Source organism: Lepidochelys olivacea (assembly GCF_965140295.1).
Source record: "Lepidochelys olivacea isolate rLepOli2 genome assembly, chromosome: 1".
In the NCBI taxonomy this organism is placed as follows: domain Eukaryota; kingdom Metazoa; phylum Chordata; order Testudines; family Cheloniidae; genus Lepidochelys; species Lepidochelys olivacea.
In genome coordinates, this window is record NC_140411.1 from 107,140,536 (window position 1) to 108,293,968 (window position 1,153,433).

General features: G+C 41.0%; 1 protein-coding gene and 1 pseudogene across 2 annotated transcripts; one reads left to right on the forward strand and one right to left on the reverse strand.

Moving 5' to 3' along the window:
• Positions 1-174,467: 174,467 nt before the first annotated feature.
• Positions 174,468-962,757, reverse strand: NALF1 (NALCN channel auxiliary factor 1). Its single transcript, XM_084625314.1, has 3 exons — positions 961,363-962,757; positions 186,859-187,030; positions 174,468-174,960 (listed from the first exon to the last, which is right to left on the reverse strand). Exons 1-3 carry the CDS (start codon positions 962,173-962,175, stop codon positions 174,665-174,667), a joined length of 1,281 nt encoding a protein of 426 aa, XP_084481440.1. The 5' UTR covers positions 962,176-962,757; the 3' UTR covers positions 174,468-174,664.
• On the forward strand, positions 352,908-398,238 carry LOC311514358 (pescadillo homolog pseudogene; annotated as a pseudogene). The gene is made up of 3 exons: positions 352,908-352,994; positions 396,114-396,587; positions 397,461-398,238. The product of its transcript is annotated as a pescadillo homolog pseudogene (transcript).
• Positions 962,758-1,153,433: the final 190,676 nt, after the last annotated feature.

The window sequence follows — 1,153,433 nt, forward strand, 5'->3', positions numbered from 1 at the left end:
ATGGGCCAGAGATAACCTAGTCTTAAATGATGTGAGCCACATTGTGATTGTAAACTTGGTCTGGATTCAATATTTTTTTAAAAAAACCACATTATATTAATGGATGAGAAGTCCTTCTGCCTGTATGAGCTCTTGATGAAAAAAGCCAGGCATCAGCAGAAAGACTGCACAGCTGCCAGCTAGAAGGGGGCTCTGCAAGTATGTTTGTGAGAAGGAAGTCTGTGAACATTTAACACTGGCTGGGAGGCTTCATTGCTGTAAATGTACTTATACAGTAGGGTCTTTTTATGAATCATTATGAACATGCTAGGAGCAAAGTAGAACCTCTGTTACACTCTGTTACAAAGTAGAACCTCTGTTAATTTCACTCTGTGTTTAGTTTCATGTCAACCACAAATGTCCAATCAGACAATTTGCCCATCTGCCTCAACTTTTTTGCTTTTCACTGACACTCTGTTCATCTTGTCTTTGCACCCCACAGATCTCATCTGAGTGGAATTCCAGTGAAGGGACTGTGGAGTTGCATGGAGATTAGCTGCAAAATTTTGCCGCAGGGATTTGCCTCGCAGGAATAATATCAGAGCACTTTCTCTCATAATCAAGTGCTTGGGAGATACCAAGTTAGACTGGGTATTTTATTGTTGTCCCAGCTCCATCTATAATTCCCCATCCTTCACCAAAGTTCTTAGCTGCTGCAGAAACTAGAAATGGGACATGGGAAGATAAAAAGTTATTTTTAAAGTTTTATCTTTGTGAAGGAAAGATCACAATATGACAGGTCACAAATAATGTAACTGACAATGGGTATAACCTGGAACCTTGGACAAAAGCCAGAGGATGTTTAAAAGCAACAAGTACCCTGTTTTGGGGTATTTGTATTAAGTACACTGATACCTGTCTAACTATTTACAAAAATGTCAGATTCTCTGCAAAGAATTTCTGGCCACACACGATTAGTGTTATGTTGTTTAGTATGTGCCACTGAGGAGGAGAGAGGAAATTATTCATCTAGGCAAAAAAGAAAAAAAAAAAAAAAGGAAAAGAGAGGGCAGAAGGCAACGGGCTGCGAAGAAGAGTGCATCAAGCTTTGCATTTATAGGTGGGGGTTGTCCAGCCACTGGCCACATCCCAGTGGTGGGTGAGTGTTGAGGGTGGGGGATGGAGATGACAGTAGACCAGAGAGGGACCTACAAAATTAGGATCTTGAAGCAACAGTGAGGAGATGGACATTTTGAACGCCTCACTCAGTAACTGGCCATAAGGTGACATTAATACACTTTGTTTTACTGCTACAATATCATGTAGGACTGGGTTTGAAGAATGTGGACAGGTGGGTTGGGAGGATGTCTTGGTGAGGGAGACAAGGCACAGTGCATGCCAAGAGTAGAGGACATATTTTTAAAATTTCAGGACTGCCCATATTAGGCTTTGAAAATTCCTCTTCTATACAGAGGGTATAAAATGGAGTGTTCAAATTCCCTGCAGAGTGCTCAAATCTCCCCTTTAAAAATTCCTCTGCCAGATGCTTGGGAGTCTTTGGAAGAGCCAGGAATTGAATCTAGGTTTCCTATGTGCCTTAACTAGAGCACCACACTTTCTTCTCCCCACACTCTCTTCTCCCAACATGTTTATCAAGTTTAAAAATTGATGGAACCTCTTTCTGTCCTTTGAGAGTTTATTCTCCATTTGGAAAAGATTGCTTGTTTGCTTCCCCATTCTAGCCACTCTGAGTTCATCCTTCATCTGTTTAATAGATTCTTAAGAAGTTCAAGTAGCAAATTTATACCTATTTAGGAATGGCTATTAGTTTTAATTTACTTTAAATTTCCTCCTTGTAAATCTAGTCTGGAAAAACAAAAACATAACTTCACCATGTGGCCTTAAATCCTGTCCAGCTGAAAAAATACAGTTAACCAGCATGGGGTTAATGGGTTGATGTGCAAACTGATGATCCACATCAGTTTTCTCATCCCTAAAAAAATTGTGTATGGCCTGTACACACAGCAACTGATTTCACCACGTATGTTCTCTTTTTCTGCATTTCTGTTCTCTTACTATAAACTCTCATTTTGATTCTGCCACTATCAGTTTGTCACCTAATAATACAGGATCAAATTCCCTTGTCTGTGGGTCAAGTTTTTCTTTCTATGTGGCCAATCCTGCTCACACTGACTTCGTTATAAATTTCAGTTATTTTTCAAATTATAGATTGTTTTTCCTTACTAGTGTGTTTCTCCATGCACATCATTAAAACTAGACAAATAATCGTATGGTATATAATTTTGTATGTGTGTGTGTAGACCCATGAAACAAAACCATAGACCTTCCGTTCCAAATACATTTGGAGTTTCCTAGCTTTTATTATTGTAAAGTCTTTACACTAGAAATGTTGATCAGAATCAGTTTATAGACAGTTATTTTTACTATAGAAATTAATCTGACATGGTCAAATCTTCCTTTGCTATTGTTCCTTTATGTACTTTTGTTTGTTTTGTTTTTGTTTTTGTTTTTTTCCCCTCTATTGTTTCTCATATTTGGACCTCAGGAAGTTTGGTTAAAAAGAAAAAAAAATGTTTTGAAAGCCGTAAAAATACTGACGTTTTTTCAGCTTGCTTTTGTGACAATGATAAGATGTTGCCATATTTTCAAAGAGGGAGGGGCTGAGGAGAGTACAAAAAAAACAAAGGTTTCAGGGTAGCAGCCGTGTTAGTCTGTATTCGCAAAAAGAAAAGGAGGACTTGTGGCACCTTAGAGACTAACAAATTTATTTGAGCATAAGCTTTCGTGAGCTACAGCTCACTTCGTCGGATGCATTCAGTGGGAAATATTTGTTAGTCTCTAAGGTGCCACAAGTACTCCTTTTTTAAAAAAAACAAAGGCATTCCTGGGAATTTAGATACAGTTTTAAGATGAAGTAAATTAATGTTGAAATAGACAGACCATCAATTCTGTGCACATCTTAGGGTGCTGAACATGGAGGATCAGAAAATTAACCTGTTTCATAACAGTTAACATGATGAATTTAGCTTTCCCCATAAAAAGTGGGGGGAGGGGATTTTTTTTTTAAATGCTACACTCACCCCAGAATAGCCAATAGCTTGGTGGTTAGGGCACTCATCTGGGATGTACAAAAGCCACATTCAAACCCCTGTTCTGTTATTCTCCTACATTCTAGAGGAGTGCACTAAACACCTGGCTGTTCTGTGCTCTTTCTACTTTTGTCATGAAAAACTTTGAAAAGTTTCAATTTTGTCCCAGAGCAGAAGAGGGATATTTTTTAAATACCCAAAAGTTTCACAGAATGGGAAAATCATTTCTCACTCAGCTCTAGAGAAAAATCAACCATTTTGAAAAGTACAGGCTTTTAAATTATATTTACAAAATGTGTCAGGTTAAAATTTCACTGATCAACTTTTTGGTAGACAGACAATGCTGCTGTGAATATTTCAATATGTTATATTTGTCAGTCAGATGCTAATATATTCACAAGTAGTGGAATTTAAGAATTCTGCATATCTCTGTTCCATCTGTTATTGCCAGCTCCCTATGTTTAAATGCTGTGTAGCCAGTGCTAGCATTGTTATTAAGAATGAACCCATTTATGGCATATGTTGAACTGGTAGTGTCCAATGAATATTTTAATTAGGGCTGGTAGGAACTTTTTAACATAACATTTTTATAAGAAAATACCAGTTCATTGAAACCAGATCCTCACATAAATTTATCAGTTTTGACTCAGGTCCAGGATGGAATTTTGATTTTCTGGTTAGCAATCTGAGTATAGCCAGTAGCCCAATAACTAGGTACTGAGTGACCCAGGTTCAAGACCCTGCTCTGCTTGATTCAGAACAGAGCCCAGAATCTGGGTCCAAGGTGAGTGACTATTGGGATATTGGCTATTCTGGGGCAGGTGTCTCATGTTTTGTCATGCAAAATTTAAAAAGGTTTCAGTTTCATTCTGATGAACAAAACAAAATGGAACAAAATGCTGATATCTTGACATTTTTCATGATATAGAATTCTTGATTTCCAGACAACCCTAATTTTAAAGTTTTTTTTAGAGCTACTGCAACCATGTGTTTTCCTCAGAAAATGTTTAGACTGTTTGGTAAACCATTGTTATTGTTTATTATACAGAACTTCAAAACTCTTATTTATCTTAGATGTCTTTGTGTTTTTCTCCTGACGGTAGAAAAGTCCAAAAGTTTTGAATACCCCCCCAAGACCTTCATAAAATTGGGGTTCACTTGTACATGAAATCCAGAGACTGTGCTGTGAATACCTTTATTAATGAGTATGAAAACGTGTTTCCTTCTCTAAATTTTTTTTAGTCTAAATTGCCAATGTACAGATTAAGGACAGGGGAAGAGTAGCCAGCAGAATAAAGTAGTCTGAACACACAAAACATTTTGTCTGTTCCATGACTTTTGTTGCTGGTTGTTTTCTTTTTCCCTTAATTGACTATTTGGTTTTGATGTCTTTCTCTCTTTCAGTGAATATAAGAAGTGTTCTTTCCCTCACGACAGATGCCGTAATTGGAAATTGCAATTGGAAATGTGATGCTAATTTTTGAAAAAATTGGGACTCTCTCTAATCGTTTATGTGAAAGGTTGTTGAAAAGGTGGATGCAGGGAACACCATAGATCTGTAGACATTTACTGTGGATGTTTGTTTGGGTTTCTTTTCTTTCTCTCTCTACCAAGACTATCCATATGTTGTCTGTGCTGACTACATGCAGCAGGGTTATTGCTGTATTTACCTGTTACTGTTGAACCTGTATGTGGCATTTGACTCTTTTGACCATACGCTGTAATTGCACTCTTTTCTTATTTTATACAATTTATTGCTTTGAGTTTTTGTGTCTCCCATGTCATCTGGTGTCCCTCAGGGACATATTCTGAGGCCTATACTGTTCCTCGGTTAGATGTAGGTATGTTAGAATTACTTGTGTTCATCATCTAAACTGTCAGACAAATGGCACCGGGCTATATTTATCACTCCATGTAGACCTTGCAATGGCTTCTACTGCGCTGCATGTTTCTTTCCATTATCAAGGTTTAGATTATGCTAATTTTCTTACATACAATGCTGAAAGGGTGGTGTGCTATTGGAACAGTCTCAGTCAGGAATGAGGTCTCTTAGTCTCTTCCACCCACTCTGGTTTCAAGATTTTTTTTCTGTTTTCAGACTTTTGTAATCTTGTATTCATGAGACACACTCAGCTTTGGGTCAGATTCTCAGCCCTGCTCTGACTGTCTTGCACTGTTCTAGCAGCACAAGGGAGGTGAAGAGCTTGCTTAATAGCCATCTGGGAAATTCCTCTTTTTAGGGGACCCAGTAGTAGTGTAAAACTGTCTTAGCCAATGCTGCACCATTCACTCCTGTACACCAAACGCCTTTCCATTGTGGGGGCACATCAACAATGTTCTGGGGCTACAGAGCCAGGGGAATAGCACCTGGAGGGTTACCATGCAACGAAACTCAGAGCAACCCTAGATTTGGGGAGTAAGGAGGCAGAAAGATTACGTAACGCCACATTTGCACCCTTCCTTTGGGTTCAGTGTCAAGTGTAGCTTGACTACACACAAGGGTCTGTCCCTTTGTTTTGACACATATTAACTACACTGTGAACCTTTCATACTATCTTCTTAGGAACCTCCCCGGATTATGGAGCCCCGACTATGTCACTCATGTGGTGACAGATGAATGGACTAGCTTTGTCATTACTGGCAGGTCACCTTCTCTTTTTAATTGGGACCCAGTACTTGCTTTTAAAGCATGTAAGCCAAAATTCTTCCCCATTTCACAGTCTGCCTGAGCAGCTGTACTGTGCTCTGGAGAGTTTCTCAGGGATTGAGGAGCAAGGAATCCAGCCCATCCATGATGGGAAATGGAGCTGGTCCATAGTAGTTAGCTCAGTGTCAGGATATGAGGTGCCTCTGTGTCGCCTGTGCCGCTCTCCGTATAGTGGTGGTTCCACATGGTCACCCTGACCTTCCCCTGGCATGTCCCTACCGGAGTCCCAAATTCCTTCTGCGTGGAGGTGTGCCAGACCTTCCACAGACTTCAGCTCTAAAGCAAGGGGGTGTGCACACCCATGAAGGCATCTTGTGAGTTTTCACACACATGCAGCAGAAGATCCCTGCTTCTGTTGGAGGCAGGGCTCTGTGCCACCAAGAAGAAGAAGGCTGGGTTTGCTTCTGTTTTGTGTAGCAGACATCTAGTAACATTCTGTTTTCAAATGGGCTTTTTTCCCCAGTATTTATCAATGGATAATATATGGCACATCCTTGTTTTAAATTTGGCTATAGGCACTCTCTTGTGTCCACATCTTGAATTCCCTCTTCAAGGAGCAAGTATCTGCAGCTGCTTTTGAAATGGGGAAATACTCATATATGTTTTTGCCAGGGAAATTTGAAGTTTCAATGTGCCTGGAGCCTCAGTCCTCAGAAGAAAGAAAAATTCAAGATGGTGGCTATGAGCCATTGAGTTGAAACTATTAAAAGTTACAGTTCTGAATATTTTATATGTGGCTGCTAATTAAGTTCATAAATATGCAAAGGTCTGCTCAGTCAGTGCAGGATAACTAGGCTCTACTTAAGTGTAATTGATTGATACCATAACTATTTGGTACAGTACTACCATATAGATTCCTAGCTGTGCCACTTGGTAAATGCATTTCTGTAGTAAAATTTGGTGTTCATCCTTTTCATTTATTTTCGATATATCCAGATACAATGATGATGGAGGAAAGAGAGAAACCTAAACAGAATAAAGTCAGTATTCTTATGTACCAGAGCCAGCAATAGTTCCTTCTATAACTCTCTTCTTTCAGTCATCTCTACAGCAGATTGAAATTCTTATTATCATCATTTTCCTTACAGGGAAGCAGTGTGGTCTAGAGGATAGGAGGAGAAGAGAGCTGGTTTCTAATCATGGAGCCTGTTACTAACCTGCTGTTTGACTGGACTAATCGGTGGACATGTCTGGTTTCTCTTCCAGTCTTTGTCTATTTAGGACTGCCTATCCTTAAAACACTACAGCAAAGGATTAAAACACTATCCTTAAAACACAGCTGCAACTCTGTAGCATTTCAGTGTAGACACTACTTATGCCAACAGGAGCTAGTCTCCTAGGTAATCCACCTCCTGGAGAGGTGGTAGCTAGATTGATGGAAGAATTGTTCCTTCATCCTAGTACTGTCTACACAGAGACTTAGATTGGTTTAACGATGCCACTCAGGGGTGTGGATTTTTCGTACCCCTGACTGATGTGGTTAAACGAACCTAATTTTCTAGTGTAGACTGGACGTTAGATTGCAAGCTGTTCAGGGCAGGGATTGTGTTTTATTATGGGCTTGTACCATGATCTCCTCTTGGTTGGAGTCTCAAATAATATTACTCTGTCTGCTCATTCCAATGGTATTTAAACAGCCAAATTCACAGAAGCAAACAGGCTGAGACTGGAGCCTTCTCCTTTCCTCATGTAGCCCTAAGAAAAATGTGCCTGGCCTGTGAAAGGGGACTTTGTGGGGACTATGTGATTGCACATGCATGTAATGTAACAAAAAGATCACTTAGCATTTATGCCATGCTTTGCACCCCCTTCAAAGGACTGCAGAGGCTTTTTTTGTGTGTGTGTGTTCCCCCCCCAGGAAAGTCCACGCCTAACATCTTGGTGATTTTATGAAGAAAGAAAAAAAAGGAAAAGAAAAATTTTGTAAAGATGGAACAGTAAGAGACCTAAACTGCTAGACAGACGGAGTGCGATGAGACAGGTTGAAGGCCATGGGACAATAGATTTGAAATCTCAGCACTAGTGAGAATATGAACTCTACGCTATCTTAAAACAAAAGAAGGGAGAGAATCAGACCTGGCTAGGGAAAGGCTAAAACAGAAGAGGAGACAGCAAGAGGAGGCAACCACAGCAGGTAGGATCCTAGTCCAGCTCAAGGAGAAGCTTTCCACTCTAATATCTTTAGTCTCTGAACAGATTTGAAGAAATAGAAGAAGCAAAGCAGAGAGGATGAAATAGCAACACATCCCTTCACCTGGGAAACGAGATTTTCATTCAATCCCCGTTCATCTGCTTTTCTGCCCCAGTAAATCCAAGTTCAGATATTGACACATGGATCCTAGGAGATGGGATGGAAGGAGGAAGTGAGGGCATAGGATGTGCACCAGTTTCCAGCGCAAATATAAGTTGTGAAACCAGGTGAGGTCACCTTGTGAAAGAACCTGGGGTCGGGTAGCCATTAGAGAGATTAGGGATTCTCTTTGAGGAAGGGCAGGTGACAACTTCCTGTGGTTTCATATATTGTGGTGCATCACAGGTAACAAATCTACATGCACTTTAACTTGAAGACCCCCTAAACTCTTGCACGTTATTTTCTGGAAAAAGTTGTTCCAGAGCTTGTGCTGGTATACGCTGCCCTCTTCTGATCAATTTTACAGCTGCAGTGGTAGCCTTAAAAACCTTTCCAGTTTTGCTTTTGCATTACAGTACATGGTGTTGGTATGGTGATTCCTGTACTTAATATAGGAAATATTTAGGGATATATAGGAATACTGTGAACACTGAGATAGTATGGCAAAAGAGCGACCACAGAACTAGAAACATATTTCTTCTATCACAAAGGTATGTTTATAGCTATTCAAGGACAGGAGTTGATTAGGCTAAATGGAAACATTTCTCAGAACTGTGCAAACCAATTAAAACACATAAAGTTACTGCCTTTCCAAATAAGAAAAAACTACAAAAGAATTTGGTTTAATTTAAAATGCAATTGCACTTGAGGAAGTTAGAAAGTACGGATCAAGTCATTCAGTCCATCCTCCTGGTAGTGGAGAACAACTCCCTAAAATACTTTACTAGTGTTTTGTCTAGTCTAATTCTAAATGTGCCAAATGACTGGGATTCTATCCCTTCCCTTAGGAAACTATTCCATCAGTTCATGGATCTTGCCGTGAGAAAGTTTGCAGGAATTTTCTCTTTACTCCCTTTTTGTTGTGTTAAGTAAGTTCTCTCCTTCTTTGGTATTCAAATATTTAGAGGCTTTTATCATGTTACCCACCCTCTGTTGTTGCTTATCCAACCTTATACATATTTAAATCCCCTTATCCTATTTTTGTAAGTCAGTCCCTGCAGCTTCTTAACCGTTAGTATCGCTTATTTGGAACTCCCTGCAGTTTGTCAGTATATTTCTGGCAATGAGATGCCTGGAGCTGAACACAACATTTAAAGTGAGGTAGCAAAGTCACAAAGAGAGTGCTGTTATTTTCCTTTTCCATTGCATGAAGCCTCTGTGTATTCAGGCTAACATTTCTTTGTCCTTTTTTGCTGTCATATTTATTGCAGCCTCACATCTGATTTGCTCTCTGAGATCATCCTAAATCTCTTTCAGCCTAACAGGTTTCACTTAATTGATAACAGTATGTCTGATTATTTTCTCTACCATGCATCAGCCTCTGTTTTCCAAGCTGAGCCTTTTCCCATTGTTTTCTACCATGGTACTAATATCCCTGGGTCCCTTTGTATGATTTCAGTGTCCAGGGGTGGCAGGTGAAGCTTCTAGCCCTCTACTCACCTCTTCCATCTGAGGCCTGGCCTCTACCCTCTGCTCTCAACCCTCTGTGGTCCTCACTGAGGGGAGGGGCTCAAAGCTCGGCTTCTCCTGCCCATGGCTCTGGCTGGGACGGGCAGGCTGAGAGCTTGATCAGGGCCACAGAGTGGAGCTGAGAGCATTTGGCCCTGGCTCAGCGCCCCTCTCCCCTTCTGCCCTTTCTGCCCTTGGTCCTGCCCCTGTTCCAGCTCCACTCCACCTCTTCCCCCTGAGGCTCCTCCTCCCCCTGCCGTCCTGAGATCTGAAAAGCTCCATGTCCCCATCGCAGTCATGGAACCATGGTGGGGAGCAAGAGCTCCTTCAGCCCTGGAGCTGTGGTGGGGGGAGATTTTTCAGGGATCCCAAATCTGCCGCTGCTCCCCCACCTCCCCAGCAGCACGAGGTTTTGGGAGGTTTACCTGTACATGCTGCCTATGTCAGTGTCTGTAATTTAATCTCTTCTGAATTTCAACATGTTACTCCCTCTTCCAAATCATCAGTGAAGATGGATGTAACATTGATGCTAGGAGTAGCCCACCAGACACTTCCCCACAGCTCAGCACAGTGCCATTTATCATTACTTGTTGTTTACAGTTCTTTAGCCAGTTTCCAGTCCACATGACTGTGTTCCTTGCCAAGCCAATTTGAATTAATTTTTTATGTACGACTTAAATCACAGCATCAAATACAGTATTCAAATCCAAATATATCACATCTGCTGCATTCGCTTTAACCTCTAATTCTGAATTTCCAGCAGGAAAGCAGTCCATTTTGACTGGCAACAAATATTCTTTATAAATATATGTTGCATATGGCTCACGATTCCACTATCCTCTAGGATAAAAATCTTAGACTCCATCCTTCAGGCTTTAGAATAGTGTGTCCGGCCCTCATTCCATTTGAGTAGAGAGAAAAATCCAGTTTTGAATGAGAGCCATTGTGATGCTGGTTCCCCTCCCTCCGAGTCTGCAGATGCCTCTCCATGCCCATGGAACCCAAGTATGGGCCTCATTGGAGGAATGTCAGGCAGCAGGAGGGTGGAATCTTTGAGGAGTTATTGAACCCAGCCCATGTTATGGTGTTTTTAGAAGAAATTGAAGTGGGAAATAAATTATGCTGCTTCTCAGAAATGAATGCCAATAGAGCCTTTGTGGCACACAACATTATGCATTCTCTACAAACCACATGTTTAATAAATTATTTTTATAGATTAGATTTATTGAGATTAAGATGCACACAAATGGTATGTTCTATAAATGGTGCTATCTTTCTTCTGTGATGTGTGTGTGTGTATGTATATATGCATATAAAGTTCATGAAGATATAGCTTGTGGATATTCATGAACAGTGAAACATGTCTAATGTCACTAACCCAAACGACTAGCAAAGAAAACCAGTCGCATAGGAGTGTTGATCACAAATTGAAGGTTGAGTGAAATTAAACTGCAAAGATAAGGATCTGCTGAAGCTTGAATAAAAAGTAATGTATTGTAATATTTTACTATTAAAAATGCAGCAAAACCAGTTTGGACTTTTTTTTTACACAGTTTTCCAAAATGTAAAGTTTAACAATTATGTATAAAGTAGAACTCCAGAGTTATGAACACCAGCTTTATGAACACCTCATTTGGAACCAGAAGTATTCAATCAGGCAGCAGCAGAGACAAAAAGAAAAGAAAAAAAAAAAGAAAAAAGAAGAAGCAAATACAGTACAGTAATGTGTTAAATGTAAACTACTAAAAAAAAGGAAAATTTAAAAGAAAGTTTTGAGAAGGTAAAGAAACTGTTTCTGTACTTGTTTCATTTAAATTAAGATGGTTAAAAGCAGCATTTTTCTTCTGCATTGTAAAGTTTCAAAGCTGCATTAAGCCAATGTTCAGTTGTAAACTTTTGAAAGAACAACCATAACATCCTCATAACTCTGAGTTTCTACTATATAAAAAGCTCTTTATGCATCTAAAATTGAATGTATATTAAATTAGTTCAGGATTTTGGAGAGATTCCACTGCATTGTTTTTTGGCACAATTGCATTAAAATCAATAATTGATTATAATATTTCAGTATTATATATATATAATATACAGGGTCTGCTTCTGAGCCTATTCAAACCAGTAGCAAAACTCCCATGGGCCCTTCACTGCTGAAGAGAAAACTTCTCCATCATGGGCCAAATCTTGCTTATCTAACTCATATAGGTATTCCCAGGTTTGAGAGCTCAATCCTACAAGGTGCTGCATTCTGGCTGTGATCCAGGAAGCACTTAAACTGTGCTTCAGAAGGACTACTCACCCAGCTCAGAGTTAAGCATGTTCTTATATGCTTTGTTGGGTTGAGCTAGATAGCAAAGTTACTGAGGCAGGCTTAGTGCTTTCAAATCCCTCCATGCTGCAAGGTGCTAACCATCTTCTGTGAAGCTGAGTGCTCTCAAACTCTCACTGATTTCATCACAGTGTTTGTGCCTTTGAATTTGATGACACTGCGCCTGTGCATAAAGTGAGTGCTATTTGACCATTAGAGTATTTAATTGCATCTTGGAAGAGCAAGTGATTGCTGCTAGCAGGTTTCTGTAACCAAAACCAAAACAGCAAAACAGACTAGTTTGAGAGCCTCCACTCCTGTTCAAGATATGACCAGTTCTTATCCACTGAATAGCAATCATGGATGCACAATGCAATGGATTGCTGAAGGTGAGTGTTCACAGATAGTGAAATCTGAACATAGTGCAAGCAATATAGGTTGAGATTTACAAAGCCAAGTAAGAGATTTAGGCCTTGTCTGCACTGCCATTTAATTTTTGTCATATGTCAAACGCACCCGAGTGACAAGTTTTTCTGGAATAAGCGCTTGTGTGCACAGCGCTATGTCGGCAGGAGAGCTTCTCCTGCCGACATAGCTACTGCTGCTCATTTAGGTGGTTTTATTATGTTGAGAGGAGGGGTCTCTCCCGTTGGCATAGAGCTGCTACACGAGCCCTCTTACAGTGGTGCAGCTGCCTTGGCACACCTGTGTGGCTGTAACTTCACTAGTATAGACATGGGAATTGTGTCCTTTAAAATCACCTATTCAGCTTTGAAAATCTCAATCTTAGCCATTTAGTGGATCTGATGTTTCTATTTTGCACACATTTAGTTAACAGGAGCATTAATTTCAGACTGAAAAGGAGCCTTTCAGTGTAGATAAAATAACCTATTCTTTTAAAAGCCAAATGGTTTTTTGTTTTATTTATTCATTTATCAATGCTGTGAATGCTTCATGAGCTCCAGCCATTGATTTCAGGAGCCCATGCAATTTTTCCTGTTTATCATAATTTATTGTCTCATTGTTGCTTGCAGTTTGCACTTGCTCAGATTTCCCACACAATATACAGGAAACAGCTCTATGGCATCAGGCTTCCTTAGATTGATTCTCACAGGGGCCGGGAGGGTTCAACCCACTCCTGTGTGCTTTGTGATGTGACTGCATGAGAGTCATGGTAAATCGACCATTTGGAGACTTCCTTCCTAGCACCTACTGCGACACAGACAGTACCCAAATCACGTCTGCTCCCACTCCACACTCTCCCACGTAACCCCTGGGAAAATCTTACCTTATCAGTGTTTGGAGATGTGTCACTCTCTTTGCATTCATTTACTGTATTTACTCCTGTCTCTGCTGAGGAAGTACTTCCCCAATGGCAGCTATTAGTAACCACAGAACAAAAATTCAGCAATTGTGCAGTTAGGGTGTTTCATTCTTTTCAATGTTTCCTCACAATTTTGGGGGACACTGCGAGAGGGGGAAATGATTAAATGACTTGAAATGTTCCTGAAGTACTAAGTGATCTTATTAACACCTTGCAGGATAACTGAAGCTATTTCAGCAACCGCACTGACAGATTTAAAACTAAACTGGAGAAAGCAATGGGAAGTGCACAGCACTACATTACAGGATAAATAATCTTGACTGATAGGTCACACCTGTACCATTCCCCTGTCTGGGTGTCTTTATTTCTAGTGCACCAATCATTGTGGCATATAGGTACTAATAGAACAGGTATGTTCCATCTCTAACTTCTATGGTCCTAGTTCTAGCTCGGATTGAAACATCAATTGGCTTTTTGCTGATCCGGCAGGATGAACACTTCAGTGGTGTTCAAGCTGTGGCTTTCGAGGGTGGCTGTGTTAAGGAGAAAATGTGTATCTGATTATGAAATGAATGTGTGCTCCCTGAGCCATGTCCTGTGATTCTTAAACTGAAGTGTGTAAATCAGACATGTCATTGTAGTGAGGAGGGGGCACTGCTTCCTCTGCTGCCCTCCACACCTTTCCTAGCAGCCCAGGGGGCCGGTCTGTGTGAGCCAGGAGCACTCTGAGCAATTGTTTCCCTGCTGCATTGCTGGGGAGGGAGAAATGTAGCTCAAGTCCTCCATTACCTGCATCTCTATGGGTGCTGCAGGGAGAGCAACACAGGAACTTGAATAGCTCTGCCTGAGAGTAGAAGAGCTGCTAGCAAAAAGTTCCACATAACCAGTGAAAGGGGACAGTAGCCGGGAAACAACCACTATGACTCTGATTCTCTGTGCCAGCCTGGGGGCTGCTCTGATTCGCTCCCTATGGTCTCCAAGAAACCCTGCACCTGCTACCTGGGGTTAGCCAGAGTGCAGTGCACTCTATCCCAGGAATGGGAAAACTTTTTGGCCCAAGGGCCACATCAGGGTTGCAAAACAGTATGGAGGGCCGGGTAGGGAAGGCTGTGCCTCTGCAAATAGCCTGCCCCCTATCCGCCCCCTCCCACTTCCTGCCCCCTGACTGCCCCCCTCAGAACCCCTGACCCATCCAACCCCCCCCTGCACCTTGTTCCCTGACCGCCCCAACCCCTATTGACACCCCCGCCCCCTGACAGGCCCCCCGGAACCTCCGACCCATCCAACCCCCCCTCACTCCTTGTTCCCTGCCCGCCCACTCCTGGGACCCCACCCCCTATCCAGTCCCCCCTGCTCCCTGTACCCCCCCAGGACCCCCTAACCCCCTCTGGACCCCACCCCCCATCCAACAGCCCCCTGCTCCCTGTCAGCCCCCCCCGAACCTCTGCCCCATCCAACCTCCCCCTGTCCCCTGACTGCCCCCCAGGACCTCCTGCCCCTTATCCAACCCCCACCCCCACCCCCTTACCATGCCAGCAGCAGGACAGGCTTATTGGAAAGCCTGGGAGGTGGGCAGGCTCAAGCTGTGGGGGAGGAGAGACAGCAGGGGCGGGGCCAGGGACTAGCTTCCCCGGCTGGGAGCTCATGGGCCGAGCAGGACAGTCCCACAGGCTGGATGTGGCCTGTGGGCCATAGTTTGCCCACCTCTGCTCTATCCGCTCTCTCGCTGCATCCTTCATATACCCTCTGTGCCAGGAGGGGTTGCAGATTGGGAGGCAAAGGATGGAGCTGGCTGAGCTTGTTCTATGCTTTCTGGGGACTCGCAGCTGACACTGTGGGAATCTGCAGAAGGAGACTTGTGGGATGTTTCTTCTACTTTCATGTTGCCTGAATGACACACAGGGAATGGAACAGAACAGGAAAAACTTGCCAAAGTAATGATTGTGGCCTGTCCATCTTTTCTGAAACACCTTCAGCCAGAAGGCTGAAAAGGCTGGACTTCACTGCCTTATTCATTTCAGGTACAATTTTCAAGAGTGATTTTCAATAAGACTTAGTCTCCTAAATCACAGAGGTGCTTTTGAATATTTCATTGTTCAGACTTAATCATGCATTCATTGAAGTCAATGGGAAGTTTTATCACTTTAATTGGAACAGGATAGGGCCTTTTTAACATCCAGAAAGACTTTGTATATATTAGCACAGTGTGTCTTGAACTCTGCCAAACTACAACTCCGTGACAGGGTGCTCTACTCACTCCAGGATGGCACCTCCTCCTGGCTGTTTTGGGGATTAGCTCTGTGCGGCCAGTGCCCCTTCCTGCACTTGCGTGACATTTCTTTCTTCTCCTGTGGCCCCTCTCTCGTTCCCGGAACTGAAGCCTCTTCTTCGTTACTTGGCCCTCCAGTCAGGTCACTACACAGGTGTGAATCAAAGTCCCTCTCAGCAGTGATCTCAGGCAGTCTTCCCTTTCACTGCCCCAGGGTGCCCTATATCCCACCTCTCAGTGGCTGGTAGGGGAATCTGGACCCTGCATTCTACTCTGGGTTCCAGCTTGGGACCCTCTAATCAGCTGTGCAGTTCTGTCCCCCCTGAACGCTGCTGTCTTTCCCCGAGCTCTCTCCTACCTTCTTCTGGGTCAGCCAGCCCAAACTCTCTCCTCGCAGCGAGTGATTGTAGGCTACCTCAGCTCTGTAGTCCCCAAACTCTCCTCCCAGGAAATGACTGAAGACTACCTCCCTGCAGCTCCCAGTTGCTCTCAGCTCCCAGACTTTATACAGGCCCCTCCTGTTCCTTCACAGGTGAGCTACCTCCCAATTAGCTCCCTCCACACACAGCTTATATCTCCCTCATTTGCTGCTTAATTGGCTGATTGAGCCCACATGGCTTAATTCAGCCCTCTCAGAACCAGCCCTCACTATCACAAGCCCCCTTTTCCATATTGGCCCCCTTAGGACCCTTCTCTCATCTTGCCAGGATCTATCTGGGGTCCCCTTCCTAATAAGCAATATTGTCAAGGCAGGTGGTCACAACCCACCTAGCCATTGTGATACCCAAGCTGAATGAGAACCCATGCTTTAGCACTGCTGAAATGTCTTCTCATCCATAGAAGAATGGGTCCTTGGGATCTCAATGATGGGTCTGAAGTGATAATTATAAAATAACAAACATTTATTCCATTTGAATCAAGAAATCGCCAAAGGAAAACAAGGTGACCCCTTTTTAAAGCATCCAGCAAACGTGAATGTTTTGAGACCTACAGCACTAAAGTGTCTGACACAGGTACTGAAAGAGTTAATTGAAATGGCTAGAAGAGATCAGATGGGGACCATTAACTTCGAAGCTTATAGTTGTTCAATATAAATTCTTTCTAAACTAGTATAATCTAGATTCTCGAATTGTGATAACAGAACCCAAGCTGTGAAGAAGTACACACATAAATCTCCATCTTATTTGTGTTTCCTTAGGAATTGGGTCGTCTTTTGCCATAGCTATGACTTTCATGACAAAAACGCCATGATACTTCGGGCTTCCTCAACACGAGGTTGTGGCTTTTGTTAGCCCATGTTGAGTCTATGCTACTGAGCCTCACTTGAAAGCACAGAGAAATGCCATCTGGCTTCAAACTTGCCAGTGAGCTACATAATGCCAGAATTAATTTACTGTAATTAATTAACAAAACATATCGGAGAAAGAAAACTGGTTGGCAGGCAATTTTTTTTACCAGAGCTTTTAAAAAATCAAACCTGAATCATTCATTACTTTTCTGCCAGTCCTTAGGATGGATGTATTTCTGCCTCTGTTGGGAGCCTCAGCAAAAACACTTATCATGGAGAAGACCACCCAACAAACAATAACCTGGAGGAGTTTCTTTCCTCTGGGGCATTTGTGCAAGTTTATAAATACACCTACCAACATGTAACTCCATCATCTCTCCATCTCTCTCTCTCTCTCCATCCAAATTGCTCTGCTTAGCCTGATTTTCAGAGGTGCTGCTAAGTACCTTTGAAAATAAAGACACTTCCTCTTTTCTGTCCTCTTTTTATGTCTTCCTCTGCTCCTCTTTCTTTGTCACCTTTTTCTTTTCTTTTTTGTGCTCACTCCTTGTACCTTTTGATACCCAACAGTTGAGTGGATGGGGCACTGGACTGGGAGTCAGGAGACCTGTGTTCTATTCCTGGCTCAGCCACTGACCTGCTATAGTGACTATCTCTTTGCTTCTGTTTTCTCCCCCACCTTTTACCTTCCTTATATATTTAGGGTATGTCTGTACTTTGAACTGGAGTTGTAAATTGCAGTTTGAGAAGAAATACCTGCCCTGGTTCTGATCAAGCTAGTGTACTATAAATAGAGTGTAGCTGTGTCAGTGCAAATGGTGGGTGGGGTTAGCTGTCCCACGTAAATGCCCCTCCGAAATGTGAGGCATGTACTCAGAATGGCTAGAACCTTCCGCTGCTCATGCTGCTGGTACTACACTCTATTTTTAGTGTGCTAGCTCGGTCAGAGCTAGTACATGTGTCTCTCCTTGAGTGCGGAGGGACACCTCCAACTCCAAGCTTAGACATAGATTATAAGCTTCTTGGCGTAGTTACTGTCTGTGACTATGTGGACAGTGCCTACCACAGTTGGACAATGATCTGAACTGGGGTCTTTATGCGCTGCTGTAATACAGCTAATAATAATACTTAGTCCAACAACAACAGTAACGTACTCCTAGATTTCAGTGTTTCATCCAAATTTTTTTCAATTAATTCATTTTATAGAGTTTAGATTCACATAGTTTAAGGCCAAAAGAGACCATTAGATCATCTAGTCTGACCTCTTGTATACCACAGGCCATTAAATTTCACCTTTCACTCAGTTATTGAGTTAATGCCAGTAATCTCTTGCTTTTGTACATGGCAGTCTTTTTGCTGAGTTCATTATTTTATCCAATATATTCAGAGTATGGTGTCTGCTTTCAATCTTCTCTTGTTGTTGTACCTGTTTTAATTTCTTCTAGCTGCCTGCCCTGAAGAATATACAATCTTCGACTTTGACTGCACTGGGGATTTGTACTGGTTACAGCACTGATGTAGCTGCACGAGGGCAGCCCTGTAATGTAGACAGTTTCAAGAAGAGGGAAGCTCCACCATCAGTGCAAATGGAGGCTGTTCCTGTCTACAAGAGGAATTTGCACTAGTGGCTAGCCACTGATGGCCAAAATCTTCACTGTAGAAAGGTGTAAAATCTGACAATATACAAAGGAGAAGATAAAGGAAGTGACTTTTTTTTTTACAGCCCCCTCCCTTTAAAATTCTTAACCTTTTACTTTGTATTTTATTCATCATCATCTCTTCTCTATCTGTCATTACTCACTGTTTTGGCCCTACTGACAATCATTTTTTATTTTTTTTTTTGCAGCTTACTCTTTCCCCCCTCCATTTTCGCTGCACCCCATTCTTCTCATTACATCCTATCCTGCCTTTTAAAACAGTAAGCCCTGCCTCCTTCCCAGCTTATTTTCCTATGCCTCCCATCTACCAGATCCCCCTTCCAATGCAGCAAAAGAAAGTTGAATAGTGTTCAGAATACTGGATCTGCTGACCTTTGGGCCTCAGCTATGAAGATACCCAACCCACTTTTCCCCCTCCCCCCACGGCACTGCTTTGCCTTGTGTTACTTTACACTATCCTTTGGTTAGTCCTACCCCTCAAGCATCCTGAGAGGAAATAATAGAGGGGAGACAGGAGGAAAAGATTTCTGCTGCTAGAGAAACAGCAGTGGGTCATGGTTGAGGGTAAACTAAACTGGGAGCTCTGGGACACCAGTGTGAGTAGATCTGATAGAATTCAAGATCTTCTGGAAAGGAGGGCATAAGAACAGCAAAACAAGGACATGGGACTTCAGAAATGCAGATTTCAACTACCTCCGAGAAATAATAGGCAAGGTCATCCAATGGAAAGACCAGTTAGGAAGTAAAAGGAGTTGAACGGGGCTGGCAATTCCTAAGAGACGTAATACTAGAAATTCAACATCAAGCTATGTTGATGCAGAGGAAAGATAAGAAGAGCCACAGGAGGCTGACGTGGCTGCACAAGGAGATTTTTTTAGCCATCTAAAAACCAAAAGGGACACATACAGGAAATGGAAGGAGGGGCATGTCACCAAGAAAGTATACATGGGAATAGTGCGAGCATGTAGGGACAAAATCAGAAAAGCCAAGGCAAAGAATGATTACAGTTGGCAAGGAATGTTAGAGACAACAAGAAGGGGTTTTTCAAATATGTCAGACAAAAAAGAAAGATTAAGAATGGAGTGGGTCTACTGTTCAGTGGAGAAGGTGAGTTGGTATTGGAAGATGATAGGAAGTCAAAGTTGCTCAATGCCTACTTTGCTTCACTCTCCTCACAAAAATAATATGATGTGACCAGACGACTAGTGGAGTTACCATAGACAATAAAGGGGAAGGGATGCAGATGGGGATAAGTAAAGAACATGTCATAGATCTTCTGACCAATTTGAATCAATTCAAATCAGGGGGGCCTGATGCTATTCCCCAAGGGTACTGAAGGAGTTAGCTGAAGAAATCTTGGCATCACTGGCAATAACGCTGTCAACACTCATGAATGACAGCAGAGGTCCCTGAAGACTGGAGAAGGGCTAACATAGTATCCATCTTTAAAAAGGGGAAAAAGGAGGAGCTGGGGAACTATAGACCAGTCAGCCTGACTGAAATACCTGTGAACCTATGAGATAAATATATAAAACATTCAATTTGCGAATACCCAGAGGATGAAGGGGTGATCACTAGCAGCCAGCATGGATTTACTAAGAACAAATCATGCCAAACCAGCTTGATTTCCTTCTTTGAGACGGTAACTGGTTTGGTGGAAAGGGGGAATGAGGTGTACATAATATGCCTGAACTTTAACAAGGCTTTTGACACAGTTCCACATGACATTCTGATAAGCAAGCTGGAGAAATGCAGGCTTGCAGGAACTACCATTAAGCGGATACATAATTGGCTAAACAACCGCAAACAAAGAGTAACAATTAAGGAATGATGTCAGATTGGAGGGAGGTTTCAAGTTGGGTTCCACAGGGACCTGTTCTGCGTCTGGTGTTTAACATCTTTATTAATGACCTGGATGTAAGAATATAAAGCATATTGATCAATTTTGGAGAATACACTAAGCTAGGGGGGGTTGCCAATACTTTGGAGGATAAAGCTAAAATTCAGAGGGATCTTGATAAATTGAGAACTGGGAAGAAAAACCAAATGCACAAATACAGAATGGGGGAAAACTGGCTTGGCAGCAGCACTGCTGAAAAGGATCTGGGAATTGTGGTGGATCACCACCTCACCATAAGTCAGCAATGCGATGCTGTTGCAAAAAAACCAAATGTAATTTTAGGTTGCATTAGCAGAGGCACAGCGTGCAAGTCATGGGAGGTGATAGTACCACTCTACTCAGAACTGTTTAGGCCTCAGCTGGAGTACTGAGTCCAATTTTGGTCACCAATATATGGAAAGGATGTGGAGAAACTGGAAAGGATCCAGAGGCAAGTGACAAAGATGATGATCAAAGGGAGGGAATGCAAGCTATATGAGCAAAGGCTGAAGAAACTGGGTATATTTAGTTTGGAAAAGAGGAGATTAAAGGGGGACATGACAACGGTCTTCAAATATTTGAAAGGCTGCCGTAAAAAAAAAAATGAAGAAAAGTTGTTCTCTCTTGCCAGGAGTTTTCAACCTTTTTCTCTCTGAGCCCCCCCACCCTCCCAATATACTGTAAAATCTCCATGACCCACCTGTGCTACAACAACTGTTTTTCTGCATATAAAAGCCAGGGCCAGCATCGGGGATAGCAAGTGGGGCAATTGCCTGCGGCTCCACGCCACACAGGGCCCAGTGAAACTAAGTTGTTCAGGCTTTAGCTTCAGCCCCAGGTGGTGAGGCTTGGGGTGGTGGGGCTTTGGCTTTCTGCCCTGGACCCCAGTGACTCTAATGCTCGCCCTGCTTGGTGGATCCCCTGAAATCTGCTCACGGCCCCTCAGTGAGCCTCGGACCCCTGGTTGAGAACCGCTGCCATAGAGGACAGGACAAGAGGCTGTAGGTTCAAACTACAGCATAGCAGGTTTAGATTAAAATTCAAGAAAAAACTTCCTAACTGTAAGAACAGTAGGAACAGGCTGTCTAGGGAGGTCATGGAAGCTCTTTCACTGGAGGTTTTCAAAAGGAGGTTGGATAGCCATCTGTCTTGGATGGTTTAGACCTAACACATCCTGCATCTTGGTAGGGGGTTAGCCTAGGTGACCCTTGTGGTCCCGTCTGATCCTATGGTTCTAGGCTCCCTAGGACTGAAGGTCCAGTGACTTGGAAGTGTGTTGAACAGGAGTCCCAGAGAGCCATAGGGTCTGGGACTCTCCCTTCTCTACCTCCAAGTGCGATGATCAGGGGTTATGCAGGTTAGCTCTCTCCACTGTTGTCCCTACTATACTTGTTGTGTGCTCTGTTTAATCTTGTTCTCTCAGGAAAACTTCCTAAAATAAAGCTTTAAACAAAAAGGCAGAGCAAATAAATGAGGTTTGCATTAAAAATCACAGACAGGCTTTCAAATCAATAAACTAAATTTAAAGCATCTAGACACAACATTTCCTAAGAGGGCTGGGTCAGGAATAGCTTAGACTGAGGTTTAAAAGAAATGTCACAAGCTTTCATTTGGAATAAATATAAATCATCAACCAGCTCCCTTGGCCAGGGTAGGGCAGCATTGCATATTTATTGATATATATGTAAAACTCCAGCACTTGTAGAATTTTGGTGACACCCCGTTAACTCTGTTGCTCTGGGAATGCAGTGACATAGTAAACTATACACACACACACACACACACACACACACACACACACACACTTAAATGGTGCAGGACAAACTGAGGCAGAGAGACACAGTTGGAACATCCCTTTGTGACAATCCCCATTGAAACGAAGTGCTGATTGCATTATGGGTCTGAGCAAAAACCCATGAAGAATCATTGGAAAGAAAGTAATTGATTTCAGTGGGCTTTGGATATGGTCTTAAAGTTTTTCCATGAATTTAATATTATTCAAAGCAGTTTGAGGGATGCATGTTCAGTGTATTTCCATTGGAAATATAAGGTAACCTTTTTGCATATTAAATAATGTTCAGCTACTTAAGTTTTCCCATTCCATGATCCACCTGATGACCCAGACATAGGTTCCATGAGGAAAGGCTTTTGGGTCCTTCTGATTCAGATGCTGGATGGAACCTGGAAATATATCAGCAAGAAAGAAGAATAATGGGGGAAAAGATAATCATATTAATCTGAGTATCTGAAAAGTTTGGCTGAAGTTTTGAAGTGAAGACTCAGGTTGGTTCTTGTCTTACCAAACTAGCTCACCTGTTCCTAATCTGAACATATAAGTGAGAACAGTTTCACTATAGCAGTCTGTGCCTAATTGTATTTGTGGAGGTAGTGTGATTAAAGCTGACTGTACAAATATGCATATTACACCAAGCTCCTTGTCTTTTGAATTAGGTGTTTTGTTATATGTGAATCTATGAAGAGCTACTGAGCCTCTAGACCCAATCATTTTCTGGAGGAGATTCTTTTAAGAATTAAAATAGTTTAAGCAGGTGTTTCAAATGCTTAACCTAAATAATTACTTTCTGGAATATGAAAAATATTAATAAAGAAATAAAGATGGTCTTTATTTATAAACCATCTTAGCTTAATTATCTCTGCAGTGCTATACCCATCTGCTTGATGTCACACTAATATACTGCAGTACTTCTGTAGGGCCCAACCCCATGACTTGCTGACACCCCAGCCGGTTCTGAATACCCTCAGTTCCCTTTGACTTCCCTTTGCTCAGCACCTCCCAGACTGGGGCCCTTATTTTGCATAGAACCCGTATACAAACTATCCCCAAATACATTAAAGAATTTAATGTATTTACAAAGATAAAACAAGAAACACATGCAGGATGGAGAAATAAATAGATACTCAAAGGCAAGAGAGACCTTTTTTTTTTTTTTTTTTTGAGGTATGGAGAAGGAAATTTGAGTCAATGAAGTAGAGGGACACAGAAATTCTATACTGCACCAGCTATAATGGCCTGATTCTTCAAGGTGGTAATTGTGTATTGGGTGTGTACCTGCAGAAACCTGAAGACAGTGGGAGTTGGAGGTGGTCACCAGCTCACAGGACTGAGCCCTACAGTTGCATGGCAGTGTAGTGTTATATCAAACACATGGGTATAAGCACTGAAATAAGATTTAAATAGAGATGAGGTAACTATCTAAAGTTACTGAAGTGTGTAAGAAAATATTGCCTCTGTGTGTGCATGTGTATGTGTGTAAAATGCTTAAAAAAATAAATCCTGTTATGTCTTCGTCAATATGTGTACATTTGAGAGAGACCATGGGAAAGGTTAGGATGAATAACTCTGAAATCTGTTTACTGCTAATTGTTTCCTCAATAAAAACATAGGCTACGCCTACACTGAGTGCTAGGGGTGTGATTCCTCTGCTCGGGTAAACATAAGCTAGCTCTCACTGAGCTAGCATGAGTATAAACAGCTGTGTAGCCATGGACACCTGGTTAGTGGCAGTGGGGGAGGCTTAACCTCCAGGGACTACAGTTCCATGCACACAGCACAGCCATCGTTGTAGTTCTGGCTGCAAGATGCATGAGATGTACCAGATAATTCATCAAGATTGATGTGAAATATTTGAAACATACCAGCTACCTGTTGAAAACTCAGCTCCATGAGGAGCAGATGGTGGTATGACAGAATTTGTGTTAGTGCCAGGAGAATTGTTGCAAACTCCCACATCGCGAAGGTCACTAACTGCAGAATTAGCACAGACACCCGCATCATGAATGCTGCCAAGTCCAAGTTGCACCTGGCTGAAGCTGAAACATAATCATCTTGGAGTGAGTCATGTTTAGTGCCTGTATCCTGAGGAAACCAGCTGGATACTCATAAGACTGAAATAAAATATAACTGACCAATTAAGTGACTTTAAAAAAGTAAATCAACATCTCTTGACCAATAGCTCAACAAAAGAATATATATCAAGTCACTGGGATGGGAGTGTGCATGCCAGTAAGCTGTCACAATGTGAATATGGGAGTGACTGTACTAATAACCATGTTAAGCCTCTGAACACGTCCAGTGTGAAGTAGAAGTTTCAAGAAAAACGTTGTGCCTTCTCTCCAACCTACCTTCCACCTATGTGCTTGCTGGGAAGCTCATTGGAATGCCCCTTTCACCTTCGAAGAATGATAACTTAACCTTGTTATTTTGCTATAAGAAGAGACTCTTTTGCCTTCTGGGGAAAAGAACTAATATTTAATACATATATGTCTAGCTTCAGTCTACTGCAAAAGGGGACAACTAGGGAAGGTGTTCTGGGCCAAAAAGCTTATATTCCCTGCCCCAAAGAGCTTGCAATCTAAAAGGGAACCGGCCACCACAGTATCAACTGTAGTTCTGACTGTAGTATTGCTGAGTAAATTGCTGTAGTTCTTCCCTTGCAAAACTCTCTGGCAGCAGCCTTGATCCGTTTCTTCATCAGCAGTGCTTACTGGGCTTTTTTCACCTGCTGCTTCTCAGTCTCCTCTCCCCTCCTGATTATTCCCATCACAGCTCTAGAAATACACCCTGCAGTCCCCCAGTCTGCTCTCACTGGCTCCCAGTATTCCCCTCTTACTCCATACCTGTTCCTCACCAACCCCATTACTTTTTTTCTCCCCATTCCCAAACTACGCCCCTACTTACCAGTTTCCCTTGTTCCCATTCCTCACTCCATGCTTCTGTACCTACTTGCCCCCGCTCCAATTCCCAGCCAATTCAGCTTTTCCCATCCTACTTGTACCATCAAGTGCAGTTCTCTTACAGGTGTGTGTTGAACCTTGTTCCCTGGCATTGCCAAAATCGTCCAAGTGGGAGGCAGCCTACAGAGACAACTCTCCACCTCCTGTCCAAATGGGGTTCTCTTCTGGACCAGTGGAGCATTTAGTCCTTAATTTAAAGCTAATTCAGAAAATGTTGGGCCCATCTCCGTGTCCTACTGGAAATGTTATTTTTTTTCTTCTGAATGAGACCAACTGTCGCTAACTGATTAACAGCCTGAAAAAAGGGCAGTTAGCTACCTTGTAACCCAGAAAGGAGGTTTGCTCCTTTATTAAATTGCTAGCTATTAGTAAACAGCCAGAGAGAATCTGAAGTATCTGTGGTAAGTGGACTAGAAATCATGGCTCCCAAATCCCAGGAATCTGGTGTCCCCTACTTAGGAAGCCATTAAAGAAATACAGAAGGAAACTCAGGTTTAGAGAGTTCCTGAAAGTCCTGGCCTCCATAGTCCTCAACGGTAGTGGGAGATATGTATTTTCTAGCATTCTTTCCCACAGCCATTCTGATTCACAGGGCCTTCAGCGTGCTGTCCTTATAACTTTCCCCTTCTCTGCTAAAGGATGGCCTGATCCTGCATAGTGCTTAGACCCTCCTGGGTGATGCTGAGTATCCCCAACTCCCATTTGAAAACAATGGGAGATGAGGGTGCTCAGTGGGCAACATTCGTGAGCCAAATGAACCAGGTTAAATCTCTTCCTGTGTTAGAGCAGCCAAAGGTCCGCAATATTGGTCTTTCAGAAGATTGAATGCCATCCTCATAAAATTGCAATTCAGGCTTTCTTGACCTTGGTCTGATGTTGTTGACCTCATTTAACATCTTAACTTTTAAAAAAAGTCAACGCTGACTCTTCAGAGTATCATGTCAACCTAAAATAGTGTAAATTGGGGTATGTGAATATACTTGTGCTTCATTTAGCCACATCAAATGTCTTCCCTTCAGTGATCATTTTGGAGAGGATTCTAATATATTATCTTTTGCTCAGCTCTCTGAATTGCCAGAGTTAGTTATTTTCTATTTGAGTGAAAGCCTCAGGCAAGGAAATCCTTGGGGATATGAGGTATGATTGCTACTATTATACTGGGTCTCAACCCTTCCCCTTGTTTCTTTGAAACTCTTCCATTTATCACAAGGCAGCCTCAATAAAGTTTTTAAAGGCCAGTCTTGAGCTAAAGTGAAGAGCAAGGTTTTAAGGTGAAATGTAAAAAGAAAGGACTGCAATGGTTCAATAAAATGGGGAAGAGAGTTTCAGGGACAAAGGGCAGCACAGAGAAAAAATAAATACCCAGAGGTTCTGTTAGTCACAAGGAAAAGACAGTGAGGTGGAGAAATGGACTGAGTGGGTGAGGAGGTAAGTGTTAAAGAGACAGTAAAAGAAAGGTGTAGTCTCTCCACGGGGAAACTTAAAAGTTAAGAGGACAATTTGAACTGTGTCGGAGTTGGAGAGGAAGGCAAGGAATGTTACAGAGGTGGATAGAAATATGGTTTCACTTCCTGGAGTGAGATAATCTGGGTTCAGCATTCTGCAGCACCATACAAGATGGAGAGTATTGAATTGGGAAGACTATGAACAAGGGAATGTCAGTAGATAAAGTGGGTGGTAGCTAAGACCTGAATAGAGATCTCAAGAGTACCAGAATTACAGTAAAGACAAATCATTGGAAGGGTTTACAGGTTGTACTAAACGGCAGACCTGCAGACAAGGACAATTTGGGGTGGAAGGAAGAGTCTGTGATCAAAGATGACTCCCAGATTTGGGGCCATAGCAAAACCACAGATGAGAGGAGTGATAGTCTGGGATTTAGAGAGGCACTTTACCCAGAAGGAAGATTTCAGATCTTGAAATATTTAGTATCCAGTTTGGCTGAAGCCATCATCTAACAGCATCAAGAAAAGGCAGGGAGATAGTTGGGGGTTGAGGGAACTTGCTGAGGAATGGGAGAATGCAGATGGGACAGTAGCTGCAAATGAGGGTTTTTCTCAAGAGAGGAGATTAGATTTTGACAGTGAAACCTCCAGTGGAGAGGGATGTGGCCAAAGGCAACAGCCAAACATTCAGTGAGGAGGTGCTTTTGTTTTGGGCAATAATTAATATTCAAGATACAGTATAGAACTGAAGTTAGAAACAAAAAATTAATTTCAGAAAGAATAATTTTAAAACTTGAAATAACAGATCCAGAATGGTGACTGACTAATTGCAGTACTGAGATGCCAAGCTATGAATATTTTTATTTTTATTTGGCAGAGAAATGTGGCTGTTTGGCTGACTCCAAAGACAGCTGTGCTGGCAAAATCAGAGATGCTTCTGGGTCAGTCACATGGGTGTATGTATAGCTTATTTCAGTTTAAACATTCTCTCAACTCCGTATTCATCTCCTACAGTTTTTTCCCCCTTGACTATTCTTTGATTCTGATGGATATAACAACTTAATATATTTAATGAAACTTCCACATGAATACTTCATGAGAACATTTTGCAAGCCATTTTTGTGGTTAAAATACAGTCTACCTTAATCCTACGTGTGTTTCATGTAAAAATGGATTCTGATGTTTGAGGTAGACATTCCCTTTGTCGATTTAATTCACTTGTAGCTAAATTTTGGGGAGGCTTTGCCTAAGAAATGCACCAGAAGAAACATTTCTTTTTTATTATTATTTTATGTATTCTTTTCTGTGTTATATGAGCACACCAATATGGTTCAGAAATTATTCTACCGAAGAGCTCTGTATTGTCTTTAGGGTGACCATATGTCCAGTTTTGGCCAGGACAGTCCCTTTTTTAAGCCTTGTCCTAGCTATCCTGACATTTTTGGCAAAAGTGGGCATTTGTCTCATTTGCTCTTGCCAACTGATGATCAGTTGCCAAGAACGAACAGGACAAATGCCCACTTTTTCCAAAAATGTGGGGCCTGTACCCCTAGCAGGGCACAGAGGAACGGGGGGAGGAATAGCTCAGTGGTTTGAGCATTGGCCTGCTAAACCCAGGGTTGTGAGTTCAATCCTTAAGGGGGCCATTTAGGGAAATGGAGCAAAAATTGGGGATTGGTCCCCCTTTGAGCAGGGGGTTGGACTAGATGACCTCCTGAGGTCCCTTCCAACTCTGATATTCTATGAATCTTCTATGAATCTATGAGGGGGGGAAACGGCAAGACCAGCCCTGTGGCGCGGGGGGGGGAGAGATGGGCTCCGATGAGCAGCAACACTCAGCCGCATCGGGGTTGGGAGGGGGGGGCACGCAGAGCTCAGCATCAGCAGTGACACCAGACCCATGCAGGGAGCAGGCTGGGCTTGATGGTCCAGCCCTGTGACGTGTCCTGTTTTCCCTTTGGGAAATATGGTCACCCTAGTTATCTTGAATTATATGATACCATTTCAGAAAAATGGAGAATGGTAAGGGAGGTTAATTGTACTTCAATGGTTAACTGTACTGCTGTCCAAAATGAATGATATCTGCTAAAGCAATATGTTGGATTTATCTGTCTATGAATTTTAAGTTTCCAAACTGTATTCACCCAGGACTCAGAGAACTCTTTGGGGAAAACATTCATTGAGGGCCTGTACTCGTGTGTGAAGATGTAAGGAGTCTCCACATAAGGGATAGAGCTCTGCATATAATAATATTTGTTGGTTCACTGGCTGTACCAATAAGTAAAAAGCAAAACAAAAAACTTGTTTGGGTCATTTAATTTTTGAGCTTTTAAAACTTTTTTTGCTTTTAAATAAAATTGAAGTAAATTTCGAAATGAAAAGTTGTTTCAAATCAGAAATCAAAGTGTTTCATTTAGAAAATGTTGAAATGAATTTTTTTTTTCTGATTTCATTCAGGTTTTTCTTTTTAACTGAAATAATGTAGCAAATTTGACATGAATTCATGAAAATTTTTGTTAACCTGACTCTGCTTTTTTTGGCGAAAAAAGTTTCAGATGAAAAATTTTGCTTACCCTACTATTAATTATTATTTGTACTACTATAGCTTCTAGAGCCCGTAGTCATAGACCAGGACCCCATTGTGTTAGGTGCTGAACAAAAAGATTTAGATGCCTAACTGTAGAAAATTGTTAAGGGTCCAATTCAGTTGCAGCCATTAGCAATTTATAAGATTAGGCCCTTAAATGAGCACTCAAATAAAAGCCTATTAGTTTATCAGGACCAACAACCATACTCACTGGCACGTAGATGGAAGAGTAAAACTTGTAGTACTAAAAAATATTGTCTGTATAATTGCCAACATATCTTTGCATTTTTTGCAATTTCCTTGGTAGAGTTAATGCATCTAACAGGTAATAAGTGTATTTTAATTTAAGAGTCTTTAGATACAATTAATGTTATAATTATTGACACTATTTTTCATGTACTGCCATCTGCGTGATTTTAAACTCCAGCTAAAAGTTAAAAAGAAACATAACTAATTCTGTATTCATCTACAGCAAAACTCTGAGAACTGAATATCTGACACAACTTGAACTGAGTGTGACCTGGCAGTGCCAATCTGTAGACAGTATTTAGTTATATAATTTAATGGCCTTCACATTTTTCTATATAGGTGTCTGAGGCAGGTTTCCTCTTTCATACAAATCTTGTGGTAACCTTTGCTCCCTAATGGTTTTAATCACATTCTTAAAGGATTAAACTGTTATGACAAAGAGGAATGTTTAGATATTATGCTTTGCAGCTAAAAATTTGTCAGATTAGAAATTGTGTATTTTATAATCTTAAGATCAAAGAAGCTTTCCATCAAAGCTTTATGTCCGCTATAATATTTTCCCAACCTTTGTTGAACCAGAATTGTTTTGGATTATCTCACATTGGGTTCACTGAGTAAGCCGAGCCAAATGTGGGAAAAAGCTTCCTGCCAAACATTTTAAACATTTCACATGTTTAGGGCACAGGAGGTAAGCCACAGGTATTGGTTGAGTTGACTGGTGGAGCTTGCCTTCAACAATCTTTTCAACTCTAGTTTTATATGAGATACTTTTTGAGATTTGTATGACAGATAAAACCCTACAGGGCAACCATTTATCTTCCATTAAGAATACTATTCACTTTCTTTAACCTGGTGACCTAAGTGCTTCTGTAAGGAGTCCTTTTTATAAAGATTTTACATTACAGTGGATTAAGTATCATTTCTCCGCTGGGGGGGGGGGGAAAGATTCAATTTGCTCAGAAGAATGGTTTGTCAGAGTAGAATAGTTTTTTTTTCTTTATCCATCTTTAAATCGAGCAATCATGTTCCCCAAACAGTCACAAATCAGTGATCTTTTAAAGTTCAAATTGCCAGTTAATTTAAAATCTGCTTAGTGAGTTCTTTTGTTATAGTATCACTGTGAATTCAGCAAAGCCAATAGGATACCAAGAGGATGGTGGATTGGTGGTGGAATCTATTCTCTTATCTTCTAAAGTTCCTTAGTAGTGGAAGATTGTTTTCTTTGTATATGCTGGTATACTTTTCCCAAAAATGTATATATAGTTTTGCCGTACGTATATTTATCTGCTAAAAATATAGGATAACCATAAGAACTAATGAGGGGCATATACACAGAAAATCAAAGGCACTCATGAAATGACTTTTTGTAAAGTAAAAAATTACACCATTTTTGAAGTGTTGTTGTAGCCATGTTGGTCTCAGGGCATGAGGGACACAAGGTGAGTGAGGTAATATCTTTCACTTTCTGTCGGTGAGAGAGAGAAGCTGTTAAGCTTGACAGAGCTTTTCTTCAAGTGTGTGGTATGCCAAAGCTTGTCTCTTCTGTAACCATTTCTGAAGTGAATTCAGAAAAGTAAATTGGAATATATAGTATATTGATAATGACTTAGAATTTGGCTTTGAACCAGTATATATTTGTTAATGGTTGGTAGGTTGATTTTCACTATTCATGTCTGAAAATAATACTCCTGAACATAATAAGCTAATTTTCAATAGTGCTGGTACACTTTTTGCTGTGTTTGATTTATAAATAAGTGCACCCTGGGTTTGATCCTACAAGCTGTTCAGTGCACTCAGCTACTGTTGCATTGAATAGGAGTTAAAGGCATTGAGCATTTTGCAAGAAGTGCTCCACATATTCAAAGATCAAGCCCCATGTGTTCATACACCATACTTAGAATGTTTTACAATGACTTTCAGGAACTTTTCTTTTAGGCACTCACATGAAATTTACCCTTTCTCCCCACCCTCCACCTCATGTTAAAATCCTTGGTTTACATTATTTTCCATTGATTGCAACAGCACGATTCTTATCTACCTACGGCACAGAGTAAAATAGTTTTCTTGATGTTCTTCAGTATGAAGTTCTTTGCTTACAGTGATCTGTTTTTTTGCTTGAGGTACTGTGGGTTCCCTTTCTGAGGGAGGTTAGAAATTGTTTTAAATTTACTCCTCCTCCCACCCCATCTTAGGCGCCGTTCTTCAAGTTACTTCCCTGTGCAGAGCCCCAATGGCTTCACTGGGTGCACATTATAATGTGAAGGATTGGGCCCTAAATCTTTATTCTACCCTTGTTCAGAGTGTGCATCTTCCATTGACTGGATTGGGAGTTCCATAAAAATACAGAGTATAGCTTATATCCCAAACCAAAGTCTGCAGCTTTTTAACTGTTTTTAATATTAAATAGTTTTCTGTAAGATATCATATGACATAAATTATATAGGGTGCTACTGTATGTTACTCGTGACGGAATTCTGTACCAAAAAAAAATTATGAACACAAAATTCAAAATTCTGCAAATTTTATTTGTCAATATATAAATGTGGCTGCAGCATGGCAGTGGGGAGCACAGGCCACTGGCTTCATTGAGGTGGGAGATCAGCCTGAAGCCCCCACCTCCCCTCAGTACAGGGACTCGGTAGTGAGGCTGCACCTGACCCTGACACAGTGCAAGGGCCGGGCCTGTCCCAGAAACACTCCTCGGCCCTGCCCCTCTGTGCCAGGTGCACCAGGTGTGGGTGGACAGGCTCAGCTCAGCAGGATCCAAGTGTGGAAGGGCTTAGTGTGGGGGGATCCATGTGTGGGGTGAGAAGTTTCTGTGTGGCACAATCTGGGTGTGGGCAGCTCAGTGGGAGATCTGGATGCACAGGGGCTCATTGGGGGGTTCCCGGTGAAGGGACAAGGGGGCACTGCAGGGGATCCAGGTGAAAGTGGTTGGGGCTCACAGGGGGAGTCTGGGTGTGGGGAGATGGGCTCAGTGGGGGGTATGGGTGCTTAACGGGGGAGTCCCAGCTGCTGCTGAGGGGATGCCCCATGCTGGGCTCCCACTTCCCCCTGCGATTCCTCTCTCCCCTTTTCTTCCCCATCTCTGCCCCCCCACTTCCACATTCCTCTCCCCCTACCCTATTCCACTCCCCCATCATTCCTCACTGCCTCTTCCCTCCACACCCACACGCCCATCCCTCATTTTCCCCCACCGCCCCTTACCCAGACCCACCACGGGCACTCCCTGTTGCACAGAACACAGGAAGGCTCCCAGCACACACATCGTGAGCGGAACTGACAGTAGGACCCAGGAGGCGGTGTTCAGAGGCAGAATCAGTGGAGGCGAGATGCAGCCGCCTTCAGCTGGGCAGCTCTGTGCTTGCAGAAATGAGGGGGAGGCAACGGCAGTAACCCCATTCCTGACCTCTGTTTGGGGGCGCAACCCCCCTCCCCCAAACTGTGCCCATGGTCATTCCCTCCACCCCCCGCATGTGGAGAAAACATTAGTGAAACTACAGTACTTAGGTAAATGAATTTGTTTTTCAAACTATACGGTGGCACCATTTTTTTTTAAAGTAATATCAACTGTCCGATGCTATTTGAGTTTACAGTGATACTTCCTAAGTATAAAAGTTATTGCATATTCTGTGTTAAAGACAAGGAGCATAAGTTTCTCCTTTTTTATTTATGTTAAATGATGTTTGAAAAGGAAGGTTCTATTCAAATAGGCATAGTTTTTTGAAGAAAACACTTAATTTTATCACAGTGTAGCAGAATCCTACATTTCCTTTTTTAAAATATCCAAATTCTTCCCCCCATTCCCTCAGGATGCTGATTTCCCCTCCTTGTCTGCAGTTCTAATATTAGATGAGGGTTAAGCTCCTGGAAGTTTGAGGCCCAAATCCAAGAAATTGTGCCTGTAAAGCTGAGAGCAAAACTGAGCTCGTCAGCTTTGGATATGACTTTGTATCAATCCGTATAGCAGAGGTGGGCAAACGACAGCCCATGGGCCATAGCCGGCCCGTGGGACTGTCCTGCCCAGCCCTTGAGCTCCCTGCAGGGGAGGCTAACCCCCTCCCCCTCCCTCTCCCCCCGCAGCCTCAGCTCACCGTGCCACCAGTGCTCTGGCCCGTCGCTCATGCCGGGCAGCGTGGCAGTGTGGCTGGCTCCGGCTGGGCAGCGGGGCTGTGAGCTCCTGCTGCTCTGAGCGGTATGGTAAGGGGGCTGGGGAGCACGGTTGGATAACGGGCAGAGGGTCCCGGGAGCAGTTAGGAGACGGGGAGAAGGGGGCGGTTGGATGGGGTGGAAGTTTGGGGGCTGAGAGGCGGTCAAGGGATGGGGGGGGTTGGATATGGGGTAGCGGGTCCCGGGGGCAGTCAGAGGACAGGGAGCAGGGGGCGGTTAGATAAGCGTGGGAGTCCTGAGGGACCTGTCGGGGGTGTGGATAGGAGTCAGGGCAGTCAGGGAGCTGGGGGGGGGGGCGTTGGATAGGGGGTGGGGTCCTGGGGGGGCAGTTGGGGTGGGGGGTCCTGGGAGGGGGCAGTCAGGGGACAAGGAGCAGGGGGGGTTGGATGGGTCAGGGGTTCTGAGGGGGGCAGTCAGGGGATGGGAAGTGGGAGGGGGCAGATAGAGGGCCAGGGCCAGGCTGTTTGGGGAGGCACAGTCTTCCCTATCTCGCCCTTCATACAGTTATGCAACCCCGATGTGGCCCTCAGGCCAAAAAGTTTGCCCACTTCCGCTGTATAGCATAGAACACATACACTACAGAGGATTTGAAACCACATGATACATATGAACACAACCTTCCACCTGACTCTGCTATTCTTTGCTCCCCTGCTTGCAGATTCAGAGTGAAGTATTTGGCCCTTTAACAATACCATTTTAGTATGTGCCTACTCTTCTTACAGGAACACTCTTAATTATGTGACAGAATGGTAACGTTACCCAGCTAATTGATTTCAAAGTGTCTGTACCTAGTGATTTTTGTGATAAATGAGTGAACTGGCAAAGCTTTTGATGGTAGCTGGGAAGAGTACAGTAAGAGGCTCAGAGCTTATCGCTCTGCAGAAGCATTGGCATTAGTCCGAGAAAGGTACCTTATGCCAAAACACTTCCATTATCATTGCAGGGTTTTATTATGTGTGTTTAACCACAGTAGTTCTGGACATTTTGATCTGCTTTATGCAGTTGTGGTTTGCACAGAATTAAAGCAGGCATTTTAAGATGTAAGTAATTACATGAATGAATGTCTTGTTGAACTGCTATAATATTAATGGATTTGTGATTTGGTACACAGATGGAAAATATGAAATCTTGCAGACATGAAAAAAATTACTTTGCAGAGGCAAACAAAACTTCTGCCTTCTGGGATACTTCATCAAACTGTGTTTTTAGGGGACTGAGAAATGAGATTATAGTTGTCCGTGATCAGGGGATTTCTGAGACAGAACAGTAGAGGTTAGTTAGAATTAGGTTTCAAACAATGCTGGGCATTTCATGCTTGAACGACACAAAGACAATTATTTGCTGTGTCTTTGCTGCCTGTGGGCATGATTAAATTATGGAGCTGTATTCCTCAAAAAGATGTGGATTATTACTTTTAACAGCTTTCAAACTGAAGTCTTTATAAATAAAGAGAGATGTAATTTAAAAAGGTAAAAACCGTGTGCCATATCATTCTCCCCAACAGAAAAACCTGTAGGAGAGGAAAAGTTATGCAGAATCTCTGCAAGCTTTCACTTGCGAGTTTCCCAAGGTACATAGTCTCTAGGGAAGGGACTCAGGAACATGCAGAAGGGACCACTGATTCTGACCATATGTTCTTCCATTAATTAATACTTCTAGCAGCTTTTATTAGAACACACCTTTGAGATTAGACCCACATAAATATTTCCTGGATTTCTATGGGCGGTAGAGGTGAACCAATCATTTGTAAATAAATAAAAATAAAAGCAATTTAATAACTAATTTAACACATTTTTGTGTTGAATTCTCCACCAACAAACCACAATTTTCTCAAATGTATTCATTATTCAGCACTATTTACACACTAATTTCTATGAATAATGCTTGGTCTCATAGGCACCAGCTTCCTCATTTCTCCGGTGGTGCTTGATCCCTGCTCTGCCTCTTCCCGCCCTGTTCTGCCCCCTCCCACAGAGCACCTCCTGCAAGTCTCAGAGCAGCTGATTGCAGTGGGCAGGAGGGGCTAGGAAGGAGGGGAAGGAACTGATCGGCAGGGCCGCTGGGGATGGGAGGCGCTAGGGGGGAGGGGGCGGAGATGATCTGCTGGGCTTCTGGTGGGCGCTGAGCACCCTCTATTTTTTTTCTGCGGGTGCTCCAGCCCCGGAACTCCAACCCATGGAGTCGGCACCTATACTTGATCTCTAGGTTGCTTGAAAGCAATTCATTGTGAATATTTCAGAGTAGCAGCCGTGTTAGTCTGTATTCACAAAAAGAAAAGGAGTACTAGTGGCACCTTATAGTACTCCTTTTCTCATTGTGAATATTGAAATTCAAGCTTTTCTGATTGTATAGACAGGTCATATGATGTTTCTGTTCCCTGACTGTGAAAGCCTAACTTAGAATAAAATTTCCAGTGTGAAAATATGCAGCTACACTTCCAAAATTATTTTTTTGTGAATCCTCTATAATATTTGCTACAAATTCTTACCTCAGTAAACATTCCTGTTGGTAAACTCATCTGCTATAGTATTCACCAAAAGCAGACACAAAAAAAATGTGTGAACAAAACTGAAGCAAATTAGTTAAATTCAAAAGAATGTTTGTGATTTTGTTGTTTTTTATGATAACCTTCACCCAGCTATTACCTGGGCTTAGATAGCCATTTATTTGGAGACCTATACACCATTGGAACTCACTTCTCATCATTGTAGAAAGACCTTTTAGACTACCAGGAAGAGAAGTTTGCTCAAATAATTTAAAACAACTTAATTTTGAATTAATTTAGCTACAGATTTTTTTGTTTCTGTAAATGTGACACATTTTACTGCTTCTTCCTATTTTAATGAGGTGATGGAGTTCCCTAATCAAAAAACATCTTATATACTATTATACCATTATAGCTGCTGGGTTGTAGGTGTATTCAGAACATCAGATGACTTCTGCTGATGGAAATTACTATAGATTATTTCTTTTATCCTGCACTCACAAGGTAAGTACCACAGCAGAGGGCAGATCAGATATTAAACTGTTTCTCCATTAGATCATAGTCAAAACATGAAGAAGTAATATGATTCAATTTGGTATTATATTATGGTCTCTTAAGGAGTTTACTGTGTTTTATTTTTCTCCTACTCTCTTCTTGAAGGTTTCATATCTTCATCACCGGGTCATAACCTCTAATTCAAAGAACATTCGCAAAAAGAAAAGGAGTACTTGTGGCACCTTAGAGACTAACCAATTTATTTGAGCATAAGCTTTCGTGAGCTACAGCTCACTTCATCGGATGCATACTGTGGAAACTGCAGAAGACATTATATACACAGAGACCATGAAACAATACCTCCTCCCACCCCACTCTCCTGCTGGTAATAGCTTATCTAAAGTGACCACTCTCCTTACAATGTGTATGATAATCAAGTTGGGCCATTTCCAGCACAAATCCAGGTTTTCTCACCCTCCGCCCCCCGCACACACAAACTCACTCTCCTGCTGGTAATAGCTTATCCAAAGTGACCACTCTCCCTACAATGTGCATGATAATCAAGGTGGGCCATTTCCAGCACAAATCCAGGTTTTCTCACACACCCCCCCCCACAGACTCACTCTCCTGCTGGTAATAGCTCATCCAAACTGACCACTCTCCTTACAATGTGTATGATAATCAAGGTGGGCCATTTCCAGCATAAATCCAAGTTTAACCAGAATGTCGGGGGGGGGGGGGTAAGAAAAAACAAGGGGAAATAGGCTACCTTGCATAATGACTTAGCCACTCCCAGTCTCTATTTAAGCCTAAATTAATAGTATCCAATTTGCAAATGAATTCCAATTCAGCAGTTTCTCGCTGGAGTCTGGATTTGAAGTTTTTTTTGTTTTAAGATAGCAACCTTCATGTCTGTAATTGCGTGACCAGAGAGATTGAAGTGTTCTCCGACTGGTTTATGAATGTTATAATTCTTGACATCTGATTTGTGTCCATTTATTCTTTTATGTAGCGACTGTCCAGTTTGACCAATGTACATGGCAGAGGGGCATTGCTGGCACAGGATGGTATATATCACATTGGTGGATGTGCAGGTGAACGAGCCTCTGACAGTGTGGCTGATGTTATTAGGTCCTGTGATGGTGTCCCCTGAATAGATATGTGGACACAGTTGGCAACGGGCTTTGTTGCAAGGATAGGTTCCTGGGTTAGTGGTTCTGTTGTGTGGTATGTGGTTGTTGGTGAGTATTTGCTTCAGGTTGGGGGGCTGTCTGTAGGCAAGGACTGGCCTGTCTCCCAAGATTTGTGAGAGTGTTGGGCCATCCTTCAGGATAGGTTGTAGATCCTTAATAATACGTTGGAGGGGTTTTAGTTGGGGGCTGAAGGTGACAGCTAGTGGTGTTCTGTTATTTTCTTTGTTAGGCCTGTCCTGTAGTAGGTGACTTCTGGGAACTCTTCTGGCTCTATCAATCTGTTTCTTCACTTCCGCAGGTTGATTATCATACACATTGTAAGGAGAGTGGTCAGTTTGGATGAGCTATTACCAGCAGGAGAGTGAGTTTGTGTGTGTGGTTTTTGGAAAAAAGAGGGTGTGTGTGAGAAAACCTGGATTTGTGCTGGAAATGGCCCACCTTGATTTTCATACACATTGTAAAGAGAGTATTCACTTTGGATGGGCTATTACCAGCAGGAGAGTGATTTTGTGTGGGGGGGGGCGGAGGGTGAGAAAACCTGGATTTGTGCTGGAAATGGCCCAACTTGATTATCATACACATTGTAAAGAGAGTGATCACTTTAGATAAGCTATTACCAGCAGGAGAGTGGGGTGGGAGGAGGTATTGTTTCATGGTCTCTGTGTATATATTGTCTTCTGCAGTTTCCACAGTTTGCATCCAATGAAGTGAGCTGTAGCTCACGAAAGCTTATGCTCAAATAAATTGGTTAGTCTCTAAGGTGCCACAAGTACTCCTTTTCTTTTTGCGAATACAGACTAACACGGCTGTTACTCTGAAACCTGTCAAAGAACATTATCTCTCATTCCATTAGGGAACAGAAAGCTTTATGACAGCAGTTCCAAAAGTAATACTTCTGGGTCTACTTTACATATTCATCAGGGCAGTCTTAATCACTATCCTGTGATGTGTCAAAGCCCTCTTCTTTGTATCACTTTGCAGAATTGTCCCATTTGTACATCTATCCAAAGTAAATAAATAATCCTGACAATACGAGGTGCAAATGCAATTGAATTGTTTCACCTCACATGAAGGAGAAAAACATGTCAAAGAACTTGTCCAACAAAACCAAGGTGCCAGAATCCCAAGATCTAGCTCTGGCATATGGTATTGAATAGAAGTACTGGATATGAAAAATCACAGCTGCCAGCCAAGTTGATAGCTACCTAAGAATGAGTCAGTGAAATGCTAATTTGCTATTGCTAGGATAGATAAGATCTATGTGGTGTGTCTGTCAGTTACTAAATCTCTGTTTACGCTAGGATGATAAGAGTGGATACCATCCAGAGTGTCTCAGGAAGGATGTATGCATTTGTAACTGCAGTCTCCATGGCAGCTAATTATTTAAAATTCACTTTACAATTTGTGTACCAGAAACTTCAATATATAAAAGCAGCATAAGTGGTGTCTTCCAAAATTCACTGCATTGTTTTTCCTAGCATAATATTCTCCAGAAACTGAGCTGGGTAAGTGACTTTTAAAGTGGGTTAAACCTCTCAGTGTTAAGGGACCTCTTGCTGTAAATGAAAATCAGGCTCATTGTGTTTAGACTAGTAAGGCAAATTCATCTCTGATGTACCTCTATTGACTAAATACTTTCCTCATTTACTCACATGCTTCTTTCAATGAGGTTTCAATTGAAGGTAGAATTTGTCCCATTTACCAAACTACATAAAATATTGTCCCTATATTGAAATGATGCCAGCTGACATACATTTCATTGTGGCAAAGAATATTCTTCCTGCTTGCACCTTCAAATTAGATTAGTGCTGGCTGAATAGTTGCAAACAAAATCAAATCTGCCAACCTTGAAACCTTACAGTTTGGGTTCAGCAGGGTGGATTTTTCCTCGGTGGCCCTGCTGTAGGCACTTATAAGGTTTCCATTTCCCCCTTGCATATACTGCGTATAAATAAAGCAGTATTTCCCAGCTGACTTGGAGAGAGGTAGACAAAGTTAGTCTGTCAAATCCACTGCTTCTTTTTAAAAGATATGTTCTCTCTAAAATGTGCATTAATTAAATAAATGCACTTTTAATTGAAACACATGAAGCTTTAAAGTCAAACTGAGTTCATGTCCGCAGGCTTCCTATTAATGGAATTTCAGAGTGACAGTGTGTACCAACCAGCTGGGTCAGTGTCGTGTTAATGCATCATCAAAAGTTTTTGCTCTGATGGCACAGACCATCCGGGTTTCATTCTGCGATGTAAAACTCTCAGAGAAAACCCTTCATAGCTCTCAGAAAAATAGTATCTGACAAGAAGTCTGGAGCAGATTCTGCATGCAGCCAATAGGATCTGTGAGCCTTTTCAATGTTTTTTGTATTTGAAAGGCAGCCAAATTTCTACAGCAGTTAATAGCACACACTGATCATCTTTCTTTTCCTCGCCAAAGGCAAAGGATAAACTCTGATCCCTGAGCACCTCTCTTACATTTCAAAAGAGACACATCCCAGCCACCCATGAGGTCTACGTGCAGCAACTTCTGGATCTCCTGATGCTATTTTCAGAGAGACTGATGGTTCCCTATTTTTACTCAGGAGAACGAAGAGGGTGCAAGCATATTTCTCCTATGACCTTGATCAGGCGTAAGGTAAAAGTGCAGTTACAGCTGGATAAGTGCAGAGACTTAACAAAGCTAGAACCATTATCAGCCTTAGGCACTCCAAAAGGTTGGCCATGACCCTGAATCCTTCTGCTCCAGCCAAGCTACAAGGGGACCTGCACTTCCTCTGTGTGCCAGGTCAGTCTTGGATCATTAATCACCTTCGGAGGGGCACAATAGATTCCAGGCTATTCTCTAGGATGGCACAGCTCTGCATAGCCACAATTCTGCCCTTAATCAGCTACCATAGATATCATTGTTAGAGAGTGAAATAGAGTAATACTTTACTTCAGGGAAAAGGCCTCAATTCACAAAGATACTTAGGTGTGGTGATGCAGAGCATTGCAATGCCTAACTTTTAGGTGTCTAGAACATCACAGGAACACACTGTGATTCACAAAGCCCGAGTTAGGTGCATAGGCTCGTCTACAATGAATGGGGAGAGACAGGTACCTTAGAATCCAATTCACAAATGCCAGAACTCTTTGCAGGGAGCCACCTAAGCTACCCAATGGGAGATGCCAATGAGAGGTGTGTGTCCTAAGCACCACCCCCTCAGGGAGATAGGCACCCAAGTCTGAGCTTCAGGGAGGTGCTATCTCTGCTAATGATTCATAAATGAGACCCCTCTTCAGGAATCAGGGGCCTAAGTTGGTGCATGTGAAAATTACTTAGGCAGGTGCCTAGCTCCACACGTGACAGGCTGAGGAAGAGAAGATGGTGTCCACCTTATAATTTTTAGCCCAGTGGTTAGAGCACTCATCTGGGATATGGGAAATCCAGGTTCAATTCCACCTACTTCTTGATGGGGAGCATGGGCAGTGAATATTATAGGTCAGGAGAGGCTGTGTGTGTGTTGTACTTCCCACTCTTCCCTAGCCCAGGCTGGCTGGGGTAGGGGTGGGCCGGTATGCTGCCAGGACTCAGAATGGCTGGCTCTGGGGCTGCGCCACCCACCCAGTGCTTGGGGTGCTGGGGTTGGGGGCTCACCCAGAGCTCTGGGGCAGGGGGCGCCTGCCTGGAACTCTGGGGCAGGGGGACCAGGGACCACGGAGTGTGTGTACTCTGAGCTGGGCTCCTGTGGGGGATGGGAGGCAGAAGGGGAGGGGCCAGGGACTAACCTTCCCCCAGTGGCTGGTTCACCAGCTGCCCATGATGGGGGGGAAAGGATTTGAACAGGGGCCTTTCATCTCTTAGGTGACTGCTCTAACAACCACTGGGCTAAAATGTACAAGGTGGGCACCACTACCACCTCCTTCTCCTCTGGTGGCCAGACTTTAAATGGGACCCAATCTGATCGCTGCAGTCTGAGCACACCTCCTGGATCAGGCCTGCTATGCAAGTTAGGCAGATGAACACGTATTTTCCCTGATTCATGAATCAATGTCGGGCTTAAGCAGGAGATAGGCATCCAGACGCCTAAAGGGAGGCAACTGTGCATGTGCCCAAAGGCAGAAACTTAAGTGCTTAGGGAAATTATACCAAAAAAATGTAAGCAGTGAGTGAGTTTAAGTGCCTACAGGATTTGGCAGGAGTTTGAGAATTGCAGTAAAGCCTAAAACTGAGATTTAGGTGCTTAAACACAGACTTTGTGAACTGCGGCCAAAGTGCCTATCCCACAGTGCTGCAGACCCTTCTAGCCTGGAAATTAAGGAATCAGGCTCAAGAACCCAACCTCTATTGCTAATATATTGCGCAGTCTAGTTATATGTAAGCAGGGGAATAGTCCCGCTCTTATGGGGAACTTTCCTGGCTTCTAAACTACCCCGGTGAAGTGGGCTAGCGAAAGGATCTGAGTCCTCGCTCCCACTTCCTTTACCCAGTGGCCTCCCTGCCCTTGAGGACTCCCCTTCCATTCTCCTGTCTGGCAGAGTCTTCGTAACCCCAACAAGGCTGGGCCCAGGATTCCTGGGGGGCTCAACCCCCAACCCTGCTGTGGTCACCTAGGACAGGGGCTAGGGTGTCCCCACTCCGGGATACTCTCTCTGCACTGGGCACTTCTCTGGTCCACTGACCATTACATACAAGTTAAAGCAAATGCAAGTTATTTAATCAACAATTAATTTTAAAAAGAATAAGGAATGATGGGAAAGGTTAAAGGAAACACATCACCCCGCTCTGTGGCAGGGAACATCACAAACAGTGTTTCTGGAATGTCAGGGCAGTTCACAGTCTGTTCCTTGTAAATCCCAGGCCTCTTTCTCAGGCCCTGGCTGTGCTGCAGGGATGCTGTGGGTTGGATACTTGCTCTGGTGGTGGCCACATGCTCTCAGGCTCTAAGTGGTAGGACCCTTCTTCCCAGTGTCGCCCCCGCCCTGTTGGGGTTACGATCCAAGCCTGGCCTGCAGAGCCTCTTGGCTGAGGTGTCTCCCTGTGCTGGGCCTGCTGCCCAGGGTCCCCCTCGGTCTCCCCAGCTGCTCACCGCACCCAGCTCCGGACTGCTCCAGCCCCAGCTCCACCCCTCTGTCTCTGCTGCTCTGCCTCCAGCTCCCTGGGCTGCTTTTCTGGCCCCTCTGGCTCTGGTTGCTGCAGCTCTGCTCCCAGGGCAAGTCTGCTCTCCCTGGGCTGTGCCTCTAGCTTTGGGGCTGCAGCTCTGCTCCCAGGACAGGCAGGGCCTGCTCTCTCTGAGCTGCTTTTCTGGTCCCTCTGGATCAGACACAACTCTGCTCCCCAGCTTAGCTTGGGCCCCTGCTTTCTCCTTAGCTCGGCCCCACTCTGTCCGACCCAGGCAAATCCAGCTCACCCGGAGGTCGGGACCTCCCTGGCCTCCTGACTCCCTGATTAGCCTGCCCGCCCTGTCATTCAGGCTGACCTGGAGCACTGGCCTCTCCCCATTGTTCCTGGGGGCTGTCAGTCTCAGGGTCCTGATTCCCGATCGACCCTTCCCCCTTTTTAGTACTGGGAGCTAGCAACTAAAACACCCCCACTGAATGTTAGTAAGGGGGCAACAGTCCCCTTACATTTCCCCTTGCTAAAATTCTGCCACAGCCACAATATTCATACCAGTACATCCGGGCCCCATAGTAACAACATATACCCACATCATATCGTATCAAAAACCCATTAACAATTATTAAAAGAACATTTAACATGTTGAACATTCCACATCTACTTCTTTATACTATGCATAACAATATTAATTAAAACACTACAAAGAACCAAAATAACATAATTATCTCTAAGTCTAACAGGAAGTACACCCTTATTAGCCCTTTGGGATCTTCTTAAAACTGGTGGTTCGTTACTCTTATTTTCTACTTCCTGTTCTCAGGTAATACTGGGTCAGCTTGAGGGATTTGGCCATTTTCATTAGGGTTTGCGTTTGCCCCACTCTGTTCCTCTCTGTATTCGGTTTGTGGGACTAGAACCATCCCCCAATTGGTTTCTGTCTCCTCAGGGCGTGCTGATCTATGCCTCCTATGGTCCCTGACTGGACTAAGAGTGCATTGTTTTAGCTGGTCCCTATGTACTACTCTCTCAGGATCTCCTTGTTCAGGTCGGATGGTGTAAACTGGTAGCTCGGGATTGTTGTGAGCGACTACAATGTGGGAGTTTGACTCCCACTTATTCTGTATTTTATTACGCCCCCGGTGTCTATGGTTACGAACTAGCACACGGTCACCAGAGAGCCCCACTGGACTTGCGATCGTAAGTCCTTTTCCAATTTTGGGCTGTGTCTATAGTTGTATTGAGAGCAATTTCACAGGCTGTTTTCAGCCTGTCATGGTGACCTTTGACCCAGTCATCCAAATTGGTCACCTCATCCTCCTCAGGGCCCTCTCTGTCCAGAATATCCAATGGCAACCTGGGATCCCTCCCAAACATGAGATAAAAAGGAGCGTAACCTGTCGACGAATGGATATGGCTGTTATAGGCCAACACCAGCTCAGGGAGAAGTTCCTGCCAGGCTTGCTTCTTTTCAGGTGGGAGTGTTCTTAGCATGTCATGCATTGTCCGGTTAAACCTTTCACACTGAGCGTTTCCCTGTGGGTGATAGGGTGTTGTTCGGCTTTTGGCTATGCCATACAGCTAACACAATTCAGATATCACCTCCGATTCGAAATTCCTCCCCTGATCCGAGTGTAACTGTGCTGGACAACCATAGTACACAAACCAGTGTTTTATGAGGGCTTCAGCCGTTGTCCGCGCCATCTGGTTTCTAGTTGGAATTGTGACAGTGAATCGGGTGAACATGTCCGTGAGAACCAGTACATTCTTATACCCCTCTGAAGATCTCTCTAACCATGTGTAGCCCTTCGCTAGGACCTCCATTGGGGCAGTTCTACGTTAGTACAGGTCAAAGGGGCACGGTTGGGAGGAAACACATCCTTGGCTAGGGCACACCGTTTGCACTGATGGACCCATGCTTGCACGTCACTACCCATTGTGGGCAAGTAATAGTTTCTCCTCATCACCTCAAGAGTGCTCCTGTCTCCAAAATGCCCCCCATGATCATGCCTGGCTTCATAAACTTGACGGCGTAGTGACACAGGCACCACTAACTGCCACACTTCTTCGCCATCTCGGGGATGATGTGTTACCCGGAACAGCACTCCACGGTGTAATGTAAGTCATTCCCACTGTCTGGCTAGCTTCTTAGACTGGGGGTATCTGGCCCCAAATCTCTGGTCTGGCCTCCTTCGGCTCGTGACTGACACTAAGACAGGTCCAACATCACCTTCTCGTTGCAGAGTCTGAATCTCCTCCCATGAGTATCCTGAGATCATTGCACTCTCCCCTTTTACCAGGTTTTGTACTGCATCCTCTACCATCACTTTGTCCTCGGGCGTTGGATTCTTTAGCCACAAACACGTCCGCACAACATCTGCAGGAATGACTAGGAAGTCTTTCTCCAGATCCTCGCCCTCTTCTGATTCCTCCTCCAGAGGCAATGTAGACAGGGTGTCAGCATTGATGTTCTACCTTCCAGGTTCATACTGTACTTCAAAAGTGAACTCAGCGAGTTGGGTCACCCACCGGTGTTCAGTTGCGCCTAAATTAGCTGTTGCCAGGTATCGGAGTGGATTGTGGTCTGAGATTACCGTGAATTTAGAGTGCACTAAGTAATCCTTAAATTTTTCAGTGATAGCCCACTTCAAGGCCAGCAGTTCTAATTTAAAAGCACTGTAGTTCTTATCATTTCTTTCTGACCTCCTCAGCCCTCGGCTCACATATGCGATCACACGCTCGGCCCTCTCTTGCCTCTGGCTAAGCACTGCACCTAGGCCATGCAGGCTTCCATCAGCTGTCACTATAAATGGCAGACTAAAGTCGGGATATACAAGGACAGGTGGTGACATCAGCCGATGTCTTAATTCGTCAAAAGCTGTCTGACAGGTATCATCCCACACAAAGCATTGGTCCTTTTCCTTCTTTTGGGCTTGTTGGCCCACTAGTCCATATAGGGGTGCAGCAATGTGTGCAAACTTTGGAACAAATTGTCTATAATAGCTCATGAAACCTAGAGCCTGCCGCACTTGCTTGGCATTCCTGGGGACGGGCCAATTTTCCAGTGCTCTGGTCTTCTCTTCATCTACCTGGATTCCATCCTTTGAAATTACATGGCCCAAGAATTTGACTTTTTCACATAGGAGGCAGCACTTGCTTGGCTTCAGTTTCAATCCGTGTTCCTTCAATCATGTGAAAAACAAGTCGAGTTTTTCCATATGACTCTCGAAATCCTTGGAAAACACAATAACATCGTCCAGGTATATCAGCAAAGCGTCTAGGATATAGTCTCCCAACACCCGCTCCATTAGTCTCTGGAATGTAGCAGGTGCATTACACAAGGCAAATGGCATATGTGTCCATTCAAACAGCCCAAGCGGAGTCGTCACTGCTGTCTTTTCCTGGTCTTGTTCTTCCACTGCAACTGGAGATAACCAGAAGTTAAATTGAGAGTTGAAAACACTCTTGCACTTCCTACTGCATCTGGTGACTCTTCCACCCGGGGTAGTGGGTAAACATCCTTGTGCGTTACCTCTTTCAGTTTCCTGTAGTCACAGCAAAATCACACCCCACCATCTTTTTTTATTACAATCACCGCCAACAGTAATTCTTTCAGTTCTCTTAAAATATTCATCCCAAGAATTCCCAGTACTGTGTTCTCCATTAAAGATTTTTCTGAAGCTGTGTCCTCTAGGATAAAGATGCATTTCCCGGGGATCGTTCGACCCATGTACCCTACATCGGCTTCAAGGCACCCCACAACAGGGATAGCAAGTCCATTAGCTGCTGTTAGCTGTACAAATCAGGTATTATGCATGGTCAGATCTCTCTCTTTTAAGTAGTTTCGGAAATATGATTCAGAAATAGTGGTGACTTCTGAGCCAGTGTCTATCAAACAGCGGGTTCTCACCCCTGCTATGGTTATTTCTACTGTCAAGCAATCCCCAAAAGCTCGGCCGCAGAAGTCATCAAATACACTAATATCATCAGGGCCCTCTTCCTCACTGCAGACATGAGGCCCTTTTCTTAGGGACAGCCGTAGAAACCCTTCTGTCCCCACTTGACCTTCCCCTGATGGTGGGCTACTCGCTCCTGGTGCCCCATTTGTTTTCAGTGTCTGGGACTCTATTCTCCTTCTCAGTGGGCATTCCTGGCTAGTATAGCCTGGCTTTTCACAAGTGTAACAGATGTACCTTCCCAGCTCATCCTTTAGTGGGGCTCTTTGGGATCCCAGTGCCCTTGGATACTTTGACATACTAATGGGATTTTTTTCTTTCATTAACTCAGTCATCACTTTTGTCATCTCCTCCTGTTGGACCGCCAGTTTTTGGACAGCCTCACTTAAACTTTCCAGTGTTAACTGTGTTTGGGGCAGGGCCTTTTCCCCAGCAGCTGCATTCACTAGGCCCCCACTTTGTGTACGGGGGTTAGACTTGGCTGTCTCTATCACAGGAACTTCCTCTTCTTCCGACCACAAATGGCAGCATGCATGAGTTCATGGAACTTCTTACTGGGCTCTTCCTTTTCATTTTGCGGCAGAGGGAATCATCCTGGAGCCCCAGCACTAACTGCTCTTTCAGAACCATATCTGGGTCTGGAACTCATTGAGGGTCTCGCCGCTCCACTTTGCTCATTCTCTCCTGGAGGTCATACGCATATGCCTGGATAGTTTCACCAGGCTCCTGCTTTTGCTCAAAGAACTCCTTTAGTCGGGTTCCAATAGGTACCTTATCTCCGTACACTTCCAGAAGGAGTTCAAACACCTTTTCCACATCTTTCTTGTCTGCCACTGCCATGAACTTTACTGTGGCCTTGGCCTGGCCCTTGAGGTGCTCCTCTATGAAATTCACATGATCTTCTTCAGGTACTCTTATCACATGCAGAGCCGCCTTCACAGACTTGACCCACTCCTCTACCGTAATGTCTCCTGGTCTAGTCGAGAAGCCACCAAACTCAGTGACCTTCCGCTCCCGAAATAGTAGGGGGTTTCTTAGCTTCTGCTGCCTGTTGGTCTATTACTGCTTTAGCCAGTAATAAGGCTTCTCTCTGTTCTGTCCTAGCTTGTTGTAATGCCTCCGCTTGGTCTGATAATCTGTGCTGAAGTTCAGCAAACTGGGTTTGTAGTTCTTTAATTCCAGCCATGGTAGGGTGCTCGACCAGGCTCGGACAGTGCTACTAGAACTCAACTAGTAAACCAATGGGGTGGACCCTATGGATAGGATCCTGTTTGTGATGCCAATTATGTAAGTGGGGGAATAGTACCGCTCTTGTGGGGAACTTTCCTGGCTTCTGCACTACCCAAGTGAAGTGGGCTAGCGAAAGGATCTGAGTCCTTGCTCCCACTTCCTTTACCCAGTGGCCTCCCTGCCCTTGAGGACTCCCCTTCCACTCTCCTGTCTGGTAGAGTCCTTGTAACCCCAATAAGGCTGGGCCCAGGATTCCTGGGGGGCTTGACCCCCAACCCTGCTGTGGTCACCTAGGACAGGGGCTAGGGTGTCCCCACTCTGGGGTACTCTCTCTGCACTGAGCATTTCTCTGACCCACTGACCATTACATACAAGTTAAAGCAAATGCAAGTTATTTAATCAACAATTAATTTTAAAAAGAATAAGGAATAATGGGAAAAGTTAAAGGAAACACATCACCCCACTCTGTGGCAGGGAACATCACAAATAGTGTTTCTGGAATGTCAGGGCAGTTCACAGTCTGTTCCTTGTAAGTCCCAGGCCTTCTTCTCAGGCCCTGGCTGTGCTGTAGGGATGCTGTGGGTTGGACACTTGCTCTGGTGGTGGCCACACGCTCTCAGGCTCTAAGTGGTAGGACCCTTCTGCCCAGTATCGCCCCCGCCCTGTTGGGGTTACGATCCAAGCCTGGCCTGCAGAGCCTCTTGGCTGAGGCGTCTCCCTGTGCTGGGCCTGTTGCCCAGGGTCCCCCTCGCTGTCCCCAGCTGCTCACCGCACCCAGCTCCGGACTGCTCCAGTCCCAGCTCCACCCCTCTGTCTCTGCTGCTCTGCCTCCAGCTCCCTGGGCTGCTTCTCTGGCCCCTCTGGCTCTGGTTGCTACAGCTCTGCTCCCAGGACAGGTCTGCTCTGCAGGCTGCTTCTGTGACTCTGCTCCCACACTGACCTGCTTCGTGGGCTACTTTTCTGGCCCCTCTGGCTCTGGTTGCTGCAGCTCTGCTCCCAGGGCAAGTCTGCTCTCTCTGGGCTGTGCCTCTGGCTTTCAGGTTGCAGCTCTGCTCCCAGGACAGGGTCTGCTCTCTCTGGATCTGACATGGCTCTGTTCCCCAGCTCAGCTCGGGCCCCTGCTTTCTCCTTAGCTTGGCCCCGCTCTGTCTGATCCAGGCAAATCCAGCTCACCCGGAGGTCGGGACCTCCCTGGCCTCCTGACTCCCTGATTAGCTTGCCCGCCCTGTCATTCAGGCTGACCTGGAGCATTGGCCTCTCCCCATTGTTCCTGGGGGCTGTCAGTCTCAGGGTCCTGATTCCCCATCGACCCTTCCCCCTTTTTAGTATTGGGAGGTAGCCAACCAAAACACCCTCACTGAATGTTAGTAAGGGGGCAACAGTCCCCTTACATATATACATAAAATTGTCAGAAACAATGTATATAAAGAACGTTGTGTCCTACAAACAAAGAACCTCTCTGTCTTCTCATGGTTTGTTTTCTGCTATAAGAGGATCCGAGCCCAGACCTGAGACATGGAGACAGGCAAGTTTACCCTGTTTAGCATAGACCGCTGCAAGCAACAGTGGCCCAACTGGGAACAGAGCAGCTGCCAGCATCCCTGAGGTAAGTGTCCAGTTAGAGCTTTGAGTCTAGCAATCCTGACTGGAGATAAGTCCTTCCTGTATTTGGTGGGGATGGGTTCCTATGGAAAAGTTCTTGACTAGCTATGGGTGGTAGGGTCTGAAGGAGTTAGCAGCTCACAGAATGGGGAAGTTATTATCCAGGGAAGGGTGTAATGTGTACTCCACAGAAGGAGGCTGCATCCAGATGGGTGACTAGAGGAGATCAGCTCCTATCTTCTTTACTCTTGTCCATCCTAAAGTGTTGCCCATTCTCTCCTTTCGTGTGATGTAGGTGCCTGGCACAGGTGTGGGAGTCTGAGAATGCACATGTAGGTGTGTCAGTATTCTCCTCTGCGTGTGTAGGGGAAATCATGTGACGGACTCAGAGTTCCCATACTGGGGGGTAGAAGGTCAAATGACCCAATTTCTTTAGATGGTTTGATCGAGATCTGAGGGAAGAGGTAGGGTGGGATGTCCTGCACCGACTGTGACCTTGACGGTGACTAGTTGTTCGTCGGTTATTACTTGTGCTTGAAGAAGAGTCCTCCAGGCCACTGCAGGAACTCAAATGCCTCAGGAGTCCCAGTTTGAAAAAAGCTGAAGAAACATATGGACATGAGTATTTATAGAGTCCTGCTTGGAGACAACACTGAAGGAGCAGCAGCTTTCCAGAGGGGTCATCCTCTTCTCCCAGACTGAATGTGAAGGAGGGAGACCTGCTTGAAATTAGAGATTTTCTTCCTCCCCGTCTGTCCTTCCACATCACTGGGTGTGAGTCACTGTTCACCATACTGTTGTTGTTTGCATTGGTTTGTATTGGTAAGTACCTTTCAAAAGTGCTTAAGTCCCATTATCAAAAAATTACATAGGCACTTAATAGCCTAAATCCCATTGACTGTCAATGAGACTTAAGCTTCAAATTGCATAAGTCACTTTTGAAAATTGGACTTGGGCTCTTATGTGCCCAAGAAAATTTTACCCCTTTTACCTCTATCCTATATGAAGTTTTTAGGCAAAATATTAGGATAGCATGCTGGTTTTAAGAATAATCTCCCAACTCTACAGAGAACATGAAAAATGTTTAACAGGTGGCACAATTTGAAAATATCTCTCCTGCAGGCTAATAAAATGAAGAGTAGCTGACATTTGAAAGTTAGCATTTCCCTCCTCCTCTGAGTAAAAGTTTGTCATCCAGTCAGGGAGCAGAAACAATACCAGGTGACTTAGGTGACCAACCTCTCTTCACAAAGCAGAAATAACAAAAAACAGTTGAAAATTTTCAATTTCACATAACTAAGTAATTCATTATTAAAAAGTTTGTTTTCAAATAATTTGCTATTACATTTGTCCATTTCTGGTTATCCATGCTATTAAAATAGATCACCAATACACAATACTTTACTATGTGGTTCTGGAAAAGTCTGTATGTAATTTTTAGCCTTTGCACCATGACCAACCAGCATCTTTTCCTGGAAGTTACCGAGACAAACTCACGATTAGCAGTCCTAGTCACAATGAATCACTGGGTTTTTACAGCCAAAACACATTTATAAAATGAAGTCTCTTAGAGGTGTGCAGAGGCCCTTAACTTAGGTTAACTTTGGTTCCAAATACAGAGGCCTTTACTATACTACTAATTTAAAAATCTCTTGAGAGTAAAAATGGCTTTCAGAAGTCGGCTTGCTTGTTGAGACATCAGCATATGCTGGTCTGAATGAGTTTTCCTGGCTGTTTCTCTCTGTGGGCTCAATAAAAGGGGTCTGGGGAGGAGCATTACAAAAAGCTGTATCACATACTCCCTGTGCACCAGGCTTGGATCACTCATTTCATATATTTTTCACAACTCGATGCAGTGAGTGATTCCACAGTCACCTAACCTTATCCAAACCTAACCTTCACATTAACACATCATTTAAATGAAGGGTTTGTACACTAAGAACGTTGCTGTCTGGGAAGCTGTTGTTCCCTGTGTTGGGATCAATCTCTATCTGTTATAGGTGAGGATTAGTTGATTATATCCCCCGCTCCTCCTCCCGCTGACCTCTTGCTTTGTACGACAGCTGTGGGGAATCAAATCATCCTGCAAACCTGGCTGCTTCTGGCCAGCTGGCAACATAAAGCTGGACCAAGTGTACAAGAGACATACAGCTGTATGTGTATCATTGCCTAGCCATCTGTAGCATATGCCATATGCCAGTCTCTAAAGTATGTTGAGAGGGGGAACCATTTTAAATGAAACTTCTCCAGCAGACTTTAAAAGTTTTTATTTGTGGTGTCCTACAGCACTTGTTTGATCTCCTCTCTTCTTACATCACACTTTTACCCCTTGTTCCATGCTATAGCAGGGATCCAGAGAGTTGATGGGGTAAAATACTTGGTCAATCCAAAGAATCATTTGCAGGTAATTAGTTCAAATGCTTGCCCTTGCCTAGTTTGGTTAGATGATCCATAGGTAATTTTGAAGGAAGTATAGGAAGTGTTTAAAGTACAGCTTCTCGCACTAGTAAATATTGCAGATGTAGAATTTACTGCTCAGCCAGTTCAGACAAGTTTGTTCAAGCAGTTCACAGCTGATTTGATTTGCCTTGCCTAAGAGGTCAGTGCAGGCCATAAGAGTTGAATATATGGAACACCAGGTTAATTTAACCAGCTCAAAGATGCAGTACAATTTGTTTGATTAAAATCAGTATAGCCTTTTAAGTATATATACATTTTACAGTCTAAATAGTTTAAATAGTCACTCTGATTTTTTTTTTCCCTTAAAAAGAAGAGGCAGATATTTCCCCAGTCCCCAGTGCCTGTGTACAGCTTAAAATAGAGATGGCAAAATGCCAGCAGGCACGGGAACGTGCAGTGGTACTCAGAAGACAAATATGAAAATAGAAAATATACTTTGCCTGATTGGGCTGGTCACATATCTGATTGGAATGTGGGGTATATTATTGGCTGAGGCCCAAATCCTCAAAGGTATTTCAGCATTTAACTCCCATTGAAATCCATGGGAGGTAGGTGGTGAAATACCTTTGAGGAACTGGGCCTAAACAATGATTCGTCTGTCATTCCACATGCACAGCTCTCATCACAGTCAGCAGGAGTTTGTGGACAAAAGGACTGCAGGACAGAGGTTGTACTAAATGTTTCCCTTTTCATTTATTTATTTTATTTATTTTGAAAAGCAGCTATATGACAGCTGAGAAGAGGATTTGTGACTGCATACAGTTGTTTTTCTTAGTAGTCTCTCTGTCACTTAGGCCTATATATCCCTTTATTTGTTTATGTAGAAAAAAAATAATAATAAGATTTTTTAATTCAGAGAAATCCAATTTTAATTATTCACTACTAGTACAGGTCAACTCTCTAAACAGAATCAAAGTTACTTTCCAAAACCAATGCCTGGTGGTAGTAATGTGTTTACCCCATGCTTTTTCTGGCTATTTTCCTTCACTGGTCCAGCAGTGCCAATGTAAACAATGGTGCAATGGGCAGTTCTATAATTTTATAATTTATAATTCTAGAAATTAAGTTGAAGTTGTAATGCAGACTGAGATCACTCATATCTGGTTACAAATAAGGTAAATTTGTGAAACACAAAAGACTTTTCCTGAGTCAAGAGAATCAAATTTGACCATCCAGTAACACTTCTGGAGAATTTCTCCCTCTGCCCCTCCCCCATTTCTTTCAAATATTTGTATTGATCAAACCAATTTGTTTGCATATCTCACTGAAAAGCTACCATGTGGAAATTTGTTCTATTGATTTATGGCATAGTTATTGTTTCTGCCAATTTCATGCCTTCGTTTTGAAATCTATCCTGAAAATAGTCCAATGCTACTTCTATTGACGTCAATGCGAAAACTCCCACTAATTTCAGTGGGAGAAGGATCGGACCCTAAGTATTGTGGACAATAAATTTTTAAATTCTCAAAGTATGACTGAAGAATCGCACATCTAATTCTATTTGTTACTGCTTTGAAAATTGAAGGGTATGTTTTTGCATATAGCAGCAGAGAGCCTGAGGCCATATGAAACCAATGGAATTAACTACTGTATTTCTCAGCAAGGCCTGCATTTTTTTTAGAATAAATCCCCATGGGAAAATGAAAAACACATTTTAAACAGTGCGTAGCGTAACTGAGCCAGCTTTTCTTTGCTGAAAGCTAAATGAACAAGATAAACAACTCAGTAAATAGAGGGTTTCAGAGTAGATTAAATTACAGCATGTGAGATAAAAGCCATACCACCTCAGGCTGTGATCCTGTCAGATCTCATAAACTAAAAAGAGGTGGGTTTGATCACTGGGAAAATGTGAAGGAAAAACAAAGGGTGTAATAGACAGTGGGGTTGGTGATTTGCTATGATCTAACTCCTATTTAAAGCAATGGAAAGATTCCCATTGACTTTAATGGGAGTTGGATCAGGTCTTCTTAATGCACTCCTTTGATTCAATACTGAACCATTGCCCCACCAACCTGCCGCTAGATATACTCTGTCTTTCAAATGAGACACAAAGCTGAAGACTTGGCCACTCATGCTTATTAAAGATCCCAAGTCACTTTTTTTTTTGCAAGTGTACAGCTATCAGTCCCAACGTTCTGGCCAATTACCAAGTTAATTGTATTCTGCACCCCTAGAATTTCCCTGTAATTTCAACTGTGTATAAATGTGTGTTTCATTTCCTCTTCTGTAAACTGTTGTGTAGTATAAAATGGCTGTGGTATTCCAATCTGAGGTAGCTGCATGTCGTTAGTACATAAAGTGATCCTTGCTGAGGTCTCTGGAGATGTAGATAGTTGTTGTTGTTTGTTGTTGTTATTATTACTACTCCGTATTCCAAATTGCTATTTTCAGTTCAACCCAGATGATAGGAAAAAGAGACACACATAAGTAAAGAAAAACAAATTCAGAGCAAATGCCAGGAAGAATTTTTGCTATACCACGACAAAATAGATTCATATAGCATCATAACAAGAAAGTTTACTGAGTCAAAAATCAATAGGGTCTTGTTAAAAACTAATAAATAAATAAAGGGACATACTGAGATGAGACTGGGGAAAGTAACCTGCCCCAGCCTGAACATAAACCTAGAGGAGTATAGTATGTGTATTTAGGTACGACCTACATCACCTACACTTCTCTAGATGTTTCTTGCTGTGTTCTACTTTTACTGTTGGCCTTGCTCTGTGCCCTGGTCTCCACTAAGACTTTAGGTCGAATTTAGCAGCATTAAATCGATGTAAACCTGCACCCATCCACACGATGAAGCCCTTTATTTCGACTTAAAGGGCTCTTAAAATCGATTTCCTTACTCCACCCCTGACAAGTGGATTAGCGCTGAAATCGGCCTTGCCAGGTCGAATTTGGGGTACTGTGGACACAATTCGATGGTATTGGCCTCCGGGAGCTATCCCAGAGTGCTCCATTGTGACCGCTCTGGACAGCACTCTCAACTCAGATGCACTGGCCAGGTAGACAGGAAAAGAACCGTGAACTTTTGAATCTCATTTCCTGTTTGGCCAGCGTGGCAAGCTGCAGGTGACCATCCAGAGCTCATCAGCAGAGGTGACCATGCAGAGCTCATCAGCAGAGGTGACCATGATGGAGTCCCAGAATTGCAAAAGAGCTCCAGCATGGACAGAACGGGAGGTACGGGATCTGATCGCTGTATGGGGAGAGGAATCCATGCTATCAGAACTCCGTTCCAGTTTTCGAAATGCCAAAACCTTTGTCAAAATCTCCCAGGGCATGAAGGACAGAGGCCATAACAGGGACCCGAAGCAGTGCCGCATGAAACTGAAGGAGCTGAGGCAAGCCTACCAGAAAACCAGAGAGGTGAACAGCCACTCCGGGTCAGAGCCCCAAACATGCCGCTTCTATGATGAGCTGCATGCCATTTTAGGGGGTTCAGCCACCACTACCCCAGCCATGTTGTTTGACTCCTTCAACGGAGATGGAGGCAATACGGAAGCAGGTTTTGGGGACGAAGAAGATGATGATGATGTTGATGAGGTTGTAGATAGCTCACAGCAAGCAAGCGGAGAAACCGGTTTTCCGGACAGCCAGGAACTGTTTCTCACCCTGGACCTGGAGCCAGTACCCCCCGAACCCACCCAAGGCTGCCTCCTGGACCCAGCAGGCGGAGAAGGGACCTCCGGTGAGTGTACCTTTTAAAATACTATACATGGTTTAAAAGCAAGCATGTGAAAGGATTACTTTGCCCTGGCATTTGCGGCTCTCCTGGATGTACTCCCAAAGCCTTTGCAAAAGGTTTCTGGGGAGGGCAGCCTTATTGCGTCCTTCATGGTAGGACACTTTACTACTCCAGGCCAGTAACACGTACTCGGGAATCATTGTACAACAAAGCATTGCAGTGTATGTTTGCTGGCGTTCAAACAACATCCGTTCTTTATCTCTCTGTGTTATCCTCAGGAGAGTGAGATATAATTCATGGTCACCTGGTTGAAATAGAGTGCTTTTCTTCAGGGGACACTCAGAGGAGCCCATTCCTGCTGGGCTGTTTGCCTGTGGCTAAACAGAAATGTTTCCCGCTGTTAGCCACAGAGAGGGGTGAGGGTTGAGGGGGTAGCCATGCGGTGGGGGGGAGGCAAAATGCGACCTTGTAACGAAAGCACATGTGCTATGTATGTAATGTTAACAGCAAGGTTTACCCTGGAAGAGTGTAGCCACTGTTTTATAAAATGTGTCTTTTTAAATACCGCTGTCCCTTTTTTTTTCTCCACCAGCTGCATGTGTTTCAATGATCACAGGATCTTCTCCTTCCCAGAGGCTAGTGAAGCTTAGAAAGAAAAAAAAACGCACTCGAGATGAAATGTTCTCCGAGCTCATGTTGTCCTCCCACACTGACAAAGCACAGACGAATGCGTGGAGGCAAATAATGTCAGAGTGCAGGAAAGCACAAAATGACCGGGAGGAGAGGTGGCGGGCTGAAGAGAGTAAGTGGTGGGCTGAAGACAGGGCTGAAGCTCAAATGTGGCGGCAGCGTGATGAGAGGAGGCAGGATTTAATGCTGAGGCTGCTGGAGGACCAAACCAGTATGCTCCAGTGTATGGTTGAGCTGCAGCAAAGGCAGCTGGAGCACAGACTGCCACTACAGCCCCTGTGTAACCAACCGCCCTCCTCCCCAAGTTCCATAGCCTCCACACCCAGACGCCCAAGAACGCAGTGGGGGGGCCACCGGCCAACCAGCCACTCCGCCACAGAGGATTGCCCCAAAAAAAGAAGGCTGGCATTCAATAAATTTTAAAGTTGTAAACTTTTAAAGTGCTGTGTGGCATTTTCCTTCCCTCCTCCACCACCCCTCCTGGGCTACCTTGGTAGTCATCCCCCTATTTGTGTGATGAATGAATAAAGAATGCATGAATGTGAAGCAACAATGACTTTATTGCCTATGCAAGCGGTGATCGAAGGGAGGAGGGGAGGGTGGTTAGCTTACAGGGAAGTAGAGTGAACCAAGGGGCGGGGGGTTTCATCAAGGAGAAACAAACAGAACTTTCACACCGTAGCCTGGCCAGTCATGAAACTGGTTTTCAAAGCTTCTCTGATGCGTACCACGCCCTCCTGTGCTCTTCTAAATTTCCTGGTGTCTGGCTGTGCGTAACCAGCAGCCAGGCGATTTGCCTCAACCTCCCACCCTGCCATAAATGTCTCCCCCTTACTCTCACAGATATTGTGGAGCACACAGCAAGCAGTAATAACAGTGGGAATATTGGTTTCACTGAGGTCTAAGCGAGTCAGTAAACTGCGCCAGCGCGCCTTTAAACGTCCAAATGCACATTCTACCACCATTCTGCACTTGGTCAGCCTGTAGTTGAACAGCTCCTGACTACTGTCCAGGCTGCCTGTGTACAGCTTCATGAGCCATGACATTAAGGGGTAGGCTGGGTCCCCAAGGATAATTATAGGCATTTCAACATCCCCAACAGTTATTTTCTGGTCTGGGAATAAATTTCCTTCCTGCATCTTTTGAAACAGACCAGAGTTCCTGAAGATGCGAGCGTCATGTACCTTTCCCGGCCATCCCACGTTGATGTTGGTGAAATGTCCCTTGTGATCCACCAGTGCTTGCAGCACTATTGAAAAATACCCCTGGCGGTTTATGTACTCGGCGGCTTGGTGCTCCCGTGCCAAGATAGGGTTATGGGTTCCGTCTATGGCCCCACCACAGTTAGGGAATCCCATTGCAGCAAAGCCATCCATTATGACCTGCACATTTCCCATGGTCACTACCCTTGATATCAGCAGATCTTTGATTGCATGGGCTACTTGCATCACAGCAGCCCCAACAGTAGATTTGCCCACTCCAAATTGATTCCCAACTGACCGGTAGCTGTCTGCGTTGCAAGCTTCCACAGGGCTATCGCAACTCGCTTCTCAACTGTGAGGGCTGCTCTCATCTTGGTATTCATGCGCCTCAGGGCAGGGGAAAGCAAGTCACAAAGTTCCATGAAAGTGCCCTTACCCATGTGAAAGTTTCGCAGCCACTGGGAATCGTCCCAGACCTGCAACACTATGCAGTCCCACCAGTCTGTGCTTGTTTCCCGAGCCCAGAATCGGCGTTCCACAGCATGAACCTGCCCCATTAGCACCATGATGCATGCATTGGCAGGGCCCATGGTTTCAGAGAAATCTGTGTCCATGTCCTGATCACTCACGTGACCGCGCTGACGTCGCCTCCTCTCCTGGTATCGCTTTGCCAGGTTCTGGTGCTGCATATACGGCTGGATAATGCGTGTGGTGTTTAATGTGCTCCTAATTGCCAAAGTGAGCTGAGCGGCCTCCATGCTTGCCTTGGTATGGCGTCCGCACAGAAAAAAGGCGCGGAACGATTGTCTGCCATTGCTCTGATGGAGGGAGGGGTGACTGACGACACGGCTTACAGGGTTGGCTTCAGGGAGCTAAAATCAACAAAGGGGGTGGCTTTACATCAAGGAGTATTTCAGGCAGGACTTCACGGAGGGTTCCAATAAGAAATGGTGCACCTAAGTTATTGTTCTTATTGGAACAAGGAGGTTGGTCTGGCCTCTGATTGATACATGTCTAGATTTGCCTCGCTGCACCTTCTCTGTGAGTGACTGCAGTGTGACCTACAGGAATGAGTCCCCTAGACGGGGGAGGAGGCAAATGAGTACAAAACAAATCTGGTCTATTTCTTGTTTTGATCCACTCCATCTATCTTTTACATCTTTGGCTGGCAGCAGACGGTGCAGAAGGACTGCATGCCATCCACATCTCATGGCTGCTCAGCAGAAGATGGTGCAGTAGGACTGCTAGCCATCTTCATCTCTTGCCTGCCCGGCAGAAGATGATGCAATAGGACTGCTAGCAATCCGTATCGCCTGCCTGCTCACCATAAGACGGTTCAATAGGACTGACTGCAGGACTAAAGAGAATGACCTGGTCAAGTCACTCCAAATTTAGTCCCTGCGCCCATGTCTGCCCAGGCGCTCCCAGCCGACGTGGCCAGGAGCACCTCGGACACAACGAGGACGGCTACCAGTCGTACTGCACCGTCTGCTGCCAGAAAGCAATGGGTTGCTGCTACTGTGTAGCAATGCCGTACCATGTCTGCCAGCACCTAGGAGACATACGGTGACGGTTATCTGAGTGGGCTCCATGCTTGCCGTGGTATGGCGTCTGCACAGGTAACTCAGGAAAAAAGGCGCGAAACGATTTTCTGCCCTTGCTTTCACAGAGGGAGGGAGGGAAGGGGGGCCTGACGATATGTACCCAGAACCACCCGCGACAATGTTTTAGCCCCATCAGGCATTGGGATCTCAACCCAGAATTCCAATGGGCAGCGGAGACTGCGGAAACTGTGGGATAGCTACCCACAGTGCAATGCTCCGGAAGTCGACTCTAGCCTCGGTACTGTGGAAGCACTCCGCCGAGTTAATGCACTTAGAGCATTTTCTGTGGGGACACACACACTCGAATATATAAAACTGATTTCTAAAAAACCGACTTCTAGAAATTCGACCTTATTCCGTAGTGTAGACATACCCTTAATATAGATAATGGAATGTGAATTGACAATGGCTGCACACAAATGGATATGAGGGAAGGCATTTTAGGAACAACTTTCAATTCCAGCTGTGACTCCAAAGCAATTGACAATACAAGAAAGAAAACTTTAGATACCAGCCTGAGAAGAGCTGAGTTTTTGAAATGAACAGCTATTAATGATCCAAATTAAATTTTAATCATGCTTATCCTGCTCTCCCTCCTTGCCACACATACGCAACCAAATTATGTGAGTGCTTATTTAAAAGATTTGTAAAGAGGTATTTTACTCCAGGGTCTGCTCTAAATTAAAAACATAACATTGATGCATCCCATGTAGTGTCGTCTTATGAGTCAAGAGGGGAAAAAGAAAATTAGGCTCGTAGACATTAGATGAGATGACTCGGTACCAGAGCAGGTACTCAGATGGCACTTATTCCTTTATAGATCCTGCCATTTTCTTTGTGTCAATTTAGTATTCTCTGCTGATTTTGTTTTGTTTTGTTTGTCTTAAGGTTTTGTGAAAGAGGAAGTATTCATCTTTAATAGCATTATCATCCATTACTTACACAATGCTATAAATATGCCTGGCGCTTTGCAGACAAAAAATAATGGGCCTGATTCTGGTCTCACTTACACTGTTGTAAATCGGATATAATTCCACTGAAATCTGTAAAACCAGCAGAAGTGAAAGCAGAGTTAGTATCCCTGGCCTGAAGAACTTTCATAGCAAGGGCCTGATCTTGTTATGAGTCATAAGTTAAGGCTTGACATGTGAGATAGTCATGGTCAAAACATCATGCCCCCCCTGCAAGAAAATTTAACCCTGTCAGAATTTTCCATTTTGCTGGGCGCTCCCTGAAAGCTAAAGTGAGACTTTTAACCAGTGTGGAGTGGATCAAAACTAGAGATGCTCTGAAACCACAAAGTTAGTTTTTGGCTGAAGTTGGAAGTGTTTGGATCTGAGCTTGTAGTTAGTCCCATTTCTTCAGAATTTCATAGTGTACTTCAAGCTGATTGGAAGCAATGCCATCTCTACACTGAACTATTTGTTCCTGCCTTACTCTAATTTTAAAACAATGTAAGTGCAAACTTTCATTTCACAGGGGACTATGAAATCTATACCTTCACTGGGCACCAATACTCAGACTTATTCAAGGGAGACATTGTGCTCCAGTGGTTACAGCAGGGAGATTGAAAGGTCCTGCCCTGGGTTCAAAATCATTCTGTTGGCCATTCATTCATTGTGTGACCTCAGGTGAATCACTTGACCTCAATCTAGCCAGCTGCAAAACTGCAAAGTAGATACTACATCTAAACTGAGCCTCCTTAGGGAAATAAATACATTATTTTAAACAGTCAGCTTTCAAGTGATGTAAAAAAGTGTCAGAAGGTAAATAATTTCTAGTATCTGAGTATTAAGCAGAGGCAATATAGCCTCCTTCATGGATGATTTCAAAGTACACATGGCAGTATTGGCCGATGTGTCCTTCATGTGTGTGAACTTAAGCTGTTTAAATGATGATGAGTTAGGTAACAAAGATAACACATGTTTAAGGAAGATAAATTCTCTTTTAGCTGGTCAATAAATATATTGCTGACAACATTTCAGCACAGCTTTACTTAAGCCACAAGACGTGACACACCATGTGTAGTGATGGATCAGCGTGCCTCAGGTGCACAAGGTGAAGTGAACTAACTGCATCCTCCCACCTGAAAAGAGACTAGATCCATCAGAGTGTGTGCTCAGGAGTGTCTTATGGCAATTACAGTCCAAAGTCACCGCTGGCATAAACGGGCATAACTATTTTGAAGCTAATGCTGATGTGCTTGCTTAGTCCAGGGGTTAATTTGGCCAGTCATTTGGTTTTATGTAGTAAAATATTTAGATGTAGTGTAAGGTATAAATATTGATCCATCATTTAATGATTACATATTCTCCAATCCATAGTGCTACATTAGAAAGAAATCTGCACCCGTTTTCGAAGCAGCACAACCTGATATTGCAGAGACTAAGAAGTGGGTGAAATATTTCTACTGAATCTCAATTTGATCTGGATGGAGCCTTAGATTAGATACTGTGACAATCCTCTTCTCAGCTGTCCTCTTCAGCTGTCATATAGTGTTTTTAGGAAATTATTTAGTACAACATCTCTCCAGTCCTTTCACACACAAACTCCCACTGACTGCAAAGGGATGTCCATTGGTATAGGTCAGATATTCCAATTACAGAGGAAAAATGTCAGTGCTCAATAACAGCACATTTCTTAGCTCATCCACAGTGAGACTAGAGCTTTGAGAGATTTAGCACTTTCTTTTTTGGGGGGGAGGTATATGTGCAAGTCTTTATTCTATTTTTTGTTCACACTGGTTTGCTTATTCTGGGCCAGATTCCAATCCAAGTTAATTGACGTTTACTCAGGTGAAACTGAGATCATAATCTGGGTAACTGATTTTCACTTTGAGTTTCTGGTTTGAATGACTCCCCGAAAATCAAATTGAAACCCAGCTGAAACCACCAATTTGGGTTGAATTTGCAGGAATGGAATTTATGGGGAAATGCTTTGCCTGATCTATGATCTTCTTAAACATTGCCCGCTTATGGGCCTGAGATGTTGAGCCCCCTCAGCTACTATTAAGGAAGTTGAGGTATGAGAGGCTTAGAACTGATGCAGGATCAGGCCTAATGGCACAGTGCTGCTGGTATACAATGGACATACATTAATAAACTGGGTTTATTTTAATCCTACCCATTTCTAAGTTTTCATTGTCTATATAATTTCTTCTTTAAAATTAACCTTACAACACAATCAGGTTGACTTCTCAGATTTTTAGATGAGAAAAATCCACAGCTGATATATTTCCTCCCTTTGGCTGTTAATTTAATTTATTTACTTTGACTGTTTGCCCATTTGATCATTACCTTCTTTATAGAAATAAACTTGAAGCTCTTTTCTTGGCAGCAAAGGATAAGCTGATTGATGGAATTTACCTTCTGTGAAGTGAAATGGTGGTATAATCCGGGAGGGAAAACCTAGGATATTTCATTACATGGTTTCATTCTTACCACTTATTTATCAGAAATTTTAAGATTTACAGAGTGTATATTATATTTTATATATTATTATCTCAGGATAGTGCAGCAACATAAAAATATCGAGGAATGTGAACTGCAACATCAGTACAGCTTTTTAGCATAAAGGGTCACTGGAGAAACAGTGTCTGCGGTACTGTACTAAAAGTATTTGATTTAGTAGGTTTTAGAGAGTAGTTTATATATTATTTGCTTAAATAACATACATTGGTACCCTTTGGCATAAATCACAGTCTATGTTCGAGAGGGTCCCAAGACTAGGACAGCAAGGGTGCTGAAAATCAGAATTGAGGTGTACTGTGTGGAAGATTGTACTGCACTTGCCTGAGCTGTCTCGTTCAAGTTAGTTCTGTCAGTCTCTGACTGTCATGGCAGGCACAGAAGGAAGAATTCTTCTTTTTCTTGGGTCTTGGGACCAGCCGTTTGGTGAAAGTGCGTACACTCTGGATCTCATACAAACTGAATCTCCTTTTGTATGCTTTTGCCTTCTCTAGAATTTATTTAGAAGTGGGGGAAGAGTGATTGTGTTTTTTCATGCACAAAGACCAAACTCATGTATTCAGTCTGAATAACTTTTCAGATTAGGGAAAACTAAAAAAAACAGATGGTAAATTGTAACCTCTTTGGGGCAAGGACTGACTCGTGTATGACTTTATACAGCACTTTAAAAAGATGGGGCCCTGATCCTCATTGTGGCCTTTGGATGCTACTGAAGTTCAAATAAGTAATTATAACATAGGAACAGATCACAGCAAGTGTAGATAAGTGTAGTTCCAGTGGATCTAGTCCATGCTGTCCATGTGAAAGACCCAATGAGTGTCTCTTCTGTAGCATATTGTATCAACTTGTCCTAAATGAGCAGCTGTCATTTTGTGAGGCAATATCTACCCAGCAATTAGATACCTGTGGCTGGCCCATGCCAGCTGACTTGGGCTCACTGGGCTCAGGATAAGGGGCTGTTTAATTGTTGTGTAGATGTTTGGGCTCAGGCTAGAGCCTGAGCTCTGGGCCTCGCCCATCTTGCAGGGTCCTAGAGCCCAGACTTCAGCCCAAGTCAGCTGACATGAGCCAGCCGCAGGTTTTAATTGCAGTATAGACATATCCACAGACTCCTTAGCAATGTGAAGATGCAGGACAGAGGCAAAAATCATAATAGCTTTGTACATGATACTCCTCTTCTAATTTTAATTTTTAAATGTTTACCTAGTGTAAGGTCTGCATTTATGTTTTGTCTGAAGATTTGTTTGAGGAAGGACAATTGATATTTGCTCTCCTCCAGACCACTTCCACACAGCATATGAGATTCCCCTTGTATAGAAACATTTTCGTTTATGTTCTCTTCAGGTCAATAAGAAGGAAAATAATTTTCTTTTCTGGTAATTATATGGTCCTCACTGTCCACTTCTATGTAAATATTTCTGAGAGGGGATTCTGGAAAGAAGGGGAAATGTGGAAGGGTCCCATAAAGGAGTTTCCTTCTGTCTGTAGAGGACGCATATCCCAAGAGACTCACCAGTCCTACCCTCCCATTCCCTGTTCCCAAGCAATGGAGCTTTAATACAGTTATATGATATGTACAGTAGGACCAGAATTTGGCCTATGGTCTTCAGTGGCATTGCTTTTTTTTTATACCATGCCTACAATTGGCCTGTGGAACCAAAGATTAGGAACTGTCATTGTACAATAAAACAACATTAAAATGTTTTTGCACTTATACAGTTTGTTTAATGCTTTTTCCTTTTCCTTAACTTTTTATAACTTGTTCTATCCATTAATACATAATTGTCAATGTGGATCTTTTTATTGCATTGATTTTCCATTTGATTAATTTGTTTTAACATAACGGCACAAATTTCCATTAAAAAATGCACACTTATTATGTATAGTCTCCCACGCAAAGTGTAGGTTCAAATGCTTTAGGAAAATGATTGAACTAAATGATAACAGCTTTCCACAATAAAAAGCAGAGGAACAGAGAAATTAAAAGGCACTGGGAACACAGACGTGTTTTCAGATGAGATCTAAAAAGAGATTGTGAGTCAATAAAGCAAAGAAATACAAGAAGTCTGTTTCAGATGGCAGGAGCTGCAGAGTTGAAGCCTCTCAAACAGAAATTGGTACATACAGATCAGGGACAGGTCAGCCCATCCATATTTGCCCTGATTTAAGCTAGAAAATATATATATAATTTGCATCTCCTCAAAGGAAGACATTCTGAAATATATTTTGCTGCTATAGTGAGAATTATTCTGCTTCCTGAACCGAAAATGTATTGTTGTAGTGTTACATTTTTCTCCGGCTATTTATCAGGTTACGTATTAAGATAATTAAATTTACTAATTTCTTTCAAACTTAAATCTAAACTACTACATTCTCACCTAGAAAGAGAGGTCACCATTAATATACACCACATTTAAAACTGGGTGAAATATGAGTTTTGCTTTGCAAAATATGATGACAAAACAGAATACATTTTAAAATTTACAGTAAAAAGTCACTAACTTTGACAAATTTTGTGAATTTGCAATTTTTATGCAAATGCAAATGCAAAACTTCCCAGGAATGTATTACAACTTTTCTAGCAAAAAATGCGATTCGTTTATGGCAAGCCTTATGAAACTGACATAATAAAAGTGATTTAATTGTTTGCCTTTTGTGGGGATTGACATAATTGGACAGTAAATTAAGATCCCAATTCAGCAAAACATTTCAATATGTGCTTTACTTTAAGCACATAAGGAGTCCTGTAGACTTCAGCTGGACAATTCACATGCTTAAAACTAAGAATTAGTTGAAATATTTCAACCAAATAATTTTCCGTCTGAAAAACAGTGTTTTGTCAAAAACATTTTTTTTTTTAGAAAATGTCATTTTCCACAAGATGGTTGGAATTTTTTTAAATGGGAAATTTCAAATCAAAACTAAATAAAGATTTTCTTTTAGTTTAAAAATTTCCCATGATTTAAAAAAAAATCTTTTGCATGGAAAATATCCACCAAACCACCATGTCTGTTAAGAGCTTTGCTGGGATTAGGGCCTAATATCACTTTATATGCAATTTTTTTGGGTAGTTCTACTTACAGTATAACACATGATGTGTGAAAGAGGATGTGAAGGGTCCCCAGCAGTACCTAATCTAAAGTAAATATTTTTTCACTGCCCACAAGCAGAGAGGTCATAGTCTTGAAAGCATTCTCAGGGCTAGATAAAGATCAGCAAAAATAACCCAAACAAGAAGGAAACCAGATATGGGTATCAGATAATAATCACAGAGATTGTTAAGTAATAATGATAAACCTATGAGGGTAATGTTTTGTAAATAAATGATCCATAAAAGAATCCAGGTTGAATCTGGGTTTCACAGAAACAGTGTATTGATTAAGTAAGTAAGGAATGTACACACTGAGGAATTTCAAACACACAGTAAACATCACATGATTGACTGAATGTGTAACCTTTTTCTTCCTCTGAAGCAAAGATATTGGTGTTTCAATGTAGTAAGTACTTTTGAGTAGGCTACATGGTTCATGGCTCTGGTTCAGTGCAATGGACATAGCAGTTATACAAGCCAATAGTCCAGGGGTCAACAATCTTCGGCACGCGGCCCGTCAGGGTAATCTGCTGGCAGGCCGCGAGACATTTTGTTTATGTTGATTGTCCGCAGGCACGGCCCACCCGCAGCTCCCAGTTGCCACAGTTCGCCGTTTCCAGCCAATGAGAAGCAGCTGCTGGAAGCAGCGATCAACATAAAGAAAATATCTCACGGCCCGCCAGTGGATTACCCTGATGGGCCGCGTGCTGAAGGTTGCCGACCACTGCAATAGTTCATATCAGCTTAATGTTCAATCTGATTCAAAGGACATGTGTTTATCACCTAAAAAAAGTGTCTCAGAATTTACAGGCAGCCTCTGCTCATGAGAGACTTAAGACAGCAAATGCTTAGAACTCGATTCCTTTCTACTCCTCCTATGGGGATAGTTCCTAGACAAGATTTGGTGAGAAAAATGAATTGCAAACTGCAGCTGCCTGCACTCCACCTCATAGATCATCTCATGTGTCATGTCTTTAAAATGAGAACCTTGGTTTTCAGTTCTTTCATTTGATAACAAATGTGAAAACAGTGAAAATAGAAGTACTCATATCTCCAAAAGCTATTCTCCTGTGAACAAATCACTGAGAGGGTAAGCCATGTGCCTCAAACTTCACAAGTTAATACATACAGTGTTAAAGGCACATCCACTGGATATAATGCTGAATCTGTATAGAACTGCACTTTTTCTAGGCTAGCCGCCCTTTGGAACCAATAGCTTTGTCCCCATGCCTGTGCCATAACTGTGCCTCAGGGGAAGTACACATGTGGCTGACAGTTGCATCAACTGTCACTCCCAAGTGGTCAAGCTATGCTGCACAAAGAAGCATGCTGCATACAGCAGCTGTTTGCTGGCTCATCTGCTGGACTACATTTTCTAGGCCCATGAAGCTTCAATCTTGTGTGTTTCTTATCTAAGGTAGTCTTACATTTCCTTTCTTCCCCTATGTGATCCCCTCCACAATGTGCAGCAGAAGGGAACACATGTACCCCAAAGATCTAGTTTTCACTCTGGTAAGATAGTTACTTTATCAAGGTAGTTCACCATCCATGGTATTTTTAAAAGCTACAGCATTAAAGTTTAATTAAATTAATTCTGAAAGAGGTTTTTCAGCATTAGTTTGTTAAAAAATATGGAAATATTTTTGAAAAGAAATTTGAAGTAAGAAATCCCCGATGATATTCTGCTTTGCATCCCTTACAGTCAGTCCCATGCTATTCTACAGCATTTCTAGGATATTTTCTATTTGGAATCCATGAAAAACTGACTCTCAAAAGTCTCTCTCTCATACTCACACAAACTCAAATTGAAAACTCAGAGGACTTCATTCATCATCCTGATCTTTTTTTAACAGTATAGTCACTAGTTAGTACTGGTTTAAACTTAAAACCAGAAACCCTAACTATACATCTCAAATCCTCAATAACAATATTTATACACTATTTAACTTGAGGAGCAGCTCTTGTAGAAGTTAGGGAAAACACATACATATTTAGGGATTAGCAGCATAGACAGCAGATGCTTTAGATTAGAGTTCAATGGATCTTTTAGGATAAAATTAGAACCCACTCCAAACCGTCAACCAAATTTGAACAGAACGATGCCCAGATATTACTGGAAGTTTGAAGAAGTTTAGGAAGAAGCCCTTTCTTTAAAATTTCCATTAGTCTCTGCAGTTCTTTTGGTTTCAGCTGTAAACAGAAATAGCAGGAGAGTCTGTTTTCATGTGTTTTCATCTTGACCAAAACCAAAGAGTATTGGTGTTTCTAGAATCTAGACTTAATCGGAGCTGAAACACCAAACTCTTGCCTAAAATTGTGTGAAGGATGATCTTCTCAAATGATGGATTTCTGAGAGTACTTGCCAACCCATACTGATAAAGTTAGATCTACCAACTGCTTTTACCGCTAATGACCAGGAGATAACACTGACCTGAATGTATGGATTTGGTGGGGAAAATAGGACTCTTCTTGAGTAGTTTGTTTCATTCCTTTCCAGCAAGCTCCAGTCAATGGTTTTGGCTGGCCCCAAGTCAAGGGTGGTGGGGGGAGTCGATGGGGGGGAAACAGGGAATTGGTACACTTTACTAGAGTCCAATTCAAAGGGCAGGCCAGAGGGTCACAAGCTCATCACCACGAGAAAAAGATTTAGGCTAAATTGCGGACATTTGAGATTAACTAAATGTTATTTATATAATCTCAGTGAATATGTTTGTACCTATGTATCGATGCGGCATCCAAGATCTCGCAAGACTTACCTGAGCCAATCAGAAGCAGTGTCAGAATAGAAGCAACATTCTGAACAATTTTCAGAGTGGTAGCCATGTTAGTCTGTATCAGCAAAAAGAACGAGGAGTACTTGTGGCACCTTAGAGACTAACAAATTTATTTGGGCATAAGCTTTCGTGGGCTAAAACCAATGAAGTGGGTTTTAGCCCATGAAAGCTTGTGCCCAAATAAATGTGTTAGTTTCTAAGGTGCCACAAGTACTCCTCATTCTGAACAATGTACTAATCCTCCAGGATGCATAGAAGGGCTGAGACAAAATCCCAAGGAGAGGGAACACTACCTCTGGGGTATCTAGAGGGAATTTGTCACTTGTGTATCACAGCCATATTGCCATGTCTAGCTAAAAATACAAATTGGGCAGCCAGAACTGGCAGAAGCTGAAAGAAAAGAAGACACCAGTCAATCCTTCCATTTTTTCCTGACAGATGATACCTCTCAACTGTCTGGTTCAAGCAATGCACAAACAGGGGAAGTGGATGAATGAAAACAGCAAGGTGAAGGTGATTTCAATATAGACACCATGGCAATTGATGAAGAAAAGCAGCCAGATATATTATGTGATTCCAGTCTAATCACTTCCAAAGATAGTTGAGTAATACCACCACCAGACTCAGAAGAAGGTTTGCAAGAAGCAGGAGAGAGTAGTGGTGCACTACTTACTGATTCATGTTTTTTAAAAGATTCAGGTTTGTGGCCTAACCACATTAGAGTCTGTTAATCAAAATTTTGTTCTACCTGATGTACCAAATTTTGAAGAAATGTGGAAGCTATTGAAGTCAATGCCAAAAGATTTTGGTGGCCGTAATTTTCCTGAATTTCTCCTCAAATGTAAGATTTCCAATAATAAAGAATGGATTCCAAGAGACTGGCTTGTTTGGAGTGCTACAAACCAAGCACTGTACTTCTTTCCATGTTGGTCACTTTCCAAAAGGGGAAACAACTGTGAACAATGCAGTATACTGCCAAAAAGGGAAGGGTATTTGCCAATTGTGAAAAATGGCAGAAACTATAGTACATTTCCTGAACGTGAAAAGTGCATAGAACCTGCAACTGCCAGTGGAAGGAGTTAGAGCAGTCGCTTTCAGGTGGAGAGGGAGTAGACAGTGAGATTCAAAACCAAATATTAACAGAAACTGCAAAATGGAGAGCAATACTGGAAACAATGTTGGATGTTACCTTACGTCTTGCTTCGAGGTTTAGCATTCCAAGGAGCTAATCTGACTGGTGAATCACACAATGGCAACTTCCTTTGAATTCTTAAGTTATTAGCTCATTATAACATAACTGGTGACGATTTGGCTAACGTCTCACAAAAGCAGATAGAGAGTAGAACAGTGCAAGGACAAGCACATTACTTCTGATGGGAAAGTCAGAACAAGTTTATTGAATTATGTGGTAAAAGAAGGTACATTTAATATTGAAGAAAGATTTCTTGTGTTCATCAATTTAGACAAAAAACATGGAGAACAACATTCCACTTGATGACTGTAGAGGTCAAGGATTTGATAATGGATCTACTATGTCAGGAAAGCTAAAAGGCGTTCAGGCCTGTATTATGTCCAAATAAATTTGCCATGTATTCTCTTTGTGCATCCTATTCACTTAACCTCATAGAAGTTAATGCTGCAGCTTCATATACTCAAATAGAAATAATTTTTGGTTGTATGTGGTGATTTTTCATGTTTTTCAGTGTCAGTCCTGTGAGGTGGAATACACCGTTCATTCCATACTCAGTTGGAGTGCACATGCTGATGATGTTCATCCAATGACAAAGCATCTCCCAGGTATTCTAGAAGCATTGGAATGTGCTCTTCAGTTAAATTTGGCACCCAAAGCTCAGGCAGAAGTGGAAGCCATGGAACAGCACTTCAGCTCATTTTCATGCACTTTGTTGGCTAGCTTCTGGTATAAATTTCTTTCAAGTACTGAGGAGAAAAACAAGATTTTTGAAGCCAAAGGAATCTGTTTTGATTCAAAGTCAACTCTCATTGCTGATATAATTGAAGATCGGTTGCCCAAAAATTCTATTTGAAGTTTGCCTTGTGGCAGAAGGAATAGGAATTTTTCCACAAATACTGCAAAAGAGAAGTAGCAAATGGAAAAAGATTTCATGATGAGACACCCAATGAATCATGTTCTATAACCTTTGAAGATAAAACAAAGTCTTTATTCAGAAGGAACGTGTTCTATTCAACTTTAGGCAATGTTGTCTGAGAGTTGTAGTGGCGAATCAAAGCAACCAATGACATGTGTTGTACATTCCATTCAATCCTAAAATATGTCACATTGGATCCTAACAAACTGGAAGAAAACATCCAAATGTCAAGGTCTCAACTATTTTCAATGGCTCTTTTGGAGAAATTTCCATGTGAAATATTGCAGCTGAAAAAAATCTTCAAGTCTACTTTTGGGAAAGAACTTAAACTGCCATAACTAATCTTACTTAATAACATTTACAACAAAAACCTTCAACTAATTTACGGTGAAGCGTGCACAGCCCTATGAATTTTTTGCACATTGCCACTGGCAGTGGCAGAAGCTGAAAGAAATTCCAGCCAGCTGACGCTCATTAAAAACTGCAGACAGTCTGCTGTGGCACAGGAATGCTTAAGTCATCTTGCTGTAGTGGTCTGTTGAGTGTGAACTCATGATAAAAATGGACTTTCGTGAGGTCATTCATGATTTTGCAATGAAAAAGGCCAGAAAAGAAAGTTGTAAAGCGATAAGGCCTATCTACGCCATTTCAGAAATATATATATATAATATATATATTTTTTTCTTTCATTAGTTACAGTGTGTGTGTGGGATGGGATGGGGGCCCATGTTATGAGTTTGTCTTGGGCTCAGGGAAATGTTGCTTGGGGCCTGGGTTGTGTATAACTACTCATTGATAAAGAAGGGCCTCCAAAACAGAGTCCTGGGAAGGGCCTTCCTAAAAAGAGTTCAACTTACTGCTATGTTGCTGTTCTACGTGTAAGTGAAATCACTTGAAGATCTGTCAAAAGTCTCATCATTGTGATGAGAATACTCAGATCAATGTTACTTTCTTATTTGATCAAGATCATTTCATTTTGCTGCAGCCATGTTGTCTGATTCAGGCTGTGGACTGTGGAGACTGCTTATTATTTTGACTGAGATACATATGATGGGGGTTCTCCTGGAAAAGCTCTAAAATACTAAACTTCTTCTAGTTTTGCTATTTCTCATCGTTGACAAAAGAAGGTGGTAGAATATGAATAGATGACCTTCCTGATAGAGATCTTATAACAATACTGTTATATATCCCATGTGAAACATGGTATATGTGTAACAACTATATAGAAATCTAATGTTAGGAAAGCACTTGTGTATTTTTGAGCTGTCTCTATCAGTGAAGCTGGTTGGAATTTTTTTGTCAAAACATTTTAAGTGAAACAGGGCTTTTTGATAAAACAGAAATTTTCACACATCACACACAAACAAATCTGTTTTTATTAAAAATGTCATGGGGAAAAAGCAAGTGTCTTGATCAGCACCAGTAATATTTGTTTTAAAGTTTAATCACACTATTTATTAATTTGTATTGCTGTAACACATAAGAGCCCTAGTCATGGACCATAATCTATGCCAGTGGTTCCCAAACTTGTTCCGCCGCTTGTGCAGGGAAAGCCCCTGGTGGGCCAGGCCAGTTTGTTTACCTGCTGTGTCCGCAGGTTCGGCAGAAGCGGTGGCCAGTACGTCCCTTGGACTGCACCACTTCCAGCAGCTCCCATTGGCCTGGAGCGGGGAACTGTGGCCATTGGGAGCTGTGATTGGCTGAACCTGCGGGCGCAGCAGGTAAACAAACCGGCCTGGCCCTGCCCGCCAGGGGCGTTCCCTGCACAAGCAGCGGAACAACTTTGGGAGCCACTGATCTATGCTATGTAAACTCAGAACAAAAAGACAGTCCCTGCCTGAAAAAGGTAATAATTTATGTATAAGAAAAGAGACAACAGATGGATTCAGACAGATGCAGTTGAACAAGGAAACAATGAGACAATCTTGGTGACTGGCATTGGTCACCACACACCAGGAGCCCTAACCATTGTCAAGTTTTTGGTTGGCATCATTGTGACATTAAGACCAGCCCCAGGGCAGAGGTCCAGGGTTACCCACATATCTGGTAATTAACTGCAGTTGGCTTAACCAGTTCAAGTATATCCCAATGCTTTAATGTCATGAAATGTATCTGATAAGTGTCATGCAAGGTGTCATTGAAAGCTCATGACTCACTGGTTACTAATATAATCTCATAATGTAGGTGTAAGCAACCAATGCAAAGTTATGGGCATAAACTGGAATTATAATTCTTAAAATGTGTTTGGCAGCCAAGCAGGAGATACTCCATACTAGACAAAGGCATGTAGTTTTTCCACCTGGGAGTTACTACCAAAGTACTTTGAAAGACAATGAGAATGTATTTACATAGCATATAAACAGACCCGTCAAACTAAAGAGGTGGAGGCAAATCTCAGATTATTATGGTGGGAGAGGAGATTGACAATCAGATGTTTAATGTTCATGCAATTAAAGGGGAGAGGGCAGGAATGAAATAATTTGTATTTAGCAGACAACACCAGCAGGAAACTTCCTTCAACAGGAGACTCCGTGTTGCTTTCCTCAAAGTTTGAATGAACTTTATCTAGGAGTAACCCTCAGAAGAATCCATTTCAAAGGTTCATTGGACTATAAAAGGGCAAAGAAACCCCAGTTATCTGTCTTTCACCTAAGAAGACAAAAGGTACCAACCCCGGTTCAGGAGTTCGGGCAGCCATCTTGATGGAAATATGTGATGAGGATTTTACCTTGAACTAAGTCTAGCTTGTTAAGTTTTACTTACTAGAAAGTGTTTTATTTTTATTTCTCTTATAGCCATTTCTGACTTTAATCCTTATACCTGTACTCACTTAAAATCTCTCTCTGTGGAATTCAATCAACTTGTTTTATTTTTACTCTAAACTAATCCAGTGCTGTGTTTGAATGAAACTGTTTGGTAAGTGCAGTTAAAGTAATAAACTGTTGCATATTAAATCTTTAAAGGAGAAATGAGCCTTAAGATCCCTCTGATTGTTCCAGGGCAGAGCTGGACATTTCAGAACACAAGTTTTTGGGGACATTTGGTCCTAGCGAGACTGCGGATTACCTTACCAGTTGTTAACCAAGGCTGATGTAGCCCACTGGAAGTCTGTGGTATTGCAGGCAGGCATTGGACCTGGGCTGCCCAATACATAGACCTAAAGTGCATGCTTGCTACTGACCATGGACATCCCAGGCAGAGAGTTTCAGTAGCAAAGCTTTCAGGCACTTAATGGTTATAGGATAAGAGGTGACAAAACTCTTTACTGGTTGAACATAACCCAGAACATAAATCATGACAAAGAAGAGTTTGGAGTTGTGGTGTGACTGGGATGGACCACACTGAGCATGCCACACTCAGAGTAGACTGCACAAAGCAGACTCAGGGCAGACAATCCCCCAAAACTGGTGGTTTATTCTATAGTTAGATTCACCAGATCAGTAACAAAAGAGATTGTGCAACAGCACATTGGTTAACCAAAAACTAAACAGTCCTCTTCAGGCATTCTAGCCCATGGCTCCCACCACACAAACAGGTCTAATACAGTCAGAAATTACTGAAAACCCAATTCACCTAATGTGAAGGATCAGAGACTGACCCCCAAAGGATCAGAGACTGACCCCCAGGTCTATATCCATCTCAGATCTTACCCAAATATTCTATGTATATATACACACACACATACACACAAATGATTGTAAAGTCCTTATATCAGGTTTGTAGCAGTGACAGAATAGACTGCTGTCTTGCAAAAGTCTCTCTGATGTCTTCCAAAAGATTGGAAGGTCTTCAGTCCATAGTTCAAAATACTCCTTTTATTTGTAAATCCACAGTTCAGAGAATTTGAGCGGGAAAGAGGCAAAAATGGAGATTTCAGAGTAAAAGCCGTGTTAGTCTGTATTCGCAAAAAGAAAAGGAGTACTTGTGGCACCTTAGAGACTAACCAATTTATTTGAGCATAAGCTCACAAAAGCTTATGCTCAAATAAATTGGTTAGTCTCAAAAATGGAGATGTCTGCTCAGATGTCTGTTATATTCTCTGCCATGTGCATGGAAATTTACTGTCCTGAACAAAGCCCACAGCCCCTGTGTATGGAAAGTTACTGACAAAGATGGAGTCCAAGGTCACATGTCCCCATCACATGCCCTTAAATATTTTGTTGAATCACAGAGATGGCCATTGACTCCTGGGTGTCTGAGGCATCCATAGGAAAAGCCTACTGGGCGAAATGAGTTTCTCAATGGCCCATTGTCAGAGTGGAGTGTCTATTCCTGATATAAATCTGTCTGGGGTGTCACCCAGGAATACAACATGTTTGAGATACAAGTACATTGCTAATATTCATAACTTCAGATACAAAGATGATATATGCACATAAACAGGATAATTAAACATGACATATTGTAACTTTTCCATTGACACCTTACATAACATACTTTGTATAACATTTGTTGCAATTGTATGACAGCGGTAGGAAGAATTATACGAATGGTCATCTTCAATCATGCAGTATCACAGGTGGAAAATGAAATAGCTTTGCAGATGTTTACATCCCATGTATGAGCTGCAATTTGGGAGAAAGCATGAAGGTGCTTGTCTGAATACTTTAAAAGTGGGCAGTATGATCGGAGGTGAATATTCACAGCTGGATAGCAAATAAGACATAATAGGCTGTGAAGGGCCTTGAAAGTGAAGACAACTTTTGTTTGATGTAGTAGACAATGGAGAGCCAGTGGAGCTCTTCATTTTATTTCTCCTCCTCCTTATGCCCCTCAATTCTGTTTTTCTCAAATGGAAACGAGAAAGAGAGCCAACACCATGTGACAAGTCAGTCTCCCCACAGATGGGAATCCATGGACTAAATAGATTTTAGGAGGAAGAAAAATGCGTGGCTTTGTGTAACTTTGATTGAACAACACCAAACAAGAAATTGATGTTAGGTCTTGTGAAGATTTCCAGTGTCAAGAAACAAGAATGTTACAGTTCACTGCCAGGCAGAATTTTCAAAAATACATGTTTCTACTGGGTCCATAAAGAATGGAACCTCACATCTAAATGAGTACATAGTTGCATTTCCATCTTCTGTCAATCTTCATGAAATAAAATCTGACCAAGAAATTGCGAGGAAACCACTATGCACCTAAATGATAGACTAGAGCTACCTCTGTAGACTGCAGGGAATGGTTAGCTACTTAGGCAGACAATTGCATCTCTGACATAATTACTAATTTAATTGCTTGTCCAAATTTAGCTGATCCACTTGCATGCTTGATGGTGATTATTTTAAATCACACCATTGGTGATACTTTCTTCTCCAGTTCCTACGTATCAAATCACTAAGGGACAGATTTGATTTTGAAAAGTGTGAAAATACTTTCATCATATGCGGGGGGGGGGGGGAGAATGAGAAAAGTGTTTATGTTGTGCAAGTAGAACTGGCAAAATCATTTCAGTGGAAGAAGTATTTTAGAGATACAAGTTTGGTAATCAAGCTATTTTCAATAATTAACTAGCTAGGTTAACAAGTAATTGAAATGCCTGGTTTACAATCAGTGTAAAAAAAAAGGGTTTTATCCATCTACTAATTTTAATCTTGGTTTCAGAGGCAGTTTGTTTTACAGGGTAAGAAGATCTTTAGCTAGTCTACATTAGCATAGATGTATATGAACATGTGTAGGAAAGCAAATGAACATGTTCTGGTGGCTGAAGCACAGAAGCTGTAATCTTGTCTCTGACATTTAATTTAATCTATGATCTTGGGCAAATCACTTCATCTCTTTGCCTCAGTTTCTGCATCTGCAAAACAAGGATAATACTTACCTACTAGTGTGAGCGTGAATTAGATAATATTTGCAAAGCACTTTCAGCTGTGCTGTAAACTGTAAGCATCAATGCTATAATCGTTGATGGTGTGCATGTGATAGGGCAAAAGGCTTTTGAGTTGTGTGCAACTTTGAGCACACAAACTTTCTCTGACATTTGTAATTTTGAAAATCTATTCATTTGAGCATGCAACTGAGCTGCTTTCAAATGCTGACAGGGCACAACTGCATTTTCAGTTAGATGTCAACAGTTGGGCAAAGGAACTTTGCAACCAACTGTAGCAAAACTTGCTGAGAGACAAAGAGGAATCAGCATGGGCATATGCTCCCTTAGTACTTGTGCAATAAAGCACTATACATTAATCTTGCTACAATTTATATTCTGAAGGCTTTCAACCAGGAGGACTGGAAACTGTCTTTTAAATGGAACCTTCAAATCTTTTTCAAGCACAGGGGGAAATAAATAAATAAATAAAAACAATATAATCAGCAGGACCCTTCTAAATCCTTGAAATGTGTAAATTTTGTAGCTCCATGGATTTCCAGCTGGAAGGCCCCTGCTAATAACTAATACCCCCTTAAAGCACTGTCTTAATTTCCTTGCTGGGAACTAGGAAGAGTACTAGAAACACCTGCCTCTGCTGTTGCAGCTGGGACCTCATAAAAGTCACCTTTTCCTTTCAGGATCTCTTTCTCAGAATTGAACAATGGTGAAAGTTTCACTTCCCCTTTATCTACTTTGATTAATGAGATGATGGCAGGTTGGTGTCTAAATGTACTGTACAGGTAATAAAACATTCTATTTACAGGATCTGTTCTCTCTCGACTATTAATATGTGTGTAATGCGCTGGTTCCATTTCCAATTGTTTTGTCCCAATTCTGCTACATAACCAGACTCTACATTTGAATCGGGACTCACTTTAATTATTGAATTAACACAATTTCATGGTTGAAATGTTGCTTTCTCACCTCTGGGCTTTATATTTATAGGTCTGCTGTGCTCTTTTTTCTGAACTGGTGTAAGAAGAAATTAATGCACTTGCTTGTTGCTCATGCATTACTATCCGTAACTAACCAAAATTAAATTATACCTAAAGCAACATTCTTGCAGCAAAACTTTACCATACAATTCTTCAGTCATTTTAAAATGACTGAAACCTTTATTTTAACAGTTAAAGACAGACATTTCAGTCACAGCATGCTCATTGCTATCCAAGCTACATATCATAGACAAGTCGTGCCTCCTGATATGGGAGGAGCACAAGCTGAAGGGGAGGACACATAACCACCGCCATGTATCTCTTCTGCCCAGTGACCCCCCCCAGCCTGGGGCTACCACACTCTCCCCGCCCCACCAGAGTTACCTGTGGAGGGGAGGGGTGGTGGGACTCTGTCCTTCTCCCAGTGTGCTTCCCCACCCCCAGCATATTCGGATGCTTTCCCTGGCAGCTGGGCCTGGGTGGGGTGCAGGATGGTACTGCTTTTCATACAGGTAAAGCTGGCCACTCTGAGTCACTGACTGTGCAGTGCAGCAGCTACATGAGAGAGCCTGGCTGGGGAAGTGGCAGAACATCATCCATCCCCCCACTCCCCAGGCCCGGCTGCTGGGGATAGGGCAGAGCGAGCTGGAAATGTACCAGTAGGGAAGAGGGGACTCCAGCTCGCTCGGCCCTTATTCCTGGCAGCTGGACCTGGGCGGGGACAGCACGCCACCACCTTCCCAGCCAGGCTCTCTCTGTTAGCCGTTGCACTTCACAGACGAGTGACCCAGAGCAGCCAGCATGAGAAGTGGCTGGTCCTGCCCCTTCTGCTCCCCGCCTTGGCCAGGCTGCCAGGGACAGGGGCTGAGCATGATGGGGGGGCAGGCACAGCAGGAGAAGGACAGAGCTCCTCTCCCTCTCCTCCTGGCAGGCCAAGCAGAAATGGGGGGGGGGAGGGGGGAAGAGGGCACTTGCCCCTCATGGCTCCCCTACGCACTGCCTATGCTACATACTATATAACGTTGTGTTCTTATGCTAGTTTGTTTTAAAACTGAGATTTTCAAAACTACAATGGATCCTCTCTAAAGAGCTCATGTAGGAGCTGGAGACATGAACCAGAACCCCATTGTGCTAGGTATTGTACCAACACAGTGCATGCCTAAAGTTAGACTCCCCATCTTGCAAGTGTCTCTGCATGGGCAGGCCCTTAAGGAACTCAATTGAATTAAAACTGGGCTGCTCTAAAAACTGGACACTTATTACCTGCAGTAGTTAAATTTACCACAATATGGGTAATATCTCATAACCTAACCGAGGTTTGCAGAATACTGCAGTAAAGTGATCTACTTGTGATTACATGTCCTTTAAAAAATGCCCGCTGCATTCCGACTGTTTCTTTACAGTGGGACGCTGTTATGCTAAGTGTATAGAAATTGGTGCTGCATTTGTGACCATCAATCTATATCATCTCTTTTCAGCTCAATGCCAACCGAAAACCTCTTCAACAAATCTCCTGACTATCACATTGATGAGTGTCATAAATATTAAGGGAAGGGTAACCACCTTTCTGTATACAGTGCTATAAAATCCCTCCTGGCCAGAGGCAAAACCCTTTCACCTGTAAAGGGTTAAGAAGTTACGGTAACCTCGCTGGCACCTGACCCAAAATGACCAATGAAGAGACAAGATACTTTCAAATCTGAAGGGGGGAAAAAAGGCTTTTGTTTGTCTGTGTGATACCTTTGCCGGGAACAGATCAAGGATACAAGTCCTCCAACTCCTGTAAAGTTAGTAAGTAATCTAGCTAGAAAATGCATTAGGTTTTCTTTGTTTTGTCTTGTAAATTCGCTGTGCTGGAGGGAATGTTTTTGTGTCTTTTTGTAACTTAAGGTTTTGCCTAGAGGGATTCTCTATGTTTTGAATCTGACTGCCTGTGAGATTATCTTCCATTCTAATCTTACAGTGTTTCTTTTATCTTTGTTTTATTCTTCTAATAAAGTTCTGATTTTTAAGAATCTGATTGGGTTTTTTGGGTCTTAAAAATCCAAGGCTGGTTTGTGCTCATCTTGTTTATTCTCAAGCCTCCCCAGGAAAGGGGGTGTAAGGGCTTGGGGGGATATTTTGGGGAAATAGGAACTCCAAGTGGTCCTTTCCCTGTTCTTTGTCTAAATCACTTGGTGGTGGTAGCATACTGTTCAAGGACAAGGCAAAGTTTGTGGATTGGGAAAGTTTTTAACCTGAGCTGGTAAAAATAAGTTTAGGGGGTCTTTCATGTGGGTCCCCACATCTGTACCCCAGAGTTCAGAGTGGGGAAGGAACCTTGACAATGGGGTTGGCCAGGAAGCCAATAAATTGCAGGAAAGATTGTATCATACATATGGTAAACAACAACTGTGTGAATATAAGAGCATACAACTTACTTATATTAGAAAATATAGCACTGGCTCAATATATTTTCCTTATCTGCTTTGCTTTCCTTTTTTCTTGGTGCTCAAGTTCTCTTTCTCTAACCACTTTCTTTTATTAAACTATTTTTTCCCTTCATCAGTGTTTTTTTGGGTTTAACTTCAGGTTCCTACTCACAGTGCTGCTGACAAACACAGCTATTGATATTCTGTAGTGCTATTTTTTAAATAAGAATATAATGCAATACTAAGTGAAAAGCCTTAGAAAAGTCTGAGTATATTACATCTGTGCAGTTACCTTTATCAATCAAACATGTAATCGCCTCAATGGTTGAAATCAGGTTTGCCTAACAAGACCTATTTCTGATAAGACCATGTTGACTGGCATTAAGTATATTCCTATCCTTCAGTTTTTTTATCAGTTGAATCCAATATCGGGTTTTCCATCATTTTGCCTGTGATAAAATTCATGCTCATTGGCATATAGTTAGCCAGGTCATCCTGCTAGCTCTTTTTGATTATTAGCACAACATTAATCCTCTTCCAGTCTCCTAGAATTTCCTTGGTATTTCAAAGTTTATTTAAAATTAACATCTGCAATCTCTTTATTTAACTCTTGGATGCAAGTTATCCAGGCCTTTGGATTGAAAAATGTTTATTCCTAGAGGATGTTGTCTTTCATCCTTCTCACTTACTAATGGACCTTCACATGATAAATGCACATGACTATGCTTCTTCCTGAATATAGAACAGAAATATTTATTGAACACTTCTAGCTTTTCTGTGTCTTTCAGAATTTTACCATCTCTTTTTAATAATGGGTCTACACGTTTGCTAATATACTTTAAATGCCTTTTTATTGTCCTTAGCCCTTGCAGCCATGGATTTTTCCTGATGTCTTTAGCTTCTCTATCAATTTTCTGCATTTCATAACTTATAATTTATATGGATTTGCTGTTTGTTTCCCCCATTTTCCTTTTGCTAGTGATCAGGGGAATTAGAAGGGAGTTATTCTTATAGTTGGCATACTGTCTGTGCCTAGCCATTGCATGGTGGGGAAAAAGAGGCAATGAGATTTCTTGTAGTCACACTCACCTCCCCTGGCATCTGTGCAAAAGGTAGGCAAAATCTGGCTCTTTATTGACAATAGGTAACAAATGCAAACTGCAATGGCAAACCTGATTATTCATCCTTTTATACACCATATATGCTTGGATGTTTTATTAAAATGTATATATAAGGAGGTAACACACAAGAACATCAGTCGGTAGATGCTCCAAGCCAGATCCTTAGCTGGTGTAAACTGTCATAGCTCCTTTGATGTCAGCATGTGCAACAGAAAGCAAAAATGTTTAGGGTTTCATTTATATTTATCTACACATTTATTTTTAAGCTAGTTACTATCTGTTACAAACTCTTGAAAATCACCATGAACTGAAGAAAAAAGAAGGTTTATTTATTACAAGATGGTCTTTTGCTTACAGGTATGTTCATCGTTTTAAAAATCAAAAACTACCCCAAGCAATTCCAAATTCACACAGTTTCTGTTATGATATTATGACAGTCTGTATCCCTATAAAAAGAACAGGAGTACTTGTGGCACCTTAGAGACTAACACATTTATTAGAGCATACGCTTTCGTGGGCTACAGCCCACTTCATCAGATGCATAGAATGGAACATATAATAATAAGATATATATACATATATACATTCAGATAAGTTGGAAGTTACTATACAAACTGTGAGAGGTTAATTAGTTAAGATGAGCTATTATCAGCAGGAGAAAAAAACTTTTGTAGTGATAATCAAGATGGCCCATTTAGACAGTTGACAAGAAGGTGTGAGGATACTTAACATGGGGAAATAGATTCAATATGTGTAATGACCCAGCCACTCCCAGTCTCTATTCAAACCCAAGTTAATGGTATCTAGTTTGCATATTAATTCAAGCTCAGCAGTTTCTTGTTGGAGTCTGTTTTTGAAGCTTTTCTATTGCAAAATTCCCATCCTTAAATCTTTTACTGAGTGGCCAGAGAGGTTGAAGTGTTCTCCTACCAGTTTTTGAATGTTATGATTCCTGATGTCCGATTTGTGTCCATTTATTCTTTTGCATAGAGACTGTCCACTCTATCAAGCATTCTTAAAACTACAATACCCACCTGCTGAAGTGAAAAAACAGATTGACAAAGCCAGAAGAGTACCCAGAAGTCACCTACTACAGGACAGGCCCAACAAAGAAAATAACAGAACGCCACTAGCCATCACCTTCAGCCCCCAACTAAAACCTCTCCAACGCATCATCAAAGATTTACAACCTATCATGAAAAATGATCCCTCCCTCTCACAGATCTTGGGAGACAGACCAGTCCTCACTTGCAGACTGCCCCCCAACCTGAAGGAAATACTCACCAGCAACCACATACCACATAACAAAGACACTAACCCAGGAACCTATCCTTGCAACAAAGCCCAATGCCAACTTTGTGCACATATTTATTCAAGTGACACATCATAGGACCTAATCACATGAGCCGTGCCATCAGGGGCTCATTCACCTGCACATCTACCAATGTGATATATGCCATCATTTGCCAGCAATGCCCCTCTGCCATGTACATTGGCCAAACCGGACAGTCTCTATGCAAAAGAATAAATGGACACAAATCTGTAGCCCACAAAACTTATGCTCTAATAAATGTGCTAGTCTCTAAGGTGCCACAAGTACTCCTGTTCTTTTTGCAGATACAGACTAACACGGCTGCTACTCTGAAACCTGTATCCCTATGTTCACCCTTTTTACAAGACAATGATACATTTTGTACAAATTATGCCTTGTGAGGTATCATTTGAAAACTCATATTCCACTGAACATTATTGTCCGGGTAGAATGTGTGGCAACATTGTATGTAAAGTTATAAAATTCTACTGTACAGTACAAGACATATTCCAAGTCTGGGAAAACAGCTTCAAACTAGTTCCCCAGAGACAAAAGGCTAGCCAACACCTCAGCCAGGTATCAACAACACCAAATGGACTATCACCTGGTTAAGCAACCATTCTTTGGCAGGAAAGAGTGTGAGTGAGAAATTTACATCTTGGCAAAGGAACAGTTGGAAGTTCCCATCCCCACAGACATCCTGTCGCCTGAATCCCAGCTGCAGATGATTTTCAAAAGAAAAGGAGGACTATAAGAAAAGGGGAACAGAGGCCCCCAAATCATGTCTTCCTTCCTTTCTTTCTGCTCATGGTATCAGCAACACCTGAATAAAACAGACAGCTTTGAACTGGGAGATGGAGTCATGCCTGAAATGTATCCAGCCAGTAACACTGAAAAAACATATGGTGAGAAAGACATTTTGCTTTGAATTCACTTAGCTTGTTAAGTTGTGTATTAGTTTGCATTTTATTATTGTGTATTATTTTCCTTTCTTTTGTAACTAATTCTGACTTTTATGCCTCAGTACTTGTATTTACTTAAAATCTATCTTTCTGTAGTTAATAAACTTGTTTTCTTGTTTTTCCAAAGCCAGTATGTTTGGGAACTTCCGTTAAGATAACAGGATTTGTGCATATAATTTTCTGTTAAGAAAATGACGGCCTTTCTATGAGCTTGTATTGTCCAGAAGGAAAGAGCTGGGCAGTACAAGACACACATTTCCGAGGACAAGTCTGGGACTAGGAATTTACAGGTATGACTCTGCAATATAATTCAGGAGTGGCCGGCTAAGAGCACTCCGATAACTCAGCTAGGAGTAATTTACATGCTAGAAGCTGTGTAAGAGTAGGCCAGGAGTGATTTTTCTCACAGCAAAGCAGTGTAAAAGACACTCCAGGCTGGAGAATTGAGGACACACAGCTGTTCAACAGTCCAGATTGTAATGCAATAAGTATACTCACTCATTTTATAAAAGCCATGTACTTCTTGTACTATTTTGCAGATGAAAATGGTGAGGATTACATGCCCTATCATGCCCTATTTCCCTGTTCTTACTCATAGGAATAAGGTTTACATATAGGAGTAAAGGCTGCCAGATTGGGACCTACATCTGACTGGAGGCTGGTGAACTGTAGATAAGGAAGCGCTGCATTGTGTCAGTACACCTGAACTTTGGGCTTCTTTGTTTTAGCAGGAAATCCAAACTTTGAAAAAGAGAACATACAAAGTACATATTCAAAATGTATTTTTATAAACTGACATCATCCAGTGGGGGCTGCTTTCAGAGCTGCCAGAGACCTTGGGGAAGTTAATGTTTTGCTATTATTAACTCATCAAGAAACTGTACTCCCAACTCATTTTTTCTATGCAGTGAACCATAATTCTTTTGTTGTGAAGTAACCTTTAATTTTTTATGGAACATTAACTGATGGTGAATTAAAAGGAATTTTGATAGGAGATCATATGGCATCTGCAAACATAGAACTGCGAGGTATTCATTAATAAAAATACTTATCAGCTCCTAGCCACTGCCTAAAAACTTTACTTATCATAAAAGAGCATGAATTCTGATGATAGCCAGAAAAATCCCCGGTTTTTTTAACCCTATAATATGACAGCGAGAGTCTTAAAAGTGATTGCATTTTCCACTTTACTGTGAAACAAAGGAGCTACCTGTGTCAACAAGTAGTAAATGAGAACAGGGTTCAGTTCACAGCAAGGGAGTGCTACCTCATCCCACTCTTTCTTGCTATCTCTTCTGATACCCTCAGAGCTCTCCTTTCACAATCTCTGCTGATGCCTCTTCTCCATACACTTAAGAGAAGGGAGAAAGGCTATACTCAATAGGTAGATTTTCTGTGCAGTGAATGGAAAAGGCAATTACCAATAACAGTAATTGGTTGGGAGTATAGTTTCTTGTGCATCATGCTACAAATTTATTCATGGATCTTCACTTACAAATATGGGGAAAATCAGCCTTATTTCCAAACAGGCAGAACTACTTGTGCAGAATGTTTTTTTAAAGCCCAAACTCTAGTTCTGTGGCACTGGCATTTGCAGGTGATCAAAAACAGAACTAAATCAGACATTGGCACATATTGGCCCATTGCCATCCTTTAAAGTAAAAGATATTTGCGTCTTTTTCAATAGGTTTCACCTTCTTCCTTCCCCTTTTCAACTTCTGTCCTCCTGTCTGTGCATAGATGAAGCCCTTATCTGGAGCTGCTAAATATATGTTGATGAATACCAATTGGCAATTGTTACACAGGAAAGACACATTACAATGTAAACATAGCACAAGCCACAAACCAGGAGTTCACCCCAGGAATTTATCAGTGATAGGGTGGTTATGTGGTTGAACGTTATCACATTTTAAATATTTGATATTTCACATTTTGACTTTTTGGGGGGCTTTACAAAAATCACGATTCCTCATCCCACCCCAAATTTTGATCACTCTAGCATTGGTGTATATATAGTGGTTTCTTTTTCACTTGGTGAAGTAATGATCCTGCTCCTGCTCAAGGCATGTGTGCAGACAGAGACTCAGCACTGGTTTACACTACACACGTATGTCACTATAACTACGTCACTCAGGGGTGTAGAAAATCTTCCAACAACATAGCTACTGCCTCTCGGGGAGGTGAAGTACTTATGCCAATCAGAGACGCACTCCTGTTGGCACAGGCAGAGTCTTCACTAAGTGCTATAGTGGTGCAGCTGTACCGCTGCCTGTGTAGACAAACAAAATCCCATTGAAGTAAGGCCATAGGACAAAGTATGTATACTCTCACTCTTCAGGAATTGGGCCCTAGAGTCTAGCTGTAGTTAGGTTAATTTAACTTCCACTGAATGCATCCGATGAAGTGAGCTGTAGCTCACGAAAGCTTATGCTCAGATAAATTGGTTCATCTCTCAGGTGCCACAAGTCCTCCTGCTCTTTTTGCAGATACAGACTAACATGGCTGCTACTCTGAAACCTTTCATTAAGATAGATACTTTTTAAATAGAGACCACTGCGTATAAACTTATTTGAAATCAAATTGTTGTAACAATTTTTCATCCTTTAATAATAATAGGGAACATTGACTTTCTATGTCTCCTTTTGTTTTTACTCGTCTTTCTACCATATTTTAGGTATCTTTGCCCCCTCACTCACTTAGTTTATTTTTTCTATAATATCTTTGATACTTTTAAAAGATATTTTAGTAAAGATTTCTAGATTTTCCATTTTTTGGTACAAAAAGATAGTAGACTTAATTAGGATGCCAGGGCACACATGAATATTTTAATACTTCCACCATTTTGTTTTCAGAGCCAAAAATCTTTCCTTGATAACCTTAAGGATCATTATTTCCATGTGATTATTAATCTGGACAATTTTATTAGTCACAGTATCCAATTTAGAACCATAGGACTCAAGTTGCCCCTCAATAGCACAGATAGCTGTAAACACTGATTCACTGGAAGCAGTAGATGTGGTAACAGGTTCAGAGCAAACAGATTTTCTATGTCCAAGCCTAACTCCCTCTAATTCAGTACTATTCTTGTGCTCTAATTTTTCTAAGGAATCTCCATCCCTGTTTTTCCATTTGAGCTTTGATGGTATTGTAACAACACACACACACATACAATAATACACCAGGGACAGAGATATTGTCTCCTTCAGCCATGAACAGCAACAATTGAACTTATTAAATAAAAAAGAAAACATAACACCAAGATGGACTGCCGGCTTTGGGTGCATCAGCTAAAGGAAATATATGGTCAATTAGGCAACTTCTAAAACCTCTGTTTTTCCAGTTTACACATAAGTGAAGGAAAAGGATGAAAAAACTGCAGAAAAATCTTTCTCTGCACCCTATTAACCCCTCCCCCCAAAATCCCCATATCTGTAAGAGTCTAAAAGATTGCAACAGAAACTGGAGGGAGTAAAAATTTCACCCTGCTCTTAGAAGTCACTTAAAGTGGCAGGAGGGAGATGAAAGGGCTTAATGGAAGGGCTTCATTTCCCTAACAGCAACAGAAGCAAAAGGGAGGAGGATTTTTCACTCTGAACTCCTTGTTATCATTAGTGGTGGTAACGGACAGGAGTGATGATGATGTAGGGAACCTGGTGACCCTAGCAACAATAGGGGCAGAAGGGAGAGGATTTGAGCATCCGCTATGTTAGTAAATATTGATTTTTATGACTCTTTTCTATATTAATTACACTTTCATGATTTCCCAGCCAAACATCCCAGAATCCTTTCTGTGTTAGCTATAAGTGCTGTCTAAACTTTGTTAGAGTGTTTTGCTTTGGGCTAATGAAAGTCCGTAATCATAATAAGCCTATACTTAATTATCTACTCTGTTTTTCCCTGAACTTTAGCTGACCTTAATGTGTTATCAATAAGCTGAATTTTAGCTGGACTGTAGCATGTTATTGAGTAATGGATTGTGAGCCCTTTTAAAAAATAACTCTTGATGCTCAGGGAAATGTGTCAGGTGGCCAGAATGGGATCACTTGTAATTGATGAAGCCAGGTGTTTTCGGTGATTAATAAAATAATATATCAAGATGCTTTTAGCTTATCAGAAACGATTCTAACAGATGTTTGTTGTCATAAGTGTACTATAATTGATATATTAGTCATTGACAAAATGAACTATGGCAACACCTAGATGTTACTCAGATGAGCAGCATTTGAAAACTGTGACCCGTTTGTACAGGCTGGATATGTTTGTCTATACTATCTTGTCATGCTCTCTAGAGTGGCTCATGACTATGAGTGTCTACCTCAAGACAACTGTCAAAAACAGGGAATATACTCCAAAGTAGTGGTGTGTTCTATAATTAGATTTCACCAAGCAGTAACAAATGTGAACTCCTAGGTTACTATAGGGGGAATTCTTTGCCACTGCACAAGCACAGAACTAATGTCCCCCGCAGATTTCACTCTTTCCCCACAGAAAAATGTATTCACACGTCCTTCTGGGGCAGCAGATGGCAGCAAGGGGGTGAATCTCGCTTGAGTGCCAGGAGCAGCTGGGGGAAATGTAAATCACCACCTTGGGGGACATGGCTAGGCCTCTCTGTCCCCCATGCTTACAATCATGGTGTGCCCAGAGCCGGGCAAGGGCAGGGCTGGGGACATCCCAGCCCATGGCTCCTACTGTGTGCAAGGTCCAAGCTGCAAGTCCTGGATGAGCTGGCAGGAGGGAAACGGGGAAGGGGACTTCCTCTTCCCCTGCATGGGCTGCTCTTGGGGCAAGGGTTGGTAAGATCCACCTCTGTGAATCTCCCCCAGCTGCAGGAAGCTCTGCACCCCCAACCCCCACTTCCTGCCTCCATCACTTATCAGCTGTTGGTAGGGGTCACTGTACAGGGAGCTTCCCATGTAAAGTGTCTGCCTAACTGCATACATCAGAACCTGCCCCCCCATGAGCCTGACCCCCTGTATCTGGACAACCACCATCCCTCCTGAGCCCCCTGCACTTGAATCCCCACCCCACTAAACCTGCCTCCCCCCTGCACCCAGACCATCCCACCGAGCCTCCCACACCTCACTGAGACCCAACAAGCTGCACCCTTGTAGAACTCTCCTTGTAGAAAGTTGAGAGAAGCTTTGAGGCAACAGACAGTGCAGAGAGGTGGTGGCAGCTTTCAGGCAATGGAGCACAGGGCAGTGGCGGCGGCTAGGAAGCAATGGATGGGGCAGAGCAGTGGACACCAGAGTAGAGCTGAGGCAGCTTGGGCTGAAGCCACACAGAGGGTGACAGCCTAGCGAAAGTATTTTGGTGTGGGCATCACTAACCAGTAATTAACGTTGAAATTTTAGCTTGATCAGGTGGTAGAGTGCTGATAGCAGCCCAGGTACCACTGGCCTGCTAGCATGCTTGGACTTCCCCAACCCAGGACAGCTAACTGTGCGTGGGGAGCTAGGGAGGAGGGAGAACTATTTAGAATGCACCAGCCATTCACAATTGCCTAGAGGACTCAGGATGGGACTATGGTTAAGGTACCTTGTGGAGTGAGAATCTTACCTGATGGAATTTAATTAATTTCGCAAATTCATTCTGCTCTACTTCTCACCTTCCCACCCCCATTATCACCTAACGAAGTTTGTGTTTTAACCTCTAGATGCAGTGACTGCAAGTGGGGAACTATTGCTCATCAAGGGCAATTTGCAGATAATAGAAAACTACTCAAGACAGTTAAGTCCAAAGCAGACTACGAAGAGCTACAAAGGGATCTCACAAAACTGTGTGACTGGGCAACAAAATGACAGATGAAATTTAATGTTGATAAATGCAAAGTAATGCACATTGGAAAACATAATTCCAACTATACATATGAAATGATGGGGTCTAATTGTTACCATTCAAGAAAGAGGTCTTGAAGTCATTGTGGATATTTCTCTGAAAACACCCACTCAATGTGCAGCGGCAGTCAAAAAAGCGAACAGAATGTTGGGAATCATTAAGAAAGGGATAGATAATAAGAGAGAAAATATCATATTGCCTCTATATAAACCCATGGTATGCCCACATCTTGAATACTGTGTGCAGATGTGGTCATCTCATCTCAAAAAAGGTATACTGGAATTGGAAAAGGTATAGAAAAGGGCAACAAAAATTATTAGGGGTATGGAATAGCTTCCATATGAGGAGAGATTAATAAGATTAACCAATTTATTTGAGCATAAACTTTCGTGAGCTACAGCTCACTTCATCGGATGCATACACTTTCCACAGTATGCATCCGATGAAGTGAGCTGTAGCTCACAAAAGCTTATGTTCAAATAAATTGGTTAGTCTCTAAGGTGCCACAAGTACTCCTTTTCTTTTTGCGAATACAGACTAACACGGCTGTTACTCTGAAACCTGTCATTAATAAGATTGGGACTTTTCATCTTAGAAAAGAGATGACTAAGGGGGGATATGATAGAGGTCTGTAAAATCATGACTGGTGTTGAGAAAGTAAATGAATAAGTGTTATTTACTCCTTCTCATAACACATGAACTAGGGGGTCAAGAAATGAAATTAATAGGCAGCAAGTATAAAACAAACAAAAGGAAGTATTTCTCCACACAACGCACAGTCAAGCTGTGGAATCTTTGCCAGAGGATGTTTTGAAGGCCAAGACTATAACAGGGCTCAATAAAGAACTAGATACATTAATGGAGGATAGGTCCATCAATGGCTATTATCCAGGATGGGCAGGGATAGTGTCCCTAGCCTCTGTTTGCCAGAAGCTGAGAATGGGTGAAAGGGGATGGATCACTTGATGATTACCTGTTTTGTTTATTCCCTCTGAAGCAGCTGGCATTGGCCACTGTCAGAAGACAGCATACTGGGCTAGACAGACCTTTGGTCTGACTCAGTATGGCTGTTCTCATGCTCTTATGTAAGGGCACCCAGGGTGGCATATATAATTTCCCAGGTTTCTGGGTGGGGCCTTAAACTGGTGTTCGCTGTTTAAGCAAACCCCTGGAAAATTTAACCTGGCATCTTCTGCTTCCATCAACTAACGGCAGAAGGATTACATGTCTGTACAATACCCCATCTCATATAATAGGGGCCCAAGCCTTTTGGCATCTAGGCAGTAGCACAGTAGAGATATTAATACAGAGGGTGAAAATGGAGCAGAGATGTAGGTTAAATAGTTCTGAGGAGACACTGGGATAAGTATTCTACTAATCATACTGAGGAGACACTTAGCTACTCGTTTTCATCTGAGACTTTTGCTAAACAGCAGAAGTAACTTGGTGGCTACCCAGCTGTTCTTGTCAATGCAGGATCTAGTTACCTTGAGCTCTCTGTCCTGTTTATCACTTTTTAACTTGCACTTGGAATGTATCTCGCTCAAGTGTGTGCAGGCACAATTCCTGAATGTTGAAGGAAACTTCATCTTAGTAGTAGTAACCTTTACAATCAATATATTTTCCCAGAGTAGTTGAACTTTCAGCTGTTCTGATGTTTTCGATATCAATTAGGTTTCCCTGAAAAGAGACTATCTGGACAAAAAGTAAGTTTCCTTGCTTGTAAAAGTATTCTTCATTGTGTTTGATACTGCTGAAGATATGTGTCTTAATAGGTCTGTTCTCCCTCATTACCCAGCATTTCAGACTGATTGTGCAGTGAATTCACAATTCTGTATTTATGACTTCATAGCTTTTGCCATGGAAACAACTATAATATTACATGTTTAATGTTGTGATTTTACTTCAGGATCACTTTGGCAAATAGGATGGGCAATGAAGGAAAATTATTCCAACACAAATAGCTTTGATGGAGAGAACTGCTAAGGACATACCAAAGGTGAAGAGAATACCTTTTTAAATATGCTCTATTGGAAACCTTTTACCTCTAAGACATTCCTTAATTAATTCTGAATTTCTTAGCTTTTGCATATTAAGTCACAATTTGAATGATATTTTATGATGATGTAATTTTTTTTTTAAAAAAACATTGTTTATTTTTAAATGGGTGGGGGAGGGGGAAGGACAATAATTTCATGATCTTATATGAGGCACAGTTATTGGGCCAAATGCTAAAGCCAGGGAACAGCCAAATATGGATGGATTATCTGCTAAGGAGTCCACCACAGCTGGGAATGGATACATGATCCTCCTTTTACCTTCACTCCTGACTGTGGAGCAATGGTGAGTTGCTTTGCAGCTACCATTACAACCTTCAGCTTGAGCCAAAATCCACTGCAGACAATGGACAGCCTTCCATCAATTCTGATGTTTTTAAAATTAGGACCATAAAGCTCCTGAAGGGCTATAGTGGTGGATCAGCTAAGTCATATAGACCCTGATCCTACACATCTCTTGATCTGCCCCTAAACTTTCTTGTACATTGGGATGAAGTGAATCCCCTATAAGTCAAGATAGCTCAGCTTGATGAAGATGCCCTGCATAGGTTCCCACCACTGTTCCTACCACTGCCCCCACTATGCTCAGGAAGGCACATGGTTCTTGTAATGTTACTCATGCTGCTTAGCACATTACTCCATGAGTGGCCCTATTAACTGCAGAGGAATCGCTCAGGGATTTAGTTACTATTCAACATGAGGAAGAATGTCAGAATCTAGTGCCAGGCGAGGAGGGGGAAGAAAGCATTATTTGCTCCTTAAAGCTATATTTGTTCCTTTGGCCTTAGTATGATTTCAATATTATATTTTCTCCACGTGTAAATAAAAGTGCATAAGGTACTGCCTGAGGTACATAAACATTTACTAAGCTTTAGCCGATTTTGCTGCAGCCTTAAAGCACTGCAGCGTGGACAAATGATACTCCTCAAACAACTCCCATTATTCATGGATCAGTGACATGATAGACCCTAATGTCTCCCTCAAACCCATTACAGTGTACTATATAAATGTGAGCCCTCAATCCATGGATCATTGACATGATAGAATGCAAGGCACTTTCAAAGCCCTTGCAGTCTATCAAGTCAGTGCATACCATTAAGGACCTTTAATTTGTGGATTATTGCCGCAATTGATCATTATGCTTCCTTTGGGGCTGCTATGGTCTATCACGTTAGAGTATATACAGTGAGCTTTAATCAGTAGATTATTGATACAAGCTTTTATGGTCTATTTTGTCAATGGGAAGATGCACATTTAAAGGGCCAATTGTTAAAGGGTTCTCAATCCAGTCGCTTTTTTATTTTTCCAACTGAAATAACTTACATTTTCATTTATCTCTTTAGATGCATTACCAGTTGCACATTCAAATGGTCAAATTTTTATGTGCAAATCCCATCTTATGTTCAGTTCCTCCTGGTAGAATGGGCTTTCACCTGTTATTTCTATAACATGGGAGTGCAAGTGATTATATACACAAAATCACACATGCAAAAATGTTTTGAAAATTTGGGCCCCAAAGTCACTCACTGTATTAATCACCTGTTATTATATTTTTGTAGTAAGAATAGGAAAAATGTGTATGAAAAAAACATGGCATTCATTTTATCCATATGAGCAGTGATTTTTAAAAAATTTACGTTAGCTACCCTAATTTCCTCTATTAAAATTCCTACAGGTGTCCAATCATGGATTTGTAGCCCCCAAATTACCATTTTAATTTTTAGCTGTAACAAATGCCTATATGCTAGTCCAATGCTTCTCAACCACTATTGGGACAGGACCCACAAAAATTATTGAAAAATCATTCCTGAACCATCGTATCCTACAATCTTGTCTAAGGCTGGTGTGGTCTGTCAGACTGGTAAGTGGCTGGGGCTGGAAGAGGAAACTAGGGTTTCTAAGGTTCAAAAGGCCAGTGGAACTAGGGCTTCTCCCTCCTTTTCTTCTCCCCACTCACAGCAGAGCTCAACTATGAGGATTGAAGAGCATTGTTTTAAGAAACTATGCAGACAAATCCTTGAAGTTCTGCTTCCCTGTCTCTCAGAGCCAGGACTCAAAATGGAAAATAGTGGTGTTCATTTCTCCCAAGCTTTGTCCGTATGCTGTATTCTGCCCACTTGAGTTGCGAAAATGTGATGCCACTCTGTAGATGGTATCAATATTCAAAAAATGATCGTACACAGCCTCCTGTGCTCGTCTATCTAAGATACTTACGTGGCCACAATTACTTCAGAATCTTTAAAAATATTGTCCCTCATAATACAGCTGTGAGAGGGAAGACCTATTATTCTCATTTTGGAGATGGGGAACTGAGACAGATACACAAAGGGCCAGATTTTTGAGGTGCCTAAATACCTTTAAGAATCTGGCTCTAAGTGACTTGCCCAAAGTCACACAGGAAGTTTGTGACAGAGTTGGGAATTGAACACAATCCCAGGCTAGGACCATTATTTCCTCATAGAATCATAGAATATCAGGGTTGGAAGGGACCTCAGGAGGTCATCTAGTCCAACCCCCTGCTCAAAGCAGGACCAATCCCCAATTTTTGCCCCATGTTTGGTCCCTGGTTGATAGGGTTTGGATACAGTCTTGGCCAGGACCAGATTATATCATGGGTGCAATAGATCTGTGCCCAGGGCCCGAGCTGCCAGAATTATGCAATAATGTCTGAATCTCAGCTTTCATTAAAAAAAATTAAAAAGTTAATAAAGCCCTTTTGGTTGCCATGGCAATGCCTATACTACAGAGCTATATCGACATATGTATGTTGCACAGGGGTATGAAAAATCCACACCCCTGAGCAACGCAGTTATACCGACATAACCCCCTTGTGGAAAGCACTAAGTTGGCGGGAGAACTTCTCCTGTCACCATAGCTACCACCTCTTCGTCCTTCCCACAACTCTTAGCGGCAGAAGAGGAAGAGATGCTCTGAGGGATAGCTGCCCAGAGTGCACCGCTTCGAATACTGCTGCAAGTGTGAACAGGCTATTGCACAGGCAGCTGACAGTGTGAATACGCAACAGCGGTTTCCCTTTAGTGCTCCTTGAGTGGCTCTGTAACTGTTGGCACTGTAATTCTGCCAGTGTAGACATACCCTTAGCCTTTACAGTAGTAGAAACAAATATGGAAATAACTTGACATGAAAGAGCAAAATCTGTTCTGAAAATCATTCTTTGAAAAGCTTTGAGGCATTTCTGTCAGTGGAAATATAAACAAAACCTGAATTTTAAAAATATCTAGACATTTCCCTTTAACTGTGACAGTGTTGCTACATTGCTCTTGTGAGGTTGCTTAACGATATCTTGTTAGCAATGCAAGATAATGAGCTGATAAGGGGAAGTTTCATTGACCTTTCAAAAGCTTTTGATTCACTAACTGACACTGCTAGATAAGCTAATTACATTTTGCTTTTCTGCTGGAATGATGGCTTAATTCTGATCTTATTTAATTAGGAGGAAGAATCAGTGACTGTTTTAGGTTATCGATCTGATTTATTACTGTTACTATCTGAGGGTGCCTTAGGGCTCAATAACTGATTTACTTCATTTTATTTAGTCCCAAATTATCTCTCTTGATATTTGAGATAAGACCCAAATTCACTTACAAGGTATATAGTATCAGAAGGGTAGCCATGTTAGTCTGGACCTGTAAAAGCGGCCAATAGTCCTGTGGCACCTTTTGTATGACACTTCTCTTAATATCTCTGACTTAATATGCTTGCTTTGGAAATGACTGTAATAGAAAGATTCTGAAAGGTAGGCTTTTATTGTTATCTCAAGTTTAACTTTATAGTCCTTTCCCAAGAGAGATGTCAAGGGAAAAGAGATATGCAGCTAACAGCAAAGTTGTAACAAATTGTTGGGAAATAACATGATTAGCCATAAATTTTATAAAATGGAATGAATATAAAAATGTATACAGATAGGTCCCAATCTAGCAAAGCTCTTTTTAACCATGCAGTTAGCTTTAAGCATCTGAGAAGTCTCTTGTGATTTCAGGCTTCTTTTAGCCCTTCATTGGGACTAGAATTGGGTTTAATGGGACTACTCATGTGCTTCACATTAAGTATATACCGTAGTGCTTTGCTGAATCAGAGCCATAGTTTACAAGATGAAAACTGTATGGGGGACAATGGATGGGAGGTGAAGCAGGAGGTGCCTGCCTAGGATTGAGAATGGATGAATATTTTTGCTGTGTGTTGCAGAAGGGTAGTGGGCTACGAAGCATAACTAGGGAAACTGGGAACCAGGTGAACCAATCAGATTAAAAAGGGTAAATGGGATGACCTGGATTATTATAGGTTTGTCAATCTGACACTGATCCCTGGCAAGATAATTGAGCAGATGATACAGGAATCTTTTAATAAAGAATTAAAGGAGGTTATGTAATGAATGCAAATGAATACGGGTTTATGGAAAATAGAGCCTGTCAAAATAACTTGATATCTTTTTATATAAGATTACAAGTTTGGTTGATACATATAATAGTGTTAATATAATACACTTAGACTTCTGTAAGATGTTTGACTGGTACCATATGACATTATATTTAAAAAACCAGAATGATATAAAATTAACCTGGCTTACATTAAATGAATTAAAAACTGGCTAACTGATAGGTCTCAAAATGTAATTGTAAATGAGGAATCGTCATTGAGCAGGTGTGTTTCCAGTGCAGTTCCACGAGCATCAGTTCTTGGTCTTATGCAATTTAACATTTTTATTAATGACCTGGAAGAAAACATTAAATCATCACTGATAAAGTTGGCGGAGTGTTCCATCCCACTGTGCTTTTGGAAATCTGATCCCGGGTTGTGAACACCATTAGCAGCCTGATGCTGCCATTCAGAGATTTCTTCCCCTTTCATAGATTCATCGTTTAAGGCCAGAAGGAACTACTAGATCATCTAGTTTGACATCCTGTATATCACCAGCCATTAAATTTCATCCAGTCATGGATGTATTGAGGCCAATAATTTGTGTTTGGCTAAAATCATACCATCTAAAAAGATATCCAGTGTTGATCTGAAGATATCAAGTGATGGAATAGCTACCACTTCCCTTTGTGGAGTTTTACAAAATGTGCCTTATTTCTACTTTGAATTTGTCTGGCTTCAGCATCCAACCTCTGGTTCTTGATATGCCTTTCTCCAGTAGATTAAAGAGTCCTTTAAAACCTGGTACACAAACTTTTACACTGTAATCAAGTCACTTCTCAATCTTCTTTTTAATCATCTAAACAGGCTGAGTTCTTGAAGTCTCTCACTGTAAGACAATAACTTTATGGCTGTTTTTGGCATCATCTCCAGTTTTTCAACATCCTTCTTAAAATATTGACACCACAACTGGATGCACTATTCCAGTACTAGTCTCACCAATACCATGTACAAAGTAAAGTCACTGCTCCATTCCCACTCACTACTCCCCTATTTATACATCCAAGGAATACATTACCCCTTTTTGCCAACAGCATCATATTAAGAGCTCAGGGTCAGTTGCTTGTTCACTATGACCCTTAAGTCCTTTTCAGAGTGACTGCTTTTCAGGATACAGTCCCCTCTTCTGTAGGTATGGATTGCATAAAGTACACTTCTATCATTTAATTCTTTATTACCTGAATCCCATATCAGCTTTTCCAATACTTTGCCAGGGAATACTTTGCCAGGGATTGACATTAGACTATGTGACTGTGGAATCTGACTAATGTTATGAAGTTGTTATTATGAAATTGCTGGATAATGAATATTTTATCTCTATATCTATAGCACCTACTTTGAGGTGTGTCACAAGCTGCCAGCCTGGTGCTTGCTACTTGGAGTGGCTTCTCTCCTCTCTCCACATGGGTTGGGTCCTGGGTTCTTTTTCTGATACATGGTGCCTGCACCCCATGTGACTCCTCTCTATACCTGAGACAAAAGGTATGCTATTCCTTGGGGAAATAAACAACACTATTAATGGGCAAGAAGAATAAAACCCAGTATGCAAGTGTCATAAAAATAAAGGGAAGGGTAAACCCCTTTAAAATCCCTCCTGGCCAGAGGAAAAATCCTCTCATCTGTAAAGGGTTAAGAAGCTAAAGGTAACCTCGCTGGCACCTGACCAAAATGACCAATGAGGAGACAAGATACTTTCTAAAACTGGGAGGAGGGAGAAAAACAAAGGGTTTGTGTCTGTCTGTGTGGTGCTTTTGCCGGGGATAGAACAGGAATGGAGTCTTAGAACTTAGTAAGTAATCTAGCTAGGTATGTGTTAGATTATGATTTCTTTAAATGGCTGAGAAAATAGCTGTGCTGAATAGAATGAATATTCCTGTCTGTGTGTCTTTTTTGTAACTTAAGGTTTTGCCTAGAGGGATTCTCTATGTTTTGAATCTAATTACCCTGTAAGGTATTCACCATCCTGATTTTACAGAGGTGATTCTTTTTTACTTCTGTTAAAAGTTTCTTGTACGGAAACTGAATGTTTTTTCATTGTTCTAAGATCCAAGGGTTTGGGTCTGTGGTCACCTATGCAAATTGGTGAGGATTTTCCCCAGGAAGTGGGGTGCAAGGGTTGGGAGGATCTTGGGGGGAGAAAGATGTTTCCAACGGTTTCTCAGGAACCCAGATAAAGTTTGGTGGTGGCAGTGGAAGTTGAAAGGGCAAAGGGTAAAATAGTTTGTACCTTGGGGAAGTTTTAACCTAAGCTGGTAAAAGTAAGCTTAGGAGGTTTTCATGCAGGTCCCCACATCTGTACCCTAGAGTTCAGAGTGGGGAAGGAACCTTGACAGCAAGTAACAATAAAGTACATCAATACAAACTCCACCAAAAGAATGACAAACCCCCAAAATAACAATATAACAAAGGGGGACTTTACTGGGAGCTGGAAAATAGGACCTGTGAAAGGAAGGGTTTAAGGTTAATTAATAAATACTAAAACATCAACAGATTCCCCACCTCCAACCCTCACAACTCTTCCCAACCCCCAGCTCCCTCCCTGTTATACCAATAAAATAAAAACCAGCAGGATCTTATTAAAGGGGAAAAGACAAAATGCCACATTTATTGTGAATACAGAAAGAATCATAATAAGCAGTTAGTTATAGCTATAACATTCCATTCAATTTCATATTTATTCACACACACACACACACACAGGTTCTGCAGGGTTGTTATCATAGTTACCAGCCTTAGAGTTGCTCATGCCAAGCCACTGGCCAGGTGGCCTGGACATGAGGAGGGAGCAGGGCCTTGTCAGATGCTCATCTGATGCTCTTGGAAGTTGGTTTGCAGAATCAGACCCCAAAGTTCTCAGTTTCTAGAGTCCATTCTATGGGAATTGCTTCATCATGCTGTTGCTGAATCAATCAGTAGATGGCACATTCCTGACGGCTCCAGTGCTGCCAGATGTTATCTTGTTCTTCGGTTCTCCCATCCTTGAGGCTGTTGGGTGGATTCCAGTCTGCCCTCCAGGGGTCCTCTGGTTGTTTTCACTTGACACCTTCTTCAGCGGACGCTGGATTCTTAGGCTGGCACCTCTCTGATCATTCATTTATTATCACACCAAGCATCCATCCACATACATCCTATTATAATCACAATTGTTAACAAAGTGAGATAAATACAACAAAAGGGTGGGGAGTCTTTGTGTGCTGTTTCTGTTGTTACAAAGCATTGCTTTGAGTCTCTCTCTCTCTGTGAGTAGTTGTTATTACAAAGTATTGCTTTGAGAACAGACTCTGTCTTAGGATGTACTAACACAATTGGCAGCTTGCAAGTTTCACCCAGAGAGGGAGAGAAACAGTACCAAAAACCAAGAGACCCTTAATTAGTGATACCCTGGAATTTAAACTATGGGGAATCAAACTCATTTGTAATTTTAATACAGAACTTCTTTAATATGATCCAACATCCCTGGCATCTTCCCAGGCAGTGGACATTCTGGGATAAGTCCAGAGAGGAATGCTCTAGCGCTGTGAAGCTGGCCAGCTTACACAAAGGGTCCCCTGACTGTGTCTTCACCCCTGGGTGAGGCAAGGTCCTCTCCTGGCTTCCCAATCTGGAGCTTGTGTTCTGAAATATGGAACCTTCTCTCGCCCTCCTCATCCAACTCTTTTAGGACTCTTGGGTGCAAAGTTCTCCAGCCTGCTGATTTCAATATTTTTATCCATAGAAGATGTTGTTTAACATCCTCCTTGGCTACTAATGGACTGGAAAGTACTTCATCATCTTCTTGTGTGAGGAGTACATCATCCTTCTTTGTAAATACAGAACAGAAATATGTATTGAACACTTCTGCCTTTTCTGCACCACGATTAACAATTATACCATCTCCATCTAGTAATGAGTCTATACCATATGCCTATTCTTCCTCAGCAACTGCATCCTCTGTCCAATGTGCATGTCCCCTGAATAAAATCTTGGAAAGGCTAATGCTGGCTGCAGAAGCTTGCCTCATCAGACTGAAAAAGACAGTGTACCCTGTTATACAAATATTAAGATTGTTATTTTAAGGTTATATTTGTTGTCATTAAATAATGTAATGGTGGAAGGGAGAAGTAAGGATGTGCCATGTGATTTTTAGTTCTTTTTATGCACTGAGCATGATGACTTTGTTGAATTGGAAATGTGTATGCTAGAGTAACAATTAGCATTGGGGTGCTTGTTTGAGTATGGTAATGAATTAATGGCTGGAGAATGGTGTTGTGCTGGGTGTGCCTCAAATTGTTATTTTATTGGGGTTTGTTTTGTTTGGATGAGGGTTCTGGGTTGTATTTGTGGTGCTATGTGCGGATATTTGAGCAATCTTAACTCTATGTTAGTTAGTTGACTTTTGTCTTTGGGAATTTTAATAGATACAAGTAAACCTGTCTACCAATTAGCATGTCATTTGCTACAGAGTCTGTACTTGCCATGGACACAGGAAAGTGTGCTATTTCTGTCAGGGCATGCTGTTTTGTGCTGAAGTTCATGTGATTCATTAAAATTATATCAGACGAGAAAATCCACACTAAATAACTAGAGTACAAAAGGTTAAAAAAAGAGAGACTACATTCTTTCTATTGCATACTGTACACAAGTTGATGTGGCACTCTACAAACATTTTAATTCTGCTTTGAAAAGTTGCAGTTAAAATATGGAGTATGTCACAGCCAGTGCTTTTAAGAATTTAACAGTTGTGACAGACCCAGACCAGTTGGGTGCAGGAGTCTGGTAGAAGGCAAATATACTGGCCACTGGATGAATAGTTTTCTGTACCCTGAGTGACCAGAGCAGGGGCTGCCCTAGAGCAATCAGGAACCTGCTAGAACCAATTAAGACACCTGGAGACAATTAAGAACTTACTAGAATCAATTATGGCAGGCAGGCTAATCAGTAAACCTGGTTTAAAAAGGACCTCCCATCAGTTAGTGGGTGGCGTACAAGGAGCAGGGAGTGAGAAAGCATGCTGCTGGAGGACTGAGGAGTATACGTGTTATCAGGTTTCAGGAGGAAGGTCCTGCAGTGAGGATACAGAAGGGGAGGCCATGGAGAAGTAGCTCAGGGACTTGTAGCTGTCACACAGCTGATACAGGAGACATTGTAGACAACTGCTATCCACAGGGCCCTGGGCTGGAACCTGACGTAGAGGGTGGGCCTGGATTCCCTCCATCCCCAAACTCCGTATCTGACACAGGAGGAGTTGACCTGGTCTGTGAGGCACACCAGAGGGGAAGGTCTAATTTGGAAAGGGATCTGGCCTGTCGCCAACCCACTAGGTGGGATAATAGAGACTGCGGAGCTTGTTCTCCATCTCCCCCAAGATGGCCAATGATAAGGTTAGCTGAGTGAACGGCAGGTGTGAGCCTCTAGCAAAAGTGGCCAAACTGAGGGCTGCCGTGAAGCTCTGAGGCAAGCAAATCCAGCAGAAAATGCAGGACTCACCAAGGCAGAGGAGGAACTTTGTCACACAGTCCAGACTAATTTCTGTTTAACCTTTGAAAACACATAGTTATAAATGTAGTCCTTCACAAAGTTCATGTGAAACTTGTATGAAAATAGATCATATTTCACAGCCAGAGTATATACAAGGAATGAGATACTGATCTCTAGGCATGTGTGATAGCTTATATCATGCAACAAACTATTACCAAGATAGTTAGGAAAATAATCATTTTCTTACTGTACTTTTTAAGGGGATTTATTTTGAATTATGCTTTCTGTAAGTGACTTAGGCCAAAGTGTTAAAACTTGAGTACCTAAAGTTAGCCATCTTCATCCATATGTAGCCATCACAGTAAGTAGCCTCAATTTCAGAAGATACTCAGCATTGTTTTGGGACAATACCACATAAATCCAGTGTCCCTACCATGTGGGATACAGGGCTGTAATGATAATACCTACTTAACTGTGGTCTCATAAAGCTTAATTTAGTGTAGTATTTGCAAAGCCCTTTAAGTGCCTTGGATGAAAAATGTTACAGAAGTGGTAGAAAAAAAAAAAAAAGAGAGAGAGCAGTGGTATTATTTTGCAATTTTACATGATTGCTTACACAAAGAACAATGACTCTGAAGGATTTTTGCAAACTTAGGACCTGATCCTGTAAATATTTCTATACAAAAACCTCCCATTGACTTCAAAGCTGTGTGCGGGCTCCTTACAGGATTGTGCCAATTGGTAGGAAAATTTGTGAAACGTGCATTTTTGTATAAAGTCATGTCTGCTACTATTCTCTGAACCTTCCTTTCCCCATGTCCAATTTCATTTCCCAGTCATGCAGAACAATCTGGTGTAACCCAAAAAGGAGTCAGAGTTAAATGAAAAAGGGCAGGCCATGCTGTGACATGCAAAATATAGTATGCCAGTGGTGCTGAATGCTAATAAGCAAATATTTGGTCTAACCCCAATCAGTCATAATCAAATAATTAATTCAGGTACTGACCATATGACCTGAGTTTCTGAAGGCAATGGGCGTTAATTTTTTTTTTTTTGCAGTATGAGAATGGTAGTTCACCAAATGCACTCATTTTTTTTGCAAAATAAATTCACTTCATCTCAGTTTCCCAAAAGCTTCACAGAGTAATGTGCACTTACAAAAATTCATACAGGGAAGGTTAATAATATTTTGGCCCCCAAACAGACTCTCTTCAAGATCAATGTCCATACAGCAATCTGTTTCATTAGCCTTTAAGTACAGTGGAAGTACCAAAGGGCTGTTCAGTAACTCCCCTTCATCTTCAGCCCCACGACCAAGCATGTATTTATTAAATAAAATGCTACTCAAACAGGAATTTAGAGTGGGTGCTCACAGTGAATATCTCGCTGCAATTAAACACTTTCTACGTGCAAAATTGTAAACTGGTATTTGACCCAGCAATGATAGCTCAGTTGTTTCATTCTTCTTGCTTTTGTTTTGGTTCCCATGAGATACCAAGGGGAAGGGTTGATTGTGTCTGTTGATTGTGTCTGTACTTTGCACAATACTTTCATCCTGCAAATTTAGGATTAGTCCTCGGGATGTATGCATGGGGCCTAATGTTGAATCTGTTGGCCATATCCTCAACTGATGGAACTGGGCATAGCTCTGCTGAAATCAGTGGAGCTACATCAGTTTACACCAATTGAGCGTTTTTTCATGTCTGTGTGGCCTTGAAGAACCTGGGAGCTGCTAAAGGTGATAGGTTGTGTTAGCTATTATAACGTGCACTTTCAGAATCTAAAATCCAGGTTAGTTAAATCTGGGTGTGACTGCTTGAGATTTGCCTCCGGAATCTAGTTTTAGTTACTAAAGAGAGAACAAGACAGAGCTGCTAGACAAGGTTATCTGGTAGCAGAAGTTGACTGGAGTGCTATTTGTGATCTTCAAACTCCTTGGAAATACCCCTTTTCTGTATAACAAAACTGAAACAATGTGTTCAGGAAATCCAAGTGGATGTTCTGTGAATCTTGGAAACAAAAGAAATCCCCCTCTAGTTTTATGCTTATTCCTTAGCTGTATTATTTTGTTATACATGGGTCATTTTTCTATTTATTTTTTTCCATTCTGTAAATACAACCATTTCTATGAAAGGGGGAGAAGGCTGTGACAGGTTCTGTCTCAGGAGGAAGGCAGAGGTGGCTGAGTGCAGAGAAGAAGTGGAGTGGATCATTCAGTATCTCTCTTCTGTGCTAGCAACGTGCTACTTTATTTCTGGGGATGCTGCTCTGCTACTTCACTGCACAGGTAACCAGATAAGTGTAGCAAGTAATACAACAGTTTTCATCTCAAAGATGATGATGCCTACAATTGACTTCCTTATAGATGTTGCGATGGCTCTTCGGGGACCCAGCACTGTGAGTCACCTTGTTACCATCTGCTTCTGTGAGAGGGAATCCTCCTTGTGGGAGCTGCATTTTAGCTAACCAGTCTTTCAGCCACCCAAGCATGCTCCTCTGGGCTATACCAGCCATAACTTCATCTTGCAGGTTAACAAAAGGTGAACCCCAATCCCTGAACCTCTTTGACTCATCCCCCTGTGATATCCAGCCCCTAACACTAGATACTCACAAACACTCCTGATCCTTTGCTGTCAAAGAAGCAGTGTACCCCAATTTACCAGTTTTACTTTAAACCACCTCTCCTGTAAACCACACAGCACTTGTGGGTACTTATAATAAAACAGAAGTGGGTTTATTTGAGGAAGAATAAACATTTAACTGGAAGTGAGAGAAAGTGAGGGAAACAAATAGTTACAACATAAAACAAAATGCTAAAATATGAACCTGGGTCTAGATACCTTTCTAGTTACCTCTTCTATGTAATGAAGTAGCAATGTTCAGTCTCTTGCAGAGCTGGCTGGTTTCACAAGAACCAGAATCCAAGTGTTCATGAAAGCAGGGTTACCATTCATCCGGGTTTCCCCAGACATTGCCTCTTTTTTGATCCTCTGCTCTCTGTCCACCAGGGTTTTTCAAATAAGAGGCAATGTCCAGGTTTTTTGTGGAACAGACATTGCAGATCAGAAAGAGCCCTCATTGGTCTGCTCCCCAACTGGCCTCTCCCCTGCATCCACATCTGATTGGTCCCTCAGCTCCTGGATCCTGCCCACCTAGGCCCTAGCTCCCAGCCCTAGAGAATGGGGCCTGCAGGGAGGCGCTGTCTGTCTGTGTCATGGGTCTGTGCCAGCCACTGTAATGGGGAGCAACACTGAGTCCCCAGATACCCCCTCCAGCACCCACCAGTTAACCCCCCAGTACACACACACACCCCTCCATTCCCCCCCCCAACTGTATCCCCCTTCCAGCTCCCCCCTCCCCTCCTCCAGCAGTGTCTTCTTTTTGGGAACCTGAAACATGTCAACCCTACATGAAAGCCTCCTATTATGGGGACTCCAGGAGTGTCTTACCCTGTCGCTTGTGCCCCCTCTCAGCTGTGCTGTGGTGAACTAGGACCTGGGGAAGGGGAGGAGTTACATGTGAGGGTGCAGGAGAATATGGAGGTGGGTTTCATCCTGTCTCTTGCATGCTCTCTCTGCCATGCTGTGACAGTGTAGGGGGTGGGGGTCAGGGTGTAGGGTGCTGCAGTGGAATGGCAGGGTGGAACATCAATAGGTGGGGAGTGTAGATAGGTGCAGTGCCCTGGTGGGGGAATCATTGGAAGGGTGGGAGTTTGGGTGGGTAGATTGATGGGGGTGTAGAGCAGAGGGTCTGGATGCGGGGGTGGTCAGTGGATGGGTAGCAGTGTGGTGGGAGAGGAGAGGGGATCTGTAGTGAGGCTGATAGGTGGGGAGGACTGTAGGTGGGGGGTGACACATTGTGGAGGGTATAGAAGGCGTGAAGGTTTTTTAAGGGAGAAACTGACTGCAAAGGCTAAGAATAACTGGCTCAGTGACAGTGGAGATCGATGTGGCTATACATTACTAGAGCAGCTAGGCTGTGCAGGGCTGAGTTGTGAAGGACCTTAAAGGTAAAGGTCTTAATAATGGTAAAATTTGTGTTTGATTTGATGGGGGAGAGGGTGGGGGGTAAAGCCGGGGGAGAGGCTTGATATGGCCAGCACAATGAGCCGGAGAAGTGTCTTTGGCAGCATTTTGGATGGACGTGAGTAGTTGAGACTGGTGAGGAGGTTGCAGGAGTCAAGACATGGAATGATGAGAGCCCGACAAGAGCTTTGGTGGTGTGGACAGAAAGGAAAGGCAGAGGTTTGGCAGGAAGGAGTGGCAAGACTGAGATGCTATATGTGTGGAACTAAAGAGAGTCACGTCAAAGATGACATTAAGGGCTTGTGCACACTAGTGCTTACTTCGATATAACGTAAGTCGCTCAGAGGTATGGAAAACCCACCCCCCTGAGCAACATAAATGACACCAAGCTAAGTGCCAGCGTGGACAGTGCTATGTCAGAAACTCTTCTGCTGACATAGCTACGGCTGCTTGAGGAGGTGGAGTAATTATACTGACGGGAAGAGCTCTCTCCCGTCGGCATAGAGCGCCTGCAGTAGCTGCGCTTCAGTGGCGCAGCTATATCGGTACAGTGTAGCTAGTGTAGACTGGCCCTAATAGAGATACAGTGTAGTCACTTGGAGACTTGTGAAGTTTGAATTATCACTAGCCACCTGCCCAGGAACACCTACTCTCCCAATGTTTTTATTCTTCGTTTCAGATTATTGCTTTATTAAGTTTTTATTTAAGACTCTTCAGAAAGGACCAATTCATACAAGTTTGTTACATATATATATATTTATATTTAAATATATATATATTTAAGGAAACCAGCTTTACAATACCAACTACTACAAATGGATTTTATTTAACCGTACCTGAGCATTTAATTCAATTTTCTAAATAAAACATACAGACAAACATTTTAAAGTATCAGTACCTAAATGGAAGTGCTTAGCACTTTTGAAAGTCAGGCCACTTTGATGCAGGTGCCTGATATGGACATAGGTGCCTCACTTTAGCAATAACATTTGCAAATTCTTGCCATTGAAGCTTTGAAGATGCTTGCCCATCTGTGTATTTCACAGAATTGATAGATTTAGAATGCTAGAATTATTTTAGAAGAGAGCCAGGAATCTAACTATTTACAATCTGTAAATTGTCTCCCTATTACTGGGCTGTATTGAATGTATAAGATTATTTTGGAAAAGATTATTTTGAAATAGTAATGTTAATATCTATTCCAACATGAAATCTCCTTTGTTATCCTCAAATTATCAAACCCTCAGTCAGAGTTTTTCCAAAATAGCCTGCACAGACCTACAGCAGGGCTTTTTTTAATTCAAAAAATTAATATGAGCCAAGATAATTTCCCAGAAATATTAGTAATAAGGATTTTAGCAGGCTAGACTGTCTGGGTCTCAGGTCAGGAAGGCTGTTCTGCTAGTACAAGATGCATTAGGCACGATAGACTATAATTTGAAGAATGTGATTTTAGGTGTGGTGACTAATGCACCTCCAAAGCTAAAAAGAAAACACATAACTGGAAATCTGGAATCTTGACTTACATGTCAAACAGTTATTTTAGAATTGAAAAGTCATTTGATGGAGTTGTTCAGATAGCAATTACGGGTCAGCAAACAAATAGAACCTGTTATTTGTATGTTAGGTGCATAAAAGGAAAGATCAGAACTACACAATTTCCACTGGTTCCCCAAAGTCCCATCAATTCAAACCTCCATATTTCATTATGGAAGTGCTGGCTGTGACAGCATAGCTTAGAGAGGGTTCTGAAACTGGCTTAAAATGGAATAAATGCTTGCTTTTCCTTATGTATTAATGGTGGGACAGTTTGGGAACCTGTCCACGTGAACTTATGAATTCCAGTTTGATTTTATGAACACTCTATACTGGGGTGATGGATTATTCCTAAAAAAGGGGAGGGGGAGATGAGGCCCTGCCCCCTCTGTGTCCCCCACCAGCCGCACCAGAAGCCGGAACTGGGCTGGGATCAGGTCACTCCACCTGCCTGGGGTGGGGGGACTGAGAGCAGTCCCCAGCCCATATCCCTGCCCCCCTGGGCCCCTCACTCAGGGCAGGTGGAGGGTCGGTGGCTTCCCACAGCTGCCCACATGGCTCTTACCCCTGCCTGGCTCCAGCGCCTGGCCTGGCCTGGGGGTGAGGTCTCAGGGGGCAGGGATGGGGCAGGGGGCCCGGCCCATGGCAAAAAGTGGACTTTGGGGCAGGGGTTGAAATGGGGGTGGGATGCGGTGGGGGGGGGGGGCAGGGTAGGGCCGGTGGCGGGGCCTGGGCAGGTGTCGAGCACCCACCGGCACCGGGAAAAGTTGGTGCCTATGACCAGATATCCCGATTTTATAGGGACAGTCCCAATTTTGGGGGCTTTTTCTTATATAGGCATCTATTACCCCCCATTACCTATCCCATCTGGTCACCCTAGGCAAAGATGACTGCAACTTTATTAAAAACACTGGCTTCAGCAAGAGACCAACGGCTTCAGGCCATGACCAGAAGCAGATAAGGTGTAGTAGGAGGAGATAAGGAATTCTGGACCCCTGAAAAAGACACTTACGGAATGCTAAAAGTGTCATGGAGTGGTGAGAAAACAAGCCAGGATTTGCATGCAGGTTTTGTTTTTCTATAGATTGGTATGTCTCATGTGCTGTCTCAGAGCAAATTGCATATGTGTTTAGAAATTCCTTTGCCGACTCTGTGTGTTACTTGCCTACACTGTCATGTAATCCCCAAAGAAGGAAGCAGTAAGCTAGAGTGTCCACAGCTTAGGTGGAAATCTGAGAGCGTGCTGTAGCTAGTGGGGAGATGGCACCAGGCTTAGGTAATTTGACTATACGGTACACACTGAGAAAAGAGGTGTCACACAACGAGTCTGCACCTGAAAACTCTGTCAGTCCCATCAAGCCAAGAGCAAGTGGAAAACAAAAGTTTGGGTCCAGAACAGCAGCCTGGTAAGTGTCCACAAAAGGAAGCTTCTCCAGAGTTGTAAAAGATGGTCTTTCAGTGTGAAACTTAACATATGCCTTTTGAATTTTACATGCCATTTTTGATTGGCTTCACATATCATTTAACAGAAAGTATTTGAAATTGGTCTTTGGCTGAAAGTATTCTGGCTTTCTAATATCTTATTGTCAATATTTTTCTTTAAAAGAAAAGAAATAGGGTAATTTGTTTCCATCATTCTTTCTAACTGAACATTCTTCTTTCACCAGAAGCTGAAAAATAATCTCCAAAATAACTCACTCAAAATGTCATTATTTCATTATGTCGACCATCACCCATTAGTCTCTTTATGATTAAGGACACAGGCAGCCTACTTAAGATGGTCACTGTTTCCCTATGACCTCTGCAAGATGAAGTTCAGGCTGCCCTTTGCAAAATGGTCACCGCCTCCCATTTTCCCCAATGGGAGTGAAGCCAAGCTACAGTCCGGAGGCAGAAAAGGCGAAAGAGGAATAGCTGGGTGTGTATGCAAGGAAATATGGATGGGGGTGTTCTTGTGAGCCTTGTAGGACAAGAAGTAATGGGCTTAATCTGCAGCAAGGGAGATTTAGGTTAGATATTAGGCATAACTTTCTAATGATAAGGTAGTTAAGCTCTGCAATAGGTTTCTAAGGGAGGTACTGGAATTCTGTCCCTGGAGGTTTTTAAGAACCGATTGGGCGAACACCTCTCGGGGATGGTCTAGGTTTACTTGGTCCTGCCTGTGCAGGGGGCTGGACTTGATGAACTCTCAAGGTCTCTTCCAGCCCTACATTTAGATGATTCTATAAGCTCACCTGTCTCTTCATATCACAAAATACAACAACAAAAACTTACACAGAGCAGACCAACTTCCCAGCTGAAAATAGCAGATAGGGATTTAATGAACATGCCATCCAAAGCCTATTGAAGTTAATAGTTTTTAAGACAGGACAGTACCATTCTGATCAGCTTGTATAACAGTGGCCATAGAGTTTCACCCAGTGATTCCTGTATAGCCCATGTTTGCTCAGTGTGGTTCTCTGTCCCGCTCTACTATCTGGATGACGTATAGAGATTTATGAATCTGCTACAGACATTTGGTAGCAGAGGTAGGTTTCACCCCAGGTGTTAGAGGCTCATACATTTAGATACAGAGGTCCCAGGTTTCTATTCCTGTTGCCAACAGCCTATCCAGGGATGCTGTGTTACTTCTGCATCAAACTCAATAATGTGAGGTAGACATAGAACATATCTTTCAGAAAGAGATTAGTTTTCATTTAAAGACATCAAGTAATGGAGAATCTATCACATTGCTTGCTAAGCTGTCCCAGTGGTTAATGACCCTCACTGTTACAATTTGCTCTTTACTTCTAGTTTCAATTTTTCTAGCTTCAGCTTTCTCCCTGTAAATCTTGGAAAGACTCTCATCTACTTCAACAGGCTGTAGATCAGGCCATAAATGAGCAAAGTGCAGTACCATCTGTCCTATGTTGTCTCTTTTATGCGAATTGCACAATTACATTTGCTTGTGAAACGCTAATGGAAAGGAATAATTTATCTGATATTACAAACTTCTAAGAGAAGAAAAGCTCTGATCTATTGTTATTAATATAATATTAAAAAAATACCAGTGCAATTAGTAGGATCACAGACTTTGGAGATAAAAGCCATACAATGTTTTAACCATTCAAACAGCATACTCCAAAAAGAAGGCCGAATAAACGACTATAGCATTTCTTAGATGCATGCATTGAGGTTTTTTTTGCTTGCTGGAGTCTTTATCGTTTCCCTGACTGAACTGTTTTTAAGATGATTCAAATGTATTTTACAAATATGTTGAGCCTTGTTCACATTATTTTTAATTTTGATATATGTTCCAGCTTCATTAGCAGCTCTAATAAGTTATTCATCGATCATAGAGTTAAGCACATGGCCTGATCCTGCTCTCCATATACTGAAATAATATAGAACCCCACAGATAGTCTAATGAACAAGTTTAAAAAGCTTAAAAAATGCCAAACAAAACAAAACATTGACATGTGTGGTTCTTAAGCTAGCATAACTGGCCTTGGGAGCATCATTCCATTGTCGGCGAAATCCTACATACAGCCACTATAGCAGCTGCTATGCCAACCCCACACTTCTGTGCAGAATCAGGGGTATGACAAGGTGAAAGGTGGTGCTGTCAAGGCTCACCTGCCCCATAGAAATCCCCAACTGCCAAATAGCCTTTTTTGGGCCATTGACAGCTGATGAACTACAGAGCAACCCCCAGGCAGTTCTAGTTTACACTAGGTAGTTAGCCAATCTGGGATTGAAAGAGTACAAAGGTGGCTTCAACAAACCTTAGTTTCCTTGAAAAATGCTAATTTGCTGGACCAAAATGTTATGCCAAAGCTATTGCAGATGTGAAAAACTTCCACCAAAATCCAATGGAAACCTGCTTGTCTTTCAAGGTCAACGGACAGACAGCAGGGAGTTGGCCAGCACCCTGAGTCCCAGCTGGAGCTTCCAGGGTCTGTAGCAGATCCACCATGCAATCTGTCCCAGGACTGGGGACCATGGAGATTCTAGGACCCAGACTGGAGACAAGTTTCTCATGGGTTTCAGGCTCAATTGCCATGCAGCTGAGAATTGAAAGCCTTGGGTTACTGGGCAGCAAAATGGCAGATGAAATTCAATGCTGATAAATTCAAATAATGGACGTTAGAAAACATAATCCCAACTATACGTATACAATGATGGAGTCTAAATTAGCTGTTACTACACGAGAAAGAGATCTTGGAATCATTATGGATAGTTCTTTGAAAACATCCACTCAATGTTCAGCGGCAGTCAAAAATGCTAACAGAATGTTGGGAATCATCACAATAGATAATAAAACAGAGAATATCATATTGCCTCTATATAAATCCATGGCACACCCACATCTTGAATACTGCATGTAGATGAGGTCCCATCTCAAAAATATATACATTGGAATTGGAAAAGGTTCAGAAAAGGGCAACAAAAATTATTAGGGGTATGAAACAGCTTCCATATGAGGAGTGATTAATAAGACTGGGACTTTTCAGCTTGGAAAAGAGACGACAAAGGCAGGATATGATAGAGGTCTATAAAGTCATGACTGGTGTGGAGAAAGTAAATAAGGTAGTATTTCTTCATACAGCACACAGTCAACCTGTGGAATTCCTTGCCAGAGGATGTTGTGAAGGCCAAGACTATAATAGGGTTCAAAAAAGAACTAGATAAATTCATGGAGGATAGCTCCATCAATGACTATTAGCCAGGATAGGCAGGGATGGAGACTGTAGCCTCTGTTTGCCAGAAGCTGGGAATGTGTGGCAGGGGATGGATCACTTGATGTTTACCTGTTCTATTCATTCCCTCAGAAGCACCTGCCATTGGCCACTGTCGGAAGACAGGATACTGGGCTAGATGGACCTTTGGTCTGATTCTGTATGGCCATTCTTACGTTCTTATGTTCTCAGATTCCACTCCCAGCTGTGGAGCCGGGAGCCTGGTAGTCCTGGAAGCCCCAATGCTAACTGGGACTTGGCTCCTGGCTCTGCACGAGGGAGACTGGATACCCTGAGAGCCCCAACTGGAGTTCCTGGAATAGGCTTCCAGGGTCCATGTGGACTGCCCTGGGGCTGCTTCAGAGCCTCAGATCCTGGAAGCCCCTTCAAATTCTCACTGAAATTGACATTCTTCACAGTTTCACAACTGCTATTGCATGTCAGTTTCATTCAGTACATACCAGTCATATTTCATGTTTCTGAAACAATTTTTTTTTTGGGGGGAAGGGTCTTATTTTGGTGAGAAACACACAAAAATGTCAGTTTCAGTTGAGTCTTAACCAATTATTATTTTTTAATTCTCAATGTGCCTCCCCCAAACCAAAATATCAATTATTCACTCAACCCTGTACACTATATACTCTTCAGATTAAGTAAACAATCAGCTTGTGATGTGTTTTATTTTGTTTGTTTTGGGTTGGTTTTGTTTCATTTGTTTTCCTAATTTTCAGAGTTAAATTTAGGGAAATTACAGCTCATTGTTTAAGAGCAAAAATAACTTCTATTTTTTTTCTTTAAATTGTTTCCCTTGAATTTTGTGTGTGTATGTGTGTCACAAACTAAGCTAAAAGAATATTATTTCAGTTGCAAAGTCAGGCATTCAAAAGTTAGGAAATACCAGATTTATGGTTGTTTGTACAAATTCTTTCTCCTTGATGCTTGAAAGGCAAACATTTATATAAAGCTTTAGCCAGGAAGGGTATCTGAGAAAGTACTATGGTATTTTCTGAAACTGTTAAAATGAAATGTACAAACTTTAAACAATGTCACAATATCATACCAGAGGGATTGAGAAATGTTTTTAGATATGTCTTAGATGTTGGCTGGATGTAGCTAAGAAATTGGCATACTGCCATACAGCATGGAAGTGCCCATTAATCTCACCAACATGGAAAATGTTGTTTAACTGTTTCTAAAAATGACTGAACCATGTCGGGCAACTGAATTGCAGTGTCAAGGGCCCCGCAATGAGAATGCTCTGCCAGCAGATCCCCCTACGTAGGTACTTCAGCTTGAGTACTTGAGTACTTGTTGCAACTATGGCATATGGCATGGAGAGAAAAGCTGCCTCTTAAGTAGGCAGATCCCAAACGATTTAGGGTTTTATAGTGCAAAGCCAATAGATGTGAAGAATATGTGTTGAGATGTATATGTGAGTATATAATCATTAGCAAGCAGCGTAGTTATTGGTTGAAGATTTTATTTTTAAATAGCTGCACATCTCTAGTGTGTTGTATATCATAATAAATGTTTGTTGTGAGGACAGCATTGAATCATTTTGACACATTGCATTATGCATCTTAACAATGTGACATGCCTAAATGACAAAATACCAACTCCCTGTTGCAAATGTGAAGCATTTGCCATTACTTCTCATTCATAAAGGACCTATCATTTTAGAGGAGGACTCCTCAAACAGAAATAGCATGATGGAAGCTAAGACAAGTACCTGTGAAGGTCACAGATTGTCAATGTCAAGAAATTCAGACACAATCATTAGATGTAGGAGGGTTTTCTTCAATGTATATTCTCGATTGTTCTCATAAATCTATTGTCTAGGTAGGGTCTTGAGGAAACTGTGTAGAGACTCGTTTGCAGCACTGTAATATGTCACTGAAGTATACGTCAGTCAAATTGCGATGGCACATGATCTGAAACAATTAAAACAGTAAAGTACCAACTGGCAAGCCACAAACTAATGCATCAGCCACCCAGAAAAGAATCCTGTTTCTTATACATGACTCCACTACTAACTGGAGAGTACAAAACAATAGAAAATGTGTTTGAAAAAAATTCACATTTACATTTTCCCTGAATTTAGTATTTTCATGAAATTTTCACAAAAGTAGTAATTTGGCTGCAAAATCATGTGAAAATCATTATATTTAATTGTTTGCATAATGAAAACAAGTTCTCTCAAAAAGGAATCTATTTTGTCTGAAATGATTCACGTTTAGCTTTATAATTTATCTAAAAATTTTCACAAAGATTTCACAAACACAATGAAAAGCAGAAGACACACTCTGATTTCATTGAAACTATTTGCACAACTCCGTTGGATCGATTGTATAGCCTTGGCTCATGTTGAGTAACACCATACTCTGTGAACAGTCCCATTTAAATTGATGGCCTAAATCACATCCCCCAGTGCACAGATTTCTATCCATACTCAGAAGTGGTCTTGTTTACCTTCTCCTCCTCCAAACCATGTGGAGCACTCTGTGAAGGTCTGGTATCTGCACTGAGAGAAGGGGAGCCAGGGTCTATCCCTAGGGGAGTGCGGGGCCTGGGACAAATCAGCCCCCACTGGCTTGGGGCCCTGCTCTGCATTGGCGGCTGGGCCAGCAGGACAGATCCTGCCTGATGCTGGGTCACTTGCTGCTGCTGGCAATTGCAGTAGCCAGGACTCCAGGTGCGTGGGGCGGCAGCAGAACCCTGGGTGTGTGGTTGTGAGTTCAATCCTTGAGGGGGCCATTTAGGGGTCTGCGGCAAAAATTGGGGATTGGTCCTGCTTCAAGCAGGGGGTTGGACTAGATGACTTCCTGAGGTCCCTTTCAACCCTAACCTTCTATGATTCTATGACTGGCAGCTGGGAGCCTGGGTGCGGTGCTGTCATCCAGGAGCCCAGGCGTGCTGCAGCACCCCCTCCACCCCTAGTTCCCACACCTATGTCTTCCAGGACCAACCACGCCAGCCAGTCGCACCAGCCCACGGGGCCCCCCAAAGTGCAGGGCCCAGAGCGTTCACTCTGATTCGCCCTACCCAAGGGACAGCTCTGAGGGGAGTAGACTGGTTGGTCAGGAGGAGGAGTCAGTGGGCCAGGTTCAAGGTTCTGTTTAGTTTGGTCAGAAAAGATAATACAGATGAAGGCGATGCTATTTGTTCCAAGCAGTAACTTGTGAGGATTCTGCAGGCATCAATAGCCAGGGGTTAGTCCCTGGCAGTGTAGTTGCAATGGATCCGTGCAGCCAAGGAGTTGAAGGTGTGGGGAGTATCAGAGCCCGTGAGAAAGCACCAGACCTCAGAACAGGTGGCCTGCACCTCCTGCAGATCATTCAGGCTTCACTACTGCAATCCCCATCGCCTGTGCCGATTGTTGAATAGGGAACATGCTAAGAGCACATGACACAGTTGCTGTGCACACTCCATTGCCTTTCTATTGATTACCAAATACAATTCAAGATCCCGTTGAGGGTTCTTATCTTCAAAACTTTTAATGGATTAGAACCAGGCTTCATCTGTGACCCTCCACAACAACTTGCTCCTTAGGAATCGAAAGTGGAGAGAAAGTAGGTTCAAATGTTCAAGATCATGAGCCAGGAAGTTCTCTACAATGAGGTCCCAACTGTGGAACTCCTTTTCACAGGCGATCAGATACATGGCTGTTTTCTGAACACAATTCAAAATGTACTTTTTCCAATAAAACAACAAAACCTTTAGAACAAAGAAAAGGGGCATATGAAGCAGAAAAATAATAGGAAACAAGATAATATACATATTACCAAAAAGTGAGAGCACCTAAGCTTAGGAAGCGTAAGGAGTAGGTGTGACCCAGTGGCCTAGGGTAGCCCTCACTGGAAATGCCAAGGTCAGGGCAGGCTGCAAAAGGGAGAGCAGATACTCCCAAAGCTGGTGCGTAACACTGAAGTTAAACTCCCCAACCAGTCACAAACTGTGCCTCTGATCCCCCACACTGGTTATCAAGAAGCAAAAAAGAAATCACACAGCCTCCTTTATTGCATTCCAGTTCTTTGGCTCCCAATCAACACTTAGGTCCAGGATAGTGAGAAGTTATTTAAAAAACTCTACTCACATATGCAAAATGTTCTTCTGACCCCAAAGGGTCAGCCACGTTACCAGGTCAGTAAAGGTTTGGATCTTATCCAAAATACCATGCTGCCAGCCAGTCCTTTAGCATGTAAACTAAAGGTTTATTAAAAAGAAAAAAGAACGAATAAGAAGAGAGATTCTAAATGGTAAAATAGTCACATACATACAAAGGCTTCAAAGTCCATATATCAGGTTCCTAGCAGTATTGGTGAGTTTGCTGTCTTGAAAGTCCCTCTGGAACATGTCCACAGCTTGGATGGGTCATTCAGTCCTTTGTTTGTAGAAGGGTTACTCCAGAGGTAAGAAGCAGGAATGAAAACAAAATGAAGATGCAGTTGCCTTTTATAGTCTTTTGCCATGTGGCCTATGCTTCCTTTGTTTCCAGCACAAGCTGCCCAGCACATGGCTTGGAAGCCTTTTCTGTCCATAGGCATGCCCATGCATGCCTTGCTGAGTCATAAGGTGTATCCCTTGCCTTCTCTCAATGGGTCAGTTGTATAGCTAATGGTCCTTAATGGGCCATCAAGCAGGCTGGGCAGTGCTGATCCCAAACTGTCTGAGGGTGTCACCCAGAAGCATAACCCAAGTTTTGTAATACTGACATATCTATAACCCAAAATACAAAGGTGATACAAACACCTAAATGAGATTATCATATCTGGCAAATTGTAACATTTTTGCAGACATCTTACATGGCATATCTCATCGCAATTTTACAATATTGATGTTCATAATATGCTATAGTATCCCCCAGATGCCATACAGCGTCACAGTAGGGTCCTCTTGAATATACCTAATGCCACCTGGATATTAAAGTTATGGGAACATCAGGAATATGATAGCGAGAAAGAGATGAAATTGAGCGTACATTCAATTGGAAACAGTTAGATGTAGCGTTTAGATGGGCTTTCTGTCCATGCATCCCTTCTACCTAAAAATAGAGCTGGGACCTGGTATTTACTAAAGCAATCCTGAATCTGCTTTTCTGGTCTGTTTACATTATGCCTCTGACTGAAGGATATTACCTTTGATTAAAGAACCAAATCTCTGCCAGACTCTCCAACCTATCCTCCTAAATGAGTCATATCATCATGCTATTGTATTTGCCAAAAGAGTAGCTAGGAAATAAAGCACTGGCTCCTAATCAGAGTCTTAGAATTCACCTTCAAGGTGACTATGCTAGAGTAGCTTTAAGGTCACTGCAAGTGGAGGGAAAAAAGAATTGCTAGATGAGAAATAATAAAGCAGTCACTCTTTAGTTTCAAATATCAGAATAACTCAAAATGTCCACACTTTAATTACTTTAGTCAAAACACATATTTTAGATGCAATTCGTTCACACAAGTATTGTGAAATGTCATAAAAAACTGAAAACACGATTTCCCCCCCCTAAATGATAAAGCAGCATTACATTTTCCAATACTATACTGTTGGCTGGTTGCTTAAAATTTATGTTTGCAGGTGCCCCAGACAAACTTAGCTCTAGTTTGCTTCATTAAATATTTATTTTCTGTCCAGGAAAAAATTAGGAAAGTGGGATTTAGTAAAAAAAATAATTTGTGAAATGGAACTAAAATGGTAGTGCTAAAAATATCACTAGAATTAAAAAGCTCATCTCCCGTATAGCTCAAGAACAATATTAATTTTTTAAACGTTAACTATCAAATCACATATTTATTGTGTAATATTTGAAATATTACAAATATCCAATACAGTTTAATTCAATATGAATGTATTGTACACAATCATCTGGGAGATGGGCTAAAATATGACAGTAATAAATTAAATAGTCTGTCAGTTCAGCACAATGCAGCCAAACTGCAAAAAATAAGCATCGGGCAAGAAAACCTTTGAATAAAAATAGCTGTCTAAATGATCACATTGATAATGACTTCTCAGCATATTCTCTGGAAAGAGGTGTTTCAGAGCTCTCTGAATGGGTTAGGTGCTGCTCACAAAATGCCACTCTTGACACTGATTTTAGTTAGATATTACCTCAAAGTTATACCCAGTATTACTAAAAAGTAATGATGTCCCTGTGAATTGACTACATCATTGTTGACTTTTGAAGTGGGCTGTCCTCTAACTCAGTCAGACAGGTAACACCAAACTTCTACCAGGATGTTTCTTGATGCTTCTAGAAGTTATAAAACTCATTCCTCCAAAAAGCTGCCCTAAAACTTCAAACTCCTAAGAAATGTTATGAAGGAAACTATTTTAAGAGAAAATTAAGGATGCAAGTTAAAGCATACAAAAATCAGGAGATGAAAAAAATAAGGTCCCAATCCAGCCGCGAGATTCACTTGGGTGAACTTCTGTACCTACCCAAACTCACTAAGTGTTTGGGACCCAAGGTCATGTATATGACATCTTAACTCCACTGGCCTTGTGTATGTACTTTACATAATCATAGTCTACTTCTGAAATAGTAATATAGCATCAGTATCCCAGAGCACTAGGTGCAGTATAAAATCATTAGAAGAAGTGGGGTAAAATCCTGACTCCATTGATATCAGTGGCAAAACGCCCATTAACTCCCGGTCTGAAGATTTTCACTGCAGTCACTGCCCCTAATTGCTTTCTATTTAAGACTTCAATCCTGCAAGCACTTATGCATGTATATGTTGCTTGGCCACTACATAGTAACAATGTTGTATAAGTAAAATTATATCTTAGTTTAAATGATTAATCAGACCTAGATGAACTGTTTTACTTCTAATTTTTTTTTTAATGTAGGCATCTATATGACTTTCTTACTTTTAGACTAAATTATTTGTTTTTAGTCTGCAGTATCAGTCTCACTTTTCTGGGTAAAGCAAACAGAATATTAATTGGTAAATATATGTCCAGTTTTCCTCTGAGGAGGAGGAACAAATGCACATTTGAGACTCAGTTTCATTGAGGTGGCATTTGTTAATACTAGCTTTAAAAGGATTTAGGGCAGAAAACAAGCAGTAATAACTAATGTATTGCAGAACATGTGACAACAGAATATCTGTCCCTTGTAGAAATGAGGTTTTCATTATTTATGTCCCTTTCTGTATATAATGCATATAGTAGATTGCATATATGAATAATTAATTTTCCATCACAGATAATAAGTACTTTAGATTTTGTTTTACTTCAGTTTCAGAAATGAAGTCAAACATTCCAAGATCTGACTTCAGAAAGTTCAAGGACCCATATCATTCCCTATGCAAAAATAACCCATCTAGGGTGCAGTTGGCGTGAAGGAGGGAGTGAGGGCTGGGACTAAGGGGTTTGGAGTGCAGGAGTTGGCTGGGGTGGGGCTGGGGATGAGGAACCAGAGGACAAACTGCTGCTCCTTCATGTCTTAATGGGATCATGTGGGGAGATCAACATCAGTGGAAAATCATGGAGACTCCACCCCTGCAATCCCATCCTGTGGGCTCTACCATGGAAGGGGAAGATCTGAGCCAAAGGTATGAATGGCAGATTAAATTCACAGCTGACAGTGCAAGGAAATTCACACTGGAAGAAATAATTTGAACTGCTCACACCCATTGCTGATTCAAAATTAACTTAAATTAATTTAGGAAAAAGAATCCAGGAATCATTTTGTAAAGCTCAATGGAAACTTCTGTTCAGTGTCAGAACAATGTCAGATGGTCAAAATATTAGTATATATAAAGAACGATAGAGAAAATAATGCTAAAAATATTAAAAGGCTGTTCTAAAATTGATGTTACGCCCTCATCCAGAACACTGTGTTCCGTTCTGGTCAATCTTTCTAAAAAAAGATACAGCAGAAAGAGATTAGCAAGCTATGAGTCTGAAATAAATGATTCAGTCATAAATTATTAGAAACAGAAAAAAAAATGTATGAAGAGAGATTGAAAAGACAGGGGTTATTTTGCTTAGAGAGGAGACAAATAAGAAGGCATACTACAGTGGTATACAAATGAAGGAAGGGTAAAGACAAGGCAAATTGGATGCTGCGATTTACCTTTTCTCCTCATACAAGAAGCAAAACTGAAAACACTGCCTATCATGCTGACCAATATTCTCATTGTTTCCTTGTGGTCTTCTGTTTGTCCGTCTAGATCCACCTGTTGTTTCTTGTCTTGTACTTAGGTTATAAGCTTTTTGGGACAGGGACCATCTTTTTGTTTTGTGACTGTACAGCATCTAGCACATGGACCAACACCTGGTCCATGACTGGGATAACGAGGTACGACCACAAGAATAATACATTTAAAAATAATTAAAAGGATTTTTTTCCAACAAGGCACAAGTAATTAGAGTAGCTCATTTAAAAAAAAATACATTTTTAAACAAAATTTTTCGTTGACAAGTAGAATTTCAACCAAAATATATTTGAAACATTTTGAAAAATTGACATTGTTTTATGAACAGGTTTATAGATTGTCTAATTTTATTTTATCTTAGAAGCATTTTATTGAAATATCATATTTTCAAAACACATTTTTGAAAAACCACTTAAACCTCAAAACATTAACCTGTGGAACTCACTGCCACATGATATAATTGAGCCAACACTTGGTAGCTTTAAAAATTATTAGATATTTATATGGATAATGAGAATATCCATATTTACTTTGGATCGGAGAAAATAATTCTACACATGATATATATATCCTCTATCTTTAGGGGATAAACCAATCACTAACTGACAGGATGAAGAAGAAATTTCACCTATAGCTATAATGTTACATTACAGGCTTTTTTGTGCCTTCCGCTGAAGCTTGTGGCACTGTTTATCAATCACAAAATACTGTTGTTGATGGACCACTGGTGTGACCTGGTATGGGAGTTCTTATGTTCCCTTCTTTTATGACAGGGATGGGCAACCTTTGGCATGTGGCCCATCAGAGAAATCTGCCGGCAGGCCGGGAAGGTTTGTTTATCTGCAGCATGCACAGGTTCGGCCGATCGCAGCTCCCACTGGCCGCAGTCACTGTTCCAGGTCAATGGGGGCTGCGGGAAGTGGCATAGGCAGAGGGATGTACAGGCTGCCGCTTCCCACAGCCCCCATTGGCCTGGAACAGTGAACTGCGGCCAGTGGGAGCTGCGATTGGCCGAACCTGTGGACGCTGCAGGTAAACAAACCTTCCTGGCCTGCCGGGGGCTTACCCTGGTGTGCCGTGTGCCAAAGGTTGCCGATCCCTGCTTTATGACAATGAAGTATGTTGCTTTCAACTAAAAAAACCACCACCAACAACAAAAACCAAACACCACCAACAAGAGCAGCAGCACTAACATAACATAAGGGAAGGAAATATGTCTGATCAGGGCACAGTTATTGATTAACACCTGAAAGCCATCTTCATGTATATCTGGTAGTAGATAAGAAAGAGAATGAAAGAGAGAACAGAAGGTGGGGTGGGGGGTGGGGGTGGGGAGGTGAAGTGTGAGTGGAACATTAGTCAAGCAGCTACTGATAGACCACCCACAGTAGATAGTGAAAAGGTTGCTTCCAACTTTATAGACAAATTGATTAGCACGATTTGTGTGTGTGTCTGTGTGTGTGTGTGTTTAATAAAAGGAGGCATTATGAAGAACTGAACTGGAAATCTGCTTATATGAATATAATAGCATTAATCTGTGAGGAGTGAAGAGTGGATCGGCGAGTTCAGACATAGTTATACTATTGAGATGTATGACTGTGTTATACTGCTGAGCAGGATCCAGCCCTACCCTTGAGACTAGTGTTAAAAATCCCTTCAAGGACTCATATATTAGATTTTCATTGTGGCATCCCTGGTAGCATTTTTTCAATATGGGAAAGAAATGTAATTTCCATTGTGATAAAATGATAGAAATTTGAAATATTTATTCACATTCAGTTAAAAACACACCAACTTTATCAATAAAATTCCTCTTTATAAAATGAAACCATCCACAAATACTGCATGTTTAAATACTGATGCTTACAGAGTGGAATCTATTATTCCACCCCTTCTTCCTTGTCTGTCACTTTCTTTTCACAGCCTTTTGTAAACGTTTTTAAAGTGTTTTATATAAAGGAGGCTGATCCTGGGGGACATACAGTTTTCACTCATCCTGTCATTCTGATGTACCAAAAGTGTAAAAGAGAGATGGAACTGATTTTTTGACCCCACTTAAGAGAAGGTCACCTCCACAAACGCTTCACCTCAGCCCATTTTAAAAGTATCTAAATTCATAAGTTCTTTTTCTAAACTTGGGTCTTTTTATTTGTGCCATTTTTAATTTTGAAATATTTTTTGAAGAAGGGACAATATTTTAAATGACAGTGGTTGTGAGGAAAAAGTCCTCAGACTATATCAGGCTAGTCTCATTTTTTCTGGGAGATTTTTTTGAGATATTTGTACTACATCATTTTAAAGCCAGCAATCGCTGACAGCTAAACCATTAAATTAAATATGTTGTGGATTCTTATTATTGGAGTGTTAAAGTGCAGTTGTACTCTGAAGAGTGACTGTAAAAATGACATTGTGTGGACTCCAAAATATAGTTTCACTCAGGGACTTCCAGATGAAAGCTCCTAAACTTACTAGTAAAAAGATGTTATTTCTACCTTCTAGCCTCAGAAAAGTCAACCTAGGATCTGAAATTCAAATTGTATTAATTTGTGCTATACTGTTTGTGCCTCGACATGGGGGAGGATATCTGTCAAATAAAAATCTGCCATTTTTAACACAGTAATGTTTCAGTGTAGAATTTCCCTTTAAAGGGTTTCTAAACATACAATAAATAGTTACACCAATGCAATTTCATAATTGGGAATCATTTGATCTCTTCTGAGTTGCTGAAATATTCTGTTAATTGATTGCATTTATTAAAATGTCTGTAGTGAAGAATACTGTATTTCCATCCAATAAACCAGATTCATTAGTGTGTTGTTAAACACTGTGGCTCTGAAGGATGGATAGGAAGCTGAAAGAACAAAGTCCTTTCCCAGTTCTTTGCTTCATTAAACAGTCTGAAGGACTTCTCCAAAGGGCACAGCCTTGAATGGTTAGGTTATCTCAACTAAAACCTCAGCACTGAAGAAACTACTTCAGTGAGAGAGACCCCTCCGTGCCTGTGTGTGAATGATTTAAAAAAAAAAAAAGAAGATGAACAAAAGAGTCAGCTCATTCAAATACAAGGCATTCACTGAAAGAGGATTCTGTGTGGAAGTAGAGTTTAGGGTGCTTGAAACACAACAGAACTGTGAGGAAATGTACTCTAGTGTTAGAAACTTGGAGAGTAAAATCTCTCCCAACTGTGGGAGGCTTGCTTTGAAAACAGATGAATCAAGTTAATTAGTAGTTTATATATCACAGATCATGAAGTAGGCCTACAGGATTTGACAGTATGAACCTTAAAAATCTATAAACATGCAAAATGTAGTTTATGTTTCTCCATTACAGGACTTTCTAATGAAATGAAACAGTAATGTGATCAAATGACAGTGTAATAACCTGTATGAGTAAATCCCCCTAGGGAAACATTTTATTTTAATAAGGTATTATTACTAGGGTTTTTCAAAATGATGTCATGTTCTCTGTAAGCCACAAAAGCAAGATAAGAAGAAAATTACATGATCAGACTTTACAAATAAAATAGTTGACAAGTTCATCAGCAGGCCGAGTAATGTGGCTCATAGAGGCTTTTGATCTTTCATCATCACTGGAAGAGAGTGAACTACAAACACTGTTAGATTTTGAAAGCAGTTTTGTGTGTTCCAAATGTTATTAGAGCTACAGGCTTTCAAAGGAAGAAAATGACATCACAGCAGGGTCTTAGTTATAATGAATGGAAATATATATAGATCTGGTTTTTACTCTTCAGCAGAAGACCAAAATATTTAGGACAAAGCCCTAACATTTTCTGCCGAAAACGGAAAATCATGATTTGGAAATGCTGCCATGGCTGAACTGCTACCTCATGGACTTGTAGTTCAAGTGCTTCATGTGTCACTTCTCTTCTATAGGCTGGGTTTCCAAACTGGACTACATCACATGAGTCTGTGTTCACTTACACCAGAGCAGATTTGGTCCTGCTCCATCCTCTTTTCAAACAGAAGCTCCTGTTTATATTTTTGTGAAATATACCTATTATTAGGAATGTCTTTATTTTGAAATCTTATTATTATTAACTAAGGCTAGATCTTACACTTTTTATTATGTCTCCACTGGACATTGTACCAGAGCAAGGAGTGCAGGAATGGACCTTTAACCTTTTATGCTATTTCCAGTGGCTAGAATCAAGGTGTGCCAGTTATTAAGATGCTGTCCAAGAATGAACAGTATTCTTATACTTTCAGGGGCATATCTGCAGCTGGATTAAATTATCATAGTTCCACTGTAGTCAGGGGATTTATGGCAGTTTACAGTAGCTGAGGCTCTGCCCCCAAATGGCTACATTATCATTTTGTCAACAGAATTAAATTCTCTCTCGGTTTGTCACACTGATAGAATTTTACCCTCTCTCCTTCTGTGGACACATCCACTAAAAAAGGTAAAGTAGTCATGCAATGCAGACCAGACTGTACACATATAAGCGGAAAGATTCAGTCAATTTAAATGTGCTTATTTGGTTGACAAAAATGACATGATTTTGGTTAAGGAACTGATTAGGCAGTTATGAGAATTCATGTCAAGGGTCTGATTGAAAACATTTTGTTCATATAATGAACTAAGGTGTTTGACAAAATTCTTCCCATGATATATGATGTTTAGATTCACCAATGAACATTTCATCCAGCCCCAAAACATGATTTATGCTGTGCTCTTCAGAACTATTTGTTAGAATAACATTTACCATCTCTTTAAGGTCTTTCACCTTCTGAATGATCTTTCACAGGTGAATAAAATCACTAATATAACTTACTGTGTCGAGAAAATAAAACTGTAATAAATTATAGACCTTACAGCATGTTCTGTGAGGAAAAGATAAGGTTATAGATGGGTAGTATTGAAATACTCAACCTGAGGGAGGGATCCTGAGATGGATATGGTTCTCTTCCAGTAACTCTATTTGAATCTGACCCAAGTTAGGAATGACTCAAAGCTGTTTCCCCATAAACAGCCTGTGTGAAATGAGCTAGTGGACTCAATACATTTTCTACTGAAGAGTTTCTGCATGACAAAACCATATTATCAAAAGAATCAACACTAATTGGCACACTTGTTGGCAACCTTGTTGGGCCAAATTTGTCCCTAAGCTGTTTAAGAGGTAAAAAGGACTTCGTAAGGTTTTACAAAATATTTGGCCAAATTGTCTGCTCACGTAAATGTGTGCAACTGCATTGATATGAGTGGGTTTCACCCATTTTCAACTCATAAATTCCATGCCATGCCCTCAGGAATTTGTCTTGGTATCTCTTCTCTCCCTGTGGCACACAGTCTCCTGAGGACTGAAATACTTTAGTTTAGCTAAAATCTTTGGGCTTAATAGAGGAGTATCTTAGTGAAAAGTAATATGTAGGAGGTCAGCTAGATGCTCTTTCCCCCCCCCCCCTTAAATTCTATGAAACTATTTACATCAGCAGAAAATTTGGCCCATTATGTTATCAGTATTCAGTACTCCTCCCAAGGCAGGGTCACACGCACATACCCGTGTATATTGAAGGCAATTGTAGTAACAGCAAAATTCCTTCTACATTGGGATTTCTCTGGGGCAGACACTCTGTGTTTTTGTTTGTAGAGTCCCTAGCACAAGAGGGTCTAACTGGGGTCTTTAGGTGCTGTTCTTATAGAAATAATAATATATGATGGAAACAAGAGAGAGCAGTTGGAGGCAGAAAGGAACAATAACTACCATAAACTTTACCTCTTTATTTTATCCTCTGTCAACCAATAGTCAAACTGATAAATTGTACATGTGGTATATATTGCAGAGGATTCCACACTGAGGACTGTATTGCAGTTCTTACAGAAGATGTGTTGTAGCTTGTGTTTGCCAGCCATCTAGCAGGCAGATTTTGGGAGTGAGGGAAGGAGAAATGAAGATAAATAATAATAGTAATTAACAACTACATTACAATACAATCCTGGAGCCTTAGGGTCCACTACATGGACATAAAAGCCCTGCAGCATGGCCATGGCTGTCCTGGATCATCTGAGCTGGGCTTGCGAGGCTTGGGGTGCAGGCCTAAAATTTGCTGTGTAGACATTCAGGCTCACATTAGAGCCTGAGCTCTGGAACCCTTTGAGGAATCCAGCCCATGCCAAAATGTCTACACTGCAATTTTTCAGCCCTGGAGCCCGAGTCAGCCGATCCTGGGCCAGCCACTGTTTTTTTATCCCCATGTAACCATACCCTTAGACATCCCTCTATTTCACAGAATGGGGATTTTTTTTCATGCTGGGAACTCCTCTGAATGTAACTTACTACACCAGGCAAGAAATCCCTTGCAAAACAGGTGGGATTTAAAGGACTGTATGTAGCTTCCTTGCATCCCCACAGATTTACAAACATAACAAACTGTTGTACAGATTATCACTCCAGCATTTTAATTATGTTGGTCTCTCATAGACCATACTTCAACATGCACTGTGACATCAGGGTCAGACGAAGAGTTTACACAATGCTTAGTTTGAAAACATAGCAATATATACATAAAAGTACATTAATAAACAATTCTGTGTAATCTAGGGTTTCTAAGATTTAGGCTTTTAAAGTGGAGATATGCAACATTAGCTGCACTTGGTAGACTTCTGACTATAACATTGCCTACAACATTAATGCTAACCATGGAGTCTGAAGTTCTGAGAATGCTGGAGGTGAGCATCTCAGGTAAAGAACAATAATCTTTGCTAGATCTGCCCACTTCAGTCCCCAACACACTACAGATATATTTGTTTTGATGATGTAAATCTTCTTCCACTGTCAAAGGGGAAATGCATATAACTGGATAGCTCTACGCCCAGTCTAGGAAGATGACAAAAGACGCATATTACCCACTGGCTCTCATTCCAGTATCTATCTTTCTAATCTTGTATATGTGCTGTTCCCATGCGTCTCAAGTATTTAAAATGTAGAGATTCAAATAGCTGAATCACCTGCTTGAGACAGAAGAGAATGACCAGGACATGAAAACAAACAACAGAGAATGTTGTTTCTGGAAGTGATGCTTTCTGTTCTGTATTAATCATAGAATATCAGGGTTGGAAGGGACCTCAGGAGGTCATCTAGTCCAACCCCCTGCTCAAGGCAGGACCAATGCCCAATTTTTGCTCCAGACCCCTAAATGGCCCCCTCAAGGATTGAACTCACAACCCTGGGTTTAGCAGGCCAATGCTCAAATCACTGAGCTCTCTCTCCCCCCACAAATTGAAATTAAAATGTATCACTTTAAGAGTGTATATAATCAGAGTGTTCGGACCTGCTTGCTCGCTAGAAGTTTCTATAGTGAAGCATAAGAAGATCAGAGTCAGAGTCTGCAGACAGCCAGTTTAGAATAAGATGGGGTGGGTTGTGCCCCTCTTTTAGGAGCAGCCTGCCTTCTCTTTCTCTTTTTTTGATTTTGTGTGTTATTTGAATTCTATGAAATAAAGTGGTGTTATGTAGCAACCTACCAGAAAAGGTATGTTATGTTTTTATCTAACTTCTCGGTGTATATGCTGTGAAACAACACTTTCAACCCCATGTATGGTGGCCTGTAGTGACCATGTTTTATAGGATGTTTTGTTCTAAAGTGGAACTAGTTCCACCTTTCCTGGGCTGGAGGAGGAGCACTGATGACAATTGTGTGACTTTGGGATGAACTCTGAGTAAATAAGTCCATCCTTTCCAATAAAGATCTTCCTGCCGAAAGCACTGTGATCTTTGTGAGCATTGCCTTGCTATTTGCTATGTAGGCACATTCTGACCTTGGAAATACATGCACAAGTCTCATTGCAAACAATGGGACTGATGCATACCTCAGGGGGAAGAATTCAATCCATAAATTTGATTTTAGCTTCCAATGTAGCCATAAATCTCCAGCAAGCCAAGAAGTATGAAGTTCAGAAATACCCAAACTTAATCTAAATTAAACCATTTTTTAATTTGTCAGTTTTCTTTTTTAGGTCTCTTTCTCACTCACTTTCTTAAGCCTTTGGAAAGTGAAGCTTTTCTGTATACACTTCCTACACACAACACCCCCGCACCTCCCCAAATTATATTTATAGTATTTTTACCCTAATTCATACATATTTTGAAACTTTTTTCAACTTTTTGTTTTTTCTTCTAACTTATTTAATAGATTAGTTGCTTCCTTGTTCATTATCAAGAACAAAAACCTGAAATGGCTGCTGGTAGTGCCAACAAGTTATTGAGAGAGTATATGAGATGGGAAGTAGCTTCTGAATGTTTGGTGTCCCTCTGGAGATGATTCAGTACAGTAATACAAATTGACTGCTCATCTTAAACTAATATACCCATGTTACCGATATTAGCCCAACACTATATAAGATACTATTTCACTTTAGGAAGCTATATGATGGGCCAGCTGAGAAAATACTATAGAGAGCCAGAAATTCTACTTTCATAAAGACATCTATAAGGGTAATTGCTGCATTTTTACTAGCAGGAGCTATAGCTAAGGGTCACTAAAAATCCTGGGCGGGATAAAATGGAAGATTTCATGAATTTCAGATCAATCCATAATTTTCTGTCACCTGGCAATAATATTGTCAATTTAGAAGCCTCTGTGGAGAATGGGCAGCAGCTTGCAAGCACGCTAGAATAAGGAAGATATGAGGAGGCACAGACAAGAAAAAGAAAAAAAAGGAAGGGTTCACAGGGAAGAAAGAGAAGCTGGAAAATGGAGGCTAAGGATTTTTTAAAATGAGGAGGAAGAAGAAAGAGAAATGAAAAGTGAAAATGGAGATGGCAAATGAGAAGAGGACATGGGGGAGGAAGAATGGGAAAGGTAGAATATGGAACGGTGGAACAAAAGCATACAATAATCCTTTCTCCCATTTCCCAAGGGGAGGTGATCACTTTTAAGGAAACTTTATACCTTGTGACTGGTGGACCTCTTAAAGTTCAGAAATTCAGTTCAGATAAGTATGCAAAGTTTGGCTGTCTATGGTTATGTGGACTGTTTTGAATCTTTAAGACCTGTAAAATTGACCTAAAAAACTCATAAGAAAATGCATCCTTTCAAGATTCTGATACATTCTGCTTCTGGTTGGCCTGAAAATACTAAGTTCCTATGAAAATTTGAGCAAATTTATTTTTGTTTTATAAATTATTTTGCATTAATAGTATTTAACCAATTTATCCAATCATCTTAAAGCTGTCTACCAACAGGGTTAAGCCTCAAAACACACTGTGGAGTAAGGTAAGTATTATACCATCCAGTTTACACCCTTAGAATGTGTCTGCACAAGGCAATTTGCACTGGAGCAGCTACAATCAAACAAGTTATAAACTGAAAGTCCTACTTCCCCCTTGTCCTAGCAACCCTGGCTTGGAAGAAACTCTCTTCAGAATCTTTAGTGGTGAAGATAATTGTGGAGACATAGTGACACTGAATGGTAGCCCTGGTGGGTTGTTTACTTTGGCTGCAGGGTTAATGATATACATGGCTAAACAACTGGAGGGGAATTGAACTTCTGTATATTGCAGAGATTCTCTCTGAGACCAAGAAAGTGATCACCCCGTTATGCTTTCATTTTCTATCCTCCAAATGTTCTTTTTCCTGAAAACCACCCACAACCTTAAATACACAGGCATTTAAAATAGTACATCTCTTTCCCCCTAATATTTATGGGCTATTTTAATCTCAAAATTTTTCTGATTTATGGTATAGTATTTCTTTTTCTATTATCAAAGCTTGTTCCCCAGCTTCTCTTAACATATTAGAGGAAACTTTGTAATGGGGGAAGGATGTCTAAAACAGAAGAAAAGACAAAATCTAAACCTTTAACAGGCTGACATAGTCCCTTCTGATTGACTTTTACTCTGGCTTCCTAAATCAACATAGGAATATCAACCTACCCAGTTGTATAGGAAGAGTTTTCAGTCTGGGATAATATAAAGAAAAAACAACCGTGAGGATTCACACAAGGTGCTTTCCTCCTTATTGGCACTCCTAACTCCCTATTATATCACATAGATTTGAGGAGTACTTGTGGTACCTTAGAGACTAACCAATTTATCTGAGCATAGGCTTTCGTGAGCTACTGCTCACTTCATCGGATGCATCCTGTGGAAAGTGTCCGATGAAGTGAGCTGTAGTTCATGAAAGCTTATGCTCAAATAAATTGGTTAGTCTCTAAGGTGCCACAAGTACTCCTTTTCTTTTTGCGAATACAGACTAACACGGCTGTTACTCTGAAACCTGTCATAGATTTGAGGATATCGTAGACCAGATAAAGGAGGGGGGATTATTACGCTATACCCAATTAATCCCAGAGATGATATACTCATTGGTGCCCTCAGGGGAAAATTTACATAGTTTGGTTTCCATTATCCAATATCTATCTATTACTAGATCAGGAACTTAGTTCTGTATGACCATGTTTCAAAGAACTCCACACCTCCCTTCAAAACTGAGGAGAGGACAGATTTCAGAAGTGGATTTTAAAAGCATTTTCCACTTCTTGTAACAGTAAGGAGTTAAATATCCTTTGTAAGTCTGAATCAATGAACAGGTCTATCAGGTAGACTATACAAGTTGCTTGGCAACCTAACAAATAGTGCAGACAAGATTCCTGACTAAACAGGAACAGATAACATGTGGGTGGGAGACTGGGCAGACATATTTCAATATTATCAGAAAAATGAGTGACCACTACCAACCTTCGTGGAACCCAATATAAAATCCTGGATGATTACAACTTGACCTTATTTAATTTTTTAAAAATATATGATTTAATTCAGGCAAGTGCTGGAGGGAACGCAATATGGCAGGGACACTGATCCGCATCCAATAGTTGTGCTCTATAATTAAATCTTCTGAGAAGTAATCAGTCACTATGAAAAGAAGAAATCAAACATTCAGGTCATGTTCACACCAGGACTAACGACATGGAGTACCTAACACAATTGACTCTCAATCTCCAAACTTGCTCTGGATACAACTACTGTCTAGGAAACATGCCATAGTCTGAGGAATATATTCCACCAAAGAATCACAGAGTGGCAGAAATAAATCTGGTGTAGCTGAATTAGAAAAGTTAACCTTAACATTTCAGAGTAAATAAACAATTATTTTTTGAGACACTTTCTCCATTTTTGCCACATGAAAAAACAGATATATAAAATTCACCCAAGTTTGTAGTCTGAATTATGACAAGCTGTTTTATCTGTGGGTGCTAACCTGAGTGGACTTTCCCCTATTCAGCCAACCAGTAAATGAGGCAGAAGTTTTCCCTTGATGAGAGGAATGGTTCAGTTATTTTGGGGTGGTTTTTGCTTTTCTGTTGTGTTTTTTCTTCATTGATTATGTGTAACTATTTATTGTAGTTCATATTGCTCTGTCCCATTTGATACAGTGTCATGTGGGTTATATGAACAATGGATGTTGAGCTCAAACTTCATACTTAAAGACACTTGTCTGTTCAGAGGCTGAGATTTTCAAACATCTCTAATGATTTGGGATGCTTTGATGGTTGAGTGTCCAACTTGAGACAACTTAAAGAAACAAGATTTCCAAAGAATAGTGAGCACTTGTTAGTCGAAAATCAGGCCCCTTTAAGATGTATTATTTTGGACACCCAGCCAATTGAGGCAGTGGTCACCTTCGAAAATCTTGGCTTCGGGGGCTATGGACTCAGTCCTGAAAACTTACTCAGACGAGTAGCCCCATTGAATTCAGTATAACTACTTATATGAGAAAGTGTTGCAAGCTCTGATGTTACATATGTAGTTATCAGCTTGCATAAGAAAAACATATATCTGGGTTGTGTATATGATATAGCTGTTTGTCTTTTTTCAACATAAATGTATACGTGTGCCCAGGGAGGAGTGGTCAAAACCATTTGGAGTGGGTTAGCATCCTCAAAAAGATGACAGCACTCTTGGCACAATAATAAAGTGTGGAAGAGATGACCCACTCTCTCACGCCAGGGCCCCACTACCAAACCTGTCACCCCCGAAACTACTACACGTATCATATTATCACACGTCTTTAACAACATTTTTATAAGGAGTGGGAACTTAATTCTGTAAAGTGCAGCTGCCTGAATTCTTTGCCTCTGAAAATAGTTTGCTGAAGTTTCTCAAAGGTAGCAGACACATAGAAAAGTGGATGCATCACCTTATGCAGGCTGCTTAATGCAGGCAATATTGTAAACAGCACTCTAGGGAAAGCTTTCCGAAGTGCATTTAATTGCATTTTCCACTTCTCGTAACAGCAAGGGATTAAACTGAGAGGGAATGTAATGGAACCAGCTCCTTCCTATCTGTTTAAAGAAAGACGAGAAACTAACTGAAAATTGTGTTTATTCACTTTCTAGAAAAAACATGAGCCTATCTAGAATTAATGAATATATGAGCCTATGACTTTTCATGATTAATGGTGACTTCTTAAGCTAAAATCTGAGTGGGTATTATAAGAAGTTAAGAAATGAGAAGTGGGATGCACTGTACTTACTTACAAGTGTTAAATTTTCATACCCTGATTGAGCTAACCGTGAGTTTTGTGGTATTTGTTTGCACCTATACAAACAACAATCAATTCCATACTGCACATCAATCAAGGCAATAACCAGTGGTATATGTTACTTGTACCCATATCTGTCCATAGCCAAACAAGAAATATTTCTATTTCTAGTGTGCCCCGATACATTTAATTTAAACAGTCTGTTTTGGTATGTTGCCCATTCTCTCTGTACTTGCCTGCCTGCACATGTCCTTTTGGAAGTTCCAATTCTGCAAAATTATAGCACCAGAACATTGAAATTTCTGATGCTGTAATATTTGTCCTGGAAGTACAATTCCCTGGGAATGACAGCAGAGCTATAAAATATTTTTCTCTTCAGACAAGCAAAAGTGACATGCACCATATACCTATCCTACTTGTAGGTCAGCAGGTATTCACCTTTGGAGATAATTACAAATTTTCTGGACACTGACACCTTCCAAAACAGAAGAGAAGGCAAGAAAAGGGCTATTTAAGGAGGTCTTTTGACACAGACATTGTAAAATACAAAGAGCCATGTAGACATCCTTAGCATAACTCCACTATGGATTTACACTAGGAATGGTTTGGACTTACATGCAGCACTTCAAGAAAATGCAAAGCTTATCTGACAGGTTTCAGAGTAACAGCCGTGTTAGTCCGTATTCACAAAAAGAAAAGGAGTACTTGTGGCACCTTAGAGACTAACCAATTTATTTGAGCATAAGCTTTCGTGATGAAGGCATAGTGATGAAGTGAGCTGTAGCTCACGAAAGCTTATGCTCAAATAAATTGGTCAGTCTCTAAGGTGCCACAAGTCCTCCTTTTCTTTTTGCGAAAGCTTATCTGGGTCCTGATCCAGCAAAACACTTACACATGTGTGTAACATTACGCCCATGAGTAGTCCCATATGTATGAAATTAATGGGACTGTCCTGATGCTGAAAGTTGCATCGGTGCTTAAGAGTTTGGCTTTGGCATATGCTGCAAATTCAACCCTTGCTGCTGTACAGAGTTCAAAGACAATGGAATGTCTTTGATGGCAATAAGATGGGATCCTGAGCAGATTGAAGAAGAACATCTCTCTCTCCCACCAGTGGCCATTGAGCACTCTGTGTCTTGTGTGGGGAAGATTCCTTCTCCCTGGATCCCCTGCACATCCAAGTAACTGGGCTGAACACTGAGCTCTGTATTTCCCCTTAAGACACAATGGATCATGTGTTAGTGCTGATTAGTGTGCACCCCTTCCTGCCCCATGCTTCTATGCAGTAATCAATGCCACCGTGTAACGTGTTAGTGTCTGAGCCTACATTGTGTCCTCTTCATTGTACAGGTCCTAACACGATGGGGCCTAAATATTGACATAAATTAATAACAGAAATGGTGATCATTTAAAAATAATCTTACACCATGAATTCTAGGGAGTTTTGTACAAACTATGTCTAGAAACAAACCAAAAAAAGAAAAACGAAACCTTTCCCCCCCTGTATTTTTATATAATATTTTTGATTTTAGATCAATTTTTTTCTTGTTTTTTCCCCCCATTTTACCAATTCTGCCTCTAATGACTCTGTGCCTCCTGCATCTTATTCCTCCCACCCTACCATCCTGTCAGTTTCATTTTGTCTTGACAAATACAGCCAGGAGCTGCTTAGTGCTTGAAGTGGAAGGGGGAAAAAAACAGCTTTTAAACTTTTGCATTCTGTTGGCTCTTCGGTCTCTTCCCACAGCCTCTTCAGTGGGTTAGTTTCATTTTGCGATGAAAAATACAATCAGGAGCACAAAGCAGCACCCAATTGGATTTTTTCAGTACTAAATTAAATTAACCAGTTGATCAGATGAGAAGAGGAGGACTGTGGAAATTCAGGGCAGTGATTGAAAGAAGATGAAAACCCTGCCTGTTTAAAATGTAATAGTATTGAAGTGAGCTGCCCCCATTTAGTATGTTATTCTGATTATATATTGAAATAAACATATGGGAGCACAGCAGCACTTAATTATATCGTTTAATATAAATACACTGAATACCTGGGTGGTGGAGAAGAGGGTTTCTTGAGAGTTTCCACTGCAGGAAGAGAAGCGACCTGGACAAGAGAGGTTGAGTTGTTCCTCAGCATCTGTAGCAGATGGTGGATGGAAATGGCAGAAAGAGGAAGGGATATACAGATTTATAGGAAAAAGGAAACCCTGAGGCAAGAAGGAACTCCATATTTATTCACATTTGTTTCGCATAGTGATCTATATTTTTCTTCATGATTATGATAATGTCAGCTAGTGCAAAAGAAATTCTGAACAGCAGTGGGATTATGCTTATTAACCACAATTATGTGACTGCTTGGCCCATCACAATTAAGGGATCGGACATCTCTATCATACGGTCATTTCTACTCTGCTTTCTTCCTGGTTTTAAGAAAGCTTCTCTTTCTCTCTATTAATCTCAGACATGTACTTATCATAATAAATGGTTTTCCCATTCAGTGAAAATTGTCAAGATTTTGAACATATTTGCTATCCGCAAAAAGTCAAAAATCTTGAAAATGTTTGCAAGCAGAAAAATCTGAAAAAAGTTTCAGGCTATGTCAATCAAAATGTTTTGTTTCCATTTCCACCATTTTAAAATTTGTTTTACTTTAATTAGCTCAAATTTCAAAACAAAAAGTTGTTTTGAACTAGAAAAGAGGAATTTTTCATTTTAAGAATTTTGAAACTTTTGAGTTGAGAAATTAGTAAAAATCAACTCTTTCCCATGTTAAAAGTTCTTCCTTGTAATAGGGTGCTCACCACATCACGCTGGGTTCAGCCTCCTGGTCCCGCTCCCCTGTGAGTCAGGACCACTCCAAGATGGTGCAACACCCATGCTCTTTATTCCTGTGTCCGGTCCCCAATATCAAGCTCCGACTATGTACAGATTATATACAGGCTTGGCCTAGCACAGACGTCAGCAGCTCCTAGCTCCTTCCGAGCCTACGCTCCCCTCCTGGTCTCCGTCTCATCTCGTTTTGGCCTTGTTTTGAAATGGGATTAACTTGATTTTAGGCTTACCGTGAAAGTTGGGGTGCTTATTTATCATGTGAAAGTTGGCAACTGTGCCTGTCACATTCCTGGTTCATATTTTCCCCTGCTTTTTTCATTAATCTATCCATCTATGGTCTAAGCAAGTGTTTAACAATAGAAATAACAATAACAATCTCACTCTCTCTATCCATTTTATGTAAGAAATAACTTGATCAGTTTATGGTTGTTTTAAATTTGTTTATGTGTGGGGCTGAAGGGGCATTTTGTGACTCTGTTTTTGGATGTGTAATCTTATCAAGAGAAAATGACATTAAAGGAATGAGTTTTGCATTTTTAACTGGTTAGTTTTGTGCTTACTCTTGCCCTGTGCTGGGATGAAAGCTTTTTTTCATGTTCACAAACCTACTCTTACTGGCTGACAGTTTCAGTAAAGTGTAGCTGTGGTCGATATCTCAGGTAACTCAAGCCACTACCATGGAGGGCTTTGAATATCAGGACAGAGAGTTTGAACTGAAGCCTGTTTCTAAGGGAAGACAAGATTACTGGAATGATGTATTCATGGCAACCTGTGTCACAGGTTGTTATAGAGGAGGTAAGTTGTTCCTGCCAGCAATATCTCAGCCTTGCCTGGGTTCAGTGACAGCCAACTGCTCTTCATCTGTGCTAAGCATTGAAAAAGCTGGGAGGTGGAGCTGTCTATGTTTTAGAAAAAGGGAAGCTTGTGATAGTTATCATCAGCACACTGCTGGCACTTCAGCCTATGTTATGCCTCCTGTTTTCCTAACAGCTTCATGTATGGGGAAGAGGACTAAACAATATAGGGAAGAGGTCTGAGCCTCCAGGTCTCCACAGGGGAGGTCCCATGTATCCAATCCAAAATATGACTGGCAGTGTGTGCATTGGTCCAGTAACTGATTAGGAGAAACGGAAGGTGGAGAACTGAAGAAATATTGGAGATTTGGGGCTATCATGTGCATGGTTGCAGAAATCTCCCAAGAACATGTCTCCCAACACCACGGTAGATGGCATCTCGATCAGCTCTTCTGGAAAATCTTACATATCTGGAAGTGTATCGATTAGCAGGATGCCGAAGTTTGTCTTGCCTCCGGACTGAAAATAAGTGATTTTGTTTCAAATGAGCTTTTGAGGTATTAAAGCCAAGATGGGAATAGAATGGTTACTTGGCCTTCAGACTTGTTCTCCCTTGGTCTGAGTTTATGATGAACAGAGAGAGTGTCCTGGGAGATGAAATGATCTATCTGTAATGCTGCCTACTGTGACTCAAGAGTGTGAGTACCAACCTCAGGGCAGACTGTGAGGAACCAGGGCACAAACCCCAAGTTGGCTGTGAGGTCCATACTTATATTCCACCAACCAATAGGTTTATCATGGAGTCACAGACAGTCCCCTGGGGTACTCTGGTCTGTCTTGCCACCAGGTAAGCATACCTCTGTGATAGTTTGTTCCTTATGCCAAGAATGATAGCAATAGTCAGGTTACTTCCGTCCCAAAGAACCAATCACTTACCCCAGGTCAGTTGCATCTTAGATCTCAGACCAAAAGACAATGTGTGTAGCCAATACTATAATAAATTATATAAAGATTTATTAACTAGAAAAGGGAAACCAGAGAGTTATTTACAAGGTTAAAGCAGGTAAACATGGAGACACAAGTGAGTTACAATCTTAAGTATCAAAAAGTAATAGAAGCTGCTATAATCAACAAGTTCTATATGACCTTTAGGGCTCACCCAGGCTAAGCAGCTGGGGATCTCTTTTTTTATGCCTAGAAACACCCTGCCTCCAGAGTCCAAGCAGCATAGAAATACCAAGTTCCATTTTTTGTGGGTTTTTATCCCCCTCCTGCTATGTGCTCTGAGCTGCAAACTCAACTGACAGGAAGAGGCCACTTGCTTGACTCATATTCGTGGGGAGAAGAGCAGCACAACAAAAGTCTTTTGCCCTTTTGTTGATGGTACATAGGGAAATACCAGTTGCAATGTCCTACAATAGTCTGTCTGGTATCGATGAACTTTTCCTTTTGGGAAGGGTGTAACTCCTTCTGTTGAAGATGAGCCCTTCACATTAATTAACGTCTCTCTCCTGTCTAGTGTTTTACACAGTCGCAGAGCTTCACAATACAATGGCTCAAATATTACCTTGCAGTATGAGATACAGATGTTATATGTAAGATTCAGGGCTGGATTAACCTTTTGTGGGCCCAGCACAAAATGTATTTGTAGGCCCCCATTGGGGCAATGGAGCATGTTGTGGGGAGGTCGGTACCCAGAGTGGTATGGTAGGGGTGGCCCTGCTTCGCCCAACCCCGTGCGAGGGGCATTGTTTACAAACCGACAGCTGCCAGACTCACACTGGCCCACCTGGCTTTGTGCTGCCAGTGTGCCCTTTCCCCTCAGGGGCAGGTCTGTGCCACGCCGCACAGCCCCCGCCCGCCAAACAGCCCCCAACTCCCTATGCCCAATGCCCCCTGCCCAGAGACATTGTACAGACCCCTATGCCCAGCTCTCCTCCACCCAGTGACCCCTCACACATCCTGAAGCCCAGTGCCCCCTGGACTTGCTATGCCCAGAGCCTCCATGCCCAGAGACCCCCTGAGACCCTCCACCACAAATACACAATCCCCTGCATACCACCACCCCTGCCCAGCTTCAACTGCCCACAGCCCCACAATCACAACTACATAGTGCCCCACACAGACTCCCCCACTGCCCAGTGTCCCTCAACAAACCCCCAACTGGCTAGCACCCCAAAACACATAAACCTCTCCCACTGCCCAGCACCCCCCACCTCCCGGGCCCCCACTCCCCCACACTCGGCCCCCCGGCCACACTCATCGGCCTTGCTGGGAGGTTACTGTCTGCCATGCTGAGCTGGTAGGGAATCGTCCCAGTCTGTTCCCTTCGGTGTAGCACAATCAATCAGGCCAGAGGAGGAGCAGGGCCTGCCTGGGCCAGGCTCCCTCAGGACCCACTTGCCTGGAGGGGCCCAGCTAAGCTTCCCTCCCTATCTTTTCCATCCATTGGCTGAGACTGGCCCGGCTTCTGCACCGGTCCCAGGTGGCTCGGCTCTGGGGAGGCAGGCGGGGCCCCACAGGTGGCGGGTAGCACAGACTGCTCAGAGCTGGAGCTGCACTGGGGTCTGGCCAGGGGGTAGAGAGGAGCCCTCAGCCGGCCCCAGCAGGTGGTCGAGAGGACCGAGGAGTGGGCAGGGGCTATGGGTTAGGGAGGTGGAGAGAAACCAACAGTCAGGCAGGGGTTTTTCTGCTTTCCTTTTCTTTTAAATTGCCCACCCACACTGCTGATTGGTTGTCATAGAATCATAGAAGCATAGAAGATTAGGGTTGGAAGAGACCTCAGGAGGTCATCTAGTCCAACTCCCTGATCAAAGCAGGACCAATCCCCGACTAAACCCCAACTTGTCCTGTCTCACTCTGTGCATGTGCAGCGAGGAGGATGCCCCGCCTGCCTAAGGGTATGGGCAGCGGAGTCAGAGCACAGCACAAGTGATGCAGGCTGGGCCCCTTCTGAGCATGGCCCCAACACCATGGGGCCACAGGCGCCATTGTAAACCTGGGACTGGTGAGATTAATGGAGCAATTCACAAGCATTCAATAAAGTGTAAACACTAAACACTGCCTTATAATTCTAATACCAATTTTAACAATATTAACACACAGGTAAGCCAGACTGATTTCACCTATATATTTCTCAATGTTCAGTTGACCTATGGGAACCTTGGCATGAGCTGGCCCCTGGTCTGCCAGCATCACACTATCATTTCTCCTACTGTATCAGTCAGCCAGATTTCCTGATGCAGATGAGGTTGGGCAGCAGATCAGCAATAAGAGCATGGATAGTGAAAAGTCTTATTACCCACAGATCTTGTACTGATCAGCAGAAGGTTGAGGTAGTTTTTTGTCTGTTTGGCACCTGTGTGAGAGAGCTTTTTACTGACTGTACCATAGGAAATGGTAGTTATTTGGGGACCTTCTTTGTGAGCAATGGAGGGTATTTTCTTTGCTTATTTCTCCCTGTTATAAGGGGGGTTTTGGGAGAGCAATGGGCAGGATGCATGTGAAGGTTGATCTAATTGGCAGAGATGGTGATCTAGTTATATGCCACATAACGAGACAGAAACAAGATATGCCAACTCTTCAGGGGACTGAGCTAAGGTAAGATATTGGTGAATATCTGGGGCTGATGGTTGTTGGGTTTTTTTTGTTTGTTTGTCCCTGCTCCCCCATTTCTTCTTTTCAGGTTCCCGAGCTGACTCCTTTTCCTACAAAGGAAACCAAAACCCTCTTTGTTGTCTGATACAATTAAGAACTACAAGAGAGGATGAGTGTAAATGTACAGAGTTGAAAATAAATCAGCTTTCATTTGTTAGGCCGAATTTAGAAGTGTTGTAAATTGTAGGGAAAAGCTCATGTCAGTTACTAGGTGTAAATGTCTGTTTCTGTAGCTTCTATATGTAGCAGCAAGTGGAAATGGGAGACAGAAGGCAGAGTAACAGGATGATGTCAGGTGTATGTGGTGAAGGTAAGGGGCTTGCTTTACTGTACTACTTACTTACATCCTCCTGCCTGTGAAACCAGTTCTGACCTTACAATTCTGACTACACTTGAAAATTCCATCTGTCAATTAGGGGTGTGATTGTTTCACCGATATAGTTATACCAGTACAAGCCTTAGTGTGGACACAGTTATTCTAGTAGAAAGGTGCCTTGAAACTGGTATACCAATATTACCAAATTTCTGATATAACATATTTCCCTTCCTGTACAGGAATAAGCTACACCGGTATAATCACATTTATACCAGTATAACTGTGTCCACACACGGGTGGTTGTACCTGCTTTAACTCTCCGGATATAGTTAAGGTAGCACAACTTTATGTGTAGACTAATCAGCATTTTCCTAAGGAACAGGCATTATGTATTACATATATTTTATAATTGCTTGCCTTAAATTTATCACGTGAGCCTGAGTTGGAAATGAAGAAATATATCTGAAAGCAAATTGAATGTAAAGTAATACTTCTTTATAGATTAATGAAAACACATGAATTAAAATGGGATTTCATTTACTGCTTTCTCCTATTTTTCTTTTCTCCTTTATGAGACATGTGTAGAATACTAAAACATAGTAATTGAATTTGAAGAGTATTCAGATTATTGGGCCGTAATTCACAGATTGATTGGTGCCCAGTGTTTATACTACAAAGGAATTTTATCACTGTGCTTTTTGTTCTATTACTTTATTATCTCTTATATAATGACGCACAAGAAACCAAGACAACACCAGCACTGCTGAAAGATACAATATGGGTGTCTAATATAATTTGAGGATGATGGCATTGCTCAGGAGAAGGGAAGCATTAGCTGGTAATTATGCTTTGACTTTCTAGTGTTGAATTGAAACGATGATTTTTTGACAAATCCAGAAAGTAAAGGATAGTAGCTTTGAACAATGAAACAGCACTGCCATCTACCTGTTCCTCCGCAGAATCACATGCTGTCAGAAAATACAGTGTGTTATTTCAACAGCAAATCAGGTAAAGAACAATATCTTATAGTCATGAAAAAGACATTTGTATTCATGGAAGCCCAGATCTTCAAAGGTATGTAGGTGCTTAACTCCCATTGAAAACAATGGGTTTTAGGTGCCCAAATATTTTTGAGGATGTGGGCCTGACTCCCTTTCTTTTTTATGATGCACAAGTTGAGCGGAGATGGGCCATGTTTTGTTTTCATCAAAAACCCCTCAACTGTCTGCTTTGGTTTTGCAAGGAGAAATCCCAAACCACTTCAATTTTCTTTTGAATGTGATTGGAAGCAGTGAAATATGCCAAATCTTTTAAGGGAGAAACTATGAGGAAGTGCATTTGACTTCAAAGTCTACACGGCACTACATACAGGAATACAAGAAAGCATGTAGGATCTAGAGTGTGAATTAACTGCAGCCAGAAAAATAAACTGGGGGAGGGGGGCAGAAGTGGAGAAAGAACAAAAGGAAGCTCTGTGCAGAAGTGCTGACTTTTAATTTTCCCCGGGATTGTTCCACCCCTGCTCCGCCCTGAGGCTCCTCCTCCATTCCACCCCTTCCCCAGAGGTCCCGCCCTTGCACCACCTCTTCCCACCCCCACTCTGCCCCTCCCCCGAGGCCCCTGCCCACTGCTCGCTGCTTTTTGCCCTCCTCCAACCGCCTCCTGCCAGCCGCCAAACAGTTGATTGGCGCTGCTGCCAAACAGCTGTGGCCGGTGAGTGCTGAGCACTCACTATTTTTTTTCCCATGGGTGCTTGAACCCTGGAGCACCCACGGAGTCAGCACCAAAGGCTCCGTGGACAAGAATGAGGTAAAGGCCAGTACAGCTGAGAGCTGTGGGAAAAGCATCAGTATTTGGATAGCTCATCTGCCAAAGATTTCTGAGAGGTACTGTTTGAAGCTAGAGATCCCATCTCCTCTCTATGAAACATGTAGCCACAGCACTGACCACATGTATATCATTTCTTCAATACGCTGGACAGGTAAGTTCAATGCACTGTTGTTGTCCCCCTCTCGCTCACCCCCGACAGTTCATCCCCCAAGAGACCAGAAAAGAGTGAATTGCCCTAGATAAAATGTCCATGACAGAGGAAAGAGACAATCTTGAAAGCAGCAGCACAAACTGAGGCCTGGTCTACAGTACGCGGTTATTTCGGAATTAGCTGAGTTACTTCGAAATAAAACGGATTCCGTCCACACGACCAAACCAGTTTTTCCAATTTAAAGGGCTCTTTAATCTGATTTCTGTATTCCACCTTGGCAAGTGGAGTAGCGCTAAAATTGAGATCGCAGTTCCGGGTTACAGGTACTGTGGACGCAATTTGACGATATTGGCCTCCGGGAGCTATCCCAGAATGCTCCCTTGTGACTGCTCTGGACAACACTCTCAACTCCGATGCACTAGCCAGGTAGGCAGTAAAAGCCCCAGGAACTTTTGAATTTCCTGTTTGGTGACCATCAACACAGGTGACCATCAGCACAGTCCACCATCACAGGCAACCATGCAGAGTCCACCATCACAAGAGACCACACAGTTCCAGATTCGCAGACGAGCTCCAGCATGGTCCGAACGGGAGGTACTGGATCTCATTGCATGTTGGGGAGATGAATCTGTTATGGCAGAACTACATTCCAAAAAAAGAAATGCAAATACGTACACTAAAGTCTCCAGGGCCGAGATGGAAAGAGACTACTCCAGGGACACAGAGCAGTGTCGTACAAAAATCAAGGAGCTCAGGCAAGCATACCAAAAAGCCAGGGAGGCGAACGGGCACTCTGGGTCACAGTCCCATACATGCTGCTTCTACAGTGAGCTGCATGCAATTATGGGAGGGTGACGCCACCACTACCCCACCACTGTCCTTGGACACCTGCAAGGAGTGACTAGCACGGAGCGAGGAGGATGAGTTTTTGGAGGATGAAGAGGAGGAGGAGGAGGAGGAGGAGGACAGTGCACAGGCAGCAAGTGAGGAATCTGTTTTCCCCTCTAACCAGGAACTATTCTTAACAGAGGAGCCAATAGCCTCCCCCCACTTCCAAGGCATGCTCCCGGACCATGACCCTGGAGAAGGCACTTCTGGTGAGTGAAAGCTTGATTGGAGCCACACTGGACTGTTTGCGTTCAGTTTAAAGGGCACATCCCTGCTCAGAGCCTCATCGGAGCCATGCGGTGTGTGTGTGTGTGTGGGGGGGGGGAGGGTGTTGTGTGAAGCGATCATCCCAGGGAGCCCGCAGGCCCTCCTTTTATATGGCAAACCCACCAGGCATTGCTTGCTATGGGAAAGGGGGCCCGTCAGTTTGAAAGCATTGAAATGAATGTGGAAGAAGCAGAACCCCGCATGCCCCTACGGCTTACCATGGCTGCCTGCAAGCTGAATTCTGTTGCCTGGCTGCATGTGATGGCTTACTCACACCAAAGTGGCAGGCACTTCAGTATAAGAGGCAAAATGAGACCTTGTACAGAAAGAACATGTGCTGTGTACTGTGAATTGCCTATTTCACTGAGAAACAGCGTCCCCTTTGTTCTCTAAAATGTATCTTTTAAAATACTACCCTCCCTTTTTCTCCTCCTGCAGCAGGTGCAAATGTTTCAATACGGCCCCTGTCTACTCATTCCAGAGGCTGGTCCAGATTAGAAGGCAGAAAAAACAAACTCGGGACGACATGTTTGCCGAGCTCATGCAGTCCTCCCACACTGATAGGGCCCAGTTGAATGCGTGGAGGCAAACAATTGCGGAGTCATATAAAGCGTTATATGAATACAAAGAGAGGAGGGACATGCGCGATAAGAGCAGGCAGGATGCTATGGTCACGCTCATGGGGGAGCAAACTGACATGCTCTGCTGTATGATGGATCTAATGCAGGAAAGGCAGCAAGACCACAGACTGCTGCTGTAGCCCCTTAATAACCACCCTCCCTCCTCCCCAAGTTCCATAGCCTCCTCACCCAGAGGCCCAAGAAAACGTGGTGGGAGGGAGGCTATGGGGACTCACACAATCAACCCCCAAGGATTGCACAAGTTACAGAAAGCTGGCATATCCAAAATTTTGATTTGGTTTCTGGACTTGTCCTTCCCTCCTCCTCCACCCCCCAACCCAATACCCCTCCACCCCCGTCTAGCTTCTGATTTCTCTCAATGTTTTGTGCAACAAATAATAAAGAATGTTTTTTAAACAATTGTGACTTTATTTCCTTTCATATATATAGGGGGCAGGTAACTTTAAGAGAAACAAACACAACTGTCACACCGTACCCTGGCTAGTCATGAAACTGGCTTTCAAAGCTTCTCTGATGTGCAGCGCACCCTGCTGCACTCTTCTAATCGCCCTGTTGTTTGGCTGTGTGAAACTGGTCACCAGATGAGTTGCCTCAACCTCCCACCCTGCCATAAATGTCTCCCCCTTACTCTCACAGATATTGTGGCGCACACAACAAGCAGCAATTACAATTGGAATATTGGTTGTGCTGAGATCTAACCAAGTCAGTAAACTGCGCCAGCGCACTTACAAACATCCAAAGGCACATTCTACCACCATTCTGCACTTGCTCAGCCTATAGTTGAACTGCTCCTTACTACTGTCCAGGGTGCCTGTGTACGGCTTCATGAGCCATGGCATTAAGAGGTAGGCTGGGTCCCCGAGGATAACTATAGGCATTTCAACATCCCCAACAGTAATTTTCTGGTCTGGGAAGTAAGTTCCTTCCTGCAGCTGTTCAAACAGACCAGAGTTCCTGAAGATGTGAGCATCATAGACCTTTCCCGGCCATCCCATGTTGATGTCAGAGAAATGTTCCTTGTGATCCACCAGTGCTTGCAGCACCATGAAAAAGTACCCCTTGCAGTTTATGTCCTGGCCGCCCCAGTGTTACAGGGCCAAGATAGGGATATGCGTTCCGTCTATCGCCCTGCCGCAGTTAGGGAACCCCAGCACATTAAAGCCATCCACAATGGTCTGCACATTTCCCAAAGTCACTACCCTTGATAGCAGCTGGTCAATGATTGCATTGGCTACTTGCAGCACAGCAGCCCCCACAGTAGATTTCCTCACTCCAAACTGATTCCCAACTGACTGGTAGCTGTCGGGCATTGCAAGCTTCCACAGGACTATGGCCACTCACTTCTTAACTGTGAGGGCTGTTCTCATTTTGGTGTCTTTCCACTTCAGGCAGGTGACAGCAAGTCACAAAGTTCCATGAAAGTGGCCCTACACATACGAAAGTTTCTCAGCCACTGGGAATCATCCCATACCTGCAACACTATGCAGTCTCACCAGTCTGTGCTTGTTTGCCGGGCCCAGAATTGGCATTCCACGGCATGAACCTGGCCCAACACCACCATGATCTCCCAATCGCCACATGCCGTGCTTCTAGGAACGTCTGTATCCAGGTCCTCATCCTATCATAATCGCGTTGTCATTGCTTCCTTGCCTGGTTTTGCAGGTACTGCACATACTGCTGGATAATGTGCGAGGTATTTAAAATGGTCAAAACTGCAGCGATCTGATCGGACTCCATGGCTATGGCACCTGCATGGGTAATCCTGGAAAAAGGGTGCAAAACGTAGAAGAGTGGCAGCAGAAGAGGTGCTGTTTGGTTCACGGTAGCCGAAAAGAGGCGGTAAATGGTTGTCTTCTGGAGCTTTCATGGAGGTGGGAGCCCAGGACAGACAACTTGGAGAAGCTCGGAAGCATGGGAATAGTGGGAGAGCAGAGTTGGCGGCAGAAGCTGTGCTGCTTGGTTCATGATGGCCGAGCAGAGTTCGATGAGGAAGCGTTCGATGAGGAAGAGAAGGATTAGATAGTAGAGATTACATAGGAAGATGAGGAGAAATGAGAGGTGGATTCATAGTAGTAGGAGAGCAGCGGTGCACTGTCTGCTGAAAGTAGTATGGCGTCTGCATGCCAAAAAGGTGCGAAACGATTGTCTGCCGTAGCTTTCACGAACGGAGGAGCGACTGACTACACACACCCAGAAACACCCATGAGAATGTTTTTGCCCCATCATGCACTGGGAGCTTAACCCAGAATTCCAATGGGCAGTGGGGACTGCGGGAACTGTGGGATAGCTACCCACAGTGCACCACTCCGACATTCGATGCTAGCCTTGGTACTGTGGACGCACTCCACCGAATTCACATGCTTTAGTGGGGACACAGAAGACCGAATGTATAAAATAGCTTCAGAAAATTTGGATAGAATAATTTCAAAATAATTTCATACTATAGACATACCCTGAGAAAGATTTATAACCCATCCTGTTCCCCACTAGATTCCCTAAAATCCAATCTTTAAAATGTGTTTCAATGAGACGACAGCAATGAGAGGTGGGAGCAGCACAAACAACCTTGGCACATTTTCTGTAACTGTTACCTGGTCTCCTTGCTGGGGCGAAAAGGTTGAAGCGGTAGTTGCCTGATGCCTTTTCCCTGGCTCCCACTGTCCTACCTGCCTGGCCTGGTGGCTGCTTCCTGACACAACAAATGTTCAGAATTGCTGAGCATAGAGCAGTGATGCTGAACACACCTGGATCAGCAGCATTGGTTGATGACAAAGGCGAACTGGACCTCAAAGGCTATCAACCCATGCTCTCAACAGAAACTTCTCATGGCTCAGCAAAAATCCTCAATTGAGAACATCTTCACATTAGCCCAGCACTTTAAAATACTGCAAAATGCTGAGACATATAATACATTTATGAGAATGGACAGGCCTGCATTTGTACCCCAGAAATTTTACTTTAAGGTTTCAGCAACAAACATTCCTTTAACAGCAGCCCAGAATATTTACTGCTATTTAATATTTGTCCAACTCTGGTACCCAGCAACTCCATTTAGAGTCAGAGGCATTTTACATACAAACACAAAATACAGCCACAAAAGCCCAGCTTTTTAAAGGTATTTAGGCATTGATTTGCTCAGCATTGCAAAGTCTCATTTTCAACCTAGGCACTTAGGAGCCTAAATCTCATTGTCATAGTTTGGTGTGCAGACAAGGTTTATGATCGCCATCTAGTGGCTACTCAGGAAATTCGAATTAGCTGTTGGAAAGCGTCGTACTGTGTGGTCTGGAGTGGTGAACATGCTTCAAGGACCAGAATTTCATAAAGCGTGTAGGTGGCACTCAGGGGAAAGGTTGTTACAATTTGGGAATATGGCTGTACCATTTAGGAATTCTGTGCGAAATTATGAACGCTGTGTATCTGTGTCAGGCTGCAGACGGCATTCTGAATGTGCAGCCTTTTGCCTTCTCTGTGATCTGTTTGCCTTCTTGGTGGGCCCCCAAAAATAACAAAAGAGAGTCATGGAAATTAGGTGCTCTTCCACTAAAATGTAATTGCTTTAGACAACACAGTAGAAACCAGGAGAACTGGTTTGTCAGGGGACAGATTGCCTTGGCAATGATATAACTTAGTAGGGGTTAGTGGTCATGTGAGGAAGCTGGCAAGGATGTCATCTGACAAAGGCTTGGTCTACACTACAGTTAGATTGATGCAAGGCAGCTTATGTTGACCTAACCATGTTAATGTCTATCTACAACGTTGCTCCCACCAATATAATTCACCTGCTATGCTGACTTAATAACTTCACCTCCACGAGTGGTACAGCGCTTAGTTCAATCTAGTTAGGTGGAGGCAGTGTCAGTGTAGACACTGTGTTACTTACGTTGACTTTAGTGGCCTCCAGGAGGTGTCCCACAATGCCCCCCATGACTGCTCTGGTTACTGTTTTGAACTCTGCTGCCCAGTAGCTAGGTACACAGGAACATACTCCTCCCCTTTAAAGCCCTGCAAATCTTAAATTCCATTTCCTCTTTGCTCAGTGTGGAGAGATCAGATAGCAACTGCCCACCTGACCATGGTGGCTTCATGCTGCAAACAACTACAAGCACGAGCAGATCTCTTATGGTATGGGGGGAGAAGGGCTACGGCAGAGACATGAAGCAGTGCCATGTGAAAATCAAGGAGCTGTGACAGACATAGCAGAAGGCTAGAGAGGTAAAAAGTTGCTCTGGTGCAGCGCTACAGACATGCCACTTCTACAAGGAGCTGCATGCCATCTTCAGCGACAGCCCCACGCCCACCCCTAAGGACGCTGTGGATACTTCAGGGGAGCTCTAGTCACAAGCCACCATAATGAACCCTGAGGACGAGGTGTTGTATGAGGAGGAGGAGGAGGAGCAGAATTGGGGAAAGGTGACTGGGGGATCCAGCAGCACTGCAAGCCAGGAGCTCTTTTTGACTCCTGAGCAGTTGAGGCACTCCCAGCAGTCCAGCCTGGGTGAGCCTGATGCAGGGGAAGGAACATCTCATAAGTAGGCAGATTGCTTTGATGTTTCAGGGACACATATGTTCATTTGCTCTTCTTTAATCATTCTCCAAGAGGTAATGAAATAATCAATAGAGGTAGAATTGCTATCTGCTTCTCAATAGTTAGGCAGAGGGGGCTCTCAAGAACAGTTTGTTTATGTGCACCGGGCTGGCCTGTGAATCTTCCATAAGAGATCTCGAGGAAGATGCCTTATTTTTTCTGCTGTGGTAGGACACTTTTTTACGGCACTCAGCAATGACTTCATCAGGTGTCATTACAGCACATAGGATAGCAGCATATGGACCCAGTCTGCAGCCAGATGTGTACAAAAGCTGTTCTCTTTCAGCATCTGTTACCCTCAAGAGTAACATATCAGCTAAAGCAATGACTCTCATTCTTTCCAGACTACTTTACCCCTTTCAGGAGTCTGATTTGTCTTGTGAACCTCAAAATTTCACTTCACTTAAAAAGTACTTGCTTACAAAATCAGACATAAAAATACAAATGTATCACAGCCACACTATAACTGAAAAAGTGCTTAGTTTCTCATTTTTACAATATAATTATAAAATAAATCAATTGGAATATAAATATTGCCCTTACATTTCAGTGTATAGTATATAGAGCAGTATAAACAAGTCATTGTCTATATGAAATTTTAGTTTGGACTGATTTTGCCATTAATTTTTATATAGCCTGTTGTAAAGCTAGACAGATATCTAGATGAGTTGATGGAAAACCCCTGGAAGATCTCTGTGTACCCCCAGGGTATTCGTACCCCTGGTTGAGATTCTCTGAGCCAAAGTCATCTCTGCCTGTGGAAAACAGTACCAGTATTTAGTTCAATTCCCCTATCTTCATATACTCATGCCTGCCTGTTACCCTTCCCCCACTTATTGCCTCAGCTAGGCCCCCTGCCACTCGCGGGCCATATTCACCATGACTGGGAAAGCTGCTGTGCTCTGTGAATCCCAAGAAGAAGTGAAAAGGTAGTGCTTTTAACTTGTGTGGATTAAGGGGAGTGAATGCACTCACAATAATAACTTTGTCCATTGTTTCTTTTGCCTCTACAGATGTTGCCTTGAGGGTCTCTCCATTCACACCGGTGGAGCGGTTCAAGCCAGGGGCACCATTTTGGAAGGGGAGGCAACTGTAACCATGATTCCAGGTTACAAGGGCTACTTAGGCACCTGAAAAATCTAGTTTTTTTGCAGATAATAACTGAGAAATTAGAGGACAGGAGCACTGTACCTAATTCCTATATAAAAAAAGAGAATTAAATAAATATTAGACCCACTCAGATCTAATAGTAACGTGTTCTCACATCTTGCATCAAGTCACTTAAGGGACACTGGTTAGGTTTAAAATGTTAATGTATATTCTGACTTTTTTACTAACTCTTGAATACAACAATTAAAACAACTGTGGAAAAATCTAGATTACTTGCTATCACTTTTTTGCAGTTCACCAGGCTTGGAATAGATCATTTATCATTTGGAAACATCCTACTAGGGCAAGGCCCAATAAGTTTATACTGCATCTGCCTGGGGCTGTAGGGGTGTTACCTCACTACAAATAATAGACTAGAAACTGACTTTAAATAGGAGTGAAACTGACAATTTCAAGTTTCAGAGTAGCATCCGTATTAGTCTGTATTCGCAAAAAGAAAAGGAGGACTTGTGGCACCTTAGAGACTAACCAATTTATTTGAGCATAAGCTTTCATGAGCTACCACTCACTTCATCAGATGCATTCAGTGGAAAATACAGTGGGAAGATTTATACATATAGAGAACATTAAACAATAGGTGTTACCATACACACTGTATGAGAGTGATCACTTAAGGTGAGATATTACCAGCAGGAGAGCGGGGGTGGGGGGTGGGGGGGAACCTTTTGTAGTGATAATCAAGGTGGGCCATTTCCAGCAGTTAACAAGAATGTCTGAGGAATGGTGGTAGGGGGAATAAATATGGGGAAATAGTTTTACTTTGTGTAATGACCCATCCACTCCCAGTCTCTATTCCAGCCTAAGTTAATTGTACCCAGTTTGCAAATTAATTCCAATTCAGCAGTCTCTCATTGGAGTCTGTTTTTGAAGTTTTTTTGTTGAAGAATTGCAACTTTTAGGATTGTAACTGAGTGACCAAAGAGATTGAAGTGTTCTCCGACTGTTTTTTGAATGTTATAATTCTTGACATCTGATTTGTGTCCATTTATTCTTTTACGTAGAGACTGTCCAGTTTGGCCAATGTACATGGCAGAGGGGCATTGCTGGCACATGATGGCATATATCACATTGGCAGATGTGCAGGTGAACGAGCCTCTGATAGTGTGGCTGATGTTATTAGGCCCTGTGATGGTGTCCCCTGAAGAGATATGTAGACACAATTGGCAACGGGCTTTGTTTCAAGGATAGGTTCCTGGGTGAGTGTTTTTGTTGTGTGGTGTGTGGTTGCTGGTGAGTATTTGCTTCAGGCTGGGGGGCTGTCTGTAAGCAAGGACTGGCCTGTCTCCCAAGATCTGTGAGAGTGATGGGTCAAGTCACTTTCACAATATTGCCAACCCCAAAAATTAAAAAATGATGAGATTGGCTATAAAATCATGAGATTATGTAACAACAATAGATGTGGTGTTCTTTTCATTTGCCTTTGACTTTTTGAGCCTTTAGGGTGCACTGTGGTTTAATTTTGAAGCTTTCTCCACAGCCATGAGGGCTAGAAACTTCATTTTTTAACAATGCAGGCTGAAATAATCACATATCCACGTGACTCCAGGAGCTGGAGGCTTTAAGGAAAACAATAATTATCATGAGACTCACGACAACATCATGAGACTTGGCAACACTGCTTTCACTTCTGTTTAAAGGCTACTTACTTTCCAGAAGTCTCTTAAACACAACACTACAGTGACTGAGTGGCAGTTCTCATAGGAGAATATTTAAAACCAAACACCAAGAAAATTCCAGATTTTAAAGTTCAGAAAAAAGTTGAAACTTCTAAGGTATCTCAGGGCCACTGCAGGCAGGAAAGGAAAATAAATAGGCACAGGAGCTCTGAGTATTTTTTCCTCTTTGAAAGAAAGGTGGAGGGTCAAATCATCTAGTCCTTAATCAAGTAAAACTTGTATTGCCATCAGCACCTCCACTCATAGATATTGATGTGTGCTTAATAACTATACACTTCAGACTTAAATATCTGAGCCATCTTATCTAGGGTTACACATATACATTGGCACAGGGACTACATTGGCATATTCTGAATAGTGCTGAGTGCACAGATGGTGCCCAGTGAATAAATACAAATCATGACAATAATCGTCGACTTCATGAATTCTGTAGATGAAATTTCTGTTCTGTGTTCTCAAGTTGGCCTGGATACAGCTGAAACCCTAAGAATTTGAGGTATAAACACATCTGATACTCATACAACACTTCCTCATTCCTTCTGTGACGTTGCACTCCATATGTTTATGGAAATATGTTTATAAGTGTAAATAGTACGTAACTGGAATATGCTTTATGCAAAAGGTCTCTTGTAAGGTATCATTACATAGCATATGATCTACTGAGTGTGTTCCATCCTATTTGTATGAATGTATCATTCTTGTATCTGAAATTAGGAATATGAAATATAATTCCGAGGTCCTATTGTAGTTATGCAAAGTGTGGGCCATTAATAGTGGTTTGGAATCTTGATGGTGGCGCGCCCACCCGCCGGCAGGAGCCTGCAGTGCGGGTGGCTCCCTCCTACCCAATCAGAGCTGTGGTGGTGGGGCTTGCAGGTGCCCCCCCCGACCCGACCCAACCCGATCCGATCAGATCCGACCCTAAGAGCCAGAGGGACCTGCTGGCTCTTAGGGTCTCTGCGTGCTGCCGGCGCCTGCAAGCCCTGCTCCGTGGCTCCAGCAGCTCCCATTGGCGCTTTTCCCAGCCGATGGGAGCCACAGAGCTCACACTTGTGGCGGGCACAGCACATGAAGAGTGGAGACCCCCCCCCCCGCCGCTCTTACCCTAGGAGCCAGAGACCTCTCAGTGTCATTGTGTCAAATGTGGGAGGTTGTGGGGGGGCTCTGGGCATAGTGGGTTCAGGGGGTGCAGGCCAGGAGAGCTGTGTGTCTCTCTTCTCCCCCCCACACCCTGCTCACCCAGTGTGTCCTGATATTTCACTCTTGCGATGTGGTCACCCTATTTACGGGTGACTTTTGACATTGTTCGCCCGCCATCTATCAACACAGCCAGATTCTACTAGCTGGCAAGGGGGGGAAAGAGAAAGAAGGGCAGTGAATTGTACCCCTCCCCACCAGCATTTCAAACATGGAATGTTGATCACGTCAGGATGGTCGGGAGGGGGGACCCACATATCTCCTTGTAGTCTGTTCATTTGTCTGTGTACAAACTCAAGTATGTGCGAATAAGTCAAAATGCCTGGCCGTAGTTGCTAAGGAACTGCAAAGATTTCCCAGAAATGAACAAGTAAGTGGTAAGTGTTGTTTTCATGTGTCATAAATATAAAGGGAAGGGTAAACCCCTTTAAAATCCCTCCTGGCCAGAGGAAAAATCCTCTCACCTGTAAAGGGTTAAGAAGCTAAAGGTAACCTAGCTGGCACCTGACCAAAATGACCAATGAGGAGACAAGATACTTTCTAAAACTGGGAGGAGGGAGAAAAACAAAGGGTTTGTGTCTGTCTGTGTGGTGCTTTTGCCGGGGATAGAACAGGAATGGAGTCTTAGAACTTTTAGTAAGTAATCTAGCTAGGTATGCGTTAGATTATGATTTCTTTAAATGGCTGAGAAAAGAATTGTGCTGAATAGAATGACTATTTCTGTCTGTGTGTCCTTTTTGTAACTTAAGGTTTTGCCTAGAGGGATTCTTTATGTTTTGAATCTAATTACCCTGTAAGGTATCTACCATCCTGATTTTACAGAGGTGATTCCTTTACTTCTATTTACTTCTATTTCTATTAAAAGTCTTCTTGTAAGAAAACTGAATGCTTTTTCATTGTTCTCAGATCCAAGGGTTTGGGTCTGTGGTCACCTATGCAAATTGGTGAGGATTTTTACCAAACCTTTCCCAGGAAGTGGGGTGCAAGGGTTGGGAGGATTTTGGGGGGAAAGACGTCTCCAAACTACATTTCCCAGTAAACCCAGTTAGAGTTTGGTGGTGGCAGTGGATATTCCAAGGACAAAGGATAAAATTAATTTGTACCTTAGGGAAGTTTTAACCTAAGCTGGTAAAAGTAACCTTAGGAGGTTTTCATGCAGGTCCCCACATCTGTACCCTAGCGTTCAGAGTGGGGGAGGAACCTTGACATCATGATTGAAATCTTTCAAAGGCATTAGACTTCATACATTTACTCGTGATGTTTTACCATTTTCCCGCATGTTTTTTGCCGCAGATACATGGATGTAATCAGAGCTATGCATAAACTTCAGGTATCCTGATCTGAATGATCTCCTGTTTGCCCTTTTGTCGAGTCATGCTGTTTAGTGCATTCAAATAGTAGCCATAAAATAAAAGTATTAATTTTAAATAAACCAATCTGCTAAAAAATCAATCCCAAAATGTCACTGTCTAGAGGTCTAAAGAGTAAAAAAACAGTGACTTCATTTAAATCTGGATGGCTGGATGAGACTATAGAGACGGTTACACCTAAGTATTCTAGTGTAATGCCTGTTAAACTTCATGAAATATTCACATATGATGAGGACAATGGAGTGGTTTGTGTATATTGTTGAGATGCCAGAGCTCCGGGAGAATTTTCAACAGGAAGAATGTGGAACGATGTATGGAAGTTGGATTTCTTAAAGTGCCATCTGTCAAATAAGTCTCATATAGACAGTGTAACAAGACCTAGAAACAAAACCCCTTCCTTATGGAGCGGATTGCTTAGCATGATTCTTGAAAGTCCAGCTGAAAAGCAGAGGAGGCAAATTAACCTTGAACGCAAGTGCTCAAACCCCGAAGAAATCAAGGTACTTATTGACAATGCGTTGTTGGCTATTAAAATGAACAGCTCAATGCTTTCTGTTCAGGATAGTAAACACCATATGGAAAAGAATGTGCACATACCAGCGAGCTGAAGAAGTAAAAATTATGCTTTTGAATTTCTTGAAATTATCAACTGCATTGTCCAAAATGACCTCATGCATGAAATAGCATCGGCAATGTTTCATACTCTAGCTGTAGATGAAAGCACTGATATATGCATTAACAGATACTCGATACTCTACTTTAAATATAGATCCATAAATTCTGCAGACTATAAAACTTTGGTGGACTATTACAATTGCAAGAATGTGATGCTGTTTCAATAGTGTTTGCAATCAAAGAGTTTTATAAAAAAACATCAACTTGAGCTAATGAAAATGGTGATGTTCACATCTTATGGTGCCTCTGTGATGTTGGGCAAACTCAATGGCGTGGCGGCTCAGCTGAAACGTGATATTTCACACTTAGTCCAGCAACACTGAGTTGCACACTGAGAAGACTTGGGGATTTCCGATGCATGGAAAGAGGTCAAGCTGATAAGAGACATCGAAATCTTAATGAAAACTGTCTACATGGTGTTCTGTCAGTCATCCAGGAGAAAATGCAAATTTCAGGAAATAGTGGATGCTTCTGAATGCGAGTCAGTGACTTTCAAGCCCCTCAATGAAGTGTGCTGGTTATCTAGGCACTTTGCACTTCGAGCAATTATTCGCAACTATAATCCTCTTCTGGAATATTTTGAGCAAGACAAAGATACTGATCCAGTTTCTAAATACTGCCACAAAAGCTGAATACCATGGAATACCGAATAACATTAGAAGTTTTGAATGATGTTTTGTCGGAGCTGGCTTCACTATCCACGCTGCTCCAGAAATGGGGCCTTACACCTCTTGAAGCATTTCACCTTGCCTGAGGTAAACTGAACAAGATCACAGATCAAGATCAAGATCACAAGAAGACAGTACCTTGGAGATTCAGTCTTATGGAGTGACAAAATTAAGGCTGTCTTAGATATGAGTTCTCAAGAAAATAATGAAATTGATACCAGTTCCATAATAACTTTCATAAACATCTTGTGTGCACATTTGGCAGACAGGTTTCCAGAGAATGAAGTCCAGGAGTGGTCCACTTTTGATTGTGTAGTAATAGTTAAGTGTGACTTCAATTTTGGAATTCATCAAGTCAAATCCCTATGTTCAAAATACAAAGACTTTTTTGCTGAAGAGATTGTTATAGTCACTTGGTACAATGACTTCAAGTTTGCAGTAGCCGAAAGATTCAAAAGCCAATTGGTTTTAAGTTTCAGGATATGGTGACATTTGCTGACCAGAACGAACAGTTCCAGGATCCTGCAAAGTTGATGGATATTGGAGGAACATTCCTAGCATCAAGTGCAGACTGTGAGCATGGCTTTAACTTAATGAACACTCTAAAAAACAAACTACGGAATCGTTTACAAGTAGATCATTTGGACATGCTGATGTGTATTAAGAGTTACCAGCTGGATGGAGGACTAACAGATCTGGACAGAGTTTATATTGAATGGGCAAATGAAAAAGATCGCAGGGAAAAACAGTAAGATTAGTTTAGCAGTCTTTGACATTTCGACCAATAAGGAAATTAAAATGCATTTGTAATTACATATCTTATTCTTGGCTGATAATCATTTATTGATAATTTTTTAGCACAATTTTAATTTAAAACACAAACTTTTGTTTTTCTTTTTTTACTTATGATGTCTCTACCTGAAAACCCATATAAATTGACACAAATTGCAAATTAAAACTTTTTAAATGTATAAGCATTTTACTTGCTTGGGTGCATTTGCCTCATGGTGCACAAATTTGAACTCTGCTTCAAAAATTTGCACAGAAGAAATGTTTTGTGTACATGGCCTGTCAAAAATTACAGGGAACATTGAACAGTGGCCTAGCCCGTGTCGCTTCCTGCAGCTCCCTTTGGCCGGGAACAGTGAACCGCGGCTGTTGGAAACTGCAAGCGGCCGTACCTGTGAACGCTCAGGTAAACAAAGCGTCTTGCGGCCTGCCAGGGGCTTACCCTGAACAAGCTGTGAACCAAGTCTGGGAATCCCTGCTCCATCATAACAGAGGGGCAGCTGGGCCAAATTAGAGTAATGTGGAAGCGCGATACACTGAAGTGTTGTCTTGAGTGGAAGATTGTTTAAAGCTGTAAGATTTAAACAGCTAGGGGATCTAAGGATACAAAGGCTTGGATTCTGCTCACAGCAATCCGGTGGGTGGCTGGAAGAGAGTACCTGTTTGGATCTGTGGCAAAGGGCATGTAGGCTTAACCAAAGGAGTGTGGACAGACCCTCACTTGTTCTCAGAGTCTCAGCTTTCCTCCCCTTCCCCCCTAAAGTAAGGCTTTAACTGTTATGGTTGTAAAGAAAACCTTGCAAATGTGACCTGAGATCATCAGTAATGTTTTTCTGGAGGCTTGCCTTCATTGCAGTTAACTCAGGATCCTACACAGGTGTTGTCCCAATCCAGTTCCTGTCCACACACAGAAACACTTCACTCAAGTGAGGTGGTGCTTTACATCCAAGCTAGCTAACCTGACCTGGGGTGTAGGTTAAAGCCCATGTGCTACTTATGCTTGGGCTTTTAGTTCATCAACTTTGGAGTATGGATGTAGGCTAAACCATTTAAGTGCTGATACTCCTTCAGTGCCTTCCCACAATTCTCCCTTGTTCCTAGAAGGGCAGACTAGTTCTCCCACAATTCAATGGGCAAGAATCATTGGACAGCCAAGCTTACTACAGCACAAAGAACCATGAGATAGGCCTAGGGTGACCAGACATCCCATATTTTCGGGACCATCCCAATATTAGGGGCTTTGTCTTATATAGACAACTATTATCCCTCCATGCCCAAAATAGAATGGCCCAATTTTTCACACTTGCTATCTGGTCACCCTAGATGGACCCCCAGAAGTTCTAGCAAAACACACAGGTTAGTACAACACCAGTGTGGATGAAGTCAAGTGGACACACTCAGGCATGTTTTTGCAGTGTGGCCATTTATACCCAAGCTAGGCCAACATGGATGCTTATGCCCAAGTGCCAGTCACCCAAGTTAACTCTGGAGAGAACCTACCTAACTTGAGGTAAAACCTTAGTTGTAGTTTTCACACGAGTTAGCAGGTTGAGTTAAACCCTAATCTCCCCTGTGCTACAAGCAGCCTTGTCTTCACTAGGTTTTTATAGTTACCTAACTCAAGTTAAAAACACACTTTTTTTTTTGACTGAAGACAAGGCTTGAGTGACTGCTTAATTTGGGTAGGCCTTTAACAACACATTGTGGGATAAAGGTGGACAGGATTGACTTTATTTTTCTGAAGTAGGGCTCAGCTTTAAAATTTTTTGAAAACACTGATCTAGCTACCTTACTTTGCCACTAATCACTGCTGTCCATGCTGAGTTTCAGCAACGCCTGAAGATTTCTGACTCAGACGTGACACAAGTTGGTAGTTACCAAAGGTATTGTATGATGGGGGGTTTCAGTTGCAATGAGATGATCGTTTCAATCCCTTTTCTGGTATTCACATCACAAAACCACCACCAGTGGATGAGATTACAGATGGTCAAAAACAGAAAAATTCCAGGGGAAATCTCAGCATTTCAAAATAAGGTTTTGTTCCAATTCAGAACCAAAAGTAGAAATAGAAAAGGAAATTCCAAAAGGTGTCTAGCTGATTTTTTTCAAGATGAAATGGAACCACTGGTTGCCCAGCTCCCCAGGAGGCTTCACGCTGCCCAAACTCCATGGGTTGCTTCTGAGGAGTCAAGGACACGATGGGGTGTCTCCCAGAGTGGGGGGCAGCCTGAGGAGTCCCCTGTCACTAAGCAGAGAGCCTAGAATTCCTGAGATTCCCAGTTCATACTGGGGTTCCTACTCTAGGGATGCCATGTTCTCTGCCATGGATGGGAAGCCTAGAAGACCTCCAGGAGTGCCAGGCTCTCAGCTGCCTCCAGGTGGGCTGCCAGGGAGACAGGCAGATTTCTGCCTGGTTTCCACAAAAGTTTAATAAAAGTCGTTCCATTCCTGTGGATTGTTTCAATTTCAGTGAATCTGCATTTTCCAATACTCTGGGCACATGGCTGCAGGAAAGTAATGACTTCTGAAGCAAAAATGTGGAATTCCATGGTATCTTAGGAAAATGCCAAATTCCACAGCTGCAGAATCATGGGACTCTGACTGAGATGACTGGGGCAATTCACAATTCTCAGAACTTTTGTTTCAGGCTCTTTGTAGTCTAGAGCTGTCAAAAAAAGTTAATTTTTTGTGTGGAAAATATTTGCAATTTGAAATATTTTGACCAGCTGTATTGCAGACTGGTTGTTTATTCCCAGGTCACAGGTTTGACGTGATCCTTGCAACCATAAGGACTATAATTTTTTTTTTAAAATAAAAACTGAGATTCTAGAGCCTTGGACCTCATGAGAGTTATACAGCCACCCTTAAAGCCCTAAAGAGCAGCTATGCAATTTCCCATCAATCGCCCTCTGAACCAGATGACTTCACTACCATAGCTTGAAACAGGTCACGCTTGGAAATAATACATTGTAAAGTCTGCACTTCCGGAAGAAATACAGAACAATGGCAGTTCCCTATCCCTCTAAAACCATAGTTTTGTATACTAGTAGGTTAAATACTGTTCTGGGAAACACCAGGGAGTAGCCAAATCATAGAATCATAGAAGATTAGAGTTGGAAGAGACCTCAGGAGGTCATCTAGTCCATGTCCCCTGCTCAAAGCAAGGGCCAACCCCAGCTAAATCATCCCAGCCAGGGCTTTGTGAAGCTGGGCCTTAAAACCTTTAAGGATGGAGATTCCACCACCTCCCTAGGTAACCCATTCCAATGCTTCACCACCCTCCTAGTGACATACTTTTTCCTAATATTCAACCTAGACCTCCCCAACTGCAACTTGAGACCATTGCTCCTTGTTCTGTCATCTGCTACCATTGAGAACAGCCTAGCTCCATCCTCTTTGGAACCCCCTTCAGGGTTCAGGGTTCAGGGTTCAATCTTCTCTTCCGCAGACTAAATAAGCCCAGTTCCCTCAGCCTCTTCTCATAAGTCATGTGCCCCAGCCCCCTAATCATTTTTGTTGTTCTCCGCTGGACTCTCTCCAATTTGTCCACATGCTTTCTGTAGTGGGGGACCCAAAACTGGACACAGTACTCCAGATGTAGCTTCACCAGTGCCGAATAGAGGGGAATAATCACTTCCCTCGATCTGCTAGCAATGCTCCTACTAATGCAGGCCAGTATGCCATTAGCCTTCTTGGCAACAAGGGCACATTGTTGTCTCATATCCAGCTTCTCGTCCTTTGTAATCCCCAGGTCCAGAACTGCTGCTTAGCCAGTCAATTCCCAACCTGTAGCAGTGCCTGGGATCTTCTGTCCTAAGTGCAGGACTCTGCATTTGTCCTTGCTGAACCTCATCAGATTCCTTTTGGCCCAATCCTCCATTTCTCTAGGTCACTCTGGACCCTATCCCTACCCTCCAGCGTATCTACCTTTCCCCACAGCTTAGTGTCATCTGTGAACTTGATAAGGGTGCAATCCATCCCATCATCCAGATCATTAATGAAGATGTTGAACAAAACCGGTCCAAGAACCAACCCCTGAGGCAGTCTGCTTGATACCGGCTGCCAACTAGACATTAAGTCGTTGATCACTACCCATTGAGCCCGATGATCTAGCCAGCTTTCTAGCCACTTTATAATCCATTCATCCAATCCATACTTATTTAACTTGCTGGCAAGAATACTGTGGGAGACTGTATCAAAAACTTTTCTAAAGGCAAGGTATATCACGTTGACCGCTTTCCCCATATCCACAAAGCCAGTTAGCTCATCATAGAAGGAATGAGACTGATCAGGCATGACTTGCCCTTGGTGAATCCATGTTGAGTGTTCCTGATCACCTTCCTCTCCTCCAAGTGCTTCAAAATGGATTCTTTGAGGACCTGCTCCATGATTTTTGTGGGGACTGAAGTGAGGTTGACCGATCTGTAGTTCCCCAGGTTCCAAATGGATCAGGTATTTCAATCCCGGTCCAACTCTAGTCAGTAGTAACGTATGAAGTCTGTAGTATGTTTCATATGTAACTATCACCTAACAATTTACACAGAACAAGGTAGTATATGCATTGCGCCACTAGATGTCCTATAATCATCATTTTCATGTGGGAAATACTGTAACAATGAAAGTAGCGAGCAATAATTTGCATTTCAGTTATTGTATTTTGATAAGAATGTTTTGTTTCTAAAATTATTTTGCTACATTTAGACATCATCAGTTTATCTTTTCATTGTCTTGTGTTGTTTATTTTTATATGCATTCTTCTCTTGATTATGTTTTTACAAGCTAGGCTTTAATTTTCTTATTTGTTAACGCCGGTACCTATGGATGAAACTATTGAGAGAGTTAAAAGAAACTTATTTATGAAGTGAAAGAGCCCCTTCATTTGATAATGGTTTGTCTCAGAGGACAGATTGGATATAATTTTACAATTCAAATTTCTTCAGTTTGTGGCATATGAAGTGAAGATTACTGGTAAATGCAGGTAATATACAGAAAAAAAACAGTTTCAAATTTTATTTCCTGCTGTTAATCCAGTATGTACTCTTAGATACTAGGGAAACTTCTATTAGTGATATAAAAAACAGAGACTCAATGAGCAAGAATTCATCAGGAAGTCAAACTATAGGAGGGAAATAAATCCCTTTCCCACATACGATAAATTCAATACCATCTGCCTGTTAAACTTACTATAATTGAAAGTGAAATGAAATTTCATTATTAAGCCACCAGCAAATGCCTAATTGTTTCAAATGATAGGGATGATGGAGCATGAGCTATCAGAAGATTAAATTCCTGAATGTGAAATCACTGTGCTATTTTACATTTTAAGCTAGAGCTGGTCAGAAAATGTGGTTTTATTCCATAGAAAATTTTGATTTTTTTTGGTGAAAATTTGAATACGGAATATTTTTGGCTGAAAATTAAAATATTTTAATTAATAAATGCTTCATCATGGGAGTTGTAATTGAGCTGCTTCATGTTCACATTCTCCTCTACAAGTTGAGCTCATTGGTTGGGGTACATCTCCCATCATTCACCACCATCTCCCCTGATGGAGAGAGGAAGCATTGCATCTTGGAGTCACTGGCCATGGTGAGATGTAGTCTGGGCAGGGAGCTGAGCCCATAGAGGGGAATGGGGACTTGAGGAAAACAAACTACACTTCCAATGAGGCACTGTGGCAACATTTCCAAATCAAAATATTTAGGATTTTGAGCAAAATATGTCAGTTATTGGGTGTTCATTTTTTCAACAAAATATCAAAAATTTCCATGGAAAACAGAAACTATTTTAGTTGAAAACCCAATTTCCCACTGAAAAACAGTTTCATCAGAAAATTTTCATTAGATCTTTGAGGAAGAGTGGTCTTTTATGTGTTTGTACAACACCTAACACACGAGGACATTAACTCTCAATGAGACTTTGTTCTCTGCTTGTGACTGCAATCACCACATGCTTATTAAAGTAAAAACCTTTCCCCTTTCAAGAGTGAGTTATGTGGCTATTTTAACAAAGAAATGGGATTCTGATGGGGGCAGGGATTACTGCGGAAAGGCTCAACTATGAGTGCATTACAGTTTGCCCTGAAGTTGATGAGGCTTGTTGCATCTTTGATCTCTTCTAAGAGGGTTCCACACTTGTGAGCCAGTCACGAAAGCTCTGTCTCTCCCACACACAACCTCAGGAATGAAAGTGGAACCAGTGGAATACAGTTGTCATGAGAGGTTAGGGTCATGCAGGATGTGGTGGCCTCTCAGATAACAGACCAGACCCAATGGAAAGCTTAGAACATGAGGACTGTAGCCTTGAATTTGACCTAGTGAAAGAACAGAGTCAAGGAGTGAGCAGCACACTGGCATGATCTTTATTGAATAAAAATATATAAAGGACTGTAACTTAAAATGAAAAAAAAATAGAATGTACTTATAGAACTCCCTCCCCTCCGCCTAAATTTTACTGAATGAATAAAATATATACTTAAATTAGCTAAAATGCCTTATTTTGGTCCTTTTTTCAGTGGTAAATGAGTATTTGACAGTCAATGAGCCTAAATGAAGACCTCTTTAATAGCACTGGGGAAGCACTATATACTATATACTTTAAGGTACAGCTCCCTATGTTTCAAAAAGGCTATGGGTGTGAGGAGTAAGATTCCAGAGATGGTGTAAGACCAGGCAGATTGAACTAATGCATTATTAGCTCAAAACATCATAATGTACGTGCAAAAATGAGTTCTACTTAAGCAGGCAGTTTTCCTCTCATTGCAAATATCTAACTTCTGTGAACCTCATTAGGAGCTGGTGGCATGAAATAAAAGGAGAATAAAACTCAATATTTAATAATTGCATACCAACTCTAAATGTATTAGAAAATATTGAAAAATGTTCACTAGGTCCTAAGCAAGAACCACTCAGAGCTTGTCATGATGGGACATTAGTGTGCAGCAAGCCGGGGTGCAAACTGACAGTGCACTAACATGCCCTATACTAGCTGAGATGCATGGTTCCTGCTATGGTGCACTAAAAGTTCCTTAATGCACTTTGAGCTACTCCTGTTTGGTCAGCATGCACGAGGGAATTATTTGCGTGTGGTGGGGTGCCGACATGACCAGTTAGTGCATGGCAGGTTAGTGCACTGTAGATTTATGCTACAACTTGCTGCACACTAAATTGCCATCTAGCAAAGCCCTCAGTGTCCCATAGCTATTATGGTAAGTTATAAATAGCGTGTTGTCTCTTAAAGGACTGGACAAGGAATCAGGCCTCCTGGGTCATATTTCTGGCTCACACTATCTAGCTTTGTGTCGGTGGGGAAGTCACATCTCTGTGCCTGTTTTCCTTTCTGTAAAGTAGGGATAAATAATAATTTCACACTTCCCTGTGATGTTGGGAGGCTTAATTAATTAATATTTGTAAAGGACTAGGATATCCCGAGATGAACGATGCTATATGGTGCAAAGTACCATTTTTTATATCTGACCCATAATATAGTATCCTTGATTTCTAAGTATCTGATTGAGACAGTGGTTAAGTTGAGAGCGAGCTGGCTGAGGCTTAACAGACAAGATGGCAGCGATACTGGTAAAACAATTTTTCAGTCCAGAAGGATACATTGCATAACCCCAGCTCTAATGAAATAGAAAAATAAGAAGACTTGCTCTCGCAGCCATAAGCCAAGTCCAGGGCATTGGAGCAGCTGTCTGAAGATTCCAGGCACCCAAATTTGGCGCCAATAGTCGATCAACACCCTCTCTGCTACAGCTGTGGCTGTTCTACAGTTCATTTTGATTTATTACATTTTAAAATTACCAGACGCAACCTACAAGAGGGAAAAAGGGATTTGAATTCATGATGGGCCTGAGACGCAACATTTGGATTTGAATTTTGAACCCCCAAAGATAAGAGGAGATGGTGTGTTCAGATCTAGGGTTTTGACTTAGCCCATAACTGACATAAAGTATATCTACAAAGCAGTTAAACATCCATAACAGGCCTGGGTCAGCTGACTTGGGCTCACGGGGCTCGGGCTGCAGGGCTAAAAAATGCTATGTCAACACTTGGGCTTGGGCTGGACGTCTACACTGCAATTTGTTTAGCTCCCCAGCCTGAGCCCCAGTCAACTGACCCAGGCCAGCTGTGGCCATGCTGCAGGTCTTTCATTGCAGTGTAGATGTAGCAATAGGGGCCAGCTGTCAAGTTCAGCTCCAGCTTCGTAATGCCAAGCCATATTAAGATCAAGATTTTACTGAGCTAAAATCACGTGGCTTGGCATTCTGAACAACCCTAGCTCTGAATACATCATCTACTCTGAGCTATGGGTCTTCAAAATTTAGATCAAATTTTGCAGCTCAGACCCCTCTTTAATTCAGATCCCCTTTTCCCCTTCTTGGGTTGCATCTGGTCATTTCAAAATTGATGGATTCATCCTGTTAGGCTATGTCTACACTAGCACTTTTGTCGGTCAGGGGTGTGAAAAAACAAACTCCTGGCCAACAAAAGTTTCACTGACAAAAACATTGGTGTGGACAATGCAATGATGGGGGGAGAGCATCTCCTGCTGACATAGCTATTGCCTCTTGTTGGGGATGGTTATATGCTGGCAGGAGAGCTCTAGTCATAGACTATGACCCCAGTGTGCCAGTCACTGTACAAACAGAACAAAAGGATGGTCCCTGCCCCCACATTTCCCTTGTCCTTTCCTTAACAAAATCTAATATCTTGATTGCTGCTTTGCCCACTGCTGCAAATTGAACATATGTTTTCATTGAGCAGAGCTGTCCATATACATAGAATGTTTGCACACACCTGAATTGCAGCTAATTACAACAGTGAAGGAACACAATCAATCAAACAAACAAACAAACAAAAATCTTTCATCTCTAGACTATTTTGGTATCAAATAGAGCACGCTGAAGGACATTTCAGACTTTTTTTATAGGCGATAATCAAACATGAAAAGTATTTTCCACATCTATACTCAACCACTTGTTGCCTCTTCTTGTGCTATTAACTGGATGCTTCATATACAAGTTGTTACTGTTAGTCTGATGTATTTCGAAGAAAAATAACTGCTTCATGTTTAAATATTTGATGTATTTCAGAGAGTAAGTGCTCAGGAAGTATTAAATTAAAAACACTAAGAGAATGAGGAGGACCAGCCAGGGATTGGCAACCTTTGGCACACAGCCCAGCAGGGAAAGATGCTGACGGGATGGGATGGTTTGTTTACCTGCAACATCCACAGGTTCAGCAGATCGCAGTTCCCGCGGTTCGCCGTCCCAGGCCAATGGGGGCTGCGAGAAGCGGTGCGGGCTGAGGGATGTGCCGGCCGCCGCTTCCCATAGCCCCTATTGGCCTGAGACGGCGACCTGCGACCAGTGGGAGCTGCGATCGACCAAACCAGTGTACAGTGCAGGTAAACAAACTGTCCCGGCCCGTCAGCGGCTTTTCCTGACAGGCCATGTGCCAAAGGTTGCAGATCCCTGAGCTATGCTGACGTGGATACATATTTTAAAGAATGTTTGTTTCTTTCACAGAAGGTGACAAACACACCAGGTCTGCATATGAGATGATAAGTGTTTATGTTACTTATGTTGAATGTAGTCCATCACTTTCAGCCTATTATATATTAGTGAGAAATGAGGAACTACTGAACGTTAAATTAAGAAAGATGTGAAATATGCTTATGTAGAAAAACAGAAAGGTCGTGTTTTTCTAACATTATGTAAAGGGAATTTTTTTTTCATAGTGGGCTTGATCCAAAGTTCACTGAAATTAATGGAAAGCCTCCTACTGGCTTATATGGGCTTTGGATCAGACCTTTAGGAACATGCATAAAGTTAAGCACATGCTTAAGTGCCTTGCTAAATGAGGTGCTTAATGAGTTTTATTTTGCCTTATGCATATTGTTTACCACACATGAATAAAAATCCAATCACAAAAACATTCTATTCCGTGTTCTGATTGCTTTTCTATTTAAGAACATGAACTATATAATTGGCATTCACTACAATATCTATTGCAGTTTGAATATTTAAGGTGAAATCCTGGCTCCATAGAGATCAATGAGAATTTTGCCTTTGGCTTCAATGCTGCCAGGATTTCCCCCCTACAGTTTAAAAACAGGGGCCTGATCATGATCTTACATCACTTTACATTTGTGTAAGTCCACTGACTTCAATGGAATTACTCCTGATTTATGAGTATCAGTGAGATTCCTTGCCTTACCTATACATGGCATGCAAAAAGTAGATTCATACTATACTAAATTACAAAATGAGACAGGTAATAAAACTGTTTTTGAAATAAACCACTCATATTGTGTTTCATTTTTAAATAATGTGATTATAACTTGCATTTATATGTTTAAGATGAGGAAGCTTAAAGATTTTGAAACTATGGATGGGCACTGCAAATGAAATGTGGGTTCAAGATAACTATAATTTTAATTATCAGAGATAACACAGACAAAAGTATAGATAACAACGAACCGTGGATTAAACATGAGGATTTTCTTCTTTCTTCACCCCAGATTTTTTTCCATATGGTCTTGCTGTCCTAGCAGTAGCAGTTAAACTTCATTTTCCTGCCCGCTCTTCAACATAATCAAACCATCAAGGCTATCAGGTTCCAGGTTACCTTGCAGAACACACATTTCTCCATATATCTCATTATTATAAAAGACTGTAGACTTTCATCTGTTGTCTGCAGGAACATCTGATGCTGACCTACAATTGCAACTGACAGATTTCCCTTTTATAAAACTCATTTTGGACCTTTGGCTGCTCTCACTTGGAGTTTTGTCATTGACTTCAGTGGACGCAGGATCAGGATTTTAATATTACCCTGCATAGAGTTCCTAATATGTTCACAGATTCCAAGGCCAGAATGGACCATTGTTATCATCTCATCTGACCTCCTTTATAACACAGGTCATGGATCATCCCCTAAATAATTCCTAGAGTGTATCTTTTAGAAGAACATCCTCTCTTGATTTAAAAGTTGTAAGTGATGGAGAATCTATCATGATCTTGGTAAATTGTTCCAGTGGTTAATTACTCTTATCGTTAAAAATTTACACTTTATTTCCAGTCTGAATTTGTCTAGCTTCAACTTCCAGTCATTGGATCATGTTATACCTTTCTCTGCTAGATTGAAGTACCCATTATTAAATATTTGTTCCCCATGTAGGTATTTACAAACTGTAATCCCCGTAACCTGAGCCACTTAACCTTCTCTTTGTTAAAATAAATAGATTGAGCTCGTTGAGTCTATCACTATAAGGCATGTTTTCCAATCCGTTAATCATTCTTGTGGCTCTATTCTGAACCCTCTCCAATTTATCAACATGTTCTAAGTTATAAGCATTTATGTACCTACCTCTGGGAGTAGCTATTTTCTTGTCAACCCCTTTTGAGTAATACAAAGATTAAGAAAACCAGGAGACCACCAGACAGACAAAGAATCAAATGCCACTTATAAATTCACTCTTTGTTATGAAATATTGAATGACCAGTATGTAGAAAAATCACTGTATTTTTGTTGTTGGAGATTTCATACAACTTAAATTTTACAGATACATAACCTAAAAATATAAGATTTTTTTTTCTGCATTTGTTCTAGTTTTCTTTCTTTTCTAAACATTTTCAAGTGGTCAGCCACAACAGAGCTCCTGCTATGTCTGCACAATGTAATCTGGGAAGCTAGAAAAACAGGAGGAAATAACCTTAGTCCTCATACTTGTATTGTAAGCATTTTACTAAATAGGTAGTTGTTGATCTGCAGTTCAGGTAGAAAAGGTAAGAGATTTCATATTTATTTATGGGAGAAAAGAGGGGAGTTGTTTAGGTTTTCTTTTTTATGAATATTTTTAAAAATAATTATCCCCATCTGTTTAAAAAGGAGTTAATGACATTCCCGAATCCCTAGCCTCCAAAAAGTCAGACTCACTGTTTGCATCTTTACATTTATTCTTGATAGAGCATCGCTTTAGTATTTTTTCACAATCTTCAACAATTTCCCCTGTCATTTTGAAAACATGATTTTTTGTGAGCCATTGTAATAAATTATTTCATCAAAGTTCTCTGTAAAAAATTAAAGATAGTATTAGTTGCTTAACTAAACTTGCTATAATAATACAATATTTAATATATTATTACAATTTACATCTTTTAAATATTTTTTTTCTGACTGGAACACGTAGCCCTCTTTTAATGCTAAGAATCATAAGACATTCCATATAGTTAAAACCACTGTCGCCATTTTAGCCCATTTCAAACAAAACCCAGTCCTTAACTTTGACAAAAAAAGAAAAAGAAAGAAAAGAAAAAAGGAAACAAGAATAAACACACTGCTTTTAATATGAGCTTTCAGTTTCACACAACTTGGGAATAACAGAAGAGTAGAATATTTTTAATTGCAAATCTTTTAACATTAGCATGTAATTTGTAGCTGCATAGTTCAATATGACTCTTGAAAAGACTAAAAAGCTGGGTTAAAAAAAAATCCCTAAAAACAAAAAAGCAGCTCTGCAAAACTACATAAAGGGTGTCTTTAACAGGTTAAAAAAATTGCAATTAAAAAAAAAATCCTAAATTTTTATTTTCACTTGTACCAGTGAAAATATTTTAGAATCTTTTCAATATTTTTTCTTTTGTATTTATAATCCTGTGTAAGTTTTTGCATATTCAAACCCTGAATGAAGCTTGTTAGATTTCAGAAAAAAAAGGTGTATCAAATCAAGCTCAAAGCTTTGGCTCAATGTAACCTTTGCATAGAGCTGCAGCTAATTATTAGACCCACCACTTGGACAAACCTTTGAAATATTGTATTCTTTCTGTTGTGCACCTGCTTACTTATCTTCTTATCATGCAAGTGCTCAGAAGGTGTTTGGGCCTGATCCAGAGGTCCTTGAAATCAATGGGAAAATTTACATTGAATTCAGTGGGCTTTGGACCATGCCATTAATCCTGGCCCTATTGAAGTCAAACGCAAGAGTCCCATTGACTTCAATGGGACTTGGATTACAGAGGGAGAGGAAAAAATGAAAAGACAAAATCATAAAATTTTTAAACTTCAAAAAGTTCAAAATCTTTTTTGCAAGCACAGCAGCCATGATGGTTGCTGAAATATAAAGTAGAAGAACATTACTTTTTTTAAAATTACTTTATTTTTCAGAGGGCTATTAAGGCTAAAGCATGTTCCAGACCAGGCAGCTGACTCTGTCAGAGACAGAAAAAGAAAAGAAAAGAAGACAGGAGAAAGGAAAAAAACAGTCTAGTTTAATTATTTTTAACCACCTTCTTCTCCAAAGTATCATTATTTCAGTATGGGCTTGCCCCTGTGGGGTGCTATGTACTCTCAACACTCAATTAAGTAATGATAGTTAAAAGTAGTCAGCACCACACAGGACTGAGCCCTATTTGCAGTATTCCCAATATAATATATAGAGAATACTGTAACATTGAGATAATGCTATCTAATTATGGAACATGTGACCATATTACATGCGGCGAACTCCCTGTTGGAAGAGTTTGGTGTTTGAGGAAAGCAGAAGACTCTTAAGATAGGAACTGTTAGTGACATTCCCACCCACATGCTGAGGACCTGTACAAGGCCTACGTGCCACCTAAATCCCATTTAAGACTTATAGTGCGGTCTTAGGTCCCAAATCAGCAAAATACTTAAAATATGTCTAACTTTAAGCATGAGAATCCCAATGATATCTTAAGTGGGGCCTTAAACGAGACTTAAGATGCGCAGAGGCCTAGTACTGGTCCTCTGCACAAGGAGGAAGTTCACCCTGTGTGAGTCATAGAGAGGGGGTTAGTTTTGGGAGAGTGAGAGAGACTGGGAACTCAGACTGATGCACAAAACAGCACTTTGAATCCTCTCACTTCTGGTTCTTCATTAACACTCTCTGGGCTGCTGACATTCTCATAAACTGAATGGAATATTAGGCCAATGTTCAGCAAAAGTCAAGGTTTAAAGTGAAAGACTTGAAAAAATTTGAAAGAAGCTAAGATGAGAGAGGAGCATGGAATGAGCATCAAAGTGTTCATTAAGAAAACCCTGCAAACTCACATTTTATTTTCAAATTATAAAATAGTTATATGTCCCCAAAATTCTCCTTTTCAATACACATTCCATAGTGTGACTATGAATCAGAGAGAAGAATGTCACCCTATATGTTACCTTTTTACCCCCTGGCTTTTTTTTAACATACAGTATGCCTGTATGCTGAACACTCTTGGAAACCTTATATTTATATCTATATATAGATATTTATATTCATATACAGATCCATATCAATATATGCATCTATCCGCCTATTGACGTACTGTATATTTTTAAAGAAACCTAGTTTGCTTGCCAGATGGGTTTCCCCAGGTTGTCCCTGCTCTGTATTTGTTTTTTATACCATCATACACTATAGGTTTTTTCACATATACAGACCAGTCTTAATAATTAACAACGATGCTGGAAAATTCAGAAGTGTCTAATTCAAGCCTTTGCTCAGGGTTTTGTTGTTGTTTTTTGAAAATTCTTGCAAGTAAAAACCACAAATTGTATTTATTTAGGCTTTATCCCAAGGCTACTAATATTAACCACCATATCACCATTACCAAATATCCAACTGATACATCCCACTCACATTCACTTTCCAAACTTCCAAAATCTCTTGCTACCTCAGAACTGCTGTTTAATTTCCTCTCAGTAACAGAGAGATTTCTGTTAGTCTGTGCTCCATGCAGTGGATTTAGTTTTGAAATGATCTTGCTACCAAACTAATAAAGAAAATGGAACCATTCACAGTATACCATTTATCGATATATAATTAAGTGTTAGTCCATTAGGGACCAATCCTGCAGTCTTTATTTAGGCACATTGCTGGAGTAAAGACTACATGATCAGAAATTTAGACCCAGACTCTGCAATGAGCTCTCAGTGGATAGACCCTGTGCCCTCATGGATTTCCAGTGAAGTCAATGGGGCTCCAAGAAGAGCCAGAGTTCCATCTACAAAGAGTTCACTGAAGGGCTGGGCATTTTTAAGATATACAGTGAAACCTGCAGTGAGGAACACCTCCAGTGAGACCCTCCCCAGCCATTTCAATTTCTCTCTAAGGTTTCTAGTATAATTTTGTTTGACCTTTTAATTAACTACCTCTGCTAGGCAAATTATTTTTGCTTGCGCTTTGGGTAGTCACTTAAGACAGGTTTCACTGTGTACATGCACGCGTGTGTGGTGTCTTCAGTTACAATGATAAGCAGATGTTCTTTCTGCTTCAATGCAATACTTAGGGCAAGGCCATTCACAATATATAGATACATAGAAAGCAGGAAGACAAAGTCCTTATCCCTCCACTTTGTAATAACAAATATAATTATATTGATTAGGTGTTGAGACCAACACCAGATACCCAATGAAACCTGCCATCTCTACTATTTGGTATATAGCTCTTTGTTCCCCTGTTTTATTAGATGAAAACTACTGTTTGACCACTCATGATGGAATTTCTTGAAAACCCATTTTTGGTGTATCTTTATTGTTCCACAGATTCATTGGCAGTCAATGGCTCTGTTTCATCAATTATGGAGCCAATCCTTTATTCTACATTTGTTTTTGTCGTTAAGTTATGGCGTGCAGAAGGACAGCCTTCACCTGCTATATTTGCAAAAAATGGATGCTGGCTCTTTAATGAAAGAAAAAGTCAGTATAACATATTACCAAATGTAAATGCAATAAGGAATAACATATAGCTCTGGTTATGTTATATGACATTTGGTTGAGCAGTATTAACATATTGCACAAACTGTGGATTTTCCCTATTGCAGAAAATAAGACAATAAAAGACATGGGGAAAATCTGTTCCATATGACTGCAAAATAAATATTATTCTAGTCTTTCTTTCTTCTTTTTTTTTGTCACTTGCTTGAAGAATTATTTTAGTGTTATCTTTTCTTTTTTAAGCCAGTTCTTTATCATGTATGTAATAGGCATACAGTACAAGGAGAAATGGAACAAGATGGCAGTTACAGCAGTGGCAAGATGCAAATTTATTCTGGCAAAAAAAGTAAGATGTGCACAATATCAAGCATGCTTAAGCTTGTGCCAGGAAAACTATTACGAAGGAGGAGTGGACGAAATGAAATTTTGCATCATACATGATTACGTGTTGCTTAACTTCATAAAAGAGTCTTTGTCTACTTGTGATTTCCTAGTTGTCACCAAGAGAAGCTTCAGACCACACTGCTGGAGTGGAAATACCTTGTTGGAATGGTAACAAATATCACAGCAGTAGTCACCCCAAGAACATGATGATTTTTTTTTAAACAAAAGAAATAGAAAAGAAGAAAAAAGACAGAGAGAATTCACAGACCATTTAACTGCAGGCACTAACTCGGGGTGGGGATAAGGGGAGTATTTTATTACATTTTATACTTAATGATTAAGACTCTGTAATTGCTTCCTGCTCTGTTTTACCCAACTTTAATTTGGCTGTTTTATGCATATGATGATGTCACCACTGTTTTTTCTCAGCTGTCTTTCTCCCCATATTGTATGACATATGTTACTGAGTGTAGCCAAGCAGTGGAGGAGTCATCTTTCTCACTGACACCAGTTGAAAACACCTTTAAAGAAAAACTAAAGGGGAGAGAGAGACAGAGAGGGAGGAAATAATATTTCTTAGAGATAATTTGTCACATTAGGTTACCATGAGGAAAAATAGGGTTCAGTGAGTAGAAATGGTAACTCTTCTTTATATGCCAGTTTACTGGGGATGAACAGGACTTGCTACTGTACTGGTGCAGTGTAAAAATAGATGAAAGTGAACTATGGTGTGAACAAAAATATGAAGAACATCACAGAAATAGATGTTGAATGGCCTTTGCACAGCAGAGGTAGATAAAGGTTATAACAAACTGTTTACTGACCATGTACACTTAATATAATTAAGAGGTCGGTTGAACAAGAGCTCACCTAGTAAGTGCCTTCTCAGTAATGTGACTCATAAGCTATCATACAGTACCACAGCACTGTCCAGTTATTGCTCCACTACTTTTCAGGAATATTCCCATCCTCTTCGTAATCTACATTCTACCATTAGTTAAGGCTTTTTCATTTTCATTTCTACACTTTTTTCCACAGTTTGCATCTGTTCAATGCAATTAACACATGTGCCCCTAGCAAAAAAAAGCACCATGTTTTACTGAATGGAATATATTGTGTAGGGGGAACGGAACAGGTTATGGAAACACAAATGAGCTGAAGAATTTTGCATTTTTTGGTGCTTTTTTGTATTTGCACAGATCATTTTAGGATCCTCAGTCCCAGTAATAGTAAAACACTATCAAACGAAATACTCTTGCAAAATATTTGAGCTTTTACATCTTAACAAATGCATTTTAAGCTGCTTAAGCAGTAGGGTTTCCTTCGCCCCCCTCCCCCGCAGAATTTCACAAACCATAAAATGTGAATTAAAAAATATTCCATACTTAAGTAGCAGTGATTAAATGCTCTTATAATGGAAAAAATTATCAAGGGATATTTCAAAGCTAGAAAGTAGGTAACTAAACTTTATTTGCTAAGAGAACATTTCCTATAGTTTTCCTTCATTTCCCAGCTACACAGCAAACATCTCTAAAGTGCACTTCCCAAGTGTAGTTAGAGAATAGGAAGGAATGTAAAATGTTTAAAAACAGCCCTTATTAACTTTTCCTTCCATTGATTCTATTGTAAACTCTAAAAAGCCTTTTTATAAAGCAAATACTCATACACTCAGCGGGTAAAATGTTCACACACACACAAAAAAAAAGCAATGGAAAAGGCAATCAGATTACTCTTCTTTCCCTTGATTACTGATAGCCTGGTGTGTTCTTTGCTGTTTCATCGCATACTTATGAAAATGGTTGACCTATTTATTAAAAAACCCATGTTCTTCAGCTGTGCTAACACATCACGTGGCATCCTTAATAACTCTAATACCTTTCAGCAACACGCAGCTTGTTAGAAAAGCAATGGATTCAAGACTGAACACACGGCAGGTACTGTTGGTGCTCAAATGCTCCTACTGGAGCTGTGTCAGAACAAAAAGGCTTCTTTTTTTCCTGAATCCCTTCGCTCCTGGACACTCTGAACCTTTGCTGGGTATGTGACTGCCGTGGAACTGAAAACGTAATTCACAACGAATGCCGATCCTTTACCTCCAGTAGGAGGAAGGCCTCCCAACTATTCAACTCGCTGAGCTTAACTGGTCTCCCATACGCTATCTAGAAAGGCTGCTCCTGTTCAACTGACCAGCGAGCAAAGGACTGGACTTCTTCTTTCAAACGGGAAGTGGAGCAACAGTTTGTTATGGATTCCCATACCTAAACATTTGTTACCCGTCCGATCCCGCCTTGTAAGGAGAGCACTTGTTTGTTCAGCTAAAAGGAACCCCCCTCATGCTCCGGGTGGGCTTGCTCAGTCAGCTGGTTTGTGCAACAGTGGCAGAGGGACACCAGAATAATGTGTACCCCGTTCATTGTGATTACACAGACAGAAGCAAGTGGATGTTGTCTGCTTAAGGGAGATGGGAGAGGGGGAAGGAAGAATGTTTTCCATGGTGGAAAGGACAGTTAGGTTGGTGGTGGGGGTATGTGTGTGGTTTTTTTTGTAATTTTTTGTGTGTTTTTTGTTGTTGTTTTTTTTTAATTTGTTTTTGTTGGTTTTTTTTTTTTTTTGTTATGCCATGGAATCACAGCAGTCATTCCTCTAGTAGAAACTGACAGGACATAAAAGACAGAACTATCAGATGAACATACACAATGAATAGAAATATATCGACAGTGAAAAGACTTAAGTTTAGCTTTGAGAAACCGTCCCAAAAATAAAATCCTGTATTAACAAGTGCAAAAAACAAACAAAAAAAGAAACTCCAAACATTAAAACACAGTGTATAAAATGGTGTGAGAAATTTAAGTCACCATATAGCCTTTTAGTCAATAAAAAGCTTGTGTTCATGTGTCCTTGTTTGGATTGTTGCCCATCCTTTTAATTTTACCCAGAAGGCCTTTCAAGAAGTGAATTGAGGGTAAAAGCACCCAGTCTCTGTTATATTTGACTGTAGTACACATGGGCCTGTTGTGTGTCTATCGTTTGACATGTATCCTTTCTTTTATTCCTCGTTAGTTGAATTATCTTCCAAAGTTGTTATGCCTCCAAAGCCCAGTCCTGTTGAGTTCTGTGCTGCTGAGACTGTAAGTACTGTATGCAAGAGAATTAATACAAGAACACACAGTTTAAGTCTGCTGTTACACAGTCTTGATGCTGATGAAACTGTGAGCGATGTCCTGTGACACATCGATGAGTCACTTGTTTTTATAGTCCCTTTGGATTGATTATCTGGTAATAGTCCCCATCTGACATCACAGCATTCTGGTTCTGCATTGGTTGGATAATTTTCATAGAGCCCTGTAGGATAAATACAACAGAAAATTAATTTCATTAAAACAGACTGAATGGCAGAAGTTGGTAGTTCTCAGAAATGAACTTCTCTAGATGAAGCTGTCCCAGGTCTGAGCGTAAGTTCGGGGCTCATGTAGTTCTTGCCTTCCTGGGTCATTAGAGTTGTTGAGGTAATACTTTTAGTCTATCAAAGGGGAGAATCAAAGAACTAGCAGCCAAACAATATTTTCATAAAAGTATGGAATTGAGTGTCATTCTGGAAAAATGTGGGTTACAGTGAAAAAGCAATAACTCAAGTATACCAGTCAGAATAACCTAACATTTAAAGTCCCTTCCTTGGGGTACTGATAAATCTATTCCTAAGGATGGGTTTGTGTTAATGAGGGAGTTCTCAAACTTTGGACCCCCTTTCCACAAAACATTAATTCTATAAACCATTTTGAAAGTTCTTATTGAACAATGAACGTGTCCTAATAATATCACGGTGAGTGGGAAGGTAGACATTAAAGGCCAAATCTTCAGCTGGTGTAAACTGGTGAGTAACACTTCACCACAAAACTTTCTAAACCCATCAGCTTTCAATTGTTCCCCATCCACTTTCAGATCCTACCCCAACAAGATCCTCTGATTCGGTTCTTCTTTTCTTAACACTGCCGAAAGGGAAACAAAAAAAGAACATAGTCACTGGATCTCCTGAAATTTCTTGCTAGATAACTAGGCCTTCACTTTGAACTGGTCTGGACTAATCAATTTGACATAATTTGTGTATTTTGGAATAATTATTTCTAACATTATTATAGATTAGATCAGAAATGTCATAGTGTGCTATTTACTTCCCACAAATCTGCTTTACCGAAGAGTCAAGAGAACACAGTTCAGAGTTGGCATTACAAGTCCAAGAATGTCTAATGAATGATCAGAGATCTTTTCTTGATTTAAAATCATGTTGTAATAAAACATTTCGTTCAGCATTATATCAGCAATTCACACACATGACAGCTTGAGGTATTGCTAGAAATTAACTTACCAGTAATGAAGTATTAGGATCAGGCCCTTCTGAAGGGCTAAACAACTGTTATTGTTTATAGATTAAACTATCTTCTAGAAAAATGTTTGTTTTATCTAAAAAATACTGCCAATTACACAGCGTCCCTCGGAAACTAGCAGATAGACGTGTAGGCGTATCTTAATGTGCTCAGGCCCAAACTTTATACTGTTGGCATTTCATTAACTCCTTGTACAGAAGAAATTAGCACAGCATAACATAAGATAAAACCTAGCCCTTTCAGCCAATATTTCTATGGTATAGATATGCTACTAAACAGAAGAGTTTACTCAATGCACTGGTAAATATAAATTAAATCTGAGGTGGCATATTTTATATTCACATCCAAGTAAACAGTGCGATAGTGTGTTATGTTAAAAAGCGGGTCTGCATTTATCTGTGTTTTTAAAGCTTCTTTGAACTCTTTGGAAACTAGAATAGGCTCTTGGCTTTCCTGTAGTGCTCCCACTCAGGATTTGCTCCATAAGTGTTCAGCAGTCCACTTCTCTAGTTGCCTAAAATGTGGAGTCAGGTGCTTACCTATGGTTACCCGGATTTGAAAATTTTGCATTCTTACCTTTATCAGCACCACTCATGTTTAATGTTTTCTTAAGATACTCTGCTGTGGAAACACGTCAGTATTTTTTCTTGCCTATACTAAGAAACAGTCTCATTTTTAACTTTAGGTATTCTGTGATCATTCTATGGCATACATAAGTTAACATTGATAAAAAATCTTTGGTAACTGTACTTCTATAAAGAAAATACCTTAAAATGGAGGAAATTATGAAAACAGCTCTGTACCTGCAGTAGCTCAAACTATTAGCTGTAATTGAAGAGACACAGAATATTGTTCATGCTTTGATCCCACTGCTGCTTGTTTACCGTTCCAACTATATTTCCTGACTTTCTTGTTTTTGGAAAACACAGACTTCCTTTGAAACCAAAGGCCATTTATACAAGTTAGCCATCAAAAAGATATTTAAATACTTCATGAACACTACAAGTACATTGGTAGAAGCAACTCCATAAGTGGCATTGGTTTTTTTTCCCTAACAATTAAAATTCTTCTCTTCCTCAATTCAGCAATTTAACTTAGTCTCTGCATGTACAGTGACATATTTAATAATTTATTAATTCCAGAATTACATCTAAATTGAATAACAATTAAATTTTCTATACTATTTAGATAATCTAGCCACCAACTTTCCCAGCGAAAACAATGAAAGATCACTACAGATTTTTTGACCCTAAGTATCACTTTTGGTTTCGTGTAGCTAAATTACCATAGCCATACTCTCTACAAATTCTAAAGTTTATACACATTTGAATCACCATGACACCTGTCAGACTGGCCGCATTTGAAACTGTAAAACTGAACAGAAAAAAGATATTTCCCTTATTCATCACTGCATTTTATATCTGTACCAAGAGAAGCCTTATGGAATCCAATATGTGCTTCCATTTTTTGACACAACCTCCCTGGGTGCACAGCTTCCTCTCTGCCTTTGTCACTTACATACATAGTTCCTTACCCCATCCCTCGCTCTATCTGCCTTTGGAGTTTTGCCCCCATTCCCACTTTCAGGGGCCTCCCAAAGTTCACCAGCAGGAGTTTTAGTCTGAGGAAACTGCTACGGTTCACTAATTTTCAACATAATACCGGCCTCTCCGCACCTGCAATTCCTGAAAAGGTACATCTGAAAGCAAACTCTTAGCTATAACCACATCATTTTCCACAAACAAATGGCACATGATAGACTTCAGCATTGCACATATATCTGTAGGGAATATAACTAACTATAGCTGAGGTCAGCATTAAGGATGGATATTTTAATGTGATTAGGTTAATGGAGATTTTAGTGTGATTAAATTAAATGTGTTCAGTTTTAACTGAGTCAAGTTAAAAAGGAATTATAAGCTACTACACTTTACAAAGAAAGAGCTACGGGGAGACAAACAAGAGGTATAAAATGCGTTCACATACAGAATTTGAAGTCATTTGGGACAATGTTCCCTCAATTCCTTTCAGTAGGAGTTGTGGGTGCAGATCATCTCTCATGATTTGGTCCTCACAATTTTACTTGTATATATTTTTGAAAGCCAAAGGTTTTGAAAATCAGATTTTTTTTCAATAAAGTTTTTTCTGTCTAACCACAAACTGTGTTTTCTTCAGAACTTCTAATCCCAATCTGAGGGACAGACAAAACCTGCTCTGCCTAAAGAAGGTACGCCCAAAAATAAGAGGTAACTGCAGGACCAGGTGGAGTAAGTCAGGAATGTAGCCTGAGCAATTTTGCTGTGAAGCACAGGGCAAATAATGGCTCCAGGAGTGAAACATCCAAAGGTGACATCACTGCATCAGACAATGCCAGCACTCAGAGTAACATTTCCCCTTTCAGAGCAATTAATTCTGGTAAATATAGGTAGGTAAAGTAGAGAACTAGACATACCTCTTTCTTTACAATGCACTTGGACATCTTTATAGAGAAAGGTCTGAACTAAAACACCAAAACTTTTGATCTAAACTTTGTGACCTTCGGCCCTAATTCCATGTCTTAAGCAAACAAACTAATTATTCTCAGAAAATGAGATGTTTATTGCCTGCAGCTTTGTTAAGCACATATAAGGCCTGATTCTTCTACATTTATGCCAGTGAACATCCACTCACGCAAGTATTCTGACCGCAGGAGGACTACTCACAGAAATGCTCACTGCTGTGAGAAAGGGTTGCACAATCTGAGTTCTTAGTGAAAAAGTAACAGATTCAAGAATATATGGAAAGGATTCAGGAAAACATTAAAAAACAGCATCTAATAAACTACAGCAACAGTTTGGACTTTAAGAGTCCCCTGTCACACTGCACCTAAATAAACTTCCACCATACAGTGTCACTGCAGGATGATACATGAACTGGTATTTAAATTAAATTTCTGTGGATAGTATTTGTACTATCAAGCATGTCCACTGGCCCAAATGGACAGAAAAGAATAATCTGCAATCTGTGGCTCAGATAACCCGTCACAATGGGTAGAATTAGATATCTAGAATGTACGCCTCTATCTTTTTAGCCTGGTGATGGCTATACTAGCATTTTCTTAAAATGGAATGAGAGAGAATGGAAAAGATTTTAAGCGCTTGCTTAAATTCGGTCTGGAAGTCAGCTTTCCTTGATCTTATCCAGATGGTCTTCTACATTTCCCGATTGCTGTGTCTGCGATACACTAATGCTTCTGTCTGGATATACATTTTATAATCTGAACTATACAAAATGTAATAAAATGAAATGTAAACCAAATCTTTTTTTAAAACAAAGTTAGTCTTCCTTCAGACAGATTATTTTTAAACCAATGAAGAAGTTGTTTTCCTGTTTTAAGAACTAATTTGCCTTTCAAGATTCCATTCAAACTACAAGCTTGATGAAGTTTTGTTTGTTTGTTTTTTAATTTGCCAATGGATCGAGGAGTCTGGCAGGCTGTTTCAGGCAGTTGTCCCTGGGACATTTTTCCTTTGTGTGTGTGTGCTGGGAGAAGGGAATGAACACACTGTTATTCTATGCAATACTTACACCATTTTTATAAAAAAACATATCAGGCCAGATTCTTTGATGGGGTAAATCAGTGTGGCACTACAGTCATGGAGCTTCAGTGATTCATAACAGCTAAAGGTCTGTCCCCAAAAGCTATGTCATAAACTAATTTTTACTTTCCTTTTTGGTGCGCCTTGTGCTGAGAAAAGAGGAGGAGGAATACATAGCCTGCTTCTAACCCAAATCAGGCTAGAACACAATCATTGGTAAAAGGTATTTAGCATTGGGGAGTGTATTGTAGAAAGGGTAAATGTGATACACATTTGAAAAAACAACTTACATACTGTAATATTGCTGTGCAGTTTCTGGACATCACAGAAGCCCACATCCTAACTTACTATGATTCGAGAAAAGTGAGTTTACAACCAGAAATGATATTCTTAAGAAAGGGAAAATGCCAGATGGATGGTGTAAAAGCTTTATGATACCTATTTTGTAACATAAAGGAAACATTACTCCCTGTGCTAATTATTGTCCAGTGAAGCTGACATCACATGCTATGAAAGTATGGGAGAAGATTACTGAAAAGTATCTGTGTTGAACGGTTGAAATTTGGAAGTGTCAGTATGGATTCAGGACAAGACGAAGCATGAACGATGACATGTTTGCATTATGAATGCTCATGGATAAGTTCAGAGAAAGGAGATGGCAACTGGGCATGGTCTTTGAGGACCTTGAGAAAGTGTACGATCATGTACCAAGAGAACAAGTTTGATGGAGTTTGTGACTGAGAGATGTGCCAGAAGGCTGTATCCATCTTATCCAGGATATATATGATGGAGTGACTACTTTAGTCAAAACTAAATGGGGCTACACTACAGAATTTTCAGTACATGTTGGCCTGATTAGGGGGTCAGAATTCAGCCCCTTTTAATTTGCAGTTGTTTTGGGTGCGATAAGTGAAAATATATGAAGGGAGCTGCCTAGGAACATGCTGTTTGCTGATGACTTAGTAATATGCATAGAAGATTTTGAGACCCTGCAAGCCAGTTTTGAACAACGGTAACACAGTTTTGAGTGGGCTGGACTTAGAGTGAACATTGGTAAGTCTGAGGCTATGATAACTGAGGGAGGAGGACTCACCCTAAAGGATATCACAGGCAGAGAACTTAAAAGAGTGAAAGAATTTAAATACCTAGGATTAATGGTTGCTGATGATGCTGCCCTCCTGGCATCATACTAAAGCTGTTTGGTGCAAATGGTGCGAGCTGCCCCCAGTTCTCTCTGACAAAAAGATGCCAGTAAAGGTAAAAGGTAGAATGTATGTATAAAGCTGTAATTTGACCCATCTTACTGTATAGAACAGAAACTTGACCAGCCACAAGAAAGGAAATCAGTGGCAATGAAGTTGTTGAGATAGTCAAATGGTTGGACACGCCATGATGGGAAACAACATGAGGTTGTAAGGGGCCTAATTTGGGTTGCTTCAGTTGAAGACAAGTTGAGAGAGGCTAGGCTAGGCTACATGGGTATAGACCTAGCTATTGGAGACTGGAGAGCTATACTGGTAGGATGGCTCTTGCAATTACTATGGATGGAAGACAACCAGAGGGGAGGCCAAAGACTTGATACATAGATCAGATATCAGCAGACTTTAGAGCAATTGGATGAGGCTGCCTGTGATGGGGTGCACTCAGGATGGGGAAGGGTTAACTCCTCACTGTGGGCTGAGGACACCAGGCCCCCATGTCCCTTCTGGGCATTCTCGAGATGTAGCACCAGTATAAGTGGGAGCAGCCAGCTCAGTTGGGGCTAGTTGCTGGAGAGGAAGGATGCATGGTGCAGGCTCCAGCTCAGGAGCTGGAGACACTAAGACTCAAGCAGGTACCCAGGAACCTGAGGAGGCCACTCGGAGGTCGCCACTATCAGGGTCCTGAGCTGAGAACTGGTGGAACAAGGAGGGGCCAAGTCTCCCTACCATGGCTGCCCCCCTCTGGGAGGCGGCCCAACCCGATTAACTCCAGCCCCTAAGCCTAACTGCCCTGCAGACAAGAGCAAACCTATTAATTCTGGCCACTAGGCCTGACTGCCCTGTGTGGCAGAGTGTTACTATTGACTCTGGAAGCTAGGCCTTACTACCCTGTGAGGCAGAGTGTTGGTATTGGATCTGGCCATTAGGCATCACTGCCCTGGGCACCCAGGTATTGTTATTGACTTTGGCTACTAGGCCCCATTGCCCTGGGAGTCAGGGTGTTGCTAGTGGTAGGCCTTACTGCCCGGGGAGCCAGACTACTGGACCACTTTCTGGAGTGTGATTTGTCTTGTGTACCCGAAGTTTCACCTCCCTTAAAAACTACTTGCTTACAAAAATCAGACATAGAAATATAAAAGTGTCACAGCCACACTGTTACTGACAAATTGCTGACTTTCTCATTTTGTCTGTATGAAATTTTAATTTGTACTAAATTCGCTAGTGCTTTTTATGTATCTGTTGTAAAATTAGGCAAATATCTAGATGAGTTGATGTACCCCCTGCAAGACCTCTGTTTACCCCCAGAGGTACATGTACCCCTGGTTGAGAACCAATGCTTTGGGGGACACAGAAGTATGTGTCATTGGCAGTCCATGTAATTTAAAGAAAGCTTTAAATTGCTCTAAATGATGCTGGAGGACTAGCACAATATTCAGCCAGGGTAGGGCCGAAAGAGTACAAAGGGCGCCTTGCACCTCCACCGCTGAACTTTTCTGTATGATTCTCAGTCACAAGTGAAGATCTAACCCATTAGATTTTAGAACTCAAAATGCGACCACTTTTTTAAGAACACGGAGAAGCAGTTTAAATACGTACAGCCAGATATTCTAGCAATAGAATGATTCGGAAAGTGTTACGGGTAAGAGTTGCTAGTGCCTCTTTTCTTCCCATCTGACCCTTCCAAGGAAATACCTGTCCTTAATTCCCTGCAGTGCTTTGCTCACTGGAACATTATACTCTGGAAAAGTAAGGGGAATCCCTATATTATAGATAACGCACAAAGTTGCTTTTCAGGCAGGTTTAGATACATAATATTTATTCCTTCCTGTTTAAAACCAGTAAACCACCGGGCTTGTCTTACAGTGTGGAGATGTCTCCTTTTCCCCACTAGGTGTCTCCCCTACTCTATCAAAAGTCACAGTTTATGGATAGTGTCAGAGGGGTAGCCGTGTTAGTCTGGATCTGTAAAAGCGGCAGAGTCCTGTGGCACCTTATAGACTAACAGACGTATTGGAGCATAAGCTTTCATGGGTGAATACCCACTTCGTCGGATGGATGTAGTGGAAATTTCCAGAGGCAGGTATAAATATGCAAGCAAGAATCAGGCTAGGGATAATGAGGTTAGTTCAATCAGGGAGGATGAGGCCCTCTTCTAGCAGTTGAGGAGGATACTAATGGTTAAAACCTTGTATAGCAATCACAGTTCACAGTATTTTGAGTAAAAAAAGCCCTCTGTATCCTCTTATCTAGGCACAGTTACAAAGCAGCATGTAACATTAATATTTTTATCTCGGGCTATGTGCTGCATTCAATATCAGATAAAAACAGTAACCACCAATACACCTTTTCAGCTTTGTTGGCTTCTGCAATAATACAATGAAACATCTTTCTGCAGGAGTCAATCAGTCCATCTTTCCATTTGCCCTAAATCTCTAATGGAACCTGGAGAAAACAACCTGTTACCATGGAAAGGAAGAAGAGAAACCTTGATTGTGAAACTATTGCTCCTGAAACCTCATTAAAGAAAAACAGGGGCTCTGGAGGGCTGTCATTTCTCATAGAGAAGGTCACCCCATAAACACAGGGATTCCTTTCTTCTCCAGACAAGCTTTGGTGTAATTCAATCAGCTCCATAGCCAGTCAAAGTCCTGCCCCACCCGAGGGCAAGCAAATCTCCAAAAATCTCCCATTAGCAAAATTAGATTCAGTTTCAGCTGGATCTCGATAAAAGTAAAAGTCAAAATCTTGCAAAAGAACCTGCCGACTCTCTCCCTGCAGGATATTGTCATAGTTAGGCACAGCAGAGTTACTCAAGCTAACGGTGCCTTGGTTTGAGAGAGTGAAGGCTTGTTGCAGAGCACTGTCCTTAAGAAATTCTTGATTATGAAACTTGCTCCCTTCCTTACTTTAGTGTGTCAGAGCCCATTTGCCTGGATCTTAAGAAAGCTTTGTGGTGGCCATGTATTTTGGGCTGGCTTGGGAAGGGGTCAGACCAAGGGATGTGATGGACAAATGAGGAGATGGAAATTTGTCTCTAAAGTGATTTTGTGGGGTGGATTGGCAGGATGCGGCACGTCTTTGTATACCGGAGTTTTATCTTTGTGCATATCTGAACTTTTTGTAAGGAGAGTTCCATGTTATGCATAAACACTTTTAAAATATGAATAAATAGTGTAAATAAAGTCTCTTTCTGCAGCCCCTAGCTTCCCCCATCTCGAGAAAATAATTCTTATTTAACTACCTCATACACACATTGGAAGTGTTCCTATTTGTAAACTGCGTTGAAGGTAAGAGAGTATTATTATCCTCCTTCATTGATGGCTACGAATCTGCAGTTCAACTTACATTCCATTCTGTCATCTCTCCCATGTGGGATAGGAATTTCTGGATTCTGTGGGGTAAAACTAGTCATTTTGCCAGAGGTTAGCAAACGACTTAGTATCAACATCCACAAAATAATAAGATATACCAGGGGAGTCCTCATGAACACTATGATCTGCCTCTCTGATTTTACAAATCAACTCAATGGTGGAAAAGCAGTGTGTCCTAGTAACATTCTAGGAGTCAGGACTCTCAGATTCTATTCTCAACTATACCACTGAGTCATCATGTGGCCCAAGGCCAGTCATATAGGACTAAATTCTCAAGGGCAGCTTCTAATTTAGGGTGCGTCAAAATTTGAGGGCCCAATGTTAAACACCTAGAACCTGATATTTATAGGTCATGAGCACCTGCATCTTCCACTGACTTTAAATTACAATTTGGGTGCTCAGTGCCTTCGGAAATCAGGCTGTGGGCTTCTAAAGTTAGCAGCCAATGAAGTGAGGTACCCAAAAGAGAAGTGGCTTTTGAGAAGTGGCTTGAGCCATTATATTTTTAAAATTCATCTCCCATGATGGAAATCCAAATACAACAGTATTTTGCCACTGTCCTACCACATTACAGTATGAAATTAAGTCTACAGCGAACAGAACTGTTTTAAGTAACTGAATCCCAGTTGTCCAAAACATCTGGTTAATCAAACATTGTTTAATGTAACCCAAGGATTGGGTATGTCTTCCCCAAGGCCAAATGGCACATTTTCATTGCAATCCAGGTTCCCAAAAGCTGGGACAAAGCCAGTGATGTTGCATCAATTGGCTTCCCCAGGGCACAACAACAGATATTCAGAGTGCTAAGCTCGGAGGATCCAGAGCACATACTATTCCCATAGAGCTGTCTGGCATGGAGAAAGCTGTCTGATGGAATATTTTAAACTATGATCCAAACTTGGAGAACCCAGAGTACAGTCTTTGAGTGGCAGCTGACGGGGCACCATCCTGGCTAACAATCAAGAATGCAGGGGAGCAACTTGGAGGTCTGCACTCCGGGCCTGAAGAACCTAGCTTCCTTTGAGGTTTCAACTCACTGATTATCTGAAGGTTTGGGACATTCTGTGTCAGTAATTGAGTTTCATTGTGAAAAATGAGTGAAGAACAAGAAGTACACTATTTTAACCCTCAAGGTGCGTTCCTAAAGAAATAGTGCCATGGGTAATATTTTATCATTAAAAATATTGGGGGAACAGTACTTGCTAAAGTAACAGAAGCCTAGGAGAGCCAGACTGGGGAGATCTGCATAGGGAGTAGCAGCTCTATGACACGCTCTCCACCAGTGCCCACTGAAGCCCCTTTATTCCAAATCCATGAGTGTTGGGGTTCTGAAGGTGAGACCAGGGTACAGCCAGAGCAGGAGCATCTGTACTCTGTGGAGTGCTCCTCTCCAGACTTCCTGAACATACTCAGAGACAGTTAGCGGTATTCTGAACAACATTAGTTCCCACAGCTACCTCACTCACCGGATGCCCGAAACATCTGCCTGGGGAGGCAATACATCTGCCAGAGGCAGTTCAGCCAACACTGGGGAAGAAGACCCATAGATCATTGCGGATAATCCTGGATCCATGGAGTCGGGAGAAGAGTTCAGCTATGAATCCTAAACTTCTGCAAATTTAGGTCCTCATATCCTCTTCTGAATCCTCCACATTCCTCCACTGTGTAGAGTTTTCTGGGCTCTCTGTCCCATGGCCAACAGGAGTATATGAAATTACCCTTGATTTTATCTTGACAGTGTCCCTTTAAAAGTTAGGAGGAGGACATGACTAGCAAATTAGCTTAATCATATTACTGTAAATGTGTGGTAGACATAAGATGTGAGAGTGCTGGGAAAGGCAGGTGTGGCAGACATTAGCCTCACAGCTCAAGTCACTATTCTGTCTGCAATGTCTTAGAATTACATAACACAGAAGTTACCTCTTCTCACTTAAATTATTAAGCATACAAATGATTAGAATAGTTTTCTGTTGGAAATGTGCTTTTGTAAAGTTAATTACTTTGGTCACAGGTAAACTATAGAAAATGTGGCATAGAAAGTATTGATTCAATGCCTAAAACCTTTCAAAAAGAAAAGGAGTACTTGTGGCACCTTAGAGACTAACCAATTTATTAGAGCATAAGCTTTCGTGAGCTACAGCTCACTTCCTCAGATGCATATCGTGGAAACTGCAGCAGGCTTTATATATACACAGAGGATATGAAACAATACCTCCTCCCACCCCACTGTCCTGCTGGTAATAGCTTATCTAAAGTGATCATCAGGTGGGCCATTTCCAGCACCAATCCAGGTTTTCTCACCCTCCACCCCTGGATTGGTGCTGGAAATGGCCCACCTGATGATCACTTTAGATAAGCTATTACCAGCAGGACAGTGGGGTGGGAGGAGGTATTGTTTCATATCCTCTGTGTATATATAAAGCCTGCTGCAGTTTCCACGATATGCATCTGAGGAAGTGAGCTGTAGCTCACGAAAGCTTATGATCTAATAAATTGGTTAGTCTCTAAGGTGCCACAAGTACTCCTTTTCTTTTTGTGAATACAGACTAACATGGCTGTTACTCTAAAACCTTTCAGAAACTCTTTGATGAAGAATTCCTTCAGGCTCTCATACTTAAAACTATTAGGAAACAAAACATGGTTAGCCACACTCTTCAAAGTTAAGTTTGGAATGAAAACTAGTGAGACATGCTGATCTGCACTGTACCTGTACAGATGAAACTTGATAGTCCTCCATAGATGACATCATCATTGTCTGGTAATATAAATGGACACCTTGTCTGAACCTCCAAACAGTATTGCTTGCAAGGAATTCTGTTGCTGCAGTGAAACTGTGTGACTTCAAAATACTGGGAACAGAGCCAGGCTTTGTAGACAGTCTGGAAAAAGAGAAGAATCAGAAGTATAGATGGCTGACAATAGCACTGTCATTATCAGAAGCACATAGTGTACTGCACACCTACGCTGATGCTGGTTCTTAAAGCAAATTTTAAGAGAATATCACCTGAGTAAAACAAACCCATAACATATCACTACCTTCCCACTTCTGTAAAGAAATCCCCAACCAAGCCATCTAAAATGACTGATTTAAAAACATAAAACATTACTCAATCATGATTGGATTAATATTATTCTGTAATCATATTTGTGTAGAGATGTACCAGTCTCTGATGCACCTTTAAATTATACACATGTCCTGTACTTTACAGATAAACTGTGGTTCTAAAAAATTTAGAAATAATTTGAAAAAAGGCACAGGAACTAAACACCAGAAGGAATTTCAAAGAGATTTATTTAATACACTCTGGCCTATTTGCTCTTCGTAATTTTACCGAATAGAGAAAAGGTCACAGTAGATGGTGCTGTTTCCCCTCAATTAAACTCCAATGCAGTCTGCAGGATTAAGGAGCACATTAGAGTGCCTGAACATCAACAGCCACAGACTAGGGGATAAAGTCAGGGAGAACATTTACATGTGATCCAGATCCAACCCATTAAAGGGTCCATCACCTGAAGCAGTAAAGCAACCCAGCCGAATAATTTATTTTAAAGCAAATTGATTTTGTTTGGTTTAGTCTTGTGAAAGGTATTTTCTTAAGACACACTATCATTCATAATGGTAACTTGAGCCTATTAGCTATACAACTGCTTCATACATGTGACCGTTCAGGAAATGCAAGAGTTGCATTTGCTGACTATCAAGTAGCCATTGTAGGGAAACACCTACGGACTGAGTCCTAAAACAATTTCCTGGTTTCCCAATACATAATTTATGTTTATTTTAAACACATTATTTACTGGCTAAGATTATTATCTAGTTTGCTGGATAATGAAAATTTCCATTCTGTCTTCACTCAAAAATATCTGAAAGATTTAGTAACTACATTTCTTCTATCAGAGGCTGAAAAGCAATATAGTTTAACTGATTATTTCTCCTCTTTCTATACCTGTTTTTAATAAAAAAAGGAAAACTGAGATTATAAAGTTTAAACACTGAAAATTCAATAGCTGATCCTTCAAAGGACTAATTTGCTAGAGGGTTTGGTTCAATGTAGGCATGTTTCATCTTATCAGTTATAGTTTTTATTAGTGTCAGTAAAATTTTAAGTTCTATAATTATTTCCAAGGTGGTAGTTCCAGGACCACAAAGCTATTATTTTAGAATATTTGCAATGGCAGCAGATATGGCAAGGTTTTTACGTGACAACTGAAAATAGCGTCACTAATCTGTGGTTTATGTTAACCCCTTTGTAGTAGCTTTTAGCTATTATATTGTCAAGAAAAACTATTTTCATTACAAATTCACTTGTAACTGCTTACATGGAGTATATTCACAATAAATGATTATCATGCCAGCAGTCCAGATGATATATGTATTCTTTGTTCTCAAATAAAATTTGAAATTACAACTGATTCTGTATGCAGTGTTGTTGTAGCCATGTTGGTCCCAGGATATTAGAGAACAAGGTGGGTGAGGTAATATCTTATACTAGACCAAATTCTGTTGGTGAGAGAGACAAGCTTTCGAGTTTATACAGAGCTGTTCAGTCCTGAAGAGCAGCTCTGTGTAAACTTGAAACGTGTCTCTGTCACCAACAGAAGTTGGTCCAATAATTTTGACCAGTCAAGCACCTCCCTGTGCCACAGTTTACCTATCTGTAATGTACGCTGTATTTCACAGAGTCTGACACTTACTATTTATAAAGTGCAAACAATCCAAAAATGAAAGATGCTATGTGAATTATCTACAAAAATCGATATTGGTTTATGAATGTCAATTATAGAGTATAGAAAAAAACAGATAAATGGGTGTATACATTTGAGTGGGACAGGATGTGAACATTATTCAGGAGTAGGATTGGTTGGGAACATTTTGATGAAATGTTTTTTCCATTGGAAAAATGTTGATTCATCGAAACTGAAATTTGGTTTCAATGAAAATTTAATCGGGAAGGTTTCTGACATCCAAGATGGAATTTCTCATGAAAACCAACTAATCAGAATAGCCAGTAGACTAGTGGGTCTAGGTTACTCCCTAGGGTGTGGAACACCCAAGTTCAATTCGCTACTCTGAATTAGATAGAGCAAAAACATGAACCTGAGTCTCCTATATCCCAGGTGAGTGGTTTAACCACTTGGCTTTGGAGTCAGTCTCTCCTTGTCTTTCTCAAGGAACATTTAATTATATGTACAAAGTGGAACAGCTCTAACAGGAGAGATTGACAGACAGTGCCTCTGTAGCTCAGTGTTTACGGCACTCAACTGAGATGTGGGATTTATTTGAAATACTATATTTTTATACTGTGTAAACTCTATTAGTAGGTGCTTGGTATATGTAAACAGAGCCAATTGTTGTCACACTGATATCACATAATACCAGTTTAGATACTTACCAAACTGGACTATCTGCCTTTGGTTCTGTAGAACCAGGTTCTATAGACAACCTGCATGAGCCTGCACATGTTCACTAATCATGTTATCTGAATCCAACAACTTTTACCTTAAAATTTATGGACATTAGCAAACTTGTGAATGCTCACAAGAAGTATCCTCTACTTGCATAATCAAAACTTGCTATGTAATATAATTTATTTTGCATAACAGCTTTCATAAAGAATCATCAGAGGTGACTTTCCCAGCTGATTATAGTCTGTAAAACAGGCTACAAATAGAAGTCATTCCAGGCCAAAGGGGGCTGCAGGAAGTGGCACCCAGCACATCTCTTGGCCCACACTGCTTCCCGCAGCCCCCATTGGCCTGGAATGGCGAACCGCGGCCAGTGGGAGCTGCGATAGGCTGAACCTGCAGACGCTGCAGGTAAACAAATCCTCCCAGCCCGTCAGCAGATTTCCCTGACAGGCCGTGCGCCAAAGGTTGCCAATCCCTGGACTAGGAAGTTTGGGGCACATGTGCAGGCCAAATGGATAGTGCTTCCAAAAATCTCCAATCAAAGGTGCATGGGGTTCATGTGCACCTGAAGTGAAGCACCCCTACAGACACTACTCAAAAAAGAACCTGTGTTTTTGGAGCTGAGGTATGTGTGGTATTTATGCAACACACAGGTTTGTTAGAACTTGCCCTCAGCCAGTACAGTTCCACATCCCTGTCAGCGTGCCTCCAAGAAGTCCACATTCTGTCTGGCTTTCAGATGGTTAGGAATCCTGTCCTATCTGCTGAGATGCCCCAAATCCTTGGAGTTCACAGATTGTTCCCATAGGTTTCTGCTGTTATATAAGAAGTTACATGTAAACCCATCAATGATAATGCATACCCAGCATGTAAGTCAACATACATGTTGCAACTATTAGTCTTTTTTTTAGCACTTCAGTGGCTAAGCCAAAGATTTATAGTCACAGTAGATGTTCCCCTTAGTTTTATTGCATACAATAAAAGGTATTTAAAATTATAAATGTTATTACTAACATTTTTCCACAGAATTTTCATGAGATATGGGATGAATACTGTATGTGTGGGGCTGTAATTGTGTTAAACAAGTATAAGCTTGCTGTAGAAAATGCACCAGGCTCCTACATTTTCATGTATAGTAAATGAAACACCAGTTTTGTTCATTCATAGCACAAAGATAAATTATTCATGACCATCATTTTGGGGAGGATTTTCTTTTTCATTCTCTCTCACTCTTTCTCTCTGCCTCACTCCCTGCCCCCCAACACACAAGTGGGCATTGCTTCCACCTTTACATTACCCTGTTTTTTCCCATCTTCCAATTTAACATCTATTCAAACTGCCTGGTATTACTTGCTATGGTGAATTGGTCTTCAGCTGTCTGTGAGAAAGTAAAAGGGGGGATTCCATATTTTCCTGGGAAAAAAAGCATATTGCCTTTTTCTAAAAAAATACTTCTATTTCTATATTCTCTCCATTGTTTTTCAAGTCGATACTTTGTTAATTTACTTACAACCAAGGGAAAAAATACAGAATATGAATAACTCAAGTATCCAACAAACACACATGTGCACAAACATGCCTGCACAAACATGCCTGCATACACACACACACACATACTCAATAGACATGTTAAAACAACTAAGCAACCCCACTTGTAAGATAAAAGAGGAGCTTAACTGGAATCTTGGGGAGGGTGAGCCCTTACAGTGCCTTCATCAAATTATCACGTCATTGACAAAGGGCATGGGAGTTCTTGTTCATGGACATCAGATAAGACAGAAAGCTCTTTCTCGGCATATGCTGGCTCAGTCACTGTCAAAAAAAGGACACTGCTATTTCTTCCCAAGTAGATATTTTTGCTCCAAAGCAAAACAAAGTCAAAAGAAAACAGCATCTAAAATGATGGCTCTTTATACAAGCTGTCCCATATCTGCCACTGTCTCTCTGTATGATACTGGGCAAACACTAGGGACCCAAACCAGCAAAGCAGTTCAGGTGGGTTTTTCAAAAGCACCTAAAGGAATTAGATGCATCGCTCCAATTGACATGTTTGTACAGCCCACCTTTAAGCACTCACTTAACAAGTGGGACTACTGTTCAATTATGCTTATACATATACATTATATACATATACATATATGTGTGTGTGTGTGTGTGTGTGTAGATGTCTGCATTCCTCTGAACTCAACTTGGGATAAATAATTTAGCATTATGAATGACAGCTGGTATCTGGAACTCTACACATATACATAGCTGTCAGAATATAAGAGCCAGTGAAAAAGTTCAATTCTGTGAAAAACACTTCTTTCGGAATCTCTTCATTCTTCTCTGGCATATTTTCCTTTTCTCTCCTCCACCATTCCTCTTCTTTTCTTTGTTTAAACAGAATGACACTGCTGTTTTTGGACAGGCTCCAATACATACAAGTGATTTCTGATTTACTAGTGAGCTAGCCCATTACTAAGGCCCTACTTGAATTGCGGGATGATTGTCAAAAAACTGCAACTGAGTTGTGGACAAGCCATGGAAAATTGCAGAAAAGTAATAACGGACCAAATTATTTGTGGTAACAAAGTCCATTATTACTCTTCTGAGATTTTCCGCTGTCGGTCTCCCAGAGCTGAAAGTGTGGGCTCCCATGGTTGGCATCCCAGGACTGAGAGTAGGGACCCGGGGCTGACAGTGGGAACACGGGTCTGGGGCTGATAGTGGCCTCCAAGGGCTGACAGTGGGGGCTCCCACTCTCAGCTCCTGGGTGACTGGGGCTCCCGCTGTCAACCGCACACACGGGGAAGAAGGGGTCTCCTGCTGTCAAAATTTCAATGGAAGCCTAATATTGAGGAATTTGCTATTTCCACAATATCGCAAGTTAAGTAGGGCCTTACCTATTACCATACTGCACAATGCAAGGGCAAATGTACATTCACTCAGATTCTAAACATACTGACACATTCTAGCTTTCCCATTCTTCATTACAGTCCCTGATCTCTTAGCTGCTTCTCTTCTGAAATGCCAATGTAAGAAAAGGGTTTGTATGTCAAAGTGTCAGAGCCAGAGAGAATCCTCAAGATTTCACATTGAGTATAGGTCTCTAGTGAAAAATTGTTGGCTCTGCAAAATCTGACATACTCTCTAAGGGTTCAATTCAATAAAACTTATGTTTCATGGAAACCAAGGTAAGGCTGTGGAAGCTGTAGAAAATCCATTTTTATGGCTTTCATAGTACAGAAGCCTGACATTTCTTTTTTAAATGAAGTGGACCTTTAAACAAGGAAAGGATCTATAAACTATACTGAATGTTATAAGAACACGTTAACTATGAAGACACTCTAGTAAAACCAGGCATGCAAAACTTACTGATTTGTACATTAAACCAAAACCTCATGAGATAAAAACACAGTGTTTATAATATGTAGTCTGTGTATATTTTATGAGTTAAGCACAGTAATTAAATATAGTCTTTTGGACATTTTTGCTATTATGCTATTGCTGTGAACTATGTTTTTTTGTTTGTTTGGGTTGCGAGTTTTGTAACTTTGTTGTGTGTGTGTACACATGTGAGTCGTATATATTATATACACACACACACACACACCACAGAGACACAGAAAATATACCAAGATATACAGGCACAAATGAAAATATGTGCTATACACCCGTATGGAACAGAATCAGTGCATTTGTCAGATTGACTTTACTAAAAATTTTAACCTACATGTTCCAATTTAGGTAATTACATTCCTTATTGAAAAGTGATCATAATAATCTTTACTAGTGCTCCTTGCAAATAACAAATATTTGTATGGTATAAATATATTATCTGTTAGGCAGATGATAAAGCTGTTTATCATTTGTTATTCATTATATTCCTGTTAAAAAAGGTTCAGTCAGAGGTCAGGAAGTGGAAAAAATACTTTGCGACGTTGGTGACTAATCACATGTCACAAGTAGCTAATGATAATGATTAAAGAAATTATTAATTGACAAACCAGAGGCTGCTATTTGTTTGCTTGTCAAATCATTACAAATAGCAAGTGGATTTGGAAAAAAAAAACAAAGCCTGTTTGTGAACAATCTGTGAACAGCAAAAGGAGCCTAACTTCTCAACTCATATTATTGACAAGGAATAATTCAAACAGCTATATTCAGGATATAAAACCAGCCCCACTAAATGAGAGGCAGAGAGCTCACAGGCAGCTCCTCTTCCAAGCTGTAGAACTGGGTGGGCACTCATCTCCTTCTCCTGGGGGAGGGTCTGGCCAGCTGACTGACTCCTCTTAGGCAATTCTATGACGTGTGTTGTGCAGGAGGTGCTCATAATGGTTCCCTCTGACCTTACCATATGTGCATCTAAGAGACATCGGGGATGCTGGCTGGATTATCTACCCAAAGCAACACACCTGGAAGCTTACTAATTCCTATCCACAGTGGGTGCAAAGGAACCAGGTGACTTTTGAAAGTCATCAGGCAGAGGAGGTCACCATGTTGGATGGTCATAGAGTTGCTCTTCACATTGGCTGTCTTCTGGAAGGTGTCCACATTAAATGTCAGTGATGTTGTCCATTGCCCAACAGCATATGGTATAGTATGACTAGTAGGATAGTGGCATAAAACTAATTTTGCGCCATGTGACCAATATTCAACCAGATTGTCAAAATTATAAGTGGCAAATGGTTAAATTATACATTCATATATACCCACCATATCTCTCTCTCTTTCACACACACTCTAAATAATCTGCCTTCTGTCAAAACAGATTTAGCATGTAGACTGAATCATCTGAATCACACTGAAATGCATCAGCAGAGTAGAATGGAAAAGCCCTAGAGTGTCTAATCAGTTTTATTCTCTACTGCTGTCAATTCTTCATCATCGTTTTCAAGATATGAATCTTTTCTTCCTACTTCCCCCTCCACCGTTGCTCACACCACAACACTAGAGATTCTGTGGAATATTTCAAAAGAAAGTGATTAAGTGCTCAAATATTTTGCCTTTCTTCATTATCAATATTCTGATGTTAGCAGCTGGATTATCAAAATAACAATCAAAACTCAGTTCCTGAAGCCTTCTAAAGGGTTTATACTGCAGCTGTGAAAAAAACCTCCCTGTAAACCATCACTCATGTCAGCAAACTTTCAGAGTTGACACACTCCTGCCCACTGAACTTCCCGCACGCCGATTCCTCAGAATGGAGTCTAACACTCAGACAAAGCACATTATAATGTATTTTCATCAACTGATAGAGTGGTGAGAGACCTGTGTTGGCTTTACAGATGCCGTGTCCATGGACATTATACACCATTTCAGATAAGTATATCCTACTAACTGAGATAAGTGGGGAACAGTGTGTTATGATTCCAGGGTCACCAATAACAAAGATGGCAATTATTTAGGGCTTGATTCTGCCACCTTAGTTAACATTGAGCAATACCTTAATTTGTGACTAGTCCCAATGGTTTCACTGAGACTACTGGTGGAACAAGTTACTGCTCAAATTGAGTATGGGTGGCAGAATTAGACCCATAGAAAACACAGGACACCAAAAATACTTTTAAAAATTCCTTTTTATTGCAAACTGATAGTATCACAGTGCAAATATGTATGCACTGAGCTACCTCTTTATTATGGCCCCGATGCAGCAAGATATCTCAGTAGTGTTCAATGGGTTCATTAATGTACTTAAAATTAGGCACATAATTAATTAAGTACCTTGCTAATTTGCTGGCTGGCCTTTCCTGAATGGGGGGGGGGCTACATGCATTATTCTGGTACATTAATAGAGGAAAATGCACCATGAGAGTAGACATACTTAAATATTAACAAAACCTGTCCATTCTAAACAGATTCTAATGCTCATTTTATACTGTACGAACTTCTGCTATCTTGATATTTGTTTTTAGTACAGCAAATACAAAAACATTCATGAAGGGCAATAGAATGTGAGTTGCATTTATCATCTGAAATGTCCAAAATATAGATATTTTTTGTTAGTTTGTAAGTGTTTTATTAGACGATCTAGCTAACAGGCATTTGTTCAGGCATGTGTGCCTCAGTTAATAGTATTTGCTGGAGTATTGACCCAAACTTATATTTAAACCATTTTCTAAATATCTACTTTGGCTGAATTTCCTTTCCCTAATTTTTAGCAGTCTGCGTCAGTTATAATCATTCCAAACATTTGGACTGAGTTACCAGTCTCCTAACTGGTATTTGAGATTGTAGTTCTCCAACGTAAGATGTTGCTGAATATGCCAATGATTGACTCAGCCTTGATGAACGCCAGCAAATTACTTTTTGTGAGAGCTTTTTAAGCATTTATTTGCCAGATAAATCCTAAAGCCCAAACCTGAAGTCCTTGTTCATGAAAAACACTCATTGATTTCAGGACTGGGCCCAATGTTGGCATCATGAGGATACACAGTTGAAAGAAAAATCTCTGACCGCATGTGACTGGATCTTAATATAATTATTGATTTCAAGGCAAAGCTGCAGTAGCTCAAGCGTCCTCTTTGTTTAGCATCTAATAAAGGCCCAAAAGACTATGATCATATGGGAGGCATGGTGTGTGAGTTTTTCTTTTAAAATATGCATAACATTTTATTTCAATTTGATTTGAAAATAGATTAAATATTAAGAGAAGGCTGAGATTTGTTTTATAATATATTCTCTACTTTAGTTTCAACTCGGGTGTTACGTAATTAGCCTTCTCTTAACAAGACACAAATACAAAGAATAAAAAGCTGCCATGCTCATCTCTTTGTTGTTGGTCTGAGAAAGACACCTACAAAATGTAGAAGTGACAGTTACTCTTACAAATATATTTCTTTGAAGATAAGCAAATTACCACAGTAGAGATTGCATCAGTGTCTTCCTGTTACTTTAGCAATCTTTAAGTAACATTAAAAACAATCACAGAAAAATCTGAAGTGTTCATTGCATGGAATCCTAACTGCCCAATTAAATTAAGTTTCTTAAGAGCTCCTAAGTTCCCCAGGAGAGAGGCTCCACACCCTCGAGGCAGAGCTTTTGTGGTGTGCATAAGAACTGCTTTGCCAGAGCCGTCTATGATTTAAAACGGAAAGTAGGTAAGTGGTGTTGTCAAGGGCTATATACATGTATATATTAAGGATGGCGTCTGGTTTATAGTGCTTTGAGGTTCTTGTTTCTTTTGGAACTGTCACTCCTTATCAGAAGAGCTTTTCAACTTGTACGGAATTTTCAGCTTGCTCACTCAGACTTGAGAATTCTCTGTTTAAATCCAAGCTAATGATGAAAATTCATTAAATAAGCTGACGGAAATTCAAGATAAAGAGTTGAAGCACTCTGGAGGAAATATATGGTATTGAAGACAAGTCAAACCCTTCACAACATGAAAATTACTCAGACAAGGAAAGACTCACAATAATGGCAAGAGTCTGGGATAGTTTACATACTATGCAAGCTGCCAGTTGTGTTACCTGACTGATTTAAAATGCTTTTATTTTAGCCACGGTCACAAATGTGTTCTAACCAGAATTTGTCAGTTGTACTGCAAACTGTCCTGAGAACTATTAGACAAACCTCACTTTTTTATCCTCACTCAAACCTGAGCCCAGTGAACAAGGCTTGAAGGGTCACTGCACTAAACTACACTACCAGCCAACATGTCTCCTGGAGTTATACTATTTTTTATTTTGAAACACGTTCTTCATAAGGGACTTGATTAATGTAGGCCAGGAGGGGCCAATTAATCTTAGATGCTGCACCTGGAAGGGAACCAGGCATTGATAAGGCCTAATGGCAGATGAAGCCCAGCTGGGGGAGGAGCTGGGCTAGCATTATAAAGCCAAGAGGTGAGAGCAGGAAGGGGCTGTGGAGAGGAATTCTGCAGTTGTTCCCCAGAGGGAAAGGGAGTTGGCTAGGGATAAGGAGGAGAGTAAGTCCTGGGCTCTTGCCCTGAACTGGGAAGTCTGACAAGAGGCCAAGAAGGGTGAAGTGGCCATGGAGAGCAGAAGAATCTAAGGAGATAGAGAGGTGGGGTAGAAAGAAGCCCAGGGAAACTGTAATGGGTCTGGAGACTGAGCAGACCTACATTGCTCATCACAGAGTTTCTGGGCTGGAACCTGGAGTAGCAGGCAGGCCTGGGTTCCCCTACCAGCTTCTGGGAAAGTGGAACTGGACCTAGAATTAGAACAGAAGACTGCCTGAGACAACATTTGAACAGCTTGTCCAGTAGCACTTTGTTATCCCAGAAGTTGGGATGGGGGGCAGCATGGGGGAGGGATAGCTCAGTGGTTTGAGCATTGGCCTGCTAAACCCGGGGTTGTAAGTTCAATCTTTGAGGGGGCCATTTAGGGATCTGGAGCAAAAATTGGGGATTGGCCCTGCTTTGAGCAGGGGGTTGGACTAGATGACCTCCTGAGGTCTCTTCCAACCCTGATATTCTATGACTATATAGTGACATGGCCGGGGGCTGAGTCAAGAAGAGGGAGCACCCTGAGTCACAGAGAGAGAGGCCATAGCATGAGCAACTGGTGGAAGAGGGTAACCAATGGTGCAAGAGCTAATTCCCTGGAGTGGAACCCTTTTCCAGGCCTGCACATACACACGTAGCTACCCCAACTCCAATGGGAGATATGTATGCACCATCAAGGGTAATATTTGATTCTAAACCATTATTCACCATATATTTTTTTCATAGACGCAATTAAAAACAATACTTTAATTCTGATCACTTTTGCAAAATGTCTAGTGCAGTTCTTCTGGGATCACTAGCTTACATTATTTCAGGCAGAGCACCATAAAGTCAGATCCTATGTGCCAGATCATCACCTCAGGTCAAAGGGCTCTGAGCACAGCTGAGAAGGAAGCATACAAAGGTGCCCCCTGAGCTCCATTCATCCTGTGGCTGTTCTATGCTGGGCCAATTTCTCTGAGACAAGATAGAACATCCTGAAGGAGCTGTAACAGCAGCTGGGGATGACTACCAACCCACAGGGGAGCCCTAGCTATGCCCCTTTCCTGCATCCATATCTTAAGTTGGTAGCTACTTGTGTAGAAATTGCTGCATTAGTATCCCTTAGAAGCTTGAGCTGCGAAGTTTAGGGCTGTTTTGACCAGAGAAGCAGTGTGAAGTGACTGCAGTATGGTCCAGGGAGAGAGACTATATGTTTGAAACTCTGCTCATTATTCAAAAGAGATCCATCTGAGCCCATGATGTACAGTGCAGTATTCACAAAACATCATCCTCCCAGACACTTTAGAAAGTCCATGTTGGGTTTTTTAGTGTTCTGTTTCCTTTTATTAATCTCACCCCAATATCCTTTGAGAAATCCCATGAAAGCTAATGTATTCAATATAACCAGGCTTATGAAAAACATTCTGCCTGTGAAGCTTATACCTCAGCAGTAAGCTCTTAGTTCTTACGCTATCTTTGAACTTTTTCTTTCCTATGTTACCTCCCCCAATCCTTGGTTTTCCTCAGGGAGAATTTAAGATGTATTTGTGTTTTATCATTTTCACATTGTATTTTGCTCCTGTGTAAGGGTAATAATATAATTTTAACCATGAAATTCAAAATCCTATCATATTATTCAATCAACTAGCAAGAACTATACCATACACTCAGAAAGAGAATTAATGTGAATATAGAATACAGTCTTTATCAAGTAGATTCTCAAACCAAAAAAGGCCGTGTCTGGAGTAGGGAATATTGTCAGGTCTTGTAGTTGATGCCCCAAATTTAGGGTTTATTTTAAGTTTTGCAAAACCTATAGAAATGTTCCAGTTTTGGGAGTATTTTTAAATTTCCAGTTAAAAACATGTTTTTATTTAAGCATTCCCTTAGTAGTGTTTGCAACCCAAACATAGTGCCAGTTCTTAAGAACCAGGAAGTGCAATAGTCCATAATCAGATCCATCTAATTTCCATCTTCAAGTTGAGGGAAGTGCAAACAAACAGCATAAATAGAGACAAATTAAATGAGATAGCTACACTTCTAAGTTTTAGCTACCTAAGGTCTGATCGTGTACCCCCATGCATCTGAAACTCCTTCTGATCTTTATACCACTAATCTCCTTCTATGGGAGTAATGAGCATATGAAGATAAAGGCAAAAATCCCATTGATTTAAATGGGGCCATAATTTCACCCAAGGAATAAGACCGGTAGACTCAAGATCATTTCTTGAAGGTGTAACCATAACTAAATATTTTTAAAATGGGATTCTTAAACTGAGAATATCCCATTAAGATGTCCGCATAAACAAGCAGACTTTGAATAATTAAGAGAGAACTCGGACGTGAAGTCAGACTAGTTCAGGTAGATTCCATTTTTATCTTTTTGTAATTGGAAGCGTACATCTACATTTACTTCAGATGCAGTATACTGAAGGCTGTTTTTGCAGGAGTGGCCTCTAATTTATTCCCACCCTATGTTTTCAGTGGGCCAAATTCAATCCTGGTGTAATTCCACTGAAGTCTGGGGAGTTCCTCCCAGGAAGAATTTGGTCCTTGATTTTATTACAGCTACATAAGTGTGCAGTTAAGAAAATAGCTACTAAGCAGTTAAATACAGGGAGCCTGCTTCTCCATTTCCCTGCCCCTTGTGTATTCCTTTATCATAATGCAAAGTGTGCAGGAAATTCTACTGTTCTGATTTGGCAGCATTCACACCAACTTCAGACTCTTTTTGCACACAAGTCAATGATTACACAGAGTGCTGGGTAGAAGAGAACCAAACCCAGGAAGATTTTAGATGACAAGATTGGCACCAGGACCCAGTTCTGCATCTGAGAGAGTGCAGATGAATTTGAATTGGTTTCTGCACTGGTGAAGCAGTCGATCTGCAAGCTCGGAATGGGAGGATCAGAGCCAAGGTAGTGTGCTGTGCAAATCAACAAACAATTGAAAACATTAACTTTCAGGGTCTCTTTGAAATTAATTACTTTGGTAGTGTAGCTCTGATATGCCATATAAAAGCTTCTCTTTTACATACATGGGTGTTTGTTTTGTCCTTTTCTGTTTTGTGTTGGTCTTTGCAGTCGTCTAAGATGTTTGCATGTCTGGATGCACAGTAATATGGAGAAGGGGGAAAAATAAGTCAACAAGCCTTTGACCATTTTCATCATTACTGTAGGTCTATTGGAGCAGTCATACAGGAGCTGAGCATCTGACAGAGACTCCATTTGAAGACATGCCTATTTTCGGAGTTACTGAACACACTTTGCGAATGAAATAACTCCTTTCAATACATTGCGTTTGAGACTTTTCATCTTCAAAGTGCTTAAAAAATATTGGGGCCAATCCGGCACTCCTCACTTCAGCAAAACCTCTGCTGATTTTCATGATCCTCTGGAGGCTAGTTGCGGTGGATACTAAAAACAATACGAGGCAGGTGACGAAAGGCACCATTTTCTTCTATTAAGATATTCTCTTTTATTCTGTTCTATGCTTAGTCTTGCATTTCTGTGTGAGCAGCCTCATTGGTTGCCCTGGGTCTACTCCTGTAGTAAGTCTGTAATTGACATAAGTCTAAAAGACAGAAGTAGCCCTTGTTTTTCCTTTTGATAGTTACATCACCTATATTAAAATACGAATAATAATATGTTGCTCTATGGTTTACACTGTTAGCTATAATATCTGCTTTTTGGGAAATGGACTAACTAGAGAATAAGGCGACATAATGTAGAACAGGATCCTCAAAGGTATTTAGGCACCTAACTCCCACTAACTTCAATGGCAATAAGGAGTCTAAATACCTTTGAAGCTCAGGGCCATAATGTACAGTGCTTGCCACTAAAACCCTTCTTGTTTTGTTTTATCTAATTGTATAACTTTTCCTCATTATCTGCAGTATTCGTTATACTTCCATATACACATGTGAAAGCAGCAGACACTGGGGTCACTTTTTTCGGGCTAAAATATGGTATTTAGGCACATTCCATAATAAGAAGCAGAGCACAGCCATGCCACCCTAGGGATAGCTTTAGGAGACGCGTGGCCCTAATGCCTCCCACAGCTCCCTGATTGTCCAGGAGCAGGGTTCAATCATAATTCTACATTGGCTGGAGTGTAGCTAGGAGGGGTCCATGGCTGTGCCGGTTCCTCAGCCCAATTCAGAGAACAGAGAGGCAACTTCTATTGTTCTGCAATTCTTACCCAAGAGCCATATATAGTGATGGGAGTCTCCTTACTCCCTCCCCTCCACAGTATCAGGTTAGCCCATATACAATCAATCTAGTCCAAAGTTAGGACAGGTTGTAATAAAAACAAACAATCCACATTTTAAAAGTGGTTACTAATTGTAAATAACATTACTAACAATGTTTTTCATATGTTAAACCAGAGCTTCACTAAAATGCACATTACTGTTAATGATTTGTATTATGGTAATACCTATACTTCCCAACTGCGATCAGGGCCTCATTGTACTAAGCACTGTGCAAACACATTGTAAGAGGTAGTCGATTCCCTGATGAGTTCACAGCCTAAATAGATAAGGGGTGGGAGGAGAAACAAAGGTACAGTGACTTGGCCACGGTCATACAGCAAGTCAGTGCCGGAATAAGAAATAGAACTCAGGTCTAATGAGGCTTTGCCCAATGCCTTACCCACTAGAGCACACATTATATAATTAGGGCCAAGCTATGATCACCTTACTCCCATGAATAACCCTACTCAAATTAGTATACTACATGCACAAATGCACAATTACGAAATGGAGAATAACTATCCAGGTCAGGGATTGGCAACCTTTGACAAGTGGCCCATCAGGGTAATCTGCTGGTGGCTTAGAGCGGTTTGTTTACCTGCAGCATCCTCAGGTTCAGCCGATTTCAGCTCCCACCGGCTGCAGTTTGCAGAGCCAGGCCCATGGGGGCTGTGGGAAGAGGCGTGGGCCGAGGGATGTGCTAGCTGCTGCAGACCCCATTGGCCTGAAACGGCGAACTGCAGTCAGTGGGAGCTGCGATTGGCTGAACCTGCGGAGGCTGCAGGTAAACAAACTGTCCTGGCCCACCAGCGGATTTCCCTGACAGGCCGCATGCCAAAAGTTGCCAATCCCTGATCTAGGTGATTGTACTACTGAAAAGGATCTGGGATTTATAGCGACAGAAACTGAATGAGTCATCAGTGTGATGCAGCTGCAATAAAGGCTAATATTCCGGGGTGTACGGACAGGAGTGTTTTGTATGTAAGACAAAAGAGATAACTGTCCCATTCTACTCTGCATTAGTGAGGTCCCAGTTGGAGTACTGTGTCTAATTCTGGGCACCATAATTTAGGAAAGATGTGGACAAATTGGAAAGTGTGGAGGAGAGCAAAAAAAAAGGTTTAGAAACCTGAAATATGAGGAAAGGTTAAAAAATAGACCTGTTTAGTCTTGAGAAAAGACGACTTTGGGGGGACCCGATAATAGTCTTCCAATGTGTTAATGGTTGCTAGAGAGAGAGGACAATAATCAGTTCTTCTACAGGTCCACTGAAGATAGGACAAGAAGTTATATGCTTAATCTGCAGCAAGGCTGATCTAGATTAGACATTAGGAAAAACTTTCTAACTGTAAGGGGAGTTACATCATTGGAAACTTTTAAAAAGAAATTGGACAAACACCTGTCAGGGATAGTCTAGGTTTACTTGTTTCTGTCACAGCGCACGGGGCTGAACTTGCTGACTTCTCAGGCTCTACATTTCTGTGATTCTATGTGTGAGAATGGTTTCAGAGGAGCAGCCGTGTTAGTCTGTATCCGCAAAAAGAAAAGGAGGACTTGTGGCACCTTAGAGACTAACCAATTTATTTGAGCATAAGCTTTCGTGAGCTACAGCTCACTTCATCGGATGCATGCAGTGGAAAATACAGTGGGGAGATTTATATACATAGAGAACATGAAACAATGAGCGTTACCATACAGACTGTAACAAGAGTGATCAGGTGAGCTATTACCAAGCAGGGGAGGTGGGATGGGGGGGGGGAGAAATCTTTTGTAGTGATAATCAAGTTAATTGTATCCAGTTTGTAAATTAATTCCAATTCAGCAGTCTCTCGTTGGAGTCTGTTTTTGAAGTTTTTTTTGTTGAAGAATGTTTTTTTTGTTGCCACTTTTAGGTCTGTAATCAAGTGACCAAAGAGATTGAAGTGTTCTCCGACTTCAAAAACAGACTCCAACGAGAGACTGCTGAATTGGAATTAATTTGCAAACTGGTACAATTAACTTAGGCTTAAATAAAGACTGGGAGTGGATGTGTCATTACAGAAAGTAAAACTATTTCCCATGTTTATTTCCTGCCCCACCCTTACTGTTCCTTACACATTCTTGTCAACTGCTGGAAATGGCCCACCTTGATTATCACTACAAAAGATTCCCCCCCCTGCCCCCCTGCTGGTAATAGCTCACCTTACCTGATCGCTCTTGTTACAGTCTGTATGGTAACACCCATTGTTTCATGTTCTCTGTGTACATAAAATCTCCCCACTGTATTTTCCACTACATGCATCTGATGAAGTGAGCTGTAGCTCACAAAAGCTTATGCTCAGATAAATCTGTTAGTCTCTAAGGTGCCACAAGTACGCCTTTGCCTTATGTGTGAGAATGGTGATTATAATGTGGTCCTTAAAATATAGTTGTAGTTATATTTTAGCAAATATATTTTTTGCTGTAGTTAACTTTTACATGGTGTGGCAGAGCTCCGATCTTGTCTCAGGGGGTCCCGTGCTTTCTGGCGGATTACGCTAGCCTCAGAGGCTCACTGTGACCCTCTACATCACCCTTTTCCCTCTAGAGGCAAGGGTCACAGCCTTCTGAGGCCATTTTCATCATAAGCCAGCAAGGAGGTTGGGGAAAGAACTCCCACAGTCTCTGTTGTCCCTACGGGCTTATTCCAGAACAGGTTAGCCTTCTGTCCTGACAGGGACCTGTCTTCCCTTCCCAGGATGTGTTTCTGTAGTGGTGAGTTGGGGAGAACCCATGCCCGCCCTCTACTTTGGGTTCCGGCCCAGGGACCCTAATAGCAGCAGCTGTTGGCAGCCGACCTTTCACTGCCAGAGTTGCTACATTTCCCTGGGCTACTTCCCCCACAACTCTCCCACTTCTCTCTCTTAATGCCTTCTTCACCCTTACCTTAGGGCTCCCTTTCTAGTGGCTTGAGGGTGTCTTGATTACCCAGCCCTTCAGCTGCACTTCCTCTCCTCTGGCTCCCTGGCTTTCTTCAGCCTGACTCCGGAGTGAGCCTTTTTATAGTATCAGAGGGGCCTTAATTAGAGTCAGGTGTTCATATTAGCTTAACGGCTTCAACTGACTCTTTGCAGGCTAACTGGAGTCATGTGTCCATCCTAGCCTGGAGCAGCCTCTGCTCTGGTCAGTCAGGGAACAGAAAACTGCTTATCCAGTGATCAGTATATCTGCCTTCTACTACTCTACTGTACTCAACTGGCCTGGGTCTATCACAATGGCTAACTGTCAAGTCTAGCAATGAGCCAGCTACAAGAGTTTCAAACATTTCTTAAGTCATTATTATGATTTATATTGCTCCAGTAGCTTGCCAAGCACCTTATAGACAGGAGCCTGTTTAAAACTTTTACAAGCTCAGAGCTGGAGTAAAAAAACAAAACAAAACTGAAAGCTTTCAATATTTATACTATGAAAGTGAGGCTAATATCTGACTGTCTCCCGACACAGAACCAAAGATAGAACATTTCAGCACTTGATTGGGTTTTGTAGAGGGAGGTTTCTCAATTAATTTGAATTATGGTCTCTCTGTGGACAGTTTGCTTGTCAGGCGGGATATTCCATCCCCTTGTAAATCGTTTTAGCACTACATTAGCAAAACTAAACACGCGCGTGTGCACACACACACATACTTAGAAATCAATCTTGCCAAGTGCTGGGAAGGAGTAATGAATGCCCTATTAATAACATCATGCTATTGTTATAGAAGCATGGCAACATTAGCAAAAATTCATTTCCTTACATGATTTTGTCCTGAAGGACTAAGGTAATTGTGAGTATATTGAATAATTTGTTAGGTGCAGCTGACTGCCTCCAGCTATGTTTCCATACAAAATATAAAAGATTGTAATTAGGGAGCAAGAGAAGCTTGGCTTTTAATCATTTTATAATATGGGATTTTGTACATACATTTTGTGAGTGGCAAATTTTGCCACCACTTCACAGCTATGGAAGGCTTAATGGGCAGTAGAACTGCTAAGGTTCTGGAGTGGGTGGGGCTGATGTGCCCAGATTGAACAATGACGCACAACTCCTGCATGCTGTGAAGCTCTGCTGCATAAAGTCTCTCTACACCTTTCCATGTGTAGTATGGGGTAAGTTTAGAAAAAGATGGATGTGGCTTGTGTACCTCCAATAAGTTGATCCACTAGGCATTGCCCAAATACGAGGCTTCATTAAGATTTTATATGAACAGAAAAGTCTTTGGCCGTGATCTAGCAAAAAACTTAAGCACAATGAATTCATTTGGGACTACTCATTTCATATGCTTAAAGTTAAACATGTGTGTTAGCGATGGTTTGTGGACTAGGTGAGAGGTTTTAGACGTTTCTTCCAGCTGCTGCACTAACTTCCAGAGGTTTCCTCATCCTTTAATACCAAGTGATTTTTCTAGCGTTAAACTTGACTCCAACTCTCTTGCACTAATTCCAAACCAGTATCCTAATGGAACCAAGGTCGGCTAGGAAGTCATTCATTTCCAATAAGGATATGTATACTGGTTCATGTAAAAAAACCACAACCTCATCCAAGTGACCCAAACTTTCACCAAAAATTCAATCTGGACATTTTTGGAACTTCCAAAAATTTGGACAACTTAAAAAAGTAATCCTCTTTATGTTCCTCTTCCCTCCTCCACTTTCTGGTTCTGATTGAGAAAGGATGTGGAAGAATAGAAACATCATAAAAGCCTTTTGTAAAGTTGTCTGGAGTCAAGAAGTAAAAAACTGCATGAAATAACCTGCAAATAACCTCACAAGATTTTCAACCTATGGACCCGATCTAAATCCCACTGATTTGGAAGAGAATCAGAGCACACACTTATTTTGCAGACCTCAGATTGTTAGGTTCAGATTTCTTGGTCAAACTCAGACTTTTAGATTTATATGTTTACCAAACAGAAACTTCAAAGCTTTGAGGCTCACCCACTGTCAGCAACCAGGACTTTTTTTTTTTAAGAGGTAATAAAAACTACCCAGGCATAGATGCATAACCGACCTTTTGACTTAAAAATGGCTGGATACAGAACTTCAGTGTAATGCTGAATAATTAGACTCCTGATAATGCTACATTTAAACAATGAGCACATTTTAAAATATACATTTGTTTTCTCAGGGAAAGAACAATTGTATCTAGGAACAAACAAGATGATGTTTAAACTTAGTTTGCACAGTCTGAAAACAGAATACCAAGGAGTATATATATAACTCGTTTATATAACTGAAGTGAAAGAAACATCGTTGGTACATTATACTTGATCTCCTTGCCCTAAAACGCAGCCCCAATGAAAACAAAGCCACCATGAGCAATTTCCTACACCACACTACAGTCATCCAATTACAGTACTACCTGCTATCTGCTGCAAGCAGTCTTCTAAAAAAGGATGTTCAAATCTTGGAGGGGGAGAGGAGGATTTAAGAATTGTAAGCACTAAAACCATCTGCAATCTGATGTCACTTACAAGTCTCTTACAATTTTATTAGCATTTTAAAACAAATCCTTCATTAGATTTCCATTAGAAACATGGGTCAATATTGTTTAAATGTGTGCCTATAGTTGCTTTTGCAAATCTGGGGTATGGAACTTAGCGAGAGAGTTTGGATGTTTGATTTAAGGCACATCAAAGGGCTCTGATTATTGAACAACTCAGGAAGCCAATAGTCCAGTCCTGATCCCACTAAAGTAGGATCAGGACCAAAAACATCTAGCATAGAAAGATGCTTTATATTGTGACATACATAAAGAAGGAGGATGAACTCCCATTGACTTCAGTGTGTCTAGGATTTTCACTCCAGACAGAAAAGATATTGGCTCTGAATTCTCTATTCTTTCAGTATTTCAACATGAGTCCAGGAATAGTTCTAAACACATCAATGTTAAGATTGCTAGCCAAATGGACTAATCTATAGCATTTAAGATTGTATTCATGGCTCATAATCTGATGGGGAAACCTTTAGTAGACTATTTATTGCTTTCAAATATATAACTATAAGGAATATGCAATCTAGGTCCCAATTCAGCAAGGGAGAAGAGTGTGACCAGTCGTGGCCCCGCCATCCGTGCCCATATGGAGCCTGACTGACTTGAATGGGGCTGATTTTGTGTGATTCAGCTTGCAGGATGGAGGCTATAGTGAGCTATGGCAGTTACAGTACATAAAGTGTGGGACTGATATGAAAGAAGCTTAATATTATTAGATATTTAAAAAACCCAAAAGAATGCACACAACAAAAGCAAACAAAAACTGGGAGAACAGACATCACTAAGACAGAGACAAGACATAACATGTGAAAAGTTCTGATTTTCAACAAAAGGACATTTTTCATGTGGAAAATTTTTGACCTGCTCTAACTGTAATTAAAACTGACACCGTGAAACTGTGTGCAGTAATTTTTCTAAAGCTACACCTGTCTTGTCATTTTCCTTCTTTTATTACTCAGCCATAGAATTTCCTCCCCCCCCCCCCATGATCCTTATACAGTGGCCAATCTGCTTGTGAACAAGCAAGCTGCTTTCTTTCTGGGTGAAATTAGAGCATGTGAGGAGAAATCTTGTATGGCAGTATACTGCTCAGAGAAGTGGCCCAACATATGGAGATGAGGAACCGGTCAGTCTAACTTCAGTACCTGAAAGATACTGGAACAAATTATTAAACAGGATAATAGAGTAATAAGGAATAGCCAGCGTGGATTTGTCAAGAACAAATCATGCCATACCAACCTAACTTCATTCTTTGATTAGGTTACTGACCTACTGTGTAGAGGGGGCGGGGAAGCAGTAGACATGATATATCTTGATTTTGGTAAAGCTTTTGACCCAGTCCCACATGTCAATTGGTCTCCATGTCCACTGAAGGTAAGACAAGAAGTTTGGTTTTCTACTGAACTGTTGCTGAACTAAAAGTAAAAGTGAAATCTAAATTGGTGTATAAACAAGGGAAGAAAAAATCATATTTTTATAGATAGTGTGGTAGGAAAATTGATAAACTGTTTCATAATGCAGGGATGAACAAACCCATTTAGTAATGTTCCTCACATGAATTCACATGTCCAATGCAATGTTTACAGTAAGTAATAACTTCCACTAAATACAGCAGCATTTCATTTCTCTAAAAGTGCAGAAAATATGTGCTGCTAGCATCATCAGCTCACTCCTTTTTCTTTTAATTTCCTTTCCCGTTAAAAGGAGCTAAGACCGGAAATAAACTTATCACCATACTGTACTGTCCACATAACAGGTAAAGAAGATGGAAATAATTATTATTACTTTTTATTTGTGGTGGCATCAGCTGTATACTAGGTCCTTCCCAATCACTTAAGGAGGACAGCATCTGCTCCGAGAAACTCAAGTATCTAATGATAAGCAAGTATACAGAGGTCAGGAGAAGGATAAACAGAACAGGAGAGAGAGAGAGAGAGAGAGAGAGAGAACTTGATTTGCTACAGGCAGCCTGGCTATATATTATTCTTCCATAGCAATCCAAATGGGGTAAGATATGTGGAAAGCTAAACTATTAAATGAAACGAGAAGAAAATAATAGATATGTACACGAGTTAGCAATTCTGTATTAAAGAAAAATAAATCAGCTAATGTAATGCCAGATGCTCTGTCTTGTACTACAAAACAGAGGGCCAGGTCCTCAGCTGGTAGGCAAATGGGCACTGAAGTCAGGTGTACGTTGGTGGTTTATTTCTATTAGTTGTACAGGAATTATGCGCCAGAACTAAATCTATGCAAGTCTTGCAGGTCTTGTTTTGTGAAGGGATAAACTAAATTCTGCAATTTTGTTTATATAGTTTGGAAGTGAAGCAACCCTGGCCTGTTTGCTTGGAGATTTGAGTTCAATTAGTCAAACCTCCCAGGGGAATACTCTAGTAGAGTGACCCTCTTTAGCTAATCCCTTCCTGCAGAAAAGTTCAACCTCCCCAGCTCCCCCTTTCCTCAACAACGTCTGGGACCTTTTTTGTAGTGTTCAGTAATCACCTTTATAATCTTGCTATGTAAGGCCCCAATTCCATAGAGCATGTAAATACATGCTTAATTTTAAGCACACACTTATAGATCCTGTTGACTTCAGAAGGACAGAAATGGGATTATTCTTGTGCTTAAAGTTAAGTGATGTGCTGAACTGTGGCCTATTGCCCCATAGGGTAAACCACAACCAGCTCACATAGTTTTAAACATGATTGTCTTTGTCTACACTAGGTGCTAAGTGATGTTTGAAAATGTGTTAATTAAAATGTGTTCATTGACACTTTTTTTTTTAATGCTACTCATTTTCCCAGCATAGACAAACCTTAAGCGTAGCTCTAGATGAGGAAAACAGGTCATGTTTTAAAATGTATTAGCTAAGGGGAGACTGCGGTTGCTAATTTATTTTAAAATATGATTTATCCTCTATATAATAATAGTTGCAAAATTCTATTTAAAAATGCACCCATGGTTCCTTAACCCTTTTTCATGAAGACGTTTTCTTCCCCTTGGGCATCCAACCTGGGCTCTTCCTCCCACTCCCCCCCCACATTTTCTCAATGGTGTTAGTAACAGAAGAATAATCCCTGAAGCCGAAGTCACAAGCTAAGCACGGGAGTAAGAGTATGTCTACACTAAGGGGATACAGACGTGCAGCTATGGCGCTGCAGCTGTGCCACTCTAGTGTAGACATTTCCCGCGTTGATAGAAAGGGGGTTTCCATTGCTGTAGTAAAGCTACCTCTCAGGGGTGACAGCTAGGTCTATAGAAGAATCCTTTGGTTGGCCTAGCTGCATCTACAGTGGAGGATATGTTGATCTAACTATGGCACACAGGGCGTGAAATTTTTCACAGCCCAGAGTGATGTAGCTAAGGGCATGTCTACACTGCGGGGGAAAGTCGAGCTAAGCTATGCAATTTGAGTTACATTAGTAGCGTAACTCAAGTCGATGTAGCTTAGATCTACTTACAGCGTGGTTTACATTACTCTATGTCGACGGGAGATGCTCTCCCATCAACTCCCCTTCCTCTTCTCATTCCGGTGGAGTACTGGAGTCAACGGGAGAGCGATCTGCAGTCAATTTAGCGGGTCTTCATTAGACTTGCTAAAGTGACCCCTGGTGGATCGATCACTGCAGCATCGATCCACCGGTAAGTGGAGACAAGCCCTAAGTCAACCCAAGTTTTAGTGTACAGCAGGCCTAAGACAGGCACTAGTCCCCTTTACTTGCCTGTATGACTGAATAAGGGCTGTGATAGTCTAGTCTAACCCATAATAAATCTGATTCTGAGGATATGTCTAGACTGCAGCCGAAGCAAGGGGGGATGGTCTCAAAGCCTGGGCTTCAGGGAATGTCTACACTGCTATTTTTAGCCCTGTAGCACAAGCCCCCAAGCCTGAATCAGTTGACATGGGCTCTGAGACTCGCTGCTGTGGGTTGTTTTTTTTGTAGTATGCTAAAATTTCAGGTGGACCATGAGCAGCAGGAGTGGGTACATCTCTTTAGAAATAAAGATTGTGTTTTCTGTGCAAATTCTTAGTAACAAAGAACAAGGAAACAGAAATGCAGAAAAAACATATGAAATGAAATCAACATTGTTTAATATTAAAATGCTTTATCTGAGGTATTAGCAGCTCCTTTAAGAGTAGTTTTATTTAGTTAAAAGTAGGACAGAGATTAATTTTGATCTCTAGTCTGTGCTATTTAGACTTCCGTGCTGTTAAAGTTTTGAGTAAGCTGCTACTTCTGTGTTTCCACTGTACTTTTGTGACCATCTTCGTTTGCTAAGGGAGCTCTGCTTCTTTTGGTTGCATTAAAATGCAGCCGTCTTTCTAAATGCTGTACAAGAAAATATGATAACCACAGATCATTTTTGCCAATCTGTGACCTAGTTAATTATCTTTTTACAAAGTACTTCTTGTGTTGGCACATATTTTTGTGGGCTTTTTTTTTTTTTTTTTATGAGGATACCATCTTCATGAACATCAAAGCCAGCATGGAAAGAGAGCTTCAACTCAGCAATAGTCTGCCAACCTGCTCTGTGAAGAGCAGCATATTGTGCTCTGCGAGGGGAAAGAACAAACAGAGCAGAGAACCAAGTTCCTTTTTTCTAAGATCAGCTGTTCTCCTTCAAGTGTCAGAGTCTCACCCTTACTAATAACAATCTTTACAATGGCAAGCTGGTGTGTCTTCTTAAGAAACTCCTCTCTCTAGATATAAGCAAAGCAGGAAAATAATACATTAAGCCCCTGTGCTCCTTTGCCTTTAAAGTTCTAAATTCCTTCGAACTTGGTTAATCTTGGAAACAAGTCTGGAACATCTCTATTTTGGGTGATTACAGTTACGCTGACTGACATACAGAATCCCTTCGTCTAGGCTGCAAGCTAACTGTGACATGATAATTCCTTATAATCAGCTCTCATGAATGCTAAAGAGCGGCTAAGAAATTCAGCAGCTCCCTCCTTCCTAATTTTTACCTCTTATTTATATTAAATCAATTCCCCACTGGTGCTGCTTCAGTTTCAAACCCCATGTTCTTTTTTTTTTTTACTTTCCTATTTTGCTTTATTTTTTAACTTCCTCGTTATTATAATTTTTATTTTGCATTACAGTCACTCCTGGAGACAACAACTCCTACCCCATCTACATTTCTGCTGCTGGACATGCACATAGCTGCCTAGATTCTGCCACTAGTGCGAAGCTCAGCATTTAACTCATGCCCGTTCTACTGTGTACAATTACTTAAATAATCTTTGGCCCAGAGAAAGATTGAATCACCTGGGAGTTGGGAGACCTGGATCCAACTCTTTGCTCCACATTCTGCAGGCTTAAATCTGGACCTCCCACATCCTGGGTGAGTGCTCTAACCACTGGACTATTGGGTAAAAAGAGGGGAAGCAGCACCTCCTCCATTTTTTGAGACAGAACTGACCTGGTTTAGGCACCAAATTCCAAGGGAGGGTTCATTGCTATGAATCCCAAGTGGAGGGAGGTGTCTCCTTCTGGCCTAATTCCCTTTGAGGAGCAAACCCCTCTCATTGGAATTTCCTGTTGGCTTCCTCAGGTAGCTCCCCAGTCAGCTTTTGTAAATCCCACTTTTTAGGCACTAATGCTCTCGTCCAGGGTACAGGGGGCTTGGGCACCTAACCTCAGTGCTATGATTTCCACTTGTCTGCAGGGCGCCTAGATGCTGAAAGCTGCAATACTCATTTTAAATGCCCCATGTGAATCTAGCTTTAATGTTCACTGCTATCAATCTGATTACTTTTATGAACAATACAATTCACTTCATAAGTAAATTAAAACTAAACCAATATACAGGATTTCTAATAAATCCTGAATGTTTTTTGGTATTTTTTTCTTGGATGTTGTAAATACGTAGTCAATGTAATACTAAATAGAAATTGTCTTCACATTTGCTTTTACAACAGTTATCCTGTAAACAATCAAACAATCGCATGAGCTTTAGCCACATAATGTCCATTATTAAAGTTATTTGGGGTACTGTATGGAATTGAAATGGGCATTGATGACTAAATTTCATGCATGTTTTTGTGGCGGGCAGTAGGATCTGTTCTTAGAAGATTTTTCTTTTGTAGACTACCGCAGCAAGGACAGTGTAGCTTGCTGGGTATCCTTGTTGGCCCCATTGCTAGGACTGGATTAAAGGAATCTATGCATGGCTCCATGTCTGCAGCCCCATCCCACACCATGAACTTGTCCGTACATGAAGTGTCAGTGGCAGGGGAGGATCCCTCCCTAGAGAGGCAGTCTATGCCTTAATCCACTCCTCACTAATTGCAACCTTGTGTGTGGAAAGCACAGGGCTAGAATAGAAGGGAGCTGGGGGTTGAGACTGAGGAGTTGATACTATGTATATAGGGGGAGCACAGGGCTGGAGTAGCAGGATGGAGATAGGGCAGGAGAAAGTTCTGGATCAAGATGCGGCAGGCATCAGCATAGAAGTACTGGAATAGTTGGGGAAGGGTGGGGCTGGGGACTTGGCCAGAAGATGATGGACATGGTTCAGGTTACCGATATAGACTTGGGCTGACACCCAGAGCAGATCCTAAGTGGCTAGGAGTGCTTTCCTTCACATTAAATCAAAATCTCTAAAATTTATCTCTGGAACAATAGCTCAGGGGTAAGTTAAAGTCCCACGATGCACTTCAAAAAGAATAGTTAACCCCAGTGTTCTGACCAATATTTTCTCTGTCAATAACACAGTCTCTAATGACATGACTATGTGTGATTTATTGCAGAGTGAATAATAACTAGGACTTTGCAAGTCCTGCAGGAGTTGGTTTGTGACAGGGTCTGTGAACTGAATCCTAACATTTAGGTAACAGGGGATAGAGTGAAGCAGCCCCTCTAGGTTTGTTTACATGATCAGTTGGCAGTGCCTGACAGAAGGTCACCTGATTTGGGTTGAAACTTCCCAGAGAAAGGAGGGAGGATGAGGGGATCTTGAGTGTAGAAATAAGGTAGAATATATAATAGGCTCTCTCTTTCTCCCTCAGATGCCAATTTCCATATTCTCCCTTTTACCTCATTTTCAGGGTCACTCATCTTAGTCCCAGTGTTACCTATATTCCACTCAGTTTTGTGTCCCCTCATTTCTTTTGTTGAAAACTACTTAGGTCAGAAATAAAGAAACAGGGAGTTGGGTTTATAAGAAATGTTATTTAGATTAAAGAAGTGACCCCCCCAATTTAGGTTTCCTGCATGAATACTTTTGCTGGCCTACATTTTGGATCTGTAGCTGAGTCCCCACTGCATTAGTATTTTAAGCTTCAGAGGCACTCAACCTTTCTCTCCCCCTCCATTGCCAGGACAGCTAAATAGAATTTAAAGCTCCAGTTACCTCAAGCTAGAGATTTTTGTGCGTGCACAGGAGTTTCTTTAAGGGTAACACTTGAGTTTTACATCAAGCTAACAATGCTATGAAGACACACTTTTTGTCATACATTTTGGCTTTGGCAGGTTAAAAGACATGTCATGCTCTCTTGCAGCACCAGTGTCTACATGAAATGTCAGAGAAAATTGACTTTAATCAGTATATCTGTACCTATCCTTTGTAACTAAGTTTTCTACCTCTGTTACCAACACATTACCTTTCATTCATTTGTTTTCAATCACTTTTATTTTCATGTTTTGCCTATGGCATTGTGGCCTCTCTAAATAAACAAAACTACTGGACAACCCCTTGACTACAAGTGTTGCATCCTCATAACCGAGGACAGAAATTGACTCCCTATGTATAATACTCTTTGACTCCCCTTTGTTTAAAGGGCATTCACTCCTGACATAGCTCTTGAAGGACTGTTACCAAAAACCACTCATCAGAGTCAGATCTGCTAGTCTTCAGACTACGTGGGACAGCCTGAGAGGGGAACTGCATGCTTTCTGCTCCTAAGGAATACTCTCATTTTAAGTCAAAACAAAGCTGCAACACTGTGGCATAGCTCAGGACGTTCTTAATACTTCCAGGACGTGAGATAAGGATGAACATTGTAAGGATGAGGCTTTGATACTGCAGCATCATTTAGGGAAACTTACGATATATTTATTAAATACAAATCCTATGAGACAGGTGAGAATCATAAAATATCAGGATTGGATGGGACCTTGAGAGATCATCTAGTCCAACCCCGTGCTCACAGCAGGACCAATCCCCAATTTTTGCCCCAGATCCATAAATGGCCCCCTACAAGGATTGAACTCACAACCCTGGGTTTAGCAGGCCTATGCTCAAACCACTGAGCTATCCCTCCCTTCTGTTTGGTGACACACAGAGCAATTAAAAGGAGGTTGATAACATTGTTTTAGCTATGAAACCTTGTCTTATTTCCACAGAACACAGAATGAAAGAACAGATAAGCATTAACCGTACTGACATAAACATAAAGCATACAAATAAATAAAATGAAGAATGAGAAGATAAAGAAATAAGCATAAAGGAAACAGTCCACTCCTATAATAGTACAAACATGGTAATCTATCACATTCTGTCATCTAACAAGAACACTGTATGTATGAAAAGATACTGCAAACTGTTCAAGTAGTCATCTTTATACTAAAAATTATTGATGAAATCACCCAAATATCTGTGCTTAGGAAATAAGGCATTTATTCTTTATATGGCTAAAACAGAGCTCTCCAACCAGATCTACAATAGGAAAAATAACACAAAAAGAGTTTGGTTTTACCAAAAATGTCAATATTCTGATTAGCAATAGGCATCTATATAAACATACAGTTCCTTCTGTTGAGATATATATGGTGGATCTAAATTTAGATCCTTTTATACATAAATTACACAATAGGCAAAATTGCTCTGGATTATTCAAAACAAAAATAAAACCTGTCAAACTGGTCAGCACAATACCAGGACAATGCTATTGGCAAAAATTGCTGTCACCAGAAAAATATGGATCAACTATTTGCGCACTATAATCTCCTTTGAAATTGATCCAAGCCCTGTTAAAAGACAGGCCAAGGACTTATCAACAAGCTGTGCAAAGTAATTTCTTGTCAAAATGTTGCCATATAATTTCCCCCACCAGGAAACCCTCTCTGTGTGCTGCAAAAATAATTCCACTGTCCATATTGATTCTGTGCAATGAAATGCCTGAGCTAGACCAAAGTGGTAGTTTTTTAAAATGAAAGATTAATTGATTTATGCGCAGAAAGAACGCCTGGTGTAATGTGCTCAGACTGTATCAGCCAATGACACACATCACAGCATACAGTATGCTGTCACATTCAAGTGTTGTATAGAAATGTCAACCTTGCTATTTATTTTCAAATTAAAATATTAGCTCTATCATGCTGACAAAGTTCATAATAAAGAGAGTTGATTCATCTCCCCCCTTGAAGAACGGGCAAAGGCAAGCAAGAATTTCAATTGCACATGATGAATAGGTCTTTTCTTTCTACTGGGAGACTCATTCATTCATCTTAAACTTCCAATTCCCATTCACAGTGCAATGGGTATGGTCCATAAGCAAAGCAGTAGGAGATGGGAGCTAATTACATAATACAAATTGCCTAGGCCAATACAGAGTTTGTTCTTCTAAAAAAAGAAGAAGAAAAGCTAAGACAATGACTTTGGCATATTTTGAGACCCTCTGATTTATTGATTTTAATTTTCACTTGTTGCTCATCTCCATTATGTTTTTTTTTAAATATTACACTAATATTTACAAAATATTTAATGACTGGATAAATGACTGCAGGAATTGGCAAGACTGGGACTGACATATGTGTCATTTCAAGCAGTGCTTTTGTTAGGGTCTGTTTGACCCACATAAACCTTCCCAGAAGTAGTTTCTGTCCAATTAACTGGGGGCGGGCGGGGAAGAGAGAAAGAGAGGTGTATCAATCTTATCAAGTTAGAGAGAGAAAGTAGCAGCAACAATCCAAAGAGGGTAGAGGAAGGAACTAACAGTAATGAGAGCTATTGTGCTGTTTTTTAAAATAGACCTCCCCCACTGACATTAATGGGGAGCTCTGTTCAAAAATTGAGGGCACAATATGTCTCATTACATATACTTTACATTTGTGTAACCTCTTCAATCCATGGATCTCAAAGCAGTTTACAGACTCTGCTTAAGCCTCACAACATCATTGTGAGGTAAGGAAAATATTTGGCAAATAAGTAAATAGTCAGAGAGGGTATAAAGTCAAAAACTACAAACGTAGATGTCTAAAATTAGGCATCAAAATGATACTTAGGCACCTAAATAAATGGCCTGATTTTTGAGAGGCTGTTTTTCCACAGCTCCTATTGACTTCAGTTGGAAATTGTGGTTGCTCAGCACCGCAAACCAAGCTATTACAATGTGTAAATATGGATTTATGTGCTTAACTTTTGGCCCCAAGTTAAAAAATATTAGCCTAAGGACTGAATATTCAAAAGGAGATAGGCACCTAACTCCAGTGGTGCAGGCACAATTTTTATAGTGGGGGTGCTGAAGGCAGAAACCATGTATTTGGGTTGTTATAACTACTTCAAACAAGGGGATGAGCAGCACCCCCAGCACCTTTAGTTCCAGCACCTATGCCTAAGTCTCAGTTTTGGTGTCACTCTGATGCACAAAACTCTTGCCAAACCCTGTAGGTGTTTAAACTCACGTATCACCTAAGTTTTTGCAGCAAAATTTCCTGGCACAATTCACAAACCTGGGGAAGGCAGGCGTTCCTCTGCAGCCTACTTCACACGTGGAGCGTGATCCTGTAGGTATGTTCAGAGCGTGCCTACTGGATTGGGCCCCTCAGGCATATTCACATAAAACAGCTGGAGGTGGGGAGAAAAAGACAACTTCCCTCATAACTTTTACCCAAGTGTGTAGGGTACACACCTGAGATGCGGGAGATCCCTATTCACGAACTCCTTCAAGAACCCCTTAGGAAGAGATGGGATTTGACTAGGGCTCTGCCACTGCTCAGCTGAGTACTTTAACCATTTGGCTAGGGGATACTCTGATGTGGGGGCTCCCTCAGTCTTCCCTGTTGAAGCTACTGAACTATTGATAAATGGTTAAGTCATTGGAACAGGGAGACTGGATCATGGATCTTCACCAGGCTACAGAGTTGTGCTTGTGCTCACTCTTTCACTCATTTGGATGAAAGAGAGAGCGAGAATGCACAAACAGGAGAATGACTCTATGGCCTGGTGGTTAGAGCACTGAGGTGGGAGACCCAGCATCCAGTCCTCCTGCTCCAGTGACTCTGATTATTTACCCAGAGAGCAGCAACCTCAACAGAGGAGTTTGAGGAAGTCCCACTTCAGAATATCCCATAACCCCCTGGTTAGGGCACTCCCCTGAGAGATGACAGAGTTCATTTAAATCCTTTCTCTCCTTCAGATGGAGGGGGGGCCTGAACCAGGTGTCTCCCACATCCCAGGTGAAATTTAGCGACTGGGCTAAAAATTATGAGGGATGGCCTTTTACCTCAGCTTCTTGCTAACACTGTATATGCCTACCACCGAGAGAGAGTTTGCAGCTGAGAAGCAGAGGGAGGCATGTCGCTGCAGCCCACATGTAGGTGCCTATCTCCCAGACAGGGGCAGGCCTTAGCACACTCCTCTCTCATTGGCATCTCTCATAGGCTAGTTTAGGTAGCTCCCTGTCTATTATGGGAATCTTTGGTGGCTTTTGTGAATCACAGTCTATGGTGCCTTTCTCTCCCCATTCATTGCATAGGGGCTTAGACGCCTAACTCCAGCTTTGTGAATTACACCTAACCCCTTTCGTGCATTCAGGCCTAAGTAACTTACCCGAGTTCACATAGATAGACAATAAGGAATGGAACCTTAGACTTTGAGTCCCATTCCTTGCTTCAAGCTCTGAATCCCAACTACTTAGCCCCATGAAATGTGACAAGTCACAAGTTTTAATTCTCCCAGACTTGCACAACAGCTGCTCATGACAACTGTTGTCATAAATGAAGTTAATGAACACAAAGCAAACTTTTAAAGAACAGTCTCTTCTGCTTGTATTCTAATTAGTGAGAAGAGTACTGAGGTCAGAAGAATGTAATTAATTAAATGAGCACAAGGTGATTCAAAGCAAATTTAGATAAATTCACTGCAGTTTAGATCAATAACTTATGTTGAATTAATGCTTATTTGCAATTTACTGTTGTGGCAAAACATGGTATGCTTTAAAAAAGGAATAAGACTTGCCAAGGCATAAATAGCATTGTATTGTTTCACTTTCAGGATCATACAGATTGCTGGCCTCAGACCATGTGTGGAATCTTACTGCAGATCAAGGACAAGCAGATGACCAATACCCTGTTGTTAGGCAGACACAGAGGGCCTGATTCTCATTTACTCTGTGGATCCTTTACACCTCTCAGGCAGTGTATATAAATGCTTATTATATATTATATTCAACCTCACTTCTAGGTCCTTTACACTGTCAGAGATGTGTAAAGGAGCCCTAGTGTAAATAAGATTCAGGCCTAGAGATTTTTACAAAGCTTAATCAATACTATTTTCATGTTCAGAGGGAACTCTGGATGTGTTTGGATAACCTGGGGGATTTGTTTATTTCAAAAGTTATTGCTTTACATAGTCCTTATGTATTCTGCACCTACTCCCAACTCCATGATTCCTTGCTAAGGAGAGGATTTTAGTCAATATTTACCAAGAACCCTGTATCTCCTACCGATATATTCTAAAAAGGTGGATCTGTGCCATTTCCATTGTTGGTTAGGGAAAGTTGTACTTTAAATGTTGATGCCTTTAGAGGACCTAATAATTTCTGTCCCTCTTTTCTTAGCTAACTCTATCTGTCACTCTCCCCCACTGGAATCCCCTGTCAATCACTTTTTTCCTTCTCCTTTCTCTCTCTTCATGTTCTCCTACCTTTCCTCACAGGCCCTCTGCCCACTCCTTCCCCATACAGTGTCTCCTTTTCTATTTTCTCTCATAGCAATTTTCTCTCTCCCTTTGAATCCCACCAGTGTCACTCCTTCTTTCCCTCCCAGCATGTGCTTGCTCTCTTTAAAGATGTCCCCTCACATTGTTTTTCTGAGGCTCTCTCCTGCCCCATTAGGTGGTAGTTCAGGTAGGGAATACCAGCAAAGCATGGACTTTCAGAGCCTTCTCTGTTATTGAGATGCCTCTACATTCTGAAAGCTTCATTTCCCCTAAATGGAAATGGTTCAGTCCCTAAATGTTTCTCCTTTTGTCCCCTACCCCCTCTTTTCTCTGCAGCAGAATATGTTCCCTTTCTCTTTGAGAGAGGGCCTGGACTTTGGCTCTTGGGGTTAAAATGAGCCAATGGTAAGGTAGGTGATTCAGTCTCCTTGCCCTCTGCAGGACAAAGAGATGAAGTGCTACAGCACAGCTTCAAATCAAAGAGCCTGCAATGTTCAGGGAGACAAAAGTATGCTGTATCCCATCCCACCCCAAATCAATTTGAGCTCTAGTTTCTACACTGATCTCAATGGAGTCCCCCTCTGTTCACACTGCTGTTTGATCTCTAGAGTTGATAAAAACACTCCAACACATACACCCACACATTACCCGTTTTTTTTCTTTGGAGATTTTTTTGATGAAACTTTCCAATCAACTCTAGTGGTCTCTGTTCAGGGTTGATTAAAGCACATCCAAGATACCTGCTGAGCCACTCAACTGGGGTTCCCTCCCTCATAGTCTTTTATCTCACTCCCCTGTGCTTACAGTTGAAACTGTATGCTTTCTAATAAAAAATAAAGATAAACACAATGGGTACACAGAAACGTCTCTACTGGAGAGAAGAGGAGAGTAGGGCACTTGGGAAAGGCACTTGGAGGAGTGAGGAGCATGAACAGATATTGTTCTATATTTATACATTTCCCTTTCAGGGGAGGAAAGTGCCCTGCGACCCCAGGTTCTGTCAGGTGGATTTTTTTTCTGCACTTCAGTATGCAAGCGCATCTGCCAATACCCCTTTTGTTAAATCCAGAGAGTTTAGGAACTTTGCCTTCCCTTAGGTGTCTAACATGTCATCAATTCTGGGCATAGGGTATGCATTAGGAACTGTGTCAGCATTAAGCTTTCTATAATCAACACAACGTTATGGTCTCATCCTCTTTGGGAACCATAGCAACTGGAGAAGCCCAGGGATTCATACTCGAATTATTCCCATTTCCAGGATGTTTGCTATCTCTTTACAAATGTACTTCTGCATTTTGGCAGTATTCAAGTATGCTCTGCCGGGTGCAGGCTGTGGTCCTTCAGGGTTAATTGTATGGGCCATTCTATGAGTCAAGTCAGGCCTCCTGGAAAATACCTGCTGGTGACTTTGCAGTACAGCCATAATCTCTCTTTTCAGTCAGGGTTAACCCTTTATAAAGGTCAGTGCTCTCTAATGGGGTGTCACTACAACATTCAGTCATCAAATCAATCAGAGGGAATGTCTTAGAGTCCTCCTCTATCTATATCACGTTCATAATGACTTCATGGTTGTGATACACTTTTAACCTGTCTAAATGCACAGTTTGAAGGGCGGTGCTGTGAGGCCTTTGTACATTGTAGGTAACACCGTTAACCCTTTCTACCACGTCAAAAGGTCCCTCCCCTGAGTTCTTCATTTTATACTTGTTTTTGCAGGGAGTAACACCAGTATTAAAACCCCCACATGAAGTGATTGAGTAAAGGTATTGTGAGCATATGTGATTTCTGAACTGCCAGGCTTTTTGTGAGGTTTTTCTGCAGCAGTCCTGTCAAGACTTTAAATCCTTCCTAAACTTTGGCACAGTTCAGCCCACTTGTTCCCCTTCTGCTTCAATGCCACCTTTCCAGAAGTCTCTAATGAGAGGCAGGGGGACTCTGAGCTTTCTCCCATACAGGAGATCAAACAGAGTGAGCCCCATAGATTCTTTGTGTACGTCCTAATAAGAAAACAACAGATGGGATAACATATCCCAGTGACTTGCTCTCTTATTTACATACATTTTTCAGCATAGATATTAGGCTCCTGTTGAACCTCTCCCCTAAACTATTTGTCTCTGGGTTATATGGGGCAGATTTCGATTGCTTTACCCCATACATCCTCCACAACTCATCAAATAGCTGGGATATGAAATTGGACCCCCCCCGCTATGATAAGGTCTCAAACCTACCCTGATGAATACTGAGAAGAGTGCCTTAGCAACTGTTTCAGCTTCCACATTTGACAGAACTGCTTCTAGATACATGGTGGTGAAATCCACTACTATTACTAATATAAATCTTTTTTCCTGGCTGGGTCAGTCTGGCTAAGGGCCCTATGATATCCTTGGCACCCCTGAAAAATGCTCTTGTGATTACTGGCCAAGGAGCCTTGTGGAAACCTACAGGTTTTTCCCTGTTTTGACGTAAATCACAAGCCTTGCAGTATTCCTTTACCTCATTTTGAATATTGGGCCAAAGAATTCTTCAGTCTTTCATACGTCCAGCAAAAGGACAATTTGTGGGCTAGTAGCATTAACTCCATATGATGCTTTTCAGGCACAATCATTAGGGCTCCTAAGACTTCTATTTTTCCCCAGCCAGGGCTTTCCTAGACATTCTTCCTTTTTCTCTCTTTGTTCTTTTTGAGGCATTCTTGAGGCTGGCCTTCCTTGTGCTCTCCAGGGAGGTGTCTGTATTTTGTTCTGCAGCAAATTCCATTTGGCTTTGGCTTGCCCTCAGAGCTGTCTCAGGTAAGGGTCAACTCCTTCCTCCCGTGGAGGTACCTTGCTTCTGTTTCTGATAAGACTGCAGAGCGCACCTCTCCCCTCTCAGCCACCTCTTCTTCCTCAGAGCTTACCCCTGGGGAATTATGGGCATATTCCCTCTTATTAGAGGTCACAATGTTAACAGCTTTGAGCAGTGATAGAGTGTCATTTCCCACCAATACATCTGGTAAATTCTTAAGACCTCTACAGAATACCCCTTAAACCTGCCCACTGTAATTCAATGTGAGCTAAAGGCACCATGGTTCTAAATTGCTCCAAGGCAAGGAGTTTTTACCTCCTCCCCTAGGAGCATGTCAACCTCCTTAATCACATCCCTCCGGGCTACAGAGAACTGGACACTAGCGTCTCTCCATCCTGGCACACTTTACCATTTACCTCAGCTTCTTTAATAAACTCCGTTTACCTCCAGGAGGTTAGACTTGATGAAATGAATTAGTAGTCTCTCTGCCACTACTGAAGTCTCTGACTCAAGAGTAGCTAGATTAGCAATGGTATTTTGGCCATGGTGTAGGACATTGTTTCTTTAAATGTTCAAGAAACCACACAAGAAGCACTTGCTTGAAATGTCCCCTTAAGCTGGGGTCTTATAATTAGGGTTACTAGAAAGGAACCTGTACTAGAGTGATGTGCACTTAATCCCTTCCCCTTCATCCTTTTTCCTTGGAACAGATGGGAACCCATTTACACCAGGCTTTTGCCTTTCCCTTTAGGACCTGCACTCTATGCATGGTCTCACTTGTATGTATAAATCAGCTGCCTCTTCCACAGTTCTTGGGGATCCCCCCACCACACACACACACTTCGACCCTTGCCTCATTAGAGTAGACATCAAAGAACTGCTCCAAAGCAAATACATCTACCAACTTATAAGTTTCTGCCCCTTTACTCTTTATCAATTTTCTTAATTAATCCCCCATTTTATGAATGTATTCCCTGTAATTTATTAAGTTTAGGAGGTTTCTAAACTTTGGGTGATTTGCCTCTGGAATAATTTGAAACCTTTTAAAGAGACCCCTTAAACAGATTTTGCAACATAACATCATTAACAGCCGTACCATTAAACATCTGTATAGCTTTACCAGACAATTTCAAGTGTAAGACAATCATTCTCTGGTTATCAGGGATTTTGTGTGCCCTCATATCCTTTCAAAGTGGTTAAATATACTTCAATGCAATTTGTGTTCCTGTAACTTGGGCAAAGGCTGGGCCAGCTATGTGATCCCTGGGGAGGGGTATCTATGAGCTAAGGGTTCTAGCCTTGAATTTCCAGCTTTTTAAGTTCATACTGCCTTTTACGTCTTCCTTTCTTGGGCTGCTGCTACCTGCTTTCACTTGTCTTCCTCCTGCTCTGCCAGCTTCTCCTCTGCTTCTTGCTCTTTGGTTTTCCCTACTATTTCCAGTTTTCTGGTCATCTGCTATTTCCAGCTTTTGGAGCTCTATTTTGGCCAGCTCTAACTGTCGCACTGTCTCACTAGGAATTAGGCCAGGCTGGTCACACCCACCCACCCACCCACCCCATGGCCTTAAATTCTATGAGTGGAGATTTCATGCCTTCCATAATTTTGCCTGTGGTAATCAAGCCATGGCCTGTGCAATTTTTCCAGCTGGGATCTGGTATGTTTAGCACCTGTCTCTGGCTTACTTATCCTGTCTTTTCTTTTATTCCCCTTAGCCAAAAAAACAAGAAGAAAATAAACCACACCTTTTTCTTTACCTGCTTCCACCTTCTCACTTTTGAATCTCTCCATATCTATTTTAATTGGTAAACAAGTGCCTGGAACTTGAACCTTAGTTAACCAGTAAATGGGGTATGAGATCCTGCTGACTGTGCCACTGTGGTGCTTCGTGGGACTACCCAGGGTTGTGAGGAACCTCACTACCTGCTCTTAGCATAAGGAAGCCTTGTCCATGCTTGTCATGGATTAGCTGCCCTACTTGACTGACCATGGTCAAAACAAGCGCTCCACTCTAGGGCTGCACAGGCCATGCTCTCTTTACAGAAATACAGGAGGGTCCAGCCCCTGTTCCAATGAACACTCTCACAATATTCACAGATCCACTGCTTCCAAAAGGAGCAATACACCCCAGCTTACCAGTTATACCTCATGTAACTGCTCTGCTTAACACAGTTACATTTATAGTGAAAACTACAAGTTTATTTAACAGTATAGAGATTGAATTGATAGCAAGCAGAACAAGTGGAAACAAATGGTTCTGTAGCAAATAAAAATCATAACATGCATTCTGGAATCTAGTTTTACACCTTAGAGCAGTGTCCACCCCATGTCCTTCCAGCATTTTCTCAGCTTGGCTAAGACCCCTCTGTACATAAAACATGCTATTAATCTACTTCCTTGGTGAAGGATCCAGGGGGTACTTCAGCACCCCTAGGTATGCCACAACAATCCATTGTCTTTATGTGTAAACAGAATTCCTTCTTGCTGTTTATTTCTTCCTGTAAATTTCCTCTCTTGAAGATTTCACAATCTCTTGATTAGCCTTTGGTTCAGTATGCAAACCAGCATGCATTGAGAGACATACCATGAGACCAGACAGTGAGATAAGCATCTGGTACCTCCTACTTGAGAGGAACTTACCCCAAAACTTACATCCCCTCCTGGTTACCTCCCTTAGGGCACAATTTTCAGCATAGACACGTAATTCTTTAAATATTATCTATACATACATTTTACAATGATGACGACCACTAGCCAGTGGGCTCTTGGTACAGACTTCACATGCCTCCCTTTAGTGAATTATTATGCATATATCTGACCCAAGGGATCCTTGTAAAACTTTATGAAACCCTGTGCCAGTTAGCACCACGAGGTTCCTGGGTCAGGCAGCCATATGCCTAGTAAGTTCATTTTCATATGTCCTAAAAGGTGCAAAGATATGTTCCTAGGCTATGCTGAGCCTTCCTTGGCTTTAGAACAGCAACACTTCAGGAACAGCACTGAGATTCTTTTTTAAAGAAAAAGAAATAAGAAAAAAAAATCATAATACCAGAGGAGAAGTTGCTTTGTTATTTATAACTTACAATGCTTTTCCAGTTCTAGGGATTTGAAATATGATCTATTTCACTGTAGTGCACAGCACTACACATGAGAACTCAGCCAGGAGAAACTTAAAAGAAAATATTGAGCGACTCTGCGTCTTTATTTTTAAAAGCACTCTAACCGCTTAATAAGAATTGGAAGGTGCTACCAGGTTTGCTCTGATTTCCACCTCCTTTTTAGGAAGTACAGTGCTGTGGATATAGATTCATTTTATGGGTTAATTGTTTCACCTTCCTTTAAATGGAATTGCAAGCCCTTTGATAAATAGATTAAAAGATTATCTAATTTCACTGTTGCGCCTATAAGTATCTTTGTTTTCTCTGCTGACATGTTCTGTCATAACTTCCTAGAGCAATAACCTCCATGAACCACAATAAATGTCCTTACTTCTTCCACAGCAAAAATATACCAGGGGGAATAGTTTCCCTCTTTCTCCAACAGATTAAGACTGTCAAAACGGTGTTAAATCACAGTATTGTCCTTTCTATTCTGATACTAATGGGTCCTGCCATTAAAGTTATAATACCAAATTAATCCCTAGTTTCTTTATTGGAGTTACATCAGAGATGATCATGCCTGTTATAATAATGATAATGAATAATTTACTTATACAGCATGAGAGATATGCATGGCATGAAGGAACATATTTTATATATAAGGCCCCAGCATCCCTAAAATGTATTCAAACAAATACATCTGAAGTGAAATCTGGGCAGAAGAGTGGGAAAATTCAGCCCTATAATATAGTGGGTTCAAAATTTTTTTAAGTGTTGGATGTGAAAACTGAATGAGCATTTAGAATTGTCCAGTGCTCATTGTGAATGATTTTTTTAAAAAATACAGTTTGAATATCTTCTAATGCTACTGTAGAAACACTGTAGAAAAGGAGACTTAAGATGTGGATACAGGCCCAAAATTGAACAAAACATTTAAGCATGTGATTAATCTTAAATATTGACTTGAATGGGACTAAAGCATGTGCTTAACTTTAAGTGCTTTGCTGAATCAGGGCTTAACATATGCTTGTAAAGAGAAAGATGTTGGAATCTTCAAATTGACTGTATTAACATCCCCACTGAGTTTTGCAGATTGGCAACTCTATCTTTTGCCAGAAAAGAACGTCTAAACAGATCTTCCTTTAACTAGAAATCAACCCAAAAGAAAGTAATTGTGGACTTATAGTTTTCATTCTTAGCCACCATTCATAGCACAGGAGCCAATCTGGGGTAGCTTTCTATGGCATGACCAACATTAGCACTCTAATGTTCATACACAGAAATCTTACTCATGGAGCTGGCTGACGTGTTAGTCAGTTACACTCTGAATTCAGGCTCCAGGCACAAAGTACATGTTCATGAGTACATATTAGTCCTGGGCTGTTGCTGCACCTACTAGAATAATGAAAGACCACAGAGGATGATGAGCGAAAGCAAGGAGACAGAAACGCACCATTTGTTGGTACGAACTCTGCAGGAGTTCAGTTCAACGGCTGCAACAAATCCAAATAGCAGAACACTTAAATCTTGTGCTTTCTTTTAACCTTTCTCCCCCCCCCGCCCATTTATACATAACGACTTTAACAAATCAAGTCCTTAAAAGAATAATACTACAGCGAGGAGAAGAAAACTGTTGATATAAATTCAGGGACATTTCAGAGACCACCACTTGCTTATGTCACGGATCCAATCAAAGCCCAATTATCACGTCAAAGGATTTGCACAAGAGACTATCACATTACTGTTTTTTATACAATGCATAAGCAGACCCATGTGAGTTCATAAACTAAAAATAAATCCCCCGGCGCCATGAAGACAAAAACAACGGCAATGGAGTATATTGTTCTGGCTGTGAGTCTTCAGCTAATGTGATTTCCTGACATAGATATAGCATTGCCTCAACTGTGCTCATTGATTTTTGAGGTCTCTTAATTCAGTGAGATACAGTGGTTGTACTTTAAACATTTATTTCATTCTGGAAGATTCTATTGGCTTGATAGAGATTCTCCATTAACAAAATGGGGAATAATGTTGGAGTCAGAAGCTGAGTAACTGGCTTTGAGTTCCTCAGTTGTGGTGCTGGTGGCAGAAGCACCCCATGAGCATGAGGAGAGTCTCTGGGGGAGGCCAAAGGCAGGCATGACAATGCCTCCAGAGGTACACACAGCCCATGCATCCTCTGTGGAAATGGTATACAGAGGGGAACATAGAGAGGGAGAAGGACAAATGCTTTTTTGCATTGTGATAGTTATGCCAGCCAAACCAATTGCAAATTGAAACTATTTTTAAAAGTTTTGTAACAAATAGAATTACTAACCCAATCAGCACTCTTTCAATGAGAAAAAGCTGTTGAATAATTCAGGGAAAAGTAATGGAGTTCTAATGGCCTAAGATGATTTTAGGGGCTATAGTTTTGGGGACTTCCAACATTTATTTATTTTTAAGAAGCACTACTGTGGGACATCAAAGTATGGACCAGATCTGCAGCTGAAGTTAATGAGTTACACCAGCTGAGGCTCCCACCGTATGAGCAGAAATTTTAGAAGTGAGGTTAGGAGCATAAGTCTCATTGAGATTCATTGTTTTAGAATAGTGGTTCCTAAACTTGTTCTGCCGCTTGTGCGGGGAAAGCCCCTGGTGGGCTATACTGGTTTGTTTACCTTCTTCAGAGTTTTCCTCTCCCAAACCTGAAAGCCCAATAGAAATCTCATTCAAGTCAATGTGAGTTTTATATACAGGGAGCTTGTGGAATCAGATGTGAGTTTCCAATGGCTTTCATATTGACTGAGAGCTTTTTGAACCCCTCTTGGATTCTCAAGTCCTCCCAAGCAGGGTATTCTTCCATCTTTGCCTCCTCTTTTCCATGCCTTACAGGTCTTTCACGGAACAAAATGATCCAATTTTGAAAATCTGGCCCTACATCCCCTTCTCACTGAAGTGTGTTTTTTAACTATAGCTGAGCTGAACAAAACCTCTACTATAAAGTCTACTCCATCCTTTTTGCTAATAACTAGATCAACTATCATCTATCAAGGTCTCACAAATGAAGCCTGTGTCAATGTGTCTCAGCCCTCTACTTAAAAGGGACAATAATGCTCGTGTCCTATATGGAGACAGAAAGGTATTATGAAAATGAAGGTTCTCATGAAAAGGAGAAATGTTCCTCAAATCCAGTCTCCAAATGTTCTTGTTCTTCAGATTCTTGCTTCTTTACAGTAATCTGCTGATTTACTCAGAGCAAAATTTGAAATGAACAGTTTGTCAAGAAATACACAAACAGGGATGTCTCATATTGAAAGAAACTCTAAATACACAACATGCTACCTGCTTTGTAGCTTTAACACTCTGCTGGGAATACCCAGAGCTATGCACCACCCCGCTACCTCTCTGCCTCAGCAAAAGTCAGTTTTGCTGGAGATTGGACTGTGCATCAGCTCCCTGCCACACCAGTCTGTCTTCCTCACCAGCAAACTCCTCAAGGCTCTCCCAACACAAACCTCACCTAGCAGGTAACAATGAGTGAACTCCAGCCCTTGTGTTCCTCAGAGATGTTTCTCTGCAATGCATAGCCTTTATCACCGTGCATTCACAGAAGACATTATGTTTCTTTCTCTGTTAAAGAGACAATATATCAGTGTATTAATTTAACTGGGGTAAATACACCTTTCTTCAAGCATAGCACTGAATACATAGTAAAAGTAAAATAAGTTTATTAAAACAAGAGAGTCATAGGTTTAAGCGGTATGAAGGAGGATTAAAGTAAAAATATGCTTCTAAGACTAAAATAAAACGTAAACTGTTTGTTGTTCAAAGATGTTTACTCACCATAGTCTTTCTTCCAGCATGGCTGGCAAGATATTAGTCAGAATCACCAGAGTCCGAAGAGCTGGTTTTCCTGGTCTTGTGGGGCGAGGGATAACTTAGGGGTTCACTCCCCCTCTCTGCAATAGTGTGTGGGGTATGAATACAGGCATGCCTAGGGTCAGTGTTTTAAATGTTCTTTTCCTGTGTGCAAAGAGCCATTTAGATTTTTGATATACTAAACTGTGCCACACCATTTATGTCTAACAAATGCCATGCATGTGGCTATAATTGGTGATCCCAGTCTGTGAAGGCTTTCTGACTTCAGATCTGAAGCTTCATCTATGCCCTATGTTAAATATAGATATAGGATAGGATTTTCTAAGGCAGTGGTTCCCAAACTTGTTCGCCGCTTGTGCGGGGAAAGCCTCTGGTGGGCCAGGCCAGTTTGTTTACTTGCCGCGTCCGCAGGTTTGGTTGATTGCAGCTCCCAGTAGCTGTGGTTCACTGCTCCAGGCCCATGGGAGCTGTTGGAAGCGGCATGGGCCGAGGGACGTATTGGCTGCTGCTTCCAGCGGCTCCCATTGGCCTGGGGCAGCGAACCGCGGCCACTAGGAGCGGCAATCGGCCAAACCTGCGGATGCGGCAAGTAAACAAACTGGCCTGGCCCACCAGAGGCTTTCCCTGCACAAGCAGCGAACAAGTTTGGGAACCACTGCTTTAGGGTATGATCTAAAGTATAAAGGTTTCTATATGCTTTGTAAGTTTTAAACTAATTAAATCAGCAATAAGAGACAAGTTCTTAAATGAAAACAAATCAAGACTTGATGTGCTTTGAAACTTGTCAACTGTAACAAAAGCTCCGATCAGCATATAACATATCGGAAGAAAAACAGAGTAAATAATTTATGCTCTTAAAAAATAGACACTGATCTGATGCTACACCAAAACTAAGATGACACAAATTGGATTTAACCAGGAAATTTCAGTAAATTGGTATTGATCAAAATTGTAAGACTTAGACAAACCAATTACATTCATATTAAATGAAAAAAAACACAAACTGAGCCATGCAACAATTAGTGTACAGAGAAACAGCGAGAGTGAACTCCAACAGAGATTTCCCGCTTGAGCCTGCCAGGTGCAATCCTAATGTCCAAAATATCTGAATGGTTTTCAATGTAATAAGTTACAAACAAATGTAACATTGAAAGTTGCTCATGTAACATTCTTTTGGTGGTTTTAATAAATAAAACTGACTATTTTAGTACAAAGCACTGATTGTCACAGGAATTTATTTGTGTAATTTTCTGTTCTGAATAGAGTCCCTTTCACAGAAACAGTCTAAAATCTCTTATGATGAATGGCTTGAGATAACCTACAGTACATGATCTGGTGAACAAGTTATTTTTCTTAAAGATTTAAGCTGGAAATGTGTATAGCATACTTAAGTAAAATCAATGAGGTGAAATTATGATGGGGAAGGAGGCGAGGGGCAGAGGGGAGAGCACTGAAAGATGTATAGGTCCCAAAGTCATCAGTATTTTGTGAATGAGGCCAGCTAAGCCTTCAAACACTCCCAGGCTTCTAGAAGAATCTGAAAAGTTTTGGGCTGGATCAAACAAGTTCGGATCCACTGAAGAAACATTTGGCTGTGCACCTGGCTGTGAAGTTTAACAACTTTCTCCTTTCCCCTGCTCCCAAAATCCTGCATCATAGGTGTTTTGGAGGCTGGAAATGTTGCTGAGGGTAGAAGGCAGTTCCATGTTTGAGACAGGGGAAGGATAGGGTTATTGGTGGGTTAGCCCAAGGTCTGTGTGCAGAAGGATTTGTGCACATGAATCTCCCTTCCTGTGTATTTGTATGTGGAGGGTCAGCTGTCTCCATAACCCTCTGCCCCACTCTAGACAACATAAGAAGCTCTCTGTCGGTCAATGGAAGAACTTGTGGGGAAGACTAAGGGTGTGGCAGGTCTGAGAAAGAAATGCAGAATCCTCTGTCCAAAACGCCTTCAAGGAATCCTCCAATCAGCTAACTCAACCTGAGGGGGCAGCTGTGAATGGAGAAGGGGGTTGGCTTGAATAGAACAGTGCTTTCAAAATCTGGAGATAGTGGGGAGCATGCCCTGGAGCCATTGGAGAGGTAAAGGGTTTATGCATAGATGGTGCTGGACCTATTTCAGATGGGTTTGTACTTGGCACAGCTAAGCTGTGCCTCCGTGGCTGCTTCGAATGCTACTGTGGGCTATGCTGCTATTTATATTTGTGCTAGTGTGATACGATCAAGAATGAATGTGTGTGCATGAGCAGGGGCAATCTCACTCCTAGCTCATAGTGTAGGCATAACCTAATGGATCTTCTTGGACCCACATGTCCTCTGGGTAGAATCCCCTGTTTCTTCTTCAGGAGCTGGTGGGCTGCCTTGCAACCTGAAATGCAACCAATTTGGCAGGGGTAGGGGAGGGGAGAGAAGGGGGAGAAATAACTTGCCTAGGATGATGCACCACTTCAGCAAATTTTTGTACAGGAGTGGCTGTGACCTTCCCTTCTGACCATCTTCATCCTCTCTATTTCACTTCTTAGTAGTACCATACTTTTGGGAGATAGGATCATAGAGAGCTACAGCTCAATAATTAGTTTAGTGTAAAGAGTAAGAGGCATAGAAGTACAAAGTACATCAACCTTATTTTAAATCACCCACTTATAGTAATTGTAAATTATTCCAATACCCTTTTTCCTAGGGTGTCCTGCATAGAGGAGGGCAGGAAGGGGAGGTATGATGCCTGAAGGAGAAATGTTGGCTCTAATTTTTAACTGTGGCTAAATTATGGATAGTCAGAGAAGTTGGACAACTTAGAACAAAGTGCCATAACTGCTTTGGAGTTAAATAGTATACTCATGTAAAGTGAAATATACACAGATCACTCAGTGTCTCCAGTGCTGTTACACTTATGAATTATGTAATTTTATGTTTCTTTCCTATTAGGTTTTAGGTTTCTTAAGGTCAAATGTAAAATTACAGTTTCTTCAAGCAGAACTTAAGTTACTGTAATGGAGTATGTAAATTCATGGAAATGACATAATAAAGCACTTAGTAATGTTCAGCCAATCAGATAACTTGAATGCCCCCACTTACAACCTCAGTATTTCGGACACAGGTGACTTACAGGCTGGCTGGCTGAACACTCCTGGAGATGACTAAGGAGTTTGGCTAAGGAGAAAACAGACGTTCTGTATTAATTCTAAATTCAGTAAAACTATTCCATTTTATGCTTCATAATGAATTTATAGGCTGCCTCAAGAGCAACTTTTTATATGCTAGGACATCGTGTTTGCAGTTTGGGCAAGCTCAAATGCTTCTGCTTCATTTTACAGACTTCATCCAAATAGCTAACCCGTCCTCCTGTACTCCCCCACACACCCCCAGAAAATCCACCAGTACATAAAAAGGTATGGCACCCTATACAGTCTTTACTGGAATTATTTCACAGCTTTTTGAAAAAAAGTAGGGTCAATATAACTGGGTTTGTTGATGTGTCTACTAATAAAAAGTTTTTAATATTTCCATAAAAGCCATTATTTTAAGTAGCCTGTAATACTGCACCCACACATTTTCTGCACATAAATTATGTTCAAACAAACCCCCACATATATTGTGCAGATATTTTGCCATATAAAACTGTTTCTTGCATAAGCCAATGTCAAAATCCACCTAGGTTTCAAATTTCATAGTAATGTGATTTCACTAAGGAACCCATAAAGGAATCCAAACATTATGTTCTGTAAAACATAGAATCATAGAATACCAGGGTTGGAAGGGACCTCAGGAGGTTATCTAGTCCAACCCTCTGCTCAAAGCAGGACCAATCCCAAATGGCCCCCTCAAGGATTGAACTCACAATCCTGGGTTTAGCAGGCCAAAGCTCAAACCACTGAGCTATCCCAAAAAGCCTTTTTAGGGCTAGATTCACAAGGAGGACTTCAGCATTGCCATGCCTAACTTTTAGATGCCATGCTACCTGGTGGAATTCAGAACTCTAAGTTAGGCACCCAGACTTCCATACAAAGCAGCAGGAGAATTAGGAACCTAAGAACAGCATTCACAGAAGCCAGCACTGCGTGGGTAGCTATCTAAGCTAGGAATAGGAAATGAGGAGGAAAGGGATGGGGTGTAGGTCCCTCCTCTCAAAGAAAGCTAGGTGCTTAAGTCCTTTGCAGAGGGAGATGCCTATCTCTGCTTAGGATTCACAGCCGTGACCCCACACCTGAATTTAAACCAGGTTAGTGCTTTATCATGAAATAACGAGGAAGAAGAGGTGGCGGATTTAAGTGCCTAAACCAAGTTAATCCTTTTCAGGTAATGCACCCCTCCCCCCACATGAGTACCCTAACCACCAGGCCATAGAGTCACTCATGCTCTCTGAGCCAATTAATATTTAATTATATATTCAGTGGAGCATCTTCCACAGGAAAGAGAGAGAGAACTCCACTGACCCCAGAATACCTAATAGTCCAGGGGGTAGGGCACTCACCTAGGAAATGGAAGACTTGGCTTAAATCCATGCTCCACCTCAGGTGGCGTTTTCCTAAGTTTCAACCAGTCAACAGAGGACACCATGCTCACACAAATGTCTAATGACTGCTCCTGCTCCCACCAAAGGCAACTGCAAAACAACCTATATTAATGAGAGCAGGTCTGGTTCTTTTAACTGCCATTGAAATCAGTGGAAGCAGGATGAAGCCCTGAACTATAAAGAAGAAAAAATACTGATAACTTTGTTTAAATATAACCTTATTTATAAATATATGTATTTTCTCCAGATACAGCTACTTTGAGAGATTTAACTTTCTGGAAATTTTGAAGGGACAGAGAAACTACTTTTGAAGAAGAGGGAGACAAGGAAATGTGAGACCAGACATTTCAAATCACTGTAATCTTTGAAGACCTGTTATTCAAGATAAATACCTTTCAAACTGCAGAAATATTCTATGTCTATATACAGACTATGACAAATTTAAGGACAAACCAATTTGCAAAACCAAAAAGTTAGAGAGGTTAAAATAATGGAAGCTGGTGGCAATCATCAGTACAGGAAGCTCACTGCTTCTAGAATATTCTGGTGCAGATTCATTCCTGGTAATACTCCAGTGAAGTCAGTATAAATTAGTAACACCATAGATAAATTAGATCCCTTTCTCTTATAAAATTTTATACATATATAAATTGCAACAAATATCGTTCAGTACAGCCAAAACCCAAATGTAAATCAATTAAAATGAATTGAATATTTACAGTACTTTTCTCCTGTTATTTAAACACCACATCTTGTCTTCCTTCAGCTTTCATATTTTCAATTTCTTTCCAGATCCCTCCTGCAAACACATGTTTTTGGTTTAAATTAGATTTCCCCCCTATTGTTTAGTTGGGAGACCAAGATATTTATTTGGAGCTGGATATTAATTTGTTGTTACTGTACCATTTTGCCATTGCAGAAATGCATTTTGCAGTACAGTGGAATAAAAATTCCATGTAGAGGATGTTGACTTGTATTATTGTTAAGATGTTTTTAATGTTCTTTTTCCCACACAAGGTTAGCTGTTCAGTCAGCTTGGGTATACATCTGAAAGCCACAAGGCTATATATTACCATGAATGCACAAGCTGAGAGGGGAAGACAGATTGGAAATTACTGTGTTCAACAATTCTCAACAAAGTCAATAGTATCCTTTTGTTTATGACAGACATGACTTTTAATGTGAATTCTCAAAATGGCCTTTTAAAGTGGAGTACATTTTATGAATATTCTTGAAATTTCTCATATATATTCTTTAATGTCAGTTCAAGCAGTAATAACTTTCAGCAAGCAGATGTGACAGGGATGTTGGCCTGACATTTTATTTTCTATGAGCTGGCTTTTTAATTCTTTCTGTGAGGAGGGGGAAAAAGACAAAATCTCTGTCTTTATCAATTCTGACATATTTACATGGGGTAATTCCCTTTGACAACTTCTAAGAAAAATCAATAATCTTCCATGTATACCAAGAACACTATTTTCAACAGATTTTTAGTGGAATTGGGAGGGAACATGATTTTTTAAACGTTCATGTCATTCATTTTGTTTTAATTTGCAGACAAGCACAATATGCTCAAGACACGTATCATACAAACAGGATTGGACTGCAACTTGGAGTATATTCTTTTCCAGTGGGATACTATAGGCAAGATACTGAATAAACCATTAACTGCTTTCTCCTCTCTGGAGCAGACGGATGGAGCAAGAGGAAGGTTGGCTCCAGCTCCCCAACATACAGCTGAGACGGCACAGGAACTGTCATAATGTAATGCTGGTGTACGCAAGCAGCAAATTGCCATCCCAGCGCAGTGTGTGTGGGGAGTATGGAGAGAACTGTGCCTTGGAGAGGCCTCCTAGGGCTACTCCTGGGGTCGTGCAGCTTCACTGCCACCCGCCTACAGATACACTAACCCTGAGTAGGAGCAATCCCATACACTGAATGATTCTATTGGCCTGGGCTAAGGTGAATCATGAAATGTAACAGCACAACTGGGGAGATTCACAGACAAATAGGAGTCACAAATGGAAGGCATCTAGATTCTAGATGTCATACCAATTGCAGGCTGTGTTATTTATGTGACTGCAAGATTGTTCACTACCAAAAAACCCCAACCAAACCAAAAAAAAAAACAAATCTAGTTTTATACCTTAAGTTTAAAAGGGTGCTACCACCACTTCTCTTGGAAAATTATTTCCCTGTCCAACAGATCTCCAATTGTCATCTGATAATTCATAAGGTAATAAACACTTTTCCATGTGAGTAAAGTGAAATGTATCTAAAAATACAGATTCTAATTGCATTGGCATATTAAAGCAGCCATTTTGAAAAAAACCCAACATTTGTAGTCCTGAGCATATGGAAAAGACAGTAAACAAGTCCCAACTCTGCTTTAACAATTAACATATAGTCCTTTAAGGGTCTTAATCTAAGCAGTCCATAGGTTGTTTGAGTTCACATTTGGGCAGAGGGCAGAGGCTAGGGACCTTCACGTGCCTCTCTTCTGGGTATATTCTCTTCTGCATCCAGTTTTGATGCAGGAGAGAATCTGATACTATGTTTTGTTTTGTATTTTTAAGAGGACATTAGGAGCATACTAGTGGCAAAAAGATAGAGAATAAAACCATTATATATTAGAATTGTGTTATCAGAGGTTGAGGGCCTGATTCCCATTCTGTTACAGCCTAATCCCTAACATGGTTTTAAAATTCTGTGGGCCAGAGTCTTATTTATAGATATTTTTAAACTGCCAGAACAGTATAAGAGAGACTTCTATTTTTCACTCCAATTTTGCTTCATCTCCAACACCTCCTCTCCCCCATCCAACCCTGATGCACAATATTTGCTTCCCTGAGAAGAGGAGAAAGGCAATATGTACCAAATTATGCAGTAACTATGTGTGTTTCCAATACCTGCAGTTTTTTCCCTAAATAATGTGGCAACTTCAGCTGGTGTTTCCTGGATTGTCTTAACCATGGGGTGGCCCAGAAGACCTCAGTCAGCTAGACTACATTTGGTAAGCTCAGGCTGTAGGAAACTGAAAACATATGTATCTTTCAAAGATGCTTCGTAGGAATTTCCATCCTTTATAGAAGTTAAATTTTAGGGCCTAGAAAACTTGACAGTGTTCCTTGAATTAACAAGAGAGCAATAAGAATTTCAGAATGTTTGTTTTTTCCAAAATATGCCCAAACTAAACAAAGAAAAATCTTAATGATGATTCAACAGCAGAAAATTATAGGTTTTGTGAAGAGAGCACTGGGGTTAATTAATAAAAAAAAAAAGAGTGTAATGTATGGCCAGGCTGATTGAAATCATGCCAAAAAAGCCATTATGATAAAATATCCTCCTCATCTGTAGTCTTGGGCATGGCAAAGATTGTAAACAAACCCAAGCCCTGCTTTAATAATAAACAAATTTTAATAATAGTAAGTAATAAAAAGAACACAGCTTTTGTATTCATCTCAATGCATGTGTTGGGCTGAGGCTAAGTGAGGAGCAGAAAGAAAGCAATCAGTTTTCCCCTAAAATGGATTTTTTTTAATATAATCAGACAGATCACATACTGTGTGGGCACAGTGGCATGAAGGTTAACTGTTCCTAGAAACTATTTCCACATAGTTTAGCTATAACTAATGCTGGAATTACTTTCCTCACAAATATAAGAGAATAGTTTATATCAGTAAGGCAGTATTGTGACATTCTGTATCTCAGGGGAGCACCCTGCACCCTCAATTTCATCCTTATAATATGATTGTGTGGTATCCAATACAAAGTTTGTCATGTCAGCTGTCTTCTGATGCACTGAGGAGTGTTATAGTAATGTTATAGGCTGTAATTTCATGTATATATTATGAAGCTGAAAATGTGTCCTCATGGCTTAAAACAAGCCCAGGCAAAAACTCTCCAGAAGCAGAGGGGCAGTTCACACCACATCAGGGCATGTATGGGATAAACCCAGCCCAGCCTCATGGGAACAAAGGACACTGGCCTAGGCAGCAACAAAGGATCTGTTGGACTCTAGAGTGAGTCACCCCCCCTTCCCTTGGTCAGTTTGGGACTACGATGAGGTAATGCTCACCTGACTCTGAAGGGGGGTGGGTGGGCAAAGCAAAGAGGGAAAAAAAGACATGATACAAGGGAGAGATGTTTGTCATGCTCACTCTCTCTTCTACCTTTATCTACAGACACCACCAAACGACTGAAGCACTGATCAAAGGGGGAGAGCCTGGCTGAAGAGCAACCAGCCAGCCTGTGGTGAGAAGTATCTAAGTTTGTAAGGGCACTGAAAGTGTTAAGATCAGCTTAGAATGCATTTTGCTTTTTCTAAGCACAACAAATCAGATTTAGTCAAATGAGACTTATAATAACTTAAAAATCTTTTGTACTTAATACATTTGTTTATTCTACCTGACGCAGTGCATTTGGCGTTAGAGACTCCCCTTGGGATAACAAGCCTGGTACATATCAAGGTCTTTGTTAAATTGACTAACTCATATAAGCTTGCAGTGGCCAGCAGGCATAACCAGACACTGCAAGACAGAGGTTCCTAGGGTTGTGTCTGGGACCGGAGATACTGATTAGTGTCATTCGGTTGCACAATCCAAGTAGCAGCTGGCCCAAAGTGCTCACTCATGTAGCTGGGAGCAGCTTACATGCTAGAGGCTGTGCATGAACAGTCCAGGAGTCGGGGTTCTCACAGCAGAGCAGGGTAAGGCTGGCTCCCAGAGTCAAGGATTGGAGTGACTAGCAGATCACTGGTCCAGGTAACACCAGGTTAACTGTTGCTAGAAACAATTTCCACATAGTTTAGCTGTAACAAATGCTGGAATTACTTTCCTCACAAATATATTGCCTTACTGAGCTAAACTTTGCTTTATATTATATTGAAACATCACAGGGAATAGTTCCCAGAAGGAGGTACAGAAAGGGACCAGCAGTGTGTAGTTGTTTCTGTAAACATGGAAGAAAAGTAGATTCAGATCTGATGATTAACACTAAGGTTTACTTAGACAAAATTATATGGAATTTTCAGGCTCAGATTTCAAAAGCTTGTTCTCTGAATCAAGAAGGAAAAAAGCTGCCCCTGAAAGTAATCAGATATATGATTTCCTCTTTCAGAAAAAATGGTATAATTACTGCAATCTTTCCTAGACCAAAAATTTCCTAGAGCCCTCATTACTATTACAACCTCCAGTAATAAAAACTATTTTTTTTCCATTACATACAATCTCCACCACTTGGATTTGGGTCATATTGCATTTAACATCCATATGAGAATTTGGAGACAGCAGCAATTCAAAGAGAAATTATCTTGCACAGAACTCAATAGTGGAAGTCAGTTTTCACAGAATTAATTTGTAAACATATGAACATCTGTATACTTTTAAATATGTGAGCTAAATGCAAAACTTCTAATGTAATTTCCCAATGTCATTACTATATACATGGTAAAATGCTTTATGCATCAACACGAAATCTAATGACCTTGCCAAACTAATTACTGATATTTATAGTAATAGTCATTTATGCACAGAATATTTGTATTACTGGAAAAGTAATTAACCATTTAACATCGTATAAGCAACTCTCTCACCCAGCTCAGGAAGACAAGATTCATCTCTCCAAAAAATGTTAACACCTTCTTTAATGACTATTTTAAGATAAAGACTCTTTGAAAAACTAGTTAAAAAAGAAAAGATCTAAACACAGATTTACACAAGAAACACAAAAGTTTGGACTTTTTAAAATCAAAGTTCCGAATCCTGTTAACTCAGATGAAATTTAAAAAAATACCTCAGAAAATAGACTAAAAAGAAAGTTAAAATTAACTTTAAAAGTTATCTGCAGCTTTCCTCATGCAAGAAAACAAAGACAATTAGAACTATGGTGTTTATTTGGTAAGCTACATATTTAGGAGCTGAAGGTGTCACGAAACCCAGAGGCATAGAGCCAGTGAAAGGATGACAGCAGCAAACTTAAAATCTAAACAAGCCTGAAAAAGAGATGAATTTTCCCATAATTTCATGAAAATAGCAAGGAGATGAGTATTCATATTCTGAAACGAGCACCCATCATTTTCCCAGCTCAAGCACTCTTCAGTTCATCCCATCCATCTCTACAAGTAAGCTGGCAAAGACAACTAAGAAAAAGAAGAGAACAACCATACAGCAACAGCAAAGAAAGGCAACCTTTCTACTTAGATGACAAAAATCATGGTGAGATGGAAGTAGTCACAACTACTACCAAGGGATTAGATTAAAAAACTCTTGGAATGATATTGTTAGAATATAGGTTGTGACATTATCTAATTAGACTATGAAGATAAGAACATAAGAACTGCCATACGGCGTTAGACCAAAGGTCCATCCAGCCCAGTATCCTGTCTACCAAAGTGGCCAATGCCAGGTGCCCCAAAGGGAATGAACCTAACAGGTAATGATCAAGTGATCTCTCCTGCCATCCATCTCCACCCTCTGACAAACAGAGGCTCGGGACACCATTCCTTACCCATCCTGGCTAATAGCCATTCATGGACTTAACCTCCATGAATTTATCCAGTTCTCTTTTAAACCCTGTTATAGTCCTAGCCTTCACAACCTCCTCAGGCAAGGAGTTCCACGGGTTGACTGTGTGAAGAAGAACTTCCTTTTAATTTGTTTTAAACATGCTGCCCATTAATTTCATTTGGTGGCCCTTAGTTCTTATATTATGGGAACAAGTAAATAACTTCTCCTTATTCACTTTCTCCACACCACTTATTATTTGAATATACCTCTATCATATCCCCCTGTAGCCAAGTGAGGCTCACTGGTGCAGCACTGCCTGCTGGTCATCTCAGGAATTAGCTTTTCCCAGCCTTCAGAGTGCTCGCTGCAGGTCAGTGTCTCACCTGATGCTGGCTCCCATGTCCCTCCCAGACCCTGGTGCCCTTTACCTCAGGGTTCTGCCCCAGCAGTACCCCTATACTCTGGGTCTGCCCTCCCAGAGGAACCCCCAACCCTCTAAACCCACCTTGCCTCAATGGCTACTGCCAGTCAGCATCTAGCCCCCATTCACTGGGGCAGACTGCAGTCTGTAATGGCTACTCATCATTGGCAAGGGGTTAGGACCAGTGCCTCTGCCTATTCCCAGGCTGCCCCTCTGCAGCCCCAGTACCTTTATCAAGGCCTGCAGCCTGGGGGTTTACCAGGCTAGAGCTCCCCGGCTCCCTTTGCCCTTCCCCAGCACTGCTCCACCTCAGGTACCTTGCTCCCAGGCAGCTAGCCCTTCCCACTCCAGGGCTAGAGTGAGACTCCTGTAGCCTGGCCCTGCAGCTCTCTTATAAGGGCCAGCTGGGCATTGATTGAGCTGGCCACACCTGTAGTCAGCTACTCAATCCGCTGCTCTCACTGCTTTTTCCCAGCTGCAGCCCTCTCCAGGGCTGCTTTTTACCCCTGCTTTGCAGGAGTGGGGCAGCTGCCCCACTACACCCCCTCCCCAGTCTCCTCTTTTCCAAGCTGAAAAGTCCTAGCCTCTTTAATCTCGCCTCATATGAGACCCATTCCAACCCCCTAATCATTTTAGTTGCCCTTCTCTGAACCTTTTCTAATACCAGTATATCTTTTTTGAGATGAGGAGACCACATCTGTATGCAGTATTCAAGATGTGGGTGTACCATATTGCTACCACTGTTATATAATTGCAACAAATCTTGTACAAATGTGGCATGTAAGATGTCTATGGAAAGGTTATGATTTGCTGAATATGATTATGCTATTTGTATGCGTGTATCAATTTTGTAGCTGAAGTTAGGAATATTAACTATGTACCCGTATTCTAAGGTGTTTGTTTCTGGGTAGCACCCACACGGTGTTTAGCCAGCACGTTGTGAAGGAACTATTCAAGTAGAATGGCCCATTAAAGGACACTTAACTTACAATGGAAGATGCCTATCCGCTCTTAATGGACTTTCCTGCTATGACTAAGTGAAGTCATGCATGGACATGTGGCTCCAAACTCCGTCTTTTACTTGTAATTTTCCACTAGCTATGCTGAGGGATTTGTTTGAAACAATGGATTTCCCTCTACATGGCAGAAGCTATAAAAGGCGCTGGAAATATCTCCATTTTGCCTCTTTCCTGCTCAAGCCCCTGGACTATGAATTTATACTAATGGGAGCATTGTAACCAATGGACTGAGGACCTTCCAATGATTTGGAAGCAACCAGAGACTTGATTTAAGCCAGCAGTTTATTCCATCACTTCTACAAGCCTGAACCAAGAACTTTGCAATTATTGTACATATTTGATTCCTTTAACCAACTTTAGCTTTCACCCTTCTTTCTTTCTTTTTATAAATAAACCTTTAGATTTTAGATACGAAAGGATTGGCAACAGTGTGATTTTGGGGTAAGATCTGAGTTATATATTGACATGGGTGTGTGGCTGGTCCCTTGGGATCAGAAGAACCCTTTATCTGATTAAATTAGTTTTAAAGAAACACTCTTTAAGTTTAGTGGTTTTGGTGGTGATACAAGGACTGCAATACCTAAGGAAATCGCTTTCCTGATTTCTTGTGTGGTGAGACAGATGTTTACTTTTGTTGCTGGTTTTGTATATCTTATGGAAGAATAACCATCAGTTTGGGGTGTGTCTGCCCTATTTCTCAGCAGTTTGTCCTCAATTTGCTGTTCTCAGTTGTGACCCACAAAGGCACGGTTACACTGGCATGTTATTATAACTTAAGATAGTAACAGTTTTTCCTGTTAATCACCAAATGGTTAGGACCTTATATTTCTGGAGAGGAAACAGGCGCTAAAGATTGGTAAATAGAGAAATAGTGGGATTTAATTGGATTTAAGAGTCCTAATATTTGCTAATTGGTTCTTTAAATTACTCCTTCTAAGTATCTGATTTAAATATTTTCTTTGATTTCGTAAGATTTAGTTAAGATTGCTTATCTTGCCCATCTATAAATTGAATGCCATTCCTGATAACTAACAGGGCTCTTCTGCCCTTAAATTATTTTGCCCATTTATAATCAATTTTACTTATCAATGCTATATTATGACTTGGCTCACAACAACATTGGGAAATAATACATTGGTCTTAGCTTACCTAAAGAGCAGAGCCTGCGAGGCAGTTCACTCTCAAGGGTGTAGTCGCTGTTAAAAAGCTCTACACAGAGACACACAGAAGAGATTGGAACCGAAGTAACCACGGGTCATCAGTTGTGTTCTGTCATTTATGTTGGTTTGTTTAATTATTTGTTTCCTTTCTTTAACAATAGGACAGACAAAGTCAATAATTCTGATTACTGTATTTTGCTTGTTTTTTACTCGTGGTTTCCACTAAGGTATGCAAAAGAACTGCTATGACTGAAATAGTGGGAGTCACATCTCTGCATTGGACAGTAAGAGAAATGATTAGTAAGAGCTGGCCTATCATTTCTTGTTTTCTAGACTAAATAATTTTAGTAAGTTTTGGGATAAAATTACTTGGTGCTCAACAACCTAAAATACTACTTCCCACCCCATGCCTGGCTTCTATCAATTTACAATATTATATTAAATATTGTAATAATAATAATGAAGCAAAGCCCCCCTCATATTTTCCCATGTAGATTAAATTTTATTAAACTTTTACACAGTTACTCTTCATGAGGTAAACCCAAAGGCTTTTTTTACCCTCTAATTTATTGATGTTGAGAAGGAAAATCAGAGACAGATGGAGAGTATATAGAAAAACTGCTTACACATTTCTTTGTAATTAATTCCAGTTCTTTAGGATACATGATACATTTGATATTTAATGAAATTTATGGCAAAATTAACATGGGACTTATTCTTGTAAGATGGGGACCATACAGCCATTTTTAGCTGTTAATGCCTATCTTTTTGACTGTTTTTATAAAAGAATCAATATTTTTCATTAGTTAGTATCCAAAGCATTTCTTATTTAGGGATTATTGCAAAGTTAAACTGGTTCTGCACTGAACAAAAAGCAGTATGGTATTGTCCCTGGAAAGTAAACTCAGCTAGTTATACATAGATTTGTTATTTAAGTCTCTTCAATACTGAAATCAATTCAGTACATAAAAGGAGTACTCTTTTATTCTAACAAAAAAAATGCTTCTAGTCGGTACAAGAAAATATTAGAAAATTCAGTACTTCTATTGGGATGTACCATGTTCAGCTACAATTTGTGATTTCAGAATCAAGTCAATGCCATAACAGTAGTATAATGGCTTATAAATCAAGTGTTAGAATAGTAGATGATAGTAGCAAGTTACTTTTTAAAGCTTTCTGCTTCTGGGTTCTTGATATAGGTACATTGCAGTCTGGCTCTCAACTCCACTGAAGTCTAGCATGCAGCACACTTCTCCCGCTGTTCCTAGATGCTGTGGGTCCAATAAAGTAAATGGAGTTGCACCTTACCTCTCCTGGGTTTGATTTGGCCCTGTATCTGAAATTCCTAGAATACAGCATTAATAGGTTTATGGGATAGATCAGGGATCAGCTACCTTTGGCACGCGGCCCATCAGGGAAATCTGCTGGCAGGCTGGAACGGTTTGTTTATCTGCAGCTTCCACAGGTTCAGCCTATTGCAGCTCCCACTGGCCCCGTTGCAGGCCGATGTGCGCTGTGGGAAGCGGCGTGGGCTGAGGGATGTACTGGCCGCAACTTCCCGCAGCCCCCATTGGCCTGGAGAGGTGAACTGCAGATAGTGGGAGCTGCGATCAGTCGAACCTGCGGATGCTGCAGGTGAACAAACCATCCTGGCCCGCCAGCGGATTTCCCTGACGTGCTGCGTGCCAAAGTTTGCCGATCCCTGGGTTAGATTCTTGGCCACAGATTTCCCGAAACTGGAACTAACAGAACAAATCTCTGGCTCCTCATATCAGTAACATGCAGTAGATATTCATTCAGCAATATATTTAAGCAGATACCTAACTTTAAGCATGTGGGTAGCCCCACTGACCTCAATGGAATTAGTCATGCTTTTAAGTTAGGTCCATATTTATCAAGATACTTAAGTCAGGGCCATATCCAAAGCCCAGTGAATTTAATGGATAGATTGCTTACCACAGGCTTTTGATCAGGCCATATATATAATATCTTGTAGGGACTATATAAATTGCTAGCAATGTCTAATAATAATATATTAGGGAAACATATCACTCATGTTTTGCCATGAACCTGGAACACTTCACTTTAACAATGCCAAATAGTTTAATTTGATAGAATTACTTTCAAGTAAAATATGTATGATTTACAATAAGCTAAAGCCTTAAATAAACTAGGCAGACATCCATTCAAAAGTAAGTTATTTCCTTTCTCTCTCAATGACTGATATGAACTCGAAGAAACAAAAAACATTTAATATGGAGTTAATTAGTTTCTTGACCTCTCAGGTGAGAGTAACTGAAAATCTCTGGTAAAAGAAGAAGATAATGATATGGATGGCTTGGTTGCAATTTTCTGAGTCTTTTATTGTGCTTGTCCACCTCTATTCTATATGATTCAGCAACCTTCATATAGTCTAGGAGGAGACAGGAAAGGATTCTCATCAGTAAACTTCATTTCCTTTCTGACTCAAACTTTCTGTCACTCCATCAATCTGTTTATACTTCACCTATGAAGGATTTTCAGGAAAGATTTCCCAGGGGCCAGATTTATTGCAAATTAATTTACTAAAACAGGACATATGTTATATGTCAGCTTAATTACTTGCATGGGGGAGGATAAGGTAACCATATAACAAACTATCTTGTTCCTATGATACACAGTAAAATACTGCTCATTCTACTATTCTTTGTATGCAGCTCTGAAAATATTGCTCATGCTGCTGTTCTGTTCATGACATGCTGCTACAACTATCACCTTTGTTATGTTTTTCTCTACCATTACAATCTACTAAGGTTTTTTCTACTGAATGCATCCGATGAAGTGAGCTGTAGCTCACGAAAGCTTATGCTCAAATAAATTTGTTAGTCTCTAAGGTGCCACAAGTCCTCCTGTTCTTTTTAAGAGAAATGAAGAATCTATTGTAGACTTTACAGTAGGGACTTTCTTTACAAATCAAACAGTGATCATGAAAATAGGACATTGACTTCAGCTTTTCACATTGTCATTTACATATGCAAAGACCTTGATAGTGCATTTAAGCACTGTTCTGAGTAGCAAGAAGCGACAAAGCCGACCCAGCTCCACAGGCTGCATAGAAAAGCACAATACCACCCCAAACTCCCTGGTGCTAGGCCCAGGACTGAGTGTGCACAGCCTGTTTCCCATAAGGTTACCTATCCCTGCACTTTCCGGTACTCATTCCTAGCTCTTGAGTGGGTACAAAATAAGTGCAAAGGCATGGCACCCTACCCCCTATAAAGGCACACACAAATTTGGGATAGTCTGGTGCAGAATAATTAACTTTTCATGCACTATTTATTTTGCATTTCTATTAATCTGGGTACAGTAACCAATATTTTCCAGTTCATAGAATCATAGAATCATAGAATATCAGGGTTGGAAGGGACCCCAGAAGGTCATCTAGTCCAACCCCCTGCTCAAAGCAGGACCAATTCCCAGTTAAATCATCCCAGCCAGGGCTTTGTCAAGCCTGACCTTAAAAACCTCTAAGGAAGGAGATTCTACCACCTCCCTAGGTAACGCATTCCAGTGTTTCACCACCCTCTTAGTGAAAAAGTTTTTCCTAATATCCAATCTAAACCTCCCCCACTGCAACTTGAGACCATTACTCCTCGTTCTGTCATCTGCTACCATTGAGAACAGTCTAGAGCCATCCTCTTTGGAACCCCCTTTCAGGTAGTTGAAAGCAGCTATCAAATCCCCCCTCATTCTTCTCTTCTGCAGGCTAAACAATCCCAGCTCCCTCAGCCTCTCCTCATAACTCATGTGTTCCAGTCCCCTAATCATTTTTGTTGCCCTTCGCTGGACTCTCTCCAATTTATCCACATCCTTCTTGAAGTGTGGGGCCCAAAACTGGACACAGTACTCCAGATGAGGCCTCACCAATGTCGAATAGAGGGGAACGATCACGTCCCTCGATCTGCTCGCTATGCCCCTACTTATACATCCCAAAATGCCATTGGCCTTCTTGGCAACAAGGGCACACTGCTGACTCATATCCAGCTTCTCGTCCACTGTCACCCCTAGGTCCTTTTCTGCAGAACTGCTGCCTAGCCATTCGGTCCCTAGTCTGTAGCTGTGCATTGGGTTCTTCCGTCCTAAGTGCAGGACCCTGCACTTATCCTTATTGAACCTCATCAGATTCCTTTTGGCCCAATCTTCCAATTGGTCTAGGTCCTTCTGTATCCTATCCCTCCCCTCCAGCGTATCTACCACTCCTCCCAGTTTAGTATCATCCGCAAATTTGCTGAGAGTGCAATCCACACCATCCTCCAGATCATTTATGAAGATATTGAATAAAACCGGCCCCAGGACCGACCCCTGGGGCACTCCACTTGATACCGGCTGCCAACTAGACATGGAGCCATTGATCACTACCCGTTGAGCCCGACAATTTAGCCAGCTTTCTACCCACCTTATAGTGCATTCATCCAGCCCATACTTCCTTAACTTGCTGACAAGAATACTATGGGAGACCGTGTCAAAAGCTTTGCTAAAGTCAAGAAACAATACATCCACTGCTTTCCCTTCATCCACAGAACCAGTAATCTCATCATAAAAGGCGATTAGATTAGTCAGGCATGACCTTCCCTTGGTGAATCCATGCTGGCTGTTCCTGATCACTTTCCTCTCATGCAAGTGCTTCAGGATTGATTCTTTGAGGACCTGCTCCATGATTTTTCCAGGGACTGAGGTGAGGCTGACTGGCCTGTAGTTCCCAGGATCTTCCTTCTTCCCTTTTTTAAAGATTGGCACTACATTAGCCTTTTTCCAGTCATCCGGGACTTCCCCGGTTCGCCACGAGTTTTCAAAGATAATGGCCAGTGGCTCTGCAATCACAGCCGCCAATTCCTTCAGCACTCTCGGATGCAACTCGTCCGGCCCCATGGACTTGTGCACGTCCAGCTTTTCTAAATAGTCCCTAACCGCCTCTATCTCCACAGAGGGCTGGCCATCTCTTCCGCATTTTGTGATGCCCAGCGCAGCAGTCTGGGAGCTGACCTTGTTAGTGAAAACAGAGGCAAAAAAAGCATTGAGTACATTAGCTTTTTCCACATCCTCTGTCACTAGGTTGCCTCCCTCATTCAGTAAGGGGCCCACACATTCCTTGGCTTTCTTCTTGTTGCCAACATACCTGAAGAAACCCTTCTTGTTACTCTTGACATCTCTGGCTAGCTGCAGCTCCAGGTGCGATTTGGCCCTCCTGATAACATTCCTACATGCCCGAGCAATATTTTTATACTCTTCCCTGGTCATATGTCCAACCTTCCACTTCTTGTAAGCTTCTTTTTTATGTTTAAGATCCGCTAGGATTTCACCATTAAGCCAAGTTGGTCGCCTGCCATATTTACTATTCTTTCGACTCATCGGGATGGTTTGTCCAACACAGTTCTACTGTGTTCTTTTAATACAGTTCCACAAATACTCAGTCACTGTGGATGTATTTGTCCTGCAATTCAAGCATGCTGGTAGCACACATCTTTTGTTTGATGTTATGGTTATTTTTAATCATTGATATTATGGTAAAATCTTATGTAAGGTGATGTATCCGTTTCTGTATATATCTGCGAGCTTTGAGAAACGCCAGCAAACAAAGAGGCACCCAGAGGACTTAAGCACTCAGTGCCCCATTGTGGTAAGCGCTATATACAGTAAGTGATAATTCCTGTCCCAAAGAGCATGCTGTTCAAAAAAACAATACATCTGAAGTGGATGGGGCAAACAGTGTAACAAAGGTGATACAATGTTTTGGCACAAATCTGAGCCAATCAGCAGCAGTAATCACAGCTCACAACCTGCCTAACCATTGTCAGCTGGAAGTTTTCTGTATGGACGGGTGTTCACCTTTGCTCCTTTATGCCTATTTTGTTGGTCTGACCCTGGGGATTGGTGGATCTGAATCAGTTCCAGACATCTATAAAGAAGGATATTGTGCAACAGGTGAATCATTCCACTACTGGTCTACTGAGATGTTCGGATCAATTGCTGTCTTTGAACCTGATAAAGTAGTTTGTCTCCCAAACAGAGGAAAGTTGGTAAATCTGGGTTGCAATTTCCTGGAAACAAATGAATAGGTGTTGAGATAAGGACTTTTCTAAGTTTTTTTTCTTTTGAATATGAGGTCAAGTGGATGTGGACTGAAACAGCTTCTTCCATGGGACAATTCTGTATCTAGAAGGGGAAAACACCATGTGTCTGGCTGTCACAACCAAGTTTCATTTATAAATGCCCTTCATGTGCTAAGGATGCTTCAAGCTGCTACCTGTAAACTTGACCTCTTCCCTGTATAGCTACCAAAATCCAATGTGGGGCCAGGGGTCCATTGGCATAGAAACCAACACTTGACATTTATATTCTCACTTGATTTTATCCTGGCCTTTTGGGCAAAACTATTCTTATATCACCTGGAGTCCTCATTTTACCTAATTCAATCATATTCGTGGCTTGAGTATAGTATGGTAACTCCCCTGTTGCCACAAGAAACAATCTCTTCCTAGTAGTGGACATAGGTCAGGGGAGAAATCCTGGAAGTTAATGGCAGTTTTGCTATTGATTTCAGTAGAGCTAGGATTTCAGTCCAGGTTTGTATGCTGACTCTTTTAAATCAATCAGTAGCATTTCCTACCATCCAACTGGGGGCCCCGGTAGAAGACTTGGGACAGCAGTTGAACAGGGCTGCTCCTGCCTTTCAGTGGGTTGGGTTAATTGCTCATACACGCAGGCCTTGTCTACACTGGCAAGTTTCTGCGCAGTAAAGCAGCTTCCTGCGGTGTAACTCCCGAGGTGCACACACTGCCAAGCCACTTAGTGCGCAGAAACTGGGCAGTTGCAGGGCTGTAAAAAACCCACCCCGACAAGAGGCGTCGAGCTTTCTGCGCCGGGGCTACAGCGCTGTGGTGCCAGTGTAGACACCCTGGTCGATTACAGCGCTGCGACTGGCCTCTGGGAGGCGTCCCACAATGCCCGTTCTCGCCTCTCTGGTCATCAGTTTGAACTCTACTGCCCTGCCCTCAGGTGACCAACCGTCAGCCCCTTAAATTCCTTGGGAATTTTGAAAGTCCCCTTCCTGTTTGCTTGGTGACGCGTGTAGTGGTCTCAGCACATCTTTCCAGGTGACAATGCCTGCTCCAGGCACCAGGCGATCCCCGCTTGGAGCAATGCCGAGCTGCTGGACCTCATCAGCATTTGGGGAGAGGAGGCTGCCCAATCCCAGCTGCGCTCCAACTGTAGGAATTATGATATCTACAGACAGATTTCACAATGCATGACATAGAGGGGCCGGGACACACTGCAGTGCAGGGTCAAAGTGTAGGAGCTGCGGAACACCTGCCACAAGGCCTGGGAGGTAAAACGCCACTCCGGTGCTGTGCGCACGAGCTGTCGGTTCTACAAAGAGCTGGACATGCTACTCGGTGGCGACCCCACCTTTACTGCAAAGGCCACTGTGGATGCTTTGGTGGCTGGCGTGCCAGTCGAGAGTGGACCGACACAGAAGGAGGAAATCTTGGATGAGGAGGGGGAGCGGGAGGAGGACCCAGAGGCAGAGGACGACTCGAATGTCAGAGATGAATGCAGCCAGGAACTCTTCTCTACCCTGGAGGAGGCTAGCCAGTCACGCCAGTCAGAGCTTGGCAAAGAGCAAACAGGAGAGGAGGACCCTGGTAAGTGGGTTTGATTTTGGGAATCGCCGAAGCGAGTTGTTGGGGGCAGGCGGGTTACAGAAAGCAGGCTTGTCTCTGTATGATGCGTGTACCACCACTTGCCTAGTTGATTGACTCCCTCTCTTCACGGGAATCTGCCTCAGAGATCTCCACAAAACTCTCATGGAGATACTGGGCAATCTGAAACCACAGGTTCTTTTGCAGAGCTGCTTTGTTTCTTGCCCCATTAAGGGTAACTTTCCCTTGCCACTTTGCTGGCACTGGGGAGAGGGGAGAGGCATTGCTGAACACAGACCAGCTGCATAAGGGCCAGGGCGGAAGGTGCAGTCTTGGAGAAGACCCTCCCTTGATTCCCTGCTCACCCTCAGCAGTGAGATATCTTACATAATGAATACAGCCTGTGGAAAATGTGGGGACAAGAATGATTATAAGGCCCCCCCGCCCCTCCTCACAGTGCTGGGTCTCTCCAAGTGTACAGTACGGTCCTGGAACCCTGATTTCCCCTGCTTCTGCAGTTACTCACCATTTTGGGGGTCTTGTGGCTCATGTGTGCTTGCCTGGGGTCAGCCAGTTAATGAGAGGTGAGTGAGTACTGGTTGTGTTCAGTGGTGTGTGTGTTGTAAATAATACTGCTTCTGTAACATGTTGCATTTTGTCTTCACAGATATAACCTTGGGAGCCCAGCTACCCTCTTTGTTATCGCTGGCTGAATGGCTGTGCAGAATTAGAAAGCGGCCACGAAAACTAAAGAGGACTTTCTGTGTGATGTCATGATGCACTCCGTGGCCAAAAAACAAGAATTGAAGGAGTGGTGGGACAGTGAGAAGAGGGACTGAAAGGAGAACTCAGCACACCAGAACGAAGCCACGGAGTGGCTCTTAAACGCTATGGAGTGCCAAGCAGACACGCTCCAGAAGCTGTGGACTCCCAGTACCCACTGCACTCAACACCCTTCCCTCTGCAGTTTCGCCCTGCTTAAGAAGAGTACCCGCTCCACTGTACTCCAAAGGACAAGGTTGCATATGATACCTGGATATACACAAATCTTACACTCATAGAATCATAGAACTGGAAGGGACCTCGAGAGGTCATCAAGTCCAGTCCCTTGCACTCAAGGCAGGACTAAGTATTATCTAGACAATCCTTGAGAGGTGTTTGTCCAGCCTGCTCTTAAAAATCCCCCATGATGGAGATTCCACAACCTCCCTAGGCAATTTTTTCCAGTGCTTAACCACCCTGACAGTTAGGAAGTATTTCCTAATGTACAACCTAAACTTCCTTTGCTTCAGTTGAAGCCCATTGCTTCTTGTCCTATCCTCAGAGGTTAAGAAGAACGATTTTTCTCCCTCCTCCTTGTAACAATCTTTTATGAATTTGAAAACTGTGATCCTGTCCCCTCTCAGTCTTCTCTTCTCCAGACTAAACAAAACCAATTTTTTCAATCTTCCCTCATAGGTCATGTTTTCTAGATCTTTAATCATTTTTGCTGCTCTTCTCTGGACTTTCTCCAATTTGTCCACATCTTTCCTGAAATGTGACACCCAGAACTGTACACAATACTCCAGCTTAGGCCTAATCAGCAGGGTAGAGTGAAAGAATGACTTCTTGTGTCTTGCTTACACTTCTGCTAATACATCCCAGAATGATGTTTGCTTTTTTTGCAACAGCGTTACACTGTTGACTCATATTTAGCTTGTGATCCACTATGACACCCAGATCCCTTTCTGCAGTACTCCTTCCTAGGCAGTCATTTCCCATTTTGTATTTGTGCAACTGATTGTTCCTTCCTAAGTGGAGTACTTTGCATTTGTCGTTACTGAATTTCATCCTATTTACTTCAGATCATTTCTCCAGTTTGTCCAGATCATTTTGAATTTTCATCCTATCCTCCAAAGCACTTGCAACCCCTCCCAGCTCTTTAACCAACCCACCTCCTCCTGGGACCCTCTCTTCCCCCATCCCCCACACTACTGATATGATTTTTTTGTTTGTCTCTCTCCTTTGGTTGTTGTTTTTTAATAAAAGAATTGTTTTGGTTTTAAAGCAATCTTTATTCCATTAATTGAATGCAAACACAGCCCTGCAAAGCAACAGGCAATTTTCTTACACCTTCACAGTGCATCGTCTTCACCAATCACAATCACCCCCTCGTATTACAAGCACTGCACTCCCGAGCATAGCAACAAACATTAGTGGCTTTCAGCTTCAAATTGCTGCCTCAAGGCATCCCTGATCCTTATGGCCCCGCACTGTTCCCCTGTAATGGTCCTGGTCTCTGGCTGTTCAAATTAGCCTCCAGGCACTGAGCCTCAGCCTCAAATCAGACCTGAGTGAAGCTTTCACCCTTCCCTTCACAAATATTATGGAGTGTACAGCATGCGGCTATAAGCATGGAATATTGTAATCATCAAGGTCCAGCCTCCCATATAGGCAGCGCCAGTGGGCCTTTAAAATGGCCAAAAGCACACTCAACAGTCATTCTGCACTTGCTCAGCCTGTTTTTGAACCTCTCCTTGCTGCTGTCAAGGTTCCTCGTGTATGGCTTCATAAGCCATGGCATTAAAGGGTAGGTGGGGATATTTTGACTTCCCCTATGGTGATCTTCTGGTCTGGGAAGAAAGTCCCTGCTTGCAGCTTCCTGAACAGGCCAGCATTCTAAAAGATGCGCGTCATGCACCTTTCCGGACCAGCCTGCGTTAATGTCAGTGAAATGCCCACAATGATCCACAAGCGCCTGGAGAACCATTGAGAAATACCCCTTGCGATTAATGTATTTGGCGGTTAGGTGGTCTGGTGCCAGAATTGGAATATGTGTGCCATCTATTGCCCCTCTGCAGTTAGGGAAGCCCATTTGTCCAAAGCCATCCACAATGTCATGCACGTTGCCCAGAGCCACGGTCTTTCGGAGCAGGATGCGATTAATGGCCCTGCACACTTCCATCAACACGAGTCCAACAGTTGACTTTCCCACTCCGAAATGGTTAGCGACCGATTGGTATCAGTCTGGAGTTGCCAGCTTCCACAGTGCAATCACCACAAGCTTCTCCAAAGACAGGGCAACTCTGATTCTCGTGTCCTTGCTCCACAGGGCTGGGGTGAGCTCATCACACAGTCCCATGAATGTGGCTTTCCTCATCCAAAAGTTCTGCAGCCACTGTTTGTCATCCCAGACGTGCATGACGATGTGATCCCACTACGCAGTGCTTGTTTCCCGAGCCCCAAAGCAGCATTCCACTGTGGTCAGCACCTCAGTGAATGCCACAAGCAATCTTGTGTTGTAGCTACTACGCGTGGTGAGATCAATGTCTCATTCCTCTTGCCTTTGTAGTTTAAGGAATAACTCCACTGCCACTCGTGATGTGTTAGTGAGAGTGAGCAGCATATAGGTCAACAGTGCGGGATCCATTCCTGCAAACTGAAGAGGCAGAACACGCAGTACACAAACCATCAAAAGATGGCGCCAAATGCAGATGGAAGCACAGGGATTGCAATGCAATGCATCATGGGGCATTGGGACAGGACCCCCGTGACCCCCTCTGGCTTCCCACAACTTTTAGTGGCAGAAGAGGTAGAGGTGCTCTGTGGGATGGCTGCCCAGAGTGCACTGCTCCGAATACCGCTGCAAGTGCCACAAGTGTGAACACGCTATTGCAAAGGTACTTCGTATTTTGAAAAGCAGGCCACTTATTTAGGAGCTTAAATATGGATTTAATAGTGTAATTTTACGTATCCATCTTTAAATAGCTTGGGCTAAAGACAAATAAGATGTAGTCATCTTTTTCACTGTATTGCAAAAATCTAAAACAATCATACACTGGACGCATAATTCCACCTGTCCCCATCTGTTCTAGTGTCTATCTCTTACCAGTTTAGCCACTGACAAGGCTTGATTTAATTACAATAACAACACTTAGCTCTTGCATATCACTTCTTATCCATCAATCTGGGAAAACTGACACATGTGAAATGTCTTAGCAGAAGTCACTCAGCAGGTGGGAAATAGCTGGAACCAGAACCCAGATTTTCTGACACCCAGGTCAATACTGTGCCCAATTTAAGGTTAGAAGGAAGTGTGTTTATTTTGGACTCCATGTTAATAAACCAGAAGGGCCGTTGTTTGTGGACTTCTTAACATCTCTTGTGAGTGTCTGAGGCGTCCAAAAAGGGAAACTGAGGCAAGGAGCTGCAGAGCCAGCCATAGCAACAATGGGATGGTCGAGAGGTGATACTTCCATATCACATTGCAGACTTGTATGTTATTTGCTGCTCCCTTTCACCTAATATTTTTATGGGTACTACAGTATTTTCCTATTTATCCCTCCCATTTAATTTTTGTGTTTGAATAGAGCTGGCCAGAAGACAACAATTCCATTTTATGACAAGTTTAGAGGTTTCAAAATTTGTTTTTTTCATTCTGCACTGGAATGAAAACAAAAAAGCTTTTGATGGTTTTTGTGAAACCGAATTGTGTCGATACATCTATTTTTGAACTGAAGAGTTAAAACTCTCTCTACAGTTCACCCTGGCCCTGACAAACCATCTCATTAAAACCTTTGTCAAAATCTATATGCTTTGCGAAACATTTCAGTATCAATATAAGAGAATATTTTGATGAAAAAAGGTTTCAAGCAACTCTAGTTTTGAATGACTCTTTCCATCCAGTATTAGTTTACATTTTTCTCAGATGAATCTCAAATCCCTGCATGATATTTAACTTCTCTAGATTCCCTTGTGTTATATTGCATCCCCACAGATATTTGTGAAACTTCCTAATTTAGTATTATGTGTGACTACCACTAATGTGCTAGTTATTTTCACATTCTGGTAATTAAGTAAGGTGTTACATGAGATCAAACCTAATACCAACTGCCCCGTGGTACATCATTAGACACCATCCTCCAACTGGATGCATCTAATTTCAGACTAGATCTGGGGAAAATGTAAGGAACATTATTGGCAAACAATTTGTTAAATTAGAAATTGAATTTTGCTTCACCAGGTTTGCCCTTTTCATATTTACTTTTCACGAACACATCAATTAATTTTAAGTCCTTTGCCAAAATTAGTTTTGCAATGAAACAAAATTTAATTTCAGATGGTAGTAGAAATGCTTTTCATAGTCAGTTTGTTGCTATTTCTTTGCAGCAGTTCACTGTGGTCTGATACCAGCAGAAGTGAGAAGTTGTGGTGATAAAGCTATGCTGGCCTCATTTATGTTCACAATGTCCTCTCATATCTGCACGGGCCCTAAATGTGTTTTTTGGCAGTCTCCTTCATCTCTTCACTGCTGGCATATTTTTATTTCTTCCATGGGCTGATGATAATGACCAGTTGAAAACATAAAACAAAGGTTAATTAATACTCCAGATGGACAGACCTATTGAAATGTTCCCCAGCACATGGCCAGAGCCAAGACACAGAGGCTGTTAGAGGGATCCAGCCAGAGCCTCAACTAGGACTGAACACATAACGCTTATGTCACACCTGGAGATAAGTAAATTCAATAAACACACTTGGTATAATCGACACATTGCTGAACAGTGTTTAACACAGCAAGATGGGAAGTAGCAGTGTTCCTCAAACACCAGGTCAGTGACCTTGTACTCACACAGTTAAATGAAGCAGACAAAAGAATGTGACCACACCCTTCACAGCTAGGGCTATACAGACCATACACTGGAACACAGAAAATTAAATAATCTAAACAAAGATCCGGCTATTCCTTTCATGATTAGGACCACACATTTACCCACCACAAGCTATTACATTGGTATGAATGTGAATAGATACAATTAAATTTTAATTCAACCCCAGTGCATAATAGCACAATAGCCTAATTTTTCCAGCACTGGCAATTCAGATAAACCTGTCTTTCCTTCACTGATCCACTGCAAGGCTTAGAGTGTGGGCCCTCTACCCAGGGATGAATTTCACCCTTAGTAAACTTCATGCAGTTTCAGTAACTGAGTGCAATATAAATGAGGTGGTGATTAATAGATAATGGACTTACATTGGAAGAATAGTGCAGACCAAATTATTTCTTTTACACAGAACTGCAAAATACAGTAGAACGGCCATACTGGGTCAGACCAATGGTCCATCTAACCCAGTATCCTGTCTTCTGAAAGTGGCCAATGCCAAGTGCTTTGAGGAGAGTGAAGAGAACAGGCAATCATCAAGTGATCCATCCCGTGTCATCCATTCCCAGCTTATGGCAATCAAAGGCTAGGGATACTCAGAGCATGGGGTTGCATCCCTGACCATCTTGGTTAATAACAATTGGTGGACCTATCCTCCATGAACTTATCTAGCTCTTTAGGACTACTACTTTAGAACATCAGCTAAGGGAACTTAACTTGGAAACTGGCCCTGACTCGGTATAATTTGTTACAATCCCTTAGACAAAACTGCTGCTCCATTTTTAGTTCCTAGGGTTCAGGAATGAAGATTTAAGTTTTACTTTCACCACATATCAGGATTTGAACCCAGGCTTCCAGCAATAAGAGATTAATGACACCAGCCTACCTCCTCCTTTTTGAACAGCTCCATTGTGTGGACAATCTTGCTTTGGCTTAAGAGGGGCTCATTTCTGTTTATCTCAAGCCTATTGCTAAATTACTTTAAAAAAGCTGAAATAAACAACTTTTGAACCAAAAAAGTGTTTGTTTAAAAATGGTTTAATATCACGCCTTGAGTTAACCCGGTGCAGCTCTGCATGTAGAGAAGCCCATAGAGTTTACAGTGGTGGCCACCGGTTCTACTGCATATTCACCAGCCACTCGTGTTTTGAATACCTTTATGGACACTCTTTAGAGAGGTGTTTTGAGGGATTTTCCATCACTATTTTGTTTTCCTTTGACAGTCCCCTTCATCTAAGGGCAAGAGACAATATATGTGGATGACAGCTTGCCGAATTATGGTTGAACAGAACATGAATTATGGTTAGAAAGAAAGAATGTTATCAGATGTCTCTTTTGAAAAGAGAATAGTTACCTGGATCAATTTATTGCAGAATTATTTTAAAATCTTGTGCAGATTAAAATTCAGCATTTATTGCTTCTTGATTCTGCATAGTCTTTTGCAGTTCTTTTTTCTTTTTTTCACCTGATACGTAATTAAATGAGGAACTTAGAGCTTCATACTGAAGTGCTCTCTCTTGTGACTGCTATTAGGTAATTATGGAAAGATATTGCCACTAATGGCTGTAAACGTTTGGAGCTTTGAGGAGCCTTGCTTGAATATCTTCTCTCTGTGACTAGAGACGGTATCAGATTAGATATATTAAAATGGTTTAAACAGAAATATGATCAATAAATTTGATGTAAATGAAATTAAGCTTGGCTGCTTCCTGGCTATTCTCTATCTTGTCTGACAGAGGTCTTAGTGGCATTGTAATACATACTCAAATTATTTTCTGCTTTCGTTGAAGCACATATTGTCTCCAGGATAGAACATCACTGGGAATATGATTTGAAACAGAAGTGATAGTGTTTTTTTTCTGCACATACATAAATGGCATTACATCAAAACCCCATAGTGAATGCCTGAAATCTTTTGTACAGTCTTCCGAAAATCAGGCCCCTTTACAGTATTTTAAGTTAGGAAAATTTCAATTTTGCCCAAGTTTATTGATTTTCTGTTGGGAAAAACAAAACTGAATTTTAGCTTGGGTTGATCTAAATAGAAATATTTTGGCATGTGGAACTGAGTCAAAATGTTTGACATTAATCTGTGTCTAAGCAGCCATAGTGCCTCATGCCTTGATTATCCTATGTGGTCTAGGCTCCCTCGCTGGACTACATCTCCCATAGTTCACCAGTCTCTCTTCTGGTTGAATAAATGTAATTCATCATTGGAATCATGTGACCACAATGCATCATGGGATATACTAGGGTTGGAGGGCAATCTCTACTTTTGTGCTTAAACAGTTGGGGTGTGATTCTGTGAGGAGTTGGGGGGGTGTGTCTCTGTGTGTGTGTGTGTGTGCGTGTGTACATGTTATGGTAGCTTTAAATCACCTTTGTGCCCTCCTGATCCTGGGCTGGTCGTGGGCTCCCAGCTGTCTTAGGGAAACAGCATATCCTGGCATCTCTGCTGTGGCCATATACCCAGCAGGCCCCTCCTATCCCCAGTCCTGCCTCTGGCATTCCTCTGGTACCAGGATTTCTAAGGAGGCCCCTAAGAGGCAGCTTTAAGCTATCTTCCACAGTGCCTACACTGGGGGAACCCTCCCACTGCTGGATATGGGACATTTATGGGACCACCTTTTCATGGTGCTCTGATCCTTTTACTCTAGGGGGAAGAGTGACATTGAGGATCTCACCCCAGGAATTTGATTTCTCTCCACTCACACAACACTACTATATAAATCAAGGAAGAGATGAAACTATTCTAAAGTGATGTTAAACTTTTTTCAATTCCTCCCAGAAACAGGCAAAGAGTTTAGGCTCTAATTGGTGTATGGTACTAGCTGTAGATATGCCAGAATCTTCAAGTAGTGAGTGACCTTTCATAGTGCAGGCCAGATTTTAATCTCAGATAGATTTTTGAAGGCAAAATTTATAGCTATGGACATCCACTACTGACTCTTTGTACAATGCACATATATATGGAATTTTTTAGTAGCAATTATCTGAATTACAAAGCAATGTGCACCATAAAGCTAATATTAAATGTGTGCTGTATTTGATGCAATCCTAACTGGGTTTGAAATTTAACGCTGAATTTTTGCAGTTTGATGTTATTTAATCATTTTGTGACAAATTCAAACCCAGGGTGTATAAATGAAATCCATGTCTTACTGTCCCATTTTTGTTCTTTATTTCAGTTCTTGAAAGTAAAAGTTCTGAGACTGTTTCCAGTTTACATTTTCTAAGGGCTTGGCCTACTTGGTGAGTTACTGCGCAGAAAAGCCTTGTTGCAAATCTACCGTGCTCTAGCCTGCTGTTGTGGACTCCGTGACTGCACACTAAAAGTTCGTAGTCTGCGCCCACCTACTGCTGTTTCAAATGTGCAGACCAAGCTCCAATTTAGGATTTTTTTATTTCTTTAAAAAATAATTTTGGAGCAGTCTTAGTACACAATTTTCAGTGTGATTCTCAGAGAAAAATGTACCCTTTTGGAAGCTAAAAATAACAAATTTCAATAGAAATGGTTTTGCAAATACCATATTAAAATATTCTCAAACTTTTCATTCAGAGCCTAATTTTTCAGCTACCTCTAATTTTGCATTTTCACTATTCTGTCTTTAGTTTCAGTCATTTTTTATTTATTGTTCAGTGTAGATAAGATGCCCATAATACAGGCTCCGAGCACATGTATAAAACACAGACTGTAGTGCGTTGGCAGTCAACCCTCCCCATCAGGCTCAGAGGGAGGCCACTCTGCTTCACTGCGGTACAGCAATCAGAAGTCAATTATCAGGGGAATTAGCAGCTCCTAGCTACACTCACCAGTCTAGAGCCCTGGCTCTTTGAGCGGACCCAAGCAACAGGCTGTTTTTAGCCAAGCTGCCTGGCTAGGGAAGACAGCAAATGCAATCGAGTGCTCTGGACTTCTGTGCAGGGAAGAGCAAGGAGCAGTCTTTAGCGGCAGCCTTCAGGCTGGAGCCAGTAACAACTAAACACAGGCCATCTGGCATAAGGTGAGCAGGCCACCACCCCAGGGTTGTTGTTGGTGGCAGGGGATAGGGGGACCTGGGCCCACCCTACTTCACCAGGTGCCACCCAGGGTCCTAACAGTGGTGAATGATCTCGCCACTGGGTCAGCTGGGATCCCCTGAAACATATTGACATATCTTCTGGAAACACCACTGGACTAAAGTCTGATTTCCCCTGAGTAACTTCCTACTGCTCTTTTCTGGTGCAGCTCCACAGTCTGTGGGTCTTCAGTCTCTTTGGTGTATGCAGCACCCGGCAGTCCTGGAACCACCCCTCCACAGCTGGTCCCCAGACAGCATTCCCAGCAACTTTTCCCTGTGGTCAGTCTCCTCTGGAGTCAGGGCAGTGCATGGCTTGGGATCTGGTAGAGTCTTGCAGATGTAAGCGTGGGAATTGTCCCGCTTTTGTGGGGAACTTTCCTGGCTTCTGCACTACCCTGGTGAAGTGGGCTAGCGAAAGGATCTGAGTCCTCCCTCCCACTTCCTTTACCCAGTGGCCTCCCTGCCCTTGAGGACTCCCCTTCCACTCTCCTGTCCGGCAGAGTCCTCGTAACCCCAACAAGGCTGGGCCCAGGATTCCTGGGGGGGCTCAACCCCCAACCCTGCTGTGGTCACCTAGGACAGGGACTAGGGTGTCCCCACTCCGGGGTACTCTCTCTGCACTGAGCACTTCTCTGACCCACTGACCATTACATACAAGTTAAAGCAAATGCAAGTTATTTAATCAACAATTAATTTTAAAAAGAATAAGGAAAAATGGGAAAGGTTAAAGGAAACACATCAACCCGCTCTGTGGCAGGGAACATCACAAACAGTGTTTCTGGAATGTCAGGGCAGTTCACAGTCTGTTCCTTGGAAGTCCCAGGCCTCCTTCTCAGGCCCTGGCTGTGCTGCAGGGATGCTGTGGGTTGGATACTTGCTCTGGTGGTGGCCACACGCTCTCAGGCTCTAAGTGGTAGGGCCCTTCTTCCCAGTGTTGCCCCCGCCCTGTTGGAGTTATGATCCAAGCCTGGCCTGCAGAGCCTCTTGGCTGAGGCGTCTCCCTGTGCTGGGCCTGCTGCCCAGGGTCCCCCCTGGTTTCCTCAGCTGCTTACTGCACCCAGCTCCAGACTGCTCCAGCCCCAGCTCCACCCCTCTGTCTCTGCTGCTCTGCCTCCAGCTCCCTGGGCTGCTTCTCTGGCCCCTCTGCCTCTGGTTGCTGCAGCTCTGCTCCCAGGGCAAGTCTGCTCTCCCTGGGCTGTGCCTCTAGCTTCGGGGCTGCAGCTCTGCTCCCAGGACAGGGTCTGCTCTCTCTGGGCTGCTTTTCTGGTCCCTCTGGATCAGGCACAGCTCTGCTCCCCAGCTTAGCTTGGGCCCCTGCTTTCTCCTTAGCTCGGCCCCACTCTGTCTGACCCAGGCAAACCCAGCTCACCCAGAGGACGGGACCTCCCTGGCCTCCTGACTCTCTGATTAGCCTGCCCACCCTGCCATTCAGGCTGACCTGGAGCATTGGCCTCTCCCCATAGTTCCTGGGGACTATCAGTCTCAGGGTCCTGGTTTCCCAGAAACCCTTCCTCTTTTAGTACTGGGAGCTAGCCAACCAAAACACCCCCACTGAATATTAGTAAGGGGGCAACAGTCCCCTTACACAGAGGGCTAGACATGTCTGTCTCCTTCCCTGGCTCTGGCCCAACTGAGCTGGGGGGCCCCACTTTTTATCCTTCCAGTCCTTCCATTCTGCTTCTGGTGTGGTGAGCGGGGCTGGTCTGACTCTGCCCACCAGGGGGAGTGGAGTTGGCCCTACCCATTGGGCTCTGAGAGAGGCCACTCCACCTCATTACACAGACAATATTAAACGAAATGAACTCCAGCTCCAACTGTAATGTCCCATAATCTCCCACTGCTATCATCAAAACATTTCCTGCGTGATCCTTTCTTCTCAGGATGCACAAACCTCACCACCTTTCTGTAGCATTAAAAAAACTCATGAAAGATCCCCAAGAAATGGATAAAAGACTATTACCTCTCCACACTGAGAGTCAATGGCTTGTTTGCGGTCTCATTCAGAGCAGATAATCACCATGATAATCTTCTACCTACACAGTATGGAGAGGGGCACAGAGGGACATTGTGGAGGGTGCATAATGGAAGCATCTTAATTGTAGATCATTTCATCTGCACCTTTGTAAATCTCCTTTTGCTCCAAAACTCTGTGGTTGGTTTAGATGTAGGAGGTGGTTGATTGGTGTAAATGAGCCAGCCTGGGCTCATTTGAACTGTGAATTAAAATATAACAAGACTGAGATGAAGCCAGCTCATTTTTTCTTATTTCATGTTATGTAACTTACTAAAATTATCAGTGTTTTTTTTTTCCATTTTACAGGAAGAAAACCCTTTAACAGCCTCATCTACACCACCTGTCTGACAGCTTTGCCTGTGAAACTCTACGAGTTTCCAATTAATCTAGACTAGGTTAATTTGCTTCTAATATCATCAAAATGTGAAAATCAAATAAAGTATTATATGTATTGCAGCCTAGTAGCACCGTGTAAGAGCGCATTGATATCAGCATGTTCATTATCTGGTAGCATGTTAAGGCACCTGGAAAATTAAGGCAAATATGTAGGTTACTTGGCGGGATCACTCCCTTCCACTCCTTGTTTCTTTCCTTTGGGATGGCAGATGAATACAACTTTGAAATTGCCCTGTGCAATTGCTATTGAAACCAATATACCTAAATGAACTGCCTGCGTGGTGCTAAGGCACAGGATCTGCTGACTGTAGGGAGCTGCAGATTTGGAAGCGGTACTATCAGAATCTATGTCTGGAGTTCTACTGTCAAGTTCTCATTAGCATTACATTGGTAATGGCTGTATGGAGTCAGACTCCTACTGATAAAACAGGCTGGCAAAGTTAGCACCAATACAGTTATAATAATTATAATGTTGCTCTTTCTTCATGGTGCAGAGGGCTCCATGTGCAGCAACATTTGTGTGATTCTGCAGCACAGGGTGGGTGGGGAAGCCAGATTTGGAGCGGGACCTGCAAGTGTTGTTCACCTCAGTGCAGAGTGGACAGCAGCCCCACTCAGACACACTGTACCTCTGCATGGACAGGTAGTGGGGTACATGGTGGGAGCAGGGCTGGGGAAAGGAAAAGCCAGAAATACCACCATGCAAATGTATAGGGCTGTAGGATGCAGGGAGTTCAGGGCTACTGCAGCCTCAGGGATGCCTGCAGTACTTGATGCAAGGTGGCATATCAGCCTCTCTGCAGCCTAGGGTGAAGGGTTTCTTCTCCAGAGTCCCTCAAGATGAGCAATAGAGAACAGACTTCTACTCTGCTTGTGTGCCAATTCTCAGGATTCTGTCATTGTGGTTTCTCATTTTTGGAATGAGAAAGATAAATTCCCTGTTTCTTTTTCTGTTTCCCTACCTGATCTATATTATTTCCTCACTTCCCTGGCAATTCCATTTCCTACACTCAAGCTCCTTTTGGGTGCTGTTTAATGTTACAGCTCTAATGTGGGAGAAAATGGTGTGTTGGATCTGATTTTCAAAGTTAGACACAAACAGTTGACTCCAAATATTTATGGATGCCTAATTTATATGTTTGCATCATCAATTTGAATGAGCATATTGGGTATTTTCACACTAACTGGCCACATGAACGTAGCTAATTTGCATGTTCACTTCAGGTATTTACGCAGTTCAAGCAGGCATAAGCAAATGTATGTGTGCAATTGTGTACTCCAGGCTCTTTGTTTTGAGACGATTAAAAAAAAAAAAGACACATGCTCAGTAAATGGATTCAAATTTCATGGATGAACTACTCATAGAAAACAGACACAAAAATGTGACATGAAAGCACTTAAAGGAAAACCTGACACATAGGGAATAATGTCACACAGAAGGATAATAAATGCTTCGCAGTTATGAAATAAACTTAGCTTATAACAAATATAAGAGCACTGCCACTGCAATTTACACAGGCACTTAATACATTATTCCTCTGAAAGTGTTCTGTGGAAAAATAAACTGACAACATTGCTGGATGGCTGAATTGGTTGTCTAAGAAAACTCTAAACATATTCAGTGGCAAAAGAAATGACGTACATCTCATAACAGCAGGCAGCCAAAGAAATAGACAGCTGACACAAGCAGATGGACTTAATGATGTGTCAGTTGTCAACAGGGTACCACAACAAGTTCTGTACATAAACACCACAATAATCTCAGCATCTTTCATTTATATGTGCATGTATGCCTGACTGAATAATTTCACTTAATCTCTAGCACAGAAAGTGTTTTCCCAAAGCCACAGTGATACATACTGGTGATGCTAAAGTAAGAGCAGGTCAGTTATCTTTTAGGTTAGCTACACTAAGGACAGAGTTCCTTGGCTGGAATTTACAGTTCCCAAAGCCTGATTAAAAGGAGTTACTTTTTAAAAATTCTTACAAAAGAAAGAAGCTGAACCTTCCAAATAGTATTGAGATTATTTTGATTAGTATTGAGAGTATTTTAAAAAATAACAAACTCCAAATCCTCAAATTTGAGTCTCTTTGACTTGATGATGTCCCTTAAGCATCTTTATAGTTTATATAAGTAACTTCTTTGCAAAATTTACCAGAAGGAGAAACTTTAATCTATAGCTGGCCCAAATGATGACAAACACTTGAAAATGAAACGTCCCCTTTTGTATAAATTGCCAAGATCAATTCTATAGCAATTGAAGCCTAGGTTAATCTGATGGACACACCATTCTCTATGACTAGAAATAAACAGTATTAATCCTGTTCAGATGTGTGAAAATGTTGAAAGCTACCTCTTTTGTGGAAGCACGGTCAGTGATGAAAGGGAACAGGATATTTGCTTTTTCACCCCTGGTGTAATGCTCACCTTTCTTTTCTCAGGACTATTCTGTTACTGCACTACAAAGAAAACTTGAAGCATGCTGTTCACCCGTGAGTTGAACTCTGGAATTTCTTCTCTCTAGGATTTATTTTTGAAAATGCCAATTCAAGGTGGTAGCAATGCTTCACTTATAGGTAAGACAGTTAAAATACCCAGTTTATGGGTGGTCCAAAGAAGCCTCTTTATTAACTAAGGGTACCCCAAAGTACACTTTCCTCAACTGTACAACTCATTTAGTTCAATACCAACACACATTTAAAATGCCTGGGAGATTTAGCTAACATACTGAACCAGATAATGATTAAAGATTCTGCTTTCCTACCGTATTGAAAGACTTTCTGTGTATTATAACAATGATGCACAGTCCAGGACATTTCCCCTATTTGATTAGTGTAGAGTGAATCACTAATTCTACTATGTCTCTGAGCAAAACTAGGAACACTTAGAGCATATATGATTTTTTAATCTTTATGCTTTGCGTGCATTTGGAAAGGATTGTTTTAAAATGTCATTTCAACGAAGTTGTGAAGATTACATTGTTGGAAAACAACTATTAATCTGTGGTACAATGTCTCATGAAGTCCTCTACACAGCACTTGAGATTCTAATACAAATTTCAGAAGACAAAAAAACTTGTAATTATTCAGTGTTGGCTAATAAATATTCACAGTTAACCACAACATACCTCCACTTTTCATGCACATTATCGAGCTTTCCAGATTTTGTATTTTGATTATGTATTGAACTAGTTACTAAACACAGTCAAATATGCAAAGTCACCGTCCTAAATTTTTACCTTTTCCCAGAATGACTCTTATTTTCCCATTAGTCGTATTGTCATAATCAAGAATTTGTCAGATTATGCTCTGATTAGTGGATTTTTTTGCTTTTAGACATAATAAGCACACAGCAGCAATCATTGTGGAAAGTGACCTCCTCCTCTAATTTTTCTTGAAAAATTATGTCTCATCAACTGCACAGCATTTTCCCCAGGAATCAAGAGACAGTATAGCCTACATTTTCAGAAAGCGTGTTTAATGTCTTTTTTCAAATGTGTCTAATCTGAGTCCACCATTACTGTAATGGAGTATACTACTCTGCTAATTGCATGTGCAAATGAACAATTAGACATATAATTGGTCATTTGTGAATGCAGTTACCTCATCTGTGCATGTAGTCATTTGACCATCCACACAAATGAGGAGTTTGATTTTGCTCCCATTACAGGCACTAGTGAATTTTCCATATTTCAGTTGGTCCCAGATTACGTAGGAAGTGTAAAATTGCACCCACATTTTTGCACACACAGTCTTCTGAAAATGTGGGTCTATATACCAAAAAGCAACGTTAATGTTAAGATTCCAAACCACAGAGCTATTCAGCGCTTAGGCTTCCAGAGACACCTTAAATGTGCTACCCTATGTACAAGTATTGTAGGAAGAGCACTAAGCAATATCTATAATTAAGGTTGCCTAACATTTCCCATTGTAATCACCTTATTTCACTTGCGTTCATAGATTCATAGTATACAGCCAGAAGGGACTAACAGATCATCTAGTCTGACCTCCTGTATATCACAGGCCATTAAATTTCACACAGTTACCCCTCTGTTAAGTCCAATAACTTGTGTTTGGCTAAAGCATATCTTCCAGAAAGGCATCCAGTCTTGATGTGAAGACATCAAGAGATGGTAAATCCACCACTTCCCTTGAAAGCTTGTTCAAGTGGTTCAATCAGCCTCACTGTTACAAAGTGGTGCCTAATTTCTCATTGAAATTTGTCTGGCTTCAGCATCCAACCATTGGTGATTCTTATGCCTTTTTCCACTAGATTAAAGAGCTCATTAGTAACCAGTATTTACTCCTTGTGAAGGTACTTCTTATACACTGTAGTCATGTCATCTCTCAATCTTCTTTTTGATAAAGAGCTTACTCTTTTTAGTTTAAGTCTCTCATTGTCAGTTATTTTCTCCAGAAACTTGAACCATTTGATGTCTGTGTTATGCGTCCTCTCCAATTTTTCAACGTCCTTTTTAAAATGTGGCCACCAGAACTGGATGCAGTATTCCTGTTTTGCTCTCACCAAAGACATATATAGAAGTAAAATTACCTCCATAATCCTACTGTCCAGTTTTTATATGCAAAAATCACATTAGAATTTTTTGCCATGGCATTACTGGGAGTTCATATGCAGTTGCTTGTCCACTATGACCCCCACATCCCTTTCAGATACACTGCTTTCCAGGATACAGTCCCCTTTTGTGTAGATATGGGCTGCATTGTTCCTAGATGTATAATTTTGAATTTGATTGTATTAAAACATTTAGTTGTTTCAATGGGCCTATCTTACCAATCAATCCAGATCACTTTGTATGACTGCACTGTCTTCCTCATTATTTACCACTCCACCAATCTTTGTATCATCTGTAGATTTTATCAGCAGTGATTTTATATTTACTTCCAGTTCCATTGATGAACTTACAGCCTGCATCAGAGCCAAGCACTGTGATCCTACTTAACTGAGAAAAGAACAGCACATTCGGGAAGCATTCTCAAGTGCACCAACCAACAGCCCACCTGCATTTTCCACCTGCATTCCCAGAGTTCAGTACATTCACTCATCAAGAAGTTCTGGACACCCTAAAAGAATCCCAACCCAAGACAAATTAATCCAACACATGTCCTTCCTGACTTGTGAAAGAGAAACAAACAGCTGATACCACTCCTGAACAAAATAGCCAATGCTTCTTTCAGAGAAGGAAACTTCCCCTTCCTCCCTCAAACATGCAATAATCAGGACAACACTGAAGAAACCCACCCAGGATTCGTCGGTCCTAGCCAACTATTACCCAGCATCAAACTTGTCATTCCTGGGGAAGCTCATAGAGAAGCTAGCCAAAGGCCACCCACAAGTTCATCTAACTGAAGCCGGCATTCTAGACCCAGAACAATCTGCATGATCTCCTTCTGTTAGTAGATAGAGGACAGACATCCATTCTTATCCTCCTAGACCTCTCTGTAGCATTTGACACTATTCATCATGAGATACTGCTGTTTTGCCTGAGAGGTGGCAAAAGTCCAGATAATGCACTAAAATGGTTTGAGGTCTTCCTGGAGGGACGTGCCCAGAGAGTAGTGATACGAAACTGCATGTCCACCACTAGACCCCTCACTGGTGGGGTTTCTCAAGGTTCAATTCTCCCTCCAGTTCTTTTCAACATCTACATGCAATCACTAGGTGAACCAGTCAGTCAACATGGACTCAAGTGCCAGCAATATGCAGATGACACACCTATCCTTTACCACATTTGGCCACACCACTAACACCAAGATGGCCCAGTGCATGGATGAAGAACAGATGGATGAAGCTAACCTGAGAAAAACAAAGGTGATGTTGGTGGGCAGAGGAAAGTATTTTGGGGAGTTTGCAACCTCAGTGCGGTTCTCCTTCGACTGAAGGCTCATATCCACAATGGGTCAGTTCAGTTAATAGTGTAGGAATACTCTTGGATTCTTCATTGCTGCTAAGCTCTCACATTGAAATAGCTGTGAGTAATGCTTTCTACCATCTTTGGTTGTCCAGGTGACTGTCCCATCCTTGCGGATGACAGTCTGGGCGCATATGTAATTCCATGGGCAAGTTAATGATAAAAAGGCAAGGGAGGTGTCATTTGGTTTGTAAATTCTACAGAATCTTAATATCAATGGTGTAACCCCCTGCAGAATGGCGGGAGGGGGACTCACTCCACCTCCACCGCCCCCCCACCCCAGCTCGAGGTTCTCTGATTGGTGGAAATTTTGATAATAGAATTCTGTTGGAAATGGGTTGAGTTGGGTATCATTTGAAAACCCTTTCACCCACAAACAAAATGGTACCAAACATGACAAACATGTTTAAAACAATTATATAAACATATAGTAAAGAAAATATTTAAAAAACAACTTTAAATTATACTTTAACACAGGCAGGTCATCCATGCAGCCCTCACAAACTTAAACTGTGGCCCTCAACTAGCATTACTGTTTTATCAGTTAATGATCAGAACTTGATACCTGATTAATTTTTTCACTTTCCAGATTACTGTAAATAAAAGGAGTGTTTCAAGTTGATTTGCCATCATTGGCAAAAAAGTGGTATTGATTATCAGCTTTGTTAATCATGCCAAGAAAGTTGTAATGAGGCACTTGTTACGATGTCAGCATCCAGCCAAAAATTACTGGAATCCACTCACAAATGGTATGCACATAGATAGATAACATACATAATATAATCTAATTAATTACAGTCCCAAAGTAATTTATTACAAAATCCTTGCTTTTACTTTGGTCATTTTTAGGCATCAATGGGGAGACAAAAAGTACCAACTAGTAGCTGAATCTTTGGAGAATACCATCACAGAGGACCTGGTAAAATGCAATGCTTGATGGCACCCTATATGCACTAAAAAGTGCATCAATAAACTGAATTTGGCTAGATTGGAGAGGAAGTACATTGAGGATCTGAAAAAAGTTGCCAGGACAAGTGACAGCTGTGGGCAAGACTTAGTTTATATTTGGTGCCATTTTGAGATGAAAACCTATTTCTTCTGTGGTAAATCAGAAGCCCAAAGGCATCCACTAAGCGCAGTTTCAAACTGTGACACAAGTGAGAAACTGTATGAAGCAGTCTGTAGCAGGATCGGAGAGAATTCTTTTATACCCCCTCCTCTAGAACACTTTGAGTATAACTGACCTTGCTTCCTGCAGAGCTGAGTGTTGCTTCTTGCAGAGCTGAGGTCATATGTACACATCACATTTTGGTTGACACAAGTTATTTTGGCATCAAGCCGTCGCAGTTAGTATATTGCTGTGCACAGGCATACTTGGATACTTGTGTAAGTGCTGCACCTACTCACCAGGAGTGCACCACAGATAGTTATCCCAGTGTGCAACCCACTACCGGCCAGCACACTATCTTTTGGGAAGTTAGGGTAATGCTTAGTGGGGCCGAAATGAGCCATGCAGGGGTGACTGAAAGCAAGGTGTCAACTTCCAAGCATGTAACTTTTTCCATCCCATAATGTCATATATAATCCCATTTTTTCTGCTCCTTTTAAAAAAATTCTACAAATCCACGTGGCACTCCTCACTGTCCACTATCTTTGACACAAGCCTGGAACCTGGACAACTCTGCCCTATTGTCATGAGTGTTGCAAGCGCAGGACACACGATCCTCCGGTATTTGCAGAGCTGTAAAAAGTGAATCAGCAGGCAACATGACAATTTCCTGGAGGGAAGATTGCTGCGGGACTACTGAAACCCAATCCAAGGTTGTTGTTGGTGTTCATGGAGCAGCTGCAGATGGTGGAGCACTGCTTCTGGGCTTGATAAACAAACACTGACTGGTGGGGTCACACTGTAATGCAGGGTTGGGATGATGAGCAACGACTGCAGAGTTTTCGGATGTGCAGGGTCACATTTGTGGATCTGTGTACCAAACTCACCCCAGCAATTCAGAGATACCAGAATGAGATCTGCATTGAAAGTGGAGAATCAAATGGCAATCCCTTTGTGGAAATTTGCAATGCACGATTGTTACCAGTCATTGGGAAATCATTTTGGAGATGGAAAATCTACTGTGGGGGCCATAATCATACAAGTTGGCAGGGACATTAATCATCTCCTGCTACACAAGATTGTGACTCTTGGCAATCTGCAGGACGTAGTGGATGGATTTGCAGTAACTGAGTGCTCAAACTGCAGTGGAGTATGAGATGGAACACATATCCCTATTATGGCACCAGACCCACTTGCCAAAGACTATAATCAAAAGAAAGGATTGCTTTTCTATGGTTATGCAAGCATTGGTGGATCACGGGGGACATTCACCGACATCAATGTTGGCTGGGTATGGAAGGTGCCTGACACTTGCACCTTTAAGAACACAGGACTGTTCAGAAAGCTAAAAGCAAAGACTTTCTTTCCTTCTTAGCAGATTAGCATTGGCGATGCTGAAATGCCAGTAGTGATCTTGTGGGACCCAGTCTACAGCTCATGAAGCCGTTCACTGGCCACCTTGACAGCGTCAAGGAAAGATTCAACTACTGGCTCAGTGGGTGCAGAATGACTGCTGAGTGTGCTTTTGGTAGCATGAAGGGATGCTGGTGTTGTTTACTGACAAGATTGGATGTCAGTGAAAAAAAATCCCAACGGTTATAGCTTTCTGCTGTGTCCTGTATAATATCTGAAAAGCAAAGGGGAAAGTTGCCACGGAGGTGGAGGTGAAATGACTGTCTGCTGAGATTGAACAACCAGACACAAGGGCTACTAGAAGAGCTCAACCTGGCTCAGGGAGGCTTTGAAAGAGCACTTTCACAGTGAACCACAGGAATATGTAGTAGTTTACCATGTTTTACCTGGCCCTGCGGTTTGGAGGCCTGTTAGGCATTGTGTGGTGCTTGGAACACACCTAGGAATTTAACATTGTCAATGCTCCTATTAATTTTGCAGTGCTTGCTGTACATTTATGATTATTACATGGTGTCACAGACCCCATGATTTGCATCACACTGTGCAGTAACAAGTGGGTGCTTTCTGAACTGTTAGGCACTCTGCAGCATATGTTGTGAACTACTAAAGATGAATTATTTTCCAAGTAATACAATTTTATTCAGTAACAAAACCAGTGCAAAAAAAAATCTGTGCAATTTAAGAGCAAATACATAAAAAACATAATATATTAGTGGAACAGAACCTAACCAGGGTAAAGAACATTCATGTCCATTTTAGCTACACATACAGCAACCATGTCTCTCACAGGTCAGTGTGTGTGAAGTTGTGGTTGTCTTTAATATCCTCCAGGGTGGAGTGATAGGGGTGGGGATGCGGCCTCTGATGCCACATGGAATGTTGAGGGATGGGGTAGAGAGGTGCTGTAATGGAGTTCTCCATGGACTGCAAAGGGAGACAAGCCCGTGACTGTTGAACCAGTAGGTCCACAAGAGTCTGCAGCATCTGTGTTTGCTGCCAGAGAAGCCCAATCGTGTCCTGGTGCATCTCCCTCTCGTTTTCCTGCTGGCACTCGTGGGCCTTTCTCCTGCCTGCTCTTTCCTTGTCCAGGCTATCTGCAATGTTCACTCTACAGGCCCTGTGCTCACAGAGTGATGTAGCATTGGCTTGCAGAATCTCATTGAACATGTAATCCTGAGTCCTCTTCTTTCTCCTTCTCATCTGGCTCAGACATTCTGCAGGTGTGGAAAGGGAACTCCTCAAGGCTGCAACGGGAGCAGCTGCAGATAAAACACACATAGGTACCATTGTCAGTATTGTCACAACGGAAAGCGAAAGTTAAGATTCAGAACTCCCTTCCCTTGCCCCCCTAAAGTTTTAACCAAGACATGCTTATTGACATTTCTACTTCAAAGTACTTGTGCACGGTGCCACCCACAGCACCAGCCATGGTGAGGATGGCCCACCAGGGGTGAGGGAAATCAGGAGGAAATTGCTCGGTTGCATGAAACTATGAGTATAGGGCAATGGACTGAATGCTGGCACCATTTTCCACAGGTGTTGGTGATTTTAGCTGATATCTCTCTCCTGAGCATATCAAAGGTATAGAAAGCACAGCTGCTGCTGGCATCCTGAAGTTACTAGGGCCCTTTTGCTGCTAGCCTGTTTACTGCAATGATGCCTGCTAAAGTTTTCGCTGACTGGTGTAGATAGGATAGTGTCCTACTGCAGAGGAAGAAAAAAGGCTGCTATTCCCTAGAAAACTTTGGGAGAGGAATGCGGAGTATCTCCGTGAAATTTTCATCAAGTTTTCTCGGGATGATGCAAGGGAGATCCCTGTGTACATAAACTGCTCTGCATCCCCCACCCCCTTGTCTAATTCTCCAGGGGAATGAAAAGTGGGTAACAGCGCTACCTCTCTGTTGTACCACTATCTCTTCTAGTACAAGTAAATTAATGAAAAGTTGATAGTTGTGTCCTGGTAAGTTGGGGGCGCCATCACTGTAATGGTACACTCTTACCCGAGGTTTCTTCCCCTGCATCAGGCTCACCTGTGTTTGACTGCCAGGACTGACTGGACTGTGGTGGAGTCTCAAAGAAGTCTTTGCTCACAGCATAGCTGGACTCCCTGGTTACATATCCCCCGTCCTTCTCTTTGTCCTCCTTAACCTTGCTGTTCATCCTAGGGGACTGTGACTTGGGCCTGTTGGAGATATCCACAGTGGTCTATGGGGTGACAGTGGGGTTTCTGCCAGGTCTGGCATACAGCTCTTTGTAAAAGCATTGTACTCCTTCTCCTGCATCCCCTGTGCAATCTGCTCATAGATGTCCATGTTTCTACAGTTGGTCCGTAGCTGTGCTTGCACAGTCTCTCCTCCCCACAGCAGAGGAGGTCCAATATCCCCTGTCTACTCCAAGCCCGAGTACATCTGGAGCATGTAGCCAACATGGTCAACTAGGCAACTGCCCACAACAATGGATAGCTTCTAAGTGTGCTTCCCAAGCTGGACAATCAGGAGAAAGCATTTTGAACAGTCTTAGGGATTTAAAGAGGAGGGGGTCCTTTCAGTCTCCATGACACCTGGGAAGTGGAGTTCACAATTATGTCGGCAGCGATCCCTTGATTCGAGGATGATCTCTACCACAGATTTACATATAGATCCTGAGATGACTCAGGAGTCCGATTCTGGAACCACAGATCTGCCCGAAGTAGGTACAGACATTTCCTGGCAGGTCAACTGCCTGCTGAGAGAACATTCTTTCTTTTTCCCTTCCTTCTCTCTCTCTTTTCAACTTCCAGGGCAAGGAGCTTCTCCTCAAAGCTGGCCATTGCCTGATGGAGGATGTGGGGCCATTGAGGTCAGTTGGTGGCTTGCTCCTACCAGCTTGTGACGTCCACATTCTTAATATACGCTTGCAGTGTGTCCTTGTAGAATTTCCTCTGACCACCATAGGATCTCTGACCATAGGTGAGCTGAGAGTAGAGGGCTTGTTTTGGGAGGCAAGAATCTGGCATCCACACACAATGTTGGTGCATAAGGACCATTGCTTCAATGCTGGTGACACTGGCTTCAGTGAGATGCTGGCGTTAGTGCGACAGTCTTCCCACTTGATGTGGATGATCTTCCACAGGCATCGTTGGTGGTACCTCTCCAGACTCTTGAGGTCACAATTATGATTGAAATGGTCAGTGTCAGGCATAGCTGCTGGAGGACCGTAACATAAGTAATGCAGTGTCTACACTTGTGATGTGTTGACTTCAGTACATCGGCCATGGCACGATGCCACTTGGGGAGGTAGTGTTATTGTATCTCTGTAACAGGTTACATTCATTGGTGGGAAACAAATTTAAGTGTAGACACATATATAACTAGGTTGACACAAGGGGACTTATGTCAAGCTAACATTGTCGTGTATATCAGGCCTGAGTGTTACTGCTTGCTCCTTTCAGAGCTGAGTGTTAACTCTGAGTGCATGTGACTTCCTCTGCCACGCTGATTGCTGAATTGAGTGATGTGTGTTTTTACCTGCTCTGCCACATTAACTGTAGAACTGAATGTTCTTAATTAGGCTTTCTTTTCTTTTTCTCTCTCAAGTGGTTAGATAAGTGTTAACAGATATTTTATCAATTGCTTTAGCTGACTGTTGCTAGTTTGAATGCAACACTACAGCTTGGCTTTGGCAGGAAATCTCTCACTGCAACTGTCATAGGATGGTTATAAATAGTTAAGTGTGGAGCTGAATAAGATGGAGGAAGAAGGATCAGCCTGAAGGAAGGTCCAGACAGTGAATCCATCTCAGACCACTGAGCTCCCCAGGCACTGTAAGGTAAGACTTGCACTAACTGTAATAGGAAATGACTGTTTGATTGCCCTTTGCTATTAAACAAAGGTTTGAAAGAAGACTTAGATTCTGTGTAGCCAGTCCACACCACCACCAAAGATTAAGACCCTGGGAGAATCCTGGGTGAGTTGGTAAGAGTCACTCTTAGCAAGAACATTGCCTGGAAAGTAAAGTTAAGTAGATGCATTGGGAAAAAAGAGGACCATGCATGTGATTTTGAGCATCGCATCAAGTGTATACCAAGAATTCATGTAATGTGTTGACAACCCATTTGTGTATGGTGGACCGAAGATCATTAATATCATGACAAAAGCAGTCTTCAGTGCTGAGATAGTTAAAGATGTCAATTGAATGGATACTTTGGGTCTTGACTTGACTTCAAACCCCAAGGAATTATTCGATGCTACGTCAATCTATAGGTTCCAACCAAGAAAAAACAGGCTAAAGTTGTGCTCAAATGCAAAAAAGAAAGGCAGAGTGAAGGTGGCAGGGACTATTATGGTCCTAACCAGAGACAAGTCATTGTCTGCTCATCTCCTGGTCATGTCCAGATCTCAGCATGATGTTGATATGAGAGCATGGTAAAGTGCAAGTTCTCCAGGGTATTGTGACGGATGTTTGAAAACAATGAAAAAGTGTATATGTGCCAGGCAAAAAGCAAGCACACCTTGCACGGTCTTCCTAAGTCAGCACCTACGGACAACATGACTGGTACCATATGCCAGCAGAGTCCTTTCGACATATCAGTCATAGATAGTATGTCTGAGATACAAGTTCTTCACAAACCAGAAACTTAACACCTGCAAAGATCTCGCTGAATACTTCAGTATGAGGCTATAGAGAAAATACTTGACCTATGACAAAGTCCACCTTGAGTGTTTGACATGTATGTAGAGGAATCGATTAAAAATATCCAGAAAGCAGAGACTCCATGTATTGCACCTGTCCAATACAAAATCATTGACTCCATGAACATCTCCAATGTCATAATGGAGAAGCCTCTGTCTGATATTTGCATGAAGGATGAGTTAACTATGTACCTTGCAGGAAAATGCTCCAGCATTTGAAGAATTGCTCAAAGAATGTCATCGTTTCATGGTGTAATGAAGCTGCTGCTTCACATTGTCAGTGAAGTTTCCTTGTAGTTCCCATAAGGATATGAAACTAAAATTATGTTGTAAGTCATCAATTCCACAGAGATAAGTGCTACTAAGTGCTGGATTTTTTCACAAAGACATAGATGTTCTAGTGCTTTCTGTGAGACACTAGACAAGGCTTCTAAAAGATTCTGGTTTTGTGGCTGCTGCTGGGGAACAGAATTGTTGTATATCCCTCAGTTATCACTCAGACCAGTAAAAGTCACTGCACTTCCACGTCTTTGCAGAATGCAATACAACTGGAATGCTGGCTGGAAAGACCAAATGATTTTATTGGCAGGCATTTGATTCAGCCTCTGAAGACTCTATCCTCCCTCTGAAGGTCTCAGAATGGCTGAGACAGTCATTGATGAGGTCATAAATGTACTGGAGTTGTTCATATGCCAAGTTTACCATGTGAAGACTAACATTACAACACTCGCAGAGCTGCATTAGTGGATGTTTTCCAAGAAGTAGCCTAGCAGAGGAAAAATTGCCACCAACAAGAGATGAATTTATACCTGCCATCAAGAGGGTAAATCATCAAGCAAAAGAATGGCTCTGGGATTATCAAGTGCATCCAAAACTACCCTCCTGTTGGCATGGATGGGTCTTGGAGGATGGACTGATCATACCACTTATACCTGAAATACAATGAGCTCCTGAATCAATCCTTCAGCTAATCAAAGCTTGTGTGCAAAGACCAGATGCTCACCACACTGCAAATGTTTGGCCAGCAGCCTGCCAGGTATGGAGACGTGTGAGTATGGCGCAGACAAGGATCAGTGTGACATGTCTAGTGGTGGTGCCCTAGGTGGAGATGACACAGATGATGACTTTTACGAATAAATGTTTTCAGTTCTACATGTCAAAGCTAACATCTCTAGGATTACCAAAGATCAACATCTTTTTTTATGTAGCCAATGCATCCCCATGCTATAGTATAATAAAACTAACGTTCATTTTTAAATATTTTATTGAATATATATTGACAAAATTCTTCTAGTTTTCTTATATTTGGTAACAGTGTGTTCATGGGAAAAGGGCTTTTGACTGATACCCAACTTGACCTATTTCTGACAACATGGTATTATCAAAATTTCCACGAACTGGAGAGCATGGAGTTGGGGTCTGGGGACGGAGGGGTCAGTTAGTCTCCATTGTCACACCACAGAGGGTGATGCCATTGAAATTATGATTCTGTAGATTTTTATTACTCAAATGACACCTCCCTGGCCCTTCTATCACTAACTTGCCCATGGAATTAGATTTTACTACATTATGTTCCTTGACTATGAAGACCTGGCCTGTGCTATTCATGCCTTCATGACTTCTCAGCTGGATTACAACAATACAGAATACCCGGGCATGAAACCTTCAGCATTTAGGAAACTCCAACTAATACAAAATGCTGAATCACATCTTCTCAGCCATACAGGCTACTGTGATCACATCACACCTGTCCTCCGCTCTCTACATGGGTGTAGGACTTAAATCAATTTCAAGGTCTGCTTATCTTCAAGTGTTCCATGGCCCAGGCCCTGAATACTTAAAAACAGTTTAAAATTCCAGGACAAAGATTGTGGTCAACAACAAGGCTCCTCTGGTACAATGGAACTCTCCACAGTAAGAAGAAAGCTCATCTGTACCTGGGTGGTCCAAGATTGTGAAATGAACTTCCCCAGGAATTAAGGACTATCACAAACCTCACCACCTTCCACTCCAAGTGCAAAGTGCACTTCTTTGACCTTGCCTTCTCTAATATTTGCACATGGAAGTGGGTATATTTAACCAGACAAAAACAACAACAACAAGAAAACCAAAACACTGTAACTACTACTAAAAGAAGACACTCCACGCCACACACTTCGCTCTCTCCCCAGAGGTAGAAGAAACACATGACAGATGTGTAGTCACACTGCTTAATATACTATTGGAAGGAGCTCAGAGACTATGTTGATGAGCTCAGTATAAAAACCGATGTAGAATAGAATAGGAAAAAAATGTTGAATAGCATTGGGCATAGCACCTAAAATCCCACCAGAAACATCCCATTCAGTGACTCCTCATAGATAGTTACTTTTTGAGAGCTGCCAGCCAGTTCTTAATCTATTTAACATGTGCTCTACTGATATTGTATAATGCCAGTTTTTTAATTAGAATGTCATGTAGTACTAAGTACTTACAAAAATCTAAGAATATTACATCTACACAGCTATTTTTATCAAACTGGCAAATTCATCAAAGAATGAAATCAGGTTTATTTGACAAGAACTTATTTTCCATAAAATCATATTGACTGGAATTAATTATATGCCTGTCCTTTAATTCTTTATCAATTAAATCTCATATCAGCTTTTGCATTATTTTGTAATAATGGATGTCAGACTAACTGGCCTTTCATTATCTGGATCATCCCAGTTGCTCTTTTTGAATAATAGCACATTAGCCTCTTTGTCTTCTGGAATTTCCTGGGCATTCCAAAATGTATTAAAAATTTTAATATCAGTGGTCCCAAGATCTCCTCAGCCAACGCGTTTAGGACTTTTGGGTGCAAGATATACAGCCTGCTGATTTACAAATGATTATCCCTTGTAGATGTTGTGGAACATCCTCCTAAGTTACTAATGGACGGGAAAGTACTTCATCATCTTTATGTGATACAATCCTGCTTATTTCTAAATATGAAACAGAAATATTTATTGAACACTTCTGCCTTTTCTGTATCAGTATTACCAATTTTACCATCTTCAGCTAGTAATAGGCCTAAGCCATTTCTAGGATTTCTTTTGTTCTTAATGTACTGACAAAACACCTTCTTGTTATTAAATCTGCCAGCTTTCCTAAACAATCAATATAAATTAGAAATTATGAAGTGCAGAAAATTGATATCTATTTGCCCCTTTGTCCATTTGTTATATATTGTTTTTATATTATTTCTAATGGCTTCATTTACTTTTCCACTGCACCAGGATGGAAAGTTTTAGCTAAAGTTGTTCTCTTTCTTGATTCTGGAGTCTTAGCTTTTTGGCCATCTAATATACTCGTTTGGAAAGAGCTCCCAATTTTCATTCATTCTAATTTTTTCCTCCCAATCAATTTCACTCATAATTTTCCTTATATTAGGAAAAGTAACACTCGTGAAGCACCAAGCATATATATTTATGTTTGGTACTCTCCTCTTTTTGCCTATATTGAATGTAATAACACATATGTAGTCATATCATAACTGATCCCTAAGAAACTACCAACTTCCACTCCACTAATTAATTCATCTTTATCTGTCATAATGAGGTCCAAAACAGAGTTATCTTGTATTAGGTGAAATACTTTTCATGCCAGAAATTCATCATCTATAATTTTGAGAAACTCTAATGATGTTTTACTACAGACTGCTTGAGACCGCTATCCTGTGTCTCCCAAACTGAAGGGCCCCCATAACACAGTTTTTCTTTCCACACATTACAGAGAGGTGCTTAAGGAGTAACTCACTCTGTTCTCTAGTTTTGATTTCGTTGTCTGTAGTAGACCTCTACCAGTACCTTCTCCTGAGCTTCTTCCACATTAACCCCTATGCATTCCAGAATCTACTCTTCTGAGTTATCAAAACTCTAAAATAGGTAATGGAGTTTTTCTTTACTGTAAAGTGTCCATCCACCTCTTTTCAAATTCTATTCTTCTTGAACAAGTCATAACCAGTGATTTTAATATTTTAATCATGCAAATCATCCTACCAAATTTCAGTCATGCCAAATTATATAACATTTCTTCTAATCAATAAGAATTTTCAGTTCTCTCACATATTACCTAAACTCAGCATTGCAATATAAGCAGCTGAAAATATTCTTCTTTTCACATTCTGTTTCAGATTTATTCAATTTTTTCACAAGATGCGGAGTTTGAGTTTGTACTACAATCACTATCTTAGCACCCTCCCCTTGCCTTGTTAGTTTAATGGCTTCCTGGATGTGCCAGCTAGTCTACAACAATGATCATTACTCCTTCCTACCTGTGAAATACAGGCCATTCCATTCATACAGTCTTGTCTCCCACTGGCATGTGGCCCAATGCTCCACAAAACCAAAACTCTCGGCTTCACACCTGTCACACAGCCAGTGGTTCAATACCCTTCTCTTGTTTACGGGAATGGAATGATCACTGAGAATATCACTTGGACTTTCCTCTTCTTCAGTTCCCTTCTGGCATCCCTGAAGTCTTTATAATCTGTGTAGTTCCAGCTGATGCCAAGTCATCAGTTCCGGTGTGTACCATTACCAGTGGAGATTTGCCAGATGACTTCAGAATCCTGTATACTCTTATGGTTTTCTCTCTTACTTTTGCTCCAGGGAGACAGCACACTTTCCTGTTGTCCTTATGTCCCCTGCTGAATTCTCTTTCCCCTTCCTTTTTTAATGTGGAGTCACCAGTGATGACTCTATAACTTTCCCAAACTTCAACACCTCAGGCTGAACTTTTCCATGCTTAATCTCTCCCCCCAAAATTTTTCTGGACATTTGGACACAAAGGGATCAATATTTCTGATAATGAAATTAATGAATAGGCAATGTTATCAATGCAAAATGATTTTTGACCATTTTTTGAACTGTTCAACCTTCTCTGTGTTTGGAACAAGAATTTAGAATTAGGTAGAGAATATAATCCTGAGGTCAAAGAGGTGCCTTCTGTTTTCCCCGTAAAAATCTGTCCAGATTTGTCTGATTTGTAAACTACAGAAAATCTTCTTCTGCACACATGCAGTAAAATTAATTATGGGCTTGTTTCTTAATTATTGGAATATTCCAGCTGTACCACACATGCTGCCAAACCTAATGTACCAGTCAATCCACTTGCTTGCTCTCAACAAAGATACCCTTCGGCCTACTCTAACCTACTATCCTGCAAATAATTGTGTAACCAACTGGCAAATAGTTGAGTAACCCAATGGTTCTCAATGAGGGGTATGTATACTCCTGGGGGTATGCAATGGTCTTCCAGGGGGTACATCAACTCATCTAGAAATTTGACTAGTTTTACAACAGGCTACCTAAAAAGCACTAGTCAAGTCAGTACAAACTAAAATTTCGTACAGACAATGACCTGTTTATACTGCGCTATATACTACACACTTAAATGTAAGTACAGTATTTATATTCCAATTGATTTGCTTCCAATTGAAGCAAGCATTTTTTAGGTAATAGTGTGCTATGACACTTAGGAATTTTTATGTCTGATTTTTTAAGCAAGTAGTTATTAAATGAGGTGAAACTTGAGGGTACACCAGACAAATCAGACTGCTGAAAGGGGTATAGTAGTCTGGAAAGGTTAAGAGCCACTGGTGTAACTCACTGGCAAACCTACTTTGTTTTCCTCCATCAGCTGGTCCACATGCAGGCTAAGTCTACTGGCTCAACTGGGAGAGGTTTGTCCTGTGGATGTGAGGTTAAAGGCCCTGCTGATGACACTAGTGGGTATCAGTGTGATTGCACAAAATGGAATGACTTTTTCAGTTTTCATTTTTTAAAATAAATAAATGAATAAAACAGATATGAAATTACATATGAAAAAAACCCCTGACATTAAAAGAACATTATTATGGTTACAAAATGAAGGACTCAAAAATTAGGAAATGCCAGAATTAAGATTGCATGGTCAGTCTTTAATCACATGATAATGCATTACTTTTTCCATAAGACCCCTGCCTAAGGCAATGCCCAGGATGGGCAATACTGAAATTGCTCAGCTTAGGAAATCTCTCGAGAACACAATCCATGGAAGTGTGCCTATTGGGGTATGAATTTATAGACATTTCAGGAAATTAGTTAACAAGATCAGAAATCAAATCCAGGTCTCCTGCATAACACTAATGCACTGTGCCACTAGGCACGACATCAAATATATAAATAAATAAGAGAATTCCAAAATAAAATACATTAAAAACTGCAATTGACATCACAAAGAAGTAACAGACGTGGAACACCAGATATTCTCTGGTGGTAACTGGTCCAACACCTGCTTAGCTGTTATAATCAGATAAGATGAGATCTGTTCAAAGCTAAAAGGCCATCTGTTGTCTGTCCCTTCATTTTAAATTTACCATGACTCCCCTGATTAATTATTCCCAGGATGCACTTATAAATCTGTAATAGTAATTGCGTTTATTATATGCTATTAACTTTAAAATGTTAAGCTATTGTGCAGGTGACATAGGTAGGTAGGTATTCAGAGATTTTTGTTGTAGGAAAAGGCTATTGTTGGGAAATGAATAAAAGATCCAAACAATTTAGAGAGTGGATTTATAAATGTTCAATTTATTGCTACAGTGCCAATTTCTGTACTGCATGAAGCCTCACTTACCTCTCTCCCTTAGCAGAATAAAAGCAATAGTGAATATAAAACAAACGTACATATGATTATTCAGAACATTACAACCTACTGCCCACTTCTATAGTCAATTTAGATGAACCATTTTAATAAGCCATTTTTTAAAGGGCAAGCCCAAGGTTCACACAGGAAAAAAAATCATAAGCAAAAGCAATCTGCAGCTGTACAGACAATAACCACAGGTGTGAATGAAAATGGTAGTGGGTGCTATGACAGTAACTAGTGCTTCAAGTGTGCAATGGTGTATCTGCACATACAAATATAGGCCCTGATCCTGCAACTGGTTTGGCAACAGAGGATCCCTGAAACTGTGTGCTGCTCCATTGGAGGCAATGGGATTCTGCATTGGTGCAGGGGTCTGTTGGCATAGATCTAGTTGCAGGACCACAGATGTGCCATTGTTGACAATATTCCCCCCCGTAAACCCCAAATCTCCTTTACTGTAAATTTGGATGAAAATATCAATAACTTTGTCATTTCAAAATCAAATTCTTTCATTTGTAGGACAGCAGTCTTCGTGCAGTAATACCAGTTATGAAGTTTCAGTTAAACTATATTGGAATTACGATAACTGAGAACACAAATGCTTCAGAAAAAATTCTTAAGTAGTGAGATTTTCATTTTTTACCTTCCTGGGGATATCCTCCAAATGGATACATTTATTTTGATGAAAGTTTCTGAAAAGGCTCATTTCTGGGATCAGACTAAGCAGACAAAATGTTAACAAATTTTAATAAAAAAAGATGAAAATAGAATCAAATTAAGCAAAGGAGTTCATGGTTTAAAGAACAGCCCTAGAGTGGGTAAGGGTGGGGTGACTTTGGCTCTATTCAGGAAAGAGTTCCTATTCAGAAAAGCATTAAGTGCTTTCCTGAGTACAGACAGACTTAAGCATGTACTTAGTGTGCTACTGACTCAGTCACAATTCTTCCTGTATTTCTAATGGAATCCAGCAGCTCTGCCACCACTGGAAACAGATGCAAAGTGTGGATTCTCCTGAACCCAGACAAGTCTTCTGGCTGGTGAACATAAGAACATCCAAACTGGGTCAGACCAAAGGTCCATCTAGCCCAGCATCCTGTCTTCCCACAGTGGCCAATGCCAGGTGCCCCAGAGGGAATGAACAGAACAGGTAATCATCAAGTGATCCACCCCCTGTAGCTCATTCCCAGCTTCTGGCAAACAGAGGCTAGAGACACCATCCCTGCCCATCCTGGCTAAGAGCCATTAAGAACATAACATAAGAATATAAGAACGGCCATACTGGGTGAGATCAAAGGTCCATCCAGCCCAGTATCCTGTCTACTGACAATGGCCAATGCCAGGTGCCCCAGAGGGAGTGAACCTAATAGGTAATGATCAAGTGATCTCTCTCCTGCCATCCATCTCCACCCTCTGACAAACAGAGGCTAGGGACACCATTCCTTACCCATCCTGGCTAATAGCCATTAATGGACTTAACCTCCATGAATTTATCCAGTTCTCTTTTAAACCCTGCTATAGTCCTAGCCTTCACAACCTCCTCAGGCAAGGAGTTCCACAGGTGGACTGTGCGCTGAATGAAGAAGAACTTCCTTTTATTTGTTTTAAACCTGCTGCCCATTAATTTAATTGCCATTGATGGACCCATCCTCTATGAACTCATCTAGTTCTGTATTGAACCCTGTTAGAAAGGGAGACAGAGCTAAGGCTTTCCCCTCCACTTCCCACTCTCTTTTGAGAAGTGAGCACAGTTGAAGTTGCCAGCAGTTTTGCTTTTCATGTTGCAGTTGGCTCCCATGTACCCTTGCAGGACCAATCACAATCTTGCCTGCAGTATGGAAGTGCCTTCTCAATCTTACTGATGCTGTTGCTGATGTGACTCTGTAATATTATAAGTGATATGGGGATTGGGTTTAGCTGCCTGCCATTATTTTGCACCCGATTATACAGATTGACTTCAGTGGGCTTTGGATCATCCCCTAATTTAATAAAATGGATTGACTAGAATCTGATGATCAGAAATGTTTTGGGTTGTGAGATCCACATTTTGTTTGTTGGTCACTGGGAGTCTTTGTATTGACTTCAGTGGGCTTTGGATGAGGCTTTTAGGTGACATTTTCAAAAGCAGCTATGCGAGTGAAGAACCAAACTCCCAGTCAGAGTGAAAGGCTACACTGCAAGGTAAGGGGGTGATTCCCTAGCTCACGCACACAGCTCTGCAGCAGCTCAGGGAGAACCAGTGGCAGCATAAACAGAAGTGCAGCTGCCGCAGCAGAGGCCGTGGGGTCCGGCTCAGTTGTGCCGAGTACAAACCGGTGGGTCGGCACTCGGCATGGATAAGCCATGTGGCTGTTGCCAGTGTTTGTGCTACCCTGGCTATGAAACTGTTTATTCTCGTGCTAGCTCTTATTGAGCTCTGCATGTACGCGTCTGCAAGCTGGGCAATCATAACCCCCGCTCACCGAGTAGACGTAGCCACAGTCAGTTAAAAATCCCATCTTTAGTGCTTAGTAATACAAGCACATGCACAAAGGAGCAGGATTCATTACTCCCCCCATTAATGGATCTCTGCTCCATTTATTCACCTCTTAAGAAATCTCTTTTTACATCTATATTGGCAGAAGCAGCGGCAAAACACAACTCAGAAAACAACAGCGGCCAGCTCAGCAGGGGGCAAGTCCATTTGAAGTGTTTAATTTTACATATTACTCAGTGAGTGTATGGTTTCAGCTGAAAGCCTTCTTCAGGCACTTGACATGCATTCATACCCAAACTGTTCTCATTAACTTAGATGGTATGTGCGGGACAGATGTACCAACATCTTTAATGAAGTGTTTTATATTCTAATTTACTCTCTGCAGAATAAATGAAGTTGTTTTGAAGCAATCTAACTTAAAGCTCACCATTTTAATAACTTATTATGTACATTAGCCAATACTATGGAGTCCATGTTTACCAAGCTACCACGCTACAGCATCTGAGTTACTACAGTATTTCCTACATACAGCTTGCCAGCTAGTTTCCAGAAATGTATTTCTGTAGGTCTGATTAGTATTACGTGATCTCCTCGCCTCCTTATTGGTTGGGTTAGCACAAGTAGGCAGAGTCCCTGGAATGATGACAACAGGCATGAGCTCAGTAAACAGAACACGAATTTATTACAAAAAGAGGGTACAAGGCAGCTCCCCTCTGGTGCTACTGACCAAAAATAATTTTGCTTTCTCTCCAAGGCAGAGCCACCTTGCCCTACCTCCCAAACTTCCTTTCTGAGTTACTTCCTGAAATAGGTCTTTCCCATGTGGGAGAAGCTCAACTCTTTAGGAGCTGAATGCAGATGTGCCACACACACAGACCCAGCCATCACACTAACAATATTAGATTACAGATGGTGCGTATCAATGTCAATGGCTTTTTGTGTTCTGATGCCTTTAAATAATAGTTATCAATATATTTAAGTACTATAGAACACCTTTCTTCAATTAGTATATAAAGCTACTAACCTGTCTATAATTAGCCACTGGAGTCAGTGGATGCATCTGACCACTGCTTTTTGTAATCCAAACCCATGCCATATTATTGAAATAAAAAACAGTCTTCTACCAACACTTCTGCATGATACCTTCAAAACTCCCCTTCAAGCTCCAATTTTGTGGTAACCATCCAACTCATAATGGCTGGGCTGGTGACCAGCAATGATTGCCAAAATCAACAATATCTTGTGTTTGTTTATATTCTGAAAAAACAAAGCAAACAAGGAAAAACAAAAACCAAACCGGAAACCTGAAAGTTGTGCTCATAATCAATCTTCCCCCATTCCTCTGTTTGATACATCTAGTTGCTGTGTTTTATCTTAATTCACATTGTAAACTCTTCAGGGAGACGTCTCTTACTACCTGTTTGCATAAGACCTAGCAATCTGATTGGTGCAACTCTAATACGAGTTCATAATAAATATAATAAAGCAAAAATCATATGACAAGCACCCCACATTCATGGATCACCGAGACACTGAAAATGCACAAGTTTCATCCAAAGATCATTTCCTTTCTGCAGAAATCCATGGTTAACTGGAACACTCAACTCTACCTAGAAGGGGCTCTCATATGAAGTCCAAATTAAAAGAGGAATTTATCAAGGGGACTCTCCCACCATTGCTGTTAGTGGTAGCAATGCAGCTGTTGATAGGGATTCTCCATGAAGTAACCTCAATTTATCATAGCAACAAAGAGCAGCAGCCAGTTAACCATATGTTATACATGGATGATCAGAAATTGTATGAAGGTGACAAAAGGAGTTGCAGAGATTGATGACATGTGAAGCAAAAATTGGTGAAGCTATAAAGCTATAGATTGGCTTGACTAAGTGTGTGTCAGCATTTGTAACAAGGGGCTAACTGGTACACTTAGATAGCATACAAGTTAATGACAGTACTATCCAAGATATCTCCCAGCATGTCCCCTATCAGTACCTTGGAATCAGAGAACTGTTGGAGTTACAATGTAAGGAAGTCAAAGAAGACGTGAAGAAGGAATATTACAGAGAAATAAGAACTACTCTACAGAGAAAAATCAAAGAATTTGATCCAAACCATTAATATGTGGCAATATCAGTAAAATGGTACACTGCCAAAGCAATCAAGTGGAATCAAAAGGAGAAGAAAAAATTGAAACAGAAAAAGCTCCTGACGCTGCAGAAAAATAATGAATATCAAATCAAGATGTGGAAAGAATGTACATTTGATGACGTGATGGAGGAAAAAGTCTACTCTTTGTGGAGGAAGCAACGGGCAAGGAAGAATATAACATCAAAACATATGAGGAGTTAGCTAGAGTAAAAGATCATCTGGCCTTGATAACACGTGATGGCTGAATGTGCATCCCAGGCCAAGAAAGCATAAAAAAAAAGGAGAAAGCAAATCATCAAAGAAAGAATAAAAAGATTTACACAGAAATCAATGCAGAGACAGTTGTGGAGAGATTAAACCCATTAGTGATCGAAGATTAACAAACTCATGGCTTGTAGAAAGATACCTCAAAAGAGAGACAGACAGCCTCATTATGAGTGCACAAGAGCAGTCCTTAAGGCTTAATTAGGTTTGAAACAAAATTGACTGACCGAACTGCTCCTCAAACAGCAGAATTTATTCCAGAAAGGAGGAGACAGTGGAGCATATGTTGAGAACCTGCAGGAGCCTGGATGGGAGAGAATATATGAACAGACACAATGAGGTTGCCAAGTGTCTGCATTGGAGCTTCCGTGGCAAGTATGGATGTAAATGCACTGTGCAGTATTATGACCACTGAACTGAAAGCGCTCTAGAGAATGAAGAAGATAAGATTTGAAGGGATCTGGCAATTGCCAGAGACCAAACAGTGCAGGCAAAGTTGTTGTAAAAAACACGACAGATAAAACCATGTTGACTGCTATTACCATACCAGCAGAGAGAAACGTACAAAAGAAACAAGAAGAGAAGATAGCAAAATATGAAGAACTCTGCCACAAAGTGTATTGATTATAGAAAACTAGAACAACGATGATCCCAGTGATTATTGAAGCACTTGGAGCGATCCCTAAGAGTATTGATCAGCAGCTTAAGAACACATTAGGAGCGCAAAACATCACAATCCGTGACATCCAGAAGACAGTGCTCTTAGGCCCTGTGAGAATGGCAAGGAAAGTCAAAGAAGAATGAGGCATTTTAGCACCTAAAATGCAGGAATTCTGCAGATAGTTTAACATGGTCGATTTATTGGTGACTCATTTCCCCCTTTTAAGCTTAAAGATCTTGTACATTGTGAAGGCTATTTGTTTAAATATATATACCCCCTTTATGTAACACAGAGGGATAATAGTAATAGGTCATGTTTATTGTTTCTCTCACATTTTCTTCCTTGCACACCCTTCATTTACACCTCTCTAATGGAAATATAGCTCTATTCTTTGATGGTTTAAAAAGTCTGTTAATCCTCAAAATTGATTTGTAACTTTGAGTATTATTGGATCACTTAGAAAAATTGCAGTTTTTATAAACAATCATAATATTTTGCACTTCTGCAGCACCTTCAATCTGATTATATTTATGTCCAAAATATTAATTAATTTAGCCTCACACCAAGGCGGTAAGGTAGGTATGTATTACTATCCCCATTTTACAGATGCTATAACTTTTACAGGTTTACCATATATATCAAATACCCAGGCAATGAAAAGCTAAAGAATTGCTCTGTCTCTTTCAATATCTATGTCACTATTAGCACCCCATATCAGTTTGTAATTTTGTATATTACTTAGATTGTAATCTTTTGGGGAGAGGGTCCATCTTTTTCTTCTATGTTTGTACAGTGCCTAGCACAATGGAGCTCTGGTCCATGACTAGGGCTCCTAGGCACTCTGTCTTCCTTATGGCTCTCTATTCCATGCAGAACATAGAGCCTTCACCATTGGCTTCCATCTTTCCTGGCCTTCTGGTGAGGCTTAGTTTCTTCCCATGTCATTCTGACAGCTTTCAATTCTGTTTCTGTTGTGCATTTGCATGTTATCCTTGGTCTACCTTGTCACCTCTTGCCTTAGGGGTGCCAGTCCAACACCTGTCTTCTTATGTTATTTGGGTCTTTTCTTCATATATGTCCCAGCCATCTCCATTTTCATTCTATAATTTCCTGTTCTATCAGTTTCTGTTTTGTCTTCCTCCAGAATTCTTTGTTTGTGATTTTCTTTCTGGCCATCTGATACTGAAGATTCGTCCAAGGCAGCTCTTTATGAAAACCTGGAGTTTCGACAGTTAGGTCTTAAGTCTCCAAGTTGCAGCACCATATAGAATGACTGACTTTACAATGGTGTTCTGTGTTAGAAGTTTTGTTCTGAGGGCAAGATTGCTGTTTTTCCATATCGGCTTTAGAGTTACAAAGCTTTCACTATTCTGGCTTTATTGTCTTCATCTGCTTCATCTGTTGTGCTTTCAATGCTGTCAAGATATGTAAAATATCAGGCTTCGCCTCAAAAAGTTGTGTTTTTTTCGTAGTGTGTGTTGATTCTCCTGTATTTAGTTTTCTTGTGGTTTATTTTCAGCCCTAGAAATTGTGCACAGGCCTGGAAATTATTTGTTTTGGCTTGCATGTCTCTTTGGGTCTGGGATAGCAAGCTGATGTCATCTGCAAAGTCAAGGTCTAACTTCTGTGTGAAAGTCCATTATATGCCCCATGGTTGTTCTGTCGTCTCTCTCATTACTTAAGCCACTGCTAGTAAAAAGATCATAGTGACATAAGGCATCCTTGTCTAAAACCCATAGTAATCTCAGATGTCTTAGTCTGTTTTCTCTTATGTATTACTTGGTATATCTTCTTTTCATAGAAACTCCTAGAATGATATTCTGGTACTACAGTAGTAATAATAAATAACTCTAGTAAACAAAAATAACATCATTATTCCTCTAAAGAACACTTTTCAATCCAACAGGCAATAGTTTCTCATATCAGCTAGTTTGAAAAATATAAAAACTGTGATTATTATTATTATTATATTACAGTATTATTTTTCCATAGTGAGAGGATATTTTATGCTTGTATGATTTTAAAATGGTGTGCTATTAATGCTCTGGACATCAAAAGAAATGTTGACATTTTACATTGAGTAATCCTTTGAGTGGCCTATTGTTTGCAAGTTACTTGCCAACATCAGCCAATTGCAAACAGTCCAATAGTACAGCTATCTATTGACTATTTAATACAAAGATACTTCAAAACCATTTTTAATCAGATAGTGTCTCAGCCAGCTAAAATTTCTCTCGCAGACTGTGGTTCTGATCCCAAGAAGACTTAGGCATGTGCTTCAGTTGAGTCACTGATTGACTTTAGTTATTCACGGTGCGTAACATTAAACATGTGAGTAAGTCTTTATGGATTTGTGACTTATGGATGTAAGATTTACACACACACACACGCACAAACACACACCCTGTTCCTGCAGTCCTTGGATGAATTTCATCCTGTTCAGAAGACCCTCACAGGGCCCATGTGTCACTCATTTCTTATTTAAGTCTTTAGGATAGGTTTTAAGCAAGATTTTTGTCTATGCCCTCTGTACAGAGTTGCATATCTCCCCTTATGCACAGGCCTTGACAAATGTACTCATTCACTCATCACCAGAAAGTCGGAGAAAGTGAGAATTTATCAATTTCTGCAGAATTTAAAGTTTCATTTAAAAATAAGAAGTTTTTATCCCTGATGACTGAAGATAATCTTCAGAATGAATCAGAAACAACACTGAGTTTATCTTCTTCATTTAAAATTATTGCTGGGATACCTGAGTAGTTTACATTCATTTCTGTATTGTTTTCTAATCTTCTTACAGAAATTACCGGTAATGAATGCTACAAAGTTTTTCTCCTTGTATCCCTGCAGGATAAAATAATCTACATAAGACAGTAAATGCTAGCAGTTCAATAAGAAATATTAAATTATTTTAAAACATTTATTTTTATTTTTTTATTGCTCTTCCTTGCAGATGCATCATGTTTCCAAGATTCTACAACTAATGCTGTTTCAGTGCCACAGTGTCACACAGAAAAATTGCTATCATTACAGTTGGTATCTTGATGCAGTGCTCATATGCTTGATGACTTACATTCAGTCTGTACAACAGGCATCTCTGAAATGCATTAGTCAAATTGTGTATTCTCATTAACAGAAAATCTGATTATTTGTTCTTGCAATGTTCATCTCAACAAGTCAAAAATCTAAACTCTTCAGATCTCATAAAGTTAAAGAATAAACATCCAGAGGAAAACAAATAAAGAAGAACATTTGAGGAAATAACATGTATTGTTGGATTTATATTCCTTGTCTAACAGACAAGAGTTAACAATATACAAATTATACAGAGACTAATCTCTTACAAATCACAAGATTGCTATTTATCCAAATTTATCTGGATATTTTGAACTCTGCCATTCCCCATTTCATGTTCCAACTTTCTTCAGCCTCAAAGGATAAATGGTTTGGACTGAGTGTCACTCTGAGATCTTGAGTTCTTTCAGACTTGAAACCAAAAATTAAAATTGATGAGTGCCGGTGGATCAAAAGCAAACAAGATGTTCTCTGAAATCCTCAGACAGCAAATCCTGAATTTCACCAGGCTCTATTTCACATTTTCTTCTTATAACAATATTTATGTAGTCTGAAAGTCAACTTTCTTAAATACTAAGAGACCCTGGTTCTACATCTGGAGCAAAACAATATATATATCAACTTTGCCTGGAACACATAATTAAGGGTATTCAGCCATACAAACAACCCCCATACTAACAAATGCATATAAATGAACAGAAAGAACACTTTCTATCACACTGCGCCATGCAGATGAACTATAACCACACAAGTCATACATCAATGACCAGAAAGGTCCCACTCCAACAACAAACACTGTGCATTGTGGCAGAATTAAGAAGGCAAAATGTACTCAGTGCCATATCAGTAGCCAGGAGGAATCTCAGCTCTAACATATTTCAGAGGAATGCTGGTGTTTGAGCTCCAGAACCAATTAACCTAAAATCATAGAATCATAGAATCATAGAATATCAGGGTTGGAAGGGACCTCAGGAGGTCATCTAGTCCAACCCCCTGCTCAAAAGCAGGACCCATACCCAATTAAATCATCCCAGCCAGGGCTTTGTCAAGCCTGACCTTAAAAACTTCTAAGGAAGGAGATTCCACCACCTCCCTAGGCAACGCATTCCAGTGTTTCACCACCCTCCTAGTGAAAAAGTTTTTCCTAATATCCAACCTGAACCTCCCCCACTGCAACTTGAGACCATTACTCCTTGTCCTGTCCTCTTCCACCACTGAGAATAGTCTAGAACCATCCTCTCTGGAACTACTTCTCAGGTAGTTGAAAGCAGCTATCAAATCCCCCCTCATTCTTCTCTTCTGCAGACTAAACAATCCCAGTTCCCTCAGCCTCTCCTCATAACTCATGTGTTCCAGACCCCTAAACATTTTTGTTGCCCTTCGCTGGACTCTCTCCAATTTATCCACATCCTTCTTGTAGTGTGGGGCCCAAAACTGGACACAGTACTCCAGACGAGGCCTCACCAATGTCGAATAGAGGGGGACGATCACGTCCCTCGATCTGCTCGCTATGCCCCTATTTATACATCCCAAAATGCCATTGGCCTTCTTGGCAACAAGGGCACACTGCTGGCTCATATCCAGCTTCTCATCCACTGTCACCCCTAGGTCCTTTTCCGCAGAACTGCTGCCTAGCTATTCGGTCCCTAGTCTGTAGCTGTGCATTGGGTTCTTCCGTCCTAAAATACTTGTGTGTGCCTAGTTCTGTATTAATTCAGTGATATCTAGCAATAGCATCCATACTTTTAGAATAGGTTACTTCATCCTTTTGGTTTTACTGTACAATTTCAAATGGAAATCACCTTGCAAATAGACATTATGAATATGTGAATTACAACTGTTCTTGTCTTTTAATCCAGTTGTGTAGTTGGGGACATTAGCCAGTTTTTATGGAAATTAGGCCTTGGTTAAAAATGTCAGAAGTGCCTAAGAGCCATATTTTAAAAGACATTTAGGTGCCTAAAGATGCAGCTGGGTGCCTAGTGGGATTTTCAAAAGAACCTAAGCAAGTTAGATATTTAACTCCTATTATTTTCCATGTGCCTAATTTGCCTGGGAACTTTTGAAAAGTCCATTAGGCATCTATCTGTACCATTAGTCGCCTAAATACCTTTGAAAATCTGGCCCAAGTGACTCTGGAACGTAAATCTCATTTTCAAAAGTGAAAGTCAATGGGATTTGGGCACCTAAATCACTTCTGTGCTTTTGAAAGGTTTATTGTTGGTCTACACATTTTTTGTATTTGTTTAATTATTTCAGTTAGAAATGTGATTTCTTACCAAAATAGTTAAATTGATACAACTCCTCATATAGACACACTTATACTAGCATGAACATACCCCTAAATTAACTGGAGTTAGCTCTCTCAGTAAAAACATAATTGCATCCACCCTCAGCAGTTATCATACTTTAACTAGACCAGTTTCAGTTTCAGACTAGCATAGTGAAATCAGTACAAAAACTGTGTTTGACAAGATCTCACAGAAATTAGTGGTGAAGCAGAGGGCACCAGTGCTAAGATTGTTCTCTACACTATACACACACTTAATATTGCACACTAATGTAATTCCCTGGTGATTTTATCATGACACCAGCAAATGTGGAGAATTTTTTTACCTGTCTCATGAAAACATGATGAAATGCCAGCTCACAAGTTTTCCCTTTACTCAAAATGGCCATCTTCTCCTATGACTGTCAATGGGGCTGAAGCCAGCAGGAGGGCAATCATTTCCCTACTGTCCAGCTGCATGTGAAAGTGAGTCTGTTCTTAATAAAGTTGGTTGCTACCTCCCAGTGTTTTCCGCAAGACTGATACCTAACCTAGGGGCAAAATGTCTGCCGTTCCATGGTCCAGGGGCTAGACAGGGCACAGGAACTTTGAGGAGCAACACAGACAATAGGTATGTCTACACTGCACGTTCCTTTTGGTTGCATGCAGAGTACATACACTACACACCGTTCTAGCATGAGCATAAATAGCAGTGTAGACAGTGAGGCACTGCTTAGGTGAGGTGAGTAAAGACACACCTGAACCCTGTGAGTATGTACCCTCCATAGCCCTCTACTTGCCCAAGCAGTGCCTGCCCTAGCTACATTGCTTTTTATAGCAGGGTAGCGTCGTGCCACTCCATCAAAGGCTCCAGCAATAGGGAGGCAGCAGGGAAAGGCTCTGGAATCTCTCCACTGCCAAGCTTTTTCCTGCTGTCTATCTACTGCCAAAGCCTTTCTCCAATGCATGTAGCTACACACCACAGTGTGGGCACAGCGGGCTTTTCACTGCAGTGTGTAGATACATATACCCTACACACCACTGCTGGTGGTGTGCAGCGTAGATGTAGCCTGTGAAAGATGCATGGGGAGAATAAGGAGAAGCAGGAGGGAGATCTGGAGGTTGCAGTGGGATATGGGGGTGGGGGCAGGGCAGGGGAAAGGTGTGGAGGGGTGAGGCCTGAAGCAGCAGGAGGCAGAAGAGGGATGGAAGTGCTGCTTCTTGCAAAAGGCTAAACCAATCTCCTATTGTTTTTACTGTGACATTCTCGCTTATATGAATGATTCTTTAATATGTATACCTGTAACTCATCAGCCCTCAAAAGTAATACAGTGTGTGTGTGTGTGTGTGTAGATGATGATGCATTAATTAGGTCACTGGCTCTCAAACTATTTACCATCCAGCCCTTCTTTTATCAAAGAAAATAAATTAGGAGGAGAAAGAGTCAAGACAGTAATAGGAAATGGATGGCATTTCCCCAGTCTCAGAGGTAAGGAGATGGTAAAAGTGGAGTCTCCATCTGAGCAGCCAGGGAGAGGTGTGCATTTCTGTGTGCACTAAAGCTTGCTTTTCCACCTGAAATTATCACCCGCACATTGGCAGAGGGTGATAAAAAACATTTGATGTTTTTAAAAAAAATCTTGTGATTTTGGGGGTCTGACTCATGGTTTTTGATCTCTTGAGTTGCCAATACTGCTAGTGTTTTGCCCAATCTAGTTTTTAATCCAATCTGTAATTCTATATGTCTGCAAGCTTGCTTTTTTCATAGCGAGGCCCTGTGGCTAATGTAATCAGTCCTCATGCTCTAATCGATCTGTGGGCCCATTCTGCCACCCTTACTCACACTGAGTACCACACCTACTGCTTTATCCATTGACTTTTGTGGATTAACACCGTAATAGTTAATGTGAATAACAGTGGCAGAATCATGTTCTGTGTAAGCAGGTAATTCATATTTTCTAAAAAAACCTGATGGGACTGCTCTTTTTCCTCAAATCATGGCTCTCTGTGGCTTACGTTAGATATTACTGGGATCCATAATTGCTGTCTTGCAGTTTTGCTACTTACTGTTACGAGTGTACCTCTATATCTGGTTCTGCTCATCAGTATAATTGAATGAATGCAATCGCATGGGTGATGTGCTAGGTTTCCAATCCATGGCTATGTATTTGCAGCTCTATTGTGGACTTTCAGTTATTACTAACTGGAAAAGGGATTTCTCTGTCTGTCATAAGCCTCTCTGTCAATTTTCTGCAGTTGCTCCAATGAAAAGGATTACATGAATTGTGGCTATACATAATATAATTCTTTACTTTTTGTAATCTAAATGAACCCGAATGAAGTCTGTGGCCTTACTGTAATATAGTGAGAGAGACTAGCAGAAAAGTCTAATCTTATTTCCTAATATGGAAGATAAGGTAAAGTACAACTCATCTTATTTTAAGATGCACCGCTATCTCTGGAAGCAAACTGATGGAGTTTTTGACGGAAAACGTTTAGCCTGATCGGTAAATGACATACAGGAGAGAAATAGGTCTTAGAAAGCACACTGCATGGTTTATCATTCTGCGCTTCGGAAAGCCAGTTCACACTTGAGCAAATGAAGGAACTCGGTGTTCCTTAATATATGTGCAAAAAATTATTCCAAGAAATAATCACCCAAATATTTAATGTGTATAAATCCTTAAAACATTCTGATATGAGCAATCAGTATTCACCATCACCCCACCCCCCACAGCATGTGATAGATTGAAATAACACTGCTGTGATTCAGAAATGGTCTGAACAGTGTAACAGTCTGAAGAGGCAGACTGATATGGATAGAAGAATGTATTATAATTGTAATCAAAAAGAAGAAGCAATAACTAGGACAGAGCAAAACCCACCAATTGCAATGAACCAATCCCAGCAGATAATTACAATTCCCAAGTTTCAAAATCACTTGAATACTGAATTTCCAAATGAAACGAGTAAAACTAGTGTGTTTCCCCTGCTTGTCTCCCCGTGGGTAGGAACTCCCCCCTACCTTTCTGGTGTTTTCTAAGGGAAAGGTTGGCATGCTCCTCCCTCTTAATTTTTTCTGAAAGGGATTGGTGCTCAGGTTGGTAGAGCCAATCCTCTTAAATCCACATTGCAGCTTTTAGGGTGGGTTCTATTTGTGCTTCTCCTGTCTGTAACACTGGCACCGGGAAATGCTTATGTAATCCCACTGCTAATGTTTATCCACATGTTTATTTCATCCTGGGGCAGAGAGGCTCTAGAATAGGTCATGTAGTGGGGAACCTCCTTGGCCATTACTTATATTGTGGTGCATTCAGGGGTGTCCAAACCCCCAAATGACGCCAGTTCCATTGATAAGTAATGCTACCAGTACTTTCTTGGTTCGGCTGATTCCAAAACGGAATGTGGGAGGGAGTCCATGCACAGCAGAGAGCCGAGGGCTCGGGTGGTACCCGGGCTGTAGCTGGAAGCTCTGTGGGGAGCAGGGAGTTGAGAGCCCGGGTGGCAGCCTAGCTGCAGCTGGGAGCTCTGCAGGGAGCCCACAGCTCAGGCTCTCAGTGCTGAGCAGTGTGGCTCCAGCCATCACCATTGCTGGGGCTCACAGTAGGAACACACACATCCTCTCTCCTGATTTCAGGGACTCTACCAACAGTGCAATTGACAGCACTGAACAGACACTGTGTCGCCCGAACTATGCCGACCTAAGCCTTTTGCCTCTCGTCGAGGTGGATTTACTAGGTCGTTGTAGTGGGTGATTTACATTATTGGGAGGAACACTGTAGTGTGTACGCTTACATAGTTAGGTCAACGTAAAATGCCTTATGATGACTTAACTTTGTAGTGTAGACATGCCCTAAGTCACAATGACTAATTTTCATTTCTTTGCAGCTCATGTTAGAACAAAGAGTTAAGAAAATTAAACAAAATACTTATGGAAATCTGGGAGCCAAGATTAATCTTTCTCATTTTCCTTTCTGTTACCAGGCCAGGTAACCCATTGCATATCAATAACCAGACTCCATTTTAAGTAGAGATAAAGTCAAACCTCTATAAATTAAAAATGAAAATTACTCAGTTTTTTCCCCCCTACTCCGGACAGAACAATTAGTGGGGGAAAAAAGAGTTTTAGAACTGGACCAGGAAGGTTAGCCACATAGTATAAAACTCTGGTAACTCAAACAACAGACTGTGATATTCCCCTGGTGTTATCTGGACCAGTGATCTGCTAGGTCACTCCAATCCTCAACTCTGGGAGCCAGCCTTACCCGGCTCTGCTGTGAGAACCCCCACTCCCAGGCTGTTCATGCACAGCCTCTAGCATGTAAGCACTCCCAGCTACGTGAGTGAGCACTTTTGGCCAGCCACTACTTGGATTGTGCACCCGAATGACACTAGCCAATATCTCTGGTCCCAGACACAACCCTAGGAACCTCTGTCTTGCAGTGTCCAGATATGCCCGCTGGACACTGCAAGCTTATATGAGTTAGTCAATTTAACAAAGAAATTGATATGCACCAGACTTGTTATCCCAAGGGGAATCTCTGACACACTTCAAACCAAATGCAGTGCTTCAGGTAGAACAAACAAACAAATGTATTAACTACAAAAGATAGATTTTAAGTGATTATAAGTCAGAGCACAAGAAGTCAGATTTAGTCAAATGAAATAAAAGCAAAATGCAAAATCTAAGCTGATCTTAACACTTTCAGTGCCCTTAAAAACTTAGATGCTTCTCACCATAGGCTGGCTGATTGCTCTTCAGGCAGGTTCTCCCCTTTGATCAGTGCTTCAGTTGCTTGGTGGTGGTATCTGTAGATGGAGGTGGAAAAGAGAGAGAGCATGGCAAACGTCTCTCCCTTTATCATGTTCTTTCTTCCCTCTTGACTTTGCCTCCAACCCCGCCTTCAGAGTCAGGTGAGCATTACCTCATCGTAGTCCCAAACTGACGAAGGGAACAGGGGTGACACACTGGAGAGTCTAACAGGTCCTTTGTTGCTGCCTAGGCCAGTGTCCTTTTTTCCTGTGAGGCTGGGCTGGGTTTGTCCCATACATGCCCTGATGTGGTGTGAACTGCCCCTCTGCTCCTGGAGAGTTTTGCCTGGGCTTGTTTTAAGCCATAAGGACACATTTTCAGCCTCATAACTATACACATGAAATTACAACCTATAACAATAACGCTCAGTGCATCATGAGCCTTCCAAAGACACCCGACATGACAAACTTTGCATTAGATACCACACAATCATATTATAAGGATGAAGGTGGGGGTGCAGGGTGTTCCTCCGAAGTACAGAGCATTACACAGACTGAGGTTTAAATGAACACCTCTGGTATTGTACATTGACGCAAATGTCAAAGTGAACCAAATTCTTTTCTCAGATGCATGCACCCTGAAATCTATAGCATTTACATATTCATGTCCAAAGGCAGAATTTGCCTTGATACTTGTGGAATTTGTTTCTTATTATAAACTATGCCTTTCAACCTGGTGCATAGGAATATGCCTCCTAAACCCACAAAATATATTAATCCATAGTTCCTGGAAGATCTATAATCTCGTATCATTAACATCAGTACATATTTACATATAGACACAGGTTCCATTGTAGAGACTAGTATAATGCATATTGCCAGAATATTTCCTAGATTTCTTTGATAAATCTTATTATCCTGCCAGAAATGTGAGTTATATTTTCTCACTGATCTTGGTTCAGATGCTGATGAGAGTGCTGACTAAAGGCCTGAGATGACTTTCAATGCCAATTGGATCAGGGCCTAAAGATCAGACATTATTAAGGAGGGCACACAAATCCTCCCCGAGTTACTAATATAGGCTCTTATTCAGGAAAGCATCCCTACACAGGAAAGCACTTAAGTTAAGCACATGTTTAAGTGCTGTCCTGATAAAGGGTGGAATTAAATAAGTGCTTAAATGCTTTCCTGAATCAGTACCATAGTCCTTTGTTTCACGTGTCTCATGTTAGTTTTCTTGTGTTTTGTGGGGTTTTTTTTAAACCAAAGGGAAAAAAGCAAACTTATATTTCAATCCATTTTTAATTCTGAATCTCCTAAAAATATTCACAAATATTTTTACACATACAAAGCTCATATGCATTTAAATGGCTGTCTTCTGCCACCCAGTAACTCTCAAAGTTTGTTGGCTTATGTATATCCTAAAGGAAACACTTATGAAATAAAGGCTATACCTGTTATAAACTGAGCAGTGGCAAACTCAATAGTTTCAGTACAGTAGGTTCATGAAATCCTTTCAATCAGGATGTTATTTATAGCTTACTACAGGTTTTTTCTGTTGCCTTTTCTATAAAATGCAGGTAATTTGTAATAATAGTTACCTATCTCACAAGTAATGAATGATCTATAACACAGAAGTGTTGTGAAGTTTAATTCATTGATATTTGTACACTGTTTTGAGATCCTTAGGTGCAAAATTCTAGAAATATGCAAAAAAAAAAAAACCTACCAAAAAACAAACAAACCCATCTAGATACCTATGGTGATGGGCCAATCAGAAATGCATATAATGTCCTGAATAAATAAATACAAATAATAATAGTCATCCATTGCATTAGACTCTTCTGTTTCCTTTTCTCTACCTGTCTAGAGATTTATATGCCCCACCCTAGGAAGCTTACACCAGGAATGCATTTGATCAATTCCCTTAAAAATATGGCAAACAAAGTCACCTTTGACATAAAAGCTATGTCAAGTTTATTAATTCTTATTTTATTTAACACTTGTGAAATGCACTACATTAATAGCCATGGAGACTGAAATCCTTTTTTATCCACAAAAAAGTACAGTTATCAGCAGCACAGGGTGAGTGTCTGTCATAGAGATCCTAGGATTCCACTTGTACTTACTGCAGAAGAGATTTTTAAAAAAATTGAGATATGTCCTGCTATTATGTGGGATTATATTGCCTCAGAAAATGTAGATCAATGTATTTCCATAAAATGTGGTATCTCCCCCCACCCCATTAATATAAATCCAGTGCTGGTGAAAGATGCGAGACAAAATCTTGGAGAATAAAGTTCTCTCTTTCAATGGTTCTCAAAGTATGATCCATAGAACATGCTGAGGTTGTTCACAGAGTTGTTTCTGACCTAATAGTGAATGATCTGTCAGTATACTGGCAGTGACACATTTTGTTACTTGTAGCACATAGTTTAGGACGCTTTCAATGTTTGAGCATTCTTTCTGGGTGTGGGATGCAACTGAACTTAAAAAAAAATCAACCAAAACAGAACAAAACCCCAAAACAACATCCCCACTCCTCCTCCCCTCAAAACAGGCACTCCTCTGTATCCTCAATGGCTGCTTCTTTTCTTCCTTTGTGGGATATTTCTTTGGTGTGAATGTGGCAATGACCAAAACCATGGACTGACCTCAGAACTGGACGGAGATGTAGTACACAGAAAGATAATTCCAAATTGGAATATCAGAGCAGTGGGTACCACAGGAAACCAGGAGAAATTTGTTACTAACATATAAATTCCTACTCCCAAGAAGAGGAAAAACAAAACAACAACAACCACAAAAAAAACCCAGCATAGATACAAAGCATGGGGTTGGAACAATGAAAATAACAACAATGCACCATATTCTGAGACCATTACTTGTTTTCACACTCATTCCTTATTCAGGGAAATTTCCTTTGTCTTTCAATTCCTGCCTGCCAAATTCCTGCCATCTTTGATCTTATGATACACATTCCACTGATGAGGGCCTAGCTCAGTGTCCATAGCCACTCCAATCTCAGTCAATCAAAAGAGACGGCCACCAAATGAATCAGAGTTTAAAAATCCTCAAATTTTCAGCCACAAATATAGTATTACAGAGAGAGGAAGGTCCAACTTTTCCAAGAACAGAGACTGCTCTGTAGCTATCTACATCTAAAATCCCTGCCTCTTGCATATTTCTAGCCTACACAAGAAAGGAGGGCATGAGAGAGACACCACTGAAAGACCGATAATCTAAGTATCCTTCTAAATTTTTTCTTTTAAGATAAGCATAAGCTTATCATCCAAGATTAGATTTCAATTGAAATCATTGTGTCGATTTTAAAAGAGCTGACCTAAAATTAAATGGATTGACATTATTGCTTTAACTTAACTGTCAGAGTTTTAAAGAGTACAATGTTAGATCTTTTCAGATTTCTAATTAACATGGCTATTATGGAGGAAAAAATACAATGATTTCTTGTTTAGAAGTAGAGAGCTGAACATGTAAGGCAAGAAGGAATCAAATAGAAATTAACAATTCTAAATGTTGGTTTAGTTATAAACTCAGTACAATAAGATTAACTGTGGACAAGATAAACTGGGAGAAACATACCACAGTGTCAATCTACAAAACATTGCCAGATTCAGTACTCAAAATTGCTAGCAAAATATTTGAAATATTTACATTTAACTGTATTTTTAAAAAATGAATGAAATGAACAAAAGCATATGACCTCCTGGTAGTGCAAAAGACAGGTTTAGGAACTAGAGAAAGAACCCAGTAAATATGCACTGGATAACAGTACAGTCTCTCTCATCATATAATATGGAACAACTGTATTGTTAATGAAAAACAATTCTGAGAATTATAGTAGTCAAGAAAATAGATACTACATACATTCTCTTTTTATATTACATATAGTATGAGTAGATGTCATTGAGCAATAAAACTATATTAATATTCTTATTATGTGATTAGTCTATAAAGGTTGGCTGGATGGTCTAATATATTTTTCGTTTTTAATGTAATTTTATAAATTTGTCTTTCTAAACTGGTGGTTTGAACTATGCCACTTTAACATTGGACTGATATCAATTTCTGTATTTAATTTGTTTAAAAAGAGAAAATGAAGAAATTGCTTAACAATGTTACCAATTAAATTGTCCCTGTTTCATTCTGAAATATACATGCTATTGAGGTAAATGTATATAAGAAGTGATTTCCTACCCTAACTGCTGTTGTTGTGTGGTTGAGGACTTTCTTTTCAAAGAGGCTTGATTAGCAGTGCAGTATCATATCTTCCTGTATGGTTGACTATCTTCAGAAATATGTATGTGCATGTCAAATTTGCAGAGTATTGTAGCATGTAGTTAAAATTAAAGAGACCCTAAAATTGGGGGAACCGGTTTTTTTGTGCCCACAATTCTCTCCTCTACAGAGCCACTTTAGAAAATGCTTTCAAACGTGCAGACACAGTGATCACTTCTTTCAGAGCCTGGCTGAAATTTACTACTCAGGATCTAGCGTGGCAAGTTACTCTAGGCTGACTGATAGCTCTGAGGAGATGTGTTACTATGTATATGTGTTATTAATTATTATTATTATTTATTACATAAAAAGACATTCCCCAAACTAGACACTTCACTGCACACTTCTCCCTCTGGGGACCTAATGAGAGAACACCACCGGACTGATTTGAAGCCATTTTGCTAATGCCCTACTGGAAAGCACTCAGATCCTATCGTGATTAGTGCAGCATAAAAATGATAGAGACTACACTAGACTATACACAAGCAAAGCCTCCTATAACACTAGAAAGGAGAAAAACAGAAAGAGCATGAAACCCACTAGGGACCTCACCACACACATCTAGTCTCCCCAGTAAGAAACCAGAGTGAGGAGCATAATCCAAAATCCTAAAATAGATTGATAAAGTCTGTTGGGGAACCAGGATGCTTCTCTTCATTTTATTAGTCCTGCCTGAGGCATGATGCAGGTTACTCTCTCTTCCTGTTTAGCAGGAAGTCTCCATCCATGATTCCCCTAACACTTGCTCCTTGTTACCCTCCAGTGGGCATTAATCTTCTGATTGCTAGTTGCAGACCTGTTTTACGATTTGGGGGAACACAGTGGAAATTGTTTTGTATAAAGGGGGGTGAGAAATGGAAAACATGACAAGTATGAGCTCTCAGAAAGCTATGCAGTCCCCAAATTTCCAAATAGTCCTAACAATCTAGGAACCGAGACCACTTTCCATTTAGTTTCCCTTTCAAAGAATGGAATCATTTTGCAGAACTACATCAGCTACTACCAAGGCCTGCTTCCTGGACTTTTAAGGATGAGGAAACAAATGAAGATTTGTGTAGAAATGTTATATTCAGTTAGGTCAATTCTTCTTTATGTCACCTTATGCACTGGGCATTTGGCTCTTGCCACAATTTAAGGATCCTTTTAGCAGGCTTTTTCTCCTAGCCTTGTCATTGAAGTGCTGATTTTTAATCCTTGTAGAAGGGCCACCCCACATCCTGAATAAGAGAGTTATTTTTATGGCATATTATAAGGATCACAATTTCACCTCTGGGCTAACACAAATTTGTAATTGGTTGCACTGGTGTGATGTGGTGCTAATGCACAATGTGACTGTAGCCCTTCCCCAAAGGTGTGGCTCAACCTTCTCCTTGTTGCCTACTGCCTGGAACGGCTTTGTTTCTCTGACCTCAGAGCCCTGGGTTCTTTATCTTGTGCCTGGTGCCTTCCCAAGGGGCACCCTTCCTTGCATGGAACATAAAAGGTGCAGCCCCTTGGGAAAATGTTTATTACCAAATAATATATTAGAAACCTAGTTCAATATGCAAGGAATACAATAATTACCACAACCCCCAACGCAGCAATACAACACCAGGGGAAGCTTTATTAGACTCAAGGAACAAAGTACAGGGGACACTGAAAGAATGGGAGTAACTAAAATAATAAAACCCCCAACAATATCTTTAAATCACCTCAACATTTACAATGGTCCAAACAGCCCCAGCTTCCTTCCAGCACCTGCCTGGGCAAAATGTGAGTAGAGAATCGGTTCTTTGAGGCGTGATGCAGGGCTGTAATCACTGGTCAATTTAAAACTGATCAGAAAAATAAAGAAACATGAGATTTCTCATAAGGCCTTCAACTCTGAAAGGTAAGGATCGTCTGCCCTGGTTTGGAGTCCAATGGAAAGATAGGTTGAATATGAGTAGGTTGCTCCTCAGCCTCCACGTTCCTGGCCTCTGCTGAGCGGACACTTTTCAATGACCCAATAAATACCAGCAGAGTTCAAAGTTTCCCTTTGGATAAAAATGGGAGTTTAATGGGGACCTCAGGCTGCTGTGATGCTTCTCCTTCTGCTCCCCTCCAACAGCCCAAACCAAAAGTAAAACCAAATCCTTTGTCTTTGAGTTCAGGCTGATAACTGGTTCTTGTAGAGGGTTCCAGCTTGTTCTACCTCTGTCCTACACTGGACAGAACCCGGGAAACAGAGTCTTGAGCCTCTACTGCCCTTGCTGCTGTAAGTCCAGAGGCAAGTCCCCTAGAGTTTAGTGTAGTGTATCAGGAACAACCAGCTCCAGAGGGGGTTACATAACAATGCAGCCCAAACTGATGATATCATACTAGTGTAAATGCCAGGGCACTGTGATACACGTGCACTGTCCCATGGGGCCCAGGAAAGAACATGTTGAGCCTGAGCTGCAGCCAGTTCTTTTCAATAGTGGGTAAAATAAATTAGATGTTTACTGCACCCAAATTACCCTTATTTTAAGTGTTTAAATTTTCAAGGGCTACCTCTCTGGGTCTCTATGATCGTAGTAATAGTGTACTTTGAAGGCAGTCACATTACATTCTGTTACCTTCTGTTCTTTGGTATGGGGATACTTTTTAAAAAAATGAAGCAATATCCACAAGAGAGAGGTATGGTGGGGTCTTCTTTCTTAAAGCGAGACAGTTCCAAATTGCCCATCCACTTTCTTTGGATGGAGAAACTTTTTATCATTTGGGGAGACATGAATTTACCCCAGAACCATTTCAACAGCACTATATTCTAACCCTTTTATCAGCCATTTCTATACTATGGAGAGAATCTTAGGGCTGGTCTACACTGGAAAGTTCCATCGGCATACTTATATCTCTAGGACAGCGGTTCCCAAACTTGTTCCGCCGCTTCTTCAGGGAAAGCCCCTGGTGGGCCCGGCCAGTTTGTTTACCAGCTGCGTCCGCAGGTTCGGCCGATTGCGGCTCCCACTGGCCCTGGTTCGCTGTGCCTGGCCAATGGGGGCTGCAGAAAGTGGCGCATGCTGAGGGATGTCCTGGCCGCCGCTTCCTGCAGCCCTCATTGGTGGGGCACAGGAAACCGCAGCCAGTGGGAGCTGCGATCGGCCGAATCTGCGGACGCGGCAGGTAAACAAACCGTCCGGGCCTGTCAGGGGCTTTCCCTGCACAAGCAGCATCCCAAGTTTGGGAAACACTGCTGTAGGATATGAAAAAACCACACAAATGAGAGATGAAGGTAAGCTGCCCTAATCCCCAGTGTAGACAGTGGTAGGCCAGTGGAAGAATTCTTCAGTTGACCTACCTACCACTTCTCAGGGAGGTGGATTAACAACAGTGATGGGAGAACCCCTCCCATTGCTGTAGTGAGTGTCTACACTAAAGCACTACAACAGCTGCACTGCTGTAGGGTTTTAAGCGTTGACATAGCCTTAGTGTCATTAAAAGGAATGGTAAATAACACACGTGTCATTCGTTCACCACAGCAATTATACATCGGCAGAGCAATGTGATCCTCTGCTGGGGTTGTATCTCTGTGCCAGGATGGCTCTGGCTATGCACCTGGACTCATACCTAAACCAATCTCCTAGCCCTGAGCTCAGGTTTCTTTTGGGGCCTGGTTCCCCTCCTGCAGCATATGCCCTTGCCTGCAGCTCAAGCTGCCCAGTCACCTTCCTGTCAGTTGATGGGCCCAGAACAAAACAGATGTCCTGTAAACAATCACCTGTCCCCACTTGACCAAGGCTGAGCAACTTCTCCAGAGCAATATTCCAATAGGAGAAGATCTGGCAGCATGAAGCCAAAAATAGGATTTCCTGCCAGATCTCTATCCAACCACAGCTATGGGGGAGAGAGGCTTCTCCTTTCCTCTGCCCACATCTCTCTGAAATACCACTGAGCTCAATTAAACACTTTTGAAAAGAAATAAACAACTTGAAAGATTCCCCCTCCCTGCAATTGTTCAAAATGCATACAAAACATTTAGCCATCTTTGAATGCCACCACTCACTGAATATTGCATCAAACTTATTTCTAACTATCATTGAGAGAATAAAGCTCTCTTTGTAAATCTATCACTCTGAAGTGAGAGAACAGGTTGAGATGACACCATATAATTTATGAGCTAACTTGCCCTTCCCTAGAGCTACTGATGTACTAGCATTTATGATAAAATGACATATATACTTGTGCTACCTTTTGTAATTCAGATACAGAAAAAACAATTTTAGAAAAGAAGTTACCCAATTTACTGGAATAAAATACTGGAACTCAGATCTTTGTTGTAAATAAGTAACTTCCAATTGTAGAAGTGATTTTACACTATGCACAATGTAGGTCACATACTTCATTTAGTAGAGTCAAAGTACATAAACAAAAATAAGGAAGATTTAGTATGCTGTGATGGAGCACCTCAGAGGCTAAAGTGAATTATAAGGCAGGAATATTGCTGGAAATAATTTCCCTAATAAGTTTATTAATATTTAGTACGACTCAGTTACCATACAAGCATTCTTTTATTAGTACCATAGGCCACTTGGGGTCCATCTACACTGGAATAAAAGACCTGTGGCATAGCCATAGCTGGGCAAAGCCAGCTGGCTCAGGCTTGAGGGACATGGGTAGGGGGATTAAAAATTTCTGTGTAGACATTCCGTCTCAGGCTGGAGCCTGGCTTGTGGGACGCTCCCCAGCTCAGGGTCCCAGAGCTCAGACTCTAGCCCAAATCCGAACATCCACTCAGCAACTGAACAGCCCTGCAGTCCAAGCCAGCTGACCCAGGCCAACCATGGATGTTTAGTTGCTGTGTAGATGTACCCTTGGTGACGACTATATCCAAAACATCAATACACACATGTACACCCTAATGTTCTATACCTGAGCAACAACACAGTTATAAGCATTAGTCAAAAATATTCACAACAGGCTCAGGCGACACCTTCCCATCATGCCATGATCCCAGACGGGTAAGGAAAGGCTCTCACAAAGAACCCCTAGAAACCCTTGCATTCTATAGACTATAATTAACAAGGGATATCATTGCTGGTTATTGGACTTTAGGTGCAATGAGTTTAGGGTGGCACTCTGCTCTCTTCATGGTTTTTCCCTTTATCTCACTTTGCTCTGTTTTTCACCGGCTGCTAGAGTGAGCATTTCTAAACAATTACTTACTGCACCTGCTGCCCAATTAACATGTTTTCTTTATTTCTGTTACTTAGCACAATAACAACAGATATACTGAAGCATGAAACTGTGTAGATTCACATTTTAACAATAAATAGCTCAAATAAATAGCTTTGTTGTTATTACTACCTTCTAGAAAAATCTTACACACGGGTACATTTAGTTTGCCTTACTCTTACACAGTTCCCATATCAGTTGTAGTTGTTCATCAGTAAGGCAAGAGGGTTTTATCCCATACAAGAGTGGCTACTCAATAGTCAGTTTTCAAACATTTCTAGTGCTATTTGGAAAAAAGAAATCACTCATACTATTTGATTGCTGTTGAATTGTTTTATGTAGTCATTAGGAAACTGATTCCACAGATACAATAGTAATTATAAGAGTTGTGTTCTTTAAACTAACCATATAGATTGGACAGAGGCAAAAAAGAGACACGTATTACCTCTGAAAATCTCAATGAAAAGTGTTGCTTCTCTTATTCACATTCACAAAATCCCCAACTTCTTCTTTATTCACATAATACTATTGGTCTTTTACTAAACTGTATGGAAGGAGTAGATATAGGAGGACATATGGCAGGGATTCAGAAGCATGTTTTCTAATTCCAGATCTTAGGATAATTTGCTTTGTAGACTTGGGCCAGTCACTTAACCTCTCTGTGTTTCAATTTCTTCTTTCTGTAATTGACCACTTGTGAAGAAAAATATCAGATTTATTCAGATCACCATAAGAGACTTTTTAATTTGTAAGTTGATGGAGATATTATTTATTAAGGACTCTCCTGCAGTAAATGTAAAAGCATTGGCTTGGTTCTGTTGCTTATTTTCTTTAAATAATCTAAATGGGATGTCTGAAAAATATTTTTTATCTCTGCAGTGGAGAAATTCTTTACTCTATCTTGTAGGCTATTAGGCTGTTGATCATCCCCCTTTCCTGTGGAAATATGGCTTTGGTTATTCCTGAACTCACTAAATCATGAACCACATCATGCTGACTGGGAACAATTGCATTGCACCATTACATTTCTTGAGCATTAGTAGGTGTGAATATTCAAACTCTTTGGTATTGCCAATTATTTTCTGAGGGAAGGCAATGTGAAAGCTTATCAATTGCAGATCTGGCCTGCTTACAGGGACTGAAGAATTTAAAAGTAGGTAGAATACATATTCATGGCATGCTAATGCTCTAATGATGGTTAAGTGAAAGTGTAGGCTGAGGTGGTATCCTGTGAGTAAGTGTAAGGGAGCAGTAAAAGGCTGTGAAGTGGTTCTTAACCTGTACACCTGTGGTATTCTGTCTGGGAAGTTGGCTATGTCTAGGAATGTACACCAGGACCTAGAAACTCCTGAATCTTACAGTGTCAAGGCCCACTGTGCGTATGTGCCATGTGCATACTGAGGTACTGCTCAAAGAGTGGAGAAGGAAAGTGGCAATCTTTTTCGTTTTCCTTTTTGTCCTTCAGTAGTGTTAGATGGAATCTTGTAGATGAGACTGAGTGGGTTGTAGAAGGAGGTGAAAAGATTGTACATTTCAGCAACTGTGGGGTTAGCAGAGTAAAGGTATGTATGTTAATGGGGCATAATGCAGCATTGCTGAAAGACGGCTGAGTTAAGGTTGCATAGGTTTTCATAAGTTTGAATATTGCTCAACTCAGCATTCTGCAAGGGGACAACATATCACTAGGCAATCTTAACTCTGTGTTATCATAGTATTTTGCCATTAAATTTTCTAACTCTTTGAACAGGAAAAGATATGTTGTTGTAGGAGTTAATAGTCATACAAATCATGTCCCACAATTTGCATACCAAGTCAGGCCCCCTCCCCCATACACATTAACAGGACCCCACCAGCCCTGCTCTGGCACAGCTTCTCAGCCATGCCCCTGACCCAGATACTGAGTTTCCCCCTCCAACTTGGTCCCTTCCCCATTTACTATACTCAAACACACACACACACCCCACACACAAGCTGGGAAAACATCTCCCTGAAGTCCTTTCTTCCTGGTATACAACCATTTCTATTGCTGCTACTTCCCCCACTCTTATAACCTGACTCACATTCAGTGCCTGGAGTGAAGGACAAATATGGTACACTCAAATGGTGTTTTTGGTCATTTTTCAGAATGGTTGGGGGATGGAGTTTGTGGCAGGACCAGTGAAAGAAATCACAGACAGAGTATGTGTTCCAATATACTGACAGTTTTATGTTGAGAGAAAGATCCCTGTCTGATAGATGGCCCCTGTCTGATAGATGTACCCCAGCTCCAAGAAACAATGAGACATGGCAGCTTGTAATGTTCCTGTGCCATGCAGTACACATTTTCTGGTCAGCCATGAACCTTCCAATTTCCCAATTAATGTTCTTCCAACACTATCAATAGCTTTCATATTGTCAATGTCACAATTATGCAGACATGCAGCCAAATCAGAGAAAACTCTTAGCTCCTGGAAACAAATCTCTCCTGTGGTCCGAATCTTCTCTCACACATTTTATGAGGTACAAACTAGGAATAAGGCCCAGATCATTTTTGCTGAATCACCACAATGTATGGTATATCACAACCTCTTAAGTCATTGTTTAGATGCTGCAGAATGGGTAAAACATGATGCCCGTGCAGGTCACCTCTCTCCACCCAAATTATCCTATAGCCATCAATCCCCAGGTCAGCATGTACTCCTTGCTCTCCCACAAACTTTTTCAATCATGTGATCCAGAAAATACAAAGAATCCACATGTTGGCAACCATGGCAGCATGCATATTCCCCCACCCCCCTCAGTGGTCAAGGTACCTGCACTGTCAGTTCCAAAAATCTATGCTATGTGTCTTTGGAAACACCACATTAATCTGCTCTGAGATCAGGGAGTAGCCACTTGTTCTTCCAGCACCTAATAAAATACAGAGATTTCCCAAACAACCAATCCAAGGCTTGCCTATCACCTGTCATCATTTCCTAACCCCTCCCATAGATCCAGCCATCTGTCCCCCCATCTCCGCTCCTATCCTAAACCCCCACCACACAAAGTCCTTTGTCTCTAGCTCTTCCCCACCCGATATAACTACAATTTGGGTTAGACCAGCTGCTGAATATTATGCGGTGTTAACCATAAACCTGACAATAAAATATAAACATGTTCTATTATAATTTCCAGCAAGCAACATGAGTTACTAAATCATTATTGCAAACATATACAAAGGTTCAGACTAGAAACATCAGTGGTAGGGTGTTCTCCAGAGACAATGGACTATAAGGTGGATAGAAAGCTAGCTAGATCGTTGGGCTCACTGGGTAGTGATCAACGGCATGATGTCTAGTTGGCAGCAGGTATCAAGCAGAGTGCCCCAGGGGTCAATCCTGGGGTCAGTTTTGTTCAACATCTTCGTTAATGATCTGTATGATGGGATGGATTGCACCCTCATCAAGTTTGCGGCTAACACTAAACTGAGGCGGGGCTAGCGGGGCGGGAATGCTGGAGGGTAGGGATAGGGTCCAGAGGGACCTAGACAAGTTGGAGGATTGGGCCAAAAGAAATCTGATGAGGTTCAACAAGGACAAGTACAGAATCCTGCACTTAGGATGGAAGAATCCCATGCACTGGTACAGGCTGGGGACCGACTAGCTAAGCAACAGTTCTGCAAAAAGGGACTTGGGGATTATAGTGGATGAGAAGATGGATGACAGTCAACAGTGTGCCCTTGTTGTCAAGAAGGTTAATGTCATATTGGGCTGCATTAGTAGGAGCACTGCCAGCAGATCGAGGGAAGTGATTATTCCCCTCTATTTGGCACTGGTGAGGCCACATCTGGAGTATTGCGCCCAGTTTTGGGCCCCCTACTACAGAAAGGATGTGGACAAATTGGAGAGAGTCCAGCGGAGGGCAATGAAAATTATTAGGGGGCTAGGACACATGACTAATGAGGAGAGGCTGAGGGAACTGGGCTTATTTAGTCTGCAGAAGAGAAGAGTGTGGGGGGATTTGATGACAGCCTTCAACTACCTGAAGGGGAGTTCCAAAGAGAATGGAGCTAGGCTGTTCAAAGTGGTGGCAGATGACAGAACAAGGAGCAATGGGAGGTCTAGGTTGGATATTAGGAAAAAACTATTTCACTAGGAGGGATGGTGAAGCACTGGAATGGGTTACTTAGGGAGGTGGTGGAATCTCCATCCTTGGAGGATTTTAAGGCCCAGCTTGACAAACCCTTGGCTAGGATGATTTAGTTGGGGATTGGTCCTGCTTTGAGCAGGGGGTTGGACTAGATGACCTCCTGAGGTCTCTTCCAACCCTAATCTTCTATGATAATGGTGCGGCACATTCCCTTGAACTACCCAGGCAAGAATAAAGTGTTTGCATAAAAACCTTCTCACAGCTTTTTCTTGATTGGTTTAGGCACACTGGAATTCTTCCAGCTCCATATCCACACAAGCAAAGAAGTGAACATGTTTTGAAATATGATGCATACATTGGATTCCCCAAAGCCTTCGGGGGTGTCATACACTACCTTGGGTAAAAATGGACAGATTGAGACTATTCTGACCCAATCACATCAATAGTCTAATCTCTAGCTCTGCACAAACAAACCTAGAACATTTTGAAAAGTTCCTACTATTTTCAGGGCTTATATCTCTGGAATCCCTTGCTCAAATGACCCCAAATTTGGGTCATTCATCCTAATCTGCATTTCCATGAAGCACAGCAGACTTCAGGAAAATCCATGCAAGTATTTAGATTTCACAGCACTTAGGATCATCATCTTTAAACAGAAAGGATAGAGGGACGAGGGAGGGAAAGGGCTCCTTTACACATCCATCTGCAGCATAGAAAGCTCTGAAAATTGTGAAGTGGCCCATTGAGCTCAATGTGATGTTCTCAGCTGAATCAGAACACTTCAGGGAGATTAATATAACCCAGAGCAATAGCTTTGAGCCTGTGAACTGCTCCATTCAACACAGTCGATGTTCTCCCCACCCGGAGTGCTTAGAGGAGGTGGTTATGCCCACTCTCATCTCCCTACCCAAAGGGGCAGGTCTTCCACAGATCCTGGCTCCAATGACACAGAGGCCTCAGACCCTCCCAAAAGGGCAACCCCCCCTAACCAAGATGCTGATTCTCTGCAAAGGGGTAAATTTCACACTAGGACAGCTTTATTATAATGGCCTCTCTCCAACCCCAAATATGTTACATTTGCAATCTCCAACCTTGAGCCCAATCAGTTTCCCAATAAATCAGAGCCTGTCCACTGACTACAAAGGGAAATGGATCATGCTCCCAGAAAGATGGGTTTACTTGAACTAGGATTTTCATTGCTGCAACATGTCATATTGCTTCTAAGCCATTGGGTTAGTACAAATCAATATCTGTTTAAACAGTTTTGCATGGATTTCAAAGATTTGCCTGGATACTAGAGAACCACTGTTTTACACTTGCTAAAGAATTCAATAAAAGTTATGCCCATTTTACTAATCTAACAATAATTACATGGTCCACTTTCCTGAAGTAGTGCTGACACTGTAATGAATTCCATTGCCCCAGTGTGTGATTCAGGAATTGGAAACACACAAATGAGGTTTCAGTTTTTTACTTGAAAAAAATATAATTTTCTTAAAAATAAATAAATAAATAAAGCAAGTAAAGATTTCTGGACTAACTCTGAGTTTAACAACAGTAAAATTTTGTATGAAGGAGGAGAACAGTTCCTGAAATTTCTGAATATCACCCAAAGGCAAATGGAAATGATCTTTTCCCCTCAGACAATTTATTTAGACTAAGTTAATATTTGTTTTATGAATACCAATTTTATTTTCCGATAGGTGTCCCATCGGATACTGGAATGATTTCAGGGCTTTCTGGTCCCACCACAAGAGCAAAGTCTTCAGGGATAGGCCTCTGGTTCTCTCTCTGTCGACTGGATTGTAGGGTGGCACTCCGGTCGACAGCTTGAATTGGGGGGGATAGATCCCGGCTCGTCTCTCACCCTCCTTCTTCAGAAATATTTTTTAGGAGGTGGGGCAATGAACCCTTTCTCTGATTTTGTCTCAGCCTTTTCTCTTCTGCTACTTCCCTATTCCTCTCTCTCTCCCTCTTCTTCCTTGCCCTTTCTTTACTGAATATTTGTTGGACAGACACAGTTCTTCATGTTGCCAGTGCAGGTATTTCTATGCCCATGGCATCTGCCTGCTGAGAATCGTAGTTCACAACTCTCTGTGTCTAACATGTTGGTGTGCTGTTGAATTCTATTGACAAATAATAAAAGACCACTGTGGCCAGCTTGTGACTTGTATTCTACACCTGGACATGGGAGTGAGGGGGAGGTAAGAACCCCAATTACGCTTACAGGGGCTATCTCAAACAGGTCGGCAAGGGACTGCGAATGGGGTGAACCTTTGTTTCTCCCCACTGTTGCCATGGTGCTGACCAGCATAGCTGACAGGTAAACGGTGTTGTAAACTGCTCCACAGCAAATTCCTATGTCACTCAAAAAAGGGAAAGCAAGGAAGGGATTGTGCCAGAGAGGTTTGTCTCTGAATCACAATGACATACCTTATTCAAGGGGAGGAGGGAGGAGTTTGTACCACAACACATGTATGCACACTAAGGTTTTATCTGTACAAATTTGGGATAGTTGCATTACTCAAGAGTGAAATCTACAAGGGAGGCATGTGGAGAAGGAAGAATCACTGTTTTGAATTTGGTTGATGGTAAGGATCTAGTTTTCTTTCACCTCTAACTCTAAAAATAAGGCATTTGCACCAGAGGCTTGATCTGCTGAAGTATGTATTATATTTTACACAATGTGACAAAGTTCCTCCTCTACCTTGGTGGGTCTTGCACTTTTTGGTGGATTTGCTTGTCTCAGAGGTTCACGGCAGCCCTCAGTTTGACCGCTTCTGCTAGAGGCTCAAACCAGCTGTTCACTCAGCTAACCTCATCACTGGCCAGCATGGGAGAAACGGAGAACAATCCCCGCAGTCTCTGTGTCCCACATAGTGGGTCAGGGACAGGTCAGATCCCTTTCCAAATTAGACCTTCCCTTCTGGTGTTTCTCACAGACCAGGTCAACTCCTCCTGTGTCCGATCAGGAGTTGGGGGTATGGGGGGGAATCCGGGCCCACGCTCTACACTGAGTTCCAGCCCTGGGCCCTGTGGATAGCAACTTTCCCCTGTATCAGCTGCGTGACAGCTAAAACTCCCTGGGCTACTTTCCCATGGCCTTCCCCCCAGAACCTTCTTTATCCTCACTGCAGGATCTTCCTCCTGAAGCCTGATCACACTTGTACTCTTCAGTCCTCCAGCAGCACGCCTTCTCACTCCTTGCTCTTTGAGCGCCCCCCCAACTGATGGGAGGTCCTTTTTAAAGCAGCTGTCCTGATTAACCTGCCTGCCATAATTGAATCTAGAAAGTTCTTAATTGGCTCCAGGTGTCTTGATTAGCTTGCCCGTCTTAATTGGTTCTGGCAGGTTCCTGATTGCTCTAGGGCAGCCCCTGTTCTGGTCACTCAGGGGACAGAAAACAATTCATCCAGTGGCCAGTATATTTGCCTTCTACCAGACTCCTCTACCCCACTGGTCTGGGTCTGTCACAACAAATATCCTAAGGTGGAAATTCCTTTTCTTCAGAGTTACCTATAAAAACACCGTTATACGATAGTTTTCTTAACAGTTTGCAATGCCTAATTCAGGAATTGAAATGATAATTATAGCCCTTGAAAGCAATGAATTATGCACAGCAACATTTAGTATGTTGCATACAAAGCAACCTTTTTAAAAATTTCGTGGAAAGTGGTACGTTTTCATTAAAGTCTGGAATGCAGTAGCTCATAAAGCTCTGAACCTTTCTAAAAAATGAAGCTGGTTTATCATGCTTTTAGAAAACTACAGCAAACATGAAAACCTGTTGTTTTCACTTATTATTGAAATCCCCAGTTTGTCCTAAACTTTCCTATTAAAGACAACAAAAGTTTGACAGACACTTTAATTTCACTAATATGAATAGACCAAAAAATCTGGAAATGCCATCAAAGCAAGCTCACCCTCCTTTATGCTAGGGTTCATCAACTCAGACTTTGTGCAGCTGAAATTTTACAGCATTCAGGCTAGGATGTTATGCACTAAATACATAATCATTTGCCTAATATGTGGGACACACTAATGTCTTTCACTTTGTTGCATCTCCTTTTACCCAAATGTACTTCCAAGATTATACTGTATATACCTGGGTCATTTCTCTTGGCAATGAAGTGCAACCACATCTTGGGTAAGATCATTTGATGAAAGGCTCTTTGTCTACGTGTGCAATTATGGAAATGTGTTATTTTTTTGGTCCACAGCACTACAGACAATTTTTAAGAGATGTTATTTGAAAACTAACTTATTCAGCTAAACAGTGGAAACTATAGGAGGCAGAATGAATTTACACATACTGGAATTTGGTCAGACAACTGGAGCTAAAATTCTATCTCCTTGTGAAAACTAACAGAACCTTTAATATTCAGGGACTCTGTGTTACATCTCAACTGAAAACTGGCACTCCTTGCAGCACAGGTTCCTTTAGTGCCGAACAGGTATTTCTTTTTGTGCCCCCAAGCAGTAGATATACATTCACTAACAAAAAAATGTAATAAATGTAGAGCCCTATAGGCTTGTGAAAATCCTACTGCTCTAAGCAGGATCAAGGAAACTTGGGCCTAGATCCAACAGTAAGGGCCTGATCCAAAGTCCATTGACTTCAATGGGCTTTGGATCTGGCCCTAGGAGTACTCCATGCTGCTCCAGACATTTTTGGCTCCTTGTCAAGACGAGGATCAGAGTGTAGAATTGTGTTTTTGAGCCCCCTTTTCTCCCCTCATCTCTACTTGCTCAGAATAGCTCAACATTAAGTCCTAATTTAAACCTCCACCCCACCCTAAATATCAGGAACAGTGCTACACAGGCACACTTTAACCTCTACAGAAGCACTGTGAGCCAAATATATATTGTAGTTTGAACCAAACCCCACATAGCTGAGAGAGGCAGTGACATCTGTGTATAGGGATTTTAGGATAATCCTACTTTAATCATTCAAAGTAGTAAAACTCATTCACTTTAAAAATGTTTCATATAACTCTGGCAATACAATTACCATGGGAAAATAAGCACATTTGTGAACTCCCTAGAGAGTTGTGTTAATAACAGTTACTACTCAGGTTGACTGGCTCCTAAGACCTCTCTCTATATAAGGACCACTGGTTCATCTAGCCCAATATCCTGTCTTCCAATAATGGCCACTGCCAGGTGCTTTAGAGGACATGAACAGAACAGGAAATAATCAAGTGATCCATCCTCTGTTCCCCATTCCCACCTTCGGGCAAACAGAGGATAGAGAAACTTCAGAGCATGGTTTTGCAACCCTGTCCATCCTGGCTAATAGCCATTGATGGACCTATTCTCTGCGAACATATCTAGTTCTTTTTGAACCCTGTTATAGTCTTAGCCTTCAAGTTGTATTCTATGTCCAAATAAGTTGACTCTGCTTTTTTTTAGATTTTGCAGAATGTCAGTATGGTACATATCATAACTTGTGTATGCCAAAAAGAGTCATTGACTAATGCAATGTTGTCACTTGTGCACTTGTAGAACTAAACACAATTAAGCTTTCTGAGTTGGCGGACTCACTTTCCCTCAAAAATGTTGCTGGTCGTAAACTATCTTGAATCAGGGCACCCTGTCCCAGAGCTCTAGACCTCATCTTTCATCACTGAAAACACTGAGAATCTTGCTGAACTTAAAAAAAATGGAAACGTCACCAGCTCGGTATGTGTACACAGCAGTGGGGAGTGAGCCTACCAGGCGGGGTACACAGACATGCACTAGCTCTGCTTGAGCTGGCCTACTGAAAAGAGCAGTGTGGATGTTGCAGCTCAGGCAGCGGCACGGGCAACCCATCCGAGTACCGATCCAGGGTGTTGTATTCCGGCGGTTAGCCCGCGCTGCCGCCTATGCTGCACGGCTGTTATTTGCACTCCGGCTCCAGCAGAGCTAGTGTGTGTCTGTCTAGCTGGGCTGGGAGGTGCCCTGCCAGCTGCAGCACAGACCTAGTCCTAATGAGCAATTTTCATGGCAGTGTGACTAGACAAAAGGGATATGACGCAGAGGGAAGACAGTGTGGCTTATTTTGTTGGAAAAAAGAGTGAAAGTCTAATCTAAGAAGGAATCACTTTTTTGAGCAGTCCTATTTCATAGTCATGGTGACCCTTCAACTGCCCTCCCTGCAGCAAGGTAATTGCTACCAATGTTATATCCCTGACAGGGAGAAAATACAGAACATCAGTCATAATATTGCATGGCTTCCCATTCATTCCCCTCCATTTCCTTCCTTGGCTCAGAGGATATTTCAGACACAGAAAACAGAATTTGAACCTGATTAGCTTTCCTACCAATAAGTTTGTAGAAACACTGCTTGCATCCATCACTGAGATATCTGGACAATTCTAATTCATGGCTGAGGGCACATTACTAGGAATGGCCATGTGTGGCTAGGAAATTGCTATTTACTGGTTAGATTTACTATTAGATGGTTTAACTCTCTCTTCTCTTTGTTTCAGAAATCTCAGTCATAATACCCAACCTCCCTCAAATGCCTGAGATCGGCAAATGTGCAGAAACAGTGCCAGATCTTTTCACATGCATTTCAAAAGTTAATTTTAAGATTTCTAAAGTGCAGCAGTGTCTCAAAGTGCAAGTACATGTTTAATTTATCCACACACAACACTGGTCATTTTCCCATCCACCAAACAGTGACTCAGAGAATAATCTAAGGTTAGGGGCTTAGTCCCAGGCCTGAAAACACTTAAGCACACGAGTAACTTTCCTTCCATGGATTTCAAATGGGTCTATTCACATCAATAAAGTTACTCATATGCTTAAGTGTTTCTGGGACTGAGGGGATACACAGGAAAACTAACCATGAGCTTTCAGTGCAATGCTGTTTCTTTTAAAAAGTTAATGGTGAGCAAAGAAGGACCGCATGTAAAACTAGCAAGGCTTAGCCCTGATGTGACTGGAATAGCAATATTTTATACAGTTCTCATCTTAGTGCTCTGGTACTGGCCACTGTCAGAAGACAGGATACTGGGCTAGATGTCCTGATCCAGTATGGCCATTCTTCTGTCTCCACAGTTTAGGGAAAAATATTTGAAAACAACTTGAGAAAATATAAAGAAGGGTGAAAAATTGATACAAGAATTAGAAGATAAATCATAATAGGACAAACAGGGAGAGCTAAATATAACTCATCTAGGAAAGAAGAAACATGATCAGAGGCTATAAATACCTTCAAGGTAATAATGTAAATGTGGGTAAAGAGTTCTGGTAGGACAAGTAGCAAGAGCCTGAAGCTAAGAAATGAAGCGTTAGCCCAGGTAGCAGGAAAAAGTGCTTCACAATGGGTTACATTCATACTTTTCAGAGAGGGCCAGCACAAAGCCTACTCATAGTGGGACCACCATACACTCTATTTTTGAGGGCTTTGGTGGGGTTTAAGAGGGGCATAGGCCTTCTAATCCTATGTACAGAGGTGACTTTCAGTGTACATCTACTCTGAAAAAAATGTTGAGTTCTTAACTCGAATCCAGGTTAGCTAACTCAGGTTAAAATAGCAGCAAAGATATGATAACCTGGTTTTTAACTCAGGTTAGCAGCTTGAATTCAACTTAGGCTCCTACACTGCAGCTGGGAGAGAGCCCCCCAGCCTGGGCAGACACACATTCGTTCAGTTCAAGCTAGCACACTGAAAGTAGCAATGTGGATATCGTGACACCAGTGGCAGTTCAGGCTAGTCATCTGCGCTTGGATCCACCTGACCCCCTGGGTCTGAGCCCAGGTGGCCAGCCCAAGCTGATGCTGCAATATCCATACTGCTATTTTTAGTATGCTAGTCGACCCAAACTAGCCTGAGTCTGTCTACCTGGGATGGGAGGCTTACTCCCAGCTGTCAGGCAGACATACTTCTATAGGCTTTAACTTGAGCTGGCAACTTGAGTTAAAAGCCAAGTTGCTCTGTCTGCACTGCTATATTAACCGAAGTTGTCTTATTTTGGATTAGCTAACCCGAGTTAAAACACACACCTTTTTTGGTAGTGCAGACATACTCTCACACAGTAGAAATAAAGGGGAAATGTAACAGATTACCAAGCAAAGTGATAAACGTGCCAGCAGAGTAGCTATTCAAAAACAGGTTATATATTTGTTGACATTAGGTGGGGGGAAATATTGCAAAATGTAGAGATGCTTCAAGCGTTATGTCCTAATGTCATTCGTACATGCTCTAATGTAGGCAACTACTATTATTATTATTCTACAATCATAAGCCAAGTGCACAGAGTGGTTAAGGAGTTAACTAACATTTCATGCTGAGTAAACCTCGTGTCTCAAAACCCAACCAGAGAATAGGAAATAAAATAATTTTCCTATTAACTTTCATTTGACCCTTGCTTTGGAAAAAAATATCCAAACCCTAAAGAAATATTTATGAATGGTAAATAGTGTTATGACACAATTGTGTTACATCAAATCAACATCAAGCTGCAACTTGTTAGTAAACAAAGCCCTTTGGAGTTCCTCTTTCCCTTGGTTTATTTTCCATTACAGATCTCTGGCTTCAAAGCACCCCATGTTCTTCACTGAGAGTTGCAAGTGGCCTTTACTGTGCACTGGATAGCATCCAGCAAATTGGACTCAATCTTTCTTCCATAGATTTCAGAGTGAGCAGGACTGGGGCCTTAGCAAACATTTTGCAATGAATAATTTACTCAACAAACTTAGCCTCTTTTTTCTACTTATAGATTATTATTTCATCAAATTCATTAGTTAAACATTTTTAAAACATTTAAAATTTTTTTCTATTAAATTCTGTGGACTGATCACGCACAGTTTATTGTGACTGTTAAATACTCACCATTTGAGTTGTGTTAATCAGCAGTGATTGGCTGGACAAGTCAGATGGTATTGTTTTTGTTCCCTGATTGGATGCTTGTGATTACTTCCAGCACTACTACTTATGCACAAAACTTTGAAAATCATGTTCTATGAACATTTGTGGCAATAAAACGCCATCATACAAATGTTCACAGAAAGCCAACACAAAAGGGTAGCACACACAGCCAAACCATAGCAGAGCGAATATTCATGACATTTTGGGCTAAGGCCTTAGATGGCCAAAATAACTTAGAGGCCTAACTGCATCTTTAGGTGCCTAAAGCCCAGAATCAGGCCCCACTGGGATTCATAAAATCCCTGCTCAGTTGTCGCTGAACACTGAAGACACCTAATCTTGCTTAGCACACACTTTTTTTCTGTAAAATTTCCTTAGGTGCCTATATTTCTGCCTCTGTGCATGTACAGATGCCTAAGCACCACAGAGATCCATGAACAAGGGGAAGACAGGCATTTCTCCTCCTAACTCCCCTGCAGGGCCTGATCCAGGAAGCATGCACCTGCTATATTGGCACCGTTTACACAAAACAGCTGTGGGGGGACAGGGAGGAACTCTCCCATGACTGTACTGAGCTGGGAGGTAGGAGACCCCCAGCTCAAGTCTGTCCCCCAACTGAGGGGTAGAAGGGATGTGAACAGGGATCTGCTACTTCCTAGCTGAGTGCCCTAACCACTGGGCTATGGGAGATTTTGACAAGGGGCTCCCTCAGTCAGACAGTAAGTACGTGCTCGCTGTCGAAGCAAAGGACAAGCAAGTTGCAAAAGCTGTGTAGACGCTTACCACCAAGAGAGGGTTTGCAGCTGAGAATCTCAAGCAGAGGGAGCCAAAGCTGCAAAACTCCCTGAGAGGGGTAGAGGTTAGTTCACACCCCTTGGCTTGGCATCTCCCATTGGCTAGTTTTGGCAAGGAGCCACCTAGCACGCTCACTTTTGTGAATCCCTGTCTCCTATCTTTCCCCATTCATTGTGTGAGGAGAAGAGGCCCCTAACCCAAACTTTGTGAGTCACAATGATTTTCTAGGTGACAAAAGGGAGGTATGGCAATGCTTTGTGAATCTAGCCCTTTGTTTGTGATATTTGCCTTAGGCCAGTGGTTCCCAAACTTGTTCCGCCGCTTGTGCAGGGAAAGCCCCTGGCGGGCCGGCCGGTTTGTTTACCTGCCACGGCCACAGGTTCAGCTGATCGCCGCTCCCAGTGGCCCTGGTTTGCTGCTCCACACCAATGGGGGCTGCTGGAAGCAGCGGCCAGTACGTCCCTCAGCCCGCATCACTTCCAGCCGCTCCCATTGACCTGGAGCAGCAAACCGCGGCCACTGGGAGCCGCGATCGGCCGAACCTGCAGATGCAGCAGGTAAACAAACCGGCCAGCCCGCCAGGTGCTTTCCCTGCACAAGCAGCGGAACAAGTTTGGGAACCACTGCCTTAGGCATTGCTCTTTTACATGCTTATTTTATGCTCTTCTATGTATATTAAGCTGCACTCCGCCAAAAAAGTGATATAGCCCAAATGCTTCCTGGTAGATCTTTAAGGGAATCAGGGGAGAATTGCAGGGGACTCAAGAGGTGGATGGCTGTGGGCTGCCAAGAGATCCCTAGAGTTTGGGGCTAGATCCTTTTGTTGCATCAGTAAGGGAACAAACCACATCCACCAGATGAAAGAATATATAGGAAAATCAGTGAGGAAAACCTCACAGACTTTTCTTCCCAAACCTGCTTCTTCAACTTTTACGGCATAAGGGCACAATGTGGCCCAGTTCCTTGGATGACTGTTATTATGGTTTTGAGAATAGCCTAGTAAGAACATCTGTGGTGGAATTTTCAAAAGCCTATAAATAACTTAGGAGAAAAAGTGCCATTGAATCTCACTGGCTCTTTTTCTCCAAAGTCACACAGGAACTTTTGAAAATTTTATTTCTATTGTTTTATTATACTCATTAATACTCATGTGAGTGGGTCCACTGAACCAAATCCTGCGGTTTTACTCAGTTTATATGCAGCTTTTGCTCAAGCATACCCCCTCTGAAGTCCTTGTAAAGTTATCGAAATAAAGTGTGAATGAAAACAGAATAAAGACTTATGGATTTGAGCCATTGGCTTCAATTAGAGTGCTATTTAAGGTGAGCAGGATTTCTGAATTTTTTCACCATGATATACTTAGCTGTTGAAATATGCTCAGCAGACAAAGAGCATATTGCTGAGGTTACTTCAGAAAAAAAATGTTTTCTTCATTTTTTTTCAGGTCTGAAATTGTTTCACTGAGTACTTTCTTCAGTAATAGCAGACAAATATGACAAAATACAATACTAATATTGTAGTGAACTGAAAACCTATAGTATCCGTGGAATTTTCTGTAGTATCTGGCTGGTGAATCTTGCCCATATGCTCAGGGTTTAGCTGATCGCCATATTTGGGGTTGGGAAGAAATTTTCCTCCAGGGCAGATTGGAAGAGGCCCTGGAGGTTTTTCGCCTTCCTCTGTAGCATGGGGCACGGGTCACTTGCTGGAGGATTCTCTGCTCCTTGAAGTCTTTAAACCACAATTTGAGGACTTCAATAGCTCAGACATAGTTGAGAGGTTTTTTGCAGGAGTGGGTGGGTGAGGTTCTGTGGCCTGCATTGTGCAGTTCAGACTAGATGATAAAATTGGTCCCTTCTGACCTTTGTATCTATGAATCTATGAATCAAATTCCTGCACTGCCAAGAACATAGCTCATAGAGACAGAAACTGAAGTTTGAGTACCAAATGATGATGTTTCCTGGCTTCTTGCAAGACTTCTCTTCAGAAACAGATAATTTAAAGAGATGCCAAAGGTTTTTGCATTGAAAATAGGACATTTTGATTTTTTGCCACTTGTGTGAAAAAGTGGAAGGTAAAAATCACTTATCTGGAGCACCTGCATTTGCATATTGGAAACTAAAACAAAATATGGAATTTCTGAATTGTCCATAGGAAATTCCAGCTTTTCGATATTTGTTTTTGTCCCAAATTGGGATGAAAAAGTAGAAATTGCAAACTATTTTGCAGAACAGAAGTTCCAAGAAATATTAAAATATTTCAGTTTTGAAGTTTTCAGTTTAAATAGAACATTTCAACATTCCCAAAATTGAAATGTTTGTTTCTGTTTATTGTAGTGACCCTAAAAGGTTTGTTTCGAGTCAGTTCATTATTAAACTGCATGTTCCAAAGTGGGGCAGTGTCTCATGGCAATTATGGTTCAGGAGCCCGATGCCTCCATTCTCCTCTATAGATCTGGTTACCTGAATGGACTAAATCTCCCATAATGCACTCAGTCATGTGACTCTCATGAAGCCACACAAACCTTGGTCAAAGGGAAACCTGCATTGTGTTATAGCAGATGTAGTCCTCCAGGGAGCCCAACCCATAGACCCAAACTACAAAAGAACATAAAAACAGCCATACTGGATCAGACCCAAGGTCCATCTAGCCCGGTATCCTGTCTTCCGACAGTGGCCAATTGCCAGGTGCCCCAGAGGAAATGAACAGAACAGGTAATCATCAACTGATCCATCCCGTTGCCCAATCCCCACCTTCTTGCAAACAGAGGCCAGGGACACAATCCCTGTCCATCCTGGCTAATAGCTAATGTCCTCCATGAATTTATCTAGTTCTTTTTTGAACCCTGTTATAGTCTTGGCCTTCACAACATCCTCTGGCAAAGAGTTCCACAAGTTGACTGTGCATTGTGTGAAGAACAACAATTCCTATATTTTATTGAACTGATTTGAAATGAAATCTTTTGGGGTTATTTTTTGATTTGGGTCAAACTGACCTGAAATCCCAACAGAAAAATCAAGACTTTTTTTGAATCAAAATTGTCAAGAATCAAAAATTTGATTTTGTGGAAACTAGGTTTTCAGTTGGACAATTGTTTGTCTGATGGAAAATTCCTTACCAGCTCTAGTGGAATCATATAGCAATGAATTAAGTTATCCAGTTTATATTTAATGCCCATTGTACAAACAGATGTGTCCACAACATGTTCCATTTACTGCAATAGGACTTAGCACAAAAGTAGAGATCCTTGCATATGGATCTATTTACAGAACCCCACAAGCAAATATGGGAGTTTGCAGGTGTAACAGGTGTTGTACATATTCTGCATTACCCTGCAGTCACGTGGGCCTTTGAAAATTTGGCACTGGCAACTGAAGTTAAAAAAATACAAATAAAAACAAGGTGTGTATTGGAAGGGAGTTTACATTTGAGCTGTGCTAAAAATGCAAAGTCTTGAGAAGGCAAGGAATATCTGGATAATGAGGAAGTCATCAGAAATCTGAAGATGGGGACTCAATCCAATTACTAAGTATAAAATACATGATACCTGTTGCTATTGAAACTGAATATAACTTGCACATAGTCTCAAAAATATTTAACAAACTATGGGATAGTCATAAATCCACAATGGCAATGCTGTCTTTTGGCTGTGTGATTCTTTATAGTTCCACTTAAAGTTGGGATTATTTGTAACTACTGTACGGTAACACTGACATTCTGGAATGTATTTCATTTCAGAATAATTGCTGGATATTTGTATACAAACTGCTGAACTGCATCTTTCAATTTGAACATGGAATTCAGAATTTGAATCCTGTGACAAGAAGCATGATATAATGCTAAAACAAGAGGGAAAAGTAAAGATTTATGCTGACATAATTTTCCCAAATACACAAAGAGACTTCTATCCAGAGCTTACTCCTTTATGCCATCTGTTCTTTGTTCTGCTTCTTCATAGAATGAGGCTGCAATTGAAATCCTCTTTTTAATTGAAATAAGGACACTGATTCCATAAACAACAAAGGGTTATGCTGTGCATAGTTTATGAGGAGAAAAATCCTAAATACGTATAAGCATATCAATAATTTAAAAAGACAATGCTTAAAACATGGAAGAATGTATTCAGAATACCATGATTTACTATTTATTGAGCACTGATAATGTCCAGTGTTGCATATTTCATATGAAGTTAATGGGAGTTTTGCTATTGATTTCAAAGGGGTGCAGAGTGATAAAATTGGGCAACAAACTAATAAAAAACAACCCACTTGCAAGTCTGCTTTTCAAATTATGCCGATCATTACCGTAGAAAAGTAATAAGGTTTTTAGTCATAAGTGGTCTTCCCATAATGATTCATTTTATAACCTTTGCTGGGCAGTGGTATGAAAGTACCGGGGTTTTTGTTTATTTGTTTTATTTTAAATTACAGTAAATTATGATTTAATGAAATAGTTTTTAGAGTTCTTCCCACAGATACATCACTACATACATACATACAAAAGTACCTGTGTACATACATGTTATATATACATACATACACACACACACACGATAAACCAGAAGCTCTGTGAGGCCCCAATCTTGCAATGGGGTCCACCCATGTAGATTTCACTGCAAGATCAGAGCCTATATACCACCCGTTGCTAATCTATAAAGACTATACTTCCTAGACTAATAAAACTCTGATAGTATCACATCTCTTTACAGCAAAGATTAAATAGTGAAGTGCTGTGAAGACTCTTACAGAATACACCGCAGTGTGTTTACTAGCATTATAAATAATAAAACTAAAACCACTTGTCCAAATAAATTAAAAAGACCACTTTTCTAATAATTAGGACTTACTGTAATGCCTTTCTTCTACAGACCTGAAAGCATTAATTATTAAGTAATTAGTATGAAATATTTCCCACATATTACAGAGTGGGAAATTGAGGTACAGAGAGGTTAGGTGACTCACCCAAGTCATACACCAAGTTAATTGCAGAGCTGAGAGCCGGAGTGTGGATCCTTCAGAGCATGATAGGCAGGGTTTGAGTTGGGCAAACTCCTTTTTTGTGTGGCTATGGGGAGGTGTGTTTGTGGTATTGCTGGGTTAGCTGTTAGGTGGAGGTCGGAGTGGTTATTGTGGCTGAAGATTACCTGCATTGTTTGTCCTGAGTTCCTTATACAGGTGCTCAGAAGCAGCAATTTCAGTGGTCACCTTATGGTGGCTGAAAGGGTAGAAAACCCCTGAAGCACACTGGAGTAGGCCAGGTATGGTGAGTGTTTAGGTCCCTTGATTATTAAGTCTATAATAATGTGTAAGACAGAAAATACAGTTTCATACAACTGCACAGCTCTACATAAACTCATCCCACACCTCCTATTACATCTACACCTACAGCAATTTCTAATGTGCAAGCATCAGACCCAATCTTGCCAAGAAAACAGTGCACTCCTGATCCCATACAAAGCCCCTCTGACTTCACTGAACTTCCAGACAGCCACAGGGGTCCACTTGCATAGCTCTCCTTGCAGAATCATGTCCATAATCAATACAAATGATACATGACCAGTACAAGACAGTACACACAAAAGTTCACACAAACAGCAATACCATTATGCTAATGAAGACATAGGAATGCTAGTTTCATGGACAAATTTAGGGCCTGATGATCAGAATCCTCAAGTGGGCAAAACTTGCATTGAGCTCAATGATAATTTTGTTTGAAGGAGTACTGTAAGATAGAGTCATAATTATGGTTAAAGCTATGAAATTTAAGTGCCCAAGAAGGAAAGTGCTGAGTGCCCTCAACTCCTATTCACTCTTTGCTCACAAAGAGGTGATGAGTTCTGCAGACAAAAAATGTGTTTGGGGAATACAAACGCTGAAGAGAAAGAAGTCAAAATTGTTCAGAGACAAGTTCTAGAGCGGAGCAGCAGGAAAATAAAACATGACCCAAGGGCATCTCTTTTACCTGCTGTGGCAGATGGCATTCCTCAGAGCTATGGAATTATGAAGAAAGGCCCACTCCATTGCTGGAGGGCATTGGCCTATCTCACTAGAATACAAATATTAATGCTGCCATTCATAGTAATCACACTGGTGACAGAACTAAAGGGTAAACAATAATGTTTCCAGACAGCCTGCTGCTAGAACTGAAGTTAAAAATATCAAGACAAGGAATTTGTTTTACTTTTCTTCACTAGACTCAAATTTGCTCTTTTGTTACCGTTCAGATGCCTTTAAAAGGTTGAGTGTCACAATGACCGATATCTCACAGAGAAACGTGTTAATGTACAATTGGGCTTAAAACAATAGCAACAGAACAAGTGTTAGGGACAATCAAATATCTTCATAGGTTTTGCTGTCTCTCTTTTACTGAACTGGGGCCGATATGTAGTAATCACCACCATACTCAGCTAACATAAACCTCCTTCAATATGACTCCTCATGAAGTCCTTCTGTTTCTGCTGGCTATGCTTCTTCACTATTGAGTTCTATCTATTTAGGTTCTTACATGAGCACCATATACCATAGCATCTGAGCACCTCCCGAGAGTACAACAACAGCAATTATATTTCTCTCTTCCTTCCCTGCTGGCACCAGGCAGTCTTAGGGATTGTTTTCCAAATGTCCTTGAAGAGTGGTTAGTGTTCGTGTGTATAAGAGTACTGAAAGGGCGATTACAGGAAATCTTGGTGTTGCTAATGCCGTGAAGAAGAACAATACTTTCTATGTCATAAATAGCGTTCACAGCAGTCCCCAGATTGGTAGAAACACAACAGAGCTGCCCTTTTTAACCATTTCCTATCTGCCAAGTTATTATTTTTAAATAAATAAATACATGGTACAAATCTTAAATGGATTTAGGTCCTGATTCAACAAAGGACTTGAGCATGTGAATGATTCCAAACCTACTGAGCAAAACACTTAAGCTGATATTTAGCATTAAGCACATTGAGTAGTTTATTGGCTTCAGTGGGAGGACTCATATGCTTATGGTTAAGCATGGCCATAAAGGCTTACCTGATTTTGGCCATAATAATCATAATAATCACCAAAAACTTTTATAACAATGCAAATTACATTTGGTTCATTACAGGGGTGACCAAACTGTGACTTGTGAGCCATGTGTGACTTTTACAGTTAAGTGCAGCTTGCGGAGCCCCCCTCTTCTCCGCCTACTGGCTGGTGCGGGGGAGCTTGAGGCTTCTGCCCTGTGGCAGGGTGGTAGGGCTAGGAGCTTTTGCCAGAGATGACTGGTGCCTGCTGAGTGTGTGTGTGTGTGCGGGGGGTGGGGGGCATAATTTAAAGGTTCTTCCCATCCAACAGCTTAAGTCATGCCTTCCCAGGCACAAACCCCCTCTTACCCTCAGCAGCCCCCTTCCTGCAATTCCCAGGTGTTAGATCCGTATGGAGAGGCAGTGACAAACAGCTGGGAGCTGCAGGGTGGGGCCGCTGCTTTAGCTCCATGGGGAGAGGCAGCAGCAAAAGCAGCAGCTCTCTCTGAGGATCCCAGCTGTTTGCTGCTGCCTCTCCACATGGCCGCAGCTCTCGGGTTGCTAGCTCCAGCAGCTGCTGTGCAGGGAGAGAGCCCGGCAGCACCATGTGACTGATTGGGGCCAGCAAACCCTGGCAAAAATTGGGGGTGGGTGGGCACCCCATGCGTTGGCTTCTGACCAGTGGAGCAGTGGGGTCTTGGGGCTTCAGGCCCATGGGGTGCACCTGCCGGGGCTCGGGGCTTCAGCGGGAGTGGGGCTGAAGCCACGAACTCCAGCAGACATGCCCTGGCTCTCCAACTTCTGAAGATTGTCATATGTGGCTAGGACAGTCAGTAAGTTTGGCCACATCTAATTTATTATATCAGCTTATTTTGGATCAATGTGAGATTATGAAATGATATATTTCTCTTTTCTCTTCCCTTCTTGGGTTAAGTGTCTTTTCCTGCCTTTTGGATATGCGAGACAGAGGTTGAAAGAATAGATACACCATTTGAGAGCCATGGAATAGCTTCCTGCTGATTAATATAGAGGAAGATAAAACATTTGCCCATTTAACTCAAGTCACATCCTTCCAACATAGGGAAGAGTGGGGGGAGGGATAGCTCAGTGGTTTGAGCATTGGCCTGCTAAACCCAGGGTTGTGAGTTCAATCCTTGAGGGGGCTGTTTGGGATCTGGGGCAAAAATTGGGGATTTGTCCTGCTTTGAGCAGGGGGTTGGACTAGATGACCTTCTGAGGTCCCTTCCAACCCTGATATTCTATGATTCTAAGAGTTTGAGCCAGTACCAAGTGGAAGGTGACACAGGCAGTGGATTCAGTGGATCTGCTGGGAAATGAACACAGAACTGTGTGGAATCCAGCTGATGTCTTTGCAAAGGTCTCTGGTCACCCACCTGCCCACAGGCTACTTCTTAAGTTGTGCTGGATTGGCTCTGGCCCCAGTGCTTGCCCCCTTTGAGAAGGGTTGCTAACATGGAAAGGAGTGCCACCAGGACATCAGATTTCTGGTGAGAATTTTATGCTCCCTCTTGGCTCCAGAATGTACCCTGCAGACACACAAACTCCTAACCATGCGGATTGGCATCTGTAGTGACTGGAGGCAAGGGGAGCATGGTACAGAGGGACACCACGCCACTTTCAAAGATATGTTGGTTTTCACTTCCATTTTGTTCCCTATTGCACCATATAGCAGAAAGGACAATAAGGCTTTATGTTCCTTCACTTTATTTTAAGGGACAAGCATACTTTTTGTGCCAATCTATTCATTACAATCCAGTGGTCCAGTTGAACTGAATGAAGCTTGAAAGTCACACAAGTTATCTAATTGCAAAAGAACAGTAGGTCAACTTCTAAGTTAGGAAGCTTTCCCTCAGTTTCCTAGGATGTTACCTAATGGTAGTGTGCTTCAGTTAAACTTAGAATGGAACAGTGGGAATGAGTACCCAGCTTAATTTTAAAAAGAAAAGGAGTACTTGTGGCACCTTAGAGACTAACAAATTTATCATAGCATAAGCTTTCGTGAGCTACAGCTCACTTCATCGGATGCATACAGTGGAAGATATAGTGGGGAGATTTTATATACACAGAGAACATGAAACAATGGGTGTTACCATACACACTGTAACAAGAGTGATCAGGAAAGGTGAGCTATTACCAGCAGGGTCGGGGGGTAACCTTTTGTAATCATGGTGGGCCATTTCCAGCACTTTACAAGAACAGTAGGAGGGGAAATAAACAAGGGGAAATAGTTTTACTTTGTGTAATGACACATCCACTCCCAGTTTTTATTCAAACCTAAGTTAATTGTATCCAGTGTGCAAATTAATTCCAATTTTGCAATCTATCTCATTACTGAGTTTCAAGAGCATAACAAGGACTCCAGTGGCACCTTAAAGACTAACAGATTTATTTGATCATAAACTTTCTTGGGTAAAAACCCCATTTCTTCAGATGCACCTGAACAAGTGGGCGTTTTACTCACAAAAGCTTATGCTCAAATAAATCTGTTAGCCTTTAAGGTGCCACCGGACTCCTTGTTGTTTTTGTGGATACAGACTAACACGGCTACACCCTGATACTTAAGAGCATAACAGTTTTATAATTTATTAGTATTTATTATCATTCTCACAAATGAATGGAACTTAAATGGCCTAATTTATTTTGAATTGATGTAAAATAAGAAAATAACACAGCTAGCTGGAAATCTTTCAGTACAATGGAGAATAACAATAAAAGGATGAGATCGCCTGATCCATAAGGGGTTGTCAATCTACTTTTAATGTTACAAGTCACAACTGACTTGCTTGTCTTCACTGAAGCAGTTATCTTGAGTTAGTACACTCTAGTTACTCCACGTGAGCTCGCTTAGCTAGAGAGTGACCACACTCTGAAACAACCCAATCATGAGCTGCACATTGGGACTGGATTAGCAGTTGATGAGTTGTTGTAAGTCGAGTTGCTGTATCCCCTTTCCATTACTAGCTGGACCTTCAGCACCCCTCATGCTCCAACCACCATCCCCATGGACTAGATTTGTGTGTGTGGATGGAAGTCAGGTTAGAAGCAAAACTAGAGTTATAGCTTGAGTTAACACTACAGTGAAGACAAGCCCTTAGGGCATGTCTACACTGTGGTAAAAAATAACCTGCAGCACAGAGTCTCAGGGCCCGGGTCAGCTCACAGGGCTAAACATTCATGTCCCTCCTGGGGTCTGAGCCCAGGAACCAGTCCAAGCCTGAATGTCTACACTGCAACTTTATAGCCCTGCAGCCCAAGTGCAAGTCAGATGAACAGGGCCAGCCACTGCTGTGCCAAAAGTCTTTTATCACAGTGTAAAAGTTCTCTTGCAGGGAGGTTTAGAAAACAACTTTTTTTAAAAAAATTGGCTAAATTACATGTAAAGACCCTAGGTACTATTTACTAGGGAGAATTGGTTTGAGTCTTGCAAAGCCCTAATTTCCCATGGTCCAGCTTGTGAGTCCTAAAGTTTGTGATGAAATTATAGAATTTAAAGTCTGCGAATTGGATTTCACAGTTTGTTTTAAGTGGGTCTAAAGCTAACTTTCAGTGAAATCAATGGAAAGACTGCCTAACTGGATAGTAGGTAGCATTTAGTTAGTATTTAGGGCAAAGAACAATCTGCTTTGGTGCAAGAGAAGGTTCACTTTCACCAGGGCTATTAATGTATGGAGCACAATTAAGTGCTGAAGCTTGACTTAACATTTTAGTAACTATATATTTTAGGCAATAAAGGAAGCCCTCCCCCTCACTGAGGTTCTTTGTCTAAAAAGGTACTTTCTGAAAAGTACTTTCTGAATGAAGTGGCTGTAATTTGTATCAGGTTGATGGTGAAAGCTGACACTAAAACAATAGATCGTTTTGATTTGTTATGCAAGAGAAAGTCATATGGAAGGAGGGAAAACTACAAATCTCTCATTACTCATCCTTTGCAAATAATGGCACTAGAGATCCAGCTCTTTTTCACGGATTTGCAATTCTGACCCAAATGCACGCTTAGGCTGTGCGTTGTTACCAAGGTCAGGAGGGGGAACTGGATGGTGCAACACTGGATCCTGTTTCTTGTTCCAAAAACAAGATAGTGTTACCATCATGCAGCTCCCCTGAAAGGGCACATAGAGGAGAAGGATGGTCCAGTGATTAGGACATGGCTTAGGCTCTGGGAGACCAGGGCTCAATTCCCTGCTCTCCTATGGACTTCCTGTGTGATCTTGGGCAAGTCAATTAGCATCTTTGTACCTCAGCTCCTTATCTGTAAAATGGGAATAATAGTATTTCTCTACCTCACAGGGGTAATGTAAAGATAAATACATTAAAAGTACTATATTAGAATTAGGCATTATTATTCAGGTTGTGCTGAGTGCTCACAATCTATATGTTAGTGGATACAGCAAGAACCTGTATTCATTCCCTTTGCTGAGATTGATTGTGCTCTTTCCCTGAATACAAGAGTAGCTAGTGCAGGGGAATGTGGTCACTCCCGAGCCCGCAGAGTATGGATACACATTATTGCTGCCCTTGATGTTTTATTTTGCACAATTTTCAGGAGGGTGACGTGGGAAGGAGAAAGGAAGGGGACTTGGTGGAGGAGAAGGTGATGACAAAAAAGGAGGATTTGAATTTGGCCCTAAGACTTCACTTTGGTTATTTTAACTTTCATGTTTGCCTTGCTCATGACAACATAATTATCTCATTTAACACAACATTTGGAGCTTGCTTTGTAATATTTCTGTTCTGTATGACAGCATACGCAGTTGTGAGGCTAGGGGTGCAGAACACAACATGAACCTACAGCTACAGGAATATCAGAAGAAAACAGAACAAAACAAAGCACAGAGACTTTATTAAACACACTCAGCCATTATTATAATTTATGTAGTTAGAATGGAAACCAGTTATTTATTAAAGGAATTCTTAAGACTCAGTGTTTTATGCTCTAATCAGGAAATCTGAGTTTTATTTGGACAGAAAAAAAAAGTTCAATTTGCTTTAAAAGCCTCAGTAGAGGTTTTTTTGAGCTTAGGAGGTACCTTTTTCTGTTAATCTCATGTCATCCAGGTGCTTTACTGTGAATGTCAAATATTGCCCAAAGATACAGTTGATAATTTACTATCCATAAATCAGAGTCTAAGTCTATAGACGAGGTCTGGGACTCTAGTCGCCTGGGATTTATTATAAGTATGGCGGCATGACAATTGCTACAAGAGGTCTAGCAAAAAATGCCAGCACCTTTGATTCCCCCAACATAAATACATAAATTCAACAGAAGTTGGATGAAGTAGTTTTGGAGCTATAAACTACCATAAACAATTCAGCCAGTCAGCAAGCAACAGGAAAGTCCTAACATGACAAATGAGTATTAGTCGTACCCAATAACCTGCAGGGCAATAACCTATTCCACTTGCACCCCCAATAAAATTACTCCTTGTTATACCTTTCTGTCACACCATAACAGACTCTTTTAACTCATCCAGAGGCCTTGTTTATTATAAGATACTTAAAGTAACAAAGAAGCCAGGAACATTGAGAAACACAACTAATTTCTGCTTCATCTTCCCTCCCCTGTCCTTTTCTTCCATCCAGAATATTTTAACATGTCTCATAATTCTAGGCACAGATGGTGTAATGTGCATATATCTTTCCCTACAGCTAAAGCCTTATTCATACCCTCATCATCTCCCATCCTCATTACTGCAACTTCCTCCTCAACAATCCCATCCCCCACACTGCTCTTTTTAGCCTGTACAAAGTTGTACTCCCTAAAATCATTTTCTTGGCCCACCAATCTGACCATGTAACCCCTGTCTATGAACCCCTTTACTCATTCTCCCTCCTCCCATGGATCAAGTTTAAGATTCTTGGTCTTGCTTTAAGCAGTCTACTTGACTTTGACCCTTCTTACTTATCCTTCCTAGTCTTTTCACAAACATACACACACACACACACCCCAACAAGTCCATTTGGCTTAGTCTGAAATACCAGCCTCAACACACTAGGCCATTTTGTGCTGCGGACTAAGTACATATGCCCCCATACCTCCCTGCACCAGCTACCCATATGTGACCACAACATACACTATACAGTGTCTGTTTGAACTCTGAGAAATCTTCAGTTATCAATATCACCTCTGTGCACAGGACGGAGCGTTGGATTATGTCTGTACGTAGTTTTCAAAATTGTTGAGTCCTTCGGAGAATTACATAGTTCGAGATTAGGTCTCCACAGAAAGAGTCAGTGTAAAAATCATCAACAGTCACACAAAGGGGCAGATCCTCAGGTGGGGAGAATTGTCATAGTTCCACTGAAGTCATGAAATTTGACAGAGATATGATACTTTAACCCAAATTAGGATCTGCCCCTACAATTTTATGATCAAAATTGACCTTAACAAGTAAAAAATAGTGCAATATGTTCCAGGCTATGGATTACAGACTCTTTTCATTTAACTGTACTTCTCCTCTCTCAGTTGAAGTGGGGAGACTTAAATCTCGGAAGTTCTTGATGAAAAAAAAAAAGACCTGCACAGAATGAGAATGTCTGTTTTGTTCCTAAACATCACCATTCAGAATGAGTGCTGAACGGATGCCACTTTTGGTCTGTTTTATCCAAATCAGAAGCTACTGAATAGGTGGCCAATCTAGATATGAAAGTGAACTTCACTGAACATATTTATCTACAGAATTTTTATTCTGATGATTCTATTTTACAACAGCAAAAGCACAAGAAAAAATACCTACCCAACCTGACTATATCTTATTAAACATATGGTAAATAAATGGTAAAGCAGACATTACCATATGGAAACATTTTATTTAGAATGGGAACAGAATCATATGATAAAACAAAACCCACTGCTTTGTAAAATTAGTTATTTTTTCTATTGATGATTCCCATGCAATCAGAGTGATTGTTTACAATTAGTCAAATACAGTCTTCAAAGGAAACAAAAATCTTTCTCCATGTATTGCTGCAATTTAAATCTTGGTTATAACTGGAAGTAATGAGAGTCACTCTTAATCTAGAAGTCTGCGCCGTCAGAGATGCAAACAAAAATAATGTGACTGATAAGCAAGCAATTTAAAATATTAAGCATTGATATAAAGGAAAAGTGTGAAATGGAATATGAAGAATTGAATGATCTTTTATTCTGTGATTTCTGTAAGTCGAACAGTTTGGGGACTCACTATATCTGTCCAAAATGTAAATCACTAACATGAATGAATGGTACCGGATAACTAAAATCATAGCTAGATTGCTTTCAAACAGTAACACATATGTTGCTGTTTTGCTACAATTCTAATAATGAACTATCCCAAAAATAACATTGCCCTGAAGTGAGCTAGATGCTTCCTATTACACAGAGATCTCTTTTCACTCAAAAGCTTACAATTTAAAGCCCTAACACTTCATCAGTATCCACTAGTGCAGATCCCTGTGAGCGAGTATGTGCTTGTGGTCAAATGAACTGGGATTCAGCAGATGTGGGTCCAATTCCTGGCTCTGCCACATACTCCATGTGTAACCTTGGGGGAAGTCATGTTGTTTCTTTGTGCCTCAGTTCCCATCCATAAAACAGACATAAAAAATGTCCCTCTCTCACAGGTATTACATCATAGTTTTATGTTCAGTGGATGAACATAACTCTTGGAGCAGGTTTCTGTAACAAGTACTAGAACGAACCAGTTCAAAATTTACTATTCATTAATATTCTCTGCTATTGACTCACCAGTGCTGTTTCTGTGAACACTTCTATCAGTAAACTCATTCTCTAGAAAAATGACAGAAAGGGAACACAAAAGGAACAAAAAGACTGTTGAAGCTCATCGGTTTAAAAATTTGAACGACTATTAACTGAAAATGATTTACAATATCCTGCCCCCACAGCTCCAGTAATAATTATCTGCTTTATAATAATAAGTATGTTCTTCCAAAACAATTCCTCTAACCCCAGCCCCTGTTTCCTGCAATCAGTACTTGTGCTTGATTCTTGAGCACAGCTATAATCAAAATGCAGTACACAGCATACATAGCATAGAGGCCATTTCTAACAGAAAGCAATTATAGACAGACCTGTTTTAGCAGCAACAGGTCTTCATTTAGACCTTTGTTCATCAGTCTTTTTTTCTTGCTCTGCTGCTTTTTCTTTTTCCTTTTTATGACCTTTCTTGTTCACTGGTGTCCATCTATATTCTTCCTTCACCAGTTATTTTATGTTCTTATTTCTGTACTTTGCTTTCTTTCCTTCCCTTTGTTTTTAGAAAATTTTCTCTTTCTTTTTTGATCTACTTTTCTTTCTTGAGTTTACCTTTTCCAGTTTTTTCCCTTCCATCTCACCTTCATTTCTCTCTCTCTTTTTTAGTTTTCATTTGTTTTAGCTTTCTTTTCCACATCATTTTCGTCTCCAGATCTTCACCACTCATCAAACATGATATATCATCTATAATACTTGACTCAGAGGAGTGAGGGAACATTTAATTTATTTTGTTTCCTTTTATAATAGGGTAACAAAAACTTTTCTCATATGCAGCATCAGAGTTAGATGTCAAGGTGCCATAACCAGAGGATAGCCTCTGTATGAAGGGCTGGGCACTCTTCCACCACTTCAGTTATTGTCTGTAATGCTGTCCCACGGTCACAGTGTAAGGAGGAAATCAGACCAAGGCAGTGCATGGTTGCAGAAAGTCTTGCCAAGCCAGAGAGAGCTTGTTCAGCTTGGTCCAGGATCTATGACAAGTGGGCAATGAGTCAGGTTCAGCACTGGACTACAGAAATAAGCATGTTAGATTCTCTTTCCCACCAATCCTTCCACTCTGTAAGGGCTCAGTTTTCAGCTCTGTGGCAGTGCTGATTATCCATGCATAGTAAAGGACCAGTAGAGCTCTTGTTGAAGAATGCATGTGCTGTGTAAAGCCTCTGCTCAATCCAGTAGACGGCAATCGTAAGATTTGTAACTTTTCAGTCATTGCTAGTATGATCATTAAATTCTGTAATCTTTTGCAAACTTTTTAACTTTTGGTCAATGTTAGCATAGCCTTTTAAATAGTGTAACTTTTACAAGCTTTGTAACCTTTTCAGTTACCACTTGTATAACCGCCAAGCTTTGCAATATTCCATCACGTGGTCAGGGAGAGTGTGAACAAGGGAGTGTGTGTGGGAGATAAGGGAGTGTGAACAAGGGAGTTACGTGGGACTGGACGGAGAGGTACTGCAAGGAGAAAAGAGCCCAGAGACAGGAGTCAGGTGTGTCTGATGTAATCTGCCCTGAGAAGGTAATCATGGGTGCTGTAAAGAAAAGAAGAACCTGGTATGCATAAAAAGAACAAGGTCTGGGAATGCTTCTTGGTGACAGACACAGAAGGAAAAACTCAGTGTACGTGACGGGAGCCACCCCGTTCCAGTAAAAGGAAGAAGGCACGCACACAAGCCCCCTGCTTCTTAACCTGCTTGCCGGCCCGGATCCGTGACCACAGGCAGACACACCAGATCTACTATGCTTCGGCTTCTTGGCTTCCTCTGCTGTCTCCGGTAACTTTCTGCCTGCATGAGGGTATGAATGCAATGAATGTGTGTGTGCATGAATAAGCTCCATCCCTTTTCTGTTTGATCCAATAGCAGCATTTAATAAAACCAATATAAGTGTAACCCTGGGTTGGTATCTAGGGAAATTGAGGTAACAGCATGGACAGCCATAGCAAAGGGGTGTGAAGAGATCAACCATAGTATCACACCCCACTCCACAGATGGAAGGGGGATTCCTCCACAGAATATGAGCAGCCCTTTGAATTGGCATTGTGTGTTGTTTCTATCTGGGAATAGAGCATCAGTCAACTGGAGAGATGTAATGAGCTGGCTTCATCTGTGTCAGCTCTTCAGATAGACTGAACAGTAATAGCCTCTCAACAAAGGCCTGGTAGAGATAGGTGTTCTAGCACATACAGTCTTAAGGTTGGTGAATAATTCAAGCAGCCAATAATAATACAAGTGGTTAAATTCAGCTCCATGTCAACAAGTTGAGTGTGATGGCTGTGCGCCCAGACTGCAGAGCAGCATTTCTCTGGAGCAAACACGAGGGCAATTACAGAGGTTCCTGATAGTTATCATATCAAGGCGATATGGGAAGGAAATCTTAATTGTCAGATATTCCAAGTGAGGCCGTTATGTCAAACTGTCATTTGGTTTTATTTCCAAGTATATGACATCTAAAAAGAAGGGCAGTAGCCATCCTTGGACAGGGATCGGGATGGATTGATCAGCAAGATGATTTTTAAATGGAAAGTAGCTGCTATTGTCTTAATTTCGTTGAGAATTAGTCTCTATTGTTGGAAGTATGTGGTCAAAGTATCCCCGTCTTGGCTGCAATTCCTATGAATGTCGTTTCCAGTGTCAGCAGCATATACATACTTCTTAGCTTGCGTTTCGGGAAGGTTGTATGTGTATATATATTCAACAAAAAGGGAGCCAAAACTGACCTTTGTGGAAGGCCATTACAGAGACATTGAAGGCAACAAATCCCCCCACCCCCAACTTGCAGGATGAAGTTTCAGGTGCTAATTATGTCTTGGATGAACTGCACCATTGGCTGGCAAGGAAAAACTTGCAGCAGCCTGGCAGTCAGCCGAACACATCGTACAATGGTGAAGGCTGCTGTCAAAGCAATAAGGACTGTTCCAACTTTCTTTCCTTACTCCAGTGAATTTTCTATGTCTCCAGTCAGACACAGTCTCTGATCTTCTAAAATCGGCTTGAACGTGAGGCAGCTGAGGATCCTACCTCATTAATCTGCATTGGGGTTAGTGTCTCCGTTAGCTTGTCAATAACACACAGCAGGGAAAATAGTTGGTAGCTCTTTGGGTCCCAACTACAGGGATTTACAAAACCCAAAAAGAGGCAGAACTTTTATGCTTCTACTGCTCAAGCCACAAAAAGACTGCACTGGAGCAATTACCTATGTGCCATGGTACAGACCTCCTGCCTGTCATGCTCCTGAGCAGCCTGCAGAGGGTAAATACAATGTAGGATAGAAGAATGGTAGGAACATGGCTAGTTAGGCCTTATACAAACACCATGTATGGGGTAGGTACGACAGAAACAGTGCAGCATAGTAGTTGCCTCAGACTAGCAGCTCACACATCATACTGCTTGGCTGAAAGAGGAATCTGTGCCTGTGAATCCCCAGATAGTTTTACCATTGCTTTGTGTTAGAGAACAGAATTTGCCCTTAAAAACTGTCAGTGTCAGCCCCTACCCTTCTAGTGGATGTGGGCAACACTGAAGTGTGATGTTGCATTAAATCTCTGTGGTCTTTTCCCCAGAGCCTGTGTGTTGGAACAATATGCATGCTACTCTGGGGGGAAAACAATAAATCCTTCTTGGTAAAAGGCCATGTATTGTTCTTTGATTATTGAGTGGCATGGTATGTATTAACACACACAGCTAAGTTTTGTAGTATATGTTTGAGAGGCATGGCCTTTTTTCCACATACTTTTTTTACTAGAAAGCAGAGCATGTAGTAGTCCTTTGTGATGATCTTCAAATGTGCATGTATTCTAGGTATATTCACCTCCCCAAGTGTATAATAAACATTTACTATACTTTAAACTGCTAACCCCCCGACTAAAAGGTGAGGCTAGGTTTGCCCAGGAAGAGTTTAGATTCAGGGATTAAAGTGACCTTTGTATGAGTGAGGAACAGTTGTTTCTTACACATCCCCCAAAGGGGGTTTTCACCTTCCTCTGAAATATCCAGTATTATTCACTAATAGTGGCAGAATCTGAACACTAGCTGGGTCAAAGTTCTGCTTGATATGTGGCACTGGGTATCTTAGGAGCCTGATCCCCACTTTCTAAATTACCTGAGTACTTAGGAGCCTAGATCTTAGTGAAAGTCACTGAGTTACATTCCTAAGAGCCAAATTTTTAAAGGTATTTAGGCGCCCGAAGATGTAGCTAGGCCCCCAGTGGGATTTTCAAAAGCAACTCGGTGCTTAACTTCCATTTTGAAACTTTTACATAATGCCTAATTTCCTATTCAAAAGGTTTCCTTTATTTTATTTGCTCTATCCCATAAACTTGGCAGAGCTTGCTGACACTATTTTAGTTTGTCATTGAGTGAGGCAGGCAGCATCAGCTCCCTGACCTCAGACAAAACAAATGTTGGCACGCTAGTTACCATTTATTTTCTTTTACAAATGCACATAAAAGGTTTCTCATTAAAGCCTGGATTGGAATTCAGCAAGAGAAAGGAAATAAGCTGAAGATCAGTCAGAATATCAGACAATGGATCACCCCACCTCCACTGGAATTCATAGAACTTCTATTGCTTGTATTAGATGCCAGCAGTGGGGCAGCAAGAAGAGCAGTGCAGAGGGGCTGGCTTTTGCCTGGGCTGGGATTCCTTTACCTGTGGGTCCCAAAGTACAGGTGGGATAGAAGGTTGGGATGCTGCATCGCCTGCCCACCCAAGGAGCAATTCAATCATGTGAGTTCAACCTAACATCACCATTTTGCCTGCTCTCATAACAAGGGCATAATAAGGGAAGAAGGAAATCTCTGTGAGGATTGTAGCCTGATTTAGGGTGCACTAATAATATTTATTTATTCTTATTTTATTTTAATTTAATTAGTTAATAATATTAATAACAATTACTTATTACTATTCATAGTATGGGTTTTAAGCACGCCAATCTGTTTGATCAGAAGATAAAAGTTCTTGATCTGAATCAGGCTCCACAGAATTTACAAAGGACCCTCAGGGGTATGACCAGAAGCTCACACTGAGACAGATATAGCCTTAAAGACTTTTTATTAAAATCAATAATAGTAAGTAAATGGTAAAATATTCAGAGTTACAAAATTACAATTGCATTACTGCTATTCAAAAGATGCATATGCTAATATAGTATTATATGCAACACAGCTTTGGTCACACCCTTCCTTGATAACCTGGTGGTAAGAGACACAGTACCAGCCTCGCAGTTCAGGTTTCTCGATTCTTGAGTGAGGGATACAGTGCTTAGAAAAAGCTAATGCTAAGAGCTATCAAAACTAACTTAGGATTTACTTGACTAACTTAAACTTGAAATCAAAACCTAATAAACAAACTAAGAAATAAAAACTTAGGGAAACCAAGCTTAGCCTAGTTCCCTTGAAACTTAAAATTTAAGAACAAGTATAACCTACTAATAGTAGTAGTCATAGTAGATAGAATAAAAAGAGTGAGATAGAGAGAGTGGAGGAAGTAAGTGAGAATGGAATACTCTATCGAGGTGGGGCACCTCTTTTATAGGGCAAAGTGCCAGAAATCCTTCCTCCTTTGACCAAATTTCATTCCTTGCCTACAAAATGTTAGGGTATGCTTACCCCATAGGCTAGTATGTATGTGCGTATTGATGACATGGACCTACGCACATATGTTCCCTTATGGTATACCTGTTAAGTCTGTGGGTACAACATTGAAAAACCCCCTATGCCATTCCCCATTGTCTATTGGTCTAGATAAAAGGTCATAGGCATAGGCGTGTGTACTTATCTATTTAGGTAACAAGATATAGGTCAACTTTGCTTTCTGAGTAAAAGGTCTTAATATAGATATGCTAACTTTGCCTTAGCTTAACATACAGGATATGGCCTGTAGGTCTCTTGCATTAGAGACAAAGTTACTTTAATATGAATCTATAAACCTATTACAATACACCAAATACTTAAACTGTAACAAAAGATATCTATATCTATATCTATATGCAAGCAAGCAGGCTAGTCCTATAGGGTACAGGATCCCCTCATGAGGATCCCTCATGTCATTCCATTTAGGTTGAGGAAGTTGGGAGTATGCTCACCCACCCACAAAATAGGCCATGGGACAAACCCCATTGTTCTCAGTGGAATCTGTGAATGGACCCATACCTCTCACCCCAGGCAGTATACATCCATTACAGTCACACTATCCAGGAAATCTCCCTGGCCATAGCTGACCTGGGTGAAGGATTCTCATGGTCACAAGAACTCTGCATGAATTACACTCCAGCATCAGGCTGCATAATCATTTTCTTGTAAACTTCAGTTGGTGCCGTGGGAAGGGGAGAATCTACCCTTCCTCCCACCCTCATCTTCACTTCGCACAGACTCCAACAGAGAGACCTTTGTGGGACCTGGGGGTGCTTCAAAGGCTCATAAGTACTTCCTTATATACAGAAGGAAAATCTTTGTGCACAGGTCTGGGAGCATGACCCTTCTCCTTTCATTTTTGAGGACTTTATTGACCTCAGGCCCCCTCAGAATTCAGCCCTATGCTCATATATCTGTGTCTGGCTTTTCCACAGCCATTTTTTTAAAAAAAAGTTTCTATGAATTCCCAGCCAGCAGGATGTAGACCTACGTTGTACAGACTTCAGTGGCTTTCACACTGCAGAAAGCTGCAAGATCCTATTGATAGACTAGAACAGAGGTGGGCAAACTATGGCCTGCGAGCCACATCCAGCCTGTGGGACGGTTCTGCCTGGCCCTTGAGCTCCCGGCCGGGGAGGCTACCCCGGCCCCTCCCCTGCTGTCCCAGCCCCTCCCCTGCTGTCCTCCCCCTAAAGCAGCTTCAGTTCGCCGGCCCTCCATACAGTTTCGCAACCCCGATGTGGCCCTCGGGACATAAAGTTTCCTCACCCGTGGATTAGAGCCTTCCCTGAGGAAATGCTCTAGGGAAAGCAAACCAGATACTCAAATGATTTTTGAGACCCAGAAAGCATGGTCCCTCTAGATCAAGGTCAAGATCAATGGCAGGGAAGTTGAACTGCATTGCAGTTGCCTGAAGAATATTTGGATCACAGAAAAAGAGAAGGTTATTTTCAGGCAATGATCCTTTATCTCCCATTATCATATTCACTCCAGGAAAAAAATAAGTAAAGTAATTTCAGTCATTTGGTTAAAATATTGTACATTTGAGTGAATACATTAAAAAATTGAAGCATTTACTCATGGCCAGAAATTTATACTGATTTTGTTCCTTCTTGTCTTGATTAACAGCATATTTCTACAAATTACTAAGGTCCTATCATCTGATTTTTATATGCATTAAGTGACATTAAGGCTGTGATAATTCAAAGCTAAGGTTCTGGCTATATTGATCATGCTGACATGGCTCTAATGCTAAGGACTAAAATAAGAGGCATATGGGGAAAAGAAGCTTAAAGTAATGTGATTTTCATTCAGTATAAATAACAGACCCTGTAAATTCAGTTTCATGATTCTCCACTTCAGATCATTATAATGCATGGTAAATATAGTGCTACCAGGAATTTGTGGGACAGAGGTAAACATGTGTGTCAAATGAATACTACCCCTTTTAAGGAAGGACAGTAGAGGGATGTGGTCCTCTGTCCTTAAATCACGGTGTCCTACCCAAATATTGCAGACCTCATTGCATCCAAAATTGAGTTAGAACTACCTGTAACATCCTGTTGTAATCACATTAGTTAAGAGGCGTGCTAGTTTGAATGCTTGCATGGTATATGTTGGAAGCAGACAGCATTGCACTTTGATCAAGATATGTATCTTGAACTGCCTTTTAAAAAATACGCGGGATGGAAGGGAATGAGAAAATTCATTAAAAAATCTTGATCAAAGTATGCTGCTGACTGCTTCTCTATCAGAATATCACTGGTGTATTCTGGCAAGATGCCCAGAAGGAATGAGCAATATTTGGTAGATTCAATTGCAGTGCATACACTCTACATGGGAACTGATTGCAATGAAGCTATGGCCAGCATTAGAAAAGGCTGTAGCAAAAGTCATCAGGATCTTTAAATATAGAGAACAAAAACCCTGCCCCCCCCCCACCCCATGTGGCAGATGCAGCAAAATTGGTGCTGTATCAATGCAGAGCAGTAGAAGAGAAGACTCTCTGGAGGCTGCACTGAGCAGTCACATCACATGCACTTGATAGGACCTAGTCCCACATTTTCACACAGAGTTTGGGAGGAGGATCCTAGAAAGATGTTACAAGTGGAAACTTCTGCTACACCGGGGTGGGCAAACTTTTTGGCCCGAAGGCCACATCAGGATTGCAAAACTATATGGGGGGCTGGGTAGGGAAGGCTGTGCCTCTCCAAATGGCCTGGCCCCCACCCTCTCCCACTTCCCACCCTCTGACTGCCCCCCTCAGAACCCCCAACCCATCCGACCCCCACTGCTTCTTGTCCCCTGACTGCCCCTTCAGGACCCCCACCCCCATCCAACCCTCCCCTGCTCCCTGTCCTCTGACTGCCCCGACCCCTATCCACACCCCCACCCCCTGACATGCCCCCCAGGACTCCCACACCTATCCAACCACCCTGTTCCCTGTCTCCTGACTGCCCCCTGGGAGTCCCTGCCCCTTATCCAACCCCCCTTTCCAGCTCCCCACACCTTTACCATGCCGCTCAGAGAGGCAGGACTGGCAGCTGTGCCACCTAGCTGGAGCCAGCCGTGCCTTGAGCTGAGGCTGCGGGGGTGGGGGGTAGCCTCCCCGGTCGGGAGCTCAGGGGCCAGGCTGGAAGGCTGGATGTGGCCCACGGGACATAGTTTGCCCACCTCTGTGCTACACAGATTACTACCCCAATCTCATCTCTGTAACGGATGGTGTGCAGAGAGTTTATGAGTCTCCCAGGCTACTCAATTGGAGAGGCCATTCTATTGAAAGGTGGCATTTTCCTTTTGAAAGAGGTTGTGTAATGCTAATTTCACCTTTAAATGTCTATCTAAGCCTCCCCTCTCCAAGGGGAAAAGTCACTGACACCGACCAGTAATGGCAAAACATCCCGATGCAGTGAGTGGGTTCTTCCCTGCCTTTTTATTTAGTGATGGGAATGTAATTTACACGGCTCTGTGGTCCAAATTACTTCTCTCTGGCTCACAACTCAGAGATGAAACTCAGTCCAGGATAAGAGATGCCACAACTCTCCCAAAACAGGGAGAGAGAAGGGCTCCCAAAAATGGGAGGTTGAGCCCTACTGCACTATCTGGGCTAGTGATCTGAGGAAGAAGCCAACCCATCCATTCCCACATTCATCTGGCTCAGAAGAGCTTACCCCCACCACTAAAGAAGGAGCTTGCTGGTCTGGATTACTCCTTTGGTGAGGCTATAACAAGTCCCCAGGCTCTGTAGCCCTTTTAGGACATCTGGGAGACAGATAGTTCTCTGTTAGGAGCACCAGGATATTTACTTTTCTTGGGACATCCTCCCCGTAGCAATCTGTGACCTCACCAGACAGATAGGCGGCAATCACTGGGTGTGATTCCAGTTTGAGCCAACTTACCTGAGCTAGCCATCATTTCACGAGCTCAGTTCCCAGAGCAGTGAAGATGCAGCAACATGAGCTCCTGTGTAAGCTATACAAGCCCACCCAGAACCTCACACTGCCATGGCTTCACCGTTTCAGAACCTGAGCTAGCTAGATTAAAGCTAGCTTGGGTATGTGTACCTGAGCTGCAACTGCACCCCATGATTGTAGTTTAGACCAGTGGTTCCCAAACTTGTTTCACCACTTGTGCAGGAGGCCGGTTTGTTTACCTGCCGCATCCGCAGGTTCGGCTGATCGTGGCTCCCAGTGGCCAGGGTTCCCCGCTCCAGGCCAATGCGGGCTGCGGTAAGTGGCAGCCAGTACGTCCCTCGGCCTGTGCCGCTTCCAGCAGCCCCCATTGGCCTGGAGTGGGGAACCGCAGCCAGTGGGAGCCGCTATTGGCCAAACCTGTGGTCACGGCAGGTAAACAAACCAGCCCGGCCCGCCAGGGGCTTTCCCTGCACAAGCGGCGGAACAAGATTGGGAACCACTGGTCTAGACATACCCAGAGGTCATGTTCCTGTTCATTCCATATTTCATTTACAGCTTGCCTATCCCAGGACAGTCATATCTATTTTTGGTTGGATTTTCTACTTTAATGGGAGTCTCAGAGCCAAATCCCTGTACCTGGCCTTAAGAGTCTCTAAATCTTTAAGCCTGACATTTCTGTATTATGTTTTTGCAGCATAAATTATGCAGTACACCTGAGGCATTGATGAGTACTAAATTCAGTACCATACCAGCAATTGCTTTTTACAAAAAAGCAATTGCTTTTTTCTCAGCCTAGAAACTGCTTAAAATTATGTTACAACTGATCCAGAAACAAAAAACAAACAAACAAAAAACTAGGCCTGAAGCCCATTCCTGATATGCGCTATGTTTGAATTGATTGATTTTGCACCCTCATTTTTAGAGTTAGTTTCCATTCATAGCTAAAATAAGTTCTCGATTCAAATATGAAAGAAGGAAAAAGTAGGTGCCCATGCCATCACTATTGCTCTCAGTTTACTGCTTTCATTTAAAATAAAATTAACCCCTCCTCATGCAAAGCATGAGAAATTGAGCTTTGTGTCAGAGACTAAGAGGTCACTGAGACAGGATGGAATTTCCTTCCACCTGCCTTAGAGTGACCACCATACGTCCCATTTTGTCCTGGACAGTCCCTTTTTTAAGCCCTGTCCCAGCCGTCCTGACTTTTTTGGTAAAAGTGGGCATTTGTCAAAAAAGTGGGGTTCAGAGGAACATGGGGGGGCGGGGAGCAACAATGCCAGCCCCACACGAAAGGGGATGGGGGGGAGGCAGGGCTCGGGCTGGGGGGAGGCAGCTCTCGGGTGAGCAGTGACACTAGCCCAATGTGGGGAGGGGAGACAGGGCTCAGGCAAGCAGCTTGGGCCAGCCCCGCTCAGGGAGGGGAGGGGGCTCAGGCCAGCCATCCCTGCAGCTGCCTGTTTTCCCTTTTGGAAATATGATCACCCTAACCCACTTATAACCTGTGAGCAGAGCTGCAACATGGCCACTGTTTCACTATATGTACAGGAGTAGCACCTGCTGTCATTCATGCCCCCTGTACAGGCGTTTTGATATGTTTCGACTGTATAAGTGGACAGTCCATAGTCCTACTCCTGGCCTATATCTAATGGATTTCCTGCATGGGTGCTCTGCCTGCATCCTCCCTCCAAGTTTTCAGCAGAATGAGGAGTGTTAAGTAGGATTCCAGCATTAGGCTCCAATCCTACAATCTATTCCATACATGCAGACCACTGAACACACACTAAGCCGTATTGATTTCAATATGGTGAAGGGATATGCCCACATGGAACAATTTTCAGGATCTGGGTCTTAAGAATATAAATGTAGTTTTATGGTTTTCACTAAAGAATTGTCCAAAGCAGCCAAGTAAAACACCTTAAAGTGTTTAGGTGCTGCTCATTTTTCGATAAGTGGCTACAAATATTGTAGTTACATTAAAAACACAAATGTAAAAACACATTTAAACACTGGCCACTGAAGCTGTTATGCTGATGAAACTTAATTGCCAGTTGTCCATGAAATGTTCCAAGCTCTAGGAAATGTTCCAAGCTCTAGGAAGCCTTTGTTGTTATGACGCAGATGGTATTGCTCATACACTCTCCAAACCAGGAAAGGAAAATGTTACAAAATCTGACTCTGTCCTTGTTTGTAATGCACCACATAAAAAAAGAAAAGAAAAGTAAAGAAAAAACATTTCCAACAGCACATTGCTCCAAAGAAAGCATCAAATATCAGCTGAAATTCCCTTTCAAACATACACTCCAGAAGATGCAGCCTTTATGTTTAATATCATAGTCTTTGACACATCAGGTTCTAATATTTGCCAATGAAAATCTCTGATAATTACGATTTTTTTAAGGTTGGTACATTAAATGTTAAGTAGAGGTTGGACATTTCTCCTGTGCTAATAATGCCCTTTCTTAAAAGAATATGAACAGTGCTTTTAATTATATCTCTTACAAATACCTTAAGAAATTAGTTTTTGACTCCTATATATTATAAAGGATTATCTGATCTTTAATTTTTATTCAGGGTCTCTTTTGATATTAAAAAGTGAAAACCATCGCTGAATGACTGACCTTCAGACAAACATATCCAGAGGTTCTCCTTGACATAAAAAACCCAGTGATAAAAGGCTTTTATAATACACTGACCTAGCATGTATAATCCTATACATTTGACTTTCACAGAGCTAAAAGAGTTCTTTTTTGCCTTGAAGAGTAGAAGCTCTTTTCTTTCAGTGCTGAAAGTCACAAATTGTCCATGATAGGTTTCTGTGAAAACATCCATGGCCTCTTACAACATAGCACCTTCAAGGGGACCTTCTACATCAAAACCACAAGTCTACTACAACTCAACTTGACCCCTTTTAGCTCTGAGAAAATAAAAGCTGATGAGGACCATTCAGTAAGGCTTACATGAAGTCTGTCAGCATATCCTTCTAAGAATAGCTGCTTGGTAAATAGAAATGAAGATTATCGTTACTGGAGGGGTGGATTATACATTCTTTTTTGTACATTTTTTTCTCATTGTCCTTTTTGTGTCAATCTTGATTCTTAAGAAATCTTTTTTAAATGCAGGTTTGCTTGTACAGTCAGTCAGTCAGTCAAGGAACTGGTATTACCACATGGATATTTGATCTGGTATCTTCCAAAATACCATGCCAGTCCATAGCACAATGCCATCTATGTGATGAAAGAGATTGAGAAAAAGATAGCTGCTAAATCCTTAACTTCTTACTCAGGACAGATTGGAACACACACTAAGTGATTAGAGGAGATTGAACATGACGCAAAGGTGAATATAACCACGTTTTCAGGACACGATGCCTCTACTGGGGTTTCTGTGAGGCTGCTGGCTGAGCAGGAGAGACGTCTCCCAATACAATGTATTCAGGCCCTCCCAGCTTAGTGTGTGCCATGGTAAGTGCATTACAGGTCTAAAGAAGCAAAGCTGTTCCACTGTGACTTCCACTGGCCAAGGCCCCTCCCTCCTGATAGCATCACTCACATGAGGCTATTGTCTGAGACTTCTGGTGCTTGGAAGCCATCACTGACTAAAGATGCTTCATCTGACAGTAACTTCTTCTATTTTCACTTACTCTGCTCAATCACATCTGAACCTACCAATCTTGAGGCCAATATGAACTCTGAGGTAGATTTTAGAAGGATGTATTGAGGAAACAAAACACAATGGAAACTAATTTGGAACTTTAATTGTGAAGTGGCTACTGATGATCCGTAGGAAAAAATATACATTTATGTTTATTGATATAAAAACATAACAATAGAAAATAAACTGCTTAGTATATTAAAAATTTTACTTTTATGATTATGTTCAGCTATAGCATTTGGTGCAATATTTAAGCTCTTCCTCTGTTTGTTAATAAAATAAAGTTTTGTTTAAATTATGGTGCTTTAAGCAGATTTCCAGTGAGTTCTGTACTTTATTTATTCATTTCAGCTATATTCATTCCCACAAGAATTTCAGCAAAAGTAAATTAACAAGACCTGGCATGACAGCTTTTTCTTTAACAGGGATTTTTTTTCCCCAGCAACCTCTTAGTGACATCTGATCCTTAGATGACTGGGAATCAAACATGAAATATGCTGATGCCTCTTCAGTGAGACACTGTAATTGCTATTATAATGAAGGTGGACCAGACTGCATTTAAAGATTTGCAAGGCTGTCTTTTTAGTAGAGACTATGTTTTGAATGGACATATGTGTTTTATAGCAAAAGTAGCTGGAACAAACCATGCAACCACCTTAGATTATAATTTGCTCATTTACACTTTAATGAATAAATTAGTATGCTGCATCAGTTCTGTTCTGCTGTCATGATAAAACTTGCATTTATATAACCTGTAATCAGCTTCAGTATGGCCACCAGGGGAAAAATGATTGTAAGTTGACGACCACAAATATTTGTTCTGTATTGCATAGTCCGGGAATTTACAAATGGCTTGTAGCAACATGCAAAAGACAAGGCACTATTATTTGTGTGGCAATAGCAGTAATTGCTGTGACAGCTGGGATGGATAGGAAAAAAGTGAAATGTAGGCTACTTCCTGTACATTTGTGCACTATTGATAAATGCAAGTTACAAAATGATTTCATTTCTCCCATAATTTATTTTGGCTGCTTTACTAATTGCTAGCCCAGAAAGAAAAGGCCAACATTTTGTCACTATGTGTCCACTCAAACTCTGTAACCTTGGAAAGCCTTTAGGTCCCAGTATTCAGTTCCTTCATAAGAAATACAAAAATCACACCAGTCCTCTCTCACTTTCCCTCTTTATAGAAAATGTCTGTTGTTGTTGTTTTTCAGTTGAAAACTACTGAAGCTAGCCTAAAAACTTTTGAGTTAATCCCCAAACTTGAGAAAAACAAGATCTTCTAGAGCTCAATATTTCTTAGTTTAAAATAATTAAGAACATTTTCTTCCTTTGCTTTTACTTGTTTCTTTTCTGCAGCCAGAAGAAAGAGGATATACGGGGGTACAGAACTGTTGATTTCTCTTTAGAATACAGAATTTGTTATCCTCTTTCACACCTAGGGACTATAGGGCAAAAGTCCCATTCCAACCCAATGGACTGCAAAGAAACATCTCAAAAGCCCAAGAAGATTGCATTGTGATTCAACCAGTTGTGTGGCACTTCCTTATTTCTGTCAAATACTTGGGCCTTGTTTTAGAGTTTGTGACAGTCACTATCTACAAGTAAAATATTGAATGTATCATTTATTTGAATAAGAATGGTCTAGTTATTATGTAATCCTGCCTTGCATCCAGGGGATTGGACTAGATGACCTATTGAGGTCCCGTCCAGTCCTGCACTTCTAGGACTTTATTTTCTTAGTTAAGTTAAGCTATGTGATAAAGGGGCATAACATGTTCTCTGTGATTTACTCAGGGAACCCCTTTATGGAAAAGTGAACATAAGTGTTCGGGGAGAGGAAGGAGTCTGGAAATGGAAAGAAGTTTGGGGAACCCAACCTAGATTCCTGTCTTGGCTCTGGGCTACCAAAATGCACGATGGGTTGGTGTTCTTCTCAGCACTGAGGGACTTCCAGGAGACTTCCCTTGATACCTCTCCATCCATTCTGTTCTTCCTTCTGCTTTTCTTTCTCTACTGCAACTCCTAATTCCCACTCCCCCTTGAGGGCTTCACTGTGACCCCTTCCCCATTCCATGGGGGATATTTTAAAGTGATTAGAAATTAGACAATTAATGCTTCCACTGAAATGTCATCTCTGGTCTTTAGTGGTAACACCACACTGAGATTAATGGTGGGTGGAGGAGCTCACAACTCCCATAATTTAAGTGGTCTGAAAACTCAGTAAGAACTATGCTACATTGGTTCCATGAGGTTCACATTTTGAAAGTTATTTTCACAACCAGGAGATACTGAAACTTTTCTACAAAATCTAATATGTTGTTTGGGCTACATAAATGCATCAAATGAGCTGGTCATTTGACCTCCATAACACAATGGCTTTTTCAGTGCCCCCTAAAAACAGCTTGCTCCAGTCACATCTTCTGAGCTAGTGATGAACAAAAGTTGGACTGGGAAGAGAGAGGAGAATGTCTGGTTCTAGTCAACCTCTTTTTACCCCACCTTCACAGTAGGAGTTTTGTATTCATCAGTCTTCAATTCCTATCCATCTAATCCAGTATACCTATTTAAGTAATTATATCCCAATCTCACCATAGTTTCTGAGGGCTATATCCACAAAGAGGACATAGGCTCAGTGTCCCAAGGCTTACCTGCAGAACCCTGTTACTGAGTGGAATCCTTTGCCTTGAGTTAGGTGCCTGGGCTCCCCATGCACTGTATGGGGAGAAAGTTAGTACTTAAGCCTGGGATCCACAAAAACCAACAACATGAGTGGGCAGATACTGAAGATAGTCAATAAGAAATGCCAAAGAGAGGGGTGAGGGTTAAGCCCCACTGCTCAAAGGGACTTAGGCACCTATCTCTGGGATCGAGGGAGACAGCTATCTCCATGTGGGATTCACAGTCACGAACCCTCTCCTGAAGGCAGGCAACTGACCCAGGACATCCTTTTCTCACAAAAGTGAGGAGAAGGAAGCGGTGCCCCCTTTTATGTAATAGCCTAATGGTTAGAGCACTCACCCAAGATGTTGGAGACCCAGATTCAGATCTGGTCCCCAATACCTGATTCAAAAGAGGAACTTGAACCCCAGTCTCCTACCCCTACTTTCCAGGTGAGTGCCCTAACTATGGGGTATTCTGAGATGAGTCTCTCTCAATGTTTCCTGTAGAAGCTGTTCCACTTTGCATAAAATACTGAAATATTAATTGAAGCATGGGACCTGAACCTAATTCTCTGCCCAGGACTGTGGGAGCTACAGAGACAAACTTATTTGTGCTCTAGCCCAATGAATGTTTAATTTCTGAAAGACATTGCATAAGAGGGTATTAAGGCTAATTGTTAGTTACTTCATTATCAGTTCAGAAATAGTGGCCACAGAATAGATTCCCTTCTGATCCATCATCTGGGGATGACATCTCTTCTCCCCAGTGGAAAGACCCAACACCCAATATTAGCTGCTCAGGAAGGATTTGCCTGTAAACGAATACACAGTAGGAGTGAATATAGCATCAGATGCACTGCAACACAGACAGAAAATGGCAAAGATTTAGAAGCTATTCACATGATGGCAATTTTTTGTCCCCTGCTTAACTTTCTTTATGATAAATGTTGTTTTCACAATTACTTGCAATTTTGTGAATCAGATCATAGCAACTGTTTCCACAGTGGCCCTCTTGAGAGGAGAGGGATATAATAAAGGTTTTCAATTTGTCTGCATTGGCTTAGTAGAGTGGAAATGTCAAGTGCAGCTTTCACATTTATGATGAATATGACTATAGAATGTATTAGTGGAAGTGCATACTTGAAAATAAGATTAGAAACAATGTTATGGTCATTGGACCACGTTTGAGAATGTCATTGTACATTTTGCTAAGATCTGAAGTCTTCCATTTTAGGACATGTCTAAACTTACTGGAGATCGACGCTGCTGTGATCGATGCAGTGGGGGTCAATTTAGCAGGTCTAGTGAAGACCTGCTAAATCAAAGTGCAAGCTGGTCTCCATATTGGAAGAGAAGATTGAAGGTCTGGAGCAACAGATAACAACCCTGCGTTGCATACGAGAAACTGAGGATTTTCTGGACAAAACTCAGGATAGGCTTCTAGGGGCACAAAGCTCTAAAGATATAGAGCAGGTTGCACAGAGGAGCCAAGAGGCCAGTGAAGAAGCGTGGCAACATGTGACCTCCAGAAGAGGTAAGCGGAATGTCCGGGTTCCAGTAACACAGACACAGGTAACTAACCGCTTTCATGTTCTCTCCACAGGTACCGTTGCGGAGAGTGGACCAGATGATATGTCTGGGGCGAGAAAGCAGAAGGAGACTCCGCTGGTTGGAAGGCATGAGATGCGATGTTCTGAGGTTGGGGGTTCCACGACCACCACTCCCAAGAGGAGAAGGCGGGTGGTGGTGGTCGGGGACTCTCTCCTCCAGGGGACTGAGTCATCTATCTGCCGCCCTGACCGGGAAAACTGAGAAGTCTGCTGCTTGCCAGGGGCTAAGATTCGCGATGTGACGGAGAGACTGCCGAGACTCATCAAGCCCTCGGATCGCTACCCCTTCCTGCTTCTCCACGTGGGCACCAATGATACTGCCAAGAATGACCTTGAGCGGATCACTGCGGACTACGTGGCTCTGGGAAGAAGGATAAAGGAGTTGGAGGCGCAAGTGGTGTTCTCGTCCATCCTCCCCGTGGAAGGAAAAGGCCTAGGTAGGGACCGTCGAATCGTGGAAGTCAACGAATGGCTACGCAGGTGGTGTCGGAGTTCTTTGGATTCTTTGACCACGGGATGGTGTTCCATGAAGGAGGAGTGCTGGGCAGAGACGGGCTCCATCTTACGAAGAGAGGGAAGAGCATCTTTGCCAGCAGGCTGGCTAACCTAGTGAGGAGGGCTTTAAACTAGGTTCACCGGGGGAAGGAGACCAAAGCCCTGAGGTAAGTGGGAAAGCGAGATACCGGGAGGAAGCACAGGCAGGAATGTCTGTGAGGGGAGGGCTCCTGCCTCATACTGGGAATGAGGGGCGATCAACAGGTTATCTCAAGTGCTTATATACAAATGCACAAAGCCTTGGAAACAAGCAGGGAGAACTGGAGGTCCTGGTGATGTCAAGGAACTATGACGTGATTGGAATAACAGAGACTTGGTGGGATAACTCACATGACTGGAGTACTGTCATGGATGGTTATAAACTGTTCAGGAAGGACAGACAGGGCAGAAAAGGTGGGGGAGTAGCACTGTATGTAAGGGAGCAGTATGACTGCTCAGAGCTCCGGTACAAAACTGTAGAAAAACCTGAGTGTCTCTGGATTAAGTTTAGAAGTGTGTGCAACAAGAGTGATGTAGTGGTGGGAGTCTGCTATAGACCACCAGACCAGGGGGATGAGGTAGATGAGGCTTTCTTCCGGCAGCTCATGGAAGCTACTAGATCGCATGCCCTGATTCTCATGGGTGACTTTAATTTTCCTGATATCTGCTGGGAGAGCAATACAGCGGTGCATAGACAATCCAGGAAGTTTTTGGAAAGCATAGGGGACAATTTCCTGGTGCAAGTGCTAGAGGAGCCAACTAGGGGGGGCGCTTTTCTTGACCTGCTGCTCACAAACCGGGTAGAATTAGTGGGGGAAGCAAAAGTGGATGGGAATCTGGGAGGCAGTGACCATGAGTTGGTTGAGTTCAGGATCCTGACGCAGGGAAGAAAGGTAAGCAGCAGGATACGGACCCTGGACTTCAGGAAAGCAGACTTCGATTCCCTCAGGGAACGGATGGCCAGGATCCCCTGGGGGACTAACTTGAAGGGGAAAGGAGTCCAGGAGAGCTGGCTGTATTTCAAGGAATCCCTGTTGAGGTTACAGGGACAAACCATCCCGATGAGTCGAAAGAATAGTAAATATGGCAGGCGACCAGCTTGGCTTAATGGTGAAATCCTAGCGGATCTTAAACATAAAAAAGAAGCTTACAAGAAGTGTAAGGTTGGACATATGACCAGGGAAGAGTATAAAAGTATTACTCGGGCATGTAGGAATGATATCAGGAGGGCCAAATTGCACCTGGAGCTGCAGCTAGCAAGAGATGTCAAGAGTAACAAGAAGGGTTTCTTCAGGTATGTTGGCAACAAGAAGAAAGCCAAGGAAAGTGTGGGCCCCTTACTGAATGAGGGAGGCAACCTAGTGACAGAGGATGTGGAAAAAGCTAATGTACTCAATGCTTTTTTTGCCTCTGTCTTCACTAACAAGGTCAGCTCCCAGACTGCTGCGCTGGGCATCACAAAATGGGGAAGAGATGGCCAGCCCTCTGTGGAGATAGAGGTGGTTAGGGACTATTTAGAAAAGCTGGACGTGCACAAGTCCATGGGGCCGGACGAGTTGCATCCGAGAGTGCTGAAGGAATTGGCGGCTGTGATTGCAGAGCCATTGGCCATTATCTTTGAAAACTCGTGGCGAACCGGGGAAGTCCCGGATGACTGGAAAAAGGCTAATGTAGTGCCAATCTTTAAAAAAAGGGAAGAAGGAGGATCCTGGGAACTACAGGCCAGTCAGCCTCACCTCAGTCCCTGGAAAAATCATGGAGCAGGTCCTCAAAGAATCAATCCTGAAGCACTTGCATGAGAGGAAAGTGATCAGGAACAGCCAGCATGGATTCACCAAGGGAAGGTCATGCCTGACTAATCTAATCGCCTTTTATGATGAGATTACTGGTTCTGTGGATGAAGGGAAAGCAGTGGATGTATTGTTTCTTGACTTTAGCAAAGCTTTTGACACGGTCTCCCACAGTATTCTTGTCAGCAAGTTAAGGAAGTATGGGCTAGATGAATGCACTATAAGGTGGGTAGAAAGCTGGCTCGATTGTCGGGCTCAACGGGTAGTGATCAATGGCTCCATGTCTAGTTGGCAGCCGGTATCAAGTGGAGTGCCCCAAGGGTCAGTCCTGGGGCCGGTTTTGTTCAATATCTTCATAAATGATCTGGAGGATGGTGTGGATTGCACTCTCAGCAAATTTGCGGATGATACTAAACTGGGAGGAGTGGTAGATACACTGGAGGGGAGGAATAGGATACAGAAGGACCTAGACAAATTGGAGGATTGGGCCAAAAGAAATCTGATGAGGTTCAATAAGGATAAGTGCAGGGTCCTGCACTTAGGATGGAAGAATCCAATGCACCGCTACAGACTAGGGACCGAATGGCTAGGCAGCAGTTCTGCGGAAAAGGACCTAGGGGTGACAGTGGACGAGAAGCTGGATATGAGTCAGCAGTGTGCCCTTGTTGCCAAGAAGGCCAATGGCATTTTGGGATGTATAAGTAGGGGCATAGCGAGCAGATCAAGGGACGTGATCGTTCCCCTCTATTCGACATTGGTGAGGCCTCATCTGGAGTACTGTGTTCAGTTTTGGGCCCCACACTACAAGAAGGACGTGGATAAATTGGAGAGAGTCCAGCGAAGGGCAACAAAAATGATTAGGGGTCTAGAACACATGACTTATGAGGAGAGGCTGAGGGAGCTGGGATTGTTTAGCCTGCAGAAGAGAAGAATGAGGGGGGATTTGATAGCTGCTTTCAACTACCTGAAAGGGGGTTCCAAAGAGGATGGCTCTAGACTGTTCTCAATGGTAGCAGATGACAGAACGAGGAGTAATGGTCTCAAGTTGCAGTGGGGGAGGTTTAGATTGGATATTAGGAAAAACTTTTTCACTAAGAGGGTGGTGAAACACTGGAATGCGTTACCTAGGGAGGTGGTAGAATCTCCTTCCTTAGAGGTTTTTAAGGTCAGGCTTGACAAAGCCCTGGCTGGGATGATTTAACTGGGAATTGGTCCTGCTTCGAGCAGGGGGTTGGACTAGATGACCTTCTGGGGTCCCTTCCAACCCTGATATTCTATGATTCTATGATTCTATGAAAGGCAGAGTGCGCTCTGGTACTCCAGTGGAATGAGAAGATTCAGGCAGCACGGTGTAGATGCCACTGTAAGTTGACCTAAGCTACACTGACTTCAGCTACGTTATTGGATCGACTTACTGTGGTACTGCAGACAAGGACTTAGTTTCTTATTTTTCTTTGTTACATTGATTAACCACTGGCAGGCACATCCCCATTCATTTCCAGATAATGGTGTCCAATGTTGAAAGGACCCTTTACTCTCTATTTTTGGTTCCGTTGTTGAAAAGAATACTTCTTATGAGCCTGACGAAGAGGGATTGTGGTGCCTGGCTGAATTAGACTGGTTTGAGTATCTGCCAGCATACTCTTGAAAGCTAAAGCAGTAAACATTCAGTCAGTCTTGTTCACTCACAGTCTAAGACTAGAAGCTAATTTGCGACAGTCTAAGAAGGCAGTGTCAGAAGTTGTTCCCTCTTTAGTTGTTAGGGCTTCCTTAACAATATCCCAATATGGGTTATCTCAGTAAGTAAGCGAGACTAGTAGTAAGGCGATGGGAGGATATGATTATCTATACCGCTGAAAACTGGAACATATATGTTTTGCCTATTCTAGAAGCATATGAAGTATATTCTTTCATTTGGAAAGCATGGGCTTATCCCCACTTCTCTTCTTCTTAAAATGCTCCCTTACTTCCCTATATCACTTAGCATTTCAACTCCAATACAATCTCAATGTTTATACATATTATAAGTATCAACACTTGATACAGTTAACACTGATAGGTCTAAAAGCATCAATGACTATAAACTAATGATAAAAGTTAAGCATGGGAAGGGAGTAACAGAGCACAGTGGGGACCAGGATGGGGTGGGGAAAGTTGGGGAGGAGCAGAGACAGTATGTGGGAACCATGAAGTTGCGGGAGCCAGGTGGGTCAAGGGGATGGTCTGCGTGGACCATCCCCTTGACCCACAATATGCAGTACTACTAACTACAGGTGTCCTGGAACAAACTGTGTAGCTTTGATGGGCACGTCTTAATTGTGCTTTCTTTACAGTTCAGCATAACTGTGTGCTATCTGAAAGTGTTTCATATGAAAGTATGCCAACCCTGCGAGAATGCATACAGGAAATATTTAGAAAAGGGTGACAGCTAACTCCAAAATCCATGGTATCCCATGATCTCACCCCTACTGATAGACAATTAGTAGATAGAGGAGCAGGCTCTGAATTTCGTGGGATGGTGCGTCCTGCACCCTGGGGAGCTCAGGCAGAGACTGAGCCTGACGATTCCCTTACTCGTTCGGATTACCTTAATCTTTCTATTAATTTCAAATCCTTTAGTTTCCTAACTATTACCCTGTACATTTTCTCCAGTTTCTTTATATCCTTTATGTAGAATACTCTGCAAAACTTGATACTATGATATAATTTTAATGCACTTTACATAGACTTAGTTTCCTCTCAATTGTCCTGAGCTTTCATCCTCCATCTTCAGTCACATGACCAACCCCAGCCTTCCCCACATTAGCCTTCAGAGGTTGGAGTCCTGAAACTTTCCTAATGCCAGCTCCTATGAACACTCCCCACGGGGTCTTCTTTTTAATCAGGGTACCGTATTGTACTAAAGACCCCTCTGGTTTCTAATCAATTGTGGAATTACTCACTTTTCTTTTGTGCCTTTTTCTGAATTGCTACTATTTAGCCACTAGTTTCCTATTTTACACCTGTATGTGTGTTCCCTCCCACTTCCCAGTGTGAACAATCTTTCACGCTTATCCTTGGTAAATTGCATGTATTCCTCTCTTCTCATGCCTCCAATTTAAATAGATTTAAAGACTTATATATCTGTCCTTTGATGCCCTAAATATTTTCCTCCAATTTTTTGTAGTCTGTATATTGAATCAGTATTTTCTCTTTCTCCAGATTGCTGCTAAATAAATTAAATTAGAGAAGTTTGAAGAATTCTGGTCATTTGGGTCATGCATCATATATGTAAGAGCTGACTGTAAATCTAGGGGAAATGATCTCACCAATGAATTTAAACTCGGAAGGATGAGTCTGCCCCAATCATTTATATATTTTTTATATTCATAATTCTGAAAATATATAGGCAAAACACAGAACCCTGAGGAGCATCAATGGACAGACTTACCCAACTTCCTGTAATAATTTGGCTACTTGCCATCTTCTTATGATATTAAAGAATTTAAAAGCAAATGAGATTTCCTATTTTCATAACTAAGCATTCAGTTATGGAGATATAATATTCCATAGGAATGCTACTAATATATGTTACCTTCTATTTATTCCAGTTTTGCTTGCAATAAATATTACTGAATTAAAATAAAAACATATACAATTTTAAAGTAAAAGATATTTGTCTATTCATTTCAAAGCAGGTTAGCAAATTGAAGTGTGTTTTAATTTATCTTATACACAAGTTAAAAACTGAAGCCTTTAGAAAAGAAAAGAAAAGAAAAGAAAAGAAAAGAAAAGAAAAGAAAAGAAAAGAAAAGATGTTGATGTCTTTTTTTCCTCTGTAGGTGTTTTATACAAAAGGAAGTGGCCATAAATTTAACATCAGTAAGAAATGAACTGCTATAGAACACAAGAACCAAATAACTGAGTTTGCTGACCATGTAGTATGTAAGTGTAAACATCAGATATGGGTGGAAGAAAATTATTATTTTCACCTATACACAAGTAGTGAAATTCTGGCCCCACTGAAGCCAATTACTCCACCTAAGAACTCCTTAATAACATATGTTACGTATAATACCAATACAAACGATCTAAGGGCCAAATTATGCCCACAGACATGTTAAGCTCAGTTCAACAGATATGTGCATGTGTGTCAGAGAGCAGAATTTGACCCCGTAAGACTGACTTGCTATTATAGCACATGCCTGCTAATCCAGATGGTCTCTCTTCTTATGCCCCTTCCAGCCCCATATTGCTGCTCATACATTCTTTATTGATTTCTGCAATGAAAGGGGGATTCACTTTGGACCAATAAATAAATAGAAAGGAACCCTTGAAGTAGATACACCACAAAAGAAAAGGATCTGGAATAAAATCTTGCAATGCCTCTATACCTTTGTCATGTAAGCAATACTTCCTCTGTAAAGATAAATTAAAACCATAAATAAGATTTCCCTAAAATAGCCTATGTTGAAAATTGTCGTGTGTGTGTGTGTGTGTGTGTGTATGTTGTAATTAACTAACAATTACTAATATATTTCAAAGGTTAGGACAACTTTGTGGAAGGTATTAACTATACCGAAGTTTAAAAAAATATAATCACACAATACTTCTCCATTCCAGTCTTCTCGTAAATTCAGCAGTAGAAAAGGAAATTAAGAGGAGCAATAATCAATTCTTCAGTTATAATACCCCAATGAGATGTTCTACTTTAGCTCATGAGTTACAGGTGTTTTTTTACCACAAAAATATCCACTCAACATTTAGAAAACATTTCGTGCAGCATTTGTATCATAGAATCATAGAATATCAGGGTTGGAAGGGACCTCAGGTGGTCATCTAGTCCAACCCCCTGCTCAAAGCAGGACCGATCCCCAACTAAATCATCCCAGCCAGAGCTTTATCAAGCCTGACCGTAAAAACTTCAAAGGAAGGAGATTCTACCACCTCCCTAGGTAACGCATTCCAGCACTTCACCACCCTCCTAGTGAAAAGTTTTTCCTAATATCCAACCTAAACCTCCCCCTCTGCAACTTGAGACCATTACTCCTTGTTCTGTCATCTGCTACCACTGAGAACAGTCTAGAGCCATCCTCTTTGGAACCCCCCTTTCAGGTAGTTGAAAGCTGCTATCAAATCCCCCCTCATTCTTCTCTTCCACACACTAAACAATCCCAGTTCCCTCAGCCTCTCCTCAACACGTTTACTCATTTTATCCCACAAAAAAGAGAACCTTTCAGTGTAGGATGTATCCAAATTATTATGAATTAGAATTAATTTAATTGTGACTTTATCTGCATATATAGAAAGTTTGTGGTGACAGCTTCAATATTTAATTGCAAGTGTCTCATAATATAAAGCAGTCTTCAGACAAAATAGTATATTCTACTACAATGGAATTTCTCTATCTTGGTGGAAAGATCTCTCAGTAATATATTTTATAAATATTCAGCTATGTGATGGTAGATAGCACTTGAAATATTAAATATTTTCTTTTCTTTCCATTGTACTATGTGGACCTCATTACAATTGACATAGGAGACTGCCAAGTTAACCAGGTTACTTACCAATATTTTTTCTTGTTCTTCTGTCTCTCTTATTCTACAATGTTTCAAACTTTTACATCATTCAAAAAATCAAAACCAATAACATTATACTTGTTTCACACATCTTTAAAACTTTGCATTTATATAGGTTTCAGAGTAACATTCATATAGTAGCTTTTACCCAATATACATACCTTAGAAAAAGTTTCCAAACGGTGTTTTCTAGTCACAACAGATAGATTACGATGGATATCAGGGGCAAGTAATTTCCCCAACCTGAAAACTATCTGATATAAGGCACTTGGTGAAATCCCTATTAAATTAGATAGGGAGTCTCAACACATAACCCCATAGCTGGGCTTCCTAGACAAACCTGGTACAACCACATTATTTTTATAATGGATAGCACCCTAAATTAGCAAAAACTATGAACTCCAGACTATGGCTTTGATGTCCATTTCCTTGAAAGAGAAAAATCATTGTTCCCATTCCTCAGACTTGAAAATTTGTATCTGTGAAGAAATATGCTTGTGGTATTTCTAATTTGAACAAGTAAATATACAAATAAAATACAGAGCAGATATGGAATGTATTTGATATTTGTCATGTAGTTTCTTATTGTCCATTCTATATTTTATATTCTGTTATTTTTTTCTTTTTAAAGTTATTTCTGGCAACTCTATACAGTGGTTTTATGACAAAAGATAAGATAGAAGTGCAAGAATAACAGGAACGGAATGTGTCTTCAAAATGTGTGATTAGTCTGATTATATAAATGTGTGGACAGGCTGTCAATAACAAAGCTCTATTATATCTATATTTAAAAAGATTACCAGCACTGACAAATCAAAAAGGGTAGAAAATACAGTATTTAGCTATAGAACATACAGTATCTATATACATATTTGTTGTTCCTCTTAAGAGCACCACTAGACGCAAGTCTATAACTCAAACAGATGATTGTTTGATATAGAGACATTATTGACAAGTTGTGAATATTTTAAGTTACTCTTGTAATGTAGGTGTCAATCCTAGAAACACTTTCACGTATGCATAACTTTATGCATTTGAGCAGTCTCACAGAAATCAGTGGGCCCACATGCGATGATAAGCACTGTTCCTGGCAGTCGATGTTTAGAAGATCAGACTCATAGTTGGTAACCCAATCCATTCTGTAATTTATCAATTTTAATAACATTTTTAAAATTGTGTGTTTAAGGGTGAAGTAAGGTCTTTCAAGCTATAAATATGTGTACCCAAACAGATCACCTCCTATGATAAAAACAGTTTCTGTCTTGATAACGGGCTTTCAAAAAAAAAATAATCTAGTGACTGAAAACCCAGAGATAACCATGACAGTAGGATCTTACTTAATGATAGCATCTGTTATGACCAAGGAAACAGAATTTAAACAACTAACAATGGCTTAAAAATGCCCTAGTATCAAATCAGGAATGTATTTTGTTATTCCATAATAATTTTATATTATTGTCTCAAAATTACTTAGGTAAATTACAACCAAAAAGCACAAATGGAGCAAAAATACTTTATTCTACACATTATTAGTCTCTTTCTCCCTGCACTCTATGGAATATGATTATAGTGCGTCTTAAGAAGTTCGCACACCCTGGCTTTCTACCTCATTAGCCATTTTGCTGTTCTCTGTTATAGCCTCCCTGCACTGAGAGAGAGAATGGTGCTTTTAGGCTGATTAATATAGGACAGGAAAAGGGAATATGGCCTGAAACTGGGGGATCATAGCAAATATGTTTTTAAAGCCGAAAAACCTATCGAGGGGACACTCAACTTTCCTGGGAGCTTGATCTGTACTGTAGCATTCATAAACTCCATAAAGAATAAGTTTAAATAAACATTGTGTGATCTTCAAAGAAGGGGACTAGCCCCCTCCCATTTGTATATCCCTTCCTCCTGGCTAAACAGGCCTATGTTTCCCATCAGCCCCATCCCCATTGCACTTCCCCTTCCCTGTACCAGGTCAGGAGTAAGGTGCTGAACTGTAAAGTGGCCAGGCTCTGTTTGTGAGTGGGGGAGCTACATGGCAGCAGGGAACTGGAGAGAAGCCCCAGGAACTGGACAGAGCTGCATCTGGAACAGGCTGTGACTGCAGGACATCTCACGTGGGTGCAGGTCTCCGTGGGTCTTATGGGGGAGCAGCAGTGTCTGGACAGAGATCCAGAGCAAAGGGCCCCAATGAGACACACTGACCTTGGCCTGGAAACCTACAAATGCTTATTTGCTTGAATAGAGACTGGAGAGGATGCTCCAGGCACTAAGCCTGGAGAGTCTTGACTCAATTGGACTGGCCCAGGGACCCAGGATCCACTATAGTTCACTTTGAACTGTGACTGTTTAAGCCTCGGTACCTCTTTCCTGGCCACCCTAGTAAAAACCGTTCCTTTAGCCATGTGTCTGAGTAGTTATTGGGACCTACCAGGGCTACTGCCTACAAGGCCTAGTTGCTGAAGCAGCTACAGTGCTTGCCTCTGAGATGTGGTATATCGAGCATGCTGCTTGCACCCTATGGGTTTTGGATACGAAGTAACCCCAATAATTACAACTGTTTATATAAGGACCTTGAAGGTTGAAAAAGCCTCATGGATGCTATGATGTGAAGTTCCTATTCTGCCATGGGACCTACAGACCCTGTGTGATTCTAAGTTAAGAGATGGGAGTGATACAAGATCTTCTTCTACTCCAGTAGTGTTGTAGGTGGTTGTTCAGTTTCCCTCAGATCTGGGTCAAATGGGCAGAGGGGAAAATAGATCATGGGGAGTGTGAGCTTCTAGTGCAGTGCCTCAAGCACAAGATCTTCCTTCCTCTCAAAGAGTGAGAGGAAGGAAGATCTTGTGCTTGAGGCACTGCACTGAGAATCAAGAGATCAGACTTCAATCCCTGACTCTGCCACAGTCTGTCTCTGTGACCTTGGCCAAATTCCTTAATCTCTCCAGCTGTATAAATTGGCATAATAAGACAAACAAAGGGTGGTATAAAGGAAATATTGCCTATTTAAATTTTAAACTCTTTAGGGCGGAGAGTGTCTCTTACTATGTGTCTTCACAGCATGTGACACAATGGGACCCTAATCTTGTTTGAGGGAGCTACTGTAACATAGCAGTATTAAATAATAACGCTACTAGCTGACGCACAAACACTACAACGGAATGTATTGTGCTTGCCAGATATTGTGGCCTTTCAGCCAAGGAAGGCTAAGTGATTGCACTCCTTATGGGTCAGAGCAAACAAGGATTCTTCACCAGAGAAGTAGATCACATCATGGAACGAGCCACCCAAATGTCCTGGGAGGACCTGCTTCACTGAAGATTAAAAACAGACAGTGTGCCTATAGTTGTCACAGACAACCCCTACTAGAACCCATACAGGTATCAGATAATTACAACTCACACATGGGGATCACATCCTGAAAGTATTCTTTTCTGAACCACCTCTCCTGGCTTTTAAACAACTCCCCCCCCCACACACACACACACCTCACGCAGATTTTCATCAGAAGGTAGCTCCACACAGACCAGGATACGCCAATTCAAAGTGGCACCAGACCCTGCCAGAATAACAGGTGCAAAACCTGCAGACATATCTCTACTGCTACCCACAACACATCTTTCAGGATCTATGGGTCCTGTACAAGCCTTACACCGCATGTAGTGTACTTCATCCAGTGTATCAAGTGCCCCAGGAACAAATATGTGGGTGAAACGAATCTCTATGTTCTGAAATTAACTCACACAGAAAAATGATAAACAACAAAAAATGCCTCACTCTTGGGTGAATAGTTTTCACAAAAGCAATTACTGCAGCACCTCTCAGTCCTCATCCTTAAAAGAAAACCTCCACAACACCTCCAAAAGATGAGCCAAGGAACTTAAATTCATAACTTCGTTGGACACTAAAAACCATGCACTTAAGAGAGACACTGGTTTTATGGCTTATTGCAATAATTTATAATACACCCTACTGTCTAGTAATCCTCCATCATCCTGTGAAATCAGAGGTATTAATTGTCCACTTCATGTTAATTATTCACTTGATTTTAAGTGGTCTCCAGCATATGTGAACCCCTTATACTTAACAATATGTCCTACCTTGCATATAGCTGGACACTCTGGTTAACTATCCCCAGACCAGAAGAAGAGCACTGTGAATCTCAAAAGCTTCTCCCCACTACCACCAGAAGTTGGTTCAATAAAAGCTATTACCTCATCTATCTTGTCTCTCTCAAATCCTGGGAACAAAATGGCTACAACAGTACTGTATATAAGAGCAGAACACTGAGGTCAATGGAATGGCAACCAGGAAAAAATTGCCCTGGGAGTTTTAATGTATAGGTTTACAGGTCTTTGAGAACTGAAAATTATTCCTGTCCCAGCCAGGAAAGATTGTTGCTTTTTGTAAGCTTTTTACAGTATTTGTTTACTGTATGGCAGAGGCTGAAAAACGGAAGAGAAAAAAGAAAAGAAGAAATTACAAGAGCACTGTGGGTCTGTTTCAGTCCCAGGTACCTGATTTTCTATAGGTAAGTGAGTTATTTCAATACCCACATCTAGGAACCCAGTTTCGGCGCTCACAGCTGAACGCTAAGCTATTCACACGAATGAATTAGTTACCAGTTCATATACAGTAATTAATTCATATACATAATGGTCAATTATGGCTGTTTCACTATAGTGAACTGGAAGTGAAAGGGAACCTGGAGCTCATACCCCGGGCTTCCACACAAGCATGGAGTTATAATGCTGCTCATCAAAACTACAGGGATGGTTCTAGCAATTCTACAGTCTGTGCAATGTTATGGGATGGCCATGATTCCACTCTTCCTTCTAGTCACCCACAGTGACAGCAGTCTGCCCAGCAATGTGGGGAGCCTGGGGTATGTCATGGGCTGAGAGTGAGTATGCTGCACTAGTGCAGAACAATATGCTTCTCCTACGTACACTGGCATATCCTGACTCTGGTCACTAATGTTAAGGCACTTGTACCTCTTCCCTCACCACTAACAAAGATCTGGCTGTAGTAGATTTATCGGAGCCAGTGTTAACTTTGCAAAAAGAAAATAAATGGCTGGTAAAATAATGTATATTCCTGCTTTTGTGTCTTTTTGTAACTTAAGGTTTTGCCTAGAGGGATTCTCTATGTTTTGCATCTGATTACCCTGTAAGGTATTTACCATCCTGATTTTACAGAGGTGATTCTTTTACCTTTTCTTTAATTAAAATTCTTCTTTTAAGAACCTGATTGATTTTTCATTGTTCTTAAGATCCAAGGGTTTGGGTCTGTGTTCACCTGTACAAATTGGTGAGGATTCTTATCAAGCCTTCCCCAGGAAAGGGGGTGTAGAGCTTGGGGGGATATTTTGGGGGAAGACGTCTCCAAGTGGTCTCTTCCCCTGGTCTTTGTGTAAGACGCTTGGTGATGGCAGCATACGGTTCAAGGACAAGGCAAAGTTTGTACCTTGGGGAAGTTTTTAACCTAAGCTGGTAAGAATAAGCTTAGGGGGTCTTTCATGCAGGTCCCCACATCTGTATCCTAGAGTTCAGAGTGGGGAAGGAACCTTGACACACCTACTGGAACTTGTTATGTTATTTGTCCGCTAGATTAAAGACCTCTCTACTATCAGAAGAGTTATTCCCACATAGGTACTTTTAGACTGTGGTCAACCTCTTAACTGTCTCAGAGATAAATTAATTAGATTAAGCTTCTTTAGTTCTCACTTTAAAGAAGGTTTTCCAGACCTGGAATCATTCGTGCAACTCTCTTCTGAACATTTTTCCAATCTATCAATGTTCTTTTCAAAGTGTGGACACTAGAACTGGACACAGGATTCTAGTGGTGGACTCACAAATGTTGCATACAGTGAAATAATACCTCCCAGGTTCTACTTGATATTCCCCTGTGTATTCATACAAGGATCACATTTGCTCTCACAGCCACCACATTGAACTGGAAGCTCATGTTCATTCGGCTATCCAGCATGACCCAAAGTCCTTTTCTGAGTCACTACTTTCCAAAATTCAGTCCCCCAGCCTTTGAGGGACTTACATTCTTGGTTCTGAAATAAATAGCATTGGGTCAAGAACAGATCCCCACAGGAACCCACTAGAAATGTCACCATTCGATGACAAGCCTTCACTTTCAATTACTTTGAGATCCATCAGCCAGATTTAATCAATGTAATATACTATATTGATATTGTATAGCACTATTTTTTTTAAATCATAATGTTGTGTAGCACTAAGGCAAAGGCCTTAAAGAAGTCTAAATAAATTGTCAGCACAGTTATTTGTCAAACTTGTAATCTCATTAAAAAAAAACGACATGAAGCTTTTTGACATTAATTATTTTACCATCCTTTAATTATTTACCAATTTCATCCAATATCAGACTTTCCAGGATTTTGCCTGGGACTGTTCATGACTGGCCTATAGTTTCCAAGGTCATCCCCTTTACTCTTTTTTTAATTTTGGGACAACAATAGCTGTTTACCAGTCCTCTTGAGCTTCCCCAGGGTTCCAGTATTTCAGTGATTCAGATAGCTCCTCTGCCAGGTCTATAAAACTTGAATGTAAGTTATCCAGCCCCACACAATGGTTTGCCTAACCAGCCTGGGTTACAAATATATCATGTATGTTTACAGTAAATACCTTTCATAGCACTACTTCTAGTGTACACGTTTAATCTATTTTTATGGGTGGGGGGGGCAATATATAGACAACTTCAATGGAGAAGTATTAATTTATACCAACTCAGGATCTGGTGCTGTTATTTTTACTCCCCAGATATTGAAAAAGTACAAAATCTTTACACATTAACAACAGTTTTGGCAATGGTTGCCACATAAAAACATTTTACAGGATATGTATTTATTTTCAGATTACTTTGTATGACATGGTTTGTCATGATTCAGCTGAGCCTGTTGGGCACCGTTTTGCCTTAGAGATGCCACAGCGGTGGGATCCCAGTGGGAACTCCGGATTAAATTATGCTTCAAAGAAGCACAATTATTCCTGGTGCTCCAAACATGCAGAAAGAGTGCATGGCTGTAGCTACACCTTGTAATGATAGGTCACCTAAACCTCCTTGCTTTACTGACTACTGAACAAGAGGCGAATGAACATGGTATCCCATATGGAAAATTCCTATAGAATAAAAAAAAACAGATAAGACCTGATTTTTAAAGAGAGTTAAACCTGCCCCTCCTCCCCCAGCGTTGCACATAACAGAGTCTGCAGTTATCCCCATTTAGAACCCCAATTACTTGATTTCTGGGTACGGTCCAGAAATTGGACTTCTAAATGGGTAGACTTGTAAACCAAGCACAAATAACTATTCCCAATGTTTTTTTATGCTGAAAATGAAACTGTAATAAAAAGGCTATTTAAAAAAAAATCAGCTAATACCAACATTCTCTAAATAGATTTTTTTTTTTTTTTTTTGGCCAGAGATGTGGAAGTCACAATGACCTGTTGATTCTAATACTTTGCTTCTGAAACAGATCGCGTTTCTAAAACACAAATAATGGCTATCGGAGCAGTTCCAGTGTTTTATGGTATCTATTTGTTAAACAAGTTACAATTTCCAGAGGCAAAGAGAGCCACTGCCCAGCTCTGGAAACCTGAGTAATCACTACTGAGACACAACTGTCAGAAAGCCCTGAAATCCTCTCTTTGGAAAAGGCATGGCCAACTTGGATTGGATATTCCGCCTTAACCTCTTAACACTGATCAATTTCCTCCATGATCTTCACTATTTATACTTCAACAACAAGAAATTAAATATTAACCCTTTAGTTGAAACTTCATTAGCCTCTTTGTTTTTACCCTGTGTGTTTTAAGCACAGTTTATATGTTCACTTCTACAAGGTTTTAATATATGAATTCAATATTCTGGAATAAAAGTTATAAAACTTTAATGTTAAGTCTTCTGGATAACAAACCAGCTCTGTATTTTATACACACAAAACGCTTATAATTATCATAGATTTACGCCATTAGCTCCGTGTAGGCTATGTAAAATAATATTGGATGCAATGTTGTGCGTGGGTGGGTGTGGGTGAAACTGCTTTCGTGGTGCAAGAAAAAGGGTTTCTTGTGCTTTCCCGGGATGCCATCCAAGCAGCACTATTTTTTGTTTACTCTTTTCTACAGATTTGTACTTTTTTTTTTTATTGCTGTCTTCACTTTGCTGCTGCTCCATTTCCTCCAAAGGAAAAAATTATTCTTCAGCAAAGGACAAGAATACAAAAAAAAAAAAAAGAAAGAAAATTAAACTGATTTCTAAAGTGAGAGAGAATTTTTATGGAATACCTTATAAAAGTACAACGACAGCTGTTAGAATTATGTGTTATGAATGCTTTGACCATTCGTTTGGTTGTCAGATCCGTCATTCACAATCTGCTCTTGATTTTTTTCAGCTGTATTTGTCATTCTTTGACTGTACTTAGGTAGCTAGATGCCATAATTTGCAGAAATAGTTGTTTATGCCTGCAAACTTGAATTTGCAATTGAGTGAAGGCACAAAAGTGTGGGTGCTAAATTAAACACTCGTTGCTGTCGTTTTAAAAATTTGGCCCCAAATATCTCAAAATGATTATAAATGGTGAAGCAGAGAGAACAAGTCACAGTAAACTTAATCTCGAATTAAGCACCTCTAATGAGGAAGTTTACAGCTGCCACATATCGCCTAGGATAGCATGCAGTGTCACACTTCCACACATAGTGACAGGGAAAAAGCTGCAGAGACTGAGACCGAAAATACAGCCCACGCAAGTTTACAACAGCATCAGTACAGTGTTTGCTTTGTAAATTATTTCTTGTTGTTAAATAGATAATTTAGCCTTAATCCTGCCTCAGTCCTCTGTGGGTTTGTCTGCACTGCAATTGGGAGGTGTGATTGCAGGACACAGACATACCCAAACTAGCTCTGTTCTAGTTAGTTCAAAGGTAGCTCAAGTAACAGTAGCAGTGAAGCAACAGCATGGGCGGTTACATGGCTAGTCCTATCCACACAGGATTCTGGATACATATTTGAGTGGCGGCTGCCCACCCTACTGTAGTTACTTGAGCTAACTTTGATCTATCTAGAACAAAGTTAGCTCAGGTATGTCTACACACATCACAGCTCCTTACTGCAGTGTAGACATATTCATCGAAACAGTACAGTAGAGATTAATTTACTCCAGATTTAAATTATTCTTGCCCCAACAGAGTTTGTGGGTGTTCAGGGACAAAGTTTTGGTTGGGGCCCATCTCTGCTTTGCGAAGTTGAGTACAGATAGAAAGTAAAAATTCCAAATACAGGTTTACAGTCAAGTACAGACTGAATTGCTTATAAGGTAATATTTGAAGTGAGGATGGAGACAATAATAAAAGGGAGAGAGAAAGTTTCAAATGAAAAGGCACAGTCCAGCAAAAATTTTAAATGAAAAGGCACAGTCTCATGCAAAACTCCCATTGAAGTCAGTGGTATTTGTGCTTGGGAAAGCTATGTAGAATATGAGTCAGAGCATCACAAGTGAAATGACATTCAGGGAGGAAGCATAGGATACCAGATTGGAGAAGCAGAACAATCAGGTTAGGAAATAAGTAGATGAAAGGTCAGAGTAGTAATGGGTAGAAGTCCACTTGGAGGTTTGACATCTATTAGGGTAACTTGGAATTAAATTCAGAAACATGCAGGAAGCCAGTGAAGGTAACAGAATAGCGATACCTAGAGCAAGAGAATAATATGCCCACAGTATTGTGGAACCATGCAATTTGGAAATTAGTTGCTCTTAGCAACTTTGGTGTAAATTAGGGCTGTCAAGTGATTAAAAAATTAATTGTGATTAATCACAGTTTTAATCACACTATTAGACAACATTAGAATGCCATTTATTTAAATATTGTTGGGGTTTTCTATATGTTCAAATATAGGGTCAGGGCTGGGAGCTCTGGGCTTCAACCCTGTTTGGTGATTCAGCCCCTTGGGGCTCCGGGATTCAGCCCCCCCCTTGGAGTTCGGGATGCAAGGATCGAGCCTCCTCTACCCATGCCGCTGCCCGGGAAGCTGCAGCCTGGGGGTTGCTTCCATGCCTCCACTGCCTCTGGAGCTGCAAGCTGGGGCTTCTTCAGCCCCACTCCCCGCTGCCCATGTAGCTGCGGGCTGAGGCCCCTCCACCATTGATGGTTCCCAACCCCGCCCACAGGTATGCGATTAACGCATTAAAAAATTAACAGGCATTAATTGCGATTAATTAACAGGTGTAGTGGAAATCTATTGAAGTCAGTGAAGTGAAGTGAAGTTACTCCAGATTAACATCAATCTATAAGAGCAGAACATTTCCTAAAATATTTAAGGGGACTGCAGTAGTTGAGAAATGAAACATAGAATATCAAGGTTGGAAGGGACCTCAGGAGATCATCTAGTCCAGCCCCCTGCTCAAAGCAGGACCAGTCCCCAATGTTTGCCCCAGATCCCTAAATGGCCCCCTTGAGGACTGAACTCACAACCCTGGGTTTAGCAGGCTAATGCTCAAACCACTGAGCTATCCAGTTCAGATATGAATAAATGTTCTACAGATATATGTTAAAGCTTTAATATAGATATTCACCAAAGAAACACCAAGAATAAACAATACCTTGTAATACATACATACAGATACAAATAGTCAGATGGGGAGAGTGAACATAGTGGGAACCCACAGAGGTTAGTCCTGGGCTCAAAACTGGGAGGGTTTGCAAGCATTTTGGAGGACAGGATTAGAATTCAAAATAAATTGACAAATTAAAGAACTGATCTGAAATAAACAAGATAAAATTAAATAGACAAGTACAAAGTACTGTGCTTAATACAGAAAATCAGATGTACAACTACAAAACGGGGAATAACTGGCTAGATAGCAGTACAGCTGAAAAGAATGTGGTTGTAATAGTGGATTACAAATTAAATATGAGTCAATATGTGAAGCAGTTGCAAAAAAGGCTAATATCATTCTGGGATCTATTAACAGGAGTGTCATATGTAAGTGTCATATGGATGTGGTACACCAACTGAGGACTCACCAGTGCTGAGTAGAGCAAGACAGGTAGCTGTCTTGCTCTACTCAGCACTGGTGAGTCCTCAGTTGGTGTACCACATCCAGTTCTGGGTGCCACACTTTTAAAAAAAGATGTGGATAAATTGGAGAGATTCCAGAGGAGAACAACAGGACCGATAAAAGATTTGGAAAAAACTATCCTCTGGAGAAAAAGTTAAATAAACTGAGATGTTTAGTCTTGGGAAAAGATGACTGAAGTGGATGACTGAAGTGAACCTGTTAGTCTTCAACTCTGTTAAGCGCTGTTATAAAGAAAACTGTGATTAATTGTTCTTCATGTCAATTGAAGTTAGGACAAGTAGTAATGTGCTTAAACTGCACCAAAAATATTTAGGCTAGATATTAGGAAAAATCTTTCTAACTATAAGGGGACTAAGTTCCAGAATAAGCTTCCAAGGGGAGGTTGTGGAATCCCCATCCTTGTCCAACCTATTCCTAAAAACCTTCAAACACCTGTCAAGGATTATCTTGGTCCTACCTCAGTGCTGTGGGTTGGAATTGACCTCTCAAGTCCCTTCCACTCCAATGTTTCTATGATTCTATATACATATACACCCAGGGATTTTCAAAAGCATCAGTTCTGGCCTAACTCCATACCTGCTAAAGTCAGTGGTAAAACTCCCTAAAAATATTTGACATTAATTTAATTAATGAAATTGGCCAATTTTCACGCTACAATAAGTTATGCATGTTTCTAGGTGTTGTTAAACACAGAAAAGTGACTGTAAAAATAGGATCTTATTCAACAGAACCACTCCCATATGTATTTAGAGTTTTATCTTACTATGACTAAAATAAATGCTATAAATACATCTTTGATACTTTTTACTCCTCTTAGCACTGCTTGGGAAAGGGATACCAGATAGTACTCAGAAGTATGTTACAGTGAGCGAGATTCTATTTTGACTTGTCCATCAACAGAATTGTTAATTAGTTCTGAGAACCAAAATTTTGCATACTGGTCTTCAACATTACATTTGCTTTTATATATCATTATGTGAGAATCAGATCAGACTCAAGGTTGCTATTCTGTTTGGAAAGTAGAGTGTCAGCATTGTTCTTTTCTTACTGTCAAAAAAATAAAATGTCTGCTGAAGGCCTATTTCAAAAGTCAAAGTCTTTAGGGGACAGAAGTCTTTGTATTGATAATAGTGGAATGTGTACCATGCCGTATTATATCTGTCACCAAGAGTTAGTAATTGTGCACTAGAAACATATCTGGGCAAATAGTTAAGAGACTTCATCCTGCAAAGAACTGAGAGCTTCCACCTGCATCCACTTCATACACACAATATTAAACACAGTAGAGAATATACTGCATGACATAGTTGCATACACATATTTTTATCAATAGAAAGCTGTTGCAGAAATGCTATGCTGTCAATAGAAATTATGAAAAATGTGAATTTACAGTAAAGGAGGTAGAATGTTAGCATTTCAGTTTTGCTTTTTACAAACTTATATAAATAGCAGTTTGAGAACTGGCACTTCTGTTTTCTAAAGCAAGGATGCTGAGGGGTTGACAGGTTTTGTTTTTGATATCTGTGTCTGAACTTGCTTATACATCCATCCTGCAAAGCTGAGCTCCAACTCCTTTTTTTATTCAACCGAGCTGAAGTCCTCAGAGCAGGATATGACTTATCTTTAACACCTTTTATAGGCCAGTGTCAACCCCAGCTGATTGGGTTTCACTTCTCCTCTGTCTACTGCGGTCTTGTTCAATTGAAAAATGTTTCAAGATTAAAGGCTGTTCTCTGGGACAGCAAATAGGATCTGTGCAGTTTAATCGAGCCTGCAAGCCCCCAGAAAATGATAGTTTTGCAAGCGTCACTTTCAATTCAAGATGAAGTTTCTCACAGCACAAGCACTGAGGGCCAAATTTTTAAAATAGAAACTTAGATACCCACGAGATATGCCATATAACCACATAATTAGATGCTGTTGTGCACATAAACAATTCTATGTCCAATCTCATGTTTGCAAATACAATTTCTTCCATTACTCACACAATCACATATTTGTGCACACAATCACCTCCAAGTGTATTTTGGAAATGCAATTTGTGAACTTTTTAAAATGCACCCATTAAAGTCTAACACTGTTATATGATTTCATGACTGTGGCCCAGAATTTTCTCTGTTTTGTTGATAATTGTTTGCCTTAACCTTGAATATTTGAATCTTAACTTAAAGTTTAATGGGTTTCACAGAAATGATACAAACTGTGAAATAAGTTTTTTTTTGTACTCATTCTACGCAGTAGGAAATAGTGAATGTTTTATTATAAGGTTTGTAGGTAAACAACAAACCCTCTTTCACCATTTTTTTGAAAATAATATATCCATTAATATTTATTTCACTCATGATAAAATGGGAAGTCTGACTTTGCATAATTTTTTTGCAAACAACTTAGTTTTCTCAACTGTATTTATCAGAATTTATGCCCAGAATAATTTTTGTGACTAGTTCTCAATCTGCAGATAATTTATAAAGAAGAACTTATAGAATAACACACAAGAAGAAATAGAAATGTGAGATGAATTACACAAAGTTCACAGAGTAAGGCCATGTCTACACTACCACAAATGTCAGCAAAACTTATGTCACTCAGGGGTGTGAAAAAAACACCTCTCCCTGAGCTACATAAGTTTTGCCAGCATAGCTGGTAGTGTGCATGGTGTTATGTCGGTGGGAGTGCTTCTCCCGCCAACACAGCTACCACCACCTCTTGGGAGTGGTTAATTATGTTGATGGGAGAGATCTCTCCCATCAGCATAGAGTGGCTACATGGGAGATCTTACAGTGGCACAGTTGCATTGGTACATCTGTAAGATATCTAGTGTAGACAAAACCTGAACAAAAATATTCATGATTGCAAATTCAAAATTTGCTCTCCAATAATATTGTCTATATGTAATTAGTTCACTTTCCCATAAATATTCTTGTCAGTAAACTAATTTGCTAGATTTCAGAGTAACAGCCGTGTTAGTCTGTATTCGCAAAAAGAAAAGGAGTACTTGTGGCACCTTAGAGATTAACCAATTTATTTGAGCATGAGCTTTCGTGAGCTACAGCTCACTTCATCGGATGCATACCGTGGAAACTGCAGCAGACTTTATATATACACAGAGAATATGAAACAATACCTCCTCCCACCCCACTGTCCTGCTGGTAATAGCTTATCTAAAGTGATCATCAGGTGGGCCATTTCCAGCACAAATCCAGGTTTTCTCACCCTCCACCCCGCCACACAAATTCACTCTCCTGCTGGTGATAGCCCATCCAAAGTGACAACTCTTTACACAATGTGCATGATAATCAAGTCTGGCTATTTCCTGCACAAATCCAGGTTTTCTCACATCCCCCCACCCCCATACACACACAAACTCACTCTCCTGCTGGTAATAGCTCATCCAAACTGACTACTCTCCAAGTTTAAATCCAAGTTAAATCAGAACATCTGGCGGGGGGGGGTAGGAAAAAACAAGAGGAAACAGGCTACCTTGCATAATGACTTAGCCACTCCCAGTCTCTATTTAAGCCTAAATTAATAGTATGCAATTTGCAAATGAATTCCAATTCAGCAGTTTCTCGCTGGAGTCTGGATTTGAAGTTTTTTTGTTTTAAGATAGCGGCCTTCATGTCTGTGATTGCGTGACCAGAGAGATTGAAGTGTTCTCCGACTGGTTTATGAATGTTATAATTCTTGACATCTGATTTGTGTCCATTTATTCTTTTACGTAGAGACTGTCCAGTTTGACCAATGTACATGGCAGAGGGACATTGCTGGCACATGATGGCATATATCACATTGGTGGATGTGCAGGTGAATGAGCCTCTGATAGTGTGGCTGATGTTATTAGGCCCTGTGATGGTGTCCCCTGAATAGATATGTGGGCACAATTGGCAACGGGCTTTGTTGCAAGGATAAGTTCCTGGGTTAGTGGTTCTGTTGTGTGGTATGTGGTTGTTGGTGAGTATTTGCTTCAGGTTGCGGGGCTGTCTGTAGGCAAGGACTGGCCTGTCTCCCAAGACTTGTGAGAGTGTTGGGTCATCCTTTAGGATAGGTTGTAGATCCTTAATAATGCGTTGGAGGGGTTTTAGTTGGGGGCTGAAGGTGACGGCTAGTGGCGTTCTGTTATTTTCTTTGTTAGGCCTGTCCTGTAGTAGGACACAAATCAGATGTCAAGGATTATAACATTCATAAACCAGTCGGAGAACACTTCAATCTCTCTGGTCACGCAATCACAGACATGAAGGTCGCTATCTTAAAACAAAAAAACTTCAAATCCAGACTCCAGCGAGAAACTGCTGAATTGGAATTCATTTGCAAATTGGATACTATTAATTTAGGCTTAAATAGAGACTGGGAGTGGCTAAGTCATTATGCAAGGTAGCCTGTTTCCTCTTGTTTTTTCCTACCCCCCCCCCCCCGCCAGATGTTCTGGTTTAACTTGGATTTAAACTTGGAGAGTGGTCAGTTTGGATGAGCTATTACCAGCAGGAGAGTGAGTTTGTGTGTGTATGGGGGTGGGGGGGATGTGAGAAAACCTGGATTTGTGCAGGAAATAGCCAGACTTGATTATCATGCACATTGTGTAAAGAGTTGTCACTTTGGATGGGCTATCACCAGCAGGAGAGTAAATTTGTGTGGGGGGGTGGAGGGTGAGAAAACCTGGATTTGTGCTGGAAATGGCCCACCTGATGATCACTTTAGATAAGCTATTACCAGCAGGACAGTGGGGTGGGAGGAGGTATTGTTTCATATTCTCTGTGTATATATAAAGTCTGCTGCAGTTTCCACGGTATGCATCTGATGAAGTGAGCTGTAGCTCACGAAAGCTCATGCTCAAATAAATTGGTTAGTCTCTAAGGTGCCACAAGTACTCCTTTAATTTGCTAGAATATTTATGGAAAGTATACACTGGAAAGGTGTGATCACAGTCCAAGAAAATTCATTTAATTTTGTAAAGAATAGGCATGTTGCAGTCATTATGTTCTATTTGGCAGTTTGATGGTATATGAGAAATTATTTCAGAGTTTTATTTCAATTGCTAGTGGCCTGGTACCCACATCTCATAATCACAACTGGAACCTCTGCTGACAATCTCAGGAGAAATCCCAAGGAGTAACAGAACAGGAGACTAAGGGCTTGTCTTTACTACCTGGGTAAGTCGACCTAAGTTACACTACTCCAGCTATGTGAATAACGTAGCTGGAGTTGACATAGCTTAGGTCGACTTACCCCGGTGTCTTCACTGTGCTGCGTCAATGGGAGACACTTTCCGGTCAACTTCCCTTACTCTTCTCGGGGAGCTGGAATACCAGGGTCAACCGGAGAGTTCTCTTTGGTTGACTTAGCTAGACCCACTAAACTTCATTAGACCCACTAGATCAACCCCTGCTGCATCCATTGCAGCCACATCAATCTCCCCATAGTGAAGATCAGCCCTGAGCTACCCTCTCATCATTACAGCTGGTTCATCCTGAACAACAAAGTTACATTGGCAAGGTTAAGGCATATTGACAGGGCAATGTGAATACATCTACTCTGCCACTGGCTGGCCTCTCCCACTCTTGTAAATAAACAGAGAACTTTCGGGTAGTCAGACAAACTCATTTCACTAGCATGAAAAATAATTTTAAAAATCACTCCAAAGTGAAAATAAAGCAGTGAAATATTTTATATCCTATTTTTAATACCATTATTCATGGCAGTTAGTGAAAGGCTGAAAATTACACTCATAACAAAAGGAAGTGAATTGTTCATTTTAGGAAAAAGGTAGAATAGAATAGGAAATGATGGCCTATAAACTAAGGAAATTTAAAAAGACAAAGAAGGGGAGGAATAATTGTGCATGGTCAGTGGGGTCAATATAAGCAGTAAAGGTGTTTAAAAGAAAAGTTATTAGGAGAGGACTCCTGTCACTGGAGTCAGGGGAGGTAACATGTCCTTAGAAGTCATCATCACCAGATATATTGAAATGAAAATTGGATTTAACATTTAGAGTTGTTCGAGAAGAGAACTCTAGGCCTTGTCTTCACTGGCAAATTTCTGCGCAGTAAAGCAGCTTTCTGCGTTGTAACTCCCGAGGTGCACACACTGCCAAGCCACTTAGTGCGCAGAAACTGGGCAGTTGCAGGGCTGTAAAAAAAACATCCTGATGAGAGGCATCGAGCTTTCTGCACTGGGGGTACAGCGCCGCGGTGCCAGTGTAGACACCCTGGGCAATTACAGCGCTGCGATTGGCCTCTGGGAGGTGTCCCACAATGCCTGTTCTCGCCTCTCTGGTCATCGGTTTGAACTCTACTGCCCTGCCCTCAGGTGACCAATCATCCCCCCACTCCTTAATTTCCTTGGGAATTTTGAAAGTCCCCTTCCTGTTTGCTCAGTGATGCATGCAGTGGACTCAGCACATCTATCGATGTGACCATGGCTGCTCCACTCGCCAGGCGATCCCCCGCTTGGAGCAATGCTGAGCTGCTGGATCTTATCAGCATTTGGGAAGAGGCAGTTGTTCAGTCCCAGCTGCGCTCCAGCCTTAGGAATTATGATACATGATGATGAATTCATGATGCATGACAGAAAGAAATTTCCAAAAAAAATCTCATGAGGTTCAACGAGGACAAGTGCAGAGTTCTGCACTTAGGACGGGGAAATCCCATACACCACTACAGACTAGGGACCGAGTGGCCAGGCAGCAGTTCTGGAGAAAAGGACCTAGGGGTTACAGTGGATGAGAAGCTGGATATGAGTCAACAGTGTGCCCTTGTTGCCAAGAAGGCTAAAGGCATTTTGGGCTGTATAAGTAGGAGCATTGCCAGCAGATCGAGGGAAGTGATCATTCCCCTCTATTTGGCATTGGTGATGCCTCATCTGGAGTACTGTGTCCAGTTTTGAGCCCCACACTTCAAGAAGGATGAGGAAAAATTGGAAAGAGTCCAGCGGAGGGCAACAAAAATGATTAGGGGGCTGGAGAACATGATTTATGAGGAGAGGCTGAGGGAACTGGGATTATTTAGTCTGCGGAAGAGAAGAATGAGGGGGGATTTGATAACTGCTTTCAACTACCTGAAAGGGAGTTCCAAAGAGGATGGATCTAGACTGTTCTCAATGGTAGCAGTTGACAGAGCAAGGAGTAATGGTCTCAAGTTGCAGTGAGGTTTAGGTTGGATATTAGGAAAAACTTTTTCACAAGGAGGGTGGTAAAGCACTGGAATGGGTTACCTAGGGAGGTGCATCCAATGAAGTGGGTATTCACCCACAAAAGCTTATGTTCCAATATGTCTGTTAGTCTATAAGGTGCCACTTTGCCACTTTTACAGATCCAGACTAACACAGCTACCCCTCTAATACTAGAGAGGTGGTGGAATCTTCTTCTTCTTCTTTAGAGGTTTTGAAGGTCAGGCTTGACAAAGCCCAGGCTGGGATGATTTAGTTGGCAATTAGCCCTGCTTTGAGCAGGGGGTTGGACTAGATGACCTCCTGAGGTTCTTTCCAACCCTGATATTCTATGATTCTAAAAGGGCCATGACCGGAACACACTGCAGTGCAGGGTCAAAGTGTAAGAGCTGTGGAACACCTATCACAAGGCATGGGAGGCAAAGCGCCGCTCCGGTGTTGCACCCACAAACTGCTGGTTCTACAAAGAGCTGGACGTGATATTCGGTGGTGACCCCACCTCCACTGTGGATACTTTGGTGGCTCACATGCCAGTCGAGAGTGAACCGAGCCAGGAGGAGGAAGTCTGGATGAGGATGTGGAGCGGGAGGGGGACCCAGAGGCAGAGGACAATTTAGAGGTCAGAGATGCATGCAGCCCGGAGCTCTTCTCTACCCTGGAGAAGCCTAGCCAGTCACAGCGATTGGAGCTTGGCGAAGCGCAAACAGGAGAGGAGACCCCTGATAAGTGGCTTTGATTTTGGGAATCACTTTGAAGTGAGTTGTTGGGGGCAGGAGGGTTGCAGAAATCAGGCTTCTATCTGTATGATGCATGTACCACCACATGTCTACTCTGAGCGGCGGAACAGGCTGTTGATTCACTCTCTCACTTCACGGGAATCTGCCTCAGAGATCTCCATGAAACTCTCATGGAGATACTGGGCAATCTGATGCCACAGGTTCTTTTGCAGAGCTGCTTTGTTTCTTGCTCCACTAAGGGTAACTTTCCCTTGCCACTTTGCTGGCACTGGGGAGAGGGGGGAGGCATTGCTGAACACAGGTAAGCTGCATAAGGGCCAGAGCGGAAGCCGCAGTCTTGGAGAAGACCCCTCCCTTGATTCCCTGCTCACCCTCAGCCGTGAGATATCTTCCATAATGAACAGAGCCTGTGGAAAATGTGGGGACAATAATGATGATCAGGCCCCTCTCTACAGTGCTGGCTCTCCCCAAGAGCCACGCCTCCAGTGGACAGTACGGTCCTGGAACACTGATTTCCCCTACTCCTGCAGTTACTCACCATTTTGGGGGTCTTGTGGCTCATATGTGCTTGCCTGAGATCAGCCAGTTAGCGATAGGTATGTGAATAGTGGCTGTGTTTAAAATCACTGAATCAGTGGTCTCTGTGTTGCAAACAATACTGCTTCTGTAAAATATTGCATTTTGGCTTCACAGATATGGCCTTGGGAGCCAAGCCTCCCTCTTTGTTATCGCCCGCTGAACAGCTGCGCAGAATTAGAAAGCAGCCATGAAGAACTAAAGAGGACTTTCTGCGTGAGGTCATGAAGCACTCCGCGGCTGAAAAACAAGAATTGAAGGAGTGGCGGGACAGTGCGAATAGGAACTGAAAGGAGAATGTGGCGCACCAGAATGAAGCCATGGAGCAGCTCATAAACGTTATTGAGCATCAAGCAAACACTCTCCAGGTGCTACTAGCACTGCAAACCAAGCAACTCTGCCCTCCCCTGCAGCCACTGTCGCAAAACTCTTTCCCATGTGCCCCCCAGACACCACCAACACACTCCTATCAACCTCCTGGCTTCAGTGTGTACCTGCAACTTTCCACTCCTGCCTCATCACACTCCAGCCTTGCGGACTCCCAGTACCCAGTGCACTCAACACCCATCCCTCTATAGTTTAGCCCTGATGAAGTACGGTACCCACTGCATTGTACTCCAAAGGAGAAGGTTGGATATGATATCTGGACATACACAAATCTTTAACTGTCCCACCTCCTCCTGGGATCATCCCTTCCCCCAGTGCTGATGTGGGTTTTTGTTTGTTTGTTTTGTCTCTCTTCTCCGGTTGTTGTTTTTTAATAAAAGAATTGTTTTGGTTTGAAGCAATCTTTATTCCATTAATTGAATGCAAACACAGCCCTGCAAATCAACAGGCAATTTTCTTATACCTTCATAGTGCATCGCCTGCACCAATCACAATCACCTCCTAGCATTACAAGCACTGCACTCCTGAGCATAGCAACAAACATTAGTGGCTTTCAGCTTCAAATTGCTGCCTCAAGGCACCCTTGATCCTTATGGCCCTGCACTGTGCCCCTCTAATAGCCCTGGTCTCTGGCTGTTCAAATAAGCCTCCAGGCACTGAGCCTGAGCGGTGCAGCCCTGAGTGACACTTTCACCCTTATCTTCACAAATATTATGGAGTGTACAGCACACGGCTTTTAGCATAGGAATATTGTCATCAGCCAGGTCCAGCCTCCCATATAGGCAGCGCCGACGGGCCTTTAAATGGCCAAAAGCACACTCAACAGTCATTCTACACTTGCTCAGCCTGTTGTTGAACCATTCCTTGCTGCTGTCAGGATTCCCCTGACTTGGCTTCATAAGCCACGGCATTAAGGGGTACATGGTGTTTCCCAGGATCAGGCATTTTGACTTCCCCTATGGTGATCTTCTGCTCCAGGAAGAAAGTCCCTGCTTGCAGCTTCCTGAACAGCCCAGTGTTCCAAAAGATGCATGTGTCATGCACCTTTCCCGACTAGCCTGCGTTAATGTCCGTGAAATGCCCATGGTGATCCACAGACACCTGGAGAACTATTGAAAAATACCTCTTCCGATTAATGTACTCTGTGGCTAGGTGGTCTGGTGCCAGAACTGGAATATGTGTGCCATCTATCACCCCTCCACAGTTAGGGAAGCCCATTTGTGCAAAGCCATCCACAATGTCATGCACGTTGCCCAGAGTCACAGTCTTTTGGAGCAGGATGCATAAGAACATAAGAATGGCCATACTGGGTCAGACCAAAGGTCCATCTAGCCCAGTATCCTGTCTACCGACAGTGGCCAATGCCAGGTGCCCCAGGGGGAGTGAACCTAACAGGTAATGATCTAGTGATCTCTCTCCTGCCATCCATCTCCACCCTCTGACAAACAGAGGCTAGGGAGACCATTCCTTACCCATCCTGGCTAATAGCTATTAATGGACTTAACCTCTATGGATTTATCCAGTTCTCTTTTAAACCCTGTTATAGTCCTAGCCTTCACAACCTCCTCAGGCAATGAGTTCCACAGGTTGACTGTGCGCTGAGTGAAGAAGAACTTCCTTTTCTTTGTTTTAAACCTGCCCCATTAATTTCATTTGGTGGCCCCTAGTTCTTGTATTATGGGAACAAGTAAATAACTTTTCCTTATTCACATTTTCCACACCACTCATGATTTTATATACCTCTATCATATCCCCCCTTAGTCTCCTCTTTTCCAAGTTGAAAAGTCCTAGCCTCTTTAATCTCTCCTCATATGGGACCCGTTCCAAACCCCAATCATTTTAGTTGCCCTTTTCTGAACCTTTTCTAATGCCAGTATATTTTTTTTTGAGATGAGGGGACCACATCTGTACACAGTATTCAAGATGTTGGCATACCATAGATTTATATAAGGGCAATAAGATATTCTCTGTCTTATTCTCTATCCCTTTTTAATGATTCCTAACATCCTGTTTGCTTTTTAACTGCCGCTGCACATTGCATGGACGTCTTCAGAGAACTATCCACGATGACTCCAAGATCTCTCTCCTGATTAGTTGTAGCTAAATTAGCCCCCATCATATTGTATGTAGAGTTGGGGTTATTTTTTCCAATGTGCATTACTTCACATTTATCCACATTAAATTTAATTTGCCATTTTGTTGCCCAATCACTTAGTTTTGTGAGATCTTTTTGAAGTTCTTCACAGTCTGCTTTGGTCTTAACTATCTTGAGCAGTTTAGTATCATCTGCAAACTTTGCCACCTCACTGTTTACCCCTTTCTCCAGATCATTTATGAATAAGTTGAATAGGATTGGTCCTAGGACTGACCCTTGGGGAACATCATAAGTTACCCCTCTCCATTCTGAAAATTTACCATTTATTCCTAACCTTTGTTCCCTGTCTTTTAACCAGTTCTCAATCCATGAAAGGATCTTCCCTCTTATCCCATAACAATTTAATTTACTTATGAGCCTTTGGTGAGGGACCTTGTCAAAGGTTTCTGACCAGTTTGAATGATGCCTATTATATCAATATCCTCCTTTAACATGGGGCACTCTAGTTCACCCATCTTACTATTTAAACTTCTAGTATTTGTGTACAAGTACTTTAAAAACTTGTCACTGTTTATTTGTCTGCCCTTTTCTGATGTGTCAGATTCTTTATGTGAATGTTACTCATCTGTTCCATCCTCTCCTCCTGACTAAAACCTAGAGAATCTCTGTCAATAGACTTCTCTAAGAGAAGTCTCTGTCTGATCCATGTGCGCCTCTGCAGCAATCATCTTTCCCCCATCTCTTAGTTTAAAAACTGCTCTGCAACTTTTTTAATGTTAAGTGCCAGCAGTCTGGATCCACTTTGGTTTAGGTGGAGCCCATCCTTACTGTATAGGCTCCCCCTATCACAAAAGTTTGCCCAGTTCCTAATAAATCTAAACCCCTCCTCTCTACACCATTGTCTCAGCCACACATTGAGACTCTGAAGCTCTGCCTGCCTACCTGGCCCTGCGTGTGGAACTGGAAGCATTTCTGAGAATGCCACCATAGAGGTCCTGGATTTAATGGCTCTGCACACTTCCATCAACACGAATCCAACAGTCGACTTTCCCACTCCGAATTGGCTAGCGACCGATTGGTAGCAGTCTGGAGTAGCCGGCTTCCACAGTGCAATCGCCACGTGCTTCTCCAACAACAGGGCAGCTTTCATTCTCATGTCTTTGTGCCGCAGGGCTGGGCCAAGCTCATCAAACAGCCCCATGAATGTGGCTTTCCTCATCCAAAAGTTCTGCAGCCACTCTCATCATCCCAGACGTGTATGACGGTGTGATCCCACCACTCAGTGCTTGTTTCCAGAGCCTAAAAATGGCATTCCACTGTGGTCAGCACTCCGTGAATGCCACAAGCAATCTCCTGTCATAGCTACTACACGTGGCGAGATCAATGTCGCACTCCTCTTGCCTTTGTAGTTTAAGGAATAACTCCACTGCTGCTTGTGACATGTTAGTTTATTGGTCAACAGTGCAGGATCCATTCCTGCAGACCGAAGAGGCAGAGCAAACAGTACACAAAACATTGAAAGATGGTGCCAAATGCAGACAGAAGCACAGGGATTGCTGGGATGCAAAGCAATGCATCATGGGGCATTGGGACAGGACCCAGGATTCCCCGCAACCCCCTCCGCCTTCTCACAAGTCTTAGCGGCAAAAGAGAAAGAGATGCTCTGTGGGATAGCTGACCAGAGTGCACCACTCCAAATACTGCTGCCAAGTGCTGCAAGTGTGAACACGCTATTGCACGGGCAGCTGACAGTGTGAACACACACAACAGTGTTTTCCCTTCAGTGCTCTCTGAGTGGCGCTGTAACTGCTGGTGCTGTAACTCTGCCAGTGTAGACATACCCCTAGACTTGTGTGGAGAGTTGGATTAGATGATTCAGACCTAAAATATGTGGATCTGTGAGTCTAGACTTTGAGAATGCTGAATTTTATGGACATAAAGTTATGGGCACAGTGAGATCATAAACAGAACACAACCTGTTGAGGTTCATATGTTGTTCTACATAGAAGGCTCCAAGACTGGCAAAGGGGAATGCATAAGGGAGTGTCAATTAAGGGTTTTTTTGCGGGGGGTGGGGGAAGGAAAGCTATACCATCAGTTCTGAGTGTGACAAGAAAAAAAGTGTGTGAAAGTACAGTGATGATTGATGCGGGGATATAGTAAGGATAGGAAGACACAAGGTGAGTTTAGAAGGTCTCTAATTATTAAGTATTTTGGATTCTACCTGTGTGCTGCTGTATGATCAAAATATGACCATTTATGATTTGCTAGACATGATTATCCTGTTTAAATCCATGTATCATCACTGTATCTGAGGTTATGAATATGAGCTATAGATCTGTATCCCAAATGTGTTTGTTCATGGGGTAACACCCACCAAGTAAAATCTACATTGAAGCCAGACAGCTTTGTGTTGATGGCCCATCAAAAGCAATTAACTCTCACAATGGGCTGCAGAAGAAACTCATTCCATCCAGATGGCTCTTCCTGCAGACAGCTTAGCCAATGACTTCTCCTGTAAGGCAGCAAGCCAGGTATGGGCATGTGACTTGTTCATGTGAACCTGGACTCCATCTTTTGCCAGTTCTTTTCCACAAACTGTGCTGTGGACTTTGTTTGGGAGAGTAAAATTCCAAACACATGGCCAAGGGTATAAAAGACTCTTGAAACATCTCCATGTTGCCTCTTTCCTGCTCTGATTCTCTGGACTGTGGATTTACAACTAAAAGTAGCCTATTTGAACTATGGACTGAGGGCCTTCCAATCTTTTGGAAGTGACCAGAGACTTTACAAGCCAGCAGTCTGCACCATCCCTGCTACAAATCTAATATAAGAACATTGCCATTATTGTATGTATATGATCTATTAACCACTTTAACTCGTATTCTTTTAATCTTATAAATAAACCTTTAGTTACTAAAGGATTGGCAGCAGCATAATTATTGGATAAGATCTGAGTTATATATTGACCTAGCTGTGTGTCTGATCTATTGAGATCAGCAGAACCCTTTATTTGATTACGTTGGTTTTCAACGACCACTCATCATAAAGTCTAGTGTCTGGGTGATGAAATAAGGTCTGGAATGCCTCAGGAGACTGCATTTTTGACTTTTTGTTAATCAGTGTGGTGAGACAGAAGTTTACTTTTGTTACCAGCTTGGTATATCCCATTTGGAGTGAGTGTGCCCTATTTCTCAGCAGTTTGTCCTGATTCTGGTATTCTCAGCTGTGACCCACTGAGGCATGGTGACAACATGAGAAGTCAGTGATTCTGTGAACATATGAGATGAACATGCAAAGCTACAGTAGGTGTATTCCATAGATGAAAGTGTAATGTATTAGTTCAATTTAGGTGATAAAATAAGCAGTTGCCAAAATTGACTGCAAATTGTTTCTTCATAGCATTTATAATAAATTAAAGTATATTATGGTAAATTAAATGAGTACAGTGAATTTAAATGAGGAAGAATCCTATTTGCTATGTGGAGCTGAGATGGGCTGGCAAGGCAATGCTCAAATCCACCTTCTGGATTAGGTTTAGGCTGAACTTTGAGGTTCAGGTTCAATGAAAAAGTGGAATTTAGATCCTAATATTGTAGCCCAAATGGTTAAAATCTCAAGAGCTGTCTGCCTTCTTGAATTGTAGAATTTTCACAAGAACAGTGGCTTGAACAGATTCTCACATCTTAAATGGAAATCTCATTAATATAACTGTTTGCACAGATTATGGATACAGTCAAATGGAGAAACAGGAAACAGGCCTCTTCCAGGTCAGGATACAAACCAAAATGAAAATTACAAGGTTAAAATATGGGGTATTGAATCAGAACTGCGCACTGACATTTTAAGGGGTTTGGATATTGTGGTTATGTGTTTGCCAGGATTTGAAAGTAGTATTAGAGGTCTTATTAAACCCTTTTCCATCAATAAATGTAATCGGATGCAAAATTTTTCAACCAGAAATTAGTTTTACAATCTAAAATAAAAATAAGAAAGTAATTTAACTTTAGGTAAGACAAATCTGGACAAAGTAATAGAAAATATATCGTAGGGAACAGCCAATCTTGGCTGGAAGATGGACTAGATGACCTAGCAGATCTTTTGCATTGGTAACTACTATAATTTTATTACTTCATGTAACAAACTGTCATTTTTATTCATTGCAAAAACCAAAATAGTAACTTAATAACTCAATGGGTGACTATCATGAAAACAGTGGAAATTCCCATTGCAAACGGTTCCCTGTGCTCTGTTATTCTGTAATTGAAAAAGCAATATCCAGAACAAATTTTAGGAGTGAATCAATATCTTTTAATATCTATCTTAACTAGTATATGGAAATACACATGTACTAATATATGGCTCTGCTTACACCGAAGCAAGTGAATAATAAGAAAAGACAGTAAATAATGAGGTCAAACAAATAATTCTGTCCTCAAATAGAGGCTCCTAATTTTTGCAAAGAGAGGAGATGCAATATCATGATTCAGTTTATACTAAACAAATAAAATACTTTTTCCTTCAAAATCTGAAAATCTTTTGCATTTTCCTTGTTATTCAAGCTGCCCAACATACTAGCTATTAAAAGCTAACATATGTGGTACACAGATTTCTCTGAGTTATCAGCCAGCCTCAGGCAAGAAAAAAGAACCAGAACTAGAAAGCAAAGGGGGATACTGGCACAGAGAGAGGAGGAGGAGGCTGGTGCACGTAGCAGTTCTGGCAAATCTGTCATCTGTAAAAGCTGTTTAAATGAATGAATTAAGCAAGAGGAAATGGCAAGTATTTTCCAGTGACGTATCTCAAGATGACTGCTGAAATTGAATAAAAGCATTTTCAAATCATGGACTACCCCTTCCCCCCCCGCGCCGCCCCACACACCCTGTCCACAGCTCTCTCTCAAAAGAAGAAATAATAATTTTATCATCCTGTGACCAGAAGGAGCCTCTTTTACTTTTAATGGTTATATCTCATTGTCACGCTAAGGACAGAAAAGAAACTTTACCACATTTAAAGGGGCATTGTAAATTCAGATTTAGGCAAAACACATTGGCCTGTTTTAATCAAAATCAATAGGAGTTTTGCAACTGATTTCAATGGGAATAGGATTAAGATTTAAATTCTGTAAAATTAAGCCTGTACGAAAATTAAGAGACTGATCCTAACACCCTTACTAGTGCAAATAATTATTGTACTTTGGTGGGATTACTCAGGAGAGTGTCACCTGATGGGGAGGGGTCTATGAACAATAAACACCTTTCCATCATTGTTATTATTATTATTATTATTATTATTACTATTACTACAAACAATAACAAATAAATATTTCCCTCAGTGTTTACAGGCCAAAATCTGAAACACTCTGAAAAAGGAATGAAAAATTGAAATTCACTAGAAACTGATTGTAAATAAAAGAGAGATGACCTCTCTATTTCCATTGCCTTAGCTGAGAGAAATGCAGTGTAAACAAAGAAAACAAATTTTGAAATTTAAATTTGATTTTGACTTTAATAATCTATGATATTATAACTTATTTGCAACAGAGGCCAGGAATACTTTTGAAAAAACAATACTTACAAATAACAAACAAACAAACATGACAGGTCTGAAGTATTTAACAAAAAATGGCAAGTCCGAAGTATTTATGAGCATTTATGTTGCTAATCCTGCTAAGTGTTATTATATAGGTGGCACTGGTAGCCTAAAGTTAAGGTAGCCTACCACTTTCTGTTATAAGACCCTGTTTTCAGTTGCTTGTAACTAAGTCACACTTAAACCGTTTGGGGTGAAATTTTCCATGCTGGGGTGTCTCAGACTGTTTTTTTTTTTTTTTTTGACAGTTTCAGCTAAAATGGTGCAGCCCTATCTCAGAATGAGATTAGGGAAAATGATGTCATTTTGCCCACGTTTAATAAAGACACTTACAACCATTTCATTGAGAAGCTCTAATGTCTTGATGCTTTGGAGCAGGGGTTTGAAATTTGGCAGGGAGTTGGCCTTTGTGCCAGGGATGTGTCATTTGCCATGTCTAGGAAAATATCCCCAGATTTGGTCAGGTTTTAAGGCTCTGAAAATTTTCAGTTCACACAAGTAGAGCCTTGAACGAGTTTGGCAGCTCAATTCTCTGAAAATGCTGCCCACAATGAGCGTGCTCCATCATCTCACAGCTTCCACATGCCAATCAGACTGCACATGTGATATCCCCCCAGAGTGACTGAGCATGCTTCTTGCCAGGGCTGAACAGGACTTTCCCTGCAGTTGCTCCTTGATGGTATCCACTGTGGCACTGGGCTCTAGAATTGAGAACAGAGAGACAGTCCTTTCAGTGCAGTCAGTCCCCACTTTTTCTGGCACCTAGTCAATGAGGAGGAGGAAGATTTGAATGCAAAGGGATGAGGATTGTGCTCGAGGAAGGGATCAGAGTTGTGCAATGAAGGAGGCCGTTGTCTGTGGGAGTCATGCTTCATTTGTTGCAGAAGGTGGAAGTTGTAAGCCTGTTGCAGACACTGGGATGGGATGGCATAGGCCCTCCCAAAACTAAAGGGCAACCCCCTCAACTGAGTGGTTGGAACCACAGAGCCCAAATGGCAAATAATTATGGAGAACAAAGAATGAAAAAAACAGGGATGGGAGTAAAGTCACAGGCCAAACCGAGGGATCCAGAGAGGAACACCAAGCAGAGAACACTGGAGACTGCCCACTGCTCTTCAAAGGCATCCAAGGAGCCGGTGGACACCGCCCAGAGGAAAGATGCCCAGAGATGTGAGAGGATGAGGGAACGGAAACAGGCCCAACAGTCACAGAGCGCACTCCCAACCATTGACCTTTCTCCTCCTGGACTGTTTTTTAATTCACAATCAATTTGGAATTTCTAGATCCGGAGAGCAGACATGTGGATAAGTTACAGTTTTCATACAGTTGTCCGTATTTCCGTAATTCCAGTTCTTTCATATATGGAAGTATAATCACAAAATTCAGACTCCATCCTCATTCTATCAGTGGATACCGTTAATAGTTTTATTAGGAGGAAAAAGTAATTCTATGGCATATTTCATGCTGAAAACTTAAACCTTTATATGTAAATTGTTAGAAATGTTACCTTTATTGCTACATTTACACATTGGTTGGACTTCCACCATTTTTAACCCCCTTCTTTTCTATGTGGCATGTCATTATGCCATAAGAAAAATTACCATAAAATTGTTGCAGTTTACACTAAGTCAAGTGGCTGCCTGATTCCTTTTCTGAAATATTGTACAGTAGTCAGGAAGAGTTCATCAGCACAAACTATCTGGTCTTTGGCTCTCTAATATCAGCTGTATTTCTATCATACCAACTCGGGCTGCAATAAAAGACTCAAGGATGTGGAGGTTTATTTACCATTCTTCCTATAAGACACAAATAAGTGAGGATTTCACCTTCACATAGTTCTCATCAGGCTGAAAGATGTTTTCAGTTTCTTCAATCTAAATCCAATTTTATAAAAAAGGAATGGTTTGGGGATTATTGGTGTCAAGCTAACAGGTCACTAATAACTGGCTTTTTGATATCTTGAAAAGAAAAGTGTGTTTCTGTATAAAAATAACAATACTTTAACAGATTAAGGATAAGACTATATTACATGATGGTTACAAATAGATATTATTTTTCCAGTGCTTTCATAATATTTGATTTTCTTCTCTCCTGTGCTTCTTTAACACAGGTGACATGGGGTGGGAGTAGAAATCTTGCCTTAACATCATGGGCATGAATTTGAGCTATGTTTGTTTATGGTGGACCCAATCCTGCATTCCCCATGAACCAAAACTACCATTGATTTTGAGAGGAGTTTTGGGTGCATAACAAATGCTGGATGGGACTCAGAAGCTGTAAATGTAATTGCAGCTAAATCCCTCAATTCAACTGAATCTGACCCTCAAAATCTACTTTAAATGCTCATATTTCATTATAATGCTGTAACAAATCAGAAGAATGCTGTTTTTTAGAGGTTGCTAGAGTTTATTTGTGTAGATACAGAATTCATAACATAATTTCCTTTGGCTGACCTGGGTGGAGTAGATGTGACTCTCCCTGTTTTCATATCACATATTTAATTTTGAAACTAAAATTTTGCCTCCTGGAAAAAAAATTACCCGCAATGCACACTAGGCATTATGAGTGGCAAAAAGGAAACCTGTACAAGTGCAGAATCAGACAAACAGTAGTTCTAAGTCTACCTAATCATTAAGACTAATTCATTAGCTAACAAATTTCACCTGTGGCAATCCCTGGGCCCGCAGAGACTTCAGTTTCGTGTTTCTGACTCACAAAGCCTTTTCGTGGATGCCCCTGGAGCCTCATGGAATACAGCAGCATAACTGCTCTACCCACCCCTTTTGCAAGGTATGTCATTTCCCATATGGGGATCAGTTCTTCTGGCTGATGCAGAGACTGCATCTTTTGCACTTCCCTTTGAAGAGCTTAATACTGCCTTGAGCACTAATCCCTTTGCATACCCCTGAGATCCTTACATTTGCTATCATCTTGTGAACCTGCTGGGCACAATCTAGCCCTAATTACTTGTTACCCACTTCACTTCTACACATTTAAAGAGTCATTGTTATGGATGACAGGAGAAGATTTTCTTTTAAATGGAAATTTTTGCTCCTAAATCCCTTAGGTATATGTAACAATCTCCTATCACACTCAAAATTAGCCTGCTGCATCCAAAAGTTAAATCTATTTCCTCAGTTCATCTAGAACACTTTCCACTTTCCCTATTCATGTAAATTAACAAATCTTTTAAAAAATGAAATACAGAGTTATGGAAATCAAATCAGGGTCATATATGTTGTTATAGCCCTGGGCTCCCACAGGAAAATAAAAAAAAACAGCAGCATAAAATCTATAGAAAGAGCCAGCTAGGTATTACAACAGTGTATTATTATCTTTCATCAGTTAAGCTCACTCTTATCCCATTTCAGCCTTGGGATCCTATCAGCTTCAAGATACAGGAGAGGCCATCATGCACTTCCCTAAAGCCTAGCCACTTCCCAACTTAAGTCTGATTCTCTACCCGAAAAAAGAACAAGTGTCTAGACTTACCTTTTCCTGCCTGGGGCTTGTCTTTACTTGATAACTCAAAAATATCAACTCCACATCATAAACCTCAGCCTAAGCTTCCCCACTGAGCATGGCTCTCTGTCTGTGGCAGAGTGCTGAGAACCAACAGCTGAACCAGCACTCTGGTCACTGTAAGTCCAATTTAGTTTCCCTGGAGAAGAACCTGATTGCTAGAAGCTGGGATTAATTACTAGATCAGTCTGATCTGGGGGATCTAAGGAGCTAGTTAATCCATTAACTGGAAGAGTAGAAAGGCACATAAGAAAGAAGAGCAAAGCGAGAATGAGAGAAAGAGGGAAGTAGGGTTAAGTAAAGGAAGATCTTTGCATGGACAGATCTCTTCCCTCATGTAAAAGGGAATGATGTTTGTATGTCAGTGTACACAAAGTTGTTGCATGGGCCTATCAAGTGGTGGTGGTTGAGATAATACACAAACTACATGTCAGTGTTTACAAACCACAGGTATTAGAGCCATTTGTACAAGAAGATAGGAGTGCAGGGCTTCACGCTGTCACACTGTCCCAAGGGCTTTCCTTGAGGACTTCATCTGTCCTAGTTCTCTCTTTCTAGAGAAAGATTCTGATCTCCCTTATATGCAAGATGGTTTAGCAAGCCACATCTGCCAAATAAGTCAGCAGAACTTCAGCAGTTTTATGCAAGGTGGATCATCAGAAGAGCCCAACCTCCCTGTCATGAGACTGCTTGGCAGAAAACCATTGGGTTTATTTCTACATGACAACCAAAAATAAAGGGGGTATCCAGAGTTTTTCAAGGAAGGGTCTATTGGTGAAGGAAGATCTCATCTGAGGGGTAAACAACATGTCAAAACGGGTTTGTTGTATGAACTTCTGCAAATCATAGAGTGTCAGATTCATACAAGTAATAAATATTTTGCACAACTAAAGCTTAGCGATTCTCAACACAATATGTAAACAGAGAAAAGGACATTCAGTTTGCAAACAGCTTCAGTGTTAAAATTTGGAGAGGGATGTTCATACTCTCTCACAAATAGCCATGAAAGACCCATAACTTTAATTATTTAAAACAAGGCTGAACTAAACACTTGCATATATACCGTTGAGAAAATTCTGCACTAATTGGGTGATGGGCCTGGATAATTTCATCGGTCTTTTCCATTTTTAATTCTTACAATCAAAGCCATACCCCACAATTTTTCTTCTTTCAAATCTTGGGACTTTGTCTGAGGAAAAGATCTCAGTTTATATTGTAACTAAAGCGGGGCAAAAATAAAATAAAAAATCCCATCACTGAGGAAACTGATAAAAATTCCAAAATAGAACTGGTTGAAATTTCCTGGGTTTAAATTTTTTTAATGTTTTCTCATTGTTAACTATTTGATTTGGCAGAAAAAAAAATCTCAAAGTTTCACAAACACTTTCTCTGAAAATTTTCAGGCTTTTCAATAAGCTGCTCTATATTCTACTGGTGCTAAGCATGGAACATTAAACATGGTTCCAAAGAGGATGGATCTAGACTGTTCTCAGTGGTAGCAGATGACAGAACGAGGAGTAATGGTCTCAAGTTGCAGTGGGGGAGGTTTAGGTTGGAAATTAGGAAAAACTTTTTCACTAGGAGGGTGGTGAAACACTGGAATGTGTTACCTAGGGAGGTGGTGGAATCTCCTTCCTTAGAATTTTTTAAGGTCAGGCTTGACAAAGCACTCGCGGGGATGATTTAGTTGGGGATTGGTCCTGCTTTGAGCAGGGGGTTGCATTAGTTGACCTCTTGAGGTCCCTTCCAACCCTGATATTCTATGATTCTCTGAAGCTAGGCAGCTGAATCGGCAAATGTGTATATTCTACTGAAAACAAGTTGGAATGTTTTGTTGTCTGGATACATTTGTCATCCAAGCTGAGTACGCAGTCAGGGAGCATATCAGTGTGATAAAGAACTGAAAATACTAAATAGGAATGGAGAAGGAAGGAAACATGCCACATAGAGCTGTGCAAATTTTTGGTTATCAAACCATTCAGCTGAAGTTCATGGGAGCTGTCTTCTGAATCTGCTGTATGGACCTCTAGACACGGGTGTAGTCTAAATGAAATCAGTGTGCGGACCTGCAGCTCTGAGGCCGAGATATCTAAAGTTAGTATACAAACTTAGAGGCAACTTTGGAAATATGCCTTTAATTTATCTCTGCCATAGTTTCCCCACCTGTAAAATTGAGATAGTACTTCACAGGGTTTTGTGAGGTTTAACTAATCATGTGTAAGGCATTTTAAGGTTTTTTGAGGGAAGGCACACATTTTTATGAATATATTTTAAAGAAAGCAGATGTTCTCCTTTGAGGATCAGCAGTAAAGTGTAAAGTAGTGACCTCAAACAAGTGGTGCTGTAATCTCAACAGGAACAGTTATTGAAACAATTATAAAGCACTGATGCTCTTCCTGGACCTAGTAAAAACTGCTATAAACTAACAACCAGTAAACATTCCTTTGAAAATGAGCATGACTAAACTATAGAGCTGTCTCTTGCTGTTCCATGAACTGCTTGCTCCAACGTGGCTGACAAAAAAAACAAACAAAAAAACTAAAGAAATGAAACAGATTTACTGCTTTCATTAATTAGCAGCTGAGCTATTTTCAGGAAGATAGAATCAATTGAAAGAACTGGTTAAAAAGAATCAATGATGTAACTTATAATAATTATGTATACCTGTTGTAACTCATTATCTATGCAAGCCTGACTTCTGTGTTCCCTTGACTGTCCCGTTTTACACTGCTTCTCTAAGGAAATGTTTTGTACTCTCAACAAATGTGTAATTTAGCAATTGAAAGGTTTCAGAGTGGTAGCTCTGTTAGTCTGTATCAGCAGAAAGAACGAGGAGGACTTGTGCCACCTTAGAGACTAACAAATTTATTTGAGTATAAGCTTTCACGGGCTAAAGCCCACTTCATCAGATATATCACATCACCAAGGAGAGGTACCCAATCTTCATCGATAGCCTGCGAGACCTGGACGACACACTTTCCATGTGCTTCCTCTTTGCCTCCTTCCGCGCACTGGCAAGTGCCACGTGCAGACCATCCAGCTGTGCCTCCGCCTCACCGTGGAGTTCCTACTACAGAGTCATGGCGACCTTCACGGAGTTCTACACCATGCTGCTGGGCTTTGTGAACTTCTGCCTCTACCAGTCCTTCAACCTGCACTACCTCCACAAGATTGAAGGCCAGGCTGAGGCACAGCAGAAGCCGGAGGAGAGGGAGGCGTATACCATGGACTCAGAGTGCTACATGGAGAAGCTGTCGGCTCTGAGAGCCAGACTAGCCCAAGTGGTAGTGCCGAAACCGGAGGACGAAGTGTGGGTGGATGAGTTGCCTGCGGACGGGGGGCGCGCAGAGCAGGAGGCAGCGAGGAAGAAGGAGCAGGAGGCAGTAGAGAAGCTGTCATAAATATAAAGGGAAGGGTAATTACCTTTAAAATCCCTCCTGGCCAGAGGACAAATCCTTTCACCTGTAAAGGGTTAAGAAGCTAAAGGTAACCTCGCTGGCACCTGACCAAAATGACCAATGAGGAGACAAGATGCTTTCAAAAGCTGGGAGGAGGGAGAGAAACAAAGGGTCTGGGTCTGTCTGTGTGATGCTTTTGCCAGGGACAGAACAGGAATGGAGTCTTAGAACTTTTAGTAAGTAATCTAGCTAGAAGAAAAGGAGTACTTGTGGCACCTTAGAGACTAACCAATTTATTTGAGCATGAGCTTTCGTGAGCTACAGCTCACTTCGATGAAGCTGTAGCTCACGAAAGCTCATGCTCAAATAAATTGGTTAGTCTCTAAGGTGCCACAAGTACTCCTTTTCTTTTTGCGAATACAGACTAACACGGCTGTTACTCTGAAACTAATCTAGCTAGGTATGTGTTAGATTATGATTTCTTTAAATGGCTGAGAAAATAGCTGTGCTGAATAGAATGAATATTCCTGTCTGTGTGTCTTTTTTGTAACTTAAGCTTTTGCCTAGAGGGATTCTCTATGTTTTGAATCTGATTACCCTGTAAGGTATTTACCATCCTGATTTTACAGAGGTGATTATTTTTACTGTTTCTTCTATTAAAATGTTTCTTTTCAAGAACTGAATGTTTTTTTTCATTGTTCTAAGATCCAAGGGTTTGGGTCTGTGGTCACCTATACAAATTGGTGAGGATTTTTACCAAACCTTTCCCAGAAAGTGGGGTGCAAGGGTTGGGAGAATTTTTCCTCTGGCCAGGAGGGATTTTAAAGGTGATTACCCTTCCCTTTATATTTATGACAGAAGCAGAAGAAGCTGTTTGAGGGGTTGCAGTTCTTCCTGAACAGAGAGGTGCCTCGGGAGCCCATAGCCTTCATCATCAGGTGTTTTGGAAGCAAAGTGTTTTGGGACAAGTTCGTGTGCATCAGTGCCACCTATGATGTGAGGGACCCAACCATCACCCACTAGACTGTAGACTGGCCCAGCCTGGGAAAGCGGGTGAAAGGCAGGTAGTACCTCCAGCTGCAGTGGGTATTCTACTTGGTCAATGCCAAGATGTGCCTCCTGGTGGCTGATTATTTCCCCGGCATGCTGCTGCCCCCACACCTCTCACCCTTCGTTCGGAGAAGGATGGGGACTACATCCCACTGAGAAGCTGAAGCTGCTGGCCCTGCAGAGGGGCGAGAACCCAGCAGAAGAGAGCAGAGAGGAGGAGGAGGATGACAGTGATGAGGAAGATGATGATGATTATGAAGGCTCAGAAGGAGAAGAACACTCTGAAAAGGAAGATGAAGGGAAACTGAAAAAGCTGGAAGAGCCGCGATCCCAGGGAAAGAAGCTGCCAGTGAAGGTGTCGGCGGGCACGGTGCGGCTGGAGGACAAGCAGCGAGCAGCCCAGGAGAAGCAGAGCAAAAAGAAGCATCTTGCTTTCATGATGATGAAGAAGAAGGAGAAGTACCTCTATCAGAAAATCATGTTTGGGAAGAAGCGCAAAGTCCGAGAGGTGACCAGACTCACTGAGAAGAGGAAAGCTCATGATGGTGCCACGAAATCAGAGAAGAAGAAAACCAAGAAGGTGTGACGGGAGTGACGGAGCTATCGGGCTCTGCCCTCCCTCCAGGACTGGAGCTGCCCCTTGGCCCAGGAGATCTACTTTCTAGGCTGTACCTTGGGCCTCCTCCAGGACAGGCCACACTGAAAGGTAGCCAATAGCATCTGGCCGGCCATGACTTTCAGCTCTGTCGATGCTCTGGGGACACCCCCAATTACTGCCTATCCCCTCTATTTAAAAACAAAACCAGCCTCTTTCCCCGTCCTCTGGGACCCCATCCAAGGCTCCCCCATAGGGAGGCTCCGGGAGCATTCTTTGTCTGCTTCACTCACACCAATGCCAAGAGGTTATGGGTTGGAGGGGGCAGTGGATTCCCCCACCTGGTCTGTCGCAGCAGAGCCTCCAGGTAGGCAGATGAGGGGTGTGGAAAGGAAAGAATCCTCCCCATGGCTGCAGCAGATCATGGATGCAGCCAAAGGTCCCCAGAGAAGCCGAATGGCCTGTTAAGTGTCAGCAGCTCTCCCTGGGTCAGGGGAGGAGAGGCTGTGCCTGGTGCAGGCGAACATCTCGGGGCTCTTGGTCGTACAGAGCTAATGGTAAAAGCGGGGCCCAGGGTGAGCTGGCCCAGGCCCTGAGCTGGGGCTCCTCCAGCAGGCTGGGTGCCTTGGAGCTTGCGGCAGTTGTTGCTCTCAGAGGGAGGGTCCCTTTGCTGTTTGCTTTGCAGGCTGGGGATCTGCACGGTCCCTTGCAGCCAGTGCAGGCAGGTTGTGGGCCTCCTGGGAAAAGCTTCCACTGCATGCATCCAATGAAGTGGGCTTTAGCCCACGAAAGCTTATGCTCAAATAAATTGGTTAGTCTCTAAGGTGCCACAAGTACTCCTCGTTCTTTCTAGCTATTGAAAGTAGCCCAAGTAATAAAATGAAATGAAATACAAAAAATAATCCATAAGAAAGGAAAACATTTGTAAACCTGTAAAAACTGGCATTTAGACAACAGTTATCACAGTTAGTGAAATAATATACTACATCTATATTTTTAAATACATTTGACTGGAGTTGATTGTTGCAGTTGAAGCCTCTTCGTCTATAGCTTTATAAAGTGACTCATGATGTGGGCTATTACACTGAAACTGAAATTAATATTGTTTCTTCTAAGTAAAATATATAAGGCTTGAGTCTTCTTGCTATTATACAAGTTTTTCACTTGGGTAACTACATGGATATTATAGAGTGGAGAATCAGGTCCATAATCCACAGCATATACTATGTATTACACCGTTAACATAATAGAGAAAACAATTCTGTTTTACTTATTCTGTTAGCAGCACACTGACTTTCCTTTTTTTCATTCTTTTATTCTTGCTGCTATGGCCCTGATTCAGCAAGGTACTTAACTGTGCCAAACAGTAAAAATGGGAGTGCACTGAAGTCAATAGACTATTCCTATGCTTGCAGTTAGACATGTGCATGCATACCTTACTGAATTAGCACCATAGCAACTTCTCTATATTCCCATTCCCATTTTGCTTTAATACTAAATGGTGTGAAACTGCCCCACCCCCACCCCTTACTCACACAGGTCCCGGCAAGGGATTTGCCAGAGGGACCTGGATGGAAAAAGAGGGGGAGCTGGTAAAAGACCTAGGCTAATTACAGAATAAACATGGGGTTACCTGCACTGTACACTGTTATCTGCTGGCACATGTCCGGTGTGGGTACTCCATAGGAAAGTTATACAGTGACTGGATAAATGGCTTGGAAAAGGACTTAAAAAAAGAGGTGTTCATTAAAGGAACGAACAGGGGGCGGTTGGGGACTCCTATGATAGGTATGACAGGGAGCCAACCCCCTATGCCTATAGCCCACATTAACCCTCCTACAAGGGGGAGGGGTCGATGGTAAGGTCCCAGCAATGGATTTGTTGGAGGGACCTGGGGGGAAAACAGGGGGAGCTGGTGGAAGTCCCCCACCCCGGGTATGGTAAGGTCCCAGCAATGGATTTGCTGGAGGGACATGGATGGAAAAAGAGGGGGATCTGGTAAAAGACCCCAGCTAATTAGAGAATAAACCTGCACTGTACACTTATCTGCCGGGTAGTCCCAGACATCTAGTTATAAAATTGTGGCCTGATTAAACCCATATCAAATGTCTCCTATCCTTCTTTTGGCATAGCCAGACAAATGGTGTGAAACTATTCCCCCCACATGCCCTTACCCTCACTGACCAGTGTCCCCTGAGTTTTTGTGCGAGCAGCTGTGGTGTTTAAGTCAGCAAAGTTTCCCTGTGGTTTTGCTATTCCAGTGTCAGTCGCTATGTCAACCCATGGAGCATTAGTTTTTCACATCAATCCTTGGCCTGATTCTGCACTGCCTTGCGACTGCTGTAGGGGTTCAACCCTCAAAGGGGGCAAGAGGCAATAGTGCCATCTGTTTGTCCGGCTATATGAAAGAAGCACAGGAGACATTTGATATGGTTTTAATCAGGTCACAATTTTATTATTAGATGTCTGGGACTTCCCAGCAGCGTACAGTGCAGATAAACCCATGTTCATTCAATAACTTCCTGTGGGGCTTCCATCATCTCCCCCTCTTTTTTCCATCCAAGTCCCACAGCCAATCCATGGCTGGGACCTTACCATCCACCCCCACTATTTCACCACCTAAAGGGAGGGAGGGTTGGTGCTGCCTCAGCATGCTACTTGTGAAAGGGGGCTTCACCACATGGGCTGCCCCCATAAACTCTTCTGCCATCTGGATTCCAGGGGATGAGTCAGAGTCACCACTTGTCCCCTTTTGAAGCTGTTTGACCCCTCTCTCCCCCCGCATAAAGCACTGTTCCCTTCATTTGGCTAGGCAGACAAATGATCAGTGGTCAATTCCATGCACAGGCAACTCCTTCCCTGCTGTTCCTGCTCTTTCCTGCTGTTGATATCCTAAACTCTAATGTATGAAATTCTGTATGTATGAGTTGAGCTATAGCTTGACAGCCACTATACTCTAACCACTATGGAAGTGAATTTTCTTTCATCACTAGAGTGACCTGACAGACCATTCTTTGCTGTCAGAATGGCTCCTTGGAGAGAAACTGCTGGTGGAATCTCATAATTCATGTATGCCATGGCACTCATGAGTCTGATGTGTATGAATCATTAAACCTCCTTCCCACCCATGTATTGCTATATGGGAAAATAATGGATGGGGAAAAGGGTAAATCATGATGATGACAGCAAAGAAAAAACACTTTTGGGATGTGGCATAACTTTGACCTTCTGTTTTCCCACAACACTGTTCACTCTACTTTGAACTCTTCAGAAGGGCCATGTTCCCTCTATTTGTATTAATATAAATGCAACTTTGAAAGTTTAAACAAATAGTCAGCTGAATCACTGTAAGGTCCTAATCCTTCAAACACTTATACATGTGAGTAGCTTTAATTATGTTAGTTGTCCCATTGAAGTCAATCAAGAGTCCAACACAATCTTTTATTGTGCCTGAACCTGCTCTATGTGCTATATTTGAAAAAGCAGATTATTAATGTGAGGTCTTATGTCTGTTGTGTCTATTTCTAGTGATTTCAACACTTTCCTCACCCAAGATTTGGAAGCGAAAAACATAGTGCAAGTATAGACATGCATTGGTATAAACAATGTGGAGTCAGTGGGACTGCTCATGTGTCTATTAAGTTACCTGTGTGCACAAGTGCTTGTAGAATCTGGGCCATAGCCTATACAAAAGTTGTATTTTCTGCAATTTGTTGCCAGTCAGTCTTTACACAAAGTGTCTAGAAAGATATAATAAAACTATGACTGCACTGTGTACCCAGAAGGAAAAGTGTTGACTAATAAATAATAAGTTTCTTTAATAAAAAGCCTGGTCTGTGCTAAAAAGTTAAAATCTGCCCAGCTATGTCACCCTGAGCACAATGTAGTTAAGCCAATCTACCCCCTGTGTAGACAGTACTAGATCAACAGAATAATTCTTCTCAGGGAAGAGAATTATCCACGCCAACAGGAGAACCTTTCCTGTCGGCGTAGGTCAGATGTGGGCAAACTATGGCCTGCGGGACACATCCGGCCCACAGGATGGTCCTGCCCAGCCCTTGAGCTCCCGGCCGGGGAGGCTAACCCCCTGCAGCCTCACCTCACTGCGCTGCCAGCACTCTGGCTGGCTGCTCTTGCCAGGCAGCGCGGCAGCATGGCAGGCTGTGGCTGGGCTGCAAGCTGCTGCCGCTCTGAGCGGCATGGTAAGGGGGCGGAGAATGTGGGGGTGGGATAAGGGCCAGGGGATCCCAGGGTCAGTCAGGGGACAGGGAGAGGTTGGATGGGGTGGAGGTTTGGGGGAGGGGGGCAGTCAGGGGACAGGGAGCGGTTGGATAGGCTTGGAAGTCCCCGGGGGGCCTGTCACGGCTGGGGGTGTGGATAGGGGTCGCGACAGTCAGGGGACAGGAAGGGTTGGATAAGGGGTGGTGTCCCGGGAGGGGGCAGTCAGGGGACAAGGAGCAGGGTGGGTTGGATGGGTCGGGAGTTCTGAAGGGGGCAGTCAGGGGGTGGGAAGTGGGAGGGGGCGGATGGGGGCGGAGGCCAGGCTGTTTGGAGAGGCATAGCCTTCCCTATCCGGCCCTCCAAACAGTTTTGCAACCCCGATGTAGCCCTCGGGCCAAAAAGTTTGCTCACCTCTGGCATAGGTAGTGTCTATACTGAAGCGCTATAGTGGCATGGCTGCAGCTGTGCCACTGAGCATTTCAAGTGTAGACAAGTCCTCAGTCTTGTTAGCATAGCCCAATGGCTCTAGCCTCCTCCCTGGTGCTTACTGCTTGGAGTGGCTTCTCACATGGATTGGGTCCTGGATTTCTTTTTAGTGACACCGGAGCTGCATGGGGTTCTTGGCAACTGATGCCAGGTTGGATCTCTGCAGGGTGGAACTGCCTGACCCAGGCACTAAATCCCTGAGCAGTTCACACACTCCGTTTATGGGGAGAAGAGTTAATCAGAGACTCCCTGAGAAGTGCTGCTTCTCCCTCAGACCAACTCAAAGCTGAAACTAGTCTCTTTCTCAGGTTGTTCTTTCCCACCAGCCTGAGCAGCCCTAGATTTCATGACACAGATCTCAAAACAATGTCCACAGGGTTCCTGGGAGGAAGGGGTGGGATCATCACGCTTACTGGCATCAGCTAGAATTGGGAGTCTTTGAAGCCCAGTTAAGACAGAAGGCTCCATCCCTGTGCCCCGACTGGTAGAATACTGGAGCTCCTGATTGGCCAGCTTCCCCTACTTAAAACAAGAAGGTGGAAAAGGAAGTTGTCCCTGTAACTGGGCTCCTGCTCTGCTTTGGATCGCTCACCCACTGTTATCTGCTCCTGTTTCCTGGTATCTGACTATTGGCTCCTGACGTCAGCTCCTGGTTCTCAACCCTGCCTGGCATGGAGACTGGGCCCCCTGCCCTGTGCTACCCACTAGACGCGTCTGCCTAAATCCCAGCCCCTGACACTGGTTCATCAGTGGTCCAGTCAATTGCTTGACGCCTCCTATTGGCCTCAGCAAGAGTTTCTAGTCCATTCTACTCCCACCCCGACTCCAGACATGGGAAATGGCATCACAGAGGGCTCAGATAGCCATTACTGTTGTAGTCCATAGCATGGGAAGCCTAGAGGCTCAGTGCAGACAGTTCCAGGAGCTGGCAAATTCCAAGTGTGGGTTACATTAATGTAACATTAGACTACATGATGAAACTTTTTTTTTCAGTAGCAAACTTTTAATGTTGTAGTATAAATCTCAGGAGGCTCATGCTATCATCTAACATAACCAATAATTTACCCACCTCCTCACATTTACTAGTTTGTAAAGTACTTATTAAGGATGGGAGAACTCAACGGTGTATTTGATTTTACAGAACTTCTAGAATTTTATGATTTTATTTTCTGTTTTCTAAAACTTGAATTTCGTTAAATATTTCTCCATTAATTTCAGATGCTTTTCTCAGTCCTAGAGAAATTAACTTCAGTAGTTCTAACTATGCAGAGTGCTTTATAGATGGACACAATAATGATTGTTGCTTAAAAATAATTCTTATCCTGCTTCTAGAGCTGCTGTGAGATAAAAAATAAATCATTCTTTGCTAGTCCCAAACAAAATTCAGACCTCGAATCATTTAAATAACTTTCTAACCTGAGAATCCACAATCATTGAGTGGGTGCTAAATTCAGCAAAGTTGGCCCATGCCCATTTCCTGTCTCTTAAGGAAGAAAAAGTTTCCAGTGAACAGAAACTAGCCAAATCTATGTTACATTGTAAACCAGGGAATAATGTGCTTGCTTTCAGCAGTATGTACTGTGCAGTTGAGACTGAAAATGATTTAGTAGTGTTAGGTAGTACTGCCTACTTTTGCTTTACATGAATTTTATTGGAAAAATCCCAGTGCTTCAGGTTTGTCTCTTCTGCAAGTTATGCAGAGACTATATAATAGCAAATAATAACAAATACAATAATTAATAAACCATGTCCTTGGCCACTGGCTGCTTTAATTTAAAAAACAACAACAACGATGGGGTTGCTTCATATTTCCGTATTATCTAGTCAGCAATTTAATTATCTTGCCATTGTCATGGCATCCAGTGGAAGTGGCAGGAGCTCAGCTGACAAACATGGTCCCTCTTAGTCCTCACTACACTGCTATTAGGCTTTAGTTCACAATCACAGATAATGGGACTGCTTTAAGAACATTTTAAAGTTTATACTTTATTCAGTTTCAAAGAGAACTACCTCATAAATCTGAATGGGGGAGAAGAAATGTTACTCAAGCTTTGGCTATACTAGAGTTTTTAATTGAAGTTAATTAATTGCCAATTAACTTAAGTTAGTCAATACATTTGTACATGCTGGTCTGCACACTCTGTGTACACTTGTTCCAGGACACAAACGTTTGTGGAATGATTTCTTCTAGAGCTCAGCTGCTACACAGGGCTGCAAGGTCCTTGTGTCATTAAATAAGCCACAAACATTTATGGAGTGTCCAGACTAGCACATACAGATGTGTTGGCTAACTCATATCAGTTGGGAATCAATTAACTTGAGTTAAAAACTCCCATGTAAGCATTCCCTCAGATTGCAGTGGGGTCTGGGGGGGTTAGACAGTGGGGAGGGGGGTTTGGAGAGTTAGACTTCTCTGTGGGTGTGAGGTGAGAAGGCACAGGGAACCTCCCTACACAGCTTGCACCCCTGTGCAGATGCCAGGCACAATTCCAGGGGAGGAGGTGCCTTGCCGGCAAGCTGACCTGGCACACAGAGGGAGCTATGATACACACACCAGAAGAGGTAAAACCAGCAGCTGTGTGGTCCCCAGCAATTTTGAAGAATTCTGAACCCACAAGAAGTCTTCCCCAAGTGAACCCTAGGGTGGTGGGATTCTGCATCACTGCTAGTGACTGATGGCACCCAAATGAAACAACTCAGCCCTGGGACTAGAAACAACAGCCTTTGTGTACTTCCAGCACAATTAGATACTAGAGTACTCAAGGCAAAAATGATGGGTGCTAAGAAACAGCAGAAAAAAAAACACCTAAAATGTATTTATCCCTTTTAATCAAATAATGGTATATGGACTACAATAAGATATTACACCAAAGGCCATTTGAGGATAATGGAATTCTCTAAGGAGCTCTTTGCAATTATATATCACAAGAACATAAGAATGGCCATACTGGATCAGACCAAAGGTCCATCTAGCCCAGTATCCTGTTTTCTGACAGTGGCCAATGCCAGGTGCCCCAGAGGAAATGAACAGAACAGGTAATCATCAAGTGATCCATCCAATAATTAGTGGTATTTAGATATCAGACATATATGTAGTGAGAATATGGAAGTATCATGATGGGTTACAAATATTCAAGAATATGATTAGACTCAAGAAGGGTAATTTTGTTTTTAGAAAAGAATAAAATGTACAAGGAGATAGAAGTCATAAATTATCCTAGCCCACATTATTTGCAGTTACTCCAGTTGAAGCGTCCGACAGAGTATTAAATGTCACAACCTCCCTAGCCAAGCACCATCACCTCAAAGGCCTGCATAAAGGATTTTCAGGACAGTTCTTCCCTGCCTCCACATATACATGACTCTCTTAGGCTTGCTGATGTCCAATATGTTCTAACTGCTTCCACTGAAAAGCTTCCCAACGTTTTTCAGAGCTATGACTAAATTATATTTCCCACCCATTAAAAAAAGCATGATTTAATGCATATTTGTTCCAGTTGTCCTTCAAAGTTAGGGAGTAGTTCTCTCCCACGACTGGTTCTTATTTCACTGATTATATAATATTAATACACACTAATTAGGAAAGTGGTTCAAAGGGAAAATATTTTCTTTATTCACTTGCATTAATGAGTGACTCAGCTGGACACAAATCAACAAAATCAGTGATGGACAGGCAGGAGAATTTGGGTTCAAATGTCAGTGTCCCACGTGGTGGATTAGCTGCACAAAACCCATTGTTAATAGGAGCTATACCTCTAATCGACTATGCATACCTTTGAAAATGTGCCTTGGTACATCCAGCAGATTAAGATTTCTTCTCATTTCTATGTTTTAAGGGAAGAACCCACAGGTATTTTTTTAAAAAAATCAGAGATCTATTTCTGCACTAGTCAGATCTATTATATCTGGTGAAGATGGATGGATATGCCCTGCTTGGCAATTTGCTGCCATATTCCTAAAACACCATCTTCATGAGACACTACCGTCTAGCATCCAACAGCAATTTATCTTCATTACATTAATGTCTAATGATATTCACTTCTGATTAAACCAAATGAAATAAAAGTTCTCACTCTTGTCCTACTTGGTTACTTTTTTGTGGGGAATTCAGTCTTTTCTTCTGCCTTTGGGGAGCAGAGGTGAGAAAAGGAGGAGTGGGAAGAGAACTGGAGGACAGAGACAAATAGTGAAACTTTGAGAACATGTGTTGTGTGAATTTGTAATTTGCACTAATATCCAACTGAGAATGATTTGATGCCATAAAAAAACCTCTTTGCTCTTGAGAACTAGGGTTAATTGGTCCCATAGGTGAACTGTCATTTTATCTAATAAATCATTTTCTCTGAAGTAGTCAATTCTGATTTTCTTTATGAAACTACATTTGTATCTCTGTGTGTAAAGAAAAAAATGCTTGTATTGGTAAGCAAGTCTGCTTTTCTGTTACAAATACATGAGACAATTTTCTAAATCATTCCTAAAAGAAGCTTATCAACAAGATCTCAATTTATATGTGCTCTAATTCATTTCCATAGATGAGCCTGAGATATTTATCGGGATGGTATATTGAGGAATTATAGCATACTTTAAGGCATTTTGAAAAGTTAGCATGCAAACCATGAAAACATATGTTCAGTTATCTTTTTCTTTGTTCATCTTAAATGAAAAATCTCATATTAAAAACATTGCCTGAATACAAAGGGCTAGATTCTGAATTTTACCGTCACAGGAATACTGTAGCACTAGCCAGAGGCGTGGGATGAGTGGGGAGACACAGCAGTGGAAGCCCCAGGAAGAATATAGAGGCTCCAGGAGATTGCATACTGCAGCAGAAGCAACAGCTGCTGCATGTGCTTATCCTGTTCATGGCTAGCTTTGCCGCCTGGTGCTTAAGGAAGGCTACATTCTGGACATGTCCCCCACCCCCCGCCATTCCACCTCTTCTCACCCCTTTTCCAGTAATTAGCATCAGCATGAGTTGAGAGCAGTGCCTGCATTCTGCAATCAGACTGTGGGGCATAAAGGGTGAAATCTTCTCTCTCACTCCAACCTGACAATGCCCCGGCCACTTGAGCAGCCATGAAAGCCTGCCACAGGGAGACCCAAAATATGTCCTGTTTTATTAGGGGAACAGGAAGAAAGAATTTAAAACTATAATGGTGCTGATTAGATACAATTTTGAATTCCTAAAGGCTGTGTTAATGTAAGAACTATGGTAGCAAAGCAGGGAAAACTAACCAGCCAATCCCATTTCCAACCAAATTCTGAGAAAGGATAATATTTCCATTGACAGTAGATGTCTCTCCCCCACTCTTCAATGAACAGTGTACACAAATTATCATATACAGAGTCATTATAACCAGTGGATCCATCTGAGTAAAACCTACAAAGAGGGTTATTTTTGTTTTGGGGCATAGCGGGAGTGAGGGACATGTCAGAGTCTAAAGATGTAAGTCCTGTGTAAAAAAAATGAACAACAAAACCACATTCCAGCCTAAAAGGAGAGGTGACAAAGACATAGATAATTGTAGCAAGGTTTGTACCTGAAAGAAATGGTCAGTCATCTTGCTAGGAACCGAAAGGGGGAAATGCTTTTGGCCACAGCAACTACCTGAGCATCCAGCAGTAGCCTCAGGTTTAAAAAGATTCCTTCATTGTGAATCTAAGTCACAAGCATCCTCTCTATATCACGGGTGATGATATGAAGTGTAATTCAAGGATTAGAATAAGGAGGCCTGGAGCACGCCTCTCTCTAGTTTAGGTAAGCAATGTTCCTGCACAACTTCACCTCCTGCTTGGCTACTACAGCTGTTTCAGTCTACATCAAGGATCAGTAACCTTTGGCACACGGCCTGTCAGGGAAATCCGCTGGCAGTTTGTTTACCTGCAGCATCCGCAGGTTCGGCTGATCGCAGCTCCCACTGGCTGCTGTTCACTGTCCCAGGCCAATGGGGGCTGCAGGAAGCAGCATGGGCCAAGGGATGTGCTGGCCGCCACTTCCCGCAGCCCCCATTGGCCTGGAGTGGCGAACTGTGGCCAGTGGAAGCTGTGATTGGCCGAACCTGCAGATGCTGCAAGTAAACAAACGTCCCAGCCCGCCAGCGGCTTTTCCTGATGGGCTGCGTACCAAAGGTAGTAGATCCCTGGTCTACTTTAACCTCTAGCTGGATCCAAACTCTCACTGAATTAAATGAGCTTTGTATCAAGCCTCTGAGCCTCACTTTTCCCCATCCTACCAGTATCATCTCAGGCTTCCCTGGATTTAACCTCAGTCCATTTAACCTTCAAACAGCCCCCAATCTGCTGGAGATATTAGGTTGTTCATTCCACTGTGAATCACATGCGATAGTGATGCACAGCTACATATCATTATCTTACCAAAGAGATAATGCAGCCCATGTCATCTTACTAACATTCCCAATGGTCTCCCACTGCAAGTATATTGAGAACAAGAGGGCGTCAGAATGGAACAAAAGCATTAACAAGGTCTTCTCAGTGAGGTTGCCTTTACTCAAAGACAGAGAAAGGGAAAAACAGATATAGTTCGTTTTCTGAACTCATTAAAAAGCTCTCTTTTCACAAGTTCAGCAAGCTAAGAAAATAATGACAGGCCAGTTTCTTTTTCTCTTTTGTGTGTAATCATAAATAAAGGAGAAGATAGACTATTATCAGATCAACTGATAATCCATAAAAAGGATGTATCATAAGCAAGGCACAGCACTGAATTTAGGACTAGGTACAAACAAGTTGGGTTAAGTGCCTAGATATAAGATAAGCTTTAAGAGCTTACTTCATTTATAGGAAAAAAGACAAGCTCTTTCATCTGGCCTGTGGGTACAAAAATTCACTGATTGATATATTCTTCATGTTTTGATCACAAATTATATCGACCACTAGAATTGGAAATCAAAATCCTGTTTCTCCACTGCCGTGCATGTGCATCATCATTTACACCTGTGCAAAGAAAATTTAAACCACTACCAGATCAGAAAAGCAGCATGTTATATTCACTTTGCACTGGTGTAAGAGACTGCATAAGACCTTGAAATTCTAAGTAGAAAACTATACAGTCACCCGATTGTAAGTTCCCATTCAAAGTTCAGCAAGCAAACCAAAGATTAAAACACACACAACGTGTCCTCCTTCTTAACTTTCATTCCAAGAAGTGGATGGTAACTCTGGAGGCCACATAGGGTTCCTTGTATGATTAAACAAGAAAATGTATGTGAAAAGTCAGATTTGCTTAGGGAGCAAGAAAAGATTTAAAGGGGAAAAATAAGAAAAACAGCTGGAGGGTTGGAATTAGAGACTAAAAAGGAAACAGTGATGAACAATGTTCTATCTCCAGTTAAACAAAATCCAATCAAGCACTATTTTTAATCATTTATGCTCTACAGTTTTTAGAAAAATAGCTAGAGAAATCTTCATTCTACATTCTTTCTATTCAGGGATGTTCAGGTCATCTCAGTGTGATGAAGTACAGTATAATTCTTCTTCATCTCCATTTCCTGAGTATCAAAACTTCAAAAAGACTTTTCTTCACCGATCATATTTTTTTTCAAATACAGTTTATAAGTGAAATATCCATATTATTTTCAAATGTGTATTACTATTATTTTCTTTGCCATTCATTATACTTTTGTTTTTAAGGATTATGTCAGAATCTTTATAGCCTAGCCTATCTACAGTTACCTGTTGACTGGCCTCATACTCCATCAGCTGAAGGGGTAAGGGTTTGGGCTTTTATATTTGAAGGTTCTGGGTTTGTTGCCTACTAATAACCAAGGCCCGTGTATGCACATATGTAGCCATCATTCCCCATAGACTGGCTAGCTGCCAGTGCCTCAGAGCCCTTCATAATATTTCATTTCAGTTCCCTTGTGACCATGGTCAGCAAAGGAATTCTTTGTCTGGCAGGCAACTGGCAGTTCCATTTTTTTTACTTAGTTCCTTCCTTACAACTTTTTCTCAAGCCAAAAGGACAAAATCATACAGTACTCTTTGGAGGAAAAAATATTCAAAAAGAAGTAGCCAAAAAAGGAGGGGTTGGATTTACAGGCTGCATAGGAGACCTGATCAAAACCTGGTGGTTTGCCTTTGTATGGGTTTCACAGAACTTAACGAGTGGTTTCGTTTACATGGTTCACTACAGCTCCAGTTTCCTTGGAATTTTAGTTTGACATAAACCCAAGAAATCCAAGTGAGGATTGGCATGGATCCTGTGGAACTAGGACAATGGGTAAAGTGAAAAGTATAACTGAGACAAAATGATGGAGTATGGAATCTATATGGTTTACCACTCTCCTATCTCAGAGATCCCTTGAATTTGCCTATGTTTAATTTACAGAGGAGACAAATAAGAGGATGAATGGGCCACAGAAATAGATTGGTGCTCCTATTTACACACTCATAATGAACAAGGAGAGATCCAATAAAGTTAAAAAATAATAAATGTAAACTGATAAAAGTAAATATTTTCTTACACAACAGATAATAACTCTGTGGAACTCTATATCATACACTATTGTTGAGGCCAATTAGTAGGATTCAAAGAAGGAACTGACGTTTACGTGGACAATGAAGCCATCCACAGTTACTAGATAACACAAAGCATGTATAAGGTACACAAACAATCAAATTTCATGGCATACGTCACCTATGAATTATCTGAGGTTAGAAAGAAATGTCCTCTACAAGTAAATTGCACCTATAATGTAATTCCATTATTATCCATTATGGAGTATCTTACACCTTCTTCTGAAGTATTTGGTACTGGCAATCATCAGAAACAAGATACTGAATTAGATGAACCACTGGTCTTATGATTGTGATGGGTTGGGTCACAGAAACCCCCTTGGGACTGCCACCTGATGTGCTGAGACTACCTCTAAGCCCTTTTTCCCTGTTAGCTTGGGACTTCAGTACCCCGTCTTGTTGAGCCAGATATGCTAGCCTGCTGCAAACACAGACCCAGGTCTCAACCACATCCCCCACAAGCTGCAGGCTTAACTGAAAACAGTTTGAGAAGTGCTCCTGTCTCCAACACCCAGATACCCTGTTCCCAATGGGGTCCAAACCCCAAATACATCTGTTTTACTCTGTATAAAGGTATCTATGGTAAACTCATAAACTGTTCACCCTCTATAACATTGATAGAGAGATATGCACAGCTGTTTGCTCCCCCAGGAATTAATTAGAGTACTTGTGGCACCTTAGAGACTAACCAATTTATTTGAGCATAAGCTTTTGTGAGCTACAGCTCACTTCCTCACGAAAGCTTATGCTCAAATAAATTGATTAGTCTCTAAGGTGCCACAAGTACTCCTTTTCTTTTTGCGAATACAGATTAACACGGCTGTTACTCTGAAACCAGGAATTAATTACTTGCTCTGGGTTAATTAATAAGTAAAAAGTGATTTTATTAAATATAAAAAGTAGGTTTTAAGTGGTTCCAAGTAATAACAGACAGAACAAAGTTAATTACCAAGCAAAATAAAACAAAAACACACAAGTCTAAGCTTAATACTGTAGGAAAGTAAATGCAGGTAAATCTCACCCTCCGAGGTGTTCCAATAACCTTCTCTGACAGACTAGACTCCTTTCTAGTCTGGGTCCAGCAATTACTCACACCCACATAGTTACTGTACTTTGTTCCAGTTTCTTTCAGCCATTTCTTTGGGGTGGAGAGGCTATCTCTTTAGCCAGCTGAAGACAAAATGGAAGGGCTTTCAGGGCCTTTTATATTCTCTCTTGTGCAGCATCACAGCCACAAGACGGGGTCTCTTGCCACCTGGGCAAGTCACAGGTCTATGAATGATTCAGCTTTTTGCAGGCCGATGCCATTGTTTACATGTTAGTTTGAATGTTCCCAAGAAAGCTCAGATGTGGATTGGCGTCTTCCAAAGTCCATTGTTAGTTAAGTACTCCCAATTACTTGAATAACCACTTCACACTATGTTGACCAAATCTGTCTTATGTGCTTCCTACAGCAAACACTTTAAATACAAGCATAGAGCCAATGCTCATAACTTCAGATATAAAAATGATACATGCATACAAATAGGATGAATATATTCAGTAGATCATGACCTTTGCAAAGATGTGTTACATGGCATATCTAGCATAACACATATTCCAGTTATGTCATATTTACACTCCTGAGCGGATTTCTATAAAGCATTATGGGGTGCAATATCACAATGAGGTATGGTAATTTTTATGTTCCTATGGACTGAAATTGTACCACAACCTCTCCATGCCTCTTCTATGAGGGTATATGACCTCAGTTTCTGCTTTCCCATCCAGTTTCCGACTCCCACCTCTGTGCTCACCAATTCAGGTTTGGTTTTGGTTTGTAAAATTAAAAAGGGGGGCCATTTGTACTGCAATGGATAAAAATATCAAGCTTCATTTCCATGCTGAAGATTTTTAAGCATGCTCTTGAAGCCCAGTTCCCAAGTATATCTTTTCAGTATGATAAGTGCACTTGAGAAGGAGAGAATTTTGTAATGTAAAATATATTCTCTTCATTTTAAGAAAAATCTTGGGTCCCCAACACTTTACTTTAATATGCACAACGGTCATGGGAAGATCAGATACTTCAGAATAGACATCTGCTTTTCATTCCTTTTGAGATGCTTACCTGGTGCCAGTTCCAAAACTTTTTCTCTACAATAAATAGATTTAAAGCGTCTTTATGCTGCCAGATCTGCTTGTTTTATATTTGTTTACCAGGGATTTGTACAGTTAGTGCTTACTGAAGGTAATGAAAACAAAATATCTCCCTATGAAAGTATGACATTGTACCTTGGACTCAGAACACAGGAAACTAATAAGTGAAGGAAAGTAAAGTCCTGCAAAATACAGATTGATTGCTTTATTTACACATTAAAAAGCAATCAGACAAAAGAAAAAGATATTGAAGTATACCCTGTGCAAAATTTCTAGTTTTCATTATTTTGTGGGAAGAAAACAAATTGCTTTTCTTTGCTAGTTGAGGCTGAGGTGCCCATAGCAAAGGCTGAAAAAAGGAAGAGGAAACAACCAGGGACAACTACACGGAGTTGCTTTATTTCACATCACACAGTGGGGAGAGCTGCACTCTCTGCTTCTCCATACTTCAGATTCTGCTCCCTGCTTCTTGTTTTCCTCTCACTTCTGAAAGCCTGTTGAAGCATTCTTACCAACAAATGGGGTATGTCTACACAGGTATAACAAAAACACTGGCTAGCTCAGGTCAGCTGACTCAGGCTCTCAGAGCTTGGGCTTCGGGGCTGAAAAATTGTTGTGTAGATGTTTAGATTTGGGCTCAAGCCCAAACTTTGAGACCCTTCAAAGGTGGAGAGTCACAGAGCTCAGGTTCTAGCCCAAGCCTAAACATCTACACAGCAATTTTTAGCCCTGCAGCCCAAGCCACATAAGCCTGAGTCAGCTGACTGGGTCCACTTCGGCCATGCTGTGGGACTCTTATCCCCATGTAAACATACCCTGAGAGCCTTTCCATTTCCACACTTCTCTACCTCTGTATTTGGCATTGGTGCAGCTGCTGCTGGGATACTGGGTCCACTTCTGGTGCCCACAGTTCAAGAGAAGGTTAACGGGTAACTTGATTACAGTCTATAAGTACCGACATGGGGAGCAAATATTTAATAATGCATTCTTCAATCTAGCAGAGAAAGGTATAACATGACCCAATAATTGGTAAATTGTTCCAATGGTTAATTACTTTCATCATTAAGAATTTGCGTCTTATTTCCAGTCTGACTTTATTTAGCTTCAACTTCCAACCACTGAATCTTATTATACCATTCTCTGCTAGAAAGAAGAACCCATTATTAAATATTTGTTCGCCCTGTAGGTATGTCTAAACTGTAATCATGTCGCCTTACCCTTCTCTTTGTTCAGCTAAATAGATTGGGCTCCCTAAGTCTATCATTACAAGGCATTTTTTTCTAACCCTTTAATCATTCTTGTGGGTCTTCTCTGAACCTTTACAATTTACCAACATCCTTCTTGAATTGTGCGTACCAGAAGTATACACAATATTTCAGCAGCAGCTGCATCAATGCCAAATACAGAGGTAAAATAACCTCTCTACTCCTGTTCAAGATTCCCCTGCTTACACATCCCAAGATCACATTAGCGCCTTTGACCACAGAGTCACACTGGGAGCTCATGTTAAGGTGCTATGCCCCACCCCCTGCCAAATCTTTTTCAGTCACTGCTTCCCAGGATAAAGTCCTCATCCTGTAATCATGGCCTACATTCTTTGATCCTAGATATAAACATTTATATTTAGCCATATTACAACATATATTGTTTGCTTGCACCCAGTTTACCAAGCAATCCAGATCACTTTGAATCAGTGACCTGTCCTCTGGTTACCAGCCCTACAAATACATATAGTCTGAAAGCTCCATTCATCTTCAGTTTTACAGTCTTTTCATTTGTGGCAATCAAAAACGTCTCTACAATTCTTCACTTTTGTTTTGATACCTTTGAATCTGAGGCAGCATTTTCACTTTTAAATGTATAGTATTTATTCTTGCGTCTCTCCTGAAAAATTTTAAGGTTTAGCCCTGAAACACATGTACAGATGCCTTTAACTAAAGAAAAGCAAGCAAGCTAAGGTTGTTGCACTGGTCAGCATGCTATCTCAATCATTTTTACAGTTCTATGAACATCCATTCTGTCGCTTAACAGATACCCAATGTACTAAAAACCATCACCATAAAACTGTAATTCTAAGACTACATGACTCTTTATACAGTACCTTTCACTCCTCTCCACAATGTTAGCCATTCATTACATAAACTAAAGCACAGTGAAACATTTAAAAAATGCTGCTAAAGTTCTGAACCAGGTACAAAGAGACACACAACTTTATATATGGTAGGGGTGCTGGAACATTTTTTATTGGGGGGGTGTTGATAACAGAAACCATGAAAACCATGTATTTGGTGTTATTGCTACTTCAAGCCAGGGGGTGCGGCAGCACTCCAGCACTCCTAGTTCCAGCATTACTGATGTTCAGTATAAAGTAAGAAGCCCAATAGTTTTTTTAATGCTAGATTGTAACTGGGACAACATGACCATGCATGAAGTAAGACTGAGTAAGAAACCACATTATAACCCTACTCAGATGTTGGGTTTCGGGAAAGTATCACTAATTTACCCTCTCCCCAAGCAAGTGCTCAGGGATAGGGGGGTTCCACATCTCTAATTGCTGGCTAGAAAGACTGAGATATGGAATGTTGTAATTTATTGCTGGTATAGGGAACAAGGAGGAAACAGATAAGGAACTGTGATTCAGATGTGTCTCTTTGAGGCACAGTGCCTCTTGGGATTATTCCCAGGTTGATGAAGTTTTCATATAACCCCTTGTGTGTAAAGAAACAATCTAGACCTTAATTTGCTTTGGCTAAGAAGCAGATTCAATATATGTCATAATATTTACCTAGGGGTTAATCCCTAGTTTCAATTTTATTACAACATGAAGGCCTAGTCTACACCAGGAATTTACATTGGTATAGCTGCCTCTCAGGGGTATGAAAAAAAACCACACACACCCCTGAGAGATTAAGCTGTACTGACCTAACCCCCAGTGTAGACAGCGCCAGGTTGATGGAAGAATTCTTCCATCAGTAAGTAGGGTCTACACTGCAGCTGAGCTGCTGTAGCATTTCAAGTGTAGACATGCCAAAGTTCCAATAGTACTTGGTTTTGTGCTAATCATTAGGGCTTGGAAAGAAGAAAGTATGATAGATCAAACAATAAAGGATAAATTCTCCTCTCTGATCTCAGTGGATGTTTTTATCTCCCTAGATGTATCAACTGCTCATAGATCTAGATTTTGAAATTCTGTTTTTCCCATTCCTGCTTTGATCTCTAGTCAGTATATGAATCAAATGCCTTGTATATAAGGAGAAAAGAATATCACAGCTCAGGTCCGGCAGGAGGATTTCCAAAAGGAAAAAATATATAACTACAGCAAGACATTTTTCTTTGATGTAGCTAAAAATGTGGAGTCATTTACTTACATTGTAGAACTAGATGCCTCCCAATGTAGGGAAACGGGAAGATCCGTTCCCCAAGAGCCCTATAAATTAATGAGTGACATGACACAACATGAGGAGTAACAAGACATTATGACGAGATAGGGAAGGAAGGACAGGGGCTATCAATAAGAGTATACAACTGTTTAGTGAGATAAGTATATGGCATGATGCAGGAAGGACTTTTTTTTAATTTTGTCATCTCTTAGAAATAAAGTAGAAGTGATAGTTGGCTATTTTCTTGTAGACTTGACAGAGGAAGTGGAGTCTAAGGAGGGACTGTAAATAGGAAAGCATAGTCTCTGAAGCCTTTTCCATACCCTACACTGAGTAAAACACACTTTACCATAGAGACTAATGCTCATATAGAATTATGGTATTCCTGATTAAAACTAAGTGTTTTTTCTGAAATCAATTAAGATATTTTTCAAATAAAATTTTAAAAAAATACTACACTGGTTAGTACTCAGTTATCTATGTAGGGAAGATGTAATTTATGTGCTGAATTTTTCATTGAACTTTGTTTTAACCAGCCATTAGAAATTTACAGAGCTCAATAAAATGTTGCCTTGAAGTGGTAGATAAGGCTGAAAGATGATCAACCCTCTTTTGCCATAATACCAGGAGTAAAATATCACCGGCAAGATGATCAGCACAATCAATCCCCCCCCAAATTATAGATCTCCAAGATCATGAATGATTAAGCAAAACGTGTAAGCAAACATGAATTAGGATGAAGGAAACTGATGATATGTTCATGGCAATGGATGATATTGTTAACTCTTTATCCCCTGGCACTGTGGCAGATCCATGATACAAGGAAAAGAAACACCTAAGGAGCTTGCAAAGTGTGAAAGGAGAAACAACACAAGACCCATCAGTGTCTTGGGTTCTCAGATGTGCAGTGTACTTTGAGAGAATGGCTCACAGAGACGTTAATCTTGGAAACCCTTATTGACATGGCCCATCACTATTGAGTTTGAGAACAGCTGAAGTCCCTATCATAATCAGATTTCAACATGACCAGATCAAACAAAGATTATTATGGGCCACCCATCAAAAGAAGAGAGAATGATTGAACAAAACAACAAAAAAATCACAATACTCCCTTCTTATTGCATTGTATGATAGGACTGGTGTCTAAATGAAAACAATATGGTGAGATTTATAAAGAGGTATGTGATCAAGAAGTGAGATTTGCTCTGATGCACTCGGTGATTTATCAAGGTCTTTGGAATTGAACAGCATACTCACCATCACTATCATGGAGGCCGCCGAGAGGCATCTACAAGAGAAAGAAGCAGAAAACAATGCAGGATAAGCCACCATCAGGACATGAACATCTTTTTATTTTGTTTGATATGCTGCTGGCAGAGTCCTTGTCCTAAGAGTTGGTCTCAGCATCCAGTGTAATCTTTTCTCAACACACAGTTTATGCTGGCTAAGGAAAGTTGTCTTCAAAGTATAGTTTTGCCAAGAGAATGTTTTCAAATTTGTGCACATTTTCTTCCTCATCATAGCCATGGCCTTGAATATGAACAGGCTCCAAGTATTAATTTATGTCTGTTTACTGATTATGTTGCCATACGTGATTGTATATTTTGGGGGAAAATAACAGTGCCAGAGATTAGTGTAGCTTTGCATTTATGCAACATGCATCAGGGCTATTCAGAATTTAGCAGCCACCTATTTGTTTAATACATCATTGTTGTACTTAATGGCAGAAATTAGATTTAGTTGTTGGCTGGTGAAGGAGTTAACCTTACTATTGAAAAACTGTCATTGCAGAAAAATTACAATGGTGTGTGGTCTTCTTAAAGAATAAGATTGAACCTCAAATGATGATGCAGAGATGGGTGGATTGGGTATAAGACTCATTTGAGATATAAATAAAATACAGCACACAGTGATCACTAATAAAATGTTAACCACAATAATGACCACACGACTGTATCTGGGGTATGACAGTTATTTCATATTCTAAATATAGATGAATACTTTGGTATCACAGATACCACTGTGTGGTAACTGATGACAAATGGTAAGTTTTTTAATGGTAACCACTGATAAACAGTGAAAATTCCTCATAGCTTTAAGTGCTAGACAAAGAAAAAGCTCTAGCTGGACCATTAATGCAGCTAATAGGGGACTTCACAACAACAGATACTGTTAAAGATTGAAAATATATTTGTGACAAAGAAAAATTGATTTGCTCCAAAACTCTCCCACAGCTGATAGTGAAATGGGAATTATGTTATGCTCTATGGTGTGATACTGAAAATCCCACTGAGTTGATATATACCTTGTTCTTCTCAAACATGAAACTATACCAGGCTACACATGTATTAATAATAAACTCCTGCAATTCTCCACTCTAGCATCATTAAGGACAGCTAGAGTGTCTGAGCATGCTCTGGTTTTACTAATCGGAGAATTAGACCAAGGACACAGGGAGATTCCTGGAAGTTCCCCACATTTCTTGTAGGTTCCCCAGAGTTATTGACATTTCAAGTCCAATTCCCGGAGACATACTTGTATGTCTGCAATTTCCATCCTTGGTGATATGCAAGGATGGGAAGGCAGACTATATATGTAGAGATAGGTGACATTTTTCAATTGAAACTTTTTATTTGTGGTGAAAAAGAGATTTAGCAACACTGAAATGTTTCTCAAATTTGTGTTGGTTTCACATAATTGTTTAAAACAAAACAAAACTAAAAACTTCATTTCCCGAATGTAATGTTTCAATTTTATGATTCAAAATGACTGCTCATTTATAATTTGTTTCCATTTTATTTTTTAAAAATTAAAAATGTAAAAAAAAACCCTATCAAAATATAAAAGAAAATGTTTTATTTAGGTCAAATTTTATGTGGATGTTCAGATAGTATAGAAATAAGCATGACATAAGCGCCTATATAAAATAGACCAGAATCAGTTGTAAAGTCCCCTGAGATCTCTAATAAATAGACTTGATGCCAGTATGGTGGTCATCATGATCAGTCTTTTTTCTGCAATAAGCCAAGATAACTTCTGGCTAGACAGCTCATGATGACCACTGAAAGGACATGAAGTCTTTTTGTTAGAGATGGCAGGGGACTTTACAACTGATTCTGGTCTATTCTATATAGGTTCTTGTACCTTGCTCAGTACCATAGTAGCCAAACACCAGTATATTAAGACTCATGAATGTTCTCTTCATTTTGCTTTGTTCTACAAATATTTACAGAACTGAAGTCTCAGATATTAGATCTGCTATGCTAGAGGAATCTCTTTGTACATAACCTGTCAGAAGGCCAAATGCAGTTTCCTTAAGACCCAGGAAAAGGAAAGAAATACAAATGGACACAAAATTTCTATCTGACCAAAAAGACCCAGGACAGAGAGATCTAAATGGATAAAATAAAATAAAATAAAACCATCTCTGAAGTAGTGGCTGATTGGCTTTTAAACCAAAATTACTATGATTGAGATGTTTGAGTTAATGGAAGAGGTATGGCTAAATTCCCTGCACAGATTTCAAAGTCTCAACCTATGATCTTTACAGCAACACAAAACAAAATCCCCTATTAAAACTAATACTGCATGAAAATGGAAACAAAATGTTCACAGTGTCATCACATCAAGATGGTTAACTTCCTTGGTTGCTGGACATCTAATTTTAGGTGACTCTCACTTGTTCCACTTTAGGCTCACTCCCAGATGTTTGAATATAATTCAGTGCTGAAAATGTTTATGAATAGGTTTAGTATGTCTATATGGGATTTTTCTCAAGCTAATGATCCCAGAGAACCTTCATGACCTGGAATGGTTTCTTCATAATTCTCCAGTCTAGATTCAGTCTCAAAGGGGAACATGCTTCATATTTTAGATTGACGAGAAAATGAAGACAAAGGACACTTCTATTGTCCCTTCATTTTGCACTTACACTGGAATCTTTGCTGATCAAACTTAAGAACAATTATGTTTAGAGGAGTCACAATTACGGATTATCACAATAGGTTAAAAATCAATAAATTTCTCTTCCCCCTGCCAAATCTTTTTAGTATTCCCATTTTTAAGCTCACAAATATCTCAAAATATTTTACACCCCACCTTGCAAAAATCTGACTCAAAATATCATCCATTCAATACTTCATGAAAAATTACCACAACATCAGTAATGATATACCACCATATTGCTGTAATAATCCATGTTGGAAGTTAGTCACTTCCACAAGAAACCACAGCATCCATTCTCTAGGAACTTTGACTTTGGAAAAGACAAGAAGAGATAGAGTATCTTATAAAGTTACAGCAAACATTTCTAATATTTTATATGTGTAGATATGTCAACAGAGACAGATGGGCCCAACTGGACAGATGTTGCAAGGACACATGAGCTCTGATTCCACCTGCAGAAATGGCACATGGATCTTGCACACACCCATTTTCTGAGTAGGAGCTGTGTGCTCCATATTAGTTCATTCACATTAATGCCATTTCTGCAGTAACTTCACAAAGTTAAACTAGACGTATATACCAGTACTACAGATTAAAATCAGACACGTGGGAGCTATCAGCATTTTGATCCCCTGGAGAGAGCAACATGAGTCTGAAGGCATAATAGGTTTTGTTACTGGTATTGTTACGATCAGGCAGCCAATGAATAAACCTGTTTCCCACCAGGACTCCGTACTCGTTTTTATATTACCTGCACATTATGACTACATGGGAAATGCAGGGAACAGATTTTTAGTAAGTGTGCAAATCTCAGCATTACCATAGCCAAACACTGTGTAAAAGCATACCCAGCCTCTCTCACTGTTACCAAACTCCAAGTGAAATAGCAATAAACAAGCCTTATTGTAGCCAAGTCTCATAGAGAAGCATGCTGTAAAAATGGCTTTGCCATAGCCAAACCACAATAATCTAGCAACTGAGGAACGTCAAAAGATTTAGACCTGAACTATCCAGACTTACAGAGAACACCACTAGGCCAGGCCACATTCTGCCCTCACATAGGAACTGCACCTGGTTTGCCTTCTTGTGGGAGGGACTCACACCCACCTAACGCCATCTTCCCCAGACTATTTGGGGAATGTATCTTCCTCAAGATGTGTTTTGGAGATCTGACAGGTAGCCCCACTTGCCCCTTAAAATCTCTGGTAGTCTTTGGTTTGTGTGGGAAGAGGACAATCTGTGGTCCTGCCCCGAACACTGCTGAAGAAAAAAGGCACTGATCCATGGTGATGCTGCCATTTTTTTCTGACTGGATCTGAGAGAATACAAAAGTCTACAGCTACTCCCCCAAGATTAGGAGTACAGACACCTTTTGCTAAACTTTGAGACTATGTGGAGTAGGCTCCAGAAGTCTGAAAGCCAGAACTAGTACTATGTGATTTTGGTGACCAAGCGCAACTAAATTACCTTGAAACTGAAAAGAAAGGGAAAAATTATCAATGTCTTCAGTTCATCCAAACAGCGAAAATTGTTCAAAGAGCAAGCTATTGGAAAAATTAGGAACTTTCAGTACAAGTGTTTCCATTTTGCTGATATTTGTGAAACAGGCAATTTTCTGTGAGAACTTTTGGTTACAAATAGCTCTAGCTGAAACATAGGAATAGTCTAGTGGATTAGGTCAGTGTTCCATTTTATCTAGCATCCTGCCTCTGACAGTGGCAAGGTATATAGAGTACAGTGCAAAAAAATCCAGTGGTGGCAGTTATGGAATAACGGACCCACAGGGAAAGTGTCTTAAACACCTTTTATTTAGAGGGTGTTTTATGGCCTGAAGACAAGAAGTGAATCCTGGCCCATTGAAGTGAATGGCATAACTTCCATTGACTTTAATAGGGCCAGGATTTCACTCTGTGGCTTTATATTTTTTCAGAAACAGCCGTGGGATGGATTGCTTGTTTGAGAGGGGTGTTTACTTTAAAAAAAAATCCTTATTGTTATGCTGCTGGGTATTCCTGTTATCAATAAAAATGTCCACTCCTTTTTTGAATTCTGTTAAGCTCTTGGAAGGAAGGTGTGAAAAAATACATCAAAATGGCATGTTGCCACTATGATATAGATGTAGAAGTATCGTTTCCAAGTGTCAAACATATGATGAGCAATTTCCCCCTTTTCTCAGGATACAAAATCAGTTTCTCAAAGTTGATCATACCAGTTGATTACATATTTGAGAAATATCCCACACAGCTATTCTTTTCTGTTAGCCTTATCAGGTTTCAATTATTTAGGGCTCCAGCTTATCCTCATTATTAAAAAAAAAAGTCAGATCAGCCAATATAATGCCTCCTCTAGATATAACTAAAACAGACCTCTGGAGAGGGCAGAATTTACTTCTGCTGTCACAGTGCAAGATCATGGACATCAATATGTATGGGCTGTCAACTACACTATATACTTCGTGACATTACACTTTTTATTTGCAGATGGCACCATATTTATTTTTTCAAAGAGAAAAAAGATTCACACATGTGGTGTACTTTAGAAGCAAAATGAAAACATCAACAGGATTGTTCACATTTCCATTAAATCCAGTGTTTGATCTGCAATTTTTTCTGAACTATAGCCTGGTTATTCCTGAATGTAACTTGAGCTGGCTTAAGCACTAAGCAAAAGAATGATTGCCTTACTCATTAGTAACTCTCAGCAACCAATTCAAAAGCAACAGTGGAAGACACAAAAAACAATTGGTTACTCAGTAAATAAAAGAATAACTAGTATTGCGAGAAGTAATATCTCGGGGACATGCATGTGTCCATATTATAACAATCGGCCCTCCGCATCATCTCAGATCTTCCCCTCATACAGAGTCAAAATAGGAAGGACTAGCACTGCTTTTGGCTTGGTTAATAGGTTCAGTAACATATATGCACAACTACCATCGCTGGTATGTGACAATGGTGAAGACTACAGAAAGCCGCTGGAGAAAAACAAAAAGCTAAATTTCCAGCAGCCTGGCTAGAATAGCCTCATGTTCATCAGAAAGGGATTAGGCAGTCAGACTGTTGCACTCCCTTTACTGACATGCAGTGGGGGATTCAATAATAGAAAGTAAAACAGTAAGAGTTCAGTATGATGATGATGATGATGATGATGCAGAACAGCATAATGTGCAGTCACGATTCATATGGTTCAACAGATTATGTATCTCATCTTGCATTTATCCTGGAACTGGAAAACTCTGTGCTGTGCCACTGAAGCAATGTAGCATGGATGGGCAACACAAATAAATAATAAATGGTACTAGAAAGGAGGTGGAGAGAGGTAGCTGTTAGTGTTGTTCTGCACTTGTTACACTGGTTAATGAGGGGATGTGAGGCAGAGCAAGGTCTACTCACTAGCAGCGTGGGTTGATTGTGGTCACAAGCATCAGCAAGCTATGGGATGCACATTGAAATGAGAATTTTACATTTGCTGCTGCCTTTATTGGGTGTTGCTGTTTGCAAGCTGCCTAATCTCATGACTTCACAGAAATACTAGGAAAGAATGATAGCCCTCCCAATAACAGCCATTGTCTTTGAGTTTACCAATCATCTGGCCCCACCTCTGTAATACACCCCTGCCTTGGCTGTTGCCTATAAACTACCACTCTGGGATTATGAAGTGTAATTTTGGCCATGTTGGTCCCAGGATATTAGAGAGACAAGGTGGATGAGGCATTAGCTTTTATTGGACCAACTTCTGTTGGTGAGAGAGAGAAGCTTTATAGCTTACACAGAGCTCTTCTCATTAATTATAGCAGTGTAGCCATACCCTCTTAATCCATTTCCCAGACATGAAGAAGAGTTCTGTGTGAGTGCACAAGCTTGTCTCTCTCACCAACAGAAGTTGGTCCAATAAAAGATATTACCTCCCTCACCTTCTTGCTCCAATAATATAGCTGTGTGTTTACTATGCCTACTCACCAAGCCAACATAAGGACCACTTCATGAAAGGAACAGAACTAACTCTACATGACTCACAAAATTTTTTTGTGCTTGAAGATAAAATATAAATAGCCACAAACAAGACAATATATTTTAATGTTGAAATATGAACGAATGTTTGTCTGTGATAAAGGACAGCTGTGGCCTATTAGATTCAGCACAAAGCAGGGGGTCTGTTTCCTACTCCACTACTGACTTCCTGTTTGGTGGTGGAAAAGTAATCTTAATCGGTCTCTGCCTGTTACACCCCCTGTGAGTAAAATGTGGATAGTGACATTTACCCACCTTTATAAAGAGGTAAGAATGAAAAAATCCAGCAGAAATGGTAGACAATTCAATTATTATGAGAATAAACTGAATATTGCAATAAATAATTAAAAATCCACAAATATTCACTTGAATTTTGTTCCATCCATAGTCACGTTTCTTTTGTGTTTACTTTCCATTGATGATCATGGCATGCATTCTTGTGGAATTTAAATTTCAAAGTTGCACACACGAGTATTCATGGCAACCAAATTTACATTTACTAATGTTGTGGTTTTTTGCTTGAATGCTCACCCAGAAGAGTATACACAAAACAATACCATCCAGCTTATTTGACTATTGCTAAACATCCCCATTATCTAACTCAACACACTCAGTGAATTTACCCAGCAAAAGCTGAACAAGTGCTATCTTACCTGAGTCACCATAAATCCAGCTACCCTGGGTAATAATAGCAGTGAAGGCAGTGCAGTGCAGGCTTCAGTGTGGGCTAGCGAGACAAGTGCATATTGAGCTGTCTGTACAGCTATTGTTACCCACTCTAGCTAAATCAGGTAGGGTCATCCATGCACAGCTTTCGCTGGGTAGATGTACCTTCAAGTTTCCCTACATAAATAAAATAATTAGTTAATTAAGTGAAATAAGGAATAAATCCAAGGAAATGTTATTCTGTATGTAGATATTCCATGAGTAGAAAAAGTGGCTACATTTGTCAGATGAATTATGCATTGTGACTTACGATGAACACTAATTATTATTATGACCACCACTATTTTCATTGTTCCAATTCCACAATTTTAACTGCTAGATGTCACGTCCACATATTTTGTGGCACACTGATTAAAGAGATAATTAACTCCCTTTTCCTGAAAGAATCTTCCCTTATATTCAGTTAAAAATAGCTACTTTAATCAAATTGTGTTAGAAGAAGCACTGTGACGACTGATGATATACTGTCAAAAAAAGACAGACCAAACAAAAAAAAAATGATTTGCTTGAAGATCCCGTCCTGCATTGTGTAAAATGTTACATAAAATTCTGAATGCAGTACTGAGTAGAGCTGGGCAACATTTTTTGGACAGAACTTTTTATGGACAAAAAAAAATGCACATTTGGGTCAACCAAAACATTTTGCAAATTTATGTCGAAGTCAGAGAATTGTTTCTGTTGGCGAAATGAAAACAGAAAATGTTTTGGAACTGTCAAAATGAACCCCTTGGATATTATCAAAATTAATATTTTGATTTCTCAAGATAGAGTCACCAGGGGATTTAAGCACCATTTACAAAATCAGAGGAGCAGATGGTAGTGATATACTCAATATCCCTATGGTTAGAGTACCCCTTATACTCAATAGCCCTATGGTTAGAGTACTCATATAGGGAGAGGGAGAACACAGTTTGGGTCCCTGCTCTAGAGTTTTTCCCATTATGATCTAAAGTGTGAATTTAAAAATGGATATTGTTATACTGGTATAAACCCCACCCCATGTGCACAGCAGTTTTGGTCTACTATAAGTATGACTGCAATGGGGAGTGAGGGGGAGGTTACAGTGGGATCATGATATAACTGGTAAATCTTTCGCATGTAGACAAGGCCGGAACCTAGTGCATGCTGCAATAGACTGAGCATTTAGTTGTAATCAATTAAGTTCATAGCTATGGACTTGAGTGTTGTACCTCTGTGCTTTGACATAAGAAGGCCCTGGAAACCTGCAGCACAACAAGAAACACACATCGGTAAAGGATGATACCAGTTGTGGTAGTTTGCACAGTCCAGACAACAGACAGGGAGATGTGAACATCTTTGCCTCCTCTCTAGACTGTGGATTAAATTCTGACTTCACTAAAGTCAATGGCAAAACTCTCATTTACTTCCACGACCAGGAATTCACACTTTGAGTTTCATCTACCATAGGTCTGGCTCTCTCTTTTGTTAGTATTAGCAGCCTGCCAACTAATTAAATGGGCCTGAAAATACTGGCTCTAGAATGGAGTTGGCATCAATCAGACTCATGCAATTGAATTCTTGGAAGGCATCAGACATCTTTTAAAAAATCTCCATGTGGGCAGTGTGCATATTCCCTGAAAAGCCAGTGCATGATAGTATCATTGCTGATTTGGAAGGTTGTTGGATTAAAAAGATTTTTTTTTAATCCTTGATATAAAGCAGGAAACCTTCTCACTGGATTTCTCTTCTCTTCTTAGAACTTCATCTAATTTAATTGTGGCTTTGGGGTGGGAGTGGTTTTGATTGTTCACTGTTTTGAGGTTACAGTTATTCAGTCCTGGTCTACACTGGGAATTTACATCGGTATAGCTGCATCTCTCAGAGGAGTGAAAAATCCATACCTCTTGAAAGACGTAGCTATACCGACCTAGCCCCTGGTGTAGACAGCACTACATTGACAGAAGAATTATTCCGTTGACCTAGCTACCACCTCTAAGGGAGGTGAATTATCTACGCCGACAGGACAATCCCCCCATCAGTGTAAGCAGTGGCTGCAATGAAGCACTACAGTGGCCCAGCTGTGCCACTGCAGCGTTTTAAGCCTCAGGCTTTTACCAGGAACACAGGATTTGCCATACCAGATCTCACTGTTTATCCATCAAACCCAATCTCCTCTCTGCGGAAGAGATGAACACTCAATAAGTTAGCAAGGGTTCTCTGGAAAAAATAGTATGTGACCTCATAATTAAAAACTGTAAAATTATGTCTACACACCAGGGGGCTGAATTAAGCTCATCCAGGCAACCTTAATTCTGGCATCCTCTGTTTTGAATGCTTGACTTTTGTAACTATAACATTCTATTAATCTTGGTTTTAGTATGTAATTGTTTTTATAGTGCCAAAAGTGTAGTAAATGCTGAATGCACCGTTCCAACTGTATGGTAACAGAGTTGCTGTGGGTGGGGGCCACATCAGAGACCCCTTGTAGCACTAGTGCCACTTACTGTCTCCTGAGTGACCTCTCATGGCGAGGCCTTCCTCTCTGGCAATCCTGCCTCTATTTCCCCTTTAAGAATTCACTCAGTCTCCAGTGACCTTCTAAGCTCAAATCTTTTAATTCCCTCTTCACCTGTTCTCCTCAGGCAGGCAACAGAGTTTGTCAAGAAGCAGAACACAGCTTTTCAGTTCATCTTCCCTTCTTTAACTGCCACTCCCAGGCTTTATCTTGCTTTACCTCCCAGGCTTTAACTTGCTCCCTGTCGCTGCTTCTTCCATCAGCCGCAGTCCCCACAGTCTCCTGTTTCCGGAGCTTCTGCAGGACTTCCTGCCTCTGGCAGTGTCTCTTTACCACAGCCCTCCCCTCTTCATCTTCTTCAGTTTTGTGGCACAGCAGACTTGCTTCCTGAGTCCATGACCATCGTAGACTGTACTTTGTAACTATTTCATGATTTAACATATCATACCTGGTATGCTTAAAGAATCACAGAAGAAATTTTTTTATTGCGCTCCAGTTTCCTTGTATTTTTGATAGATATTGCAAGGAAAACTGTGTTACTTTAAAGCTTCTGAGTTCTCTATATAAACACCTCCATTCATTGAGGCAGTCTTTACAATCCCAAAGGGTATTATCTATCATTTCATGGACCTTATGTTACATATAATCCATCTTTATGCATGTTAATTGGAAATAAATTTAATCCACAATACCCTGTTAGAATTCTAAATAAAGCCACTTCACTCTTCCTCTCAGGGGCTTAGATTAGGTCAACATTTTTAACTATTGGGCATACATCTTGGACATTTTTCCCCTTTGATTCATTTACCCACAGTTCTTGCCATTCCTTCCTTAGCTCATTTTTGATTAGGTGTTTACATTCCATTTTGCTTAAGGGGATTCCTAGGTCAACTTGTTCATGATGGATAACACTTTTTGCCTATTTGACTGCCGCTATGCTGCCATCCATGCTATTACTATAGTTATATCCAATTGCACCAGTTCAGTTGTTAGCAGTAATATTTTATTAAGAATATCATTTCTGCTGTCAGACATACCACTGTAAATTGCCTGCAGCCCTGATAAGGAGTGAGATGGGATGGCTACGGCAGCCGACCACACAACTAAGCTCCATTTAGCATAATCCCTGTTAGCTCAACCATAATGACAGATACAAAGTTAGTTAGCCTTATGGCTTTCTTGAGTCCAAATGAGGGCACGTAGAAAGCTATTCTCACTCTTCCAGTTCCTACCTCTTTGGAGCTGTCTGTATATGTTTGACAATAGAGTGCCTACTTATCACAAGTATATTGGTTTGCTGTATCTTGTATATTTATCAATCTGCTCCTTTTATTTATTTCATTATATAATTCCATGTTTTTCATGGTTTTCAGTGGTGGAGTATTTTCCCATAGCTATAGATTTTGGTCTCCTTCAATCATTTATTTTCATTAAGATCCTTTCTCCACTTCTGTACCCTATTTACATGGGGAATTTGGATTTTTTGACCCATCCAGCCTCCACTTATTTCCCAACAATCATTATATACTAACTTTGTTTTCCGGCCTTCGATATTACCCTTTCAGGGCAAAGTACTAGGTCAGTCAAAGATCTTCATCTTAAGAGCGATAGGCATTTCACCAGTTGCTATTTGTAATACACACAAAGGTGCTGCACTGAAGGCATCACATGTGATACGTAATGCCTGTGCTTGAATATAGTCTAGTTTTCTCAGATTTTTGTTGTTGCTGACCCAAAGGCCTGGATCCAGACTCAAGAATTGGTCTACTAGTGCTCTGTATAGCAATACTCTGGTTTCTTATCCATTCCCCAGACCTCTCCCACCTCCTTGGAGCTTCTTGGTGCCTTTTATACTGGAATCACCTGATTCCTCTCAGGTGGGCACCAGGGCTTGTAACCAGGGCTGGTTTAGCTCCAGGATCTCCAGCCCACAGGCAAGCCACCCTGTTAAGCTTCTCATGGGTGTGGCTCCTTCTAGATGGGAAGGACGCCATTTCATGAAGTACCCCTCAGAGGAAGTTGAGGGTTGAGTATGTTTCCTGCCTGGGGAAGGAGGTGAAAAAAATGTTGGACTCCTGGAGCACCAGCACCAGGAGGGGAGCTGCCTCTGTGCTACCTTCCAATAACAAATACTTGTTCCGTTGTTTAACGAGTTCATACCAGTGTGATCATTCTGGGGAATCTGTCGGCTTGTGCCAACCCGCCAAAACGGAGATGACGAGTAATGAAAGGAGAATCCCTGGGGTGATTATTTTATGACATGAAAACTGAATTGTTATCTTTAGCTTGCAGAGCTTTATTATTTAATATTTGTATTCCTGGCAGCATGCAGAGGCCCTGATCTAGACTAGAATCTTGCTCTGCTAGGTGCTGTCCTAGCAGAGAGACAGGTAGGGTCCCTGTATGAACAGTCTCCTGTCTATAAAAGAGCTAACAACCTCCAAAAGTGAAAGTTATTGGTCCTAAACTATTCAACCCTTTTTAAACAATTCAGCTACTGTATTTAACTACACAGTAGTAGTAAATTTTCCTCCTGGAATGGTAGTAAATTCTAAGCTTTGCCTAGATACTTTGTGAATACACGTTTGTTTTTATTGATTTTAAAATTGTGTGCTATTAATTTCATTGATTGCATCCTTCTTACATTATGGGACAATGTAAAAATGGTCTTATCATATTTCATTAAGTAATTACCAGCCAGTTCTTGGCTGTTTAGTTTTTCTACTTCCTTAACTTCAAATAATAATGCCAAAAATTTGAAAAAAGTCAAAATATATTACTTCTATTTTTAAAGACAGCAATTCTATTTGATAAAGAATCAGATGACACACTGTGCTATTCTTTTGTACAGTAATGTGCAACTGGTTTCTGTAAAAATAGTAATTAGAAACAGTAATTTTGCTGTTGCTAATTAGAAATATTAGGGGAAAAATTACAATGGCGAGGTGAATAAAAGGGATTTGTGGTTAACAGTGTGAGCCATCAGCATGATAAGCTGTTAAATGATATATACAGAGCCCTCCTTTATCAGCTTTTTGCAAAGTCAGGAATGACTCTGTGCCAAAAAGCCATTAATTAAAGCATATATTGGATGGAGATTTGCTTGGGTCAATAGGGTGCCTTCTGTTAGAGATTTTATAAGGACAGGTTGTTGGCATGTGCAGCTCTCTCAGAGGACAATGGGATGCAACATGTTTTCTAATTTCTTTTTACAGAAACACCATGATCAAACAGAGGAAGGTGCAAATTTTGGCTTAACTATACCCCATATGATTGATAGTATACTCTACATTTGTCATGTTATCAAAGGCAATATACAAAGGAGAGACCAAGATGGGAAAGGCCATTCAATCTTTACATCTTATGTGTAGGAAATCCCCTTCTCCTAAAATAAAATAAAAACATCTGTTATGATTTAATGGCTGTAAAAAGAAGGGCTTGTTGGGGACACTGGGCACTACACTAGGTAACTTGGGAGGGTGGAAGACCACGAGTGTTGAGGAAGCCCTCCTGCTCTAGGCCCGGATAAACCAAGGTCCCTTTGCTTCTTGAACCCTCTGTGATCCTGCATAACTCTGAGGAAGCTAGCACACAGACAGACAGGTTTGCACACGGCTCGCCAGCCAAGGCCAGCTTCGGCCTGGGAAACAGATAGATAAGGCAGAAATGTTTAGCAAAAATTAGTAACAAATAGGACCAAATAAGGCAAGGCTCGGGCAATGCTACTGAGGAAAAACACAACTGGCTGCTTTAGCTGATTGGCTACGGTATTGTATGGGGCAACAGGTAATTGGTTGCATAAGCTTGTGTAGTAAAATATAAAAAAGTATAAAATGTATACTGGAATCTGCTGCACTGGGGCAGGATTTGAGACAGCTCAGTCTCCCTGCACCCTATTTGGAGCTCCAAATAAATCTCTCTGCTTCTCCACCCCGTTGTGTTTATTGGGTGATGCACACCGGGCAACGAACCCCTGCTGTTGCTTGCCTCTGGCACTGGGTGCCAGCAACAGCTTTTGGTGTCCCTGGGTGGGCGACGAGGCTGCTATTTAGCCTTGCCTGGATCCCTCCTGGAGGTCGAGGATTGGGGCGAGAACCGACGCCCAGCGCGCACCGGTGAGTTCATCGGGGGCCTCGGAGGAGACGCGATTTGGTTGACCCCGGAGGGCACAATGGTGCAACACACTCATATAGTGGAGAAGCAGCTGTGGGCAACAGTGAGGAACCGGTCCCTTGGACATAGGGGAGGAGCAGCTGCAGGCGACGGTGGAGAACCGGTCCTTTGGATAAGGTAGGAACCTTTTGAAATCCGGATTGTATGCTCTGTTGGAACCTGGGGATGCCCAGAGTTGCCCTGTAGGTATGGGACAGGGTCAGAGCTCAGGAGGCAGGGCACAGTGTACGCCCCTAGAATGCATTCTAGCAAACTGGAAAGTGTTTGGATCAGATCCAATGACAAAAAGCAAATTGAAAAGGTTTTTTACAGTAGACTGGCCTCAATATCGGCTAGAGGACCCGGAACAATGGCCACCGGGAGGGTCAATCAATTATAATACGATCCTCCAATTAGTTATGTTTTGTCAGTGAATGGGTAAATGGAATAAATATCTGTATGCACAAGCGTTTATGGCTTTAAGAGATAGAACAGACATTCTGCAGAGCTGTAATTTGACTCCAACAGGACCAGTAGTAGCTAATGTTAGCCCCCAGAACCCCCCCCCACTGTTATAATGGCAGATTCGGTGTCCCCTTCGGCCCCCACACCCCCACATTATAAGGGTAGGATGCCTTGGGTTACAGAGATTGCCCCCTTGGTGGGACTCTATCCTTTGATTACTGAGACTGTTGTGGCTCGCCCAGGGGCAGACTGACGTCAGGCTACCACTATGCAAGTTTACACCCATGTGCCATTCAATCCAATAGACCTAGCAGCTTTTAAAACACAGGCTGGGGAATTCTCCACGAACCCAAGCTGGTTTATTTCAATCTTTGAGGGGTGCCTCAGTAGTCACAAGCTGGATTGGGATGACTGTAATATCCTCCTGAGAACCCTGTTGTCTGAGGTGGAGCAGAATCAGGTTACAGCTAAGGCAAGGGGAGTGTCAGCTTTCAAGCGAAAGAAAGGAAGCTATCTGTCAAGTCCCTACCCCAAGCACTTGTAAACGCTCAGAGCTTTTCTGGGTATGGCAGGCTTTTGCAGGATCTGGATCTCAGAGTTTGGACTATGGGCTAAACCGTTATATGACCGTGTCAAGGGAATGGATCACGACCCCTTTCACCGGTCCCCAGAAGCCGACAGGGCATTTAAAATCCTAAAAAGGAAGCTGATGGATCCTGGGTCTGCCGGATCTCTGATGAAAAGCGGTGGCCCTGGGAGTGCTAACCGAATTGCTGGGGACCTGGAAACGTCCTGTGGCTTATTTTTCTAAGCAACTGGATCAGGTTGCAAAGGGTTGGCCGGCACGTTTACTGCAGTCGCAGCTACTGCCCTAGTGCTTGAGAAAGCCGAGAAGCTAACATTGGGAGGGGTTATGCAAATCTGTACTCCCCATATGGTCCGAGCCTTGCTAGACACTAAGGGTGGGCTCTGGCTCACCCAGGCTCGGATTGCTCGGTAACAGGCTAAGCTGTTAGAGAACCCTGAGGTCACCCTGCAGTCTTGCCCTCTCCGTTAACCCAGCCACCCTCTTGCCAGAAACAGAGGAACAGGAACATGACTGTTTAGAAATCATAGATGCCCAATACTCCAGCCGCCCAGACTTAAAGGATGTACCCCTCCCAAATACAGATTATGAGTGGTACACTGATGGTAGCAGCATTGTCATGGAGGGGCAAAGGAGAGCAGGTTATGCTGTCGTGACCCTCCATGATACTGTGGAGGCCGAGAGGTTGCCTGCTGGGACCTCTGCCAGCTTGCCGAACTAGTAACCCTTGACCCGTGCACTTGAACTGTCAAAAGGAAAGCAAGTCAATATTTTTACTGATTCAAAATATGTTTTTGGTGTGCTGCATGCTCATGCTGGCCTGTGGAAGCAGAGGGGAATGCTGACAGCTCAAGGCTCTCCAGTAAAGTACGGGCCCCAAGTTCTCCGGCTTCTAGAAGCAGTGCAACTCCCCTCAGAAGTAGCGGTGGTACACTGTAAAGCCCATCAGAGGAAGGATCAAGATGTGGCCGGGGTAATGCTAGGGCAGATAGAGAGGCGAAGCGTGCTGCCACCCTGACGTCCCCCCAGACTGAGAATGCCCATATGCATGCCCTTATCCCATCAGTGGGGGAGCTTCTGACTCCTCAGTACTCTAGTGAAGAAAAAAAATTAGCTGACAAACTCGGTCTTCAGGAACAGAAGGGATGGCTCCATTGCCCGGAAGGGAAGGTCCTTCTGCCAAAGGGCCTGATCCAGCCAGTATTGCAGAAACTGTACCAGACCACTCACGCTGGCAGGGAAGCACTTATCCAACTGATGGGAAAATATTTTCTAACTTCTGGACTGCGACCCCTGGCTACCCAGGTACAAGCTGACTGTTTAGTCTGCCAAAAGAATAATCCCCGACCAGGACATCCAGTGCCACCAGCTGCCCTGGAACCCACTCCAGGCCCCAGACGGGTGTGGCAAATAGACTTTACTGAGTTTCCCCAGACCCAAGGGCTCAAATATCTCCTTGTCATAGTGAATCAATTCAGCGGATGGCCAGAAGCTTTCCCCTGCCGTAATTGTACTGCCAGAATAGTAGCCCTCAAGTTTGTTAGGGAAATCATTCCCCGCTTTGGACTCCCCCAGTGGATGGAATCTGACAACGGGACACACTTCACGTCAAAAATAATCTAAAGCATCTCACATGCCTTACAGATCCCCTGGAAACTCCATACGCCCTGGAGACCACAAGCCAGTGGGGTAGTGGAGCGGACCAATCAGACCCTTAAACGGCATCTCTCAAAAGCGTGCCAAAAAGCCTCACTGCAATGCCCTGATGCTTTGCCCCTCGTCCTGCTCCGCATCCGCACTCTCCCTAAGGGTAGATTAGGGCTTAGTCCCTTTGAAATTATGTTTGAAAGGGCATGGCCTATGAATGGGACACCGGTTCTGGCAGGGGAGTGGGAAATGGGGTGTGTTTTTTTGTCTCGGTACATGTGCTCTCTGTCTGCTGTTCTCTCTTTTCTCCACAGGACTTCCAGCCTCTTCCCTTGGATACCCCTGTCCATTCCTTGCAGCCAGGTGACTCCGTACTTGTTCGTACCTGTAAGGACGAGCCTCTCCAAGAGAAGTGGAAGGAACCCCACACCGTCCTGCTGGTTTCCCACACGGTGGCAAAGGTCAAGGGACACAAAAACTGGATCCATTACTCTCGCCTGAAGGTGGTGCCTACTCCTCCACCAGCGGAACAGTGGACCGTCCAGCCCATCACCACATCACCCTCTGATGATTTTGGACTCAAATTATTGTTTAAAAAGACAAAAGCAGAGGGGGGCAGGGCTACAAGGGCATATACACCATGAGGTCCCTCATAGTGGGTACCATTTGCCTGGTATTCCCCGTCTCTCTTTCTCTGAAGAAGGGATGGATGGGGACCGTTAATTTGAATGTAAATACCTATGAGGCCCTCAAAATCGCCTTTGCCCGGGAATTTAATCTGTCCCACTACTGGATATGTTCCCAGATCCCCTACCATGCAGCCAGCTTCCCTTGGAGGGCAACCCCCCCACAACTGGTCAGACCTCTGTAACGAGTGGATAAAAGCAAACGCCACTCGGTTGCAAACACGGCCCACCTCCCATCGGGCCGGCCCTGGCACCAGCGGTCCCTGTATGCCACCCCTGAACCCATTAGCAAGGAAGATAGATTCGGTATGATCCTCCTCCCAGCATATGGGGTGGGAAGATTGGCCAAGCTCTATCGCCAGCTCTCTGTATTCCTCACCAAGTTCGTCAATGATACCTTGGCCATAGAGAAGAGCCTCAACACGGAACTGTATCAACTCTGGTTGTTGTCCCTGCAAAACCGCCAAGCCCTAGATTACCTTTTGGCTGCAAAGGGCGGGGTGTGTGCCCTGATTGGGGATGAATGCTGTACATATGTCCCAGAAAACTCACAGAATATTAACAAGCACATCCTGTCAGCCGAACAGGCCCTTAACCAGTAAAAAGCCCAGGAAAGAAAGCCCACTATCTTTGCCTCACGCTGGGGATGGCTGCCCGACCTGGGTGGAGGCATTGTTCATCTCCTGGTTACAGGTGCCGTGTTGTGTATTATCAGTCTCCTCTTGCTTGCCTGTTGTAAAGCACTCATATACAAGATATGTGCCTTCCGCTTCATAGAAACCCCATTATATTCTCTTGTTGAGGATTCCAACTCCTCAGTGCTGAATCACTTATTGTCCAGGGAATATGAGAAGACTCAGTTGCAAGCTTGTTGAGTATTCTCAAAGGAGGGAGTTGTTGGGGACACTGGGCACTACACTAGGTAACTTGGGAGGGTGGAAGACCACGAGTGTTGAGGAAGCCCTCCTGCTCTAGGCCCGGATAAACCAAGGTCCCTTTGCTTCTTGAACCCTCTGTGATCCTGCATAACACTGAGGAAGCTAGCACACAGACAGACAGGTTTCCACATGGCTCGCCAGCCAAGGCCAGCTTCGGCCTGGGAAACAGATAGATAAGGCAGAAATGTTTAGCAAAAATTAGTAACAAATAGGACCAAATAAGGCAAGGCTCGGGCAATGCTACTGAGGAAAAACACAACTGGCTGCTTTAGCTGATTGGCTACGGTATTGTATGGGGCAACAGGTAATTGGTTGCATAAGCTTGTGTAGTAAAATATAAAAAAGTATAAAATGTATACTGGAATCTGCTGCACTGGGGCAGGATTTGAGACAGCTCAGTCTCCCTGCACCCTATTTGGAGCTCCAAATAAATCTCTCTGCTTCTCCACCCCGTTGTGTTTATTGGGTGATGCACACCGGGCAACGAACCCATGCTGTTTCTTGCCTCTGGCACTGGGTGCCGGCAACAGGCTCTATAGAAATTGAATAGAGTTACTCCAAAACCCATAGATGGTTTTACATTTTTCTATGTATCTAGGGTCATTACATTTAAAAGCAAAAAAGGGTCAGACCCTAAGCCACTATCCAAGTTTTCAATGAAGCTATGCTAATTTACACTGGATAAGGATTTGACACTCTGACTCCAAAATGCGGATGGAAATTTACATGGAACACTAGAAAAAAATGATTGGCTGTTTATCTTTGTACACAAATACGGGGAACAAGATCAACTTAGCACCTAAGATACGATTCCTGAGCAGAAATCAGAAGAGAATGGGGAAAATGCCAATCACAGTTACGTTGGGATAAATCAGAAGTAACCCCAGAGAAGTGACATAAATGGAAATATTTCACATTTTCATGGGTGTAACTGGGACTGCAATCTGGTCTATACCAATATTTTCAAGTGAAAAACAGATTCTATGGATTAAGGCCCATAATTAAAAATTGATCAAATCTTTATGCAGGAGGTTCCAAGAACTGGTTTTATTTAAAACCTCTTCTTGGCACAAAATCTGAGAGAATTCAATTGCTCCACATGGAGCCACAGAGAGGCTAAAGACCATATACATAATTGTCATGACCTCAATTGAAGGAAAGTGAGCCACTGCTTTAAATCAGTAAATAAGACCTACATAATATATCAGCCAGCAGCAGATTCTCACCAGCCAGCTTTTATTGCTGCAGTAATTTCCAGTGTAGGTATTTTACAGATATCATCATCATCATCATCATCCATTGTAGTGAAAACATAATTAGTGCTGCCACATCTTGGTCAATGATATTTCAGCATACACTATATATGATAATTTTCTGAACAAAAAAGGATTAGGTCTCAAAGGGTAAATGCAGCTAATTTTTACCACTCCGGAAACAGCTAAGAAACCGGCCCTGATTTCTGTCCATTTTCTTGATTTGGTTTAAAGAGGAGGGTTTTATGTTTTAACACATTTTGCAAGAGAAAATGAAAATATCAAATCTGCATAACTGTTTTAACTATTTAAAAATTTAGGCATATTTTTACAGCAGTGTGGTTATAAAGGCATCATCCAGGCCCCACTGCTGCTGGAACAGGGATATTTGCATTTGCTCCCAGAGCCTTGGCTCCTTGGTGAAAATCTCCTTGACCTTCTGCCCCAGGATGCTGCTCACAGTGTCTCCTAAATGAAAGATGCTGGGGATTTTTTAAAGAGCCACTCCTGCTAGGATATTCCATGGAGGGCTCCACAATAATTTGCATGACAGGTAGTATTACTTCATTCTATAAAGGTCAAACTATTTAAGTTATTAGTTTATATTTTTAAACACCATTTTATCATCCAAGTGGTCAATAATTCTATTTTTAACTAAAAATTCAGAGCTAAACAGCCAGTAAATTCTATTTTACCTTTACCGTTTTTACAGCATTCTCAGAGGGGAGACATTTATTAATTCTTATGATGTGTTGAGAACAAACAACATTATAGGATATTTAGCATACTGATAAAGATGGGAAAACAAATTTAGATAAAAGTAACACCCTAAAGTTCTATCTAAAAGCCAAACTTGTTCTGCGATTTTAAAATGTGTGGGTTTTTTGTTTGTTTTTAAATAAAAGGTAGCCCTCATGATTTTCTGATGTTAGTGTGGATTTTAAGCAGAATGAAAGGCAAGTAAAATTTTTCAGACTAAACTATTTTTTTTTTTATGAAAAATGCAGATTCAGGTTGACTGAAACATTTTTCACGTTGAATTCTCTTAATTGTTTTGGCAAAAATAAGTCAAGATGTTTCATTTTGACATTTTGGAAACAAATGGTTTAGATTTTTTTTGATTCAAAATGCCATTTTATAGGAATTTTTAAATTGATTCTGTAAATTGATTCTTTAAAACCCCCAATGTAACAAAACATTTCACTCAGCCACAAATGATTTTGGTTTTTAATTTTGTGTTTTGGTTTGACCCAAAATGAATTGTCTGGTTTTTATTCCCATTTTTTTGGTTCAGCCAGCAAATTGAAAAACCTGTTTGCACAGCTATAATTAGAAGTACTAAGCACTTGAGAATAAGGCTGTTTTCATAATGTATATGGGTTCGCTCACCATGAGTTATTCTTTAATTTGTAGATGGGGATCCTAAAACCTCTAGCCAGAAGAGAAATAATCACCATGTTTTGCTCAGTTTGAGGTTAAATCTATGCAAAGTCACCAGATGTCTCATGATTTCCACCTGAAACTATAAAGTGGTACTGGTTGGTTTGAATTTCATCCCAACGACATTCATGGAGGATAGATCAATCAATGGCTATTAGCCAAGATGCTCAGGGAAGCAACCCCATGCTCTGGGTATCTCTAAAAATCCAACTGCCAGAAGCTGGGACTGGACAACAGGGTATGGATCATTCCAAATTGCCCTGTTCTGTTTATTCCCTCTGAAGCATCTGGCAATGGCCACTGTCAGAAGACAGAATACTAAGCTAGATGGATAATTGGTCTGACCGTGTATGGCTTTTCTTATGGTCTAAGTTAGCAAAACTTGGTGAACCTTAAATAACTGACCTAGTCCAAAATTTGCTTTAGTAACAAAGTTCAAAAGTGAGTGTTGTTGCCTGTTTTTTGATTCAGGTATGAATGTTTTGCAAAGCTCTAAGTGTGAAATCCTTCCTAAATAAAACCTCTCCTGGGAGGCAACATTTTGGGAAAAATGTCACAATAACTATCCTGCAAACCAGTGTTTGGGGATTAGAACACATTACTTAGTGCTCATACAGGTAGCTATGAACCTGATCAAATAATATGGTGAGCATCTTCAACTCTCACAGATGTCATCCGTGCTCAGTGCTTTTTGGGATCAGGCCCTTAAAGGGACAGATATAAAAATATCTTCCCTACTTATGAAGTTGCATATAGTCCATTAAATTTAAAGGTACCTGAACAGCTTTGGAGAGATCCAAATAATCTTTTATGAGAATTATATATTTTTAAAGTCATTTTTAGTATATAAAACATCACTGTTCATAGTCTATCCAGGCAAGTAAAGGAAGAAAACCCCCCCACTGACATCCTTTACAGATACATAGCTAGAAGAGCTGAAAAAGAATTGGCACAATAATCTATTGTCAACACTTGCTGTAATAGACTGAAAAATCAGAGGGAAAAGGAAAACAGAACCCTAGGCAGAAGACAGCAGCATGAATGTTCAAAACCACTTCATACTAGCAGCAAAATGAAGGGTAGAGAAAAGGTGAGGACACTCCAGTGAGTTAATGTCACATGGGAACCAGGTGCTAAAAGTGATATGCTGGCTCACAATGGAGGCAAACCCACAGAACCAATGGTGTTTTAAACTAAAGTAAAACAACCTTATAGAGAACACAGGCAATACATTTGCAATCAATTAAAAAGCAATTTTCTTTCTGGTTGTATGCAGTATACCTGGAATTCAGAATCTTTCCTAGCTGCCTTTCTCCACTGAACATGTCTGTGATAAATTGCAAGTGGCAGGAGGCTAATGAGGATGGAAAGACAGCTGTTGAAAATTTTGGCCAAGTGGCTGCAACTGTATTTACCAAACAAATGCAAAGAGAATAATCTACATGTAGTTGGCTCCTGAAAGATGAAGTATCCTGACAGCATGGAAAAATGGGGGAACATAGGATTCACCTGTCCCCTGCCATCTCAGCCCTCTCTTCTTCAGAGTGCATGGCTGGAGCTCCTCCCCACAGTTTCCACAACGCTTAAGCAACCTACTTAAACCAGGACTCAAGCGAGTGACTTTGAGTACCTTCCCAAGCCCGCAAACATGTACCGCAATAGATTTTCTCACATGATTAATTCCATTGAATTTTATAGATGAGCAAGGCCAAATAAAACTACTCCCAAATGTAAGTGTTTCCAGGATTGGGCGCCAATTTACTAATGTAAAGGCAACATTGTTGGTTCTTCAGTTCTGGACCTCAGACTAGGCATATGGTTAAAGCTTCCAAGTTATTACCTTGGAAACCGTGTTGCCAGTCAGTGGACAAATAAACTTGAATGGTGATCCAAGCAAGAGCATGGATCTTTTCAAGGACTGGGTCAGCACAACTGTCCAAATATTTATTGTTTGTTTAATTGCAACCTAGGGAAAATATATTGAGCTGTTTCAAAGTGATTTTTTCTAGGGCTGTCAAGCGATTAAAAAAAGGAATCGCAATTAATCACCGTTAATAGAATACCATTTATTTAAATATTTTTGTATGTTTTCTACATTTTAAAATATATTAATTTCAAATTACAACACAGAATATAAAGTGTACAGTGCTCACTTATATTTATTTCCGATTACAAATATTTGCACTGTAAAAAACAAAATAGTATTTTCAGTTCACCTAATACAAGTACTGTAGTGCAATCTCTTTATCATGAAAGTTGAATTTACAAATGTAGAATTATGTACAAAAAATCCTGAATTCAAAAAGAAAACAATGTAAAACTTTAGTTCCTACAAGTCCAATCAGTCTTACTTCTTGTTCAGCCAATCGCTCAAACAAGTTTGTTTACACTTGTAGAAGATTTGCTGTATGCTCTGGTATATTGAAGTTTCAACTGCAACATACACAGCAGAAGCTTTTCTTCTCTGAAATTTATAATCCCCACAGGTGAAATAAGTAATGTTTCAACAATGTAAATGGAAAGTGGTATATTCCCTTTTTCAAAACTCTACTCTCATTGCAACACTATTGCTGACTTAACAAATCAGACGTTTCTTTAGAACTAGAAGTTAACAACATCAGGCACCAGTCTAATGACTGCTAAGACATTACTGATTCTTTTTTGCTTTACATTACAAACCACTGTGTAAAAATAGAACTGATCCTGAGAGATGCTGAAGTCCCATTAAGTTCAACAGGAGTCAAGGGCATGAAAGCATCTCACAGTAAGTGCTCAGCACACCGTAGCATCAGGTCCTACTGTAAATGCAAACATCATTTGAGGCTCAGAATTTATCACCACCTGAATGCAGCACTATACCACTGATTTCACTGTACATCAATTACTTGCGAATCTTAAGAGCTACTATACTGAGAAGCTATGTGAAAAAATTCTCATGAGAAATATCCATATTTGTACAGAAACACTAGCATATGCAAGTGTTTGTGCATAATATGTGTGCAGGTACCTCTTAAGATATGGTAGTTAAGATATCTGGATCCTGGCATCTTATTTATACTTGCATATCGTATCAATTATCTTAAGATATGCAAGTATATATTGCTCAATTGTGCATTTCTTACTCAGGCAAAATAGTCAGACTTTAGTCAATGGCAGATTGGCCTTAGTAGAACTGCGAGCTGATGGCCATACATTTTAAGTTCCACCCCTAAATGCTACATACACTTTGTAGGATTTTATTCAGTGATTTGTATGTTGTGTTTACATTGCCAAAGATGCACAACACCAACGTATTCTAACCTGGACATGCTTTACTGCTTTCTCCCTTCCCTTTAGCAGATCCCTTCCTAACTAAACCCACCAAAATAAATAAATAAAATCATGGCACTAACATGTCTCTTGTTGCCATCTCCTGGTTCACTCTGCTTCTGCATTCTTTACCTTCCCCCATCTTGTGTCTGTCTGGTCTGTTTAGATTGTAAATTCTTCAGGAAAAGGACCATCTTTTTGTTCTGTGTTTCCTACCACAATGGGGCCCTGCTCCATGATTGGGGGATGCTTGGCACTACAGTAATACAAATAATAATAATGTGTGGTTCCCATAAGATGACCGCCTACTTGATCACTGATGTTCACAAAGGTTCAGTGCCAGATCCCCTCCTCCCAGAGTAAAGCCTGTTGGAGGGGTCTGAGGAGGAGGAAATCACCAGTGTTTCCTTCATGGAGTTTCCCTGCCATGGTGTTCCATGGGAAGAGTGGGTGAATAAAAACTAAAAAAAGACAATATTTCCAAACAGTCAGGACATTGTTTTTCTAATTTAGAGGTACTCCTTTGTATTGTCCCACTCTAAGTCACTGCATCCGTGTCAATCTTTTGCTGTTGCTAACTAGATGATTAAAAAGCAAGATTATCATTTGTGATCTAGAAAAGCTTTAGCTATTCTTATATTATTTGTAAAACCATGATCTATTTAGTAAAATCAGAGCAGGTAGTAATGGGAAAGATCTGTTAAGTTATCTAGTACCTGTTTAGAGTTGCATAGTTTAGATACAGCATTTTTCATTTGCTTTGGGATGATGTGTGAAAAACACAGTAGGGGTTTTCCCATTCAGGCACTAGGATATTATCCATATCTTCAAATATCTACCAGTTCTTGTGTATTCACTCTGGTCCCAGGTCAGAAAAACACTTATGCATATGCCCAAGTTATACATGTGTTTATATTCCATTAAAGTCATTAGCACTTAAGCATGTGATTAATGTTAAAAATGCGTTTACACTATTCTTAATAGGGAAATTTTTGGATCGGTCTCCATAAATTGTACAGTGGGCGTGTGGTTCTATAGAACTTATTTTCACATGGTAAGGATGACTTCATAGCTCAGGAGTGGGTAGATTAAAGCAGACAGCACAGCCCATGTCATTATGTATCATCTTTGTACACAAGTTGCCAAAACCAGTCAGTAGCATGGGCCACACAGAATAAGCTTAGGGAGAAATAAAGTATTTTTAAAGGTTTGTCTAGAGGCATTTTGCCTCTGGAATGTTTAAAATATTTCAGTTTTTGGTTTTTATGCTGATGAATTATCCTCAGAGAGTAAATTGAGCTGGTTTGTAGTCAAGCTACATGCAAGTTACAGCTTTCAGAACCTAGTGTCAGTAACTCAGGCTAAGGCTTGCATACTAATCACAAACTTCACTAGTCATTAGACTGAGAATCTGGATTGATAAAGGTTGCCATATTCAGCAAAAGCAATGATTGTCTGACTTTGTTATAGTATGCATATTATATGCAGTATATAGAATCACAAATCTGAAACCGCTCATGACAGGTTCAGACTGAGCCATTGAGTATTTGCCCAGTGGACTGTTCCCTAGGCTTGGCCACTGCCTATGCAGACAGGGCTTCAGTGAAGCACGTGGTGAGAGCAGCATGCAATGCAGAAGGGAGAAAGCAGGAGAGGGGACTGACTGCCCATTTGACCATTACCTTGTGACTCAAAGGAATGGGGTGGGTCTGCAGCATGTCCAGTATCGTGCATGTTCCAGAATCATCCCTATGCATATCCTTCAAACCCACACTGCTCCCAAATATATAAATAATATAGTAGCTCACTCAAAGGAGCCTCACTTCTCTTTACTCAGCTGGCTGCTCTGTTGGCTGTGCTACTGAAGGAGGTAAAGGCTGGATGGGGAGCTGGAGGAACAATCCCCCTTCCTAAAAACACTAGGGATGCCAGGCCTGGAACAGGAAGAATGAGAAGAGAAGGGAAATGAAGAAATGTGAGGTGACAGAGTGTAAATGAATAAGGGAGTCACACTTAGAGTTGTCCTTTAGCTTGCATGAGCATTCCTTCACCCGTCACTTCTGAGCTGAGCCTGGTATTTGGGAGGGTGCCAGTGAACAGGCTAATATGAGGAAGTTATTTTATACTATTTGAGTTGGACCAGGTCAATAGAACCTGTTTCAAAGTGGGGTTAAGCAGATTAAAAGGGACAGTAATCAATAAAGACTAATTATATTTTTCCATTTTATTTATTACAAAACAGATGTCAAAGTGTCACTTACTCTCGAGGAATGGGAGCCTGTGTCATCCTTGGAACCTAAGTCCAGTCCTTCTCCATGGTCATTAGCCATATCCCGTGCACGTGAAGGGACTAACTGCAGCACACTTGGTGGAGAGCGATTCCTTGGTCCTCTTTCCTTTTTGACTGAGCACCCCAACCTGGATAGACTGTAGACACCCTTTCTTCACCACCTCATTTCGAAGGTTGAAAGGAGGGTTACAGCATACATGAAGTTACCAAACAATTGTAAAAAACACAGAGGATGTAGTAAAACTTTTGTTTTTATCAGATGAGAACAAAAATAAAATAGCATGTTTAGGCTTAAGCTGCACCTAAGGTGGGTTTAGTATAGGGTCAGTGCCAATATTTGGGACTGTGTCTTATAGAGGCAGCTATTACCCCTCACCCCATCCAGTTTTTCACACTTGCTATCTGGTCACCCTAACTGTATAGGTGCCAGTTACAGAAATAAAGCAATCTCTCTCATTTCTAGAGATTATACACTGTCTCTTCAGCATATCACTGTCTCCCTGAGCCTGTGTGTAAGCAAAATGTCAGAAATGTGATCTCTACTCTTAGATGTCTCTTGTCATCTTTCCTCCCTCCTGGGATCCTTCTCCTTTGTAGCTTGAGACCCTTTTTGATGATTAAGTTGTGATAGAATTTGGTCTCATAATAAGCATCAAATAATGTCAAAGTTACATCCACAATTCACCAAGGTAGTTTGTTCGTTCAGATGTGCCCTCTAAGGAGAAGTCGAATAGGCTCTGTCCTCTGTACAATAGCTACGGTCCCACAAATAGTGGCAAGATTTTAGTAGCACTTCTGACAGACAATCTGTTCATGACAAATGGCTGCAGAAGATGTGGGAACTAGATGGGAAGTTAGTTCTGAAATAGTCATAAGTGGAGGGTGAGAGAGAGCTCATCAAATTCTTGGTCCATGAAGAGAAGCTATACAGGGAGAGGGTAAAGAGTCATTAGCTGAGGGGAAAGATCTACAGACTTTTTCTGGTATGGGAACGATGTGCTATACTGTATTATAATCGAGGGGCTTCCCTAAAAATGTTCCTTCTTAGCCTTTGATAAATCCAATGCCCAAGGGATGTGTATGATGCAAGACAGCAGGGCATGAGAAGCTGTGTGTTTTCCCTTTTCAACAGAAAATGCTTCTGAATATATAAGCAAAGAGATAGGCAGAACCATCAGGCATTACAAACATTTTAAGATATATTTTGCTGGCCATATTTACATTTTGTTCCTGTAAACTCTGTGTATAATGATACTGATATTGATGTACTGACTAGGTGTATGTGGAAGGCAGGGTGAATGAACTGGTGTGAAAGCCCAGTAGGGACTCAAGGGGTGGGGGTTCTTCCTTAAGAAACGTTGTGAAAATAACTGCCATTGGGTGCAATGAGGTTCATTCCTAATGCAAATACTTCTCTAAGCCCAAGGAGAGGTTTTAGCAGTTTCCTCAGAAAAATGGTTAGCTACATCAGTGGAAGGGAAATCATCCCAACCCAGTTTAATGCACGATTTTAACAATGGGATCTTGAAAGCCTCCTAGAACTCCTTCCAACACATCAGGGTGGTGGGGAGGAAGCTAAAGCTAATTAAGGCGTTGTGTGGGAAGGATGGCAGCAGAGAGGGCAAAGCACACAGTTTGCCCGTCTCCTCCGCATGTCCAAATACTAGTTAGCACATACATATATTAGAATGTCATGAGAGTCATCTGAAATTAATGAGTAGGAGTTGGTTTTCTAGAAGACAAAGTAGCAAGGGAATGCCAGTAGATACCCCTTCCAAAAGGATGTGTTTGCCCGTTGAATGCAAGATCTTAGGTGATGTTATTTGCTCTGTCTAGTAAGCACTAACACAAGGTGTGAAACAGCAAACCCAATCTAGACATCCAATCTAGTTTAAATGAAGTCCACTGTCTATAAACAGAGACATGCAGAATGCAATAATTTGCCTGGATACAATTCAAATCTATACTAAAAAAATAATGAGAAATTGATGGTATCTGTTGCAAGATCATCTGTCAGGAGAAAAAAAGTTATTTATTTTTTCCATTCCAATTAAAAAAAAAAAAAAAGAGATCAGGAGTTTTTTCATAACCAATGATGAGCATTAATTTTTTCTACATGTATTATAGCATTCAAGGATATAAAAATAGTTTGTCTTACTAGTGTGTATATAATCTTCAATGCAGCAACAGCCAAATCTAATGCTTAACGCTGGAGCACTTAAAGATGCAGAACAACTTCACTATGAAGGAAAAATGAGGTCATGACTAACTTGTTTTCACAGACGCATAGTTTTCACAGACTTTGAAATACGCAGTTTTTTGTTGCACTTAATGGAAATGTCTACTGCTTGAAAATGAGCCCAGTGCAATTTATGTATTGCCTTCCCTATTTTGTTCAGATAGGTTCATATTTACGGATGATATACCTGCATCCACATATGTACTTGAATATGCTGCAGTATTTCTATACAAATATGAATACTTCTAATGAGAATTTTCACACATGTTATCAGTGTGGTAGTTCTTAAGAAATTTGAGTAATTGAAATACAATCAAGTCAGTGAAAAGGTTTTACTATTGCTTTGAACAGTGGAGTAAAAGTTCTTTTAATGAAGCAAATGTTTCAGGTTTAATGGCCATGGAGGGTAGGGCAAATTCTCCCTTCAACTATTAAAGCCTAAGAAGTCAAGGTCCTTCATTTGTTTCATAATGATCTTTTGTGCAGTTGAGAAGAGATAATCAATACATCCTTTGAATAAGCCTCCTTTCATTGTAAGATATTGATTTACATTGGCAATATCAATGGAGACATTGGTTCTTCCTTTAATTCTTGCCTGACATTTTTATAAATTAAAGGTGCCTTAAACAAGACCAAATCTGCAGCAAAGATATCTTAAAGGGGCCAATCCTACCTTTAGTGTACATCTCTAATGCATCTGAAAGAGCTGCAGGAACAAGGGAGAGGAAAACTTACACAATGTGAGGTCTAGGGGCCTGGTCAAAGGCCCATTAACTTCAGTGGGCTTTGGAAAGAGGCCTGTATTGCATCAGTACAACAGTAGCCTCTGCAGGTGATGCACTCCCATTTCCAGGATGTTTATGGTGATGGATGCATTATTCCGATCTCGCTACTATTACAGGCCCCAACAGTCCTATTCCATCCAACTCTCCTCTCCCTGCCCCACACATATACACACCAAAAAATGCATGCTGCAAGTCATGGAATCTCCATGGTTCTGTGTTGCACAGCATTCAGATGAAGCTCTCCAAATCACACCCCTTGCCAATATTAGGAAGTATATCATATCCATTGTATTGGGAGGACGACGACGACCAGGAGCTGGAGTTAGGTGGATAGGTTGATCTGCATTCAGTACAGCCTCACTGTGTGTCTATGGATTGCACCTGTTGTATTTATTGTGTTCCAGACTGTAAAAAACAACAAGAAAGTCAATCATCAAGCGTACCTGGGGTTTTCTGAAGTAGTTCTTCTCTTATTCCACAAAATTAAGACATGTTCTTGGGAGACAGTTATAGATTTAATAGGGTTTTAAATGTTCATAGGAGAGCTATAATCTAGGGCAACCCCTACCAGTCGAGATAAAAATTCACTGCACTCTAGCAGACATCTATATATCCCCAAAATAAAAGCACTGTGGTAGGTGGTGCATATACAATTCTTTTCTAGTTTTATCAACTATTTTCAAGAGAAGTTGTGACCGTATATAAGTGCACTAGTGGATAAACTTAAACAGTGTGTACTTCACAAACTGACATTGTGAGTCTGCAGATGGGCACCAGGCTGGCAAGGGAAAAGTTGTTTTAAAATGTACAGCTCTGTAATATTGGCAGAGGGCACTGGGAAACTGCAGCTTCCAAATGAACTAGCTGGGAATGATGGAGTGAAGCTGTTTGAAAACAACTGTCAGTGTGACTACGTGCCAACTATACCCATAACAGCGGTCACGTTCAACAGATTAGCCTCAGCAGCAACGTATCTGCCTAACTTGTGGCAGTAATGCAAAGAACCCACAGGCTTGTATCCTGTAAGTCATTGGCTTCAGCAGTTAGCATGAGGGTTGGGGCCTACGAACTTTGGCATAGATAAATTTAGGTAACTCATAAGTTTTGGGGAACTGGAAGTAGAGCGGTCGGGGGGAGGGGGGGATTTTGTACATGACAACAGGAACTGACACTGGCTTCTGAAAGGTTTTGGACGGAACATCCGACCGCAAGAGTGCCATGGTAATGAATTGACATTTGTGATAATGGGATGAAATCATAAATACACTAACCTATAGAAGGACACCTTAACATTGGTAAGGGAAAGAAATACATATAAGGAAGAGGGGAAAAAACTATTGAATATGCATTAGACATGGTAACATCAGCGTAACATTATAAAAGTGGCATCCCAACCTGGGGCAGTAGGGGAGAGAGAGAGAGATGTAGCCTTTGGGCCGGGGTGGGGCAGAATGATGGCCACTGGAGAAGATGAGGAAGGTGACGGTTATGAGGAAGATAATGGCTAACACTTCAAGTTCTTCTGCAAGGGATGGTATGGATGTTCAGAATGGATGTTCAGATGTACTTTCTGAATTATCTCTATCTCCCTTACCGAGTTAGAGTGTGTGTGACTTTGCTAAATGAATTAACAAATTTGTAAATATAGAAAAGTTCCTATAGTGTGACTGTTGCACCTGTGCCCATCGGGATTCCCAATTATATAATAATTTTAATACTGGGCCTGATCTTGGGACAAGAACTGGTCATCCCTCAAAGTGATAACTGGGAATATTTATTCATGATCTATAGATCAGGCTACAATACAAGTCTCAGTTTAGACTCTACAGCTACAAATGGCATAAGCCATAAAAGCTAAGGCCATAGTTAGGCTTGACAATTAGGCTCCTATCTCCAGATTAAAGGCATGTAGGTAAACGTGGCCTGGTTTCCCCCACTCTCCCCCCGCCCCATTGAACACCTCTAGCTCCACTACCTTCAATGGGTAATTCTGTAAATCAGACAACTGTTACTTATGTGCCTGAATATGGAAATAGGAGCCTATACTAGCCACCCAGGTTTGAAAATATTGGCCTAATGCCATTGGTTCTGATGTAACAACTATCATATTTTTAAGAGACCTGTAAAATTTGTTAGTTGCCTTTACCCATATTTGTTTTCTTCCACATGACTTGGGGAAAAAAACATGTCAGGTGTTTTCACACATAGCAGCAGTACACACTTGGAAAGGTCACCTTCCCCATACAGCTGCCCAGGGCTTCATTTGACTGTATATTCTAATGTATGATCTGCGAGTCTAGATTTACATCTGTTCATGCACATCCTGGATGGAAGAGATTCTGGATAATTCCTTAGGAAATAAGCACTGAACTTAAGTATTTTGAGAGTTGTCTTCTTAATAAGAAGTTTATTGTTTCCAGTGTAATTTTCCTTACACACGCCCCTTAAAATAAGCTGCTCTTTATCTTGATTCATGGTATTTAAAGTAAATACAAATATAATACATAAGTACTTGATGTCTCCAAATAAATTATAAGCCTTTACAGCCTTGTATTTTACAGCCTTATGTCAAGGATTGTAAATATAAAACCAAGTGAAAGCTTTCTTCAGCAGCCACCCTGGAAGAGTTGGGTCTTTAACTAAAGGTCAAGTAAAATTGTTCTAGAAACCTTGGGGAAGCCTTGAAGTTGTTGCTTAACAGCAGATTCTTTCTGGAGATGGCTCTGCACATCTTTACAGGAAGGGATGTCATTAATTGACATGCTGCCATATATTGTTACGCAAGGCAATGTCAAGGGATGCTCAGGGAAATGCAAGTGAGGCGAATCTTGTGGGAATCCTAGAACATCCTAACACATATTTCGTTTTTGCCTCTTAATGAGCATCAGGCAGCTATAAAAGATTTAAAGGGGGATATGAATCAAAGGCATTGATGGATTTTTGCTGGTTGACACTCCTGTTGTCAGCAAGAGAGGGCAGAAAAGGGGGCTTGGTTCCTGAAGATTAAAAGGAAAATAAAATAAGTGATCAAGAGGGGAGAAGAGGTGACAGAGCAGCTCATGGAGATGGAATGGCTTCAGTGTAGCACTTTGCAGATTTAAGGAAAAAAATCCAAATCTTAACTAGAAAATATCCCAAAGACTTTTAAATCTCCCACCCATGACTGCACAAGGAAACTACTGCTGCCTACACCTGCATTAAGTCTGTCTTCCTCGTGGTCATAGGGACTGGGAGTAATAAAGTGAAAGTAATGAGTAGCTCTTTTGTTCTTCTCCCTTAGTTGAAAACTAGTGCAATTTATAGTTGCAGGATGGTGGGAGCTTGGCTGGCATCCGGGACAGACTAACATTTCTAAGCTTTCATTGGGGCAGACACTAGAAGGCACCACTCACTCATACATGCATGGCAAATAAGGAAGCTTGGTTTTTAAGGCCATGCCATTAATATTTTGGATCAAATCATATCCTATGTGGATTATTCCTGTGCAAAGCACTAGAAACACGTTTACTATGAGTTTCTGACTGATTGTTCCCTATTTGACAGGGGAGAGGCAGGATTTGCCCCTTTTAGAATAGGCAATGGGTTTGGCCCATGGAACTTGTTGCCCTCTTGTATCCACTAAAGTCTAAAGTTTCCTGTAGGAAGGTCTGTTATCTCTGAATTGCTTCCTGCCTCATGGGAAATCCCAGATTCCATGGCACAGAAGTGGACAACGATGATGAGGAACATGCCATTAAGCCAGTATGCCACAGTCTGTGTCCCTCCCCAACTCAGCTTCCAAGAGTTTTAGGTCTCCTTTCCATTAATAGTGTTGATGTAATATAGTTAGATTTCTTTAAGGCATTGACTTGGTCCCACATGACATTTTGATTAAAAAAACTAGAAAGATAAAATTAACATGGCACGCATGAAATGGAGTAAAAAAAACTGACTGATACATCTCAACATGTAATTGTAAATGGGAAATCAAACAGATGTGTTTCTAATGGTGTCTCGGTTCTTGGGCTCATGCTATTTAACATTTGTACTAATGTGGAAGAAATGGTAAATAACGAAGAGGACAAGTCACTGAAACACAGTGATCTGGATTGCTTCGGAAGCGGAGCATAAGTAAACATGCACTTTAACATAGCTAAATGTAAACGTATACATCTAGGAACATAGGATGTAGGCCATATGTACAGGATGGGGGTTATACTAGGAAGCAGTGACTGCAAAAGTTTTGGGTGTCAAGGTGGATAATCAGCTGAACATGAGCTCCCAGAGTGGTGTGTCCAGTTCTGGTGCTGCAATTCAAGAAGGAGGTTGATAAATTGGAAAGGATTCAGAGAAGACCCGTGAGAATGACATATAGTGATAAGCTAAATAGACTGGAGCTAAAAAAGAAAAGATTAAAGGGTGACTTGCTTACAGTTTAAGTACCAACATGGGGTACAAATATTTAATAAGGTCTTCAAACTTAGCAGAGAAAGGAACAACATGATCCAATGACTAAGCTCAAGTGAAGAGAACAAATTCAGACTGGAAATAAGGTGTAAATTTTCAACGTTTTGAAAATAATTAACCATTGGAGCAACTTATCAAGGGTCATGGTGGAGTCTCCATCACGGACAATATTAAATTGAGATTGGAGGCTTTTCTCTAAGAGATCTCCTCTAGGAATTATTTTCGGGAAGTTCTAACCTCTTGCATAACACAGGCCACACTAAATGTAAGGGGACTGTTGCCCCCTTACTAACATTCAGTGGGGGTGTTTTGGTTGGCTAGCTCCCAGTACTAAAAGGGGAAGGGTCTATGGGAAACCAGGACCCTGAGACTGATAGGGCCCAGGAACAATGGGGAGAGATCAATGTTCCAGGTCAGCCTGAATGACAGGACAGGCAGGCTAATCAGAGAGTCAGGAGGCCAGGGAGGTCCCGTCCTCCATGTGAGCTGGATTTGGCTGGGTCAGACAGAGTGGGGCTGAGCTAAGAAGAAAGCAGGGACCCGAGCTGAGCTGGGAAGCAGAGCTGTGCCAGATCCAGAGAGAGCAGACTTGTCTTGGGAGCAGAGCTGCAGGACCCAGAGGGGCCAGAAAAGCAGCCCAGGAAGCAGGTCAGTGCTGGGAGCAGAGTCACAGAAGCAGCCTGCAGAGCAGACCTGTCCTGGGAGCAGAGCTGCAGCAACCAGAGGCAGAGGGGCCAAAGAAGCAGCCAGGGAGCTGGAGGCAGAGTAGCAGCAGTGCTGAGACAGAGTGGTGGAGCTGGGGCTGGAGCAGTCCAGAGCTGGGTGCGGTGAGCAGCTGGGGAGACCGAGGGGGACCCTGGGCAGCGGGCCCAGCACAGGGAGACGCCTCAGCCAAGAGGCTCTGCAGGCCAGGCTTGGATCGTAACCCTGTTGGGGACACTGGGCACTACACTAGGTAACTCGGAAGGGTGGAAGACCACGAGTGTTGAGGAAGCCCTCCTGCACTAGGCCCGGATAAACGAAGGCCCCTTTGGTCCTTGAATCCTCTGTGATCCTGCATAACTCTGAGGAAGCTAGCACACAGACAGATTTGCACACGGCTCGCCAGCCAAGGCCAGCTTCAGCCTGGGAAACAGACAGATAAGGTAGAAATGTTTAGCAAAAAACAGTAACAAATAGGACCAAATAAGGCAAGGCTCGGGCAATGCTACTGAGGAAAAAACACAACTGGCTGCTTTAGCTGATTGGCTACGGTATTGTACGGGGCAACAGTTAATTGGTTGCATAAGCTTGTGTAGTGAAGTAGAAAAAGGTATAAAATGTATATTTTTTGGAATCTGCTGCACTGGGGCAGGATTTGAGACAGCTCAGTCTCTCTGCACCCTATTTGGCGCTCCAAATAAATCTCTCTGCTTCTCCACCTTGTTGTGCACACCAGGCAACGAACCCAGCTGTTGCTTGCCTCGGGCACTCTGTGCTGGCAACAACCGACAGGGCGGGGGCGACACCGCAGAAGGGGCCTACCACTTAGAGCCTGAGAGCATGAGGCCACCACCAGAGCAAGCGTCCAACCCACAGCATCCCTGCAGCACAGCCAGGGCCTGAGAAGGAGGCCTGGGCCTTACAAGGAGCAGACTGAACTGCCCTGACATTCCAGAGACACTGTTTGTGATGTTCCCTGCCACAGAGTGGGGTGATGTGTTTCCTTTCACCTTTCCCATTTTCCCTTATTCTTTTTAAATTAATTGTTGATTAAACAACTTGCATTTGCTTTAACTTGTATGTAATGGTCAGAGAAGTGCCTAGTGCAGAGAGTACCCCCGAGAGTGGGGACACCCTAGCCCCTGTCCTAGGTGACCACAGCAGGGTTGGGAGGGTCAAGGCCCCCAGGAATCCTGGGCCCAGCCTTGTTGGGGTTACGAGGACTCTGCCAGACAGGAGAATGGAAGGGGAGTCCTCAAGGGCATGGAGGCCACTGGGCAAAGGAAGTGGGAGCGAGGACTCAGATCCTTTCGCTAGCCCACTTCACCGCGGTAGTGCAGAAGCCAGGAAAGTTCCCCACAAGAGCGGGACTGTTCCCCCGCTTACATAAAGGATCACAATGGTCCCTTCTTGCCTTGGAATCTAAACATTATTAATAAGGATCACAAATTATAATTCTTTTGTAAGTTGTTCTCACCAACTTTCTCTGCATTTGTTTTATTTAATTTATTCATCTATGGATGAAAGCAGAAGTAGTATTGCTGGCTTACAACAGCTGGAGTGCAGGCATGAACAATGCAAGATCTCTCATGCCACGTATCTTAGCTTGGCGCACACATGATCCCTGCTTTTCCAAGTCCTGAACCTCTCTTGAGCTGAGGCTACCAATAATGGACATTTCAGTGGTGATTATGGGATGTGTATGAACTGGAGCTTTGGGGACTCTACCAGAATCATTTTCTAGTCTGAACTATTTGAATTCACGTCTTAAGAAGTGACAGACTAGAGCATTAACCTGACGCTACCTACACCACTCCCTGTGCATGGACCGGTGAAATGGCTAAATATTTATCTTCTGAATATTTATTTTTTTCCCTCCACATGCAGTACTGTAAAATGTACTCCATCCTTACCTACTTAGCAACAATGGAGTCCAGTCATCTTCTAAAGTGAAGACTAGAGTTATTTTTTTCCAGTTTTCCAAGACAGTATGAGAACATTATTGTAAATTAGCCTGAATTATCCTGGCTAATGTTAATCAGAAGTCACTGATTTCCATGACCTGGTTTGAAATGGCAGGTAGGTCACATGCTTCCTTCCACCATCTGTGATCATAACTCAAGTCAATGTTGCACACTGTAGGTGTGGATTACTTGACACAGGGTGTAATCATTTACATGTACACAAAATGGATGAAATGTCATTACTCTTGGGTCAGATCATGGCCCGCTATGCTTGCCTGTGCGGGGGAAAAATTATATGCCTCTTACTGTCCTGCACCAGCAATCTGCACCAAAGGTAGAAGCAGGGGTGGGGGGGAAACTTCCACAAAACAACTATTTCCCCTCCTGCACTGGTAGGTGTAAATAGGTGGAGCCTTGACTATATACTCTATCCCAAGTGTGCTGGCATAGGATTGGTACAGAGTATATCCACATTGAGTGGGCAGGGATCCAATCTGCTTCCCAGGTTGCTTCTGGTGAGGTGTAACATGGACTTCTTACTCACAGATCTCATGGCCCAGCTACAATTTAAGCAATACATTTATTTATATTATGATAGTGACCACATTGTGCTAGGCACCACCCAAGCCCAGAGTAAGACAGCCTGTGCTCCACAGAGCTTACAATTTAGAGTAGACAAGTCACAGGGTAGGAGAAAGGAAGGATTATCCTCCATTTTACTGATAAAAGATTTATATTTTACAGAGAGTTTAAGTGACTTGCCCAAGGTCACATAGCAACTGTCTCAAATCACTTTAATACAGTCCAGTCTGGAGAATCAGGCTCCGCTACATTAAGTTTGAAATGCAGAACCAGCCAGACTAAAGAATACAAAAATTCAGCGCACTTTAAAATGTCTGAATTAGATTTCCAACAATATTTAAAAGATGACTATCTCTTACTGCTTCTTTTGTATGGTTAAGTCACGGTGGCTCTTTTACTGTGTTTTTTAATTTGGGGTATACATTTAAGTTGAGCCTTTATTATGGTGTCTTTGAAAAGCGTCCATGCAGCTTGCAGGGATTTCACTCTAGTCACTGTACCTTTTAATTTTTTTAACCTTATTTTTGCATAGTTTCCCTTTCTGAAATTAAATGCCAGTGTTGGGCTGTTGGTGTTCTTCCCACCACAGTAATGTTAAACGTAGTTATACTATGGTCACTATTTCCAAGTGGTCCTGTTATAGTTACCTCTTGGACCAGAGCCTGCGCTCCACTCAGGACTAGAGTGAGAGTTGCCTCTCCCCTTGTGGGCTCCTGTACCAGCTGCTCTAAGAAGCAGTCATTTAAAGTATTGAGAAATTTTGTCTCTGCATTTTGTCCTGAGGTGACATGTACCCAGTCAACATGGGGATAATTGAAATCCCCCACTATTATTGAGTTTTTTATTTTGATAGCCTCTCTAATCTCCCTTAGCATTTCATCATCACTATCACGGTCCTGGTCAGGTGGTTTCAATGAGGACACACCCTGTGACTAAAGACAGCAGTGCTTGAAAATTTTTTGTGGTCAGGGAAAGGATTTATGGATTATGCTAAACTTTACAGTATCTTGCTTCAAAGTTTTGCCAATAATCTGAGTTGTGTTTTGTGCACAGATAAACGTGATCCTTTGTATATCAGATTTACTTTTCTATTATGAACTCATGCTCTTAATTACAGTAATTGGTATATTGTACATCTCTGCCATTCCCAGTGTTGATTCTGAATTTATAATATTGATTTCATTGTAACAAGAAGTTATCTTTGAACCTCTACTTCCTGTTATCTCCAGGCCTGCTGCCCAAAAGCTGTGTTAGGAAAAGGAGGATATTTGAATGGGAGAATCTTTCTTCTTATTCTCCAGCCAATAGACCTGCTCTGGAACCCTGTGATCACACTAATTAGTTTCTACAGAAATGTCAAATTTTCATTAATTCTGATATACAAACTGATCTAGGTTCAAATGAAATTTCAAGAACCGGCCCATTAAAAGATAAAACCCTAAAATGTGTGTTGTTTTTTAAAGTCCTACTTTCAAGCAAAATCCTACAATATTCCAGAAGGATTTTTCTGAAGTTTGACTTTTTATGCAATATCAAAATAAAATGTGAAAACCCACAGCTTAAGGTTTGTGAATTTTGTTATTCATGCTTTGAACCCTACTTCTATAAAATTCTGGCCCACAGTTAAAGCCAAGGTAGTAGGAAACATATGCTTTGGTTTAAAAAAAAAAATCCTACTATTTTTCTGACTTTAGCCTACTATATAAGTTCTTGTCTCCAACCCTTAATTTTACACTGATATCAATAAAATATGGTATGGCACTTCTGTCTAATGTTGCAAGGGAAAGATAGTGTTATATTTAACTCAGATAACTTGCATTTGGTAGAATGTTCTCAAATGCAGCAAATAAAATAGTACTAATGTAAAAGGACTATTGCAAAAAGTAACTGTGATAACTCTTCATCTGAAATAAAAAATATTTAGAGATATAAAGCCTACATTGAAAAGAAACATCTGATAGTTGAGATAAATCACGGCAGAGTAATAACCCAGAATGTTATTAATTCAAGGTGATCCTGTAACTAACCAGTTATAAATCAATACATGTTTCAGGAAGCAGTGCTGTATAGGTAGGCTTGGAAGGAATAGATTTTTATTGGTAAATGTCAGTGAATGTCAATTTCACAGTATATACAAACTGACAAATATTTCCATTGATAATAATCAAAGTTTACTTATCTGTAAATTAAGAAAAATGCTGCTTAAAAATTGACAGTTTAATTTAGGGTTATTTACTTAGATATTGACCATTTGTGTTTTAACAAGTTTTGAATCTCAGTGTCTACGGTCATTAAATAGTTACTGCTTAACACCCCCTATAATTTCCCACTATTGAAAGTTTTTTAAAAATAAAACCCATAACTTCACAACTGTGAAAATTGATACAAATCTTTAAAAACCACTTAAAATAAACCTTGATATTATCCATCAAAATGATCAAAAAATAAAAAGTTTGCCAAGCCTAATTATAGTGAGCAATATTTTCCTACCTCAGAACACAACCAGCTCATTCAGCTACTGAATGCCAATGCTAAATGCAGTACAGTAATTCCTGGCTCCAATACACCTAGAAAGGAGGCACTGTGGGGCTGTAATGAGTCAGTCACAGTAACACAATATCATCTTACTCTAGTGATGGAACACTGAACATATTAAGATGCAGCTATATTGGGCATGTATTAGAATAGTCAAAAGTTTTCCCCAACAGAAAACTTTTCCATAAGTTGTTGATTTGATAGAATCAAATTGTCTGTAGAAACATGTCAATTTCATCAAAACTTTCAATGGAAACCAGGCAAGCAAGGCCCTGGCCAGCAGGCAAGCTGGCCCATCGGCTGCCTGCCTCCCAAGTACCCAGTTCGCCAATAAGCGGGTTCCCTTGCGCCTTGGCTTTCTTCCTCCCCACTTGGCTGCCCAATTCCACATTTTTATATTACATTAATAGGAAAGTACAAGCTACCAAACCAATTAAAATATCAAATATCAGTGACCAATGTGAATACAATCATCAATTTTATTGTATATTTATTATACTTTGATAATTATTTTAAAGACAGTTTCACAGTATATAGAATCACTAGGAATCAACATATATATAGATTCCTACTTCTGTGGCACCTTAGAGACTAACCAATTTATTTGAGCATAAGCTTTCGTGAGCTTCAGCTCACTTCCGAAAGCTTATGCTCAAATAAATTGGTTAGTCTCTAAGGTGCCACAAGTACTCCTTTTCTATTTACTTTTCAATACACCGAAGAAAAAATACAAAGCCCATTCTATATATTGAATAGTTTGTTTCCAGGCACTCACAGTTCACAAAATATGTAGTCTTTGTTTCTCAAACATAGAGCTGACATTTTCTGTCAGCCTCAATCTTTTTTGGTGCGGGGGAAGGGGAGAAACACACTGGGGGCAGGGAGGTAGGAGATGATATACAAAGTGGTACTATACTCTCCAGAAGTAAAAATAATGCATTGATAACTGAGACTGACAGTGAAACTGAACAGTGGGTGCTTTCCCAGCAAGGAGAACAGCCACCATACAAAACACAGAAAGAAAGGAAACAAAAGAAACCACCCTTTCAGACCTCTTGACGTGTTTAGGAAATACTATTGAAAGAGTAGGTAAATATAAACAACAAGGTCATCTCACCCACCCACCCACCGTTAAACGAACAGTCACCATATATCCATTATAGCAGATGAGTGCAGAACAGGGAGTTTTCCTAGCTTTGCCACTGAGTCACTAACTCTGGGCAGTCACATGAACTTCCCTGTGCATCATTTTTTCTATCTAACAAAGAAAGTGATACTTCACTTTCTTGGTACAGCTCTCTAGATGAAAACTGCTATATAAATGCAAATCGTTATCATTACTACTACTATTACAAGATATTTTGGTAAGTTACATATTATTTCAAAACTTTCTTTGTAGTCAGTTTTTCTTTGATTTGTTTTGTGTTCCAATATTTGACTGAAAATGTGTACCACCTTAAAATTATGATACATCCAACCCTTTTGTCCTTCAAGTAGCTAGTATTAAGTCAGATTTGGTTCAATAGCCTCAAGTCAGCTGAGGTTTTTCTACCTCATCAGATTGTCAGAGAAGTAATTTTCCTCACTCTCGCTACCTCTCTGTTAATATTGTGCACTTGTGGTTAAAACAGTAGTCTTTTCCTCAATTTTCTGGTCCCTAGTTGTATGTTGCGGTGTTCCAAAGGATGATCTCCCTGAATCATTTTCAATCTCTCTTTTTTAAAAGGAAAAAAGAAACACCACTGGGTTCTGCCAATGAAATGCTATTACTTTGTTTCTTCTTATCACAAAACACTGTGGTATACCAGGAAATAAATGTTTAAAGGCCTACTGAAACAAAATGCATGATCAAATGGCATATTTAAGACAAAAACCAGCAATGAAAATCAGAGTTAAAGCTCTAACTCTATCCTTTCCTCACCCAGGTGTGTAGTACATGGTATATAACAATCAGTTTTTTGTGAAAAGCAGGAGTATAAATCTGTGGATTAATAATTAAGGGCACAGGCCTGCAAGGTGCTAAGGACTTTTAGCAAAGTTCTGAGTACTGTAAGCTCCCTCTGAAGTAAAAGGGAGATAGATAGCACTGAATTAGTGAAATACATCACAGTATCTGTTTCAGACGTACCATGTATATGACCTACTTCTCCCACCATATGCATCAGTGGGCAATACTCCAGGTCCATGTTCTGACTCCCAGAAACTGCTCAGAACCACTTTCTTTTACTGGTCAGCCTGTATTTTATTCCAAACAGTTCCACCAACACCAGTACAGTGCAACATCACAGTTTTTAATTCCTACATCTTCAGCACCTATTTACCAGGGGCCTGGAGGGAAAAGATTTGGGAGCTCAGCCAGGCCAGGCCAGGCCAGGCTTAGCTAGGCTTTGCTCCACTCAGCTCATACCACCTTTTTCTTGTTGGCTTTTATCAGATTAGCTAGATGAGGGCTAATTAGTTCCTTATTTCCCCCAGCCTCTCCTTCAGATTAGCTAATTGCTCAATCAGCCATCAATGGGGAAACTACCTGAGGCTGCAGTGATCAGCTTGCTGACCCACCTGTCAGAGCTCAGCATTCTGTCACAGAGCCATACTGCTTTTATACTACAAAAACTGAAGGCCTGCTCCTGTTTTCCTTGACATCAATGCCAGTACACCTTTTGGATTTAATGGGAGATGGGGCAAGGCTCAACAAAATCTTATATTTAGATTTTATCATAACCTCCACATTTTCTGTATGTTCATGATAGGCACTCAATATTCTCTCAGCCTTATCCTTTAGATAATCTCCACCACATACTGCCCCTATCAGGGAGGCAAATCAAGCAAGCAAAGATCATATCTTGGAGGTGTATCTTTATTAGTACAATATGATTTGTGTTTCCACAAATGTTTAAAATCAAAGAGCCTGATCATAACAAAAATCCTTTGTGGTTTCAACCAGATGCATAAAATTAGGCATGTGCATAAACACCTTGCTAAACTGGGGCCAGGATTAGCCCATATTTACAAAATGGTTCGTAAGAATTATTGTGATTATAGATGCACAATTATTGAGCAATTTAGCTGCTTATTATTGACTCACAAAACTACAAAGCTGTTGTGATTAATCATCTAAATATATACTTGTTTATACTATGCATTCATTATATGACAAACTATAACACTTTATGCAGGGCACCAAAGCCTACTGTCAATAGATTTTTATGGCTGTCAAGTTTCCTTCCCCACTCTGAACTCTAGGGTACAGATGTGGGGACTTCCATGAAAACCTCCTAAGCTTATTTTTACCAGCTTAGGTTAAAATTTACCGAAGGTACAAACTATTTTACCTTTTGCCCTTGGACTTTCGCTGCCACCACCAAACATCTAACAGAGATAAAATTGGGAAAGAGCCCGTTTGGAAACATCTTTCCTCCCAAAATCCTCCCAAATCTTACACCCCCCTTTTCCTGGGGAAGGTTTGATAAAAATCCTCACCAATTTGCATAAGTGAACACAGACACAAACCCTTGGATTTTAAGAACAATGAAAAAAGCATTCAGATTCTTATAAAGAATGTTAATAGAAGAAAAAGTTAAAGAATCACCTCTGTAAAGTCAGGATGGTAAATACCTTACAGGGTAATCAGATTTAAAACATAGAGAATCCCTGTAGGCAAAACCTTAAGTTACCAAAAGACACAAAAACAGGAATCTACATTCCATTCAGCACAGCTTATTTTCTCAGCCATTTAAAGAAATCAGAATCTAACGCATATTTAGGTAGATTACTTACTAAGTTCCAAGACTCTATTCCTGTTCTGTCCCCAGCAAAGACATCACACAGACAGAGAGAGAGAGAAAGGCTTTGTTTCTTCCTCCCCTCAGCTTTTGAAAGTATCTTGTCTCCTCATTGGTCATTTTGGTCAGGTGACAGTGAGGTTATCCTAGCTTCTTAATCCTTAAAGGTGAAAGGGTTTTTCCTCTGGCCAGGAGGGATTTTTAAAGGTGTTTATGCTTCTCTTTATATTTATGATAATGGCCATAAATATATTTAGGTAAGTTTTTTTAAAGTAATTTACCAGATTGTAGATACTATGTTTTTAAAAAAATGTAGATTAATGATACAATCCACCAGATTGCATCCTTGCAGGATGCCATATAGTGATAATTACTCCATTTCAAAAAGCATTCTTAGATCTTTGGAAAGCATAACAATTTATTGTTATATGGATCAGTAAACTATAATATATTTAAAGTAAAAGAAGAAGAAATTTACACGAGGGGGTTTCAGGATCCGGCCTTTCATGTACTAAACAATATTAGCAAGCATGACCATTGAGACTGGTAATGGAATGTGATAGGTTCCTTTCTGTTCAATTCCCTGGTTTGAACTGACTCAGGCGGCAGTGACCAAAAAATTGTTCCTGGTTGTTAGGTATTTTCATCACAAAAATCATTGCCACGGTTAGTTGTAACAGACACACTTGTTGTCAGTCTCAGAAAAAAAGCCAAGGAATGGCTTGCTGTGTGGAGACTGAATTACATATCATCCTTAAATTTAGTCCTTGCAAAAAAGTATGTTGGCAGGTCAGTGCGGGGAAACTTACACTGCTATTTCCAGTGATGCACAGCTGTGTGCAGAAACAGAGGACTTCATTTTAAGTGATCTCAGTGAGGTGTTTTTCAAGAATATGACATTTTAAAAAATCAAAAAGAAAACAGTGTGGTTTTTTACTCTCATGGACTTAGTGAGAGTGAGCTCCTTGGGACAAGGACTGCCTTTTTATTATACATTTGTATAGTACCTAGCACAAATGGGCCCAGGCATATGATTGGGGTCCCCAGGTGTTGCCACAATACAGAATAAAATAATATTAATAGTAATGGGTTAATTCAACTTGTAAACCACTAACTCACTAGCTAGATAGATAATGCACAGTATGTGTGTATGCACTCCCCTACGCCCATGCCTGAGCAGGAATTCACCATGTGAGGAAGGCAGGCAGCATTATCACAATTACCTAAATCTGCCAGCAGAGTGCAGATTTAAAGACGTGTGGGGCTCCACAGAAGCCTTGCTAGTGGATACTCCCCAGAAGCACAACTTTCTTTCACAAGAGTAAAAGCCAACTGTGCAGCAAACAGAAGGCTTCTCTATGCTGCCTCACAGTTCAGACTACAGGGGTGTGAAAAGGAGTGCACCCGAAAGTGCTGCTCTTTAGCTCCCCCCAGGGATGCTGTGGGCACAAACTAAAAGGTCCCTAGTTCACATGAACGTAATCCTCTTCAAACAAGGTCACATTCATGTGAACTAGGAACCTTTTAGTTCACGCCACAGCATCCACACGGGAGAGTTACAGCACAGCACTTTGGTGCACACTCCAATTCACACTCCTGTAGAACTGTGGGGCAGTACGGACATAGCCAGAGCTTTCTCAGGACTAGTTCCTAGACTGTGGAACAAACTCTCACAGGAACTAAGGAGCATAGCAAACCTAACCACCTTCCACTTCAAAGGGTGATTCTTTGACCTTGCTTACTCAAACAAAAACACATAGCAGTGCATACAAAAAAATAACCCTGCCAAAACAAAACATTACACTGCAGAAATAATTCTCCACTGGGGGAGAGGATATTAGCATAAAGTTTTTGCATTCACTCAGATACTACATTGACAAGACCAGTGTAAGAACCTATGTAGAACAGAATATTTTGGGTGTCCCTTTCCTTGCTCTTTCCATGCCAGTCACACTCAGTTATGTGGGCTACCACAGCCACCTACAGGCTTCCTAAGGAATAAGTTTGTCCCATTGCACCCCACTTCCAGATGGGCTTATTGACATCAGATACTATGGTCTGTGTTTGGCTGGAAACCCAGGCACTGATTCTAACCCGTTCCATGTTTCCCCGCCCCCCGCACCTCAGTCGATGGCCATTTCTTGCCTCTAGAAGTCCTACCATGGCTGGGCTGACAGACCAGGACAGTTCATTCAGGATTGGGGATCTAGTTTGCTAGGTCCATGGCATCCAATTTCTTCGTCTCCAAGCATCCATTCCATCCTTCTGAATTCTCTCTCTTCATGTCTTCATTTACCAGCAACATTTAGCAGTAAGAGCCTGAGTCAAAACCCATTGAAGTGAATGGAAGTCTTTCCATTGATTTCAGTGGATGTTAGATCAGGCCCTAATACAGCATAGTTTTATGTGGTTCCAGTAAAAAAAACAAACACACAAAACCATTCCAATCAGCTCACAGTCCCTGGTGGTAAGCAGAAGTTGGAAAATGGAGCTGATACGGGGAAAAATACATTGTATTAAAGAACTACAAAGAATTTTGGTAGAACACATTCATTTCCAAGTTTAAATTTAGGGGGATAGTTATCAGTCAAATGTTGCAGTGCTGAGTACTGCATGATAGGTAAGGACTAGTTCAGACAATGATGTTAAATCTGCAGAGACTTTCCAGACTAATGGGAGTCCAGTGCCATCAGGGAAAAGTTGAAATGCCAATGTGATGCTAACTGATCATGCTCTGGTGCCATGTGATGTGGAATTAAAATTGCTTCATGCTGACAGAGAGCCCTGTGGTGGTAACTTGTCTTCTGGCTCTTTGGCCTCTGTGGAAGCATATCACAGGCTGTCCCTAACTCTATTTAACAGGAAAAATCCATCCACTGTTCTCCTAAAAATCTCCAGGAACATTCTCTCCCTCCACTGCTGTGAACATATTCCCAATTGCTTCTTCTCACCCAGCGGGTATTACAGATAGGGTTGCCACACCTCCAGGATTGGCCTGGAGTCTCCCGAAATCGGCATCATTCTCCCGGTGACTACTGTAAGCAATCTAGGAGATTTTAATAGGATATTTTAAGAAAATGACATTGAAAGAAACACTCTCCCAGAATAGCTTCAGTCAGAGTTGGCAACCCTAATTACAAAGAGTTTAGAACAAGTGAAAGGGGAGACGGTCACATACTAAACTTTCACATTGGAGTGGGGGTTACATTGTATATTATCACAGGAGACCCAGTCTAATATCCACTGCTTTGACTTGAGACAGACGTGTAGATTAAATAGACCTGTCTTATCCAGGATAGATTTTAACGGCTAAATTATAAATTACTGAAAAATAGATTTAACTATGGATTTTCTAACAAAATCTTTCTCATTCAAGCAACTTTTTCAAATTAGTTTTAAAATATTGTTTCATTTTCATGTTATATGTTTTCTCAAAAACATTCTCATTTTCTCATGTTATATGTTGTTCATTTTGGTCCAGGCTACTCTTTTATCTAGCTACTAGTCTTTCTAGCTGTTTAGGTCCATGGACAGAACTAGTTATTTGCGTTGATAGAGACTGAACCAAAATTCTAAACATTCTACATTCAACAAACTGATTAGCCTACACTAAGTGGATGTTTTAGTAAAGGTACAATTCTGTGTCTCTCTGCTTACTAAGTTTTGAATAAATGATTTTAATAGTCAGAAGAATACACACTCAAGACAAAAGATGAATTATTGTTTGTATGTACAAATTTGACAGCTGCTGATTTGACCACTCAAAGCAGTTTGTGATTATTTATAGCCTAGTATTGTTTTTAATGGGACTTTTTCCATGAGAAGATATTTGATAATGATTTGCTGGAATACACCTGCAAACCGGTTGATGTGAATACAAAACTAAAGACTATTGTTGAGACATTAGTCTCACGTTTTGCATTGTTTTGTACTGTATTGTTCTTTCTCATGCCTTTAGATTGACTTATTTGGGATAAAAAGAAAAGGAGGACTTGTGGCACCTTAGAGACTAACCAATTTATTAGAGCATAAGCTTTCGTGAGCTACAGCTCACTTCCTCAGATGCATATCGTGGAAACTGCAGCAGGCTTTATATATACACAGAGAATATGAAACAATACCTATTCCCACCCCACTGTCCTGCTGGTAATAGCTTATCTAAAGTGATTTCCAGCACAAATCCAGGTTTTCTCACCCTCCACCCCCCCACACAAATTCACTCTCCTGCTGGTGATAGCCCATCCAAAGTGACAACTCTTTACACAATGTGCATGACAATCAAGCTGGGCTATTTCCTGCATAAATTGAGCTGTAGCTCACGAAAGCTCATGCTCAAATAAATTGGTTAGTCTCTAAGGTGCCACAAGTACTCCTTTTCTTTTTGCAAAGACAGACTAACAAGGCTGTTACTCTGAAACCGCTCAAAGGAAAGTTATTAGGTGTGTATGAGATCATCAGATGTGGAAAGCAGCTGAAATTTTACTTTCTTTCTGAGTTTCAGAGATTCCTATTCTGGCCCAAATTGAGGATCTGCTGAGATGATATCAATGCTTAACCTAAGTGAAAGTCATTGCTGCAGGATATAGTTTAGAGCCAGCAGCTTAATGGTATTCAAAATGGATTCAATATTTATGTGGCAAACGAGACCATCCAGAGTCACATTGCACACACAGTTAAAAAAAATTTCTGGAAGTGGTATAAATCCACATTCTTTGGGGCATCATTCTTCACTAACAGATGGGGTTAGGAAGAATTTCCTCTGATATGTATAATATTCTATAATTATCTACTACGGAGTATCAAGGTTCCTCCCCCACTCTGAACTCTAGGGTACAGATGTGGGGACCTGCATGAAAACCTCCTAAGCTTATCTTTACCAGCTTAGGTCAAAACTTCCCCAAGGTACAAAATATTCCCACCCTTTGTCCTTGGATTGGCCACTACCACCACCAAACAAATACTGGTTACTGGGGAAGAGCTGTTTGGAAACGTTTTTGGAAACGTTTTGGAAACGTATTCCCCCCAAATACTTCCCAAAACCTTGCACCCCACTTCCTGGACAAGGTTTGGTAAAAAGCCTCACCAATTTGCATAGGTGACCACAGACCCAAACCCTTGGATCTGAGAACAATGAAAAAGCATTCAGTTTTCTTACAAGAAGACTTTTAATAGAAATAGGAGTAAATAGAAGTAAAGAAATCCCCCTGTAAAATCAGGATGGTAGATACCTTACAGGGTAATTAGATTCAAAACATAGAGAATCCCTCTAGGCAAAACCTTAAGTTACAAAAAAGATACACAGACAGAAATAGTTATTCTATTCAGCACAATTCTTTTCTCAGCCATTTAAAGAAATCATAATCTAACGCATACCTAGCTAGATTACTTACTAAAAGTTCTTAGACTCCATTCCTGTTCTATCCCCGACAAAAGCAGCAGACAGACAGACAGACAGAGACCCTTTGTTTCTCTCCCTCCTCCCAGCTTTTGAAAGTATCTTGTCTCCTCATTGGTCATTTTGGTCAGGTGCCAGCGAGGTTACCTTTAGCTTCTTAACCCTTTACAGGTGAGAGGAGTTTTCCTCTGGCCAGGAGGGATTTTAAAGGGGTTTACCCATCCCTTTATATTTATGACACGCCCCCCAAATCTCAGCTAGGGTGAAACACTGGCTGGGATTTCTTCCTGGAGCTCTAGGAAAAACAGAGTTAATAAGACACATGCATCTCTAAATATACTACCAAGTACATAAAGACTAACAATATTTTCCACATCTCAAGGACGATTTTAACCAGTTGATTCTGGGAAACTTTCACGGGAGACTGCATCAGCCACTTTGTTAGAAGATCCTGAGATGTGTTGGATGTCGAAATCAAAATCTTGGAGAGCTAAACTCCACCAAAGAAGTTTTTTGTTAGTTTCTTTGACAGCGTGAAGCCACTTCAGTGCAGCATGGTCGGATTGCAGGTGGAAACGCCGTCCCCAAACATAGGGGCATAGCTTTTCCAGAGCGTAGACAATGGCGTAACATTCTTTTTCACCGACTGACCAGTTGCTTTCCCTCTCAGACAGTTTTTTGCTGAGAAACACTACAGGGTGGAATTCTTGATCAGGTCCTTTCTGCATTAAAACTGCTCCCACACCACGCTCGGACGCATCTGTGGTTACTAGGAACGGTTTGTCAAAGTCTGGGGCCCTTAGTACAGGGTCAGACATGAGTGTCGCTTTAAGCTTGTTAAAGGCCTTCTGACACTTTTCGGTCCACTGAACAGCATTTGGCTGTTTCTTTTTTGGTTAGGTCTGTCAGTGGGGCAGCGATTTGGCTGTATTGCGGTACAAATCGTCTGTAATAACCGGCCAAGCCTAAGAAGGATTGAACCTGTTTCTTTGACTTTGGGATAGGCCACTTTTGGATAGCATCCACTTTGGCCTGTAGGGGGCTGATAGTTCCTTGACCCACCTGGTGTCCAAGGTAAGTCACTCTGTTTAGGCCTATTTGACACTTCTTACCCTTAACAGTTAGTCCTGCCTCCCTTATGCGCTCAAGGACTTTTTGTAGATGTTCCAGGTGGTCTTCCCAGTAATCCGAAAATATGGCCACATCATCAAGGTAAGCGACTGCATATTCTCCTAATCCCGCTAGGAGACCATCTACAAGTCTTTGGAAGGTGGCGGGTGCATTTCGCAGCCCAAAAGGGAGTACATTAAATTCATACAGCCCAAGATGTGTGGTGAAGGCTGACCTTTCCTTGGCAGATTCATCTAGCGGTACCTGCCAGTACCCCTTGGTTAAGTCCAAGGTAGAGATGAACTGGGCCCGTCCCAGTTTCTCTAATAGTTCATCTGTGCGTGGCATTGGATAGTTGTCTGGGCGAGTTACAGCATTTAGCTTACGGTAGTCCACGCAAAAACTTATTTTCCCATCTGGTTTGGGAACTAAAACCATTGGAGATGCCCATGCACTTCCAGAGGGGCGGATTACACCCATCTGTAACAGATCCTGGATCTCCCGTTCTATAGCAGTTTTAGCTTGAGGAGACACCCAGTAAGGTTGGACTCTAATTGGGTGAGCATTACCTGTGTCAATGGAGTGGTATGCCCATTCAGTCAGGTCAAAACTTCCCCAAGGTACAAAATATTCCACCCTTTGTCCTTGGATTGGCCGCTACCACCACCAAACAAATACTGGCTACTGGGGAAGAGCTGTTTGGAAACATCTTTCCCCCCAAATACTTCCCAAAACCTTGCACCCCACTTCCTGGACAAGGTTTGGTAAAAAGCCTCACCAATTTGCATAGGTGACCACAGACCCAAACCCTTGGATCTGAGAACAATGAAAAAGCATTCAGTTTTCTTACAAGAAGACTTTTAATAGAAATAGGAGTAAATAGAAGTAAAGAAATCCCCTCTGTAAAATCAGGATGGTAGATACCTTACAGGGTAATTAGATTCAAAACATAGAGAATCCCTCTAGGCAAAACCTTAAGTTACTAAAAAGATTCACAGACAGAAATAGTTATTCTATTCAGCACAATTCTTTTCTCAGCCATTTAAAGAAATCATAATCTAACACATACCTAGCTAGATTACTTACTAAAAGTTCTAAGACTCCATTCCTGTTTTATCCCCGACAAAAGCAACAGACAGACAGACAGACAGAGACCCTTTGTTTCTCTCCCTCCTCTCAGCTTTTGAAAGTATCTTGTCTCCTCATTGGTCATTTTGGTCAGGTGCCAGCGAGGTTACTTTTAGCTTCTTAACCCTTTACAGGTGAGAGGAGTTTTCCTCTGGCCAGGAGGGATTTCAAAGGGGTTTACCCTTCCCTTTATATTTATGACAGGAGTTTTTTTTACAGTTTCATATGAAGCATCTGGTACACCAGCCACTATTGGATACAACCCTGAATTATATGGACCACTGGTTTGATCCAACATGGTAATTCCTGTATAAATCATATATCCAAAAATTGAGATAGATTGCAATACTTTGTGTGAGTGCAATAAGAAGCAATGGCACACAAGTTTTTTATAGACTGTTTACACTATGATTTGCCTTAAATTAACAGCCTGTTCACGTAGCCCAGCTGCCTCATCCTGCAGACCTTACACAGATAAAACTCCCATTGTCTGAGTAAAAAAGAGTCTAATCCTGATTACCTCATTGATAAAAGTAAATATAATAAGTTCACTGTGATTACTCAAAAGTAAGGCAAGCAATATTTGGTCATGTATAAAGATTGCAGCACTGAGTGATTTACCACACCCCAAAAGGGTATGTGAAATGTCTCATGTTATGTGCATGCCACACACTATAATGCATAACAGCCAGGTACCAGTATATTTTATTGCTGGATTATATAATTCAGTGCAAGAAAGCATCTTCATTATTGATATTGAAAATACTGATAAATTTACTGCAATGTCAAAGTTAGTGTGGGACTGTTACAGCCCTACATACACAATATTGCGATACTGCTAATATTATACTGGTGAGAATAGATATCCTGTTGGTCCATATTTGTGATTTAAATATGCCAAATAACATGTAAAATAATATCAATAATAATGTGTCCTGGAGCAATTTTTAGACTGTATCTTGCGAGTCTAACCTTTTATTGTAAACATAAATGTGCTATACATAATATTTCTTGTTGGAAAGATGATCAATGTTTTTTTTTCAAGTAAGATTGTTACTAGAAAGCCTTTTATTTGGTTTGAGGGCAGAATGGGGAGGGGAAAAACATTTTGATTGGCCCCCGATAAAGTGCTAGCTTTTGGCTCAATACTGTCTTTTTGCTTTTGTTTTGACGTGGGTTTTGGAAATATGCATCTGCCAAACAGCCCAACAGAGCTAGGGCTCCAAAAAGTAGAATTTACAGAGGTTTTATTATTGTTACTCTGCAATATGCAGAGATTTAAAAATGTGTTCTGCTCAACTACACTTTACCCTCAAGGAAAATTTGCAAATATATTTAATGAGAGTATTCATTACATTCCTGATATACATGGAAACTTGGATGCAATTTCTATTACAAGCTTCTTTTTTACCTCTTCGTTTTGAAAACTAGCAAAAAGTTGGTGAATAGAAAATAGGAACACCTTTAAACCTGAAAATGAGCTGTTGAAAGGAAGGAGGAGAGTTGGCATTCTGTAGCGCAGACTGATGTACAGTAGAGGCCAAAGGTTGCTCCTTTTGAATCAAGGGTAGTTTAGTAAACATACCATTATAAGTACCAGTTTAAATTACAAAGCAATTGGCTGTGTTATTTCAGTTTGAAAATAGTTAAATCACTTGTCACTTTCTTGTGATTCAATAATGGCTGAGAACTTATTTTACATTAATTTCCCTGAAATACACTATTTTTGAAAATACGTACAGTATATGGGAAATCAAACAAGAAATGTATCAGCATCCAAAATGAATATAGTAAACCCCAGAAGGGGGAAAATGCATTTTGTCTGGATTCATTTATGAATGAAATTAAAATAATAAAATAAAATAGCTGTGTAGGGGGACACTCCTGAAATTGGTGAGCACGCTCAACACTAGTTCAGCTATACTTCATCAACCAGTGGTTGAAGTGCGCATCACCTTGCTGGAAGCACTCAGCACCTTGCAAGATTGGATTAGAAAAGAATATGAAGAACTACATACCAAAAAATAGTGTTCATCTGCTAATTCCTTGAAAAGGGCAAGATTGTGCATTTTAATCACACTGGGCCAGATCTTCAGCAGGTGTAAATTGTCATAGCTCCATTGACTTCCCTGAGATTACTCATGGTGTCAAGTACTATTCAGCATGAGTAAGAATATCAAAATCTGGTCCTGTGTTGTGAGAACATTTAATAAGCATGTCTAGTCTACAGGGAAACAAAGAAACTGTTTAAAAACAAAACAAAACACAAACAAACAAAACTCCAAAATCAAAACAACAAAGAGGTGAAAATAAAATGATATAACTATGAGATAGAAACAAATAAAAAACTGCTCTTGTACAACACATGACATTACGTTGCCCAGCAAGTTGAACAATCGGTTAGACATGAAAAAGATACGCTAGAACTGTACAACACCAGATGAATGATAAAGTCCAAATCCAAAAAAATTAGATAATTCTCAGTAAATATACATGATGATTGGTAGAAATAGACTAAGTGGATAGAAATATTTAATTTGTTTGCAAATATGTTTATTTTATTCTCTTAGGATTATCCTTCAAGTTCTGGTTACATAAACTTTGATCTAAACATTCAGTTGCTATAACAACTTAATATATTACATCTGTAGTGTTATGTGTGATCACACCACTGCATAAATTAATTTTAGAGCTTTGGTAACTCCAAGTATTCTGTACCTTGTAATTTGACTTAAAAGAAATCTGTGCACCATTTATTCTGACCAGAGACCACTCATTATTTATATTTCTTGTAGAAGTGTATTGTATAATAAGACAAGACAGACTGATAAAGAAACAGTACGGCATAAAGGTCACCAGAAAAAATATTGCACATTCAGTGATAAAAGCATATAGAAATACTGTGAAGTACCTTTGGACAAATGGAGTGATTTTCTTCATTCTATTTTTTGTACAATGAGCATTATATTATATCGTTAGATTTCTCATTTAGAAAAATACAGAATGAGAGTATATACTTGAAAGCTAATTCACTAGTTATTTCACAAATAATCCAACATGCAATATGTAAAGCAAAACCTGTGATTAAGAGAGAGAAACAAGAAAACTTAGATACAAATTAGAATGGGTAAGAAGGCTAATGCCCACTGAAATCAATAGAAAGACTCTCAGGGTATGTCTATACTACCCGCCGGATCGGTGGGCAGTGATCAATCCAGCGGGGATCGATTTATCGTGTCTTCTCTAGATGCGATAAATTGACCCCCGAGCGCTCTCCCGTCGACTCCTGTACTCCAGCGCCGTGAGAGGCTCACCACGGTGGAGACACCACTGTAAGTCAACCTAAGTACGTCAACTTCAGCTATGTTATTCACGTAGCTGAAGTTGCATAACTTAGATCGATCCCCCCCCCCCCCAGTGTAGACCAGGGCTTATTGTTGAATTCAGTATGCTTTGCAACAGGTGCATAAGGAAAATGGGGAAAGTTGTGCTCCTGTCTGAGCAATGTAAACCATTAGCAGCTCATTGAATGAGTACATCAGAAAGCATTGCACTTATGACGGTTTAATGTAGGTGACACGTAGGTGAGGTAATATTTTTATTGGACCAATTTCAGTAAAAGATATTACCCTTCTACCATCATCTTGTCTCTCTCATATCCTGGGACCAACATGGCTACAACTACACTGCAAACAATATCTAATGTGGAACAGTTTGATATCAATAGACCCCATATATGCTCTAAGTGCTGCTCATTTGCATTGACACAAATGGGTGTGAATTATAAACGGTAACATCTCATTTTGTGACACAAACTGTTAACATTTAATCAGCCTCATCTTCATTAGCAGCATATAGATATTTAAATACCATAAATAATCATGAGACCACTTAGATGGTTAGTAATGAGCATATTACTTCAAAACCTGTGTGCTGAAGACTACATTTCAATTCCTGGTTTTGCTATGTCAGTGGGTAACTGCAACCACATAAAATAACACTGACATTCTAGATTATTTTTGTCAGACAGAGGAAGTGGCCCTTTTCAAAGCAGTTGCCTGCAGGTGAAAGGAAACCCCAAAGGAAGGCAATTAAAACAGCTGTGCACCAGTGTGCAGGCATTCTTTATCAACTGAAAGCTGCGGTAGGGCTCTCTGACAGCAAAGCAGTAAGAGCAGAGTCTTGCTACTGCCAACGTGACTGAAAGAGTGCTTGTGCTGCAATATAAATGCTAACCACGAAGGGGCTGTACAAAAAGCTCTAGGTACACACTGATTACTAGCAAGTGTCAGAAACAAGTATATCCCCTTCAGGCTATACATACATCTATTTAATTGTATGATTGGTCAGGTGAATAATGTGGCCTCTTAAACTTCCTCTGAAACATCAGGTATCCGACTGTGCTGGAGTCAGAATGCCACACTTGCTGGACCAATGAATATACTGAGTCCTATGTCCATACGAATATACAGGACTAACACATTCATTGAATGACAGGAAATACATCCTGGTTGTGGGACTAGTTTATCTAATTTCCTCTATCACACACAATGTCCAAACACAGTTTTATTTGGTCCACATAATTATTGCACAGGAATGTAAAGGACATGCAAATAGGGGCAGCTAGTAAATAAACTAAAAGAGAAGAAACTGGAGACACTTAGGGACTAGAGCCATCAGTGAGACTGGAGTTCTCAGTCATAAACAGAAGAGGAACAGGTATGAATGAAACAATGGGGCACGATGTCCAAGAGTGCAAGGAAGGGAAGCAATCCACAGGGAAGCATGTACAATGGGAGAGGAGGAAAAGGAGATCAAACATAGTTTCCTTTTCCTCTTGATTTTTGTCATGTGCCTTCATTTCCCGCTACCTTCTCAGTCAATTACCTTCCCTGATGTTAACTGTTTTGCACTATAAATTCAACAAGACAATGAGCTTGTCTTTTCTTGTTTTGTCTGTAAAGTGCCATACTGATAAATATAATAGTAATAATGAATAAATAGCAAGCTGTTATTACTGGATCACCCACAATATTAGGTATTTCATGGTACAAATAAGAAGACATAGTCCAATTCTGCAGAATTTACAATCTGACTTCAGGTGTGATGTAATGATGAGTGTGAGAACACAATAGGAAGGATTAGGATGAGTTTATGGGATTACTCAGCAAAAAATGAAATAGCATGAGGTAGAAAATATATTTTTAAAGAAATTTATTTGTGGACTCATTTCTGGTAGCCAACATGTCAAAAATGAAGCCATCACGATTTCATTAATTCCACTGAGGATTTCACTATTATCAATTTTATATGGTAGGCATTCTGATACTACAGCGATGGAAAGATGTATAAAACGCTAAAGCAGATAAAACAGACACTCCTGTGTTAAATGAGGAGACAGTAGTGGCCTGGTCTATTAGGTCAGGAAGGCCATTCCATACTTAGTGGGGTGACAGGGAAAAAGGTACCGTCAAACTGATCACATGGGTCGGGGAAAGGGCAAAGGAGTGGGCTGGCAAGCTAGCATCAGTGGCTGAGCTGAGTAGAGGTTACTGAGCTGACATCAACAGCTGAGGCGAGGGAATAATGGATATCTCCTTTCTTTCTTAAAAATGATGATGAATGAGAATTTGAGACTGACGACAAAGAGCTAAATCTTTAGCATGTGAATTAAAATTAGTGTATGTCTAGTTGGAGTTCAGGATCACTGCACACTTGATAGTGTTGAAATCATACTGTAATTAAAAAGGTAAGTGAACTAAATCATTTAGAGGGGAAAGTAATGTTAAATAAGGAGAGGCAATTTGATGTGTGTATACGAGAGACACTGAGGAATGAAAACACAGGGATGTGAACCACCACCTCGTTGCTGTTTGAGGTGTGAAAAGCCTTTTTATTACTTTCATTCATGACAGGGCTTTAGAATTAACCATGAGAAGGCTTCACCCTGAGCACAGAGAATTTCTGCATTCCTAGTGAAATCACAGGAGAGGATTCTCCTCTCTCAGGTGCTGCCTTGCAGTAGAGAAGAATAATGATGCTGCTTTGTGAGAAATGGGAAGGTTAAAGGCATCCAGCATAATGCAGTACAACCATGTATTTACAGAACCTACAATTTGAGCATGCTTTAAAAAAATCAGTACCTTCAAGTTCATACTCAAACAAATAGGAAAATCATAGATTGCATTGATTTTTCTCCAAGGTTGCTTATTTTACGGGTGCAAATCTTTTAGACTAAGTTATTGTGCTTCCGAGAAAATAGACTCTGTGTATGTTTTGGGCACAGTCCATCAGCTAATTTAAATTCAAAACATTTCAGCTGTTTCTAAAACTTTTGAGTTCTTTAAAGCTTACCAATATTCCTTTACAGTAAATGATTCCTATACAGAGATGATGCCTATTTCTAAAGTTTTAATTTTTCATGGTTCACAAAAACAAATAAAACAAAAGCAGGAAAATATATATTCTGCCCACTCTCTTGTGCCAAGTGAGTATCCTAATGTAATAAACTTTCAACAATACAGAGAGTGAAAGGGAAAAACCTTCTATCCAATAATCTGAAAGCACATTACAAATATTAATTCATGAAACAAAATACATCTGTGAGGGGAAGAAGGTAGGTATTTACTGATGGGTAAACAAAAGCACAGACAGATGAAGTGATCATAAGAACTCAGTGTGAGAACTGGGACCAGAATCAGCATTTGCAAATCCTCTTAATGTGATCTGGCAATTAAAATGGTGAGTGTTTCACTGCTTCCCCTAGATAACAAATAAAACTGTTAAATAGAACTGGTCCTAAAATCAATCCTTGTGTGCCCCAATTCAAGACCAAACCATCCCTCCATGGTAAAAAATACAGGAATTGACTTTTCACTTGGAAATCTGCAAAGGTATTTTCTTATGGCAATACTCCTACATCCCACCATAAGGTTTGCCTCTCCCCTTGTAGAAAACCCACCTCTGAACCAGGCAGATGTGAGCAGGAGCCACCACCCAGGAGATACGAGCAGACACTCTGTTCTCCTGCTGTAGTTCCATTCCTCAACGTCAATGAAGCCACAGTGCTAGGAACTCATCTCAGTCGTGACTTTCCCCAGGTAGATAGATCAACAAAAAAGATTTTACAGCCTGGGATTGGTGCTTGGGAAACCTTAATTTTGCCATTGCCTAACTTTTGAGAGCTTGGCTTGGAAACCTTAATATTCTTTTAATATAGCTTTGAATGTAATTTTTAAAATAATTGTGCAGAATTTTTCTCATAAATTTATTTGTGTCATTTGGGGCTTCCTACACGTTACGTTGAATATCAATATTATATTTTTACACATCTTCCTAATATTTGTGGTGTAAAATTTAAGTTACAAAAAAAGCCAGCAAAGCAAAAGTGTTGACTACTTTGTCCTAGTCCATACACAGTCCTCATACTGGTATAATTGTTCCTGTTAGCTGAAAGACATCTGGCAGGGTTTTTGGAGAGGGCTGCATGGATGTTTCCACAAGGAAGAAGGGAAAAAAGGTTTTGCAAAGGGACCTCTCTCTGCAACATAAAAAACTCTCTACTCGCAGTACTGCAGTGTGGCAACTTTTTTGCTTTATTCTACTGCATCACAGTGTTTGGAGGGGAAAAAACTCCCAGGAACAAAACAGAGAGTAATGGAGGGATGGAATATGCCTCTATCCCATAATACTCTTGGGAATTCAATTAACCCCATGATGCCTGGCTGCATGGCTGATTTCCTGAGAAATGACTTCTTTAATGCAGCTTGGATTTTATTTTGTATTAATGATGTTAGAGAGACCAGAGTCTTAGGTAGATGTCTTTTTATAGTTTATAGCATCTGATTTATTTATTTATTTCACCGGGGTTCACCATCCTCTGCCAATGGGAGCTGATGGAAGCGGTGCGGGCAGCAGGGAAGTGCTGGCTGCTGCTTCCCGCAACTTCCATTGGCCAGGAACTGCGAACCGCGGCCACTGGGAGCTGCGGGTGCCTGTGCAAATATAAACAAACTATCTAGCAGCCTGCAAGCAGATTACCCTGACAGGCCGCGTGGTTGCCCACCACTGGTCTATAGTATCATAGGTAAGGATAAGTACTTACCAGTGGCAACCGAAACTAGGTATCCAAGTGCCAGAACTTAACTAGACTGAGACACTTTATAGAACACAAGCTGATTTGGCCATTAGATGAAAGCTCTACGAGGATTTACTTTATTTTTATTGTGTACATACCTTGAAGTTGTTTCTCAATTGCCTGAACCTGAAATATTAGGCACCTTCTCAGTACATCTCCCTAGCCTTTAATGATTTCTATGCTAGTTTCAATTTCTAATATTTATTTCTATGCTACTTACTTATCTACTTAATATGTCTTTTGAGATTGCCTGAATGTGTTTCATTATTTAAGCCATTAACATTTTTTTAAAACATGGGTGGATTATCCTGTAACTAACAAATTACCTAACAAAATACATCAGTATTCAAAAAAAAAGTCCCCATCACTTAGAAAAGAATTGTGATCAGGACCATCCTTGCTTAAGCGAATGTGCCCTGATTAAAAAAAAGATGCCCCAATTCAGCTTTTACTAAGCATGTAAGGTGAGATCATTTTCTGTTGTGGGAAGTGAGGGAATCTAAACAAAACAAATCCAAAGTTAATTGAATTCCTGGGAAAACTGTGAAGCTTCAAAATATTTTGAAAATTCAGAAAGGAAGTTTCTTTTTCTCTGAAAAATATATTGCATTTTGTGAAAAATAGCTTAATTAAATACTTTTTATCTTCATTCCTAATCTTAATACCGATGAACTAGTAAAGAATGGGAAGGTGACAAAAGATGACAAGCAAAATGGCTAAAGTGTGGATGCCACGTGGAATTGTCAGACTCTGCAGCTAATCCCACACTGCACAGCTATAGATCCCTTAAGCACAGCTCTGCACTTAGCGACTTAGCATTTGGTGGCACAGCATCAAGGGTTATCTTGGCTGTTAACTCTTACATAACCAATTCTCTCCTCACTTCCAGTTTAGCATTCTCTTCACTGACATAGCGGGAGGCTACAAACCCTGAATGTTAGGAAATAGTCATGGCCTTTCCTGGGTGTCACATATTACAGAAAGGTACGTGTGATGATGTGTCAGAGCATGTGTTTTTTTCACTGGTCATACCATCTCTATTGGAATATCATTAGGGTGACCAGACAGCAAGTCTGAAAAATCGGGACGGGTGGGGGTAATAGGAGCCTATATAAGAAAAAGACCCCAAAATCGGGACTGTCACTATAAAATCGGGACATCTGGTCACCCAAAATATCATTTATGATTGCTTAGATTTCCTAGGAAATGAGAATCTAGCTCTTCAGGCATCCCTTTCACAGTTGTATAACTGGCAGCAATCACATTGGAACTTATATCTCATGTATCTCACTGTGTGATTCTGAAAGTGTCAAGTACTTTCTTGCTTAAATAATCCCTGACGTCTGTTATGTAAGATAGAATATTGCAGTCTAGTCTATTACATGTATTGATATACTACAGCAGTGCATCTTTTTCCTCTGGAATTTTAGCACCAGATTCATTTGACATTATGCTCAGCATAGTGTATTCTTTAGGAATCGAATTTCCCAGTAAGACTTTAGACAGTGTGGAAGGTAAAACCTAGCAATGATAATTTACTGCAAAAGCATTTATAAAGTGTTATTTCATAATATTCATATGCCTTAGAGGGTGTTAGCTTCATCTAAAGTCACTAACTGGAAATTACGTAGTCTGCATTGTCTTTTGCAGTGTAAATAATTAAATGCAATTACGGTGAACTCTGAGAACCACCAAGAAACCTCATCACCTCAACATGTCTGAGAATTCTCTTCAAAGAAGAACTGGTGATAAGTCTGATATATCCAAGTTTCTATAGCATTTCCACAATGCCTTTAGAAAGATGTCGGTATGGCACAACAAACATACTAAACAAGATGTAACAGGAGTCTTGGAGTGATTCCAGAATCATCAGAACAGAAGCAGGGCTTTATCCAACTTAAAATACCCATTGAGATGCCCAGATCCCTAAACAAATATGAACTGTTTTCTTAAAAATTGAGAGGGGTCCAATGTACAGCACTAACTAGGAAGCCTTAGCAGCCTGGCTATACAAGGAGAGATGGAGGCACATGTGCTAAAGCAGACAACCCCCTGGGTTTAGTCACAGCTCATTCCACAAAGGGTGATACGCCACGGAAGGACCTTTGCAGAATTTTCTTTTCCCAATCTCCTTTCCATTGGTAATTCCACCATGGATAAGGAGATGAATCTGGCCCAGGTTTTCCAAGACACTTGACAGAAACAATTTTTTATTATATTTCATACTAAAATTGAATAGTTTTAAATAATCAAGCATAGGAGTGCAATACACTGAGACTCAACTGTACTATAGCTCTACAGCGGTGATACTCAGACTGAAGCTCTCCAGCTGCAAGTGGCTCTTTAATGTGTCTCCTGTGGCTCTTTGCAGCACAAGATATTAAAACACTGTGTGATTTAATTATTAACCTATCTAAGTTATTAACCAATCAGGAGGCTTATATTATGTTATTAACCAATTGTAGTTGATAAAATAATAATACTTAATCAAGTTGCTGTGAGAATTATATATATATATATATATATATATACACATCATATAAGTCAGTCTGAGTATCACTGCTCTAGAGCTATATATATATATATAGTAAATGAAACAAAGAATTCACACTACTTTGTGTGTTTTGCGTAATGTTGATTTCAAATTTTGCTCCTGAACTACTGAGATCTGAGTATCACTGCTCTACATCATATATATTTATTGCATTTTCAATACCCTTATTTAGAAAAAAAAATATTGTACAGCAATTGTTGAAATGACTAGAGTTGTCTGCAATGGTACTGCAGTGTTTTTTTATTATTATTATTATTACCTTAGAATGCTGCATTTTTGCTTAGAAGAGTGACCACTAACTGCGCCATTTAATTTTCTGCATAGTGGGTGGACTTGATCCAAAGTCCACTGAAGTCAATAGAAAGACTCTCCACAGGGTGCAAATTCCTGCACTCAGACTTGCTACTACAAAACACTGCCTCATCTTCTCTTTTCATTTAGTAGACAGCCACATAACTTTGAGGGTACTTTTTGTTAAGATGATATTAACCGAATCCTGGGCTGCTAAATAGGCCTTTGACCTATTAGTATGGCTGGTCAGAACATAATAAGTCTAGTTCAAAATAAGAAATTTAAAAGAACCAAAAACAATTTCTTGGAAACTTATTTTCAATGAAAAACTGAAAAGGTGTTAGGGTTTTTGTTGTTTCTGAAACCCTCAGCCCCAATTTAACTAATTGGACAACCCCTTGTGTTTTGTTTTGGTTTTTTTTGTTTGTTTGTTGGGTTTTTTTTGTTTTGTTTTGGAAATAAATTAAAATTTTCACACACACACAAAACCACTTGTTTTGGAGAAAAAGCATTTTTCACAGAATGTTTTCTGAATTTTTTTTTCAAGCAACTTACCTATGAATGTAAATTAACCCAGGATATCATTTTTAATTCACATGAAATTCTTTCACACACCCCCACCTTTAATTGATTTCATTGGGACTATTTGTGCAGTAGTCAACTGAAAGTGAGTAACAGTGGCAGAAACAGGGCATTTATAAATACTAAGCACCTCAAGGAATAATTTTAAAACTGCTGATTCGGGGCCAGTCCCAGAAACATTTAAGCAGGTGAGCAGTGTTACCCATACAAGTAGTCTCATTAACATCAATGAGACTATTTATGTGAGCAAACCTACAAACATGCTGAAGTAGGGGTGGGCAACCTGCAGCCCATGGACCGCACGTGGCCAGACAGGGTATTCCGCTGGCGGGCCGCAAGACAGTTTGTTTACATTTGCATGGCCACCCGCAGCTCCCAGTGGCTGTGGTTCGCTGTTCCATTATGTTTCAAGATGGATAGAATTGTCCTGGTTAAATGCCCAAGTTTAAATTTTATAAGATAAAGCAACATTTTGTTTTTAAAATATTTATTTATTTTTACAGAAATGGAGGAAATCTGAAAATAAGACACATGAAAGTACATTGAATTAGGGAACACATATGGAGCCTCAAACTGTCTAATTCAATCACAAACAGTTTTTCTTTTTTATAGCCAAATTCTATCCCTGATTTTCACACAAAACTGCCCTTCACTTTAATGGTAGGTGAACACATACGTTTTAAAAAAACAGCTATATGGGTAAAAATAAAAGGAGTACATGTGGCACCTTAGAGACTAACAAAATTGGTTAGTCTCTAAGGTGCCACAAGTCCTCCTTTTCTTTTTGCAAATACAGACTAACACGGCAGCTATATGGGTGTCAGTCTAATGACTAGAGCTGGGGAACTGGAAGTAAGGAGATTTGGATTTTGAGGCAGTTTTTTCACAGACCTATGGGCCTGATCTAATGTCTATCAAAGTCAGCAGAAAGTCTCCTGTTGACTTCAGTGGGCTTTGGATCAGGCCCAGCATGGCCTTGGGATGTCTTAAACCCCAGTGCCTCCATTAACCCTCTGGAAAAGGTTGAATACTAATTGCCTAGCTCACAAGATGTTTGTAATAATTAAAGTTTTAAGATGTTTTGAAATCCCTGAATGAAAAGTGCTAAGTGTACCCAAACTACTGTTCCTACGCGGTGGAACAGTCAGCACCAGTGAGCAGCAACTGCACCAGCGGAATAGGCAGAAATCACTTCATACCATATTTATAACATTTGGCTTTGAAAGCATGTATGTCTTTTTCTCCCTGCTTCACATAAGTACTTCATTTTTGATATCCTCCATAAAAGATTCTGTTAAATATATGGTCATTACAATAGTCAATGCTTTGGAAGTCCCGGGAGTGTGACTCTGCTTCAGTTCCTGGAGTTGATGAACTATGATGACAAAGGGAGAGATGAGAGGTAGATCTAGCAACTTTTTAATTGACCAAATTAGGAAAAATTGCTCTGAAGTCAGGGAGGACTAAGGTAGTATATGTATAAAGCAGTAAAAACGGTATATATTAGAGCAAGGTTCAGCAACCTTTGGCATGCGGCCCGTCAGGGAAATCCCCTGGCGGGCCAGGATGGTTTGTTTACCTGCAGCGTCCGCTGGCTGCAGTTCGCTGTTCCAGGCCAATGGGGCCTGCGGGAAATGGCGCGGGCCAAAGGACGTGCCAGTGGGAGCTGCGATCGGCCGAACCTGTGGACGCTACAGGTAAACAAACCGTCCCGGCTCACCAGCGGATTTCCCTGATGGGCCGTGTGCCAAAGGTTGCCAATCCCTGTATTAGAGAATATAATTAATAAGGAACTTTGAGTGACAAGAATCCAGTTCACCTCTCCCTGTATCATGACCAACATGATTTCCCTGTGCCAAACTGAAATCCCCAAATGATAACTCCTTCCTGCAACCAGCAACTACACTAGACTGGCACGCTTTGCTGCTTCCATAGGCCAAGTGCATTGCACAGACTAGGGCTCCTTGCATTTTTCCATTTTTCCCCACAAGCGCCTTGGGTGCCACCCTTCCATCCCTCTCTATTTTAGGGCCTCCCCACAACCCCTTCCATTTTCTCCATCATGCCAAGGGTCTGTGCATTTCCTCATTTTCTTCTCCCTTGTCCCTCCCATACCAGTGTGGCTGTCTCTGTACTCACATTCCCCACTTCACTTCCTTCATTCTAATTTCTTTCCTTTCTGTCTGGGAGAGAAGTTTTTTAGGGTGTCAACATTTTAAACGCTATTGGGAGGACGGGCACAGCTGAGATGGAGGTATTCTTGTAATGGAAGTTGTTAATGGCCTCCATCAACCAGTTCTTTGATCTATAAACAATTACAGAAGTTGTTGAAGCTGCTGGGTCTGGTAGCCACATGTCATGCTCCACAAGTGCGGCATTTCCCCTTTTTTGATTTTTCAATTTTCGCCAAAATCAATAGAGTTCTGGCCATTGATGCCCAGAATGTTCCCAGAAAATTTTTAATTGATTTGGATGCGACATTACAACATTATGTGCCTGTTTGTCTGTTGTGTGTAATGTGATAAACAAACAGAGAAATGCCATTGAAATGAGTGTTGGACTTTGCTTTGCTCGGACAACTATTAACACTTATCATTGAGTTCAGTTTTGAAAGAATTACTTGGACATAGAAATTCCATAGATTACTAGAATTCCATCTAATCTGAATTTTTCTGGTTTCTCTAAGAAAATGTTATATGCGATCGACGATGACTTAATAAAATTAAAATGTCCAGTACAAATGACACCTATTGATTAAACTTGCTATTCTGCTTAAGTGAGAAATTCATTTACTGTGCTATAATTTGTTTCTGATAAAACCATACTGCACCTATACTAGTTACCACTTTATTTTCCTCTAGGACAGGGGTTCTCAAACTGGGGGTTGGGACCCCTCAGGGGGTTGCAAGGTTATTATGTGGGGGGGGGGGTTGCGAGCTGTCAGCCTTCACCCCAAACCCTGCTTTGCCTCCAGCATTTATAATGGTGTTAAATATATTAAAAAGTTGTTTTAATTTATAAGGGGGGTCACAGTCAAAGGCTTGCTATGTGAAAGGGGTCACCAGTACAAAAGTCTGCTCTAGTAAGTTGGCCTATGTTTGTCCTTTTTTACATTTTTATAGGCTCTCATCTGGCATCTGAGAGTTCTCAAAAATAACTGGAATGGTTCTGATACTACTTCAGCTAGTTCCTTCGGCGCTCACTAGGAAGAATTTTATGAGCATGAGCTTATTTTAACATGTTCAAGTTATCTACGATTTCTTTAACCTATTCCTTCTCAGCTCTGCTTGTGACTTCTCTTTTTTTCCTCCTTAACTATTACCTTTCACACCACTAAATAGAGAAATACCTATAATCGGGACACTTCCCAGGGAATAGATTTAAATTTAATGATACTTAACAGGAAGAACTGCTGCTTAATTGGGATGCTAATTCGTTTAACTGGGGAGCCTGCAGGTGATTAAATGTAATCAGATAAGGACATCTGATCTTTGTAATGCTGAGGGACCAGTAATGCTTTATCTTCCCTGAGAAGATTGCTGCAATACTGGTCCTCCAGCAAATCTGGTTTGTCCATTTATTAGGGCATGGCTACACTTGCAGATGTAGAGCGCTTTGAGTTAAACCAGCCTTCAGAGAGCGCAGTAGGGAAAGCACTGCAGTCTGTCCACACTGACAGCTTCAAGCGCAGTGACAGCAGCAGACCCGCCTCCCCCTCCCTGCCTCTCTCTCTCACACACAGCATTCCACACTTAATGGCTTGCTTTGTCTCGGAGCAGATAAGCAGCCCGCTGTCAGAAACTGAGCTTTCAAAGGGCATATCCGCAGTCCTGCAGTGATTCAAAAAAATGACAAGAGTGGCCACTTGACTCAAGGGGATTATGGGATGTTTCCGAAGGCTGATCAGATCGCAGTAATTCAACACCTCATTCACACTGGCGCTGCGGCACTCCAGGGAAGGTGCAGCAAACGTTACTCCACTCGCCGAGGTGGAGTACCAGCAGCGCTGTAGCCATGGAACTGGAACTGCAGAACTGGAATTAATTTGCAAACTGGACACCATTAAATTAGGCTTGAATAAAGCCTAGGAGTGGATGAGTCATTACACAAACTAAAAACTATTTCCCCATGCTAATTTCCTCCCCTACTGTTACTCACACCTTCTTTTCAACTGTTTGAAATGGGCCATCCTGATTATCACTACAAACGTTTTTTTTCTCTGCAGATAATAGCCCACCTTAATCGATTACTCTCGTTAGAGTTGGTATGGCAACCCCCATTTTTTTCATGTTCTCTGTGTGTGTGTATATATATATCTATATATATATCTATATATCTATATCTTCCTACTGTATTTTCCACTGCATGCATCTGATGAAGTGGGCTTTAGCCCATGAAAGCTTATGCTCAAATAAATTTGTTAGTCTCTAAGGTGCCACAAGTACTCCTCGTTCTTTTTGCTGATACAGACTAACACGGCTACCCCTCTGAAACCTTTAAGCTCTTTAGTGCACCAGGAGGATTGAGGTAAGTAAAACAACTGGAGACCAGTGTTCCCTCTAATTTTTCCCACGTGTGTGCGGAATGAATTTTGTTATGTGCACCAATATGGTGTCACACATCACCTCCATATTGGTGCACATAACAAAATTCATATGGTGGGAATGGGGCCGAGGGGTTCAAGTGTGGGAGGGGGGCTCATTGCTGGAGCAGAGGATTGGGTTGGAGGAGAGCTTGAGGGCTTCAAGGTGGGACCGGGGATGAGATAGGAATCAGGCCCACAGTTTTTGTCACAGCTGTACATATTTCTTACACCTAACCAATCTGCCAGCACTTGAGAACTCACACATAATGTCCATCCCTGATTGTCTTCATCTTGGAATGCACCAGGTCATGCCACTATTTCCAGCAAGTGTTTTGCTGTGCTCAGAGATCAAGAGACTACTATATCTTAACTAGTTACTATAACACAGTGTTGTCCCACAGAGTTGCTGAGAATAGAAAGGACAAGTAATGAGCTATCCCGTTAGCACAGGTCACCTGTCCTAACCCATATACCCACCAGAATCTATGAATGAAAATGTGCAATAGTTAATGCATCTTCCAGCCTATTTTCACAGGTCTTGGAGTGCAGTAATAGTTTCTTTTTACTATTCATTTCTACCACTTCTCCAAATGGGTATTTTGCTTCATTGCACAGGACTGCACTGAGCATGAGAACTGTTTAATAACTGTGACTGAATTCCTTCATGAGAAAAAATTATTGGATGCTTCCATCAAGCAGAAACCATTACATGTCCCTTTCTCCTCATTTTAACAGCTCCTGATGTGAGGAAAGTAGCTTTGTAAATGCAACCATGGCTAACTCTGAGTGCACATCTGTCTAGATAAGGGAAAGATGTTATCAGCCTAGGGAAGCATTTTGATAGTCATGTTTACACCTTTTAGCCTTTCAGCCACCCAATCCTAACAAATGCTTACAAAGTCGCAATCTCTTCCTTGCAGACCCTAGCACACACAGACACGTAGAGAGATGCATAAATATGCAGAGAAATTTTAAGTTAAATTTTAGGAACTTGCATAAGGAATAATATACAAATGCTTGAGTTTCCTGGTGCTACTGACCACTGGTACTTCATGCTTCAATCAGACTCAGTAACTCAAAATATTCATAAAGGTACCGCTGCTCTGAAATTCTAGTGCTCTAGTGTTACTTTTTGGCATACATTCCCAGCACTGCACAGGGAAAAGAATGACACCCTTAGGATCCTTTTCCCCATTTACTGGGTTAGAGCACGCTTTAAAAACACTGCCTCCAGTAGGAGATAAGTAGTGGTGTACCAGTTCCAGTGCAGCTGCTGGGGGCACTGTGCTGCAGGAAAAACACAATGCCTCTGGAAATCCTCAAATAGTGCACAGAGCAACAGCTCTTGCTGTATCTTTTAACAGGGTGCACGGTGTATTTCTTTCTGGCCTTGATCTATTGGCATGTGTAGACTGATGACAACGACAAGGCTATGATAGAGACAAGGCAGATGAGCTAATATCTTTTATTGGACCAACTTCTGCTGGTGAGAGAGACATGTTTTCTTGTCTCACTCACCAACAGGAGTTGGTTCAATAAAATATATTACCTCAGCCACCTTATCTCTCTAATATCCTGGGACTAACACGGCTACAGCAGTGCTGCATACAAGGCTATGACAGCTCTTTCATTAGTTCCTTCAGGGAGTCTAGCACTGTTGTCAATGGTAGAATCTCTCCTAATTCTTGTGCACCTGTAACATGATTGTGCATGTCCCCTGCACATGTGCCAGTTAGTAGGGGACAAGGCACTATTATGGGCTATTTGGAAAACAAAAGCAGATAGCAACTTCATCACCATGGTAAAAATGATTTTTTCTCTTACTATGTTGCTCTGCAGTGGCTGCCATTCAAAAGTAACTTTTCCAGTATTAGAGAAATAGCTGCAGTACTTCTGTACCAATGTGGGGTCCTGGTGTATCTCTTGTTCAGCTGACCAGAGGATGGCAATTCCATTTCAGAACAACTTTTGAGATTCCAAAATTTGTGTGCATCCTGCATTGGAAGGAAGGCGGTTTGTGTGAGTGTGACTCTATTGTCTGGCACCCTGATAGTAACCAGTGGTGAGCTGGAGCCGGTTCGCACCGGTTTGCTGGAACGGGTTGTTAAATTTAGAAGACCTTTTAGAACCGGTTGTTCCGCCAGGGACAACCGGTTCGAAAAGGGCTTCTAAATTTAACAACCAGCCAAAAGTGACACCTTAGGTGCCATCTTCGTGGGTGCTCTGGAGCTGGAGCACCCAAGGGGAAAACTTGGTGGGTGCAGAGCATCCACCGGCAGCTCCCCGCCCCGCCCCGCGCCCAGCCCCAATTCACCTCACCTCCGCTTCACCTCCTCCCCTGAATGCGCTGCCCCGCTCTGCTTCTCCACCCCGCCCCCGGGCCCCAGCTTCCCACGAACCAGCTGTTCGCGCGGGAAGCTGGGGAGGGCTGAGAAGCAGGTGGCGGCTTCACGCTCAGGCGCAGAGAGGCGGAGGTGAGCTGGGTTGGAGTGAGGGGGTGCAAGGAGGGCCACCTGAACCATAGCAGGTAATCCGGGGGGGGGGCGCAGGGGAACCGCTCCCCATCCCAGCTCACCTCCGCCTCCCTGGGCCTGAGCGTGAAGCCACCGCCTGCTTCTCAGCCCTCCCAGGCTTCCCACGCAAACAGCTGATTCGCAGGAAGCCGGGGCGGAGAAGCAGAGCGGGGCGGCGCGTTCAGGGGAGGAGGCAGAGCGGAGGTGAGCTGGGGCCGGGCGCGGAGTGGGGAGGGGAGCTGCCGGTGGGTGCTCTGCACCCACCAAATTCTCCCTGTGGGTGCTCCAGCCCCAGAGCACCCAGGGAGTCGGTGCCTAAGGCGCCACTTTTGATGTGATCAGTGGGGAGAGCAGCCGCTCCCCCTGCTCCCTCCCAGCTACGCTCCCCCGCCCCTAGGAGCGAGTGGGACCTGCCAGATGCTTCCTGGGAGCTGCCCAAGGTAAACACCGCCGGGACTCCCCACCTCGCCCCCTGGCAGGTCCCTCTGGGTCTTAGGGGCGCAGTGGGCACCCACTATGGTGGCCCACGAGACCCTTCTGCCCGGTTCTGGGGGCAGTCAGGGGACAGGGGATGGGGTTGGATTGGGCAGGAGTCCCGGGGGGCAGGGGCGGGCCACGACCCCATTGTGGGGTGAGGAGGGAACCGGTTGTTAAGATTTTGGCAGCTCGTCACTGACCATAACCCTTTATAACATTTTCACAAAAATGGGATTGTGCTGAACTGCCCATTTGCAGATTGAAACCTGAGATTTATGATTCAGGAAGTTTTGTTTCTGTCTATCATGTTACTCTTTAGCGTGGTGGTTAAGATATTGGAGGAGAGTTCTTCAATCCAGATCATTTTGAATCAGGAGAGTAGGGCCTGGAACCTAGCTTCTATGCCACAAGCCAGTGCCCTTGCCACCTCTTAAAGAGCATGTATTTTTGCCCCCCTCTTCTAATCCTCACCCACAAAAATTATGTCTAGAGTGATATGTTTGGGAACAAAAATGATCAGACCAGTTCTAGTCTCTAGCAAGGAGAGTGGTGTATAATCCCATGTAGTTCAATGAATATGTCTTCCAAATACGTCACAGTTGTTTTTTTTTTAAAGAAAGTTTTCAGCCATTGAAATTTGACTTACAGTTTCTTGAAGCTGACAACATCTGCTGGGCAAAAATAATACCAGGAGCTAGGGATACTACACCAATTCCACAGTCGTTTTGAAAGTGTGGTGTACCAGGAACACTGAAACTCATCAAGTTTATATCCATTCATGTCACAGATGCCACTGTAAAAGTCCTCCAGTTAGGCAGACAAAAATAACTTAGCTCCTTTGCATTTGATATTATTGTCTAATCAAGTATGACTTCCCTCAACCCCTCCTGCTCTGGCTCCAGTCTCTATACATGTTATTTTATATATGTCTATCATGATCCCTCTTACTAGTTTTCTTTCCAAATAAACTGTCCTAATCTTTTCAGTCTCTCCTCATATCAAAATCTCTCTATGCCTCTAATCATCTCTACATCAGTTCCATTTTGCTATGTATTTTGAGGATAGTGTGGCCAACACTGAACACAGAAGTCAAGGCGAGGGCATACCATTGATTTATAAAGTAGCAGTAGAGTATTTTCAACAGACTCTACCTTATATTTAAGAGAAAGGGGGAAAAGCATAATATAGCACCAATTGTGTAATGCTGGATAAAGAGGAAAATATTTTTCCTGACCCATGCAGAGATCCATTTATTCCCTGAAGCATGAGATTATGAAGATAAATGGCACTCTCCTCACTGCAGTTTTTCAGCACGATGTGCCTTCCAGATTATGACACTCACAATACCACATAGCCTTAAATTTTAGCAAGTACTGTCAGGCCTCACTGCTCTCTGGTTCCTTCAGAAGATTTGAGTCTTAGGGCTTTGTTTTATTTTAAAAAGAAAAACTTTTCCCATTTTAGTAGCCCAGCAGCTAGAAAAAATAGCTACTCCCCATGTATAAATTTGGAAATTTATTTAAAAATAAAGATTTGAATTACAATTGGCATGTAGAAGTTACATGCTGAAATGATATCCTCTCTATATATTAGACTGTAGTAGAGCAACCATCTGTAAGAGACTGTAAATCAAGTCCAATCTCCTTTAATATTAATTTAAGAATAATTTTGAAGTTTTAAATTTAAAGTCTCTTTCGTATAGTCATTTAAATATTGAACAAATCAGGGAGAGAATCTTCTTGAATATTTCTGGAATAAGTTAGTTGCTCTGGTAACTAACGTCCATTTATATTTGATGTTTTCAGAAGATAAAAAGCTAAAACCAAAAGTTGTTTGTGTTTTGGCAACCAAAAATGAAACATTTTGTCCGGTAGGTTGAAAATTTTTCATTCAAAATTTTTATTTGCTGGACTGGACACATTTTTTTTACTTGCTGAATACCATTTTTTTTTTTGAAAATTTTCAGCTTTGGCCAAATATCTGGTTTGGGGATTTTCAACAAAAATCCAAAATATGTCTTCATAAACAGACCTATCCAGTGCTAATTTAGATTTTGCAAAATAGCTATTTTCAGTCAAAAAAAAGTTGATGGAAAATTTTCAGCCATATCTAGGGCTGAATTCCTTCAATGCCAATGGAAACTGAGAATGCATCATCCACATGGGCCCTTAATATATTAAATCAATGATTAAGAACTCTTTTAGACTGCAAGCTCTCTGGGGTAAGGACTGTCATTTACTGAATCTTTTTACAGTGCCTAATACTATGAGGCCCATCCTGGTTGTGATCTTTAGGCACTACCACAATGCAAATATTAATAAGAATATTAATAAAGAAATTGGATTTAGAGTGGAAATTAAGATTGGTGGGTCATTTTGTCTTTTGCTGTTTTAATATAAAAGCACAGGATTTGTCATGTCAAATCAGACAACTGAGACATAAAGTTTAGCAGCCACCAACATTCCTCATGGTTCAGATGAAGACCACCTCACCCACAATAAAGTACTTAGCTGATGTTGCAAAGCTGTATGGCCCCAATTCTGCTTCCATTGAAAAACTCCCCTTGATTTCCAAGATGTGGGGTCAGACCATTTCTGAGGATTCATTCCCACATGTACCCTGCTGGTGATCACAACCCAAAGTTTGATTAGATTACCTGTAATTTAAATAACTGAAAAGACATTGTGATAAAATTACCATGTCCTCTTAAAAAAAACCCTCTTTTTATTGATAATATTACAAGAATTGACATATATACAATGCTTTCCTTTTGTTTTCAATTACATATCTAAAGATAAGGGAGAGTGGCACTATATTTAGATAATATCAAATGGATGCAAAGCCATCTGTAGGGGTTCGTCCATGATTTACGCCCCCTCCCTTCTTTTTTTTTTTTTTAATAATAATTGATTGTTGTTCCCCTTTACCTTTCAAACTGGTCAGAAACCTTTGACAAGGTCCCTCACCAAAGGCTCTTATGTAAATTAAGTTGTCATGGGATAAGAGGGAAGATCCTTTCATGGATTGAGAACTGGTTAAAAGACAGGGAACAAAGGGTAGAAATAAATGGTAAATTTTCAGAATGGAGAGGGTAACTAGTGGTGTTCCCCAAGGGTCAGTCCTAGGACCAATCCTATTCAACTTATTCATAAATGATCTGGAGAAAGGGGTAAACAGTGAGGTGGCAAAGTTTGAAGATGATACTAAACTTCTCAAGAGAGTTAAGACCAAAGCAGACTGTGAAGAACTTCAAAAAGATCTTACAAAACATACTATATGATAGGGGCTAATTTAGCTACAACTAATCAGGAGAAAGATCTTGCAGTCATCGTGGATAGTTCTCTGAAGATGTCCTCGCAGTGTGCAGTGGCAGTCAAAAAAGCAAACGGGATGTTAGGGACCATGAAAAAAGAGATAGAGAATAAGACGGAGAATATCTTCTTGCCCTTTTATAAATCCATGGTACGCCCACATCTTGAATACTGAGTACAGATGTGGTCCCCTCATCTCAAAAAAGATATTCTGGCATTAGAAAAGGTTCAGAAAAGGGCAACTAAAATGATTGGGGTTTGGAACGGGTCCCATATGAGGAGAGATTGAAGAGGCTAGGACTTTTCAGCTTGGAAAAGAGGAGACTAAGGGGGGATATGATAGAGGTCTATACAATCATGAGTCGTGTGGAGAAAGTGAATAAGGAGAAGTTATTTACTTCTCCCCATAATATAAGAACTAGGGGCCACCAAATGAAATTAATGGGTAGCAGGTTTAAAACAAAGAAAAGGAAGTTCTTCTTCACTCGGCGCACAGTCAACCTGTGGAACTCCTTGCCTGAGGAGGTTGTGAAGTCTAGGATTATAACAGGGTTTAAAAGAGAACTGGATAAATTCATGGAGGTTAAGTCCATTACTGGCTATTAGCCAGGATGGGTAAGGAATGGTGTCCCTAGCCTCTGTTTGTCAGAGGGTGGAAATGGATGGCAGGAGAGAGATCACGAGATCATTACTTGTTAGGTTCACTCCCTCTGGGGCACCTGGCATTGACCACTATTGGTAGACAGGATACTGGGCTGGATGGACCGTTGCTCTGACCCAGTATGGCCATTCTTATGTTCTTATGTAAACCCTCTGCTGCTCTTGCTGAGACTTTACAGATACTTGGCTTCATTATAAAGTTTACTGTGATCAGGTTGGCCCATATAGCAGTCCTTTGTGCTCCTGCTGCATTTATCCGTGAAATCAGAATTGCTTTTTTGGCCAATGCTGACAGTGGAGTTTTAACATGTCCATAACGTCCAGGGTACACAATTATTTCTGTGTGATCCTCTGGGAAAATGTCTTAGCTCCGAATACTGCAATGCACACTGAGCGGGAGACCTCTTTGAAAGTAGTGCGACACTACAGAAGCACAAGTGTCTACTCACAAGCAATCCATTGCAGGATCGAGGCCAAAGTCATTTTCCACAAAGTTTTCCCCAACTTCTGACTTCATACACACACTTCGGTCTCCCTGTTTTACTGCACTTGCTGAATGAGCTGCCTATTACTCTAGTATCTTTTAGACAATCTTCAGTTTAAAGTTTGCATTTCAAATTGTTCCAAAGAGTAAAATTCTCAACCTGTTTGAAAGCAAGATCTGCATAAATGCATTACTAACTAATTAAAATGACTTCTTTTTTTAAAGTACTGCATTGTTAATTGGTATTAATTGATTTGCTGATTAATTTGATTGTCTTTAAATCAGAGTGAAATAACTCTTAGGCTTCGTCTGGAAGAAGCCCTCCAGCAGCACAGGTAGCATCTTCACTGAAGCGCTAAAGTGGTGCAGCTGCGCTACTGCAGCCTTTTAAGAGTAGACAAGCCCTCTTAACTGGACATCTTCAGAGAGTACTATAGAATGAATTATTATTACTCAAGGACAATATTGTAAAGCAGTAACGGAAAAGTGAGGAGGAAAATTCATAAACATAACACAGTCCTAGATGGAATCCATTTTAATAGAGTACACAAAAAAGAAAAAAAAATGGATTCAAAATAAAATGTTCACTTAACACTTAGTTTTCCCCTAAAAGTCTAGTTAGTTTTTACACATAAAGCCACTGACTCATTACAGTATTCTGATTGTGTGTGTGTGTGTTGAATTTCAGACTACGGCTGTGTCAGACAGAGAGTGTCTTTGATCTTTCTGTATCAAAGTAACACCTTGACACAAGCAACAAAGATCAAGGTCAGAATGTACTTTTCCTTATGACCATCTGAAGGGCTTCTTGAAACAGCATCTGGCAATTTGAAGCTCAAGACTGTATCCTTTATTAATTACTTTTAAAGCAATCTGGCAAACATTATCATCTGATTGCCTGATAAGGGCCTGATAAGCACAATTAGATTGCAATTGCATTTTAATGTCTCTGTGATCAAGAAAAGGCCAATCTGACTAACAAAAACATGTCCATTCAATATTTAGATGAATAGATTTCATGACATCACTCCCTTTGTAAGACTGTGAAATGTCCATGCCTAAAATTCCTATTAAATAAAATCTTATCTTGAAATGGCTTGTTATTAATAATTCCCCTTTGAATTGGGATATCTAAAATGATGTATTCATATAAGGGTTTTTCCTTCTTTCTTTAAAGTTCCAAGAAAGAAAGAAAGAAAGAAAGAAAGAAAGAAAGAAAGAAAGAAAGAAAGAAAGAAAGAAAGAAAGAAAGAAAGAAAGAAAGAAAGAAAGAAAGAACCTACACATTACCTTTCCCCATTAAATAAATTACTTTGGGTAATGATATCAAATAATGTTTAAACTTTGTAGTGGTCTTATATTAAACTATCTCAAATGTTTACTGGGGTTTTCCCCCTGCAGTTTGGAAAATGCTATGCCTTTCTTTATAAAAGAAAAAGAGAAATATCTACAGTGACATGGTGCAAACCAAATTTATGAATACCATCAGAAGAAAAAATTAAAGTTCGTGCATGTATTGATCATTTAGAAGTTCATGGATATCAAATACAATAAGACAACTATCTCTAGTGAAATGTGTAAACGTAACATATAATGAGCTAAGGAAACAAATACCATAATTCTGTGGAGAAGATGGGTGGGTGAGCATGGCTCTGCAACGATACACAATTGAAGAGCTACTATAAAGAGTAATTTTTCCCTCTGATTCAGTAGCTGGGGGGAGCTTAATAGGGCAGTTACCTAAATTTAGGTGGAGTGGATGCCTTAAGGGAGGTCTACACTTACAACACTGCAGCAGCACTGTAGCACTTCAGTGAAGACATGACTGTGCCCACAGGAGAGCTCCTCCTCTTGGTGCAGTCAATCCATCTCCATGAAAGGTGGTCTCTATGTCACTGGGAGAAACCCTCCCATCAACATAGCATGGTCTACACCAGGAGTTAGGTCAGTATAACTGCATAGCTCAAAGGTGTGGATTTTTCATACCCCCTGAGTGATGTAGTTATACTAATGTAAACTTACAGTGTAGACCTAGCCTGAGTCAAACTCTGAAAGGCACTCTGTCTCTAGCTATATTATCAAGTAATCTAACAGAGGGATTAAGAAAAAGGAATGACCTCAATGTATGTTGTTATTGATGAGAGAGACCTCATTCAAGCAACAATCTTTAGTGGCCACACTGTCCATGGCATGGACAATTTCATAGCCTTACAAAGGGGTGTATGGTCATTTACACCAAAACACATACAGTTTTACACCCATTTAGAACTCACTTTGCACTGGCATAAATGACCTCACAAAGTGCAGGACAACAGGTTCGATCTGAAAGCATAGCACAGGCACACCACGCTCAAAGGGCTGCAGCCCTTACGAAACATTGGTAACTTGTGGAATGGTGAATAAATAAAATGTAATATTGAACGGTTGAAAATGCAATCAGTTCCCCAGCTCAGTAAATCAGGAGAGCTAAGAAGGCAATAACCTTGAAGGATTCAGGACACTGATCTTTTTCAGAGGTTAGGCTGCCTTGCAAAACTCTAAATACTAAAACCCATGGGGGTTAGATACTCAAAAAAGCAAACAAATCAGTTCCAAGTTATACTAATAATAATCAGTTCCCAGGGTGTTTCAATTATTTTTGTTGTATTTGTGTGATCAGGAACACGTATAATCACAGTATCGTCAGTGGCAACAACAGAACTTCTATCCCCACCCCATCCCCCAGGAACAGAAAAACTAAGGATGACTGCCCTCTAGCATGGAGGAGGGGCCACAGGGACTAAAATAAGCAAATCTTTTTAATTTTTTTGCCAGAAAACAACTTCTGGATAAAAACAGCTGTGCCCTGGGTGTGTGTATTCACATAAATATAAAAAAAATACAGTGCCCCCTATTTCGTACATAACAATTGTGTTATTATGATTTACCAAAGAAGCAAACCAAGCCCCAGACACTGTTTTTATGACTAACTTGCAGAGAGCAACTTAACAACAGCCTCGTCCCAAGAGACAGAGTCAGAATGGATTCTGCTGAGCCTCTTGACAACTTGGGGAAAGCTCCTCTGTCAGGAAGACAGAACCAACAGCTTGGGAATTAAACCTCCGGATAAGTCCCAATTAAACTGGCTGAAAAATGGAAATTGCACCATAGACAGTTATCTTGAAGTTTCCGCAGTGCACATAGTGCAAACCTAAAAATCCACAGAAAACATCAATCCACTCAAATATGCTGCATTTTCACAGAAACACCAGGAACACGAGAGGAAAAAATGCAAATGCAGAGTATTTTCAATTTCACTATGAATATTTAGCACAACCTCTCCTGATTTAGAATTCCAGATTCCTCTTTGGTTTACAGGCTACCCAGGGTTATGACTTTCTTAAATAATTGTCAACTACAACACGGGACTGTAAACATATGTTTGCTACAAGAGTTAACCAAATGTGCAGCTATGATATTAGTAGTTTTATTAAGTATGGTCTCATGAATAATTGCCATCCTTATGAAATTAAAGCTTCATCATTTGAACTGTGCCTTGTTGCCTTCCTAGAGGCAATGGAAGTAGTGCATTTCAGCACTTCTCTCAGTGATTGTCAATTAGTAAAAATTAATTAGATGCTTTAATAGCACTCCTATTAGGGCAGCAGCTAGCTTAATAATTGGATCTTATTAGTTCATTTCACATTTGGTAGTATGACACAAAGAGAAATGCTAAATCTGGAAATACTTGCAAAGACACAGTTCCTAGCTTAGCCCATTGCTACAGAACAATTCCACAGAGTGGAGAAGAGACTCCCTGCTGAATTATACTAGCAGACACAACCAGCTGAAATTGGAACCTTTGCCAGCTTTCCAATCTATTCTATATAGTTTCTTATACCATGCTTATCTCAATAGTATCTGAGCACTTTCCAGTAATGCAATAAGCAATGTGACTACACATCTGTTATGTGTTGTTTTTTCTGTCATTCTCTCCTTTGTGGGAGAAGCATGTGCAGTGGCATGTCTTTGTTTGGTAGTTTTTGTGGGGAATGTTGGGTTTTGATTTTCTTAAATATACTTGTTTTTAACTGTACATGTTGCTATGTATATATGATGAAGAAGCCAAGGTCAAAGAAGTCCATCTTGCACTTGGAGCAGAAGGTGATGAGATTTGTGATTGTCTATAGTCCAGCTTTTGAAACTTTCCCCACATTCACTTTATTTTCAACTTCAGTTAACTTTTTTCTTAAGTTTACAAAGATTTGTTATAAATGATTTTACAATTCAGATATCACTTGGAAATATATGCAAATTAAGGGCCTAATTCTGCAAATATTTACTACCAGGAATAGCTCTTTTTACAGGGTAAAATTCAGCCCTGTAAAAGCCCAGAGAAGGCCCATACGCCATTTAAGCCCAACCTGGAAAAGTAAATACTGCTTAGGCCTTGTTATGGCCCTCTGCACAAAGGTGAATTCCACTTCCAGCCCTCAAATAAGTAGCCCTATTTACTAGTAGGTGTCCAGAGAATTGCACCCCCATACTTAAAATGAGAGGAGATGCCTGAAATTTTCACTTTGAAAAGAAGCTACTCTTGGAAATTAAACTGTGTGCCATTGGTATAAAGTGAATGATTTACCTCAAGTGGCATCTATAAAGAAAATATAAAGATATAGAACAAAAATAGCAAATAAAACAGACTCTATGCCATTTACCTTATTATATATAATTAACATTTTATATATATATTGGAAACAATCACTTAAAATTGTATCTGTCTATGAATGTCTACTTAAATTTTAATATTAGAGAGACATGGTGGGTGAGGTGATCTCTTTTAGTGGACCAACTTCCATTGGTGAAAGAGACAAGCTTTCGAGCTTACACAGAGCTCTTCTTCAGACCAACACAGCTACAATCACACAGCAAACAACAATGAAATAAATCTTAATATTTCATTACTCGCTAACTCCTTCCACAAAGTTTACCCCATATATTATAAATCAGCCAGTGCAGTGCTTTTGGTAATGAACATTATGTACTAAACATTATGACTGATAGAATAAATTAGAACATAATAATACAGTAGTTTGCTATCGAGCTAATTCTAACCAATAAAAGGGTCATTCAAAGGTACTCAGTCCAACACATGGGACTGAGATGAAATTTCCAAATACACAATAATTTACTTTGATTGACTTTGCATCAGGCTCTCTGTAGGTTCAGAGAGTTATTTTAATAAAACATCTGCCAAACTGAAAACCATTAAATAAAATGTTTACACCTTAAATAAAATGTTTACAATTAATCTCTCTGTCACTGGAAGAATTCTCTTGGTTCACCAATCCACAGGAAAACTTCTGACTTCCATGGCAACTGGATTCCACTGTATCCCAGCTCCAGAGTAACCATTTCAGATCCTTCCTAATTCAGTTCACACAAACCCATTGAGCATTGGTGATCAGCATCAGGACTGAGAGATTTCACTATTTTAGAGTGCATATAAACAAATATCACACACACACACACATAAACCTATGCTAAACTAACATTATGGTTACCAGGTCAAGGACCCAGAAGCTAAGCAATGCAAGAATTGCCTGTAGGACCTCAGCCTCATTTGTTGTAGAAGCTGGATGCTGTGCAGTGAATGAGAGAGGTGATTTCAGGAAGAGACGGGATGGTTCAGACAGTTGAAAGACCCCTTGGAGTATGAGATCCTATGCCTTCCTCTGCCACAGAGTTTCTATGTATTACTGGGCAAGTCACTTAAACCAAGTATTTCACAGGTGCGCACTAATTTCCCATATAACCCAGGCCACAGAACTTCCCCAAAATCATTCCATTTTTCATTCGAAAATGCTGATTCATTGAAACCAAAATGTTTCATGGAAATGTACGAGTTGTGATGCACTTTCAAAGTTTTGATGGTTCCCTGCCAGCTCATCTGGTGGGCTGCTGTGTATACCAAGGCATCCATATTCTGCACCTCCAGGGAAGCCCCAATATGTGGACTGCCCTGGGGCCCAGGGCTTTTAGGATCCTCACTCTGCAGCTGGGAGCCAAGCCAGGCTCTCAGGGATTCTAGGCTACCCACTACCCGATGTCTCAAACCAAGCCTTCTAGATTCCCTGCTCTGTGGCTGGGAGCCTGATAGCCCTGGAAGCTCTCACTAGAGCTGGGTCTCTCAGGGCTTTTCATAGATAGATTCATAGATTCCAAGGCCAGAAAGGACCAGTATGATCATCTAGCCTAACCCGATGTATAACACAGTTCATGGAACTTCCCCCGAAATAATTTATACAGCATATCTTTTAGATTTATGAGGAGAGGCTGAGGGAGCTGGGATTGTTTAGCCTGCAGAAGAGAAGAATGAGGGGGGATTTGATAGCTGCTTTCAACTACCTGAAAGGGGGTTCCAAAGAGGATGGCTCTAGACTGTTCTCAATGGTAGCAGATGACAGAACGAGGAGTAATGGTCTCAAGTTGCAGTGGGGGAGGTTTAGATTGGATATTAGGAAAAACTTTTTCACTAAGAGGGTGGTGAAACACTGGAATGCGTTACCTAGGGAGGTGGTAGAATCTCCTTCCTTAGAGGTTTTTAAGGTCAGGCTTGACAAAGCCCTGGCTGGGATGATTTAACTGGGAATTGGTCCTGCTTCGAGCAGGGGGTTGGACTAGATGACCTTCTGGGGTCCCTTCCAACCCTGATATTCTATGATTCTATGATTCTATGATTCCCTGCTCTGAGGAGTCCCCCACTGAGTCAGGGCAGATGGCTACTCCATTTCATTTTAGAAAGGTTGAACATAAATGTTTTCATTTTTTCCTATTTTTTTTTTCCAGAATTTCCTCACCACAGGAAATGTCTCATTCTCCTTCTGGTTCAAAACTAAAACTTTTATAAATGTCAGAATTTCCAAGTTCCAAACAACTCTACTCAAAACAGAGTCTCATAATGGGAAGTGTGAGGCAACCTTAACTATAGGCAGTGCTAGCAGTTCTGCCTGCAATAAGCTGCTTATTTCTACAGTTCTTCCCTTCACCACACAATATGTCTTCACTTCACTGCAACAAGTTCGTGGAAGGCCTGACTTCAGAAATGCCAACAGATCACCAGTTCCAGTACTCCAGTGTCATTCTGAATACACTTAATGACGTGACAGCATCATGTGGGATGACATCTGCAGCTAATGTAAATCTGTCTAGCTCTATCAACTTACACCAGCTAAGGATCTTGTCCAGGTATTGTCCTGAATTGTTGAAAAGTTCAGAATTAAGCAGACTGCTTTCATGAGGAATGAAGATGCAGAGTGCCATTTCAAGTGAAATGAAAAACAATATTTCACTTGGTTTCATATTTTATAGATATGGCGATAGATAGATACGTTCATAAGTTACGTGTTACTGTATGTATTCTCCACACATTTCACAACACAGTTTTCCATTGGCAATCAATTGGCAAATTGTCACCCTCTTTTTATGTCCCCTCACAACATGTCCATTTTCTCCTTTGTTCCTTGTTTCCTTATCTTTTTGAGTGTGTGTGTGTGTGTGAGAGAGAGAGAGAAAGAGAGAGAGAGAGAGAGAGAGAGAGAGTTATCTGCCTACAGATGATCAGTACTGCTTTCTAACATATTCTTTTTGATCTTCTATTGTGACTCTCCATCTCGTTCCTCATCTTGTTGCGGGTGGAGACATTCATTGGTGGCCCCTGGGGGCTGGGTCACAAGTGCTATTGCAGCTGAGCAGACTGCTACAGGAGTAGAGCAAAGAAGCAAAGTTTGCTTAACTACAACTCTACAGACTGTTTCACGGGCTGCTTTGGCTAGGGTGACCAGATGTCCGTTTTTTGACTGGAACACCCAGTCGAAAAGGGATCCTGGCGGCTCCGGTCAACACTGCTGCCCGGGCTGTTGAGTGTCCGGTTGACGGTGCTGCACAGCGGAGCTGGAAGGCTCCCTGCTAGCTTCCGCGCCGCGCAGCTCCTGGGAAGCAGCCGGCGTGTCTGGCTCCTAGGCTTTGGGGCAACCAGGGGGGTCTGCATGCTGCCCTGTCCCCCGCCCGCAGCGCAGCTCCCATTGGCCGATTCAGGGCAGGGGATGAACTCACGCGACTCGTGAGTGCTCTGCAGGCAGCTGCTGAGGGGTCATGGCACGCGCCTCTCCCACTGCTGCCAGCCCTCTTCTCCTCCTCACGTGCCTCCTGTGGCTGGGCTGAAGCTCCGGCGACTGCTCCTGCAGTGACCCCACCATCTGTTGCCCCATCGCCGGCACCCAGGAGTTTGAGGTATGTATCCCCATTTCCGAGTGCTGGGAATGTGGCTACTAGAGGGGTGGGCAGGGGAAGGGAGGAGACTGAGATGAACCCAGTGCCCAGCCCGGCCCAGCCCCGTCGGGGAGTCAGGGGTGTGCCCAGCCCAGCAGCACCACCTCTGCTCTGGCAGCACCACCCCCCAGGCCCGGAATAGTCCTCCTGAGTCCAATGCTGGCCCTAGCAGCCCTGGACTCTGGGGAACCCCTCCCGCCACAGCCCTGAAACTCCATCACTGGATCCCTCCCCGTACCAACCTCCCTGCACTCCCATCCCCCTCACTGCATCCCTCCCTGTCCCATCCTGCCCTGGCCCCCACCCCTACCCATCCCAGCCCTGTACCCCTTACAGTGCTCTCCCACCCATCTTCTCCACCTCCCAGAGCCACCACCTCCATGTCCCTCACCCCCCACAGCCCTGCACCCCATTCACCTCCATACACTGCTGCACTGCCATAATTTCCCTATACATCCCTGTGCCCCCCACATCCTCATGCAATTGTAGCCTTCTGCCTCCCCCTGCATCCCCATCCACCCCACATGCCCCCCTCTCCTCTCTCTGTCACTGACCCCTCTCACGCACACCCTGCTGTCATCCTTGGCCTCTTTCCCTCCCCATCCTCTCTCCTCCATGCCCCCGCATCTTTTCCCCTCCAGCCCATCCTTCTCCCTTCCTGGCTGGGTGATTTAAGCAGCCCCTGGAAGAGTAGAGTCCTCCCAGGCACCATCACAATCAGAGAGAGAAAATAGAAAGGGAATAAAACCAGACAATAAAACTCAGCCAGCAGCCCGGGGCCCAGGCAGAGCAGAGCCCCTAGGCAGCAAGCCTGTGGCCCTTTCGCTCTGGGTACCAACTTTCACACTGCAGCCCCTGGGGTGAAGGGCTCGCGGGCATAGGAAGTATCCTGAAGCTAGGGTGACCAGGCGATGGAGGGAAGGGGGAATGGAGTGAGAAGGGGGTGGGGCCTCAGGAAGGGGCAGGGCCTCAGGGAAGGGGAGGGGCAGAGGTGGGGCAAGGGTGTTTGGTTTTCTAGAATTAGAAAGTTGGCAACTCTAGCTTTGGCTTGCCAGAGGCATTACAGAGTTACTGATAGAACAAGAATGGAAGGCAGATATGTGCCTGGAGTCACTTGCTGCTTTCCTCATAGCTGCAAGAGCACATTTGCAGTGAGAATTGAGGTATATCTGGGGTCATGAAACTTTTTCACCTCTCCCTCCACTGCTCTTCTCCTCTGACCCTCACCACTGCCTCCAGATTAAACTGGCCCCCAGACTGGGAAACACTACTGTACAAACAGCTGCGTAACGAGCTAAATGCTTTCAATTCACATTTGCTGTAATGTGAGTTGAGGTTGCTCAGCCCTGCACAACAGCAAGCCCTAAAATAGTTATGTTCTGCTTACACTGAATAATAAGAGGAAAATGTTATAATGAATAGTCAATCATTATTTAATTATGTTTTCAGAATACAATGGCTACTAAGCAATTAAGCAAATACTCAGAACTTCAGGGCATAATTAAAGGGGCTTCCTGAACATAACATCATTTTAAAAACCTCACATTTCTCATGATCATTACTACTGGGGAATACCTGTAAGAAGGCAGACAGGCTTTGCCTGCGCACCATTTCATTGTTTCCCCACAAGCTGTCACACTTTGACACTAGCATCTTCATCATTTACATAGTAATCGGTCACTGGCAGGTTTATACCACTAGTCTAACATGTTAAAGCTCAATGCTGCATAACTAAATATCTGTAAATACTAATGCAATGGGCTCTTCTTTAGCAGAGTTTTATAATGAACACCAACTTGATCAGATCCTCATACATGCAGTTTAACATTGTAAACTATAAATGCACATCAAAGCAACCCTGACAATTTTCCAGCCAAAGTGGGCTTTTGAATATATCTGGCAGATACTGCGTTATGCATACGCACAAAACTCCAGAATATTTTCAGTTATAAATCGTGAAGATTCATATTTCAGAGCTGTGTGAAATTTGGTGCTATCTCTCAGAATTGTCATTGGTTGGGATACCCTGGAAGTGATGTCATTTTTGATTCAAAGAAATATCAAAGTGCAATTCTTGCCAAACCTCAGAGTTTCACTTGCCTTGGCGAAGCAAACACACAGACAAAAAAAAAACCCAATTTCAGTACATAACCATAAACTGGTTCAGAGACTCCTCGTCTCTGTCTTTCCATCCATCCATCTAGTTATCTAAAACATTCTTATCACCATGATATCACTAAATGCTCATAAGGCCAACAGACCTTAGCAAACCCTGTTCTGAATAGGTCACACAGCTCTCGTAATCATTTCCTAAGTAAGATAATGTAATAAAGTGGCATGGCTGTGGTAAAAACTAGGCAACTATATATTATATAACCCTTTCATTACATTGGGCTTATTTATAACAGTTTTTTTACACTGCCCCTTTACCAAACTCTTAATAGAGGACAGACCTCTGTGGATATTATACAAATGGCCAAACACTCAACATTATATTCCACATCCCTGCACTATACAAATTTGATTTTTTTCCTAAGTTCCATAGTGGTTTGAACACTAATTAATGTAATGTTGCTGTGCTCTTTTTTAATGTCATATTTTTTTTAAAAAAAGTTTTAACTATATTATGTTATGAAACAACTGCCAATAAAGAAACTTTGGAAGTAAAAACAACTTTGCTCACTTTGTCAGTTCCTTTGTTCTACTTGTGGCTGGCATGTTGATGCAGTTTTCCTTCTATCATTTTGTTCCAGAAGACAAGCAGGCTTCTTTGAGAATCATAGTTATTTTAATGTTTTCATAGGAAGTGCCGAAACAAAGAAAGAGACACAAATAAAGTTCTCCAGAATCACCACCCAGGAAACTTGATTGACTGAGGTATCTGGTTTGTTTGCTGTTGATCACATTGGAACCATGTAACTAGGAGTCAACAAAATCACAGCCCCACCTTAAACTATGCTTTCCTAAAAGTAAGGGGCTGCACAGGTTTTGTCCCCATATTTTATTCTAACAAAAATCTCTGGAACAACATTTTAAACCTGTCAATGCTTTTCTCTGCCTTTCCTTTACCCCCTTTTGTTGAGCAGTCTTGTTATCATTAATGCGTTCCATCTCATCCCTTCATGAAGACAGCTGCTGAGATCTAAGCTGCTGAGACAGCAACTGCTTTGTAAAATGAGCCAGTCAAAAAAAGGCAGAGAAGTGAGGGGGGGAGAGCGGTCTTTGCCAAGATGAGCTCCAGCTTCAGACTAGCATAAAGATCAGACACAGGATTATTCATATTCACAAAGTCAATTTAGAACTCTATTCTAGCGGAGAGGCAAAACAGACAGTTTAAATATGTGCAGCATCAACCATTTGACATTACATTCAGCCCTGCTCTGGCCCTTCCATGCTCTACATTGGCTTTAGCAGTCTATCCCTGGTTTATCTCTGTAGCACACTAAAGGCTAGATTCACAAAGAAACTTAGGCTTGGTGACACTGAGCGTTGCCATGACCAACTGTTAGGCACCTAGATAATCACTGGGATTCACAAAAAGCCAGCATGCTAGGTAGCTCCTTGCCCATGCTAGCCAACAGGAAGTACCAAGCTGAGGAGGTATGTGTTAAGCCCTGCCCTTCTCTCACAGGTAGGCACCTAAGTCTGGGCTATAGGGAGGTGCCTTTAGCTGCTTGGTGTTCTCAACTGCAAACCCTCTCTTGGGGTTAGCCACCTATGCTGTTGGAGGATGACAAGGAGGAGCTCCCTCATAACTTTTAGCCCAGTGGGTGAGGATCCCCACCTGGGACGTGTGGGAGAGCCCCCAGTTCAAGCCCCCTCCACCCCCCCAACTGAAGTGGGGAAAGGATTTGAAGAGGGCTCTGCCACCTTTTAAGTTAGTTCCATAGCCACTGAGCTATAGGATATTCTGATGGGGGGCACTCCCTCAGTCTCTCCTGTTAAAGCTGTTCCACTGTGGATAAATAATGACAGAATCACTGGGCCAGAGAGAGAGAGATAACAAGCAAACACAAGAAGGATTCTGTAGCCTGGTGGTTAGAACACTCACCAGGAAGATGGGAGATCCAGGGTCCCTACTTATATAACTTTTTCAACAGAAGAGAGACTGGGGAACCCGCCCCCCCATTCTCCTCCCAGTAATAGAATAATCCATAGCCGAGTGGTTAGGGAACTCACCTTAGAGGTGGAAGAGCCTTTTCTCTCTCAGATGGAGAAGTAGTCGTAGTGGAGGTCTCCCACATCCCAAGTGAGTATCCTAGCCCCTGGACTAAAGGTTCTGAGGGAGCTCCTCCTCCTTCTTTCCCCACTATTTTGTGCAAGTTTGTCTATAGCATCCCACGCCAGTAGGCTAGGTGTGAGTGCGCTTACCAGATAAGGCCCTATAGGCAAGTTTACCAAAGTAAGGCTGTGCATTGTTCTGGGACACAGGCATTTGAACACCTGGTGCAGGGCTGTACTGCCCATACTCAGAGGCAGGAACAGGTGCCTAAGGAATCTTTACTGCAAAAATGTGGGTGCTGAGTGAGTTGAGTCACCTACAGGGTTCAGCGACAGCTGAGTGGGGTTTTTGTGAATCCCAGTTGAGCCTGATTCTGGGATTAATGTTCCTAAAGTGGCAATTAGGTACCTAAGTCCTTTTGTGAGTCTAACTCTAATTTGACTGCATACCTACAATCACTCCTCATTTAAGAACCCTTAAAATACGCAATACATTATCTCTACTGTAGCACAGTACTGAGAAATAGCAGAGGAGTTCCACCTCAGAAATTGCACTATTAAATTGTAGGGCCAGTTCCTCAGCATAGTTCAATTGATTTAAATGGAGCTATATAGAATTACACAAGCAGAGAAGATGATCTTTAGGATCATTCATATATTTTAAGTAGCATGGGTGGAAAATTTTCGGATAAGACTGTTGTTCCATTAGAAGATGTTACTAATTTGTCAAAATCACAACGTTCCACAGAAGCATGTTGATTGTGATAAATTTCCAGTGGAAACCTGCCAGGTTTTCTGCCAGATCTCCTGGCCTCCCTGTCAACCCACCCGGTGGGCTTCTATGGAGATGCAGTTCCGAGGGTTCCTGGTCAGGAAGCTGCCTTGGCAGCCTGATTCCTGATACAATTGTCCTGGGAACTGGGGAGTCATGGGAGCCCTGGCTCTCAGGCTCGCAGCTCCTCACAGCTCCTCAGGTAGGCAGCCACAGCATTGAGGGTACCATGCTCCAAGAAGCCTGCCTGGTGGAATTTAGCTTCAGAATTATCAGAAACATTTTTCCCCAGACTTCGGCTCCACAGAGGGTTTTGAAATTTTGGGGTTTTGTTTCAATTCAGAATAAAAACAATTTCAAAATCCTACATGAAACAGAAGTTATCATTCTCTGGTCAGCTTTAGTTTTAAGTGCTAAGCAATGACATGTTTGTCCCTATTCCACAACCCACAATAAGAAAAGAACTTCCATCTAGAGACATATGGTATAAGAGCCTGGTAAAAAAAGTTTACATTTTTTTGTTTTTGTTTTTAAACTTTTACAAAGAAAGATGAAAGAAGAGCTATAAGAATGATTCCTGGTCTGAAAAAACAGGCCTTACAATAAGGAGATCCTATTCAATTTACTGAAGAGAAGGTTAGGAATTGATTTGATCATACTTTCTAGGTAGGGCTGGCTGGTGAAAACAATTCAAATTTCAAAATTTTTCAACGAAAGAAGAGTAATTTATTTTATTTTCTTTTGAAAATCTTTGATTTTTCAACCACCTCTATGTTCATGCAAAAGAAGAAGATGGGTAATAGTAGGGTGCTCTTTCATTAAGAAGACAAGCTTAACAAGATCAAGTGGCTGGAAGTTGAAGTCAGAAAAATTCAAACTGGAAATAAAATGCAATTTTTTAACAATGAGAGTAAGTAAATATTGGACCAAAATTACCCATGGATATATCCTCCATCACTTGACATCTTTAAATTAAGACTGGTTGTCTATCTAAAATACATGCTCAGTTAAACCACAGTTATTACGTTAGTTGCAGAAATAATTGGGTAAAATTCTGTGGTCACTGTTAAGCAGAAAGTCAGACTAAATGAGGATCAGTCTCTTCTGGTCTTAAAATTTATGCATCTGATTCTAAATTTGCCAAATATATTACTGAAAAACTACATTTGATGGGCTATCTGAGAGTGTGTACCATAAAAAATAATATGAAACAGTGTGAGAGAAAATACAGGTAGAGTATATTTTCTGAAAACCAGATGTCTTGTAACCTGAAAAATTCATATGGAACTGGATAAGGAGAAGGGAGCAAGGTATATTAATTGTTTGTCTGTTCTAAACAAGTCCCCAATAAATGTGAGTCAAAGTTATGTTTGGAGCACACACAGATGATGTGGGCTGTGATGACTGTGAGATGGCTTCCCACAGATTGGTAATGTATGAGACTCTCTGTTTGTGCTGATTTCTATATGTTTAATAAATTGATTGAGATGTGTTATCTGATATTTCATCAATCAATAATAAAAACTGAACCCTAATACCCATTTGAAGATCATGCGCAAATTCATGAGTTTCATTGGCATAATCCCACAGAAACACCATTGATTTGTATGGGATTTCTTTGAATTTACACAGGTAAAACTTAACACACATTTTGGCCTCAGGGGTTCAAAACTGGAAACAGGACTCCTAGTGATTATGGATTTTTGGAGGTGTCTTTGACTAATACACCAATTTCCTGTAATATCCTTGGGACAGTTTTTTGAATTAAGTTTAAACATGTTTGGGGTCCACTGTATTAAATTAATGGTTTATATATTATCATGGGCCGGGATTGTATGTAATCTCTCCAGAAAGAAGATGGGATGTCAACCCTGGGAAGTGTTATGAACTTCAATGGAATATACAGACCAATGTGCCAGACAAAAATGAACTTTTGGGACAAACAGGAATAAGTGGTTTTCCTGCAGATCTCTAGTGGGAAGCAAAAGAAAATTCCTCATTTTTGGTTATGCAAAAACCCAGCCCTTTAAAACTACACCCTGAGATGTGGACCAGCATTGTCTAATCACCTTTAAATGAGGCCAAGAGCAAAGGCCCAAGGTGTATAAAGGAAATATTGAACATTCATAGTTGTTCTGTTTCTTAAATTGAGTCAGTTGTGCACTGGTAACCACAGGGAAAACCCAGTGGTGGGTTTTGAAGGATAGATACCTACCAAAGCCAGAGGTTGGAGTTGGGGTGACTTCTGCTAAGCATTTTAGCATGTGTGTAGGTTGTTTTATTGTTTTTAATATTTTTTCTGAAATGTTTTCACCTTAAGAATATATGTGCTTGCTTATAAAAAGCTGTGTGGTAACATATAACTGAGAGCAATTACAGCTGTTCATAACCTTTGAAAAGAAATCAAAGTTCAAATGTTGGCCTGTTTGGGGAGCCTGGCTTTTTGGAAATATCAAAGTGTCGGCAGGGAAGTGTGCAGCCTGGAAAAACTTCTTGTCAACAGGGAGAGAGATGCAGATCTTGGCCCAAGAAAGGTGACTGCTGAAGAGCCAGGCTCCTACAGTAAATACAGTGGATCATGAGGGGAAATACAGTTGCCCTGAAATGTGACAGTAATCATTCTGTTTGTTTTGAATGGACAAAACATCAGTTCTGTGCTACTGCAAAGAGGTGCTGCACACAGTCAGGAGAACACATGCAGGTCTTTCAACAGGTTTTTGTACAGTATAAATTGGTTACACCTGCTTCATCTGACAGTGATTTGCTATTGATGGAAGAAGATAAAATGCCCAGAGAAAAGAGAAAAATATGCTATGTAAAAAGGCAAACATAAATAGTATTTAAGATCATGGAGCGAACAGGGAGGGTTTGGGTATAGAGAGATTCCTGAAAACAAGACACTTATCCAAAGAAGAAACCCAACAGTTAATAATAATTTGATTTACATGGGGAGTTTTCAAGTGGAAACTGCCAGATAAGCATATTGGGAGTAGTTCCCTTTATGTGGTACAAGTAGAAGCTGAAATGTTACCAGAATCTATAGGAAACTGAGGGAAACTCTTACAGGCAATTGCTGTTCTACTATTCCTGCCACTGGCTTTCTCATGTGACTTTCTCAGTAGAGCTCCTGTAACACACTCTCTGCCCTTCATACAAGTATCCCATAGGATACACTGCTAATAGGGGATTCCACAGAAATTTCCCCATAACTTATGATGAACTGTTTGAGAAGAGCAAGTAAATTTATTGATTTGCTTTCCCTTTTAATCATAAATCCTTTCTTATGACCAATCAGAGAGGCAGCAAACAAAATAGATTAAGCTACACTTGTTTAAAGACCTGAGAGGATTGTACTATGGTGTCTCACCAGCAATGCTTAGTACAAACCTCAGCCTAAACTGAAGAAAACAAGATTTCTCTTTCTGCAGCTGACATGCAATGCAGAGCAGTTCAGCTAAGAGGACAAAAAGGTACAACCAAACTGACAGCCAAACCAGAAGTGGAGCTCAAATTAGATTGTGGGAGGGACTAGTATTATGACATGCCAGCACCTCTTTCAAATCACCAGTATGTGCTTCAGAATCCAAGCTTTCACTTAAAAACAAACAAACAAAAAATAATAAAAAATAATAAAAAAAAACCTTATGAGTCTTTGTTGCAAAATAAACCTTTGAAAGCTTGATGTAAGTATAACTTGATGCAGGGAAAGCTACCTATGTGTTCAGAAAGCCTGAAACAATAATTCTAAGAGATGTGGACTGTCCCATTTGAAGAAATATAGATAAATGCAAGATAGCTCTTTATATAAAATTATAAGGCAATAGTTGTTAGGTAGATAATTATCTTTGCTATTGTTATGTAGAGTAAGATTGTTTCACAGGGGTTGCTTTTGTGTTAGTCAAAACCACAAAAATAATTTAAGATTGCTGAAAGAGGAAGGCTAGTAACTGCTGCAAGAGTATATTTCTAAGACAAGTGGAACACTGATTGACACAAATCAGTATAGCTGCACATAGGTATAGAATATAAAAGGGGGATGTGAGCATCAAACTTCAGCTAAGACCATGTGACTCCTCTATGATGTATTGGGTCCTCCTTCTAGCTCTACTATAAGTAACAGACCATTGCTTATAGTATGAAGGAAACATCATTCTAATCAGAGTTTATAGTTATATTGAGTAGAACATACGGGATATAGTTCCATTGGTAAAAAGCTGATAGGCCTTTAGGAAATAAAGGTATTTTTGGTGAATTGTCAGCTTGTAGCCTTATTCTGAAGAATCTTACCCAAAAATTCCAACAGATTTGGTGAGCCAGCCAGGAGATAAGGCAGAGTAGACTACTGAGGAATGTATCTTGGTTGAGAAGATTATTCAGATCAAAACTGGATACCTTCCAACCACCCCTTTTCTTGGACCATGGTACTAACAATTCTTGGCACCTGGGTAGAGAAGTATGTAGCGGATCACTGTGGAGAACAATTGAAGGCTACAGAAATATGTGGGACAAGAGATCCCTGGTCAATGGGAATCTGAGCCCTGGAGGTGGACACAAGAAAAGAATTAAGACAGGTAAAATCTAGGCAGCTGTAATACAAGGACTTTATTTATTAGGAACATCTTTGTGGGACAAGCTGTTATTCCTAAAAGCTGAGTGTAAAAAAGCAAAGAATCAAATGCAGTACCATTATAATGCACGGGAGATAAAAGAGGAGGAGATGAAAACAGCTACAATAACTATGTGGACAGTTGATCCTAGCCTCCAAGTCAGTTAAGACCCTCTCAGAAGAAAACAGTCAATGGAAACTGCAGTATTGTAACAAGTATGAAAGCTGTGTTGAGTTAGAAAGAGAACGTTGTGAAATAAAAGGTGTATTTGTGCAAAATTTGAAACCCCACCCCCAAAATTAGATGGATTAGACTGTGCCAAAAACATAGTGGATGTGTTGGAGGCAGTTTGGGGTGGGTGGGTGGGACAGGACGGGGGCGACTGTAGACAAAGAGTAGAACTGTGCCATGATCCAAGTCTAGAGGCTTGGTAGTATTCATAGTCACCCTTTTCTGTGGAGCCTACTGTGACAAAAACTGTACAGACACCTGATCCAAATAATCAAGGTCAGTTTCAACAAACCACAAGCACTACAAATACTCCCTTGAGTCCCACTGAATTGACCCATGTAGCCAAAGACATAGGTCCCCTTTTACAGACCAGAGGAAGTATTTAAGTGGCTGAAGAAGTTAGATCAGTCTGTGATGTTAAATGGCCTTACTGGGTAAGATGTGACAAAACTGTTAAACTGAACCACTCCTGGAATATGGGGAAGGTTGCTGGATGGAACACAGAATGGAATCAACTCAGTGGGGACAAATTCGACCCTTTGTTTTGACCCTGGTGCTCGGAAGCAATAGTAGCATTAATCTGCTAGCACAAAGAAGGAAGGAGACAAATAAGACTGCTAAGGAACTTAAGGAAAAAATGTAGTTTGTGTATGGGATGGTGGTGTAAGGGATTGACAGAGAAGAAGTATAAAAAAATTTATTTGGATAGTGGTGAAAAGTAAAAAGAATATGAACTAAGGTGAATTAAAGGATAAACAGAAAGGAGTGATACATGAAAATATGGTTCAGGTAGAGGGGAAAGTTGGTCTGGAATAACCCATTTAGCCCTCAGTGGAATAACCGATATAGACCTCATGGAACCAGTCGGGTGGGTGAGGATGGATTAATAGGCTAGATACCAGAGAAGGGGGAAACTGGAATAAGGAATGTGAACATGATTGCTACAGGGCAGATCCTGGCGTAAGCAGAAACCAGAATAGACTGTGGGTGTCTTTCTGTGAGATGCAGCATAAACTTGGGGAACCCTATATGTGCAGATGTGACTATTGCAGTCTGAAATGCCAACCTGTGGCTTTACCCTTGGAAATACATTTCCTAGTTGAACAATACTGCTGAGTCAATGGGGACCAAATAAAGTTAAAACAGCCTGTGCAGGCAGCGGTAAGTATGGCATGGTTGCAGGGGGATCTGAATATCAGTATGGAGCAGTTATCCGTGGGTTTAATTGGCCAGTGTTTTGTATAACTCCTGAGGTGCCAGGGAAAATATTTTATCCCATTCCTGTGTTTCATAATGTCACTGAAACTCAGGCACAGTTCAATCTGCAGGAGGAAGATATTAAGTATTTACCTAACTTTGGATATCTTATTCTACCTTTAAGTCTAGTTTAAAAATAGTAATGGAAAGAACACCTGAACACATTGTGCACGTGCAAGATACTGAAATTGCACAAGGAATTAAAACATTTGGAAGTACCTCATGGTTAGATGCATCTTATATTCTGTCTACACACCCATGGATGAGATTGTCATTTAAAATACTCTTGTTGGTTAAAGTAATAATGGTGCTTATTGTTTCAATTTTTTATTGCACATTGTAAGCTATGCATAAGTCATCAAGGAAAAAAGAGAAATGTGTGAGTTATTAGAATAAACAAGGCTCCCAAGAGGTTAGAGCTAAAGGGGCTTAGTGTATATAGAATATGGAAGCTTTAATGCTTAAGCACTAATGCTTCATTGGCAGGACTGAAGGAATACAGATAACACAAGAAGAGGCACATGATATAAAAGTAATAAGTTAACAGTTGTTAGGCAGATAATTAGCTTTGCTGTTAGGTAAAATTAAGATTTTTTTAAAGGGGTTGTTTTTGTGTTAGTTAAAATGACAAAAATAGATTAAGCTAGCTAAAACTATTATAACCAGAAGGATTGTAACTAATGCAAGAGGATGTGTTTTAGAGAAATGAAATATGGCCTGACACAAACCAGTGCAGCTGGCTCATAGGTATAGAATATAAAAGAGGGATTTGAGCATCACAGTTTAGCTCAGAAGTCCCCCTGGGCAGCCAAGACCACAGGATACCTGTGGTGGATCCTCCTTCTAGCTCTACTGTAAATAATGGCCATTGCTTAATATTAGGAACACATTGTTCTACTAGGTATATATAGTTATGCTGAGCACAGCATACGGGATGTATTTCCTCTAGTAAAAAGCTGATCAGCCTTTGGGAAATTAAGATACTTTCAGTGAATTTCAACTCATAGCCTTATTCTAAAGAACTAGATATAAAAATTCCAACTCCATTCATCTGAGTGAGGTGTTAACTCACATGACCAATGAAGATAATTAAAACATCAGAATTGTTAACTATTTCATTGCTGATCTAACCATGCAAGACAGGAGAGAAAAGATCACATTTTGAAGATGTATGCAATCTACCCTAAATGATATCTCAGTTTGGCACCATGAGTGGTTGGCACATAGTTGAGTATCACCAATTATACTATCTGTTAGGAGAACGTGAAATAAATAAGGTAGAGACTAAACAATAATAATTTTGTTTTTGGCCTTGCTTTTAGTTTAAAAGGCTGAATAAGCAAGCAAGAGCATGTAAGTGAAAGCACAAGGCTGCCCCCTGCTCCCCGCCCAGCTGGTAGCCTTGAAGATAATGGGCTAATTGAGCAAGGGGGTGCTATGGTAACCAAGCAGCTGGAGGACAGGGGAGGGTATAAGGAGGAGACATAAAGTCTGCAATAAAGGAACCATGGCCAAAAGGAACCTTGCTCCTTTTCCCTCCCATCAGGTATAAAAGAGGTGGTCTTATCGACCCCAGACTCAAGTAGGGTGACAAGATGAAACGGACAAAATATCAGGACACATGGGGGAAGCAAAAAAAAAAAAAAAAAAAAAGAAGCGGCTGGAGCGGCCAAAGCCACAATATTGGGACAAATGGTGTCCCGATCATGCATTGGTTGGGACGCGGGACAAAGAACTAAAAATTGGGACAGTCCCAATTTTATCGGGACATCTGGTCACCATAGACTCAAGACCCCCAAAACGGAACATGACCATATATTGGAAGGGGTGGTACCAGGGAGGGGGCAATACAAGTATAATTAAGTTTGCCAAGAAGAGGGGGGCGGACAAGGAAGCTCCGTTGATGTGCGGAGCTAGGGGTTAGGAGAAGAAGGGGGATCTATCATCATCTAGAACAGTAATTGGGGAAGGGGAAGAGGAAAACTCTATCGGTGTATAAAGATAGCCCAACTGGTGTGAAGGGCTTAAAAACACTGTAAAACTCTATTGGCATATAAAAATAAGCCCAGTTGGTGTAAAGGATTTTGGAATATGCTTGCTTGTTTAGCCCCAATAAACCCATCAAATTGCCTGCAGATTGGACTCTGGATGGTTATTTTCCAGCGAACTGTGTCTGGGAACTGAGAAGGAGGAGGGAGCTGTACTCCCGCCAACACTACCCACAATCAAGAAGAAACCAAACCCAAGAAGCTTAACAGGTCAGCAGGTTTTCTGAGCCCCAGAGGGGAAGAATCAAGCCTAAGGAGCCCAGTGACATAACCAAATCACACCAAAGCAAGAAAAAGGCAGAGGAGCCCAGCAGAGCATAAAAATGTATTTGAACCTTGCTGATGGGGAAGCAAGTGCAAGAGATCAAGCAGAGCCCAGATAGCATATATGGCCATATTTCAAATTTCTGCTTAATTTATTGTGGCATCACATGTTGGCGTCTCAAGAGGAAAAAGCTTATTTTATGGGTATTGCTTGTAAAAATACCACGACCTTCACCTCACCCCCACCACACAAACAGTTTGCCCCCTGCCAAGCAAAATAGCACTCCTGGGAACATAGGCAAGTAGAACAAAGAAGTAGAAGGATGCAGCATTTCTCCCAGAAACTAACAGTGGGGCCAGGATACCAGCCAGTTAAATGCAAAGCATATTGAAAGCGTGAGGCAGAGCATCAGAGTAATGAAGCAATGTAACAAAAAATGTAAAAAACCAAAAATGTGGATTGTTCTTAATAAATGCAGTTTACTTTGGAGCTCTTCTTATCTTATTGGCCATGCCTCCTTTAACTACAGTCCTTTTTTGAATTCCCTGGAATTCCCAATGCTTACACTTGGTCTCTTATGGCCCTTTAGAAAGTATGGCTCACTCAGTAGCTCCCATGGTAGTGCTCAGCAATTTTGAAAATCAGCCCATTACTTCATGATATGACTGCTAGGAACACCAAAAACATTCTCCCATCCTCCAGAGAGGTATTCTCCAACATCCTTATTGCCATAATCATAGCAAAAGAAACATCTCAACAATAAATAGCTGAATTATAATAATAATGAAGAGGAAGAGAAAACAGACTTCGTATTTTTCCTTTGACTCTGTACATCAGTTTGACACTACATGAATGTTGTGCCTGTGCTTTTGACAAAATAATCTCCTAGTCGGGAAAGTCAAGGCTTTTAAGTACTGTAACAGAGCCCTGGGATTTGTGTTCAGAGAATTTCATTTGTCTTTGTAGTCTGTAGTCTCCCATCTTGAAGAGACATCACACGGAGTCAGACACTATATCAGTATCAGTAGCAGCAGCAGAATCGTGTTCTAAATCAAAATTCTCCATGTTCACCATTAAGAAAAAGTCAATTAGATTCATTTTAATATCTAATACATGGTTAATAGCTTCAAATAGAATGACTGGTTGCAATATAATTTGGAGTTCTGTTATTATCTCAGACATGCTATGAAAAAAAGTTGGGATATACTTAGAACATAAATATTCTCTGAAATCATTTTCTCCTGACCTATGATTATTCGAGGTATAATAAATCTTCCTTCTCCATCTGTTCTTGACTTTTGGCATTGCGCTCTAAGCTTTTATTAAATATTGTGATCATGCTGAGGTTTAGAAAAGAGTGAGTTATTTCGAGAAGCACCCACCCAGTCTTAGTTTATGTTGCCAGCTTCCTGTTCAGATGGACATATATCCTGAAGGAAAGTTATGTTTACTTTATGCCAGTTTAAATTCTGACATAAAACAGCTGGGAAGGGTGAGAAATGAGTTGGTTAAGCTATTTGTGTTCTATGAAAATAAAATTTAGACACACATTGATCATCCATCTGATACTAATTCTTCAGCCAAATTCATTCCTAAATCATGTTGGCTTGCAGTAGCGTAAACCTCTGCACAGGGCTCCCTCTACTGGAAAGTCCACCAAGAGGAAGGGGATTATAGCAGCAAAAAACACAGGCAGCCTTTTCTCAACCAGTAGCCTACAGGGGATCAGCACTGCTAGAAAAGGGTAATCTAATTAATGACAATAAACCTGGATTTATGGAAAACTGATCTTGTCAAACTATCTTGATATTTTGATGAAATTATAAATTAAAGGTAATAGTTTTGATATAATATAGACTTCTATAAGGAATCTCACTTGATACTTAATAACATTTTGATTAAGAAAGTAGAATAGTACAAAACCAACACAGAACACATTAAATGGATTAAATAGGTCTAATAAATAGGTCCCAAAAGGTAACTGTAAATGGGGGTGGGGGTGTTTCCAGTGGGGTCCCATAGAGCACAGTTCTTGGCCCTAAAAGCCACCTGACATTTTTATCAATGAATTAAAAGAAAATAAATTCATTAAAGTTTGCAGATGACACAGATTGGGGGATTCAGAGAAACAGCCGTGTTAGTCTGTATTCGCAAAAAGAAAAGGAGTACTTGTGGCACCTTAGAGACTCAAACAAATTGGTTAGTCTCTAAGGTGCCACAAGTACTCCTTTTCTTTTTAGAGACTGGGGGAGTAGTAAATAATGTTGCATGTTTGAATTTAATGATTTGAGATCGTAAAATAACAAGATCAAATGAAATGTAATCAATGATTGTTAATCAAAGGTTAATACAGCACTATACAGTGTACAGAAAGAAGCCCTATGTTACCGCCCTCTGTAGATGGTGAAGAGAATGTAGTCTGGTCCCTTCCTCTGTACCTAGCTGAATGCTGAAAATGTCCATTCCCAAACTAATTTTCCAACCCTCTTTCTTTTTAGAGAGGGTGAGACAAAGAAAACACTTTTTTGGGGGGGAGGGGAGGGAAAAATCCTTCCCCACAATTAATTTCACCATGTGTATAATAATAAGTATCCCTTATCAATTACGTCAGTTTGTTTATAACATACTTCTGTAGACACTTTTTATTAATTCAAGGGGCCTTTTCCCTGAATCTCTGGACCAGATGAGTACAGTCCGGGTAAAAAGCAGGGTAACAGATAGGGTGACCAGACAGCAAGTGTGAAAAATTGGGATGCGGGTGTGAGGTAATAGAAGCCTATAGAAGAAAAAGGCCCAAAAATCAGGACTGTCCAAAAAATCAGGACTGAGCCATCTGGTCACCCTAGTAACACATTACATACATTCAATTACTGAGTTCATTTTCCTGTCAACCATTTTGGTTCAACTGAAGGACAAATAACTTTGTAGTTTTAACAGCTATAGGGTACTAAATATATTGATGCACAACATTAAAAAGGATTTTGGCTAGCATATGAAAGAATTATGAGAGTTTAACAAACATAAATAATACAAAGCGTGACCTGGATGGCTTAGTAAGTTGGGCACACGCAAACAAAATGTGTTTTAACAAAGCAAAATGAAAGAAACAAAGAATGCAGGTCATACTTACAGGATGGGAGCCTATCCTGGGAAGCAGTGACTCTGAAAAAGACCTTGGGCATCATGGTGGACAATCTGCTGGACGTGAGCTACTAGTGCAATGGACATCCTCAATAGTATAATTTGTTGAAATATTAGTACATTTTTTTAAAAGTATTAAAATATTTCAAAGTTAAAATCTCCATTTTCAAAAGCAGGTTCTTGGAAACACTTAAACTGGTATAGCATGTATTTTTGGTTATGTAAACATGACAGAAAGCTTGTCTGTGATCCACCACTGTCCCTTAAAACAGCACCAAAACCAAACAGAATGCAAGTTGCCTGTTCCCACAGGAAGCCATCAACTGAACTCATAATGCATGCATTATAATTTGGCGGTAAGTATTTCTAAATACCAGCCTGTTCTGGAAACAAAGCCAAAAGAGAATACATACTTAGAGGATAGACACAGCCATGAGAAAAAATACAAGTGTTTAAATATAACAATCCCATCATAAATTAATGGAAAAAAGGCACTCCATCCATCTCAAATATACCATACGCCTGTCAGATGTTTCACATTATGTGTGTTGAATCACTCTTAAAATGTTTAACAGCACCAGGTGCAATGTACAAGTTCACATAAAGAGTAATACAGCTCAGGTTTTCTTCCATTGCCATACTTCTCACTGAAAACTGTCCATTGATGTGAATATACAGTACTAGCTTTATTGACATGTTTAATAATTTTGTTTTTCAAAGGAGAAAATCAAATAACTGAACCAGTATTACTTAAAAATGTATAACTTAACATTTAAATAATGTAAAACACACTTATTGAATTAATAGGCCTTTTCTGCACCTGTTCCAGCTATATTAACCTTTCCTGAACATGGGCAAACAGTTGACTCAGGCTCCTGGGGCTCGGACTAAGGGGCTGTTTAACTGTGGGGTAGATGTTTAGGCTTGGGCTGCAGTCCAGGCTCTAGGACTCTGTGAGGTGGGAGGGTCCCAGAGCTCAGGCTGTAGACCACACCCGAATGTCTATACCACAGTTAACAGCCCCTTAGCATGAGCCCCAGGAGCCTGAGTCATCTGGCACAGGCCAGCCATAGGTATCTAATTGCAGTGTAGACATACCCTTAGATTTCACCAACCAAGAAACAAGTATGAATTCTTTAAGCACTATAGTAGCCAAACCAAGAAGTCACAGACAGTTTCCTTCAGTCTATCTTCTCACCCAGGCAAACTTGCCTTTGTGATAGATGGTCTCTTACACCAATCATCACAAAAATATTCAGGTTACTCCCAGTCCCAAAGGACCAGTTGCTTACCTGAGGTCAATTGCACCTTAGATCTCACACCAAAGACAATGCTTGTAGCCAATCCTATAATGAACTATAATATAATTAAGATGTATTAACTAAGAAAAAGAAATAAGAGTTATTTGCAAGATTAAAGCAGGTAAACACACATACACAAATGGGAGGAAATGGTAAAAGGAGGGCATATGATATATGTATAGATATGTAATCAGATACCCTTTTTCTATATAATATGTATATATAGTTGCTTAGTATTATAATAGATACAGTATATACAATGTTGGATTAATTAATACTTCTTTCCTGTTTGGTGAATTACACAGTTGCAGAGGTTTACAAAGCAAGCACTTAGTATAACTTTATATGGTGGGATACAGATGTTATAAATGAGAACAATACATGAAGCATCCTACAAGCATTTCATCAAGTCGAAACACTAAACACATTGTTCTCAATTTAACATCTATTTTAACAACACTAACACACAAGTAATCCAGACTAGTTTCCAGCTATACATTTGTCAGTGTTCAGTGAGGCCTAGGGGCCTTGGCATGAGCTGGCATCTGGTCTGCCAGCATCACAAACAGTTCTCTCTAAAGAATTTTCTAGTGTTGTTTTTTTTTAAGAGCAGGGGATAGGAAGGGGGGCGGAGGGTTGGAGAAAAGATAGATACACGAACAAATAAAAAGGGAAGAGCCTCACTCTAAGACATCAAAGCTTTGCTGATGCCAGGCACCATCTCCAGCGTCAGAACTCTTAATGTACTGGGGAGCTGGATTCCATCCAAGGCACCTCAGGCAGCCCACAGAAGAGAGAGTCCCGCTGCTGTGAAACTTAAGAGCTCTGAAGTTGTGGAAAGTGCATCAGAACTGGGCTTCCGGCTGCACAACTTGCAATGGGCTTAGGAACCCTTGTTCAATCCTTTCTCAATTTTCAATATCTGCAGGAGCCCTTCCTCAGCCGCCTCATAACTGACAGCTTAGCTAAGTTAGCCATGCACACAAGCACAGCAAAGCTTTGAAAAAGAAAAGAAAAACAAAAAATGTGCTTGCTTATTATGTGATATTCCAAAGCTAATAACTTGCTCTAATCAAAATCTATTGCTTCTAGAAAGATACTGTGCCACCCCGAGAGCCCATTTTCCTGTCAAAATTATTTTTATAATAGGATTATTTCCCCACACTGTCCTTGAACTCAAAAGTCTAATTTTCCCTTCTGGGGATTTAAAAGAAAATTCATATTTGCTCAGACACCAACCCCAGAAAATAATAGCCCAAAGATGAACATTTTTGGAGGTTATGAATGACCAAAATCATGGAAACCCATGTAGCTTTATCTGTACTACCCTATCATCTCTGCTGGTATTTGATGATGAAAACAAAAGAAATACTGATGCAGAGAACTGATGCTACATAAATAATATTGCATTCTTATCTACAGTAACAGTGAAATATTTCAGTGATAATGCAGTGGTTAAATCTAAAATGTTTCAGGCTTGCAACCCCTGTGCTCAGGACATATGGCATCCCAAAGGGAGCGAAGAAAAGCAGAACAATGCCTGGCATAGAGGCAGTTTGGAAGCTGCCTAAAGGGCAGGAGTTTACTGCACCACTCAAATAGCAGTGCAATTCCAAATAATTTCTTACTATGGGCTGTGACTTAAGCCTTGTCTGCATAAGAAAGTTGCACTGATTTAACTTGAAGTGTGATTTTAAACCAATGCAAACCCTTGTACAGATATTCAGAATTAATCTTAAACATGCTCCTACTTGACTTAAGTTAAACCAAAGGAAGATTGTCCACACAACTATCTATTCCACTTTAACTAAAACATTTTAAAAAGCGCACACTTCAGTTAAATCAGTGCAACTTTGTTGTATAGATAAACCCTAAGTGGCACAATCTAAATCCAAATATTAAACTACAAAATTAATACCTTATTCAGATGAAGGGAGAAAGTTCAAATTTCATAGTATTATTTGGTTCAGTGTGTCAGGAATCACACTCATCACAACAATTTATTGGTTTATATTTTGAATGTTACCAAAAGAATGTCATGGTTAACAAAAGTAGGTTCTGGAAAACTCTGCAAAATCCCATTAAATTAGTTTTTTTCCTGTTGTTTCTATGGATTTCTAGTATCCTTGTTCATTGCTTAGAGAGCTTCTCAAGTTGCACTGAAAATAAACATTGGCAACTCGTACAACTTAAAGGTCAGCTGCAAAATAAAATAATGAAAATTGGGTTAAGCACAGATTTTACAGCAGAATGTTCTCTCTAATATGGCGGGGGGGGGGGGCACTCAGCACAAGAATAAGTTTTAACTAGCCTTTAAAAAAATATGTCTACAACATGATGCTCATGGCATTTCCTTGGCCACTGACAATACCCTATAAAGCATAAAACTCTGACATCCCAAACACTAATAGTCTCATTGCAAACTTTTTTATCTGTAATGTCACATAATGGGGCATCTGTAGTGAAGCAGGAAGTACCAAGAGGATACTACAGAGGGAAAACATATTTTTTGAAAACTTGTCTAAAATGTATTTCTCTGCTGAAGACACAATACAATTGGGGTAGCAGAGACTTTCAGCACTTTTCAGAATTTTAGCCTTAACTGAGTTTATTTTTCCTTTGCAGTTTACCATCAACTGTTTGACAGGTGTCACCGTCAAGAGGCAGGTTTTATTTGAAAAACCAGTAAGCACAGGCAGGAGTATTTTACTGTCACTTAAGTAGGCTGCTCTGAAACAAAATTCTTAAAGTATTAAATTAGAGAACCTTTTCCACTCTGATTTTATGAAAACAGCCTTGAAATAGCTGGTAGCATCCAGCTATAGTTTAGACAGAAAGCTTCCTAGAATTAGCTGGGGAAACAACAGGCATATAAGAGGGTGGATTCTGGAGGATGCATAGTGTTTCTGGCTGATTTCTCTTCATTGTCAGTCAGAGATTGCTAAGGTGTCTTTGAACAGAATTCTGTGCTTGTATTGTTCTTGTTGGCAGTGTGATGCTTGAATCGAGGAGGACACTCACGAGAATGTGAATTTGACACAAATGTAAGACAGTCTCTCATTTCACAGCAGAAGTAGCTCTATATTTCTTAAAAACCTCATCTCAAGGCTTTCCAGTGTGTATGGCTCAGAAGACAAATGGGAAAGGATTTGTCCGACTGACACCAGTCCAGTTCCCAACAACCTCTTTGTGTGACTTCTTTAGAAAGCAGAAACACCTGACAAACATTGCGTACATTTCTACTCCCCAAAAGTTTGAACAAGAATTACTGTGGCTTTTCCATATGTTTCTTGATGGACTGTATTCATAATGTATTTGGTGCTCTGCCAACCTTTCTAGTGTGTAAGAGTCAAGCTCTATTGAACCAGCACTTCATATTCTAATACACGTATGGCTAGATTTTTGAAGTTTTATTTTAAATGTTGATTTTAATACAATCATTCTTTAGAGTCTGAAGTTTAGACAATCTACATAATATCATAATGACTATATAAAAATGGCACCTTCTCACACAGCACATCCATTCCTTATATGTCCTCAGAGTCATATCTGTTTATTGTATTGATAAAAAAAATCCTTATTTCTTTTTATTTTTCTTAACGGAGCTAAGCCAGAACACTAAGAGATTGATCTGGGGTATGTTCCTTATTACACCTTGCAAAATCAACAATCCCACTGAATATAATTGGCATTTGTCTACACCCATTTTCCCCCCCAAAAAATTTCCTATCTGTTATGCTGTTCCACCAGTAATAGCAATGAGGAAGCACTGGTACTTTCACTGAAATGTTGTCTGGACTTGCTTTGAGGTAGGTTCAATAACATGGTGCCAGCATCATAGCTACACTAATTGCCCCACTGTTACTACTACTGTAGGAATTGCAGCATTGATAGCAATGGCAGGAAATTTTAGGGAAAAAAGGATATTGTAGACTCAGTTTTAGTTGTATTTGTATAAATCATATGAGTGCAAATAAGTTGCACAGATGTAATACGGTGCAGAATTTGGCCTCGAGAATAGGGATCCACAAACTTTTAACCTCACGCCCCTCCTTATCCCGTCTGTGTACTCCCCCGCCCCCCCCCCGGAGCTGAGGCCGGGACAAGGGCCGTGGCTCAGGGAGGGGGGCCATGGTCAGGGGCAAGGGTGCCAAGGCTGGGGCCACAGATGTGGGCAGTGCTGGGGCTGAGCGCAGGGCTGGCAGCGGGGCCCCAGGCATGGGACTAGGACCAGGAGCGAAGCTGGATGGTGCTCCCTCCACGTCTCCTGTGGTGGCTAGCCCAGGCCCCAGCCATGCTCCCTGAACGTTCCTCAGTGCCCCCCTAGTGAGGAGTGCCCTACAATTTGGGTACCTATGCTGTAGAATAATTATTACTGCTGTCAAGTGAGAAGGAAAGAGTCCCCAGTTGAATTTGCAATTAAAAAATACAGAGAAATATTTTCTGAATTGTAAACTGAACATCTTATATCTGGAAATCACTGAGATGGAATAAAGATTGAGTAACTTTAACTCAGATACTGGCATAGTCACTCTCATATTAATATGACACTATTATGCCTGCAAACACTGGCCAATGAGTTGGCATCTGGTGTTCTGTGACTACTGCTTATTACACCAATCCTAATCATCTCCCTAAATGTTTGCTGTATCTGTTTGTTGTCTCACATCACATACCTAGATTATAAATTCTTTGGGGGCAGGGACTGCCTTTTCATCACATGTAAGCACAATGGGATCCCAATCTCTGATTAGGGTCTCAGGGCCCTATTGCAATACAAACAAATAACCTAATTAGCATACTCTTTCACATACCCATAGTATAATACCTATTCTTTGAGTGGCTACCCATCCAGATTTTGAATCTGTATCTGTATCTGTTTTGTTATATTTTGCAGATTTTTTTAATTAAAGAAATGTACCATTGCCATGCCCCATACAAGCACTAATGAAAAGAGGAGCAGGTTTGATCTGTGCTTATCTTAAAACCTAATGTGCCTAGAGCTTTGAATGTTTTCATTTTAAATGAGTCAGTATAATTAAATAAATAATGGTGCTTCATTCAACTGACTTGTGAATCTAATACTTTCATAGGGTATTAGTCAATTTACTGTCTAGATGCACACAAGGGGATTCTTACATTCATTTTTCTTTTCAAATGACAGCTAAAATTCTTGTTTCCTCAAGCCAAAATCCAAGATTTTAAAGAATGGCAAATCTATCCTGTATCTTTGGGGGCATAACATAAAGAGAAACCTTGGTAATTGCCTTTTTTTCCTCTCTGTCATTTTAGGCACATGATTGCTTTGATGTTCAAAATTGTACTTATTAAAGGTCTAATTTTGAGAATTTTTTCTCTTCTTCTTTCCCTCAGACACTGATATAGTGACGTTTGATCACCCCTTCCCTGCCTCCTCATGTTCTCCTTAAAAAAACACCTTCAGGACCGAATCGTGGCCAGAGATTGTATTCTAAATTGTACCTCGTGTTTCTAGGCTTTGATATACCCTAAACTTAAGGAAATTTGAATTATATGTTGACAAAGCACATGTACGTAGGGTGTTTTAACATGATTTCTTTATTTTCAGCCTGATAGGTACATTCAGACATGAGATGCAAAGTGAGCCTACATGATAAATGCCAGAGCACAGAAACTTGACTGAAGAGCTTCCAGGGGCATATGTGCTAGCATATATGACTGCCCTGCAACTTTAATTTATGGTCCTGGGTGAGTTAACAGGCCTTTAGGCTGCCTGGAATGGACAAGCTGCCTTCATATGTGTTTATTTTCCATTTCAAATGAAGAGAAAGTTTTTATCCCTTCCTTCCCCCTTGCAGATAGAAAACAGTAGAATCTATTTGAACAAAGCATCTTTTCTCAAAAGTTTTTTTTAATGACTATTTCCTAAAGTGTGCTTACAGAAAAAGCATTCCCCTCCCCTGTTTCAAAAGGTTAAGGGGGATCCTTAAACTGCTCATTTTTGAGAGGAACTCTCATTCTTTTATATAACACAGTTTGTAAAAGTTCCTTTCTTTAACTATCCAAACAGGCTACAGGAGCTCCCAAAACCTTTCAGCTGATTTCTTCACAGAAAATCACTAGTCACACAGATTCCCTTAACTAGGTTCTAATCTATGGTCTTTTTTTCCAGTTCACAGATTTCTGAACTTCCACAGAGGAGGCAAAAGTAATGCCAAAAAGAAGATTGAATTATCTTATTTAGGGCACCATGACGGTTGCAATGCATTACTGTGATGGAGGATACAAACACAATGCCTTCAATCCAAACAAGTGGAGGGAAACTGCTCATTATTACCAGGAGGCAAAGCTGTGCTTTGGTGTGCTATAGACAACTTCAATCCCTGCTTCCACATTCTGCACCTTGATGAGAAATTGTAGCCAAATATCAAATTCACAATTTAGACACATAGTTAAACAATGTTTCCATCATATGATGTTAGTGAAAAGTATCTCCTGACCCCATTTAAAAAAAAATAAATCAGCATTTGAACCTCTTCAGATCAGGGGTGCGAAAGAAGAGGGCAAAATATAGCCAGTGACAGCAAAAATATACATCGCTCCTTCTGACAAGAGAGATGGCAACCCTTATAAATTGAAGGTTATTATTGGTAGTGAAATCAAACAACAAGCAATTTCTATCCACCTATCAAGGAAAATGCTCACAGGAGCAAATGATTGTGTACATTTATAGGAGTTAAAAAATTATGTATACACACAGACAAGCTTAAAAAACAATAATGCCTACTCATACATTCTAGATATCTGACACTGTTTATTAACAGTAAGGTTCCAACATAAGTAAACTTCAGGAATGACATTCATTATGATCCATAACTAGTAAAACACATAAAGAAAAAGCTATGGAGATGTGTGTGCAAGTTGGACACAATTGTCAGGCTCCTGGTGAACTGCTCATATGGTCCTCTGTCACAGAGTGTCATTACCCTGATCTACATTTTGCAGTTTAATCCAAGATAAAAATAGCTAAACTTTTATGTTCCAGTGCTTTGATACTACATAGCCTGGTAGATAATTAGTAGAATTAGATGGACCTAACTCTTGCTACATGTTCCAGTATTGTAATGAAGATTGTCTGTGGTGGGTATTCTAACCAAGTTAAATGATAAACCTCCATCTTAAGGATAAATCCTCAGTATTTCACCATGGTCCATCTTTCATTCAACTGCACACTATCTAACCTGCAATGTAACTTTGTATGCTGCTAAATGGTTCTCCTAATTGTCTGGGAAATTATGCGAAGGTCTATGTCATGCGGTACTCTTAAAATTACTGCAGATTGTACAGTCCTCTTAAGAATTTACCATAAACCAAATATATTTTCCATGAACAGTACATTTCAAAACTGTATTGCACACATTTATAGTGCACAGGGACGTTATATGTAAATATCTGTAGCATATTTTAAGTAACAAATTTCTATAGGAGAAAGCTTTTAACTCTGCATGATGCAAAAGTCATTCTGATTCCTGAATTCAGTGGCTCCAGAGATCTCCCCGGTGACAGTGCAAGCAAGTCCAACTGTGAGTAATGGTGCAGTAGAGCCTTTGAGCATCATGGAAGTGATGGTGGTCGGGGACTCTCATGGAAGTCTCATGGGACTCATCATGGAAGGCGGGTGGTGGTGGTCGGGGACTCTCTCCTCCGGGGGACTGAGTCATCTATCTGCCGCCCTGACCGGGAAAACCGAGAAGTCTGCTGCTTGCCAGGGGCTAAGATTCGCGATGTGGCGGAGAGACTGCCGAGACTCATCAAGCCCTCGGATCGCTACCCCTTCCTGCTTCTCCACGTGGGCACCAATGATACTGCCAAGAATGACCTTGAGCGGATCACTGCGGACTATGTGGCTCTAGGAAGAAGGATAAAGGAGTTGGAGGCGCAAGTGGTGTTCTCGTCCATCCTCCCCGTGGAAGGAAAAGGCCTAGGTAGGGACCGTCGAATCGTGGAAGTCAACGAATGGCTACGCAGGTGGTGTCGGAGAGAAGGCTTTGGTTTCTTTGACCATGGGATGGTGTTCCATGAAGGAGGAGTGCTGGGTAGAGACGGGCTCCATCTTACGAAGAGAGGGAAGAGCATCTTTGCCAGCAGGCTGGCTAACCTAGTGAGGAGGGCTTTAAACTAGGTTCACCGGGGGAAGGAGACCAAAGCCCTGAGGTAAGTGGGAAAGTGGGATACCGGGAGGAAGCACAGGCAGGAATGTCTGTGAGGGGAGGGCTCCTGCCTCATACTGGGAATGAGGGGCGATCAACAGGTTATCTCAAGTGCTTATATACAAATGCACAAAGCCTTGGAAACAAGCAGGGAGAACTGGAGGTCCTGGTGATGTCAAGGATCTATGACGTGATCGGAATAACAGAGACTTGGTGGGATAACTCACATGAGTGTCTCTGGATTAAGTTTAGAAGTGTGTGCAACAAGAGTGATGTAGTGGTGGGAGTCTGCTATAGACCACCGGACCAGGGGGATGAGGTAGATGAGGCTTTCTTCCGGCAGCTCACGGAAGCTACTAGATCGCATGCCCTGATTCTCATGGGTGACTTTAATTTTCCTGATATCTGCTGGGAGAGCAATACAGCGGTGCATAGACAATCCAGGAAGTTTTTGGAAAGCGTAGGGGACAATTTCCTGGCGCAAGTGCTAGAGGAGCCAACTAGGGGGGGCGCTTTTCTTGACCTGCTGCTCACAAACCGGGTAGAATTAGTGGGGGAAGCAACAGTGGATGGGAATCTGGGAGGCAGTGACCATGAGTTGGTTGAGTTCAGGATCCTGACGCAGGGAAGAAAGGTAAGCAGCAGGATACGGACCCTGGACTTCAGGAAAGCAGACTTCGACTCCCTCAGGGAACGGATGGCCAGGATCCCCCGGGGGACTAACTTGAAGGGGAAAGGAGTCCAGGAGAGCTGGCTGTATTTCAAGGAATCCCTGTTGAGGTTACAGGGACAAATCATCCCGATGAGTCGAAAGAATAGTAAATATGGCAGGCGACCAGCTTGGCTTAATGGTGAAATCCTAGCGGATCTTAAACATAAAAAAGAAGCTTACAAGAAGTGGAAGGTTGGACTTATGACCAGGGAAGAGTATAAAAATATTGCTCGGGCATGTAGGAATGATATCAGGAGGGCCAAATCGCACCTGGAGCTGCAGCTAGCCAGAGATGTTAAGAGTAACAAGAAGGGTTTCTTCAGGTATGTTGGCAACAAGAAGAAAGCCAAGGAATGTGTGGGCCCCTTACTGAATGAGGGAGGCAACCTAGTGACAGAGGATGTGGAAAAAGCTAATGTACTCAATGCTTTTCTTGCCTCTGTTTTCACTAACAAGGTCAGCTCCCAGACTGCTGCGCTGGGCATCACAAAATGGGGAAGAGATGGCCAGCCCTCTGTGGAGATAGAGGTGGTTAGGGACTATTTAGAAAAGCTGGACGTGCACAAGTCCATGGGGCCGGACGAGTTGCATCCGAGAGTGCTGAAGGAATTGGCGGCTGTGATTGCAGAGCCATTGGCCATTATCTTTGAAAACTCGTGGCAAACCGGGGAAGTCCCGGATGACTGGAAAAAGGCTAATGTAGTGCCAATCTTTAAAAAAGGGAAGAAGGAGGATCCTGGGAACTACAGGCCAGTCAGCCTCACCTCAGTCCCTGGAAAAATCATGGAGCAGGTCCTCAAAGAATCAATCCTGAAGCACTTGCATGAGAGGAAAGTGATCAGGAACAGCCAGCATGGATTCACCAAGGGAAGGTCATGCCTGACTAATCTAATCGCCTTTTATGATGAGATTACTGGTTCTGTGGATGAAGGGAAAGCAGTGGATGTATTGTTTCTTGACTTTAGCAAAGCTTTTGACACGGTCTCCCACAGTATTCTTGTCAGCAAGTTAAAGAAGTATGGGCTGGATGAATGCACTATAAGGTGGGTAGAAAGCTGGCTAGATTGTCGGGCTCAACGGGTAGTGATCAATGGCTCCATGTCTAGTTGGCAGCCGGTATCAAGTGGAGTGCCCCAAGGGTCGGTCCTGGGGCCGGTTTTGTTCAATATCTTCATAAATGATCTGGAGGATGGTGTGGATTGCACTCTCAGGATGGTGTGGATTGCACTCTTGCGGATGATACTAAACTGGGAGGAGTGGTAGATACGCTGGAGGGGAGGGATAGGATACAGAAGGACCTAGACAAATTGGAGGATTGGGCCAAAAGAAATCTGATGAGGTTCAATAAGGATAAGTGCAGGGTCCTGCACTTAGGACGGAAGAACCCAATGCACAGCTACAGAGTAGGGACCGAATGGCTAGGCAGCAGTTCTGCGGAAAAGGACCTAGGGGTGACAGTGGACGAGAAGCTGGATATGAGTCAGCAGTGTGCCCTTGTTGCCAAGAAGGCCAATGGCATTTTGGGATGTATAAGTAGGGGCATAGCGAGCAGATCGAGGGACGTGATCGTTCCCCTCTATTCGACATTGGTGAGGCCTCATCTGGAGTACTGTGTCCAGTTTTGTGCCCCACACTTCAAGAAGGATGTGGATAAATTGGAGAGAGTCCAGCGAAGGGCAACAAAAATGATTAGGGGACTGGAACACATGAGTTATGAGGAGAGGCTGAGGGAGCTGGGATTGTTTAGCCTGCAGAAGAGAAGAATGAGGGGGGATTTGATAGCTGCTTTCAACTACCTGAAAGGGGGTTCCAAAGAGGATGGCTCTAGACTGTTCTCAATGGTAGCAGATGACAGAACGAGGAGTAATGGTCTCAAGTTGCAGTGGGGGAGGTTTAGATTGGATATTAGGAAAAACTTTTTCACTAAGAGGGTGGTGAAACACTGGAATGCGTTACCTAGGGAGGTGGTAGAATCTCCTTCCTTAGAGGTTTTTAAGGTCAGGCTTGACAAAGCCCTGGCTGGGATGATTTAACTGGGAATTGGTCCTGCTTTGAGCAGGGGGTTGGACTCGATGACCTTCTGGGGTCCCTTCCAACCCTGATATTCTATGATTCTATGAAGTATTTAATTAAAGAGACATTACTGTAGCCAATAATTGTGTAGAATTCCCCTTGACATCAGCCTGACTTTTGCATATGGAGCAACTGCCGTCAGTCCTGAAGGCCTAAATTGAAGCAAGTCAAAGCTGTGTGCTGTCACAGCATGGAACTACACAACTGCCTAATACAAAGATGGATGGGGTCATGGCCCCGTATTGTTCACACTCCACATTAGTAGAGCTGGTCAGAATATGGGGTTTCTCCTCTTAAAAGAAAATTTAGAAAAAATAATGAAAATGAAATCATTTTCATGAAAATTTTCCATGGAAAGTTTCAATTCCTCAGTGCAAAACTGAAAGCCAGAACGTTTCATCCAAAATCCAAAAACTTGGGGCTGAAAACTGAAAATATTGCTTTGGAAATGTCCTTGGGTTCTTCATGGGAGTTGTAGTTCAGATGCCTCATGACCTGATTCTCCTTGATGGTCTGGGCTCCATGGATGCTCCTGAGTTTGTCTGTTGGCTGAGCTGCTGTGGTGTAGTCTGTACATGAAAGATGTAGTCTGTCCTGGGACCCTGCTCTACAGAGGAGAATGAGAGCAAGAGGCAACCAAACTACGCTTCTCACGAGGCAGTGTGCTAACTTTTCCAAATCAAAACTTTGGCTTCTGACAAAAAGTTGAAACTGTATGTGGAAAGCAGACACCTTGACAAAATGATTTTTTTCATGAAAACTCAATATTTTCTGAAAAACCCTTCTGATGGAAAATTTCCCTCCAGCCCTAAACAAACTTTTTTGCATAAGGCCCTGCAAAGGCACAGAAATAAGGGAAGCTCTTTATCTTTTTCCCCACCTTTCATTCATATGCAGGAGGTCAAACATAATTTGGTCTGAATGCTACAGTCACTGAGTTCAGTATGAATATTCTACAGCCCAACTTTACTTTATAGCTGTTATAAGAACAGTACTTAATGGGCCAAAATGTGAGCAATAATGTAGAGTTGTTTGAACATTTTCAGATTTCTCAATGAAAAAAAAGACTAATGTTCCCCAAAAAAGTTGCACAAAAATATTATTTTAATTCACCAGCTATAGTGCTGGCTGGAAAAAAAAATAGAATTTAACATTTTTGACAAAAATGGGAAAATTGTTTGATGGAAATTTTAGTGAAAATTATTCCCATTTTCCAAGGATAGAAAACAAGTTACACAATAGAATGAGAGTGCAATACTTACTCTGATCTGTCAATGCCAAATAATCACAATAATATAATACATTACAACATACTGATTTTAGCTAATAGTGTATCTTAATAAATGAAATTATTCTCCTGAGGCATTTGATCTTCCTAATGTTAACTTTTATCAGCCAAACCACTTTCCAAGCAGCAAAAGAATTTGGAGAACTTAACCTTAACAAATGGTAGTCTGCCTTTTTGTGCAATATATCGCCAGATTTGACAAATGCTGATTATACTACTTGTAAAAATAAGACCAATTAACCATACCTGCTGCCTAACAAGTAGTTCAGGAAATACAGGTGCCTTGAAGAGTTAGAAAAGAATTATGACAGTGAAAATGTCGAGGCTTATCATATTAAAATCCTTAAAAATAAAAAGCTTCTGGAGGCAAACAGTTTGAGAAACTTCTTCTAAGTCCACTCCATGCTCATTTCACATTAACCAAATATGTTGTACTTTATTCTTCCACCATTTATGCTTTAAAGAAATGTATTTAGAAGTATGTCCTCAAGCCCTCCGTTTGCATGTAATCAAAGAGCTCTTTCATGAGACTGTTCCCAAGTGCTTCTGCATAAATCTCTATGTTCAGATTAAAGCTGCATTCAAAACGACCACTTCTGAACAATGAACAATCAAAACCATGATTAGGAATTAGTAATGAATAACTGGTTTGTCAGTGACCAGTAACATTAACATCACAGTGCATGGCCGTTTCCTACTGACCTTAGTTCCATTCTTAAACCATACAGAAGTAAGAGAAACAATCTTGTTTTTACTCTCAAGTTAGCCTCTGAATTTAATAATACATATTTGCTGTTCTTTGAATTCTTGCTTTTACTCTCTGTTAGCTGTGCTATGCATCATATTATATGTGATTAACACTGTATGCTGACAAAACAGATATACTAAACCTGGAGTGCATGCAGTGCTTTACCATGAAAAGATGAAGACACTTATTAACGAATACTCTTTATGTAGACTGGTAGTGAATATGGCTCTGTGTCCCTAAAGTTTACAAATGCAGGAATGAAAGATTGCAAATATGAGAAGTTACAGAGGCTGATTCTCTGATGCCCTGATCCAACGTCTACTAAAGTAAATAAAAGATTCCCAGGTTACTTTATTGAGCATTGGTTTGAGCCCAGAGAGCTGGGTGAATGTCATTTCTGTCTTAGCAGCTTTCTCTGAATTTATGATGAATTCTATAGATCCTTGCTAGCCAAACAATGCTCGTCATAGCAACACTTGTTGATCAAATTTTTATTTGCTTTGCAAACACACACTGTGAGGGGAAATTGTTCTGCTTGTGTAACTACTAATACAATTAGTAAAACAATTACAAAGCATGCTGTTAAGAAACACCTTCTACTTGAATTAGACTAAAAATGTAATACAATTATTTCCATTTTTGTTCTCAAACAAGACACTTCAGGAAATGTTCATGGCACATTTTTACCCATTTTCAATTGTTTATGGTTGGTTTTTATGTCAGTTCTCCAAATGTCACCTACATTTTGCTTGGATTTTGAAAATTTTACTCCAAGGTTTGTGTATATTCTGTACTGAGTACATTTGGCAGAGATATTTTTAGGTCTCACAAGTTAAGCGGGTCAGGCCTTCTCATTTATTAAGTGAGAGACCTCCACTGAACCAACAAAGAATAGCAGGATCCAGTAGGGGGCACTCTACCCAGAACTGAGCCAATATTCCAGCATGTGTTATTGGAAGTGCCATCTCTCAGATGCAACTAAAACAGAGGTCCTGACAAGTCAGAGCCAATAATCCCATCGTGCTTTTTTTTTTCATAAGAATAAGAGACCTCCATTGCTCTACACCCTGTGCAATCATTTGATAGCATTTTGGGAGCAACTGAGAACAGCATTTTACTCCCACTTTGCCCTGGCTTAAATGACTGCATAAGGTATAGGGCAATGGAGACTCATACAGAGAATGCTAGCCCTGGTGTTCCAGACAAATTTAATTTGGGAAATTACATGTTAACTATATAAAAAGTCCACCTGCAGTTTTGTTTGCCCTGGATTATGGTTGGCTATGAAACAGATGCTATGTTCCATCCCAGAGTTGCGTGAAACGATTATTATATAGTTCACATTACGATGTTCTTCGAAAGGACTGGGAACACAGCAGCATATACATATACAGTATCCTCAGCTCCAAAATGTGGATCATATGGTATCAGGCAGGTGGCACACTGTCCACCCCAGTGATCTCATTTGCTACACAGAGGAAAGACTCAATATGCAAAGGTATTGATAACTTGGGACTTGTGTTACTAGCTAGTTAGTTAACCTTCTGTTACAGAACAATCTATTTACCAAGGCAATAAAAATTAATTATATGGGGGATCCACAGCTGCATGGCTGGCTTGGTTTTATTAACCCTTAGAATCCTGAAGACAAATAACTCACAATCAGCATTCTACGTTGCATTACTGAGGCTGAGAACTTCCTCCATTTACTACCTGATAGCCTCTAAGCACAGAGTCCCTCTATGGACTGTGCCAACTTCTTTCCACATCTGACCCCTGGTGTTGATATGTGCCTTCTGCCACTTGCTGATTCCTTGGCTGAGGAACCGATGTGAGAGGGCACTGAAGGAGGCAGGAGACAGTAGGGAGAACATTTTAGAGGAGAGTGTGTGGTTCCTAGCAGGGGAAAGGCAAAACCATTCAAGATTTACTGTAGACACAATTACTGACTTGACTGTGCCTCCCAGCATTCATGACAACATGTATCTTTTACGGTCTCCTAAGGTTAACGTAGCAAAAACCAAACACTTAGAATCATAGAATCATAGCATATTAGGGTTGGAAGAGATTTCAGGACGTCATCTACTCTAATCCCCTGCTCAAAGCAGGACCAACACCAACTAAATCACTTCACCACCAGTGCAAGCAATGGTAGAAACTCAGTGTAAACAAATTGAAGACATTTTGACATCAGTAGCAATGTGCTAGTGGTGAGTTATTGCCTAATTTTTTCCAGTATCGATGCAACACTAGGTCACTACAAAAACCCATAGGAAGTCTGGCAAACCCCAAGGGGTGTACACTGTGGAATCAATTTATTTCCTAAGGATATTCTATAATGTTTCAGAGATTTAAAATAAAATGCCATTTTGGGCAACCGTGTGCTAGCATTTTCCTCATTACCATGCAAAGCAAACATGCGTGTGTAAACTTCAGGTTACCAGCAGGTCCCCAATTTTTCAAATGTCCCCTTCCTATTGTCTTTGCCTAAGTTTTTATATTCTATCTGTACCAGTGTGTCTTAAAAATAACAGCGTTTCAGAGTAGCAGCCATGTTAGTCTGTATCTGCAAAAAGCTGTAGCTCACGAAAGCTTATGCCCAAATAAATTTGTTAGTCTCTAAGGTGCCACAAGTCTCCTTTTCTTTTTAAAAATAACACCTTACATTAATGTAGAGTTTCTACACTTCCAAGTTCTTCAGAAAGTTTATGTAATTAGTCTTCAATTTGTCTTCTGCTAAAATGACCCAAAGCGGCTGGTTGTAAGTGAAGATATTATTTAAAACTTTATAAGGCTTTCCTTTCAACTGATACAGGAAGGCACCTACACCACTGCTACATATTTTTAGTTCTGCCTTTTGGCATTTAAAAGCATGACCATGTTATGTGCACTTGAGACAGACATGAGCCCACCTGTCTTTCCTTACCAGCCTGTACTAGCATGGAGACCCCATCGGGTCAGATTTCCAAAAGAGCTCAGAATCAAGCAGCTCCTACTGACAATGGGTTCAATTTTCAAGAGGGCATAACTGACTTATGAGCCAAATGCCCATTTTCAAAAGTTAATGGGACTTTGGCTCTTATGTCAATTAGGCACTCTTGAAAATTTTACCCAATGTCTTTAATGGGAGCCATTGGTGCTGACCCCATGAAAATCTGGCAAATAACTGTTAGAGCTATCACCATAACTGTTCAGTGGGCAGGACTGATCATTGACTTTACTGGGTGGCCTGTGTGTATCTTCAACACAGTCTTACACCAGAATTAGAAAAGTAGGCCAGAAGGTGGCTCACTGTGACAGATGGTTACTGGAAAGCATTATTAATGATTAATTATTATTGTGATTACTTATTTGTTTCTAGTGGTACCAACAATGTGCAGGGGAGCTGTACAAACATAAAGCACAGCCCCTTAGACGCTGAAAAAAATCTACCCAACTCTTGCTTCCAACCTTGCTGGGAAGCCTGATGATGGAAGGATACAACACCTGCATATCCTGCATTTGCTGCCGAGGAGATGTTTTGCACAAGGATAGGACATGGTATGAAGCCACTGGTTAGAGGCAACTGACTCACTGTAGTCTGTCAAAATCCTTATAAAATGATAGTGGTGTTGCCTGAGAAAAGAGACCACTTAAACCATTTAACAGTTTATGAATCCAACCAATAAAACAAGTCATTGTATATTGAGATAGTTACTCCACTCTTGCAGAACTGCAGGCCAAGAATAAGGTACCCAAAAAGCATCATTCATTTTCAAGAGGATTCTATGTAACATATAGAGAAGCCTATTAGTCAGACTACCCATATTATCTGAAGGGCGAAACCACTGGATTATGGCACTGATCATTTCATTTTAAAGGATTTTCCAAAAACTAGACCTCCTCACACATCTTTAAAAACAATTTGTCCACAGATTCTGGCACCCTCTCTCATTTCCTAGGAATATTTCAGGATGATGACACAATCATGTGGAAGTGTTGCCATCCCAGAACTGTACTATTAATTAAAACAATGGCTTGGGTGGAGGAGTACTACAAATAGCTGTCTGTGTCGGAGCTATAACATTTTATTAAAGCAACCCCAGGGCATGCCAAATCATATATAAATGTGGAATAAGAGAATTTTTCTCATTGCCATGGCAGGCTTTTTTCAATGAATAATCAGTGAAAATGGTCCACGGAGGATGAAATGTTATATTTATATTACAGTGACATCTTGAAAATAGAGATAAAGAAAAATAGGTAAGTGACTGGGTAAACTTCTTTTATTCATTGTTTACATCTGAACCAGAGAGTCTGGAGATTTATTTATAGGTCATTTATATAGAGTATATAAAGTAGTCTGAGGAGAGGGTTGGGATTGCCACTTTAGGAACACTGATCGCTAAAATGTTGCACTACACCGCTATTTCTGTTATATCGTTAGCAGATGTTTGGAACTATAACTTATTCCTACAGTCACTGTCTTTATTTTTGCTCCTCCTACAGCAGACAATTTTGCAAACATCCCACTAATTTAAGTGGTTGCACTAACTTGACCCACTAACCATCCTGAAAGGAGGGACATTCATTGATTTCAAAAAGCAAAATACATACATGTAAAAGGATTAGATGACTACAGTATTTTCTAATGCTGGACCAGCAGAGGAGACTTTGTACACAAGTTACAAGAGTGGTTTAGGAAAACCACTAATGATTTAAGTATTTACTATCTATTAATTTATTTATATCATTCCATAGATACACAGGGCCCTTCACAGAGCAGATAAAGACAGGTTCCTTGTCCAAAAGAATTTACAGTGTAAGGCCTTGATCCTGAAAACATGCACATTCTTAAAGTACAGCGCATCTCTGAGTGTTTGCAAGACCAGGTCTAAGTAAGGACTGACAACAGGAGAGAGAAGACAGGCAAAGGATGTGGAAGAGGTGGGTCAAAAGTGGTGACAATAAAATTGCTGAGCTAATGGAAGGCTAATGTACATATTTTGGTGGAAAGAGATAATGTTTTCAAAATGAATGCCTAAAGTTAGAAATCTAAATCCATATTTAGATATCCACAGTTCCTACTGATTTAAATAGTATTATTTGCTACTAATTTACACTAGTGTGAGATTTGAACCAGCCCTATAGTTCATAATCAAGTTTGAAGAAAAATGGATTTTGAGAAAGTATGTAATTGGTGTGAGGGAAGAGGCATTATGGATGGGATCAGGAATGAAGTTTCAGGCATAGATGGGACACAATGAAAGAAGGAACCGAGGTAGGTGCAGTAGGACATGAAGGGCCATCCAGACGAGCAGTTTGGGCTGAGTAAATGGTTCATGGAACTGTAAAAAAGGAGATGAGGGAAGCAAGGCAGGAGCAAGCTGAGTTGTGGAAGGTCTTGAAAGCAAAAGCTAAGAAGGTGGAGTTGACGTAGGATAGAATGGAAACACAGAAGAAGGAGAGAACATGGCCAAGGCATGGAAGATAGAACAGTGTTCTGGATGGGCTGGAAAGGTTGAAGTAATCTTCAGGAAGCCAGGGAGAAGGAATTGGTTGTACCCAAGGTGTGAAGTGGCCAAGGCTGGGGTAAGGGAATTGAGATGGGGAATGTAGAAGATTTTACATAACGGTTATAGATTACAATGTACCAAAATTCTTTCACACAATGTATATATCACTATGGTAAAGCTGGTTAGATCCCTAAGGATTATTTTTTATGTTTGGTGCTCTAAAATGAAACTATTTTACCTTAAAACCAAGAATTTGTACTTCCAAAAGGCATAGCAGTGTAACACGTTCAAAGAAAGGAATTACTTGTACATTTATGGATGCCCACAGTGTGTTCCATGAGCCAAACACAACCTGCATCCACCATCTTCCTATAATTAAATTATGGAGTGAGAATAAAAATGATCAGCTGCACTTTTCTTTCTTTTCTTCTTCTCCTCCTCGCTCCTTTTGGTTAGCCAAAACAAACAATTTCTATTTGCTGATCAAAGAAGACCCATGAACAAGGCAAATACTGTTGTGTTCATTGTCTTTTTAACAAAATGCTGTGGTTTTGTATATGAAAGTTAACATCATCCTTATCGGGCCTTGTGAGTTCCCAATGAGTCTGTGTGCATATAGGAAGCCCAGTGACATTTCTGAACTGTGCACACGCACACACACAAAGTCTTCTCCATAGTATTTACAAGTTATTGATATCAAATGAGTTCCAGTCTCACTGAAGTATTACAGCTGCAGTCATTTTAAACATCCGATCACAGCATGAGGAAGCTTTTGTAAGTATGAGTCCCCAGAGATAATAGAGATAACAGAGATCAAGCCAGGCTCTCCCACTTTATACTAAATGAGCTGAATCGAAGCCTCTATTAATGGTATAACTGTCTAATTTAGAAAATATTGATGACTTATTGTTGAGCTAGAACTTTGTCCAGAAATCAAAGGGCCGACACTGGAAAGCCTGGCTAAAAGGAAGTCAGCAACTCTATCATTCTCCAGGATGTCACCATGATTGATATCACAATTCTGAGGATGTACATGGATTTTATGAACAGGGCAAACCCTAGGACATTCTGGATAAATAATGGGAAGTATATCTAAGAAAATCCACCTTAAAAATACTCCCAGTGGATAAACAAAGCTGCTTGGAAGATCTTTATTGACTGGTAAATGACAGGATAAAATTACACTGAGAAGAAATGGTCCCTAACCTACTTAAGACCAGAACTGATCCCAAACCTGAGTTCCCCAGACAGGTCTCAAAACAGGACAAGACTGATTTGTACAAGCAACACAAAACTTGTCTGCATATTCTTCTGAAGTTCCCTTTTTAACCCATACAGCAACCATTATTTTTTAATTTTTGTTTTATTACTATTATTATTAGTGTTCCTTTAGAGGGAGGTTGGTAGTTGCTGAAGAGCTTAATGCAGTTTGGACTGGTGAAGAATTCTGAACAAGCAAAACTGGAAGAGGGATTTGGCATTCATATAGATCTGCTCAGTGCTGGAAGTCTCATTTTTTTGTACTTTGTAATTATAGGCACCCACTATCACTGCTATAGTTAAGGGCATGTCAGCATTTCCATTATAAATCCAGTTTTTCAAACATTATAATTCAACTGTGAAAATTTGCGTCAGCCTCAAACTTGGCATGGAAGGCACAGGTCGGGAGCAGATTTCTGCGACTTCGGATGCTTGTTGTGCCCCGACAGCTCAACACTAGCTTTACATTAAGAGATGAAGTTTTATGCTTAATTAATAAGTTCAAAACAAAATAACCTTGGGCAAATCGAATCCTATTTTATAACTGGGTTTATAAAGAATTGAAAAAGGGAAATCTCTGAAATTTTAGAAGAAATTATGCAATGTGACTCTACCTACATTATTAATCTGTGCAATGGTTTATCAGTAAAATATGTAAACCAGGTTTATTTAAATGTGAATATAATTATAATAAAAATGTACTGCAGTTTAACACATTTTAACACAGAGCTGGACATTGCTATTATTCCTTAACCATGTACAAAATTATCTTACATTTGTTTCTGAGCTATCCATCCCAAAGGACACAAAGTCATTTGATTCCCTACGGACCCAGTGTCCTGTGGGTCCTACTCTTCATCTTTGGGCTTGATTCTGATTATACTACCTCCAGTTCTACGCTAGTGATTCTCCAGTGGAGATATTGCTGATTTACAATGGTGCCAGAGCATATTGAAGCCCCAAGTTAATGGGAACTTTGCTTCAATAAGGACTGCAGGATTGGGTCCTCTGCAGGTTGAGGATTGAGCTTGCTGAGTAAAGCAGGAAAGATTCTGAACTCTGTAGCGCTCCTATTTGATTTTTTAAAATATGATAAACAAACAAATTAACATGACACATTTTAAGAGCGTCTTTACCTTATCCCTAGTTCTAGGCAATAGAGGTCTCATTTACTATGCAACCTTTCAACACTTGTTGCTAGTTTAAGGCTCTATCCAGCCATGCTTCACTGTAATGAAATAGAACATCACTGTGAAAAACAAAATAGAACATGTAAACAACTAACAATTCTGTGTAATTTGTATTCTGTGTAATGAGTTGCCATGATTTGAATCCTGATATTAATAAGAATGGCCATATTGGGTCAGACCAAAGGTCCATCAGGCCCAATATCCTGTCCTCTGACAGTGGCCAAAGGTAGGTGCCCCAAAGGGAATGGAGAGGTTATCATCAAGTGATCCATGCCCTGTCACCCAATCCCAGCTTCTAGCAAACAGGCTAGGGAAACCATTCCTGCCCATCCTGGCTAATAGCTATTGATGGACCTATCCTCCACGAATCTATCTAGCTCCCTTCAGAACCCTGTTATAGCATTGGCCTTCACAACACCCTCTGGCAAGGAGTTCCAGAGGTTGACAGTGTGTTGCATAAAAAAATACTTTCCTGTGTTTGGTTTAAACCTGCAACCTATTAATTTCATTTGGTGGCCCCTTGTTCTTGTATTATGAGAAGGAGTAAATAACACTTCCTTATTTACTTTCTCTATACTACTCATGATTTTATAGACCTCTATCATATCCCCCCTTAGTCGCCTCTTTTCCAAGCTGAAAAGTCCCAGTTTTATTAATCTCTTCTCATGCGGAAGCCATTCTATACCCCTAATCATTTTTGTTGCCCTTTTCTGAACCTTTTCCAATTCCAATGTATCTTTTTTGAGATGGGGTGACCACATCTGCACGCAGTATTCAAGGTGTGGGCATACCATGAATGTATATAGAGACAATATGATATTTTCTGTCGTATTATCTATCCCTTTCTTGATGATTCCCAACATTCTGTTCGCTTTTTTGACTGCCGCTGCACATTGAGTGGATGATTTCAGAGAACTATCTGACTCCAAATGACTCCAAGGACTCCAAAATCTCTTTCTTGAGTGGTAACAGCTAATTTAGACTCCATCATTGTATATGTACAGTTAGGATTATGTTTTCCAATGTGCATTATTTTGCATTTATCAACATTAAATTTCATCTGCCATTTTGTTGCCCGGTCACTGAGTTTTGTGAGAGCCTTTTCTAGCTCTTCACAGTCTGCCTGGGACTTAACTATCTTGAGTAGTTTTGTATCATCTGCAAATTTTACTCACTGCTTACCCCTTTTTCCAGAACATTTATGAATATGTTAAATAAGACTGGGCCCAGTACAGATCCTTGGGGGATATCCTATTTACCTCTCTCCATTCTGAAAACTGACCATTTATTCCTACCATTTGTTTCCAATCTTTTAATCAGTTACCAACCCATGAGAGAACCTTTCCTCTTAACCCATGACTGCTTATTTTGCTTAAGAGCCTTTGGTAAGGGACCTTGTCACAGGCTTTCTGAAAATCTAAATACGCTATATCCACTGGATCTCCTTTGTCCACATGCTTGTTGACCCCCTCAAAGAATTCCTATAGATTGGTGAGGCATGATTTCCCTTTACAAAAACCATGTTGACTATTTCCCAACAAATTATGTTAATCTATTTTGGTTCCATTGGGAGTTTTGCCACTGATTTCTGTGGAGCCAGCATTTCATTTTACATCTTTACATAGCTTATTCTAATTTAGCTTTCTTTGCATGTGAAATGTTCTGGGCCAGATAAATCAGCACTTCACTTTTATTTCTTAACTGTGGAAAAAGGCTGCATACATTTCATGAAGTTTCACACAGGTGTTCAGCATGTGCTTACTGAAGAGTTGAGCTTTAGAAAAGAAATAATTGGAATGATTTCTATTTCCTTTACAAATGAAAGATTTGTATTACAACTGGAAATTGAACTTCTGTGACATAGTATTTTATTGTCCTCTTAGAACTATTAGTTAAACTTATTTTACTAAGAGTCAGGGTAAATTTTGCACTAAATTACATGAAGGATTATGACTTTAAAGTTAATAGAAGGTACATTTTTAACATCACCAAGTATTCACAAGAGAATGTACAGTACAGTGAACTGGACATTTCCTTCTAATCAGATATTAGCAACAACATTTTTATCCTTATGGATAGACATCATAAGAGACCATAAGAACTGCCATATTGGGTCAGACCATGGTCCCTCTTGCTCAGTATCCTGTCTCTGACAGTGGCCCATACCAGAACTTCAGGGGGCATGTACAGAACAGGGCAATTCTGGAGTGTTCCACCCCTGTATTCTACTCCTGACTTCTGTTAGTCAGAGATTTAAGGTTGCCCGAGAATGGGGTTGTGTCCCTGACCATCTCAGGTAGCAGATACTGATGGACCTATCCTCCATGAACTTATCAATTTTTTAACCCATTTATAATTCTGGCCATCACAACATCCCATGGCAATGAGTTTCACAGGTTACTTGTGCGCTCTATGAAACAGTACTTCCTCTTATTTGTATTACACCTGTTGCCTATTAATTTAATCACATGATTCCCATTTTTTATTGTGGTAAATGATAAATACTACTTATCTGTTCACTTTTTCCACACCATTCATTATTTTTATAGACCGCTCTCATATCCCCATGTCAGTCATCTCTTTTCTAAACTGAATAGCCACTAATATTCTTTTTTGAAAGAGGGTGACCAGAACTGGACACAGTACTCAAGGCATGGGCACATCATGTATTTATATAGTGGCATTACAATATTTTCTTTCTTATTTTCTATCCCTTTCCTAATAGTTCCTAACATACTGATAGCTTTATTGACTGTGGCTGTGCATTTTGTGGAAGTTTTCAAAGAACTATCCACAGTGATTCCAAGATCTCTTTCTTTGGTGGTAATGGCTTAATTTAGAACCCATCATTGTATATGTATAGATGGGATTATTTTTTCCAATGTTCATTTCTTTGCACTTACAAATGTTGAATTTTATCTGCCATTTTGTTGCTCAGTCAAACAGTTTTGGGAGATTCCTCTGTAACTCCTTGCATTCAGCTTTAGACTTAACTATCTTGAATAATTTAGTATCATCTGCAAACTTTGACACTTCAGTGTTCACACTCTTTTCCAGATCATTTATGAATATGTTGAACAGCACAGGTCCCAGAATAGGTCCTTTGGGGATCCTGCTATTCACCTCTCTCCATTGTAAAAATGGACCATTTATTTCTCCTTATGTTTCCTATCTTTCAACCATGAGAGGATCCTCCCTCCAATCCCATGCCTACTTAGTTTGCTTAAGAGCCTTTGATGAGGGGTCTTGCCAAAGGCTTTTTGAAAATCCAGGTACGCTATATTGACTGGATATATAGGTGCCAACTCCATGGGCGCTCCGGGGCTGGAGCACCCATGGAAAAAAAATAGTGGGTGCACAACAGCCACTGGCAGCCCTGTGGATCAGCGACCCTGGTCTAGATCATCCTGCTAAGAGTCGAACCTGCTTTTAAAAATCTCCAATGATGAAGATTCCACAACCTTCCTGAGCAATTCATTCCAGTGCTTAACCACTCTGACTGTTAGGAAGTTTTTCCTAATGTTCAATCTAAACCACCCTTGCTGCAATATAAGGCCATAGCTTCTTGTCCTATCTTTAGAGATTAAGGAGAACAATTTTTCTCCCTTCTCCTTTAATAGCTTTTAATGTACTTGTAAACTGTTATCATGTCCCCTCTCAGCCTTTTCTTCTCCAGTGTTTTCAATCTTCCCTCATAGACCATGTTTTCTAGACCTTTAATCATTTTTGTTGCTCTTCTCTAGACTCTCTCCAATTTATCACATCCTTCCTGAAATGTGGAGCCCAGAACTGAGGCCTAAACTCCAGTTGAGGCCTAATCAGCGCACAGTAGAGTGGAAGAATACTTCTTGTGTCTTGCTTACAACTCTCGTGCTAATACAACCCAGAATGGTGTTAGTTTTTTTTGCAACACTGTTACACTGTTGACTCATATTTAGCTTGTGGTCCACTATGACTCCCAGATCCCTCTCTGCAGTACTCCTTCCTAGGCAGTCATTTCCCATTTTGTATGTGTGCAACTATTTGTTCCTTCCTCAATGGAGAACTTTGCATTTGTCCTTATTGAATTTCATGCTATTTACTTCAGACCATTTCTCAAGTTTGTCCAGATCATTTTGAATTTTAATCCTATCCTCCAAAGCACTTGCAGCCTCTCCCAGCTTGGTATTGCTCGCAAACTTTATAAGTGTACTCTCTATGCCATTATCTAAATTACTGATGAAGATATTGAACAGAACCAGACCCAGAACTGATCCCTGTGGAACCCATTTGATATGCCTTTCCAGCCTGACTGTGAACCACTGATAACTACTCTCTGGGAATGGTTTTCCATTTCCAGTTATGCACCCATCTTATAGTAGCTCCATCTAGTTTGTATTTCCCTAGTTTGTTTATGAGAAGGTCAAGACAGTATCAAAAGCCTTACTAACGTAAAGATTTACCACATCTACCACTTTCTCCCATCCACAAGGCTTGTTACCTTTTCAAAGAAAACTATTAGGTTTGTTTGACATGATTTGTTCTTGATAAATCCATGGTGACTGTTACTTATCTTATTATCTTCTAGTTGTTTGCAAATTTATTGCTTAATTATTTGCTTCATTATCTTTCCAGGTACTGAAGATAGGATGACTTCTGGTGCAAATGCCAGTGGTGAGCCTCTTCATCTAGGCCTAACCTGTCCAATATGGCTGCCTGCCTCACTTGCTTATAGTCCTGGGCTGCTGTGTTGTCAAATCCTGAGTATACTGCCTGGGCTTCCCCAATGAGAAGTGGGGTATGCCAGGTTGCCCACTAAGCAGAGGCCAATGGCAAACTGTGACTACCCTCTTGAAAGTCATCATCTGTCATCATTTTGGCGAGCACCAAAACTGGAGTGTTCCATGAATTACATAGGACGAATTCCCCCTAGGGGCAGAACTCTGAGGGGTAGCAGCCGGTAGTAGTTATGCCACCCATCACAACAGCTGAAGCTGATGGGCTGCCACCTGTTCGTACAGTTGTTGTTGTGCTTGTGAGTCAGCCAGCCATTGGAGAAGCTGATTTGCCTACATAGGTCTCTTGAAAAATATAGGGGGGGAAGTCAGGAAGTTTATTTTGCTTTGTTGTTTTTGTTTTTTGTTTTCCCTTTTCTGTGGGGATGGTTAACTGCAACCCCACTTATGGTACCATGTTGTCACTGTCTCTTAATGTGGTCTTTCAAGAGGTCTCTGCTTCTCCTGATTGGCCTTCCTTAGTTTCTTATTAGTCAAGTCAGTTCCTAGACCCTCACCTCCAATTAAATCTATTTACTCTTCAGTTTCAGGACTTGTAATCTCCTTCAGTCTCTTGGCTGTTTTCTTGGAGGCAGCCTGGTGCAGGGCTGTCTCCCCTTTGCTACTCCAGACCTTTCTGCCTCCCCTTCTTTTTCTGTACTCTCCCCTGTATAGGGACCCTTGTTTTTTGTATTGGTTGCAGCTGTGGGTTCCTGCCCCAAGATTGGCAGCTCTGGAAGCTGTGTGAGGGGTGTGATTAAGCTGCTTGCCTATAGACATGAGAGTCTCTCCTCCCCTTTATGGCTATGCTGAGTGTGGGCTTTGTAGAACCCATTACACCGTCATTACCATAGTATCTCAACACCTCATTTAAAAAAATGCATTTATCCTCATACCACTCCTGTAAGGTAGGGAAGTAATACTATCCCCTAGCTGGGGAACTGAGGCAGAGAGCGACTAAATGACTAAAGGTCACCTAGGAAGCCTGTGGTGGAGCAGGGAACTGAACACAGGTTCATCTGAGTCTCATGCTAGCACCTTAGCCATTCTTCTTGCCTTCATGGGAGAGGGCAAGTTTAAGTTTCAGTTCCTGTCACTTATTCCAAGGGTGACAAGAAAAAGAAGCAATATAATTAGCCCTTGGACAGAGGGAGCACTTCACTTCATTCTGTATGGTGACAGGTTTCAGAGTGGTCGCTGTGTTGGTGCCCGCATGGCCCCACAGTATGCCAACATTTTTATGGCTAACTTAGAACAACATCCCCTAATGCCCCTACTCTACTTGCACTACATTGATGACATCTTCATCATCTGGACCCATGGAAAAGAAGCCCTTGAGGAATTCCACCATGGGTTTCAACAATTTCCATCCCATCATCAACCTCAGCCTGGACCAGTTCACACAAGAGATCCACTTCCTGGATACTACAGTGCTAATAAGCAACGGTCACATGGACACCACCCTATACTGGAAACCTACTGACCGCTATACTTACCTACATGCCTCCAGCTTTCATCCAGACCACATCACACGATCCATTGTCTACAGCCAAGCTCTAAGATACAACTGCATTTGCTCCAACCCCTCAGACAGAGACAAACACCTACAAGATCTCTATCAAGCATTCTTAAAACTACAATACCCACCTGCTGAAGTGAAGAAACAGATTGACAGAGCCAGAAGAATACCCAGAAGTCATCTACTCCAGGACAGGCCCAACAAAGAAAGTAATAGAACACCACTAGCCGTCACCTTCAGCCCCCAACTAAAACCTCTTCAGCACATCATCAAGGATCTACAACCTATCCTGAAGGATGATCCCTCACTCTCACAGATCTTGGGAGACAGGCCAGTCCTTGCTTACAGACAGCCCCCCAACCTGAAGCAAACCAACCTCACCAGCAACCACACACCATACAACAAAAACACTAACCCAGGAACCTATCCTTGCAACAAAGCCTGTTGCCAACTCTGTCCACATATCTATTCAAGGAACACCATCAGAGGACCTAATCACATCAGCCACACTATCAGAGGCTCGTTCACCTGCACATCTACCAATGTGATATATGCCATCATGTGCCAGCAATGACCCTCTGCTATGTACATTGGCCAAACTGGACAGTCTCTATGCAAAAGAATAAATGGACACAAATCAGACGTCAAGAATTATAACATTCAAAAAGCAGTCGGAGGACACTTCAACCTTCCTGGTCATTCAATTACAGACATAAAAGTAGCAATACTCCCAACAAAAAAACCTTCAAAAACAGACTCCAATGAGAAACTGCTGAATTGGAATTAATTTGCAAACTGGATACCATTAACTTAGGCTTGAATAAAGACTGGGAGTGGATGGTTCATTACACAAAGTAAAAACTATTTCCCCATGCTAATTTTTCCCTTACTGTTACTCACACCTTCTTGTCAACTGTTTGAAATGGGCCATCCTGATTATAAAAGTTTTTTTCTCCTGCTGATAATAGCCCACCTTAATTGATTAGTTTCATTATAGTTGGTATGGCAACACCCATTTTTTCATGTTCTCTGTGTGTATATATCTTCCTACTGTATTTTCCACTGCATGCATCCGATGAAGTAGGTTTTAGCCCACAAAAGCTTATGCCCAAATAAATGTGTTAGTCTCTAAGGTGCCACAAGTACTCCTCGTTCTTTTTTCATTTTGTAGTGATCCCTTTGGCCAGATCAGTAGCTTTGTTGATAGGCTCCAAAGTGACTTTAATAGGAGATGTGCCTGAGCAGGAACTATAAAATTTGGTCCATTAGGTAGAGGGACAAAGGACTACATAGACAGAGAAAAACATCAAAAGTTTTGCAACTTTTTACCACTGTTTCCCCTTTGGTTGTCAATGTAATACAGTGTGAAAACTGGTGAATTACTCTAAAGATCATGTTTAGGAATGGTTGAATAATTCCTACCCTTGTTTTCTTTAATATGTGAACTGGGATGCCCTATGTGCCCCCGGGACAAAGTATCTCTCTGACCAGCCTGAAAATAACTTTGAATAATATGACCCAGTACAATAAGGTTTTTTTTTTCCATGCTATTTAACTTCGGAAAGTGAATTACTTCCTGAGTTGTAGCTACAGAATTGTCATTGCTACTCAATTTAAATAAACAAGGCTTCAAATACAGAAGGAATAAGTAGGACAAAGAAAACCCATTGCAATCAGTGCTGAGCACCTGGGCAGTGTCTGACACATTGTGCTGCAGTCCAAGCAGAACTATTATTGGCTCTGTAAAAGAACTGGGATGAGAATGAAGCTCTGTCTCTGTATGAGACAAAACAAGCTGCATGTACATTTCTCCCTCACTAAATTCTTGTAGGAGTCCGAAGTCCAGAAACTGTTTCTGAATTACAGTTTGATAAGTAAAACATCCCTGTAAATTATTCAAACAGATCAAGCAATAGTGTACATCAGCAATAGCGTATGTGCATGGCTCCCAGAAACATCCCCAAGTGTTTATTTCTATTCTTATGAAGTGGAGAACCTTGTTTTCCTCCATTGCATTAGCATTCACCCTCCATGGGATTTCATTACCTACCTATTGTACTTATCACCATTATTCATTGTGTGTAAATGTATCCAGCATGACTTTATCTAACTCCCAAGAAGCAAAGACATATTGCACTGTTTGGGAGGGATTACTTCAGGATAGACGGAGGGGTAGGACAATGAAAAGTGTTTAATCCAACGAATTCTTTGAAATCCAAAACATACAATGTTAGTGAGACATAAAAGGAACACGATCAGGTAGCAGGTGAACTCCAGAACTGTATCTTGAATATTCTTAGTACTCAAAAGATTACCCAGGACTGCTTAAAAGAAGTGCCCCAACTACAACCATGGATGCACCATGAATACAACAATCCACTCCCATTCACTGCTCTGTTGTAATCATTTGTATTATGGGAGTGGGGAGCCGGTGGATGGAGAAAACACACAGTTAACAATTCATTGTCTTTCCACAGACTCTTCTGTAATCTCATGAAGCCAAGCTTTCGTGGTTACAAAAGTAAGTCTGTTCCTCATTAACTTTCTTTCCAAATGTGAGTTATGTGGCAAGCAAACGAGAGAACTGAATGCAGTCACTGAATCAAGGAAATAAAGATGGAAACATCTATTAGGTCCGCTAGTCCATTGTCTTGCCAATTGTTCTGGAAATCTTCCAGTTTTTTGTCTAATACAGTTTAAATCTCTCAAACATTGGCGCTTCCACCACTTCTTTTGAGAATCTATCCTGCATTGTAATAGATCGCAACATTGGAGATATTTCCTGATATTAGGTATAGATTTTCTTTAATAGGATTCAGCTCATTCAATCCTTTTTTGGGCCATCCTAAAAATACATCTTCTTTCTTGGGTTACACCCTTCAGTTATTTTTAGACATTGGTCTTTGACCTGAGTGTTTGCTACAGAACTGGAAAGTTTGGCAAAGATAAGTGGAAACAGGCAAAAGTGCTATTCAGAGAAACATTTCAGAGCTATATGACATATAATTAACTTAGACAAGTCTGTACATGAACATTTATGGCACTTTGATACATGATTATTGGTAGCCTCTAATAAATTTGAAAAACATAATACACTACCACATTCCAATGATTACATTGGTCTGATAAACTTTAGCAACCTCTATAAGCATCTCTAGCACATTATTTATAATCTACTCTTACACAAGAGAGAATTTTAATTTCTCATCATCCATCTCATTAGCAAAGAGTGCCAGTCAGTCTATTTTATTCTTGTTTTGTACCATCTTCTATAAATGATCACCTAACCATTATATATCACTAGAATTTTCCAGACATGTAATCACCATTAATAGTAAATTGTAACATTGTAAAATTCTATAATTCCTCTTATTTAGCAGCTGGAGAGGATATGACAATGGAGAAACCAAACAACATCTACGCAAACAGTATAAAGCATGCCAGTAGCAGAAAGAAAAGCAAGCATTCAAACTATACATTTCTATTGGATTGGGTGAATGTGTGTGTAGGGTTAGGGTGCTCAAAATTGTTATAGCCATGACTGAACTAAACTGGTCATCCTGCACAAATGCCAATAAAAGCTTCCATATAACAACAAATGATAGTCAATATGTGTCTCATTTGAGAGAGAACATGCATTTCTGAACATGTATAGTTGGACTTAAAGTCAGACGATGACCCTTAAATTCACATTACTGAGCAGTTACTCAGCAATTTTACTATAAGGGTCATAGTCTGGCCTTCAGTAGAACTACTCAAATAAGCAATTGCTCACCTGTGCAATGAAGGAGTTCACAATTTTGCATATAATAACTAAGGCACCTTGTTTTATTAAGATAGAGATACAAAACCACCATTTCTTAAATTCACAAGAATTTTAAAAATGAATGTTCTGTGACATAAATGGCAGATAGAGAACATGATTGGTATGGTGTAATTATGATTTTATAAACATGAGTTGGGATGGCTACATCACTCATGGCTATGCAATTCATGAGTGATGTAACCATCACAAAATCATAATGGTCATATCTTTATACCACACCACACAATCATGCATTCCCTTTCTCATGCTCTAATTTGTGAAAGAACCTGTATGTGTGTGTGTTTGTGTGTGTAGTAACCACACACACAGTGCAAGTTGTTTCATCTGCAAGATCTCTAGTAAAGATTTATTCCTACTTTAGTAAGATAAGTTCATTTAGGCAACCAATATTTTGGTCTATTATATGGTCATTCAAGAGCTTTACAGTGATAATATATCTTTGTAATGCGGTGAGGTGGGTATGAGGGCAGGAGGAGAGAGATAGATAGAGAGAAAGAAAACGAAGTTATGTGAAGTATTCTGGAATTCTTCAAGATGAAACATGCCATAAAAATTTTTATGTTTAGCTGAGTCAGATTTTTCCACTCTTATTCAAATTCAATAATATCTTGCTCAGGGTGCAACCTCATTTACATACATGGGATTACTCCCAGGGTAAAGTAGTAAGTGTGAGTAAGGGTGGCAGGAATAGGGCTAGGGTCATCCACCCTTAGTCACACATTGTGTCACCTTAGTCACCTTACTGTGCTGCTACTCCCATTGAAACCAAAGAGCTACTTGTGGAATGGGGTACTACAAAATGTGAGTAAAGGTGACAGCAGCTGGCCCTGTATTTACTGTTTTGTATAGCTGCATAGGGTTTGGAATGTATATAGGAACATACTATCACGGCAGGGGATTTTCAGTTAGTCACAACTGAAATGTAGGAATTATTGGAGAGGAATGTGGCATCTGTTTAACAGTGGAAAGCAACACTACATGATTGTTTAGGAAAGAAAATGAACCAGAATACCATACATAATGGAGACTGCCGTGAGAGGTAGATAATTTTAGGTAAGAAGAACATAATTACATAAACTGGAATTTGACCAGAACATCAGGACTATCATCATTATTCATGGAATTAAATGATCTCAAATGATTAAGATGTCAAATTTATTTCCCACCTAAACATAGTGGAAGATGTAACTCTTAGAACTAATACAACCTGCCTTCTACATTTCTGCTGAAAACAAAGATACACTTTCACTGAGAATATGGATCATTTAAAGATGAGAGGGTATCTTGTATCTGAAGATGATGGTCATTTCTGCATTAATTATTTTCAAATGGTTAAAGTCAATATGTATCTTACCTTACACCCACAAAGAAGAGAAGTTCTCACAATTTTTCTAGGTAGTGTAGTGGCTGAGAGCTGTTTAAGTGATGTCTTGTTTTTATCTTATATTTCATTAGTTGAGAGTGTTAACATGATAGGGATGCAAAACTTAGAGATCTCCTGCTGACTGTATATAATAGTTTGAATTGGGGCCCAATCCTAGAATCACTTGCACCTATGAATAAAGATATTAAGCAAGGCAGGATCAGACTCTTTGCACTAAGGACCAGAACCAAAGTCCACTGAAGTAAATACACAGACTCCAAATACCATAATTGGGCTTTGGATTCAGCCTTGACAAAACTTTATGGTGGCTTGTTTTCCTAATTTGCCTCAGTGTAATTGGGAGTATGTTTTAGAGCAGAATGGGAAACGATTTCCCCAATCCAATGAAAATTTTAAAGATTTCAATTCCCCCAGCCCCTGACCACACCCCGCACCTGCACCAAATGGTGACAAAAAGTTGAAATCTTCAAATTGTTCAAGAAGTGGGGGAAAAAAATGGTTTAGATCAATCATCACATTTTTGTTTTGATAATGAAATCAAAGCATTCTGCCAGGGTTTTTTCTTTTTTCAAACTTGCATTTCTAATCAAAAAGGTATTTCAAAGCTGAAAACTGGATTTTTTTCTGTTCTCTCCTTTTTAAAAAATGAGACATTTCCAGAATTTTAATTTTTTTTTAACAAAATTTTTTCAAGTAAAAAAACTTGTCAAAACCAGCCCACTCCCACTACACATTTTGCTTTGAATTAATCAGCATTTTCTGATGAAAACCACAATATAAAAATTCCCAAGCAACTCTCGTAATTTACTCCAAAATGAGAAAAAAATACTGAAATTCACAAATATATGTAATGGGGTATATTCAGAAACCAAAATTTGTGCTGGCCACTGGAACATTTAATCCTAGTCTAGTGTATACTGGTATGCAGTGGGTTCAGGTGAGCTTCCATGTATGAGGATCAAGGAAGCCATCCTTTAATTATCCTCGTCTTTTAATTATCCCTCTTTTCTCCAATCCCCATCTGATACTCAGGTTTGTCTACATACATGATGCCCCGTGAGTGTTCTGAACTCCTGCAACCTTTACGTTTAAGATCATGTATCCTACTAATTCTATAGCGGGAGAGGATAGCAATCCCCTGTTAAGACAAATAAGAAATACTGGCCCTGCTGTGGTTTTTACCTACATAGGATATCATAGAATCATAGAATCATAGAATATCAGGGTTGGAAGGGACCCCAGAAGGTCATCTAGTCCAACCCCCTGCTCAAAGCAGGACCAATTCCCAGTTAAATCATCCCAGCCAGGGCTTTGTCAAGCCTGACCTTAAAAACCTCTAAGGAAGGAGATTCTACCACCTCCCTAGGTAACGCATTCCAGTGTTTCACCACCCTCTTAGTGAAAATGTTTTTCCTAATATCCAATCTAAACCTCCCCCACTGCAACTTGAGACCATTACTCCTCGTTCTGTCATCTGCTACCATTGAGAACAGTCTAGAGCCATCCTCTTTGGAACCCCCTTTCAGGTAGTTGAAAGCAGCTATCAAATCCCCCCTCATTCTTCTCTTCTGCAGGCTAAACAATCCCAGCTCCTTCAGCCTCTCCTCATAGCTCATGTGTTCCAGTCCCCTAATCATTTTTGTTGCCCTTCGCTGGACTCTCTCCAATTTATCCACATCCTTCTTGAAGTGTGGGGCCCAAAACTGGACACAGTACTCCAGATGAGGCCTCACCAATGTCGAATAGAGGGGAACGATCACGTCCCTCGATCTGCTCGCTATGCCCCTACTTATACATCCCAAAATGCCATTGGCCTTCTTGGCAACAAGGGCACACTGCTGACTCATATCCAGCTTCTCGTCCACTGTCACCCCTAGGTCCTTTTCCGCAGAACTGGTGCCTAGCCATTTGGTCCCTACTCTGTAGCTGTGCATTGGGTTCTTCCGTCCTAAGTGCAGGACCCTGCACTTATCCTTATTGAACCTCATCAGATTTCTTTTGGCCCAATCCTCCAATTTGTCTAGGTCTTTCTGTATCCTATCCCTCCCCTCCAGCGTATCTACCACTCCTCCCAGTTTAGTATCATCCGCAAATTTGCTGAGAGTGCAATCCACACCATCCTCCAGATCATTTATGAAGATATTGAACAAAACCGGCCCCAGGACCGACCCTTGGGGCACTCCGCTTGATACCGGCTGCCAACTAGATATGGAGCCATTGATCACTACCCGTTGAGCCCGACAATCTAGCCAGCTTTCTACCCACCTTGTAGTGCATTCATCCAGCCCATACTTCCTTAACTTGCTGACAAGAATACTGTGGGAGACCGTGTCAAAAGCTTTGCTAAAGTCAAGAAACAATACATCCACTGCTTTCCCTTCATCCACAGAACCAGTAATCTCATCATAAAAGGCGATTAGATTAGTCAGGCATGACCTTCCCTTGGTGAATCCATGCTGGCTGTTCCTGATCACTTTCCTCTCATGCAAGTGCTTCAGGATTGATTCTTTGAGGACCTGCTCCATGATTTTTCCAGGGACTGAAGTGAGGCTGACTGGCCTGTAGTTCCCAGGATCCTCCTTCTTCCCTTTTTTAAAGATTGGCACTACATTAGCCTTTTTCCAGTCATCCGGGACTTCCCCGGTTCGCCACGAGTTTTCAAAGATAATGGCCAATGGCTCTGCAATCACAGCCGCCAATTCCTTCAGCACTCTCGGATGCAACTCGTCCGGCCCCATGGACTTGTGCACGTCCAGCTTTGATTTGATTGATTGATATGATTTGGCATAGTCCGTAACACAGCACACACTTCAAGCACAAGGTGGCCTCATATTTTATTTTCACTGTGTCATTGAAGAGTAATTAGACCCCCCCAAATGGTTTTATCTAATACTGAACCAGCTTGAATATGATGGTTTCAAAAGTTCAACTAACACTGTTGAGTTTACACTCCCCTTAGGGGAAACTGTGAAAGGGGAATTGGGGGATAAGGAGTGGTGACTGAGAAAAAAATAAAATAGAATCAGATGCGGGAGAGGAATAAAGCAGAGATAGGACTGAATATGTATCAGAGAGGAAAAACGGGTAAACTATGATTCAGCTTAGTATGTGTTCTGATGGGGTGGGGCTCATTTGTCAATTCAAAGTTTTTCATTTAGGTAGAAAAAGTAAGGTTATATCCAGAGCTGGGCAATGTTTTGGACAAAACATTCTTTGCTGAAAAATTATGTGGCTGGAAAAAAAACCTGAAGAAGTTAAAAGGTTTTGTTTTGACATTGTGCTTCAATTTTATTTTATTTTTTTAAAAAAGGCTTAGCCCCTTGAAAATGAAAATAAATGTGTGTGTGTAATTTTCATTTTGCAGGAAAAAAACGTAAGCATTTTCATTTTGGGTTGACACAAAACTTTAAATTATTATATTTTTAGTTTTGGCCACTGAACTGAAAATTTGATTATTTGAACAGTCTAGTTGTGTCTATTAATTCCTCTATGAAAAAACACATGGTTCTTAAATTAAAGAAATTTGAAATTCAAACACGTTTTATGACCCCCAAAAAAGGTTTGAAGGGTTTGAAAACCCTCAGTTGCTCCCTAGAAACCAGAAGTGGTATTTTTACCTAGATCTACTTTTTAGCCATTGGAACATTACTAAAAGTTCTAATTTAAAACTGATGAAAGTAATGCTAAAAGTGTTGGTGAAATCAAGGGAAGCTTTCTGTCTCGGTTGCAAGAGAGCATGAAATTCAGTGGAAGAGACAGCAAGGAAGCAGGGGGTCCAAATCCAAAATGTGTGAGCACAGTAGAGCTGCTGTTGAAATAGATATCTCCTTGCTTCCCAGGCTATCATTTCAAAGAAGTTTCATTTACAATATAACCATAGACAATCTACAATGCAGATCCATATAAAAAGTTCCTTCAGGTTTTAAAAATTGAGTCCAAAATACAACACAGGGTTCCAATTAACCAATACATATTTTGTCAGTCCAGGAGAATTATATGAGAGCACAGGGGCTTAGATTATGATAATAAGGAAGAGAGTAAAATCTATGGCTGTGGTCCCCAACCTTTCTTGTGGGAATAGCATACTGAAACGGCAATGCTTCTCGGCGGCATTTCGGCGGCGGGGTGTCCTGTGTGCCATAGGCCCAGGGGGCACCGCATTAGGGACCCCGATCTATCGTTACAAAAACCTTTTACAGGTCTTTTCAGTTGATCTCCTTGTGTCCTTGCCTAACATAGATTCATTTTTCATATGTTCTGCTAATAGATAGTTATATCTATTAAAAAACAGTTTGTAGTCCATATCCTGTTTGTATTTCCCTTTACTAGATGGTCAGATTATGGCTTTAAATCACTGGCTGTGTTGGAAAGGAATGAGGATTCCCTAGGGGACACCCAGAATTCCTCTGAGGAAGAGGGAGAACATAAGCCTAAATGAGAGTTCTGCACTACCTTTTAACAAGTGCAGCACATGCTTACCCCACACCAGGTCAGCTATGGCAGGTGGGCAGTGTGTAAGGGGGTAGTAGAACTGCCTCCACTTCCACTTCATCCTGCTCCTTTAGGAAGGCTGAGTGCTAGCCATCCTAATTTAGCCTGACCCTGGTTCCCTGTAGGTAGGGATGGTTCCTCATTCACTCTATCCCTTGACGCTCTCCTAGGGCACCACTTAGCTCAAAGAGTTCACAGATGGAAGACTGAAAAGACAGTTCCATTCCAAACTCTTCTGTTGACTCACCCATAACTCTCTCTCCTCCTCTTATACCTGGAAAGGGAACTAGTGCAGGACATTTCCCCATTTGGTCACCAACCAAAAGGTCCTTCGTTTAAAACGTTTCAGCAAAATCGGCAGAGACATTTTTAGCTTCTGTGAGCTTGGAAAAAGAAAAAAAAACAAACAAATCTCCTGGGGAAAGAAAAAAGATATTGAGACCTATTTTTGGATGGCTCAGAATTCATTGAATCTATAAACTTGGCACAGTTATAGTCCTCCCTGAGGAAAGCAACTCCAGACATTTGTGATTGTTTGCTATTTCAAATAAAAACCATGGGTGAGCATTTTAATGTGGAACTGTTGATTAAAGTTCCACCCTTGCACATGCTTTAACTAGCTAACATGTCTTAGAATGTTACCTGCTGTACATGCAGATACAGTAAACTATTCATGCAAAATCTACGTCAGATTGTGCGCTATTCCAATAGACGAGGCAGCTCGGGTAGAAAAGAGCCAGGCAAAGAAAGCATATGGCATTGAGCAATTCTTAGTTACTTCAGTTCTCTTCTCCATTGTGTGGGAAACTGGGAGGGGCAGATGGCCCTTAGCAGTTCCTTCTCTCTCTCCCCTTTACAACTAGTGGGAGTGTGGGAAAAAGAAGCTAGGAGCCTCTCTCTGCTTCCCTAAGGTAAACAACATAGAATTGCTGTTCCTGGGGACTTCACAGTTCCCAAAGGAGATGACAAATTGTTGTGGGGGGCTATGGTCATGCCACCCTCTTGTAGGCAGGCCTATAAGGTGGGATCAGCTTGCAAGTGGAATATGCCACACCAAATAGTGGTAACACATTCATTTTCCCTTGGGGCTAGAGAGGAATTCCATCTCCATGATCCAGAATGCCTCCCAGTGCTCTCTGAAGGGTTGTGCCAAATCCGTAACACTGCTTATACTGAGCTTTGCCTAACAGTCACCATCATCACTGAATGCATCCGATGAAGTGAGCTGTAGCAGCTGTATTTGTATTATGCTCAAATAAATTTGTTAGTCTCTAAGGTGCCACTAGTACTCCTTTTCTTTTCATGTTCTTATTATTAACAGCTCATTTGTTTATTATTTTCTAGTCCAAAATTCTTAAATGTTATCAGTCAGCAAGGGATTTAGGATTATTGTTCAGATACTTGTTTCAAAGAAATAACTGTGATTATGGCTACAGTTCTATAGACAAAATCAAACAGAACAAACTATAGCCCTCTAATTATTGGCTGTGCAGTGTTTTCCTTTGGTGTCTCTTATGAGGTTGTATGGTAGACTCTTTTCTAAAGCAAAGGAAAATTTCTTTATTTTTGTAGTTTGCAGTGGATGGTAAGGAAACCTAACAAATTAGGCTTATATTGTAAATTAATGGGGGAAACCCTTCAACAAGTTCCACCTGTCACCACATCCCACAATATGTCTTCGATGCTAACACTCTGACTTATTTTAGAAATGTTAGTCTGTATTTGTTATGACGCTCAGTATTGATGCAGAAAACACCTAGAGCAAGCTCTTCACACTCAAGAGTTATTGTTTTGATTTAATAGAATAAGCATCTTACAACATTCAAACCACTGACACCATTTTGCGGGTAATGGTAATGGAAACATATTGTATTTGCACTCCACGTTTAGCACAGTATAAGCCAATTGAGAAGAATAAGCCTATGGATTTCAGCATGATTTGAATTAATGAACTCTTGTAGACAGTAGAAATGTCCATCAGGAAATCCTAAAAGTCTGTAGCATTCATTTTGAAAAACAATTCCAATAGCACTCCATTAGGATCTCCCCCTGTTTAATTAGCATTACAGACTTCTAATGGATTTCTTAATTAGACATTATTATTAAGAATATTAAATGAATCACACCCAGACCTGGCATCTCTTTTTAACAAACAGAAAAGGAAATGTAAGATTTATGTCCCCCCAATAGCTATGCAAATGCACTGTAATTAACTATTCACCTGTCAAAAACTAAACAGGGGAAAATCTTTATGCCTGCATAAGGGAGACTCCCTTCAGTGATTTCAAAGAGGAAATGCTGGCTGCTTGTACTGCTTCTATTCTCTATTCTGCAGAGGTGACTGCAGTTCTGATGCTGCATAATCATATTTCTCTTTTCTCCTCATTTAACAGTGCTCATTCACTTATTATTTTCAGCATCTTATCAAAGCTAGCACCTTAATCCTTCCTTCCTCCTCCCCTCCTCTCCCTTTTCTGGAGGAATTCCTGAATACTAATAAAATATTCTTTCCATTTAAGGACACTTTTAGGGAGGAAAGCAAAATAGCTTCGATCAAATCAAAGACTCCAGAACAGTCAGGCAGTCCAGGAATCCCTGTTGGTTATGGAAATCAAATAAACCACTTTCCCAGTACTGTCAATTGTAAAGCTACAAACCCCTCGCTCTGGACTATACTGAATGCTATTATAGAAACTGTTTTTAAGTTCTGTGCTCCACGGTTTCATGGAAAACATTTATATAGCTAGAAAACAATGAGCAAACTGTGCAGTACAATATGCAGTCAAACAAATACACATGTGGCAACCTCAGTCTAGCAAGGCACTGTTTGACACAAAATAAAAACACAGTGTATATTCTGAATGCAACCAGGCACCAGCAGAGGGCTCTACACACCTCATAAAACAAACACAAACAGACACAGACACAGGAATATATATATATTCTAATCCTGGTTTTCAGGCAAATGAGTAGTCCCATTATCATTATTAATATAGCTCCAAATGTGTTGAAGACACATATAAAGACAAATGAGAGGAAGAGGTCTTTTTCCCAAAGAACTTACAATTTAAAGCATCAATCTTGCAAAAAAAATGCTTAATTTTACTCATGGGAGTAAGCCTATTGACTTCTGTGGGACCACTCTCACCAGTAAAGTTACACATGTATTTGCACTATCAATACCTACATGGACAATATACAGATGAAGGAAACAGGATGGAATATGACAAAATGCTAGTGAGATGGAAATAAGATTTTCCTGGAGCCTTGTTAGTGGCACTATATATACACAGGATGTTTTCCCTATCGTCTATAAAAAAACACACACAAAACCAAAACCCTCTTCCTTGAGTCAAGGCACATTTGTGTAGTGTCCAGACCAAGCCCTTGGCAGAAGAGGCTGCTGAAATGCACACATCTGATAAAATAAATAGGCATACAACATGACGTCAATAAATCAGCAGGCATAATATGGAAACACGGGTAGGACGGGCACTTGTATCCTCTCAATGACAACTGTGCTAATGAAAAAGCTCTGCACACTGGGGATTGCAGATTCTCTTCTCTACACAATCTTTAATAGTCAACATTTATCCACAGTTACCACTTTGGTGCCTTAGACAGCCCAAGTGTTTCCAGTTGTAAATAAAAGGAAAACTGATATCTCAGATACCATCATGGGTGAATGCTGATGTTTCGACAGTGACCGCTGTAGTACTTATCATTCTTTGCAAAGGGTTAGTCGTGATCATTTTGACATCAATAATTATGCCAGAAAACATGTTTTGAAAAATGGCAAGACATCACAACTGAAGTCATCTATCTAATTTTAGAACATAATCTAATAGATAATTAAGAAGCTTTTCCATATGATAAAAAAATATTATGGCATTTGGCAGTTGCATTCGTGTTGTACTTCAGAACTATTTCAAGAAGATTGTTTCAAATCAGGGCCTTAGAGCAGAATTCTACTGGAATTCCAAGTTTCCCCTACCTCCTTTTTTTGAGGCAAAGGGATAGGGATATAAAGCAAAGAGAAAGGTAACGTGAATGACTCTCTAACTTTTATGTCAATTTGTTCCATGTGTTTTGTACATTGTTGGAAATATCTAGCATTATCATCATTATTGATAGAAATTACGCAGTAAAAGCATGGCATCAGATTTTTACCAGTTGCCCAAGCAAGGTCATTCCACTGAGTATTAGATGCCAAACTGTTTTTTAGTTCTTTTCCAGATAGCAAAAGCTTACAAAAGTGGTGGAAGGAGGCAATAGTTTTAATCTTCCCTGCTGCATTTTCATCCTGCTTTACAGCTTTCCATTAACTGCATTATTTTCTATGGTAAAGCGAGGACCATGATTTGATAAGTTTTTTATCATTCAGCACTAGCATTAGTGAATTTGGGGACCAAAGAATAGAGTTGGTAGGAAAAATTCCAAGACAGTTTTTCATCAGCATTTACTCAAGCCAAAGTTGAAACATTCCACAGTGACTGTTCAATTTTGACAAAGTTCCTCCAGAACCTAAGTGGAAACCTGTCTGGTTTCCTGCCAGCTCACCTGCTCCCACTCCTCAGTAGCCATCTGGTGGGCTGCTGGGGAGCTTCTAGGGTCTGCAACTCTAGAACAATCTACCATGCAGTCTGCCCCTGAGCTACAGAAGCCAGGGATGGCAGGATTGACGGTTTTGGGGAATTCAGCCAGGAAGACTGAGTTATGGATTCCAGGTCTTCCAGGGTTCACAATCCTTGGTGGACCGTGAACTAGCCAGGTGGAGTGCCCTGTAGTCACAAGCCCGAGGTCTTCCCTTTCACAAGAAATGTCAGTATAGTTGGGGTTTATTCCTAACTGGAATGAAACCAAATTTTGAAATTCAAAATCCGCTGGGAAACAGATTTACTTTTTTCTGCATTTCTCTATTAACGGCCCATCAATGCAATCTTCTTGGGCCTGCACCCAGTGACTTGCAAGACTGGTGCTTTCACAAGAGCGAGCAGACATTCTCTCATGCTGTTCTGTTAAAGGGCTCTGTCTTGTAACATGCAGAGCTCTGTGGTCATGATCCAGAAAGGCACTTCAGCACACATGATTAGCTGTAAGAATGCAACAGCCCTACCAAAGAAAGGTTTAAAAATTGTACCAAATTATCATGCTAACAATAAAGCTTTGTCAAGTTTATTTTGTAATTTTTATTGTAATTTTATGATGTTTGCTGAGTGATATCAAATCAATATAAGACTGTAAACTTTGTCACTCTATTGTTTTGCTCTTGATGAAATTGAATAGAAAACATTTAAGATTTCCCCCCCACTAGAAATACTGAAAGCAACGTCAGATAACTCAGCTCCTCTGAAAGACAGGAGATGTTTAGTGATGTGTCCATATTTGGTTTTAGGTATCTTACTTCATGCAGCAAAGTTTGGCCTAAAATTCCAGTTCAACAAATTGATTATCGGATACTTTCTAGAGGACAGATTTTTTCTAAGATCCCACAATGTTAATTTGGCAGTTGATAGAGGAGGTTCCAAATGTCTTATACAAGATAGAAGAAGCTGCACTTTTAACCCTCTCATCAGCAATCTATGCATCATTGCTGTTTGTCACATGTGAGGGAAAAACACAACATGCCATCCAGAGCAATATGCCCTTTGCTATGCCACAGCTACAGGGAAATCTAAAGCCTCATTAACATATCACACATATCCTGAATTTGTCACATTAATTCACTCCACTGACATACACAGAATATACCTCCAAATGCATCACATTGTTCCTACATTTTTCTTTTAGAACCTAGTCTTTTATGACTCAAAGGGTCCAGCACTGGTTTTACACTATCTTTGTCCTATGTGAAATAGGGAGGTTTGGAAAAATAAAACAAAACACATTACATGAGATACTCCAATGTCTTTTGGAAGTTATAATCTTCTATAAATGTATTTCAGATGGCATTAGTTCCAGTTAAGAGTTATTCACTGTCCTGCATGTTCAAATTAGGGGGAACTGGGGAGCAAGTATTGGCCGGCAAGAACAAGTGATCTCGAACTGAGAAGGCACATTTTTAAGTCTAGCAACAGCTCTGTACAGAATTCCCTCTGAAGATTTTGCTCTAGGTCTGGCACAGGAGTCAATACAAAGTATGAGAAGCACAAGTTCTATTACATAAATTTAGCTGAGCATGATTGGAGCAAATGCGGCTGTATCTTAGAGCTTGGCTATAGACAATGGACTTGTAATCTCCTTACAATACCAAGCTGGGAGGGGTTGCAAGTGCTTTGGAGGACAGGATTAAAATTCAAAATGGTCTAGGCTCTAGGATGATCCCACCATCAACCTCAGCCTGGACCAGTCCATACAAGAGATCCACTTCCTGGACACTACAGTACTGATAAGCAATGGTCACATAGACACCACCCTATACCGGAAACCTACTGACCGCTATACTTACCTAATTGCCTCCAGCTTTCATCCAGACCACATCACACGATCCATTGTCTACAGCCAAGCTCTAAGATACAACTGCATTTGCTCCAACCCCTCAGACAGAGACAAACACCTACAAGATCTCTATCAAACGTTCTTAAAACTACAATACCCACCTGCTGAAGTGAAGAAACAGATTGACAAAGCCAGAAGAATACCCAGAAGTCATCTACTCCAGGACAGGCCCAACAAAGAAAGTAACAGAACGCCACTAGCCATCACCTTCATCCCCCAACTAAAACCTCTCCAACGCATCATCAAGGATCTACAACTTAACCTGAAGGACGATCCCTCACTCTCACAGATCTTGGGAGACAGGCCAGTCCTTTCTTACAGACAGCCCCCCAACCTGAAGCAAACCAACCTCACCAGCAACCACACACCATACAACAAAAACACTAACCCAGGAACCTATCCTTGCAACAAAGCCCGTTGCCAACTCTATCCACATATTTATTCAAGTGACACCATCATAGGAACTAATCACATTAGCCACGCCATCAAGGGTGCGTTCACCTGCACATCTACCAATATGATATGTGCCATCATGTGCCAGCAATGCCCCTCTGCCATGTACATTGGCCAAACCGGACAGTTTCTACGTAAAAGAATAAATGGACACAAATCTGACATCAGGAATCATAACATTCAAAAACTGGTAGGAGAACACTTCAGCCTCTCTGGTCACTCAGTAAAAGATTTAAGGGTGGCAATTTTGCAACAGAAAAGCTTCAAAAACAGACTCCAGTAAGAAACTGCTGAGCTTGAATTAATATGCAAACTAGATACCATTAAGTTGGGTTTGAATAGAGACTGGGAGTGGCTGGGTCATTACACATATTGAATCTATTTACCTAAAGTTAAGTATCCTCACACCTTCTTGTCAACTGTCTAAATGGGCCATCTTGATTATCACTACAAAAGTTTTTTTCTCCTGCTGCTAATAACTCATCTTAATTAATTAGCCTCTCACAGTTTGTATGGCAACTTCCAACTTATCTGTATGTATCTATCTATCTTCTTACTATATGTTCCATCTATGCATCCGATGAAGTGGGCTGTAGCCCATGAAAGCTTATGCTCTAATAAATGTTAGTCTTTAAGGTGCCACAAGTACTCCTCTTCTTTTTGCGGACACAGACTAACACGGCTGCTACTCTGAAACCTGTCTTTAAGCAGTTGTTCGCATCCCACAGAAGTCAATGACACTTAAGCTCAAGGGTTTTTATGAACAGGGAGCACCTGCGCAATTGAGGTCTACAACAATAAGTAATGAGGAAGTGGCTAAAACAACCATTTTGATTTATTTTTAATCGCAGCCAAAATCCAGAAAAGCCCACTTATCTCTATTTTACATTCTCATATGTTTTTTCTATATGCAATCCCACTGGGTCAAGACTGTTTTAGCTGCAAGTTCAAGCAGCCTCACACTACCATATTAATGTAATATCTCACTTTGCAGGCAAAATTATTTGTTTTTCTTTTTTTGTTGTTTTGGCTAGTCTCTCCCAGTCCAAATGCCAGCTGGCTTTCCTGTGGCTTCCTCTCAAGAAGTAGGATTTCCTCCCAGGTACAAGAATGTAGGATCTTGCAGCTATTGCAATATATTGGACGTAATACAAAAATCATGTAAGCAACATTGAATTAAAACAATTTAAACAAACAAATAAACATACACTTATGTTTCATTGAGTTGTGCTAACAGCCCCATAGTTAATATTCTGTGCTCTCTAGATACATGGTAAGGCACTGATTAGGCTTAGAAAATAGCTATTTTGATGTCCTGCTAATTATGACTTCCTCAAAGATAAGACCACCTCTTTCTGTCTAGGCAGACATCTGCTGACATTTGATATCTAGGCAGAGAAGAATATTTTGGAAAAAAATGAGGTTAATTTGGTAGTACATACTTGTCAAATGAGTTTGAAAAATGAGAGGATTTTTATATTTTGAAAAGTCTTCTAGGTTTCATTTTTTGAAACATCTTTTACAAAGCAGCTTGCTCTAGAAACTTTGGGTTTGTTTTATTCATTTGTTTTCAAAGACATTTTTTACTTGCTCATTATTTTCTGAAAAATTCTTCTTTTCGGACTAAAGTTTTCAACCTCTAGTTTTCATCTCAAAGGCATTTTTTTAAAAATTAAATTAAGAAAACTCTGTTCACAATTTTTTTTGATATTACTGGTATGAACCACGAATGAAAAAATATACCTTTTTGTTGGCAAAATAGATCTAAGATCTCAAGTTTCAAAAGAGCTTCATTTCCAGTTAAGCATCTCAATAAAATGACCAGATTATAATGAGTGCTCAAGCAAGCTGCTAAATTTGGAAATCTGGATTCTTATTTAGGGGACTGAATAGAAGCAGTGTGTTAAACTCTTTTAATATGCTGGCCTTGAGTCTTTATGTGTGCATAAACCAATAATTACTCAACTTCACAAGCTAACATTCTTCAGGTAACTAACTTCTTGTTCAGATCCAGTCTCCTACAGCTTTCAAAACTGTAAGAACTGAGCAAGAACCAACTGAATAACCAGTTTTCCTGAAAGTGAAGTATGAATTTTAAAGTTTAGAGTTTCAATACTGTTGCTGTCTTCCATCTCTTCCCTGAGGAGTGGGGAGTACACTGAGAGCAGGTGGGCAAGTATGGCACTTCTCCTCACAGAGCCATAGATGCCACCAGGGATGATGGGTGACCCAAAGAAAAATGAAGAGGGGTAGTCTTCTCATGAGGTTGAAGCTTCATTTCCCCAGAATTTGATGGCTGCACCTCATACTTTCTCTGCTCCTCTGCCACAACCTTATCTCCATGGATTTGTCTATATTTGAGTTTATTAATTCAAGTTAACCAATTAACTTGCCAATTAACTTGAATTAGCTCACACACAATGGGATCCTGGACCATGACTAGGACTCCAGGGGACTACGGTAAAACAAATAATACATAATAATAATAGTAATAATAATAATAATATTTTAGTCTGGACATTCCTCAAATGTCTGTAGTTTCCCTTACATCTCTCTCTTTTAAATACGTACTTCCTTCCGCATTCCAAATAACCTCAGTGACAACTGTCCTGATGCAGCTCAGGTAATTATCCAGGTCCAGATTCTTAACAGGTGTAAAATAGCACAGCTTCATTTTACATCAGCTACAGATCTGACCCAGTATGTGCCCTGAAGACAAGATAAGGTTACCATGAGCACCTTGAGCTTTTGAGTACTAAGAGTGTAACTTTAACATTAGTCATGTGTTGATTGTGACACAGATGTAAATAAAGGGGTTATATTTTCCAGAACAGAAACTCATTGATTGAACAGAGCTTTAAAAGTATACCACAGTGTTATAAATTTTTAATGTATTTTGAAAATAGTCCCAGGGTATTCTAATATTAACCATTCTTCATTACAAATATTCTATCCTCGGCTATTTTAACTCCTGTTTTCTCCCTTCCCCTGGCAGCTCCTGATGATCATGATACTTCCTGGTTTCCCAGAGCGGCAGAATGTACTGATGGCATATTCCCACACCTCCTTTGGCACCTGTCAGATTAACGACACTTTGCAGAGGTTCTTGCAGGGGTGCTTTGGGATCAGGACATCAACTCACATACAGGCTGGACTTCCACAAGATAGAGCACACCTGGGGCTACCTTCTTAATCAAACTTCTTCTGCAACAGGGAGTTCCCAGACGCTAAGGTGTGGGTTCCCAGTTGCACATCCAGTTCTGATAAGACTGCTGAACCCCATGTGTGGGCTAAATGAATGTGCAAAGGCATCACACTCACACCATCATTCCAGACACCCTCACCCTCCCTCACACCCTCTCTAGTATTTCTCTACATTTTTTCTCAGCTTTGAATCCACACTTACAGTCCTTGCCTGACAGCCCTAAATGCAGGAGACTCCGCTGAGATTAATGCTGCTGCTTGAATTTGTCACTGGAGGAAGATGGAATGGGGAGGAGTGCAGGGATGACGTATGCTTTAGCCTCTGCCTAAAGACTGAAGGCTCCTTGATGATACTGTTGGCCTGAGGAAATAGAAGCCCTGCAGTGGCAGTGTATCAGTTGGATATCCTACCAGCTGGACCACATCGACTTGTGCCTTTCAGCACATGCTAGGATGTGTAATTCTGGATCTCATTTCTTAAACACATGTCTCTAAGTAAGTAAATGAGGTATACATAAAGTGCATCATCTGCTATTTATTCTCTTACAATTCATAGTTACAACATAAGGCTTTGGTAAAATAATCTGCCTTCGACATTTATAGTGTGCCAATTGCTATAGTATCTAGGTTACAAAGAAATCTGCTTATGCATGATATTTAATATGCATACCATTGCAAATGCTAGTAAGATATATCATAAGGCTGAAAATAGGAAACTACTTCCTAGACACAGCACATCTACAGAGGTTTAAAAATACTTAAAAATTTTAAATAATCTTCTAAGTATGGGCTATGGGCCAGATTTTGCGACTGACTCAGTTTAGTACCTTAAGCCCAATCCAGCAAACACTTATACACATGCTTAACTTTAAGGATGGGAGTACTGCAACTGACTCCAGTGAGAACTCCCATTCTTAAACTAAAACACATCAGTAAAAGTTTGCAGGATCAAGGCCTTACTCCTCAGGTAGTCTCACTGATTTTAGCGAGGCTACTTGAAAAAAAAACGTTATTGCATAGAATAGCAGAATCGAGCCTGACAATTCAAGTTTAGTAGATTATTTAAACCCCAGGTGATCACCATGAATGTATATCCTGAAGTTTAACAGCCATTAAATAAATATACTGTCGGTCTTATTTTATATTCAGCTTAAAACTGTTTTAAATATTATATTAGAATTCTATGCACAGTGACTGTCTTACTATATTGAAATTAAATCTGCATTTGGTACACATTTAAAGTGACCAAAAATATTTGCAAAAACTATATGCACTGAAGTGTGAAAAATCAATTAGAACTTACCACCACTCTCAGGCATATTTCAAATAAAGTAAAATGTTACCAGAAAACTCATCCTATGATTAGAAGCTTGAAAAAAATGTATCTCATTTTCTATTATTGCAAATTGCAAAGATTTTTTAGCGCAGGAAACATACTTTGATTCCCACTTTGATATAGTTATAATTAAAATTTTCCAAATGATTTTTGGGTACCATAATGAATTAGTGATAAAATGTAGACAACAGTGCCTAGACAATGGGGTCCCGGTCCCTGGCTAGGGCTTCTAGGTGCTGCTGTATTACAAATAATAAATGAAATAATAGCAATAGTTATTTTACTTTGCAAAGAACATAATTCTCTGAGTCTTCAAAAAGTTTTTTTTTAAAAAAGCCAACACCTTCACCTTTGTATTTATAATTATCCTTTACTATCCTATCCAGTACACATCTGTCCCAAACTCTAGCTGAGACATGTTTTTAACTTGGGAAGGTCTGATTTTAAATAAATAATAAATTAAAAAATCTGCCCTATTGCAATAAATTGTGCCTAGATACAGAAGTGGTCTTCTTTTACTAAGATAGGACACTGACTACTGAAAAAGCAAATCATTAGAACATAGGAATTGCCATGGTTGCTTCTTGGAGCAGCTAGTCCTGGAACCCACAAGAGGAGAGGCAATTCTTGATGTAGTCCTAAGTGGAGCATGGGCTCTGGTCTATATATAGGTGAATATAGCTGGACCACAAATTAAAAAACATAGTAAGAGAACCAAAAAAGTGCCACCATGATTAACAACAAAGTAAAAGAAGCAGCGAGGAACAAAAAGGCTTTAAAAAGTGGAAGTTAAATCCTAGTGAGGAAAATAGAAAGGAGCATAAACTCTGGCAAGTAAAGTGTAAAAATATAATTAGGAAGGCCAAAAAAGAATTTCAAGAACAGTTAGCCAAAGACTCAGAAAATAATAGCAATTTTTTAAGTACATCAGAAGCAGGAAGCTAAACAACCAGTGGGGCCACTGGACAATTGAGATGCTAAAGGAGCACACAAGGACGATAAGGCCGTTGTGGAGAAACTAAATGAATTCTTTGCACTGATCTTCACGGATGAGGATGTGAAGGAAATTCCCAAACCTGAGTCATTCTTTTCAGGGGACAAATCTAAGGAACTGTCCCAGATTGAGGTGTCATTAGAGCAGGTTTTGGAACAAATTGGTAAACTAAACAGTAATAAGTCACCAGGACCAGATGGTATTCACCCAAGTATTCTGAAGAAACTCAAATGTGAAATTGCAGACCTACTAACTGTAGTCTGTAACCTATCAATTATATCCGCTTCTGTACCAACTGACTGGAAGATAGCTAATGTGACGCCAATTTTTAAAAAGGGCTCCAGAGGTGATCTTGGCAATTATAGGCCAGTAAGCCTGACTTCTGTACCAGGCAAATAGGTTGAAACTATAGTAAAGAACAGAATTGTCAGACACATAGATGAACTTAAGTTGTTGGGGAATAGTCAACATGGTTTTTGTAAAGGAAAATCATGCCTCACCAATCTACTAGAATTCTTTGAGGGGGGTCAACAAGCATGTGGACAAGGGGGATCCAGTGGATATAATGTATTTAGATTTTCAGAAAGCCTTCAAAAAGATCCCTCACCAAAGGCTATTAAGCAAAGTAAGCAGTCATGGGATAAAAGAGAAGGTCCTCTCAAAGACTGGTAACTGGTTACAAGATAGGAAACAAAGGGTCAAAATAAATGGTCAGTTTTCAGAATCGAGAGAAGTAAATAGTGGTGTCCCACAGGGGTGTACTGGGACATATTCAACATATTCATAAATGATCTAGAAAAAGAGGTAAACAGTGAGATAAACTACTCAAGGTAGTTAAGTCCCAAGCAGACTGCAAAGAGCTACAAAAGGATCTCACAAAACTGGGTGACCGGACAACAAAATGGCAGATGAAATTCAAGGCTGATAAATGCAAAGTAATGCACATTGGAAAACATAATCCCAACTATACATATAAAATGGTGGGGTCTAAATTAGCTGTCACCACTCAAGACAGAGATCTTGTAGCCATTGTGGATAGTTCTCTGAAAATGTCCAATGTGCAGTGGCAGTGAAAAAAGTGAACAGAGTGTTGAGAATCATTAAGAAAGAGATAGATAATAATATCATCTTGCTGCTATATAAATCCATGGTACGCCCACATCTTGAATACTGCATGTAGATGTGATCGCCCCCATCTCAAAAAATATATATTGGAATTGGAAAAGGTTCATAAAAGGGCAAGAAAAATGATTCGGTGTATGGAATGGCTTCCGAGATATTAATAAGACTGGGACTTTTCAGCTCGGAAAAGAGACGACTAAGGGGGGATATGATAGAGGTCTATAAAATCATGACTGGTGTGCAGAAAGTAAATAAGGAAGTGCTATTTACTCCTTTTCAAAACACAAGAACTAGGGGTCACCAAATGAAATTAATAGGCATCAAGTTTAAAACAAAAAAAGGAAAGTATTTTTTCACACAACGCACAATCTGTGGAAATCCTTGCCAGAGGATGTTGTGAAGGCCAAGACTATCACAGGGTTAAAAAAAAATAATTAGATAAATTAATGGAGGATAGGTCCATCAATGGCTATTAGCCAGGATGGGCAGGGCTGGTATCCCTAGCCTCTGTTTGCCAGAAGCTGGGAATGGGCAACAGGGGATGGATCACTTGATGATTACCTGTTCTGTTCATTCCCTCTGCGGCACCTGGCATTGGCCATTGTCTGAAGACAGGATACTGGGCTAGATGGACCTTTGCTCTGACCCCGTATTGCCATTCTTATGTTCTTATGGCGCTCCGTCTAGTTCAGTATCTTGTCGCTAACAGTGGCCAGTAGAAGATGCTTCACAAAAGGTGCACGAAAACCAGCAGTAGGCAAGAAAGAGAGAAACTACCCAGAGGTTAATTTCTCTCTGAATCCCCAGTAGTTAAAGGTTGGTCCTGAAGTATGAAGGTCTCTATCTCTTCAAAACTCTTATTTACTATAAAAACTCTAGATAGAACTTATTAACTGGCTGTAAATAAGTGCACCTAATATTAACCGCTGCTGATGACTTTGTAATATGCATGTGTTTAAAATGTTTAGTAAAGCAAAGGGAATTAAAGTCTGTCATTTCAGCACAGAGTAGTGTGGATTAATGGAGATTTCCCTGCCCTTTCATTATACAAGTGTCTTCCCATAAAGACAACACATTGGTAGTACAAGGTTTTCCTGGACTTAAATCTGATGTCCCTATGAAGGCAAAATTCTTGCTTTCTGTAAACATGGAGCAAAATGTACTTTCCAGAATTATTTTAACTGAAGTTCAGGAAAACAGAAGCAACAGAAAAACAAATATAATAGAATGATAGATAGGACCAGCTTTAGGAAGAGTGCACTTAGGAGGATATGTAGGGTACTGAATTCTTAGCTGCTACCACTACCATTAGCCAGAAACAGCAATAGCTGCCACTGCTACCAGGAGCAGGAGAACTTTCAGGGGGTCTGCCACTAAGTTTGCTGCTGCCCCCCATATATATTATATATTTTCATCAGTGGAAGCAGCCAGAGCTCCAGCTGCCCCCTCCACCAGCCAGGGAAGCTTGTTGTGGATTGGAGGTGTGCCTAAGGGTATGTCTACACTTTGCTCTGTAAGTTTCACCGGTGATAGGGAACCGGTGAAAGTAAAGTGCTGGTTTGTGAATTCACTCAATTCCTCAGGCGTCAGATCCTGTTCACATTTGCAGCACTTCCATCACCGATGAGAGCAGCGCTCTAGGGCAGCTATCCCAGAGTGCAGCTCTCTCCATTTTGAGGATAGGTCTTGTGGAAAGGGGGAGGGGGTGATCACAGGGCATCCGGGGTCCCCGCACGGCCTCCTCTCCCCAAACACTGATCAGCTCCAGTAGCTCAGCATTGCTCCAAGCAGGGGATCATTTGCTCCGTGGAGCAGCCACTGTCAGCTGGCCAGATGATAAGTGAGCACTTGCCAAGAATACAGGAAGGGGAGTTTCAAAGTTCCCATGGGGAGGGGTGGATGTCTGTTTACCTGGCAACAAAGCAGTAGAGCTGCTGGCCAGAGTGGTCACCTCGGCACTGTGGGATATCCTCAGGAGGCTAAAAGCTCCGTAAACAGGAAGAACATGTCGTCACTTGCACATCGCCACAAAAGCATCACCAGTAAGAGCTGTATGCCTCTCCTCTTTCTGTTTGCGATGAAACTTCTCTGAGTTTCACTGCAAAAAGTCATTGGCAAGTGTAGACACTCCCTTGGTTTTTGTGCAAAAAAGGGACTTTTTTCGCTTTAAATGGGAAGTGTAGACATGCCGGTAGCAAAAAAAATCTAGCATCAGTCCTGTAGAGAGCAGTGTGTGTCAATCTTGACACACCACAGCCCCACAGCGAACACCTATGGAGACTTCTATGCATTTAAATGTGCAGTTAACAGAAGAAGTAACAGCAACCTCCCTAGATGTATATAACTACATATAACCCACTCCTATTGACCTGACTGGCAGTTTAACTTACTTGAGAGTTTTGTCTTATTGGTAATTGCAGGATTAGGCTCTTTGGGTCTATGTGATAGAGGTGCTGTTGCAACAACCAGGAGATTTCGCAGTGCCTGATACTATCATTTGTTCTTTACTGTCACAAACAGACGTGACAGTGCCTCTTATTTTCAAATTAATAATCATATCCCACACATTACAAATCATTAGAGCTTAGTTGCTAGCAAGCTGTTCCATGTTGCCGACTACCCTTGATATTAGATCATCTGGTAGTTGCTAGGGTACAGTCCTGCAAAGTCTCATTCACGCAGATAGGGGTTATTCACTGCTTCAGTTTCCAAGCTACCTCTCTTCCAGAATAAGAAGATTCACAATGAATTTGATGACCTATAGAAAGCTAGTCCCTTGCTCACAGTTTTTCCAATACATCTTTCTCATTTCAATCCTGAACTTGAATTTTGCACATATGGTGTTCATTGCTGCTTTTCTGCTCTTAACATTTTCACATTAGATTAATTACCTTCCTATCTTGTTAAATAGGTTTTGTTTTCCAAACGGTCTTATCTCTAACTACATGTTAATTAGCAGAATCCATATTTCTCCAGCACAGGATAAAGTTTATAATTCAGACAGCAATTTGAATAAGAAAAAACTAAACTATTATTTAACAGTGCAATAAGAAACACAATTGCAGGCCTTATTTCATTCATACTTTGCTGAACTCCAGAATTAAGGAAATATCAGGAACAAGGAAAACAAAAACACTTGTTAGGCTAATGCTCATCTCTTTTAAATGCACCATTTTATCTCATCGTTTTATCTTAAACGATGCCCACCCTTTCTTTTTTGTGCTTGTGCTTTTATACCAGCAAATTCCACTATTCACAAAAATACTAAATAGAGTAGATTTTTAGACAATTATTTAAATCATGTCATTAGTATAGGAAAACAGACTAATCTTCTATTATTTATTTTTATAGTACTATGCTTCTTTTATAGTACTGCTTCTTTATAGATGAGTAAAGCCTCCCAAAACTTAAATTCTGCTCAAATAATGTATGAACAAAGGAGTTGGGGAGAAGGAGGAAACGTTATTTACTCCTTCACATAACACAAGAACTAGAAGTCACCCAGTGAAATTAACAGGCAGCAGGTTTAAAACAAACAAAAGGAAATACTTCTTCATAGAACACACTGTGAACCTGTGGAACCCGTTGCCATGGGATGTTGTGAAGGCCAAAATTATAACAGGGTGCAAGAGAGAACTAGCTAAGTTCATGGAGGACAGGTCCATCAATGGCTATTAGCAGGACAGTCAGGCATTCAACACCATGCTCTGAACATCCCTTGTCTTTGTTAGCCAGAAGCTGGGAGTGGATGACACAGAATGGATCACTTGATGATCACCTGTTCTATTCATTGCCTCTGGGGCACCTGACACTGGCCACTGTCAAAAGACAAGATACTGGGCTAGGTGGACCATTGGTCTGAGTAAGTATGGCCGTTCTTATGTTCTTAAGAAGTACGGAAAACGTGAATTTGCTGTATATGGGTTGGCATATTTACTTTAGTTCCAGATATAACATTAAGAATAAACCATGTGTGTGTGCATGCATACACGCATAAACAGAGAGGTGGTTATTTGGCCAGCAGGCCTAGTGGTCTGGGCCTCCAACTTCCACCTTTCTATCGTTTAAAGATGTCCCAGCATGCTGGTGGAGAGCTTAGCTGGACTGGCCTCAGTGATGGTAGTCTCTAGCTCCTTGGTCTAGGGGTCACAGCTAGAAAGTTAGTAGAGGGACCTGGACCTACCCTCCCTATGTTTGGCAGACCTACTTTCTCACCTTCCCCTGGACTACTTCCTATCACCACTGCCTCTCAGTTGTGGGTGTGGCCAGAACGGATGTAAAGTCTTTACTTCAAAACCCTACCATCAAGGGTCAATGCTTGCAGCCTTCTTCGGACCTTGCCCATGGTGCTTCTTTTCGAGAAGTGTCTATGAGAGGGAAAGAAAGACTCACAGCCAGGTCCCCACAGCAGAGGTTTCCTCTCCTGTTGCTGCAGAGCATCACTGCTCCAAAATTGGCCTCTTTCTACCTCCCCCAGCTGAAGCTCCCTTTATAGTATACTTCCTTTCTCCCAGTAGCATGCTCAGAAGTGCCTGAGGGATGGGGCCTTCCTGGCCCCGTACTGCTCTCCAAAATGGAGGCACCAGACTCAATAGTCACTTTTGGAAATGTCAGCATATACCTATTTATATATTGTCATAGTATACACACATACACACACGCACATGCACACAGTGCCTGGCAACACAATATGTAATGGTTGTGTCTTAAAATGGACATACAATAAGGCATAAATGTGTGATTCTTTCTAAAAGTAAGTGAAATTTCACTGTCAGTTTTTATGCACATTGATTTCTTTTTTTGTGAAATAGTTTGTGCAACTCTCTGAAATTAGGCTCTGACTGAAATTTGCCCTTGGAAGTTTGACCTTTCATTGTTGACGGAGATCTTTTGGAAAAGACCATCTAGCTACACAGAATCTGGTAGAGCAGTGTAAGCCGTGTGGATCTGATGCAACATTTATATATTATTTTTGGAAGAGAGGGATTTTAGATAACTTTTCACCATTATTCTTCATAGCTAGAAGTTTGGGAGCCAGGGATTGCTGACGGATGCAATTTTATTGGATAAAAGCTTCCGTCATGCAAATGAACGCTCTGCAGTGCAAATAAAGTGTTCTACATCGGCATCTACACTTTTCTGTCACATTTCGTATGACAATACAGAAGGGTTTTGGATGGAATGGGCAGCAAGAAAGTGTTCATGTGCAGCAGCGGTTCCCCACCAATTTTGCCTAACCTGCCATTCCCTCTTAAACTGCACAAAATAGGAAATTAATGTAAGGACTCCGTTGTGAAGCAGTTAGGGTCATAACACAAACCACAGACCTTCCCCAAATCCACCAAAGCAAGGAAAATGAGAGGTAAGCTGGTGTGTATCCTCTTCTTCAACCACAGGTGCATTGTTTGCCATTACCACAACTACCATATAGCACAGAGTATAAACCAGCACAGCCATCCATCATTGCTTCACCAAACTACCCTCTCTGAAGAGAACATACTACTACACCAACAGTAGAGATAGGAAGGGGTAGTTTGTAGAGAAAGAAAGGCAGATTGAAGCGGGGGAGGAATTAAAGTCCTGGTGTGTCATTTATAGTATTTGTGGGAATGTTCGTGTGTGTTTTAAGGTGGACAGATGGTAGTTCCTGTTAGGTGGCGTAAGTTTGCCTTTGTGTCCGGCAAGTTTGGTGTGGCACAACCTAAAGTGCTTCACAATGCAGTTTTAAGAGATCGGGGGTTGTGGATGTTCTATTTTGATGAAGAAAGAGACAAGAAACCAATGGAGGAATTCTAGCAGGAGAAAACTTAACTGGAGCTTCAGGAAAGGAAGGTAATTTTTGAAACGATTAAGTTGTTTCTCCATCCCAAGAATTTATCTTTAGTTGCTGGATGATTTTCTCCTATACTCTACCCATTTCCTCTCCCCTATCTATATCTCTCTAATTGGTATACGGAGAGAAGATTCTTCATACCCAGTGGAAAAGTGTTCTTGAACCATCTGGCTTTTAGACTATGAAGCCAGAACATTATGCAATTTGTATCTTAGCTGAGATCCAAACGCTTTGCTTTAAGTGAAGTATGTACAAGCTTACACATCACCCTACCTGTAAATGTCTAAGTTTCTTGCCCTTTCAATTTCCTTACAAGCCAGCTAACAAGAAAGCCATATCCGGCTGATGCAATTGTTAAAACACAGAAAGAAAAGTTTCACTTTAACCTGACATTTTCAGAAGAAAACCTGAGTTAAATAAAAAATGCTTGACAATGCCTACTTTTCTCTCTACTGTCACTCTACAGTGACTAAGGCCATGTCGACACTACGAAATTAGGTCGAATTTATAGAATTCGGTTTTGTAGAAAGCGTTTTTATACAGTTGATTGTGTGTGTCCCCACACAAATGCTCTAAGTGCATTTAGTCGTCGGAGTGCATCCACAGTACCGAGGCAACCGTTGACTTCTGCAGCGTTGCACTGCGGGTAGCTATCACACAGTTCCCACAGTCTCCGCCATCCATTTGAATTCTGGGTAGAAATCCCAATGCCGTATGGGGCAAAAACATTGTCGCGGGTGGTTCTGGGTACATATCGTCAGGCCCCCCCCTTCCCTCCCTCCCTCTGTGAAAGCAATGGCAGACAATCATTTCACGCTTTTTTTCCTGGGTTACCAGTGCAGGCGCCATACCACTGCAAGCATGGAGCCCACTCAGCTCACAGTCACCTTATGTCTCCTAGGTGCTGGCAGACACCGTAATGCATTGCTACACAGCAGCAGCTCATTGCCTTTTGACAGCAGACAGTGCAGTATGACTGGTAGCTATCATCGCCGTACTCCAGGGTGCTCTTTTAGCCGACCTCAGTGAGGTCAGTCAGGGGCGCCTGGGCAAACATGGGAGTGACTCAGCCAGGTCACTTCACTTTTAAGTTTCGTCTCATGGCAATTCAGTCCTGCCGGCAGTCATACTGCACCGTCTTCTTCCGAGCACTCAGGAGATGATGATGGCCAGCAGTCATACTGCACTGTCTGCTGCCGCAAGATGTATAAAGATAGATGAAGTGGATCAAAACAAGAAATAGACCAGTTTTGTTTTGTATTCATTTTCTCCTCCCTCCCTTCGTGAAATCAACGGCCTGCTAAACCCAGGGTTTTGTGTTCTGTCCTTGAGGGGGCCATTCTGTTTCTCCTTGATGCAAAGCCACCCCCTTTGTTGATTTTAATTCCCTGTAAGTCAACCCTGTAAGCCATGTTGTCAGTCACCCCTCCCTCCGTCAGAGCAATGGCAGACAATCGTTTCGCGCCCTTTCCCCCGGATTGCCCGAGCAGACACCATAGCACAGCAAGCATGGAACCCGTTCAGCTCACCGCAGCAGTTATGACCATTGTAAACACCTCACACATTATCGTGCAGTTTATGCAGAACCAGCACCTGAAAAAACAGGCAAGGAGGTGAAGGCAGCGCAGTGATGAGGACATGAACACAGGTTTCTCTAAAACCAATTTAGAGATCATGGTGTTACTGGGTCAGGCTCATGCCATGGAACACCAATTCTGGGCCCGGGAAACAAGCACAGAGTGGTGGGACCGCATAGTGTTGCAGGTTTGGGATGATTTCCAGTGGCTCCGAAACTTTCGCATGTGTAAGAGCACTTTTATGGAACTTTGTGACTTGCTTTCTCCTGCCCTGAAGCACAAAAATACCAAGATGAGAGCAGCCCTCACAGTTCACAAGTGAGTGGCAATAGACCTGTGGAAGCTTGCAACACCAGACAGCTACCGGTCAGTTGGGAATCAATTTGGAGTGGGCAAATCTACTGTGGGGGTTACTGTGATGCAAGTAGCCAACGCAATCATTGAGCTGCTGCTATCAAAGGTAGTGACTCTGGGAAATGTGCAGGTCATAGTGGATGGCTTTGCTGCAATGGGATTCCCTAACTGTGGTGGGGTGACAGACGGAATGCATATCCCTATCTTGGAACCGGACCACCAGGGCAGCCAGTACATAAACCGCAAGGGGTACTTTTCAATGGTGCTGCAGGCACTGGTGTATCACAAGGGATGTTTCACCAACATCAGTGTGGGATGGCTGGGAAAGGTTCATGATGCTCGCATCTTCAGGAACTCTGGTCTGTTTAAATGGCTGCAGAAAGAGATTTACTTCCCAGACCAGAAAATAACTGTTGGGGATGTTGAAATGCCTATAGTTATCCTTGGGGACCCAGCCTACCCCTTAATGCCCTGGTTCATGAACCCATACACAGGCACACTGGATAGTAGTAAGGAGCTGTTTAACTATAGGCTGAGCAAGTGCAGAATGGTGGTAGAGTGTGCTTTTGGACATTTAAAGGGTCGCTGGCGCAGTTTACTGACTCGATCAGACCTCAGCAAAACCAATATTCCCATTGTTATTGCTGCTTGCTGTGTGCTCCATAATCTCTGTGAGAGTAAGGGGGAGATGTTTATGGCGGGATGGAAGGTTGATGCAAATCACCTGGCCACTGAATTTGTGCAGCCAGACACCAGGTTGGTTAGAAGAGGACAGCAGGAAGCGCTGCGAATTAGAAAAGCTTTGAAAACCGGTTTCATGACTGGCCAGGGTACTGTATGACACTTCCGTTTGTTTCTCCTTGATGAAAACCCGCCCCCTTGGTTGTCTCTAAATTCCCTCTAAGCCACCTGCCCTCCCCCCTTTGATCACAGCTTGCTTGCAAAGGAAATAAAGTCATTATCGTTTAAAAAACATGTATTCTTTATTAATTGATTACAAAAATAGGGAGACAACTCACAAGGTAGCCCAAGTGGGGTGTAGGAGGAGGGTAGGAGGGAAGGAAAAGGCCACTTTAAAACTTCTTGAATGACAACCTTCTGTTGCTTGGGCTGTCCACTGGGGTGGAGTGGTTGGGTGCCCGGAGCCTCTCACCCGCCCCCTGCGTTCTTGGGCATCTGGGTGAGGAGGCTATGGAACTTGGGGAGGAGGGAGGGCGGTTAAACAGGGCTGCAGGGGCAGTCTGTGATCCTGCTACCATTCATGAACCTCTACTAGATGCCAGAGCATGTCCGTTTGATCCCGCAGTAGCCCCAGCATTGCCTCATGCCTCCTCCATCTTCCTGCTGCCACCTCTCCTCATGTTCATCAGCCTCTTTCCTGACCTCTGCTGTTGTGTCCCTCCACACATTCTGCTGAACTCTGTCAGCGCTGGACAACTGCATGAGCTCAGAGAACATTCCATCGCACGTGCGTTTTTTTCACCACCTTATCTGAGATAGCCTTTGGGACGGAGGAGGGAGGCTTCCCCTCCCCGCTCCAGTACCCCATCTCCACAGAGCAGGGAGGACACATGACAGAGTGTGTGTCTGTCTCACACACACATGAACCACCGGGGGCTTTGGAAAGTGGAGCACTCCAGTGGGAAAGTCTGGGTTCATCATCACATTCAGTTTCCGCTTGGAATTATTGCAGCCACTGCCATGTGTCTATTGTGTCTCCTCCCTCCATTCCTGCTGCCTTGTAGAGCGTGAGGCTACATTAACAACAATGTGTCAGCCTTTGAGGGCTCAGCAGAGTGCTAGTTCATCATATAGCAGTAAGGCATTCCCTGGGAAATATCCCACTCTCTGAGTCCACTGCCTCAACCAAGCTTCACAATCATCATTACTGTGTACAGTATTAAATGGTTTGTTTAAAACTTATCCTGTGTGAAGATACATTTATTTCCCTGGAACCTAACCCCCCCTCCATTTACATTCATTCTTATGGGGAAATTCGATTAGCTTAACATCATTTGGCTTAAAGTAGCATTTTTTCAGGAACATAACTGCAATGTTAAGCGAGGAGTTACTGTATCTATTGGTGGTCTGTGATGTATCAAGGCAAACAGACACACATTTTACTTTGTTTGTAAAATGTGCATGTCGTAAACAGCACTGGTACTGTGTAAGTGTTGTCTATGAGGCAAAGAATAAATATTCTACAACAGTTAAGTTATCCTTTACTATATTTATTCCATCACAACATTATATCACAAGACACAAAATGTATCCGTGGCTGGTGGTAATCAACAAAACCATAACATTGCCACTGCTAAGAATACACATTATTTGCTTGAGATTTAATTTTAGACTTTGAAATGGACTTTTGATATCTCATAGTCTTTGAGGGCTGCTCCACAGGCATAATTGCTGTCCATTATTTTACAGGTGGTTCTCTCTTTTTGGCTGCATGCAGTGGTAGAGCAGAATGAAAAATGTTGCTGTTCGTGAAGTGGAGTGAAGTTCCTTGCTCTTGCAGAATGCACAATCAGGCTGGCTGAAGAGCCAGAATTTCAATTCACTCATGGAGCTTTGTGTGGAATATCTAAATAGGAAAGTAACTAAAGTATTAAGAGAGAAGGAATGCCAAGTATACCCCTTGGAACACTGTAGACATTGTAGTATGCATTATAAAATGTTCAGATAAGCATGGTTATCCAGAAAATGTTCTGAGCAGACACTACGCAGCAACAGAATATAATTAACAGGGATTTTCTAATAATATAGGTACACAAAGCTTAGGGATGGGCTGAAAAACAATCACTTTATTTTAGGTGACTGTTGCTATGCTATAATGATCTCATTTAACAGTAACTAGATAAATCAATCAATCATTTAGCTGATTACATACTTATTTAATGATTCACACCTTCTAAGCACTAGCACAGAGCTAGGGTAAGATGATGATACTAGTTCTTGGTGGCGAATGCATTTGTTAAATTTTGTTTAGTTAAGAGGGCAACATCAATCCATTCAGAGCAAAACAGCCTTGGCAAAGGAGGGTTGGCTCTTTATCTAGAAGGATATATCCTTCTAGAGAATTTAATGGATACCTGAGCCTCAAAAATCCCTAACAAAGTCTGAAATGGATAGTAAATACCTAAAGAGTGATAAAAAAGGAAACCTTGTTCTAAGAAAGTTCAAGTACACATACAATACAGTACATATATACTGATATTTGTGTGTGCTTGTATAATATATATAATAAAAACCACACAATACAATACCAATAAAGCACGTGTTAAATTAACTGGCTAACTGAAAGATCTCAAAAAACAGTTGTCAATGGCGAATCATCATTAAATGGGGGCAGTGGGGGAAGGGACAATGGTTTTAGTAAGTTTCTGCAGGAATCACTACTAGGCCCAACACTATTCAACACTATCACCAATGATCTGGAAGTAAATATAAAAATATTGCTGATAAAATCTTAGAGACTAACCAATTTATTTGAGCATGAGCTTTCGTGAGCTACAGCTCACAAAAGCTCATGCTCAAATAAATTGGTTAGTCTCTAAGGTGCCACAAGTACTCCTTTTCTTTTTGCGAATACAGACTAACACCGCTGTTACTCTGAAACCTGATAAAATCTGTGAATGACACTAAGATTGAAGAATGGTAAATAATGCTGAAGACAGGGCAGAGCAATCTGGATAGCTTGGCAAGCCAGGCCCATTCAAACAAAAAGCTTTTTAATATACCCAAATGCAAAGTTATCCATCTAGGAACAAGGAATACAAGCTTTACCCACAGAATAGGGGACTGGAAAGCAGTGACTCTGAAAGTCACTTCCCTTAAGTGACTTCCCTTAGGGGCCAGCAGGCTTAGTCAACAGGCCAGAGTGCAACAGTCTCCAACATCCTGGGGGGGTTGTCAGGCAATCTGGGGGCCTCACAGCCAAATCACAGTCTGTCCTTCTTGGATCCTCCCTCTTCACTGGGTCCTGGCCCAAGGCGACATTTCCATCCTCTCCAACTGATACCCCAGACTAGCCTCCCCTGAGCCACTTCGTACCACCACTCCCTCTGGTTTGGGAAGTGGTCACAGCCTTCTGCTTCCCTCCATGTGGAGGGTTGTTCGAGCAGTTTCAATTATTCAGATAGTCAATCAGGGCTTTGCAGTGTGCAATGATTTCCTCCTTGCTAGAATGAAGGGGAGAGAAAAAGGGGTAAGCCCCTGGCTGCTCAGTTGGGCCTTACCCACAGTCCAGGGGCTTTCCCTGTGGATTCCTCTGCCCTAGAAGGTACTAGCTTCCTTCCTGCAGACACCCTTTCCTTCTCTCCCCCGCATTTGATTGCCAGAGGCCGATTTTAAGCAGGACCTCCAATTGGAGCATGTTCTGAGGCTACTGAGGCATGGGATTTCTTCGCCCAGTACTGCGCCATCACTCCTTTGGTCCTAATGAGGGTTCTGTAAAGCCCTTCACAGGGTCTTACTGTGCAAGCAGCTCAACGTGTCCTCCAAGTGCAATGCTATAGTGCAGTGCAGTGTGCCCTTGTTGCCAAGAAGGCCAATGGCATTTTGGGCTGTATAAGTAGGGGCATTGCCAGCAGATCGAGGGATGTGATCGTTCCCCTCTATTCGACATTGGTGAGGCCTCATCTGGAGTACTGTGTCCAGTTTTGGACCCCACACTACAAGAAGGATGTGGAAAAATTGGAAAGAGTCCAGCGGAGGGCAACAAAAATGATTAGGGGACTGGAACACATGACTTATGAGGAGAGGCTGAGGGAACTGGGGATGTTTAGTCTTCAGAAGAGAAGAATGAGGGGGGATTTGATATCTGCTTTCAACTCCCTGAAAGGGGGTTCCAAAGAGGATGGCTCTAGACTGTTCTCAGTGGTAGCAGATGACAGAACAAGGAGTAATGGTCTCAAGTTGCAGTGGGGGAGATTTAGATTGGATATTAGGAAAAACTTTTTCACTAAGAGGGTGGTGAAACACTGGAATGCGTTACCTAGGGAGGTGGTGGAATCCCCTTCCTTAGAAGTTTTTAAGGTCAGGCTTGACAAAGCCCTGGCTGGGATGATTTAATTGGAGATTGGTCCTGCTTTGAGCAGGGGGTTGGACTAGATGACCTCCTGAGGTCCCTTCCAACCCTGATATTCTAAGATTCTATTCTATGATTCTATAGCTAAAGGGATAATGTGATTCTTGTATGTATAGAAGAGGTGATTTTACCTCTGAACATGGCTTTGGTGAGGCTGATACTAAAATACTATGTACAGCTCTAGTGTACCCATTTCAAAAAGGATACTGCAGCATTGGAAAGAGTTCACAAAAGAGCCACAAACTGATTTGAGGGCTGGAGAAAATGCCTTCGAGAGAGATATTTAAAGAGCTCAATTCTCTATCTTACCAAAAAGAAGACTCAGAAGGTATAAATAACTGTGTGAGGAGAAAATACTGGGTACTAACTAAAGGGCTGTTTAATCTACCAGAGAAAGTCTTAATAAGCACAAGTGGCTGGAAGCTGAAACCAGACCAATTCAAATTAAGGCACACATTTTTAACAGTGAAGGTTATTAACCATTGGGAAAACTATCAACAGACGTGGTGGAGTCTCCATCTCTTGATGTCTTCAAGTCAAAACTGGATGCCTTTCTGGAAGATATGCTTTAGTGAAACTGAAGTTATTGGGCTCAGTAGAGAGGTAACTGCATGAAAGTAAGTGTCTGTATTATACAGAAGTGCAGAGCAGATGATCAAATGGTCCCTTCTGGCCTTAAACTCTATGAATGTGTGTGTGCATCTGTCTCTCTCTCTCTTTTGTCCTCTTCCCCCTCTTTCTGGCCTTAAGCTCTAGAAATGTGCTCGTATATGTGTGTCTTGCACTAGAAATCATTAGGTTGAACATATGATCCTGTCTGTAGTCTATCCTTTGACACCCTAAAGATATGCCATGCAAGGACAATGTGTGATATGAAGGTATGCAGTATAGATTCATGGGTTTTTTTTAAAAACATCTTTCAGATCAAACACAAGCTTATCTGGCAGCATATGACAGAAATATGTTCTTGGGTGAGAGTAAAAGCTCAAGTATTTGAACATCACACATTTCTGGTTCTTGCAGCTCTCTAATCCTTGTCCTAATGCTCTTTATGTTCAGATATTTAATGCAAAACAGTTACACATTTGTGAATAATATGAAACTGCCCAATCACAATTTCAAAACATTTCAGAAATTGAACATGTCTGGGTTTTGAGTCTTGGTTGTCTGACCACAAGACAGATCTGTGAAAAGAATAATGGGCAGATCTCTTCCATTTGTAGCATTTAAATGAATTACATTCATTCCTATTAGCTACTTATCCACTCTGCTTCTTTAATAAAAATCCTACATGATTAACTTTATACCTTACCTAAATAAATAACGGCTTTATTTAGCTGAAAAGATGCATGGCTTTCTGGAATTCATAAGCCCGAGAATGCCATGTATGCCTGCTAGGTGTTGGGTCAATCTATTCAGTACAAAGGTTAGTCTAGTGCACTGTAGCAATCTTCATGGCACTTGAAGGGTACAGCCCAGGTTACAGAAAGGAAAAGCTTGGAGAAGGCATCAGGAAGTCGGTCTGTGTGTGCACATGGCTAGAATGCTAGCTGCAGTTTCAGAATCTCTGCAAATAGCTCTCTTACTAAAGAGACAGTTTAGTTTTAGAAACACAGAGTGCTTTCATGTTCTTACTCAGCACGCGGTATACGAAACGTATTGGCATCAGTCAGTCCAGTGAGAATCACAACAAGGAAGAGACTGTGTGATTAACAGGCAAACAAAGCAGCACCTAGAAACAGAGAAAACAAGGAGCATGGAGGGATTCAGACCACCTGCAATGCTGCATTTCAAGACAAAAAAAGCCTTGCTCAAGCATGAAGTATGGAAGCAAGAAATGAGTCTGTATACAGAACTGACCATGGGGGATAAAGATGGGAAAATAATGGTTAAGCTTTCTTACTATCTCACTGGGACAAAAGCATGAGAAGTGAATGAGACACTGTTTCCAGGAATAATGTCCAAAACACTGGAACAGCTGATAAAGGTGTTTGATGAGCACTGTGATCCGAGACAAAATAAGACTATAAAGAGATACTGGTGTTGTGTGGGGTTTTGGTTTTTTTTTTGTTTTTTTGTTGTTTTTTTTTTTACTTTGAAACCAAGAAGCAGAAGAGGGAATATTACAGAGCTCAGAACTCTGGCATCCACATGCAACTTTGGGGACATTAAAGATTTCATAACTAAAGACAAGTTCATTTATAGGACAGTTGATTCCAGTTTACGGGAGAGATTGTGGACAGCCAGCTACAATGTAATTGCTGAGCACTGATGAGCAACAATATTAGACTGCAGAAATGTGACCAGGTAATGGTGATGTACAATAAAACCAATAGGCAAATGTAGGCTGTCAGTAAGAAACCCACACAACAAGAGACATGATCATTTGGAGTTTAAAGTAGTTGACACATGAGTGCCACCCACTGCTGGGCAGCAGGATAGTACAAGCTGTGGATTTGATTACAGTGCAACACCAGAATACCCTCAATGTGGGAGAGGAGAGAGAACAGTCATATGGGCCCTGCCCAGCATTCTAACAGAATATAAAGACATATTTCAAACAGATGGGCCCTAAAAGGCAAGCTGAAGTTAGAAATAAGACCCCCACATACAGCCCACAACATTGCTGAAATATGGATTTCCATTAGCTGGGGCAAGACACTGCAGAAGAAGCTAGCAAGCCTGTAAAGGAGGGGAATCATTGCACTTGTTGAAAGTAGTAGAATGAATCAGCAGCTTAGTAGTGGTGAGAAAACCACCAGTTAAACTGAGGATCTCTATTAGCCCAAAACCACTGAATAGATCCTTGAAAAGAAGTCACTACCTAGTATAATCAATTGAGGACATATTATTTGACCTATCCAAGGCAAAAGAGTTCACTGTTTGTGATGTCAAGAATGGGTTCTGGAATATTGAGCTAGATAAAGCATCCAGGAACCTGGCAACTTTTGCCATATCCTTTGGCAGGTACTGTTGTATGCCAATGCCTATGTGCATTAGCCCAGCCCCAAAGGTGTTCCAGTGTAAACGGAGTTAGACAGTATGGGGAGTCCCAAGCGTCAAGACTGTTACTGATGTCATTTTTATGGTAAGAGAAAGAGATTAAAAAAAGAAGCAAACCAGGACCAGGAGTGCGAGCTGTGACAAGTCCTAAACAGGTGCTGCAATGCAGACAAGCTGAAGCAGAAGAGAGTAGAGGTTCCTTACCTTGGACATTTATTGACTTTGGAGGGACTCTGCATCCTGGGAAACTGAGACCCATTAAAGAAATGCTCAGTTTTAAGGATATTAAGGGTGCATCACTGACGAAAAGTCAGCAGTCCAGAGCATTTGCTAGTAGAGACCTGACAGACACAAAGAGGGAATATGCTCATGGAGAAAAGGAGCTACTGGCTGTGCTCTTTGGAATAAATGGACTCCATCACTTCACCTTGGGCACTAGGTGGTCAGGCAGTTTATGCAAAACTCATTAGAAAGCATCATGAAGAAGCCATTGCTGATTGCACCCAAGTGACTGTAACACATGTTGCTGAAATTCCAGCACTATGATGTGAGGATACGGTACTGCCCAGGAAACTCACTTCTGGTGGCAAATACACTGCTAATTGATATACTTTCCAAAGTACAACATAGGTGGCTCAATGGAACAGAAAACAGGTTCTATCAACATGCTACAATACCTTCATACCTCCAATGGAGGCTCCAGGCAATCCAACAAAACACTAAACAGTTTGGGATGCTACTGTCATTAAAATTACGCCAGGGTTGGCCAGCTTTCCAGGAGCAACTGCCACAGGAGGTTTCCCCCTGCTACTAAAGGGAGAGGTGAGTTGGTGTGCAAGATGGAGTTTTATTTGAAAGGGAACAACCAGTAATCCCATCAAATTTAAGAGCTGACACCATAAGATGGATACACAATTCACATCTCGAGATAGAAAGCATGTCTAGATGAGTCTGATGATGTAAAAACTAGCTAGGCATGAATGTCCAAGTGAGGGCATTTGTGGAACAAACATCAAAAAATATTGTGATGAACAACAGAAAATGACTCTACAACCTTATGAACTCCCATCACAACCCTGTTTGCTTTTAATGACAGGAACTACATGGTCATGAGAGAGCCATGCCTCCATCCCAGAACAGCCAATAGCCCAGTGGTTAGGGCACTCAGCTGGGATGTGGAAGACCCAGGTCAAGCTGCTACTCTTAATCAGACAGGGCAGGGACTTAAACCAGCCCAAGTGAATCCCCTAATCCTTGAGCTATAGAGTCAGTCAGTCTCAGTCTCTCTCTCTCTCTCTCTCTCTTTCTCCCTCCCCCCAGTGAATCTATGATTATTGATATAAAGTGGAACAGCTCTAACTGGAGAGATTAGGACAGAGGCCAACTCTATAGTGTCTCGGGCACTCATGGAATAGAAGAGATCCAGATTCAAATCCCTACTTCTAATCAGGCAGTTCCAGGATTTGAACCTGAACCTTCCAGACTGCCAGCTATTTGTTTGGTTTAGACCAGATATTCCATCCTGGATCCGACAAAGGTTTAGTTCAAACAGATAGATTTCTTTAAAAAGTTTAAATTTCGACAAATTGGTTCTGGCAAAAAAATGTTTAATTGAAAAGTTCCTAACCAGCTCTACCTGGGAATCTGCATGCAACCTATTTCTAACTTTGATTACTGAGGAAGAGTCATTTGCCACCATGCTTTCCCTATTTAGGATGTGGTGTCTCTCACTATGCCTTAAATTGGTGACCTTGGGGAATGTGTCAGTTTCTCATCTTGTAAAAATGTTATCAATCCTATGAAGTATTACATTCTCCTGGCATGAAATTGAGAAATCCAACATGGTAAAATGCAACTGAAAACCATGGAACATTCTCCCTGGTAAGTTTATGTTTGCTTGTGTGTAGGCAATCTTTAACAAAACTTCCGTACAGTTTAGAGTAACCAATGCCTTTAAAAAATGTATTTCCCTCTTCTTTTTTGTAGGGCCCTGGTACAACTGTGTGAACTCGCCGGTGCTCCCACATCACTGCTCCCAACAGATCTCTCTGAATCAAAGAGAGTTAAATGCACAATGGAGAAAGATGGGACACAATATGAATATTTATGTCTTGGCTGTTGATCTTGGAGCTGGCAGGGCTGTTGTATCTGGGCAGCTGCCAGATCTGATCATTCAGAATATGAATCTAGTTTCAGAGAAGGGAAGGGGGGTGGAAACACCAGAGAATCTGGTAGGAAGCACAACAAATATGTTTTGTTGCTAGTAAAAGAAAGTATTTATCCTTAAGCCTACAACTTAGCAACGTGAATTTTGAGAAGCTTGGAGGAAAAATATGAGTTGCCCAAGAACGTTAGGTCAAGTTGGTTGCATCTATAGGAAGTAGGTTTACAGAAGTAATTGAAGATGAGAAGAGCACAATGTGAGTGAATGCTTTCCTTTGTTCCCTTTCTCTTTGTGGTATTGAATAAAGAGAGATACTGGAGAAAAATTTTCAGTGAAATTTCACACTACATTCGTGTGAATTAATTTTGTGTGGTTTTGGTTTTGCATGAGTGAAGAGAATTGAACTGAGTGAACCGAAATGTTGTGTAACTTTCATCTGTCCCTTCTTCAGTCTATTGGACTAGAAAGTACTGGAATCACTCACTGCAGTAAGTGTTTGTGCTAATGCCCTCTTAACAAAATGTGTTGCTGTTGCCATGGTTACAGAACAATGTCAGGTCCAACCAAAGCAGAATAGTGACATCAAAAGTGGAGTTTCCTTAGCAGAACTAGGGATGAAAGGTGAGCAGCCAATATAGTCATTGAACATTCAAGTGAGATGAAAAGCAACTAGCTTGCTGGCAAGAGCTGGAGAAGACATAAATGTAAGATGGGAGATATGAATGTAGACATCAGGTATTTAATTGCTGGTCATTCTGCTGAAATTTTAAAAGCCAACAAAATGCAATGCATATTGATGTTACATGAGATCAGCAAATCCAACAACATTTGAATTTTAGGTCAATAGTGTTTCTAGAGATGGATAGGAAACAGTTTTCCTGTTCCACAAAATTGTTCTATGTTTCAAAAAAAATTCCCATCCCAAATTGGGACAAGGTCGAAAATTTCACCATCCAGTAATCTGAAAAAAATATCGTTTGCGGAGTTGGGGGATGCACAGTCAAGCTAGTCATTGTTCAAACAAGTAGAAACTTCCAATACTCAAAGACTGTTGGCTTGCTGGTGAAAATAGAGAAGATGAACCTGTTAGTGGACTCTTCTTTTTCCTCAACCACCAGGACCTAGCAAAGTGCAATATCTAAGTAAGACATGAGTCGAATTAGTAAGGGATATTCTAGGGAGTATGACTTGAGTTTGTAAGAGGCCCATTGATGCAAAGAGCATGGAAGTGATGGACATAAAACAATCTGAAATACTCAAACATATTACACATGGACAGCCCCTCATCTAGGGAATAAAAAAAATGCTGTGTAATAGATAGTTTGCTGAACTATTAATGTCAGACACTGGGCTTTCCTGTCTGTCTTCTCCTAATATGACAAAGTACCCTTGTGAGCGGTTTGGCTGATACCAAGTACCATCTGCAGTTGATTGGCACTTGGTTCTTCCTAAATAGCAAATATAACTACTTTATAATGACAACATAGCTTCAGGTAGAGGAAGTGTTATGAATATAAGAGCACATACCAACAAATATTTAATTCTCCCATCCTCATTCTAAACTTATCACCTCCTTTCGTTTGTCTTTTCTACATCAGAATGTTAAGCATTCCATTGCACCAGATGGAATCTATTTTCAAAGAAAGAGGTGTCAACTAGCCAAGCAATCTAATTGGCAGAACACTCTTACTGTACTCTTGACTGATATAATTGTAAACAATATGTGTCTAATTATTCTTGCCCTTGTTTGAGAGTCCAGCTGCAAATTGGTAGTTACCAAATGTATTTAAACTCAGTTTACCATGGTTCAAATCCTGCACTGGTAAAAAAAAATTAGAGCTGATACAGCCTCTTCTGAATAATCAGTAAGATAATAGTGATCTGGGAATTACTTAATGAAAAGACTGGCATTCTGTTAAAATTCTGAATGGAGTACAGAAGCTACAATAAAGAAACAAAAAGAAGGTCGAGAAGAAATAATAATAATTAGAAGAAGAAGAAGAAGAAGAAGAAAAGGAAAATATCAGTCTAAATATAAGCATATTGTAATTGCAGGTATCATCAAATGGCATTGTTGTATGTCTTCCAAGTTTTTCTTAGTGTATAAACAAGCCTTGGGAAGACATGTTGTATTGCTGTTAGTTTCGTTATGCAAAATTGCGGGGGTCGGGCGCTGAGAAAGCAGGAAGAGAATTTGCTCTCTGAGTGGATCTCTGATTAAAATCAACTCTTGAGGCAGAGTTACTCCCTGGGAAGTGAGCTCTGGGGATGACAGAAATTCCAGAAGGAAAGGATTGTCTTTCATGTGTATGTGTGTAAGTAAAATAAGTTACACTTTGAATTTGCCCAGACTCTGCACTTTAACTGCACTTTTCACTCAGCCCTACCGATAGGACAACAAAAAAGGGAAGTTTGTGTAGCCGTTTGGAGGATAGTTGTAGAGCCAGAGGAACAACAACAGAAGCAGCTATTCCAGGTGGTGGCTCAGGGTGACTGATTGAGCTTTCCAGAGTTGCCTGAGTGCAGTCAGGCTTCTCTTGGCTTAAGAGCAACAAGACCTGTGCGCTAAGTATATGTGCAAAGTGGAAATAAACAAGTTGCACCAGACCTTACTCCGTGACATCAATTTTGCTCCAATATCAAAAAAGTTACCTACTTCAAGACCCTGAAATTGACCCCTGTTTGGAGGAGGTAAAACACCGTATTATATATAAACACACACCAAATGTTATATTAAACCCAGCTAATTTTACCTATTAGCTATTTCTAAAATGAATGGTATTTATCTTTACTCTGTAACATCTCACATAGTACTTAACTAGGATTTTAATTTACAGCATTTTCTTACATATCAGTTTGTTGAAATAAGGTTTCTCTCTTTTCTGCATCACAATAGTGGCTGCTAGCACTGTTATACATGAAGATCTGTGTTCGTTTCTATTAATCTTCCCTTTATTTCCAGGGTTTTATCATTCATTCTTAAAATGCTGTTTAGGGCTGAGAATTGGAATGTCCCAACCTCTGAATATTGAATGATTTTCATTACTCTAATGCAGTAACCAGACAACAAAATAAGAGAGAAATACAATTTTGCCATAAAATAAATGAAAATGTTTTAAAAATATGTGCTGAACATATGAAGTCCAGACTCACAAAAGGTCTTCCAGTTCCCGCTTGGAGCTACATACCTGGATGCAACTTTCTGGTGATGTCAAACAACCCTATAATCTCCTGCAAAATGGAACTGGACCCATAAGTATAAGATTATTCCTCATATTTTTAAAACATGACACTGATTTTTTTAAAAGTTTCATTTTTAAAAATATCTCACATCACTAAAATAAGGGGGGCTTGGCATTGACTTCAGTGGAGCCAGGAATTCACCCAAGAACTGTTAAAAAATCATCAGCACATTCTACAGCTACTTGATTTTAGTTTCCAAATATACCTGCATGTCATCTTTAAATATGACTTTTCCATCTCATGCTTAAGGTAGATGCTTACCTTTAACATTTATGGTTTTAGGAATATTAATTTAATTAAATAGGTTTTATTATTTAGTTTTTAACCTTAATCATACTGTAAAAGAAACATCTCCGGGTAGATTTTTCAGGTGCAGAGTACATACAAATTGTGGCTGAAGTCAATGGGAATTGGTGATCCTTCACATCTCTGAAAAACAGGCCTATACATTTCATCTTCACTGTTTTCCAATTTTGTTCATCCCTTCAGTGATATTAAGGGTCTGATTCACCACTACTTTGCACTAGTTATGCAATCAATGTCACTGTGCACATTTATTAAATTACTTATGACTTGTTCCATTAAAAAAATGTGTGTCTTTTACTCTGTGGACAGAATCTGTATGGTCTTCCATAGAGCATCCACGCCACTTAAGTGGGACATCTATTTTATTACATTTAGCCTTTAGCGATTGTGATGGTGTAGACTGCCTCTTAAGGGCAGTACTGCCTACTGGTCAGTCCTCCCCATCACATGACATTGCCCTTTATGAGTTTGGGGTGGTCTAACACAAAAAGCCTGAGGCAATATGGGAAGATAGGAAAGGGGTACCAGGAAGAAGTAGCTCTAGAAAGAATCCTGATACTGTATCTTTAAGGGCCCAGGACCTGGAGCCTTGCAGAGAGAGTGGGGCAGGACTCCCCTCTCACCCATCTGAGCTGAGAGAAGGGGCCAATATAAACAATGTCTTCTCCTGCAGGGCCCTGAGTTAGGAGGGAGCAGCCATTAGCAATGGAAAGCTGCCAAACCATCTGAGCCTGAGGACTAAGTGGGGCCAGCTAAAGGAGATAAGTTGCAACCCAGCTCCAGAAGGAGAGCTGAAAACTCTTAGTAAGGAGAGGAATAATAATTTATTGAATTATCCAAGGCCAAGAAGAGAGCTGGTGTTCCTGCCATGAGAAAAGATTTAAAGACTGAGAGAGAACTCTGAGGGGTCTAGGCTTAGAGGGCAGGCTTCAGAAGAACCTGAAAGCCAGAAGCACCTTTTATTGTGGCCCCTTTTGTAGGAAGTTTAGAAATAAAGAAGTGCTAAAGAAGGGAATTATTGAATCAAGCATCAAGAGTGAAGTGGAATTACTTGCCTCCTGAATAGAGGAATTGAGGAAGGGATGTGCTGTGTCACCCTGACTCAGCAGGGGGCGCTACAGGGCAGGCATACCCTATAAGAGTGATCAGTTACTGTCGCCACAATCAATGACACTAATGGCTAAAGACAAAAATTACCTGGGCTTTTACAGTGACACTCATTGTACTCAGATGACATTTCCAGGTCAGAATGAAAGGACACTTCCATACTGTGTTACCAATTACTTTACTTACTAATAGGCAGCAGTTGCATAAGCCTTATGTCCCCTAACTCTGCTTTCTTCTCACTTGAGGAGAGCTCCTTGAGGAGAGCTCAGTTAAATAACCCTTATTGCTGCATGAGAAGCAGAGAGAAAATGTTATCATGCTGATCACTGGCAATAACAGCTGTTACGTAATTTTGTTATAAAGCTATTTCCTGCTGCTAGAGGGCTTGAAATAGCATTTACTCGTATAAGTTTAATTCTATTTATTTTATTCATCCTAGCCTAAATAAAAAGCATAAATTAATCCATACCAAATATTTCATACTGATAATCTCTTTAGAATAAAATGAATTAAATGCTTTTTACTAATATTTGATACCTTGTTCTAGAATAACTATAATAAAATATGGCTATTCCAAACAGCCAACTCTATACTTACCGCAGATGAACAATGAGCAAACTATTATATATTATAAGAAAAACACATTATTATTAACCCTTCACATTGTCCTGCTAAGAGGATGGATTGCAAGCCACCTACCAATTACCAGCTCTTCCATTTAAAAATAAATTATGAAGAAAAAAATCAAGAAATATGGACTGTCTAAAAATATCTGTAGCAAAGTATGGCTGCCTGTAAAAATGGATTTAAAATGGCCCCATGCTGACACTGATTGTGATCACATGAACAAGATGGTGGTAGCATGCTGGAACTGCTTACCAATTCCCTTGAAAAAAGGAAAGTAGGTCGGCGTTGCTTGACATTTACTATCTTGTATGCAGTGTAGTTGTAGCCATTTTGGTCCCAGGAGATTAGAAAGAGAAGGTGGGTGAGGCGATATCTTGGTCCAATAGAAGATATTACCTCTCCCACCTTGTCTCTCTAGTTACTATCTTGTTATTCTCAGTTTATTGGAATAAAGTGGGGAGGGAAGGAGTTGATGAATCCCCATGAACAGTCACTTCTTTCTTCGTTACTGCCAGCCTGTATGTCCCTTGTGGGAAAACAACCCCAACCCTATACAATTTAATAATGATGGATCCAGGGGATTCTATAGGGATTACTCTAAAAACCGATAGAATTTAATAGAGAATTATGTCCCTTCTTTTAATCTTCCTGAAAAGGATGTAATTCTCCATTAAATTCTACAGCATAGTTAGAAAACGCCAACCAACCTACAGAAAAGATAATACCCTTTGTTCAGTACTCTGGAACTTTGCCATAAAGGTTCCTTTTATCCTGTTTATCGATTTGCTCCCAGGAGCTTTGTTCCACACTGGTAGCAACTGTCTGGTCACCCTGCATCTGGGCTTCCAAGGGTGACTGATGCTGCAGAGCCAATGTCAGGAAGCCAGGGGTACTGCTCTTATCTCCCCTGGCCTTCAACTCCTCTCATCTGCTATCCACACAAGCCCAGCTCCACATTCTGCCCACTGAGCCAGCTGTGTTTTATATGAACCAAAAAAGAAAATGAGAGCTTAGATTCAATCAGACAGTCACACACAAAATTAAGATTCAAGAAAAGCTCTTATCTCTGCCATTGACTGCAGTGCTTCATCTTGATTTAGATGCACAGAACATATTAAGTGCCATAGTGAGAGACAACAATGAAAACATGAATCTCAGTTTTATCTATGATTGCATCTGAATACATTTTGTCTATCCCCCCTACACATTTGTTTTTAATCACCATGTAGAAAGAGCTACCATAGTGCAGCCGCTGTGGAAAAAACAACGAAGGGATGATAAGACAGAAAAAGCAAAAAGAATGGTTAGAAGGAGAAAGGAAAGGGTCTCCTATGTGGTACCACAATACAAATAATAAATGATACTAATACAGTATTTTTCTCACCAGAACACTCTACAAACATTGGGCCATATGCTGCTATTGATCTACATTTGGAATCCCCTAGAAATCAATGAGATTCTCTGTAGGAAGATCAATGGCTGGTTATGACCCATTAACCAATTAATGAGAAGGCAGAAACAATCAGAGATGAGAGAAAGAACAAGTCGGGGACAGGGAGAGAATAAGGGGAAAACAGGTGGATTGAGGAGAGAAAGAAGAGAAGAAAATAGCAAAGAAAAGAGACAAAAAAGGTAGAGCAGAGATACAAATCAGGGAAAGGCAAAAGGAATATTCTTTACAGTGAGAGAGACAGGCAAAATAAATGTATAAGTAAAATGAAACTGGCAAGAGAGAAAAATGGGTATCAGAGATCACAAGGAAAAGAACAAGGAAAAAATAAGAGTGAAATCTAAGGAAAAGAATTACTGAAGAAGAAAATAAAGTTTCTAAAATATAGGCAACACAGATTATAAATAGAGATAACAAACCAGGCAAAGTGGAACTAAGAAAAGAGAAAAAATGAGGAAGAGAAGGGAAGACTGTACAAAATATGTGGGAAAAAAAGCACAGCAAAAATAAGTAGGAAAATAAAGGAGCACATGCACAAGTATACCCCTGTACTCCATGAGAGTCTCTCTCAAATCTATTCAAATTCTAGGATTAAGCATTTGCTACTGGCTCAAGAACATTAAACCCATTGCCAAATATATACAATTCCCCTTGCTGGGGGCCAAATTATTGCTGAGCCTGCATGGGTGTAAAATAAAGGAGAGCCTTTCCCTATTTCCTTTCTCAAGGGCAGGCACTGTATTGGTCATTCTATTCCCAGTGTATAACGATTGGGAGATTCAAGTATCAAGACTGGCATTAGAAAACCCCAAAAGGTCAAGATGGTAAAGGACATATGACATGACTCTGTGTGCACCTGAAAACACTGTGCCAGCCTTAGGCAGCATCTTAAACATACAATTCAGCCTTTATTCTCTTACACAGAATATCACCCTAAGTAGGAAGAATATTATCTCCAAACTGTACCATGCAGTTAAGGGATTTTATGCTAGTTTGGGCAATTACTTCCATCATAGAGTAAATCAATCTGAACAAAGATAATACAAATAATAAATAACATAGTAACATAGAAGATTAGGGTTGGAAAAGAGACCTCAGGAGGTCATCTAGTCCAATCCGCTACTCAAAGCACGACCAACACCAACTAAATCATCCCAGCCAGGGCTTTGTCAAGCTGGGCCTTAAAAACCTCTAAGGATGGAGATTCCACCACCTCCCTAGGTAATCATTCCAGTGCTTCACCACCCTCCTAGTGAAATAGTTTTCCTAATATCCAACCTAGACCTCCCCCACTGCAACTTGAGATCATTGCTGCTTGTTCTGTCATCTGCCACCACTGAGAACAGTTGAGCTCCATCCTCTTTGGAACCCCCCTTCAGGTAGTTGAAGGCTGCTATCAAATCCCCCCTCACTCTTCTCTTCTGCAGACTAAACAAGCCCAGTTCCCTCAGCCTCTCTTCATAAGTCATGCGCCCCAGTCCCCTGATCATTTTCATTGCCCTCCACTGGACTGTCTCCAGTTGGTCCACATCCTTTCTGTAGTGGGAGCCCCAAAACTGGATGTAATACTCCAGATATCGCCTCACCAGTGACGAATAGAGGGGAATAATCACGTCCTTGATCTGCAGGCAATGCTCCTATTAATGCAGCCCAATATGCCGTTAGCCTTCTTGGCAACAAGGGCACACTGCTGACTCATATCCAGCTTCTCGTCCACTGTAATCCCCACGTCCTTTTCTGCAGAACTGCCGCTTAGCCAGTCAGTCCCCAGCCTGTAGCAGTGCATGGGATTCTTCTGTACTAAGTGCAGGACTCTGTACTTGTCCTTGTTGACCCTCATCAGATTTCTTTTGGCCCAATCCTCCAATTTGTCTAGGTCACGCTGAACCCCTATTGGTTGTTTTAAAAGCTACAAGCTGAATTCAGAAATATGGAAAAATGAAATAGAAAAGCTTATACCTTTCCCCCCTTAAAAACACAAGTTTGAAATAGTAACAATGAGCTCAGTAGCAGTGCTTTATCTGTTATATAAAATAAAACTGTTTAAAGTACTAGGGGACTGTAACTACCCCCAGACTATGCTTATCTAACCGATAAAGGGCTTATGTTGACCTTATTGCTTAAATATGATATATACAGTAGTATTTATCTCCCTCTGCACTGCAGGGGGAAAAAAAGATGGCAATCTGCCTTTAAGCAAACATCTATTCACATTGCTAAAAGGTATCCAATCCATAGGGTACATTATGAAGTTGTGCAATAACAGATTTGACCAATCTAAGGATGTCATAGCAACTCATTAAATCAAGCTAGAAAACACATACTGTGAGTAGACTCTTTTTAAAATTATCACCTCACCATTATTAAGCAAACATGCCCCAGCAAACACATACAAAGAAAAAAATCTCTGCTACTAAGTAACCAGCCTTGCAAAAAAGGTACTGATTCAAAGAACCATATTTGTACAAAATCAAAATAAAACAACATAATATAAAATCACAGTAGTAACAAACTATAACTGAGGATAACTAAACTTACCTGAATTTCCAGCTGTTCCATAAAAGAGCAGAAGCATTATTTATTTATTTACCTGCCAAAAGCCTGGCTTAGGGTTGTGTTTTCTTTTTCCCTGCAAATAATAGATCATATCACTCACTGAAATAAAAGACAGTTCCTTAAATATAGATTTTGGAAGGTTTATCCATTCACCATTAAAAACTGCCGTCAGCTCTGTTTTAGGTGCCAGTGACAGAATGTTATTGCAAGGGAAAGACAGAACTCTACCCACACTTGGGAAGCATCAGGGCGTAAAAGGAGGACTAAAAAGAGAGAGATAGAGGGAGATTGGCTTGGTTTTGTTTATTTTTGGTGATTTTTGTTGAAGTCTTTACGCTATTTTAAATGAGATAGGGACAACTGCTACTCATAGATGTGGAGCTGGGAGTAACTGGCAGGCAGGGCCGACTCTAGCGTTTTTGCCGTCCCAAGCACGGAAGCAGAGTGGTGGTGTTGCTGCCGAATTCCTGCCAGCGACCAAAGAAGAGTTGCATCCCTGCCGCCGAATTGCTACTGAGTGCGAAACAGGTGGATTGCCACCACAGAGCCCAACCTCCTGCCGCCCCTTTACGTTTGCCACATGGAGCCGGCCCTGCTGGCAGGGTTCAAGACTCACATGTATCTTCTCTGTGGACAGACTCTTCTGGACTTTCTGGCCATTGCATGCTGGAGGAAGACACACACATTCAGGCTGGGGCCATGATCCTTCAATGTCTAAGTAAGTACAGGGAGCTGATGCTGGGCTTTCTTTCCATCCATCTCTTAACTCTGCTTAGCTTTGTTTTGGCTTTGCACAACAGGCCAATATAGGCTAGATTAATCAGCTGCAGACATAATGCACACTATTTTCCTAGGGCTTGCCTGACCTGGAACGTCACAGGTATGTTCTGGTTCTCTAAGCTCTTAATGATTAATGAATATTATCCATCTGGTTGAGCTAATCAATTCACAACTCCATCTCAGCACTTTAGTTAAAATCAACAAGGAACTCTGATCTAATTAATAAATAATCAAACTATACCTACACTACACAAGTTGATTTTCATATTCCGTGCACTCAGGAAAACTGTTATATTCCATGAGGGTGCTGAACACAAATCCATGATACTTAAAAAAATCCTATCAATTCTTACAATTATATATATATTAATACAAAATGATGTGTACGCCAAAAGTTGAATATTTAGCCCTTCTTTACCCATGAGCTGGAATCTATTTAGCATAATTCTGACTTCCTACCTGATTTATAATTAATATTTCAGACTTTCTTGTCTTCTTCAATTGAAAATGGGGCACAAGCTCAAAAATACCGGGCTAACCCTTTAACCAAGTATAGCAAAGCACTCAAGCACATGCCATCTCAGATAAGTGGGAAGGAAGATCCATTTGTTCACTCAAGCCTTTGCTGGAAAGAAAAGAAAGAATCCAACCATAACTCTAACTAAAATGTATCTGTTACTTCATCTCAAATAATTAGTGAAGGAGACTTTTTTCTTGAGAGTGAGACAGTAAAGTGCTACTGTCTCTCAAAAGAAGATATCACAGAGGCAAAAGTCAAGATTGTTACAATTTTTTGCTTTGGAGAAAGAAAGAAAGAAAGAAAGAAAGAAAGAAAGAAAGAAAGAAAGAAAGAAAGAAAGAAAGAAAGAAAGAAAGAAAGAAAGAAAGAAAGAATCTTAGAAGATTCTGCAAATGATTTTTAGCTCAGTATTTATTCCACTGTGGGAAATTACCAATCAGTTATCATCACTTACTCCCTTGCTTGCAGGGCCCTATTAACCTCGGTGTCAGGCCCTGCCATCTGTTCTTGGATAACCATCGAGGACAATGAATGCCTCAAAACAACAAAGCATCACTCTTATTAAACTCCTACTTATTTCCTCAGATTTCCATTAGCCAGCATGATTGAAGTTGCACAGTATTGTTTCATGTTCACAATTAATTCAGTCCCTTTCTTTCCAAAGTTGTCTGTTTTGTTGAAATAAAACAAAACAATAAGAATCTGTGATTTGGAAATTGCCACAATGACTTAGTTTCTTTGCTCTTTAATATGGATTATTTATAAACACTGAGATGAACATCTGAAGTAAAAAAGGAAAACGCAAAGCACTAAGGCCGACACTTTGGGAGCCTGTTCTGCAGGAGATCTGGAGAGAGAGAGCTCCTGTTTCTTACTGCAGCACTTCTGGTTGGTGCTGTTCCACTCAGCCCAATGTATGTGTAGGCACTCTCAATTTAGGTACAACCTTCCCATATAAAGCCCAGCAGTAAACAGTCTTCTGATCAGCACTCTACTTCCGGTTCACGACCAAGTGTTCCAACAATGATGATCAGATGGCAGTTGTAAATGTCCTTGTGCAGTCCATAATGCAGACATAGTTGGTGGGTGGGAGGGAAGTGAGTGCATACTGGGGAGAAATAGGGAGGAGTCCATTTATGTGGTGTGAAATGCAGGAGGAGTTATGCTTTAAGGATGGAATGGGATGGAGAAAACCATGGAGAGGATGAGGAGACAGAGCAAGAGGAAGACTCGGAAAGAGGGATAGAAAAAGCAAAAGGAAGACAAGGGAAGAGAGCAGAGAGAAAGTCCAGTAAATGAGAAGGGAAAACCAGAAACACTGAAAGCTAGATAGATTCTCTCCCAATGCTCATGCACAGCAGACCTGAGTTTCTACTTTAATTTCTGCTCATTATCTGTACTCACCCAGTTCAAAAGCAAATTTCATTTTATGTGGCATTGGTTGCGCATAGGGTGTTATACATACATCTGGTGCACACACATATTGAAAATTTAGCTCCAAACGCACTTGAAACTTCCTTTCATAAAATTTACCAGTTTCATCCCTAAAACCTAGTGGTGATGCATTTGAAATGGGTCACTCTTGGTTAAGTGGTTAAATTTAAACATGGAGTTATGCACTCTACTCCCATCATTACAGAGGCTGGCAACAGTTTAAAGGACTGAGACAAATTAATCACATTTGATACAAGGCAATTGAACTGCATTTCCCTGCTGGACAACTGAGCTCAGATCACTGGATATTATTACCATAATCCTCCGGCCCCAGACCTAATCACTAGAGCTGGACAAAAAGAAAAGGAGTACTTGTGGCACCTTAGAGACTAACCAATTTATTAGAGCATAAGCTTTCGTGAGCTACAGCTCACTTCCTCAGATGCATATCGTGGAAACTGCAGCAGGCTTTATATATACACAGAGAATATGAAACAATACCTATTCCCACCCCACTGTCCTGCTGGTAATAGCTTATCTAAAGTGATCATCAGGTGGGCCATTTCCAGCACAAATCCAGGTTTTCTCACCCTCCACCCCCCCACACAAATTCACTCTCCTGCTGGTGATAGCCCATCCAAAGTGACAACTCTTTACACAATGTGCATGACAATCAAGTTGGGCTATTTCCTGCACAAATCCAGGTTTTCTCACATCTCCCCCACCCCCATACACACACAAACTCACTCTCCTGCTGGTAATAGCTCATCCAAACTGACCACTCTTCAAGTTAAAATCCAAGTTAAACCAGAACATCTGGGGGGGGAGGGGGGGAGGAAAAAACAAGAGGAAACAGGCTACCTTGCATAATGACTTAGCCACTCCAAGTCTCTATTTAAGCCTAAATTAATAGTATCCAATTTGCAAATGAATTCCAATTCAGCAGTTTCTCGCTGGAGTCTGGATTTGAAGTTTTTTTGTTTTAAGATAGCGACCTTCATGTCTGTGATCGCGTGACCAGAGAGATTGAAGTGTTCTCCGACTGGTTTATGAATGTTATAATTCTTGACATCTGATTTGTGTCCATTTATTCTTTTACGTAGAGACTGTCCAGTTTGACTAATGTACATGGCAGAGGGGCATTGCTGGCACATGATGGCATATATCACATTGGTGGATGTGCAGGTGAACGAGCCTCTGATAGTGTGGCTGATGTTATTCGGCCCTGTGATGGTGTCCCCTGAATAGATATGTGGGCACAATTGGCAACGGGCTTTGTTGCAAGGATAAGTTCCTGGGTTAGTGGTTCTGTTGTGTGGTATGTGGTTGTTGGTGAGTATTTGCTTCAGGTTGCGGGGCTGTCTGTAGGCAAGGACTGGCCTGTCTCCCAAGATTTGTGAGAGTGTTGGGTCATCCTTTAGGATAGGTTGTAGATCCTTAATAATGCGTTGGAGGGGTTTTAGTTGGGGGCTGAAGGTGACGGCTAGTGGCGTTCTGTTATTTTCTTTGTTAGGCCTGTCCTGTAGTAGGTAACTTCTGGGAACTCTTCTGGCTCTATCAATCTGTTTCTTTACTTCTGCAGGTGGGTATTGTAGTTGTAAGAAAGCTTGACAGAGATCTTGTAGGTGTTTGTCTCTGTCTGAGGGGTTGGAGCAAATGCGGTTGTATCGCAGAGCTTGGCTGTAGACGATGGATCGTGTGGTGTGGTCAGGGTGAAAGCTGGAGGCATGCAGGTAGGAATAGCGGTCAGTAGGTTTCCGGTATAGGGTGGTGTTTATGTGACCATTGTTTATTAGCACTTCCACTTCCTGGACACTACACACCAGATGTTCTGGTTTAACTTGGATTTTAACTTGAAGAGTGGTCAGTTTGGATGAGCTATTACCAGCAGGAGAGTGAGTTTGTGTGTGTATGGGGGTGGGGGAGATGTGAGAAAACCTGGATTTGTGCAGGAAATAGCCCAACTTGATTGTCATGCACATTGTGTAAAGAGTTGTCACTTTGGATGGGCTATCACCAGCAGGAGAGTGAATTTGTGTGGGGGGGTGGAGGGTGAGAAAACCTGGATTTGTGCTGGAAATGGCCCACCTGATGATCACTTTAGATAAGCTATTACCAGCAGGACAGTGGGGTGGGAATAGGTATTGTTTCATATTCTCTGTGTATATATAAAGCCTGCTGCAGTTTCCACGATATGCATCTGAGGAAGTGAGCTGTAGCTCACGAAAGCTTATGCTCTAATAAATTGGTTAGTCTCTAAGGTGCCACAAGTACTCCTTTTCTTTTTGCGAATACAGACTAACACGGCTGTTACTCTGAAATCTTAGAGCTGGACAGAAATTTTCCAACACAATGTTTTTCCATCTGAAAAGGCTGATTCATAAAAAAGTGAAATATTTCACAGCAATGCTTCAATTTTGAAAAAAAAATATGTCAAAAGACAAAAAGAAAAAAGTTAGATTTCCATTTTTAGAATGGAATGGTGCATTTTTTCTTTCAAAATGACTTTTTGTACAAACATTTTTAATACATATTTTTTTAAAAAGTCAGAATCAGAACAAAACATTTCAACTGACCCAAAACATTTTTGATTTTGTTTTAGTTTATTTCATGGGAAATGTCTTTTTTGTTTGTTTGGTTTTGCTTTGTTCCTTTGTGGAACGAAAAAAAATCAAAATCATGGAACTTCCCATGAAACAGAAACTCTGGTTCTCACCCAGATTTCCTAATCACTCTTCCTCACAATCCTCCAGTCCCTTGTTTTTATCCATTTGCAAGTATGGCATTTGTTGTGAGAATAAGGGCTAATGTTCAGATCTGACCAGGCAGAACATATTGAATACAGATCCCTGGTTCATTCACTGTGCAGGTAAATTAGGCATGTGTCATAAATATTAAGGGGAGGGTAAACACCTTTAAAATCTCTCCTGGACAGAGGAAAAACCTTTTCACCTGTAAAGGGTTAAGAAGCTAGGATAATCTCGCTGGCACCTGACCACAATGACCAATGAGGAGACAAGATACTTTCAAAGCTGGAGGGGGGGAGAAACAAAGGGTCTGGGTCTGTCTGTGTGATGCTTTGGCCGGGGACAGAACAGGAATGAAGTCTTAGAACTTAGTAAGTAATCTAGCTAAATATGCGTTAGATTCTGATTTCTTTAAATGGCTGAGAAAATAAGCTGTGCTGAATGGAATGGATATTCCTGTTTTTGTGTCTTTTTGTAACTTAAGGTTTTGCCTAGAGGGATTCTCTATGTTTTGAATCTAATTACCCTGTAAGGTATTTACCATCCTGATTTTACAGAGGTGATTCTTTTTACTTTTTCTTCTATTAAAATTCTTCTTTTAAGAAACTGAATGCTTTTTCATTGTTCTTAAGATCCAAGGGTTTGGGTTTGTGGTCACCTATGCAAATTGGTGAGGATTTTTATCGAACCTTCCCCAGAAAAAAAGGGGGTAAGATTTGGGAGGATTCTGGGGGGGGGGGGGGAAAGACGTTTCCAAACGAACTCTTTCTCAGTAACCAGTGTTAGATGTTTGGTGGTGGCAGCGAAAGTCCAAGGGCAAAAGGTAAAATAGTTTGTACCTTGGGGAAGTTTTAACCTAAGCTGGTAAAAGTAAGCGTAGGAGATTTTCATGCAGGTCCCCACATCTGTACCCTAGCGTTCAGAGTGGGGAAGGAACCTTGACAGCATGTGTAAATGTGCTGTATATCTAAAGTGCAGAGTTTAATTTTCTTTGAGTCATGACTCAGTCAAACAAAATTGGTTTTCAGCTGAACACTCAAAAGATACTTCCCATGGAGGGCCATTTCCTTGCCCAATTTGTGCTTTCTACCCCCAGCGGTTTTAGTGCTACATCTATTAACAAAATAGTGCAAGGATTTTACTTATAATGAGAAATATTGTTTCTAACTTCTCCATTATCCTTATGTTTAATAATGGACTTATATTTTAGAGGGGGGGAAAATCTTTTTTAGTCAGAACCAATCTTGGCAAATTTCAATAAAGATATGGGTTACTGGATATAGGGCTACAACAGAAATGTCTTTGCAAATTTAACTATATCAGTCTTTGTCATGGGAACACAATATAGTGGAATACAAGTGGAACATTTTTAGACAGATTCCATACACATAGCCAGAGAAAGCCCTATTTTTAAACAGGGATTATCCATGACCAATGTGAGGAGCTGGTGTCATTATGCTCTAGGGCATCACCGGTAGGAAACAGGGCAGAGTGGGAGCATATGTTGCACCCTTACAAAGGTTGTTGAGCTCTTGTTCCAGTCTGTGCTCCCCCACAGCCCCAAAAGTAGAGCTGATTGAAATTTGGGAACTGGGGGGAGGAGATCCCCTCAAGAAAATTTTGATGAAAATTAAAAACTGTTTTCCACAAAAACATTCCACTGAAAATTTTGACTTTTTGTTGAAAAATTGACAGTTTTTCCTTTTCAGTCAGAAAAGGTTTCGATGAAAACTCAAATTTTATATATGGAAAGCAGAAACCTGTGGCAACACCTTTTGTGTGGTTGAAAACCCAAATTTTCAGTTGGAATTTTTTTGACCGGTCCTACCCGAAAGGAATTATAATTGAGACAGTTTTTGTAATATGACTCTCCTCACTCCAGTGTGACTTAAAGCTGCCTCCTCCCCCATACAGTACTACTTTACAATACAAACTCTGTATCTTACCTGATAACATGGCGAATTTGGCGGATGAGAAACTGAATCCTGAAATTTTGCTCCCCATCTTGGGAAAGTATGTTATTAAACATTTATTAGAAAATAGCATATTGTTTATTCTCTGCACTCAGTTACCCTACATGTAGGAGTTTTGTAATTTCCAAATCAGATACCATGAAGTTATTTATAGCCACCTTTAGGTTTGAAAAATAAACTATTTTTAGTAATTTGAGTGCAAAAAGTTACTGACATATGTCTTAACTGAATAAAAAATAACGTTCCCCCCACACATATTCTGGTAACTAAAATATGGCTAACATTTTTGTAAACCTAACTTTGTAATGATGATAATTCGCTATGAAATGTGAATATATATGGGGAAAATATCAGGTTTTTTCTCCCAAAAAATCTGAAAGTGGACAATGATAATGGAAGATTATAGAAAGTGCAAGACTGTGGTGAAGCATTTTTTCTGATTTTATTATCTCTTCTCCCAAGAAATATGCCTCCACAAAGAAAAAAAAACACTCACACGTACACAGTTTGATAACTGTGCACTTCTATAGCCTACCTAAATTAAAGAAGTAAAATCTGCCTCCTCTAGCTTCAGTCTTCCTTATGACATAGGTCTGCTGAGTGTCATTTCTTATGGGGTCAACTCAAACCTCATAAAGGAGGTAGTGGAAATGGATACCTAATAATAAATATATATATAATAATTGCACCTAAATAGCTCCTTTCATGTGAGAAACTTAACATAATATTATAAACACTAATCAAACCATGCAACACCTATTATACATTCATTTTACACATGGCTAAACTAATTTGCTCTTGGCCACATAGCAAGTCAGGGTCAAGTATAAAACCGAAGAGTCCTGATTCCCATTCTATCAGAACCAACAACCGCCTCCATCATAATGCATCAGCTAAAAAAACAAACAGTCAATCATTTACATGATCTCCTCACAAGTAAAATATCTGGTTTTAGTGCAAATCAGAATACATTGCTCCATGACTGTACTTCAAAAGAAGGAAATAAAGCACAACTGGGAAAGGTTGTTTATTTAATGTTTTGCACCATGTTCATGGTATGTAATACTCAGCCAGTAATACAGTCTACTGGGCTATTGGCTTTATGGACAAACGTTTGAGGGTGAAAACTGATTTAGTTTGTCTAACGCTAAAAAAATATAGCCTATTATATTTCTCACTATAGAGAGTCTGAGGTACATACTGTCTTATTTCAATACATTGAGAATTAGGTACCATTTTTCCCACTGTGATGACAGTATACCACTACATTATGTCCCTTTTTAATACATATTGTATATCCGTAAGACATAGCTGAAAATACAGCATATTACAAAAAACAGGAAGAGCTATGCAAAATATTACAAGAACCATATATTTTCTGGCCCTCGCCAATTATCCTATAGAACAGTGAAGCCATGTATTGACCAATGTGCCACTTGTGACAGTGTTGAGCAAGGAAAAGTAACATAGAAAGACATTTCTTGAACTATTTCTGGTATGCAGGTTTTGGAATTAAATTAAATGTGGCTGCAAAGATATTAGAATCATAGGGATTGCCTGTAGTGGAGAAAGAGATTTCCTTCTGTTTTTCTTGAATGGTGCACATTTGGTACTATTTAGATGGCATTCTGACTGTGTAATAATTTAATCAATCATGTTTTACAGGAGGAAAAAAGATTTTGCATCTTTACACTAGATAGTTGACAGCACCAAGTGCCTCATAAAGAATCCACAGTATTAATATTCTGCAACTGCGCTAGGGAGAGATGCCATGTAGGGTTCCATTCACCAGGCACTCAAACCTGCCAAAGAGTAACAGTGTGATGCGGTCTTGATATAGATTAAACATTTCAACAAGCTGCAAATGATCAGCTTAACCAAAGGTTAGAGCAGGGTTTTGCTAAAACTGATTTGATTCTAGTCCAGTTTATTTGAAATGCTGGCAAAGAAACCTGTGGCAGTAAATGGCAAAGTGGTCAGTGCCAAGAAATTTTGGACCTCCCTTTACTACATGAAATTTGCTGTTTGTGTGATTTTTCATGCCCCTCAGAACCTTTATATTATCAACAAAGTAAACCAGCTAGAGCTGTGGCCAGCATGCCTGCATTCTGTTTTCACAGCATTTTATGTGGAATGTCCTGGTTTATGTCCATTTGGAAGCCAGTGGTGAAATCTGAATGAATAGTGACTGGAGTTCTCTGCGCAACATAATCGTACCCTTAATTCCACCCGTTTTCAGTCACGCTTTGCTATCATTTACGGTATTCTCTCTTCTTAATGGAACGTCTGGTAAAGGAACCAGTCCAAATCCCCTACCCCATATTGCTTTAAGGACTGGCCTTAACAGATGTAGCTTCTGGTACATTGTTAAGCACATTGTTATCTACACAATGTCTGTAACAGCCTGATGTGGAGATACATGCCCACTGCTGGGCCCAGGTCACTTATTTGGCAAGCCACAAAGCTGCCATTGTACAGTCAAGCCAGCTTTTTATATTTCTTTTTTGTACAGAACACAAATATTGCTAAATCCAAAACCTATTTGTAACAGTTAAAGCAGCCTTTGAAATCAATCAGAGGCATGAGCTATACAAGGAATTGCATTCCAAGGTATCTCCATGCTCCTCCATTTTAACGTGCAGCATCATTACAAATCTCATATCACATAAAAACTGACTCCTGGGAGGGCAAATGAGGGTACTAAATCCTTGCAGCCACAATTCATCTTTGGAATTGTACAGAAGTCTCAAAACAATGGGGGAAGGAGGGAGGAGGCAGAAACCCACTAGATATTTCCTTCATTTCAAGCCCTGCTTATATATTATATACAGATAAAGATAGCGACACATATTTAGGCACCAATCCTTCAAAAACTTCCATGCATGAGTAACTTTATGCACATGAATAGCCCTGTGCTCCACCATCAAGGAAATTCAATAGGACTATTCATGTGCATATGTGTTTGGAGGACCAGGGCATTATAGTATACTATGTCAAATTGGATATAACTTTGTGGTTTCTGCCTCATTCTAGTTCTGGAAAAATAGAGGATTGAATTGAATTAAATGAGAAAGTGAATAATATAATAACAAAAATCTGGATAATATAATCAAAACCATCCCATTTTTAAACTCCAAAGGTCTGGCAGAGATTTACAATTTCACCAAAGGCATATCTGAGCACTTGATCTCCAGCAAATTTGCCTGGGTCAGTGAAGATGAAAACTCCAAAAGACCACTGGGAAAGTTTATCAGCTTTGCTATGTCCTGATGGAGTTCTCAGACGTCTGTGACAGTTTCTAAGTTTGCAACACCTCCGGGTTGTGACAGGGTCAGGCCAGATAGCTAAAAGAGAGTAGTCGAAGGTAGATACATTAGTTCCAGGTTAAGCAGGTCCTTTTTCCCTCGGTAAGATAACAGGGACTATTTCAGAACACTCAGGAACTTTCTAGAACTAATTAAGGCAGGCAGGCTAATTAGGACATGTGTAGCCAATTGGGAAGCTACTAGAATTAATTACGGCTAATCAAGACACCTGGTTTAAAAAGGCTGTCACTCCAGTTAGTGAGGCGTGTGTGTAAGGAGCTGGGAGTGAGAGGATATGCTGCTGGAGGACTGAGGAGTACAAGTGTTAATAGACATCAGGAGGAAGGTTCTGTGGTGAGGACAAAGAAGGTACTGGGAGGAGGCCAAGGGGAAGTAGCCCAGGGAGTTGTAGCTGTTGCACAGCTGTTCCAGGAGGCACTCCAGACAGCTGCAGTCCACAGGGCCTGGGGCTGGAACCCCGGGTAGAGGGTGGGCCCAGGTTCCCCCCAAGCCTCCCAACTCTTAACCCAACACAGGAGCTTCCACCAGAGGGGAAGTTCTCTGAGCTGGTCCCTGACCCACATGGTGGATCAGCAGAAACTGTGGGGATTGATCTTACTCTTTTTTTCCCCATGCTGGCCTGTGATGAGGTTATCTGAGGGAATAGCAGATTTGAGCCACAAAAGTGGCCAAACTGAGGGCTACTGTGAATCTCTGAGGTGAGCAAAATCTGCCAATAAGCGCAGGACCCACCAAGGTAGAGGAGGAACTTTGTCACAGGGTCTAGGAAACTAGCTGGATAGAAGGAGCTTAAAATTTCACTAGGAGCCATATTAGCAGCCCCTGGCTAAAGCGTGCACTTTATGAGCTCTGAACAGCAAAAACTCTCAAGTTCTAGTTCAAGTATCAGCAGCATATTCCAGCAGAAGAGCACAGCTGGATGGCTTCTGCTGATCCCCGTGTCTGCTAGAGAGTGAGGAGGCCTGCTGTTCCTGCTTCCATTCTGTCTTGAGGCTTAATTGTGCAGCTACACTAGGAAAACTAATACCCATATTAAAGCAGCAGCCAGCAAGAGCTTAGATGTGCCAGTTCTAAGCCACGGCTGGAGACTAGAGTCAGGAATTTAACTAGATTTCCTGAGGATGATAAAGATATGTGATCCCTGTTTACAGGAATATTACTGTTGCTTAGAGCTCGTACAGACAGCAGTTGCTGCAGTATGTGTGCTAATTTTTCAAATGCTGACAAGGTCTAAGGCACAGCCCTATATTGTGGGGAGCGAAGAATTATACCATCCCCAGGGGAACACCTGGAGGCAATTTAAATAAAAACAAAGCTATAAGGTATAGCAGAATGCCTCCGAGAGCTCCCTGGCATTAGGGAAAGTGTGGCTGCCACTACACTTCTCTGTGGAGTGCAGGATACTCCCCCTCGTGTGTTGGTTTCTCTCTGTGAGAGGGGGAGAAAAGGCTTGGCCCTCCTTATTGCCTGCTCCCTTTCGGACACTGTGGAGGGAGCAGTATCTGTGTCTCTGAGCACAGGTACTACCAATACATCTGTCCTGTATATGGGCAACACAATGGAAGAGAAAGGTCCTAGCACCTTTCATTCCATCCGTTCCCAAATTAGTCTTATGCAAGGCACAATCTGAGCCTGAGGATGTGAAATGTATCCCAGTTGCTCTTGTTTTACAGACACACTCCTGGTTCTTTTCTTCATCTTATGTCTATAACGTACAGATTCAATTTTCATTTTTTTCTGAAAGATCCTTTTTCATGAAAGTTATTCTTTAAAAATAGTAGCACTGTACATACAAGAAGAGTTAAAAACAAGACATTAGAAATTTTAGATTTCTTTAAAAAGTATTAAGGAAATCCTCAGACAAGGTTATAAGCAAAACACTGATTTAAAACATTAGTACCTTTTTAAACTATTAACAATATGGAAAGTCAGGAAATTCAGAGTTAAAGAACCAGACATTTAGGGTAAAATCCTGGCCTTCACTGAATTCAATGGCAAAACTCCCAAGTCCAGGATTTCACCTTTAAAGTCAGGAAATTAGAACACTACAGTTGAAAACCCCTGAATTTCAGAAAGTTTGGAAATGTTCAGTAGAATTTTTAATACCTTCTTTAAACGCTACCCCTTTACCACCATTCCCCATCTAACTTTTACCTCTGGGGAACAGAGCCCCTATAAACAGAGTTCTATGAAGTACAACCCTTAGTCAATTTGGGACTGGAAAACCCTCCCCACCTATTGTGGTAAGGATCAGAGTCTGAATAGCTTATATCCCCCCTGCATAAAGGACCACACTAGAACCTGTCTACCATTCTAATATGTGTTGGATACCCCCTGTCCCCTGAGACCCAGGATCCTCTTGGTGCCAATTGCCAGAGAGCACAGGGGTTTATAGTGCTACAGGGTTCCCCTGGGTCTGGTCTCTACATAATAGTTCATCCAAAAGTGTCACGTAAGGTCTCCATTGAAAGTCTGTGTCACACTAGTCATCATAATCATTGCTAAATGCATATACGGATAATATGTAAGGAGTTATGTATCTACACTGAAAATTATCATCTTATAGTCTGTGAGTTGGGTGATAAACAAGCTTCTTTCAGGCAGGAGATGCTTATCTACCTGTCTGGCTATATGTAAATTGAGTAGTGTATATTTTACAATGGTCGCCTATTTACAGTGTGAGCAAATGCTAGTCAAGGGATTGTGAAGGGGAGACTCTCGACAAGAAAAAAACAAGCAGCAGTGGGTACCCTGTTTACAAGTGAAGACAATGCATAGTGGAAACAATACCTGGGGGCACAAAGGTACCCCCAGGTATCCTTCATCTTGGGGACAACCTGACAGCTGACTTCTCCTCTGAACTGAGGATCACAGCAAGTCTGGCTGTGGGTGAGCTATCCTTTATGAGACAGGAAAATGTCTTGTTAGACCCTTTTTGTAATTTTAGACTCTAGAGAGCATGTCATGATATTTTATTTTGTATTCAGCCATTTGTTTCCATCAATTCTACTTTTTTCTTAAATTTCTGTTCTTTGTTACATAAACTTTTACTTGTTTTCACTATAAACAAATCTAGGTGTTGTGAGTTGAGCTGGAGATAAAATCAGCAAACTCCTGTATTCAGGGGTAGCAGATCTGTGAATTCTGGAAGTATCCAGTGGAACAAGGGCTGGACACTCCAGGAGGATGGACCTATCACTAACCTGCAGAGGGATAGTGGAGCCTGTGTAGGCTGAGAGGGGAGTGTTTGCATTGTTAGTGGCTGGTCTACTCAGGGAGCTGACCCCTAGCAATCACAGATGAGGCTTCCTCACACTAGATGCAGCTGGTAGCGAGGTGCCTCACAATCCCAAGTACCCCCAGAAAGCGTCACATCCCCAATTCACTCTCCCAAGATTAGTCAGATTCCACATTCCAGATATAGACCAAAGATCTTTGTCCCTTTTCATCTTGAACATATGGGCCACAGATTTACAATAGCCCATGTAACCTGGCAAGGCATGCTTGAAATCCCTGTGCCTAATATAAGCTGGGAGGATTGGTGCAGGTTAAACAATCATACAAAGATGGCCTTACTAGTATTCATTTGGACAACAGGATTTAGATTTCTTTCATATATTAACCACTGAGGTGTTCCACCAGCAAGAGGAGAATAGGAGAGGTCCAGATGCAAGAAAAGAAAATTGTTCTTGTTAAGTGTCTATTTTCAATGTCTGTATAACAGACAACATGGAGCAAACAGTGACCAAAACTAACATCTTCTGCCCAAAAGTAAAAAAAAGAAGCAAACATTCTGCAAGCATAAAGGCATCAAATAGAAGGCACAATGAATTATTATAACAATATCAAAGAAAATACTAGGGATGCTATGGAAATTATTTATAATTTCTAATAAAGGATTCTCCACTAAAGGAGAATGTGGTGTTTAATTTTCTTCAGATCCCCTTTGTTGGATGAAAATCATGGTGGTAACCATTCCTCCTAGGCATTCTTAAATCTTTCAGGGCACTTTTAAATAACTACAAGGGGTGACAGAGGCAGGGCCAAAGCAAACTCTGCCAAACCCGCAACTGCGGAGGGCCCCTTCATCATCAGGGGACACCAATACTAGTCTGATGTACACTGCTCATGTCCCAGTGTCACATGAGGGGGAGCCTGAGGAGCTATGAGCTGTCCCAGAGATCATTAGTGATACCTTGAGCACCATAACGAATTATGAGGAAATAACTATGTTCCCTCTCTATCATAGTCCTGTCTGGGACAAATCACAGGGCTCCCCCGATCCTCCAGTTTAATAGGAAATCCCTTTATGCCCCCTAACTCTCTTATACATACACACCAGATGCAGATGCACTGCCTATTCATCTCTGAGCTATACCATACCCGTTAGCATAGTAACTGAGCTTCTCACCTGGAGTGACTGAACCCCACCGGTGACAGGATATAAGACAGGACATATGGAATGGAAGAGAGGAAGGTTGCACGCTGAATTTTGGAAGTTGCAGCTGGCTTTGCAGCAGGTGTCACATTTGCCTCAACCAGCCGTGGGGCTTGATTTTGCATTCTGATACACTGGTTTTATGCTGGTGTAGCTCCATTCACTTCAATGGAATTACACAGGTGTATTACCAGTGTAACAGAGTGGAGAATCAGGTCCCCCCTGTGTACAGTAAAACTGGCTGAGTTAGTTTAGAGGCTTTGATTGCTGTCTGGAAAGGATAGAGGACGCATATCTAAGCCACTATGTTAATTTGCATAAGTGTGATGTATGTCTAGAGGAAAACAATTCAACAGTCAAGCTTCCTGAGGGAGAAGTATTTACTCAGCTGCAGAAAGAGGATTGTTTCACTGAACTTCAAAAAATGATGGGAGATTTTTTTAAAGATACAATATACCGGGAATAACTTAATTAACTCTGAGTTCTGATCAAACAGAAGAGTGACAGGAACCAAAATGATTTGAACTATTTTCCCTCACTAAAAACGGAATTGAAGACACCTTTTTTTCCCTTCAAATTTGGATCAAAGCTCTGACCAGGCTTCAAATGCCTGGGTTTTCAGTGATCGGTCATAACCAGAACTCCAGATCCAAACTGGGGAATTTTAGCTATCTGAATTTTACTGTAAAGTTGCACAAGCAAGGCATGTAGTATTTAGCTTCAGTGAGCAAAATTTTGGAGAACAGAAATAAGATGATCAGCTATTTGAATTATTGTCAGGTATATGCAGTATAAGCAAAATATATCTCCATGTACAGTGGTTAATGTGAGGAACAGAAATGGTACCTTGGAATTTGAGATGCCTTCCAAGTCTAAACACACTGGGCCAGATTCTTCTATCACAACAGTGTCACATCAATATAACTGCATTTACTTCAAAGGAATAACTCCTGATTAACCCTCTCAAAACTGGACTCAGGCCCATAATGGTGCTCTAAAGTATCCACCAAAACATACATTATTCTTTTCATATCATTCTACTTTTTTTTTCTGAACTAGTGGCTTACTTCTTCCTCAAATAAGTACTCCCTAAATTGCCATTCTTAAAAGTGGTAATTACACAGATATTATTGTTTGAGCAATACTTTGCGCCCTAGGAAGTATAGGACTTAGGCCACATCTGCACTGACCATGATTGTGTCCAAAACATGTGATAACTTTGCTTCTTCTTGTCTATGTAGCCAGAAAAAAAAGTTATAATTAAATTAATAATATTTTAGCCTAGGTATTTACCAGGATTAAAACATACCCTTAACTTGGATAGAATGGGGTGACCACAACCATGTTTCACAATAATGTGTAAAAACAATTATTTTTGTAATGTAAACCTTAGTGGCAATTCTTTCCATGAATGACATGGAAAGAGGGAGCAATATTATGCCATCAACTTTAAACAGAACTCCTGTTGATTTCACTAGGGAGTTCTGTGTAAAAACTGACACCCGTCTACAAACAGTCCATAATCCTACCTTGCCCCACATAGTGTATTGGAACAGTATTTGTGCAGATTTTTGTGAATTTGGATATTCAAATACCTATCAATCTTTATGGAATACCCAAGGTACCAAATAGAAGCAAATAGCATTTATATATTTATGCATGTATATATATTTAAATACAATAAAATTTTAAGGCATAATTTAGGGTGTCTTGGTGGCCTCCTGGCTGTGCTCTGCACTGCAGAGACTCAGTTTTGATCCACAGTCTTGGTTTATCATTCTTCAGGCTACCAAAGCTGGAAGGAAGAACCTTGCTGTTGTTTACAGCATTTTCCTCTAATAACTAAGTTATGTTACTCCTAAGAAACAGCAGACTTCTGCTTCTGGGAAAATGGTGGCTGCAACACGGGTCTCTGAGACAAGGGGTACAAATTATGAATGAGCTACGAAAGGAACACACAGGACCTCTGGTGCAAAAACAGGCTAGATAAATATTTGGGAGATCATTCCTATAATAAACAAATCAAACTAGTAAGTGGGAAAGATTTGAAAGGAACAGTCTCTGGTATCTTTTTTTCCTAAGAAGTGTAAACGTGTAATCTTTGGACAAAAAAAAGTCCACAGACAGAAGTTGTACTCTTCTGTCATTTTGACTAACACTGATAATCTCACAAAGTAGAAGGAAAAAACAAACAAACAACACATGCCTCCTTTACATTCTACCACAGTTCATTCAAGATCAGAGATTTAAAAAGTAATGATTATCTGTAGAGTCAAGAAAATACCCTTGATCATTCATAAAACAAAGTGTGATATTTTTAGAACACCTCCAAATTACCATTACCACCTTTTACTAAGGCTGGGATTAGAAAATCCCTTCTCTTTTAGCTTGATGGATTCTAATTGGCTTCATTCACCTCTTAGAAAATGAGTCTTTTCAATTTACCCTTTCTTGAGCAAATCCAAAATGACTTACTTGCTTCTTAATTGAAGCAAAATTCCCACTGAGTCAGGACTCAGAAGTAACACAGCACTGTGAATTTAGGCAAGTTTTATCTTTAACATTTTTATCCTATATTTTACTTTGACTGACCTTATTCATTCCATCTTGTTCTCTCTCATTTCATCCTCTTCCTCCTTCCCCGTCCCTATTTATTAATTCTATATGTACAGCCAAAATTAAACGTAAGTCACAATGGGTGTTTTGGGGTGGGAGAGTGGAAAGTTCTCCTGACTGATTTATAGAAAAAAATGGAAGAGAATAAATAATACAATGGATTTATATAGCCCTTTTCAGTCATGAATCGTATACACATTGTACAGATGTGTAAACTAAGAGCTCTGAATTCAGCTAACTGCAGCCTGCAGTAAGTGAATGTAACTGTCTTGGGCCAAATTCACTGTCATCAAGGTGGTGGTAAATTAAGTGCTTGGTGTAAACTGGTCAGAAAATGGGCCTAAGTGGAAAACCTGTGAAGCTAGCACTGATTTGGCATTCTGTAGATGTGCAGAATGAATGCTTATATGGGGAGAGGGCCAAAAAATGTAGTTGTAGAAAAAGCAACTAACTGGAAGGTGCTATCCTCCTTGTCATTTACAAGCATTGCACCACCCCCAAAATTCCAGGGCCAAATTCTAGGCTGGTGTAAATATAATCCATGCCTGCTTAATATGGCACTCTGTCCCCCTCCAGTGGCAGCTAGACCAGCTAGAGATTGATGATGAGTCTGCTACAGCCTTGTCTAAGAGACGTGCCTTTTAACTCAGGCAGTAGAGGCTCACGTGTTAAGCTCCAAAAGTCCCAGGTTTGATCCCTGCCAATGATGACCAGGGTCTGTCGGCATTGCATAAGCATCTACAACTGTTGACTACAATGCACGTTGCAGCTGTTTATGCCAGGACTGAATGCTGACCCCCAAACACAGTATTTTGCTCACCTAATAACTAGCAAATAAATGCCAACTGTGCTACTTTGGTCTGAAAATGGGTGCAAATGGCAATGCACACCTGATGTGTAATATACAGCATAATTTGTTGACACTGCTTGTTTTGGCATAGAGAGCTTAAATAACTTGCTGAGGTTGTACAATGAGCCACTGGCTGCACCAAGAATGAGAATGGTTATTCATAATCCCCTGCTGTCATCACTAGACCTTCCCCCATTCTCTGTAAAACGTAGTCAGAAGTCCTTGGAACTAAAAAAAGAATTTGTCCTTGCAGTATGAAAGGTTAGGCTTGATGTGGGTTCAGCAATATTGGCAGAACAGGCCTTAACATTTTGGGCAGGCGTGCACAAAAATTGTTTTAGCTACTGACCACACGAACGCAATCATCTTTTTTTCTCCATCCTTATTGTCCCACTATGCAGAAGAACATTCTAAATAATTTATGGAGGGTTGGAAAGATCTTTTTCTGGGAAAGACCAAAAACTTAGCTAACATTTTTGTGTGTGTGTGTGTGTTCTTTAGATCCACCCTCAGCCTGTTGCAAAAGTGGGACCTTTTCAACTCTGTAAATTATTTTGCATCAGTGCACATCAACCTACATTTTCAAAGCCACCTTCAAAAGGAAAAGGTCTAGAAATCTACTTTTTAATTTTTTTAATGAACATTGAGATTCTCATTTACAATTCTAGGTCCACTACATCCAGATTCTCTGACCCTGTGGCACAAAGGCTGGTTTTGTTATTTTGGTGCAAAATATCAGGGCCTTATTCTTATTTCACTTGCTCCAGTTTTATACTTGCACAACTACATTAACTTAATGGAGATTTCTCTTGATTTTCATTGGTGTGACTGAGAGCAGAATCAGATTCCCTAATTGCAGTTTGAGGATTGTCAACTACCATTCTCTCTGAATACCTTAACAGATTTCCCAGAAAAGGGGAAAGCACTGTGTTAGCTCATCTTTGGTTTTAATTTAAATCCTTCCTGCTGACACTATTTTCTTCTACTTATGGCTTTTAAATAATAAAAATCAGTTAGGATGAGAGTTCAGTTGTAATGAATCTTAGGCACTAACACAAAATCAGTTAGCACATGTGGATTTTATGCACCAGTGCAAAACTGTAGTTTGCAACTTTGCAATAAAATGGCTTTTGAAAAATGTCGGTATATTTAAATCACAACAGTTACGGACAAAGATCAGTTCAGCTAACAGCACTATCGTACTGTCACATGGATGTCTTCCATTTCTGAGCAACTTTCAGACTCCAGGCTTCCTACTCTTGGAAGTTAGAGGGGCACTCTATACTTCTGGGGACAAAGGAACAACTCTGTTGAATTTGATACTTCCAGCTGGGTCTGATCAAGCAGCAGCAGCAGCTTCACAGACAGCAGCCTTTAAAGGAGCAGATTGTCTGCTTTCCCTAACAATGTAGAGCGCACCAGAGGAAGGGAAATAAAAAAAGCAAAACAGTGACCAGGAATGGTAGAGTGGGTGAATCCTGATGTGGAGGGGGAGGGGAGAGTCTCACAAAGCCACATTTCAATGCCTCTTGAATCTTCATCTATTAACTAAGTCAAGTGATAGGGAAAGAAGAAAATGTAGCAATGTTAAAGAATGCCAAATCTAAAAATTAATTTCAAATGAATTTTACTGGTATTCCATTTGGAAATTGTACACAAATACTTTGCCTCTGAAATTTGTGATTAAATTAGGGTAGGGAAGTCATGAGTATACTAATCTTAGAAGATATTTCTATGGTCAGGTGACTCCACAATTGCCACAGAAGAGTTTTTTACTCCTTTCCTTGGAAGCATTTCTACTGACGATTGTCCGATGTAAGATCCTGAATTAGATAGACTACTGCTCAGATCCAATTCCTATGGTCCTACTCCATGTTTCTCACAGAGTGCAATGTTCCCTACTTCTCCCACATGGGCTCCCAATAAATTATGCAGTCATTTCAGACTTATTGCACTGGTGGGATAAATTATGAAGCAGATTACTTTTAAAAAGAAGGCATATCATGGACATTTTGTGTGTGCAATTGTACCTCTGATTGAACTCATGGGGAAATAACATGTGCATTTTTGATAACTGCATGAAAAAAGAGCCATGCAATGTCACATCTGACATGATGGAAGATATGGCCAAGTGCCTATTTCCTACTGTGAGTAGCCTGGTTTGGGATTGAAGCATGAAAAATGCCCATTCCAAAAACTGTGGCTCTCCCCCAGAAAAAAATTATCAATTAGATCAAATATTGCAATGTTGGATAACTAAGAGCTGCATTTTAAAGCACAAGTTTCCCTGCAAATAATCCCCACATGGACTTTTGTGTAACTGTACTAATTTTTTTCAAGAAACTGAGCCTGCAAAATAGATTTGTTCCATTTTAAATGGATTTACAGCACAGTCTGGAGGTCACTTTTTATTTATATTTGTAAAGAAACTACTTCATCATAGTCTTTTCCTCGTAAAGGGAAAAAAGATTTATTGTGAAGCCATAGACCAAGCAAGTGCATCATAAAGGGGCATGACAGGACAGCCCTAATAGCAATTATGATAAAAGAGAACATATTTCATTCCTCCTCTTTTCTCATAGCATTTGAAGCCTCCCTCCTCACCCCCCACCCCCACCCCTGACTTGAGGAACGAGAAACGGTATAGGTTCTCTCTTAACAGCAGAGCCACAAGGAGGGAATTAAAAAAGAGGTCAGGAGGCTTGGTTGTACTGACAAAGAAGTGAACAGAAATGAGAGACCTGTTTCCACTATGTGCAGGCCTGGCCTCTGGGCTCCTGCCATCAATACTCCAATGTGTTCCCATCTAGCAAGACTGTTCTACACTGTCCTCTTCTTCCCAACTCCCCCAACTCCAGCTTCACAGTAGAACAACACATTGGTTCAATCTGCTGGGTAATGAATGGTGGGGAAGAATGGTACATGACAAAGAAGTGAAGGGAATGGGAAGACAGGTGTTGCTCATAATCTTTCAACCTGTCCAAGCCCAAATGTGGGATGCGGCATGTGACAAAGACTCAAATGGACGCCAATAACAGTATTCATGCAAGAAATTTAAACATGGAGAATTCATTGCTTTATAATGAACACCTCTTTCTATAACTTCAGCTTTATATGAGGCATAAATAATTTTCAACAATAAAAGTGAGGGGATATGAAATTTATCCCCTTTGGTATCTTTGGTACTAAAATGAATGATGCTCCTGAAAATGATAGACAGCACAGTCCTATGGTGGTGCTTACATTCTGTCATTCCTAGTCACACTCCAAGACCATGTCTGTCTGAAAGGGCTCATCATCCCTATTCTCTGACCTTCTGGTTTCCCTCCCCCACAAGTGTCTCAGACTCATTTTTCTCCTCAGCTCCTGTTCTATAAATGCTATATTACCTGCACCATCTTCCACAGAGGAAACTAGAGCTCACCTTACTGTGATGATGCTGGATGATATTTTCCAGCCACACTTGCTCTGTTATAGCATATTCTAGATTATGAAGCACCTGAGCTTTGTGTGAGTGGCAGACAAGACTCACAAAAATAACAGATTCCATTTTTTCCCTGTTTTTCCCTCCTTGAAGTGGCAGCTCAGGAACTGTGGATGGGTAATGGTCATCAGTGATACCAGGACTGCTGGGACAATTTAGGAAATTCAAAGCAGCAATCTTCAGAGAATGAGCAGGGTGTTAAATTTGTACAGTAATAGATTCTTATTGATCACAAGGTAAAAAATCCTCAGTAAAAAACCCTTAAATTACCTTTTCTCATACAGTAGCTGTCTAAACATGATATCACGAGTTTAGATGGTTGCACGCAGAGGAGCTTTTTTAGCTAGCTATCAGAGAAATTCCCACATCCATCAAAGTCAGTAAGGCATGAATCACCCAGGTGTCTAAACACATCCTAAGTGCCTGAATACTCCCACTGAAGGGAAAGAGACTACTCAGATGACTAAGTGCTGAATCAGGTGCATGTATATATACACACACACACACACACACACACACACACACACCCACACAAGCCTAGAAATTAGAGAGGGCAGAGATCTGTTAAATCATCTTGGCCATTCTCTTCCAATGTAGGGATATTCCCAATAGGATGTTTTTCAGAACATTTGTCCAGTCTTGTTTATATGTCCTAGAGTTTAGTCCTGCTGCCACTAAATTCAATAGAAAACGCCCATCAAATTCAATGGAAAGCAGAATCAGGTTCTCAAGTTCCACAACTTTTTTGTATGAGACTATTCTGCAGTGTACCTGGTATTTTTTTTTAAATTCCTCTTGAAAGTCAGCATAAATGTTCCTTTCTTAATTTTGTCCATTACTCGTAGATATACTCCTTTTGTAACATTGATAACTCCTCTCCGTCCCTGCTTACACCTTTCAAATACTTATAGATTGTAAGAATTGATCTGTTTTTATTAGTAGTAGTATTAAATAAATTTCATTTCCTGGAACACTAAAAAACTATTCTGGGAAGTGCACTTTTAGGGGACTACTGTATTTCCTGGGTAGGTAAAGTAATTCTGCCTTTAGCCTCAAGCTTTATAAACACATGCCACTTGAGGCACAGTAATAGAAAGGTTCACTGCCAATTATGGCTTATTGCTTAATTAAATCCATATTTGAGAGCCTGATTATATGGCACCTCCTTATTTGGTCTGATGCTACCTCCCACCCAAAGGCCATATTTGTATCTACTTTTACATTTTCCTTGTAATTAAAGATCCAGAGTCCAGAATGTGTATGTGATAAAATGGTTTGCATGGCTGCTCTGAGAATTAAAACACACTCCAGCAGTACTTTGTTAATGTTTACAAGATGAAAATGGCACTCTTGGGCAGTCGCTCTCGTGAGCTACATAATATACACCTTTATTTCTTTCTTTCACTCTTTCTTGCATGAGAGGCATTTCTAATACATCAGCTGAGATACAACATAAAACTCAACTAATACACTGGATTTTTAAAGGATGGGTTTCCTAACAGTGCAAGTGACATTCAGCTAATAATAATCAAACTAATTAGCACTTGTATAGTGCTCTGCATCTTGGAAGCTCATACAAATGTTAACTAATTAATTCTCACAACATCCCTGTGAGGTAGGGAAGTAATTATTCTGAGCCCCATTTAACACCAGGGGAAGCTGAAACAGGGAGGTTTAAGTGCTGTTGAACTCGGAACATTTGCACTGTAAAAATGGCATCAAGGGGTTCTATGTTTGTCTTCTCTCAATAGTTCTTGTATCAAATGTGCTCAGTTTACAAGTAATATGATTTTTCTTCAACTGACAGGCTTGCAAACAGCCTGGGCTCTGACAATCAAATTGAATCCTTTCCTCCTCTTGATGATTCCAGTTTATGACATAACTCAACTGAAAATCTCCTTCCTTATACTAGATCAAGGCTACACAACATTTCACTCAGCAATTCTGGTTCCCAGCTCTGCTCAGTATTCTATGTTATGTCTCTTGCAGCTATCGTATATTCCAGTCATAAAAATATTGTGTCATTATTACTTATAGTAGAGTAGTGACCATTGTGCTAGGCACTAGATATACCCATCTCCTGACCTGAAGAGCTTACAATCTAAATAAGTAAGAAAAAGAGTGGGAATGGAAATATAGGCACCAGGAGACTTGCCCAATGTCATGTAGAAGAAGAACCCAGATTTCATGAGGCTGTGCCCAACAATTGGGCCATACTGCCTCTGGTGTAGCATCATAATAAATATGGCTGAATAAATGAAATATTCTAGTCATCAATGGGGCATGGAGATGGGAGTCAATATTTACACACACTTTCTCTCCCTCACTCTCATGTGTTTGGGAACTGAGAAGGCTGGAATGTTCCAGCTGGAATGAAAATGATCAGAACGGATAAAAGGTCAGAAAAACCCAGAAGGATATAATACTTGTATTGTGCCCTTAGGTCCTCAGAATGTCAGAGAAGCACAAGTAAGTCTCTAGTGTCGGCCTTTAATTTGGTTCAGAATATAACATGTAAACAATCCACCTAATGAAGTATCAGATATGTATAAAACAAAAACTGACTTTGAACTGTTGGTATATCAAGAGAGTTTCTGTAATTAAACATTTATCATCATTGCCGGGACTTCAGTTGTCAACTACAATTCCGCATAAATTCCTCTCATTAACACAGAATTAATCAAGCTAATCCAAATTTATAGACTGTGATAGCAGGGGCCGCCAAATGATATAATCCCATAGAAACTTCTTACAAATAAACAATTGAATCAAAATAATCCCCAACAATATGACAAACGAGGAGATGATTCCAGTAGGAAATATGTAATTTGAAACACTTAGGGCTACGACCTCAGCTCCTTTAAGTCTACTTTGTACCACTCTGGAAGCTATTTTAAGAGGACATTTGAGGAAAGCTGTTGTGTAGGGGATTCATCCATTAGCACAGAGCCATTTCCACACTGTTCCCTGACAGCTATTGATGTAGGGGGAGTGTCTAAGGAAAAGGGGGTGTGGTCAGAGCACATCTGTGTTTCAGCTATCTTAGGATCTGTTTCAGTTTGCAGCAGCCCTGAGAGTGCTCTGAGTTGCTCCTTTGTACTGGAATGATAGCCAGTGTTACAGATAGTGGCTAACTACACCTCTGACCCCTCCTGGTCTCGTTGAGATCACCTCCACGCCCCCACAGTTCTGAGGCCTCAAGCTGTCACCTCTCTATCTCTCGGTGTGGAATCATACAGTTTCTCCCACTCTCAGACTGTCCCTGGACTGCAGTCTGCCATGCTTACCTCAGCAGGCCTGGGTACCTGGGATTCTGTACCTGCAGTTCATTTCCCTCCAGGAGCTATGATAGCCTTCTTAAAGCGATGTTTTATTTATTTAGAACAAAACCATTTCAGAGAAAACAGATCTTAAAATAATAAAGTGGCTATACATATGTCTAGCTTACCAGGTGTTTATTCATCTTCCACATGAGGATCCTGAGAGGTCTATGCTTCATATAGGTGCCCCAAGACCCTAGGGTCCAGGTGGCATGATCTTTCCACATAACTCACAAACCAGTTCACTCCCCCTGCTTCAGGGAGAATGTTCTTTAAAATCAGTTGATCACCCATCTTTCATCACCCAGCATTTTAGAAATAAAGTCATTGTTTAACTGTTTGTGGCCTTTTGATCAGTTAGTTCTCAAGGTTGCCAAAACAGCTGTGTCACTTTGGGCTGGAGCTTGGAAGAAGGCCATTATCCTGGAATTGCCCCATAAGTGTTTGTTTGCTTACCTACGGTCATTATGTTGCTTTCCTATTTATTATTCCCACAGTACACACTGATTTACAGCAATAAAGGCATATAATTCATTTCACTACTCAAATATAAGTTATACCGTCTATCTCAATAATCAGACTACATACAATGTTAATAACTGAAACAGTGGGGTTTTTTTTAGATTATTAAATAGCACCTCCTGTCTGCCTCAGCCAGCTATCCCACAGCAAACATACAAAGAGTTGCTCTGGGTATCAAACAGTGAATCCTGATGATCTGGCTTACATTGGCCACCCCCCCCCCAAATTTGTCCTGCATTATTGTCATGTCCCATATAAATGGGGGAAGCAAAACTGCTTAGTCTTTAGGAAACCTAATTTTAAGGGGAAAATTACTGAAATTCTGTAAGACATGAAAAACTAGCTGAAGAGGATTGGGACAAATTTTAAAATTACTAAATAATGCCTGGTATAAAGAGTAGCTTCAGGATAAGCAAAGTGATTCAGAAGAAAAGTTAAAAAAAATATTGTAACATCACACTGTGGAGAATGTCTCACCATAAGATGCACTTCTAATACATTCCGAGTAGAACAAGGTAAATACAGAACATTAGTCCACCACCGAATGGAAAGCTAGACAGAGAACAATTGTTAAACAGTTACAGAAAGGGCAGAAATGTTAAATAATTATTTTTTTCCTATCTTTACATATATAAGGATGAAACTAGGGGACTGATTAAGACAGGGATCATATTAAAATGAGAGCAGAATGCTCCTATTAAGGGAAAGTTATTTAAAGTTCATACATACTGTTTAATAATGGGCTCTAAATTAACAGGAAATGTTCAGAAGGAACGTGGAATCATCCCAGCTCATAGGATGTTTGTTCAATGTGCTTCAATAATTAACAAGGGAAATTGGATGTTTGGATACATTTTTTAAAATGTAGAAAATATTAATAACTTTGTAATGATGTTACACCTACGCAGTTTCTTTAGTGTTTTACATTAAGATGACTGATTTCAAAGTAGGCACATTTAGCTAAAAAAGTCTAACACAGAATTATACAATAAGAATTTTAATTTGACATAATTAATGTAGAGAGCAAAATGACATGTTATTTCTCTTTCATAACTGTCTTTGTTTTTATGCAAATTAGTAGTAATTGTTCCACTTCTATATTCTAACCAATAGGTGGCACTAACAATTTCTATGAGAGTTGTATACATTTAACAAGTTTTTGGTTGAAAGTTAAATTCCAGATGACCAGTATCCAAATAGAACAATTCAGTATAGCAAACAGTTATATATCAATCATCTGAGCACTAGGGGCACGCTAGAAAATTTCACAGAACCGAAGAACAGCTCAAATAAAAAGCATAAATCTGATCAGAGACTGTCAACGTGGATTTACAGAAATGAGGGCTTAAGCAACTAATTTGCTGGTATTCATTCAAATTAATATTTCCATGGATAATATATTCTGTGGACATTATGGGTGGGATCCATTAAGGATCTTAGGCATTGCAATGCTGAGATCATGGCATGTAACTTTTAGGCTCCTAGAAAATCCAAGAAAAACACTGTGATCCACAAAAGCAAGTTAGGCACCGAGGCTCCCTGTCCAATGAATGGGGAGAGAGAGACACCTAAAAAAAGACACAAAAGCCAGCACTCTAGCCAAGAGGAAATGCCAATGACAGGGGTGTGTGCTAAACCCCGTCCCTCTCCTAGAGATGGGTTCCTCAGTCCAGACTAAAGGGAGTCACCTACCTCTCCTTAAAAATCCATGAATGGGCACCCATCACCTCGAAGGCTTAGGCATCTAAAGCATTGCTTGAGGAGACTGAGCTAGGAACCTGCCTTGCTCAACACAAAATGGCTGAAAGAGGCATTGTTGCCCATCTTGTAAAACTTTTAGCCCAGTGGGATGTGGGAGAGGGGGAGAAAGGATTGAGAGAGGGGTCTCCTACTTCTTATGTGAGTGTTCGAACCACAGAGCTATGGGATATTCTGATGCAGTTCTACCTCAGTCTCATCTGTTGAAGCTGTCTACTGCGTATAAGTAATGAAAGAGTTGTTGGAGCAGAAGGACTGGATCTTGGGGCTCCAAGCTCCCAGGTGCCTGAGAGTCATTCCCACTCTCTCTGGCCCAATTACTATGTAAGTATTTATCCACAGTGGAACAGTCACTGGACTGTGAATACCAGTGGCTTAGATGGATGCTTACAGGCAGGCAGCAGTACACATGCCCAGAGGCAGAAATATAGTCACCTAGGGAACTTTTACTTTGAAAAACTTAGGTGCCGAGTGACTTTAGGCACCTATAGATTTGGGTGGAGTTTTGTGGACAGCAGAGGAGCCAAAACTGGGACCTAGGCAACTAAAATAGAGACTCTACAGTGAAGATTAAAACAAAGAGTAATAGTATAGATTACAAGTAAAGAAGACCAAGAAATTTTTGTGGTTTAAAGTGTTTTAAAATAAGTAACATACAAGTGTAGTAATTTCTCTAGCTGGAAAGGTTTTAGTAGAAGTAAACTACCCAAAGGGATAGTTTGAGGACTGTCCTCGATTACAGATTGGGTAAATGATTTGGATGTGAATATTAAACATATTGGCCAGGATTTCCAAGAATGCCCTACATGAGATGCATTAATGGGACTTGATTTTCAGGGAGTAGAAACTCATCACTTTTTGAAAATGAGGCCCTAGTAAGGTGTCTCAAGTAGGTCTCAAAAACTGAGGCACCCAAATTCACTAGTCAGTCTTTAACAACATTGGCCAATATGTTAGAATTTCCTGATGATGTCTGAGTACAACAAAAAAACCACATTCAAACAGAATGGTCATGGAACACTCAGACAGATAAGGACTGCAAAGGTTAGTCCAGAAAAAAAAAATTAAAATATAACATTGATTTGTGTGATGTTCGTAAACAGTAAACAGCAGAAAGGAAACTGAGTATCCCCAACAGAAGGATAAAACACTAATCAGAATGAGATACCATTAATATAAACAACAGTAGCTAGACCTCATCTATAATGGTGCCTTGAACAGGCTACTGTAATGTGATCACAATAAAAATGGATATGCCTGTAACTTTTTTTTAAAATTGTTTTCAGAGTATATACAGCCAAATTAATTCCTGATGTATTTCCACTAAAATCAGTGGAGAAACTGCAAGATTTAGCCTTTTTTCCAAATATAGAGTCCTGGATACAAAGTCATTCTATGAATGACAGAACCATATTTTCACTGGAAGAATATTATTTCTTAGAGAGGTTTCAGCATAGGACAACCAAATTTATTACAAACTTTCAGAAATTAAGAAATTTTCTTACAGAAAATTTAATAGAATATTATCAGAGATTATTATGAAGGAATTGAATAAAATGATTTTTTTTCAAATATCAGGAGACTACCTACAAATAACAGATTAAATCACAAATAGATAAAATAAAATATATAAATGATTCTGACAGACAACACCACATTTTGAGAGAGAGAAAGAGAGAGAGAGAGAGAGAGAGAGAGAGAATGAGAATGAATGTTAGTGGTAAAAATTATTGTTTGTCCAACTTTCTTTGTATTTTGTTTCTCCCCGCCTCTCTTTTAAATAAAATATTTTAAGCCAGATTCCTAGGTTACATAAATGGAGCCATGCTGATTTATATCAGCTGATAAAATAGCTTTTACTTCTCTTTTGAATAAAAACCTAGACATTATAACAGTGCCATCCTTTGAGATAACACTTATCAGCCTTTAGCAAAACTAAAAGTTATTTCATAGATGCTAACGAGAGTGTATTGGGAAGAACATCAGAAAGACTCAAGACTAGACTAGATATAGCAATGAAAATGGAAAATAAAAACCCTATGTAACATTCAATGCTATGGAAAGAGTTCTTCAAAATATTGAGACCAATATCTTGGCAATCTAGAAAAAGAGAAATGCATGAGACAGATGTGCTGATTTCTGTTAACCCCACCATGTTTTATGAGATGTCTCTGTGTGAAAAATGAGGGAACTTACATTCACCAATACCCAGTTATTTGTTGAATGTTTTAAATATATCTTTCTAACAGGAAACTAAGAGTCAAATGCATCTAATCATATCTCAGAGAATGACAAACAAGGCACTATTGACAGTATTTTCTGTTATATTGTTTTATATTAATTAAAATATGAATAAGTATTAATTAACTGAAAGCCCTCTTACTGTGAAAGGAGTTTGCATACAAAGGAGTGCTCTTTCTTATCAACTTTTCTAACATTATCCATTAATCTACTCCCAGACAGAGGAAAAGCTTTGAGAATAACTTTTTCCCCAAAAAAGTTGAGGAGGTAAATTCTGGAACAAATTGAGACTTCATTATGGCTTAATATAATGAACTGCAGTAAGAGATGAATGGTGAGCTATACTGCAGTGAGAAACTGAAAAGTTCTTTTTGACAACATAGACCACTGAGACTGGGAACTGCTAGTGCTGTAATTTGGGAGGAGAGGGTATTAAATAGCTTTGAAGACTAAAAGGAGCTTCCCCTGGACTTGAGGGATAATAAATAATGAAACTTCAAAATATGGATAAGAGGTTGTTTGCAGATTCCTGACGAAAGATGCCAAACCGTATTCTTTTCTGTGTAGGTTCTTACACTGCACTTATCAATGCAATATCTGAGTGCCTTCCAGTAATACAGTAAGCAACATAGCTACTTTCTGCCCTGTGCTTGGACTCTCATCCTCTTCCAAGGGAGAAAAGTGAGAAGACTCCTGCAGGAAGATGATAAGACTTAAAACAAGGTTGATCACTATCACAAACTCTAGAAGAAGAGGACATCGTTCAGCTCCACTAACCACACATCCATATCTACTAGAGAATACTACCTTAGTACCCAAAAAGAGTACACACATGACCGCCTTGCACCTAAAGCAGGGGGCACATTATCCAGGCTTTCCGGAGGCTTTAAAGGTGCAAGCCCTGGCATTGGAAACCCCTTTCTCCACGTAGCAGGCAGGCCAAACTTCCACCTCACGCAGGGTTATAGTTAGTGAGGGAATTTGTGTCACGCTGTCTGAGCCTTAACATCTCTTTTCCTTCCAATCACGTGCCCGTGATTGGATGATGGCAAAGCGGATGCCCTGTCTCATTTGCAGTTCAACAGAGCATGAGGGCCTGTACCAGGTGCTAGCGACTAACTCATGCGCTAGTGACTAGATGCTGCTGGTACTAGGTAGCAGTGGCATAGGAGGATCCGGGATCCTGGTCACCTATATGGCCCATCAGGAAGGGACAGGCATTGCGGTACATGGCATTGGCAGCCCAGCTGTGGGAGTCTTTGACGATCCTTGCATTGTGCAAAGGGCAACCAAGTTCATTTGGGAGAAGGGGGTTCAGTTATCAAACTTGGGGGGTAACATGTTTTTGCGCTGCTATACAAAAGGCCATTGGAAGATGTCTGGGACCCTGACTAGGTGTGCAGGGGAGGCAGCCAAGCTAATTGTGGATGTCCAGTGCAGATACTGAACAGGGAAGGCATCCAGTAACCAGTTAAACGGCCCAGTAAAGGACTTTAAAAGGGGGTGCTGGTTAAAGGAACAAAATGGTGTGGGGTTTGGGGCCCCTATGGTTTGAACAGCAGGGAGCCAACCCCTCTTTCTTATAGCCCACCTTATCCCTCCTGCAAGGTGGGGTGGACGGTATGGTCCTGGCAATGGATTTGCTGGAGGGACTTGGAGAGAAAAGAGCAGGAGCTGGTGGAAGCCCCCCTCCACCTGGGTAATTACAGAATAAACAGGGGTTACCTGCACTGTACACTTTTATCTGTTGGGTAATAATAAAGTTATGGCCTGATTAAATTCATATTAAATGTCTCCTGTCCTCCTTTCGGTATAGCTGAACAATTCAGAGACTAGAAATTGACCTTTTTTTGGCTCTCATCTCCTACCTATAAACACCCAAACATCTGAAGTACTTGCCTATCTGAAGCTTTTTTCCTACAAGGTTCCATAATTTGATTTCTACTGGTGAGAGTAGCCTGCCAGCAAAAACTGAAGTTAACATTAAAATACTTTTAACAGCTCGAGATAGTTATTGTTTAACTTAAACTAAGGTTCATAAATTTTCTGATATATAATTGTGTCCTTTAGTACCTTCTGCCAAGAATATTGACAACTGATCATTTATGCTGTGCTTGAATTTTAGTGGAACTGTTTATTTTTTGTATTAAAACCTATGAAAAAGTGACAAGACTTTCCATTTTGGATACCGAGGTTTGGGTTGGATTTGAACCACTGAACAGTAATGATGGATTATATTTGCTTTTATTCTTGAGCTGGTAGGGGAGGTGGATTAAGATTTCATGGGGCCTTGGGCCAGAGCAAGTGGGGGGCCCTTCCCCACCCTTTCCGTCGGGGGCCCTGCCTAAGGCCCCACCCTGCTTTGCCCCTCCCCCCGTGGCCCCGCCCCTGTTCCACCCAGAGTCCTGCCCAATGCTGCCCCCTACCCCAGGCCCCGCAACCCATTTGCTCCCTTCTCCCCCCAAGACCAGAAGAACTGGAGCTGAGTCCCTCTCACAGAGAACAAGTGATGGAACTAAATTTATATTGAACGAGAGCAGGACCAGTTTTAGGAATTATGTTAGAAGAAACAGATTGAGTCTGCAACTGTTGAACAGAAATCACATTTTGTTCTATGCACTATAAAATATATTTCTATTTGCTGTACTGTATGCAAATATATATATATAATCAGACTATCTATTTCCCTATGTCACTTGTATCTATCTTCTGTGTGAATGTTAAAATCGCAGCTAACTAGTTTAGCTGGAATGTCCTATGTAAATGGATCATGTGCCCATTGAAATCAATGACAATATCAGTTGATTTCAATAGGAGTAAGATTGGGCCATTGGTTCTATAATTATTAATTATTTGCATTACTGTAGCCCACACAGGTCATAACTGAGATTGGGGTCACACTGTGCCAATGTACAAGCTGAAGTCAGAGACTGTCCCTATCCCAGAGTTTACAATCTATATAGTTCCATTAGAAATGGGTTAGGGGAAACAGAAGAGTTATGGGATTTGCTCAAGGTCATATAGCAGTGCCAGAGCTGAGAAGAGAAGCCAGTTCTCCTGGCTCCCAACCCAGTGTCCTAGGCTTTACTACTACTCCAAACCCTTTATGCTACATCTGGAGTTTTTCAAACTATGTCTTTCTTCTCTTACCTCCCAGCTTTTTCTTGTCCTGTATCAACCCTCAGTTGTTCATGCTGAGATCAGTCCTTGATTCCTGGAGGATACAGAGTTCCTATTACCGAGCAACTGAGAAAAATGCAGCTTTCTATTTATTTTTGCTGCGTTTACCATAGCTTTTCTTGGGAGATAGGGGAAAGTGTTAGCGGGATCGGTCCTTCTCTTATAAAATAATAAAGAATGACTATGAGCCTTGTGGAAGGTGTATTTCATGATTTAATGACATACTTTGAATTGTTTTTTACAAATAAAAAAATGGCAGTTTCTAGCTAAAGAAGATATAGATAAAGAAGAATACCAGGGCATGCAGTGGAAGAGCACAAGATTTCAATCAAAGATAGCCTGCCTCACCTCCCCACAACTCCCTTTAACTGAACTTTGTTGTAAAATTTTAACAGCTCATATAAAAACTGCTTCTATATTAATTCAAATTGGAGAAGGGTATATGATACAACATTTTTTCTAAATATTGATTTCATATACCCCCACACACTGGGGCCAGTAGAATACAGCATTTAAATCTGGACCTCTCTCTGGTTCAAGTGGCTAGAAATTATAGGCTGTCATAGTGGAAGGGAGGTGTTTGGGGTTGAGCAGGGGAACTAATAGTCAGAGTATTAATCAGGGTCAAATGGATTTGTTATTTCTTTGCTTTCTACACTTTGTAGTTGTGGGCTGTGCGGCTAAAAACCTTCACTCTAAATTTTAGATGTGGGAATATAAACCGTTTTCATGCTAATTTCACAGCTGACAGAAGAACTGTACTACTGAAATTTGTTCTGAAATGTGGAGTTTATTAGGATTCAAAACTACGTGGGCTGGCAAACCCACATAGGTCAAACTTGAAGAAAATGTTTTCATGGCTCTTTAAGATTCAAAATGCCTGAGTTTCACACAGTTTTAAAAATCTCCAACCCACACAAAACTCACCTAGTTTCAGAATGTGTTACAAATTCAGTATTAGGACTGGTTACAAAATGTCTGTCTGAACTATTGGATGAAAAATTGAGATTTTGACTAACTAGAGATTTTCATGAAAAGTTCTTTCTGTGGAAAATTTAGAGTTTTTGTCAAAAAAAAAAACCTGAAAATTTTCAGTTTTTGACAAAACTATTTCTTTGTGTTCATTAGAATTTTACATGGAAAGAAAACTATTTTCTAACCAAAACTCAAGCCATGTTTTAAAATTTATAATTGTAAGATTGTTAGCACTATATAGAAGGGACTTTCTGTGTGCTGTGTACATTGTCATTACACAGAAAAATAATAATATACAATGTACCCTAACAAAGAGTCATAGGGTGCATGGACAAATCCACACTGCACAAATATAAATATCCCATGTCCTCAGCTGGTGTAAACTGGCATAGCTCTCATGGTGCTACACTGATTTACATCATATGAGGATGTGCCAGCAAAGTCCCTCCAAAATTAAGTTAAACACCAACTTCATTCCTCCTCCCCCAGACAAAATGAGCCCAGATTAGTTACATCTATATTGATTATGGTTTTGAATAAAAAAATTGTGCAATGTGCATAGTTTCATATGGTCAGGTTCATTTTTTTTAAACTCAATAAACGTTCATGATGTACTTGCCATCATAAAATAGATTGTTAAACACTTGATATTCCAGGCTTCTATTTATTGACATTCTATCCTTTTTAACAATTGTGCAAATACTGTTTCTGGATGTCTTTACTTTTAGTAAGGTAATATTCTCTACAATTATAAATAAATCCCTGGTACAACAGCATCATGGAAGTGCTTGAGTATTGTTCTGAACAAAAACCTTGCAGAGATAATTAACTCAAAATGCAAGAATGTTGTTGGAATGTTCTGCAGTTATTGACAATTTCCCTGACTTTAACTGACTATTTTATAATTATAAATGGTCTATGCCGCAGGCCACTCTGTCATTTTCTATTGGCTGCTAATAAATGAAAGCACCGGGCGGTCTCTTGCCTCCTTCTTTATAGGCTGTTGAAGCTCCCATGCTGGTGTCTCAGAGACAAAAAGACTGGAAAGTTAACCCGAGGTGAGTGAAACAGCACAATGATACACATATAAAACCCCTCCAGGTTAAAAAAAAAAATTGTGAAGAGTTACAGCTGCTAATGTGCAACTCCAATCAATACAATGAGTAAAAAACATAATAAAACCATCAGTAAAGCTTACCTGCTCTCACATGCCTTAACATGTTTACTAGAATTGGGCAAAATTTTTGGGACAATTAATTTTGCTGAAAAATTCAGATTTTTGCATTTAACAAAATCATTTTGAATTTACCGAGTTATTTCAGGCAACCCACCCCCCACCAAAAATTAGCCAACCCCCAAAACATTTCATTTTAATATTTTTGAAACATTTCCTTTTTTTTTATGCAAAATGACTATTGGGGTTTTAATTCCATTTTATTTTAAAAAGTTAAAAATCTCTATACTCAAATGAAATATGGAGTGAAATGATTAACTGGACCTGTAACTAATGTTTTATTTATTTATTTTTTGTTTCAGTGAACCAAAACCAAAACAAAACAAAACACCCAGTTATCCACACAGCTCTAATACTTAGGCACTCCATCAAAAAAAAAAATCATGTTAAAAACATTGATAAAATGTTCTAAGACCTTGTAGTCACACTCAAGTGCTGAAAAATAATTCCAGCCACAGCTACATTATGATGTATTCTCTGTAGACATATGTGCATTGGTGAAGTGTATAATGTGTTATTTGAACATTAAAAAAAATAAGGTCAAGTTAAGGTTGTGCTGTGATCATGATTTAGAGGGAAGGGGCCATTACTCTTTGTATTATTTCTTCATATTAAAATAATTCTTGACGAAAGCGTTGTTACTTCCCTGGCAGAGATACAGCACCTTTACCTCAGGAGTTAGGCTTTTTTGTTCCTGAGTGAGTGGGGAAAATATATTACATTCTTGATTGCACTCCTATTTTTTTCAGAGGTGCTTTTTGACAGTGGCCTTTTGCATTTGCCAGTTTTCCATATAAATAGCCAGACTTTAATGTATTTGGAATCTTGACATCATTCCCGATAAATGATGTATATTTGATTCAGCACAACATTGCATCCATCTCCAAGCAGCATCAAGGGATAGAAACAAAGTTTCTATTTGCTTTGAGTCAGTATGGTTCCATTATATCAATAGCAAAACTCCTTTCCAAGTGACCAGGATATACCCCTTTGAAAGTAGATCAGGACCAAATTTTGTCTCATGAAAATATAAACAGTCACCAAGGAGCATGTCGGGAAAAAGATGAAACAACAAAAAGCTTCTGAAATACTATGGGTGCCCAATGTACCAATTCATTACCAGGTTTTTATTTTTGAAAAAATACCTCATAAAATCTCTAGTTACAAGTTGCTAGACACAATCACTCAATATAAAAGCATATCTACGCTGAAATAGTTCAGGTAAGCCCCGCACAAACAAATGAAGACCCCGAAGCAATATCGATTGCATCCCTCATAATTAGACAGATTGAATACTAAAATTATGGTCACATTTAATACCTGTGAGCTCCCAGAACTCAGATGGAGCACACAATGTATACTCCCCTTTATGAAGTACAGAAAACTCCCCTGAGTGGACTACTTTCTCTTTTTCTTCTTTATGACGCTCTCCCCCTGCTCGGTCTGGAGGAGTACTGAGTGACCAATCCTTGTACTCCCTTGAGTGCAGGAATGGCTATTTCTTCTGGCCTTATTCAGGTCTCCAACCCCACAGCTGTGTTCCTGTGCAAGGAGAAGATGAAGCTTGGCCATAAATTCTGAACTAGTGACCTTTAATTGGGTAGGGGAAGGAAAAAAAAGAGGCTTTCCTCCCTCACAGTTGGTAGTCAATGTTGCTGTTTTCCAAAGGCTCTAGATGACAGAAATAAGAAACACATGAGAGATGAGATGGCAAATGGTGGTGAACAGAGTCATTCCTCTATAGGACACCAGTTCAGACATGGCCCAGGGAAGTAACTGTTAAAGATGTGGAGCTAAGCTGCAATAATTTATGAATGCTGAATCTTGACCAAGTATTACGGTGGTGTTTACTGTAGGCATACATCCAGTTAACCCAGCATGGGGGATGCACTTAGCAGGGATAGGTGGTACATAAGGAAAGGGTTTGTCTATTGGCTAAGGTTTCCGATGCATGAGGGCAACGTGCTTTGCTAAAAGGTATATAATCTCTGTATAACCTGCATTCGGGGTCCCCTCCTGATTAGCAGGGGGGCACCATGCTTGAGCGTAATAAACTTAGTATCTTTGGGAACTCTGCAGTTGTGGACTTTGTTCGTGTGCCTCAGCCTAGACTCGAACTGTGCGTGACCTATCAGGTATAATTCGCAGCAGTTTGTGTGCGTGACCTGTGAGGTATAATTCGCAGCAGTTTGTGTGCGTAACCAATTAGGTATAATTCGTAACAACTCCCTAAGTTTTTCAGGATACAGGGTGGATACCGATATTCACATCCGCTGGCAAACATGACAGTGGATAAGAGACAGTACAGAACCAGCCTTTTTGAGCTGCACTTCTGACACCCTGCTAGGCTCCTGGAAGTTAAAAAAGTATGGATTGGATGAATGGACTATAAGGTAAATAGAAAGCTGGGTATATCGTCGGGCTCAATGGGTAGTGATCAACAGCTCAATGTCTAGTTGGCAGCCGGTATCAAGTGGAATGCCCCAGGGGTCAGTCCTGAGGCCGGATTTGTTCAACATCTTCATTAATGATTAAGTACGATGGGATGGATTGCACCCTTAGCAAGTTCACAGATTACGCTAAACTGGGGAGAGAGGTAGATATGAGGAGGGTAGGGATAGGGCCCAGAGTGACTTAGACAAGTTGGAGGATTGGACCAAAAGAAATCTGATGAGGTTCAACAAGGACAAGTGCATAGTCCTGCACTTAGGACGGAAGAATCCCATGCACTGCTACAGGCTGAGGACCGACTGGTTAAGCAGCAGTTCTGCAGAAAAGGACCTGGGGATTACAGTGGATGAGAAGCTGGATATGAGTCAACAGTGTGCCCTTTTTGCCAAGAAGGCAAATAGCATATTGGGCTGCATTAGTAGGAGCACTGCCAGCAGATCGAGGGAAGTGATTATTCCCCTCTATTCGGCACTGGTGAGGCCACATCTGGAGTATTGTGTCCAGTTTTGGGCCCCCCACTACAGAAAGGATGTGGACAAATTAGAGAGAGTCCATCAGAGGGCCACAAAAATGATCCGGGGGCTGGGGCACATGACTGAATGAGGAGAGGCTGAGGGAAATGGGCTTATTTAGTCTGCAGAAGAGAAGAGTGAGGGGGGATTTGATAGCAGCCTTCAACTACCTGAAGGGGGGGTTCCAAAGGGGATGGAGCTAGTCTGTTCTCTGTGGTGGCAGATGACAGAACAAGGAGCAATGGTCTCAGGTTCCAGTGGGGGAGGTCTAGGTTGGATATTAGGAAAACTATTTCACTAGGAGAGTGGTGAAACACTGGAATGGGTTACTAGGGAGCTGGTGGAATCTCAATCCTTAGAGGTTTTTAAGGACCAGCTTGACAAAGCCCTGCCCTGTATGATTTAGTTGGTGTTGGTCCTGCTTTGAGCAGGGGTTGGACTAGATGACCTCCTGAGGTCTCTTCCAGCCCTAATCTTCTATGATTCTATGAACCAGTTTAACCAACCTCAGGAGACAAAGCAATTTGACTGGATTTAAGGAGATACAAACTAAAGGGGAGAAACAGACGTTTTTGAGTTAAAGCAAACCCAGACTCCAGAGGATGGTGTGTCTGAGGTCAGACAGGCCTATCTAGGAGGACAATAGGTCAGACAGATACACATATAGACTGTTTATTGCGTTGAAAACCATTTCCTGTTATGTTTTGCTGCGTTCCTACTGTTAAGATAAAAGAATACTAGACACAGTTCCTGAAGGGAAGACTTGTGGGCACTGGCCCCAGTTGTACCTGTTGAGTAATCAGGGTTAGGACACATGGTACTGAGCCTCGGAACCTGGTCTGAGAATAGGAGTATCGCAGGATTCCATCTCAGGACTGGTAAAGGCAAGAGACTTTAATACCTCAGACAAATCAGAAATGGGTCAATGGTGCAGCTCTCTTGCTCTAACCATAACAGGAGTGAGTGACAGTGTTTACTAAAGCTTCTCGGTAATCTGTTTGAAATGACTTGGTAGCCTTTGTCCAGTTTCATGTAGACTGGTAACATATAAAAATGCAAATATATAAATACATAAATAAATAAAAAATGAGTGATGTCTCCCCTCTTGCTGAGCCACCCTGGTCTATCAGGAGAGATGCTGTATGGCCAGGGAACCATGCAGGGGAATGGGAGCATAAGGCACCTAAACTACAATTCCCAGGAGGAAACACGGCAGCATTTCTGAATCAAAATTATTGGTGTTTAGCTGAAAACTCATTTGTTGTCCTTTTTTTGAGGAAAAAGTAAAAAAAAAAAAAATCCATGGAAAGCAGCACTTTTGTAGAATGATTAATTTAGTCTGAAACCCAATTTTCCATTGCAAAACAGATGATAGAAAAATTTTGAGCAGCCCTATTGGTATCCTAGGCAAGGAGGCCAGAGACTGAACTTGCAGTAAGGGGGCAACTCTTCTTTACCCTAGAGAAAGGCCTTTCTCTGATGCTCAATGGATGGGCAGTGAGGGATAAGCTTGCAGTATTGCAGACTGTGATGTGCAAGAGAGAGAAAGAGGACTTGATTCTCAAGCATGATTCACTTAGGCATTTTAAAAATAAGTTATAAAAGCACTGTGAGGTTTCACTGTAGAACTTTATATGTGACATAAGTATTAGCCAACACATATATGTTAGGTTAGTATATACCATATTATATGAATGTAAGACAGTTATAAGAGCAGACTTTTTCCCAGAGTTCTGTTCACTCATGCTAAGCTACCTCCCACAATACACAGCAATAGTTCAACTCAGCATTGACATAAGCAGCATTTGTCAAAAGCAAGACAGATTCGTTCTATGTCTTAGTACAAGCTAGGGAGGTGCCTTCATGGGCCAGGTAGTACAGTGCCAGGATCCGAAACAAAGATAAAGAAAGGAACAGAAAACAAGTTAAGGAACTAGGATAACTAATGGGTTGGGTTTTAGTAATGTGTAAAGAGTTTTGTAACTTTTAACATCATTCTATAAATAATCTTAGCAGAAATGTGTAATTTTGGAAGCACACCTTCTGTGTTAGGTGAATGTAATAATACAGTACAAGACAGGTTCTCAGAGACTGGTATGGTACTGAACACTTTTCCTGTACTATATTATTATTATTGGCTTATAGTAATAAACCTGACTGTTACTGGTTATTTGGTCTCTTGACTATATTTCATACTGAACTAAAGTGTGGTCAAGAATTGATTATAAAATTTATCAACATAAATTCCATTCATTTTTTTGCCCAGTATAATGAAAAAAAATCACTGATTATTTGAATGAATAATTTTTTTCAACACTGACAACTCTGTGGCTATCATCGTCAGGCTCCAAGGACCCCCATAAATACTGATGTTGACATTTAAAATGTAAAATGAAATGCTGGGTTTTAAACAGTGCCATTTGGCTTTATAGGTAAAAGATAATAACAAAATGTTTTTTAAGTACATCAGAGGCAGGAAGCCTGCTAAACAACCAGTGGGGCCCCTGGACGATTGAGATACAAAAGGAGCACTTAAAGACAATAAAGTCATCACAGAGAAACTAAATGAATTATTTGCTTCAGTCTTCACTGCTGAGGATGTTAGGGAGATTCCCAAACCTGAGATGTCTTTTGTAGGTGACAAATGTGAGGAATTGTCACAGATTGAAGTGTCACTCGAGGAGGTTTTGGAATTAATTGAGAAACTTAACAGTAACAAGTCACCGGGACCAGATGGCATTCACCCAAGAGTTCTGAAAGAACTCAAATGTGAAATTGCAGAACTATTAACTATGGTTTGTAACCTGTCCCTTAAATCAGCTACTGTACCCAATGACTGGGAGATAGCTAATGTAATGCCAATATTTAAGAAGGCTCTAGAGGTGATCCTGGCAATTACGGACCGGTAAGTCTAATGTCAGTACCGGGCAAATTAGTTGAAACAATAGTAAAGAATAAAACTGTCAGACACATAGAAGAACATAAATTGTTGAGCAAAAGTCAATATGGTTTCTGTAAAGGGAGATCATGTCTTCCTAATCTATTAGAGTTCTTTGAGGGGGTCAACAAACATGAGGACAACGGGGATCCAGTGGACATAGAGTACTTAGATTTCCAGAAAGCCTTTGACAAGGTCCCTCACTAAAGGCTCATACGTAAATTAAGTTGTCATGGGATAAGAGGGAAGATTCTTTCATGGATTGAGAACTGGTTAAAAGACAGGGAACAAAGGGTAGGAATAAATGGTAAATTTTCAGAATGGAGAGGGGTAACAAGTGGTGTTCCCCAAGGGTCAGTCCTAGGACCAATCCTATTCAACTTATTCATAAAGGATCTGGAGAAAGGGGTAAACAGTGAGGCGGCAAAGTTTGCGGATGATATTAAACTGCTCAAGATAGTTAAGACCAAAGCAGACTGTGAAGAACTTAAAAAAAGATCTCACAGAACTAAGTGATTAGGCAACAAAATGGCAAATTAAATTTAATGTGGATAAATGTAAAGTAATGCACATTGGAAAAAATAACCCCAACTATACATACAATATGATGGGGGCTAATTTAGCTGCAACTAATCAGGAGAAAGATCTTGGAGTCATCGTAGATAGTTCTCTGAAGACGTCCTCGCAGTGTGCAGCGGCAGTCAAAAAAGCAAATGGGATGTTAGGAATCATTAAAAAAGGGATAGAGAATAAGACGGAGAATATCTTATTGCCCTTATATAAATCTATGGTACGCCAACATCTTGAATACTGTGTACAGATGTGGTCCCCTCATCTCAAAAAAGATATATTGGCATTAGAAAAGGTTCCGAAAAGGGTAACTAAAATGATTAGGGGGTTGGAATGGGTCCCATAAGAGGAGAGATTAAAGAGGCTAGGACTTTTCAACTTGGAAAAAAGGAGACTAAGGGGGATATGATAGAGGTCTATAAAATCATGAGTGGTGTGGAGAAAGTGAATAAGGAAAAGTTAATTACTTGTTCCCATAATATAAGAACTAGGGGCCACCAAATGAAATTAATGGGTAGCAGGTTTAAAACAAAGAAAAGGAAGTTCTTCTTCACTCAGCGCACAGTTAACCTGTGGAACTCCTTGCCTGAGGAGGTTGTGAAGGCTAGGACTATAACAGGGTTTAAAAGAGAACTGGATAAATTCATTAAGGTTAAGTCCATGAATGGCTATTAGCCAGGATGAGTAAGGAATGGTGTCCCTAGCCTCTGTTTGTCAGAGGGTGGAGATGGATGGCAGGAGAGAGATCACTAGATCATTACCTGTTAGGTTCACTCCCTCTGGGGAACCTGGCATTGGCCACCGTCGGTAGACAGGATACTGGGGTGGATGGACCTTTGCTCTGACCCAAAACGGCCATTCTTATGTTCTTAAATAACAAAGACAACAACAGTAAATTGCTTTGTTGTATCACGGGAGTATCAAAATCTGATGTGTTAATGTTTTAGATTAACAACAGGAAACAGCAGTCAGAAATGCACATTTCAGAGACTACAGTTTTTTTAATCTGTACACTGAATATTTGTTTCAGAAAATTAATTTTTACTTCTTACAAATGGAATTGTTTATGGTGCAGTCAAGCTCTAAATTTCACCATCAGTAATATATCCATAAACATGGTTTATACATTTCTGTAATAAAATCAAAGTGCTACTAGCTGATCTGGTAAACAACAGGAAATACTCTACTTTTGCTGATTGGATCCAATATCTAGTTACTACCATGAAGCATAGTGTGAAATCCTGGCTCCACTGAAGTCAATGAAAAACTCCTTACCATCTTCCAGTAAAGACAACAAGGCTGTGGGGAGAACAGGCTTCCAAAGTACTCTCTAGATACAATGGAAATGTGTCCCCAATCTCTTTAAAATAGTAAAGATAGACAAGTAGGCAAAAGCTTGTTGAAGGTTGTAGTGGATGGGATAGGATGGGTTTTATCGAGCACCACAATAAGTTTGGATTTGAATACCTTCTAAATGCTTTTTCCAAACCACAGTTTTACAAGACCCGATAATTAAGAGATTCATATTAAAAATAACCACCTAAGTCTCCAGAACATACACATAACCCGTGGGGATGTCTACACAGCCTGCAGCAGCGAGCATCCCAGCACGGCTCGCTCAAGGTATGTCTGCACAGCAAAAACAGACCTGAGGCAGCAAGTCTTCGAGTCCAGGTCAAGTGACAGGGCTTTTGGGGCACACACTACAGGACTAAAAATAACAGTGCAGACATTCAGGCTTGGGCTGGAGCCTGGCATCTGAGACCCATCCCATGCACCAGGTTTCAGAGCCAGGGCTCCACCCTTAGCCTGAACATCTACACTGCTATTTTTAACCCTGAGCCCCACAAGCCTGAGTCAGTTGACTCTGCTCAGAGACTCTCTGCCTCGGGCCTTTTTTTGCAGTGTAGTCATACCGACTGACTCAAGCTGGCGGGAGAGCACTGTTGTGGGTATGTCTACACAGTCCATAGCAGTGAGCCTCCCTGCCCAGGTTGAGAGACTCTGGCTAGTGTGGCTCACCCTAGCACTCTAAAAATAGCTGTGCAGACAATGCTTTGAAGTTGGGCTCAAGCTGGAGCTTGGGCTCTGAAGCCCACACCTCTCCTCAGACTTCAGAGCCTGAGTTACGCCGCAACTTGAAAGCACTGTCCACACAGCTATTTTCAGAACGCTAGCATGAGCCCCATTAGCCAGAGTCTGTCGGCCTGGGCAGGGAGGCTGACTGTTTAGACATACCCACAATACTGTTCTAGGACCCAGTAAGCTCCAAGCTTTTGAGAATTTTCCCTTGATTTTTTTTTTAAATTGTCAGTCATGCAATATTACAGAATTGTCCCTCTGATCCCCATATCCTTATTCAACTGTAATTGTGATTTTAGATTTCTTCAGAGAGCCTCTTTTGGTTGATTTATTTCCACTTAGCTGGGGAAAGAAAAAAACAAAAAAACCCTATAGTAGCTGAAACTCACTGCAGTGAAACCTACTGAGAAAAGAACTGACCTGCTGCTGAACTCAGATAACAAGCAAGTTATGCCTCCAGCAGACAACATGCCCCTTTTTAAAAAGAAAGAGAAAAAAAGGAATAAATTTTGCACTGGTCACTCTTCCATCTTCCAGTTATGAAATAAACACTCCCAAACAGTTGAGATCCAGCCATAGATAATAGTTTTCAGGAGTCAAGAACAACAGACAATAAATTTAGACAATTGATTTATCATATTAGCTATCAATTGTAGTAATACATTTATACAACCTACTGCACTGCTTTCTCTTCCTACCGAAGCAGCTTCGATATTATGATAAACCTACATTTTCTAGGCAGTTGGATGGGTCCTAACAAGGGCTTACAACTGGATTCATTGCGTGGCTGAAAAGAATAAAATGTCCAGCTAATGTCAATGTATTTTATGATAACCATATGAGAACTCACTAAAGGCACAATGAACAGAATCATACCTGCCTCTCGTATACATTGGTATGTATTGTCATATTGCTACGAAAATTAACTATTATACTTACAAATGCATACTCCAGTTGACTTTTTATGAGAGAGACACATCAACCATCCTGGAGCTCTGACTATACATGCCATGAAAAACAAGATGGTTTAACTAAACTAGAAGAAAAGAGATATGACCAAGGCACAAAGCTCAGATCTGATCAAAACTTTCACAAAGTTTTAGAGGACTTAGGATATAGGGTGTAGATTCATATCTAGTCTTCACATAAGGTTAAGATGATGATATTTAAAGTTTGTCAATTGCCTACCCACCTCCTCCCCTTATTTGAAATCCTTGATTATCAACCTTACCTTCTCTTATGAAAATGACATTTAGATAATCAAAGTTTATGAAAATAGGTTTCCTCTGTCTTCTTCATACATCATATATATCTTAAATTCCATTACTACGTGGTTTTGTTTGTTTTACATATTGCAGATGGGAATCTGAACCACCGAGAGTTTAAGGGCCTGATCTAAAGCCCCTTGAAGGTAATAGAAAGATGCCCATTGACTTCAAAGGGCTTTGGATTAAGTCTTCAAATTTACTTTTGCTCAAGATCACATAGGAACCTGAAGGAATGCAAAGAAGCAAACCCAGGAGTCCTCAGTACCAGTTCTGTGCTTTAGCTACAAGACTTTCCTCTTCCAGAATCCTTTGACCATCGTTAATATTTGTGAAATAACTGGTATCTATCATCCATGAACAAGAACTCTCTTTTTCAGCAATATATGGAGAATTTCCCTGAGGGCACTGACACGAATATGGAGATACAGAAGATAGGATACTGAGGATTAAGGATCTGTTTACTAAAACCAGTATTGACAAACAGAAAATAACTGTATATTGTCCCGTCATTCAAAACACCCTTAACAATTGAATCTCACATTTTTACTTAAAATGGGTTTAATCTTTGGTGTATGATCTTCAGCTTTTTGATTTGAATATTGAATGTGAATTGAAAAAGGTATGTTAAAGTTATCAATGTATTGCCATGGTTAAGTGCTGTGATGGTAGCAGATTTACGCTCGAAGACTAGTATTATAATGCTTGTGAATTGAACGTTGTCTCTATTTAAGACTACCTTGTTTTTGTGTCTGTATGTAGTGGGCTCACATGCCTAAGAAACCTTCATTCTAAATTAAAGGTATTTTGTGTGGGAATTTTACATCCACCCACCCACCTACCTATATCTGTGTTACAGAAGATTACAGCTGCTGTTTAGCATTAGTGAACATATATTATCCCAAATAGAAAAGGGGAACACAGCTCCGTTTCTACCAACAGCATAATGCTGAAGCCTCCGTACAAAGGTCTAAGGTGTGTCTGGTTGCTGTTCAGGTAACCAAGAGTGAGAAAATGGTAGGTGCACCAGCAAGGAAGTCAGTCTCCATGAGGCTGATGCAAAGCTGTCCCAATGCAAGGTGGCAAAGTACACACTGTACTGTATAACAGGATAACACAGCTCCCATGCTTCCCTTTGCACTGAGAGATACATTGCCCATGTTTCAGCCATCAAGCCTCCCATACTTCTCATTAGGACAGTGAGCCTCTGCTCTGGCCCCAGCAGAGGGCTGTAAATTAGGGACCCAATCAAGGTTAAAGTCCTTTAGCATGTTTGGTTGCTGTAAAGACAGTCTCAGACATCAGTTGGATTAGGTGCCTGAGAAGAAACAGACAGAGAGGTCAGAGCATTACTACGAACTAATGAAACAGAGGTTATAGAAAATGCAGACTTTGCCAGGAAAATTAATTCGACATCATTTCAAGCTTCCTTCACAAATAATGTGCATGTCCCATACATTGGTCTTGTTACCGAGAGTTATGGAGTGAGGCCACCTCCAATTTATTTATATTTAATTAAGCAACCTACTACAGAGGTTAGCAAACAAAGGGGTTCTATAGTAATGACAAATTTATCATCTTAGTTACAATCTTCTGCATGTCCTGCTATTTACACAATATACAGCACTTTTCCCCTACAAAACTACAGACCTCATGATTCAAGACAAACCAGCTGGGATTAGACTGGCAACTGTTTCAGGGGAGGATGTTGATTTACATCCAAAATATATTTATCCAGCTAGACATTTATGTCAAGCTCATCACCATCTGAGCACCTTTTAAAAGGTTTTTTCCCCGAGAGAAGCCAGGAGAAGGAGAAACGAGGTGCTAAAAGGTAAAGAAAATAGCACAAGGTCATGCAAAGTATAAGCTCCATACCCAAAATCAAAAGGGATATTTAATATGTACCCTGAATATAAAGAAAAAAGGGAATAGCTTGTGCAATAAAAGACAAAGAATAATAAATGAACATAGATAATATGCAGACCTGCATGCGTGTTGGGGAAGGGAGTTAGATTACAGATGTAGAAGTACAAAAGTATTAAGCACAGACAGTGTGTTCAGTGTTGTAAGGACCAGAAAAGGACGTGGTTCCTACCCTAAGTAGCTTACAATCCATAGACGACAAATCAAGCAGGGATGCGCTGTGAAACCTAGAGTATTTTAACTTACTCTGCAATTTTTTTTAAGATAGGGTTTTTTAAATAGTTTTACTGATGTGGTTGGCATTTGTGGATCTCAGAGAAGTGGATTCTGACGAGGAATTTGAACAAAGGAAAATTGGGTGCCTGGCACACTGATATAGTCCTAAAATGTTAACTAGGACTAAATCTTTCTGACATCCCAAAGTCAAGATTAAAAAAGAGGGAGCTACCTGAAAACCCTAATTTCCTAACTGAACCTGAGAGCAGAGGTGGGCAAAAAGTTGTGTACTTGTGGCACCTTAGAGACTAACCAATTTATTTGAGCATAAGCTTTCGTGAGCTACAGCTCACTTCATCGGATGCATACTGTGGAAACTGCAGAAGACATTATATACACAGAGACCATGAAACAATACCTCCTCCCACCCCACTCTCCTGCTGGTAATAGCCCATCCAAAGTGACCACTCTCTTTACAATGTGTATGATAATCAAGGTGGGCCATTTCCAGCACAAATCCAGATTTTCTCACCCCTCCTCCTTTTTTTTTCCCAAAAACCACACACACAAACTCACTCTCCTGCTGGTAATAGCTTATCCAAAGTGACCACTCTCCTTACAATGTGTATGATAATCAAGGTGGGCCATTTCCAGCACAAATCCAGGTTTTTTCACCCCCCCACCCCCATACGCACACAAACTCACTCTCCTGCTGGTAATAGTTCATCCAAAGTGACCACTCTCCCTACAATGTGCATGATAATCAAGGTGGGCCATTTCCAGCACAAATCCAGGTTTTCTCACACCCCCCCCCCACACACACAAACTCACTCTCCTGCTGGTAATAGCTCATCCAAACTGACCACTCTCCTTACAATGTGTATGATAATCAAGGTGGGCCATTTCCAGCATAAACCTGGATTTGTGCTGGAAATGGCCCAACTTGATTATCATACACATTGTAAGGAGAGTGATCACTTTAGATAAGCTATTACCAGCAGGAGAGTTGGGTGGGAGGAGGTATTGTTTCATGGTCTCTGTGTATATAATGTCTTCTGCAGTTTCCACAGTATGCATCCGATGAAGTGAGCTGTAGCTCACGAAAGCTTATGCTCAAATAAATTGGTTAGTCGCTAAGGTGCCACAAGTACTCCTTTTCTTTTTGCGAATACAGACTAACACGGCTGTTACTCTGAAAAAAGTTGTGTGTGGGTTGTGAGAATAAAAAAAAGAAATCACCAAAATTTGATTTTCAAGATAACTTTCTAACTAGTTCAGTCTGGGCACCCCAAAGGAACTGCTCCAAAATATAACAGGAGAAATGTGCCTCTGGAGTTTATGAGATACTGGCTCTGCTAACCTGCAAGAGACTATAGCTACTACACTGCAATGTCAATGAATATAGTTTCTAGTCCAGGTTCAGCAACCTTTGGCATGCGGCCCGCCAGGGTAAGCCCCTTGGAGGGCCGGGCTGCTTTGTTTACCTGCTGTGTCTGCAGGTTCGGCCAGTCACAGCTCCCACTGGCTGTGGTTCACTGCTCTAGGCCAATGGGGGCTGTGGGAAGCGGCGCGGGCCGAGGGATGTGCTGGCCACCGCTTCCCACGCCCCCATTAGTCTGGAGTGGCAAACTCCAGCCAGTGGGAGCTGCGATCGGCCGAACCTGCAGATGCGGCAGGTAAACAGACCAGCCTGGCCTGCCAGGGGGCTTACCATGGCGGGCTGCGTGCCAAAGGTTGCTGATCCCTGTTATTCTAGCACAGCTTGTCTTAGCCACAGCTAAATGCTATGAAATATAAATGCACCTCTTTGCTTTTAACTTTCTTTTTTTACTTACACAAATAGTACTTTGTTTAACTATACCAATTTAGTTTTGATTGCTAACGCTGAAAAACAAGTACTGACTGTCCACATTTGAAGATCTCTTTCTAGACCTAAAAGACATATTCTACAATTTTTTTCAAAGAAGTTCCATGGCCTGTGTTATACATGAAGTCAGACTACATGTTCACAATGGTCCCTTCTGGCCATATAACCTTGAGTCTGGAGAAAGAAAAAACATGTAGATTACACATTTCAGTAGCGCCCAAGATCAAAAGAGCAAGCATTGTCCTAATGTAATATATCAGCGGTTCTCAAACTGAGATCCGTGGACCCCAGGGGATCCACGAGGGTACTCCAGGGGGTCCATGAGTCCATGTCCGGGCTGCCGGCCCCACTGATCAACTCCTCCTCCTTCCCAGTGCCTCCTGAATGCAGCAGAACAGCTGTTTGGTGGTGTGCAGGAGGCACTGGGAGGGAGGGGGACGAGCGAGGACGGGGCACACTTGGGGAATGGGGAGGAAAGAGGTGGGGTGGGGGATGGGGCCTTGGGAGAAGGGTTGGAGTGGGGGCGGGGCCTAGGATGAGTGGGGGTTGAGCACCCCCAGGGAAAATTAGAAGCCAACTTGGGGGTCTGCAAAATTTTTTAAATCAAAATGGGGTCCTCGGGTTCCTAAAGTTTGAGAACAGCTGTAATATATTACACTTAGCTCACCATCTGAAGGATGTAAGCATCTGTTCCCTAATACACAAGTAATTTATGACTCAACTTTAGTTTGCAACTGACATTCAGGCTACCCCTCTCTCATACTTATCAGAATCCCTAAACAATACAATACTGAGGGGGATTTGGTCTGTCCTACTCAGATTGTAAGGGTTGGGATTGTCTTTGTTCTGTATTTGAACAGCCCTTAGCACAATGGGGTCGTGCTACATGATCAGGGCTCCTAAGTGCTATGATAATACAAATAAAATAAATAATAATAATTAATAAAGGGTAATGAATGCATTTAACCTTACCCAGTCACCTTTGCCAAAACTGTTACAGAACAATCCATACCTCTGGCTTCTATTATACCCACAGGGAATTACTGACTATCTGATACATTTGAGACCTAAGCCAGAACAACTATCCATCGTATTCCATTCCCATGAATACTACTGTGAAGCAGAATAAGTGCATTTGCCTTCTAACAATAGACATACCATGTCTTTTCTACATATACTAACCATCGAGCTATCCATGAATAACTCTCACATTTTGGTGCCAAACAACTAACACTTTTCAAGGTGTGGAAGGCACAGTGATCACACACACAGAAATATTTGATTTTAACCTGCATGTCCTACATTAGATATAACTGCATACATAGGAGCAAATCCTAGTCCCACTGAAGCAAATGGCAAAACTCTCAGAGACTTCCACAGTGACTTCAATAGGACCAGCCTGTGGATCACTGATAACATAACTCAAACCTGATGTACTCACTCAATTACTAAATGGACTCTGATTATCTTTAGCTAGGATATAAATGTTCATATAACTAAAAAGGGATGAAGAGAAACTCACAGTATCTCTAGTCGCTGAGCACATGTGCTGTAGTATATTATTGTCAGAGGTTATGAGGGGACTCAATGGAACAAGAAGGCCTGATCTTTGAGATGCTGAACATCTCCTGGAAGTTACTGAGTGCTCTCAACTCTCATTAATGTCAGTGGGTGTTGCAGGAAACTCATTCCTGATCGTACTGACCTCAGTCATCTGCAATATTATAAAGGCTGTATTGTTAAAACTTGGAGCTCTTATCTTTTTACCCTATATGTGATAATGTCCATGGAAGTGATGACGAAATCATTTGCATCAGGACATTTCAGACAGCAAGTGCAGATTTATTGATTAATATAACAGTCTATTTCACATCTCAATGCTCTAGTATTTTGAGGGTTTGTTTTTTTTTAAATCACTGCTATCAAAAAGGTGTGTTGACTTTTCCAGGAACATAAAGATGTAAATAACATGAATGTGACATTACACAATAACTCGGATAACAAGAATTTTGACAGTATCTTGCAGCCATCCTTCAACGTATCACAAGCTTTTTTCTTTCAGACTGCTCAGAGAAGCATTCACTGAAATGAAACAGGCTGCAGCTTTTCTTAAACATTGTAATAGTTCAACAAAACTGATTCAGGACCAAAAAGAAAGTGACCTGAACAGCATGTGAGGCATGTTCCTTACTCAGTCTATTCCTATTCTTTATACAACCACACAGTGTCTGGAAAGTTTTAATTACAGAGAGGAATATGATTATTTCTTCTGGTATATGGGATTTAACCAATGAGTTTGAAAAGATATGAAAGGAAATGAGCACCTTGAGAGATTAAGTACAATACCAGTTGGACTCCATTACAATAATTTGTCAGCCACTGACTGATTAAAATGAAACCGGGTACAGATTCTTTTTTTATGATGATGATATTTATTAGTAAGGCTTATAATGAAGGTTAAGACTTGGTGCAATGATTTATTCGTTTAAAAATATTTATGTTAAAAAAAAAAAAACATTTGGCCTGAGTCAGTTAGAAATCTGCAGGCCAATAAGGATCTACATTTCCACCATGAAAGCTGACAGGTGGTCAGGATAATGGACTTTCTTTTCTGTTGTGAAATCTTATGTTTTAAACCCACTCATTGGATTTAGCTAAAGAACCCATTTTTTTAAAAGAGGGGCTGACAAAAACAATACAAGAAAGCCAATATTTATTCAGACTATCAAGACTGTTTTTAATGTTAGCTTTTATATATTTAGTTTATGGTTGGCTTTAACTTGGTAAGCTTGAAAACAAAGTATGCGTGTTGGTTTTGCAGAGCTATGAGCAAATGCAAATATTCTCTCTAGTTCTCTAGAGGCTCCCACCCACTAAAGCAGTTGCTTTCAACAAAGCATAAAGGTTCCTTAAAAAAACCCCTATGCTAATAGTTTATATAGTAAACTGCAAACATGCACACATAATAGTGCTGGAACAAACTGTGCCTTGCCCATGGTGAGTGGGATAGGGTACAGTCATCGCCCCTCAAGCATCCTCAGAGGCAAAAGATGCTCAGAACTCGATTTACAAGGGGAACATAGGCATTACAGTAACTGATTTGTAGGCAGCCTGTCACTTAGTGGAATTCACAACCCTGAATTAGGCACCCCCCCTATAATGCATAGGGAGATAGGGAAATGAAAAAGGGATTCACAAAAACCAGCAATATGAGCAGGGAGCCAACCAAGTTAACCAGTGGGAAATGTCAGGGAGTCAGGGGTGCCCTTAGCTCTCTGCCCTTTCAAGAGAGTTAGATGCCTATCTCCACTCAAGATTCACAGCCGTTAACCCTCACCTGGAGTTAGGTGCCTAAGTCAGGTTAACCCTTATCTCATGGAAAATGGAGGGGGTGGTGGGACCACCCCCTTATATCCAAACACCTGTGGTTAGAGCACCTAACCACCAAGCTATTGGGAAGTCTGAGATGAGTGCTCTCATAACCTCCCTTTGAAGCTGTTCCACTTTGTATAAAATACTTAAATATTCATTGGGCCACAGGGAGCCTGAGAGCATTTCCACAGCCTAGTGGTTAGGGGCAGTCACCTGGGAGACGGGAGACCTGCATGTAAGTGCCTGTGCTCTTTCAGGCAGAGTGGAGATTTGAACCTGTATCTTCTACATCCCGGCTTAATGCTATAACCAGTAGTTAGAGGGACAGGGCAGCAGCACCCCCTGCACCCGTACTTCCAACACCAAGGTGTGTGGGAATGGGTGAGAGGGGATGGATCACTTGATGATTACCTGTTCTGTTCATTCCCTCTGAGGCACCTGGCACTGGCCATTGTTGGAAAACAGGATACTGGGCTAGACTGACGTTTGATCTGACCCCGTATGGCCCTTTTTATGTTCTTACGATCGAAGGAAGGAATGGAAATAGGCCCCACAGTCGCAGAACACCTCCTTGTCCAGCATCTTCCTCCTGGTGTCATATATGGCCACTCTGGCTATCATCAGGAGGAGGTTGATGAGGCGGTCTCGTGGCTTCTTGCGGCCACGTACAGGGTGTGCTTAGATCAGGAGGTGTAGGGAAACGTGCAGCCAGAACTATAGGCGAAGATTCTGGAGGAGCCAAAAAAGGGGCTGCAACATGGCGCACTCCAGATAGATGTGCGCCAGGTTCTCCCTCACACCAAAGAAAAGAGCAGGTGTCGGGGATGGGGGTAAAATGTGCCAGGTACACGACTGTGCTCATGGCTCAATGGAGGAGCTGCCATCTGATATTCCTGGCCGGCCATGAGACCAAGGTGGAATATAGGCTGGCCCATCAGGGTTCCTCAGCCTCAACAGGTGATAGAAGGTCCTGCCACTTGGTGTCAGGATGGGACACGAGGGTGAGGAAATGGAATGTGTAGAGCATGACCGTGAACAGATGGCACAGTTTAGAAACTAACCAGCTGCACGTCACACAGCCAGCTTAAGGTATGCAGAGGGGCGACCAGGAAGGCTTGCATGGCAGGGGCCCAAGGAAAAGGTTCAGAGGCCCAGAGGTGACAGGTGGGGATCACCTTCTCACATGACCTGCTCAAGGAAGGCCCGAGAAGTGGGCAGTAAGGCGGCCCTCACTTCCTGGAGTACATGCCGGGGGTGGAGAGCCCCAAGCACCATCCAAGCACTGGTCGTAGTCCAGGAAGTCTCCAGTTCTGGTGGTTCCTGCCAGGACCAACCTCTGGTGCACCAAGCGGGATTCCACCACTTACACAGCAAGTTGGGGGTTGTGTTGCAGGGGCTCTGCAAGGAGATCTGCCTCTTCAGTGACTTCCATGGACATAGTCGCCAAAACCAGCTTCCATGTCCGGAGAAGGTCCTGGTAGAAGACCAGCAGTTTGGAGATGTCTCACAGAAGACCGCTTAGACAGAGCCCTCAAAGGTGGCAGAGGAACGCATGCACCAATATGCTCAACACTGGACTACCTGCATCACAAAGGAGTCTCTGCAGGGTCTGGAGGCAGAAGACATGGACCTGACTGTGGGTAGGGATAGGCAGCAACTGAGCGGTTAGTTTTGTGAATGTCAATGGACACTAAGTTTTGGACTTAGGCACCTGGTTGGTGATAAGGAACCTAAGTCCCCCTTCTTAATCTAGCTCATCAGATCCCATGCCTATGGATAAATCTTAGATTAGATAGAGAAGGTATGATCATCGGTCTTGTGTACTCCCATGTATTAGAACTGCATGAATCTAGTGCCATTAGACACGCCAAAGCAAGAAAATGGCTGAAGAAGGGGTAAGGAAAGAAAACATATTTGGCTAGACTTAAAAGGAAGAACAACCTGTCCACTCCCATCCACCATGCATGTCAGTACCTGCAATGTGAGTTAAGCACAATGTGTGTGCACATAAATTTCCTTATGAATAGGGTTACATGCTCTCATCAATAGGATTCCTCTCACACTTCTCTTGTGACACTCTTACTGTGACTGCCCATTTAAAAATACTTCCTTTGAGAGGAGAGAATGACATAGCCAGAAGGCTACATCTTGCCACACAGTCCACACACTAACTCTGTTATGTATTTACAGCTAGTTCTAACAAGGAGGCAAAACAATGATGTTGAAAAAAAGACCATTGCTTTTTGCTCAAAACACAGGGTAAAATCAGGTTTCAGAGTGGTTGCCATGTTAGTCTGCATCAGCAAAAAGAACAAGGAGTACTTGTGGCACCTTAGAGACTAACACATTTATTTGAGCATAAGCTTTCATGGGCTAAAGCCCACTTCATCAGATGCATGCAGTGGAAAATCAGGGTAAAATTAGTAATTTTGTGACCTACAATTTCTCTCCTATCACAGAATGGCTATTTTTTATATAAAAATTATGAAAACCTATTAACCGCTTATTAGAAACCTGACACCTTCCAGACACAAGACATCTCATTAAAACAAAGCCCTCCAGGTTTCATGCACTGGTCACTATTAATAAATCACCTGGCACTTCAAACTTCTTCATTTGCACTTCTGCTGCTCAGCTTGCAAGATTTAAGGCAGAACTAAGCCATTTCTCCCTAAGCTACGTTTTGCCTAGGCTTTTTCTCCTGTTCTCACCCTGTTAGGTAGATGTGTGTGTGTTTTTTCCCTTCTTTTTTGCCAGCACAGTGTCAAGTGGATACACTAATTGACCTCTTGCTGCTTTGTTAGTCTCAGTTAGAAACTTAAGACACTGGTGATTTATTATAGTTTTCATTCCAGGCAGTGTGGCCCTTACTCTGACTTCCTTTATAGTAAAGAAAAAAAGAGTGTGAAATGCTTAACCATTGTTACATTACATAAAATATGTTTCACAATATTAAAATGTGTATTGATAAAAATGAGCTTGCAAGAATATGAAAAATTGAAGAGATAATTAGCTAAAATAAATTTGCCAAAGTATTTTGCATATCAAAAGGTAATATGGTTTGGGAGTCATTCGGAGTAATGTGTATGTACTTTTCAACTATATTTTTGTACAGCATTTTAATTCTTTCATGCAAGGCCATCTCAGAAAGTATTTTCAGGCAGCTTTATTTAGTATCCAGATTATCCCTTCAAGGTGCCACATTTAGTGAAATCACTTTTTCTCAATTTGAAAATTTTACTAAACTATTCAGTAGAAGCAATAATTTTTTTTAAAGAGAACCTTTTTATATTTTTCAGATGTAAAACTGGAAATGTGTTCCTTAGTATTTTTAATTTTAAAAATAAATTATTTAAAAATGTAGGCTCTTTTCCATGAAATATGCAGTGAAACTTCGAAGAACTTCACTGATCCATACAATGTAAATGTCAACAAACCCTGGGTTCCTGTCATGATGGTAGTTTGTGTTGACAATTATTGTCTTTTCCCCAATCTACCACACGCACAATTATTCCTTTCCCAAGCCTTCCTATTTAACATAGGAAGGCAAAGCCCCTTCAGAATTTTCTCAGATTCATTATGTAGGACACTGGTGTTTCTAACTGAAATTACTGGCTCTGGACTGCTTGTTTGGAAATAAATATTTCTTTTACAAGATTGTTTAGACAAGGTTTTATCACTGCCACATTTTTTCTACTCCTTTTTCCAGTGTTTGCAGCCCCAGTGCTCCATCAGTCAAAGATTTTTCTGTTGCTCAGACCTTTGAGAAATCTGCAGGTTAAACAGCCAGCAAGGCTCCCTGTAAGCAGGCATTCATGTTTACAAAAGCACACTGTCGATCAACTTCAAGCAGGCGTTGGGAGCGTCTGCCACCTTGCTAGGATAAACGTGTTTGAAATGTGCATACAGAAAAAAAGTCTGTTCCAAGAACTAACATGGTTGAGGTTTTGGTTTTTTTAAACCAGTGACACTGTATTATTGATGAGTAGCTTCTCTCCAGCTTCTCTCCTAGATGCCTTAATGCTGGGTCCATTCAGTGCTCACTAGAACTGAGCAGAGAAAGACAATTCCATCTCACGGAAACTTACCAGGTTTTAGAGTAGTGGCTGTGTTAGTCTGTATTCTCAAAAAGAAAAGGAGTACTTGTGGCACCTTAGAGACTAACAAATTGAATTCATCCAATGAAGTGAGCTGTAGCTCACGAAAGCTTATGCTCAAATAAATTTGTTAGTCTCTAAGGTGCCACAAGTACTCCTTTCCTTTTTACCAGATTTTGAAATTCATTTTTGTTGGAACCAAAGCTAAACCTTTTCCACAAACAGAATTGTGTCAGAGAGGAGAGAGTATGTCTGTGTCCTTGTGGTTGGGGCACTGGTCTATGGAAGATATTGGTACAAATCCTTGCTCTGTCTCATTCTGAGAGGAGAATTGCTCATCCCAGATCATTAAAAACCAAGCAGACTAGGGATCTGAATTTAAGTCTCCAATATCCCAGACCAATATCCCAGCTGTAGATTCAGAGTCACTCACGCTCTCCTCATGTCTTCCTGATGAAAGTGATGTGGAAATCATGATGTCTCAGTGAGACATCATATTTTGACAGCAACATTCTGACCAGCTCTAATGCTCATCCTTGAGGTGGTCTGCATATACACTCAAGCTCACGCTGTAGTTGTACCTATGGTTTCTTGTAGAGTGAAAAAATATTTCCCTGGACTCTGGGGCTGTGCTGACAACCTTTCTTCTCTGCTAAAGATGCTGGCTTGATTAAAAAGTCATCAAGATACACATCATGCAATCAGTAAATAATAATTTGAGCATTGAATATCTGTTGTAAAGTCATAAATCATAAATACAGTAAGCATAAACTAAAATTAGAGGGGTTGATTCTACTCTCACACTGGTTTTAGACTGGTGTGATGTCATTGACTTCAGTAACTTACTCCTGATTTACAAGGTTAGGAGATCCTGCATATTTAGTAAATTGTATTATTAAAACCTATCTAGTATATTTGTTCATGCTGTTAGAAAGCCTTGTTATGGGAAATATAAGATTAGACTTATAACTTACAAAAACCCATTGGTAGAAATCAAGGACTCCTTCAAGTCCAGGATATGAACCTCACCAGTCAGTTTGCCTGGATGACAGAGGAATACATGGCTCCCATTTGTTTTGAATTTGCACCAGACTTCTTCAGACCCATTCACCTCTCCTCTTTCTGGAGGACCTAAGCTGAGTTAAGATTACATTTCCACCAGCCTCCTCAATACATTGTTAAAAACACATCTACCAATTAAATATACAAAAATTACCTGAGAAGAAGCAATGTTTCCTCTTGTACACTGTTACATCTGTTTGATGCGAACCCTCCACCTTGATGCCAAGAAGACTAGAGAAATTCATTGGGCCTTTGCCCATTTCCAACTTCCTGGGCTCATCCAATTGTTAAAAAAGTTTCTTTTTGCCTTTTGCTTAGTCTGCTTTTTTGTTAGCTGAAGACTCTCTCCTGCAAGTTACTGAACTCTGCCATGGAGAGACTTTGCTCTTGCTTAGAATACAGAGTTTGCTCAACTACTGCACATATTGTTTTCCACACAGTCCAGTGAAATGTGCACAGCATTCAACTACGCAAGTAACGATCACAGTTGTATTGAAGTGAGCATGTCAGTGGACAGAGATGGGGCACAGTGGCTCAAAGGTGAACATGTGCATGTGAATAGTCTATTTTCATTACGGCAGGATTTTTACTCCCAACCTATAGTATTACTTTGTCCAAGTGTGCAGAAGAACTGACCTCAGAAGAAAATGAAAGTGGAGGCTATTATGTGGGCCACTCACAGAATAAGTTCTAACAGTTCTCCTCAAAACTATAACTCTAACTAGTTGCTCTATGCTTCATAACATGTGCTGGGAACATTGTCTTTGTTGCACTGCTAACCCCCTGGTGCCTGATTCCTTGAGTTTACTTTATCATGCTAGTTAGTGAGTTATCCAGGATTCAGAAACAGCTAGCAAGTCAGCAAGTCAGAATTTCCTTTTCGCGGGAAATGCTGAAAAGTTGGGGGGGAAATTATTCAATTTCTGAACAAAAAGGTAGAAATTGTGTAATTTCCCGAGGAAGGAAAATTATTTCAAACTCTTTTTCTTCCAGAATAATCAAAATGTTTTAATTCATTTTTTTAAACAAAATGCCACATGGGAGCCCAAGCTCTGAGGCTCCTGGCTCAAGCTGGATCTGGGGCTTCAGGCTCCCCTGCCACAGAACTGGGATTTCAATCCAGGGCTCTCAAGACTTCCAGTGTTCTGGCTCTATAGCAGGAAGCCTGCAATTCCTGGGACCCCTGACCATGGCAGTCTGAATGTTGGCTGCTGAAGAGCCAGGCAGGTGAGCTAGTAGAAAACTACGCAGGGAGCTGATGGAAACCTGTCAATGTTCTGTTGGAACATTGATCAAAATAGGTATGTTCTCACAAAACAATTTTATATAGTTGAACCTGCATTTTCTGAGGGAAAAAATTAGAAAATTTCCAACCAGCTCAACTCAGAAATCCTACCAGTGGGTCAGAATTGCACTAACAAATATAATCTGTACCTAGGCATAATCTAGCTTTAAGTGTCCTTTCACCTTCACACAAAAGGACCATTAGATACATTTATTTTACAACCACATAACAATTTGACTTTGCTTAAAGTCAAAGGAACTTTAACACAATTTATTCTCAAAGGATCAGAACAGGAGTAATGTTACAATATTGTTCAATGCTTATCTGAGTGCAGAATATCTCCCTATAGAATGCTTGAAGAAGGATCATTCAGTAAAAAGCACTTTCTTTCTGTGATGTAAAGCCAAGAAACTGGATGAAGGACTTATAGAAAGGTATAGCATGATCCAATGGCTGGAAGTTGAATATAGACAAATTCAGACCAGAAATAAAGGTGTACATTTTTAACAGTGAGAGTAATTAATCATTGGAATGAACAACTTACCCAGGGTCATGGTGGATTTTCAATCACTGGCAATTTTTAAATCAAGATTGCATGTTTTTCTATAATATATGCTTGAGGAATTATTTTGGGAGAAATTCTATGGCCTATACAGGAGGTCAGACTAGATAATCACAATGGTCCCTTCCACCTTGGAATCTATAACATTGGGATAAGCTCACTGACTATATATTTTAAAACCATGAATTATACCAGTTTTCAAATATTAGAGTTTATTGGTAGTTGCATAAAAGGAACTTTATATAAAGGACGTTACCTTGGCAATGAACATGAAAATGGCCACACTGGGTCAGACCATTGGTCCACCTAGCCCAGTAACCTGACTTCCAGCAGTGGTTGATGACAGATGCTTCATAAGGAGAAAACAGAAGAGGGAAATTTATTGAGTGATCCATCCCGTCATCCAGTCCCAGGATCTAGTATTCAGAGGTTTATGAATACCCAGAGCATGGGGTTGCATCACTGGCATTAATAGAGCTATCCTTCATGAACTTATCTAATTATTTTTTGAACCCAGTTATACTTTTGGATTTCACAATATCCCCTGGCAATGAGTTCCACAGGTTGACTGTGTATTATGTGAAGAAGTACTTCCTCATGCTTGTTTTAAACCTGCTGCCTATTCATTTCATTGGGTGACCTGGTTTGTGTGTTATGTGAAGGGGTAAATAACACTTCCTTATTCACAATCTCCTCACCTTTTTTAGACCTCTATCATATCCCCCTTTAATAATCTCTTAACAATCCTAGTCTTTTTAATCTCTCCTCAAAGGAAAGCTGTTCCATACCCATAATTGTTTTGTTACCCTTCTCTGTACTTTTTCAAATTCTAATGTGTCTTTTTTTGAGATGGGACAATGCCAACTGCATGCTGTTTGCACAGTGAGGGCATACCATGGATTTATATAGTGGCATTATCATATTTACTGTCTTATCTCTTTCCCAACAGTTCCTAACATTCTGTTAGCTTTTCTGACTGCTGCTGCACATTGAGCAGATGTTTTCAGAGAACTATCCACAGTGACTCCAAGATCTCTTTCTTGAATGGTAACAGCTAATTTATACCCCATCATTTTGTATGTATAGCTGGAATTATATTTCCCGATATGCATTACTTTGAATTTATCGACATTGAATTTCATCTGCTATTTTGTTGCCCCATCACCCAGTTTTCTGAGATCCCTTTGTAACTCTTCACAGTCTGCTTCAGACTCAACACTCTTGAATAATGAAGTAGTATTACCTAAATAACTACCGGTACAGATCATCTATGATGCAGAATTTTGATAAGAACCTCTCTTTAGATTTTTGAGTTCCTGAATGGAGTTGGGAGAATGTTAAAACATGGAACAGCCACTGATTTGGCTGTTTGCACTAATTTTCATATTGCATAGTCATGCCAAGTTATTAAGCATCAAAGTCATTTCTATGATGTATGCTACTTCCCCACACGTCCTTGCTGACAATCAGATTAAGGTAGATCATCATGCTTAGCATGTGTCTGAGGCACAACCTGACTCAAAATATTTCACATATAATACCCACCAAGTTAGAAAAGAACAGTACAGGTATATATATGCAATAGATAGAAACATAAGGTCCCAATAATGCAAACACATGTGATTTACCTTTCTTTATGTGAGACATTCCATTGAATTTAATATGATTACTGCAGCTAACTAAGTACATACACATGTGTTTGCAGGATAAGGGACTAGCCTGCTTTCTTTTTTAAAATGTTAGATTTTGATTAGTGGAAGCATTTGGGTTGAGAAATTCAAAAATCTCAGAGTTAGCCTAATTCTGCTCCCACTGAAGTCAATGAGGGACACTGAAAGCTTTCAAAAAAATCCCACCCTTAACTCCTAGGTAGACAGGAGATGTTCAAATAATGGTGACGCTATTTCTCTTTGGGTTTCTTTGTTGTTGTTTTTTAACTTATTTCCCCCTCTATGGATTATAAATGTATACATGGAAACTCTGAACTGGGGAGAGGGCAGCCAAGTTAGCTCCAGTGTTTCACTTGACCATTTAACCACGTCAGTCTAACTTTCTTCAATAATAGCACATCTTTACTTCTATGGCTAAGCTGTTCTTTAACTGGCTTTTTTAAAAAGGCAAATGAACTTTTTTTTAAAAAACATTACATTTGAAGCTAGCATTTGCATCTTGCCTGTGTTAAAATTAAAGAAAGAACAGGAGCCAAAAGCATAAAGCAATAGACTTGGTCTATTTACTTTTCTGCAGCCTAACCTCAGCAAGAATTATTACTATATTACTTTAAAAGTTTCTCATTGCATTTTTTGTTTCTGGATTTTTCTTAAAAAGTTAAATTGTTTGCAGTTTTATTTATTATTATTACTACTTTAAAAATGCAACAGTGACTCTGTCTATAGAAATAAAACATCTGTAAAATAAAAAGCAGAAGCTTAACCAACTGAGCTATAGAATCTTCATTCAGGAAAGAAGAACTGTAATGAAGCGATATTAAGGTCTTTATTTTGGGCACTAAAAACTGCCATTTTTTTCATTACTATCATAAGAGGATACAGAGAATGACAACAAACAATATTTTTTAAAAAAATGAATATAAAATTTCAAACTGAGCTCCTAATTCACAGTAAAGGATGTGTGTATTCAAAGGGTAAAATCCTTTTTTCCAGATCTGGTGCCCATGATTCAAAGATGTTGATACATTGGAGAGGGTTCAGAGAAGAGTCATGAAAATGATTAAAGGATTAGAAAATCTGCCTTCTAGTGCTAGCCTAAATTAAATTAAATAGACTGAGTTCCTTGAGTCTATGTCTACACTACAGACTTTATAGCGGCCTAGCTGTACCACTGCAGCTGCGCCACTGTAAGGTCTCCTGTGTAGCTGCTCTACACCGGTGGGATAGAACTCTCCAGCCAGCATAATTAAACCACTCCCAATGAGGGGCAGTAGTTATGTTGGTGGGAGAGCATCTCCTGCCGATATAGCACTGTCCACAGCGGCACTTTTGTCAGTGAAACTTATGTCGGTCTAGGGGTATTTTTTCACACCCCTGACTAACAAAAGTTTTACCAACAAAAGTGCTAGTGTAAACAAAGCCCACAAGAAGGTTAAGGGGTGACTTGATTACAATGTATAAGTACCTACATGGGTAACAAATATATAAAAAGAATATCCCAACATTTTGTCTCTAAATTTCTGCATAAATACAAAGTCTAGTAACATTATTTAAAAATATTTTTTTATTTGTGATATTACTGATTAGGTCTGAGTTAAATCACAAGAATACAGGCAACATACCAGATTTATAATCCCTGTGTAGATATTAATGGTGTGTATCTGTCTAATTTGGCTCAAGCTCCTATCAAGAGTCAGTCATTACTACAACGAAAGGAGTTTTCAGATCTGCAATGTGCTAAATCCATGTTTACACTAAAAAAATTCCAAACTTGCTAATAGATTAATATAATAAATCCTGTCACAAAAATCTGAATCAAATATAAGTATCAACCTTCTGAGTTTTATTTTACCACCTCTAAGTTATCTTCCAGATCACGGTCACAAATAAGCAAACAAAGCTGATTTGACAGTTTAACCTTTAATGTTTAAAAAGGGCCAACAGCCTCATTCAGCACAGTAGGATATTTCATTATAAAAAATAAGAGAACACCAAAAGGAAGATTATTGACAAGAAAAAGCATGATTGGGGCAAATCTTCATTTTATGTTATGCATTTCATGGAAGATTATGGTCCTGTCAGACTCATCAATATGTAACAAGTATCAGTGTCTCCATGTGATCTCCTTCAACCATGCACCGTTAGGGACAATTTCTGCTCACATCAGAACAGTCTGGTTGACTTCAGTTGGCTTAGTAAAGTTAGCAGCATTTGGCCATAGATTAGCTAGTTCTTTTTGCAGAGGAACAATGATCATTATGAATTTCTACCATGCACAAACAAAAAAATGCAGGTATATGAAGAAATGAGTACTTTACTCATATTCAAATAGTATTATATATTCTCTATTCAGCATTTTATTATTTCCCAACAGCTATCTTTTAAAAAAGAATAGTGAAAGTTCTCTAATAACAGTATTTTTTTTTCTTTTGTTATTGGCTTCAGAATATGTGAAATAGCCCTTTGGAAATATGTGGCTGTGAATATTATAAATGTGCTACTAAAACGAAACCCACATTGAAATACTAAACTCACAGGGAAATTCAGTAAACTTAAATCAAAAATTGAACCAACTTGTTTGTTGGGATCACACAACTTTGTCAGCTCTGCAGGAGCAGTGTAGGACCCATGAACCGTGGCACCTTCACAACCCTCTTTCTCTCCCAACATCCCACCATGATCCCTACTGACTAATTTGTATTCTTTAGATGATGAGATGGACAGAGTATATCAGTGGTCTGCAAAGAACTTCTAGGCAGCCAGTTGACCTGCTCCCCACATGTTTTGTCTTTAGTGCACTGGCATTGTAAGCCTGCACTTTACCACATCCATAGGATGTATCTTCAGAAGAGCAGGTGGCAAGTTCATTTCCAGTGCAACAGAAGAGGGGATAGGAAATGCTTGTCTATTTCTTCTGCATTAAAAATCATCTACTCCTTTATTGGGTGGAGAACCCCAGAATGTACCACATAGTACTAAGTAATCGAGTGACCATAATAACAAAGAACCCAGAAACCCCTTTTACTAATCAGAGCATTCCATGATGAATCAGCCCTATAATATGGTAAGGTCCTATGAAGTGGCAGCAACAGCCCACCAGGAAAAAAAACAAACAAAACATTTTCTAGTCCTGCTGCTTCTGTGGAGAGGGAAAGTAAGCAATGTGCTCATGGAAGATATTTTCCTCTGAATATACTAGAAGTGGCAATGGGGAGAAAGAGGTTTGCCTCTCAGGTCCCTTTATACATATGTGGCGAGCAGCCTAGTTTGCAGCAGGCAAATATTTCAGACAGGTCAAACATAGAATCATAGAATCATAGAATATCAGGGTTGGAAGGGACCCCAGAAGGTCATCTAGTCCAACCCCCTGCTCGAAGCAGGACCAATTCCCAGTTAAATCATCCCAGCCAGGGCTTTGTCAAGCCTGACCTTAAAAACCTCTAAGGAAGGAGATTCTACCACCTCCCTAGGTAACGCATTCCAGTGTTTCACCACCCTCTTAGTGAAAAAGTTTTTCCTAATATCCAATCTAAACCTCTCCCACTGCAACTTGAACATATGTCTTCTACCCTTGCCTCTAATAACCAACTAAATGTGTGGGTTGTGGAGGGGCTCCTTGGATGTGTTGGGAGAGTGTGTTTTAGGTGAATGAGAAGAGATTGTCACTGAGCTTTGTGGGAGGGATATATTGCTAAAATAAATCATAAGACTCATGAGTTTCTCCAGGATTCTCACATTTTTCTTGGATTTCACAACTTCAAGAAATCAAAAACTGTAAGCAAAATTTGGGGTCACAGTTCCTGGGTAATGTAGCTCACTACTTTGCAGGGTTTGGGCAAATGATGCAAACTCAATAAAGCTCTGCTGAAAACCCATATGTAAAGGGAGCGATGCGGTGGTGTATTTTTAAAAGTGAGATGAAATAGTTACTTACCACCTCACAAAGAATATGGAAATCATGTTCTTTCCCCAGAAATGTGGTCATTTCCCTCAGATGTATAGTCAATATTTGCATGCTTTTCAATAATGTGTTATTAATAAATTATGTTAGGGAAAGAGAACATGAACCAAATGTTTATTTTTTAAGTGAATGCCTTTAGCTGAGAATATGCTCAGTGAACTGTAACTTGAAAATACATTGGGGAATATACAATACTTGTTTATTAGATTACATATTGTCTGCAGCTGGTTGCACACAAGTGAAGTGCAATAAATACTGTCACTGATCTGAAAAGATCTATGGAATGGAACGTGGAGTTGCAAGTGTATTGCTTTGCTGAGAGCTGCAGTTGATTTAGCATACTCTTTCATTTTCACTTAGCAGCAATTCACAAACTGGAATAAGGTCACATATGTAGTAGGGACCGAAGAATAAGTTTGGTTAAATTAAGAATTAACCCAAATCTTCACCATCACTCAAACCTAATTCAAACCAATTTTTTTTCCAACATTGGAACATGTTTGATTAAATACGTGGCAACTTTATTTAAAGGAACAGCCCTCAGGGCCTCATATAGGATTTAAAAGCGTAAAAAAATGGAGAAACACTGCCCTCACGGTCCCTTGATGTTTTGGGGTTTGTCTTTCCCTCCCTACTCTTGTGCATCTTTCAGTGTTTATGCATTTTTAAGAGTCTTTCCTCTCTCTCTCCCTATTTTTTCAGCTTGCCCCCCATGATGGGTTTGGTCACAGAGATCCCCTTGGGACTGTCACCTGATGTGCTACGATTACCTCTGAGTCCATTTTCCCTGCCAGCTTGGGACTCCAGAACCCTGCCTGTTGAGCCAGACACACTAGCCAGCTGCAACACAGACCCAGGTCTGGTCCACGCCCCCAAAGCTGCAGTCTTAACTGAAAACAACTTAGCAGGTTACCTGCCTCCAGCAACCAGACACCCAGCTCCCAATGGTATCCAAGCCCCAAATAAATCTGTATTACTCTGTATAAAGCTTATACAGGGTAAACTCATAAATTGTCTGCCCTCTATAACACTGATAGAGATATGCACAGTTGTTTGCTCCCCCAAGTATTAATCACTTACTCTAGGTTCATTAATAAACAAAAGTGATTTTATTAAGTATAAAAAGTAGGATTTAAGTGGTTTCAAGTAATAAACAGACAGAACAAAGTAAGTCACCAAGCAAAATAAACCAAAAACACTCAGGTCTAAGCCTAATACAGGGATCGGCAACCTTTGGTATGTGGCCCACCAGAATAAGCCCCCTGGCGGGCCGGGCCGGTTTGTTTACTTGCTGTGTCTGCAGGTTCGGCCGATCGTAGCTCCCACTGGCCACGGTTCACCACTCCAGGCCAATGGGGGCTGTGGGAAGCAGCAGCCAGCACATCCCTCGGCCCACACCACTTCCCACAGCTCCCATTGGCCCTGAGCGGCAAACTATGGCCAGTGGGAGCTGTGATCGGCCGAACCTGTGGATGCGGCAGGTAAACAAACTGGCCCAGCCCACCAGGGGGCTTACCCTGGTCGGCTGCATGCCAAAGCTTGCCGATTCCTGGCCTAATACATTAAGAAACTGATTACAGGTAATCTCACCCTCAGAGATGTTCCAATAAGCTTCTTTCACAGACTAGATACCTTCTTAGTCTGGGCCCAATCCTTTCCCCGGTCCAATGCTTATTAGTTACAGCAGACATCTTAGGTGGAAAGTAGTGGCTCTCTCATGACTGGCCTCCTTTGTTCTGCTCCACTCCCTTTTATAGCTTTGGCACAAGGCGGGAATCTTTTGTCTTTCTGGTCCGCACCCCTCCTTCTAAATGGAAAAGTACCAGATTTAAGACGGATTTCAGCACCAGGTGACATGGTCGCATGTCCCTGTGAGACCTCGTTCTTCATTATCCCTGGGCTGGCCCACATGTACACAGGAAAGCCTGCAGATAAATAAACCAATTCACAACCAATTTTCCTAGTCAGTGGGAGCCATCAAGCCATCAAGAGTCCAAGCCACCATTAATGGCCCACACTTTACATAATTACAAATAGGACCTCAGAGTTATATTTCATATTTCTAGCTTCAAATACAAGAATGATACATGTATACAAATAGGATGAACATACTCAGTAGATTATAAGCTTTGTAATGATAACTTTCAAGAGACCTTTTGCATAAAGCATATTCCAGTTACATCATATTCACATTCATAAGCATGTTTTCATAAAGCATATGGAGTGCAACTCACCCCCCCACACATACATTTTTTAAACGTCTTGCTTCTTCTCTCTCTCCCTCCCTCCTCTTCCCAGCTAAAGCAGCACAGAGTCAAGCATTTCTCTCCCATTTTGTTGCTGTTCCAAGTCCATTGCCCTCTACCCTTATCATGAATCTCAGCTGTGCACTGCTGGTTCTCTGGTGTTTGGAGCCTCTGTAGCACACACACTGTGCTCTGTCTTTATACAACTACACAACAAGCACCTATTCTCGGAGAACCTGTCAGCCTTGAGACCCTTCATGAACCAAGGCCTATCCTATTTATCTATCTTAGGAGTTTAGATATAATTATCATCCTGCCCCATGTCAACCATCATTACCATCCACTATCCAGCAGTAGCCTTCCCAACCATCCCCAGTGAAGTATACAATCTCCCTAACCAAACAAGCTTTTAAGTTTAAAGGTACACTGTGGTTTTCTCTCATATTATGCCCCAAAATGCAGCACAATAAAGTAATATTCAAAACATTCACCCCCTACCTCTTTCCCTTGCTGACAGGTTAGTGGTTGACATAGAGAGATGTCTACCACTAGCTCCAGACTTTTATAACCCCATAATAAACACTAGTGTGTGTAGATTATGGGAAAACTAAGCAGGTTATACTAAACTGCAGAAGGAAGTCAGTTGTCCCCAGCAACAATTTACAATGGAAGTTGAAAAAAAAATACTTTGGACACCCATGTGCAATGCAACCTTGAACTGGGGAGGAGTGAGCTTGTAGAGGAAACTCATCAGAGAAGTTGATGACCACAAAATCACTAGTCTTTTGATTAGAAGGATTTGGCTAAGCACCCACCACTTAGGATGCTTATCTGAAGTAAATGTTGCAAACTTACCAAGATTTTGCCCAGCACCCGCATATGTGGTTACGCCTTATGGTGGTCTGATTGTACATTTTAGCATGAGTCAGATAGTATTGATAGGAATTCATCCTCTCTCATTTTCATGAAATTCGGAATGCACAGTTTCTCTGGCATAACTTTAAATAACAGACCAACCAAAACAGTTCAGGGCCCAGCCAGTTAGGTCTAACTTCTCCTCTATCTAAAAGTTTTGTCATGGGTATGACCTACTTTATATAAAAATGAAATTAAATCAAATATTAAAATGATGGTTACTCTTCTTCTGTTTAATACTTTGTGCAAAAAAAGCTCAAGAAGTGACATTTTTGCTCATGATGCCTTCTACTAGATTAGGAAAATTATTATAATACAAATGTTTTAATGTTGCAGGTGAAAACTTACAATGCTGGATGTCATCTAATGACCTCCTTCCTACTTCACAATACAGAATGAAATATACTATAAGTCCGAGAAAATTGTGCACTACTGTTGATATTAAAATAAGGTTTAGGTGTCTGCACAGTGGATGCACCATAGTTCATCTCATTGCAATTACATGTTTGTTATTTGGTGTCTAGCATAGTCTAAAAAAGGGATGTTTTCACATGAGGAGAACTTCAGGAGAAAGTTGGGAACAAGAGGAAGAAGCAGCTCAATCTTAATGGAGACATCAAGCAATTAGTAGAATGGGAAGATGTAATATTCTCTTATTATTCCTTTTTCAATAAAAATACATAAAACTTGTAGTTAAAATGTTTTATTATGTTTTTTTTTTTAAAAAATCATTACAGAAAATATCAGGATATAATGAAATATCAGGATAAAATGCTTGAAAATTAAAGAATGTTAACAAATTCCCCACGACATTCTTTTTGTTAAGGAGTCAGATAAAAGCATGCTTGCTGGAGTCCTCATGTGACAAGGCAATGGAGAAGATAATTCCCCCTGCCTCTTTTGTACCAGGAAGACACTTTCAGGTTGTAATTGGCTCAGTTTTCAATACTCAAACTAGCAAAGAACATATAAACTTGACCAAAAATATATAGAGACAAGATTATGAAGTTAACTTGAAAGATCATTCATTTGATTTGACTGTCCCTTCACTGACCTGAGAAGCTCATCCGAGAGTTGCATCTTGTGGTATTCTTGCCAATGTTCTCTTTCAGCATTTCCTTTGGGACATGAGTTTTGATAAGGAGCTTCCAAAATAGGAAGGTGATACCATCCATGGGCCACACCCTGGGACCCGGTTTTTCTGAAAATCTTTCCGTCTCATATTGTAAATTGAATGTTTATGTCCTCCTGCCCCATTGTTAATCCATCATGGCAGATAAGGAACTTTTTCTTTTGTAATTATCCTCTGGGCCTCTGTGTATGATAACTGCTCATTTCAGACAGCTGCAAGAAACAGGCCTCTCAGTCTGAGATGAAGTAGATGATGGTGGAGAGGGAAAAGGACTTGGGACCAAACAGAGGTTTCTGCTTCACTGCTGTCTCTGCTTTACTAAACTTCACAGAGAGCAGCTGTTGCCTCAGGATCTTTCTTTCAATCTGCTCAAGCATCTTTAATGTCCGGGGACTCTCCAGTGACAGCATGTGGTTCTGTTGTCAAGGAGGAAATCTCTGCTGGTAGATACAGAACTGGCAGATGGAGAAAGTCCTGTAAATTAAAACAAATACACATTTTTAGCCGATATAACCCAATAGCTTCTATTTTTACAGAGTTACATAAAGATGCCACTTGCTGGAGTGTACAGTCTGAACTTACTTCTGAAGCCTGGAGAAGTCTTCACCAGGGAGGAGCAGGATCGTGCACTCTGTTTGGCTACTGAAAAGGACAGGGACGGGGGAAAGCATCTCCAAGGTAGATGCTGATGACGGTGCTGGAGGTAAAGCTGATGACTAACACCTGTCCTCATCCAAGCTGACTAAGTAGATGCAGAGTCTCTTTTTGGAGATCCGGGTTATAAGCCACAAGAGGTTTATGGGAGATCATGGTTTTTATGTTCATACTCAGATTATAAGCAACATCCTATCATTCCACAATACAACATTATTTAACATACCTAGATTATTTTAAAAGTCTGCATATTTTATCAAAGCTTATTATTTGTAATGCATTTTGTGGGCTGTCATTGAAACTGCGGAAAATGTAATTTGATTTTCTCCTTTTCTTTCTTAACATCTTCTACTACTTACCTCTGTAGGACTTTTAACTCCTCCCTTTCTGCCTTGTATAGTTGTGTGGCAAGTGTCCCTGTTCTGTCACCTAAGGAACTGCAGGAAGGAGAGGTGGCTCTGAAGTACTTAGCCTTTTCACAGCTGCAATTTTTTTCCCCATCAGTCAAGATCAGGTGAGTCCATCAAACACCGTGCTTAACAGCAAGAAAGTCAGTTTTTACCATTCAAACTTGTTTCTTGCAAGTCCTTCTGTCCCTCTACCACAGTGGCCTAGGCTTCAGAGAGGTATTAGTGATTCCCACAATCAGAAGACCTCTTAGAACTGAAGTAAAATATTATTTTTTTTTATTTTGGAAAATGTGGATGAAGCAGCCTTCTACATGACCCCGCCCACCTCCCAAACATTTCTTTAACAAACCTTGAACATCTAATGATGTTTAAGTTTTTCTATGCCTCTCCAAGTAGTTCAGTAAGTTGATTCCAGTTAAAATCCTGTTCCACACCTGTCAAGATTCTTCCCCCACTCTGAACTCTAGGGTACAGATGTGGGGACCTGCATGAAAACCTCCTAAGCTTACTTTCACCAGCTTAGGTTAAAACTTCCCCAAGGTAAAAATTAATTTTATCCTTTGTCCCTGGATCTCCACTGCCACCACCAAACTCTAACTGGGTTTACTGGGAAACGTAGTTTGGACACGACTTTCCCCCCAAAATCCTCCCAACCCTTGCACCCCACTTCCTGGGGAAGGTTTGGTAAAAATCCTCACCAATTTGCATAGGTGACCACAGATCCAAATCCTTGGATCTGAGAACAATGAAAAAGCATTCAGTTTTCTTACAAGACGACTTTTAATAGAAGTAAAGAAATCCCCTCTGTAAAATCAGGATGGTAGATACCTTACAGGGTAATTAGATTCAAAACATAGAGAATCCCTCTAGGCAAAACCTTAAGTTACAAAAAGGACACATAGACAGGAATAGTCATTCTATTCAGCACAGTTCTTTTCTCAGCCATTTAAAGAAATCATAAACTAACATGTACCTAGCTAGATTACTTACTAAAGTTCTAAGACTCCATTCCTGGTCTATCCCTGGCAAAAGCAGCATACAGACAGACACAGACCCTTTGTTTCTCTCTCTCCTCCCAGCTTTTGAAAGTATCTTGTCTCCTCATTGGTCATTTTGGTCAGGTGCCAGCGAGGTTACCTTTAGCTTCTTAACCCTTTATAGGTGAGTGGATTTTTCCTCTGGCCAGGAGGGATTTTAAAGGGGTTTACCCTTCTCTTTATATTTATGACAACACCGACATCTGAAGTGCTCCAGATCCATACAGGTGGTTGTGGAGCATTATACATTTCTACACCCTGTTCTGAGCCACCTATTTTGGTCTATTTAAAAAAAGAATAGACAGTATCTTTGAATTAGCCTTAGATTTCTTCTACCAACAGCAGGGAACATCAAAGCAGGAGTATCCCTATAACAGCAGGCATTTTACACCTGGACTAACATAACTAAACTTTTGTGATAACAGCACAAGAGCATGTTCTGATTTACTTATCAGAAGTGGTCTATATTTTTTAAGCAGGCATGTCACAATGGCTGTTTTATTAGTGAATGATGTGACAATGTAACCTCTGCTTTGCAAGTGAACTTTGTAAGTGAATGATAGATTGTGGTAACATGGTCTGATGTGAATTTCATGAGAAATCATGGAATATAGTTTTCCTTGAGGGTCACATAGACAATGCGTGTCACAAATGTTAGCTACAAAGTAGGGATGAGTGAGCATTGTACATATTTACCTAGAAAGGCAAAAAGTAGATGCTTATTCTAAGATCATATATGGTATGCAGTAAATATATTTGCACTAAATATATATATATATATATATACTATAGTGCACTATTTGCACTAAAAATAGCCACTCCTCTTCTCCAGGGTACTGGCACAAAACATGTAATTTGCATGCTTTAGTACCAAAACACAGTCTGGCTAAAACATGCTTGAAAAAGCAAACCATTCTCAAATTAAATAAGTTAGACATTTAAGAACCAGAATGAACCTCATAACCAATGCATTTTCCCTTATATGCTTGAATTGTTCATATTTAGAAACGCTTCTGAGATTGTTTCAAGTCAAGTCAAGGTTACAATGTAATTGTGGTAACTTTATTCAGTCAGGTAACTTTGGCCTGCTTATTCTACAACTAATAGAGATCCTTGCAAACCTGCCTAAAGGAATCAATAATGGGAAATGGCATATCGGAATAGACAAATATTTCTTCTTTTTTTATATCCTCTCTTTGACAGTAGCCTATGCTGGTTGGGCCAAAGAGAGGTGTAAAACCCTTACAACACTCATAACTGTGAAGTGCTATGACAATCTCCCCTCATATGGAATGGGAGCTACTTGCAGAATGAAGGACACTATTCTGTTCAATATCTTCATCAATGACTTAGATAATGGCATACAGAGTACACTTATAAAGTTTGCAGATGATACCAAGCTGGGAGGGGTTGCTAGTGCTTTGGTGGATAGGATTAAAATTCAAATGAATTGGACAAACTGGAGAAATGGTCTGAAGTAATAGAATCACAGTCAATAATGACAAATTCAAAGTACTCCACTTAGGAAGGAACAATCAGTTGCACACATACAAAATAGGAAATGACTGCCTAGGAAGGAGTACTGCAGAAAGGGATCTGGGTGTCATAGTGGATAACAAGCTAAATGACAGTCAACAGTGTAACACTGTTGCAAAAAAAGCAAACATCATTCTGGGATGTATTAGCAGGTGTTGTAGGCAAGACACAAGAAGTAATTTTTCCACTCTATTCTGCGCTGTTTAGACCTCAACTGGAGCAGTAGGTCTAGTTCTAGGTGCCACATTTCAGGCAAGATGTGATCAAATTGGAGAAAGTCCAGAGAAGGGCAAGAAAAATGACTAAAGATCTAGAAATCTTGACCTATGAGGAAAGATTGAAAAAAATTGCTTTATTTAATCTGCAGAAGAGAAAACTGAGAGGGGACAGGATAACAGTTTTCAAGTACATAAAAGCTTGTTAAAAAGAAGGAGGGAGAAAAATTGTTCTCCTTAACATCTGAGGATAGGTCAAGAAGCAAGGGGCTCAAATTGCAGCAAGGGTTGTTTAGGTTGGACATTCGGAAAAAATATCCTGTCAGGGTGGTTAAACTCTGGAATAAATTGCCCAGGGAGTTTGTGGAATCTCCATCACTGGAGAATTTTAACAGTATATTAAACAAACACCTGTCAGGGATGGTCTAGTTAATATTTAGTCCTGCCATGAGTGAAGGGGATTGGACTAGATGACCTCTCGAGGTCTCTTCCAGTCCTATGATTCTATGATTAATGTGAGCAAGAATGCCAGAATCTGGCCTTTCGCTAGCAAGATATCCCCAGATGAATTGTTACTGGCAACAGGGCCAACCCCGTCAATCCACACAACTGAAACCACGCTGACTGCTGAGAGATGAGGAAGAGAAGGCATACGCAGGACAGAGAAAGTCAGTTGGATAAAGAAGCTGATGTGATAAAAATGTTGTGGCTGCATTCTAAATGCAATTATCTCTCAAGTTTTGCTGTCATTTCCATCTCTGCTCAGTAGGACAATATGGTATATACTGTGAATAAATATGTTGAGTATATGCAGGCCTTACTTTTTATTTCCAGTAAGAAGTGGACTCATTTCAAAGTTCCCAAAATTCTATACACTGCTCAGTAAGTGGAATTTATTTTTCAGTTTTAACAGCAAAGTTAGAACTTTACATAAAGACATTGTACACTAGATTTCAAATTTTATAGCATTTACAAGACAATTTCCAAAAATCCCTAAGTTTTTAAAAAGGTTATTTTTCCTTATTGTGGAACAAACATGTGCCCATTTCCCCCTCAGCTCTATTTAACCAACATGAGTTTCTAAATATTTTTAGTTTTTACAACAACTTTGTTGTGTTAATTTTTCTCTTCAACAGTGGGGGGGGGGAAGAGTGGAGGCAGGGAAGGTGACTAACATCGAAGCACCTGGCCACAGAACAAGAACATGATTTAAGCTACAAAGGCTTGAATTTTAAAAATGTTAATGATCATGAAACTTTTTTGCCTTTAGTAAACAAGAGGTTTTGTAATTTTGCCTCCGGTAGCAATTAACTTTAAAAAATGTAGAAATATCAATAGATTTTTAATGCAGAAGTTTAGCAGTTCCTTTTCACAATTTTGTTAGCACAATGTGATGAGCAGCAGAGAGCATATGAATACGTTGTGAAAATAAAAAAAAATGCATCTCATTTTGGGTCCTGGAAGAGATGGTGGGTGGAATTGTAGGAGCTCTTATAGCAGGCATTGTTCACAAATTAGCACAGGTGGGAACTGCACCACTGAGGAAACTGTAATTTGTATAGAAGAAATAGAAATAAATAGCGATAAAAACAAAAGAAGGAAAAGAAAAATAAACTACTTGGTTTTAGGTGTAGCCTGTTCTGAGCATGAGATTAGGAGTCCAGACCACCAGAATTCTCACCCCAGTTCTTGCTGGGTGGCACTCAACCACTTGGTCTTCTACCTACTGTTATCACAGTCCCTTCTAGATACAGACCAGTACTTTGAGAAACCATTTGTGGTAACAGCAGGCAGCAGAGCCTATATTTCATTCATCTGGGAGCCAGAACACCATGGAGAACTAAAGGGACTGTGTATTTAGTAACCTCAATTTTAAAAATCCTTTTACATTCATTACACCCAAGTCCAGTCTCTTCTCTAACTTGAGGCACAGTACCACTCTTTTTTCCTATCAGCAAAATGGAGATGATAATTATTTGTCTATCTTATGGGGTGTTTTAAAGATTAATTTCAGTGGTTAATATCAGTATAATAAGAACTATATAAGGGCTTTGTGTTATTAATCCTGACTATGGAGGCCCTACTAAAAAGAAAACAAAAAAACAAAATAACCCTCTCAGCTAACCCTTCCTTCGCTCCTCCGAATAACAAAAACAAACTAATTTTTTCCTTCCATATATGGATAGGAAGAAACTCCCTTCATGGGGTAGGAATCAACACGTAGGAAGAGAACAAGCCAGTGGGAGTTGAATAATGATCAAAATCTGTCACTTTTTCTTTTCCTTCTCTGAAGGAAACTAAACTGCTAAACTAAACTAAACTAAACTGCTTTAGCACTGTCTTGCTTTCTCCCTCTGTGCATTTCTTTTCCTTTTCCCCTTCCCTTGTCTTTTTTTCAGGGTCTGTTCATTTTTGTATGCCTGAAACATTGCTTCTCCCACTCACACCCTCCCACAGATCCCTTTCACTGCATTTCCACACCCTCCTCAACTCCCCAGTGTCCTCAACTCACCTTCTCCCATAACAAAATAAGAACAAAATGTTACTGGTTTGAGTTTTTACAGCCAATTTGCTGTAATCACTTTGCTCAATATTATATAACATGAAGTATAGCACACAAGCTTCAAGAACAAGGAGGCCACATTTTACCTATTATTAACAAATTTCTATTTGTGCTTTCTTTTCAGGTTCCTTTTCAGCTCCCATGATGTCTCCCTCACATTCCAAAGTGCCCTTGTTTGATGGTAAGTGTTGCAAGTTTGACACACATGATCTAGATCAAATGAGGCAGCAAATTGAATTTAAACTCTGATCTTCATCGCCCCGCACATCTTGGGATTGAAAAAAAAATCTATTAAGCAAATTAAAAAATGTATTCATCCGGTCATACAACAGGCAATATGGAAAATACTAAAGCCAGATACATTTTATATGGATGTAAGCAGAGTCTGAATGAGTTCTCCCCTGACATCTACAGATGAGCTGTGGAATAGGACTTCAGGAGCTGATATTGTTTGCATGGGCACACCCATCCATCTTAGGTGCTCAGCCTGATGGGACTGCTTGCCCAAATGGTCACTCTTGGCTGTTATTGGATCCCAAGTCTTCTTGTAATTGGGGCAGAAGTAATAAAAGATTGTTATCCTTGCTGTGTGAATTAAGGGCAGCAGAACTTGATGTACTCTGATTGAGGGACTCACCCTCAACTAAACGGCACTTGCTCGGCAGGGGACATGGGTTCCAAAGCCCAGTGAGTTGAGAGAGGGTGGAGACAAGTAGTTGGTCCTGGTGGTGTAGGCCCCAAACACCATTTGACCCTTCATCTCTCCACTATGTAATAAGAGAAGTAATTGAGAGTCTTGTTATGCTCTGCATACCTGATACCTAGGTCTAAGTTTGGGACAGTGTCTCTGATGCAAGAGACTGCCAAGTGTGCACCAGCAGTGAGGCTCCCCCACAAACAGCTGCAATCACTGAGAGCTGTGTTAAGTGGTGGGACCTGAAGACATCCTGGCAGATTGGCAAGCAGTTGGCAGGACAGCAAGCAGAGAGGCGTGGCGATTGGGCAGTGAAGTGACCAGCGGAGAGGCACAGTAATAGGGCAGCCAGAGGAAAAGCGCACTGATCAGCCAGCAAGGCAGCTGGCGGGGAGCCATGACGATTGGCTGGCAGAGCAGCCAGCAAAGAGGATCAGAGTACTGATCAGCCGGCAGGGCAGCCAGCGAAGAAGAGCTGCGAGCAAGTGCCTGGGCAGCAGAGCAAGTAAAGTGCCTTCTTACCCCTCACCTCCCCCCAGGGATATGCACCTCTAGACTCTGGGTCTGCACTAACCAAGATCAACAACTGTGAGTGGGGTGCAGAGATGGGGTGCAAGGAGTTTGGCTTGTTTAGTCTAACTAAAAGAAGGTTGAGGGGAGATATGATTGCTCTCTATAAGTATATCAGAGGGATAAATACCAAAGAGGGAGAGGAATTATTTAAGCTCAGTACCAATGTGGACACAAGAACAAATAGATACAAACTGGTCATTGGGAAGTTTAGACTTGAAATTAGAAAAAGGTTTCTAACCATCAGAGGAGTAAACTTTTGGAATAGCCTTCCAAGGGAAGCAGTGGGGGCAAAAGACCTATCTGGCTTTAAGATTAAACTCGATAAGTTTATGGAGGAGATGGTATGATGGGATAACACAATTTTGGCAATTAATTGATCTTTAAATATTCATGGTAAATAGGCCCAATGGCCTGTGATGGGATGTTAGATGGGGTGGGATATGAGTTACTACAGAGAATTCTTTCCTGAGTATCTGGCTGGTGAATCCTGCCCATATGCTCAGGGTTTAGCTGATCGCCATATTTGGGGTCACGAAGGAATTTTCCCCCAGGGCAGATTGGAAGAGGCCCTGGAGGTTTTTCGCCTTCCTCTGTAGCATGGGGCACAGGTCACTTGCTGGAGGATTCTCTGCTCCTTGAAGTCTTTAAACCACGATTTGAGGACTTCAATAGCTCAGGCATAGGTGAGAGGTTTTTCGCAGGGGATGGTGATGAGAGTCTGTGGCTTGCGTTGTGCAGGAGGTCAGACTAGATGATCATAATGGTCCCTTCTGACCTTAATATCTATGAATCTATGGGACGGGCGCATTAAAGGGACTTTTGGTTGTTGGACTTAAGAACCTGACGGAAAAGGACGCTACCCAACTTTCTTGGGGGTGGGTCTTTTGCTCATGGTTTATGTTTAAGAACCCTGTTTGTGGTGTTTTCCCAAATTAATGCTGGGTTATTTCCATCCCTTTATTAAAAGTTTCTTTACTACACTCAGACTCTGTGCTTGCGAGAGGGAAAGTATTGCCTCTTAGAGGCACCCAGGGGATGGTATGTAATTGTCTCAGGTCACTGGGTGGGGGCTCGAGCTGGTTTTGTGTTTCATTGTTGAAGAGAAACCCCAAGATATTGAACCTGCCCCTTGTTACTGCTAATTCCAATGGGCAGAAGGGTTACATGTAGGATTTTCAGATCTCTAGCCATTATATCCTTAAGTTGTATTATTTTTAACTCTAGAGAGCTGCACTTTTTTTAGCTATATAAAAAGCTGATATTGTCAAAGCATCCATCTCTAATGAATATCCTGTAGCCTAAAGAAGCAGCTATAGAGGACTAACACATATACCACATGGATTTAAAGGTCTTCTCCAGCTATAACATCAGTAATGCCATAATATAGAGAGACTGCATTTATTAATAACGGCACTGTGCTCCATATTTAAGAGTACAATGGCTTTGTTCTTTCAAAAGTGTGAAGAACTAAAATGGTAACTGTAATACCGGCTTTGTAATTAGAAAATATACATTTTTAATACACATACATATACAGTTTTTCTCTTTTTGATTTAGAAATCTTCATTATTTCAAATAAGTAGATGTAAAGAGGTCACTATCAGGGGTATAGATACATCTGTCAAGCCTCCAAAGTATATTTTCTTCTAATAAATTTAGTTTGCCAGAAAATCACAAGCATCCTTTGATAAATGAGATGCATTGTCTCTTTCTTGCATTCCTACCTCTTGATTCAATAGATGGGGAGGATGGGGAAAACAGCTACTCCAATTTGCCACTTATTATCCTTTGAGAAAGCAATATATTTAAAATGGAGGCTATTTGTAGGCTGAAGTATACTACAAAATATGTTTTAGCTGTGTTATACCATCAGTTATGGAGCCTAGTTATTTTTTGGATTAAAGTCTTAATTACAAAAATACTATCTATTAGTATAGCACCACTTATCATTGGATACAGCACCAGCGGGTGGATTGCTCTGTCCTGGGTCTGCCACTGGACTCTATGGAGAAAGAAAACATGGAGTTATCTATTATTTCCCCCACATCTTGGAAGGAAGCATGGGTTTGTCTCCCTTTCCCCAGAGAAACAAGGTGTTTGGGCACCCACACTGTTTGTGGGAACTCGGTGCCTTCACACCAGTTCTGAGACCTCTTACCCTCTTCCTTTCATGCCATTCCTCTCCCTCCCTCCCAGAAACTGGACAGAATGGTAGCTCCCACAACCTGGAGGTTAAGGAGATGGTAAGTAGAGCTGTCTCTAAGCAACCAATAAGGAGGCTCACATTTTGTTTCTGTATTTAAGGCAATATTTTCAACCTGAAATGATCACACACAAATTGGGGATTGGCAGCTCTCCCCTAAGGCTCAAAAACCCAACAGAAAAGTGCCAAAAATGTGATTTGTTATTTGATTTTAAATCTTATGATGTGGGGGATTTGTCATGATTTTTTAATGCCTGTGTTTGGTGATATGACTTCTATTGCCAATTTCCTACTCACTTTACCTCATTTGTTCCAACCTCTAGACCGGGGATCGGCAACCTTTGGCATGCGACCCATCAGGGAAAGCCACTGGTGGGCCAGGATGGTTTGTTTACCTGCAGCATCCGCAGGTTTGGCCAATCGCAACTCCCACTGGCTGCGGTTCACTGTCCCAGGCCAATGGGGACTACGGTAAGAGGTGCAGGCCAAGGGATATGCTGGCTGCCGCTTCCCGCAGCCCCCATTGGCCTGGAACGGTGAACCGGGGTCAGTGGGAGCTGCGATTGACCAAACCTGTGGACACTGCAGGTAAACAAACCATCCTGGCCTGCCAGTAGCTTTCCCTGATGGGCCATGTGCCAAAGGTTGCCAATCCCTGGTCTAGAAGACACAGTTTGATGCTGACAAACTAGCTCAGGCCAGAGCCATAGGCCAGTTCACTTGTGTGTGAATATCAAAGGAGTTAAATGTATTAGTATATATATTCAGGCCAATTCATTCAGTGGGTTAATAGAGATCAAAGGAGATGTTAATTGTATTCTTTTCACCTATCTATATCCTGTTTACTATTACATTACATTATGCATGTCCACTAGTTAAATAACAATAGATGTGTGTTCATATAAATGTGTACTCAGGTGTTAGAACTTCATGAAAACTAATGGAATGTTACTTGTATTGTTTTTGCTTATCTATTCCTATTATAATGTAATGGTAGCATTTACATTATGTATATCCCTGTGACTAAATCACTCACTGAATGCAAATGAAGAAGAGTGCTCAATTCAAAGCAATTGGTCTTATCAGATTGTTGTCTGAAGAAGCTATAAGTACTGATTCAAAGGAAGATCCTTTATCTCTGAACTGTCTTGGATTTTTACAGGGAAGTGTACCAGATGAAAAGCAGAGATCTCCAGAATTATTCTGGGTAACCCTGAAAAGACTTTTAGGAAACTGACAGATTACTACATCTCTGCTATCATTTTGGACTTACAAACTGACTCACCTATTATTACATTTAATCCGCTTTAAGCTCTCAATAACTCTCAGTTCTTTTTCCTAGCTAATAAACCTATAGCTAGTTTACTACAGAATTGCCTGCCAGTCTTGTCTTTGGTGTATGATCTGGAGTACCAATTGACCTGGAGTAAGTGACTGATCCTTTGGGATTGAGAGAAAACAGATGTGGTGTGACTTTTCATTTATATAACTTTTTTATCACAAAGTTCAGTTTGTCTGGGTGGCAAGATAGGCTGGAGAGGTTAAGGGGGTTGTCTGTGACTCCATGGCAAGACTGTTATAGTGATCCAGGAGTTCACATTTGTTATTGGCTTGGTGAAATCTAGTAATAGAACACACCATCAGTCTGGTGTGTTTGCCCTTTTTTTCTGACAGTCTGCCCTAAGATAGGCACTCACAGTTGTGAGCCACTCTAGACAGCGTGACACACAGAACAGAAGGAGGAGTGGAACTGGAATGCAAACTTCCCTGGCAAATGGTGCTGTCAGCTTTGTTACTGGGTCTGAAAAAGTTCCCATGATTCATTGCAGTTGAACTGTAGCCAGAGATGGCCACCAACCCCACTTAGTTTCTGGGGGAGCCCTTCATGAAGAGAGATATAAGGCTTGTGTGGATTTGTATGCAAATACTTAACCACTGAAAACACTAAAAGTTAACACACATCTATGTTGTGAAACAGTTGCAAATAACTGACGGGACATAAAGCCACAAATGAAGGAAACAAAAAGTTAAACAACTCAACAATAAATATGCTGACTCCTCGACCCGCAACCACCTTGACCACTACCACAACTATCATACAAAGCACAGATTATTCACTTTAACTCTGTCCCCTTAGAATGCCAACCTTCCAGCTTTTACCAAATTACTTCCTGCTAATACACCAAACTATGACACTAAACATCCACAACTAAGGGTATATCTATACTGCAACTCAAAGCACACTTCCCAGCTTAAAGTAGACACTTAGTGCTCTAAAAATACAACTGTAGCCAAGGGTAGCACGTGAGGTGGCTTGGGCTAGCCACTTGAGTACAAACATAAGGGGTTCTGGGCAGGTTTGCTCTCAGGCAGCTAGCTGACCATGCTCACCCTGATTACACTACTATTTTTAATGTGCTAGCTCAAACAGAGTTAGTACATGTCTGTTTACCTGACCTGGGAAGCAGGCTTCCTACAGCAGTGTAGACATCCCCAAAGAGTTTTGCGAGGGAATGATATGGTGAAGGGGTGTGAGTGTGGAGGGGAAAATTGAGGGATAGTTTGGTAAAGGAGGATGAAATCTGGCATCCCTGTGGGGACACAGTTATGGTAGTTGTATGTGGTACATAGGAATCATGGTAGTGGTAAGGTGGGTGCCTGTCAGTGCAGAAGTAGAGGGTATGTTAGCCTCTTAGTTTTGCCACTTCCTTCCTTTTGTGGTTATGTATCATGTCTATTACGTGCATACAAACTTAGTTCTTTCACAAGAAAGTTAATTAATGTATTAACCTATTTTAGGGTTCTGTATCTGGAAAGATTGTATCACTTGCATCTGAGAAAGTTTACATGCAATTCCAACAAAGCCATATTGTTTCCTTCTAGAGACAACAAATATACCTTCAAAATGCACCAATCATTGTCAGAGTGCCTTGGAAAGTATGATAGTCTACATTTATATTCAAATACAATATGTTTGCAGTTTTTAAGTATTTTCTCTATTTTATACTCTTAGAAGTACATAAAAAGTAAATTCCAAACTGGCCCAAAACTAGTAACAATTAAGCCAGCCTACTGAAATGCAATCTAAACTTCTGACCACTCTACCCTATGGTCATACAGTTGTCACCAAAACTAAAGCTTAGATGCACTAAAGAGATTTAACATACAGCCAACTGGAAGGGGCTTACTGCAAATGTTATGCAAAGTGATTGTTAAACCCATTGCTTATTTACTATTTACAGAACCTCTCATGCTTTTCACTTTTGCATCTCTGAGAAGTATTGCTGAGGTTTAAGAATTTATGACCAAGTGTTGGTGGGATTTCAGGAGGGAATTGGTATAATGTTGGTGAATAATTCATTTATCTGAGCTAAGTCCCTCTTTTAGAGATTAAATGGAGCATGTAGGGAAAACAAAGGTTTAATGTCATTTCTTTTGGTATATAATAAGATATAATACCACAACATGGCTGTATTGGAATGTGTTAATCAGATATTTGATTTCCTATCCTAAATCAAAATAGAGGTATTCACAGGAAAATAAAAGACACCACTGGTGAAAGTTATTCTAATATAGTAGCTCTTACATTCATGAGAAAAATTCTGTGGTATAATGAGCTGAAAAGAGTGATAAATCAAAAGTTACTATGGTTAATCAATGACACTGAATATGTACACTTACGCAATTTGATGAGTTGCAATGAATTAAAAATAGCTTACTTCTATACGGTCATGCACACTGTTTATTTTCATATTTTCCTCAGAGTGTCTCAAACACCGCATACATTGCTGAGAGTGGATATTCAAACAGCAGGGTAGAATTGACTCAGTACTCAGCTGTACAACACACTGATACTTTTTTTGTTGCCAGTTACCACCAATAGAATGATGTAGAGGGAAATGAGTATTGCCTGTCCAATATGTGTCCCCTCCTCTCCTGCACAGAGTGGACATAACTGAAAAATAGGTAAATGGACTTTGCTGCTGTGGAAAACTTGATAAGAAAGCCACCTTTGGATTGAGACGATTAACAGAAAATTTTAGTTGTAAGAAAGAGTTTTGCAGAAAGTTCTGACTTTCTGAACAGGGGACAGAGACATTGGGGGAAAAGTGAGAGAGTAGCCATGAATAGGTGATAGAAAGGAAGAAAGAAGCTGTAAGGGATAGAGAAAGGGGGCAGAAAAGCAACCCCTAATATAGATGGGAAACAGAAACCATCAAAGGGATGGGGATATAGGCCATGAGGAGAGAAAGGTGAAGCATAGTGGGAGCCATAGCAACAGAGGAGAGCAACCTTTTATCAGTGTTTTTTTCCCCACATAAACCAAGAGCCTGGAGACTGCGGGATGGTTTTATGTCCATGTTGCAAATATCTGATTGTTTTTCTTAGCATTTCTATGTCAACTTTATAAGAAGAAAATGACCTAAAATCCATCAAAATGTGAAAACAACGCTCCCCGGCCCCCAGAAGCCTAGCTTATTTTAATTGTTATTAATTAGTAGTCATGTTATACTATAGCTATTGACTTTATGTGGAAAGTGCACAGGTCTAGATTCACAAAGGTACTTAGGCACCTAAACCCCAGACAGTCATTAAGACAGAGAGAGAGCACAGTCATGAGAATTATTCTATAGCCTTCTGATTTCAGGACTCATCCAAGATGTGGGAGACCCAGGACCTAGTTCCCATGTTCCAGTGACTAATTATTTATTAATATTGCATCAGCTTTAAGGGGAGAAACTGAGGTTGCCCCACATCATAATATCCAATAACCCAACGGTTAGTGCCCTCACTGGAGAGGTAGCAGATCCATGTTCAAATCCCTTCCTGTCATCAGGTGGATGGGGAACTTGAACCAGGGATCTCTCACATCCCAAGTGATTACAAGGTCTTTCCCAATTATGAAAAAAATGCCAGAGGTGCCTAATGCAAAGAGTGTTCACAGCTGAGAATCACTAGAAGAGGTAAGTGCCTATCTGCAGACTGGATTTAGGTACTTATCTCTGAGAGAGGGGCAGGGCTTAGTACACACCCGTCTCGTGAACATCTCCCATCGGCTAGCTTAGGCACCTCCTCACCTAGTGAGCTAGCTTTTTTGAATTGCAGTTTAAGGTGCCTATATCTCCCTGTTCATGGTATAGAGATCCCAGGTGCCTAATTCAGGCTGTGTGGAAAACAATTGTTTTTCCTAGGATTTTCTAGGTGCCTAAAATGTAGGCACTGTGACATTCAGCTTCACCACATCTAAGTACCTTTGTGAAGCTAGGCCCCAGATACTATTGTGATGGGTGACAGTATAAACCCCTCAGATAGATAGATAGATCTATCTATCTATCTAAGTGTAGAGAACCATGAAGGAAGCTGGCTTGTACTGTGGTAAATGTCATCCTTTACCCCACTCTCACATGTAAGGCAATACAGACTCCGTAGCAGGCATCTCTAAATTCTAATATTTATTTCTTAGAGTCTCTTTCGATGATTATTTTGTTCCATCTGTCAGATTCCCATATCACAGGGGAACAGCTATATTACTCTGGAAATATCTGTGTACAAACTTATAAAAAATGAGTGATGAAAGCACATTGGTCACTGTGGGGGAAGGGAGGGAAATAACATCCATTTGATGTTCTTCTGGTACGATATGCAGAAGAATCTTTTTACTTCAACATCACTGTACTCTGCTAATGGCCAGATCTATTTAAACAAAAAAAAAAAAAAACCCAAGACATTACTTGTTACCAGCAGCTCTTAAATGTGTTGTTAGTTAACAGCTTGATACCAGCATAGCAAAGTGCAGTTCATGGCCTGGTAAATGGGATGTTATATGTGTTGTCAACTAATTGCTGTAAAATTATTGATGTTACACTGGAGTGCTGTGTAAAAAGAGAGAGTGAATATGTATGAAGTGACTTGATTCTGGCCTCTACAGTCACTTGATTCTAGTCACTATAAACTGCTGAATATAGAATACTTTGTATTTGTTTTAAGACCACCAATAAAAATACTAGTTTAAATCCTATGGCAATATAAATGAAAATGGGAAGTGTTTTTGTTCTAAAAATATTTTATTAAATAGCCATTTCAAGAAAAAAATAAATAAAGCCACTGAATTTCAATCCCTTATTCAGACTCTGATTATTTTTCTTGGTCAAGTTGGAAAAGCAAACATCTCATCTCCAAGTGTATCTAGATCTTTCATCATGTACACACCGTCATTCTGCCTGGTGAGTTCCAACTGAAAACGTATTCAAATATTTGTAGGGCTTTTTTCATTATAAAATTAAACAAAGACAGAAATTACACCTACTCGGGTTACAGAGCAACTTGGTGACAGAGCTAGGAGTAGGACCCAGATCTCTTATGTCCAGTACCCTAGACACAGAACCACACTATCGTCTTAAACAGTTGTTAACAATTTAAGTCCCTGATTCTGCAGTCAGAACAATACACCTGCCCGGAAGCCCTGTTGAGTTCAATGGGGTTCCATGGAGGTCCCAGGCCCCACCTATACAGATTCAGTTTCAGGTCTGGGGCTAAGTCTATGTGTATTAATAATGTATGAAGATATCCTAATGTTCACTTATTCTATTTATAGTTGTTTCAGCACTTTAAAGCTATTACAACATAGCATTATCTTTAATCCTTATTTCCCACCCTCAAACAAGTCTGGTACACTGTACTGAAGTGAACACTTTACTATGCATACACTGCTAAATGCTTATATAACAGCCATGTGTGCGCCTGCTTGACATCAAGCTGTTTAGAATTTCTGATAGTGCATCCAATTAAACAGCTAAAATCTACTGTTATTTTTACTGCTGCTATTTTGCTGTCACCCTTGCTGTATTTATAATCATTTTAGATGATACAAAATGTACTTTCCTTCATGGGGGGGAAAAAGTGTGCAGTCTGAGATCAGCATTTCAGAAGAGGTAATGATCAGGTTGGGAGGGAGGTAAGAAATTTAACACATAAAAACTGTATAAAAGTTGAAGAGACTGACAAAGTAACAGAAGGCAGCAAATTCTGAACCACAATTGTCAGTCTACATCAATTCACTCCGGTGGGGATGGCGCCTTGGAACTGTGGCAAATACTGGTCCAATTCTGCAAACACTCATGCATACAGTCCTGTTGACTTTAGTGAGACTATTCACATATGTAAGAGCTTTCAGAGCCAGACCCAAGCAGTAGAAAATGATATATACAAAGATGTTCATTCAGTATAGAGTCACAGCCTGCACCTAAAAGGCTCTGTCTGCAGTCTTGATTCAGGCCAAATGTCCACTGACTTCAATGGGAGTCTCATCTGAGTTAAGACTGCAGAATTTGGTCCAACATTCACTTTCTCCTTGTTTCCTTTCCGTACTGGTACCTCAACATACTTTCACTGGTCTTCCACCTAGTATCTGGAATCAGAAAAAGGTCTGATTATAAACATGCATTTTGGTGCAGCTTGTAATAGCTTCACAGATAAAGCTGCAACTAAATTTCAGTTTAAAGATGAGTTCTTCATTCTTTTAAAATCCACATATAAAATAAAGTTTAAAAAGAAAAAGATTGCTTTGAAGATGCGTGGGTCATATCTTTGGGCATAAAGTGAAGGTTGTGTTGCCCCGGAAGCATCAGGCTAACTCTGCATTACCCAACTTTTCTAACATTTTTAGGTGTATTTTTTTTTTGGTAACACTTGTACAGAAATGTGAAAGAACTGTAACTCCACATTTCTTGGTTTTCAAATGTCTGAATTTTGGGAATTCAACTCTCCTGTTCAGGAAAGGCACAAGTAGCAGAAGACACAGTTGAGCACCTGTAACCCTTAATGCACATTAAGAGTTTTTTGCATTTAAACACTATAAATGTTGCTCTTTATACACTGAAAAGCAAATCTCCATCTCTTTTTAAACCCCTTATTTGGTCTTAACCTCCCATAATTACTAACATATTACTTCCTAACAAGGCCTGCAAAATTCAAAAAGCAACCAACCAACCCTCCACCCCAATTTGGATAATTTAGACCAAATCATTTTGGAAATATGGTGAACCAAAATGAGTGAAAAAAATAATTTACAAATGAACTCAGCTACATTTTCAAGATTGGTTGATCAGATTGTTTGAATTTTATCAGACTTTCCTGAAAAAAAAATCAAACTGTTCCCTGGGATGAAGTATGACTTGCAAATTATAGCTGGGAGAAAAATGGTTTTCTTGTCCCTTGAGAATTTCTGAGATTTCAAAATTTTTCCCTTCCTGAATCAGGACAAAAAGTTGAAGTCTCAATTTTTGTGTTTGTTTGTTCAACAAAATGTCATATGAGGTCAACTGAAACCTTTTGTTTCAATAAATCTTTTTTATTCCACCCTCCCATTTCCCCCCATATACTATAAGTTAACTTACATTTGAAAACAAAAAGTCAGTTTGAACTGAAAAAAATAGAACTTTTCATTTTGAAAATATCAAAACAAACCATTTCAGCAATTTCAATTTTTTCCCCCCAAATCTTTCGAAACAGGAAATTTGCGCAAACCAACCTTTTCCCGTGAAAATTTGTGGTGTTGATGAACTGCCATTTTCCAACAAAAAACAACAAACAAATATTTGGTCAAAAAATTCCCAGCTTGAATGCAAATATTCAGGAAGGTCACTTTCTTTTGGGAAAATTAAGAGGGTACATGTTGAAATGAAGATAATAAGGGATGCTAGTTCCTACCTGAACTATGGTATGACTAAAAGAAAAGGAGTACTTGTGGCACCTTAGAGACTAACAAACTTATTTGAGCATAAGCTTTCATGAGCTACAGCTGATGAAGTGATAAATTTGTTAATCTCTAAGGTGCCACAAGTACTCCTTTTCTTTTTGCGAATACAGACTAACACGGCTGCTACTCCGAAACCTATGGTATGACTAGTACTACATAATACACTACCAAGCATGCACTATATTCATATCACTTTTCATGTGGGGATGGAGGAGCACGAAGGTCGTGAAGGGAAAACAGGTTTGGAGTTTCAAATGCGTACATTATGTGTGCAGCCACAAATCAAATGTGAAATTCACTGGGATCTTGAAAGGACCAACTGAGGGAATCATAACTGAAATGCAAAGCTCTAATACTACAATCTGATCTCCACTAGTTGACCTTTGCACCCATATTCAACCCCCTTGAAGAAAATTGAGCTCCACACAGATGTGCCTATTTGAATCAGATTGCAGGACCATCGTTTAAATTTGTAATACTGATTGCAATTTTGACTTTTTTCATAAAAAAAGACTGCGGTTTAAGTAACTATTCTTTGTTCTTTTTGGTGGGTGTCTTTTTGGTGGTGTTATTGTTGTTGTTGTTGTTGTTAAATGGAAACTGCTGAACCAGGCACAAATCCAGGTTCTCTCACTCCCATACACACACAAACCCACTCTCTTGCTGGTAATAGCTTATCTAAAGTGACCACTCTCCTTAATAATGCGTTGGAGGGGTTTTAGTTGGGCGCTGAAGGTGACGGCTAATGGCATTCTGTTATATTCTTTGTTAGGCCTGTCCTGTAGTAGGCGACTTCTGGGAACTCTTCTGGCTCTATCAGTCTGTTTCTTCACTTCTGCAGGTGGGTATTGTGGTTGTAAGAATGCTTGATAGAGATCTTGTAGGTGTCAATGCTATCAAGCATTCTTACAATTACAATACCCACCTGGGGAAGTGAAGAAACAGATTGATAGAGCCAGAAGAGTTCCCAGAAGTCACCTACTACAGGACAGGCCTAACAAAGAAAATAACAGAACGCCACTAGCCGTCACCTTCAGCCCCCAACTAAAACCCTTCCAACGCATTATTAAGGATCTACAACCTATCCTGAAGGATGACCCAACACATCTCACAAATCTTGGGAGACAGGCCAGTCCTTGCCTACAGACAGCCCCCCAACCTGAAGCAAATACTCACCAGCAACCACATACCACACATCAGAACCACTAACCCAGGAACCTATCCTTGCAACAAAGCCCATTGCCAACTGTGCCCACATGTCTATTCAGGGGGCACCATCACAGGGCCTAATCACATCAGCCACACTATCAGAGGCTCGTTCACCTGCACATCCACCAATGTGATATATGCCATCATGTGCCAGCAATGCCCCTCTGCCATGTACATTGGTCAAACTGGACAGTCTCTACGTAAAAGAATAAATGGACACAAATCAGATGTCAAGAATTATAACATTCATAAACCAGTCGGAGAAAACTTCAATCTCTCTGGTCACGCGATTAAAGACATGAAAGTTGCAATATTACAACAAAAAAACTTCAAATCCAGACTCCAGCAAGAAACTGTTGAATTGGAATTCATTTGCAAATTGGATACAATTAACTTAGGCTTGAATAAGACTGGGGGTGGCTAAGTCATTATGTAAGGTAACCTATTTCCCCTTGTTTTTTCCTACCCCGCCCCCCCCCCCCCAGACGTTCTTGTTAAACCCTGGATTTGTGCTGGAAATGGCCCACCTTGATTATCATGCACATTGTAAGGAGAGTGGTCACTTTAGATAAGCTATTACCAGCAGGAGAGTGGGTTTGAGTGGGGGGGCGGGGTGAGAAAACCTGGATTTGTGCTGGAAATGGCTCAACTTGATTATCATACACATTGTAAGGAGAGTGATCCCTTTAGATAAGCTATTACCAGCAGAAGAGTGGGGTGGGGGAGGTATTTTTTCATGCTTTGTGTGTATAAAAAGATCTTCTAGACTTTCCACAGTATGCATCCAATGAAGTGAGCTGTAGCTCATGAAAGCTTATGCTCAGATAAATTGGTTAGTCTCCAAGGTGCCACAAGTACTCCTTTTCTTTTTGCGAATACAGACTAACACTGCTGTTACTTTGAAACCTGTCACAAAACTAGGTGACTGAACAACAAAATGGCTGATGACATGTTGATAAATGCAAAGCAATGCACATTACAAAACATAATCCCAACGATACATATAAAATGATGGGTTCTAAATTAGCTGCTATCACTCAAGAAAGAGATCTTGGAGGCATTGTGGATAGTTCTCTGAAAACATCTGTTCAATCTGCAGCAGCAGTCAGAAAAGGTAACAGAATGCTAGGAACCATTAGGAAAGGGCAGAAAATAAGACAGAAAAATATCATAATGCCACAGTATAAATCCATGGTACACGCACAACTGGAATTCCGTGTGCAATTCTGGTTAAAAAAAGATATATTAGACTTGGAAAGGGTACAGAGAAGGACAACAATAATAATTAGGGGTATGGAACAGCTTCTATATGAGGAGAGACTAAAAAGACTGGGGACTGTGCAGCTTAGAAAAGAGACAATTAAGGAGGGATCAAATAGAAATCTATAAAATCATGATGTGGAGAAAGTAAACAAGGAAGTGTTATTTACCCTTTCACATAACACGAGAATCAGGGGTCACTCAATAAAATAAATAGCCAGCAGGTTTAAAACAAACAAAAGGAAGTACTTTTTCACATAATTCCCAACAACCTATGAAACTCGTTGCCAGAAGACCAAAATTATAACTGGGTTCAAAATAGAATTAGATAAGTTCATAAAAGATAGGTCCATCAATAACTATTAGCCAAGATGGTCAGGAACACAAACCCATTCTCTGGGTCTCCCTAGCCCTCTGCCTGACAGAAGCTGAGACTGGACAACAGGGGATGGATGGATCATTCAGTAGCTCTTGTTCTGTTCATTCTCTCGGATGTATCTGTCACTGGTCAATCTTGTAAAACAGGATACCGGGCTAGATGATCTGATTAATCATTGATCTGACACAGTTGGGCCATTCTTATTTTCTTACCTTCTTTTTCCAGAAAGTGAAATTGACAAGAGCTTTCCATGTAAGAAGCTAGGGCACTGTGATTTCAATTTTTCCAACAGAAAAACAAACTGTATTTACATTATTTAATTAATTTATTTTTCAAAATTACAGTTTTCCTATGGAGAATGTAGATTTTGAAAAATTGCATTTTCCATTGAAAAAATTACAGTGGAAAATTCCCAACCAGCTCTAGTCAGTAAACCACACATTATTCATATCTGGACCAAGAAACTCCTTTATTATTGTCTTTTCATAAGTTTCTCTTATGTGAGAAAGTTGAGCTTTTAAGACCAACATCCAGACTAAGAGTATCTCAAAACTATGGACAAAATAGTATGTTTCTCAGAACTGTAATATCAGATACCTGCACTACAAGTATGAAGTAACCTTAAAATCCTAATTGTAATTGACTACACAGTGGCGTTTGAACTGCCCAGCTCTGACCTCTTTCTGTAGGTAATATGGCAGCAACAAAACAGTACTCATATAAAATTCAGAAATTTGGATTTTCAACTAAATTCTTTAAATTTCAACAAAGAAAAAGGGGATGACATTTTCTTTTCTTTTCTTTCTTTTCTTTTTTTTTTTTTTGGTGTGTGTGAATATTATATACCTTTTTGTAATGGGTTGCAATAACCATCTTTATACCATATCTGTTTAAATCAACAGCTTAACAGCCAGAGTTGGGTATTGTTCCAGCTTTTATAATAGTAGTACCAATTTTAAATGTACAGTGCCATAGTACAATTTTAAATATTGTAAGCGCAGCAGAACAGAATTCCACTAAAGGTTATATTCCTCGATGCGCAGCACTTACAGAAGCAGCCACTCTTACCTGAACTGCGTTCAAATGTATTCCATGTCTATGATTAAATTTAGCCAAACAAGATTTTACTGTATGTTTAAATTATGTATGCTATAGTTATGGTGAGTAATGTGAATTTGGACATGTACATATTTTTCATTCCCCCTCAGGCAGACCTAATCATCCTCTCCCTCACCTTCTATCTCTTCCTCTCCTATCCTTCTCCTACGCTATTGATTCTCTCTCCACTATGGCTTTCCCAGAACTCCCACCTGCCATGATCCAATTAGCTTTCAGCTTCCATTTACATTAAAAAAAATCGAACTGCTTTAATTTCCCAATTACAGTTTTAATTAAAGAGTGAGCTGTTAAGGTCAAGCAAAGAGTGCTGTGGAAAGCTGCAACTAACAGACATTGAAACCACCCTAAAAGTTTAAGAAATCATTTTAAATTCCTTATTTCCCCCTTTCAGTTCTCAAATTAATAATAGTATTTTTATGGGGCAATAGGGGCACTCACCTTTGAATAGCGTTTGACTGTCCACACCCAAAAAGGCAAACATTAGCACCCATATATAACCTGGCATGTTCTATTGCTTAGTCATTACTAGTGGAACAAAACAGTACCTAAAAGTGGGTCACATAAAGGATTTCACAGCCATGCTTTCTGTCTTATTGTCATGGATATGAAATTTTGTGATGCCTCTAAGCCTCATTTCTAAACAAAAATAAGTGAGAAAAAAACAAACAAAAGAGGCATGTGATTAATGTGATATCCATCATAATTAAGGAGACAACTAAAAATGCAAGGTCATCCTGAGAAAGCAATGACCATTTCATGAAGCCGTATGCCTTTGTCTCTCTTTTTCATAGAGATTAATGATTATAGGGTAACCATGAGAGAGTGTTTTGCTTTATGCTTAGAAATGACTCCTTAGCTAGAACTGTCTCAAAGCCTGTACATAGGGGAAGCATCATTATCAGAACAAAACACTTTATTCCTTCTTCTGATGATATTCTAGATGAATTTGCTATTTTGAAGTATTTACATTTTGACAAAACCAATTATGTGATCCCAAAAATATTACAAGGGCTCTTTCAAAAAAATTCCACCTCAGTCAACAGCACATAAGATATTCCTTGGGCAAAACAGCTGTCCTGCCAAAAAATAAAATAGATTTCACTCTTCTACAATACCCCTACCCCCAAGATCCATATCTTTCCATTGCCAAATCCATCAGTCTTTACATCCCCCATCCTAAATATATCAATCCATACACACTCACCAATCTTGACCTACTATGATTCCTCCACCCCAATGCCACATGAAGAATCCATTTGAGGGACCTACTCTACCTAGAAACTATATTGGGCAGAAGTGGGGTGGTTGGTCAGATGGGAAGCAGCTCTCCTTATGTCAACATGAGGTGTAAATTTACAGGGATAGGTCTCATTTGGTCCAAGTAGTCGCTCTCCGAACTGGTTTGCATAAATAAGCAAAAAGTCATATATGGTGTAACAATGCACCCTCTCCTCAGCAAGAAGAAAAGAAAAACTAAGATAAATATAACAGGAAACTTATTATTAAACTTACCAGCTGGGAAAGAGGGGAATGCAGCAAACAACAACTGGTTTCAAAATGGCCACTTAAGGGCTGCACTGCCTCACCTCTGTGGAATTTAAAGGGAACTCCAGTCCAAAAGACAAGCTGGAGGGGTGGAGGGAGGGAGAGAAAACAACCTTCCCATAAAAGGTCAGCCCCAACTGATTTGGAATAAGACTCTCACAAGGAAAGGTGGTTTTCAACAGAATCATGAAGTAGTGGGACTCCATGTAGCGAAAAAACTGTCTTCAAATAGTTTTCTCCACCTACTAGAAGCTAATCCCAGGGCTTCAAAATAGGCAGTCAAGGCTTCTTTTCTTTCCCCTTTTCACTACTGGTTTTTCTTCGCCCCACCCCACCCCCGTGCCTTTCGGTGCAACACTTTGGAACAAGAAAGCAGGCGGATTATGGAGCCAGCACTGCTGGTTCCTGATCTTGGACAGTAGCATGGCATCAGTGGTCTTAGAAAAAAAAATTCAAGGAGAGTAAGGACTTTCAATTGTCATCCCCAAGTGTTCAAAAATCATAAAAGATAGGGTAAAAATCAAGATTTCCCCCCCTTTTTTAAAATGATACATTTGGGTTACTTTTCTTTGTCTTCTAGTTTCTGAACTTTTAGGGTACACAAGGGTCATGCTTCCAAGTTTTCCTCCTCCACCACAAGGGCTGGAAACTTTATGTGAGAACCTCAGCTTTTGTTGTTCTTTTAATCACATCACTCCAGGAACTGGAGGTTTAAGTAAAACACCACATATTTGCAAAAGCAATTGTCAGATCTAAGCAGTTGGCCATCGCAGGAAGAGGGCCAGTGATAGAAGGGATATGGAGGAATAAGGGTAAGGAGACAAAGAAAGAGAGTGAAAAAGAATGGTGAAGCACAAAGATATGGGAGAGAAATTGGGCTAAGGAAAAGGAAACACTACAGTGACTGTCATAAATATAAAGGGAAGGGTAAACCCCTTTGAAATCCCTCCTGGCCAGGGGAAAGCTCCTCTCACCTGTAAAGGGTTAAGAAGCTAAAGGTAACCTCGCTGGCACCTGACCAAAATGACCAATGAGGAGACAAGATACTTTCAAAAGCTGGGAGGAGGGAGAGAAACAAAGGGTCTGTGTCTGTCTGTAGTCGTCTTGGCCGGGGACAGAACAGGAATGGAGTCTTAGAACTTTTAGTAAGTAATCTAGCTAGGTATGTGTTAGATTATGATTTCTTTAAATGGCTGAGAAAAGAATTGTGCTGAATAGAATAACTATTTCTGTCTGTGTATCTTTTTTGTAACTTAAGGTTTTGCCTAGAGGGGTTCTCTATGTTTTTGAATCTAATTACCCTGTAAGATATATACCATCCTGATTTTACAGGGGGGATTTCTTTATTTCTATTTACTTCTATTTTTTATTAAAAGTCTTCTTGTAAAACACTGAATGCTTTTTCATTGTTCTCAGATCCAAGGGTTTGGGTCTGTGGTCACCTATGCAAATTGGTGAGGCTTTTTATCCAACATTTCCCAGGAAAGGGGGAGTGCAAGTGTTGGGAGGATTGTTCATTGTTCTTAAGATCCAAGGGTCTGGGTCTGTAGTCACCTAGGCAAATTGGTGAGGCTTTTTACCAAACCTTGTCCAGGAAGTGGGGTGCAAGGTTTTGGGAAGTATTTTGGGGGGAAGGACGCGTCCAAACAGCTCTTCCCCAGTAACCAGTATTAGTTTGGTGGTGGTAGCGGCCATTCCAAGGATAACGGGGGTAATATTTGTTACCTTGGGGAAGTTTTGACCTAAGCTGGTAAAGATAAGCTTAGGAGGTTTTTCATGCAGGTCCCCACATCTGTACCCTAGAGTTCAGAGTGGGGGAGGAACCTTGACAGTGACAAACAGTGGAAGGATGGTTCTGTGGCTAAAGCATAGGACCAGGAGTCAGAACTCCTAGATTCTATTCCCAGCCCTGCCACGGACTCGCTGTGGCAGCATGGGCTGTAAAAGCCTGTCCAGGACCCTGGGTACATAGTTCATTGACTAGCCCAGAGTGCCGGAGATAGTTAGATCAAAGTTACGTCTACATGCACTGCAGTCACACCTCCGATATCGCTGTAGACATACCCAGTGTGATCTTGGGAAAATCATATTGCTTCCTTGTACCTCAGTTTCCTCATCAATAATATGGGAATAATGGTACTGGCCTACCTCCCAGGGAGGTGAATGTACCCTTGCATGGAAGGATTAGAATTACTATATTATTACGCAAAAAGAAAAGGAGGACTTGTGGCACCTTAGAGACTAACAAATTTATTTGAGCATCAGCTTTCATGAGCTACAGCTCACTTCATCGGATGCATTCAGTGGAAAATACAGTAGGGAGATTTATATACACAGAGAACATGAAACAATGGGTGAGACCATACACACTGTAAGGAGAGTGATCAGGTAAGGTGAGCTCTTAACAGCAGGAGAGCTGGGGGGAAAACCTTTTGTAGTGATAATCAAGGTGGGCCATTTCCAGCAGTGGACAAGAACGTCTGAGGAACAGTGGGGGTGTGGGAGGGGGAGAGTGGGAGAATAAACATGGGGAAATAGTTTTACTTTGTGCAATGACCCATCCACTCCCAGTCTTTATTCAAGCCTAAGTTAATTGTATCCAGTTTGCAATATTATATTATTAATTATATTAATTATAATTATATATTATATTATTATGAGATATAAGGTGAGTAAGCGTTTTGACTTGCTCTGTGCAAACATCTACAAAAACATCACTTGAGGAGCTACTCAGAACTTGGGAACGGAACTGGTTGCTTCTGTGTTTTGCATACTATTGTTATGTCATTCATAGGGCTGGATTTCCCCAGATTGATTTCTCAATGGATCTGTCTCAATGGATCTGTACGTGGGAGGGGGTAGGGTGAATTTCCCTTGGGTGGTAGTGAAGTTTCAGGAAAGAAAACAGCTCCCTCCTAGTACCAGATCTGCACATAATGGACTGGGCTGGTCAGGCAGGCAAAGGGGGAGAAATGTGTTCATCGTCTGTAGGTCACCAGCTCAGTGCATCTTCATAACTGCTGCATCTCTTGCATTTCTCTTTATGTTCTGCTGGCCAGGATGCTAGAAAGGAAGTTGAGGAGACTATATGGCATATCTCCCATACGTTCCCACTTGCAGTGGAAGATGCAGGAAGAGAGTTCCCCTTGCAGCTGCTACTGTGACAACGGCAGGTGCATCCGTGGCGCAACAGCTGTCTGCGGGAAGAGTGGCTGATTCAGTTTCTGCCTCAGCAATGAAAATTTTAAGAAGTGGAGTCAGACTTAGCAGTTTTAGGGCAGGCTTGTGGAGCCATTTGTTAGTTATCTACCACCCCTATTAACAATTTCTGTCATAGAATCATAGAATATCAGGGTTGGAAGGGACCTCAGGAGGTCATCTAGTCCAACCCCCTGCTCAAAAGCAGGACCAATCCCCAATTAAATCATCCCAGCCAGGGCTTTGTCAAGCCTGACCTTAAAAACTTCTAAGGAAGGAGATTCCACCACCTCCCTAGGCAACACATTCCAGTGTTTCACCACCCTCCTAGTGAAAAAGTTTTTCCTAATATCCAACCTAAACCTCCCCCACTGCAACTTGAGACCATTACTCCTTGTCCTGTCCTCTTCCACCACTGAGGATACTTTAGAACCATCCTCTCTGGAACTACCTCTCAGGTAGTTGAAAGCAGCTATCAAATCCCCCCTCATTCTTCTCTTCTGCAGACTAAACAATCCCAGTTCCCTCAGCCTCTCCTCATAAGTCATGTGTTCCAGACCCCCTAATCATTTTTGTTGCCCTTCGCTAGACTCTCTCCAATTTATCCACATCCTTCTTGTAGTGTGGGGCCCAAAACTGGACACAGTACTCCAGATGAGGCCTCACCAATGTCGAATAGAGGGGGACGATCACGTCCCTCGATCTGCTCGCTATGCCCCTACTTATACATCCCAAAATGCCATTGGCCTTCTTGGCAACAAGGGCACACTGCTGACTCATATCCAGCTTCTCGTCCACTGTCACCCCTAGGTCCTTTTCCGCAGAACTGCTGCCTAGCCATTCGGTCCCTACTCTGTAGCTGTGCATTGGGTTCTTCTGCCCTAAGTGCAGGACCCTGCACTTATTCTTGTTGAACCTCATCAGATTTCTTTTGGCCCAATCCTCCAATTTGTCTAGGTCCCTCTGTATCCTATCCCTGCCCTCCAGCGTATCTACCACTCCTCCCAGTTTAGTATCATCCGCAAATTTGCTGAGAGTGCAATCCACACCATCCTCCAGATCATTTATGAAGATATTGAACAAAACTTGCCCCAGGACCGACCCCTGGGGCACTCCACTTGACACCGGCTGCCAACTAGACATGGAGCCATTGATCACTACCCGTTGAGCCTGACAATCTAGCCAACTTTCTACCCACCTTATAGTGCATTCATCCAGCCCATACTTCTTTAACTTGCTGACAAGAATACTGTGGGAGACCATGTCAAAAGCTTTGCTAAAGTCAAGAAACAATACATCCACTGCTTTCCCTTCATCCACAGAACCAGTAATCTCATCATAGAAGGCGATTAGATTAGTCAGGCATGACCTTCCCTTGGTCCACTAGGAACACCCTGTATGTGTTACTCCATGGGATTGTCTCATGCGGGGAGGGTCAACAAATAGTCTTTAAAATATACTCAAAGCAAATGCCTCATTTGACATACAGAGTGCATGTGCGTATGCTGGAGCTTTAGGACTCTCCTTCTCCCCCCCCCCTCCCCCGAGTCTCCTGCTATAGAAATGAAGCCCCTCTGCTTGTTTCTTTTAAAAACTGATTGCAAGGGTTATTATTCAAGGCTGTTGTAAGGAAATGGGGTAGAATCTTATATGTAAAGAAATCTTATATGAGTCCAAAGTCGTCCAAAGGCTGGCTATGCTAATTAAAAAGGAGCTCACAGGAGCCCTCTCCAGGTCATCAGGGCCCAAAACCAGACACAATGTTAAATGTTTTAGAAGTAATATATAAGGTCATTCCTCACCTACTCCCAAATCACAACAGCAATCACCACTTTCAGTCAAAGCCAAACATAATTCAGATTCCTGCTAACCACAGTAGCTGGGAAGTATGTCAAATACAATACAGGTCCAGATACTTAATACACATTTTACACTCTGAAATTTATACGGACAATTGAACACAAAGGCATCTGTTCTCCCTCTGATGCACAGGAGATTTATATACCTAGAAACCCTAAAGCATCAATGTGAATTGCAAGTAAATATTCCCTGTTCATTGATGAGGAAATGGATTGCAAAGTCTGGTCTGTTATTCAAAATTCTCCTCAGTATGTTAATGGATAATTATAGCTTTTTTTTAGATTTCATCTTCCCTGTGTATATGGAGGCCTCAGCTAACGTTCTTTTCATTGAAATAGTATTTTCTAGCAGAAATGACTGGTGCAGAGATATGACCTATTTCATTATAAATATTTTTTGTCAGAATTAATTTGTGATTTTTTAAAGCTCCACGGGAATCATGTGTTTTCCTCATTTCTTAAACCTTAATCTTTCAGTGTTCCATTCACATGTAGGAAAAAGCAACAATGGATTAAAATGTGCATGGCCCCACATAACCTGATGATGAAACTCCAGCAAAATACAGGCCTGATGATATGAAGCGTAGTTTACCCTCTGGTCCTATAGAAATGATTGACTTCAGTGGGACTAGAGGGTTTGCAGGAAGAATTAAGCCATTTCCAGGATTGGCCCCTGTATTTGCAAAGATATTTAGGAACTGTCAAAATGTCTTTAGATGGCTTGATTAAATCATATATTAACAGATATTGTGATATTTAAAGGGTAGGAAAAGGTACCCTGCAAAGGGATATGGTTCCCACTAGCGACGAGCTCAAACATCTTAACAGTGTAAAATCTTTGAGGAAGTATCTAGAGTTTCACAAGAATGTGTGTCATGATATCTCCAGGAAATGGATATATTTTAAGTATATAATTAACTTTTGAAGAAAAAAAGAAATTTCCAGCTTTCCTAAACATATATTTAATAGGAACAATGGAATTGTCATACTGGATCGGAACTGAGATCCATCTAGTACAATACCATGTTTCCAAGAGTGGGCAGTACTAAATAGTCAGAGAAGGTGCAAAAACTCCACAGTAGGAAGATGTGAGATAATCTGCCCTCTACATTTGGCCTCAGCCTGATCTCTAAAAGAGATTGGCTTAATATTTAAGCATGAGGTTTAATATCCGTCCCAAAAAATGTATCATAGTTAATTATGACTTTTGGGCATTTCTAGATACTTTTATGAAGCATGGATTTTATATATTTTACTTACACACACACACACTTTTGCCCACACGTTCATCTATTTGAGAGAGATTGTTTCTGCAGGATATGGTGTCCCTAGCTCTGTTTGCCAGAAGCTGGGATTGGGTAACGACATGGATCACTTGATGAAAACTTGTCTGTTCATTCCCTTTGGGGCACCTGCCATTGGCCACTGTCAGAGGACAGGATGCTGGGCTTGATGGACCTTTGATCTGACGCAGTATGGCCATTCTTATGTTCTTATGCACACGGTATTACACACACACAAAAGTATGTTAAGAGAACATTATTAAGGTTACAAAGTCAAGCTCTCAAAAATTAGGAAATGCCAGATTAAGATAGTCTGTGCAATCTTATTTCAGCCCCCTTGTGTGTACGCACTATGATCCAGTCCTTAATTACAAGATTACATACTATTTTTTTCCACAGGACCCCTGACTCATTCAGTGCACAGAATAGCTAATCCTCACTTAATGAGTAACTACGCAATATTTTGTTTTCTCCTCATGGCACACTATTGAAACCCTGCTCTGAAGACATAATTATTAATTTCCTCATAAGCTTTTCTATGGTGCTCATCACTATAGTATCTGAGTGCTTCACACTCATTAATGAGTTTATTTTCATAAACTCCCCTGTGCAGGGACAGGGTGGTATACCATTTTCAGATGGGGAACTGAGACACAGAGAATTTAGGCACCTACCCCATATTAAGGTGCCTAAATCCCATTTTTAGGCTCTGCTGCAATCCACAAATCCTCGGCTTGGCTGCCGCCTAATACTATAAGCACCTGAACTGAAAAGGGTAAACCTGAACCTGAACGAGGTAAACAGTGAGGTGGCAAAGTTTGTAGATGATACTAAAATGCTCAAGATAGTTAAGACCAAAGCAGACTGTGAAGAACTTAAAAAAGATCTCACAGAACTAAGTGACTGGGCAACAAAATGGCAAATGAAACGTAATGTGGATGAATGTAAAGTAATGCAAATTGGAAAAAATAACCTCAACTATACATACAATATGGTGGGGGCTAATTTAGCTACAACTAATCAGGAAAGAGATCTTGGAGTCATCGTGGATAGTTCTCTAAAGATGTCGACGTAGTGCACAGCGGCAGTCAAAAAAGCGAACAGGATGTTAGGAATCATTAAAAAAGGGATAGAGAATAAGACAGAGGGCTTATCTTATTGCCCTTATATAAATCCATAGTACGCCCACATCTTGAATGCTGCGTACAGATGTGGTCTCCTTATCTCAAAAAAGATATACTGGGATTAGAAAAAGTTCCGAAAAGGGCAACTAAAATGATAGGGGTTTGGAACGGGTCCCATAAGAGGAGAGATTAAAGAGGCTAGGACTTTTCAACTTGGAAAAGAGGAGACTAAGGGGGGATATGATAGAGGTATATAAAGTCATGAGTGGTGTGGAAAAAGTGAATAAGGAAAAGTTATTTACTTGTTCCCATAATATAAGAACTAGGGGCCACCAAATGAAATTAATGGGCAGCAGCTCTAAAACAAATAAAAGGAAGTTCTTCTACACACAGCGCACAGTCAACCCGTGGCACTCCTTGCCTGAGGAGGTTGTGAAGGCTAGGACTATAACAGGGTTTAAAAGAGAACTAGATAAATACATGGAGGTTAAGTCCATTAATGGCTATTAGCCAGGATGGGTAAGGAATGGTGTCCCTAGCCTCTGTTTGTCAGAGGGTGGAGATGGATGGCAGGAGAGAGATCACTTGATCGTTACCTGTTAGGTTCACTCCCTCTGGGGCACCTGGCATTGGCCACTGTCGGCAGACAGGATACTGGGCTGGCCGAGATAAATGTCCATCCCTCCAGGAGGAGGAAGCTTGATGGGGGGTGGGCAGGGGATTACTCTGTGACTGTGGGGCCTATTTCCAATCCCCTGTCAAGTCATGTGTCCAGGCAGAGCTCCTCTGGGCAGTCTCTACTGACTCCTTGGATACTTTTGAGGAGTAATGGGCATTGGCAGGGGTTCTCTGCTTCATATTCCCTTCATATTCCCTTCCCTCTGATTTTTAACGTTTGACCTCCCTAGAATTCTTTTATTCTCCTTCGTTTTCTCAAGTAATTACTTGTGGCCTGCGCTCAGTGATTACTCCCCACAGTTGAGGGGAAGGGCCTTTAGTTTTGGGCATGTCTAGGACTGTCCATTCCCAAATACCTCAATAGGTACACAACTTCCAACTGCTACAAGAAATGAAGCAGCAATCTTACAGATAACAGTTCCCTTTATTCCATAACCTTGATTTCACCTCCAATCAAAGCCATCCTGTGCAATGAATAAGACAGTGGCCTCGCAGAAAAAAATAATATAAGCATACTAGTATAAGGTTAAAGCTGTATCATAAGTAATACGTACAAGTGGCTGAATTAAGTTTGCACAGGCAACCTTAATTTGGCATTTACTAATTTTTGAGTGTTGACTTTTAATAATGTTCTTTGACCATAGTTTTTGTGCATGTAATTTCCTAAATTCTATAAAAGCAAACATCTGGTCATCACCATGGTTGTAATCTTTAGATATACCACATGGACCACTGTTACTTGAGCTAATGCAGTAACTGATAGCAGTAGTAGGTTGTCATTCTCTATGTGGGCCAGCATTAGAGGGGACGGGACCCTTTGGCAGTGGATTTCACAGATATTTGCTAACAACAGAGGAATGGCAAGTCTTAGAAATCTTGGGTTCCATTTCAGGCTCTGGAGAGCAGTGTGATTGAGTGGGCACAGATTCTTCTGCCCATTCTCCTCATATGTGTCCCCCTTCTGCTTCATCTCCTCTCAGCTGTCCTTATCTCAGATTTCTCTTCCTCACTCTGGCTCCTCATCCCAATCCCATTCTCCTCCCCAGTCATCCCAATCTGTACAAGCTTCACATTCCACTCCTGGTCTCCTTGTCCATCGAGTCCTAATCTCACTTCCACATCCCAGTCTCTCTCCCCATTCCCACATTCAGACTCCATGGCTAGCCAGTCCCAGCCCCTCCCTTCCTGCTGCACTCCTTGTCCCTAATCTGCTTTCCCAGACCCAGTTCCCACTCTCCTGGCTCCTCAATGGATCTGTCTCTCTCCCTAACCCTGGCCTCCAGTCACACACATCCCACATTCTCCACTCCCCATCCCGTTCTCAATCTCAGTGCCTTCTCCACTGTTTTTTTTCCACAAATCTCTTTGCTCACACATGTGGTACCCTGCTCCTCATCATCTCTGTCTCTCCTCCCCTTACCCACTGGCTCCTACTTCCCTCAGTTCCTGTTTTCCTCCCTAGCTCCAGTCCCAGTTTCACCTCTCTCACACCCCTGCCAGCATGCAGTTCCAGTCTCTGGCTCTTCGTCCCAATCTACCCTGCCCCCACACAGCTCTTGTCCTCCTCATTCAAATTGGGCAGTATCCTCCTCTAGGCTTCCTGGACCCCTTGACTTTCTGCCATCAGTTCAGATGCACAGACCTGGACCTAACAGCCACCCAAAGTTGCAACTGCAGAAAAAAGTCTTGCTCGGCCCTCAGCTGCAGCATGCTAGTGTATGCAAAATCTTCAGGGAATTTAGCTGCTAAAATCTAAGATTCTACTGAGCATGTATGAGCTGTGATTCTTCAAAGGCTTATAACTTGATCGAATTTGAACAGATTTTCACAAAGACTGCAAAGAGACTTATCCCTGATACAAAGGCCACCCCACATGCACCATATTTCAAGTCCTTGATCCAAAAGCATTGGGATGCCAGAGCTTTTCAAAGAAGAGGTTAACAGTATTTTCTTTTTTAACAAGGGCAACGTATATTTTTCCCTAACCTCATTCCTGGAAATGGCTGACCTATTTTGACAGTAGTTTTTCATAAATATTCAGCCTGAAGTAGAGACCCAGCATGGAAAATATCAGCCCAAATGGTTGCAGTTTTGGCAAGTTATATGTAACTGAAAACAGGGTCTTATAACAGGAAACATCAGGGAACCTCAATAATAGGCCGTTCTACCAACCTTGCCTATGCTACTTCATTGTACTAAACATGCACTTGACAGAAATGCAGTAATGTATATACATTTACTCAACTACAGTAAATATTTCCTTAAAAGTAAGCATATAATTACATTCACAATAATTATTGTTTTGGCTGTCTTTATAGATACAACATACAAGCCTCAAAAGTGATTTGAGATTAGCTTACAAGTGTCCGACATCAGCAGGCATCCTAGCCATCCAAGCACTGTGCTGCAGCAGAATGTGTCTGCAGGAATTAATTATTAATTAAGCAGCCAAGAAAAGAGACAAAATGAGAAAATAAGGTCAACAGCACTGATGTTGTCTATCCCTATTAAAGCCTGATAATGTATCTATTTCTGGACCCTATTATACATACACAGTCCTCAAGCCACCTATTTTTAGATTTCTCTTTCCTGACTTCTGAGGAAAACTTAGATGAAACGTAAACACATATAAATCAATAATGTTCTCCACATTTTGAACTAACCTAAAGATATAATGATTTGCCCTAAAAATAGGAAGCTCTACTCAAAACTCCTGGAACCATTTCAAAACCAAAAATGCCATTAATAGAGCTAGCCAGAAAAATTCCAATGACACAAGTTTGTTTTTGTCTAAATTTACCAATTTGTCAAAATAGAAATGTTCTGCGAGGACAGTTTGATTTTGACAAAGTTCCTTGAGAACCCAGGCAAGCTTTCCAAACCTGTCTATCTTGTTTCTCATGCCTGGTGGGCTGCTGGGGAGCCCAAGGTTTTAGGATCTAGAGTCCTGGGCAGCCTGCTATATGGATTGTGCCAGGGCTGGGGGTACCAGCGTTCCCAGGGTCCACAGCACTGGGAGAGTCAGCCAGGCAGACCACATTGGAATTGGGGATCCCAAGACTTCTGAGTCCACAGCTTTGGGACAAGCAGCCAAGTGTATTGTGCCAGATTTGGGGAGCTTAGCGCTTTCTCTTTCATGGAAAATTTTGATTTTTTTCACTTTCTTTTCTAATTGGAATACAACCCAATTTCAAAATATCAAAATCCTCAGCAAAATGGAATTACCTTTCTGTGCCCAGCTTTATTCAGGAGAGATTGTGAGTATGAGGTTCGTTTTATTTGTCTAATAAGTGAAATAAAAATGAAAGAACCGCTTCATAGGAGGAGGAGACTAATGAGCAATTCTTCCTCGGTTGATAGCACTGGCAGTATATGGGTTCTTGCTTGGCTACATCCATTGTGCATCAGTTCTTCTGATCTTGAAAATACCAGAAACTAGCCTCTACATACAGAATGGCAAAGGGGAAAAGAAACACCACTTTTTGTAGTATTTTTTATTTCACATTTCCAAAGAATATCAGCTACATAGATAAAACAAACGTGTGCATATCCATCACTCTAGTGAATGATACCAGTTCACATCCTGTCTCCAGCGTATGTTTTACTTACACATAAGTTAAGTGGTTTGAAAGTCAAATAAAGTATAGACAAAGAGAAAACCCTTTTTTCCCAGTCCCATTTTGTACATATTGAACAAATATAGTACTGACAAACAGGACTAATTTTAAACTAACTAAAACAATAACAAAGCCTGTTATTTGTTGTTATTGATTAGTTAGTGACATGTTTTGGCTCTAAGAAACAACATGCACAATGATCAGCAGAAGCAAACTGAGTGAAAGAAAATAATTGCTGGTGAAATTCTCTCCTCTACACAGGGCCTACACAAAGACCTGTGACCACAAAATAAGGTCTTAGTGGCCCACAGGCTTTCATAGATTCTAAGGCCAGAAGGATCTACTAGATTATCTAGTGTATAACACAGGCCATAGGTGAATTTCATCCTATAGAAGGAAGAATAAATCTCATTTTTTATTCTTCACAAGTACTTAAAAAGGACAGGACATTTTTGTTGACACTATATATGTGACATTTGAAAACAAACAAACAAACAAAACAAAACATCCACATAGATATTTAGATAGCATCTGACCATATGCTTAACTGCAGAATTCGTATATGGGCAGAGGAACTTCAACTTCTGTCCATTCTACAGAGAACTGATGCAAACACCAAGGCAGAGTGCACGCTTTACTAAGTAAGTGTCAACAAACAAACTGGTTTCACAGTATACATTACAGCAAAAAGGAGAGTGATCACTTTAGATAAGTGGGGGTGGGGGAGAGAAAACCTTTTGTAGTGGTAAACACCCATTTTTTCATGGTTTGTATGTATAAGAACATCTTCTGTATTTTCCACAGTATGCATCCGATGAAGTGAGCTGTAGCTCACGAAAGCTTATGCTCAAATAAATTGGCTCGTCTCTAAGGTGCCACAAGTCCTAATTTTCTTCCATAACAGTAAGTCTACTTGTCAATTTTTTATGATGCAGCATTGTACTAGAAGGTTATTTGGAAGTTTTAGTGGCAGATCACTTAGGACTATATTCTTCCTACAGTCTTTGCAGAGACAATTCTGCTCATTGAAGGAGACTGAATAATGTTGCTGCATTGGAGCTTGTCACAACATCAGAAACCCTGGATGTAATTCTTTTCTTGACCTACATGATTACTTACTTATTATTCATATAACTAATAGAAAAAAATATGTTCTAACAGTAAAAGTAGAGGATTAGAAGCTAGGATTTCTGGATGAGCTACACAAAACTCAACTGTTTCATTTTGCGTCTGCTCAAATGAGTATTTTCTTCTATTTCAATTCATGTGGATTTTCACCACTCAAGTTTTGCTTACAATTTTTGGCTTTGAATGAATCCCAAACCTCAAAAGCAGAACTCAGATTGAATCAGCATATTTCATCTGATTTCATGCTGGAACCATGCAGAACAGCAAAATTATAATTTTGGCACAGGTTCATTCGAAACTGATTAGCAACAAAGACCAACAGCCTCCCACCCCCTAAACCTCCACATTTGTTTAGATGATAATTTACTACTGCTGTGAAGAGCTACAAAATAAAATATATGTTCCTCTTTTGGGGAAAATGTGTACAGATCAGAGCCTTATAAATACTTGGCATAATAAGAGCAACAATATTCAGGTACAGCCTAATTAAACAGAATACAATCCATTGGCTTAGTCCTGCCAGCTTTCTTCTGCGGTAGTTCTGTGTGTAAAGCTTGCAGATTTGAACCATACATTTGCAAAAAATAAGTAAAATATCCTACAGTCCTCACACTGCTCATTTTAGAGACCCAACATTAATTCAGTTGGGCTTGCTCACATTTGCCTGTTAGATACATTATAATTAAGGGATACCAAATGTTGTGCTTTAGATTGATTTGCTGATGATTTACAGCAGAAGACGCCAAACTTTGAACATTTAAAGAACAGATGGTGCTTCTTCCCTCTTCTTGCTGGTCAAAAATACAGAGAAAACAAGAATGAAGACAGATGTAGATATAGAAGAGAAGCAACTGAAAAAGAAAGTTTGGCAGATCCCATAAGCAACTACAGAAACAAATTATACCAATTTTCCACTGTGGGTGTACAAGTTTGAGGACTCACAGATGGCTTGGAAGAGAGAAACAGTTTCCAAAGACATTCTGCAACATGGGCCCCCAACTATTGCAAAAATGTTTTTTAAATTGCAAATTCCAGTAGTTGACAGAAAATGTTTATTTTCCATTTAACTGGAAAGAGAATGAAAAAAAAATAATTGTGGCACTGCCTGCCTGGATCAGAAGGACTCATCTACATGGAGACTTAGTACATAGCATCATAGAAATATAGGACCAGAAGGGACCCGGATAGATCATCCGAGCCAGGCCCCTACACTGAGGCAGGACTAAGTATTATCTATACCAGTGATACTCAGACTGAGGATCGCGAGCTACAAGTGGCTCTTCAGTGTGTCTACTGTGGCTCTTCACAGCACATGATATTAAAACATTGTGATTTAATTATTAACCAGTCTAAGTTATTAACCAATCAGGATGCTTTTACTGTGTTATTAACCAATTGTAGTTGATGAAATAACAATACTTGGTCAGTCATATTACTATGAGAATAATTATATATATTAATGTATAAACTAAATAGTTCTCCTGTCATACTGTTTAAATATGAATATATGGTACTACAGTAAATGAAACAATTAATTCACACTACTGTGGCTATTTTGGGTAATGTTGATAGCTAATTTGGCTCCTGAACTCCTGAGGTCTGAACATCACTGATCTAGACCACCATTCTTCTCTGACAGGTGTTTGTCTAACCCAATGGTGGGCAACCTGCGAGTTGGGTAGGGTCTGCACAGCAACTTAGTGCCCAGCAGGCTAGCCACACACTAAATCTCCACTTAGACAAGCCCAGTAGACCCTAGAAACTTTACTCGTCAGCTTCCGAAAGAGGACCCTCACAGTGCAGCTGGCACCTATGCATGAAACTGGTCTAGTGAACTTGTGCCAGAACAGGTGCTCCCAGTTTGGTGAAATAAAAGGGAGAGACAGCATGTTGGGTCTATAAAAGTTCAGGGAGAGACCCAGTGAGGTATAAACCTGGTGAGTTAGGACTGCCAGAGACTGGAGATCTCTGGGGAAAGCTTCAGAGAACAGAAAGCTCTCCGCAGGTCCTCCCTAAAACAGAGAAGACTTATCAGGAAGACAGGAAAGGGTCTAACCCATTGACTTTCAAAAGATAAAGCCAGTCCTGGGAGGCAGAAAAGGGCTGAGGACTAAGAAGCCAGTGTGGGGGCTAGACTGCTGACCTTCCTGAACCAGAGAGCCATGGCCAGAGAAGGTGGAAGAGAGTTGACGGCTGCAAGCAATAGAGGGGCATCCTGCCTGCTCTTGGGGTCAGGGCATGGTGAGGGATGCACTGGAAAGCTGAAGGGCGGCAAGGGACCCCCTAATTTTTCATTGCTTATTCTTACAATATTTTATTCCTCAGACCCCTCTGCAGACTAATTATAAGCCACAGAATGAGTTTTAGTCCATCCCTGCTGCTAATGAAGAATGCAGTTCCTTTATTTGGAAACTATCAGTTATTGGAGTGAGAATAGCTCCTTTCTGACTCACTTTAAATGTGATTCAAAAACACGAATTCTCCATCTACTGGGATTCTAACTGAGCTAAGGAGTTGCATTTAAATTCAGCTTAAACATGGTTGCACTAAATTAGTTTCTAACTCATTAGGACCACACATTATGGACCAAGTCAAATCTCTTCAGGTCATATTTTAAAAACTATGATTCAGTTTAGGCAGGAACCTAGTCTGTCTAACTAGGAACCTGAACACACATAAAAAAGCTTGGGCAAGCACAACTTAAGACAAGTTAGGCAGTATTTGTCAAACAGCGAGTGAAGGGCAGATCACCTTGAAACAGAAGCTCAAAAGATACCTGGTCTCCTATATTCACTTGGCGACAAGGGGAAGATCAACAAATAGGCTATTATAAAAAACAATTATTAGTTTTGAGTATTGGAGTCCTATTTGATAAAGAAATAGTTTGCACAGCAGTGACATCTATACACTGTTTACTTCAGCTGAACTTGCCTCAAAATGGTCTAAAATTATTTTACTTCACTGTTGTGAGCTCTGAAAAATTTGAATTGTCACTGTTTTTTTGGGAAGTTTAATGAAATTTCCACTCACCCTATTTGGAAATAGTGGTGATGTGATATGTAGTGATGTGGATTTAGAATCTGAAAGCAAAGAGAAATGTAGGTCTGCCATGAAAAAGTCCATTCAAGTCTTAAGTTGCTTCCAAGTTCACAGGCAAAAGCAACCAGAAGGATTTCCCCATGGTCTGTTAAGCTTTCAGTGGAGCTCTGTTGGGGCACATTTTAAATACCTTCAATTTTACAGCAATGATTCAGTCACGTTATCACAAATGTTTTGAAAATTCAATCACAGAAACAAAGGCTGCTAACTGGAATCTTAATAGTGTCTGTAGGTTAAACTATGAATGAATGAATGAATGAATAAACAGCTATAAGCCTATTAGTTTCATAAACAAACAGCTGGAAACATGACAAATACAAAAGGATATGCAATAAAACTTTAGGATATAAGTCAGAAGAAATGATTACCTATATACATTATTTGATCAGAAACACCTGCTCTTTCACAAAACTTTTCCTTCAATATAGTCAACATGGACATGAAGCAAAACACACATTAGTTGTGGGTAATGAAGATTATATGATGTCCAAGGGTAAATTTTAAAAAAAGTGATATATATGTATGTTGTTATTCATTTCAAAATCATACAAATTTCATACAGTAGAAAATCAGCTAATTGCCAGAAGTGTTTGTCAAGCTTAACATCCCATTTAAGCCTTCTTTTCTATTATTTGCAGTATATACTTTCACATAAATTCATATCATATTTGGTCACACATTTTCAACGTGATCTGCAGAATGCTTTGATTTTCCTATGAAGGAAAAGCAATTCTATGGTTTATGTTTACTATCAAGGGACATTCTTTACAAAACACGTAAGATATCGAAAAGTATTTTACAGATACCAGCATCCCAACAACTGCACAGTGAATTTTTCATTATTTACTGCATATAGGTCACTGGACCCATGATGTGTTTGCATACTTAGAAGAAGCTAGCCAATAAAATAAGTAAACAAGTATCTTAGTCATAAATAGAAGCAATGGGCATATCATACTGTACCTTAAGATACATGTCATATATTATTTAAGTATTAATTTAATTAGCACCACATAAATGCTCTGAAAATGGAATTACCTCCCATCTCACAGTTTGAGACAACATCCTGTCAGCTCTCAGAACTCAGAAGAAACATAGGTTCCACGACCCAGTTAGCATTTAGTTAACTATGCTTAACTATATAAGAACTGTCAAGTCATAAATTTATTCTGCAACACTATTTTTTCCATTTATTTTTAGACCGATTCTTAAATCTGATAAATCCTCATAAAAGATTCATTCAGTCTTTCTGTACATCAGGATCAAAATTATATACTTTATTTATTGTATTTTCCAAACCTTTAAACTGCTTCTCTAATTTATTGACTACCAGTGACACAGTACCCCTCTGGAGCGCTCTCGAAATAACTTAGAGCTTGACAATTCCCAGAAGCTGTAAGGAAGAAAACAATTATAGAACTAGTAGCTTACATGATCATTTAATATCATATTTTATTCTCTTATGGTCACTGAAATGTTGTTGAAGGGTGAGAAAATCAAATTGGCATGTAGCAACTTTTCAACAAAGTAACTGCTACAAATTTAGAATACTTCTCTTTTTCAAACATAAATCAAAGCCTTGCATACTAAATCAGAGCCCAGAAATACTGGAATTATCAAAGTTATATGCCAAATTCAGCCCTATTGAACCTCCAGTGACTCCAGTGAAATTGTTATACCAGGGATGGATTTGGTCCTATTGTAGAGATATTGAAGACCATAGAGTCTATCCTCCAGACAGCACTGGATTCTTCACCATCCTGTTTTCTAATGCTTTGACTAAAGATTTTAAATAACTCAAGAAATTGGGTTTCATCCTTTCTGGGGAAAATATCCCCCAGTCTAAAAGATCTCACTTTTGGGAAATTCCCCAGTCATTATCAGAAATTGTAAAAACTCTTAACAGGTTAAATAGGATGAAGAAAAATCAGGTCCACATACTGCAATGTTCCCAGATACCATTGGGCTCCTTGTTAGGTTCCTAAACTACTGGTGACAATGTGCTATGGACTGTCTAACTGACAAGTGAGTGAAGCTGCTGATAAGCTGATTTTGCCCTTATATAAGTTTCGGAACAAGGGTTTTAAGAAAATGCCTCACGAGATATTTATATATGATCCTAAAGGAGGGATGAAATTATGTTCCTAAGGCCTTGTAGTTAAAGGCAGGAAGTTAAAGGCACTCAGAGAAAGCATGCCTTAAGTCCAGTTCCACCAGACAGGAGATAGAATACACTTATTTCCCTAGTTGACCGTTGTTGTCGTCTTACAAGGGAAGTCAATCTGCGTACATGTCTCAAATGCTAATGATGAAGAGATTGTGGGGACTTCAAGAGAAATGGTGAGTAGAGCATGGGGGAATCCTACTAACAAGTAAAAAATAAAGGACTGGTCTAATATATTTAGGGGTGCAAAAAGATACCCTGTCATCTTTCCTCTGGGGAACACAAGTTGCCAGTGGACTTGGTCTCATGAAAGGAGGCCCCTAGCCATCCTAGTTGAAGAACTGTGAGAAGGACTGTGAGTAAGCAGTGCCTTATTAGATAAGAGGGCAACTTGTTAGTTAAGTTTAAACTCTAGAATGCATGTTATAATTTTATTTTATGGGTAACTCTTTCTTTCCATTAGTCCAACCTGATATCATTTGAATTTCTGTTCTTTGTTAAATAAACTTTTTCTTGTTTTCATTATAAACATGTACAAGTACTGTGTGTTAAGCAGAGCTGGGGTCTAAGGTATAACTTGTTAGCTGGGGTGTACTGTTGCTTTGGGAACATAGCGCCGGGTAATTCTGTGAGTGTCCAGTAGATAATGGGCTGGACACTCAAGGTGGATGCTCAGAGGGCTTGAGGTGGGTGGGGTTAGAGTGTGCCTATCACTTAGCTTGCATAAGCGCACATGGCCTGAGAGCGGAATGCTTGGGTTGCGTATGGCTGGGAGAGTCAGGGAGTTGACCCCTGGCAGGTAGACTAGGCTTCCACACTGCAAGGCCAGGTGGTAGCGAGGTGCCTCACAACCCTGGGTACCTCTAAGAAGCATGACAGTGTTCATTAAACATTCTCTATTCTGACCACATCACTTTCTTTTTTCCAATTTAGAGTAATTCCGTGAAGAGAAAATGAGGTTCTCATCGCCATTTACATTTGTTTAGATACAGTATGAAACTATTCAACTATTCCCCCAGATAGTCTTCAGCCTGTCATTTTTCAGACTTCTTATCCCTCAGAGATTACCAGTGTGTGTGTTTTCTATCTTTACTCACTTGCTTCTTCAGCACAGGGCATCATAATTAATCACACGAACCCTTTTAAGAACGATTTTAAACCATGATTTTAGAGATGAATGGAAATAGGAATAGAATCTGCTACAGGAAATGTGTGCTTTTTGAAGGAGTCATGTTCAGACATATGGTAAAAATATAGAAAAATAATTGTGAAGTTAACTATCAGCACTTGGATACCTGTAGCAATAAGCAATATAAGATAATTGGCTAATTCATTATTGAATGGCATTATATGTAGAAAGGTCAAACACTTTTACCATCCTTAGAAATACAAGATATACTTAGTGTAGAATGTTTTACTGCTGCTAGGAAAGAGAAATTCATAAATAAGGAAAAGGCAACTCAGTGCATTTGGGCCCTGACCTTTCCAACATTTTTTGTTGCTTAATTTTAAGCCTGTGAACAGCCTATTCGATGGGACTACTCACATGCTTTAAGTTAAACACATATGTAAACATTGGCAGGATCAGGGCTTCACTGGGCATGGACACGATGTTAGTGTCAGTCAAACAGTGATATATAGGATTGCAAAGTGCTAAAGAAATTACATAAATTTTCTTACACTGTCATTTTGGTTCTCTTTCGGGTTTAGGACCAAACTTTCCTCTCAGTCAGATAAGATAATCTGATCTTTAATTTTACTTATCAAAATATTTGTTGTATAAAAATTATTTTATTATGTATTGTAGTAGTGCCTAGGAACTCCAGTCATGGACAAGGAACTGTACAAACACAGACCAAAACAGTTCCTGCCCCAACACCGATAGACTAAGCTGCAAAGAAATGAATCCATCTCCTCCTTCCTCAGCACATTATCCTTATTAATGAAATAACATAAAGAGAGGGCTTATAGAACATTTTCATTTATTATTTTAGCAGCAAAGGCGCATGCCAACTTTTTCCATATACTTTATCCTGTTTATTAACTTAAGAACCAGAGATGGCATCTATTTTAGCATTCTATGGGGCTTGTTTCAGCTTAGTAGAGTAAGAGACAATACCCCTATGAGTTACTACTCCTTCTATAGTCCTGCTACAGGAGGGAAAAAGCAAAGAGCATTAAAACAAAGGTCTTAGTTATTGGAATAAGTAATATTTTATAACTATTTTTTATTTGGCTACTGCCTCTGAACTCCTTGAGAATGTGAGTCTAGAATATTAATTTCCCTTCCATACTAAGAATATATCATGCAATACGCATTTAGAATAGCTTTATCACCAGGGCTGAAGCAGGAAGATGCCACATCTTTTTTCCAGCATAATTTTCCAGCAAAAATCTTTAGCAGGGAACAGGCATATATGCAGTAAGCTGGATAGCAAAAGACGACAGACTAGGTGGAAACAGATCAGAAGCACAAATAGCCCAGCATACAGCTGAGCCAGGGAGAGAATATTTAGATCAGGCTAACAGAATTCTAACCATCTAAGCACTCTTCTGAATTATTACCAGCTAAAACTGCCACTGGCCCAAGTTCCAGCTAGATTTTTAACCTTTTTTTCCACCTTTGTTCTTTTCCTATTCAATCTCAATTTTTCAAGTGCGCAGTCACCTCCATTGTTTGACATTGCAAGCTGCCAATCTTTGCTCTCATAAGCCCTTAACAACCTTTGCAGATCTTCATACTTGAAGCGAAACACAAAGGGTAGTAGAAGCCAGGCAATTAGATTTAGAAAGTGCAGTGTTCTGAACAGTAACCCTGTATCATCCATGTGCTTCCTAACCAAATGTTCAGTCTTAGTGCTGAAGAATCAGAAAGAAGAAACAGTATGCAGCACTTGCATAGCCCTTTGTAGTTTCAAAGTGTTGTACAAATATTAGCCAAACTCTGCAACCCCCCTGAGACATGTTTATTTTATTTGGGTCTAACAGGTTTACTTATTTAAAAAATCCATACTAAAGCTCTGAGGGCTAGATCCCCAAAGGCACTTAGACTCAGCATTGAAATACCTAATGGTTAGGTCCCCTGCTGCCTAGTTTTGGATGTGCCTAAAGCGGTTGATGTGCCTAAACCGGTGGATCTAGCCTTGAGTAAGCAGAAATAGGCAAGTATTATCATCCCTGTTTTGCAAATGAAGCAGCTGAGACACAAAGAGAAAAGCAGTGAAGGTCAAAAATTTCAAATTGGGGTGCCTAACGTAAGATTCTTACAATCTAAATGGCCTGATTTTCAGGGATATTGAATATGTAACTCTCATGAGCCTGTTAATCGGGCAAATAATCTGGTACAATAAGCAACCCAGAGCAAAAGTGAATAATCCAAGTGGCTTGGTTCTTTCTTCGAAAAGTAATATTGAGGTGGTGACTGAGCACTTTAAAAACTGTGACCCATTTTTTAAAGAATATAATAAATTAGCTAATCTAGCAATCATTAATTCGGCCATTTCTTCTTTATAATGTGTCTAACTTCTGCCTCTTTCTAAAACCTTGTCTATCCTAGCCAGCTCCTGCTTTATAGTCTATAATAGCCCTCTCTTTTCTGGGTCTTCCCTAGTTTTCACATTGCACCCGTCAAGAATGTGCTATTATCTTTCTCACTTGTTCTTACCATTTTCCCTTCTCCTTGAGTCCCTGCTCTGGCTTCTGATAGAGGTGAGTGAATAATTGATTGGGGTGGCTGTGGTGCCTAAAATCTCTGATTTAGGTCCCTGACTATGCAATTTTAATGTTCTTTCACTTAGAAGTTATAAGATAATGATATAATGGAATGCCTCACACTTGAATCATGTAGCCTTGCATTAAAACCTAACCAAGGTCTGACTTTAGGCCACATTACCTACAATTGAGTTCTGGGGTGCTTTAAATGGTTTCATTATATTTTCCCTGCATTCTTAAATAACAGACAGTTTCTAACTATATGAATGTTAGCTTGTGATCAAGGAGACTATTGTAAGGTTGTAAGGGAAGGAATAAAGAGAGTCACGCACTCCAGACCCTAAAAGAGAGAGACCTGTCCTCCCACAAGCCCTTCTGTTTAACTTTGAATAAACCTCAAACTAAAAATACTAATAAACTCAGAAATGAGATGTAACATTCCAAAGGTCTCAAAATAGACAGTGTCAAAACAGATGTTTCAGTTCATCTAATAAATGACACAAACCTGCTAAAGGGATGCTACAGTTAATTTTCTCTGTATATACTCAGGCAATACCTCCTTGCTAATGAGTCGAGGTACCAGAATAGTGGGACCATAAACCTGAGCTCCCCTAAAAATCAACATCTCCAGAATTGTTTTCAAGATGTTTATTTCTTAGCTTTGAGCAAACTACACGGTGCCATCACTACCATTAATACATCTCTTAGCAATGTGCAAAGAAATAAATTAACTTAGTAGGTAATCTCATAACATTCTCTAATTCATAAAATGAAGAAATGTAAACAACCAATGTTTTAGACTTGGGTAAACAATAAAACCGTAAAGCCAAATTATATTTTATGAACTTTCTGTTAAAGCATAAAGTGTTCAAACCCACCAATTTCGTAATAAAATCAGTAGTGTAGTTTAATAAGTTCATACACATATGATAAGATCCTTTATACTCGCAATTAAATATTTCAGTGTATAAAATCATCTACCCTCACATATTAGTAAATCTAGGAATGCTATATAAAGATTAAATGTAACAATTGTGAAATTATATTAGAGGATATTAGAGGATATTATTAGTAAGAATTAGCACTTGTTGTGTTACTAATGTTTTGAAATCTCTAGGACAATGCTTAAAATAAGCTATAATATTTTAATCATTTGGAGTTAAGATATTGGTTTTTTTAATGAACCTGTAAGTTGTTTAAAATTAGTATAAACATAGGGATAATTTCTTTATACAGTTGGAATTGGGATGGAACAAAACTTTTCCTTGCCTAAGAGAAAGATGAGATAAACACACCCGAGATTAAAGTTGAGTCAGAAGAAAAAAGCTTCCAGAAGATAATTACCAAGTTACAACAATATGAGAAAATGTTATCTTGTTAAATGGTTCAAGAAATAGCAACTGAAAGTTGAGCGAAAAAACTATTTAAACAATTCTGTTTGTGTTTATTTTAATTAACTAAGTTAAAGGAAAAACTAAGAATTCCCAGGAGAGGCTGAAAACCCTTGGAAAGGAACTTAGCTTGAATGCAACCTACTGGATGGGCAAGACACTTGCCATGACATTTTGACCTGTCCAGTTATTGAATGTCCACCTGCAGTGAAAGGGAATAACACCCCGGAATAGTAATGAGCCAATGGAAAATTGCCAGATATGTACTGTTGACATAGAATCAGCCTCACAAAGCAACCAAATGGGAAGTTAATGCATAAAAAGGATTGGCAAACCCAAAATCTTTGTCCAGCAAAACCTAAATCCAGCAAATCAACACCTGATCCACAGATGATAGTAAAGAAGAGAATTATCAAACATTTTTTGTTGGGGAAGAGTCAACTTGGCTTTTGTAAAGGGAAACCATGCCTCACCAATCTATGAGAATTCTTTGAGGGGTTCACCAAAATATGGACAAAGGTAATCCAGTGGAAACAACACATTTGGACTTTCAGAAAGCCTTTGACTAGGTCCCTCACCAACGGCTCTTAAGTAAACTAAGTAGTCATGGGCTAAGATCCTCTCATGGATCAGTAATTGGTTAAAAGATAGGAAACAAAGGGTAGGAATGAATGGTCAGTTTTCACAGTGGAGAGAGGTAAATAGTGGGTTCCGTAAGGATCTGTACTGGGATCAGTGATGTTCAACATATTCATAAATCATCTGGAAAAAGGGGTAAACAGTGAGGTGGCAAAGTTTACAGCTGATACAAAATTCCTCAAGATAGTTAAGTACAAAGTCAACTGTGAAGTGTTACAAAGGGATCTCACAAAACTGGGTGACAGGACAACAAAATTGCAGATGAAATTCAATGTTGATAAATGCAAAGTAATGTACATTGGAAAACATAATCCCAACTATACATATAAAATTATGAGATTTAAATGGAGTCATTGTGTTCTCTGAAAACATCTGCTCATCTGAAGCAGCAGTGAGAAAAGGTAACAGAATGTTGAGAAATATTATAGAAAATAAGAGAAAATATCAGGATGCCACTATATAAAGCCATGGTACACCCACACCTTGAATACAGCATGCAGTTCTGGGTCACTCCATTTCAAAAACGATACATTAAAATTCAAAAAAAGTACTTAAAAAAGCAACAAAAATTATTAGGGGTACGGAACAGCTTCCGTATGAGGAGAGATTAAAAGACTGGCACTATTCAGCTTGGAAAAGAGATGACTAATGTGGGATCTGATAGACATCTATAAAATCATGAATGGTGTGGAGGGAAAGTGAACATAGAAGTGTTATTTATCCCTTCACAGAACACAAGAGCCGGGGTCATCCAATGAAATGAATAGGCAGCAGGTTTAACACAAACATAATGAAGCACTTCACACAGCACAGTCAACCTGTGGAACTCATTGCCAGAGGATGTCGCGAAGGCCAAAACTATAAATGGGTTCCAAAAAGAATTAGGTAAGTTCATCAAGCATAGGTCTATCAAGGGCTATTAGCCAAGATGCTCAAGGATGCAACCCCATGCTCTGGGTATTTCTAAACCTCTGACTGCCCTTGCTAGATGCTAGGACTGGATAACAGGGAATGGATCAATTGATATTTGCCCTGTTCTTTTCATTCCCTGTGAGGTATCTGGGATTGGCTGCTGTCAGAACAGGATACTGGGCTACATGGACAACTGGTCTCACCCAGAATGGCCATTCTTATATTCTTATGGTCCATTCCATGTTAGAAGTGTTTGTTTAACTCTCCTTATGCCTATGTTTATGGCATGTAGAGTACAGGCACTACATGCATAGCTACATGCTGCAGTTAAAGGCGGCTGCATCCACACTGGTCACTGAGGTGCACAGCTCCACACAAAAGTGAAAGGTTTAGGCAGTGGGGAAAGGCTCCTGCAGCGGGACACTACCTGCAGGGGGAGGCACTGCTTGGGTGTGTAGAGTGCTGTGTAGGATATATACCCTTGTGGTTCAGGCATGTAAGGCACTTACTTGCCTAAGCTGTGCCTCACCATCTACTCTGCTATTTATGGCCATGCTAACTAGGCGTGCAGTGGGTGTACTCTACAAGCAGCTGTAAGTGTAAACGTACCTTAAGAAAGATGGATTTTCTTTAACTAAGAGTCCTTTGTGGACAAGAATCTTGGATCCTGGGATGCCCAAGGCTAGAATGCCCAGCTATAAGCCACTTGGGGAAAAAGATATTTTCCTGAAGACAAAGAATTCTGAGAGTCCCACCATGAAGAAGACTGCATACTGAACAAAAGGAGCAAGGGTGAGAAATTCTACTTCCTTATAAGTGCAAAAAAGATGTAGGAAAGCAATGCTTACTGCTCAAATTCCACAGGGAATTTCTGTGCTTTGAAGGAAGAAAGAATTTAGTCTTGCAGAACACAATTATTGCTTTCCTAGAACACTGAACCTATTGGACTTCAGATCTATTCCATAAAACCGGACTCCTGGGCTGGTAGGAACCCCTAACTGGAAAATACCAAAGTTAGAAACTAACAACTTCCATCCAACTATTAAAATATCCTAACTTCAAACAGGACAAAAGAAATTAATTACACTAGAACTAAGAAAAAGGCAGAGTCTTAAGTAGCTAAGATTGGGGAAAATTCTCATAAGAGCAAAACTGACCTAAGTTATAGAACTTGAATCTGACAACATTGTAACTAAAACTGATTTGGTGCTGATTTAAACTTCATGCTTTCACTGTAACTTCCCCAATTATTGTTCACACCTTATGTGTAGTATTAAGCTCACTTGGCTCACTACATTATTTGGCTCACTCCTCAAAAGAGCTACCCTGCAAATCTTTGGTTTGATCAGTACATAAGTAAATCTCAGCTGCACTTACTGTGTTATCATAGCTTTGTGGAAATTCATTGCTTGATGGTTAATTTTGCTTTGTTATTTTGTTTCAACTCCGTTCCTATTTAAGAGTACTTGGAACTAGCAATTTGGTTAAGTCACTGTTCTGCCCTTCTGTGTGTCTTTCACACCCAAACCCCTGCAGCTGCGATGTCTTTGTATGTGTGAGTGAAAATTACATGCAAGAAGTATCAGTAGATCTCTCTCCCTTGTAACATTACAGTCAGAGTGTGTGTGTAAGTGAGAAAAGCCACCTTCTAACTTCAGGTTTCAGAGTAGCAGCCGTGTTAGTCTGTATTTGCAAAAAGAAAAGGAGTACTTGTGGCACTTTAGAGACTAACCAATTTATTTGAGCATAAGCTTTTGTGAGCTACAGCTCACTTCATCAGACCTCTATTCGGTTTCTATTGGTGTGTGTTATAAGCTTTACAATACTTTTATGCTAACTTTAATTGAGTTGTGTGTTTCTAACATGTTTATACCTTACACTCCAACCTACCCTCACTTCATTTTTGTGCATGGTAACTTAAATTGTTATTGTTTACTTTTGTTTATTCCAGTTACTACAAACATGGTGCTCCTTTAATAACTTTGCTTCATGTCAATCTTGCTAATGTTTATACCTTAGATGTAAGTGTGCTTTGTCTGTGACCATCTGTATTGAGTCTCTTTGATGCAAATTAACCTTAAGACAGAAAGCATCTCCCTTACATCTGCATTGCTTTCTTTCAACATTTCCAAACTTTAACCTAATTCCACCAAATCAGAGCTAATCCAATCTGCTTTGCATTGTTATGTAATAATCACACTGGGTGATCTGGTACCTCAAGCTTTTTTTGTGAAATTGTTTCCAACTAAGTATATGTATCTCAACACTGCTTACTTTCAAGCTGTGACTATGACTATGAATTTGCCTTGTTTAGCTGTGGAATATATTTTCTTAGGACAGAAGTAAAAAGTAGTAGTAACGGTTTTGCTAGCTTTTGTTTAAGTTGATACCTTTTTCCAATTATATCATCTTATCCAACCTATTTTTTTTAGTTTACCATTGTTCATATCAAGTTGAATTATGTTGTTGTAATTTGTTACTTCACTGAGTTTATACTTGGTTATCTGATACGCTCTTTAAATTTAGCCTGTTGAACTATGTTAATAAAACTTAGCTACTAGTTAAGCTTAGTTAGGGTAAACAGTCTGTTAAAACTGTTAGCATCCTAAGCAATCAAGTAAACACCATTGTCTGGCCAGGACAGGGGGCAATGAATGTGCTTTAATTATTATGCAACTTTATACACTTAAAGTATCTGGGAGTACCCAGCAATAAATTGTACAGTGCTGTTCATCATTCCTCCATAATCCCTAACTTGATCCCAGCTATCTCATTACTGGGACCCTGCCGCCATCGTCCCTTCATATGAGGTAAAAGGGGGCTATAAAAAAGGAAGGCATGTAGGCTCCCCCTCTGCCAAACATAGGAGTTCTGACCTCCCTTTTCTCAGCTCTTGCTATACCACATGTGGGACCCCAAATACCCCTTATCTAATTACTTCATTGCACAGAGGGATGTAACTTCCCTGTGGGGCAAGCGGGAAGGGATATGTGAGGGAGCAAGGGGAGCTACTGAGATGGGGTGGAGCAGCAGGCTTGAGGCTAGGAAGGGGCATTCCAGAAATATGTATCCTGGGCAGCTGATGCCTAGTGCCGTATCGCTCCCCCCATCCCTCCTTGGTGGCTGGTGCCCTGTGCGCCAATACCTCTCTGCCCCCTACCCAGATACTGGTGCCCTGCCCTGCCCTGTCCCCCAACCCTCCCTACTGGTGGTGCACATGTTCCTATACCTCCTCTGATCTGGGTGTCCCCATCAGGACCTGTGAGGCTGAGCTAGGGAGTCCTACCTGCTCCCTGGAGGCTGACCCAATCTTGTGAGCCACAGAGTACACTCCACCCCCTCCTACAGGTCCTGCTCTTGCTTCTGTAAGAACAGTGAAGGTGGAAAACATTGGGAGGGCAGAAACTGATCTGCCCACCCATATCTCCATTTCAGAGGTGCTAGCCCCCCTTTCTCCAAACCATCACCCCATCTCAGTTCCATCGCCCCTGATTCATTTAGTTTATACATGGTTATCAGATACTATGTATTTAAGTTTAGTTGTTGAACTATATTAACAATGGGTAGCTACTAATTAATCTTAGACTAAATCTATTAGTGTTATTAGTACCCTAAGTGAACACCATTGTGGTTAACACTCATCAATTTTTGAATTTTATACTCAGTTTTATCAGACTACTTCATTCAATATAGTTAACCAACCTTGTTTTATTTACTTTATAGTTTACAATTTCATGTTCAGTTAAGACGCTGTCTTAAGAGTTGCTAGATTGTATCATATGTTTTCTTGACCTTTTTATAATCTAGTGTACATCATTCGCATGATTCTTGCTCATTTCATTGTTTATAAGCATACAGGAAAAAGAATCCTTGGAAATTTTTATGTGGCCACCCCAAGGTGCAGTATCATTAATAACCATAATAAATAATGCCATCTTTTGACTTGGTTTGCCAGAAGGAGTCATAGCAGAAGCAATTAATTAATAAATTGATCTAATTATTTTTTCTCCCAATTATCAATTATTTGTTTTCTTATGGTAGTTTTACTTTGAAAATTACCTTGGGTCCAACCCCACTCTGCCTCTTAGGGACCAAACTGAAAAATCTGGGGAAAAAATCAGTTCTGATTAAACCCAAACTGACATTTTTTTTGTTTGTTTTTCTCACCAAAAGATAAAATACAAATAAACAGATAAATAATAATTATGGGTCAAATGAAATCTTTTATACAACCCAGAGCAATTTTCTTTTTCACTAACATTTGGTTTGGGGTCATTTTCAAGTGTTTTTCAACTTCCTTTTTTTTGTTGTTGTTGTTTTAAGTAATCTTTCTAAACAAAATGACATTTAAAAATGAAAAGCTAAAATGTTTCATTTCAAAATTGCTGAAACTAACTAACTGTTTCTACTTTTTGAATGTTTTTCAGCCAAAACTATTTGCTGAATTCCACTCATATTTGCTTGTAGTTTGGGTGCTCCCGTGACACCCTAGCATTCCCTTATTTACCATTGTCAAGTAATTAGGATATGTTTTGCACAAAGTATGCCCTGAGGTGGTCTACTAGACATTAATATCTTGTTGGTTTATATGTGTTATCATATGTGAAGTTATGAAGTTTGACTATGTATGTGTTACAGAAACAAGTTGTGAGGTTGAAAACACCCACAAGCAGCCTTTCAGGTACAACAGTAAAAAGGCCAAACAATGTTAATGGCTTTTTGAGAAAATGCACACAAGCACAAGGATTACCCCAGGAACTGTGTTTTGTAGAAACCTCTCTGAGATAGCACTACACAATGGGAACTGTTTGACTCAGGTCACAGCAAAAGAGCTTTCCAGCAGGTGGGAAGAAGATATAAAAGGGGGAAATGACATCATGATGGTACCTCACTCTCCCTACAACAACAGACCTGGAAACACTTGAGGAACAAAGATTGAACTGGGGGAAGTGATGATCCCAGGCTAAAGGGATTTCGAGCCCATGTGTGAAAGCCTGGGAAACCCAAGCTGCAACACAAAGGCAGCTTGTGCCTTAAGAACCTGCCAGCCTGTTTATCACTCAGGGTGGGAATTTTCTATTTCATATCATACCTATCTAGTATGTTAAACTCAGTTTGCATTTTTGTTTATTTATTATGTAATCTGCTTTCATCTGATTACTATTACTTATAATCACTTAAAATCTATCTTTCTGCAGTTGATAAACTAATTTTATGTTTTAATCCAAACCAGTGTGTGTTTGGCTAAGGTGTCTGGGGAAAATCTCAGCTCAGTTACTACAGGTGTGCATGGTCCTCTTCACATTGAGAGAGAGACGGACTGGGTGTTAAATGCATAAACTGGCCAGATTTGACCAGGATAGGATGGTACTGCTCTGGGGTCCTAGGCTGGGAAGCTGGTGGTTAGAAAGCCTGCATGTAATTGCAGCTGGGTGTATCCCTACCTGTGTGAATGCTGGTGAAAGTGCAAGCTTGGAGGGCTTTGCAACTTGTCACGGCTGTACAGTGCAAGAGGGAATTCACGCTGGTGGTCAGAGGGCTCAGTGGTACCTGTCACACCCCCAAAATTTCACGTTTTGCCCAGCTCTACTTCAGATCTGCTTCTGTATCAAATGCAGACTCCTTCTCATTGCCTCAACAGTATTTCCAAATTCTGCTACTGCCTCCATCTTTACATCTGTCCTTTCACCTTCTGCTACGCCTCTATACTCCTAAGAGTTTAGGGTATGTTTACCCTGAAATTAGAGGTGTGATTGCAACATGTATAGTCATACCTTAGCAGCGGCAGGGGCTTCAGCACTGGTGTACAATCCTACCCATACTTCCCAAGACTCTGTCATTTCTTGCTGCCTTATAATATTACGTCTAATTTAGATGAGAAGCTTTTTGGTTCTGGGACCTATTTGTCTGCACACCTACGGTGCTACATACAGAGTACATATTAATTATTAGCATTAGTATTTAGAAGAGATGCCACTGACTAGAACACTTCACCTTTTTGCAATCATATGGACAAACCAACAAATATATCAACCCCCAAATCTTGCGCAATAATTTTCTCTAGGACCTAGTTATATAGCCTAGAGACTAGACACAGTAGCCACATTCAGGCCTTGATCTTGCAAATAAAAATGTAGTGATGTAGACCTTTATACCACATAGATTTTAATGGGACATGCGTGGGCATAAGAATTTGTACTGGAGGGTCTGGTTTCCAGGATCTGAGCCATATTATTCATTATTATTATTATTATTAAATATTTGTATTGCAGCAGTGCCTAGAGTCTCCAAACAGAGTTTGAAGGTCTATTGTGGAAGGCACATTATGAGCAGGTTTGTCAGTTATCATACCAACTGCTTAAATCTACCCACATATGACCGGTTAGCTATCTAGGAAGCCAGAGGCATCAGTCGTGAGCTAAACAACCTTGAGACTGGTGAGTAGCCAGACAAGAAAAGAACCACCAGATGGAGGAATGTGATCTGCCAACTGACCATTACAAGCTATCAGAAAATAAATCATAATTGGAATTCCCCATTTCTAGAAGAATAAACAAGCAGGTTAAAATAAGTGATAAAATAAAACACAAAGTACTTAAGCATCCAAGTGTTATACTACATTAGGACCTCTACAAATGAAAAAGAGCTTTGTCTAAAAATACACTTATTTAGGCCTCAGATATTTAAAAGCACTCCGTTTTAAAATTTATCAAAAAGCTAATTGAGCTGTTAACCATATTTTGCAGTTTTGTTGTAGCTATGTTGGTCCCAGGATATTAGAGGGACAAGGTGAGTGAGGGAACATCTGTTATTGGACCAAATTCTGTTGAAGAAAGAGACAAGCTTTCAAGCAAGACTGACCAGACCTGAAGAAGTGCTCTGTGTAGCTCAAAAGCTTGTCTCTTTCACCAACGGAAGTTGGCCCAATAAAAGATATTACCTCGCCCACCTTGTCTCTCTGTTAACTGCATTGTTGTTAACTGGTTGTATTGATTGGTCATTTGAATTCTGGCAATTACTCAATGATTTAAATATGCCTGTTAATGGAATTTCTAGAAAAGATTATGTGGAGACCAACTGTCATCATGAGCTAAAATAATGATATTAAGTCAAATGTTTAACAAGTATTAACATTGAAATCTCTTTCAGTAAATTCAAACATTATTTTACTAGTTGCTAGTCTCATCTCAATGGTAAATTAATTCTGGTTGGGATCAATAACCTTTGGGCTAATTTCATCCCTTATTTAACTCCACTGAAGTCATTGGAAAGACACCAATGATGAATATGGTTCATTATTTTTAACTTGCTGTTTTATTTGTTTACTCTCTCTCTCTCTCGTAAACAAACAACTAATTTGTTTACTATATCAATATATAACTATATATATGTGTGTGTGCGCGTGTGTGTGTTTTATTAATGTATAATCCTTAATGGGCATTAGGACACTTTAAATTAAAAACACCTTGCATTTCCAAACAGTTTCCATATTGTCTTATTTCTGACTGAAAAAGGTATGGACCACTTATGCCAGTAATTTTCCAGAACAAACTTAAAATAGATATTATCTTACCAAATTCCTAAACAGCTTTTCATGAGATAGAACTAAAAGTGATAGTAACATATGTCTAAACCAGTGGTTCCCAAACATATTTCATACAGCAGATCACATCTAAATAATATTTTATGTAACATCTCTCCTCACAGTCATGACCATTCAACACTTTTATAACAATGAAGTAACTGCTTAAGATGGAAGAGTATCATTAGACAAGTATTTTGTTGTTTTAAAACTGTCTTTAAAGTGTTTTCTGCTTTTTATTAAGATTAACTGCACTCAACCGTTGCTCTCCATTTAATCTCTCCCTCACTGTTCCTCTCTCTTCCCCCTGTTTCCCCAAATATTCTTTTCTACAACCTCCCCCCTCCCCTTTCTCTTCTTGCCCATACTTCCCGGATGATTAGTCTTCCCCTCTGTTGCATATGCTGCCTGTTCCTTTCTTCCACTAGCATCTCTATTCTATTTGTATAGGTTCTTATACCACTCTGACTGTAATATCTGAGCACCTTCCAGTACTGAACTGGGGGTAGGAGAAGGTATATAGGTGTTAATTATTTTTTGTTTTGGCCAATTGCACAGGCAGCTCCTGGGTCCTATGGGACCATTGGCGGTTCAAAGTCCCCAAGGGGAACATCCATTTCTTCTCCTTCATCTCTTTGTAACGACTGTCTTTAGTGCAAGCATCTAGGCAAACTTGTCTCCATTTCCAGCTGGAAACAGAGGAAGAGGAGCCAGCACCATGTGACTATCTTTTGACAGAATACCAGCAAACAATCCATGAACAATCATGGGCCAGAGTCTGGGAACTCTGGCTTTCAGCTAGTAAGATTCCTACAAAGGTATATTTTCACAGAGGCTTCTGGGATCCCTTTTTTGAAATTTTTCTGTATGTGTTTTGATTTAAAACACAAAGCTTGACTACAGTGGGGTGTCAGTGGAGATGAGAGTTTAAATTCTATGATTACCTGAATATACAGGTATTTCTTTTAATAAATTCTTCCATTTTCCTGTGTTTTGTTTTAATTGATTATTAAAATTGACATTAGTTTGAATATTTTTATTTAAATGATCTAGTTGGACCAAAACAATTGCATCACTCCACCAACTTTTGAAAGTACAGGGTTTTTTTTATATTAATATGTACACCCAAAACCGTCTTTTCCTATTAGTGTCATTACATGGGCAGGTTGAATCAAACAAAAATTGGTGAGAGGCAGAGATAACTACTTGTTTTCCTCCCAAACTTAGAATGTGACCACCTGCTAATATGAAAAGACACTTAATGCCATATTCATATATTAATAAGAAAAAAATAACTATTTTATATTTTTACTTTATAAAACGTAAATTTAAGAAAAAAAAACACTCATCAGAAGTTTTCCCACCATCAACTGCTAGAGTAATCCATTATTGCTGCCAAGAGGAAATTATTATATCATTATGTAATTATTTGCTATAATTGGCTGTAGAATAGCTAAAATAATTGTGGAAAGATGGTCTGGAGGTAAAGGCATATGGCCAGGAGTCCCCAACAGACAACTAGGGTTACCTTGGGCAAGTCACTCAGGCCGAGATCCACAATGGAACTCAGGCATTGAGAGGCTGAGGCTATGTCTACACAGCAAAGAAAATCTCACAGCTGGCCTGTGCCAGCTGACTTGGGCTCGTGGGGCTCGGATTTCAGGGCTGTTTCATTGCTGTATAGACGTCTGGGCTTGGACCAGAGCCTGAGCTCTGGGACCCTCCCACCCCGCAAGGTCCTAGAGCCCAAGCTCCAGCCTGAGCTTGGACGTCTACACAGCACTGAAACAGCCCTGGAGCCCGAGCCCCACGAGCCTGAGTCAGCTGGCACAGGCCAGCCACGGGTGTCTAGTTGCTGTGTAGACATATCCTGAGTGTTGCAACACCTAACTTTTAGGCACTGAGAAGATCGCTGGAATTACCCTGCAATCCATAAAGCATGAGTTAGGCACCGAGGCTCCCTATATAATGCATGGGGAGAGATAGACACCTAAATGTGATGCACAAAAGCCAACACATTAGACAGGAACCACTTATGTTAGCCAATGGAGATGCCAATGAGGAAGTGTGTCTAAAGTCCTACCTCTCTCCTAGAGATATGCACTTGAATCTGGGCTGCAGGGAGGCACCCAACTCTGCTAATAATTCAAAACCAGCAGCCCTCAGTTTCTCCTATTGAAGCTGTTACACTGTGGATAAATATTTAAAACAAGTCACTGGAGTAGGGAGACTGGCACAGAGGTCTCCCACATCCACTAGTGACCTAATCACTGGACTATTCAATATCTCTCTCTCTATATATACATATTTGGCCCAATGGCTATTTAAATATTTACACACAGAGAAACAGAATCAACAAGGAAAGATTGAGGGTGCCCCACATCAGCATATCCTATAGCTCAGTAGTTAGAGCACTTTCCTGTTAGCTGTGGGAGCCCTCTTCAAATCCTTTCCCACCCCCATGGGGCAAAAGGGGTAGGGGGAGTAATAGAATCCAGATGAGTGCTCTAATCACTACAGGATTAGTATTAGGGCTAGTGCTGCCACCCCCACCACCATCTCCTCCTGTCAGACTTTGAAAGGTATCCAATCTGATAGGCAGCCTCTGAACACACGTAACAGATTGGGCCCTGCGCATGAAATAAGCAGGTGAATGCTTATCTTCCCCTGGTTGTGGATGACTCTGGGGCTTAGGCAGCCGGACACCTAGAGTGGGGTGCAATGCACATGCTCAGAGGCAGAAGCTTAGGCACCTACATGATTAGAAGGGAGTTTCGTGGATCATTGTGGAGTCTAAAACAGGGACTTAGGCATCTGAGTACCTTTGTGGATCTGTGGCTCAATTTCCTCACCTGCAAACTATGGATAATAGTTACTTATCTCACAGGGCATGTTGAGAAGGTAAATTGATGTTTACATAGTACTTCGAGATCCTCAGATGGGAGATATGATCCAAGTCCTAATCATTATATTTGATTTTATTTAATACATACACAGATGCACATACAAGGATGCCCAGATCCAAATTTTCTGACTTGGGACATCTAAGTCTCAGACATCTAAGCCTCAGACTGAAAATTTTGCATACCCATTTCTCACAGAACCCGCATTTGGCCTGAAAACAGACATTTGTGCGTGCATCACATGCTAATGCACGCATAAGTATCCAACCACATCTGCAAATGCTGCTTTTTTACATGCAAATAAGTTTTCATTTACAATTTTTCCAGGTGTAACTAGGTGCTCGTGTCTAAATTCCCCTCCAGCCCCCGAAAGAGTTAAGGGTGATCTATGAGCCAACATTCAAAGCCAAATTCATAGAATCATAGAATATCAGGGTTGGAAGGGACCCCAGAAGGTCATCTAGTCCAACCCCCTGCTCGAAGCAGGACCAATTCCCAGTTAAATCATCCCAGCCAGGGCTTTGTCAAGCCTGACCTTAAAAACCTCTAAGGAAGGAGATTCTACCACCTCCCTAGGTAACGCATTCCAGTGTTTCACCACCCTCTTAGTGAAAAAGTTTTTCCTAATATCCAATCTAAACCTCCCCCACTGCAACTTGAGACCATTACTCCTCGTTCTGTCATCTGCTACCATTGAGAACAGTCTAGAGCCATCCTCTTTGGAACCCCCTTTCAGGTAGTTGAAAGCAGCTATCAAATCCCCGCTCATTCTTCTCTTCTGCAGGCTAAACAATCCCAGCTCCCTCAGCCTCTCCTCATAAGTCATGTGTTCCAGTCCCCTAATCATTTTTGTTGCCCTTCGCTGGACTCTCTCCAATTTATCCACATCCTTCTTGAAGTGTGGGGCCCAAAACTGGACACAGTACTCCAGATGAGGCCTCACCAATGTCGAATAGAGGGGAACGATCACGTCCCTCGATCTGCTCGCTATGCCCCTACTTATACATCCCAAAATGCCATTGGCCTTCTTGGCAACAAGGGCACACTGCTGACTCATATCCAGCTTCTCGTCCACTGTCACCCCTAGGTCCTTTTCCGCAGAACTGCTGCCTAGCCATTCGGTCCCTAGTCTGTAGCTGTGCATTGGGTTCTTCCGTCCTAAGTGCAGGACCCTGCACTTATCCTTATTGAACCTCATCAGATTTCTTTTGGCCCAATCCTCCAATTTGTCTAGGTCCTTCTGTATTCTATCCCTCCCCTCCAGCGTATCTACCACTCCTCCCAGTTTAGTATCATCCGCAAATTTGCTGAGAGTGCAATCCACACCATCCTCCAGATCATTTATGAAGATAGGCCTTCTATCCAACCTACTGTAAGTAATCAATGGAGTTAGATCTGTTGCAATAGCTCTGAATCTGACCCTCTTATGTTTAACATTTGCCTAGCAATTGTGGTTCAAATGAAATCAACAATCTTTTTCTTGAGAATTCTGTAAATCTAGCTCTTCAGCTGCTTCTCATTGCTCTTCATTCAGAGCATCCAACTGTATCCAAATATCTCCCACTGCGACAGCATAACTACACCTGTCACAGTCCACTGGGTCTTCTATCAATATCTCTGCCATTGTTGCTTCTTACACAGATTGCTATTTGCCTCATATCATTCTCCAGCTCTCCTTCCTCCTCCTGCACTTGATTCGTTCTGGCTCATCTGAAACTTCATTAGAAAAATAATTTTGTATTCAACTGTATCTTTTTCTTATATGTGATCCTGGATTGCAGTAACACACAACAGAATTACCAAAGTCTTTCTTCATGTGTAACCAACGTTACAGTGCTGACGTGAACATTTGGAAACTAAATCAGAAAACTTCAAACTCACCAAGGTTTTCACATTTTGCTTCTAGTTATTAAAAGTGGTCGAATTTCATGAATGACCTGTGAAAAATGTTGCATGTTTTTTACTTGAGAATAAGAGTGATTGAGTGAAAAAGATGCATTTTCAAGAGGAAAAAACCCTGAAATTTGCAACATTTTGAAATGTCAAAATATCTTTCAGATGATATTCACTGAAAAAAACATTACACTTTTAATTGCATATGTGTATAATGTGAAAAGGTCACTTCTGTGGAAGTTTTGCAACACATGCATACACACAAAACAAAAGTGAGAGTCATAAAAGGTCAACAAAAAAAAAAACAATGAAATTTGCATGAAATTTCAGTAAAACATTTTCCACTTTCACATAGCAGTACCATATCCATTATAGTATTATATATAGATATATATCATTAATATTGTTTTGGTTGTCTTCAGTGCAATATGGTTTCTGAATTATATATATGATATGTTTGTCATAATGTGAGAATATGCAATTTGTTTATTTCTATAATCTTGGTGTACTCAGCATTTACTGTCTTACAGCTGATACTAACATGAACCACTATACAGCACTGAAGGCTGGATTTGTATATGCATTGCCATCTTTGTTATCCTATTCAGTACATTATCCCAACAGAGTTTTATCAGATGCAGTAGCATCAATTTTTTAAAAGACAATTTAATTAAACCTAAAGTAGCTGTGTCTACCGTATGTGTTAATTTTCCTCTGTTTAGGTATACTGGATGAGATTCTGCAATGCACAACTAATAATAGGTATAGCACAGAACTTGCAGCCCAGGGACAAGGGGGAAGCTAAAGTAGCTATAAAGTACCTTTTTATCCTCCTGATCTAGGGTTGCTTAAGGGACCCTGACATAATTTAGACAGTCCTGAGAGACTAAGTTAAGACATGATTTCCACCATGATTTCAACAATTTGCATCCCACCATCAACCTCAGCCTGGACCAGTCCACACAAGAGATCCACTTCCGGGACACTACAGTGCTAATAAGCGATGGTCACATAAACACCACCCTATACCGGAAACCTACGGACCACTATTCCTACCTACATGCCTCCAGCTTTCATCCAGACCACACTACACGATCCATCATCTACAGCCAAGCTCTACGATACAACCGCATTTGCTCCAACCCCTCAGACAGAGACAAACACCTACAAGATCTCTATCAAGCGTTCTTACAACTACAATACCCACCTGCCTAAGTGAAAAAACAGATTGACAGTGCCAGAAGAGTACCCAGAAGTTACTTACTACATGACAGGCCCAACAAAAAAAATAACAGAACGCCACTAGCCGTCACCTTCAGCCCCCAACTAAAACCTCTCCAACGCATCATCAAGGATCTACAACCTATCCTGAAGGACAACCCATCACTCTCACAGATCTTGGGAGACAGGCCAGTCCTTGCTTACAGACAGCCCCACAACCTGAAGCAAATACTCACCAGCAACCACACACCACACAACAAAAACACTAACCCAGGACACTATCCTTGCAACAAAACCCATTGCCAACTGTGTCCACATATCTATTCAGGGGACACCATCACAGGGCCTAATAACATCAGTCACACTATCAGAGGCTCGTTCACTTGCACATCTACCAATGTGTTATATGCCATCATGTGCCAGCAATGCCCCTCTGCCATGTACATTGGCCAAACCGGACAGTCTCTATGTAAAAGAATAAATGGACACAAATCATACGTCAAGAATTATAACCTTCAAAGACCAGTTGGAGAACACTTCAATCTCTCTGGTCACTCGATTACAGACCTAAAAGTCACAATTGTTCAACAACAGAAACTTCAAAAACAAACTTCAATGAGAGACTGCTGAATTGGAATTAATTTGCAAACTCGACACCATTACATTAGGCTTGAATAAAGATTGGGAATGGATGTTTTATTACACAAAGTAAAATTATTTCTCCATGTTTATTCTCCCCCCCCCCACTGTTCCTCACACATTCTTGTCAACTGCTGGAAATGGCCCACCTTGATTATAACTACAAAAGGTTTTTTTCCTCTTCTGCTGGCAATAGCTCACCTTAACTGATCTCTCTCGTTACAGCGTGTATGGTAACACCCATTGTTTCATGTTCTCTCTATATATAAAATCTTCCCACTGTATTTTCCACTGCATGCATCTGAATAAGTGAGCTGTAGCTCACGAAAGCTTATGTTCAAATAAATTTGTTCGTCTCTAAGGTGCCACAAACAATCCTTTTCTTTTTGCTGATACAGACTAACATGGCTGCTACTCTGAAACCTAAGTTAAGACAGCCTCCCTAGGCTACCCTATCGGCCACAGTGCCGTATGGCATCTCCATAGAGCTGTATGCCACTGCTGGTCATGGAAATATTTAGTAATGTATTATGTTTCTGGTTTTGAACCCATTAGCTGATTAAATGGATTGTGAGATGTATTGTATTGAGCCAAATTCTTCTGCAGTGTTACTCTGACTTCAATGAAGCTGCACCAGAGATCTGTATAAATTCTAGCTCAATTTTGCAGGATTTATCACCTTTGGGTTTATCCCTAAGGGAAAAACAAATCCCTCTAGTTTTTTTGTCATTCATTAAAAGTGGAACACATGAGTCACAAACAGGTGCCATAGATTCTTGTGTTCCTCAAGTGTTTCTCACTGACATGGCTTTATCTCTCATGTCTCATTTTTGGATTATGTCATCTTGTTTCTTACCTTTTTCCCCCCCTAAGTACTATCTCAACAGTTTTCATTATGAATCTAGATAAATTCACCTACTGTTTCTCAATAGTGCAAAACACTGATCTGATGGGCCTCTTAATGACCAACCTTGTTCAAGACGCATGCTACAGTGCAAGTTGGAGGTAGACTCAAAGCAGTTTTTCTCCTATTTTCCACTGGAAAGGGAAGAAGAAAGAAAAAAGGAAAGACCAAAACTGGAAATGAAACTTTACCATTTTTTTTCATTTTGGTAAAAAGGCTGTTTTTCATTTAAAAAAAAAAAAGAAAGAAAAAGGTGAAAAGCTTTTGACCAGTTCTACTAAAATATCCTGGTTACAGTCACAGCATAAGACCCTGAAAATCACAGACTATAATACAGTATCACTCTTCTGTTATCAGGCTGAAAGAAGTATTGTGCCTCTATATCCTATCTGCATTGATGACAACATTTAGCTCCTGCGTTTCAGGGTATGACTACATTTCAAATTTCAGGTGCAATTTCCAGCTTGAGGAGACAAAGCCATGCTAGCTCTGTTTGAGCCAGAGCACTAAAAATAGAGTGTAGTCAAGGCAATGTGAGTGGCTGGAGGGCTAGAGGTCCCCAGTATGTGCCTAGCATCTTGGGCAGGTAAGTGCTCAGGGTGGCAAGCCTTCCTGCTGCTTGCACTGCTGTATCTACACTATTTTTAGCATGCTAGCTCAATCAGAACTAGCTTGAATATGTCTCTTTGTGCCAGGAAACACATCTCTAGCTCAAAATGTAGACATATCTTCAGTGCTTAGCAAGATCCTCAGGTGAATGACAACTATTGACAAGCCAACCAAACCATGAAACATGCTATGTCATAGGTGCTGGCATTAAGGGCACTGGGATGCTGCTGCATCCCCTGGCATGAAGTGGTCTCCATTATATACAGGGTTTACAGTTTGGTTCAATGGCTCAGCACCCCCACTATAAAAATGGTTCCAGCACCTCTGTACTACATGGTTGAAAAATGCTATCTCCCTTCACACGTATACAGTCTTGGTGACAAGTAGTTTCCTTTTAGGCTCATTCCAGGAAAATATTCTGCATTCTAGGATGGACAATGTAAAATGCATTTGAATCCAGACATCAGCACACCATGTATCTGTTCTGTATTTTAAGGTGGTGTCTGGAAACTGAATAAACACATCAATAAAGACACTATTGTTTTCAGACAACCTGAAGTTTTAAATACTATGCGAATGCAGGTGTGTAAACTCTAAAAGATTTCCAGAATAATGGGCAACATTTAACCCAACATGGCAGTTTCCTAAACAGCATTAAAATGAACTGAAAAAGTTGGAACTCTGCATACAGCTAAGATTTTAGTAAAGAAAAGTTCCCCCAGTTGCAGCAGCATGGATTCAAGATATTAAAAGTCAACAATACATCAATGGAGAAAAAAAAAACTAATAACTGACTTAGACTGTAATAAAGTCAGACTCTTCAATATCGTATTTAAGACACAAGCAATAATGCTGCAGTTTGATCTTTGCATGCCCAGACTAACAATAATGTAATTAGATAATTATCTAACTGAGAAATAGGCAAGTTTCAAATGTCCAGATGGTTCCACCACCCACCTCATTTAGCAAAACTTCCTTTATTCACACTGCTCTAACATGCTGTCCGTTTCCTTAATTTGTACCATTAGCTGACAAAAAAAAGGGCTCAGCTCAAAAATCAGCAGGCTCAGACAGGAAACCAAATCTCAAAGGCCTTCTTAGGAGAAGTAGATTTTAAACACTGTTGCCCAGGAGACAACATTAGTCACCAAATTCCCATCTCAAACAATATTAATTAGTCAAAGGGGTGAAAGGAGGAGACCTACTGTAGAGAAACCTCTATCACTCTGGGTAAACTGCATGGAATCTTTTGTCTGCAGTCAGAGAAGCATTTAGGTTTGGTATGAGAAACACTAAACACATTTTTCTGTCTATTTTCAAAAAACCTTTTTTATATCATTAACTGGTCCAGCCATAAAATATGGTTTACACAGGGGAAGATAACTTGGACAGTTCACAAAACAGAGTGTAAAATAAGGTAATGTTTTGATGAAATTTAATAGAAAAATGGAATTTACTGTTCTTCTAACTTGATTGTCATTTCAGAACCAGCGAAGCTCTCCAAGTTTTGAGATATGGGTACTAGGCTACCATAGCCAGGGCATTCATCCTTGGCTCTGATATGAGGAAGGATAAGTTTTGATAAAGGCTGCATTTCCAAAATATATAGCCACCTGAAACACAAGGCTCATAAAGCCACAATGGGAAGAGGGACGGGAATAACATACTCAGACCCAGACTATGTATATGCGCATTTAACGCAGCAAGAGATACTAATTTAACATTAACTCTATATATTTATGAACAGATTATAATCAAACATAGTCTGAGTTTCAGGGAATCTGGTGTATGTTGTTACCAAGCCAGTGACTAAGAATGTGTTCTGTGCAAATAACAGGGTTTTGGTTTTAACTGATTGCATCCTAGCAATGGACAATGGACACTCCTGTTATACCAGAAGTGTGTCTCCTACATGATCTCTTTAGTTAGATGACTTTTTAGTGATATTTTAGATGATTCTTTACTGATGACAAGATCATTGTTGTTGGTTTTTTTACAATGGAAAATGATCAACAGGGAATAGAACAAGTAATAGAAACTGTCTCAGATAAGAAAGTAATTCACTTGATGAAGAACAACAAAATTGATAATATCTGATGACTGCATCTGTTAAGTAGCATGGAAAACTGATTAGATAAGTAGCTATAGATTTCTGTTGAGTCCCCCAAAAATATTCTGTGTCAATATCTGATGACTGCATCTGTTAAGTAGCATGGAAAACTGATTAGATAAGTAGCTATAGATTTCTGTTGAGTCCCCCAAAAATATTCTGTGTCAATATGCAGTTAAGATTAAAAGCATGTATCAGTAATTTAGGTTAAACTACATTAAATGCATGTTGTAATTATCCCAAAATCATGCATTATAATCCCATGAAATTCAGATTTAAGGTTAAATATAAAAGAAATCCAGGCATGATAAGGTAAGGAAATGTGGTCAGGGCACCCAAACAACCTTAACTGTGCTCTGTCACAGACTTTTCAAAGGTGTCACGTCAAAAACCCATCGGAATCCCATGGGTATAGGCAACACACACACACACACACACACACACATGCGTGCTTTGGCTGAGATTTTTTCCAAACAAATTCAACTTGAATCAGTCACCTGGCATGGAAAACTTCAGGCCAAACAGTTAAAGTTTAATAAAGTTTTAAGCAACTGAAACCAGGGTCTTATGGGAAGACTTGTGCAGCTTTAATAGGAAGCACTATCGACTCCATTTATGATTTTATATATACATAAAATTAGAAATAACATTTAAAATAAAATTTTCCCTGTTAAACTTCTTAAAACTGAATGTTTCTCCTTCAGCACAAACAATAATTTTGCTTTATGGTGACACAAAAGGGAAAAAAATCATATAAAATAATCTAGTGTGTCTTTAAAAATCAAGTTAACCCTCTCCTGTGGGTTCACAAACATTAAAATGACCATCATGATTGTGTAGCTGTTACATGATATCACTATAGGATAGAGTTAAGTTTTCTGCTCTAAGAGAAACTTTCAGTCACTAGATTTCCCAGCACAAACACCCCAGACTCCCATTGTCTATTGCATTTCCCCATGTTACACTTCACACGTACTTCCCCATCCCTCCTGGCCTACCTGTTCTGTAGATATGATGCAACACATAGCTTTGGAAAAGAAATTTAAGATTAATGATCATATTTTGACATTATTTTTCATAAATAGACTCAGACTTTAAGACCAGAAGGGACCATCATGACCACCTAGTCTGACCTCCTGCACATGGCAGGCTGCAGAACCTCACCCACCCACTCCTAAAATAGACCCCTCATCTCTGGCTGAGTTACTGAAGTTGTCAAATCATGGTTTAAAGACTTAAAGTTACAGAGAATCCACCATTTACTCTAGTTTAAATCTGCAAGTTACCCATGTCCCATGCTGCAGGGGAAGGCAACCCCCTCTCCCCCCCCCCCCAGGGTATCAGCCAATCTGATCTAGGGGAAAATTCCTTCCCGACCCCAAATATGGCAATCAATTAGACCCTCATCATGTGGGCAAGTCCCACCATAAAGATACCTGGGAAATAATTTTCAGTGGTAACTCAGATAAATGAAATTTTACCTGTCACAAATTACTATCCTCTTTCAAATTGGCCTCCAGCTCCCATTCGTCTCAATGGGACTGAAGCCACAGTCACCGTAAGGGAAGATGGTGGCTCCCCATGCTTTGAGGAGATAGAAACTTTAAGTCCCATTGAAAACAATGTGTGTGTGTGTGTGTGTGTGTGTGAGTGAGTGTGTGTGAGAGAGAGCTTTTTCAAAATGGCCACCAATAGGAGTCAGCTGCAACTTCTCTATTAAGCACTGAAAGACAATGTCCCATCATGCACTTTATTTTTATATCGGATCCCGCCCCCTATAGCATAGACACAATACAAACTTTGTAGCAGGTCCCTCATTTTATAGTGAGCTGGACCAAAACCTCAGATCAGGACACCCTGAAACGTTTGGGAATCTTGGATCGGATTGACTCTGACTTTAGCAGCTGATAACCTTTGTTAAAGTGTGACATCCCCCTCACACCCTCAAATAAAAGAGAGAGAGAATGGGTTCTATGGCCCGTTTTAGAAATCAAGAAATCAGACTAGATGAGTATTCTAATGGTCCCTTCTGGCCTTAAAATCTCTGAATCCAGCTGTAATAATCATTGATCACATGAGAGAACATAAAACAAAGTAAAAACAACAAGGAGTCCAGTGGCACCTTAAAGACTAACAGATTTATTTGGGCATAAGCTTTTGTGGGTAAAAAAACCCACTTCTTCAGATGCATGGACTGGGGTTTTTTACCCACAAAAGGTTATGCCCAAATAAGTCTGGTAGTCTTTAAGGTGCCACCGGACGTCTCATTGTTTTTGTGGATACAGACTAACACGGCTACCCTTCTGATACTTAAAACAAAGTACATTAACTCAAGGGTAGGAAGGATAATACTGCAATAAAATTCTCATTTTTTCAAGCAAACCAGTGAAGGTTCTTTGTAACTTTATTGTGATTTCTCTTTTTTAATATTTACTGTCCCTTTTGTCTCTTGTCAAACATAACAGGAAATTTAAAAAGCAATTATAAAGCAGTCAGATTAACATCATTTTTTGGGAAAATACTATAAAGAATCATAAGAAATCGGTAAGAAATCATAATGCTATATGATCAGAGATAGCTGGAATGGAATAAGACGGGCAATGTCTTGCCTAAGTACTGGAGCTTGTTCCCTGTGCTGCAGTTTGTCTTAAGCTATAATTACTGTGGATCTAAATCAAATAGCTGCCCAAGGAAAAGACTTAGAACATGATGGGAAGTGAAGAAAATGATGACTAAGAAGTAGAAAGTTCTCAGGAAAGAGGTTTCAAAGTGGTAGCCCTGTTAGTCGGTATCAGCAAAAACAACGAGGAGTCCTTGTGGCACCTTAGAGACTCACGAATTTATTTGGGCATAAGCTTTCGTGGGTTAGAACCCGAAGTGGGTTTTAGCCCACGAAAGCTTATGCCCAAATAAATTTGTTAGTCTCTAAGGTGCCACAACGACTCCTCTTTTTTTTTCTCATGTAAGACGTTATTTCCGATGACGGGAGGTTCAGTTTAGTTCACACACAAGTATCTAAAACATAAGATGCTTTCTGAACCTCAGCTAAGCATCAGACTTAGGATAAGATCCCTTTCATCACAAGTATCCAATTCCCCCAGACATAGCAGACTGACTCCTGAACAAGTCCTTGATCCACTTTCGCAATATTCATCCAACCCCAGGAGACTCCCAGCCACCACCCCGTGTGCAAATGAATCCTATTCTAACCTGACTCACTTTCTCATAGACTCCCTCATGTTGCATTCCAAGAGCCATCTCAGGATGCCCCTTTTCTCCCTCTCCCTACCTTGGAAGGCATGTGCCCCCCCAGCTCTGTGTTTTTTCACAGAATGAAGGTGACGTTTTAGGCATCAGTAAACAGAAAACCTCTGCATAGGGATTAGGACCCCAGAACCCAGCAACAGATCCAGTTTAGGGATTGGAATGCAGTGGGTAGGTGCTATAGAAAGCGCTAAGATAAATTCTATAGCTAGGATTGGTTCAGAAGCATAGAAGTATGGGTGGGGAGAGGGAGACTGGTTTGTGGGAGGTCCATTGTCCATAAGTATGGAAGAATAAAAATGTATCCAAACCAATCTGAACTATAAAAAAGTTCATATCTGCGTTCAGAGAAGAGGTGAAGCTTCAGCCTCGCTCTCATTAAGAGTCAAAAAATGCAGATGATTTGAAATGATTGGCTGAGTAAAATTGACAATAATGGTATAGTACAAGTGAATGTGAACACATAAAAACCCCACAAAGAATAAATGTGACTCCAAAAGACAGTATCAGATGAAGAGGATATGCAGAGTACATACTGAGAATGGTAAACAGACTCACGAGGAAACATATTAAACTCTAACTTATAACCCATTAGACATACATACCCATGCTAGCATGACCTGATTATCATAGCTTTCCTCCTCAAACATGCCTCTAAAACCGCAGTTGCACAGCCCAGATTCTCTTCTGGAACAGCCTGGATTTCTTAACTCCATTGAGAGCCAAATAAAGTCATGAAGTTAATATTACTTTTGGGAGTGTCAGAAATTAACCTCCACAAGAGTTTATTTCTATCACAGTACAGGGTTCAGAAGCTGTTGTTCACAAGCCATAGTATCATTTGTTTTCCAGTAGCATCTATCAGACAAATGTGCAGGTCAGACTAGATGATCATGACGGTCCCTTCTGACTTCAAAGTCAATGAGTCTATGAGTCCAACACAACCTCAGTATTCGTGAGACACACCACCCCAGTGGGAACACTGAAAGATATTGTATTTGGAGGGAGGTACAATATTTCCCAAAGCATAAGGGAACACAAAGGGTGTGTGGCAGCTGTCTTATGAGTGTGTGAGCAACTAATTCTGCTGGGTGCTATGGAAGGGAGGCCTGATGGCCCCACAACTTCCCTCTTTAGAGAGTTTTGCATCCTGGGGCCACTAGCAGAGTACGTGCAACATGCACTCATGGCCACACTCTGAACAGGGGATTCTTGCAAACTCCTGCTCAACAGACAAGCACAACTTGGCTCTACGTCTGCAGTACATAACGGGTAAACTGAGCTGCAGCAACTGAGGGAAAGCATGCAAATCAGGGTCCAGACTGAACTGAGAATCTAAGCATGTACTTAGTTTTAGATAGATGAGTATTCCCATTGACTTAGTAGAACTACTCATATGCTTAAAGTTCAGCACTTGCTTATGTGCTTTCCCGAATCATGGCTCAAAATAAATGATATTGTCAATGCACAAGTGCAAACACTGGTAAAAACACATGTAGAACACTGGTCTAAGTAAAATGATTTTATTGCAGGGGATGGGCAGCTAGTATTATATTAGAATATAAGAACGGCCATACTGGGTCAGACCAAAGGTCCATCTAGCCCACTATCCTGTCTTCTGACAGTGGCCAATGCCAGGTGCTTCAGAGGGAATGAACAGAACAGGTAATCATCAAATAATCCATCCCCTGTCCCCCATTCCCAGATTTTGGCAAACAGAGGCTAGGGGCAACATCCCTGCCCATCCTGACTAATAGCCATTGATGGACCTATCGTCCATGAATTTATCTAGTTCTTTTTTTAACCCTGTTATAGTCTTGGCCTTCACAACATCCTCTGTCAAGGAGTGCCACAGGTTGACTGCACTGTGTGAAAAAATACTTCCTTTTGTGTGTTTAAAGCTGCCTATTAATTAATTAATTTGGTGGCCCCTAGTTCTTGTGTTATGAGAAGGAGTAAATAACACTTTCTTATTTACTTTCTCCACACCAGTCATGATTTTATAGACCTCTATCATATCCCCCCTTAGTCCTCTCTTTTCCAAGCTGAAAAGTACCAGTCTTATTTATCTCTCCTCATACTGAAGTTGTTCCATACCCCTAATTATTTTTGTTGTCCTTTTCTGAACTTTTTCCAAGTTCAATAAATCTTTTTTGACATGGAGTGACCACATCTGCACGCATGGATTTATATAGAGGCAATATGATATTTTCTTATTATCTATCCCTTTCTTAAGGATTCCCAACATTTGTTCGCTTTTTTGTCTGCCACTGCACACTGAGTGGATATTTTCAGAGAACTATCCACAATGACTCCAAGATCTCTTTCTTGAGTGGTAACAGCTGATTTAGACCCCATCATTTTATATCTATAGTTAGGATTATGTTTTCCAATGTGCATTACTTTGTATTTAACAACATTGAATTTCATCTGCCATTTTGTCGCCCAGTCACCAAGTTTTGAGAGATCCCTTTGTAGCTCTTTGCAGTCTGCCCAGGACTTAACAACTATCTTGAGTAGTTTTGTATCATCTGCAAATTTTGCCAGCTCATTGTTTACCCCTTTTTTCTAGATCATATATGAATATGTTAAATAGGACTGGGCCCCCTACAGACCCTTGGGGGATACCACTATTTACCTCTCTCCATTCTGAAAACTGACCATTTATTCCTATCCTTTGTTTCCTATCTTTTAATCAGTTACCAATCCATGAGAGAACCTTCCCTCTTATTCCATGACTGCTTACTCTGCTTAAGAGCCTTTGGTGAGGGACCTTGTCAAAGGCTTTCTGAAAATCTAAATATACTATGTTCACAGGATCCCCCTTGTCCACATGCTTGTTGACTCCCTCAAAGAGTTCTAGTAGATTGGTGAGGCATGATTTCCCTTTACAAAAACCATGTTGACTATTCCCCAACAAATTATGTTCATCTGTATGTCTGACAACTTTGTTCTTTACTATAGTTTCAACCAGTTTTCCTGGTAATGAAGTCTGGCTTACCAGCCTGTAATTCCTCTGGAACCCTTTTTAATAATTGGTGTTACATTAGCAATCCTCCAGTCATTTGGTACAGAAGCTGATTTAAATGATAGGTTATAGATGACAGTTAGTAGTCCTGCAATTTCACATTTGAGTCCCTTCAGAACTCTTGAGTGAATATCATCTGGTCCTGGTGACTTATTACTGTTTAATTGATCAATTTGTTCCAAAACCTCCTCTAATGATACCTCAATCTGGGACACTTCCTCAGACTTGTCACCTAAAAAGAATGGCTTGGGTTTGGAAATCTCCCTCACATCCTCATCTGTGAAGACCAATGCAAAGAATTAATTTAGTTTCTCCACAATATCCTTATGTGCTCCTTTATCATCTCAATTGTCCAGTGGCCCTACTGGTTGTTTAGCTTCTTGCTTCTGATGTACTTATTTTTTGTTGTTGCTATTTTTGAGTCTTTGGCTAGCTGTTCTTCAAATTTCTTTGTTTGGCCTTCCTCATTTGCCAGAGTTTATGCTCCTTTCTATTTTCCTCGTTAGGATTTAGCTTCCACTTTTTAAAGGATGCCTTTTTGCCTCTCACTGCTTCTTTTACTTTGTTATTTAGCCACGGTGGCTCTTTTTTGGTTCTCTTTATGTTTTTAAATGTGGGGTATACATTTAAGTTGAGCCTCTATTATGGTGTCTTTAAATAGTTTCTAAGCAGCTTGCAGGGATTTTACTTTTGGCACTGTACCTTTTAATTTCTGCTTAACTAACCTTCTCATTTTTGTGTAGTTCCCCTTTCTGAAAGTAAATGCTACAGTGTTGTGCCACTGTGGTGTCTTCCCCACCACAGGGATGTTAAATGTAATTATATTATGGTCACTATTACCAAGCGATGCAGCTATATTCGCCTCTTGGACCTGATCCTGACCTCCACTTAGGACTAAATCAAGAATTGTTTTTCCTCTCGTGGGTTCCGGAACTAGCTGCTCCAAGAAGCAGTCATTTAAGGTGTCAAGAAAATTTATCTCTGCATCGCTTCCTGAGGTGATACGTACCCAGTTAATATGGGGATAGTTGAAATCCCCCATTATTATTGAGTTTTTAATTTTAATAGCCTCTCTAATCTCCCTGAGCATTTCACAGTTACTATCACCATCCTGTTCAGGTGGCCCGTAATATAACCCCACTGCTATATTCTTATTACTCAAGCATGGAATTACTATTCATAGAGATTCTATGGTACAGTTTTTGTTCATTTAAGTTTTTTACTTCATTTGCTTTCTTTCACAAATAGTGCCACTCCCCCACCAACAAGACCTGTTCTGTCCCTCCGATATACTTTGTACCCTAGTATTACTGTGTCCCTTGTTTAATAATTTTTGTTTTGTGAAAAGGATAAGGGGGGAGAGTTCTTATCTGTGAAAAAGGAAACTGATGTAAGCTGTAGAACATATTCAAAATTATGGGTGGATTTTGACAAGGTAGAACACATAAATTGTTCACGCTGGTGAAGTTCAAAAAAGAATCTCTAAAGAGTAAACACATGGAATAATATTTTAAGTGCAGTCACCAATACAAGTATTTTGATTAAGATTTTCAGGACAGTGGCTATTAGCCAGGATGGGTAAGAAATGGTGTCCCTAGCCTCTGTTTGCCAGAGGGTGGAGATGGATGGCAGGAGAGAGATCACTAGATCATTACCTGTTAGGTTCACTCCCTCTGGGGCACCTGGCATTGGCCACCATCAGTAGACAGGATACTTGGGTGGATGGACCTTTGGTCTGACCCAGTATGGCCATTCTTATTTTATTATGAGAAAGAAAAGATTGAACAATACAGTCAAGATGACAATGAAAATATGAAGAACAGAGAAACATAATGGGGATGGATTTAGTTGGCCAAATCTCCTTTTTGCTACCTACACATTCATTAGATATAGTTGGATAAAGTTGCAAGCCATTAAACACAATATTTAGGGGAAAAATTCACCCCCAAACAATTTGAATCATGCACAAACTTCTGTAATGTTGAGAAAAAAATGTTTTGTGATTTATCAGTTAGAGTTTACATTATTTTTTGGGAGGCTGATTGTCAAAAAAGTCAACAAGAAAACTACAAAGTTCTCTCACAATCCACATTTCAAGCTTTGCAATGAGAAAAAAAATGCTGTCTACAATTTCAGAGATGTCTTCATCATTCTGCTTATTTTATTGATTGTGATTGTTTTCAAAGGTGTAGAATTTTAATCTCTTTTGTTTTTTGCCAATAAAAACATATATCACTGACATGTTCCCTGCCAGAACTATCAGATACATAAAGTAAAAACTAAAAACAGCAAAGTGAGTGTGTGAAAGCATTTCATTTCTAAAATAATTTTGAATTACAAAATAAAGAAAAACTGTTTGGATCCTGCTATGCAATCTAGCAAGTTATGGAATACTATCACAATGGCAACAAATATGGCAAGTTACATTCATTTTAATATAATAGCTCCAAAGATGTCATCAGTGCTTTAGACACTCTCACACCATAGAAGACCCATTAGTATACAAGAGAGTATAGGACCTGAGCGTCCACTCTACTATACCTATTTCACTGTGATGCAATTCACCAAAGTCAGTGGAGGAATACTGGAATAAAACAGGTAAAAAAAACCCCAAACATTGAAAATCACATCCTAAACATTTGATATCTTTTTCTAATATCCACAAAAACTCCCACTGAAATACACAAGGCAGATATATTTGAGAAACTTGTTAAAGTTGAATAAGATTTAAGATCTTTTTATATACAGTACTTTATCCAACCATTTCACTCTCACAATTATGCCACCATAAAGCACCTTGTTAATGTTTCCCCTTTACAATTGTTAAGTGGAAAAGATGGGACATGCTTAAATATATAAAATGATTATAAACAATATTTGCACCCTGGCATAAGAGAGAAAGGGAACAAGAGGAGAGGTCTTTGCATCAGAAAGAAGTGAAGAAAAGATGTACAGAAGGATCTATTTACCTCAAGACATAAAAACATCAGAGAGTGATGATCTGATTCAGGAAAAAGCAGCCATCATAGAGCAATAATTCTGAAAGGTGTTAAAGTTTCTTCATTTTGTACTCCAATATGTAACATACTCTTAATTTGTGGCACTTTATCTGTCAGAAGCAGATATCATTCTGTATTGTGTAGTTCCCCATGAAAGGAAAAAGAAAGTGGGACAAATCAGTTGGGGGTTGGTCTACAGAAAGAGGCTGAGATACTCTTTGATTATCTATAGGAATTGTGGGATAGTTTCTGAGAAACAAACTATATAAATAAAATGTCACCAGTTGGTTTATCCTGGATCTGTATCTACCAGCTCAATTAAACAAAATTGATGAAATAGAAATTCAGCTTGAAGATATTCACCACTTTTTTTTTATTGGAATCTTTTAAATGCTTGCTTTATAAGAACCTTTACAAATAAGAGACATTTTCAAGTGTCTCTTTTATAACGTACTTATATTTATTAATCCATTATGTGTCCACTGCTCTGAACTTTAGTACATATATTGGGACAGATCGCAATCAGTGTAAAGTTGAAATAACGGAACTGAAGTAAACGATCGCACACATTTATTTTGGGCTTTTTTTCCCTCAGGGTGAAAAAGAAATAAGGGATAGATCAAAACCACCCACAGTTTTTTTCACTCACTATTTTGTCATGAGTTTTTGGTGGGGGTCTGATTCATGATTTTGAATGTGAGGGTCGGTGATACTGTAATTTCCACAGGGATTACAACAGCTTCAGATTTCATTACTTCACCCTGATGTTTTGCCTTAAACATTGACAATGTAATCATGGACGTGAAACTTAAAACTTATTTTGTGGACAAATAACTGAGAAGCAACAATCTGATTCAACTTGCTGACTTCTCACAACCAGCAAATCCAGTCACCGTTTATCTTTTTGCTGCTGAGAAAGCAACTACATTTTCATTCCGTAACTGTGAAACACTGGGCAGAAGGAAACTCAGATCAAATTATGATATCATTCTCAAGGTACCTTCTTCTTTAGAATTTAAGTATTCCCACCAGAAGCCTGATGAATTGTGCATTTTGGTAAGAAGCTGGAATTAGTTTTAATTTGTATGGTTTGCCTGTTCTCCTTGACTCAGTAACATTGATAGTAAAGAGCCAGAACTCAGCAGAAAGCTTCCTTGCCATAAATAATACAAATTGCTCACTGCTGTTCAGTGACATTCTCTCACTCAGCCATGCTGAGGAAATTCCCGCTTTTGCCTTTTCCTTTCATTTCAAACCTCACCACCTCAAAAAATCAGCCGCTAACGCAGTTGTACCCTGACAGCTAATCTGGAAGTTACTTTTGAAAATAAGTCTATGCAGTAGATTGTGTGGTGATATTCCCACCCCCTCCCTACCACACACACACACACACACACACAGAGGCTATGTCTACACTAGCATGTTTGCCAGTAAAACTTTTGTTGGTCGGGGTGTTAAAAAAAAATATGCTCCTGACTGACATAAATTTTACTGACTAAACACCAGAGTGGACAGTGCTATGATGGTGGGAAGACGCTCTTCCTCCAACATAGCTACCACCACTCATTGGGGGGTTAATTATGCCAACGGGAGAGCTCTCTCCTGCCGGCATAGAGTGGCTACGTGGGTGACCTTACAGCAGCGCAGCTGCAGCGTTAAAGATCTGTAGTGTAGATATAGCTATGTATAAAAGACACAAAGACATTGTGAAAAAAAAAATCAGAAAAAAACCCCTTAGATTCCATCCTTATTCACAAAAAAGGACGACTCAGGGAAATCTTCTAACAGCAGCAAAAATAGGATAAATTAAACATGGCATGATTCATCATTAACGTTATTCTGCTCAAGAATATGGTAACAGATCATTTCCAAAGTTTCTATCATATTCAGAAATTGTAAGTAAAAGTCTGGTCAAAAGCATTGCTGAAAATGTTTTGACACTGAAATTGCAGGAACTTTTAGTTAATAATCTTGAATTAGTGCTTTTTTTTCCTCCTCAATTGGAATAGATACCTCAAATAAGGAAAATAAGAATATTTCCCCTGTAACTGTTTTTTTCCCCAAAAAAGATGGAAAAAGATTAAAATTGGCTTACTTATTTTTTTCCCATACCAGCAAGAAAAGTACAGCATAGATTTCAAACATTATAGACAAAAACAGCCTTCATATAAACACCATCATCCTACACAACTGATAAAGACTCTGGTAATTTTGGGAAACAGGTCAGTTCACCAGAAGCTCAAACAATTTCATGAAAGAATGATTCAGGTTGGATGCAAATGCCACATAAATCATAACTGTTAAAAATTACATGAAATCTTTGAATTTTTAGATTGAATGTCTTTTTCTGAAAGTGTGTGGTGAGAGCTCTTCCTCCACTAAAAAGACAAAATCCCTCAATTCATTTTTCAATTTTGTAGAAATTGAGAACAAAGAACTTCTGCTCCACAAGCCAACAAAGTGGCTGTCCCTTCTGCCTCTGATAGAATGAGTCCTACAGTGGTGGCCTGCACTAAAGGAATATTTCATTTCAGAGGGGTCAGAAGAATGTGCCAAGATTATGTGGGACACATTCAATATAAGGATGATCAGAAGTCTTGTTCTGGTTGTTATATTTACTTTCTACATAATCTGATGGGATTATTTAATGAACCACTTAAAAAACTAGAATGCAATGATTCCAACTGTACAGAATTAGACTGCATCATGGAAGGACTTCTTCCTAATCTAAAGAGAAGGAAAGATGACAAGTTCTATGGATGTTCAGTGCAAGCTATTTTGTGCAATCTCTCTCTATGGAATAGGAGAAAATTTGAGGAGGAAACTGATAAGGCATTGTGAAGATAATTTCTCAAGGAGTTGAATGTATCTGATTTCAAGAGATATATCTGTTTTCAAACAAACGAGTCCTCTCCCTGGAAAATGAAGTGCAATTGTTTGATATTGAGAAGTTGGCTGAAGTTCTTCACCTTGAGATTGATTTTGACAGGCAATATTATGATCATTGATTTTATAGGAAATAAGAAGAGAAATAATTTCAAAGGAGCAAAAAACAAAAACAAAAAAACATTAAAGATGAGTGGAAGTTCTCAAACAACCAAATTTTAAAACTCATATCTTTCACACTTTCAATTACAGTCTCAAATGCGTATTGCAAAAAGGTTTGCATTTTAATGACTGGACTTTGGAGGAAAAAAAAGGAATCTATTAGGTGAAAGTGTTGTGAAAGCAAATTTACAGGTGCAGATGAATGACAGTAGGTCTTGTGCAGACTTTTATGAACATGTCAAAAAGTCTCCAGAGTTGCTGAAAGCAGTAAGAAGCCAACTAAAGTACAGGGTTAAGAAGTGAGCAAGTAAACTCAACTACAGGAAACTCAACTTTTATAAGGTAAATGTAATCAAATGTATTTATTTATTTTGAATCTATTGAATGAGTTATTTCTGCATCAGTCATTAGGGGATGGTATATCATTTTCTTTCCATTATTTTTAAATAATGGAATTGACACAAACATACAAACTAAAAAGTAAATCCCCATCACTCCTTTAAAAATAAACATTACTGATGATTTTTCAATATTGTTATTTATGTAACATGCTTAGAGTTGCCAGTTTTGGTTGGCCATATTCCTGGAGGTTTCATCACACCACATAATCTTTAAAGATTAATCTTTAATTTCCTGGAAACTTCAGGGCACTCCTGGAGGGTTGGCAACCCTAATTACATGCTTGAACTTTGTTTGCACATGAAAAATCTGATACACACACATTATTTTTCACTGAAGGCAAGCAGCTCACTCCATAGTGAGTTTTGGAGTATCTCAGTCCTCAAGGCCATTATGTCATGCGGTGAAACCTCCCGGAATACATCTAGCCAGAGCTGGCAACACTAGCATCTTCAGTCTTACAGAGCCTTAGCAGGCTAAAGAGCTGGCAGGAAATCCAGCCCCTACTTCCTGCTGTCTCCTCTTCTGCATTTGGAGAAGCAAATTGGTGGACTGCCAGAACAGGCTCAGGCAGAGGCTGCTGCTACTACAGGGACACAGCAGGCCAAGAGTCTGAGCTCTGAGCTGCAGGATAGGCTCAGTGGCAGCCTGAGCATGTGCCCTCTAAAAGCCTGCATGTGACAATCAACCAGAGCCAAAAAGGAAAGAAGCCCCTGATCAATGACTATGGGGCTGATGCTGGGGGCACCAGGACTTCCCCGCCTCCCCTTTACCTAGGTGATTGTTGCTAGTAATGCTGATTGTTTGTTACTGAGACAGGTGCTGGAGTCTTTTCTCGGTGAATCCTGCCTCCTCCTACCGTTGGTGGTTTCTCCACCACAAGGCAAAGGATAGGAGTTTGGAACGACCAGCAACAGAAGTCCCCATCATAATTATCTTTCACGTTCCCTTTCTCTTAAAAAAAAAACTCTGGAAACATGTAACTTCTGAACTTGTGTACACAATTGCATGAAAGATTTTTGGCTTTTGAATTTAGCAGAAATTAAAATTTCAGAGACGTCACGGCTCAGGAAGCTTCATTCAAAGGGGACTGTACAAGGACATAATATATTGTAATACAGACATGATGAAAGGCAGTTGCATGTAACTGTGGTGGTACCACATAAACAACAACAAAAGCGTTAAAAGCACCACACGTCCCTATTTTTTAGGCATCTTTTAAAAAGGAAAATATTCCTTTTCTATATTTAGCATCCCCTTAGGATGCCTACAGTATGCAAAAGGACACATTTCAAAATACTGTATGTACAAATTTGAACTGTTCAATTCACATTGGCTTTAATAATTATAAATCATTTGTATTCCGATAGCAGAAGTTGAGTTGTGCCACCTAGTTAAAGCACTGCTCATGGGTTCAGTTTACCGGCATTGTGAACATACTCCTTTTCACATACAGTAGGCCAAAATATTTGGTCTTTACGCAATTTACTGCCTACAGCTTTATTATTAGGCCAGGTTAACACTGTGCTTGTTTTTTCAGTCTCCAACAAAACTGGACTGCATTTAAAGGGCTACACCTCAATGGAAGAAGATTGATCGTTTGTAATCATAGGTGCTGGAACTATGGGTACTATGGGTGCTGCCGCACCCCCTGGCTTGAAGTGGTTTCCATCATATACAGGGTTTTCAGTTTGCTTCAATGACTTTCGGCACCCCCCACTATAAAAATTGTTCCATCACCCCTGTTTGTAAGAGTGGTCAAAGTAAAATCATCACAGCTAAGCAGAAAAAGGCAGGTTGTGTGTATGTTTTTTAAACACTGCATCAGAAAGAAGATAGTGAAGAAATAGAGTGCACAAAAAAAAATCTCTTTAGGAACAAGTTCTCTAATGTGACAAATGGGAGAATTAACTGTCAACTTCTGCAGGGAACAGCAGCACCCGCACAATTGTATATTCCTGAATATGAAAAGGCCAAATGCAGAAAACAAACAGATGCCTCAGATGCAAAACTGTTGCTGAAAACTTGTCAGGATGTTTTTTTTCTTCACAGCAAAAGGTTATATTTGCGTAGTGGATTTGCAGCAGTGGGGAGGGGAGTTGGCTAGTTATAGTTCCAGCTGATACACACCGCAGATCTTTGCAACAACAACAACAAAACCTGTGTAGTGGTGCAGTGGCTCAACACGCTGAAGGAGCTGTGCTGTCAGTTTTTAGCAGTACACCCAGACAGTTTTAACCCACAAAATACCACTCACTCAGAGCTTGCTTTTGTGGACATGGCCATGCTCTAATTGCATGGACTATATTCCTTACACCTTGCTGCAGGGGAGATGGAAATACCAAATATACAACATGTGAAGCTACAGAATGCTATTTCCCCCAGCAATAAAAATGCACACGTTACTTTATATACCACGTAGGCTGAGAGAACTCAGGGAGGTTAACATTTTACATTTTTTTCTGGGGCAGACCTAGTACAGCTTGTATGACCCAGCTTAGCAAGACAAGCAGACTTGCCAGATTTTTTTCCTACGGGTTTGCTCGGCCTAATTTGCTTTGAGCGAAGATACAAGCTGGACGGCCCAGAAACTCTTCGTTAGCGATCTCTTGACAAAGCATGCCCTTCGCATACTGTTTCACCTGTTTAGTAAAGAACAAATCACATTAAATGTAAAAAGAACAGGAGGACTTGTGGCACCTTAGAGACTAACCAATTTATTTGAGCATAAGCTTTTGTGAGCTATAGCTCACTTCATCGGATGCTGTAGCTCACGAAAGCTTATGCTCAAATAAATTGGTTAGTGCCACAAGTCCTCCTTTGCTTTTTTTGCGAATACAGACTAACAGGGCTGTTACTCTGAAACCTGTCATTAAATGTAAACTATCACACATGAAATTGACAGCAAAGAACTGACCTAAAAGAAATCACAGTAGGTTCTAATACATACACAATACCTTTCTTACTGTATCATCAATATGTTTGGCTGTTTCTAAGGAATAGACAAGACAGTATGAAGTGTGCAAACACAATCCAGCACTCAAGTTAGGAAGTTCACATTCTCATGAATTGAGCATCATCAACTCAGCTGATTGGGAACACCCATTATCCTTTTCTCTCGCTTGTTTTTAAACATCTCTCTTCTTCGGGAAAATTATTTGCAAAGCTGAACATTAGCTTTTAATGCTATACAATAAATATTCAAGATGTTCTGATTTAATTAAGATGGATTCAGTATCTCTGTTCTTTAACAAAAGGAGGAAAACATCAGCTTTTATTGGAAAGCATGTTTCAGTTTTCATTTTCAGCATACCATGCTTGAATGATTTATACATATAAGGGCCATATTGTCAATTGGTATAATCTGGCATTATTTTGCTGAAGTCATCCATTGGCTTCAATGGAGCTATGCCACATTACGTCAGATGTGGTTCTAGTCTTTTTGTTAGGATGAGGTACTGTTCTTTTAAAGATTGCTTAGAAGTTTTGTATTAGGCACTGCCACAGCTGAGATAGAGTCCAGGTGCTCATAATGACCCCAACAAGGTGTGAAAAGAGGTTGGGCAAAGTGTGAACTGTCTGCTCCTTCCCAGCTACCACCCTCCGGGCTTGGACTCTCATGGAGGGACATAAGCAAAATCCTTCCCTGAACTCACCCTGGGACATTGCAACGCCCCATTGACCTTTACTTGGAATTGCATCATCATCAAAACACAATGTGGCCCATAATGCATAAAGTTCTGTAGCAGATTCAGAATCAGAACAAATTCAACACTTAGTAATTATAATTAAGGCTATGATTTAGTCATGGATATTTTTAGTAAAACTCAGATATGGGCAATAAACAAAAATTCACAGCCCGTGACCTGGCCATGACCTTTACTATAAATACCACTAAATCTTAGCTGTCCAGGTGTGCTGCTGCTTGGGAAGCAGGGGGTTGGGGTGGGGGGGAGGTGAGCCGCTCCGCACCCCTGGGGCCAGCCACACTGGCTGCTGCTTGGGCGATCCCCTGGGTGTCAGCCACACTGGCCACTACAGCTGTGGAAGTCACAGAGGTCACGGAAAGTCATGGAATCTGTGACTTCCACGACCTCATTGACAGACATGCTGCCTTAATTATAATTGTTAATAAAAACAAAACTAAGAGGTACCAGTAAAGATTAAGTGTCAGATATTCAACATACCCATAGCAATAGACAGTCCCCCCCACCCCTAATCTTACAATCTAAGTAGAGATAACAAAGGAAACACTGTCATCCCAATTTACTGATGGAGAACTGAGGCACAAAGATGAAGGCCCTAATTCAGCAAAGCACTTCAATAGGTGCTTAATTTTAAGCACTTGTGTGGTCCCAGCGAATCTGAGCCTAAAGTCACACAGAAAGGAACAGAATCCTAAAGTCTATCCGTCATTTGCAATTGCCTATAAGTGGGCTATAGTTTAATTCACTTGTACAGTACTCCATTTATAATCAATAACATCCCAAACTGAATCCTGTGCAGTTAGGGAAAATAGCTCAAATAAAATGTATCTATTTCAATCCCATCTATTCTTGCAAGGACAGATCAAGAAAAGTCTCACACTTAAATGTCCAAAAGTTCAAGACAAAATGATGAATCTGCTTCTGAATTAAGCTGTCATTGGAGATCAAAGATCTGCACCATAAGATACACAAAGTTCCATGTTACAGGTACACATTGCTATAATATAGAGTAAAGCAAAGCACTGTGCTTATGACAAAGTGTAGAATTGTAAAGTAAAAAAAAAAAACAGCAAAGCACTTCAATTTAAGTTATGTATCCTGGATTGTGGGGAAAATTGCCTTGCCAGATGGTGAACTGCTATACTTGTGAAGAAAGTATTGAAAATGTCATGGAGTGTGAAAGTCTTGTATGAGCTACCTTTCTGTTGACAGCCTACAAAAGCTTTCCAATACACTACCTCACACAAATGTAATAGATTCTTTAAATACAAGAGACAATCTCTTGTATGATATCAGAGACAGCAAAAGACCTTTGGTAGCAAGCAAAGAGGAGGATGGAAGGAACAATCTCTACTGCCCCTCCTACAAATGGCAGGAAATTCATCCTGTCTGATATGCCCCTGTGATCAGAACAAGCTTTTTATTATTTTATTTTTAGTCAAAAGGTCCCTGCTGATATTCTCTTAGAGAACTTCCCTCCCAATCAGGCTTATATGCTTCCTTCTGCTGTATAGCTCGGGGGGAAACAAAACCTTGATCAAGCTGAAAAATGTGGTTGGGGGGAGATGCCTGGAGGGAAAACACAGCTGCATGGAATGTTCACCTGCACATCCACCAATGTGATATATGCCATCATGTGCCAGCAATGCCCCTCTGCCATGTACATTGGTCAAACTGGACAGTCTCTACGTAAAAGAATAAATGGACACAAATCAGATGTCAAGAATTATAACATTCATAAACCAGTCGGAGAAAACTTCAATCTCTCTGGTCACGCGATTACAGACATGAAAGTTGCTATATTACAACAAAAAAACTTCAAATCCAGACTCCAACGAGAAACTGTTGAACTGGAATTCATTTGCAAATTGGATACAATTAACTTAGGCTTGAATAGAGACTGGGAGTGGCTAAGTCATTATGCAAGGTAACCTATTTCCCCTTGTTTTTTCCTATCCCCCCACCCCCCCAGATGTTCTTGTTAAACCCTGGATTTGTGCTGGAAATGGCCCACCTTGATTATCATACACATTGTAAGGAGAGTGATCACTTTAGATAAGCTATTACCAGCAGGAGAGTGGGGTGGGAGGAGGTATTTTTTCATGCTTTGTATGTATATAAAAAGATCTTCTACACTTTCCACAGTATGCATCCGATGAAGTGAGCTGTAGCTCATGAAAGCTTATGCTCAAATAAATTGGTTAGTCTCTAAGGTGCCACAAGTACTCCTTTTCTTTTTGCGAACACAGACTAACACGGCTGTTACTCTGAAATCCCTCTTCTCTGTACCCTACTTGCCAACAGGCCAGCTCCACCATAGTAATTCCACATGACAGAGAGGCTCTTCAAAAAGAAAACATATGGGCTGATCACAGGAGTCAGGAACCAGCTTTCCTACACTGTACATGTCCCCTCCCAATCTGGATTAGATGCCCCATAGACAAAAAGATCAATTAATGCTACACAGAGCTGTAACAGCTCCTGTAATTTTTCTGTATATCACTGTAGGTAGTTGTGGCAAGGCCTCCTCTGGAGTTTAACATCCCAATATGGGAATTTTGCCTCATGTACTAGTTCTGGAGACGGATCAGAGATGAGCTACTAAATTCGTCAGAGTTTCATAATTTTAGCTACCCATAAATGGAGGCTGAATTCAGTTGACCTCTGGAAGGGGCACATGGGTCATTAAAGTGGATCCTGATGAAGGAATAAGGCCATAGTTTGTAAGCTCTTCAGTCTGGGACCTTATCTACATGTTACACAGGTCCTAGCACAATGGAGCCTCAATCCCGGTTAAGGTCAATAGGTGCTACTGTAACATAACTATTAAACACCTCCAATTTTTATACACCAAATTTATAAAATACTATTTTCTAAATGCCTGTGTCTTTCAACCTAAGAAAATTCTTCTTTAAGTCATCTAGAATTGATAAATGTTAACATTAGATTTTACATTTTAAATAGTGTTTTGGTAGTATTATGAGTTGGGTGAAACCTTGTTCTTGCATTAAGATTGATAGAAGTGTGAACTCACACTTCAATAAATATAACTGTAAGCATAAGCCCCACCTAAGACAACAGGACTATGTAAACTGGCCCAGAAGACTTTGCTGAGAGTTGTTTTGAGTAGGGATGAGTGGGGCAAGACAGAACACACACACGCAGAAAGAAGAATTGAAAAAGAGACAAGACAGACGGCCAGTGAAGGTATGTCTACACTTAAAACGCTACAGTGGCACAACTGCAGTGGTGCAACTGCACTGCTGTGGTGCTTCAGTGTAGACACTACATTTGCTGACAGGAAGGGTTCCTCCATCAGCGTAGGCAATCCACCTCCCTCAGAGGCGGTAGCTAGGTTGACAAAAATTCTTCCTTTGAGCTAGTGCTGTCTTCACTGGGACTTAAACCAACCTAACAATATCACTCCGGGGTGAGAATTTTTCACATGCTTGACTGACATAGTTAAACCAACTTAATTTTCTAGTGTAGACCAGGTCAGACACACAGGCAGAAGGAAAAACTGAGAGCATGGTGGCTGACCCTGGCAGAAACACGGGGAGAAGTTTTGGAGCCAGCAGAGCAGGTTGAATAGAGAGCTCTGGGTGCTGCGAGCAAAAGAAGCTATTTCCTGCATTCAGAGACATGGAATTTTGTAAATTCTTTGTCCATACGCAAAACTGCATCAAAGAAATATCTATTTCATCAATTTCTACTCCTAGTTGGAACACCAACAGGGCTCCAAACTTTGACTAGCCACTCAGTTCAAAAGGGGCAACAGTAGCCCTACAGCCTTGCACTCTTCTTTGTAATATTTGAATGACTCACACTTAATTCAAAACTGTATTGCACTTTGAAAAAATTAATGCAGAATACTGTACTAACAACCATTCTCTTTGTAGTTTACTTCACAGTCTCCTGATTTGAAGAAGATTTGCAGACTGTCATCTGGGACCTTCATGAAATCAAGGTGTTATTCTAATCTCCCTTCTCTTGTTCATAATGCCCATGAAATCTAGTACATTATTGGCTTCTATAGTGGCAAATGAACAATGCATGATAATGTTTATGATTCCTGTAATTGCTGAGGCCTGTACAGACACTTATATGACTCCAGAAGTACATGATTAGAGTTATGCATCTGCATAAGTGTTTGAAAGATCAGGAACTAAAACCCGGAATCAGCAAGGCACATTTTTAAGTAACTCACTGAATCAGGGCCTTAATCACCTTTACTGTCAGTATCTTCCAGTTCATCACCCAGAAAAGCAAGAGGTACAATTTTTAGCTATTAAACGTGTTATTTTATCTGTTCATATTAAAACCTGTCAGCAATTTCAGTGACTACTCTCCTGATGGGCTTACATCCCCAAAAAAGACATATTACAATTAAAAAAAGTACAGAGAAGGGCAACAAAATGATTTGAGGTATGGAACAGCTTTCATAGGAGGAGAGTTTAAAAAGACTGGGATTGTGCAGCTTAGAAAAGAGATGCTCAGGGGGAAGGAATAAGATAGAGGTCTATAAAACCCTGACTGGTGTGGGGAAAGTGAATAAGTGTTATTTATCCCTTCACCTAACACAAGAGCCAGGAGTTATCCAATAAAATTAATAGGCAGTAGGTTTAAAACAAACAAAAGGAAGCACTTCTTCACACAACACAGAATCAACCTGTGGAACTCATTGCTAGGTGATGTTGTGAAAGCCAAAAGTATAACTGGGTTGCATAAAGAATTAGCTGAGTTCATGGAGGATAGGTCTACCAATGGCTTTTAGCCAAGACAATCAGTGTGATGGGGTGCACTCACTTCTCATGAGTGCCTCCTGTTGACTAAGTGCAAACCTGCACTCTTTCTCTCTATGCTTGTGGTGCTTCCTGTTGACTGTAGCTCTCGTGAGGCAGGTCTTCACTGGCTCAACCCTCTATCTAAGTCACACATAGTCTAAAATCAATGAACACCTTCCAGGGTAACAAAGGGCCAACAAGGACTATCACAATGCCCTTGTTGGTATTTGCAGCCCTGCCTCTGGGATCAGTTCTCAGCCATTTCTGGGCTAGCTTTAAGTCTGTCCCTGCTGTGTTATAAGCCAGTGCTTTCTCCCTGGAGATTCTTTGCCACTAGAGTGGTTCTGTAGTGTCCCAACTCTCCAGACATGTTACTCCTTAACTTCAGTCCCCTTCTGGGATAACAAAGTTCAACAAATGGTTGGAACTCTTCAGCTCCATCCCTGGACCTGTTTAAACTCCTAGCCCCTTTCTTGCAGAGTCTTATCCCCTCCTTGGGTCTCAGGCCAGTTCTCCAGTGGCTGGTGCGGGGACCTGGACCCACCCACCACTTCGGGTCCCAACCCAGGGACCCTTTATAGATAGTAGCCACATGCTGCTTCCTCTACTTGGTTGATGCTGCTATTCCCTGGGCCGCTTCCCACTAGATCCCATTACCTTCACCTGTTACCTTAGGTTACAGTCCTTGGGTCCTATTTGTCTTCTCCCGTTTGCACAGGGACTTCCCAAGCCCTCCTTTCCTGGAAAGTCTCTGTCTTACCCCATCTGGTCCCAACCAGGAACCGATCTGCTCAGGCCCTGCAACTCCTTTTATCTGAGCCTGATGGGCTCTGATTGGCTGCTTCCCTACAGCCTTTCTAAGCGGGCCTGGAGGACCCACCTTTATTGCTCCTTTTCTGGGGTGGGGAGTGGTATCCTCTATCAGGGAGCCTCAAAGAGCCCAGAATACCCTGTATGCAACCCAATACTCTGGATGTTTCTAAACCACTGACAGCCAGAAGCTGGGACTGGACAACACGCATGGATCACTTGATAAATTACCCTATTCTGTTCATTCCCGCTGAAGCATCTGGCACAAGCCACTGTCAGAAGACAGGATACTGGGCTAGATGGATCATTGGTATGACCCAGCATGAATATTCTTATGTTCATATCTGTTTGAAGATTACCTGTGTCACTGAGGTGTTAACCATAGTTCCAATTTTGGTGACATCAGCATATGTTACTCCTCTGCAGGCCTGCTGGTGGTCAATAATAAGCTAGTTAAAAAGCCATGTCCGTCCTGCTTTTCCTGCTGTCCTCCCAAGCTAATAATTATATCCTGTTACAAATATTTTTGTAATATTTTTAAATTAAAAGCAGGAAACTTCACTGGAAAGATTTTAGAAAAGATCAATTTTTAAAATGTTAATTTGAGTTATACAAGAAAAGCTGAATATTTTCCATTGATCCAGATACTTAATTATTAACTATAAGAACAGAATATAATTAAGTTTGAATAAATGCTACATGTTAAATGATATGATTTGTTTGCCTTACTTTCCTTATGCTTGTAAACTTGAAAATGTTTTCAATTTAAACTATGTGACATACTTCTTGCCATGATACATGAGCCCCCAGGCCAGCAAAAATTCACATTTTTAAATTTAAGAATATGCATAATCACATTGACTTCATTGAGACAACTGACAGGAGTAAAGTGCAAAACTGAGGTCTAATGTACTAAAATGAAAATGGAAACGTAACTCCTTACATTCCTAAGCGGTAGTGGATTTGATTCTCAGCTCTGAGTGTATACGTTTTACAACCATGTAACTCTACAGAAGTCCATAATATTATACTGGGGTAAAACAAAAGTAACAGAGCAGAGAATCAGGCTCAATATGACCAGGTCTGTGCCATGGATAAACAGAGGCCTTCCAGGCTTGTCAAACTAGTACCTGTCAGAGTCATACATCTGCTAAGTATTTTTCATTTAAAATACTAATTAGTTCTTTCTAATATACTCAACTAACCTGCTCTCTTCTTGCAATTTGACTGCAGCAATTAATTTTTCATATACCCTAGATAATTCTCTAAGCCTTTGTAGTCTTGTTTCTTACTACCCTTCCAGTATTTATATAGGTTTTTTTTTTCCTCTCAAAAATGCAGTTTTGCTGAAGTTTAAACATTTTGCAGAGACATCAATTTTGACTATGTTTTCAACAGGAAGCTTTCCGAGGTCCCAGGTAGGCTCTCCAGTCACTCCAAGAAGTGGGGCAGAGAGAGAAAAAAACCTTCAAAACCTGAACCTTTTCAGTTAAAAAGAATTGAATATTTCAACACAATTTTTGAAAATGTTCCAAAGGTTTTGTTTTCATTCCAAAGTGGAACAGAAGCAAATTCCGAAAGCTGTCACAAAATGGAGTTGTCATCCTCTGACCAGCTCTAGTTTTAATCTCTCTGGAAATACAGGCTGATTGCTTTTGAACTACTTGCTTTCTTTAAAACTGGAATAAATCTGTTTCAAGTTCTAAATAAAATAAACTTGAAAATACTGCGGAATGTTCATGAACATTAAGAGCCTTTTGGCTTTAAAACAGTAGAGACCGTTCATTCTTTTCAAAACACACAACTGTGGTGTTTTGAAAAAAAATTACTTGCCCTAAATTTCATAAAATATTTCTTTTATTTCAAATCCACTTAATGGAAGAAATATGAGCACTGCTACATGCAGTTCTTGAACCCTGATAGTCCTAATAACATTGGAAAATAGATCTGTTATCACTTCTCTTCCATATGTAAGGGGACTGTTGCCCCCTTACTAACATTCAGTGGGGGTGTTTTAGTTGCTAGCTCCTAGTACTAAAAAGGGGGAAGGGTCGATGGGGAATCAGGACTCTGAGACTGACAGCCCCCAGAAACAATGGGGAGAGGCCAATGCTCCAGCTCAGCCTGAATGACAGGTGGGCAGGCTAATCAGAGAGTCAGGAGGCCAGGGAGGTCCCATCCTCCATGTGAGCTGGATTTGCCTAGGTCAGACAGAGTGGGCAAGCTAAGGAGAAAGCAGGGGTCCAAACTGAGCTGGGGAGCAGAGCTGTCCCTTATCCAGAGGGACCAGAAAAGCAGCCCAGAGAGAGCAGACCCTGTCCTGGGAGCAGAGCTGCAGCCCCAAAGCCAGAGGCACAGCCCAGAGAGAGCAGACTTGCCCTGGGAGCAGAGCTGCAGCAACCAGAGCCAGACGGGTCAGAAAAGCAGCCCAGGAAGCAGGTCAGTGCTGGGAGCAGAGTCACAGAAGCAGCCTGCAGAGCAGACCTGTCCTGGGAGCAGAGCTGCAGCAACCAGAGCCAGAGGGGCCAGAGAAGCAGCCCAGGGAGCTGGAGGCAGAGCAGCAGAGACAGAGTGGTGGAGCTGGGGCTGGAGCAGTCCGGAGCTGGGTGCGGTGAGCAGCTGGGGAGACCGAGGGGGACCCTGGGCAGCGGGCCCAGCACAGGGAGACGCCTCAGCCAAGAGGCTCTGCAGGCCAGGCTTGGATCGTAACCCCGACAGGGCGGGGGCAACACTGGGAAAAAGGGTCCTACCACTTAGCCTGAGAGCGTGTGGCCACCACCAGAGCAAGTGTCCAACCCACAGCATCCCTGCAGCACAGGACCTGAGAAGGAGGCCTGGGACTTCCAAGGAACAGACTGTGAACTGCCCGGACATTTCAGAGACACTGTTTGTGATGTTCCCTGCCACAGAGCGGGTTGATGTGTTTCCTTTAACCTTTCCCATTTTCCCTTATTCTTTTTAAATTAATTGTTGATTAAATAACTTGCATTTGCTTTAACTTGTATGTAATGGTCAGTGGGTCAGAGAAGTGCCCAGTGCAGAGAGAGTACCCCAGAGTGGGGACACCCTAGCCCCTGTCCTAGGTGACCACAGCAGGGTTGGGGGTTGAGCCCCCGAGGAATCCTGGGCCCAGCCTTGTTGGGGTTACGAGGACTCTGCCAGACAGGAGAGTGGAAGGGGAGGCTACTGGCTAAAGGAAGTGGGAACGAGGACTCAGATCCTTTTGCTAGCCCACTTCACCAGGGTAGTGCAGAAGCCAGGAAAGTTCCCCACAAGAGCGGGACTGTTCCCCTGCTTACACATAGTATCGAACTGCAATCAAACCAAAATTCTCTCCTAATAACCCAGTGAAGCCTGTCCCTGCCGCCAGTTGATTCCTGACTTGTTAGGCTCTCATATCCCAAAATATGGCTGGAGCAAGATTTAAAAAGTGCATTAGCCTTTGCACAAGGGTGATTTGCTCCCTCCCGCAGCGTTTAGAACAGGCTGAGATTCTCCAGAAACAAAAAAGTTCTGCTGTCTGAAGGCAATTTTGCCTTTGTACTTCAGCTTTCTATGTCTACCCTGCCCTCTTGCCCTCCAGGCATTTCTTTTTCAGATGTTAGTGTGGTTGCTGCATTAAAAGAGGTAACACTAATAATATAATTTTCCCTAATGCATTGTAGTATTCTGAGGTAGCTTTTAAATCCCAAACCTGACCCTTCGATTGCCCAAGCTTGTAGCATGGGGGTAAATGAATGATTCTACCATCACACTGAGGAATGTGTAAATAAAGAATACAAACATAATTGCATAGAACAAATTGCTCCAGCTTTCCAGTAGCAAAACTGCAACCTCCTCAATTCAGTCTCATCCGAAAGGGCCCAACTGTACCCCTAAAGTTGAGATTTTAAATTGTCCGTTTTAAAGAAGAACTAACTTATTTAGTCTTATTTCTGGACTAGAATGATGAAGTGACTATCAAGCTACGAACAACAGAGATCACATACTCTATATCTCAGTGGCCTCTTTTGCTTGTGATAAAACAAACATGAAGCAACTTTCTTACAAGTGATAAATGCTTTAAACACCTGTAAGGAAGACCTCTGAGGTTTGAACAACTGAGAGCTAACTATGGAGAGTATTCAGAGTAGCAGCCCTGTTAGTCTGTATTCGCAAAAAGAAAAGGAGGACTTGTGGCACCTTAGAGACTAACACATTTATCTGAGCATAAGCTTTCGTGAGCTGCATCTGACGAAGTGGGCTGTAGCTCACGAAAGCTTATGCTCAAATAAATGTGTTAGTCTCTAAGGTGCCACAAGTCCTCCTTTTCCTTATGGAGAGAGTATTGTTGCTCAGCAGCATTTATGTCAAGGATCAGCTCTTTGGAAAAATCAAAGATTCAAATAATGTTTTACAATAATTTTAATACAAAAATCTTAGAACCCCATTCACTTAATCAAATCTCACAGGCAAAAAAATCTCCCTGTGGTTCACAAAAGAGCTCTCCTGAAACATTGATGATAGATTTGCCATTATTGTTTCTCTTGTACCACATTTGCTCCTTCAACACCTGTAAGATTTCTCAGCGCACTTTTTATATCCAGATTCTTTGGAATAGCAGCATGATGCATGCCTGATAAATGTTGTAATGTACCAGCAGCCTAAAAATGCTGCTTTCAGGAAGATATATCTCCCGCTGCATCTGTATTTTCTGATTAGCATTATCTGGCCTAGCCTGTCTTTTTTTTTTTCCCCCCTAATATATTTCCGTGCAATACCTTCAGACACATATAGGCTATCCATCGGCACATATGGAGATAGATTGCATAAATGCAGTTGGTCAGTAGTCATGAAAAACTAATAAGGTATTGAGGTAGTCTGATACATAATTCAGAAGCAGCTCATCCAAAATGTGCCAATTAGCCAATATAACATTATTTAAAATCATAAATATTCACTTTAACTTTCATGACTTCACAATTCTCTCTCACCCCACTTATGGAAGCGCTTATGTCTATGTGTTTGGACTACTCCTTATGCATTGCTGTGAATAATCCCATCTGTGAACTATTCAAAGTTAAATAAAATGACATTGTGATTTGGCCCCATTGACTTGAACAGAAAGTATATGGCTATCTAAACCCTCATATTTAAACTCTGAAAATGTATGTGAGGGCCACATGCAGGGTTCCCAAAATATAATTATTCTGAAGTCCTGTTTAATGTCAAAAGGCAAACAAGTGTTTGCTCTTATCCCCATCTCATTCCCTTGTTATACATTTAGCGGCATTCACTGAGAGAGTTCCATTAATGTGTTCTATAAAGTCAGAGTCTAGGTTTAGCTCCTCTCACCCATCACCTTGTTTTGTCCTTGCTTGACAGTTACTCTGGTTTAGTAGCATCTTACTCCCAAGTAGTCCTATTGACTTCAAAGGGAGTATTCAGGGAGTAAGGTACTATTCAGTATGAGTAAGGCTATCGTAATCCAGCTCTTCTGTTGGAAGCACTTTAGGGCTGTGTCATAAATATAAAGGGAAGGGTAAACCCCTTTGAAATCCCTCCTGGCCAGGGGAAAGCTCCTCTCACCTGTAAAGGGTTAAGAAGCTAAAGGTAACCTCGCTGGCACCTGACCAAAATGACCAATGAGGAGACAAGATACTTTCAAAAGCTGGGAGGAGGGAGAGAAACAAAGGGTCTGTGTGTCTGTCTATATGCTGGTTTCTGCCAGGGATAGCCCAGGAATGGAGTCTTAGAACTTTTAGTAAGTAATCTAGCTAGGTATGTGTTAGATTATGATTTCTTTAAATGGCTGAGAAAAGAATTGTGCTGAATAGAATAACTATTTCTGTCTGTGTATCTTTTTTGTAACTTAAGGTTTTGCCTAGAGGGGTTCTCTATGTTTTTGAATCTAATTACCCTGTAAGATATCTACCATCCTGATTTTACAGGGGGGATTTCTTTATTTCTATTTACTTCTATTTTTTATTAAAAGTCTCCTTGTAAGAAACTGAATGCTTTTTCATTGTTCTCAGATCCAAGGGTTTGGGTCTGTGGTCACCTATGCAAATTGGTGAGGCTTTTTATCCAACATTTCCCAGGAAAGGGGGGGTGCAAGTGTTGGGAGGATTGTTCATTGTTCTTAAGATCCAAGGGTCTGGGTCTGTAGTCACCTAGGCAAATTGGTGAGGCTTTTTACCAAACTTTGTCCAGGAAGTGGGGTGCAAGGTTTTGGGAAGTATTTTGGGGGGGAAGACGCGTCCAAACAGCTCTTCCCCAGTAACCAGTATTAGTTTGGTGGTGGTAACGGCCAGTCCAAGGACAACGGGTGGAATATTTTGTACCTTGGGGAAGTTTTGACCTAAGCTGGTAAAGATAAGCTTAGGAGGTTTTTCATGCAGGTCCCCACATCTGTACCCTAGAGTTCAGAGTGGTGGGGGGGAATCTTGACAGGCTGTGTCCTGTTATTTCCTAACTACCTGTTCAGTACCACAAGCCAAAGGCACTGAATGAATCAGACAGCCTCTTTGAGCTGCCCAATCACTTATATGATAGCTTAATTAGCCTTTAATCTTTAAATACATTTTCATCTTTTACACTTTACTATAACCTACCTGGTAACAAGTTACCCTTTCACCTCATTTACTAGATCATTGCAAATGTCTGCCCAAATCCTAACCTTCATTACCTCAGAAGCTGATCTCTCCAGTGCTTCTCCGGAATTGCACTGCAAATGCAAGGCAGGAAGCACTTTGCAGACCAAATGAATCCCAGGCTTTCCAGTGATCATTGTGTGGAAGCTGAGCTGAAAATCACACCAGAACAGGCTCATGAGGTTTCCATTTTTTTAAAAGTACAAAATCCTTTTTGAACATCAAATTTTTTTAGTTCAAGGTATAAAGTACAGATTGGTTATTGCCTCCACACTGGTCTGATCACTCTACTCATTACACCACTTGCACAGTGGCATGAGGGCAGTGATTCTCAACCTTTCCAGACTACTGTACCCCTTTCAGGAGTCTGATTTGTCTTGCGTACCCACAAGCTTCGCCTCACTTAAAAACTACTTGCTTACAAAATCAGACCTAAAAATACAAACACATGTTACACACTATTACTGAAAAACTGCTTACCGTACTTTCTCATTTTAGCTGTATGAAATTTTCATTTATATTGACTTTGCTCGTGCTTTTTATGTAGCTGTTGGGGACACTGGGGCATGGCCACTAGGTAACTCGAGGGGATGGAAGACCACGAGTGTCGATGAAGCCCCCTTGCACTAGGCCCAGGTGTCCTTGGCCCTCCCTCCCGCCTGGAGGCACTCGCAGCAGCTCTGCGTACTAGGCCCAAGTGTCCTTGGCCCCCCCCGCCTGGAGGCACACACAGCAGTTATGCTGAGAATCTGCAACAATATGTTGCAGAGTCAGACTGCCTGAAACTAAACAAGGCCACACAGGGCAGATATGGAAGAACAATGCTGAATAAAGCAGCTTTATGTATAGTTTAATAAATTATACAGAGACCCAGGGAACTAGCTGGGAACTGGATTGGCTAGCTATACGGATACTTGGGGCAGCTTGCTATTGGATAAGTATGCTGGGAAAAAGGATGTATAAAAGCCTGTGTAACTTCCTGCTCTCTGTACAGGATTTGAGATTCAAATCTCCCTGTACCTATTTGAAGCTTCAAATAAACTTTTCTGCTTCTCCACCCCATTGTGATTATTGGGTGTAGCACACCGGGTAACGAACCAACTTCAGCTGTTGTTTAGCCTCTTGGCACTGGGTGCCGGCAACACAGCCTTATGTAAAACTAGGGAAATATCTAGATGAGTTCATGTACCCGCAGGCAGACCTCTGTGTACCCCCAGGGGTATGGATGCGTACCCCTGCTTGAGAACCACTGCATTAGGGAATACCTTTTCATCACCTAGCTGCAGTTCCTGTGGATGAGATGCATAGAATACATGCCAGGTAATACATGCCAGGTAACAGGAATATTGAATGTATCCTATATTATCAGAATTAATGAACAGAATACAAATGAATCAGTAATAACAAACACACCATCAGCCTCACCCTACTAGGCTTCCATGCACAGGTTTCCTCTTGTCCCTGGGTCAAGTGTTCCTTACATTTCTAATATCAGCCTTTGGGGTTAGAACATGCAGTAAATATTTTGGAATACACATTTTGTTTAGGAATCTGCATAACACCATCGCTCACCACCATGTGATACAACGCCTGCTTTCACTCAACAAGGTAGCAATTGCTGCATGGTGGTGGGGGGAGTTATGTGCAATTCCTCTCAGCAGGCAGAATCTCAAATCTCCCTTTGAAGGGATTTCCCTTTTCACAGGTCTCATCTCTCCACTATATGTTATGCTTCTCTTCCTAGAGAATTCAGATATCCATCCCTCTGAATGCCTGCTGCATGTTGCTAAAATGTGTTCTGTCACTGAATTTTATACCTGATTACAATAATCCTGCTGACTGGCTGTATGTGAGCAGAAGTACTGAAACATCTCTGGTTTTGGGGTTTTTTTCCTGGTAGGAGGACACTGCAGTACTGTACAGTGATTCTACATTTGCAAGTGTGATCTCTGCACACACCACTCACATGAAGTGTGCGATTCTTTCAATTATGTGATTATTTAGAGATTTCCCAATACCAGATATACTACAAGGCAAGAATCAGCATTGCAGCAGATGGATACATGAAAGGCTGAATACTGAGGAAATAATATCAGAGCTCTATTCATCATGTAAAAAATCCACAAGCTTCCATGGCACACAATCCAAGGACCAACCAGCTGGATTATTTAGTATTTAGAAACCAGTATTTAGAGTCTGTTCAGAATATTGTGTCCTCTGTTGTGGCAATTATCAATAAAAGGAGACAAACAGGTGAGATACATGCTTTCAAAAGCTCTAAACCAGGGTTAGTCAATAGGCGGATCACGGGACAAACCCAGACCACCAGATGCTTTTGAATGGACCCCAAATATTTTTAATTATTATTATTATTATCATCATCATCTATTGTTATTGTTGCTGGGGTTTTTTATTATTTTCTCTGGAGTCTCAACCTTCACGATACCTTGACCAAGAAATTTGGACCTTGGCAAAAAATGATTGACTATTCCTGCTCTACAGAATATTTAGTTATGCATATATATCATGCAATATATAATAAATATACAATTATGAGCAAAATTATATATGCTTATAGGGTATGCATCTACGGTTCTGAGTTGGGTTAATTGATACAGACTGACACGTGACTACTTTCATTTTATCAGAAGGGAGAGGATTACTTAGCCCTCTATTTCAGCAAGAGGTAAATGGCATTTAGGTGATGAGCTCTATGGTGAGATGATTAGATTTAGATTTATGAGGCCACATTCTCTGTTACATTAGGGGACTTTGCATCATTGTGCCTGCACAAATCTCTCCCAAAGCAGGTGGATCTAATCATTGGACAATTTCCCCAGCTTAGGCAAAACCTTGTATGGCACGGTTTCCATATTCGCTCCTACTTGACCCCTCTACCTGTCATCAGAGGAACAAGTGTGTGTCTGAGATTCACATCTCACTGAACCCCAACTGTCAGAATTAACCCTCGATGCTGTTGGCAGTCAGCACACGTTGGAGCACCCTGAAGCTGCCCTAAGTTTTACTGAGGACTGACCAGCTACCCAGGTGGCCCACTGCACCACCATCTACTTCCTGAGCTTTATCGCATAGTTTCTGGCCATGAACTTGTGCAATACTTTGGAATACTGTGGAGTTCCTGTGGAGAACACCCTGGAAGTAGATATTCTGTGAACAGAGCACAGAGATGAGAAAATCCTACCTACTCATTTCCAGTGTTCTGTCAAAAAATTTGAAACATCATCACTTTGGGAATAAAAGGATTAGTTCACCTGTCTCAAGAAGGAGTCGAGTTTAATCAACCATAATATTGTCTGGGTTCAACAGAACAATAACCCAGGTTTAAAATATTGTACCAGTGATTGAAATGTCTTATGTCATCCCAGAATTACTCAAACAAAAACATCTTCTATTGAAGTTCCTTTAAAATGACTTGCATTGTGTTATTTATGTGTAGTTACATCCTAATACATGGTGTAATGGCTAGCTTGCCTAAAAGATAACCATGAATCAAATTTTACATTCAAGCTTGCAGTACTATCTAGTGCCATCATTTTATTTATTCAGTAAGATGTGTATACATGTCTATTCATGAATGAAAATCCCCCCCCCCCGAACCATAGTACCAGTTATTGCAGAATGAGTAAACTTTACACAGGAACCCCACATATAGAAATGGGATAGTACACAGTTTGAAAACTTAGAAAGAAAGCAGAAAATTCAGGAACTGTATGTGGGAGTATTACCCACATGACAATTATATACAGGAAAGATCATGAGTCAAAAGTGAAACAGGAGAAATGACAACATGTGGAGAAGTCATGTCTGACAGGCTAAAGATTCATTGCTGGGGAGCTACTAATTCTGTTTGAAAATGCCTGACAATTTTAAATCCTGGAAAATAGCCTGACAAAGCCAATTTTTTGTCTCAAGTATAGCCACAAAGCATACTATTAGAGCACGTAGATATTATCTTGAAGCTCAAATGTTTATTTTCTGTCTTTCCTTTGCCTTTTTCTGGTCTCATTTTCTCTTTACACATCATGGGCCTGAACTAAAGGTCAATGAAGTCTATGGGAGTCTTTCCACTAACTTCAGCTGACATTGGTTCAGGCCCAGTGCCAGCAGTCACAGGTTCTTGAGCAATATGATCTCATTAGAAATAAGCCCAGGGTCAGGTTCGGTCAGTATTTGGATGGGAGCCCTCAAAGGAAAATGCAAGGTTCTGAGGTGAATGTATTTAATGATTCAATAGGTAGTACTAAGTCTGTGCTAAATCAATGCCCAAATATTATATTAGGGTCACTGAGCGCCAGTGAGTTATTTGCAAACTAATCCCAAATAATTTCCCCTCTCTAAATGACACATTTCATGTCTCTAACTGTTCAATAACTTTATTTCCAGAAAACATGTTTTCTCCTCCTCTGCCTGTTTTTGTAGTTCACTTTGCCTTTTGCTAAATACATTGTGATATGCTACTGTATTTACCTCTTCCAGTACCTCTCCTCTCCTCTGTTGGGCATTACACAAATACATCTCTGCTAGGCTGTTGAAAGTACCATCCTAAAAGAAATGTCATCAACTTCTGCACTCAAAACACTGCATGGAAACTTTTGCAAAAGCAATGGTTTTATTCAGTGTCCTGGGTCAAATTCCAATGTAGATAATTACACACACCCAACTCAGTTACTGTGGTTTGAATTGTAACCTACTGGAACTTGCTAGAAACTGTGTAAGGTATTATATAATGGTTGCCATATTTGTTAACACAATCACTGAACTACCAATATCTAACCCATTAATGTAGAATGCAATATGTTCAGTTTGAAAGATCCTATTAAAAGCAAAATTCTGATTCATTTTGTAGTCATAACTATGTAGTCATATTATTCCAGATACTATAGTAATGGGTGCTGTTATGAAAAACACAGTAATTAATAATATTTCCACTGTTTCAAGTCATTCCAAAGTCCAAAAACAGCATTATTCAGTATAGTTACTAAATGAGGTTAAATTTCATTAAATTTAATAAATGATTCTTTAAAATAAAGTTAAAAGCTAATTGTACCCTCATTCCTTCTCCTACAATAGTAGAACTTTTACTAAACATCTCTATGATGGAAATTGCTATTGTTCCTAGTGTTAAGAAGAGTCAAAAAAATGTAGCAGTGAAAAGTGCATTTTTTCCTCCTCTCAGGAAAAAAAACAGGAAAAAATAAATAAATTGGTATATTTGATTTATTCTCTGAACCTTCTACATATTTCTACAACAGACTACTCTGGGACAGCTACTATTTTTGAACTATTATAACCATACGAATAAAATATTTGAATTCCCCACTTTGTCTTTCACAAATAATCTAGCTCTGGATAGGCTATCACACATCTGCTACTTCAGTGCATACTGTTAAAGAGAAGACTGAATCCTGAATTTCTCTATTTACAATAAAGTTGCTTGGTAAGCTAGAGATCTCACAAAATTTTAATTGAGAGAAAAAAAATGTTTCCCAGATAGGGTTTCTCCAACTCTGTAACAAGGAAATTCAGAAATTATGGGTTCAGTGGCCTGCAAAGTAGGTGCAGGAAACTGCTGGGAAGATATCACTGAAGGTTTATATGGTTTACTTTATGAAATCATTACGAATTGACAATGAATGGGTAGCTTTTTTGATAGCTCTTTTGCATCTGGATGAAAATCAGCTCGAAAGGGAATTCAAATGTCTTTATCACAATTCTGGCTTTAACAGCTTTTTTGGGGGGTCCATGGTAACCTGCTTAATTTATTTTGTATAATGTGAATCACACTTAGTACATTGATTTGTTAGTTCTTTAAATTGTTTTTTTCCAGTAGTTTTCAATATATACGATTAATTCCAAGATCAAGGTCACCAATACTGGCTTTGCTGGAGGATATATAAAGGCTGCAAGTTGTTCATATGCAGATGTAACTCTGGACTTTCAAGTACATGTAGGTATAAACATATACATGTACACATACAAACAGTGTGTGTGTGTGTTTTCTGTCTTAAGATCTCTCTTAGTTTCTGCTACCAACTGTATGACACTTTGCATTTCTATAACGTGTATGTGTATATAAGCCTTCAAGGCATCTAGCTGGGGTGCCATCATTTTCATATTTCATGGAAAATTTTGAATTTACAAAAAGGGCATTTTCCACCAGAAAATTATTCTAATGAAAAATTCCTGACCAACTCTATACATGAGGGTGTGTATAAAGGTTTTACCAGCATGAATTTAGGATCATTTAAAGGGGTGAAGTATGTCATTGCTAATGACTGCATCATTCATCATCACGGTATCTACATTTTATACCCCATCACATCATCATATATTTTGTCACATGCCACATATGATAAAAAAGATGGTTTAGACAGCTTTAAGAATTTTAGTAAGACTATTTCTTGTGTCAGTCCACCTGTAGAGTCAGGTGGTTCACTTACCATGATCCAACATTTTGGGGATCAAAAAGGAACGAAAAATCAAAATAAATGCATGTAAAAACACGTCCCCTAAAATAGCTTGACTAAATAAACATGTCACACCTTTAAAGTGCAACATATCAAGTCTTTCTAGGACTATAATAGAAAGATGGGTCCAGGGGAACATCGAGACATTTCCTTTTTCCGCTAATATGTTCTCATTTCTAAATTTGGAAGGTCCCTTGGTATCAGACTTTAAAGCCATGACCACTTTTATCTCTAGAAAAGCTGTTATGCTCATCAGAACTGAATTCTGTCCATTCTGGAATGACAGGTAATATAAAGGATAAAATGAAATGCAATTAATTAAAAATACAATATATAGTTCAGTGAAGACTTATCTTCAGTTTTACAAGCCAGACCTAAAGCAAGCAGCGATAGAAGCAGTCCCATGTGACATCTGTGACAGTTAACAACAGGATTCCATACTGGGAAACCAGGTTTAAAGAGTGCAAACATGCTGGTAAATATAAAAGGACACAGGAAAGGTCATTTAAAGATTTTCTTCTCACAGATGTCTGTTGTATAGTATGCTATTATTTGAGTAGCTTGTTCATTTTTATTTTGCTTCTGTTTCTACATGTATGTTGATTGCAATCCTACTGTTGCTGTTCAGACCTCTCAAGCATACATGATTTCAAGGGATAACATTCATTTAATCATAAGTGACCTACAGTCCAATTTGGGGGAAATTATTTACATCAGAAATATAGAATATATTTCTATGTATTACATCAGAGTAAAGAATCAAGAAACTGTAGTTCTAGAAAGAGCTATTTAAAGCAGAGAACTCAGTTCCAGAGCATTTAAACTTCCTTGTATAAAATATGTTACTCAATGTAGGTGTCTCTCATACATTGCATCCCATATTTGGGCCTTTGCAGGTTAGGAAATATGCTGCTGTCAACGAATTGCTTTGAAAAAGGAGATGTTGCATTTCAGAACAAATTTAACAAATAACTCTGCTCAATGCTTCCATCTGACATAGAAGATAACCAGAAATGCAATCTAAAATGCTTTCCCACTCATTGTTTTAATAAATGTTTCTTATTTTCCCATTTATAAGTGAACTAACTTGAATCCAAGAAGTATGATCATTTTGCAAGTCTCATAGTTAATCATCCACACATCATTTAAATTAAGAGTTACAACAGCCACTAAAATTGTGTGTTTATGAACTGTTTCTTCTGCTAGATTCAATTACACACAATGGAGATTGACACATATGTAAGTTTTAGCTGCTGATTTTAACTCATTTAGAAGTTATGAATGGGATCTACAGGAGAGACACCATTCAGGACATTAATAGTGTGTTACATTTTAATCTGTAGGAAATAGAGGAATACTGACAGATTTATTGTGAAAAATGTCAGTGGGCCAGGAACCAAGAGCAACAAGCCTCATCTCCAGAACTCCAGAAAAATAACCTGCTTTACAGCAAATGTAAGCAGGGGAATAGTCCTGCTATTGTGGGGAACTTTCCTGGCTTCTGCACTACTCAGGGGGTGAAGTGGGCTAGCGAAAGGATCTGAGTCCTCACTCCCACTTCCTTTACCCAGTGGCCTCCCTGCCCTTGAGGACTCCCCTTCCACTCTCCTGTGTGGCAGAGTCCTCCTAACTCCAACAAGGCTGGGCCCAGGATGCCTGGGGGGGCTCAACCCCCAACCCTGCTGTGGTCACCTAGGACAGGAGCTAAGGTGTCCCCACTCTGGGGTACTCTCTCTGCAGTAGGCACTTCTCTGACCATTACATACAAGTTAAAGCAAATGCAAGTTATTTAATCAACAATTAATTTTAAAAAGAATAAGGGAAAATGGGAAAGGTTAAAGGAAACACATCAACCCGCTCTGTGGCAGGGAACATCACAAACAGCGTCTCTGGAATATCAGGGCAGTTCACAGTCTGTTCCTTGTAAGTCCCAGGCCTCCTTCTCAGGTCCTGTGCTGCAGGGATGCTGTGGGTTGGACACTTGCTCTGGTGGTGGCCACACGCTCTCAGGCTAAGTGGTAGGACCCTTCTTCTCAGTGTCGGCCCCGCCCTGCCGGGGTTACAATCCAAGCCTGGCCTGCAGAGCTTCTTGGCTGAGGCATCTCCCTGTGCTGGGCCTGCTGCCCAGGGTCCCCCTTGGTCTGCCCAGCTGCTCCCCGCACCCAGCCCCAGCTCCACCACCCTGTCTCTGCTGCTCTGCCTCCAGCTCCCTGGGCTGCTTTTTTGGCCCCTCTGGCTCTGGTTGCTACAGCTCTGCTCCCAGGACAGGTCTGCTCTGCAGGCTGCTTCTGTAACTCTGCTCCCAGCACTGACCTGCTTCGTGGGCTGCTTCTCTGACCCCTCTGGCTCTGGTTGCTGCAGCTTTCTTCACAGGGCAAGTCTGCTCTCTCTGGGCTGTGCCTCTAGCTTTGGGGCTGCAGCTCTGCTCCCAGGACAGGGTCTGCTCTCTCTGGATCTGGCACAGCTCTGCTCCCCAGCTCAGCTTGGACCCCTGCTTTCTCCTTAGCTCGGCCCCACTCTGTCTGACCCAGGCAAATCCAGCTCACTCGGAGGATGGGACCTCCCTGGCCTCCTGACTCTCTGATTAGCCTGCCCGCCTGTCATTCAGGTTGACCTGGAGCATTAGCCTCCTGGGCACTAGCAGTCTCAGGGTCCTGATTTCCCATAGACCCTTCCCCTTTTAGTACTGGGAGCTAGCCAACCAAAACACCCCCACTGAATGTTAGTAAGGGGGCAACAATCCCCTTACACAAAGCTTCCTTCCAACAGGTTAAATCAGCAGGAAAGTTCAGTGCTGTGGCAACACTCCCAGTTTTATCCAATAGCTAAGACAGGCCTGCAGTGCTGATTAAGGGGATTTTAGTCACTAATGGTACAGAGCTGATTCTGATCTGGTCTATTAATGTGACACCCAACTGGCAGCCATCAGAATAATCACCTCACAAAAACAACAAAATTTAGTTTATATAACCCTGCAACCCTGGCCAGTGTCTCACAAATCAAGATGACATTAACCATTAGCGTTTAATGTTCGTAACTGGCAAAATACAGCCTGCTCTTTCTTTTGCTCAGGTAATTGTCATTTGAAGAAGTGGGAGGAGGAGGAGGACAATACCAGACTATGGAACAGAATCCTGTTTACTTGGTCAAATCTTGCACAACATGTTTCCAGCACTTCCTTTCTAAGTTTTGACCAGCTACAGTCACCTGAGGCAGGGACACTCCCGCTGAAAATGAAGTTTATCTGAATATTTATGATTAGTGATCCAACTGTGTTTCAAACATTGTTAGTGACACAGTGCTGTTGAAAGTCATGATAACCTACCTTTTTAAAATGTCTTTCTTCTCTTGCAATATCTAGCTTACAAAACTGTTTCTCTATTAACCGGTAATGAATTCACTCAATATTTGTTACTGACATGAATTAAGGGTACAAGCAATGACTTTTGCGCTATCACGTAGACCTCAGAACACATCATGAAGACACATTAACCAACTCTGTCACTCTGGTGTAGCACAATTAAAATATAACCTTTTTAAAATAAGTCATTTTAACATATGGACCACAGTCCATCACAATATTTCCATCATTCTTTTGAATCACAGAAAGAAAATCAGACCCAAGCATTTATTTAAACAAAATAAGTCAGAAATTATTTTCTGTCTGCTTAAGAAGGTGCTCTGAAAATCAGAGGCTACAAAGCATTTTAATGTGTGAGAGAACAGTAATGTCTCAAGAGTCCATGCCATGAACATTAGGATAATCCCTATCAATTTAGATTAGTAGCAATAAATTTATAGATCTTTCTTCTCAAGCAATACTGGTAATTATACACACATTTTATAAGTCACTTACCTAGAGCTGGTCATACACTAAAAGATATTTTTTGTAAAAGTTTTCAAACATTTTGAAGCCATTCTCATTCCAAGGGGTTAAAAAATGAATATATTGTTTATTTAAAAAGTTTCCCAAAAAATGCTACTGAAAGTTTGTTTCAAAATTTTTCAATTTTTGGTTTTTCTTTTCACCTCTTTCCAACCTCTTTTCTTTTTTCCCCTTTCTCCTCTGTTTTCCTTTTTCCAAGTTGCCACTGAGAAAGGGAAAGGGAAGAGGAGGAGACTGGAAGGAAAATGTGGAGAAGAAAGGGAAACAGAGAAGAACAACCACAAAATGAAGAACTGGCTATGTTTTCCATTTTTCTGAATGGAGGAAAAAACCCAGAAAATTTCAAAACAGAGGAAAATTTTTCACAAGAAGTTTCAATTTTGAAAAAGGACCTTTTTTCAATTCAATACATCTTATTCTCCCCTCCCCCACAAAATGTTAAACAGTCCTAATTTTCATTCCTTAGGGCAGTAATTGGCTTTTATCACGTCTGTACAGGACCTAGGAATGCAGATACTGGTTCAGAACAATGTCTCTTTCAATCTACTATCCTGTCACTTATGTTGGTCAGAATCAGATGCTTTAGAGGAAGGTACAAGAAACCATGCAGCAGGCTGCTATGGGATAACTTTCTGCTAACACAATGGTGCCTTAATCCTTGATTAGTGTATAGAGCTACATACAAATACAATACAAATAATAATCAATAAAAACAATAACAATTGAGGAAATGTACCTATGATGTAAAGAAAAAAACATCGATCCTTCTGAGCTCATCAAGACAAAATATGGATGAATAAAATTCTGATTTCCATGGCACTTATTCAATTATGCTACTTAAAAGGCACAAACAATTTAAAAAAACAGAATTTGATCCAAGGTTGGTCTCTTTCTTTCACACTATCCATAGCTTCTGAGTAGAAAATCAGTTTAAGATTTACAGTACAATGCCCAATCCTACAGAGATTTAAGTAGATGTCTAACTTCACACATTGCGAGTCATTCCATTGAGGTCAATGGGACAATTCACAGTGTATTCAGTTAAGCACCGGCATAATTTCTCTATAGGATTGCAGGCTTGGTTGTTTCCTTTGCACAGTGCAGTACATTTTGGCACTAAGCAAAAGAACTAATAGTTCTTTAATAAAAACTACATCACAATATTTCTTTCAATATTGGGACTAGATCTTTATTTCAGTTTTAGAGACAACTTTTAATTCGTGAACACATGACAAAATGAATTGATTGGGATATTCCTCTTGGAAAGTTCATGATATCACATCCTTGATTCAGCAAAATCAAAGATTCCAGAAATTCCCTGACCTAATCCTCTAAAGCAGTAGTTCCCAAACTTTATTGTTTCACATACCACCATCTTTAAAAAATTAAGTACTACTTGCAAATTTCTCCTTGTGCACACTTATTTAGGCCTTAATAGGCTTAAGTACTTCTGGATTCTATAGCAAAATAAATACCTAAGGATGCCAATTAAATGTCATAAATGATGTCTTGGTATATTTTGGTATGCTGCTGTACTACATCAACAGCTTGACTTTTAACATGTCTAATTTCAATCAAAGTCCCTGGTAATTTTTATCTGAATTATTGATGAACATGAGCCAAAGTTCACTTTGCTTCCCTTTTTACATAATTTAAATAAAGAAAAATACAAAACATTTTGAGTAGCTCTTGGAGAAAGTGAAAAAGTGGAGAAAGGGGTGCTCGCCTCACAGAACGTACTGGGCTTCATCTGAGGTGAGATATCAGTGAGCTTCAACCAAAGATCTGGTTCTGCCCTGGAGTTCATCCTGTATTTATTTTTAATGGCAATCAGAGAAGAAGAAACCATCTTGCAGAGATAGGTAGTGCTGAAGGGCACAAACATTTCAAGGGTCTTTCTGATATCAGGCTAAACTCCTCTCTCCTTCGCATCTGAAAGTCACCGAGCTGCGACTTTCTTGAATTCAAGCTTGAGTCCACTACCCCGTGACAACTCAATCAACTCTTTGTTTTCCTTTGCCAAGAAGCCATCTGGCAGGGTGTCTTCTGTTTCATGAAAGTATTTATTAAACTTAGTGACAAAATTCAGGCATTTTATGACATTTTATGTCAGCAGGGAGGTGAGGATGAACTTGCAATTTATTTTCAATGAGGAAATTTTTCAAGGTCGGGAGTGCTTGCCAATTTCCATTTTCTGTTTCTCATGCTATACATTGCAGTTTCTTTATTACTGCCCTTGTTTTGTCATCAACATTAAAAGTATAGTTTTCAGTCTCAGTAAACTGGTTTTCTTTTCATTGAGATACATGAGCAACTCAGCTGAATAGGCTAGTCTTGACAGCTATTATTCATTGGCAAAGCAACCAGCACATTTAAAACTAAAATCAGTGAGGAAAACTTGTACTTCGGACCAAGTTCAAAGGGATGAGTCAACACCTTCCAAAGAGATATCCATGCTGACATGAGATGGCTATGTTTTTGATGATCACTTTTCAGGTTTGTACAATGAAATTGGAACAAGCATAAATTCATCCCACATCAGACTTGGCATGTAGCAGTTTGGGTTTTTCCACCTTCCTCAGAGCTCAAGGGAGATTTGCTAGATCTAGGAAGTTATTTATTACAACTATATTGCCGGTGTCCTGTGCAGGCTAAATAAAATAGAAGAGGGGCCATAGTAGTCAATGCGGTCCTGGGCTTTAACCATGTAGCATCTGGCTGGGCACTTGCTATGAAAGGAGACGAAAGGGCTTGCTCAAGGAAAAGATGTGGCCTACTTGCTCCTGTGTCCTTTTGGCTCCCGATCCCTTGGTGAATTTTGCAAGGGGATGGGGAGGAGTTAGTGGTAATTTCCTTGTGAGGATTATTCCCTTTTTATAACAGTTTGCATGGGAACTGAACTGGATTTATCTTGATGGGTAGTTTATATTGGAATGAGCTGCCTGGCTGTTCCCCCTCTGGTTCTGTTACCGAACAAAATAATAAGTAATAAAAGTTGTGGCTTCCACTTGCACGCAGTCTCTGTGTATGAAATCTTATTTGTTGTGGCATCTGGATCTGGTAAAAGACAGTGGCTTTTAATCCTCAGTGGCTTTTAATCTTGCTTTGTTATAAACTGTAATATTTATGGATTTCTCTCCATGTCTCGCTCTTCCATGTCCATCACAATTGTATGTATCATAAAAGATTACTTTTGTATTTGACCAATCCATTTCTTTTTAGTAAGTATTTAAATAATCATGTTTGTCTTAACATTGCATTGCTCCATTGTATGTCTGCACTGCAGCTGGGAGCATGTGTCTCAATGCAGGTAGATAGACATGTACATCTCTTGCTCAAGTCAATACACTAAACGGAACAGCATACATGAAGTAGCATATGTTGCAACTTGGGCTAGCTGCCTGCATAAACATATGTTTGGCCCCCGGGTACATATTCAGGTGGCTAGCCCACACTGCCCCTGCCTGTGCTACCCCAGCTATGTGGCTATTTTTAGCACACTAGCTCAAGTGTGTGTGTCTACCTGCACTGGGAAGCATGTTCCCGGCTGCAGTGCAGACATCCCATAGTAAGAGTCATTACAGAACGTTTGCTGAACTATCAGTGTCTTCACTGCCTTGACTACAGCTGGAACAGACAAGTTAGTTGGACTAAGAAAGCAGGATCTCTCTCTCTCTCTCTCTCTCTCTCGTACGCAGACATCAGAGCTTAATGTTCAGGTTCTGTAGCCAGTGGATGGTCTCTGTATCAATGGAGGCTAGGCATTGTAAACTGCCTCCCAAACGGCACTCTTCCACCAGATAAGTTATTGTCTGGCAAAGGGCCTCACAGTCACAGCGTGGGGAGAAAACCAGGGGAAACCAGGGCATGGTTGTAGCAACTCTGGTCAAGCCAGACATTAGCCTGTTGAGCCTGCTCCCGCATCTACAATCAAATGGACAAAAATGCAGGAGCAGTGACGGAATCCTGAATGTACTTAGTATGTTAGACTCTCTCTCTCTCTCTCTCTCTCTCTGTGATGCTTCCACTGTAAGGACATAATTTTTGGCTCCCTGGCAGGGCTAATGGTCTGTGCATGGTAAAGGGCCAGTTGAGCTCTGATCCAAGAGTGTGTGAACTGCTCTAGCAAAGCGGGGCTGAGAGATCAGCCCTGGTGTTACACCCTAGACCACAGGAGTGGGTTTCCTCCCCTGAATATGAGCAGATCTTTGAGTTGGTACTGCGTGTTTCCTGTCTGGGAACTGAGCACCAGTCAACCCGAGATGTAACAGGTTGGTTTCATCTGAAAGTAAGGTCTTGTTACTTCATTTCTGTGTTTGGACACTTTTGGTTTTCCTTTGATGGCATCTTGGTGACTAAGCTGTGATTCATCAAGGTATTTAGGCAAATGCCTAATTTTCTATATGTGAGTAGAAATGGGACTGAGCCCATATGATTTCAAAGCCATTTACAGGGCTTTAGCTGTGAGAGTTCTACTGAGGTAGCTAGTCATCTCCAGGCAAAAAACCACCACTAATAGTTTTGAAAGTTGAGGGGGAAACGTCACTGTTAACTAATATTTTGCTAGGGTAGCATGTATTTATGTGGTGGATTTGATTTGTTGTGGCTATCCTTGTGATCTTCCAGGTAGTTCTGAAATCATAACATTTCATTGAATATAATGATGTCTATCTGTTCAGTTAAGCCTTCAGAATTCTTAAAGTAACTTTTTTGCAAATATACCTCATATAATCTGTAAGTAATGGGTAATAAACCTGGGATTGTCTGGTTCTGTATTTCTGTAATCATGATGACTGGAAAGCTTTTTTAAAAAATTGGTTTTTAATGAACCACAAATGAGGGTAAAATTAGTTTGGAGTACACTACCACTTGATCTTGTTAATGGCCTTTAGACTGTATAGCAGTTCCCAAACTGTGGTACATGAGCTTGTTGGAAAAAATCTTTCACACTGTACTCTTATCAGTTGCACAGCTGGCTGGCTTTTGGTAAAGCCTACCCTTCAGCTTGTGCCAAGCCGCCGAGGCAAGCTTGGGATGTTCCATATCACATTGCCAGAGCTCCTGTCATCTCAAAAGACACAAATATAGAGGGCCAGTTCTGAGTGGCTGCCAAACCTGTGGCTGCAGGGAACCCCAGGATCAGAGGGTCCCAACAGAGGAAGCTGCTACCCACCAGGCGATCCCTTTGTAATCCCCCCCCCCCCCGCAAAGGCTACAACCTGGCATCTGCAGAGCTAGGAAGGAAGGGAGAACAAAAGGTTGCCCTTCTGTTTCTGCAGGGAAGTTGAGGGGGTGGGACTGGTCGGATCTAGTGTAAAAGCCTGGTTACAGAACTAAGGAGAGTCACCTGCCTGTACAGTTGCCAAGTATTAATGGCATCCAAGGGTTCTGCTGTAGGGCTGGAGCTGTTGAGAAGAAAGAGATCTCAAGGAGGTGAACTGTTAAACAATCAGTTTGTAAGCACCTGGAGGATAATATGGTTATAAGGAATAGCCAGCCATGGATTTGTCAAGAACAAATCATGCCAAACCAACCTAATTTCCTTGTCTGACAGGGTGGCTGGCCTAGTGGATGAGGGGAAAGCAGTAAGCAGATGATGTGATATAACATGATTTCTGTAAGGCTTTTGACACAGTCAACATGACATTCCCATAAACAAACTAGATAAAATGTGGTCTAGATGAAATTACTGTAAGATGGGTGCAAAACTGGTTGAAAAACCATATTGAAAGAATAAAGGAAAGGAAAAGGAAAGAATAGTTATCAATGTTTTACATGGATGTATCTAGTGGTACCCACAGTACTCTGCCCTGGATCCAGTACTATCCAACATATTTATTAATGACTAGGATAATGTAGTGGAGAGTATGCTTATAAAATGTGTGGATGACACCAAGCTGGGAGGGGTTGCTACCAACTTGGACGACAGGATTAGAATTCAAAATGACCCTGACAAACTGGAGAATTGTTCTGAAATCAACAGAATGAAAGTCAATAAAGAGAAGTCCAGTGTATTACACTTAGGAAGGAAAAAGCACATGCACAGCTACACAATGAGGAACAACTGGCTAGGCAGAGTCATATTGCTGAAAAGGCTCTGGGAGTTAGAGTGGATCACAACTGGAATTTGAGCCAACAGTGCACTGCAGCTGCCAAAAAGGCTGCTGTTATTCTGCGGTGTATTATCAGGCCTGTCAGACAAGAGATGTGGGAGGTAATTGTTCTATTTTTCTCGGCCCTGGTGAGGGCTCAGCTGGAGTACTCTGTCCAGTTTTGGGTGCCACACTTTAAAAAAAGATATGGAATAATTGGAGACAGTCTAGAGAAGAGCAACAGATGCCCATTTTAACTCCCCCCTCTCCCCAACACACACTAACTGAAGCCCCCTGCATTCCAGCCATTATCCCTTCCCTCTGACCTCATGTCCTCTAACCCTCCCACCCAGATTGCCCCCATCAAGGTCCTTTTTCTTATTATTTCTCCCAGGCACATTCCCACCAGCCAGACTGCTTTTAACCTGCGTGCATACATTCCAGGGAAATGGCCTGATCTTGGCTCAGCAAGAAGAGTTAGTGCATATTCATAATGATCCACCTTCATCTCACTTGTCTGAATGCTTTGGCGTCACTTGTCTGAGTTTGCATGTGGTGGTAGAAGATGTATATTTGTGAATGGAATTGTGATCTTTCAAGTGGCTACGTAGCAGTAACTTCAAAGAGAAATATACAGAAACAGACCAAATGCCTGTTGCTGAAATATGCAGTGTTGTTGTAGCTGTGTTGGTCCCAGGGTATTAGAGAGACAAGGTGGGTGGGGTAATATTTTTTATTGGACCAACTTCTGTTGGTGAAAAAAATAAGCTTTTGAGCTTACAGAGCTCTTTTCCTTCTGAAATAGGCAGCCAGATAAAACAATACCTAAGGAGAAAAACTGAAGGGATTTGAGACTCCACTGGTAGGATTTCTGTTACAAACAGGGAACAAAGCAAGATTGTTAGAAGATATGATCCCAACTACTTATTTGGATCTTCTTTGGGTGGTAAAGAAAGTGAACCCATGTCAGCTTGTCACTTGCAGTGAATTATTATCTAGTCATTCAGTGAAATCTTCCCTGCTTCAACATAATCTCTATACAAAGCATAGCTCTTAAAAAATCAAAACCTCTCAATTTAAAAGAAATTTAAGTGAATTTGAAAAACCACCAAAAATACCATCTGTCAGTCACATTAACATGAAGGTCCTAGACCATGTAAGCTTGAGGAGTGCTCAGACTTGGAAACCCTATACAGTTGGTGAGACTTGTGTTAGTTGCGGTAAAAATCGTTTTGCCATCAGTTCTTGTAGATAATGCTGCAAAACAGCTTGACAGTGTTCCTTTATCTAACAAAAGTGTGTGTGTGGGAAAAGCCCTCGTACCCCTTTAAAAAGGTTCTGGCAAAACCCTGAGCAAAGTAGGAAAACTTGCGGTAATTAAATGGGGGAGGGGGCAGGGCAGAACCAGGGAAAGGTGCTGGGGTAATGAGAAATGGGTGTGAACAGTGGCTTAGATCTAGGACAAGCCTGGTTGGGCAAAGCATTGGACCTACGAGGCACCCTTATGGCTGGGCTGGTCAGGCTGTGAGGGTGGGAACTAAGTGTCCAGCCTTCACTGTGTGTAAGGTTTCATTGCTCTTCATCACATCAGCCAGGACGCCGGTGTGACTTTACACTTCCAGTCCAGCCATACCAACAAGTGAGGGCTGCATTATCTTAAACTGAAAATCAGGAAACTACATTAGGTGATTTCATCCTTTGACTCTGGAGATATAGGTTTAAAAACCATTTCAAACTGTTTAATGCTGTTGGCAATCGCTGCTCAAGAAAGGCCCAGACTAGGCACAACAGGGATGTGACAGGCTAAGCTTGAGGTTCATTGGCCATAATTCAGTGCGTGAACCACATTCCTTTTCTTTATTCTTTTCTGGTTCCCTTGTAAAATAGATGAGGAAAAACAAAGAGGAATGATCCCTCGTTGGACATTGTTTCAGTTTCCCCATCTTTAAATAGAGATCATTCCATGGATCCATCTGCCTCAGAGGGAGTTGTGAGGATTAGTTAGTTATTGTGAACATATAAAAATTAAGTACTACTTATTATTCATACTGAATGGCTCACAGGCCCAAGGGATAGTAACACTAAGTGGTAATGAATTTATAACAGAGGGTTAGAAGAAACTTTTGAGTATAAAAAGGTCAAATCTTTGAATGTATTTAGGCACTGAAAGATGCAGATTGATGCCTAGAAGGATTTTGAAAAATGTCTAACCAATTTTGAAACTACTTTTAAGGATCTATCTGCATGTTTAGGTGCTAACTCCATTCAATATCCAGCCAAAAGTCCCTGAACTGCTGCACTGCTAGCAGGTGCTACTATAATGGAAAAGGGAGTGATGTTCTTTTGGTTATATCGGATTAGTTTTTTCTTCTGTTACTTAGTTTTTACTGAATACTACAATCCAAACTGTGTATTATTGAATATAATTCTTCCAAAACTTGTAAAACTAAGAAAGAGAATTTTTTCTTTAAAGGTAATTTTTTTTAACAACAAAACCCAGCTATTTTAAAAAGAGAACAAACTACAGGCTTCATATTCCTGATCATCTGCCTCAGGCAAATTGACAATTGAGAAAAGAGGTATACAGTTCTTGTAGCATAAATGGTTGCCATTCTGCCAGGCCAAACTAATGTAATATATTAACATTTAAATCATATCAGGATCTGCAGCTGATTAACTTGGTCTTAAATATATGTATGTATATATATATATAAATATATTCTTCTAATGGAGGTGGTAAAAACTATTCAATGAAAATCAATTTGACCAGTAAGAGTCACGAGTGATTTGAGCCTGTATCATCCAAAGATCCTAGGGATATGCAAATGCATTTGGATAAGAATAAGAAATGTGGAGAGATACATAAATATGTTGGCAAGGGATATGTAATTAATTTCACTGTGAAATATAAACAAATACATTAAAAATATCTTCAAGGTTCTAAATCACAGTTGCCCATAAATAGGCCTGATTCGCCATTGCCCTGCATCTTGAGTCATCATTACATCAGTGCATCATTTACACATGAGTACACATTTGGACTGGATAGTGTTTAACACTCACTTTGTACTACAGTAAATATTGTCTATTCATTGTGAAGGGCAAGAATCAGACCCATTAATTCAGTATATTAGACAATGGAGATGATAAAACACTGGACAAGTTTGTTTGTTACAAAAGGCAAAATGAAGGCTAGCATTGGCCTATCAGTTGCTAGAATATAAAACCTGCTGACCTCGAAAATGGCACTGCAATCTGACCCTTGGTACCTGTTCAGAACTCCTACTGCATCCTGTATCATGAATGGGAAGGACTATACATGTAATTATTTTTAAAACATTATTAAATCAGGGCATTGGATTTATGTTTTGATCTTTTTAGCTGTTAGCTATTAATTTGCTATTTTTATTTTCTGTCCATAAACATGACTTATCCAAGTTATTTCTAGGGAACCTATTGCTGCAGGAGCTGAGCACTAAGGGTTTGATCCTGCACCATTAAAGTTAATGAGAGTTTTTCCATTGGCTTGCATGGGAGCAGGATCAAGCTCTAAATATAGGAATTAAAATTTCCTTTGATTTGTCCAGAGTGTTCTCTGCTCTTCACCTCTCCTTGGTTTGACTAGGTTTTTTAACTGGGATTATTTTTTTTAAGTTCATAATTAATTTCTCAGCCTTTGTTATTTTGTATTGCATTATGGAAATAATACAAGCTAGTTTGTCATAAACAATTAATTGCAATGTTTTTTTCTAAGAAAATACCTATGCCTCATAATCATTGGAAATGGGGCAATTAGGATTCTGGATATCGTAGCCCTTGCCCTGTTGGAGGGAACCCACTGAAGATAATATAATTAATAAGCTATGATTATTAGTAGTATATTTTACACTTTATGCATCATCTTTCATGTGAGGGGTTTGAAGTGATTTAGAAGTATTAAAGCTATCTCTGTACCTTACTAGCAGGTCTGCATTTTCCCTATTTTACAGGTGAGTAAACAGAGGCACAGAGTGGTCAAATGACTTGCCCTGTATCTTAGGTCCCCCAGAGCTGGGAGGAAATTTGGCTACAAGTCTCCACTATAATTACAGAACACCTCCTAAAAACAGTTTATACAATTTTTAAATAAATGAAGCCATATAAATCCTTTATTTAAACTGTCAGCTTACCAGTAACTTGAGAGTCATCTATACAGTCCAGTTTTTATTTTTAAAATGTAGCTTAATAACAGGAATTAAGCCTTTGGGAATTGCCAGAGGAGCAAGAGAATAAAAATTTGAGGGTGCTTTTATTGTTTGTCGATAAATTATGGGACCACTGAATAAATATTTCAACTGCATTTCTAGTAGAGTGCAATAAGAGTTCTTTAGTGGCAAAATAATTATCACATTTAATCTAGCTGTTCTACGTGCAGTAAACAAGCTTCGAACTGCATTTTTCTTTTCCTATTCACTTCCTACTAAGCAATTTTTATTTAAAGATAAGAAATAAAATACTGCTAACACATTTGCTGTTTTAGAGAATAAACAACAGGAGGGAGAAAAGTTTTCAATAAAACTGCAGAGCTATAGGTGAGTAAAAGAAGTGTTTGATTAACAGAATTCATTATATAAAAACAATAATTTTTCAACCCATTGTTTCTTGAACATGCTTTCTTGATCTAGATCTGCAATTCCATGGATATATAATACTAATCTGGATACATGCTTCCTTTTGCAGGAACCTAGAAACGAGGGGAAATGTTATTTTAAACAGTTATGTTCATTTTACACACATTAATTTGCACGGTTCAATATTACACAAATTCGCATTGATTTCCTAACAGAGTCACTAACAGACAGTGGTACCGTCTTTTAAATAATTCTACACTGTAGTCAGTTGCAATTCACTACTTTGAGTCTGTCAGTCAGGTATAATGGGCCAAACCCTGGGCTCCTGTGAATCAACTTAGTTCCATGGCCTTCCATGGACCTATGCCATTTTACATCAGCTGAGGATCTGGCCCCAAATCTAGTGTTTTTGTTTAGGTGGCTGGAAAAGGTGCTTTGCTATAAAAAAACGTATTGAAAGGTCTCAGATTGAATGACTCTACATATAATCAGTGAAGACCTTCGAGATCTGAGATCTTTCAATACTTTTTTTATAGCAAAGCACCTTTTCCAGCCACCTAAACAAAAACACTAGAGTCCTGCCTTCTCTCTGATTTTGTGGTTGTGGAATTTGTAACAGAATCCACCCTTGATCTCTGAATTATGCTTTTATGTTTTTTCATGTAAAATATTAACTTTCTAGGCATTATAGTTGTAAAAAGAAAAGGAGTACTTGTGGCACCTTAGAGACTAACCAATTTATTTGAGCATGAGCTTTCGTGAGCTTATGTATGTGGGATAACATACAAATATTTAGTTTCAAATTAACAAACAGAAGGAATTCTGTATTGATTGAACTATTCATTTATATATGTAGTTCAACATCAAATAACTCTGTTGTTTTAATTTATTGTTCGGTAGCTGGAGGTGACAGACTATCCTGTATGTGCAGTACTGTCACATAAACCAGACAGGTGCCATCTCAGACTCATACATGTAATGAACTTAAACTCCAGACCTAAGTATACCTCAGGTATGTTTCCTCAGCACCTGGATAAGTGAGCCTATCTCACCAACAGTACTACCATGAGGTCTTACCCAAACTAAGATCCAGTAGTTCCCCATCTAGACAACACTGAAGTACCTCCTTAAAGGCCATCTCTTTATATCCCCAGGGGTACACTCTTAAAATTCCCCTGGGACAATGGTGGTAAAGGATAGGCTTATTGGGGTTTTGGTACAGTGCCAGGAAATAACAAATTTGCCATCTGGTTTTCAGAACGCACTGTACATTATGGAGCCTTGCCCATGGAATGAATATGAATCAGTACCTGAGTTGCACTAGCAGAAGCTAATGGAACACAAGCTGTAGCCTGCGGTGGCAGAAAGTCTGCCTGGAAGGTATATCAGTTGTGCAAACTGTTATGTTCACAGCATACGCACAGATCAATTAGATAAAAACAAATACACTTGCTAGAAGGTTGTAACTTAACACTGCTTTATTTCTGAGACTTCAGAACCATCAGACACAAGAACAAAAAACAGAGAGAGAGAAAAGCAGGTTGCTCTCTAAAACAAAGAAGCAAACTCACCCCACCTTGCTCTGAGGCTGCATGCAGACTGACTGCTCACACCGCTTTGCTGCTATAGAGCCCCCTAGCCTGCAAGCAGGACTTGGATGGCCACTACTACCACTCTTAAAGTGATAGCTTGCAATTGCAACACAGCCCTCTGTACACCATACAATCCACCACAGCTCACTGCTCCCTCAGGTGACTTGAAGCTGGCTGATTCAGCAGAGGAAATGGGCAGGGCCCACAAGGGAAGGAGTCTGGCCTGTACTAAACCAGTGCATCCCTCAGGCTGCCTCTGGCAGCTGGGTTCCAAAGTATGGTTCCCTGGATGCAGGTTCGGCTCCAGGCACCCGCTAAGCAAGCTGGTGCCTGGGGCGGCACTGCTGAAGGGGCAGCACTCCAGCTGTTCTTGGGGTGGCACTCCGGCAGCAGCCCCGGGGGCAATTCAGAAGCAACTCTTCTGACTCGGGTCTCGCCATCGGCGGTAGTTCAGCGGCAACTGCCTCCGATGTTCCTGTTCTCTCTGGCGGCGGCGTATTGGCCAGGTTGTAATGGGTTTTTTTGGCTGGTTGGGGCGGCAAAAAACGTAGAGCCGGCCCTGCCTGGATGGATCTAAAAATTGGTTCCTCTAACAAAACCTCCCCATGTTAACGGTAGTGAAATCAGCTCAATAAATATTGGACCCAACTAACAGACTTATAAACTGCAATGGCTTATTTATACTAAATACTTTCCCATAGAAGCTCTATAAATATTCCTTGGTAAAATTTGTGCAACCACTGAAGCAAAAGTCATACAACTGCATCATTTCTCAGACTTCAGGAATGTGCAAATGGCTCACTGGACCAAGGGCAGCAGCTTTGTACCTTCAGCACTGAAAACTACATCTGTTGGCCAAATTGATTGCCTGCAAAGTAGGGTCACCTCAAGACTGGATTCCTGTACTATGCTCTACATTGACACACACTTGAAGATGATGTGAAAACTTGAGTGATGCAGAATCCTGCTTACTAGTCTCCTTCGGGGAACACATTCCCCGTATACTCTCTTAGCTTCACTAACTGCAGTTCACTTGCATGTGCAGTTTAAAGTGTTGATTTGAATTTATAAAGTGCTAAATGATTTTGATCTTATCTACCCCAAAGATTACATCTCTGGTTGTGATTTTTTCCCTTACCTGAAGTAAAAGCAAAAGCTTCTTTGCCCTCTTTAAGAAGTAACTGACTGAAAAAAATCTAAATTTTATTAAATGAAACACAAAACACATACTATGTGTCTTCATTACTTTAGTCCATTTAGTCACTTATTTCCTACCAATCCCTTCAACTCTAACCATCGTGAATTAAATAAGAAATTCCTACACTGATGTTTGGTAATCGTACAACACTAACTCTCCATTTGCAAGACTGAACAGTGGTTTTTACATGCACTATCATTAGAACAACAAAAAACTACATAGTGAATTCAACACTGTGCGAGTGAAACAAAAGAAGAATTAGCCAGCTTTATACAGAACTATAGTATCACAGATGCCCTGCCCAGCTTCCAAACATTTCTAAATTCTAGCAAACCAAGCTCTCCACAGTTCACAACTTTACTCGCACCCTGTCTTCAACATTCATTCACAATAGCATTTAATTCTACCTACTAATCACACCTCTCTCCCCAGGGATTTCATCCATTCTCATTATTGCTACCACTATTATTATTTGTATTGTGGGAGCACCTATTAGCACCAGACATGGGCCAAGACTCCATTGTGCTAAGTGTTGTACAAACACAGAACAAAAAGATGGTCCCTGCCCACAGCAGTTTACAATCTAGAGTGTAAGAAAAGAGACAACTCTGCAGTATAACTTTCAAATGGATTCCTAATATTCTGAGTAGGTGTAACATTAACCTTGATCATCTCATCACTTCCATTGTATCTTTTTTGAATAGTCCAAGCTTTCATTCATAATTAAGTTACAGCCCAATGTTTCTCGTATCATATAAACCTTTCAAATACGTTAAGTTTGTGTTGATAATTCTGAGTATTATATAAATTCCAGCACTGAAAAAAAAGTTCTAGCCCTCACTGTTCATGTTTTTTTCCTGAAAAATCCCTAGGTTTTCCAACCCACTGAACATGTCTCTTTGGCACGGTGATATGTATCCCATTGCAGTTAAGATCAGCTGAGATGTGCAAGTGACATCTTCCTCTTTGGTTTAACTATGAGTAAGCTGCAGGCAAGGCACTTTCAGTGGAGCACGCTCAACTTTGGAACTTGCTTCCCTAATATAACCTGACAGAATTTGAATTGGGGCCTTTCTTCAAGGCCTCTCTCCATCTCAATTTTGGGAAGTAGGCGAGTTTACGGGAATAGTATCTGTCTCTAACGATAAGCTGTTGGGGTGAAAGAGAGTTCATAATTCATTACAGAAATATATTTCTCAGTTCATAGTAATCTAACGGCCCTCTCTGCATGGACCTGAGTCCTATTGAGCCTCCATAAGGGCATTCAGAAGTGGTAGGAAAGGAGAGAGTGTAGCTTAGGCAGTACAATCCCCATGCACTGACACTAACTCCATGTCATGCACAGATATAGTTAGAATCCTTAGAATAGATATTTTTCTGTTAATGCTGTTTTCTACTCATTCATCTTGAAAACAACAAAAAGCTAAAATTGCTCTTTTCCCATTGAATAGTACTGATGCATACTAACAAATAACAGAAATGAGGTAGTACTGGTAAAAGCCCAAATTGTGAAGACTGGATTTGGAATTACACTGAAAACAAACTTCCCAAAGACTGGAGTTGTTGCAATGTAGGTCCATTTCCATAACGTACAAGAGGTTCATCTAAACACCCATCCAACTAGCACCCATCACATACAGCAGACCCCATTAATCACTTCGAAGGCACTTAAAAGTAGATATAAAGATCTTGTAACTGATATATTTACCTTTATTTGATAATATTACTGTAAATATAAACAAATATTTTACTTCTAAGACAGTTTTTGTTTTCAAATGATTTAAAATGTGTATGTGACTCCCCACTGAGATTTTAAGGAAGCTTAACATAAAATATTTAATTATTGCTGATTTGTTTTTCTATATACAATCAGCAGCACATTTCTTAAAATGATTTTGTGTCTCATGATATACTATTCATGTTCTGAATATTAATGTGGAATGAAGAGAGTTAGTCAAAGGCAGTGGCTCAGCATGTTATTCATGAACCTAATATTTCTTAAGCTAGTAAAGTCTTGCAAAGCAGTCCAACAGGTATTGAGCTGGAGTAACTTTGGACTAAGCTAGTAGTCCTGAGAGAGAAAAACAAACAAACAATGAAATCATCACAAATATGAGAAAGGAAGAAAAATGGTTAAGACTTCTTGGTTGAGAACTCTGAGTATTAAGAGATGGGTGAAACCCCATTGAAGCTGGCAGGGCAAAACCATTGCCTTCCATTTAAGATATTTATAAGAATCTATTAAGCTCTTTTATGGAACTAGATGAAACCAAATTAAAGAATAGGAGCCTCTACCCAGAACATCAGATTCAAAATGTAGAGAATCCCTCCAGGCAAAACCTTAAGTTACAAAAAGACACAAAAACAGGAATATACATTCCATTCAGCACAACCTATTTTACCAGCCATTTAACAAAAGAAAATCTAACGCATTTCTAGCTAGATTGCTTACTAACTTTTTACAGACATTCTGAAGAGCATTCCTGATCTGTTCCCGGCAAAAGCATCCCAGAGACAGACAGACCCTTTGTCCTCCACCCTTCCAGCTTTGAAAGTAACTTGTCTCCTCATTGGTCATTTTGGTCAGGTGCCAGTGAGGTTATCTTAGCTTCTTAACCCTTTACAGGTGAAAGGGTTTTGCCTCTGGCCAGGAGGGATTTTATAGTTCTGTATACAGAAAGGTGGTTACCCTTCCCTTTATATTTGTGACACCGCCCGCAAATCACAGATAGGGTAAACGCTGGCTGTGATTTCTTCCTGGAGCTCTAGGAGAAAACAGAGTTAATAAGACACATGCACCTCTAAATATACTACCAAGTGGACAAAGACTAATAATATTTTCCACGTCTCAAGGACAATTTTAACCAGTTGATTCTGGGAAACTTTCACAGGAGAGTGCATCAGCCACTTTGTTAGAAGCTCCTGAGATGTGTTGGATGTAAAAATCAAAATCTTGGAGAGCTAAACTCCACCGAATAAGTTTTTTCTTATTTCCCGTGGCGGTATGAAGCCACTGTAGTGCTGCATGGTCAGTTTGCAGGTGGAAACGCCATCCCCAAATGTATGGGCATAGCTTTTCCAGAGCGTAGACAATGGCGTAACATTTTTTTTCACTGACTGACCAGTTGCTTTCCCTCTCAGACAGCTTCTTGCTGAGAAACACTACAGGATGGAATTCTTCATCCAGTCCTTCCTTCATTAAAACTGCTCCCACACCACACTTGGATGCATCTGTGGTTCCTACGAACGGTTTGTCAAAGTCTGGAAGCCTTAGCACAGGGTCAGACATGAGTGTCGCTTTAAGCTGGTTAAAGGCCTCCTGACACTCTTCAGTCCACTGAGCGGCATTTGGCTGTTTCTTTTTGGTTAGGTCTGTCAGTGGGGCGGCGATTTGGCTGTATTGCGGTACAAATCGCCTGTAATATCCGGCCAAGCCTAAGAAGGAGTGGACTTTGGGACAGGCCACTTTTGGATAGCATCCACTTTGGCCTGTAAGGGGTTGATAGTTCCTTGTCCCACCTGGTGTCCAAGGTAAGACACTCTGTTTAGGCCTATTTGACACTTCTTAGCCTTAACAGTTAGTCCTGCCTCCCTTATGCATGCGAAGACTTTTAGTAGATGTTCCAGGTGTTCTGCCCAGGAATCCGAAAAGATGGCCACATCGTCAAGGTAGGCGACTGCATATTCTCCTAATCCCACTAGGAGACCATCTACAAGTCTTTGGAAGGTGGCGGGTGCATTCTGCAGCCCGAAAGAGAGTACATTAAATTCATACAACCCGACATGTGTGGTGAAGGCTGACCTTTCCTTGGCGGATTCATCTAGCGGTACCTGCCAGTACCCCTTGGTTAAGTCCAAGGTAGAGATGAACTGGGCCCATCCCAGTTTCTCCAATAGTTCATCTGTGCGTGGCATTGGATATTTGTCTGGGCGAGTTACAGCATTGAGCTTACGGTAGTCCATACAAAAATGTATCTCCCCATCTGGTCTGGGAACTAGAACCACTGGAGATGCCCATGCACTGCCAGAGGGGCGGATTACACCCATCTGTAGCATATCCTGGATCTCCTGTTCTATAGCAGTTTTAGCTTGAGGAGACACCCGGTAAGGTTAGACTTTAATTGCGTGAGCATTACCTGTTTCAATGGAGTGGTATGCCCATTGAGTCAGTCCTGGGGTGGCTGAGAACATCGGCTGAGAACATCGGTGTAGCTAGTGCATAGCTCCTTGGTCTGCTGTCGCTTCATACGCCCAAGGGTCATGGAGATGTTTACCTCTTCTACGACACCATCACTTTTCCCTTCGTAGTAGACACCTTCAGGCCACTCAGCGTCATCTCCTCCCTGGGCTGTAAACTGACAAACCTTTAATTCTCTGGAATAAAAGGGCTTTAGAAAATTAATATGGTACACCTTAGGCTTTCAGTTGGAGGTGAGGAATGCTATGAGATAATTAAAACAGCTCCCAGGCACTCTTGGACCGTGAATGGCCCTTCCCACGATGCTTCCATTTTATGGGCCTGGAGCGCCTTTAAGACCATGACCTGGTCCCCTACTTTGAAGGAATGCTGTCTGGCATGTTTATCATACCAGGTTTTTTGCTCTTTTTGAGCATCTTTTTTTAGCAAGGGCTAAAGAGGTTCGGAGTGTATTTTGTAGGTTGGTTACAAAGTCCAGAGTGTTAGTCCTTGGACAAGGTGTAAACCCCTCCCATTGCTACTTCACCAACTGTAATGGCCCCTTAACGTCGTGGCCATATACAAGTTCAAAAGAAAACCCTAAACTGGGATGTGGTACAGCTCTGTAGGCAAAGAGCAACTGCTGCAACACTAGGTCCCAATCATTGGAGTGCTCATTTATGAATTTACATATCATGACCCCCAAAGTTCCATTAAACTTCTCCACCAGGCCATTTGTTTGATAATGGTAAGGGGTGGCAACCAAGTGATTCATCCCATGAGCTTCCCAAAGGTTTTCCATAGTTCCTGACAGGAAATTAGTTCCTGCATCTGTGAGGCTGTTGGAGGGCCAACCTACCCTGGCAAAAATGTCTACTAGTGCCTGGCACACACTTTTAGCCCTGGTGTTGCTTAGAGCTACTGCTTCCGGCCATCGGATGGCAAAATCCATGAAAGTCAGTATGTACTGCTTTCCTCTGGGTGTCTTTTTCGGAAAAGGACCCAGAATATCCACAGCTACTCGCTGAAATGGAACTTCAATGATGGGGAGTGGCTGGAGAGGGGCTTTGACCTGGTCTTGGGGTTTTCCCACTCTTTGGCACACCTCACATGACCGGACATAGGTAGAAACATCCTTGCCCATTCCCTCCCAGTGGAACAACTTTTCCAAATGGTCTTTCATTCTGTTCACCACAGTATGGTCACTAGGATGATTGTGGGCTATGCTTAATAGCTTTACCCGGTACTTAGTTGGAACTACCAACTGTCTCTGAGGATTCCAGTCTTCCTGGTGTCCAACAGAAAGAGTTTCCTTGTATAAAAGTCCTCTTTCTACAACAAACCTGGATCGACTAGAAGAGCTGAGAGGCGGTGGGTTGCTCCGTGCTGCCGTCCAAGCTCTTTGGAGACTTTCATCTGCTTCCTGTTCGGTCTGGAACTGTTTCCTTGATGCTGGAGACATCAGTTCCTCATTGGATTGCGGACCTAGGCTTGATCCCCCTGGAAGCGATGCAGGTGATAGGGCTGTTTCCATTGACTGTGAACCACTCTCTGCTGGTGCACTATGTTGGGGTTCAGGCTTCGGCTGAGCCTCTTGTGTAGGGTTATCTGCTGCTGCTGGTGCAGGTTCGGTGGGGCCCGCTGGAGTTGGGATTGCAAGCACTGGATTCAGTGCTGGCACTGGTTCTGGTTGTTCCGCCAGTTCCGGTTCTGGGACTGGCTCTGTCTGGGTCTCTGGGACTGAATCCACTACTGCTGTTGCAGACGTTGGCATGGGGTCTGGTTCCATTACCTCTGACCAGGTCCTGGTAGAAGTTTCCAGAACAGAGCTTGGCGTGACAGCTTGCTTAGCCTGGCTGCGGGTGACCATTCCCACCCTCTTGGCTAGCTTCACATGATTGGCCAAGTTTTCCCTCAACAGCATGGGGATGGGATAATAATCGTGGACTGCAAAAGTCCACGTTCCTGACCAGCCCTTGTACTGGACAGGCAACTTGGCTGTAGGCAAATTGAAAGAGTTTGACTTGAAGGGTTGAATCGTCACTTGGACCTGTAGGTTGATTAAATTGGGGTCCACTAAGGAAGCATGGATAGCAGACACTTGCGCTCCGGTGTCCCTCCACACGGTGACCTTCTTTCCATGCACACTCACAGTTTCCCTCTGCTCTGAGGGTATCTGGGCCTGAGGACCTCTGGTGTGATTCCTGTGCAATGAACTGTAATCTGTTCTGGTTCTTGGGTCAGTTGGCCTTTACATGCCCCGGCTCGTTACATTTAAAACATCGTCCATCTGACCGGTCACTGGGGTGGGGTGGGTTGCTGGAGAACGGTGTGGCAGGATGATAAGGTATCTGGAGTGTTCCTTGGTGTGTAGTTGGGGCCTTGGGCTGCCCCCGGTAGTAGGGTGTGGTCTGAGAGTGTCCCTTCTGGCATCCACTCCAACTGCGAGCAGGGTTGTTCCTCTCTCCTCCCTCCACCGGTTTGCCCACCTCTCTGGCGGTCTGGGACTGCTCGTATTGATGAACATAAGAAGCAAGACTTTCTGCTGAGTCCATTTCCTTATCCCATAAACACTGTTTTATTTCTTTCTTGGACATATTCAGGAATTGTTCCTGAGCCATCAAATCACACATTCCTTCAAAGCTAGTTACATCCCTTCCTTTGACACATTTATCTAACAGATCCTTTATCTGGTTTAGATAAGCCACATTACTTAGTCCAGGTCCTCTCTTAAGGGCTCTAAATTTTACTCTGTAAGTTTCAGGTGTAATTTGAAATTGTTTTAAACCAAATCCTTGAATTTATTATAGTTAGAATCCTCATCAATAGGCATCTTATTGAATATGTCCAGAGCTCTTTCAGTCAATTTTGCAACCAATGTGGTCATCCTGTGAGCTTCAGGAATTTTATGGAGTGTGCACAGTCTCTCAAAGGTGAGAAAATATTCAGCAACATCCCTGGATTCATCATACTGTGGACATAGTCGCTCCCATTTGTGGATTGTTGGGTAAGGATTGTTAGGGTTATCTGGTATATTCTGCTGAGCCTTTGCTTTCTCCATCTCCAGTGCATGCTTCCATTCTTTTTCCTTTGCCTTCAATTCTTTTTCCTTTGCCTCCATTTCTCTCCTGTGGGCAGCCTCTTTGGCTTTTTCTGCATTGGGTTCTGTCACCTTAGCCTCTCTGTTTTTAACTAACTTTACACCGGAGAGTTAAAAAAAACCAAAAAACTAGCTTGTAAATTTTTGTTGTGCTGTAACCTGATACCTATGTTCTGTGATAGCTATTTTTTCTTTTGTAGGCTGAAAATAGCTAACACCTCTGTCTCCAGGCAAAAAACAAAAAAACCATCTAGGTCTGTGAAAAACTTGTGAATTTCCCTGCAGGAAGTTAACTACCTGCCTTTAGGTAGAGAAAACTCTAGCTCACAAAAGGAAGATCCCTTTGTTATGCCTGCTGCTTTGGCCTTCAGGCAGATACAGAAAAACTCTAACTGCTTTCAGCTTAAAGCCTGCTTCCAAGCAGCCCAAAGGAAAAAAAATGTCCTTTTAAAATCTTACTGTGCTGCTGGTTCAAAATGATCCCCAAAAAAATCTCAAAATGATCCCCAAAAAATCTCAAAACGATCCCACCGTTCTGCCACCATGTCAAGATTCCTTCCCCACTCTGAACTCTAGGGTACAGATGTGGGGACCTGCATGAAAGACCCCCTAAGCTTATTCTTACCAGCTTAGGTTAAAATCTTCCTCAAGGTACAAACTTTGCCTTGTCCTTGAACCCTATGCTGCCACCACCAAGCGTGTTACACAAAGAACAGGGAAAGAGCCCACTTGGAGACATCTTCCCACCAAAATATCTCCCCAAGCCCTACACCCCCTTTCCTGGGGAAGGCTTGATAAAAATCCTCACCAATTTGCATAGGTGAACACAGACCCAAACCCTTGGATCTTAAGAACAATGAAAAAGCAATCAGGATCTTAAAAGAAGAATTTTAATGAAAGAAAAGGTAAAAGAATCACCTCTGTAAAATCAGGATGGTAAATACCTTACAGGGTAATCAGATTCAAAACGTAGAGAATCCCTCCAGGCAAAACCTTAAGTTACAAAAAGACACAAAAACAGGAATATACATTCCATCCAGCACAGCGTATCTTACCAGCCATTTAACAAAAGAAAATCTAACGCATTTCTAGCTAAATTGCTTACTAACTTTTTACAGGCGTTCTGAAGAGCATTCCTGATCCGTTCCCGGCAAAAGCATCCCACAGACAGACAGACCCTTTGTCCTCCACCCTTCCAGCTTTGAAAGTAACTTGTCTCCTCATTGGTCATTTTGGTTAGGTGCCAGTGAGGTTATCTTAGCTTCTTTATCCTTTACAGGTGAAAGGGTTTTGCCTCTGGCCAGGAGGGATTTTATAGTACTGCATACAGAAAGGTGGTTACCCTTCCCTTTATATTTATGAGAACATGTAATACATGTTACTGCCCAAAATAAAGACACACAACATCACAGAAATGGAGCTATATCAGTAGACGGGTTTTGTTAATATAAGTGAGAGTGAGGGGACGGGGGAAGATACAGAGAGAGAGAGAAGCAGGATTAAAACCAGAGAAGCAGCAGAAAGCCAAGGACACACTCACAACAAATACTAGAAATGTGGCCCTGAGGGGGAAAAAAAAGCCTAGAGAGAGAGAGACGTTTTAGGCTAAGTGCTGGCTGGGAAGGGAACTGGAACTATGAGCAAAGAAATTGTCTTCTGCTGTTTGATTCCCGCTGTGTTCATAAAAACAGGATTTACTGTAAAGAATCAAGGAATGTGAATTCCTATTAGTCATGTGATTAGTCATGTGCTAGCTACTCAGTCTCACTCTCTAGTACTGAGAGTTAAGGTAATTAATTTAAGGCGTGTTGCAGGAGGGAGAAAGAATAAAACCAGCATGGTTCAGAAAGGCCACATCTCCAATGCCAATACACTTCCTGGCTCCTCCACCTGTGCCTGGGTCCAGACAGAGAACCTGACCATGGATGCCTCTGCCAGGTCCTGCAATGGATTTACAGACATGGTGGTCTGTATTTCCCCATCACAGAAAGCCAGGCAGAGGAGACCATCCTGTGTGAGAGCTGTGTCTCTGGAAGCAGGTGGGAGAGCTACAGGAGGAGGTGCCTAGACTTAGAAGCATCCATGCACACAAGGAATTAATTGAAAACACGCATATGGAGACCTCCAAGGTTGAGGAAGCAATCTATATGGAGAGGAATCCAGTAGCACCAACAGGGGAGGAGGAGACAGCTTCTTCACAGGAGCTTCTGGTTACTAGAACCTGCTGGTTACTTCTAGCACCAGGTACTGCTCCGCCCCTGCTCCCATCCCACCATCCACAGAGATTTAAAAAAAATTGGTATGCTGCCTTGGAAATGAGGAATCTCGCCAAAAGGTGAAAGAGGAGAAGCCATGTACCCCCAAAGCTAGGAGTATCACAGCCAGTGCTCCCAAGAAGACACAAAGGGCAGTGGTGGTCAGTGAGTCCCTTCTAAGAGGGATAAAGGAATCTATCTACCAGCCTGACATGGCATCCCAGGAGTGTGCTGTCTGCCAGGGACCCACATATGAGACAGTATGGAAGGATTGCAGAGGATCATCGGGCCCTCTGACTATTACCCCAAGCATCTCACACATTAGGACTCTAATAATATTGCAAGGTATATCACTGAGCAGATCAAAAATGACTACAGGGCTCTAAGAGTGAGGGTGAAGGAATAGGGTGAGCAGGTGGCATTCTCACTGATACTTTCAGTCCAGGGTAGGAGCCCAAGAAGAGACAGACACATCCTGGAAGAAAATTCATGGCATAGTGTTGCCAGGAGGCTTCTTCGAACTACAGGATGCTGTTACAAGAAGGACTGCTGAGCAGAGATGGGGCCTACCTATCAAGGAAAAGAAAAAGTATCTTTGGATACAGACTGACTAATCTAGTGAGGCAGGCTTTAAACTTTGTTTGACAGGGGCAGGAGACAAAAGCCTACATGTAAGGCCAAAATGTGGAGACTGGGGTTAAGGCTAAAACTCGGGGGTGCTTCATAGGCAATCATAGCAGGGACAGAGGAGAGACAAGAGGGAATATAAAGGGGAAAATCTAATGAACATCTTAGATGTCTGTATTCTAATGCAAGAAGTATGGGCAATAAGCCGGAAGAACTAGAAATACTAGTGAATAATCACAAATGTAACACAATTGCATTGCAAAAACTTGGTGGGATAATTCACGACTGGGCCGGTTCTACACTACAGAGTTAAGTCAACATAACACTGCTTACATTGACCTAACTCTGTAAGCGTCTACACTAACATGTAGCTCCCACTGATGTAACAATGTAACTTGCTCATTATACTGACTTAACTCCACATCTGCGAGAAGCATGGCACTTAGGTTGATGTAGTTAGGTTGATGCAGTGTCAGTGTAGAGTCTAGACTTGTGTTGCTTACATTGACTTGCTGCCTTTCAGAAGCCGTCCCAGAGTGCCCTACACTGACAGTTAAATAGGTGCAAGTGCTCTTGGTGAGGACACACACCACTGATATAGGGAGCATACTGTGGACCCGCAAAAGTCATTTAATTACTGAAGTGTCAATGTATCTTTCGCCGACTTAATTTTGTAGTGTAGACTTGCCCTTTGACAAGTTAGAGGTCTTCAAATAATCAGGGCCTGATAAAATACATCCTAGAATACTTAAGGAACTGGCTGAGGAAATCTGAGTAATTAGTGATTATCTTTGAGAACTCATGGAAGACAGGAGTGATCTCAGAGGACTGGAAAAGGGCAAACATCTATAAAAAAGGGGAATAAGGACAACTCGGAATTATAGACAAGTTCGGTTAACTTCAATACCAAGAAAGATAATGAAGCAAATAATCAAACAAGCAATTTGTATGCACCTAGAAGAAAATAAGGTAAAAAGTAACAGTCAACATAGATTTGTGAAGAGCTAATCATGTCAAACCAACCTAATATCTTTCTTTGACAAGTAGATGTGGGGAAGCAGTAGTTGTGACATATCTCAACTTTAGTATGGCTTTTGACACTATCTCCCATATATTCTCATTAAAAAACTAGATCAAAATACCTATATGAACCTACTATAAGGTGGATGCAAAACTGGTTGGAAAACTACTCAAAGAGTTGTTATCAATGGTTCACAATCAAGCGGGAAGGGCATATCAAATGGGATACCAATGCAATCTGTCCTGGGTCTGGTTCTTCATACATAATTTGGATAATGGCATAGAGAGTACACTTATAAAGTTGTTGACAAAACCCAGCTGGTAGGGCTCGCGAGTGCTTCAAAGGACAAACTCAAAAACTGGACTGAATTACATAGGATGACATTCAATATGGAGAAATACAAAATATTACACTTAGGAAGGAATAGTAAACTGCACAAATACAAAATGAGAAATGACCGTTTAGGAAGAAGTACTGAAGAACAGGATCTGGGGGTTACAGTAGAGCACAAACTAAATATGAGTCAACAATATAATACTGTTGCAAAAAAAACCCCACAACAACAGCATCTTTCTGGGATGTATTAGCCAGAGAGTTATAAGCAAGACGTGAGATGTAATTCATCCAATCTACTCATCACTGATAATGCCTCAACTGGAGTATTTTGTTCAGTTCTGGGCACCACACTTGAGTAAAGATGTGGACAAATTGGAGAAAGTCCAGAGGAGAGCAACAAAAATAATTACAGATCTAGAAAACATGACCTACAAGGAAAGATTGAAAAATAATTAGGTTGCCTAATGTGGAGAAGAGAAGAGTGGCGGGAGGATGAAAACAGTCTTCAAGTATGTAAAAGCTTATTACAAAAAGGAGGGTGATAAATTGTTATCCTTATCCAATGAGGACAGGAGAAGCAGTAATGGGCTTAAATTGCAGTAAGGGAGTTTTAGGTTAGACATTAGAAAAGTTTCCTAACTGTAAAGGTAGTTAAGCACTGGAACAAATTACCTAGGAGAGTTGTGGAATCTCCATCATTGGAGGTTTGTAAGAACAGGTTACACAAATACCTGTCAGGGATGGTCTAGATCAGTGACACTCAAACCTCAGATGTTCAGGAGCCAAATTAGCTATCAACATTACCCAAAATATCCACAGTAGTGTGAATTCATTGGTTCATTTAATATTTAAGCATATCTCAAGAAAACTGATGTGAATATCACAAGCTGGGAGGAGCAAGTCATCAACCGACCTGAATGGTGCCACATCCTCCATCAGACAGTGACCCGCTTTGACCAGAAGCACCTTTCCCTCGAAGCAGAAAAGAGAGAGAAGGAAGAAAATAATTGTCTCCCAGCTGGCAGGTCTGTGGTAGAGATCATCCTCGAATTGAGGGATCACCAGTGATGATTATTATATAATTCTCCCAGCAAAATGGCTGACCAAGTGTTCCACAATTGGTTAATAACATAGTAAAAGCATCCTGATTAGTTAATAATTAAATCACACCACGTTTTAATATCATGTGCTGCAAAGAGCTGGAGACACATAAAAGAGACACTTGTGGCTCATTAGCCTCAGTCTGAGTATCACTTAGTCCTAACCTCAGTGCAGGGGCCTGAACTAGATGACTTAATGAGGTCTCTTATAGTCCTACATCTATATGATTTTATGTACTTTTAAAAAGCATTACCATTACTATCTCAGTTTTACCAACCCCAAGTGTGCAAAAATCATTAGTAGGGCCTCAAATATAGTTAGATTGGTTTAAAAATAAGATGTTAAAGTAATATATTTGGGGTTCTTTTTATTTGCTTTCGAGTGTCAGAGGCTTTAGGAGTCCTATTTTCAAGCTTTTCTTCGTAACCATGAGGACTAGAAATTTACTTTTTAAATAAAATGAAATCTAGATCCTCACACTATGGGGTTGAACATCTCATGGCAGAAAATCAAGGTCCAGAACCTCAGAGTCGGGCCATCAGAACTCCTGGTGCAGGTAGTGTCGACTATTATGGAGAGCATTGATGAGTTTATCGGCTGCAAGCAGAGTTCAAACAGTCACAGAAAACCAGACATTTGACGTGAAATCCACGGCTCAGTTATGGACACAAAAACGCCGTTGCACTGAGACAAAGTTCAGGATCTATCAAACCTGTCTACTACATATATTGCTATATGAGTCAGAAACCTGGACAATCTTACAGGAAGACTTGGAGCAGCTGGAGGCACTCCATATGCTCTGTCAGTGCCAAATCCTGAGCATAAAGTGGTTTGACTTTGTGCGAAATGTCACAATTTTGAAGAGACCTGTCCTTCCTTTAATTGATTATATTCAAAAGCAATGTTGCATGCTCTTTGGCCAAATAATCAGGATTGGCAAAAACACCCCAACACTCCATGATCTCAAACTCTTCATTGATGCATGAAAGGGTGCATGCACTGACCCTACCTGGCACCACTTGCAGGGCCACCCCAGAGATTGTGGATTCTCAGGATAGAGCTAGATCTGGGAACTCTGCTACATAATGCCTGGTGCAATATCAACCATGGTGGTCACTCTGGCTGGCAAAAGCAGCCTCAGTAGACTATGCATGTTTGATGATAAAGTATTCTTAAAGGTATTAAGTTCAGTCCTATGATAGGTATAATATTTATTTTAAAATCTCAATTTCTAAAAGATCTGTCATATGTGTCACAACATTTTCTACACTTAATTATCTTAATTTTCTAAAATTGTTCTGCTCTTAAAGATATTTGAACAAGTACAAATATTATAGCACTTGAACTCTAACATTTTTCATTTGGCCAATTAAGTCAATGCTTCGGAGTTTATCTACTCAAAAGATTTTCTCTTTGTTATGAAATTTGTCATAAAGGGTAGTTTGAGCATAGAAGAATATTATCAACACACGTATATTAACAATCTGAACTCTTGCAACATCATCTTGTATCACTTTGATGCATAGTCTGCAGTGCAGAGAGTTAACGGGCTTATTAGGGCTGTCAATTAATCGCAGTTAACTCATGCAATTAAAAAAAATTATCGCAATTAATCACAGTTTTAATTGCACTGTTAAACAATAGAATACCAATTGAAATGAAATATTGGATGTTTTTCTACATTTTCATATATATTGTATTCTGTGTTGTAAATGAAATCAAAAAGTGTACAAAAAGAAAACAATGTAAAACTTCAGAGCTTACAAGTCCACTCAGTCCTCCTTCTTGTTCACCCAACCGCTAAGACAAACAAGTTTCTTTACATTTATAGGAGATAATGCTGCCCTCTTCTTAGAATCAGAGAACATTAGGGTTGGAAGAGATTTCAGGAGGTCATCAACTCCAACCTCCTGCTCAAAGCAGGACCAACCACAAGTAAATCATCCCAGCCAGGGCTTTGTCAAGCCGGCCCTTTAAAACCTCTAAGGATGGAGATTCCACCACCTCCCTAGGTAACCCATTCCAGTGCTTCACCACGCTCCTAGTGAAATAGTTTTTCCTAATATCCAACCTAGACCTCCCGCACTGCAACTTGAGACCATAGGTCCTTGTTCTGTCATCTGCCATCTCTGAGAACAACCTTGCTCCATACTTTTTGGACCCCCTCCCTTTTCAGGTAGTTGAAGGCTGCTATCAAATTCCCCCAACACACTCTTTTCTTCTGCAGTTTAAATAAGCTCAGGTCCCTCAGCCTCTCCTCATAAGTCATGTGCCCCAGGCCCCTAATCATTTTCGTTGCCCTTCACTGGATTCTCTCCAGTTTGTCCACATCCTTTCTGTAGTGGGGGCCCAAAACTGGACGCAATACTCCAGATGTGGCCTGACCTATGCCAAATAGAGGGGAATAATCACTTCCCTAGATCTGCTGGCAACACTCCTACTTTTACAGCCAGCATTGCAAGGTATTTACGTGCCAGATATGCTAAACATGCATTTGCCCCTTTGTGTTTCAGCCACCATTCCAGAGGACATGCTTCCATGCTGATGATGATCGTTAAAAAAATAATGTGTTAAGTAAATTTGTGACTGAACTCCTTGGGGGAGAATTATATCCCCTGCTCTGTTTTACCCACATTCTGCCATATATTTTATGTTATAGCAGTCCCAGATGATGACCCAGCACACGTTGTTCATTTTAAGAACATTTTCACTGCAGATTTGACAAAACGCAAAGAAAGTACCAACGTGAGATTTCTAAAGGTAGCTTCAGAACTCTACCCAAAGTTTAAGAGTCTGAAGTTCCTTCCAAAATCTGATCGGGACAGGGTGTGGAGCATGCTTTCAGAAATCTTAAAAGAGCAACACTCCGATGCGGAAACTGTAGAACCTGAACCACCAAAAAACAAAATCAACCTTCTGCTGGTGGCATCCGACTCAGATAATGAAAATGAACATGCATCAGTCCACAGTGCTTTGGATTGTTATCGAGTGGAACCCATCATCAGCATAGATGCATGTGCCCTGGAATGGTGGTTGAAGCATGACGGGACACATGAATCTTTAGCACATCTGGCATGTAAATATCTTGCAACACTGGCTACGACAGTGCCATGAGAACACCTGTTCTCACTTTCAGGTGACATTGTAAACAAGAACCGGGCAGCATTATCTCCTGCAAATGTAAACAAACTTGTATGTCTGAGTGATTGACTAAACAAGAAGTAGGACTGAGTGAACTTGCAGGTTCTAAAATTTACATTGTTTATTTTTGAATGCAGTTTATTTTGTACATAATTCTACATTTGTAAGTTCAACTTTCATGATAAAGAGATTTCATTACAGTACTTCTATTAGGTGAATTGCAAAATACTATTTCTTTTGGGTTTTTTTACAGTGCAAATACTTGTAATCAAAAATAAATATTAAGTGAGCACTGTACACGTTGTATTCTGTGCTGTAACTGAAATCAATATATTTGAAAATGTATAAAACATTGACTTCTGGAGCATTTCTGAAGAGGCTGCTAGATGTATTTTCACACCATCTAAAAGAAATTCCTTTGTTTTCCCTTGGAAAATTTCTTCCTGATATTAGCTTGTGAAATGTCTTTGTCCTGAGAATGGTGGTACCTAACCGAGTATTTCATACCAGCACAGAGAACAAAAGATGGTGGGGTAATTCTGGAAAGCCATAGGCACTTATGACTCATGATGTCAACTTCATTAGCATTGGCAATTGTTTACACTGGCAACCAGGTCTGGTAGGAACAGAGACAGGAGAGCAACAGGAAAAAGTAAGTCACAAAATAAGGTGACATGCAAAAGACAGACACAGGAGAAGGTGATATACATGGTCAACAGTGGGCACACAGCCCTGGACAGATTTATGTTCACTTCGAAATGTAACTTCTTTAGCATTCTTCCTGACTTGATATATTTCCATGTTTTATGCCTTAAAAGTAGTAGATCATAGTGGATCTCCTCAGTATTGTTATGGAGTGCAGTGTTATTTTAATACGTTTGTTTACATAACACTCACAATGAATATTGTTTCTCCTTTCATCTCTCACTGCACACTGTTTGATGGGATTAGATGCATCTACAATGGTATCTGTTCTTACAATGATCTCTGAGCACTCCTGATCTCTCTCTTTCTCCTGTAATCAATGTTATCTGGTGTCTTTATGGCTTATGTATGGCCAGCTGCAGTTTGCCTACTGTTATTTGTGCACTATTCCCTTGAAGACATATGACTAACAGGACTGAAACTGGGGGAAGTAGAGGACTATGGCCTCCCACTTTTTAACAAAAAAAAACAAAAACATAAGTACAGAATTCATATCCCTTACAGATTTTTTTTTCTCTGAAGAATAATAGATTTGTCTGGGGAGACGCTGCAATTACCCCTTTGGCCCACCAGAAGAAAGAGCAGCTGGCTCATCGCGAGCATAGCTGTGAAGCAGGAGGGGGCACTTTCGCCTTGGCACTTCTACAAAGGTTCTGGCAGCCTTGCATATAACCCTGGTTATTTTATCATAGCAGCCATCCCCCTTCCCTATCCAGTGTTAGAAAAACCACTGATCAGCACTATCCCTCTGTGGATTTATTTTTGTTCATATTTCCGATAAACTGCAGTCTCTATGCACCTGGAATAAATGGAGGAGATCGGTGTGCCTTTGCCATCATGATAATAGGCCGATCAATGGTCATCAATCCTTATTTCACACTCTCCCCTTTGACTCATTAGTGTTTACGTTCTGTTCATAACTCGGTTTCCAGCCTTTGTGTCCCAACTTTTAGGTCCTGTTCACATTGGTGCACTCATTTAAAAATGACACTGCCAGCCATACTCTACCAGTTGCTTTTGAACAAGTGTTATGAAGGAGAAAATGGAGGACTATGCAATGGCTCTTCCCTTTTCCATTTTCAGTGGCTTGCCTGTTTTTCGGGTGATGTGCTATATGTTCATCACAGATACTGTGTTGGCCTCCCTTATGTATACAATCCAGACAGCACCATATTTTTTGCTCAACCTGTATTGGTTGCAGATTCTGTCTTTTTTGTGTTTTCTCATATGCACATGCCACATACCTGTCAAGAGGTTTGTCCCTACTCTTTAATTTCTCTTTATATGGAGGCCCACAATCCCTGGCCCTCTCCATGCTGCTGTGAAAGCCAAAGATTCTCAGTGATCTTCCCTTTCTTGCATTCATTTCAGAAACATTATTCTCAAGGTTCCTGCTCATGGAAAAATGAAATTTCAGTGTGTTGTTGATAGATGATGGAGTAATTGCTAACCAGACAGTGAGTGGAATAGCTGTCATTTCAAGATTCCATTTCTGAGGCAGCTATTTACAACACAACATAATTATAAACTACTATTAATCTAAAGCATTTCAGATGTTTGAAGCACTGTTATTTTCTTTAGGTCTAATTCAACATGCATGTCAATGAGTTAAAATCTATGGGTTATAATTTTGTTATAAAATGACCCACAAATGTATTACAATGCAAACAAGTTTTGAGTAGCTCAGCTGCGATGGTATTACAGGTACCATACAAGAAACATTCAAGCTTCATTTTTCTTTTTTAAACATATATATGTAACATTTGTATAAAGTGAAATTTAAAATATATATTTTCCTACCTATTTAACATCTTTATAAACTATGGAATTGAAGACGTCTAATGTCTTATGGTCAACACTAGTTTGGATGTGTCAGACAATTACTTATTATGGTTTCTGTATTGATTTTAGATCAAACTCAATTACTGTAAAACAACTAAAAATCTAATGTGAAAATATAAATCCTCTCCAAAACCTGACAATAACTAGATGAACCACAATAACATTCGCCAATTCCACAAATATTACATGGACACAAGTAATAGCCAGCATTTCATAAAACTGCATACATTGTGTAAATAAAAATTAAATTAAAAGTAATTCCTTCTGACAAACCTTGCCCTATGTAATTACATATGTAGTGGGTATATTCTATTTTAAGTTATATTCAGCACAATGACAGTTGCATTTTCTTTTTTATATTCTCACAAGATTTTGTTCCTTTATAAAACTAAAAATGGAATCCAGATCTTAATGAACTCAACTATTTTATCCCCTCTTCTATCAAACTCCATGAAGAGCACCAGTGCCCAGATTACGAGATGGTATCGCTCCCTGAAGCCTTACAATTTCCAGTTGCTCCATTGCCCGGGGAAGGCGCACGCAAATGCTGATTTTTTTTTCCCCTCAAAGGGAAGAGGAGAGCAGGAGAAAATATATCACCTAGTCTGAGGGGAAAATAGTTTGTATGACCCCCTCACTGGTGAACTGAGGGTTAAAGAACAGCTCTGGATCCAGAAGGCTGCCCTGCCCAGCCACACCTACTGGGCATGCTCACATTGGGAGGTGGGACTCAAAAGGGAGCAGCTCAGCTCAGTCTGGGTGGACAGAGAAGGGGAGCAGTCATACACTGAAAGCTCCTGCAGAGAAGCTGCTGCTCCATTCAACCGAGACCAGGCTCCACTGCCAAGCCACCACAGACCCTTCACCCCCTGGAGGCTGGGAATGATGGATTGTAGCTAACAGAAGAAGGCCCTCTAGAGTGCAGTTAGACAGAACTCAAGGGGGGAATCCAGAAACAGACAGGTGACATTGATGAATGAACTGAAGCTGGGGTTGGAAGTAGACCAGGGAACAGGCGTAAGGGTGCCCAGCCCCAGGCCACATATTTGAGCTGTTATTCACAGGGTCGTCAGCTGAAACCTGGTGGAGCAGGGAGACCCCAATTTTCCCTACCCCTGGCAACCAGCTCTTGCCACTAAGCGATATGGCCCAGACCCCCGCTACCTGGCAGTGCTGTCAGATTTGGATTTCAACCCCCCAACAGATGTATGTATAGAAGGCGTGTAAAGAGGTATGTATGTGTGCTGAAAATGTTCCTAAAATACACTTTGGGGGCAGGCTCAATAAACAAGTTTGTCCTAGACAAAGAAATGTCGCTTGGCCTGTTTGCCTGTGGCTGCAGCACCAGTTCCTCCCATAAAAACAGATGCAAAACCTCCACTGCCATGATGATCAGTACTCCCACAACACACTTTTCAAGATCCATGGGTCCCACACATGCCTATTACAATATACCTATACCTGAACTGTACCTAATTCAGTTCACTAAAGGCCCCAATAACAACTATGTGGGTGACATGAGACAGTCACTACGAGCTTGAAAGAACTCAAAACAGAAAAATGATCAAACATACCAAATCACACATGGGCAAACACTTTTCACAAAACAGTGATTCCATATATGATTTCTCAGTCCTCATCCTCAAAGGAAACCTGCACATCACCTTCAAAAGAGGAGTCTGGTTGCTTACATTCATAACTTTGCTAGGTACTCAAAATCTTGGACTCAGTAGAAACACTGCATTTATGCATCATTTCAACAATCTATACCCAACTAACCCTCCTTGGTTTCATGACTGCAGAGGTATTAACTTCATCTTGAATGGTCTCTTGCAACATGTGATATCTCCTTATGCTAAATACTTTGTTTCACCTTGTATTTAGCTATAACACTCTGAGTACCTTTCCCAGACCTGAAGAAGAGCTGTGTAAGCTCAAAAGCTTGTCTCTCTCACCAACAGAAGTTGGTCCAATAAAAGATATTGCCTTACCTATCTTGTGTCTATAATGCAAATTGAGCAGGGTGATGACAGAGACTATGCACTGTTCATTTGAATCTGAGGTAAACACCAAATATCAGGAGGATGAGGAAACAGTATGGCAGCCCCCCACTGGAGCACAAACAGCAGTGGAGAAAAACTATGTGGGTTGGTGAGCTGAAAAATAAACTGTAGGTGAGAAAACTGCTTTAGACAAAGCTTGACACTGAAGGTTCATGTAGGCTCTTGGAAGTGTGTTACTCTATTCTTTTATTTGTAAGCATTTTGTGTTTCTATTATCTCTGCTCAGTATAACTTAAATCTTTGGTCTTATGAATAAATTCATTTTTGTTTTGTTATCAATTCATCTCAGCACTGTTCTGTTAAAGTGAAGTGTGCATCCTCTGATGATCCAACAGACTGGTATGCATACTGTCTCTTTTGGAGACCGTGTAGTTGGTAATTTATGTAAGTGTCCAGTGACAGGGGCTAGATCTGCAGAGGAATGCTCTGCCAGAGGGTTTGGGACCTGGGGGCACCCAGAGTTACCTGCAAGGCAAGGAAAGGAGTGGCAGAGTCCTGAGGAGTTTATTGGGTTGGCTCACTAACTGGAGTGTCAGGGAGCTGACACACAGTTTAGCAGCAGAAAATCTCTCTCTCACTGAGTCAGAGGTTTGAAAAGGTAACACACAGTTATAGACACCCCAGCAGAGCATCACAAGTACTTAATGAGACCATCTTCGAATTGTTAGCAATTATCTTCAAGAAGTCATGGAGAATGGGTAAGGTCCTAGAGGACTGAGAAGCGGAAACACAGTAAGTATCTTTAAATGGGTGGTGGTGGGGAAGGATCTGGGGAATTATAGATCTGTTAGCCTAACTTCGGTAACTGGAAAGATACTGGAAACAATTATTAAACAATTTGTAATCACCTAGAGAATAATAGGGTTATAATTGATAGCAATGTGGACCTGTCAAGAACAAATCATGCCACACCAATTTAACTTCCCTCTTTGATAGGGATACTGGCCTAGTCAATGGCAGAAAAACTGTACATGTCATATATCTTGATTTTTGCATGGATTTGAACACAGTCACACATGATGTTCCCATAAGCAAACTAGACAAAATGTGGTCTAAATGAAATTACTATAAATTGGGCAGAAAACTGGTTGAAAAACCTACTTAAAGATGCATCTGAAGAAGTGTTTTTTTTACCTACGAAAGCTTATGCCCAAATAAATTTGTTAGTCTTTAAGGTGCCACCCCGCTCCTTGTTGTTTCTACTTAAAGAGTAGTTATCAGTGGTTTACTGTTAAATTGGGGTGGGGTGGGGGAGGCATCTTCATTTGGGTGTCAAAGGGGTCTGCCCTGGGTCTGGTACTATTCATTAATTTTATTAATGACTTGGTAATGGAGTGGAGAATATGCTTATAAAGATTGTGGATGACAACAAGCTGAGAGGGGTTCCTAGCACTTTGGAGGACATAATTCAAATGAACCCTGACAAACTGGAGAATTGGCCTGAAATCAAGAAGATGATATTCACTAAAGATAAGTGCAAAGTACTACACTTAGGAAGAAAAAAATCAAATGCACAACTACAACATAGGGAATAACTGGTTAGGCTATAGTACTGATTAAAAGGATTTGGAGGTTATAATGAATCAGAAATTGAACATGAGTCAACAATGTGATACAGTTGCAAAAAAAAAAAGCCAATATCACTCTGGGTGTATTAACAGGAGTATTGCATGTAAGACACAGGAGGTAACTGTCCTACTCTACTTGGCACTGGTGAAGCCTCAGCTGGGGTAGTGTGTCCATTTCGGTGCTCCACACTTTAGGAAGGATGTGGACAAATTGGAGGGAGTCTAGAGGAGAGCAACAAAGAGGATAAAAGGTTTGGAAAACCTGACCTATGAGGAAAGGTTAAAAAACTGGGCATGTTTATTCTTGAGAAGAGAAGACTGAGTTGGAACCTGATAAATCCCCAAATGTGCTAAGGGCTGTGTGATGTGGTTTACAGACCCCACACTAACACTGAGGGAGCTGTGGAGTAATATCAGGCCAATAATCTCCCCATCCCCAGCAGCTGCAGATCATGTTCCATATGGAGGGCATCTGGGACAGACAGATCTACAGGGGAAGAGTATGGAATGTGAGTAAGACCCAAGGGTCTGTCCCCTCTGTTTTCCCTACACTTCTCCTTACAAGGGGGAGCAAGTGGACACTGGAAAATAAGCAGGGAAGATGCAACTGACTGAATTATTATTATTGGGGGAGCAATCCATTGCTAAGAAGGAAGCAGAGTGCCATGATCATGCCACAAACTGAAGAGAGAACAGAGGCGGGTAGAAAGTGGCACAGGGGATGCAGGTCTGTTGTACAAGATAGAGAGGACTAAGACTTTCCTCACCTCTTCCTCCTTGGGCCAGGACCCAGTGGAGAGAAGGGGCCTACGTTCCCCTACTTTTCTCCCTCCTGCTTCCTCCTCCTCTACCCAACTGAGAGAATCTGGGGGAGCACCAGGGGATGGTGGACTAATTTGATTGCCAGACCTTCAGATTGTTTGGCAAGGCCATCCCAAGACTCTGTCGAGCCACAGCCTGCCCATTAGGCCTGCTGGCCCCAAGTGAATCCCATTAGAGCCTGTTATAAAGAAGGTGGTGATCAATTGTTCTCCATGTCTACTGAAGGTAGACTTAATCTGCAGCAAGGGAGATTTAGTTAAGTATTAGGAAAAACTTTCTAACTATCAGGATATTTAAGTACTGGAATAGGATTTCAAGGGAGGTTGTGGAATTTCTGTCTTTGGAGATTTTTAAGAACAGATTAGACAAACACCTGTCAGGGATTGTCTAGGTACCCTTGGTCCTGCCTCAGTATGGGGTGGGAGGGGACTGAACTAGATGACCTGCAGGTCCCTTCCAGTCCTACATTTCTATGATTCTATAAGAACATTCAAGTTAAAACTATAAACAAAATGTTAGAAACCCAGACTACAGACTAAACTGTCAAGAAACCAAAACCTTTGAAAATGGAATTTCACAATTAAGGTACCCATATCACCTTAACTCTGTCCCCATTGCAGTGCCCTGAGAAAAATCAGACGACTTTATCCATCATAATAGTTAACTGTATATTGCTTGAGACACTTTACATTCTCAAATCTGAACCCTGAACCTTAACCCAAAGCTAATCTGCATCTAGACCCTAGACAGCCATCTCTAAATAGAGATTTTATTTTGCATTTGTTTAATCTTGTAAATATGCCTCTTCTTTAAAACATTACCAAAATTAAATCACATGGTACTAATCACACCAAGCTCATTAGTTTGGCTCTATTTTTTCAAGAGTACATCAGGGAAGTGTAGGCACCCTTTCTTAGAGGGGGACAGAGCATCACTCCAAGCAAGCAGGGGCTTACATAAGTGTATGCATACACCAGGTACATGCACACACATAGTTAGTGCACACTTCATAATAGAGAGTTGATGCTCACCCACAATGCCAATATAGTACACCAAGCTAATTCATATGTACAGCTGCCCACATCAAATAGCAGGTATAAACATGTCCACACAGCTTCTTCTTTTGTTTTTGTGGGAGCGGGGGTGTTATCAGTTATTTGTATTGCAGTGGCTCCTATGAGCCCCAGTCATGGACCAGGACCCCGCTGTCCTAGGTGCTGCACAAACACAGAACAAAAAAGACAGTCCCTGCTGCAGACAGCTTACAATCTAAATCGATTTAGAATCTTTTGCTGTAAGTTCTCAAACAAAAAGACTTCTAAGACTAAAAGATCCAGTGTCATGGTACAAAAAGGTAAGCTTATGGTGAGTTGAAAAATTTGTCTTTTTAACTTTTTCCCCCACGCTGTTCTTAATTTTTAAGCTCTAACCAAACTTACAAGCTATGTAAAAGAACTCAGCAAATGGCTTTTGCAAGTTTCACCATAAACTTCCAAAGATTTAGGGAAGGACTGAATTTCCCACCGACAATCAGCCTTGCGGGAAATATATATAATCATATATAGATGTTCACTTGGTAGCCTGTGTAGAACAGTATTCACAACAGATCAGTCTCGCTACAGTGGAACACTAAAGAGCTAATACACTGCTCTATTTTGAACCTTCCCATGCCTTCTCCAGTAATGTGACCAACTTCATTATCTTTAAAAAATATTGAGAGAACTGAAAATGAACTCCTTGAACAACAAAGAACTGAGGAAAAGAAGGAGAAGGCTAAAAACAAAATCCTAAAAATAGTATGATGTAAAAATGGTGCAGCAGCAGTATGGTATGTGGATGTTCAAAACCTGGATTTGTTTTACGGTTAATAAAAATAAAATAATATAAAACTTGACAAATTCAGTCTTCAACCTCACACCAGACACAGCATTAAAAAAACCTGACATAGTATCCGGGTGAAAGCCTGAGAGGTGGCAGGCCTAATTTAGGAAGTAAGTTGGCTAGGTGATAAAACATATCCGAAATAGATTAATCTATGTGAACCACTCTGCTCCGCTGAATATGCCCTTAAACATTTTAAAGGGATAACGCCATCTTCTATCATCAAAAAATTCACTGCCTGGTGTCATCAAGAGGTTTGGGTTGTTTTTTTTAAATCATGAAATAATGTGCTTGCTGGATTTAAGGACGTAATGAGCTTTGTTGGGAGGGAAATGACAATTTAGGGACATCCTGGCAGTGCTGTTTTGCTTTATGATGCCTCTTATTCATATATAATCTAATTCAAGTGGTTACTACAAATATAGATATCTACATGCAGTGTGCAAAACTATATTAAATAATGTATTAGTATTTCTATAACCTATGCACGTTTTTATAAATTGAAGAAGTCAATCTCCCTTCCTTGTCATGTTTAGCAATACATTCTCCCACTGTATATATTTCTACATACAAACTTCTAAACTATTTATAGAAAAATGTACTTCATAAAAGCACCCGCTTCAGAGGAGATGTATTAATACCCACCTCACTGATATAGGTCCTGATTATGGACAGATCATGGGCTATCTTATGTGCCAGCACAAGACAGTAAGAAGGTGTAACACACTCTTTCCTTTCACACTGGAGCACCATACCACCACTAACTGCATATGCAGAGGAAAGCAGGCTCTGCAGATCCACTGTATACCCATATCATGCAGATATGCAGGAGAGGATGGGAAGTTAGTGGAGCCTTGACTCCACCTCCCCAGTGTGCTTGGAAGTGTAGTTATGATGGCAGGGAGCACATGCTGTGACAGATAAAAACCTGTGGCAGTTTACTCTATCCCTGAAGCAGCTGGAAGACCAGGATTGTGGCTCCCCCCACCGCGGCTCCAGAGGCAATGCAATTCTTCCTTGCAATGGGCTAGATCACAAACTGATGGTTAAGTCCAACATTTTGTGTTGTAGATCTGTGTTTTTCAACCTTTTTGTGCTGGTGACCTACTCTGAACAAAAAAAAAAAATTGTGACCTCTCCACCCCCCGTCCACTAAGGCACAAAAAAATGGAGATCCCCTACTTTAAATATCATTGAGTAAATTACGAATAATACTTAGGGCTGGCCTTAGGGGGTGGCAAGCAGAGCAATTGCCCAGGGCTCCACACCACAGAGGGCCCCACAAAGCTAAGTTAAATGTGTCAGCCCCAGGCAGCAGGTTTGAAGCCTGAGCCCCGCCACCCAGGGCCAGGGCCAGGGCTGGGGCTGAAGAATGTAACTTCGTTTCACAGGGTGCCCTGTGTTATGGGACCCTGGGCAATTGCCTTTCTTGCCATCCCCCTAATGCCGGCCGTGCACGTGCAACCTCACTAAATCCATCCTACGACCCCCACAGGTTGAGAAATACCGCTGTAGATGGTTCTGTCAATTCTTACGGAAGTTTTGAAGTCGCCGTATGTTTCCTTCTATGGGTATGTCTGCACTGCACACTCCTTACAGCGGTGTGTGAGCACATACACTAAACGCCCACTAAGCACAGGTTGAAAGAGCAGTGTATGTGGTAAGGGACTGCTGAGGAGAGTAGAGTAAATACACACTTGAACCCGATGAGTACTTACCCCACACAGCCCTCTACATGCCCAACCAGTGCCTCCCATATGTACACGATTTTTAACAGTGTAGGGTCCCTCAGTTGCAGTCTTTCCTTGCTGCAGGGAAAGGCTCTGGCAAGGGGGAGGTAGCAGGGAAAGACTATGGCAGCTCCCCAATGCAGGAGCCTTTCCCCATTGCCTTCCCCCGCCAGAGCCTTTTACTGCTACATATAGCTATGCATCGCAATATGGATACAGACTGCTTTCCATTGTGGCATGTAGCTATACATACCCTACATGGCATCACCGGTAGTGTGCAGTGTAGACATAGCCCATGAGCATGTACCCCTTGCAGAGACAGAAGGCAGCTTATCTTTAAACAGTTTACCTTTTTATAATAGTACCCTCCAAGCACCATATAGTGGCAAAGTGAAATAAAACTTCTAGCTAGCTACGAATTTCATCAGCTTTACTAAGAGTGGCTTAACCCTAATGACATCTGGGCACTTACTTCTTGAGATTTCTTTGTTGCAGTTGTTGTATGTGTGTGTGTGTGTGTGTGTGTTATTTATTATCATTATTAACATGCTTCTGGCATACTTCAAAAGCCATGTAAATTTTGCATATCCTCCTACAAAAGATATTAAAATGATGCAGACGCACAGCATGACTACAGTAGAAGGTTAGTTTTGTTCCACAAGTCTAATAGTTATTCAAATGAAAATGAAATCTTGGGTAGCATTTTTGATTGTGTCTAATGGGTCCTAGAAAATGTCTTTTGATGGACAATTCCAAATTTCCACTGGGGCTAATTCACAAAAATGTGTTCTTTGCTCAAGGGGAATTTTTTTATCATGACAGTCAGAAACAGGATCATCTCACCTTGGGTCCAAATCACAGATAGTAGTGTAAATATCAGTATTTCACATGTGAATACTTGTGAAGCACTAAATCCTGGTGAAAATCCTAGGTGTGGTGGTCAGTACATATAAAAGGATCAGCACTGGAGATGCCAGAGGCCCAGAATAAAACTTTGTTGAGTGGGAGCAACTGTAAGAGTCTTTCAAATAAGAGAGGCCACAAACTCTTCCAGGATGGGAACAGCTAAGGAGGGTCCAACATTTTCACGGCCAACTTCTACATTTACTTTTCATATAATTACTACAGATGGGTGAAAAATGTATAATAAACAAAATTTTCAGTGGAATTCAGATTGATGGAGAGGATTCATTTGTAGTATAATTAAGTGGGAACAGGACTGTGATGCTTTGTTAAAACAATAATCTGGTTCCCAAGTTGGTAATATGAGATTGAAGGTTGAAACATTAATGTTAAGAAGGAAAATTGCCTGGTTCCTGATTGGATGCATAATAGAAATGACAGTAAACATCATGAGCTTATTTAAAAGTTTTAGCCAGAATATAGCAACATGCACACTTTGCAGCAAGTAACCATAGGTTAGTCAGAATAGTTCTTTGTGAGCCATCTATGGTAATGAGATATTAGTTCTTTTTCCTTGCCCAGACTGCCTGTTGTGATGGTGGTTTAGAGCCTGACTGGAATCAGGCTGGCAACCTGGGGCTCAAAGGCTCTATGTCCCATTACCAGTCCCCTGAGCCACTAAGTCCCCCTGTTTTATGTGTTGATTTTCATTAAAATCACTCTGCCACTATTTGTTTATATAAGATTCCCTGAGGAAGCTCTAGCTGGCAGTTTATAATGCAGATGCTGTTTGTTTGGTCGAAAAACCCATGGCCTTGTGAAAATTTCAAGTGTTTAAGAGTATTAGTTCCTAAAAGGCAAGGGTAATAAGCTTTCTAAAGGGTATTTTCAACCACTAAACCTTCGTAGTTGTATTTTTTTTAACAACTGGTTGCCTTGACCTTACTATAGTCTTTGTCCTGTATAACATACTTGACCCTGAATCCTTTCATTTTCTATTACTTTTGATCAAGAACCTCACTGCTGCAGCTTGTACATTAAATGCTGTGCTCTGGAGTCATCTTAGTATTTTAGAGTAGATTGAAAGAGACAGGGCAGCCACTACAGGTCAGATGTGATGGGAGATCTGAGTGTCATCATAAGCCGATTTCTTAGTAACTCACAGCAAAGAAGCACACAGGCAGTCAGCTCTTGCAGCTTCTCAGCAGACTGAAGACTGATTCGAGTGGGGAATGGTAGCCTGTCCAGACCCACACAAAGCCCTGGCCAGTCCAATATTATATCAGACTGCCTGCCTAGCTAAACTACGCTAATTAGACTCTCCCTGGCCCCGAGATCAGGAGGCAGCTGGATCTTCTTGACTAAAGTGGCATCTCTCTTGGCCTCTGACACACAAAGTATTGTTGTTAGTTCTTGCTCTTAGTTCACTTCCCTTGGTGATTTCCAATTGCAAGGGAAGGTGAATTCTTCTGAACCTGAGCCCCCATGATGGTTAGTAGACTCATTTCAGAGGACTCAGCTTATATTATCAAATGTGTTATCTATAAAAACAGTTTTCACCTGAAAAACATCACAGTCCTGTTCCCACTTAATTATACTACAAATGAATCCTCTCCATCAATCTGAATTCATGCTTTCAGTCCAATTATTTCCTGATAATAAGATTGCTCTGTGAATTACACCCTGTATTGACATTATGCATTTTACGCTCCTGCTTTCTCCTCACTTTAAAACAGTTGATAATTAGTTACTCCACAAAAAGTTCTAGAAGTGATCACCAAAAAGTGAAATCTTCCTGCTGTAACTCTGTTGTGAGATTGCATGACCATTCAGAGGTCAATGAGGTCTACAATAAGGTTTGTTAGTAAGTTGATTGTGGGATGATTATACTTTTGGGTGACATCATTTAAAGCCAGTTTGAAGTTAGGATGGGGAACCAGTTCAGATAAAATGAGAGCTAGGCTAAACCTCTGAACAAAACAAACTGAATTAACAAATTTTAACAGACACACATGCAAAAACAAATCACTCAACTCTGCATTCTCTGGTTCACTTCCAGACCAAAAGTGGAAATATCAAAATGCTGTAGAGAAAAGCTATTTTTACTGTATTTCCAATGTCATGAGCGAGACTTTTCAGGCACTAAAGCTCTGAACTTTTGGATGTTTGCCCATCACTTGTAGAGAGTCTTCCACTACATTGCTGTCTACTTTTACATAGATACACCAAAGGGAGGAAAGAGGTTGCTTCAGTCAGAGTGTTCCATCTAGAATAAATTCTCAACGGTGCCACAGCTTCCTGTGTGACCTTGAGTAAGTCACACCATTCCTTTCCACTTAATTTCTATCTATAGAATGAGGATAATGGTAATTCAAAACAATGTTCTGAGGAGAAACTCATTAATGCCTCACTCATTGTGAGGCATTCTTTTGCTGAGATGATGTGGGCCATATAAACAGATAGAATTAGGATACAGATTGCGAAGAGTGTTCGTCTCTTGCACAAGAGGCAGCTACAGTCTTGGTTCCCGAACTCTTGGCACTCCTAGGCTGTGTCTACACTACGTGCATGCAGGCACGAGCTAGCCAAGCGCGTCTCCAAGAGTCCATGTGGAAAAGCAACAGACGAGCATGCCATATCCTGCATCCACACACAATACATGTTTAGTGCTAGGATTTCGAGGGCAGAGAAGGAGGCAAATCTCATGGTTCTTATTACCTCATTGTCATATAAAGCTACTCTAGACATTTGGTTTTGGTGTATTTTAGGAGAATTTGTCTGCCCTTCTTGGATCCCTGTGCAGAAGTGTTTTTAGCCTGCCACATTAAGCTGAGCTACTTTCAGTTCTGCATGCTCCTCACTTCTGCTAACTGCCCTGCTTCTGGCGCAGCACAGAAACACACTCACACCTAAGCAGTGTGGATTATAAGATTACAATTTGGCCCAATATGTTTTGAAGAAAAATAACATTATGATAAATCTTTGCGGCTGACCAGTGGTACCACAATATACAGAGAGTTGTCATGATTAACCTTATTCGTGTATTACCTGATATGCATGAGTTGTAAATACTCACTTGAATGGATTTGGTTCCTTTAACAGTTTTAAACATGTCCTTTCCTCTCTTTACATGCCTTAACAGTGTTCCCCATCTCTGGGGAGTTTACACTGCTCTAATGTATTCCTTGTGGCTAGTATACTGTGACTATCAATTTTCACAAGTGTGTCATAGGTCAGCAGCAGTCCTAAAGAAGTACAGGGAAGAGCATATGTCATCAAAGGAAGGAAAAAAAGAACCCTTAGTGACAAACAACTTTCCCCCCCCGCATACTTCTTTGTGACAACATATGTTCTGGATCGCTGTAAAATTAATTGTTCAATATTTTAAATGCTCAGTTTCAAGTTTTTAATTGATCTTAAATTATATTGCAGCAAGTGCATAGAGCCTTTAAGACAAATCTCTAAAATTATGTCAATATAGTCTCAGATATGCTACTGCTGGCCGTCTTAATTTTACAGGGATGTCCCGATTGTCAGATCCTTTATTCCTATTTTCTAAGCATCACTGGAGAAGAGCATCTACAGTTCTTTCTTGCTCATCACTTTCAGTGGATGCAAGGAAAAAAATCAAAGAAAACTGATGCACAAAAGAAACAAACAGCTGAGAATAAATCTATGATGCATAATTCTAAAGGAACTCCTAATTCACCACATATGCATATGGACTCTCTAAATGTACTAAATAAAGCCCAGATTCAGGAAGATATTGATGCTTGAGCATAAAACTTTAGGCATGTGAGTAGTCCCATTAGGAGGCATTGTACAATGGCTAGCACAATCTCTGACTAATGCCTCTAGGTGCAGCTGCAATGTAGACAATAAAATAAAATAATAAATGTAAACTAATAGAAGAGATACAATGACCAAGGGCAGATCTACACTCCAAACCATGCAGTAGCGCAGTTGCGCTGCTGTAGTGCTTCAGTGAAGACACTACTACACTGACAGGAGAGCTTCTCCTATTGGGGTATTTAATCCACCTCTGTAAGAGGCAGTAGCTATGTCAAGGGCAGAAGCCCTCCCTTCAACATAGTGCTGTCTACACCAGGGCTTAGGCCAGTAAAATCGCGTCGCTCAGGGATGTGGATTTGTCACACCCCTTAGTGACGTAGTTATGCCAGTGTACGTTTATAGTGTAGATCTGGCCTGAGATGCAAAACAAAAGGCTATAGAAAAAAAGTTGCAGACCCCCGCAATGCTCAATGATAGCCAGTACTATTATTATTAACTGTCAACCCCTGACTAAAGCCAGATCTACACTACAAACTTACATCAGTATCACTACATCAGTGAAACATACACGTCCCTGAGTGACGCCGTTATGCTGACCTATCCCCGGGCGTAAACTGCGCTATGTCAGCGGGAGGGCTTCTCTCATCAACAAAGCTCCTGCCTCTCATGGAGGTGGATTAACTACACCAACAGGAGAAGCGCTCCCATTGGCATAGTAGCATCTTCACTGAAATGCTACAGCAGCACTGCACACAGCATTTTTCCTTGAAAAAGAAAGATGTCCTCTCTCTAAAGTTCACCTCATCTACTGGCATACTGTCAGGGAAGGGCTCTTTCATAATGGCAGACTAATAAAGATTTTGTATGCAATTTGTATGCAGTTTAGCAATAGTAAAATCTACCAACTACATCCTTTTATATATATATATATATATATATATATATATATATATATAAAATAAAACTAGGGCTAAGCAAAAATATGGTACTGCTATCTGTAAAGCCTAGGAAAAATCCTCTGTAGGTTCCTGACCAGGACTTCAGAATTACCAAAACAACTATTCCCAGTTGTAAATTTGGCCCGGTGTATAGTGACAGGACTTCAGAGTTTCAGTAAGGGAGGGCAGAAGATTGTGTCACTTGGTGTTCCATTAACATGAAACACTATACTAGCAAAATAACAAATATATAGCCACTTTTTTCTAGTCAAACATTGTAAATTTGCCTCAAATATAGCACTATTTTTCACAAAAACTGAAAGATGATTTTTTTTTGTTGGCATGCAACTGGGAAAAGTGTACTTGATTACCAGCAAAGGAGCATTTTTTTGAACTTGCAAGAAAAAAGTATAACTCATTTGGAACTTCATAAATTGGGACATATGCTGTAATTTCATTATCATCGGAGAGGAAGAAAATAAGTCTATTTTCCAGTGGCAGTCTATGACATCAGTTTATTTCCCAACTAAGACATATGCTCATGTGAAAAAACGTTGTTTTCTCCTGCATATCAGTGGAATAAAATTATTTATTTCCACAAAAAGCTAAGTCAGCAACACACCCCCGATATGACTTCATTATGATGACAAAAGGCAAGAAAAACAGATCTCTGATGACTTCACTTTTAAAAAATACAAAATGAAAGAAAGAATCACAAGAAATCATAAAATTCTATAAAATCAGCTCTAAAACATTCAGCTCGTAAACACAAGCATTTGCTCATTGGTACAGAGATTTGGTTAGTTTTGCATTTTTAGATAATTTTCCATTTCAAAATTTTGTAGAAATCAGCTCCAACCTTATTCATAGTATCATTTATATTTCCACTTTACACTTAAGTTTAGAGTCACAAGTTAATGTAAATAATACTGTACATTGATTTAAACTGGCTTTCAGTGGGACTTCGGCTCATAGGACAATTAGGTGCTTCTGGGAATTTTACCCAATAGGTATGATTCTGCTTTCACAGCAGTTTTATATCAGCATAAATTCTTGACATCTATGCTTCTGCTGCTCCTAATGTCACCATTCCTAATTTACAATGGTGTGATCAAGAGTAGAATCAAATCCAGCTTTCTTCGCATAAAACCCTGAACTAATGGATTGCATTGAACTAATGGATTGTCAGAATTCAGAGTAACAGCCGTGTTAGTCTGTATTCGCAAAAAGAAAAGGAGTACTTGTGGCACCTTAGAGACTAACCAATTTATTTGATCAGCTCACTTCATCGGATGTGAATTACCAGCTTGCTTGTTTGGTTTCCTGTTTTGTTCTAAGTGTTTCATTACTAAATCCTCTTTCAGACACTGAATAACCTAAGGTCAGCTAACAATTGATTTTAATTTGTATCAGGCTACCCAGAAGACTAGTTCAACCAGATCACCAGATATGAAACTGCCAATCATTTACAATGGAAATGACACTCATGGCTGAAATACTGATGCAATATTGCTCCTAGGTAGTAACTATTCCTTCTGTGATGGCAAAATGAAACAACTGCACTTGCAAATAATTCATAACCAGCAAACCATGCTCAAACAAAATCATTTGTTAGGCAACATGCATCTTCAGCTGAAAGGTGCAACTGTCACGCCACAGAAAGGCAAACACAATGTTTCTTTATACTTTGGAGAACAACAGGAATAGCAGGCTTTAAATTGAGCATTTTTTTCTTTTCATTTCATCTTCCATGAATCTATAAATCGGGTTCTATTGTGATTTAATTTGTATGCTTACATCTTGCTCCATACTACTTAGATTTCTATTATATTTTTAGAATTATAGCACATAGTACTGCATTCATTGCTCACGAGAGTTGCCCCAGTGACGTCTACACCACTACTCATGTGAAATGGGGGCTGCATGATTAGGCATCATTTCTACACTGGTCTATTCTATATACGTGTTCATACCATCCTCACCACCATAGTGCCTGAGCCTCTTCCAGAAGTGCATTAAGTGACATTATCATCGTCTGTCACCCATTCCATTATTAAGTCATTATGAATTCAAAAATCACTTTTCTTCTAGGCCTCCTTTTGCCCATACACTCTTCTCTCTGCCTAACCAGCATAATGTGTATCTTTTTCCTTTTGTTAAAGAATCCTCTTCTCTTTAATTTGAAACCAATCTTTCCTTGTAAACCTGAGAAACATATATTCACTACTGTAAGGCTTGCAGTTTCCTGATTCTGCATGACTAAATACAACTGGAGGGTTCTAAGACTCCTACCAAGGACTAAGTTATTCATGCTTTGGAAGTGTTTTCAAAAGGCAAATGCTTTAGGCCAACATTTTTAAGGAAAAAAATGGTATTTTGGTATTGGCGTGCTCACCATTGCAAGTTCTAATCGATTTAGATGTCTATGGACTTTTCTTCGTGCTCCACAGTGCAGAAAATGGGGGGGTGGGGTCTGAATTGCAGCATGAACAAAGCACTGTGCAGTATCTGCCCCACGTATACTCTGCTAGCATGAACTAAAAAAAGTGTCTCAATGTTAACTAGGTACCCTTAAGTTTGCACTAGCAGGGTCTACACAGGGCAGTTACAACAAAACACTTCAGTGTGTGCTGCAGCTAACTCCCCCTCCCCACCTAGCAGGTTCATGCAGGCAAGCCCAGAAGTGATTTAGACATTTAGGGCTGAATGCTCACAAGGAGTTAGGTTCTGAACTTCCTTGAAATTTGATTGAAATGGAAGTTTGGACCCTAACTCCTTGTGAGCATTCAGCCCTTAGGCACGTAACTGTCTCTTTAGGCTCCTAAGCCCAACATTTATGCACCACTGACATTCATAAAACCACTGCTCAGCAGCCACATAATCCTATAGGTGCCTACATCCCCAGAGGCCTCTCCATGTACACCAGTAGGCATGCACAAAGCTGCTTAAGACCTGACACAGCCAGTGTGTTTCTCAGAGGCTTTGCTCATGGCTAACCCCCACCAGGAGCCTCATACTAGGAGGGAAGGATGCATATATGAGTCTGTCCATCCCCAAATCCCCATTAGCTTTGTGGTTAGGGCACTTGCCTCCAATGAGGAAGACCTCAGTTCAAGGTCCTAGTTCAAAGCAGACAAAGTGAGGATCTGAGAACAGGTTTTTCATGTCCCACGTGAACATCTTCACTACTGGGTTAATGACTGTAATGGGGTCAGATGGGATGTCTCTCTGTCTTTGATCTTTCCTAAGAAAGAGTTGGCTTAGGCACTCAACTCCAGGAGAGGGCTCATAACTAAGATTTTTACCCTCTGCAACCTGTCAGTCCAGCATCATGGGCTCAATTCAATAGGAGTTAGCTACCTAAGTGGATCTGGACCCTAAGCCCTGCCCCTTTCCTCTACTTTTCTCTCCTGACTAGCTTAGGTGGCGCCCCACTCAGTGTGCTAGCTTCCAAGAATCCCTTTCTTAGCATCTGTCTCCATGCAATGCATGGTGAGCCTGGGCACCTAACTCAAGGCAGTGAATTCCACTGGGCATCATGGCACCAAGAAGTTAGGCATTGCAATGCCTAAATCCTCCGTGTGAATCTAGCCCTAAGTACCTAAGGGCTGTAAGTCACTTCTGAAAATAGGACTTTGCTGTCTAAATCAGTGACATTCAACCTTTCCAGACAAGAGTACTCCTTTCAGGAGTCTGATTTGTCTTGCACACCCCCAAGTTACATCTCACTTAAAAACTACATACAAAATCAGACACCAAAATACAAAAGTGTCACAGCACACTATTACTGAAAAACGGCTTCCTTTCTCATTTTACCATATAATTATAAAATAAATTGTTTGGGATATAAATATTGCACTTATATTGCAGTGTATAGTATATAGAGCAGTATAAACAAGTCATAGTCTGAACAAAATTTTAGTTTGTACTGACTTCACTAGTGCTTTTTATGTAGCTTGTCATAAAACTAGGCAAATATCTAGATGAGTTGATGTACCTCTTGGAAGGCCTCTGCATACCCCTAGGGGTAAACATACCCCTAGTTGAGAACCACTGGTCCAAATAACTTAGGCTTTGCAATGCTGAGCAGTAAAACAATTTTTTTACAAATCTAGGTCTTAATACTTACAGCTCAAGGCAGGTACTACTATAGCACCTGAGACAGAGCATGAAACTGTTGCTAAAACCAAAGAACATAAGAGTACGTTTTTCCTTTAAGTCACACTTCATCCACTCCCCCTCAAAAACTATCAAAATATATTCACAAAAGCTTTCACCACTCTCTGTCAGAAGTTTAAGGGCTGTAAATTAGTGCTTCAATTTGCATTTCCTCCTTCTGGGTTGTATCTGTGACTACCAAGCATCAGTACTATAAGCAGAAACATTTAAGCAGATTGCTGTAGAGATTGCAGAAAAAAAGTCTCCACTGGATGTGAACATTAATAGCAGGTTCAGCTAAATAACAGACTCACTGAAGACAACACACAGATGCTTACTTCCCTACAAACCCTGAAATCTCACTACCTTGAGATGCTCCATCTGAATACTAATGGAGAATACTAGTAATAAAAACCTCGCAACAGAAACAATGTATAAAAATACTTGCCACTAAAATGCCACCTCCAGTCTATTTTCTGTGTTTCCCTGCTTAAATTGCTGCATGACTGTTAAATTCACAAGAAATAAAACATAGCTCAGAATACAATCATTTTGTTGGATTTAAAGAGTTCACAGAACTGTATTCACTCAAACACTTTGAAGAGGATTTTGGAACTACCAGCCCAGATGCTACTCTCATTAAAGTCAATGACAAAATTACCACCAATGGGAGCAGAATCAGGTCCCCCAAGACTGCTGTCAATTCAATATAAGTCCAAAAAGATACACACAACTTCACAAAGTGCTGTGATCTAGATTTAGGGGGCAAGAATGTTTGGGAAAGCCCCCCCCCTTTTTTTTGCAGGCTTCTTTGTACAAATTGAATTAAATGCTCTGGGGAATTTGAATCTTGGACTTTTTATCTTATCTGTTACAGTATGATAGGAACAATCTATACACACAGCCAGCTGTCTCAAACAACTTACATTGTTATATAGATTTGTCTGTTTCAATCACATCATAACAGACATGTTCCTGAATTGCTTTTATTTACTTCCCTTTTAGGAATGAGCTCTGTTTACTTCAAGAAAGGTGTAAATGATCATCTTTTCTCTCGATAATTAGAGAACTTTCCCCAGACATATCATGCTGGTGTTCGGGCTTTTATTCAGTGGTTACCAGTAGACATCAAGTACTTAGATGGAATATGACACAAATTAACCTTGTGGGAATATACTTAAATGGTTATGAAATTAACATATGTACTCAACTAAATTTGAAAGTGGGAATTGACTGGCCTGCCGAAACATGTCTTAAAAGACACAGATCACATTTTTGACTACTGTGTAAGCAATATGGTACAAAGGCAAAGGACTATTAGGGTATGTCTACACTATGGGTATGACAGTACACATGTCCCTACACATGGCTGTGCCATAATCTCCCTATTGTCCACATCTGAACCCCAGAAGCACACGTCTGAGCAAAGGGTAAGTACACACCTCCAGCTGTGGAAGAGCTTTGTACTGATGCAAGTTTGCAGTGTGGACAGAGTTTTAGAAAAGACAGGTGAATCATTCAGCTCTCTATAAAATCATAGACATGTAGGGCTAAAAGGGACCTCAAGAGGTCATCAAGTTAAGCCCCCAGGATGAAATATACCTACCTAGACCACTGTTGACAGGTATTTGTCCACCTGTTCTTAAAAAATGATGGGGATTCTAAAACCTCCATTGGAAGCCTATTCAAACCCTTCACTAGAAAGATTTTCCTAATATGGAACCTAAATCTCTCTTGCTGCAAATTAAGCCCATTACTTCTTGTCCTATCTTCAATGGACATGTAGAACAATTGACCATAGTCCTCTTTATAATAACCCTTAACGTAAGTGAAGATTTATTAGGTCATGCCTCGGTCTTCTTTTCTCAAAACTAAATGTGTACTTTTTTCACCTTCTCTCATAGACCTCACCAGTTCTGAGCAGAGTGGGACAATTACTTCCCTTGTCTTACATGCAACGCTTATATGTTAATGCACGCCAGAATGATTTTTTAGCAACTGCATCACATTGTTGACTCATTCAATTTGTGATCCAGTATGACTCCCATATCCTTTTTAGCAATACCCAGTTACTGCTCATTTTGTATTTGTGCAGTTGATTTTTCCTTCCTAAGTGAAGTACTTTGCACTTATCTTTATTGACTTTCATCTTGTTGATTTCAGACCCATTCTCCAATTTGTTACAGTCATTTTGAATTCTAATCCTGTCCTCCAAATCGCTAGCAATTCCTCCCAGGTTGGCATCACCTGAAAATTTTATAAGCACACTCTCCACTTCATTATTCAAGTCATTAATGAAAATATTGAGTAGTACCAGACCCAGAACGAACCAATGTGGTGGGATACACCCTCCCAGTTTGACAGCAAGCCACTGATAATTTTTTAAATTATCAGATAATTATTTGTTAATTATTTTTTAACAGTCTTTCAACTGGTTGTGCACCCCACATTGCCCTAGTTTGTTAATGAGAATGTCATGTGAGACAATGTCTAATGACTTACTAAAAATCAAGATACACAATGTCTACTGCTTCCCCCTACCCTCTAGTCCCGAAACCCTGCCAAAGAAGGAAATTAGGTTGCTGCAGCATGATTTATTCTTGACAAATCCAGGGTGGCTATTCCTCATAAACCCTATTATCCTCTCGGGCCAGTGGTTCCCAAACTTCTTCCACCGCTTGTTCAGGGTAAGCCCCCGACAGGCCAGGCTGGTTTGTTTACCTGCCGCGTCCACAGGTTCGGCCGATCGCGGCTCCCACTGGCCGCGGTTCGCTGTGCCCAGGCAATGGGGGCTGCGAAAAGGGCAGCCAGCACATCCCTCGGCCTGCGCCGCTTCCTGAATCCCCCATTGGCCGGGCAATGTGAACCGTGGCCAGTGGGAGCCGCGATCGGCCGAACCTGCGGACGCGGCCTGTAAAGAAACCGGCCAGGCCTGCCAGGGGCTTTCCCTGAATAAGCGGCGGAACAAGTTTGGGAAACACTGCTCTAGGTGTTTACAATTGATTGTTTTAACAATTTGTTTCAGTATCTTTCCAGGTATTGAAGTTAGACTGACTGGTCCATAATTCTCCTTAATTATTTTCTAAAATTTCCCTTAATTATCTTCCTTATTTTTCCCCTCTTTTGCTAGTGAGGACAGATGGCTATGTGGTTAAAGTAGAGCCCTAGAAGCCAGAGGTAGGGCCCAGTGCAGATGCCAAATTTATATCCCCGATATAAAGTGGATATCTGAGGAGCTGCAGGGATCTACTGGGAATGGCAACAGCGAAAGCACCAGTGGCAGCTGTCCTTGGTCATGCTAGTCCAGCAGCTTGCAAGGCAGGGCTGGGGGGTGGTGCAGCCATGCCAGAAGAGCTTCCCATGTGGGAAGCCAGCTCCTGCGAGCAGCGGCCCAACGTGCGGCTGCTTTCGCTGCTCCCATTCCCAGTAGATCCCTGCAGCTCCTTGGATATCTGCTTTATATCCTCAAATATAAATTTGGTATCTACACAGGGATCTGCCCTCTCTCAGTTGAGTGCTCTAACCATTGGACTATGGGATAGTCTCATGTGCATATGTGGGGGGGGTCCCCCTCATTCTCTCCCATTGAAGCTGTTGCACACTCAATAAATACTTCAAAAGTCACATGGACCAGGGAGAGCACAAGGATGAGAATGACTCTGTAGTCTGGGACTTACGGCACTCATCCAGGAGCCCGTCTGCCTGCTCCAATGACACTTCAGTTATCCAGAGTGCAACAGTTTCAATGGGAGATATTAAGGGAACTCGCTACACCAGAGTAACCCCTAACCCAGTGTTTAGAGCACTGCCCTGAGAGGGGGCTGATCCTTGTTCAAATGTCCTCTCCCTCTTAGGTGGAGAGGTAACTTGAACTGGGGAGGAGGGGGGGTCTCCCACATCTCAGATGAGTACCCTAAGGTAAAAGGGAAGGCCTTCCTTTCCTCTCCCTCCCACATCTGTTTTGTGTGAACTTGCTTGAGGGGCCCAATCCAGTAGGCATTCTCAGAGGGCCCCCAGTTTGTGAATTGCTCTGGGTTTAGGCGGGTGATAGGAGACCAGATGACTAAAGACAGGCAGCACTGCACATGCCCACATTGGTGCCTAGGGAACTTTTACTGCAAAAAATTCAGTATTGTGTGATTGTAAGCGCCTACAGGGTTTGGCAGGAGTTTTGTGGATCGCTGCAGTGCCAACGCTGGGATTTGTGCCCCTAAATCCCTGTTTTGGGAACCTTAAATCCATTTGTGGATCCAGGCCCATATATAACAGAAATTGAATGAACTACAGCTTTAGATTCAAGCATCTCTAAACAGAGGAGTTCTGAAGTTAGGCAATTTTGAATATCTAGCTTCTCTAATTGTTATAGACAGCTACCTCGGAGAGCAATACCCCCAACTCCCTTTATTTATAGGTAGCACTTCTACTGATGTAATAACTTGGGTGTTACTCAAGTAAATCCTGATTTTGGCACCCATGTGCAGTGAAGCAAATGGGTACTTTAATAACTACCCATTTCTAGTACATACATAGTCATGTTGGAATCTTTTTTAAGAAACTGAAGCATATGGATGTCAGATCAACTGATTTATCATAAAATCGAGTAGAAATGAATTAGCTAGTTGTGAGGTGATAAAGCATGGGCTGTAATAATTATAATAATTAAATATTTCTATAGCACAGCACTCTACAGAGAATAAAAAGACATAGTCCTGGTCCTGAAGAGTTTACAACCTAAATTAGTCAAACATAGAAACTGAAATTAAGAGACAAAGGAAGTGGAAGGGAAAAGAGTGAAACAGAAAATGATGATGTAAATGATATGTGAAGCAAATCTGATAAATTCCGATATTTATCAAAAAAGACTGTGTTGTGTCAGGAGGAGTGTAGCAAGCAAAGGAACGACAGAATGTGCCAGAAATTAGACTGAAACTGGATGATGATGCTTGGCATACTCTCAGGGGGTTATTTTTTCTTGACATAGTGAGGAGTGTAAAGAAATGCCATCAAGGCAAATGACTGAGAGCCACAGGACAACAAGGAGAGAGAAGACAGGCCAGGGTAGGAATGTTCCTTAAGAGCTAGACCAAGGAATTTGAACTTTATGAGGAAAATGAATTAGAGCCAGTTTAATGGGAGTAAAATGGAGAGAGTAAAGAGTCAGGTAGGCCAGAGAAGATTAAAGCAGCTCAGGTCAAAGATTATTATAGCCTGAGCTAGGGTTTTGGCTGTGAGGATGGTGAGGAAGAGGGCAATTTTCAAATTGCTAGAGACGCAGAAGGGACAAAACTTGGCAAGAGCCTGGATGTGAGCAAAGAACGACAGGGAGAAGTCAAAGATAAACTCCTTATCTTCCCCTTGGGGATTAACTCTTCCCCTGGGTTAGTTTAAAGTAATGGCAAGATTATCCCAAGAGCATATATTAGAAAGACAAAAGGAGATGCTAGCTTGTAGAGAGTGTGAGAAGTCATTGTTACTGTCATGGAGTATATACACAACCTGATAAGTAAAAAAGGGGTTGATGCTGGCACTAGGGAGAAAGATTCACTGTAGCCGGAACTAATTACAGCTGTCCCAAAGGCTGTTACCTCAGAATACCCACTGGCTGAAGGGAAATATGTACATCTCAGAGAAAAGACTGATCTGAGCAGCCATGCTGTCCTTTGGACTACTTAGAACCCTTTCCATCTGCCCAGGGAAAGGAGTTCCCCAGCATGAAATAGTTCTGGGACGGGCTTTGCTGAAGCTAGCCAATCTATGATATTACTACAAACTATTAGTTTGGGTGGTACCATGTTGTTTATAAGTTTATTTTTTAGCTCAAACAGGTCTTAGCTGATTTAGCTTTCCAACAGCTGGAAAAGTGATCACCCCAGTCTGAATTCCTCAGTGATTGAATGAAAATTGTTAGAATAAACAAATCAAACAAACAGTATTCAGAAACGGATACAACTTTTATTCAGGTTTCAGAGTAACAGCCGTGTTAGTCTGTATTCGCAAAAAGAAAAGGAGGACTTGTGGCACCTTAGAGACTAACCAATTTATTTGAGCATAAGCTTTCGTGAGCTACAGCTCACTTCATCGGATGCATGCCGTGGAAACTGTAGCAGACTTTATATATACACAGAGAATATGAAAAAATACCTCCTCCCACCCCACTGTCCAGCTGGTAATAGCTTATCTAAAGTGATCACCAGGTGGGCCATTTCCAGCACAAATCCAGGTTTTCTCACCCTCCACCCCTCCACACAGATTCACTCTCCTGCTGGTGATAGCCCATCCTTTTATTCAAAATGACTTATTTCTACTAGAACACCTGCTAGAGAGAAAAGAATTGATATAGGATCATAGAATCATAGAATATCAGAGTTGGAAGGGACCTCTGGAGGTCATCTAGTCCAACCCCCTGCCCAGAGCAGGACCAATCCCAACTAAATCATCCCAGGCAGGGCTTTGTCAAGCCTGACCTTAAAAACTTCTAAGGAAGGGGATTCCACCACCTCCCTAGGTAACGCATTCCAGTGTTTCACCACCCTCCTAGTGAAAAAGTTTTTCCTAATATCCAACCTAAATCTCCCCCACTGCAACTTGAGACCATTACTCCTCATTCTGTCATCTGCTATCACTGAGAATAGTCTAGATCCATCCTCTTTGGATCCACCTTTCAGGTAGTTAAAAGCAGCTATCAAATCCCCCTCATTCTTCTCTTCCGCAGACTAAACAATCCCAGTTCCCTCAGCCTCTCCTCATAACTCATGTGTTCCAGTCCCCTAATCATTTTTGTTGCCCTTCGCTGGATTCTCTCCAATTTTTCCACATCTTGATCTTTGAACCTTTCTCATGGGCAGTGCTCTAACAGTGCACACTCCTCATTTTGTACACAGCAATGTCAGGAATGTGTATCTGACCAAGTCCAAGAGATAGACATAAATACATCCGATGAATTGAGCTGTAGCTCACAAAAGCTTATGCTCAAATAAATTTGTTAGTCTCTAAGGTGCTACAAGTCCTCCTTTTCTTTTTGCGGATACAGACTAACACAGCTGCTACTCTGAAATAAACCCTTAACTTTCTGGTCCAGAAGCAAGAATGCTACTATCTATTCACGAGTAGCCAAACTTACTGACACTCTGAGCCACATACGATAATCTTCAGACATTCGCGAGCCACAAGACATGCACAACCTTTACAAATGCATTTTCAAAAATATTAACATCCTACTTACTGTATCATGGCTAATTTCTGCTAGAGCTAGAGGCCTTGTGGGTCTCCATCCTGGTCATAAATCTTTGGAAATCTGGTTGATACATTATCAACAGAGGGGCTCTACAGAGGGGCAGCTGCTGATTTGTCAGATGTTGATTTGTAAGGACCGCACAATATTCCGATTTTATGAACTTCATCACACAGTACAGCGATTCACAGCAGTTTGTTGTGCCAAAAATTGAAAGGAGTTGTATGCTAGTCTTCTTGAGTTGAGGATACTTTGTTCCTGGAACTTGCTTCCAGAACTCAATTGTGATTTATGCATTATCTTTAGAGCCCAATCTTCCTGGAGTTCCAATAGTTCTATTTCTACAGAAGATGTTTCAGTAACCATGGTTTTGGGAACTGGATAGCTGTCATTGACCACATTAACCATGAAGGGGTTTACAAGAAAGGTGAAGCAGGATCCCAGCTTCTGCATGTCTTCAAACCTGGTCTGAAAGTCATCAAGCAGTCCTTGTAATTTACTTCTGTATTCCTTGAGTATTTGATTTCAGGGAATGTGTTTACCCTACTCTTGAGATGGGGGAAGTCGTTGAAGTCTCTGGACACTGTGTCTCTTTGAAGACACTTTAACTTGTTCTGGAAGCTGGAGACAATCTGAGTAAGTTCAGAAATAATCTTATCCTTCATTTAGAGTGCCAAGTTGAGAGTTTGCAGATGTTACATAATATCAATGAAAAACATCAGATCCTGCATCCATTGCTTATCTTTCAGTTATGGATAGGACTTTTCCTTTTCTTCAAGGAAAGCACAGATAGGTTTGTGGAACTGTTGGAGCCTATTTAAGACATTGCTGGTTGATAACCACCTCACAATACAGTAGAAAGAGACATTGTTAGGTTTGTCTTCAAGGTCCAGCTCTTCAATGAAATTTTTGAACTGTTGATGAATCTGCCCATTCAGGTGAATGAAAATGACAATTTCTCAGACTATTTTCGTAACATTTTCATACCTGAAGTATCTGCCTGTGAGATGTTCATGATAGATGATGCAATGAACAGGGAGAAACTTGGAAATTTGAGATCGCTTTCCAAGAGCTCGATAAGGCCTACATTTTTTCTCCACCATTGCAGGTGCTCCATCCATTGCAACACTGATAAGTTTATCCAGTGGTACATTGGAGTACGTCAATGGTTTGTCAAATGCGTTCTTTATGTCAATACTGTGGGTTGTTTCTTTTAGCACCATTAAGTCTAACTTTTTTTCTTTCACAATTACATCTGCGGAAATATAGCAAAAAATATTGCTAGTTGTGGTTTATCTTGAATATCCGTAGATTCATTGACAGCTGAATGATAGAGAATTCTCCAACGGCTGCATGAGCATTTCAACTCAAAAACCAATGTTAAATGTTTTTGTTTTTGAAAGTATGTTAATTCTGATGGGGGCTTCTGAAAAGGGCTCCCAGAGAATATTTTAATATCAAAAATATACCTTTTGCCAGTTGTTTGCAACATCAGCACTGATCTGGGAGATCTGCCTCTGTGTAGTGTGGCACAAAATTGGAATTTGCTGTATTAGTCATTGAAGTTTTGTGTTACTTCAATCTAGAATTGAAACCCACTTCTGCAATAGTCTTCTTAAATTCTCCATCAAAATATGGATGTTTAGCATGAGCAATATTACATGCCATAAGAAAATTAGCTTCAGTCATTGTGTCAGCTTCCTTACTGAACGCAGAAAGTAGTGTCTGTTGATTGTCGAGGCATAATTTTAATGCGGTTAGCTTGTTTTTCCTTAATTCTGATCCAAGAGGGTACTTAGATGAAAAGTTGTGCGAGTAGTTTTGTAGTGACATTTCAAGTTATTTGCTTTGTAGCAATGCATTGCAGATTGGGCACAGAAGTTTGTCATGTTTGCTAGTGAATTCAAAATCTTCCTTCCATTGTGGCTCAGAACGTCCATTTTCTTCTTCATATTTGTGTTTCTTACAGTTTGAAGATGTAATTGTCATCCACAAAATTAACGGAGGGTTAACACTTAATCTGAATCTATTCAAATGTAATTTATGAACAGTAAACACAGCCTGTAGCATGCAGCATGCAGGGAGATCACAGCACACAAGGTCTTCACAGCACTACACTGATGCCATTTCCTGTTATAATGAGCATGTGCAGCTGAAACCGAAGCCTAGGGTGCCACCTATAGGGCTGAAGCCCTGAGCACTCCCTCGCTGCTTCCTGCAGGGAGAAAGCCCCAACCATCAGCACCCCCTGCACTTCAGGACTGAAGCCATGAGCTCCAGCTCACCCCCACTGCAGGGTGAAACCCTGAGCCTCCGCACTCTCCCCCACATACTGTGGGTCTGGAGACACAAGCACCGGCTTGCCCCACTGCAAGGGGAAGCCCTGAGCCTCAGTGCCCCTTCCTGCGGCGATGAAGCCACGAGCTCCACGAGGTGCAGCTGACCTGTCAAAGAGCCGCATGCAGCTTGCGAGCTGCCGATTGGCCATACCTGATAGGCCTGATCAATGAAAAGATTCCCATTGACTTAAATGGCCATTAGATCCTAAATCCAACTACTTTAAGTAAAAAGTGTATCAAAACTGACTTAGCTATTCTGGCCAGCTATATTTGAGTCAATGGGTAGCATATTTTATAAAGACTGTGTGAGAAGACAGACGCCAGGGCCAATATTTTATAAAATGGTTGCTCAATGTTAGACTCCTAAACCCAAATTTACACACCAAAATAAACAAACAGATTTTCAGACATGCTGGGAGCTGCAGTATGTGCTCAGCAGTTCTGAAAGTTAGGCCACTTATTTAGGTGCCTAAATATTGTTTAAGGAGCCCAACTTTTAGCCACTTATTTTTGAAAACCTTGGCCAAGACCAACAATTTTTCACTTGAAATGCTCTTCTTCTCTCATCCCTGGAGGCTGCCAATCATCAGAATGGAGTGTACCATTGTGCTCTTCTATAAAACCTTATTTTTTTCTTGATGTGTTCATTCAGGTAGGCAAAAATTATTCTGTTAGCACCCAGAAAGTGAAGCACAAAAATGGCATTAGTCAATGAAATTAGAAACAAAGAAGATTGGGATGTTTGTTGGTTGGCTTATTTTTTAAGTTTCCTACAGTATGTGTGGGCCTCAAGAGATCATGATTTCATCAAATTCTGGCTCACATCTTATTAACCTTGCCTGACTTTCACAGCTCTTGGGTATGGGCAAGGAGAGTCAAAAAAGCACAATAAAAACGGGGTCTGAAACTGCACCTAAGTTCCTAAAGAACATCTTCAACATACAGTATTGCGGATGTAAGCAGTGTCAGGATGAGCTCCACCCTGACATCTGGTGGTGAGGTGTGGCAAGTTGTGGAAAAGAACTTCAGGGGCCGATCTCATTTGCATAGGCACACCCACCACGCCTAGAATGAGACCATAGCTGCCCAAATGGTCACTTTGGCTGCTGTGGGATCCCCAGTGTCTCTGTTATTGGGGCAGGAAGAATAAATTGTTATTACCCTGATTATGGGAACTGTGCTTGGAACTGTACGTGGCCTTTTGTTACGATGGAGGGATTCACCATCATCTAAGTAGCACTCGCTAGGCAAGGGTCATGGGTTCCAAAACTGTGTGAATGGAGAGAGGCTGGGGACAAGTATTAATACTTGGTGGCATGGGCCCCTTGGTGAGGGCCTTACATGCTGATTGCACTGCCTCCTCTCTCCACTGTAGAATATCAGAGCTAATTTTGATTTCATTAGAAGTCTAGTTATAGGCTGCTGAGCTCACTTTGGGCTGACAGTGCACCAGCACTGGGGCTCCCCTACTATAAGCTGAATTCACCTAAGCGCTGAAATCACTGAGTGTTGTGTTAAGTAGTGGGGGAGCCTGAAGATATATTGTGGAGCAGTTTGCGGGACGGCTGGTGAAGCAGTTCAACACGGAGCAGTGTGTGGATGGCAGGAGCTGCTTGTGGGCCGTGGAGCTGAGCGAAGGAGTTCGTGGGGCGGCTGGCGGAGCGGAGCGCAGCTGAGCGAAGGAGTTCGTGGGGCGGCTGGCGGAGCGGAGCGGAGCGCCGCTATGGAGCTATGGGGCGGTCAGCTTCAGATCACGTAAGGTGCCTCTTACCCCCGTCCCATTTCCACCCAGGTTGGGAGGTAAAAGCTCCACCGATAAACTTTCGAACTCTGGGGCTGCCCTGACCAGGGACAGAGACTTTTGGGGCATTGGACTTTTGGGGTTGCTGGACTCAAGAACCAAAGGGAAAGGGGCATGCCCCAATTTGCCTGGGGTGGGGTTGTTTTTGCTCATGGGTTGTGTTATGAATCCGGTTGGTGGTGTTTCCCCAACATAATGCCACATTGTTTCTCTCTGTTATTAAAAGACTTTTGCTACACTCAGACTATGTGCTTGCGAGAGGGGAAGTATTGCCTCTTGGAGGCGCCCAGCGGGGGTGGTATATATTTGTCCCAGGTCACTGGGTGGGGGCTCGAGCCGGTTTGCATTGTGTTATTGGAATGGAACCCCTAGATATTGAACCCGGCCCTTGTTGCTGCCAACTCTGACGGGCAGAAGGGTTACACGAAGAACGTCAACGTCTGCCTCAGTAGAGAAACTGTAATTTCTGCCAGAGTAGCCTTTGCTATAAAGATATTTAATCTAAAATCCAAACAGCAGATTCATGTTATGTATTTACTTACACGTCCTTTTTCACTGAATAATATTCCGGCATACTAGACTTTTGCTGATAATATTACCAGTGTTGCCTAAAAATAATCTAAAGTCCTTATTACGATCAGTTGAACACCCCCCACTTCACACACACCAACATTATTTTACAAGAAACTCACGAACTGAAAAGTTAAAATAAGAGTTATTTTCTCAAATCCTTCAGCTGCCCCTCACTGCAATTTGCAGTTGTTCACCATACCACAACTGTTAGCTACTGTATTAATAGTTGTGACTGCAGTGCCACATTTCATGCATCTATCACTGTGGCACTTTATTTAACGTGTTTGTAGTTTTCCCACAGCAAGTCATTTTTGGAATCTTACTACCAGCTTAAAGTGGAATGAGCTTGACATATTTTAGTTATGTAGAGAATGTGGACCGAACAACACACAACAGCAAAAGCACCTTGCATGAACAAATGTGGTGCACCTCTAAAATCAGCTTGTCATTCCAGCTAAGCAGTGGAACATAATGAGCCAATCTGCACACATTTCTGCTAATTTAGTTTCTGATTGTATGTGTTTAAAAAGGAGCCACATTTTAAGGAGAACAGAATTAAACAGGAGTTTGAACTCTCAGTTGTTCTACTAATGTAAGTTAATGGGGAGGAATGTTTTCCTTTTTTTTTGTAGTAGAGGTAACAAAATAGAAAATAATGTCTTGGCTACATTACTTAAAAGGCCCAGTCAGACTGGACAAGTTCTGAAATATTGCTTTGGTTTGTTTAAGCCTATTAGCCTAATAAATAGCACAGAGAATAACAGAGATATTTGTGAAAAGAAAAGGAGAACTTGTGGCACCTTAGAGACTAACAAATGTATCAGTCTAACAGACTAATTAGATGCAGACTAACACGGCTGCTAATCTGAAACCAGAGATATTTGTAAGAGGCTGGAGTATTTGGAAAGTGCTTAGAATGAAACCTGCACACGTATTCTTGGAGGATATTGGGCATAAACAAATTATTTGCAGTAGCACCTAGCCAACCCAGTGCCTTAAATTCCCTTTTTAATGGATCAGTACAGACTCATTAGAAAGACAGTTTAGGAAGGGAAATTTACTCAACATTTCGAAAGAGAGAGGAATTATGACTTAGCACTTTTGCTGATCTCCTTGGATTTTCTATTTTCCATGTTTTAAATATTTTGGCCTGGGACAGTATTAGCTTGGCAGCATTCGAGGAAATTTAGTGACTACTCTGTATCTGACTTTTGACAATGCAGTTTTACTCTATCTTTGTGGATAAATTTGGGTTAACGGCAAGTTTTTTTTATCTACGCATCTCGGGGGGTTCCTCTGCTGTGACCCTTCGGTTCAATTCAACTCTGATTGTAAAGGGCATGACTAAAATGCCAGGCCAAGTGTGCTAGCTAGAGGATGAGATTTCTTATTAATCCTGAAATACAGAAGTTTATAGTGGAGCAAGGAAGCCAAAGGTAAAGTGCTAGGAGAGAATACAAACTGGGGCTGGAATTTTCATGTCAGCAATTTCCTAAAGAACCTCTGAATATAATAGCAAGAATTGGCTGCCCCAGTGAAGAATGAGCTTTGGTTGGCCTATAAGGAAAAGGAACTGGGCAACTGTATTCCTCTGTCACTCTGCAGTTACTAGTAGGTGACCTCTATCAAAAGCTAGTGGCCACTTTCTTCCCTCTCAGATTACTTGTCAGATTTGATTAAAACTGGCTCTCCTCTAACTGTCCCCATTATCCAGAGTGTACTTATATGCCTTAGCAAGGAGGCAACCTGTTCCTATTGTTGCAGTCTTTAGGATACCTTACAGTTAGAACTGACTGAAAAATCAGAATTTCCGTCCCACAAGAAATTCCAATATTTTGACATTTATTTTCTTCCTGAACTGGGACAAAGTGTCAAACTGTCAAAAATTTAGATTAATAAATATAAAAATATTGACTTTAACACTTTTGATCTAAATGAACTGTTGTGACATTCCTGCATCAAAATGTTCCATTACCAGTTGGTTCACCATTAAACTGCACCTCCCAGAGCCACTGCAGTGGCTCATGGAAAATGTAGTTTGGGTGCCTCATGCCCCCATTCTCCCCTGTGGGTCAGGCTGTCAGGCCAAACTACACCTCCCATGATTCAACATGGTCACAGGATTCCCATGATGTGCTAAGGCAGCTAAGCCAGAAGGGAGACCCAGGTTCATTATGGGATAGATAGTCTGGCCAGGGAGTCATGCCCAAAGGGGACAATGGGGAAATGAAGCACCAGAACTACAACTCCCACCAGCCACTGCAGCAGATCAAGTGGGTACAGATTAACATCAACTCAACTGAAGCAAAACTATTTAGTTTTTTTTCCAATGGAAAAATGAGGTTTTTCCAGAAAAAATCTAATTTTCCTCTGGAAAAAAATCAATTTTGCAGAAACCACATTTTCCCAGAAAATTTCTGACCAGTACTAATGAGAGTGCACCAGAGAGAATGCATTTATGGAGCTTGTTAGGGGCATTGCCCAAGGAATTCATGCTGCTCTGCTGGGCCAGCCAGTAGACGGTGCTAGTTGGACAGTTCAGCACAGCCCTGCAGGTGTTGGCAGTGGAAAACAGGATAAACAAGATTTTATATTCCAGATATTTCTAAATGTAAGAAACAGGCAGAAAAATAAAAGTGTTTCTCTTTGTTTGGTTAACTTGGAACTGAAAGATTGGGCTCCAGGAACATTTATCATGAAAAAATACAACATAAGGCTAGATTGGGCTTTGTGTATAGCCTGTAAATAACTGCTGCACTGGGAAAAAATTCTGACTCAATCGTATTTAGAGTCATGGAGTTTAAGTCTTGGAGGGACCACCAGATCATCTAGTCTGACCTGTGTATCCCACAGGGCTAGCCTGATTGCTTGATTTATTATATCCTTTCTAAGGGTTTGTTGTTTGTTTTATTATAATAGATAACAGCTCTGTAGTAATGCAAGAAACCTATAGGCCACATCCTGTAGGATGAGCTAAAGCAAGTTAGCATACCTATGTTAGATAAGTTTATAAATGGCAGTCGGTAGACCACTTAACAGGTACATCACAAAGAACATGGAAATAACCACCAAACCTATTCAGGCCAGAAATAACAGAAGTAAGAATGAGCTAATGGTCATTAACACATATGACTATGCCAGCCTATGGAGAAAGCACTGCCTGATATTATGGGGGTGAGGGAATTAAGTTTGGACATGGCAGGTTGGGCACATACTGCTGGGGCTCTATAAGAAGGGCAAATCACCATCTTTAGCCAGTTAGTTTTAGGTCAGCTTTCCTTGGCTTTGTTTTCTGGCTTTCTCGCTCTCTGGCTCCTTCTGAGTTCTTCATCTTCCACTCGGGCACTGAAGAACCTGGACCATTGGACTCTTTTGGCATGCCAGAGATGAGGCTGGTCCTTTGTGTCTTACCACCAGGTTCTTAAGGAAAGGTGCGAGTATGTTAATCGAGGAAGTTTTATAGTAATTGATATCACATGTGCCTCTAGAACAGTACTATTGCCGTTTTTAATTCTGGTTGATTGCCTTTCCATTTGATTACTTTTCCATTTATGTCAATCAAAGTCTCTAAGGCTGTATTTTATTCCTAGCATGAATGTCCTTGTCATACATCCCGAGGGTCCTTGCAAGACTCTGTGTAATCTGATTCTGGGACAAAAACCATATTATCCTCTGATCAGATCAGTTGGTGAGCCTATAACCTAAGTTATATAAACAATAATATTAATTCCCTAAAATCAGGCAACACCTTCTGTATATCACAAGCTACCAATGCTACCCAGCACCCACATACTAAACCCAAAATCCCAAGTTAGACCAAAGTAATACTGCCCACCAGAGTCGAGAATATTGTGTGCAATTGTGAGAGAAAAGGAGAGACCAAAGTGCACCACTTCCCAAGACTCCTGCAATTGCAGAGAAATGATTGAGAGATACCTAGAGAATCCTGGCAAACATGCTGCGGAGGAAGCTGAAACGCCACCAAGGGCTCTGCCAATTGCACCGGGGGAAGGGGGGAAATTTCTTCCTGAACCCACATAGGGCTATCTGTCAGACCCTGAGCATGTGAGTAAGAACCAGCCAGCCAAGAACGTGAGAGAGAGAGAGAGAATGCTCAGAGCCACCACAGAGCATTGGCTAACCCTGTCCAGTGTCCCGTCTCCAGCCATGGTCATCTTCTTCAGAGGAAGAAGACCAAAATACCCGCAGAATACACTGGGGGTGGCATGCAATCTCCTCTTGACCCCTGCAGGTGGCCCGATAAAGCCCTGAAGCATGAGCTTTTGTTTTCTTCCCAGCTACCTATTTGCTCCAACGTGGAAGTAATTTACTACAGTCCTTTACACTATGCAGTAATTCCCCACCTTAGCACAGATCTACTGGCCTGCATGCTGATGGCAGAGTCAAAGTTCTGTCCATTCCCCATCCCTCTCTACTCTCACACTTGAAGTGTGAGTATGACCATGTAGATAGAGCCTTCCCACACGGTCATGCCCAAACTCATGAACCAGGCAAATCTTTGGGCAGAGAGGCAAAGGGAGAACTTATGTTCCCTTTCTATACCCCACCCTCCCATATTCTCCGCTGCAGGGCTCACAGTTACAAAGATAACCTGGTTTGGTCAATAGACACATTTTAAACAACATTCAATATACGAATATCTGCTCTCTTTGTCTGGGATTACTATTATGAAATATTTAATTGAACTTAAACTTTCATTCTCTTCTCTTAATATTTTGTTCCTTTTGGTGGTTTATTAACTTTCTCCTTTCCACAATCTCATTGTCTTTGACATTTATTCTTTTATGTCCTCTTTGTGGTTTTCTTGATTTCAATATCAATTTTCTTTTACCTTTAGCAGACCTCATGAATCACTTGTCTTTGTCTATAGGGCTTTTGGAGCTTTGCCTGTTACATATTCAAAAACAATTAAACTAATCATGTTTTTTAAAAAGCTAGTTATATAGATTGACTGAAGTACAGCAGATAAATGTTTAAAGCCTCCATTTAATGTATGATTGACTTTCCACCATAAATTCCATGCTTACCATTCCTACAGAAGTGCCTTCTAGTAGTACAGCGATTGTGTAATTAAAGGGGAGCCACGATTTACAGGTTTCTGTCTATTTCAATTTACTGCAATAAGTGTTCAGGTCTGGACTCTGGCTTGAAGCCACTGCATACATTGGAAAATGGTGAGGAGCTCCTGTGAATCTGAGGGCAGGCCAGTGCCTCCAGGAGCAGACCATGGGAGTACACACAGTGGCAGACACTTTAATAGCATGTAGTAGGCACCTCCCACACACACACACGCACACAAATAGCTTAGTTCTTCTGGCTGGTGAAGAGAGGAGACAGGACTCTGCACAAGAGCATACAAAGAATTTCTAGCACCCTCTTATTCCCTTTCCACACTTTCACACCTGAGAAGAGATAGGTCTGACAAAGCCCTCAATCTGGATAATTAGTATGTGAGGTCACAGGCCAAGGATTGTTAACACTTCATTTAACTTGATTTGGTCATTTTTCACGTTTACAAAGCCAAAAAAAAAAAATATCTCTCACAACACAAAACTCATTTCTGGCTTCTAACGCTTGTTGCTGAACTCTGCCAAAGAATTAAGGCCTGGATGTATAAAAGGAGTTAGGAGCCTTAGTCCCTGTTTTAGGCACCTAAGTCCCAGTTTGGGGACCATTGTGATGCACAAGGCACTCACTGAACATTGTAGGTGCCTAAAATAGCTCAACACTTAAGTTTTTGCAGTAGAAGTTTCCTAGGCACCTATGTTTCTGCCTCTAAGCATGCACAACACTGCCCCGCTCTAGACACCCAGATGTCTGTCTCCCACCTACACCCCAGTGTGATTCACAAACCAGAGGAAGATAGGTGGTCAAACATCTAATGTGCATGTGGGGCCCCATCCAGTTGGCATGCTCAGAAGGTGCCTAACTAATCAGGCTGCTCAGATGAGTTCACACAACTCTGCAGAGGAAGCAGGGGGACAGTTACTAGAGCAGGGGGAGTGGACCCCCACTAGGTGAGTGTACTAACAACCAGCTCTCATGCTTGTTCTGTCTCTCATTCTTGTTCTGTCTCTCCCTCTCCCTCCCTCCCAAGTAACATTTTGTATGTTTATTCAGAGAGCAACAGTTTCAACAGGAGAGATTGAGGGAGCCCCACATGAAAATTACCCATTGCCACATGGTTAGAGCACTTACCTGAGAGGTGGCAGATCCCTGTTCAAATTCCTTCTCCTCCTCAAGCAGAGGGAGAACTTGAACCAGGGATCCCCCACATCTCAGGTGAATACCCTAACCACTGGGCTACAAGCCATGAGGGAGCTCCTCCAACCCCTCCAATCAACTTCTTGCTAAAATAGAGTAGGTGCCTAATTCCAGGAGAGGGTTCACATCTGAGAATTGCTAGCAGACTTAGGCACCTCCCTGCAGCCTGTATTTAGGCACCTACATCCATGAGAGGGGAGGAGTTTAGCACATACCCCTCTCATCAGCATCTCCCACTGGCTAACTTAGGTGGCTCCCGTCCCACAGTGCTGGCTTTTGTGAACTGCAGTCTAACATTGCCATCTTTTCCCCATTTAGGCACCTAATTCGGGCTTTGTGAATCACAGTGATTTTCTAGCCCCCTAAAAGTTAGGCATTTTGATACTCAGCTTCACAGTGCCAAACTCCTTTTGTGCATCCAGGCCTAAGTGCGTTTTGCTTGGTTCAGATTGCTAGTTACAATGGCTGAGTAATATAAACAGATGGCAATGCCAAAGGCATATGCACAGTAATCTTTTCAACACAGAATCAGATTCCAGGAGTGAAATCCTGGCTAGGGTGACCAGATGTCCCATTTTAAAAGGGAAAGTCCAATATTTAAGCCCTCCTGCAGGCATCCTGACTTTTTCTTAAAAACGGGAAAATTGTCCTGTATTTTCTGTCTCCCCCCAATCAGTACTGGTGGGTCCTGCTGCTGGCCAGATCCCTGCTCACCAGACGCCCTCCCACCAGTGGTGAGTTGTGGGGGTCCAGTGGCCGACGATAGGGGAGGGTGTGCAAGGCTGGGGGTGGGGCAAAGCTTCAGCTCAGGGGGCCAGCTGCTTTTCCTCCTGGCCCATCAGTGCAGCCCCTGCTGCGTGCCAGCTCTTGGCCAGAAGGGCCCCACCCCCCGTCCCATTTCCAGCCAGCACTGGCTCCACGTTGAAAGCTGCGGTGGCTAGTAAGTGCGGGCAGATGCCAGGCAGTGGCCGGTTATGTCTTGCTTCTCCTGCCCACCCATCAGCCCTTTACATGCTCCCTCTCTCGCTATCCTCTCCCTGCTTTGCCCCGTCACCTCCCCCCCACCACCCCAGCCCCACTGCTCCTTCATATCTCCCCCGACGGGAGTGTTGTGCGGAGAACCAGCCCCTGGTCAGAGAGCTCAGCTCACCAACAGCCTATCCGGCAGGTTCCTTTCTTCCCCCACTGCCTCGGGCTGGGCCAGCACCCCAGGAAAGCCCAAGACCTTTCGGTCCAGAGTACTAGCCAGGAAGATCCGAGCCCTGTGTGTGCCAAAGCCCCGCACAGCGCTGGAACGGGAAGCCTCTCTGCCCCTCAGCTAAGCTCTGGAGTGGGTGGGGAGCAATTTCCAGCCTGTTCGTGCCCCGACCCTGCAGGGTCCACAGCAGTCCCCGGTGCAGGGGCTTAGCACCCTCTTCACCTGCCTCCCAGCACCCTGGGTCCTGCCCCCAGGAAGCGCGGGGCTGCTCTGTCCCCTAGGCACCCTCCCCTGCTGAGCCACCTCTCTGGCCAGGTTCGCTGAAGCCCCTGCAGTCATGTTCCCTGGGCCCTGGTGCACAATGCATCCTTAGGGCTTAACCCCTTCCTGCCCACACTGTAATCGGAGGTTATGTAGGTGGCCAGCAGCAGCCTGGAGGTGTTTGCTGCCATTTGACACAGTGCGGGCAGGACGGGATAAGCTGCTTCCAGCCACAGGGGAGCATGGGCAGGGGAGAGGGGAAAGATTTGAGCTCTGCAATGACATAAGCCAGGTCATTCCTCCCCCAAGCCCCCTGGCTGGAAGCAGCTCCTGTCCCTTCCCTCCCACAGAGTGCCAAAAGGCTGCTGCTGGCCACAATCTTGGGAGGGGAGGCATATGACCCTGCGTGCCCCCCCCCCACACACACACACGTGTTGCTTTGAAGTGTCCTGGGGGCCCAGCCAGACATGGAGGGTGGAGAGTGCTAGGCAGGGAGAGTTGGATCGGTTGGTCACCCACCTTGGGTTAGAGAGGGGTATGGGAGAGTGTGTGTGTGTGTGTGTGTGTGTGTGTGTGTGTGTGTGAGTCACCTTTCCCTGTATGTGTATGTGGGGGGGGTATGGGTGTGTAAATCACCCCTCCCTCCGTGAACTCTAAAGCCTTAAAGATAAGGTAAATAAAAATAATCCAACTATGCAGTATTTCTTTTTAACAGGGGCTCAGTCTGCTTGATGTTAATTTGAACGTTTGTACTGCACAGTTCTGATTAATTGCCATTGAACTCGCTTGAATATGAGTAATTTTACCATGTCCCGTATTCAGCATAGGGAACTATGGTCACCCTAATCCTGGCCCCACTGATGTAAATGGGTATGGCAAAACCTCCATTGATTCTAATGGGCCCAGGATGTCTCATATACAGTATGCTGCGGGTCACATTCTGTCCTCATATATATACATAGAACCCCTACTGCAGTCGGTGCTGCATTCAGATAACTGGGGACAGTTTCTGAATCTATAAGTATGTGCTTATTTAGGGTCTCCAATTACAGGCTTACATACCTGCTATATTTTAATATCTAAGACACCCTCTTTCTCATATATACATAAGGATCCTGTCCAGCTCTCAAGCTAGAAGCTAACATCACTCATTTTCTCCCTGTATGCTGTTAGAATATAGGTGTATGTCTTTCTCACTACTCTCTCTCTCTTTTGGATTCTTTTCCTCTAGACCTCTTGCTCACCACATCTCAAATTCACTAGTTCCTGGTTCCTGAGTACTCTTTAGCGGACACTACCACTTCTTGATCACATTATTTAGGATACCACAACTGCAGAATTAACATTATCCTTAATATCCGAACTCTGCATTTCCAATTATCCAAAGGATAAATAAAGAAAAACCTCATCTTAATTTCAGGAATACATTAACTCTTAACAGTTTGTATCATATATCCAATGAATTGCTCAATTTCTTCAAGGTTCAGTACCAATCAATTTATATTCTCCATAGTAGCTATACTTCTGTATTCCTCTTCTACATCCTATTACAGCTTCAAATTATGTACTTCACTCTCTTCTACTGCAAACTAGGATTTCCCCCTTCCTCCCATTATTCATGACCCACCCTCCAAGTTCTTCATATAGAAATACCAGTAAAGTTGCTCGAATATCACTTCCTCCTCAACTTCAGTCCATGACCTCTTGTTTTCAAATAAGGTATGTCTAAGCTATGCAATCTAAAAGCTTCACCTAAAGCTCTCTTCTTTCCGAGGACACTTCCTTTCAAATTCTGGTCTGTAACTCATCTGTGCCTGGTGCTCTGCCAACTTGAATAATTCAAATAGACTAATTACGCACTTTAGAAAAATGATAAATTAGATCTCTAGTACCCCTCCCCCAGAAATGTAGGTATCATTTTCCTTTGAAGTTTGAGGGAAATACTTTGTGTGGACTAATTACGCACTTTAGAAAAATGATAAATTAGATCTCTAGTACCCCTCCCCCAGAAATGTAGGTATCATTTTCCTTTGAAGTTTGAGGGAAATACTTTGTGTGGACTTCAGGTAACATTATTTCATCTGTTACTAGTTTTCCATTGTATCCATCCATTCAGGTGCCTAGTTACACCTGCTGATAATCTATTTTCTTGCTGTAGGCAAAATCTGGGTCCCTTACTCACACCTAGTAGCACTTACTCATGTGAGTAGTCCCATGGAATTCAGTAGAACTACTCACAATATAAGGTAATGCTCAACGTGAGCAGAGGTTGAAGCAGCAAGGCCTCTGTTCTTTTTCATTTCGCTTCCTCCATTGCCCTTCTGAAACTGGACCATAGAACTGCGTTAAAGACAGATACACAAACCCACTCCCCTGAGCCTTATTGTGCCTCTCATATCTAGTAGTACCTTGCCCCATGAGCAGCAACATAGATTTCAGTGGAACTATTTGAGTTGTAAGTTACTCCCTGTGTAAGGAAAGTTGGCAGAATCTGGCTCACTTTTTTTTCAAATTTACTCGACTGTATTGTATATGTGAGTAATGAAGATGTCCTTAAATATACCATACTTTTTAAAATAAAATTATTGTTAATTTCACAGAAAACCCTATAATATTCCCCTTAAAACTCTTAAAGGAGCTTTGCTTGTTTGTTTTCTTTTTAGACACCAGAAATCCACTGGGAGCCACACTTTCCTCAGATTTCTTTTCAGTAAGTTTGCATCTTAATGGATCAAAGATCACAAAATTTAGGCAAAGTGAAGCTTCAGATTACTGTGTAAAACAACAACAAAAAAAGGGCTTTCAATTTGAATGAGAGCTTGAAAAATACAACATTACAAGGTATATGTCCAAATTACAATATTTGTTGAAATCACTGTAGTTTTCTTGTTTAATTGTTTTAAGTTAAACTGTTATGAACATGTGGGTTAATATTGAACAATACATTTTCCAAAGGGTGGTCCCTCTTTTGTGAGTGCTGTTTGCACCCATAAAATTAGCACCTGAAATTCAATCATAGGTGCAAATTTGAGTAGCTGCACCTTTAACCATTTCAAGTTAGGCATGTCATGTGGTTGAAGGTGTGACTGCTCAGATTTACAACAGTAGTTCAGTTTACAGGCTTTACATTGAGAAACAGTGCCTGGCTGAAAACACAAACCAAAATATTTAGAGCATTATTTTGAAAATTAAATTTTGTTAATTGTATTATAGCCATGAGGAGTTATGACCATAGACTGCAATAGGAGCAGGATTAGGTCTTATAAAGTTAATGGACTACAAATAGATTGTAAAAGCCTACGCATTTTTAATGTTCTAAAAGAATATATGATACACTCATGACCCATTTTTCTGTACATTGTTTCTGACAGGTGCTTCAGTTTTTAAATATACCTACACAGGACATGATATTTCTGAAAACACTGAAAATGTTATCAATGTGCTAAATAAAATTAAATACATTAAATACAAATCCATACAACCTGATTGAACCTTAATCAAAATGTAGCTGTACTGCTAACAGGTATTGATATAGGCAAAATAAGAGTAGAATTTATATTGAGATTCTGTTTGTCATATCTGAAGTGGACAAATCCCTAAACAAGAAATCACATTAATATTGCCACGTATGGACACACAGCTTTTTATGCTGGAAGGTGTCAATGGAAGACATTAACTAATGTGATGCAATGGGGGTAGAGAAACCAAAGTTGTGTGTTATGCTAAATTTCAGCATAGTGAGGTTTAAAGTTGAAGTTGTTCTTACATTTTCATTCATGAAGGTTATCACTTAAAAATCTCACTGCCAATACAATCAAATATTTTCAAAGCTTTTCTTAAAGCTCTGATTCCTTGGAAAAACTGAGGAATTCCCGCATATTCTCCTTTTTCTAATCCAACCCTAACTAAGCAAACCATAAAAGAAAACACTTTTAGATTGCCATGGTTACACTGAGCTTTCGTTACAGCCAACTTGGTCTGTGCATGTTTTTTATTTGTTCATTCATTTCCCAGTCCAATCAAATTTTGGCAAATCCCTTTATCACACATGAAGCCTTCTTCACAGATCAGGCTACATCTCTGCTGTAAATGATTGCCCAGAAAAATGAAATCTGTTTTTCTACAGAACATGTACAGCATGGGCAGTAGCAGTGCCATCTTCCTGCTACCACAACATCAACATGCTGCTGAACTATTCTGGAGGACCTACATCTTAGGCGCGAGACCATGACCCATTGCCTATTCACTCTTTGGCCTCTGTGCAAATAGTATGGCTATATCTGAGATTTGGCTTACCAAATAGGGTCAATCTTGGCACTACTCATAGTTTACCACTTCATTCTGAAGTTATGACCGCTAACTAGCCAGAAGGAATTGTGGGTATAGCTGATTAGAAAATCTCAAAACAGAACATTTTTCCATCAGAAAATGTCAATTCATAAAAATACTCTAGAGACACTTTGGTTCCACTCAACTTTTGATAGGTTTCAGAGTAACAGCCGTGTTAGTCTGTATTCGCAAAAAGAAAAGGAGTAATTGTGGCACCTTAGAGACTAACCAATTTATTTGAGCATAATCTTTCGTGAGCTACAGCTCACTTCATCGGATGAATACTGTGGAAAATACAGAAGATGATTTTATACACACAAACCATGAAAAAATGGGTGTTTATCACTACAAAAGGTTTTGATGGAACACAAACAGGGGCCTGACAGAACTCTGCCTGCCAGCTTGCCCATCTGGCTCCTCACCAGCCTGCCAAGTGGGATGATGGGGAGCCGGAAGCCTGGAAACCATAGCCATCAAGCTCTCAGATCAGTGGCTCCTTGGCAGCTAGGGCCGCCCACCAGATGGTGTGCCTCAGGGATGGGGCTCCATTCCCTTATGCAAAGAATTCCAAAAGTTTTAGATTTTTTTCCCCAAATTGGAATGAAACTAATTTTAAAATATCAAAATCCTCCGTGAAATAGAATTATCTTTCTCTGCACAGCTCTAATTGTGGGTAAAACTTTCAAAAGCAACTTTCATTGAGATGTAGGCTCCTAAGGACCTAAAGTCACTTCTGAAAATGAGATTTAGTAACCTAAGTCACTTAGGCGCTTTTAGGAATTTTACCCTCCCTCACCAATTTCCCTGAGGCATCCACTATCTATATGTATGAGTTGGAGTGTCAATGTGTTGCTGAACTTAATTCTTTCTATAATTCCTATAAATACCACTTTCCAGGTTTTTAAAAACTCATTTCCATTATAAAAATACTATAACCTTCCTTCTCTCTTTTCAACATACCCAATGCACCCTCCTTTCTCACCGCCATTCTCTGTGTATTCCCTCTTCTCCTCTGTGCCCCTCTTCACTTTCAAATTCTTTACATTCTTACTGTAAGAAACCTTTGTGAAAGGATAGCTATCAGGGTATTAGTGCTTGTGAATATTCAATTTTAATACATATTCATCCCAAAACTATGTTAAAAACATTATGGTTACACAGACAAGCACTCAAAAATTAGGGAATGCTACATTTAAGGTTGCCTGTACAATCTAAATTGCTCCCTTCCTTGTGTGTATGCATCATGATACAGTCTTTAGTTACATGATAACAATATTTTTCCACAAGACCCTTGCCTCAATCAGCTGAATATAAAATTGTACTAATAAAAGTCCTTGCATTATATAAACCAGAAAAACTTCTGATAATTCTTTTAGCATCATTTTAATACTGTTTTAATAGATTTTAGTATTCCTTCCTTACGTAAGACTAGATTAATCAAAAGTAAAAGCTGTCAGAATATACTAAATGTAACGTTTCAAGTGATCTACTAACATAGGAGACGCATAGTTAGTACTCCCTTATTTTCAGTGAACAAAATATTCTACAGTAGTTGAGTAGGTATTTTTTGTGGCGAGTTTAAATTGAATGGTGTGACTGAAAAGGCCCACTAAGTAAACATAATTTGTCTTTCACAGAACCAACCCACTAGTAACAGCTGACTTCCATTACTTTTGTTTATGATTAAACTGGGGATCTTAGTTTATCAACAGTAATATTCAGACCATGTGCCAACTGAAATCACCAGAAGTTTCTCCGGTGTAACAGGAGAGAATTTGGCTCCATTTCGACTAAAAAGCTTTTAAATCCTCTCAGATTCTCACATCCCATTCCTAAAAAGAAAGGATGACATACAAAGATATAGTCCATGTTTTCCAGTGCAATTATTTTGTTTGTACAATATATTCCCTTCCACTACCATAAGAAAAAAAAAGTTGAAAACATTCTTCCTTAGTGACCAAACTGAAGATTACAGGCAAATTCAGACCTAGAGTAAGAGGGAGCAAACAAACTGACTTCACTAGCATTCCATCAGAGCTGAATTCACCCCTACAGCTCTCTATGGGCTGAGTTAATCTCTTACACTAAAGTAAATACAGACTTTACAGTGTTCACCTAATACATTTCTACCAATTTGAGAGATTATCAATTCTGCAGATAAACCCTGTGTATATAGGAAATCTCTCTCAAACCAGTAAAAAACATTTTAAGTATCAGTGGGGTAGCCATGTTAGTCTGGATCTGTAAAAGCAGCAAAGAGTCCTGTGGCACCTTATAGACTAACAGACGTATTGGATGATTTAATTGGGTATGGGTCCTGCTTTTGAGCAGGGGGTTGGACTAGATGACCTCCTGAGGTCCCTTCCAACCCTGATATTCTATGATTCTATGATTCTATGAGCATAAGCTTTCGTGGGCGAATACCCACTTCCGACAAAGTGGGTATTCACCCACAAAACCTTATACTCCAATACGTCTGTTAGATTTTAAGTATGAGCACTGTGCACACAAGGATTCCCTGAAATTAAGACTACACGGTGAAACATTAATGGTCCAGCTTTCTGTGTAGTGATGTTGTGTTGTAGTTTTTAGGTTGTTGTTGTTTTTAATGTTGATTTGTATAACATACAATGGTCACTATTAAAAATCCATCCTCCCTGCCCCACCCCCGGCCAAATACAGTACAGTACTGTGTTAAATGTAATCTATTTTTAAAAAAATAAAGGGAAAGCAGCATTTTTCTTCTGCATAGTAAAGTTTCAAAGCTGTATTAAGTCAATGTTCAGTTGTAAACTTTTTAAAGAACATCCATAACATTTTGTTCAGAGTCATGAACATTTCAGAGTTACGAACAACCTCCATTCCCAAGGTGTTCATAACTCTGAAATTCTATTGTATTTATGAAGTTCATTAGCCAACTGACGGAAAGAATTTGGATAAACTAGTCATGAATATTTTATTCCAGCCACTCAAATTATGAAAAGTCCAACTCTCTTCATACAAACTGGGCCAAATTCTGGTTTACAATTCTGTTTCTTTGTATTGATTAGATGGCCATACTCTAACTGTAGATGGCAAGCTGAAGTCCTCTGAGCAGCTCCTGAGCCACATATCCATCCCATTCTCCAACCTACTTGGATTGGAAGGGATATGGTAGAGTTCTGCTTTGCGATGCTAATGCTCCATTGGTGTATGGTCCCTCAGGACTAAATCTGTGGTTCACCTTGTTCCAGAGGACAAGCTTCCATTCTGATAACGGTTTCTGCTCAATAACAATCCAAGTAGTGCGGGCTGATGCATGTTCATCTGACTCGGATGCCACCAACAAAGGTTTATTTTCTTTTTTGGTGGTTCAGGTTTTGTAGTTTCTGCATAGGAGTGTTACTCTTCTTTTTGCACAGACATCTGAAGAAGTGAGGTTTTTACCCACGAAAGCTTATGCTCAAATAAATCTTTAGTCTTTAAGGTGCCACCGGACTCCTTGTTGTTTTTGTTTTCCATGTTGTAATTGAAATCAATATATTTGAAAATGTAGAAAAATATTCAAAATATGACATTTCAATGGTATTCTATTATTAACAATCTAATTCAAACTGCAATTAATTGCCATTTTTAAAAATTGATTTAATTTGTTTTGAGTTAATCGCTTGAGTTAGCTGTGATTAATTGACAGCACTACAAATTATTAACTAACCAGGGTAGCTAATTTCAAGACAATAGTAATTCTACTTATAGTTGAAATGTTTTAGAGAAGCACAGCAAAGAGGCATTGCCAAAATCAAGACTGTATAGGAAGATATTCATTTTGCACTAATCCTTACACAGAGTGCACTTGATAGGTTTGTAAAATATTTGCTACTCAGAGGTCGTAGTCATGAGAATCTTTCAATAAAGAGTTGAGAAGGAAATTATAACAATCTCCTCTCGTTAACAGGCCAGCACCCTTTCTCCCCCTCCCACTCTCTACCAATAATAGATGGGCTCTAGTTAAAGGCTTATTCATTTATTTAATTTTACTGAAAATAAGGTAAAGTGGATTGAACACACAAACAAGGAAAAGACTAATATATACTCTTCCATAGGCAGACCACTTGTCAATTCACATCAAGCTGAACAGCAGTCAATGCTCAGTGTTAAGGTATGCCCAGGACCATCTACATGAAAGATGCTTGGCCACTATAAGTCCATATTTTCTAACACTGAAATATGGCAAGAAGCCTTTCCTACAACCCTTTCCACTGTGTGGAATGAAATATTGGTTTCTAACAGGAACTTGCCACGGTAAAATGGTGAGGAGCAAGAGCCTGCACTGAGGTCTAGCAAATACTGCTCAGATTGAGCTAACAAATCCAAATAAAAACATTTTGCCTTTTTATTTACAATATTGCTAGCACAGAAGTGGAATCCTGAGTCATTTCAATCAATCCTAATTATTCAACTGCACTAAAGTAAAATTTGTTGTCGCTAGTCAATACGCATGCAGGAGTCTGCTTTTATCTCTTAATTCTTGTATCTACTTTCACAACAACAATTAAAGTTTCAATGCTGTAATGTAGGATTGTCTTCTCTTCCCCCCATCCCCGGCTTTAAATTTTTCTAATTAGTAATACATCTGTGAGTCAGACTTCGTTAATCTCAATCAATTTCTATTGGGACTTCAGATTATCAAGTCACTCACTCCTACACAGTATATTATAAATTCAGGTATCCAAACTTGGATAAAGCAAACAGATTAGCCAGCTTTGAGTGTATTTTTTTTTAATTTATCACAACTACAGAGTTTCATTTGAAAGGGTTTTGCAGTCATTGCAAATTCTTTAAAATTAATACAACTTTTAAAGAAACCTCATATTAGTTTACAATCCTGCTCAGAGAAAAAAAATGTAACAGTCACCAGCCCAAAATGGGCCTCCTATCATAAGAAAAATCATCACAGAAACTACAGGGAATAGAAAAAGAAAAATCTGAAGTCGATACATCCTGTTTCAATTTCATCTATCTACACTAAAAACAGAGACCGAAGTTCAACGCCCTGCTCTGCCACAGACGTCCTGTGTCACCCTGGGCAAATCACACAGGGCCAGATATACAAAAGGTATTTAGGTGCCTAAGTGGGATTTACAAAGCAATTAAGTAAACAGGAGTTTAGGAATCTAACCTGCTCAGATACTTTTGCAAACCCCGGTAGGCACCTATCAGAATTTTTAGGTGGCTAAAGACCTTTGTAAATATGACCTTTAGCCTCTCTCTCTGAATCTGCTCCCACTGTAAAATACCACTTCCCTATCGCATATGTGTACAAAAGTGGATCATGTACTTAAATCCAGAGGGCTCAATTTTAAAAAGAAAAAAATGCAGGCCACAAGGAGCAAAACGTAGAAAACTGTTTGTGTGAGTAGAAATCCAGACACTGACATAGAATTAGTCATCCACATTACTTTCAAACCATGTGCAATTTTCCACATGCATAAATGCAGGAGCAGTTTTGCAGATCATAAAAATTTGGTGGAGGACGAGATATAGACCTAGGTCAAAAAGTTCACATGAAAACAAGAGGGAAATTATTTAAAAGCATGGGCATTTCTGGGCAAATGCAGATCACTAGGGCCAGGTCTACATTTAAAATTTAAGATGAAAAAGCTATGGCACTCAGGGGCATGAAAAATCCACATTCCTGAATGCCAGTGTCAATCTAGCTAGGTCAACAGAAGAATGCTTCCATCAAACTAGCTACTGTCATTGGGGAGGTTGAGTTCCAGGGATGGAAAAAACCCTTTTGTCACGGTAGGCTGTGTCTTTACTACAGGGCTATGTAACACAGCTATGGAACAATAGCTATGCTGCTATAGTATCTGTAATGTAGACATGGCCTAAGCAATAACTAGATTGATTTGATTGTTTGATTTAAAGATTAAAAAGGTACAGCACATTTTGAGACACTGGGGAAAAAATTCTGCTGTAGCAGTTGAGAGAGAAGGACAATTTAGAATGGTTTCTCCTTAAACCAGGATTTAAGAACTGAGCTGGATGTTTTGGATACATGGTTGTAGAATCATAAGAGTTAAAGATGGAAAAGACCTTTTAGATAATCTAACATATCTCTTTCCCAGGAGGGACTGTTCTTTACAGTGTATTTACCAATGTGTTCATTCAGTCTTGTTTTAAGTGTGAAGAGAGGGGAAGAATGATCTTTGAGGTAAAGGAAATGGGCTAGAACTCAAGAGAAAAGCTAGGCAAAAGTTTTCATGCAAATAGATTTTTCACTTAAAAAATGCAGTTTCAGGGCAACAAACTAGTTGTGAATTTATGGTTACAAAAAAAATCAGAAGTGTCAAAACACTAGTTTATTTTGGCATTGCTGAAATGAAGCATTTCAACTAGTCATTTAGGAAAGATGTTTTATTTCAGAATTCCCCTATATCTTATTTTGAAACATTTTAAAAAGCATTTTAAAGCCCCCAAAAGGAGACCAACCAAGTATTTTTTTAACTTTTTCATTTCACTGAGAAATTTTAAAAGTTTTGTTTGATCATAAGCGAACTCTTTTGTTCGTTTGGCCACCAAAGCCATACTCAAGAGGTCTGGGTTGGGTTCCTGATTCAACCACAGACTTTCCTTGTGATCTTACACATCATTTAATTTCGCTGTGCTTAAATTCTCCATCTGTAAAACAAGGATACTATTACTGCTAATTTTCTTCTACCCTTATCTGTCTTGTATATTTAGATAAGTTTGCTGGGGCAGGGAATGACCACCTGCCACTTCATCCTTGTACAGTGCTTATTATGATGGGCTTTCAGTCTAGTTGCAGCTTGCGTCAATAAATATGTCTTCTGCCTTTGAAGACTACTGTAGAATCTAACTTACCTCACACTTAATGTTTTTCCTGATATTCATACATAGGAACAGAGGATTTAGCATATCTGATAAGACCTGTAGACTTTCTATTCCAATATCCTGTCTCTGACAGTGACCAGTTGTTTTTGTACAGTGCCTAGAACAATGTGATCCTGGGCCATGACTAGGGCTCCTCGGCACTACGGTAATACAAACCACAAACAGGAGATGTTTCAAAAGAAGGTGTGAAAACAAACAAACAAAAAAATAGTGAGAAATTTCTGATCCAGACTACATTACTACAATGAGTTCTACTAAAGGAGGTCTATACTGAAGACCAATCTAAAGCTTCCTCTGACAACAACAACAACACAGAATGCAGAGGTTTGCCTTCTAAGGAACCAACTCAGGAAAGCATTTAAGCATAAATTTGAGTCCATCCCTACTGACGAACTCACTTAAGCATGAGCTTAACTTTAGTCCCATGAGTAAGTACATTCATGAGTAGGGATGCTTTCTGAATCAGGGCCTATGTGAGGTGAAGCAGCTATTGATAGGTGTCATATTTTTCATACCCTAACAACAAGAGGATTAAACCTAGTAGATTAAGGCTGATATGAAAGATGGAGTGGAATCATATTGGTAGAACATTGCTTTCTTTGAGCTGACAGCAAGTTTAAAGAAAAAGTTTGCAAAAGTTTATAAATCCAAAATTTTTGTTTAATCATTAGAAGATGATATAAATAATAAATAAAAATGAATAATAAAAATAAATAATAAAAAACTTTTCTTTTTTCTGAAAAAAACAACAACAACCCACTATCAAAACAAACAAAAACAAGCCAGTGGATTTTACCAGGATTTTTTTTTAAAACTTTTTTCACTCTGAAGTATTGACATTAACATAGCATATATTTGAATTTTTTTGGTACTAGAAACTCGTGATTCTTATTTGAATCTGCGAAGAAAACTTGAGCTAATCACTTCCTTCTTAACATTTTAGAACAGTTATTCAAGATTCTTGTTATGCCAATGCAAGGAACCAAGAGAGGAAAGGGAATGGATTAGTGGTGATAGGAGAGCAAGTGTGGCTAGTGTATTAGTATGAGCTGGCATTAAATGGATGTTGCAGAGCAGGGTGTGAATGGAGTTGTGAACTGATAGGACTTTGTTAGAATCTATACACTTTTGGAAGCTGTGCAGGACATCTGATAGCATGATTTTATATAAAGTTAGCTAGTTCATCTTATATTCCAGTCTTATCAGTCCTGAATTTACTAGGAAGTTGTTTCTCATTCAAACTATATCAAATGTGAAAGCTGCTGATTAATACTACAAATGACATAGTGTTTTGTGATCACCAGCATTCTCTGAAAAAATTTATGTGACTCAGCATGCCTAAAGCTGAAGGTAATTTTAGGCAACTAAAATAAGGATAATGGATCATTTTTAAGTTAAATGTAAACAGGAGTTAACATGATAAAAGATTTTGCTCATGTCAGACAATGCAAAAAAAATTGGATCCTTCAGGATCAAGTTGAATGAAACTTTGACTATTTAGTGGAAGTACACTGAGCAGTGATAATTCTACAAGTAAGACTTCAGATGACTCATCAAAACAGCCACAATGACAATTTGAGTCCGCCTTCCAGAAAATCTTCAGCATCAGAGGCGTTCAGGAGCCATCTCTACTCATCTTCAACACCGAAAAACAGCAAAAGCCAACCAATGATTATGCCATAACAATTGAAATAAAATGACTTGAACATGCATCCATCTTTTATACTAACATGAGCACTTTCACATAATGAACAGTTTAAAGAAATGATTGCCCGGGATATATTCCTTCAGACTCAGAGATCCATTAAAAGACTAGTGAAGAAAGAGGCAGGGGGAGGGGAATCAAATTAAAAGAATCAACATTTATATTAACGCAAAATGGTTTTTGATCAGGAAAAAAGTGACACAATAATTGCGAAGAGTGTCCATGGAGGGGGAAAAAATCTGCTCCTACTTCTTCTTTCATATGGCTTGGTAGCAACAACTACACCAGGGATCGGCAATGTTTGGCACGCGGCCCGCCAGGGTAAGCTCCCTGGCAGGCCGGGCCGGTTTGTTTACCTGTTGCGCCCGCAGGTTCGGCTGATCACAGCTCCCACTGGCCACGGTTCACAGCTCCATGCCAATGCGGGCTGCGGGAAGTGGCGCGGGGCAAGGGATGTGCTGGCTGAGGCTTCCTGCAGCCCGTGGCCAGTGGGAGCTGCAATCAGCCGAACCTGCAGACGCGGCAGGTAAACAAACCGTCCCGGCCTGCCAGGGGGCTTACCCTGGCGGGCCACGTGCCAAACATTGCCAATCCCTGAACTACACATTTATATCTAAGTTTGATAGCCATCACATTTCTGCAGCAGCGAGCTGGTGAATGTCCTTCAGGCTCCTGGCAAAAGAACAAAGGGGACATTCAGATATGATGTGCTTTATTGTTTGTGCCTGGTGACCACAGTTGCATACAGATGTTTACTTCATTTTCCCCATGAGATGGCCTGATGTAATTCAATCTGCACCTGTCTGTCTGACATAAATCAAAAGCTGGTGGTTCCTCAAGAGGATCACAACAAGCTGTTTGTTTTGAGTGGTCGAAGTGCTCCATGTGACTCTTCATTGAGCATCAGCATCAAAGTTGCGTGTAAGGATATTGATATGGTTCCATAGAGGGTTGCAGGATTTTTATCTCATCTTTGGCGGGTACTGCAGGTCATGGTGCGGTGGGATCCTCATATTTGCATTGACATGATTAAGAAAGCAAGATGTTGAGCAGCTCTTCTAATCTGTGGAGGCTGGATGTGCGATAGAACCGGGAGCCAGTCACCTGGAGTCGATTTGAGCATCCCAACGTCATGCACAAAGCATTATTGAATTGAGTGTCAAGGAGTTTAGTGTGACTGCTAGGAGACCTCACTGGTGCACAATATTCAGCTTCAGAATATACCAAGGCAATTGTTGTGGTTTGTAAGGTCTGTGGACTGGAGCCCCATGATGTTCCAGCCAATTTTCTGGTAAGCACAACACGATACCTGACCTTACGATGGGTGTTCTCAAGCTGTTGTTGAAAGGTCAAACTCCGGTCCCGTGTAAAGCCAAGATACTTTGGATTAGCTTCATGACTGATCCTCTCACCGCAGAACTGCACATCAAGTTTAGTATTAGCCATTTTTATTGTTCAGATGAAAAGCAGTTACCATGGGGTTTTTTTGGATTAGGTCTAAGTTTCCAGCATTGGAAATAATCAGCCATTGTGTTAAGCTCTTGGGTTAGGGTGCAGCTGATGGTATGGAGGCTTGTATGATGAACAGCTAGGGCAACATCATCCACATACACGAATTTCCTTGACTCCATCGCTGGTATATCCGTGGTGTATAGATTTAAAAGTATTGGGGCCAGGACATGTTCTTACTTATATAGCTGAAAAGCAAAACTGCAGAACACTGCATCCTACTTGAGAAGATGTCATCCAAGAATGCAGAGAAGAGCATGACAAGAAAGGCTTTGCCATTTGCTTCAACAACAAAAATAAAATGTAAAATATGAGAGACACAGTACAGGCTGCTAACGGTACTATCAAAGTCACAGTGCTAATCTGACAGTTGAACTCCGTTTGTTAATTTTAAAGAGTCCTGCACTCCAGATCAACTATGGCAGCATCAGTTGAGTGTATTGCCCTCACAATTGCATTTATCTGGTTAAAACTTCGTAATGGGTTAAGTGCTGGCAAATAGGTAGTAACAATGTATCTAAGGGCAGACACAAAAAAGACTGTCTGGGCCTAATTACCAGGAACTATTGCTGTCTTCTACTTACAGAGTAACAAGATTTTTATTTGTTATGTGTGATCCTTTTATGTGTGAGAAAAAATATGCTTATCAAGTGATTTAACTAGTATGTGATTTTTGATTCATTTAATAAAAAACAGTGGGTTTGCTTGAGTTTTCCCGTGTTTTGTTCTTTGAGGAGAGAAGTAGTAGGTTTTGGGGTTTAGGGAAAAATCACAACTTTTGACACTCATACTTCCTCCCTCATCCTGCTCAAACAGCCTGCTTCGTCCCTGTGAGAACAAATCTCATGAACATCCATGCCCTGACTGCTCAAAAAAACAAAGAAAGCTGGAGTAGCACAAAAATGGTGCAAAGTGTTTGTGCCTGCCTGCAAACCAAAACAAATTTGGCGAGTGTAATTTTTACTCTGCTAGCCTTGACAGCATCCTATTACATTAAGTCAAAACTACAAACAGACTCTTACTACACTTAGACCATGAGTGCCTGCAGCAGAACCAGGAAGGATCTAATGTTTAAACTGCCTTCACTTTAAAATGATTATTTGGTAGAAAATATTTTTCAAATGCTTTTCCTTAACTGTCAAAATGCTACATATTAATAATTTTGCCAGATAGCATAATTTATATTCATTTGTCAATATTTACCCACTCTTTACATCCTCCCAAAAAGTCAAATGCTCCTAAATAATAAGATGAAGGCAAACCTTTACTACTTCTTGATATTTCTAGCCATCCCTTGTAGCATAACTTTTAAACTACTCTTTTTTACATTCTGTGGGAGTCTTATCATTTGAAAAATGCCCTGCTACGAAGAGGACATTATGTATCCGTCTACCTTTAAAATCTAGCAATACACAACATTTTCCTGACATGCAACACATTAAAGAAAGCTAGCCTACACAAACATTACCATCACATTTCAAAGAAATTGATTTGCACAATGTATCACTATTAGTGTTTCCATAGAAGCTGTCAGTCTGTCTGTTAAAGGTCTTTAAGTATTTCTATCATTTCCATATAATAGACTTTCAGAGCTTTAATGTAGAGTAATGACAAAAGTGTGCAACATGTAATGAAATATTAAGACATTCATAATCCCAACATTAAAGAAAAAGTATTATAAAACAGGGCTACTTGGTATCAACTGAAATATAAAAATTACAGTCTGTTAGGTATAATGACTTCATTACAATATTCAAACACTGCCTCCAAAGCTAATATTCTTTCTGAAGTACCCATACATTGAAAGCACAGCAATAAAACATACCCTGCTATGCCTTCCTGAATAGTAGATTAACTGCAGTATTAGAATGATGTCAATTTGTTTCAAAATATTGCAGCTAACTTTTTGAATGGATGAGCAATTACTAACAGAGGGTGCAATTATAATGGAGTCACAGGGAATGCTTTGATATGGTTCTTCTCTTATATGTAAGGAACAACAAGAAAATGCAATGAAAAGGTAATAAAACAGATGGGTTTGGCAGCACCTTAGCAGCTGTCGCTAAGAAATTAAGTTCATTAGTTCAGTAGAGTCCATTCTTCAAGAGATTTTCCTAGAGATGAAAGGTTGACAATTAACATCCTGTCAGAGAATAACTAAAAGTGTACCCTAAATTGCCAGCATAACACTCACTTGAGTCAGAATGGATCTTAATCTGAGATCTTTGTGACACTGAAAGACAGTAATTTCTGTTTCAGAGTAACAGCCGTGTTAGTCTGTATTCGCAAAAAGAAAAGGAGTACTTGTGGCACCTTAGAGACTAACCAATTTATTTGAGCATAAGCTTTCGTGAGCTACAGCTCACTTCATCAGATGCATATCGTGGAAACTGCAGCAGACTTTATATATACACAGAGAATATGAAACAATACCTCCTCCCACCCCACTGTCCTGCTGGTAATAGCTTATCTAAAGTGATCATCAAATGGGCCATTTCCAGCACAAATCCAGGTTTTCTCACCCTCCACCCCCGCACACAAATTCACTCTCCTGCTGGTGATAGCCCATCCAAAGTGACAACTCTTTACACAATGTGCATGACAATCAAGTTGGGCTATTTCCTGCACAAATCCAGGTTCTCACATCCCCCCCACCCCCATACACACACAAACTCACTCTCCTGCTGGTAATAGCTCATCCAAACTGACCACTCTTCAAGTTTAAATCCAAGTTAAACCAGAACATCTTGGGGGAGGGGGGTAGGAAAAAACAAGAGGAAACAGGCTACCTTGCATAATGACTTAGCCACTCCCAGTCTCTATTTAAGCCTAAATTAATAGTATCCAATTTGCAAATGAATTCCAATTCAGCAGTTTCTCGCTGGAGTCTGGATTTGAAGTTTTTTTGTTTTAAGATAGCGACCTTCATGTCTGTGATTGCGTGACCAGAGAGATTGAAGTGTTCTCCGACTGGTTTATGAATGTTATAATTCTTGACATCTGATTTGTGTCCATTTATTCTTTTACGTAGAGACTGTCCAGTTTGACCAATGTACATGGCAGAGGGGCATTGCTGGCACATGATGGCATATATCACATTGGTGGATGTGCAGGTGAACGAGCCTCTGATAGTGTGGCTGATGTTATTAGGCCCTGTGATGGTGTCCCCTGAATAGATATGTGGGCACAATTGGCAACGGGCTTTGTTGCAAGGATAAGTTCCTAGGTTAGTGGTTCTGTACCAACACTACAGAAAGAGTGGTTCTGTACCAACACTACAGAAAGAGGGATTCTAGGTGGACTCCTCCTGAAGGTCGAAACAGCAGACTGGACTTCTACATAGAGTGCTTCCGCCGACGTGCACGGGCTGAAATTGTGGAAAAGCAGCATCACTTGCCCCATAACCTCAGCCATGCGGAACACAATGCCATCCACAGCCTCAGAAACAACTCTGACATCATAATCAAAAAGGCTGACAAAGGAGGTGCTGTTGTCATCATGAATAGGTCGGAATATGAACAAGAGGCTGCTCGGCAGCTCTCCAACACAAGTTTCTACAAGCCATTACCCTCTGATCCCACTGAGAGTTACCAAAAGCAACTACAACATTTGCTCAAGAAACTTCCTGAAAAAGCACAAGATCAAATCCACACAGACACACCCCTGGAACCCCGACCTGGGATATTCTATCTACTACCCAAGATCCATAAACCTGGAAATCCTGGGCGCCCCATCATCTCAGGCATTGGCACCCTGACAGCAGGATTATCTGGCTATGTAGACTCCCTCCTCAGGCCCTACGCTACCAGCACTCCCAGCTACCTTCGAGACACCACTGACTTCCTGAGGAAACTTCAATCCATCGGTGATCTTCCTGATAACACCATCCTGGCCACTATGGATGTAGAAGCCCTCTACACCAACATTCCACACAAAGATGGACTACAAGCCGTCAAGAACACTATCCCTGATAATGTCACGGCTAACCTGGTGGCTGAACTTTGTGACTTTGTCCTTACCCATAACTATTTCACATTTGGGGACAATGTATACCTTCAGATCAGCGGCACTGCTATGGGTACCCGCATGGCCCCACAGTATGCCAACATTTTTATGGCTGATTTAGAACAACGCTTCCTCAGCTCTCGTCCCCTAAAGCCCCTACTCTACTTGCGCTATATTGATGACATCTTCATCATCTGGACCCATGGAAAAGAAGCCCTTGAGGAATTCCACCATGATTTCAACAATTTCCATCCCACCACCAACCTCAGCCTGGTCCAGTCCACACAAGAGATCCACTTCCTGGACACTACAGTGCTAATAAACAATGGTCACATAAACACCACCCTATACCGGAAACCTGCTGACCGCTATTCCTACCTGCATGCCTCCAGCTTTCACCCTGACCACACCACACGATCCATCGTCTACAGCCAAGCTCTGCGATACAACCGCATTTACTCCAACCCCTCAGACAGAGACAAACACCTACAAGATCTCTGTCAAGCTTTCTTACAACTACAATACCCACCTGCAGAAGTAAAGAACAGATTGATAGAGCCAGAAGAGTTCCCAGAAGTTACCTACTACAGGACAGGCCTAACAAAGAAAATAACAGAACGCCACTAGCCGTCACCTTCAGCCCCCAACTAAAACCCCTCCAACGCATTATTAAGGATCTACAACCTATCTTAAAGGATGACCCAACACTCTCACAAATCTTGGGAGACAGGCCAGTCCTTGCCTACAGACAGCCCCGCAACCTGAAGCAAATACTCACCAACAACCACATACCACACAACAGAACCACTAACCCAGGAACTTATCCTTGCAACAAAGCCCGTTGCCAATTGTGCCCACATATCTATTCAGGGGACATCACACAGGGCCTAATAACATCAGCCACACTATCAGAGGCTCGTTCACCTGCACATCCACCAATGTGATATATGCCATCATGTGCCAGCAATGCCCCTCTGCCATGTACATTGGTCAAACTGGACAGTCTCTACGTAAAAGAATAAATGGACACAAATCAGATGTCAAGAATTATAACATTCATAAACCAGTCGGAGAACACTTCAATCTCTCTGGTCACGCAATCACAGACATGAAGGTCGCTATCTTAAAACAAAAAAACTTCAAATCCAGACTCCAGCGAGAAACTGCTGAATTGGAATTCATTTGCAAATTGGATACTATTAATTTAGGCTTAAATAGAGACTGGGAGTGGCTAAGTCATTATGCAAGGTAGCCTGTTTCCTCTTGTTTTTTCCTACTCCCCTCCCCCAAGATGTTCTGGTTTAACCTGGATTTAAACTTGAAGAGTGGTCAGTTTGGATGAGCTATTACCAGCAGGAGAGTGAGTTTGTGTGTGTATGGGGGTGGGGGGGATGTGAGAAAACCTGGATTTGTGCAGGAAATAGCCCAACTTGATTGTCATGCACATTGTGTAAAGAGTTGTCACTTTGGATGGGCTATCACCAGCAGGAGAGTGAATTTGTGTGGGGGGGTGGAGGGTGAGAAAACCTGGATTTGTGCTGGAAATGGCCCACCTGATGATCACTTTAGATAAGCTATTACCAGCAAGACAGTGGGGTGGGAGGAGGTATTGTTTCATATTCTCTGTGTATATATAAAGTCTGCTGCAGTTTCCACGATATGCATCTGATGAAGTGAGCTGTAGCTCACGAAAGCTTATGCTCAAATAAATTGGTTAGTCTCTAAGGTGCCACAAGTACTCCTTTTCTTTTTAGTAATTTCTGTATGTTTTGACTTAAAGATTTACCAAATTTTCTGTCTGCTTACTCTGGCTCCTAACCTTGGCTGTAGATATGTGCAATGAAAACATAAACATATTCATTTGCAACATTCCCCCCTCCATCCCAACTTCCCAACTCACTCTTTTCTCTGAATGAAATTTCTGCAAAGTGCTTTTTACCATTTGTCACATTAAATTGGTTTAATGCTATTACTACACTTAAAGGAGAGCTGCCTGGAGCCAGCTGGTCTGCCTAGATAGTTTTGGAAGAAGAAAATTAAGTTTTAAGAGCAATGGGCCAAATTTCCCTTTCAATTATACTGGTGCAACCTTATTACATGCAAAAATCAATGACACAATATGATCTGTGTTTTGATAATAAAAATAAAAACAATAAAAAAAAAGTCCTTGGAATAGTGTCAAAAGTCTCATTCTGATCAATGTAGTTTTTAAGTTACCAAAGACTGCATCAAACACATCCGTCAGATCAAATACTCATAGCCTTTATAAAAGTGTGTTTTATAAAGCATCATGAATCAAACGTCTCAGGCAGTTTCTTCACCGTATGCCTGGAGAGTTAAGAATGTTCTATTGAAGTCGTCAGCATAAATGTCCTGAAAACAAGAGAAAAAAAGCTACCACCTTGCCTGCTATGACTGTGCAATTTTTTAAAAAATAAAAAACAAGATTACATTGATTTACAGTTACTTTTAGATTACAATTTTCACAGCTTTATCAAGATGGAAAAGTTACAAAGTTCCTAAACAAATGGCCACTCCATCTTTAACTGTACAAGGAAGCAGATAAGCACTTTTTTGGATTTCTTTATTTTTTTAAAGCACAGGAATTTCTATTCAATTCTTGAACAATATTGTCACTCCTCACATTCTAATCTCACTCAATGTATCTTCATAAACACTATGCATCACCACAGTATCAGAGCTCTGCTATTACAGCCAGAATATAATTTTCAAGGGATCACTATTATATATGCCATTACATGAAGTCAAGCAGTTGCCTTCAATAATTAAGATTTATTTGCAGGATTAAGCCTTAGGTGCTGATTTTCTAAAATGCGATGGAGTTTTCTTTACTTGTGTTATTATTAATTTATTTGTATTGGATGTTACGTAGGAACCCCAGTCATGGATGAGGACCCTGTTCTACAAAGTACTGAATGAACACAGAAGAAACAGACATCCCTGTCCCTAAAAGTTTACAATCTTTGTTTCTCTTTCCAATTCTATGTTAGAATTTACAGCCCCATTTTTTATTTTGTAGAAGTGAACAACTGATTTGATACCATTACGATTGGGGGCTGGAATATAGGGCATCATAGCTGAGCTTTTTTTGATGCCATTCCATTGTTCAGGCCCAAATCTCCATTCTGTCACACCAGTTTTAGCAGCATAACAGAGTGAGAAGTTACGTTCTGTCTTTCCTCCCCATCTTTCAAATATGTATGCACAAAAAGATAATGCAGTCTAGAAAATAGGCCATCACATCAGAATTATATTTTCATAGCAAAAAGCAGTACACTCACTTATATAGCGTCCAATGGTAACTGTAAACCGGACATATCACTTTGCAGGTGGTAAAAGACCACTAAAGACAAACATACAAAGTTATAATAATGAGCACTTAAACAATGCTTTACAGCTTCAAAGTGCTTTGCAAACATTACGTCATTCATTAATCTCACAACACCAGCTTTGCAAAGTAGGCTGGTATTACACTCATTTTAGAGATGGGAAAACCAAGGCCAAAAGACTGAGGCAAAATCTTGCAGTTCTTACTCAGGCAAAAACTTCCTTGCAAGGATTTTTCCTGAGGATTTTTCCTCAATAATAATTATTGGATTTGATTCTAAAAACAAGGGGGGAAATTTTCAAAGGAACAAATGGCAGTTAGGTGCCTAACACCCATTAACTTTCACTGGCAGTTGGTTTGCCTAACTGCCATATGAGTCTTTGAAAATCTCCTCCCAAATGCCTATACAAACCCTGAGTATATGAACTTTGTGCAGAAGACTTCTGTATGATTTGGTGGGTTCACACTCCTCCTGCCACAGCCAGCAAACAGTGCATTGAGCAGTCAGGCAGACACTCCACATCTTTTATTATGGCTTATGTGCTTCAGTGTCAGTGAAAGCCTCAATAAATTCCCTACAGGTGAGGGGTTGCCCAGTAGATTCAAGTAGCACATGGAACCATTGGCCACACTTTGACCTTTCCTCAAGCCATGCCTAAGGACACCTCTGCATGATGATGGTGCAGTGTGGCATCCCCCACTCTGAGGCCTCCTTGTCACCCATACATACACACACTCAGACTGTGTTGGTTCTGCTGCTTTTGGGACCATGTGCACCTATCCAAAGTGAGAAGCATTTTCTCGAAGAGGACTTGTCCGAGGTTACAAAAGTTGTAAGTGTTAGAGCCCAGATTAGTACTCACGGGTTCCTGACTATAACTTTATCTGACCAATGAAATGATGAGTGAACCCAAAATACATCTTTAAAGAGATTAACTCATTCAGACATATGTCTCGCATAATTTCTTTTCTTACTCTTATTTTACAACAGTCTAACTGATTCATATGCACTACCTTTTGTAGTGGAGGGCTATGTACATGCAGTATGAATTATTTTGCCCTTTGCTTTGTGTACATACCATGAAAGATTCTGTACTAACCTGCAGGTACAAAGAAGTAGAGCAAAGAGACTAACTCCTGCCAGAGATGAATTATATACAACATTTGAGTACTCAAACAATGCCTGGTTGTCACTGAACAGGTATGTAATTCATTGACTGGAGCATGTTTAGACACTGAAGATATTTCATGTTTTATGCAACTCTAAGAATATAAAGCACAGTTTACATTTGAAACACATGAAGGAGAGCTGATTGTTATCCTTGGAGTTCTGATTTGTTTACCTCTTTAACCATATTTGTTTTTCTTGTGTTGAATACACCATTGACAATATTCTCCATTAATATAAACAAGACACACCACCCACTTATTTTATATTCTAAGTAAAAGGGAAGAACTGTGATCTCTCACATACCATAATGTGGTAACTGGGCAAATATGAGCCTATGAATGGTGACCACTGTAATCAACAGTATACATATGTTCATATTTAAATAATTCATTTCCATGCTTTAAAATAGATTATGATAATATACAAAAGGTGTGCATCTCGTGAGGCCACCCCAGTCTGAGGGGTTGTCTCAGGCAAGCAAAAGGTGGCTGGGATGATAGGTAGGTAGAGCTAAGGAGGGAGATGAATGAGAAACACATCTAAGTTCATATAGGACTTTGCTAAACTGAGAGCCAGCCTGGGTTGTTTACTCATTCCAATTATAGGGCCTCCCATGGTCGGGAATGGGTAATGTGTGTGCCTGTTGCCGTCCTTGGATGTGGAAGCCTTTTCTCAGGCCCCCTCTCCGGAATCGAAACCGGATTTCCCATTACCCGTGGTCTCCTTGGTAGGCACAGGAAGTACCATCAAAAGTTGATGGGTAGACATTTGAATGCATTGACACGACCGTGGGGGTAAGCCTTACTCACCTTTATTACATATAAACAATGGTTATAGCCCTGAACAAACATTTATCATATTCCAATGCTACAGAAGAGTAGATGTCAGTACAGTACAGGACTTTTTACGCAAGTACCATTTTGACCTCTAGGCTGCTGGTGTTTTATACACATAAGACTATGCATGTTGATCATTGCCATACATGCTTCACTTTTTGTACTATAAGACATCACTCGATCATTTCTCCAAATATTTACATTGGCCAACTGGGGATTAGTTATGCCCTAAGTTACTAAAACTGTGCTAGGTCAGAGGTTCTAGAGGGCCCCACTCCAGAGCAGAACAAGTTGATCCAGAAAGGTCTGGGGCAAAGCACTCTTCAGCTGTTCTTACTGCTGCTTGAAGAAGAGAGCTGTGTGCATCCTCATTGTCTGACCACACCCAAAGTCCCAATTAGCGCAATGGAACACTAACAGATATTAGTTATCTTAGCCCCCTTCTGTAGAACTGCTGGAACTACTTCCTTATGAACCCTGCCTGTGGATATCAGGTTAGTGCCTGTGGATATCAGGATTATATGCATTTATATAGGATTAAAATCCTAGACTGTGACTCCTGCCTAGCATCTCTGCATATCAAGATTATATGTATTTACATATGGTTGTAGCATCTGAAGGTTCCTGGACAGTTGACAATGCCACCTTCAGTGCTGATGAGATTGTGTATTATTGCTCCCCATCATTTTTAGTGATGCCTGAACTTTGCTGGAAGTTGTCTGCTTTAAAAGTGCTGCTCCACTAGGGAACTAGATAAACATCACATAGTGGGCATAAAACAACCATTTCCTTTTTTTTTCCTTCAGTCAGATCACTCCTTCTGTTGTTTTTGGCTCATTTTCTCCTGATCATTGAGTGCAGCTGTGTTTAATGAGCTCAGTCATAAATAAATCAATAAAATATACCACATAAGTACGTCAGTTGCAGTTTAAAGGTCAAAGATTGGTTAGGATCGGGGGAAGGGGGAGGTAGACTCTTAAAATGGCACCCTGACATTGTAAGTATCTGCTGCCTTTGGCTGACACCACTCATTGGTTCCTGGGCCAAGTAAAGCCCAGAAGGATACACAGATCCTGACACAGATCCTGACTCAACAAGATGCATTCAGAGGAAATGCATTCAGAGGAAAAAACAAAAAACAACCAGATCTGCGCCGAAAGCTCCGAAGCAACAGTGTCATTAATACAGCTATATTGTTGCAAGTTGCAGAACCACACAGGAATCAGAAGACATGGACGTTATTAGTGACAATCATCCCCGGCTCCCAAGAACATAACCAGGTGGTATGGAGTGAAAGAGTAGAATCCTGGTCTGACTGGAACAAACTGGAATTTTGTTATTGTCTTGAGAGGGACCAGGATTTCACCCAAGGAATCTGGGCCTGATTGTCCTCTGAATTACACCACTATCAATCAGGGGAAACTCCACTAAAGTCAAGAATCCCAATTCTCTGTACCTTAACAGCACTTTTGTGCCTCTCTCTGGAACTACAAAAAGACCATATAGTCAGCTGCTGCTACAGCTTGGAAATCTCCCTCTCTTCCAACACCCTGCTTCACAGCACCTGCTTTCTGAGCTCTGGTTATACTCATACTACTAGAATGGCCATGCATCAGACTTAGAAAGGCCCTGCGTCAGTCTAAGCTCAGCTGGAACAGAGAATAAAGCCAGTAGAGATAAAGCTAGTGGCTGTGAGATCAGAATAAGGCCTATTGCTCACAGACAGGAAGTAATACACAATGGTTTAGGAATTCCATCACAACTGGAAAGCCTCTCCATGTAATTGTTTTGATTGTATTATTCACTCCAAACACTTAGGGAGATGGGCCTTTATATATCTGTATTTCTAATACTACCACCAGAGTATCTAGGGAAGTTTTATGAAATTATTCCAGTGATCTCTTAACACCTGAAAATGTTCTTACTGCCATAGAGTTAAAACAGCTGCAGAAGGGCAACCTGCATTTAATTTTGTATAATGTGCCATCAACAACAATGCCACAAAGTTCTGATTCTGGAATTTTTATTGCCAGTGACAAGGTACAAAGCAGAAAGAAAATAGTAGAGTTTGGAAAATCAACAACTACACTTTATCAAGTTGATTTTGTGTTAATTTGAATTTTAATTGCTACCATTTGAAAAATCTTGTTTGGATTTGTAAACACATTTCATGATTAAAGGAGAATCAGTATAGATTATTAAAATGGCATTTTAATAGTCAGTCACTTTTTTGACCTAACTTTAATGTTCTTTATTGATAATAGTTCTGTGAAGTGATCCAGGAAAATTTAGTGTGAATTGTATCAAGATGTGACTATGTGTTATTATGAGCTTGTTGAAACCTTGTTATGGGTTGAGTTAAAACCTCACTGCGGTTAACAGGTGTGAACCCACTCTTCAATTCACATGACGATTAATTTAAGATGGCACCTAAAACAAAAGGAATATGTGAACGCACCCAGGAGCTTTTGCTGAGTTTTGTTTTCAGTAAGTTTATGTGGGTGGGTGTTAGGGAACACAGAAAATACAGAAACCGAGAGAGACTGAGAACCAGGAAGAAAGCCAAGCAGCAGCTTGTGAGCATGGTGCAAACCTGAAGAAGCCTAGAGCGAGGTCCGGGTTGATATACTGGATGAATGCAACCTGGGCCTTTATGCTAACAAACTGCCTTTTTGTAGGGGGAAGGAAAGGGTATGTCCCTCTTGAGTCCAGAGAAGTGGGACTTCATCTATTTCTTGTAAATAAACAAAATTCAATCAAACTCTTTCATCTATTTCTACTCTAGCTGGGACATTTCCAGAGTCCCATACATTAATTAGCTGTCAGAGCCAAAAAGGGGGCAACAATATAGTAAAAGCACTCTCGGACAGTAAAATCCACATTTTTTGTAGTTTTTCCCTGTGTGGAGGGAGAGAAGATTTACAGCTTTATATGAATAGTAACATTTTCATGATGTTTTACAAAGGAAATCAATTCTTCAGGAATTCTATTGGCAATTCAAACAGTCTAGTTCTGAGCTAATAGATGCAAACTATAAGGTGACACTGACTAAGGACAGCTCAAATTTACTGAATGTGACAGAAGGCTGCTTTCATTGTCAAAACTAAGTGAAACTAGAAAAAATGAGAAACAAGTATAAAAAGTGAAAAGTAAATTAGGGGCTGATCCTACATAGCCTTATATCTGAGTAGTCATTACACAAATACTGCAAAGTCAAAGTCACAACTGTGCACACGAATAAGGACTTGCAGGACTCATCTCATAGATTATGAACAATCTACTGTGCAACACAATGTTTTTTAAGTAACACTAGCTTTTTAAAAATAAAAAGTAAATTCTAATGTTTTACTAGAAACAAAGATTTTTGGGAATACAGTGTTCATTTAACATTGAAAACTGCTAATTTTATATGGCTTACTGTGATTTGGTATTTCTCTTGTGGACATACATTTTTGCAACTAAATGCAATTTCTATACAGAATTAAAAATAAATGATGGCAGCTCACAGGCATTACCTAGAGGATTTATTAAAATCACTTTTAATTATACCTGATGATTAACAGAAAGTTCATCTGCAAGTCTGGAAATGAACCTGAAGAATAGAAAAATCTGCAAAATTATCCCAACCATGACTTTTCATTGCTGTGGCAGCTCTACTAAGCATAAGACAACTTAATACAAGATTGGGGCACAATCCTGTAATATTCTATAGTTTCAGTTCAGCAAAGCACTTATGCATATGGTTAAATTCCATTGACTTCAGTGGGCCTCCTTACATGTTTAAGTGCTTTGCTGAATGAAAGTCTAGAGAGCCACAACTGAGAATGAGGCAACCCAGGTGTACTATTTCTTGTACTTTCACAAACGTCCTGTGAGAATTTAGGCTAATTCTCAACCTCTGTGCCTAAATCTCCCCTTTTGTAAAATGGGTATAATAATAATGAGGATTAATTCAGTAATGCCTGCAAATCATAGGCACCTTCAGGTCATTATATTTTCAGAATGTCCTCGAAGTAGCTTAATATTTCAGCTTTACTTCTACTCTTAAATTATGTGTTGATGGGAATACAAAGCAATATTTATGTTCACACTGTATAAGCAAAAGGAAATACCAAAAATCAAATTCTGAAAGCCAAAATAGCAATTTTATTATACCTTGATTATCCGAACATCGACCCAAAATATCCTTTTATCCAAATCATGAGTATGCTTTACAAGACTGGGTAAAATTCTGAGTTTCTTTACCAGTCAGTCCTTAGGTCAAGTTCTCACTGACTTAAACAGGAGTCTTGCCTGATAAAGGAGCCTACAAATGGATCTACTGAGTTTTCCCTGGATCATCTGAAACTTCAGTTATCCTATGCAGTCAATGTCCCTGTGCTATTTAAGTAATCAAGGTTGTATTGTTATTATACAGAGAAAGGACATTATATCACTTTCACACAGAAATGTTGCTATTTTCAATATTTTGAGAATAAATAAATACCAACACTTGTAATACTCTCACCAATGTTCGGGGATTTTTCCATATCAGATGTGCTACTTTAACACCAACCTCATGAATTTAAAAGCAACTTGCTCAGTAGAATTACTCTATTTTCCTTATTCTCTCTCATAAGTCTCCAACATTATATGGCTTTTATCATTTTATCTGGATTTCTTCTTTTTGTAAATACAACATGGAATGATCTTTACAGTAGTTATGTTATTATTCTGTACCGCACATTCACACTGCGGCGCTCCACCCATAATTTTGGGTGTATAGCCACTCAAAGTCAAGTCTCCATTTGTTTCCAAGGTAATGCAGAGGCATTCACTTAAGCCAATTGCTGGAATTAAAAGCAAAATCAATATAAATGGGTGTTTGTCTGCTTTGCCACCAGTGAATATTTGTTGAAAATTAACACAGATACTGAATACAATGATAATATTGAAATGTAATGGACAATAAACACAAGACCTTATAATAAACAGCACGAATAATGTTTGGAAGTGCTAAGATACTACATTTATATTCACTGGCCTACTCCTGTAGAAAGTACATAATTTACCTTGTAATGAATCAGATTATGAAATATGTTGCCTCCCCTAACATTATCAATTTAGGATAAAAGTGAGTCCTACTTTCATCAGCTTGCATGCACTGTAATTATATACATATGTTTAGTATATTCTAGCTCGTATATTATTTTAAACATTTATTCATTTATTTATGGCCATGTCCAGGAAATGCACACTGAACAACCCCCGCTTCCACTCCCCATCACAGACTAATATTAAATAGTACAAAAAATAGGTAGGAAAAGATAAAAGTCTTGAGCCTAAATTTGATCATGTCACATGTAAGTGGAAAATGTGGGTTGCTGGGTAGTTATTCCATATTAAAGAAAGCCTTCCCTTAAAGATGACATATCGACGTAGCATACTTGTGGAAAATTTGTGAAGAGAAACAATGTTATTTGGGACTCGAAGGAAGGCCAGAATCTATTCATAACCACTGGGGCAGAAAGACCTATTATGAGAAACTAACTACAGCATATTTCAGACTAAGAAAACTGCTCTGTACTAGAAATGTGGTGGTTGTCTAGTGCAAGTTTCACTGTCTACTGGAGAAAATATATTTGTGCGTCTTTGATGTTCTTCATCTATATCAATCCACATCTACAACTATTTACCACTTCCCCCAAAAGATTTGAGGGGAAGGATAGCTCAGTGGTTTGAGCATTGGCCTGCTAAACCCAGGGTTGTGAGTTCAATCCTTGAGGGGGCCATTTAGGGATCTGGGACAAAGATTGGGGATTGGTCCTGCTTTGAGCAGGGGGTTGGACTAGATGACCTCCTGAGGTCCCTACCAACCTGATATTCTATGATTTCACTTTGACTATTTTGCCAACAACTCAAGCTCCCCATCTCACTTAGTACACTGTAAAGTCCAATTTCTCTGATATTAACTTAAATAGTGGGAATGTCTTCCACATTATAGGTTGTAGGGATGCACACCCTCAATCCAGTTCAGTGTCCATCTCTCATCATACAATGAAAATACTGAAATATAATGAACATAAACAATATAACTAACGGTTTGACTTGCTAAATCACTGTGGCAAGATTTACAATTCCATATACACAGAAAGCTTTACAGACATAGGCAATACAATAAATACCAGGTTAGTTTGATTAGTGAAACAAGAGCTGTCTCCTGCCACATGGCCTGGCATCTGTATTTTTTGTTAGTTTTAAGAACACAAGGAACGTACAGCCTGAATGACACTGTCAATTCTCTCCACCTTTCCCTGTATCCCACGTTCACCACTTTTATATGGGCAAGATATATTTTGTAGAAAGTATGCCTTGTGAGGTATCATTTGAAAGTCACAATCTACTGAAAATCATTGCCCTGTTAAAAGGTGTATATCAGCATTATATTTGGAATTACAATTTTGCTATGTATTTGTTACTGAAACATGTAAATCTAGGAAACACACAGAGATTAGCTCCCATATGTCAACAAAGGACTGACCATAGGTGTTAGAAAACTATTAGCTATCAAAGCAACCATTCACCACCAGGGAGACCGTAAACAAAAGATTTGTCATCCCTCATGTAAGTAGAAGGTGTGAATAAGAAATTTACAATTCACCTGGAAGATGCTTTGAATCTCATATATGCCACAGACTGATTGTGTTCATCCTAGGAGGGGTGTAATCCTCAGAGAGAGGAGGAGGGTATAAAACTATGGCTTCCTCATTACCTCTCCCTGCTCAGAACATCCATGGACACTAGACTAAGGGTAGTGGTCCCAGACTGAAAGGAAACCCAGCCTGGGAACTAAAAACTGAACTGCATGCAGCAGCTTCTGAGTGAGAAAGCTGTTTACTTCAAATCTTATTTAGCTTGGTAAAGTTTAGGAATTAGATTGCAGTTTTATCTTTTATTTCTTTTGGTAACAAATTTTGACTTTTATTCCTCAAACACTTAAAATCTATCCTTAGTTAATTAACTTGTTTCATCGTTTATCTAATCCAGTGTGCTTTTGGTTGAAGTGTTGGTTGGAATCTTAGGTTAACACAGGCTGTTGCATATTCATTACCCCTTGATTGAATGACAAACTTTTAATGAGTTTACCTTCTTAGGGGGTGGGAGGAAGACTTGAACGGTGTAAAGTGTGCATTTCTCAGGTGCAAAGCTGGGACTGAGGGATATGAACAGATACAATGGCAACACCTGTGCCAGTGTTGTGGAAAGCATTCATGTAACTTCGCTGGGTGTGCCTTTACATGCTAATGGCTATGAGCAGAGCCTGGAGAGGTTGCTTTTCACTAGGAGAGCAGTTTAAGAAACACCCTGGACTGGAGAATTAAGGGGACACTGCTGCTCAAAAGTCCAGTTTGCACTTTGCAGTATGTCACACTCATAATCTCAGAAAAAACTGTCAAGCTATTTCTCTACATAGACACATTGCTTCCCATCTAGAATGTATTTTTTCTCCCTCTTAACTGACAGTTAACTTGTCTAATCTATAATACTGTGATGCATGGCCAGAAAGGGTTAAGCATCCTGCAAAAAAAGAAGACTCAAATTCAACACATAAAAACATAATCTTTGTGTTTTTGTGTATTTACATGTGTATATAGGTAATGGTCAACAATGTAATCAACAGTCCCTGTCTATGCTGTATTCTGATAATTCAAAGATCAAAAGAACATCCTAGCACTTAAATGAATTGTAAACATAGGATACATTTGTATTTATCTCTTTTTGAAATGTATAGCAAATCATTGGTGAATAGTGGAGGAACTGGTAATTGTTTTAAGTTAATTCGTATAGCTAAGTTCCGGTGATGGACCCACTTCAAAGACACACTGATTACCTGTTGTTCCCCGAGGGACTCCAACTTGTCAAAGAAGACCTGAAATTGTATAAAAAATCCTTGGGTCCCAATCCTGTTTATCTCAGATCTGCTTGAGGTTTCATGTAGGGGAAACTTAAGCCACAAGGACTGAGATCCCAGTTCTGACTGGACCGCCCTGAAATAGGATATTGGAATATGAACTAAATTCCAAAGGAACTTTTTGCAACTACAAAGCTCACCATCTCTGCTACGTATCGGAACCTCAAGAACTGAACTCATGTCTATATGTATATTGGTCTTTTAATGATACTCATTCCCTTTTCTTTCTTAATAAATTTTAGTTTAGTTAATAAGAATTGGCTGCAGTGTGTATTTGTGTAAGATCTGGAATATTCATTAACCTGGGAGGTAATGTGTCTGATCCTTTGGGATTGGTAGACCTTTTTCTTTTCTATGATGAAATAAGATTTTCAAAAATATTCATCATATTTGACTTGGGTATCTGGATGGAGGCCTGCAGCTGGGTTACTTTAAGGGAACTGTGCTGTTGGTTTCTGGACAACCAGTGAGTTAATAAAGAAGCTGTTTTATGATGTCTTGCTAAATCTAAGTATTGAAAATATCCACCAGCACATTATCTGCCCCATTCTTTGCAGTTCACCCTAATTGAGTGACCTCAGCTGGCCCCCAGCGGGACCCCGGTCACAAATACAAACATAGAAATGGAAAGCCACCAGAAAAAATAAGAGCAATATTAGCTAGTCAGGAAAATCTAAATTCTATTCCAAGCTCTGTCACTGACCTGGTGTGTCATTTTTGGGCAAAGAGTATAAGAACATAAGAACAGCTGTACTGGGTCAGACCAAAAGTCCATCTAGCCCAATATCCTGTCTTCCAACTGTGGCCAATGTCAGGTGCCCAAGAGGGAATGAACAGAACAGGGAATCATCAAGTGATCCATCCCCTGTCACCCATTCCCAGCTTCTAGCAATCCTTCGTAATCCTTCTTTTCTTGTCTCTGCATGCGAGAGTGTGGGATTTTATTTTGGACACACAAATCCAATGCCACCTAAAGATATCCAGGAAACATTGGGGTGAAGGATGTGGGCAGGTTACTGATCACTGAAAGAATGGTAAGTACGGAGAGTCACCAGCTCTGGGACAAAGGACAGCTGAACATCTGGCAGGACCAGTACTAAAATACAGGCAAAACTAGGGCAGTAGAATAGGTGGTTCCAGCACAAATCACAGTGCTAAACACCAAACATATTTGAAAGAATAGTGAATTTTTTTCAAAAAGAGTCAATTTTTGCCTATTTCCCCCCCTTTTCTGATCGGCTATCAGCTTGGCCCCTGAGAAGTGAGGAAGTCTGGCTCTAGGTGGTGACAGACTGTGGCAGGTTTAAAGCAGAGCTGGCTCCCAGCAGAACGTAAGTAAATGTACAGCAATATGCATAGTATAGTTCTGCCTTGGTCTTCATTCCCCTTGCAAGTCTTCAGACTCCCTATTGAGCTCCTCCTCCCACTTTGTGGGGAAGCAGAAGAATAGTAGAGTCAAGATTGTCTGTCTATTCATCTACCCCTTACGTGGAGAACTTGATCTAGGGAATTTACGTTGATAGCTCCCCAGAGAAGAAGGCTCCAGCAGAAAGAGTTAAACTGGCAACTCCTCCCAGAAACTTCCACCTGCAGTAAGGAGAATCTAGTGGTGCCTACCTTCAGATCCTGATGTATCCTGAATGTCATGTCCCCTGAGGAAAAACTTGGCTTAAATAAATAGGTTTCCCCAGCAAAATTCTTTGCTACTCGCCCATTTGTCTCCAAAAGAGATGGTGTTGCTGCTAAAGTTTGGTGTGAAAGGACTTCCTTACAGAAAAGATTAAGTTTTCAGTAAGGAACAAGAATAGGTTCTTTTGGTGGGCTAGAGACTGTGCAGTGAAAAAAGGACAGTATGTAGATTTAATGTGCTGGGGCGGGGGGTGGGGGAAGGACACGTGAATGCTTGGAAGACTACAAAAGGTATGGCGCCGATGGGTGGTGGATGGAATTCAAGATTCAGATGGATTAGCTGGTCCATGGAGGGTGCGACAGGAATGTTAGGAAAAATAGGTGGACAGGTACATGCTATGGGAAGAGTGCAGGGTTGCTGCGTCCTCTGATGTGAACTTGAGGGGAACTAGAATATGTGAGAAATGATTGGGAATATAAAGTGCAAGCAGGGAGTATGATCGGGAGAGATTAAGCCATGTAGTGTCCTTCAGGAAAGTTGGAGAGGAGTGTGTGAACATATTACGTAGAATTTGCAAAGAGGGCCAGCACTGGGATAAGTTGTGCTCTTAGGTCAGGGGGCAGGTCTTCATGGTCCCATTGGAATCTCAAACTCACCTTGATCTCAGAGAGATTTGGGATTCTAATTGACCTCCTGCATAGCCATGCAAGCCTTCCCTTTCCTCATTTTATAAAAAGCTATGCAATGTCCAGACAGGATTTTTCAGATCTTGCAAGGTGAAGCTGAAAAAACCCCTAGCTGGGCACTGAATTTTGTTCATGATACATCAAATTCTTCAAGGGAGTCATAACTCAACCCTATCCTGTGAAGAAAATCAGGCAGACGCTGCTATAAGATATTCCACTATGTCCACAAGGGAGTTTCTGAAATGGCAAAGCAAATCTAGGTAACCATGGCCCACCAGAAGTACAAGCTTTGCACAATTTCCTCCAAAGGCCTTGGCATAATAAGCCAAGATTTATGCAGTCATTTGGGGGTGATAAATATAGGAGCAGAACATACTTGGGGGGAAGGGAGGAGAACAATTCTTTCACCATGGAAAGTGGTTTCAGGGTTGGAACTAGTGGAATTTTTCCACTGCAAAATTTCATTCTCTTGGAAAATCATGAGAGTATCTGAGTTTTTGCATGTGAATGATTGCAAGTTGGAAGTCACTGCTTTCACATAGATGCAATAGAAACCCATAAGTTTGGGCAGGCTCATCTACTTTCATTCATACACTGATCAAGGCATGCTAGAAGGTGATATGCCTAAAGTGCAGACAAATAGCTAAAAATTCCTCACCTGTAAGTGGTATTTTTTTAAAGTTATTTGTTTATGAAGAATACACCTGGCTGTCCCATTCATTATATTAATTCATCCTCTTCACACCTTTAGTGGAACAGCAGTCAAAATGAAAACATGAGGGAAAATACTTGGTGGTCTATTGATCAAGAAAAAAAGAGGGGAAAAAACCAGTCTGCTGGTATTTGGCCACTCACTGTTATTGTTTAGTTTTGCTATGGAATAAAACAATTATTTTACTTTTTGGGATTTCATATTTTTGTGGCCTGAGATTAGGAAGATAAACAATGTCATATTCTAAACAGAGTGTACCTTCCAGGGGACTGCAGCTCAACGTTCCACTTTGCTTCCAGGAAAAAAAGACTCATTAAATGAACTGTGCGGGTCTATTTAAAATACAGTTTCTGCTGAGGAAAATAAACGTAGCCAAATATCATTAGATTAATTTTCCAAACACTTCCAATGAAACTACTCACTGGACATCACATAAAAGCAGTATCTCCAGAATAAATGAAATAAAGAATTTATGTAGGTGCTGGTTACAGTTTCATATTCGGGGCTATATTAAGTTTTGCCATTTAAAGTGGGGATTTAATTACTGTTTCTGAGGCATTACACATTAATTCATTAGTTAAATGAGTTTAATTAGTTCAAAATGTGTCCATAATAAATTTAGCAGGGTGCATCAAACCCTTTTCTTTTTTTGTCATGAGCAATCTCAATTCAGGTATTATTCCTCTGTCTATGCAAAAGTTGGCAGAGAGATCACGAGTAGTTTGTTTCAGAGTAACAGCCCTGTTAGTCTGTATTCGCAAAAAGAAAAGGAGTACTTGTGGCACCTTAGAGACTAACCAATTTATTTGAGCATGAGCTTTCGTGAGCTACAGCTCACTTCATCGGATGCATACCGTGGAAACTGCAGAAGACATTATATACACAGAGACCATGAAACAATACCTAATCCCACCCCACTCTCCTGCTGGTAATAGCTTATCTAAAGTGATCATCAAGTTGGGCCATTTCCAGCACAAATCCAGGTTTTCTCACCCTCCGCCCCCTCACACACAAACTCACTCTCCTGCTGGTAATAGCCCATCCAAAGTGACCACTCTCTTTAAAATGTGTATGATAATCAAGGTGGGCCATTTCCAGCACAAATTCAGGTTTTCTCACCCCTCCACCCCCCTCCAAAAACCACACACACAAACTCACTCTCCTGCTGGTAATAGCTTATCCAAAGCGACCACTCTCCCTATAATGTGCATGATAATCAAGGTGGGCCATTTCCAGCACAAATCCAGGTTTTCTCACCCCCCCCCCCCCACACACACACAAACTCACTCTCCTGCTGGCAATAGCTCATCCAAACTGATCACTCTCCTTACAATGTGCATGATAATCAAGGTGGGCCATTTCCAGCATAAATCCAAGTTTAACCAGAACGTCCGGGGGGGGAGGGGAGTAGAAAAAAACAAGGGGAAATAGGCTACCTTGCATAATGACTTAGCCACTCCCAGTCTCTATTTCAGCCTAAATTAATAGTATCCAATTTGCAAATGAATTCCAATTCAGCAGTTTCTCGCTGGAGTCTGGATTTGAAGTTTTTTTGTTGTAAGATAGCGACCTTCATGTCTGTAATTGCGTGACCAGAGAGATTGAAGTGTTCTCCGACTGGTTTATGAATGTTATAATTCTTGACATCTGATTTGTGTCCATTTATTCTTTTACGTAGAGATTGTCCAGTTTGACCAATGTACATGGCAGAGGGGCATTGCTGGCACATGATGGCATATATCACATTGGTGGATGTGCAGGTGAACGAGCCTCTGATAGTGTGGCTGATGTTATTAGGCCCTGTGATGGTGTCCCCTGAATAGATATGTGGGCGCAGTTGGCAACGGGCTTTGTTGCAAGGATAAGTTCCTGGGTTAGTGGTTCTGTTGTGTGGTGTGTGGTTGTTGGTGAGTATTTGCTTCAGGTTGGGGGGCTGTCTGCAGGCAAGGACTGGCCTGTCTCCCAAGATTTGTGAGAGTGTTGGGTCATCCTTCAGGATAGTTTGTGTGGTTTCTAAAATAATATTTAGAATTAATGGTCATAGTACATTGTGTAAATGCTATGCCCTCACACATTAAAAATTAAGGCAAAAGGAAACAAACATGATGTGGCTACACAAATAAATTACCTGTGCCAGAACTTTTCCACTGAACATTCTCCTTTGTGGAAATCCTCTAATGCAGTGTTTCCCAAACTTGGGACTTCGCTTGCTCAGGGAAAGCCCCTGGCGGGGCGGGCCGGTTTGTTTACCTCCCAGTGACTGCGGTTCACCACTGCAGGTAAATGGGGGCTGTGGGAAGCAGCAGCTGGTACGTCCCTCGGCAGGTACCAAAGACATTTAATCAAGGGACAGCAAAGTGTCATTAGGACTTCATGAACCATCATTTTCTATCTGGTGGATACTGACTGAATGGAAACCAAAACAGGCAAGCAGTCTTCTGCAGTTTGTAAAAACATACCATATTTTTTGTAAGATATAACCTCTGCAGCAATTGACAATCTTCTTCTGCAAAATGGTACCATATAAAGAATTGATGAGGAGTTCACTGCTCCTTACATACTATATTCCCAGTGCCAAATATAACTGCAAATTAGAAATTAAATCTGATCTCACATCAATTTAAATCTGGACTAATTACATAGATGTCGATGGAGTGAAGTTATCATGAAGCTGGCATGCGATTAGAATTAGGCCCAAAGGCTTTCTAAATACAAGTAGCTGGCTAAACTCTGTTATTCTGCAGCTAATATCAAATCATCTTTGGGCTGATTGTGTACCAGGTACTCCATCTTATATCAAGTCTTCACATTACCACAGTTTGTCTTAAAAACACAATTCTGGCTGTGAAAGCACAAGTAGTAATATCAATTATACTCAGTTCCTTTAAACACTTATGCAGATGCACATTGCAGTGAAGCGAATGGGAATTCTCAGATGTTAAACTTAAGCATGTGCATGTTTGTCAGACTGGGGCTTAGTTAGCATGGATTGTTTTAAGTTTTTATGTCCTGTGTCTTGTGTAATACAGAGCGGAATACCAGTTTAATATCCAGTACTTCATTGATATTGGGGTCTATTGCCCTAAATCAGCAAAGCATTTAATCATGTGATTAACTTTACGCACCCATTCAAGTCCATCCCTCTCATGTTTAATAGCTTTGCTGGATGCGGATGGCATGGATTTATGTAAATATTTAAATTCTTTGCTTGGTAGGGATGGACTTAAACACATGATTAAATGTTTTACTGAATTGGGACTGATCTCCTGATTATCCAGTGAATAATCTAGACAGGGCTCTTCCGTCTCTGACTTTTATGACTTAAATATCTTCTTCCCGTTAAAAAGAAAGTTCATGTGTGGAAGGTGCTGCCTGGCAACACTGAAAATTCATCAATCCAACTGTTTTATGTATAAAATAGTTTACAGTATCCAGCACACCAAAGCTTTTTTCCTTGTCAAAGTTGCCTGCATATGTGTGTGTATACATCTGTGTGTGTGTGTATTCCTTCAGAGCTCTGAAGCGTATTATATAAACAACACCTAGATTTTCCAAGTAAATATTGTAACAATTTAATTTGCTCAAATCCACCTCAGAGGTAGTTCCCATAGTTTTTAAATATCTAAAAAAATGTAGTAAAAAAGAATTGTTTGTTAGCATCAGATATTTCTGTCACAGCATCAGAAGCTTGTAGTCTATTGCAATTTCTAGCCTACAGTTTAGTAACAGCAGGAAAGAAGTCAGTGGTTTGGTAAAATATTGTACAAGCCTAGAAAGCCTTTCTTAAATCAAAATCCAAAAGCTGGCAACAAAATGTCTGCAGAGTGTTTGCTATGTAGTCTGATGGGAAAAAGTCCTGCATTTGTTAATATTCCAAAAGTAATATTCTTTTTGTAGACTTCCTCTCAATAATTAATTAGTTTAACATGTTTTAATTAACAAATTAAATACACATTTCTAATCACATAATAACAAACATTCTACATGGCTCAAGAAAAAAAAAATCACTTTACTGTCAGCCTTGATCTGACAACCTCGGACACAAGAGTGATGACACAAAATATGGCACATTACACAGGAAAAAGGAAGCTAGGTGCTTTCATTTAGGCTGCAAGAGTTCAGAATAGTCACATTTAAATTCTTATTTTTAACTTGGTTCTGGTCTCTTTCCCTGTAGCAGTCTTGGTCTCTGATGTCTGTTTACATTTCTTAGCTGAGACTATTATAATAATTTCTATTATCAGAATGTTCCTCTGGCAAAGACATTAACATGTCTACTTATCCATCTTGTTTTTTTAAACTTCATCCATCTCCATGGTATCTCTGCATCTACCGTACTATGTGAGCGACTGTGACAGGGCAGGATTCCCTCATGCTGGATTCTTTGCTACAAACAGTCCTTTCACAGTCCCATGGGAAGTTCAACACCATATGCTTTATTTAGATTGTGCTATACAAATGCTTGTTCCCCACAGCATAAGGATTTTACCTTCTCCCTAGACCCAGGGAAAGATACCTCACCATCCTGAAATCTTGTGCTTTTCTGGCCTTTCCTTCCCCTCTCCCTATCTCTTCCTGTTCCTCTTTTGACTGTCCTCAGCCAATGAGCTGAATTACCTTGATAACGGGGTTCATCACCTGGTGCTTAATTATCTCATCAGTTTGGCCCATCCCATGTGGGGATGCTTACAAAATGCACAGCGTGGTGAGTAACCCTTAGGCAACTCACATTGTTACAGTGACCCAGAGCTAGAGGAGTGTGTGGGAGAAAGGAAGTCTTTTCCCAGATGTTTCCCAGATGTTTTTCTCTTGTTGGTGCTCCTGCAAAAATAGTGAGCTGCCAAATATGAGCAAGGCTCCACCCACAGCTCCGTTGAAATCCTGGCCCCACTGAAGTCAATTGGAAAACTCCCATTGACTTCAATGGGGCCAGGATTTGGGTGATTGAGAAGGACACTAGTAGCTGCTGAAGGGAGGAAGGGACCAGACAATGAGAAGAAGAGCACTGAATAGGGAATCAAGTCTGGAGAAAGCCGACATAAGACTAGTAGTATTTGTCTCTGTGTATAGAGAAAACAGAAGTGCAGTAGCTAGGAAGAAAATCAGGTAGGGATGAGATGACTCATGTCTTCAATCCTGTGTAATACATAGGAAGACTAATAATATGGAAACAAACAGCTAAAAATTGTAATTACCCAGTGTAAGCAAAATAAAACTTTCACTGTCTTATTTCTCCTGCCTGTTTTACTCACAGATATAAACGCGCATTGATCTAAACACCCAAACTGCACATATTTCTAACCTGTGTAACTGTATAATTTTATCATTCTAGCCCTTGTCTTTCCACATGCCGGTTCCTGTCTACTGAATGTCACACCTAAAATTTAGAATTTTAGATTTATTTTTAGAAAGAGAATGTTTCTTTCTTTATCCTCTAGGAAGCACCGGGAACAGTTTGGGGAGACACAAAATAATAAAAATAATATTAGTGTATTATCATACTTATCTTCACTTGATAAGTGAAGAGAAAAACTACTTACCTGTAAATCTGATTCTTTGCAGGCATCATCTTACTGATGTTCGTCCTAGATCTCCTTCACTCTGTACAATTCCCCACCTTTTTTGGATTTGGGGCTTTAACAGAGCAGTAGAAGCAAACAACTTGAAACCACACCCCACCGCATGCACCAGTACTGGTTTTACTGTACTCCCAACAACCACTGCCTCAGAAGTCAGAACCTTTCAATCAGTTCTTTTTTTGCTGATGGTGAATGAAGGTGCTGCCCTGGCAGCTGCCATTATGCTGTCTCCCAGCCTGTTTCTACAAGTATCCTTTCCAATAACCAGTCTTGCCAGTTAGCTGCATCATATGTTTGTTTTGGGCCGTGGTGTTCGCTTGACCTGTCGGGTTCTTTAAACCCCCAGATTGCCCATTTGTTCAGTTCCACAGTCCTTCCATGGCTTGATTCCACTTCAGTCCCTCGCTGTTCATCTCCTTAGAGATTTGTCTACCATCCATGGCATCTCTAGACATCGTGATGTCCCTTGATTGTTCAATTTGCTCTGGGTTGTGGCATGGTGTCTCAATTTGAGCCGTCGATTCATCACTTTGGGATATCATTGCCACTAACTCTAGCGATCAAAAAACCTTAAAGAATGGGGACTCACCCTGGGAATACGAGAGTCAAGCATGAGAGTGCTGTATTGATAGCACTTTTAAAGCAATACACTCTCACTGTCCTGGTTTAAAAAATTTAGCATGTTCACAATTTCAAAAACATGCACCAACATTCTCTGTCTTTATGTTTTAATCCTTATACTTAAGTTCCTCCCTCCCCCACAGCCTGATTGCTCCATTCCAGCAAGTAGGTTAGAGCAGCACAGTAAATACTTTCCATAATATCCATTGGCTGTAGTCAGTTAGTTGGAAGTTGATTTTTGTACAGGAGATCTGAAAGTCGACTCAATAGCTTGCTCTCTTCTTCCAGGAAAGGACCATTTTGAACATCACCTTTCCATAAAACTATTAAACATTTCTAATTGCCAAAAGCTTTTATGGCACAGGCTGATTCAGTGAGGCACAATTTTGTACATATAAATACATGAACTTCCATCTCCTTAGTTTCTGCTTTTATTTACATTATATTTTATCATAAAAATGCTTTAAAAATAAAGCTGCAGTAGAAGCTGTAGCTTATTCAATATTTCAGCCCCTGCATATCACAGTTATCTCAGAGACACTAGCCATAAAAACAAATCAGAGGAAAAATTATCACAATTCTGCGGCTACAATTCAGTGAAACCATTCATTTGATACTACGGCTGCTGTAGTTTTCTAAAGAAGCCCTTCTCACAAGATCCGTGTGTTGAAATGTATCTGCTTTTCAAACATGAAGATTTATATCGGTATAATTATAGGACAGATTTTGAAATCGTTTTCTCACCCCGAGAGAATTTTTGAAATTTCAGGGTTTTTTTCACTTCTTGAATTAGGACAAAAAGCCAATCTCAAAAAATTTAAATCATGGAAAATCCGGAGGAGGGAGGAGGGGAATGGATCAGGTGAAAACATTTTGATACATTTTTATTTCAACCTGTTTTTAAAAATGTGGTTTTTTACTATAAATTAATGTGTTACAAAACAAAGAGTCATTTTGACCTTAAAAAAGGACATTTCCCTTTTAGAAGTGGTCAAAATGAGACATACAATTTTGAATTTTTCCAACATTTTTTCTAAATGGGAAATTAGCCAAAAATGACTCTTTTCGGCAGGTAGTTTCACTTTTCACCAATTGGGATATTCTATGAAAAGAGATGTAATGAAAAAAATTCCAACCATTTCTGGTACATAACCCACTATTGTTTGGATCCCCTGAGTGTGTACAACAAAAGAATAGAGGAAGGGTGGAAATGATAGGAAGAGAGACTATGACATGCTTAAAAGAAATTTTATTCCATTGCTGCTGTGGCAGGTTAATAACTCTAAGTAACACAGGTCAATTCATTTAAAGCTATTTTCTGGCACTCATTCCTTTGCCATGTACAAGTGTTTACATTTTAGACGAATTAACATTTGACTGATAGACAAGACTGCTAATGGAATTCATCTTTATTAATGTAAAAGCTCAACACCACTCAAGACCATGAAATGAGGTACCACCATTTCCTCTGATGAAAAAGGAGGTCAGTAGAATGCTAGGAACAATACACCTTAAGTGAGTTTACTGGAAGCTAATGTCATCTCACTGCGAGGAGAGTGGTAAGATTCACAGAGATAAGCCTTCTTCATGAGCACAAAATGGCAGACAGAGAATTAAGTTGTGCAAATAAGTGCACTGGAAAGAGGCCTGTAAGTTACTCATGACTCTAATAGGCACGTAACCCAGCTAGTGCACATCTCAAAAGAAGATGCACCTATCACAACAGTCCTTAGAATCAGTGGACTGTGAGAACCACTGAGGTTTCATGGCTGAATCCTATGCTGTACTGGGTAAATGCTGGTGTAGGGGGAATGAGAAACATTTTCATCTCCCCAATCCTCCCACTAATCTTCACATTTCCTATCCCCAGAATAATTTTAGAGCAGCCTCGTTGCTTCTCTAAGCTATGTTCATATCATCACCCCAGGGGCAATCTATTTACCACCAATCCCTAGTATGCCCCTTACACTAAGAGCCTGGAGCACAGCCAGCTATGTCAGCTAAGGATTCTCCCAGACTGGCAGACTCTCTCAGATGGCCAGAGCAGGACAGAGGACACTTAGTTTAAAAATTCCTCTTCAAACTTTTATCTTTCATGGTCCAGTGATTAGAGCTGCCTAGAGTTTGGGAGAGCTAGGTTCAATTCCAGGTTTTATAATCTTCCACCCGGAGAAGCCAGCGGGAGCCCCGGGGAGAGTTCACCTTAATCTCAATCTTAATGCTCAACTAAATTGGTTAGTCTCTAAGGTGCCACAAGTATTCCTTTTCTTTTTGCGGATACAGACTAACAGGGCTGCTACTCTGATACCTTAATCTCTGACTCTCAGCTCCCACTTTGCAAACTGGAGATAGCACTACTTCCCTGCCTCACAGGACGTTGTGAGGATAACACCTCGATGAATATGGGATACTCAGATACTATGGTATTAGGGGCCATTTAGATAGCATGGGTCAGGATCTGTCATCATTCCTTGGTGTCTCATCCTTATTACAGAGATCAGCAGTTGGTAGAAATCTGTAAAAGTATCTGCTCAGAAATTCTTCCACCACTGCAAGGAACAATCATGCACCCAATAATCAACAGTAGTGGGAGGCATTTCAGCAGCCACTACTGTCCTCGAATGAAAAAGAAAGCATGAAAGTGCATGACACACAAATACTGAACAGATGACTATGCAAATATATAAAAAGGCCTGGGGAATAATAAGCCCTAGTCAAGGGCCAAGAGATAGCTGGTAAGGTGATATGCTCACAGTCGGCTAAAAGGCAGCAGAGATTAAAAAAGATAGCAGAGATTTTGGGGAAGGGACTAGAGCTGGTTGAAAATCTTCTGATAGAACACTTTTCTGTAGGAAAATGCTGATATGACAGAAATGTGTCGATTCTAGCAAAAGTTTGGATGGAAACCAGAGAGGCAGGCTGTCTGCCTCCCTGGCATCTCCAGTGCCCCCACTGCCCGCCTGGCTGGCTGCCTTGCTCCCCAGCTGGTGGACAACCTGGGTACCTAGGAATCCCAGTCCTCCCACAGCCCAAGTGGCAGGTTGCCCATGATACAGGGCTCTGAGGCTCCCTAAACTGCCTTAATTTCCAGATTCCAGGCTGGCCAGCTCCATGGATTCCCAGGGGAAGAGTTTTTAATCAATTGTTAAGCTTCAGAATGAATCTTCTCCCCGCCAAAAATGTTTTTTTCACAGGACTGAAATTCAGTTTCCTGGCCTGTTCTAGTGGGGACCTTCCCACATGTACAGCACTATGCGGGAGGGAGAAGTCATGCAAGGAACAGAGGGAGAAAGCAAAAGCACAGAAGAGCAGAACACATAAAAGACGTGATAAGGAGTAAGCAAGCAGTAATGTAAGCCACGGAGTGGGTCAAGAAGATTAAAAATAGGAGCAGGGCCTTCAAGTGACACGGTGGAAAATGCATTGAGACTGAGTGTAAATAGAGAAGAAGAAGGGGTGGGGGAGGAAGAAATAGTATATGATATCTGTTCTTTAGTGTGACACATCCCAATTCTGTTCTGAAAGGGAAGTATGGATGCTTGTGTGATGTCCTGCCATTTAAATGTTTTGGGGCTCTGTACTCTCCTCCTCCTCAGTGCAAAACCTCACTTTCCTACAGGTTTCAGTATTCCAGCCAGAACAATAAAGCCATGACAGGAGATAGCTGTCTTTCCATAAGCTTCCTCTGGATCTATTGCCTTCTCTGTTGGCTCCGGTAATATAACAATGGGCAACACACACACAGCCAGCAAAAAATTCCAGCATGCTCATCTCCTTTCCACAGATCACCAAAGAGGGTGCTACCATTTCCTGCTTTTAAAAAGTTTAAAGGTGTTCCAATGTCTTGCCAGGGGCATGCGTGATCTGAGCAGCTGAGGCAGCTTGCAGTGGTCAGGACCAGTCTTGTGCCCATGTAATTTGTAACTTGCACCATTTTTTCAAGTCCACTGTGTAAGTTTACTGTTTGGCCATTAGGCTGGGACGGTCAGTCCGAACAATAAGATCTATTCCTGGCCTTGCCACTAAGTCACTCTGACAATTTGGTCAAGCACTTTACTCTCTCTGTGCCTCAGTTTACCCATCGGCAAAATAGTTATAGTTCCCTACCTCACTGGGTGGAATTCAGGGAGTGGTTCATTGTAAAGTGCTTTGTTATTTTTTGTTAATAAATGAAAGGTAATATAGAAGTGCAAAGTAATCTCTTTTCTCTAGTCTTTCAATTACAGTATTTTTAGCTGTTTACTTGTAACAGTCATGAGCATCTAACTGTCAGACAAAAGTGTTGTGGTTATTTTTAAAAGGAACTTCTGCTGTGCAATCATCTTGCCCCTCTACCTGAAAAAGTCTGAATGTTCCTTTTTCAGAAACTCATTAATGCTTTTCAGACAGGACATTAGAAGGATGGGAAGCCATCATGCTACACTCAGAAGCTAAATATACTGCTTTAATAAAAAGCTCCCAAGCCCAGCTGGGCCAGAATCAAAGAACTCATTTCAACTCCTAAACTCTTATTTCCCAAACTTAATGTGCCATGACACCACCATAAGAATACCAGGCTGGCCCAATTACAAATGGCTACTGAAGAAGATGCATTAATCACCTTCTTATTACTCTTATACTTGTCCCCACAACCCAGTACATTCCTAACTTTTTCCAATGAACTCACTCTAGAGAGACAATTCTGCATAAAAAGGAGGTGTGCTATTTTTCACAGATGTAAACCCATGCGTGTTTTCTCTTTAGGTGATTAGACTTAAATTACATTCTTTTCTTCAGAGCATTGGTTGGTGTAAACTGTTTTAATTTTTGTCTTGTGAAGAAACCTATCACTTTCAGGAAAGATAGGTAAACAATTAAATTTCTTCTAAGAACCACCAACTGAAGATATGAACTTTTTTCTAGAAATTTCAAACCTGCATGTTTTTTATTTGAACAAAAGAGCAGATAGATAGTAATGGGAAGTGCTTTGTCCCCTAGTCAGAATCTACTTAATGCTATGTAGTCTGCCACTCTAATGTTTATTCATTGTGCCAGGCACTCAGCAGGTGATAAAGATCTTAAAGTGTCCAAGGAAACAAAAGGGGCATTTGAATTACCATTTCCTATTATTTCTCATTATGGCAATTTTCTGCTTAGTCTTAAAAAGCAGATAGCACTTTTAATAAAACAGAGTCTTATCTGTATTTTTTTTAAAAGATTCCTTACAAGTAATTAGAACTAAAGTCCTCCTCTTCCACCATTTGTACTCTAAGTTGTAGCTACTAGCTTATAGGCCTTGCTAATAACAGTGAGCTGTAACTGTAGATAAGTCCACCACACCACAAAATACAAACATGTCATCTCTATATGATATGTTTCTGATCCGTTAGTCAAAAACAGACTCCATCGAGAAACTGCTGAGCTTGAATTAATATGCAAACTAGATACCATTAACTTAGGTTTGAATAGAGACTGGGAGTGGCTGGGTCATTACACATATTGAATCTATTTCCCCATGTTAAGTATCCTCACACCTTCTTGTCAACTGTCTAAACGGGCCATCTTGATTATCACTACAAAAGTTTTTTTACTCCTGCTGATAATAGCTCATCTTAACTAATTAGCCTCTCACAGTTTGTATGGCAACTTCCAACTTATCTGTATGTATATCTATATATATCTTCTTACTATATGTTCCATTCTATGTATCCGATGAAGTGGGCTGTAGCCCACGAAAGCTTATGCTCTAATAAATTTGTTAGTCTCTAAGGTGCCACAAGTACTCCTGGTTTTTTTTAGATGCATAGTAAGTGATATTCAGAATCAGATCTTTTCATTTGATTAACCAAACGAGACAGAGCACAAAATGCTGACAAGAGTTTAGCAGCCATAATTCATACACATCTCAAGAAAGGTGAGCTGAACTTTTACAGACTCCATCCCAATATTTTTTGCTCCTCTGCCCAGAAAAAACTGTTCTCATGCTTTTGTTTTATAAGCATTTATTTCCACCTGTTGGAGGAAAGAAACATGGTGACTGGCTCCAGGGATTTGTAATGGAAGAAACCATTTGTAATGGATCACTTTTCATCTCCAGTGACTTGGAGCAGATGCCACTGGATGGCTATCCAGTGGCCCAATGAGACAGCTTTCTAGATCCACAGCAACTCCCATGGAGAGAAAGAAGTAATGAGGAATTGAGCAATCACACTGTAACCAATTCTGAACTATCCTTTACTTTCTTCCCCTCCCAGCATCTCTTTTCCCAGTTCTGTTCTAGGCAAAGCAAGACTCCAACCACATGCTGCTGATTGAAGTCCAGCCTAGTAGATCAAATGTCCATTTCATAAAAAAAAGAGTTTGAAAAAGGACAATAATTGTTTACCTTTATGTAGGTCCATTGTACAGAGTTTTATTTTTAGTTCAGTACCTAAAGAGTATGAAGATGAGCTAAACTGAAGTTCATGTGAGCTGTTGATCTCCTATGAATGACTGGAAGCAGTAAAACGTCCTAGATTGTTGCAACTAATAGTCCAGTCTTCAGCTCTGAGCAGCTGCAATCTGAAGCCAAAACTGTGCAATGGAATACTAAGAGCTATGCAGACAAACTAGACTAGACTGTTGCCTTTGATTGTTCCACTCTGGAACTTTTCTGTACTTCAAAAAAAATATTCATTTACTGAGGGACTTCAGAGGGGTTCTCTGTAACTTTTCAAAACAACAGTCTCACAAGAGAGACTGAGGAAGAATAGTGTGCTGCTCTCATATCCTTGCAGAAGAAGGTTAAGGTAACAGTTTGCAAACTTTCAACTAAGGGGGCCTGTCATAAATATAAAGGGAAGGGTAAACACCTTTAAATCGCTCCTGGCCAGAGGAAAAACCCTTTCACCTGTAAAGGCTTAAGAAGCTAAGATAACCTCGCTGGCACCTGACCAAAATGACCAATGAGGAGACAAGTACTTTCAAAGCTAGGTGGAGGTGGGGGGAAACAAAGGGTTCTTTCTGTCTGTGTGATGCTTTTGCCGGGACCAGAGCAGGAATGCAGGTCAGAACTCCTGTAAAAAGTTAGTAAGCAATCTAGTTAGATATGTGTTTGATTCTGTTTTGTTTAAATGGCTGATAAAATAAGTGGTGCTGAATGGAATGTATATTCCTGTTTTTGTGTCTTTTGGTAACTTAAGGTTTTGCCTAGAGGGATTCTCTATGTTTTGAATCGGATTACCCTGTAAGGTATTTACCATCCTGATTCTACAGAGGTGATTCTTTTACTTTTTCTTTAATTAAAATTCTTCTTTTAAGAACCTGATTGCTTTTCATTGTTCTTAAGATCCAAGGGTTTGGGTCTGTGTTCACCTATGCAAATTGGTGAGGATTTTTTTCATTGTTCTTAAGATCCAAGGGTTTGGGTCTGTGTTCACCTATGCAAATTGGTGAGGATTTTTTTCATTGTTCTTAAGATCCAAGGGTTTGGGTCTGTGTTCACCTATGCAAATTGGTGAGGATTTTTATCAAGCCTTCCCCAGGAAAGGGGGTGTTGAGCTTGGGGGGATATTTTTTGGGGGAAGATGTTTCCAAGTGGGCACTTCCCCTGTTCTTTGTGTAACACTTTGGTGGTGGCAGCTTTTAACCTAAGCTGGTAAGAATAAGCTTAGGGGGTCTTTCATGCAGGTCCCCACATCGGTACCCTAGGGTTCAGAGTGGGGAAGGAACCTTGACAGGGCCCATTAAGTACATTTGTATCTTTTGGGGATGTACCATTACCCCTGCTCTGCCTTCCCCTCTCATCCTCAACCCAAGCCTTCTGTTCAGCCCCTCCTCCCAGGCCCCTTGATGTTATTCTCACAGTCCCTACCCCTCCTACAGCCTCAGCCAGCCCCTCTCCCCGTGTGGCCAGGCCATGATCATTACCAGGCTACTGACTGGCCACTTGCTGATTCCAGCCACTTCTTCTGTGCTGCTCCTGCTACCCAGCTCCTGCTCCCTTCTGCCCAGGGGAAGAGAGAGTGTAGAGGGTGAGGGGAAGAGTAGGGAAGTGCCTCTATGTGGGGCACACACAATTCACCCAGACCCTTCCCACAACCAAATGGAAAACATTGTGCTAGGGCAGTGGCTGTCAACCTTTCCAGACTACTGTACCCCTTTCAGGAGTCTGATTTGTCTTGTGTACCCCCAAGTTTCACCTCACTTTAAAAACTACCGTAACTCCTCACTTAACGTTGTAGTTATGTACCTGAAAAATGCTACTTTAAGCAAAACCATGTTAAGTGAATCCAATTTCCCAATAAGAATTAATGTAAATAGGGGGGGTTACGTTCCAGGGAATTTTTTTTCGCCAGACAAAAGTCTATATATACACACTATACACACACACACACACACACACACAAACAGTGTAAGTTTTAAACAAACAGTTTAATACTGTAGGCAGCAATGATGATTGTGAGGTGAGATTGTTGAGATGGTGAAGTCAGAGGGTGGGATATTTCCCAGGGAATGCCTTATTGCTAAATGATGAACTAGCACTTGGCTGACCCCTCAAAGGTTAATACATTGTTGTTAATGTTGCCTACAAGAGAGCACGAATGGAGGGAGGGGAGACAGCATGGCAGAAAGAGACAGAGACATATACCGTCTGTGTGAGAGGGAGATGTGCATTGCCCCTTTAAATATGCTGACCCCACTCTAAGTACACTGCCTTTTTAAGTAGATCAGCAAGTTGAGACAGCAGCTGCTGCCAGCAAGCTCCCTCAGTCCTGAGCCCTGTCGTGTCCCCCCTGTCGTGTCCCCCCAGCTCTGTGGAGATGTGAGCTGGGGGGCAGGAGCAGGGGAGGGGGACACCCTGACATAGCGCCACTCTTCCCCCCCAAGCAGGAGGCTCCTGGGAGCAGCTCCAAGGCAGAGGGCAGGACCAGCACAGGGCAGTTGGGAGAGGGACAGCTGAACTGCCAGGCAATTGATAGCCTGCTGGGGCAGCTGCCACACAGGGAACTTAGGGGAACTAATAGGGGGGCTGCTGGCCCACCCTGGTTCCAAGTCCCCACCAGCGAGCTCCAACCAGCTGCTCTTTCTGCAAGCAGTGGACAAAGCAGGCAGCTGCCAAACAACATTAAAAGGAAGCACTGTGCAACTTTAAACCAGCATGTTCCCTAATTCATCAGCAGCATAACGACGAAACAACGTTAACCGTGACGACTTTAAATGAGGAGTTACTGTACTTGCTTACAAAATCAGACATAAAAATACAAGTGTCACAGCACACTATTACTGAAAAATTGCTGACTTTCTCATTTTGTCTGTATGAAATTTTAGTTTGTACTGACTTCGCTAGTGCTTTTTACGTAACCTGTTGTAAAACTAGGCAAATATCTAAATGAATTGATGTACTCCATGGAAGACCTCCAAGTACCCCACCAAGTTGAGAACCACTGCATTAGAGAACAGAATGGGGAGGATCATGCTATTATTTACCCTGTGGATTTCTTTGGATAACCCAAAGACTTCAGTCTCTTTAGCTGTCTTTCCGGCATCTTTCACAAGTCATTTCAATAATAAATACATTTCTATGCATTTCTAATGACGTGAGCTGCAGCTCACGAAAGCTGATGCTCAAATAAATTGGTTAGTCTCTAAGGGGCCCCAAGTCCTCCTGTTCTTTTTGCGGACACAGACTAACGCGGCTGCTACTCTGAAGCATTTCTTTTGTGTCTTCAGCAGACACACACTTGCCTCTAAAGCAGCGGTCCCCAAATTTTGGGGCAAACCCTCCTAGGAGGGTGCGGATGAATGTTTGGGGGAGGGGGTGGCAGTGCCGGGGTCAGCGAGGCTGGGTCCAGCCCCAATGTGGGGGCAGAGAGGAAGTGCCATATTCCAGCCCTGCTCCACCCCCAGACCAGCTCCATCCCCAGACGCAGCTCCATTCCACCCCCTGCTTCGGCCCCAGACCAGCTCTCCCCTCATTCCCTCTCCAACCCCAGCCACGGCTTCACTCTGCCCCCAACCTGGCTCCACCCTCATTCCCTCCGTCTCTAGATCAACTCTGCCCTTAGCCCCAGCTCCTCTCCCATCCACAGCTCTGCCTTCAGCCCAAGCTCCACTGCTGAGGAAGCCTTGGTTGTGCAGTACCGGAGGAAAAGGGGTAAGGACAGATTCTACTACTGGTAAGAGGGTGTGCAACTGAAAAAGTTTGAGCGCCACTGCTCTAAAGCATCCTAAAAACAGTATTATTTAAAGAGTAAAACTCAAAAGGTTAACTTCTGGGGAATCATTAATAACTTTGTGATTAGTAGTAGTGATAAGTAGGTAATTAGTCGAGGTTCATTAAACCACATAAAATACAACAACATCCCAGGAAGAGACTAGCTGGAATATTTTACAATTTTATGGAAATTATTAACAGTGAGGGGAGACTTGTCTATTTATTGTGGATTACTGACTTGGATATGACAACACTGGCCACCAGCAAAAAAAACCAAAAGAAACGTTTTCCCAATTCAAAGGTCTTTTCATAATACGGCATTAAGATTAAACAGGGTTTGTTTAATGGTATTGTACATACATACATCCCTGGCAAACCTCATTTACCATTTAGAGTACAAGTAATTTGAGGTACTGTGTTTCTGTACATTGCTCAACACAATGAAGAGCTAGTGCCAATTACAGCTGGAACCTCTAGACACTCCTGTAATGCAACACCACTCCCAATATATACACAAACACCTATGTTGTGATGTGAGATGTAACATATAGCTTTCAGCAGCCTGCTTTTAGGGTATCCACATAACTCGTGAGTAGAGCTGGGCAATATTTTTCAAATGCAATTTAACAGGTTAATCACAACATTTCACAAATTTATGTCAAATTCACCAAACTGTTTTAGTTAGAAAAAAAAATCCAAGGAAGTCAAAATGAAACATTTTGACATTTTCTAAGTGAGAGGTTTTAATTTTTTTATTTCAAAGGACTTTTGAATTATGTTTTATTTGACCCTAAAATATTTGTTTTCAACTTTTTCATTGCACCAAACCATTTTAAAATTTGTTTTGGGTCAACCCATTTTTTTTTCCATTTTGGCCACCAACCAAAAAAGAAAATCAGTTAATTGCCCAGCTCTACTCAGGAGTAACAAAAGCATGAGTAAATTATGTAGTCAGCCCATACAGAGTGCTAGTGAAACCCTTTTACCCTCACTCCACAATAATGTTTTATCTACATGCCATTCAATGTTACATAATATTTATCTAAATATTTTAGAGTCTTAACTTTTTATTGGAACTATATTTCATATCCATCTCTCTCTAAAGCAGGTTGGCTTTCTTACCAATGTACGTAACTTTCAAGGGTAACAGGGAGAAAAATTTTAACACACCTCTAATAATGCACTAAAAAATGATGTTTTTTTAAATACTCATAAAAATGTCACTAAAAAATGTACTACCTCAGAAGTCTATAGGGCTAGGATTAATTGTTGGGCCCCACTGGGAAGCTGGGAATCTCAAAAGTTCTCTTTTCTAGATCTGCAGAACTACCTTATATCAGAAGTATCATTGTTATATACAGAAGAGCTATTACAGCTCCAGGACTAAATCATACCTGTTGTGAGGCTCAGGGCAGAAAGGTGTAATTTGGATGGAAATTCCGTTTTGCAGAAGAAGTATAAAGGCAGCATTTACCTGCCACTGACTTTTACAAACAGTGGTGGTTGTTTCAAGCTTTTTCGGGTGTTTGGAATGTAAAAATAATTCCCAGGAAGATAGATCAGTCCCTTTTGACCACCTCACTTGCCCTGTGCCCATTAATTCAGCTAACTAGCCCTATGGGTAATTCATTTATGTATACCACTGCTCTGGAGATTTTACATTAAATCTATATAAAATAGTTAAGAACAGTATTAGAGAAGCTCTCAGCCAGCAGATTAAATACTCTTCCCCTGATGTTCATGTTTAGTTTTTCTAAAACACAGATTTACCTTCAAAATTTAAGTGTCAATACTAATGAAGTCATCACTGAATGAAGAAAGACTTAACCCATGTAAGTTTCATTTCCCACCAGGTCTAAATTACACCGAGTATGTTATAGTTTTATTATGTTCAAACAAATCCCAAAGTAATGACTAACCATATGACCTCACAACCTTGAAAGTCCTCAGTGTTACACAAATGAATGGCTAATGACTTTCAGCCACAGAGGAACAAAACCCCAAAAGCTACGTATCCCCATAAGTATGTATCAGTGTTGTTACCTCAGGTGCATTTCCAGCCGCTTTATAGGATAGGAAGGTGTCCCGCAGCACAAGCAGATGTCATCCTCTGCCGTGCCAAGATGTGTGCACATAAGGTGTCCCTGATATCCTTTGCCCACTGGGAACCAGAATCAGTGTGCAAGTGGGTAGGATCCAGCTGCCTGAACAGACTTGTCCTGATCCCACTCAGGATGGAAGCATGCTCCTTTACCTTCACAAATGTTACGTAGTATGCAGCAGTCAACAATTATACAAACAGCATTTGCCACACTGGCATCCAGATGGAGGCACAGGCAGTGCCAATGAGCTTTAAGCTTACCAAACATGCAATCCATGACCATTCTGCAGCTACTTAGCTTGTAACTGAATTCCCCTTTTCCAGGGTCATTGATGTCAGCATATGGTTTTGTGGAGCAGGGTCCCCAAAATAACAGTTGGCCTACACATGCCATACAGAACCATATCATTTTGAGGGAATAAAGTCCCTTCTTCCCCATTCAAATACAACCCTGATCCCCTCAGCATCCTGACACCATGAACCATTCTAGTATTTCCCACATTTGTATTCAGGAATATGCCTCTGTGGTCCACTAAGCCTTGAAGAACACGTGAAAAGAAACCTCTTCAGTTCACATACTCACTTGCCCATTGTGGTGGGCAAAGTTTTGGGACATGAGTGCCATTGATAGACCTTGCACAGAGACACCATCTTTTGAATCCAGCTATTATTTCTGGACCTTTTCTTATACTTGTACATAAATCACAGTGTTAATTGCCTTGCAAACCTGCACCATGATGAACCAAGTGTGGGCTTTCCAACCCCAAAATGGTTTGCATTGGACCTACAGCTGCCTGGTGCAACCAGCTTCCACAAGGCAATAGCAACCTGTTTCTGAATTGGTATTGCTTCCCTGAATCAAGTGTTCTGGCACTGGAGGGCTGGTGCAAGCTCCTCACACAGCTCCATGAAGATCAGTTTCTTTATTTGGAAGTTCTGACTTCACCACTGGTCCTCCCAGATTTCCAAAATGATGCGATTCCACCACACCATGCTTGTTTTCCTGCACCAGAAGTGATGGTCAACATAAGGGCACAACATGACAATACCAGGATTCACCATATCTGTACAATGTGAGCTAAATCAATGGGCATGGACCAACATCTTCAAAGTGTCAGAAAATGCTGCCCAAATTCCACCCAACATGTTACCAAGCACCCACTCCACTGCAGGACCAGATCATCATCCAATCACTCCATCTCTTTGCAGGGGATAACAGTGAGGGGTGACATGATCAGGCACTGCCATCAGCAAATAGATGCAGGCAGGGGACAGTACCAAAAATACAGCATATAGAGTGTCTCCCGGTGATGCACAGATCCCTGGGATACTGCCACAGAAATGGTCGCACTAATGATGCGGGTGTACATGTGTACACTGTGTTAAACCTGTGTCCAGCACAGCTTATGTAGACTCTCAGGCACTGCTATGGGGAACATTCATGAGCATTGCATGATCCACTACTCCGGTATGTGCACAAGTGTAGCCATATACAGAGTAAAAATAAGAGAAGATGTATTACAAAACTATAAATATATATATATATATATATATATATATATATATATATATATATATATATATATATATATATATATATATATATAAAAGTCTTTCTTGCTTTTGATATCTAAGATTTCTACAGTAGGGTCCCATTTGACTTCCACAGCTTGGAGGAGAGTCTGTTATTTCCAAAAGATTCACAATGGCTGCATCACTCTGAGTAAATAATTCACAGTCATGCAAACTTGCAGTGAGATGCATTAATTTTATCAAATCAGCCCCTAATAACAGTGTCATTTGTGCATCACCCCAGTACTTTTTCCATTTGATTTACATTTTAATAATCAAAAAAAACATTACCAACAATGTAGCACCATGGTGCCAGTAATACGATTGTATGAGGAATATATGTTTTTCTGTACATACAAATACAAAAAGTAATCACCATGAGCAGTACCAGTGAATCTGTTACAGATTCTCCCAAAGCTAGATAAAACAAATGTATTCCTTCTGCATATTTGAGCACCTGGCAAGAGCCACAGGATTTTAGAATCCAGTCCTGCAATCGGATCTGTATGGGTGGACTCATGGATTACAGGATGCGGACCTTAAAATCCCAATACAACTGTTAGTACTGGAGTTGAACTCTGATAAAATACAACAAATCCTGGTGCATTGTACTACTAATAAACAGGCTTTGCAGCAAATGTTACAAAATTATGATAACATTCCCTGATTCTAATGCAAATATTGTCTTGAACTGCATGGGTTCCCATTTAGAGCCTCTAAAAGAACCACATTTTCAAAAGTGAAATTACTATATATAATGCTTCTTTCCCTGGGTTAGCCTTGACCTTTTTTCACTCGATGACTTTTTAAAGATGATGGACATTGGTCTGCCACTCAGAATTGAGGAGAAAGCATTTAGGAATCAAACATATACATTAGGTTAATTCAGATGTGATGCTATTGTAAAGTGTGCAATTTAATTTTGATAATTCTGTCAAAACATTATTCAGTTGTAACTGTACCTTCCTAAATGTGGGATGATAATTTCCTTTACAGGAAATCACAGAGAAAGGTTTCTAAGGAAACAAGGCAAGCACACCAAACTAATATCAGGTTTTATATGACAGCAAATGCCACGCAGGGAGAGAGGGAAGAGAATTTTCAAGAGAAAGGTGCTGTAAATGTGAATGTAGAAAATCCAGCTTTAAACACACATTAAAGGATTTGGCTGCTTCTTATTTAAGTATCTCACTGGAATAAGCAAATGTGATCTTATGTGCAGCAACATATCCTAACAGTATTATTCAAGGTGTGTAAATTCTATGGAGGCAGAGGACTTGTTTAAGGTAAACATAGCCCTGGTCTACACTACAAGTTTAGGTCGGATTTAGCAGTGTTAGATGGGTTTAGCCCTACACCCGTCCACACTACGAAGCCATTTTTCTGACTTCAAGGGCTCTTAAAACTGATTTCCGTACTCCTCCCCAACGAGTGGATTAGCACTGAAATCGACCTTGCTGGGTTGAATTTGGGGTAGTGTGGATGCAATTCGAAGGTATTGGCCTCCGGGAGCTATCCCAGAGTGTTCCATTTTGACCGCTCTGGACCGCATTCTCAACTCAGATGCACTGGCCAGATAGACAGGAAAAGCCCCGCAAACTTTTGAATTTCATTTCCTGTTTGGCCAGCGTGGTGAGCTGATCAGCACAGGTGACCATGCAGAGCTCTTCAGTACAGATGACCATGCAGTCCCAGAATCGCAAAAGAGCTCCAGCATGGACCGAACGGGAGGTACTGGATCTGGTCACTGTATGGGGAGATGAATCCGTGCTATCAGAATTCTGTTCCAAAAGACGAAATGCCAAAATATTTGAAAAAATCTCACGGGGCATGAAGGACAGAGGCTATAACAGGGACCCGCAGCAGTGCCGTGTGAAACTTAAGGAGCTCAGGCAAGCCCACCAAAAAACCAGAGAGGCAAACGGCCACTCTGGGTCAGAGCCCCAGACATGCTGCTTCTATGATGAGCTGCATGCCATTCTAGGGGGTGCCCCTACAACTACCCCAGCCCTGTGCGTGGACTCCATCAATGGACTCTCATGCAACAGGGATGCGGATTTTGGGGACGAGGAAGATGATGAGGAGGAGGAGGTTGAAGCACAGCAAGCAAGCAGGGAAACCGTTTTCCCCAACAGCCAGGAACTGTTTCTCACCCTCGATCTAGTACCCTCCCAACCCACTGAAGGTGGGCCCCCAGACCTAGAAGGCAGAGAAGGGATCTCTGGTGAGTGTAGCTTTTTAAATATAATACACAGTTTTAAAGCAACCGTGTTTTATGATTAATTTGTCCTGAAGATTTGGGATGCATTCGCGGCCAGTACAGCTACTGGAAAAGTCTGTTAACATATATGGGGATGGAGCGGAAATCCTCCAGGGACATCCTCCAGGGTTAGTTGGGTTTGTGCTGCATGTTAACCCGAAAACCAAAGCCCCTCCTTTTAAATAGCCAACCCATTTTAAAGGGCCAACCCAAAGGGTGAAATGAGGGCACTGCTGTTTGAAACCATTCCCACATGTTAGGAAGGTTAAAGAAGCCAAAAGAATGTGGCTTACCATTTCTACCTGCACGCCAAATTCTGTTGCCTGCCAGGCCTGCATGTGTGATCTCTCACACCATATCGGCAGGCCCTCAATATAAGAGGCAAAATGTGACCTTGTAAAGAAAGCATATGTACTATGTAATGTTAACAGCTTGGTTCACAATGAAAGAGTCTACCCATTGTTCTCTAAAATGTCTCTTTTAAAGACTAATCTCCCTTTTTTCCCTCCCGCAGCTGCAAATGTTTCAATGCTTCCCCTATCATCTCTGTCCCAAAGGCTATCAAAGATTAGAAGCCGAAAAAAATGCACTCGCGATTAAATGTTCTCTGAGCTCATTCAGGCCTCCCACGCTGAAAGAGCCCAGCACAATGTGTTGAGGGAGAAATGTCAGAGTCCAGGAAAGCACAAAATGAACGCGAGGACAGGAGGCACAAACAAGAGGAGAGGAGGAATTAGCGAGAGGACAGGAGGGATGAGCGAGAGGAGAGGTGGCATCAGCGTGATGAGAGGAGGTAGGATGCAATACTGAAGATCAAACTGATATGCTCTGGTGTCTGGTTGAGGTGCAGGAAAAGCAGCAGGAGCACAGATTGCTGCTGCAGACCCAGCGTAACCAACCGTCCTCCTCCCCAAGTTCCATAGCCTCCTTACCCAGATGCCCAAGAACACGGTGTGGGGGCCTCCGGCCACACAACCACTCCATCCCAGAGGACTGCCCAAGCAACAGAAAACTGGCATTTAATAAGTTTTGAAGTGCAGTGTGGCCTTGTCCTTCTGTCCTCCCCTCCTCCCACCCTGTGCTCCCCTCCTCCCCCACCCCTCCCGAGCTACCTTGGCAGTTATCCCCCCATTTGTGTGACAAATTAATAAAGAATGCATGAATTTGAAACAACAGTGACTTTATTGCCTCTGCAAGCGGTGATCAAAGTGGGGAGGGGAGGGCGGTTGGCTTACAGAGAAGTAGAGTAAACCAAGGGGGCGGGTTTTCATCAAGAAACAAACAACTTTCACACCGTAGTCTGGCCAGTCATGAAACTGGTTTTCAAAGCTTCTCTGATGTGCAGCACGCCCTGCTGTGCTCTTCTAACTGCCCTGGTGTCTGGCTGCACGTAATCAGTGGCAAGGCGATTTGCCTCAACCTCCCACCCCGCCAAAAATGTCTCCCCCTTACTCTCACAGAGATTGTGGAGCACAAAGCAAACAGTAATAACAATGGGAATATTGTTTCGCTGAGGTCTGAGTCAGTAAACTGCGCCAGCGTGCTTTTAAACGTCCAAATGCACATTTGCGCTATAGTTGAACAGATGCACTATAGTTGAACAAATGCACTATAGTTGAACAGCTCCTGACTACTGTCCAGGGTGCCTGTGTATGGCTTCATGAGCCAGGGCATTAAGGGATAGGCTGGGCCACTAAGGACAACTATAGACATTTCAACATCCCCAACGGTTATTTTCTGGTCTGGAAAGTAAGTCCCTTGCTGCAGCCATTCCCACAGACCAGAGTTCCTAAAGATGCGAGCGTCATGTACCTTTCCCGGCCATCCCACGCTGATGTTGGTGAAACGTCCTTTGTGATCCACCAGTGCTTGCAGCACCATTGAAAAGTACCCCTTTCTGTTTATGTACTGGCTGCCTTGGTGGTCCGGTCCCAAGACAGGGATATGCATTCCGTCTATTGCCCCACCACAGTTAGGGAATCCCATTGCAGCAAAGCCATCCACTATGACCTGCACATTTCCCAGAGTCACTATCCTTGATAGCAGCAGCTCAGTGATTGTGTTGGCTACTTGCATCACAGCAGCCCCCACAGTAGATTTGGCCACTCCAAATTGATTCCCGACTGACCGGTAGCTGTCTGGCATTGCAAGCTTCCAGAGGGCTATGGCCACTCACTTGTGAACTGTGAGGGCTACTCTCATCTTGGTATTCTTGTGCTTCAGGGCAGGGGAAAGCAAGTCACAAAGTTCCATGAAAGTGCCCTTACACATACGAAAGTTTCGCAGTCATTGGGAATTGTCCCAGACCTGCAACACTATGCAGTCCCACCAGTCTGTGATTTTTCCCGGGCCCAGAATCGGCATTCCACAGCATGAGCCTGCCCCATTGCCACCAGGATGGCCAAATTGCCAGGGCCAGTACTTTGAGAGAAGTCTGTGTCCATGTCCTCATCACTCTCCTAACCGTGCTGCCGTCGCCTCCTCACCTGCTTTTGCAGGTTCTGGTTCTGCATATACTACATGATAATGCACGTGGTGTTTAGAGCGGTCACAACTGCCACGGTGATCTGAGCGGGCACCATGATTGCCGTGGTACGGTGTGAGCAGGACTGCAGAGTGGCAGCGGAAGCGGCTGGTGGATGACGACAACAATATGTCTGACAGCAATATGGCCCCCGATCAAAAAAAGGCGCAAAACAAGTCGCCCGTTTCTTTCACGGAGGGAGGGAGGGGTAGGCTGGCAGCAGACGGTGCTGCTGGCTGGGAGAGTTATCCATCTGCTAATATTCCAGGCAGGACTGAATCTCCATTAGACAAAACTTAAAGAAGAGAATGACCTAAGTCACTCCCATTTATGTGCAGGCCCCCTGACATACTTTACTGAGGTCTTCCAGGAGCACCCATGTCTGCTCAGTCACCCTGACCGACCTGACCAAGGCCAGTCAGAGCATCCAGGAGATGTCGAGGACGGCTACCAGTTGTACTGCACTGTCTGCTGCCACAAGGCAATGAGCTGCTGCTGTGTAGCAATGCAGTCCCACATCTGCCAGCACCCAGGAGACATACGGTGACAGTGAGATGAGCAGGCTCCATGCTTGCCGTGATATGGTGTTTGCACAGGTAACCCATGAAAAAAGGCGCAAAACGATTGTCTGCTGTTGCTTTCATGGAGGGAGGGAGGGAATGGGGGCCTGATGACATATACCCAGAACCACCTGCAACAGTGTTTTTTGCCCCATCAGGCATTGGGATCTCAACCCTGAATTCCAACGGGCGGCGGAGACTGCGGGAACCGTAGGATAGCTACCCACAACGCAAAGCTCTGGAAGTCAACGCTAGCCTCTGTACAGTGGACACACTCTGCCGACTTAATGGTCTTAATGGTTTTAAGTGGGGACACACACAATCAATTGTATAAAACTGCTTTCTAAATATTCAACTTCTATAAATTCGACCTAATTTCGTAGTGTAGACATAACCATAGGAGTGATGGGAGGAAATTAAGCAAAGGAAAACACAAGCTAAATTTTGTAAAACTTATCTCGTTTAGGATGTGAACGGAAGTTGTGGGAGTTCCATTATTCACTGGTATTTTTATAAGTATTTGTGATTTGACCTAATTAAATTCAGATTTGATATAAGGCACACATGTTTTCACAGTAATGGAAATTAACCTTTGGAACAATTTACCAAAGGCTGTGTGGAGTCTCCATCACCGGCAATTTTTAAATCAAGATTGGATTTTTTACCCCTAAAATACATATATTCTCTAGTTCAAACAGGGGAATTAATTCAGGGAAGTCCTATGGCCTGTGTTATAGATTAAACTAGGTCAGGCTAGTCAATCACAATGATCCTGTCTGCCCTTATACTTTAGTGATTTGTTAATGTATCTATCAAATCATCATTTGTGCAATGGAATTTAGAAAATGGGGATAAAAATGGTGAAATGATTTCCCTTTGGAAAAAACATGGTCATTCATTTATTTAGGCAAGTTTCTCTGAGGCACACATTCACCATTTCCCCCCGTAAAGCCCTTAATATTTTGGAAACAAGAAAAGGTGTCTTTTAACTCTTTCAGGTCAAAAATGTTTTTTTGCTTTACACAAAAGTCTGATAAAAATCTTAAAAGGGTAACTTTTCCCATAAATTCATAGAGCCTGATTCTGCATCAGCAATGCTTGTTTTACACTCTTGAAACTCCATTGACTTTCAGTGGTGTCACTCATGTCCATACCTGTAACCGAGAACCCAATCAGGTGTGAAATATTTTGCCAGTTTCAGTGGTGGAGACAATTATTTACCTAATTTTTACTGCAGGTTCTACTTCCAAGAAGATGTCAAATCTGTGTACTATTTACTAGGTCAGTACTTGTCCGTGTGTCAATTATGTCCAGAGTGTCAAATATGCGATCTTTCATTTCTTATCTGTTATGAACTTTGTTAATGCAAGTGTAAATGTTGGCTATGTCTTTCCTACAACATTGCCCCTAAAAAGGATTAAACTAGAAGACCAGAGCACTCACAGCTTTGGTGGCAATCTGGGGAAACATGTGTATATGACTGGGGCAGCTTAGGAGGTCTAAGACACTAGTTTTAGGATCTAGGGTGGCTAGACTGTCAAGTCCCATGACCCAAGATGGAGGTGGTGTCAGCCACGTAATCTGAGTCTGGGAGTATGGCCATAGAAACCCAGGTCTACAAACAGTGACTAGACTCTAACCAGATCCAGTTTGCTTAGGAGCATGTGGGACCCAGTGATCAGGTCCATCCATAGGACTGGTGACTGGCCCAGTTTGTAACAGTGACTAATGAACAGTCCATATCCTTCAAGAAGGATGTTGAAAAACTGCAGAGGGTTCAGAGAAAAGCCATGAAAACTATTAAAGGATTAGAAAACATGCCTCAGTGATAGACTAAAGGAGTTCAATCTATTTAGCGTAACAAAGAGAAAGTTATGGGGTGACTTGATTACAGTCTGTAAGTATCTACATGGGGAAGAAATATTTAATAACGGGCTCATCAGTTTAGCTAAGAGAGGTAGGACACAAACCTATGGCTGGAAGCTAGATAAATTCAGACTGTAAATAAGGTGCATATTTTTAACAGTTAGAGTAATTAACCATTGGAACAATTTACCAAGGGTCCTGGTGGTTTGTCCATCACTGATAATTTTTACATCAAAATGAGATGTTTTTCTAAAAAATATGCTCTGGAGATTTTGAGAAAATTTTCTGTCCTGTGCTATACAGGAGGTCAAACTAGATGATCACAGTGTTCCCTTCTGGCCTTGGAATCCATGAACCCAAATTATGTCTCCTACCATCTCTATGAATTAAGCAACTAGACACCTTGCCAACCGCATTTCAAGCTTCAAACCAACATGTTTCAGCCACAACCTACCCTTCTAGACTCCAATTAATATTGGATTCCTGTGATGCTTTTTAGGTGCTTGGCAGACTCAAGTAATACTGTACCTGACAAAACACTTACCTCAAAATCTTAAACAGCCTAGGGTGCATGAATCCGGAAGCTGCCACACAAGCAAGATCCTATACTTTTTATACTTTTTTATACTTTTATACAGATTTTATACTTCCTTTTATTTACCACCATTTGGGTGTCACTATTACACTGTAAATCACTGGGATGTAAAATGTTATTTGCAGCTTCAGATTTTTCTCAAATGGATTACTGAATTGTATACCAAACAGATAAACACAAATATAAAATGACTGTATATTGAAAGATGTGCTTCATTTATGAAACCGGTTATCACATATCAAGAATTTGAACATCACAAAACAGTGAGGTTTCATTATACTGCTTGGACACATTCCCTCATAAGTCATGGATAGAGGAAGAAATGGGAGGTGGAATAGTAGGTGTTTTATCAGCAGCCTGCTATTTTGGGATTTATGATCCGAGAAACCGGAGCTCACTCAGAAGTAGAATCTCTTTATAAGATAGATATTAGGGTGTATTGAATTACTCTCAAATACACCAATAGCCTTTCTCCAGGAACCCATCTACACAGTGATCAAAGGCCTTAAGTGCTCTGGAGCTAAGGACTGGGACCTGTGATCTTTTAGGGTTGCAGTAGGGAGCCTCCCAGGTCAAGTAGATACAGTTGCATTAGCTCGATTGTAGGAGGGGTCAGGTGGGCTTGGACGGCTAGCCCAAAGTACTTGCCCTCCTTGCTACGACATCCACACTGTTATTTTTAGCATGCTTTCTCAAGATGGGCTAGCTCAAGTCTGTCTATCTGGGCTGCGAGGCTTTCTCCCAGCTGCAGTGTAGACATACCATTAAATACCCCAGTACTGCCAAGGAGAATATGAACTTTTTGCTGTAACCTTGCTAAGACAGGATATTTTGTATATACTTATCCCTTCTTGCTGGAAACAAAACCTGTTTACCTTTCATAAAGGAAGACCTGAGCTGAGAAGGAGACTTTGTTTCCTGTGCCACAAAAAACAAATAAAAAAAAACCCTTCTCCTTTGAACTTGCCAAAAGGGAATCCCTCTGTTTATCAGCCCACCTGTAAGAAGGAGCAAGGACTGTTTATTTGAACCCTGCTGAGGAAGGAAATGAATTGCTTACTTCCCTCCAAGAAACAATGCCCTAAGTAATTGTTTCTGATTCTAAAGTAAAATGGAGATCTTCATATAAAGACATGTAATTTTTTCCCTCTTTCAAGGGGGAATGGGATTCTCTGTCTGACACACACACACACACACACACACACTATTTATTGTAGCATTCACAATGGAGAGGAGGACCTGGTTATATCACAAACATAATACTATACATAACCAATCCAGGTCATAAAGAATATAGAAAGAGGCAGGGAAAACAACTTAGACAACTTAACTACAAGGCAGAGATCCAGGAGTCATCTATTGTGCAATTATCTATCACTGCCAAAATAGTTGTCTATGGAGCTTGCCACTGAGCCAGATCCTGCTGCTGGAGAAATATGTTTCACAGCCAGGTAATCTCTTTTCTCAGATTGCTACATTAAAAGGAGGAGAAGCAGAAAATAGAAGATGAAAGTGACCGTGTAATGCAGTAGATGGCATCAATAGAATTCTGCCAGAAAGAGTTTTTGCAAGTAGCAGGTTGGAAGGGTTTCTTTCTTTGTTTTCAGTGATCAATAGAACTACATATTGTTTGAAATAAAAGACTTAACTTTACAAAATAGAAATCCAATAATGTTAGACTATAAATAAGGTTGTAGACATTATTATTTTTGTCATAAAGATCAATCATGCCGTCTACAGATGTTCTATTTATTAATAAGAAACGGCAGGCTTAATTTATATTATTTTTCTTGTGTGTTTGTTAGTGGTTTTTATACTTTAAAATTTAAATAAATATTCCTGGAAAATACTTGGAATACAGCAAGGAAACAAGAGTGTTGTCAGGACTCTTTCATATTTTAATTCTTGGAAAACTTATAAGCAGAGCTGTGAGAAGAATGGACAATTATCGTTTGCTGGCAATTCTGTATAAAAGTTCTGTATAACAATGAATTTATTCCAAAATGTTGGTGAATCAAAAAAGTAAAAGATTAATTTGATTTAAAATGAAATGAAACAAAATGTTTGTTCATTTTTTTATTTTTAAAGTAAAATTAAAGAATTTTGAAACAACTTTGTTTCAAATGGGAAAAAAACTCATTGTTTCAAAAATGTCTAAATGAAATGTTTTGATTTTTTTTAATTTTTTTTAAGCAAAAATGACACATTCACAAAATGTTTTGGTGTCAGCAAAACTGCATTTTTCTTAGAAAACATTTTCAATCAAAAAATTGTCCTCTTCTAAATATAAGGCATGAGCACAGATATTAAACAGGTGCAAACAAAGTATCCAACCCCCGCTCGACCCCCCCGCCAAAAAAAAATAACCCCACCACCTTCATCTCTTCTAAAGTGTCTCATAAAATGGATGTGGATGTCAACCTCTTTCACGAGGAGTCATGTAGGAATTACTGAGGTCTCACTCACCTTGCTAAGGTACAGAGGTCATACCTTCCCAGATATGAACAATTTATGTAAGGTATTAGATAAGCTTTTCTTTAACATTTGACATGCATGTTAAATCTATTTGTTCCTCAAAAATACATTGGCCAAATTCTGCACTCCTTATGCAACTCAAACTCCCACCAATAGAAGTCAGAGGAGAGTGAGGAATGCAGCATCATGCTTACAGCTCCTATGGGTGACACATGCAAGGGCTCTTCTATCACTCACAGTAGCACATGATTTCCTTGTCCAAATAAAATTAAACTGACCAGACTGACACAGCACTAATATCTAAGTTCAAACATCGTTGCATTTGAATTACTTTTATAATCATGTATCCAAAGGAAAGAGTGGATCATCAAACCCACTGTAGCACATCAGCAAAAGATCTAAAAGCATGTTAGTATTAATGAATCCCTTGATTGCTGGGCCTTTCTGCAGTTTCTCAGCTGCAATCAAACACGATGGTGTCTGGGAAACTCCACCCAGCTAACTACATCACATTTGCTGATGGTCTAATGGCTTGCTTTAAGTATTGTGTCTAATAACCTTCCAGAAAAGGAGGTAGAAATGAACATGTTAGGAAAAAGGCAATGAATAGATAGGTTGGGAGGGGGGTGGGAGAGAGAGTTGGCTTAAATTAGTTAATGGATTTTTTTTTTTTTTTGCTGGCCAACAGATTTACGGGGTGGGTGGGGGGTGGAAGGGGAAGAGGAGGAAGAGATGCTTGAGAAATCTGACACGTGTATGTCTTTTCCCAGGACTAAGTGTATACTGAGTAAAAAAAGATGTTTAAGAGTCAGTCTATAAGATTTTTTTTTTTAAATAAAGAGTTTGGAAGGAATTATATGTTCTTTCTGGGGAAAAGTACATAAATAAAACGTTATTTAAGAATTAAGGTTACAATCATGTAACCCAGAGAGAATTGGAGTCTAACAATGATTTATGTATATTTAGAGGTACTGTATTGTGCTGATTGCTGCTCTTAAACTGTATTTGCTTATGCAACAATACGGCATAACAAGAAGCTACTGTGGTATCCTCACTGCAATACAGAGCTTTCTATGCTGCCGGGGGTCAGAGGTCAGAAATCAGGCACCTTATATCATAGAGGGTAGTGTGAACTTTGACATTGGGCAACTGACGTATTGGGAAGTTTAGTTTGGTGAATGGGTAGCCACACTGTTGCGGGTATTGGCATTTGTGATTAGTTAAAAAATGGGGTTTTATTATGCAGTCTTAAAGGGTGACATTGAGTTACCTGGCTGTTTATAGCACTTGTCAGATAACTTGGGCCTTGACCTTGCAATGAGATGTGCGTAGGGAGACATGCACATTTTTACTGACTTTCATGGATGTGGATGGGTATCTCATTGCAGCACTTGGGCCTATGTTTTTGTTTTTCTCCAAATAGAGAAGAAAATATTAAATCTTTGGATGGGAAATGCTCCTCCTATAAAAAGATGAGGTAAACAACAGCTGGGGATGTGTGCAGCCACACAGCTGGGGTAGCATTTAGACATTGCAAGTAGTAATACAGGCCCAAAGAGAAGCTTGGCTTCAGAAGTAAGCTCTAACTCCAGCTCAGGAGTTTTAGGCCTTGATCCTACCACTGACTCTTATTCAGGCAGACCCAACTGCCTCCAAGGAGTCTCACTGAAGTTAGCAGTGTAAGGGTCCTCTCATGAATAGGCAAGAGCAGAATTGGGACCTAAATTCCTTTTTTGGATGCACGTATGCACGTAGCACTCATGAACAGGTGGTATTTGTTTTTGTATTTTGGCTCTTAATTCACTTTAATTGTTAAAATAATTGTGCTTTAGTGCATCTCACAGAGCACACGTGGGATATGCATCTTTCTCAACTAGCTTCCGTTGCCAAATGGCCTCAACAGGTATCTCTTTTGCATGTAGGGGCCGATCCTGTTGTCAAGGTTCCTCCCCCACTCTGAACTCTAGGGTACAGATGTGGGGACCTGCATGAAAAAAACCTCCTAAGCTTATCTTTACCAGCTTAGGTCAAAACTTCCCCAAGGTACAAAATATTACACCCGTTATCCTTGGACTGGCCGCTACCACCACCAAACTAATACTGGTTACTGGGGAAGAGCTGTTTGGACACGTCCTTCCCCCCAAAATACTTCCCAAAACCTTGCACCCCACTTCCTGGACAAGGTTTGGTAAAAAGCCTCACCAATTTGCCTAGGTGACTACAGACCCAGACCCTTGGATCTTAAGAACAATGAACAATCCTCCCAACACTTGCACCCCCCCTTTCCTGGGAAATGTTGGATAAAAAGCCTCACCAATTTGCATAGGTGACCACAGACACAAACCCTTGGATCTGAGAACAATGAAAAAGCATTCCGTTTTTTACAAGAAGACTTTTAATAAAAAATAGAAGTAAATAGAAATAAAGAAATCCCCCCTGTAAAATCAGGATGGTAGATATCTTACAGGGTAATTAGATTCAAAAACATAGAGAACCCCTCTAGGCAAAACCTTAAGTTACAAAAAAGATACACAGACAGAAATAGTTATTCTATTCAGCACAATTCTTTTCTCAGCCATTTAAAGAAATCATAATCTAACACATACCTAGCTAGATTACTTACTAAAAGTTCTAAGGCTCCATTCCTGGTCTATCCCTGGCAGAAACCAGCATACAGACAGACACAGACCCTTTGTTTCTCTCCCTCCTCTCAGCTTTTGAAAGTATCTTGTCTCCTCATTGGTCATTTTGGTCAGGTGCCAGCGAGGTTACCTTTAGCTTCTTAACCCTTTACAGGTGAGAGGAGCTTTCCCCTGGCCAGGAGGGATTTCAAAGGGGTTTACCCTTCCCTTTATATTTATGACACGCCCCCCAAATCTCAGCTAGGGTGAAACACTGGCTGGGATTTCTTCCTGGAGCTCTAGGAAAACAGAGTTAATAAGACACATGCATCTCTAAATATACTACCAAGTACATAAAGACTAACAATATTTTCCACATCTCAAGGACGATTTTAACCAGTTGATTCTGGGAAACTTTCACGGGAGAGTGCATCAGCCACTTTGTTAGAAGCTCCTGAGATGTGTTGGATGTCGAAATCAAAATCTTGGAGAGCTAAACTCCACCGAAGAAGTTTTTTGTTAGTTTCTTTGACGGTGTGAAGCCACTTTAGTGCAGCATGGTCGGTTTGCAGGTGGAAACGCCGTCCCCAAACATATGGGCGTAGCTTTTCCAGAGCGTAGACAATGGCATAACATTCTTTTTCAGTGACTGACCAGTTGCTTTCCCTCTCAGACAGTTTTTTGCTGAGAAACACTACAGGGTGGAATTCTTGATCAGGTCCTTTCTGCATTAAAACTGCTCCCACACCACGCTCGGACGCATCTGTGGTTACTAGGAACGGTTTGTCAAAGTCTGGGGCCCTTAGTACAGGGTCAGACATGAGTGTCGCTTTAAGCTTGTTAAAGGCCTTCTGACACTTTCCGGTCCACTGAACAGCATTTGGCTGTTTCTTTTTGGTTAGGTCTGTCAGTGGGGCAGCGATTTGGCTGTAGTGCGGTACAAATCGTCTGTAATAACTGGCCAAGCCTAAGAAGGATTGAACCTGTTTCTTTGACTTTGGGACAGGCCACTTTTGGATAGCATCCACTTTGGCCTGTAGGGGGCTAATAGTTCCTTGACCCACCTGGTGTCCAAGGTAAGTCACTCTGTTTAGGCCTATTTGACACTTCTTAGCCTTAACAGTTAGTCCTGCCTCCCTTATGCGCTCAAGGACTTTGTGTAGATGTTCCAGGTGGTCTGCCCAGGAATCCGAAAATATGGCCACATCGTCAAGGTAGGCGACTGCATATTCTCCTAATCCCGCTAGGAGACCATCTACAAGTCTTTGGAAGGTGGCGGGTGCATTTCGCATCCCGAAAGGGAGTACATTAAATTCATACAGCCCGAGATGTGTGATGAAGGCTGACCTTTCCTTGGCAGATTCATCTAGCGGTACCTGCCAGTACCCCTTGGTTAAGTCCAAGGTAGAGATGAACTGGGCCCGTCCCAGTTTAAATGGCTGAGAAAAGAATTGTGCTGAATAGAATAACTATTTCTGTCTGTGTATCTTTTTTGTAACTTAAGGTTTTGCCTAGAGGGGTTCTCTATGTTTTTGAATCTAATTACCCTGTAAGATATCTACCATCCTGATTTTACAGGGGGGATTTCAAAGGGGTTTACCCTTCCCTTTATATTTATGACACCTGTAAAGTGTGTGCAAAGTGCTCAAACACTGGTCCAGAGGGCTCGGCAACTTCAAAGGATGGAGCTTATAAGGTTTTCAAAGATTATTGATGGGAGTGGCCTGTGATCAGCACTTCTGAAAATCAGAAGTCTTGTTTAGGGGCCTCCATAGGGATTTAGGAGCATAACCGTAGAATCTCACTTCTGAATATCTTGGCTATATAATCTGCTTTTTATACTGTGACGGGGCAGTACATGTACACATTTTAAATCCCTAATAAAGAGCCAGTGGGACAATGAGGGTGGGATGAGGGGAAGGAAAAGATACACAGAAGAAAGAGAAAAGGTGGGGGGAGGAAATATCTAATACATTGCAGACTGCAAAATTCCTTGTTTTGGGTACCAAGATAAACAACATACAGAGAATAGGCCAAAGTCTCTACTGGTGTCAAAACTGCTAATCTACTTCAGGGGAACTGTGCCTGTTTACAGAAACAGAATTTGGCTCATGATATATAAACATAGGAACAAATTATTTTTTTTTGTCCTCTAATTTAAACAGGGCTGAACCCATTTAAATCAAACTTCTTTAAAACAAAACAAAAAGTCTCCCAGATGAGAGCCTCTCTAACAATTCATAGAATCAAAGAATCATAGAATATCAGGGTTGGAAGGGACCTCAGGAGGTCATCTAGTCCAACCCCCTGCTCAAAGCAGGACCAATCCCCAGCTAAATCATCCCAGCCAGGGCTTTGTCCAGTCTGACCTTAAAAACTTCTAAGGAAGGAGATTCCTCCACCTCCCTAGGTAACGCATTCCAGTGTTTCACCACCCTCCTAGTGAAAAAGTTTTTCCTAATATCCAACCTAAACCTCCCCCACTGCAACTTGAGACCATTACTCCTCATTCTGTCATCTGCTACGACTGAGAACAGTCTAGATCCATCCTCTTTGGAACCCCCTTTCAGGGAGTTGAAAGCAGCTATCAAATCCGCCCTCATTCTTCTCTTCCGCAGACTAAACAATCCCAGTTCCCTCAGCCTCTTCTCATAACTCATGTATTCCAGTCCCCTAATCATTTTTCTTTCCCTCCGCTGGACTCTCTCCAATTTTTCCACATCTTTCTTGTAGTTTGGGGCACAAAACTGGACACAGTACTCCAGATGAGGCCTCACCAATGTCGAATAGAGGGGAATGATCATGTCCCTCGATCTGCTGGCAATGCCCCTACTTATACATCCCAAAATGCCATTGGCCTTCTTGGCAACAACGGCACACTGTTGACTCTTATCCAGCTTCTCGTTCACTGTAACCCCTAGGTCCTTTTCTGCTGAACTGCTGCCTAGCCCTTCGGTTCCTAGTCTGTAGCTGTGCATGGGATTCTTCCGTCCTAAGTGCAGGACTCTGCACTTGTCCTTGTTGAACCTCATCAGATTTCTTTTGGCCCAATTCTCTAATTTGTCTAGAGCCCTCTGTTACCTATCCCTACCCTCCAGCGTATCTACCTCTCCTCCCAGTTTAGTGTCATCTGCAAACTTGCTGACGGTGCAATCCACACCAACCTCCAGATCATTTATGAAGATATTGAAGAAAACCGGCCCGAGGACCGACCCTTGGGGCACTCCACTTGATACCGGCTGCCAACTAGACATGGAGCCATTGATCACTACCCATTGAGCCCGACAATCTTGCCAGCTTTCTATCCACCTTATAGTCCATTCATCCAGCCCATACTTCTTTAACTTGCAGTATTAACAAGAATACTGTGGGAGACCTTTGCTAAAGTCAAGGAACAACACGTCCACGGCTTTCCCCTCATCCACAGAGCCAGTTATCTCGTCATAGAAGGCAATTAGATTAGTCAGGCATGCCTTGCCATTGGTGAATCCATGCTGACTATTCCTGATCACTTTCCTCTCCTCTAAGTGCTTCAGAATTGATTCCTTGAGGACCTGCTCCATGATTTTTCCAGGCACTGAGGTGAGGCAGACTGGCCTGTAGTTCCCAGGATCCTCCTTCTTCCCTTTTTTAAAGATGGGCACTACATTAGCCTCTTTCCTGTCATCCAGGACTTCCCCTGATCGCCATGAGTTTTCAAAGATAATGGCCAATGGCTCTGCAATCACATCCGCCAACTCCTTTTGCACTCTTGGATGCAGCGCATCCGGCCCCATGGACTTGTGCTCGTCCAGCTTTTCTTAATAGTCCCAAACCACTTCTTTCTCCACAGGGGGCTGGTCACCTCCTCCCCATGCTGTGCTGCCCAGTGCAGTAGTCTGGGAGCTGACCTTGTTCGTGAAGACAGAGGTAAAAAAAGCATTGAGTACATTAGCTTTTTCCACATCCTCTGTCACGAGGTTGCCTCCCTCATTCAGTAAGGGGCCCACACTTTCCTTGACTTTCTTCTTGTTGCTAACATACCTGAAGAAACCCTTCTTGTTACTCTTAACATCTCTTGCTAGCTGCAACTCCAGGTGTGATTTGGCCTTCCTGATTTCACTCCTGCATGCCCGAGCAATATTTTTATACTCCTCCCTGGTCATTTGTCCAATCTTCCACTTCTTGTAAGCTTCTTTTTTGTGTTTAAGATCAGCAAGGATTTCACTGTTAAGCCAAGCTGGTCGCCTGCTATATTTACTATTCTTTCTACATGTCGGGATGGTTTGTCCCTGTAACCTCAATAAGGATTCTTTAAAATACAGTCAGCTCTCCTGGACTCCTTTCCCCCTCCTGTTATTCTCCCAGGGGATCCTGCCTATCAGTTCCCTGAGGGAGTCAAAGTCTGCTTTTCTGAAGTCCAGGGTCTGTATTCTGCTGCTCTCCTTTCTTCCCTGTGTCAGGATCCTGAACTCCATCATCTCATGGTCACTGCCTCCCAGGTTCCCATCCACTTTTGCTTCCCCTACTAATTCTTCCCGGTTTGTGAGCAGCAGGTCAAGAAGAGCTCTGCCCCTAGTTGGTTCCTCCAGCACTTGCACCAGGAAATTGTCCCCTACACTTTCCAAAAATTTCCTGGATTGTCTGTGCACCGCGTATTGCTCTCCCAGCAGATATCAGGGTGATTGAAGTCTCCTATGAGAACCAGGGCCTGCGATCTAGTAACTTCCGTGAGTTGCTGGAAGAAAGCATTGTCCACCTCATCCCCCTGGTCTGGTGGTCTATAGCAGACTCCCACCACGACATCACCCTTGTTGCTTACACTTCTAAACGTAATCCAGAGACTCTCAGGTTTTTCTGCAGTTTCATACTTGAGCTCTGAGCAGTCATACTGCTCCCTTACATACAATGCAACTCCCCCACCTTTTCTGCCCTGCCTGTCCTTCCTGAACAGTTTATATCCCTCCATGACAGTACTCCAGTCATGTGAGTTATCCCACCAAGTCTCTGTTATTCCAGTCACAACATAATTCCTTGACTGTGCCAGGACTTCCAGTTCTCCCTGCTTGTTTCCCAGGCTTCTTGCATTTGTGTATAGGCACTTGAGATAACTCGCTGATCGTCCTTCTTTCTCAGTATGAGGCAGGAGCCCTGCCCCCTCGCGCACTCCTGCTTCCTCCCGGTATCCCAATTCCCCACTTACCTCAGGGCTTTGGTCTCCTTCCCCCAGTGAACCTAGTTTAAAGCCCTCCTCACTAGGTTAGCCAGCCTGCCTGCGAAGATGCTCTTCCCTCTCTTTGTTAATTTTGTTGCTATAAAGCCTTAATAAAAATCACGACTTATAATGGAAACTGTGATAGATCATTAATTATAGCAGATGTGCTATAAAATAGCAGGAGAGCTGACAGCAGGAATACAGCTTTCTGAGGGTTTTACTTTTGTAGTTCTAGAACACTATTAAATAAAGATAATATAATACAGAGGACACACTACTACATTAATTTTATTTGACAGATTTCACTGGCACCTGGTTGCTTTCTGTGCACCTTTTCTCATTTCCTCATCACTATTTCTCTCAACGGGTAAAAGTTCAAATGATTTGACAGATTGAACCACTAGGTCAAGGCTTAGAACGATCAAGAAGAGATCCTTGTCAACTTTCTTTGTTTTTGAGTGTCCTTCCTGTCTTGGGCCAGGAGGGTGGAGGTGAAACAGAAGGGGGTGTTTGATCAGACCAGCAGTGTTAGACAGCTACTAGGTACTAGAAAGAGTGAGGACAGAGGGAAGAGAAGAAGAGGCAGGCTCAGCTAAATGCAGAAGAGTCTTTCCTTCCTCCACCATTCCCAGAATGCATGTGGGGAGCACTGTCAACATGAAGAGCCCCTGTTCAGGCAAGTGGGGCAGAGGAGAAGGAGAGATTTCTCTCTCCCCATGTTGGCCATTCTGTAGAAGGAAGGGAGACCTGACTGCCTCTCATGCCCTCCCCTAGCCTCTTGCTGTACATGAAGCCCTACTAGGTGACCAGCAATTAGTCTCGGTGCCCAACCCTCCCTGCTCTATAGGAAGGAAAAGTGTAAACTGAGTTTCCAAAATGCTGTGAGCCTGATCAGACCCCCAGTTTTAGGGATAATGAAGGAATTTTTTTCCCTCTGGGAAAAGTTGACAAGGTGTTCAGGGTTCCCCTGCTTTCTCACAGCAGCTTAGCAGCCTAGATTTAGGCTAACCAGGAGTAAGGACAGGAATTTTAAAGTTATACATTTAATAAGGGGAGTTTGTCATTTTGTCTGAGAAAATCATTGGGGGAACCTGTTGACCTATAGGAGGGCAAGACCTTAAGTTTTCACAGACTGAGATATCCAATGTGCATACCCTTATTCACCCATGTGGGACGAGGGCACAGGAGTCAGAGTTGGGCTCGGTTCTTGGTGATAGATTGAAGCGGGCCCACTCTGAATGTTGGTTATCATTCTGGACCCAAGTTAATGCCTGGTACTTTGTGGGGAGCGAGGTTTCCCTCATATTAGAGGGAAAGCTGTAGCCTGCCACTTAAAGTCATCTCCGTGTTTGTGTTTGATTCTCCTTCATTTCCTAATCAATGACATTCTATCATATAAAATGTTTACAAAGATAAAATTTCAAAGTGCTCTTTTTGTTAAACTGATTTACTATTACATGCACTTCAGACACTTATAAACACAATTCTAATGGAAATCAATCTGCAACAAACAAACCTTGGATAACTTCTCTCTCCTCTTACTCCTTTCCTATAACTGATGTCATTTTATTTGATACAGATTGGCTTCAGATCTGAGAATTGTTCCATTCAGGCAAACCCAACATCAGCACCAAGGTCCACCTGCATAGATCCACTAGCACTGGTGGGGCTTATATCATTTCATAGCAACTAGTAATACATATCCTTCACAAAGTCCATGTTCTTTACAAGTGATCTCAACTAGTCCTTTTCCTGCATCACTGAAATCAAGAGGTGTTTTCCCAGTGATTTCAATCGGAGCAGGCCCTTTCTGATTAAGTATAATTTAAACCATACTTTTCTCTCATTTCTATTCAGAGTAACCAAAGAAGTTTGCATTGCTAATGTAGTCAGCAATGCTACTTTAGACAGTAGGCTATTTCTAGAGATTGCAAAAAAAGTCAACCATTTCAAGGAACAATCAACAAAAAAAAGGTGATTTTGGACATTTCTATATGAACATTTAGTTTGTGGTGAGCAGGCAATATGCTTTTATCTAGTCCTGTTTTTAAAAGGACCAGATCAAAGCAGATTAACAAAAACTGTTAATGCACGTAAACTGGCTTCAAAGGGTTAGTTAGTCCCCGGCAGGCAAGTGTGGGTAGAGTCACACCCCAGCTTGCCGCAAGTGTTCACGTGGACAAATGTGAAATTTTGATAGATGTTTTTGGGTAGTGTTTGACAAAAATACAAAGATGACACAACACACTATTACTGAAAAATTGCTTACTTTCTCATTTTACCATATAATTATAAAATAAATTGATTGGAATATAAATGTTGTACTTAAATTTCAGTGTACAGTATATAAAGCAGTATAAACAAGTCATTGTCTATATGAAATTTTAGTTTGTACTGACTTTGCTAGTGCTTTTTTATGTAGCTGGTTGCAAAACTAAGCAAATATATAGATAAATTTACATACCACCGGAAGACCTCTGCATACCCCCAGGAATATGTGTACCCTTGGTTGAAAACTACTGCCTTAGAAGACAAGTACTATTTAGGAGCCTGATCCAAAGCCTACCGAAGTCAGCTGAAAGACTCCTATTGACTTCAGTAGGTTTTCTTCATACCTGTAAGAATGAAGAAAGGAATATTTGGAAGCCAAGTCAATTTTTGTTTTCTAGATAAATTGTAATCTGCTGTAATGCTCAGAAACAAAAACTAGAAGTGAGAGCATGCAATTTTGCTTCTGTTTTCACAGAAAGAGAATGTCTTAAGGTCTGCCATAATGACTACAGCATAATTTATGATAGAAAATGGAGCTTCCTTTGAGTAACTGGCATATGTGCCATGTCTCTAATCCACATAATTTCTGTGAGAACCAAAGACTAATTAGGGGGAGCTGGTCTGGCTTTTAGATTGTCCAGCTAATAGCCACCTAGGTCCTCGGAGCTTTTGCACCCACACTGCTTATTGAAAGAGATGTGACAATGTCTTTTTATCAATTTTATTAAAACACTAAAAACCAAATAGAACCAAGAAAACATATCACCAAATCTAAGCTATTATTAATATTAAACTAAACTAAACAAAGCATTACATCTATTAAATCAAAATCAAATGAAACAAGTGAGACCCAATATTGGATTAAAGTTAAATCATTAAATTACTCAAATCAAATATAAAAAATAATCAATTCTAATTCAAATACTAAGAAAGTAGTTGTCTGTATGATTATACATACCAATTTAAGAATTTGATCAAAGTCAATCAAACTGCTAATTTGAATTGTTAAATAGTTTAATATTGGAACCAAATTATCTAATGTCTGGACCACAACGTCAGAGGCAATTATAAAGCTTCCTTTTCAGTATTTAATTCCCCTTTCCTCCCCTCGCCAACAGATTTTGACAGATATTTGACAACTTTCATTTGTCAGAAGTTACAGATGACAATCTCAAACTTCCTAGGCCTTTTGAACATAGGACACAGAGAAGATTTTAATGAGTAATTTTATAAGACAATATTTAGGGCTATTCAAACATTGGAAACATTTCTTTCAGGAGTCTTCCCTTAATAGCTTTTATGGGTGTTCACAGAGACATGATATACACAGTCACTCTATTACTGCCACATCCTAAAAATCAAAAGACTGACATCTCCCAGTTAATAAAAGCAAGAGCAAAAAATTGACAAAGGGAAAAATAAGATACTTAAGATAACAGGAGGGTTGTAAGCTCTTCTACTTTCACAGTCTTCTGAATCCTCATGTATTAGGAGGTGGAAGTGCAGTCAAGGTGCCAGACAGTGATGTCCTGCTGGCACTGTGCTTCTTGCTAGTGGGCCTCCTCCGGGCACCGGGAGAGGCTGGTTAAGAGGACGGAGTGGACTGTAGGTTATTGTTAGCAAACATCAGTTTGGAAAAGTCTCACTGAAATAGGCAATTTAAAAATTTTGCGTAACAGAGACTTACATCTGTGACGCCCCTCCCCCACAAAATACCCAAACTCTGGATTCATAAGATCGTTTTTACGGAAGTTGACATGGTCTTATCTGGGTGAAAGGTCTTAAGGTGACATTGTGTCACCAATGTATTGAAAGTTAAACATGAAAATCCTAAAAAAGTAGCTAACTGGAAAAACCATAGGGACGCAACCAGTCACTCAAAATTCATTCATCAGAAACATTGAAAATAAGTAAACTTATGAGTTCCTTTTTTGCTTCTTCTACCTCTAGAGTCTAGAACAAGGCTACAGCAAACTGCTTATCTTTTGAAAACTCCATCTTGATTGAGAAAAGTTGCTTTAAAGTCAATCACGTTGAAATCAACTTCACATAAAAATGTTTATAAAGAGACTGTACCCCTAATTTGTTCCTCTCACACTTAATAATGTTCTTAAATTGCATATTATCATTCCCAGATTTTGGGACAGAACCTGCCAGTTTTACTTCCACTGGGTAATACATTATTTTGCAAATAATCCTGATAAATTTCAGCTGGTCTACTTGCTGAGTAATGTGCTACTCTTGGGTGCAGACTCTGGTCCTCAGATAAATATATAAGATGAGACAAAGAGGAAATATAGCTAGAACTTGAATTCTTCTGGTAATACTGCATTTAGTATTATGGTTCACTGACCATTTCTCTTAAGAAATGTTTGCATTTGGTATTAGAGATGCAGCAGAGTTCAAAACTATTTATAAATATGATATTCTCTATTCGTTTTTCTAAGCATCATTATTCCTGTCTCTTATTTCTCTGCACAATTAGTCACAATATGAATTACCTGTACAAAAGTAATGCATACCTAATGATGAACTGGGAACTGGGATTGTTTAGTCTGTGGAAGAGAAGAATGAGGGGAGATTTGATAGATTCTTTCAACTACCTGAAAGGGGGTTCCAAAGAGGATGGATCTAGACTGTTCTCAGTGGTAGCAGATAATAGAACAAGGAGTAATGGTCTCAAGTTGCAGAGGGGGAGGTTTACATTGGATATTAGGAAAAACTTTTTCACTAGGCGGGTGGTGAAGCACTGGAATGCGTTACCTAGGGAGGTGGTGGAATCTCCTTCCTTAGAAGTTTTTAAGGTCAGGCTTGACAAAGCCCTGGCTGGGATGATTTAGTTGGGGATTGGTCCTGCTTTGAACAGGGGGTTGGACTAGATGACCTCCTGAGGTCCCTTCCAACCCTGATATTCTATGATATTCTATTCCATGAGTCTCACTATCAGTCTTTTAAAAAATGTAAAAGATACTTTTGTTCTGTTCCATTTCTTTTGGAGGCCTGAACCTCCTTCATATACATATATTATACTATAGTTTATTGGAATTGATTTTTAGTGTTACATTACCTTGCCTAGCATGAATACATGGGCCAATTGCTAATTCATTTTTCAGTAGAGCTGAACAAGGCACATGGCAGCTACACGTTTCCAAAAATTAACAAAAGTGTAAGTTCTCAGATATGTTTTCAGCCCATAAATCAAGGGGGGGTGTGGCGAGGGGACAGAAAGAGAGGCAAAAACCAAAACCAGACCTGAGAACTGATCTCTTAATAGCTAAAATAATTTGAATTGTAAAAAAAATATATTAAAAAGTACACCCATAAGATTCTAAATAGGAGGCAAAAAATTAGTCTGTAATACAGGTTAGGCTTGCAAAAGTGCTTCAGTTGAGCTGAAGGAAGTCAGAGTACAGTAACCTCCCATTCAGAAGTAATCTTGAGAGAGAGAGAGAGAGAGAGAGAGAGAGAGAGAGAGAGAATGCCCAACAATGAGTATATTAATTTAAATAATGAATGTAGAAGTTCTGCCTATTTCTTCACATTTTGTTTCCCTTTCATTTTTCAAACCTTTAGAATATGTTCAGTCCTTTAATAAAGTTAATCATAATACAGTAATTATATGAATTATGCTTTGAGTTAAAGAAATCCAACAACTACTCATAGTTTGACAATGAAATGAATATACTTTATAATGAATAGTAAGAGTGGTTTAACTTTTCTCTTCACTATTAGTTAACTTCAAGCCAGTTTCAATACAGGAATGCTGCAAGCTGTCTTGACAAAAAGCCAAAATGTCTTATGGTGGGCTGGTTCTCCTGTATGTGTGTGGGATAAGGCTTTCATAGAGTCCAAGGCAAAAAGGGACCACCGTGACCATCTAGTCTGACTTCTTGTATCACACAGGCCATAGAACTTCCCCAAATTAATAATAATATAAAGTTTATTTAGACCAGAAACTTGAACCTAGGTTTCCTACAAACGAGGTGAGGACCCTTACTACTCAGCTAACCCTGTACCTGAGAGCTAAGAATGTCTCAACCAGGTACTGTAGAGCCTGAAGAGGTGTCTCCATGGCATCTCTTTGACAACACATGGATACACATCCATGCTTCATTCATGTGACTAAGTGCTCCTCGCTTCAGTTTAGCACTGGAAGATTACACTAAAGGACAGGTTTCAGAGTAACAGCCGTGTTAGTCTGTATTCGCAAAAAGAAAAGAAGTACTTGTGGCACCTCAGAGACTAACCAATTTATTTGAGCGTAAGCTTTCGTGAGCTACAGCTCACTTCATCGGATGCCTATGAAGTGAGCTGTAGCTCACGAAAGCTTACGCTCAAATAAATTGGTTAGTCTCTAAGGTGCCACAAGTACTCCTTTTCTTTTTACACTAAAGGAGTGTTTGGTATTTTGAGTCAAGGGTGTTGGAAAGAGTGAATAGGGAAAAGCTGAGACAACCTGAATAGTTTGAGGCTGGAGTCTTAAATTAAACCTCCACTTCCTGAGAGTGCTTGGAAGATAAAGAGAATGTTACAAATTCTCCAGAGTCTAAGAAGACAGGCAGATAATTTCTTCAGGGTGATCTGAGAGGCTGTTGGTAAGACCCTTGTAGAAAAGCTTTACTTAATGACATTCTGGTTAACAAAATACAACTAAAATTTTGAAGTATTTCTCCTACACAGTATACATAAATTGCCAAATCCCTTCTGCTACACACATACAGTCACTTTGACTCCAGTGGCTTCCACAAATCTGTGAACAAAATATTGTGCATAGTGTCAGGAAGCCACTTTTATGATCTCAGTTATACTGGTACAAATCTAGAACAACAACACAGAAGCCAGAGCATTTTGCACCAAAGCATGACATTGTGTCCACTTTGGGAGATACAAGACTCTGTGTAGATTAGAAGACTCCATTTTTAATCTAGTGGATGGTGTCACCCAACTTTAAAAACCAGGCCTCTTTAAAGTGTCTCCACTTGGGTACCCAGAAATGGAGGCATCCAAGATCACTCACTTTTTAAATGTAGGCTGATATTTACAGCAGTTTAACAGATCAGAACTTGACCTTAATATGACACTTTGGGGTTCAGCCTGGACTAGTCAGGGGGTTAGTCACCACCTGCCCTGTAATCCTGCGTGTCTCTGCTGTGAAGATTTGGTTCAGTGTCCTGACACCAACAGCATGCTTGCAGCACAATAGCCTCACCCGGGCTTTCACCAGCCTGGTTATGCCTTGCAGGGTGACCCCAACACCCTCCCAGTTCAGACATCTCCTCAAAGGTATATTTCTCCAGTGCTCAGCCCCTCTGACTTTAGCACCCACAAAACCTTACCAAGGCCTTTTAAAGTACACAGCAACTTATTCACTGAACTGGGGCTGACAAACCCTCCACCTTAATCAAAGCACTAAGTCGGTTTATGGGAAGAGTAAAACAAGTTTATTAACAAAGGACATAGGTTTAAATATCAGAGGGGTAGCCATGTTACTCTGGATCTGTAAAAGCAGCAAAGAGTCCTGTAGCACCTTATAGACTAACAGACGTATTGGAGCATAAGCTTTCGTGGGTGAATACCCACTTCATTGGATGTATGCTCCAATACGTCTGTTAGTCTATAAGCTGCCACAGGACTCTTTGCCACTTTTATAGGTTTAAGTGATACCAAATATAAAAAAGGAGAGAAATTATTACAAACAAGCAACCATAAAGTATGCTTCTAAGACTAAAACTCAACTTAAACTAGAATCTTTTGTTCAAAAGGAGTTTGTCTCACCACAGTCATTTTTCCAGCATGGCTGGAACAACCTTTAGCTCGGACCCAAAACATGGAGCTCAAAATTAAGTAAAAACCCAAGTGACTTCTATCCCTGCCCCACCCCAGATAACTTTACATACCCACTTACTCATCACACCCCCATAAGTGACAGCCTAACGGTGTGTGTACACTGCAGTTAGCTCAACTGATTGGTACCTGTATCTAACTACTCAAGTTAGCCTAGCACAAGTATGAGTATTATCATAGCAAAGCCCTACCCGTGTTTCTTTTCCTCACTGCTTCTGCACTTGCTAGTATCTCTGGGGGCATATCTCATCACTCTCTGTACTGAGATGGTATAGGATTCTTTTATAGAGAATTCGCCTGCAATTAACAGAAATTGTCTGTCCCTCAGGCGGGAACTAAGAGAAGGTATATGAGCAGGGCCACTCTACATGGCCAGGTGGGGCACTACAAGTGAGCCCCACCTTACTTTCCCCCAACTGGGTATCAAAAAACTAGTATAGATCAGGGCAATGGGAAGCCAAACCAAACTAATCAAAATAAGTATGCCTCCTCTAATGATGCTCCATCAAAGGAGCATTGAGAGAGCAGATCAAAAGCCCTAACCTCAGGACCCAGGTTCAGAACTCCCAAAATCAAAAGCAAAGTCTCTGTGCCTTTCAGAACAATCACCAACTCTTACAAGCTAGATAACATCTAGTCCTCTTTCTTCTACACAGCTTCCTGTTCCTGTTTAAATAGGTCAGTCCTAGGGCAGAACAGGGAGTCTCCTTGATTACATCCAGGCTGTACTAATTGTGAGTTCCTGGCTGATCCTTAAAGGGCTAGCACACTTGTTCACAGAAGGGCATTGCAGGACTATCACTACTTGAGTCCTGCATCCTCACTGCAAAGTGGGCAGGTTAAAAGTCTGAATTAAAGCACAGCTTGGGCTTTAACCTGTATCCACAGCCATGCAAGGAAGCAGGGGGTTCAAAGCACAAACAAATGTCCTTGAAGGTTTTGTGTATGAATGGTGGGGCAGTAGGGCAAAAGCAGGCTAAGACTGCAGCCTAGATGTACTCTAAGAGAGATGGGCATCATGTCATTCTGTAAAAGTCAACAGTCAGCTTCAGTCAGATCTCCAGAGTATTGACTCTATCCTTGAGAACAGTGCTTAATACTATTCCCACTGTTAGCTCAAGCACTCCAGCTGGACTTGACTACTATTGTGGTACCCAGAAAGAGACATGATCTTCCAAAATGCTAGTGCCTAAGCCAACATTTCTCAAATGCAGCCACCGTGGCCGCACATGACCACCAGGGACTTTTTTTGCAGCCTCAGCCTTCAGGGCTGGGAAAGAGCAGGGCAAATCAGCGGCCCCTCCCATTCCCTGCTGCCTCCCCTGGCCCTCCATCCAGGGCTTAATTTGTCCCCAGGCTTGCCAGAGCTGAGTAAGTCTGCTGTGAAAAGTGATACCTGTATGTTTGTTAATATCACTTTTCACAACAGACTTACTAGCTAGCAATAAATAAATTACAATGATTTGGACATGTATATGCACATATTTACTTGTTTTTCCTAAAACTAATTAAGTATTTTAGGAAAAACCTTGAGAGCAGCCACCAGCAAGAGTTGGTGGCCTCAGAGACCAAACATTTGTCCTGAGAACCCCTGGCCTAAACCACATACAGCTTTCCAGATCAAAGCCAACACCTTGAATTGCTCCTGGTCTCAAATACAGATTCAGTGTGGTTGGTGAAGAAGTTGTATATTGTGCTTCATTTAGCTACTTCCAGCAAGCAGATGGACAGCTGCACCAGCTGAAGCATCTACGTGCCAAGTTTCCAATGATCAGCTTGATTTAAAAAAAAAAATAGCGAGTCCTATTTAGTGCATAATGATAACAGTCTGCCACTCCTGGCTTGTTACTGGGAAAGCTACACAGATGAAAGTCTGAGTAGCTTGCATGGACAAAATTCCATGCTTACAAGTTTTCCTAAACTACTCACATGGAATGGTATCAAACCCACCAGCACTTCACTACTCAAGAAAGTCAGTTATCTCAAGCATATAGTTAGGGTGACCAGATGTCCCAATTTTATAGGGATAGTATTGATTTTGGGGTCTTTTTCTTATATAGACTCCTATTACCCTCCACTCCCTGTCCCAATTTTTCACATTTGATGTCTGGTCACCCTACATATAGTGTCAATATGGAAGAGTCTGAGTGGATGATGGGTATGGGAGTTAGCCACTTCTGCCCAAAGGTGCTATCAGTTGTCATTGTCTATGGCACTTTTGTTGGCTAAAATCTGATAAACAGAACTAGTGACCACAACTGAACATCACGTTTACAAAAGAGAAGTCTCATTCCCATCATGAGCACCTGACCCATGAAACTGTGTAAATTGTAACAGGAGTGACATTAAAGGGCATTTGAACAGACTGAAATCCAATAAAAATGACTGATGGCATTTTGCCAACATCTGTTGGAAAGGTACATATTCAAATCTGGATTATTTCTATAGTCACTAGCTAACGAATGAATGAATGTACCAAATTTCAAGATTCATAATCTAGCTCAACAGCAACATATAAATTAAGGCCCCAATCCTGCTAAAACTTATCCAACTCCTTAACATGACTTCAGTGGGACTGCTCACAATGCATAAAGTTAAACACAGTCATTTAAACACAAGGTCTTTGGAAGTCAGAAAATTACCTGTGAAAGGATTCTTTATATATTAGGTGTGCATAGCTATACATATCTGCACACACACACGCATACAGCTGTACTTGATGGAAACTGTACCTAAATTATTTGGCAAGACCGCCTAGCTCTTGTTGCATTCTGATGCTGAAGTCTGTGACAAACTGCAATTTTTGCAGTAGCTTCAAATAAATTTTGAATGGGGGGTTGTTTTACTGAAGATTAATAATATACTCTGTACCACATTTTATATTTATATTCTATGCATTGTCCTGACTTACAAGTAGCAAAAGCAGCATTGTTGCAGCCCTGCTTAGAACAGGAATAATATACCCATATTCTTGTGAGTATATCTGTATCAGACAAGACCTGAAGAAGAGGTCTGGGTAAGCTTGTGCCTCTAACCAACAGAAGTTGGCCCGGTAAAGGATATTATTTCCTTCACTGTCTCTCTCTAATATCCTGGGATCAACTCATCTTTGGCAACACTTATTATTAATATTCCTTTGTATACCTGTCTTGTGGTGGTGTACAGATTTAAACTATAAACCTGCATTTTCCAGCTATCTTTACATTTGAGTCCTCTTATTTTTAAAAAAGGAATGAACTACAACATTCTGTTTTCTTCAAGATGTTTCAGTTTTCTTAACTCTCCTACAGACACATGCTCCTCCAGTTTCTTGTGAAATCTGCCTAAACCAGCCACAACTTTACTAAAAGAACCACATAGTCTTTACAAATCACAGTTAGTGATGTGAGGACTGACCCAAAATTCTTCCCCTTTAATAACAGAAAATCTTATGATCCTGACACATTGCCACAGTCCAGGGCATAGATCTACCTGCAGTGGCACAGCAAAAAGACTAGGGAAAAATAAATATGCATGAAACTTGCATTAAAGACACCCAAAAACAGCTAAGCTCAGTGCAATGCCACCCCATTCCAATATATTCAACTCTCCTCATATTTGGTGGTTTTCTGAAAGCCTCAACTCCTGGAATCACTCTTATTAGGAGCAAATCTCAGTTTCTCTCTTTTTTTTTAAGTACATTTCTAGTCCTTGTATTTGCTAAGAAATACTGGAAAATTGGAAGCCTGAAACCTCAAAAACCAGAAAGCAAATAGGAAAAAAAACAGAATTATTTTTAAATCTCATTATTTTGGGGAGCCTAATTCATGGGTTTTGAACACCAAGAGTTGGCAATAGAATCATAGGACTAGAAGGGACCTCGAGGGGTCATCTAGTCCAGTCCCCTGCACTCATGGCAGGACTAAGTATTATCTAGACCATCCCTGACAGGTGTTTGTCTAACCAGCTCTTAAAAAATCTCCAACGATGGAGATTCCACAACCTCCCTCTGCAATTTATTCCAGTGCTTAACCACCCTGAAAGTTAGGAAGTTTTTCCTAATGTCCAACCTAAACCTCCCTTGCTGCAATTTAAGCCCATTGCTTCTTGTCCTATCCTCAGAAGTTAAGAAAAACAAATTTCTCCCTCCTCCTTGTAACAAACTTTTACGTACTTGAAAACTTTTAACATGTCCCCTCTCAGTCTTCTCTTTTCCAGACCCAATTTGTTCAATCTTCCCTCATAGGTCATGTTTTTTTACACTTTTTTATCATTTTCTTTCACTCTTCTCTGGACTCTCTCCAATATGTCCACATCCTTCCAGAAATGTGGCAGCCAGAACAGGACATAATACTCAGGAGTGAAAGTAACACAGACGACTTACTGGTACGGGGGCCCTGCTCCGGGCTCCCGGAAGGGGCTGGGCCGTGGGCGGAAGGGGCAGCCAGCCAGCCCCCCAGTCAGCCCTTCTGCGCTGTCTGGCCTGAGCCGCCCGGGGCTCCGGCAGCAATTTAAAAGGGCCTGGGGCTCTGGCCACTGCCATGGTAGCAGCGGCCAGGAGCCCCGGGACCTTTTAAATCACTGGGCCCCAGGGCAGCTGCCCCCTTTACTCCTGCTGTCAGTGGCCCTGCCGGTAGGGTTCCTACCGGCAGGGCCAAAGACTGGGAGGGGAGGGAGGGTAAGGAGGGGGGCGCAAAAGAGGCAGCGACATTAAAGTGCTGCCACAGCAGCGCTTTAACGTCAGCTGCATGTACCGGAGGCCACTTCTTACCAATACGCCGTACCAGCCCGTACCAGCTCACTTTCACCCTTGATAATACTTCAGTTGAGGCCTAATCAGCATAGAGTAGAGTGGAAGAATTACTTCTCATGTCTTGCTTACAACACTCCCGCTAATACATCCCAGAATGATGTTCGTCTTTTTGCAACAGCGTTACACTGTTGACTCACTATGACCCCCAGATCCCTGTCCTCAGTACTCCTTCCTAGGCAGTCATTTCCCATGTTGTATGTGTGCAACTGATTGTTCCTTCCTAAATTTGTCCTCATAGGATGAAATTCAATTTACTTCAGACCATTTCTCCAGTTAGTGCAGATCATTCTGAATTTTAATCCTGTCCTCCAAACCACTTGCAACCCCTCCCAGCTTGGTATTGTCCACAAACTTTATAAGCGTACTTACTATACCATTATCTAAATCAGGGGTCTTAAAGTCCCGGCCCGCGGGTCATCTGCTGCAGCCAGCAGAGGAGAGACGCATGCAGACACGCTGCCGGCAATGTCAGCTGCAGGCGCTGCCCCCCCGGCTCCCTCCCCACACAACTCCCCTTGGCTGGGGGAGAGGGACAGAGACAGCATCGCTAGTCACCGGGCAGAGTCAGCCATGGAGGCAGCCTCACTTTTTTCCACAATGAATATAAACAAGTCAAAATACCGAACACAACTATCTGATGCTCACCTTGCTGCAATCCTGAAGGTTTCAACTGCTCAGTCACTGAGGCCAAACATCAACAAACTGACAGAACTGAAGCGTTGCCAGGTGTTTGGCAAACACCAAAAACGCTCTGGCAGGCGAAGAATTGTATAAAGTTGTGTGACAGTTTTATTATTTCTAAGACATTCAAAATAAAAAATGCAATATAAACATTTTCTTTTCTGAACACCATCTTCAGTGACATTATTGATCCACTGGGAGGATTTGAGGACTGGCACTGGCCTTAAGGTAAACTGAGTTTGAGACCTGTCATAAACATACAGCTAAGGGTAGCCTAGAATTCCTCCTTACCTGTAAGGGGTTAAGAAGCTCAAATAACCTGGTTGGCACCTGACCAAAAGGACCAATGGGGAAAGAAGATAATGTCAAACTCCTTCTCCTATAAACCATCCTAAAAGTCTCTCATATTACAAAAATTGTAAGTAAAAGCCAGGCAGGGCGTATTAGATTATCTTTTGCTCTTCTTGTGAATTTTTCCTTTGCTGGAGGGAGCTTTTTTCCTGTTTTTTGTAACTTTGAAACTAAGCCTAGAGGAAGTTCTGCTGTGTTACTGAATCTTTTGTTACCCTGTAAAGTTATTCTCCATCCTGATTTTACAGAGGTGATTTTTACCTTTTTAAAAAAAATAAAATCCTTCTTTTAAGAACCTGAGTGATTTCTCTATTGTCCTAAGACCCAGGGATTTGGGTCTGTGATCACTTTGTAACCAATTGGTTAGGATATTATTCTCAAGCCTCCCCAGAGCTTGGGGGGATATGTTGGGGGAATAGAAACTCCAAGTGGTCCTTTCCCTGATTCTTTGTTAAATCACTTGGTGGTGGCAGCATACCCTCCAAGGGCAAAGAATTTGTGCCTTGGGGAAGTTTTAACCTAAGCTGGTAGAAATAAGCTTAGGGGGTCTTTCATGCGGGTCCCTACATCTGTACCCTAGAGTTCAATGTGGGGAAGGAACCCTGACAAGATCCCTGATCTAAATCATTGTGGAGATATTGAACAGAACCAGACCCAGAACTGATCCCGGAGGGAACCCACTTGTTAAGTCCTTCCAGTATGACTGTGAACCACTGATAACTGAGAACAGGTTTCCAACCAGTTTTGCACCCACCTTATAGTAGCTCCATCTAGGTTGCATTTCTCTAGTTTGTTTATGAGAAGGTCATGTGAGACAGTATCAAAAGCTTTACTAAAGTCAAGATATACCATGTCTACTGCTTTCCCCCTATCCACAAGGCTTGTTACCCTATCAAAGAAAGGTTGGTTTGACATTATTTGTTCTTGACAAATCCATGCTGACCGTTACTTATCACCTTATTATCTTCTAGATGTTTGCAAATTGATTATTTGCTCCATTATCTTTCCAGGTACAAAAATTAAGCTGACTGGTCTGTAATTCGCTGGGTTGTCCTTATTTCCCTTTTTATAGATGGGCACTATATTTGCCCTTTTCCAGTCTTCTGGAATCTCTCCTGCCGTTCTGTTCTCCTCCACCTATTTTTGGAAAGCAAATACAACCCCAGTATCTCCAATGCTATATCCATGACACAACGTAGACCGACAGGAAAATTCCTCAAGCTCAAAGCTGGAGCAAGAGGACAGACTCCCAACCTGTGTTTATACCAGGACAAGCTAATGGGAATAACCAACTTTCTTCAGTTGCCATTGTGATGAACAATAACTAGATAGAAAACCTCAAAGTCACTGTTTCGGCCCAGTCCCCTTCTTTACTAGCTCCTTCATCCACAGAAAATATACATTTGGGTTTCCCTGTTGTAATGATGGTTTATGAGTGGGATTCCCCCTCCTTCATGAACCATTGAGACACAGGGGATCAAAGAAGCTTCTGCTTCCTTTCTTTCCCTCCTTCCTTTCCTCCCTCAGCACCAGGCAATCCCCAGTGAAGATTTGGCCTAATTTTTCATCTACCAAGTACAATAAAAGTATCTCTTAACATCTCCCATTATCTCTGAATTGTGTGAATAGTAAAAATGATGATGATTTTGGAGCCAAAGCTGTACTTAATGCTGTACTGCTTAGAAACAATTTTGAAATTACACCAGGCTACATTGTCTCAGTGATGGTCAAAGTTCCACTGAAATACAGACCACTGGTAAAGATAAACTTGTTAAGTGCAGCCTGCAAGTTAATCCATGGACAATGCACTGTAACGAAACTATTTGTTACCATTTGCTAATGAGGAGCAGCACATATATCCAGTGGCTTGGGGTGTCCCCACCCCTCACCCCCATTGTAATTTTTTCTGTTTTTTACATCAGGGAAAAAAAGGAATTCAGCCCCTTCTCCCTTCAAGTTCAATCCAGCCAGGATGGAGGAGGGCTGTGTAAGGCCTCAAGAGAAGCAAAACTGATGAAGTTCTACTGCACAAAACGCCTCTCATTCGGAGAACCTGTGCAGAGGAACTCCCATTCTCCACGTTTATCCTTCCAGAAAGGCCATCTTTTTTCTCCACAGTGCACAAGGATTTGGGGAAATCAAGCAACAGGGAAGTGGCCAGGGCATCTGTGACATTGCAGACCTACAGACCAAAATCCCCCATGGATGCAGAACAGAAAGGCTGCAGTTGCTACTGCTGTCCTGAGGTCTACGCTGTGGTAAAGGAGTGTCTCTCCTAGCGTTCTGCAGCCTGGCAGGGAAGCTTTCAATCTCTTCAAATCCAGAAAATCCCTGAATAAAACTCATGTATTCAGATTTCGTGCAGGGGTCTAGCAGTGTTTTGCAAGATTTCAACACATTTTGCCATGTCTGATAGGGATAAAAAGTCAAAAATCTCAAAATTTTGTAAACCAAAAATAAAAATAAAAATCAGTTTGGATCAATTAATTGAAAATGTTTTGTTTCTATAATTTCAAAACATTCCATTTCAATTTCTGCAATTTAATAAAAAGGCTTTTTAAACTCTAGCTTAAATTTCTAAACAGAAAGTCATTTTCAATGAGAAAACCGGAATTTTTCATTTTGAAATATTGAAACATAAAATGTTTTTAAAGTTTTGAAATTTTTCCAAAAAAATTCAGTAAATAAAAAAGTTTATAGAAACCAACCCTTTCCTGCATAAAGGGTCAGTTTCAACTTGACAATGTTTTCTAGTTGAATGTTTAATCAAAATTCCTAAATGGTTCAACTCCCAGCAATCTGGCTGCTCAACTTCAGCTTCTGGGTCAATACACAGTTGACACATATTTGTTTCTGAGGTTCAGCTTAGAGCTGCCACTTTCTCTCTCCCACCACTCCCCACAAAAAAATTATACAAGTTGGAATAACAGTTCTTTACAGAGCTGGATACATAAATCAGTTGCATGCTAAGGGCCTGTAAACACGTTGGCTGCCCCTGTGCACCTTTGCACTGCTCTTCTCTTTGTTCTCCCTTAAACAGATTCCACCCACTTGCTCATCCTGTCACCACCCTGTGACACAGGGACCTGTGTGGTTCACAACTCTGTATCAAAAACTTTTGCCAGGCCAGAAATCCTTACGACACCTGTTGTCACAATGTATATGCCAACTTTGGGGTATATCATGTTGGAAAACTGATAAATCACTTATTAATATTCTTGCATGAGGTGTGTGTATGAACGCTTATGGACATATGATAAAATTATGTCTTAAAATGTGTTTTGCAAACAATGCAGAGGCCCAGTGTGCCCTAGACAAAGGACCTCCTTTGTTTGTCTGACCAGCCTAGTCATCAGGCAGAGACAATGAAGGCATATTTACATAACAGGTAAGCAAAGACATCAACCTAGTGAGTGTCACAGATAGCCTCTTGAAGTGGTCTGCACTTCAGTAGATAAGTAATTGAGTCAATGGATTGTATACACTATTACTATATTGTAAAAGTATATCAAGTAAAGTCTGAAAACCTGTGACACAAGGGTGATTAACATCATTTTGAAATGTGAGTATTAACAGTACATCAGGAAGTATAGCTACTTAATGATATTATGCTTTAAAGTCTGTGACCAAACAGAGAACAGAAAGGTTTTCTCTCAAACAGGAGGGTGTGGAATCAAAAGAAAGAAGCTCTATTTACATGTGAATCAGCAGGGGAATGGGAGGAAGGGAAGAACAGTACCAGGTCATCCTGCATCTTGAGAAAGGGTCAATGAACTCTGAGAATAATAAGGGAACACAAAGACTTTAGGTTATCTTTTACATAAATGTACGTTCATTGTCTCTGCCTGACAACCAGGTTGGCCAGAGTCACAAATACACATTCCTTTGTCTAGGGCAGACTGTGCTTATACATTGCTTGCCAAACAAACATAATTCTAGCACAGATCCATAACTTTTGTGCACAACCCATATATACATCACACAAGAATATTATTAATCAGTGAGTTATTAGTTTTCAATAATATCTTACATGTTACCTTCTGGGTATATATATCATCACAGTAGTGAGTATAGTTTGTTAGGTATAGTGAATATGTCAGGACTGACACAAGCTGCTGATACATAGCAGTGATGAACCACAAATGGGCCTCTGTGTCACACACACTGTCATAAATATGAAGGGAAGGGTAAACCCCTTTGAAATCCCTCCTGGCCAGGGGAAAACTCCTCTCACCTGTAAAGGGTTAAGAAGCTAAAGGTAACCTCGCTGGCACCTGACTAAAATGACCAATGAGGACACAAGATACTTTCAAAAGCTGGAAGGAGGGAGAGAAACAAAGGGTCTCTGTCTGTCTATATGCTGTCTTTGCCGGGGATAGACCAGGAATGGAGTCTTAGAACTTTTAGAAAGTAATCTAGCTAGGTATGTGTTAGATTATGATTTCTTTAAATGGCTGAGAAAAGAATTGTGCTGAATAGAATAACTATTTCTGTCTGTGTATCTTTTTTGTAACTTAAGGTTTTGCCTAGAGGGATTCTCTATGTTTTGAATCTAATTACCCTGTAAGGTATCTACTATCCTGATTTTACAGAGGGGATTTCTTTACTTCTATTTACTCCTATTTCTATTAAAAGTCTTCTTGTAAGAAAACTGAATGCTTTTTCATTGTTCTCAGATCCAAGGGTTTGGGTCTGTGGTCACCTATGCAAATTGGTGAGGCTTTTTATCCAACATTTCCCAGGAAAGTGGGGGGGTGCAAGTGTTGGGAGGATTGTTCATTGTTCTTAAGATCCAAGGGTCCGGGTCTGTAGTCACCTAGGCAAATTGGTGAGGCTTTTTACCAAACCTTGTCCAGGAAGTGGGGTGCAAGGTTTTGGGAAGTATTTGGGGGGAAAGACGTTTCCAAACAGCTCGTAACCAGTATTTGTTTGGTGGTGGTAGCGGCCAATCCAAGGACAAAGGGTGGAATATTTTGTACCTTGGGGAAGTTTTGACCTAAGCTGGTAAAGATAAGCTTAGGAGGTTTTCATGCAGGTCCCACATCTGTACCCTAGCGTTCAGAGTGGGGGAGGAACCTTGACACACACTTACTGCAGTCTGGGTTTATTCAGACAAAACAAACTCAGAAGTAAAACTCAGGGTCCCAAAATCTGGCCCCAGGCATGGCTCTTACCTCAGAGTCTGGGTGAGTTCACGGAGACTTTTGTCAGTTCTAAGGAAGTTACCCATTCCAGTTTGAGTTCAGCTTGCAGCTACTCTGCTCAAAGCTGATTCTCTTGCAGATTTCCCAGAGTCAGCTCCCCCTTAAAAACCTGCTTCAGTTCTCTTATGAGGAACCAGCTGCTTGCGGTTCCCTCCAGGCGTCTCCGGTTGGCTCATTTAGCAAACCTGCTCCAGACTGCAGGCAGCTCCCTCACTTCCTCTTCTCTCTCACAGGGCCCAATATTTTTTGACCCACTTTCACTGAGCGAGACTAGTGACTTCAATGACAGTTGCAAGTGTTCAGTACCTCTCAGGTGAAGTCCTAGTTGCATAATTATTTTGTGGAACACTGTGATGCTTCCCAGGGGTACCCAGGGTTGGGAGGCATCTTGCCCTTAGTATGAAGAAACCTTGCCTGTACCTGCTGTGGATCACCAGCCTCTGGCAACGCAATCACTTCTTCTAGGCCTCCATAGTCCTTGCTCTCTCTGTAAAGCTTCGTGATAGGCACACATCAGCCACTGAGTCCTCCAAGTGTCCCTCTGGAGTGACCAGCCCCTGTTCCACCTGAACACTCACAGAACTCTCATATTTGCCACTCCCAAAGGAATAGTACACACCAGCTTACGAGGTTCAACATAAGCAGTATACAGATTCTCCCGTTTTCAGCTGCACTGACGCTTTTAAATATGACAGACTGTAAAGTCATATCATGTTCTGTTAACTAACTGGTTGCCCAGTACTAGCCCAGCATAATAGAGTCATGCATATTAGGGACCAGTTTTGTAATCCATACCCAACTAAAACTACTACTGACTTCAAAGGTGTTTTGTCTGAGCATGGGCTGTACGATTTGGCCCTAGAAATGGAAATGGCCTGTCAACAATCCTTCCCTGAAAAAAATAAACAAGCCAATGGCTGTACTTACACAGTAGATGGCTGTACTTACTAAGCAAGCTTTTCTTCCTTTTAGAGATGACAGGTCTAAGAAACGAATTCCAAAGAGATAAAGTAAAACCTAACATTTTAATAAATCCATATTACGTCTCTTAGAGACTGAAACAAACGTATCGGATCCCCAATAGCTGTGACACTACTACCAGTCTATGACATATTTGATTCCCAAAGTTAACAGGTAACTATAGTTTGCAATATGTCCTCTACATAATACGTTTTTATTTAGCTTCATTAAAGCTACCTAGGTTTTTACTTAAGATTGTTTGTAGATTTGCTCCCTACGAGATGTCAAGTGCTCAATTTCTTGGATAGAATATTACAGGTATTAGACAAAAGAAGCCTTATAATGTAGCAGGCCTATTTTTACTGTAACGGCTTGTCAAATTTTCTGTTTAAGAATGTTTTGAGAGCTTTATAACCTCTACATTTTAATGTGGATTGGGTTTAACTTTTCATACAGATTCTCAATCTACATACAATTTTAGTGTTCTCAGTGCAAAACAGTTTATCCATTTCTCAAGCAGAAACACATGGAAATAGATTAAAAAACTAGTAAAAACAGGTGGGTTTTGAAAGTGACAGGTTTTCAAAAAGAGCTAATTCTCAGGGAGGCAATTAATTTGCCCTCATGCACACATTCAGCTCATCTTATTTTTAATGGTATTTGTGTACGCACACTGGAAAAATAATTTTGAAAAATAGCTTTTGTATATAAAGTTTTGAATAACTTATTGGGTGAGATTTAACTCTCTTCCCCCATCTTCCCATAAAATCTACGTAAGCTATGTTTGTGAAAGACACTCCACAGAGTAAGCAGTGAGGGGAACATGGAAGCCAGCTCCATCATGAGTAAGATATTTTGAATAAGGCCCTCTGTCCCAAAATATGTAGATAAAGATCATGAACTATGAAGAAGCTGAGGTCAGTATAGATCAGAGACAAAATTTCAAAAATGCTATCTTTGCAGCCCTTGAGCTTGCAACACCAGCAAAATTTAGAATTTTGTGAGGACTGCTATATTTTACTCTGTCTGCCTAGAGGCCCACTATACCATTTCAGTGGCCAGGAATTGCCAGTAAAGCTAGGCAGGAGCCATTTTATAGGAAATTCTGCAATTTCAAAAATGTTTGAAACCATTTTTAAAAAATGTCTTATAAAATAAAATTTCAAAATAAATTTGGTTTTGATTTTGACCTTTTTAAACGTATACATACAAATATATTTCAGAATTTTGTTTTCATACAAAACTTTTGAAATGAAAATCAAAATGTTTCATGCCAAATTTGTCAAAACAGGACTTTCTAACATTAGCAAAATGCTTTGTTTAGGGTTTTTGCTAAACATAATGTATTTAAAATCAACATTTTTTCAAAATGTGTTGATTTTTTATGAGAATGGCCATTTTTGTCAAAAAAATCCCATTTCAACTAAAATTTTTCAACCAGATCTAATTGCAGGGCAGGAACATCCTAGACATGATGTTTTTCCATACCCTAGGGTCTGGGAAGCAGGGGGTTGCATAGCAGCTGCTACAGTGGAAAACCACAAGTGATCATTTAAATAAGTCTTAGGGCTGCCTTGTGGTGTGGCATAAAGCCCATTTAGCAGTTCTGCCCAATAATTTGTCAATCTAGACTCAGAATAACAATAAGGCCCCAGTTTACAATGAAACAATTAACACCACCCCCTCTTCATACAATAAATATGGGTAACATATTAAAGGAAGGTGTGTTTACTGTGTACCTATTTCAGAGTAGCAGCCGTGTTAGTCTGTATCCACAAAAAGAAAAGGAGGACTTGTGGCACCTTAGAGACTAACAAATTTATTTGAGCATAAGCTTTTGGTGAGCTACAGCTCACTTCATCGGATGCATTCAGTGGAAAATATAGTGGGGAGATTTATATACAGAGAGAACATGAAACAACTGGTGTTACCATACACACTGTAATGAGAGTGATCAGGTAAGGTGAGCTATTACCAGCAGGAGAGAAAAAAAACCTTTTGTAGTGGTAATCAAGGTGGGCCATTTCCAGCAGTTGACAAGAACATCTAAGGAACAGTGGGGGGGGAGGGGCGGAGAATAAACATGGGGAAATAGTTTTACTTTGTGTAATGACCCATCTACTCCCAGTCTTTATTCAAGCCTAATGTCCAGTTTGCAAATTAATTCCAATTCAGCAGTCTCTCATTGGAGTCTGTTTCTGAAGTTTTTTTGTTGGAGAATTGTGACTTTTAGGTCTATAATCGAGTGACCAGAGAGATTGAAGTGTTCTCCGACTGGTTTTTGAAGGTTATAATTCTTGACGTCTGATTTGTGTCCATTTATTCTTTTATGTAGAGACTGTCCAGTTTGGCCAATGTACATGGCAGAGGGGCATTGCTGGCACATGATGGCATATATCACATTGGTAGATGTGCAGGTGAATGAGCCTCTGATAGTATGGCTGATGTTATTAGGCCCTGTGATGGTGTCCCCTGAATAGATATGTGGACACAGTTGGCAATGGGCTTTGTTGCAAGGATAGGTTCCTGGGTTAGTGGTTCTGTTGTGTGGTGTGTGGCTGCTGGTGAGTATTTGCTTCAGGTTGGGGGGCTGTCTGTAGGCAAGGACTGGCCTGTCTCCCAAGATCTGTGAGAGTGATGGGTTGTCCTTCAGGATAGGTTGTAGATCCTTGATGATGCACTGGAGAGGTTTTAGTTGGGGGCTGAAGGTGATGGCTAGTGGCGTTCTGTTATTTCCTTTGTTGGGCCTGTCCTGTAGTAAGTAACTTCTGGGTACTCTTCTGGCTCTGTCAATCTGTTTCTTCACTTCAGCAGGTCGGTATTGTAGTTGTAAGAATGTTTGATAGAGATCTTGTAGGTGTTTGTCTGAGGGCAAATGCAGTTGTATCGTAGAGCTTGGCTGTAGACAATGGATCGTGTGATGTGGTCTGGATGAAAGCTGGAGGCATGTAGGTAGGCGTAGCAGTCAGTAGGTTTCCAGTATAGGGTGATGTTTATGTGATCATCGCTTATTAGCACTGTACTGTCCAGGAAGTGGATCTCTTGTGTGGACTGTGACTCTTGTGTCAACTGCTGGAAATGGCCCACCTTGATTATCACTACAAAAGGTTCCCCTCCCCGCCCCGCTCTCCTGCTGGTAATAGCACACCTTACCTGATCACTCTCATTACAGTGTGTATGGTAACACCCATTGTTTCATGTTCTCTGTGTATATAAATCTCCCCACTGTATTTTCCACTGAATGCATCTGATGAAGTGAGCTGTAGCTCACAAAAGCTTATGCTCAAATAAATTTGTTAGTCTCTAAGGTGCCACAAGTCCTCCTTTTCTTTTTGTGTACCTATTGTCTTTCACTCTTTTAATGGTACAACCTCGGCTAATACAGAGTATGCTGAGACCCTGAAATGGATGGTGCTTTGATGGTGTTGATTATGAGGTAAAAGTTACTTTGCTGATGTATTTTAAAACACAGACTTCTGTATGCTAAAATACAACATCAAAGCATTGGTGCCCAGTGCTGTGCATCATCCAAATATGACAGCAGTTTGGAAACTGTTTAGTAATAGTAGTTGCTGAGGTTTTATAATATAGCATATCCAGTAGAGATAGATGGTAAGTGATAGGCTGTCTCACTGAGGAAAAAGAAGAAAAACACATGAATAGACCCCTGCAAATCCATGGATATCTGCTTTATATCTGCAGACCATTTTTGGGGATTGCAGATTGGATGCAGATGCAAATGTTGTATCCGCGCAGGGCTCTACACATGAACTGATTTTGTGGGAAGAGAAGGTAAAATTAGTTCAGAAATACAGAAATTTTACTGCTAGGTGGTTGTGTTGGTCTTCAAAAAGTAGTACTTTAGGAAGAAGAATGAGTTTCATTTAATCCAAATAGTTATCCACTCTCATTATACATGGCAATGGGCACAAGCACTCCCTATAATGTCAGTCACCGTCAAGCCATATCAAACCTTTTACCAGCCCTTCTGCCAATCTGCCTATCCTACTAAAAAAGATAGCAGATTCACTGTGTAACATGCTGGCTAACGTCTCTATCTATGTACTACCAACCGCAATTAGACAGAATATTATGTAAGACATGTCAAAGTGTGTGTGTGTGATGTCAGTTTCTAGTGACTTGTTTATAGGCCTTAATACCACTGACAGCTGATGTAGATTTAGCTCAAGTATCTTGGGCTTGTGCTTTTGGAGCAGCACCCACACTGGCTGCTGTGACATGTAGCTGGGAGTTGTGCTGTCTGTATGCATGTGTCTCTATATTTGTGTCAGATGGATGCTGCACCTCTTGTCACTCAATGAAAGGAAGAACTGTGTAAACCCAGAGTGCTTCTTCGCACAGATTGACAGGGGTGCTGCATTCAACAGAGATAGTAGATCAGCGACAGAGTATAGACTATTGGTATTAGGGCAATGGCATGATCTAAGGCTATCTTTATAATTTAAGATGTTGTATTTGAAAATATATGGAGATTAGTATGGATTTCTGGACTGTTCAGCATGGTGGTTGGTAGCTTTTGTAAAAATATCTAAAAGTATTATTCAAGAACTTTAAAAACGTCATTTAAAACTTTCAAATTTCTTCCCCTAACGTTAGCCACCTAATCCATATTTAGGTTTCCAAATAAATGTGGCCTGATTTTCAGAAGTGCTGAGCACATTCAGTTCCCATTAACTACATGGGTTTGAATACATTAAAAAAGTTATTTTTCCCTTAGTATAAGAACTCTGCCATTGACTTAGATTTAAAGTAGTTTCTTCCCAACAGCCAAATCCTGCCCTCAGATAGACACATGAGGCTTCATTCAAGTCAACATGTGCCATTCATATATGCTCAAGAGCAGAATTTGGCCCTTAAGCTTTAATCAACATTATACCCTAGGGCCAGATCCTCAGCTTGGTATAAGCTGACATAAATCCATTGATGTCAATGGCAGCTGCAGGTGCTTACCACCTCTGACTTCCACAGCGCTACACTGGTTTAAATCAAGCTGAGGATCTGCCCCTCAATATTTTTGTTGGAAATGTGCTTTTAGGAAGTAGCATGGGCCAAATTAAGCTCTGAATGAAGCAGGCGCAGCTCCTCTGCAATCCATGGAGCTGCACTTGCTTACACCAGGGCAAGAGCTTCCCCTATTTGTATAAAATTATCTTTAGAACATTTGTCAACTTGAGGACAGTGACTTAGTTAGAAAACTATTATTTCATCTGCTATGCAATCTGAGAACTTTTTAGACTGAAAAGGGCAGTTTTACTACCATCATACTCTATTCTTTTACATGTCTGGAAATGTTGTTGGAATGGAAACACCTGGATTTAAAGTGGTTTGTTTTATTCTGTTTCCCTCAGGATATGGACACTATATTTTAAGAGGAGGGGACAGTTTTATGATTAAGGCTATTACTGGAGGGTAGATCTCCAGAGAAAGAGCTTGATTGTGCCCTTTGAGGCCACACAAAGAGCAGATTCTATGCTTGGAAACCCCTCTTCCATTTTACTTTCTTACATTCTCCTCCCCACTTACTTCTGTTCAATCAAATCGGGGAGCACAGGCATTGCTCCATGACAGTAACCCTGCAGGTGCACATGACTTGGATGGGGGCTGAGAATGGAAGAGAAAGGAGACAATAATCCCACTACCTCTGCAACACCACTATTAGTGAGTGGAATGTACATTGTACCCCTCTAACATGTGTCATAGCTGCAACAGGCACATTCGTTACTGAAAGCCCTAGGAGACGGTATTACGAAATGAAGTAAAATTTTCCATAGATCTCTTGCTGCAGTCTACATACATACAGTTTATAAGTTTCAAACTTTTTAATCTTTAGTGGTTTAAAGCATTCTGCACAGTGCACACCTTGCGATCAGGCACTGAAATGAGAATTAACTAAAGACAAACTAATCTGTGCTGTTGTGATGCTTCATGGGAGTTGTATTTTATGTGCCTCATGCCTTATTATCCTTTATGGTCTAGACTCCCTGGTTGAACTGCATCTCTTATGATGTATTCTGGTATCCCCTCTAACTGAACTGATGCAATGCAACATGGGAGTTACATGGCCATGAAGCATGATGGGAAATGTACTCGTGGTTCATAAAAGAGAATAGGGCATGAAGCATGAATGAATGAAGCAAGGGCATGAATACAGCTCTCATGAAGCATCACAGATTACAAAGACAACCCGGTAGCTCAGGGAGACACAGATTATTTCAGTTCATATAACATTTTGATTCAAGAATGTTGAAATGTCCCATTTCAATCAAAAATTCAAAACAAAATGTTTTAGCATTTCCCAATAGAAAGGTTTTGGTCTTTCTGTTCTGTGAAAAATGTCAGTATTTTGATATTTTATCCCAATTTGGGATGAAAACAAATTTGAAATACTGGAATTATACACACACACACACACCCTGACAGAATTTTTGTGCTACAGTAATTTTACATCACAAAATCTCAACCAGAGAGAAGACCCAGAATAAATCACTGATAGAGTAAACACAAAGGAGTTTGGCCTGAGTGGGTGTTCAGTACTGATGATGAGTAGGCTGCTTGATTACATGTCAGTGTAAAGTAAAGAAAACCCATTAAATAAACAACAAATATCTTAGGGCTGGTCTTCATTACAGGCAGATCGACACCGCTGCAATCGATGCAGCAGGGATTCATTTAGTGGATCTAGTGAAGACCCACTAAATTGATGGCAGAGTGTTCGCCGGTGACCCCCATACTCCATGTCAAGGTTCCTCCCCCACTCTGAACTCTAGGGTACAGATGTGGGGACCTGCATGAAAACCTCCTAAGCTTACTTTTACCAGCTTAGGTTAAAACTTCCCCAAGGTACAAATTAATTTTATCCTTTGTCCTTGGAATAACCACTGCCACCACCAAACTCTAACTGGGTTTACTGGGAAACGTAGTTTGGACACGTCTTTCCCCCCAAAATCCTCCCAACCCTTGCACCCCACTTCCTGGGAAAGGTTTGGTAAAAATCCTCACCAATTTGCATAGGTGACCACAGACCCAAACCCTTGGATCTGAGAACAATGAAAAAGCATTCAGTTTTCTTACAAGAAGACTTTTAATAGAAATAGAAGTAAATGGGAGTAAAGGAATCACCCCTGTAAAATCAGGATGGTAGGTACCTTACAGGGTAATTAGATTCAAAACATAGAGAATCCCTCTAGGCAAAACCTTAAGTTACAAAAAAGACAGACAGACAGAAATAGTCATTCTATTCAGCACAATTCTTTTCTCAGCCGTTTAAAGAAATCATAATCTAACGCATACCTAGCTAGATTACTTACTAAAAGTTCTAAGACTCCATTCCTGGTCTATCCCTGGCAAAGCAGCATTCCAACAGACACAGACCCTTTGTTTCTCTCCCTCCTCCCAGCTTTTGAAAGTATCTTGTGTCCTCATTGGTCATTTTGGTCAGGTGCCAGCGAGGTTACCTTTAGCTTCTTAACCCTTTACAGGTGAGAGGATTTTTCCTCTGGCCAGGAGGGATTTTAAAGGGGCTTACCCTTCCCTTTACATTTATGACACTCCAGCTCTCTGAGCAGAGTAAGGGAAGTCTACTGGAGAGCGTCTCCCAGCTACGCAGCGCAGTGAAGACACCGGGGTTAGTTGACCTAAGTTACGCCGACTCCAGCTACATTATTCACGTAGCTAGAGTAGCATAACTTAGGTCGACTTACCCCCGTAGTAAGAACAAGCCCTTAGCCTCTAACTTAAAGATAAAGCCTAGTACAGCCTAGCCACCCAGTCACAGAGTAAAAAGTCCAATTTAAGTATGAACGTAGAATACCAAAAGCAGGTTCATCAGAGTGGAAGGCTGCCCAGTTTATTTCCCTCATGGCCAAGTGGTGAATATATGTACATTGAGCAGTTACGTAACTTAAGGCCATCCTCAAGGATAAACTAGGGTGGGTAACATATAAAAAGGAGATTAAGAGGGCTAAGAGGAATATGATGAGTGAATAGTCAAAGCTATAAAAAACTTTTAAAATATATCAGAAACATGAACCTGAAAGAGAATTGGTGGCTCCCTTAGGCTACCAGGGAGTAAAAGGAACATAAGGATATTGCACAGAAGCTAAATGATTTATTTGCATTGCTCTTCACCACAGAGAATCCTGGAGAGATACCTATTCTTTTAAAGTAATAAATTTAAGGTACATTCGAAGATTCAAATGTCAGAAGAGGAACGTATTGATAAATTAAAGATCAACACATCCCTAAGACAGGATGCTGTTTATTCAAGAGTGCTGAAGCAATTTGAGAACAATAATAAAACAAAACCATTTAATTTCTCATTAAAATCAGTTACCTTCCTGAGGTCTGAAAGAGAACAACTGTTGCATTTATCTTTTAAACTAGTGCTGTGTTCGGGAAAGTGGGATCCTGACTTGCAAACCAGTAAGCTTTATATCAATACCAGATAAACTGGTTGAAGCAATAATTAAAAATAGAATTCTGAAACACCTAGATGAACATGATAAGACAGAAACAAAGCAGCATGGCTTGTGTCCCTCACTAACATATTTGAATTCTTTGAACATATCATAGAATCATAGAACTGGAAGGGACATCAAGAGGTCATCTAGTCCAGTGCCCTGCACACATGACAGGACTAAGTATTATCTAGACCATCCCTGACATGTGTTTGTCTAACCTGCTCTTAAAAATCTCCAATGATGGAGATTCCACAACATCCTTAGGCAATTTATTCCAGTGCTAAACTACCCTGACAGTTAGGAAGTTTTTCCTAAACCTCTGTTGTTGCAATTTAAGCCCATTGCTTCTTGTCCTATCCTCGGAGGTTAAGGGAAATATTTTTTCTCCCTCTCTTTAACAACCATTTATGAACTTTGAAACTATTATCATTTTCCCTCTCAGTCTTCTCTTCTGAAAACTAAACAAAATGCAATTTTTTCTCATAGGGCATGTTTTCTAGGCCTTTAATCATTTTTGTTTCTCTTCTCTGGACTCTCTCCAATTTGTCTACATCTATCCTGAAATGTGGAGCCTGGAGTTGAGGCCTAATTAAGGTGGAATAGAATGGAAGAATTACTTTTTGTGTCTTGCTTACAACACTCCTGCTAATACATCCAAGAATGATGTTTGCTTTTTTTGCAGCAGTGGGAATGGGATGGAAAAGAATACTGATGACATTACAGTCTCATTATATAAATCAATAGTATGTCCTCACCTGTAATACAGTATTTAGCTGTGGGCAAACTATCTTAAGAAATACAAGAGGTTCAGAGATCAGTGACAGACCACATGCCACAACCTTATCTCTGCCCCCCAGGGATGATTATCTTCAATCAACCCTTATATAAATCTATCCTCACCTAGCACAACACACTACTGCCCTGACATCCATAACTAATAGTGATAGGCGAGGGTTAAAGGGTGGTGGGGAGAAGGGAAGGTTGAGGTTGTTAGAGAACTCTGTAATGAACAGTATTAGTCAAATAAATATATACTAAATGTTAGAGAAGTGAATATTATGTATGGTAGTATATGAAAATATAAAGTAACTTTTGCTTTTTGTAGGTCTCTGCAGAGGCAGCATTTCAGAATTTAGATGAAACAGCTTCAGGGTTGTGTAAACCATGAAACTGGTTTGTGCATCTTATATGTAAAACTTTTAGTCTGTGCAAATAGCATGGTGAAGCAGAGGGTCAAGAGGGACCTGTTAGCTCCAAGTGCAGCCCCCCATCTCCAACAAGACAAGCTAACAAGCAAAAACTCAAGGACAAAAAAGCAGACCAGTAAGAAGAATACCAACTATTGTAAGATAACAACTGGATGGAGTCAGGGGGCATAACAGAAGTAGACAGATAAAAATGAGCTTTAGCAGTATAAGTAAAAAATGTATTTGTTCAGGTTAGTTATTGTGATTTAATCATGTGAATGTTTTAATTGGGGGTTTAGAATAGATAGTACACAGATGAGGTAACCTGGTAAGCTGAGTCTGTGCAAAGTTAAGGAACAGGGGATAAAAGATAGGTGATTGACAATAAGAGAGAGTGGAGAAGACACAGGGGCAAACCTAACAGAGACCAGAGATTTGAAAAGAGTTACCTTGTCCTCTAGGAAAGCAACTTGATCATTTACTTTTCTCAGCTTTGTTTTTGCATGTATATGCAATTCATAAAGAATAACAGCATTATCTTAAAATGTGCACAATAAAGGCTAAAAGAAACTGCTCAAGCCTAAACTGAAGTGGATCTCTTTTTCTCATCCAACAAGGTGAACGGTAGTTTTAGTAATGGGCAGTAGTTTTGCGTATGGGTGAAGGAGAAGAGGGTGTGTACTGCAAAGTCATTTAACTGGCCATTTCCTTGCTTTTGCAGGTTTGTGTCAAGTGAGGAGCAATGCTAACAGCTTCACAACAAAGATTTTTGTACATTAATTTCCTACTGTTTTAGCGTTCCTAAGAAAGGGGCTGGTGTCATGCAACAGCTAAGTGTACATCTACACTGCAATAAAAGGTGTGATTGGCAGCTTGGGGAGACATATATGTGCTAGCTTCAATCTAGTTAGCACACTTAAAGTAGCAATGAAGATACAGCTCTTCAGAGTGGGCTGTACAAGCACGCCAGGGACCCAGGGTACATACACACATTGCTAGCTCACGCCGAAGCCCCATGATGCCACATCTTCCCTTCTATTTTTAGTGTGCTAGCTAAATTAAATCTAGCGCAGGTAAGCCCACCCAAGCTGCAAAACACACCTTCAATTGCATTGCAAACATAAGGTAAGTGTAGATACTAACAAAGAAGGCTTTATGCACCAGCAGCTACTGCACATGAACCCTATGTGACAGGAGCTGAAGCTGCCCATAAACTCTTATGTGGCAGCAGCTGCCTATGAGACCCTTTTCAGATATGCACAGAAGCCACAAATAGATTCTTCTCCATTACGCATAGAAGCTGCACACAAATCCGTTTGCGGCAACAGCTGTCCATGAGTGGCACCAAGTGTGTGTGCAGTGACACAAACAGCAAAGAAGGTTTATGCACAGCTGCACATAAACTTTCTCTAACAGCTTGTGCATAAACTTTTGCTTATGGTGTATAATGGACAAAAATAACCCGAAATCCAACATCTTTTAAATTGCCATAGGGGTTACACCTCTCTACCAAATTTTGTGTAGGTATACAATGGGTTTTTTACAGATATCCATCAACAATGGATAATAAGGCTACCAAAGAACAATTTCAGCCAGAGCCACGTTAAGAATTACAAAGAGAAACAAAACCAAAACTTCAAAGGGCCTACAATCCAGCTCTCTGTGAATTTTCTCACTGAAAGACAATGGGCTTTTAGAGAAAAACAAGGATTTATATTCCATTTTAAGTTCATTTTCAAATGTTACCCTAATAATAGAGTCCCTACCACAGCTCCTCCATAATGAGCACACTCCCAGGTACGCTAGACAAAATAATATATAGAGAAAAGATATGTCCCCAAGCATGAATGTTTATATGCCAATCACTGCTTAGTTTGAGTTAGGAAGAAACATTCTCCATCAGCAAAGTCTTTCACCTTCCCCTGTCCACTGCCAGAGACAGGGTACTGAACTGGATGGATCACTGAGCTGGTCCAGGGGTTGAAGTAGCAGCCCTATAGAAACTGCTGAGCTGATTTGGATATTACGTGAAGGTTGGGCATAGATTTCATTCTCTTCAATACCTGAGTAATTCCCCACACAAAGCCCATGCACTCAGGTTTTGTGTGGCATGTGTACCTCTGTGTGTGGATTACACTTTGTGTGGAGTGAAATTGTGACATTTTAACTGTATAGTTTACATTAAGGCTTGTGAGGGGGAGGGGTTTGGGGGTCCCAACAAGCCTCCTGACATTTGCAAGCAATGTAGAGTGGTGGGATCTGAAAGGCTCTTGAGTTTGTGAGGTGAAGGGAACTGGGGCCCCTCGTGGTGAGTTAATAGGTTCACAGGGAGTTCTAGATGTCTCCTAGGAACTTCAAGAGGCATGATTCTCCTCTACAGACTTCAAGAATTCTAAAGGAAAGAGAGAATGCCACATCTTTCCTCTCCCACTCTCCACCCCTCCCCAGCCCAAAGCTCCATTCTTTGCTCAGTGTCATGTTAGGACTCTATGGAAAACTAAGAAAATTTAGACCAAAAAAGTCATTAATGTGAGGTTAAGATTCACAGGATACATTCAGCAATTTAAGGCTGAAAATTCTTATAAGAAATTTTTAATAATTAAAAAAGAACCTGAGCAAGCAGGAAAATTCCAAATTCAGTTTAAACCCAAACATCTGAATGTATGAAAATTCACACTTAAGGTATCCAAAATAACTTAACTCCTCCCATGTAAAGCGCCCTGAGAAAATTTTAAAAAACTCAGCCTATCCATCCCTAACAAAGAACGTCACTTTCTTTGGGTACCATAACAACTAGAAGGCCTTGTTCTTAATTACACTTGTTGTGCCAATTCCAGGCTTCTTTACATCCTACACACTCCATAGGGGAAAAAAAATCTTACTTACAAATTCCTGGTTAGGTAAATAGCATATTCAGGATAATTGTTCCTGAGTCCCCATTAATGGGCCCTATCATGTTAGGTACTGAAGGTACGCAGCACTTTATATGATCTGGCCTTATAATTTCATGTGCCAACCAATGATCCAAGCCTCATTTATAAACCAGTAATCTGTAGTGCATATTTTTACTACTCCACCTGCAAGAATAGCTGGGGACTTCTTAACGTCTTTAGAAAAAGTCCTTGGTCCAAATAAAATTACATCATAGAAAGTAGCTATAAAAGGAATAAAGAAGGGAATTGAAATAGTCAAGGGGGCAGAGATAAGGTTGTTTTGATTCCTTAACTGCAAATTTTTATACTTGCAAAGTTTGTGTTTTGAGTAAGAATGCTCTTAACTTTGACTTTTCCTGGCTCTCTCCTCATTGATTTTGCTAACTGAAACTTTCTTGTAAGAATTTTACCTTTAGGTTACTGACATAAGCTCCATTTTAACTCCACCACAACTCATTTATTTATCTGGGAATTAATGTTTAAAATGTCGCCTTTCTATTGTGTATACAAGCTCTGCTTAAAATAGCTGTAAGACAGAATCAGCCCTTGATGACAGTCTTAAAAAAATCTTGCCATAACTTGAGCCATCTCCCTAAAAAAACAATAAAAATGTACCAGAAAAATGTCTTGTCTGACCTTTTATTAGTTAAAAGTGTTCATAAGTCAATCCATTAAAGTAATTCTTTAAGATACATCATCTATTGCACTTGGAGCAGTTAACATATAACCACCTTATTCTGTTTTGCATGAATAAGAAAAACTTCCCGAAGCATTCATTATCTGAAATATTGACAACCCTGTGAGTCTGATCTGCCAATCATATTCTGATACTATTTATTAGAGCAGGTGACATTTTTGAATCATTTTCCATCTGAAAATGCAGTTTTGATCAAATCAATACATTTTACAGCAACATGATGAATTTTTTTATAATAAAAAGTCTAAATGAATCATTTCATATTCTGATGATGTTGAAACATTTCATTTCAAGAAGGTAAAAATGTTATGTTTTGACTATAATTTTGATTATTTTTGTTTTTATATTATATCAATTGTAATAGTACATATTATATTTAAAATAATATAATTTGTTTAATGTATATTACATTATAATGTTTAACCATTATCAGAATAAAACCTTTTGATATTATTGAAACATAATGTTTTGACTTCACATGTTTCAATGTTTCTGAATCAAAAATTTTCAGAATTTCCATGTGTAATTTCAAACTTTTGCTTTTCATTCCCATTCAGCATGAAAACAAATTGTGAAATGTTTTAATTTCAATTGGAGCAGAAATTCTGTTTTTCAGCCAGCTCTGTTAGATTCCGAACTCAGATGCATCAGTGTAAATCTAGACGTTGATGGAGTTACTCTGTATTAACTAGTATCAGCCCTTACAACACTTGTGAATGACCTATACTGTTGTTTGGAAGAGGCAAATTAATTCTGCTGAGCTGTCTCTCAGTAATTTTTCCTTTCATAGCTTTAACAAATTAAGTGCATCGTATTTTGCCATGGTATGAAAAATCAATACAATAGGAGAATAGGATCAAGACCAAACACAGCAACAAAGAATAGAAACAGCACTAGTCTAACATCAACAGCAAATTAATATAATCAGTCAAGTACAGGAAACTGGGCATTTTAAACATAATTTTGTGCTTCCCCTTTTCTAGCAAATTCAGTAATCTGAATAAAATTTATCCTCTGCATTTCACATTTTGGAGTTTTAATCCACATGGGCCTAATTCTGCTCTCTCATCACATGTATTCTGGAATAATGCCATTGATTTAAATGAACTCACTCCTGATTTACCGTAGAGGAGAATCAGACCGTATCTATTTGGGTGAAAATAAAGCATCATTTAAAATTCCTATTGGTCACAGATAGATTTGTATGCAATACACTTACCCGATCACACAAATGGGTTTGAGAGAATAGTTTGGCCCAATATTTTTAAATGTGTTTTATTCATAAATTTCTACATCTTTATAATACCACGCCAAACTCTGGCAGGTACTATGCGGCGACACCTGCAAGAAAACTTTCATCTAGGATCAGAGGTTGCCCATTTCTGTTCTGTCTGAATGCACAACAAAGCTTCTCCATAAGACTGTGGTAAAAGACCTGGGATTTTACTGATAGGCATTATGCTCATGGGATAGGGGAAGACCTTATGTCCTTTGCATACCAGAGTTCTCCCCTCCCCCCCCGGCACACACACCTTTTAGTACCCTCTCTCCCCTGTGCAGAGGTGGAGATGATAGAACTCAGAAGAGAGAGCTGAGTCCTAGGGATAGACTGAGAAAAGTCTACTCTGTGTTATGGGTTTTATGGTAGGAACCTGTGTAGCCCCTACACTGGAACCACTTAAAAGGCCTGGTAGTTGAGAGTATGGACGATGGGCAGGATGAACAATGGGCAGGATGCATGATGGTAGCACCTCTCCCCAGTGTTAACTTTACTAAAATTGCAGCCTGCAGCTAAAAATCCATCCTGGTGCTTGTCCTCATTCACTGGCATGTCTACATCAAATAAGCAAAGAAAAAAAATTAGGTGTTTTTGCTCTTATGCAGATGTTTGATCAGCAATAGCCTCGAGATGATCTGGTGGCCATATTTTGAATATTTGTCTCTGGATCGGATAGCTCAGTGGTTTGAGCATTGGCCGGCTAAACCCAGAGTTGTGAGTTCAAACCTTGAAGGGGCCATTTAGGGATCTGGGGCAAAAATTGGGGATTGGTCCTGCTTTGAGTAAGGGGTTGGACTAGATGACCTCCTGAGGTCCCTTCCAACCTGGATATTCTATGAAAATGTATTAGATGAACTTGATCATTTGTTTTAATAACAAAATGCACAGGGAGATTTAGATGATTTTTTTATTACTTTCCAACTTCTAATATCAGGGAGACAATGTTAACTTTTTGTCTTTGACATTAAAACAAACCAGTATTCTAACCAGTATTCAAACCAGTATTCTAGACAGTGAGGATAAATTAATCAATGTCTGTTGGCTAATTGCAGTACTAGAGGGAATATCATTAGAAATAAAATGAGTTTAAGGTAGACAAAATAACATTTAGAATCCCTGATATGACACTAAAAACATTAGATGTCTATATCTAAGATTAAAGTATATTGTGTTAAGGATCTCACTTAAATAGACAAAAGTATTAAATATAGTTGGAACTTGCTGAAAATATGGCCCTCTCTAAGTAGTCTCAGAATAATGGATCTCTCCTTATAGCAACAATCCTACAGCAATTCCACCCAGTGAAGCTTCCTTTACTTCATTGGAAGCTCTTCATGTGGACAAGCTACTGGAGCAAACCCACAACCTCTATAGGATGAGTTATGGACTGATCATAGCCAGAGGCTCAGTCCTGCTTCCTTGGAAGTCCGTGGCAAATCTTCAGCTCAGCGTACTTTAGACTATAACATCCCCCCCCCCTTTTTTTTTTTTTACACAAATGGGACCCAAACCTGCACCCAATTTAGGTACACAAAGAATATAGCCTTGAACACTAAGATCGTAACAGACTCTAGCCAGATAATTTGACAAAACAAAGTTACTCTGTATTGAGAAAGTAATTTCCTCTGAAAATCACCAAAGGTTTTAGTCCACATCAAAACCTAGTTTTCTGCACATTTCCAACTGTAATGCAAAAAGCTGTTTAAATTGCAGGAGCTCAAAAAAGTTATTGGCACAGACAATTTCTGTGTTTCTTTTTCTGCTCTGGTATCTTGAACATGAAAGAGCTATTTTCATTTATCTATTGTAAAGAATTCTACTCCCAGTCTGAGTGCTTCTACACCAAGTTTCAGACTGGAGTGATTTCCTTTTACAGCTCAGTTACAAATCTCTTAATATAGAAGCATTTTTATTGCAACTGTGACTAAATAAGGTGTTCTTATTATTCACAACACATTTCTGTATAGAAGCCTATTATGAAAAAAACATCATATCTGATAAAAACGTTAATGGTACTCAAGTGAGATTTCCATTCACTTTTTGCTGAGTAAATTTTCAGGATTCATGTACATGCGGTATCTATTCTACAATAATACACAATGTGAATAAAAGCCAGAATGTGACATTTGAAAAGAATCCTCCATTTACTTTGTTTTTTCTTTTGTTGTTGTTACAAACTAAACTTTACTTTAATGCAAATCCCAGTAAAATCTTGCTAATTTCTAATCTGTCACTTGTATAAATATATTGATATGCCTCAGAAGGGTTCTCACCTAATGAAAATAATTTGTAATAATACATTTAGAAATGTTGGTTGTTTATGATTTTGTATTCAGAACTCAATTACTGTAGCATGTTAATCTGAGAGATAATATAATTAACTTTTCTAATTTGCTTTAATACATATTAGAGTTGTTCAAAATCTTCTTTATATAATAAAACCTTAAATCAAAACTATATTCCTAAGTGGATGCATAATGATACAAATTTAAATGTGATGAAACGGGCTAGTATCTCCCATAAGTGTAACTCTTGACAAATTAAAAGCATGTTAACCAAAGTAGAAAAATGATCAGAAATGCACAATAAATTCTAAAACACGTCTGTTTTTTTCCCTAAAAGAATAACTGACAAAGTGAGAAACATTATCAGCTACTTATCACAGACTATTTTTTTTTCTTTCATGAGAAATTTCCTTATGGTTTTGATTGCTAATACGTTGAACATGTAATGAAAGGATTCATTGCAATGACAATACTCCACAAAGATGAAGTAGCTTGACATGCTATAGATTCCATATGCATGTTGTCACCTTGTCACCTTGATCAATAGTTCTATCAGCCCCGACAGAGAGAGCACCGATCACAACACGTCATTTGTGTTGTTCTAGACATTCCTTCAGCCACCCTCTAGCCAGGCTGTCAGTGGCATCTGCAAGTTGTACTCAGGCAAATAAAGTCAATTTATAATCCACTGTGCAGAAGTAAGGACCATCCAGAAATAAATATACATTCAGGACTCATTCAAGATATTTTTATAACTACTGGAATTACACTCATTCCCCGAGAAAATGCTTCTGATTTGCCTGAAGACCATAGAACTTCTTATATTCAAGCAATACCAAAATAACCTATTTTTTAAAATGCTGCTTCTTTAAATTTTTCACTAGATACATTTGAAAAATTCACTACTTCATTGCAAAAGTGGCCCTCAACTTTGCCCTAGATATGATCCCATTAATGACAATGGAAAACCTCTCATTGACTTCAAAAAGCACAGCACTTTTGGAAATCTCATCCCATTTATATTGCCTCTTAATAAGTTCAGTTCAGATCATCTCATCTCCTAAGTTTTACCACCACAGGGAAGAAATCCCCTAAGAATCTCTCTCTGCATCATCCTACCAGGGACGGGAGGATATTTGCCCCCATCCTGCAGCATCCTGAAAAAAGACATCCTCAAAGATCTTCAGGAGGCCATGACATTCATGTGAAGTTCCTGAACTGTCTCATTGGCACCTGCCTGCCCCCATCTCTGGCTCCCTGGCAACGTAGTTTCATTGGACCCAGGTTCCTCCCAGCTGCAGCTGTCCCTGAAACTTCTGCAGATGGAGCTTAGCACAATTGATAATACTAGTAATATATTTTCTTTTCCAAAACATCTCCATGAGACTGGAAGGGCAGATAATGTTCATCCCCTCCGCCCCCTCCCCCCCAGCTTCACCCCTGGCCTGTCCACATCTTCTCTTGCCCACCCAATCTTCATCTTTCCCACAGTCCAGACACCCACAGAGAGCTCTGCAGAATCTAGAGGGGTCAATGATATCACAGAATCAGCTGAACCCCAGATTTGGGCATGAGCTGGGGAACATCCTTAGGGAGACCCTTCCAAGTGCAGATCCCACATGAATGATCCAGGACTTCCATATATCACATGCTGTGCTTACAAGTAACTCAACCAGAATTCCAAACATCAAGCTAAGTTCCTTCCATCTCACACATCTTCATCATGAAAAAACACGTTTTTTGCAGGCTAAAACATGCCCTCAGTGACAGCAGTGCAACTCCATTGCCTTTTCGTGCTTTCAAGCAGTTAACCTGACCCTATAATTGGAATTTAGCAAGCTAAAGCTCACTTGCTTTCTTGGCTATGATGGCTCTACAGTTTTTACAAGACTAAAATGTAGTAAAACCATATGTTATTCACTGAAACAAGCAGTTGTGCCTCTGAGTATACACTGGGAGCAGATCTGTATACTGAATGAAGAGGGTTGTAGGGGATTATAGCTGGGTTTGGAGTTTCCCTCTTGCATGATCTGAGAGAAGAAGAAGATGAAAGCTGTTGGAATCCATCCACCTCCTTCCCCAACACATACACACACACACTCTCAGAATATTTTATAAGGAGGGAAACAACCAGACCACCATTCTTTTACACCCTGCTCTCACAAGATTTGCTTTTGTAAGAGTCAGAAACAAATACTATTGCAGAGTCCTTAACAACAACAAAAAAAAAAGGTAGACCACCCTCATCCCATTTAACACGGATGCAATCACATAATCTAATGCATTTACTCCCATTCATATCTCTAAAACACACCTCTAATTCTCCCATGAGACTGTGTGCAGGTCCCATGAACCTGGTGATATCACCATGCTGGTGCAGAACAGCACCAAGTACCAGCATGCATAACCAAACCCACTCAATCTGCATTAGAATTAGCATTTCTACACAACACCCACAAACCTAATTTTAATACTACTGTCACTTTTTGTTTTCTGAGGTGTATTAGTCATACTAAAGAATACAATGTGTGTATGTTTTTTGCTCTTTTAGGCAATCCTTACTCAGACCAGCATGGAGCAAAACATGCACCAATCTCTGTGTGAGTTTGTTGGACTAAGTAAAGACCAGGTGAGCTTCAGGCATTATAAACGATAGAACTGTATTTAACTTCCTGATGACTTTTTCCTAATAGGAAATGGGGATGAAGGAAAGAGTCTTCTGCATCGCCTGCAAACTGTACAAGGAAGATCCAAATGAACCAGTGTGGAATGGAGGCTTGAAGGCAGAGCAATGAGACCTTCCACTATGTGTATGTCTACATTGTGTTTTAAAACCTGTGGCAATGAGTCTCAGAACATGGACCTACAGACTTGGGCTCATGCTATGGTACTAAAAACAGCTCTGTAGACATTTGGGCTCAGGATGGAGCCCAGGCTTTGAAGCCCAGGGAGAAGTGAGGGTTTCAGATTCTGAGCTCCAGTCTGGACCCAAACAGTTACACTGCTGTTTTTAGTACCATAACATGAGCCCCTGCGAGCTCAAGTCTTTAGGCCCAGGCTCTGAGACTTATTGCCACGCGTTTTAAAACATAGCATAAACATACCCTATATGGCTCTAAGATCCCCACATGTGTAATGGCAGCTGCCGCTAATCCAGTCTTTAGGGTAGAATTATGGTCATGGGAAATTTGTTCTTTAAGGGGTTGATCTACAAGCTACTGAGCACTCTGTCCCTGGAACAGCAAAGCACTTGAGTAAATACTTAAGTTTAAGCATGTGAATAATCTTATTGACTTGATTGGCACTAGTTATGTACTTAAGATTGGGCATGTACTTAAGTAGTTTCTGAATCAAGACATTAGGGATCAGTCCAAAACTCATTGGTGCAAATGGGAGTGTTGCCATTGACTTAAACGGAGGCAGGACCAGGGCCTTAATTACAAGAAAGCCATAATGAACTATAATAGAGGTATTGACTTCTGCCACATGTCAAATCCACAAACTAATTTCCAGGGGGAAAAATTACGCTTTTGGTTTAACTTCTTACATTCAGTTCAGCAAAGAAATATGCACAAACATCAATTTGTGAAGTTATCTAAATTACATGATGTATTTTAAACTCTACAGCATGAAAATAATTTTACCTCAGAGCAAACAAACTGATCATAATTTCCTGCAAAATAATATGTTATTCATCTTTAAAGAAGTTTTAAAAATACACACTATATTTCCAGAGGTTTTTTTTAAATATCAACTTTATAATTCAATTTTTACAATTGCCTTTTATACTAGATACTGTCCACCAGTGCCAAATCATAAGACTTCACTCTTAGTGATTAATTTTAAGAATCACTCCCCAATGTATTAAATTTTAAATATTGCTGTGTGACTGAAACTCCGAAGTAGCTTTGTGTCAAATACTGGTCTATTTGACCTTTGCAATAGAAAGGTTCTCGTCACCTGAAATTTGGTTTCAAATTTCTCATCTGTTCTTTTGTGCCTACTTAACAAAGAGCTTAAACCAAAATCCAATTACAGTGCATCTTCTGTTTAGAAAAAAAAAGTACTACGGTAAACTTATGGTTCATACAAACCATGATATTTCCAATGAAATGAGAAATACTGTAATTTTAATTATTTTAAAATGCTCTAGAATAACCTCTTACTTAATAAGAGTTGAACACAATGATCAAATAAAAACCAGGCGTAGAAGCATACCAGCTATATTCACTGATCAACTGAATACTTGTGATAATAATAATATTCAGGAACCCATATTTTAACTAAGTAGCATTGGAATTCAACTATTTTTACAAATTTACTAGCAGCATGGACTTAAAATTGCAAATCTGAACTGATTACATATTATTTAATCTTTATAGTGTATTTGTTTTATGTATCATCCTATAGGATATCTAGGGCCTGATCCAAAGCCCATTATAGTAATGGAAGTGCTCCCACTGATTTGGACTTTGGATAAGGCCCAGACTGAAGAAATATATTGAATCTACCATGCCATTTTCCTTGAACTAATTTCAGTGGGGAGCTTGGCAATGAAGGATTTTAATAAACAAAATAATTTTAGAGCTGTGCGCCTAAGCCTGATGACCTTGCTCAGTCATCTCATTGATGTTATGACAGATTTTCCAGCAGGATTTGACCCACTTTCTTTAACAGAGAAAGTAAAAATATTGGCATATCTTCTAATTTTTCTACTCTGGTATCCTAGCATTAAAAGAGAATAATTAGATGTTATTATGGCAATCCATGAAAATACATGAATAACACATCACAGTATTTAAGCTAGTATTGACAAAGGGCAGTAAGGTCTTATTTCATACACTTTAGTTTCTTACAGTGAAATAATTGACTCTGAGATGCTAACTGTTTTGTTCAGCAACTACAAGCATTAATAAATGTGTCTGCAAAGAATATTCTCCAGCTCAAATGCTTTCCATACAGAAAATATTCTCTGTCTCCAAAACCAGCATTCAAAAAAACCTTTACATTTGTATGGCCTACTTAGTGCTTTGACCCAGTTCAGACTCAGAAGCAGCCAGAATCTTCCTCTATTCCAGAAAAGCAATAGGCTTCTGACTTAAGAATAAGAAATTGAGTATTTCCCCTGACGGAAAGCTGACAACTCATTATTAGGAACTGTGTCTTCTAACATCAACCCAATACCATTTATATTCAGTATCAGTTATTCCTGGTTAACAAGACTATATCAATATTATCAATCACAATTACCATAATTTCACCAGATGTAAACATTACTTCAATCTGTTTCTTAATATTTCAAAACAAAAGCAATTTTTTTGTAAAAATCAAAGTTTAAAATAAATAATGGTCCAGATTCTCAACTGTTATAACTCAGCATAACTCTATTAAAGTCAGTGGAGCTACACTAATTTGCACCAGCTAAGAACCCGGCCCAATATTTAAATGCATTAAAATAAATGTTTTTTCTTTGTTGTACTTCTTGTTTTGTATATCCCTAGTATGTGTGATTACCAAAGCAAACAAAAAAATGTTCAAAGACACCAGACTTATGCAACAGTTGATCAATATATTTTGAAACCAGAATAGAATTACAGTGAGACAACAACAATAACACGTGAAGGTAAAACAGAAACAAGTCCACAGAGAAGCTCAACCCCAACCAGTATACATTGTGTATGCAGTTTATGTGGCATACTCAAGCATAAGTGTCTGAACCTTGAGAATTTAAAGCAACTACTCTAATCTGCTTCAAATTTAAATGCACAGATATGTGTAACATGTAAAAGCAAGATCTACTGATGTTAGAGGAAGCAATTTCTTTCTACTTAATTAATATGCTTTTACTTTGAAGATCTGGGAGCCTAAATATGAAATTCAGCTTAACAGAATATCTAAAAGTGAATTTATACTAACCCAAAAAAATTCTGACTACAAAGGTATTGCCATAATACAAAACATGACTAAAACAAACTCCAGAAACTACTAGGCATACAATGAACCTTAGAACATTCAGAGAAGAAAGTCCAATAACTCATAAAAATCTTACTTTTAGGTAAAAATCTGAAAGTATAAAGTCAGTATTTCAGAATGATACAGTAAAAAAAACATGCAATATTTGCTAATTGTGATTTACATTATAATTATTGAAAGGTATAATAATTTGCCTGAGAGAACGAGTAATGTCATAAGTGCCACTTATTAACCTATGAATCAATTGTTTCTTGAGGTTGCTGGGGTAAGGAAGAGTAGAGGGTCCAGCAGAATATAAATGTTACAGTGAGTGGTATTCATAGTAACTTTTCCTGATTTTGTAATCCACTAAAAATTGTTAACTGGATGAAATGCTCTCTTCTCCTCCAGAATGTAGCTACTCTCCCAGAATACGAAAACTTTCTTAAATGCAAATAAATTTCTTGAATGGATTTTCCTATTTCACTTCTGACCTGTCTTTTTATATATGCCTATTGAGTGAATTCTTTATTTTTCATATTGTCTTTTCATACAGAGTAAAAAGCAGCACACCACATTAACCAGTCAGATGGGGTATAACAACTATATATGATTAGATGTGAAATTTCTGTTGCTTCATCAGATGTTAGATGTTGATCCTTTAACATAATTCTTAAATATCATCTAGACATTTAATTATCACAAATTTGAGTACATTAGCAAAGCTGTTTCCCTTTTTTTTAATAAATCAAGTATTTATAAAGAACAAAACAAGATAGTAAAGTGGGATTTTCAATTTATTTTGTTTTTAAACAGGTCATTTCCCCAAGATAGGGCATTTAAAAAAAAAGTAGGACTTTATAGTTGCATGTACATACAATTGAGTATACAGTACACTAAATCACCTTACTATATATCATGTGAAGTGCTAGACTGCTTAAGACTGCTAAATGATTGGATTTCACACATTGATATATAAGATTGAAAACGTCCTAAAAGACGTCCTAAAAAACATAAATTCAGGGAGAGAACATGTAACATAGTTATATATCTCCAGTGTATGTAGACTATGTGAGCAGTAAGCATTGTGCTCTGTCTTTCAGCACGTTGGACAGCAACTCTTTTAGAAAAGAGCCAGTGTAACAGGAGTAGGGCTTTGCATCTGATCATTAATTATCACACATAAAAAATATAGTTGACCACATCACTTCTTTGTCATATCTTCCAAAAGGCACAATACTACTTGAATTTTTTGTTCTTGTTTTGTCTTCACTTTGTCACATAGATTGGTTGGACAAATTCTCAATACATGGTAGAATAGCACTGGCAGGCAGGTCTGGTGCATGCAACCCCAACCCAAGAACTATTAGTAATTTGCTCTGTATTTCCTTTTTGCCCCTTTTCTTACTGGAAAGGTACAAGTATGGATATTTTCTTTTTTAAAATGTAACTGGATTAATTTTATTTTTATTTCTCTTCAGAACACTCATTCAAAACATGTATTCACATCAACCCCCAGTGGGAAAAAAAAAGAAATAATATACAGTATTGTATAATTAGTATTCTATGCAATTTTCCCTTTCTCATATGATATGATATATGGTGAAGCAACTGTTAATGTGGTGGTGAAAAAGTCCAATCAAACCAGCCTATGATTTAAAACATCATGTTAATAATGTAAATAATGCTAGTTTGGCAGCACAAGGCAGGAGATCAATTTCCAGGAGGAGTTACTGAAATGGCAATGATGCCCTCACACTTGTGGCCCTTACCTAAACATTTTCTATTGCCTCCAAATCAGCCAATTTCGAGATAAAAGATATTTACACTGTAGTCTAAGTATAAAATGCATGTGGTGTGTGTTTACATATACATATACGGTTAAATGATCCAGGAAATGCAGGTCCAAAATTGCTTTGTGAGTTGCTTTTATTTCTATTGAACTTAATGAGAAAAACTCTACAGACATATTTTTCTTGCTGATAACATCAGGTTTTATTTACATAATGAGATAACGTTATTGGACTTTTGGACATGCATATGTTTGTCCTTTGAGGCAGTATACATAAGCTATCTTTATTCGTACTGCCCATATTCAACACAATGGGATTCTGTAAGGCATATACCCTAATAATCAAACGATTCCAGAAGGCCCTGTTAAAGTTAAAAGACACTAACGGGTGTGGGATCAGGTTTTCTTGTTCAATATGCTCACCAGAAAAGCCTTCTGTTCAGATAGATAACTTGTATGTGCTGCTGTACTCAGCTGATTCAGATTTCTAAAGCAGGATTTGGTTTGGATTTGTTAAGGTACCAATGCAGTAGATAATCAAGAAAATTCAGGCAAGCCAGTTCAGAGCAGAAGCCATGTAGATGGTTTGGTTGTTCAGGAAATATTTTTTAAAAACCAGACTGTATTTTAAGTACCAAGCACGTCCCCTTTCCCTGCGCTTTCCCGCCTCGAGAGCTGGGCCAACTAGTCTTGTGCAAAGTGGAGAGACAGCTATCAACGTGGGACACTGTTTGCTTATGAAGAAAAATAATCTGTCTTTGGATCGTTCTGAATGAGCATGGGGAATACACAAAGACTAACGATGAGGTTTATTGAAATTCTGTCATCATTTCTTCCCTAGTAAAGGTCACTGCAATGTCTGTTTACAGCCACTCTAGTCCTTGAGCTCTTCCCCACTCCACAGATTGTGTAGAGCAGACTTCAGACACAGACACATACGCATACATAGATAGTCATCTGGAATGTCTTCCTTTTTACACGTGATCGCGTTGCCACAATCTCTATTCGTACGTTAGGAAATGCCCATTCTTGATTCCCCCAGAATCCCATCACATTGCACATGTTAAAGAGAACAACACATCTGTATTCATAATGCTGTGCCAAATCACCGAAACATTTGTCCTTCAGCAATTCTGGAGAGCACCCTGCTTCTGGAAGCTCTAAGACAAGACGGACTTGCAAGTCAGCTAACACCGGACGTATGTCATCAATTGACTTCACTGAGATTCATCCCAAAAGCCCAAGACAACCAGTAACTTGTCTTGAAAGTTAGGACAGAGTCACGTCGCATAGCCCCATCGCTTACACAGCAATCAGAAAGTTCCCCCGGTGCGCACCGAAACAGATACATTTTGCCACCGAGCGCCTACACAAACGCCAAGCAACCACGCCGCTGATCCCGCGGAACAACCAACTTCCCACGTCCACTCCAGCCCGTCAACAACCAGGGACAGCCCATTCACACCCCACTGCCGTACTAGGTCCTTCTAATTGGCATGCAGCCCCTACCCCTGCCTCTCTGTTAAGCCGCATCCAAGCCCTGTGGAAGCAGGCAACCGAGTTTGAGCCAATCGCATATTCATGAGTAGGGGAAATCCAGCTCTGCACTCCCAGAGGACCAAGGATCACTCTTCTTTTCCTTGCAAGCAATGCGTAAATAAGGGCTCCTTGTCAGTTTCCACTAGAAGAGTCAATTCCTCCCTACTGATTAAAGCCATCAGCACCCGAATTAAAAACACCACCAACAATAAAAGGGAAAGCAACCAGCCGGCCCATCAATGAAAGAGAGCATAAAACACAGCAGGGCTCCTACCTTACAATCCTCAGGACACGATTTCACCGAGTATTCATCCGATTGTAAATATTTCTGGAGCATAACCTCAAACTCTTCGTATTTCTCCTGAGCGTGCTGGTCGTAGCGCTGGTAAGCCTGGACGCACTGGCGGCAGGAGCCTTCCCCCTCCAGCACCACATCCAGACTGCAGTTCAAAGTGTCCGGATTGGACAACCCGGCGAACAACTCCCAAAGGGTGTAGGAATTACAAAAGGAAAGGTAAAAATCCGTCAAGTTCCAGCCCGGAGTCGGATGATTCCCGGTCACCTGCTGCTCCCGGCTCCATCTCCCCCGGCACACAGAGTCCGCATCCTCCACGCTGAAACACTGGCCAGCCGCGGAGCTCTGCGGGTAACACGTCTCCAGGCGCCAAAAAGGTTTGGTGGAGTTCCCTAGAAAAATAGCCTTGTTGTTGTTATTGTTATTATTTTTGCTGCTGCTGCCGCCGCCGCTGCTGCTGGGGGAGGGAGGCAGGGTGGGTAATGAGGGGGAGAGGAGTCTATGGGCCGCCTGTGCCGCAAGCGAGGGCTCCCCCATGCTAGAGAGTGGCTCCCGCTCCGGATGCTCGGGCTGCTGCTGCGCCTTGTCTCTGGTCCTGGTGAGTTTGGCTTCGGCACAGAACCACAAGTGATCAGAGAGCAGGACTGTGAAAAACAAGAGCGATGCCAGGGACAGTCGCCATTTCTGAGCCCTCTCTGAATCAGTGAAGGGTTTCTCGTTCTCCCGGGGTGCAAACCAGATTTTTAGGCCGTCATCGTACTGCCGACTGCACATCCAAGCACCCCTGGTCATATTTTGGGAACGCACAGCCCTGGCCGACTCCACCGTGAGGGCTCCGTTGCCAGTGTCACCACAATATGCATTGACTTAAAAGATTGGGGGGGGATTTTCTTGCCTTCCTTCCTCTCCCTCTCTCTCTCTCCCGCTCTCTCTCTCTCTTTCTTCCTCTTCTTCTTTCTTCTTCTTCTTTTTCTTCTTCGTCCTCCCCCTATTGAAATGTTGTTGGGTTTTGCAGGTGGATCCGGCTGGGTCTCACCACAGATCCATCCAATACAGAGTACGGTGGAGCAGATGAGAGCAACAATGCAGAGAGAGGAGGAGGAGGAGGAGGTGGTGGTGGTGGTGGTGGTGGCGGCTGGTGGTGGGGTTGGCTGGCTGCTTCTTTTCCTCCCCTCCTCTCACCCAGGCATTGTCAGATAGCAGATCTCCATCGCTCTCCTGAGAAAAGCCGGCTGCCCCCTGCCAGCTGCATGCCGCTTCCCCCGCTGCCGGCGGGCGGCTGGAGGAGAGCAGCTCCCCTGCCTGCCTTGCCTCCCTCCTTCCTAACGCTGCCGGGGCTGCTTCTCCTCCTCCTGAGCCCAGAGCCCTGGCACAGATGCCTGCACCCGGGTCTCCGTCTTCCCCGCTCCCTCCTCCCCCCCCCCACCCCCCCCACCCCCACCCGCGCTCTAGCCGGCGCGGCGCTGCTGCAGGGCTCCCGGAGCGCGGCTGAGGACGCGGAAGGGGAGGAGGCGGCGGCGGCGGCGGCGGCGGCTGGTGACAGTGAGCGGCGGCGGCGGCGGCGGCGGCTGGTGCCGCCGGGCGCGTTCTCCCCCGGCGCGCGGGGCGGGCTTGCCTGGGTTTTGCCTCCCGGTGGCCACGGTCATCTTTGGTCCCTGGGCTAAGTTGCCGCCATCTTCGTCCTGGAGAAGCACTTTTTGGGGGGGAGCGCGGCCTTTTGCGTCATCTCCTCCCGCGCCGAGCTCGCTCTCTCCTGGCGCAGTGGCCGCCGCTCTTCCTCCGCCTGCCCGCGGAGGTGGGGGAAGGCAGCGGGGACCACATGGCCCCACCGGAGGGCTTCCGGGGCGCAACTCCTCAGCCCGCGCCACTCGCCTCGCTTCGCCACGTCCTAAGCGCCAGCATCCCCGGCTCTTGCCTTTGCTCCCGTCAGTGGCTCCTTCTTCCTTCCCTCTGTGGCCCCCGCACCACCTCCTCCCCGCAGGGCGCTGGCTGGAGGGATCTGTCTCTCTGTGGGTGTCCTTTGTGTGTGTGCCGTGTCATCTCAAACAGCAGACGGCTCGGGTCAGATACAATGTCAGGGTCCGGGTGGGAGCTGGATCCCGCCAGGGTTTTTATGGCCCCCCCGTCACCCAGTATTCCACTGCCCACATGAAAACTAAGTCTGCCCGTCCATATTTCACTTGACATAACTCCTAGACCTCCAAAGCATCCCAGAGCAATTGCACTGCAATACCCCGACTGCCATCGGGAACCTCAGATTGCACTGCCTAAATGCAGAGCCCGTTTAGCCTCGTGTGTCTTCAAAATCCTGACCCTGGTACGCCCCAGTGTAACAGTAACACAAAAACTTGGATCCCACATCTGGATCCTGCTACGTTTTGCCCCCAAACCCTGAAATTGTACCATCAAAACGGAGAACAATGTTTGCTTCTATTATTCAAAAAAAAAAAAAAACCAACAACCGCCAAATCCAAAATATAAAAACAAAACACTGGACGCCAAAACATCCCAGTCCAAGAACTTTACAACTCTAATTTGGCACTTACATCTTGCCGGATCTGGCTATTTTTTTTTTTTTTGGCTGCATATCCTTCAGAATACCATTTAGATGTAGTACATATGCAGCATCTAATAGTCCACTTGAATAATCAGAATCCTAACGTATTGTGGGGCAACAGTGCCACAAAAGTGTGTCTGGCAAGAGTTTTGGCACTGAACAGCCAACCTATAATTTAAATGGAGTCTTCATTTACAAGAATTCATCTCCTGTTTTGGTCATGTGATACATATATCAGTAGTGTTATTTATCTTTCCTTTTACAGTGGATACTCTTAAAAATGAATTTCAGTTTAAAGATAGAGACTATTGGTGAGACTTGAAATATCTCTACATGCAGGATGAATCTTTTTAAGTGTACCCATTGTACTTCATAAAATGTAATCCTCCCCACTATTTAGTCAGTCATGTATTTATTCCTTAGCAAATGGGAGCTATACTATAATATACTAGATATACTTGGTCTGGGCTCAGAGTGGAGGGTAGGGACAAGGGGACCTTTTGAGGTCTCTTTCAGCCGTATGTCTATCCTTCTATCATTCTATTATCACAATCTACAAGTACCCACAGAGGGAACAGATTCATGATAGTAGGTGGCTCTTTAATTCAGTATCCAAGAGATTAATAAGATCCAATGGTTGGAAGCAGAAACTAGACAAATGCAGGCTAGAAATAAAGTGCACATTTTAAACAGTGACCATAATTAACCAGGGGACAATTTACCTAGAGAGGTGGTGGATTTTCTATCACTTGAAGTCTTAAATCAAGACTGGATATTTTTCTAAAAGATATTCTATAGCACAACCAGAAGTTATGGGTTTCATGGAGAAATTCTTTTGTCTGTGTTGGTAAGGGGATCAGACTAGATAATCATAATGGCCCCATTGGGCCTTAAAATCTGAGTGAAGTTCATTTAAAACTACTGCACATTAATATTGAAAGAAAAACTATACAGCATTCAAGCAGACCACATCACAGTTCTTAGTCAATCAGAACACATAATCTGCTAACCCTTAACATACTGCAGTTTGGTACTTTGATTCTAATGATTTCAAGGGTTGGGGCAAAAAACTTGCAGGATCCATCAGGATGCAGGTGCCAGCTCTGCATTTTTGCATTGGGATATGTTGATGGCTGGATTTTTTATTTCTTTTTTTTATTTTGGTACAAGAGCAGCTAAACTTGCTCTCTATTTGTGCAGGGGAAAGAGCAGGTTAGTGTAAAAAAACAGGCAGGATCCAAAAGGTTCCAGATATCATGATTTTGTGGTTCTATTCCACCAGGATGCATTGGCATTTGGATTTCTATTTTCCTGGAGTTGGAACAGCTAAATTTGTTTAAGCAGTGTAATTTATGGGATGGACCCCCAAAATGGCTGCATCCACCAGGATGCAGGTGCTGGATTTGGGTTTTTGTGATACTGTTGCTCTGGTATATGTTGGAGTCAGGTAGTTCTTTTTGTTGGTTTTTTTGGTTTGGGTTTTTTTCCCTCTCACCCATACAATAGGAGTCGCTAAACTTGTTCTCTGTTTAGGTAGTGGAATGTGGAGGGCTGGGGTCAAAAAGTGGCAGGATTTGGCAGGATCAACATTTTACTCAGAGCCCCATGAAAAAGAGAGTGAACTAGTAAAGATGTTAGTGGCTCTGGCTCTTCTGTGTGTGTGTGTGTGTGTGTGTGTGTGTGTGTGTGAATTACTTCTCTACTGACACTTCCTCGAGTTTGAACTGAGTTCACAATCATTCTGATAGGAATTATAGATATATGGTGTTATGTAACATTTTATTCGGCATTCTCCACATTTGTTTGGAAAATATTTGATCACTCAACTGACATTTAGTAATAAAATATAATGGGGAAATCACAGAGTAATTCTTGCAATTTGTATTCCTTTGCTTTCATCTCAGATCTGATTTTCTATACTAGGGTATGTATCAAACTGATGTGTTGTTTCCTCTTCTGTATCTCTTCCAAATCCTCATTTCTCCCCGCCACCAAATAAGTTATTATGTTGGTTTGATGCAGACGTCTGCAGCAGCTGGTTCTTGCTGGATCTGAACTGTTACAGTTCAGTTCTCTGGTGCCCCTTAGTGTTAGATCTTGGAGCTGGGGTGGGGGGGGGGGGAGCGGGAGGAGAGAGTAATGCTACAGAATGGGAAAATCAGCAATTTCATTACATGTGGGGGGAAATTCTTCAGATATATAAAGTGACTGATTGATCATCCCTTAGATTTCCATTAATACTTTTTCTATGATAGTTTTAGTGTGAATAGCTAGATTTTGATTTAACTATGAGTTTACTATTTGTTATTTGGATATAAAAGTCAGAGCTTACTTTTGTCCACAAATATTATAAAAGTATGTCCTTACACTCAGCATTCTTACTAAGAACTTTTGCTTTTGTTTTAATAACAACTCTGGTGGTATGTAGTACTGACTTCTTACTGGAAGTACTTATTACTTCTTGCCTGCCAAAGCTTGGCAAGCATGAAGAACTCATGCAAGTTTGCTTCCCTAGTAAGCAAGAGTCAACAGATGTTCTCCAGACTGATCTCTTGAATGGTGCTTAGTTCAGTGTAAATTAACTTTACCATGTAGTGATTCTAGCTGTGGAATTAAAGAGCTTATGTTCTTTTAATTCTTTGAGTCAAGTCCACAATACAACTAATTTATTTACTATTTTATCTCAGTGCAAAATCTATTGGAATAACCAATGCACAACATTTAAGAATCTGAAAACAATTTCTTAAGTGATTCTCTATGAGTTTTCTTATTCCGCATATTTTAGAAAATCTTAACAAGGAACAAGAATTGGCTACAGGTAATTTTAGTAGGTAAAAGTTAGTCTCGTATAAAAGACAACAAATGTTTAAAAACAGTCATCTTTAAACTCTATCTTATAATATACATGTAATAATCTACAACTGTCTATGTTACCTTCTTCTCCTGCTTTGAAATTTGTGTACAATATATAGCGAGCACCAAAAGAAACTGTTCCATCAGACTTACAAGCTATGACAGTACATATGTCTTTCAGAAGATTTATAACATAAACCATATAAAATAGCTTTGTGATTACTGGCTTGGCTTTGTTGTGTGTGTGTTTTTATAGCTGGGGTTTATGCTAAGAAGAGTATACTGTACATTTGTTGAGTACCATATTTTGTAAAGTCCAGCAGCAGGTTAATTTTTTAATATAGTAAATCTTGTTTTGTTAGCTGAGTTAATTGGCTTTACTGACACTGTTACTGTGGCAATTACAACTTGAAATATTCACTTTATAGGAAGAATACCTTACTTTTCCTTTAGAGTCTGATCCTCCATTCCTTATATAAAAAAGCAAGATTGGGCACTTTAATAGTTTTTCTTACATATGCTGTTTGGTTTTAGATGTAGTGATTTGGATAGATTTTAATGGGAACATCTATAAATCACGCTTCTGCTGCTATGTCTTCAACAGACATTCATCAGTTACTTATTTCAGTATATTCAACGTATTCTATAATTTGTTTTTACTTTATTCAACTTCTCAGGGCCATGTGAATTTTAATATACAAATTGTAGAGAGATTCAGAGGTTTTATTTTCTGAATCTTGTCAATAACAAGGATAATATGATTGTGATTGTGAGACCAGAACAAGCTTACAACATCTAAGTGTTTCTTTCCCTGCCTCACTTGTAGACATTCTTCTTTGATTTTAAATATATTTTTCTTAGGCTCACAAATACAGGTGTTTTTTTTAAAGGGGTGGGGGGCAGTTGTTTACTGGGGCCTACTCCAAAGACCTAAAGTAAAAGGAGGTGTTCACGTTGACTTCAGTGAGCTTTGAATCAGCTCCCAGGCTTGTGAGTTTACACTCATATTGATCTATTTCTTTTTCTTTTCTTTTTTTCCATGTACCTTCATTACACAGCATGCAGTAGCCACCACCCACACACACCAGGCAGGTGTGCAAGAACATAGGCTAATTGAAATACCTCTATGCTCTCCTGTTTTCATTCTCCTTTATAGGAAATACATCCAGAACCATCCCACGATACTCTATTTTTGTATGTGTGCCCCCGATGAGTAGACATAACAGAGAACTAGACAGAGGTAAGAATATACATTATGGAACCAGAATACTGAAGCTGACTGATTCCAACAATTTTATTTGGACAGATGTCATAAATGGGCTGTGCAAACTGCTGTCTCCACAGTTTGCCATTCAACACTCACCTCATCTCCTGCCTTTAAAATATAATGCTAAGTCTTTGTGTTCTGGCTACAGGTTCTTCAAAAAAGGTAGCTGGTGAGGTGTCTGAAACTATACTAGTCTTCATGTCCGAATGTATTGGACATTTCATAGCTCCCCTGTTCTTATATGCCAATAACACGATAATATTCCTAATATCAGAGAAGCATGAGCAGTACACTGAAAACAATTGGGACTTTCCCCAGAGGTCACCTTTGTTCAAGGAAATGGAATGCATTGACTGAACACACGTTGCTACAGTGCCATGTGCCAATGAGGGAGAAAGAATTTTTTTTTAACAGGAAGCTCTTTTATAGCATTACTGTGCAGATGGTGTCTGACTCAAGCTGTGTGGTGACTCAAGTACTTGTGGTCTGCCCAGTATCCTCCTACAACTCATTCGATGTGTTTAACCTGAATGTAAACATCACATTGTGGCTTCAGGTTAATGAGATAGCTACTAGGTGAGTAATGAGCACATGGAAGATTTTCAATATTCCTGTACACAATTTTCATATTTATGTGGAATTCTAATGTACGGCACATGGGCCATTGATTGCTAGTGTCAGTTTTCAGTTGCATGTATATTGTGCGGTATCCTTTGACTGGGATAGCTCTACAGGAAGTTCAAACTCCTGGCAGCATAACTATCAGGATCTTTGCAGTACATAAGCTTTCCCCTACCTCAGAGGTGCAGTCCTGAAGAAAGGTTTTTTTTTTATTATTCTGGTAAATAAATGTTACTTTGATATATAAATGGAGATGATAACTATGTATTTTATTTACCATATATATGTCAATGAAAATGCAGACAATTCTAACTTTATACTCTTGTTATAAAAGAGAAAGAAAACGTAATTCTGTTAATTCCCTAAATTACCTTCTCCTTCTTATTATTTATATTATAGCTGCACCTAGGAGCGCTAATCAGTGTGCAGAGATCTATTGGGGAAGAAGGCTCCAGAAAGCTCATAATGTAGGATTTTGAAAAGATGCAATAGGTAGATAAACAGACAAGCTGGGGTCAGGACAAATCAGAAACAGGTAATAGTAAATGTAGATATGTTTACATATGTAAATAGTAGTCACTGAACTGGCCATAGATCACACTGATGTCAAGGGGATTTAAAGGGTGATCATTAGGGCTGGCCAAAAAATTAGATAATTTTTTGTGATTTTTTTTAAAATTGGTTTTAAAAAATATTTTTAAATCAATAAGAGTTAGGCACCTAACCCTCTGGCATGCTTTTATAAATCCCACTAAGTGCCTATATGCATCTCTGGGTACTTAAAAAGAAAAGGAGTACTTGTGGCACCTTAGAGACTAACAAATTTATTTGAGCATAAGCTTTTGTGAGCTACAGCTCACGTCATTGGATGCATTGAGTGGAAAATACAGTGGGGAGATTTTATATACACAGAGAACATGAAACAATGGGTGTTACCATACACACTGTAATGAGACTGATCAGGTAAGGTGAGCTGTTACCAGCAGGAGAGTGGTGGGGGGGACCTTTTGTAGTGATAATCAGGGTGGGTCATTTCCAGCAGTTGACAAGAACATGTGAGGAACAGTGGCGGGGGGGGGGGGGAATAAACATGGGGAAATAGTTTTACTTTGTGTAATGACCCATCCACTCCCAGTCTTTATTCAAGCCTAAGTTAATTGTATCCAGTTTGCAAATTAATTCCAATTCAGCAGTCTCTCGTTGGAGTCTGTTTCTGAAGTTTTTTTGTTGAAGAATTGCCACTTTTAGGAGTGTAATCGAGTGACCAGAGAGATTGAAGTGTTCTCCGACTGGTTTTTGAATGTTATAATTCTTGACGTCTGATTTGTGTCCATTTATTCTTTTACGAGGAGACTGTCCATTGTTTCATGTTCTCTGTGTATATAAAATCTCCCCACTGTATTTTCCACTACATGCATCTGATGAAGTGAGCTGTAGCTCATGAAAGCTTATGCTCAAATAAATTTGTTAGTCTCTAAGGTGCCACAAGTACTCCTTTTCTTTTTGCGGATACAGACTAACACAGCTGCTACGCTGAAATCTGGGTACTTAAGTAATTTTGAAAATCTAGACCATTGGTGCTTAACCAAAATACATACATCATTTTTGAAATTGGGATTTAAAATTTTATTACAAGTTTAATATACAATTCTGTGAGCCAAAACTTTTTCCCCAGAACAACACTTAGGAATCTGGAATCTAAAGGGAAGAGTTATTTATCATTAATTGTTATTAAGTGTTATTAATAATCCCTAATTGTCCCGAATGAAAGATGTAAGCTAATGACAACCAAGCTTAAAGAATGTTTCACATTCAGGCTTCCAGCAGGGGTCCAAAATACCTTGGAAACACTGAAAAACAACCTCCTCATGAAAATGGGCAGCCTCGGGTACTGTCGGAAAGCTCCTGCTACTTGCTTCTCTGCAGTTTTAGACACAGTCAGTCACAAGATGCTACTGACCCACATACATGATGTAGCGGGAAGAGAAGATGCGGTTCTAAAATGGATCAAAACATTTTTCTCTTCAACAAAACACTTAGTAGTGATGGGTTCCACTTCCTCAAAAGGTGGAGGTGGGGTCCCTCAGGTAACCACCCTAGCTCTCCTCCACAACAATAATTTACAAAGGACTTTGTGGGACATCATTCTCATCAGTATACCAATGACAGTAACGTGTTATTGATTTCCAGAGGCAGCTAGATTCATCCAGAATTTTACTGCATTCAGGACATATTAGAAGATCCTCCCCATCTCTTTGACAAAGTGTTTCCACCAAAAAACAAATGTGTTCCCCAGACAGATTCTAATTTAGCCAACAAGAGTAGAAGAAGGGTAAACAATTCCATAAGGTTAACTAGTGACCTTGCCATATAGATTTAATTTACCTAGGAACTGCTGAGATACTATGGTAATGGAACAGATAGATGGATATATAGATGTAAGTGTGACTGGGTGTCTGGAAGGGCAACACAGAGAATGCGACACTCAGGGCAAAGTGCAAGAAATAGGGCAGACAATCCCCCAAAACTGGTGGTTTATCCTATAATTAGATTCACCAACCCATTAAGAAAAGAGCTTCTGCAGTACCATACTGGTTAACCAGAAGCCAAACACAGTTCCCTTTAGGCATTTCAGGCCTTGGCTCCCATACAAATAAATAGGTCCAATATAGGAAGAGGTTACTGAAAACCTAATTCACCATATGTGAGGTTCATACTGATCCCAAAGTATCAGACACTTACTCCAGGTCAATATGAATCTCTGATCTTACCCAAATATCATGCTGTTGGCCAATCCTGAGTAAACTAACTAAAGATTTATTAATAAAAGAAAAGAAGAGATTTATAAATGTTTAATAGATCACATACATACAAACGATTGCAAAGTCCTTATATCAGGTTTGTAGCAGTGATGGAATAGACTACTGGTTTGCAAAAGTCTCTCTGGTAACTTCCGAAAGATGGGAAGGTCTTCAGTCCAGAGTTCAAGGTGCTCTTTTTAGTTGTAAATCCACAGTCCAGAGAATTAAAGCAGAAAAGAGGCAAAATGGAAATATCTCAGGAGTCTTTTTATATCCTCTGCCATGTGCCTGGATATTTACTGTCCCAAACAAAGCCCACAGGCCAGGTGCATGGAAAGTTACTGGCCCAAGATGAAGTCCAGGGTCACATGAGCATATCACATGTTCTTACATGACTTGCTGAATCACTGGGCGTGGCCTTTGGCTCTTTGCTGTCTGAGGCATCCTCAGGAAAAGCTATTTGGGTGGGTTAAGTTTCTTCCATGGCCCACTGTGAGAGTGGAGTGTCCTTGATGGACTATCAATGCCTAGATCTACATCAGGGCTAGACAGCTATCTGGAGGATGTCACCCAGGAATATAACACAGATTAAAGATGCAAGCACATAGCCAAAATTCATAACTTCAGATACAAAGATCATACCTGCATATAAACCGGAAAATCATAGTTAGCAAATCATAACTTTTCCATTGACACCTTACATGATACACTTTGTATAAAATTTATGGAAATTGTGTAACAGTGGTAAGAACAGTGATATAAATGGTCACCTTTCTTATACACAGCATCACCGTAAGCGTATGAGCAACTCTCAAATAGAAAAGGATGCCAAGGACCTGCACAGGCATGCTATATATGGTGCAATACCCAGCTTCTCCGTGGTCCTAGTGTGGCAATGTGCAAAGGCTATTTTATGATAGGTGAGTAGGTATAGGAGGAAGGCAGGAAGGAGTATGAGGCTGGAAAATCTGCTACTATATGGATCTTCTCATTCTACCAATTAGGAAGCCACTGTGGCTGTGTGGCCTTTTGGTAGCCTCTATAGAGCATCTTTGTTCTCAAGTTGATCGCAAATAAATAATTCTGACTGAGGAGGCACAGAGGATTTGGGCCACATAAAAGTTTGAAGCAACTTGTTTACTTTGATTTATACTGGCAACAAGTTGACTGATTCACTGCAGCAGAATCTACTAGCAGATCCCACCCCCTCCTTCCCTTTTTTATTAAACATGCAACATTCCATTATATCTAGAACTAGATGTATAGATTCAAAGATTCCAAGGCCAGAAGGGAATACTTGGATCATCTACTCTAAATTCCTGTATAACTTACACAGGCCAGAAAACTTCCCCAAAATAATTCCTAGAGTATATATTTTAGAAAAACATCCAATATTGATTTAAAAATTGACAATGATAGAGAATCCACCCTAATCCTTGATAAATTGTTCCAATGATTAATTACTCTCACTGTTAAAAATGTACACCTCATTTGCAATCTGAATTTGTCTAGATTCAGCTGACAGTGATTGGATCATGTTATACCTTTTTCTATTAGACTGGAGCACCCATTATCAAATATTTGCTCCCCGTGTAGCTACTTATAGTGATCAAGCCACTCCTTTCATCTGCTTTTTGTTAAACTATATGGATTGAGCTCCTTGAGTGTTTCACTATAATGAATGTTTTCTATTCTTTTAGTGATTCTTGTGGCTCTTCTCTGAACCCTCTCCAATTTATCAATATTTTTGTTGAATAGTTGACATCAGAACTGGGCACAATATTCCAGCAGTGGTCGCATCAGTGACAAATACAGAGATTAACTTCTCTGCTTGTAATCGAGATTCCCCCATTTAGGATCCAAGGACTGTATTAGCCCTTTTGGCCATAGCACTGCATTGGAAACTCATATTCAGATGATTACCCATCATGACCTCTTCATCTTTTTTAGGATCACTGCTTTCCAGGATAGAGACTCATCCTGTATGACTGACATTCTTTGTCCTTAACTGTATGCCTTTACATTTAGATGTATAAAAATAATATTGTTTTCTTGCGTCTAGTTTACCAAGCGATCTAGGTTCTGTATCAGTGACCTGTCCTCTTCCTTATTTATCACTCCCCCAATTTGTATGTCCTGTCTCTGTAAACTTTACCAGAGTTTATTTACTATTTTCTTCCAGACCATTGATAAAAATATTAAATAGCATAGGGCCAAGAGCCACTTCCTATGGGACCCCCTTAGAAATCACCCACTCGATGATGATTCCCTATTTACAATTACATTTTGAGACAAATTAGTTAGTCAGTTTTTAATCCATTTAATCTGTGCCATATTAATTTTGTAGCGTTTTAGTTTTTTAATCAAAATGTGATGCAGTACCAAGTCAAACACCTTAGAGAAATATACGAATATTACATCAACACTATTATCTTTATAAACCAAACTTGTAATCTCATAAAAAAAGGACGTCAAGTTAGTTTGACTGGCTCTATGTCCCACAAACACATGTTGACTGGTATTAATTATATTACCCTTCTTTAATTCTTCATTAATCAAGACCATTATCAGCCCCACCATTATCCAGGATTGATGTCAGACTGATAGGCCTATAATTACCCAGATCATCCCATTCACCCCTTTTATATATGGACTCAACATTATCTTTCTTCTAGTCATCTGGAAATTCCCCAGTGTTCCAAGACTTATTAAATATCAGCATTAACAATCCATTGAGCACATCACTCAGCTCTTTTAAAACTCCTGGATGTAAGTTATCTGGACCTACTGGTTTAAAAGATTAGTAGCTGCTGTTTAACATCGTCTGAGATACCAGATACATCTTCTGTTTTCCCCCAAATACAGAACAGAAATATTTATTGAACACTTCTGTCTTTTCCACATTATTATTGATAATTCTACTATTTCTGTATAGTAATGAACCAATACCATCTTAATATTCATTTTGTTCCTAATATACTTTAAGAACTCCTTCTTATTGTTCTTAACTCTGCTGGCCATAAATTTCTCCTTGTGTTCCTTTACTTCCCTTATCAGTTTTCTACCAATCCTGTACAACGTATAATGTAAAATAAAAGAGAGTTTTTGAATACTAATTTTAATTTTCAAATGATTTTAACTTGGCCATATTCACACTCCTTTTCTGAAAACTCATAAATGAGTCCGTTTGCTAGCATGAACATTCACAGAGAATGAAATTACCAAGTGACTCACAATATTGACTCAGGAAGTGCTTTCAGGCTTATTTAGTCAAGGAAAAGAAACAATATCATATGTTTTATCTGAACAATCGCAATTTAGCAACATGAATATTGATGAACAAACCAACACATTTTAAAGGTATTTGTTCCATAAATCTGAATAACACATACGTTTAAGGATATCATGATCAGCTCACAGATATTATCTGAACAGAAAAATTAATCAAATAGTTTGTGCTATATTAGTCACACAGACCTAATTATAGTATTAGCACTTCATTAGGGACATGTCCCTTGAATGTTTATTTTATTTATTTATGAACTTATATCTACACCCATTGTTGAGGTAAATCTATGCCTTATATCAGTAGAAACAGAGAGACAGTGTGAGTGAGGTAACATATTTTATTGGACCAATTTCTGTTGGTGAGAGAGACAAGTTTTCAAGCGCTCCTGAAGAAGAGCTCTGTGTAAGCTTGAAAGCTTCCCTCTCACTCACAGAAGTTGGTGCAATAAAAGATGTTACCTCACCCACATTGCCTCTCTCATACCCTGGGATTGACACGGCTATAACAACACTATATATATCAGTAAAAAAATAGTTATATATAAGCAGAATATAACAGAATCCCTGGTTAGATATCAGAGCACTGGCGTTATGTGCTCATAGTGGCTTTCCTGAACCTAAAGCTTTTAAGTATTCTTTAGCTCTGGGGTACAGCATACTGCAGTAATCTAGTTTGAAGCTGTAGAGGCATAGACCACTAGGGCAAGGTCCACATCAGAGAGAGAATGATTGAAGCCTCTGAGTCAATCATAGCACCTTTTACCACCTATGTGTCATAGCTGTTATCTGAGACTTAGGAACCATTGTGGACTGTGGATTGAAAATGACTCTCAGCAGTGATGTGTACTTGCAATAGCCATAAAACACCTCTGACAGTACATGCATTCATAATCTCCACCCATTCCTTTAGATACTTCCCTATATCTGTCAGTATAATTTCCTTTTTACAAAAATTGAGCCCTAACTGGTACAGTCTCATAGGCATTACTATGCTGGACCAGACCAAGGTCCATCAAGTCCAATAGCCTCTCTCTGAGAGTGATCAGAATCAAATGCTCCATAGGAAGGTACAAGATCCTCACAGTAGGCATCTGCTGGGTAATGTGCCCCCCCCACCCTCCGTACACATTAGGTTGTATCTTGATCTCTAACATTTAAAGACTAGCTTAATCCCTGAAGCACAAGGTTTAATGTCCCTTTGACAACATTATTGTTATAAGTAATTGTGATAACTCTGGATAATCTTGATATCAATATAAATGTGCCTTTTGAGTCTTGTTAAATTCTTGACCTCAAAAACTTTGTGTGGCAATGGGTTCCACAGTCTAATTACACGTTGAGTGAAATAGTATTTCTTTTTATTCCATTTAAATTTCCCACCCTTTAATTTCATTCACTCTTCCCTTACTCTTGTGTGAGAGAACAGAAGTTCCCAATCTACCTTCTCTAGGCCATTCATTATTGTCTGTACTTTTGTCATGTTCCCTCTTTTATTCATCTGCTTTCTAAGTTAAACAATCCCAATTTTTTTCCATCTGCCTTTATATGACAAAATTGGCATGCTCTTTATCATTCTTCTCACTCTTCTCTGAACTCCCTCTACTTCTGTAATATCCTTTTCGACTAGAATGGCACACATTATTGCAGATGACACTGTACCATTAATTTATATAAAGACACTATAATATTCTTTTCAGAGTAGCAGCTGTGTTAATCTATATCTGCAAAAAGAAAAGGAGGACTTGTGGCACCTTAGAGACTAACAAATTTATTTGAGCATAAGCTTTCATGAGCTACAGCTCACGTCATTGGATGCATGCAGTGGAAAATACAGTGGGGAGATTTTAATATACACAGAGAACATGAAACAATGGGTGTTACCATACACACTGTAACGAGAGTGATCAGGTAAGGTGAGCTATTACCAGCAGGAGAGAAAAAAAATCTTTTGTAGTGATAATCAAGGTGGGCCATTTCCAGCAGTTGACAATAACGTCTGAGGAACAGTGGTGGGGGAGGGGGGGAGAATAAACGTGGGGAAATAGTTGTACTTTGTGTAATGACACATCCACTCCCAGTCTCTATTCAAGCCTAAGTTAATTGTATCCAGTTTGCAAATTAATTCCAATTCAGCAGTCTCTCATTGGAGTTCGTTTTTGAAGTTTTTTTATTGGAGAATTGTGACTTTTAGGTCTGTAATCAAGTGACCAGAGAGATTGAAGTGTTCTCCGACTGGTTTATGAATGTTATAATTCTTGACGTCTGATTTGTGTCCATTTATTCTTTTACGTAGAGACTGTCCAGTTTGGCCAATGTACATGGCAGAGGGGCATTGCTGGCACATGATGGCATATATCACATTGGTAGATGTGCAGGTGAAGCAGCCTCTGATAATGTGGCTGATGTGATTAGGCCCTATGATGGTGTCCCCTGAATAGATATGTGGGCAAAATTGGCAACGGGCTTTGTTGCAAGGATAGCTTCCTGGGTTAGTGTTTTTGTTGTGTGGTGTGTGGTTGCTGGTGAGTATTTATTTCAGGTTGTGGAGCTGTCTGTAAGCAAGGACTGGCCTGTCTCTCAAGATCTGTGAGAGTGATGGGTCGTCCTTCAGGACGACCTATCCTGAAGGATGACCCATCACTCTCACAGATTTTTTGAGACAGACCAGTCCTTGCTTACAGACAGCCCCACAACCTGAAGCAAATACTCACCAGCAACCACACACCAATATGTCTTGTTAAAACACTTAGTGTACGTGAAAAGAAGTGATGATAAGATAGAAATCTGTGGAACTCTGCATGTGATAACGTTAGAGTAAACAAGCAAGTACACATGACATGTCCACCCTTTGAGCCCTCTGACAGAGGAAGGAATAAAGCTACAGAATAGCCATGAATACACATCCTCATGACTCCACATACTAGTGAACAGAACCTTGTACCAATTTATTTTAAAGTTTTGACAACAAAGGCAACCAAACCAGCACAAAGACTTTAATTGTTTCCACTGACAGGACCTGGATGTTCTGGGAACAAAATATTGTGCAAGATTAAGCAGTTAAGAATATATAGAAATCATATGGAGAGAGTCCCAGAAGGACTCCAATCATAGAGGAAGCATCTCATGGATATGAAAAACGCCACAGCAAATGGCATCCCTCTGACTCTTGTGAAATATTTTATAAAACCTTCATTATCTCAGCCCATAAATTTACACCAAAGCCAGTTGTCCGCCCACCTCTGGATATGCAGGAGAGTTACTACTAATGTGTAACTTTAATAATTCCTGTGAGTTATATAACTGGAGGTGACAGAACTTACATGTGATTATGAAGTACAGAAGGAAGGGAAGTCACCTACATGAATAGTCCTACTTCTGAGGTGCTGTGTATCTCTTGGCTAAAGAACAAATATTTTTTCTTTTTCAGGCTTCCATTGTGTTCTGTCAATAGATTGTCCTCTGCAGTGTTGTGGCAGCTGTGTTGGTCCCAGGATATTAGAGAGACAAGGTGGGTGAGGTAATACCTTTTATTGGACCAACATCTGGTGGTGAGAAAGGTAAGTTTTTGAGCTTACACAGAGCTCTTCTTCAAGCTGTCAATTGTCACACTGTCTAGAGTGGCTGACAACCATGAGTGCCAGCAGACTGTCAAAAAGCAGGCAGATATCCCTACTGGTGGTATGTTCTATAATTAGATTTCACCAACCTAGCACCAAATGTGAACTCCAAAGGACTACAAGAGTCTTATAATGGAGTCACAGTCAGTCCCCTTTGACACTCTAGTCTATCTTGCCACCCAGGCAAGCTGGACTATGTAATAAATGGTCACTTACACCAAAAATCACAAACTAATCAGGTTATACCCAGTCCCAAGAAACCAGACACTCACATAGGTCCATTTACATCCCAGATTTCACACCAAAGACAATGCTGGTAGCCAATTCTATAGTAAACTAACTAAAGGTTCATTAGCTCAGAAAAAGGAATAAGTTACTGAGAGGTTAGAGCAGGTAAAATATATGTACAAGTGAGTCACAGTCTATAATTTCAAAAGGTAGCAGAGATGTAGTAATTTTCCAGTTTCCCAAAAGTATTTTGGGGCTACTCTGAATAACTCTGGGAAACTCCATCTTCTTGGTCGGTTATTCTGTCCTTTTAGAATCCAGACAGTCCAGAGACCGTCCTGTCATGCTGCCCAACTCTGGGAATGAAACATGGATTGCACAACTCGGAGAGCTGCAAACATTTTGGCTAAACCCTGCCCTCGACAGTGCTGCAAGGAACAGCCAGAACACTGGCGGACACGTCCTCTGTTTGTCCAGCCATGATTCCACATTGTGACCAGGCATGTGTGTGATTGGGTTCACTTTGCTGCTGCTCTAAAAAGGAGCAGTGTGTAACCCCTGCTAATGTGTGCTGCTAAGTCCTGGCCATCAGTCCATGCTTCTTTTTTTTTGAGACATGGTACTTGGCCCACATTTTAGATGGCCATCTTAAGATTGTCTAAAAAGGAACAGTGTGCATCACCTGCTTACGTGCTGCTAGTGGGCCATCAGTCCATGCCTCCTTCGGCCCACCTATTGGACGGCCCTTCTAATCCTTACTTGAACACATAGGAGAGATCGTGTCCTGCAGCTACCTCAGGGGGTTAGGAAGGGAAGATGTGAAGGGGGAGAGGGTAAAGATTAGGGAGAAGGGGGCTGTCTAAACTTTCTTCCCATCACTAGTGCCTAGCTGAGAGTAGGACCCCACTCTTCATGTAGAATCAAGCCCTTACTTCTCTCTGAAATCTTCCCCTTCCTCATTAGAGAAGCCTGGCAAATATAATGCCCTCAAGAATTGTTCCATATCTTTTTTTAATCGATCTGTTACAATCATGGTCAGCTATCTCACTGGGAATGAAATTATTTAAAAGAACCATTAACATCATCATTATCTGAAACACACAATCCCTCTATATTATAAACTTCCCAAAAACATTTTTTAGCTTTCTTATATTTTCCCTAACCAGACCATTAGCTTGACTGATTTATCTCCTTTTCTGAACACCTAATTCTGTTGAGTACATACAGCTTCTCTGCCTGTCAAGCAGTAGCCAATTTATGCTTGCATTTGGTTTCATTAACTTCTGTAATACCTCTAATAAGTGGAATACCTTCAAACAGTTTCTTCAGTCACTTTCAAGATCTATTTCTACTGAGTCTTTCTATGAAATTAATTTTTTGCATAGGTAAAAGAGTTCCACAATTTTAACAGGTGAATGATTTTTTGTTAAAGGGAGAGAGTACCAAAGAAAATTGACAACCGTGACTGTTTGGTATTGTGTCACATGCCAGAGCACAAAAGCAGCTACCGTTTTCAATCTGATTAAAACCTGAAGAGCTAAAGAATTATTATAGCTTTTTTATTGTATTGCTTTTGTGAGGCAAAAGTGAAACATAATTTTTAAAATACACAAGAAAAAAGACTGTTTATTAATTTAATAAGTGAACAGCATGATTTAAAACTAGCGGAGGCCATTGATTATTTTATCCAGAAAAGGATTCCAGCAATTTTAAAAATAATTCATAAGGCCATAAAGGGACACTTGAGCTGGTGTCATATTACTAACAACTTGGCTACATTTGTTTGTGTTGGCTGAAGTTGTCTGGTGAGGTGTTTTTTTATGAATTGGATGGTTGAGGCACATGTGTTGAATGAGGCTGAATGAAGACTGTGCTTTCCAAAAACTAATGTCAATTGGTTGCTAACTAATTCATTTAACATAATTTCAATGATTCCCTAGATTTTTATTGTTTGGATTGGTGGTTATTTTTTTAAGCAACCTTAACTAATATACAGCTTAATATTTTTGTGTGGGAATTTCCTTGTTTTGTGGAAGTACTATGTTCTATATGGTATATTTGGATGAGGATGTCTGGTTTTTGTTTTTGTTTTTAACTTTTTATTATATATATTACAAAAATATACATGTACATAATTATTTCCTTTTATTTTTCATATCTTAACCTATGCAAGGGTGACATGGTAAGTACCTAATAATATCAGATGGAGTCAAAATCACATGGTAGAGGTAAGATGCTGAGACCTGCTCCATTGTAAGGCTTACTCCAATTAGGTTGATTCTTGGAGTCCTTTGTGGTACTCCAGGGCTCATCCATGCCATCTGGATTGGGTTTTTTAGTCATTGTTCTCAATGGTAGCAGAACACTTATATGGATAGCGCCCTATCTATGACCCCTAATAGAGCAAAACTTCTTTTGAAATCAATGTAAGTTTTGTTTAATTAAGGACTGTGTAATTTACCTCTTAGAATTTGTGGATAGTAGAAGAAATAACAATATAAAGATTCTGGTAATAATGAATGACGATGGAAGAATGCTTCATTTTTAGCAAACCAGTAGTTGAAAAAATATGTACTCCATCCACCTATCACCATCCTTAAGAAACAATTAGTTTTTCTGTTTGCAGTTTTAAGGGAAGCTTGTGGCCAGAGGTAACCAGGAAATAATCACCCAAGATCCACAGGTTAATTAGCACTCCTTTGTGTAAAGAAATAGGTTGCTAACGTATTATCTAAAGTAAATGTGGGACAAGACAAGCTGATGAACAGCAATATTATTAAACTATGTTACTTTCCTGCTGCATTTTTTTATAAACTCATCAAGTAGTCAGTATATCAACATGAATTAAATATCACTATGAAAGTCTTAACTAAAAATGTGAGCATCTGAAGAGGAATACAATTTACTTGGAGTTTATTACAAGAATAACTTTAACAAAAAACACTGGTGTGTCTTTAATGAATAAAAAAGTTAGTGAAGTTTGTGCATATAATTTCTGATATGTCTGTTTAAACAGTGCCTTCTTAAAAACTTGAAAGGCTATGAGGTTATTTCTAAAAGATACAGGAGTCTGATCCAAAGTCCATTGAAGTCAATGGTAGTTTTTTAGATCATCAATTCTGATTAACTAGAATTACATGAGACTAATGTAGACTAAGACCTACACGGTTAGGTTGACGTAAGCTGTCTTGCGTTGACCTAGTTGTGCATCCAGGTACGCTTAAATCTGCCTCCCACTGATGTACTCTCTCCATTACACCAATATAGTAACACCACCTCCCCAAGCAGGGTTAAGCCATGGTCAAAGTACTGAGGTCGATACAGCACTGCATTACCTATGTCAACCCTAACAGTCCTCCAGTAGCTGTCCTGCAATGCCTGACTCTGACCACTCTGGCAGTGCTTAATTTGTGCCAGAGCTTGCCAGGGCTGAGCTCCAGCACCTCTAGGCTTGGCAGTTCATAACCCCAGCACTCGGGCTAGCCACGTCTGTTATTAAAGTAAAAATTTGCTTGAGCCCTGGCACCTAATTGCTTGAGCCCTGGCACTTCTTTCATTACAAATTAAGCACTGTGCTCTGGTCACAGTTGTGAACACCACTGCCCAGGGGTCACAGATACCAGTAGCCTCCTCCCCCCACGCATCCTGCCGCCCTTTAAAACCTTGAACATTTAAAAAATGCCTTTTCCTGATTGTCCTTCTTGGTGAGCACACCTAGCAGCTCTCTTTTGTTGTGTACCCAGTTGACCATGCCAGCTACATGCTCCGGATGTGCTCCGATGTAAAGTAGACAGGAGATATTGGATCTTCTTGGCCTGTGGGAAGAAGAGGCTGTGCAGGCCATAGAAATGTGGACATCTGTGAGCAGATTGCATGGGGGATCCAAGAGAAGGGGTATGACGGGGATCAGCAACCGTGCTGCATGAGAGTGAAGGAACTGCATCAGGCGTATTAGAAGGCCAGGGAGGACAACAATTGATCTGGTGCTAAGCCACAGACCTGCCGCTTTTAGACAGACTGGTATGCCATAGTTGGCAGAGAATCTATCTCCACCCCACACACCACTGTGGATACCTCTGAGCAGCCCGAGTCACAGCCCCTGTCAAACAGCAAGGATGAGAAGGAGGTGGAGGAAGAAAAGGAAGAGGATGAGGGACATGTGACGGGGGGGGGGGAGGGAGTCCAGCTATGCTGTGAGCCAGGACCTATTTGAGACTCCACCGCAGTCTAGTCAGTCCCAGCTGTCGAGCACGGGTCAGCCTGATGCAGGAAAAGGATCCTTAGATAAGTGTGTAAATTCATTTCCCTTTACAGTGATGGCGTCCCCAATTTGGCAGGACACAGCTATCAACTTTTCTTTAATTAACTCTGACTAGAAGAGGTAGTGGTACAACAGAGAGAGGTAGCAGCACTGTTATCCTCTTTTCATTCTCCTGTAGCGTTAGGCAGGAGGTGCGGGGGAGGAGCATGCACCACAGGTTCTTTATGGACACAGAGATGTTCCTTGAATCCTCCTGAGAGATCACAATGTAACTTTCATGGAAGTACTCTGCAGTCCTCTCCCAAAGGTTTCTAGGGAGGGATGCCTTATTTCTTCTTCCACGGTAGGACACTTTCTCATGGCAGTCAGCAATAACTTCTGCAGGCACCACTGCAGTACACAGGCTGGTAGCATGTGGCCCAGGCAGCTTTTGGGACACCAGCAGCAGCTGGGCTCTTTCTGCCTTTGTTATACTCAGGAGTGAGATATCAGCTAAAATCACCAACACCTGTGGAAAATGGTGCCAGTACTCAGTCAATTGCCCTATAGTCATAGTTTTGTGCAACTGAGCAATTCTCTCACCCCTGGTGGGCCATCCTCATCATGGCCGGTGCTGTGAGTGGAGCTGTGCATACACACTCTGAAGCAGAAGTGTCAATAAGCGTGTCTTGTTTAAAGCTTTAGGGGGGGAGGTCTGAATCTTAGCTTTCACTTTCTGTTGTAACTATACTGGGTGTTTTATCTGCAACTGCTGACATGGAGGCCTTAAGAAATTTTTCCTTCACACCTGCAGAACATCTGACCCGGATAAGCAGGAGAAAGAAGAGGACTTGGGAGGACATGTTCAGCGAGATCCTGCAAGACAGTGCTACCATTAGTCCATGAGCATAGAGCCTTGCGGGCGAACATTGCAGACAGCCTGGAGAAGGAAAGAGCAGACAGGATCAAAGCCCCAGAGTTCCGGCAGGAAAAGGAGAGGTAGAAGAACGAGGACATAATGGGGCTACTCTGGCAGCAAACTTATGATGCAGGCTCTTGTGCACCTACTGGTTCCATAATCCAAGGCTTGCCTCCCTTTGTAGTCCATAGAGAACTCTAGTATAGTATCTTCCTACACCCCCCACCCCAACAATGTGTGTGACATCGGGGCCACAACCCTATCTCTACCACTCCACCGTAGGGGATATTAAGGACAACTACAACTTCACACACCTGCTAAAGTCATGGCTGACTTATTGGCAGTTAAAATGGACATGAATGTTCCTTCCCTTTCTTTAAACTCTTTTCCATAAATTTATTATGGTTTTAATGTTTTTGGTTTTTACTTGCAGAGAATTTTTGAAGTGTTTTCATTACCCAAAAAAGCTCTATTGTTTGATGAATAATTCATTTTTATTAGTTCCCAACATATGCTGCAGAATGCCTGGCAGTAGTGAAAGCACCCACTTGCTTGTTGCACACTGTGACACAACTCATAGGACCAGTGAAAAAGTGTAATAATTATAAATGTACAGCAAGCACCATAAAATTAGTAGGTGCAGGGTCAGTGTTATATGCATAGATGTGCACCAGCCACCACACAATTCCTAACAGGCCCCCACCCTGCAGGGACAGCTGGCGCACAGTAAACCACTGCACTATTCCTGTGGCTGGCTGTTAAAGTGCTCTTTCAAAGCCTCCCTGAGCCATATAAATCTGCATTGAGCTCTTTTTATAGCCCTTGTGCCTGGCTATTAAAACTCAGCAGAGAGTCGTTCCAACTCTGCCCTCCACCCCAGAGGCAACTTTCCTCCTTCGCTTCACAGATATTATGCAGGACACAGCAGGCAGTTATAACCATTGGGATATTTTTTCACTGATCCAGGCTTGTGAGTAAACAAGGCCAGTGTCCCTTCTATCTACCAAAACCACATTCTACTGTCATTCTTCAGCTGCGGAGCCAGTAGCTGAATCTCTTCTTGGTGCTGTCGAGGTGGCCAGTATATGGCTTCATGAGCTAGGGGCTTAAGAGTATGCTGAGTCTCCAAGGTTCACTATGGCCATTTCAACATCCCCAATGGCAATCCACCAGTCAGGAAAGAATGTCCCTGTACACAGCTTTCTGAACAGTCCTATGTTCTTGAAGATGCAAGTGTCATGCTCCTTGCCTCACCAGCCAACACTGGTGTTGGTGAAGCATCCCTGGTAACCCACCAACACTTTCATAACCATAGATAAGTCATCCTTTCTGTTGATGTACTGTGTGGCAAGTTGGTCTGGGTGCCAAAATAATGATATGTCTACTGTCTATTGCTCTACCACAGTTTGGGAACCCTATTGCTGTAAATGCATCCATTACGTCCTACACATTGCAGAGTCACAGTCCTCCATAGCAGGAGACAATTAATGTCCCTGAACACTTGCATGACAATGGCCCCCACAGGGGATTTTCCAATTCCAAAATGATTTCCTATTGACTGGTAGCAATCTGGTATTGCAAGTTTCCACAGGGCACTCGCCGCTCTCTTATCCACTGTCAGTGCAGCTCTCATTCTGGAGTCCCTGTGCTGGAAGCCTGGGAGACCTCAGCACACAGATCTAAGAACATGGACTTTTGCATCCAAAAGTTCTGCAGCTACTGTTCATCATCCCAAGCCTGCATTACGATGCAACCCAACCAGTCAATGCTCATTTCTCAGGCCCAGAAGTGATGCTTCACCATTTGCAGCCGCACCGTGAACACCACCAACAATCTTGAATTGTTTTTGCTATGTCTCACAGCAATCTGTCCTCCAGGAGACTGTCATGTTCCCTGTGACTTTTCCTGTGGCTCTGCAAATACTGGAGGATCATGTGTCCTGTGCTTGCAATGCTCATGACGATAGTGCAAATCTGTGAAGGCTCCACACTTTTGTCAGAGATGGTGGACAGCAACAAGTTTCACATGGGTTCATGGGCTTTTCAAAATAGGCCCAAAAATTATGGGATAGAGATGTCATTATGGGATGGAGAAAGACACATGATGGGAACTTGACCCCTTGTTCCCAGTCACCCTTGCATGATTCGTTTCTGCCACATCACACATTGCCAGAATTTCCCCAAAGACAGTGTGCTGGATGGTGGCAAGTTGTGCACTGGGATACCTATCCATGGTGCACCACACTGTGCATCAAAACAAGCAATCCTGGTGAGTACACACAGCACTGACCCATGGAGCCAAGTATGCACATGCACAAGCAATATACTAACTGCGGAAGCTTGATGCTGAAATGACTGGTGTAGACCAAAGTTTGTAGTGTAGACATGCCCTTAACCTATGTTTACACTGCACTATGGGAGTGAGAAGTGCCATGTGTACCAAAGTGCTGCACTGTAACTCTCACATGTAGACACTACTAGTGTCTTCAAACAGGACGTTGAGGCGAACTGAGTACCTTTCACTTATGTTAACAACTTCTATGTGGGGCAATTACAGTGCAGCACTTTGGTGTGTGCTGCAGTTCACACCCCTGTTGACCGAAATGTGGGGTGATGTACACAAGCCTAACTCAGGATCCACTGAACTCCAAAGATATGCGTGAGTACTAAATTGTGGACTGTCCCAAATATCAAAGCTATTGGTGGCCCAACCTGTTTTTACCTTAATTGTATATACTGCTGAAACTGCAAACTGGTTACCTTTTCACAGTATTGTGGGAATTGTCATAGGGGATCACACCCCACTTGTTCATTCAAGGATAACATTTTCAAAAATACCTTAGTGACTTAGGAGTCTAAGTCCCATTTGCAAATGTCACTTGGGGTTAAATGCACAAGGAAACATAGACATGGTGCTCTCTGTATCCTGATGGTTAGCGAGCTTACCTGCAAAGTGGAAGACCCAGGAGCCAATCTCCCTCTCCACTATCTTTTGAAATTATTTATCCATAGTGAAACAGCTTCAACAGGAGAGACTGAGAGAGCCTGATATCAAACTATCTGATAGCCTGATGGTTATGGCGCTCACATGAAAGGTAGCAAATACTTCTTTAAATCCCTTTTATGCCTCAGGTGGACAGGGACTTGAACCCGGGTCTCTCACATCCCAGGTGTATACCCCAACCACTGGGATAAAAGTTACCCAGGAGAGCCTCCTTGCCCCTTGACAGTTTTGTGTAAGCTCACCTTTAGGGCCCTGATCAGGTAGGAGGGATCTGAGTATGAATACCAGATTAGGCCCTACAGGTGAGTTAGGCATGGTCTGGGGCTCAGGTGTCCAGATGCCTGGCATGGGGCTGCAGTGCACATGCTCAGAGGCAGAAACATAGGCAGCTAGGGAACTTTTGCTACAAAAATGTAGGCACCAAATGAGTTTTGGCACATACAAGTTTAGGTGTCAGCTGAGCAGGGGTTTATGAATCCCAGTGGTTCCTGCTGGTGGGATTTAGGTGCCTAACATGGCAGTCTTTTTGTGAATCCTGCCCTTAGGAGACTACACAACCTTGTATTTCAGAGCATGGGGGTGTAAATTGCAGTGTGCACTAGTGTATTGTACTGTAACTCCTGCATGTGGACACTGCAGGAATGACCTAAAAGGTACCTAGTTCATGTTCAGTTTAGTCCTGTTTAAAGAACTCTATATTAACTCACACTAGGTACCTTTTAGTTCATGCCTTCAATGCACACAGGGGTGTTAAAGTACAGCATACTAGTGTGCACTGCAATTCATACCCCTAGTAGACACAGCCAAAGTCACATTTGAAAATAGGACTTAGGCATTTTAAAATATTTTCCACTTTGTCTAATACCCTCTCTCTAACTGGGACTAGCAATGACATTAGGTTTTCAAGTTCTTCATCAAAAATGAACTTTAGAATTTAGGAGTTCCCGTTACACCATTTCACAGATTCTGTTTCGCCCTACCCCATCCAAACTAAATTAACTTTATTATTCTTTAGAAGGTTATTATATTCACTAAACAGCCCCCATCCTTCCCTTCCACATATCATCCACTTGTAAGAAGTTTTTAAACCATAGTTGTCCAAGACAGAAAAAAGAGAATGTGATAGAGATGGTCAAAAATGGGATACAGTTTTCTCAAGAATTTGCATTAACACTTTTATTTTTTCTTTGGGTCAAACTTCTGAATTTTTTGAACATTTTTACACTTTCCCCTGTTTTATCAAAATTTCAGTTAAGAACGTCATCAAAATTGTGGCTTTCTAAACATTTTTACTATCCCAAGAATGAAAGCTTTGAAAGAGTTGCTACTCTACTCAGAAAAGTGAGCCAAAAACTAAATGGCATTGTGGGGGCATCATGTTTAATAATCTCTCAATAATTTTCATGTCAAAAGTGCTTGGTTTCAATGAGACTATGTGAGAAGTAATGTACATACTCAAGATGAGTAACATCAGGCCCACCTACCATTAAACTATGTCTTTTCTAACTGCCAAGTGTGCAGAACTAATTCTGGGATCAGAATGTCAAGCTGGATTCTTTCCTTCATACACATCATCACCAATAATAATGGATCACAGGTTTGTGAGCCTGCAAAGATGTATGTACATGCTTTAATGGGACTACTCTCAGTATGTGAAGTTAAGCATATCTTTATAGGATCAGCACCTCAGTCCTCAGTGACCTCTTTGCCATACAATTGCCTTCAGCAGTAAATTCTCATTCCCTCACACAAATATTCAGGGAATAACTCTCAGTGTCTTCATGTCAAGTGGAATTACTCATTGTAAGAAGGGGCTGTTAGCTTTATTTGCAGAGGTTCTTGGCCCTGAGAGAGGTTTTTAAAGGTGCCTAACTGCCATTTGTGCCTAATTCTCACTGACAGTTAATGAGAGCTTGTGGTGGGGCGGTGCCCCACTCCCAGACAAGATTGGGCGACAACAGGCCAGAGCAGCTGCATGGAATGGCAGCCAATCAGAGAGGACCTGTGGGGGAGCCAATCAGTGCTGAGCAGAGGGCAACCAATCAGGGCCAGGCTCAGCCCTATAAAAAAGCTGCCCAGGAGAGGAGTGTCTCTCCCAGACCTTCAGAGGGGAAGGTCTGTCTCCTGAGCTAAGGAGACCAGCACCTCGGACAGCGCAGCGCTGGGCAGGCTTGGGGGAGCAGAGGAGAGCTCCAGCCTGATACCTGCAGGCCCTAAGGAAAGGGCCTAGAGCAGTGGTTCTCAACTCTGGTCCACTGCTTGTTCAGGGAAAGCCCCAGATGGGCCAGGCTGTTTTGTTTTCCTGCCGTGTCCACAGGTTCGGCCTATCGCAGCTCCCACTGGCTGTTTACCACTCCAGGCCAATGGGGACTGCAGAAAGTAGCGTGGGCTGAGGGATGTGCTGGTCGCCCTTCCTGCAGCCCCCATTGGCCTGGAGTGGTGAACCGCGGCTCCCGGCTGAACCTGAGGGTGCAGCAGGTAAACAAACTGGCCCGGTGCACCAGGGGCTTTCCCTGAACAAGTGATGGACCAGAGTTGAGAACTACTGGCCTACAGGGTGCAAGGGGTCAGAGGGGAAGTGACCCAGGGAAGAAGGACAGATGAGGGAACTGAAGGAGGGCATAGAGGCTGCCACCAGAGGGTCCCTGGGTCAGGACCCAGAGTAGTGGGCGGGCCTGGGTCCCCCCCTTTCCCCTTGTACCTGGCCATGGAAGAGTGGCCATGATAGACTGCAGCCAGCCCTTGAGCAGAGGGACGAGACCTTTGGGGGTTGTGGTTGGCCACTGCGGCAGGAGCAAACTGGAAAGACTGCTGTTAATCCGCCCTGGAAGGGGGCGAGTGTGGACTGGGGGGCACTGCCGGATGGCAGTGTCCTGAAGAGGACGCAGCCGAGCAGGGAGCAACGCGAGTCCAGATGCCAGAAAGGCAAGAGACGGACAGGACACCACCAGCAGAGGGCGCTCAGCACTGGACAGAGCTAATTCCCTGACGTACCAGCGGGAGGCTCTAGGTTGGTGAGTCCCAGACCCTGTCACAGAGCTATGTGTCTCTCATTTGTACCTTTGACAAATCTCTCCTCGTGTAACAATTTCATGTACAGTGATGGACATAACATAGGTATTTAATAAGTACAGCAAAATTAATAACGGACTAACAACAATTTACACCATAAAATTAATAACATTAATGGTAATACAAATAATTCTTCCTTGATTCTTATTAAAATTTGTAAAGATGCTTTGAAAAGAGAATTATTTTTGGTCCTTAGGGGGAATCCAAAATGTAGTTTCAAATTCCAATGGAAATGAACTTATTTCCTTCATTCTTACATTCTTCTAGGCTTGATATTTTTATCAAGACACTTCTTCTGCTCAGGCTTTTGGTTTCCATTTTCATCTTCACCCAGAAAATCTTTCACCCTGAACTTACAGGTCACTAGCTTCTAGTCAGCTGTTGTGATAAGCTTGCTGCCCCTTTGTGAGGAAAGTCCATCCCTGAGGAACCGAGGCTTTCTTACCTTTTAGTGGTTATAATCCAAGTAGTCTTCATACTTACTCCTCAAGTAGCTGTGTTAAAAAGTCTAACAGCAAGACCTCACACAGAAGTCTGACAACTTATGGTTCCCTTTTAGAACAGCCTTCGCCACATTATTTCTGTCACTTGCAGCTTTAATACAACACAAACAACTTATATGAGCTGTCAAACCTTGCCATTCCAATAATTTCTAAATATTTCACCACATGGAATGAAAACACACTTATTAATTCTCTAACATCTGTTTCCCATGGTCACACACTCCTCAACTGCCTGCTAGCTAAAGTGGCATCATATTTAGCACTAGCTCTGCAGTCAGATATCTCAAGCTTTCGTATATCTATTTACAGGAATTTTAGCTGATTCATCTCCCCTGGGGCTTTCACATTACTCAAAGAAAAAAAACTAAACATCCAAGGTCCTCACTCTGAATAGAACATAGAATCTCCTTTCACAGCACACAGAGTTATGTCTTGCTTTGCACTTTGCCATATTGGGCTAAAGGCCCAGTACTGCAGCCTTTACTCCTGAGGACAGTTCAGTGAAATTGCTTCTGTGACCATGCCTAAAAACAGCACTCAACACAAGGAAATTTGTTCTTGTGTATCGTGAGTAGGCTTTATATTTTATACAGGTTGCAGTTTCTAGTGTGGACCTACAGGGTTAGGCATCAGCCAAGGGTTGTGGAATTCATTGAAACTCAAAACTGGGGCAGAGGAGCCTAATTTGGGGGTTTAGGTGCCCACGCACCTTTGTGAATCTGGGCTAAATTAACTCAATAGTTATTTTTGTTTTATCTGATGAGAACCACTTCTTTTCTTTTACAATTTCTTTTACAATTTTACAATGACCAACCACAATGGGGTTTGATAGCAAAGTTTGCGCTGGAAACCACAGTCAGCTCCCAGAGAGGATTTCCATGCTTGGTAAAATATGCAGTTTGAAGAAATGTGTGATATCAAATACTTCTATATCATGATCAGATAATTTTAACCAGTATTTTTTAGAGTTAAGGTTGCAGCTAACTTTCCATTCTGAGCCTGATTCTTTATGCTTGAACTTTTGCATGTGTTATCCTTTTTCAGGGGAGAGATTTTATAGAATTTTGTATCAAACAAGCACCTTCTTTCTTTTATAAAAAGAAAAGGAGTACTTGTGGCACCTTAAAGACTAACAAATTTAGTCTCTAAGGTGCCACAAGTACTCCTTTTCTTTTTGGGAATACGGACTAACACGGCTGCTACTCTGAAATCTTTCTTTTATGTGAAACTTAAAAAAAAGTGTTATTCACTTCACGAAAATTCTTCTAACACTTGTTTGTCATGCCATACAGCTAATGAGACAAGCTCTGCCAGTGTAAATTGGTGTAGCTCAGATAATTTGGCACAATATTTCCAGATAATTAATAAATGAGCTAGAGTAAAATTTTCAAAAGTGGTCAAGTGCCAGATTAATAAAGTTACTACGTTGTCTAAAGATGAAGAGAGGTGCCTAATGGAATTTACTACACCACACCCCTCAAAGGGAGTTAGGTGTCTATCTCTACTCTGGATTCCCAGCTGTGAACCCTCTCCTGGCAGTAAGTTTCCTCAGGCAGGCCAGTCAGTTTTTTGTTTGTTTGTTTTTTAAAGGAGGAGGAGGTGGAGAGGGTGCTGCCGCTGCTCCACCATCACCACACCCATACACCCAATAGCCCTGTTAGGACACTCACAAAAGACATGGGCGACCTGTGCTTAGACTCTCCTTCTGCCTGACAGTAAATTAATCAAAACACGCATTTCAGGGGCACTGAAACTATTCACAAATTTGGGTTCAATTTGGCTAATTGTTTTAGCCAAAAAAAAAAATAAATTAAAAATGGAAATTGTTCATTTTGATCATTTCAAAATGAAGCATTCTGACTCTTCAAAATACACCCTCCTCAAGAAAAAACAAAAGCAAAAATCCAAAACTATTGTTTTGGTTTGGATTTTTTCCCTTTTTGTTTCAGGTGGTTTTTCATCGGAAGCTTTGTTTGTGGGGGAGGCAGTTTCATTTTAGTTAGAAAACTGAAAAAAAAATCAATTTTGGTTAACATTGAAATGAGCATTTTTTGTTTACTTTTATGTTCAGCCACTGAAGCAAGAAATCAGTTATTAACTCAACTCTACTACTAAGTGATTTAGGGGCTTTTGAAAATGTTACCCTCAGCACTGATCCTTGTGGTACTCCATTATTAACCTCTACTATTTGATTCCTACTTTACCCATTTTAATCAACTTGGCTGCTCACCTTGAGGCTATACAGTTTTCTTAAATAGCCTATAATGAGAAACTTCAACAGAAGCCATATGAAAAGATGTACAGCTCTTTCTGAACTTCTGATTCTGTGCTGAATCAATGTCCCAGCATGGTACTAGAGGATAATGCATTACTGGAGGTGTCATTTTAAAAATCTAACATAAAACTGACGGCCTGACCATTTGTAAAGCCTTATGAGAATTTCCAGAAGATTTGTTTTATTAATTCTAATGTCCTAACCAAAATACCACCAGAGGTGATTATATTCTGCCTACCAACTGCACATTCCTCCTGAAGTTTCGATTGGATATAATATTGTTTTCCATTTTTACCATGCTGTGTAGCATTTTTTGTGTTCAGTAAAACAACTGCCATGTTTAACCCAAGGGTGACTGTATTTTAGTGGTAAGCGAAATGATCCAGTCTGTAGCCTGATTATCAATTTAAGTATGTAAACTGCTTTCAGGTCCTTCACAAGGAGAGATGAACTCCTGTCCTTACCTCTTGTATAAGAGGTGTTCAAACATGTAGATGGGATCAATTCATGCAGATGGGCAGGCTCTGGATCTAATCTTTGGTATGGGTTTGGAAGTAGGGCTATAATGTATCTTTGCTGCAATAAGATCAGTACTTAGGCTGAGATAAAGATTTAACGATGCTCCCATCTGGGTGGTCCACCCACGGAGGTCAATGGACTCTGCTGAATTCTCACTGAGACATAAGGCTGAACAATGTTGATATTTCCCCCCAGACCTCACCATCTCCACTTAGCACTAGAAGATCACTTTGGAATACAAATTACTTGTACAAAATGAAGTCTCAGGGAAGGAAAGCACACTGATAACAGACAGCATGCTTCTGATAAGTTAAGGCGACAGAGTAAAAATCCGTTGGGTGATACCCACACAGGTTTGAATCCTGCCAGCTATTGGTCTTCCCCTTTTCAAGCTTGCCTTTTGCTGGTCTTGAGCTTTCCAAAAGTAGTGGACGGGCCTCCAGACATCAGAGGGCTTCTCAATGGCCCTTTGCTGCTCCTGCAGCTCATTGCAGGGCTGCCTGCTTTCCATCTGGCACTTGTGACTTGCTGGGCTTCCTGAAGTAGAAGAGGGTGGTGGTCGTGGTTTCTTTTTCCTCCTAGCCCTACCTTCCATAGGGCCTGACGTTTCTTCCTCCTCCTAGTCCTACCTTCCTTGATGACTCAAGAGAGCCACACAGCCCACCTTTTCTGCAACCCATGGGGATCGGAGACCAAGAAAAGAAGAGCCTGCAGAGAGAACACAGCCTTGCCTGCAGGAGTCTCTGAGGGCCTGATACAGGCTACTACTTTCCTAGGTGATGTCTGATGCTTGACAAGCCATACCAGGAACAAGGGCTTAGCAATGGTTTTGTCTTCTTGAGGGAATCACAGTAAACAAAAGGGAAAGGCTCAGATACGAGTACCCCAAGGTGGGACTCAAAATCACAAACTGTGGATTAAAAGACTAATGTTTTAGCCATTAGGCTGCTAGGTCTGAACCAAAACAGCTTCACTCATTGGTGAAAGAGCTAAGATGGCACATGGCCTGAAGCATCACCAATGATAGCTTCACTCAGATGGGGAGGGAAGAAGCAAGCCTTTCTGTTCTTGGCTAAAGACAGATGTGGAACACTGCTACCTTCACCTTCAGTTGTCTGACAACATGCTTTGAGTCCTGTGACAATGTGTACAAACCCTGCATCAGGCAAGACATGGTAGGAGTTGAGGAGCAGGTTTGGGCTCAGGCAGCCCCACCTTGCTGTGCCTGTGAGGCAACACAATCTTGGATAAGGAGACTTGAAAAGAAGAAGCCCAGTTTAGACTAGCCAGAACAGTGAAAAGTGCCTTTAAAATGAGGCAGTGGATATAAAGATTACATTGAGTAAACAGGAATTCAAAAGTTTGCTTAAAAGAGAATTTAAGAAGGAATAGCAAGAACGATGGACCAAAGAGAAAAAAGAATAAGGGAGCAACAAAATAGGTCCTAAACTTCAGGACACTGTTATACTTCATAGTTTTGATATAAGAAGCGAAGTATCTATATTTAGGGTATGTCTACACTATGAAATTACATCGATTTGATAGAAGTCGATTTTTAGGAAGTGATTTTATACAGTTGATAGTGGGTGTCCCCACTAAGCACATTAAGTTGGCAGAGTGCATCCACAGTTCCATGGCTGGCATCTACTTTTGGAGGGGTGCACTGTGGGTAACTATCCCACAGTTCCTGCAGTCTCCACTGCCCATTGGAATTCTGGGTTGAGCTCCCAATGCCTGATGGGGCAAAAACATTGTTGCGGGTGGTTCTGGGTACATGTTGTCAGTCACCCCTCCCACCATCCATGAAAGCAATGGCAGACAATCATTTTGCACCCCACAGCTAAGCTCTGGAGTATGGGGGGGAGCAATTTTCAGCCTGTTCGTGCCCCGACCCTGCAGGGTCCACAGCAGCCCCCGGGCACCAGCTTAGCACCCTCTTCACCTGCACCCCCTGCCCTGGGTCCTGCCCCCAAGGAACAAGGGGCTGCTCCATACCCTAGGCAACCTCTACTGCTGAGCCACCTCTCTGGCCGGGTTCATTGAAGCCCTTGCAGTCAGGTTCCCTGGGCCCTGGTGCACAATGCATCCTTAGGGCTTAACCCCTTCCTGCCCATGTTGTAGCTGGGAGACAGGAGGTGGCTGGGTTATGCTGGTGGCCAGCAGCAGCCTGGAGGTGCTTGCTGCCTTTCCTGTCAACAGTGTGCGGGCAGGAAGGGACAAACTGCTTCCAGCCACAGGGGGAACTGGGGGGAGGGGCGGAGGAAGAGATGAGCTCTGCGAAGACATGGGGCAGGTCATCCCTCCCCTCTCTCCCCTATGACTGGAAGCAGCTTCCATCCCTTCCCTCCTACAGAGTGCTAAAAGGCTGCTGCTGGCCACAATCTGGGGAGGCGGGGGCATATGACCCTGTGTGCCCTGCCCCCACGTGTTGCTTCGGGAAGCGTTCCGGGGGCCCAACAAGGCATGGAGGGTGGAGAGTGCCAGGCAGGAAGGGTTGGGTCAGTCGGTCACCCCCCTAGTGAGAGGGGTATGGGAGTGTCTGTGTGTCACCTCTCCGTGTGTGTGTCACCCCTCTCTGTGTGAACCCTAAAGCCTTAAAGATAATCCAGCTTCACAGTATTTCTTTTTAATGGGCTCAGTCATCTTGATGTTAATTTGAATGTTTGTACTGTATAGGTCTCATTGATTGCCACTGAACTTGCTTGAATGAGAATTTTTACCATGTGTCCCGTATTCAGCATAGGGGAATATGGTCACCCTTGTGAGAGGACATCCTTGAGGGACCATTATTTTCTCTCAACATAACCACAAAATATTGAAGTCAATGGGCCTTAAGTACATGCTTAAAGTTAATCAGTTGCTTAGGTGTTTTGATGAATAGGGATGAAATTACTCATGTGTTTAAATTTAGCTCAGTGCTTTGCTGAACTGGGGGCAATATACTCAGCATCTTTCAGGATTGATTTTACGTATTCTATGGGCTGTACAAACTTTGACGTATTTCATACATACAGGGCCAAATTCAGCACTGGTTTACTCTCTGGAACCTCACAGAAATCAATGGGCTTGTTAAATGCCTAAACTGCTTAAGTGCCTAAAATACAACCCTAGGTCCATTAGGCTCATTTGTCATGGAAGATGCAGTAACATGTCATTGTTTTCTCTCACACCCCAACCACTACTTACTCTTCCTTATGACACTGTGAATATTTGAAATATAAATACCCTTGTCACTGTTTTATTTGATTATTTTTAATTTTTTATGCCCACGTAGGTTGTGAACAGTTACAGACAAAAGCAACAGGGCAGGCCATCAATTTCTGGATACAGTGAATCATTGTTTACAATATAAGTAGAAATGCCTAGTAGACATGTAGTTTGACTTAAACATTTGCTGAGCTCTATAGCATGTGAAACATTATTAGTCATCTTTTTATTTAGGAACCATTACTGGAGCACACTATTGTTAAGGATACAGCAGTGACATTTGAAACAGCTATTTCAATATTAACCTCTTCCCAGCTGTAGGAAATTCCAAAGAATTTCTGTTCAAATCCATAGATTGCTAGGAAGAGCTCTCCCAGATATTATATATCTAGCTGCACCAGAGGACCATGATCCCTGTGTGTACTCAATACTTCATTCAGCAGTAAGGAGGTTAATCCTAGACAAAGTCTTTTTTATGATAAAGTGGATATGCACTAACTATTTTCTTGGCATAATTATCTAACAAATTCAAAGCTTGACATTTATATACAGCCTTACAGCAGAGGATCTCAAGGCACTTTACAGATGCTAATTATGCTTCAGAATTTAACCCTATGACAAGTGGGAACAATATTTACTAACAAGAACTCAGTCACTACCAACAGTTATCACATTGTGGTACCTGAGATATTGCAGAAAGAATCTTCTTTTCTTGATTGATGTGGTGTGGGAACAGTTTGCAAAGTTGGCTATTGTAATGAGGACCATGATACGTAAAGCACTGTGACCTGTACCACAGAGACCTGGGAGTTAGAAGTCCTGGCTCTGTACCACCAGTGTAAGCAGGCATAGCTTCCTTGACTTTAATAATCCTTAAGTTACACAATAAAGGCCAGATCATGGCCAGCCCGAGGAGCCCACACAGGAAAGTAAGAGGGTTTATTCTCCTGAGCCTATCACTCTTAAGGCGGGTAGCCATGCAGCAGAAAAGTAAACTCCAAAGAGCCTCTACTCTCCCTCCAGTGCAGCTCAACAGGTGTGTGGGGTCAGATTGTGTGGGATCAGAGACTGCGTGGGGTGGAGTTTTGTCTCTATACAGCCCACAATGCAATATGCTGAAGAAGCTGGGGACGTACACTGCATTGGGTAGAGGGCTGACCCAGGGTATGTGTCCCCCTTGACCAGATGGGAGAGAAACGGGAGGCAGTCTGTGTCTCGCTGAATCCCAATCTGATCCTCCATCTCTTCCGGGGGCAGCACCACAACATACTGCCCCATACTCAGGGCTTGTGGCAAAGCCACAATTCAGCCCCATGTTAATTTTGCTACTCAACTGTGACATGTTGTAAATCACACTCATTCACAATTAGCCACCGATTTCTGAGAGCTCACCTTGAGACACCGTTAGCCTGATTTTTCTGAGGTGCTGAGCTTCCTTTGCTCCCTTTTAATTCAACTGCAATTGTGGGTGCTCAGTACATCCGGAACTCCAAGCGTCAAGTGTAGCATTCAGAACTTAAAGTACAGAAAAATCAATCCCTACTTTGGAAAATATTGGCCTTAATCTTTCTGTCTTTGTTCTGTCATCTGTGAAATGAAATACTAACATACCTGACGGGTACAGGTGGTCAAAGTTATTTGAACAAACATTTTTTCATCAAATTGCCTTTTCTAAAAAAAACCCAAATCTTATGTGAGAAGTTTTATTTTCTTCCCCCCCACCCACCCACCGCAATCATCCCTTTATTATGAAACTCAAGAGAAAAACAAAGTTTCTTGGTTTTCATTTTTTCCATCCCTTTCTTTTTCCTTTGCCTTGTCCAGTTGCAAAATGGAAAAAAAGGGCAGCGGACTGAAAGGGAGAGAAAAGAGGAAAAACCAGAGCCAAAACACATCAAAATTTTCTATAAAAATTTTTAATAAATGAAAAATTGTTACATTTTAAAACCTGTAGGACATTATTTTGAAATTTTCAAACATTTTCACAGAATCTCTACCACCTGGCAACTGGAATTAATAGTGGGGAAGGTTGTAAAGTGAAGCTAATTCAGGTCTGTAAAACATTGAGATCCTCAGCTGGAACTCACTTTATAAAATAAGTGCAAATTATTGTCACTGTGACGTGGTGTATAAACTCTGTACTCGAAATGTAGGGGTTAAAGATGGAAGTGGAGCTTAAAAGGAAGCCAGGCAGCTCAGAAGGGGCTGACAAGGCAGGGAGAAGGACCTGCCCTGGGAGCTCCTGAGAGGGGACTCTGGGGCAGTTCCTCTGGGAAAAGAGGAGCCTACTTGCTAGGTCCACACAGACTAAATGAGCAGTTGATACCTTTTCTTCAGTACCTTTTGCTATAAACTGCAAAGTCTGGCCTATAGAATTGGGGGAGGGGTAGGAAGTGGTTCAAGGAGGGCAGCCGTGGGGCCCTGTGCTAGAGTTCAGTGGAGTGGAAGGGCCTGGGTCCCCTACCAACCCCTCTCTTCATTAAGAAGGAACTGACCCCTTAACCACTACTGACGCGTCCATCAAATGCCAACCATCACAATCACTAGTTTACAGATCACAAAAGTATGGCACAGTGAAGCCAGAGGCCAGCTTGTGCTTGAAACCTGCATAAGTGCATAACAGAGTGGGGGGAACACAAACCTTGTTCCATCTTGTTTCTCTTATGTAAGTGTCCTGAACAAAGGGACTCCTTGCACCAGGAAAAGGGATTCACACTTCTGTGGAGGCCCAGCATAAGGCATTTGTACCACTTAAGTCCCATTTAAGCCTTCAAAATAGGACTTAAAATGGTGCATAGACCTTGTGCTGGTTTCTGCGCAAGTGCAAATCACACCTCCTGAGTGCAAGAACACCACAGTGTGAGGGTTTCTCCAGGCATCGTCACTCAGTGGTCCCATCTCCCTCTGCAGTGGCCAGAAGAGCTGGCTACCCATAAAGAAGACAGCTTCTCTCCCACGGTGACCTAGTGATTGATCTCCTGAGAGCTCCAAAGGGACCACCATGTCCCAAAGTTTTTGCTGGCACACTGAAGTGTCATACCACCTGTGATGGCAATACTTCCTACCACGGCCATAATCTAGCCCAGGGATTGGCAACCTTTGACATGGGGCCCATCAGGGAAATCCGCTGGCAGACTGGGACATCCCTCGGCCCACGCCACTTCCCACAGCCCCCATTGGCCTGGAATGGCGAACCGAGGCCCGTGGGAGCTGCGATCAGCTGAACTTGCAGACGCTGCAAGTAAACAAACCGTCATGGCCCGCCAGTGGATTTCCCTGATGGGCCGCAAGCCAAAGATTGCCGATCCTTGATCTAGCCCTAAGGATGTTGCTTATAACCACCCAGCAAGTCAGTGGTGGAGCCAGAAACAAAATCCAGGCCTCTATTTCCGGTTCCTTCCTCTAACCACTAGACTACTACTCTCTTCCTTGTATTTCTGTGTTTGTTTTTTCTTAATCATACAACAGGTAAGATTTTTATTTCAAGGTGTGCATAATTTTTATAACCTTTTTCTTTGTTGCCCTGTTAATGCCTGAGGAGGAATAACCTTCATTTACGAACCAGTATTGGCTGAAAAAACAGGGTATTGCCAGTTTTCTTCAAATTAACATTCACTTCATGTTTTTTTCCCCCCTGACTGGAGGAATTGCCTATACCCCTGCTCACCATGGCAACTGAAGAATCTAGCCTCAAACCCAGGATGGGCGGGGAAGCTTGAAAATATCCCCAGACGCTAAAATTGGTTTTGTTTTCACAGCAACACGCTGTGCAATTGAAGGAGAAAGGGAGTGAGAGCTACCTGTACATCAGTTGGAATCACCCAGCAAGGGAGGAGGAGAAAGAAGGAAGCATGCGTGTTTGTGTACATGTTATACTAGAGCATGTTGAGATTGGAGGGCATTTACTTTCAAAGTATGTTTTTGTGAATGTGGGGAATGAAGGGTTGACTATGTGTTACTGCATGTCTCCCTGGGGGTTGTAATAGGGAGTGCGTTAGTGCATGTCAGTGTCTGACTCTTTTTGTATGAGGAAGATGGATCTGACTATGTGAGCATATTTGGGTGAAAGCATCGTGCTGTGTGTACTGCTTCATGCAATTGAACATAACTGTGCTGACAGTATTTATGAGCACGTCTATGCATGGGGAGGGAAGTAGATCAAAAATCTGGGTTGCAACTAGTGTGAGGACAAGAAAAGGTTCTGGCTTTGCAGATTAACCACATATCAGGGACATCAACCCAATAAGCTACACCCAATTACATCAGCAGAAAATGTGGTCCTCTCAGTATTGTGTTATACAGATCACTAAACAAAAGGGATATTGGAATATTACTCATTACTTTGCCCTAACATTTTAAATTAACCATAAAATAAAATCATGAAGTATTAAAAAACCCAAACAAGTGATAAGTATGTGTATTAGCAGACTAAAACACAACAAAAATATACACCCCAAATCATAGAGGGCTCAGTGGCAAAACTCACTGGTCCTAAAGAAGTTAGGCTATAGCAAATCTCCCTTACCTTCAGTGGGACCAGTGTTTCTTCTATATGAATAAGGAAGTCAGTCTGACCTACATTAACCTAATCAAAACAGACAAGCTCATTGCAAACTTTTCTTTTCTCTGTAAAACTCATTAAATAATCTATCATTCTTAATGAAAGTACGATGTTTGAAATAACCTTCTTTGTTTGCCAGGGTGAGTTGCAACTGTTCACATGAAAACATGGAATAAAGTTCTAACATGATTTTCCTCCATGTTTTATAGGTGTTATGTTCATGGCATACACACAGAGGAATTACATAAACATAAATACTTTAGATGGAAGGTGGCAACGTAACACTACTTTATTCTTCAGAATTCAGAATGATCACACACAAGAACCCCAAAACCAGCAGAGACAAAGCAGGCCGCTCCCTGAAACAGCGACACAACTCATCCCACCTTATTCCAGGCTGGCTGGCTGCAGAATTGACTGCTCTGAGGCCCAGACTGCATGCTTTCCTCCAAAGCCACATTGCCTGCAAGCAGGGCCAGGAAACCCCCTGAAATTTAAAGTGGCATCTCAAAGAAACAACTGAAGTGGGCATTTCTAACAGAAACTAAAGGAAGGAGAAATTATTTTAAAAAATCTAATAAATATTCTATAATAATGTAAGTGATCAGCAATGCGTTAAGTTGTAATGAATACTCATCACTGTTACTCCTGCTGGTAATATTCACTCCCACACAACTACTTAACCCAAGGCTACATTGCTCTGAACTTCGAAAACAGGTTTCTGAGCCTTAGACAGTGCATTTATTATCATAAACAGCTTTAGCATGTGAGCATGCACATGTACTAAATTAAGCAAGGTGCTATCGCCTGGCTTTTTTATTTATAGGTACACTTTGAGGGAAGTTATTTATTTAAATTATTTTAAGTGAATGATATTGAGGAGGGAAGCTTCAGTTCAACTAAACAAACAGAATAAGCCAAATCCTCAGCTCACATAAATCAGCATAGCTTCATAGAAGTCACTGGAGCTACACGTCCCAGCTGAGAATCTGGCCAGAAAACATTACAGCCTTTGTACAGTGTGAGCTAATATCCCAAGAGAATTAAACTCTTAGCATTCACCTTTTCAATATTATTATCCCCTATCTTATAATCAAATCACATCGGATTAAGAGACTTCAGTATGACATTGTACTTTTTTGTAAGAAAAGAAAAAAGCACATTAACATGATCTGAGGTTCTGAGACAACCGAAACAGCTGAATATTTTGTCAAAACACAGCTCAGACAATTAACCTATATATTCAGTTCTCATGATTGGGGGTGGGGGATTGTCATGGCTTTGGTTGGTTGTTTTTTGTCCATAAAAATGCATAGTCATAGCCATTATATTGCCAGTGAAATAAAGGAGTGTGCTAGCAGCTAGTTCTCCTCCATTTTTATTTGCTGATTTAAAAAGTGAAATTTCTCCTGCAAATCTTTGGATTTCTTCTTGTAGTCTGTGCCAAATAACTCAGAGCTACAGGAAAAACTCCATTATTATAGTTTGGGAAGGACCATCACACTACTATAGTATTATGTTTTATGGCATATAAACAGAGAATTTAAATACTCTTGCTGGAAGGTTGTAATGTAGCACTACTTTATTTCACAGAATTCAGAAGGATAACACATAAGAACTCCAAAACCGAAAGAGACGAAGCAGGCTTCTCACTAAAACAGAGAGGTCCAACTAGGCTATTTGTCTGCTGACTGACAGCTGCTAGATGAAGACGTCATACCCCCCAACTGTGCAAGCAGGATGAGCATTAAAAGCAAAAGCCTGAAATGTAAAATAGTAGCATACAATTTGAATACAGTTTTAAATATACAACTTATAGTGAAATTCAATTTTTGTTTGTTCTGTGCTGCATGAGGCTATTGTTAGGTGGAAGGAGGGAGGCATAAGTATGGTGAGCTGAACGCAACTGTACAGGTCCAACAATAATATGCAATCTGTTTATGACAGGATAACAGAACTGTCAGAAACAGATACTCTCAGCAAGCATCTACCATCATTAACTATAATGCCTTGCCTAGCACTTAGAAGATACTCTTCAACAGAGTTAATGGGCGCCCTGCAAAGTTTGCCCAAGAAGATAAATGCTGATATTAACAGATGAGATGTGTCTTATGAGATCACTTCCAGGAAACCTGGTGGCCATTCTGGAATCCGGAAAAATACGCCATGTAAATAGCAGTTAAGTAGGAAAAGGCCTTTTTTGAATTAAACTGCCATCTGTCTGTTACTCCCTGTAGCTGAATCATGTCTGACTTTCTCCCTTCTCTCTTTCATTCACCTTCCTCCTACACCTGGTGGCCAGGAATTGCACCAGCTCAAGACACTTTTGGCTACACTTCTCTAGTTACAAACTATAGAAATGATCCCTGAAAGTATAGTCTCAATCATGGTAATTTACTCAGACTACCTACAGATACATATATGGGTACTACATGTGTGGTGGGAAGCACTGACAAATGTACCTGAACGTATTTAAGGAATCTAGGTGCTTTTAACCTTCAGGGTTTTTTTTACTTTGCCTGCACTGGGTGGAATGTGAAATTAGAGGCATTTTGGATTGAGGCAGGGGAAATCTCCAAGATGTGCCAGTGATTGATCCCTTCTGCTTTTACCCAGGAGGAGATCATAATGGCGGGGAGGTGAATACTGATGGCTTCCTCTTTATCTCCTTTGAGTTTGGGTGTCATGGAAGAGAGGCACAAGCCAAAGGAGTTGAGGTAAGGGAAGAAGACAACTACTTTATGTTCATTTCAATGGTCTCTCTGTCCCACTGCTGATGGTGGTTCAACCATGGAATGGCTGCTGAGTCATTTCAGGTGCAATGCCCATTCCTTATTAGTTTGTAATGATAGTTCATGCAGCCAGATTGAAGAACCAAAGACCCAGAGGAAAACTTCTTTCTTTCCAAACGACATGTTCCTTTGGGCAGCAAAAAATGAGTAGGCCAAGCTGGCCAACCTCAGAAAAGGAAGAAGGTAGGGAAGTGTGGCTGTCTGAGGAAGAAGAAGAAAGGAGCATGCTGAGCAAGGGGGCTTGTCTTGGGTTTTTTTTGTCCTAAACAGCAAAGAACCAAGGGAGAGGCTGTGAATAAAAAAGGTTGGACGCTGTGACTATGTAGGAGGCCCCAGGAGGGATCTGCAGGGCATAAAGAGAGTGGAGGAGAATGGTGCCTCTGTATAAACCAGAGCAGGTCAAAAAGAGGGAAACATTTTTGCAAAGATATCACACAAAGAATGGTCAACTTTTTCTTTAAAAAAAAATCATTTTTTTTCAGCCAGATCTAGTATAAGGTCAAAGGCAGCTTATCAGGCAGTGGTCAGAGATGAGAGCTCTGCCTGAGCCAGGAGTAAGGTTCTCTCCTGTGAGGAAGTTGTCCATTCAGCCCAAAGCTCTCCAACGGATAGGGGGATTGGCCACTATTCAAATAAGCCAGATGACAAAAGATGAGAGATCGGGAATTGTTTGATACTTACTGTATTTTTACACAGTAGACAAAAATCTGAAATGTGTAGCCTCTTCTTCTTGCTTTCCCTCCTGTATCCTACACCTCAGGCTAACACCTTCCAGAGCATTACTTCAGTTCTATCCCTTCTAACTAAACAAAAGTCGTTCCATAAGTACTTCTCATTGTCAGCTGGCAGCCTCATGGCTTCTCACCTTCTTCTTGAACAGAAGCCACAGTCACTTCAGTGAGAGGGGAGACAGCCAGATGGTTAACTCTGTTTGCAATGTCCTTGCAGCATGTCACTATTTTCCTTCTGCCTGATGAGAGGAGGTTTCTGACATTATCCTCTTTTTCCTTTACAATCAGGGCCATCTGATCAGGGGTAGTCACAAGAGTCAACATTAGCCAGGAATTCTGGTGGTAAGTGTTACCCAGTCTTGGAAGGTGTGCACCAAAGACAGAGGAGCAATGAATGGTCAATCTGGTGAGTATTTGGGAAGCAAATTATTGAAGTGTGTTCACCTTAAATAGAAGGTGTGATTTGGAAATATGCATTTAAACTAGCTGTATTTATAGTATGGTTTTAGAAGTTACAAAACTCTCTATATGTCACTAAATTACAACCCATTAGTTAATGGAAGTTCCTTAACTTGTTTGGTTCTGTACTTTCCTTATCTCTGTTTTGGATACTTCATGCCAAACCAGTTCAGTGTAGAAGTACATCCCAGCCTGTGCTAGGACACACCAGGCATGTATCTTGGCTTTGGCAGGCCTCCTATTTTCTAATGCCAAAACTGACTTCAGCTTTGCAGAGTGTTGTGGGATACTAGACATGGGTGACCAGAATAGTCGGGAGAGCATAATACATTCAGTAAACATAACTTCCCAAAACACACACACACATACTAATAGCAGGCACATAATACCTGTTAATACAGTGTATACTACACCTAATATATATGTATTGGTTAACATGAGGGAGGTGAAAACAGAACCATCCCCCATCCCTTGAGAGTTTACAGCTATACAGATTTGGTTCTGGCCAGCTGCTATCTCATACTGATCAGGAAATCTAAAGTAATCTAAATCTTTGTTTTGTTTACTTCTTTATGAAGTTAAAAAAGAAATCTAGCTTCAAAGTTTGGGGTTTTCTTCAAAGTGTTTCATTTTCCACTTTTCTTTATATAAAAAAGAAAATATCAGTTCTGACTTCTTTTTGGTGGAGCTTTTTCCCAAGATCCTTGAAAGACCTGGATGATGATATCACTGCTTGAAGTTGAAACTTGACTAACAGCTTTCCTAGTTCCAAGTAGAGGAGTGATAAAGGCAATATTGAATTTCAGTATCTCAAGTTTAAATTTGCTAAGATGTCACCATTCAGCTTTTTCAAAGAACCTGCCACAGTCCTTCAGCAAATAATGGAAGTCAGAACCTTGTATTTATAAATGTAAAAAACAAATTGTAAATAATAATAAACAAAAACAAATAAGAAATTATTTTTTGAAAACAAAAGACTATCTTTAGAAATCATAAATGAGAATCAAGGGACAAACACCATTTTGTATGCTTTTTTTGCAATACACATTTATAGGAGAAATTCATCTTCAAGCAATATAACTAACTAAAAACATCTGTCTATATACGTTTTATAGGGAATAACGATGCCTCTTGGGTTGAGAAATGTGACCTCCAGTGGGCAACAATGTCCTTGCAGTGAAGTTTTGGACATTATACTCACTTTTGCTTTTTTCAAGCCTTGGGAACTAGTTATTCCCAATAATCTGAGCCTCCATCTGCATCTCTATGTACAGTACATATTTCTCTTTATTCTGATAAACATTCTCTATATAAATAACTATTTTCCTCTTGTATACATGTATATAATGTGTACACACATATTTAATCACCATTGCAAATTATATATCATAATAGAGCAGGTGAAGTATTAGGTTTCTCTGTATGTACTATAGTTTTCTTATTTTCATTTCTCTCTACAGACCCTATATTTACAAACATGTTCACCGAGTGCCATATGGACAAAACAGTTCCTGGTAAAAATTTGGACAACAATTAACATAAGCACTGCAGGAGATCCCAACTGTTGACCTCTAAAAAGAACAGGTTTCAGAGTAACAGCCGTGTTAGTCTGTATTTGCAAAAAGAAAAGGAATACTTGTGGCACCTTAGAGACTAACCAATTTATTTGAGCATAAGCTTTCGTGAGCTACAGCTCACTTCATCGGATGCATACTGTGGAAAATAGAGAAGACGTTTTTATACACACAAACCATGAAAAAATGGATGATTATCACTACAAAAGGTTTTCTCTCCCCCCACCCCACTCTCCTGCTGGTAATAGCTTATGTAAAGTGATCACTCTCCTTACAATGTGTATGATAATCAAGGTGGGCCATTTCCAGCACAAATCCAGGTTTTCTCCCCTGGCATATGTGTTTATTTATCCCAACATTCCCTTTTAATTAACAGTTCTGAAAGGTGTACTTGGTTATGACTATTGTGTTCTAATAACATGGGGAAATTCTAAATAGGTTCAGTGAAGTTTCAGTTCAAAACATATTAAATAAAATATTTCTGGGAAAAAAAATCTGCTAAGGAGTTAGCTCATCATGAATAACATTTATTTTGGCCTCAATTAATACTAAAGATTAGCCAGAGTAGAGAAGTTTATATTCAGATCTGGAATCAGATTTTAGTGCAATGTTCCCTGAAGTGCAGAGTGCTTGGGTTTGATGCTCCAGCTTGGTCCATTTTAGAAATGTTTGATTGTAAAGTTTGTATCTGTAGTCCAGAATTTCAAGAAGGGAAAGCAGTGAGATGTCAAATTCTGTGTTCTGGTTTGAGCCCATCTGTGACAGAATATACGTCTGTGTTCACAGCCTACACACTATTGTCATTGTTTTGGTACAAGGCAAGCCTTGTGAGGTATCATTTAAAAACTCATAATTTGCTGATCAATAATACCATGGCAAAATGCATGTAGTAGAGTTATATGTGAAGTTTTAAACATAAATTGAGATCATGACTAAAAGTATGTTTTCTAGAGAAGTCAGGGAAAAGGCCAAACCAGTTTCTTGAGACAAAGAGTAAGCTGTCTCAGCCAGGTATAAACAAGACTGATGGACCATTACCTGTTAACTGGCCATTCTTTGTCAGGAAAGGGGGCATGGGTGAAAAATCTACATTTTAGCAAAGAGTTTCCTTCCACACAAACTGCTTCCAGCTGGAAATTCTCAAATGGGGAGACAGGAATATGAAAAGGAGGGACAAACACCCCAAGGCACCCACCCTCCCCCCTGCCCATCACATTCATTGCACCTGAAGCAACAACAGAAGCTTTCATTGGACTCTGGGAGAAGGGGTCATTAAGATTGCTGAGAGCATGTGGTGGGAGAACTTTGCTTTGAATTTACCATAGTTTGTTAAGTTAGTTACCAGTAGCATTTTATTTTTATTGTATTTCTGATTTTTATGCCTCATTACTTGTCCTCACTTAAAATCTGTTTCGTGGTAGTTAATAAACTTGTTTTATTTTTTTATCTCATCCAGTGTGTTTAAATTGAAGTGGCTGGACAACTCCATTTGCGGTGACAAATTGTGCGCATATTATTCTTTTAAAGAAATAATGGGCTTAATATAACTTGTATTGTCCAGAAGATGGCTGGGCAGTACAGGACATACATTTCTGGGGGGAAATCTAAGACTGGAGGTGTCTTGGGGTCACCCTGAAGTATAACCAAATTGGTCAGAGCCAGAGTGTAACTCAAGGCATAGCTTGCATGCTGTAAGGCAGTTTGTGAGCAGCCCAGGTGGGAGCTATTTCAGTAAGACATTGTAAGACACTCAAGGTTGCAGGGTAGGGCTGACACAGCTGATCATTAGCCTAAATTGCACCCTGGTATGTCACACCATCTCTGAAAAATAACATGACATTTATTTTGAAAACTGGAGTAAATAGCCATGGTAGTTATCTGTCTAATGGGGTGGGTTGAAAGAACAGTGACCAGAGGGGAGGTGGGGGGAACAAGCTATTCAGGAGTCCAACACTCCTGAGTGTTGGACTCCTGAGTAGTGTTGGACTCCTGAGTAGCTTGTTCCCTCCGCCTCCCCTCTGGTCACAGTCCTTTCAACCCACCCCATCAGACAGATATTTCAAAGACAATGAGTATATGTAGTATATATGCATAATATACAAATGTATCCAGAGATGTGCATTATGAATACACAAAATAACATAAAATGGCTCTTTGCTATTGGCTTTTTTTTAAATTCTAGCCAACACATTTTCAGTTGGTGTAAATCAAGGTAGCTTATTAACTTCAGTAAAGCAACATGGATTTACATAAGTTTATGATATGGCCCTCTACATTAAAAATAAAATAGGAGTCTTAGTGTTATTGCATTAGGTTGTGGAACTTCCCAGGCATCATGGAAATATTTTTCCTCAAAGATGAATGTAATGTGAGTACTAAAGGATACATCTGGCTCTCAGGTACATGGTTTGTTCCTTTATATAAATTCAGACACCCAAGCACATAACCCACCCTCCCACCCCCCAGACCCTGGAAGACTATTAAAGGAATTGCATTAATTTTTAAGGCCACGTAAAGGTGTCAGGGTAGGGGTGATACAAGTAAATGGTAAAGGCCCAGCAGAAATGCAAAGCTTGCGGTACACTTTTACAGCATAAGATATCAGTCTATTAGTAAAAGAAGACCTTTTACCGGAAAAGCAACAACAACGCAGGTGTAGGCGCAAAGGGTATTATTGAGTCTACTTGGCTGAGATCCTCTATTGCCTTACCTCAAGTGGATGGTTACACCAGAATGCACATTTGAAATGCAGTGAACATCAGGGCATTGCCAAGAATTAGTGAAGAGATACGATTTGCTGAAAATACTTACCAGAGGGATCTTATACCCTGGTGAAACTGCACTGTGTACAGCATTTACATACTGGGAAAACAGAAAAACGGAATTCTAATGTATCTCTGGCTTCGCTGCAATACACAAAAGGAGAAAATAAAACATATAATTAAAATATTTGTAAACTACAGCAGCATCAGAGTGACATGATACCTTAATGATTATTACATCTCATTTCCATGTGAGGGACTGAGGTATGAGACCTGGGGGTGTTTTTGCCTTCCTCTGCAGCATGGGGCATGGGTCACTTGCAGGTTTAAACAAATGTAAGTGGCGGAGTCTCTTTAATGTGCAGTCTTTAAATCATAATTTCAGGACTTCAGTAACTCAGCCAGAGTTTAGGGGGTCTATTACAGGAGTGGGTGGGTGAGGTTTTGTGGCCTGTAATGTGCAAGAGGTCAGACTAGATGATCATGATGGTTCCTGGTGGCCTTAAAATCTATGAGTCTATGAGTGGAGACCCCTGGATGTATTAGAGGTGACACTCACTCTCTGGGAGAGAGAATGAACATTGGTAAATACAGCATACTTGTGTTTTGAGCAACAGTTAAGATCAGCCCATGGCAGCATTTTTCTCAAAACATTAGCCCTTTTGGCTCTGCAAGGGAGATTAAAGGGATTTAAAAGAAAAAAAGTGACCACTGATGAAGCATCCATGAAGCCTCTAATACCATTTAAGAGATGACTGAAAAGACTTTACATTAGCCATAAATGCATATTGTTTTCTTAGGCAGCCACACCACTTAGTTGGATCATGCATGGAATTCAGTGGGATTACTCCCTTCAGTAGGGACTATCCATGTGAATAAGGATTTGGCCAATATACAGCGATTATAATAATAATTACCATGTAATTTATAATTTTACCTGAAGTACAGAAGATTATTTCTTAAACTATATCTGAAATTCCAGGAGTCTTGGAGGAAATGGCTGGGTAAAGAAAAACCTGCATGTGAATATCTGGAGTATATGTGGAAACATTATTTGTGAACACTGAATATGTTAAACTGTGTCACATTGTCTATTCAGAAGAGATCATGTCTGCATCACCAGTGAAAGTATTTGAATCTACAGAAGCTGGGGAAGGAGGAAAAGAGAAATAAAAGATTAACTGATGTTTAAAGTATCTATGCTGCCAACCTCCTGCTTGTGGGAGCCTTATTCACATTAAAAAGTGCCGAAAGAAAAGAGGTGAAATAGGAGGGAAAGTCACCCTGATTGGACAACTAATTCCATAGAGACAATATCCTGTATGAACATACAGCAAAATGAAATTCCTTGTGACTATTAAGCTAAATGATTCATGCAGAGCTGAAGATCTGATTTACAAAAGAAGATCAATGATTAGGTAAATCTCCAATCTTGTGTTTGCTTTCTGTCATTGTTCCTGGCAGGTTTTTAACTGAAAAATACTTTTTTCATAATTACTGGAAGATATTTCTGTCTATATTTTTCAAAATACCATCCAGTGGAAACAGAACAGATGTTAAAAGAACTATACCCATTTTGTTGATCTAATTCTTTTATTTTGAGACAAACACTTTTTGACATGAATATATAAACTGAAATATATATATTATATTTTGGCTTATATAGCGAGAGACATTTTGATAAAATGTTATGAGCTAGCTCCTCAGCTTGTGTGAATCAGCTACTTACTTTAAACCTGCTTCATCCAATGTTCTGAGCCAGAATTTGGTTCAAAGACTATCTGTTCTTTCAGAATATTTCTGAGAAAGTGGAGAGAGTGTTCTGGTTTAGACAAGTTGGAAGTGATATTAGACCGTGACATTGGTTCCCACATAGCTATAGATGACCATGTTAAATAAAGGACTGATTTAGAACCAGTGAATTCATTGGGAATTTTTCAGAATACTTTAATGGGAATAGGACTGGGCCTTAACTTGCACCACTCATATAAATGGGACTATTTAGAATTGTACTTTATGATTTCTCCAGCACTCAGACATATCTGTAGGAAGCTCTTCATTTGAACTGATTATATGAACTCGAGTAGCCAAATCTAATCAGTTTTATATCTTTGATGAAATCTCAGCACTATGTAAAGCTTTTTTTTAAAACAAAAGGAAATACATAGGCCTTGGAGTCTAAATATGCAATAATACAATTATTGGTCCTATTAAATGATATATAGTGTTTGGACCATAACTCAAATTCATGCTTTGGACCATAACTCAGACTTCAGTTCAGTCGTGAGGGATAAATTTGGCTCCTCAGGCAAAAAAGTAAAGTTCTAGGAAGCATACATTATACACTCCAGTCCTGCAAAAACTTATTCATACGTTAACTTTACACTTTTGTGTAGTCCCAGTGATGTCAATGAGACTGCTATACTAAGGACCTGATCCAATTCCCGATAAAGTCTGTAGGACCAACCCAAATGGCATGAATGGGTTTTGTCAGATCCTAGTGCTCACTAATGTTTAGGAACCTCTCTATGGATAACCATCACAAAATGTTTATGAAATTTCTATTTGAATAAATGTATACCAATTTAGCCATAGTGGGTACAACACCGCTGAATTCTGTGAAGTTACTGTGACAATTGACAATATCCTGTAATGTACTGAACAAAACTTATGGAATTAAAATAAGCTTTACCGAGCTGAGTTAAACTTTATCAAATTTGTGCCAACACCTTTGGGGTACATTGTATTAAAAATGCAATTGTGTACATGTTTTGGCATTGCATGCATCTTCTCTAATAGGGAGGGGGATGCTAATGAACTTCCTCTGCTATCAGCCTCTGGGGAGATATGCATAACTAGTTCACACTGGATTCTCCAGAGACCCTCAGACAAAGAAAAAGTAAAGCTAACCAAAGCTTTTGACACGGTCTCCCACAGTATTCTTGTCAGCAAGTTAAAGAAGTACGGGCTGGATGAATGCACTATAAGGTGGGTAGAAAGTTGGCTAGATTGTCGGGCTCAACGGGTAGTGATCAATGGCTCCATGTCTAGTTGGCAGCCGGTGTCAAGTGGAGTGCCCCAGGGGTCGGTCCTGGGGCCGGTTTTGTTCAATATCTTCATAAATGACCTGGAGGATGGTGTGGATTGCACTCTCAGCAAATTTGCGGATGATACTAAACTGGGAGGAGTGGTAGATACGCTGGAGGGCAGGAATAGGATACAAATTGGAGGATTGGGCCAAAAGAAATCTGATGAGGTTCAATAAGGATAAGTGCAGGGTCCTACACTTAGGACGGAAGAACCCAATGCACAGCTACAGACTAGGGACCGAATGGCTAGGCAGCAGTTCTGCGGAAAAGGACCTAGGGGTGACAGTGGACGAGAAGCTGGATATGAGTCAGCAGTGTGCCCTTGTTGCCAAGAAGGCCAATGGCATTTTGGGATGTATAAGTAGGGGCATAGCGAGCAGATCGAGGGACGTGATCGTCCCCCTCTATTCGACATTGGTGAGGCCTCATCTGGAGTACTGTGTCCAGTTTTGTGCCCCACACTACAAGAAGGATGTGGATAAATTGGAAAGAGTCCAGCAAAGGGCAACAAAAATGATTAGGGGGTCTGGAACACATGACTTATGAGGAGAGGCTGAGGGAACTGGGATTGTTTAGTCTGCGGAAGAGAAGAATGAGGGGGGATTTGATAGCTGCTTTCAACTACCTGAGAAGTGGTTCCAGAGAGGATGGTTCTAGACTATTCTCAGTGGTGGAAGAGGACAGGACAAGGAGTAATGGTCTCAAGTTGCAGTGGGGGAGGTTTAGGTTGGATATTAGGAAAAACTTTTTCACTAGGAGGGTGGTGAAACACTGGACTGCATTGCCTAGGGAGGTGGTGGAATCTCCTTCCTTAGAAGTTTTTAAGGTCAGGCTTGACAAAGCCCTGGCTGGGATGATTTAATTGGGGATTGGTCCTGCTTTTGAGCAGGGGGTTGGACTAGATGACCTCCTGAGGTCCCTTCCAACCCTGATATTCTATGATTCTATGATTCTAAAAAGACTTTTGGATAAAAAGTCTGCATTTTGGCTGACTCAGGACTTTCTTCCTGATCTAGCAAATACCAGGATTCCTGGTCTACAGAGGACCCCAATCCTCAGGAGAGGATTGGAAGGACTTGGTCTACTAAAGCCTCATAAGACTGGGTACCTATTCTGATCTGAAGCTCTGATGAACTGACTCCAACTGGGCTTTCACCTTCAGCCTGCGCCTAGACTCCAATCCTGATTTGGCTTCTCTGTGAACTCTGACCTCTGTTCTAACCCAAAGCCTGTCCCTCGGGCCCCGGTTTCAGCGCTGCCCTGGGTTCACTTCTGACTCTCTGGCTGGCTCTGCCTGCCTAGAACCCAAAGCCTGACAGGTGATGCCTCATAGGCTTATTGGCATGTGTGTCTTTTAGCGTTTTAATATGTTTTCTCTGTAACACTTTTTATCCTAAGAATAAAGTAGGCTTGCTTAGAAAGAACTCTGTGGTAACTTAGATAACAGTTTTCAGTATGTATGTATATATATAGATAGATAGATAGATAGATCTTCTTACTATATGTTCCATTCTATGCGTCCGATGAAGTGGGCTGTAGCCCACGAAAGCTTATGCTCTAATAAATTCGTTAGTCTCTAAGGTGCCACAAGTACTCCTGTTCTTTTTGCAGATACAGACTAACACAGCTGCTACTCTGAAACCTGTCATTATGCAAGGCACTGAATTTAGCTGTATGGAATGGAAATCCATCAACTTCATGAAAAAACTTGTACAGATACAGACAGACATCATCTTCCTTTCCAAATGCAAACAGATGGATGTCGTACCAAAAGGACTAAAGGTAAAAAATCCATTACAATCTACATATCACACAGACTATGCTGTGAGATTGTGCCACACACTCTCAAAGAAACTGCAAAACCACCTGATCAACATCCTATACAGCAAACAGGGAAAGATTAAGAATGAGCTCTCAAAACTGGATACTCTTATAAAAAACCAACCTTCCACACAAACTTCCTCATGGATAGATTTTACAAAAACTAGACAAGTCATTTACAACACAAACTTTGCTTCTCTACAAAGGAAAAAGAACACTAAACTATCTAAACTGCTACATGCCACAAGGAGCCACAACAGTAGTTCCCTTAACCCACCCAACAATATAATTAATCTTTCCAGCTATACTCTTAGCCCTACAGAAGAGTCTGTCCTATCTTGGGGCCTCTCCTTTTGTCCCTCCAGGCCCACGAACATGATACAGTTCTGTGGTGACCTAGAATCCTACTTTTGATGTCTCCGACTCACAGAATATTCCCAACACATCTCTGAACAACATACTAACCCACAGAATCCTTCCTACCAACACTACAAAAAGAAGGATTCTGTGTGGACTCCTCCTGAAGGTCAAAACAACAGACTGGACTTCTACATAGATTGCTTCCGTCGACGTGCACGGGCTGAAATTGTGGAAAAGCAGCATCACTTGCCCCATAACCTCAGCCGTGCTGAACACAATGCCATCAACAGCCTCAGGAACAACTCTGACATCATAATCAAAAAGGCTGACAAAGGAGGTGAGGTGGTCATCATGAATAATTTGGAATATGAACAAGAGTCTGCTGGGCAGCTCTCTAAGTTCACATTCTACAGGCCATTATCCTCTGATCCCACTGAGGATTACCAAAAGAAACTACACCATCTGCTCAAGAAACTCACTGAAAAAGCACAGGAACAGATCAGTGCAGACACATGCCTAGAACCCCAACCAGGGATATTCTATCTGCTTCCCAAGATCCATAAACCTGGGAATCCTGGACACCCCATCATCACAGGCGACCAGCACTCCCAGCTATCTTCAAGATACCACTGACTTCCTGAGGAAACTACAATCCATCGGTGATCTTCCAGAAAACACCATCCTGGCCACTATGGATGTAGAAGCCCTCTACACCAACATTCCACACAAAGATGGACTACAAGCTATCAGGGACAGTATCCCCGATAATGTCACGGCAAACCTGGTGGCTGACCTTTGTGACTTTGTCCTCACCCACAACTATTTCACATTTGGGGACAATATATACCTTCAAGTCAGCGGCACTGCTATGGGTACCCACATGGCCCCACAGTATGCCAACATTTTTATGGTTGACTTAGAACAATGCTTCCTTAGCTCTCATCCCCTAACAGCCCTACTCTACTTGCGCTACACTGATGACATCTTCATCATCTGGACCCATGGAAAGAATCCCTTGAGGAATTCCACCATGATTTCAACAATTTCCATCCCACCATCAACCTCAGCCTAGACCAATCCACACAAGCAGTCCATTTCCTGGACACTACTGTGCTAATAAGCGATGGTTACATAAACACCACCCTATACCAGAAACCTACTGACCGCTACACTTACCTACATGCCTCCAGGTTCCATCAAGGACAAACCACACAATCCATTGTCTACAGCCAAGCTCTGCGATACAACCACATTTGCTCCAATCCCTCAGATAGAGACAAGCACCTACAAGATCTCTATCAAGTTTTCTTCAAACTACAATACCCGCCTGCTGAAGTGAAAAAACAGATTGACAGAGCCAGAAGAGTACCCAGAAGTCACCTACTACAGGACAGGCCCAACAAAGAGCTGTCACCTTCAGCCCCCAACTAAAACCTCTGCAGCGCATCATCAAAGATTTACAACCTATCCTGAAAAATGATCCCTCACTCTCACAGATCTTGGCAGACAGACCAGTCCTCGCTTACAGACAGCCCCACAACCTGAAGCAAATACTCTCCAGCAACTACACACCACACAACAAAAACACTAACCCAGGAACCTATCCTTGCAACAAAGCCCGATGCCAACTTTGTCCACATATTTATTTAAGTGACACATCATAGGACCTAATCACATTAGCCACGCCATCAGGGGCTCGTTCGCCTGCACATCTACCAATATGATATATGCCATCATGTGCCAGCAATGCCCCTCTGCCATGTACATTGGCCAAACTGAAAGTCTCTATGCAAAAGAATAAATGGACACAAATCGGACATCAGGAATCATAACATTCAAAAACTGGTAGGAGAACACTTCAACCTCTCTGGCCACTCAGTAAAAGATTTAAGGGTGGCAATTTTGCAACAGAAAAGCTTCAAAAACAGACTCCAGTGAGAAACTGCTGAGCTTGAATTAATATGCAAACTAGATACCATTAACTTGGGTTTGAATAGAGACTGGGAGTGGCTGGGTCATTACACATATTGAATCTATTTCCCTAAAGTTAAGTATCCTCACACCTTCTTGTCAACTGTCTAAATGGGCATCTTGATTATCACTATAAAAGTTTTTTTCTCCTGCTGATAATAGCTCATCTTAACTAATTAGCCTCTCACAGTTTGTATGGCAACTTCCAACTTATCTGTATGAATATATATATATATATATATCTTCTTATTATATGTTCCATTCTATGCATCCGATGAAGTGGGCTGCAGCCCATGAAAGCTTATGTTCTAATAAATTTGTTAGTCTCTAAGGTGCCACAAGTACTCCTGTTCAGTTTTCCAAGTGGTAGCTGTGTTATTCTGTATCAGCGAAAGCAAAAACAATGAGGAGTACTCGTGGCACCTTAGAGATGCTCTAAGGTGCCACTAGTACGCCTCATTGTTTTTGTTTTAGATAACAGTGTAATTGCTCCTGATATGTCTGTGAAGAGAAAGCAAGCAGGTTTGTTTAGGCTGGGGAGTGACTCAGTGAAGGCAGATAACTGTACAGCCTGGGAATACCCTGGTCACAAGGGAGAGAGACATGTCTCCACCCAAGAAAGGCAACAGATAGGGAAATGGAAGCTAAGAGAGGGTACCCCTGGGGAGCTACCGCGGGGAATCCAGTTGTGGTTGCCCAGAACTGTGGTAATTACATAGAGTGAATATGGCTCATGCAATAAGGGTTTCATTTATCACAAAACTATGCTATACCTGTCAACATACCATAATGCAGGCACTGTATATTTTATTAAACTAGGAAAGTCTTATTAATATGAGACCTCACAACAGCTCACTGCTCTTAAACCTTTGCTGGGGGGTGCACAGATTTCCTAAGAATCATGGGTTTTGCGAACTAGCCAAGAGAAAATTAGTGAGCTCCCACTGTATCTAATTGAAATTAGACATCATGATCATTAAAGCTTCGTTGACTTCCCATTTTGTTTATTTTCAAATGCATGTGTCAGGCAGTACAGATGTGGTGGTCTGCTCTCTGAGAGGGCAGATCAACTGGTTCAGTTGCTAAATTATGCCTGTCTGGTGTTGAATTACAGATCACATTCTCTAGCAAGGCTTTATGGATGCCACACAGTAACGTTCATGATGCAGCTATTATTCATCTTACCTTTTCAGTGGCCAAAGCTTGAATAAAAGATTATCATCAGCAGCACCCCCTTGATTTAATTAGAGTAGGCAAGATTGAATGTTCACGAACATTACCTACTTACCATGAAATAAGTAATGCAAAACTACATTGCTGATGGTTTCCTTTTTATTTTAGTTTTCTTAATCTTCAACTTTACTGAACCAGTCTGGGTTATATTAAGTCGGGTTCTACATGACTATGCAACATCCTAATATTTTAAAGGAAAATTGCAGTGCACTACAAAAAAAGCATTTGATTTTTGAACCAGAGGGAATAAAGATGTGCTGAATCAAATTTGGCACTAGATTCAGATTCCATGATCATCTAATCCAGGGGTGAGCAAACTTTGTGGCCCAAGGGCCACATCGGGGTGCGAAACTTTATGGTGGGCTGGGTAGGGAAGGCTGTGCTCCCTAAGCAGCCTGACCCCTGCCCCCTATCCTCCCCCACCCACTTTCCATCCCCTGACTGCACCCCTGAGAACCTCCAACCCATCCAACCCCCCCCCCGCTCCTTGTCCCCTTGCTGACCCCTCCCGGCACTCCCACCCCCTAACCATCCTCCCCAGGACCCTGCCCCCGTCTAACCCGCCCCGCTCCCTGTCCCCTGACTGTCCTGACACCTATCCACACCCCCACCCCCTGACAGGCCCCCTGGGATCCCAACCCCTATCTAACCCTCCCCTGCTCCCTTTCCCCAGACTGCCCCGACCCCTATCTACACCCCCTCCTCCTGATAGGCCCCCCGGACTCCCACGCCCTTATCCAATCCCACCTGTTTGCCAACCCCTGACTGCCCCCCAAACCTCTGCCCCATCCAACTGCCCCCTGCTCCCTGTCCCCTGGGACTCCCTACCTGCCACCGTGTGCATGCCGCCGCCACCTCCGTACCATGCCTCTCAGAGTGGCAGGAACTCGCAGCCCTGCTGCCCGGACGGAGCCAGCCATGCTGCCCATGCGGTGGCGTGACTGCAGGGGATGGGGGACAGTGGGTGAGGGGCTGGGGGCTAGCCTCCCTGGCCAGGAGCTCAGGGGCTGGGCAGGACGGTCCCGCGGGCCAGATGTGGCCCGTGGGCCATAGTTTGCTCACCTTTGATCTAGTCTGAATTCCAGTATAACACAGGTGGGATTCCCCCAAAACATTCTATAGTCTACATCTGGAGTAACTTCACTGACAATAATGTAGTTTCTCCAGATTCGCATTGGCTTAACTGTGGAAAGGATTTGTCCTATTTTCCACATGTGGGTATTCATCTTGCCTTGCGGAGGGTCCAAAAACGGGGAGCTTGGGAGAAGGAGAGAGAGGCCCCAGCATGGAGAGAATGTGGTGAGAAGCAAGGCTAAGGGCTTGTCTACGCTGGGAAAATGCCCACAGTAGCTGTTGCATATTAATAGTGTGCACTGGCTACTATGCACTAGCTCCCCCATGTGAACACTCTTACTGAGGACTAGCAGTGCCTTTGTGCACATTAACTTAGTTCACCTTAGAAGTAGACTAAGCTAAATTGCCTGAGGGTTCTCAGTGCACAATAAGAGTGTCCACAAGGGAAGTTATTGTGGAGTAGCTAGTGCATTTTAAATTCACATCATGCTTACTGTGCACTAACCTCCCTGTGTACAAGCCCTAAAAGAGCATGGCCCCAGAGCCAAGAGCCATGAACCAAGAGCTTGGTGAGAATGGAGAAGAAAGATAAAGCCAAGATGTCTATCTAAGTTGTTTCTCTCAGAACCAGAGATTCCTTGATTTTAGGCAAGTACTTAAGTGGTTGCAGGATTGGGCCCTAAATTAACCTTTCTGTGCCTCAGTTCCTCATCTTTAAATGAGAGATAACTACATTGCCTTTCTCCTACTTTTTTGTCTTATCCTGTCTCTAGATTATAAACTCTTCAAGGCAGGGAATGTCTTTTACTTGGTGTATATACAGGCCCCAAGAATATTGGACCCCGATCTCTGTTGGGTTTTGAGGCACTAACTTATGTAATACAAATAGTTAATAACAGAAATCCTAGGGGAAAATCCTAGAACTTGTTCATGTGACAATTATACGGCAGGCAGCATTAAAATCTGAGTTTTAGTCCTCCAGAAAACAGTAATTCATCACCTTCTGGATTTTCCTTTAGGCAAGCCCATTATAAAGTCATACTAATACAGCAGAGGTACTAATTTTGCATATAAGTCATGGATGCTGTAGAAGAAACTGCCAATTATACCTAAATATTTCAGCCAAACATTGATATCACCAAAGCAGTGGTTCCCAGACTTGTTCCACCGGTTTGGCGGGCCGCGCCGGTTTGTTTACCTGCCGCGTCTGCAGGTTTGGCCGATCGCGGCTCCCAGTGGCCGCGGTTCGCTGCTCCAGGCCATTGGGAGCTGCTGGACGTGGTGGCCAGTACGTCCCTCAATCCGTGCCGCTTCCAGCAGCTCCCATTGGCTTGGAGCAGCGAACCGTGGCCACTGGGAGCTGCGATTGGCCGAACCTGCGGACGCAGCAGGTAAACAAACCAGCCCGGCTCGACAGGGACTTTCCCTACACAAATGGCGGAACAAGTTTGGGAACTACTGCACCAAAGGATTTATATTTTGGGGTAATAACTAGAAGGAATAGTGACGAGCATGCCAAATTCACTGGTCTCTGGATCCCCCAGGGGAAACCAATATTAAAGAGAAGCATCAGTCTTAATAGTGGTGGACATTTTACTGCCTAATTTTCTCTTCAGATAGTCAGTGGTTAGGGTCTTAACTACAGCGTGGAACAAAGAAGTAAAATTTCCTGACACTGTTGTATTTGTTGCTTTTTACTATCCTGAAAGCAGGAGTCTAATGTCTTTTGAAATCCTGCATTTGGAAAGGATTCCTCGACTGCAAACAAGCAATCAGAGTCCTTCACAAAAGAGCTGCTCCTCCACTCACACTGTACATCTTGCCAGGCTTCCCTGGGAGCATCAAGAAATCTGTCAGGCATTGTAAACTAGAGTATATGTGCAGACAAGCTGCCAGTGGAGGAGGAACAGCAGGTATCTCTCTGCCTGCCCATTATTTTTCCACAAGTGGAAAGGAGGGAAGCAGGAACCGGGAGCATGAGCAGAAGGTGGAGAATCCATCCTTTCATGCTGCTTTTCTGCATGGAAACCTCAAGACAAATGTGACCTTTTTTTTTTTTTTTTTTGGAAATCTGCCAAATGAATCCAGCTGTGGAGTTCCCCGCTAATAACACAGTTTGATCAAAGGAAGCATCTGTCTCTGTTTCTAGAGTTGGCAAACCTACCAATGAAGAGGGTGCTGTTACTGAATGGTTGCTCTTTATCGCAATAAATCAAGATAGGCACACACCTGCTTTTTCAAGCAAATCTGTTTTTCCCAGCATCCTGAAACTGCCTCTGTCATAAATATAAAGGGAAGGGTAAACCCCTTTGAAATCCCTCCTGGCCAGGGGAAAGCTCCTCTCACCTGTAAAGGGTTAAGAAGCTAAAGGTAACCTCGCTGGCACCTGACCAAAATGACCAATGAGGAGACAAGATACTTTCAAAAGCTGGGAGGAGGGAGAGAAACAAAGGGTCTGTATATCTGTCTATATGCTGGGTTTTCTGCCGGGGATAGACCAGGAATGGAGTCTTAGAACTTTTAGTAAGTAATCTAGCTGGGTATGCGTTAGATTATGATTTCTTTAAATGGCTGAGAAAAGAATTGTGCTGAATAGAATGACTATTTCTGTCTGTGTATCTTTTTTGTAACTTAAGGTTTTGCCTAGAGGGGTTCTCTATGTTTTTGAATCTAATTACCCTGTAAGATATCTACCATCCTGATTTTACAGGGCGGATTTCTTTATTTCTATTTACTTCTATTTTTTATTAAAAGTCTTCTTGTAAGAAACTGAATGCTTTTTCATTGTTCTCAGATCCAAGGGTTTGGGTCTGTGGTCACCTATGCAAATTGGTGAGGCTTTTTATCCAACATTTCCCAGGAAAGGGGGGGTGCAAGTGTTGGGAGGATTGTTCATTGTTCTTCAGATCCAAGGGTCTGGGTCTGTAGTCACCTAGGCAAATTGGTGAGGCTTTTTACCAAACCTTGTCCAGGAAGTGGGGTGCAAGGTTTTGGGAAGTATTTTGGGGGGAAGGACGCGTCCAAACAGCTCTTCCCCAGTAACCAGTATTAGTTTGGTGGTGGTAGCGGCCAATCCAAGGACGAGGGGTGGAATATTTTGTACCTTGGGGAAGTTTTGACCTAAGCTGGTAAAGATAAGCTTAGGAGGTTTTTCATGCAGGTCCCCACATCTGTACCCTTTTGTTCAGAGTGGGGGAGGAACCTTGACAGCCTCTGTATGCCTCGATGAGAGGATGTGGCCATACAAACTCTGTATGCATCTGGCAAAGAAACTGATGAAGAGGGAAAAAATGAGTGAGGGGCACAGCAGTAGAGACCATGAATGAAGAACATAATGTAAGAACATAATGATTTAGACCAAAGATCCATCTAGCCAATGCCAGGTGCCCCAGAGGGAATGAACAGAACAGGTAATCATGAAATAATCCATCCCCCGTCGCCCATTCCCAGCTTCTGGCAAACAAAAGCTAGGGACACCATCCCTGCCCATCCTGGCTAATAGCCATTGATGGACCCATCCTCCATGAATTTATCTAATTCTTTTTTGAACACTGTTATAGCCTTGGACTTCACAACATCCTCTGGCAAAGAGTTCCACAGGTTGACTATGCATTGTGTGAAAAAATACTTCCTTTTGTTTGTTTTAAACCTGTTGCCCATTCATTTCATTTGGTGAACCCCTAGTTCTTTTGTTATGAGAAGGCGTAAATAATACTTCCTTATTTACTTTTTCCACACTAGTTATGATTTTATAGACCTCTATCATATTCCCTCTTAGTCATCTGTTTTCCAAGATGAACAGTCCCAATCTTATTAATCGCTCCTCATACAGAAGAATTCCATACCCCTAATCATTTTTGTTGCCCTTTTCTGAACCTTTTCCAATTCCAATATATCTTTTTTGAAATGGGGTAACCACATCTGCATGCAGTATTCCTTTCTTAATGATTCCCAGCATTCTGTTATCTTTTTTGGCTGCCACTGCACATTGAATGGATATTTCAGAGAACTATCCACAATGACTCCAAGATCACTTTCTTGAGTGGTAACAGCTAATTTAGACCCCATAATTTAGGGATTATGTTTTACAGTGTGCATTACTTTGTATTTATCAACATTGAATTTCCTATGCATTTTATTGCCCTGTCACCCAGTTTTGTAAGATCCCTTTGTAGTTCTTTGCAGACTGCTTTGGACTTAACTATCTTGAGTAGTTTTGTATCATCTGCAAATTTTGCCTCCTCACTGTTTACCCTTTTTTCCAGATCATTTATGAATATGTTGAATAGGACTGGTCCCAGTACAGACCCCTGGGGGACACCACTATTTACCTCTCTCCATTCTGAAAACTAATCATTTATTCCTAACCTTTGTTTCCTGTCTTTTAACCAGTTACCAATCCATGAGAGGACCCTCCCTCTTATCCAAGGACAGCTTAAGAGCCTTTGGTGAGGAACAGTTTAAGAGCCTTTGGTGAGCCTTGTCAAGGCTTTCTGGAAATTTAAATACATTATATCCACTGGATCCCCCTTGTCCACATGCTTGTTGCCCCCTCAAATAATTCTAGTAGATTGGTGAGGCATGATTTCCCTTTACAAAAACCATGTTGACTCGTCCCCAACAAATTATGTTCATCTATGTAGCTGACAATTCTGCTCTTTACTATAGTTTCAACCAGTTTGCCCGGTACTGAAGTTAGGCTTACCAGCCTGTACTTGCCAGGATCACCTCTGGAGCCCTTTTAAAAAATTGGTGCCACATTAGCTATCTTCCAGTCATTTGGTACAGAAGCTGATTTAATTGATAGGTTACGAACCACAGATAGTAGTTCTGCAATTTCACATTTGAGTTCCTTCTGAACTCTTGGGTGTATACCCTCTTGTTCTGGTGACTTATTACTGTTTAATTTGTCAGTTTGTTCCAAAACCTCCACTAATATCACCTAAAAAGAATGACTCAGGTCTGGGAATCTCCCTCACATCCTCAGCCATGAGGGTCAATGCAAAGAATTCATTTAGTTTCTCTGCATTGGCCTTATCATCCTTGAGTGCTCCTTTAGTATCTCGATCATGAAGTGGACCCTCTTGTTGTTTAGCTTCCTGCTTCTGATGTACTTTAAAAAGATTTTACTATTACTTTTTGAGTCTTTGCCTAGTTGTTCTTCAAATTCTTTTTCAGCCTTCCTAATTATATGTTTACACTTCACTTGACAGAGCTTATGCTCCTTTCTATTTTCCTCAATAAGATTTAACTTCCACTTTTTAAAGGATGCCTTTTTGCCTCTCACTGCTTCTTTTAAATGGGTGTTTTTTGGTTCTCTTACTATGTTTTTTTAATTTGGGGTATACATTTAAGCTGAGTCTCTATTATGCTGTCTTTAAAAAGTTTCCATGCAGCTTGCAGGGATTTCACTTTTGGCAGTGTACTAACCACTACATCTAACTTCCAAGAAGAGTATCTCACTACAATATTTTTTAAAGTCCTATTAGAGAGAGTGTGTATTTATGTTGGTAGGAATAGAAAAGACAGTTATATACGTGCAGTCATATCAGTGACAGATTGAATGCAGTGGAGTATTCAGTTTATAATGAGTTAACAAGTTTATGGATAGTAATTTTGCTTTCCTGTCTTCAAATAGTTCCTAAACAATAGGGACCTAGTTTTTCCCTATGACAAATATATGCAGGAAGACAGAATTAGGACCTTAAGTCCCAGATCCTCAATAGTATTTCAGTACCTGACTCCTATCGATTTGAGGATCTGGACCTAGGTCTTTTGTCCATTAAATTAAAATAATGTGTATACCTCTATGCATCATATTTCTTCACATTCCCTATAGTTTGTTGTTTATATTTTAAAATCTTTTACAAAAAATAGAACATACCAACCAATTATGTAGGAAATTGCCATCTAGACTATTTGATTTAAATTAGAGCTCAGGTGGCCTGATTCCCCTTTCACTTACAACTGTCTTCATTAGAATCACTCCTGATTTATTCCTGTGTAAATCAGAGGAGAATCCAGACTGTGGAATTCAGGGTTAACCTCAAAAGAGTCTAAATCACCTTATAACAACATGCAAAGTCTGCTTATTTTTGTCCTGCATGCATATGGCTCTGCCTTCCCTAAATCCTAATATAAATCATCAGACTGGACCTCCTGCTGGCAATAGCAGCCAACTGGCAGCTTCTGCTGAGAAACATTCACAGCTACAGACACTGAAACAGTGACAAATATTTCTAACAAGTGTTTTTGGGGAAAAAAACAGTTTTAAAAATGAACTTTCTTCTTTAATAAAAATGTCACTAAGGTATTAGGACTAATTGTTGCCACTCTCCTTAAAGTGAAATGTTTCAGTGTAACTTCTCAATAATGCAAGCTGAGAGATGTTGATCTCCTTGGAATGCATGCATGCTCAGACACAGCTATTGCTATGATAAACCACAAGCTCTTTCATTATAATTACATTAGGCATGCTCTTAGCAAAGGTAGCAAAAGTTTACATTAAAACACTTAAAATAAATTTCAGACATACTGCACTTGTGCAAACAAACTCATAGTTAATCACAGCCAGATCCACAATGTTACTTAGGTGCTTAAACACCAGACTCAGGTCTCTAAGACCCAGTTTTTAGGGACCACTGTGATTGAAACCTCCCCCCCCGCAACACTGTAGGCGCCTAAACTTTCACTTTTCAAAGTCCCTTAGGCATCTACGTTTCTGCCTCAGATCATTCCTGACTCTCTCTAGGCACCTATCTCCCTCCTACGCCCCAGCATGATAAACTGGGGAAAGACAGACGTTCTTCTGCCTATCTTACCTACAGGGCCTCATTTGGTAGGTATGCTCTACGCACACCTGTTAGATCAGACCTCACTCAAGACCTGCCTCTCTTGTAACTTTTAGCCAAGTGATTAGGATACTCACCCAGCATCAGGGAGACCCCCACGCAGTTCAAGTCCCCTTCTGCAGAATTGCTACCTGCTTAGTAAAGTGCCCTAACCACTGAGCTATGAGATGCTGATAATGGTGTTAGGGTTCTTTATGATATGCTCTTGGATCCTATGTTTTCTTCAGTAGAGGGCAGTGGTACACATTAGTCAGTACATTAAAAAATTTGTATTTAAAAGTGACACTATTGCTTCTATGACCTTGTTGCAAATAAGTTATTTAATAATTCTGGTTGTTTCTAGTTACTGGAGGACCACATAGTAGATTTCATAAGTCACATTACTGTCACAGGAGCAATATTTCTGATCAATTAATTGCGTCCCACCCCCTAACGTTTTAAGCCTTCATGTTATATTTAGGACATAGATTAACATGTATTGCTTAGGCTAAAACCCATCTGGCTTTATTAAAACCTAGTTCCAGGTCTAAAATATGGCAATAAATCAGTTATCTGACGTCAGTGTAATCAGCAGGAAAACAGTACAGCCAGATGTAAGCTGAACATGTCAAAAACTTCTTAGCAATTAAAAATTACGATGCATGGACAGTAATTTATTAATTATTTATAATGGTTTGTTTTTAATTTTAAAAAAGATAGGTCACATATAACTATTTTGATTTCTAGTGGAAGAACAAGCTTGATTTATGGGTACAATTATAAGTCCCAAGGCTGATAAAAATCTGTGTCATTTTTTTTAAACAATATCACTGTTTTCAATTCAAAGCCTCTGCTCTGATTAAGGTTCCAGTCCTGAAAAACTTAAAGAGTTATCCACAGAAGCAGTCCCACTGAAAGCTTTGACAACACACATGCTTAAAATTATCCCTGTGCTTAAGCCTTTGCATGATCAGGTCTTAATTATGTAGACATTATATCCCCCATGCCCAAACCTTGAGGTGACAGTAAGGAGCCTGAAAAATGTTAGAAAAATTTCATTATGCTTTGATAAGTTACACACACACACAAACATGAAGATGTAATTACCAAAAACAATTAAAACAGAGATTATTAGAGCTGTCCAGGAATTTTGGTGCTGCTCACAAAATCAAAATTCTCATATGGAAAATATCAATTTTTCAGGAAAAAAAATGTTATTTTTTTCCCCACTGGGCAAATCAAAATGATGGCTCTGTGGCTGCCCACCTGGCAGGCTGCTGGCAATTTCACTTTTTTCCAATCAGTCAACCATGGAGCTGCAGCCGAGCTGGGGTAGGCTGGCAGCTTGAGAACCCTGGCTCTCCAATTCCGCCTCAGATTGGCTGCCTCTCTGGCAACTGGAAAGGAAGAGGCAGAGAGGTGGAAAGCCTGGGAGTTCAGCTGCCAGCAGGCCAGCTAGAGGGCTCTTATCAGGCAGAACTTCAAATTGATGAGAGCCTTCCAGGCAAGCAGCCTGCAAGCCAAAATTTTGGCATTCACAAAATAGAATTTTTCTGTAAATTTCTGCCCCCAAAAGTGTTTGCAATTTTCACTTTTCAGCCTGATTTGGCACAAAAGAAATTCAAAGATGTAAAGTGTTTTGTGTGAAGGGATTTCCATTTTCCAACCAGCTCTAGAGAATATAACATAGGAATTTTCTTCCTATCTTTTTATGGCAGTTGAGAAGATCACAGATAAATACATTTTATAACTGTGTGTACAAGACATAAAAACACCTTTTACTCAAAATGTAGTTGTTTATAATCAGCCTATGAACTCAGCTGTGCTGGTAGTTTTTTGTTAATCAGCAGTTCAAACTTTAGGAAACATGTAATGTTGTAATGAACGTTACAAAAGGCCAGAGCCAAATCTTTCACTTGACTTCAGTGGCCTTTGGAGTAGACCCACAGAACTAAGAGTAGTTATCAGTTGTTCACTGTCAAACTAGGAGTACATATCAAGTGGAGTCTGTCCTGGGTCCGGTACTAGTCAATATTTTCATAAATGACTTGAATGATGGAGTGGAGAGTATGTTTATAAAATTTGTGGGTCACACCAAGCTGGGAGGGGTTGAAAGTATTTTGGACAGGATTACATTTTAAAATGACCTTGATAAATTGAAGTGTGGTCTCAGATCAATAAGATGAAATTCAATAAAGAGAAGTACAAAGTACTACACTTAGGAAATTTTAAATCAACTGCATATATACAGAATGTGGGAATATCTGACTAGGTAGAAGTACAGCAGAAAAGCAACAGAGGCTTGTAGTGCATTATAAACTGAGTGAATCAACAATGTGATGCTGTTGTAAAAAAGGTAAATGTCATTCTGGGATGTATTAACAGGAGTGTTGTACGTAAGACACAAGAAGTAATTCTGTCCATTGGCTTTTAGTATAAAAAAAGACAGACTTCAAGCAACACCTTTTACAGCACCATATGCTCTTATCATTCTAACTCTGTAACAAATCTGTGGCTACAAAACAGCAGATACTATCTTTGTCAATAGAGCTGGCTGGGAACTTTTTTCTCAGAAAATGGTGTTTCACCTAAACCAAAATTGTTCATGAGGGAAGGGATGGTTTTGATTAATTCCCCATTTTGATTCTTTTTCATCCTGTGTTGACAGTTTTTAAATAAAGTTTTGTTTTCTGAGTTGAAATGACTGTTTCAAAATTTGTTAATTTATAATAAAAATGTAAAAACAAATTTTAAAAGGACAAAAGCAATATGAAACACTACAATTGACCCGAGCTGAAATTTTTTTTTTTTTTTTTTTTTGGACTTCGTTCCCACTCAGAGCATGAAACACTTTCTGAAATCTCAAAAATGTTCCACAGGCTGGGAATACTGTTTCCAGCCCAGTTCTTGTTGTCAGCTAAATTCTACGCCTTCAACATCAGGAGCATCATTAAGTTGTCATACTTTTGACTCTAAATATCAGACCTCTACTGCTTGGGCTGAAGGCTTAGTTATTATTTTTTCTTAGTATTATGGCTTATAACATCTGTAGGCTGGCCACTACACAGTTACATACACTCAATCAGGTGTAATAGTCCACCTACACGAGAACAATGGTACATATACATACTGGGGGCCCAAAGTAGATTATACAAACTGAGATACTGCCAGCCAGTCCTGTGGTCCATTCACTTATCTTTTGGGCAAGTTACAGTTTCTTGAAATAGCACAGCAATAAATGGAAGCTAGTCAATTTGCTTAAAGTGGAATTTTTTCCTTAGTAGGTAGCTGATTAAAGTCCTCAGCTGGGTTGCTGATTCGTCACAACATCAAATGAATAGCTCCCAATAAGATAGTCATAGTCTAACTAGACTATACCAAACACCAGAAGCATGCTTTTGTAGTTTCCAAAGTTTTTTTTGTTCTATCTTAGGTTTTCCAAGGTGCCTATCATAAGGCAGTCTTTTCATAACAAGTACTATTATTCCAGTGTAGTCACACTACCATCTCCTGATGACACCGGCTTACTTTCACAAGGATATTTAACATAGTATGAGTTGGTATTTGATTTTGGAATACCTGTTCTCTTATTTTCTTGTGCAATTTTCATTCATTTTTAGGATGTAGATAGAATAACCTAAGTGATCAAACTTTGTGACATTCCTACTTGTTCACCCACCTGTCCTTCTGAACATCGTATATCTCCTCTAAAGCTAGCAGAAAGTGTTGTTGCTATATCAGTGCTGATGACTACCAGATGTAATTCTGAGTGTCACTTTCCAAATTCTGATTAAAAATTCTCTCAATCAGAGCATAATACAGCACTCTGACAGAAAACCAGTGGATGGTCTCTGAATGAAATCTGTTAGATTGAAACTTTCTTTGGCACTAATGTACAGAGAAATTTAAAGTTTCATATATTTGTATTCAGTACACCCATGTCGAAAATGTTTTTGTCCTTTGACACATTCCTTTCCTTTCATTGGGGTAAGATGCTTTAGTGGTTAGAGCACTAGCTATAGACTTGGGAAACCTGGGTTCAATTTCCTGCTCTGCCACAAACTTCTTGGGTGGCCTTAAGCAGGTTACCTAAAATCTGTATCGCTTTTCTCTGTCTGCAGAACGGGGATAATAGCACTTATCTCACAAGGATGTTGACAGGATACATTAGGAACTGTAAGATGCTCAAGAACTACTCTAATAGGGTCCATGCAAATATCGTCTAACATTCTTTGGTCTGTCATTTTCTATTCCACATATATGATTTCTTATCCATTCCCCAATGACCCCTACACCTGTGAGAAAAAATGACAATCCTTGTACCAGATGCTTCCATTGTCTGCTTCTGACCCTGATTTAGCAAAGCAGATGTTTAACATCAGGCATGTGCTTAAGCTCCACTGAAGTCAATGGGACTTAGGCATATGCTTAACAGTTTTATTGAATCAGAGCCCCTGGGTCCTTAGAACACAGAGATCCCATACTCCATAGTACTTCTCCTGGCTAAATGACACATTGTGTGCCAAAGGGAAGCACTATGGAGCATGAGAGCTGCATAGAGAAGACAAACCATCAGCTGAATTTATATTTTTCCAGCAAGGTGTTCTCTGAGGAAGGAAGAAGATGAGCTGCTGCATTGGAGCTTTTCACAGAACTTTTTAAAAGTTATTTTTTGCTTCAGTTTATAAGGAATAGTGAGAGTTTGGGGCTGATTTAAATACCTTACAAATTATCTCATCTAGCCAAATATAACAAGGATGGCTCCGTGTAAAGCAGGGTTATGTTTTGGGTTTTTCTATGATTTTCCCTTTCTCCATCCTCCCATCAACTATTTTTTAAGAAAACCCAGAAGGGAATTAAATATAAAAAGCAAATGCAGCGCATGTTCAATATCAAAGGGTACATTGATCAACAGGGAAAAACCTAGCTTCCCACCTGATTGGGAACCTTTAACCACATTAGCGAGAATTTATTCACATGACCAGGCCCACTGCACTGGGACTTCCCATATGAGTAAGTGCTCATTACCAGGAGTAAAAGCTCCATAATTGGGTCCTACCACTTTGCTTCTGGGAAGGCCATAGGTGCTGTCCAACGATTGTTTCCGTCTTTAAAAAATCAAAGGCTCAGGCTTATCAATCCCACCTATATTTGCACCAAAAGCAAACAGTGCAACATCATTGAATTCTTATTTCATTTGTTTCTAATGATCAAAAATCATTAAAAGCCAAGTCCACTCCTTTCTGGCACCAAAATAATCTTTTGCAACGTTTAAAATGAGCCAAGGCTTCTGCAGACGCAAAATCAGTGTGACCTGGCACTGGTCCCGGTCCCTCAAATAAGTAAGTCAGTCACTCTGTTGCAGGTCTGGAAGGGGAACAGTTAGAAGCTCTTACTAAGTTTCAGTAAACTGCCTCCCAGAGCTCCCTATCCATACTGTATCTCCCATAACACATTACACAGCTTAAAACCCATACCACAATGTGCCCCACATAATCCTCCAAAAGGAACATTATTCCTTCATAACAAGAGGTGGTCAGAAAACCTGTGGAGGAACCATTTTAAGCCAGAGGATGCAGTTCCACTAAAGTCTAAAGGCTTTGGGAAACAGTATTCATTTTGCTGAGATTTCGTTCAGGAGAAAAGAGAAGTGGTGGGGACAATACCCTATTTCAGGGATCGGCAACCTTTGGCACGTGGCCCGTCAGGGAAATCTGCTGGCAGGCCAGGACGGTTTGTTTACCTTCAGCATCCACAGGTTCGGCCGATCACAGCTCCCACTGGCCACGGTTCGCCGTTCCATTATAAGGAGAGCTGGGCAGAAAAAAAATAATTCTGTATTTGTAAAAGCGATTTTTATATTTTCCCGTCAAGTGTGAGGCCACCATCAACACTGGAAGCTGCCACACAATGAAAATATTGGTGTGTTGGTTTCTAACTTATAGCTCATTGTTTTTCTGACTGTTTAAAAGAAACTTTAATGATATTATACTGGATTCATGTGATATTGAAATATTACTCAAATAATAGCATCTTTGCAGCTGTCTACACCTACAATCCTAATTCAGGACTCTCACTGTATTTTTTTGAGAGAGATGAACAGGAAATCATGATTCTAACAATTTTTAGTGGTTTTCCCTTATCTTATTGGACAAATTACTCCTTTTGCTTAAATTCTACAACAGGGATCGGCAACCTTTGGCATGCGGCCCGTCAGGGAAATCTGCTGGCAGGCCAGGACAGTTTGTTTACCTGCTGCATCTGCAGGTTCGGCTGATAGCAGCTCCCACTGGCCATGGTTCACCGTCCCAGGCCAATGGGGGGCTGCGGGAAGTGGCATGGGCCAAGAGATGTGCTGGCTGCCGCTTCCCGCAGCTCCCATTGGCCTGGAATGGTGAACCGCAGCCAGTTGGAGCTGCAATCAGCTAAACCTGCATATGCTCCACGTAAACAAACTGTACCAACCTGCCAGCAGATTTCCCTGACTGGCGGCATGGTAAAGGTTGCAAATCCCTGTTGTTTTTGCAAACTTTTGACTCCAATAAAGTCAGGAAATGTTAAGTTGCAAAGCAAAATCCCATTTTCCCCTAAACCTCTCCTTGTTTGTACAAACTCTTGTCACCCGGCTGCAACTGCATATAACATCTTTGCCCATTGTAAATCTCTACAATTATAATAAACCCCCATTGAAAATTGACAGTACTGAGTAAAAATAATTAGCATCTTCAAAGTCAGTTAGTGCAGTTACCCTCTAATTGGTAATATTTCTTCCAACCTTGTATAGCCTGGAATTTAATTTACTCTGTACTTTAAACAAGGGACTGTTCCAGCCATGTGGTATAACTAGTAGCCAGTGCGGTCATTAGGAGTTTAAGACTCCTCCTGAAGGCCTTATTTTAGAGGCTAGTGGGAGACAAATTGCTCAAACAATCAATTTTTCTTCTACTAAATTAAATTCCTTTCATAACAGAACAGTTTAAATTACAGCAAGAGGGAACCATAGAACGATTGCAAAGTCTTGGGAAGAGCTATTTTTAAATTGATGATGGGAACCAGTGTCTGGTCTGCAGCAGCCCACCCCCAAATCATCTGTTCAGCCCTATACTTCTAATACTGCATACTTGGAGAAGAAATTAACCCACAGGATATTATCTGGATAATTGGCTTTCCTAAATCATTAACCCAGATATGTTTCTCCTATTTCAGATCAAGATGCACTTTCAAAGGATTTGAAAGCAGAATGTGAAGAATATTAGTGTCATACGTTCTTCTCCTTTTGACTTTGAGCTCTATCCAGCATCCAACTCTTTCCATTGACTTCAGGGTTCGAGGCCTTTGTTAATGTTTTTGTTTTCCCATAAAGTCAGTAATGTCTCCCTAATCTGATTCAGGGAGTGGTGTGTAATAGCTGCAAATATCCTTTGAGATTCAGGACCTGTGAGTCTTCTGGCTTTTAAAGCCTCTTCCAGGTCTAAGGAATGCAAAGATTTATTTTGATTTCCCCATTGTCCTGTACAAATGCAATTTTGTTCTAAATGAGTTAATTTCTTAGGCACTGCAGCCAATGGAGGACACATCAGTGGAGGTTTAAAAATCTAATCTAAGTTTAAGCCTAAAGCCATATTCTCTTCAGGGTGACAGTCAGAATAGAATTCGGTCAATTAAATGAATGAAACTGTTTAGAAAAGCAGAGTACCACTGTGCAAGAGTTTATTACAGGAAATGAAGAATACCATATACAATTGTAATGGGGTTGAAAGAGAAGGGCGGGAGGAAGTTAGGTCATTATTTTGCCGGAAAATAGGTAAGTGGTAACATGATAAAGTGAAGTAAAACAGTTAATGGTCTAGAGAATTATGCTTGTACTTGTTCTAGCACTTTTAGAAGGAATAAGGGGACACCCAATGAAATTAAAAACAGCAAATTTCAAAATGAAAAGGATTTTCTTTCAAAGAAAGTACAATATGTGGAACTCACTGCCACTAGATATTGAATCCAATATCTTAACAGGATTAAAAGTAATATTAAACATTTATATTAATAATGAGACCATCCACCATTAAATTAGGTAGGATAAACAAAAGGCTGTAAACCCTAAGGATGTTTGACATAAGCTAAACACTGACTGCCTGGGGTTAAAAAGAAATCTCACCATAGGCAGATTTTTCCATAATTGTCTGTTCTGAGGTTTCTTGCTCTTTGAGGCATCTGGTACTAGTCACTGTCATAGACAGGATACTAAAGTAGATTGACCAGTAGTCTGATCTGGAGTGACCAATCCTATGTTAAAGCTTGGAGGTAAGAGATGGGTTTTCAATGTGCAGGGGTTTGTTGATGATGCTTACATAACTGACAGCCCTCTGGGTTGGCTCATTTAAAGAAGAATATGAAAAAATATGCTAAGAAGCAACTGTTCCCCACAAATGACTATTGTTCAAGAAACCTTACTAAATAAAAAGGGCAGTATTGAACAAAGATGAGTGTAAAGAGGTGGGCAGACATGGCCTATAGTGAAGCTAAGACATCCTTCCCACACTATTTTAAAAATATTTTTTTAAACATACAGACACACACACGTGCAGGTGGAATTTCAAAAGTGCTCAGCATTGGCCTAACTCTGCTCCTAGTGGAGACAATGGTAAAACTCACTGCAATTCAGTGGGAACAGAATTAGGCCAATGTTGATGACTTTTGAAAATCTCCCCCAATCCATTTTTGCGTCCTCCAGCTGGGCCTTTTCCACGCACTAAGTTGATTAGTGCAGGTTAGATCCTGCAAAAGCCAAATTCCCACTGAAGTCAACTTTGAAAACATAAGGGGAGAATTTCTTTGGGTGAAGAGTGCAGATTCCGGTCTTTTGGATTGCTGTTGGTTTTGTAAACCAAGAATTATGCAGTATCATAACAATGTAAAGCTTCCCAAATGCAACCCACAGGATACACACTTCTGCTGGAAGGTCTCTGGCACTTTGCTTAGAAACAGTAAATTCAGGGCTCATTATCTGATCCCAGAAAAAGGGTTGCTCATACAAAACCAGTGGTTTATTTTATGTTAATTTTAATAAACAGAGGGGAGATATATTCATCTTGTAGAAAAACCAAATACATCCCTACAGTTACACACTGTAATAATTACAAAAAGGCATGGAACAATCTATTAATACATTCAAATATGAAACTTTACATGATTTTAACTGTAGAGAAATGTAGATGATTTGCTTCCAAGTTAAGAAAAATGAACACTTTTTTTGGGGCAATCTTTTCTATCAATGTCGGCAGCAAATAAAAGAGTATTAACTTCTTTGGCTGTCTTTAATGTGTAACATACGGCTGCTGCTGGGCTTGCTGAAGGAGTGGGACTGAGTGTTTGGGGGAAAGCAGTAGAGCTGAGTGGATTTGGTGAGTGTTTTCTGTTTGTACTCTTATCACTGCAGAACCTGTGGGTGTCTGCAAGGGAGAAGAAAATTCAGCACTGTGGGAAGCTTAGCTCTAGCAAACTGGAGGTGGTAGAAGAAGGGAATTTCTCTACTGAAAAAGAAACTATTCCCATTGTGAAAAACACTTCTTTTCAGGATGGCTAGGTACCTGATGGGGGTCTGCTGCTTGAAGACGGGAAGGAAGAGGGCAGCGGGGGGTGGGGGCTTGTTAGAATTTCTCCCAGACAGAGGGGTTGTGGGGGTGGACTAGACAGGGCTGGAGATTAAGTAACATGGGGAGATGCATTTGTTCAGATTGCACTGGCATTTCCAACCTGAAGAATTTGTTTCCGAAAGGAAGGTTAAAAACTGTTCTGTGACTTGGATTAAATTAATTTCCTTGGCAGAAAAGAAGCTGCAGACCCTTACTCATGTGTGTTTGGTCCCTACATCCCAGCAGTTGGATTTTCTTTCTTGTTCATTTTATCAGTTCACTGTCATTGTTAGGATTTGTCCTGCTTGCACCGGATTCTACTGTTACTAAGAGCCCTGATTTTTTTTAATGTGCATTTTGCTCCTCAGTGGTCCTTATATTCTATCGCTGAGTTTCATTGCATGTGATGAAGCCTTGCATTGTTGTAGAGGGCCTGATCCAATTCCCATTAAAATCAATGGGAAGAGCACTGGTGTAACACAGGGCTTCTCAACCTTTTATCTTTGAATCACGTCCTACATTAGCATTATTTTATTTATGTTTTTACAAGGACCTTCCCCACTTCCCTTACCATAACAAGAATGCTATCGCCACCTAACATTGCTAACGTATCTGTTCAAAAGGCAAGTCAAAGGCATTTATAAAAATACCCCTTATCTTTATTAGTGTTGCCAATGTCACTCTGAGTGATTTGGGCTTGTTTGGTACTGGAAAGCAGTTGTTTGCTCAGAGGATGGGAACCAGAAGAACTGCAAAAGAGGAAGGGCCAAATCTGGTGCATGGGGTCACAGTGCCACTCAACTTGGCCCAGCTGCCTGGCCAAATTTGAGTGAGTGGCATTATGAGATGATGCTTAGCTCCGCCCCTCCCGCCCCCAAATCTCCCCACACATTTATTATTAATTACTGAATTATTTGTCTCACAACACACCCCTAAAAAATCTGAAGCACCCCCTCCACCCTCAGTGTTGAGAATTTTTGATGTAAGCCTAGGAAGTAGAGCTCCATAAAGCTCCTCTTATCACACAGAATTGTTTAAGGTTCCATTTTAAAATGTCTCATTACCTGGGTTACATTCAATTCTTTGGGAGAGGAACAGAAACCTAAGCCTGGACTATTAGAACAGGCTAAGAAAAGTTCCCCTCAGCCAAGTCACAGATTCATTGGGTGCTCAAATGGAGTCTAATATAAGGAATTCCCTTATTTTGTACATATTCTAGTAGCTTCCCTAGAGGTCTCTTTGCAGGTCACACTTAGAAATATCCAACAGCCATATACCTGTAAGTTTGCAATGTAATTGTGAGAGGATGAATTGTCTTGCGTCTGAATCTCAAAACCGAGTCAGCTGATCTGGGATCTGGTCCTGACAATCATAAATGTCTTATGTGATGTTTAACAAGTCACTTAATCATCAGTACCTCAGCTTCTTCCGTTGGAAAATAGGGACTCTGATACTGCTTACATGATTCATGGGATTTCTGTAAGGGTTGCTTCATTAACATTTGTGAAAATCTTTGAGATCCTTCTACAGAAAGTGCTATAGAAATGCAAAGTATTATCTAGTTCCATCGTTTTTTGCCTGTTTAGCTCAATGCAGCCTTAATGCCCAAGAACCAGGTTTTAATGTATTCAGAATCCTTCTACCCCTTCTGAATATACTGGGAGAGAATTCTAGGGATGTTTGAAATCATGACTCAAAAGATGGCATGGAAACATGTGACTCAAGACTAGTCATCACCACCTGGAAAGCTGGTATCAGAAAATCACTGTAGAAGCAAATATAAAGTTCTGAATCTTGAGACGCTGCTGCAAGGCAAGTAGCTAAACAACACCACACAGCTTAGTTAGAGGCTAAATTGACTTATAGGACTTCAAAGCTGAAACAATATCTTTGCGAAAAAAGAGGCTTATCTACCTTTGAAAGCCTTATCTTGGGTCTGGCAAAGCTCTGGTCAGTGCAGGACCCCACGAGGGGCACTCCCTCTATTCCTTAGGGCAGCTAGGGACCAATCTGGTCCCAAGTATAAACTGGAGATGCTTCAGACCTGTTCAAATTGATGCTGACTTGTACAGTGCCCTTGGGGCTGTTATTCCAATTGAGGATTGTCAGAGCACAGAACACTTCTACTTCACCCAGTATGCTTGTATGTTGACGGGACAAGAGGGAGCAGTGTAGCGTTAGTAATGGTCACTCTACATTATCTGGGATTGCTCCACTTGAGGGAATTCTCAGTTGCCCCGTTAAGATCGTTTTAAGGCTGCTTTGTGCCATTATGACTATGGTGGACAGCCTTACTGAAGACCAGCGGCTGAGCTGAAGTGTTCAATTGTAGAACCTTACTGTATAATCAAGAGAGACTCCGCACAGTTCACAGCACTCCTGCTATTTGCTTTTGTCTACATTGAATCATGCTCTACTGTTTTAATTTATGTTGGTTTTAAGGCAACTATTTTGAGGTCTATTTTACTTCAGAACTTTTTACATTCTTACTGCTATTCTCAGTTGATCTCAATAAGGTTCTCTTTTGCTGTCATCAGTACAGTGCCTAAGCACTGTATAGAATGGATTAAGGGAATTCACATTTATTTTATTCTCCCCTCCCCCACGAAACATCATGATTACCAGCTTGAGCCTGCATGCAGAGTTCCCTCAAAATCAAAAGTATGTCACATGGAGGATTTGCAGAAACTGGCCGTATTTGGTTATAGCATTAAGACACAAGAGAGACTTTTGTAGAACACCAAACACATCAGAAGTATTGAAGCATAAAAAGCTACAAACTTTGGCCTGCTTTCCTTCTAAATCCTGTAGAATGTAATGTAGTACTTTGAGAAAAATCATTAAAACCAGGGATTGAGGAAGCTAAATTGGAGGCTATTTTTACGATGGTTTCCCTTATTTCTTTTTTCTTTCTCATTTGCATAATGGGTGTATGGGTACTCTTTATGCAAATTAAATGAGCCAGTGATGAGGATGTCAGTGTCTCCATGATGAGGTGCTTAACTGGGGTATGACATCACGAAGAGCCTGGCTGTGATGGGAGTAAAGTATGCTCAGCACCAACCAGGAAGAGTTCAGCCCCTCACAGAATCAGATCTCACTGTTGAATTCCCTTTCCAGTTTAGCTCCACTCTTATTTAAAATCACTCTCTTCCCCACAGTACTTTATATATTATGTAGGCTGTCACAGCAGAGCCAATGCAATCATTTTATGTGTAACCCTTCTGCCCGTCAGAGTTGGCAGCAACAAGGGCCGGGTTCAATATCTAGGGGATCCATTCCAATAACACAATGCAAACCGGCTCGAGCCCCCACCCAGTGACCTGGGACAAATATATACCACCCCCGCTGGGCACCTCCAAGAGGCAATACTTCCCCTCTCGCAAGCACATAGTCTGAGTGTAGCAAAAAGCCTTTTAATAACAGAGAGAAACAATGTGGCATTATGTTGGGGAAACACCACCAACAGGATTCATAACACAACCCATGAGAAAAAAAACCCACCCCAAGCAAATTGGGGCATGCCCCTTTCCCTTTGGTTCTTGAGTCCAGCAACCCCAAATCACCCAAAGTACCAAAAGTCCAATGACCCAAAAGTCTCTGTCCCTTGTCAGGGCAGCCCCAGAGTTCAAAAGTTTATCTGCGGAGCTTTACCTCCCAACCTGGGTGGAGATGGGACGGGGGTAAGAGGCACCTTACATGATCTGAAGCTGACCACCCCACAGCTCCATAGGCCTTCGCTTCGCTCTGCTCCGCCAGCCGCCCCACGAACTCCTTCGTTCAGCTCCGCTCCGCGGCCCACAAGCAGCTCCCGCCATCCCATTAACTGCTCCATCAGCCGGTCTACAAACTGCTCCGCGGCCCACAAGCAGCTCCCACCATCCTACGAACTGCTCCACTGGCCTGTCCACAAGGCACTCCAGCTGTCCCACAAACTGCTCCACAATATATCTTCAGGCTCCCCCACTACTTAACACAACACTCAGTGATTTCAGCTCTTCGTCAGTTCAGCTCTTTGGTGAATTCAGCTTGCAGTAGGGGAGCCTCAGTGCTGGTGCACCATTAGCCCAAAGTGAGCTCAGCAGCCTGTAACTAGACTCCTAATGGAATCAAAATTAGCTCTAATACTCCACAGTGGAGAGAGGAGGAAGTGCCATTAGCATATAAGGCCCTCACCAAGGAGCCCATGCCACCAAGTATTAATACTTGTCCCCAGTCTCTCTCCAGTCACAGAGTTTTAAAACCCATGACCCTTACCTAGCGAGTGCTACTTAGTTGATGGTGAGTCCCTCCATCATAACAAAAGGCCAAGTACAGTTCCAAGCACAGTTCCCATAATCAGGGTAATAACAATTTATTCTTCCTGCCCCAATAACAGAGACACTGGGGATCTCACAGCAGCCAAAGTGACCATTTGGGCAGCTATGGCCTCATTCTAGGTGGGGTGGGTGTGCCTATGCAAATGAGATCGGCCCCTGAAGTTCTTTTCCACAACTTGCCACACCTCACCACCAGATGTCAGGGTGGAGCTCATCCTGACACTGCTTACATATGAGCTGAGGGCACTTATCTAAGATACTTATATGATCACGGTCACTAAAATGTCTCACAATCTTTAGCACATTTTTCCTCACAAGATGTGCTCAGCACCTCGTATGATCTTGAACCAAAGTGTTCAAAGACATGTATGCTATCACTCATCTTGTGAGGCATCAAATTTACAATGGCCTGGTTTAAGAGATATAGTGTACAGCGATATTGGAATATTTCATTATTAATGTATATATGTGAAGCCTAACAAGAAAAAAATTTTGTACTTGAATTTATAATATTGTTCTACAATTTATTTTGCTTGATTCCCTTTGCCCATCAATTAGTACTTTCTAACTGTAATGTTATACAACTTTTGGGACAAATCCAGTCTCACCTTAACCATGGTAGTAGTTCTGATTTCTAAACAACATTAAACTATCTGAAATATGGTAACTCAGTGAATGATATCCTCTTTATCACCGTCAACTGACCATCACTGACACTGAAGTGTCACTAGCCTCTGTTTGCCAGAAGATGGGAATGGGTGATGGGGATGGATCACTTGATAATTACTTGTTCTGTTCATTCCTGCTGAAACATCTGGTATTGGCCACTGTCAGAAGACAGTATGCTGGGCTAGATGGACCATTGGTCTGACCCAGTATGGCCATTCTTATTTTCTTATGTATTGTTTATTAGATTGGTATATGTAGAGCAGCAGGAAAGATACATATAAGGTCTGATTCAAAGACCATTGAAGCCAGTGGATAAAGTTCCCTTGACTTCACTGGGCTATGGTTCTGGCCCTAAATATACAATGACATGGCCAACATTGCTAACACAAACAGGAACAATTTATGAAACAGTCACATAGCATTATTATGAGTATGGAAACAACTGCTTTATCCTCCTTCTGAATCTAATCTTTAACACACCATATGACAAGAAGAACTGAAATTAACATGTGGTCCTCCACCAATGGCAAAAAGACTAACCACGGGAGACATAGCAAAGACAATCTTCTATGTTTTTCACCTCTGAATTTAATGCTTCTGAAAGGCTCCAGATTCATAGAACTGAAGACATAAGTCCTTTGTTTATTTGTAGAAGTGGCCCAACATGGAATCCAACAGCTCAGGCTTTCTTGCACTGCTCTGTCAATGTACCTCAATCCTGATCTAGATGAACCACCTCTAGAGATCATAAGGTAGTTCAATTCATAAACTGAGCTTCCCTCTCCATTGGGAAAACTAACCCAGTGGTCATGGTTTGTGAAGTAGTCTCCTGCCCAGTAGACGAAGATCGCCTACTCATTTCACATGCACAAACATCATTAGAGATTACGGACTTTTACTGACTAAGAATCTGGATTGGGTTTGAATTGGTGACCTAGAGTACAGTCCTTGTCATCAAAAAGTCATCATCTACTAACATTTATCCAGGAGTGCTACTCAAAACACTGCAGTCACAATTTCTGTTCTAACTAGAAGAAAACTGTTGGTGAATATTGACTTTTTAAATGGTGAGCACTTGTGCTCTGAAAGCCATCATATCTTGTTATCAATCCTGAGCCACATAATACACACACTCAGAGACAGAGCCTTTACCTCATTCCAACTATGCAAAGCAATGAGAAAGCCAGCGTAACCAGCCACCAAAGGAGTTCTAGTGGGAATCCCTAGGCAACATACAGCTGGTGTAGATGGACCTATGTTAACTCCTCCTAATAGCCCCTGAAAGAGAGAACACTTAGGATAACCCAGGCTCTCCCAAATTCTATGTCAACAAAGAGAAAGTTATAAGGATTCTCATCTTGCACAACTATGATGTACACCAACTTTCTCAGCTACTGACCTATCAGCAAGCACAATGATAAAGCTAACGTTCTGTATTCATTTCCAAGATGATTCCCTAAGAGACTTTGTAACTGCCTATTTAAAATTTTTTAGTATGTGGCTCTTAATCTTGGATGGAACTATGCTAACGACAATTTGTCTACAAGTTGCAGAGTATTTTAAATCTCTAAAATTAAAAACATACTTGGCAACTGCATAAACCTTGCTAAGCAAGGTGGCAAACTACTAAGAACCTTTTGCAGGCAAAGTGACACATTTCCTTCTTCCATTAATTTCCTATGAGCATCACAGCAGTTTTGTGCATGTAGGGAAACACTTCCAAAGGTCTTATCTTCACATACACATTTTTTTTTCTGATAGATAATCCATGAATACTCATCTTTTAATGAATTCTGGAAAACCTTTTTACAGTTAAGAGTATGGTAAGAAATTCAAAAAAAAATTATGTGCCATGTGTTTTATGCTTATATAGTCCAGGGCCTCAATATCAACCTTTACTGATTAAGGCTGATAATATATTTTTTAACCAAAAAAACCCAAGAAGGTGGTTTGGTGAATCCCAGACATTTTGATGTTGAAAAACATGTACATAATTTTTATACAAAATGTATTTATTATAGTTAATTGCAATGGGGGTGAGGGAGGGGGGTGATCCCCACACTGGTCAGGCAGGGGTTAATCAACTACATTGGTCCCAAGAGGTCACACCCCCTTGTCCTTGATGGGCAGCCTCCTGGTGAAGGGAGTATATAAAAGGAAGCAGCTCAGCTCAGTCTAGGCTGGCTGAGGAGGAGAGCAGATGTGTGCTCCAGGCTTCTGTGAAGAACCGCTGAGATTCCAGACTGCCGAGGCTGGGGACCCTGATTGCGCCATGGAGAACCAGTTGACCATGGGGAACGAAGGGGACACTGAGCTGCTGCCAGCTGAGGAGATACCTGAGGCAGGCTTAAGGGTAGGAAGTGACACAGGAGAGGCATTGGGAGACATAGAGACCTCAACCCTCCTCCAGGTGGCGATTGGTTTCATAGGGTGCTGGGTTGGAACCTGATGGAGTAGGATAGGCCCAGGTTCACCACCTACGCCTAGACTCTACAGCCTGTGACTACCAGTACTATGCACTACAGCCTGGGACTAACGGTACTATACACTACAGTTGTTGACTATTAATGTTACGGTGCTAATGCCTGGGGCACTTGCCACCAGCCCTTGCTGCCCTGAAGGAAAGGGCGGTTCTGGGAACCCTAACCACTATAGGTTGTGACCTCAGCGGAGGAGGTGACTCCTATGTGAACCCCATCATCTGCTTTGACATTAGTGTATAAGTCAAAGATTGATTGGCTAATTACATTGATACGCTCTGAGCAGTAGCAGTTACATTTGTCTGATTTTTATAAAATAATAGAAAGTGCCATCTACCCCCTAAAATCAAATTGTATTTTGCACTAGCAAGTAACTGCATTTTATTGTGCTACAAAGCCCCTGGTGGCTTGGGCACCAAATTAAACTATTGTTTGCCTTTCGGGCACACACAACTTCCTTGATGACCAGACTGTAGTTAAAAAACCCCAAATCCAATCTCTCCCCTGCCCATCCCTTACATGCCTCTCTGCAAAGGGAACACATTTTGCATGTTGCTCAGCCTCAGAAACATGCAGCGGTGACCTTCTCTAATGTTCTATACCCTTGATTCCAGGCATTGTTTGTGTCACGGACATCAGCTAAGCTCAAGTCCCCCTCATTGACTGGCAGGTCAATTCCATTGCTCTGACCAGCCCTTTCTCTTCCCCTCCACTAGTCCTGAGGCAACTCAGATCTCTTTGCTCTAATCCCACTCAGCCCCTTCCCTGGACTGGCAGCTCAGTGCTGTTGTGACTTCTGTCACTCAGTCCTCCCCTAGCCTCCCTTGTTGTTTCTATGCAGCAGGCAGGAAGTCTGACCCTTAGACTTGCTCAGATAACACTTCTACTGGTCCTAGGCAATACCACTGTTCTGGTCTGATTTGAATATAGTGCAATAGAGTAGAAATTTTTAAAATAACGTGGGAGAAGGTCAACAGTAGCAACACCAGCACTTATGTGGCCAAGTCACGGCAATTCTAGAGGCCACTAAGGCAAGCCACTTCTGAAATGTGTATTGTCCTTTTCAAACTTTCTTCCAGGGAAGCAGAGAGAAGACCTGATGGAAACATAACTGTGAGAGGAAAAAGAAAATTTAAAACAGCAACACCACTATAGCACAAGGACTATGACTTCAAGCAAATGATCTTTTTTTTCAGACTGAAACAGTTTTGCATTGACTGTGTGTGTGTTGGTTTTGAAGTTTCCTTTCCCCCTCTTTACATAGCATACATAATATGCACACGAGCATGCTAGGGTCCAAATAAGTGTTTACCAAATATCTACAACATGCAAGGCCTACCTGTATCTACATGCTGCTGGTCTAGCTGGGATCTGGTGTCTTCTAATACACTGAAAAGGTGAGCACCACTTGAAGGCTCCCAAACTAGTTAAAGGGATACCATCCCATTCCTATACACTACAGAGTGTGATCTTTTCTGATACTACTTTCAGAAAATAGAGTTTGAAAATAGGTGCAGTATCATCTGGGCTTTATAGGATTTAGAAATGTAATCCAATCTGCCTGGGAAAACCAACAGCTGGAAGAAAACACCCTATCAGGAATCTAAAAACTGGCAAGCTGGGCCCTGAAGACAGAGTAGAATGTAGCCCTTCTATTAGAAGGGATTTGTTTAAAGAATGACTTCAGCTTAAATATTTTACAGGTCTGCTTTTACATTTATTACAAATATTCTGCTGCCAGGATGTTTCCAAAAAATAAATATATGGGGCCAAACTTTCGGCAATTGCCAAAGAGTTCACAGAGCAGGTCAAGAGGGCAGGTACCAAAGTGGCAAAAACCTACATTTTAGCACTCCCTGAGGCTGCAATGTGGTCTTCCAGGATCAATGAGAACAGCCTGAAGACTGTTCCAAGTCACGGTGGCTGCTAATGGCCTTTGGGATCATAATGGAAGTCAGGGATCAGCAGGGCACAGAGAAGTTTTGGAAACACCAGCTTTGCTCCAGCTATGCCCCCTGCAGATAGAAATGACATAGGAGCTGCTCTGAGGGTTCTACATTACGAGGCAATCTCCATATGGCAGGGTGATCCTCCCTTGGCCATTTGCACCACCTCTGAGATTTAGCCTCTGATGCAGCACAGAATGGGCACACTCCACCTCAAGATCTGGCCCACTGCTTTACTCAGCTCTAACAAAAGCGTGACTTACACAACACCATCCACTTATGAAAGTATAAACAAAGCAAACAAATAAAGAGTGACAAAGGAACAAAGCTGATGGTCCGCACCCACTTACCAATGCATATCTGTAAACCAAACAGCAACAAAACAAGCTGGCATCTGGCACTCTAGATGATACAGTGTATGCTGCCAGCCATGGGGACTTCACAAAATGAAACCTTACAAAAAAATCTGTTTTTGTAATTACATTTTTAAAATGTTTACAAGCACTGGATAATGACACAGGATATTGGCAGCACAGTGACTACAGCATTGGTGACACAAGCGACTTTGTATTTTATGTTATTTCCAGTGGCGTTATGTAAATGTATTTGTTCCCATGCTGTTTTTCATGTTAACTCACTAAAAGCTGTAAGTCACCATTGACATAAAGTGAGTTGAGCTTTGCTCAGTGTGTAGCCCTAAAAGGAGAATGATTTGAAAACCAAGATGAAGCTAGTGGCCATAAACATAGTATGTGCCCTAGGCACAAGCCCTTCTCAAGCAATGTTACTAGTACTTCTTCCCACTGCCAATTCTCCCTTCGCAACCCTCAGGGGACAAACGTCTGCTCTGGGAGACAGTCTGGGAGAAGAGTAAATTTTATTTTCTATCTATTCCACTCCCTGCCCTGATCTACGTACTCACAACCACTGGTTCAAAAACTATATACCTAAACTTCCATAAAGTCACCCATTATCATATTACCAGAACTCTTTACTTGAAAACAAACACAAAGATATTTCTACCTGGTGGCAGGAACACATTTACAGTTATCATTTGGATTTTTTAAAAACATGTTTTCAAGGCATAAAGCCACTGACATATTCATGAGTGTTATTGTGGGAAAGCTAACTCAAAGAGATGGGTTTTACCTTTCCTTCGAAATATGGTGAAGTGCACGGCCATTCTGACAGCAAGTTGAATTGTCTTGCTCTGGCTCCTGTGAAAGGTCTGTCTCCTTGCAGATTCATTTCTTTCCTCGTTTGTCAACAGCTTTATTTTTCCACTGGCTCAAAGCTGTCATACAAAATCATCACTGTAGAAGGATAAGTGAGTTCTCAGGTAACTAGGGCCAATGCCAGGCACATTACACCTTCTCTTTTGCAACCCCATGTCAGCCTTTCTGAATTCTATTGTCACATTTGCTCTCTTCAGTTCCTATCTCAAAACACATACTTTCTATTTTGGCTATGCCTCTCCATTTCTTTCTCCTGGTAGGGCTCTGTAGCTTTGTACTATAGCAGCCTGGTTTTTGAAGTCAAAGCAGAGTCTGGGCTCTTTAGAGTGGGGCAGGTTCTCCTTTACAGAGAAATAAATGAAGCAGCGTCTCTGGATGTACTTTTCTTGTCTATTTTATCCAAAATGTGTGCACTGTCCTGCTAACCTTGAACAAGAAGGCAAAAGATAGCCATGCATAAGAATGGAAAGGTCTCATGAAGGCTACAGAATCAGGGTAACAGATGATCCAGTTCTCCCTGGAAATAAACAGTAGAAGCCTGTGTTGTAGGCTCTGTTACTCAGCATTTTTTGTTTGTTTGTTTGTTCCCCCACGTCCATCTCTCTTTTCACTTCAAGCTCTGTTTCTGGCAGTAAATTAAACCTCTTCTGATTTTTCCTGTCAGTGTTCCACTGGTGCTCATTTACCCTAAATTACTTGGCTGGGCCAAGAGCCAACATAAAGCATTTGTTATATATTCCCTCCACCTTCTCTCAAGGCTTCTGAAGTTCATTTCAGGCATGGATATTTCCCAAGTCGGCACTGCCCAATTTATGATATTTCTCCTCTGCCGCATGTTGACAGGGTGGAATCCCATGGTTCCACTGTGGTTTTAATAAATGGAAGTGCCATTGAGAAAGCACCAGCCCAGTTGACTGGTGTCTACAAATGTTAATATGTGCCACTTGTTTATTTTCACAACTTCCAAGCACCCTACCGTTATCCCTGCTGCTGCTCCATTTGACTTGACATATTTCAGCTTATGCAAGCAGGTTGCATCTTATTGACTCCGTTTAGGAGCAGATGTTATCTAACACACCTTGCCTCTCCGTCTCCTTTATTTCACAGCTTTCCAAAACCAGCTGTGGGCAGTGTGCCTTCACTCCCTTGCCATCCTCCCCAGAACAGGCCATGGAAATGTAAAGGAAATATGGCGTTTCAGTGTAATAAACCCAATGCACCTTGCTGCCATCTGATCAGCTAGTGCAGAGTTTTCCAAACTGGGGGGTGCAAAATGTATTCTAGGGGAAGGGGGTGAGACGCTTTAGGGAAAAAAACGTACTGCGCACATTTAACCTACATCAGTGACTAGTCCATGCCACCCTCACTTCTTCAACTTCTGCACTGCTGCTGGCAGCAGCGCTGCCTTCAGACTGGCCACCCAGCCAGCAGCTGCCACTTTCCCACCGCCTAGCCTGTGATGCCAGCACCGTCAACAGCAGCAGAGGAAAAGTAAAGATGGCAATGGCACACCATGACACCCTGACTTCTGCGCTGCTGCTGGCAGCAGCGCTGCCTTTAGAACTGGTGCCTGGCCAGCAGCTGCCACTCGCTGCTGTGCCTTCACACCAGCCCCCTGTGCACAGAGCTTCCCCATCGCAACTGAGAGCTCCACTGCTTCTCACCCTACCCCCTGCTCTCCTCCACCTCCTGTCTCACACCTGCCCAGGATGCTCTCACCGACAACCACATTTATTTAAAAAAAAAATGAATCAATGCCTTACTGTTTTTAATATTTAGGCAATATTGTTGATTTGTTTTATCGGTATATGTACTTGTGTGGTGGAGGGGGGCTTAAACTACTATAGACACAAAGAAGGTGGGGGCTGTGATCAGATAAGTTTGAGAACGGCTGTGCTAGTGTGTTCTTTCACAGCTGTTTAATGTACCTAGTTTTACACTACAGAAAATGAATAATGAAGGTTATGAGTCAGAAAAACTTGACGTTTCCCCTGGAAAAATGAGATATCTGGAATTTTTTTTTAAACATTCAAAGCATTAGATAAACAAAATAGTTTATAGTATTTTAGTCTTAATGTATGACTATGCCTGTATCTCTGTTCCAACCTGTAGCTCTCACTGGTTTTGAAAATTAAGGTTTATAGATCTAATATTTTCTATTTGACCGGGAATGTCAGTGCATACCAAACAGTTTATCGTAGATTGCCCATCTTGTTGCATGTTTTTTTCCCACTTCCAACTCATATTAAAGTTTAATAGGAGATTTGTGCATCATGAACATTGAGATGAGACTATAATTGCCCTCCCTGCTTGTCAGATCAGTAAAATTAATCTTCTGGTTTTGTTACAAAAATCTCAGACTGGCTGTAGTTGCAAGTATTTCAAGAGCAAGCCCTTACAAAATATTTTAGGTATATTAATAATTATACCACACTGAGAACTTCTTTATTGAAGATTGAAAATTTATCCTCCCTTTAATACATTACAGTAAATCTGAAATAGACAAAGGTTTACAGTATTTAAATACCAGGGTAATTTACTGGACAGACACATTCTTTTTAAAAGACTTTTTAAAATAGATTCCTAGATTCCACAGTCAAAAAGGGAATATTGTTATCATCTAGTCCAGGGATAGGCAACCTTTGGCCTGTGGCCCACCAGGGTAAGCCCCCCTGGCGGGCTGGGCCGGCTTGTTTACCTGCCGCATCCGCAGGTTCAGCCAATTGCAGCTCCCACTGGCCACGGTTCGCCGCTCCAGGCCAATGGGAGCTGCGGGAAACTGCGCGGGCCAAGGGATGTGCTGGTCGCTGCTTCCCGCAGCCCCCATTGGCCTGGAGTGGCGAACCGCAGCCAGTGGGAGCTGCGATCGGCCAAACCTGCAGACATGGCAGGTAAACAAACCGGCCCGGCCTGCCAGGGGGCTTACCCTGGTTGGCCATGTGCCAAAGGTTGACAATCCCTGATCTAGTCTGATCTCATGTGTAACACCGGCCAGAGAACTTCTACAAAATAATTTCTAGAGCACATTTCTTTTTAGAAAATTATCCAATCTTGATTTAAAAATTCAGTGATTGAGAATCAACCATGACCTGTGATAAATTGTTCCAGTGGCTAATTACTCACAGTTAAAAAGGTACACCTTATTTCCAGTCTGAATTTGTCTACCTTCAACTTCCAGCCATAAAATCATGTTATACCTTTCTCTGCTAGAGTGAAGAGCCCATTACTATGTATTTGTTCCCCATGCAGATACTTATAGACTGTTATCAAGTCACCCCTTAACCTTCTCTTTGTTAAGCTAAATAGGTTGACTCAAGGACCTGAGTCACTATAAAGCATGTGTTCTAATGCTTCAGTCATTCTTGTGTTTCTTCTCTGAACCCTCTCCAATTTATCAACAGCCTTCTTATATCAGTGAAATAGCCAAGCAGCTTTTGAGCTTCTGTTACAATGCAATATTATAATAAGGGAGCAAGGGTATGTCAGTATTTCCATTGACATCCAATTTGGTTTATTTTATGTTGTCCTTTACAAATCATATGCAGAGGATATTTAGTGACAACTGCACTAAACACTATGTGGAGTCAGAAAAAAAGTTTATTTTTCTTTATTTATAACACACACACACACATATATCAGTGTGTTATTCTGAAGAAGATGAATGGCTTTTTGCTACAAAGGGATAGTGAGAGAAAAGTGAGCAAATGAGAAGAGGTTCCTTGCGCTGAGGAATAAGTTCCTGATCCAGCAGCATCAAAATCAGTGGAAGGTTTGCCATTGACTTCAATAACCATAGCACCAAGCCCAGTGGCACCTAAAGCTATATGCACGGTGTGTACCATTGGCAGAGGCAGAGCTGGCCCCACAACAGTGGTGAGGAGCAGCAGCAGTGGCCACTCCACTGCTAACTCCAGTTTGGCCTCCTGGCCCTCTGTCATGACAGAGGGGAGGGGCAGTGGGGCCAACCTTGAGTGAGTGGCATTGTGACCTGGCAGACAAGGGTCACAGCTCCTTTCAGGTCATGATGGAGCGGCCACAGGGCCAAACCTGTGTGGCACTGCGACCCCCATTAACCAGGTTGGAATACCACTTACTCAGTTTTAGCCGTACCATGCCTCTCTACCCCTCACCACGACAGAGGGGCCGCTGGACCAAACCTGAGTGGGCACTGTGGTGGCCAGTGCTGCTGCTCCTCACTGCTGCCACAGGGCCAGCCTCTATACCAAAGCTTTCCCCACCGCCACAGGGGTTCTCCTCAGCTTTGCCCCACTTCCAGCAGCCCATGTCCTCTCTGCTCTGCCCACAGGACTCACTCATAAACATCCTCAGGACCTGCCTCAAGTACGGGGAGGTGAGGTGAGTGCCTGCGTGGCGGAGCCAGAGGGGCAGCAGAGAGCCTTTGAGGGAAGTGGGCATGAGGAGGTTCTGCATAGGGCCCAGAAATGGATGTCGGTGGGTGGGAGGTTGGTGGAGAGAAAGTTTTGGACTGGAACCCAACCAGTACTGTATGTTATATGTACCATGTAAATGTAAAGAGATTTCTGGGAGTGTCCCTGATCAAGTCTATGGGAGGGGAATTGACCCACAGGAATAGACCAAGAGGGAAATATCTGGAACCAGGAAGAGTCCTGTGTTCACTGATGTAACCTGCTGAAAATGAACTCTGAGGCTTGCATCCAGAGTACACTGAGCTTCTAAAACTTACGATGACATCCTCTGAACCATAAATGTCAGGGGAAATCCCAAAGTGCAGTCAGTGGAGCTTAATTATAGTGAATAGCTGCTATCATGTGTCAAAGACCCACAGGGTCTGGTCTATGCCCCAGACTGTAACCAATCACTCCATAGCGGCAGATCCATGACTTGCAAGACTTCAGAACTGGACCTTCAGGCACCAGCAATCCCAGTGTCTATCCCTGGCTCTTTGCAATGAATCCAGCAGAGCCAGACTCCTGTGAGAGGCTTGTACTAAACCCCTTCTCCAAGGTGCAATTTGAAGCAACAGCAAACAGCCTTTTCAAACAAGGTGTAAAGATTGTACCTACCCTGCATCAGCTCTGAAAGGGTTAACTGTGCTTTGCAGGCTGAGGAAACCCCACCCCTCCAACTCTGGTGTGCATACTCAGCTTGGAGACAGAGTATAAAAGGAAGCAGCCCAACTCAGTTTGGGCAGGCTGCTGAAGGGGGTGAGGGGGATGATGCAGGCTCTCTCCAGGGAGCTGATACAGATGCCGATTACAGAGCCATGGCACGCAGAGTTCCAGACGGACTCCAGGCTGCCTGACGAGCCTGGAGAAGAGAATGCACTGCCAGGAGCTATGCCACCCGAGGACCCCAGAGACCTAGGGGAACCATGGAGCATTGCCGAGGGAGAAAGGGTAGGAAGCAGCCCAAGGGACTTACTCTTCTCCGGTGAGTGAACCAGGGAACCCGTCAGTGTGGTTTGGGAGGATCCCAGGAACTTGGTGGTGAGCACCCACATCACCTCCAGGACCCTGGGATGAGACTTGGAGGAGCAGGGAGGGCCCAAGTTCCCCTACCCTGGGCACCACACACTCATAAGTGGCACCCCACTTCCCCAGTGGGCCAATCGGCCACACAATCCCATGGGGGTGGGTTATGTTATTGACTCCGACCATTGTGCCATGCCGCCCGGAGCGGAAGGACCGCTTATTAATTCCAGCCATTGGGCCATGCTGCTCTTGGAGGAAGGGCCACTTTATTGACACTGGCCACCTGACCACAGTACCACACAAGGCAACAATTTATTAGTCACCTGGCATACAGAATCTGAAGTCCTTAGGTTAGTATAGAGAGGCATAGCCCATCCTGGCAAAACTAGTGCAAAAAGCCAGCCAAGCTGTGACAAATTCTGTTTCAGTCTCTGTCCCTATCCCTTTGTCCTTGGACCCTAGTGAGATCAGAAGCCTCTTCCAGAAGCCAACCCTTTATCTCCTGCCTATCACATCTCAGTCCTTTGTTCTCTGCTCAGCTTCCCTGCTGAAAGGTGGGAAGTCCTTCTTCTGGTCACTGTTTCCTAGGTGTCGATGTTCTGGTCATTGGGGCGTCACGTTGTCTCATTTGAATTTGGAATTTATGAGTCTCTTTCAGCAGGTTCCAGCCAGTTCCTTACCAACCCATTTACTGCAGCCCTGACACCAAGGTGACATCCACACTTCAAATCCTGAGCTGCCCCCAAGAGCAGACTTAACCCTTATTTCTCCATGAGCAATGTACAGTACAGAGAGAAACGGATGCACACATAAGACTCACAAAAATATTACAGAAAACTCCCATTTTGTCACACCATGTGAGGTCAGCAATTTTGCTATTCACCATTAATAACACTTTCTTCAGTAGTATTGAAATAACCATGTATTTATTTCACACATTGTCATCAGCCATTTATAGTGGTCCTTATTGTAGGACAAATCAGTTTCACTCAACATTTCCTAAAGCCTAGTTTTGACTCTGCCATGAATACTAAGGCACCATGAAATTCACACCTTCAAGATATGTATTTATTTTAAAATGAGAGAAAAAAATAGAGCTGCCCTTTTCTCTTTCTTCGAAACAATCTGCCGATTGTCTACTTTTGGCTGAATCAATGCAGAGGGAAAACTAGTATATAATATTTCATTAGATTTTCCATAAGTATTTTACCTCCAACAGAAATCTTAATTACCATTGATTCTTTGTGCCTTAGCAATAGGGTCTGGTGCATAATACAATAACAAAATACAAATATAAATAGAATAGACACAGCACTTCATAAATATAAGATGTTCATAAGATCTTTGTAAATATATACATCAAGAATAAGTGTATGAGGCTCAGGAAAGGAGTCGAGGTAAAAGCCTGAATAACTCTACTTTAGCATTCTAGAGAGCCTTCTGCCCAAGGCACTCAAATCAGTTAAAAAAACAAGGAGTCCGGTGGCACCTTAAAGACGAACAGATTCATTCGGGCATAAGCTTTCGTGGGTAAAAAACCCCCACTTCTTCAGATGCAGAAAGCTTATGCCCAAATAAATCTATCTGTCTTTAAGGTGCCACCGGACTCCTTGTTGTTTTTGTGGATACAGACTAACACGGCTACCCCCTGATACAAATCAATGTACAAACAAGTATTACTTGCATCACTGTGAGGCCAGGGTTTTAAAAGGAATTAAGGTCCTAAACAGGCAGATAGGTGCCTATGTCCACCATGTAGGTGTGATTGCCACTTTCAGAGCCGCTGCTCGGGTGCCACCTAACCCCCATAGGCACGTTAGACTCTGCTGGTCTGTGTTTTCAAAGTGGCCTCAGAACTGCTACCATCCACAGCTAATGAGCCGCTCAGAGCCCAAGCTGAATACCCAAGTGGGATTTTTAAAGTAGGTGAGGGAAACATTTTTCTTGCTGGTGGGGCCTGCGCTTGCAGGCATGCTCTGAGCATGACTGAGACCGGAGACCTGCCAGACCCCACATCAGAAGGATCAGAGGCAGGACACAATAGGCAGAGGGACAGCATTAGCACAAAAGATAGCTAGGACACCGGGAAATGCCTGCAGAGTGTGAGTCAGGTATCAAGCGTGAGCAGAAAACAGAGACAGCTTCAGCTCCTGGGGCATGGACTACCTAAGTGGCTGACCTGGCTTAGGTGCCTCCTGTATAATACAGACAGTAGAACATCCCTGAACTAATTCTCATTTTAGAAAAACATCTAATTTTGATTTCAAAATTGCCTGTGATAGACAATCCACCGCCCCATTTGGTAAATTGTTCCGGTGGTTAATTACCCTCATTGTTAACAATCAATGCCTTATTTCCAGTCAGAATTTGTCTATCTTCAACTTCCAGCCACTGGACCTTGTTATACCTTTGTCTGCTAGACTGAAGAGCCCTTTATCAAATTTCTGTTCCCTAGTGTAGGTACTTATAGACTGTAATCAGTTAAATCTATCACGCAAGTCATGTTTTCTAATCTTTTTATCATTCTTGCAGCTCTTAGAATGATAGAATCATAGAATATCAGGGGTGGAAGGGACCTCAGGAGGTCATCTAGTCCAACCCCCTGCTCAAAGCAGGACCAATCCCCAACTAAATCATCCCAGCCAGGGCTTTGTCAAGCCTGACGTTAAAAACTTCTAAGGAAGGAGATTCCACCACCTCCCTAGGTAACGCATTCCAGTGTTTCACTACCCTCCTAGTGAAAACGTTTTTTCCTAATATCCAACCTAAACCTCCCGCACTGCAACTTGAGACCATTACTCCTTCTCTTGTCATCTGCTATCACTGAGAACAGTCTAGATCCATCTTATTTGGAACCCCCTTTCAGGTAGTTGAAAGCAGCTATCAAATCCCCCCTCATTCTTCTCTTCCGCAGACTAAACAATTCCAGTTCCCTCAGTCTCTCCTCATAAGCCATGTGTTCCAGTCCCCTAATCATTTTTATTGCCCTCCGCTGGACGTTTTCCAATTTTTCCACATCCTTCTTATTGTGTGGGGCCTAAAACTGGACACAGTACTCCAGAAGAAGCCTCACCAATGTCGAATAGAGGGGAATGATCACGTCCCTCGATCTGCTGGCAATGCCCCTACTTATACATCCCAAAATGCCATTGGCCTTCTTGGCTACAAGGGCACACTGTTGACTCATATCCAGCTTCTCGTCCACTGTAACCCCTAGGTCCTTTTCTGCAGAACTGCTGCCTAGCCATTCGATCCCTAGTCTGCAGCGGTGCATGGGATTCTTCCATCCTAACCGCAGGACTCTGCACTTGTCCTTGTTGAACCTCATCAGATTTCTTTTGGCCCAATTCTCTAATTTGTCTAGGGCCCTCTGTATCCTATCCCTACCCTCCAGTGTATCTACCTCTCCTCCCAGTTTAGTGTCATCTGCAAACTTGCTGAGGGTGCAATCCACACCATCCTCCAGATCATTTATGAAGATATTGAACAAAATCAGCCCGAGGACCGACCCTTCGGGCACTCCACTTGATACTAGACATGGAGCCATTGATCACTACCCATTGAGCCCAACAATCTAGCCAACTTTCTATCCACCTTATAGTCCATTCATCCAGCCCATACTTCTTTAACTGGCTGACAAGAATACTGTGGGAGACAGTGTCAAAAGCTTTGCTAAAGTCAAGGAACAACACGTCCATTGCTTTCCCCTCATCCACAGAGCCAGTTATCTCATCATAGAAGGCAATTAGATTAGTCAGGCATGACTTGCCCTTAGTGAATCCATGCTGACTGTTCCTGATCACTTTCCTCTGCTTTAGGTGCTTCAGAATTGATTCCCTGAGGACCTGCTCCATGATTTTTCCAGGGACTGAGGTGAGGCTGACTGGCCTGTAGTTCCCAGGATCATCCTCCTTCCCCTTTTTAAAGATGGGCACTACATTAGCCTTTTTCAAGTCATCCGGGACTTCCCCCGATCACCATGAGTTTTCAAAGATAATGGCCAATGGCTCTGCAATCACATCCGCCAACTCCTTTAGCACTCTCGGATGCAGCGCATCCGGCCCCATGGACTTGTTCTCGTCCAGCTTTTCTAAATAGTCCCGAACCACTTCTTTCTCCACAGGGGGCTGGTCACCTCTTCCCCATGCTGTGCTGCCCAGTGCAGTAGTCTGGGGGCTGACCTTGTTCGTGAAGACAGAGGCAAAAAAAGCATTAGCTTTTTCCACATCCTCTATCACTAGGTTGTCACTCTTCTCTGAATCTTGTCTAATTTATCTACACCCTTCTTGAACTGTGAACACCAGAACGGGATGCCGTATTCTAGCAACGGTCTCACTGGTGCCAAATTCAGAGATAATATTGTCAAGCTGTCTGGAGTGTCTCAAGACCCTGAGTACCAGCCACAAGGCAGACTGTTACAAACCAGGGCACAAACCCCAAATTGACTGCAAGTTCTATACTTAGATTTCACCAACCATGTATCGAGGGTGAACTTCTCAAGCACTATAACAGCCTAACCATAGAGTCACAGATGGTCCCTTTGGGTACTCTGGTCTATCTTGCCCCCAGCTTATCTTGCCAAAAATCACAATAATATTCAGGTTACTCCCTGTTCCAAAGGGCCAGTCACTTACCTGAGGTCAGTTGCACCTTAGATCCTACACCAAAGGCAATGCTTGTAGCCAATCCTGTAATAAACTAATTATTAACTAGAAAAAGGAAATAAGTTATTTACAAGGTTAAAGCAGGTAAACATACACACACAAATGAGTTAGTCTCAGGTTTCAAAAGGTAATAGAAGCTCCTGTAATATGTAAGCTCTATATGCCCTCGAGGGCTAACTCAGGCTAAGCAGCAGGGAATCCCTTGCTTATGCTTAGAAATCTTGCCCTCTCCAAATCCAAGCAGAATAGAGACGCAGTTTCTTCCTGTCAGAGATTCTTATTCCCATCCCCCAGAGTTCAAGCTGATGGGACAAGTTCTGATGCTCGTCTCCTCTTCATGGTTGGGTGGTGGGGGGCAATCAACAGTCTTTTGTCCTCGGATGTTTCACAATGGTTTTTCTGGTGTCTATGGGCCTTCTTTTGTTGGTCAGGAGATAAGACCTCCTGTTGTAAACCAGTATTTTACACTTGGTAAGGCTTCGCTCCTACCTGTGGGGGTTTCTGGTTTCAGCATGAATGCTTTTACAATTATAGAGTAAACACTGACATATTACCTTTTAACATAGGATAGAGATATTATAAGTGAGATTAATGCATTCAGCAACTTATAAGCATTTCATGAAGTCTAAACACTAAATACATTTTCATTAACCTAATATCTATTTTAACAACACTAACACACAAGTGAGCCAGACTGCTTTCCAGCTATGAATTTGTCAGTGTACAGTTGATGCCTAGGGGCCTTGGCATAAGCAGGCACCTGATCTGCCAGCATAACAAATATAACCTCCTTACTGCTGTTCATACATCCAAGAATCATGTTAGCCCCTTTGGCCACAGCAGTGCATTGGGAGCTGATATTTAGCTGATTATTCTGGGCAGTGACTCTCAAAAAAATACTAGGGGGTCAGGGTGGATGGAGTCCCTCATCTTGTAAATGTGGCCTGGATTCTTTGTTCCTAGATGTATAACTTTACATCAGGCCATACTAAAATACATATTGTTTGCTTGCACTCAACTTACCAAGTGATCCAAATTACTCTGTATCAGTGACCTGTCCTCTTCATTATTTACTGCTCCTCCAATGTTTGAGTCATCTGCTAACATTATCAGAGATGTATGTAGTGTAGTTGTAGACATGTCAGTCCAGGATTTTAGAGAGACAAGGTGGGTGAGGTAATATGTTTTATTGGGCCAACTTCTGTTGGTGAGAGAGACACCAACAGAAGTTGGTCCAATAAAACATATTACCTCACCCACCTTCTCTCTCTAATGTTATGAGTGATGATTTTATGTTTTCCTTCAGGTCATTGATAAAAATGTTAAATCATAGGGATTTGTTTAAAGGATGCCAAACAGGAACTCTCCTTGACTACAAAGTAATGAATTCAAGAACATAGTGCCAATATTCAGGGTCACTGCCCTATAATTGTACTCCTGGATAAGGGATTTTATAGCTTCATGCAACAAAAAAAGCCTTCCCCTCTTTGCCCCGGCAGGCCATATTAACCATTGCTGGAGCTGGAGAACAATGGTGTGCTGAGGTGTTCCAAAGCTGAAGTGCCAATAAGCAATTCTTATTAAAACTGTGTTTGGTAATAAGTTTCAAAACTCCCTTCCTTTATCTTTCCTTTTCCCTTGTGACAGTAAATTCAGTGGTATATCAGACTGTATTTATCAGCAGCTTCTGGTACAGCAGGCTTAGGGGTGTCCTCTCCATGGCTGCTGAATGCCTTTTTATGGGTCTTCTCAGGGAGCAAACCTAAATGCTACAGATGCTGGTTTAATTACAAGTCCAAAAATCCTGGAGTCTCTCCACCCTTTGCAGTCCTTGGAGAACTCAGGTTCAGTGCTCCCTAGATTCCACCCACCCACATCCCACTTGACATCACAGGATGCATCATTACCCCTAGCATTCCACACCAGGGGACAGCAAGGAAAACCATAACTTCACGTACACCAGTTGTGGTTCTCACTAGTTAGTGAATGTGCAGCCACAGCAAACTACATTTGTTTACTCAAATGGACTAAATGTTTACTTCCTTTCTAATTTTAAATGCTCACCCCATTAAGCTATGTTAAAATGTGTATTCCATAGCCTGTGGTTTTTTGCACATTCATTTTCTGCACTGTTTTTCCATTCAATTAAGTTCTATTTTTGGAGACTCAAATTATCTTTATTAGTTCACAACAAATATTGCAGAATCTGTGGCTGTACTCAAAGCAAACAGGGAATACACACCACAGAATTCATAGCTTCAAGAAAGCACCCAGTCATGTTTTTAAATGTACAGGAAGCTCTGCACAATTCTTAGCAGCACCCAAATCTCCAGGCCCAGAGAACACGCTGGCACAGAACACTCCTGTGGCTGACTATTAAAGTGCTCTTTCAAAGCCTCCCTCCACTGCATAGCTCCACACTGGGCTCTTGTAACAGCCCTTGTGTTTTGCTGTTCAAACTCAGCTGACTGCTACTCCACCTCTGCCCTCGTAGAGTCCTTTGCCACACAGATATTATGCAGGACTCAATAAGCAGCCATAACCATAGGGATATTTTTCTCACTGAGATCCAGTCTAATGAGTAAACACTGACAGTGTCCCTTTAATTTACCAAACATAGGCACCGACTCAGTGGGTGATCTGGAGCTGGAGCTGTTGGCAGGCCCCGTGGATCAGTGCCTCCCCCTCCCTCCTCCTGCCTGCTGCGATCAGCTGATTTGTGGGGTGCAGAAGGCTGGGAGGGAGGGGGAGGAGCGAGGATGCAGCGTGCTCCAGGGAGGGAGTGGAAATGGGTGGGAAGAGGTAGGGCAGAGATGGAGCGGGGGCAGGAAGATGCGGAGCAGGGTGGACCGGGGGTGGGAAGAGGAGGGATGTGGGTAGGGCCTTGGGGGAAGGGGTGGAGTGGGGATGGGGCCTGGGACAGAGCCAGGGAACCAGCACGCTCCAGCACTTTGGAAAGTCGGCACCTGTGCTACCGAAAGCACATTCAATTGCCATTTTGCACCTGCTGAGCCAGTAGCTAAATCTTTCCTTGGTGCTGTTGAGGTGGCCAGTGTACGGCTTCATGAGCCTGGGGAGCAAGAGGTAGGCTGGGTCCCCCAGAATAGCAACTATTGGCACATCAATATCACCAATGATCACCTGCCAGTTGGGAAACCATGTCCCTGCCTGCAGCTTTCTGCACAGTCCTGTGTTCTTAAAGATGTGTGCATCATGCACCTTCCCTGACCAGCCCACGCTGATATCAGCGAAGAGTATCCGGTGATTCACCAATGCCTGCGTAACCATAGAAAAGTAGCCCTTTCTAATGAGGTACTCTGTAGCCAGGTGGCTGATGCCAAAATAGGGATGGGGCTGTTTATCACCCCACTGCAGTTAGGGAACCCCATTGCTGCAGATCCAGCCATTATTTCTGGCACATTGATGAGAGTCATAGTCCTGTGTAGCAGGAGACATGCTTGCATGACGATGGCCCCTTCTGTGTTTTTTCCAATTCCAAAATGATTGCCCACTGACCAGTAGCAATCCAGCACTGCAAGCTTCCAGAGTGCAATCACCACTGTCAATGCAGCTCCCATTCTGGTGTCCATGGGCTGGAGGGCTGGCGCAAGCTTGGAACACAGACCCAGGATCGTGGCCTTTTGCATCTGAACATTCAGCAGCCACTGCTTGTCATCCCAAATCTGCATTACAATGCAATCCCACCAGCCAGTGCTTATTTCTCTGGGCCCAGAAGTGGTGCTCCATCTGCAGCTGGTTGTGAATGCCACGAACAACCTTGAATTGGTTTTCACTATATCCCTCACCAAACTGCTCTTGAAGAAATCTTCATCTCCCCAGTTGGTGCAGTACTTCCTGAGGATCTGCAAATCCATGACAATTGTGTATCCTGTATTTGCAACATTAATGAGAAGAGTGAATTGTGCAGGCTCAGTGCTTCTGCCAGAGGTGACAGAGGCTGAAAAGTGCTGGCTGAGTATGTGAAATATTGGTTTTAAAAAGGGGCAAAAAATATGGGCTATGGATGGCATAATGGCATGGAGAAAGTTGCATGCTAGGATCTTGACCCCTAGTTCCCAGAAAACCCGGGGCAAGTCATTACTATTCCACAAAACACTGCAAAAACGTCAAAAGGCATTGTGCCGGGTGATGGCACAGAGCACAGTGGGATCCGACATGTAATAAACCATACTTTACATCAACACAAACTCTCCTGGTGAGTATGTGCAATGCCCACGCAAGCAGCTAAGTATGCACACGCCCGAGTGATATACAAACTTCAGCGGTTGCACACCAATGTAACTTGCACTGACCGAAGTCTGTAGTGTAGACGTGCCCTCACTCAAATTTTCAGTGACAGTGCAAGCATGGCATGCACTTTTGTACACACTATGCTTACAGTCACACAGCTTTTGATATACATGTCTGTGAATTGCGCTTACATTAATGTGCATATCAGTTGGGGGAGGTATCCTGGCAAGTGAGATGCACATCCTTGCAAATATGTACTTCTGAACATTTGAAAAATGATATTATTTGTGTAGCCCATCAGCTGGTCCCAACGTGCAGATCAGAGTATGGCTCATAGTCCTCGGTCCTAATCCAGCTTCCTCAGGAATTTTGCCACTGATATCAGTGAGAGCAGGAGAAGGACCCTGAGCCCTAGCTCCCAGACCTGTCTGGAGCTGAGAACATTGCAAGATCTGAGCCTCTAAAAGTCACATTGATAGTCACCTGAGAAATACAAGAGCTGGTCTTGTGCTACTGAACACCTCACTACTCCAAGATTTCCTTCTCCTTCAGCATCCCTTGCTGACTAGTCAACTTCAGGGAAGTTGTTCATCTCCTGGATAATGACGAGTGCTGGTTCTGCAGGCCCTGAGTTCAGACAGCAAAATCTGCAGATCTGAATGGGCTTCAAAATCTGATTGTCCAAACCCTCAGTTAACTAATGGTTTCAGCTGTCTTCTTTCACATATTCTCTCTTGTATTGTATACCTTTCAAAAGTCAGATTTCCCAACCCTCAGTTGTCAAAGAATTGGTTTCTAGCTAAAATATTTCTCATGTTATCAGCTGCTAAAATCATGCCACAAGCAGGGGGCGGTAGATACAGGCTATTAGAACGTTGCCATTTCAGATAAAATTAATTTTATCTCATTCAAAGTGCTCTAAAATATGACCATAATTACTGTCATTCTCATTAACAATTGGAATTTTTAAATGCAATTGAGAAGCTGATTTCAGTTAAATTACTGAATGCAGCTCAAGGTCTAATTTGTGCGTTATTTAATTTAATTTCTCAGATAAAATAGGGTATTTGTACTTTTGGGAACTGCAGTTTTGCTGCAAGTATAACCTGTTAAACAGTTACTTTGCATCTGCATAAAAATAACACCATCAGATATAATTTACAAGTGGTCATTCAAATCTATAAAATAGATTACCGTAGCTTCTCTTAGTGGCCCTGTACCAATCGGCAGGAACAGCTAAGAAGTCAAATTCTGTTAGAAGTACCTCCAAAAACCTACTTGTAAGGTGCATTCTCTCCCCTTTCTCACTCATTCACGCGCACACAAAATTTTCCTGTGATGTCATGTCATCATCCCATATCCTTTAGACAAATGCAAAACATTCTTCCCAAGAGTGTATTTGCTGAAGCTGAGGAAGTACTGCCTCTTCTTTTAAAACAAAAAATGCCATTTTTTTACTGTACATTCACTTTAGCATGAGGCACTCTTCATGAATGTCCTTGTCCAGTGCAAAATGAGTAAAAGATTACATAATGCTTAGCAGGGAGATCTAGAGTAAACAGCATAAAATCTGTAAACTGATGAATGAAAAGGATCTGTGAGCTATGAAAGCAGGGAATGATTGGCTACAGAGGCTGTCCGTACCCTTAGCTTGAGACACTTACTACTGCTGTGACGTCCATAATAGGTGAGTTGATAATATTATTACTAATTTCTAGTCAGTCTATCCTTTGGGCTACCTCAGGGAAATACTATCATTTGTTAATAATTACTGACCACCAAGTTCAATGAATGAGAACTGCATGGGACAAAAAAAGCCTGAGGGTTTCACTCTCAGATCCATGTCTGCACTCCTCTGTTCTTTCCTCTTATGTTGGCACCATTATCGTAGCCCTGACCTCTCATGTCAGCTATTGCAATTCCCGTATCTTCCAGCTTTTTAAGAAGCACATTTGTCATACCAGCTCCTGTAGTATCATCAATGTCAATAAATTCTAGAAAATGCTCTTTGACAGTCACCATTGCAGGGTCATTTTCACTGGGTTCTGTTGTTGTTACAAAACACACCATTAAAGTCATTTGTTCCGTATGGCTGATGTCAGGTGTGCAGTCAAGAATAACAGAGTAATATCTTGCTGACTTCAGATCTGCCAAAATCTTCTGTTTGACTTTTGTTGCCAGTAACTTTATGATCTCATTTTGAATTGTTTTTCAATTCAACAGTAGTGGTATGTGTATATTTCTTGGGTGGTGACTCTTCTTAGATATTCTGGAGTACAGCATCAAACTGAGCCATCAGCTCCACAATTTTAAGGAAGTCTCCATTGTTTGGCACATACAGCTGATCTGAAGTGCCACACAGTACTAGGTTTGGGGTAGCAAGCATTCTCACAATGGCAATGAGCTTCTTCAGAAAATTTTTGCCAGTGAAGAGACTCTGATGCAGTCTTCTCTTGATGCTGATCATCTATGGTAGCCTTTAACCTTAGTCTCATCTCAAGCTCTGTCCACCTATGGAATGCTCTCTGGTGATTTGCTCCCTTCTGTCATAAATATAAAGGGAAGGGTAACCACCTTTCTGTATACAGTGCTATAAAATCCCTCCTGGCCAGAGGCAAAATCCTTTCACCTGTAAAGGGTTAAGAAACTAAGATAACCTCACTGGCACCTGACCCAAAATGACCAATGAAGAGACAAGTTACTTTCAAAGCTGGGGGGGACAAAGGCTCTGTATGTCAGTGTGATGCTTTTTCCGGGAACAGATCAAGAATGCTCTTCAGAATGCCTGTAAAAAGTTAGTAAGCAATCTAGCTAGAAATGCGTTAGATTTTCTTTTGCTTAATGTCTGGTAAAATAGCTGTGCTGAATGGAATGTATTTTCCTGTTTTTGTGTCTTTTGGTAACTTAAGGTTTTGCCTAGAGGGATTCTCTGTGTTTTGAATCTGATTACCCTGTAAGGTATTTACCATCCTGATTTTACAGAGGTGATTCTTTTACTTTAATTAAAATTCTTCTTTTAAGAACCCGATTGTTTGTTTTTTTCATTGTTCTTAAAATCCAAGGGTTTGTGTCTGTGTTCACCTATGCAAATTGGTGAGGATTTTTATCAAGCCTTTCCCAGGAAAGGGGGTGTAGGGCTTGGGGGAATATTTTGAGGGGTAATACATCTCCAAGTGGGCTCTTTCCCTGTTCTTTGTTTAACACGCTTGGTAGTGGCAGCATAGGGTTCAAGGACAACGCAAAGTTTGTACCTTGAGGAAGTTTTTAACCTAAACTGGTAAGAATAAGCTAAGGGGGTCTTTCATGCAGGTCCCCACATCTGTACTCTAGAGTTCAGAGTGGGGAAGGAACCTTGACACCGTCTCATAGCATGCCAGATTTCTAGCCAGATTTTTCCAGTCCTTTGTTCTTGTAGAACCCAGTGTGGCTGGAACATTAGACTGGAAGAGTTTTCAACAAAAACAGTATGCAGCATTCTAGGTTTTTGAGTACATAAGCCATGGCCTCTCCACTTTGTCACCATTGGGGATTTCATGCCAGTAATGTGTTGGACGGAAACTTCTATTTTCATTGCCTTTGGGGAACATGAAGTTTTTCACTTGCTGTGGCCCAAGCAGTACAAGGAAGTCCCTCAGGCTGCTCAAGTGGGTCCACAGTCCTGGATCATCTAGACTTAAGGAACTAAACTCAGCAGCAGCTGTTTCTTGCGCCTCCACCATACTTTTCTCTGAGCTACACTTTTCTTCAGGAATGTGCATGGTTACATCCATTGGAGATGGAGATATGGATGCTTCAGTAGTTTCTAGGTCACCTGCACTCTGACTAACTGGAAGATCAGGCATCTCCTCACCACTCACATCTTCACTGGGGCCGGAAGACTTACCATGAACATTTGTGTCTATGTATCTTCCTGCTTAGATAGAAAAGCTTCCTTTGCTTGCTTTCTTTTTGTGAATGCTGCCCCAGAGGGGCGTTTTCTTCTTTCACTCATGACTGGTGCTCTGTGCCAGCTATAGTGGCTCTCAACACTCAGTTGAAGGGGACAAATAAGCAGGCTGGTATCAGGGCCTGAATGAGGGAAGATATCACCGTCGAAAGGGCCTAACTGGCTCCTACTACTTCAGTTGACTGCCTGTTCTCCTCAAGTGAGTTCATGGAAGCAGCAGAAAACAGGAAGCTCCCTGAGAAGCTGGTGTTAATCAGTCCAGGCTCCTGGGGATGCTAGAGAGGTTCATAAAAGGCTCCTCCTCCTCTCTCTCTCTTTCTGTTATTCCCTCTCACCTTTTCTCCTGCCTGTTATGTCTCTTGTACCCTTCTTCCTCCAGCACAGCACTCCACCATCTCTGTGCATCTAGAGCAGAGAGAATACATATGCACTAGCAGCAGACACAATTTTCTACACTCTGGGTCCTAGTGGTGGCCCCCACAAAGTCTGGCACCTGAGGCAGCTGCCTCAGTTCGCCTCATGGTAAAGCCAGCTCTGGTTCCTACCTATCTTATATAATGCCGGTCATTGGCGGGCAGGATTGAACCAGGAACCTCTGGAGCTTAGAGCATGAGCCTCTACCACATGAGCTAAAAGCCAACTGGCAGTTAGCTAAGACTGTAGAGCAGACTCATTTTATATCTCTCTCTAAGTGGTCTCGGTGCCACTAGATGGGACAGAGCACCACACCCAGAAGGTGTGTGGGTTACTCTTGTACCTGGCAACTCTAGTCTTGGACTCAGAGGAAAGGCATAGGTGCTGGAACTAGGGATGCTGGGTTGAAGTGGTTTCCATCATACACAGGGTTTACAGTTTGGTTCAATGGCTCTAAGCACCCCCCAACCCCATATACATATTGTTCCAACACCCCTGAGGAAAGGCAGCAGTCAGGAATTGTTCTGCAAAGTGTCCCCTACTGCATTCACAAGACCACTGCCTCTGTGAATACCTGTGGGCTCCCTGTCCCTTTAAGAATGTACCTGAGTCAGCAAAGTTTCTGGGTACAGTCCTTGGGGTGGAAATTAAAACTTTTAACAGGCTAATAAAATTAAATGGAGGGAAAACTGCAAATCCCTTAACCTGTATGGGAGTATAAAATGTGGGGTCTCCCTGTCCTGCGATGAGAAATCCCAAACAGTCTAAAAAAACAAAGGATTTTTTAGATTTCATCTTTCTTCTTACATAAAAAAATAATAATAATAATAATAAAATTGTTTTTATTCAATGGGAGTAAAAGATGTTACAATAGCCCTGTGCGAGTAAGGTTAATTCTCAGTCCCAAGCATTACAGGAATTGGCCCCATAAAGTCAACTGAATTAAGATTCCCTAGTGTCTGTTTACAATAAGGATTCTAGTTTGGACTTTGTTGTTTCTGTTAGCAACAACAACAATAATGCTATTACTAAGGAGCTAGAAAATATTAATGTTCCCATATTTTGAGTATAATCAGATAAATGAATACAACTGGTCTAAAATTGGATAGTTTTTACAATAATCATCAGAAATATGTCACTTTTTTGGTTGAAAATTTAGTATTTTTTAACCAATGCTAATAACGAACATTAATAGCAAATGATCATTTACCACACATATCTGCTGTTACACCTTCTTAAGAATGCCAGCATGTTAAAAAGTAAATTAATTATAATTTATTCATGATCAGAACATCAGTATACCAAAACATTAGCAAACAACTGCTATCAGACCTCCGTGTTAGAAGTTTTGGGTAGTTTCAGGCATTCACACAGAGAAGTAATTAGTTTACTAATATTTGCCCATCAAAAATGCTGTTATTCAAGACATACTGGTTTATTCAAAAATACCATGTATTTTTTATTAAATCAGTACATTCAAGGATCACAGGAATATAAGGTGAGCCATAAAAAAACTTGGAATATTAAGGTTGTAAGATTTTCATTTCGAAAAACAAATAAAAACTTTGCTCTTTAAGAGTTAAAATGTGTAAAGTTGTTTTAAATCTCTTAAGTATTTAAACCACGTTTTTTTAAAACTATCATTATGCATTTCCTGGACAAACTTGATGATTTTAATCATGCATCATGTCTTGTTAAGTCAGTTGTATAGTATCAAATAATTTAACTAATGTACTGTAGCTGGACATGTAGAGTCCCAGCAATAGTAACGTAATAGCAAAGAAAAATATAGTGAGTTTGCAATTTTGAGGAGCAAAGCAAGTCATTCATACTTATTTAAGCCATTTTAATGTTTTTTTTTTCTGATCTGTTGTCAAATTTAATTAATCTAGTCATTCCTTAATACTAGAAGGAACATGAACATAAAAGCTATTAAGTTATTAAGAGTAATGGAAATCCACATGCTTAGAATAACCTGTAAATTTCTTGGATTATCCTGCAGAATTTTTGGATCATCTTGTAAACTTGTATTTTCTAAATAAGTGGAAATTCTAACCTGCTCCACAACTCTGCATATATACAAATTTACATTTCAAAATGTAATTCCTGTTTTGCCAGGTTGTTGATGTCTGGGCAGAGTTTCATTAGCTAGGGTAGGAGCAGGTACATGGGATCATCCCAGGGTGTGGAGATGCTGTACAGAACCATATCATTTTCAGGGTATGAAGTCTCTTCCTCCCCTTTCAAGTACAGTCCCGATCTTATCCGCATCCTCCTGCCACAAATCTTTTCTGTGAATCTGACATTAGTGTTAATGAACCTGCCTTTGTAGTCCACTAGGACTTCAGGGGGGCAAAGTATGGGGATATGGGTGCTCTCAATGGTTCCTGTGCCATTGGAAACCCCATTCTCTGGAACCCAGCTATCAGTTTTGGAATTTTAATGATGATAATCACCCATGGTAGATGAGAGTGTGGATAGCTTCACAAACCTGAACCACCACAACTCCTACAGTGGACTTCCCCACCCCAAAATGGTTTGTGACTGACAGGAATCTGTCCAGCTTTACCAGCTTCCAGAGAGCAAGAGCCGTCCACTTCGGTGCTGAGTCTATGGAACTGAGTGTTCTGCTACTGTAGGTTTGGGGCCAGCTCCTCACAGAGCTCCAGAACCATCTGCTTCCTCGTTCAGAAATTCAGCAGTCAATGTTTCATCATCCCAGGTTTCCAAGATGATGTAATCCCACCACACCATGCTGGTTCTCCCTGGTCAGAAGCGGCAGTCCACCAGTGGACATACAGATGAAACACCAGCAGTCTCCTGAGACTGTGTCAAAGGACATCAGTGGATCAGTCACTGTCCATATCACCCGTCTTTGGCTTGAGAGAAAGGTCCAAGTCCATTTACCCAAGGTTTTCACTGGTTGCATACTGCAACACACGCACACACACACCAGGAAGGGGCAGGAGCAGAACCACATTGTTGTTCCCTGCTCCAGGTCTTCCACCAAGTTGGGCAAGAGATGGGTGAGCAGGAACTGCCATAGCCAAATGTGTGAAGTCGTCTGCAGTACCACCAACACAACAAGATATATCCTAGAGTGTCTCCTGTGCTGCACAGAACCCTGGGATGCTGCCCCGAAATGCTAGGGCTAACTTCACATATCAGAAACGGTGCAATGTGGATGAGGGTATACCCGGGTACAGAGTGTATACTCATCTCCAGCAGAGCATAATTGGACACTCACATGGGTGTGGGACACATGGATGAGAATACACATGGCTACAGTTGCCAATTTTGGTTGGACATATTCCTGACGGTTTCATCGTATGACATAATCTTTAATTAAAATTAATATTTAGTTCCTGGAGACTCCAGGACAATCCTGGAGGGTTGGCAATCCTACACGTGGCCCAGTACCCATGGCCAATCACCAGTGTAGATGTAGCTTTAAACTTAAGCTATATTTGCTAACATTCATGAACATTTCAATGAATTTGTCCAAGGCATCGGTTAAGAAGAAACACTAATTGGCTTCATGTCGTTTTGACCCATAAACAGGCAAAGTTTTAGGTTTTATGGCTGAGTCTCACGTTGAGTTGTGTGGCCACATTCCCTGCTACTTTTCCTGCCATCCCCCCAGCTGCCCCACTGATCTCAATGGAGTTACATGGATTGTAACCAAGGGAAAAATTTGCCCTGAAGGTTTTGTTCAAACCTAAAACTCAAAGGGCCTGATTCTCCTCGTGCAATACAGCTTGTTTAAAATGAGCACAAATCAAAATGCTAGTGTTTCATACCCACTTTGCACAAAGTTAAATGATTGCACAAGATACAAGGCAATGGATACTCTAAGGGCTTGTCTACATGGCAAAATTGCACTGGTTTAACTTGAGATGTGATTTTAAGCCAATTTCATTATGCCAGTGCTTCTTGCTTCTTTAAACCAGGCTTTTTACAGTTTATCTAAAGTCAATTAGGAATCAATTTAAGCTATCTGAAAATAAGCCACTCAAACAGAAATAAGAGTATATATATATAGAGAGAGAGAGTTCACACTAGCTTAGCTAAACCAGTTTAAAAATTAATTTAGGTCAACCCCCTGCAACTTCTGTACATAGACAAGGTGTAAGGGTTGAAAAAAACACATGAACTAACCGAAGAGTTTTGCACCACTGCTGTATGAAACAAGACTGCCAAGCATGAGAAATCTGTAGTCAGTATTACAACAGTGTATATTGTATGCACTTAGCTTGGTTCCCCCATTCAAAATAGGATTTGTCAGTCTGAATTTTTTAATAATCCATTTTCTTTGTAAGGCAAAAGCAATGTGGAAAGTGCACAATAATATTTAATGCTGATCTCATTGACATTGATTACTTAGTTCTGTAATGTGAACTAGACATAGTTAATGGCATATAAAACTTGGCACTTTGTTTCTTCCTGTCATCATGTATTGGAGACATCAGTGGGGACTGCTGACTTCTTTAAAAATTGTCAGTTATTGAGTGTAGTTTTTTGATATCAGCCCTAGGCTGAATCTGTGCACCTGAAGTTTTAGAACATGTATGTGTGAAAAAGTGAGGCACACATACAGACAGGTAAAATTCAGGACCAAATCCTTATTAGATAACCATGCACAGCACCTTGAATAAAATGTGTTTTCATTCTAGCATACATGCTCTATTTTTATTGTAACAATGGTCTCGTATATCTGTATTAACTTAGTCATTTTATGGATAAATTCTCTCTAAAATATGTATCTACTGGCACCTGTATTTCAGTTTCTTGCAGTTAGGTGGTCTATGTTGGTCAGTAAACTTTCACTATTGGTTTTATTATGCTTATTCTTTTAGTATGCTTTATAAGAATGGTTCACTCTTTACTTTTCATATAAATGACTTTCTGAACTCCACGTACACAGTACTACAAGATGTGCATGTACAATATTGTACGATAAATTGGATTTGAAAAATGGTATGTGGTCCTGTAATTAAAGGCTGTATCATAATATATACAGACAAAGGAGCAGAGTTAAGATTGTGCAAACTTAATGTTGTCATTCCTTGACTTTTGAGCTTGTAGTCCTCTTATCATTTAGGTTTTCTGTTACAAGCTTTTTGAAAGAAAAGGAAATTCCACAATGTGAGACCATTTCACTAGACAACACACAAATGCTGCAGCCTGTACACTTTGACATCTGAAGGCATTAGAGTCTTGGAACCTTTGGAACTGGGCAGTTTTTGCTTTCCAACATGTGTTGTAAGCAGCACCAACATGACTCCAGCCTGGCTGCTTCATCCCCATCCCACACAGATTGTTTAGAAAAAGGGGTACATCTATTTAAGGGCGCTATCCCCCCACCCCACTCTGCTAACAGGTCTCTGGCCCCACTGTTGCCAGACAGCTTTTAGGCTGTGGCTGGTAGTGATGAGTCCTCTGTCTTGGTCAAATGTGTGTCACCAGACCTCTGCCCACAATGAATTAGTGGCAAGCTTGACAGATAATTTTTCCCCATAAAGGTGCAATGTGCCATGGAAGATTTATTTTAAAGTAATATATCCAGCATTGTATTCACAATGGAGGTAAATTTACTAAAAGCATTTGGACATCAAAACACAAATAGCAATTTAAAAATGAATATTTATAGAGGAGCTTTGTTATGTGGTGATCAATAGTTAAACAGCATTTCCAAAAGTGAGTCAGATTAGCTCACACAACCAGTTCCAGCAAAGCTTCTGAAGAATGCTATTTTGCCACTATAGTGCTATAACCTATATGTTAGACATTTTAACACTAGTAGTGAGTGCTTGTATTCACATTGCACATTCCTTTTTTGATCCTTCTCCTTTCTAAAGAAACTGCCACACTTAGCAAAAGTAGCTTCATCATGGAGCCTCAAAATGGCCGAAGTTAATACAATGATTTAAAGTGATCAGAGGCTTGGGCCAGTGAGCATTGAGTCACTGATCAAACTGAATTGCTTCCTTCCTTTGTAATGTGCCATCACATCAATCTGCCCATTTTCTATTGCTGCTAGGTATTGGTTATCTCCAATGACAGCATAATATAATCCTGCAAGGGGACAGTGTCTTCTTGCATTGTTTTATTACATGAGACCCATATGGGTTTTCTAACTTCACATGCACAAGCCAGACTGAAGAGAGAAAATATGGCAGAAAGGTGGCTATCACCATTCCTTCCAATTTCACTGTGAAGCATAAGTTTGGGGATTTGAGTCATGCCTGTGGGTGCAACAAGTACACTTCTTGCCCCCACACACCCAGCCTGCTGCCTCGTGAGGGTAAAACAGCTTCAAATTCCAGGTGGGGCTCCAGATAAGCCCTGATTCTTGGAACAACTTTCACCAATGTATCTTCTGAATGGCCTGCTCCTGCCCCTGTGTCAACTGGTCTTGCAACAGCCATCTCCAGGCCCCCGGGGAGTGAGGCTTACATCACTATACCCTTCCCTTTTAGAGGCAGCCTTTCTGATGCACCCTTCAAATCACAGGCTTACTCTTATGGAACCCAGCGGGAAAAAAGGAAACTGGTCCCATTATAATTGAGTCAAAGATATTCTTCAGGTTCAATCTAATGCCATTGAAATTGATATAGAAACCTTACAGGCTCTGTGGCCCAGATAATCCTCTTGTGTGGTATAAACTTGCATAGGGAAGGACATTGTGGAATTCACCTTGCAGTTTCCTCTAGCTCATTCCCTTTGGGGGAAAAGCTGTCTTAAGCCCCAAAATCCTTTGAATCTCCTGATATACACATGAATCAATCTCCACAGATTTGATGGACAGGATAGAACTAAATTCACATAAAAATCTGAGAGATGGAAGATGTTTTCTTTTCATTCCTGTTCTGGAAACATGTGATGCCATTAGGGGTGCTAAACTAGTTGGTTTCAAGATGTTGTGCTGGAGTTCTTTTATTTCTGACAAAAATTCCATTTGATTATTAAACTGATGATTTTCATGTAGAGATGTAGTCTACTAACAACAGAAAAGAAGGACTAGGACGTTACGCTCCATTTGCAGTATTTCTCTGCCGTACTTGTTTTTAAAAGAATCAGGACAGAATAGCTAGACAAGCATTTGATTTCTGCTTTTGCCTGAGCTCTACGCCTTGCTGTTCTTCTGCAGTGCTTACTGAAGGAGACACAATGGGAAGAAGGTGTGTTCAAGATAATTTCTCAAGGAAACATTGTTCTTTCTCAACTTTTATTTAAAAAAAAGTAAAAATACAGCCAACAGGTCTGTACTCTACAGAGGATCCAAACTTGTGGTACCTGCAATTATCTCACAGAATTATGTGCTTTCTCATCCCAAAGGACTGCTTCCAGGAAGAGGTATTTAAAGAGACAACGTTGTCACCTTAGATACCATTGTCCTAGGGTTTCCATAAACAGTAATTTAACTGTATATGTACGTCATGGAAGGTTGCTAGAGAAAAACACAGTTTAGGAACTTAACTCATTGGCATCTGGACCGTGCTGAATTGCTTATTCTGTCAACAATATCTCCAAAGGTAGTAATTCTAAAAATGATTATTCAGTGCTAACTCACCAGCACTTAATCTTACTTTTTAATAAGTGAAATTTTTGGAAATGGAGATTTGGTAGGAGAGGTTTGTGCAGGTTGTCATGGTTCAGAAGCATCTAGATCTCCTTGAAAGTTGGTTTCACTAAACCTGATAACTTATTTTATCATTTTGCCTACTTTAAGTAGAATTTATTGAACATTTATTCAGATCGCAAAATCATTGTAAGAGATTGCCAGTGCTTGTCACCTGCTTGTTATACTTGACGCTGTGATTTAGAAGTGGCCTGGACTTTGATTAGTAGTTGTGTTGTAGGTCAGACTGGCAAAGCTATGTGTGGATGCTTAAGGCCTGAACCTCAGAGGCACTGAGCAATCACAGTGGTCAGGATCACATGTTTAAACAGTATCTTTCTGCACTTAGCTCAGAATTAGGAAATACTATCCCTTAGAAAAATGCTACAGTACGAACCTTTTTGGTTTTCCATCTTTTCCATACCATTTCAGAGGACGACTGTCTCAGTTTCAGGGTTAATTGCACCTTTGACTCCTTCCCCACTCTCCGGTCTTCCTGGAGGGCATCCACTTAAGGTTTTTGGCTTCCCAGCTGTCACTGCTCTTGGGGTCGAGACCCACATCTCTCTCCCTTCATACTTGGGTTTTAGGCTGGTAGTCCTTCTGCACCCCACTGTGATTTCTCAGCAGGTCTGACCGGTGTCTAGCACTTGTGGCTAACTCTTTCTCCAGGGTCCATAACAGCTTATACCAGATACCAGACCGACTTCACAAAGCAAACTGCATTTATTCTTAGAGCAAAAGCAGTGCAGAGAAAATATATGAAAAGCAATATAAGAACCTACATTCATACTAAAAGCTTAAAAGGGGTCAGCCCAACTCCACAATAGACTCCTAATAGGTGTCAGTCTTTCAGACCTGCCAAATGGAGTTTTTCCCCTTGGTTACAAGTTCATGTCAGTTTTTAGATCAGGAACAAGACAACAAGTAGGAAATTCAGCTGTTTCTTTATACAGCTTGGGCCTTTGGTCTCTGGAAACTGGGAATCACCAGTCAATGGTTCTCTCAGCAGGGCATAGCAAAGTGGTGGGCAACCTGTGGCCCATGGGCTGCATGCGGCCCATAAGGGTAATCTACTGGCAGGCCTCCAGACAGTTTGTTTACATTTCCATGGCTGCCCGCAGCTCCCAGTGGCTGCAGTTTACTGTTCACGACCAATGGGAGCTGTGGGAAGTGGCGTGGGCCGCAGGGAAGTGCTGGCCACCACTTCCCACAGCTCCCATTGGACGAGAACAGCAAACCACAGCCACTGGGAGCTGCGGGCAGCTGTGCAAATGTAAACAAACTGTCTGGTGGCCTGATGAGCCACATGTGGTCTGCGAACCACAGGTTGCTCACCATTGGCATAGCATCAGAAGGTTGAAATTTGCTTTATCTTGTTCCCCAGGAAACCTACTTAACATTTGTCCCAAAAGTTTATGCCTGCCTGGCACATTTCAATATAGTTATTTGAACTCCTTATACTTCCCAGGTCTCACATCTGTCACAACGACATTCTAGAGTGTACCTCAACAGAGGCTAAGAGAAATGGTGGGTGACCCTGGGACTGGGAACCAAGAGAACTGGTGTCTGGAGCTTTGACATTACTGGTAGCTGTGGAACCCTACAGAAGGGGCCCAATGAGCTGGTGAAGACCTGGCACATGGGTTACTGGGACAGGCCAGGGGAAGCCCTCATAGAATCATAGAATCATAGAATTTCAGGGTTGGAAGGGACCTCAGGACCTCAGGGTTGGAAGGGACCTTATCCTGCTGTAAGGATAAGGAAGGGAACACATTTTTGTTATATTCCACTAAACTGTGCCCAGGAAGAGGAATATGAGTTCATTGATGAGGAAATTGAGGCTGTGGTGATCATGGTGCTATGCTGTGGACCGGCTTGTGCTGGACCATTGCAAATGTACCATTTAGGAGGAATCAGAACTCTTAGAAAGATGATCATGGGCATTTAAAATGTTCTGTGAGTGAAACTCAACAGTACAGCAATGTCCATGAATCAGCGTGATTTTATTGTTGTAGTGAATATTGCAGCATCTCTGAATAGCAGCAGCAGCAGCAGATGTGGTGAGAAAAAGAATGTGTAAATACTTTATTTCATTTTGACTACTTCAGGACTTGATATTATTAATTATTATTATTATTATTATTATTATGCAAGTGCTTGTGAAAAGTGCCAGATTGACAGAGACAGAAGTGCAATACTTTATAGCATGGGCAGTCTGCAGGGCTGTCAATTTGGCAATAGCAGCTGTGGTGAGACCAAGTGATTTGTCCCTCCCGGCAACTTCTTGGATTTCAGCATAGCCCCAGTAAATGTTTGTTGAAGGGAAAAAAATAAAGTGGGAAGAGAAGACCTGCCTGGCTGATATCAAAGAAGACAAAAAGCCTTTCTGTTCCAAATAAGTTGGAAAAACAGATTTAAAAAAACCCAGTTCATCCATGTGGAAAAAAAAAAAACCTGACCCTTGAAATGCTACTAGTGATCTGCTATGGAAATGCTGATTCTGCCCATTACTCTGATACCTGAGAGATGCTTTCACTTCAACAGCCAATTCTGCCACCATTTTAAAGAAAAAATTGAAAATAACAGGTTTGATCCTCAGTTACTTAACATTTATATTGCAGGTGTGCCTAAAAGCTGCAACAACGTTGGGCCCCATTGTGCTAGGTGCTGTACAAAATATATTATAAATGCCAGTTCCTGACAAACTCCTGCGTGGTGCAGCTGGGGAAGGGAGAGTCATCCCTTTATCTTTCAGACGCCTGTATCTTTCAGCCATCAAATCTGAGAATATATGCTACGTGACCAAAATATGGAAGATCGGTTTTGTTGCATGACATGCCATAATAATGTTTTTAAGTTAAAAACTAGTTTTTAAAGGATGTTTTCTCATGGTGTGAATTAAATTAGCCAATTTATTTACTTCTCAAAAAGAAAATTGGGAAAACAAACTCATCCTTCATCTGCAACCATAAATATTCCCCACATGGGTTTTCAGCAGCCCCTTAACTTTCAGATCCCCAACAGAGATCTCGGTAGAAGTTATTGGGTGAGGTTCTTTGGCCTATGTTATGCAAGAGACCATGGGCGGGTAAATGGTTATTACACTTAAATAAACAGTCTGTAATATTTCTTTCCTTTTTTGAAGGCTGGTACTATGTTTGATTTTCTCTAATCCTCTGGCATCTTCCCACAAACCCAGAACATTTCAAAAGTTGCCAGTGTGCAAGAAATGTGTTTGTCAATTCCTTTCATACACATCATCCAGAGATACTGATCTGTATAAGTTTCAGAGTAGCAGCCGTGTTAGTCTGTATTCGCAAAAAGAAAAGGAGTACTTGTGGCACCTTAGAGAGTAACAAATTTATTTGAGCATAAGCTTTTGTGAGCTACAGCTCACTTCATTGGATGCATTCAGTGGAAAATACAGTGAGGAGATTTATATACATAGAGAACATGAAACAATGGGTGTTACCATATACACTACAACGAGAGTGATCACTTAAGATGAGCTATTACCAGCAGGAGAGCGGTGGGGAGGGGGAACTTTTGTAGTGAAAATCAAGGTGGGCCATTTCCAGCAGTTGACAAGAATGTCTGAGGAACAGTGGGAGGTGGGTGGGTGGGGAATAAACATGGGGAAATAGTTTTACTTTGTGTAATGACACATCCACTCCCAGTCTCTATTCAAGCTCCTGCCTCATACTGAGAATGAGGGGTGATCACCAGGTTATCTCAAGTGCTTATATACAAATGCACAAAGCCTTGGAAACAAGCAGGGAGAACTGGAGGTCCTGGTGATGTCAAGGAATTATGAAGTGATTGGAATAACAGAGACTTGGTGGGATAACTCACATGACTGGAGTACTGTCGTGGATGGTTATAAACTGTTCAGGAAGGACAGGCAGGGCAGAAAAGGTGGGAGAGTAGCACTGTATGTAAGGGAGCAGTATGACTGCTCAGAGCTCCGGTACGAAACTGCAGAAAAACCTGAGTGTCTCTGGATTAAGTTTAGAAGTGTGAGCAACAAGAGTGATGTAGTGGTGCGAGTCTGCTATAGACCACCGGACCAGGGGGATGAGGTGGATGAGGCTTTCTTCCGGCAACTCACAGAAGCTACTAGATTGCACGCCCTGGTTCTCATGGGTGACTTTAATTTTCCTGATATCTGCTGGGAGAGCAATACAGCGGTGCATAGACAATCCAGGAAGTTTTTGGAAAACGTAGGGGACAATTTCCTGGTGCAAGTGCTAGAGGAGCCAACTGGGGGGAGCTTTTCTTGACCTGCTGCTCACAAACCGGGAAGAATTAGTGGGGGAAGCAAAAATGGATGGGAATTTGGGAGGCAGTGACCATGGGTTGGTTGAGTTCAGGATCCTGATACAGGGAAGAAAGGTAAGCAGCAGGATACGGACCCTGGACTTCAGGAAAGCAGACTTCGACTCCCTCAGGGAACGGATGGGTAGAATCCCCTGGGGGACTAACATGAAGGGGAAAGGAGTACAGGAGAGCTGGCTGTATTTCAAGGAATCCCTGTTGAGGTTACAGGGACAAACCATCCCGATGTGTAAAGAATAGTAAATATGGCAGGCGACCAGCTTGGCTTAACGGTGAAATCCTTGCTGATCTTAAACATAAAAAACAAGCTTACAAGAAGAGGAAGGTTGGACATATGACCAGGGAAGAGTATAAAAATATTGCTCGGGCATGTAGGAATGAAATCAGGAGGGCCAAATCGCACCTGGAGCTGTAGCTAGCAAGAGATATCAAGAGTAACAAGAAGAGTTTCTTCAGGTATGTTGGCAACAAGAAGAAAGCCAAGGAAAGTGTGGGCCCCTTACTGAATGAGGGAGGCAACCTCGTGACAGAGGATGTGGAAAAAGCTAATGTACTCAATGCTTTTTTTGCCTCTGTCTTCACTAACAAGGTCAGCTCCCAGACTGCTGAGCTGGGCATCACAGCATGGGGAGTAGATGGCCAGCCCTCTGTGGAGAAAGAGGTGGTTAGGGACTATTTAGAAAAGCTGAACGTGCACAAGTCCATGGGGCCGGACGAATTGCATCTGAGAGTGCTAAAGGAATTGGCGGCTGTGATTGCAGATCCATTGGCCATTATCTTTGAAAACTCATGGCGAATGGGGGAAGTCCCAGATGACTGGAAAAAGGCTAATGTAGTGCTAATCTTTAAAAAAGGGAAGAAGGAGGATGCTGGGAACTACAGGCCAGTCAGCCTCACCTCAGTCCCTGGAAAAATCATGGAGCAGGTCCTCAAAGAATGAATCCTGAAGCACTTACATGAGAGGAAAGTGATCAGGAACAGTCAGCATGGATTCACCAAGGGAAGGTCATGCCTGACTAATCTAATCTCCTTCTATGATGAGATTACTGGTTTTGTGGATGAAGGGAAAGAAGTGGATGTATTGTTTCTTGACTTTAGCAAAGCTTTTGACACGGTCTCCCACAGTATTCTTGTCAGCAAGTTAAAGAAGTATGGGCTGGATGAATGCACTATAAGGTGGGTAGAAAGTTGGCTAGATTGTCGGGCTCAATGGGTAGTGATCCATGGCTCTATGTCTAGTTGGCAGCCGGTGTCAAGTGGAGTGCCCCAGGGGTCGGTCCTGGGGCAAGTTTTGTTCAATATCTTCATAAATGATCTGGAGGATGGTGTGGATTGCACTCTCAGCAAATTTGCGGATGATACTAAACTAGGAGGAGTGGTAGATCCGCTGGAGGTCAGGGATAGGATACAGCGGGACCTAAACAAATTGGAGGATTGGGCCAAAAGAAATCTGATGAGGTTCAATAAGGATAAGTGCAGGGTCCTGCACTTAGGACGGAAGAACCCAATGCACAGCTACAGACTAGGGACCGAATGGCTAGGCAGCAGTTCTGCGGAAAAGGACCTAGGGGTGACAGTGGACGAGAAGCTGGATATGAGTCAGCAGTGTTCCCTTGTTGCCAAGAAGGCCAATGGCATTTTGGGATGTATAAGTAGGGGCATAGCGAGCAGATCGAGGAACGTGATCGTCCCCCTCTATTCGACATTGGTGAGGCCTCATCTGGAGTACTGTGTCCAGTTTTGGGCCCCACATTTCAAGAAGGATGTGGATAAATTGGAGAGAGTCCAGCAAAGGGCAACAAAAATGATTAGGGGTCTGGAACACATGACTTATGAGGAGAGGCTGAGGGAACTGGGATTGTTTAGTCTGCAGAAGAGAAGAATGAGGGGGGATTTGATAGCTGCTTTCAACTACCTGAGAGGTGGTTCCAGAGAGGATGGTTCTAGACTATTCTCAGTGGTGGAAGAGGAGAGGACAAGGAGTAATGGTCTCAAGTTGCAGTGGGGGAGGTTTGGGTTGGATATTAGGAAAAACTTTTTCACTAGGAGGGTGGTGAAACACTGGAATGCGTTACCTAGGGAGGTGGTAGAATCTCCTTCCTTTGAGGTTTTTAAGGTCAGGCTTGACAAAGCTCTGGCTGGGATGATTTAATTAAGGATTGGTCCTGCTTTGAGCAGGGGGTTGGACTAGCTGACCTCCTGAGGTCCCTTCCAACTCTGATATCCTATGATTCTATGAAGCCTAAGTTAATTGTATCCCGTTTGCAAATTAATTCCAATTCAGCAGTATCTCGTTGGAGTCTGTTTTTGAAGTTTTTTTGTTGAAGAATTGCAACTTTTAGGTCTGAAATCGAGTGAACAGAGAGACTGAAGTGTTCTCCGACTGGTTTTTGAATGTTATAATTCTTGACGTCTGATTTGTGTCCATTTACTCTTTTACGTAGAGACTGTCCAGTTTGACCAATGTACATGGCAGAGGGGCATTGCTGGCACATGATGGCATATATCATATTGGTAGATGTGCAGATGAACGAGCCTCTGATAGTGTGGCTGATGTGATTAGGCCCTATGATGGTGTCCCCTGAATAGATATGTGGACACAGTTGGCAACAGGCTTTGTTGCAAGGATAGGTTCCTGGGTTAGTGGTTCTGTTGTGTGGTGTGTGGTTGCTGGTGAGTATTTGTTTCAGGTTGGGGATCTGTCTGTAAGCAAGGACTGGCCTGTCTCCCAAGATCTGTGAGAGTGATGGGTCATCCTTCAGGATAGGTTGTCGATCCTTGATGATGCGTTGGAGAGGTTTTAGTTGGGGGCTGAAGGTGATGGCTAGTGGCGTTCTGTTATTTCCTTTGTTGGGCCTGTCCTGTAATAGGTGACTTCTGGGTACTCTTCTGGCTCTGTCAATCTGTTTTTTCACTTCAGCAGGTGGGTATTGTAGTTGTAAGAATGCTTGACAGAGATCTTGTAGGTGTTTGTCTCCGTCTGAGGGGTTGGAGCAAATGCAGTTGTATCATAGAGCTTGGCTGTAGACAATGGATCGTGTGGTGTGGTCTGGATGAAAGCTGGAGGCATGTAGGTAGGAATAGCGGTCAGTAGGTTTCCGGTATAGGGTGGTGTTTATGTGACCATCGCTTATTAGCACCATAGTGTCCAGGAAGTGATCTCTTGTATGGACTGGTCCAGGCTGAGGTTGATGGTGGGATGGAAATTGTTGAAATCATGGTGGAATTCGTCAAGGGCTTCTTTTCCATGGGTCCAGATGATGAACATGTCATCAATACAGCGCAAGTAGAGTACGGGCATTAGGGGACGAGAGCTGAGGAAGCGTTGTTCTAAGTCAGCCATAAAAATGTTGGCATACTGTGGGGCCATGCGGATACCCATAGCAGTGCCGCTGATTTGAAGGTATAGATTGTCCCCAAATGTAAAATAGTTATGGGTGAGGACAAAGTCACAAAGTTCAGCCACCAGGTTTGCCATGACATTATCGGGGATACTATTCCTGACGGCTTGTAGTCCATCTTTGTGTGGAATGTTGGTGTAGAGGGCTTCTACATCCATAGTGGCCAGGATGGTGTTTTCAGGAAGATCACCGATGGATTGTAGTTTCCTCAGGAAAGAATCTGATTGCTTTTTCATTGTTCTTAAGATCCAAGAGTTTGGGTCTGTGTTCACCTGTGCAAATTGGTGAGGATTTTTATCAAGCCTTCCCCAGGAAAGGGGGTGTAAGGGTTGGGAGTATTTTGGGAGGAAAGACGTTTCCAAACGGACTCTTTCCCAGTAATATACTGGTTAGACGTTTGGTGGTGGCAGTGATAAAGTCCAAGGGCAAAAGGTAAAATAGTTTGTACCTTGGGGAAGTTTTAACCTAAGCTGGTAAAAGTAAGCTTAGGAGGTTTTCATGCGGTCCCCACATCTGTACCCTAGAGTTCAGAGTGGGGAAGGAACCTTGACATGGTACAAGTCTTTTCCCCAAGTATTCCATTACCTGTTTGTATACCAAGAGCTATTTTTCACATTTTCCTTTCAAATTGAAAAGAACTCTTTATTTAATGCAAAACTGGATGGATGAAAACAGTAGGAGACAGAGAGTGATGTAAAATGAGTTATCACCTGGAGCAACCAGGCATTTAGTTCTTCTTGGAACTTAAGTTTTTTATATTTATTGAATGAATAGGAACAATAAGTAGAACTGTGTTCACTGAACTCTGATATATCATGAGAGAAAAGGCTAATATGGAACTGTTTATGGGTTTGCTGGTAGCTGACATCTTCTGCTAAGATTTCTTCTGGAATGGAAAAACTGCTGATTCAACCCCGATATTAAGTATTTTAATTTCATCATTGTGCAATCATTTTAACCTGTCAGAGATGAATCATTCAGCCATTTATCTGTAATCAATTCTGACATCCTCCAAGAACAGGAATAATTAATCACACCTTCCCTGGGTTTTGTGTTTTCATAAACAACATTGTTTTGATGTCAAGTTCCCTTGGTTGGGTTCATGCCACCTATGATCCAAGACTTCTTTCTTCCATGACTAAACATCATGTTGCCAAAATAACCGTCTTATTATAATTTAATTATACTATAGCTTTGTTTAAGATAATGATTATTTTGGCTTCCATTTAAGAGTCAGAAAATGTACAAATTCAGTCTGAGGAAAAATTGTCACAAAGCACTAATTCATTCCACTGTACGGGCATAATTCTTAAAAACCTTGTGTCCTTTCATGTGAGTCAAGTTAGATTTTGAGGCTAAGAGTCTCTGGTATCTCTCGAAATATGTTTATTACTATTAAGGCATAATCATTGAAACCTCAGTTTTGTTATGCAATTACATAATTTCAACTCTTCTCTTTAGTGATATGCATGGTAGGCAGGATGCATTATCAGAGCAAAAGCTTGGTGTTAAGGCTTCCTAGCTCTATAGCCTATCTTTTTGAGGAAGAGATCAAATATAGAGCCCCCGACTTAAAAGCCTGCAGACTAAGTTCAGTCATTAAGTTTATACTGTAAACATAACTTGAATTTTCACATCAGACAAATATGAGTTATTTAATTTGTACAGTTAGATTAGAAGCTGAGTCTTTAGATTTACCAGATGTGATATACATCTGAGAGAAAGTATTATTTTTCCTACAGTTTGCCACTTTTTGATTCCAGAACACAGTGGCTGTCAATGGATCTATCCATACAGGTTGCCCAAGTGAAAAGCTGTAAATTTGGTAGGGATCCCACAATGAGTCTGTATCCTTGAGTAAATATATTCAATTTCTAATTCCACCATAGTCTATACTTTAAACCGGAATAAAAATGGATATAATAATATATGTAGGATTAATAATAGCAATTAATACATACCTCTTATTCACCACTTTTCATCAGCAGACCTCAAAGTGCTGTACAAAGGTCAGTATCATTATCCCTATTTTACGGATGGGGAAACTGAGTCTTAGGGAGGGAAGTGACTTGCCCAAAGCACCCTGCAGGCCAGTGGCAGAACAAGGAATTGAACCCAGGTCTCCTGCACTGCAGTGGTCTACCAAATGAACTAATTTTCAGAGCAAAGTCAGAGATGAATAGTCCCTAGGCTTTTCCACAGATCCACACATCTATCTATCTATCTCTCGGTCTATCCTCCACCCCATATGGCCGTGAGACAGATTACCTGTGCATTTTCAATCTTTGAATATATCTCTTCTGCTTAACTGCATTTTTCAACACTTATTTTCAAAAAGTTAGTCAGTGCTTTCTTTTATGGTGGCTCTTCGTCAGAGCTCACGAGTCAGGTTCACTGAAACTTGTAACACAAAGTTACAAAGACTGTCTGCATTACACTGCAACTAGTAGATTAAAAATTAAGAACATTATAGCTTTCTCAAACACTTCTATCACAGTTGTCTCCTTTGTCACACTCTTTTATTGAAAGGTTTTTTATTATTATTTTAAAAATAATTGACAGGTGTCAGGGTTCCTTCCCCACTCTGAACTCTAGGGTACAGATGTGGGGACCCGCATGAAAGACCCCCTTAGCTTATTCTTACCAGTTTAGGTTTAAAACTTCCCTAAGGTACAAATTTTGCCTTGTCCTTGAACAGTATGCTGCCACCACCAAACGTTTTAAACAAAGAACAGAGAAAGAGACCACTTGGAGACATCTTCCCCCAAAATATCCCCCCAAGCCCTACACCCCCCCGTTCCTGGGGAGGCTTGAGAATAATATCCGAACCAATTGGTTCCAAAATAATCAAAGACCCAAACCCCTAGATCTTGGAACAATGGAAAAATCAGTCAGGTTCTTAAAAGAAGGATTTTATTTAAAAAAAAAGAAAGGTAAAAATCACCTCTGTAAAATCAGGATGGAAAATACTTTACAGAGTATTCAGATTCAAAACACAGAGGATCCCCCTCTGGGCAAAACCTTAAAGTTACAGAAAACAGGAATAAACCTCCCTCTTAACACAGGGAAAATTCACATAAAACAAAAGATAAACTAATCCGCCTTGTCTGGCTTACCTTTACTGATTGCAATATTGGAGACTTGGATTAGGATGGGTTGGAGAAGATGGATTCCTGTCTGGCCTCTCTCAGTCCCAAGAGAGAACAACCCCATAAACAAAGAGCAAAAACAAAAACCTTTCCCTCCCCGCCCAAGATTTGAAAGTATCTTGTCCCCTTATTGGTCCTTTGGGTCAGGTGCCAGCCAGGTTAGCTGAGCTTCTTAACCCTTTACAGGTAGCAGGATGTTGCCTCTGGCCAGGAGGGATTTTATAGCACTGTATACAGAAAGGTTGTTACCCTTCCCTTTATATTTATGACAACAGGTAAGTGCATAGAGTTATTTCCATGGCTGATCCCTTTGTGCGTCCAGAGTAGGTATTCCGGTGAATGTTCTAAATGACAGAGTATATATGGATAATTGGTGCAACATTGTTTACTGGGTAGAAAATCATGCCTTTGGTTAAATGTGCATTATATATGCATATACATAATATAATATAATGTTTTATGTATATATATATACACACAAATAGATGTGTGGTTGATTGGGGAAAAGATAAATTCTGCACAAGTACAGTATATAGATGCTAAGCTGATGTCCAGGTGTAGTACAATGTGTTAGCTCTGGAACATAGCAGGTTTTTTTTTTGTTTTTGTGTGTGTTTGGAACTATATCACTGACTAGAGCTCAAGCACTCTCAAACAGTTTTGGACCATCAAAACTGAGTTGTGATTGGTTTCATTGCTTTAATTTCACATACTTTCTTTGCCATATCTCCTTGGTAGGATTTTCAATCATGAACCAAAATATGCACCTTTTCTTGCTGCTATTAGTGTTTTGAACAAGTATCATTTTGTTGTGGTTACTCCACACATCTAATTATAGGAGTAGATCTGGGAAACGTTTTGGCTGAAACTTTTTTCACCAAAAACATATTCAGGTCAACTGAAATATTTCACTAATTTGCTGAATTGTTTCAATTAAAAAAAATTCAAAATGTCTACAAAAATCAAAACCTTTTGAAATTAAAAAGTATATTTTAATTGTTCAATTTGAAATGATTTTTCATTTTGAAGTTTACTTCCATTTTATTTTTTAAAAATGTGAAAAAAAACCCCGCAAAACAAATCATATTATATTGGATTGAACAAAATGTTTTGTTTGACCCAAACAATTTTTTAAATACTTTTTCTGTTCACTGAAAATTTTGAAAAAAAAAAAATCCTTTGGGCTCAACCCCAAACAATTTTGTTGTTGTTATTGTTCAGCCAGCAAACCAAGTGGTTTGGCCTGTTGGTATGTGTGTGTGCGTGGGGGTGTTTATCCTGATATCATTCTCTGTAGTATTTTGGAATTCTGCTTCCAGTTTTTTTAGCATTAACTTTGACTCTGAATGAGAGTTAAGCACCTGACTTGCTTAGGCACTTTTGAAAATCCCACTAGGCATCTATATGTATCTCCAAGTGCTTAAATAACTTTGTAAATCTGGCCCCTAATTGCTTTTTTTTTAATGCATTATGTTAGTTTTAGTGCAGGATTAGGCCACCTAGGAGTTTGTACAGGTGGCCGATCTCAGAGGAATACTCGGAAAAGCTGCCTATTCCATCTGTAACCACACTGAATGTCAAAAGTCTGAAACCCAGTCAAGTTGACATTTGAGGTGATCTGCCTATTGAAATTTGAGAGAGCCAGGCCTCCTGTCTCTTCATCATCCTGGCCCCTGGATTTATTCAAGAGAGGATTTATAGAAGTCTATACCAAGTCTGACCAGGTCTGATGTTTTGCCCTGAGGGACTGAAATGCACCAAAAATTGTGCTGTACATGTCATGCCGCCAAACAGCCCAGATTAAGCATGGTGCTCAGAAAGCAGTTGTTGAATACATTTGAAGTGCTCTGACAGCAAATATGGGCACAAGAAGGAAAAGTCACAAAAACACTTGGAAATTGATACGTCTCTGGAAATATATGGAGGATGGAAACAATGGACAAACAGGTCTCTGGGGATGTTGCTGCATCCTACATTCATATTTCAAACAAAATTTCGAGAGTGCAATAGGAAATGACTAAACAGCTTCCTCCTAATTGATCCTCATGGGCAGCTCATAGTTTCAGCTAATGCTAGTCAAATACTGTGAAGAGCGTTCAGGCACATTTGTTCAAATTATGAACAGCCAGTTGGTTTGACTATGTTCACCCCGTTTATTATTTGCTATTTGTGAATATTCATGTGCATGGGGTTTTGTTCACCCAAAACACCTGAGGAATGGCCACTCATCAGAAAACTTGCTCATGTGTGAGCAAGGATATCTGTGTAAGCACAATCATACTGCAGCCAGAGTGGTTCGTTCCCCTGTCATGCTGCCAGCCATCAATTGGCACAAAATGTCAAATGCCCACTTAGGTAAGCTTTTATTCTTACTGAAATAGATACTACACTAACCAGCACCTTATCGGTACACAGATAGACTTAGAAATTGTGAAGGTGTTCACTCGCCAAAGGAACACTCATGGTCAGGTGTGACACCTCTCTCCCCATACGGCTCTCTCTGTTAACACTGCATTGCTGTGGTGATCTCTTTTCCCGTAACTCAGCCCTCCAGCCAGGTCAGAATACGTAGTCTAACCCTTCTGGGGTAACAAAAGTCCCTCACAAGAGGGTCTATGGCCCCAATTAAGGGCCCTTGGTCCTTACATCTGGGCCTCAGGACTTTCTAATGTCCTCCAGACACATGCCATCTTGCTAGTGTCTCTCCCACTACACCAGATTCCGGCCCAGGGATCTTATAACCAGGAGTCCAGATCTACACAATTCCACTCCTTGCTGCTGTTTTCCAAGACTTCATACCCATCCTTGCTCAGGGCTTTTTTCCTGCAACCTCTCTAGGCTGACCCTTCTTTCAGGGCCCTCCTTTGGAATCCTCAAACAAAATTCCAGCATAAAAATATAAACTTTAATCAACTTCCACCCTCCTCAGGCGTGTCCTTTTAAGCCTCTATAGTTCTCTTTTCTCTGTTCCTCCACAGAACACCTCCCAGGGCTTTCTATCCATGACAGTACAAATCCTACCCCTCTTTAGGGTGCATCACCAGAGCCTGCTCCACCCCAGGGGCTGCTTTATGCCTCCACAGCTGTTTGTCAGCCTTCTCAACTCAGGCTAGAATACCAGGGCTTATTCTCCCCCAGCTTTCTCCTCACCACCTCTCTATTTCCCATAGAATGACTGTAGCCTCTCTCCCTACAGCCCATCTTTGTCCTGGTCTTTGTTTCTGGTGCAGCAGTTTCATCCTATCAGTCTATGACTGCCACTTTCTTCATTCATTGTTAGCCAAGTTTGATTTTTTTTTTAATATATCTTTGCACTCTGTCTAGTGTTCTTAAGGTAACACAGCAAAGCTTTCTTTGCACTGTTCTATTTCCCTGATGTTCTCACTTGTCTCTTTAGGGAAAAATATTTGATTCTATGCCGATTCAATTTTCCATATAGAAACTGTCCTTCCGTAGAATACTGCCCATAATGCCATAGAACATGATCGAGTTTTTTTGTTTTTGACCACATTATACAGCCTGTCTTTATGTCTTTTTAATCAGTTTCGCTTATCATTTAAGGCACAATGACCTGTTGGCACTCTAAAAATGACTACTTCACTTTTTCCATCATGACTGTGAAGTATAGTATGATCTTCAATTTTTGAGAATACATCATGAAATCTTCATCCTTTGGTTTCCTTAGTCCATAGTTCTTGCCATTCCTTTGCAAGCTCTTTTAAGACCACACTTTTAAAGACTTGCCTACTTCAAGGTATCATAATATCCACCTCCTAATTTTGTAGAGCATGTTTTGCTGCTTTCTCAGCCATCTCATTTCCAATACACACTAGAATCCATGCTATTGCTACACAAATACCTGCTTGCATTATTTCCATAGCTAGGAACAGTGTTTCACTTTTGTCATTTCTGCTTTCTGAAGTCCCTGTTCTATTGTCATTATGCCTGACAAGGAATCAGATACAATTACAGCTACAGCCGGTCACACATCTTTTATCCAGGTTAGTACCAAGAGCATTGCCATTACTTCAGCTGTCAAAATGGTCACATAATTCAATAGCCTTTTAGATTTCTGGATTCCAAAACAAGGAACACAAAAGGCTGCTCCCACTCTAACCACACTCTCATCTTTTGATCTGTCTGTGTAGACTTGGCAAAGCTGGTCATAAATAAATTCAGAAATGTCATCGGTCTTTATATGCAGTTTTTAATTTCCCTCCGATTTTTCATACAATTCCAAATCCACAAAGGGGAATAACTGTCCAGCTGTAATTTGATTTCCCATGACTTAAAATTTTCACTTCTCTCAAGTTTTTTTTTTTTTTACATATCTCTTTTACCCATTTTTTGACCCTGATAGTATGAGGAAGTCTGTGGCGATCATTTTGTCTACTAAGCTCCCAGCAATCCTCATAAATCTGTTGTGTACTTCTATTTTCATGATTCCCTTTACCTTTGCCCAGAAGGTTAGATCTAATCGTTTCAGCCTTAGATTTGTAGGTGCTTCCCCAGTGGCTATTGGCAGCACACACACTGGTGGTGTTATCATTGCGCCACATGGCAATTGCAGAGCTTGGATCTGGAGCAATTCCAATTTTCTGAGAGTTGTTTTAGAGGCTGGACCAAAAGCTTGGCATCTGAAGTCTGAAATTGATCTTATCGATGCTCTCTACATCATCATCATCAGTACCTTCTTATCTGCACCCCATTTGTTTCCAGCTACACTTTTAAATAAGTTCATCCTACTTTTACACTTTTGTATGATATTATCTATATGACTTTTTCCAGGTTAACTTACTATCAAGCACCACTCCTAGGAACATAAAGTTTTGAACTATCTGAATTTTTTCATCATAAAGAAATAAATCCCATTGTTCTCTATTTTTCTTCCTGATTAAAAGCATTTCACTTTGTTTCTGCAAGTCAGATTTTAAGTCACCGGTCATTTCCAAACTTGGAAAGTCTTTGGACTGCCTCATTTGTCTTTTCCATGGCTACTTCTGCTCTCAACTTCCTGCCTTTATAATCATCGCCATTCCCCTCCCCATCTGAGCTTCATCAATTGGCCTCTATGATGGGGCAGCTGCCCCTCACTCGCTGCACCAGAGCCAGCAAATTAGAAAGGGGCTGAGGGGGGCAGCCTGTCACAGCCCGGAAGGCTTATATAAGAAGGGCTGCAGGGTAGAGCAGAGTTCAGTAGTTGACTGGAGCTTGTCGGGGGAGACAACAAGGCTTCTAGCAGCAGGAAGGAGCGGCAGCACCCAGGACAAAACAGTGCTGCAAGCAGGGACCGGGAAGTTAGAGAGAGCTCCTGGGTGGCTGCTAGGGCCTGCAGGCTGAGGCCCTGAGGTAAGGGCAGAAAAGGGTTCTGGAGTTTCATGGGAAGCGGTCCTGGGACAATGGACTGAAGTTGCCACTGAGGGGAGTGGCTGGACGGAGATTGCAGGTCTCCCAGAAGGGGGGAACACGAAGAGTGGCACAGCTGGAGGGCAGTGTCACTGAAGAGGAGTCCACAGCCCTAGGAGTGGTTTGGGTCCTGGAACGAAAGTGACAGCGATGAGGCACCACCAGAGTAGGGTGTACTGGTGGACAGAGCTAATCCCCAAGACAGCCAGCAGGAGATGCTGCAATGGTGAGTGAACCCTGTCACAGTCTCTCAGGCCCACATTAAGCCATTCAGTACTTAATGGGGTTCAAAACCCATCACATACACCTATATCAGCATTATGAAAAGTATTGTCAGAGAGGGACTGAGCTTAGATATGGGATACTGAAATATTACCATAACCTACAGCATGGCAAATCAGCTGAAGAATAATTTGCTTTTTTTTCCCCTCTAATGAACTACAATTTGCATGAGTATGGCCATTACTAAAAACATAGGGATAAATTCTCTCACACCAGTACAAGTCACAGATTAGTGAGTATTCAGGCTAGTGAATGTTTATCTGAATCTGAAATTATTAAATTTCATCCAAATCTGATTTAATTTGAAATTTGCCTATTTCACTTCATGGTACTGGAATCTCAGGCTTTTGGTTAAAGATTTGTCATTCTGATACTGAATTAATCAAACCATAGTGTAGTCATCTTGGTTGACACTGGAGTAACAGCATGTGTTAGTTTCTTAGGTAAAAAAGAGAGTGCTTTAATTCAATAACATTACAATTCAGCATGTACTCTGTTAGTTGACCATGTACATGATTAAGCATGTACCCTGTACCCATGCTGATGTCTACATATCATAGAATCATAGGACTGGAAGGGACCTTGAGAGGTCATCTAGTCCAATCCTCTTCACTCATGGCTGGACTACGTTTTATCTAGACCATCCCTGACAGGTGTTTGTCTAACCTGCTCTTAAAAATCTCCAATGCTTAACCACCCTCACAGTTAGGATTTTTTTCCTAATGTCCAACTTAAACCTCCCTTGCTGCACTTTAAGTCCATTTCTTCTTGTCCTACTCTCAGAGGTTAAGAAAAACAATTTTTCTCCCTCCTCCTTGTAACAACCTTTTATGTTCTTGAAAACTGTTATCATATCCCCTCTCAGTCTTCTCTTTTCCATATTAAACAAACCCAGTTTTTTCAATCTTCCTTCACATGTCATGTTTTCTGGACCTTTAATCATTTTTGTTGCTCTTCTCTGGACTTTCTCCAATTTGTCCACATCTTTTCTGAAATGTGGTGCCCAGAACTGGACACAATACTCTTACTCCAGGCCTAATCAGCCTGGAGTAGAGTGGAAGCATGTTGTTCTGGAGACAGATAAAATATACAAGCATATACTCCTGTCCACACTTCTTCTTTTATTACATGACATTAGTGCTACCATTTCAGGGGTGGTATCCCAGGTAGGATGGCAAACTTTCTGAAAACTGGAGCCTCCTGCTCTGACTCTTTCCTCAAGGCCCTGCCCCAGTTCACTCCTCTCCCCCCCACAGTTGTTCACTGCTCAATCTTCTCCACCTTCCTCCCTCTCCCCCCATCTGGGCTCCCTGTGCTCCAGAGCTTTGATGAGAGCTTCAGCTTGATTCAGAGCCTGCTGCCTGCCTGACTGTGAGATGCAAGTAGGAAGTGGCCCTGGCTGAGCAGGGGCTAGGGCAGGTTGATGACCTGGTGTTTTCCCCACCCACCAACAGTAACCAGACTTTTGGTGTCCAGTCAGTACAGCTGACTGGACACTGCCATATCCCCTTTTCAACCAAACTTTCCAGTTGAAAACTGGACACCCAGCAACCCAAATACCAGGGTTCTGTGCATTACAGGAGACACTCTGGGAACCTCCTTGTAGTATGTAGTCGATACTTTCCCCTGCCTTCAAACATTTGCCAGCAGCAGTTCCTGCTCCACTGCTCCCTCCTGCCAAACTGGATAGAAGACATGGAGCAAGCGAATGATGATGTGGTTCTGCTCTTGCTTCTTCTTGCGGAACAAATGTTTATGCGGGACAGTACACAATTGTCAAGATACTGGATGGAATCAGGGCAGAACTTTCTAAAATGGCAAATATGGCTGACCTTGAGGATGAATGACAATCCACTCTGGTCCCATGGAACAGACATAGTGACTGCTGGTATTGCCATGCTATGCCCATGGGTTGACTGCCACTTCTGGCCCAGGAGAACCAGCATGGTGTGGTGGGATCATATGATTTTGGAAACCTAGGATAATGAGCAGTGCCTTCAGAACTTCTGGATGAGGAAACAGACCTTCATGGAGCTGTGTGAAGCACTTGCACCACACCTCCTGTGCCAGCCATTAGATTTCGGAAAGCTATACTGATGCGATTGCCTTGTGAAAGCTGGCAACACCAGACAGTGACAGGTCATCTGCAAACCCACTTTGGGGTAGAAAATCCACTGTTGGAGTTGTGGTTGTACAGGTTTGTGAGGCAATTAACACTCTCATCTATGCCTGGGTGGTTGCCATAAACAAAGTACCAGAAATGACAGCTGGCTCTGAGAGGATGGGATTTCCAAACTGTGCAAGGGCTATCAGCATCATCCACATCCCAATACTTTGCCCACCAAAAGGAGTAAGTAAGTATGTAAACTGAAAAGGTTACTATTCACTTGTTCTGCAAGATTTAGTGGTCCCCAGAGGCAGGTACATAGACACCAAAATGTGGAAAACACTGGAAAGGTTCATGGTGACAGGATGCTGAGGAGATTGGGATTGTACTTGGGGGTGGTGAAGGGGGAGAATTTATTCCCCAGCAATGGCATGGTTCTCTACAGAACAACAGTTAATTTGCGGGACCACACATACCCACTCCTAACTTGGTTTGTTAAACCATACCCAGATATCAGTGACCCTGAAAACAGTGAATTCAGTTACAAACTGTGTAGCTGCAGAATGATCCTAGAGTGCACGATTGGGAGGCTGAAAGATTATTGGAGGCCATGTTTGTGAGGGTAAAAGAGAGTACTTCTGTACAGAGTGGGCATGGACAAGTCTGATTTGCAAACTCTGTACAGACAGCCAGATTCCACGTGCACACTGCTCCTCGTTCCTGGCAGGCAAGAGAAATCCAGAGTGCCATATGTGCGCACATCCTTGAACAGACAGGAGGGAAAAGAATAACATCCATCTGTGCTGAGGAAGACCCTCATACCCTATGCAACTGCTAGAAAAGCACAAGAGGGAACATTAGCACATATTTGTTTGCCAACATACCTTTGTGAGGGTTTTGTTTCCCTGTAGCCAATGGTCATTAGCATTTTATGTCTGTGTAACTAATGACTCATTACAGATAATTGTTGCAGGGTTCCTCTACCGTGTTAACTCCTTAGGGGTTGGGTTTCTGCTGTGGAGGATGTCGACCCAGTTGTATTGTGATCATTGTGCAATGCTTTTGTGTTACCGTTAACACATGCCTCCTAAATTATATTATCAGGAACACTCAATCTGCAAGTATGATTTACATTCTTTGTTCCTAAATGGATACATTTACATTTAGCTGCATTAAGATGGCTAAAAGCACCATGACTCAGCCCGAGTCACCTGCTTCCCCATACCTCTCAGGCTTTCTAGCTTACTCTCTCTCTACTTGCCTTCAGCCATGCTTTCGGACAATAGTGGGAGTTATGGCACAGCCACATGTATGGACATGTGACTAGTTGCTAGTGTAGATGTACTGTAAATTCCATGCAGTTCCTCTAGATTTATACCACTGTCAATGAAAGCAGAATTTAGCCTGTGCAGTTTGCATACATTAAAAATTTTGGCATTCCCAAAATTCAAACTGATGAAATTAGGATAAAAGTAAAAACAGGAGAAACAAAAAAGTATAGAATTTTTCATGAACTCTTGTCTAAATTAAAAAAAACAATGAGGAGTCCTTGTGCCCCCTTAGAGACTAACAGTTTATTTGGGCATAAGCTTTCATGGACTAAAACCCACTTCATCAGATGCATGGAGTGAAAAATACAGTAAGCAGAATATATATTATAGCACATGAAAAGATGGGAGTTGCCTTACCAAGTTGGGGACGGGGGTTAGTGCTAACGAACCAATTCAATTATGGTGGAAGTGGCCTATTCTCAACAGTTGACAAGAAGGGGTGAATACCAAGGGAGTGAAAATTACTTTTGTAGTGCTAACGAGGCCAATGCACTCAAGGTGGCCCACTTCCAACAGTTGACAAGAAGGTGTGAGTATCAGCACAGGGAAAATTACTTTTTGTAGTGACCCATCCATTCACAGTCTTTATTCAGGCCTAATCTGCTGGTGTCCAGTTTTCAAATTAATTCCAGTTCTTCTGTTTTTGTTGGAGTCTGTTTTGAAGGGTTTTTTGTTGAAGAATTGCCACTTTTAAGTCTGTTATTGAGTGTCCAGGGAGATTGAAGTGTTATCTTACTGGTTTTTGAATGTTACAATTCTTGATGTCTGATTTGTGTCCATTTATTCTTTTGCGTAGAGACCGTCCGGTTTGGCCACTGTACATGGCAGAGAGGCACTGCTGGCACATGATGGCATATATCACATTGGTAGATGTGCTGGTGAACGAGCCCCTGATGGTGTGGCTGATGTGGTTAGGTCCTATGATGGTGTCCCTTGAATAGATATGTGGACAGAGTTGGCAACGGGGTTTGTTACAGGGATTGGTTCCTGGGTTAGTGTTTTTGTTGTGTGGTGTGTAGTTGCTGGTGAGTATTCGCTTCAGGCTGGGGAGCTGTCTGTAAGCGAGGACTGGCCTGTCTCCCAAGGTCTGTGAGAGTGAGGGATTGTCCTTCAGGATAGGTTGTCGATCCTTGATGATGCGTTGGAGAGGTTTTAGTTGGGGGCTGTAGGTTGAGCAAGTGCTGTTCTAAGTCAGCCATAAAAATGTTGGCATACTGTGGGGCGATGCGGGTACTGACTTGAAGGTATAAATTGTCCCCAAATCTGAAATAGTTGTGGGTGAGGACAAAGTCACAAAGTTCAGCCACCAGGTTTTTCAATTGTTGAACACCATTAGTCACCACCTACAGCCCCCAACTAAAACTGCTCCAGCGCATCATCAAGGATCTACAACCTATCCTGAAGGACGATTCCTCACTCTCACAGACCCTGGGAGACAGGCCAGTCCTTGCTTACAGACAGCCCCCCAACCTGAAGCAAATAATGGTCATCAATACGTCTTCTGCCTCTCCTGGGCTCCTCTTCAATCTCATTGTTTCTTCCAAAGTAACAGCTGCCAGGACTTCTCCCTGGAGTCTTGCTCATTTTCCAAGGTCCACCACAGGAGTTTACTCCACTCCTGTAGCATTCTCACAGTTTTCTCTCTGCCTGGCTCTTGTCAGGAACTTCCCACAGAGAAGATACTCCATGCAAACTCTCTCCTAGGTGTCATCCTCCCTAACTACTGTGAACTCCTCCTTTTTTAACTCCACACTGAGCCTGACACGCTCCACGTGTAACAAGGTGGGGCTAATAGAGCTCTCAGGCTCCAGTTAACCTCTTCTTAGTCAGTGTGGGGTTTATATACCGAATCATAGACTCCATGTGCATAAATGATCTTTTACTCTGAAATCTTCCTTCAAAATCCAATTATCGATCTCATCAAGTCTTGGAGTCTTGCCAATCTTTAAATACAATTCCATAATAATTTATTCTATATCGTGTTTTTCCTATAAATGATATTAAAATTGCCTGCCATGTTAAATAAAACATGACAGTGATCACTATACAAGTGTGGTATAAACTACAGATTACGATATGAGTGTTGTGTAAATTAATCACTATTGTATGTTGAAAAGTTTAAGATATAAGAAAGAGGAAAATAGTTTCATATGAGAATTGAAGAGATTTGACCAAACCTTGTCCTTATTCTGGTAGAATTCCTGCTTTCTGCCAGGACTGAATTGTGTTAGGACTGAATAAGGAGGGAAATATATTGAACCTCTTTCACGTGGCAGGCATTACAATGAAGACCATCAGACGAACGCTGATATGAGCGTGGACAGAGAGGTTGCAGTTGTAATTTCTTGGTAACCTGTTCTGAAGAGATCCTGATTTCTGTCAGTGTTTCTTCTTCCCCACTAGGAGATATGTAGAAGTATGTCTCTTATCTCTGGCAACTTCTGCACCCCTGGATTTCTTTGTGAACACTGCAATACAGGATTCATCTATTTTGCCAATAAATTACCCTTGTCTGTTATAGTTCCTGTTGTCTCTTTTGCTGACCTTTTGTTCCTTGAGTACTTGAAACATTTCTTATCTTTATCTTAACCTCTTGTGCGATCATCTTGTCATTCTCTGCCTTTTCTTTCCTTACCCTTATTTCACAGTGGTTTAATTTCATTTTGTAATATTTCTGTTTTAGATCTTTCAAATGTCTCTTTTGTACTGTTAACTACTTAATATGCTTCCCTCTACATTCACCTTTCTGGCCTTTTTATTTTCATCTTCTTTGTTTATTTAAAGACACGAAAAGTGTATTTAGTACTAGGTAGCTAACATTCTATTTTGGTGTATTAAGCAAAATCTTCAGTTTTCAAAACATGACTGGCTACATTTTTCCCTTGAATCTTACATCTTAAATATCAGTACAGCTTGTTCAAGCCACATCAGATTGGGAATGCGGGGCAGCAGCAGGAGGGAATTCTCTGCTGGTCACAGACCACAAATGCAAAATTCAAAGTGCAAATGACTTTTCTTGAGGTTCAAGTGTGAAGTGTTAGGTGTTCAATTTAGATGATTGATCAATGAGACATCAGATAGCAGTTCAGCTGGTGTTCATTAGTTAAAGACAGATCAGCACAGAGCGTAAATATATACCAATCCCTGAGAAAGAGCCCTGCAGCTCAAATCTGTTTCAAAGTTATGAACTCATTTCTGCTCATATCTATATCCTAGTTGTTTCTAATAAAATAGGAAATTCCATACATCACCAAAGATTTTACACACTGGTTCTTACCAGTTTCTTATCTTGTTTTTAACATAGTATTCCAGAGATCAGAAAAACTTAAAGCCACCTGTACGAGCCATGCCTTGATAAATTGTGCACAGTGGCTAAGCATGTATGTTGGTTAAGCATTAACAAGATCATATCTTATCCTGTCTTACTGGTATGTTTCTGCATCTAGCACTGAAATTACACCACTTCACCTTTCCCTTTGGTTCAAAAACTTTGCATAAGTGAAAAGCATTCTCAGAAAATCTTAACATGGATACAATTCATAGTTATACAAAAACATATGTGAGATGATATATGATATTGATATTGTGTATGACACTGACAAACACTGTATTACCTACAGATCTTACAGACTTTCTCTAGCTCCATATATGTTTTGCAAAATACAGAGGCATCTTGTACCAACCAGACCCCAGTACAGATAATTATCTGTACCTGGTAGACTGCTTTTGCAAGTCTCAATAAGGCATCCATCTTATTCTCTGACAGATTCCACCAGACCATGCATGTGCAATGAACAGAGGTTCCACAGAGGTTACAGCAATTTGACTTAGTGAGTTTCAACATTGAAACTTAAGATAATTACAAATGATTTTATATAACATACCTTATTTACTATTAGCTACTTTCTTATTTTGATTGTACAGCACACTTTATTCAGGCACAGTTGTAGTTACAGCAGTAAAGCAAATTGCATATTTTGATTAATACATTTGTTTGTCAGAGCCAGTTTCACAATCTTTCATTCCATTCCTTATATGGTGAAAATACCATTGCTATATTGGCACTCTGGTTTCTCAGCAGGGTTTTGCACTCCACCTTTGGCCTAGCCATAGAGCATTATGGGACTCTGGTTTAGTTGGTCAACAGAAGCCAAAGTCAGGTTCACAGTGGAAAGAAACGGCCAGACTGAGAAGTGCATTGGTTGCTGTAAGTTAGATTCTTACATCAGGTCTCCACTACAAATTTTTGCTGGAGAGTGCTTCTGTTGACCTACCTAATGTCATTTGGGGCAGAGAGGATGGTGTCATTCTGCCAGCAGAAAAACTCCTTCAGTTGGCATATGTTACACGAGGGCGATCTGCCGGCATAGCTATTTCAGCACCTTTAGACCTTCTTTAATGATACTTTCCTGATGTGTAAGAGAATCTAAGTTAGTGTAGCGCATATGCTGAAATGATGGAAAGAGGTATAACTTACAGAAGCCTCCAGCCCTACTTTAATGTCAAGTGACTAGCATCCACTTCACTCAACTTATACTTACCTGCTGAGGAGCCATATAAAGTGTAAGTTAGACTAAATTGGATTCCTTTACTGGGTGTATATCTGTATAAGGAAGTGAATGTATGGGAATTTAACCTACAGCTGATTACACACAGTGCGGCTAACTCTCACATTGCTATTGAGTGTCTTGTGGTATTTATTGTTTTTCTTAAAGTTCCAGCTCCTAGAGTCATAAAAATACATCAAAATCCCAGGTTTATTATTTTTAAAAAAAGTTTCTGTCCCTCATAATTACAGGGAAGCCTGAAATTGTGACCCCTTGTCACAGATCCACAGGATCAGTGCTGCACACCAGCTTTGGAACAGCCATGTACAGGAATCTTTTCAGTGTGCCAGACCCCAGGCAGTCCCACTCTTCCTTCAGAGTAGGCCACATGGCCTCACTGCCTCCTAGACTCATGCCTTTGGTCTCCAGAACTCCTTTTTCACACTCTGAGACTCCCAGCAGAGACTTATATACTCTTCAGGGACTGATGTACTTCAGCAAGTATTTGGAGTGATATCCAAGCAGCGTTTTTAAAACAGAAGGATTTATTAGTCAACTGGAATGCAGCATTGGAAGTTCTGAGGTTAATATAGAGAAATAAAGGTTAAAGCATAGTCCATTCTGGTCAAGCCAGAGCAATTTACTGGCCAAGCTGTAGTGAATTCGATTTTCGGACTCTGTCTCTCTTTGACTTCCTTAGTCAGAACCAGGTGACAGGAGTCAGCCACTTCCAGAAAATAACTATTTATTACCTGATAGTCACCTCCCTGTCCTTTGTTCTCCAGATAGGGCCATGCTTTCACAACCACTGCTGAGAGGCAGGGAAAGGTTCTTCCTCTGGGGTGATTCCTAGGTGTCAATATTCTCATGATTGGGGCTTTCCATTATGTTCTCAGCTTTTCTACTGATATGGGCCAGCTTCGGCTAGTCCCTTTAATGACCCATTCAGTTGCTCAGATAAGTGTGTATGTGTATCACCTAGCTATGTTTCTTAGTCTGCCTTGAGACCATACTTAATCCATCTTCCCCCACTGGAGTAGCAATGCCAAGTATACTGGGAAGCTGGGGAATACATAGGATTCATAAAAATACTACAGAAAATTTGCACTTTGTCACACCCCTAAAGATTGGAAAATCCAAAAGCAAATGACAAGAATCCAACATTTACTACCATTAAAATCACAGTATTTTGGGGAACATAATGTCTGAGCACTCAAGGGTTGGCAAAAAAAAGTACACAGCACTTCTGAATTTAATCCAAAATCTCAAACTTAGCAATAAAGGAGTTATTTGCTCGCAATAAGAAGTTGTGGTGGAGCAGTAGTGATTCAATAATGAAGGCTGCAGGAAAGTTTTCCCTTTGACAGGAGTTTCAAACTTTTATTTTTTTCATAAATATAGTAACAGTAGCAGGGAAAAAAGCACAAGAAATTAAAATTCACATAATAGTTAAATTTTTCAAGCTGGCTGGGTAGATACTAGAGCTGCTTGGAAAATAGGGGTCTTTTCTGCAAAAAAAGTTTGACTACTCAGAAAAAAAAATCAAACACCAAAATATTTCCACCAAAAAAGGAAATATTCAGATTCTGATATGCTGCTGCATGCCTCATGCAAGAAGCTTAATTTGAGTGCCTCAAGATCCCATTCTCCTAGCCTGGGTTTCCGAAAACTACATCCACCCTGGTCTCCTTTCTTGGTGAAGGGAAGTGGTATATCATGGAAAATGAAAACCAGCTGGGGAGCCCAGCCCACAGAGGAGAATGGGAGCATCAGAAATACCACTGGGAACAATTCAGTATGGAAATATTTGGGGGGTTGGTCAAAATATTATAGTTTTAATCTGGAAAAAATATTCTACAGAAATCAAATACTTTGTGAAAAAATTTGTTTCTCTGAAAACCCAATTTTCTTTTGGAAAAATATTCCAACAGAAGATTTTTGACGAACTCTAGGAGATGGACACAGAATAATGATACATCAAAAATGCCAATTTAAAAAACTGATCAGGCACTTGTGCCCAAACTAGGACTACTAGGGATGGTAAAAAATTCACAACTTTACAGGTTTCTCTCCCTCCCCCTTGAATCTCTGTTTTCCATTATTTTACTGATGTCATTGCTTGCATCTCTCCAAAATGAATGTCATTTTTCCTAACCATATCTATGGCTACATCCCCACTACAGCACTTACAGTGGCGTAGCTGTGCTGCTGTAGCACTTGTGGAGGAGACGCTGTAAGCCGGCTCGCCCATCAGTTTACTGACTCCTGCCTCTGTGAGAGGTGGTAGCTATGTCAACGGAAGAAGCTCTCCCGCAGACATAGTGCTGTCTACATGGGCGCTTAGGTCGGTATAACTTACGCCATGCGGGAGTGCGGATTATTCACACTCCTGAGTGACATAACTTATACCAAAGTAACCTGTAGTGTAGACAAGGTCTAGGTCTTATATCTGTCTTCAGTTGTTCTTGTGAACTTCCCAGTTTGTGGTATTATCTGTGAAGTTCATTGGCATACTGTAAACTCCTTTTTCTAGCAGCTGGTTACATGGAAAAATAATAATAGGGAAGTGTTTACTGCATTAAAAAAATAAGCTAAAAATTCACTTTTGCACTGGAAACAAGGAGGGGGCAACAGAATCTGACCATATTGCTCTCTCTGTGGACCACTAACAGGTACACTGAAGACCACAGTTTGGTTGTATCAGAGCACAGCATTCCATTTCCTTGACATTATAAGAATATTAGCCATTTGTGTTTGACTAAATAATCTTCTACTAACAAAATGACGTGCTAATAAGTGTACATAGCCAAGTTATCTGTACAAAATTGTCAGCTCTTTCTAGATGATAATATTACTGATGTTGAGCATATTAAATGGATCTTTTGCCAGCACTAGTTTGTCGTATGCCGCAGATTTGATGGAGGATTCTTAGAACTCAGAACACATCAAATTGATTTCTTAAGGGACAAATCAGTTTAGTGTATTAAAGAGCATAATGTTTTCATGGCAAATCACTTTTCTTGGAAATATTTTTTAAGAATAGTGTCTAATTTTACAATTTATCTGGACAGGACAATTTTTGAGCAGAGCCTGTGGTGGAATCCAATTCAATATGGGCATTTTTTATGCTAAACATTGAAAACAACTATAAAGATTATTGTCCCCAGTGTAATGGCTTGTTGAGTTTACTGTCAATAATAATCTTCTTCAGCATTTTATCTGAATAGTGATAGCAACTTTGTAGCAATAAAAACTGACACTTGATGAAATAATGAAAGACCATCTGGGCAGTGTATTGAGAAGAAGCATCTCTGTATTGTGTCTGCAGTTATCTTTTGCATAAGAGAAAAAAATATATCATTTGCTAGGAACAAAATACTGTTTGCTAGCCCTAGGTAATCATCTCAGAAATATGAATGACCATCTTGAAGATGCATCATTCACTTTACTTAGAAAAACATTTTATTCACATGTGTAATCACTCAACAATACTTAGCATTTTTATAGTACTTGTATCTTCAGTTTTCTGTGCAAACATTAACTAAAAATTAATTAATTTTGCAGAATAAAGTAGGTGATAAGGTCAGAACGTTGGTCTACAGGGTAATGGTTTCATTTTTTCTCTCTAATAACACACACTATGTTACAGTTTTATTTGGTATTTTCCAAAGGAACCTGAGGAAGATAGGTGTGCAACTTCTTTTGCATTCTGGTGGAGTCCTTTGAAAATCTCAGCCAATATGTCTGCTATGGAATAAGTCCTTCAGGAAGTAGAGAGATACCATACTTCCTGCACATTCTTTATGCAATCTGTTGGTTTTCCTGCGAAGTGCTGCATGCTGGGACCAAAAAAACAAAGGAGACCAGGACTGGGCAGTTGCAGGCTGCAGCTAGAAAGCAGAAATAAATTTTGTTAGCTTATTCCTTCACATAGTTTCTGTTCTTAATACAGGGTTTATTTTTAAATCAGTCTTGCCCATCGATAATATACTAAGTGCACTTCAAATGCTTTACAGTTTAAAAATATATGATAGTTTGTGGCCTAAACTACTAATAACACTTATTGAAAATAGCATACTGTGGGTAAATTGTAGCAGTCAGAAGGCAAACAGCAGAGACAGAGATTAAAAGGAATAAATAGGTATGTTTCAGTTGTGCACTGAAAAAAACGATGGAGTCGGGCAGTCAAATGGATGGAGGAAAGTTGTTCCGTACAGCTGAGCTGCAGAAAAGGAGGCTCTTGTATCAACAGAGAGATGATGAAGGGGTACAGTACTGGCTAAGGCTAGACAAGCAAAAGCAAATGTGATAAGAGAGTAGAGAGAAACAGGTCTTTCAGGTAGGCTCCAGAAAGTTTGTGGAGCATTTTGTTTTCAAGATAAATGTGGCAAAACATTGATTGAATTGTTTGTAATATTTTAATTTTATATTCGTTCATGAGGCCCTTTAAAATAGACTTGGGGTGGGAGATCAAAATGGTGTAGATGGATGAACTGGAAGGAGTAAGCTTTAGCATCATTCACCATCTCCTGAGACCCCAAGATCCATCCTGACACCACAGGTGTGTCCTGATCCTGAAAGATGTTCAGACCAGGCTGGGCCAGAGACCAGGACTCTGATGACAGCCCCACCTAATGTGGCTCCAGCTAAATGCTATCACCACCCAGGATGTGAGACTTGAGTACCTGCTGTCACCGCCTCCCGTCATTTTCCTTTTTTTCACCTTATTTTGGGTCTTGCCTATTTCTCTCCTTTTGCCTTCTGAGTCTGGTTTAGCCTGCCAAGGCTGGCTGTTTTGCAACACTACTATGAGCCCATGCCCAGTGAGACAGCTAAAAAACATTTTAAACAGTCCAATGGCTAGTACAAATTTGCCAGATCTCAGAGTGGCTGATGAAACTGTGCTGGGCCTACGCTCCCCCACCAGTAAGGTTGCAAATGAAAGTCAGTACCAGAGACAGAAGCTGCATGGTCTCTTTGCTATTCTTTTCTCTCCTTTTTTGTGTGTTTGTCTTGTTTTGTCTTAAAGGAAGCAGGATCAAACATTAACAACAGCTGCAGATCATCTTAACTAACTTTTCTCTCTTCCCCAAAAAGGAAAGATATTACCATATTTAACACCATCTAAAAGACTGTCAGACAAGGAGGTTTTCTTATAAAAAACTCTCTACAGCTAAAGGGAGAGGGACTAAGTATGTTGTTAAAATAAAAGCTTCACTTAATGCTTTTCAAATGCCTTAACTGTGTTTCCTTTTTCTGTATCTTTAATAAAAGGTTAAAAAAATTAATGGTCTGTTTGCCATTGGACTAAGAGGGCTACAGATCTCTGTACTCCAAACGCCAAACCAAGTTTAACTCTTTACTGTTGTACAGTGACAAGGTCATGTTAACACCTTTGACTTTCTGGGTCCATTTATTTAATTGAAATTAACATATCATAATTATTATCACAACAGTAATCACCACCTGACTTTATCACCTGGCCCCAATATTCAGTCAATCCTCCCTGGAACACCTAACTTTAAAGGAGCCATGCCTTGGAATATGGCTGGCTAACCCCATGCCTGTGGTCCATAAGGGGGACAGACAGGCCTGTTACAGTTAAAAAGCCGGAATGTTAGCATTTTACACCCACCTTCCACAGGTGTAAATGACTGCACCAGATGCGAGGTTGCAAACAATCAGGTCCACTGCATTAAAGAGGCTTAAGCATCCAATCTAGGTGTTTGTTACACTGAGCCATGTAGTATCAGAACCCATCCAAAACTACCAAGCTGGATTCTACCTAGAGCATCCACAGAGCTCAGCAGAGCCTATGGAGAAATCCTTTTACACAAATTTGAAAATAGCTTTGTGGCACCGGTAAAGAGTGGTTGAAATCAATCAGCCTGTAAAGAGACATTTAGACAATGGAAATTGGAGGGAAGGAATTTTTAATAGCTTGGGTAGAAATGAGATGGGATATGAAGAAGATAGCACCCTATTCACTTTGTATTGTCTCTTATGAGATTTAGTGTAGTCAGTTTTGAAAAGGATTATATATATATATATATAATCCTTTTCAAATATATAATATATATATTTAATTAGAGCAGGACCTGAGAAATTGCCATTTATTTATTCTCAGACACCTACAAAGCAGAAGTGAGCTATATTTGGCCCAGGCTCTGAGAAGATGAGCATTCCATTTCCTCAAGGGGAGTGAGTGAATATGTCACTCCACTATGCAGTTCTGGCAGGAGGCTGGCTAACATAAGTCAAACAGACTGGAACATGTCACATTTTAGACACTAGCTTTGTAGCTAAGTGGTCTTTAAGGATTCCACTAGCATGCAGTAAGCTTTCCATAGAACCTAGGCAGTCAAGTTAAACTTCTAATATCTTTTGCTATTTATCTCACTCTGCTATTCCTTAAGATAAATGCAGCTTTTTGTATGAGATAATCTGGATTGAATCTGACTGTTTTGCTTGAGGAAATGCTGTTAACGTGTGTGTGCGTGTGTGTGTGTGTGTGTGTGTTTTATTTATTTAAACCAGTCTTTGCTCTGAAAAAAAGTAATACGGCAGAAAAGGGAATTAATTGTTTACTTGGTGATCAGCTACTTCAGCTTGGGACACCAAATGAGAATTTAGCAACTGGTCTCAGAAAAGAGTGCACCTATCTGAGTTAATGAAATTGTCCTCACACACAGACTGGGGCCAGCAGGAAATGAAAAGGAGTACACAACATGAAGGCTAGAACAGCTGATCCTTCGCAGGAGGGCAGTCTAAAACTGGACCGTGCAATTAAGGGGCAGTGAATGGATGTGTTTGAACTGGGATCTAACGTGCTTATGCTTTGTGCATGTGAGAAGGTAGGCAATATTATTCTGCGTGTGCTGGAGTATGGCGAGTGGGGACTTGTAGGCCTTAGAGGGGGTAGTTGCAATAGTCAGAAGAGCTGATGTCATGGACGGGGATTCCACTACCAGAGGTGGAGATGTACAAGTGAGAGCAGCATCAATACAGAGAACTAGGGGAATGGTCTGCAAAAGTAGTATCAAAAGCAAATCAAGGTGGAAAGTCTAATGAGAACTAGTTCACGTTAAAGTAATACGACAAAGTAGCTTTCTGAGGGATGAAGCAGTGAAGAGAGTGATCAGACATAACTAGAGGTCATACTATTTAGAATGCAGAGGAGCAGATCTCTTAAGACATCATTTGCATATCACCAGTCAAGTCTGTTCATCGCTAAGGCCCCTATGACTGGAATAATTTCTTAGTTCCAGAACTGCTGTCTATAAGATGTCCACAGAAGGGGAAAAAACCTTGTGATGTCAAATGCATTAGAGACTGAGAGAGGCACATGAGATCAGCAGCTAAGCAAGAGTTTAGAATGGTTTATTCATTCTTTGAAAATATAAGGTAACACATAAGAATGATATATTTTTGTTAGTCAAACACCATTCGTAAATCTCTATCCAAAGCAAATAAATCTTTATTGAACAAGACTGGTGACTACATAGTAGTGTAGTTCCAACCAACTTCCAGATAGGGACCAATGCTGCTGTGAAAAAGCTTTCTGGCTGTTGCCATGCAAACAAGCACACCACTTCTTGGGTGCCATCCAATACAAATGAAACTTTGATTATAATCTAAACAGTTTTCTCCATCTGATTATTTAGACCAAATTGCTTCATGGGTGTGCTTGGAATATTAAAACTCTTTTACCCTCTCTCTTCTTTCTTCATTGTATATAAGAATGAAGGTGTTTCCCTCACAACTCCCTTGAGGAGTTAATCTGCTGTATCAGGATTGCTTGGAACATTGCTCTCCACATGGAATGTATTTAAAGGACTTTAAAAGAAAAAAAGAAAAAAAGTGTTCCCTGTTAATTTCAGCTTTATCAATACATAGGAAAGAGTCAATGTTTTCCAAATGGAAAAAGGAAAATTGGTAGGCAATAGTAAATATTTTCTTACACTTAAATGGAATGGCAAACAATGAAGAGTTATGAATAAAAGGAAGTTAAAAAATATTCTCCTGACAGGTTTTCTTCAAAACAGAAATAAGACAAAACTAATACCATATCAACAGGATATGTTATTTAAGCAGTAGTCAAAAGTGATCTAATTGTCATATTACTTCCTATATCGTGCAGAGCAAGGATTGGAGTGGAGAATTTACTATGCAGTTCATAAAAAATTAAACTACAACATTGGAATGTTAAGCTCTAATAAGGATGATCCTTTTCCACAGTATAGATTCATAGATATTTAGGTCAGAAGGGACCATTATGATCATCTAGTCCGACCTCCTGCACAACGCAGGCCACAGAATTTCACCCACCACTCCTGCGAAAAACCTCTCACCTATGTCTGAGCTATTGAAGTCCTCAAATTGTGATTTAAAGACTTCAAGGAGCAGAGAATCCTCCAGCAAGTGACCCCTGCCCCATGCTACAGAGAAAGGTGAAAAACCTCCAGGGCCTCTTCCAATCTGCCCTGGAGGAAAATTCTTTCCTGACCCCAAATATGGCGATCAGCTAAACCCTGAGCAAATGGGCAAGATTCACCAGCCAGATACTACAGAAAATTCTTTCCTGGGTAACTCAGATCCCACCCCATCTAATATCCCATCACAGGCCATTGGGCCTATTTACCATGAATATTTAACTACCAAAACCATGTTATCCCATCATACCTTCTCCTCCATAAACTTATCGAGTTTAATCTTAAAGCCAGATAGATCTTTTGCCCCCACTGCTTCCCTTGAAAGGTTATTCCAAAACTTCACTCCTTTGATGGTTAGAAACCTTTGTCTAATTTCAAGTCTAAACTTCCCAATGACCAGTTTATATCCATTTGTTCTTGTGTCCACATTGGTACTGAGTTTAAATAATTCCTCTCCCTCTCCAGTATTTATCCCTCTGATATATTTATAGAGAGCAATCATTTCTCCCCTCAACCTTCTTTTAGTGAGGCTAAACAAGCCAAGCTCCTTGAGTCTCCTTTCATAAGACAAGTTTTCCATTCCTCGAATCATCCTAGTAGCCCTTCTCTGTACCTGTTCCAGTTTGAACTCATCCTTCTTAAACATGGGAGACCAGAACTGCACACAGTATTCCAGGTGAGGTCTCACCAGTGCTTTGTATAACGGTACTAAAACCTCCTTATCTCCACTGGAAATCTCTCCTGATGCATCCCAAGACTGCATTAGCTTTTTTCACGGCCATATCACATTGGTGGCTCATAGTCATCCTATGATTAACCAATACTCCAAGGTCCTTCTCCTCCTCCGTTACTTCTAATTGATGCGTCCCCAGCTTATAACTAAAATTCTTGTTATTAATCCCTAAATGCATGACCTTACACTTCTCACTATTAAATTTCATCCTATTACTATTACTCCAGTTCACAAGGTCATCCAAAGCTTCCTGTATGATTTCCCAGTCCTTCTTTAAATTGGCAATACCTCCCAGCTTTGTATCATCCGCAAACTTTATTAGCACACTCCCACTTTTTGTGCCGAGGTCAGTAATAAAAAGATTAAATAAGATTGGTCCCAAAACTGATCCTTGAGGAACTCCACTGCTAATCTCCCTCCAGCCTGACAGTTCACCTTTCAGTAAGACCTGTTGTAGTCTCCCCTTTAACCAATTGCTTATCCACCTTTCAATTTTGCTATTGATCCCCATCTTATCCAATTTAACTAATAATTCCCCGTGTGGCACGGTATCAAACGCCTTACTGAAATCTAGGTAAATTAGATCCACTGCGTTTCCTTTGTCTAAAAAATCGGTTACTTTCTCAAAGAAGGAGATCAGGTTGGTTTGGCACGATCTACCTTTTGTAAAACCATGTTGTATTTTGACCCATTTACCATTGTCTTCAATGTCCTTACCTACCTTCTCCTTCAAATATTTTTCCAAGACCTTGCATACTACAGATGTCAAACTAACCAGCCTATAGTTATCCGGATCACCTTTTTTCCCTTTCTTAAAAATAGGAACTATGTTAGCAATTCTCCAATCATATGGTACAACCCCTGAGTTTACAGATTCATTAAAAATTCTTGCTAATGGGCTTGCAATTTCATATGCCAATTCCTTTAATATTCTTGGATGAAGATTATCTGGGCCCCTGATTTAGTCCCATTAAGCTGTTTGAGTTTCGCTTCTACCTCAGATATGGTAATATCTACCTCCATATCCTCATTCCCATTTGTCATGCTACCATTATCCCTAAGATCCTCTTTAGTCTTATTAAAGACTGAGGCAAAGTATTTGTTTAGATATTGGGCCATGCCTAGATTACCCTTGACCTCCACTCCATCCTCAGTGTTTAGCGGTCCCACTTCTTTTTTCTTTGTTTTCTTTTTATTTATATGGCTATAGAACCTTTTGCTATTGGTTTTCATTCTCTTTGCAAGGTCCAACTCTACTTGACTTTTAGCCTGTCTCACTTTATCCCTACATGTTCTGACCTCAATAAGGTAGCTTTCCTTGCTGATCCCTCCCTTCTTCCACTCCCTATATGCTTTCTGCTTTTTCTTAATCACCTCTCTGAGATGCTTGCTCATCCAGCTTGATCTACAACTCCTGCCTATGAATTTTTTCCCCTTTCTTGGGATGCAGGCTTCCGATAGCTTCTGTAGCTTTGATTTAAAATAATCACAGGCCTCCTCTACCTTTAGATCCATAAATTCTTCAGTCTAATCCACTTCCCTAACTAATTTCCTTAATTTTTGAAAGTCAGCCCTTTTGAAATCAAAAACCCTAGTTGCAGATTTATTTTTGTTAATCCTTCCGTTCAGTTTGAACTGACTTAGCTCATGATCACTTGAGCCAAGATTATCCCCTACAACCATTTCTTCTATGAGGTCCTCACTACTCACCAAAACCAAATCTAAAATGGAATCCCCTCTAGTCGGTTCAGCAACTACTTGATGAAGAAATCCATCAGCTATCGCATCTAGGAAAATCTGAGCCCTATTATTATTACTAGCACTCGTCCCCCAGTCTATATCTGGGAAGTTAAAGTCTCCCATGATCACACACTTTCCATTAGTATTTACTTTATTAAAAACATTAAAAAGGGCTCTATCCATATCTAAATTAGATCCCGGCGGTCTATAGCACACCCCAAACACTATCCCAGGGGAGGCTCTAATATTTTTCTTCCCCAATGTAATTTTTGTCCAGAAGGACTCTGTCTTATCCATTCCATCACTTCTTATTTCTTTACATTCTACCTCATCATTGATATACAATGCTACTCCACCACCTTTACCTTTATTTCAGTCTTTCCTAAACAGCTCATACCCCTCAATAGCTGTAGTCCAGTCACGACTACTATTCCACCATGTTTCTGTTATCCCTATAATATCTGGTTTCACTTCCTGCACCAGTAGCTCTAGTTCCTCCATTTTGTTACCTAGGCTCCTCGCAATTGTGTACAAATATCTTAATTTTTGCTGTTTGGCCTGACTCACATTCTATACCCTATTAGGCACTGTCATTCTACAGCCAGTATAACCTATTAGACTGGTATCTACACTGCCCTTCCTCCTTATATACATTCTCCTACCCACGGCTGTATTACTCTCTTACTTTGTTATTTATTAAATTATTATAACTGGTTAATATTACAGTGTTTCATTTTGATTTTACAGCTATGGAACAATTAGACAAAATGCTGTAGTAAAACTGAATTGCAATGAAATATCTTTTATGGGAATTCTTTGAATGCATTTTAATATGTAGTATAAATCATAGCTGTAAACACCTGTCTTTAGGCTGTGGGATGTCACAGGAGATTCACTGTTAAGAACATAAAGAAGCTTCTCAAGCATATATGCAAATTAAGGTGAGACATTCTGTAAGAGACTCAATGGGCAGCGATTTTCTGTACACTAGTCTCCCAGAAAAGCATGCTTGTGGGCATGATTTTGAATTGTGACCAAGGACAAAACCAGAGGAAGGGTTGGGAATGAGATAAAACATGCACACAGTAACCCTGCTCCTGTAAACACACATAATTGGGACTATTCACATTCTCAACGTTAAGCAAATGTGTAAATGTTTGTAGGATCATGACAAAGCACTGAGACCAGAGAGGGCTGAGTTCAGGGTGGCAGGGGATAGACTGAATGGGCCGGGGTAGTAGGAGGTTGTGCATTGTTCCTTCAAAATAATATAGCCTGAAAATATGTTTTTAATATTTTGAGCCCTTTTTGGGGACCCCAGTGGCCACCACAGCTATGAGTAGCCTCTTGTAGTGAAGTTGTAATGGAGCTGAGCTGCCAGGGTACCTACTAAGGCAAGAGATGGTGCAAAGGTGCAGTGCCTCCATGAGAATGGCCCTGTTCTCCTGTAGATCCTCCAAGATGCACAGAAATCCCTGGAGGTCCATCAGTTGAGAAAGCAGGCTCTGGAGCCTTTTCTTCAGGAGAGGTCAAACCTTCCCCCTGCGGGGTAGATATGAGAAGGTCTCCATAAAATAGTCCTTGCTCAGATTTCCTCCTACACGGTTCCCTCCTGTGAGTTTTCTCACAAGAGGAGATGATACGGCCCAATGGCAAGTTTTCAGCTACTGTATAAGTCATGTCTAGCATAATCACATCAAATAAGTAGTAGAGGAATAACACAATTACAACTATTTTCTACCAAAAGGCAAACATGAAAAATCAGTAAACAATGTGCTAGATGCAAATGTTCTTGAAAGTACGTGGAGAGTATTCAGCATCCAGTATTAAGACCTGCTATTTCCTTACTATTTACTATTTTGAGCTTTAAAAAACCTGGGTATTTCTAGGGACATTTAGCACACTACTTCTGGCTAATAATTGAAGTCAGTAAAGTAATGTCCTGCTCTAACTCAGCAGCTTTCAGCATTGCTTCCAGAGGAAAATGTCTTTTTTCAAAATTTCAAAAAGATTGGTGTTATTCCATTACTCAGAAGTACAACTACATCTCTTAAATGTCATCTCATTACAGTTTTGGATTTTTTAAGTCTGTTTTCTCTGCTGACGATCCGATTACAGTTTGAGTTACAATAAACAGGCAGAGTATCAGTGTCACCTCCAGGATTGTTTATATGAGTGCCTACTGGAAATGCATGGAACATCTCCAGAATTCTTGATCCATATATTTATAAAGTGTTTCCACAAAGTGCTTTAGTACAAAAATTAAGGTGTGATCCCCCTCTCTGTTCCAAACACACACACACGCTATTGAGCTTTCCTTGCAATGCACAGCTCAGAATGCAGATCTAAGGGTCTATTCTTCTACCACATTATTAAAATAAAGTATAACGTTACAGAAAGGTCTTTCTTTCCCTGTAAGACAGTAGGTAATGTAGACAAATGCATATTCTCGCCTTGTGTGGTCTTTAATAACTGCATATGGTGCCAATTTCATCTTGTTTCCATTTGCTGTAAGGGCACAAGAAATCACTCAAAAAAAAGTTATCTTCATAATATGAAAGGGTTAAGTAATTTCAGACAACATTTTGCTTATACTTGCTAAGCCCTACTTCTGCCTGGATTCACACAATAGCTGGCTAGTTGCTTTCAGCATGAATTATCTGGTGATGGTGTATGAAGTATGAAGCAATTATATTGTGAATATGCACATGCTGATATCAATTAAGAGTTTATGATGAGTATAGAATCTAGTGTAGTCCTAAAAGAATTATTACAGAATGATCCAGAATTAGGAAACTGCATTTTGTTCTTTGTGCTTCCATTTGTGCTTCCAAAACAAAAAAAAAGACACTCCCAGTACTTTAATGTAACAGTACAGAAACAGTAGTTTTCCGATGGCTAGACTCCCTGTTGGGTACCTTGCCAGTGTAAAAATTTGACTTCTCATGTACCCAAGTTGTTAAACCACACTCATCACTGTGGCACCTGAGTGCTCAAATAAATTCATATTTTAAAAACAAACAAACCTGAGCCAGAAAAAAGCATATTTAGATTCCACCAATGATATCTGCCACACACACACACACACACACACACAAATAAATAAATAAATAAATAAATACACACACTGTAAATGTTAAATCAAAACCTTTTGTACCAAAAGCAATTCTGTTAAAAGGTCTGTTCCTATACTACCACGTGCAATCATTTAAGAAGTCTCTTTTTATGTATAAAATGGTTTGGTTTGATTCACATCCTTTTATTTACCTCAAAAAGGCATTAATTTAAAAGACTCAATAGCATTATATCACATTGAGAGCCTGTGATATGTTGTATAAACAAGTTCATGCGCACTAATTCAAATTCTAAATGGCCCTTTCTTTCAGCAGTGTCCATGCCCCTTGTTATTTGTTATTGGTATGTAAAGAAAATCTCTGTTCTAGTCAGGTGAGTTACATATCAATAAACTCCATCATAAGAAGCATTGCTTCCTGTCACTCAAAGGATTTATTTGGGTCAAACCTAATTGTGTCAGTTTTGGTTTGCAAGAATGATCTGGAAACATCTATATAGTGCCAGATTATTTGGAGTGGCCTCTCACTCCATTTCCCATACAGCAGTTATAACTAGGATCACTGGAGCTGATGAAATTGCACATTCTTAATAAAAGGCTCTTGACTTCAGGATTCCAGATCTCCAGAGATCTCTACAATCTTGTCAGCTTTACGTCACATTAGAAGTTCTCTCTCTGTTGGCAAGAGTTCTCATAAGAACATAAATGCAAAGTAAACTTGCCAGATTCCATTCCAGTGGAAAAAAAAGCTTAATCGGTGGGGAAGGCAACGGAAGCTTTGTTCTTCCTTGAGGGTATTGATATATTTCTAAATGTATGGAATTGGCATTCACGTAGTACAGGATATCACAACACAAATACTTATTTTATTAAAATAATCATAACAAACAAATAATATGCAGGATATCTAGGTTACTTCTAATGGCTCCATCATGTGGCTCAAGTGCAGTATTACATCCAACTTGAACTGATGTGTAAAGAAAATCTGTTTTTAGTGTTTGTCTACACTACACAGTTTTGTCTACAAAAGTCAGTTTTCATCGACAAAATAGCAGAGATTGACACATTACAATGCTCCTCATACCAGTTTAACTCTCCCCCCATGCCAGCATAATAAAACCACCTACACAAGAGGCACAGAGCTTTTTGCGATGAAGTTAGAGCAATATGGTGTCAGTGTTGACACTACGTTTGCTTATGTTGTGCTAATTGGCCTCCAGGAGGTGTCCCACAATGCCCATCATGACCGCTGTGGTCAGCAGTTTCAACTCTGTTGCCCTGCAGCTAGGGACACAGGCATGCACCCCTCCCCCTTTAAAGCCCCAGGAATTTTTGAAATTCCACTTCCTGTTTCCTTGGTGCGGAGAGCTCACATCACATCTTCCCAGCTGACCATGCCAGCTTTCCACAACAAACGCGCTCCCACTGGAGGACACCAGAGTTGTTGGATCTGCTGGGTCTGTAGGGAAAGGAGGCTGTGCAGCCACAGCTCCTCTCCAGCCCTAGGAACTTTGATACTTACGAGCAGATTGCTCATGGCATGGAGGAGAAGGGGCATGAAAGGGACATGCAGCAGTGCAGTGCTAAGGTCAAGGAGCTGAGGCAGGCATACCAGAAGGCAAGGGAGGCAAACCACTGCTCTGGGAGATGCTAACATGCCGCTTCTACAAGGAGCTGCACGCCATCTTCGATAGTGGCCCCACCTCCACTTCCAAGAGCTCCATGGATAAGTCGGGAGGACTGGAGGTAGTAGCCAGTGGAATCTGTAGTGGCGTGGAGTGGATCCCCCCTGTCAGCATCAGAGGGAGGCCACTCCACCTCACAATGCCACCTTGTGGCTGAAAACCAGTCAACAGGGAATTAGCACGGTCAACCTCAGCCCTCTGGGCTGGTCAGAGTGCCAACAGTCTGTGGCCCAGCTCCCTGCTTGGGCAGACCACAGTCTATGGCCCAGCTACCTGGCTGGGGCAGATAGCAAACAAATGCAGGCCATCCGGCCTAAGAGTGGTAGATTGCTACCCCAGAAGTGGAGTTGGCAGCAGAGGCAAGGAGGACCCTGGCCCACCCTATTTCACTGGGTCCCAGGCCAGTGTCCTAACAGTGGCAGGGAATCCTGCCACTGGGTCAGCAGGATCCTGACTAAACATGCTGACCATGGCTTCAGCAAACACAACTGGACTAATGTCTGGTTTCCCTGGCTATTCCTACCCCTACCTGTTCATAGGGCTTCATTACTCATGGGCTCTCAGGCTCTCTAAGGTACTCGGCAGCCAACAGTTCCAGCAGCTCTTCTGGGTATTTGCCTGGCAGCAGCTCCTCCAAATATTTGCCAGACAGCAGGTCCTCTGGATACTCCTCCTGAGATAGGGGTTGATACAGCTTGGTCCCTGGTTCAGGGGCCAGCAGCAGGGCCTGACTCCTCCCCTGGCTCTCCCTCAACTGAGCTGGAGGCCTTGCCTGTGTTCTCCAAAACTTTTCCTGTTCTGCCCCTACCCTTCTGGCACAAAGATGAAGAATGAATAAGGAAGTGGAGTTGGAGGAGAATGGGGGACAGGCGACATGGTCGTCTAGTGGCATGACAAGCCAGGACCTCTTTTTGACTCTGGAGGGGTCTAGCCAGTCCCAGTACTCCAGCTTTGGCATGCCTAAAGCAGGAATGGGGAGTTCCAGTAAGTACTCATTTTGCTTTGATACTGCATGGTGACATGAGGTGGAGGTCTTCTTTACTTTGTTACATGGTACAAGTGGGAGAAGGGATAGAAATTAACGACACTAGGTACTGTTTGCATCTGCTTCTCCTTCCCCTGTGCAGCTACACAATGGGAGACCCGTGGAAAAGTTTATTAATGCAAAATGGGATCTCCCAGGAATCTTCCATAGAGATCTCTAGGAAACTTCCGTGGAGGTACTCTGCAATCCTCTGCTGAAGGTTCCTTGGCAGAGCTACTTTGTTTCTTCTCCCCCTCTAGTAAACTTTGCTGCACCAATTGGCAATTACTTCTGCAGGAACAAAAGCAGCACACAGGTGAGCAGCATATGGACCCAGTCTCTAGCCACATGCCTGCAGGAGATCCGCCTGGTTACCCTCAGGAGTATTGGCTTTGATCATTCCCACCTGTGGAAAATGATACCAGTATTTGGAATAGTGTCCCTAGCACTTTCATTGATCCTATTTTGAAACCACTCAGGCCCTTTGTGCCCTCTTCCCCCTTCCCCACTGGTCTGAACTCAACATGTTTAGGGCTCTTGTCTGTGCTTGCCAAGGGAAAGTGAAACAGAGGTGTATGTAACTTTTATGACTCAAGGCTATGAGTGCACTCTCAATACCGCCTCTGTTCATTGTTTCAGTTGCTTCTGCAGATGTGTCCTTGAGGGCCAGGTCCTATACGCCAGTGGAACGCCTCCATTAGATAAGAAGGCAAACAAGGAGGAGTAAGGAGGACATGTTTAGAGTAGTGCTTCAATCATCTGATGCTGCAGATAGCAAGCACAGAGTGTGGAGAGAGACAATCAACAAAAAACTCAGACTGGATAGCCAAGAGAGGGGATAAAGCTGATGGAGGACCGAACAGAGATGCTGAGGTCCCTGACTGTGCTGTAGTCAGAACACATCTGGGCTTGACTCCTCCTGCAGCCCATACAGAACTGTGTTCTATGACCTTCCCAAACTTCCCACACACATTCCTCACATGTTCCTGGCCCATCGCAGTGCCCCTTGCACTCCACGCCTGGGGACATGTTTCATAATGACAGCTGGAGTTACACACACAACAGTGAGAGCCTCATTTGAGAGAGTGCTCCTCCATTTCATGTCCCTTGTAAGATATTGAAATCTGTGTGTGACATTGTATACTTTGGGGAAGCGTCCTGTAATCCCCATATTCCTCATCTGTATATAATTGTGATATTGCATATAAAGCATTCCATGTGTGATATCAGGGAAAAGGTTATGATCGGCTGAAACTAACTGTTCTATCTGAATATGTATATCTTTAGTGCATATGAAGTTATGAGATTGTGTTGAATGCTTGTCACTAAAACATGCTGTAAATTGGGGTATCAGCCAGATATTAGCTCCCCAGAGGCAACAGCAAGGAAAGTAACCAACACCCCGGCAGGGTGTCAAACAACCATCAACATACATCGTGCAGCAAGGGAGCTACAATTCAATGACTCACCTGCAGGAGACCACACCAGGGGAATTGCTCAACCTTGCCTGGGGATTCAGGAATCCCACTAGACATGCCTGGATTTGTGTTCTCCAAGCAAATGGGACTGAGGGTATAAAGTAGAACACAGAGGGGGGGCATACTTGGCCTTTCTCCTGCCCCCACATATGCTGCAAGCAACAAAGATACTCAGAAGACTGAAGACTCCAACACAGGAGACTGGCCCAGGTTTAAGGAACAAACCTGTATATTGTAATATCCAGTGGGGTGAAAAAAATGCTTTATCTAGATGTTGCCCAGTCTAATAGGGTTGAGAGTTTAGACTGAATGCTTATATTTTATTTTATTTTGGTAACCCCTCTGACCTTTTTCCTATAACTTATAATCACTTAACATCTATCTTTTGTAGTCAATAAATTTGTTTTACTGTTTATCTTTACCAGTGAGTTTGCCTGAAGTGTGTGGTAAATCTGCTCAGGTTTGCAAAGGCTAGTGTATATTCACTTTCCATTGATGAAGTGGTGAACCAATTAATAAATTAGCACTGCTCATCTTGAGCAGTGCAAGATGGTATATTCCTGAGGTACAGTGCTGGGAGCTGGGGGGATTTGGCTGGTCCCTTTCTCTGTGGAATTCATGAGTTGGCTCTGGGAGCATTCATGCAATCTAGCTGTATGTGGGGCACCACATGCTGTTGTGCTGAGTGATAACAGGGCCTGGAGGGGTTTGCTGCTTGTCATTAGCAAAGCATTGTGAGAGACAGCCCAGGCTGGAGAGTTAAGTGGGAACAGTGGTCCCACAGTCCCAGGCTGCACCCAGGGGATCCTGTCACACTGTATATTGCTGTTTAATAAAAATTTAGACTTAGAAATATGATTCTTTATTTGTGACCTATGCATAGTGATTGCTGCAGAAATTCATACATAGTGCCAATCAGCACATTTTCAGACTGCAAATAACACTCAGGCAGTAATCATTACAAGGGTCATTCAATGCAGCACGTAAACGATGCCTGACTGAATGAATTACAGAAAGACACATTAGTTGTCAAAATACTGTTTCAAAGCCTCCCTGATTCGAATAGCCCTCGTTGACCCCCTCTAATAGCCCTGGTATCTGGCTCTAAAAATCAGCTGCCAGGCCATCCACTTCAGTGCTCCACCCCGGGGAAACTTTTCCCCATTAGCTTCACAAATGTAATGCAGAACACAGCAGGCTGCTATGACTATGGGAATATTTTCCTCACTGAGATCTAACTGCCAAAAAGGCAGCACCAACAACCTTTTAATCTGCCAAACACACATTCTACAGACATTCTGCACCTGCTGAGCCTGTTGTTGAAATGCTCCTTCATGCTGTCAAGGTTTCAGGTGCAAGACTTCATGAGCCTTGGGAGCAAGGGGCATGCTGGGTCTCCCAGGACCACTATGGGCATTTTCACATCCCTTATTGGAATCTTCTGGTCTGGAAAGAAAATTTCTGCTTGCAGATTTCTGGACAGGCAAGTTGTCCTGAAGATGCGTGTGTCAAGCACCTTCTCGGACCACCCTGAGTTGCTGTCAGTGAAACGACTCTGGTGATCCACCAGTACCTGTAATACCATAGAAAAGTAGCCATTTCTGTTGATGTACTCCATCACAAGGTGCTCTGGGGCCAAAATTGGGATATACATGACATCTATCGCCCTGCCGCAGTTAGGGAATCCCATTGCAGCAAAGCCATCCACTATTTCCCGCACATTGCCAAGAGTCACAGTCCCTCATAGTAGGCGATGATTAATGGCCCTGCACATTTGCATCATCACAACCCCCATGGTGAACTTCCCAACTCCAAGCTGATTCACAACTGACTGGTAGCAATCTGGAGTTGCCAACTTCCCCACAGCAATCACCACTCGCTTTTCCACTCTGAAGGCTGCTATAATTTTTGTATCCTTGCAGGGATGAGTTCTTCATACAGTTCCAGGAAGATGGCCCTGGCCTCTTCTATCTGTCCAGTAGTAGATAACTATGGGGTTCTGAAATGAATCCTCTGAAATGAAGCTCCTTTTCCCTACTGAGTGTGGATGCCATGTCATGTGGTGTAGTCTCCATGCTGGCTTCTCCCCTTCTAGTGATTTTTACAGTACAAACGATCACATTCTGCAACCTCTGATACAAATGAATAGCCCATTGAATTTGGCCACACTTGGTTTGAGGTGTTGGCCTCTTTCCTTTCTCTGGAGAAATACCCTTTATTAACTCCCCCTGACATCCCTGATTTAAACACATTTTAGTCACATATTTCCAGCATATATTTATAAAGTCCTTTGAGGGTTTACAGTATGTACATCACTCAAGAATATTCATGATCAGTGAGTTAGTTTTCCAGTAATATATTACATGTCACCTTTTGGGTAAATATCATGAGAACAGTGTGTGAGGTATAGTGAGTATGTCAGATCTGACAAGAGTGGTTGACACACAGTAGTGAAACACAAATGGGTCTGTTTTTCACAGTCACATCTACCACTTCCCTCTAATCTACTAGGCCTGTAAGCCTGTCAAATAAAATTAGGTTAGTTTTGCATAATTTGTTCTTGACAAATCCATACTGGCTATTCCTTATAATCTCATTATCCTCTAGGTGCTTACAAACTGATTGCTTAGTAATTTGTTCCAGTATCTTTCCAGATATCAAAATTAGGATGACTGGTCTATAATTTCCTGGGTTCTTATTGCTCCCCCTTTTAGCTATAGGTACTACATTTGCCCTTATTCAGTCTTCCGGGACCTCACATGTCCTCTGCAAGTTCTCAAAGATAATAGCTAATAGTCCCGTGACTGCTTCAGCTAGTTTCTGAAATACTCTAGGGTGAATTTTGTTAGCACCTGCCAACCTGAATACATTTGACATATCTAAATATTCCTTAACCAGTTCTTTCTCTACTCTGCCTTGTGTTCCTTCCCCTTGTTGTTAATATTGTGTTACGCATCTGGTCACAATTAACTTTGTCATGAAGACAAGCAAATTAAGCATTAAACACCTCAGTCTTCTTGGTGTCATCCATTATTAATCCTCTTTCCATTCTAAGCAATGAGCCTACACTTGCCTTTTTCGCTCCCTTGCCCTTGTTTTAGAGGGCATTGAATGGAACAAATTAATTCAAATCATCGCTGCACCTTCTGACTACCATGGGGCTTGGGCACTGAGAATATGAAACTATATACATCTCCCTGAAACATTCCTAGTTGGTATTCTGAGGCTTTACTCTGTGCCTTCCCAGATCCCCTGCACTAAAACTTGAGGAGGTAACTATATTTATTTATTAAAGTGGGACCATTTTTAACACCTTTGAAACCCACCTTAGAACAGGCAATGAGGGATTTAATCTTGTTTGATGAACATAGGCTCAGTTATAAATGACTATTAAGGAGCTGCCATTAAATAGCCATGAATATTAAATGTTAAAATTGTAAATCAGTAACTTAAAACTCCTTACTATAGCCACTACTCTGTACTCCAGGTACAACATGTAAGTTGGTCCAGGAGTTGTGACCTTTTGTTCTTCAATAGACTTGGGGGTAAACACTGTTTTTTGATAAGTCACCAGATTTTCTTAACCTTCTCAATGTACAATTGTTCAAATTTTGGAGCTCAAGGGAGGATTTGTCAACCCCAGCTATTTTGAAGTACCTGTTCCACTGTGGTTGCCGTAATCCAGCAACATGTTTGAGTCACTCTTGGGACTGATATTTGCACTCACTATGAAAGATATTATTCTTCCTGTGATCTGGGAATCATTAAAATTTTACTATTTTTTTAACTGAAGGCTAAACCGTACAATATCCACAAAAGAAGCTCCCTTTTGTCCACCCCTCGGCATTAGACTGCTCAACAAATGATTCTGCCCCTTCAGTTTTGAAGCTGTCTCCTTTTTACTAACTATAATTCCGGGCATAGGAACTAAACAAATCCCTCAAAGCTTAACATACTGAGCATGTCCAAATTTCCGTTGCCAATTAGCTTCTGCAGTTTTTAATCATGGTGCTCCTACACTGCATTACGAAAGACCCATTGGAAAGCTGGCTCCTGTAGCTCCAGCCCCGGAGTTGGTGCCTGTGCAAGGAGCCGCATATCAACTTCTGAAGAGCCGCATGTGGCTCTGGAGCCACAGGTTGGTCACCCCTGCTCTACATGTTCTCATCCAGTTGAAGACTTTGCAAAGCCTCACTACAGCAGGGTAGGAAAATTATGAAGAGTACAGGTTGGTAGCATTTAGTTATTATATGTCAGAGTTTGTTCTTTCTGAATGCCAGTTCCAACTCTGGGAAGAAAAACCCAAAGTTACTGTATGTGCGGCACCATATTGAAGAATTTACTCTTATCTTACATTATAAAACTTTTTGCACCAGAGACTACTTTTTTGTTATATATTCACACAGTGCCTGACTGGGTCCCCATAATACAAACATTTTGTAACAATAATCTTGACTGCTACTTCTAATTACTTTTGAAATACATATTTGACTGTGAAATCCAGATCAAGCAAAAAAGTTTCAAATACTGGAGAAATTTTCCTAATGTAATTAAAACAGAGTAATTTCCTGATTAATTATTATACTTAGAAATGTTGCAATGCATGAAACACACTGTTATATTCAGATTTTTCATGAAAAAAATCAAGCATTTATTTATATATGACAGGACAGAAATAATCCATTCTCAAGGTTTCTCTTCTCTTCCTAGCTGACAGAGTACATGTCTTGTATAAACATAGAATACTCTATGTACTTCAATGGCTAGTGCATCTAGTAGTGTGTAAATAATGAGTGGGGGATGTCTTGGGCTAGATTGTCAGCTGGCAAATGTTGGCATAGCTCATTAACTTTCAACTTTACTTCAGCTGAGAATCTATTAATCTTCAGCTGATGTGTCTTTTACCAACTAAGCACCAGCTGAGAAGCTGTTTTTCTTCAGAAGCTCTTGGTGATCTTTTCCATTCTGAGGATCCTTAACTAACTTTACCACTGATGACGTTTGAAAGTATCATTCAGTTTCCATTTCAGAAAAGACTTTCAAAACCATCGTATGCTTTTCATATACTTTATGCTATCTAACCATCTATCAATGGTTCTTAACCAGGCGTAAGCATACGTCTTCTAGAGGGTACGGCAACTTATCTAGATTTTACAACAGGCTACATTAAAAGCACTAGCAAAGTCAGTACACACTGAAATTTTTGACTTCTTTAGACTGCTCTATATATTACACACTGAAATTTAAGTACGATATTTATATTCCATTTGAGTTATTTTATAATTATATGGTAAAAATGAGAAAGTATGCAATTTCAGTAACAGCGTGTTGTGACACTTTTGTTTTTTTGTCTGATTTTTGAAACCAAATAATTTTTAAGTGAGATGTAACTTGGGGGTATGCAAGACAAATCAGACTTCTGAAAGGGATACAGTAGTTGGGCAATGTTGAGACCCACTGATCTATGGCTCCTCCACATGGGTAAAATATTTTAAGAAGAAAATGAGGTACAGACAAACCAGTTAAGATAAAATAAAAATCATTAATTAACCCAAATTTTAAACCTTTCTGAAGTTTGAAAAAGTTTGATTGAAATTAATTGGAGTACCTGTTTGTGTGCCTCTGCATTGCCTGGTTTATTAGAGCCAGAATATGAAAGTACCATAAAAGAACCTTAACCACAGGTCAATTGCCTGAATTGGAAATTATAAGAACATAGACTCATAGACTTTAAGGCCAGAAGGGACCATCATGATCATTTAGTCTAACCTCCTGCACATTATAGGCCACAGAAACTCACCCATCCATTCCTGTAGTACATGTTCTCTTGCTGGATTTCCAGTGAGTTTTCCATCCTCATTTGTAGTTCAAAGTGGTTCAGTCACATAAATAAGTTTCAGATAAGCACAAAGCTTTTGGATACCTATCTAACCAAAACTTTTGAAACTCAACTATCATTATCCAGAACCCGCTTCAATGTCTGCCACAAGGAGTGGGCAGTGACTATTAGATCCCTGTTGACCATCACAGGCCCGTTCAAAGGAATTTCAGCCAGCTTGTCAATCTAAAGTATAGTAAACGTAATTAGCAATTTCTGCATTATCAAATGCCAGAAAGGGGATATTCCTTAGAGCAGAAAATATTTATGGGAAGAATACTGAAGTAGCATCATTTGATCATTGAATCATGAAGTAATAAGACATTTCCTGGCTCCTGGGCAGCCGTGAGAAAACTATGCTGAAGTACAGTTTTGTACACAGTGGAAACTTGTTGATTTTAGATTAAAACTCAGCAGAGTAGATCTGCATGCCAGCAAAATAGTTTCTGCCAGCTGTCCAGGAAATTACAATGGCATGAAGAAAGCCCAACTGAGAAAGAGATGGGGCAATTCTTGCTCCATTAACAGAGGGAGAATGAGAAGAGAGAAGAGATACTGTCCCTCTCTCATGTTAATCTCAGCATCTTTTTTTGCTCTCCCTTGTTCACTGAGAGATCAATAGAGCAATATTGGTATCACCTTTGGATGCACTCATTCTATCCTACAGTCTGAGGTAGGCTTAAAGAAAGAGTGAATAAAAAATAAAAGCGACAAGGAGAGATGAAGTACTAAGAGAAATATGATAAAAACACAAACATGTAAAAGATACCAATTTAACACTATAAACTGATTTAAAAATCACACTGTCAGCCTGTTGACATTTCTGAATCTCTTTATTCAATTATCTAATAAAAGAAATACCATATGAGCACCAGCATCTGATAGCAGTTAGGGCACAATCATCAACCTCCTTTAATTATTACTAATGTGTGCATCAGAAGGTTTTCATAGTCTCAAAAGCTACTTGACAAAACCTTACATTATTATATACTCAGGACAGAAAACAATCAGACTCATTCTTTTATATCAAACGTAAAATTAATTATATGCTCAGTCCTTTATCTCCCAGAGACTCCCCTGACGAAGCAGTTTTAAAGGTGGCAATAGGGCAAGGAAAATTTTACTAACTACAGTGGTTACATAAGCATCTAAAGGAAAATCTATTTCTATTTCAATGAAAACTCAAACATTCTGGAAACCATATGTCAAATAAGCTGCAATCATTTACTTAATGCAGAACTGGGTTTTAAGGAAACAAATATTAACAAATACAGCAAAGGAAACCTCAGTGTCCCAGACTTAATTATTGAGTCACCAAATTAACATTGCTTAGCTAATTAATTAATATTGGTACACACACATTTTTCCTCTCTCCTTCTTTCACTTTGTAGGTGCTCTTATGTGTATTTGAATAGGCTGTTAATTACGAGTTATTTGTTTGAGTCCTTATCAAGGATACCTAAGTTATTAGTATAATAAGTACTTCAAAATCCATTCTTTTTTTAAATGAAGTTTCTAAACTTCTGCACAGTTACCGTTTGTCTATTTTTGAAAGCTATAATCTGTTGTTCAGAATAATTTATAGAAGAGGGTAGGGGTAGGAGGGAAAAAGAGGGAGTCCTAAAACGCATTGGGCCTTTTGTCAGGGATGAATTTGATGAGTTAAACTTACAAGACTTCCCATCCAATTTTTTCTGTAAAGGGTGAAGAGTTTTCAGATGCATAGACCTTATTTGTTCCAGGAAATTGTTAGTGTAAAGTAGAAGCTATCCGGAATAGGTCCCTCTAAACTGGAATTGAAAATCGTTTAACTGCTTGTCACAGGCTGACACCAGCCCTTTAAGAAGGAGCAGGGCCAGTCCACCTGTAGCTGGTCAGCTGACCTCAGTTGAGTTTTAAAAGAGGGCTTGGGTATGCAGGGGGGAGGGTTTGAGCTTAGAGAGAGACCTGGCATGGGGGAGCCTGGGCGAGTCAGACAGGAAAGAGGCAGAGAGAGTGGACTTGGGGTTCTTACTGCCTGTTTCCTGGGAATAGGGAGCCCTGGAGAACTAGGATGCCTGAGTCCCCTGTGAGGGGAAGACAGGGAAGCAAGAGCAGAAGGACTGGTAGAGTCCCGTGGATGGGAGGGGCAGAAGGAAACTGAGAACAAACGGGGGCAAAATCCTTAGTTTGAGGAACTGTATTTTTGTTGATTTAACCTAAGCTTGGACAGTAAAACTGCCTGAAAGAGAGTGTGGGCACGGTAGTGAGTCCTTGGCAAGCTGGGGAGAAGCCCTGCTTTGTGATGCAGCTGTTAGAGATGGGCAGAACTCTCTTCAACACGGTTACAGAAAGTGGGGTTAAAACTGGCTACATTGTTTTAGCCATTTGTGTTTAGCCCTTTGTGAATAAAAGAAATGAAGATCACATGGTTTGTGATTTGGAGCAGTGTTGGAAATCAGATGCCACAGTGATGTGGCTCATTTGGTCAGACTTTCCAGCGAGCTCCTTCTTGAACTACTAGTGCGCAGCCATTGAAGCCTAGACAGAATACCGGCACTTCATAGGCCGCACAGACACTTAGGCCGTGTCTAAGTAAATAGGCAGTGGGTAAGATTGTGAGGAACATTTGCAAAGATATTCAAACCGAGTCAAATTAAGCCTTTGGTTTCATATTCACTATGTCTGTGAACCTCTGCCCCTACTTGTAAAAGTTTGCAAAACATGGACTATGGTTGTTTGTACTGTTGAGAAGCTGATAAACTTCCTATCTTCAGCAGACTTAACTCACTGCCCTCCTGTCAGTCATTTTGTTGCCCCAAGAAGGCAGTGCACCTAGAGATTGGGTCTTCTGCATTCAAACGGTGATGAAACTAGCTGTTGTGGTGGAATACTGGGAGAGTAGTCATAGGTGCCAGGAGGGCCAGTAGTCTTTTACAGTGTCATCAGCAAATAAGATTAGGGGAGAGCTAGTGAAAAAAGTTGAACTGGCCTTAGGAACAGCTCTGCTGCCCAGGCCAGGGGTCAAAGGTCTTTATTTTTCCTTGCCGTCCATCAGTTTATTGGCCGGCCAATATTTTTAGCCACTGATGCACTAGCCAGAGGTTTTCTCTTCAAGAGCATGTGAAGAGCTCCCTTTGGTGTAACAGGACTTGGCCGAGGATTTTGAATTTGTCATGCAACCCCAGAGTTCACAGCAGCATTTGTACTCTCCCCGGCAGAAAAGTCCCACCTTGGAATGGGTGACTGCTGCTTTTATAGGGTAGGGGACATCATCTCTTTACCTAGCCAGGTGGGGCTTTGAAAGAGGGAAACAGCTTCATAATTGGGGGAATTAGGGAAATTCTGGAGGCTTCCCCCATTTACACACAAGTCTACTTACGCATCATGAGTAAAATGCACGGCATGTGCTCAGCATATAAAGTGCACTCTGTTCACCTGCTAGCCTAGGCAATTCACTCAGTAACTGAAACAATTAAGGTTTCAGAGTAGCAGCCGTGTTAGTCTGTATTCGCAAAAAGAAAAGGAGGACTTGTGGCACCTTAGAGACTAACCAATTTATTTGAGCATAAGCTTTCGTGAGCTACAGCTCACTTTGTCGGATGCATCCGATGAAGTGAGCTGTAGCTCACGAAAGCTCATGCTCAAATAAATTGGTTAGTCTCTAAGGTGCCACAAGTCCTCCTTTTCTTGAAACAATTAAGATTGCATCAGGTACTGTCACTCACAAAAGAAACAGCTTGACTTCTTATCCCTATTCAGTTGTCTTCGATGCTGCGCAGAGAATATTGGTATGATTCATTCATACCTGATTTATTTTGTTAGATTTCAGCCTCTCTTCCTTTTTGGATAAAAATCACATCCATGCTGCATTGTTATAGCTGAGCTGGTGAGGCTCCAACTCTGAGGCTGTTTGGTAACTGATACTGGCACTTCATTGTTCCAAACTTCTCCCAAGTTCAACTCCTCCCTGGACACCAACTGACTTTCCCTCTGCTACTTGTCACAAACCAAAGAGTAAGCTGAGAGGATTTTTTATGTGGTTATCTAGAAAACATATATAATTTAACTAAGGCGTGGCTGATGGTGAGCACAAGAAAACTTAATATGGCTACACTAGCAAAATAGGAATCCCACCCAACAGAAAAACAGGCTTCTCCTCTGTACAATGTATTATAGTTCTTCCCCACTCGTGACTTTCAGGGAATTCCATGGTTATGTCAAAACCTTACCCACTCTTTCATTTGACTGGCCATAATAATCATAATTTTTAGAACTTAAATGGTGTTTTACATCTTCAAAGCACTGTACAAGCGTCATCTAATTTCCCATATTTAAATCTGAGACTGCAGCATGATTACAAAATGACAAATACTGTACGCTTGAGAATACATCCCAGATAAACCTTTTCAAATTTATAGTTTTATACCCTAGTTTGATGTCGTTAGATTTTTAGCCCTTTATTGGTTGTATGCTGTCAGGTAATAAGGAGGTATGGTGTTTCTCAAGCTTCTCTACCAGTTCTTTAGTCTGTTTCCTTTTTTTTAAGAGGACTCACATTTGTGCTCCCAGCCATGTGTGCTGTTTATGAGAACCAGGAGAAAATTAAAGCAGCTGCAGCTCTTTCAACTACAGTTATCTGGCTTTGTACTCTTTTCTTAGTCACCTTTTCTGAACCTCTAGTTTGTGTTTTGTTGTTCCCTTGAGATATAGCAAAATGCAAATAACCTACTCTTTTCTCTGTACCAGATGTAGTACATACTGTGAGTGGGTATCTCTGAGAGGCCTCCAGAGCAAGGAACAGTGAAATGTTTTTTGCATGGTTAATAGAAAATAAGACACAGACACAGTAGGGTACAGGTAAACTTTCTAATATTTCTTTATTACATTCAATAGTTTCTTTATTACTGTTCTTTGCAGGGGAAGTTGAAGGCAATTCTATGTGGCCTCTGTTCTGACCTTTGTATTGAGAAAACATCGTGAGAACTATTTGATGCACGCGCACACAGACACACACACACACAAAAGCAAGAAACAGAATTTTCTTATTTCCCAAAGAATGGTTTTTTTCATGACTGTGTTGTTTTGCGTGGAAAATGTTCACATCAGTGAAAACTTGGGCTCCAAGGTTTTTGCACTGTATGATATCTCTGAAAATTTTGAGGCTACTTCAAAGAGTATCTTACATGTTGAGCACTGAGCTGGGTTGAACTATTGTAGGAAGCCACATAATATTCCTTTTTGTTTTCTGAACTGCTGAGCCTACCCCCTGTACTCAGGAAGGGTCTACAGTTTCCCAGCATATACGGGGGCAAGTGAGCCACAGAGATGGGGGACAACCCCAAAAAATTCCAGGAGAGAAGTGGAACTCCCCTTTGCCAAAGGCATCTGATAAAGAATGATAGGCCAGTAGGCCTACTTCTGTTGCCCTCCTCCAACTCCCAAGAAGACAACATAAGCTAATGGCAAAGGGAGGGTCTAGCCAAAAGCCTGATGTGGGATTGTGAAAGAATAAAAGGCTCACAGGCCAACCTAGACAACTACAAAGGTTCAGATAAAGCATCCAGACCCTTGAAGTTTCCCTATTGTTGTCTTTACATGAATTTTTTTCAAAAATTGAGGCTATTCTACTGTGTGCTTTAACATATTCCTCTGCAATAAGTAGAGAACAAATAGAAGAAGTTGAGCGATATGTCTGTTAGGGCCAAGAAATTAACATGCACCATGACCAGGAAGGCAAACTCTCACAAAGAAAGAAAGCTCGTTGGTGTACATTCAATTCTATCAAGGATGTCCTCCAAGGAAAAATCAACAGGGCAACACATGCAAACCTTTTCAACTCAATAATACTGCCAGAAGTGTTGTATGGCAGCAAAACATGGACACTGACAAAGATAGAAGAGCAACAATTATCATGAAGAGGGTAATGGGAAGAATAATTCTTGGGATTTCAATCTTCGACCGAATCCCCAGTTAAGTGATCACACAGCAGAGTGGAGTGCAGGATGTTTTTGTTGAAAGCAGGGAGAGAAATGTGTGATGGGCTGGGTATATAGCTAGGCACACTGACAATTGATGGACTGCAGCTGTTGCCAAGTGGTACCCACAGGAACTGAAACGACCACTCAGCCGACCTCAAATAAGATGGGAAAATTTTATCATGAAAAGGCATGGCTGCACATGGCGAAGGAAGGACAGGATAAGAGAAGAATGTAAGACATGTTGTGATTGGCGCAAGCAATCTATATGAGGGCTGAAGGACTTATCAGTCAAGGTGATCAAGGTGAGGAGCACTTCAGGGCAAGCTCTGTCTGTTTGTTTGGTTTTGTACAATGCTTAGCACAATAGGGATGTAAAATATTTGTTACTGTTATGATCTCAGACCAAAGAGTGTAGAATGGGGGTCCTGAGCAGATATTCTAGTATGAGGTGGTAAAACACTAACACAGTGGTAATCTCTACCTCACCAGGTTTTTCCACGTCTGTGAATACATATCCAATGTATCCTGCATATACTCAGGCTATATCTATATTACAGACCTTACAGTGGCACGGCTATACCACTGCAGCTGCGTCGCCATAAAGTCTCCCGTGTAGCCACTCTGGTGGGAGAGAGCTCTCCCATCAGCATAATTAAGACACCCCCAACAAGCAGCGGTAGTTATGTCAGTGGAAGAGCGACTCCTGCAGATACAGCGCTGCCCATATCAGCGCTTCTGTCAGTGACACTTATGTCGGTCGGTGTGTGTGTTTTTTTCACAACCTTGGCTGACAAAAGTTTTTACTGACAAAAGTGCTAGTGTAGACATAGCCTCCTTAGGATGACCTGCAAATTCCTACATAACTGACTCATGGCTTCACCGCTCCTGGGTAACATGTCCATCTCAAATTCATGCTGATAACGCCTTGGTGTCAGGCCACAGCATCACACATTGTAATCTCCTTTCAGGACACCCTTGGGGACTCTTTTAAAATAGGCTGTTTGAAATTGCCTTTGATAACACCATCAAGGCATAATGACACCAACAGTTTTTTTAATGTTCAAGACTTAAATCATCAGAGAATTTGTCCACACGTTGGAGCTTTTTTGTCATCAGGCAGTTCCAATGGGAACTTTTTTAATCCAGGTTCTGTGCCACCAATTGTTTGGTGTTATTTTAAGTTACTCGACTGAAAGTTGCACAGTTCACTTCAATACTTTGCATATAATAAAATTGAAGATAAATTAAATAAGCACAGCTCCCGAGATGTACGTCAATCAGTTCTAAGCAGTATCACTTAGCTTTGAGACTCACTCTGAAAGCTTTATTGGCCAGTACAAAGGGTCTTACAGTTTCCTTGGGTTTTTCTTCTTTCCCTGTTTTTAAATCATTCCTTCCCATTATTCAACAGCTAAATTATGGCTGGCCTAGCCCAGGTGCCTAAATGGCAAGAGATGACAGGAAGCCTCTCTTTCTCTGCTAAGTCTCCTATGCAGCAATCAACTATAGTGTACCTGCATGAGCAACCTGAGTTCGTTCTGGGCTTGATTCTGTTCCCAGCAGCACAGAATGGTCCAGAGATGGGATGTGTAGCAGGAGTGTGTGTGATTGGGGGTGGGTGAGGATGGTCAGACCCTTTCTTTCCATCCTTCCCTGTCAGTACACGAGAGCACACTTGGAGGGCTGCACCGTAGGAAGTGCATATTGCACTTTTCCTCCCATTTTGACTTGCATTCTTTTCCGCCTTGTTATTATGTTAAATATCTGGTCAGTATCAACCTTTTCAGTGAAGACTGAAGCAAAATAGGCATTAAACACCTCAGCCTCTTTCATAAGTCTGTCATTAGATCTCCTTCTTCCCTGCTGAGCTAAGGACCTGCACTTTGCTTCATTTTCCTTTTACTACAAATGTATTTAAGGAACCTCTTTTTATTGCCTTTTATGTCCCTTGCTAGGTATAACTCATTTCATGACTTGGCCTTTCTGATTTTGTCCCTAGCCATGTGTGCTCATAGACTTTAAGGTCAGAAGGGACCATCAGGATCATCTGGCTTGACCTCCTGCACATCACAGGCCACAGAATCTCGCCCACCCACTCCTGTAATAGACCCATAAACTCTGGTTGAGTTACTGAAGTCCTCAAATCATGGTTTAAAGACATTAATTTACAGAGAATTCACCATTTACACTAGTTTAAACCTGCAAGTGACCCATGCCCCATGCTGCAGAGGAAGTCAAACCCCGCCCCAGAGTCTCTGCCAATCTGACCTCGGGGAAAATTCCTTCCCAACCCCAAATATGGTGGTAATCAGTAAGATCCTGAGCATGTGAGCAAGACCCACCATGCAGATACTGGAAAAGAATTCTCTGTAATAAATCAGAGCCTTCACCCCCCCGCCACTTCTAGTATCTTGTCTCCAGCCGCTGGAGACTTTTGCTACTGGCAGTTGCCAAGCAGACAGTCCCATCATACCATCTCGTACATAAACTTATCAAGCTCAGTCTTGAAGCCAGTTAGGTTTTTTGCCCCCAGTAGTCCCTTTGGAAGACTGTTCCAGAATTTCACTCCTCTGACAATTAGAAACCTTCATCTAATCTCAAGCCTAAACTTGTTGATGGCCAGTTTATATCCATTTGATCTTGTGGCCACTTTGGCGCTTAACTTAAATAATCCTTCTCCCTCCCTGGTATATAATTATCCCTCTGATGTATTTATAGAGAGCAATCACATCTCCCCTCAACTTTCTTTTGATTAAGCTAAACAAGCCAAACTCTCATAGTCTCCTCTCGTAAGGTAGGTTTTTCATTCCTTGGATCATCCTAATAGCGCTTCTCTGTATCTGTTCCAGCCTGAATTCATCTTTCTTAAACATTGGAGCCCAGAATTGCTCAGAGTATTCCATATGAGGTCTCACAAGTGCCTTGTATAATGGTATTAACACTTCTCTGTCTCTACTGGAAATACCTGACCTGATGCATCCTAGGACTGCATTAGTCTTTTTCATGGCTGCATTACATTGACAGCTTATGGTCATTTTGTGATCAACCAATACACCCAGGTCTTTCTCTTCCTCTGTCGCTTTAAATCCCCAGTTTATGGCAAAAATTCTTGTTGTTAGTCCCTAAATGCGTGCTATTGCGCTTTGCACTATTAAATTTCATTCCCATTTCTATTACTCAAGTTTAACAGGTCATCCAGATCTTGTATGATATTCCAGTCCTCCTCCGTATTGGCAATACTTCCCAGCTTTGTCATCTGCAAATTTTATTAGCGCACAATTACTTTTTGTGCCAAGGTCAGTAATAAAAATGTTAAATAAGATCGGTCCTAAGACCGATCCCTAATGAAGTCCACTAGTAGCCACCCTCTAGCCTGACAGTTCAACTTTCTGTATGTCCCATTGTAGTCTCTCCTTGAACCAGTTCCTTATCCACCTTTCAATTGTCATATTAATCCCCATCTCCTCCAATTTAACTAATAGTTTCCTACGTGAAACTGTATCAAATGCCTTACTGAAATCCAGGTAGATTAAATCTAAAAAAATCTGTTATCTGCTCAAAGAAGGATATTACTCTGGTCTGGCTCAATCTACATTTTGTAAAACCATGATGTATTTTATCACCTCTATGTTCTTAACAACTTTCTCTTTCAAAAGTTGTTCCAAGACCTTGCATACAATTGAGGTCGAACTAACTGGCCTGTAGTTTCCTGGGTCACTTTTCCCCCCTTTCTTAAAAATAAGAACTGTATTCGCAATTTTCCAGTCATAGGGTACAACCCCTGAGCTTACAGATACATTTTGTACTCCTCCTTGGTGATTTGTCCATGTTTCCACTTTTTGTAGGATTCCTTTTTAATTTTCAGGTAATTAAAGAGCCATCATGAAGCCATATTGTCCTCTTACTATTCTTCCTATCTTTCCTTCTTATCAGAATAGGCTATGGTTGTGCCTTTAATATTGTCTCCTTGAGAAACTGCCAGCTCTCCTGAATTCTCTTTTCCCTTAGAAACCTCCCTAGGAACCATATCTACCAGTTCTGTGAGTTTGTTAAAGTCTGTTTGTTTGTTTTTTGAAGAAATGATCCACTAACAGAATAGTATTAGAATTAGTAGTACAGTAGTGCCTAAGGGCCTCAACCAAACTCGGGGCACCATTTTGTTAGGCACTACACAAGTGTAGCGTAAGAGATAATTCCTTCCCCCCCAGAGTATAGAATCTAAATAGATAAGACAGAGAATGGGTTGAGGGAAGGGATATAACACACAAGCAGTGTGAACAATGTGAGGGACTGCAATTGTAATGCCGACAGACCCCGGTCATCAGTGGGCAGGATCAAACTGGGGACCTCAACACATGAGCCTCTGTTGCATGACTTAAAAGCCAACTGGCTGTTAGCTAAGGCTGTAGAACAGACTCTTTTTATTCTCTCTAAGTGATCTCGGTGCCACTAGATGGGACAGAACACCACACCCAGGAGTGTGTGGGTTACACAATCATCATGTATGTTTCTTCTTTTAGGGATTTTGTTGTGAGGAGTCTAGGATCTGGCCACTTTGTACCTGAGGGTCCCAATGAACATACACAATAGTATCTAATACCAAGTGCTGGATAATAAGCACAGTTACAAATTGTTACACAGCAAATGTGAAGATTCATTTATTGCCATTAAAAATCTTTTTAGTAGATGATATGCAGTATGTAAAAGCTAATCTAATATCTGTAAAGGCTGAATCCAGGCTAGCAGTGAGTGCATAATTAATAGTGTGATTTGGTTAGCACATTGTTTCGTTTACAAAAACCGGTCTACACTGGAGAAACAAAACATGCTTGCTACAACCACGTTCAAAAGTGTCCTTATGATCAAATCCTATAGATTTTAATGGAGTGATACAACTCCTTTAGAATTTTTTAAATATCTTATAGAATGTAATAGGGAATTATGTCCCTGCTATGGGATCACAAAGTCTGTTTTAAAAATCCTAGCAAAATGATCTCATTAAGATCTATGGATTTTAAGTGATTTCTAGACAAACCTATTTGGTTTCATCCCTATTAAAATCTTCAGGACTGTTCAAGAGGAACATAAGTGTAGCAAGCAGGGTGTGTAAGCCAGTGTAGATGTGGGTTTTTTTTTATGAGTTGGCATCACTCTGAATAATGAATAAACTAATCTCAGTCTCTCTGTTCTGCTGTTAAAGGAGGGGCTCAAGTTGCCTGTTCTCTCCTGTGCTTCCAAAAAAAGTGGGAGCAGTTTCTTGATTTTTTTAAGTGCCACCCAACACAATACCATATTGGCTAGATGAACCCTGCCAATCTCACCTTCTAACCAATCTTCTAGCTGTAACTCCTGCAGAAGGGAGGGGCCATCACAAATCCTGCTCAAAGATTCCTCCCTCAGGAGCCAGCAACCCTCCCCCAATACTTTCTAATTGTTCATTTGCAGCAAGGAAATTGCTGAAACAACTAATGTAAGGGGTTTGACAAAGCTATTCTCTCTTTTCAGGGGAGCTCTTTTTATAGGGATGCTGCCTTTTTTTTGATCATTTAAAATTAATTTTCTTCATGTCCTTTTTATTACACTATGTCATCTTCTATGTCTTTCTGCAGAAGTTCTCTAATATCCAAGAAGGTCATTACAGACTCTAAAAAGGTTAACATCAATCAGCCCAAAACAAGTGATTAGGATCACTGATGGCTGCACTGGTCTTCTATTAAACTCCCAGCTCCATGTTTTGGAGCTGCACAGTGTAAGCTGCTAAACTTCAAATAAAGTCCAAACACAACCTAAGCTCCACAAGTGCTCAGAATGTTTTCAAGCACACTGTAAAATATAGTTGTCTATAATAATTTAAATGTGTATAGTCAGTCAGGGAGTCAGTTTTTATTTGCTTGGCTGGTGAAACCACAGGCTACCAAGACTCTGAAGCTTTAAAATTACCAGGTGCAACTGCTGTGACATTTCAATTCAGTTGTGTTCATCACAAATGAAAGAATAACCAACTCTGACCTCTCTCAGACTCCTACACAGCTTACCAATAAGTAAGTGTTTGAAATCTCTTGCAGTAGTGAAAGCTGCTTCGCTCTCTCTCATGAGTATATGTGGGAAGATTCTCATTAGTATTCTGCTAAAGTAAATTTGTGAAATTGTGCAGCACCTAGCACAATGGGGGACTGGTTCATGGCTGGGCCATATGAGAGATAATGTGGCTTGCTTCTGTAATCCTTTTGCCAGGCGAAACCAGCAGCAATCAGGGCCGGGTTCAGTATCTAGGGGTTCCTTTCCACCGATACAACACAGAATCAGCTTAAGCCCCCACCCAGTAACCTGGAAAAATTACACACCACCCCTGGACGCCTCTCAGAGGCAATAATTCCCCACTTGCAAGCACAGAGTCTGAGTGTAAAAAAGAAACTTTTAATAAAAGGAGGGAAATAACTCAGCATTAATTTGGGAAAGCACCACAAACAGGGTTCATAAACATAAACCATGAGGAAAAGACCCATCCCCAAGTAAGTTGAGCAGTGTCTTTTTCCCCTCAGGGTTCTTAAGTCCAGTGACACAGTGTTCCTTGCATCATGTCCATAGATAAGTCTCGATCCTCGAACTTGCTGGGTGTGTTGGACCTCTGCAGTCATGCAGAATCATTTCCAGGCTGGGGACCCTAAACAATAAGATCCTGGAAGCATGAAAATAGGCTAAATTGTTGTGTATGTCCAGTTCTAATGAACTCATCTTAATAAGTTTATAATGCCCCATCCTCTTCCAAAATATCCATGCCAATCTATACAAGAATAAAAGTAGACACAGTACATTGAAACACAACACAGCATCATCTTAATATACAAAAACAAAGGGAAGGGAGTGGATCTAGTTTAAAAAAAAGGAAATGAAGGGAAGGGAAGGGAAGAGGTGGTAATAGACTAGTTATTGCAAATGACTGATTGTAACAAAGAGGCATGGCCTCCCTCAGAGATTAACAGAGAGGGTGGGCCATACGCCTCCTGGTAGGTAGAACCAGGAAAGCCATGCCCACTATGCTGGAAGCAGAGGGGCAGGACAGGAACAGGAATTATAAAAGGCAAGCCCTGTAGCTCAGTTGGGCAGAAGCTACTGAAGGAGGCAGATGCTTCCACCCTGCTGAGGACTTCTGCTGCCCTAAGGACTCATCTGAATTGCCTGAGCTACCAGACACACCTGCTGCTGAGAAGCGGCTGGGATTACTGCTTGCAGTGTACCCAGGGGAGATGGAGGACAACCCCGAGATCCAGGTACACACCGAGGGAAGGGTGGAAAGTGGCCCAGGGACAGCCAGCTATGGTCTGGTTCAGTTGCTGCCTGCATCTGGTTCAGCGTGTTGCTGCTAGATCCCCGCTGACCCAGTGGTGGACCACTCTGACACTGTTCGGGCCCTGGGCTGGGATGCAGAGCAGTCGGATGTGCCTGTGTCTCCCTACCCCCTGCTACCCCACCTTGTGAAGGTCTACAAGGAAGCCTGTGGGAGTCTACTGTCTGCTGAGATAGGACCTTAGACTGTTTGATGTTTGGTCAGCCCCTACCTGAGCTCCCTAAACCTGATGGGTGCTCAATGCTGCTTGAGGGCCGGGTTCCCCGGATTATTCACTGGTCTGCCCTGCCCGAGGGTTGGGGCCCTAGACTGTGCATGGTACCCCACCCTGTCTGAGGGCCTGGTTCCCAGATTATACCTGGCTCTACCCTGCCTGAGAATTGGGCCCCTGGACCGCTCACTACTCTACCCCACCAGAGGGATCGAGCCTCGAAATGGCTAACTTCCCCCTTGTCTAAAACTATTATTCCAGGGGAGTGACAGCCAAGAGACGTGTCCTCCCTTGGAGACTGACAGTGAGGGAGGGCCATACATGCCTGCACTGATTCATTGGATTGGGCCTTTGTTTGTTTAAAAGCTGCCAATGAATTCATCATAGTTTTTAAAAATTAATTTGTTTATAATTGTTGGATAAATATTGTTATGAGCCTTTAGGCCTATTGACTGTGAACTTTTCATAGCAAGTACTCCAAATATTAGGCCTTGTCTACACTACAGAGTTTTGTCGACAAAAGGCAGCTTTTGTCAACAAAACAGTGGATGTGTACACACAACAATGTGACTTTTAATGGCAAAAATTCCCTGTTTTGGCTACAAAATAAAACAACCCCGACAAGAGACATAAGGCTTTTTGTGTAAAAGTTTTGTCGACAAAGTGCCAGTGTAGACACCACCCTTGATTTCATCGCATCTTACAAAATGACCATGGCAGCTTCGTGCAGAAAACCCTCTCCCACTTGGAACACTGTGGAGCTGCTGGATCTGCTCAGTATACGGGGAAAGGAGGCTGTGCAGTCCCAGAAGTGCTTCATCTGTAGGAATTTTGATACCTACGGGCAGATTTCTCTAGGCTTGTGTGAAAAGGGCTATGATCGGGACACACTGCAATGCAGAGCGAAGATAAAGGAGCTGAGGCAGGCGTACCATAAGGCAAGGAAGGCAAACCGTTGTTCCAGTACTGCACCTAAAAGTGCCAGTTCTATAAGGAACTGGATGCTATCCTTAGCAGCGACCCCCACCTCCACTGCCAAGAGCCCCATGTATACTTTGGCAGTCCTGCAGGTGGCAGAAAGAGGACCTAACCTGGAGAACAAAGTCATTGATGAAGAGGTGGAGTTAGATGATGATGTGGAGCCCACTGCAGGGTCACCTGGTGGGGCAGGCAGCCAGGAACTGTTTACCACTCCAGCCAGTCTCTGCAGTTGCTTTCCAGTGAGCAAGAAACAGAAGAGAAGGTGCCTGGTAAGTGGCTGTTATTTGTGTAGTGCAGAGGTGGATTCAGGGTATAGAAATGTACAAGGATGGCTTTGTTTCTATGTGCTGGACATTTCCCTGTGCAGCTAATCAATATGGTGGAACAGGGTGTTGATGAACGCCAAGATCTCATGGGAATCCTCCGGAGAGATCTCTAGGAAACTTTCCTGGAGGTACTCAGTAATCCTCTGCTGAAGGTTCCTTGGCAGAGCTGCTTTATTCCTTCCCCCATTGTAGGAAACTTTTCCGCACCATTTGGCAATCACTTGTGCAGGGACCAAAGAGGCATACAGGCAAGTAGCATAGGGACCAGGGCAGAATCTAGTGTGTAGTAGATGCGCCCTTGCTTCCCTGCTTATTCTCAGGAGTGAGATATCTGCTACAATGCCCCCCACCTGTGGAAAAGTGTAGGAGAATGTAGAATGTTTTCTCTAGTTGGCTCACTGCAACCCTTCCAGAAAGCTCTTTTCCTCATAGAGAGTGCCCCCCCACCCCCACTCAGCCAACACTCACCATGCTTTGGGTGTTCACCAAGATGTGTGTTTGCCACAGGTCAGTGTGAAAGTGATTGTAATGTTACCAGAGGTGTATTTTACTGAAATGTTTCAATGCTGTGTGTGAACTTAACAATCATGCTTCTGTGCATTGTTCCTTGTGCTTCTGCAGATGTGGCCTTGAGGGACACCCCACACACAATGGCAGAGAGTCTCCACCAGATAAGAAAACGCTCAAGACAGAGCAAAGAAGACATGTTCCAGGAGGTACTGCAGCTCTCCAATGTAGAGAAAAAGGAATGCAGGGAATGGAGGGAAGCCAAAAGCCAGGACAGGAAAGAAAAGCAGGAGTTCAATAAGAATATTACTGAGTGGATGATTAAAGTCACGGAGAAGCAAACACAGATGCTGAAGTCCTTAATAATGCTGCAGACTGAGCAGACGCGTGCCCGCCCTCCCCTGCAGTACATTCAGAACTCTTTCCCATGCCCCCACAAACTCCACCTCACACTCCTTTCCACTTGCCAGGAGTTCTCAGTTTCCCATTCTCTACCCCCTCCGACAACTTTCAAAATGATAACTGGACCTACATACAGCTCTGAAAGTCTGCTCTTCCCTGGTACCTGCTTTCCCACCAAGCGTGTTTGGATGTAGGCGTGTTGTTTTTTGTGCAATAAAAGCAAAGTTTTTGAACAATAACTAATCTTTGTGTCCTACAAATTGAGACAGCAGACAATACATATACAGGCAGTTTAATCATTTGCTTACTGGAATTTAGGGCCCCAAATTTCACAATTGCTTCCTATGAAAACTAGTAACATTGTAATACCAATCACAGAGATATATATTACTGGTTCTCATTTTCAAAATGATGCCTCAAAGCCTCCCTGATTCAAATTGTCCCCCCTCCCACCGCCGGTGACCCCCTCTGATAACCCTGGTATCTGGCTGCTCAAAATCAGCAGCCAGGCTGTCTGCCTCAGCACTCCACCCCTAAGCAAACCTTTCACCCTTAGCTTAGCAAATAGTATTCAAAGTAAAAATATGCGGCTATGACCATGGAAATATTATCATCGTTGAGGTTTAACCCGCCATAAAAGCATCACCAGAGTGCCTTTAATCTGCCAAAGGCACATTCCACTGTCATCCGGCACCTACTCAGCCTGTTGTCCAGGTTTCCCATGTACGGTTTCCTGAATCATGGCTGTAAGGGGTACGCCAGGTCTCCCAGAATCACTATGGGCATTTCAACATCCCCGCTTCTGGTCTGGAAGGTAATCTTGCTTGCAGCTTTCTATGCGTGCATCATGCACCTTCCCAGAGCACCTCCCGTTGATGTCAGTGAAATGCCCACAAGCACGTGCAACACCATGGAGAAGTACCCCTTCCAACTGATGTACTCTATCACAAGGTGGTCTGGTGTCACAGTTAGGGAAACCCATTTCTGCAAAGCCATCCACTATTTCACGCACATTTCCCAGAGTCACGATCCTTCATAGAAGGATGCAATTAATTTCCCTGCTCACTTGCATTAACACAGCCCCAGTGTTCAAATTCCCAACTCCAAACTGATTTGCGACTGACCAGTAGCAGTCTGGAGTCGTCAGCTTCCACACTGCAATTGCCACGTGCTTCTCTACCGACAGCACAGCTCTCATTCTGGTGTCCTTGCGCTGCAGTGCTGGGGTGAGCTCCGCGCACAGTTCCAGGAAGGCGGCTTTCCATATCTGAAATTTCTGTAGCCACTGCTTGTCATCCCAGACATATATGACAATACACTCCCACCTTTCAGTGCTTGTTTCCCGAGCCCAGAAGTGATGGTCCACCGTGTGCAGCTGTTCTGTGAATGCCAAAAGAAATCTAAAGTTGCTGCTATCCATATCACGCACCCTGTCAGACAACTGGGCCTCTTTTTCTGTTAGGAATTTCATGATTAACTGCTGAGCCATCCGTGACGTCTTATTGACCATTATCAGAGTATAGGAGAGCAGTGCAGGATCCATCCCTTGACACAAAGGTGCCAGGGTGCACAGAAAACAAGGGTAGTTGAAAAATGGTGCAAAAGAAAACTGGAAGCCTAAGGAATGCTAGGATGGAAAACAATGCATCATGGGACATTGAGCCTGGTCCCAAGATGTACCACGATCCCCTCCACCTTCCCACAAGATCTAGTCGCAGAAGTATTGAGCTGGACTGAGGGATAGGTACCCGCAGTCCATTACTCACACTGTCAAAGTTAGTGCCCCAACTATGGACACGATCTGCCGACAGAGGGAGCAAGTGTGAACATGCAATACCAATTTTTATTATAGCGCTTTTTGAGTGTTGACATTACTTTTGTCAACAAAACTCTGTAGTGTAGACAAGGCCTTTGATATTTTGGTTAGGATTTTCAGAGATGCTCAGTGTTGGTTGGCCTAACTCTACTCCCAATGAAGGAAGCTCCCACCCTTAGGCTCCAGCCCCAGTACTGCAAGGAGGTCCATCTGAGTGCAGGGGTCTATCTTAATTAAGCTATTTACATGATCAGGGCCAAATTCTTGTTCCCTAATTGCAGGACCTAATTTTTATAAACATAAGCCAGTGACTGAAGTCCTCATTAGTGTATTGAGTCTCTCAAAAAAGGATGGGGGCAATTTAAGGAGAAAGGCATACGAGATTAGCAAACATAGGAAATTCTAGAAAAATTAAGATATGTTACCTCTTCTCTCTGCACTAGAAAGGCCTTACTTGGCTAATATTTAAACACTATTGTTAAAAATACCAGTGTTTCTTCCAGACCAAGAGCGAAAGACATAAACCAGATATACTGGCTATCTAACAGACTTCACATTCAATTTTACCTTGTCACTTCCATACCAAACAATTGCTGTTATGGAGTTATACATGAGTAAGGACTGCAGGACTGAGCCCAAATTGTAAAATTGGAACAAATTCAAATCTTTCTCCTTTGTGTATATATATATATATATATATACACACACACACACAAAAGACCTTTACATGCTTTAATATATTTTTATTAATTTTCACATAATTAAGGTGAATTACCTTATCCTAAGGTTACCATATAGTCCTGTAACAGACTCCAGAAGTGGATCTAATCTAGTCATGAGTGCTTTTATTCTACCTTAATTGATGCATATCTATATATAGGAAGATATAAATTAAGATAGAATAAGACTGTGTGCATACATACACACACACATATATATAAGTATTCTATAATTCAGTCACCTATTATAGCTGTTTGGTCAATATCCAAGTAACTGTTATAGTGAATTTAATGTTCATAACCTGAATTTTTATTTGAAAGAGAAGTGTTCTCTATCTCCAATGTTCAATTTTTGCCCAAAAGGACACATTTGTCTTGGCAGCTAGTTTATTACATATACATATTAAGCTGATCCAGTGAAAGATAACCCCTGCATTAGAAAAAAGAAAACAAACACAGAAACCTGTCATATGTTCATGGACCCCAATCTGCAACCCTCAGTCATGAGTAATTTTCATTCATACAGATATTCCCACTGAAGTATTAGTCTCTTGGATGATGCTAACTTGACTTATCTGCTTCTAAAATTGTGTTAGTAAAGTAGTAAGTGTTCTGAAGCCTTTGTAAGTGGAACCAAATTCTACGACTTTGCTGGACCTGATTCCTACTGACTATTCACACATAACTAATTGCCAGTCAAAGTGAATAAAGGTTGCAGAATAAGGCCAGCACAGCCGCTCACCCTACAGCACTAGCTTTGTCTTAGAGTCAGATAGCTAAATCAGTCTTTCTAGTATCCTTGATGACCTTATAAACAACTTCTTCACGATTGTCATTTCACCCAAAGGTGAAAACTGAAAGACACAGAAGAAACTGTGGCAGGACTTTTAAAGTGATGTTATGAATATTATTCCACTGACTGGAAATGACTGAGTGATTGTTTGGTTGATTTAAACTGACTTCCTGTGTTGCATCTTATTTAGAGAATCTCTTGTTACAGCCACAAGAACAATGTTGAAAGGATATTTGCTACAGGCATTTCAATAGATTAAAAAAAATCTGTTCAATATATTTCATTTACTTCTTGGCAAGAATACAATCTAGCCAGAGTTTGATTAGTGCACACTCCACCTCTCACACAATAATATACAGAGCATAAAATGCTAGAGACATTGCAATTCAGCATGGACTTTAAAAGGTAGATGCAGTGGTCAAGGTCAGTTATCTCTTACTGGCGGTCAATGATTCCTTGGAGTTCTTGTCTATAGCCAAGATTATCTAGAATATGGACCCATCTGTGGACAATAAAGTGGAGCTCATTTCAGGCAGCAGACCAAAGCCTGCCTTTTGATGATATAGCAGCCTCTTTCAATTTATGTCTGACCTTTTGATCTCTATAAAATGCCTATAACCATCTTAGCAGAGCTGCTTTACTACACATGCGTTGTATAGCTGGAGGACATATATGCACACCCATTTCTTGCATAGAGAAACTGTGGCAGGATTTAGGAGGACAGGTTAAAAGACTGGATATGTTTAGTTTTGAGAAAAGATTGCGGGGCGGGGGGGGGGGCAATAATAACTCTTCAAATATGTTAAGGGTTATTATAAAGAAGACTGTCAATTGTTCTCCATGTCCACTGAAGGTAGGACAAGTAGTAATAGGCTTAATTTTCAGGAAGGCAGATTTAGGTTAAATATTAAGAATTTTTTTCTAACTATAAGGGTATTTAAGCTTGGGAATAAGCTTCCAAGGGAGGTTATGGAATCCCCTGTCACTGGAGGTTTTTAAGAACAGGTTGGACAAACAACTGTCAGGGATGGACCTACCTCAGCACAGGGGCTGGACTTGATGACTTTGAGATCCCTTCCAGCCCTTCATTTTTATAATTCTATGACACTGTTGTAGCTTTTTCAACCCTCTACGAGTATATGGAGGACTGAGGGGGCAGTATGAAGAAAGCAGGCCTGTTCCTCAGAAGTTATCTGTGTGTGTCATTCAGTTTCAGAAGAGGGCATTCACACAGAACCCCTGCAAGGTGTCAACAATACAATATTTCCCACAACATAGACTGGTCTTCAGGTGTCCAGCAGTTCGTAGTCTAAGTGGCTATTCAGGCCATGACCTTATCTGAAACTATTCAAGAAGACAAAGGATGAATCAATGTCTGTGAAAATGCTAGTCCATGACTGGGGCTCCTAGGAACTATGATAATACAAATAAAAATAATTTAAGTGGCTTTTCTCTTTTGTACCAGTACATACTCTGCCACACTTCATCCATTGCACTCTACACAGAGAGGCTTCATTTGGTTCCTGCCCTAACATGACCGGACCAGTCACTGGCTTTCCTAAGTAGGAATGGCTTCAAAGCGGGAAGGAAATATTTTATCAGGGAACAAAAATGTTTGGCTATGGTCTGACGCACTCAGATATTTTTGCTCGTACCTGCATCTCTTATGTTTCTCACTCAACCCCACAATGGGAATCCCCCTAACATGCCTCATGGCCTCACTAGGGGTCAGAGTCTGGCCCCTCACATCTTCCCTGCAACCAAAGCTGGCACGGAAGAAAGCAACCCTCTTACTGAGCAATGAATCCCACAGGGAGTGCTCCAGGATCTGTATTGGCTGCCTATCGGTTTCCAGGTGGAGTTTAAGACATTGGTTTTGACTTATAAACTATTGTGGATTGGGGCCACATATTTGAAAATCCTCCTCACCCCCACCTTTCCACTGTGTGGTTCAGAGAACTGTTCCCTCATTCCTGTTCAGAAAATGTATAATGTTATTTCCCATTTTGCAACTTATTGTGTAGAAACTGGTTTCCACGTTCACAGTGGAGAAGGACAGGGATAAAAAAAAATGTATGCTAGTGACAGGAAATAAAGACTCATGTTCCACAATCAATTATGGCATTAAACCAGCTTCATGTTTCAGGCTGACAAAACACCCAACATGTTTCCCACAGTTTTTTTTTTAAGACATTGGTGCTTTTGACTGGATGGTGTGGCAAGAGAATTGGCCTTTGCTGAGTTACACCTACAGACTTTCAGCAACTGTTCTGTGATGAGTGACGGGGTTTTGAACAAGAACCTGTTTGTGCTGTGTGCCACAATACTGAAATCTGACATTTGAGTGTAGCTGGGACTAAAAATAGGCCTACCTGATCTGAAGAGATGCAGATAACCTCTGAACATGAACACTATGGCATCCATGGATTCATTGCAAATATACTTTCCATATACGATATAATACATTGTCTACATATATTTTAACCTGGGGGAGTCCAGCCTGTGTGCACAAGGAAGGGCTCTTTGTCCTCAGACTGCAACTAGCTGATCATTTGGGATAAAAATAATTAAGAAAAAAATAGGGAAAGGCAGACAAGAATATAACACAGGAAAACTGCAAATATGGAAGATTATCTAGCAATTTAAGAAGGTAGAAGAATTTCTTACGGACTTCAGCAGGAGGAACAGAGGGGACACAGACACAGACTGTGGTACACAGACTGTTATGGAGGAGGGCTGTTATTGTGGTCAGAGGGAGCATTAGGTTTGATTATTCTGCCTGTTGTCATAGTTCAACATTTTAGTACCTGGGCTGTTAATCTCTAGCAGCCCCGATTCTAATTTCACTAACATGACTACCACCACTCTGGCAGCGTAAAGGGGCCTTAAAGAAGACACAAATTACACCCAGTAAGCGTATGTCTACACAGTAAAGAAAAACCCATGGCTGGCCCATGCCAGCTGACTCGAGTTGGCAGGGCTTGAGCTGTGGGGGTCTTTCATTGCTGTGTAGACTTCTGGGCTCAGGCTGGAGCATGGGTTCTAGGACCCTGTAAATACAAATCAAGTTCTCTGTATAAGTGTTGAACCTTTCCATCACATTAGAAGTTCTTGATGAGAGTTGCTATGGGTGGTTATGGTGTCTGTAAGAACAACATTTTCCTACAAAAGGGAAATTGAGAGAATTCTCAGAAAATTCTATTTGCTAAATACCATTTACTGCCAGCTCTGACTTTCATTCATTCATGGATGAACTGCATTAAGTAAACTACCTTCTTTGTAAGAAGTCCACATTAGCTATTAGTCACGTCAATCTGAAAACAAAAGGCACTTTGAGTCACATGTCTAGGCCTGTAGATTCTCAGTTGCCCTGCACCTATAGCATAGTCATTGGCACCAATATAGAGTGTGTATAAAATGCTATTAAATTAGAATAATGATTTTTATCCATCTGCGTTCTGTTCGCGCTGGTGTAAATGACTGCATGAAGTCCAGGGCAGGGGAGAATCTCACCTAGAGTTTTGGGTTGGGTTTTTTTGTTGGGGTTTTTTTTGGTGTATTACCTGTCCAGTTTAATTCTGTAGCAACTTAAAACTTCCCTTCCAACCATCCTTCACATTCAAGTTTCTGACTCAGTCTGTGTTGTCTTCACTATCCTTGAGTACTCTGCAGTTCTCTGTCTCCCTTCAGTTTCTCTCTCTTCTCTGCTTATCTTGACTGCGGTTTCTTTAGCAGAGACAAGGTGAGTGAGGTAATATCTTTAACTGGACCAACTTCTAATGGTGAGGGAGACAAGCTTTCAAGCTACATAGAGCTCTTCTTCAGGTCTGGGAAAGGTACCAAGAGTGTCACAGCAAAATATAAGATAGCATATATTCTATCTGTTCAAACTACTTATGCTAAAGTAAGGGATCATTCAAGGTGAAGTGGCCCATTAACACACACATACAACCCGCCAACCTTAAGCATATTCTCACCAGCAACAACACACTGCACCATAGTAACTCTAACTCAGGAACCAATCCATGCAACAAACCTCAATGCCATCTCTACCCGCATATCTACACCAGCGACACCATCACAGGACCTAACCAGATCAGCCACACCATCACCGGTTCATTCACCTGCACGTCCACCAATGTAATATATGCCATCATGTGCCAGCAATGCCCCTCTGCTATGTACATTGGCCAAACTGGACAGTCCCTATGTAAAAGGATAAATGTACACAAATCAGATATTAGGAATGGCGCTATACAAAAACCTGTAGGAGAACACTTCAATCTCCCTGGACATACAATAGCAGATTTAAAAGTAGCCATCCTGCAGCAAAAAACCTTTAGGACCAGACTTCAAAGAGAAACTGCTGAACTTCAGTTCATTTCAAATTTGACACCATCAGCTCAGGATTAAACAAAGACTGTGAATGGCTAGCCAACTACAAAAGCAGTTTCTCCTCCCTTGGTGTTCACACCTCAACTGCTAGAAGATGGCCTCATCCTCCCTGATTGAGCTAACCTAGTTATCCCTAGCCTGATTCTTGTTTGCATATTTATACCTGCCTCTGGAAATTTCCACTACATGCATCTGACGAAGTGGGTATTCACCCACGGAAGTTTATGCTCCAATACGTCTGTTAGTCTATAAAGTGCCACAGGACTCTTTGCTGCTTCTCCAGTGGAGTGTCTCAGTGTATTTCTACTGAAATCTTTGGAGTGTGATTTGCCTTGTAACTGAACTGTCTTGTTTGGATTTGTGTAATCATTGGGAAACACATAAAACAGCAACTTCCTCCCCATCTCCCACAACTGTGTTTTCTTCTTAATTTGAAGTTTTCACAAGATCTTAGATTATTCTCAACGTTTTTGGTCACTAGCTCAAATGTGCATTAGCTATGATCAACAGGACCTTTGACCGATTTAATGTCAGAGTGCCCAGTGATCTGAAATGTAGGAACACCCAACAGTAAAGCAATTATTCCCTCAGAGGCCTTCTTGATCTTTAAATGCCATATGTTTTGAACAGCAGAATTTTCCCTTGTAGTGGGAAAATGTGCTTCCTTTGCAGCTAACATTGTGGGTGCTTAATTTCAAAGCAGAGAGGAGTTTCACTCTATCACATTGGGGGTTTATTCTTCACAAAAATAGTAACTGGCAATTCTGGTTTTTGTTTGTTTGTCTTTTAAAAAAATAATTTATATTCTCTCAACCTCTTCTTAAGTTTTGATTGAATTTCAGTGCTTGTGAAGTTAGAAGCTGATAGCCTTGACTAATGCTGGACAGTCACTGTGGTAGCTTTCTGTTTTGCTCTTCCAATCCTGACCTCTAATAACCCTGCCATTCCAACACTTTTAAACAAGAGCTAACATTTGTGCCAAGTAATGTAGTGGCTTCATGGTGGCAAACATTCACCAGCGATTCAACTAAAACCACTAATGTTGTAAAGCTAAGACTTTTTAATGTTGCATATTAAGGAGAATTTCAAACCAGATATCAGACAACTGAACTACTCTATTGGGCTGCCTCATCATTTTATATTTCCAAATGTAACATGTTTCCCATGTAGGGCAGCGATGAATCCAGTTGGCTTTTATATTTGAGTGAACAAAACAAAACAAAAAGTACCATCGTTAAATGAATATACCATGAGTTACAAATACATATAGCCAGTGATTTTACAATCTTGTGAAACCATGTAGAAGCAGCAAGGTGCTATCTTTGTTACACAGGAGATCGGACTAAATGACTAGAATGGTCCTTTCTAGCGTTAAAATCTGTGAATGTGTCTAAGCTAACATGGTAATTCCATTAATACACTCTGGAGGGTAGATTCCGACTGTCACAGAGATCCATGGCCTCACAGGTCTTCAGTGTTCCAATCTTTGTGTAAACCTGTGATTTCCATCTCACTCTGCTTCCTCATGACTGTTCACCATGAAAAAAAAATAGCTGGGTGAAAGGGTTGCTATAGTCTCATTTCCCCTTCAAAACATTATGATGGAGAAGGAAGGTGGCAGCTACAAATGGCCGAGACATTGCCAGATGGTTATAACTCTGTCTGCTACGGATTTATGCTTTAACACCAAGCTCTTCACAAAAAGCAGGGAGTGTAAAAAGTGCAAGAGAAATCTGTTATCTACAGCCAGGCATACAGATACTACAGCATATGCTCTGAGAAGAAAGTCCAGGATATACATCTTAACACAATCAAAACCACCTTCAACAGAAACCACAACTCTCCACCGGAGAAGTAGTTCACATCATGGAATAGGCCACCCAAATACCCTGAGAGAATCTGCTTCAATGCAGAAATAAAACCTGTCCGACTGCACACCCTTAGTTGTCACCTACCACCCCACACTGGAACCCATACTGGGTATCAACAAACTACAACCCATAATTAAATGGGACCCCATCCTGAAAGAAGTCTTTGCCAAACCCCTTCTTCTGGCCTTCAAACAACCCACAACCTCCTCAAGCTCAGCAGCAGCAGCAGCAAGCTCCCCACAGACCAAGACACCTAACTCAAAGGAGCACCAGACCAGGCCATAACAAATGCAAAGCCTACAGGCATATCTCCACTGCTACAATGATCAAACACACCTTTCAAGACCCATGGCTCTTAGACATGCTTATCACAATATGTAATGTACCTCATCCAATATATTAAAAGCCCCAACAACTACTATGTGGGTGAAACCAGACAATCACTACACTCTCACATGAACTTACACAGGAAAATGATAAAAGACAAAAACTCCACATTGCCTGGATGAACGCTTTTCATAAAGAGGTCAGATATAGAATGATCAATCAGTCCTCATTCTCAAAGGAAACCTGCACAACACTTCAAAAGACAACCTTGGAACTTAAATTCATAACTTTCCCAGACCTGAAGAAGAGCTCTGTGTAAGCTCAAAAGTTTGTCTCTCTCACCAACTGAACTTGGTTCAATAAAAGATATTACCTCACCCACCTTGTCTCTCTTATATCCTGAAACCAAGACAGCTACAGTATTGAAAACTGAGGCCAGGCCTACACTAGGAAATTGGGTCAGTATAATTACATCACTCAGGGGTGTAACACCCCTCCCCCACCGAGCAATGAAGTTAAACTGACCTGACCCCAGTGTAGACAGCTCTACGTTGACAGCAGCACTTCTCCCCTCTACGTAGCTGCCGCCTCTCACTCTCATTTTAAGTGTAGTTCTTCCCGGAGACATATTGTCCTTCAGCAGGCACTTCCCTGAATGTAACGTAGAAGATGGGGAGGGGAAGGATCTCTAGAGGCAGAAGTCTAGTACCATTTAGCCCCTGATTAAATGACCATATTGAACCAAACCAGCTGTTTAAATCATCACCTCACAGCCACTGTCTTTGCTACATATTCCAGGGTTATTTAAGTGATGGGCTTGGCTTTGGCTCTCATAACAAGACTTGTTCCCTGGGTGTCCATGCCTTGTGCCTGTGCTTCATCCCTCACTCTGTTGCAAGGTGTGCATGCTCACTCTCATGTTCCCTGAGCTGGCAGTCAGTCTTCAGCCATGGCCTCATTACTCTCCTTCATTGATTGCTCCACTCTGAGACTTTCCTCCCCCTGGAGAAAAAGTACTGCATATCTCAGATCCATTGGCACTAGATTTGGGGATAGGGCAGTGGATTAGGACACAGGAAACCTGGGTTCTCTTCCTAGTTCTTCTACTGGGTGACTGTGAGCAAATCACAGTACTTCTCTGTGCTTATCTCCACATCTGTAAGATGAGGGAAATGATATAAACCCCTTTTGTAAAGTATTTGAGATACATAATTCTTTTCATTATACAAGAGTTGTGTTATCAAGGTTAATCCTAATAATAACCTCCCATGAAGTGAGCTGTAGCTCATGAAAGCTTATGCTCAAATAAATTGGTTAGTCTCTAAGGTGCCACAAGTACTCCTTTTCTTTTTGCGAATACAGACTAACATGGCTGCTATTCTGAAACCAAAAATAACCTACCTGTGGCTCGTGATAAGTGTCCTCAAAATGATGAGGACTGAATGCATAGAACTCAGATTCTAGTAATTGACTGACTGACTATAAAAAAGTGTAATTTTTTCAGCCCACAAGCTTTCATTCATTGTACGTACTCTTTTTAACTAAGTGTCAGTCTTTATTAAAAAGAAAAGGAGGACTTGTGGCACCTTAGAGACTAACCAATTTATCTGAGCATAAGCTTTCGTGAGCTACAGCTCACTTCATCAGATGCTACACTTTCCACAGTATGCATCCCATGAAGTGAGCTGTAGCTCACGAAAGCTTATGCTCAGATAAATTGGTTAGTCTCTAAGGTGCCACAAGTACTCCTTTTCTTTTTGCGAATACAGACTAACACGGCTGTTACTCTGAAACCAGTCTTTATTAAGAGCAGATATTATATTTTAATGTCACATACTGCCACCTTCTGTAAGCAACAAAAATTGCTTTCACAAATTTTGACCTTTAGGCCTGCCACAGTACAGCCATCAAATCTTTGACATTTAAAATACTGATAATGTCAAGAATTTAATTTAATTATCTATTCAGCCAAGTGTTTTTTTCTGTTGAGCTCTATTGGTCATCTGTACACATCATCCCCAGTTTGTTTGTTTATTGGATTAAAATTCTAGTTCCAGAATTAACTTCCTTTCAGACATTAAATTGACTAGGCATTGGTTTAAACATTTGTTAGCCATTACTAAATATAGACAAATTCAAATAAGATTTGCTTTAAAATTAGTTGCTATTTTCTAACAAGCCAAGCCCTTCCGGTAACAGTTTCAGAGTGTTTGCTATGTAAATGTATAGCTGTTAACATAAAAAAATACCCAATCACTTCACAGGAGAATTAGTCTGCTTTTTTCAAGAAATCTAGATTCACTTCCTTACTTATTACTTGCTTTCCCCCTATAAACATACCATGGTGGCCTAGAAAAGATTCCACAGTTGTGTCTATTTTAACTGAAAGCTCTTCTGTTTTCACTCTTATATATATTTTGTGCCTAACTATGAAATACAGTAGATATGAACAAAGAAGCTCTTTGATCAACACAAGCATGTAACTCACTAGCTGGTTTCCCACCTTGTGGCCGGCTCTGGTCTTCTTTGGCACCTGCTAACAGACACTTTAGCCCTGTCATGGTTTGCTTCTTCATATAATTCGGCCATCCAACCAGGTCACACATAGTCCCCACCCTTCCAGGTGGAATCAATAATACAAATATCACATTAGGCCTTTGGTCTGACAACTGACTTATTAGTCTTTACCCCTGGGTCAGGAGGTTTTAAGAATCCTTACCTCCCATTGGGGGGGTTGGCTCTACCTTCCTCAGTGTGCTGGCAGGGGAACCACATCATCCTTCTCCACTGGGTGCTGATCCAGGGGCCATTTAATAAGCCTGACTACACAGACCCTTTGCTGCTTCCCTGGTCCACTTCCTACCTTGCCCTGTCATGGGCCTTTGCCATAACCTCTTCCCAGGCTCATAGCATATCAGCTGCTCTTTCAGCCTCTTACACAGTGTCACTGCAGAGCTCCTTAGCACTTTCTGCGACTCAGCTGGTTCTGATGCAAGAAAGGTTTCTCTGTTTGCCTGGCAGGGCAGTCCCTGACTCAGCTACCTGAGACCTGCTACCTGCAAACCCTTTCAGCAGCATGGAAAACCCTTAGCAGACTCATTTCCTCCCGCTCTCCTTCACAACTGTCTTGGGCTCCCAATTGCAGCCCTACTTTCCTTCAGGGAGGCTCTGTCTGCCAGCAGTCCCACTCAGCATCCTGACTCCAGCCAGGCTTCTCTCACTGAGTGGGAGCCACCAATCACTCTCCTTCTTGGTCAGTCCCCATCTGAACTGGGCTCTGCCTTTTAAACTCCTTTCTCCGAGTGTAGTAGAGAGGAGGCTGTCTGAGCCCACAAGCTCTCATTAATCCCTTCTGGCCCAGTGTGAGGTTGGTACACACCTTCACAACCAGCTCCTCAGCTGGCATACATCAGCCTAGCTCCAATGGAATCACTGGAACTAGGCTGTTTTACACCAGCTGAGAATATGTTCCTTAAGTCTGCTTTGGGTCAGAGAAAGAGGTGGGAGGGAGAGGGTGTGTGTGTGTGAGTGAGAGAGAGGGAGAGAGAGAGAGAGAATTGAAAACATAAGTTAGGAAATATGGATGCCAAAGAAGTGAGAGAAAATGATTGAGCTCTAGTAGGTGTAAAGAATTGCTTCTCTCTCACCTATAATGTTCAGCTCACATCTAGAAACAAGTACACCTTACTAATAGTATAACACAATCTCTATGTACCTGTTGAAAATACGTCCAGCTTTGTGGCTGATGTGGGATTTGCTGTCTCTTTGGCTCTTTCTACACTAGGAGACTGACACATGACCAACAACAATTTTCAGCAAGAGGCTGTCCTATGATGGTTCAGAGAACAGTTCCAGTGCTAGCAGAGATGGGACAAAACCATTTTCCCATGTCTTTCCCCTCATATACATGTTCTAAAGTCAGGAACAATCAGACCCTATGCAATTTCTAAGTGTTGCTTATACTAGCTTCTCCTCCCTCCCATTTTTCCCCAAAGCCATCTATCTGTCCCATTACATTCTCTTTCCCCCCGCAGCTTCATCTGTCTATGCTTTCCATGCTGATGATGGCCAAAATCCGCCTCTTTTCTCCCCTATCCTCTTTCCCCTGCATCCCATCCCATATCTCATGCAGCAATCCAGATGTCATTTCAAACTGGGCCTCCCCAAAATTTAATCTCTTCTCATTCTTCTTTCTCTTGCACTTCCCTTTTCTCTTCATTTACATCTCCACTGTCCTTACGGTCTCTTAAGCCCCGACTTTGGAGAGCTCTTTCATTATTCTCTATATGCATTTTATTGCTAAACCCTGTTCTCTAACCTCTTATTAGCTTCCAAGCACATGGATTCCACAATCTTCCCTGGTAACTTGTTCTAGTGCTTAATTATCCTTATAATTAGAAAGTTTTCTTAATATCTAACATAAATCTCCCACGCTGCCAGCTAAGCTGATTATTTCTTGTCCTACCCTCAGTGGACATGAACAATTGATCACTCTCCTCATCATGACAACTTTTTGACATATTTGAAGACGTATGTTCCCCATTAGGCATTCTCTTCTCTTGAAGAAACAGGCCCAATCTTTCCACATAGGTCATGTTTTCTGAAACTTTTATCATTTTTGTTGACCTCCTCTGGACCCTCGACCTCTGGAATTTGTTCACATCTTTCTTAAAGTGTGGTGCACAAAGCTGGACACCATATCCAGCTGAGGCGACACCTGTGCCATGCAGAGCAGAACAGTTACTTCCACATCTTAAATATGACACTCTTAATACACACCACAATGACATTTGCTTTTTCTATAACAGCACCCTCAGATTCAATTTGTGATCCACTATAAACCCCACATCCTTTTCTGTAGTACCACTCTCTACACATAAGTAGTTAATCATTGCCAAATCATGTCACAGTGGCCTTGCGGTGCAAGTACAGGCATTGAGACAATTATCTGCAAAATAGTCGATGATTTGTTCAACTTTCAAATTGAAGTAGACCACTCATGGTTGCAGGGCTAGCTACACCTCTGTCCTCTTTCTGGTCTCTGAGTGTACCCTACACTCCCTTCCCTCCCCCCCTCTCCCCAGGTGTTAGGCCTTATGCCTTTACCTTTCTTACAGTACAATCCCATGATTTTTGCCACCAGGTGTTGGGCTACAGTAGCCTCTGTATCCACCATGCTTACCCAGTAGGTCTGTTCGTTTCTTCAGGAGATCTGACCAGTGGGCTACAGTGATCAGACAGCCTTATTAAAACAAAATATTTTAGCAGCAGAAACAAAACTCTTGGAGAGGAAGGATTTTCAAACAACTGTCTACATATATGACATTCTGGGGTGCAATCTAGATCAGTGAGGGTCTGTGTCATCACCAGTCCTGCAACCTGGGATGCCTCACAATGCTTTGTTGCTATAGCTCCCAACCTGGACTCCTCACAAACAGCATGTAGGTCACACCCGAGTTTCTGTGTGTAGCGGCTGCCTGCCAGCAACACTGACCTCAGCAGCCTTGGTTAGTACCTGCAGAGTGACCCCAACCCTACCTGTTCTGAATCTTCCCTAAAACCTGTGTTCAGCCTTCTCCTGGTCAGGTCAGATATTTTAGGTCTGTTGCCCTCTAAGGGAATAATATCCAAACAGTTTGCTACTGTTAATGGAGTTACCACACAGTCCAGTTGAGCCACAAACACTGAATTCATTTTGTTTAAAGAAGAAAACATGTTTATTTAACTACAACGAGAGGTTTTAAGTGATTACAAGTACCAGGCATTAAAGATAAAATGCTTTCTAGTGCTAAAACTTAATCTAGACTTGGTTCAAGATAAAATTCTTACCATATGCTCCCAGCAACCCAGCTGACCAAATTTCAGGTCAGAATCTCTCCCATAGTCAAAATGGCTGTTTCTTTTGTCTTCTTAGGTGAAAGAGCAAGAGAAACCTTGGGTGTTTTTGACCCTCACTTTATAGTCCAGTTCCACTTTGAAATGCATTTTTCTGAGGATGAACATGGAGTCATGGAATCTCACCTCATTGTGAAAGAAGTTCTATGCTATAATTCCTGTGGGACATACCCAGGGTAAGATCCAGACTAATGAGTGGTTGTGTCCCCCTGTCTCTAATCTGGGGTGCCTTTCTCACCACTTTGCTGCTTTAGCAACCACTTCTGGTCTGCTCATAAGCAGCCTCCAGCATGTAAATTACTCCCAGCTTTGTCCCCTGTGAGTTGCAGCCTGCCAGACGCACATTGGATTTGTTTATTGCAGGGTGACCCCAACACACTTCCAGTCCCAGACTTTTCCCCCCAGAAGTGTAATATATCTTGTACTGCCCAGCCTCCTCCTGGACATATAAAGTCCATTGTTTTATTAATAGAAACGATATGCACAAATCTTGTTATCCCAAATGAATTTTCCCAAACACTTCAATTTAAACCCACTGGATTAGATAAAATAAAGCAAGTCTATTAACTATAAAGAGATAGATTTTAAGTGAATACAAGTAATGAGGCATAAAAGTCAGAAATGGTTAAGAGAAAAATAAAAGTTAAATGCAATTAAAAAATTCCTAATTTAACAAAAACTGGAGTTAATCCAAACCAAAGCCTCTCTCACCAAGTTTCAGCAGTTCTACTGGCTGAACATCTTTCAGTCAGGTTCTTGCCCGACCAGCGCTGCTTCTTTTGTTCTTTGGATGTCATGAATGCCATAAGCAGAGAGAAAGAGAGAGATACATTGGGGTGTCTGCCCCTCCTTTGTATAGTCCTCTCTCTCCTTTGAGAAGCATCTTCAGCTGGGAACATGGCAGCAGGCAGATTGTGTGGATGGGGACCCCATGCTGTTTTTTGCTAAAATGCAAATTTTTCAACCATGTCCCTTTTCCCGCCAGTGAATAGCCACTTAGCAGGTGATGGCCCATTTGACCTTGTTTACACCTGGCTGAGG

What these genes read in the sequence shown, in the direction of transcription:
- NALF1 (XM_084625314.1), bottom strand. Translation starts at nt 962,175, where the DNA reads ATGACCAGGGGTGCTTGGATGTGCAGTCGGCAGTACGATGACGGCCTA. An exon ending in CGTGTCCTGAGGATTGTAAG is followed by an intron (nt 187,031 to 961,362) that starts GTAGGAGCCCTG and finishes CTCTTTTTCCAG; the next exon opens with ACTGTCTACAAAGCCTGGCT. An exon ending in ATCAAGTTTCATCTGTACAG is followed by an intron (nt 174,961 to 186,858) that starts GTACAGTGCAGA and finishes TTTATCCTACAG; the next exon opens with GGCTCTATGAAAATTATCCA.